The 1,153,433-nt window shown below is 37.2% G+C and overlaps 2 protein-coding genes, 5 long non-coding RNA genes and 3 pseudogenes across 27 annotated transcripts; 5 read left to right on the forward strand and 5 right to left on the reverse strand.

The window, feature by feature from the left end:
• Positions 1-12,613: 12,613 nt before the first annotated feature.
• On the reverse strand, positions 12,614-497,869 carry DIAPH3 (diaphanous related formin 3). 3 transcript variants are annotated; one of them, NM_001374211.1, is given in 28 exon segments: positions 12,614-13,876; positions 119,602-119,661; positions 120,139-120,234; positions 155,702-155,837; positions 175,538-175,702; positions 181,775-181,899; positions 201,214-201,343; positions 218,989-219,228; positions 251,441-251,542; positions 255,880-255,974; positions 264,512-264,607; positions 309,599-309,713; positions 310,511-310,819; positions 314,012-314,116; positions 320,436-320,500; positions 323,416-323,534; positions 327,540-327,656; positions 328,452-328,570; positions 328,856-328,966; positions 344,967-345,072; positions 346,951-347,087; positions 352,286-352,355; positions 352,444-352,518; positions 379,047-379,177; positions 426,849-426,953; positions 446,392-446,568; positions 467,093-467,125; positions 497,471-497,869. In NM_001374211.1, coding segments are annotated over 28 exon segments (3,582 nt in total). In that variant the 5' UTR covers positions 497,651-497,869; the 3' UTR covers positions 12,614-13,613.
• Positions 349,093-361,461, forward strand: LOC100938101 (uncharacterized). 3 transcript variants are annotated; one of them, XR_008512709.2, is made up of 4 exons: positions 349,093-349,261; positions 349,715-349,771; positions 357,260-357,347; positions 361,050-361,461. It is a non-coding gene; the product is annotated as an uncharacterized LOC100938101 (long non-coding RNA). The 3 variants fall into 3 exon arrangements; XR_008512710.2 differs by lacking the exon at positions 349,715-349,771; XR_008512711.2 differs by lacking the exon at positions 349,093-349,261 and having other exon boundaries at positions 349,635-349,771.
• On the reverse strand, positions 449,633-452,583 carry LOC134759895 (uncharacterized). The gene is made up of 3 exons (XR_010136790.1): positions 451,638-452,583; positions 450,586-450,634; positions 449,633-449,769 (listed from the first exon to the last, which is right to left on the reverse strand). It is a non-coding gene; the product is annotated as an uncharacterized LOC134759895 (long non-coding RNA).
• LOC129049545 (uncharacterized) lies at positions 478,406-487,479 on the forward strand. The gene is made up of 2 exons (XR_008512712.2): positions 478,406-478,656; positions 487,196-487,479. It is a non-coding gene; the product is annotated as an uncharacterized LOC129049545 (long non-coding RNA).
• Positions 497,870-554,578: 56,709 nt separating the features above from the next.
• LOC103892250 (uncharacterized) lies at positions 554,579-601,923 on the reverse strand. The gene is made up of 3 exons (XR_002911107.3): positions 601,775-601,923; positions 566,727-566,941; positions 554,579-555,178 (listed from the first exon to the last, which is right to left on the reverse strand). It is a non-coding gene; the product is annotated as an uncharacterized LOC103892250 (long non-coding RNA).
• Positions 601,924-608,494: 6,571 nt separating this feature from the next.
• LOC100431303 (TAR DNA-binding protein 43-like) lies at positions 608,495-609,884 on the forward strand (annotated as a pseudogene).
• A 123,579-nt stretch (positions 609,885-733,463) lies between these two features.
• Positions 733,464-911,877, forward strand: TDRD3 (tudor domain containing 3). 16 transcript variants are annotated; one of them, XM_063714926.1, is made up of 16 exons: positions 734,268-734,397; positions 778,750-778,834; positions 780,885-780,936; positions 783,728-783,793; positions 799,436-799,596; positions 806,343-806,484; positions 822,851-822,922; positions 824,902-825,051; positions 833,219-833,359; positions 848,452-848,608; positions 849,324-849,449; positions 867,154-868,004; positions 873,744-873,869; positions 902,339-902,428; positions 905,536-905,661; positions 911,616-911,877. In XM_063714926.1, coding segments are annotated over exons 2-15 (2,253 nt in total). In that variant the 5' UTR covers positions 734,268-734,397; positions 778,750-778,832; the 3' UTR covers positions 905,653-905,661; positions 911,616-911,877. The 16 variants fall into 16 exon arrangements, with proteins under 16 accessions (XP_024086772.1, XP_024086773.1, XP_063570996.1 ...); XM_054529088.2 differs by having other exon boundaries at positions 734,274-734,397; positions 783,732-783,793; XM_054529090.2 differs by lacking the exon at positions 734,268-734,397 and adding an exon at positions 734,612-734,791 and having other exon boundaries at positions 783,732-783,793.
• Positions 868,495-868,565, forward strand: LOC112128681 (U2 spliceosomal RNA; annotated as a pseudogene).
• Positions 911,878-954,157: 42,280 nt separating the features above from the next.
• On the reverse strand, positions 954,158-956,884 carry LOC129049547 (uncharacterized). Of its 2 annotated transcripts, none has more exons than XR_008512715.2 (4): positions 956,621-956,884; positions 955,699-955,797; positions 955,246-955,296; positions 954,158-954,906 (listed from the first exon to the last, which is right to left on the reverse strand). It is a non-coding gene; the product is annotated as an uncharacterized LOC129049547 (long non-coding RNA). The 2 variants fall into 2 exon arrangements; XR_008512714.1 differs by having other exon boundaries at positions 956,357-956,857.
• A 17,861-nt stretch (positions 956,885-974,745) lies between these two features.
• Positions 974,746-976,094, reverse strand: LOC100455546 (eukaryotic initiation factor 4A-I-like; annotated as a pseudogene).
• Positions 976,095-1,153,433: the final 177,339 nt, after the last annotated feature.

Genomic DNA, 1,153,433 nt, shown 5'->3' on the forward strand with positions numbered 1-1,153,433 from the left:
GCCACTGGACAGGGAGACCTGTGTTGGGAGCTGCCAGCAGCCATTGTGAGCAGGCGAGTTTGAGATATCTGACCACAATGAGGGCCCTAAGTTCTCCAAGAGGGTGGCTAAGACTCCTAGTCCTGGATGATCTGCTTCCTGTCTCTTACTGGGCACGAGAACCCTGAACTAGAACAGAGAATTCTAGGGACACGCATTTCCTTTGGCCTGAACCCTCTGATAGCCAACACCCACCTGGCACCTCACTCCTGGGGCCTCTGCCACACACTTCTGAGTACGGGGTCTCTGACAACTTCACATTACCTACCATCATTTCCTCTGTGACCTTTACAGTTGTCAAATGAGCTTATGGTCTTTTTTTTTTTTTTTTCCCCCTCTAGTCCTTTGCCCCTGGAGTGAAATAAAGCTGCACATTAATCAACTTGGGTCCAGACATTTCGCTTTGAGAGTCTTTTGTAGTTCTTTGCTGTCTAATATAACATGAATTTAGAAGCATGGCCATCCTGCCCTTTTGGAATACATGGTATTCTGAAAGCCGGCATGACATAAGCTTGTTTAGATGAAAGGGCCAAGCCTGTTTTGGTAGCTTCTGTTTGTCTTGCTTGACTTTGGTGAGATCATATCAAAGTTTCATGCTTTCTGGGTGTGTCAAATTGATGTAGCATAAATTAGTTGGCTGATCTGTGCATTTTTCCTCTATTGTTTGAAAATTACTGTCTCCGGGAAGCTCCCTAGTGGATACAACCTTGCCTGCATGGATCTTAGACAAAACACCACTGTTCATAGTTGTCATAAAAGTATGTATCTATGGAGGAAAAAAGGGCTCTCTGAAAAATCAGACAAAATGGCTATTTTTACATATTCTTTTTTTCCTTCCCATCATTTCTAAAGAACGTACATCCCACAGTGATGTGGATGATCTAATGGCATTTTTTACCAGCAATGTTGAAAATTGGCGTGACAGACTTCATCTTAAACTGTATGGTTACTTTCTAAAATAACACATGAAAGCATATATTGAAATGTATACTTGAAAAAAATATACTTGTATCAAATAGGAAGGTGATGTGCTTGCCTTAAATACCAAGATAAATTAGTGTAGAGAAATCCTTGGAATAATTAATATAACAGATGTTCACCTTGCAATAACTTAAAAATAGAAATCTTAATGCATTTAAAATTAATTAAAGGTTGAAGCCTTCTAACTTAATTATACATATTTTTATGAAGAGAAACAAAATTTAAGGAAGTTTGATACCATGAGTAATTATTAGTTGTTTTCATTTTGTAGTTGGCTTGGTAAAATTTATACAACCATCTCTCTCAAAAATAAATTCCAATGGCTTTTTAAAAAAGTATGAATTTTTATGCTATAGAAGATGCAATATGCTTAGCTTACCCTCAATCTCAGACCTATTTTGTGCTCCAAATGAAAATTTCATGCTGTTTCCCTCTTACAAACCTTCATACATGTTGTTCCTTCTACCTGGCACTGTTTCACTCCTTCCCGCCTCTGTCTAGTCCTGCCCATCGTCTTAACTTCAACTTAAGCCACTACCCAGGAGGGCTTCCCTGATGCCCCTTTCAGCTCAGTTAGCCTTCCATTACATTCTCCCCCTAAACCTGTACTTCTTATACCAAGCACAGTTATCCTATGTTTGTCTTCTCTGTTAGATTACGCACCCCTCTAGGGCAGGGACCATATAGTTAATCCTTGAACAATATGGGTTTGAACTATGTGGGTCCACTTATACACATAGATTTTTTTCTGCCTTTGCTGCCCCTGAGACAGCAAGGCCAACCCCTCTTCTTCCTCCTCCTCAGCCTACTCTAGGTGAAGACAATGAAGATGAAGACCTTTATGATGATCCACTTCCATTTAATGAATAGCAAATTTAGTTTCTCTTCCTCATGTCTTTTTTTTTCTTTTTCCTTTTTTCTTTCTTTCTTTTTTTTTTTTCGAGATGGAGTATCGCTCTGTCGCCCAGGCTGGAGTGCAGTGGTGCAATCTCGGCTCACTGCAACCTCCACCTCCCGGGTTCATGCCATTCTCCTGCCTCAACCTCCCTAGTAGCTAGGACTACTGGTGCCCGCCCCCACACTCAGCTAATTTTTTTTATTTTTAGTAGAGACAGGGTTTCACCATGTTGGCCAGGATGGTCTCAATCTCTTGACCTCGTGATCCACTCGCTTCAGCCTCCCAAAGTGCTGGGATTACAGGCATGAGCCAATGCACCCGGCCTCCTTATGATTTTCTTAATAGAGTTTTCTTTTCTCTAGCTTTCTTTAAGAATATAGTATGTAGGCTGGGTGCAGTGGCTTACCTCTGTAACCCCAGCACTTTGGGAGGCTGAGGTAGGTGGATCACTTGAGGTCAGGAATTCGAGACCAGCCTGACCAACATGGTGAAACCTTGCCTCTACTAAAAACACAAAAATTAGCCAGGTATGGTGGTGCGTGTCTGTAATCCCAGCTACTCGGGAGGCTGAGGCAGGAGAGTTGCTTGAACCCGGGAGGCAGAGATTACAGGGAGCTGAGATTGCGCCGTTACACTCCAGCCTGTGCAACAATAGTGAAACTCTGTCTCAAAATAAATAAATAAATAAATAAGAATACAGTATGTAATACATGTAACACACAAAATACTGTTAATTGATTATTTATGTTACCAGTAAGCCTTCCGGTCAATAGTGGGCTGTTTAGTAGTTAAGTTTTTAGGGAGTCAAAAATTATCTGTGGATTTTTGACAGCATAGCGGATCAGTGGCCCTAACCCCTGCATTGTTCAAAGGTCAGCTGTATTTGCTTGTTGCACTTTACATTCCCAATATTTAGCACAGCCCCTGGCATTACTGAATGAATGGGTCTATGTTAGGAATCAACATCTGAACAGCTTATGACGGACTCTTGCATCTAATTCCTATTGAATATACATACATGGGGTTTAACAAAAGGATGAATTTTTAAAGAATAAACCAAAAAAATTCTTTAATGAATCCCTTGGTCTTCTTTGATTAAACAAATAGTTCATTAGATTTTTTTTTTTTTTTGCAGTTGAAGTAAATTTTATTGAGCTTTGTGTCAGGTGTCATACAGGACAATGAATATTCTTGTGCTTAGTAAGCAAATCAGATAATGGGTACGTATGGTGCTAGATCAGTGTGCAAAGGATGTCAGGAACTTTTAACTTTTAACTTCGTTTCAATATAATTATAATGAAAATCTAATATAAGGATTAAACTGTGGAAACAAATAGGATGAACAGAAGACTTATGTTGGAATGCTTTAGTAATAAGAGGAGCAAATTTGCTTTTTAAGTTGTCTTTAAAGACTCAATTATTTGTCAGTATTGCTGGTTATGGACTAGAAAGAGCATTATCTATGGGAGGGCCACACCAACTTTAGTTCATCTACAATAAATCTCTTACCTTCAGTATGAATGGAATATAAATTGCCTGTTATCCAATGTTCAGTATGAACGGAACAAAAATTGCCTCTTATCCAAAAGATGAAATTCAGAAATTTCTCAAAATATGGTATTCCAAAACACACAGCTTACTAATAATCAAAGGTGGGAGAAATACTGTCACGAGTGGACTTGTTTCCTTAGAACTTCACACATTCAGAATTTTAAAAACCCCACTTGAAAGTACTCTATTTTTTAGATACTATTAAAAGGCCTATCTTAAACAAAGTGATTGTTTTGGCAAAAAATAAGTCTTGTGAAAGTTACTATTTATGTATTGTGCTTCTATTTCTCCCTAAATTCAGAAAAAAAGGAAGAAAAGGAAAAAGAAAGCAAAAAATGATGAGCGTTGGTACTTTGCAGAGAGGCTAACGGTTTGGGAAGCACTCACCTCTTGTACAAACCAGACTTGCAGAAATCTCAAGAGTCTTCCAAACGCAGAGGGTCTGACAAGCTGTTCGTCTGTGCAGGAGAAGCACTCCTAGGGAAAGCAGTGCACGGGAAGGCGACCGCTCTCAGAGGACTTGAAATTCCTGTCAACTGCTGGTCGTTTGACCAACTCTGGCAGCAAACATCCATGTTTAAACTTACCTTGAGTTTATATATGTGATTATCTCACAACACTATACTAAAAGAGAAACAGAGATGACAGAAACTCAAATGAGAAATTTCTCCATTGTCATCTTTGGCACATAGGTTTTCTGAAGATTCATAGCACTCTGGAACAATGAAGCTGAGGGGAGAGTCGTCCACAAGGGCAGCCGCACAACTGCGTGCAAGGCGTGGCAGAGGCAGCGTGTTTGGTGCTAATTGTCAGTGTCTTTCCATGGGGCACTTCAGAGTAGTGCAGGGAAACAGTGTGTCCTAAGATCACAGAGTCTAGAGTTTGGGAATGCTGACATTTTTACCCTATTTGTTTCGTACTAGCTGTGTGACCATGGATTAGTTACTTAACTTCTTTACACATGAGTTTCTTCATTGTTAAAATGCAGCCCCAATAGCAATTCCTTCCCATAAGATTGTAATATACATAAAGTAAGATAATATGCATAACATGTTTAGAACAGTGCCTGGCGTGTGAGTGCACAAGCTGCATCAGTGAGTGGTTTTATTCCTCACTGCATTTCCACATGCTGGGAATGAGCTGCTTTACTGCTCAGACTGAGCCCCGCGGCAGCCCAGGTCCTTGGCAGGTGCTTCTTCCCACGAGGCATTTTCCCTGTCCAGACCACTCCTTTCGAGGGCAGTGCTGATTTATTTCAGTTACAAGACCTGGTGCAGGCACATGAATAAACCAAGACAGTTATTATGTCCCTCAAGGAGATAAGCAAACGGAATATGTGATGGCGTAAGGAAGGTGATAAGCCCCAAGGCTAGGGTGCCCACTTATGATTCCATAAAATCACAGAACACTGATTCTAAGCAAGATAAAGTCATTCAGAGCTCATATATGCCAGCCTCCTCCCTGAGTAATAGATTCATGTATTATCTCCCAACCAAACCGAGACTAGCCTCTGCTTGCTGAGGTGGCTTGGTGAATGAGAGAGGCTGTGTGATGAGGGAGGGAGTGGGAAGATCCAGGAGACAGGTGTTCCAGCTGGGGCAGGCCACTTCCCCCTCAGGAGAAGACCAAAGGGTTCCAATGAGATGACTTCCAATGTTCCTTCTAAGAACTTGCTCAAATTCTAAGACTAAATGATTTTATAACCTTGGAGGGCAGACTCTGTCATCACTGGGCAGCTCTACAGTTAAAACGCTTTCCCATACACACTATACTCTATTTTTATCTGTTGGCTTTAGCTCTGGAGACACAGAAAGTCAGTTCATTATCTTCCCCATGTGAGTTCCTGAAGGATTTGAAGGCAGCTGTCCTGTCTTCTTTGAGTCCTGCCTCCCTCTGAACTTGTGATGTGTATAGCATCCAGCCCTCACTGCCAAGGACTCCTGCTTCATGCCCCCCTCAGCAAACTCCTTTCATCTCATGCTTCTTATTCGGCACTTCTTTTCACTCTCCGTATGTGTGCATGGTCTCTGTCCTCCCTCACATCCTCCAGTCAGTGCACCTGTCAGCCAGTTGGTGAGTGTGGCTTCTGAAGGCAGTTGCTGTTTAGCATTACGCAGCTTATAGCAAAGGAACCACATGTCCACATCAACACAAACATCAAACCCAAGGTCCAACTCACCCTAGTAGAGCTGACAACACTGTACAGTTCAGGTAAGGTCTCTTGTCTTGTTTCTGAGGTTTAGGAAAGGCCAAAATGCACATGCAATCCTCCTAGGTATATGGGATATAATTCTAGGAATGAATTGATGGTTGCTATTCTTCAAGATACCTGAAGATGAAAGGTGGCTGCATTGATCCTCAGGAATGAACCACTGGTCCCCTTCATCATCTGTCATCCTACCAGAGGACACACTCAACGGCTTTTTCTCAAAATGAGAGACACATGGTTACTGTGGAGGATGAATACTGTTGTCTGTTAGCTTGGGTGTCTTTCTATTTCTTGCTGCCTTTTTCTTTTTTTTTTTTAAATTAATTATTTATTATTATTATACTTTAGGTTTTAGGGTACATGTGCGCAATGTGCAGGTTAGTTACATATGTATACATGTGCCATGCTGGTGCACTGCACCCACTAACTCGTCATCTAGCATTAGGTATATCTCCCAATGCTATCCCTCCCCCCTCCCCCCACCCCACAACAGTCCCCAGAGTGTGATGTTCCCCTTCCTGTGTCCATGTGTTCTCATTGTTCAATTCCCACCTATGAGTGAGAATATGCGGTGTTTGGTTTTTTGTTCTTGTGATAGTTTACTGAGAATGATGATTTCCAATTTCATCCATGACCCTACAAAGGACGTGAACTCATCATTTTTTATGGCTGCGTAGTATTCCATGGTGTATATGTGCCACATTTTCTTAATCCAGTCTATCATTGTTGGACATCTGGGTTTGTTCCAAGTCTTTGCTATTGTGAATAATGCGGCAATAAACATACGTGTGCATGTGTCTTTATAGCAGCATGATTTATAGTCCTTTGGGTATATACCCAGTAATGGGATGGCTGGGTCAAATGGAATTTCTAGTTCTAGATCCCTGAGGAATCGCCACACTGACTTCCACAAGGGATGAACTAGTTTACAGTCCCACCAACAGTGTAAACTCTCCACTTCTCTACTCAGAGCAAGCTTTTTGAAAGACCCATCTTGTCTTAACTCCACAAAGAAGAGTGGAGGAATTTTGCCTGTGCTTTGGCCTCAGCATTAAGGGGAAATAACTTCCTTTGAAGACCAGGGTGGTGGTAACAAGGATATCCAGACTGAAAGAACGCCAAGAGGGAGGTGCGATTCAGGGCTCAGTTAAATAAGTGAGCATAGGTTCCCTTAGTTTGTTGCTTCCCAATTCTCCATTAGTAGACTTTTAACCCTTATAGGTCAGATATAAGTTAAAATGCAAATATTCCCTTGGAAGGGTAACAATTGGCTGTTACCATTCACCTAAAGAACTGAAAGGAGGCTCAGTTAACAGAGAAAGAGAAGCCGTAAGAGTAGCAAAGGTGTAGCTTCTCAAGAAGACGAGAGCTGATCAAAATCTAACTTTGCCTTCCTTGTGCTGTATCTGGGCCAGGCCTAGAGAACAGTCACCCTGAGTGACTCTTCGTGAACAGGGCATTTGGTCTCTGCAGGCTTGACATCCCCATGTGCCTCTAACATCCTCATGCTTAATAGCATCCTTGAAGTGTGCCTTTCTTCTTATGTAAGTATGCATCCTTTGGCTAATCAGACAGAAGTTGTTAAGCATCTCTGGAGAATATGAGAAAAGCTATTACAATATCAAAAAAACTCCTTTTCCAGGCGGATTCACAAGGAAGTGCCTGAGAGGCAACTTTCCCCATTGACTGCCAGCATAAAGGAACTAATCATTGAAATGCTGGGTGGTGAACTGGTGGACTTGGTGAATAGATAATGTTTCCTTAAAATCCCGGGCCCCAGAAGTTATTAAAGGATGAGGCTGGACACTTCTTGATGAGGTCCCTTAATCTCTAAGAGACCTTCAGTATTCACTTCATAACAGGAGACACACATTTAATCTGATGGAGGCAGTAAATATTTTGCAGAAAACATATGGCATGATTTCCAGAACATTTTAACCGACTTTCTTATAAAGATTAAAAAAAAAAAAAACCGGATTTGTTTTCTTCAGGTCAGCAATTCTTTATTTTGGGGAGAGGCTGTGGAAGGAGGAGAGGGTAACGGATACAAGCTATAACTCAGGAAAGTGACACAAGGAAGGTCGGGCAGGACAGACTGATGTGTGCGATCATGTTAGAAATATCACCAGATTCCTTAGGGAGTTGTAAAGGTGCCTTAATTCTTGTCCTTGCCAAACATCCTATAATAGTACGACAAGATTTTATTTATGATCACAGTCAAATTGGACTCTTATGCTCTGGGTAGGCCACAGGTGTGGAATGTCAGTCATGGCTCTTAGAATCATCAGAATGGCTCTCGTTAGGTCATTAAGGAAAGGAAAGCATTCAGGATGAGGCCATCCAAAGAAATTGTCATTTTCTTCAGGCTGGAGAGGCATCTGTTTGCTTTTATTAGGCACCCAGTTGGTTTTACATTGAAAGAGCCATGTATTTGTGCCTGAAACAAGGGAAGGAAAGAAATATCCCATTTTAAAATCAAGCTTCCCTGATGAATTGGGTACTTTACTTATGAAGTCTAAGCTTTTGTTGCCTAATTTTGTAGTCTTTTAATAGAGAATACTTCACACAGATTAAGCCTTGAAAGGAAATAATTAACAAATATGTAAATAGACATTTCTATACACTAATATCTGCACCAAACTATATTTGCCTTTATGGCTATTAAGTGTATTAAACTAAATACACATTAAATATTTATAGTCAATCTTCTATTTTTTTGATGCATAAATGAACATTCTCCACCAGAACCAGTCATATCTGTGAGAAAGCAGATACTTTAGGTAGAAATCTACTGGAATATACATATCTGAAGACTTAGTCCCACTCTCAAGAAACCAGAACATTTGTTTTAATCTGTTCAATCTAATTATTTTATTATAGCTTCCTACAATAGGCCTCATGTTTGACCATCAATCACACGAACTCGCATTATACATAAAATATTAAGATTAGATAGATTCTGATTGGACATTCATCTTTAAAATAAATGCTAGTAACCCTTAGTTAGAAAATAAGGAGAAAAAATAAATTTTTACGAATGAGGTTACAGTCCAACTATAACATGAGATAAAAATGTCAAGATAAAAATGGAAAGGCTTAATCTTTACTGTTAAAAAAAAAGTTAAGTAACACAACAGAAACTTACTAAAATACTTTAAAAAGCTGTTGTAAATGAAAGTGAGTAATTTGTCCTGAAGAGATAATCCAGATATTTGGTTTCCAATTCTGTCATTAGAATGCTTTTTCAACAATTAGATTTCAAATAAGAAATCTGTAATAATGTAGATCCATAGGAACACGGTGAATGTTGATAATATCAATTGTGAGAAGGCAATATCTGGAGCTTTTAAAACATTTTTTGTCCAATGGTTGGGGTTTCAAAATGGATAGAAGAATAACATCTATCATTTTAGAGGTTTTCTGAAAGAAACCAAGGTTCCTTTTAAGTTCTTGCTTCTTGGAGATGCCTAAAGGGAGACTATTGTTGAAGTAAAATACAACACTCAAATATAACTAGCTGAATAGGAGACAAAGAGGCCTCTATAGTTGAATCCTAATTAGAGGACATTTTGTTCTACTTCAAGCCCTATCCTCCATTCTAGCTTTAACCTTCTCCTTAGATCCACTTTAAAAGGCAAAGGTCTGCTTAGGAATAATGAACTTTCATGGATCAAGGTTCCATTATTTTCATTTTATGGAAAGATCTGGATTCAATTCTGAAATGCCATCCAGTCTTTGTGGATCTTTGGGAACTCCACGTGTTTTGCTAAAGAGTAGCTCTTCGAGCAAAATGGTTGAACAATGTAGCCCTGGGGCATATTTTAAGAACACTCATGTCTGGTTACCATTCAAGAATTCACCAGACAAAAATGATTACCAGGTCACTGCCAGCTACAATTCTTACATTTCAACATTTAAAATAATTTATATGAAACGCAAAGAAAATAAATGTCACTTTTTTGGTTTTCAATCAAACTAGCAGTTCACATATTAGGACCTATTACTTTCCAAAAGTCACACAGTCCCTACAAAAGTTTGCCACACAACTTATCACCAAAAGTATTTCCAGTCTACATGTGTTTACATATCAAAGAAAGCTTAATTAATTAGAGGAAATCTAGCACAAATGTATGTTATAGCCTAAATAATTTAGTTTCTAGCTAAATGCAGATCTACTTCAGATTATGATATTTTAAAATAAAAATGAATCATCCAAGAAATAATCACTTATGGGTAAACTGTCATTTTAATGTCATTAATTGTTCTTGTTTTTGAATAAATAGTATGTTAACAACTAAAAGAGTTTCAGAGCAACTTGTTGTAAATTGGGTTTTTTAGATTTACCAGAAAATTTTGATATGAATTATTGAAATACCCACTTCTGCATATAAAAACTAGGTGCCTTTGATATATTGTTTAAATATGCAAATATGTTAACCATAAAGGAGATACAAGCTCATGTAATGAGATTACTTCCATTATTTTTAAGTTACTTTAAATATTTGTTGGGGAAAACTTGTTAGCAGTGGGTCATTGCTCTAGGACAACTCAATGACCACCCAGTTGTCTGTGTGTTCCAGCCGAATTCTCTACACTAATATGAGAAAGGACACAATGATCTTTCTGGGATCAGGGGTGTATTAGTCTGTTCTCACTCTGCTAATAAAGACATAACCAAGACTGGGTAATTTATAAAGGAAAGAGGTTTAATGGACTCACCATTCCACATGGCCTCACAATCACGGCAGAAGAGCAAGGGATGTCTTACAACGTGGCAGGCAAGAGAGAGCTTGTGCAGGGGAACTCCCCTTTATAAACCATCAGATCTCATGAGACTTATTCACTATCACCAGAACAGCACAGGAAAGACCTCCCACCAGGTCCCTCCCATGACACATGGGAATTATGGGAGCTACAATTCAAGATGAGATTTGGATGGGGACACTGCCAAACCATATCATGGGGTTTGTCACTGGCCTGGATGGAACATCCTTGTCAAGACACGCACACACACACACACACACTTAGAGAAAGAGAGAGAGACAGACAAAAGAAAGAGAGAGAGGGAGAGCCCAGGGTTTATTATGAGGGATTGGACCAGGTGATTTTGGAAGCTGAGAAGTCCCACCATCTGCCATCTGCCAGCTGAAGGTGTAATTCCAGTCCAAGCTCAAAAGCCTGAGAAGCAGAAAAGCCTGTGATGTAAATCCTAGTCTGAGTTCAAAGGTCCACGAACCGGGAAGGCCGATGAGCAAGGGCAGGAGAAGACAATGTCCCAACTCAAGTAGAGTGTGCAGATTTACACTTCCTCCACTTTCTCTTCTATTCTGGCCCTCAGGAGACTGGATGATGCCCACCTACGGTGGTAGGGCTATCTTCCTTATTCAGTCTATGGATGCAAATGCAAATCTCTTCCAGAAACACCCTCACAGGCACAATAAGAAATAAAACCGTACCGCTTGTCTGGGGCATCCTTTAGCCCAGTCAAGTTGACACATAAAATTAATCATCTGCTGGGCACAGTGGCTCATGCCTGTAATCCCAGCACTTTGGGAGGCCGAGGCAGGCAGATCATGAGGTCAGGAGATCGAGACCATTCTGGCTAACACGGTGAAACCCCGTCTACTAAAAATACAAGAAATTAGCCCGACATGGTGGTGGGCGCCTGTAGTCCTAGCTACTCGGGAGGCTGAGGCAGGAGAGTGGCGTGAACCCGGGAGGCAGAGCTTGCAGGGAGCAGAGATCGCACCACTGCAATCCAGCCCGGGCGACAGACTGTCTCAAAAAAAAAAAAAAAAAAAAAAAAAAATTAATCATCATCCTGGCTCATTCAAATGAACAAACTGCTTATTCAAAAAAATAAAATTGTACCTCAATGCCTGCCCTCAAATTAAAGGTCAATGCTATGGTTTGGCTAAGGAAATATCATGCATTTTAAAACCCTAATCATACCTCTAGCCCATTGCTGAAAGGGCATCTACCAATAAAAGTATCTCCAAATGATCTGTTCCTTGAGTTGGTACTCACCTTTATCAGTCGTTTAGAGGTTTCCTTTCCACAGCTATGGTCCTTTTTGGAGCCAGCTGCTGTCATCAAGGGAGAGAGAGTGCTGGCTGCTGACCTGTGGGTGGCCAGCCACTTCCGATACTCTGCTAGCCTTGGGCTCCTGGCCCTCTTGCTTGAAAGTTGTCCTCAGCCCCTGCAGACAGACGCTCTGAGGCTTGACTGCTCCATTTCTGGACTTCCCTGCCTTCCTCTGCCCCTGGGAGTCTCCATCATCTTCACTTTCCTTTACTTGCCAGGCTTCTTCTCCCGTGGCTGCTCCCCTGTCCCAAGTTTCCAAAGTGTTTACCTGCTTCCTGGTGTGCCCAAACCATCTAGTTGAATTTAAGTTTTGTTTCTGAAAAACCCAAGTCTGCAAAATCACATTAAGAACTGATAGTGAGAGTTCTTTCATTTAAATTATTTCCTAAACAAAACAATTCTGCCTTGCTGTTAGGGGTGCTGTCAGCTTAAATGTGTAAATGTCCTTCACCTTTCTTGATTTTTAAGGTTTGTTTTCAGAAAAACAGGAATTGCAACTGGATGGCAAAATGCACATTTCAGCAATACATACAAATTCACATTTATTCCTACAATGGCTATAGAGAATACTCTGTTCTCCAATGTCTATAAACAGGGCCTGGCTCATAGTTCTAATTAATTAACTTTATTAACTTAGAGCTGAAAGGAGGTGGCAACTTAAGGAAATAAAAAGCAATAGACCTTGCCCGACTAGTTCCATATAACTGCTTTTTAACTGAAGGTAAAAGAACAGTCACTTACTTATTACATGTAATAAAGCAAAATAGATGCTTAGACAGACTGCATAGCACAGTCTATTCTCAGCTTATCCACAGAATGTGTTTTCAAAAAAAGAGAGATAAAAGAAAGCATTTTTTTCATTTAGTGCAAGTAGCAAGTTTATTTTCTTTGATATAGAATTAACAGAGTAATGATGCCCCAAATGAGGTAATATTACATTTGCTTAGGAAAACTTTCCTTGAAACACTTATTTAGATCTTTGTTAAAGTTATTGATTGTCAGATCAGAGAAACTGCAATCCCAAGTTTATTCATAAAATAAAAAAATGTTGTTACTTTGGAAATTTCAAAATGGCAATTTTATCTCAGAGTCATAATTACAAGGGGGAAAAATACTCTCTTAGCCAAGACCAAGAGTTTCAGCAGCACTGCAATACTGTTTACATCCACGTTACACAAAAGCACATGCATTTGGCAAAGAGAGTGCATACATTCTTATTGCATCATTTTTCGTTATGTGCTCAATTGCCTTATGGTCCCCTAGAGGGTCTACTTAACATGAATTCAACAATGATGATAATGGGGTCACCAGTCATTTCCTTACATATATAGCCCTGATATATTCAATTACATGTTTTTGATGTTGTGCTGGTAGTATATAGATCCCAATTAAGGAGAAACTTGGGCCTATATAAACAATATATATGGAATATACATGGATATGTAAAGACTTGAGGTTGATGACCTGACATCCATTAATGTTAAAAATAGTAAAGTAAAAATTCCAGTGGCTTAGAAAGATGGTATTTTCCTAAGGACACACTGCTGAACACATGGCCACCTACCTGCTCTCTAAAGCAATATGTATAATTTAACCACCAAATATAGAACAGAGGAATACCAGGAGACAAAAAAAAAAAAGCATTAAAGCCCATTACAATCTTGAATAAACCAAAACCTCCAGTACATAGAAAAAGAATTGCAATCATATATTTAGCTTTATTTTTCTAATATATATCATAATTTAAAACTATATAAAGTCACTTACATAAAAGCAATTTTTTCAAGTGTTATAGTTTAGAGCATGGCTTTATATTTGGCTTAATCATTTTTTTTTTTAAACCAGTTTAACTTATAAAGCTCGTAATCTTGCCAGCAGGGCTTCAACTTCGGGAACTGATTCATTTTTAGAAAAAGAGCCAAGAAGTTCCGTTTCCTTTTTTCTGTTGCTTTCTACATTACAGGCTTCCTTCTTCTCAGCTGCCTTGATCCTCCCGGTAGACGGATGAGTGTCTAGATTATAATTAAGCTCCTTGGCGACTGGAGTCCTTGTTGAGTTGCAATTGATATTGTAGTGTGAACGTGACCCTTCTGTCAACTGCACTTTCTGATTTTCTACAGTAAGGAAAAAAGAAACATAAAACTTATCACCATGATAACCAAGGACTGTGCACGTTATGAAACACATTTAAAATAATTATTCTCAATAAATAAATAGTCTTCTTAGATAGACTAAACAAAGAAACAGTCAACAGAGTAAGACAGGTTTAAAATAATCACACAGGGGTTTAAGAAAAAACTAAAATATAACAGCCAACCATTTCATTAGCACTAATGCCCATTTCCTTCTTCCTTTATGCCTGACATGCCTGTCACATGGTTATTATCAGGGCCTGGTCCCATATTTCTTTCAGGTCTCTGTTCAAACACCACCTAAAAAGAGAGGTCTTCCCTAGCCACCCATCTAAAATAGCATTTGCCCATTGCACTGCTCTATCCTTCCCCATCATGTTTTCCTTCACAGGACACATGATGGCTGGACACACAATATATTTGCTCACTTGTCCATTGTCTGTCTTACTAGAATGCGTGCTCCAAGACAGTAGGGACATTATTTTAAATACCGCTGTAACTTCAGGGCCTAAAATGGCCCCGGTGCAAAGTAGGTTCCTCAATAAATATTTGTTGGATAAATACATTATTTCCACACTCTGTGACACAAGATAAACATTAGCTTGAATAATAATGGGATTAATTTCCTTTTTGAATGAAATCAAGAAGGAAAGTTTCTAATAAGAATTTAAAAAGTCGATTATTTTCCTTTAAAGAAACAATGAACTTGGCAAGCAAATAATTAAAACTTCCTAGCAAACCAGAATGTTATATGTAATTGTCAAGTATATACACATCTATACATACATGCATGTACATATATACATACACACATACATTCTTTTATTGGTAAGTGATGGTAATGATGACTTTTAAAAAACAGACACCCTCAATATTCATGTAACCTTGAATGCGGCTTGAAAATGGCTTCAACAAACCTGACATGACATTTAAAGTTTTTTGGTTATTCTCTGAGAGATGTTCCATTGTCCCAATAGTAACGACTTTGGAGCACAAGCAGTCACTCATGACAGTGTGTTTTATGTGAGTGCTGAAAATTCCAACTGAAAACAGCTTGTACATTAAAAGGTGGCTGCTGAAGATATTTACTGCACCGTCATTTCCTGACCAGAGGCTTCCAGTGATGGATGAGGATTTTACACACTTTCTTGGACAATCTCAACAAATTTTAGAAGTATGATCACCTTTTAGCTGCTGGAAGAAAATAAATACACTTTGTCTTTCACCTTCTATATCAGGTGGGCAATTGTTACTGAAAAATCAAAATCTAATAGAGCAGTGATTTTCTCTTAAAGGAGTGTATGCTCTGTAGCTTATAATGTTCATATTGTGTTTGCTGGAAAGAGCACAGTAGATGTGGTATTCCTGCAGTTCCTATAACCACATCCTTTTCTTTTCTAGCTCCCACACTTCTGTCCCAAAGAATGCTTGAAAACTGCATTTGCAGCTAAATGTAGAATGTTGGCCAGCTTACTGCTCCTTCCCCAAAATGTTCCTATCTTTGCTTATTTGATTTCCTGCAAACCACTCCATCATGATGGTATCTTCAACAAACCAGTTTATTCTGCTATTGGACAACTCTAGTTAAATGTCTAGTGGCAAAGAAAAGATTAAATTAGCCAAAATATGGGTCCGGAATATGAAATGTGTGTGTGCGTGTGTGCGCGTGTGCATGTATGCACTCCAAGAAAGTAGGGACATTGTTTTAAATATTGCTATAGCTTTAGTGCCTAGACCGTCCTTGGTGCAAAGTACGTGCTCAATAAATAAGTGTTGGGTAGAGAAATTATTTCCACACGCTGTGACACAAGATAAACATTAGTTTGAATAGTAATGACATTAATTTCTTTCTTGAACGAAACCAAGAAGGAAAGTTTCTAATCAGAATTTTTAGTCAGTGGTTTTCCTTCAGAGAAATAATGAACTTGGTAGGCAAATTATTAAAACTCTCTCTCTATATATATATACACACACACACACACACACACACAACACATACATACATACCATCTTATGAATAGCCTGTATTTTGTTGCACTTCAAACATTACCACCCTCAGCATATAGATTGAGGGGTAAAAGCAAAAGGAGGTTAAGTCATTTGCTTAGACTTAGTTACTGAGTAAATCAGTGGTAGTCGCCAAATGCTGTCTCTAGAGATACTGAGGCTGTCTTCAAGAAATTTGAAAACCTTTTTGCCAAAGGAAAGTGCTAAGTAATTCAAAGCTAAATTTCATAATGGTGTCCTATACATAATTATACTTCAAAATGCCTTCTAACACACTGAATTCTTGCAACAGCTTTGTAAAGCAGATAGTACACCTATGTAAACTACCTTAACACAGTATATCCAAGAAATTTGAAAACCTTTTTGCCAAAGGAAAGTGCTAAGTAATTCAAAGCTAAATTTCATAATGGTGTCCTGTACTTATACTTCAAAATGCCTTCTAACACACTGAATTCTTGCAACAGCTTTGTAAAGCAGATAGTACACCTATGTAAACTACCTTAACACAGTATATCCAAGGTCACACATACCCTCCATTTCTTTCCTGGTCTCACTTAGATTCACGACTATGAACTTCAAAAGCATGACCTTTAACCCACTACGATTCCCTAGTCCATTCACTCTTCCATTCTCCCAGACAACTATTCCACACCTTCTCCACCCTGTCAAACTTCCAACATGTCCTCCCTCTCATTTAACTCATTCATAGAGGTGATCAGAAGAGAGCTCCTGCATATGCCTCACCCCTTCCCCAACACCTATTATCTGCCTGCTGCACACACATATATCCACCCCTCCTGTTAGGATGAATCAACCTTCCGAGCTCCCCTCTGAGGACAGCCCTCAAGGTAAGTGACGGATGTCACTTTTGCTTGTCTATTCAAGGACATCCCTCTGGCTGCTTTGCCCTCTCTCTGCTGCATTGTAAAGGTTTCTTTCTCCAGGTGCTCATTCCCCTCAGCAGAGAAGCTCGAATAATCATAAATTTAGGAGGTGGGGGGAATCTCTATTTGTCTCCACATCCTGCTCCAGCTATCTAAATTCTTGGCTCCCTTTATAGCAAAATATCTTGAAAGAATTACCCATACTTACTCTCTTAATTCCTCGCTCCCTATTTTTCTCTTGAACCCACTCCAATCATGCTTTTGACCCTTTGCTCTTCTGAAACAGTTCTTGTCAAGGTCGCTAATGAACATGCATGCTGCCAAAAACAAGGATTGCATATCTATTTGAATGTCTTAGTACTCCTTGATCTATACCAGATCCAAGGATGAAATGCCTAGCATTGCCTGGGTTTTTCTTTTAGCGTTTGGTCTTTGAACTTCTTTGGAGACAAAGGTAAATAATAATGGATGGGCCAAGGCAGGCAAAAGCATTTCTATCCTTTTGAGAAAACTCAAAATAGCTGTGGGCTTGCTTTAGGGACAAAATGATAAGAAAAAAACTAAGATGGTATTTATCTCCTCTGTGGTTTCAGGTGAGGAATCTTTCATGAGAAGTAACAGACAAGACAGTGTAAAAAGGAAAAAGAGGCCATTCCTGAGACCACTGAAGAAATACAAAAGAAAAGTTCACAAGAGTTTTTTAAAGGATGTTTATAGCTTTCTTAGAAATTCCTAGACAACAACTCTTCATTCCCAGCCCTCACATTAGCTCTCAGCACCCCAACAGCCCCCATTCTGGTCCTTACCCTCTTTTTGGTTTGTCTCCAGACATGGGAGACCAAAACTGTAGAAATGAGCAAGTCAGATCTTAAACTGTAAAGCAGATAAATGAAGCTGGACAGGAGGAGTTGCCTATCCCACTATAATTAGAGATAGTGCAGGTAGAGGAAGTGCTCAAGCTGGAAGTTCACTTTTTTTTTTTTTTTTTTGAGACAGTCTTGCTCTGTCGCCCAGGCTGGAGTGCAGTGGCTCGATCTCGGCTCACTGCAAGCTCTGCCTCCCGGGTTCACGCCATTGTCCTCCCCCAGCCTCCCGAGTAGTTGGGACTACAGGCGCCCGCCACCATGCCCGGCTAATTTTTTTGCATTTTTAGTAGTGACGGGGTTTCACCGTGTTAGCCAGGATGGTTTCGATCTCCTGACTTCATGATCCACCCGCCTCGGCCTCCCAAAAGTGCTGGGATTTCAGGTGTGAGCCACTGCGCCCGGCCGGAAGTTCACTTTTTTAAAGCCTGGCTTTGTTGCCAGGCTGGGGATAAGCTATCTACCCGCCTCAGCCTCACAAAGTGCTGGGATTAGAGGTGTGAGCCACTGTGCCTGCTGACCCCAGAAGTTCACTCTTATATAGAAATCTTATTATAATGTGTCAAGGCCAGGTGTCTTTTGTTATTACCATTATTTTAAAAGTTTGTTATTGGTGGCTTTGTGTGGGCTGGAGACCTAAATTCCATGCAAAAACATGCACTTAGTTTCTAAATGGTTGACTTTCAAACAACAGAGTGATCCCACAACCTTGTAAGTTGGAGAAAACTCTATACTCTATCCAGGTGCTCAGAGTCATAAATAAATTGTAATTTGAGGCAGATGGGCCGATTCTTTTCATATGAAGTTAGACAGTTACAAATGCAAGATGATACCTAGGACATATGGACTCAATGAAAGGTAAGGCTGGGGTATCAATAAAAAGACAAGCGTTTCTATTTCTCAACTCAAATCTTCACCACACACACTTTTAAATGGAAACTAAAAATATTAAGGCAAAGTGGGATGATTAATTCTTCAAGGCAAGGAGTTTGTTTTATTTTTTTACAAATTGAATCCTAGGCCTTTTTTTTTTTCTGTTTAAGATATTACAATTGATCTCTATGTACAATGTATCTAGGACTACTGCCAATATTCAGGGCCACTGTTGATTGTAGTACTGATAGGCAAAGAACCAGCTGCTATTCTTAGTACCAATTCAGTAAGAAAATGCAATCCACACATCTTGTATTTGTGTTTCTGTGTAAATAAACACGATGAGAATACATGCTATTTTCCTTTAAGATAGGAATACTTACTCATTTCAATTTAATTCTTCATAGGATTCTTACTATAAGAATTGAATCTAAAGACCCACCACAGCTTTTTCTTTGAAACTGAACTAAAAGTTGAACGTTGTTGGAGAGCTGAATGCCTCTTAAATACTGATACCCACTGGACTTAAAAATGAGAATAAAGGCCTTAAACTACATCTAGTGTTGGGTCCCACATGATCTTTGGCAGAGTATAGATTTGGATGACAAAGAAAGCTTAAAAAAACTCAATCATCCTGTGCTAATATTTCCATTATTTCTTGAGAAACACAAAAGACACAGGAAACTGGCAAAGTTGCTGACAAAAGAATTATGTATATATATGTGAATATATGCAACTTGGCATCTAAATGAGGAAATATTTCAGCCAACAGTTGTTATGCTTCTTGAGCTAAGAAGGCAAGGCTAACTAAGGCCCTGGTGGACGGCCCTTGGGGAAGACTTCTCTGCTGCAGGAAATATCAGTTATGGTTCAGAAAGAGGCATTATTCCTTTGAAGTCAGTATTGATCCCCCCTCACATTGTGGTTCTAATGGGCACTGGCTTCTTAGGAGTGCCAACTCTCAGATGAAATATAAAATTGAGCTCCTGTCTTTTGTGGTCAATGGTGAGTAGTGGCAGCCTTGACAGGAGGAAGAATGTAGAACTCTGGTGCCCTAAATTGACTATATCTATTCAGTGTTCCTGAAATTTGGTCTCTCCTCACAATTCTTTACCTTTTGCTTTTAACTATCACTTTGACCTACTAAGTAGCTGTTTTGTTTCACCCCAGCAATGGCTTTACTTTGGTGAAAGAAAAAGAATCACCCATAAATATAATTTTAAAGCACCACTGGGTCTACATGATAGTAAAGTGTGTGACAAATATATGTTTTTAATCTATGCAATAATGGAAGTTAGTGGTGGCTGCCAGCAGCCCATATCCCCGTGGTTTTCCTTATCGTTGATTTACTGATGCTATTAATAATTGTCTTCCTTTGGTTTCATTTTGCTGTTTATCTTATGTATTGAAAATATATAAAAATAATTCAAAGAGCAAAAGGTCATTTTGCATATAGTTAAAATCTTTTAGGGGTGCCAGAAACTCTTATTAAAACAAATTATGTAAAAACAAACAACTAAACAAAACAATACTCCCCCTATCTAAACACAGTACGCAAAGCAGAATATAATGAATAGAGGAGACAATTGATGAAGAGGAGAATATAATTGAATAGAGGAGACAATTGATGAAGAACTTTATTTGCAGAAACTAATATATAAACTTCTATTCATTCTTGTTCTGTATCACTATCCTTTAAATAAAATTCAAAGACAGCACTGCCATTTCACAGTTTCCTATGCTGAGTTTTTCTAATTGAGTATAGGGCTACAAGGAAGCTCAAGATGACGCAGGCTCTGTGCACACAACACCCAGGATAGGTTCAGCCTCTAAAGAGAACAGTAAAGTAAACTCTTCTGTTTGACTGCTTGTCTTCCTGATTTGTAATATGCTACCTGAGTTGGATATTCTTCTCCATATCTGCTTTCCTCTTTTTCACCTCTCCCCTCAATTCTTAGCCATTCTAATTTGGCTTTCATCCATACTGCTCTATTGAAATTGCTCCTTACAATATTACCCAAAGCATCGAAATTCCTAAACTCAATTGCATTTACTCATGCCTCTTTTTTCTCTCACATTTGCAACATTTTGGAATGTGTGTAATAAAGAATTCATCTGGTCTTTGTCCCAGTGCCTGGGAGGTGGCCTCTAAAGCCTTGGAATTTTGTATTCATGTTGGGCCTCTCAGATGTATAGTTTGAAACCCTAAACTGATAGTTTTTGCTAATGAGGTAACTCATGGTGGGCCCCTAGATAGTTTATAGTAATGAATGACTCAGGATGGGGGTTAACCAAGCCAGAAAGACCAATCATGTGATTAGAGGGTTGGGGTTTTGAGCCAAATGATTATCAGCCTGATTTCTGAGGGAGACGGGTACGGGAGCTTGAGCTCAATCATGTGGCTGATGATTTAACTAATTGTGCCTAAGTAACAAAGCCTCAGTGCAAACTCAAGACACTGATGTTCAGGTGAGTTTTCTGGTTGGTAATCCTCTGTGCATCCTTACACATCAATGTGCAGGGAGGGTGATGCGTCCCTAAGGACAATAAGGGCTTCAGGTGTCTCTCCTTTGGCTGTTTCTCATTTGTATTCTTTTGCTATAATAAAGCTGTAATAGGAAGTATAGTACTTTCCTGAATTCTGTCATTCTAGCAAATTATTGAATTTGAGAGGGTAGTAGGAAGCACTGAATTTGTAGCCAAGTGATCAAAAGTGAGGGTAACCTAGGGACCTCAAATTTGCAGCTAGTACTGAAGTGAAGGCAATCTTTTAGAGGACTGTGACCTATGAAATCTGGCTTAACTTCAAGTAGCTGGTGTTAGAAGTCAATGTAGAATGTTATTTGTGACTTTGAACATTATTATGGAATAATATTGATACGATCATATTACCTTTATATATGGCTATTCTATAGCTTGCAAACACTTTCCCCATATATCCACTCATGTGATTCTTATAACAGCCCTGTGAGATAGGTAATATGCGTATATTTACTTTGTTTGACATAAAATTGAGAAAGCAGACGTAACTTTCAGGCAGAGCCAGAGACAGAACTAAGTCCTCAGACTCCTGGTTAACATGCCCTATCATGATATTGCCCTTGACTGTGCTTACTCTTCTACTTTTCGATGATTCATTTTAAATCTTTGGTAATTTGTGCTACCTTCCCAACCTCTACCAAACAATCATAACCTCAACGTGGCCATTTCTCACAGTTACATCCTTGGCCCTCTTTTCTGCCCTTTCTACCTTCTCTCCATCAAGATCTCACAGCTTCAACCATTTCCTCTAGGAAGAAGACTCACATCTGCATTTCCAGCCCTGACAACAGAGCTCCAATACTGTATCCACCATGGCCTCCCTAAACATTCCTACATATGCCCTACTAGTACTTCAAATAACACATTCTCAAACCACTTTCATGCTCTTCATGCTAACAGACTGAAACCAACCATGGCATCTTGTTTATCAGTCATAGTATCTGTTATTGACAGCTGTCTCAGACTACTATGCATTTGTGGTCACCTGGAGGTGGCTTGGCAGATATTAAATAAATATTTCTAAAGTATGTAATGGCTTGTCAGCTAATAGATACCAGGTCAGAAGTAATTTGGTCAGTTGATCTGGTGGTTCATAAGGGAGAGGGTAGAGAAATAATACAGGGATATGGTTTGACAGTATACTTATTAAACACATACTACATACCTGATAAACCTTTTACATGCTGTCTTTTTTCATTTTGTTTTTAGAGACAGGGTCTTGCTCTGTCGCTTGCTCAGGCTGGAATGCGGTGGTGCCATGATGGCTCATTGTAGCCTTGAACTCCTGGGCTCAAGGTATCCTCTTGCCTTGGCCTTCGGAGTAGCTAGGTCTACAGGCACGTATCACTACGCCTGGCTAACTTAAACATTTTAAAAATTGAGACGGGGTCTTGCTATGTTGCTCAGGCTCACCTAGAACTCCTAGTCCCAAGTGATTTTCCTGCCTCAGTTTCCCAAAGTGCTGGAGTTACAGCGTGAGCCACTGTGCCTAGCCTTTACATGCTATTTTGAATTTTTTTTTTTTTTTTTTTTTTGAGACGGAGTCTTGCTCTGTCGCCCAGGCTGGAGTGCAGTGGCGCGATCTCGGCTCACTGCAAGCTCCACCTCCAGGGTTCACACCATTCTCCTGCCTCAGCCTCCTGAGTAGCTGGGACCATAGGCACCCACCACCATGCCTGGCTAATTTTTTGTATTTTTAGTAGAGATGTGGTTTCACCGTGTTAGCCAGGATGGTCTCGATCTCCTGACCTCGTGATCCACCCGCCTTGGCCTATTTTAAAATTTTTACAACAATCCCAAAGTGCAGGTATCAACAAGCCCATTTTATAGATAAGGAAATTGAGGTTTAGAGAAGTCCATGAACTGCCAAGGCCTCATAGGCTTTGCTATTTGCCTCTGGCAAATTCAGTCCAAATCGTTGGCCCTCATGGTTCTGGAGGCACATGATTAGGCCATGGCAAATAGACATGCTGTGAAATGGAAAAAGCACTTCCCAAGGATGAAGAGGCTGAGGAGAGGTAGATTCCGAGTGCTAATAACTTGGGAGCTGTATTAGAAACTAACTAGCTAACTATTTTTAAATACTTTAGGACTAGAACATATTTCTGAAGCCATTTCTAAGTCTCATCACATAGTGTGCTTTTAAGTATATTTCCTTATTTCTTACACTTCTTCAACATTTATTAGACATTTCGAATGTACAGGTATTTCTTCTGAATAACTTATATTATTTCTGTTTCATTTCATTTTGATTCACAGAATCATGTAATGTAGAATCAAATGGAAAGACCCCTTGTTACTTGGTGGAACCACCTAGCCAATTACATTTAGTTAGCATCCTATCAAGTAGCTGTCCAGACTCAGTTTGAAGACCTCGAGTCATTTCCTCACAATCTCATCAGGCAATATATTCTACCTTTGGTCAGCTCTAATAATTACATGTTTTACCTTAGATTTATCTGGTGTTTGTTTCCCTGAAATCTTAGTCACTGGCTCTGTTGAATTTTTCCATTAGGGCTGTATTAAATCCAATTTCTCTTCCACCCACCAGCCCTTCAAATATTTGAAGACAGATATTATCTTCTCTCAATCTTTTCTTCTCCAGGCCAAACAGCTATAGTTTCTTCAACTGTTCCTTCAGTGATCATGAGTTGGAATTATGGTTAAGTCAGTTCATTAGTTAATTCAATGAGGGTTTAGCCCACCATGCTAGGTGCTAAGTTTTTGAAACATTTAAGGTCCTGTCATTTCTATAATGAACATGCAAAACAATATTCACTTAATAGTTCAAAATTCTGGGGAAAAGCTAAAGCCAACTAGGGTGTGCAGTACTGTAAAACAATACAATTATATGTTCATAGACTCCTAAAAAATTTCCATGTAGACTTAATACTTCAGGTTGATTTTTGACATGCATTTAATAACAATCTGCTTAAAATAATGTTTTTATTCATTAGAGAATTCAATCTTGGGATACATTTGTGTTTATAACCGTTTTATAACAAAATAATTTTATGTATGACTATATACATAGAAATGTTCCTTTACTTCTCCCTGGCCTGTTACTACATATATATGACATTAGCCATATCTAAACATAGAAATATGTTCAAGTAGTAAGAAATCTAATTCATATCCATCTAATTGTGACCTAACTTGCTAGAACATAAGCTCTATGAAGGCAGGTATCTTTGTTTTATTCACTGGTGTATTCCCAAGCCCTAGCACAGTGCCCACCTCATAACAAGTACTTGATAATTTATTTCTTGAGTGACTAAACCTAAGCATGGCATGATTTTATTACCTTGTTTCACTTAACGTTTTAAACTAAACCTTAAAAAAAAAGGGAAACACTTTGGAGTAATATTACCCAGATACAGCTGATGACATATCATTTTGGTTTATTGTACATTTGTTTGTGCTTTTGGGTCCCTTGAGGACTCAACATTGAGACTAGAATGGCACTGTCCAATAGAAATTTAATGAGAATCACAAAAATGGGCTATACATGCAAGGTAAAAATTTCTAGAAGCCACATTAAACATTGAAAAAAAGGTGAAATTAGTTTTAATAATGTATTTTATTTAATCCAATGTCAAATATTATCACTTTGACATATATATATAGCAAAAATATATTAGTGATATCTTTGGCATTTTTTTGTGCTAAGCCTTCAAAATCAAATGTGTATTTCATACTTACAGCAGATCTCTATTCAGACCAGCCGCATTTCAGGAGCTTAAGAGCCACACCTGGCTATTGTCTACTGTATTGGACAGCACAGATCTAGAACCTGGAGTTTTTCACAGTGTTATTACCTATACATTATTTATTTTGAGTTGAATATGTATATATTATAAACAAGTGAAAATGAATTGTTCTAATATTTAGCATTTTATTGTGATTTTGTTTCATATAAAGAGGAAGGAGCAGTTATACATTTCTAGGTAATTTGGATTTAGGTAGCTTCTGTGAATGGCAAAATAGACAAAGGCTAAAGATTAAAAATATACTCACAAAATTTGAATGCTAATAATGCAAGCCTACTGTTGCTACTGTCTATGTTTTGGCATCTGTTTATCCAGCCATCTAGGCATGGGGAGACTGGGTTACCGTTCAGAGACTCTTCTATTTTGCTTACTAGTTCTGTACATGTTTTAGTCAATCCATGAAAATTAGGAGGATCTAACTTATGAAATCTAATACTCCTTCCTTTCAAAATGAGATTGACCTTTATGCTATTCTCCTATTCATATTGGATCAGGACCTATGTGGGGGTTAGGTTCACAGTGTTGCCACTATTAGAAGCTGATAGACTGGCCTTTTTTTATTGTTCTATTCATAGCATAGCAGCATTATCTTGTACTAGATTGATGGTACCAAGCTTCATTATGAAATCTCAAACTATTTCTAAAATTTTAGTTTCATGTATTTCTAGAAAATGAGTGAAAAAAAGAAATCTGGCATGAGTCATAGGCATTACCCTAAAGAGAGTACTCAGGCTAGTACACTACTGCCTCCTACTGTCAGTTTGAGGAAAGTGAGAGAGCCCTACTCATCCTTATTTCTATTTGCAGGTTTACAGACAAGTGGCTTTCTTCCTTCAAGGGACAATTTTGTGCAGATAACCTAGGAAGAAATATTGACGTTCTCTGAATTTCCCTGAATTCTTCCCTTGCTTAGACTGCTAGATCTGTGGAAAAAAAATCCAGCAAACACCGTGAGCATGGATCTTTTTCCATTCCAAAAAAGAAATTGGTTTTAAAGGTAATTCAGAAAACATCTGTTCGTTTAAATTCTATTTCACATTATTTTGTTGTTAAATTTTTCATTTTTCTCTTCTTCCCACTTTCCCTACAGGACCTCACATCACATCTCTAAGAAAAAGAAAGAGAAACAAAAATCTATATTATTTTTAAATCTTTTAGCAGCCTTCTCCTAAATAAAAATATTAACAAGTATGACATGAGTTAATATAGCAGGAAACATAACAATTCATTAAATACAGAGAAATGTTTAAAAGCTGTAAGTTATCTAAAATATGAAGGGAGTACATGACTATATGGCAACTTAGGATAAATAGAAACTACTTATTTCTATAACTAGCATATTTGGATCAATGATTTATTTGGGTGCTGGTTGTAGAGTCCTCTGCAATCAAACTGCAGTTTCAATTCTGATGGTTTTTGCTGAGTCAAAGAATATGAACCTTTATTTGAAAGATGAGATTTTTGATCAGCAAAATAAGTCAGGCAAAGAGGACCTTTCTCAGAAGCTGCTCCCTTTTAATGAGGAAAATAGTAAAAGGAATAGGTCAATGTCACTTCAGTTATTTTTTTGCAAATAAAACACCAAGTTTGATTCCTATGAAACCCTAGGCTGCACTGAGGTCTCTGTAAAATTGGTTTCTGTAAACAACTCATTTTTAACACAGCATTGGCAGAGCTTGTGCTTCCTGAGACTGTGGACACACAATCAGATTGGGCCACACAATCCCCCTCTTTCCGTTTACTGCTGTAGATTCTTGCCTCAGGCTTCTCTTGTCAGCAGGGACTGTTTCCTCAAAGACCTGCTTCCAGTCTGTCTTCTCGGGGCTTTGGGCTTTGGAGCACCTCCTGTCTCTATGGTAACACAAAACACAAAGACTAGAAATGTACCATACAGAGGGCAGAAAAGAAAGAAATTAGAGTACAGTGCTGGTAAGCTAAAGAAGGTGCTGACAGCAGGAAAATGGACAAGGAGGACAAGATACAGTAACTGTTAGTTGTTTCATTTCACATACATCCTCTTAAAAGAGCTACAAGTGTTAGCACAGAAGCCTTAAAGTATGTGGAACTTTATAATCCATATGGTATTTGAAATTAAAAAAAATATTGGAGACCCATATTGGCCATAAATACTTGGCAATTCATTAAGTTACTGAGAGAAATAAGAATTCTCAGTGAAGACACAATGCACAAAAAGAATAAATTACACCAAGTATTACGGTATGGTTTATGTTAAAGACAAAGAAAAATATGTTACTATCACATGGCAGAATGTTCTTTTTTATTTTTCAACTCTAAATACAAATTTTCCTACTTTTTTTCAATCTGGGGCATCATAGTAAATGTAGCATCTGTTAGTTCAATGGTTCACAATAATCAGAAGTTTTATGTCCTCAAACTGTTGGTCAGTTCCATTTGGTTTCTTGGTCACAAGCAGCACCCTGAACTCAGAAGGGTTGTCTCAAAAACATGGTGGAGTATATGAGGAAGAGTAATGCTGTCAATTTAAACCCCACAATATTTAAGAAACACACACACCTACACATTAGGAAAGATATATTATTCATATAGATATGTAATAAAAACATACATTGTCATACATAGGTATCCTATCAGGATTTTAAAAATATTTCATGCAAGCCTATGACGTGTTGTTGAATATCAGTGTTGAGAGCTTGTTATGAACTTTAGAATGTCTATTAAAAAATGCTGTAGAGATTGCTTGGCTGCTGGGCCTCAGGGGAGGATCTGCTGACACGTTGCAAGCATTTAAACTCATAGATTAACAAAGTTGGTTCTGACCTCTGTTCCTTGAGGTAGTACCCCAACAATTAGACCAGCAGAACTTCAGGGACGCTAATCATACACTTACTTGCAGAACTCTGTTATTAGGATCTAAGAAGACTTCTTTCCTTAGTCTTTTTTTTTTTTTAATTCAATCAATGAAAATGCAGCTATAAGCTACAGCCACTAGAGGTCAGACGGCTACACCTGTCACCAATCATTAAATTTGATGGGGCATTACAGTTCCCTGAATAACTTTTGGTGACTTAAAAAATATAGAACAGAGTACACTCACTTACAACTATTATGGTAAAATAATAATATGTTTACTAATTAATTATTCTATTTCTAAAGGTCTTAGATTTTGCAAAGATACTACTTTTCTCTATTGGCTTTCATTTTATTTGGAAGGGGAAGGAAAACATTGCAATAATGGAATCTAGAAACCTTTGCAATTAATGGAATCTCATGATATGAAAAGACCGCTGTCTGGAGTAGAACACGGAAGGAATGTGTTCTGTAGTTCTACCAAACCCATTTGGTAATGCAACTCTTACGAATCTTCCGATCTGAATAATTTTATTTATCTAATCTAATCTCTTGCCTTTTTTCTCCTGGTATATATAAATCTTATTGTACCTAGTTATAGCTTTACTTATTAAAGATTATTATAATGGGGGGTGTTACTCCTTGTCTTTCCAATGAGGTTTATTATGTGGCATATCACACATACTTTGTTAAAAAAACAACAAAATGCCGGGCTCAGTGGCTCATGCCTGTAATCCCAACACTTTCTTTGGGAGGCAGAGATGGTAGGATTGCTTGAGCCCAGGACTTTAAGATCAGCCTGGGCAATATAGTAAGTCTCCATCTCTACAAAAAATTAAGAGAAATAGTTAGCCAGGGCATGGTGGCACACACCTGTAGTCCTAGCTACTTGGAAGGCTGAGGTGGGAGGATCACTCAAGCCTGGGAGGTTGAGGCTGCAGTGAGCCATGACTGCACCACTGCACTCCAGTCTGGGCAACAGAGTGAGAGCCTCTCTCAAAAACAAAAAGACTAAAAAAAATTTTCAACTATAACACAATCCACAAATAAGGAACTCAGATTTAGTTATAACAAAATTATGTTCACTTTCTCACCAACTTATTAATAAAATAACTGTTTTAAGGCTTTTTTTTTTTCCATTTCAGGCTATGTTTTACAAGACTCATTATAAAAACAATACTAGTATGTTAGAGCACTTATTAAGTGCTAGGTTTGCACAAGGTGCTTTACAAAAATCATCATATAGCCTAAGAAAGTATAATTTTTATAATCTCCAATTCACAATAAGGAAGGAGGCTTTGAGGGATTAAGAAACCTGTCCTAGTTAAGAGGCAAGTTAGGGTGGAGCTCTGATTCAAGCTCAAGTAATCCAATTCAGCTCCTGGCTCCAAACTATAGCACTTTAATAACATTTTAAAACTGTAAATGCTGTAAAAGAAGCAGGAAGTATTTCTATATCAGTACAATGAACCAAAAAGAAACTATGAGACACTTCATTTTTACTGATATTGCTTCTGACAAATATCCTAAAAATATAGTTAGCTCTCTAGTTAAAGAGAACCAGGAATGTTAATTTCCAGGTTTTCTGCTTATATGGTACAGAGTACTGTCCATACTTATCTTTGCTGTATATCTACTCACAAAAGCAGCAAAATTTATGGCCCAGGTTCACTAGTACATTGGAAAATATTAGAAACTAGTTATTTTGATGTTATTATACGTAAATCCTCACATTTTAACAAATACTACCCAATTTGTATGAAGGGTCCAGAGTCATAAAATTATTTTTCAGTTGTTTTCTTTTTTAACAAAAATGAGCTAACCACAAAAATCTTGCTCTATTATTTATTTAATAATCATTTATTGACAGGGTCTTGTCTGTCGCCCAGGCTGGGGTGCAGTGGCACCATTATAGCTCACTGTAGCCTCAAAATCCTGGGCTCAAGTGATCCTCCCCCCTCACCCTCCTGAGTAACTGGGATTACAGGTGTGAGCCTCCATGCCTGGCTTTAATCTATTTTAAAGGTTAAAGTTCTAGCGTATAGTTTTCTCTCACTAGCAGGCTATGCTTTAGGACATTATTCTTCTATTAGGAAATAGTGCAATTTCTTAAAATGCCTTTAAATTTTTTAGCTGTACTTATGCAGCAAACTCTATATAAAATACTGAATTAAACTCTATATATAATACTGCATAAAACTCTCTATATAATAGGGAATACCCTATTCCCTAGTATGAATCATTGTCTATAATATTCTTTGATCCCTCAAATCTCAATCAAATATGACCTCCTGATTTTCCAAAACATAGCAATGCCAACTTGTATTGCATTTCTCTCATATGTTTTGTATCCTAGTTAGCCTGGTGTTGTAGTTTTTTGTGCCCCTGCCACATACTCAAGTCTAGTGATGATCATAAACTATTCGAAGTAGAGTCTATGTACTTCCCATTCTTTGTGTTAAAAGTAGTACTTTAATGCAGATGTGTCATATTTCATTATAAGATTCTACATTCAAGAGGACGTTTCATAATTCTTTGATGTACTGCAAGGCACAAGATAAAGAATATACTTTCATTCATTTAGTCAAAAGTATGAACAGTGGGCCACGCTGCTTTATGTTTCAGGGATATGGCAGAGAATAAACAGACACAGTCCCTGCCTTCAGGAAGCCTACAATCTAACCACATTCACATATCTATATCGACAGAGAGATTTGCTTATTACCTTCCCTATGTAACAAGTAGAAACAGTAAGAACAGCTTGGATTGTGTTGAGTAGTCAGTCAAACCTCTCATTTTTTTTCAAAGCCGTATTGAATCTGGAATCTTTTATGACTTTTAGCAAAATTAGGGTCCATTTTGTCTTAAATACTAAATACAAACATTTAAGTCCTGTGGTTGTGTTAGATTCCAAAAGAAAATACATAGAGGTGGGGTGTTATCTGTAGCAGTAGATGATGAATGAAGGGAACATAAGCAATGTGAAGGTAATAGACACTAATTAGAGGAAATCATCTAATCCAGACTAATGAACTAGGATATTTAGGGGACTCACTGAAAGACAAGAGGCAGGAAATAAAAAGGAAGCTATGTAGAAATGCAGGCATGAAGTGATAAAATCTGGAAGAGTTTATAAAGGGTGCATTGGGCAGAATTTGAAGAGCAACATATGAAAAAGGAAATGGATTTATAACCAGAAGTCCTGAGTTTGAGACATGTTTGTCCCAGATGTCATTAAAAATGGTGGCTTCCTCTAACGTTCTTTCACCGAGGTTAACCTCTTTTTACTCTCCTTGTTGTCAATGCTATACTAAAGAGGAAGAATAAAATGAATTCATCATTCCACCTGGGCCTCTCATAAGAGATTAGTATTCCAGTTTCCCATTCTCTTCACAGTCAGTCTGAAAGTAGGTCTTAATCCAAATGGTGACGATGGTAATGCTACCACTTATATAATGTGCCTGTGTGTGTGCCAGACATGAGGAGGAACTTGAATAACATTTCTCCTGTTAATTCTGACATACCCAGTGAAGTTGTTGTTAATATTCCCATTCTGCAGGGGGAGAAAAAAAAAGAACAAGGCCAAAGAGCCAGCTGTTATCTGTAAGACTCTGACAACGTTCTTGGTTTGCTGCTGTGGCTTTCTTCTGGGCCTTCTTAAGAGAACTCTGAATATCTCAGGCAAATTAAAAACCCTTTTATGGGATGCAAGGTTGGGAAGCATCTGTTGTCTCCACAGATTTGGAGCTTTCTGCCTGAGCTTTCTGCCACGGAGCAACATTTACGTTTATCAAGCTGTACGCTTATTGATTTGTTTGTTCTAAGGATTTACAGAGAATCAAAACAATTTTCCCCGGCTCATCTGGTTAGTTGCAAACGGTACATTTGTGACAGCTTAGATCAGAGGGTATTGTATTATGGGGTTAGTTTATATATAAAAGGAAAAATTGCAAAGGTTTCTACTTGGCTTTATCATTTACTTTTTATATCTTGGAACAATGCTCTTCATCTCTTTAGACTTCAGCACCTTTCTTTGTTTACTGGGGATGATTAAACAAGCTAAACCTACAAAGGATTTTTATGACAAAAACAACATATGCAAAAGCTCTTTGAAAAGTACAGATCATCATACTCATCACAAATCTTGAAAGTGGCTGGGTTTGGGCCTCTTTTCTGATGGTTACAGCAGATAGATTAGTAACAGACACTAACTAAAGATAGATAACTCTGGGTTAAAACAGAGTCATAGAAGCTTTGGGAATAATTGATCAACATATGTCTTTCAATGTTGTACAAATAAAGAACTTTCATTTCTAAGACTTTCAATGTAATCTATCTCATCAGCAAACTGGTTTATGCTTACACATAGTATCGTTAAATTCCTGGTTACAATGATAAATCCTATGATGTGTATTTATGTGCTAATTTGCTGGGGATAAGGTGGGTGGATATCCAAATTCAGAATAATATGTCCTATGAGAATGGCAGCTGTAATACATATGAATTACAGCTCTTTGTCATTAAAATAACCTGACAGCTTTCTCTTACAGCATGGTAACAGCAATACACTTAATATGAAGTTTGAGGATTTCAGGGCACCTAGAGTTATCAAGGCAAGAAATAATTTATGGAAAGCTTATTGGGGAGTGTAGGGGTGAAGGGTGGGAAGGAGATTTTCTTAGAGTCAGAGAAATATTTCACATTTTCTTAAATATTGGTGCTTTTTAAACTGACTTCCTTCTGCTCTTACCTTCAAATATCTTGAAATACACCTTCAAATATATCGAAATATCTGTGACATTTGTTGTGAGTAGTAACGAATACATTATGCTCATGAATAAATGAGAATGAGAAACAGACTAAGAAGAACAATTGACATCTCTTATTTAATTACACTGAAGACCTCTTGTTCTTATATCCTTGCCTTTTCCAAGTTCTTGCTGGCTATCAAATATAGGTCTCAAAGAAGCAGGTATGTGGACACATTAGCCCACAGAGCATCCACTGAATCCTCCTTTGAGGTGGTTATTGCTTATCTCCATTTACCAACAAAAACACTGAGCCCAGAAATTAAGTGGATTACTTTAATGACAGAGCAAGGAAAAGACAGAACCAGAATGAAAACCTGAAAGTCTGTTTCAAGGGGTACTCTGTCATTGTCTAGATCATGGATTGGTTGTTCTGTTGAAAGGGGGGACTCTCTTGTAATACAAAGAGATGGTAAATAGAGATGGAAAAGTGGTATCACTGTTAGTTGTGTGGAAGAAAATAATATACTGGAGCTGCAGGATATCTAAGCAGCTATAGGCTTAAAGATTTTTTAGTAACAGTTTGAGTAAGAAAAAATAAAGTTCTATTGATCATAAATTTTGTTTTTATGTGGAAGATATGTGAGGACGCTACAATTATTTTGAAATTCCTGTGTTTCTCTTTTATTTGGTTTTAATCTGAGATAAACTAAAATCTGTAGTCCAAGTTAACATTGCAGTAGTTAAAAGTTGGCAATCCCCAAACTAAATGTGCCACTGCATGTGACTCTGTGTATTTAGACTCAGCTTCGTCAGTCACAAAATACTTTGTGATCTCTAAGATCCTTTTTGATTTGAAAGCTATTTGAATCTATAAGCAAATAAAATTACATTGAAAATAATGTTATAAATATTTGTTAGTGGAATCTGCTATAGGAGAAAGAAGTAGATAAAGCCCAGAAAATGTGGCACTCAGTCATTCATCTCTTTTTCTGAAACAAAGGGAACTTCAGATAATATGATTACAGGCTAGTTCTAAGCTGTAAATTTGCCAGTCACTACAGGCCTTATTTAGTACCTTAGAGATGTGACGTACACCTTTTATCTTATACTGTAAGAATAAAATCACAAAGGATATCTATTTACATCAGTGTTCTACTCAAAAGAGGAAAAAAATTCGGCTCACAGGTGGTTGTCATGCAAGAGTACTCAGAGGTTCGAAAAGAACAAATAAGAAAGCACTTTGGGCTCTTCAGGAAAAAAAAAGTACTGCTACTTAATAAACTCAAGGATCTTTTCCCATTGAGATAATGTATAAAATGTGTTCACTGACAAAACATGGTATTCATTTTTAACATACCTGTGTTTTATACACATTTACTTTGTTGTAGCAAATATAATCTCTGAGTTATTTCGGGCTAGGGGTATAGAAAGTTTTGCGGGAGAATAGGAAGCCTTTTGCCTGGCTTGTGTCAGAGGTTTATCAATTTACACAACCAGGGTAAGAACATTCTAAAGCAGACCCTATCATCACACATCCTCAGGCAAAACCATGTGCACCAAAGCATTACAGAAATAGCCTTCTGAAGTAGAACAGAGCACTAGGACAACAATGAAAAACACTGCAAACACCAGAATCTTTCATGATCTTTGACAAGTCATGGTATATAAAACAGTAACGACTTCAGAGCCATGGAGGTGCTGGGGGTTCATGTAAAAGCACCAACCATTTCTCTTTGTCTGCTCTTAGTTGAGCTTCCCTGTAAAGACTGAGTCTAGACCAAGAGGCAATATTAAAAACAAAAGGTTAGAGATCATCATGGGACATTAATTATGCAAAAGTAGGCAAACTGAATTTAATCAGAAGCAGTAGACTCAGTGCAGGAAGAATTTTCTCTTTTTGACAGAAGCAGTTAGGAAAACATTTATGGTAATACCACAGCATCTGCTGATTACAGTCAAAGCTGCAGGACACCAACGTTAAATCACTGAGCCATCCTGACAGCTCCTGGGTACTCCAGTCACATCCAACATCAATTTACAATGAAATTCATCCAAGTCTAAAAATCAGCCAACATGCCTCAACCAGAGCAAAATAACTTAGTTTGGACTTTTTAAAAACAATTATAAGAGGGAATTATAGCTGATAAAACTTTTGATGGAGTATAAGTATTTGTCTCCAACAAATACAGTTTTAAAGAAAACACACCCATTTTTAGATCTATTAATATGCTTTGTGATCAGTCAGATTTTGGAATTTGTAGGAAGAAAGGATTTTATGAGGCTAAGAATACAGGAAGTAGAGTTTTAACCCTTTTGATAAGAAGTCAGGACAAAATCTGACATCTCCTCTTAGTGTCTTGAAATGATATATCGAAAAAACTCAGAGAATGATAGGATAAATTTTAAACAATTATAACTTGGTTGCTAAGCAAATATGGATAAAATAAAAAGTTCAGAGAGACAATGAACCACAATGTAGTGTAACATAAGGATGATTATTCTATGAACTGCCCATAGAAGTACAGGTAGGACAACCACATGCCATTATTACCCACTGGGAATTGCTGAGATGGTAATTAAAATAATGAAATCCTATAGATATTAACAACTAAAACTTTCATACTTAGGTGTTTCAGAGGGCTTTCTTTTGGTTAAAAACACATTGGTGTTTAAATTTAAATCTTTGAATGACACAAGAACCCGGAGAACAAAAGATTGTATTGAAGCCTTCAGAGATTAGCATTCACAAAAGTAAATGTCTCATATTTTATCCAAAATCAACACCAAAGATTTTCTTCCCCCAGTTGCTTTGGGAGTTCAGCTAAATATTATTCATAACATGAGAGATTAAAAGAAGAAGGAAACAAAAACTTTAAAATGGCTATTTTTGAAGGAAGCCATCGAAATTGTGGTCATAAGGGATGGCTCTATTGTTGTCTTTTTCTCAGCTTGATAAATTGCTTCAAAGTATGTTGGCCAAGCTAATCACTAGCACGATATTCACCTGCAATTTTAAAATCTGAATTTCTTTATTATTTTCCCAAACACATTAAAAATGTCTCTAGACTTCTATTTATAGATATGACCTATTGATGGTAAAAGTGCACCTGAATAATCAAAACCACTGACAAAAAAATGATAACTGAAAAGGTCAAAAAGTGGATCAATTGAACATTTCAACCTCACAAATAAGTCCAAACATAAATGAATAATGAATCCATAAATGTTTATTGAGCACCTATACGCATAAGACACAGAGCTAGGAACCACGAAGAAGTTTAAGGTACTGTCATTGGTCTGAAAGGGACCAGGGACAAAAGAGGAGCTTATGTTGACTCATTTTTAGTGTCACTCAACTGTCAAATGAATTGTGCACATAATAAATACAATAGAATTTTGGTGGACTGAGGTCCACCTAGAGATAGTTTAAGTGAAATCATGCTTCATAAGGGCAGGATCTCATTTCAGTTTTGAGTAACAATAGGATTAGATACATCAGAAACAACTTGCAGGGAACTTTACCTAAAGGAAAAATCTATTAAAAATGCTACCAAGTACCCATTTAGTGGACGGTTAGGATTCAAGACAGGCCGCACTCATGCAGATGAATATATGAAGACAATGAAAAAAACTCACATAACATGGATTAAGTAATACTAACATTTTTAGTATCAAATTATGTTGGAAATTTCACATAGAAGATGTTTATGTAATAGAGTTTCACCAAAAAGCAATCAACTACGTAGACTGGGTTTCATCTTTATTAGGTACTAGTCAATCCCCAGGCACAGAAAGAAAGCAATGATTAAGGGAGAGATAATTGTGAATCTCTTGTTACAGAAAGTTAAAGATTGCAAGAATTTAGCACCTTCTTTATTCTGCTGCAAGAAAGTCTCCTGAAAGGCCACAAGATTTCTGAGGAAGCTTAAATACAGGTCAGAAAGTAAAGAAGGCCTGGACTACCTGGGGAGAGAGGCATTCTAATCAGTCAGAGAGAAGAATTTGAGCCTCAAGTATTCTGTTAGGAGTACAGCGGCCTCCTGCTGTCCACACCCTGTCTCCTTCTTCACCCACACAAGAGGAAGGAAGGAATGAGCTGGGAAAATGGGAAGTGCAGGTGGTATGATAAAACCGATGAAGGATTGAAAATGGATTGCACTAAAATAAAAAACAAACAGAGTCGTCATCAGCAAACAGATGGCTCCTAATAGAGAATAAAATTTGATTAGACAGTTTCCCGAGTATATATCTGGTGCACCAGAATCAAGGAGAAATTTTTAGGCAAATCATGAAGGAAAACTTTCTTCTTCATGGAAGAAAGCAAAATTCTGAGTAAGAAACGAGAAGACTGCTATTCTGCAGGTTTGGATGGAGATATTATTTGACAGAAGTTGGTTTCCACGCTGATTTTGATGGCAGACGTTGGGGAACAAATTGGTTTTAGGGTGGAAAGATTTGGCAGATGTTGGGGGACAAGTTGGTTTTAGGGTGGACAGATTTGGCAGATTAAGAAAAAATTGTATTAAGCAGTGTGTGTGTGTGTGTGTATGCTATGCAAGTGATGCTTTAAGTAAGCTGATCACAGAAAACTGAAGAAATTCAGAACATATAATTATGACCCTTCCAGGACATTTTTTTATGCTATGAAAGTTGCTACTCTATCCAAATAATGTTAAACACAGACATCCAGATTAAAAGAACTGGAAGGTCATCTAATTTGCACAATGTCACTTTACCCAAGAGGAAACCAAGGCCCAGAGATATTAACTCATGTGTTTTCGATTTGGTCATGGTGGAGAAAGGATAACATGGTGGTTACCCAGCTCCCAGGTGATGAGGTTGGGCAACTGAAGTTGAAACATCAACTCTGCTCCTTTATGTTTCACTCCATTAAAAGTCCAAAATTCAGTCTAATTTCATTTGTCTGTGAGCACTTCATGCCATGATACACTGCATTTTTATAGGGCTTTATGTGTTTCAATGTGTTCTTATATACATTACTTTACCTTTTCTTCAGCGTGAGCAGGCAAGAATTACCAAGTTGGCTGGACAGATGCAGAAACTCAGGCATAGTAAAGTTAAACAATTTATAAGGCAAACTAGTGAAAGAGCTTGGCCTATGTTCAGCCATCCTGCTCTTGTCACTAGATCATATTACATTTGCTGGTTGGTATAATTTGCCCTAGATTGCATTTTCTATACAGAAGAGGAATTGTATTTACTTAATGTAATGAAAACGTTGCACATTTGTAACAGTGTTGTTTTCTGCTATTTTTCATTACAACTGCATAGTGTTACAGCTACATTATGGGTTAAATAGACTCTTGAGGGCTAGCCTGGGAACCTAACCACCATTTATAACATTCTTTCTATGGGAAATTGCTTTTGAATTCCAAAACAACTGATTTAAAAATTAACTTTGGGAATACACTGGTTTCAAAGTAGAAGATTGCTGGTGGGACATTTCATGTAAATGGTTGCTTAATTCACGCAACTGAAGCAAACAATAATGGATTGTATGTGTCTACCAGCCATTGTGCTGAGGCCAGGGATGCAAGGATGAATAAGATCTTAGGCCTTGAGGCACTCATGTCTATCAGAGAGAAACAAATTATTAAAACAAATAAATTATAAATAAGTGCTGAAATAGAGCTATGGGGAAAAATACTGCAGAAGCAAAGAGGACAGAGGAACTAGACCTCCAGGGGATTTACTATGAAAGTAACATTTGTGTTGGGTCTTGACATGTAAGTAGGAGTCTGTCAAATAAAGAAGAATAGGGCATTGTGGGTAGAGAAAGAAGCAAACACAAAATGCTGGGAGGTAAAACGGTCTGGCGTTTAGGGAGAATGATGGCAGCAACACACAGGAAGGCAGCATGGCTGTTAATTATCAGTTGCTTTTTAGTCATCAAAAATTTAAGTAATTTCTTGAGAAAAAAACTAACAGGAATCAAAATTAGTGTATAAGCAAAGTTAGTCCATATTGGGACCTCTTCAATTATCTTATCTTTTTGGATTTTCCAAAGGAAAGGGGATGACTAGATTGAGAAAATTACACAGACCCTTGCCCTGCACGAGAAAGAAGAATTTCTGCTTACTCATATCATTAGTCTTGTTTTTTATCCCCATGGGTCATACTGTCAACCTTCAGCAATGTTTTGCTGAACTATGAGATCAGATCAAAGATTATAAAAGCTTACTTACTGATATCTAGGTGTTTAGGAAATATGGTAAAAGACCAGTAGTTAAAATAAAACCTGGCACATTTGAACCATTTCCATATGCTTGCTTCTGTTAAATTAATATGCTTTATATCAGCCAAATTATAATCTTTTTGACCACAAGAAAAGGTCTCACTGTGAACATATGATTAAGGAATATTCAGAATAAAACTCAACCTGAAATTTCAGTCTGTATATAGATCAATTTTAGTTAAAGCATGTAGAATGAATAAAATAAGCAAAAGACAGGAAGGAAAGCTAGAGAAAGGGAAAGAAGTAAACAAGGAGGAAAGAATGTTTTAGCTCAAGTACATTTAAAATGTGTGAGAAACTTTTTTTATATTCAAGTACATAATCCATTTGCAGAGGGCTGACTGAGGGTGTTTATGACTATGTAAACTGTATTTCTTTCATATATAACATAAACAAAAGGATACAGTCCACTGATCCTTTGTAAACATTAGTTAAAAATAATCCTGACTCTTCAGTGTGAAGCTTATGCAATGTTCATTTTAGGACTCAAATACTTCATTCAGTCTAAGACAAGTCAAAAAGGATTTTAAAAAGCTAAATATAGAATTTAGAATGTAGAATACCCCATGTATAGTTCACAGTATTCTCTGTTCTATGGTTTTGATACAAATAATAGAATAAAACTTATTTTTTTAATTACTTGGTACAGATTACTCATAGCTTTGAGAAATTCTTGATTTTTTTCTTTTTCTTTTTTCTTTCTTTTTTTTTTAGAAAAGAATACAAACTTTTACTCTTGATAGCTTAGCTATTTTTCTGAGTACCTGAGAATATATCTATGAAATCTGATGAGGCAAAAGGAAGGTTGAGGTTTAACATTTGAGGGCTAATAAGAGGTATGAATGGTAAATAAATAATTACGAATTCTGAGCCAAAGAGGTCATTTAAATCATTTGTAGTTGTATCTGTTTTTCCAGACCTTTTACATCCCGCTACTTCCCTGACTGACACCCCCAACCCCCCATCCCCCACCATCAAATAAGGTCTATATTATTGGCTGTGTCTGGAATTCTTGGTAAGGCTCACAACTATAATCCATCTTCTGAACACTAAAGAATGCTGAAGCCCAGCCTTACTCCATTCTCCTGTTTGAAGGTGACAATGTTATAGTCACAGAACTTTAGGTTTCCTTTTAATGACAAGGAAACAGGCCCAGAATGGTCAAAAGATATGCCCCAAATGACACAGTGAAATAGTCAGGGTACACTCTTTTGCCATGCAGAAATCGACCCACCACCACCACCTCCATCAACCATAACCTACTCTATTAGGCCTCTGAAAATTCAGCCTGTGCTCCTCCTTTATTACACCAAACAGCCACTCCTTGATTTCATGTTTTCCAGGCTGTGTATTGCTCCCTGGGAGTTATTTTGGGTCTAATTTACCTGTCAAAAGTGTGAAATACTGATTATAATAAAATCTTTCCTCTGACTTCAACTCTTTCTTTAATCACAGAGCTTACATTCTATTGGGAGAGGCAGGCATTAAACAAATAATCAAACAAATATGTAATTATAACTTGTAAGTACAATGAAGGAAAAGTAAAGGGTGCAATTATGAATGTAACAAGGGACCTGATTTAAGTTTTAGAGGGAAGGCAGTCACAAGAAAATTACTATGAGAAAATTATATTTCAGAACAGAACAAGAAAGAGTTAGCAAGACAGGTTTAGTGGAAGAATGGCATTCCAGGTAGAGGGAACGGCGTGAAGGCCTCTGGTGCAAGGTGCTTATGACTGGAAAGTAGTGACCAAAGAGAAGAGTGACTGGACTGAGATGGAAGAGGTAGCCTGGGCCTGTGGGTGAGGGTGTTCTGGGACATTGTATGAACTGAGATTTTATTCAAAGAACTACGGGAAGCCACTAAAAGATGTTAGGCAGGAGTATGGGCTGGCCAGATGTGCTTTTATAAGCTCTCTGACGACATGGAACTCAGTTATTTGTCTGATTCTGATTGTCAAAACTCAGGCTTAAAAGTGTATGACATTATTCCAAGGAATTAGGAAAATTATCAGTGCAAATCCCTCTCTCCTACTTGTAAAGACAATTTAAAGTAGATGCTCTTTGGATAGTCTTTATATAGTATCGGAATTATTTGCAATCTCACATGAAAACTCATTGCGGAACAAAAACAGCGTATTTCCCAATCTTAGAAAAAAGTCACAAAGTTTATGCAAAATTCATGAAGCACGTGATGGGATATCTCAAAGATAGTAAAAATGATAATGTTTTTAATAAAAAGAGAAAGAAAATTACTGTAAAATTATATGACAAATTTGAGTTTCTTACTTGCAGAATAAACTTGAAGCTTTAATTTATATAGGGAATTATATTTTTAAATCTGAATTTTAAATGATCCTTACAATCCTCATTTAGAAAGCAAGGCCAAAAGTGAATTTTCAAGGAAATAGTTTCTGAAATAAATTATGAAATGATGACATGTTTAGTATATAACCTTCTAAATTCAACATAAAGAAAAATCTTAGTAATATCCTAAAATGTGATTCTTCAAATAAGTGACTTGATTCTTGTGATCCCTAATTGTTCTTGTGGTGCTATATATAAACCAAAGTCACCAAATACTCTACTTTCAATTTGTCTACCATTATAAGAAAGGCCAGATATGAAAGATATTAAATATTTTTGTCTTTGAAATATTAAGAACCAATAGTCAGCCTCAGTGACATCAAGAAAAATAATAGAATGGACTTAGTCAAGGTAAAATGAAATAGGAGACTGGTAAAAACTCAGATAGTTGTGTATGACTCGAAGCATCACAGGATACTCAAGATTTATTTGCTATAGAATGAAAATCTCATCTCAGGTCAGGGTTTATTCCAAGAATAAGTGTATGAGGTTGATACACTGATTTTGGTCTAGTTTACTACAAAGGAAGTTATTTTACTCTTCATTTGTTGCACAGTTCTTATTTGAAAAATTTAAAGCTTTTCATCCAAAGGTTAGATAATACATTACAGGAAACCATAATTTCATAATTTCTAAAATTAAATTTCTGTCTTAGTTGGGTACTTCAACAACTTAAGAAGAAAAGTTATTGAAAACATTATAAACTAGCTAATTTTTATAGCTTCTAAAATGCTTGACTGTGAAAATAAACAATGCTCTTGGGATGCCTACATTTCTGCTTAATAAAGTAAATTAGCCTTTATACAGTTTCTTAGTGAACATATGACTTTAGTAAATGCTTCCTTTGTTCCTGGTTCTTGGGAAAATATTATTGAAAACACAAACAAAGTAAAAAAAATGTTAGAGTTGTAGAATGAAACAAAGTTGTTCAGTCATTGGAAACATCTGGTACTGAAAGTGGATTTCTTAATTATTGAGAGGGCCCTAAAATATAAACATTCACAGGTTCAAAAGAGTGCTGCCAAATAGGTTATCAAGCAAAAAATACGCAACCACCTGGAACAAAATCCATCTGTCTGACTGATTCTAGTTGAAAATAATTTTTTAGACTTGTTAGTAAAACCCTCATGTAAAATTTATTTGATTGAATAATTTACTAAGAATATTTCCATAAGCATCATAAAGTGCTACAGTCGATAAAAATGAATATACTAATCATCTTTCTAACTTTGAACCACTGCCATAGCTTCTAGTGCATATATTTTGTAGGTTACTAGTTAGGCTTTATTTGTACCTGTGATCTCAACTCGAACACAGGATTCCTATCAATAAAGTGTGGCCATCCCATTAAAGGCCCAGTTTACAGGGAAAAGGGAGACAGTCTAATATTACTGGTTGTAGCTGATATTTACTTGAAGGCAAGCAGCATAAATGTCTTTAAAGGTGTGCACCCTGGTGCTTTTATCTTCCCCAATCCTGGAACTCAGGTGATGGCGAAAGTTAGAATGAGGAATGCCAGGAGGAATAATACTAAATCTATATTCTCTCTCTCCTGGAACTTTTGTGCTTGAAAAGAACTTGCTGTTACAATCCAGATAGTTCCTGCCTTCAAACAGAAGTAAAAGGGAGAATGCATTAAATGAGATAATACAATGCACAAAGCACAGTACCTCACATAGAAAAGTCACTAGACAAATATTAGTTCTATTAAATGGCCATGGTCTCCTCTCCTAAGTATCAGAAAACTGTAAAAGCAACATTCCTAAAAAAGAAGAGAGATCTCCAGTCAGGTAAATGATCTGCTAAAAAGTGAAATGTCAATATACAACCAAGCTGGATTAATGGTTTTAATACTGAAATGCACACTTTACCCTTTCTGAAGACTAAAACATGTACTTAAGAAGTTAGTACTAAAACTTTTACCAGCATAAGAGTATTCCAACAAAAAAATTAAGTACTAGAATAAAATGACCCTTATCTAAATAAGAATGACAATTTAAGCTGAGTCAAGCAATTAAAAAGATATGCACTGGTACCCTTTCTTCTAATTTAATAATATAAAAGAGGTCTTTAAAAAATTATTTGTTCTACCACCAAAACCTCTTAATGTGGTCATCTTTAAAAATAAAACAGTAGAACTAGAACTAAGTTAACATACACCTTTATATTCCAAACAAAGGAAAACAACAACTTACTAAATCCTCAAATGAAAGGATTGAAAGGTTGAGAGGTAAGGATGCAGTTCTTATCTTTCATTAAAAAGGATTTCCATTTTACTGCACCCAATCCCATTCACTAGCTTCTATTCAGATGAGATGGTTCCTTTGATCTTATGCTTTTAGGCAGAGATCAATCAAGATAATCCACTAAAAATCAAAATGGCATGTTACTGAAATTAACAATCACTTTTTAGAAACAAGCTCAATGGATTTCATATTATCTGGATTGATTTTTGAACATTAAACAATAGATGGTTATTAATAGTACAATATTAGAATATAAAATTTAGAGCAATCTGAAAACCCATCAGTTGCTGTGATTACAGTATAAGAACATGTGGAGTTATTTCTTGGAGACAATGCCATGTTCTCTTACATCACAAACCTGTTACCATGACAGGGAGGATGAACGCCTGCTATATAGTGCTATGCATCCCATTACGGTGGGTTCATTCATATTTATACAGTCTGTGATGTTGATGCCATCACTTTAGGTCTCACTGTTATTTCAAACACATCCATAACTGAGCAAAAGGCAGGATGTTGACAGGCATTAATGTGGGTTTTACGCTGTTTACAATTGCTTTCTAATCTACTAAATGGCTGTGAAAATTGATGCACTGTTAAAAGTATTTTTATATACTAGTACAGACAAAGAGTTGGTTTGCAGTAATTTCTGTAATGCTACATTGAATTTTCTATGGTGTTTTCCTTATTTGTATGTGTTAAGTAGGTTCCCGATTTTATGTAAATCATTAATAAAGAAACCAAAAACATCTTCTCATTTTATTAATTGACATGTATTTGTTTCTGCTTGCAGAAAGAAAGTAAAAGTAAACTTGTAATTCTATCCTAGTTAGTTGCAAAATAAACTTTAATTGTATTTCAAATGAATTAGGGAATCACATTCCCAAGAGATTTGGATTATCCAATTCTAAACCTCTGAATCATTTAACTTGAGTAGGAACTTGACTAACACATGGTATGTTGAGGGCTTTATAACCTAATGATAGTTGTAAAAATTCAGAAATTCCAACTTGAAATATTAGTAATAATACCTCCTCAAACTACTCCACATGCTGACAATAGGATAGGTAAGACAGCAGAAAGGTTTTTTGAAGAAGGGATTCAGGGCCGGGCGCGGTGGCTCACGCCTGTAATCCCAGCACTTTGGGAGGCTGAGGCGGGCGGATCACGAGGTCAGGAGATCGAGACCACCCTTGCTAACACAGTGAAACCCCGTCTCTACTGAAAATACAAAAAAATTAGCCGGGCGTAGTGGCAGGCGCCTGTAGTCCCAGCTACTCGGGAGGCTGAGGCAGGAGAATGGCATGAACCCGGGGGGCAGAGCTTGCAGTGAGCCGAGATCGTGCCACTGCACTCCAGCCTGGGCAACATAGCGAGACACTGTCTCAAAAAAAAAAAAAAAAAAAAAAAAAAAAAAAAAAAAAAAAAAGAGGGGATTCAACTCATATACCAACATCTGTGATTATTTCATGTAATTTATTTAAATATCACTACAAATAAATACACTCTATGTGGATGGTCATTAGTCATCACAGCTACCAGGAAACTACACTGCCTCTTCAGCTCTGACAGAGTTATTATTAGAGATATGTGACAGATCTAAGAACCATTCCTCCCTGTGAGGCCCACCATTGGAACAACCTGGAATCTGAGGATGGGAGGTTGGGTTTTCTCTTCTACACAAGCTATGAGAAAAAGATTACCTATTGATAAAAGGAAAGGATAAATGTTTAGGATGTTTACAAACAACTTTAAATCATTCAACTAATTATCAGCTACTTGATTATTGTGCTAATGTCTTGTATTTCCCAGAAAAGGGTTAGATATAGTGAATAATTATGCTTTCATTTTAAGATGTTAATCGTGTTTGAAAATAATAGTTGCTTTTACATTCAATTTTGTTCAGAAGTAAATAACACTCCTGGCATTTTTTTTACATTATCTTAAATTATGGTAGTCAAAGAAAGTTATGTATTGGTAAAAATAAAACACTCAAGAAAGTCCAATAAAATGCATATGCCCAAATGTGCACAAACTAAAGAATGCCTATTGTTCAACCACTAAAATATGGGCAGCATCCTTTCAATGATCTGTCTTCTCTCTCCTCATACTTACCAATACATTTCATGCTTTTGTCATTTTTCCCTCAACAAGTTATCACATTGACATTTATGAAGTACACCATGAAGAAAATTAAATAATTGCTTGTCTGATTACAGTTTCACTCTGAGCTTAATATGAGATTTTAAATCTTTTCCTTGTGGTAAACTGATCTTCTCAAGGACTTAAAATAACTTAAAATGATGTCTTTTTAGTGAGGTAACACAAGCCCATTTTACTGCCTCAAACAACTAATAAAAGAAAAAAAATAAATGAAGTAACAACAGATCTTCCATGACAGCTTGCTACATTTGAAAATCAGAGCTACCAAACACAACAGTTGCTGAAGCAACCTGAATATAAAAATCCTATTTAACAATACTTAACAATGCAAAAATCCCTTTCATCTATCTTTTTAAAGTCTCTCTTGCATAAATATTAGAGCAAATGTGCAAAAAAGTTGCTAAATTAGTGCATGAAAAAGTATTACCAAAAGGAATAGCACAATAAGCCATATTCCTGCTTCCTTAAAAAATAGGAAGTAAGCAATATTATTTCCTTAAATCAGCTTGAAGTAATCTATTTCCTGTGAATAACACAAATACTGGATGGCAAGGATTAACAGACCTAAAAGAATTAGGATGGCATGGTGCAGTGGTCCCCAACTGCAGCTTACATGTGTTCACTGAGGCAAAATGAGAAAAATAATGATTCGGGAAGTTAAATTTATACAAATTTAAAATTATGTCCTCTCTCCTTTTTGGTATTAAAACATGCTCACTAAGAGTAAAATATTAGTGAATGCAAAGGATAATCTTTAATACCCAATTATTAATTCAACAGATACTGAACTTCTAATATGGGTCAAGCTCTGTTCTAGGAATAGTAGACAACAAAGTTGAAAATGTCCCTGGCTCTCATGGAGCTTATATTCTAGGAGTAAGGCAGGAGGCAGCTCACAAGAGACACACAGGTAAACACATATGTTAGAGGGTGGTCAGTATATTGGAGAAAAAGGCAGTGTCAACATGCTGAGGGTTGTGGTTGTTATTTTACAAAGAATGGTCGGAGTAGGCCTCTCTCACAAAGGGATAATGGAGCAGAGATCTGTAGGAATAGATGGAGCGAGTATACATATGTTTTGAAGATGTTCCAGACAGGAGCAGCAAGTACAAAGACTGATGTGTTCTGGGAATAGCAAGACGGCTGGGACAGCTGAAGGGGAGTGAGCCAGGGCTGGAGTAGCAGAAATGAGGTCAGAGAGATGATGGGGACAGATGGTTTGGCCCTTGGTCTCTTACTTCACTGGAGGGTTTTAAGAAGAGTTATCTCATCCAATCTGACTTACTAATTTATTTCCCTGTGTCCCACTCTTTTCAGAAACACTTTGGGGCACAGAACGATCTTAAATCCAGGTTTTATCAGAAAGTGATTTCAGTAATTCACTCCATCTTAATTTATAGCTGAATTTTCTCCAGGGCTTCCTTACAGGACTTTAAACAGTTTGGAATCAGAGCCCACTGGGGAAAGTCCATGCAGTGACCTCCTATGGACTGTTGGAGCTGAATTAGAATGATAGGCTTACATGGATTTTCTAATCTTTAAGTTAGGTGGAAAGAGTTATTATTTTTCTTCCAAACTTGAGTATGCAGCTCATTCACTTCTCTTACCCCAGTGACACCCACCCTTGCTGCTCCAACCGCACACACACTCTCCCTTGGTCAACCTTAAATGTGAACACTTCCCTGAGGGAGAGAGCTTGAGGTCATCTGTCTCCCTGGCTTAAACTTTACTCCTCTGTGCTAAATACATTTCTGAGTTGCAAATCTCGGTTTCTATTTGTATATGGTGTATCTCCTTCTTGTTCAACTTCCTCACGTCTGAATGGACATTGTTTTTCTTCTGGAAGAAAAAACTTGCTTCTCTTTACATTCCCCATTTTAGTTAGTGTTACCACCATTTTCCCATTTAGCCCATTATTTCTACCATGGGGAAAGATGAAGGGGCAGGAAAGAGCAATTCTAATAATGGTGTGTCTCCCCATAGCATATCACCTAATTGCCCCCTTCCCTTTTATCCAGCAATTACTCAGCCGGAAACCTTTGTAATAGTAGTCAAATATTTCTTTGGTGGGGACTTCCTGTTTGGAGAACTCTGGAATAGAGGGATGAATGTGTGCTTGCAGGGTGAATACACAGACACACACTAATTCCCTTATTAGGCCACAGTGATATTTTTTCTGACAAGTATCCCCAAGAACGTAACATTGGAGGATGTGGCAGAGAGAGAGAGCTCACCAAATATTCTATGTACTTTCTTTCATTTCCCATATCTTTCTGAAATTAGGTTTAGGCCATGTGAAAATCTCGGGTTCATGGGTACGACATAACTTGTGGAATATCTAGGGTGAAGTAGTTAAGAGTCAAAGTATCTCTTCCATCCCTCTTTCCATGGTGCAAAGACCATGATCTTCCAGAGGATAAAGCCAGTTCATGGGGGGCAGTTGCCTGACCCACACTAGACTTCAAATGGGAAAGAAATAAACCTTTATTGTGTTAAGCCCTTGAGATTCTAGAGTTCATCTGCTATAACAGTAAGTCTTTATGCTGAATAATAAAGATTGCTCAGTTATCCTTGTTAAATCAACCATAAATGTTAAAGAGTAGATTATTTTAGTACTTCTGGCATTCGATAATTTATCAAAAATCATTTCCATTAACAGTTCCTTTTATTAAGATAATTAGTTCAGTAGTTTATTTACTTAGTAAAAGAAGCTACTCAGATTAAGTTTCAAGGATATTCATTTTTTATTTTAGTATTAGAAGATTTGGTATATCAGTCTTTACTAACACCATTTCTCTTACTATATGTATATATACATTGCATGTATGTATATTTTATAATGTTCTCTCCCAGCCTCTGCCTCCGAGTCTAAAAAATTACACATTCAGAAATTGATCTTATCCTTCTGTTAATTTTCGTTGCATGCATTCCATTGTACCTACCTTGAGGTATATCAAACTCACAGATACTGAATGTTCGCAATATGATATAACAAAGATCTTGGCCTTTTATATTTTTGGTAATTTTGACTGAAGGTAATCATTATACGTCAATTAGATGCTCTCTCGCAAGCCATCTCTGAAATCCTTGGTTCCCTCCACAGTCTGAATCCAGTGCCTCTCTAGAGACATAAACAGCACTTTGGCATAGAGGTGGGGAACAGTGATCACATTGCTGCAAAAATGCTTGCTTATCTAGCTCCTTCCAAATTGTAACCTAGGTCAGTTTGAGGTCAGAGGCCAAGTGTGTCTTTATCTCTCTGTATTCCCAGCACGTCATATAGGTCAGAGTTGATAGCTGAAGCTCAATAAATATTTGTTTGCTCACTGAATAAATGAACTGAAGAAAATTATTTCTGAAATGTTTAGCTCATTCAAGACCATGACTTCCTATTGCGGGGGTTATGAGCTTTCTTTCCTAGGGAAAAGGTTCTTAACTATGATTAGATTCTCAAAGGAATTGGGAAATCTTTCAAAAAGGCTAAAAGCCATTGCTTGAAGATCACATACACACATACATAAACATACTAACTCAATGGCCATACATACATCACAGTATTCTTACCACCCCATATTCATCTGCCCACCTGCACAGATCTGCAAGGTCTTCCCTGGGAAGCGCTCCAATTTATTGATTCTTTCCTACTAGAAAGTTAAGCGTTCCTTAAAACCTCTGATATTTGACTGAGTACTGCCTTTCTCCAGATTATTTGTAAAAGTGTTAAGTAAGCCTAGAGCTAATATCAATCCCTGAAGAAACCTATTCCTTAAACTTCTCAACCTTTTCTTCTTACTGTTTGTTTTCCTTTCCTAAGATAGTTCCTTTACTGTAAGTAAACCTCTCATCCAACCTCAACGAATAAAGATTTGTTATTATTTATTTTACCATCTTGGCCATAGTAATTGTATTTTTCTTACCTTTAATTAGGAAGATGATATATAACACCCAGGCATACTCAGCATTAAAATCTGCACTTGTGAGATGAAGAAATGCCCTAGCTTTCTAACTAGATGCCTTCTCATTACCTAACTTATAATGAAGACTGAGCCACTTGTCATAAAAGAAATTACGCTTAACTTACAAATTGAATGTGGTTATTTTCAGTCTTTAAAAAAAGAAAACAAAATGTGAGAAATCTGAAAATGAAGCATTATATTGGTCTTGCTAGATATTATATTCACAGTGTGGAAAAGCTGTTTATTTAAAATATTTTATGCTGACAGAGCTTGATTAGGGGAAAAGGACTTCTGAAAATCAGCTTTAGAACACACGCACACAAACCTTCCTTGACCTTTCACACTGCACTTACAAAGGCATTACACGACTTTACCATTCAGTCTCTCTTAGGAAGTATTTTTATTTTCTTATTAACAGCGGTAGAAAAACCAAAGCTAATATTTAAGCCTTCAGATCCCCCTCCTTAAGATGAAGTGAGTACACAAAACATGAAAATATACAGATATATTCTTTAGATAAACTTCAAGAACTATATATCAAGGCTTTATATGGTCTGGCCTCCTTCTGCTTCTCTGACCTAATCTCCTAGTTAATCCCTCTACAATATACCTACCTTCTTGCTGCATACAAGCACACTTCTGCCTTGAGTCCCTATCCGTAAACTCCTTCCTGCACTCATGTGCAAGGCTCATTCACTTCCTCATCTCCTTTATGTCTATCCTCAAACACTACCCTGTGGGGAAGCCTGCCTTCATCTCTCCATTTAAAACTGTATGCTCCTCATGCTCGCCACTACCAAAGTTTGGCACTCTCTATCCCTTTTCCTAATCTTTAAAAAAAAATTAAATATGGCTCTGCTTTCTTTTCTCTCTCTGGGATTCTCCTTACATACATGTAAATCTGAGCTGTCCAATATAGTAGCCATAGCCACGTGTGATGATGGAACACTTGAAATGGCTAGCCCAACTTGAGATGTGGTGAAGTGCAAAATGCACACTGATTTTGAAGACTTCGCATGAGTAAAAGAAAGCAGAGTATCTGATTAAAATTTTCATATTAATTACATGTTGAAATAATATTTTGAATATATTGGGTAAAATAAATTATTAAAATTAACTTCATCTGTTTAAGTAACATATGTGTTCCACATTAGGAGTCTATTGGACAATTCAGTGTTAAACCTTTTTGTTGTATTGCATGTCCATTATACTTTTTTCTATATATAGCATCTTTTTTTGCTCTCTGCTTCTGCTTGGATATTTTCTGAGAGTCTTCCTGTTCACCTATCCTGTTTTCTGCTTGTCTAAACTGCTGTTTTATCCAGCACTAAATTCTTAATTTTATAGTTTGTATTTTTCGGTTCTAGAATTTCCATTAGATTCTTTTGATAGATTCTTATTATCGGGTGAAGCACTCCCTCTTTTTATGTATTTTCTCTTCCTCTAGTTTCTGAAATATATTCATTTCAAAGTCCCTGTCTAGTAACTTCAGTATTTGGATAATTTAAATAACTATTTCTTGTATGCGTGTTTATGTGTGTGTGTGTCCAAATGTCCTATCTCTTAGCATGTCTAGCAGTGTTTTATTGAAATCTGGACATTCTATATATATTAAAAAAATATATATAAAAAGAAAACAAAAACCTAGGAGGCCCCAGATGATGTTGTCTTCTACCTGAGGATTCACTTTCTTCTGGAAAGAAAAGGTAAATGTCTTACTAACCTCCATCCAGTCAGGAACTGAGCTAACCCCAGGCTAAGTTGTAGTTTTAGTAAGATTGGTTCTATTTTGATTTGTTCTATTTCCTAGGGCATAGGTCTCCAGGGTTTTTGACTGATTGTCTGGCAGGTTATCATTTCCTCAGCAAAAATAGATCTTCTTCTTAGACTTCGTCTCTTTTGCAACCTCTCACCATCCACAGCTTCAGAATTCGGTAAATCTTATGAAGGGGAAATGGACTCTGTGCTGAGGCCCTTCAAGTTACCCTTTTTGCCAGTCCGGCCCCATACAACTGCCAAAACGTGGCTGGCTTCTTGTCCCAAAGCGGTAGCCCTCTGCCTGGGGCCAAACCCAGATTGTCAATCTCTCACCTTGGCAGCTGCAAGTATCTTCCTACAGACAGGTAGACTTTGCTCCAAAATTTAAGTTCCTCTGGTCCTCATTGTTTCCACAACTCTTGGATGATCTTTGTTTCCTCTGGTATTCTGGTTGCTCTTGGCAGGAATGTTGATCTGCCACCAGCTCCACTCCCATATAGAAGCAGAAGCTTGCTGTGGTTATTTTTTTCTTAGCACTCTTTACCATCTAACATGCTGTGTACAGTCATGTGCTGCAGAATGACACTTCAGTCAATGAAGGACTGCATGTATGATGGTGATCCCATAAGACAATACTGCATTTTTACTATACCCTTTTTATGTGTAGATATGTTTAGATACACAAATACTTACCATTGTATTATAATCGGCTACAGTATTCAGCATAGTAACATGTTGTGCAGGTTTGCAGCCTAGGAGTAACAGGTTACACCAACAGTCTAGATGTGTAGTAGGCTATCCCATCTAGGTTTGTGTAGGTATGCTCTATTATGTTCGCATGACAACGAAATCACCTGACAACATATTTCATTGTTAAGTACCGTCTGACTATATTTTATTTATTTAGTTTATCATCATCTTCCTTCAGCAGAATGTAACTTCCAGGAGGTCTAACGGTTTGACTATTTTTTTCACAGCTGCACCCTCAAAAATGTGAAAAGAATTAGTTCCATAGCCATTACAATGGTAAGATAGGAGAAACCTGAATGAAAGTGATTATTAAATAAAAATGAACTGATTTGTCCTCCCAGTCTGACAGCCAAGAAAACAGATTTATTTTTTACCATAATTTACTAGGCTCTTCCTGTGTGCCAGTGTGTGAGAGGTTTGCATTCAAAAATGATTATAGCCTAGTCCTCACTCCAAAGAAACAGACCAGCAAAAAAATAGGGATTAAAAACAAAATAACCACCTACTTTCTTGACTCATGACAAGAGAGCAGCCATGAATTTTTAAACACATGGAGACCCTAATTAACCACAAACCCCTTCGAAAGTTTCTGTGGGAAGTTATACTCTTATTACTCCCACGGTGCTACTCGGATTCTACTCAGAACAATCTGCCGATTTTTCTATAATTGCCTTCAGGGTCCGTAGCATCTTTGTTTTCAATGGTGGCAAAAATTTTTCCCCCTGAAAGTAGAATTGACTTTAGAAACAGTCAGAAGCCCTTTGGAGTGAGGCTTGATAAAAAAGGAACCTCATAAAATCATTTCAGATCAATGAGGGAAAACTATAAAGTAAATGGGACTTCTTGTGTGTTTTGTAAACTGGCTCTGAAGGCAACTTCAAGAAACTTGAAAACACAGAAGCATGAAAATATTGTTGAAGTAAGTACGTTAGTGTTTTCTTTCATTATTTTAGTCTTATGGTTGAACATATAATTTTCAAAGTATACAATACCCACTGAAAGTTAAGAATGAAAGAATATAGGGATGAACAACTAGTATATCGGGAATATAGGGAAGTATATTACTAATTGTTATGGTAAATGAGATTATTGAGATTTCTCAAATCCTGTATTTCATGGTTTAAAATGCACAACTTTCCTGTGCTAATATTACTAAGCAGGTTTTTAATAATGAAGAGTTCTATTTTGTGTTTCATGATAATGAACTATGTATATAATACTTTGGTTTTCCTCATTTACTGTTGTTATCTAGTAGGACTACGCAGACGTTTCTCAGTACCCGTGGGGGATTATTCTAGGACCTCCCAAGGATAACAAAATCCAAAGATGCTCTAGTCCTTGATATAAAATGACACAGAATTTGCAAATAACTTATTCACATCCTCCTGTATACTTTAAATCACCTCTAGATTTACTTCTAACACCTAATGCAACGTAAATGCTATATAAATAGTTACTATACTGTATTGTTTAAGGAATAATAACAAGAAAAAAAGTCTGCACATGTTTAGTACAGAGGCAATTTCTGAGTATTTCTTATTTGTGGTTGGTTGTGGCCATGGATGCTGAACCCCTGGATACAGACGGTCAACTGCACATCTTTTACATCATATAATTTTTGAATCACCCTCTAACATGAATTTGAGAACACATATAATAACAAACAACTGTGAAGAGAAAAGTAACTTGTTCCCATTTTCAGTTGAAGAGCTACTAGGTCAAATAGGGAAGAAGAAGGAAATGAGAAATATTAAGAATACAAATAAAATACAAACTAATATAAACTACGAAACTGAAAGCTGGCTGCTCATAAAGGTGATTAAGTTACTCTAATATATTGCTTAATGTATACTTTGTAAATGTTTTGACATTTTAATTTACAAACCCTACTATAGAACTCCAAATGATAAGACACTTTAAAGTGTCCATAACCCATACATAAGCTACCACTTCAAGAGACTATTTCTTTTATCTAGATCCTGAACAAAATAAGTTTTGACTGTGAATGGTCTGCTATTAATAAGAGGAAATAAACTAGCCTCTGAGAGGTCAACTTTCTTTTGTCTCCTTTTTTCTCTCCTGTTAGTCATTCTCAGATTACTATTAATAATTGTGATTGGCTATATTTGCATTTGTGGACAATCAAGATAGCCAAATTGATTTCTTCAAATGGAAAGTACTAACAAAAATATGTTGCTATTTTATAGTAATAACACATATTTTCCATGGGAATAGTTTGATTGGGTAGAATTGACACATGCATATAAATGCAAGGAATTAATTATGATTATATTATTAGCAGTTATTGTGGCAATAATTTCAGAAAATGGTTATATCCATCTGTCTGAGAAAACAGACTTTAACACAAAATGAAGTCATATTCATTACACGAAAAAAGTGATTAGAACCTAGTAGTAAAGCCAGCTAAATGTATTTCTACTAAGCTCCAAGTTTAAGTTTTAATGCATTTTTAAATGTTTCTGGTCTCAAAACATTGAACAGCTGACAATTTCCCCCAAGAGAACAATACCTTGAGGGGAAAAGCATTAGAATATGGATTGACCAGCAATCAGTAATCATTACTTGGTACATTAAACGTAGTACGCTGGCACCTGGTTAAGTAATTTAGAAACTGGTTAAGTATCTGGAAAACAGAGGTTTCTCAAGTTAAATGTGAAAGCTCACAGAAATAAAATGGACTTTCTCACAGTTACAACGTATCAAGAAGAAAACTGCAGAATAAGGTTTTAGAAAGTTAAAATTGCGTGAACATATTAAAGGGAATTGGAATCAAAGGGATTGAAGTAGAAAATCTGGTATTTCTGGGAGTTTAAATTCCCCAAAGTTTATAACTTAGAAGAGCTGATGATACATTTCACATCAAGGTTTAATATTTCTATGAAGGTGGTTTAAATATACTGTATGATTCGAAAAAAGCTTTTATTAAATTCTTAAACTGCAAGAGAAGAAATGAAAATAAATTACTAAGCCAGTGAAACAAGAACTTCTACAAACTCCCTTCACTGCTGACATCTTTCCACCTACATCACTTTGCCAGTAGACTCTACCTTTCTTCCCATTTCTACCGATGAACTGTCCATGCTCCAATAAGGCCAACTCCTCCTCTTGCAACCTAGACTTCATAATCTCTCATTCCAGGACAATGCTCCAACAATTTACTCATCTTTTTCTAACATATCAATTTCTACCCACTTCATTTCATTATTCTCTCTAGCAAACAAACATACTATTTCTCTCATCTTAAAAAAAAGAAAAAGAAAAAAACCCTTCCCTTGATCCTAATTCCTCTTCAAACTACTAATTCATTTCTTTACTTCCTTTCATTTTATTATTTTTTTAGAGACAGCATCTGGCTCTGTCACCCAAGCTGGTGTGCAGCAGCATCACCATAGCTCACTGTAGTCTTGAACTCAGGGGCTCAAGCGATCCTCCTGCCTCAGCCTCTCAAGTAGCTGAGACAACAGATGACAGCCACCATGCCAGGCTAATTAAAAAAAAAGGTTTTAGAGATGGAGTCTCACTATATTGCCCAGGCTAGTCTTGAACCTCCAGCCTCATCCTCTCTTTCCTTTTATAGCAAACTCCCTTGAAAGAGTTACCTACAATCGCAGTTTCTAATTTCTTATTCTCTCTTGAACTCATTCCAATGAGATATTTTTCCCTACCACTGCATTAAAATTCCCCTTCTTCTTGAGGTCACAGTAGCCTCCACATTACCAAATCCAATGGTCGTTTTACAACTCTGACCTTACTTGACTTCTCAGCAGACTGGACACAGTTGTCACTCTCTGCTACCTGAAATTCTTTCTTCCTTTGGCTTCCAGGACTTCACCCTTGCTTGGTTTTCCTTCTTAGTGTTTTGTGTTTCCGCCCCTCCTCCTGAGCCCCAAATGTCGGTATGTTCCAGGGCTGTCCTTGAATATATTAACTCTCATATCTACACTTAATTGCAAAGCCATCTACTCCAGTCATATTGTTTAAATACCATTTACCTACTGGCAATCCCCCAATTTATATTTCCGCAGCTCTGACCTGTCTCTGGAATGCATTTTCTGAATGCTTTAAATAAGACATATTGCTTTTATAATAATAATAAATATATTTTAAAAATATGCTATTTATTCTGGATTTTAAAAAGACCTTATAGACTAAAAATCCTTTACCAAAAGACCTTTATTCCCATGTATAATTTTTTAAAAAGTTACCAGGTATGAGGACTAGAAAGATGAATAAAGAAACTTAAAAATCACCTGTCCTCTCAACACATAGAGATAACTACTTTCAGACACATATAAACTCTTTTAAAAATGCAGATCTATGCCCATTTGGAACAAAATCATACCTGAGAAAAAGTTTTTAAATGAATACATAATCTTTTGTATTCTTTCAGATGAATAACTTTTATTTCTGGGTGAGCCTGTAATTTTATAGAATCATTAGTTTAACATGATTTACTTTTATTAAGTTGGTCTCCTTTCAAAACAACAGATTGGCTACAGCTAAGATAGAAAAGTGCTAAAAAGTAATACCATGGTATATCTGCAAAGATCTTAAAAAAAAAAAACCCCAACAACTTCATTTTGATTATTTCAAATGTACTCTCTATATTTAAAGTTAGTTAAAAAATGGCACAACAAATTATAAAGCTGAAAAAGACATGCCATTTAAAATATGGGAGTAGATTAGGGATATTTTAATAAAATGTTGACTCATCTCTCTTATTGTTAAACAATCAACGGAGAAGGAATAATAAAGAACTTGCTCAATTAACAATCTGGTTAAAAATGGCTCTGGCAACAGACTGGGTTGCCAGTTGTGTGAGCATGGGAAAATCTGAGTCTTCATTTATTTGTAAACAGAAGATAATGCTGTGCTGGCTCTCATCTTAACATTGTTGTGATTAAGTGAGATAATATACGTAAATATCCTAGCAGAGTATCAGGCCTTTTCAACAAATGTTGGCTATTACTGCCTTTGTATTAATTTCCTAAACTGATTTACTACCTCCTTTTTCAAAACAGGTTTATTCACAAAAGCTATTCAAATAAACAAGTTAAAAAAATTCAAAGAGCTCTGAGCTCAGCTTGAAAGTTTTGAAGCAACACAATTTATTATACAGAACAAAACTATACTTTGAGATGAGTTTCTTCTGTCAAAAAGACAAAAACACTCAGAGGATGTAACTGAATGACTATAATGCACCCTGGCCAAGAAGCGAGGCTTTATCTTGCTCTTTAAAGTACATGCAAGTGAGCACTGTTCTTGTCATTTTAATATGGACTTTCCACCTTTAAATTGACTTTATGAAATAGTTAGATAATTGTTGCGTACTTTTAAGTCACTTTGCCAGTGTTCTTGAACTGTGAAAGTAATTCAGTACTGAACTCATAAAATATACTCCCCAAGGTCCAAGTTTAAGTGAGCATAGTGATTTGTTTCCTAACAATGGAGCCCAACCACATTTAAAAACTCCTTTGTACTGGACAGTCCTTGAAGCTTTGAGTGGCTTTCTTATCCACAGCCCTTCTGAGCATCCTGCAGCGAACAGCAGGGTTTTTTTTTCCCTATAATCTACTACCACCATCCCCACAACTGTCATGATCAAGAACTATTTACCTCCATTTCTACCACACCATTCTCACTGACTCAATGAATTCTTTTATTACCACAATGAATGCTATTGCTCTTGCTACCATCACCATTACCACACCACCACCACCTCTCTTACTACCACCACCAGTATCATCGTTGCCACCAACATCACCACCACCACCCCCTCTCTTACCACCACCACCAGTATCACCATTGCCACCATCATCACCAACACCACCCCCTCTCTTACCACCACCACCAGTATCATCGTTGCCACCATCATTACCACCACCACCCCCTCTCTTACCAACACCACTAATGATAAGCTAGAAGTAAACTAAGTCCTTTACTTGAATTACTTCATTTAGTCCTCAGAACAATTCAAGATATGCTATATCCATTATATTGATGAGGAAATCAAGGCACAGAGAACTTAATAATTTTTGGCCTATGTTCCTATATTAGGTGAATGGGAAAGCCAGAATTCAGATCAAAGTTTGAATAACTCCAAGGCACATGTTCTTTCCATGGCTTAGCATATCATTTGGCACAGAGTTAACACTAAAAAAAAATTGTTGCACGAATAAATAAAAGTTGTCATGCTTTGGGTAACATGGCTCAATGGACAAAGGATGGTATCTGATCCACAGGCAGTGTGAACTTGGCATGAGGCAACCTGGCGGAAGAATGCCTTACGAGACATTCTATACTAGATATTATCCAACTCACCCTGTAAGCTCCTCTCTTGGGACAATAAAACACAAAGAGAAAGTTACAAATAGAATAGGACCACTGAAATCAAGGACCAGAGAGAAGACAATATGTTAGAAACACAAAGTCAAGAAAACCATGTAAATATTAGCCAAAAAGGTCACAGCATTATATCCAGCTGGTAATGACAAGAGAAACAGAGAGGCAGAAACAGGCAGAAGATACATCATTAGGATGACACTGAACTCTTGGGGCAATGGCAGTATCCTGAACAACCTTCCAGTTCTCCAAGTGGTTGGCTAGGTAGCTGCTGGCATGGTCTTTCAAACTTTTTGTCTGGCTTCTCTTTCTCAAATAAAGCAGTGGTCCTTTTCTCAGGAAACAAGAGACTCATCTGTCTGTTCAAGTCAGTAACTCAAGAGCCATATGTTTTATTCCCCATAAATAATCACATACCATGTTCTGTATTTTCTCTCTATTCCCACTGGTTGAACTTTGGCCCAAGCTACCACTATCTCTTATCTGGATTACAGCAATTCCCTCTGACCTAGTCTCCAGCCATCGACTCTGGCCCCCTCAATCCATTCTCCATATAGCTGGCTCCCACACATATCTTCTGCACCTAGCTCAGATTTATTCAGCTCTCACTTAAATACCATACCACTTCTTTGGGGGAGGCTCACCTTCAGAGTAGGTTGATCTTCCTGTTATTGACTTGTCATCCCCCATTTTCCTTTCTTAACACTACCACACTTACAGTTACTTGTTCACTTTAATAAGTCTTCCCTTGTAGATGGCAGTCTCCATGAAAACAATCCTGTGTCTGTTTTGTTTAATACTATGCACCAGAGGCAACCTTTTTGGCACCAGGGACGGGTTTCATGGAAGACAATTTTTCCACAGGAGTGAGGGGGAAGGATAGTTTCAGGATGAAACCATTCCACCTCATATCATCAGGCATTAGTTAGATTTTCATAAGGAATACACAACTAGGTATCTCACGTGTGCAGTTCACAATAGAGTTCGTGCTCCTATGAGAATCTAATGCTGCCGCTGATCTGACAGGAGGCGGAGCTCAGTGGGTAATGCTCGCTTGCCTGCCGCTCACCTCCTGATGTGCCACCCAGTTCCTAACATGCTGCTAACCAGTACCTATCTGTGGCCTGGGGTTTAGGGACCCCTGTACACCAAGTACAGTGCTACAGTGCCTGGCACATAAGAAGTGGAACGTATTTGCTCAACAAATACATCATCTGTAGTAATCTGAAGGTCTCTTTTTTTTTTTTGAGATGGGGTTTCACTATTTTCCCCAGGCTGGTCTTAAGCAATCCTCCCACTTCAGCCTCTGGAGTAGCTGGGACTACAAGCATGTGCTGCCACATCTGGCACAGTCTGTTTTTTTGAAACCTAAAAAACTCTCAACAAATGATCTCAAATGTGTTTGTAAACATCTTACAATTAAAAGAACTAAAATTCAGTCCACCTCCACTGAGGACTGACATTATGCAGGCACCGGGCAGAGTGATCTGGGATGGGGAAGTAGTATTCAAAGGGAAGTTCTGAACAATTTAAGCAGTGGAATGACTGAATCAGATCTGTTTTAGGAAGAAAAATTTGGCAGCAGTGTGGGGGACTAAAGTGGGTTAATACTTGAGGAAGGGGAGCTGTTGGGGAGCTATTAAATTACTATAGGCAAGAAGCCTTTTTGATGGCAGAGCCAGCCACCTACATGGCCATGTAACCTAGTTCTGGCTACTAAAGCTTAAAAAAGAAAGTCTGTTAAAGGACTTCCAAGAAAAATTCTCCTTCATAAAAACAGGCACTGAAAAGAAGAGGGCCTGTCCCAAGATGCATATGTCTTTGGACATAGCTGTGTGTGGATGTTATGCCAGTTATTCTGTAAGCATGAGTTGCTGAGCCACGGATAACAGCCATGGAGAGCAAAGAGGAAAATTAAGAGTCTGAATCAGGCCTGGCGTCACGGCTCATGGCTCATGCCTGTAATTCCAGTGTTTTGGGAGGCTGAGGCAGGAGGGTCCCTTGATGATAGGAGTTAGAGACCAGCCTGGGTAACACAGTGAGGCCCCATCTTCCAAAAACTGTTTTAAAAAATTAGCTAGGCATGGTGGTACACACCTGTAGTCCCAGCTACTTGGGAGGCTGGATCGTATGGAAGGTGGAAGGATCGTATGAGCTCAGGAGTTTGAGGCTGCAATGGGCTATGAACACACCACTGCCTGCTAGCCTGGGCAACAGAGTGAGACCGTGTCTAAGTTAGAAATAAGTTTTAATGATAAGAAAACAAATTTCAGGATGTTAAACCTCAGTTTATAACTTTACGTTTTTCTCGTCCCCCTTCCTCTAATAAGATGCCACATCCTCAACTTTACCTTCACAATGCTTCTTCCATCCATCCTGTCTATATCAGTTAGGATGTTCCCAAAAGCAGCAGATTGCTTATTACAAGGTGTATTTATTGTCTCACTTAACAAGAAATCCTAAGTTTTGGCTTTTTGGTGTGGCTAACTGGGGTCTGAGGGAGCTGGCTGGGGGTGTGGAGTGTACAACTCCATTTTCTAGTGTGAATCATACAGCTCAATTTTATAAGAAAATTGTTTTTGAGAACAAAAATAAGTATTCTACCTGTCCAAAAAAACCAAAAAAGTCACCAATGCATATTCTCCCTCTCCCAAGAACAATAAGAGAGCAGGGAGAAGGATGAAGAGGGGCAGTACTGACATAGTTTTTCTCTTTTAACCAGCTTCTCATAAATTGAGATGCTTATTATAAGCTAGCAAGTAGGATAGACCCTATTTTCCCCGTTTATCTATCTAGATGCAGCATATGGTTGCACTCCTCTCTTTCATTCATCTAATATTTGTTACCATTTATGACGTAACCATCTATTATCTAGATGGTAATGAGAGCACGTCATTATCTCTGCCCTCCAAGAATAATTCAGAATTCACCTCAAGAAGACATCACAAATTATCTGCTTAGCAAAGTTCCCAGCACATGGTAGGCGATCAAATATTTGTTTAATGCATCTGTTCTGTAGCATTACATTTTTTAGAGGGTTCTAAAGAAAACTTGTGAAGATAAAAGCTTCAGGATATGGAATCTGATTAGAGGAGGGGATGAGGAAAGAGATGACTAGAAGGCATAATTTTAAGCTTTGAAAGTTCCTTATAGACACATAACACGCAAGCCTCTATTTCTTCCATAACATCCTTGACAAGCAACAATCCTTCTTTTGCTTCAATATTACAACTTGTAAGGAAGTCATGCTGTCCTAAGAGAGGTCAGTCTATCACTGTACAGTCCTGACCATTATAATGTTCTTTAGAGTAAAAAAAAAAAAAAAATCTGTTCCCCTGTTCAGAGGGGAGAGGAAATTTCCATAGTTTGTCCCAATTATAGCACTTGAAGAAAGTGGTTGTGGTTTAATGGAATTAACAGTGACCTAGTGACACAAGACCAGGTGTAACTTTGAACAAGGCGCACAATCTTGCTGAGATTCATTTTTTTCTTTCTCTAAGATGAGGATAATCTTCACCTGCCACACTTATTGTGAGAAATAAGTGAGATTATGTAAGTGAAAGTACACAGTGCCTGCTTGCAGATAAAACATTTTTTTAAGGTATGCAAGAAGATAATGATACTACTGAGCACTTCTAAGGATAATCCTTTATAGAAAGATGAAAGTTAAAAAAAATTTAAAGTGGACATACCACATTAATGTTAAATACATTTAAAGTCTTAATGCACAAAAATGTCACTTAACAGACAACTACAGCTACATATTACAAGCAGTTGTTTATGGACATGCTCGTCTTTTGATGACTATTTTTCAGTTAAAATGCATTAATATTCATGATTCTGCCTTTCTTACATTCACAGGAATAATGCTGGGCTTGTATATCCAAGAAACATTTTTTTTTTTTTTTTGAGAAAGACTCTTGCTTTTTCCGCCCAGGCCAGAGTGTAGTGGCGCAATCTTGGCTCACTGCAATCTCCGCCTCCCGGGTTCACACCATTCTCCTGCCTCAGCCTCCCAAGTAGCTGGGACTATAGGCGCCCGCCACCACGCCCGGCTAATTTTTTGTATTTTTAGTAGTGATGGAGTTTCACCATGTTAGCTGGGATGGTCTCGATCTCCTGACCTTGTGATCCGCCCGTCTCGGCCTCCCAAAGTGCTGGGATTACAGGCGTTAGCCACCGCGCCTGGCCCCAAGAAACATTTTTAAAAAAAGAGATGACAAAGAAGAAGTATCAGCAACAAAAATACAGGTACCTCTCACGGAGACATGCTCTGTGCCAGGCAATACACTAAACCCTTCATATGCTGAATAGCTCCTAGTGCTTGGAAACCCTTTTGAAGTAGACATTATTATCACCTCCATTTTACAAATATGAAACTGAATGTAAGATGGCTTAAATAACTCAAAAAAAGATAACATTATAAGCAGCTGAGGCTGGATTTGAAATCTGTTCTTTGATGTTAGACTCCCTTTATTTGCTCCCTTAATACACATAATGGGTGGGTCTAACACAATTACTCCGTTTAAAATATATCACTCACTAAATTCTGATTTAAATGAGATTATCTATCAACAGGGGAATACCTGACTCTTTGGTAGCATACATTATTACATCAGCACTCTTTTGTGATGATTCTGTAACTACAATGACAGATGGATCTATTAAAAAATAAAAGTAGTAAGAATAAAAAAATGCTCACTTAATTTTTTAAAAATGTCATGTACTGTGTTAACTATCATAAAATGCAACAGAAAAAAGAACCATATAGTGTCAAGCGTGTACACACTGTCTTAAAAACAGTGACAAAATATATTCAAAAGATCTGCAATGCAGCAGTCCAGGAGGGTTGACATTAGAAAAAAAATATTAAGCCCAGTAAGTTAACGAAAACTTAGAACTACTCTGAGTTGGGGAAGGAATTAAAAAATCATTAAAATGTTAAGAATTTATAATACGGCAGTTAGATTTTTAAATAAGAATAGTATCTATACACACCGATTAAGCTTTAAGTACTTTTTCCGTACTTTAAGTATTTTGAAGTTTCTTCTCAGGGGTCTGCTTAACAGTGTGCAGATGGGGTAGCCATAAGTCAACTAGTCACCTTCAGTGCCATCCAGTGATCCATGGTGGCAGGAACTTCTGGTCTCTGTTGCCTCCTCTACTTTCAAGTCTTGCATTAATTTGCCACCCAACAGCCCACTCTTCCTGGTCCAACCAAGGCCAGTATGTATGAACAGTCTGACCACTCACTCAGACCATTTGGGATAAGTCTTACTTCCTAGCCACATGCCTCCTATTCGGTTACAAATGATTATACAATACAAATATTGTATTTAAAGAACTTTTAAAAGCTACATAAATGATTAGGTTTTGTTTTCAGTTATCTATGCAAAATACTGGTTGGCTTTCCCACATAACTCGAAATCCACCTCAACATTGTTAGGTGGCAACCAAGAAAATTATAGGTATAGGAGGATAAATCTTCTGAAATGCTACCCTTGGAGTTCCATTCTACCCCACTCAAAAAACAAACAAAAAAACCGCAAGCCAAACCAAACCAAAACCAAACCAAACAAAAAAAACAAAGAAAAAGAAAAAAGAGACAGAGAGACTATTAAAATGGACAATCTTATTTGTCATCAATTGTACTGAACTTTTTATTTCTAATCACCTATACAGAAATCACTAAACATACAACCTGTAATTTTAACAATACAATGACAGAAAAATTAACAATGACTGAGCTGGTACTGTATATATTAGGCACTAGCCAGGTCCTTTTACATTATTTATTCCGTTTCAGACTTATCACAACCTCTCATGGTTGGAATTGTTATTCCAGTTTTACAGGTGAGGAAAAACAGTCTTAAAGGCACAAGGTCAGACCCTTGGCCACCTACCTGATACCATGCTGCTGGTGGTGAGGAAAAAGCTCACACTTAACTTTCCTTCCTTTAAAAGGAATATCAACCACCCTAATAAGGTCCTAAATATTTAGAGGAATTACTATGGAAAGTTCTTGTCATTACAAAGCTAAATTCTTCTTGTTCTGAAGTCTCCCTGAATAGCTCAAAAAGAAAATCAGATGTTTAGCATTTGACAATCCATTCAAATTTTCAGAAACAGCAATAGTGTTTTAATCAAGGCAAATCATTATAAATTATAAACACCAGAATGTTACCGGCCTAAATGAAACACACTCCCTGATCCTACTCATAGCTACTGAATATAAAGAACTTAATGAATTAGGTTAATGTGCCTGTTAAGATGATACAAGGTAGAAAGGGGACCACCAAGAGCAAGTTTCCAAAGTCAAATTGTTATGTCTTCTAATAATAGACCTTATAAAGAAACATTAACACATGTACTATACAACATATATAATTGAGACATTTTCAATAGTGGAATGTTGAAAAAGGAAAATGTAATATTTCTTTTTTTTAAGTAATTGTTATTTGTTAAATCCTTTTGGTAGGCTGTATTCCAAGAAAGTAATATTTTGAACTGGTTTTCAATCATCACAAAGGTTGGAGAATATCTTTCTGTATATTTTATTAAGGCTTTTGAGAGATGTAATAGATACTTCAAATTCATATATTTTAATGACAATGCCACCTCAAAATGTAGCCCCCCCACCTAACTGATAACTTAAAGAAAATGTATTCATAATATAACCTGAAAATAAACACAATATAATGATGACTGATAGTCCATTTCTTTCCCCGAGATTTAGCTCATGGTGTATGCCTCTGATAAGGAAATGCATTTTTCTAAAAAGCGCTCAATTTTCTTTAGCAAAAAAACAAAACAGTAGGCTGCTCTTTTTCTTCTGACGTACCATATAAAGCCTTCCTTCCAGAATATTTTTTCCTTTGAAATTAAGCCATAAAATAAAATGTCGTGCTTGAAAATCAATATATTAGTGAATGGAGACAAACATATTTGTGTGATTTGAGTTCAACTGTAGCACATATAATGAAGAGAGCCACATTTTTACTTAGAGAAGATATCTATCAAATACAATACTAATATTAGTTCTATTTCCTATTTCTAGGTAAAATTTTAGTTAACAAATAAAACACTATGATTTAATGAAGAATGGATTAATTTGAAAGCTATGACACTTAAAACTTATGGAGAGAGGTTGGCTCTAAGCAAAAAGGTGAATTAAATGAAACCTGCCTTTGGATGTTGTTTTCCTTAGTGGTGACATTCCATTAGGCAGCTATTGGAGAACACATTCCAGGCAATGGGTTCTCTCATGCTGCTCATGGCCTATCTACTAAAGACATTCCTTCATGTGAAGTACCCTGCAACCTGAATTTGTGTCTATACCTCTCCTTCTTGGTGTTGGAGAAAGCTCTTTAAAGAGCCATGCTTTCTGGCTGTTACTGTCTTCTTTTTCCTCTCTGAATAAAGAAATGACAGATGGCACTCTAGTGGTGAAACTGGACTGAGAGGCAGACTTGGCAATTACAAGCTAAAGGATAAAGAGGGTAAGCATTAAGACAGAGGGAACCCAAGTCTGTGAAGACATTGTGGAACCTCCATACAAGCATCAGACTACCTTTGAATTTCTCCATTTAAATGAAGTATAAAAGTCAATGATAACTTGAGGGTTCTCTCCTATGCACTTGAACTTAATCCTAAACAACTGAGGAGGAGAAACTGGATAGTTGGGAAGGGGAAACTGTATAGCTGGAGGACAATGGGCTATGTTCTGAGAAATGCGTCATTGTGATTTTGCTGTTATAGGAACATTATAGACTATACTTACATAATCGATATAGCCTATATACACCTAGGCTATACTGTAACATGATTGTAAATATTTGTGTATCTAAGTGTATCTAAACACAGAAAAGGTATAGTAAAAATGCAATATAAAGATAAAAATGGTACACCTGTATAGGGCAGCTCCATTATAATCTTATGGGGCCACCACTGTATATTGGGTCTGTCATTGACCTAAATATCATTATGTGGTACATGACTATATTTTCTTCTCAAAATTTGAATTTTGAACCATATATATTTATTACTTAGTCCAAAACTAAATTCTAAAATCTGTAAAAACACTATGCTCAAAATATTAGAAACTGTTATTAAATGAAAATTTTTTTTATTTTGTAAAAAAAGTTCTTAAAAATTGAACATAAAATATTTATTTTAATAAACATGGGCAATGTGATATAAGTCATAATTATTTCTTCTGTAAAACTGAGAATTTTATCAGGACGGGAAACATTGTGATCACCTTTGCAACTAGAACATCCAGTCAGTATTATGCATGTGGCTGGTGCTTGTAAATGATGGTTGAACAAATAAAATGCCGTAAAATATATCCCCATTGCAAAGAGCTGTCCTCTGTATGTGCCTGACAGTTATCTATAAAACTGAATATATGAGGAAGATTTTAGGCAAACACAGAAAAAAAAAAAAGATTAGAATTTTTGAGAAGAAGCTTAGCAGAACACAGTTATTGGTAGTTATTTAAACTAGTAAGCAAACATTATAAGCCCATTTATTTATCTGCCCCAATAACTCATTTTCCTCTGCAAGTATTTACTGACTATCTGGCATACGTAATAATCCCCAAGTGAAAGTTTAAAAGTATATATGTAGGGTGGGGTGGAGGCTGCTGTTAAAGGAGCACTGTAGGAATTTAGCCTAATTTCCATGATTTTTATTTTTCTAATATTTGTATTCTATTAAAACAACCCAAAAGAATACAACTGACTAAATGCACACTTGGCTAAATTTTCATACTGTAAAATTCCACACATAACTCACTAACCATTACACGAATCAAGAATTTTGATTTATAGTTTACATATATAACACATATTTTTTGGGTAGTTCTATTACAAAAATCACCCATCTTCCCAAAATGGATTGTTAACAATTATAACCAGCTGATGTGAAAATTTGATTAGAACAGCTCAAATGGAATTGGCAAGTAAGGGCTTTTTACCGAGCAAATGCATAAAACTTTCAGAAGATTGATAGGGATACGTAACTTAATTTGTCGGTTTCATTTTTCATGTCTTGGTAATAAATTTTATTTTGATAAATAAAGATGATTTTATTGCATTTATTGCACTGGGATTTTTATACAACCATGGTTCTTCAAGTAATATAAGAGGAAGAACCATATTTCAGTACTCAAGCTGTTAACTCATGTTTCTTTTAAAGTTATTTGTCAATGTCTCTTCATGTGCATAAGAACTAGGTGAATTGACGGCGTGAGTTTCTCTATGTTCTAAATCATAAAAAATCCCAAGGAAAAGAAATGAGCGTAATAGCCCTACAAATATTTGTGGATTGTCACTAATTCTACTCTATTTGCCTTTCACCATTGATTTAGGATACTTTTCGTTTTATGTTCATCTGTCAAAATAATGGTAACGACAGTGGGCAAGAGGTTGTACCATACACAGAACAAAATGTGGGTGGATCTGAGTTTGCCCCATTTGGCACCAATCCAGCCATGACAGTAGGTGAAAGAGGGAAGGAATTCCAGTCCCACCGGGTTGCTTGTGTCCAGAGGAACAAGAGCAAAACTAATCAAGGCAGATAGAGGGAGTTTTGAAAGCAGCTTCTGGGCACCACCAAAGTAATGGTCAGAATGGTACTGGCTGCTTGTGCTCTTTCAGAAGCTGGGCTTTACCTGCCAGCAAAAGCAAGATAAAAGCTTTTGAATAAAGATATAACCATATGAAGCAGCTTTTATACTTTATATAAAGCTGCTGTCAAAACATTGTCCATAAAACATCTAATTATTCCTGTCAAAGGTTCTGCATTCAAAGCCCTTAGGAATTCAAAGCCACAAAAAAAGCTTGCCACTCTTCAAGAATCGGTATACGTCCTTATAGAAGGAAATAATAATGATTTAACCTACAGAGGTCCTTAGGAAACATTTTTCAAAAAGAGTCTGAGAGCCTTATGACATGGCCTTTATTGATTTTTTTCCTTTTGTAGGGTTCAAAGGAATTAATAAAATATGATTATTACTTGTGAACAGGTAATGTGTCCTAGTTATGGTGGACTGACATTCAACATCCATTTTTAACCATCTACTAGAGTGTCTTCCTGTACTGCAATGGCTGAAAGCTAAAAACCACATCAGAGACCCCATGCAGTTTGGATGTGATTTGGTTTAGCCAGTCTTCAAATTGCTCAAGGTTAGGATGTTGGAAGTAAGGTGGAGGCCACGTTTTTGTGGGTTTTCTTGCAAGTGTGACTGTGGAAGCATTTGGTTTTCTCATAGCACCAGCAACATTCCCTGTATCTAGTCACTAGCTGTGTAGTACTAAAAGGCAGAAAGACAGCTCTCTGTTATGCTGGTGTGGATTGTAACAGGCACTGCAAGGTTCTCTGTATCTGGCAGTAACAGTGGTGGCTTCCTGATCACGGGGACTTCTTGTTAGGGAGTGGCAGTGAGGTTCTGGAGCCAGCAGCTTCCCAATTCAGCAGGCAGTTTCTGTATCACAGAGCGGGGAGCAAATGCCATGGTAGCCTGTGTTACGGCTTTACATGTAGCTCATCAAAGCTTGATCTAAATTGTTTCTTCAGTCCTCCTAATGACCCCGAATCCACTTACAATGTCATGATTAAATACTTCACTGCTTAAACTGGATTCTAGTCTCTGAGCCAGAACCCTGACCTATACAGTATGCCAGCACATACATACCCCTTCCAAAAAATGGATTTCCTATTTGGTAGTGATAAGGAAGAGGTTCTAAAAGTCTATAGGAAAAATAACTCTCCAGAATAATGTTCAGGGACTAACGGGTGTGAACTCTTTCCCCCACTCTGAATGAAGATGTGTTCTTGGTGACACTGAGATATATTCCAGGACCAGGAGAGCTCAATGTTTAAAATATTCACTTGAGCCAAGGTGTCCAGATTGTTAGTGTACTTCTAGAATGTAAACCCTAAGACAGTAGTACAGTAAGAATTAAGCTTCTTAGAGTCAGTGAGACCCCATTTTCTAGCAACAGTGTGTCCTGGTAGCTGCAGGTGCCCATTCATTTCTAGAGGCAATGGGTTCTGAGACATGCTACATCTGCTCCTGCTATGCATCCATCCAACTTTCCATAAGATGTTATACCCCTGGCTAATTAAAGTGGAAACCTAATTTAACTATATTGAGTGTGTGTGTGTGTGTGGTCTTTCCCCACCAATCCATAGCTCACTTGAAGTATTCAAGTCTCCTGGTAAAAGTTTGTTTTATTGTACACTGTCTAAAGATTCTTTGTTAAGTGACACTGATAGAAAATGATAGTCTTTTTTTTTTTTGAGACGAAGTCTCACACTGTCGCCTGGGCTGGTGTGCAATGGCACAATCTCAGCTCGCTGCAATCTCCGCCTCCTGGGTTCAAGTAATTCTCCTGCCTCTGCCTCCCGAGTAGCTGGGACTACAGGTGTGTGCTACCGCACCCAGCTAATTTTTTTGTATTTTTAGTAGAGATGGGGTTTCACTATGTTGGCCAGGCTGGTCTCGAACTCCTGACCTCGTGATCCGCCTGCCTCGGCCTCCCAAAGTGCTGGGATTACAGGCATGAGCCACCGCACCCAGCCAGAAAATGATAGTCTTTCTATCTGTTCACCTCAATGTGTTAAAAGTTAAAAAAATTAAAAAAAAAAAGAATATGATTGGCTGTCACTATGGGTCCTCAGTTTTTGTGATAAAGGGATAGTTCTCTATTATACACTGTGAGGGGCTTTACCAGCAAGTGTGGGTAGGGTTACGAGATTTGGCAAAATAAAATAATATAAAAAATGAGTACACTTAGTGAAATATGAATTTTAGATAAACAATGAACAACTTTTTAGTATATGTATACCCTATGCAACATTTAGGACATATTTATATTAAGTATTCATTGTTTACTTGAAATTCAAATTTAACTGACATTTCTATGTTTTATCTGGCAACCCTAGTTGTAGAAAAACTCTTGCGTGAACTATCACTGCAGAGTGATCTTATTCCAAACCAGCTTAGGAGCCTGAGACTGTCTAAAGAATTTAAGACACCCATTTTCAGATAGAAAGAATGAGCTCAGTATGGGTAGACTATGGCCTTATAAATAATGGGGAATAAATGGTACACGAAACTCTTGGTTGGCCTTACTCTCAGTATTTCTTGGGTTTTATTTCCTTGAGCCTAAATTCAAGTATGCATTTGCCTAGAAGATGCAGCCCAAGTTTTGGCACTCTAAAAGCTCTATTTCCTCTTTTTCCCCTGGCTGTTAGGAAGCTCAAAAATAAATCACAGACTAACTTTTCACTTCTTCATCCTTAAAAAGATAAGCTACCTTAAATCCTTTCAAAAAGGGGATAGGCCATAAATTGCCGATTGAGTCAAATGAGCTGGCTTTCCTTTATGGTAGTCACAGATAGTGAAAGAAACAGTTGTGAAAATTTCACATAATAGAAATCACCTTCCTAATTTTTACACCTTTGGGGAATAGAAAGTACTTTGTTTACTTTAATTCTTCTATAAGTTCAAAATTTGGCTATACGAGTTGAAAATAAGACAGCATCTTGCACTATTGTTGCTGTGAGGAATATATGCCCCAGAAAAGAAAAGCTATTCTAGAGTTTCAACTTTTATTTATCAAGGCCTGTATTCTATAATACATAGAAGAGAGCTGTATCAAGCAATTTACTGTTTTTAGTTGTTAAAAGTGTTCTACTGCTAAAATCTGAGAAGTGAAAATGTGGCTAAACTTTGAAATGTAATATATGTCTGGGAAATAAAATAATTTGCAGCATAGCTAAGTTTTGCTCAAGTCTGGAGAGATAACATGAAAAATTTTCAGACTAGCAATTTGCTGACTAGAAAATGACTATATTTTCAATCAGCCTAATATGGCAGTTGTTTTTCATAGGCAAAGAAAAGCTAAGGAAGACTTAGTCTGTAGATATTCAGCATAGCTTGGCAAAATTTAGCTGCTAGTTTCTTCTTATCCTTGTTATATGTTTCCATATGGGACTTCTTATTATCAAGAAGAAATAATAGAAGTTAATAGAAGCAAGAGGAAAGGTCCAGACTGGCATGCATTAACTGCTTGTCAACTATGGTTTTCCTAATGAATTGTCCTGTTGCTCTGTATCTCAATGATTATAGTACAACAGCTTTCATTAGTCACTGCAAATAAGACTTAGTGCCACCTTATTTACATTCTATTGCAAATAATTAGCATTTCACTTAGATTCGTCCAAGGCACTTCTGAACTTGCAGCAAGACTATTTGACATCATCCAATACTTGATTCCATCCTGAACAGGCTTGAAAACAGATTCTGTGCTTTTTAGTTACAACAGTGTCACCAATGAATTCTACCACAGCTTAAATTCCTGCCAATATTGTAGCTAGGGATATCAAAATGCTGCAGTAATTAGACCTTGCAAGCCTGACTTCCCTAGTGGCAGAACTGTCACAGAAGGGGAGGAATTGATATTCAAAGTTTATAATAACCCAAACCTCTACAATTATTGCTAGAACACGAATGCTACCATTTTAAACAGCAGAAAGCAACTTAAGAAAAAAGCCTTATTACAAAGGTAAAAGAGAGAGGGGAAAAATAGCATCATATGCTTTGATGACCAATGCCTTTCCTCTGCTAAAAATTTATAATTACTTAATAAAATTCCAACCTGATTATTAACTTGGTGGGGAAATATTTCTCTTGAAAACATAGCTGCCATATTTAACAGAATATAAAAAGCCTATTCCAGTCTATGAATTAAAATTTCACTTTACAAGTACATTATTCTAGAACTATATAGATTTGCATGTATTATTTCATATAGCCAAATTTATAGAAAGCATTTTATACAAAACCACTTATTTCTATTTCTATATAATTCATATGTTCATATGTCTGTGTGTCCATGTGTGTTTTTGTGTGTCTGGACCTACATATGTCATCTTTTATATGTAACTCATGTATTCTCTGGAATGCACATACAATAAAACAAGGATCACTGAATCAAATAATGCTGAATTTGTGTGAATGTGTTATTCACAGATAGAACCAGTAAATCTGAATATAACACTTTGGGAAAGGGCAGCCATTAGTCCCAGGCAATGGCTAGGTCTATTTGCCTGCTCTTATCTGACTTTCCTATCCTGTGTTCCATACAGTGTACACCTCCTTATATCTACCTCAGGACCTTATTTTCATGGGATAATTGAGCACCCTGGTCCAGTTAACCAACTCAAGAATCCCCCAATCCTTTACATATTTCTTCCATTTGTACTTAGCCATAGATCCAGCCTGAGAGTCTCACTCCTCAATGCCTGGCCAAGAGGGGCTCAGATGGCTGATGTAGTGACTCTTCCCTCATAAGAGAAGTGATCTGTGGGACTATTCCGTCTCAACATTTTAGTTTTCAACTGATGGTTTAACTGTCCTCACTAGACATTTAAGAAAAATGAGTAATTGAGTGTTAAAATGCAATATAATAAAACATTAGCCTTAGGAACAAAGATGTAAATACAAACACATTAAAAATAAAAGTGTATAAGATTGGTGATGAAGAGGTCCTGGTGAATGGAGTAGAAATTAGATGTTAGAAATCAAGAATAATAAAAAAATGTACTCATGTATAAAGCCTTTTCATATAAATTATCTTTTCTCTTTATAGAGATTAAAAAACTTCAAAGAAATAGAAATGGGTCTCTTTTTACATTAATGTTTTATTCCTTGTCATGTCTTTCAATGGGGCAGTGAATTAGTTCTATCTGAAGAAACCTCTTCAAAAACAAAGCAACCCTCTGAGGATTTCTTGCAAGGTTACTGTGACCTACAGTTAACAAAGTAGGTGTTTACTCTCCCCTGACAACAGCTGGTGGTCAAATCCAGGCTACAGTTCCTTAGTGGTACAGGTGGTTGTTTAGGAAACTGGTAAATGATAATTAGGTCCAATATCCCTGAGGTCACATAGAGCAAAATAAAACAATTGTTTGTTATTCAGGGAAGAAGACTTAGAATTTCTCTGGGCTGATCCACAATCTGTCTTCTTCCCAAATGTCTGCCTAAAATGAAACTGGGAATTTGGAAACTTTTCCATAGGAGTCATTATCAACATCCATCCTTCTTTCTCAAACAAAAAATATGGATAAATGTGTGGGTTTAAATCCCACCTCTGCCATTTACTAGCTATTTAACTTTGAGCAAGTTACTAAACCTCTCTGTGTCTAAAGTTCCTCGCCTATGTGCGTGGTATGTGTATACATATATATAAGCCCTGTGCATTATGGGATTTTGGGGATGAAGTAAGTTGGTACATATAAGGGCAAAACACTGCCTACCTAGAGTAGGAGCTATATAAGCATTGGCTCTTATTTCTATGGTTAGGAAGACGTGATGTAGAGAAAATAAATAAACCATCATGAACTTGTGAACTTGAAAAGGGAATTTCTTGTCTAGTCTGTTATTAAAAAGGCCTGGCTGCGGCTTCATACAGAGGGTCTACCACCATACACAATTTGACATGCAGCCCTAATACCCGTATTTTGATCTCAGACACTCTCTTCCATTAAAGAAGGTGAGTGTGGAAAGTAATTGATTCTAAGTCCTGCAGCAGGGTTTAAAAAAAAAAAGTCAAAATGGGCCTGGGATACCTTGTTGTCAACTTTTAAAGATAAATTTAAAAATATCTAGGGTAGTACATGGAAACTTAAAGAAAGTCCTTACTAGACCAGTCTGACAGGGCATCAAAAAAAAAAAAAAAAAAAAACAGGGCATCAAAAAAAACAAATAAATAAAAATAAAGAAGAAAGTCCTACATGAGTTGAAATATATTCTCCTAGTTTCTTGTTCGTTGCTTCATGTTTTAGTATCTGGTAAGGCTCGACACCCCCACTGGTTACTCTTTTTATTTTTAATTGTTACTTTCTCTAGTTTTTGCTTATTTGCTTTTCCATTTTAATTTAAGAATTAGCTTATCTGTTCCTAAGAAAACTGCTATAGGTAATTTTTATTGTAAATGACTTAATGTTGACTGACACCTTTATGAATTAATACATAAAGAATTCCTGGAAATAATTAAGAAAAAGAACTAATAACCCAATAAAAATGGGAAAAGAGATTTAAGGTATAAAGATATAAAGAGATTTAAGTTACAAAAAAGAAAAGATAGAAGAGATAGTGGTAACATTAATTGACACTGTAGAAAGAAATTGTGTGTATAAAGTACATAGGTAGGAGTAAAATTTTTGTAAATCTTCCATTTTTAGGTATAATAATGTATTACCTATTAAAAATAAAGTTATAAAATGAATATAATCATGGTTAATTGGAACAAGTTGACTTATGTATAAACATTAATCATGGCATGTAGAAAAGGAAAATTAATATGTAGACTGTGAAGTAATATAAAAACAGGTGACTATAATAGGATATATTTAACTTTTACCAATACATAGGAAAGTATTGATATTTAATGGAAAAAAATGTACTTATATAGATGAATTTTTCTCTATGTATGGAAGTAGAAAACTGTATACATGGGGAACTCTAAGTAAGAAACATGGTTTTACAAAGGTAGGATATATTATAAGAAGAAGTAGGAAGCTCCAAAGAAGGGCTGTGGGAGGATAAATCAGTTTCTTGAGAGGACAGCTGACTGTGCACCACGAACCCTCCTAGCTACTGGGAGCTGAAATCTCTGAATAACTTCACTAATTACAATGAGATGCTCAGAGGGCACAAGAATGTTCCTAGTGAAGTACACTGGAACTGCCTGTGACCAAGACATTCATGTGGCAAAGAAGACAGGCATCAGAATTCCTGGCAAGGTGTGAAACTGTCCACCAATGTAATATAAAAAGCTTGACTATAGTCAGTGGACTGGCTCAAAAAACCACAGAGCCAGCACTCATCTTGGCAGAAGCATGATTCTAGGTACGTATCAGTCAGGCAGTTACTTATGACATTTCCCCTTGGCTGGTCTGAAATCATATTCTGTTTCTTTTTTAGTCTAGTAAGATTACAGTAGCTGTGAGCAGGCATAGAGATAAGAGTTTGAATAATGACCAGAAAGAACTCTAATACAGAAGCAAACAGTAATTAAATACATTAGAAAGATACCATTCAATAATTTGTACTACAGTTGCTCCTGGCAGTTGTGTGTGGGGGTGAGGAGGAGGTGGGGGTGGAGCATGGGGTAGGGAGGAGAACAAAAAACAATTTACCATAACGTGGTAGCATGAGATCTTTGTGGTACTGAAATCTGTATCTTGATTGTGATGTTAGTTATTTATACGTGTGATAAATTGCAAAGACCTATATACAAATACATAACACACCTACAAAAAAAATGCATGTAAAACTTGTAAAGTCTGAATAAGGCCTGTAGAATGTACCAATGTCAATTTGCCAGTTTCCTGGTTATGTACTAGATATTACTATTGGGGGAAAACTGGGTCCAGGGAATCTTTCTCTACTATTTTTGTGACTTCTGGTGAATACATTAATAATTTTTTTTTTGTTTTTTTTTCTTTTTTGAGATAGGGTCTTGCTCTGTTGACCAGGCTAGAATGCAGTGGTGTGATCTTGGCTCACTGTAGCCTTGACTTCCTGGGCTCAAGTGATCTTTCCATTTCAGCAAATTGAAATTTATACAAAATACTATGAATCAAAATAAAATTCAGATGGATCACAGAATTAAGTATAGGTTTAAAAACATGAGAGGACAACAGTTTAGTTAGGCTCTTGAGTTGAAAGCTATTACAGTATTAGGTTTTATCTGGTCAGCATACATTAAAAAAAAACAGCGAGCCCTAAATTTTAAATGTGACATTTCATATAAAAATGTAGATTTCTGATTTTTCTATGAGAAATAGCATAACTAGTCTTAGACATCATGTGGCTGAACTAGGCAGCAACTGGCCTCTTCAGATAGGACACATTCTTCAATTCCCCTCAGGCCTCTGCCTGGCACGCCCATTTCTATTACATGCCTGGTTTCTGGCAATATTTTTTAGCTTTTATTTCTACTCTACCAGTAGAATAATTTTACACCTTTATGTTTCATAAATCTGGAAGTGCTTGAAATATTATAAAGGAAAAGTGTAGCATTTGACTACACAAGGGCAAACAAAACAAAAGGAAATACAATAAACTTAGAAGAGTCCATAGCTTTTAAGTTATTTTTATTATAAAAGGAGAGATTGTAGGGTGGAATGCATCACAGAAAAGTAAGTCTGATTTTTTTTGTTGCTTGTACATTTAGCTATTCCAAGGAAATAACTTAAAAAACAACAACAGGAAAGTAAATATAGACTTAGTTAAAGGTAAAATGAAATTGGTATAAAAAGTATAGTAGTAGTTGAGAATGTGAGCTCTGGAACCTGACTTTTGAGATTTGAGGCCATTCTGCCTCGCACTCAAAACACTCTGCTTTTGTTACATTGGCAAGTTAATTCCCTTCCTTGAATCTTCCATCTGCCATCTATAAAGCAGAGACAGTATTACTGTCTACTTCAAAGGATGTTGAGATGATCACATGAGTGTGCATGTGAAATATTTAACACAGTTCCCAGCACCTATCAGTGCTCAATAAAAATGAGATAGTATTATTGCTGTCAGCATATAATCCCAAATCCTTACCTTACCTGTCTGGTCCCAGCCTGCCCCGCTAATTTCTCTAACTGCTTGCCATTCCCCATTATTCCCTTCTTGTCAACATCACACTTCTACTGGTTCTTCTAAAAAGCTCAGATCTTTTCTCCAATCCATTTATCCTTATAAAAATTTTTTATTGCTTTCTTGTACTGCCTAGAATCTTTAGGCATGTTGAATAAAAATAATAATAGTAGGGAAAAAAAAATAAAAAAAAAAAATAAAAAGCTCAGATCTTTCCTGCCTCCTTGCATTCACTGTTGCTTCTTACCTGCAAACTTCTGGGACCTCCGTTCACTGTAGCTTGAATGTGACTAAGAAAGGCTTCTGCTGCTTATCATATCTTCTCATTTGTTTCACTGACAGCATAATAAGCTGCTACTTTATTTATTTACTTGCTGTTGCAGAAGAAGGTGGACCTGTAAAGTCTACAAGGGCATGAACAGCTAGAGCAACCCAGCATCTAAAACCGGTGCTCCCTGGAGCTACACAATGAACCTCTATGGAATGAATTTCTTAGCATTAAACTACAAGACACTGGGGAAAACACTGTCGATTTTATGTCCAACAGCAAATAAAACTTTAAGCTTAAATGTTTAATTCTGATTAATGTTCTATAAAGTTCACAGAAAATCCAATTATATAATTATGTTAAGAAAGAAAATTTGGGAATCAGAGTCAAGCAATAGCACAACAAAAAAGAATGCCATTCTGATAAATATTAAGCAATCTAATTAGACAGACACCATATCTACTTCTGTATAACATTTTGACCTGTAAATTGTGCCTTCTCACCGTAAAGGCAGCTCTGTAATTACACTGATCACCACAGTTAAAAAGCTTAGAAACAGAATGAGTGAGTAAATCAACGTTAAGAGACATAATTGCCATATTCAAAGATCATACGAGTTTGCTTGTTATCTACAGTCCTATATAGTTATTAAAAAATGAAAAAGGAAAATGGTAAGAAGAACCAAAAAGTAAAGTTGCTTGGCTTTTCACAGATGAAAAATGTTTGTACCTAAAGTTAGAAAGATTTCTTGCTTATTTTCTGCTGGTTTCACTTGAATTTGAAGATTTTTAACATCTAGATGTCTTTACTGATCATCTGTCTCAATCCTGGTATCTTATGTCACTGAAAATACTTAAAAGTCTATTATTATAAGAATTGATCCACTGTGCTAAACTATGCTGAATCTTTGTGGGATATTAGTTTAGGGATTAGATTAGAACAACATCAGCATAATATTCTTAATATAGCCAAAGCAAGTTAATCTCTTATTCTGACCCTCATTGTTCCATAAGATTTGGTTTGTTTTCTTATTTGTACAAAATGCTATTTTTTAACATCTTCCTAAAAAAGTCCTCCTGTGAAAAAAAAAGTTTATTGTTTTCCATTCCTTCAAAATTTAGCTCAAATTATATTTAGTATCTCAAGTATTTTTTTGAGTCTATCTATATTCTTCTCACTAGTGTTACAACCAACCCCCTTAATACCAACTTAAAACAAATAGAATTGCAAATAACAAATATAATTTACAGACTGAATTATAAATAGGACAAAACAATTAAATATGCTTGTTTTGTCCTATTTATAATTCAGTCTGTAAATTCCTTGAGGGCCTGGAGCTTAATTTTTGGTACTTTTTTTTTTGAGACAGTCTCACTCCCATCACCCAGGCTGGAGTGCAGTGGCGATCACAGCTTACTGCAGCCTCGAACTCCTGGGCTAAGGTGATCCTCCCACTTCAGCCTCTCATGTAGCTGGGACTACAGGCACACTCCAACCCGGCCTGCTAGTTTTTTGTATTTTTAGTAGAGACAGGGTTTCACCACATTGCCCAAGCTAGTCTCAAACTGCTGGGCTCAAGCAATCTGCCCACTTAAGCCTCCCAAAGTGCTGGGATTACGGGTGTGAGTCACTGTGCCAGCCTGATTTTATATATCTGATGAAAGGTACCTCTCAAGTTTTAGGTTTACTTAATCAGTGAAATCAGACAATTAGAACATTATTTTTAAACTTCAGTTCTCCATCCACCAAAACTGGCATTCTGTGTTCCATTTTTTAGTGGAAAAAGTAGAAAAGAATGGATTAGAAAAGAAGATAGAATACATCACCTGTAGTACAGGTAAAAGTCATGAAATTTTTGTTTACAGTTTTTGGTAGAGGTGTGTGTGTGCATGTGTATGTAGTGGGTCTTAGTATATTACGTTTTTCTAAATGTGAGTTGCAGTTAAAAAAGTTCGAAAGCCACTAGGATAGACAATCTTTAGGTTCCTTCATTATCTACATTCTTTAATTTCTAAGGCACTCACTTAGATGTTAACTTTTCTTCTTACGTCATAGCTAAGAACTATTACTGATTTATAGGCAATTTTATCCAAAGAAGACTATTAAAAAGTGTTTAACAGATAAGCACATTAATGAATATGAAAATGTTCACTATTGAGTAAAACTTGCAAGAAATATATATCTAACCATTTCTTTTCCTCAAAACAAACAACAAAGCCAGAACTTAATTTCCATAAAATCTTTCAATCTAAAACACCCATAATCTGAGTATAAAGACTGAAAAGAAAATGAAAGGTGCTATTGAAAAACTAGTGTGTAACTTGTGTCTTATCGTCTTATCCTGAAGTTTAAAATAAAACTACCAAAGTTCAGATTTCTGAAAAAAGTCCTTATAAAAGAAAAATATATAACTTTGAAGAATTCTCTACAAGTAAAATTTGAAGAATAATATCTAAGATAACGAAGGTTTAGTTGTATTAAAGTCTTCTGTACCACCAGTGCCATCGCCCTTTAGGTTTCTGATATATATTTGTGTAGGAAACAAAAATCCCAAGCAAATAGTCACCCCCAATCTCTTTTCATTATCAACCTTGACAGTTCAAGCACTGTTCAGTGAGGACAGACATGTCCTCACTTCCCTCTTCAGCACCCATCACCACAGACATCACTAATTGAGCACCATGTTCTTTCCAATTGAGCATTTTCCAGCCCAGTGCTCAAAAAAGTGAATACCAACCAATGAGTTGTTGAGAGGAGACAGTTTCTTATTTGGCCCAGGCCAGAATCTATGGCATGATTAGTATGGAAACCAACTTGTCATCACATATACACACTCTACGCATTCCCAGTATGCATGCCCAATTGGCTAATACATACATGCCTTCAGAAATCTGGTTGATTTAAGATTATAATTAGGCATGATATCATCAGGAATTCTAACCTTTCATTGTGTTTAGTTCCTAAAGTTACCTGACTTGATGAAACTATTTATTTATATTCTTCAAACTGAGGAGTTAGGTCATATATAAAAGGTAGATATTTGCTTCTTATTATCTTCCTTTTTTGGCTCCCCTTTTAAACTCATGTTCCCATCAAACAGCTTAGTAGGAATGATATATAATATGTGACATTCTGCATTAAAACATATAAGTATCATTTATGGATAACAGAGTATTGAGGGTGAAAAAAGAAGATATGAAAAGTTGGTCTAATCCAACAAAAAGCACCTAAAGCCTAACTATGAAAAATAAAAGCTTATTTTTTCCTTTTTTCTCATCAATATCATCTCATATCAAAAGTTAACGTTTATGAATTATTGAATTGATGAGTAGATTTGCCCCTTTAAATCATCTAACTTTGCCTCTGAGGAGTCATGTCACTTCCTCTTCATGTCAATGTCATGCATGGCTGAGTTGCTACAATCCGCTTTGGCCACTAAAGCTCAAGTCATTCGGAGCCATCAAATCAATTATAACAGCCGCTGCTGTCTTACACCGACAACCAGTGATTGATAACAAAACCTGTCTGCTTTCAGTTCTCATCTGACAGCAACGACTCAGTCCCTGCTTCTCTTACTGGCATTTGTCATAAATCAATAGCAATTCCACCACGCAGAAAGGTGCGGGCGGCTCTCTTCAGTCCATCTGGTCTCAATTTATTTTCAAATTTTAATAAATATAACTATTAAGCAAGATTAATGCCAAAAGTTCATTTCTTGAAGTATCTGACATTACCTGTAAGTAATCCCATAATACAGAATCTCTAAACAAAAATTTAACACCACAGAAGACTCCTATTATTTAATTCAATTTCTAAAGCGAGTCACTAAAATTTTGAAAGAGAAAATTTTACATTCTGAAATCTGTGACTTTTATATTTAGCAAGAAAAATCACATTTTCTTTCAGGTTATTCCAGATATGATGTCATGTTTTAAAGAGAATGTTTACAAAATATTTTAATAAGACTTCTTGAAAAACAGAATTTTTTTTTACTATTAAGCAATGTCATTACAAAAATGAAATAAAAACAATGCAATATTATAAGCAAATATTAGTAGCATTGAATATTAATTGCATATAGAAGATTGGTTTTACAGATATGAAAATATAAAATTATTGGCAAAGTTATTAGTTGCAGACTAAAACCAGTACACTTTAGATATTTTGTGATGTTAAATAAACACCTGGTCATTTGAAGGAAAAGAAAACAACACTGATCTAATTTGCAGAATTTGAAGAACATTTTGAAAATCCGTAACACCTTACTTTGTAATCTTCAATGGCAAAAAATATTTAATAAAAAATCTGGATACATTTGACATCATATTAGGTGGTGTGCTAAATTAAATGGGAAAGAATGATCTTGCAGGTATCTTTCACAGTACAAACAAAACAAAGGTAATTCAAAAGACCATAAGGCATTTATATGCCGGGGAGAAGAGAAGGGAACGAAAGTAACATATATCAGGTGTCTCTATTTTCTATAAGATGGTAACTGATGCTTTACAGACATGATTTCATTGGCTCCTCAAACCCATGAGGTAGATATTTTTTTTCCCAACTTATAAAAATAAAGGCATGGGATCCTGTCAAAGAGACTGAATTTGAATTCAGTTCTGCCTAATTTCTTTCTTTTTTTTTTTTTTGTTATTGTTGTTTGTTTTAACTTCTATTTTAAGTTCAGGGGTACATGTGCAGGATGTGCAGGTTTGTTACATAGGTAAGTATGTGTGATGGGGATTTGTTGCACAGATTATTTCATTACCCAGGCATTAACCCTAGTCTCCATTAGTTATTTTTCCTGATCCTCTCTCCTCCCACTCTGAACCATCTGAAAGGCCCCAGTGTGTGTTGTTCCCCTCTATGTGTCCATGTGTTCTCATCATTTAGCTCCTGCTTATAAGTGAGAACATGCAGCACTGGGTTTTCTGTTCCTATGTTAGTTTGCTAAGGATAATGGTGTCAAGCTCCATTCATGTCTCTGCAAAGGACATGCTTGCATTCCTTTTTATGGCTGTATAGTATTTCATGGTGTACATGTACCACATTTTGTTTATCCAGTCTATCACTGATGGCCACTTGGGTTAATTCCATGTCTTTGTGATTGTGAAAGAGTGCTGCAATGAACATACATGTGTATGTGTCTTTACGACAGACTGATTTATATTCCTTTGGATATATACACAGTAATGGGATTGCTAGATTGAATGGTATTTCTGTTTTTAGGTCTTTGAGGAATCACCACACTGTCTTCTATATGGTTGAGCTAATTTACACTTCCACCAGCTGTGTAAGTGTTCCTTTTTCTCCACAACCTCACCAGCATCTGTTATATTTTTGGCTTTTTATAATAGCTATTCTGACTGGCGTGAGGTAGTACCTCACTGTCGTTTTGAGACTTACATGTTTGTTGGCTGCATGTATGTCTTCTTTTGAGAAGTGTCATTAAAATGGCCATATTACCCAAAGCAAGAAATAGATTCAATGCTATTCCCATTACTACCATTGACATTCTTCACAGAACTAGAAACAAAAATTTAAAATTCATGTGGAACTCAAAAAGAGCCCAAATAGTCAAGGCAATCCTAAGCAAAAAGAACAAAGCCTGGAGGCATCACGCTAGCCAACTTCAAACTATAAAACAGGGCCACAATAACCAAAATCGCATGGTACTGGTACAAAACAGAGACAAAGACTGAAGCAACAGGATAGAGAAATAAGACTGCACACCTACAACTATCTGATCTTTGATAAACCTGACAAACACAAGCAACGGGAAAAGAATTCCCTATTCAATAAATGGTGCTGGGATAACTAGCTAGCCATATGCAGAAAATTGAAACTGAACCCCTTCCTTAAATATACAAAAATTAACACAAGATGGATTAAAGAGTTAAATGTAAAAACGAAAACCATAAAAACCCTGGAAGACAACCTAGGCAATACCATTCAGGACATAAGCATGGGCAAAGATTTCATGACGAAGGCGCCAAAAGCAATTGCAACAAAAACAATTGACAAATGGAATCTAATTAAACTAAAGAGCTTCTGCACAGCCAAAGAAACTATCAACAGAGTAAAGAGACAACCTACAAAATGGGAGAAAATATCTGCAAACTATGCATTTGAAAAAGGTCTATATCCAGCATCTATAAGGAAATTAAATTTACAAAAGAAAAAACAAACAACGCCATTAAAAAGTGGGCAAAGGATATGAACAGTTCTGCCTAATTTTAATACCTATATTCTTTGCAAACTCATTATCATTTATTCACCATTTATTGAGAATCTACTATATATTCTATGTTAAGCTAAGCATCAGACATAGAAATATGAACAAAACTTAGGCATTGGGACTATTGTTAAACAAAATCAGCATAAAACCAGGGAAGTTTTATTTCAGCCACAGAGTATAAAAAACATAGTATTATAGTGAGTAAGGCAGCAATAATTTTACTAGCTCCAAACCCCAACATACGTGGACTTATAAAGCTTGATTTAAATCTTGATTTAGGTAAAGAGCTGTAAGGCCTGGAGTAACTTACTCTCTTAACCTCACCTTTTTCTCATCTGTAAAAATGGATTTACCTCAAAAAGGTTATTCTGAATTCCAAATGAATTAACCTACACAACAAAACACTGGCCATTATAGTAGTTGCTCATTATACACAAACTCTTACCTTCAAATACATTCTATGTTTAGTTGCCATCCTCAGAAATACACAAGGCCTAGTTTCTTCATTTAAAATATAAAATTAGGCTGTGCACAGTGGCTCATGGCTATAATCCCAGCACTTTGGGAGGCCGAGCTGGGGGGGGCGTCACTTGAGGTCAGGAGTTCGAGACCAGCCTGGCCAACATGATGAAAATCTGTCTTTACTAAAAATACAAAAATTAGCCTGGTGTGGTGGTGGGCACCCGTAATCCTAGCTACTTGAGAGGCTGAGGCAGGAGAACTGCGTGAACCTGGTGGAGGGAGGCTGCAGTGAGCTGAGATCACGCCACTGCACTCCAGCCTGGGCGACAGAGAGAGAATCCATCTCAAAAAATAAAAAATAAAATAAAATAAACAATTACCTGATATCTAGAATTCTTTGACCAGAACTGGTGCCCATGACAACAATGGCCTGGGGTCATCTTAGTAGAGATCCTGCTCAAGAAGGTGGCCTGCCAAAGCAAGGGGACCACAGAGGCAAGAGGGTGGGGGTGAACAGGGAATGAGTGGGATCAGGAGTGGCTGGCTGAACGAGTAGAAAAGGCTCAGCAGAGGAGCCTGCAGGGAAACAGTGAGCTCTGGTGGACTGGCCAGACCCAAGGCATGCCAACTTGCTAAAGCAGTAACTAAATTGCTTAAGAACTGTCTTACTCCTTTAGCTTTCTTCTCCCTCCTTGTACTGGGGAAGGGAGGGGCTGTTATGACAGGCAGGCCCCCACCCAGACGGATTTACCCTACCGTCAAATACTAAGACTACTACGAAGAAGATATGCACAAGGGAATATATTCCTCAACTGATGAAAATCTATAATCCCACTAATCCATGAAGGTATCTTTAAGTGGCACCACTTTAAAAATCTACTCCTTCACATAACAGCTTGCAACACCCATAAGGGAATTCTTTAGATCAAGTCACTTCTGCATCTGTTCCAGTAACAGTTACAGACTGACTTGAAATGTATCTTTTCAAATTTTGAAAAGTCAGTTTGACCACTGTACATATTTACCTATATGCCTCCTTGTATACTGAGATATTTTCCCTAACACATCATCTGTCCACAAAAACTTGACTATGTTTACAACCAATGGCTTTCCCATTTTTGGAAGCTTTGCTTCCTTTTTTTCCCCCTTTTTGAATTTTTCTTTTTTACAGGATAGAAGCAATACAATTACATGAATTAAGAACATTTCAGGGCTGATATTTAAACGCTCTCCTTACTGGCCTCCCATCTCTCCTGATCATGTTTCTTAAGAACTATCCCTTGTGCTTAGGTCCAAAGTATCAAAATTAACAACTGTTAGTAAAGGGATTAGTAAACGGATTTGAAGGTTTGAATTTGCATTTTGTTAAGAATGTGATCCTTTAGAATAATGTGCTGTATAAAATAAACTGACTACGTTTCATCTACTGAATTGCAATTCGAATCTTGAATGTATTTGGCATCCTAATACTGAACTGTTGGAGGCTGCATGATATAATACAAAAACCACATCAAATACAAGAGTCAGAAATTTTTTACTCCATATGTAACACTGTGAGCTGATGCCTTAACTCCTCTAAGTATTCATTTGTTAATTGGGAATACTAATATCAACATGTGCCCTCACAATACCCTTTTGAGTATTAATGATTACAACACCAGTACTAGTAACATCAGAAGTACAATGGTCACTGTGGTTTTCAGGTCTACGTGAGTATTACTCTGGAACAGGCATTTTGTGAACTGCTTTAACATACAGAACTTATTTAGTAACCACAGACATCTACTTAATATGTTTATTTTATTGATTTTAAATAGAGAAAACTGAGACATAGAGAGATTAAACATAAAGTAAATATCAAAACTGAGATTTGAATCCAAATCTGCTTATCCCAATGTACATCCTCTTTATCACAGCACTACAGAGACTCCTGCAAAGCACTACTCAAACATAATGGAGGACCCTGAAAAATACACAAGAGTATAAAGTCAACCCTCTGAATCCACAAATTCAACTAACTGTGATTCAAAAATATTCAGAAAAAAAAAGTTCTAGAAAGTTCCAACAAACAAAACTTGGATTTGCTGTGCACCAACAACTTGAATCCAAATGAATGAAGTGATGTGTAGGCACTGTATTTGGTATGATCAATAATCTAGAGTATGTGCCTAGGTTACATGCAGATACTACGGCATGTTTGTAGGAGATTTGAACCAATCTCCTACACATACTAAAGGATGACTATACTTACATGCCAATAATGAAACTTCAGCAGATACACACCATTCACATTTTTGATAATGTGTATACACCCGTTTATCTACTTATTCGAGGTTATGGTACAGAATTGTTTCAGACTATTCTTTGTTTCCTTAAAAATATACCCCATCTAAGAACCATCATGGAACATTTTAAGCACAGCATTTAAGAAATACCTATTTTCCAGTTAGAAAGATCTGAGTTCCAATTCACCTCTACCATATTATACCTATGAGACTGTACACTAATGATTTCATCTCTTTCTCTTTACCTTGGAGATGAGGATAATCTGACTTGTTTCCTAGAACTGTTGTAAGAGTTAAATAAGATAATAGATAGTACCTGTCACATACAGAGTGCTCAGTAAGTGATGTCTGAGAATATTAATTACAGTGATGGCACTGGTGACATTTAATTGGCCTGTTTGCTGGGATTTTCCAGATGCTAAATCTAACACCAAGCACGAAGCTCTTCTATAGTCTGTAAAATTAGCAAACAATGGACATTTAAGCAATAAATAAAAAATGCCACAGAAGGAAGTAAAAGCAAACTGAATTTTAACTTAGGTATCCTGAGAAAAATTTCATCAAGTTGTATATAAAGGGTCAAGAAACGTACAGCAAGCTGGAAATAGGTAACTTATCTACCTTTCTTTAACAAGTTCGAATCACTTGATCTATATTAGAGAAAAAATATATTTACTTCCCCTTTCATATTTTTCACACTATTATAAAGGAACAGAGGTCAGGAAATGAGGAAATAAATACGAAGAGATGAACAAAACTGTAGCCCCAAAGCATGAAGGCCATTTTCTCAAAGATCGTTGGTGAACAGCTCAAGCAATCTATACCCAAGGCTGGGAAGAGAAAAGAAACAATAACGATGATGAGCAGATAGGGGTAAGGGTAAGTGGTGACCTGGAATTGTAGGAAACCAAGGTGACTAGTTATTTGTTGTGCCTCACTCTAGCTGTTAACGGATCATTTTTACAGCTTGACCCACTGTTACTCCTGACAAGACAAACATGATCAACTTAAAGAAGACTTTAAAATGAAGCAGGTGCTTTCTGAAAGAAAATGAATGAATATAAGGGATGGGGTAGTTAGGAAAGAAGAAATACAAAGGGAAGCTTTTTTCTTGAATTTTCTTTCATTATAGGCATACTTTGAAAAGTGTATCTATAGAGAACAAACACATAAACAAAAAGTCTGAGTGAATATCTATAGAGGGGAAAGAAAAAAATTATACTCTTGCAGCATTTATGCTATTGTACTACATATGTGAGTTTCTCATATTCCACCTAATGAAAGTATTACAGATTTAAGTGTATTTCAGAGAGACAAAAACAGAAGACGAAACTGTAAGTATTGCTAGCAATATGAAAGTGGGGGGCCAGGCGCAGTGGCTCATGCCTGTGATCCTAGCACTTTGGGAGGCTGAGAAGGGGGAATCACTTGAGCCCAGGAGTTCATGACCAGCTGGCAACATAGTGAGATCCTGTTTCAAAAAATAAAAATTAGTCAGGCAGGAGCTGAGGTGGAAGGATTGCTTGAGCCCAGGAGGTTGAGACTGCAGTAAGCCGTGATTGCACCACTGCCTTCCAGCCTGGGCAACAAAGCAAAAAAAAAAAAAAGAGAGAGAGAGAAAAAAAAGAGGGTTACAAAATACAACTTTTAATGAGATATTCCACTCTATAATTCTAAACAACTGATATCATCTTAAATAAATTCAAAATGACGTAAGGGGTAAAATATTTCCTACCCATTGCATGGTTCATGACTGAGACCCCTATAACAAAAGACATATTAACAAGAGAAAAGCATATTGTATTAGTCTTTTCTCACGCGGTTAATAAAGACATGCCCAAGACTGGGTAATTTATAAAGGAAAGAGGTTTAATGGACTCACAGTTCCACATGGCTGGGGAGGCCTCCCAATCATGGCAGAAGAAGAAGGAAGAGCAAAGGGACTTCCTACATGGAAGTCAGCAAGAGAGCTTGTGCAAGGGAACTCCCATTTATAAAACCATCGGATCTCATGAGACTTATTCACTATCATGAGAACAGTATGAGGGGAACCACCTCCATGATTCAATTACCTCTACCTGGCCCCACACGTGGGGATTATTACAATTCAAGGCGATATTTGGGAGGGGACACAGCCAAACCACATCACATACATATTTATTTAATGTAAGTTTTACATGACAGGTGAAACTTCAGAAATGAAGACCCAAAGAAACAGGAAAACTTGCATATTGTTATGCTTATGTTTGATGAAAAGTGGATAGTCAAGCAGATAAACTGTGGGGAACTTATGAAGGCCTGTTTGTTCAGATTCTTCCTGATGTCTCTGTGCATCCTTCTGGGTAACAGGGAGGACTTTTCTGGTTCTTATGACTTACTTTAGAATCAATCCACAGATGAGTAGTAATCTAAAAGGGCTGGCTTCTTATGTAAGCATGGATCTGCTAAAAGAAGAAAAGAAAAGAGAAAAGAAAAGAAAGAAAAGAAGGAAAGAGAAAAGAAAAGAAAGAAAAAAAGAGAAAAAAGAGAAAGGAAAGAAGGAAGGAAGGAAGGAAAAAGGAAAGGAAAGGAAGAGAGGAAGGAAGAAAGGGAGAAAGAAAAGAAAAGAAAGAAAGAAAAGAAAAGGAAGGAAAGAGGATGTCTCTTCTACACAGTAGGTCCTGTTTTTACTTTTTATGCTTATATTTTATGTTGATATTTAAGTAGCTTTGACAATTCATCCTTCATAAGTTGACATGACTCAACTTCATAAGTTGACATGATTTCAACAGAAATAAAGAAATGATAGATTTTGGGGTACGCATTTTCAAAGAGAACATCACATTTTGAATCTTAATGAAATGTTGGAATGTGAAATAAAGAGGCAACATTCCTAGAAGGTGAAAGAATTGTACAGAGTTGAAAAGTGTGGATCACACTGGGAACTGCCAGTGGCTCAAGTATAGCCAGGCAGTGGAATGTGGTGATGGAGTGGGATGAAATAAGCCTAGGAGGCACGAACAAAATCATGTGGGGAATTCACATTCTAAACTACTGGAACTTACACAGACAGCCCAAGAAAATATTTGTATTTTTTGATGATCTCTTTGGCAGTGATAGTATGAAGGAATGAAATGGACAGGAGGACAATTGGAGGAAGGGAGAATGATTGGGATGTTACTGCCACAAAGGAGTCTGAAAATGAAGATGGCCTGAGATAAAGCAGTGGCACTCAAAGAGACGGAAGGCCAGACTTGAGCAACTTTAAGGAGATAGAATAAATCATGCTTGGTGACAAATGTGGTATGTATGTAGTAGTGGTCGTGAGTAAGGCAAAGGAGGAAGTTTCCAACATCAGGGAGCAAGTTGGGCTGGAGTTTGGGAGGTGAGATAAGAGGACAGAGATGTATGTACCTTGTTGGGGGTGGATGAGAACACCCAAGGAGAGAATGCTCTCACCCTGGCCTCACCCCTTAAAGGTCTGTGTGAGAGCCCAAACTAAGAACTACCAAGCAAAAGTGCAAATACTCCTTTTCTGAACATTTTAAAGAAAAAGTGGCATATTATTTTTCTCTAATGGCCCTTCACAGATCTACTGAAGGGTCTCTTCTAGCCCTTTTGATTCTATGACAACTGCCTTTTTCAGAGTTATATGGGATGCTTGGGGAATTAATGGGGTATTTGTAAAGCATTTTCATTTCCTTTAAAGTTTTTATTTACAATCCATTTACATACATTTAAATGCAGCTAGAAAAGCATATTTAAATTCAATTTCCTTTGAAATTGCCAAGGGACTGCAACAAGGAGAATAAAAAAAGCACTTTAATAGAGGAAAAAAGTCTACACCCCACAGGCATCACTGTCCCTTTCTTGTCTCAAAATATACACATATACACACATAATCAAGTAAAACGGTGGCAAATCATGCTATTCTTACATTAAATTTGTTAGGATCAACTTTTTATTTTGGGGGTTAAGTTTCTATATTTCTAAACAACTATATGGGTCCTGGTCACATATGTTCATTTTGAGAAAAATACATTGAACTGTGCCCTATGACTTGTGCATTTTCTGCATGTATATAACTTTTAAGTAAAATAACAACCACCAAAAATAAAACCCCACATTTTAATGATGGTTATGAATTAATCTGATACCAGACGATGACATGATATCCAATTATTGCACAGATTATATTGGTCAATTATCTGAAAACTGTGACTCAGGGACAGATGACATTATGAGTAGAAATAATATCCACCAAGTTCAGTTAATACATACTATGTGCTGGGTATTCTGTTAGGCATTAGGGAATCAACGATGAAGAAGATGGCCTCTGCCCTCCAAGAGGGTACACTCCATTACAAGCTTGTCCAACTTGTGGCCCAGGATGGCTTTGAATGTGGCCCAACACAAATTTGTAAACTTTCTTAAAACATTATGAGATTTTGTGTGTGATTTTTTGTAGCTCATCAGCTATCGTTAGTGTTAGTATATTTCATGTGTGGCCCAAGACAATTCTTCTTCCAATGTGGCCCAGGGAAGCCAAAAGATTGGAGACTCCTTCTCTATTAGGAAAGACAACTATAACCACCACTGACCACGTTTAAAGAGAGGTATAACTTATTATCACAGCACAAAGCAGCCCTGGTTAGCTTTCTTTGGCCAGGAGTGGGGCAAGAGTGAGCCTTGAAGGTGACATCTGAAAGAGTTTTGGAACCAACAGTGCACCTGGACAAAGGAGAAAAAAATTTCAATCAGGGCGACTGACCAAAGATGTGAAGGCAAAAGCACTTTAAGAGGATAGAGATGCACCATGTTGGGGATGCCTGAGGGAAGAGCCATCGAGTAGATGGTAACACTCAGGGAGAGAATGCTCTCACCCTGGCCTCACCCCTTATAGGTCTGCATGACAGTACAAATAGCTAGAGTTTACGGATAACCTTAAGACTTGGAGCCTTTTTGTTCCAAGAAGGTTTCTTGCTATAGTTGCTTTCATAAGAACAACTTTAGCCTGCCAGAAAGGAAGAATTTAAAAACTTAGTTATTTGTTTACTTTGCTTTTTCCTCTAGCTTTAACACACAGCCTGAGGTCTGTCAGCATGTTTAACAAGAGCCAAGCAAGAAAGTGAAAGAGAAGGCAAAAGAGAAGGGAGATGGACTAAAAAACAACACAGCAGGGGCCAGTACTATTTCAAGTGTGAATACTGAATTGTTTAACCTAGAGGTTAATTATCTTTTAAAAACAGAATACCAAAGTTTTAGCAATTTCTTCTGGTATATCTGGGGAATGATATCTCCAATAGGGGATCAGCAAAATATCTTGGAAGAGGTATTTCAGACAAGTGTACCAAGGGTGTTGAGTTTTCTCATGATTTTAGTGGGTAGAGAAAGGAAATTGACTCACAAAAAAAATGACTAGTGTTTGTAACAGAGATATTCCTTGCACAACTGAGAATTACGTGCAAGCCAATGGTTGCCAGTTCTCGAGAATATGTAACATATGAGGTAAGGCTGCACATACAAACACAGATTAAGTTAAACAGTCATTCATAATGCTCTGGTTAATCAGAAGCCCAGACTTCACTGAAACAATGTATTATATTAGCTAGGGAAGGCAGGCTGGAGAGGAGCAGCCTACCCAACACTGTTCTCAGCTCCAGTGAGCTGTCATTAGCAAACTGATTTAAAAAAAAAAAAATGAATGCATACAATCAATGCATACTTTAGGGATATGTAAAAATTATTTTTTAAACAAACAAATATTCTAATAGTTTCACCCAACTACTCTGCTCTGCTTGTTTGGCAGTTTTCACTAATATTGAAAATATGTTTCAAGCTGAGTAAATATTCTGGAATGATATGGATTGAAAGTGAATATTTCTAATCACTAGTTCATACAATAATTTTTTTCTTTTTGCACTCTCAGGGTGTTCTTTGTAAACAATGTTTACATCTTAAAAACAGCAATTCTGTGCATGTTGTATATTACATTTATTTGATGTTTATTTTTGGTCAGTAATAATATTACCTATTTAGCATGATTTTATTGTACATATCTTTTATATTCAGACAGCTTTAAAAATATTTTATTTTTTAGTGAAAAACAAAACATCAAACAAGGACCAACAAGAAAAATATAAGCCAGCTGGGCTTTTGTTTGTTTGTTCGTTTTGAGACAGAGTCTTGCTCTGTGGCCCAGGCTGGAATGTAGTGATACAATTTTAGCTCACTGCAACCTCTGCCTCCCAGGTTCAAGCGATTCTTGTGTCTCAGCCTCCCGAGTAGCTGAGATTACAGCTGTGTGCCACCATATCTGGCTAATTTTTTTTTTTTTTTTTTTTAGTACATTGGGTTTCACCATGTTGGCCAGGTTGGTCTTGAAACTCCTGACCTCAAGTGATCTGCCAGCCTTGGCCTCTCAAAGTGCTGAGATTACAGGTGTGAGCCACTGCAACTAGCACCAGCTGGGTTTTGAATAGTCACTCTCAAGACTTTAACCCTGTTTTCACATTGGAACTTGATATTAAAAGGTGAGAGTTATTCCAGATCATTATCTCCAAAATTCTTCTTTTCTGATCAGAGACATTTCAGCTACACAATAAGTTTTGGAGGAATTTGTTTAAAAACATTTCCTAGGCACCTACACCCAGAAATTCTGATTCAGTAAGTCTGGAATGAAGTTCATAAAAGCATTTTTTAAAGAAGCTGCCCACTTGCTTATGACACATAGCAAGGTTTGGAACCACTGACAGCGTATTTCTCATTATGTATAATTTATAATTTAAATAGTGATAGTTTCTGGCTTGACTCATCATTTTCCTACAATGACTGACAAAGAGAAAAATGAATTTAAGTTTTAAAAAGTAAAAACTTGAACTACCATCACCCACAAGTTATAAAATCATAATGAGATGAAAAAATTGTGAATATATAATTACTTGGAAACATTCATTTATGACTAGTTTTCTTAGGAGCAAATTGCTTAATGCTGCATACAATAAAAATAATTCAGATAACATCACTAAGCTGCAAAGAAGTCATATTTGGCTGAAAATGATTGAGAAAATAACCACAATAGCAAACCAAACTATAAACAAATATACTAAAAAATAATTGATTGCCAAGTACCAATATGAAAAAAAAAAAAAAAAATTCAGTATTATTCGGGATGATCACTGAAACATGTGCACTTAGGGAAGGATTTTCCAGACAATGTCCTGGTAAGGCTTGACTCTGGCATAAATCAAGAGGGAATTAATCTTTCAATAAATATTTATGTGATTTACAGATTTTGCATCTAGGTATTTTAAATCAGCCCGTTTACAGCCATATGTTGCTAGAATGGCTCATCAGCCTTCCTGGGAGAAAGGTGAGTGGATCATCATGAGATGTAGCTCCTTCAAGGTTCCTTTATTTAAAAGGAGGGACAAGGCATGAGTGGTTTAAGTAAGGGTTAAAAATGAATTTTAAAATTCAGGTCACTCATTGCCCCATTCTCCCATTGGAGTGTATTTTCAAGCCATCAGGTCCTGCTTTGGCCACTGGGACCTGAGAAATGTCAAGCTGGAAAGAGAGGGCCATCTAACCTCATGAGCACCCAGACAAGATCTTCTCTTGGGCTTGAGTTACATCCTACTATATAGAAGCACTCTCTCCTCAAGGGGGCAATGTGTCAAATTTGAATGACATCTATGGCTGCATTCTTCTCACTTCAGGAAGTGACTGTCCTGCTGTCCACACAAGAATGAGAGGAGAGCCATTTTGGTTCCTGGATTTCTTTTCCACATAGTCAACTCTTCCTTCTTAGGTAATAGTTCTTATAAATGCCACTACAATCAAGTGGACTGATTCTAAATGCCTGCAGACTCTATGCCTTCCACTATAAATTATTTGAGAATGCTATGTCTTGGCCCAAATGAGCTTAGCTAGCCAGAGCATGCTGCACCACTAAAAGCAAAGGTCTACAAATCATGCAATAAGATAAGTGGCTGCAGGTTTTTACACCGGAAGACTATGGAACAGAGTCAGCAGTGGCTCTGATTCTGCCCCTGGAACAACGCTGGTAGAGTTCCTGGTACCAAAAGAGCTGCTTTCCTGATAAGTTTGAATATTATGTACTTGTAGAAAGCTTCTTGATATTAGAGCACTCCTCAACCTACATTCCAGTTTTAGGCCCTTCAGATCTTCGGTCATTAGGGAAAAGAACTTTTGCAGAGTGAGGGCGGAATATCTACTCTAGTTCTCTAGAGGGCTGCTGTGGCTTGATCATTACGGAAATCTGTCCTACCAGTTCTCATGCAATACATTGCAAGGTTTTGTGAAAACAGAAATACTCTCTGCCAAGAAAAAAATGGATGTGAAGCCTCATTGTAAAGACATTTTAGACTTCACCTGTGCTCAGAACCCTATGAGAGACCTAACTATGTTCTGGTTGTTAATAGTCTGAAACAAAATATCATTATTGAGCCATTCCTTTAAAATTCCAGTAAAATAATTAGTCATTAAATTAGAATCCTCCTAACTTGATTTTTCTATTTGTAAACACCTTAAGAGGCAGCCTTTACTTTCATTGCTACAAGTGTTATTTACAAATCCATTTTTTTTCAATCAGCTGCTATGATATAAATGTATGCAACCAGTAAAAAATTAAATTGCTTCCTTAAACCTGGATATTCAACCAACCTCTAGATGTCTGTAATTGTATGAAGGAAGGTGTAACCATATCTAAGCATTTTATATTAGAGGGGGCCAGAAGCCACGGTTGGTGGTAATCTGACAGCATCTCAATCTCTGTTGACTGAGGAATTAAGAGTATTTCTGACATTTTAGAGCTCTTTCATCATGCTGAGCACACAGTGTTTCAAAAGTAAAGCCAGGTCAGGTGCGGTGGCTCATGCCTATAATCCCAGCACTTTAGGAGGCCGAGGTTTGTGGATTACTTGAGGTCAGGAGTTCGAGACCAGCCTGGCCAACATGGTGAAGCCCCGTCTCTACTGAGAGTGAGAAAGTTAGCCAGGTCTGGTGGCATGCACCTATAGTCCCAGCTACTTGGGAGGCTGAGGCAGGAGAATCGCTTGTGCCTGGGAGGCAGAGGTTGTAGTGAGCCAAGATAGTGCCACTGCACTCCAGCCTAGGTGACTGAGTGAGACTCTGTCTCAAAAAAAAAAAAAAAAGTAAAGCCAAATATTTTAAAGTAGATGATTTAATAAAATAACCTTTTATTATATCCAATAGGGCTTATTAAAGAATATCTCACATATATAATTGACAATTTTTTATGCAAGATACCTTGCATATAAAATTCACAAATAAGAAGTATACAATATTTTAAAAATAGTATTATACAGTTCATAGGTATTTCTTAAAAGAAAAAACAACAGGTCTTAGAAAATTTCAAAAAATAAATTTCAAGTTTTTTCTCCTTAGAATTTATGGAATGGTATCTGTTTTAATGAATGAAACTAATTTGTTTAGTGTTTGAGGCACACAAATGACGTATTAGGATCACCATCATCAGAAACTAATTTATTTCAGGGCCCTTCATGATACTGCGTTAGCTATCTCCCTGGAAAGAGCAGGACAAGTGATACAAACATTAAATATACATGGAGTTCTTTCAAGGAAAAGAAAATCACGTTGAGTTGAAACCTTCCTTCCCTACTGGTTAATAAAAAGAGGAATCTGTGGTAATGACTGGGTCATTGTTATTACTGATTTTGACTCTCTCAATACAAAAAAACATGAAGCAATAGTGAGAAATAGCTTGATATAACAAGCCTACAATATTAGTTCTCCTGAATTTTAAGAACATTTCAGCTAGGATGCACTATCAGTCTACTCAATTAAGAGGCACATATGTTAAATTTATACCTAAAAACTACCTTGAAATTTATTGCTATGTTTACACAGTAGCTGGTTTTAAAAACCTCATGAACTTGACCATTTCTATGGGCCAATACACTTTTAAAGGGAGGATATAATAGTATAAATAGTACCTCACATGTTTCTTCTTACCACGATAATAAGTTTTTTCATCTCTAAATACCTATAGCAATTAGGTTTTACAAGAATTACTACTTTCCAGGTTTAAGAACATTTTATCAAATTAAACTAGCATGAAAGATCATGCAATTGGTAGGTATCACTTTGCCTTTTATTTTTCAAAAGGGTCTGCTCTCGTTTATGTTGAGTGTATCTTCAGCTTCAAGTCACTTTTGGCAGTTAAATCATAAGTCTCTAAAAATAAGGGATTATAAGGAGAGGAGGGAGTTGCCAGTACAAACTGAATCTAATACCTGTGTGAATTACAATTGGTTGGTTCCAACCAAATGAATATTTTTACCGTAGGCCACGGTAATGCGGTTTTAGATGGAAATAAAAGGAATAACCACTGATCTGTCTCCTATAGCCTCTGGGCATTCCAATATTGAGTTCAGGCCTGGATAAACAGTTGTTACGATATGCCTAGCACCTACCTCTGAGGAACTGGTGTCAAATTAATCTCCATGTCATCAGTACCTTCTCAACAGGTTTTAAACAGTCTTCTCTTTCCCTCTAAGTCCCAGATCAACAGTTGTCAGGGTCTGAGTCAAGCTGTGCTTCTGCCCACGTAGTGGCACTGTCAGCACTGTCGGCTGCTCAAATGATTTTTTAAGCAGAGCAGCCGGTTGCCTTCAGCAGCAATGCTTTTGGGGGCACTGCGTGCTGTTCACCCAGAGTCTCTGGCTGCTCTACAACTGTGCTAGTTAAGGGATTGACAGAAGGAACAACAAATGGCTACAATTAGCATTCGCCCTGCTCCTGCAAAAGAATTTCATTGCTATGGCAACGGGAGTTGCCCAGACAACATAGGGCTTTGGCTGAGAAGAGTGTACTGCGTTATACCAAGTATGGAACAAAATAGCCATAGATCAGGCTCTCGCTTCATGGCACAAAGATCTCTGCCATCATCTTTAAGTTTAATTAACAAGAACTGATTTCTTAAATCTGGGAGCCAAGGTTCTGGCTGTTAATAGCCTGAAACAAATATCATTATCGATCCATTTCTTTTAAATTCCAGTAAAATAATTATTCATTAAATTAGAATCCTCTTAACTTGATTTTTCTATTTGTAAACACCTTAAGAGGCAGCCTTTACTTTCATTGCTACAGGTGTTATTTACAAATCCATTTTTTCTTCAATCAACTGCTATGACACAAATGTATACAACCTGTAAAAAGTTAACTTGCTTCATTACACCTGGATATTCAATCAACCTCTGGATGTCTGTAATTGTATGAAAGAAGGTGTAACCATATCTAAGCATTTTATATTAGGAGCTACAATCTTGCAGGTCTTCTAAATAATTTTACATCAAACAGGAGAATATCTATTACACTGTTTTTGAAGTAAACTTTTAAAGCAGGAAACTGAAAACATCTTGAAATTGGTGTGGTAACAGTACTACAAGTAAAATGGAAAAATTAATCAAATGACATAAAAATGGGTTACCTCAGCCACCATTAAATACCTCTGCAGTCAAGCTTCATAAATTGGTCCAGTGCCACACATAGTCATGTAAAACATTCTATGGATCTGATCCAGTAACACTTCTTAATGAGCCAAGAAGGATATATTCACAGGCAACTCAGGACAATGGGGCTAGCTGGTATAACCTGGCAGATGACAGTGGTCTAAAATTTTCAAAACTCAAAATATTTCCAGAGTATAGTCTCTTTCTCAGCCAACATCCTTGTTAGTATAGAACTAAATATTACCATCAGTAATAACAGTTAACATTTTATTGAGTGCATAGTGCTTTGCATGGCTTGTTTAATTTAGTTTTCACAAATACTCTATAAGGTAGGTATAATTTAAATAAGGAAACCGAGGTGCAAAGAGATTCAGTAACTGCCAGCATATAAACAGCAAAGCTGGGATTCAAAACTAAGTAGACCCCTATACAGTTTTCTTTACTTCAGCTACATTATTAGTATTGTACCACAATAAGCAATAATACAGTCAATTTTTTTTTTTTTTTTTTTTTTTTTTGAGACACAGTCTCGCTCTGTCACCTAGGCTGGAGAGCAGTGGTACTATCATGGCTTACTGCAACCTCGACCTCCTAGGCTCAAGCAATCCTCCCATCTCAGCCTTCCCAGTAGCTGGGACTACAGGTGCACACCAGCACACCCAGTTAATTTTTGTATTTTTGTTAGAGATGGGGTTTCGTCATGTTGTGCAGGGCTGGTCTCGAACTCCTGGGCTCAAGCATCCCCATGTCTTGGCCTCCCAAAGTGCTGGGATTACAGACGTGAGCCACTGCACCCAGCTAATGTAGTCATTTTAAAGCTTTAGTCTCTTTTAGAACGAGGGTAAGTACAAATTCTATAATGGGAAAGGTCTAAACAAAAAACTCTTAGCATGTAAGAATAATATTTAATTTAATCATTCAAATTTCTTAAATAATTATCTGGGGATGTGGGTAAGTGGGGAATGAAGAGAGAATGAAACACATTAGCTAGTTCTGGTTTTGGTATAAAATGTCTGAATATATACATGTAAAGTGTCTGAACAGAAATGATCTCCCTTAAGAACACATGTAGACATCTATTTTCATTTTATAAAAGATTATTTTTAAAAGTAAACTCTTTATTAGTGGTAAGTAGCTACTAATGAAAATTACAAATATTTTACTCTCTGGCAGAAATGATTCTGCTTTCCAGCTTTTTAAATACTATCTGGATAGTTCAGATCATACTGTATTTTTAGCTCTGAGGCTAATACCAAACAAGTTGGGTTAAAGAACAAAAGCAGAAATAATTTCAGGGTTAAAAATGATTTTTATAAATAGACAAACTTGATGAAGCCTAACTTTTGTCAAATCTATTAGTAAAGGGCAAATATTAGAAAACTTTTCAAGAAATTTGATATCTGAGGCTTCTACTCTGATGAATCACAGATATTTATGTAATTCTAATTTATGAGATCAAGAGTGTTTATAAATCACTAAACTTCAGACAAAATGCAGCTGGAAGATTTTCATGACTTCAAATAATGTAGTAATACAAATCTGAAAAATATGTTTTTGTTATACTGAGTTTTTTGGGACTCAAAACTGTACTGCATGGGGGAAAACTACTTTGCTTTGAACATGTTTGAGCAGTAGCAGTATTGAGATTTTTGAGATAGAAAAGCAAATATCCTCTCGTGACACTGCCTAATGGCTGGTATTTTCTGAGTAGTATCTATATTTTAATTTTTGATCATAATTATACTTGTCACTTACAGTGAAATAAACACATTTAAACAGGTATATACAAAGACACTCCAGAATAGTTGTGCCTTCCATCCAATTTGTTATAAATATATTTCTTATGCTTATGGATGTTTTAGGATAATAGAAACAAAATTGTAAAAGTGCCAGCAATATATTAAGATCAAACAAAATATGGTACCTGAAAGCACTCTGAAAACTCTAAAGTGCTATAAAAATGTGTGTTTCACAAAAACAGCATTAGCTTTTATGGGCTCAAAGAGATCACCCTTGACATTTACTTATTTTAAGTAAATCAAAGAACAAAAGAAGATAAAGTATATAAATTCCATACCCTTCTAACCCACCCCTTCTAATCTATCTCTATTTCTAAAACCCTCATCTAGGCCATCTCCAGCCTCCTCCTACTGGGACACCTTCACTTTTTAGCTATTCAACTAATTTAAATCCATACTAAACTGAAGAGAAATCCCTCAGCTGATTTTTCCCATCTACTCTGTCACAAAACAGGCAGGGAGTAAATACAACTCCTGTATCCAACTTATCTTTCTGCTCTCTACTTCTGATATTTTTGAGGGCATCTTCTGTTCCAGAAGAAGTAATCTCCTGATTCCATTCAAAGAAAGGCAATTTATTGAAGTGATTTAGAAAATGGAATTTGCTGTCACAGATCTGGGTTTAATTCTTGCCTCTGTCATTTATCAGCTTTACGATTTTGGGCAAGTTACTTAACCTTTCTAAGCCTCAGTTTGAGACAATGCAAATAATACACTCAACAGTGTCTGACATGTAGTAAGTGGTCAAATACTAGCTACTTTATTCTTTTTGGAATCTTATCTTTCTAAAATAGATTCCCACTCCTCTCACCTCTTATGTCTGGGGCAATCTATTCCCTCCACTCTACCATTTAGCAGTAACCAACTTGTAGACAGAAGTTCTGAGTTTGTATCCTGACTCTGCCACTTAATAGCTATAATGATCTGCAAAAGCACCCTTTCCAATTACAAATACAGCAAATTGAGAATGAAAATCGAAACTGTTTACTTACAGAAAAATAAGCTCTAGTTTGTAAAAATGGAAGGTTCCACATTAGCTTAATTAGTCACTGAAGAAGGCAGATCTGAGACTAATCATCCTTTTGTCACTTGGATTATTATCAGTCTTGTCAAACCAAACTTAAAATACTTTCTATTATCAATTTCTCATTTGACTCTTAATTTACTTGAACTCTTGCTATGTGCTAGGTTGTACTGATAAGTTTCCATGCATTACTGGATTTTAAGCCTCACAAAGAACCAAGGCTGGAATGATTATGGTCCCATTTTACTGACCAAAAAACCTGAGGCACAAGAAGGAAGTGACTTGCTAAAGGTTACACAGCTAGTAAAGTGGCAACCTACATCCTTAACTTCTTTTCTATACAGGTATAGTAAAGATCATTACAGACCTATGAACAGACCTATGAACTATACGTTCAATGTTTAGTTTTTCTGTTTAAATGCTTATATGTTCTGTATTGCTCATACAGCTTATGTTATATACATATTCTCCTTAGAGTTCAAACTACATGGTGTCAGATTCATTACTTATTTTCAATTATTTAGAAGTCACAGAACTTGTTTCAATACCACACAACTTCTAAGCACTAAATAAATGTTCATTGATAATGAAGAAAATGTGCACAGCCAGGGCAAGGTCAAGGTAGCATCACCCACATGGTGGAAATAATTTGCAATAAAATTATAAAATATTAAAACTTAATGAGCACAGTCTCAATTAGGAAATTGAAAATCTGCTCATTAAACTTGCAGATGATACTTAGTTGGGCAGGGGTTAAATGCTCTAGAAGAAATAGAATTTAAAATGACCTTGATAGATTAGAGAAATGGTTCATCAAAACAGGATGAAGTTCAATTAAGAGAAGAACAAAATGGTATCCTCAAGAACCAAAAACATACCACACTGATTAAAAAAAGAGAATGAGTGGCTAGGCACATGCATGGAAAAAAAGCCACAGATGAAACAATCTGTTACTTGTTGGCAAAAGGGGCTATTTTTTATCTTTACCTATCAGTGGCTTACAATTTTGTTTTGCACATTGAAATCACAAAGAGTTTCAAAAAAACACAGTGCCCAGACCCCATCTTAGACCAATTAAATCAGAATTTGTGGAGCTAAGGCTCCACATTGGAGCCATTAGAAAAACTCTCTAGGTATTTCTAATGTGGCCAAGGTTCAGAAAACATATGAATATACAGGATAATATACAGCATATGATATAGAATTAATCATATCCTGTATAGCCATATAATGAGCCTTATAAAAATAATAGCTATTATTATGATCAGACACTGAAATATATGGCTCACAAAGACTAATAAAAAATATGATATTAATCAATGATGATTCCAAATACTCAAAACAGATAAAGGTGATCCAGATCTTGTGGTTCTCAAAGTGTGGTTCTTGTATGAGTAGCACTTGGGAATGGAGAAATGCAAATTCTCATGCCTACCATAAACCTACTGAATTAGTAACTCTGGGTTGAGCCCAGAAACCTGTATTTTGACAAGACCACAGGTAATTCTGGTGCATGCTGAAATTTGAGAACCAAGGCTATAAGCTAAGAAGCCAACTTTCTTTTCTTATAGCATCTGTTTTCTCTTATAATTACATAATTATTATGTGTCTCCTTTTGTAAGCCATTTCAAATTCTTCCTAGAAATAAGTAGGGTATATAAACATAAACTTTAAAAAAGTTATAATCTACTAATACCTTCGCTATTGAAATACCTTTTATTAAATAGATACATGTGGTAAATTTAGTAAAGAAGGAAGGAAGGAAGGAAGGAAGGAAGGCAGGAAGGAAGGCAGGCAGTCAGGAAGGGAAGGGGGAAGGGAGAGAGGAAGGGAAATCTGCTAAAGTTGTTGTTAAAATAGCCTCTGGAAGAGAACTTAATTCATTGGTTGGCATCATGTAGACTACGGTTAGTCACAGTTAGTTTTACAGATCCATTAAGCTGCTACCTCATTACCCAAAAACTTTGGGGAAGGAGGTGTGAACCCATCTGAGGTTCCAGCTATTTCTTGCCACTGGGATTTAGGTCTGTCTCTGATTTTCATTCACCTATTTCCAACCCATTACTCCAGTACATCAGAGTTAATAGTATTTATTATCAGTAATGATAAAAACGTACAAATAAAACCTACTCAATGGCAGCATTGAAAAATCATCACAAACAGTAATAATAATTTATCCTAATAGAGAAAAAAGACAGAGGAAATAATAATATTGAAGTTTCTGATTTTTCCTTAAGGAAGACATAGTTTGCTAAGAAATACTGAGAAGGTTCTCCCTCCTACCCCGTTTCTGGTTCCTTTGCCCCCTTAATTTTATCAGTTATAAATAAAGGATGAAAATATATGCAATTTCACAGCTAAAGAAAAATGCAAAACAATAAGACACCATTATTTTGTCGATAGTAAAAATTCTGAGACACATCCAGTGTTATTGAGGATTAGATGAACAGACAAGTCCATAGGCTGCTGGTAGGAGTATAATTTAGTATAATCTCTTCACTCCACCCAGACCAGTGAGGCAATATGTATAAAAAGCTTCAAAATTGTTCATATCTGTTGCATTATCCTGAAGAAACAGTGCTATATATAATGGTAAAAAAATTTAAAAAACATAAAAGCCAAACCCTAGGAAAGCTAGTTATTATGGGTCATCTTTACTACACAACCATGTCATGCAGCCACTGAAACACTGTTAAAAGAGTACATGCTACAAGGATAATATTCATAACACAAGTGGCAGTTTGACATGTGTTGTGATAAAATTGCATCAAAATCTATTTATTCTCAACATGAAAAATGATGGTGAGCTAATGGAAAAATGGGCAAATAAAACCTACTCAATGGCAGCATTGAAAAATCATCACAAACAGTAAATTTATCCTAATAGAGAAATAACACACAGGACAGACTTGAATAAGCACTTCACATAATAGGATATCCACAAAAGCAAATAAGCCTATGAAAAGGTACTCATATTACCCATAGAAGAAATGCAAATCAAAACTACACTGAGAGACCCTACTGGAATTACTAAAACTCTAATACCTGGCTTTTGGAAGTATAAACTGGTGCAACTATTTTGGAAAACTGTTGGACAGTATTTACTAAAGCTGAATATATGCATATCCAACAAAACAGCAATTACACTCCTAGGTGTATGTCTGATAGAAGCAAAAGACATACACAATAAAAACATTTTTAGCCATGTTATTTGTAATGGTTCAAATCTAGATCAACATAAATATCCATTGATAAAAGGAAAAAAAGTTGTGATATGCCCTTATAGTGGAATACTAAACAATAGTAAGAATAAATGAATTACAGCTTCATACAACAACATGGATACAAAGTGTACAATCCTATTTTTGGAAAGAACAAGGTAAAGCTAGTTTATGCTCAGAGTCAGGACATGTTTGGAATGTGAGGTAATGACTGGCCACGGGGCTACTGTGTTTCTAATTAAATTCTGTTTCTTGATCTGGTTATACAGGCAAGCTCATTTAATCAACATTCATCAAGCCATATACTTAGGATGGTTTACTTTTCCATATGTATGTGATTCTACCATATAAAGTTTACATTTAAAATGAAGGAAGAAGCTAGGGAGTATATGGGAAGTTTAAATAAAATAAAACAAAACCTCCTAAATCAAGGCAATACAAAATGCAAAGCAATTTAGTGAAGAGGGGGCTTCACAGAGGCAAGAATTTTCTCTCTCTCTCTTTTTTTTTTTTTTTTTTTTTTTAAGAGACAGGGTCTTGCTCTGTCCCTTAGGCTGGAGTGCAATGGTGGGATCATGGCTTACTGCAGCCTTAACCTGTTGGGCTTGAGTGATCTTCCTATCTCAGCCTCCTGAGTAGGTGGGACCATGGGTGCACACCACCAGAACTAGCCAATTTTGAATTTTTTTTTTTTTTTTTTTGTAGAAACAGCATCTCACTATGTTGCCCAGGCTGGTCTCAAACTCCTGGGCTCAAGCTATCCTCCTGCCTCAGCCTCCCAAAGTGCTGGGGTTACAGGCATGAGACACCACATCCGGACCAGTTATAGTCTTTTATTTCTGATTTTGAAATAGTGCTTGGCATTTTTTGAAAGAAAAATACCTTTTTCACATGGTTAAAGAAGATCTTAGTGCAAAAATACAAAGAGGTTATAGATAGAACTGGAGATCTGTTTAGAAGAGCATGTGATGAACCATATGGGCCTACAACACAAAAAAGCAAACTTTGAAAAACACATAAGGATGGGCCCAGGGGGCACAGAAACTACCACAAGGAGAGTGGTATCAGCAGGATATGAAAACTAATCACAAATAACTTAAAAAATTATTCCCAAAATCCCTTTTCTGGTTATTAAAACAATATGTAGAAGACACAGAGTTAATTTCTAGGAAATATCACATTTCTACAACATAGTACCTAGAGTTACTGACTTGTAGTACTTCATCCCATCACTAAATATATTTCTTTCTCACCCTCAGCAGATCAAGACTTATTACATTTAGGCAAGGAAAGGGAACAGGGATCAGTAAATGAAGAGAAAGTAGGATGAACAGAAATGAAATGAACAGAATGAAGAGTAATAGGCGGTGTTCAGCTTCCAGTAAGTGAGCAGCAGAGACCAGTGTTTAAAAAGTGATGAAAGTGGCTGGGCGCAGTGGCTTTGGGAGGAAGAGGTGGGTGGATCATGAGGTCAGGAGTTCAAGACCAGCCTGGCCAACATGGTGAAACCCCATCTCTACTAAAAATACAAAAACATTAGCCAGGTGTGGTGGTGTGTGCCTGTAATCCCAGCTACTGGGGAGGCTGAGGCAAGAAGAATTGTTTGAACCTGGTAGGCGGAGGTTGCAGTGAGCCGAGATCGCGCCCACTGCACTCCAGCCCGGGAGACAGTGCAAGACTCCATCTCAAAACAAACAAACAAAAAACAAAAAGTGGTGAAAGCCTTGAGACTTATTAGAGAGGCTGCTATTGTCAAAGGCTGCAAGTGTAGAAACAGGTCCTGGGAGCTGTCTCAGGCAGGACTTTTCTCTGCCCTAATAAGACTGTCAGAGATTTTCCTTAATGCACTATGCCCTTCACTTTTTTCTTCTGGCATATTAAAAAATAGAGCATACATCATCACTCTCATTTGAGAAGCTGCCTGATAACAGATAACAAAGAATTTTAAAAGATCTTTTTCTTTATATTTTCTCCTCCTTTCGTACATGGGGAAAACTAAGAAAAAGTTATGAAATATGCTTTCCATCCAGTGAAAAAATAGCACTTTGGATTTAATAAAACTCTGTTCATGGTTTATCAAATATCAACTTAACAACTCTTCAGAGTAACTATATTAACAAGATGTGAGTAATAAAATAACTGATAATAAAAGTTTCTTAGTTGTCTCTTATATTTGCAGTCTTGAAGTTACACAGATTTTGAGTTACTGGCTTGTCAGAGCTAAAATACAACAAGATGTCTTAACATTTTAAAATCCTAAATCCTAACGGTATTTACTAGTTCATCTTTCAGTGTGAATATGTTGGTAAACGTGGACTTTGTTGTTATTTGCATATCATATTAGCATTGTTCTGCTGCATACATGCTTTAATGGAGGAAAGTATGCAAATATAATAGGCCTAATTATCTTATCTCAAAATAAAAAATGTTGTCAGACTTTTTTAACCTTAAGGTGGCAATACAAACTAGGTGAGGGTACATACAGTCAATATATGAGGTAAACGAGTCATGTGCTATTGTTTTCTTTGGTATATTTCAGTGTTCCTTTGTTTCATTATTCTTCCAGAAATTGGAATAAGACAGCTCCTCTGACTAATTAACCCAAAGAGGTTTGACTAATAGAAGGAGATTGCAAGCATGATTACTTAAATGATCATGTACATAGCACTTAATAATCATTATCATTTATTCTAATATTAGTGCTAATAAATGGTAAAACTGTTTAAGCCAAATGCTTTCACATCACAATAAAGCACATCATGGCTAACACTAATAATTTCTAATTTACTTGGGAATCAATGAGACATTATAGCATTCTTAATGCATGTCAATTCTTGCTTCAAAAAATTTATAAACCCTTTAAAAGTATAAAAATATTTAGTATTTATCTCTTTACCTAGACGAAATAACAAACTGTCTAACCATCATTTCCCCTCCAAACCACAATTCCAGCTATGCTAACTACATCCCTGGCTTTCATGAGATCAGTGTAATATATGAAAAGTCACTTCTTTACAAAAAAGCCAATGATTATAACTAACATCAGTGTTTCAAAATGCTAATTTCATCCTACCTTCTTGCTTACTAAGGAGTCAGTGGATACACATTATCTACCAGAGTTTTACACACTGCCAGAAGGGTACCTTTGCTCTAAAAAGTAAAAAAATGTAGAGTGGTACTTGATTTTTCTCTATTGCTCATTTCTATCATTTTTTTCCGCACATTAAGAATGACAAGGGAAGAAAATAACTCAGAAATGTGCTGCAAAATCACTGGCCAATGTTATCTATAGAACACAAAAGAAAAGGTTGGAAGGGTGTTCATTTTATATGCAAAAGCACATTTATTATCCTGAGCTAGTGGCACTACCATTATTGACTCCTATCATCCCTATCACTCCTTAGGAATGTACACTGAAGAGCACTTTAGTTTCTGGATCACATAAAAATGGTAAGCTGAGAGGTAGAACAGAGAAAATTCCCCTTTAGGTTTATATACAGCATTGGAAGAGAGAAAGTAAAGAGAAATAATGCAAAATAAAAGTACAACCAGTGTATCTTAGGAGAAAAGGAGATAGATAGATAACTAAATGAAAGAAGAGATTACGGCTTCTGGTTGTATCTTAATAGAGATAAACTTAGAAGCTCAGACAGCTGCTAGATGGAAGCTCCAGTTCCTCACAACTTGGGTTTCTCCAAAGGGCTGCTCAGAACATAGTGTCGCCCATAGCCAAAGAAGAGGGAGAGAGAACAGAGCACCCAAGATGAAAGCGTCAGCATCTTTTTTTTTTTTTTTAGACAGAGTCTTGCTCTGTTGCCAGGCTGGAGTGCAGTGGCGTGATCTCAACTCACTGCAACCTCTGCCTCCTGAGTTCAAGCGATTCCCCTGCCTCAGCCTCCAGACGAGTAGCTGGGACTATAGGCGCGCACCACCACACCCGGCTAATTTTTTGTATTTTAGTAGAGACGGGGTTTCACCATGTTGGCCAGGATGGTCTCCATCTCCTGACCTTGTGATCTGCCCGCCTCAGCCTCCCAAAGTGCTGGGATTACAGGCGTGAGCCACCGCGCCCGGCTGCTTCAGCATCTTTTATAATCTAAGCTTGTTAGTGAGATACCATTTCTGCCATATTTAATTGGAACAATGTTTGAGGAGGGAGTGGATTATATAAAGGCGTGAAAACAAAGAGGCAGAGATCATTGGGCACCATTTTAAAGTCTGGTTACCATGTTTCTATTATTATGGCAAAGTAAAATAGTATCTAGGACTATGCCAAGTAGTGTACCATAATCATACATCACTTGTCTTTTTTTCTAAAATTAATAATTGTCTATTGCCTCTTTTTTTTTAGTGTCTATCATTATGGTTTTAAAATTGTCCCCAAAGCCTTTTAATACAATTGTACAAATGATCATTCAGATTAACTGCAAGATTCACATTTTCCCCTGATCTTCCCTGCTATGGTTTGAATGGCTGTCCCCTCCCAAACTCATGTTGAAATTTAATTGCCATCATAATAGTATTGTGACATGAGAACTTTACAAGGTAATTAGGCCTTGAGGCGTCTGTCTTAATGAATGGATTGATGCCATTATTGTGAGAATAGTTTCCTTACAAAGGATGATGAGTCCAGCCCTGTTTTGTCTCCCTTAGCCCACCACCATGGGAAGATGCACTAAGAAGGCCCTCACTAGATGCCAGAGCCTCAATCTTGAACTTCCCAGCCTCCAGAGTTGTGAGCCAATAAACTTCTGTTCATAAGTTACCCAGTCTGTGTAATCTGTTAAAACAGCAAAAAATAGACAAAACAATCTCCAAGAACCCTCTATCTTTGCGCTTTTTCAAATATTGTACTATTTTTTTTCTGCTACCTTGTTTTCCACATCCAAGAGATCCTTGTTTCCTAATTCTTTTTAATACATATATCTTTATATATGAGTATACATGTGTGTATATATACACATGTGTATATACATATATGTGTGTACATGCACACATATGTGTATGCATGTATCCTGTTCCTTTCATCATTGAAATAGTCTTTTAGGCTGTGCACGGTGGCTCATACATGAATCCCAGCACTTTGGGAGGCTCAGGCGGGAGAATCATTTGAACTCAGGAGTTTTAAGACCAGGCTGGGCAACATAGTGAGACTCTGTCTTCACAAAAAATAAAAAATAAAAAAATTAGCTAGGCATGGTGGTACATGCCTGTAGTCCCAGCTACTCGGGAGGCTGACGTGGATGGATGGCTTGAGTCTGGGAGATCAAGGCTGCAGTGAGTTATGATCACACCACTGCACTTCAGCCTAGGCAACAGAGAGAAACCCTGTCACAAAAAAAAAAAAAAAAAAAAAAAAAAAATTGTCTTTGATATCTCTGAAATTATAATTGTGGTGTTTTGCTTGAAATTTTTCTTTTGTTCTTCATATTTTCTCTTTTTATTAAGAGGTCCTTTGTTTTTCCTTTTTTCTCCATATTAAATGTTTTCCTCAAATGTTAGCTAATGAATCTGTGGCCCAAATCAATATTTAATATTTTGTGTGAATAAGCAAGTTGGTTAACTAATGGGTTTCTCTGTGTAATTCTCTTGTTCTGAGCTAGTACTGTGGTGAGGAGCAGAGTAGTATCAGAAAGCCTGTTCTCTAGACTGTTCATTATATCCAGAGATGTATTCTGTCATCTGCTTGGAGCATAAACTTTGCTTCTGTATGCTAAGAACTAAGTGGCAGAAGGGAGTTAGAAGAGGCTTTTTCAATTCATTTCCACTTTTTTCTCCTTAGGTTATCTTCTGTGTTTACCTAATCCCTGTTTGCAGTAGAACATCTTGCTCCTGCTTCATATTCCCATTCTAGATTCTTGAGCGCAATTGTTCCAAACAATAAATCTCTGATCTCCTAGAAGGGTGGGGGAAAGGGAAGTGAGGTGAGGCAGTACGACATAATGGTTAAAATTCTGGACTTCAGAGTCAGACTGTCTAGATGGTGGCTGAACTGCTCCTTTTCCAGTCCCATTTTCAGCTCTATGGCTCACTAGTTCTGTCAGCAGTTCCTGGCACCAATAATTTCTGAGCCCTCAGAGTCCTGGGAGGGATGGATCAGTCCATTTGCCACTGGGGCCCTGTGGTGTTGTGGGTTGAACTGTGTCCCCTCAAAAAGATATGTTAAAGCCCTTACCCCTAGTACCTGTGAATGTCAACCGTATTTGGAAATAAGAGCTTTGCAGATGTTATCAGGTAAACTCAGGGTCATACTAGATCAGGTTGAGTCCTCATCCAATGACTGATGTCCCTATAAGACAGCCATGTGACAAGTTAAAGGACACATGGTGAGGACACCATGTGATGATGGAGACACACACTGGAGTGATGCAGCTACAAACCAAGGAACACCAAGGACCACCAGCAATGACTAGGGCTAGGAGAGAGGCAGGGAATAGATTCTCCCACAGAACTGCCAGAAGGAACCAGCATTGCCAACATCTTATTTCAGACTTCTAGCCTCCAGAATTGTGAGAGAATAAATTTTTGTTTTCAGCCTCCCAGTTTGTGATAATTTGCTATGGTAGCCCTAGGAAAATAATACATCTGGATTCCAGCTTTCCCCTGACATCATAATTTTCTCCATCCTTCCCGTGTCTACATATTGTTGTTCCAGATTAAAAATATCTTGATGTCACAGGTGCTGGGAATTGTTTTTGTGACTCTTTGTCTTGGTGGCTCTGTGGTGATTGACTCCCAGGGACAAAAGGAGGTAATATCTTTATTATTCTATTTTAAAAACAAAATTCTCCATAGTCTTAATTTTCAACTTTTTTTCTGCTAAACTAGTTTATATTACTTCAGGTATTTTAAGTACAGTCCAAGAAATATTCATAGCAAGAAAATTAATTTCCATGTCTCCAATTACTAAACCCATTCTATGTGCCATTCTTGTTGAAGGATTTGCAATAACTTTCTATTGGCAAATGTATCGTGGAAGGAAAGTGAAGAAGGGGAAGGAATGAGGAAGTGCCAGCATATTTTGAATTTATTGAGTAGCTACTCAATTCTAGGCACTACATCACAAATCTAGGCACCTTCATACACTTTCATTTAGTCTTCCTAACAGCCTATGAAACACATAGTGCAATTTCTCTTCTTATAGCTGAGGAAAAGAAAACCTAAAGACAAATAACCACAGTCACCCTGATAGTAAGTAAAGAATTTAAACCAGACCTGTTTGACCTCAAAGCCCAAACCTGACTCTGAACTGTTTTTCAAGGTCAGACTGCTCTGACAGACCATTCACTTGTAGAAAGAGTATTTGAAAATCTGGCTAGTTTTATGCTTTCACAAATAGTCACTGAATAAGAACAACTACTGCTATTTTTTTTTAAAGTACCTACTATGTGTAAGGTATTTTGCAAATTATTTATTTTTAATACTGACAGGTGGTTTCCATATCTGTGGCTACTTGGAACTGACCTTTAAGGAGGGCAAATAAAGTAAAATATAAATCCAATGGTTATCTTATAAATAAATACCAAGTGTTGTTTTCTTAGAAAAGATTTCAGACACATAATGCAGTTGGCACACGCCTGGAAGAAACTCAGCTGCAGTAGGGTCCCCCTATCCCTGCCATAATGCCTACTACAGATGGAATACAACAGCAAAAACACTGGTGAACCACACATTGTTATGTTCCAAAAGAGTTTTCATTGTTTTCCTGTAACTACTACAGTTTTTAAAACACAAAATATCGTATCCTTTCAGAAAATCTGATGACTCTGCTTGGCTGGTGCTCTATAGCACACCCAGTCTGCCTACTGCCTAACTGAGCATTGTGGTCACACGTGGAGACTACTTTTTAGAACCTTTAGGCTATTGGAGACCATCTGCCCTTTTTCACAGGGCCTGGGAGGCACCTTGCTACTTTTCTTCCCATGGATTTCACACACTGTACTATCACTACCTAAGTAATCATCTCCCTCTGCAACTGGCCCATTAATGTAAAAATTATTTTGTATCTCCCTGATCACTTTCCTCTGACATTCCCTAGAGATTTGTCAGCCCCAATGACCTTGCCTCCTTCCTCCAGCCAGAGACTACGACTTTAAGGAAGAGACCTTATCTCCTAATTCTCAGAGAAAACAGGTGTTATCAGTGGGAGTTCCGAATTTTCCCTCAATTACTGTCTGCATCCACTTCTGTTCAAACATCCTTCCTTTGTAACTGTCCAGGTGCTCTGCACCTATGCTTTCACATCCCATTCCCCGGGAACCTAACCTAACCTACTGCTCCCCTAAGTCTTAACCCCACACCTCCAGAGCTATTAATACTTCCTTTCAGAATACAAAGACAGTAAAGCCTTTGTCATATGAACGGCAAAGAAACATAATATGCTCATTAAATCACAAACCATTTGGTTCAGCTATTTCCCTACTTTTTCTTTTCTTCATAGCTAGGCTTTCAAAAAAAAAAAAAGAAAGAAAGAAAGAAAAAAAGCTCCACTCCTCCTCCAGCCAAGGCTACCTGGCTTCAGTTTCTACCAATACTGCGTTTCTCAAGGTAAACAGTGACACCTGAGTCCTTCAATCCACTCTGTGCTCGGGTGCTCATCCATCCTTTTTGTACCTGGCCTTTCTGAACATGTGGCTTTGGTGACTATTCTTTCCCAATTTCTTTGTCACTGGTGGCTCCTAGGGGAGAACGCTCCTCCTCTGGCTCCTCTTTCTCTTTCTTGCTCCTTCCAAGTTGTATGACCCAGATAAGCCCTGCACTCCTTCCAGCTTGGGAGATCCAGTAAGACCAAAGACTATCCCAGGTACAGATGATGTCATTTCCTCTGTATGCTCAGTGAACCTCCACAGTAGCACCACCTCGTTGGATTGTAACTGTTTAGGCTAAACAATTTATTTGTCTCTAAAACTGTAGATTCACCAAGCATTTGACATGCCCATGAAAGCTTAGTTCTCAAATGGCAAACAATTATTAATATCATAGAAATGGCTTCCCTTTTAAGTAATGCAAAATTACACAACACACAGAAACAGAGACAATGTGTAACAAATCAGTAATCAAATGACAAAATAAGTAATTCTTTAATCCTCTTTTAAAAGGGGTTTTTAATTTGGGAGAAATTTGATGAAATCAACATACCCTTTCACCAGTTTTTTTTTAAGTCCAAACACAAAATTTAAAACAAAAGTACAGAGTTCAAGGAGCTTCTAAAGTCTGTCCATTGATTCCTTATAAACTTAGACTCTGAACTTCTGCTACGAGAAAAGGGAGAGATTCAGAATGGGCAAACAATTTAAAAAGATCATAATAATTATAGTCCACTGTGGAACACAAGCAGAACAAGAGACATATTAATCATAACAACCATTTCAGGGAAGTCAAGGACATTACTTTCCTTATACAATACAGTTCTTTATCTCCTTCTCACTAAATTTATTCCAGCCTTCAGCATACATTTGTGAATGTTCATTAAATGAAAGACATTTGCTATTTCTTGCATAAATGTCCTTTTAAAACAACTTGAAGTCTTCACTACTTGAGACTTTTCTAACCTGTTCATGCTTAAGAGTCTGTTGGATAATGACTATGCCAAAAGGTTGTCCTGCCCTGACTATAAATTAGATAAGAAAAGCCTTTCCTGTCTACCCACAGGGCATCCTTACCTAGGCAGGAGCCCTGCTGAGTCCGTTCTGCCTTTTGCTTGACTACATGGTAAATATAAGAGACTGATGTTTGAATAAATTGTGAAATCATCCAAATTATTTTACATTCCTAGCCTAGAAAAATCTCCTTAAAAAATATTTAAGTCTTTTGACAGCTACAGGTAGCATTTGATTCTGCTTGAAAGCCCAAGTGTAAGGGTGTCAAAAACCATTAGTATTTTAATAGCTCCCTTTCTTAGGTTATGTGGCAGGCATAAGTTCATCAGGAAAAGAACAAAAAATACTCTCAAGAAAATAGGCCAATGACATTTAGACAATCAAGTAATTTTAATATATTGTTCCTTATGCTCTTTCTACTTTAAAATAAGATACAGTTAAAATAAATGAAAATAGTAGTTGTCAACATTTACTACTTCGATAGAGTTGTCCTCATGGTTTCCAAAGAAGACTTAAGGCAGTTAGTGCTCAGTAGACACCAATGGAAACCTTAAAAATTTCCTAATTCTGCCTCAAGACAAACTCTTGCTGTTTGAGAAAAGGCAGGTCAAGAAACAAGGCGTCCCAAGGTTGAGTGGATTGGGGATGGGGGAGGGGTGGCTATATATGAAGTTTTGATACATCAACAACAAGGCCTGTCTTGTGTGCCTCCCTTAGAAAAATATGCTAATTCAAAGATATCTAACCAGCTTCACATTTAACTCTGACTTCAAATCTTAGAGTGGCAGAGCAGCTGTGCCTGGAGGCAATACAATCTTATTTCTATAAAAATCTCTCAAAGTGCCATATATAAGTGGAAGAGTAAAAATAGATAATCAAATCCAAATTAAGGCTATTAAGAATTGATTTAGTGTAAAGATAATATAGCAAGATTTTGTTTAGGTTATGGATGCTCTCTAAAAATGCATAATACTTGTTTGCCTAAAATTTTGATTATGTTTTATCTTATTATGTCACAGTTAAATAGTTTTATCATTAGGGGTTTTAATTGCATATAGTTTATAGAATTCTTTCTGATTACTCTCTATCCATTTAACTGGGAAAAAAATCCCACTGTACCACTTATGAAAAGAGAACCACCTAACGAGGATGCAAACAAACTGCAGGCAGATGCAGCATAAGGTGTGGTTCAACAATTCATATCTGTGGAGCCTTTATCACAAAAGTTTTACAGACAGTTTACAGAGTGTACAGTGGAAGAGAAGCCCCTACGAGAGTAGGAATTAATGTATCCTGAAAAACACTAGTCACTCAGTGGTATACCAGAGGTTACAAAGAAAACAATCAAGAAAAGAAAAAGAAATGAGAAAATCAAAGTCTTCTTTCAACCTTCATTGTATAGGCTCCACTACTGTGTAGTTCCTCCCAACTTCTTGATCTCTTTTCTGCTTCTCCTTCACTTCATTACTCACCTGACTCCAGTCCTCAGGTTCAGTCCTTAACGTGCCATTCTCTTGTTTTAAAGATTCTCCTTTAGATAACTCACTTGCTTATGAATTATTAGCAATTCTCTGTGAGGGTGTCTTAACCTAGAGCTCTAGGCTGGGCCTCTTTCCTTTTTGACTTTTTTTTTCTTCCCCTCTTTGACTTTTCCCCCATCCGTAGCAGCCAATTCATACTGGCATAGAGGTTGCAATGAAGTCCTTTCAACCCCTCCCTCTCACTTACATTTTAGTTCCATACTAACTATGGGGACCTGTCATTTCCATGCTCAAAAACCTCAACAATTCAAATTTCTTGGCCTGGTGTCAGACTCGCAATATACTTCTTCCCCATCTGGTACTTTATTTTAAACTGGGCCAGCTGATTTCTTAACACTCAAACACCATAGTATGATATTTATTAAAATGCCTTAATAAATATTTTAATTATCTTGATTTAAAAAAAGAGATTTTACTATTTTCTGTAGACTACAGAAAATCTTTAGGTTTGGACTGTGTTGAATAAAGAAAATAGATAATGCCCTGTACTCATCAACAAACACATTCTTTTGTTTTAATGTTGCCACACTTTGCTTGACTAAGGGAAAGATATTTAATAAGTAGCCCTCCACTTCTAAGAAGCGAGTAATCAAATCAAAATTGAATCTCCTCTCCCCTACATCTGATCCAACAACTCTTTGAAGCTATGCATAGACCAAACAATCAAATATCTCCTTTTGATGATAGATAACTTCAAGGGAGGAGATGGGAAGCGGTTAACTGTGTTCACAGCTGGAACTTTAGCAACTGGCATATCAAATTATTTGGGTGACATTAAGAGATTTGATTTTTCTCCTTAATATACATTAATAGTTCCATTCAAGTATAAACATAAACATGTCTGTTCATTCAACACATTCTTATAAACACTTACATGCCTGATACCAATCCAACTAAGTACTGGGGTTACAGCAGTCAACAAGACAGATATGCTCCTTTATGCCTTGTTTCCACTCTGATGAAACTCATGAGTACTGTGACAAACACTGAATAAAAACATCTTCAGGGCAGTGTGTATTATAAAATGGGAAGATTAGGGTGTTACTACAATGTACAGTTCTACAAGGTTCAGACTGGGGCTCAGAAAGGACCTCCTGAAAAACTGTATACATGCTACTGCTGCTGCTGCTGCTGCTAGGCTCACTCTTGTCCTTGGGTTTTGTCCTCATTTCTACTCATCTTTCAAGTCTCAGCTTGCATTTCAGATCCTTTCTGGAAGCCAGCTCTAAACTGTCCTCATGAAGTCTGGATCAGTCTTTCTGACTTCCTGGTCTTGCCAAAATTTTTTCTGTTACCCCTAACCTGGCATTTACCAAAAGCAGGGCAATTATTACTAGTCTGTCTTTCAACTAGATGGTGCATTCTTGGAAGGTATCTATAAATCTTAAGTGCCTAGCAACAGCTTAATAAATTTTGCTGAATAAATAAAGATTTAGCACATACTTCATTTCTGCCTGTGCCTTTACAGCCAAAGCCAAAGATAACAGGTACAACTTGTAACCAAAGTGTTTTTGGTAGAGGTTTGGACCACAGCACAAAGGCTGGATAATTCAGTGCATGAGATGTCTGCTTCTGAAGTCCACTGAAGTTAGAATGCTTGAGGTCAGTTTGCTAAAATACATATACGGACATTTTAGCCCCAATGTCCAGGAGGATACTTTACCAGAATATTTTTCTATTCTGAGAGAAAAGATGCTCTCTCTATATATATAAAAATAAACCTAAGAAGTCTGAGACTATAGCTATGATTTAAGAAGGCACAGACAATACACAGACAGCAAAAGACATACAGACAATAAAAAATTAAAATTGCCGCTAATAAACTCAAATTTAGGCTTTGCATATATATATTTTTTACCCAAGCTTTCTATAATATTTCTAACAGAGCATAGGTTTATTAAAATTAACAAAAAATGTTTTAATACAGAGTTTATTAAAAGAAATAAAAAGTGGCCATAATTAATTCCAGATTATTTTCATAATCCAAACCTCAGACTAGGAAAACAGTGCTATCTAGTGGTTAAATTTGGGAAGAAGTGATGAGGCACACCAGAGGCTGGAGAACCTCTGAGAGGCTGTGTCTCAATTGTTCAACTTTATGTTACAAGCTAAAAAAATGTATGCACATAAGTCACCAGCTCATGGATGGGAAAGGAATTAGACATGGATTCAAGCAGTGATATTAAGAGTATGGCATGGCAAAGAAAGTAACAACTTGGACTCTGAAGTCAGATAGGCTTGCATTCAAAATTTGACTACATGCCCTTAAACAAGTTATCAGACCTCTTTAATACTTGCCTAGTTTCAACTATGAAATGGAGATAAAAATATTAACTCTCTGATAGAAATATTTGAGAAGGTTAAATGGGTAATATGCGTAAAACATTCATCATAGTGCTTGGCATTTAGTAAGCCAAATATCTCAGTAAACATTAGCTTATTATTATTAATATTATCATTATTTTACATAGGCTATAAATGAATTTCAAATAGCTGTAGAAAATCTTTTAAATCTTTAAAAATAAGTTATGAGATCAATAACAATATATACTTGTAGAAAATATAAATATTAGACATCAATTTTAAGTATATAAAAGCAAATTAAAAAAATAAGTTCAATCTTACATTTCAATCACATAGTTCAGTCGTAGGGTTAGTATTTTCAATGAAAACATAGTAGTTTTTAGAAATAGAAAGATTACGCAATGAACTCCAAAATGTCATCCTATACTAAAAATAATCACTACCCTTTTTGCAATGAAGACATTTTCCTTAACCAAATCCTGCATTTTTTGAACATCTAGTCCAATAAACCTACATACACACAATTCTTAAGATAAATTTGGTCATTTGGATTTCTTTCTACTTGGTTAGAAATATGAAGGGAAAACACAACAGAAATATGAATAGAAAATACTTTCTAAAAATGTAGGAATTCATCACATTTATATTAGAACAGAGAAGTTGATCTTTGTGATATATCTTGTTTGGCTTGCTGTATAATCTACTAGCTTAATTATCATAACAGCCTTAGAACTTAAGCCAGTTCACATTAGCTTTATAAAAATCCAATGCTCATCTGCTGTATATATAATAAACAGAAACATTACAATTTATAAGTAATTGTATCTGAGCCATTATATCCCAGACACTTTACTAATATTATAGTCACAAGGCTGAGTTCTCCAAGACCAGTGTACAAAGTTATCTGAACTAATTTTCCCCCACACAGTATCTAAAAATACATATTTTAAATTAACTGTAGGATGGTATATGCATATCATTAATCATATCACAATCATTGTGTTTGGCTGTGGCTCTTTTTTAATGACTTAAAATGGGGGCTGAGTTCATTATGTTGTTAATATTAATAATAAAAAATAACTGAAGTACATATACAAAATCAAAAAAGAAATACAATAGGAATTGGAACCATATTCTGGTCACAGCTGTGTCACTAACCAGCTCTGTACTCTCTGGAAGTTTTCAGCCTCTCTGGGTTTCTATTTATTCATGGATAATACAAAATCATCCTTAGGATCAGGATAGATCTACTCTCTACAGGTTTTGCCATTGTAAAATATGTCACAATGGCTCTAAATCATAACCCTAAATTTAGGAATTACTTAATTATTCACAGTGAACTTCTCGGACTTATTCCAACTCTTTTTATTTGTATTGTTATACAAGAGAAAGGCAAGACAAAAACAACAAAAAAGACCTATTTAAGAGACTGCAGTATATTTTTACCGTTACTGTCATTTGTTAAGCACCTACTATATATACTTTACCTTCGGCAGTAAGGATTCACACACCTATTAAAAGATAATTACATCCATGTCTTTTTCTTATTTACCTAATAATTATTTTAGGCTTCCCTAGAAATTGGCACAGGTTTTTCTCTCAGTCATATGCTAATAATTTCAGAACTTAACTCATCTGCACCCAAAAAACTCATACAAAATCTGTCAAGTTTTTTTACATTTATAAATCTGGCAAACATTAGTGACAATCTCACTCTGAAAAACAGTACCCACAATCAATGAATGTGTTTTGACTGTGGAAGCTAGGCAGGACCCAAGCACATAACACAGAGGGAAAAAAACAAAAGCAAATAAAACCCAATCAACATGAAATGGTACCCTGAACAGAGCAGAGAGCTCTATGCGGTTGGGCATGGAGGACTGGTTAGAGATTTTTGACAGGAGTCCATCTTAGATAAACATCAGAGACTAAGTTAATTCACCTTCTTAGTGATTTTATCACATCCTTCCACAATAATACCACATGAAGCTCACCTACACTTACGATTTTGCCAAAATGCCAGTTAAGGTATTTCTAACTGCACTGGCAAATGTGGGAGATTAAAACAGATGACAGATTTAATACTTCAAATAGTATCTTGACATATAGTAAGTCCACTACTTTAAAAAGTGTTATGAGAAAGAGTGCCTTGGATAACACTGATCAGCAATGATTGAACGTTAACTTCAGATAATTGTAATAATAAAAAATTCACTAGAGACCTGATAGAAGAACCTAAGACACAACCTCAAGGCAATAATATAAGGATGAAAAATACGAGTATGCAATCTCATAGCAAATATGTACATGCACACATTTTTACTACTTTAGTTATATTGGAACTTGAGAATTTCACAGCAGTCTACTAAAATCACAGATCAACAGGATAAAAGTAGATAAGAAGAATGTGCAATTTATAAATACGGTTTATTACCATGGTTACAAACTTTCAGAACAGGCCACTGAGACGTTGGACTGAGACTCTGCCGAACATCTGTTAAAAAAAAATAAAATAAACTTAATATAGAGGTCTGTGCATCTCAAGAAGGAAAACAGTATTAGACATACTTTTTTCCAAGGTTATGTATTTCTGGCAGCAAAGTAATGCTTCAATACCCTGAAATACTTGAAGCAGTAATGTTATGACTTTTACTTCCCATTTAATTATGCTACTGTAAACTCCACTGGGATAAGGTACATATGGTTCTTTAGATGAGACTTGTCACACTAATCAGGATTTTCTAGGTTCAGTGCATTGATTTGTTAATGTGCTACTGACATCGGCCAACTGGAATGCATATCTCTCTGACATTTGTCTGTGCAAGGGATTAAGCAAACTTATGAAACTTCTGAACAGTTGTTGCCCACGGCACTGCATTCTTGACACACAACTTTAAAAGAATGAGAAAAACAGGGTTCTTTCTCTGTGATAGCTCCCTAGAAAGTAACATGAAACAAGTATAGGGTTCACCTTTCGGCATCGGTGTCCTTTTTCTTCTGTCGCGGAAGGCAGCCCCGGACTGCAAGGCCTCCAGCAGATTATCCATCACTCCTGTCTCATCACCCTCTGTGAAAAGAGATGCAGGGAATTCCATCAGCCCTCAGGGTTACCATAGCAATGTCAAAGCATATACGAAAACTGGTGATGGTGATGGTAGGGAGAAAAAAGATCAGATGCTGGGACTAAGCTAGCAATTTCAAAATAAGACAGGACTTTAACTCTCATTAAATCAACTATCTTTTAATGAAAACTGCCTCATTAGTGCCTGTTACTGTGCACTAAAGAGGACCGAGTTCCACTGATTCACTTCAGAGCACTGCTTTTATAGTCCGACAGCACAATTACCTTAAATGGAATGTGGTTCTAGTCATGTTTGAGTCTTGAGTTATAAATCACATTTTGTTTGTAGAAATGAGCTATTTTCAAGGCATCATCCTCTATTCTAAAGTCAACCAGGTATGGAGAGAGCAGTTTTTTTTGTTGTTGTTGTTGTTTTTGAGACGGAGTCTCGCTCTGTCACCCAGGCTGGAGTGCAGTGGGGAGATCTCTACTCACTGCAAGCTCCGCCTTCCAGGTTTACGCCATCCTCCTGCCTCAGCCTCCCGGGTAGCTGGGACTAAAGGCGCCTGCCACCACGCCCGGCTAATTTTTCGTATTTTTAGTAGAGATGAGCTTTCACCATATTAGCCAGAATGGTCTTGATCTCCTGACCTCATGATCTGCCCGCCTCAGACTCCCAAAAGTGTTGGGATTACAGGCGTGAGCCACTGCGCACGGCCCGGGAGAGTGTTTTTGTTGTTACTGAGATTCTGCTGTCTAAACTTATCAGACAAATTATATTTCCATGCTAACTTTTGTGAACATGCTTCCAACAATTGATTTTTCATATCAGAAGATAATCATCCCCTGACTTGAGGTGACACAGAACAATCACTACAAAATTTTACAGAATGTATAGGTTTATCTTCTATAATGAAAAATAAATCAAAAGAGGCTCTCTGAAATCAAAAGGACTGCATTCCATTAAGATTACTTTAAATTGATATCCTGTATATAATTAAGGAAAGATGTGGATATAGAGCCAATTATCTCTACAAAGAACAGATTATGCCTGTAATACTTATAAGTATTTATAGTTATCAATGTTAAATATTGTTCAAAGAGAGCAAGAGAAAAAGCTTCAAAGGAACTACTGGCCCAAACCAAATTCAAGGAAACCGTAAGGACTTTTTGCCCGTCCAGACAAGGTAACTTGCAGGCATTCTTTATGAAATTGTATGGCTGGTATACTGCTACATTTAAAATAATGGAAAGCTATTTTCCTTCGAACTTTTTATTTTATTTTTTCCTTTTTGATACACAATCCCTTTACAGAGAAAAGATGAATAATGAATGCAGTAGAATACAAATAACATACTCATTTGCAGTTTATAAACAGATATATAAATATAAATATGTATCAGCCCCTTTTCCATCTGCTGCTATTTCATATTTTTAGAAGAGTACTAAACCTTGTAGGTGTTATCAAAAAAGGTGGGTGAGAAATAGAATATTTGGAAGTTGTGAATTTACAGTAAATGTAATTCTAAGTGATTTCATGGCTATTTTAACTAAAATACATTAAATATTTCAGGCAGCTAGATAAGTAGCTATTTGAAAATTTATATTCAAATTCAACTATATTTTTCCTTAAAAAACTGCAGGCAATGTCAAATATTTAAGATAGTAAAAGAAAAAGAAAACATTTCAAAATCTAAAATTACAATTTTAAATCTTTTTCAAGCAGTCATGAGATTGAAAAAAAATCCTAGTACTGAAATCAAATAGAAACAAATAAACATGTTTTCATATTGATAGCATTAATTATAAAGGAGGGGGAAAAAAGAAATCCAAGTAACTTTTGAATACTTTAATGGCATAAAGTTTGAGGGAAAAAAACTATAAAGAAAATGTGAACTTTCTTCTTAGTAAATTTATTGTTGGTAGTGGTATTGATGTAGTGATTCTCAGACTATTGTGTGTGTATAAAAGATGGAGCAGATGTGTAAATGTGCTGATGTGCTCACTGTGGGAAAGAAAATGGAAATATGGAATTGGAGAAAAAGAAAAAGAACCAAGAAGGGTTGGATTGGATTTATAGGTATTAATGTAAGCTCAAGCCTTAACAAAACAAAACAAAACACACAAACAAACAGAAAACCCTTTTCCTATAACTCTATAGTAGTATCAATGAGCACTTGGATCTTGGTTTCTAGCTACCATTACTAGTCCTAAAATCTTGGTTTCTAATGACCTCTCTCGCCCTCAGATCTTGGTTTCTACATACCATTACTCCCTAAAAGGAATGACAATGCTTACAGAAATGGCTGATTCTAGAACTGAAGCCAAGAAAGTGTGAAATGAGTCAGAAACATATTGTTGTGCCAGAAAATAAGAAAGTGCTCAAAAATAGATAGTGATATGTTGAAAAGACAGAGAAGTCAGACTGAAACATTGCCTTGGCCAAATTTAGGACAACTGAGTTATCAAATAAATAATGATGGGAATGGGATTATTGCACACTGAGGAAAAAAGAGTCATGCATCCATAGTGATACTAAAAAATATATGGTAATAAAAATGTAGGAAGGAGAGTTCCTCTTTAAAGAAGAGTGTCAACTAATAGATGTCAAAGATATGAGGGAAATACAAAATTCACCACATTACAATTCACATAGTAAGAAATGATTCAGGCAGGAGTCATCAACGGTTACAAAAACTATTGTGTGTAAGGATGTAGAGGAACAGGATATAGAGAAATCTGGTAGGTACCACCTTATCCAAATAATCAAATTTGACATTACCAATAATGTGGAATATGCCGATATCAATTGCCTCCTGAAGTGATGCACAACTTAACCTGTGTAGCACTTCGCACAAAAATATTTAACTTGAATCTGAATGCAAGGCAACAATCATAGAAATCCAAAGTGAGGGACATTCTGTGACACAACTGACCTAGGATCTAAAAATGTATCAATATCATGAAAGACAAAGAGAGGAAGAAATAGAGAAAGAGAGAAGAAAAGGCTAGAGAACTGTTCTAGATTAAAGGAGACTAAAGAGGCATGACAATTAAGTATAGAGGAGTCCTAGAGGAGTCCCTGATTAACCCCTGAATTGAAAGAAGTTATATATGACGTTCTTGGGATAATTGGAGAAATTTGAATATGGACTGGGTATCAGATAATTACATTGTACCAAAGTTATCAGAGTGTGATAACTGTATTATGGTTCACTAGAATAATCTCATTGTTCTTAGGCAATAAATGCTGACAGTTTTAGGCTCACAAAGCAACTTACACAGTCTCATGTTTATTACTTCATGCCTTTGAACATGCTATTATATCTACACAGAACATCTGTCTCACTTTCTTCACCAAGCTAGCTCTTACCCTTCCTTCAAAACAGAGAACTGAGAATCCTACCCTGACCCATGTGGCATAAACTAGGTGCCCCTCTGTGTCCCAGTGGTCTGTAATACACATACCAATAAATTCTTTACAATGTTATATTGTTTATGTGACTGTTTCTACCACTAAACCATGAGCTCACTGAGGGCAGGAATTATAGATTTCATTTATCTTCAACACCTGGCAAAATGCAACTACTATATAGAGAGTGTTCAATAAATATATGCTGGCTAAATTAGCTAAATATATGTTGACTAAATTAGCTAAGATGGTCAGCTGGAAGGGTTGATTATGCAGGAGAATAAAGGTCATAGATGGACAGGGGTCCAGGGAAGAGATGGGAATACATTCCCACCAACATTCTAAACAACACAGCTTTCTTTCTTCCTTTTCCCTTGTCTCATACATCTATTTAGTTGTCAAATACTATAGACTGAAACTCCCCATTATCTCCTGAACTAATGTGCTGTTCCTTTTCTAACTACACTTTATGTTGGTATTACAGAACTGAATTATTTCTTATCTGGAATACTGCATGAGTTGCCTAGTCACATTGCTTCCAGTTTCTCCCTAATTCTGCCCATGCATTACTGATAAGTAAGTCCTACAGCAGAAATGATCTTCAGTTCCCCGGTCACAAAGTTTCAATATATCTCAGTTCTTACAATATAAAGTTCCAACTCTTTTTTTCATTTTTATTTTTAATTTTCTTTTTTTTGCTCAATGGATTTTGACAGATAAAGTTCAAACTCGTTTTCTTACCCCAACAATGATTTCAATTGTATTTCCAATCTTACCTCTTACTTCCAACAATCACAACCTGTTCTTTAGCTAAAGGCAACTGCCTGTGATTCTCTACAAACATTCTTTCTCTCATCCATCACTGTCCACCTGGAACCTCTACTCCTGCTCTCATCCTCTAGAGCAGATGGCTATTTTTGGCCTTCACTCTTACATGCATAATGGGAAGAATACAATAATGAAGTAAAACAACTTGCATTCTAGTCTGAGCTTTCAACTACCTACCTGTGAGACACTAGACTATTATTTACATAATCATTCCTGACATATGCAATACAGACAATACCTGTCTAGGGTTAATAAGGGAATCAAATGAGATAATACAAATGAAAGCACTTGATAAATTGCTAAGTGATATACAAATATAGGGAAACAAATTCACAGATAAAATCCATGGTAAATTATAGGACATGTATGAAATGCCTGATTATTATTAAATGTTTCAAGTACTGTTTTAGATATATTACAAATGAAGGAAGTCTTTTTTTTTTTTTTTTTTTTTTTTTGAGATGGAGTCTTGCTCTGTCGCCCAGACTGGAGTGCAGTGGCGTGATCTCAGCTTACCGCAACCTCTGCCTCCCGGGTCCAAGCGATTCTCCTGTCTCAGCCTCCCAAGTAGCTGGGATTACAGGCGTGCACCACCATGCCCAGCTAATTTTTGCATTTTTACTAGAGACAGGGTTTCACCATCTTGGCCAGGCTGGTCTCAAACTCCTGACCTCAGGTTATCTGCCAGCCTAGGCTTCCCAAAGTGCTGGGATTACAAGCATGAGTCACCGCGCACGGCCGAGGGAAGTCTTTTATAGTGTATTCTATTACGCTCTTCATTAGGTATAACATCATTTCTAAGAAAAACTCTGACTTGAAGTACAAATAGACTCTTGAAATAAACCAAAGTGTAAGATGGGGACATATAAAGAAGATGTTCTTCCAAATGTTAAAAATGCATTTAGAACATTCAACCAACACATGTTCACCTGGCATATGGTACTGTATGCCAGGATGTTACTAGGCACTAAAGATACCTAAGACCCATGCAGCATATAGTACTGTGTGCCAGGATATTACTAGGCACCAAGATACCTAAGACCCATGCATATAGTACTGTGTGCCAGGATGTTACTAGGCACCAAGATACCTAGGCCCCAAGGGTAAACACGAAAGCATTTCTGCTCTCACAAGCAGAAAAGTGTATATATGAGTTACTGGAGATGTACAGCTTCCTAGTGAATGATGACTTGAAGAATAAGCAGGAGTTACTCATGTTAGGGACTGGAGAGGGAATAGCATTCTTGGCAAAAGGAATCACAGGTACGAAGGCAAAAAGTATGAATAAAAACAAAAAATGAGGTGTAATAAGGTGTTTAAATGATTTATATTTACAATATTCTAACACAGACCAGAGAAGTTAAAATCAGTCAGTTTTTCTTATAGAGTAGAATTCAATTTCTCCAGCTATAATTTATATTAAAAATATTTACAGTTTCTCCCCTGCTGTGAAAAACTCTTAAATAAATAGACTAACTGCAAAAGTCAAAGATTTCCTATATCTGAAAAACATATCATCTTAATTTGTAAATGGTATTTTAAAAACTTGCACTGTGTCAAAGGAAATGGAGAAGGGAGAGTTAAGGACATTTCTAAAGTGGAATCAATAGGTCTTAGGAACCGAAAGAGGGCGGAACTGCTAAGGACATGTCTGAGATCTCTGCGGTCGATGGCTGGATAAAAGAAAATATTAAATTTAAATATTATTGATTTTGATGGGGAATAAAGATTGGAAAATATAATGAGTTTCCTTTTGGACATGTTAATGGAAGGTGCTAGCAGGGACCTCCAGATAACTTCTGGAAGACAGCTGGAAATTCGGGCCTCAAATTCAGACAAAAATGTGGGTAATATTTTTGGAAGTCATTTCCATATTGTAAAAAATACTCATTCAGCACTCTGGAAAAGTATATGCCTGAATCAGGAGAGGTGGCATCTTGGAAACCACCTAAGTTTAAAGGACAGAAGAAAAAAGATAAGTCAGTGATCCAGTAGGAACTCTCTTTCCTTATTCCATTTTCTTCAGCCAAGGTACAGCACTGAAATTTTAAATAACTAAGCATACAAAGAAGATCCCAAAAGGTTCTAGAATGCTGCAAGCAAGTCAACAAATGAAAACAGGTCAAATACGTAGGAAGGAAATAAGACTAGGACTGGATTTCTCAATGGCAACACTGAATTCCAAAAGATAGGCAAGAAATGGTTTCCAAATTCTGAAGCGAAATTATTTCCAGTGAAGAAATGATTATGTTGCTAATCAGATGAGGATAGAAAATGGACATTTTCCAAACATGCAAGTGTCTATACATGCCATCTTAGAAAGAGACTGCAAGATGTGCTTTTGCAAAACCAAAACAAGAGAGGTAGAATAGTAAGAAAGAGGAAAACATGGCATCCAGAAAAGGAGAAGGGACAAGAGAGCAAGGTGGCAAAAGGAATTCCCAGGATGCCCCAGTCTCAGAGCAGCCAGTTCAGATCACATGGATCACATGGGAGGAAACTGGGCCGTGGGACAGAGTAGTGGCCACAGAACCGGTAGCAAATCTATTGCATCGGACCATTTGCAAAATGATTGCTGATTATTTCCCAGATCCATTGAAGACTTTGGATAATACAGTAACAGGTATGTATGTACAAATACTAAACAAACTTTTTGAAAAGTCTCTATTAATCTAGAAACAACAAGATTGTCCCATAGGAAATGCTGTAGTCTGAATGTTAGACTTGATCTCCAATGTAATGGTATTAAAAGGTAGGGTCTTTAAGAGGTGATTAGGTCATGAGGGCAGAAATCTCATGCATGGGATTAGTGGCTTTATAAAAGAGGTTCAAGGAAGCTGTTAGTCCCTTCCACCACATGAGGACACAGCAGCAAGACACCATGTATGGAGCAGATAGTGAGCCATCACCAGGCATAGAATTTGCTGGCATCATGATCGTGTATTTCCCAGCCTTCAGAACTGCAAGAAATAAATTTCTGTTGTTTATAAATTACCCAGTCTAAGGTGTTTTTGTTATAGCAGCAGGAAAAAACTAAGACAGAAAACAAGGAATACTGAAATTTGGGGTAAAGAAAAAAAACTTAAAAATTAAAAAAAAGAAGAAAAATAAAGAAAACAAAGTATATTTACATAGTGCCAATATTATAAACACTGGCCATTCTGTTGGCCATCAACTGTGATATAATTATAATGAAAGACAATGCGGTAAAGGAAGAGGGGTACATAAGGTGGATTAGTGGTGAGAGGGCATTAGGGAACTAAATCAGGAACTCAGTAATGTCTAAAATAAAAAATTGATACATAACAGTCTATGCTATTATCTAGAAATAAGGAACACATAAATATCAGAAGAAATATCTAAGAATTAAAAGTGATTGACTCTGGGAAGTGGGAGAAGGTTGAGAGTAGTGAGGGAGAAGATATTTTATATGCTATGAGCCTATTATATTTAATTTAGGAATTTGTAGACATTGATAAATACAAGATAGTTAAAATTTTTATTGAAAGAGAAAGAAGATGACTGAGGAAGAGAATGTGAAGGAAGAGGTTGATTCTTGACCTAAAGATGCTTACCTCTGAGAAGGGGAGGAAGACAGGTAAAAATGGTAAAACACAACAGGATGAATAGTATGACAGAGGTAATTCAGCATGTGGTACAGGGTGGTGGGCATGCAGCATGGGGCAGAGGGAGAAGAAAAAGCAGTTACAGAAGGCTCAGAATATCTGAGACTTAAAGAACTGATTTAAGAGTGCCAGAGCTGTCAAAAGAGACAAGACCCAGCTAAAGCTGTCAGGAAAGCTGTACAAGGCAGGGATTCTTGAAGAACGTGCAATGGATATGAGTAGGAAGAGATAATAGGGGTAATGCCGCGAGGTGAAGGTGAAGAGAGAGCCGAGGCCAACTCACCAAGGGCTGAATATACCATGCTATGGAGTTTGGACTTTAAAGGAGCCATGAAGTCATTTTAAGCTAGGAAGTAACATGGTCAAATTTCTACTTTAGAAAGAATATTTTGAGAAGAGACAAGACTAAAAGAAAAAACGAACAAACAAACACAAGCGGCAGGTTTAATGATTTAAATCTAGATAAAATGTGATTTCAGGGCCCAAGTAAGTTATAGAAGTGGTGAAAATAGAAAAGAGAAAGGAGGAGACATAGAGAAATCTTGGTCTCCGTGGATGTGAATATTATAAAGAAATAAAGTTAAGGCTGATTTCCAGGCATTTGGCTCGGCCAATTGTATGTATATTGATATCGTTTGCCAAGTACAGAACTGTCTTTGTTTGATGGTAGAATGAGTTGGATCTAGACAGGAGTTCAATTTTGGATATGTTAAGTTGAAATGTTCATGAGATATACAAATACAAAGTGATTCAAAGTGTCTAGAGGGCTGATAGAGTCACAGGTTTAAAACTTGGGAAAGAGGAATTGGTTATACTAATACATTCAACTTAGAAGCATAGGTCGTACCTGAAACTATGGAAGAGTACAAGCATAGTAAAGTGGTAGAGAACACAAGTTTTGAATTCATCCATTTAGATTCAAACCAATGGCTCCCCAACTAACAATCAGTGTTATTGGGCATATTACTTGGTCTCTAAAACCCTCATTTATTCCCCCTAAACGTTGAAAGGGCAAGAAGAACAGCACCTATTTCACAAAATATTGGGAGGATTAAAACAGATAAATCACGTACAATGCTCAGTGGGGTGCCTGGCTTATACTAAGAAAAGAGAGCTGAGGGTAATGCACAAGGCAAACTAATAGGAAAAGGTGCTTTTAAGAGGAAATGACTATTATCAACCTGTGACCATTTTCCATTGTGTTTACTTTGTGTGTGCTTTTATAGCTCCTTCTTTTACTCTCCACTGTCTCCTGACATACTCTCCTAAAGTCAAACAACTATATATTACTATTATTTATTTATTTAGAGGCGAAGTCTTGCCCTGTCACCCAGGCTGGAGTGCAGTGGCACGATCTTGGCTCACTACAAACTCCGCCTCCCAGGTTCAAGTGATTCTCCTGTCTCAGCCTCCTGAGTAGCTGGGACTACAGGTGCATGCCACCACACCAGCTAATTTTTTGTATTTTCAGTAGAGACGGGGTTTCACCACGTTAGCCAGGATGGTCTCAATCTCCTGACCTCGTGATCCACCCACTTTGGCCTCCCAAAGTGCTGGGATTACAGGCATGAGCCACCGTCCCCAGCCTATATTATTATTATTTTTTGAAGACAGCTTTGTCACCCAGGCTGGAGTGAAGTGGTGTGATCTCAGCTCACGGCAACCTCTGCCTCCCAGGTTCAAGTGATTCTCATGCTTCAGCCTTCAGAGTAGCTGGGATTATAGGCATGTGCCACAATGCCTGGCTAATTTTTTGTATTTTTGGTAGAGATGGGGTTTCACCATGTTGCCCAGGCTGGTCTTGAACTCCTGAGCTCAGACAATTCGCCCGCTTTGGCCTCCCAAAGTGTTGGGATTACAGGCGTGAGCCACCATGCCCAGCGACATTTTCTAATATTTCAGTAGTAGTAAGTGACATAAAGATTACAATCTGGAATTTGGAATGGGACTAGGGAAGGAAAGCGCAGTTTCCCCAAAGGTTGACAGTGTGCAGTTGATATACAAAATTCATAGGCTTATAGTTTAACCCAATTCTAGAAGAAAAACCACACACGTGTGCACACACACACACACAGTTGCCCTAACATAATTATATGAATTATTCCTCTATGATTCTGGTTATAGAGATTTTTGGGGAAAAGATTATATGGCTCCTCTTGGTAACCCAGTTCAGTCTTTAACTAGCTAGAACAAAGCTCAAAATACTACTTAAACCAGACAGCAAAAAGACAGGAATAACTTCAAACAAAGTCTTTGAACTTGTCTTAATCCAGATGTGAAACTGAAAATTTATTTGAGTCAAGGGAGTTAGAAAGCCAATTTTCATTGGGATTTAACTGATAAAATGATAATCAGAACAGTTCTCTTTCATACTGTAATTAAGTGACTGGCTCAACCATAAGAAGTGGAATTTTATGGGGAAAAAAACTCCAATAGGTTAATATTTCTGTTTTTTCCTCCCTTATTCTTCATGATTTGTACAAATTTCATTAAATATATTTCCGTTACAAGTTAGGAGAAAAAATTAGAATATTTTACAAGAAAGGAAGTTTTATTTATTTTTTCCTTAAAATAGAGTACCCAAGAGCAAAGTTAAAGAGTGAAACTCCTGGACTTGAATCTTGCTTCTTACTCTTATCAGCTGTGTGCTCCTTAAAGACGACCCCTGTCTCCTTGTGCCTCCTCATACCTATAAGACGAGGATAATAATAGTATTTATCCTCAAAAACTATTGTGAAGATTAAGCAAGGTATAAAGAGCTTAGCACAGTGCCCCCATATGTAAGGCTTAAAAAAATTAGCTATTCATATTTTTAATATTTTGATGACTATTCTTGTTCACTAATATAGCAAATATTGCTGATTGGTCAACGCAACACATTCATTCTCTACCTTTTCCTTCCTTCCACAGAGGCTAGGAAAGCTAAAATTTCTCTCTGTGGCTCCCTTGCAGCTAAGCTAGGGGTGACCATGTGATGCATTTCTGTCTAATAAGGCATATATGTACATAAAGTATGGTATTTCTAGAAATAAAAGATGTATATGTTGATAACCACTCTTCCTCTTCCTATCTTAAATATGGCCTGGAATTACGGCAGCTATGACTGCTATCACATGTTACCACCTCCTTCTTCCTATCTTGAATAGGCCTGGATCTCTAGCATCCATCTTATACTTACGAGTACAGACCACAGGATCATTCTTTTGGTTGCTCTGGATAAAACATACAGCTTGCTGGAGCCCAGGAGGCAGAGGTTGCAGTGAGCTGAGATCACGCCTCAGCACTATAGCCTAGGTGACATAGCAAGACCCTGTCTCAAAAAAATCCCATGACCAACAACAGAAAGTAAGGCTACATTTTCAAAGTTTAAGTGAAAAATATTTTGCAGCTACATTAGAATGTGTAAACCATAATTAGCATACAATTTATTACATTGTATCCAAATTTGAATCTAAATAATTTCATGTCTTACACTAAATAGGATTATAGAGGTGATATTTATGAAATAAAGGATTATTATTCTACAAACTCTCCAGTTTAAAAAAAAAAACCTATTCTTGGATGTCATGAATAAACTATGATTGAATTTTAACTATATACACAACCAGGAAAAATGGTAATATAAATATACTATAACAAATTGTATCATATTGTTATTAATTCTTAATTTCCAAATTTCTTATGATTTAGGTTCTGTTGTAAGAAAATAATTCTGGATAAAAAAGCTACTTATCTGCTCACTTAATTGTCTACTCAAATAAAAAAGGTACAATCATTTTAGGAAAATAAACATATTAAGGCACAAGATGTAAGAGTAACCATATAATGGATGAATTTGTCATTACAAAAATAAGGAGATATATCACATTTAAAAAAAAAAAAAAAAACTTCAGTACATAAGACAGCATTTCCTAAAGTGTGCACCACAGAACACTAGTCCTATAAGAAGCTCTGTGTGTATGTGTTTAGGGAGAGGGGTTAGAGAAGGTGGCTCTGTGGTCAAATAAGTTTGGATAATAATGTGCAACAGAGGCTGGGTGCTGTGGCTCATGCCTGTAATCCCAGCAACTTGGGAGACTGAGGCAGGAGGATCACTTGAATCCAAGAGTTCAAGACTAGCCTGGGCAACATAGTGAGACCTTGTCTCTTAAAAAAATAGCCAGTATGGTGGTGCATGCCTGTAGTCCCAGCTACTCAAGGGGTTGACGTGAGGGGATCACTCGAGCCCAGAAGGTGAGGCTGCAGTGACCCGTAGCTGAGCCACTGCACTGCAGCCTGGGTGACAAAGTGAGACCTTGTCTCAATAATAATAATAATAATGTGTAACATGTACTACTCTTGGTGATTCATATCAAATACACGTGACAAGTCAATTCATGATAAAGGTGGCATTTCAAATCAGTAGAAGATTTAAAAAATGTGTTCAATAACTACTGTGGTAGCAACAGCCTATTTGGATCTCACCTTGTTATTTATACCAAAATAAATTCCAAGTGGATGAAACAGTTCAACATTAAAAGATTAAAGTGTAAAACTATAGCAGAGAATATGGAAAAGTATATTTTCAATAGTTCTGGAATGGGAAGATATTCCTAAGAAAATCCAAAAGTAATATAAATATCTAAAAATCAAATAGGACAGGTACAGTGGTTCATGCCTGTATCCTCAGCACTTTGTGAGGCCAAGGAGAGAGAATCACTTGAGCCTAGGAATTTGAAACCAGCCTAGACAACATAGTGAGACTTTGTTTCTATTAAAAATAATAAAAAATCAAATAATAACAAACTGTACACATAAACAATGAAAGGATAAGCTGGAAAAAATATTTGAAACATGGGCATTCCCTAGGTCTGATTTTCTTAAAATAAAGAATGCTTATAACTCAGTAAGAAACAGACCAAGAAATGGGCAATTGCTATTCAGGGAACCCATCTTCTATGATCTGAATCTTTGTGTCCTTCCAACCCCAAATGTATATGTGGAAATCCTAATCCCAAGGTGATGGTATTAGGAGAAAGGGCTTTGGGAGGTGATGAGATCATAAGGGCAGAGCCTTTGTTAATGAGATTAGTGCTTTTATAAAAGGGATTCTAGAGAGCTGCCTTCATCCATTCCACAATGTGAGGACACAGCTAGAAGGTTACAGGCCCTCAGTGAACACCGAATCTGCTGGCATCTTGATTTTGGATTTTCCAGCCTCCATAACTGTGATAAATAAACTTCTGTTCTTTATAACTACTCAGTTTATGATATTTTTTATAGCAGACTGAATGGACTAAGACGCCATAACAAAAATAAATAAACCATGCTTTAGATGTGATATAATCCTCAACCTCATTCATAATTAAAGATATTCTAAATACATCAATGAGAGATCATTTTCATCTAACAGCACAGCAACAATGAAAAATTATGATAAATCAGTATTGGTGAAGGGTTGGGGAACAGGTCACTTCACACATTTGTTGCTGAAAAATATAAAACTAATCCAATCACTTCAGAATATAATTTAGTAATTTTTATTAGAAATAAAATTGTGGCCATCTGTGGTGGCTCATGCCTATAATCCTAGCACTTTGGAAGGCCAAGGTGGGTGAATCGCTTGAGGCCAGGAGTTTGAGACTAGCCTGGGCAACACAGTGAGACCTCTCCTCTAAAAAATAGCTTTTTTAAAAAGAAAAAAGATTGCACATATCACATAATTTTTCTCTGAGAAAATTATTCTACATGTATAACTTACACGTGTGGAAAAACAGGTAAAAAGGTGTCTGTTATATTGTTGTTTATTGTAACAGGAGACTAGAAACAAACTAATTGTCCATCTACAAGAGATTGACTAAATAAACTATGATATCCATATACCAGAATATTTTGTACTGTGAAAAAATAAGGCATATTTAAATTATTGATATGGACCATCTCCAAAATATAGTAAGTGAAATAAACCAAGTCCTTATTTTATCGATGAGGACATTGAATGAAGACCTTTCTATGACCACTTACGGCTATTAGCTACAGAGCCAGCAATGGGTTTTATGACTTCCAGCAGCTTAGCAATTATTTCACCACATGGTGCTGAAGAAAGGAACTACTTAATCATTCTTCCAGTGGTAAACGATTGTTAAAATGTCTTGCATGTAAGTATTCAAGTGACCCACTCTGATGAGCTTGTTCACTCTGACCTATTCTAAAATTACTAAAGAAAGCAAAATTTAAAAACTGGCATTGACTCCCTGGCAAAAAGAATGCTACCACAGTCAACCTTGTGTGCCATGTAGGGTCTAGGGTGCTGAACAGATGCCTTCAGTTGCAAAAGCACAGAATGTTGGCGGGGGGGGGGAATGTATCTATTTAAATACATATGTAGATGTGAAGTGATAATGACATTTAACAAAATGTGACTATCACACAGAGCGAACACCCACGATCCTTTAATCACAGAGTAACCCAGGGAAGAAAAGGTTAATTACATGGCACACCACCTCCACTTCTGGGTAGAAGTTTCACTTGTCACCCACAAGAGCTTCACTTTATTCTGAGTGAAGTTTGACAAGCTTAAGCTTGACAAATGCTTACTTCTCATTGAAAAGATATTAGGATTTGTTTTAGATTTGTTTTAGTATTTTCTTATTAGTGAAGAATTGACTTTTCAATAGCTTTTTTCCTTATGAAGTTTTTGAATAAAGAATGAAATGGTTTCAGATAATGAAAATGCTTAATTCAACAAGAATTAAAAAAAGAAGGGGAAGGAGCTAGGGAATAATATCGGTAATTTCACAGGAATTTTCTTTCAGGAGAAGCCAGGATAAATGGACTTGAGGCCATGAGGAGCCAGTGAGTGGTGCCTGGAACACCGTATGATGCCCAGAGGGGCCCAGCAGTCATGCTCTGACAGCAGCATATGGTGCGCACTGGAAGAAGGGGAAAATAAGGTCAGGAAGGCAGACTGTGGGAGCTTGGAATCGAGGCTGAAGAACTGCCATCAAATGTTTTTGAAAGGTGTGAAATAATCAAAACTGTACTCCATGATGATTAAAGCTGGCATAGTGTGAAGGTGTCAAGCCTGGGTGACTGGGAAAATGGTGGTATCATTAACCCAAAATGAGAACATGAAAATCAGGTTTTATGTGGAACATGGCAAGTTAGGTTTTAGATGAATTGATTTTGAGGTACTGGCAGAATATTCTGTTTTGTTCAGGAAGTAGTTGGAAATATAAAACTATAAAGTCTATCGTTTAATTCAATTCTACAAAGATACACTAAGGACTACGTGTCAGGCACTGAACTAGCCCCAGCCCTTGTTCCCGTGGGACTTAAATGTAACAGCAAGTTCAACACATAATTAATGACTACCTGTATGACAAATGTTACACAAAATAAATCAGGGTGCTATGAAATTGCTTAATACTGAGGCAATAGAGGTGAAGAGGTATAGCTATGGTTGCCTAGTGATGATTCCAGGGGTTATTCTTTGATACCTGGATTTGTACTTAAATTTCTGAAGATATGTTTTATTTGTACCTTAAACACAGAACCATATAGATATCACAGTAAACTGTGGAAACCTGTGTATTCTCATTTTGAGCTTTAAGGGTTAAAGCCCATCTCACTGCTGCCAACCTTGCACAAAGTAATTTTTATCAGGCTCAAGTTCTTGGTTCATTTCTAACATAAATTTTGTGTTCAAAGTACTATAAGTATTCATTACCTTTGTTTCACTTTAAAGGAGAAATGCAGATTTATTCTGCCCAAATATAATGTCCTTCCTTATTCCTTCCACAGTGAGATGCAGCATCCCATTAGTATTAAATACAGAGGAAATTTTAAAATCCTATTCAGAATAACAGCAACATTGTTTGGAAAATGAGGAAGTCAGCGAAGAGAATAAGGCAAATCTGAATGAGTGAAAATTGGTGGAGAAAAAGAGTTGACATGTGCTTTCAGAAGAAAGCCAGTATGAGAAAAACGAAAGAGGAGACAACTGAACTTTCAATGAACTCATTAACAATTGTAAAAAAACTGGAGGCAAAAATGTGCTACAGTCTCAAGAGAACAATGAAAGACTCCCTCCCCCCGCTACACAACTATAAAAAGCTGACAAAATGAATACACGAGCCCCACAATAAAAGCTGATATTAGGTAACTTTGAGAACACTTTTATTTTACTTTTATTTATTTATTTATTTGAAAGAGATGAGTCTCTCTGTTGCCCTAGGCTGGAGAGTGCAGTGGCACAATCATAGCTCGCTATAATAATCTCAAATTCCTGGGCTCAAAGGATCCTCCTGCTAAAGCCTCCTGAGTACCTGAGACTATACCATGCCCAAGTAATTAAAAAAAAATTTGTTTTATAAAGACAGGGTCTCACTATATTGCTCAGGATGGTCTCAAACTCCGGGCCTCATGCAATCCTCCTATCTCAGCCTACCAAAGTGTTGGGATTACGGGTGTGAGCCATTGTTCCTGGCCAAGAACAGTTTTATTTAGGAAATAAGGGATACATAAAATAAAGAATAAAAAACTTAAATATGAATTAAGACACACTAGGAACTATCACTTTGATTGAATGCCTATGTGCTAGGGTCTGTATGGAACATTTTACCTAGATTTTCTAATTTAATTCTCACTCCCCTCTTTCAAAGTAGCTATTACCTGATCCATTTTAAAGTTAGGGAACTTGGAGCTCAAAAAGGTAAAGTAAGGTGCCCAAAGCCCCGCCATAGGGTGGTAGCAGAGGGGAGATTTGAGATCTTTCTGATTCTAAAGCTCATTCTTTCCACTATAGACTTTTATTGAGAGAGGTGTTACATGAAAATTGATAACTATTCAGATCTTTAGGTTTGCTGACTTATATTTAAAGGTGTTTTAGGAAATGCCTTAAGGCACAAAGAGGTAGTAGCTTTCAGAGCAGGAAACAGGAGCAGGGAAGCACAAGCTCGTTTCCCCAAATTCAATGGAAGCTTTCTCCCAGAATCTGACAGTAAGAGAGATGCAGGCCATTCACAGATGCTCCTTCTTCAGAGAGAAAGACCAGAAACACTCCTCCTCCTGAGACCAGGAGTATCTGAAAATATTAGAATTACTTCAATCTGCCATGGCCTCCTGACTCCTCCTTTCAACCTAGCCACTGGGGATTGCTGTAGTTGGGCTAAAACTTTGAAGGCAGCTAAACCACCATCACCATCATTCTTAGACAACAATGTCCTGCTGATCTTTATTTACTCCAGCATTATTAGCATGAACAATCTCTCTACTACCTCAATTTCTTCAGCATACACTCCTTTCACCTTGTTCTCTTAATTGAAAATGGGCTCTACTTGGAAACTGGACAGAAGCTCACCCCTTCTGGTAGATGTTGCTTGTTCCCCTCCTATCTCACGTGCTTAAAGTCTGCGGGGCACAGGTGGAGGACATGGGAATGTCTGCTTTCTCCTTGATCAAAGCTGCTATGTCAGGCTGTCACTTTTTTTTCCTCAAGTAAAAAGCACCCGCCTGCCTTTGAGACAAGTCATTCAGTTACACTGCTGCCATCCCTCTGGGTCACTGTCATCTAATCACGCACAAGTCTACCCTCTCATTCAGAATAAACTGTCAATTGAGTCGTCTTCCTCATCAGGCCAGGCTCTGCCATCATCTTGTGAGAATTCAGTTTAATGTTAATATCTAATCCAACACCAGGTCCTAAGAGTTCCTTGACCTCCTCCTCTCCAGGGAGCAATCCCTTCTACTTCCCATCGCCGACTTCCTTGGCCATAATCGAAATCTTGTCACTACCCAGAGCTGTTTTACTTCCAATAACTTAAATTCATACAACCATTTTCTGACCCATGTCCTTTTCCTCTGTCTCTTTTCCTGTCATCTACCCATGAAAATCTCCAATGCCCTGGCCCCACTGTTTTCATATCCTTGACTGTCTAGCTTAGACTCTGTGGTGCATCACTTTGACCATGGTTCACATGCTGGTATCTTACTTCCCTCCTTCATTCTCCTACTTTTTCAGACTCCCACTAAAATGTAAATAAGCCCCAAACTCCATCTTCTTGGCATTACTCCAGATGCTGAGTAGTGCTGGTGAGAAACAATACCACAGGTCTGGACTAGTACATACGTGCAACTGCTACCTCAATTGGATTCTTAATGCTATTCAGCACTCCTCTGTGTTTCATCAGGAGGCTCTCCCACTCCCTGAGAGGGTTTACATGCTTACACACTTCACTCAAGCCTCCCAACCAACCATGGCCCTTCCTCTGCAAAGGCTTTCCTTTTAGATAGAAAACAGGAACCACTTGATGAAAGCTTCCTTAACTTCCCACCATCAAACCTACAAATGTATCCGCACCTAGGCCCAACCTTTCCTCCTTTCAATCTATCACAATGGCAGAGCATGTGGATTTCCAAGACAATTTCCTCTACCTGTGCTAGTATCTTGTTGCTCTCCACCCCTCCTGCCGCCCTCAGAAGTGTACTCCATTATCATTCTCTTCCAATTGCCCTCCTTTCTCATTCCTTCCAGTCTGCATTTAAACAAATTAAAACACCTGCTTTGTCCTCCCCTTTGACTTCCAAATCCCCTGTAGTTACTACCCTTTCTTACTCATATCTCAGTCTCATCTCCCATATTCATTCATTAACTCTTTACGCTCTTCTTTGAGCTAAAGTCAATGGGATGGCTGTTAGTTCATTACATGATTCTTTAGCAGTATTTGATTGTGTTGACTACCCCTTCCTTTTTGAAATGGCCTCTTCCTTGGGCTTCATGATACCAGACTTTCTTGGTCTTCCTACTACCTCCATGGTGACTCCCTTTTCAAGGTCCTCTTCTGGATCTTCTTACTCTGCTCATTCTTACACCATTCCTTGAATTTTCCATTGGTGTTTTATTCATTCCATGGCTTCATTTACTGAAAACTCCCAAGTTTTTATCACCAGCAACAAGCGCTATTCCTGAGTTCCAACTAGGGTGACCAACCATCCTGACTTGCAAGACTAAGGAGTTTGCTGGAACACAGGACTTTCAGTGATAAAACTGGGAGAATTAGGCAATCTGGGATGTGTTGGTCATACTAGCCCCTTCCTACTCACTAGACATGGTAACCTGGATGTCCTAGAGATACCTCAAATATAATACAGACTGTTCCCAACTTACAATTTTTTGACTTTACAATCAAGCAAAGCGATACACATTCAATAGAAACAGTACTTGACTACCCATACAACCATTGTCTGTATTCAATAAATTACATGAGATATTCAATACTTGATTACAAAATAGGTTCTGTGTTATATGATTTTGCCCAACTCTAGGCTACTATAAGTGTTCTGGAATGTTTTAGGTAGGCTAGGCTAAGCTATGATGTTTGGTAGGCTTAGGTATATTAAATGCAGCTTTGACTTAAATTTTTCCAAATTATGATGGGTTTATCTGGACATAACTCCATCAAAAGTTGAGGTGCATCTGTATATACAAACTTGAATTACCATTTTCCCCAAACCTCTACCTCTTATTGTGTCCCTTATCTCAGTGAATGGCACCACCTACTCATGTCAAAACACTATGAGTCCTTTTTAACAACTGTTGAAGGTAAATATAATAGAAGGATTTCTGTATCCCTAAGCACTGAGTTTCCAGTCACATTTCTTATTAGGGGAATATTCAATAGGATTCTTATATAGCCTGTCAGCAATTTCAAATTTTCCTTAGTGAAAAAAAAAAAAAATTAAAAAATGTATCATTCATTTGAAAAGTTACAGATCTGTTGGATAGTGCCAGTGGTGCAAGATTTTTTTCTTCAATGCCACATCCTTCTACTGTTCAAGTTCTTGATGGTAATTTTGATCACTATCTAATCCACTATAAATATCATTTATTTATTTTTATAGAGGCAGGGTCTCATTGTGTGGCCCTGACTGGTCTCAAACTCCTGGCCTCAAGAGATCCTCCCACCTCAGCCTCCCAAAGTGCTGGGATTACAGGCACCAGCTACCATGCCCAGCCTAGTATAAATATTCTTCCTTACACATTTTGGAATATTTCTAATATGCTATTTAAGAATGATTAATTTTCCTTCCCAATAAGCTGAAAGAAAGACATGTTCCTCAAATAATGAAACTCTGGAAAACAATTTGTATTAACTTGTGAATGCCTCAGTCTGCAAGACATAGTACACGCTTTGTAGGTCATTAGGAAACAAAATGGTTGTCTTTCATAGTTCATTCTGTAAATGGCCTGTGGGCCGCAGTTAGCTCCACACGTCTCCTCACTCTGTGTGGGCTCCATCAAATATTGCCTTTAAATTTGCCTGGACAACTGCACAAAGGAGAATGAATGAAAGCTTCAGATTAAGAATGTATGAGAAGCACAAGACCCAAGACTCTTTAGGCCAAAGGAAGTAAGACAAAACAGTGGCTTCATGGTGATCTGGGTTATTATATTTATATTTCTTCATCTTCATTCAGCATGAGACAGTAGATAGGCTGATAATATAATGAAAAATTGAGACTAAATTTCAGGAAGAACTATCTGAAAAGAAATCATTATTACTACAGGGCCTGGCCACCAAGGAAAATGGCATCCTTTCCCTTCTCTTGAATTTAAGGAGATGCTTCTGTCCCAGGGAATTTAGGTATATCATTCTCTCTCTTTTTTTTTTTTTTTTTTTTTTGTTTGAGACGGAGTCTCACTCTGCCGCCCAGGCTGGAGTGCAGTGGCGCGATCTCAGCTCACTGCAAGCTCCCTCTCCCGGGTTCACGCCATTCTCCTGCCTCAGCCTCCTGAGTAGCTGGGACTACAGGCGCCTGCCACCATGCCCGGCTAATTTTTTTATTTTTAATAGACACAGGGTTTCACTGTGCTAGCCAGGATGGTCTCGAACTCCTGACCTCAGGTGATAGGCCCGCCTCAGCCTCCCAAAGTGCTGGGATTACAGGCGTGAGCCACCGTGCCCGGCCAGGTATGTCATTCTTGAATTGGGTGGCTTGCTGTGGTTTTACAACTTAAAGTTTGTTACTAGACAAATACTTACAAACATATTCTCCATTGCTCAATGTATTCTTCTAAGCTCATGCTTACCATTTCCACCCGCTTGCCAGCCATCTTGTGACCACATTTGTACATATTAGTGCTTTCATCAGGGGGTAAGTGCATCAATAAGAGGAGAAGTTGAAATTAGATTAGTTAATTTGCTACTTCATTAACAGCTGTGGTAAAAAGTCCAAGGAGAAAAAAGATTGAAACTAGCTAAAATGAGAGGTTTGTATTGTAAGTGAATCTAAATTATCTATGTCCCCTATTCCTGCGGATAACTGAGAGTCAGCTGTGCACACATCTGTGGGTGTTTATAAACATTTACCATCTGTGAGAAGCTTATGGGGTGTAAATGGTGGGCTAATTAGTGAAATGCTAGTCATTTCTAATGACAGTTGTTATGGATAAAGATTTTATCCAGGTTAAATTGATCTCAGAACCTCAATCACGGGAGGCCACTCTACCTTTTATGACAAGACTAAGTAGTTACACTATGCTGAACATGTCACATGTTAAGGATGCACCATAACTAGATGAGACTGCTAGTTTATGCATGTTAATGAGCTCTGTTCTTAATAGACTGAAGTGTGGATTGAGTATTTGTCAGAGAAAATGAGAAGGTGTCAGTCTGTTGAAAGGTCAACCATTTCTATAATATGACATTTTCATTTCTGTTCTACAAACATATTAAGTACCTTCCATTCAGAAAATTAAGAGCATAGACAGAAAACTACGAGATTCATAAATGAAAAGAGTTGCCCATACACATACACACATATGTGCATACAGATATATTTCCCTAACTTCACCATATCAGTAACTTTTTCTAAACATATCTTTTACTGATCCATATTGTGGGCAAACATTCTAAACAGGTAATTTTAAACTAAATTCATCCTATAACCAAAAGGGGGAAAAAAACCATACTGTATAAGAAGAGAGTCATATTTACTGTATAATAAAAAGTGTCTTAAAGTAGAGATTATGTTGTAAAAGAGGACAGTGTCATAGAACAAGTGAGTGGAAGAGTAGGCAAAACTTGATTCCTTGGGTTCTAATAAAGTTTGTTATTAATTTACAGAATACAAATGGAATTTTCCAAATTAGAAGGAATCTTATTTTGTAGATAAGGAGAATTATGGTCTGAAGCTAACTGGCCTGCTATTACTTAGCTACTGGTGGAGCAGGGACTGGAATACTGATAACCCAACTCCTAAACTTTAGCACGAAACATTTCATGACACCACTATTCACAGAGAATAGCAATATTGTATATAATGTCAATAGTTTTAGTAAATGAAACAAAAAAAAAACACCCTATGTAAAATGTCACTCCTTCCCACACTTTCTATCCCCCATCCCTACTTTATTTTGTTCTCCTTATAAGTTGTGGACTTCTAATGCTGTATATTTATCTTAAATGTTGTCTGTCTCCTGCCAGAATACATGCCCATGAGCGCCGGGACACTTGCTTGTTTTATTTTCTGCTGTACCCCTAGTGCCCAGGATAGTATAATGACATAATATGCGATAAATAAATATTTGCTGAAGGAAAGTTTTGATAGAAATACTTTTTTTTTCACCATCACACTAATAATTCTGCTAATGAAGGAAGTATTTCAATGCCCATTTTTATAATTTCTTTTGTCAGAAATTTAATGGTCACAAAAGCAAATCACACAGGAGCCTTGGGAATGTCTTTCAGAATGTTAGATAAGGTGTAATTAGTACCTAATGAAAAAACAATAACCAAATACTGACTACAACAATATCACCTGCCAGCAAAATAAACGAATGCAACTTCAATAATGAGAATCCTAGAGCCTTGGAACTGAATGTTTGGGCTATTTTTAGATGAAGAGGAAGGAGTGGGACTGACCTGTTTTCCTTCAAGGGGATAATGGGACACATTCTCTCCATTACCCTACCTGAGCCCCATGCCTCAGATTCTCCAGGAAAGGGCCACCTCCAGCTTACCCTCATGAGCTAAACATTATTTATTTTCAGAGGTTGTTGGTTAATCTAGCTATAAAAACTTGCAAAGTTGTCTTTATTAACGAATTTGTTTTTATTTTCCTCTATGAAAGAAGTTAATAGTTACTGTGCAGATGTTATGTTTCTTACCCTATGCCAGGCCCATTCAGGTAAAAAACACTCCCAAGATTAAAAAGCCTTTAAATTGGAGATGTAAAATCTATGTGTTCTAAAGCTGGTAGGAGCAGCATTACCTACCTGTTCATGAAGTATTCTCCCTGTCTCCCCACACCCAATCCACTAGAAAGCCCTATTGATTCTGCCTCTAAACTGCCTTTCAAATCCATCCTGTCTTCTCTTTTTAGTGCATCCTAGTTCAGGTCTTCTTCATTTATCTCTTCCAAAATTGCAAGTGTCCTAATTAGTCTCATTCCTTCTAGTCCCAACACCCTCTGATCCATCTGCGTTTTTGCTACAGAGCCATTTCTCTAAAAGCAAATCATATCACTGCTCTGTTTAATGCCCTTGAAATGTGCCTACAAAATAAAGCAAAAAAAAAAATCCAAAGCATAGCATGGTTTCTTGACTTCCAATTTAGTGTCATTTCTGCCCATAGTTCTACCCAAAGATCAATCAGGCCTGCTACATTACTTGTTAGTCCATATATAAATGTCACACCTTTGTATCTGAATTTACTTAGCCCATTGGATGCCCAGGCACAGAAACTCTGGCCCTTCATTTCACTGTGTTCATTTGCTATCCACCTAATTCAAGATTCCACATTTCAAAGGAACAACAAAGGTAGTCTTTTCCACATTTACTGCTCAGATGTCAATCCATCCTCCTTTCTCCCACCCCAATGCACGAGCCAAAGTATCATTCTTAGTATAGGAACTACCCATGTAGCAGAAAATGCACACCACATTCTTACGCTCTGAACAGAAAAGATGCCCCCATCTGGTGGAAGAGAAATTGGAAGTGAGATTACATGCAGTGCAGTAGCCCTGCGCATTCATCCCAGGAGGAAGTGGTGCATATTGGGTAGACTTTCCTAGGAAGTTACAGGGAGTTGAGTCCAAGAGTGGAGATGTCTTGTGTCCAACATGCAGAATTGTTGACAATGGGCTAAGGAAACAAGATTAGGGTACAACAAGGCTGCAGAAGCACCACAAGAAGCTGAGTGCTGTGGTTGAAGCACAGTAATTTCCTATGCGCCCTGCCTGGGGAGGAAAAAAAAAGTTCACTAAGAAAGAGCGCAAGTGCAAGAGAAGAATGTTTCCAAGAATCATTAACATAAGGAAGCCAAGGAGGGAACTAATAGAAATCCAATTGTTCTATATGGTTACCATTCAAAGGCAAACCAGTGATCACCTTTACCACAAGCAGACAGGAGGAATGATGCCAAAGCAGGGAGGCTGTTATGGACCTAGATGCCAACTGAACCAGAAAGAGGGCACATGCACAGAGGGGTGCCCCAAGCTGGCTTCACCGAAGGAAGAAGGGAGATAAGAAGAGATCATGGAAGGGAATTTCAAACACAAATAACAACTCTCTACTGAAATTACTGGAAATATGCACACACACACACACACACACACACGTACACACAGAGAGAAGTGACTACATTGTTAACCATCAGGTAGGCTGATGGCTCAGTCATAAATTAAACTGCATTTATAGAAATAGTTATATCTTTACATATCTGAACTTGCTGTCATAACTATGAAATTCCCCGTTTGTTACCAAAACTATAAGAGCACATAAAATAAACTTGACATATGTCATATCTTGTCCTAGGATTGTGCCAATCTATTTTATGGGGTCTGCATAAATAGAACATGTACAGTTGAGGAGTTTTTGTCCCACAAATGTGAATTCCATAAATATTTTTAAAGTGCTTATTAAACACCTGCTACGAAAAGAAATTAGAAGCAACAGCTCACTGTAAAAGATTTTTTTTTAAACATGGTTAATTTTGATTAAAGGTTTTATTTTTGTAAGATTTATTATTGAGAAATAATGGCATGTTTGATCTTTATAAAAAAGCAAATTTTTCATAGCAAAATCAAAATATTAACTGAAGTATCATTTAAAATAACTATAGTAAGTGTTTCATATCATGTCCCTCCTTTCTTGTACTTTATTAAAGATTAATATTGACTATCTAATTAATGAAATGAGATAAACCCTTACTTCAAAAAGACTTCTTTTTGAAGAAGTTTCTAGGAGGAATACACCAAATTGTCAAAACTTCTGTTTCAGAATCAGCTGACCTCAAATTGGAGCAGGCTAAAAACATGCACACAAGTGCGTGTGTACAAGTACACATGCATCCTCCTCCACATAGAAACCCTCATTAGTTAAGTTGTAATATATTCAGATGGAAAATTTTATCTCTAAGTGTTCCTCAGTTTCTAAGAATGGTAAACACCATGAGATATATTTTCCCCTTCTTTTCTCACCTTTCCCTTTTTAGAATTGATAAAAGATGACTGAGTTCATGTCCTACTTATATCAAAGTGCAATGCTTTAGGAATAGGACAGTATCAAGCATAAAATGGGAATTATCTCATAGGGAAGAGGAAGATGTGAAAAACAACACTCCTTCGGAAGATTTCCCCATCACATGAGTGTAGCAATTCTGAACAAAGCTTGACATCATTTGGGTTCTTCTAATATTTTCTAGGCAGAGAAGAACATTTCTTTAATTTCCCACAATGCCTCCAAATATAACATTGAGACATTTTATGCTCGATCTTGGCAGGTATCATGACTTAGGAAACAGCATTTCCTCAGACTGCAATGCTATTTACCTTAATGGTAGAATCAATTAGAATACAGTATAATCCAAAGGACATGTTTCCTCAGACCAAATTCCTTCAGAATCCCATGGAAAGGGTCTCTGAAAGTTTGTCTATGGGTAGTGGGAGCAGAACTAGCATCTTTGCTCAAGGGTGAATGGTATTTCCAATGATCATAAACAATATTTTCATCTACCAAAGCCAAAATCACAGAGCACAATTAACAGAGTCACAGCAAAATGGTAAAATAATCTGTTAGTTAATCAATTTATTTTTTATCTAATAAAAGTATCCCATGCATTCAAGAAATAATGAGTGACTACTATAAAAAGGCACTGTCCTTTTTTTGAGAGAAGAGCATTAGTGTTCCATACCAAACCATAAAATAAATAATAAAGGATAAAGGTTTTAAAAAAGTACTTTTATTCACACGTGAATCCAGCAGAAAGTAGAATCTAATTAGCATTGAGAACATCCACTGAAAATCAGAGATCATAATTGCAATTCAGCACTAATAGAATCATCACTTCTGAAATATATCTGAAATGCAGCAAGAAGACTTTTTCTTAGTTCTTGGCCTTTGAATTAAAATAATCTTTTGTTCCCCAAGCAAACAATCTTCTTGACTTTGTAACACTTGAAGGCTACTTTGCAGTTAAGTTAAAAAGAGGAACTGTCACACATTTAGAATCTTCAAACTAATTGCCACAGAATCAGTGTTGGAATGACTTTGGAGGGGATCTATCCAGTTTCCTAAAGCAGTGATCCTTTACACAACACTCATGAAAGCTAGTAATAGAACCTCAGATTCAGCACTAATTTTACAAGAGTTCCTGCCTGAATAGCACTAATAGTTTAAAAATAAACATTCAAAGGATTCTATTGAACTGAAATTACTGTCACTTATACCCATTAATGATAATTATTATTGGAAGTTCTATGATGGCAATTCACTCTAGTCAGGCAATGGTCTCCAAGAATTGCTTGCTCTAAAAACAGTCAGTCATCTATTTTCTGTTACTACACTAGTCTGTCATATTCTTCCTGCCTTGGGGCATTCTAGCCTGTGTTAAGGTTGCCCTCAATGTTAACTCTGTTACTATCATATTGCTTATAATTCTCTTGAAAAACATTGGATATCTGAGGAAGGAAGCTATCCAGGAAACAATATTTTAAAATCCTATTACAAAATAATGTCTAATTTCATCTAAACACTAATGCCTATTTATACCATTTACATGTAACATATAAATATTCAATTTCTTTGCTTAATTTCCCCAGTCTGCCCTAGGGTATATTTATTCATCATCAAATGCCAAATACTACTGAGTTGTTTTTTTTTTCCCCCTCTTTGAGATAATCACTTTAGACTTTGAGCAAACTTCACGACCAAGTTCAACACCAATGAATAGATTTCCTTCAACTTTAAGGATTTAATGTCAGAATGACCCAAAATACAAAGAAAAGAGAGAACCTATTAATAAAAAAAGAAAAACCTGGCTCCACCTATGACCTTTTGACACACTGATATTTTCATCTTGAAAGATATACAAACAATACTATAGAAATACTGGGGTCTATAAGCTGGGCTAAAAGGATAAGAAGCACAATGGTTGTGCTAGATCGGTTGCCAAAACAATCAGCAGCCCAGATGCTTGCTAGCATTTCAAAAGTTCAACTGCATGACTTTCCATTTCAAATTAACAGATCTAAAAATCACACAATTCTCTGTAGCAAGAAATATGCCTACAGATTAAGTTTTCCCTGATAATTATCATTAATTTTATCAATATATCAATTTTAATTAATTTACTTATCAATTATTTATCAATTTATAAATATATCAATTTTATCAAAATAACAATAACTCATTATTTTTCAACACAGACTGGTCATTTTGCAAATGCATGCTTTTGGCTATAGGAAGACAAGGAAAAAGTTTTTTTTTTTACTTCATGGTTTTTTTTAATCTGTCTCTTAAAATCAAAGAACAGAGTCTATGAATTATTGATCTATATTATGAATCAGCAAAATTTTTCTGTGAAGGGCCAGCTAACAAATATTTTAGGCTTCGTGGGATATATGGTTTATGTTGATTAGTGGAGACAGCTAAGGAGTATTGAATGTTACAGACAAAGAAGATGCAACGCTGTGATTGAGTTCTCAATTATAATACAATAAATGTGGCTGATATTATCAAAGTTACAGAGTTTTCCACATTGTGATAAGATCAAAAGAACTAATTGGTATGATTTTTTTTGCCCTAGAATATGAACAGGGTGAAATTAAGAATAAGTGATGTTAATATAAAGATTTCTTTGGTAAAATTCTTAGAGGTAGACCATGCTACACCTTAAAAATTTATATTATTTTGCCTCAAATAAAGTTTATGAAAATTGGCATTTAATCTTTTATTCCCAGAAAAGTTAAACAACAAAAAGTGCAGTTGAGAATATAGTAAATACCATATTATAATAATATGAAAAACATTTTGAAAATGATTTTAAAATATTGGAGGAGCAATAAACTAATTAGTATGAGGATATGCCACAAAAATGTTTAACAAGAGTGGCACTGATAACCCTCAAGAAAGTTTAAAAAGAAAGAAAGAAAGAAAAAGACAAAAGAAAAAATAATCACTTTCAAATTAAGTTATGCTGGAAGTCTGAGAACCTCCTTCTCTTTTCTGGGGCTTGTTGGAAGGGGACAAAGGACGGTGTGTGAGCCTTGTATAGCTGCATGGAGAAGACGCAAATTAGTGCACAAAATGGTTGAACTCTGAATGAGTTTTCATAATTTAAGCTATGTTATTCCAGTGAAAGACATGCCTGCACATAAGTGAAAAGCTGCATAGCTAACTGACAGAGAAACTCTTGGAAAAATTTCCCACCAGACATTGCTTGCTACTATTTATGGAACAGAATTTCAGTTTCTTAATACCATCAGAAGGAAAAAATTGTTACATGGTACAGTTGGTGGACGTGGAAGAATGTCTCAGGGCACACATTACAAGTAAAGCACACAAAATGTTTGTGCCACTCCTAAAACCTACTATATTGCAAATTCTCTGGTTCCTTAACTTCTATTCTGCGTCAAACAATGAAAGTACTGAACACATTTCTACCTCCCTCAGAAAAGTTGACCTCTGGCAACTATGTTGGGTCAGAACTATTCAGAACATTGAAGAATCCCTCCTTTGACTGTGACAATCCTCCCAGAAGTTCCAAACACAAAGGGAGAGACCACCTGTCTTAAAAGCACTGATTATGTTAACAAAGACATGGCTGACCCTCTCACACATTTCCAGGGAAAATAATTCTCAATCTTCTTATATAGGTATAGTCTAGTGACAGTTACCATAATCATTTTGGTCCCTTTTTCCTGTACCATGGTTAAATCATCAGTGGTAAAATATAATAGCACAATAGTTAAAAATATGACCTCGTGAAAACACTTGAGTACTGGCTTCATGGCTTGCTAAATCTGTGATCATGTGCAAGTAAATTAAACTTTTTGATATATAAAATAGTCTCATGAGTTTAAGTATTACATGTAATAATAAATATAGGCTGGCAAATAATATGTGATCAATAAATGCTAGCAGTAGTAGTAGCAGTTGTTGTTGTTGTTATTACAATGTCTGTTCTATAAATGATGGAGTAAAGAAAAGAGAAATATATCCAAGCCAATGCAATTCCATTTGTTCTACCCTTCTATATCGAGAAATTATTAAAACTATTGGCTTATTTATATGCACCAATTGCCAATAACACTAAAAAACTGAAAGCATTACTGCACAAAACTAGAATATGGGCAATTATGGAAAGTAATCTAAGTTTTATGACATCTGTAGAAGACAGGGTAATTGTTAAAGCCTTTATGAAAGCAAGTACAAACATTAATTGCATATCTGTTGAGATTGGCAGAGACATTCCCAAGTAGAATTTATGTAATATGCATTTCCTCTAAAATGGAGGCCTAATTGCTTAGTTATTCTAAATTGCAGAATGGAAAACAAAGGAGCAGTTTTGGCCATGTGGGTAAACAACAGATTTCTAAAAGCTAATTATCTCCTTATTGAATAGACTGAAGTTGCACCAAATGAGACATTTAAGTCTAATAAATAATAGACAAATTGTAACCTAAAGACTAAAATATAGGAGCTGCTCATACAGTTTTTATTGCTCCATTAAATAAGCTCTTATTTACTTCCCCCACAAAACGTAATTACACAACACTGGGTCCATTTCAAGGCCATTTTGATCTGCTATTTAAAAATGATGTGAATCAACTTACATACTCAGGAAGTCTTAAAGTATAATATTTGAATTCTATTATCAAATGCCCTATTTGTGTCCATGATTAAGAAGCAGAAATGGAATTTAGAAAAAGTTGTGCATAATCACATAAAATTATTACTACTACTTGCCTTACTAGAAATGATTACACATAAGAACAGTTATGCATTTTAAATTAATAACCACTAGGGTCTATGCTTAGTAGTTTTCATGTCAGATGAATAGGTACTTTTTAAATTAAAATAGTTCAAACTCAAGCATCAACCTTAGACATTTATTCAAAATTTATATGATGATTGAATAAAAACATCATGAAAATGTAACTTGCTTGTTTATGTAATACCAAAACATTCAACAGAAATAACCAAAACTGTGTATGTGAATATTTAAGAGACCTTCAGGTTCATCGTTTAAAAAAAAATGAGAAAACAAAAACGAAAAACATCACGTTTTAACACTATAACATGAAAATAGGAGACTGCTTCCTTAGTTTGGTTACTCAGAAGGATTTTTAATGCTTCATTTTTCTTCTTGGAGAAATTTAATCCACTATTTTTATCTTTATTTTCATTCTATTAACAAAAATCACATTCTGAAATGATAGTGATAATAAATAATAGTAGATTTGGAAACAGTCGCCTGTTCTCTTGCCGAGGGCAAGTAATGATTTACTATGGGTAAGAAAGAACAGGAATTTAATTTACTGTGCTACCTCAGATAGTGATACAAGAATTTCTACACCTGTGAAGAAATTCAGTTCTTATTTGCATGGCGGAAATACTAAAGCCACGAAAATATATGGAAGGAAGCTCCCTGTGGGTTTATGGCAGAGTTATGTGAAGATTTCTCTCTTCCTCTATCATCCAGGGGTATGTGCCTTACATACGAAAATAAGCTAAAACAAAAAGTTCCTGGCCCAGTGAGGTAACAAAACACTAATGTAAATTCAATAATTCACCCTTCCACATTCTTTTAAGGCTGAGAAAGTCGGGCTAAAAATTTCTACAAAGATTTGAGCAGTACCATGTTCTGTACTAAAATATAACACCTGTGAAGAAAAATTACATAAAGTTTCAACTGATACTCACAATGTTTAAAAAATACATCATATTAGCACATATAGTACAGCTTATAAGCCTGGTTATCCGAAAACCACAACAATGATTATATAAATCTTACCAACTTCTGAGCATTTTTATTAAACAATATTTAAACTAGAAAGTTTGATATATACTAATAGTCTTAGTTCTCTGAGACCAAATTTTGTTACTACCACCAGCCTAAGCAGTCTCCATCTCATTATCATATCTTATTTTGTTCCTGTAAATTATTATCTGACATTATTTTATATATTTGGTTATTTGAAGCACTCATTGGAATTTTAAACTTCATTACAGCAGGAACCTTTTTATTCTTATTTATCACTGTAATCTCAACATACAGAAAAAAACTTGATGAATAAAAGAACAATAAAAAGTGGCCTTGCTATATTTCGTTTTTTACCAATAAAATAATAAAAGAAATGATAACACATATTTTTATAATAGTACAACGTCTTTATTGAAGATCATATTTGTCAAACATCACATATGCATAAAATTCAATGTATCAATTTAAAAGTATAAAAAACTGACATTTTACATATTTTCAGTAATTAAGTGCTAAATTAGATACACTAGTAACCTCTATTTCATAAAGCCTTCAAATGTTATAAAAATCATGACTTGACAAAAAGCATGTTCTACATATAATATGGAAAAAAGTTGACTGTATTTGTGATTTTTTAAAAAATGAAAAAAGTTATCAATAAATAAGCATGTAGTAATATATTTGTTATATGGTTATATGACTCACTTGGTAATAGCAGTTACTTTAAGAAATCAAATGCTTTGTTCTTCTACATTAATAATTGTGTTGATTTTAAAGGAAAACTAAGGACCATTCAGAATCATCATCATTTATTGGGGTTTTAGAAGAAGTCTTTCACTTTGGTGAGAAAAATATGTGTTTACAAATATTATGAAATTTGGGCTATTATCCCTAGATTATTTTAAATCCCACAGTCTGAAAAAAAAATTCAAAGTTGACTTGCAAAAATTTCAAATGTTTTAAAAGACAAAGTCTCACAGTAGCTTCTTAAATCATAGCTGTTTCAGCATGTTGTATCAAATGAGTTTGATTACATCTATAGTAAATTCATATGTATGATATAGATATAGCATATATCTGTATTTATTTTACAGATATATTACTTTAAAATTATCTATTTTAATATCATTTATATAAATCAAAGTTACTCAGACTATGCTCTGCAGAGGGCACTCCTGAAAAATGTTAAAATGTATGATGCATATGTACCTCAGCAAATTGCAGGTTTGGAAAGTCCTATTGGGTGAAGATTTTACATTTACTTGAGGCCCACCTACGATAATTTGCAGACCATGTTTAGGAAGAGATAGTATAGAAAAAGTCTAATAAAATAATCCAATAGGTTAAATAAGATGAGCTCTATGATTAACGAAAGATATAATAAAACAATTCTTTAAATCTATTGTTAAAATTAAAAACATTCAAGTTTTTTTAAAATTAAGAAAAGAAGGTAATGTCATCAACATAAAATTACATATTTTAAAGAAAAATAAACCAGCTATTAAACACAATTGATGGCTAAATATTAGAATGCTTTTGGTAAAATTTAGAAACAGACCCTTTTATATTAAAACCTATATATCAAATATATGATTAAGGGAAGATTATAAATAAGTAGAGTACAGTCATATTATAAATAATCAAAACTAGAAAAGAAATGAAGTTGATATGAAATCGGTGAAAGGATGATTTTCTAAACTTAAAGGTGATAGAAAAAATCACAAAGGCAAATATTAAAACATCATAGAATGAAAATAAAAGTTTTATATATATCAAGATATAGAAATTAAAAAGCCACATTGGAAGGAGATATTTTAAATGTAAATATGAATACACACTCAGCTAACTTGTACAAATCAATAAGAAAAAGATAACACAATTCACAACAGAGGAACTAAAAATGAACTATAAACCCTTTCTAAAAGTCCAACTTTAGTAATACTCAAAGAAATGCAAATTAAGATAATAAAACATAATTTTAAAATCTATAAAATTAGCAAAAATCTTAAAAAATAAGAATATTCAACCAAGGCACAATCATAACCCAATGTTGAAAGTTGAGAAAATTAAAGTTATGCTTCTGAAAATTAATTTGTAAGTATGCATCAAAAGTCTTAAAAATATCCTTTTCTATTCCATGTCCAATAAAATAATTACAAACATTTTCTATTTATGGATAAAAAGATTAATCACATTGAAAAGTCAGCAATAACTATTGTTCCATGACTTCATTACTGACTAATGCAAGTTAAATTATATATGGCATAACCAGTGGAATCAATCATATATATATATTAAAAATTATAATTACAAGCTATGAATAACACGAAACATTCAAAAGTTCAGCAACATAAAGTGAGACACTGAATTGCATATTTACTAGGATCATAGCTACTATTAGAAGGCAGAAAAATTTAAAACTGAAAGAACAGTGTGCAGAAATGTTTACAGTGATTTTTTGGATAGGAAGATTATGGGTAACAGTCTTTTGATCTACTATTTTTTAGGTGTTTTCTATAATGTAAATAAATTTGAGAAATAAACTTATTCTTAAAAGTGAAAGCTTCCTTAGGGAGACACAAATTTAAATTAAAACATTACTGACATTACATTGGAAGTTTTATTAGAATTTCTTTGCCCTATCAAGTTTCAATCTTTCAAATTGGTATAAGAGAGAATTACTGAGACACTCTGTGTGATCAGACCCTGGGCAAAACCCACAAACAATACATCCAATCTGCCATCTAGCAACTCATCTAGATAACTATAGCCAACGCTAAAAGAGCTAATGTTCAGGTTGGGAGCAGTGGCTCACACCTGTAATCGCAGCACTTTGGGAGGCTGAGGTGAGTGGATCACCTGAGGTCAGGAGTTAAAGACCAGCCAGGCCAACACGGCGAAACTCTGTCTCTACTAAAAATACAAAATTAGCCGGGCATGGTGGCGGGCCCCTGTAATCCCAGCCACTCGGGAGGCTGAGGCAGGAGAATCCCTTGAACCCAGGAGGCGGAAGTTGCAGTGAGCCGAGAACGCGCCATTGCACTCCAGCCTGGGCAAGAAGAGCGAAACTCCATCTCGAAAAAAAAAAAAAGCTACTGTTCAAACACCAGAATCTTCTGTAAATTAGGAAGTAATATATTAATTTAAAATTCTTTCCAGAAGCATATTTTAAAAATAAATACTAAATCTTTCTGATCTCCATTTTCATTCATACTTAAAAATAATTTTGAGAATATTCCCTGAATTTCAAATATAAACAAGAAATTGTGCTTAGATGCTTTTTCTTCCCAGGAAGAAACAAGTGCAATACATTAAGGTACTCGGTTCACTTTAGTAAGCATAAAAATATACCTGTAAAGTGAAAGTAAAGAAGGCAAAGTAGGCATCTCTATTTATTCCTGGGGAAACCTTAGGTGAATTTGCAACCCTGAGTTGTAAACTATGGTGATTTAGCAGTGAAGCGGATGGATTTTAACTAAAGCCTTGTTCAATCCTTACTGACTTGGAAGAAGAAAAGCCAAATTTTTCAGGGAATGAAAATATAACTACATTTTACATAATTCTTTTGCTTCTAAATAAGTGGTATCTTTTAGCTTCTTGAAATACATATATACATATGTTTCTGTAAAATTTCAGTACCAGTCTCTAAAAGATACTTTGAAACATATTGACAACAATTTTGTCATGTTTACAAGAAAAAAAAAAAGTATCCAAAATGTTCAGACTGCTTTTTTCTTTTTGTTGTTTTTTTGAAACAAAATCTCACTCTGTCTCCCAGGCTGGAGTGCAGTGTCAAGATCAAGGCATACTGCAGCCTCAACCTTCCAACCTCAGGCGATCCTCCCACCTCAACCTCCCCAGTAGCTGGGACCACAGATTGGAATACACATAAATTCCATACATTGCAATTGGCTGATATGTCGCTTAAGTCTCTTTCTTTTAAACAATGTTTATCCTCCATCACTTTTTTTCCCTCCCTTGGGATATTATGTTGAAGAAACCAGGTTACATGTCTTATAGAATTTTCCACAGTCCGTTTCTGATAGTTACTTTATTAACTGACATACATTATTAAAGATTGATTATTGAGGTAGTAATTAAAGAAACATGAATACGCTGGAACCAAAACAGCATAACAGAGGACCAAATCACCTATGACCAACATTAGAATGAAGACACTACACTACTTGTTAGTAAATGGAAGGGAGAGAAGACCATAAAGAAAGAATTGTTCTATGGTTTAATTACAGAAACAAGTGATTGTATTTTCCTTTTTCACTAAGTTCATTAATATACTAATAAAGCAGCCAGTATAAATCTTAAGTATACATAGAATAAATAACAAATTTGATAGTACTCACCAGTCTTCATTTCTAATAAACGCTTTTTCTTTTGTTGGCGTTCAAGTCTTTCTCGCTCTGCTAATTCTTTAGCTATTCTGGCACGTTTTTCTTTTTCCTCTGCTTCTCTTTTTTTGATATTCTCCTTTATTGCTTGCTATTAAAAAAAATTTTGAAAAATGATCAATTTTAACCAGTGATTCACCCTGCAAAATGGAAAATTATCTATTTGAAAATATACTTAAGGTAGACACATGATTATCTTTTAGATAATGGTGAGTTATGTTAGTAATACAGTCTTCTAAAAGGTATGCACAGAAACCCTTGCTAAATATGTTATGTATCTATAAATACGACTGTTATTAAACTTAAACCTGCATCTTTAAAACATCTACATATTGATGGAATTAACTAACTAAAAGGGAGATGGGAGACAGAAACAAAATAAAAAAAACTAATTCACAAATCAAAACTGTTTTCCCATATACATTTCCAAAAGTGTCTAGCAACTGAATTAGGGTTTTCCATTTCTTCTTTGCAAAGCAAATTATCAAGTACAAGAAAAATTATCAAATTAAAGACATAATAAAAGAAGTAAAATCTTGTAGTGGCTACTTTTTATTACAATCATATATGAATTTTTCTCATATAGAGAGAAATATCATAAATGTAACTAAAGAAATGTTTCTTGGCCGGGCATGGTGGCTCACACCTGTAATCCCAGCACTTTGGGAAGCCGAGGCGGGTGGATCATGAGGTCAGGAGATCGAGACCATCCTGGCTAATGCAGTGCAACTCCATCTCTACTAAAAATACAAAAATTAGCCGGGTGTGGTGGTGGGCGCCTGTAATCCCAGCTACTCGGGAGGCTGAGGCAGGAGAATGGTGTGAACCGAGGAGGCAGAGCTTGCAGTGAGCCGAGATCGCGCCACCGCACTCCAGCCTGGGCGACAGATCAAGACTCCGTCTCAAAAAAAAAAAAAGAAATGTTTGTCATTTCAAAGCCAGGTCCTCTGGCTATTGATCAAAACTAATAATAACATGCTAATCATAAGAAGCTCTCAATAGATGTGATTATTTGTTTAATTTCTTATTTCTTAAGTGTTATACACATCAAGAAATACCTCTCATGTGGCATTAAGGGGAATTAGCAGGTAAACGGGATTTTTAAGTGCCAACAAAGAGAGTAACATTATATTAAATACCAATGAAACCAAACAGGTTAACACATTGGATGTTTATCACCACTGGTATTAAATAGAAAAGTGTGTAATTAAACTATAACAAGTAGGTGGCTTATGTTGTTTCAGGGAAAGGCTTTTATTTCTTTACTGTGGTATTCTTTATTTTAACCCTAGAGTTAGCACAAGTTCTTCATTAAAAATCAAACAATAAAGTTTAATATTTTTGACCAACAACAAAAAGAAACAAAAAGCATAGAATAGAGGGGACAGTAACTCATGCATCCATCCATCCATCCATCCATCCAATTAATACTTACTCAAAGACTACTAAATAGTATTGTTGTAAAGTAGGGGAGAAAAAAAAAGAGAGAGAGGAAAGGAAGGTGGAGAGGGGAGAAGGAAGAGTGCATAAAAGAAGAGCACACTAAAACAAGTTTACATTCTATATGGTAGGGTGCAGCAGGAGGCAGAGATAAACAATAAATAACAACAACAAAATAAGAGTGCTGTGATAGCATTCCTGAGGGGTTACTTTACATTAGGTAGTTAGATAAGGTCTCACTCTGACTTGATTCAAGCTGAATCTTGAATGTCAAGGAGCTAGGTAAGTGATGATCTAGAACACATCAGGCAGAGGGAAGTGCTAATGCAAAGGTTGCTGTTGGGTTTAGGAGACAGAAGGCCAGTATAAAGATATAAGATGAGGTCAGGGAGGTATGCTGAGGCCTGATCCCTCAGGATCTTCTAGGCAAAGATAGGGAGGTTGGATTTTCTTTTAAGGGTTCTGGAAAATGACTAGAGATTTTCAAGCAAGTGCAAAACTACGTACACTGAGATACAAGCACCAACCAAGCACCTTTGTTTCGAACTATCTTTTCAAAGATATTTGCATAATGAACAGAAGATAGAGGTAGTATCTCCCTCCTAAGCTAAGGGGTTTGTTACTGCCCAGAATGATAAACTGGAGCAAAGGCTGGACAGTCTTACTACCTATTATAAAAGACTGCATTCCCTAAATTCAGGATTTCCCTCCAATGACACAAACCACTGTGGATATAAGTGTCACCTGTCCCTTTCATATAGCCCTGTGGGAGTACGGGCTCAGAAACCTTAAAAAAAAAAAAAAAGTCTAATCTTGCTATTGCTATTGTGTGAGTAGCAAAGGATTCTTTGTCTCTGACCCCACATCCATGAAATGGTGTCAAGTTAACTTGTTAGCCTGTTAGTGGTAAACTCTCAAACTCTTCACAGTTCTTGACATATATAAACGCTAGTTATTATTGCTAAGCTATAAAATACCAGCTGCAATACTAGATGCTTTAATGTGCAATCCCTTTAATTCTCAAATTGGATTCTGCATTCTCTAATCTGGCCCAGAGTGGTTAAGTATTTGTTTACTGTAATAAAAGTAGTAAGAGGCAGTAAGTTGCAAGATTGGAAAGCTAGCTACAGTCAGTGGTTTTCCACCATATTGCTTCATATTATGGTCACGTATATTAAGAGGTAGCTATGAGACAAAAGTTGTAATAAAAATCAACATAAGAGGCTGGGCGCGGTGGCTCATGCCTGTAATCCCAGCACTTTGGGAGGCCAAGGCGGGTGGATCATGAGGTCAGGAGATTGAGACCATCCTGGTCAACATGGTGAAACCCCGTCTCTACTAAAAATACAAAAATTAGCTGGGCATGGTGGCACACACCTGCAGTCCTAGCTACTCGGGAGGCTGAAACAGGAGAATCACTTGAACCTGGGAGGCAGGAGGCGGAGGTTTCATTGAGCCGAGATCACACCACTGCACTCCAGCCTGGCAACAGAGCAAGACTCTGTCTCAAAAAAAAAAAAAAAAAAAAAATTCAACATAAGAAAGGTAGGAGAAGATAATCATGGGTTCAAAGACAAGTGTGTATATCTGTATGTGTGTGTGCATGTATACTCATGTATGTATCTATAAGGGAGATGGGGTAAGAAGATAGGTTGTGATAGAGAAAGGATAAGCAAATATTCAGGAATCAAAATTGTATTTCTTGCTTGAGAGAAATGAACAAGATGAACCTACAATAAATAAATAATACATCATGTAGCTTATTTATGAGTCTAATTAATGTATAACATTTTCTGATGTGAATTTTCTACTCTAATGACTGAATACATTTAAATGTGAGTACATAATAGGCCATCTGCTATCAGATATAATTGCCACACCCTTTTAGCATTCCCATGGGTAATAAAAAGTCAAAATTACTTTTCCAAGACCTATAAAAACGATGTTTACATTTAGAAATAAGGTATAAAGAAGTTCTTAAACCTATTTTGTTTTATGAAAAATGCACTATTGATTTTCATTTAAAAGCCTACTTCATTTAAAACATACCATATTCTGATGTTATAACTATTAGGAGAAGAATTTTAGCTGAAAAAATACCAATAGAGAGCACAGAAATAGGTGTTGAGTCTGAGACTAATATCCCAGTTCAAACAGTAATTTGAGATTTTCTTTTATTCTAAATGTTAAGAAGTAAAAGTAGCTTAAAACAGAAAAACTGAATAATTAAATGAGAACAACATTTTTCTGGATATGATTGCCTCTTAGTGACTTCCATCCTAAATTTGAATTAAGAAAGAAAAGTTAAGGGTTAGCTAGATATAAAGACAATTGGCTATAAGACATTGATTTTTTAAAAACATCATCTTTTCTTGACCTTGTTTTATATTTAGTCAACTGGCAAATAAACTGCACTGCCACCAACTACTTTCAGCTACACTTTGCCTAAAGAAATTCTTTGAATGTTGTGTGCCAGACAGAGTTTGGTGCAACCCCCTTACCCTCCAAGTAGAATGATAACCACCATTCTATTCTCCATTTCTATAAGTTTGACTTTTTTATATACCACACGTAAGTGAGATCATATTATGGTATTTGTCTCTCAGTGAATGGCTTATTTCACTTAATATAATGTCTTCTGGTTTCATCTATGTTGTTGCAAATGATGGAATTTCCATTTTTTCATTTAAGGCTGAATAGTATTCCATTGTGTATATGAACCACATTTTAAAAATCCATTCATTCATTGTTGGAATCAACATTTTTGAACAGTATGAGGTGGAGATCCAATTCACTTTTGCCCATCCTTTCTCCAATAATATGCAAAGTCACTTCTTTTGGATTTCAATTAGCACATGTGTGTTGATTTATTTTATGGCTATTTTAGTCCATTTGATCAATATATCCATGTCTCTAAGAATAATACTCTATTTTAATTATTATGGTTTACATCTTATTTTTCTTACTTAGGAATGCCTTCTGTATCCTTGGGCCTTTGCTCTTCCATCTGTATTTTAGAATAGACTTGTTAAGTTTCGTTAAAAAGGACTATAAGGATTTTTAATTGATATCTTCACAATTTTGAGTCTTCTATCTGTGAATAGCATGTGGCTTTTTATTAACTTGGATCTTTAAAAAAGGCTTTAGAAAAAAAACTCATTTTCTCCATTCAGGTCTTGGACATTTTTTTAGATTTACTCTCTATACTTCACATTTCTTTTGCTATTGTAAATTGTGCCTTCTTTAAAAACAATGATTTCTATTGTTTTATAACATATAAAAATGTAATTTTTACTTTTTGTAGAGATGGGGGTCTTGATAATATTGTCTAAGCTGGTCTTGAAATCCTGGGTTCAAGTGATCCTCTCACCTTAGCCTCCCAATGTGCTGGGATTACAGCGATCAGCCACCGCACCCAGCCTAAAAAATGTAATTTTTATATATGCTACTGATAATTTTTCTTATTATTTCTGATAGTTTTCCTATAGGATTTGTTTTTGCTATTCATAGAGTGCTATAATGTCAGCTTGATTTTCTCCCTTTTCAATCTTTACATTTTCAACTCCTACTTGTCTTATCTTACTATACTGACTAGGAGTTAGATTCTAAGTATTAGGTTAAAGGGTTTCCTTTGACTCCTTTCCTACTTTGGAGTAGGGTGGAGGGTTAAATTAGTTCATGATTCTTGTTTTGAAATCTGAATAGGATTTTCTGACTTGACTGAGAGAAATTTCACAATTTTTTTTTTCCCATTAGACTCAATATAGTGAATTATATTTATGAATATTCTAATATTAAGTCATACTTTCACTTCTGGGATAAACTCAATTTGGACAGGAAGAATTTATCTTTTTGAACATTTAGTCATAAAATACATTTTTGTATTCCATTTGTTCGAGACAATCATTTCATTAAAATTTGGTAAAATGTATCTGAAAAACTTCTAGGCCAAGTATTTATTTTGAAGATTAAAAGTCATTAAAATAAAAATTAGTTATAGAACTATTCATGCTTTCTATTTCTTTTAAAGTAATTTTCAATAAGTTATTTTTTTCTAGGAACTTATCCATTTCATTTACCTTTTCCAATACTATCCTACAAATTTTTACAGAAAGCTCTTCTCTTTTTACTATTTTCTGTATCTTCAGTTATCTTCCTTTTTATATCCTCAATATTATTTATCTTCTCTTTTTCTTGATTAATCTTTTTAGCAATATATCTAATTAACTTGTCTTTTCAGAATAACCTCATTTTTGCCTTTTAAGTTTATGTCACTTTTTCTTTCATTTAATCTTTCATATCCCTCCTTCTGGTTTCTCTAGGATCATATAAACCCTTTTTAAATTTCTGAAATCAGATGCTTTTAAGTCTTTCTGATAAAAGTTATTTTATTGATACATAATACATGTACATATTTTGGGGGTACATATGATAATCTGATACATTTATATAATGTGTAAAGATCAAATCAGGGTAATTGGAATATCGATAACCTTAAATATTTATCTTTTATATATGTAGGAACACTTGACTTATTCTCTTAAGCACATGTGGTATAAATTTATACCATTTTTACTGCATCCAGCAAAGTCTAATGTGGGGTATTTTCAATATTGTTCAGGTATAATTGTTTTCTATGATTTCATCTTTGACATATGACTTTTTAAATGTGTTTTTAGAATTTTCAAACTAGAGGTTTTAAAATTTCATCCTTTTAATTTTATTTCTAATTTCATGTCATTGTGGTCAATAAATAAATAAAACTAACACTGAAAAATGTATTGAGATTTCATGGTCTCTAGTACGTAACCAATTTTATAAAAGTTCAACTTGTGCATGAAAAAATGTGTATTCTTTAATTATTGAGTTTGAATTCTATATACACTAATCAAATCAAGTCTGTTAATTGTTTAACGCTTGTCTTTAATGATATTTTTCTGCTTATCAGTAAGTTAGAGAACTTTGTTGAAATTTCCTAACATAATCCTAAATCTGTCAACTTATTGATATAGTTTGTTAATTTTTACAGTGTAATTTTGGGGCTATGTTATTAGGCACATGCCATTTTTAAATTGTTGTATCTTTCAGGTGAATTAAGCTTTTTGTTGTCGTGAAGTAATTAATGTCTTGAGTCAATTGTACCTATTAAAATAGTTTCCCTCTTTCTTTTGATTAATAGTTGCCTTGTATTTCATTAACTGTCCTGTTACTTCAAACATTTCTATATCCATAGGGTAAAGGGAGGTCTCTTATAAACAGCATAAAACCAGATTTTATCTTTTATACGATATTACAGTCCTTTAAAAAATTTATTGTAATTTATAAAATGTTTGTTTCCATCTATTTGTCTAGCTTGAGTTATGCGTTTATTTTTCCTCATTTTTTTTGGTGTGTCTTTCTTAGTCTATTTCTCTCACTACATTTTAGAATTTATACTTGATATTTCTATCCTTTCACTGGTTATCCTTGTATTTTTATTACACAAATTAGCAACTTAACAAGACCTAAAGTTAATTAATATCTGTATCTCCCTTTCTCCCTTGACTAAAATAAAGAAAACCCAAATTCTAAATCTCTCTCACTCAATTTATAAATTGATGTAACATTGTTTTATTGTGTACTTTCTTTACATTTGTTTTCCTAGTACCTATGGCTCCCTGTCTCTCAATCTGTTTTTTGTTGCTTCTTTAAATACAACCTTTAGAGCAGAGGCTAGCAAACTACAATCCTTAGATTGACCATGTATTTTGTAAACAAAGTTTTACTGGTACATAGCCACAGCCATTTATTTACATATTGGATATGGCTGCTTTTGCACTGTTTCCACACGAGAGTTGCAACAGAGACTGTATTGCCTGCAAACCTGAAATATTTACTATCTGGCTATTTAAGAAAAAGTTTGCCAGTCTCTTAAAAAAAATCTTTTAACATAAGGTTGTTGATGAAAAACACTTTTGTTTTCCTGTTTATCTACAAATAGTAGATAATTCCACCTGTGCTCTATAAAGATCTTTTGCTGGATACCCCAAATTAGAAGAACATTTATGTTTGTGCATCACTTAAAGATCTCACTCTCTTCAGCCTTCCATTTTTGCAGATAAGTAATCTGTATCTAATTGTTGTTGCTTTGGGGGTCATATCTTTTCTCTCTGGCTGCAATTTTTTTTTTTTTTGTCTTTAGTGTTCTGCAGCTTCATTATTTATTTGAAGTGAATCTCATTTTATTTATCTGGCTTTGTATAAGTTGTATTTCCTATTCTATGGATTCCTGATCTGGAAAATTCTAAGCCACTATTTTGAATATTGTATTTCATTCTTTTTGAGTCTATTCTTCTGGGACTTTAATTATACAAGTGGTAGGCCTTCTCATCCTGTTCTCCATGTTTCTTAAGAAGTATTTTACACTTCTAATTATACTGTCCGCCTGGTTTGCATTCTGGACAATTTATTTAGATGTATTGTGCAAATTCACCATTTCTTTCTTTAAGTGAGCATAACCTGCTCTTTAATCCATTGAATGTTTAATTTCAACCACCACACTTCCACTTCCATACATTCTATTTGTTTTTTCCAAAACTGTTCATTTTTAGTGTTCTGTTACTTTCTTTTTCTCTTTTTAAAAATTTCATGTTCTATTTCCTTAAATATTTCATATATCGTTACTGAATATCTGGGGTCTTGGAGGCCTATATGTATTATCTTTTTCTGATCATTTCACCACACAATCCCTTGTTTCTTTGTGTGTTTGATGGTTAGGATTGAGTGTTCTTAATTAATTAAACTTAATTTGTGAGAATCTTGAGGACCTAAATTGTAACTGTCCTCTGGCACAGATTTGAATTTGCTTCTGTAAATAGCCAGGGATCATTTCTAACCTTAATAACTTTAATTTGCTTTTGTCACAGGTTTATTGTAAACATTTTATTCATTGTATTCACCAAGTTGTAGTCTTGGTTTTCATTCCCAGGGCAAGCCTAGCTTTCCCCTTTGCTCACCTGTGCTTATTGTTCAGGTTTCAACTTCATTTTTTCTCTTTAACCACTTTTGCCTTGGAGATTTCCCTAATTTTCTCACAGGACAGCCATGTTTTTAAAATAGTTTGTTGTATTTTGGTGGGATGGATTTTTAAGAGTCCCTAGTAAATCGTATTGTGATAAGCAAAGTCCTCAAAAGTATATTGTTTTATAGGGTTGAACAACACAGATATCTTATTTCTAAAAAAGTTCATATAATGTAGCAGTTCTTATACAGTATGTATTTTGGGGGATACTTTATACATGTGTGTTTCATGACCCAAAGGTTGCAAAGAAACAAACAAAAAAAGGGTAATTGGACAGCCATATCAAATGAGTCCTGAACAAGCACTCAAAAAAATATTGTGGAACTGAAGATCAAGAATGCCTTCAAGAAAACATTAAGTATGACATTTCACCACTTTTAGAAGTTGTAAAAAAAAAAAAAATCGATCTGAGCGTATTGCTGCATATTATAAAGACAGTATAATAAGAGGGTAGAAATTGAAATCATATTGTTTGGTTTAAATAACCACCTAGCACTAAATAGCTGTGTGACTATGTCTCAGTTTCCTCTACTGTAACATGGACAAAATAGTACCTGCAATACAAGGATATTTTAAGAAATAAATGAAATAATGCATGTAAATAGCTTATATCATTGCCTCACACATAAATTTTAGCCCTATATAAATGTTAACAAGTAAGTATTATTATTTCTTTACAAAAACATCAATAATTTATTATTACTGTATCATTAATGAAATGCCTCAAACACATTTATCCAGCAACAATTTAAGAAAAAACATTTTCTGGCTTATATCAATTATATATGCTTCCATCAAACATATGGGGGAGTGCCAATTTTCATAGTTCCTATAAGAATATGAATGCTTTCTATTCAGAGATGTTGGAATACGATGGTACACTGAGTTGATCAGGAGTAAAATGGTTGCATCCAATACAAGCTGCATCACTTGGCAGGGAAGCTATAGTGGCGAATTAAATATGGAAGGCAAGATGTAGTTCTCAACCTCAAGTCTAGCTATTATACCTCTAAAGATTTAATTTACATATATATGCACATTGTTTTTAATATTCTAAATCTAATGTTCATTATGAGATTTCATTCTGGAAAAAAAGAGTTCGCTTTCCTGTGTTTTCTCCATGAAAGTACTACTTTCACTTGAAATTAGATATTTCTAAAAAATTAACTTAAAACACTGCCCAATAATGCAATTAACATTTGTTTTATATTTTTCCCTAAAAGTACAATCTAAAAAATCAATGTGCATTTTCCCCTCCTTCTAAAAAAAGCATTATAAACAGCCTATATTCCAAATAGGCCTTTACTTGGCAGGTATATCAGTCTTATTTTATGTTATAAAATAAAATTTTAATAAAACAAAATATAAAAATGATAGCATTAAATACAAGTAGGCTGCCATAGATTCTGACTTTCTGATCGTACTTCATCTCTATTTGAGTCTTAGCCCATTTAAATAGATTCGCCTACCCAACTCAACATTTTTCAACATATAATATCCTGTATATTTTTGTGACATAGAAAACTAGGAGATTTAATCATTTGAAAAAAAGTTGAAAATCTTATGAATGTCTTCTTGTTCAGGGTTCTATTTCATTCAACATTAATGGATACTCAAGCTATACAAGTCAGGGATCTCTTTAACACAGGTTTCACTAAACTCAAAAATCTTTACTTTTTCCTAAGTATTCAACTTTGTCTCAAGTCCCTAAAATGAGATTAGATTAGACAAACCTAACTTAAATCTCCATGTTTTCCAGGGGAGTGACTGTTAGGTACCATGAAAACAAGACTAATTTTCTAAAAGTAAACAAGCACATGCAGGCCTCACACATTCCCACTAAACACCTTGCTTAGGGTTGTTTAACCTTAAGAAAGGCAATGCTTCACCATACTTAATTACTACTTTCTAGAAACTCCTGATGACTTCAGCTTTAGGAATAAGTGGAAAATATTTTAACTTGGAAAAAATCCTTAAAAATACATTTCTGTATTCTCATACATATTCCTGTAGTGGAACAGGAAAAAAAAATTAAAAAATTAATACTAGTCACCAAAGTCTGTAAGAATATAGAAATTACGTGATCTACTTTTCAGTTTTCCATTAAAATTATTTTCTTCGGTAACTAAATGTAAAAATGTAAAAATTTTCCCCAAGTGCCAAAAACAAACTTATTATAGCTACTTTGTGGAAAATAAGTTTATTGTAATAATTACAAGGTAGATGTTTTAGAAAGAAATCTAGAATGACAGTAAAATTAATCAAAATAATTTTTCTAGTATTACCAAATCCAATTAAAAAACTGCTATGAATGAAAATAGGAGAACATGATATACTGTGCTCTGGCACAAACAATTCATCATCTTAACATTCAGTATGCGTTGCTATTAGTTGAACCTTTTATGACCGTGAAACTTATGAAAATGGGAAACTATCCTTTGAGGAACAAACTAGAATGTCCCAAAGGATGTGCAGGTGCTGATTATTAAACTATTTCAGCTTAAGTTGCTATTTATTGTGAAATCGGTCTCAGGTAAAACAACAAATTACTTATTAACCCATCAGGGATGTAACATTACTGGCCCTTCTTAACTTTGCTATGAGTTTCTTTGCAATTTCTTCCACACTTCGTAAAATTTTCAAGTAAATGAGATACTTCAACCTATTCACATTTCTTTAATAGATAAAGTATAAGATGTTTGTAATAAAGTTTTCCAAAGTATAATTTGATTTCCCATTGTGTGTTCTCTTGCCTTTTGTTCAGAAGTGATATACAATAAAAATATTATTTTTATCTCCCAATTACGAGGTTAAATACAAGCACAGGTCGCTATGCACAAGATGGCAGCCGTAGTGTGCTTAAAGGTAGGCTTGCTGATAAGGCAGCAGTTTTTTGAGTTGCTCCTAATCACATATTCAAGGGAAACATCCAACTAAAGTCCCACTAGTCTCATATGAACCTAATTTATGTATCTATTTTTTTTTTTTTTTTGTGAGACGGAGTCTTGCTCTGTCACCAGGCTAGAGTGCAGTGGTGCGATCTCGGCTCACTGCAACCTCCACCACCTGGGTTCAAGCGATTCCCCTGCCTCAGCCTCCCGAGTAGCTGGGACTACAGGCGCGCGCCACCATGCCTGGCTAATTTTTTTGTGTGTTTTAGTAGAGACAGGGTTTCACCATGTTGTCCAGGATGGTCTCGATCTCCTGACCTCGTGATCCACCCACTCGGCCTCCCAAAGTGCTAGGATTACAGGCGTGAGCCACCAGGCCCAGCCATATGAACCTAATTATGTTTAAAATGTAACATAAAAAAATAGCCTTAAGTTAACATGTTCCTCTCCTTCTATCTCTCCCGTTCCTCTTGTCTCTATGTGAGGGTGTATGAGAATAATCTAGAAAAGGCCACTGCATCTGATGTACAAAGAACATACCATTTTATTCATTTTTGTTTGTGGTATTCTAGGTTAATGTCACCTTTTTAATTACATGAGTTAATATATCTTATTATTATGTATTAGTTATTAAGTTGATTTCTTTCCCCTACATTATCAATCTATTTTTATTCTCACTACCGTATTAGAATAATCTAGGCATTACCTTTTGCTACATTATTTCAGGGAACAAACAAAATACTTAAAATGTGGAAAAGAAATAAAAATTAGCAGTTATTAGCAGTCATACAGAACCTGGCAGTCAAATCCAGTTATTATCCCATTTAGCAATGCATAGTAAGAATAAATCTTACCAAGAAAGAAAAGTAAGCCAATTAGTGAAAGTCTGTTTTTACTGTGAAGAACTTAAAGAGTAAAGACTAGGAGAACCTATCAGAATTAAATTATTTTTCAAAGTTGCAAACTCAAAATATTCAGCACCTGAAATTGATCTAATTCCTTAAATAAACAGATACTAACAGATAATAAGAAAAACAGTCTTATAGTTAGCATATTTATTTTGTTCTAGGTTTGTGGCATTATAGCTCCAAGTTTGATCTCAGAATAACAAAGGTGCTAATGAAGACATAAGTCTTATGTGAAAAGACTCCAAATACAATTTTCAAGTTGTAAGCCCACCAAATTAAGCAAGGATAGAAGATGCTTCCTATTATAATTGCAAAAGCTGGCTCAACACTCGACCATAGGACTTGTACATGATTTTCCTTCCTCTAACACATATAATGAGTCAATCTACAAGATTTAGGAGCACACAGGAAATGCTTAGTGCTTTGACATTCCTTTTGATGATCTAGTTGGTCCACATAGTAGTCAGCACAAATGGCATTTAGAGTTGACAAGGATCAGATTTGTGTAATCTAAATGATTTGGCAAAATGAGTTTTGTTCTGGCTGTCTTCCCTATCAAAAACAATTTTACACTAAAAATACCCTCTGACTGGATGATTTCATTTTTGTTTGGCACTTCACTACTTTAGTCTGAGAATTCAGTAGAATAATAAATTATATTTGATCAACAGATGCAGCAAGATTAACTGAGTTATAATTGATTTTATATTTGTTCACAACATAGATTTCAATTTTATAAACCAAAAATTGACTTAAAGTCAGCAAACAGCACGAATGACAAATCTTTATCTAGATGAAACATAAATTTAACAAAATTGTAGAAATACTCTAAAGCCAGAGCTATACATGTGAAACAGGTAGCTATTTATTTATTTCACAGTATTCTATAAGGGAGCATAAAAATAAAAAAGGATAAAATACAGTATCAATCCTATTATAATGAGATTGAAAATGCAAAATTACTGTACTTCTATTATTTGTACATGGCTAACTTGTTTTGAGGGTATATGTATGTTATGTAATTTGATCTTCAGAAAGTAACATCCCTACGAGATGCACGCTGTTATTATCAGAAAACTGAGGCTCAGGAAGGTTAAGTAATTTGCCTATACACATATCACTAATAATCTACAGAGATGGGACTCAACTCCAAGATGCTCTGATGCCAGAACTTGCATCTCAACTACTGCTGTCTTCCCACTAGAACGGCAAACAGTAAAACATCACTATTAATAACAAATGAATTGGCTGAGGCCTATCATAGGCAGGTTTCATCAATCACTTAAGATTTGAAGAAATCAGGACTAACCACGTCTCTCTTTGAGTGTCATCACAGGCAATTCAGATGGGAGTTATATATAGGAAATTAAGTTAGGGAGAAAGAGACTGGATTTTATGAACTAGAAAATAATAACTACAAAGTTTGGCACATATGTCTATACCCACATACAAAAAAGAGAACACCAATATAATGCTTCTCCACTTTTTGTGTGCAATAATAATCTTTTTTAAGGCAGGGATTTTTTTGTTGCCCTCTAAATCTTAACCTCAAAGTGGGGTTCCTAGATATTCAAGGTCTTAGAAACTATGATTAAGAAAGAAGTGTAGTGGCCTTTTTCAGTACTTTAAAATCCCATCAGGAAACGTTCATGTGCTCAAAAATAAGCCACAGAAATAAAAATGTATTCTATATGAGAATAGGTGATATTGCAAACTCAGAGAGTCCACATAACAGCTACATATGTCTAACTAAAACAGAAAAATGACACATTTTTAATAAGTATAATTTGGTAGAAATATTCTTTTGAAATAGGTTACCTGTAAGGAGTTCTGTAACAAAGGGGTGTGAAGAGGATGAAAGCATTAGGAAGAATTTCTTTAAGATGAGATGTTAAGCAAAACAAATAAGATGTCAGATGAAATTTGCTTAAGGAGATAAGAGTGTTGTACTGTGCTAATAATTTTGGATAAAGAAAGAGAATAGTAAAAGAACTTTCAGTGAAGTTGGGCTAATGGATTAATTAGTACGGGCTTCCACCCATACCAATTAGGAGAAGCATCACCTGGATAACAGAGCATTAAAGAAGAGACCATGTAGTTTGGGTTATGTGAGAAAAAGCAATTAGACCAAAATCCTCTAATATGAATGGAAAGTGGGAACAGTACATACATTATGCTTCAAAGCCACAGTGACCAATGAAAGGCAGAAAAATTAGGTTTAAACTCAAAGGACAAACATGAACACACTACAGCTGTTGGATAGATTAAGGAGGATGAGGTTGCTCACAAGATCCAACAAAAATTCCATGAGCTCAATTCATCCTGTAGAAGCATGATATCATTTGCTAATAACAAATAGATTGGTTAATAGCATGCAATGAATCTAAAACCAGTCACAAATAGAAAACAATGATTATTGCTATACAACACTACATGAATAAAAGCATGAACTTCACTTGGTATAAAGCTTGATGCCCAATACACCACCTATTTACTCAGCATATAGTATGAGGTCAGATATTTCCACCTAGTACCTCCAATCTAAACTTTTATCTTCACTCCAGTCTTACAGTAAGTAAAAATCTATTACGGAAAGATGCTGACCCTCTACCCTTCACCTTATCCTTCATCCCAGCAACCAGGCTTTACATTAATAGTCCTCTAATTTTAAAAGAACACATTTCACATTTTGAAATAGAAGCAGATCTGAAAACATTCTTCTATCATGAACCCATCAATGTAAATAGACAATTATTACACCCAAGGAGTATGAAAATAAAGTATGCCCTGTGCTGATTCTCTCTAGTAAGTTATCAAAAACACTCTTAAAAATTACAACCTTGGCTTTTCTTGCAAACTCTCTGAGCAGCAATGTACCTGAAGCTGTTAAAGAACAGGCCTTGGAGTCAGGCAGGCTTCCATTCAGTCTTAGCCCTACCAACTCTGAAGCTTCTCTGCAAAGACATAGAGCTTCTCTACCCTGCAGTTATCTCACCTGTCACATTCTGGACCTCAAAAAAACCACTGTAAAGACGAGGTGGGACACTCCTTGCAAAGCACTGGGCACTGGATCTAGTAAGAAGCAACTGTTCAAACCATGGCAGTTGTTTTGGTTTTGTTCTGTTGATCACGGTAACAAAAATAAAGCTAAACAAAATTACAATGCACACTTACTCCCTATTTCTTGGGAAATTGATCAGTAGTTCAAAATAGAACCATTCCCAATGAGCACATTATCTATAGTAGATTGTTTAAAAAAAAATTAATTCCCAGTTGAGAATTCTCAAGTAGAAGAGAAGTGAGTTAAACTGCTGTCAAAATAAACAGCTGTTCCTCAGAGAAGCTACAAGATTTTGAAACTTTTCCCCTTTGGTCTACATGGCTTGAGGCAGCAGTCTGGAACAGATGTTCCTTCTTTAGCTATTGTAACAAGGCTCTCATAGAGCAAACAAAAAAATGAACCCGAAGGGCTGTATCTACACAAATTAGTCATGAGATTCTAGAAACACTGAGGAGAGACTGTATGAGTTAGTCAAAGGTATAGCAAAAAGCTTCTAAACCCAGCCTTTAACTACTTAAGTTTAAATCCCAAGACAATCTTAAACTATACATATTTTAAATCAATTATTTACAAACCAAATGATTGTTCCAAAAAAATGGCCACTTTTTCTTTTCTTCTATTGGGAGAGGTGTTAGGTTTCAAGCTAGTCCCGTTTGACACAGCAATAGCAGTTATGCATTTAATAGATGTTAACACAGGTCAGCCATATATGGTATGGACTGTGGAGCCAGACAGCCTGGGAAGAATCTTAGCTCCTTGGCAGCTATGTAATGATAGGCAAGTTAGGATCTCTCTATATCTGTTTCCTCATCTGAAAAATGGGAATAATAACAGTACACATACCACATCTGGTTGCTACTATAAGGATTAAACGAGTAAATATAGCTCCAGACGCATGGTTAGCTCTATATATGTTAGCTATTAAATCACCCATTGATCATCTGTTACTCAACAAATTTATCTATTATATGCCATGAATTGCACTACAGACAGAAAGATAAATATGACAGACACAGATCTTACTAAAGGAAGAAATGTCTGAACAGAGATTAGAGGGATGAGTACGATAATTTAGCCAGGCAGAGTATGGAGAAAGTGCTCCAAACATAGGAAACAGTAAGTACAGTGGTCTGAACTTGAGAGAAAATATTCCATGGAAAACTGCCAATGTGGGGAGTAGGTATGGAGTGAAGACAGTGGTTCCAACCCCCGATATGTAATACAAAAATTAGCCTTCACTTTATGATAAAAGCTCATTCATGACCAGAAGTATACCTAAATGCCAGTGGATGAACAAACAATGGAACCATTTTAACAGTACTTTTTAAGAAGAAAATTTTTGCCTATTAACGTGGATTTCCAGAACAAGATCTTCAACAAATAAAACTCTACATCTTTCTTTAGCTACAGATATAATATTTCCATAGTGACTCATTCACATTAACCTGGTTTTCAAAGTTGAATAATACAGAATTAAAGAGCAACCTAAGAGACCAGAAGACCCTGACAAAACGAGACATTTATTTGTCAGGAGTTTTTGCCAATATTACCACTCCGGACTTCAAAGAGATATATTTTGTCTAAATTTTAAACAATATAACCATATTTACCCCCAAAAAAAGAAAGAAAAATAGAAGAGAAAAAAGTACCTGTATAAAATCTCACAACCTTGTTACAATCACTTCCCTTCCAGCCTTCATGCTTATTTTTCTCCTAAATAAAATTTCTTCTATATACTATTGTTTAGATTTAATACATTTTTATATTTAGTGTTAACAATTTTAATTTAGTGCAGTGTACACATGAATGTGTGTGTGGTGGTAGTGACTTCTAGGACCCATGAGAACTCTGAAACAAAGTATAGCTGTCACTCTGTTACCTACTTTTTGGAACCCTTTTCCCATTCAAACACTTTCTCTCTCTGCCCACTATTTGCCCACATGAAATGCCAAGTTACCCATAGAATGCCAAAACCCTCTAATCCTTTTAGATCTATTAACCTCTATTATATGCATAACTGCTATTGCTGTGTCAAACAGGACTAGCTTGAAACCTAACCCCTCTCCCAATAGAAAAAAAGAAAAAGTTGTCATTTTTTGGAACAATAATTTGGTTTGTAAATAATTGATCTAAAATACATATACTTTACATAGTTGGGATCTGGATTCAAATCCCAACTAGATCACTTAGAAACAATATGGCATTGATCTCATTTGGAAACCCTCCAAACGTCAGTATTCGAATTTGTGAAATGGAACACAAACTGTAGAATACAAGAGGCAGCATGACATAATGTTTAAGAGTTAGGGCCCTTAAAGAAGGCTTTAGAGAAGATTATGTGGGTTTAAATTCTAGTTCGACCATTTTATAGCAGTATAACACTGAGCTGGATGTTTCTTCTCTGTGCCTCAGCTTCTTTATCTACCACAGAAGAATTGTGTGGCTTGTGTGAAATACTATATGTAAGGCATTTAGAAGAATGCCTGGCTTATAGAAAATACTCAGAATAGAAGGGTATTATTACTTCATATATCCATTTTATACTTGATGCATAATAGTGTCAGAGGTCCCCAAGACACCCTCATGTTTGATAATTTGCTGGAAAGGCTCATAGAACTGAGAAAAGCCATTATATTCACCGTGATGGTTTATTACAAACACTATTAAAAGGAAAAACGTGCAAAGGGCAGACTTCAGGAGAAACCAGATCCAAGTTTCCCATTGCCCTCTCTCAGTGGAGTCCAACAGACAATGCTTCATCATCCCCAAAACAATATGTGACAACATGTACAAAGTATTGCAAACCTGGGAAGCTTCTGTGAGTCTTGGTGTCAAATATTTTATTGAGAGTCAGTCACTGAAGCATAGACTGCCTGGAAGACTAATCTTAGCTATTCTATCTCCAGCTCAGTAAGAGGTCAAATGGAGAGAGTGTGGCCCAGGGCCCCAGGTAAACAAAACAGGTGTTCACCATAAATCACATCATTAGCATATCTATATAAGTTGGCCCAAGGCCCCAGGTATATAAAACGCCCTTATCAGGCAGGATATTTCTAGGTCTCTTAGTAGCCAGTCAGGGGCCAGTGTTCTTTGGAATATGAAGGTTTTGAGCACCCCAAGCCTGCTGAATTAACCCTTTACTGCATAATAATTTATTGAGCAACTACCATGTGCCAGGAGCTATGATAAACATTAAAATATATATTATCTCATTTAATACTTAAAACATTTTTATGGGGAAGGAATTCACATTACTTTTTTAAAACCAATGTGGAAACTGAGGCTCAAGGTTAAATAAGTCTTCAGACACATAACTCGTATAAAATTCAAATCTAGCTCTCTCAGACTGCAAAGTCTTTACTATTTCCACTAAGCCATATTGCTTCACAAAACATTACAAAATTTAAAATAATATATTGCAAAGTATGCGACACATACAGGTATATCACAAATATATTTATTAACCAAATTCATTTCTGACAATGAAAAATAATTTACAGAATTGCTTTCAATTTGTGGAGAAAATAAATTAGAACTGTGACCAAATGTGTATTTTTCCTGTAAATTAGTTTTCCTTTAAAATAGTGTTTTTATTAAAAGGCTATCTAATCCTAACTAAATAATTATAACCAAGTCCAACAACCTCAGCAATAAAGTTTTCCTGAGATTAAAAAGAACCAGTTCTTTAAATTCAACCTTCTTTTTCTTCACACCTCAAAACTTTTTAATCACCACAAACAATTGCTAAAATACAGAAATGACTTACCCATCTATTAAGAATAACAATTTTTCATTGCAGAAATATATCACCAGTTTCCCCAGGGAGGCAACAATGCCTTCTCACTTTAATAAGTGTGTAGTTCTTTTCTTCCCCCCACCTAATCAGCTAATATTTTTGAAAAGATATTTTTAATGCCTGAATGAAAGGATTCCACATCAAAGACCTGACCTCCCTATTAAAGTATCCTAAAGGAAACCCTACGAATGTAAAACCTATTCAAAGGCAAATTGCATGTAGCTTATTGTACAATGCATTAAGGAAAAAAAGCCTTATAAAAGCTGCATGGAATTTGGTAAAATTATATCACAAACACACAAATTGATCTTAAAGTATAAAGAAACAAATTCATAGCCAAAAACTTATTACAGAAGTGCTCTGCAATCAGCCAGCAAGGAAGTCTTTATGAAGAACTTCAGAATTTGTCACTTTTTCAGTCAAAATGTCTGATTACAGCTTAATGTTGGGAAGGCCAAAAGGAGAACAAACCATACATTTTTCAATAGATTTTTAAATCTGAAATTTTATAGCTAACTTTCAAAATCAGAAAAGATAGGTTTTCCTACAGCAACAAGAGTAGAACGATGTAATGAGATAATAGATAAGATAGTATAAATAAAAAAACTTTTTAAAAAACAGTTTTTTTACCATACCATGAATGTGGTTCTGAAGTTATTCAGGTCAGTAAGAAAGTCTTCCACAGACACCTTCTTCACATCAATGGCATAGTATCCCATTATACTCTGGTATAACTTTTCCATGTTTTCGTGTAACTTCGAAAGTGTCTCATATTGTTCTTTTGCACTGATAACAAATCTGTATACTATAGTTAAGGTATTCTGAAATTTACAAAGTAATGCTTTGGGGGCAGGGGGAACTCTGTAAATCCAATGTTTTAGTCTAATAGCCACCATTACTATATTTCCAAAATTCTAAAATTACTTCTAATAGTTCACAATTCTTAAGGTCAGTCTATACTGCATAGCAACAAAATCTTAAATTCAATTTCCAATTAACTTTGGGAAATCATTAGAAAAGATTTATATATTTAATATTTCTCTTTAACAAGTTAAAAAAATTTTTCTTCCAACTTACTATAATAATATAATATGCAGATCATACAATATGATTTAAAATTATAGTTCAGTAGTTGCAGCTGAGTAATTGCAATGATATTGAAATCAACAGTAGAAGCATTAAACACAACAGTTAAATTGGACAACTTGGGATCAATTTCTAGCTCCTATACTTGGTAGTAGTGTGCCTGTGGGCAAGTGCCTTCATGTCTCTGTGCTTCAATTGCCTCATCTGTAAAATGGGAACAATAATATCACCAACTCACAGGGCTACTGAGAGAACTAAATGAGTTAACACAAGCAAAGTTCTCAGAAAAGTGGGCATTTAGTAGCACACAAAAATACTTGTTATTATCATCCCTCACTTATTTTAAACTTTAAGGTTCTAAAAGCAAACAAAATAAAATGTTAAGAGTTAAACTGAAAACTTCTTCCATTATCTAAGCAAATTAGTGTTCTAACTTCTCTTAGAAAACTGGTATATAATTTCCTTTATGCATTAGATTATTAAAAATTATGATTACACACATAGGCACACACATATAGAAATGTTCTCTCACTCATGATAATATAGTTCAAAACACACTGAAATTAAGAAGATGAATTTAACGTGAATGTGAGAGCCACTGACATTAGAAACCATTTTCTAAATAAACAATGAAATTTTCTTTCTTGTGTGGCAAATTGCTAATGCAGTCAGATATAACGTCACTATACCACATCCAGAAAAAATGATTCTTTTAGAGCATCACTCATAATTGCCTATGGCTCCTTTAAATTAACATTTCATGAAATGGAACATAGTTAAATTTGCAGAAGTCCTTTTACTAACTTTGACTAGCCATTAGCAAAATTTAAAACAAATAAAAAACAGTATTTAGGCAGGCCAAGAGAAAGAAGCTAAAAATGGAATTTTTATATCTAAAATTTTTTTTGGCCCACAATTTCAAAAAGATATGGTTCTTCTGGCCAGAACTTACATCAGTAGAGGATGAAATAAGGAAACTGAAGCAGGCCCTTTTCTTTGAGAAAAACAATGAAAAGACCAAGGAAAAAAGAGACAGCACTACTGCCAGGTAGGGAGTAAATGTAGACTAGCATATGAAAGAATTCTAATTCTTCATCATCATCATCATCTAAAAGAAAACACAAATGTAGTTAGCTGTCCTTGTGCAAACTGTTAAACTCCAACTTCTGTATTTGTCAAGAGCTTTGGAAAAATACACGAGATACTCAACAAAATAAACATTTCATAAAATTCATTATAAAAATATTGATATAAGCCCAATTACTTGATGTTTTGGGAAATCTACTTTGTTTTCCTTTACCAACACTGAGGCCAAATTCTCATGAATTTCTACTAGAATCACTGTCATCTTCCCATTTGAGAGGTAGATAACAACCAGATCTGTGTTTACGTGCATTGAACCACAAGTATTAAGTGTTGGCCAACTATGACTTGGAATTCTACTCCTGGTATGCCAGTATTGCTCATTACCAAACCACCTACCACAAATATATCCCACATTTATTCTTAGGTCATACTGCCTTTATTACAGTTCTGTCATTGAGGATGCCCATAAATTCCATTAACATACTTTATAAGGATCAGTATCATTTAGTCCTATGTGTCTAATATATTTCATAACTTTCTTAAGTACACAGGATCCAGCGAGCCATTCAGTAAGTGTTTACTGAGTTCCACTGTATTCTAGGCACTAGGAAAAACAGTAGCTAACAAGTCAGGCAAAGTCCCTGCTGTCATGAAACTTTTTAGAGTATGGAGACAGATAATAGACAAATGAATCGGATTTTCAACATAGTAATAAGTATGATGTAGAAAATAAAATTTGATATTACATAGAGCGACAGAGGTTAGGTAGTTAAAGTCTTGGCTAAGAAAGTGAGATTGACTAAAACAGAGGCTTGACTGTTAAAGAGCAGTGAGCTGTCCATTGGGTAGTACTGCCTTGTAAGTATAAGGCTTCAGAAAATGAAAAGATTTTTATAAATTTGGGGACTCAGAGAGAATTAAGAGCAGCACATTTAATGCTAGTTTTAAAACTTTGCTAAGAAGGAATTAAGTGGAAGACAGGCAAGAAAGAAAGAACAGAAGAAGAAAAGGAGAAGAAAGTGAGAAGACTAATTCAAGAGAAGAAAAATCTGCTGCAATAAATCACCCAATTGCCCTACTTCCCACTCTTACAACTGGGCCGTGTATTATACAAGTTTACATTTCATCCATTCCAATCTTCTATTTTACTTCCTAGTCGCCACAGTTCAAAGTTCAACATACTAAATTCCTTTATCTGAAAAATGCTGTACATTATGCAGTATAGAATATAGATATAAGTAAATCTTTCTCTCAATGAATTTACTGGGCTGGCTTTAGCATCTACCCAGTGATTTCAGAAGTTTCTAAAGCATTGCTATATAGAATAACACACAAAAAAAGTGTGAAAATAAAGTGGGATTTCAATGAACAAATTTAAAGAATATAACATGGAAAGGAGTCAAGTAACTTGTCACATAAGTTGTAATAAATACAGAAATATAAAAATGTCTAGCAAAATAAGTTTTTCTGAAAGACTCAGGAGAGGGAGTAGGAAGAAAATAGAAAGGCAAGTGCTCACGCAAGAAGAATTTCAAGTGCAATGCTCCAAATTCTGTTTGTTATTCTCCTTAAAATAAGACATATCACAGAATTTAAAGATCATGAGAAAGGAACAAGCACTACATGACACAAATCCTGGCATATTCTTAATTGTCTCACCGATAAAAATTTAGTAAGTACGTACACCTCACATATAATAGCTTGCATGTAACAATACTGATATACATTGAATTCTGTTTCACATTTTTCAAGCAAGTAGTTACTGTGGAAATATTCAACTCTAATTAAGCCTCTGACTAGACTTAGCAAGTGGGAGGTAATAATTATTACTAAAATGTCAATGATATTTGAAATAATAGTGCATGCTTTTTAAAGGATGCACTAAATTCAATTTTTTAATATTAAGCAGTATATGTAAAGAGTAAGCATATACAGAAAGAATAAAAATACAATATACTATCATCAAGTGCTATTAGTAAAATTTCACATTACAATAAAATTGTATCTTAATAATTTAAAACAATTCAATTAATTGATTTAACAGTTCACTAAATTATAATTATTTAAGTACGTACTTGTAAGATACATTGTTAACAAATTTAAAAATACACATATTCTTCCAGAATTGGTGAATGAAACAAACATTTGATATGTACCTCGATGAATAAGCATTTCAATGAAAAACATGAACAAAGTTTAAGTGGTTAATAACAAACTTTAAGTATATTTTATTCATTGTGCATTTTAGCTTCCAAATTCTTCAATTTTTTAACATCTAAGAAGCTCACAATTTGCCATTTTAATAAGATCTGTATAAATGCATTTAATATGCAAAATCTGACTTGTCAGTCCTAATTAATGTAAACAAAGACTCGCAATGAATGAATTTAATTACTTCGAAACTAGTATGTCTAACTAAGATGAAAAGCAAACGAGTGCAATCTAATCTCAGCAAAGAATATTTATGATTATAAGCTTTGTCAATAGCAAAGTGCACCAACTGTTCATATATCTGACTTCCAAGAGATACACGAATGCTAATCAGTTCATTAGAGACTTCTAGGTTGTGATATTTAGCGACAGGATGTAGTAGCTTTCTTGTCCATGGAGTATAATTGTACTCAGAATGAAAAATTGTTTCCAACAAAGCATCATCCTTCCTGTTTCTGATTTCCTGCTGGTTGCTTTTTATGAGCCGCATACCTTTCAGGAAGCCGACATCATTCAGTTTCTTGTGTCACATAAATACAAGTATAGATATGTCCTGAGATCGTCTGCTAAGCAAGATTCTACAACCTTTACTCCAAGCTCAGGAATTCATCTTGGTTCTATAAACCTGAGCTTCATAATTAGTGCACTCACAGTGTACTACCAGAAGCTACATGCAAGCAAAATCTTTTCTGAACTGCTTTATATCTATAGGGAACAATAATAAGTAGTTCAATTAACAGTACTTAGTTATTAACAAACTGTCACATATGAACATTTTAACATGATAAAATTAAGAAAAAAGCTAAGAATGGTGAAACATATAACTGTAATAATATATTTATTTTTAAAAGCACACTTTGTCATATGAGAAGGTAGTACAAAAAAATTTTTGTTGAATACAGATTTCACCTTTAGTTAAAAGAAAAAAAAAAAAAAATCCTTACTCAGTATGGTGATAAAGGCATCCTCCCTAATGAAATAAGAAACTGGATGGGTGGCAAGATACAAAAGGAAACAAACACATTAGCCTGAATTGATTGTTGCTGGAGTATATTTTTATGATATTTCCCGACAGAGACAGTGAAGGAAGCTAAAACTCAACTAGTTCACAATTAAGCTGAAAGCATATACAATAAAATCTATGACAAGCCAAATATTAATTTTATGATTCACTAAATCTCAGGAGAGAAGAGGTAGAAACAGGAAAAACAGTCATTTTATTTCAAGTACCTCAGTTTAAGATATTAGGAGTGTCTATTTATAAGAGCTCATTTTAGAAGTGAGTTATCTTTCATACAGAATTCATTTGTCCATATGGGATTTTAATAATGCATTGTAGTAATATTTTATTACAACACAAAAGATATCAGTCTGTAATTTCACAAAATGGTTTGCAAAGCAACTCAACATTACTTTCAGGAAATAAAAAAGTTTATTACTTCAGTTACTCATTAGAGATTAAGCTACAAAGTTAGTGATAATAAAGATAATTGAATACAAAGGAAACCTTAAACAGGACACAAGCCTCATGCTATTAATTATATATATGTGTGTGTGTGTGTGTGTGTGTGTGTGTGTGTGTATGTATATACACACATATATATTTATCGATTTATTTGGGTTAGGAAAATATCAATACAAGTAGTGACTATAATAAACTCCATTTTGATTTTGTAACCATCTAGTATTTCTAAAGGAAATATTAAATTTTATGGAGCACAAACTAATTTATAATATATGCCAATTCTTGAAGTTAAGCTGACTAGTTAAACTTGTTTATGAAGTCTTGTATCTGCTTCCTCAAACATTTCAAAGGTATCTAAATCACATCATGAGTTTAGAGTCAAACTTCCTCAAACTGAGTTTTAATATCCTTTCAATTCATCATGTACATCAGAAGGAAATAAGGTATACGACAGGGAAAAGATGAGAGAAAATACTATTATCTAAGCTGATAAAAAGGAAAAAAATAGAAATTAATGATCACACATTTGTGGGTGGGCATGGTGGCTCATGCCTGTAATCCCAGCACTTTGGGAGGCTGACGGCTGGCAGATCACTTGAGGTTAGGAGTTCGATACCAGTCTGGCCAATATGGTGAAACCCTGTCTCTACTAAAAATACAAAAAAATTAGCTGGGCGTGGTGGTGCGTGCCTGTAGGCGCAGCTACATGAGAGACTGAGGCAGGAGAATTGCTTCAACTTGGGAAGCAGAGGTTGCAGTGAACCAAGATCATGCCACTGCACTCCAGCCTGGGTCTCAAAAAATAAATAAACAAATAAATAAACAAACAAACAGACATACATTTGTGTATTATTCATGATTGACAGACACTTCGATAAATTTCCCTGCAAGAAGGCAAAGGTTAAACTTTCTGTAATTTGGCACTACAGAATGATCTCTGGTTACACAAAGACACCTAAAATATTAAATAAATTGTATCTCTAGTTGACTAGTGACTTAAGTTATTTAGATATCAAAAGGATATGGACATCTTTGTCACAAACTTGTCATGCAAGTCCTCAGGAGGGGGAAAGGTTTCCAATTCCTTCTCAAGCTGTTGAAGCTGCCTTCCCATCTGCCTCAAATTCTTTTCCAGCGTTTCTACAGAGACTAAAAGAGAGTATATTAAATGCCCTGAAAGGACAAAATTATAATACATAAAAGGTAAGACACCCTAGAAACAAAACATTCATGAAAACAACTCACAATAATGTAAGAAAATTCATTATAAAATAAAGAAAAATAAATTTCACTTTTTTTAACCTTTCAATTTAAAATGTAGTTATAAAAGAAATTCAGTAAGGCAGTCTTTAAAACATAAGACAAAATTTAAGAAATGCTCACACACACAAGTAAACCACACTTCAGAAATAAGTTTCATTAGAATTCTTGACAATTGGAAATACTACAAAATCATCAGTCTATTCAGAGACAAAAAGAAAACATTTTTAAAAATTGGACTGATTTAAATATAATTTTAACATTTTTCAAAATCATCTCTTGACAGGGAACAGTGAGTAGATGGGAAAGATGGAGAAAAGTTCTTTCTATTGTCCAAGCTTATCTACAACGGGAAAGAAAAGGTATCAGAGGCTACTTATAATGACAAATGTCAAGCTTTCTTTACTGATATCCTGAACACAATTTGTGTTTATTATCTAATAATATTTTTCCTTCTTTGACTTAAAGTGGCTCTCACAGTACACATGAAGAAGAAATGGTAAACCAGGGCACTGTGTCACTATGAGAATATACTAGCCACCCAGCAGAACACACATTAAGGATCATTTCTGAAAATCTTTTCATAGTCAATTTTACATGACACTAGGAAAAAGATTTAATAGTACAAAAAGAAGACAGAGTGACCTAAACCAACTTTTAAAATATTTGCTTTAGGTACAAATGAATTCTAGGTTAAAAAAAAATTATTGTTTTTGTTCAAGGTGAACTATATAAAATGATGTTTAAAGAATGAATACAGTAATTCAAGGTAATCTGCCATTCTTAGGATTTGAATTAATCCTGAAGAATGGGTGCAATTCAAGTTTTATCTATAAGGATAGGAATATCCTTGGAAGCAATCTAAATGCCCAACAAAATGAAACTGAGTTTTTTTTTTTTTTTAAATTTTAGCTTGGTTCAAAAGAATAAAATAGTAAGGAGACATTAAAAATAATGTATAAGAATATGAAATGGTGTTTTATTGTTTGTTTAACCTAGTTGTACAGAAAATAACATTTGGTATTCTGACATTAACAGCTTTTAATATCTAAATGTGTTTTCTTATTTTAAAAAATTAGCAATCTAATTCTCAGATGCAATGTTTAAGGAGTCCAATGATTGAACTCTTCCGAGAACCACATATAATACTTGTTTGTGCTTGAAGAGTGATGGTACTTTAACTATTTGCTCCCACCGTGATGAAGCTAGTCTGGATTTATACTCATGCATATTTTCTCAGTAGGCTTTTTTTCTCTTCTCATGTATTCCCTTTCTGTGATATTTTGAATTTACACACTAAATACTATAATAATACACACCATTATCTGAGTCATTGTCTCAATTTTAAGAATCACAGATTCTTACCTTTTTAACTATTTAACTCATTTCCCCAATACCTTGCTGGGCACTGCTCATAGTGGTAACATATATTTCTTATGTTATGCTCTTTCATTTTTATGTCTGCTTGTCAATTATCCACAACCAAGTTTCTATTTGATTAGGCCAATGGCGTTTCATTTACTCTTCCCATTTCCAATTTTTTTCTTTGCTTCTTTCAAAGTTCTCTATCTGCATTACAGAAGAGATTCCTTTTGCTCTCCTAGTCTATTTGATCTCTCCCTTAAAGTCTCATTAGCATTTCCTCTATCATTTTTCAAGAACTCTTACAGGTGGTTCAGTCACTTTTTATACTTCCTAAAACTCTGCAACTTCTGATTAAATAAAGGTTCAAAAGCAAGCTGGGCATGGGGATGCACATCTGTAATCCTAGCACTTTAGGAGCTGAGGCAGGAGGATCAGCTTGAAGCCAGGAGTTCAAGACCAGCCTGGACAACAACAAGACTCTGTGTCTCCAAAAATTAAAAAAAAAAAAAAAAATCAGCCAAGTATGGTGACATGTGCCTGTAGTCCCAGTTAATATGGAGGCTGAGGTGGGAAAATTGCTTGAGCCCAGAAGTTTGAAGCTACAGTGACCAGTCATGGCACCAATGCACCACAGTCTGAGTGACAGAGCAAGACCTTGTCTCTTTTATTAAGTAAACACACACTCAGAAACGTTTATAAGCCATACATCCACTTTGTGCTATAAATTAGGTTCAAAAAAGTAGTGTATTAGTAGTATAATGGTAGCAGTAATTGTTATAATAGTAGCAGTGACAATAAAAATAATAGTAATGGTAATAAAAACATCTAAAATGTGGTAAGTGTTTACGTATGTCAGGTACTGTCTTAAGTGTTTTCTATTAATTAACTCATTCAATCCTCACAAGAACATCATGAAGTAGGCATTATTATTATTCCTGTTTTACAGATGAGGAGACTGGAGCTCAGTAGGTAAGTAAAAAAGGTCAAACTAAAAATTGGTGAAGCTAGAATTTGAATTCAAGCAGTTTCATTCCAGACCTTATTTTTAACCACTGTATTATATATAAATTATTATAGAAATAAACATTTTATTTTCATAACCCATCAGTAACATTTAAATAAACAGATATAATTTTCACATAATAAGAGGTTTCTTATACATTCTTGCCCATTGCAATCACAAGTAATCCATATTCCCTGCCTAAACCCAGGGAATATATGCCTAAGCATCTAGATGGATGGGCGAGTGTGCAGTTATATATATAACTTTTTATATACATATTTTTAAGTAGTATATATATTAAAGTGGTATCTCACCTTGAACAAAACCACATACTTAAAATACTTAGTCTGCTTAACCAATTTTATTATGCACACATGTCAAATTAGCAAAAGATCTAGAGAACAGACCAATAGGTCTGAGGGACTCCCATATGAGAAAAAGCACAGGGCAAATGTTGGGAGGGAACATAGATTGTTTGATTTTTTTTCTGACACCAAATACATTGTTCCAACACCAATCAATTGTCTAATTCTCCAATACCAACTGGGTGTCCTACAATTGGAGTTAGTGCAGACTCCATAAGTTAAGGAGAAAATCCTTCAATTCCGATACTAAGTACCCAGATTTAGTGTCAGGCTGTACAGGTAGAAAGGCTCACTCCCACAAAACTACTCTCATTTCAGATGCCAGTTGCCAGTCTAGAGGACCACTCTAGACTGACTCGCTATAAATTTGGGGATTCCCAAAACTCCCTTCCCTGAAGTTCCACAATTCACTAGAATGACTCACAGAAATCAGGAAAGCACTATACTTATGATTATAGCTTTATTATAAAGGATACAACCCATGAACAACCAAACGGAAGAGAGGTACAGGACAAGGAATGGTGGGACGGGGGTGGTGCACAGTTTCACTGCCCTTCCAGCACATCCACCCTCCAAGCACATCCATGTGTTACCAACCCAGAAGCTCCCCTATCCTCTTTCAGAGTCTTTATTGAAGCCTCATTACAAAGGCACTATTGATTAAATCACTGGCATTTGTGATTGAGCTCAATCTTCAGCCCCTCTCGCACCCATACATTGGGTGTAAGCCCATAGTTCTAACCCTTTAATCGTATGTTTACTACTTCTAGAGACCAGTCTTCATCCTGAAGCTATACCCCTACCTGCCTTTAGTCACTACATTAACATACAAAATATGTGTCACTCAGGAAATTCCAAAACTTCTAGGAGCTTTGTGTCAGGAACCAGGGGGCAAAGACCAAATATTTACTTTTCATTGTACCATATGGATATAGAAGTACATATCTGGTCAGAGGGCAGAATTCCAGTGGGGAGGTGTAAGAGAAGCACATTTTTGGCTCATTCTCAGAGGTACCTAAAGTCTGGGCTGCCCTCAGAGGAAGCCAGCTACTGGTAACTGAAGATAGAGCCACCTCAATGAGTGAGTCCTTCTCAGCTAGGTGGGAGAGGGACGGGAGAGGGACTTAGTCCACTGGATAAAAGTCCTGTGCCTTTTCCAATTCTGTGGCTGTCAGTGGGTCAGGAACTACGCTCTTTATGATTGGAAGCAATTTCTCCTGGGCTTGATTTCCACATTAGCGAAATGAGAAGGATCTCACCGCGTATTTTCACCTCACAGACATTTCATAAAAGTTTGCATGCTATGATATAGGATGAAATTTTTAAAAAGAATAGCACTGTTATTATTAGAACTAAATAAGAAATGAAAAACTTAAAGATTGAAATAAGTGATATTAGAATCAAAGAAAAAGTAAAGTCATCATATCTTCAACATCATCATCACCAGACCATGGACAGTCAGCCTAAGAAGAAGGGTTGCTATTTTAAAGAGTAAAATAGTAGGAATGTTTGGGGCATATTCAAACATTTCAGGTCAACATCATGAAGAGTAAGCAAGCTATCTTCAAAAAAATAAAATGGTTCTTGAGGCTACTCTACAGATGCAAATCTCACTAAGCCATTTCCTATTCTTCATCAGAAGCCTCTGATTACATTACTTGTACATTATGATTAAGCAGATTTAAATGTAATTGACCAACCTCTCACTTGATTTTTAAATAAGGACCAACACACACTTGGAAGAAAGAAAGGAGCGTGAGAATTCTGGGCTAAGAAAATGTACACCATCTGATGGGTAAAACTAAAGAGCATTTTAAGAATTCCCTTGGTGTATTTATAAGTCGGATCTGAATAACGGGAACATGTGGACACAGGGAGGGGAAAAACACACAGTGGAGCCTGTATGGGTGGCGGGCAGGAGGAGGGAGAGGATCAGGAAAAATAGCTACTGCATGGCAGGCTTTTAATACCTAGGTAATGGGTTTATAGATGCAGCAAACCACCATGGCATATGTTTACCTATGTAACAAACCTGCACATCCTACACATATACCACAGAACTTAAAAAAAAAAAAAAAAGAATTCCCTTGGTGTTTTTATTTTTTCAGCAATTATTCTATTTCTATAGACAATTCTTGTATGTATCTTCAAACATAATTTTAGCCACATTTTTCACATGTGTCAAGTTCTTTGAGGTCAGGAACTATATTTTATGTCTTAAAAATCTTAACTATATCCGGATCACAAGGTCAGGACATCGAGACCATCCTAGCTAACATGGGGAAACCCCGTCTCTACTAAAAATACAAAAAATTAGCCAGGCGTGGTGGCGAGCGCCTGTAGTCCCAGCTAATCGGGCGGTTGAGGCAGGAGAATGGCATGAACCTGGGAGGCAGAGCTTCCAGTGAGCCGAGATCGCGCCACTGCACTCCAGCCTGGGTGACGGAGCGAGACTCCATCCCCCACCAAAAAAAAAGGAACAAACAAATGAAACAAAACAGAACAAAACAAAAACTATATCAGGGAGTATTAAATTGTACACTGTTAAAGAATTTTTAACTTACTGGTGTCTGTGTATGTGACCTATGTGTGAATTTTATCTTTCCATCTTCTCACCAAGAAATTAATCATATTTTTTGTATTCCTGGTTCATTCTTTGGAAGAAAACTAACAAAACAGAGCCATCATCAAACAGAGCTAGCTAGACAATTCTGATTTTTGCATTTTCCTCAGTTAACATTCCACCAGATGACATCTCTCAGTCACTTCAGACATCATGTGTCTCTATCTCCAACCAGCTCCCTATGTGTAATCTCCATACCACAGAAGGCAAAAGGACCATAAATCCCATTTCTTGTGCTAGAAACCTGCTGGTCTTGACCCTTTCCTCTCTTGCAATTCTCAGATTCAAACAATCATGACACGCAGGCATTTTACTTGACAAATAGTACTTAATTCCTTCCTGACTTAACACCTTTTTCTTTCTGTTTTTTTTGAGACACCATTTTTTTCTTTTTTTTTTTTTTTCTTTTTGAGATGGAGTCTCACTCTGCTGCCCAGGCTGGAGTGCACTGGCATGATCTCGGCTCACTGCAACCTCCGGCTCCTGGGTTCAAGCGATTCTCCTGCCTCAGCCTCCTGAGTAGCTGGGATTATAGGCGCAAACCACCACTCAGCTTATTTTTGTACTTTTAGTAGAGACGGGGTTTCACCATGTTAGTCAGGCTGGTCTCGAACACCTGACCTCGTGATCTGCCTGCCTTGGACTCCCAAAGTGTTGGAATTACAGGCGTGAGCCACCGTGCCTGGCTGACTTAACACTTTTAAAGTCATAGGGAACGCTTTTCTCTTCTCTGATCTCTGGTCTCCTACAGTTTTTGTCCAGCGTCGTTTTCACACTGTGCGTAGGGGTTTCCAGACAATCAGTAAAGCTGCCCCTTTCCTGTTTAATGCATGTCAGTAAACTGGTTACATAACATCTGAGTTCCTAAACAAGGCCCCACCTACAACCTGGGGTGCTCTACTTCATATCCCGCCAAATATTCATCTCCAAAATACATACTGCTTATAGTTCCCCTGCCCATATCCCTCTTCATCTAATCGGTACCTGATCCTGGAAATAATGTGTGTCTATCTGCCTTGTGCACTTCACCCCTGGGTCATAACCATTCATAATTTACAAGGAGTCAAAAACTACAGCAAGTACACAGGTAAAGTGCCCTTTCTCCCCATCACAACTAGTAATTATCTCTATCTTTGCAATTACTACTCTCTATTTACATTTATCTTTTTATCTGTCTTCCTCTCCCAAATGGCTGGGAATTCCGTAAGATAAGTCACCATTCATCTTTGTATTTTCGTTACAAAACATATTGCAGATACCCAAATGTTTGCTGAAGGAATGGGTTTTGGATTTAACTTTAACCTCTCCAGATAAGAGCATTAAAAATGAAATAGGAAAATATAACAGATTAAATATCCCAGACATTAAAATCTAAGACACAGACTTTTCTCCAAGTGTCTTATTATTATGATAATTATACACCAGAGGTGTTAAAGAAGCTTTAGAGTAAAAGTTAAAATCGAAACTATAAATATTTAAGTTTAAAGCAATCATGAGTACATGCTTTTTATAACACCATGGCCTCTATGATTTACTAGATTAAGATTTCAAGTAAGAAAGGAGAGGTTACATAAAGTAATCTTTGTAATTAAAAAAAAAATCCTCTATGAATATCTCCTGGAGGTGTTGGCCATTATTTATTTCATAATAAGCTTACTAAAAAATGCCACACTCACTCTTACATATCATGATACAATCCAGGGAAATTGACTTCTTTAAGGAAAGCTTAAAGAAGTTATTACCATAGACAATTTAAACATGCAAACTAAATCAAACCTTCCTACACTCATAGAATCAATTGTTTCATGTGCAAAATTATTTAGTTTCAGGCTCCAAGCAATATATTTCTTCCTCAACAATTGTAATAATAAAAGCATTTTATAAAGCTAAAACAACATTTTATAAATGCAAGTTAAAATAATAAAATTGTATGGACAAGATGGTCCAAAACAAACCTCAGTAGTATAAAAAAAAATCCTGACTATTAAGTAGATCTACAACAAAACCTAAATTCTAGAATATCATTATAAAATCCATTACATGACAAAAAGATACAAAACTAAAACAATACTGAAAAAAAATCAACGTAAAAATAAACTGTAGCTTAGTTCATAACAGGCAAAGATAAATTGAAAGAAACTGTGCTGCTGGGTGCAGTGTTTCACTCCTGTAATCTCAGCACTTTAGGAGGCTGAGGTGAGAGGATCACTTGAGGCCAGGGGTTTGAGACCAGACTGGGCAACATAGTGAAACCCCATCTCTATAAAATTTTTTAAAACAATTAGCCAGGGGTAGTGGTGCCTGCCTATACTCCTAGTTACCCAAGAGGCTGAAGCAGGAGGATAGCTTGAGCCCAGGAATTTGAAGTTACAGTAAGCAATGATTGCATCACTGCACTCCAACCTGGGTGACAGAGGGAGATCTTGTCTCAAAAAAAAGAAAGACAAAGGGGCAATGCTAAGTGAACAGCCAGTCATCCTCATCAAGTAGTTGTACCTTCCTTGACTTCCCTGACTCAGATCTTCTTTCTTCCCATTGTTCTGATTCTTGATGGAACCCCAGGTAATAACAAATAGAATTTGCATTCCCTAATTAATTTACTATACTGTATGCAATGATGGTTTAATTTTTGTTGTTTTTACATAATACTGCAAGAGAAATGCCTTCATCTGCTACGGAACATGGAAAGAGGAAAGGGAGAAGGCAAGTGGAGGAAATGAATACAACCAGTTAAAGGCCTCCAGTCAATTCTGTTGAGCTATTTCATCCCCTGAAAGAAAGAGCGAGCCCTGTCCTTTACAAGTACAAAGAGGGTATTAAAGGCAGGCAGCCTTTTAGAAGAGAAAGTGTATTAGTGGGGGAAGCCCATCTCAAAGGAAATCATGTTTACTTATAAGATTTGATAATTCCCTTAGATAAGATGTTCAAAACCATGGTATAAATATTACATAAAAAGAGGTGCATAACAGAAATGTTTAATAACAATACTCAAAATGTTCCCTTAGTATAATGGTTCTGTGTACATGTACATGGCAGGGCAATTTTACTGCTTTTTACTTTGTCACAGGGGAAATGTTAAGCACAGACTGACTGACTTTCAAGTAAGACTAGTTTTCATTTGCTGCTATTGGAGACCAGGTCAGCCTCACAAGTTCAAGATTGTGTATTAGCTGGACTTCAAAAAAGTCCAAATTTTTTCTCATGCCTAGATCCTTCCTCTGAACTACAGTGGCCTATTTGGACATGTTTCCTTAATGTTTTGTAGGCACCTTAAACTCACTTTTCCAATTAGAATTTATCTTCCTCCTTGACTTGCCCCTACATCGCAGTAAATCATTAGTTTTTATAACTCTTTTCTCTTTCATGCCCCACACATCTAACCATAGAGCACATCTTGCTGGTTCTAACCTCAAAATGCATTCATTTTTCAAATACTTCTTACCACCCTCACTACTCTTCCCGATCCAAGCCAACATTATTCCTCCTCTAGATTACTTCAACAGCATCAGAGTTGTTTCACTCATTCTACCATTATTCATCTACACTTTTTCCTCAACAGAGCAGCCAAAGCAATCCTTTGAAAATTTAAGTCAGATGTCACTCTTTTGCTCAAAACCTTCCAGTGGCTCCTCATCTTAAAGTCAAATCTTTACAATGGACAGTAATGCCCTACAGGATCTATTACCTTTCTGACCTTATCTCCTATTATGCTCCCCCTCCCTCCCTCTGCTCCAGTCTCACTTCCATACCTTGAGGCCTTTACACTTGCTTTTCCCTCTGCCTGGAATAGGCTTCTCTCAAATACCAACATAAATGGCCTCTCCACGACTCTTTTAAGTTTTTCTCAGACCACTTTCTCTACAGGACCTTTTCTGACCACTCAATCTAAAACTGCAAAAAACCTTGCCCTGGCATGCCAGAGTCAGACATAAGACATACATGGACTTCTTTCATTAGCTTGGTTCTATATCTGCCACCTAAAATGTAAACTTCAAGAAAGCAGAGGCTTTTGTTTTCACAGCTCTTTGGTGCCTTGGAATGGATGAGGTATTCAGTAAATGACTGATTAAAAAATGAATAGATGAATCTTTTTTTTTTTTTTTTTGAGACAGAGTTTTGCTCTTTGCCCAGGTTGGAGTGTAATGGCGCAACCTCCGCCTCCCGAGTCCAAGTGATTCTCCTACCTCAGCCTCCCGAGTAGCTGATATTACACACATGCGCCACCACGCCCAGCTAATTTTTGTATTTTTAGTAGAGACGGAGTTTCACCATGTTGGCCAGGATGGTCTCAATCTCTTGACCTCATGATCCGCACGCCTCAGCCTCCCAAAGTGCCGGGATTGCAGGCGTGAGCCACGGCGCCCAGCCAAATAGATGAATCTTATTTAAACCAACTTTTTTTTTTTTCTGTCACTCACAGTCAAGCCTAATCCTTGCTAATACAAGTGCCTAGCACAATGCCTACCAAACAGGAGTTCAATAAGCTGTTTTGAGAGTCCTTTTCTTATAGAGTCAAAACACATCAAAAACTACTAATTAACACTAGCTCTTTTTTCCATAAAATATGGTTTGAAAGAGAGCTGCCGAGAAGCCACCAACACAGTGGTAGACATTTATATGACAAAAGGGTCTCACTGCTGATCAATATTAAATCTATACTTAAAGGTGATCTCTTCTGAGGGGAGAAGGGACGATTACCCAAGGTCTTATTTTCTTTAGGTTTTCCTATGAGTGTGAATAAATATCATTTTAGATTTTCCTATCACTTATATCATTTCTCATAAGTTAGTTCATATTTCCATATGGCATTCCTTCATAATTCTTGGCTGAAATGAAAAAATTTCTTTTTTAAATTCACGCATCACCTCCAGAAAAATAAACTCAGAGTTGAAGAGTTGCTGGAGACCAGTTGTTTTCAAAGGTTGTTTAGTACTAGAACTGTTTTCAAAAGAAATCTTATGTCAAAGTTCAAAATACAAAATAAAGTGTTGCAGGCTGAAGCAGAGGAACAAAAATAGAACCCATTTTCCAAATTCCATTCCCTATGTTAGTATGTCCAACTCGTGAAAATGCATTGAGCTGTATACACTTATGGTCCTGTACACTTACGTAACTGCATGTGTATTATTCTTTAATTTTTAGAAAAGTACCAACATTTTTAGAAAACTACTAACATAAACCTACAAAATTTATGGTTGTTATGTTCCAAAGTTTGAATAAGCTTCAGGAAACACACCGTTGGAATCTGTTCAAATTTCTGACAATACATATTAAAATTCTATAATAACATATTATTCACATAGACTCATGTTTACCTGCACTGTTAATGACAGGCAGATGTGTGTCAACAATAAATAATCACGGAAAAATAACACCAACACTATAACAAACATAGAGAATATTTATACAATGATTAATAGGTACTTTTCAAACTTTATAAACATTTGTACATATTAACCTATTTAATCCTCACAACAAACCTCTGGGTTAAGTACTAATATTGCACCCATTTTATAGGTAGGAAAAGGGAAGCTCAGACAGAATAAGATACTTGTCTAAGATTATACCTATAACAAGCTGGGGTTTCAACTCCAGGTGAACCAGTTACCTAACCTCAGAGTCCATGGTCCAAATAACAGTTTCTCCTATCATATAATGTTCCTATAATCTAATTGCAAACATATTTTTAATTTTGCCCACTAAAATCACTTATTACTGTTATTGTTGTTATCATGGCCTATCAATAAAAAAAATTCCTTAAATTCACAGGCTGATATGGTTTGGATTTGTGTCCCCTCCCAAATCTCACGTTGAATTGTGATCCCCAGTGTTGGAGAAGGGCACTGATAGGAGGTGATTGGATCATGGTGGTGAATTTTCCTCTTGCTGTTCTCATGAGAGTGAGTGAGTTTTCATGAGATCTGGTTGTTTAAGAGTGTGCAGCACCTCCCCCTGCACTCTCTTCCTCCTTCTCCAGCCATGTAAGATGTGTGTGCTGCTCCTTTGCCGTCTGCCATGATTGTAAGTTTTCTGAGTCCTCCCCAGCCATTCTTCCTGTATAGCCTGTGTAACTGTGAGCCACTTAAACCACTTTTCTTTATAAATTACTCGGTCTCAGGTAGCTCTTTATAACTATGCAAAAACGGACTAATACAAAGGCATACAATAATTTCAGTTTTAACTAATTTAGTATTTTCACACAATGACAAAGAAAACGGTATTTCTGAAGCATATTAACAATAACCCTTAAAAACCAAACTATTTCACAATTTAATGATACATGCTTTCCAGATATACTTATTAGTATAATTTCCCTGCACTGTTTCATAATACTCAAAGATGACGGTGCTATCTCCATGCAGTTATACGACTTATGCCAAAGATGACTGTAGTGGGTGAGTAGTGCCCCCCAAAAAATGCATATCCACCCAGAACCTCAGAATGTGACTTATTTGGAAATAGGAACTTTGCAGATGAAATTAGTTAAGGATCTTGAGATGAAATCATCCTGTGACTGACATCATCCAATGACTAGTGTCCATAAGCAGAGGTGAGGACCCGGAGAGACATAGAGAAGATGGTGAGAAGATGCAGGCAGAGAGTGGAGTGATGCATCTACAAGCCAAGGAACATGAAGGACTCCGGGTAGCCACTAGAAGCTGGAAGAGAAGCATGGATGCTTCCTCCCCTGGAGTCTTCTGAAGATGCCAACCCTACTAATACTATGATTTCAGGGACTTTAGTGAGAGATTTAATTTCTGTTGTTTACAGGCACTCAGTTTGTGGTAATTGGTTATGGCAGCCCTAGCAAACCAATACAACTACCAATTCAAAATTCTGTAAGATGCATAAATACAATCTGGTTTCTGGAGAGTAGGTGACAATTCTACCTGCAGCATCTGATTATCTCCATACCTCTTCCCCCAATTGGTTACATGTCAACCTTGTCTCCAACAAGATTCATAAGATTGCCATTAATGTGTTTGCTCTATCCACTGCTTAGGTTTCTTTGTAGTACACAGATTTGTTACGTTAAACTGTCCTTCAGAATACACTATTCTGAAATTTTCTTTCACCTACTTTGTAATTTCCTACTTCATATTGCAAAACTAAGGTGCAGTAAATATTGCTTTACAGCCACGAGTGTAAGAGAGTTCTAAAACCTTGGTCGTCACTGGTGATACAGTCCTGTTACTTGATGTTTGCTATAGTTCATAGGTGACACTGACAGAACTGCTCAAGTAGCTACTTCAAATCTGTAGCTGGCCCAAAATCTGCAAACACTGTAAACTGTTAGTTTCTTGAAAAGATTAATGATGTATTGATGCCACTTTCAGCCTGTTAACCTCCAAAAAGATATAGAGGTCTTCCTGATGTGGTTTTCTTCTTCATCATCATCTATCAGCCCAAGCCACAGCAGATTCAGGAAATGTTCCTAGCTCAGTATCTCAAAAAGCAATCTTTAGCTGCAAGTAGTTCCTCCGTGCCCAGTGTTCTCCAACGTCAATCTACAGAATCCTTAATCCTTCTAGTGATTTTGGGACATGCTCTTTCTATTCCACTCTGCTGCTTTCCAAAACAGTTTATATTTGCACTACGAAATGATTACTCTTACAATCTCATATCCAAGTCTACAACTTAAACTTTTGATGCCAACTCTATACAGATAATCCCTGGAAATAAACTGGCAGGATTTAAATATATGGTCTCTTACCAGTATACCACACTTGCAATACACTATAAATATTTTTCACAAATCCTGTAATTACCTTGGGAATGGCCCAGTTATATCTCATCATATCTTTTTGTGAAAAAAGTATTAATTTGTTGAACATAAAATTGTACATATTCTAACATTTTGGTAAGTATGTGCAAACATATATAAATTATGTTTTAAAAATAAATTTAACTTTTATTATATTTGGCTTATATTAACATTAAAATTATTTTAGAATTCCTAAGTATACTTACTAAATATATATGTAAAGTATACTAATGTATGCTTTAGAATTCCTAAGTAAATTCCTAAGTATACTTACTAGATGACTGCAGATAGTCAAATTAGTTCCCTGAGACATAAAACCATTAGGAGTTATAAGCTGGCTTTACGAAAATAGGTTTTACTCCACAATCTATCTGTAGAACCAGCACTACACAACTTGGATATACTAAATACTTTCATTATTCCCATAGGAAAATGAAAAAAAAAAAAAGTAACATCATCCACCTATGCCTTACTTTTGGAAAGGTGTCAAGAGATAACTCAGAGTGTTACTAATTTTTATCAGTTACCTGCTTATATGAAAATTACAACTATTATAGTAGCAAAACAGGGAGAAATGGAAAAGAAATATATATATATATTTATGGATATATATATATGGATATAGTGAGTAAAAGGAAAAGACAAAACAAAAACTTACTATAGTATGATTAAGTGTATTCTAAAACAAAATCTATGAAATGCCATAGATCTAATCCTGAAATTAAATGAGAATTTTCATGAATATATTTATTTAAAATCCCTTAACATATCCTTATACCTGTACTACTTTATGTTTCATGTCTACTCAAAAGAGGAATTGAAGCATACTTGCAATTATTTCAAATCATGTGATAATTCATAGTTTGTAGAAGAACATTTGTTATTTCTAAATTGATTACTAGTGCACATCCAACACAGCAGCTCTACAACTGCTACTTCAACTGATTTGATAAAGTGAAAAACCATTCAGTATAGGATACTCTATGCTATAGCCAAAGACCTCTAAGCAAATGAGAAAAATGTCTTAAGTTAGTATATTAGTTTGCTAGGGCTGCCTTCACAAAATACCCCAGGCTGAGTGGCTTAAACAACAGAAATTCATTTCCTCAATTCTGGAGGCCAGAAGTCCAAGATCAAGGTGTCAGCAGAGTTGGTTTCCTCTGAGGGGCGTAAGGAAATGATCTGCTCCAGGCCCCTCCCCATGGCTTGCAGATGGCCACCTCCTCACTGTGTCTTCACATGGTCTATGCTCTGTACATGTACATTCCTGAATGGCTGTGACTCTAAATTTCCTCTTCTTACAAGGACACAGGTCAGATTGGATTAGGGATATCCTAATGATCTCATTTTAACTCTCCTCTCTTTAAAGGCCCTATCTCCAAACATAGTCAAGTTCTGACATACTGAGGTTTACGGCTTTAACATAGGAATTTATGAGGGAACAGTATAACTTGTAACAGTTAGAAAACATTTTTGTTCCCTTGCCATTCAATAAAAGCAATGTCTCACATGGTTGTCTTCTATAACTAAATTATTTTATTATAAATATTTCCACCACCAAAAATGTATCCTATTAACTACATCATATAGGCAGATATGGGTAAAAAAAAGTGTCTTTTCATAACATTCTAATAGTCTACTACTGATTTGAAAGACCAAATGAATTAATATATCATACACAAATTATGAGGCCCCAACCTACAACCTCCACGACATAATGATTCCAACCAATATAATGTTAGCTGTGTTGTTGACTCTGCTGCAGGGGATATAAAATGCAATTAAACTAATAACTAATACTGATTATTCAAAATATGTATCAAACTCACTAACACATTTTAACTGGCATTTTTAGAAGGCTATAGCAACAAAGAGGTTAATGTGTCTGCTGGTTATAGCAGATAAATTTGAAATTTTCCAACACTATAAATTTTCCAGGTGGTTGCCACCTGGAAATTAAGTGTTCTAAGTGCTCACAGTAGGTGAATAAAAGATAAACATTTGGTATTTAGTAAGACATTTATCATAAAATGATGGAAACGCATGAGAAATTGGAAACCAGGAGATGTATTTGCGCAGACAAATATTAGGGTCAAATCAAGAAATTGCTAGCTAAAAACATACAAACAGAGTCTTAAAAGCAGAAAGCATAGTATTAAATGGAAAGGATTTAAAAATCAAATACATCAACGAATGCTCTTAATGCTAAAATATGGAAACAGAGAAATACGGCAAAAGTTAAAAATGAGTTATCATTGAATCCACTCTGATAATACACTGAATATTGATCTCTTCTAGAAGCTTAAATCTATTCGCAGCTGTCCCAGGAATAATCCCTGGTCTAGAGCAGCGTTCCTAAATAGTAGTATAAGAATTCCTGGAAAACCTATGAATTTATCCTTAAAGAAAGAGTAGAATACACAAATTTAGGTGAGGTTCCCAGCAAAAAGCACCAAAGGGAAGGTGACATTTACTTTTAAGTTTCTTGATGAAGGAGAAAACTAGACAACATTCTTGGCCACAGCTGCCGCTTCCCATGGATTTAACTTAGGCAAAACCCACCATGCAGCTCTGCATTGAGATGCTGAAGGCTATATAGAGATATGACAAATGAGAGAAAAGATATCCAAAGAAGGGGGGCCAAGCAGGATTTTTTCAAGTAAACAAAATTTGGAAGGAGAGGTTAAGGGTGTAGGAATCAAGAGTCCCATTTTGTGGCATAATATGATTCTGATACCTTTTTGAGATGCAATGGAAATAGCAAAAGCTGTTGTCTATACAAGTGTGGATCTTAGAAGGAAAGTCTGGGATATAAATTTGTAAGTCATTAACATAATGGTGGCATTATGGGAATTGAAAACATCACCTAAAGAGAAGATCTGGGGAGAAAAAAAGAGAAGGGTTCACCATCAGGCTAGTGAAAAGCACTTTTAAAAAAGCAATGCATAGACACTGCACAGAGGAAGAGGAGAAAGTAAAGGAAATTGACTGTAGGAAGGAAGAGCCAGCTGGGAAAGAGCTAGATGGGAGTGAGACAGATTGGGTTTCACTAAGACACAGACACTACACCTGAACCAAGAGTAAGATAAGAGCACAGTTTCTGACACAGTGTAATCACTCAATAAAGGCTTGTTAAGTTAGTGATTGGATGAATGAGTTACAGACTGAACTAGCATGGTATTTCTAGAATTAAGAGTTGACTAGAAAAGGATGGAAATATATGGTAGAATTATAACTCTAAAAGGGTCAGACCAAGGTGATGTTGTAAATTTACCTTAGTTTTATTTTAATATACTCACCAACAAAAAAAGTAAGTTTTGTCATATTTTCTACTCTTTAATAAAATTGAATAATGAAATAGATTATTGGGAAGTAATCAATAAAACCTTTATAGATTAATTTTAACTGCTTAGACAAGGAAAAATGTATTGAACCTTAGAAGTCCAAAAACAGAGAAATATTACAATGGTATACAGAAATACAATAATGACTCAAAATATTTCCACTGAAATGCAACAGAAAAGCTGTAAGCCATTATATCTTAGAAAAGAAGCAGTCCTAATGAAGTAGATTTTTGAAAATTGTCATACAGGTAAGCTCATTAGTTGCAATGAAAGTTCTCCCTGCTGATCTAGGAGTACTTAATGACCAGGATTTGTTATGCCTCAAAAACAAAGGTACTTTTTAATTCATGTGATAGCTCACTGAGGAGGTTTCAAATCTGGAAACTTTTAAATGATGATATATAATACATGTATAAGGGCATTAAAATACTCCAAAGCAAACACACTTACCTCATTCAAAATATTACATTTTCTCCTCAAATCTCATTCATTAATAAAGTAATATAATAATAAAAAAGTTATGCTTAACAATCACCTATACTATAAAAAGTACTTCAGTGATGGCTTTTCTATGTTAAAGATGAAGTTGGCTGCTCCCTGTGAAACATACTAACGGTATCTGCTGACCCATACACAGACACTAGACTCCACTCTTAACAGATGGAAACTAAAAAGTCCCAAAACCCCAGAACGCCCTGCTGAAACACAAAAACAACAAACAGAAAAATACCCAGAAGAACCAAATCAAGTTACAATTCCGCAAGTCCTTATCAAAGGTAAATATTTTTAAAGAACAAATTATAATATTAATAAAGAATTTTAAGTATGAGTCAACATATTTCAAAAACTTCATTTACAGCAAAACCTGCTAAACAATAAATTCTACAATAAAAAGTACATCTACTCAACCATGTTTTTCCCCAGTAAAAAAACTCCCGGTGTATTTCAAGGCACTTTGTACCATGTTTTCATCCACTACTCTGTTATCTATCAAACTGCTTGATGTCCATCAAGAATACTCATTTCCAATTTTTTTCATCCCATTTGGTCAAAAAATCCAAAATATCAGAATTCTCTCTTTAGGAGAGTTGATTTCCCTGAATTAAAAGTTATTCTGAATATCACTGAGTGATTTTGAATGTTTACAACCCATTCAGTTCAATGCCCTTTTGCCCTATCTCAGGTGATTTAATACAAGAAAATAATTTCAATTATTTTCCCTTCTTGAATCCTATTAAAACATCTATAACTATATATATGGAAAGATTCTTCTTACAGCAAGGACATTTTCAGGTTGCAGAGGGGTAAAGTGAGTAATTCAATAATTCATTAGAACACTAGGATTTATTAGTAAAAATTTAAGTAAAAAGCTTATTTTTTGTCTTACAAATCAAGACAGGCCATATGAAATATTTACTTCAAAGAAACATACATCTCAGAACAAAGTTTCAAAGAACATCTCATCCAATCACATGCTTCTTTGTCAATAAAGTTCTATAATCCTCATTTCATAGAAGAAGAACAATTTAAAGGGAGCAGGAAAAGATAAAATTGATTTTTTTAAAGAAGAAATAGTCACTCTAATATGGAAAACAATAAAATATCCTTCAAGTTGATGAATTCCAATATTAAAAAGAAAATAAAGAGGTTATAAAGACAATTTCATATTACTAATGACTAGTAGCCAACGAAAAAAGAATACAGATATTCCAGCATTCCAGATGAGTTGTTTTCCAAAATATATTCATAAATTGGTTGTTTGACACCAAGTAAAGCTGACAGAATCAATGTGAAATATAAATGAAAATTGAGGCCGGGCACGGTGGCTCATGCCTGTAATCCAGCACTTTGGGAGGCTGAGGCAGGTGGATCAGGAGGTCAGGAAATTGTGACCATCCTGGCTAACACGGTGAAACCCTGTCTCTACTAAAAATATAATAAATTATCCGGGCATGGTGGCGGGTGCCTGTAGTCCCAGCTACTCAGGAGGCTGAGGCAGGAGAATGGCGTGAACCTGGGAGGCAGAGCTTGCAGTGAGCCAAGATCGCGCCACTGCGCTCCAGCCTGGGCAACAGAGCGAGACTCTGTCTCAAAAAAAGAAAAAGAAAATTGAATTATTAAGGTAGTCAAAAAATTATATTTAAATCATATTATAACCAAGTATTAATAATAGCTCTATCTGTTCTATGACCCTTTACAACCTGATCTAAGCCCACAATTGAGACTAGAATCAGGTTAGAAATTTGGGCATTAGGAAAGGGTGAAATGAAACTCTGGCAGTATGGTGTCTTCTGTAACAAAAAAAGAGAGCACCAACAAGTTGGGCAGAGATAGATTTGGTACTCAAGCAAGTGGGGACACTGATTGCTGGTTCTGGTCTCAGGTATGTAATAGGCTATCGATGCCTATGAATGACATTGAATCAAGAGAGCATCGCCCTGGCCAAAAAGTGGAGGAGATTCAGCAGTAGAAGGTAGGGCTAGCAGGTATCTGTAAGGTTTAAACTGTAAAACAAAGTATTTTATAATACAAGGCCTCATCATCTAACTAAACAAATTAAACTCATAGCTCCAATCATGACAACTCATAATATCCTACAACTCTCTATTTTTAAAATGAGATATTGGGTATGAAAACACTGTGACAAAGTGGAAAGTATGTACAAATAAAAGGTATAATTTTCAGTGTTTTAGCGCTTTAGACCAGAGCCATGAAATGTTTCTTAAAAAGGCACAAACCTTTACTAGCTTTGTCTAAAGGTTCCAAATCATCCACAAAATTCAGTATATCAGGGTACTTCTCTTCACATATTTCTACCAGGAAATGAAGTAGCGTTGTTTTCTGATCTGCTGATTTTGTGTCCTTTAGCTAAATAGAACAGGAGGGAGAAAAAACACAGAGTCATAAGTATGCTGATATTCTGTCTACTTAAATAATATTAATACTATATTTTGTAGATAAGGACTAAAAGTTGTAAAATTAGTTGATTTCGTTTTTGAAAAACAAATATTTAAATACTCGAAAAACTACTTTTGACTTGCTGCTTGGTGAAAATCATTATTTGTTGCAAAAAAGGAATAAGTTTAATCGACCATGCAATGTTTTATAGAAAAAAAATATGGCAAAATGCCTAGGAAAACAGAGTAACCTATGAGTCTATTTAATAGTAGTATTTAAACATCCCTGGGCATTCATCCATTTATCACTTGGCACATATTCATAGAATGCCTACTAGCTACTGTAGTAGTTGGAGACCTAACAACAAATAAAACATAGACTTTCCTCAAGAAGCTGTTTAGTTAAAAAAATACGTATTTGCCTTGGTGTGACAAATAGTATAGTAAAAATAATCACAACTTTCATCTAGGAGGACATGACAACAGAACTGAAACTTCAAAGACAGGAAGTTGTATGGGCTTAGGGAAAGGAAGGAAAAAATACAAAAGTGCATTAACACAGGCTAATGGAGCAGCATTTACAAGGGCTATAGATGAGGAAGGATATGACACATCTGAGGCGGCTGAGTGACTCCAGAATTAAAGTGTATCTGTATTAGGGAAGGCAAGTAGGGACATGACAAAGATATAAATCTGAAAAGACCAAAAAATAAAAGGAAAGATAATGGCATGCAATGGAGGTAGGATTTTGATTTTGAAGCAATATAAATTTTCCATCTAGATGAGAGATGATCAGATATACATTTTAGAAAGCTCCCTCCAGTGAGTGTGGCTAAAAAGATTAGGGCAAGAGTACTAAGAGAAGCATGAAGAGTAATTTAAAAACCCGTGGCAATAATCAGGCAGGGAAAGAGGGCAGTCTGAATGGAGGTTGTGCCTGGGAAATGGGGACAATGAGATCACGTGGGTGTGGAAACCCAGGTGATGCTGTTAACTAACGTGTCAGAAAGGATGAGAAACAGATTTGTGTGAGGTGGCCAAAGAAGAAAATTGTTTTGGACAAGGTAAATTTGAAGCTTTTCGGTAGTATCCAGGTGGAAATGTCTTGAAAGAGCATAAATTTATCTATGTATAGAACAGTGCTTTCATTATTTTTTTTCATGATTGCCCCCTAAGAAGTTTTTAGGCATTTTTTTCCTAACTGCACCTATAAAATTTTAAAACCACAAAGGTGATGCATTTATGTTTATATACTGTATGCATATCTGTGTTTTACACCTAAAAACTGGTTAAACAAGTAAGACATTTTTGCTCTCCAAGAACCAATTTTTTATCCCTGAAAGATACCTATTGAAAATACATGGTTAAACCTCAGAGGAATAACCTGGGGCACCAACTTGTGACCCCTTTGCTCCCAAAGCTAATTAGTTGATCAAATTAACATAAACAGGTATGTAGAATGAATGAAAAAAGAGGATATGGGCTTGAGACGACCAGGGTGGACCAATCCTAATTTGAAGGCCAAGGACTGCAATCACAGGGAGAGGTAGTTAAGCTAAAACTTCAACAATGATAAAAGTTAGCTTGGGTTTTGTGTAGTGTTGGGATAGAAAGTATTGGCAAGGAGGAGTGGTATGAACACAGGACTAATAGGTAATCCGGTAGCATTCCCTACCATTAAGTAATCATTCAGAGCAGAGATACAAATAAAGGGTTAAAAAAAATCAGTCTTTTCTACCAGAATTTAATTTAGAGCTGGAAATTCAAGGCATACCTAATTGGGCACAGCGCTATTTACTTGCTTCCTTTCCAAGAATTTCCCACTTTAAAATTGGTTCCTAAATAAATTCCCATAAGTAATATTTTAAAAAATCCAACCTCACTAAATATTCTATCACTATCAGAAAAATACCAAATAACTGTTAATGTCTGGTAGTGGAAGAATGGGAGATTTCCATACCATCAGACATACTAACATACTGACTACTTATTGATTCAAAAACTATCATAGCCCTGGGAACAGTGAGCTACCCACCTAGACAGCCTTACTTTCACATCATGACACATGTAATAGGTTCAAATGCTATGCTGACCTACACAACATGCAACTTATACAGTGGTTCCCAGTACTTTAAAAATAGACTGAATATGAACACTTAATCCATGATTTGGTACCTTGTTTAAAAGAAATACAGATTTCACAACACAGAGCTGAGTGTTTTACAAGAGGATGTCTCAAAAATATAACTCCATTGACTACCTAGACAAATTGTCACTAACATATGTGGATGATTTTGGAATGTTAAAGCATGTCCTTGACTAATTAATAGTCTTGAGCACGTCACTGGACCTTAGCTTTCACACAGGTAAAATAAGAAAATGAAACAACATAGAAACTCTAAAGTCACTTTTTACTCTAAAAATGTTAAGTATACATTAGAGTGGAACTAAGAGTTAGCAGACACAGTACAATCTAATTTTTAAAAACTAGAAGAATGGAGAAATGTAGTAATAATCTCATTTCAGAGTTATTTCTGTGTGTTTGGGTCAGTTGGAATCATTCTATGGGCTTCTGTTTTTACATATAGACTCATGAATGTCAAATACAATTTTTAAGTTTCCTTACAATCCTATAATTTCATTCATACTATCATCTTAAATAGGTAAGGCCAGATTAAAAGCAGCAAACTTTTACGAATAGTTTTCTCTTTGTACAGCCACCAAAAGTTAACATGAAAGTTGTATTCTGTTTTGTTAAAAAGCACCCTAGTAGCAAAGATCCTTTATCTCACCTACCCTCATTTACAGCAATGACTACTTGGGGAACACCGTTCCTACTCTGAACTCTCAGCAACCCATTGTTACCAGTCTATACCCTTGTAGCCTGTGTGGAATGCTAAGACAATCACCATCTACCTTCACAATTTGTAAAGCCTAGAAAGAGTATTCCAATGGTATTTGTGATATAGCTAAACAGCCAGCAACTGCTAGGATTAATGTATCAAGAAATCTCAATGATGGAAGAACAACCAACTGAACTGATCTTGGTCTTTATTTGCAAGCAATGAGAATTCAGAATTTAGAATCATGGAAAACAATGTAGTTTGTAGCAACTACTAGTTTAATAAATGTTAAATACTCAAGTCAAACTCAGAGACAATTATAAAGCTAAACACTGATTTAGGAGGAGGGTGCTACCATGGGTTGTCTTGTTGAAAACATCAACTGAGTAGCGAGCAGCATACTGGGAACAATCTAGTATTAAAAAGTACACTCACTGAATAGTAAAGGGAAGCACGATATTCCTATCATTTCAAAATGGGTATTTAACAATTGAAAGACACCACTCAAACTTTCAAGTAAATAAATTTGAAACTAAGCCTAATAAATAAGAGGTTCAGAAAAGAAGCATGTTGTTGATCATGCATGGTGTCTCATTTATAAACTACTATGCAGCTCTAAACTCCAGGGCAGAGATTCTTCATTTATGCTCTAACATTCTCTAGAAAAATTTCACAATGCTGCAAAAATACTCTTCCTGCCTCAACTGCTCTATTCTCTCCCTCCCCTCTCTAATCATCTTTTTAAAAGTCTTCCAAATGCATGAAAGCATAAAATGTATTAGGTCCTTACCCATTTGCTCAATATTTTTTTCATTTCATTAATGAAAATTACCAACTAAAAAGGCACATTCTACTCCTACTCATATCACACTCACTCATATCATAATCAGTTTCTGAGCTAGAACAAGTAAAGCTTGGAAGACAGTGTTAATTTTGTTGAAGATGAGTAACAACTTAAGTAAACTTTGTAATGCTAAATCTTGGAAAGAAAATAAAATATTTGCTTTAAAAATGTGTTCAGGTTAAAAGTATGCTTTATTTAAACTTTAACAGTCAGTGCTTGACAGGATTTCTTTTGTATTATTGTCAAGAGATTTATCTTACTGATGAGTAATCATCACTGTTAAATAGAATTTCCTATTTATGTATTGTTTCTTTAAGGTACATTTAATGTGGCATAAATGTCAAATAAACAAAAGATGGATGGAGTTTCTCCAACCACTCTGTTCATTCCATACAAAATAATGTTAAAAGTGGATCCTGTAATAAATCATGGCCTAGTTGTCAGTCTGGAGTAAAACTCCCTTGTAGTTACAGTGCAAGGTTTGGGGATATTTTTGAGGTATTCAGCACAAACTTGGATGACATTTAAAGAATATTCCATTTATTTTAGTCACATGGAAATAATTTAAATTTAAACCCTAAAATAAAAACTAAGCATCTTGGTGATCTTCAGAAGTCAAGGAACTAGAATCCCTTCCTGTTTGAAATAATGAAACTTACATCTTAAGAATATCATCACATTAATAACTCTACTCTGCGTCATTATGTTCCTATAATCTAGGTATGTATCAAAGCAGCATTGAATATTTAGATGTTTAGATGCTGTGGACATTAGTGAACACCAGAAACAAGACAAAATTCTGAAAAATCTTGTAATGGCACCATTAACATTTTAGAAGAATACAACCTGTGAATAATATTAATGCTGAGGATGACAGTAGCAATTCTTGTTTGGTACTTACTATGAGACAGACACTAGCCAAATAATATAACACATGTTAAGTGCTTAAAACATAAAACCCCAAACTAGTATTATATCCATTATTTAAAAAGGAAAACGGAAATTTAGAGAGATCATATAGCTTACACTGGATCACATGGAGCCAATGATTGGAACATATGTCTGAGTGAATACAAAGCTCTTATCCACTATAAAATATAGTTCCTTTACAGAAATCTTTAGTCTAGCTTATTATTAACAAAATAAACCAAATTCTCAAAAAATGGTAGTAAAACAACAAAAGAGCACTAATGCAATTTAAAATACTAGCACCCTTTAACCTGCTAATTCTAGCCTGGAAAGCATCTAAAAACAGACACCACACTCCCTTGAGGTCATTTCTAGTTCTAAGAGCACAACATTCTATTGTTTTATCTGTAAAATAAATAAAATGCCCTCTGAATCATATCAATCAAATAGCAACTCTTTATATATTTCTAATGGATTACTGCTGACAAAATATCATATGATTGAAGAAAAAGGTATCTATGAAGTTTAACCTTCAATGGATTTATGCCACTATATTTTAACAGCATCATATCCCATCTCAAATCTTTTGCAGAAAAAAGTGGATAGTGTATGCATAAAATAGCATCTCTAAAAATAAAGGTATCTACGTGAAAATGAATGTATGAAGACATACTAACAAAGACTATATCACAGTTGCTCAGATAGAAAGCTCAAAAAGTCAATGTGGTAGTACAAATTCACTAACAAAACCAACCACCATTATAGAATGGATATTGTTTTCTGGTATGTATGTGTGCTTGTGTCTGTGCCTGGTGTGTGTTTGTGTGTGTATTTGAGATGGGCTCTTGCTTTATTTACATATATATATTTATTTATATATATAAATATTTTTAAATATATATTTTAAATAATCATTGTGCTAATGAAATTTTTCAAAACAAAACTGAGTATCACTCCAATACAAATGGCAATGAAAATCTTGACGTAAATAAAACAAGATGGTTGAGGCAGGAGAACTGCATGAGCCTGGGAGTTCAAGACTGCAGTGAGCTATATAATCTCTCCACTGCGCCCCGGCATAGGTGACAGAGTGAGACCTGGCTCTTAAAAAAAACAACAAAACAAGCCCGAGGTGCTTATACCATCGCCATAACCACAACCGTTAATACTAAAATACAACTTTCTTAATAATTTTAAAGATAGAAACCAATTGATATTATGTAAATTAGATACTAAGGCATATAAATATTAAATTACTTATGGCACTCATATATAAAAACAATTTATATTAATTACTTAATTTTCATTTTAAAATGATAATGAGAATTAAAACATTAAGTGACCAAGAAAGTGCTTTAAATAATGTGGACTTCCATAATTATAATATGCTACCATATCCCCACACACTTTCTCTGAATTATATTTTTAACACATTTCTCTTGAATTACACTGAGTGTAGAAACTTCTATATAGAAAGCATTTGTGCATTTTAGTAAAAGTTTAGCATACCACATTATCTATTGTATTGCACTGTTCTGTTCATACTGCTCCCTTTTTCCTGCAAAAGATATAAAACAGCTCAATGTTCTTCATAAAAAAGGACTATTTTCAGTTCTTTTAGTACTGAGAGATCAGAAAACAGACATTCATAACAGGCAAATGGGAAAAAGTACTAGAATAAACAATCTGCAAGGGAACAAATATGATTAGAATACAAATATATTTTTAAAATGCTAAACTCGGATGATCAAAGACATAAAAAAGATACAAGATACTGCTTCACCAACTATATCAGCACTCTCCACCTAACAAAAACACTCTCACCAAGAACAACGAGTCATGGCAGGGTTGCAGTGAGACTGGCACTTTCATAGTGCCAGTCTATGAAAGCCACTGCAGGCATGCGCAAATCAGTAAAACCTCCAGGAAAATGATTTAGTAACATGTCAAAAATTTTAAAACTATTCTTGTTTGGAGTAGCTTCAGAAAACTCACTGGAGTCCAATATTGTCCAGCCAAAGCTATATAACTAAACTGCTATTTTAGAGCACGGATTTCTTAATCTAATGATAAGAATTTCTCATGGGAACAATTAACAAAAATTGGAGTAAGTGCTTAGAAAGTGAACATGTTTAGATTGTTTATACAAATGGACCAAACACATTAATTTTAAATTAAAGGTTTTTTAACCCTTAAAATTTATTAATAATTAACTTTATATTTTGGAGCAACTGTAGCTTTACAGGAAAAACTAACAGAAGACAGAGTTCCTATATACCCTTCCCTACACACACACAAATTATCCCGTTGTAAACATTTTACATTAGTGTGATACATTTGTGTCAAGTAATGTACCAGTATTGACACGTTATTGTTAACTAGTTTCCACATTAAGGTTCTCTCTCTGTGTTCTGCAGTTCTATGTGTTTTGATAAACTCAGTGTTATTCATCCATCACTACAGTGTTTTACAGAATAGTTTTACCACCCTAAAAAATTCTGTGTCTCACCTATTCATTCCTTCCTTCTTCCCTCTCCTCAGAACCCCTGGCAATTACTGATGTTTTATTGTCTCTAGACTTTTGCCACTTACAGAACATCACATAGTTGGAATCATACAGTAGATAGCCCTTCCAGTCTGGTTTCTATCACTCAGCAATATGAGTTTAATGTTCTTCCATGTCTTTCCTTGGCTTAAAGAGATCATTTATTTTTAATATGGAATAATATTCAAAATGAATATACCACAGTTTATCCATTCACCTATTGAAGGACACACTGCTTGCTTCCAAGTTCGGGCAATTATGAATAAAATGGCTAAAAACATTTGTATGCAGGTTTTTGTGTGGACTTAAGTTTTCAATTCATTTGGGTAAACACCTAGGAGTGTGATTACTGGGTGGTTTGTTCTACGTATAGCTTTGTAATTGCCAGTTATCCAAAGTTGATGTGCCACATTTTGCTTTCCCACTAGCAATGAATGAAGGTTGTACTATATACTTACCAGCACTTGGTGCTGTCAGTGTTTAGTATTTTAGCAATGCCAGTACATATGCAGTGGTGTCTTATTGTTTTAGTTTGCAATTCCTTAATGACATCCGCTGCTGACTATTATAGGGACAGAAAAATTACAACTCCATCCTCTTAGGGTTCTTGCTGGTCTGACAATTTAATTTGACGTGAGATAGATTAACAGGAGAAACGTGTAATGCAAGTTTTCCGTAGCACAAAGGCCATCAAAGGAATGAAGACTGAAAGAAATAGAGTCAGTTACCCATATACTGGATTGGGCAAAGAATAGTTGTTAAGAAGCAACTACATTAGGTGGGAAATTACTTTTAACAAGGCCTCTAAAAAATTCTCTTTGTTGCGACTTTTTGTTGTTGATGATTAAGCATGTTGCATCTTTCTGGTACGGGAAGGCCATCTTTTGCATGAAAATGTTATCTTCTGCTTTTAAGAAATAGCAAGGAGGTCAAAGTGATCTTTCTACACCTGCTGTTTTTCAAGGATCTTTAAATAGTCAATATACCAGAATAGCATATTTTAATCCCTTCAATATCTTTTCATACATTTACCTGACACCTATACGTTTTGATGGGTATCTCTTCACATCTTTTGATCATTTCTTTAAACTGGGTTGTTTATTTTCTTAGTTTTAAGAGTTTTTGTACATTTTAGATAAAAGTCCTTTATCAGATATGTGTTTTGGAAAGATTTTCTTCCAGCCTGTTTTCTTTTCATTGTCTTAACTGTTTGCCACAGAAGTTTTAAATTTTAATAAAGTTCAATTTATCAATTTTTTTCTTTCATAGATTATACTTTTAGTGTTATATCTAAAGCGTCATAATAAAACCAAAGGTCACATAGATTTTCTCTTATCTTCTATAAAATGTATAGTCTTGCATTTTATATTTAAGTCCATGATAAATTTTTAGTTAATTCTTGTGGAAGATATTAGGTCTGGCAACTTTTTTTTTTTTTTTAAATGTAGATGTTCTAGTACCTTTTCTTTAAAAGAAAGACTGTTCTTTCACTATTGAATTACCTTTGTTCCTTTGTCAAAATCAACTGACTATATTTCTACGAATCTATTTCTGGGGTCTCTATTCTGGTCCATTATTTTAAAATTATTTTTATTTTTTTTTCCTTTGGCCAATACCACAATATTTTCCTTATTGCAGTTTTATACTAAGTCTGGAAGTCAGAGAGTGTCAGATTTCCAACTTAGTTCTTCTTCAGTATTGTGTTAGCTATTCTGGGTCTTTTGCCTCCCCATACAAACTTTGAAATCATTTTGTCAATACCCATAAAATAACTTGCTGGAACTCTCACTGGGGCTCTATTGAACCTATAGATCAAGTTGGGAAGAAACGACATCTTAACAATACTGAGACATGCTTTCTATGAACATGAAATGTCTATTACTTTATTAGATCTTCTTTGATTTCTTTCAAAGTTTTGTAGTTTGTTTTTTTTTTCTTTTTTTTTTTTGAGATGGAGTTTCACTCTTGTTGCTTAGGCTACAGTGCAATGGCACGATCTCGGCTCACCGCAACCTCCGCCTCCTAGGTTCAAGCAACTCTCCTGCCTCAGCCTCCCTAGTAGCTGGGATTACAAGCATGTGCCACCACGCCCGGCTAATTTTGTATTTTTAGTAGAGACAGGGTTTCTCCATGTTGGTCAGGCTGGTCTTGAACTCCTGACCTCAGGTGATCTGCCCGCCTCGGCCTCCCAAAGTGCTTGGATTACAGGCATGAGCCACCACGCCCGGCCTTGTAGTTTTCCTCATACAGATCTTACATGTATTTTGTTAGATTAATACCTATGTATGGTTTTTGTTACTAAGAAAATGATACACTATTTTAAATTTCCAATTCCAATTGTTCATTGCTGGCATACAAGAAACCACTGGCTTTTTAAATTAGGTGACCTCGTAATCTAAAACTTTGATATAATTGCTTAACAGTTCCAGGAGGTTTATTTTTTGTCAATTTGCAGGGGGTGGTGGCAGGCATTCTACACAGACAATCATTTCATCTATGAAGAAAGAGTTTTGTTTATTCTGCCCCAAACTTTATAGCTTTTATTTTTCTTGTCTTACTGTATTAGCTAGGACTTCCAACACAATGTTCAAGAGGAGTAGTGAGAGAAGACACACCTGCATTGTTTCCAGTTTTAGGGAAAAAGCATCTAGTTCATTACCATTAAGTATGATGCTAGCTGTCAATTTTATGTAAATGTTCTTTATCAACTTGAAGAAATTCCCCTCTATCCCTAATTTGGTGAGAATTTTTCTCATTAATGAATGTTACATTTTTTCAAATGCATTTTCTGCATCTATTGGTGAGTTTTCTTCTTTAGCTCATTGATGGTGATAGATTACATTAACGGATTTTCAAATGTCGCACCCAGCCTGGATGCATAGAATTAAAAATTATTCCCTCTCCTTCTATTTACTTGAACAGATTTAGAGAATTGAAATTATTTCTTCCTTACATGTTTGATAGAATTTACTGGTGAAACCATCTGAGCCTTGTTCTTTCTGTTTTTGAAGGTTATTCATTATTGATTCAAGTACTTTAATAGATTCAGATTATCCATTTCCTCTAGTGTGACTTTTGGTAGATGGCATCTATCAAGGTCCACTTCATCTAGGTTATCACATTTGTAGGCTTGGTCGTGTTAATAATATTCTTCCGTTATCTTTTTAACATCCATAGGAACAGTAATGATAGTCCCTCTTTCGTTTTTGATATGGGTAATTTGTATCTTCTCTCTTTTTCTCTTGGTTAGCTTGGCTATTGATCTTTTTAAAGACTCAATCAGATATTGGTGGGTTTGATTTTCTCTATTAATTTTCTGTATCAATTTCATTGATATCTGCTCTAGTATATATTAGTTATTTGTCTTACCTACTCCAGAGTCCATTTGCTCTTCTTTTTCTTGTTTCCTAAGGCTAAAGATTATTCTTTTTAGATCTTTCTTATTTTCTAATATATGCACTTGATGCTATAAATTTCCCTGTGAGCATTGCTTTTATTGCATCCAACAAAACTTTATAAGTTGTATTTTCATTTTGCTGTTTCATATAAGTGGATCAAACAGAATAATTTTAAATGAGATGTTTTTGTTTTTTTAAAAAAATACAGAAACTTCTGAACTTTACATTAAAGGACTTAACAAAACACATGCCTGGTATATCTCAGGTGATATTTTTCAGTTTGTTCTGGTGGTGGTGGATTCTGTACCTCCCAATGCTGGAACCATAGTTCAAAGCCACTTATGATACATTTCTTCATCATCCTCTCCCCTGTCCTCCAAGAACAAATGTTCATAAGTACCAACGGCTAAGTATTACTATGTGGATAATAATGTTGCATGTTTTGTCTCTGATTCCAAAAATGTAGAAACAATGCAGACCCTTGATAAAGGAGAGGTAAGACACTTCTTAGAGTATCAGGAATGGAGTGTCTTGTTTCTGGTTTTTATTTTTCATTTATAAAATATATAAAAGTGAAGTCTGAATTAAACCAGGGATGGTAATATTCACCTTCGGTGCTATCTCTGATGGGGTAGTTGTCTATAAGCCTGACGCTGAGGAGGATTCAGAGGCTGGGTGTTTGGGGGAAAGAGTAGTTTGATAGAGAAGCTATGCTTGCTATGAGAGCAGGAAGATGAAGGCACACAAGCAGCCTGTTTGCTAAGCCTGAGCAAAGTCACTCTATCTTTTATAATTCTATTAAAAGAATCATTCTCATTTACAACATTTAACAGCAATTGAATAACAAAGGTGACGTGAAAAGAGTTTACCAAAAACGCTATTTAGAAAAGCCAATTAAATATTTCTTAGAAAATGTCATACATTAAATGTGTTAATGAATGAGTCAAAGGGGGTTAAGCATTCTGAATAGTTTCACATTGCTTTGGAAATCAGTATTTCTGTGATTTAATTGGCTGCATGTAAAATAAGAATGGCATTTGTTATTTGCAAGTCTTTGGCCCATAACTGCTTTACTTTCAAAGGTTGCCAAAATTTACTGGTATAATTTTGCCAACCTAATAAAGAATAAAAATCCCTCTCAAAATACCCTGAATGCAAATGGAACAATGGATTTGTTTGGCAGAGATCTTTCTTAAAAATAAATTCATAGAGTAAAGGAAAAAGTGATACATAGGGATCAAAACTTCACAAAAACGACTCACAGTGTTAACTTGTGTGAGTGTGACAGGTATGCAGAATACAAACTGCCTGAAATAGGCAACGGTATCCTGTCTCATGCTTTTATAGTCACTGCAACTCTACCTGTACAAGCTAGAGACTTGTAAAATGGCTCGAGAAACAGGCCTTCAACTTATTTCAGTTCCACTACGTGCCTGAAATTCACACTCCTTTTCAAAGTTTTCATTTTCAGAGTAATGTTTAGCTTGGCATGAGAGGAAAAGCAGCAATTTTTGAAAATATTTTCACTACTCTTTCTTTTTTTTTTGAGATGGAGTCTCACTCTTTTTACCCAGGCTGGAGTGCAGTGGCTTGATCTCAGCTCACTGCAACCTCCGCCTCCCGGGTTCAAGTGATTCTCCTGCCTCAGCCTCATGAATAGAGTAGCTGGGATTACAGGTGCCTGCCAATATACCCGAATAATTTTTGTAGTTTTAGTAGAGACAGGGTTTCTCCATGTTGGCCAGGCTGGTCCCGAACTCCTGACCTTAGGTGATAGGCCCGCTTCAGCCTCACAAAGTGCTGGGATTACAGGAGTGAGCCACGGCGCCTGGCCTCACCACTCATTCTTAAGTGAAGAAGTAAAGTTGTTTCGTTTTTGTCGTGGCTTTGGTGTTGGTTAATTTTCATTTTTTCATGTTTGCTTTTGGTTCCAGATCACCAGTCAGGGATTTTCCATTCTGGGATATGAAAGTAGGGCAGAAGACCAAGTGATTCACGTTTCAAGTTGAGTATTAAAATCACCTAGGAAGTGGCTTTAAAAATGCCACCAATCAGGATCCACATCCATTCTTTCTAAGTTAATTGAACTGGTGTGGGGACTGCGGCATCAGTATTTCTTAAAGGGTACTCCAGGTCGCTAATCAATGTCATCCAAAAGACATTTGTCACAATTTTGGAAAGTGTCTCATTAGGGTTGGTGGAAACATTAAAGAATATGAGAATTCAATGTTTGTTGCTGTTTCTATTGTTTTAATTATCTCCATCACAGCTCTGATGAAGTTATTCTACTTTTTCTACTTTTTGCTTATAAAAGGAATATCCAGAATCAGATAAAAAATTCATGCATTAGAAAAGAGAATTTAGGAAAAATTAATTTTGCCTGCCACCCCCTCATCATCTTAGCACCTAATCCTCAACGCCCATAGCCCCATTACCATGTATTCATCAATGACTTCAACTTTGAGATGAACTCATTAGATATTCTACTGCCATAGAAAACAGAAGCCTTCCTACAAAGTGACAGTATGGATAAATTTAAAGTGGGATCAATAGTTATTTGTTTCTGCAATTTTCCCAAAGAATAACAGCACAAATAACAATAAAAATTAGTTATTACATGTGGTAAAACTCCTACAAAATTTATATCTATTACCGCAATATAGGAAGTCAGTTGATTCAATCACCTGGAACAAAGAGCTGCATCATCCTGTTGTATTGATCAGAATGATCTGTTACTCAGAAATTATACATCTTATTAGACATTAGTAAACATTATTAAACACATGTTATGACTATTATATGTGGATTAGTACATCTTCTTAAATTTATAAGTCAAAATTATCTCATATATTTTAATATGATGTTGAACTTTGATGGTTGGGCCAATTCACTCTTTACCTAAAATCCTTTGAAAAAAATGAACTTGGCCCTATCAACACGTCTCTTGGAGAAACATCTTTGACACTAACCAGATACAAACTTTTCTAGGTCAGCATTTTGGTCAGATAAGCATCTACCATCTGCCGATTTGATTTCTAAAGATGTTTTCCACTTAATCAACAGCAGTCCCCCTACTCTCAAAATTAATATAATGTCAAAATGCCTATTATCCATTTTTATCTAAAGTTCAGTACTACATTTGGAGGATTTTTTAATGACAAGCAGTCCTCCATTATTTCTGCAAGGTTTATCCTTTTAAAAAGTCAAGCCATCAGAAAGCAAGGTACTTACACCATTTTAACTAAACTAGAAGTAGCATTACTGTGACTGAAACGTACATTTTTTTTCACATCATGAGGGTTTGCATGGGGTGCCAGGTGCTTAAGAGGCCCAGAATACACATTTTGGGAGAGAGGGGAAGAGAGGAGGAGAAAGAGAGATGGTTCTAAAAAAAAGATCCTGATGAAACTGACTCATTTGTTGTTTATAACACTATTCAACACGTTTTCCTTTTATAAAGATACATATGCAAAATTTCTTATGAAGGTTTAATCAGGGAAAACACTATTTTTGCTCATGAAGTGAAGTTTGCGCATCATTTTGACCACCAAAAAGTCAAGCACCTATACAGCAACTTTAATTTTTATTTAGATCTTAATCATAAATTCAGTTATGTTTACCTTATATGTCATATTTTACTTTTTTGTCATATGCCACATGAAATCTTTGGGATATAAGAAAGCAAATCCTTTTCTCTCGAATCCAGAGATATTATAGTTACTCATTGCCATCCTGGCTACAAATGTCTACAAAGCTATGATACAGCTCCCCAAACTAAACTATAATGGGCATGAAACTCAAGTATTCATGCTCTTATTTCTAAACAATGCAAAGTTAATTTAATATGAATTTTCATGAATTTTTCATATTTGAGTTAAATTCGTAAAGGGCATTTAAAAGTAAGGATTTTGGATATAAAATGTTAAATGTCATATAATTACCCAGCATGTTTTAACAGATTAAAATACTTCCCTGTCTTTCTACTGTCAAATATATATGGAATTCCTTGTGTAGGAGCTTATCATCAAACCAAATGCTTTATACTCAGTGTGAAAATTCAATCACAATTGTCAAAGATCAAGCTGCTACTTCTGATAACAAATATGATGAGATATCATCTTGTTCAATATATGCTTTCAACTTGACATGTAGGCTAATAAAAAACATGAAGTTGTAGTATTTATTTTGTTTCTTCCACAACAGAAGGCTCCTAAGAGGGATGATCAAAATACTCAGTATCATTGCATGAAAATAAAGTCAACTCTTTATCTGCAGACAGATTAACTGGTTTGCCGACTAACTGTAGTAAAATAATAACAGCTACATTGCATTTGTAAAAGATTTAAAAATTACTATGCATCAGTGATTGTATCTCAATGAGAGGATGTCTATTTATTTTCAACTACAAAATAAATATAAGACACTACTTTTTGTCTTATGACAAGTTTCATTCATTCAACAGCTATTAATTGAGTACTTACTATATACCAACCACTGCAGTAGGCTATCCTACCTCATTAATCAGACCTAGTCTCCTGTCAACAGCTCTCCTTAGAGGAAGGCATAAGGACATGAGGAAGAGCATGCAGCCAGTTTTTTTGTGAGTCAACTATAATTCTGAGATGTAAAACCTAAAGAGGATCACAGACACTTTCGCACGAGGCAACAGACTGTAGTCCATGTGTGGCTGTGGATTAACTTTCCCCTATCTTGCCCCTCACCCTGTTTTTCTCACGTTGCCTTCCTTCTCAGGGAAAGCCTGAATCTGCCATTCTTGCTTGCCTCCTTCTCCTTCAGCTTCCAAGTTCATAACCAGCACACCTTGACAATTCCTCAGATGTCCCTGAATTTGTGTACTTCCCTACATCCCCACTACATTCTACCTCAAACCCCTCTGCCGTTACCTTAACTTGGAACTCCATCATCTCAAAGCACAGTGATAGTTACTTAGTGGATGCTCAAACCTTTGCCAAATAATTGAATAAGGTAGCTCAATCATATGCCCTTTAAGATACTGAGGTAAACAAGAGTAGAATAACAACCAAAAAACCCTGATCTCATTGTCTTCTGAGCAACCACTTCAAACATGCCAGTAGCAATATCTCCCATTAGTTGCCTAAGGTAGATACTTAGGAATTATCTTTGACCTTTCTCTCTTCTCTGCCACCTCCCATACCATCTTTCCTATTACCTTCTCAGTTTGGTTTCCTCTGTTGCTCTCTTAGATCTCACACTACATGTCAACCAAACACCAAATACCTCCTCAATGTAACCCTCTAACCCAGCGCTGTCCAATAACTTTATGCAATGATGGTAATGTGCCATATATATGCTGCCAACGGGTATGGACACTGAGCACTTGGCCTGTGGCGAGTGTGACTGAGGAACTATGTTTTTAATTTTATTTAAATTTCAACTGATTTGAATTTAAGTAGCCATATATGTTTAATGGCAACAGTACTAAACAGTGCAGCTTAACCTTCTTCCATACTGCTGATAGACATATCTTGCTACAAAACATCTGATCATATTACTTGCCTTACACAATGTGAGTCCGTAAAATCTCCATCATTAGGCAGGATATTCAAAGCTCTTTACAATCTAGACCAATTTACCACCTCAGTCTCATTAGCCCCACTCCTTTCCCATCTAGTTTGCAAAGGTAGTACGCCACTCACTGTACTCACACATGCCATACTATAACCCTTATGGAAGCTGCTGACTCTTGCTTAGAGTGCCTTTTCCTCTCCCAGAACATCTGCTCATCCTTCAAGATCCAGCTTAAATTTCCATTTCTCTCTAAATATCTAACTGCCCTCTCATAGCTGAGCTAGGCTTTCTGTCTTAACTCTGCTGCCATAACTTTTAGTATGTGGCTTCCTTAAAGCATTTAATCATAATTAATGGTTTACATGTGGAAAATATGAGTCTCATGTATGCCAGGTAAATATTAATCACATACATTAAAGACAGAATCTGGCAAAGCATCTGGCACAGGACTTCACTCTGAGTAAGCCCACGAGAGATGTGCCAAGTCTTCAGGATGTGTTTTAGGAATTGCATCGCCCATGCTAGGGATCTTCACCAAATACAGCTGCCTAAGAAAACAGAGAGGAAAATAAAAGAATGGAGATGGGGCAAGGGAAACACTCACAAGGCATTGATAGCAATGAGAGGCTTAGGCCAGGGAAATTGTATAAGAAAATTCATGAAAGCCCCAATAGAATAAGTATGCAGTAAACCTATAGGTAAAGCTGAACTTGTTTTTCACCTTCCCTAACTAGCTGGCAATAGCAATAATCAAATTCCTTAATCAGGGAGTGTGGTTGTTAAGAGGTCAAGAACAAGAAAAAGGTTTTCTTCTGATGTGTAACTGAGAAGAATTTGTTGTAAGCAGATCAATAAAGCCCTATTACTATGGCCCACTCCTCAGGAAAGAGCTCTGTTTTATAAAACATTGAATATATTTGCTGTAAGGAAATTCAACCTATGAAAGACGCAGAAGAAAAAAAAAAGGCTCTAAACTTACTCCATTTTCATGTCCTCTAAAATTATATTTAGATAGAAACACTTCAAAATCAATAATATCCGAGTTGCATATATTTCCAATATAATAATTTCCCCTTTATATAAAGGGGTCTCATTTTTCTCTCCTTTCAGTCTGCTTATGAAAGCAATGCAGAGAAATATTTAAATAGTTAAAGGTAAAAATGTTAATGGCAATCCTAAGCAATATTCAATATATATACAGGTATCTGAACTGAGTAAGTACGAGTCAGTATTAATAATATTTTGATGTTCCATTTCATTGGCTTGAGAAAGCATAGGTTTATGATATAATTTTGTTATTAAATAAAATCCTTGAATTGGATTTGCAGATTGAAGAAAATTAATATTTGGATTTAGTTCAGAGGTTGAGTAAATTAGCTCAGTTCACTCTGGGTTTGAGTTCATGGTTCACTTCAAGTTCTTGATAATGAGCACATCAAAATAAAAAAAGTTTTAAATAATGCAATCAGGGCTGACATTTAAGAGCAAGTGTTCAGGCAAATATGTGTTTTTAAAAAACAAACTCACTTTACAGAGAGAGCTAAGGTTAAATCCGAAGGTTTGAGCATTCCGGGAGCCAGCATTCATGTAGTTTCCCATTAGCAATACAAGTTCCAGCAACTTGCTAAAGCTTTTGCTCTTCTTTATCTCTTCGCAGGCAGTACTGACAGCCATGATGTCAGGTTTGATGTTGTTCACCTGCTCTTCAAACTGAAGCTTAAAGAGAATAGCACTGAGCCGTGGCCGTAGTCTCTTCACATTGCTCATCTGATTGAAAAGAAAACAGCAGATTTCCTTTAAAATGCATGGTATACTTTAGTACTGTACGACTGCAAGTAATCTGGGATGATTTATTGGTATGACAGTACCAAAGAAGAAATATGTCTCCTAAAACTGATAGCAGGAAGAGAGAAAAGCCCTGCTTGTTTTTGTAAGGAATCCAGAGTCATCCCTCAAAACCCAAATTAACAATTTAGATGCTCAATGAAAAGAAAGCTTTAATCAAATGATAATGTTTAATTAAGCAATAAAGTAAGCATTTTTTAAACTAAATTCTAAAAAGGTAACAAGATACATAGGCCACAAATCACAAGGCATTCATGTCATTGTTTTGAATAATTTTTGTTCAATACTGCAATATACTGGGTCATGTTTAAAACACATTCAGAAAAGTCTAGAGGGTTTGTTTTCTTCAAATAGCAATTGCTGTCCTCAGAAACCCTGCTGACTAACAGTATGTGTTAGATAGAGGGAGAGTAAATAGGTCCCAATTTGTACTAAATTGACTTTGTTCAGAAACACAGGAAAGTAGAATGACTCCTGACACATACTAAATTAGCAGAATCAGAGTTAGGAAACATGGGAGTAGTAGCAGGCAGAAGCGGTGCAAACCCACAAATCTATCACATGCCAAGTTAACCCTGTCTGGGACTCTAGGTTTCTCTATTGGGAATGTGGGGGACTGGAGGTGTCTAAAAGAACAAAGGGGCAAGTTCCTGCCTTTATCCTTACTCCTGTGTTATATCAACACACATGCAGGAAATAATCACTTAGCTGTAGGCTGAAGACATACCACATATTAAGCTAGATATGAATTCCTTGACCAAACGCACTAGGGATTCGGGACTTAAAACGCACTGAAGGGGCGGTAATAGTAAAATTGTTGAACTTCGACAACTATTGTAAATATCAAAAGCAGGTTAAGGCAAGGTCAGAAAAAAAGCAGTGACAGGTTAAAATAGGGACTGTTTCTCTCTTAGTCACAGACTGTAAAGGAAAGGCTAAAAAAACAATGCTATATGAAGCCTGTAGGGTGCCAAATATAATGAAAATCATGATTGTTTGGGACACAGAAAGCTATCAGCTCATAACATAATAATGATCGTTACTTAAAATATACTAAAGACTTATTAGACTCCAATAGATTACAGACACTGCCTTAATGACTAAACATAACTCAGCTTACTCATCTGACAAAAATTGAGCAATAAAGAATTAGTTCTTTGTACACAACTCTGAGAGAATATTTTCATGTAGACCAAAGCCCTATAGTGAATGAAAAGTTCCATTTTCAAATAATATAAATATCTAATTTATACTTAGCTTTCTCCCCAGCCCCTTGCCAAATTAAATGGTTATGCATATACAATTAAGATTCTAAGGGCTCAATTAATGTAGTTATTAATAAGAAGTCTATTTTACAAGGCACTTTAAGGAACATCTTCATATTCCACTGTCTAGGAAAAATAAAGAATGTAAGTTCAACAAGGACCAAAAAAAAAAGAAGAAGAAGAAGAAGAAATATCATTAAAAGTTTATAGAGTAAGTTTAAGCGATATAAAATTATAAAGAGACAAAGAGATGTACTATTAGAATGTTGATTCTTATTGGGCATGAATTGTTCTGTTTAAACAGTGATCACTTATCACAAAGACATTTGTCTTAAAATATATTATATGTCTCCAGATAGGTTCACTTGCCTGGATTTTTTTTATCCTTAACCATTGCAAAAGGAAGATGTTCATATGACATTGGTAACATGAATAATGCTCCATTATACTTAATATGTCCTTTAGAGCAGTCAGACATACAAAAGAGCACTCACATGTAGTACCTGTAGTTATGGCCATTCTGAAGGTGTATAATGGGCTCATAGCATCACTGTTTTCAGTAAGTGCCATTATTCATGATTATGAAGCCAGGTACTTGCAATAAACATGAGAAGAAATTCTCCAGTATTCTATGCAAAACATTTGTATTACAAAATATATTAATTCTAACATATATTAATGTACTACTACTTTCATGAACAGAAGAAAAAAGAGACTGCTTAAATGCCTACATTATACCACCCCAAAATATGTTAAAGCTTTCCTGCTGACAAGCTAACCATATGTAGCCAGCATAAAGTAATTAATTCTCCTAGAAAAATATAACCTAGATTTGTATGAATAATGAGTGTATCTGGCACTAGGGACAGGTACCTTGAAAAGATAGAGTAAGTCTATGATGTAATGCAGAACAAAGTGCTACAAGTTCATGAAAATCCCTGACAAGACAAAGTCAGGAAAGGTAACCTAAAAACAAAGCTTTGAACAACACTTTAAAAAAAATTAGATGTCCTTTTCCTATTGTTCTTTCTTCCAAGTTTAGATAAATCAGTATTTGACTATTATTGAGTAAATGTGTTTTAATAAATAAAATTATTGAGTGGGAAAGGAACTTGAAAGGTCACCTGGAGATGGTGCCTGTCTTTAGTTCACTATTTAGCCATATGATGACCCCTAGGCCAAATGGTTGCCCTTTTTATTTAACAACAAAATATCATTTAAGGTTAATGTTCCAAGATCTAAATCATGGAATCTATGATAATAACAGAAGGGTTACTTTTCTTTTTTTGAGGCAGAGTCTCACTCTGTCACCCAGGCTGGAGGGCAGTGGCACAATCTCAGCTCATTGCAACCTCTACCTCCCGGGTTCAAGCAATTCTCCTGCCTCGGCCTCTTGAGTGGCTGGGATTACAGCCATGAGCCACCACGCCCGGCTAATTTTTTGTATTTTTAGTAGAGACAGTGTTTCACCATGTTGTTCAGGCTGGTCTCTAACTTCTGACCTCAACTGATCCACCCACCTGGGCTTCCCAAAGTGCTGGGATTACAAGCATGAGCCACTGCGCCCAGCCCTTTTCCTCATTATTTGAATCAAACTTTATTTCTTCAGGTGGAATCAAATAAAAAAGGTTAAGAAGGGGGAAAATATATGTATATGTAAAAACCCCGACCAATGTTTCCGCATCCTCACCACTTCTTATATTCTATCAACACTGGGGATTTGCATTCTGTTTTCCTGCTAAGAAAACTAAACTTCTGACTTGTCTAAGACTAAGTGGAAGGCAGAAATGAACTATGGTGCTCAAATAATACTCTGAAGGGCAACAGAAAGTCATTTTTAAAAATGAGAAGAAGGAAAGGGTAAATGAACAATAAACATAAAATGTAAGCTAGTTAATAATTAGAATGCTAGAAGAAATTAGAATTTCATTTTTACAGTTATCCTTTAAATCTATTGTTATGAAGTCTTAGGAATATAAATTCATGAAACCCAAATCTGACAATAATGAGATGTAATCTGGAGATCAATCCAAAAAAGGAAAAATACATTGATTTCACTCCTGTTTTTCTTGAAGGCAGGGAGCAGTACTCCTGTAACCTCCCCACACACAGATGTCATATGTCAGAATGAAGAGATGTTAAAAGCAGTGACTGGTAAAAATCAAGAAGCAATATCCAGAACCCTAAGGGTAATTTTATTTCAAAATTTTGTTTGTTGGCAATATATGTTGTTGGAGAGGGAACAACGTAAAAAGACCTTTAGAAAAATCAATGAACCAACAAGTATTGACTGGGCCCCATTCAGTGCTGTGAGGGGCACAGGAGCCATAGCAGCTGCCCCTGCAGCCCTTATCGTTGAATTCTTCTGCCTGTCTTAAGGAGTAGAAAGTCAGAAAGGTCCCCAGGAAGATGTAATCTCTCATAATCTCATTATGGTTATATTTTTCACATATAATTTTATCCATTATTCTATAAGGAAAAAAAATCATTTTTTACACCAACTTTGTTTAACACCATATCTAGTTCTCTTTATACATTTTCTTTTATAAATACAGGTTGTCAGATGTTTTTTCCCCCGTCCTACTATGCAGACTTAACATGGCACACCTCAAAAGGATTTATTTTTTATTCTTTTTTATTCTTCCCTGAAGTTATTATGAAATTTCACTGTTCACTTAACTCTCTAACAGTATAGTAACCTGCTGACTGGGAAGTTACTGGCCTCAGTCTTAATTTATAATACTCTAAAAGCATTAGTTCACATACTTTGTAGATATCACAATATAAGAAATAATAGAAAAGCATTTCAGGAAGGTGAAATGACTCAAGTCACCTGGCTAGTAGGACCCAGGCCTAGAGCTAACTTGCTGCTAATCAACTGTCCTTACCACTCAGAGCATCACAATGTGGAAATTAAGAACCACAATTTACAAACCATCTGGAACTCAAGCTTCCTCTGCTATGTTTCTAGTAAGTAAGAATGAACTTTAATTTCTTCACAGTAGTTATCAAGTAACACCCTGCAATGAGCTGTGCCTGCCTCCTGTACTATCTCAATATTTCTTACCTTCCTCCTTAATATACCCAACTACTTCCTATTGTGCTGAATCTTTAATACTTTTTCAGATCTACTTTTGTTGTCTCTCCACATCAGGGATCCCACAACAGTAACTGTTAGAAAACAGGCTGCATAGTAGGAGGTGAGCAGCGGGCCTGAGCGAGCAGGTGAAGCTTCATCTGTATTTATAGCTGCTCCCTATTGCTTGCATTACCACCTGAGCTTGGCCTCCTGTGAGATCAGTAGTGACATTAGATTCTCATAGGAGCGAGAACCCTGTTGTGAACTACGCAAGCAAAAGATCTAGGTTGCATGCTCCTTATGAGAATCTAATGCCTGATGATCTGTCACTGTCTCATATCACCCCCATATGGGTCCATTTAGTTGCAGGAAAACAAGCTCAGGGCTCCCACTGATTCTACATTATGGTGAGTTGTATAATTATTTCATTATATAGTACAATGTAATAATAGAAATAAATGCACAATAAATGTAATGTGGTTGAATCATCCCAAAACCAACCCCCCGCCATCTGTGGAAAAAGTGTCTTCCATGAAACCATTCACTGGTGCTAAAAAGGTTGAGGACTGCTGCTCCACACTACACTCTCCACTCATACTCTCCTATTAGCTAATTCTTCACTTCTCTATGGGAGAGGTATGATAAGCAAGAAGAATGCGAAAAAACAAATGCAGTTTTATGAAAGACAAGAGAAAGTACTTTGAGAAAGTAGTGTGATCTAATACATCACAGAATTAAGACACTAGGGAAAAAAATTTTGAGCTTGATTTTTCTAATGATGTAAAAAATATCTTTCATTGTTAACAGACCAATATGTTCATGATCTCCAGAATTCTCAGAAAAAAACGCAAGTTCATTTCACTTGGAGAAAGGCTTCAAAAAAAAAAAAAAAAAAAAAAAAAGCTATTCAAGTGACTTATGCCTGAGGTAATACTCAGAATATCAAAACTGTTTTTAAAATAAATATACTCTTACGATATTAAAGCTGCTATGCTAAAGTTATTTAAGAAAACTATACAAAAACAAAGTACATATGGTATAATTTTTACATATTTCATAGGAGAAAGGTAAAGCCAAAGCTTGTACAAAAATATTAAAAGGCTGAAATGTATATTCCTCCACTTAGTCAAGAAATAAACAATTGGCTATAGACATCAGAGACTGCTGCACCTTTGTTTATAAATCCTTATCAATTCTGGGTCACTAAGGATTTCACAGGAGGTCCAAATGAGTTCTGAAGATACTCAGGATCATCAAGTGGTAAAGCTATGATTGGTAAAGCTAAAGAACAAAGAGACTTCCTATTTAATTTGGCAGTCTCAGCACACAGTCTTAACACATAAGTTTAATATCTCTTGAATTAAAAAGCTGGCATAAACCCCAGAATCATATTAGCGTCTTAAATTCATTCATGCCCGCTTCCAGACAATCCCCATCCCATCGTAGAAAACCAGTGTTTGGATTTCAATCACTATAGCTTAGTTTTGCCTGTTCTTGAAATTTATATTAATGAAACTATACGGTAAACAGTTTATATAGCTGGCTTCTTTCACTAAAAAAAAAAAAAAGATTGAGATTTATACACACGTTGTATAATCCAGTACTTTGTTCCTTTTTATTAATAGATTTCCATGCAAGAATATACCAAAATTTGTGTATCTACTTTCCTGCTGATGGACTTTCCCCCCAACCCACCCCAGTTTGGAGCTATGTAGTGAGTTGAGTTGAACAGAGACCCACAAAAGGTATGTCTAAATCCTAACCTCTGCTACCTTGAATGTGATCATATTTGGAAACAGTTTCAGCATACGTAATTAAATTAAGAATCTCAAGATGAAATCATCCTGGATTTAGGGTGAGCCCTAGACTGGAGTGATACATCTACCCAGAAACACCAAGGATCGTGAGTAGCTTAATGAAGCTAGCAGAGTGGTATGGATCAAATTCTCACTCAGAGCCTCTGGAAGACAGGAACCCTGCCAACGCCTTCATTTATGACTTCTGGACCCCAGAAATGTGACAGCATAAATCTCTGTTGTTTTAAGCCACCAAGATCGTGGACCTTTGTGGCGGCAGCCCTAAGAAACTAATCAGGCTATTATTAATACTTTTGTATGAGTGTTTTCATTTCTATTAAATTAGTAAAAAATATAGTACAAATGTATACCTAACCTAAAACATTGCCAAACTGTTTTTGCAAAGTAGGTTATATGATTTTATATTCCCTTTACCAACTTATGTTTTATTCTAGTTATCTTTTATCTTTTCATGTTTAGGTCCATACTCCATTCCTCTAATTATTCAGTGAGGTGTGATGCAGGAATTGAGATTCATTTTAGTCCCTAAGATGTATAGACTTTACAAAACCATTTGATACAAAGAACATCATTGAACATCAAATGATGGTATCTTTGTGGGTCTATTTCTAACCTTCTAGAAAGCTTAGTTGTATATCCTTAAGCCAAAACTTTTGCCTTGATGTTAAATCAGTAGTTTAGGTCCACCAAGTTTGTTGTTCTTTAAAATTGGTTTTCTATATTCTATGTCCTTTGCATGCCATATGAATTTTAGAAATCATTTGTCAATTTCTATAATAAAACCTGCTGGGATTTTGATTGGGAATGTGTGAAATTCCTAGGTCATGTGAGGGAGAAATGAAATCTTAAGAATACCAACTCTTCCAGTCTATAAGCATAATAAATACCATTTCTTTACAACTTCTTCCATTTCTCTCAGCAATATCTTATAGTTTTCAGTAGAAAATCTGCACATATTTAGTGAAATGTATCCCAAAGTATTTTTAGTTTTTTTATGACATTGTAAATAATACTATTTTAATTACATTTAAATTTTTGCTGTTTGTAGAAAAAAATAACTATTTTTGGTACACTGTATTCTATGACCTTGCTCAATTCACATACACAATTAGGTCAGCTGAAAAAAAGAAAAAGATGGTATACTTTCTTTCCTCTAATGTATTCATCTTTTATGTTTTCTTGTTACACAGACTAGTACATTATAATGCTGAAAGGAAGTAATGCAAATAGACACCTTTACCAGGTTCTCAACCATAAAAGACAAGGCATCTAGTCATTCACCATTAAGTTGAGTATAACTCCAGGTTTTTCATGGATGTCCTTTATCAAAATGAGGAAGTTTCCTTCTATTTCTAGTTTGTTGAGTTTTTTCACAAAAAATGACTGAATTCTGTCAAATGCTTCTTATTTCACATGTATTTAGGTAATTATGATTTTTCTCATAATTACCTTGTATTTTTTTATCTGATAATATGGCTAACTAATTAATTCTGAAATGTAAAACCAACCCTGCATTCCTGGGATCAGTTCCATGTGGTCATAACATACTCTCCTTATTAAGTTCAGCGATATTTGATGCAAAAATATTTTGTTGACAACTTTTGCATCTACGTTCATATATGATATTAGTTTCTAGTTTTGCTGTAGTATATTCCCTTCTTTGATTCCTGATACCAGTAGTTCGAGAATTTGGTTTTCTTTTTCAGTGCTTCATTTTCGTTTGGCTCAAAATAATTCCTTCTTTGGCCCACCAGTAATTTTAAATTATGTTATGCAATTTTTAGACTGTGGTAGATGTTCTATTATTGTTGTTGTCTAACTTAATTCTGTTATAGACAGAAAACATACCCTGCAAGATATCTATATTTTGAAAATTACTGAGGTTTATTTTATATTCCCATATGGTCTACCTTGGTAAACATTTGATATGCGTTTAAAAATAATGTGTATTTTGCAGTTGTTGTAGATAGTGTTCTATAAATATCAGAACAAGTTGGATGATAGAAGTATCTTGATTTTCTAAGTATTTACTGATTTTTTTGGTACACTTTTTCTAGAATTTATTCAAAGAGGAGTGTTAAAGTCTCATTAAGATTGAGAATTTGTATATTTTTCCATTTATTTCTGCCAGGTTTTGCTTCATAAATTCTGATGCTCAATTTTTAGGCATACATATTTAAAATGATTATCTCTTCCTGGTGAGTTATTATTTTTGTTATTGTATACTAATACTTTATTTCTTATAATACAGTTTGCCTTGAAAGATACCTTCTTGGAAATACACATACCCATGATACTTTTCATGTGCTTATTTTATTACTATTTGTTTTCCATATGTCCTTTCTGCCTTTTTCCCCACTGCTATGTTTGAGTGTTTGTGTCCCACCAAACATAAATGTTGAGAACTTACTCACCAGTGTGATAGGATTATGACATGGGGCCTTTGGGGTGATTGGATCATGAGGGCGGAGTCCTCATGAATGGGATTAGCACCCTCATAAAAGAGGGTCCAGAGAGCTGCCTTGTCCCTCCACCATCTCAGAACACAGATAGAAGGCAACATATATGAATCAGAAATCAGTGGGCCCTCACCAGACATGGAGTCGGCCAGCACCCTGATCATGGAAGTCCCGGCTTCCAGAACTGTGAAAAATAAATTTCAGTTGTTTATAATCCATTCAGTTTACAGTATTTTGTTACAGCAGCCAAAACAGACCAAGACAACCTCTTTTATCCCTTTTCTGCTTTGTGTTAGTCAAGCAATTTTTAGTATTCTATTTTGTCTACTGGCTTAACTATGCCTCTTTTTATATTTTCTCTGTTTTGTCTACGATTAATACATCTTAATGTATCAATCTAATTGGAATTATAAACCCTGTTATGCAATGTTTCTTATTACAAATTTTCTTTCAAAAAATCATAAGAAAAAAGGTTTTATTTACTATTTCAGGTACTCTTCATTACTTTTTGTAGATCTGAGTTTCCATCTGGCATATTTCCCTTTTGCCTGAAGGACAACTTCTAGCATTTTTTGTAGGGTAGGTATGACTGTCACAAACTCTTTCAGCTTTTGTAATACTAAAAATGTCTTCATGTCACCTTATTTTTTTTTAAGACATCCATTAGATAGAGAATTCTGAGTTTACAGGGTATTTTTTAAACACCTTTCTGTTGAGCTTCTTGCATTTTAAACTCTTCTGTTGACTTCTGCTGTCTATTACTTCTATGAAGCCAGCAGAACCTTTTATCTTTGTTTTCCTACATGTACTGTGCCTTTTATCTTTTTCCTCCCCTCAAGATACTTTTATCATTTTCTCTTTTTCTTTGGTTTTCAGCAGTTTTACTAGGCTGTGCCATGATATCTTTTTCTCTTTATATTTATCCTGGTTGGGATCTGCTGAACCTCTCAAACCCTAAGTTTATGTTTTTCAGTGAATGAGACTTTTTTGTCCATTATTTCTTCAAATATTTTGTCAGCCAAAATCTTACTCTCTTTTCCTTTGGGGACTCCAGTTACAGATATTTTAGACTGAATGTTATCTACCCAATAATACCTGTTGTTTATTACTTTATTCAGTCTTCCTTCCTACATAACTAAGAGAAAATAATCACTATAAAACTGCCTTTGAATTTCACTGACTCCTCTGCCATCTCCAATATACTATTAAACCCACATACTAAAATTTTTAATTTATTGAACTTTTCAATAATTTCTATATAGCAATTTTTTATAGTTTTCATTTCCCTGCAAATATTCCTTAATTATGACCATGTTTTTCTTTAATTCTTTGAAGATCATTTGCTTTAGTTCTTTGAACACATTTATAGTATCCATATTTTGTCTTTGCAAGTGAAATCCAAAACCTGGGCCATTTTGGACTTCTTTTTTTCTTGACAATACATCCCATTTTATTATTCTTTAATTTTTAATTCAATATTGCATTCAATATCGAATACTTACTTACATATAACCACTCTCAGTTCTGTAATATCCCATTGAAAACTATTTGTTCTTATTTTAGCAGTCAAAGCAATCACTGGGTGATCATCTTAAGTTCTACAGTTCACTATAAACTTTGTTAGTGTAGCTCTGTGGAAAGTAAGATTTGTTCTCTTACACCCTCTAACTTAGTGAAACTCAATCTCCAAACTGTTTTCCCTGGGGAGTTTGTCAAGATGTGCTATAGGTTTTATCAGGGTGGGTCTAGAGTAGGTCTTTAGGGTGTGGCCCTACTTCCTAAAGCACCAGCTTTTCCTTATTTGATTGAATGCCAAATATGCTAATGAAGTGTTAAGATGATCTCTGTAATTTGGCAGAGCCAGAAGTCCAAAGCTGAACCTCTAGTATCTCTGTTCCACTCTCACCCTGTAGCAGCTGCTATCTGGCTAGTCTTGCTCAGTGTATGAACACTCCAGCTCCCGGGCACAGACACAAGGGAGATACCCACGTGGACTACTGGAGCTCCTTTCTGCACAATTCCTTCCCCATTAGTGCTCTGCCCTGTAGATACCAGCTGTTTCACCGCCATAAATTCTGATCTTTGCCTCCTCAGCTCAGAGAACTATATTCTTTGCTAGAACTCAAATCTCTGTGATTTAACTGGAAAACTGTCACCAAGCCAAAGGCTGAGTATTCATGAAACTTGTTTCTGTTCTCTCAAGAACTGCAGCTTTTCTCTACTGGTTGTTCACTGTCCGAAAACAGTTGACCTAGATATGTTGTCCAGTTTTATCATTGTTAGCAGTTTATATATGTTTTGTTATATGTATTCCTAAGCATTTTTAAGTTTTCTGATGTTGATGTCAACATGATTTACAACTTTTTACTATAATTTCCGTTTTTAAAATACAAAAAAAAAATCCTGTACCCAAATTAAACATGCTGTCCACATATTGCTCCACTTAATTTATCATATTCTCTCTCTCTCTTCCTCTCCACATATATACATATATGTATGTATGTAGGTATGTATGTATGTACGTATGTATGTATGTATGTATGTATAACGTGCTCTCCACAAGTTTTTCCAATGTTAAATTACTATTTCTTTCCTTTATAATTAATAGTTTATGGGGAGCTGTTTCGAGGCTATGTAAATATTATGTATATAACCTATTTTCACCAAATTTTCACATTTGTATCAACAGAGATAGCACACTAACTAGAAAAATACAGAATCTACTCAAATTTATTAAAACTGAACTTTATGGACCCTTTAAGAAACAACAGTACCTTCAAGAGCATGACATAAAAGTGCAAATGAACAAGAATATATCTACAATAATTTCACTTTAAGCCACAACTGCAACAAAATTGCCTAACTTCAGTGATTTAGTTCCATAAGTCCAGCCTCCTCTTTTCCATTATGTTTCCAAAATAGTCTTACAAGAGTATAGGTAAAGCAAATCTCAAACCTCATAATGAGATTTGAAGAGTACAGAAAAATGATTCCTAGGCACTAGATGAAAGTCAGATCTAAAAGCAACCTTAAAACAATGTTGTTTGCAAAGTGATGAATCATAAGAGACCTTTTTGCTTATAACTACAAAATGCTTTAGGCTGTATTTCAAATGAATGATGCATGGCTAGTAATTAGTATGTGACTATAATGATGTTTTGTTTTGTTTTTCCAAATGAAAGAAATTAAGCAGATTGTGCCATAAAATTTCAACACTACATAGATGGTCTAACTAGAAAGCATCATGTTTCCATACCAAAAAAAACCCCAAAAATTATCATCAAAAAAATAAAAACAATCCACAGTTCTATGATAAAATAAAATGCCCCCACTTTTTAGCAGGAATTTAGTGGGGCAGTGGGGATTTTAGATTTTAAATCCCAAATTAGAAAAAGCAGAAACTAAGAAAATTTCCAAAAACGTACTTTGAATTAGCCATCAATTCAAGTTCCTGCTTAAATATTCTAGGTAATTTTTTACCTCAAAGTTAATCTTCAGCTATTAAAAATAAATTGCGGAAGCACTGAAACAGAGAAACCACTGCTAAAAGCAACTTTAAGTACAGTAGGTACCTTTAGCAAACAGAAACACAAGAGTGATCACCACCATAAGAAATGAAGTATGGCCTTAGTGTCAAAAAAGCATGGTTCATAGCTGAGCTGTAATAGTTACCGGTTGAGTAAACAGGTCAAAAAGTTGCCTCATATATGTAATGGTAATGCCTATTTCTGGAGTTATATGAAAATGAGACTTAACTTTACTCATTCATTGTGTATCAAATACTTATGTGTCAAACACTGATTTAGGACCTGAAGATTCATATCAAACAAACAAACAAACAAGCAACAACAACAACAAAACAAGAACCTGGTGCACATGGAATATACCATAAGTAAGCAGAGGGAGAAGGGGAGAAAAAGAGATAGAAAAACAACAAACAAATCAGATCATTTTAAACAAAAATAAATGCTATAAATAAATGAAAAATAGGGTAACATAGATAGAGAATAATGGGGGCAGCATCATTATAATGAAAACTTCTATAAGGAAGTGGCATTTGGGCCCAAGAGGAAACAGCAAGAAAAAAACCTAAAATGAGAACAAGAAAATGTATATAGCTCAAACAGTGGAAAAGGACAAGGGTAGTAAAAGTTGGGATTAAAGAAACAGAGACTACATTATCTTATAAATTATCATGAAACTGGAGACCATTAGAAGGGTCAAAGAAAAAACTGAAAGAATTCATTGGCACTAAAAGAAATGTTAAAAGCATTTCTTCAGGAAGAAAGGAAGTGATTTCAGATAGAAGTCTAGATTTATACAATGATGTGAATAACACTGGAAATGGTATATAGGTATGTAGATATAAAAGACTTTTTTTAAAAAATAAAAAGACTTAAAATTTCTTTCAAAAAGAAATACTCCAAGTCCTAAAGCACCAATAACATAGCAAAACAAAGAATAAGAGTGAATAAGTCAAAAAAGATAACATAGACTCATTAAAAATACTCAATCCAAAAGAAGGTAGAAAAAGAGTAGCAAAGAATAGATGAGATAAATAGAAAATAAATAGTAAGATGCTAGATTTAAACTCTGTCATATGAATAACCAGATCAAATTAAAATGGTCTGAACACTTCAATTAAAAGGCAGAAATGGTCAGATTGGATTAAAAAGCAAAACTCAATAGACTGCCTATAAAAACTGTAGGTTAAAAGATAAAGGATAGAAAAAGGCATAGCATGCAATCACTAATCAAAATAAAGCTGAAGTGGCTATATTAAGATAACACAAAGTAAGTTTCAGAAACCATTAGAGTATTTGAAGTTTGTGAATGACATAAAATCTCATTTAATTTTATAACAAGAGTCAGTAGCTGCTATGTGAAAATAGTATATTCAAAACATGAAGCACAGGTCCTGAAATACAGTAAATAACAAATGGCAAATACAAAAATACATATGGTATGATGAACCACCATAGCATCAGCATCTCTAACATTACATCTTTTCTCAACAATATTGTTCTAAGATTAATAACCATATTTTATTCTACTTTAAAGTTGGCTTTCCATTGCCATTTCATTAACATTTATGAAACAAACACACTATAAGCATGGCAACCCCTGCCGTACTTTCAGAATTTTATTTAACAAAAGAGGGATTATGAGAATTCATTAAAATACTATAAATGTGATACTTACATTCTAGAGTCACTGGGCTAAAACCTCTGAACTTGCAAGTGGTTAATTAACTACATGTTCAAGATTGATCAGTGGACCAGGTAAAGGTCAGTTAGTCACAGAGTAAAAGGGAAAGCTGGAGCTGGGGAGGTAGGATCCAAACAAAACACAATGCAGTCAGATCCCTGAATGCAATTCCAGCCAGCTAATGGTTTTACATCTATCTTTAAAAGCAGACATCACCAGCAGACATTAAAGTTGTTGGTGGTCTCTTAGGGAGGCAGGGTCAGGGGTAGAGATATAGACAGTGTGACACAGGAAAAGCCCTCTATGTTGCAGATTAGTTTATTCAAAAATAATGAACAAGAGAACCTTTTTTCTATGTTATTTGCTAACCAGCTCATATTTTGAACAATAACTCTGCCCACACACTCTTAAATGACTAATTCCTTGCCTTAAGTTTAATCTATGAGATTTTACAAATTCTTGTTTTTCGCTGATGCCAGGATATTAATGACAAAAGTGTTTCTCTATATTCCAAACATAAACTCATTAAGAACGACAGCTTGCTGTGTTTCTTAGTATTGATTGTATGCAATTTTTATTCTTTGTTTCTACGTTAGGACAAGTAAAATTCATTCGGGGACTTCTAAAAATAAATTGGTGGCCTTTCAATAATTCATCTGGTATTTTGGTTATGCTTTATTTCAAGCCATTGATTTGGTGGGTGCATTTTGGGAGCATTCAGATCAAATCACTGTGATACATTTTTTTTCAGGCAACTCCTCTGCCCTTCAGTAATAAAGTATGCCCGTTGTTATTGTCTGAGGATATCAGAAGGGCCAGGTCTGTGATCTGCAATTTAAGCAGAATGGGAGATACTAAAATGTGGGAAGACAAAGGAAAACCTACTGCAGATGGGACATCAGGTAGCATTCAGGTAATGGACATAATAAAGGATGAGGCTATAATTAAGACTCATGGGCATAAAAAATAGGCAGAAACCTGCATTTTAGGAAGTACAGGTTGAGGAAACAGTGGTCTCTAACTGCTAAGAGAGATCATTAATGAGGCCAGCAGTCAAAATCATGGATAATTCCAAAGGAAGTGGTAATAAGAATTCAGTAAGAAGCAGCTAAGACCACAGCAGACATAGTCCTTCCCAGGAGGAAAAAAAAAAAAAAGAGAGAAGAAAAGAAAAGAAGTCTGCCCTGCCCCTCCACCCCGCAAAAGCACATAAAGTAATAGAATGAGAATAGAGCAGACAATTGAGCAGTAAAGAAAAAGACTGTCATGAAGCTGATTGAACTAGTTTTCTCTTAATTACATTAAAAATATAAAATGTTTTTGGAAATTCTGGGTCAGAACTTAGGAAAAACAAATACAGTGTCAAGGAAACTTATAACAATATAAAGCTGCTGGAATCTTAAATCTTTCCAGAACATACTAGCATTCAAGTGATCAGAATGATTTAGGCACTTTACTGTGGCTAGTGATTCCAAGGGGAGCTACTTAAAAAGGAAACATTGATAAAATAGGGTAGAAAGACTCCATTTGTCCAAAACATAAAACTTCAGTAATGCCACATAGCTTACCATAAGAAGATGACACATAATGCTACAACAAGGAACAAAATATTGACAGAATAAAAACTGACCTAATGACAGTTTCAGCATAAAGCCAAAAACTGAGAATCCTTAAACAAATTAAAATTTATATTACTAAGTTTTGACTATTTAATGCATAAATGTAAGTCAATATACTGTAAATGGGACAGTACAAACATAAAAAAAGGAATTTCCTAACATATAACAATTTTAACAAATTCCTAGATTTTCCTTGCAGAAGGAATTTGGACAAATATAGTAAATCAAATGGTTTGGTAGTGGTGATGCTGGTGGCATATAAGTTAGTGCTAGTGTTTCACTAAACGGGAAAAAATCACTTTGGCTATTTGGTATATGCTCTTCTAAATAACTGTAATATCTAGACTTGGATATAAAATTGGCATCCTTGGAAAAGAAAGAAAAACAGCAGTAATGGAAAATAGCAGACTTGCAGGATAGGAAACTTGATCCAACGTTAAAGGAAAAAAACAAAAACAAAAACAAAACACATTTATCTTGTGAAAAGAGCCAAGTCTGGTATGGAAGACAAGGATGTTTAATGACGCATATAATTTAATACAAAATAAAAATATAAGAAAAGCAAAAAAGGGAAGAAAAATCAACTCAGACAAAGACTATAATTAACCAAATACATATGGGGCCAAAACACTACCACCCTTTGTCTCAGGGCCACAACGTGAATGAAGTTAAATAAAACTTTTAAAAGTTGATTCTGAGTATCTCAGAGAAATTTTCAAGTGCTTGGCCTCAGATTGCCAGTTTCCCTGTTAAGCTGAGGACAGAAAATGGAGAAAGGCCTGCTCAAGAGAAGTCAGTGGTCAGGCCACAAGAATAATGAGCCAGACGAGGTAGTCGACATTCTAGAAGTGTACACATTCACTGGGCTCTTTAAGGATGGACAGGGGAATCCTCTCCCATTTGGGTCTTTTATATCTGAAGACAGAAAATAGGGACAAGATTGATCCTAAACAAAAACATAAGTTAAACTCTACTTTTAAAAACCTTTCCCTTTGCATTAATTTACCTTTTCCCCACCTCCTGTGTGCATCTAATTCTTTGCCAATATATCAAGAACTCTGTGCCTAAAAACAACACAGTGTGGTGGAAACAAAATGAAATATGGAAATGTAAGTTTAGAAATCCTCAGTTTCAATCTTTCTGTTTTGCTTATGGCATGTGGAGGAGGTCTTGGTTAACTAGTCTATTCTATATGAATTCCTGTTCTTGTAACCCTGAGGAGCTATTATAAAGAATATGTCATATACATGTATATAAACATATTTTGTGAACTGTAAATCACTAAATAAACTTCATATAACTGCTATGTAATTACTTGTCTGCTCTATAGTGGCTCATTTGATGCGATATTATGCCATTAACCTGAAACTCCAAAATTCACCTCTCTCCCCACTCCCTTTATCCAAACCATCATCTTTTGTGTATCACAAGTCACAGATACCGTATTTTAAAAGTTAATCAGACTAAAGGAATGCAGAGTAAGATTTTAATCTCCTCTAGGTATCCTAAAGCATTATATGATTTACAAACAGAAGGCTGACCTGATGTTTATAATATCTCAGGTAGTTACATGAACTGCAGTATTTTTGGTGGGGGAGGTGGGGGTGGGGGCAGCAGGGGCGGTCCTTGAACATACTTCCATAACAACTATTAGGCTGTTATCATACACAACTCGTTGATTTTAATTTTAGGGGATTCCGAGAAATCCGGGATACTAGTCAGAGTTAGAGGTAGAAAGCTTTAAAAGGCTCATATTTCTAGCCCCAACATGTGCAACTCATATCAGAAGAGAAGCTTATTCTAATGACTTTTTTAGTAATTTAGATTACACTCTTGAAACCCATTCTGTTAAAAAGAAAATAAATAACCCAGCACTGTGTCTCAATATGAGATCTGGAAGTCACAATAATTGATCACACTGAAATACTCATCAGTTAGTATCTACCTTTATGTCAACCCCTATATGGCATCCTCTTTGCTACTTTTCACAGCAATCAATTGTGTCTACTTGAAAGCCAAAGTACAGAAAGTCTGGAAGGTAAAAATTGCTCAAAAAGAGTTATTAAAAAAATTATACGTGTTTCATAAAATCATTGAGAAAGAAGAGGGTATCAAAAGAAGAGAGAGTAGAGGAGACCATCTGAGTAAGATTCTTATTCAAGTGTTAGAAGATATGAGAAAAGAGTCAGGGAGGAGTCAGACATTAGAAGCACAAGGGAGCCAGGAAAGAGAACAAAAAGTAGATATAATTAATAGGGTGAAATGCTGACCAGAGGTCAAGACCACACAAAATGAGAAATGAAAAGACCAAAGCTGAATCTGGAATTATGAGGTTGTCTATATCACAAACAGAATAGCTCTACGACAGTGATGGGAACAAAAGCATATACATAAAACATGCTAAAGAATCGTAGAATAGTGAGAGAGAAAATTCTTACTGTAAAGTGGAATATAGTTCTTAAACAAAGTGGGTGCTGGCTGGGCACAGTGGCTCACGCCTGTAATCCCAGCACTTTGGAAGGCCGAGGGGGGTGGATCACAAGGTCAGGAGTTCGAGACCAGCCTGGCCAACATGGTGAAACCCCGTCTCTACTAAAAATACAAAAATTAGCTGGGCATGGTGGCGTGTGCCTGTAATTGCAGCTACTCGTGAGGCTGAGGCAAGAGAATCGTTTGAATCCAGGGGGCAAAGGTTACAATGAGCCAAGATCACACCATTGCGCTCTAGCCTGGGCAACAGGGTAAGACTCCATCTCAAAAAAACAAAAAAAGAATAAAAAAAAAAAAAAGAAAGTGGGTGCTGAGCTGGATCACAATAGATGAGAAGAAAAACATGCAAAATAAAAATAAGAGAATGAAGGATGGGCGTGGTGGCTCACGCCTGTAATTCCAGCACTTTGGGAGGCTGAGGCAGGTAGGTCACTTGAAGTCAGGAGTTCGAGACCAGCCTGGCCAACATGTTGAAACTCCATCTCTACTAAAAATAGAAAAAAATTAGCCAGGCATGGTGGCACATGCCTGTAATCCTAGTTACTTGGGAGGCTGAGGCAGGAGAATCATTTGAACCTGGGGAGGCAGAGGCTGCAGTGAGCTGAGATTGCACCGCTGCACTCCAGCCTGGGTGACAGAGTGAGACTCTGCCTCAAAAAAAAAAAAAAAAAAAAAAAGAGAATGATGATAACAGCAGCTAACATAATTGGGCATTTGCTATCCACTATACACTACACACATGCATGCTCTCCTAATCTCACCACAACTCTATGAGACAGGTTCTGTATTCACATATATTTTACAAATAAAGGAAATGAAATTGAAAGATAGTAAGAAACTCGTACAACGTTTCATAACTAGATGTGGTAAATTCAGAATTCAAACCCAGGTCTTCACAATCAGATTAGAAACACACGGAAGGACAGTTGAAGACTTCTGGAATACTAAGCCAAAGTTGTTTTAACCCAGATTCAAGTCTCAATACTAAGAACACACTGCCAGGCAAGCCTCAACAAGCCAAGAGCTAAACGATTTTAGTTTTTCATATTTAGAATAAATAAAGCATCTGAGGGAAATTTACTTATTCATTCATCAATATTTATTGTATAATACTATATATAGTTTGAGGCATTAGGAATTCACCAGTGAATACCTGAGAGAATGATTCCTGCCACCATAGATACTTATGGCAGGCTAACTAGTTAGCGGACAGAGCATAATACAGTAAATGAGAAGCCGATGAGTACTAGCGAGAAAAATAATGCAGTGAAGAGGTGTAATGGTTAATATTGAGTGTCAACTTGTTTCTATTGAAGGATGCAAAGTATTGTTCCTGGGTATGTCTTGAGGGTGTTGCCAAAGAAGAAGATTAACATTTGAGTAGGTGGACTAGGAGAGGCAGACCCACCCTCAATCTGGGTGGGTACAATCTAATCAGCTGCTAGCATGGCTAGGATAAAAGTAGGCAGAGGAACATGGAAGGACTAGACTGACTAAGTCTTCTGGCCTCCATCTTTCTCACATGCTGGATGCTTCCTGCCCTGGAACATCAGACTCCAAGTTCTTCAGCTTTTGGACTCTTGGACTGCACCAGAGGTTTGCCAGGGGCTCTCGGGCTTTGGTAACAGACTAAAGGCTGCAGTGCCAGCTTCCCTACTTTTGATGCTTTGGGACTCCCACTGGCTTCCTTGCTCCTCAGCTTGCAGATAGCCTATTGTGGGACTTCACCTTGTGATCCTGTGAGTCAAAACTGCTTAATAAACTCCCTTTCATATATACATCTATCCTATCACTCCTGTGCCTCTAGAGAACCCTGACTAATACAAGAAGAAAAGAAGTATTTTGAGCAACTGATTATGCAATTTCAAAGAAGGTGCATTGAGAAGACTTCCACAAAGGACCTATGAAAAAAGACCAGAAAGAAATGAGAGAACAAGCCATTTGAATAACTGGACAAGGCAAGGTACAAGTGAGAAATTCTCAAGAATGTGATTGGCATGTTTAGGAAACAGTATAGAAACCATATGATTAAAGTTGCCTTAGCCAGGGGGAATGGTAGAAGATGAGGTAAGAAATACCAAGGCAGGGACAAATTATGTAGAGCCTTGTAGACTACTACAAGAATTCTGGACTTTCCTCTGAGGTGAGAAGTCATCGTAGGGTTACAGGTAAAACAGAACATTATGTGACTGAAGTCGTTGGCTGTTGTGTTAAGAATAGACTGTGTTAAATATAACTTGAGATGCTATATCAAATTCTTTCACAAATCTTACATACATGTGATATAAAACACAAGCAAAATTTTGTACCTTTTGCCATCAATTAAAAAGAAGAGAGATCAAAATAAGTCACGGTTGAAATTTCAAACTTTTTGAGAAACCCACAAGTATTAGCAGCTCAAGGAAATAGCATATTATTCTGATCATGCTGTGTTTTTATTAGTTCTAATAAATTAAAGAATTGCAGAGTTATTTAATATAGCTGACATTCTACTAATTTCAAGGGAACAAGAGTAACAAAAGCTCATAAGAGAATTCATTCAGAGCTCAATTCCACTTATCCTCCCACTCTACAGAGAACACAATTGGCAGCATGTGAGTGATTTTTTCCCTGTAATGGCAGGATTTGATATTACTATTTTGATGGAGATTTGAACTAAATGAACTCAATCCCTTGATTAAATGAGAGTTATTTTATCAAGGAATATGCCTGCACACTTCTGGTATTTTAACTTTATCTTAGTTCATAATATAGGAACTATATATTTATTATCATGATGTATCAGAGATTATTCCATTTTCTTCCATATGAGAGCAAGGTCTGGAGGTAAAAAGTTTTTTTTTTCTTTCATTGCACAGACACACGTTGTCATGACCACTAGCTTCTTTCTAAATGTCCCTGATGAATTATATACCCTACAAATGCCAAATATCCCTCTCACCCCAACTCATGGTTAGTTTTTGAAACAAACTGCAATAGTGTTATATTATAAAATCACCTTGTACAATTCCCTAGGTAAGGGATTGCAATTGTCCTTTGAGAGGTGATAACCAGCAGCAAAAACAAACAAAACCTTGCTGATGATGTGCCCCTCACCAGGGAGAAGACTGAGAAAAACAGTAAGGTTTGCATATTTCACCTTGCCCTTCACTGCCTCTTGTGTTACATTTCTAATTCACTCCCTCAGTGATCTCATCCACTCCTATAGCTTTGTATGTGACCTGTATGCTACTGGCTTCCAAATTTATACCTCCATCCCTGAACTCCCAGCTTATACCCCCAAATGCATGCTTCATATGTCCACTTAGAGGTCAACAGACACTTAGTTATCTTCCCTTCCATAATCTGCTTCTCTTGCAGACTTTCCCTCATCTCTATAAATGGGAACTCTTATCTAATTTTACAGCCTAAGAACCTGGAGTTATTCATGATTCCTCCTATACCCCAAATCCAATCTGTCAGAAACTCTACTTCACTATTTTCAAAATCATCCAGAATCTACTTCTCACCAATGACACTGCTGCTAAGCCTGTCAAGCTACCACTAATTCACACATTAATAATGAGATCATTGAAACAGCTTGTTAACCAGTCACTGGCTTTAATTATATTCCTCACCTTACCCTGCTATCTGTTTCTCCACATAGCTGCCAGCATAACACTACTACGGCATCAGTCTGATCATTTCACCCCTTTATTAATAACTCACTAACAGCTTTCTTAAAATAAAATCCATAATTCTCACACTATGGCTGCAAGGCCATGCATGATCAAGGCCCTGGTGGCCTCTTTACACCATCTTCCACCTTCACTCTGCCACAGCCACTGGCCTCACATAGCCAAACTCACTTATCCCTCAAGGCCTTGCTGTTTGTGGTCTCTTCTGTCTATAACCTGCTTCCTTGAGATATCCACACCTCTAACTAAAGTCACTCTGGCTTCTGCTCAACTCTTACCTCTTCAGAAAGTCCTTCCTAACCACACAAATTGCACACACAAACACACTCAACCTACCACTTCCTGCAGAGCATTCACTACTATCTGATATTACATTATTATTTATGCACATATTGTTACCATCCCCAATGAAAATATATGACAAATAGGGACTAAGAGAAGGATCATCACATTTAACTCAGAGTCTGCAGCAATACCTAGCACACAGTAGGTGTTCAATAAATATTTGTCAAAAAACGAATAAATTATTGCTGAATCAAGGAGACAAAGTATTTGAAGAAAATTTATAAGGCAATGGTACAGTCTATCAATACAAACTCAAAGTCTAAGTTTCTCCAACAAAATCCAAGTCTCTGAAACATCCTAAGACTGAAACATACACTACTGGAATAGTTGCTACCAGGAGGCATTCCCCAGGCTGAAGTACAGTGGCACGATCTTGGCTCACTGCACCCTCTGCCTCCCCAGTTCATGCGATTCTCATGCCTCAGCCACCCGAATCATCTAATGAGAGTGCAAATAAAAATATACAAAGTTCTTAAGTATACCCAACCTATCAGCAGTAAAAGCAATGTTAAGTTTCACCATTAAAAAGCCTCTAATTTTCCATGAATGTCAGTATATTTGGTTAAAACAATGAATCGATTACACATTATTTTGACTGTTAAACAAGAAAAACTGTGTATGGTTGATATGGTTTGGATTTGAGCCCCCATCCAAATCTCAAGTCAAACTGTAATCTCCAATGTTAGAGGTGAGGCCTGGTGGGAGGTGACTGGATCACGGGGGTGGACTTCCCCCTTTGGTGCTGTTCTTGTGATAAGAGTTCTCAGGAGATCCGGCTGTTTAAAAGTGTGTTGCACCCCCCTCCCACCTTACTCCTTCTCTGGCCATGTAAGACGTGCCTGCTTCCCCTACACCTTCCACCATGATCATAAGTTTCCTCAGGCTTTCCCAGAAGCTGATGTTGCCATGCTTCCTGTACAGCTTGCAGAACCGTAAGCCAATTAAACTTGTTTTCTTTATAAATTACCCAGTGTCAGGTGTTTCTTTATAGTCCTAGCACTTTGGGAGGCCAAGGCAGGCAGATCCCTTGAGGTCAGGAGTTCAAGACAAGCCTGGCCAACGTGGTGAAACCCCATCTCTACTAAAAATTCAATAAATTTAGCCAAGCATGGTGGCGCACACCTGTAATCCTAGCTACTTGGGTGGCTGAGGCATGAGAATCGCATAAACTGGGGAGGCACATGGTGCAGTGAACCAAGATCGTGCCACTGCACTTCAGCCTGGGCAATGAAGTGAAACTGTCTCCAAAAAATAAAAGTAAAAATAAAGTGACAAGAAAAACAATGACTGAATGCTTATCTTAAGAGATGCATACCTCTAAGATTTAAAATAGCTAGAAATATAGTTATGAAATAATAGTTTATTATTTCAAACCAATGTTCTCACTGTGTAATGAAAGATTTCCAGACAAGATTACCAAATGGCCGTCTAAGGCGCCATGGAACTTGAGGGACCTTGGACAACTGGACAAAGCAGTAGCAGTGGATGAATGGAACTTCTCTTTTCCAGGAAGAGAAGACAGTAGATTCTGCCAACTTCAGACTAACACAACTTATGTAATTGACAGACAAGATCAAAGATGAATTATTAAAGAGAAAAGGAAGTAGTAATTACAAGAAACCAAAATGGGTTCTTGAAAAAATTTATATCAGAGTAACCGTATGTCTTTTGTTAGGAGACTGAACTCTGGGAAACATGATTGATTTTGTATCTGGACATTTGCAAAACTTTGAAATATTCAACACCTAAGGAATGCAAGAAAGACCTGGAGATATTTAGTCCGGGAAAGTGTTGGTTTGGTGGAGATATCCTTTCAGGTTCCTCACCTATCTTGATCAATGTTTTTTATAAGTGTTTCAGTAAGCCATGATTCTTATACCAAATCACAATTTCCTCAACATCTTTTATGAAATAAAACCACTAAGTACTAAAACAAGTATTGTATAGAATACCATGAGTAGTCACACTCAAAACAACATGGCCTTCTGAGTTAAAAGTCAGGAAAACATTCAATCTAAGATGTTGTACTAGACAAACCTACAAGTTAAATGGCAAGATCACTTAGGGTTTAAGTTCTATTCTTTAAAAAAAAAAAGTGTGAATTATGCACCAAGTTATTGATTTCTTGGTCTACTTTTGAATTAACCCATTTTCACTCGTGGAGAAATCATCTACAGATTCATTTTTAACAAAAAAATCAAAAATACTCAACATGATTTTTAAAAACACTGTTTTCATTTTATTGTTCTTGCTATATTTTTTCCATCCTTTCTGTTCATCTCTTCTTTATTTCATACATTCACTTAACATACATGTATATGTTATGTGGCACTATGTGTCAGTAGATGTGCCATGTGCTGGGAATAGAAAGATGAACACAATACACTCTAGCCTGTCAAAAAGTTCAGAGCATAAATGAAGACTGTGACTTGTCAAATAACACTTATATTCCAGTATAATACAATCCATTTAGAGATATGCACAGAGTTCTCTGGTAACAAAGAGGAAAGATACTGAATTTTGTATAGAATGAAGTGTTAGGGAAAGCTCCCCAAAGAGGCTTCCTCAAAGGGGAAAGAAGGGAAAGGCAGAATATTGACAGGCTTGAGCATGATGCTTTCAGAGCTCAACAAATTGTCTAGCAATGATGAGGCGGAGAGAAAAAAGTAAGATAGGAGGTAGAAGGGGAATGGTAGGAACTGCTTCATTTAAAGACGTAATGCTGGATGGGAAGGACGGGATTATAGATGAGCCTGAGGAAACATTTAGGGGTAATGCATATGTTCATTATCTTGATTGTTGTAATCATTTCATGGATGTTTTCATATGTCAAAATTAATCAACTGCTATACTTTAAATATATGCCATTTATTGTGTCAGTTTACCTAAATGATACTTTTTTAAAAAGTTTTAATGCTATTCTAAGAATTTTGGGTATCAGTGTGAAAGGCTCGGGGAGCAAATGAAGGAATTTAGAGTCAGTGAAACATATTTAGGGGCATTTCATTCTCCATTTTACATCTTTACGAGATCCTCTATTTAATCAAATTAAAGAATTAACCAACTGCTATTTTCCATGCACCTATCATGTACAAAGGCCAATGTGTCCCTTAAAAAAAATCACATCTCTATCGTTAAGTGAGTTATACAGATCTTCTTTATTATAATTTACTTTTAAAACCAAACTTCAAAGATGCAAGATACAGCAGACATCATAAATAAAAATAAAAAGACAAGTAAGAGGCAGTCAGAAAAATTGCAAATATTTACAAGAGTAGCGCTATAGAATATATAAGGAGCTCTTACAAGCTACAAGGCAATAAAATAGGAAAATAAACAACATTAATAGGCAATTCTAAGAAAAAATATAAACCAATAAATACATAATAACTGCTTCAATCTCATTTAATAACCAGGAAATATGAAATAAGTAAAATAAAAGTCACCAACTAAAAAAGAAAAACAATATTAGTGATCATGCAAGGAAAAGAATCCTCACTTATATTATTCATAAAAGTGTAAGTTTGGCCAGGTATGGTGGCTCATGCCTGTAATCCCAGCAGTTTGGGAGGCCGAGACGGGCAGATCACGAGGTCAGGAGATCGAGATCATTCTGGCTAAAATGGTGAAATCCTGTCTCTACTGAAAATACAAAAAAATTAGCCAGGCGTGGTGGCGGGTGCCTATAGTGCCAGCTACTCGGGAGGCTGAGGCAGGAGAATGGCGTGAACCCGGGAGGCGGAGCTTGCAGTGAGTGGAGATCGTGCCACTGCACTCCAGCCTGGGCGACAGAGCGAGACTCTGTCTCAAAAAAAAAAAAAAAGTGTAAGTTCACATGCCTTCTGGAAGGACAATTTGACAGTAACTAGCAAGATTAAAAAGGCCTTTCAATTTAGCAATTCAAAGACTAAGTATGATTGTGAGATGATTTACAACTCTTCACTCTCAATTTATTTAATACTCAGAACAATACAATGTAGGTAGGCACTATTACTGTCCCTGTTACAGGCAAAATAACGGTCCCTCAAAGATATCCATGTCCTAATACCCGAAACTTTTGAATGTGTTGCCTTACAGAGCAAAAGGGACTTTGCAGATGTCATTAAGGATCTTGAGATGGGAAAGATTATCTTGGATTATCTGGGAAGGCCCAATATAATCACAGGGTCCTTATAAGAGGGAAGCAGGAGGGTCAGAGAAGGGGTTGTGATGCCAAAAATAGAAGTCAGAGCAATGCTGAACCATGAGCCAAGGAATGCAAGCAGCTTCTCACAGCTGGAAAAAGCAAGGAAATAAATTTTTCCTCTAGAGCCCTCAGAAGGAATGCACCCAAGCTAAACCATTTTGGACTACTGATCTCCAGAATTGTAAGATCATAAACTTGTGTTGTTTTAAGCCACCAAGTTTGTGGTAATTTGTTATAGCAGCAACAGGAAACTAATACAGTCCTACTTCATAAATAAGAAAACGGAGGTATCAAAAAATGAGTAACTTCCAAAGATCATATAGCTAGGAAGAGGTATAGCTAGAATTTAAACCCAGACAATGTGCAATACTAATGCACTGCCTTCAAATACATACACAAAGATGTATACAGAATTATTTTTTAAAAAACCTGAGGCAGGGAGAGAAACTACAACTAAGTGTCCTTCATTAAGAGAATGATTAAAAGGAAAAATCATAATATGGGCTATGAAATAAATTGCAAGAATTTAAAAACAGTACAACATGAAAAACATATTCAAAATATATGACACAGCCAAAAAGTTTCAGAACAATGGATTTTTTAAAATGTTCACATGAACATGCATACATTGGTAAATACATAGAAAGGAATTAGAAGTCCAACAGATTGTTAAAAATGATCATTTGTGTGGAATGAAAAGAGGTAGTGGGATACAGGGGACATCTACATTGTATTCAATATTTTTATGTTATTTGAATGTTTTACAACAAGAATATATGATGTATTTTAAAGCGAGGGATTTTTAATGCAGGGAGATATGCATGGATTTCCTACAACATTTTTCATTAAAAAGGCCTCAACTGCACAAAGTTTAAAAGCCCTGCCCTACAGTGACACCAAATGGTGGTAGATCAAAATACAGCACACAAACAGGACATTTGTTCGATTCAATCTTCCCATAAGTGTTTGATTTCTTTGAAGAACAGGAAGCTTAACAGAATTAAATAACATGGAGACAAATACTCAAAAACCTAGAATTTTTAATCAAAGAAAGTCTAGTACACCAAGCTTCAATTGCAAATTTTTAGGCCTCTTTCCAAACTTCAGCTAATCTTCTGATCCCACTGAATATTTACATAAATCATTTCTCACAGTTAAACCATGCCACTGTGAACACAGCGATTTTACCTAATAGCTTATTGATCAAAGAAAGCCTACAAATACAAGAAATGCAGTCATACAACTAAAGTCAGGCTCTACTCCATCGGAATCAACCTTTGGTAAGTAGGTAATATTTTGGAAAGATGGACGAAAAGGTGTTGGGGATAAACAGGGATGGAAAGAGTCCAAGAAGAGACACAAGCAATGACTCCAATTAATGACAAAGTGTATTTTCATTTGTTAATCTAGTGATAGAAAATTAAGCTGAGCAAAAGAGGAGGCTATTGCCTCTCAAATATAAACCAATTTCTCCACAAGAAAATTTTGTCCTGGACTGTCCAGGGAAAAGAATATTTCAAATTAAGCACATCAGTCAGTATTCAGTGTCCTCTGCCCAGAACCTAAACCAACAAAAACAGCATGTAAATGGCCTTATTCATTACAAGCCACTATAAAAAGACACAGAGATAGACCACCTCTCAGGGCACTCCTCTAAAACACCATTTGGCCAGGATCCTTAGTCTTTTAGCATTAAATGAGAGTTTATTGGATTTTTGATGTGTTACTTTTCATATACCAAAATCTCCTAGAAAACACAGGACATATAAATATATGATCATCTACAAAAAAAAAGTCAATAATATAATTAAGCTCTAAGGCCTTGAAATCATATAACTGGATTTCAATCCTAATAGGTACAAGCCAACCTACAACCACATGTTACCAGCACTACTTTACCCCACTCATGGATAAGCAGCTCTAGAACACCTTGAGAGCTATCCTGATCAAATGAGTGCATGTCCAGTGACAAGAACCACAAGGAGATCAGTTCAAGAAGGTAACTTAAGTTTCTGAATTACTATATAAGTGACAGATGAACAACTAAGAACTGAGTACCACAAAAAGTATCCATGTCTACTACATATACATTTACGACTCTTAATTAGAAAGAGAGGTAATATCAGCATTAAATAATTTTGCTTCCAATTTCAACAGATATAAATATGAACATGAAAGTCTATATTACAGAAAATGTGAAAAAATAGGCACATCATATGGTTTAGTGGTTAGAAGTTTCAAGGATATACAATTTAATAGAAATTGACATAATTCCCATAGTAAATTTGTATACCATACTCTACAGGATATAGAGCCCTGGAAAACTGTATGTAAGTGATACATGACAAAAGTAAGACATATGGCCAGGCGCAGTGGCTCACACCTGTAATCCCAGCACTTTGGGAGATCGAGCTGGGAGATCACAAGGTCAAGAGATCAAGACCATCCTGGCCAACATAGTGAAACCCCATGTCTACTAAAATACAAAAAATTGGCTGGGCTTGGTGGTGTGCACCTGTAGTTCCACCTACTAAGATAGCTGAGGCAGGAGAATCGCTTAAACCCAGGAGGCGGGTGCAGTGAGCCGAGATCGTGCCACTGTACTCCAGCCTGGTGACAGAGCTAGACTCCGTCTCAAAAAAAAAAGAGTAAGACATTTCCAGTATACAAACTATTTCTGATATACACTAATTGACCTTAATTGACACTGGTTACTAATATTTTAGATGTGTTACTTTTACACCCTGCCTTTCTATCAAAGAGAAAATAACACAAACATCAATGTCCCGGTGGAGCTACACCTTATGTTTTTTAACTAATTCTTATGGAGAATTAAAGTTGATTATATAATGCAAGCAACTTGACTGAATTTAATCTACTGTCTCAAGTTTGGGTATTAGTTTAAATAAAACACAACCTTTTGGAAAAATTTGTAATTAATATGAATCAAATTAATGAATTCACATAACTGGATAAAAGAAAACAAACTTAGTGGCAAGTAAAAACTAGAATTTTAACTAATTTTTGTTCAAATGAAAATGCTAGAAATCACAACATCAGTCTACGGAACCTAAAGATTAAAGAGTTAAGAGCTAATTTTTCTACAGTGAAAAACAAATGAAAAGTCAAGCTTTGGTCCTATTTGGAGCTGGGAAAGCACTAACGCTACCCCAAACTCTTGACTTTTTCTTATATCTAACTGTGTGATGATTTTTCAGGTAAAGATGATTAGTACATTTCTAATGTACTTTAAATCTAGGCTAAATCAAGAAGTAAACATGTTTTTTAAGGCAAGGATGTCTTGTAGAAATCTGGAGTTTAATTCACTTCAAGTTAATTGCCCATTTTTGATACAAACACTTCAAAAAGTTTATTATTTTAAAAATGAAACATTATGGAAGTCTTACAGAAATACACTTGGTAATTATAACCAATTTCTTAAAATCATCAAATTACTGTATTATTGATAATGTTGATAAACTGAAAACACATCATTCTTTAGTAAGTTAGCAAAAGTTTTTAATCTAGAAAGGAGTACAGAAGATTTCAGACATTCCAGACAGTCTAACACTCTTTGTCCAGTATTTTTTTTTTTTTGTGGTTAATTATCAAGGATTGTTTGGAGCTTTAAGCAGGTTTCCCACTTCTTTTTGGAGAGCAGAAGTTGAGAAGTAGTAGCAGCCAGATTGGAAATGGTGAAAAATAGAAACGGAAAAAGGTAAAATCTAAGAACATTACTATTTGACAAAAAATAAAAGAAAAATATTTCATTTTGTTCCTCAACTTTCATTCTGATTTTTCTACCAATACAATTACCTTTTAAAATATTAGTACCACAGAAACCAGAACTGAAAACAATTTGTTCAAGAGTATATTGTCATAATCAATAGATGACTAAGGCATTGTTCATACTGTCTATAGAGGACGTTTTTCAACAGCATTATTCCTTCCAAATTATATTCCATTGGCACTCAGGTATGACCCAGCATGGAACGTGTACATTCCAGATTAAGTTTCAGTTGACATGTCCTGAAAGGGAAGTGGTCCATCACCATCATAAAATCAAAACTATTACCTCTAGCACTGGTATCTGGGAATCCATTTGTTTTAACTGCTGATCCCTAAAAGTACACTTTTTGTAAATCAAAGCTCTTTGATGTGAATTTTTAATTTTTAACATGGCATAACTTGGCTATTTTAAGTAAATTGAAAATATCTGCAAATTTGAGCAGTCTTCTTGAATCACTAGAACACAGAAATAGTTTTAAATCTTTACCATAATGATAGGCAACATAAAAAGCTACTTGTTAGATAGACATTTTCATATAACCTTGCATGGTATCAGATTTAATGTACATGGAAAATATTTCAAAATTGTAATTTTACATATTATTTTAATTCAAGTGTCAAAACAAGTAGGTAAAAACATTCTAAATAGTCCGTGGTTAAAAATGTAATGCAAATTCTCCCTTATTCACCTATTCTCTTATGGAAGACATGGCAAATAGAGTATCAAATAGACAAACTAACCAGATAATAGAAAAGCAAGCAAGCAAGGAAATACAGAAAAAAAGAAAGGAGACAGAAAAAGGGCAGGCGGGGAAGAGAATACCCTGAAGAATTGGATTAAAAAGTAAAAAAAACTTTTGTTGTTTTCTTAAAGACAATGAATTTAAAAGTTTTAGAATAGGCCGGGTGGGGTGGCTCACACCTGTAATCCCAGAACTTTGGGAGGCGGAGGCAGGTGGATCACCTGAGGTCAGGAGTTCGAGACCAGCCTGGCCAACACGGTGAAACCCCGTCTCTACTAAAAATACAAAAAAATAGCTGAGTGTAGTGTTGGCCGCCTGTAATCCCAGCTACTCAGGAGGCTGAGGCAGGAGAATCACTTGAACCTGGGAGGCGCAGGTTTTGGTGAGTCGAGATTGCACCACTTGCACTCCAGCCTGGGCAACAGAGCAAGATTCTGTCTCAAGTATTTAAAAAAAAAAAAAAAAAGTTTTAGAATAAAAATTATAAGACTGTGAACAAGGAAAATCATGCTTTTTCCTTTTGTGTTCTATTTGGAGTTTTTTTTTTTTTTTAACTTTGGTGATAGCGAGGAGTAGAATGCGTTTATGAAGAGATAGGAAGGAATGTAAAAGCAAATGTCTACAACGTGCCAAATATGAGGTGCAGGCACAGCTATTAAGTAAATCAACCTGAATTTTTAAAATTCTGTCAAACAAAATTCCATCCTGTCCCTGGAGATTATTAATATAACTGAAGACGAAAGGGAAAAAATAAACAATCTTATTAGAGAAACAACACTATAGTATTGTTATAATGACAAAGTGTAACCAACCTAAAAATAATAATTTAATGGTAGGAGAAAAGAGCACAGAAAAGAAACCTTGATAAAAATCTTAAAATTTTAAGTTGTAATACAGCTAATATATGTCATTGGAAATTCTTTTCACCTCTTTAGACCCCAGCTTCTATAAAATAAAAGGCTGAAGCAAGATGATTATCAAGGTACCTCAAAGATTTTCTAAAATGAATTCATTTTTCATCCTCATTGCCAAGAAAGATACTATATTTATAATTTCAGTCTAAATTATGAGATGAATTGAAGTAAGTGATCAGAAGAAGAAACCGAAGCTATTCTTGCAATATGTTGGAATACACAGCTCTAGAATAAATCACAAATATACCTCTCTATTCATAACAAGTACAGTTTTTACTTTACATTTTAACATTAAATAGAGAGCAAAAAAATTATACATACACTTTTCAAAAGCCCTTTGGACTTCACTTAATGCCAGAGTTTCAATATATATTTTAAATCAAGATAATTTCACATGAATATCCTTAAGTTAAAAAAAAGTAAGATGGATATTAAATGTATGTGATTACTCACATGCTTTTTTACATTTAGCGATATAAAAACAGTTGACAGGTTCTCTTGTTTGGCACAGTATAAAAATCTTCTCTGAGACTTGGTACTTACCACAACAGCAAACTGCTCAGGTTCACATAAATTGTTATATTCACTCTTGAACTGAGACAACGAATTTAATTGCTCTTGATCAGGAAGATGCTTTATTAAGTTCTAAAAATTAAAACCAGAAAGAAAGATCTTCACTAAATGTACTTCTTGAATTTTAAAAATATAATTTAAAAACTACTGAAAGAAAACCAGTTAAGTTAATCTTCAGTTTTATTTCTAGGTAACCTCCCTCCTAATAAGCCTTAAGCAAAATTCCCTGCATCTTGAAAACAGTCAATTTTCCATTTCTCTATCCCAGAGTTATTATATATTCAAATCAAGCACTACTGAAACTGAATGTTTATTTGATTAGCTATATAATTGAGAAAGAGAACTCAACCTATACCAAAGGAACAGCTTTCTCACCTGGATGAATGTGATCCATTACATTTCAGCTTTAGGGAATTAAGTGTCAGAAATTTCAGGCAAAGCCAAACATATTTTAACACTTCCCTCAGGGGGATAAAAGAAATCATCATATTGCTACAAAAAGGCATGGGAAGGGACAGAATAGAAATCAAGGGAATTTTAATGGCAGTGCTTGCCAGATTTACCAATAGGATTACAGTTTTGATAATAAAAACTGAAGATGTCTCTAAAACAAAGTAACTTTTCTGATGTGAAAGAAAATTTTAAAAGGTGTTGAAGACACATGATGATTGATATACCTTGCAGATAAAAGGCATGTAGAGGTCCTTTAGAAACTTAAGTAAGCCACACACTTAAACAACAGAACTACTTGAATAAAGATTAAAGGAATACACAAGACTATGTCTTCCTGATAGAACTTAAATGATTAAACAATCCCTTGGACAAAGTCTATATTGATCCTCTGTATCAAAATACAATCAATTATAATAGTGTTACAAGAAGTTAGTGCATTGATATTAAAATTAAGATAAAAAAGGGTGGTTGGTGCTCACAATTCCAAATTACAGCATGAGTAAATTCTGTATAAGCCCAAAGTTGAATACAAACTATAATTAAGCCTAGATCATGCTATATATATTTATGGGGGGAAATTCCCCAAAGGTGTTATTAGTTAAAAATACTGTTAGAGAATGTTGTACATCAAAATCAATTAGATCAAAGAATAAGTTATTGACTCACTGTGTACCTTCGGACAAAAACTTGGTTAACTGGCCAAAAACAAAACAAAAAAAGTGGCATTTTAAGATCATCCCTAGACAAAGTATTCACTATTAATACTATCAAATTGAATAAAAATAAAAGTATATGATTTCCCCACATAAATAGAAATTTCTCTTGGTGGAATTGCTTGAGACCAAAAGACAGGATTATTTATATTTTCTTTTTACCCATTCTAGTTGACAGCTGGATTGTTAGATTTTATTACTTCAGGCCTCTGAATTTCTTTAGCATCCTTTTAGATGACAATCAAATCCCCCTGAATATCTCATATATAATCAGATTTTCATCTTTTATCTGAATTTTTTAATTTTTTCACTTCATTAATTTTACATTCTAACATAAAAATACTATTGTGATTTTTAAGTGCATGGTCCCAACCTCCCTTTGTCTCTCCCCTTACAAATTCCCCATACCCTTCGCAAATCTTAAGCTCCTGTTCAGCTAAATTCTGCACAGATAGGCACACATGCCCAGCTTCCCTCACAGCCCACAGTATTATTACTGCCAAAACAATTGCCCTTCACTACATTTTTCATGCAACTCCTCTGCTCTATTCTACATCTATACCTATTCAACCTTTACATATCCTTGCCTCCACACATATACTCACAAAGCATACTCCCTCAACATGTTCTACAGGTCTAAACCAATCTTAAAACTTTGCTTACCTTGCTTTACAATTATGTATGTAAATGTCATTTCCCTTGTCAAATTATAAATTCCAAGAAGGTCAAGGCTAATTCTTATTGAGCCTAATATACAGCCGGGCATGGTGGCTCACGCCTGTAATCCAGCACTTTGAGAGGCCGAGGCGGGCAGATCACTTGAGGTCAAGAGTTCAAGACCAGCCTGGCCAACATGGTGAAACCCCATTTCTACTAAAAATACAAAAATTAGCTGGGAGTGGTGGTGGGCGCCTGAAATCCCAGCTACTCAGGAGGCTGAGGCAGAAGAATAGCTTGAACTCGGGAGGCAGAGGTTGCAGTAAGCCGAGATCGCACCATTGCATTCCAGCCTGGTTGACAGAGTCTCACTCTGTCTCAAAAAAAAAAAAACAAAAGTAATAAAACATAAAAATTATTGAGCCTAATACAATGCCCTGGACATGTTGCATAAAATAAAGTATATGAAAAATGAATTAATAAATGACTGATGTGACAAACAAAGGTAAATGGGTAAAAAATGATGTGGAAAAGTGGCATGAAAAATGGCAAAACAATGACATATGGCTGACCTGTGCATATATATGAATAAGTAACTAAATATGTCAAAATATAACCATCACAGTGAACACAAGAGAACCAAAATCATGATTATTACAACATTAAGCTCTGTTTCCATGCCCTGGTCAAAATAGGAATTCTTCACATTAAAAAGAGGAATATACTTTTAAAATTAAGAGTTCAAATAGCAAGAAATTCTTATTTTTTAATGAATATATTAAAAACTTATATATGTTCAAAGTAAATTTTTACATTTTAGAAATACCCAAGGCTGGTTTTATATTTAGAAAGTATGATAGGCACAATAATGACATCCATTCCTAAAGATGTACATGACTAATCCCCAAAACCTATGAAAATATTAAGTTACATGGCAAACGGAATTTAGGATATAGATGGAATTAAAGTTGCTATCAGCTGACCTTAGAGTGGTTATCCTGAATTATTTGGATGTACCCAATGTAATCAAAAAGTTCTTATAAGTGGAAGAAAAAAACAATAGAGCTGGAGGGAGATGTGACTATGAGACAAAGGAATCGAGGAATGCAAGATCGCTGGCTTGGAAGATGAAGGAATGGTTCTACAAGCCATAGAGTATGAGCAACCATGAGAAGCTGGAAATACAAACAGATTCTTCCCTAGAGCCTACGAAAAGAAACACAGGCCATTCTGCCAATACTTTGATGTTAGCATAGTACGACCAATACCAGACTTATGTTTTACAGGAATGTAAGATAATAAATTTGTATTATTTTAAGCAAATAAGTTTTTGGTGAATTGTTATAGTACAAATAAAAAACTAATACGTTACAAAATATATGGAGCTGAATGTACTTTGGACACGAATTTTAAAAAGCAAATCATCTCTTTTCTATTATATAACAAAACCACATGTTCATTTAAAACATTCATGTAATCAAGCTAAAAGCTACTCTGTAAATATTTAACTAATTCATTATAAGAAATACAAACAAGTATTAAGTAGAAAAATTTTATTTAAGGAAGTTGGAATCTATTCCTAGCAAGAAGGCACACACATAATCAACATGAACGAAGATGAAAATCCAGTAAAAAGAAACTGAAAGAGAAAAAAATGCTTAAATAAGAGTAGCTGAATCAGGTAGTTTATGAGTCTTAGCAACTCACAGCACCAATCACTAGTGAAATTATATGAACACTACGTTTAGAAGACAAGATAGGAAAGGCAAAACTTAGAACAACTTCCAAAGATATCATTTATTGATTAGTTAAAATGTTCAGAATTATTTTAATTGCTTGTTGGCACTAATAAATATTTGGTTTCTTTTTATTGCTAAGTAATCATTTTCCTAAATATATCCGCTATCAGAACAAAAGATGGTAAGCTGAAGATAATCTCTCACTATATAATTTGTGTTTTGATTCTCCAACTTTAAATTTTATCAAGATACACATTATTGATTTCTTATGTGGAACTCAGCAATAACTTCGACATGATGCTAGTATTCATTTGAAAATACCATGAATAAAAACCATTAACAAAAATCTTCTAGCTTTCTGAATAAATTCAGAATACTATGTAAACAATCTCTAATACTCATAGGAGCCCAAATGACTCAAAGAAGAATTGTTAGTAAAGGTAACTGTAAATGAAAACTCCCTCAATCTTCTAAACCATATAATAATATCTTCATAAGCCAAAGGAAAACACATTCTAAAAGGGCTATAGAAACAAATTTTAAGTAACACATTAATAATCTAAAGTATAACAAAAACAAAAATGTAAAATTAAACAATTTGCTTTTCAGAAACAATAACTTAAAATACTTAAAATGTAATCATTTGATAGCATTCTATCTCATGTGCAGTTAAGAGAAGATGCAGCTTTCTCTCCTGGCAATGCAGAAGTTATGCTAAAACTAATTATGCAGCAATGATTTTCCAGTTGAATGATTTGGGTGAAGAATTTTGCTTCACTTACAGATTTCTATTTAATGAGAAGCTTGCAATGAAATATTGAAATTTAAGCTGTGCCTGTTTGTTTACCTGAATCATAGACTCTGCCAACCGTGTTTCATCTACTTCCAATATCATCATTCTGATTTCCTCATATGGCACCCGAAAAGAGCTCAGGAAGATTGCTAAGAGGGAGAAAGAGAGAAAGGTTTATAATGAATAAGGTTAAAAAAAGTATTTCAGATGTAGTTCTATTTATAAAATCAAAAATAAATTCATAAAACAAGATAATTCAAACATTTAATATTATGTTTGGGGGAAAGATACTAGGGGGGAAACTTTCATTACCACATTTTATACTCTTCTCTAGTTTTAGAACTAGTGTTTAAACAACAGTCCTCTGTTATTGCACTGGATCCAAGGTGGATTTTTAAATGCTCAGTTATTTATCTACCATAGGAATGATGTCAATTTTCATGTGATAACAAAAAATGAAATAAGGTACACTATAAAAACATCACATTGTAATGAAAATAATGAGAAAACCACAGTATGTGCATGTAATATTTGTCTAAACATATGTGTTATTTGCTTGTATCTCTTCTAGCCTTAGGAAAGAGTTCAGCAAAAAGTATTTTAAGAAAACTGCTAAGCAGTACATTAACACTTTTACAAGTAATAGTAGCACTTCAGTATTCAGAAACATTGTAAACAGTATGCTAGAGAAACCTTCACATGTAACCAAAGCTTAAAATATCCAGTTTTAGAAAACAAATTCTCACTGAAAATTATCCAAATGTACTAGATAGTATAATATGTTATTAATGAGAATTCTAAACATTATTTACATCTTTCTTGATGCCTCTTATATCAACTATTATAATGATTTTCTCAAAAGTTATTGAAGTAGAAGGATATTTTCACAGCAACAGATACAATGCTTTTGCTAGTTCACCCCTTATTGTACTATTATGTTTTTACATTCAAGATGTCACTTCTTAACCATACTCAGCACCTGCAAATCAATAGCCTATTATTTTTCTTTTTATTTAATGAATTTCTATGTCATCTGGTATGTGTATCTCTAGATAAAGAAACTATGTTCAGCACCTCATATCTGTGGGTTCCACATTCACAAATCTGACCAACTGTGGATCAAATTCAATCCACAGTAGGTTGAATCTAAAGATACAGAAACCATGGATATAAAAGCAGAATATAAGGAACTTGAGCATCTGTGGATTTTGGTATTCATCAGGGGTCCTGGAACCAATCCCTCTGATATCAAAGGATGACTATTTTTTATAAAACTCAGGAAACAGGATCTGCTTCTTTTCTGTATTGAGGTTGTATTCCTGATTTGTGAGAATATCATGTATCACCTACAGATTAACAAGGGCACCATCTGTGTTCATATCACCAACATACACAATTCTGAACCCAAGAAGTCTTAAATATGAACTCATCACAATAAAACTCACAGATGTCTATAATCTTTAATATCCCAAGAACAAGATGAAATATATAAATGGTATAAGAGTAAATAGAGATTTGGCCAGGCGCAGTGGCTCACGCCTGTAATCCCAGCACTCTGGGAGGCAGAGGCAGGCGGATCATGAGGTCAGCAGATCGAGACCATCTTAGCTAACACGGGGAAACTCCGTCTCTACTAAAAATACAAAAAATTAGCCAGGTATGGTGGCATGTGCCTGTAGTCCCAGCTACTCAGGAGGCTGAGGCAGGAGCATCGCCTGAAACTAAGAGGCAGAGGTCGCAGTGAGCCAAGATTGCACCACTGCACTTCAGCCTGGGCGACAGAGTAAGACTCTGTCTCAAAAAAAAAAAAAAAAAAAAGTAGAGATTTATAAAATTACAAAAGATAACTCCGTAGTAGACAATAGAACATGCAAAAAATATAATCACTCAAGATGGTGAAGTAGGGCTCTCTAGTAATTCTCCACCCTCACAGAAACATGAATTTGAACTAGCCACATGTGAAAGAAAATACCTTCAAAAGAGAGAAAACAAGTGAAAAATCACAGTACCTGCTATAGACTAATACTAAAAAAGATACATTGATTATGTAAAGAATGTTTTACACCACCCGTATCAATCCATCCCCCAACGTCAGGCAGCACAGGAAAAAAAAAAAAAAAGAGAGAGAGAGAGAGATACTGTCCACTTGGAAAAAAAGAGAGAAGTGAACATAGAAATGTCCCTTTGTCCCTAACAACAAATCTACCAGTATAAAATGCTCATGGACTCTGATTCCTGACAGGTATCTGCAATCTAAGCATCTAGACTGACAATGGTACCAGACAGGAATCTAACGGTCCTTTGAGAAAGACTCGAGTTCTGGCCTATATCACTGACAGATGACTGCAGCAACCTTTGTTTACAGAAAATACTCAGTGGCAAACAGGCAACAGAAGCTGTGGGCTTCAGGAACCACCCAGGACTGCAACAACATTAAGAACCATGAAAGTAAGCCTGATGCTGGGCCAGCTGTGGGAGCCAAAAATTTCCAGCCTGGGCTGCACCACCCAAAGCATTTCTAGGCTTAGGGCACTCCCTAGCACTGCACCAACAACAGCAATCCATACCAGATGGTCTACTCAAAAACCCTAGACAGACTTACTGTTGAAAGATGACCTAAAATAAAGTCACACTGAGAAGAATGGTATAAATATCTACTTTCTCAACGTGCAGACAGCAACACTTGACCACAATGCAAAAAGACAATCAGGGAAACATGACATCACCAAAGGGACAAAATCAGCTGCCAGTGATGTACACTAGAGATGGACATGTATGAACTATCTGGCAAGGAATTCAAAGCTGTGCTTTAAGAAAGTTCAGTGAACTTCAAGAAAATACAAAAAAAAAAAAAAAATCAGTATTTTTTAACAAAGAAAATAGTTTTTAAAAATTAAACAGAAATACTAAAATATACAAGGTACAGAATGAGTAATTCAGCAGACAGCATCAACTGTAGAAGTGATCAAGTAGAAGAAAAAATCTGTAAACTTAAAGACAATTTATTTAAAAATATATAGTAAGAGAATAAGAAAAATGAATGAAAAGGAATGAAGAAAACGTGAAATTTATGGGACAGCATTAAAGAGCAAAAACGTGTCATTGAGGTTTGAGAGAGTAGATAACATTGTAGAAAACTTATTTTAAAAAGTAATAGCAGAAAACTTCCCAAACCTGCAAAAAGATATAAATATCCAGATACGGGAAGGTAAAAGGTGTCTAACATGATTGAATCCAATACTATACCATGACATTATAATCAAACTGTCAAAGATCAAAGACAAAGAGGGGATCCAGAAAGCAACAAGAGAAAATAATAAAATAGCATACAAGAGAGTTCCAGTATACCTAACAGCAGACTTCTCAACAGAAACCTTACATGCCAGGAGAAAATATGATGACATATTCAAAGTGCTGAAGAAAAACAACTTCTAAGAATACGGTACCATCAAAATTTATTTTTCAGAAATCAAGGAGAGATAGTTTCCCAGACAAACAGAAGCTAAGGAAGTTCACAATCAACAGCCCTGTCTTATAAAAATTGCTAAATGAAATTCTGCCAGTTGAAAGAAAAGGATGATAATGAGAAACATAAAAATATCTGAAAGTATAACTCACCAGTAAAAAGTAAGTACATAGTCAAATTCTGAATATTCTAATAATGTAATGGTGGTATGTAAATCACCTGTATCTTTAAAGGGAGAATAGAGGACAAAACTATTAAAATTAACAGTAACTACAATAAATTGTTAAGGAATATTCGATATGGAAAGATGTGAGTTGTGACATCAAAAATTCAAAATTGAAGGAAAGAGTAAAATTAACATGTAGTTTTATTTTTTATAAGTGATCAAGTTTATCAGTTTCAAATAAACTGTTTTAACTATAAAAAATCTTTTAGCTAGCCTCATAACCACAAAGCAAAAATCTGTACTAAATGTACTACAAATCAAAAGCAAAAAAATCAAAACATACTATTAGAGAATAATCACTTATCCAGAAAGGAAAACTGTAATAGAGGAAGAAAGTAAAAAGGATCTACAAAACAACTAGAAAACAATCAACAAAATGGTAGTTATAAGTCCTTCACTATCAATGATTATCTAGAATCTAAATGGACTGAATTCTCAAATTAAAAGACAGAGTGGCTGAATGAAAACAAAACAAAACTACAACTATATGCTGACTACTGAAGACTAACTTCACCCGTAAAGACACATAAACCAAGTGTAAAGATAGAAAAAGATATTCCACGCACATGAAAACCGAAAGAGAACAGGAGTAGCTATATTTACATCAGATAAAATATACTTTAAACCAAAAACTGTAAAAGGAGACAAAGAAGGATATTACATAATAAAGTGATCAATTCAGCAAAAGGATGTAACACTCATAAACATATATATGTGTATATGTATGTGTGTGTGTGTGTGTGTATATATGTATATAATTTGTATCCAACACCAAAGCATCTAAATATAAAAAGCAAATAGATCTACAGGGAGACATACATTGCAATACAATAATATTAGGAGACTTCAATGCCTCATTTTCAGCAATAAAACAGTCATCTAGACAGAAAATCAACAAACGTGAAATAGAAAATGAACTCTAGGCCAAAAGGACCTAACAGATATTTACGGAACATTTCATATAACAAAATCAGAATAAACATCCTTCTCTCAACTGCACACGGAACATTCTGCAGGACAGATCATATGTTATGCCACAAAACAAGTCTTAACAAATTTAAGGAGACTAGAATCATATCAAGTATATTTTCTGACCACAATGGAATAAAACTAGAAATAGTAACAGAAGAAAATTCAAAAACTTTTCAAATACATGAAAACTAAACAACATGCTTCTAAATAACCAATGGGTCAATGAAGAAATTAAAAGTCTTCAATTTAAAAATGTATTTAGAAAATTGAAAAGGGAAACACAACATACCAAAATATATGGGATATAGCAAAAGCAGATCTAAGTAAGAAGTTTACAGAAATAAATGTCTACACTAAAAAAAAAAAAAATCTCAAACAACCTAACATTGCACCTGGAGGAATTAGAAAAAAAAAGACAAACTCAACCCAAAATTAGTAGAAGCAAGAAAATATTAAAGATCCAAGCAGAAATAAATGAAATGGAGACTAGAAAATACCAAAAAAAAAAAAAAAAAAAGAAAAAGAAAAAGAAAGAAAAAACAACCAAAAAGTTGATTTTTGGAAAAAATAAACAAAATAATCAAATGTTTATTTAGACTAAGAAAACTCAAATATAGTCATAAATGAAAAGATATTACAACTGACACCACAAAAATAAAAAGAATTATATGAGACTATTTTGAATAATTTCTTATACATCAATAAATTGGATAACCTAGAAAAAAAAATGGATAAAATCCTAGAAACTTATAACTTACCAAGATTGAATTATAAAACAATAGACTACCTGAATGAACCAATAACCAGTAAGGAAACTGAAATTAGTAATAAGTAGTTTCCCACCAAAGAGAAGCTGAGGATCTAATATATTTGCTGCTTAATTCTATCAAACATGTAAGTAAAAATTATTACCAATTCTTATCAAACTATTCAAAAAAAATCAAAGAGTAGAGAATACTGCCAAACTCACTCCACAAGGCTGGCATTCCCCTGACACCAAAACCTGCAAGAATACAACAAAAGAAAGCTACTTGTCAATAACCCTGAAGCAAAAATTCTCAACAAACTGAATTCAATACATGAAAAAGATCATTCACCATGATCAAATGGGATTCATTCCAGAGATGCAAGGATGGTTCAAAATATGCAAAGCAGTAAATGTGACACATCCTATTAACAGTATGGAAGAAAAACCATATAATCATTTCAATAGATAGAACAATAATTTGACAGAATTCATCATTCTTTTATGATAAAGAATTTTAACAAATTAGGTATAGAAGAATGTGTCACAACACAATAAATATATGTGTTATATATGACAAACATACAGCTATCATCATAACAAATAGAGAAAAGTTGAAAGCTTTTCCTATAAAATCTGGAAGAAGATGAGGATCTCCACTTTCACCACTTCTATTTAACATATTACTTGAAGTCCTAGCCAGGGCAATTAGGCAAGAGAAAAAAAATAGGCAGAAATAAGTTAAGCTGTACTTGCTTTCAGAAAACAACCTTAAATATAAAAAATCATAAACAAATGAATCTTATAAAACTCCTAAGCCTTCTCTTGATCCTAGAGTGCCTGGAAACCTTTATGAACTCAAAAATATAGGAAACCAAAACCACTTTTAAATAGACAAGTAGACAAATGAATGACTTTTAGATTCTTTCTCCAAAATTATAACCTAGTACACACCCATAATATTTCTCTTCAATGAACTTTAGAAATGAACCTCTCCATTTTAGTATCAGTATTCTACTACTGACCACTGTTTTATTTCTATTCATCTCATTCCAAAACAGTTCTAAGACTCTTCTCAGAATTCAGACTCTCAAAACTCTAAATTTCATTACAAAAACCAGCTGTGAATCAAACTATAATTACAATAAAGATTATAGGCTGCTAAAGCTTCTTAAAGCTTAAATCATAATGCCTGCTACCATCGGAGAGGACAAGAATAATCTTAAAATGGATTACATCATAATATGACATGGTATAAATTCTGTATCTTTTCATCTTATACTTTAAAACATGTTTCTCAATTAAATGAATAGGATATATATACTCTAGCTAAACAAGGCAAACAGGATCTTTCTCCATAAAAATGTTATTCTGTTTTCTGTAAAAAGGAACAGATATACATTAAACTATATAACAATTAAAATATTTTCAAAATGAGCAATCTTATTGAAATCACTTAACTGCTACACCCACCAGATTCCCTATCTATACTGTCAATGCTAATACCCACCTGGTGGGGTTGTAGTGAAGATTAAAGGGCCAAATACAGAACTAGTAAACAAAGGTAATCAGTATTTATTAGCTGTTTTAATTAAATTTGAAATCCCATGTAGAACATGTTCTGTAATACATAAATAAATAACCGTCTTCAAAAAGTTATTTAACTTTGAGATGGACATTTAGGCTAACTTATCACAGCTGACCCATTCAGAAAGAATTCTATTAAACATTATATTTCTTCAGGAACTATTACGAGACTATTTAGAATCAACACTAGTAATTTGTAATGCAGGTCACGAACATTTTTCAAAATAAAATCATCTCTTAGATCACAGATACAGAACTTTTTGACATTATCTGACATAGTTCAAAACACAGTGCTTTGAACTGAGACAAAGTTCTTTTGGGAGGGAAATTCCCTAAAATATGTATATCATGCAAAAAACAAAAAACACAAACAAAATCTCTGTGGTCTAAGCAAACACACACAAATTATTTCTCAAGAAGACCTTATGTTTATCACACCAGTTTCTGTTAATTATTAATTATGATCCCTATATCAGGATGATGGACACCCTCTGAATGCCATTCTGGGCGTCAGGGGGAGCTTCTTCAATCACCAATGAAATGCTTCCACCCAAAAAGTGACATTATCTCTACTCCCATCTACACTGGTCCAAGCATGTCACTTGGTGACTCCTAACTTGACAAGGGCAGAGATGTGCAATCAGCAGTGCCCAGAAATAGAGAATTGAATACTAGACAATACACCAATGCTGCCATACTATCCATAGGGATCTTGGCAGGCCTGCATTGTAGAAAAGAGATGGGTTTAGATCAAAGTGATTATGAAGGAGAGGAGGTTCTGAAATTTTCATAAAAGGAATGCCAACTCTACCATTTGAATATATTGCCTCTAACATAACTCTCTTTAATCAGTAGCATGGATCTTTATCCTCTCGCTGAAGAACTGTTTTATTCCAATACTTGCTAAAAGCTCAGTTGAGGCATGTAATAATTGAGGGAGACTAAAAACCATGTTAATTCTTCATCACTCTAGATTCTCCCCATTATTCATATCCCTCTTGCGCCATCAGAAAGTGATATATACAGACCATAGTATATCATCTCTAAGCATTACTACCCTCGATGCATTTAGAGTACTTAGAAATGAGTTAAGAGCAAAACTATTTGCCTTCTTCTCTCACAGTAATTTGATCAAGAAGATAATTCAATACTGAGTATTTAGCTCCTGTAACAGTAATTAAATCTAAAATATTTCTACTCAGAACTTTTGAGGAAAGGCTTTGAACTTCTCAGATGGGATAACTGAATTCACTTTACTTACCATCCTTATTTCCGTTAATATTATAACTTCCTTTATGCATGATCAAGTATCACAAATATTAGAGATTCAGAGTTACAAAAGAAGCAATATACTACCAATTTTTTTTCAAAATATGATGCCATTACCTAAATTCCTTAAGTCTTTATTTTTATACTTTAAAAAAGGGACTTTAAAGAGTAGTTTTTTTTTCAGTTATGAAAGATAGAATTTCATTTTAAAACCTCTTCTTATTTGTATTTTCTAATATGCACTTATCTTTTGAAGCATTTAATCCCATAGTTTACCTAAAGGAGAGTTATCTGTGAATTTATCATGCATATAATAACAAAATGAAAATAGCAAATAATGAATAATCAGTCTTAAAGAAAATGAAATCATTTAAAGAAATATTTCCACTCTCTTTCAATGGTACTGGAATATGATACTTACAGAGGTTCTGGGCAATTTTAGAATCTAAAAACTTAAGTTCTTTAATTTTTTTCTTAATTGATTTCTTCTCTTCAATATCTTCCTCTTCTCTTCTCTCTGTAAAACCAAGAGTAGATCCATGTTAGGGGCAGTAATTCATTCAAATACAAAAGTGTAAACAGTGAAATTTTTATCATTAAATAAGCTAAAAAGGATGTAACTCTTCTAAATAAAAGTTATAAAAACAAATAAAACAATAGATATCCCAAGACCTGAACTCTTGAAGATAGAAACTGGGAGCTTTTATGCCAGAGAAACTATGGAAAGTAAATATTTGAAGGTCTAACAGGAAAAACAAAAATAAAACTTACATATACTATGGAAACCAATACCAATGGGTATAAGAATAACTACAGTTTTAGCTCATTTGAATAGCATACAGGATACAGTTATAAAAATTAATACACCTGCACTCAAGTTGCAAGTATATTAATTGGATTATGAAGCTAGCTCTAAGAATGCTAACTAAAAACACAGTCATTTTTATGTCTAATATACAATACCATTCTTATTTAAAAACATAGCTTATGAAAAATTAACAGAATAAATTTTATTGATTCTGAATGTTGAATCATCTATGCATCCTTGAAATAAATCCCATTTGATCATACTGTATTATCTTCTTGATGCACTATTGGATTTGTTTTGCTACTATTTTATTGAGGATTTCTGCATCTAAATTCATCAGGAATATTGGTCTAAGTTTTCTTTTTATGTTGAGTCCTTGTCTTGGTATCAGTGTAAAGCTGGCCTTGTAGCATGAGTTAGGAAGAATTCTCTCCTCTTCATATTTTTGGAATAGTTTGAAAGGAATTGGTGTTAGTTCTTCCTTAAAACCTTGGTAGAATTCAACAGTGAAGCCATCCAGTCTTGTTGGAAGACTGATCAACTTCCTTACTCATTATTGGTCTGCTCAGGTTTCCTATTCTTTCTGATTCAATCTTGGTAGCTACGTGTCCAGAAATTTCTTCATTTCTTCTAGGTTTTCCAATGTGTTGGCAAACATTTGTTCATAATTAGCCTCTAACAATCCTTTTTATTTCTGTGGTATCAGTTGTAATATCTCCTTTTTTGATTCTGATTTTATTCATTTGGGTTTTCTCTTTTTCTTCTAATGGTTTATCAATTTAATTAAAAAAAAAAAACTTTTCATTTCTTTAATCTCATATTGTTTGTTTTTTGTTTGTTTGGAGACAGGGTCTTGCTCTGTCACCCAGGCTGGAGTGCAGCAGCATAATCACAGCTCACTGCAACCTTGACTTCTCAGGCTCAATTGATCCTCCCACCTCAGCCTCCCATGTAGCTGGGACTACAGATGTGTGCCACCACATTCAGCTAATTTCTCTTTATTTTTCATAGAGACAGAGCCCCACTATGTTGCCCAGGCTCATCTTGAACTCCTGCCCTCAAGTGATCCTCCCAATTCAGCCTCCCAAAGTGCTGAGATTACAGGTGTGAGCCACCTCACCCAGCAATGTGTCTTCTTTTCTTGTCTCTGTTTCATTTAGCTCTGCTCTGAACTTTATTATTTCTTTCCTTCTACTAACTTTGGGTTTGGTTTGTTCTTTTCCTAATTCCTTGAAATACATCACTAAGTTCTTGATTTGAAATCTATTTTTTTATATAGGCATTTTTTGCTACAAACTTCCCTCCTAGTACTGTTTGTGCTATATTCTAAAGGTTTTGGTATATTTTGTTTCTACTTTAACTCATTTCAGAAATATTTTTTATTTTCTTAATTTCTTCATGACATACCGGACATTGAGACTAATTGTCTAATTGGACATTAGAGAAGCAAGTTGTATAATTTCCATATTATTTGTAAAGTTCCCAAAGTTCCTGTTGTTGATTTCTAGTGTTACTCCATTGTGAGCTACAAAGAGGATTGATTTTTTAAAAGTTGTTGAGACTTGTTTTCTGGCCTAACATATGGTCTATTCTGGAGAGTGTTCCATGAGCTGAAGAGAAGATGTGTGTTGTGCACCTACTGGATGCTATGTTCTGTAAATGTCTATTAGATCCATTTGGTCTACAGTGTAGTTTCAGACTGATAGTTCTTTGACAATTTTCTCCCTAGATGATCTGACAAATGCTGAAAGTTAAATTCTCCAACTACAACTATATTGGAGTGTCTCTCTCCTTGTAGATATAATAATATCTGCTTTAAAAATCTGGGTGTTCTGGCGCTGGGCATTCACACATTTAAAACTGTTATATTCTCATGCTGAATTGGTCCCTTTATCATTATATAATGATCTTGTCTCCTTTTATCTTTTTTTGACAAAGTCTATTTTGACTGATACAAGTATAGCTTATCCCTGCACACTTTCACTTTTCATTTACATACAATACATTTTTTCAATCCCTTCGCTTTCACTGTGTATCTTTACAGGTGAAGTGAGTTATTGTAGGCAGCATATATTTGCATCCCATTTTTTTAATCCACTCAGCCAGTATATAACTTTCAATTAGAGAATTTACACTACTTATAATCGAGGTCATTAATGGTTTAGCACTTACTTCTGTCATTTTGTTGATCATTTTCTGATTGTTTTGTATATCCTTTGTTTCTCTCTTCCTGTTTATCTTTGTAGTTTGGTGGTTTTCTGTAATAACAATATTTGCATCCTTTCTCATTTGTGTGTCTGCTCTATAGGGAGTTTTTTTACTTTTATGTGTTTTAACAGTGGTAGATACAGCCTTCTTTGGCTTCCAGATATGACTCCCTTAAGCAGGGAGTCTAGCAGTGATTAATTCCCTTAGTGTTTGCTTGTATGGGAAAGACTATTTTTCTCTCATCTCTGAAGAACAGCTATACTGAGTAAAGTATTCTTATCTGATAGTTATTTTCTTAAAGCATTTTGTATGTATCATTCAATTCTCTCCTAGCCTGTAAGTTTTCTGCTAAAAAAACTGATGTTAGTCTGATGGGGATTCTCTTATATGTGACTTGACACTTTTCTCTTGGTATTTTTATAAATCACTCTTTGCCTTTGCCTTTTGAAAATTTGAATATAATACGTCTCACAGAAGACTTTTTGAGTTGAATCTATTTGGGAATCTTTGAGCTTCATGTATCTGGATGTCTATTTCTTTCCCAAGACTTAGAGAGTTTTCAGCTATTATTTCATTAAATAGGTTGTCTATGCCTTTTCCCATCTCTTCTCCTTCCAGTAATTCCAAAACACAAACATATATTTGCTGAATTTTGTCCCACATGTCACACAGACTTTTTAAATCTTTTTCTCTATTTTTCTTTTTTTGGTTTGTCTGGGTTATTTCAAAAAACCTATCTTCCAACTCAGAAATTATTTCTTTTTCTTGTCTAGTCTACTGATGAAGGTCTTGATTGTATTTTTTATTTCCTTTATTGAATTCTTCGATTCAAGAATTTCTATTTGGCTCTTTTTTTATATCTATCTCTTTGTTGAATTTCTCATTCTAATCAATTGTTTTCCTGATTTCTTTATATTGTCTACTTGTGTTCTCTGTGCTTCACTGAGTTTCCTTAAATCATTATTTTGAATTCCCTTTCAGGTCTTTTATAAATTTATTTTTATTTGGGGTGTTATGGGAGAATTACTATGTTCCTTTGAGGTATCATGTTTACTTTCTTTTCCAGGTTTTTTTTGTGTCCCTATAGGGATATCTGTGCACCTCCTGTAATAATCACTTCTAATTTTATAGAGTAGCTTTAATAAGCTAAGACTTTTTCCTGCAGATGTATTTACAGCATCGATTAAGTAGAGTGTTTGGGGTTTTGGGTGGGAGCAGCCACATAGTCTCTGTGTGATTTCTTCAGCTACAATCATCAGCAATATCTGAGATTTCCTCAGTGGCTTAGGCTGCAGTTGTTTGTGGAGGCTTTGGTATGACTTTCATAGTGATGAAGATGAAGAGCCAGACCCAAGATGGGTCTGTCCTTGAGCCCAAGTGGCATGTATATGGATACCAGCAGGCCCCGGTCACATCAGTCCTTCATCTCCTGGGCAGCAAACATAGGTTCTGGGAAGACTAGTCCTTGGGCCCCTGGGGGTTGTACTTGGCGACTGGCAGTAACAGTCAGGTGGCACATGTGATCGTTTGGCAGTCCCACACTGGAGGTGGTGAGGTCGCTATTGGACAAATTTGGGAACTTGATAAGAAAGAAGAGTGTAGCAATGTGTTTTGGTAGATATGTAAATCACTAAAGGTAAAGTTCAAAATCTGAAATGCTCCAAAATCTGAAACTTTGAGCATCAAGATGACACTCAAAGGTTATGTTAAAAGGAAATGTTCATTGGAGCATTTCAGATTAGAGAGATTTGGATTAGAGGTGCTCAACCAATGCAAACATTCCAAAATCTAAAATACAAAACACTTCTGGTCCGAAGCATTTCAGATAAGTGATATTCAACCTGTATATTACAATTATATATTTTGGTACATAGCATGAGGTAAGAATCAAATTTTCCATTTTTCAAAACATTTGATATTTGTGTCATTTTATATAATTAACCATCTTTCTCAACTGATTTTAAGTTACACTTCGATCATATACTTAGTGTCTAGATACGTTATTTCTATTTTTCTGGGCTACTAGTTCTGCTACATTATTCTCTGTGCTACTGTTAACACTGCTATCACCCTGTCTTAAGTACTATAGATTTATGATACATTTTATTCACTGGCTGTTCAAATTATTTTTCTCCATATCTAAATTTTGTTCATTTTTTTTTTTTTTTTTTTTTTGAGATGGAGTCTTGCTCTATCACCCAGGCCAGAGTGCAGTGGTGCGATCTCAGCTCACTGCAACCTCTGCCTCCCAGGTTCAAGCAATTCTCTTGCCTCAGCCTCCTGAGTAGCTGGGATTTACAGGCGCATGCCATTATGCCCAGCTAACTTTTTTTTTTTTTTTTTTTTAGTAGAGACAGGGTTTCACCATGTTGGCCAGGTTAGTCTCGAACTCCTGACCTCAAGTGATCCACCGGCCTCAGCTTCCCAAAGTGTTAGGATTACAGGTGTGAGCCACCATGCCCGGCCCTCATTTATTTCTCCACATGAACTTTAGAGCAATCCAAAAGGTCTAAAACTAAAATCCATTTGAACTGTATTTGAATTGCAAGGTAATTGTAAATAGATTCTAAGAGATTTGATATCTTGACAATTTCTGAACTTCCTTATCATAAACATGGCATGTGTTTATAATTATTCAACTTAGCACAGTGTTCTTCATACATGACCTGTATATTTTATGTTAAGTGTTAGGTATCCAAAGGACATTTAATTTATACTCCTAGGTATTGTGTAGAAACTTTGCCTAATTTTGTATACATGTTTTATAATCAGGATTTTACTTATTTTGTCTTTCATTCAGATAAAAAAAATTATTAAGGGACTAAAAAGAGACTGTGTTAGGCAACAAGGATACAATGCTAGACAAGATAGAGAAATTCCTTGCCTCAAAGAATTTAAGGTCTAATAGAAGTGACTATAAAATAAATGACAATTATAATACATGGATGTATTAGTGATGTTATAGTGAAAACTACACAAGAATAAAGAAGAGCACCCTAACCATGCTTGTCAAAAATAGTCCTTTTGGGATAAATACCTAAGCAAAGCTTGAAAGGAAAAAGGAGTCAGCCAGGTAAGAAGGTGGGGGTATGTGGCAAAGACACAATAATAGAAGAATAGTATTTGAAGGTGTAAAGGTGCAAAAACTCTAAAGGCATTGAAATACTTGAAGACAATAAGAACAGAAAATATTAAACAGAAATAAATGACACCAGAAATGAGTCAGGTACAAGATCACATAAGATATTTTAAGCCAGGCTAAGACATTTGGATTTCATTCTCACAGTAATGAGGAGCCACTGAAGATTTAAGCACATGAGACAATAGGAGAACTGTATTTTAAGAAAAACTCAGGCTAAAGAAGGTGGATTAGAAGAATGGCAAAAATTACAATAGAAGGGCAAGACTGAAGGAAGTTACAGTAATCCAAATGAAAGTAAATGGTAACTTCACCAAGGGCAATAACAACAGGGAAGGAGAGTGTGGATGAGTTCCAAAAGTTGATTCTATAGTGGGAAACAGACTAATTATTGATCCAGCCCAAATTTGTCTCTTGAACTCCAGACTTGAATAACCAACTGCTCTCTCTCAACATCTTTATTTGGATGTCTAATGAGCACCTGTACTTAACATGCCCAAAAGCAAACTCCTGACATATACGTGCCTACCTCCGTATCTGCTCTCCCAACTATTTTCTTCAGCTTAAAAAATGGGAATGTTCTTTTTGCTATTTTCAAGTCAAACGCTTGAATTTTGCTACTATTCCCCTCACAATAATATCCAATCCATCAGTGAATCTAGTTGATTCTAACTCCAAAATATTCACTAAAGTAATTACTTCTCACCATTGCCCTGGCTACAATTTCTCTTTTTGTGGCTAACATCTTTTTTCACCTGGACCACAACTGGTTTCTAACTAGTCTCCTTGCCTTCAGGCTTGACTAGCTGTAGTCTCTCCACTACAGTGCAGCAAATGAATCCTGTTAAAAACTCAATGGCAAAGCCTTCCCTTACTGCCTTATATAGAAAGCAAACTCTTTACCTGGTGTTCTCTATCACCATTGCTCTGTCTTTTTTCTCTTTCAAAGCACTTGCTCCTTACATATCATAAATTTGATATTGTCCCTCTTTCTCCATTAGAAAATAAGATCCTTAGAGGCAGAAACTTTGATTGTCACTATATTCTTAGCACCAGGATTAAAGCCTGGAACACATCAGGTGCTCAACAAATATCTTTTGGATGGACATACATGTGGTCACTTGTGTGTATGTATGTATGAATCAGCAGAGTAAAAGAGAATAAAGAGGATACTCAGGCTTAAGCAATCAGATAGATGATAATGATGACGTTTATTTAGATAAACGATGGTGATGTTTATCTAATTCAGCAACAATTGAGGAACAGGTTTGGACTAGTCCAGTTTAAAACATGTTCAGTTACAGAAGCTCTTGTATATCCACATAGTCATGTACAAGAGGCAGCTGGACATACAGACGTGGAGAAGAGAAAATGGGAATGATGATACAGGTATCAATCCTAGTAACTACTCCACTGACTGTCACAGGTTTTCCAGGTACCATATAATGACACTTTCATCTCCTTATTCCCAGAATTTAAATCTTGTTTCTGGTCTTGTTGTATTAGTTAAAATTTTCAGATGAAGGCTAATAAAAAAGTTAGTAGGATTCCCTTCCTTTAACCTGACCAAATAGCAATCCTCAACTTCTCAGAAAATGTATACATTTTATTTTCTTGTCTTTATTCTTAAAAGCAGACTGTAACTTTTTAAAATGTTTACTTTTCTCATCATTATCAGTATCCTTTTACATTCTGAAACATTTTGTAGTCTACCTAAAGAAAAACATCAAAGACACAAGTAACCGTAAATTTTAAATCACATTTACTGAACACCTATTAAGTACTGCACTGAATGCTTTCTGTTTCCGTTTCTTATATAATTCTCATCATAGTCATCCTAATACTACTACTACTATCATTGTCATCATCATCATCATCACAATAAGAAAAAATAATGCTTAGGGTAATTTTAAGCAACAAATCTGATAAAAGAATGATGACCACCTGACTTGGACTCCAATATTCTTTTCACTATCTATGAAATATGTTAGGTGTCACAGTTTAAAAAAAACAAATACAAGCAACCTTCACCACTTCAACCTCCAAATAAGACACTGACATAATTTAACCAATTCTACCTTTTGAAAATAAAAATGACAAATTAGACTCACTGAATTTAATGTATCAGCATACTCAGGATGGTGAGTATATACCCAGTAAGGTAATCTTCTTCTACCATCTTCGCTGCTATCATATGGTCATAGGATTGTTGGGACAAAGGATCAATGGAACTTAGATAGTGAGAATATGGACAAAGGGATACAAAGAAGCAGAATTGCCTAAGAGAGAAAACAACAGAAATTTTAAAACCAAAAGAGAAATACTTTTTTGTTGATATGAAGCCAGATAATGAGTCTATTATACAAAAAAGATTGATTTGGAAAAATCTTTCATATTGACAGATAACAAAAGTTTTGTTTGTTTTTTATTTTTTAATGCAATCAGGGCTGCATCAGTGGAAAACCAGCAAAAATGTTTTATGCAAAGACCACTGATAAAGCAGCACCTAAATGTTGGCAACAATAAGGATGAATTAAAAATGAATGAGAATAAAGGAGGACATTTAGTGAGAATGAAGTTTTTGTACAAAATACTATTTCTGCTAGCCATGCTGGCAATACCTCTGGTAAAATACTAGCATGCCTGGAGGAAGGGCAGGGTTCTCTGTCTGGGAACTCAGGCCTGGAATCCTGACAGCAGGTTCTACATCCCAGCCTGCCACACGCTAGTAGCTAAACCTCATATGGCTGTGATTGCTCACCTATAATATAGGGATATTGGCCCTCTACGAGTAGTTGTGAAAATGAAATGAGATGATAAATACCTTCATGTGACCCTCCCCCTGTGGTGATAAAGAAGAGTACAAACAGAGTCCATAAACACAATTTAGCATTCAAGAGTAAAGCACACTTTAGGCTCAAATCCATGAATCGGTGGAGCTACTCCTCTAAAGCTGGTACAAAATACACTTACTCTGAAAGACTAGATTTTCTCAAATATAACATGAAACTCTGAATCATAAAGTCAGATTATTAGTGCCATCTATACTTGTGATCTAGCTTTGTTGCCATTAGAGTTTTGTGTTTAATCTTACTTCCTAGAGATGCTGTGTAAGGCTCCCTTTTTCCAAGAGAAGATTAATACTGTTCGAAAACTGTTCTGATCACTAACACAGCATATGCCGCATTTTATAAGGGTTTTATGTCAGAATGAAGTCAAAGATGACAAAAGTTTCTATGTTGCCAAGAGCCATAAACTGAAAAAGTCTCTTTTAATTACATTTTCACTTCATTCTTTTTCTATTTTCAAAGTTTCAAAAATAGTAGCAAAACTATATAAAGAATATCATTTCAAAATCCTTTCTTTCATACTAAATTTTCCATTTAAAAATCATAATACCATGTCACATGGTTATACGTATTATTCCAGTTCATTTTCCATTATGTACTAATCAAATTGATTAAAAATATAGCTTTTTAGGAGTAAGATTTCATATAAATGTTATCATACATTATTTCGCCATTGCAAAAGAAAAAACACCTCAGAATATGCAGTTTTAAATGTTTTAGTAGTCAGTATAGGCATAAAAGGTAATACAAACCAGTTTTCTCTTTCTATAACTGAGTATTCTAAATCAGTAAATGTTACTAGTAAGTGTTTATTCTGCTTTTGTTGGTGCTCCCTGGTTAAATGTATCTTATGATAATATGCACTTAAAATATTAAGCATTTTAAGTTTTTTTCTGGTATGCCTTTAGCATAGATATTATTAAATTTTACATGTTAATGTTTATAATAAATTACCTTTTTAAATAGACTGTAATTACGCTAGCCTTAAGAGGATGAAAATAAGTATATCTGAATAAATAAGCAAGCATTCTTCTCTATGACACAGAGAGAAGTCAATAAATTCAACTCAACTAAAAAAATAAAGTAAGCAAAATAATTTACCTAGAAAATGAAAAACACCAGTCCCTAACAGTCTTCAAATGGGGAGATATCTATGAATTATTTGCATAATTGCTGTTATTTTTCTTTGCCTTCTAACTCATGAGATTCTAGGAGGCTGATAAAGAGTATCAAAATTTCAAAGATACAAATTTTTGAACCAGAACAGCCCTTCAGTATGGACTTTAACCACCTCATTCTATAAATCAGGAAACCTAAGCACAGAGAATATAAGCTACATGCTGAAGGTGGCACAAGACTTGGCTGTGAACAGACCTGAGACCAGGAACTGACCACCACACAGCAAGCCTAGAGCATCCTCTGGGACAGGGAATCTGCATGAGGAAAGCAGTCTGCAACCAAACACATTAGAAAGGATAACTCCCCACACTTTGCATTTACACTTGATCCAAATTTTCCCTTGCTGTACATGTTCACCAGGACAGTTAGTGGGAAACTGAATAGGCCTGAGGGAGGGAAGAGAAATGTTTGGTCTCCAGAACACAACGAACAGGATTTAAAACTTTGGGAAATAACTACACAGTTGACTCTTGAACAACACGTCCTTGCACTACACAGGTACACCTATATGCAGGTATTTTTCAATAAATGTAGTCAGTTTTCCATATTGACAGACTCCCATTTGTTACCAAACACAGACTGAAACTACAGTATTCTCAAGAAGCAAAGCCTGTTGGATATGGAAGGTCAACTGCAGGCTGGGCAGAACCAACTTTAGGACTTGAGTATGTGTGGATTTTACTATCTGTTGGGTTCCTGGAAATAATCCCCTGCAAATACAGAAGGATGACTCTGGTTCCAAAGGAAAAGTCAAGAATGCGCCTATCACTACCTCTCAAGTAGTGGGTAACTTTGCTTTGGATAGGGTTCAGTTATTCAGCCATATAGCAGAATGGAATACACTTGATAATCTTAAACTTAAAGGTCAGAAATGGAGAATATGCAAATGACTGAGAAAAAAACTAAATTTCTGAGAGTTAACAATATTGGTGGTTGATACGATGATATGGTTTCAAAGAAGGTTTAGGTAGCTCAAAAGCAAATGATACAGAATACATAGGAAAAAAAGTCAAAAAATTTGGAATGTTTTTATGAGTTGGCAATAGACCGTTGGGAAAATATCGAAGTAAATGCTTTGGTATTGAAAATCACATTGTATAAATCACTTTAGTCATATCTGGCTTCCCAAACCAAGTTTTAATATTTCTAGGCACATAAATAAATGGGTATGTACCTAACTACATAGAAAACAATCAGTGGAGAAACAGATATGCTATTTTTCTATTCAAATACTAATATATGACTGCCATAACTAATCAGGATATTTTACTAGCAAAAAGAAGTCTGTTTGACAATTCAAGGCTAAGAATTATATAATATATAGGAAGAGTAGCTAAAGCCCTAAATAAAATTTTGTGAAACATTATTTCAACTGTAGCAATCATCAAAAATGTAGCAGATAAATGCGTATTTCTCTTTCTGTGACATTCTGTTTTAGCAGACAATGTCACAAAACAAATAGTCTTAAAGGTCTTTTTTCTGCAACTGAAGTCCTAAATGGACAGGAATAAGAACCTCACTCTTAATAAACCTTTCATTATGGTTATATCTAGATTTTTTTTAGCCATAGTCAGATGTACAAAAGAACTGTTAAAGTATCAGGAAATATCTTGTTAAAAAACTTAAAGTATATACCTCAAAACAATAACGATTTTTACAAAGGCTACCTAAAGAATGCTTCCCCTACCTCTTTATTCCTATATGAAATTAAAAATCAACATATTTCATAAAACTGCTTAATATCCAAGGACCTTCTAAATTATAATAATTAGCAACTTTGCTCATCTCAAAAGTATGACCCCTACAAAAAGAACCATTTTATTGAGGTCTACCTGGGTATAATCACCCCCCCATAGCCAAAGATTTAACTAGCAGAAAAACAAGAGTTCAAATCAAACAAAATATTAACACCATTCAAATTCACAGATGAAACAACTTTTTAAATTCACAAGCTGTGGATTAGGGAGAAAAATAATCCTGAAAAGTTAAGCCTATTTATCACATATATCTTAGTGTTAACTGGGTTCATTATAATTTGAGATGAGCTCTGACTGAATAGATCTAAGGACTGAGAGAAGAAAGTAAAAGATATCAGGAAAGAGAGTTCAAAACCCAGCTGAAGGAAAACTGAATCCTGTTCTAACATCCTCTCTCTTGGCTCATCACAACTTCTCCAGAAAACATCCATAAATTTTTAGGTGTCCTCAAAATCTCACCACCATAAGAAATACTTCTAGTATCTGGTCCCTGTGAATTCTTCTTGAATGTTGGTGTTTCCCAATCACGGAATCATACATGTATATTCATAAAAAATAATTTGTCGAGCTGGGCACGGTGGCTCACGCCTGTAATCCCAGCACTTTGGGAGGCCGAGGCGGGCAGATCATGAGGTCAGGAGATCGAGACCATCCTGGCTAACATGGTGAAACCCCATCTCTACTAAAAACACAGAAAATTAGCTGGGTGTGGTGGCGGGTTCCTGTAGTCACAGCTACTTGGGAGGCTGAGGCAGGAGAATGGCTTGAAACCGGAAGGCAGAGCTTGCAGTGAGCCGAGATTGCGCCACTGAACTCCAGCCTGGGCAACAGAGCAAGACTCCATCTCAAAATAACAATAATAATAATAATAATAATTTTTCCACTATTTTTACGTATAACATTCTCTCATATGTTCTCTGATGGTAGAAATATATCTCTGCTAGAATAAATTACAAAACCAACTCTGAAAGTTAATGTATGACATACAAAGACATATACAAAAGAAAGTACAAGAGAGGAGAAAAGTCATGAATGAGAACTCAGTGTACATTCCTAATTTAGAAGAATTAAATCCAAATGATAACACAGGTAATTCAGGATCTCTAGCATGGTGTCGAATGGAAAGAGTTGATCAACCAGCTTACTAGTATTTGTACACACAATGCTAAGCAACTTGAGACTAGAAAAAGTAACAATACATTATATTAACAAACAGATAAAAAGCAATGCCACATTAAATCATAGGCAGACCATCCTGGTGTATTCCTGGGGAAAACAGAACACAATCATCAAAGCAGCCAGAGTGATTATCCAAAACTTGATAGAAGAGAAGTGATCTGACACAAAAATGACCATTATTCCAAAATACTGAAAAAGAATTGACTGATAACAAAATGCTCAAGCTTAAGTAGTAGAATATTACAATAAACTTACTTCTATATTTGATGACAGAATGCCTATAATTTTGTGATCTTGTTTTGGGAGGTGGGGAGGCGGGGGGAGGGGAGTAGAAGCAAAAAAAGAAAGAAAACGCTTTATTGTGTGGGGAATGGGGTGTGGGTGTGCCAGGGTAGAAAAGAGGAGGAGAAAGTAGACACAATACCTAGCTATTTGTTCAACTAAACTCAACTTTTATTATCTAGACTTTCTGATACGTAGTTATCCTCTCTCTCTCTCTGCTTTTACGTTCTTGTTTTTGATAGCTCAGTTGGGAATTCAAGTCACTTGCCCAGTTTCTCAGTTATTGAATCTTTATTTCTCTGTGCTCTAAGAATAATGCCCCCGTTAGCATTCCAGATCATTCTGGTCTCCAATTGGTCTAGCTAATTGGAGTTCCATTATTTGCCTGATCTGTGTTCTAGAATAAACTATTCTGTGCTAGTTTCTGTCCCCACAATCTCCTGAATTTGGAATTTTTATTAATCTGGGCTGTTAAAATTTGTAGTTCTATGTTATCTTACCTTCTGGCTGGAGCTTGTGTTGTGTACATCCTATATAGCTATTTATAACACCTGGCTTGCAGTGGCACAGGCCTATAATCTCAGCACTTTGGGAGGACAAGGCTGGAGTACTGCTTGAGGCCAGGATTTCAAGACCAGCCTGGGCAACAAAATGAATACTCATCTCCACAAAAAACATAAAAATTAGCTGGGCATAGTGGTATGTACCTGTAGTGCTAGCTACTCAGGAGGATGAAGTGGGAGGATCACTTGTGCCCAGGAGTTTGAGGCTACAGTGAGCTAAGATCATGCCACTGCATTCTAGCCTGGGCAACAGAGGCAGACCTTGTTTTGGGAAAAAAAAAAAAAAGAATTAATAAAATGCCCAGCTCACATACAGACCTCTTTTCCACTGTACCATCTAACTGCAACCCAAATGTTCCATATACACTTCCCTAGTAGTATAAGGAGGTGAGGTTAAAGGAAGACTAGCAGGATTCATTTTATATTGTGATTAGAAAATGATATTTTAAAAAATAATCTTCCTATGAGAGAGTAGAGAATGGGGAGTTAATGTTTAATGGGTACAGAGTATCAGCTGGAGAAGATGATAAGTTCTAAAGACGGATGGTACTGATGGATGCACGTTAGTATTGCTAATGCCACAGAACTGTACAGTTAAATATGGTTAAAATGGTAAAATTTTGTTATGTATACTTAACCACAACATTTAAAAATAGAAAAAATTTCTTTATGAGGCTTGATTTCAAATCACTCATTTTAATTTGACCTCTTGATTTGAAAATATATGTAGGAATGATGTAGTTAATATTTTGCTTTGTCAAATGAAGAACAAAAATCTAAGTGGCTGTAAAATTAATCAGACCAAACTGGGATCATTTAAAATGTACACATTCTTTCCCAAGAGGTGTTCAAAGGTACAGTTGGTCCTTATTCACTGCACACCTCAAACTTATACATTGGTTTGACTATTTATATGATGATATAGACAATGCTGTTAGAAAATAATGATTTCTCTTCTACCTCTCACCCGGATTACCTCTCCAAATTGTACAAAGAATTTCATTCTTGGGCAATTCAGTGTTTCAAGAACCTAATCACATTTCTATTTCCTTGAATACCCAGCTATCAGATTTCTAAGCTTATAGCAGCCCATATCAATTACTCCATCATTAAAGGTACATAGTGATAAAGCCAGGGCAGACTTTTACATGAAAGGAAGATCTTCATCTTTTCCTACACAGAAACAGACTCTCTTCAGCTTCTTGTTCTTTGTCGCATAAAGACAGGTGGCACATGGATAATGTATAGAATTAGATTCTGGAAAGAAAACCCAAGCCATGCTTATGCTTAAAAGCCTCAAACCATTTACCCAGGACCAGAGACCAGCAAGATGTATTTGGAATATTCAGACAAAAGCCAAGTTAACAATGAAATGGCTCTTTATCTAGGTTTGTTGTGGATCCCTGTATATACATATTGACTTATATTGACTAACGCAAAGTCACCTTTTATTTTCTAGTTAAACAATACATATGTATATGTATATACAGGGAGAATGAGGGGTGTGTGGGTGGGTGGGTGTGTGTGGGGGTGTGTGTGTGTGTGTGTGTGTATCACTAAGGAATCCCACAGGAAAAATGGAGAGCTAAGCCAAGTCAGGATTCAGAAATCCCTGGATGGTTTATAATCCTCCAAGCCCCAACAAAAACTCCAAAGAATATAAAATAAGCAATACTTTCATCCCCTTGCCAATGTCCATATTTAAAGTTAGGCTACTTATAAAATCAAAATCTCCCAATGTGTTCGAGCCTGCTCCCACTCCCCTAAACAATCTTACCTTCAGCGTAACAACCAAATCTGCTATTAAAAAGAACATGCTTAACAGAGCTGTAGTGTGAAATGGGGAGCGAGGTAACCTTTCATTAATGGGAATGCAGTGGCTTAAATTGTATTAGAAATCTCACTTTAAACTCAATTACTTTACAATTATGTTTGGCCACCTGACACTTGGGCAGAGAAGAATTAACATCTTAGTGAAGAAGAATCTTTACAAGAACTGAAATAACCCTTACTGTAAACTCCCCAACCTAACTAATTAAAAACTATCTTTAACTTTAAATGCTTCAAGAAAATGTCAGACAGTAAAAGTTATTGTTCGAAAGACATACACCAACAAGCCAACGCAGAACAGAAACACAATACTAAACAGAACACATCTGACATCCAGGAACACCTATTAATTGGGACTCTCTGGCTCATGTCAAAATTTCTAATCTCTAAAATGTTTTAATAAATCATATTTATATGCTTAAGACTATTTTACTTCATGTTGGAAACATCAAATCTGTATTTCATATAATTTCTTGAATTTCTGAAAGACTCAAATCCTTTTTTTCCCAATTAAAATGGACAGTGGGATATCATCTAATGGACAGTGGAATATCATCTAATTAAAAAAAATCTCCAATAAGAAATTATTATTTCCAATAAGAAAACTAACCGATAAGAGGCTAAGGGCCTGGCAAATGAAAATGAGGACTCTGGACTCTCATTCTTGTGCTTATGCCATCCTGGCCATTCAAAGCCTATCTAGCCCACCAGTAGAAACTACAAATGTGATGACAAAAGAACTAAATGGAATTAAAAGCAGAATGACTAAGATTCATTCTACCCTGCAGAGAAAGTGGAGCCAGATAATAATTGGAGATGATAACTGGAGATTAATATTTTTCTTTCCTGAAATTTGTCCCATAGCCTTGCCATTTCAGGATCAATGGCATTTATTTCCTCTGGGGAGAAAAGATAAACCTTAGAATAAGAGGTCATTCCTCAGCACTGAGTATAAAATTAGATTTCTGTTAATATCTACAGTGAGACAATAGTCTTGAAAGCTATGTGGTTCAATTGCAAAAGCTGGGTACTTACAGGAAAAAAAATTAATGCAGTCACAAAACATTCCTTTAACTATATAAAACTAAGAATAGGGTCCTACTATAAGCAGTGGCTAGGAAGGATGCAGCATATGAGAAAAGCACAGAGTGTCAGACATAGGGAAGACACAAAAGCCCTTCCTGGACCAAGAGGGAACTCGCAGGGGATCAGAAGCACAAGATCAGAATTCATATACCCCTCTGGAAGGTGTGCTCTCTTCCTCCTCCCTCATGGTGCAAGGCTGAAGGAGAGCCACCTGGGGAGTAACTTCAAAGAATAACTAAACTAAATAACTAAAGAGATATTGGAGACCCCAGAGCAGAGGGTATTTGTGGCCAGCTTCCTGTCTGGACCTCCACAGGAAGACCGTCTCACAGAAGCCTCTACCAATACGGGGCAAGCGCTAGAGAACAAAAATAGTGCATAGTATGTTTAGACAAGTGTGCTTGTGACAATATCTTGCTTTGTAAGTGGTTAATGGGAGATGTAAAAGCACTAAAAGAGTCAGCGGACATATTTTCAAAAAATATTTACTGCGTCGCACTAGATTTTTCAAGTAACAACTGAAAAATTCTCATTGGATATAAAATCCCCTGCAACTCAATTAGGAAAAAAATCTATACTAGCAGCAAATATTATATTTCATATTTCAAAGAATAAGGCAGCAAGAAGGATGGCAAAAAATATCTATTTCTTCCCAATATGTACATGCAAAGGCCCAAAGGGATTATAACACATAAAACACGTATTTCTATTGACCTATATAAGACCTTATCTCAAATTATCAAATTTAACATCTTATCCCCACACTTAGCTCTTTTGGCTTAGTTTCTCAAATACTCATAATGATTTCTCAGCTTTTCACAAGCTACTCCCTCTAAGCCTGAAGAAGATATATATGATTTTTCACTTCATCAATTACTTCCATCCTCACATTTGAGCAAATATTCTTCAGGATAACCATTACACAGATTTCCTTCATTACAAATGAGTGCCCCTTTTGATCACAGGCACCATTTGGAATAATTAACTATCAAATATATTGCTTTCTGAATGGAGTTTATTGAATTAATGGAACCCTGTGTATATAATATACTTGATAAAAATTTCTTTCACTTTGAAAAGCTAAGGTCATTTCTAAGCTGTAACTTTAAAAATAAAACAAATGACTCACAGATCTTGCAACAATTTTTTTAGATTCATTTATATTGACTAAGGCAAAGTTGCCATTTTATTTTCTAGTTAATACACATCAAAATATATAAGGATTTCAAAAAAATCTAAACATGCTATTCCAGCTAATTGCCATATTATTCTAGATTTGTCCCCTAGGAAAAGATATTGACTTTTTAAAGTTCATTGTGAAACAATTCAAACAATATAGAAGTACAATTTTTAAAAAGTAAAGTTTCCCCACACATTAATACAAATATTCCCCAAAGGAAACTACTGAAATGATAGTTACTGTTAACAAAAGCTGCTGCTGGTAGCCTTCTGAAAGGCTACATGTATAAGTGTATAAAGGTGTACATAAACAAAAAAGATGTATACACATGTATACAAATATACAATTTAATGGTTTTTTTCCTTAATTAAATGAGCTCATACCATATACATTATTTTGCATTTTACTTGTTTCACAAAGCAATAAACTCAGTGTAATTTTCCATGTTCATATGTCTAGATCAACAACATTTGTTTTAACAGCTTCATAGCATATCACCTGGTACCATAATTTGGCTACATATCATAATTTAGCTATTTTCCTTATTAATGAGCATTTGTTTATAAATCTTTGCTATCAATATTACTAAAATAAATATTCTTGCATATTTTTCCATATATATAAGCATTTGTTGCATCTACTTTTAACTGTGCCTATGTAATAATCTCGTTCTCTTATGAGAAAAGAAATATGATTAATTTAACACCATTAGCACATTTCCTCTTCTATCGAGTCTGAATAAAATGGGCTTTCTGGTTTTTTAAAAAAGTTTATTTTGGTAGTTTATTTCTTAATGTTAATGAAGATCAGCAGTTTCAAAGAATCCTAGAATGTTAAGCTACCAAGAACTCTTATTTTATAGATCTGTAACTAAGGCCTGGAGAATTGATTTCTCCAAGGCACACAGCTACCTAGTGGGAGATTCAAGACAAGAAATCGGCTTCCTGGTTCTAGGCCACTGTTACTGTACCACACTCCATTTCCTGGGGAAGGACAAACACAGACACACAGGACCAAGAAAGCCCTGTTAGAACAATAATAGCAACTGGAAATGTAATAGTTCTCAATATGGAGCTCCTCTGAGGGCTTCCCTGTCATGATAAAGAAAATCTTAAATCTATTTCATTCATTCATTCACTCACTCACTCACTCACTCCCAAATCACTGAGTTAGGCTCTCTATAGAAGAATACAGAAAAGTGAAATGTAAGGCTTGCTCATAAAGAACCTCGGTTGAAATTGGAACAATAAGATGTGAAGATATAAAATTAGACAATAACATAATCATTTATATAAAGTGAAAAGCATTACAGAGTTCAAGCAAATTCTGATATTTATTCTATCAGAAGCCCAATAAAAGTTTATTAAAAGGTTAGTAAATTTTTCAATGACCAAAGGCTTTGATTGGCCTCAATTATTTGAGGTCTCACTAATACTCATTAATAATAACAATTACTACTATTTTCTTGAGGCCAACCAAGGGAAAAGATGATGGAGGCTGGGCACGGTAGCTCATGCCTGCAAACCCAGAACTTTGAGAGGTCAAGGTGGAAGGATCACTTGAGGCCAGGAGTTCAAGACCAGCCTGGGCAACATGGCGAGACCACGTCTCTACAAGAAAAATTTTAAAATTAGCTGGGCATACTAACACATACTTGTAGTCCTAGCTACTTGAGAGGCTGAGGCAGGAGGATTCCTTGAGCCCAGGAATTCGAGGCTGCAGTGTGTGATAATCATGTCGCTGCACTCCAGCCTGGGTGACTGAGCATGACACTGTCCCAAAAAAAATGATGGAGGACTTAGAAAGTTAAAAGAGGCAATAACATCTCAGTAGATGGACCAGGAAAATCTTCACAAAGTAAATGGTATTACATGTAGGCCATGAATGATTAACAGGGGACAGAACTGGAATGCATTCCTTTCCTCTCTTCTCTATGAAGTGCTATTTTCCAAATATAAATATATACATTTGTATACATATAGAGAAAGAGGCAAACTATAGCTCTGAATAAGTTTTCCATACAGTGTAGAAGAAAAGTTGACTAAAATATAGATGAATCCAAAAGCTTCAGGCATTTGCAGTTTTATTTTCTGGAAGACAACTGAAGAATAGGAACACTTGTTTCAAAACTTATCCACACATAACCAATCTTCACAAGGAAGCAGAATCGTAAGGACTCAAATTTGGAAAGAAAAATTGATATATTTGACTTCTACTGCTACCCATACCTTGTGTACAATGGGATTTTTGACAGTTTGTTTAAATATATACATTTATTATTAATGCGTAGTTGAATTAAAAACTACTATGTTTAACGCTAACTTGTTTCTGGCAACTTTTCAGTGTGTTAGAAAAAAAAAAAGAGCGGGGGCTATTATCCTTTACACCTCCTTTTAGAAAGGAAAGAGGCAAGACATGTGGAAAGAACTTGCCCTTAGTAATCAATCTTTCCAGGCTCATAACTGGCCACTAACTAACTTGTAACACCACCACTCCCTCTTGCAGGCCAGCAACACCATCATCAACATCTACATAACTATGCCCTAAGCTAGGGGTATTTCAATATTGTACCAATGCTTCCTTTGCCCCTACCACTCCTACTGCTGGATTGGCCTTCTCCTTCCTCCTTGCTTTCAAAAATCATATACTCATGCTTCAAAACAACTCAAATGTTTCTTTGAAGCTTTTCCAAAAAATCCACACCTCAAATCTCATCTCCTGCCCTTGTCTCCAGTCACACTAAACTTCTGATGGATCCTAGATCACAGATTCTTTCCAATCTGAGGACCTTCCATGACTATCGTCTCTAAACACACCCCTCATCATACCTTGCTCATTTACTTTCACAGCACATTCAAAAACTACAGTCATTTTTGTTGGCCTATTTATTTTCTGTCTTCTCCATTAGATTATATACTACAGGAAAGCAAGAAGTTACCTGCTCAGCACTGTATCCCAGGAGCTAGGACAGTACATTTCATGGGAGAGGCATCCAATATTATTTGTTGCTTGGCTGAAAAACTGTTCAGCTGGCTGCATGATTTGCCATGATGGACCCAGTAACCAAAACGAGAGCCCTGCTTACTGACAGCAGATAGCTGCAATCCTAGGCATAGTACTAAGTAGCAGCTAGTCTTGAGGGAATATGACTTGTATATCCAATTTCACTCGCTGACAGAAAAAAAAAAGCCACACTAGCACTAAGACTTAAGCACTTAATACAATAGGAATTACAGAGCTCTGAGAAGAAACAGTCCTTAAGCACAAAGCTGCTGGGCTAGGAAACAGGAAGGCCCTCTTCCACAGAGGAATATTGACATGAGAACCAGGGTCAAGAGGTACAGGTGAGTATTTCTGTCCTGTTTCCTTCATGACTCAAGGTTAATTTACAAGTATTTTCCATAACAATTATAAACTAATTTTACCAAAAAAGATTAAAAACCTATGAATTAAAATTTAAATGAAAGCTTCACATATTAAAAATATGCTTATGAAGAAAAAATGAAGAACACTCTGGCTTATTACTGAAAGCTTATACATTAAGTAGGCAGAGCTGTCTCCATAGGGGACATAAAAAATAAGAAAATATTTCTCAATGATCAACAAATAACCCAAATATGTCAAATGATATTTCTATTGGCAACACTTTTATGGCTTCCATACTTAGCTCTCAGATTTTTTCATCTATTAAATGAGAAAATGATAGCTACAATCTAGTAACTTTACAATCCTATGATGATTGAACAATCTTCCACTTTTTTGTACTTCTGTTACATGTTGCAAAGCACTGTGTTCCTATTATGTTGTCCTTTCAGCTAAAATGGTTAAGTAAAAACAAATATTTGCACAACATTTTACAGTTTACAAAGCACAGAATCCAGTTTGGATACAATGCACCAAGTTCAGGATTATTAATAATGGGGAAAGTGATAAGAGAAAAAAACCTCCTGAACGCTACCTGATACCATTCCTTACATTGTTCATTTCTTCCAAAAAAAAGAAGTATTTGAAGTTTATGCTCAATAGATAGCATATGAAACACAATGTTCACAACAATAAATTTTAAAAGTTCCTAAAGAGTATATAGACAGCTAATTTGAAGTAGCATACAAATAAACAAATGCTAAAAAAGCACTTGAGTCATTTAAAATACATGCAAACACACAAAAGAGAAACAACCATGTTGCTGATGAGTACTGGCCCATGCTTACCTACTTAGACAGCTATTGTGCACAATATTTTAATTCAATCATACTTAAAATTGCAAAGTTATTCTTCTAAAAATGTAAGTACATAACAGATATGTTTTTTTTTTTTTAAACTATACCACCACTGCCAGGCACAACTTTAAAATAAAATGTAATACAAAAATGAGAACATTTGAAAATCTGGTACAATAAGGGAAAAAAACTCTTAAAATAAAATGGATGCTGAAGTGTTGAGTTGCACCCAGGGGTCAACAACATTGTGTCTATTATTCAGCTGAAACATAGAATTTGCCTTTAGATACCATTTTAATGTTAAATCAAGAACTGTCAATCAGCACCATTTGTTTGTAATCCCTCATCAGAACCCATTGCCTCAGTCTGAACATTCATAAGAAAGAATGCAGAGGGCATATCTGCAACCACTTAACCTTCATCAACCAACATTCATGCATGCTCATTAACATTTTTTTCATCCCACTTTCGAGCATGACACAGCTCATACCGGAATAATAACTCGCTGATAATTGTTCAAGACAACAGCTGGACAGGCAGAGTGCAGAGGTGAACACTCTCATAGATTATGGGGTACTGTAATGCATTACAATTAGTAAAAGAGTCACATGTTCGTGTTGAATAGCTTTCAGCAGAAGTGAAGGAAATGTCATTATCACAAACAGCAATCTCCTCTAACTTTAACTCTGCATGGTCCACCGCCTGATTCTCTTAACGCTTTCCTATTTTGAAATAAACCAGTGAAAAACATTGACCCTTTTACTGTACTATTTCATGAAAAGAAGTAATATTTTTGATGTGGTACAATCAGACACGATCTAAATTTGTGATTTAATTTAAAGACAGAAAAGCAGGAGGAGGGAGAGTAGGAGGAAGAGAAGAGTTTCACATCTTACTAGTAACAATTGTTTTGAGCATGATGGTGTACACCTGTAGACCCAGCTACTCAGGAGGCTGAGGTGGGAGGATCCTCACTTGAGCCCTGGATGCGGAGGATGCAGTGAGCTGAGATCATGCCACTGCACTCCAGCCTGGGCAACAGAGCAAGACTCTGTATTTTAGAAAAAGAAAAAAAAAACCGCAATCATTTTGTATGAAGTCCCATAAAATCATTATTTATTATTTTTGCTTTAAATTGTCAATTCACAAAAATAAATTAATATCACTGAAGAAATCTGGAGTATCAATAAAAAAGGAGTCCTACATATGGAAGGGAATTTAGAATCCAGTCCAACATCCTATTCATAACAGCTTTGATAGCTACTTCTTTGCCATAATGCAATAAAAATAAAATGGAATTAATATGATAATGATAATACTAGTTGCCATTTTTAGAGTAATGTGAATCAGGTATCATGTCAGGCACTCAATAGACACAGTATCTTAATAATCCTAAAAGTAGTATTAACTCTCTTTTTCAGATGAGAAAATTAAAGCTAATCTGAAAGAGACTGAAAATTCATCCCAAGTCAAAACATTATGGAGACAGGATTCCAACCAGGTAGTCTGATTCCAAAGCCGATGCTTTTCACCTGGCTTCATGGTTAATTTCTACATTAGAATTTTGTTTATTTTCCATTATTTCATCCCAATTCCTTGGCTGTACAATTCTTTGACTCTGTAGAATTAGACCTATTTCTAGAGGGTCTTTATTCCAAGACACAGCATTTATACTTCCACATTTTCTACTCTCCTTGTGTCCAAGAAGCCTGCTCTTAACACTCAGATAATCTCTAGTCCCTGCACGTCTACCTAGTTTCCCTTTGACACTTCCATTACACTTAGTTATAGTTGTTGTTGTTTTTAGAGATGGGGTCTCACTTGGTCACCAAGGCTGAAGTGCAGTGGTGCGATCATAGCTTACTGCAGCTTCAAAACTCCTGGCCTCAAGTGATCTTCCTGCCTTGGCCTCCCATGTAGCTAGAGCTACAGGCATGTGTTTATCATGCCCAGTGTGTTTTTTTGTATACACGTCGGGTTTTTGTTTTTGCTATATTGCCCAAGCTGGTCTTAAACTCCTGGTCTCAAGCGATCCTCCCACCTTGGCCTCCCAAAGCACTGGGATTGTAGGTGTGAGCTACCTCACCAGCCCATGCTTTAGATTTTCTAATCAAACTTCTTAATGTGGTTCTTTCTACACCCTTTCTCTGCTTTGCTTGACATAAAAAGGAAGGAAGGAAGGAAGGAAGGAAGGAAGGAAGGAAGGAAGGAAGGAAGGAAGGAAGGAAGGAAGGAAACTTCAACAAATTTCATTTAAAGATCTAATTTAAAGATCTTATACATGATTCATGAATCAGGTAGCATCTCATCTAAAAATGTAGAAAAGTGCCACAATAAACTGAGCAGAGATGGTTGATTTTATAGCTAGAGAAGGAGTAAAGAGAGCAGGAAGAAGGAATGAAAAACAGACTGGTCATTTTTGAGTTACTTTCTTTATAGGGTTTAAACAGGGTACTTCCTTATCATATAGGCTCAGGTAAAATAGGCCCCTTCTGATTGGCTGCTGTGAATCTCCTATTTTTCAGAAAACTGGCCCATGTTAAAGTTCAGTTTGATTAAATGGCACCTAGCACAAGTGACTCCATTCTAGTTTGATCTGGTCTATTAAGGCCAAGTGCAACAGCTTAGTCAAAAACAATGGCCTCCCATGAATTCTGTTTAGCAACATTTAGTCACAAATATCTGGGAGAGGGGAATCAAGAAACCTAATAGAGACAACAGTCTACATCTCTAGTCCTACTTGTGATTAGTCCTCCTTGTTGAAGGAAATCACATCACCTGCAATGGGATCTACTATAATTTAATAATATAATCTGAAATAAAACCTCAGTAATATAACCAGGGTCAGCAAACTATAGCCCCACGGGCCAAGACCAGTTTGCTACCTGTTTTAATAAATGAAGTATAAGAGGAACACATATATGACCATTAGTTTATATAGAGTCTGTGGCTGCTTTCACACTGCAACAGCACAGCTGAGTAGCTGTGACAGAGACCATATGACCTACAAAAACAAAAATATTTACTATTCAGTCTTGTATAGAAAAATGTGGCCAACTTATAATCTGTAGTGGAGATCCATAACAGTATCTTGAGTCAAGCAGATAACAATAAAACCCATTTATCTTTAGCCTAAAATCTACAGACACCAGCTTGATTCACTCTATAATCCTAAATCATCCCATGCTCTGCTTTCTTCCCAAAATCTACCAGCTAATGATTGTCTAAACCTCGTGGATCGCACTTCCTCAAAGAGCTTTTATAGCTAATGTACTCCCATGGAAGTAACCTAGATTCATAAATTCATCACCAATGCCCTTGGTAATAAAAGTAGTCTCTTAATTGATATTCCAGCTTCTGGACTTTACCTACTGCAACACAGAGCTGTGTGATACTAAGGTGTCATGCTAAAACATAGATTATGTTATGTCTCTATTCAAAACATTTAAAACTTTGTGACAATATTTTAAATTATTTATAAACGTGACAGAAAAAAATATAAATGCCTAGATTTTGCATATAAAGACCTCCCTAATGTAAACACAACTCTTTCTAGGTTCATCTTCCAGTGACATTGTCCCATATATATCTTCTCATTCTCAAACACAGTATGGTACACTTCACTGTTGATCTTTAGCTCCCAAGCCTACATATTTCCCCAAACACCCCAGCAGCTCATGTTTCAGTGCCTTTGTTTGCACTCTTGACTTCCTCTCCTTATTTGCACATTCACTCATCCATCCAAAAAGCGTATTAAGCAATGATAAACATCAGACACTGCCCTGAGTAAAAGGAGTAGAGTAGGCAGAAGACATAGTTCCTAACCACTCACACAACTAAGAATTTTAGTAGAATTACAAACCAGTGCTATGAATGAAAAATAAAGGGCACTGTGGGATTGAATCACAAAATCTATGCCAATCTGAAAAGTCATAGAAGTCATTTCCCAAAGGAGATGACACATAAGCCAAGAAATGAAGTATATGAGGTGGGCAAGGTGAAGCTATCTCCTTCATGATACTTTTCTAATTATCCCAATTAAAATCAACAGGTTTTTAAACATATTTAATAGCTGTGATATAATGACTAAATGTAATACTATATGATCAGTCAAGATATTATGAATGCTATTTAATAGCATGAGAAATGTGGAAATAACTATGTATATATATTGTTATTTACTCTAGCAGTATAAACACTGCTAGAAAACAAAAGTTTTGAAAAGCTTAAAGAAAATTTAAATTCTACGATGAAATTGAACAGAGTAGTGGAGTTTAGGGTGGTATTTTTTTCTTTCATCAATTTTCTAAATTTTCTGTAACATAATTATTCTATAATGAATAAATTATGGCAGCTTAGGTGAACAAGCTTTATATAATCTTAATGAAATACATAAGTAATGTTTTATGTGTACTTAACTATTAAGACACTGATACCATTTGGTTGCATCCCCACACAAATCTCCTATTGTAGTTCCCATAATCCTCACATGTTGTGGTTGGGACCCAGTGGAAGGTAACTGAATCATGGGGGCAGTTACCCTCATGCTGTTCTTGTGATAGTGAGTGAGTTCTCACAAGGTCTGATGGTTTTATAAAAGGTATTTTCCCCACTTTGCTCAGCACTTCTTCCTGACATCATGTGAAGAAGGACATGTTTGCTTCCCCTTCTGCTATGATTGTAAGTTTCCTGAGACCTCCCAGGCCATGCTGAACTGTGAGTCAATTAAACCACTTTCCTTTGTAAATTACCCTGTCTCAGGTATGTCTTTATTAGCAGCATGAGAATGAACTAATACAGACATACATAATACTGTATACTGTATTACCTATAACACGTATATCTTTCATGTAAAATTGCAAGCTTCTCAGTCATATTTATGAATCTTCTGCCATCATTCACTCAATAAACTTCATAATTAAATACTATTTTGATCTTCATATTTCCCTACTTAAAGACTTTATTAGTTTCTATAATAGGCATTAATATACTTGATTTTCTGTTATGTCCTATCAAACCTTTGTAAAAGCATCATTTTCAGTAAAATTTTGAGGTTTTTAAAGCTTAAAATCAACACCTATAAAAAATGAAAAATAACAAGTGTGGGCAAGGATGTGGAGAAATTACAACTCTTATACATTGCTAATAGGAATGTAAAATGATTCAGCTACTGTGGAAACAGCTTAGCAGTTCCTCAAATAGTTAAACATAAAATTACCAAATAATACAGCAATTCCAATCCAAAGTATTTATCCAAAAGAATTGAAAACAGGTATTCAAATACAGGCACACCAATGTTCACAGCAACACTATTCACAATAGCCAAAAGGCAGAATCACCCTAAATATCCACCAGTGAAAGAATGGATAAATCATGGTATAAAAATACAATGGAATATTATTCAACCATTAAAAGAAACATAGCACTGACACATGCTACAATGCATACTCAAAAATATGTAAAGTGAAAGCCAGATACAGTAAGTCACATATTGTGTGATTCCATTGATATGAAACATCCAGAACACATAAATTTATAGGCAGAAAATAGACTAATGATTGCCAGGGGCTAGGGGAAGTGAATAATGGGGAGAGACTGCTTAAGGGGTCCAGGGTTTTACTTTGGAATGATGAAAATGTTTTAGAACTAGATAGAGGCCGTACTAAAAGCCACAATTAGTCATAGTTAATTTTATGTGATACAAATTTTATCACAGTTTAACAAAAATCAACACCAAACAAAGGAGCAATTTTCAGGAAAAATACCTACAAAATGTGTTACAGTATGTTTGCTATTAGTTGCTCCTGGTTTGTACACACCAATCAGGGTGCATCCAACAATAACACAGAATTTACCTATAATTTTTACTTTCTTCCTTCTTACTTTTTGCTGCTAAAACAGAAGGAAAAAAAAAGGTGAATCATTTTAGCATCTAGGTCCTGAACCTATTCCACTCCCAACCACCTTCATTATTCTCTGAATTTTTTTAACCTAATTTACAAAAGAGTCTGCTATTCACTCAGAGCTAAAGTCATCAGTGGCAGAGTTAATTGGAATCTAGATCATTTAAATATTTCTACTCTCCTTCCAAAATTCCCATTTGCTTAAAATGAAAAAAGATAGTTTGCTTGAGGAGGCTGAAATTATTGCACTTCTGCTTTAAAGAAATGAAAAAGCATTCATTTATCCAGCAAACATTCAATGCCCATATGTGCCAAGCATTCTTCTAGGTCCTTGTGATACATCAGTAAATGAAACAAAGAGCTCTTTAGTAAAGGAGCTTAAATTCCAGTGGGAGTAGGGAGAGAATAAGACAACATAACAAATATATAAGTAGCTAAGAATTTGTTAGAAGGAGATACATGATATGAAAACTACAACACAGTAGAGAAAATGGGGATGGCGTGAGGACAAAGGAAAACATGGCAGGATTAATTTGGGAGCTGAGCGTGGGAGCCTCATTGAGAAAGCGACATTTGAGTTAAGACTTGAAGGTGGTAAGGGGCTCATGGAGCAGATATCTGGAGCATGAATGTTCCTGGCAGGGAAAAGCCCATGGCAGGAGTATACCTGGCATATCTGGGGTACATCATGAAGGTTGCCCAGTATGGTAGAAGTGAAAGAATTGAAAGAGAGGTAATAGGAAATGAAGTTGGCAAGCCAAGGAGTGGGAGAAAATGTTTCCAGAAGCTTCAGCATTTTCCAGATACTGAGAAAAAACGGCTCAACTGTTTGAAGGTAGAAAGAGAACTACATGGAATGTGGAGGACAGGGGCAGAATCCAGGTGGGCTCTCCAATGCCTGGTGAAAGACATACTCTAAGTCAGTCAGCCACAGCTCCCAGTAGGAATTTTGGTAGGAGATAAAGAATGGGTGAGGATTACAAATTAAAACACTCAAGCATAAATGATGAGGACAAAAGGAAGGCGCAATGAAATGCAAAGCCAAATTTAGAGAAAAAGGAGACCAATGTTACTGGAGTAAAGGATGTGTAGAGCAGAAAAGTAACAAGGAGAAAATAGCTAGATACACAAGTTAGACCTGATTGCAGAAGGCTACAAATGCCAGACTGAGAAGTCCCTTTTCTTTTCAATCTTTTTGTATGTGTGCATACAAAGGATATGATAAACGGGATATTCCTCGGGACCATAAATCTGAAGATAGTTTGCATTATTGTCTTTAAAAAAAATATGAAAAGAAAGAGCAATTTGGAAGCTATTTTTTTAAAAAGGTATTTGAAGAAAGTATGTAATAAATGAAAGGCTATCACTGTTTCTAAGTGTCAAGAAACAAAATAAGGCAAAATAGGAGATGTAACTGTGCTGTATAAGAAGTCAGGGTTCCCGACACCAAGGTCCGTTCCATACCAATGCATAAGGTCCTTCAAGATGCACCCAGTATGCTCTCATGCCTTTCCCTCCCTCCTGTTCTCTAATGTCTGTGAACAGGATAGAGAGGAAAGAACAAAAGTTATGAAGTCAAAAAGTAAATTCTTGATTTTCAACTCCTTTCTAATAATGCAACCTTGATGGACAGAGTTTTAATTTTTGAGTCTCACCCTCTTACATTAAAATAAGGCAAAAGCCTAAATTACAAATGTGAGGACTGGGCACCATCCCTGGGGTTATGCAAGGCACTCATTTTTCCTTTAACTGGTAAGTCACTTCCTTTATCTCATTCCCTTTTGTTTCTAACAGCTGCTCTGGCCTTATAACCCCAATATAATCATAAATAATGGTAAAATTTGGGTTATTATGGTTGTAGGACATGCTTATTCATTAAGAACACATTCACAAAACAACTGTCTTAATAACGGATACCTCAGAGACACAAAAGTGGATAGGGGATGACCATGTCAGGTGGTTAGTTGACTTCTCTGCATTCAACTCTCTTATTAAATAATATAGGTGTGTATTAGTCCACTCTCACACTGCTATAAAGAACTACCTGAGACTGGGTAATTTATAAAGGAAAGGGGTTTAATTGACTCATAGTTCCATAGGCTGTAGAGAGGGCACGACTGGGGAGGCCTGAGGAAACTTACAATCATAGCAGAAGGGCAAAGGGGAAGCCAGTACATCCTATATGACTGAAGCAGGAGGAAAAGGGAGTGAAGGGGAAGTAGCTACACACTTTTAAAACAACCAGATCTCATGAGAACTCAATCATGAGGCAGCACTAAGGGGATGGTGCTGAACCATTAGAAACCACCCACATGATCCAATCACCTCCCACTAGGTCCCATCTCCAACACCAGGAATTACAATTCAACATGAGATTTGGGTGGGGACATGGAGACAAACCACATCAAGGTAATAACAAATGAAATAATCCAATGATTACTCAACTTTAGATTTTCTGGTTTATGGAATATTCTTTCATATATATATATATATACACACACACACACATATATATATTTGTATATGTATTTGTACATATGTATTTTTATATATGAAAAATTCTATTATAAAACTATTATTACTGATATGCTTTGGCTGTGTCCCCACCAAAATCTCATCTTGAATTCTAGCTTCCATAATCCCATCATGGGAAGGACCCAGTGGGAGGTAATCGAATCATGGGGGACGGTTTCTCCCGTGCTATTGTCATGATAGTGAATAAGTTTCATGAGAGCTGATATTTTTATAAAGTGCAGTTCCCCTGCACATGCTCTCCTGTCTGCCACCATGTAAGATGTGCCTTTACTCCTCCTTCACATTCCTACATGATTGTGAGGCCTTCCTAGCCATGTGGAACTGTAAGTTAATTAAACATCTTTTTCTTTATGAATTACCCAGTCTCGGGTATATCTTTATTAGCAGCATGAGAAGTGACTAATACAGTAAATTGGCACTGCAGAGAGTGGGCGCTGCTGCAAAGATACCCAAAAATGTGGAAGCGACTTTGGAACTGGATAACCGGCAGGGGTTGGAACAGTTTGGAGGGCTCAGAAGAAGACAGAAAAATGTGGGAAAGTTTGGAACTTCCTAGAGACTTGGAGGGCTCAGAAGACAGGAAGATGTGGGAAAGTTCGGAACTTCCTAGAGACTTGTTGAATGGTTTTAACCAAAATGCTGACAGTAATATTGACAATAAACTCCAGGCTGAGGTGGTCTCACATGGAAATAAGGAACTTGATGGGAACTAGAATAAAGGTGACTCCTGCTATGTTTTACCAAAGAGACTGGCAGCATTTTGCCCCTGCCCTAGAGATCTGTGGAACTTTGAAAATGAGAGAGATGATTTAGAGTATCTGGTAGAAGAAATTTCCAAGCAGCAAAGCATTCAAGATGTGACTTGGGTGCTGTTAAAAGCATTCAGTTTTATTCATTCAAAAAATATGGTTTGAAATTGGAACTTATGTTTAAAAGGGAAGTAGAGCATAGAAGTTCAAAAAATTTGCAGCCTGATGATGCAATAGAAAAGAAAACTCATTTTCTGAGGAGAAATTCAAATCAGCTGCAGAAATTTGCATAAGTAATGAGGAGCCAAATGTTAATCACCAAGCCAATGGGGAAAATGTCTCCAAGGCATGTCAGAGGTCTTCATGGCAGCCACTCCCATCATAAGCCTGGAGACCTAGAAGGGAAAAATGGTTTCGTAGGCTGGGCCAGGGCCTTGCTGCTTTGTGCAGTCTCGGGACTTGATGCCCTGTGTCCCAGCTGTAGCTAAAGGAGCAAAGGTACAGCTCAGGCTGTTGCATCAGATGGTGCAAGCCCCAAGCCTTGGCGGCTTACACATGGTGTCAGGACTGTGGGTGCAAATAAGTCAAGAACTGAGGTTTGGGAACCTCCACCTAGATTTCAGAGGATGTATGGAAATGCCAAGATGCCCAGGCAGAGGTGTGCTGCAGGGGCGAAGCCCTCATGGAGAGCCTCTGCTAGGGCAGTGTGTAAGGGAAATGTGGAGTGGGAGCCCCCACACAAAGTCCCCACTAGGGCACTGCTGGGTGGAGCTGTGAGAAGGCAGCCACTGTCCTCCAGTCCACAGAATGGTAGATCCACTGACAGCTTGCACCATGCACCAGGAAAACCCACAGACACTCAATACCACCCCATGAAAGCAGCCAGGAGTAGAGATGTACCCTGCAAGACCACAGAGGCAGAGCTGCCCAAGACCATGGGAACACACCTCTTGCATTAGTGTGACCTGGATGTGAGACATGGAGTCAAAGGAGATCATTTTGGAGCTTTAAGATTTGACTGCCTAGCTGGATTTCAGACTTGCATGGGGCCTGTAGACCCTTTGATTTGGCCAATTTCTCCCATTTGGAATGGGTGTATTTACCCAATGCGTGTACCCCCATTGTATCCAGGAAGTAACTAACTTGCTTTTGATTTTACTGGCTCATAGGTGGAAGGAACTTGCCTTGTCTCAGATGAGATTTTGGACTGTGAACTTTTGAGTTAATGCTGAAATGAGTTAAGACTTTGGGAGACTGTTGGGAAGACATGATTGGTTTTGAAATGTGAGGATGTGATATTTGGGAGGGACCGGGGCGGAATGATATGGTTTGGCTGTATCTCCACCCAAATCTTATCTTGAATTTTAACTCCCATAATCCCCACGTGTTATGGGAGGGACCCAGTGAGAGGTAATTGAATCATGGGGGTGGGTTTTTCCCATGTTGTTCTCATAATAGTGAATAAGTCTCACAAGATCTGATGGTTTTATAAAAGTCAGTTCCCCTTCACATGCTCTCTTGCCTGCCACCATGTAAGATGGGCTTTTGCTCCTCCTTTGCCTCTGCCATGATTGTGGGCCCTCCCCAGCCATGTGGAACTCTGAGGCCATTAAACCTCTTTTTCTTTATAAATACCCAGTCTCAGGTATGTCTATATTAGCAGCATGAGAGCAGATAATTACAGTTACCATGCAGAAGCTGACACAAACTGCAGTTTTTCTTGCTATTAGTACTGAAAAACTGCCAAATCTGCAAAACTATTTAATGAAAATACAAATAACTGGTCAATTTTAAAATGTCATTTATGTATATACAGATACAGAAGATACAAAATGAAGTAAAATAAAACTTGGGAAAATAAAATATTCAGAAAAAGCCCAACTTTAAAATAGAAAAACATAAAATCTCTAAAGACAAATACCCCTCATTTAAAAACAAACACAATTATCCCATTGGCTATTTTAGCTCTCCTGGGTTGAATCTTATGCTAGGGAAACAGAAAGCCAAACTGTCCCACTGTGACCTGTGAAACCCTGAAAAATAATTGGTTCTCTAATGAAAAATAAAAGAAGATTAAAGGAGAAAGAAGAGCCCTGCTTCAGGAAGAATGAGTCTAAGGTAATATGATGATAGAAGAGTGGACTGGAAAATGACTAAGCCAACAATTAAATTAAAATAAATTGCTTATTTTGTGTGAAATGTCGCTGCAATAGATCTTTTGATAAATGTGATTTCCCTCAGTGATGAAATTTTTCCAATTAAAATAAACTTTATATACTGTATTTTTAATTTTCCATTTAAATATGCAATTATAATAACATATTTTCCATGTTGTGATAAAATTATATATATTCTTATCCATTATTAGGTCTGCGTAACATTTGAACTAGGAAAAGGTCTCTATTCCCAGAGTCTCTATCACATGAACAGAAATATTCAAGTAAAAATATGTTGTGAAACATCATAAAACAAGAGTAACAATCTGTGTTTTAAAATATAAACTTTAAGATAAGGAAACTTAGTTTATCAACAGGCAATGTAGACATTGTTATCTTTTAAAAGTTAATAATTATAAATCTTTTCTCTAGATTAGAACTAGTTTCTCTTTCAATCTTAAATAGTAGTGAGAATCACAAAAAATGTTTTTAAATGCCAATGGCTCTTCAGGTTTACAGAAAGTATTTCTAGGTTTAAAAACACATATGAAATAAAAACATATATAATTATTTCCCAGAAAAAAATGAAGTTAGTAGTATATATTGCAAACTGCAAAATATATAATACACTATGATACTTGATGCACATTAATTAAATATAATATTTTGAAAAAGAAGGGGAAAAAAATCTTTCCTGGTACTTAAAAAAACACAATATAAGAATTTTTCCTAAAAATCTAAAAAGGCATTTTTGGCTGTGGTGACAAAAACATATGTTAATATGACTGATATAGATTTAAACTTCAATAAACTTTTTTTTTTTTTTTTTTTTTTTTTGAGATGGAGTCTCGCTCCTATTGCCCAGGCTGGAGAGCAATGGCACAAGCTCGGCTCACTGCAACCTCCGCCTCCCGGGTTCAAGCGATTATCCTGCCTCAGCCTCCCAAATAGTTGGGATTACAGGCATCCACCATCATACCCTGCTAATTTTTGTATTTTTAGTAGAGACGGGGTTTTACCATGTTGGCCAGGCTGGTTTCGAATTCCTGACCTCAGGTGCTCCACCCACCTCAGCCTCCCAAAGTGCGGAGACTACAGGTGTGAGCCACTGCACCCAGTCTTCAATAAACCTTTTGTGAATAGAATAAATGATTTAAAAAGTTGAGTCAAAATGTCCCAGGACTCCTAAAATGGCATTCCTATAAAAGGAATGCAAGCTAAAAGAAAGTGACATTAACACAAATATGTTCATTTAACTGTGAAATAAGCAATTTTATGGCATAGAGTTGTTCCACAGCCTCTGCTGCCAAAGATAACAATGTCCTAATTTCTGGACCCAGTGAATATTTTACCTCACATGGAAAAAAGGAACTTTGCACATGTGATCAAGGTTAAGGATTCTGAGATGGGGAAAAGCAGAATGGATTATCCAGGTGGGCCCAATTTAAGCCCATGCGAGTCTTTAAAAGAAACTTTTGTAACTTAGGTCAGAGTTAGAGGAGGAGATGGAATCATGGAAGCCAGGCAAGAGAGATCTAACAAGATGACTTGCTCGGCTGTTGCTGGCTTTGATGATACAGGAAGGGGGCCACAAGCTGAGGAATGTGGGTGGCCTCTAGCGACTGGAAAAGGCAAGGAAACACATTCTTCTCCAGAGCATCAAGAACACGGTCCTGTTGATTTTAGACTAGTGAGACCCATACTGGACTTCTATAGAATTAGAAGATGATAAATTTGCATTTCTAAAGCTTGCTAAATCTGTAGCAATGTGTTATAGCAGCAATAGAAAACTAATACAAAGCCCATTTGTGAGCATAATGATTCTTCCTGTCTCTGCTAGCTAAGCTAAGCTGAAATTGAAGGGAAAACAGGGAAAAATAGATGAGAAGCTAACCTAGAGTTCTGACATCACTGGGATATTGAATTAACCAATTCTAGGACCACCAACCACCAGACTTATTGTTTTAATCATTCCCTGCAGGCAAATTTCCTCAATGATTCACAAGAAAAGACTGATTTATATACACTAATACAGAATGTAAAATTCTAAGGTTTTTTTCCAATCACAGATTTGGGGGCTATAAGTCATATTCTGAGTTGAGTAACTTTCACTTCAAGAGTTCTGTCCTCCTCATCTATTACCTGTCAAGCTAGTAGGGAAGTATAAATACTCACTTTCATTTAAGCTAAAAACTAAAGACATTTCTTTATGTATTTCCTTAATAACTTGTCACCAGTTTAGGAAACAAGTATTTAGTTGAACCATGTGAAGGTTTCGATTGTCAAAATGGTATAATGGCATATGGTTCACTCAACTAATTTCTATTAGCTTGCACCACACAAATGGAGGAGAAAAAAAGGAGTAATCCATTCCTAAAAAATTATCACTCTTCCGAACCTTCTGCTAGCAATCTATGAAACTAAAAACATTAAAAGTTATCACGCCTCCTGCAAACCCTTGGGAGAATTTAGCCATACGCTTTATCTGGCACTCTTATTTGCCTGTCAAATAAAGGTTCTCTATGCCTTAATTCAACCCAGTTCCATAATTATATTGAGCCATCTCTACCATCCTCACTAATCTCTGAAAATGTAAATAACTGTCAAAAATAATGAATTATTAGCAAAACAAGTAATATTTTATAAGAGACTGAATGAGCTTTTCAAGATCACCCCCAAAGTCACCAGTTCTATGCTCTAAAACTGAATCACAACAAGAAAAGCAAAGTTTAGAATCTCAGCTTTCAAATCTCATAAAATTACAAATATTATTAAGCCCCAGTTCCATGAATGAGTCATCAACTGAAAGGAAAAAAGTCATGGAAAAAAAAGAAATCAGCAAATAAAAACGAGCTTTATATTTATTCCTGATTCAACAAATCCCTGTCTCGAGAAACTTAATGAAGCACTTGACATTTAAGACATACATAAAAATAAAACTAGATATACAGAATAATCTATTATTATTTTCTAAAGTTAATGGTATGAACTAGTGTTACAGTAGTCTCCATAAGTGGCTATTAACATAGGTCAGTTAACACAGTAGTTTCATGATTTAGAAAGTTTCACTTGAAAGCAAGGCTACAGTGAACATAGGCCATTTAACTTGTTACATTGTGGAAGATTCAGAGATGATACACAAAACTTTACAAGTTGAAATGAGTTCTGTATTCTCAACATTTAAGTTCAGCTAACATTTCCTGAGCAACTACAATGAGCTGGGCACTGCAAAAGATGCTTTACAATATGCATTATATAATCCTCACAATAACCTCATGAGATGGGTATTATGTCCCCCATTTTATAGAGGAAAGAAACTACGCTGTAAAAGCCAGGGTCACACACTTGTAGGGTGGACTCCACAACGTCCCTCACGTCATGTGTATATTACACAGCATGGTGTTAGTATTTACAGCTCAAATACTTACAGAAGTGAATAGAGGTACGAAATGATGAAAGATGGTCTTAATAAAAAATGGCAAGTTTTTAAAGCCTTTAATATAAATTGTGGAATGAGGGTGAACTGCTGTGGGGCAGTGGTAAGGTGGCAGGAGATGAGAGGAAAATTATTTTAAATCAAAGCAGAACACTTTAAATAAAACATAATAGGATGTCTTTTAATCAGAGAAGCAGCATGGCATAGCACAGAGAGCAATGGCTTTAGACTCGGATCTGTATTCCATTCAGAGGGGCTGCTTCTTTTAGCTGAAATTCACCAAAGAATGTAACTTTCTTACATACAAATGTATACAACATCTGCCTTGATTCTTTCACATAAATGTTTCTGGGAGCAAATAAAGTAACATAAGCAAACATTTGACTAGTAAAAAATACATTATTAATATGTTGTTTTATTATTATCTAATTAATGAGTTTCATATTTTGTCCAGATTTGACCTAAGTATACTTTTATTAATAAATGCATTATAGTAGTCTGCTAAAGTGAAATTCAAAAATGGACAGTCTGATGTTGAAACTGCCTTAAAACATTATTCTAAGTTGGATGAAATATTTCATTACATGTATTGGTTCCTTGAATTAAAAAAAAAAAAAAAAAGGCAACATAAATTTAAATAGGCAGCAGTTAAGCTGAGGCTCAGGCTCAGGTTTTTGATGTTACTTCACTCTCACCACTGCATAAATGAGAGAATCTAAATTAATTCTTAACCTTTTTTGCCAAAGACCCCATTGACAGTCAAAGAAGTGGACCCTTTCTCAAAACAGTATTTTTAAATGCATAAACAAAAATACATAGGATTTCAAAGGAAGTAAATTATGCTTGAATGCAGCTATCAAAATGCATTAAACACCAGTTTATGAAATAGTAATACACATGTGAGGAAGCAATGTAGATATGCTGCTCAGATCTCCATTTAGGAAGAACTTTCCATTCAGCCGCAAGGAGTGCATTTAGCTGACAGGCTTCAAGTTGTTAGCATCTTTAGAATCCTCCTTAGCTTTTGAGTCCAGGCCACACTCCTCCTGGGCAGCCCCCAGCCAATGGCTGAGACTGGCATAAGTAGTAAGGACTGCCATTAGGGCCCAACGAGGGACTCCCCTCACAGGCATCATTTCTTCCAGAGCTCCTTCCTGGCTAGACTGGCTGAGAATTTATCAGGTTTACACCATGGTCTAAGGTTTTTCCTGCCTGGTCTTGCATCCTGACCCTTAAAAAAAAACACATTTACACTCCAGCATCTCTGTGTCTGCTTCCAGGTGGAACCAACCAACAAAATCTGCTTCTTTATTAATGAATTAAATAACAAGATCTAGTTGCAGGTCTAATAACTACCTTAATTTTGAAATACTGATCGTTTTAAATGATATTTCAACTTAACTAAAACAATTCTAATGTATTTTGAAAGTATATGTGAATTGTACTCATGGAAACTTAATAGGTACTGCTATGTTTGTTGCCTATAATTGAAGAAAAAGCTAAATTTCAATTAGAGGTTAAAGTATGTGATTTTTTTTTTCTTATTCAAGTTCAGACCCCAGAATTCTATTTGCAGACCCCAAGTTAAGAATCCTGGAATGAAGTGTCTGACTTTGAAACATCCATTCTTTTAAGATACAGAGATGCACTTAGACAAGTGAAAGATGTGGTAACAAAAGGTCTCTAACCTGGCTTACCTACTCAGATGCCAACGAACATGTGAAAGCTTCTATTAAATGCACAGAATACATTATAAGAGCATATGCCCAAATGATTTAACCTTGAGGGACAAGAACAGCTTAACTAAACACATGAACGCATAATCACCTAAAAATCTAAATTGTGAAATTCAAGATTCTAAAATATATAATAAAGTTATTTTTATACATTTTTCTAAGAATATACTATACTGTTTAACATCAAAATGCTACATAGAATTTACTACTTTCTATATTATACCATTTATTTGCTATACTATTTATTTAATACCAAATTGCTATATAGCATTTAATCTAGCAAGAAGTCACCTGTATCTACTTCTGACTCTCCTATCTTGACCCTATTCGCTTCCTGTGTTCCAAGGATGCTATCAGGTTACCATTCTAACTCTAGGTGATTCCATCTCTTCTAGCCAGGCAAACAGTCTATGTAATGGAGGGGGAGGGGAAGGGGGAGAACAGGTAAGTGAATAGCTAGATTTACAACTTTTTTTCTTAAATAGAGACAGGGTCTCACTCTATCACCCAGTCTCAACTTTTGTAGAGACAGGTCTCATTGCCCAGGCTGGTCATGAACTCTTGGCCTCAAGCAATCCTCCTGTCTTGGCCTCCCAAAGCACTGAGATTAGAGGAATGAGCCATTGTGCCCAGCCTCAAAATATTATTAATGCCCTAAGATTACAATAGTGCATTCAGAAGGATAAGCCTTATTTAAATTTCCAGGTGAATAATAACAAGCATTAATTTGAGTGAGAGTCTTGAATGACAGAACATGATGCAGACAAGGCAAAGAACTGCCTAAAATAGGGAAGTGCACTTTAAGTAATCGGAGGGCAACTAGAATTGCCCTGGTGAAATGGAGAGTAAGGCAGAAGACGGAGAAAATGGAAGATAAATTCTGAGACAAAAGGTGTGAGATAACAACAATGAAATGTAACAACTTTATAATTTTGTTAAGGGATGATAGCTACACACACACCACTAAGAACTTACTACCAAGATTGAAATATCAAGGTCAACTTGTAATATGGAAAAGAAACAGTATCCTCCAATCTACCATTAGTCAAGTGACTCCAGTCAAATCCATTACCCTAATATCTTTCCTTTCTCCAGTAGAAGTAGGAAAGGAGAAAAAAGAAGGAAAAAGCTATGTGTATGTACATACACACACCAATACATACACCCTAGTTTCCTCTCTTTCTGTTTATAACATCTGTACAGTATGCAAGAAACATGTCTATTTATAGGGATTCAAAATAGACATGTTTTTTGTATACTGTACAGATGTTACAATGCATAAATTTCTACCACACTATACCAAAGATATGCTGTAACTAAGCATTTAACCAAAGCATTTGGTGGACTTGCAAGTCTTCCGTGGCTCCAAGCTAAATAAATCCACTTTCTTTAGCCTCTCTCTTTAGTTCTCATTTCACTAAAGCTTTCAAAATAAATTCCCATTTCTTCAGCACCCCAACAGAGAATATACTATAACTGGTAACAATAAGATCCTTTAATGGGAAGATGAGATATTCTTGACCCATTTCATAATTTCCTTAAGTCTGTAGTACTTTTGAGATTCAGCCACAGACAAGAACCAAATGATATGTCCCTAGAGAAATATTTCATTCTCTACTGACTTTCTCCCCAATCTTCCCAAATTAATATTTGTGAAATATTCTGTTCTTTTCAGGAAACTTTACTATCTATAAAACATGTTGCATTTATTTTGGCATCATCTCTTTATTAGCATGCATTCCAAAAAAACATATTTCTATGTGTTCACCTTAATGTAGCCTTGTGAGGTAGTTTAAAAATTTTTATACACATTTGTTTGTACAGAGGAATAAATTATGTTTCAAATACAATGCAACATCTTAAACAGAGCCAAGTTGCTGGAATAATCCACGTTTATCACCTACTTCCTCAATTCTTTGTCCACTGAACTATGATGTCAGAAATCTAAGCTTGATTTGTTTTTAAGTGGATAATCCATTAACTGTTTCCATATGCCATAACCATTCAGTTGAGAAATAATTTATAAACCAATTTATGGGCCCTATCTGGCAAATATGACATACCTGTTATAAAATATGATTACTTCAGAAAGCTAACAATTGTGGAACCACATTTTCATAATAAATTAGTCTAAGTGAATTAGACTATTCATATACTTTCAGAAAGCCCTTTAATCCCTATTAAGTTAACAGTTTGTGAATAATGAAAGTAATTAATATTAATTTTACTTGACAAATCCAACACCAATAACCTGTTAGTCTACTCTAATCCATTTTCCAACAGCCTGTAAAAATTAACCAACAGATGCTGCCAATCTGGTAAAAAAAAAAAAAAAAAAAAAAATACATAGGTCATTAGCATTATTTTGATGATACCAAATGTTCAATATATGAATATTATGATTAAATTTTAGAGAGATAGATAAACAATCTTCTTTTATAACCTTGTTAAGTCTTAACAGAAGCTGAATTTAGTAAACTGTCAGTCTTTTCTAAAATCAAAATCAGCATTTGTTATTCCACTCCTCGTTATTATACTTCAACTAAGAATTTGACTGAGTTTCATCAGGAATGTAAAAGCAACATGAGTATGCGAAGCACACCTGCCTTATTCATGCTGGTATCCCCAATGTCAAGCACGAGGCGCAACACGCAATATGCACCCAATAAATAGTTGTTGAGTGGAACAGTGGTAGCCAATAAGAAAAAGTGGAAGGTATGAAAGAGGAGGTATGAGAAAAAGAAAAAAGATAATCTGGAAAAGTGCTTATATATATTTCCTGAATAATTTAAAATATAGAAAGCTAAGATGTCTCCCAAAAACTTACAACAGAGAGAATCAAGAAAGCTGAAGTAAGCTACTTAACAGCAAAATAAAGTGTAAAAGAAAATGATGTAAGTGAATCAGGAAAAAATTACTGATTTTTCATGGGAAAAGGATTAGAGAGGATTCCTATTCCTCTACAGATATGGCACAAGGTAGTTTCCCACAGAAGCGTTGTTGTAAATAGCCACAAAGATTAGTTTAAAAAGCAGAATAGGTAAGATCTAATTGGAAAAAAAAACAAGTAGGAATGTAATAAAAGGCAACAGGAATTAAGAGGAAATAGCCAAGCCCTTACCAAGAATATCTTGGTAATATGTAAATGTAGGTAGGGTTGGATAGTATCACAAGAAGTCAGAATTGTTTTGCCATCAGGAGACCAGGAGAAAAGATCTCAGCTGAGATACAGTAAAGATTAAACAAGATAATATGAAGACAACCCAGCTCAGGCACTGATATATCACGTATGTGCAATATCTGATATAGATATTAACTCCTTTTCCAACTCTAAGTGTATTAGACCTGTAAATCCCAGTAGTCTAAACATTAGAAGTCCTGAAAACCTAAAGTAGTGTCTACCATAAGAAAAAAGCCCCACTTATTTGACAACAAATAAAGCCTACATGAGAGAAAACTTCAAGGATCTCTTTAAATGATTGGATTCGGTTCCTTTGTTCTTACTACCTATTTTGAATGCTTGGGAAGCACAAAGGATTGGCATCTATCATTTAAATGTCTGGGATGGAATGTCCATCTTTGTAATCAAAGAAATAGCCTTGGTTCTCAGTCCAAACAGTTACTACTGCAATAAAAAACAAAGATACACCATTTCTCTAAAAAACCCACTATTCTTCAGTAATTATCATCCTTCCCTACCTAGTTGTGATGAAAATCAGCCAGCAGTCAATGCCTCTACCTCCTGCACTGGCTTGCTAAAGGGTGGAAAGACAAACTGATTTTCACCTTGGAGTGAACAATACATAAGTGACCACGTTTACTTTTGTTTAGGGGTTTGCTTGTTTTTTTTGGTTTTTTTTTTTTTTTGAGACATAGTCTTACTCTGTTGCCCAGACTGGAGTGCAGTGGTGTGATCCTGGCTCGCTGCAACCTCTGCCTCCCGGGTTCAAGCAATTCTCATGCCTCAGCCTCCGGAGTAGATGGGACTACAGGTGTGCACCATCATGCCTTTTTTTTTTTTTTTTTAATTTTTTTTAGTAGAAATGAGGGTCTCATCATGTTGGCCAGGCTGGTCTCAAACTCCCGGCCTCAAGTGATCCACCCACCTCGACCTCCCAAAATGCTGAGATTACAGGCAGGAGCCATTGCACCCGGCTATAGTTTTGAATTCTGCAAAATTGATTCAAACAAAGTATGTTGGAGTCAGGGGGACACATGAATGTAACATTTGGACCCAATGCCTCAGCAGCCAGGCCACGAATAAAGAGACCACATGAAGCAACCTGTCTACTTGACCAGTCTTGTCTAAGCTCTCTGGACATCTTTCTCTTTCCTTCCTTTCTGATCTTTCCTATTAAATGTCTATATAAAATCCTGCTTCTCTGAACGTAGCAATGACTGGCCTTTCCTATAAAATACTCTGAAGTGTTTTACATGTAAATACACATTTTAACTGTCATATATTTTCCTTGATTGCCAGATGACCAGTAATGCCAAAAAGCACTCTTAGGACTCCTCAAATAATGCTTTCTAGGAATTATTCTCTAAAATGAAGTCCCAAAAAAATAGTCACCTTTACAGCTCCTCTCTGCTTACCACCGAGAAATGTTAGCAGCACTCGGAGTCACAACCCTGGGCTTCCCCACCTTTTGTGTTCCACCTGGAAATGTCATCTACTGTTACAGAAAAAAAAGAAAGCAGCATTTGAGTTGAGTTGAGACAGAAGGTATCATAGTCCTCTGCCAGCCTCTAAGTCAAGTAAAGAGATTGCAGGCCAAAGGACCAGCAAGTACAAAGGCAGAGAGAGATGGAAATATGGAGTATGCAAAAAATGATCACCTTTTCACCTTAATCTTTCTAACTAGTATTAGATTGAGCAAATACATCATTTTTTTTTTCAACCTTGAATCTCAAGGCTAAAGTTAGATGACTTAAGAATTTTTTAAAGGTCCAATTATTTCATTTAGGGCTAACACTACAGCTAAATTAAAGACATGCTAACAAGTTTCCCTTTTGAGCCTCATTAATTAAGAAAGTAATCAGAGTAAGGAGAAAAAGAGAGTAGCTGTATGGCAGAATTACTTAAATAGTTTTTAGGTACCACCATTTGTACCTACTAGGAAAGCAAAAGGAAAACTAATCAATTCCAGATTATGAAATCTGAAATTCTGAAGTGTTTTACATGTAAACACAAATTTTAACTGCCATATATTTTCCTTGATTGCCAGAAGAGTACACTAATCTTATTCGAAGAAAATTTTGATCCTCCATAATCAAAAGGTAAAATTAAAATCTTATTCACAAGTTTACTAGGGTGAGCTTGCTGAGAAAATTCTCCCCGTGTTCAAAGACCAAAAATATACCATTTTTAATATTTTAGTCAGGATAAATGGTACTCAAAAATATCTGTTAACTGTTTTTATCAAATTCTAGAAAACTACCTTAATTTACAATTACCTTTTAGAGAGAGTTTCTAATTTACATTAATAATTTCTTAATTTACAATTATCTTTTAGAAAGAGATTCTAATCTTTCAGAAACTCATTCAAAGGAATACTAATACATTTTAAAAATATCTGCCAACATTCTTTGGCTGCTGTGCTCAAGTTAAACAGATACATAAAGCATCTAGCATGGTGCCTGGCTAACAGTCAACATTTAGGAAGTCAACTCAACCCTCTACACAAAGGTCTCTGACCTGTATCCATCCAGTATAGTCTCTCCCTGCCACCTCTTCCTTTGTTCTATGAGCCCAGGGATATAGGTGGCATAAGTCTATAGTGAAAAATTTCTTTTTGAAAATTAAAAGGTAATGATTGATCTAAGTGTTTTGCACTACAGACCTAAAATGTAAGTTTTATATAATACTTAAAAATTCTCTGTGGATATCAGTCTTGAAATGTAAGTAGCAGACCCACAAAATTGGATGAAATAAGTTCAATTTTCAGACTTATGTAATACCTAAACAATTTTTTAAAAATCACACTGCACAGGTAAAACCTATCACAAAACATTTTGGAAAATGAATGCCATTGCTTTTAATGAAAAGATCACATAACCTACTCAGATACTTCTCTTTCAAGCTGACCTTGAAGACACTATAAATCTGATATTTCTATCCCATGTGACTCATAGCAATTAATTAAATTATGTGATAGTCACTGTAATTTTTTTTGGATTATACTTTAAGTTCTGGGATACATGCGCAGAACATGCAGGTTTGTTACATAGGTATACACGTGCCATGGTGGTTTACTGCACCCATCAACCTTTCATCTACATTGGGTATTTCTCCTAATGCTATCCCTCTCCCAGCTCCCCTAGTCACTGTAATATTAAAGGGTAGTAAAATTCTAACTAAAAGAAAGCACACATTTTGTTTTTCTATTTTTCAAACTAAAGGACATTCTCATGCCAAAACTGTCACTGAAAATATCCTCTTTTACAAAAGTCTAACTTATCCCAATGGAATATCTTCAAAAATAATATATAGAAAATTTAATCATCAAAATTTTATATTAACCTTTTGCATTTTTAAAACAGAGTTTACTTTTTAAGCACTTTATTTCATTATACCATTTATTTGCCCATTAGGAATGTAAAAATATCATGTACAGGATTCATAAAATAATGTTTTCTGACAATTGGTATATAAAAAGTATATGTTAAAATTCTAAAATTAAATTAATAAATAATCAAGATGTTAAACTTACCTTTTTGTTGGCAACAAAATGTATTCTCAAGTTTACAAAGCAAATCCACGTTTTCATACTTATTTTCATTTACTTTTATCCAGAAACAGTTTTCAGTCATTTCATGAGGTCTGATCTACAATCAGAGAGAAGACTGATTCATAAATAGGTGAGTGTTTCACCTGTCCCAGGTCAAGCACTATGCATACACTGAGTATCATAGCTGTCAGCAGATATTTATAAAGTCGTATCTGTAAGATTTTTCCCCGAAGCGTGTTCAATAAGATACAAGTTCTGCAGGATGTTAAGGTCTTATTAGGAAGAAAAGGCTTCCATGATCCAATAGTTGAGGATTTGAAATACGATTTAATTAGCTTCTTCTCAATTGCATTTCTCATAGTCTCTAATAATCTTCACCTGCACTATACATTTTGATGGGCAGGATACATTATACAGCATTTTCCATGTTTCTGTTACCATGAAACCATTTTTCTGCAGGATTCTGAATTCTTAAGATCTGACTAGATATTAGCTTCTGACAACTAGTTAACACTTTCCCAACATCTATCGATAGAGAAAATTTCCTAAGAACACCATCATTTTTTTTTGAGAAACACTTCATAAACATAGGATTCATTGCAATAATGTTTAATTATCAATTTAATTACAAATCGCATTCCACTGGAACAACATCAACTCTCACTGTATTTATAAAGCAGAAAGTCTTAGTCAATATGAAAGGGCTTTGTCCCAATACTTTAAAAAAAAAAAAAGATATTTTATTGTCACTTTGATCAGTGACATTAGAAATTATGTATATATAAATTAAATTATGTATGTATAAATTAAATCCCATTAGAAATTATGTATATATAAATCCAAAATTAGATTTAGATCTAAGTAAAAGTATTTTCCTCTATTAATTTGTTTTACCTTTAACCAATTCAATCTTCTCATGCTGATTTCAGGTTTAAATTCTTTCTTTGGTTTCAACCCAAATGGCAGGATTGGTAGAGGAGGAGAATTTTGTCCTCCAAGGAATCCCAGGGGAGGTGGTGGAGGCACAGGACCACCGAATGGCATCCCCATTCCTGGAAGTGGAGGAGGTGGTGGGGGAGGGGGTGGAGGCGGCACCCCTCCACTAGAAGGCAGTGGAGGCGGAGGAGGAAGTGCTGAGTGGCCAGTTCCACCTTCTTTAGAGGGAGTCAGAGGAATATTACAATCAGCTGGCAAGGCACCAAACTGGAGAAAAAAACAATCAGAGACATAACTAAGAACATATCTAAACTAAAACATGTAAATATGCACTTTACTCAAAAATAAGGTATTCATTTAAACCAAAAATAATTACATATCCGTAATTTCATAAGGTTTAACCAAAAATCAAAATTCCAACAATTTTTCTTCTAATTTAAGAATATAATTATAGCTTTTTTTCCTCATAAAAACATAACTGCCAGAAGTATAATTCCCTGTTTTGAGGTAGTTATGACCATCTAGGTAGAAATGTCCGGGATGGAAATGGGTATGTGGATCTAGAGGATTTGAAAATCAGTAGTCTCTGGAGAACAGTTGAAGCCAGGGAAGTAGAGAAGTTCACTCATAGTATGGAGAGAATATGCAGCATGACAAAGGGTCTATGCACAGAGTTCTATGGAGCGCAAGCATTTAAGTGATAAGTAAGAAATAAGATTTCAACAAAAGAACTTAAATGGTATTGTCACATCATGTCTTTGCTCAAATCTTCTCAATGGTATCCTAATGCACTTGAGAAAACAACAACAACAACAAACTAAAATTCTGCGTAGAACCTATATAAGTATATCATGATCTGTCCCTGCTATCTGGTCTTGTAGGTGACTTTCTTCTAATTCTGTGTATGTGCCAACCTCATGCTAACTTCAGGGCCCTGGTACATGCTGGTCCCTCTGCCTCGAACATTCTCTTCACCTGACCATCTCCTACTAGCCTCTTCAGTCTGAGCTAACAGATCCCTTCCTTGGGAAAGCCTTATCTGACCACTCATTTTACACTCACAGCACCTTGTACTTTTCAATAGCTCTTATCAAAAGTGAGAATTTATTTAAGGAATCATTAGCATTTATCTCTTAGACAGATCATAAGCTTGATGAGGTAAGTGACTATCTTGTATTATTTACTGCTCTTTCCCCAGCACCTAAAGCAGTGACTGGTACATGACAGCTATGGAAGAAATGCATAGGATAAATGCATGAAAGACAAGAAGAGAAAAAGCCAACTGGGCACAGGGTCAAAAATCATGAATGAAGGGAGCACCACCTAAAAGACTGCTTTGCAGAATCAAATGCCACAGAGAAGCAAGGTAAAATCAGGGGTGAAAAAAGAACTGCCTGTGTCCACTGGTCACTTTTGTCCTCATGTTTCCATGGCATAATAAGAATTTAACAGATGCATTTCGATGGATACAAAGAAGACATTCTGGGTTAATAAATAACTTTTGTAATATGATTAGCTTCTTGAAATTACAAACTTCAATTCTAACTACCTTTAACATTTAATAAATGTTACATAATTTTGAATTTTCATGGCACAATTATGAAAAATAGACCATGTATAAAAGCTTGAAATCAATAACGTCTGAAATCATGACAAAGAAAACAGTGTTATAAAAGAAGTTGAGGCCACAAATCAAAAGCATGCCTTATCAAAACCATTAAGTATAAAGAAGAACCAGTTCAGCATTACTCTGGGTTGCTGTGATCAAAGATGATACTACCCTTTGAACGTATTCAATAATTAACTATCAATGTCTTAAAGATATGGCTGAATTTCTGCTCTAGAATAGTTCATTTGATAAAGTGTGAAGACTGACTTGAAGATATGGTTTGGGAGGCCAGACACTGTGACCATCTTGCTCATCACTATGTCTCTCCAGCACCTAAACTACCTGGTTGTGAAGAGACTACAGGAGCAAAGGAATTAAGTCACAGCTAACAGAACATGTTTTATTCATACTCTTCATAGTCAGCATAGCTTTGAACAAAAAGAAGGATCTTAAGATAAATGCCCACATTTCATAAGAAATAAACCAGAATCCAAAGAAAGAATTTGCCAGTTGTTCAAACATGAATATAGTGGCCAATATTAAGTATCTAATTCTAGGTTTTCTTCTCATAGCCATAAACATGGGTCATCACTGTATACAATTTAAAACAATTTAGGAGATTCCTTGATTTAATTTCACTTTCAAAACATACACTTATTCCCATTTTATGTAAAAGCACTATGCAGCAATAACTTATTTAAAAATGGTGGATACATTTTTTTATAAACTGGAATTTTCTGGAGAAGATTTACAAATCAACCTTCAACTGAACATAATTAAAAAGAAAAGAAAGTTCTTAAATTTACATTACCCCAGACCAAGAAAAACTTGTTATAAATATTTCAGCCACTGTCTGTAACTCAGTCTGAAGTACAGACACAATCAAATGTTTCTTTCAATATGAGAGACAAGGAACCATATGGGAAAGATAAAAAAAAATTCAATAAAATGTGATACTTCCCTCTTGCAGCACTAAAGAAAGAAGATGAATGAGAATAATTTTCTTGTAGATAGGAGATTTTAATTTTTTTCTAAAATTGAATACTAACAGATAGCTATCTCTTAAGGTATCTCCAGACAGCCTCAGCAACAAAACTATCCACTAAGCATTTAAAAGAAAACAAAATTGCCAATAAGACAGGATATAGTATACCTGAGACTATTTCAACATAACTGTAAATTAAGATGAAAGGAAAATAGCAAAACTATACTTATTGCTCATCATCCTGTACGTAAATCTACATGAAGAAATTTAGCTATGAATATTCTACCTCCTTACTTACATCCACATAAAGCATGCAGATGACGTATTTCTTGCTATCTAAATGTTTTATGTGTAGAGGGTGCATGGGAGCTATCTGCTTCATAATCCAGATTTACTCTCTTTTTTGTCATGTTTTAAATCTGTTTACTTTGGAAATTGAAAAATTATCAGAAAATGTTCTCATTCAGCTAGAGGTTATCTTTTACTGCAAGGGACCCCTAGGCTGAAGGTTTTGAAAAATAAATAGCTTGAGCAATAATTTCCTGTAGTGGGATAAAGATCAGTGATGAATAACAAATCTGAGAGTAAAAGATTTTCTTACTCTTTATGCTTAATTACTTAGGAAATATGTGACATTAGGAACAAAACCCTAACAAAACATAAGAAAAATTAATTAGTAAAAGCTTAGATATACACACATATAGAAAAAAAGACAAAAAAAATAGCAAAACACAGTACAAATAATGCTATAAAAATATACAAGCAAAATTAAAGTTTAAACATTTTAATGCTATGAAGATATAACATAACCTTTGCTCCCTCACTGTGTTTTTAATACCCAAATTCACTCAGAGTGGAATTTTACCTGAGACTTAAAAGCTTGTAGCTCTGCTTGAAGCTCATTAATCTTTGCCTCTTTTTTCTGCAATTCAGCCTGAGTTTCTTGGTGGTCGGTAAACTCTTTTTCAAACTGAAACAAATTAAAAGTAATAACAAAAACAGGAAGATGAAAATGAAAAGCACTATTCTTCTTATAGAAATATGACTTGAATGATCTGCCAGTAGAACACAAATTCCTGAACTGGTTTTATGAAAGGAGTGATAGAGTTTTGAAAAGTCACTTACAGTCTTTCTCTAGGCCCCCTCCAGGTCCCAACCAAAATCGTTCATTCAAAAGGGGGCAGAAAAAAGCCATAGACAAGTCTGTGACCTTCTCTCTGCAGAGCAAACTGGCCACAGTTATCTGCAACCTTGGCATTTTTCTTCAAAGTCTCTAAATATTATTGTGACTTTGTGTAAAATAATAGAGAGCAAAGCACTGTACAAATTCCTTGCACCTTCCACCTGCAAAAACTTATTCTTGAAACTTATCTGAAGTATATCAACATGATTTAGAGGATTTCATTTTAATATTTTTTATTACTAAACAACTCCATTCTATTCAGTTTCTAACTTTTTTTCTTATAACAACATAATATCTCCTAATATCTTTGGGAAAGTAATGATAAATTAATTTTCAAAGTCCCTAGCGAAATATCTTCTGGAAAAAAAAAGCAAACAATAAAATTTGGTGAATCTAGTGAGTTTTCTATAATAATTTATATATCCACTCATCACCAGTTCTCATCTTGCATTCAAACACATTCAACTTTGCCATTATTATGACTAAAAACCTCCTTTTTGCTCACAATCAAACACAAGCATTTGACTTTCTTAGGAAAAATGAAAAAAAAATCAATCAAAAAAATGCAACTATCTCACAAATGTGGCCTCCACATTTTAAATACACTCAAACCTCAATTAGGAAAATAACAACAATATAGAACTCCACCATTTACAAAGGGATTTTATTTTTACTTAGTTTACAAAGGGAATCTTATTTTGTCTTTAATAACGCTAAGAGACAGTTGCTAGTCCCTCATAGCTAGTAAAAGATGTGAGATTACAAAGCCAGATTTCCCACCTTCAGAGTCTAAGTTCAAATGAAACTATGCCACCTCCCTGCAATTAACGTTTAGATAATGCTTTACGGTTTTACTTAACAGACTATTTTTTGGAGCAGTTTTAGGTTCACGGCAAAACTGAACAGAAAATAGAGATTTTCCTACCCTACACATGCATTCTCTCTCCCCATACTTTATAGCTTTAAAGCATAAAAAGAAGCATTCTTAAATTTCATTACAAAAACTCTGTGAAATAAGAAATACTGCTTTAATTCCCATTTTACAGGGAAGGAAGGTAAATTTCAGACTACTGATTCTCTCAGTCTCAACCTGTGTTCCTTTATTAAGATAACAAAAACTAATAGGTAAAAACTGTCCAAATGTCCTTCAGTTGACCTAAGCCACAGCAACACTACCATTCCCCACAACTACTACAGCTCCTACAAACCTCTCTTACCGTTAAATAATTAAAAAGATTCTAAGCCTAAATCTAATCAAATTACTAACTACAAAACAAGCCATGCATGAGTCTCAGAGGTCCGCCCACCTTCTCCTGTCACCCAGTGCTTCCCCCTAAGGACTTGCTAAATCAATTGCCTTCACACCTCCCTTGCATAGTTAACCTCTCTGTACTTTCATCGCTCATTTTACTCCTTATAACCCCTCTTACCATAATCCCTCTTTAGCTTAAAAGTCAACGTTTTCAAAGGGTATTCTTAAACCACACTCACTTTTCTGACCTGTTGAACTCCATTCATTTCATTATCTATCACAACTTAGCTATAATTCATTCTAAAAACCCTGACTTACCAAATTCCAATTCCAGAAGTCCAAATTCCCTGGACTGCTCTCAACCTCATCTTAGGTGATCTCTCTAGGGCCATGCTGTTTCAATATTATAGCCACTGACCACAAATGATTATTTAAATGTAAACTTAAATTATCAAAAATAAATAAAGTTTAAAAATTCAGTTCCTCAGTCACACCAGTCATTTTAAAAAGTACACATGGCTGATGACTACCATGTAGAACAATATAGATTATAAAACATTTCCACCACCCCATATTAGACAGGCCAGTTCTATAGCATAAATACCTACAAATAGGCCTCCATATTCAACCTCTTTTCCTGTATGTTCCATTACAACACACACTTCTGGTTCTCCTGCTACTCCTTGAGTGCTCCTACAAATTCCTGTTATGGGTTTCTACAAAATCCAACCCACTAATGTTGGCACTCTATAGGGCTCTTTCCTCACCCCCCTCCTGCTTGTCTCATCTTCCACAGCCATGTTTAAATCACCATGCATACACTGATGGCTTACAAATCCCTATCAACATCTCAGCTTCTCATCTGAATTCCAGACTACAAATCAGTCCATGAATATATTTCCAACCACTTAATGAAAACTTTTCAATCAGACGAAAAGACCTATTTTCAAAACCAAACATGTTTCCCCCTACAAGATTTGTTTTTTGAATGTTGCTATCTTTGTAAAGGGCAGCTCAAATAACATGACTCCTTTGTTCTTAAACTATCAGTGACTTCATTATAATCATTACTATCTAAGAATCCTCTAGGATCTGGCCCTAATCTACCTATTTCCCATTACGCAATAAATATTTAACAACACACCCGAGATATGCCCCCTCAGAGTGGTAGGTTCTGAAGACACAGTTAAACAGAATATGGTCAGTGTACTTTTAGTCAGCACAGTGGCTGGTGGAGAAGTAAAAGCAAACTAACAACCCTAAATCAATTAAAAATACCAGCAATAAAGAGAGAGACAGAGACTGAAAGCTGGGGAATGATTCCTGGAGGAACGATGCTTGACCTCAAAGTCGGAAAAACTTACTAGCATTTCAGTGTGTGGATGAATGACAAGCAATACTTTGTAAGGGGCACAAAAAGAGGTATGAGAACAAACTGAAGGGGATAAAGCCAGAGATGAACACAGAAATAAAACTGCTGAAAGGAATTTTGCAATAAGCCAAAGAGTTAATCCTCTTTTCCTAAAAATCCTGGAGCGTTATTAGGGTATGTATAATAAGTAAACAACATAATCAAATTTTTACTTTCAAAAACTCAACCAGCAGCAGTGTGAAAGATGGGCTGAAAAAGACATACTAGAGGCATGGAAATTGGTTTGGAGGCTATTGTAGTTATCCAAGCGAGAACTGAAGGCCTTCCTGAATTGAGGTGGAGAAGAGGGTAATGACAAAGAAATGAAAAAAAGACTACAGAATCCAAAAATGTTAGTATCTGACTGAATGAAGGAAATGAGTGAGAGGAGTGTATCTAAGATGACTACAGGGTTTTGTTGTTTTACAAGCTGGAAAAAAAGTGTTGTTATTTGGGGAAAATAAATAAGGTTATAAAATGCAGGGGGAAAAGATATTTTTAGGGAGAAGAAAGATAAATTTGGTTTGGATATGCTCAGCTTGAGATATGTATAGGAAATTCAAAAGAAATTTAGATATGCATCCTTCTTGGCTATCTCGCATTGTTCTTCATACTGATTCCTCAAGGCTCAGATTAGACATCACTTCCTTGGAGAAGGCTTCCCTGGCCACCCATGACTAGGTGAGGGACCTTTCCTCTAGGCTTACATACCAGATAGGGTTTGTCTACCACACCAATTGCACACTGTAATATAAAATTGTCAAAATAACACTCACCAACCTGAAAACTCATAAATGTGAGAAACTTTTCTATTTTATTCATCACCTTTCCAGTGTCTTACATCTATAATTAAAGTCAAATAAATATTTGTTGAATGAAGTGATGAGCCAACCTCATCAAATCTTCCTTTATATGTTGAATTACTATGTCAACATAGTCACTCTCCCAGCATCAGAAATCTTTGAGAGCTCATCTTCTCTTTTTGACAACTAAGACAAAGTTCACTGTTACACAGCAAGAAAAAAAATTATGTTCTTATGAGAGTAAGAATGAAAAAGCCTTTCTATAACATCAATATGTGTACTTCCTATTTCATAAACCCTAGACTAAAATTCATAAGGAAAAAGAATTATTTCGGGACTTAAGATAAAAATTATAAAAACAACCACAGCCATAATGAGTACACTCTAAGAACATTTATTAAATTAACTTGCTTATACTAAAGTAACTGTTTTACTTATGAAAAAATAAGTTTCCACATTCTCGCCTATAAAAAGATAGCTGAAATATAAACTTTGTTTTAGCATTTTTGTAATATCTATAGTCAAATCACTGTAGCCTTGGGGATAAAATGAATCTCCATTAAAAGCACACCTTATAAAAACTGATATGATAGCCTTCTCCAAAAAGAGTTACTACAGCAATATTACACTTACAAAATTACATGCAAAAAAATGTTGAAAGACACAGTTAAGGTTGAGGCTCTGCTTAATTTCATTCTCTAGGGTGAATGTATTAGTGCATCTGTACAAGAAGGTTGATAATTCAATATTCTCTATATACTTTCTGACATTTCTGATCTTCATTTTTCAAATTTATGCACCAAAATAAAGAATGTGTCTAGCAACCATGATAGCTTCCTGCCTAAAGCGAAGTATTTACATGTGTCCTTATACAGCTATCAGAACAAAGTTTTTGCTGATATATACAAAATGATATGGCAATAGAAATATTTTATGGAGCAAATAGTATTTTCTGAATATACCTAACACATATAATTTCTGACTAAAAGGAGACAACTAACCTTGAACAAGGTCTTTTTTCTATTTATATATTTAAAACCTATAATTTTTAAAATTCTGTTTAAAAATCTGTTGAGAAACTTTAACTCCATTCATGTTTAACTCCATTCATATATACTATATACCTAAAAATGATAACAAAATCAAATTTATACTATCTGGGATGTATCCAAATCAAGTACTTGAAAGTCTACTACTACTCTCCTATAAAGAGTTAAAGTGCTTATCCAGCTTAGAATACAATGTTGGCTGGGTGAAGGGTCACCCCACAACATGAACATCTATCCACTGTAACACTATGAGACTAATAAATTTAAATGATCCATTAATTTGTTTCCCCCACTAAACTAAGTCACTTCAGAGCAACAACAATATTATATTCACAACTGTAATCCTAACCTGCAGCTGAAGGCCTGGGAAATAACAAACTCTCATTTAGCGTTTGGTAAAGTCAGAATCTTAAGGCCTCTTAGGACATTTATAATGTTTTTCATAAGTTACTCTTAACTTACGAAAGAGTGCCTATAATTTGTAAGTTATGTTTTATCTTCAAAGTTATAGAAATGTGCAACTGCCTCAAGATACATTTAGTATCTGCTACATCAAAAACCTATACTCCTTGGCATGATGCCTAACACACAGGAAATATTCACTTAGTAAATGTTTGCTGTGGGTTCATCGTGGTGGCAACAGTAGTAAGAATTATCGTCACTCCTTCAATGTGAAAAACCACCTGAATAATTCAAATCAGATTGACTATTTAAAATGCAAAGAATTGGAATAACAAATTAAAAGTCTAATAGGTACTTGCTAAGCCAGAGATAAAAGGACAAAACAATACCTTAATTTTATGCCTCCTGTTCCATTATTGGAACGCTGAGCATGTGGAAGTTATTTATATCCTACTGCTCAAGGTCATTGCCAACGTCTGATTTTTCGAAACTCAAAAAAAAATTGCAATCTCAGGCATAAATGGGTTAAAGAAAAGTAAGGAATTGGCTGGATGGTTAGAAATACTACTGAGTTGAAACAAAACTGGTAAAATCCGATAGCTATGACCTATGAAAATGGCAATTTTATAAAGTTCTACTTAATATAATGAAGCAACTTTCATCAAAACTAAAAACAAGTTAACTTTTCTCTTAAAATTTTTATATATGATCTCATTCTTAAGGGCTTAATAATATGATTTCTTGAGAATTACCACAATCTTAAAATTTTGATTACATACATTTTGCTCCATTATCCACTCATTCAAAAAGGATCTTTTTAGTTCTTACAAAAGGCCAGGAATTGTTCCTGGTGCAGGGATAGTGAATAAAACAAACAAAATGCCTCAAAGTTTACTGTTAGGGTGAAATAGATAAGTCATTCACAGATAAATACATAAACTATGTAGCATGTCAGATGATGATAAATACATTCAAAGAAAAATAAGAACAGAAGAATAGGGAAGGTCAAAGTTGGGAGTGGGGAGTTAAGATTTTTTAGATACAATAGTCCTCCTTGGTGGAGGGCATCTATGCACACACCTGAAGCAGATAAAGAAGAAAGAAGGAATAACAAGCAAATTCCCTGAGGCAGAAGCATGCCTGCAGTGGTTCCCCACAGAATACTATAAAGTTAGTCAAAACTACTTACTTTCTTGTAAAGTTCTGATGCTTTCTCTTCAAACTCTTCTAGTTTTGCTTGATCTACGCAAATGTCTAAAATTGCAATGACAGGAAATTTTTAATGTGAAAGTTCTTAAACTCATTACGACTTCAAAAGTTTAGAAAGAAAAAATATCATAGAAAATAATTAAATACTGATACTACCAGTAATAAACAAAATGGAAAAAATATTATAACGTTGGAATGAAAAAGGCTTTTCTAAGCATGATACCAGAAAACAGAAAACACAGGAAAAGCCTAACTCAATAACAATTTTAAACTTCTAGCAGGCAAAAGGAGACGTTCAATTGTAATAACACTCAAATGTTTCTATCACCAACTCGTACATATTTTAAAGAAAAAAGATGCTGTCTAAACAAGCTTAAAAAAAAAACAGCCAACAGTAATAAACAGAAAATTAGAAAAATTGATACTAAAAAATCACCAAAACAGATGAATAAATGTTTATTATTCCCTAACAATATGAAAATTAGCAATATGAATGTGAAGATTAAATGACTGATAATGCCAAGTGTTGGAGCTGACATGAGGAAACCAATAGTGAAAGCTAAGAACTTTGCTGATGAAAAACTAGGCAATATGTACTAAAATTGTAAATATGGATTTTCTTTTAACCTACCAATGCCATTTCTGAGACTTGGCCATAAGGCCTGAAAACTCATTAAAATATTTTTTGATGTTAGACAAAATTAAAAAAAACTGAAAATAACTTAAATGCCCATCAATAATGAACTGCTTAAATAAGTTATGATATATATACACGATAGAATACAATGTAGAAGTAATTCATATGGATTTCCCATAATACATGTTATCCCTTCTTTTTTATTAAATGAAAGCAATACATGAACAAGGTTTATAAAAATGTATTACAGAAGAATTTATAATAAAAAGTAAGTCAACAAAGTTACTGCATCCAAATCTTAATCACACTTCCTAAATGCAACCTCTTATTACCATTTCTATACTAGATTATTTTGGTGGTTAGTTTCTTAACTCTAAATAAAATGTACATAACTATTATTTCTTGATTTATCTATTTAAGACATTATAGATAACTTTCTATTATAAAAGATTAAGGCAGTGTTTGTTCTCTAATCCTAATTTTTGATATTCTATTTACTAAACTGGATTGCTCCGGAGCATGAAATATTTACTTTTGATTCCCATTACATTAACAATAACTTAAAATTCTTGCCACAGTATGTCAAATTATCTGTGCCTTATGCTTTCCAATACTTTTTCTCCCCTATTGCCCAACTTTGGTTCTTCTCTCACCTATTCATAGAAATACAATGACATTCTCTTCTGTATTTAAACCTTTTGTATCTATTTATGAGTTTATTCTAAATATTTAAAAATCAGTAAATACAATTAATTTTATTAAAACTACATAAGCATGCATCACTTATACAGCCAAATGGTGTTCAAATATTTTATTTCCTTCTCAAGAGCTCAGTGAAAAAAAACCTCTCAGCTGCCATTCCTAAATGACCCAGTGGAATACATTTTTTCAGATACTATTCAAAATCATTCCACATTTTAGTTTGCTGCATATTTACAGCACCATTTTCTTAATTTCTGCTTCCTCTTCCCACTCCCTCCACCCCAGGAACTTCTAATTGCTTATCTCTTATAGAGAGAAACAAGCATTTTCATTAATATTATCTAGTTCTTCACTAATTATATTTCATTCTTCTCCCAGGACTCAGATAATATATGAAAAGAAACACAACCCTGCACAGATACATAGCCGAAAATGAGAGGTGTATTTTAATAGCCTTTCCAAATCATTGTGGGTAATCTTCTTTGATGTTATATCGAAATCTGACAAATGGTGACTTCTTAAACAGTAGTTACAATGTGGAATCACATATCATATCAATTAACTTGTACTCTGTTACCCTTAAATCTCTTGATAAATGTTGCACTTTTAATAGATCTTTTGCCTATGCAGAATTTGTAATATCAGGCACTGGTCATATGGAAAGAATGGTGTGCTGAGTCATGCAAATGTTCCGAATGTTAACATGTCTTTATACAATATCACAATGAATAATCAGATAGGTTAATAACACCAGTGACATCAGGAAATAATTTTAGTATTGAGAACCTGTCAGCCTAAAAGCAGCAGATACAAGTTTTCCAAAATTCAAATTTCCACTTAAAAACTCAAATTTTCTCATTGGCAGCATATTTATCGGCCATTTCCTTTGAAGTTATAGGCTCATTTTATTTCATTTTTAAGAAAGCAAGTGCCTGACGAAAACTTTAATAAAAACTCAAATGTTACAACACTAAATAATAATGCTTTATCTTTAAAAAAAAAAAAAAACTCTCAAGTTATAGAAGCCATTGTCTGTATGAGTCATTCCAAGTTTAAAAAAAAAAAAAAAAAGGCTTCGGGGGGACATGCAATTCTGCTTGCAACTCAATTACACAAATATTTTCTTACTGAACTCTTTTAATAGATCTTTTGCCTATGGAGAATTTGTAACATCAGGCACTGGTCATATGCAGCAGAAGTACTGTATGTATAAATCCCATTTGTTAACACAGAATATTAAAACAATGTGTACACAAGGGTCAGGCTTTAATAAAGTTAACATTTTTAGGACCTTATCAAAGGCATTCTTAAGTAAAAAATGGCAGTTTTTGTTGTTTTATTGACAGTAAAGATGATAATGAGTACTCCCACAGTTTAGTGCCACTGCCTTGATTCATAACAAACTGCCAAATGGTGAGTTTTACTCACCATTGTTCTGCACCACCAGTGCAAAATGCCAACCCAATAAAAAAGGCAAATAATGTTTTTGTGCTATTATGAAAACAGTTTTAACAATTAGGGCCCTCAGGAGTCCAGAGACACAACCCGAGAACCAATACCCTAGAGCTCATTCATAGAATAAGAGACAATAAGATATTTCATTTAAATAATAAATACTCACCTACAAACTGGGTTAAATCTAAATCGAGTCTTTTTCGATATGTGAAGTCTGGATCCATTCCATCTCTATGCAATACAATCTGGGATACACACTCATCAATTAATTTGAAGTACTGTTGCCTAAAACCAAAGAAAAGAGTAAATGTACAATCGATCATTACTGTAACTTTACATCAAAACAAAACTTTTTTGCTAAGATTGATTTCAAGTTCAACAATTTATTAGTAATATAATTTCAACAGTTGACACGACAGATTTATATGGGAGTGAGAGTAAATACAATTGTCATCACTTTGCTTTTAATGAATTCAAAACATCATTTTTATAGTCTTTTAGGAAATACAGTATCCCTTAATTTTCTTACAAAAGTCAAAACCTTGAATTAAGTAAATTAGCTGAAAGTGAAGTGATAAATGCTTAAAATTTGTGCTCAGAGGTCATCAACTTTCCACTGTACCACACTGAAATAGCAACCATTAATTCACTTCATTAATACAACCAAAATAAACAAAAATCTTTTCTAAAAAGTTTTATGGGAGTATGTGGTATACTGTTTTCCAAGTGTTTGTGAAATCAAATTTAAAACTGGTACTGTAAGTTATATACAATATCAAATTTATACTTCTTACTCAAAAGGAAATAGAAAAATTCAGTATAATAATATTTGTCCAAAAATCAAAGTTTAACTAAAACCTCCAAGTAGATTTCATGTTGTCATTATAGGTAAGTCTAGTACATCTACACTGGTCATAAGCGAAACATCCCTTAAGATTTAATAAATGTAAAACAGATAAAAGATTTTATAAGCAAAACCAAACTAAAGTGATAAACAGGTTGGGTACTATTCTAATGAAGCACAGTCCTCCATCTCAAATCATCCCCTAGAACTTCTTTCCTTAATGACTTTTAGCATACTTTTCCTCTCTAAATCCTCCTCATTACCTAAGTGTTGGTCCCTCAAGCCATTTAGACTTTCCTTTCCATAAACTATGACCCACTGCTCTTGACCTACTTACCTTACACCTAATAAACCATCTATTACGGTGAAGAAAAGCTACTACAACTTAACACTAGCAAAGATGACTAATGATCATTAACTGCCACAGAGTAAAAATGTTTAAGAAACGGTTCCTGGGTAGAAATCAAAAGTGTTATCTATGCTTGCCTCTATTTGTTCAAGTTCTTTCAAGACATTATCTCCCATCCCCAAATATTTCTGCCATAATAAGCACATTTACACGTGGTACATACATTTAAACACATTTATATCTATCACATTTAAAAATCTAGATGATGTATTTCTTTTCTACTCAACATTATTCTAATGTTTTTAAAATGAAAATGTTTTAAATTAACAATACATTTCATGTCATCTTTTTAAGAAATCATAATTTTAGTAAGTTTTTCCTCAACTCCACAATGTCCAATTATGAGTTCATCTATAATGTAGCTGAAATTTCATGCAAAAACTCATTGGGGAGGCAACACTATCAAAGAATAATACACAACATTTCTGGATTCCAGAAATGTAAATCTAGAAAATAAGCTCCATGAGCAATATTGGTGAGGTAGTAAATGTGTCTGAGAAATATGTGAATAACTTAATTAAGGGATGAACATTAAGTTGTCATTAATGATAAAATGCTATTTTTGTTGGAGGAGTTTTTGAAATCTTCACTTTTCTCTGTGGTATTGTTAACAAATATCAGAAATTATCTCCCATGCGCATTTAACTAGCATGGTATTTTACACATGGTAAGCCTTAATTATTTGGTGCAAAATTGAATTTGATCTTCTCCACCCAATTATCTTGCTGTATTTCAGCCCCCTCACTTTTTCCTGGGGAAAAGGGGCTGCCTTTGACATATATTCTCCAATCAAATTCCATTTCTGTCAAACTTTCTTTTGTCCCAAAAGTGGAAATGAAAAAAGATTATAATTTTTCCATCCACCAATTCTTTCAAATGAGAACATTTAACATTCTGCAATGGAACAATCTACTGTTTGTAGAAAGAAAAAGAAAAATTATGTGTGTTCATATCAAAAGTAGTTTACAGAGCTCATTAAACAAAAAATGTTACAGGTTATCTCAGATTGCTGAAAAGGTAAAATAGAGGTCCTTCTGAGGTAGATGAAATCAAAAAATGAAGGTAAAAACCAAAAAAACAACACTCATAGATGTGTACACCAACAAGAGTAAGTTTTACTGTATGTAAATAAATAAAATTTAAAAAAATAAATGCATGACAAAAATATATGTAAATTATCACAATTTTGACACAATCTTGGAATAAAAGCATATTTAAGAAATATTATTTTTTAAGAAATATTTTTTAAGAAATATTTAAGAATTTTTTTTAAGAAAATTTTTTTTAAGAAATAGTAACAACAACAATAATAAATAGGAGAGTTTGGAAACATGAGGAAAAAATTGATGGAGTTGTCTTGAGTCTAGCAGTCACAGGAAGAACACTGCCTTTGTGGCAACCATATCTGGAACCAAGATACCTGGGGTTTAAAGAGCCAAAGAAGGAATTAACATAGATGAACATCAAATGTAAAAGTTCATACTCAAAAGATGGCCAAATATCTAAATTTCTATGCCTTAATGTCATTTTGGTAATGCTACAATTTAATCTTTCTCCAAGATTCTTGATGTAACTCAAATGATAGAATCACCTGAACATAACCCAAAACAGTTGTGTTTTTTAATCTGTTTCGAAGCTAGATACAACCACATGCCCTCTTGGGGCACAGACGAAGGGATCAAAGTCACAAGTATGATAAAACCCCTGCGGGACTACAGGCATGTTCAAACCATTGAAAACAAAGAACTGTCTTAAATTCTTGGGTACTCAAACAGCATCAAACATCCAGAAGACGACAGGACTGACCACACACAAATCAGAAAATGTATGGAGTTTACTTTAGAGTAAGTAGAAGTTCAATTTCATTTTTAAGTAAACTTGGAGTAGAAATATAGTATCATAAACAGCATGGTACAAATGATACTTTAAAATCTAAATTAGCAATTTTTAATCTAGCATTTATAATACAAATATTTAAACTGGTTTATTTTTAATAAAATATCAGAAAGAAGCAAATTTAAAAAATCAGTTACTAAACTCATATTTTAGAATATCAGTGGGATTCCTGGCTACACAGAGAGTAATTTTGATGCATGTCCTATCCTCATCCTGAAAAACCTAAAGTTTTAACATTTTGGGTCTCCTCCTTGCTCATTAGGTACATCAAAAAATCACTGAGTCATACCCTCTGATGTTACCCCGAGGACACAGCCTGAATGAAGCTTGTCTAAAAAACTCTTCTACTTGAAATTAAGTAGAAAAGAAAAAAATACCCAAAGTATGAGAGAATGAAATTTCAACAAACCTAAATTGGTGGCAACAAAATGATTTTATATTCAAAGAGCTCAGCTTCCACCATAAAACAGTAATAGAAATGGAAAGTAGATATAGAGAACATTCACTAAGCATACACCATATGCCAAGGGTTTGGCTAGAACTTTTACCCATGTTCCCATATTTCACCTGCCTAACAACCCAGTGAGTTAGGCACTAATCTCCATATTTAGTCACATTATAACGTAGATGAGGTTAAAAGAAAGATAAATAATTTGTTAAACTCGATGGCTAGGATATAATCAATCTTTAAAAGCCATTTGTCTGGCTTTTTGATATATTAGCAACATTAAACGCAACTGTATTATTAAGGCTTGCCAGCTACTTAAACACTAATAAAAGCAATGTTTAGTGCCCTTCATGTAACTTATAAGAAGAAACTTATCAACATCATTCCTACTGCCTAAGAAATAACCAGAAAATATTATCTGTCACATGATAAACTAGTAATTTGTTGCTAGTTTGCATTTTTATTCAGATGAAAGGTTGTAACCAGGAATCCACAGGAGCTTAAAAAGTAATAGTAATATCATTTTACCATCATCTACCTAAATATATGCCCAGAGGAAACAACACATTCTATGAATCAGTGTTATGACAAAAATAAAAATCATTTGCTTGTCGAAGGCAAATACGATGTGAATTTCACAATTAATAGATTTTTATTAATGAAAGAAAACATTAGAATATAACTTCCTCTTACCTTATAAAATAATCATTTCGAATCAGCAAAAGATGCTGAAGAATAGAAATAAAATATCCCTCTGCTCTAGTTTCTTTAACTGTGCTCCACACCATGTTGTAAACATCACATGCTTCAGTGAGTTGATTAAGGAATATATGGATTTATTTATACTCTACACCAAACAACTATAATAATATGACAGAATTTGTTCTATAAGGTTTTGGAACTCTAATACAGGCATCTTATATATTCAACATAAAATACAGATATTTAGGATTGAGGGTAGTGGAAAAACTCTGGAAATGGTGACTTAACCTGACATTTCCTGACTTCCCTTCTACAATCATCTCCAACTAATCTGTCTCCCCTAAGCACAGATGCTGGTGGGAACAAAGGTAGTAGGGAAGCTGGCTATGAATACTGTGTTGAATTCTAAAGGTTGCCTGACCAACAGAGCTGGTGGTCAGGTTAATTATCTATCACGAAGAAGCCCCAGGTAAGGATAGGAACCTGTTGGGTCTCATGAGGAGCACAGACATCTGCAGACCCACAGATTAACATGCGACCCATGAGCATGCACCCAAGATGCAGGGAAAAGAGCAGCCAGTGACTAAGTCTGCCCTATTCCTAATGCTAAAAAGCCCTGAGTAGAAGGAAAAGTGTCAAATATAAAAAGAAAACAAAACAGATTGCACACATACATGTAAGAAGCCAATCTACAGAATCCATTTGTTAGTTGCAGCATACGCTTACATATATGTGTATTCAAAAAAAACACACAAATTAATAAAATAATAACATTCTTCTGATGCATGAAGGTTTGATTTCATGTTGTTTACACAGAAATGAGCTAAATATTTGTGGCTGAGTATTTTGGATTTAGCAATAATTTTATATACGATTTGACTAGACTTCAGAACAAAGGGATATTCAAGTTCAGCTCTAATATCTTCAAGGCGATGGGATAACTCAAACAAATCTTCTTCTTTATGCTCATCAAAGACTTTAAGTTGGATATCCAGGCCATCATTCTTAATGCATTTTAAATTCTAGAGATATGAAATAGAAATTATGATGAATGATTTTGTTTTTAATTATGCAAAAGAATAAAAAAATATAAACAATAAACCAACCATTCAACTTGATTTATAGCATTCAAACATTTAAAGTGTTAAATAACACCCAAATCTTATCATCTATATTTCAAAAATAGATTTTTTAACTCAAGCCTTTTCCCACAGATAAATTATTCTTCAAGGTAATTTATCTAAATTTCCCCCTACTCAAGTACTCTTTTAATTTAAATATTAATAAGGAGACTGCAGGGCACTTACTGGCAATATCTCTTTCAATCCACAACGCATAAATTCATTTCTGATGTGAAGCCTGAAGTCCAAATCATCAGGAGATGTAACCAGGGCATTGATGAGCTGCATACAAGCTACCTACAAGAGATCAAACAGTGAGACAGACTGGGTTTCCAACATTAAAGAAAGAGTAACAAACGTAAACTTCAAGGTTTTGTTCCAGTATTATTAAATATCTTTCCTATTAAAACAATTTGTAAGCAAAATATTTTAGTCAGTTATAAACTACAGAAGAAATAAAGTTTCAGTGGCGTTTTTTATTTCTCATTTATTTGAGGTGAAAGGAAGATGGAAAAATATTAGCCATTACTACTGCTCCATGAAAAAATAGAAAAAAAAAAAAAAAACACTTGTAACCAAAAGCTAAGTTCCTGTCCAATAATATCACTCTACACACATACAACAGAAATTGAACATATCCTAGTTGAAAATGATAAACATCTACTGGATAGATAACACTTACCTAAAATAGGATAATAAAACAATTTTCCATTCATCAAGAGAGACTCAAAGTCCCAAAGACTTCAAGGTCAACAAGGGTCTTAACTCTAGTTAACAAGGTTATAAATAAACACTGTATAATTAATTTCTAGAAGTTAATTTATCAGGCAATGGTTCTCATACTTTGGCAAAAATTCAAAATTACCCTATATTTTAACCAGAAATAAATAACAGAGCTCACAAAATCCTTTAATATATAGCTTAAATGATAAAAATTTTTAAATCACAAAATTTTTCAGCTTATGTTTAACACTTCAACTTTCAACTTCTCCACTTTTTTTATCCCTGGCTAAAATAAATCTTTCATCCTCCAAAATCCATAAAATGGAAACAAAAGACAGTCTTTCTAGAGAAGCATTCTTTGTTGTTGTTGATAATACTATTTTTCTAAAGTCTACACTCTATCCAAGTCTAGCAAGAACCACTGGACTACTGATCAATATGTTTAACCTCATGCTGTTCCCTAAATTGTCTTTTCTCCATCCCTTAAGGCAAGGTTTATATGAATTTAAAATGCTGTTTTGGAGTAAGACACCAACAGGAGTCTCAATTCCTGCTGTTTGAAATATATAGTAATTGTTATATTTGATATCTAAGCATTAAAATCTGACCAGCATGCCTCTACTGTCGAAACTTAAGGTTGTTTAAAGTGGGAATGGGAAATATGTCAGAAGAGAGAGGAAGAAGAAAAACATACTAAAAAAAAAAAAACTTAACAGAATCTACCTTTCCAGTACATGTTCATTCAGCTGTAACCAGTTCATGTCAAAAAGTCAAGTTTAAAATGTTTTCCTTCCACTCCCTTGCCAGTCATTACCCAGGACCCATGAATGTTTTTTTCAGCAATGCCATATAATTTTCAAAGATCTCAAAGAGCAAATAAATAATGTTTCTCTACATTCAGAGAAACTAAATCAAACTCAGTCACCTGGCTTCCAGAAAAACACAAATTACAGACAACTCACAGAAAGTAGCAAAAACAAGGAACACAAAAACTAGCAGCAAATATTACCTAAATGGAAAATACATATATGTAGACAACAGTAGCATGAAATTGAGAAATAAGGGAAAGGATAATCCAAATTATTTCCGGGAACTAGTCAAAAAGGTGATTCTCCATAGAAGAAAAAAATAGGAAATTAAATTGAAATAATGAATTCAAGTTAAATTTATAAAATTGCTTCCCAATTCTAATCATAATTTGCCATTAGCATGGCTTATAATCTATTTAATTTAAATCATGCAAACATGTCTGTGAATATACATAGGTATGCACTAAAATGTATTGTTTCTTTATGGATAAATAATTCTATAATCAAGGTAAAGACCAAGGAGTTCCTTCCAGGTTTTATACACAATGAGATACATACCTGTGGTATCACACAATTTCACAATAATTTAGCATACCAGCAGAAGGGAGTGTCAATCAGCATTTATGCCACATCAATCAATGCCTAGAGATATCGAGAAACGTTAAAAAACTACAAAGGTTAAAAGGATATTTTGCCTGTACAATGAAGATATATCAGTAAAATGATAAAAATATACTATATACTGTAAGAAATATGTTTGGTAAATAATGGGAATATGGAGATGCTAAATGAGAACTAGGACAGCTGAATAAAGTACTGACTCAAGGATTAATAAAATGGCCCGATGAAGAAGTGAAGAAGGAAGATCTAAGCCAAGGAATTAACATGTTCAAAGACATGGAGCCTTTAAATTACAAGTAATTCAAGTTTTATGAGTGGTTTGTCAAGGTAGAAAGGGGAGTAACGGGAAGAAGTCAAGAAATGAGGCTGAACAAGGAGACAGGAGACAGGGCATAGCCTTGTGTGTCAAGTCACAAAATTCAGATTCAACCAGAAATAGTGAAAATCATAAGGAATTTTATGCAATGGGGGCACAATAACAGAGGCAATAGATTCAAGTTCAGAAGCTATTGTAGAAGTAAATTTTTGAGCAAGGAGGAAGGTTTGAACATTTGAAATATGAAGAAAAACTGATAGAATGAGGTAGAAGAAAAGCATTTACAAGAGGCCTCCCACTTTTGTTATTTAACTAGATAGAAAGTGGTACCATTAGCAGACACACAAAATGTAAGAAGAGCAACAGGTTTTAGAAAATAGGATAAATCCTACTTTCAAAATTCTGATTGAGATGTATATTAGAATCATTCATTCATTAGAAAAATAATTACTGAGTACCTACAACTTCTGTCAACTGGAGATATTCATACTCAAAAAATGAGAAACAAAAGTGAGATGTTTGTCATAAGGAAGTAATCTCTGTGCTCTAGCTGATGTTCCAAAAATGTAGCATATGATCTCTCTTAATTTGCATGTTACAGAAATCGTTGTGATACATTACAAAACCAACCTCCCTCTGCTCTAATAAGGGTAAGAAAATAAGGAACTTCCATCTTCTTGAGAGCATCTAGTTAACTAAAGGTTCCATCTTAGGGCATCAGAAGCAGTTTACCCTGATATTGGCTCACATACTTCATTCCTTCAAAGCCTATTTATTGATGCCTACTATACACCAGGCACTGTTCTTGGTGCTAGACATACAGCTGTGAAAAAAGATGGAAATTTCTTTGAGAGAAAGATGAGTCAAGACTGACTCCAAGGTTTTGGGCCTGAGCAACTTAAAGGATGAAATTGTAATTTATTGAAACAGAAATGACCATGGGGGAAACAGGCTTGGGAAGAGAAAGGTTATCAGTTTTGGAGATGATAAGTTGGAAATGCCTGTTAGTGATCTAAATTTTAAAAGCTGCAAAGGAAATTGAAGATAGAAGACTCCAGTTCAAACTAAAGCAATTGCCATAGCAATAATATGTAAAAACCAAGACCTCAGATGGAATCACAACAGTATAGAGGAAAAAGGAGGTGTAAGAACTGTTTAGGGCATTTTCAACTGTAGGTTTCAACATGGAGATTAGAGAAATAAGTTAAAGAAAAAGAAAAGTTAAAAACCACAAGTGACGTAGAAGGAAAACAAGGAGATTGTGGTGTCCTGGAAGTATGGAAAGTGGTCTCAACAGTGAGAGAGTGATCAACTGTATCAACTGGTCAAATAAAACAAGAACTAATCAATTACCACTGCATTTGGCAAAATGAAAACACTGGTGACTTGACGAGAATAGTTTCTACAAAGGGACAGAGTTACTGTTCCAAGCGGAAACCACTTGCCTCCCCACAGATGCCATATGCAGCCAGTAAACAAAGCAATTGCTCTAAAATATTCTCCTCTTTGCCTTAAATGCATCTTTATATGTTAGAAGTAACTGCTCCTTTATCTTTGTTTTTAAAAAGTCTATGTAAAGACACTTATCTCTAGGTGTTATGGATTACAAATTCAATTCTAATGGTTTGGAAAGCCAATACTGTAAGCTCACTTTATTACTCTTGTGTCAATTATCAAAAAGGATCTTCTGTGAGAAAAGGTATTTTAAACGTAACTTCTAGCTGGAGGGGTGTGTGTCCATCTATGATTCAGGATAGTTGAGGATTTCCTTAGGGCAGCAGTAAACTAAAAGTATAGTACAAGGACTGACACCAGCAAACTCCAGACAGCCTAAGACTGTAAAGCAAGCGGCCAAAAAGGTAATGACAAAGAGTGGGACAAAAGTCAGCAATACCATAAACTGGGAAGGTAAAGACATAACAGGGGCCAATAAAGTAGATAAGCTGTAAATGGAAATCTCAAAGATATTCAATATGTGAGACAGAGCCAGTCAAAGGCAATCTTAAGAACAGGGCAAACGATCAAAGGAAAATCATTAGAAGCCGAAAGAGGTTAACAACAAGATAGAGGAACATGCCACTATATCTACATCACTGAATCAGCAAAGTGGCTTTCTGCCCTTGAAAATAAAGTGAGACATTTTCTTCATATGTGAATACACAGTACCTAAATTTCCTTTGGTACATAATTTACTGCAATTACTATGTTCACCACAAAGATGAGAAAAGACAAATGTGTTTTTTTGTACAAATTTATTGTACATGAGAAATCTTGTTACATGCATATAAGGTGCAGTGATCAAGTCAAGGTATTTAGGGTGTCTATTCCCCAAGTACAATATATTTATTTGGTCAGATACAGTCACTCTATTCTGCTATCAAACATTAAACTTATCCCTTCTACCATATGTTTGCACCCTTTACACACTTCTCTTCATCCTTCCTCCTCCGCCCCCTCACTCTTCCCAGCCTGTTATCTATCTTTCCACTTTCTACATCCATGTGATCACAATTTTTAGCTCCAACATATAAGTGAGAACATGTGATATTTGTCTCTCTGTGCTTAGCTCATTTTACTTAAGATAATAGCCTCCAGTTCCATCTATGTTGCTGCAAATGACAAAGAGTTCGTTCCTTTTTATGGCTGAATAGTATTCCACGGTGAATATGTACCACATTTTCTTTATCCATTCATCCGCTGATAAACACTTCCATATCTTTGCTATTGTGAATAGTGCTGTAATAAACACACGAGTGCCAGCATCCCTTTGAAATATTTATTTCTTTTCTTTTGGGTGGATACTCAGTAATGAGATTGTTTTTTTCTAACCTTTGGTTCCCTGACCCTTTTTTGGACAACAAACTTAAGCACAAAATTCAAGGTTCACTAACAGGTACTATCCCTGAGCCCCATCCACGAGGACCATCCAGTTTTTCCAAAGGCCGTCAGAGCAGAAGCTTTCAACCTGATTGTGCTGACGAGATTTAGAAAGTTGTCTAATAGCAAAAGTAAGTAGTTCTTAGAAAGTTCACTCTTGAGTCAACATGTTCATCCTGGATATAAGTAGATGTTTTTACAATTAAATCGTGGCTCTACATTGCAACAACATATCACCTTCAGGAGCTAAACCCAGATTGAAAACAAGAACCAGTAAAATACTTAAATAAAAATTCTATCAAAGGCTGCAAAAGCTTATTATCTGGGCCTGGAAGATACAGTTTAGACTGCTATTCATCTTTCCTACCCCATAGCAGAAATCATCTGTCTCTCTTTGCACAATTAAATTTCACATTTATCAAGTTAAAATGAGTAAATGATGCTTATGGAGAAATATTTTGCCTCTAGTGTAAATAGAGAAATTCCAAAGATTTTAAAATTTTATACACATGCATTGAAGTAACTGCATATACCCCATATAGACTCAGAGAAATAAACTGTAGGACTCAAGAAGCTATAATTTATACCAGGGATACTAAAGAACAAACTTGAATTCTTAAAATATTTATTCGAAAACTCCCCCAAGACATCATTAATTTCTTCTATGTCCTCCCATGCCTTTTTCTAAAATTGCCTTTATTGCAATTTTCATATGAAATGTTAGATGGCTTTAAATTCTTGAGTATAAGATTCTTAAGGGCAGAGGTGTATTTCATTCAACTTTGTAGTTCCAATACCTAGCATAGCCCAGTACATAGCAGTCACTGAATACTAAGTAATTGATCGGTTAATTATGAAACTTTTCAGTTACCTTCAAGACATTAATTATCTTTCTAGTTGTCCATTGTAGAATAAATGAAGAAATGTATTATACAGACTTATTAGGTAGATTCAGAAAACTGCCAGTAAACTCTAGATAATGATAACCATTAGTTTATACTTGGGTATGCTCCATATGACAATATGCGTTCACATTAGAATATTATCTGTTCCTTTAATGTCTACTAGCATACTGGCTTATTATTTACTGATCCATTTTAATATGGTTGATGTTTTAATTGATTGGTACTGGTATATCAACCCTATTCATGCAAACCTCAATAAAAGTAGTAGTCAGAAGAGAAAAGAATTAAAACAAATTAACTTTTGCATCCTTCTGGGATAGCTCAACAATGATCCTAAAAATAAGCCTTTTACTAATAGTCGGTATTCTTCATTTAGTCCTTCACTAAATGTGAGAAAAATTTATTTAAAATAGAAAATTAATTAATAATGATTTGATGGAACAGAAGAGATACTTAAAACAAAAAATAGTAAATCAAGATATAACTGTTTATTATAAGAAGACTTTTACTTGGTCTTGGGCATAATAAAACCTGGGTAAACTTTGCAGATTAAAGTGGTAGGTGGAACAAAATCAACCAAAGAAAATACACTTGGCTAAATCCAGAAAGGCATTTAACCTCTGATTTGTTTTAATGTGAGTATTCAATGGCATATTTGTCTGATTATCGCCCAATGACAAATTTCAAAATATAGTGATTATCACTCAGTTAAGAAAGGTTTTTGGTACTATTTTTAATACTTTAATGAAACTATTTATATAATGATAAAAAGTTATCCTTTTTTAATTTATAAAAATATTGCTTTTTCTACTTTTTCAGACATGGAAAAATGAAATCCCATCAAACTTTCAAAGATCTATCTTCTAATTAAACTTAATGAAATCCACAGATTGAAGAGTTTTTTTTAAGTTAAGGAAAAATTTAACTATCTTTGCAGCAGCAGCAACAATGCAACTCTCAATCTTTGACTGCAGGAAACATAAATGGCCTACAGCCCCAGCTGCTACCTTCTGAAACCTATCACAGCATTTGAATTGAAGTCACAGTTCCCTGCTCCCAGCCAAGGCTTGAGCACAGCAAGTATACTAAAATAGACCTGTTCCTGGGACACATGGGACTTTGGCTCAAGGATTCCCCAACAGGCTTGCCAAGCTCTCCTAGAATTTCAGGGCAGCCTGAGACACTTTCACCCAATCTCCACTCCTTCCCTCTCTCCTTCACCTAAGGTCAGATCTGCATTGAGTTTGACAGCTCTCCCAGCCTCCCCCAGCTCCTCCTCCAGGGTCTCTCACAGGTATTTCCTCTAGTCCCTTACACATCAAACCTCTTGCTTCTCAGAGAACCAAGACTAACAGCCTCATTTCACAAAGCAAGTTTCAACAAGGGTTATCATTTTCAAATTGTCAGACTCATAAGTATTGTAACTGAAGCTTAATCAAATTTCTTATTTTTTAGGTATTTAACAGAACACTTTTGCTTTTTCTTCTTGTTCTTTTTATATGACCAGCTTCTGTATTTTCATATGTTATCATAAGATACGGGTTAAGACCATGTGCATGCCAGACACTGAAATACATTTGGAACACAGTTTTTCTCTAGTAATATTTCCAGAGACACCAATAGCCTGGATTATATTCCTTGCTTTTGCTTCCTTGAAAAATATATTCTAGGGTAGAGAAATATCTATCACAGGAATCCTAGAAAGACATACCAACCATCAATCACCCCGTCCAGTACTGCATCACTGTTACCACAATAGCTTAGGAAGCCTGAAGATATAAGGATTGCACAACAATGTGAATGTGTTTAATGTCACTGAACTATACTCTCAAAGATGGTTAAAATGGTAAATTTCATGTTATATATATCCTACCACAATAGGAAAAAAAAAAAAAAAACCTAAAGCAAACAATGGCTATGTATTTCAACGGTGGGTAAACAAATGACAAGATCTGGGTCATCTTTACTAGATAATCATAACAAGTAGAGATCCACAGAAGGACAACACAAACCCAGCTATCGGTATTATATCTAAAGAGTATACTAAAATCAGATATTTAGAAACCTGAATGAAATTAAATAAAAGGATTTAAGTACATACTTTAAGTGAGCAACCTCAGAACTAAAGATGCTATAGATTCACATCAAACCATCAAAGACAACCAAACAATTTTTTCTCTCTGAAACAAGCTTCCCATCTTCTCCTTTATTTGCTCTCTGACATAATTATTTCTCCTCTCTGGACTCAGAAACTTTGGAAATCATGTTTTCCCTTTATTCAGTAACTAACGTAGGGAAAATATTCTTGAGGTATTCCCAAGAATCAAAATTAGTGAAGGTTTCATTCCATTCAATCTACATCCAACATATAACAAATGTATAGGAACAACATTAGAAGAACGGGGCTAAAGGAAAAGTAGCCAAGGTGACACTAGGAGGTTTGTGGTCTTCTGTCTGTTGCAAGACAATTCTCCCTGGGTCTCTCATATTTCATTTCCACTTCTATTGCAAGTAAAGACATTGATGGTCTTTGATCTAGATGCTCTTCAAGGATGTGTGTATGCAAAACAATCTTGGAAAACAGCGTATCTCTCCAGAGCAAAGAGCAGGCTCACTTCATGTCTAGTATCATAAAGATAATGTCTCCTTTTAGAGCAAAGTGCAGGCAAGTTCAAAGTTCCTCTCGTACAGCACATCCTGCCATTTACCACCAGAAAGTTCTGACAATGATTTGATTACCACTACCTACACTTTACTAAGAGGTCAATCAGAATAGATCCAGCTCCTGCATCTCCCATGCAAAACATCTTTCCTTCTCTCTGGATGTCAACCCCATTCCAACTCCCATAACTGTAGCTCAGTCATTCTGTAGGGTGGGTGAATGGCACTGACAAAAAGGGATAAGTTGGACTGACTGTCTTCAGACAGTCCCTCCAAAAATTTTTAGACTTAATTATTTCCTGAACCAAGAACTGTAAAATTTATCAGCCACCTGGAAGCCAAGCTGAAAGCTCTGCCACCCTGTAGTCCCTCAACTAATAAAGGTCCTATTTGGGTCATCCCAACAACTACAAACAACACTTTCCTTCCAGGAGCACCATGTACACCTTTCAAGACTATTTATCTTAGGTGAAAGACAGGCATTAACTTGCCTCTCTCTTCAAAAACACCATGACTTGAACCCTACAAGTATGATCATAAGAAATGTTCAAGGGTTTAAAGAAATGCCACCAGTATGTCATGCAAGTCTTAGGCAACTATGGAGATCTCTCCAAACGGAAGCTATCCTTAGTTACTCTGGGGAACTTCCTGGAGAAAAAAACTGACTTACTATGTGTACTCTGCAGGCAGTTATCCCTACAATGGGAAGTGGTAAAAAATCTGTGCCTGATTTTAGCTAAAGTGATCAGTGACACCACATGGGCACTGGGAGGCAATCAGGTCAGCTTCAACTCACTGACCAGGATTGTTATGAAGAAAGAATTGTCCTAGACTTCTTTGCTGAACAAGGGGAAGTTTGCGCAATCACTAACACATCATACTGTATCTGAATTAACACCTCAGGCCAAGTGGAAAGATGAATCAAAAAATTTAAAAAGAAAGCCACCTGGTATTCTAAGGTAGACTCTGATGATTTACTGGATTATGGGATTTGTTCAGCTGACTAGATCTGGGACCTGGAAGGCAGGACTGAGGCCAATACTTCAGACAGGCCTCATTCTGCTGCCCACAGTCCCTACTGAACTTAAGTATGCTATGAAACAAATTGAACAGATTTCATCATAGCCTGTATCAATCAGATCAATTACAGTCATTGCTGCCCATAATATAAAAGTAATATTCCCTATGCTCAAGTTTTCTCTCCTAAAACACAACCCACTGCAACTGGCAGTATTCACATTACACTATGAGTGTCACAATATGGGCTTTGGGACTGACACAAAGCTGATATTCAGCCTACTGCTATTGCTGTGAGCAATAAAATCCTTTGTTTTTAACCTAGGAGTTCACATCTTTTGACAGCACCAATAGAACTAGAACTGTGGCAGACTAACATGTCAGTTTACAAGTGGCAGATCATCTAAGACCATTCATGTTCCTGACCATCCCATCAGCAACTCCATGGGTACTGGATCAGGGAGAAACCACAGGAAAAGGAAGTTACAGCATTCTATCACTGCAGGCCTGAGGACATATACACAGAAGAAGAACCAAATATCCACCCAAAACACTCTAGGATTCCCATGTTTTGGTTCCCTTCCAAAAATATATCACAATTCAATCAGTACTATGACCAACAGCAAGGGTTTCAACAAACTCTTTGAAATCTAGAAAATGCTCTTGATACTCCAGGAAAGTATGGCCCTGACAAGAGTAGACAGAAGACACAGAAAGGAAAAGAAAAAGAGGAGAGAAATAAAAATAACAGAAGATTAAAGGACGGCAGAAACTAGAGATTGGTTAACCAATACTTATCCCAGTCCTTTTCTACTAAGGAAAAACTGGCCAACATGAGGGACAAGCATACACATGAATACTGGACACTATGATGGAGAGTTTGGTTCTCCTGGGGCAACTGTGGCAGAAGGCTGTCTGTCCCTGGTGTCACAAGTGCTGACCACAGCAGAGAGTTGGGAGTGGCACTTCCATTAGAGCATTGCTGTGATATAGTGCAGCATATCTTCTGTATTACTTCTAGCTACAAACCACCCACATGATTCCCTGGGCCTACCAGAAATTTTGTAAGGTAGGTACAAAATTTGTGAAGTAATTAACTGATATAGGCTATGATGAAATCTGTTCAATTTGTTTCATAGAATATTTAATTTTCTAATAACATTTTCTGCTTAAATTACCTAGAGTGATTATGTTGCTTGCAGCTGAGAAACCCTGTCTGATGTTTGAAAAAAAAAGTAATGTATGCTTATTTTAAGTCCTAGGTTTATATTTGTACTTTCTTTCCTGATAATAATATATATGTGTGTGTGTGTATACATATATATAGATATATATATCTATATATAGATAGATAGATATAGATATACATATATTTTTTATGAGATGGAGTCTTGCTCTGTCAGCCAGGCTGGAGTGCAGTGGCACGATCTTGGCTCACTGCAAGCACCGCCTCCTGGGTTCACGCCATTCTCCTGCCTCAGCCTCCCGAGTAGCTGGGACTATAGGCACCCACCACCATGCAAGGCAATTTTTTTTTTTTTTTTGTATTTTTGTATTTTTAGTAGAGACGGGGTTTCACCAGATTAGCCAGGATGGTCTCAATCTCCTGACCTTGTGATTCATCTGCCTCGGCCTCCCAAAGTGCTGGGATTATAGACGTGGGCCACTGCGCATGGCCCCTGATAATATTCTTCAAGGCCTGGGAATAAAGTTATTCCGGGTACAAAGTTTAACATTTTCTTACTATATAATATCAAATGGGGGAAGTGTGCTCAATTCTATCATAATCATAAACAAATTATCATTATTAGGATCAGAAGAACAAAAAAAGTAACAATTCTCCTTATTCTCCTTAAAAAAATACTTTCTCATAAATATACTTTGCAGTAAAAGAATAATGAAGAATGTTTTTATTTTGCTATCTCATTTTCTCCAATTTAAAAGTAAACAATTAGTTCCTATTTTATTCACGAATAAACAAGTTTTATTTTTAATTGGCGATTTGCTAATGTCATCTAGTTTAGCACATTTTAATAATGCAATTTATTAAAATGGAATAAAATGGGTACGAATAGTTTTATAGGAAAATTGATAGCCAGCCACCTCAAAATTTACTTTATTTGTGGAAAATTCAGAAAGACAGAGAAATAAGTATTTTTAGATATTACTACAATTTTTTAAATAATTTTAAAGAATATAGAAAGAGCATAATCTGCAATATGCAGAAAAGAGTATCTATGTTACCTTTTTTGTTTGTTTGTTTGGCCTAAGTTAGCACTCTAGAAAATGGTATCTTTTACTCTGAAGCCTGTTACCTGCTAGCTATTTCACACATTAGGCTTAAAAACAATGAGAAACCTTTATTAAGGAGTAAAAGCCTTCAACAAAATATTTGAATAGAAAAAATAAGAATGTAGAACAATTCTTTCCATTTTCTATTTCCAATTAAGAGCATGGAAATTTAACCTGAACATATCAGAAAAATGGGAAAGAAATAAATTTGAATGATGCTAAAATAACCTTTCACTTCTTAAAAATTAAGCTCTAAGAACTATATCAAGAAATTTATTTTCGTGTTTACAGGATATCAAATAATTAACACTACTACTAACTGTAACAGAAAATATAATTACAACTAAAGCAATTAGTTTCATAAAAGCAAATATAATCAGCTACCTATATATTGGCAAACATTTTTCAAAAATTGAATCATCACCTACTATGTCCCACAAAAATTAAAAATTAAAAAGAAACTGTATCATGCCTGTGACTTCCGTAACTACGGAAGGAAAACATTGCTCTAAGCTCTCCTCCTCCCTACCTCTATTCATTCAACACTAAATATGGCAAATAAGCAGTAGTTTAAAAAGAAATCAACTCCACAAATGTTCACAGCAGCATTTTTCATAACAGCCGAAGAGTACAAACAACCCGAATGTCTGTCAACTGATAGCTGATAAAATGTGATACACTCATATGACAGACGATTATGTGGCGATTTTTTAAAATGCAGTACTCCAACATGAATGAACCTCTAAAATATTTTGCTATTAATAAGTAAAAGAAGCCAATCACAAAGATCCACATAATGCATGATTACATTTACGTGAAATGTCTGGAATATGCAACTCTATAAAGACAGAAAGTAGATCAATAGTTGTCTCAGGCTAGAAAGAATCAAAGATTGTGGAGTTATAGCTAAGCGATGGGGACTTTCTTTTGGGGGGCAATGAAAATCTTCTAAAATTGACTATGGTAAAGATTCCACAAAGCTGTTAATATACAAAAAACATTGAATCACACTTTTTTTTTTTTTTTTGAGACAGAGAGTCTTGCTCTGTTGCCCAGGCTGGAGTGCAGCGGCATGTTCTGAACTCACTGCAAGCTCTGCCTCCCAGGTTCACGCCATTCTCCTGCCTCAGCCTCCCGAGTAGCTGGGACTACAGGCGCCCACCACCATGCCCGGCTAATTTTTTTGTATTTTTAGTAGAGACGGGGTTTCACCATGTTAGCCAGGATGGTCTCGATCTCCTGACCTCATGATCTGCCCGCCTTGGCCTCCCAAAGTGCTGGGATTACAGGCATGAGCCACCACACCTGACCTGAAACGCACATTTTAAATGAGTAAATTTTATGATACATTAATTTAGTCTGACTAGAGCTGTTAATAAAAGAAATTAAACCTGTATCAAAACTTTATATAAACAGAATTCTTAATATTTATTTAAGTCTTAACATCTTCTACAGAATAGTAACCTATAAAATGCCAAACTTTTAACTGATAGTTCTCTTTCTAGATATTTACTGACTAAATATAAGTTTATCATGACTATAAAAATGTTATTTTTCCACAGAAGAGCACCTTCAATAAAATCAGAACTACCTATAAAAGAAATTACTTAATTTACCCCCTAAATTTTTTAAATCAACGTAGTTTGCCTTCAAGTTCATACTCATCAATTTAATTTGTAGTTAATTAAAATAAAGGTCAGATATATTTACCTTTATGTCTGACAGCCAAAACAAATATTCCAAATAACCAAGAATTAGACTGCAATAGTCGAAACTTTCCAATAAATGAGGAGATCATGTCATTTACCAGGACAAAACAGGGCTTTGTCTTTAACAAGCCATTATTCATCTCTTCCCTTACAGTTTAAAACCTCATGTAATGTAATACTGTTGTAAACAAAAGGATGGGACCCCAGTTTTACCAATATTTTTATAAACCTTTTATTCTCAAATAATTATAGATTCATAGATAGCTGCAAAAAAAAATCAGATAAAGTAATGGTTCAACTTTCCTCTACAAAGCTTTCTTTAGGGCTACTCTTCATTAATCTTCAGATGAATAAAAAGCCTGGGACCAGATGACAAAGAAACTTGTTCAAAGCACCAGATGACAGCAGATCAACCTGACAAGGAAAGACACAAAAATAGAAAGGAAAAAGAAAAGCAATAGGAAGGAAAAGGAGAGAAGGGAAGGGGGAGCTCAGAGACGAGGTGGGAGAGAAGAGACAGAAGAAAGCAAAGAGAAAAGAGAAGAAGAGAAGACTGGAAATGAGGCTAGCAGTATATGAATTAAAAGACTCTAGTCTCTCAAGCAACTAAATGGGCAAGGTCTGTCAGATGGGGAACACATCCCAGACCTTGAAGCCAATGTCATCTAACAAGCCCAGAATGCGTGAAAAGGGGCTCTCTTCCAGAGGTTCCTGCAGGACCCATGCCATAGAGACCCTCTAGTCAGGTCTTCAATCCTGCCTATTCTAAGAGAAACAAATCACAACATAGGGTTCCTCACTGGCTATTCACTAACACTGTCATCTGAAATGTCATACTAAATTATTAGTTTCACAGCTCCTATCATATTCTCATTTTTTTTTTTTCTTGAGTCAGAGTCTCGCTTAGTCACCCAGGCTGGAGTGCAGTGGCACTATCTCGGCTCACTGCAACCACCGTCTCCGGGGTTCAAGCGGTTCTCCTGTTTTAGCCTCCTGAGTAGCTGGGATTAAGGCACCTGCCATCGTGCCTGGCTAATTTTTGTATTTTAGTAGAGATGGGGGTTTCACCATGTTGGCCAGGCTGGTCTTGAACTCCTGAAATCAGGTGATCCGCCTGCCTCGGCCTCCCAAAGGGCTAGGATTACAGGCATGAGCCACCGCGCCCAGCCTATTATTTTTAAAATACCATTTGTTTACTTTTAATTTTTCACTTTATTTTTTTATTTCAGATTTAGCTTTTCTATTCCTAATATACCAAGAAACAATAAAATGGCCAAGTGCCCAGAACCTTTAAAAAAAAAAAAACTATAACTTTTTACTTTTATTAAGTGTGAAACAGATTTTCTTCATATCTATTAACACATTGGCTTCGAAACTTTGCTGCACGTTAGGATCACCTGAGGATCATTTTAAATTTCCCAATGTCCAGGTCACACCATGCCAATTAAGTTTTAGAAGTATGGAGGTGAGAATCAGGTATTAATATTTTTTAAGATGATCACTTTTGAACAATTATACCAATAAAAGCCTCTTTTCCTTTTTTTTAAAAAAAGAAAGAGAAATTAAATGAATATTATTCAGCTTGAATACTTAAATGTTTAAGTCTAAATGTGTCTTTTTAGCAGTATTTTTGGAAACATCTATAACCTTGGGTTTCCTTATTATTCATGTAAGCTCAACTTTTCAGTTATTAAAACAATGAAAAGCCCTAATTGACCTAACTGGCAAAACATCTCAAAAGTTAAAGTAATTTATGAGACTAACATAGAATAAACAGTTCATAGGACTATGATTATATCTCATACAGGGAAATCTAATAATTCTACTACATGAAAAGCAACCTAGGAAATAACCATTGTTGTGTGCCAAGATGTATCTATAAGATAAATTATGACACAGTACAAATAGGAATTCTATATTCTAAAAATAATGGTAGGCCGGACACAGTGGCTCATGCCTGTAATCCCAGCACTTTGGGAGGCCGACCGTGGGCAGATCACGAGATCAGGAGATCGAGACCATCCTGGCTAACACAGTGAAACCTCGTCTCTACTAAAAATACAAAAAAAATTAGCTGGGCATGGTGGCAGGCGCCTGTAGTCCCAGCTGCTTGGGAGGCTGAGGCAGGAGAATGGTGTGAACCCAGGAGGCAGAGCTTTCAGTGAGCTGAGAACGCGCCACTGCACTCCAGCCTGGGCGACAAAGCAAGACTCCGTCTCAAAAAAATAAATAAATAAATAATGCTATAAAAGAATATTAAAAGGCATGCAGAGCTTCATAACAATGTTTTCATATAAACCAATCATAAAACAGTTAAAAGTAATATATGCCATTTAAAAACAGATTTTATATACACACAAAACTTACCTGCAGTTGAACTGAATTGTGCCGGAGGCCTTCCACAATACAAAAAAATCTGTCAATTTTTTTTTCTTCACCAGCTGAAGTTAAAGCTTCTAAAACTTCTTCAAGGCTATTGGAAAATTTGAGTCCATTAAATTGCAAGTAGCAAACACAAATGTCATAATACAATTGCTTTACCCTACTAAAGAAGTCAATACCCTAAGCAGCCAATATATTTTAGAAGTAGATTACTGAGTACATACCATGTATCAAGCACAGTTCTAAGCATGTTACATTTTAATCATTTATCCCTGACAATAACCCTGTGAAGATGTTTATCAAGCATTTATATAATGCTTGATACATCAGGCACCATTTGAGCCACTTTACAAACATCAACTCATTTTAAAGTATATAACAATTGTTTGAGGTAGGTACTATAATTAACCTATATTATAGATTAGGAGACTAAGGCAGAAAAAGGTTAAGCAATCTGTCTAAGGTCTCATATCTGTGAAATGGTGGAGCAAGAATCTGAAACCAGACAGATTTATGTAGTGGGCACCATATAAATGCTCTCAACCACTGCACTCTTATGCCTCACAAGTTTAAGTAAATGAAGCTGAGTGATAGTCAAAAATATATAATAGTATGGTATTATAAATATTCAATTATAAAATATAATAATTATGCAAAAACTATACTTCCTCCTCTTTTAAATAATAGTTAACAGCATCCAGCACACTGGAAAAGCTCACAGTTCGTGGACATGGGCATGCAGTCCTAAATGTTATTTACAGGATCTTGATACCCATTCTGAAGTCAAGAAACAAGGAAAAGGGAAGGATAACAGACTAGGGAAGGGAAAAGAAAAGCAAGGAAGAGTCCAAGAGGAAAGAGGAAGAAGAAAAGGGAAAAAGAGGAGGTTAAAAGACAGAATTTAAAAATGATGGGGGAAAGGGGAAAGGAAGAAAGTGGGAAGGGAAGCTCAGAAAGTATCATATGTCCACATAAATTTCACTCTTCGATTTGCACACCAACATTTATATGGTCTTAAATACTGAAGCTGTATGCCTGGCTTTGCACGCTTGGGGCTGCTGCTGGGTGTGGCTACACCTCTTCTATAGATAAACACTGTAGGCACACTTAGCGGGCAGACTGCCAGGCTGAGGCCGAGTGGTGTCTTTGACTATCCAACCATCAAGCCGAACCTGCTCAATCCCACCAACTCCAGCAGGACCTCCACAAGGCTGATTTTCAAATGAACACAGGAGGCTCCCCTTACAGGGCTCTCCCAACCCCTACATATGGGGGATATTTCTGTTAGTTCTTTTGCCTGTTTAGTTTTTACATTTTTATCTTTTCTAAAAGGCATTTTAAATAATTTTTAAATGCTTCCTTATAATTAGAACCCTAATTTTAAAAAATCTTTATCTTTATAATTATCTTTAATATGTATGTAATGGTATTTAATTATACTCCTAACAAATGTGGTTAAGTTCTTTACAGCTCTAGTGTGTGCTTTATGCTCGAGGACTTTGCACCCTCAACCAGTAAACTACTATTACATAAATCACTTTCTAATCTGTCTTACACATAGATTTCCAAATCGTAATATGTTTGCTTTTACAAGGGGATAGAGAAGACCTACAGTTTGAAATAATTCTATCTGGGAAAAAAAATCACATAAGAAATAGAACCATTTGTATATTTTCAAAGGCTTCATTTAGAATTTTTTTAAATTTAGGGTTTCAGTTAAAAAAACAGTTTAAATATAAAGAAATCAGTTTTTCATAGAAGTATTTTAGACCATAATTAATAAATCAATTAAGAGAAATAATTACTCAAAAATTTCCAGCCAATAAGAATCTAAATTAGCTGCTTAAATATACCTCAACATTTATTTAAATTCTAGTAAATTCTAGCCTAGAGTAGATAATGAAACATTAAATGAATCAATCTGTATTAAATTATTATATAATTAGGGAAAAAGGTTGATAACACTTACATGCTTTCTTCCCCTACAATGCATACCGCAGAGAGAAGTTTAACCACATCTGTCATCATATTGGGGTGTCTGGGATCCATGGCTTTGGCCAATAAGGAAAGACTCCTCTCCTCACTCATAATTCTTTCTAAGCCATACTATAATATTTTGAAAATAAGAGGTCAAATGTTAGAAATTAGTTAGAAAAATAATACCCTGAAGGAAATGTAGTTATTAAAAAATTTTATAGGATATTTTTACACTTACTAAAGCTAAAAAATATAGACTGTGTAACACTCTAAAAAGTTCATGGCCGGGCACGGTGGTTCACGCCTGTAATCCCAGCACTTTGGGAGGCAGAGGCGGGCAGATCACCTGAGGTCAGGAGTTTGAGACCAGCCTGAGCAACATGGAGAAACCCCATCTCTACTAAAAATACAAAATTAGCCAGGCATGGGGGTGCATGCCTGTAATCTCAGCTACTCGGGAGGCTGAAGCAGGAAAATCACTTGGATCTGAGAGGCGGAGATTGCAGTGAGCCGAGATCACGCCATTGCACTCCAGCCTGGGCAACAAGAGCAAAACTCCGTCTCAAAAAAAAAAAAGTTCACAAGGGTATTCACTTTATGTCAAGAACCACAAAACTAAACCAAATAAAGATAACTTAAGGTGATTTTACAACAATGCAGCTGATAATTATTAAGACAGGTTAAGTAGCCAAATTGAGAAAGAGGGAAGCAGTCAGAAATATGGGATATGCCAACAGAAGCATATGAAACAAACAGCCAGATACAGAACCAGACACTGAGGCCATGAAAATCTTTTTCCTGGGAAGGAAGGTTGGTAAGAGATATATTACCATAAGCAAACACACAGATCAACACTGTCCAAGAGAAATATAATGTAAACCACATGAGTAATTTAAAAATTTCAAGCAAGCAAAACTATTTTCAATAAAATTAATCCAATAAATTCCAAATATTATCATTTCAACATATAACCAATATAAAACATTTATTGATGACATTTCACTTCTTTTTGTTCCTAAATAGTTGAAATCCAGTGTGTATTTTACACTGTAGCACATCTCAGTTCAGACTAGTCACACTTCAAATGCTCAGAAGCCACATGTAGCTACCATATTACAAAACACAGGCCTAGATATTAGCACTTAGTTCATAAATAAGCAAAAACTGAAGGATGATTTGAGCAGATACCATGTAGAAACTGCCCATTGCACAGGTATTCTAATCACAATGGTATTTATTATAAGGAAAACAATGCAGTTGTAAACTCATTCTATAAATGGGATGATTGGGATTAGGATAAAGTTTATTTACTACTGCCAGGAAGTCAAATCCAATTAGAAGATAAGTTATGTTAATGATGTATCTATGAAAGATAACTGTCAAAATATAGAGGATGAATAGAAACAATAAAACAGTACTATTTGCCTAGGATGCATCTCAGAGGATCCTACTAAAGCATGAGAATTGACTCATCAGTTACTACCACACACTAAAAAAGGGCCTTATTCCCAATTACAGGCCTATGAACTAAACTCAAAATCAGCACTACATGTAAGCATCGAAGTTGAATCTATAACCAGCTTAGACCCAAGTACTTTGATTGTGATAAAATCCTATTTATAACTTTCCTATCTTGTATATGGCCATTTATGCAAAGAAACCTTGTACTGGGCTGAAATATTGCATTTACTTTAAACCACTATCTAAGAAACACAGGAACAATGGAGAAAGTACAAGGAAAGGCCAAGGGCCCAAGAATATGAATTTTGGAGAGATTACTCTGTCTTGTTAGTAATAGGGAAAAGTTTACAACAAGACAGCTAAACAGTCAGGAAATACTTACTTTTATGATAGCCTAGGCTATTACCTAACTGGAAAAAGAATGAAAAGGCAGGCACAGGACCAGAAACTACAATATGCCTTGATAATCATTCCAGGGAATTGTCAGGTTTATAAAGTATCACTTAGATTCAATTCAGCAAGTCAGTCAATGATTACCAAGTACAGAAGAGCTGGTTCTGTCCTAATAAATCTGGGAATTGAGTAAAGCTTGCCTCTAGCATTTCCCCTTCATTTCCCACCTACCTGGTTGTCCTTAGCTAACACCTGCCCTTCTAGAATCAGAATCCTGTGACTCCTCCAGCCACCCAAGGTGACTCATGCTGACTTCCTCCAAGTGATACTACCTGCCTTCTCTGTCAAGCCCTCTGGCCCTAACCTATCATGTATGAAAGGTGAAATAAGAGCATACTCTGATTTCACAATTTTAACCATCATCCTGTGACCCCAAAAGTCCATCACAGGTAACGTTCTCTGATTTTGGTAATGCAAAAATGGGTCACACTCATTTTAAAACTGGTATGAGGCCAATTACTACTACTCTATATCTATAAATACAGAATTGCTACTTGTATAAATTACTCTGAATTATTTTAAAAACACAGCAAAACAAAAAAACTGTTGACTCTGTGTGAGAAGTTGTCAACTTACCAGTGCTCGGATTAAAGTGCATTTAATGAGGGCTGTTTTGGGTTAGAGAGGCATGACAAATTTTGAAAGGTCTAAGGATGTATCTTTCTTGAATGTCAAGGACCCACTCCGGACAATATGGTAACTGGCCTGTTCTAAACTGAGGATCAATGCCAGGTTCTGCCTGCATTCCACATGAGACCTATTATTAGCTAACAGATGGAATTTCAGGCACTGAAGATGATGTTTTAGGTAGACAAAAGTTAATGCTCTAAATCCTCATGTAGGATGCCCAACATCTGGATGCACCCAGCATGACTACTGGTGCTGAGCAGCCACCCACAGTGAGTTAATCCCAGTAGCAGAAATAATGTGAGTAAAGTTGCTGGCTTCAGGAGCAAAGCACTCCCACCTTGGGTGCACTCTTCAAAGCAACACACACAAAGTTAACTGACCAAACTGAAGCCTCTGTTCTAATTACCTTTCAATTTGAATATACTAACTTTTCATCCTTATTATCTTTTATTTTCTTTCTCCTACGCAATTAAAATTCTCTTCCATTTAAAAAATACTCTTAGTCCAATTTAATGTTATAAGAAATTCACTTTCATGTAATGTTATCAAATTTGCTCATTAATTGTATAATTAATTACTAGTACCAAATAAGGCACCACATTTTTTTCCTCTTAAAACATATTTTCATCATTCAATGAATGCTAATACTGTATAAGTGAAGTTTAACAAATTTTGTACTTATAGATGTGATCAAATAAAGATTAAGAAAACCATTAACCAATCTTGAAGGGAAAAAAAACTTCACCAAAAATTTCACATATTGCTAGGTTTAGAGTTCAGACACTATAATACTAAGTACCAATAACTTAACTTTTTATTCTTAATAACACAGACAAAAGCACCAAATAAAATGGCAATATTTTATAGCTCCATGTATATAAACTAGAAGCAACAAAAATCTCTTAAGAGAAAAATAGTATATTAATTAGAAAATAAAGTTCAATCTTCCTCAGATTCATTCTGAAACAAAGTAAGAATATTATCTTCTATTTACCACCTTAATTTAACCATGATATTCTTCTTAAATTCAAATTATGATCCAAATGACCCTTTGGTTTAAAAAAAGTTCCTAGATTTTTTCTACTTTTGGCTTTTCCATCACCAATGAAATTTCCAATTTCTATATTCCCACTTTAAAAAGGGCTTCCTAAACCAGTTCTATGTACTTAGTGGGCAAAGACCTCTCCCTATCAGCAATTTGATTCTTTCATTCATTTACTCTTAAAACGGATATGTAAAAAGCTACCTTATATATCTAATATCTGATTTTCAAAGAATCATGAATTCAGCATAGAAAGGAGTTGTGATTCCTACATCACATATTTTCTTTGAAAATAATATCTGATTAGAGGAGGCAAGGAAGAAAAAATATTTCATTGTTTAAAAATAGAAAGCTTAGCTCCAGAAAATGCTTAAAAATACACAGTTTAATAAGACAAAAATAATTAGAAAATATAAATATTTGCTAATACATTTAGTAAAATAAATATAAAATAAATCTTAATAATTTACGTACTAGTACTTAAGTGTGTAGCCTTATAAAAGTTTGTTTTTAAATTAGAATAAGGCAAAATATTATAATTAAAATTAATCAGAAATATACAGATGGTTTTGCTATAAAACAAAAATAATCATACCACCACAGGTAAAATTTCCTCCCCTGCTGTCTAACAGCAACTTAAACACCTATCATTACTTCACACATCATGAGGTAAATGTGTTTAGATGCTGGAGCTTAAAGAAACAGCATAGGATAATGCTAATTTCTGCAGTTAACAGTATAAAAGCAAAAAAGAAACATTGCTAGATAAACCTAAAATCTAACTTCAGTAAAGAGCTTAAGAATTCCTCTTTTTTTCTAGTTTTTTTGTTTTTTTTTGTTTAAGGACAGGGATTCACTTTGTCTCCCAGGCTGGAGTGCAGTGATTCGATCATAGTTCACTATAACCTCAAACTCCTGGGCTCAAGCCACCCTTTTCACCTCAGCCTCCGGAGTAGCTGGGACTACAGGCATGTGCCACCACGCCCAGCTATTTGTTTTACTTTTTGTAGAGACAGCGTCTCACTATGTTGCCCAGGCTGGTCTCAAACTCCTAGCCTCAAGCAATCCCTCCTGCCTCGGCATCCCAAAGTGGTAAGATTATAGGTGACAGCCACAAGCAGGTTTCTCCCTTCTAATGTAACCTCTTTAACTATGCAAATTCCTCCATATTATGTTTGTTCTCAATATTACTTGGGTTAAGCATCATTGCTCTATTTCTGAGACCTGCTTATATCTGTTTACATTAATTTGATTATAGATTTTAAATTCCTAGAATATAAGAAATCTTCCTAACTTGAACCTTTGGTAATAAGTATTATTGCAGCTCACATTTAATAATCATGATCTTAAAGCTGACTCATGCCGTACTTTTGAAAGTTAAGAGAGGGAGGAAATGAAGGAAGGAAGAAAAGAGGAAGAGTAGGACAAAAAAGGGGAGAAAGGGTGGGGGAGGAGAGAAAAAAAGAAAGAAGATGGGATTGGGGTGGGCAGGGTTGAGAGGGAGGAAAGGGTAGGGAGGGATAATTAACCTATATATGAGGAGTTCAGCACCAGAAGAGGTTTATTCATTATCAAGTTTCTCCTATTGCAAGACAGTTGAAACTAGAATTCAATAAAATTCAATATTTTTCCATCATGTACTGAAAAACACATCAGAACAATTTACCATCACTTTACTGCAACTGAAAATCATATATTACAAAATCGGTGATGGACAAATACTAATTACCTATGTACCTACCTGCGTATTCATCAGGGCTTTTAGACACTGTATGACTTTATGTTGATTTTTCTTTACAACTTTTTCTTGGCTGTATTGACATAAAAAATAGCAGTGTTGGAATTATAATTGAACATATGAATGATGCTTACTTGAAAATAATTATTAGCAATACTTACATTTTTCCACTAATCAGTTTTTCCAAAATGTCTAGTAATAATCCAAGCCCCTCATGTCCAAAGCTTTCCACCCAGCTGAAAAACAGAAAAAAGATAGTTACACATTGTCAGTAACGCAGCTTGTGTTATCCCATTATATACCTACAAGTATTTTATATTTGCTATATTCCTAATCGTAACCAAAACATAAGAATAACACCATATATAAAAATTATTCATGACTCATCTTAGTTGTGAAAGAAGCAAAGATGGATGTGCTAAACTCTGCTTGCAAAGGCTTGTTAAGAGCAGACTGTGCCCATCTCTTCCATGCTTCACGTTTAGGGACATCACGTGGGTAGCTTGAAATCAGCCACAATGAAAGTAGTCACACCAAAGAAACTGGCAAACCAATCAAAGCCTCCCCCACCCACGCACTCAGAGCTGGCTCTAAACATTTACCAGCATACCACTAATTACAGCCCATTTGGGGCTATGCCAAAGAAGACAAATTGTACAAGTGAGTAAAGATCTATGGAGGAAAGATGTAGATCAACCTAAAGAAAAAGATTACTGGCAAAAATTAATCAAAAAAAAGAGATGCTTTAGCAGAATTTCCCAAACCACTGAACTACATTCCTACAAATGTTAAGAATTTCCTAAGTTTCAAAGTTCAGTTGCTTTAAAAAAACAAACAAACAAACTGCATCACTGGGTTTTAAATGAGTATCTCCATGTTCACCAAACCAAACCTGTCCCATAAACCCACTGACCCAGTCACAGGCCTTTACATAACTAGAACATTACTGTCACTAGACAACAGCTTGCCTGGATTACAGGAAAACTGCCTCGGTAGAAATGAATACTTTTTTTCAGCAGAGATTAGTAAACCTAGGCCAATAAATAATAACAATGATAATAATCTGTCACCAAAAGAATGAAGGAAAGAAAAGATATATGTGTGTATATTTATTTGTATGCCTGTACTTATATATGTGATTTTATGTATGTGTATGTGTACTGTTTGAACAGTAAGATGTTAAAAACAAAATTTCGGCCAGGCGCAGTGGCTCCTGCCTGTAATCCCAGCACTTTGGGAGGCAGAGGCGGGCAGATCACCTGAGGTCAGGAGTTCGAGACCAGCCTGACCAACATGGTGAAACCCCATCTCTACTAAAAATACGAAATTAGCCAGGGGTGGTGGTGCATGCCTATAATCCCAGCTACTCGGAGAGGCTAAGGCAGGAGAATCACTTCAACCCAGGAAGCAGAGGTTGCAGTGAGCCGAGATCACGCCATTGTACTCCAGCCTGGGCAACAAGAGCAAAACTCCATCACAAAAAAAAAAAATTCAAGGAATGAAAAACAGAACATTATAAAGAATAAAATCAAGCTTAAGTCATATATCAGAAAATACCAAAATATCATTTTTTTCCTTAAGATACATTTCCAGTGAAAACAAGAGAATAAAAACCAAATGCAACATATTTATATAAAAAATACAAATATTGATTAAAATCCAGCTTCTTCATTTGCACATTTCTGTAAATACAACTTGACACCTATCAATGTTGAGGATTTCTGATTTTACAAAAAAGAAAAAGAAATTTGCCATTTAGATTGGCAATCTCTTGTCAGACAATATTTTACTCATCTCTTGCCAGTGAAAGCCATGAAATAACTAATTTTTAAAACGCACTTAAACAGGAAAGATACTCTCTTATAAAAGACTGAAGATTGCTATTATAGTTAAGGTAAGGAAAAAAGTTAAACAGAGGTTGTTTTCAAACCAGGATGCTACTTCAAAAGTGGAGGGTTTACTCTTCACTATCAGCGACAGACAGATTACCTGTAGGCATTTTGAATCTTGTTTTTACGTTTCATGAAAACAACTGCAGCATCTCACTTAACTGTTTGCCTTGTTGACATCCTATTCTGAATTTATTCCTATTTCACATGCATCAGGGAAGTGAGGAGTAATCTGAGAGTTTTACTTGGGCTGACATTGAGATGCATGGAGAGAGACTGTTCATAAGGCACTCCTCTTTAATACTTCACAGAGGGCCTTCAATATTTTGTTTGAAGTAAATTTTCAACAATATCCATATTCAAAAGTATAGCCACAAAGATATTCTAAAGCCAATATAAATGGTTTCAGATTATTCATACTGCTATCACCTTTAATCACTGTGAAGAATAAAATCACTGTTCATCAAACTGCCTCACACCAAAATAGGCAAAGTAATTTTAAATTATGTTAATACAACAAAAAGACTTTGTTACACTTAATATGCTTATATTATGACCCACTATAAAATTTAAGAAACACAAATCCATGTAAATCAGTAAGTTCTCTGATCTACACAATTAATAATAAAAAATAGCTATTTAAAATGTATTACCCTTAACATAATTATAACTAGAATAGTGGGACTCATAGACGGTCTAAAGTCAACTATTTCTAGACCCACTATATAACTCTCTTCTAAACTACAGAATATGAACTATTCAAATAAAATTTATGCCTACTCACGTATTTTATATATAAACTAATTCTCTATAAAACAAAACTTATTAAAGTTCCATGTAAAGAGGCATTAAACCAAATCACTTCATCTATTACAATCTTTTAAGTCACTGTGGGAATTTCTCAACAACGACAGTTGGGCAATGGCCTTCTGAAAACCAGATTACACATTATATCTCATAAAACATGTCAAAAACAAGAAAAGTGGGACATGGTACAGGGAAAGAAAACTGAGACACTTGACAACCAAAGAAACAATATAAGAAAAGAAAGCTCACAAAAGTACTTATTAAAAAGATTAAAAAATAAATATGCATGAAACATCTCTCTGTTTTCTGAAAAATTTGCAAACTCAACATATTGTTGTATTAACAGGTATCACTCACAAAGCAATAATCTCAAGTGTTTCACCCTCACCCCTACTATTTTCAGCAATATTATTTTTAAAGATGGGGTATGAATATCACTTCCTATTTCCACTGGAAAAGATGTTCAAGATAAAAAGTGATATTGAGTAGGCAGGTCTGTAGTCTTGACAGAGGTTTATTGAGATCCATAGATTTCTACAAAAATGAAAAAATTTCTCATCATCAATGTAAGAAGCAACCTAGAAAAAAATTATCAACTGATCTATAAATGATCAATCTCCACGAACTAAAATCTGCACTATTTGTTCTGTGCCTGTCAGCACAGTACCATTAGGCATTATGTGGTTTAACTATAAACTGCATTCACGGATAAATATGCACATGTTTCTTCTTCATGAATAGAAATGACATAGAGATCAGTATGATCAGAAAAAAACTGCTTTAAAACAGCAACTGCAGTGTGCTAAATACTAAATCTACCTCTTAAAATTCTGTAACAGGAAATATTAAACTCTTCTAATTACCTCAAGGAAAACTTCTAAGTATATTACCCTTTAGCACTTCCTAGTAGGGGTCTCAATATAGGAGAAAAGAAGAGATGAAGAGGTAATAAAACTTAATAAAAATAAAAAAAAAAAAAAAAACAGAGGGAGAGAGAGAACAAGTTCCCAGAATTACTATGTTTAACCCGCCTCTAAATGTTTAAAAGCAGCTTAGACTTTGAAATTCAGTTACTACTTCCAGAAACACAGGATGAAACTGAAAGTGTATAAAGTGGTTTCTGACATGTTGTTGGCTTTAATATAGAAGTAAATACAGTCAGTCACTTCACTGAGCAATAGAGGCAACAATCAGGTCTCAGATTTACCTCCTGGCCAAAAGAAACAAAGCACTCTCAAGTATTTTTCCCAAAGACTGACCCTCCTACCCTTCCTTTGTTTTGTTTAAAGTTATTACCTTTCTTCCCAGATGTGCTCGTAGAAAGGGAAAGACAAATGCATCATGAATTATAATGGAATTAATCTTGGAATTATTACCCTTATGATCTGGAATAAACATACCAGATCATAAGAGCAATCTTACCTGATGCATACTCCTTGAGTATAGGGACTGTTTCTTATATATCATATTTATTCCAGCATGGGATAGACTGAGCACTCAATAAATCATTTTAGAATGAAATTAAGTCCCCTTCTATTGTTACATCTAAGAGGTTATAGTCACTTAGAAATAATATCTAGGTCTGCTGATAACCGGGCTTGTGGCCTTTATATATGCAGAAATAAACACAAAGAGATGACAGATCTCCACACCATTACTGAACCTGTCTCAACCTTCAAGCTAGAAACTTCAATTGCAATTTCAGAACTGTTATTTGCCCATACTGAATCAAAGATGATAAAACCAAAGACAGGGTCTTACTCTGTCGCCCAGGCTGGAGTACAGTGACACAATCATGTCTCACTGGCACCTCAACCTCTTGGGCTCAAGCAATCCTCCTGCCTCAGCCTTCCTAGTAACTGGGACTACAAGCATGTGTCACCACATTCAGCTAATTTTAACTTTTGTAGAGATAGGGTCTCACTATGTTGCCCAGGCCGGTCCAAACTCCTGGCCTCAAGCAAATCCTCTCACCTTAGCTTCCAAAAGTGCTGGGATTACAGGTGTAAGCCACTATGCCTGGCCAAGTCAGCCTTTATTAAAGGGCACACTGTGTTCTTGATACTGCACTAGGTATGAGAAACGCAAAACTGAATAAAATATGTTCTCTGCCCTTGAAAAGATCACAGGCTAGTGGTTGAAACAAATGTCAAACAAAATTATTTCCATAATGCAATAAATGCTATAATCATGGTGCTCTGGGAACAGAAGGTACAATATCTACCTCTCTTGGGAACTTCAAAGCATCTGCTGTCTGACCTGAGTCTTTCTTTCTAAGCAGGAGGGCATATGCACAAAGACATTAAAGGTAAAAGAAATGGCCTGTGCTGAGCAACAGAGAAAGCTGTATCAGAGATAAAACCAAACAGGTAAGAAAGGGCTTGATCTTGAAAAACCACATATATAATGCCATGGGCAATGGGAGGGCATAAAAGGACTAGGCATGTGTAGTAAAGAGAGTAATCCTACCCTTGCCCACCAAAAGATATGCACATCTTAAACTCAGAACATATGAATATATTACCTCATGTAGCAAAGGAGAAATTCAGATTGCAGATGGAATTAAGGTTGCTAATCAGATGATTTTAAGATAGGAAAATTACCCTAGTTTATCCAGGTGGTTCCAATCTAATCATGTAATTCTTAATTTCCCAGCTTGGTTAGAGAGATGAGATGAAAGAAAGTGAGTCAAAGCATAAAAAGGGATGGGCACCCTGGCTCACGCCTGTAATCCCAGCACTTTGGGAGGCTGAGGTGGGTAGATCACTTGAGGCCAGGAGTTCGAGATGAGCCTGGCCAACATAGAGAAACTCCGTCTCTACTAAAAATACAAAAATAGCCGGGTGTGGTGGTGAGTGCCTGTAATCCCAGCTACCTGGGAGGCTGAGGCAGGAGAATCCCTTGAGCCCAGGAGGCAGAGAACGCAGTGAGCCAAGATGGTGCCACTGCACTCCAGCCTGGGCAACAGAGCAAGGCTCTGTCTCAAAAAAAAAAAAAAAAAAAAAAAAAAGAGCATAAAAGGGACTCATCTTGCCTTTACTGGTTTTGAAAATGAAGGAGGCCAAAGAAGAGCCAAAAAATGTAGGTGGACTGAAAAACCTAGGAATGGCCCTCAACTGAACAGCTAGAAAAGAAATAAGAGTCTTAATCCCACAACCACAAGAAATTGGGTTCTGCCAATAATCCAAATGGACAAGCAAATTGAGTTGAGTCTCTTATTCATAAACACTAGATGTCTCCATTTATTTGGATCTTCTTTAACTCCTTTCATCATTATTTTGTAGTTTTCAGCATAAAAGTTCTATGGGTAATTCATTAGAATTACAATTATTTTTTGAGCAATTATGAATGGTATTGTATTTTTAATTTCATTTTCTACAAGTTCATTGCTAGTACATGGAAATACAATTTTATATTTTTATCTTGAATCCTGCAACCTTGCTGAACTCAGTGATAAGTTCTAGGAGTTTTTGATAGATTTCTTGAGATTCTCTATGTAAACAATCATGTCATCTGCAAATAGGGACAGTTTTATTTCTACCTTTCTGACCTGCATGCCTTTATTTCCTTTTCTTGCTTCAGTGTTCTACCTAGAACTTCCCCATGGTGTAAAATAAGCGTCCTGAAAGCAGGCATCCTTGCCTTGTTTTCAGTCTATCTTAGAGGGAAAGCATTTAGTCTTTCATCAGTAAATAGAGTATTAATTACAGGATTTTTGTAGATCTCTTTACCAAGTTAAGAAAGTTCCCTCTGTATTAGTTTCCTGGGGCTGCAGGAAACTGAGGAGTTTAAAACAACAAATATATTATCTTGTAGTTCTGGAAGCAAGGTGTTCAAAATCAAAGTGTCAGCAGGGCTGCTGCCTCGGACTCTGGGTAGAATCCTTCACTGCCTCTTCCTAGCTTCTGATGGAAGCTGCCAATCCTTCCAGTTATCAGATGGGACTCTTCCTGTATCTCTGCCTTTTTTTTTTTAAGGACACAAGTCATACTGGATCAAGACTTTACCCTACTCCTTTATGACCTCATCTTAATTAATTACACTGCAATGACTGTTTCCAAAAAGGGCCACATTCTGCAGAGAGTGTTAAGAATGTAAATACATCTTTCTAGGGACACAACTGAATTCACCCTCTATTCCTACTTTTCTGAGAGTTTTCATTATGAACAAGTGTTGAATTTTGTCAAATGCTATTTCTGCATCGATTCAAATGATCAAGTGACTTTTCCTCTTTTGCTTGTCAACATAATGCATTATATAAGGATTTTTGTATCTATACTCATGATGAACATTGGTTTGTAAGTTTGAGGGTTTTGGTTTTGTTTTGTTCTATCTTGGTACTGTATTGGTCTGGTTTTGCTATCAGGTAATTCAAGCCTCATTTAAAAAAAAATTAATTGCTGTCTGCTCTGCTATTTTCTGGAACAGACTATGGAAAACTAGCATTAATTCTTCTTTAAGTTTGTGGTAAAATTCTCCAGTGAAATCACCTGCACCTGAAGATCTTTTGGTGGGGAGAAGGAACTTAATTATCTTAATAGTCAGAGGGCCATCCAAATTATCTATTTCATATTGGGTGTGTTGTAGTTTTTCAAAGAACTGATCTAGTTCATCTAAGTTGTTGAGTTGTGTATTTAAAGTTGTTCAAAGTATTCCCTTATTATCCTGTTGCTGTCTTGGTAATATCTCTTGTTTAGTTCATGAAATCGGCAATTTGGGCACTGCTTTCAAGATGTTTTTATCTATCTTTGGTTTTCAGAATTTTTTTTTTTTTTTTTTTGAGACACAGTCTTACTTTGTCTCCCAAACTGGAGGGCAGTGGTGCAATCTCAGCTCACTGCAACCTCCGCCTCCTGGATTCAAGCAATTATCCTGCCTTAGGCTCCTGAGTAGCTGGGACTACAGGCACACGCCACCATGCCTGGCTAATTTTTGTATTTTTAGTAGAGACAGGGTTTCACCATTTTGTCCAGGCTAGTCTCGAAGTCCTGACCTCAAGACACCCAACCACCTCAGCCTCCCAAAGTGCCGGGATTACAGGCATGAGCCACCATGCCCAGCCTAGTTCTCAGGAATTTGACTATGATATGTCTGTGTGTGAATTTCTTTGAGTTTATCCTGTTTGTGATTCAGTTTAGGTAGATTTATGTCTTTTGCCAAATTTGGGAGCTATTCAGCCTTTTTTTTTTTTTTTTTTTTTTTCTGAGACAGTCTCGCTCTGTCACCCAGACTGGAGTGCGGTGGCGCAATCTCGGCTCATTGCAACCTCCGCCTCCTGGGTTCACACCATTCTCCTGCCTCAGCCTCCCAAGTAGCTGGGACTACAGGCTACGTGCCACCACGCCTGACTGATTTTGCATTTTTAGTAGAGACGGGGTTTCACCATGTTGGCCAGGCTGGTCTCAAACTCCTGACTTCAGGTGGTCCAGCCGCCTCAGCCTCCCAAAGTGCTCGGATTACAGGCATGAACCACCGTGCCCACCCTATTCAGCCATTATTTCTTCACGTACTTTTTTATCCTGTCCTCTTTCTCCTCTCAAGTCTCCAATGACAAGAATGTTAGATCTTAGGTTATAGACCCATAATTCCCTGAGACTCTGTATGTATTTTTCCCCAATCTATTTTTTCCTGGTTGTCCAGACTATATACTTTCTATAATTCTATAGTCCAGTTCACTAATTCTTTCCTTTCAGCCTTATGTTTTGCTTTTGAGGCCCTCCAGTAAGCTTTTTACTTCAGTTATTGTATTTTTCACTTGTAAGATTTACATTTGGTTCTTTAAAAGAAGAAATAGTTTCCTGTATTTCTTTGCTGAGACTTTCTATTTTTTTTCTTTTGTCATCACATTCCTATTTGCCTATTGTAACACTTTTATGATGGCTGCTTTTTAAAAGATTCTTGTCAGATAATTCTACCATCTCCATCATATCAGTGTTGTCATCTATTGTCTTTTTTCATTCAGTTTGTGATTTTCCTGCTTCTTGGTATGACCATATTTTTTATACTGAAGCCTGAAAATTTGGGATATTGTGTTATAAGATTCTAAATCTTATATAAACCTCTTATTTCAGTAAGCTTCCTATGACACTGCTCCAGTGGAAGAAGAGAAAGCACCACCTCATTACTGCAAGGTGGAAACAGAAGTCCAAGAGAGATTCTTTGTTACCACTTGACATGGATGGGAATCTAGGCACTCCCTGATGGAGAGAAGGAGGACTGTCTCATTATGCTCACCATGTAACCTACAATAGCACCATGGAAGGGGGATGTGGACGTCTGTTATCACTGGGTGGTGGTGAAAGCCCTGACTCTATTGGCCTCTTTGGACATAATGCCAGTGGGGAGGGGGGAGAATGCTTCATTACTGCCATCTGTGGGTAGAAATCCAGGCTACCCACTTTGCTTTTTGATGGTGTGGTGGGGGACGGGGCCACAGATTTTTTTCTGCGGTATTTAGCAGAAATACAGAGCAGTTATTGCCAACATTTTCTGTCTTGTTTGCTGCCATTTTTGTGGTCCTTTGGTTTAAGAGAGAAGGCTTTTGTTGGGACTTCTTTGTTCTGTGCCCACTGTCACTTCTGGGTTACTGACTTCTTCACCTCCAAATCTGACAAAAAGGCAGAAAGACAACCCAGCAAGCTCACTGCCATATTGCTCCTTAAATCTCAAGGTTCCTAGCCTGTCTTCTTATATTTGTTTCACATATAATGTCCAGTATTTCTAGTTGTGCTTAGCAAAAAAAAAAAAAAGGAAAAAGTAGATTTAGTCTAACTTTCAAACACAAGTCTGAAACATCCACTGTTAGAGTGTGAGAACAGGCAGAAGCTCCCACCAAGAAAATGAGAAAAAGGCAGTGACAGTGGTAAGAGGAGAACCAAGTAAACCTGACATAACAAATCCAAAGGAAAGAAGAAGTTTCAAAAAGAGAAGAGTCAAGAGTCAAGTGCTAAAATGAGGTCAAAGAAAATAAAGGCTAAAAAGAACTATAAAGAAATGAATTCAACAACAATTTATAAATAATTCTGTAGAAGTGAAATCCTGATTGCAAAAGAATTAAAAGAGAAAAGGGGTAGTAAGAACAAAGAAAAAAACATAATTTGGGATTAAAGAGTTGATGGAAGAAATTTGTAGGACTGAGATGAGGACAATTAAAAAAAAAACTGTGTGCCATAAACACTATTACAAAAATAAACAGAGATTATTAGAGGAGCAATGAAGATGGCTACCACACTTAGCTAGGGCCTAGGAACCAAACTTAAAGAAAAAACTATGCCTACAATCTTGAAGTGGAATGATGCTCATATATCTTAGGTTTAAAAAGCAGAAATGGTATATAAGGCATTTTCTATTATTCTTCTTAAATGTTTTTGTTCACATATAAGAAATGTACATACATATGTGTAGCTATACAAACACATTCTTAATCATCCTCCACCTAGTCAGCTAATTCAAGGCTTGAGTTCTACTCTCTTATACATCCCCACACACTGCTCCCACCAGAACCAGTTGGGTTTCTTTCCAAATCCATTCCTGACAGTTGTACTTACTATTGTATTTATATAATTAATATTATATAAACAGATAACACATAATTGGGGAAAGGGGTACTTTTTCTATGAAAACTAAGCCTAATGATGTGGAAAGCTAAAAATAGATTACTTTTTAAATTGCTGTAGAAGTAAATGTGGGCACAACTATATATTAAAGGGAAATCGTAGTACCAAAAAAAAATTTTTTTAGCAGAAGAATACTTCTGCATTCAGATTGTTTTGCCAGAGCCTTTACGATCCCGTTCTTCTTTAAAGCACCAATAGCAGGAAGACAACGCATTATGAGTATGCTTTATGCAATCAGCCTTTGCCCACTCCAAGAAAAGGTCTGGGCTCCATATGAAATGTCTAGAGAAAAAAATGTTTATGCTTCAGATTGAAAAAAAAAATGTTTGGGGTATATTTGAATCATTTATTTGATTATTACATGCTTTAAGCAATTTTTTTAACCAACCAACCAACCAACGGTATTAGACAGGAAGACTTCCTCTGTAGACAGTGTCTCTCTCTCTCTCTCTCCTCCAAGAAGTTAGTGTCTATTTAAGTAGATAACATTATACATTTTTCTTGATTTTGCTTTTGCGTATTTTCTTATTGTCTTATAATGAACTTATATTTTTTGTAATAAGAAAAATATTTTTAATTACCCAAAAGAATAATCTTACATGAATGCCTAGGGAAACACAAATCTAGATGGTTTAAAATCAATACACAAAGCTTCTTAAAAGGAGAAAAAATACATTACTGCTCACATGTGACAAACTAACAAATTTCATACCTTAAACTTGGAAGGTCAGCTTTAATACTGTATAATATCTAGATCCAATTTACATTCCTCTGTCAGAGTAATATATCACCAATGCTGAATATAATTATAGCTTATTTTAAGCTTTCATTTTCACCTACCTTTACCAAGGTGACTAAATACTTAAAATGAACAGTTCTAGGAGGGAGTACAAAGCACTTAGCATGCCCTGTGGGGCAAGACAAACATACACCTACATGCCATTCAATGGCCCATCCACCCAAATTACACTAAATTACAGAGCCAGGCTGGGAATTCAGGAACTATTATAAATAATGTTCAGATTGTAAAATCTACTAACCTTCAAAATACAACCACTAATATGTATATTTTCTTGAAATATGCTTCTTAAAGAAACTGTATATTTAAAAACAATCATTTATTCCCACTTTTCATATCAGATAAGATAACAGTAATAAATGTAGTATTCTCCTAGTTTCTTTTTGGCTATAACATACTGAAAGGTATAAAATATCTAGAGAAAGCATTCCAAATAAAATGAAAATAAAACCAGGTTAACAGGAATGATTAAAAAAAAAAAAAAAAAAACAAAGCACAAGAAACAAGAGTTCCTGACCTTTAGATGAAAAAACAGTAAAAGAAGTACGGATTTTAAAACATAAATACTGTTATGTGCTCTAATCAAAACTTAAGTCCACTATTAAAAGGAACATATTATAAAAAAGGAAATATCTTATTTGGAATGTGTTAAATATTAGTAAGTAGTTTCTTAGTATCAAATTAAACATCATTAGTTCAAGAAAACACTAAATTATTCATTTTAAATATAGACTAATTTGCCAACAATATATGTGGAAAAGACGTTATGGTCACATTTCAGGCCTTTCACCACTTGTCCCCACCCTAAATACTTGTCACTACTACCCAATGCTAGTCAGAGCAGTCCTAATTATTAAAATCCATGATCTTCCCTTGATTCTATAAATTTCATTGCTACTTTTGTGTGGCAATGCACTCATAATGTTCCCCTCCACAGAACTGCCTTTGTAACAACTGAAACAATTTCAGCTTTCAAGGCCAATTCACATTTCCTTCTTCTTTGAACTCTCACTGATTTGATTTCTCCATCTGTTCACCAAGTTCCATTCACTTGACCTCAGATACCCCTCCAGTTAGTTCCCATTTCTCTCCTTTCTTTTATAGAAAAGGTCTCAAAAAATTTCATCACAAGCATGGTCAGCACTTCTTGCCATCCATTCACTCAATCTCATTTCAGTCTGGCTTCTACCACCAAGACTCCAGAAAAATCTATTTTCTAAAAGGACACCAACAACCTTCCTCTTGCCAGTTCCAATAATATCATCTTGCCCCACCTCATAGCATCGCGCTATGCAGTTTGTCACTCCCTTATTTTGAAACACTCTTTCTTTAGGTCCAGAAACCAGCATTTGGGGTTCTCCTCCCCACTGGCTACTCCTCAGTCTGTGTTTCTGCCTCCTCTTCCCTTTCTGGATCACCTATTTCTGGACACTTTCTGAACCCGGAGTCCTTCAGAACTTGTTCTGACCGCTCACCTGTATCTTTAGCTTCCTTCTCCATACAACCTACCCACACTGGGATTGCATCCATTCTCAGGACTTAAATATCTCCACTCCACATATGTAAGCTTCAGACTCACACATCTAGGGGTTTGCTTGATGTCTCAAATTGTGATACTCTTTTAAACATGTCAAACTTAACATGTTAAAAAGGGATATTTTTGGCCGGGCATGGTGCCTCACGCCTGTAATTCCAGCACTTTGGGAGGCCGAGGCAGGCGGATCACAATGTCAGGAGATCGACCATCCTGGCCAACATGGTGAAACCCCATCTCTACTAAAAATACAAAAATTAGCCAGGTGTGGTGGTGTGCGCCTGTAGTCCCAGCTACTCAGGAGGCTGAGGCAGGAGAATCACTTGAACCCGGGAGGCGGAGGTTGCAGTGAGCTGAAATCGTGCCACTGCACTCCAGTCTGGTGACAGAGCAAGACTCCGTCTCAAAAAAAAAAAAAGGGATTTTTTTTTCTTCTCCAAAATTCACGGAACAAGTAACAACCTCCTCCACCCCAATTAACAGCACTACTATCTGCCTATTTGCTCAAGTAAAAAAAAAAAAAAAAAAAAAAACTGTTATTCTCAATTCCTCTTTTTATTCACATCCTACATCCAATCCATCAACAGGTCCTACAGTTTCCACCTCCAATTTATCTGCAACATTCACCCACCCCTTGGCCCACTGCTACAATTCTTATACAAGCCACCCTCCTAATTCATGTGACTACTGCCAGAGTCTCCTATCTCACACCTCCTTGTCCACTCTCTCCTCCCTTCAATCAATTCTCCCTAATATGATTTGAGTCTCTGTCACCACTCAAATCTCACCTCAAATTATAATTCCCATAATCCCCACATGTCAAGGGCAGTACCAGGTGGAGGTAATGGGATCATGGGTATGGTTTCCCCCATGCTAGTCTCCTGAAAGCAAGTGAGCTCTCACAAGATCTGATGGCTCTATAAGGGGAATTTGGCATTTGCCCTGCTTCCACTCACTCCATCCTGCCACCCTGTGAAGAAGGTGCCTGCTTCTCCTTTGCCTTCTGCCATGATTGTAAGTTTCCTGAGGCCTCCCCAGTAAAGCAGAACTGTGGGTCAATTAAACCTCTTTCCTTTATAAATTACCCAGTCTCAGGCAGTTCTTTATAGCAGCCTGAGAACACACTAATACACTTCCTGTGGCAGTTAAAGTGATCCTTTTAGAAATTTAAGCCAGAATAGCTCATCTCCCGCTTGAAACTCTTCAACAGACTCCACTTCCACAGAATGAAAATCCAATATCCCTACCACGAGCTTTATGGCCGTGACCTTCTGCATGCCCACCTTCTCTGACAGCCTTTTGGATTCCACCATCCTCTCCTCTCTCCATCCCTCTGCCACGTGGTTTTTCCACCTCATGTACAGTACTACTGCCCACTCTTCTCTAAACTAGTTCCTTGTCCTTTGGTGTCAAACTCCACCACCTCAGAAAGACTTTCTATAATCAGCTAAATCAAAAAACCTCTCCATTAATTACTCTCAGTCCTCATTTTTTCTTCACTGAACTGATTATACCTTTTTGTTTTATTTATTTGTGTTCTAGGTTTCTCCTATATGCTTCTCATTTACTGCGGTACCTAGCAGAGCCCTTGGAATACTTGTTGCATATATAGATTACAAAATCCTGTGCTATATTTTAGTAGCATGTTATCCATGTCACATACTTAGGAACTTAAGAGCTTTATTCTTTCACATGTTAGATGTTTCTCTCTAAAAGGAATCGCAACAATTTAAGAGAAGAAATCCTTGCACCTCATCTAGTATTCCAAACAGAGAATGCATAAAAACACTTGAAATACCTGCTCTCCTGTCTTCCAAAATGAGCAGTACAGGCTCATGTATTCTACTTTATTTCAAGCATTAATCTCCTTATTCTGTTTTTACTATTCAAATCCATGTAACATGTACTCTGATCTTCTCTCCTGAGTCCCATATTAAGGCTTCACAATGACACAACACCGGGTCCCCTCCTCAGAAATTCATAGCACAGTGGAGAGAGCAGCCACACATATAGACTTAAGAGTACAAAGGCTCAAAACAAGTGCACAAGAAATATGTTTTTCTGATCTCTAAAGATGTGTTGTCCAATAGGGTAGCCTCTAGACACATGTGGCTATTTAAATTTTGAATTTAAATCCTAATCACACTAGCAATATTTCAAGTGCTCAACAGCCACATGTGGTAAGCAGCTTCTGTAATGAACAAGACAGACATAGACCATTTTTGTCATTGTAGAAAGTTCCATCAGGCTTCTGTTCAAATGGGCTAAACTTCTACTTAGCCCTGCAGAGGGACTGCAGGTGATATCAGTGGCTCTAACCTTCTTTTGGGTGTTTCTTTCATATTATTGTATTAGGCCATTCTTGCATTGCTATAAAGAAATGCCTGAGGCTTGGTAATTTATAAAGAAAAGAGGTTAATTGGCTCGCAGTTCTGCAGGTTGTACAGGAGGTATGGCACCAGCATCTACTCTGCTTCTGGGAAGGCCTTAAGAAGCTTCTAATCATGGCAGAAGGTGAAGGGATAGCAGGCACGTCACATGGCCAGAGCCAGTGTTTGTGTGTTGGCTAGAGAGGGGGTGGGGAGGCAAACTTGTAAATGATGAGATCTTACAAGAACTCACTAACTATCACAAAGACAGCACCAAGCCATGAGGGATCTGACCCATGATCCAAATACCTCCCACCAGGCCCCACCTCCAGCACTAGAGATTACAATTCACCATGAGATTTGGGTGGGGACAAATACCCAATCTGTATCAGTCTGCCCCTAGCCCCTCTCAAATATCATATCCTTTTTGCAAAATGTGATCATGCCTTCCTAATAGTCCCCCAAAGTCTTAATGCATTCCAGCATTAATTCTAAAGTCCAAAGTGCAAAGTCTCATCTGAGACAAGGTGAGTCCCTTTTACTTACAAGCCTGTAAAATCAAAAACAAGACATTTACTTCCAAGATACAATGGGGGTACAGATATTAGGTAAACATTCCCATTCCAAATGGGAGAAATCAGCCAAACCAGAGGGGCTATAGGCCCTAAGCAAGTTTGAAACCCAGTAGGGCAGTCATTAAATCTTTTTTTTTTTTTTTTTTTGAGATGGGGTCTCTCGCTGTCACCAGGCTGGAGTGCAGTGGCACAATCTTGGCTCACTGCAACCTCCACCTCCCAGGTTCAAGCAATTCTCCTGCTTCAGCCTCCTGAGTAGCTGGGACTATAGGCATGGGCCACCATGCCCAGCTAATTTTTGTATTTTTAGTAGAGACGGGGTTTCACCGCGTTGGCCAAGATGGTCTCAATCTCTTGACCTCAAGATCCACCGCCTCGGCCTTCCAGGCGTGAGTCACCGTACCTGGCCTGCAGTCATTAAATCTTAAAGCTCCAAAATAATCTTCTTGACTCCGTGTCCCACATCCAGGCCACATTGGTACAAGGGGTGGGCTCCCAAGGCCTTAGGTAGCTCTGCCCCTGTGGCTTTGCAGGGTGCACCACCCACAGCTGCTCTCAGGTGCCAGCACTGAGTGTCTATGGCTTTTCTAGTTGTAGGGTGCAAGCTGCTGGTGAATCTACCATTCTTGGGTCTGAAGAGCAGTGACCCTCTTCTCACAACTCAACTAGGTAGTGCCCCATTGGGGACTCTGTGTAAGTGGTCCAACCCCACATTTCCCCTTGGTACTACCTTAGCAGAGATTCTATGTGAGGATTCCGCCAGCCCCTACAGCAGTGTTCTACCTGGACACCCAGGCTTTCTCCATATATCCTCTAAAATATAGGTGGAGGCTACCAAACCTCAAGTCTTGCACTCTGTGCACCCACAGGCTTAAAACCACATGGAAGTCACCAAGACTTACAGCTTGCACTCTCTGGAGCTGTGGCCCAAGCTGTACCACGGCCACTTTGAGCTAAAGCTGGAGCCAGAGTGGCAGGGAAGCAGGGAGCAGTGTCTCAAGGCTGCACAGAGCAGCAGGGCCCCGGGCCTGGCCCTCAAAACTATTCTTCCCCAGGAAGCCTCTGGGCCAGTGATGGGAGGGGCTGCCAAAGGTCTCTGAAATGTCTTCAAGGTTTTTCCCTCATTGTCTTGGACATTAACTCTTGGCTCCTTTTCAGTTATGCAAATTTGTCTAGCAAGTAGTTGCTCCACAGCCTTCTTGAGTTCCTCTCTGAAAAAAGCTTTTTCTTTGCCACATGGGCAGGCTGCAAATTTTCCAAACCTTTATGCTCTTCGTCCTGTTCAAATATAAATTTCTTTGCTCCAACATTGGAACACAGGCAATTAGAAGAAACCAGGCCACATCTTGAATGCTTTGGTGCTTAGAAATTTCTTCCACCAGATACCCTAAATCACTCTGAAGTTCAACCTTCCACAAATCCCAAGGGCAGAAGCAAAATGCAGCCAAATTCTTTGCTAAGGCATACCATGCATGACCTTTGCTCTGGTTCCCAATAAGTTCCTCATTTGCATCTGAGACCTCCTCAGCATGGATTTCACTGTCCATATTACTATCAGCATTTTGGTCACAATCATTTAACGAGTCACGAGGAAGTTTCAAACTTTCCCTTATTTCCCATATTCTTCTGAGCTCTCCAAATTCTTCCAACCTCTGCCCATCACCCAGTACCAAATTTCCTTCCACATTTTCAGATCTTTTTACAGCAAATGCCCCACTTTTTTTTTTTTTTTTTACCAATTTTCTGTATTAAGCAATTCTTGCATTTCTATAAAGAAATATCTGCATCTGGGTAATTTCTAAGGAAAAGAGGTTTAATTGGCTCATGGTTCTGCAGGCTGCACAGGAAGCATGACACCAGCATCTGCTTGCCTTCTGGGTTGGCCTTAGGAAGCTTGGTGGAAGGTGAAGGTGGAACAGGCACATCACATGGTGAGACCAGGAGCAAGAAAGAGAGTGTGGGCAGAGGTGACATACACTTTTAAATGACTAGATCTCATGAAAATTCACTCACTATTGCAAAGACAGCACCAAGCTCATTGGGATCTACTCCCATGAGCCAAACACCTCCCACCAGGCCCCACCTTCAGCATTGGGGATTACAGTTCAACAGGAGATCTGAGCAAGAACAAATATCCAAACTATATCAATTATTATTTATGAAATTTAATATACAAGAAGCTGAAATAAACTGTACCTGTTCCTTTCAGACATATACTGCCCCTCTAATAAAAGAACTAGAAATCCATCACCAATCTAATTGACAGAGTTTTACTCTTAAAAAGTTTTCTGAATGATAAAAATTAAAACTTCTTCTATTGTCAATGTGATGCCTTCCTTTGTATTAAGGCCTCTCTTCATTTATAGACATGTAAGGGAATACCAAGATAAACATCATTTTAAAAATCTTTTACTTAACCGACTTGGCAATACTCTAAGACATAATAACAAGCCCAGAAAATTAATCTAAGGAATAAACTATACTGATTATTTGTATGTAAAGTACTAATAACTAGAGGCTTTAGTATCTGCAATTCAATAATTTCTCTCACTGAAAATATTTATCTTTCAACAGAAACCAAAGAAACCAAAATATTCAGTTAATAACTTTATACTGATAGCTGTAAAGCCATAAACACATAAGATTTACATTCTCAGAAAACAGGCAATAACAATTAAAAAGAAAGAAAGTTTATTATATTCCACCTTTATATCCATAAGAAACTGTAAAGTTCAATGAGTTTTTTTTCCAAATTGTTTTGGCTTAACACTGTACCTTCTGTTGTTGTCTTTTAAACAGTAAACTGATAGTTTCAAATAATTAGGTTTGTTTTGTTTTGTTTTGTTTTGCTTTAAGAGGCAGGGACTCGCTGTGTTGCCCATGCTAGGGTACAGTGGCTATTCACAAGCACAATCCCACTACTGTTCAGCATGGGAGTTTAATCTACTCTGTTTCTGACCTGGGCCGGTTCACCTCTCCTTGGGCAATTTGGTGATCTGCTGCGCTCAGGAGGTCACCATATTGATGCTGAACTTAGTATGGACACCTGATTGGCACAGTGTACCACAGTCCAGAATTCCTGGACTCAAGAGATCCTCCTGCCTCAGCCTCCCAAGTAACTGGGACTACAGGCATGTGCCACCATGCCCAGCTCAAATAATTAGGTTTTAGTAACATTTTCTCCCGGTTATACTTAAATGTCAGTAATATAGGTTCCAAAATCTATTTTTTAATAGAGTAGTTGAATATAACTAATCTAGACATACATGAGCTCTCGTAGTTATATGAAACTGTGTTAAAAATGAAGATTTTGGATTCTGTGTCACATTGTGACTCACTTTACATGTTAACAGAATTTTTTTAAAAAAGATAGTCTATCTTGGCCATTTAAACAGTTATATTTTGAATAAACTGGGAGATATATATGGCAGATAGATATACCATATATATGTATACATGCACAGCATATATAGATATAGATACAACTTTAAAAAACAGATTTGGAGCACTTTACAATTCCAGGCCCTCTCAGGTCAACTATAAATTGAGCTGAGCAGCTCTTATTTACCATCTATAGAAGACATGTGCCTGTTAAAAGCAATTAATAAATTTTCCATGCGCTCTTTGTTTACTGTTAACCCTGTATTCAAAGCCAAAGCTTTTAAGATACAGATACACTTTGAAACCAAATATTTATACAACATTTTGCTACATCTATAAACCAAAAAAAAGCTATAGAATGAATGACAGTATACAAACGAAGCAGCCTCCTACCCCTAGGGAACATTCAGTCTTCTAGAGGTCTCTTAGAGAAATGGTGCTAGGTTTGGAAGGATTGTGAAAGCATGAGAAAGTAATGGCTTGTCCTTTGAAAATATAAAGTTAGTACTTATTTGAAAACATTAATAGTTACTTTCTTCCAGGACATTTTTTCATTAATATTTCATCAATTTGACATGCTTTTAGAAAGGACAGCCACATGACTTAAAATTAGAAGGTATTTTCAACAAATACTTATTTAATAAGCAATGCTACTTGTCATAAACATTACAAACTCTGAATGGCAATTAAGAAATAATAGAAGGCATATTTGAAGATAGATGGCAGTGTCAAAATAAACAGGTAAAGAAGAATATTAATATCCTACCTAATACTTTTTGACTTCTTATTGGAAAGTAATCTTGAAAAAATGCCTTTAAGAGGTACAAATAGGCACATCTCTCTAACGAAAACTCTGTTTAAAAAATACATCCCACTAATATTTTTAATTTACCAGAGGAGATGTTTCTACAACTTCTATGATGCACTATATTGCAGATTCCCTCATCCCAGCTACAGGCAGTTACACCGATGACTGCCAGGGACCATAACTATAGCACTTCCTGTCAGACATACTTCACCTCTCCTTTTCTATTCCTTAATACCTGGTATAAAGCCCACTCCCTCCCTTAGCCTCACCCTGCTAAGCCAGCACTCCCTGCTGAAGGGAAACCTCCTTAGATCACTCTTCTATTCCCTTGGGACTCTCTTGAGATTAATGTCCAATCATCCTTGCAGATTTTTAAAAATAATCTTCAATCTGTCAGAGTTTATTTTCTTTATAATAATCTCACCATCTGGAATATAACATTGAGAATGTAATAATAATGTAGTTAATATATCAAAGAAGTGGATATGCAGAACCAAGGCTCCTTAGGCAGCACTAATAGAATTGCTTTCAATGACAGAAATGGCCTATATATATATTGTTCAAAATGGTAGCCACTAACTACATGTGGCTCTCAAACAATTAATACATTGTGGTGTTTTTTTCATTCATTTTTAGTTAACTAAATTTAAATAGCCACAGGCAGCTAGTGGCTACCATATTGAATAACAGGAAAGAAAACAGAGCTGCCTGCATTACTTACCTCCTTGGTATCAATATCAAAGAGAAAGGAAGAAAAGAGAAAGAAAAACAAAGCAAAGGAAAAAGAGAAAAGAAATACACCCAGGAAAACCTTTACTCCACCTGCCCCTTTCAGAAATTATCACTACTAGTATCAAAATGAATCTGAATATATTGTTAATTCTCAAACACTTTTTAACCTAAGGTGAATTTTTAATAAGTTTCTATAACTTGTTAAACTAAAATTCTAAAACATGTCATGCAAATCTAAAAAATATATCCAGAATGTAGTAGAGAGAGACAAATAAATGCAAAGTATTAATGATAGAATAGGAAATAATAAAGTATAGAGCAAGATGGTCTAACATATACAAAATTAGAGGGGAAAAGGCAATACTTGACAAAACAATGGCAAAATTTTCACAGAAAGATACCCATCATATTCAAAAAGCCAAAAAAATTCCCTATCAGAATAAAAAAGAAAGAAATCTCACCCGGACACGTAAAAGAAACTCTACAACACCAAAGATAAAAAAAAAATCATAGAACCAGACAAAGAGAAAAGGCAGATTACCTGGAAAGGAATTGGTTTTACTAAACAACAAGTTCTCAAAAATAGCAATGAAAGCCAGAAGAGAAAACAGTATCTTCAATGTGTTAAGCATAGATATCTAAAACCCTCAATTGCATCTCAATTGCATGCCCTAGGAAGGCTATCCTTCCAAAGCAAAGGCAAATAGATATTTTGAGACATTAAGTATAAACAAAAAAAAAACTGTGGGTGAACCTGATTAAATATCACTTTTAAAAAAGATACTTTCAAACAGAATTTTGCCATCACACTCTCACTAAGGAATCTTAATAATATACTTAGAGCAAAAGTAAAATAATGGGGGGGGGGGCGGGGACAAAAATCAAAAAGAATGATGTGTGTAGAAACATATATACATATACACATATTTATAATATGACTCAATAATAGTAAAATCTAACTTATTAAAGGAAAACAGATACACTGAAATTTCACTCAAAACTAGCATACAAGTGAAAAAGGATATTAAAGTATTCTTTGGTTCAAGAGAAGAGATATTGCTTACTTTTGTACCTTTTAAGTACATGCAAGTTAAATTTCTTTTTAAAGTGTGTTCATGTTAAATTTCTTTTCTAAGATTAGAATTAGATTAGTAAATGAGGAAAAATAAAATAAGAAATTAAATATCAATCCAAAAGAAGTTAAGGAGAATAAAGACGAAGGATGAATATAGAAAGGGAAGAAGCAGAAAGAAGAGATGAGGAAGAGCAGGAGCAGTTTGGATGATGAACCTGAAAAAAGTAGCATAAATTAAAAATTCAAAATGAAACATCAGACATAAATTCCAACATATTTTCACAACTGATACAAAAAGATTATCAGTTAAAGATAAAGATTATCAGATGCGATAAAAAAAATTATTCATATGCTATTTATAATAGATATTCCTAAAATATAAGGTATGAAAATGATTAGTTGGGAAAAATGTAAACAGCTGCACACATCAAGATGGATAAACCTATGAAACAATATTGAGAGGAAATACAACTCTCAGAAGAATGCGTGGAAGACGACTCGTTAACGTACAGTTCAAAAACATATAAAACCAAACGGTAGGTTAATTAGGAATATGTATATGCTAAAACATAATAGAAAGGAATGATAAACCCAAAACTCAGGACAGTGGTTACCACAGAATAGTAGGGGGAAGGGGTGTTTAGGAACGAATGAGGGTATAGGATTAAGAAGGGATGAAAGGAAGCTTCAAAGCTATAGGCAATATTATATGTCTCAGCCTCATTAGTAGGCAAGGAGATGCATGTTTTACTGTTATGATAAATTGTCTTTTGGAAATGTTTAATATTTTATTTAAAAATTTGAAGTAAGTCAAAGTATTAGCAACTTCAAATTTCTGATCTTGAAAGACTTCCTTAGATCATGTTGATAAAAATGAGTACACTGATCTCACTGCTTGTCACAAGTTTTTCTGTCTTTACACATGTGACATATGGTATGAACTAGATCAACTCCGAAATCAAGATGTTCCACCTGCTTTGTGTTTTTAATCCCAGAAATGAAAAAAAAATAGATTCCAAAAATGACACTTATTAAATGGAATAATGACATTCAAAGGCTGTTTACTTGTTTTCACGTAAACACATACGTTTCTGCAAAATTTTCCAAAATGATTTTCTCAAAATTATAGCTATCAACTTAAGAATCTCTTTAGAAATCCAACAAAAAGATAACTTTATGAGAAGATTATTCTTGTTAATTTGAAAATGAAAATTTTAACTATGATTAATGGAAAATAATGCCTAAAATCTCAAAACACAAAAACCTGATAAGCCTAGATTTTGAGACAAAAAATCTTACCCTTGACAGGCATGTCAAATTAAGAAAATAAAGATACCTTCTATCACTAATTTGCTATATGCATAGACGAGTATGATCTATAAATGCTTGATATCAATCATAATGATGTTGCTGTCTACCTTTTTATGTTTCTACCCAAATGTATTCCATAATTCAAACATAATTATTGACTATGTCAAGATCCACTAAAAATAATATTTGATAATTTGAAGAAATTGGTCTTTTCCCTGGTATTCAGAACTAGCTCAAAACTGTCACCAAGAATACTAGATAATCAATAAATAACAAATAGAAGACGTTTGTGATCTCTACATCAAATCTTCATAAAGCAAGGCAAATAATCTAGTATTTAGCATACTGATTTTCACATAATTCATAGACAGTAAAAGGCTGACATGGCTCACAATTGCTAGGCAGTTTCAGAAGTTGAAGAGTGGCTCTAAAAATATTACATATCCAGAGCCGAGAGGGGAGAGCTAATTGGGAGTACAGAGGAGTCTACTTTTTCCTTGATTTCTTTCTTTCTTTTTCTTTTTTCGAGATAGAGTCTCACTCTATCGTCCAGGCTGGAGTGCAGTGGCATGATCTCAGGTCATTGCAACCTCTGCCTCCCAGGTTCAAGGGATTCTCGTGCTTCAGCTTCCCAAGTGGCAGGGAGTACAGGTATGCACCACCACGCCCAGATAATTCTTGTATTTTTAGTAGAGACGGGGTTTCACCATGTTGGCCAGACTGGTCTCAAACTCCTGGCCTCAAGTGATCCGCCCGTCTCAGCCTCCCAAAGTGCCAGGACTACAGGTATGAGCCACTGTACTCGGCCTTCCTTCATTGTTTATTTAAATAAATCCTGAACCTACACCAGCATTGGAAAACCATCAATCAGTTCAATTTTCTTTTTTGTTCTATTCAGACATTTTAAACACTTTAACTCTAATTTACTTAATGATATTACAGGTCTAACAATGATCTCAAACTTTACAAAAATTAGAAATTCTTTTTAGTCACATACTGTATAAAAATTAAAAACTGATTCAAAGAGCAGGCATATCATAACTGACAGGAAAGTCCAAAAATTTGATCACAGGCATAACTCCCAAGTTTTACATGTCCAGCTAAGTCATTTCTCTAATTGGAACACTGGACAAAGAAATATTCAAAAGTATCTTCTTGAGCCTGGCACAGTGGCTCACACCTGTAATCCCAGGACTTCGGGAGGCCGAAGCGTGTGGATCATTAGAGGTCAGGAGTTCAAGACCAGCCTGGCCAACATGGTGAGGCCTGTCTCTACTAAAAATACAAAAATTAGCCAGGGGCACACCTGTAATCCCAGCTACTCGGGAGGCTGAGGCAGGAAAATCTCTTGAACTCGGGAGACGGAGGCTGCAGTGATCCAAGATTGCACCACTGCCCTCCAGCCTGGGTGACAGAGTGAGACTCCACCTCAAAAAAAAAAAAAAAAAAGACCTCCTCGATTTTCTCTCTAAATAAAGTGACATGATTTCAGAAAAAATTCTCCAATGATATTTTCTATTCTTTTCAATGAAAAAAAACCACTTAATGGATAACATCATGGATTCCTAATAACATATTCTAGAATTGTCCATCCTTAAAGAAACAATTCCACCAATTTCTAGTTTTTCTTCTTTAAATAAGGTTCAAATGAACCAGACATAGCATAATTTCCCAGTGTTTTTAGGTAAAATCACAATAATAATCCATTGTAAGATGCATGAATTCATATATTAAAACCTTCTATTTTGTTTTCTTTTGTTAGCACAGACATCTACTTTTGAGTAGATGAAGAAGAGAATAATAGTAGTATTAAATAAAGGGTCTACTCCTCATTATATTGAAAAACTACGAATATTTCCAGTGCCCACTGGCTGACAGATAAACTGAGAAATGAGTGTGAATTGTCTCCCCAGTCAACCCCGCCAATACCCTCTTTCCTATGTTTAAACTCCATAGAAATACGGTGTGAATCTGCTTTGTTTACTCAAGCCCCACACCCAACATACTACTGGAAAACAGCAGGTGCTCAAAAATTTTTATTTTTTCGCAACTGCACTCAAGCTGGAATGCAGTGGCATAATGCCAGCTCACTGAAATCTCCACCTCCCAGGTTCAAGCGATTCTCCTGCCTCAGCCTCCCGAATAGCTGGGATTACAGGCGTCCGCCACCATGCCCGGCTAATTTTTTAATTTTAGTAGAGACGAGGTTTCACCATGTTAGCCAGGCTGGCCTGGAATGCCTGACCTCAAGTGATCCATCCGCCTCGGCCTCCCAAAGTGCTGGGATTACAGGCTTGAGCTACCACAAATGGCCAAATATATTTTTAAATGAACATATTTTACAGGCAAAGATTAAGCTGGACACCAAAGCTCTTCATTATGAATATACCTGTCAAATAAATTCCCCAATCCATTCTCAGTTTCTAACACTAGCCAAGGTAAGACTAAAGAAGGCTAAAATTAAAACCTCATTGTTTCAATCAACAAATCTTTACGGAGCATTTCCTACATGTTAAACAGTGTGTCTGGTAACGCGAGGTAAATTACACATATGAAGCCCTAGTCTCATGCCAACCATTAGTTTGCAGTCTAGAGGACAGACTGGAAATGGCAAAATATGGAAAAATAAAGTTGAAATATACTAGTTTCTTTGTTTACTCATCATACTCCTTAGTTAAATGTCACTCAGTCTCACATCTCAGCAGGTAAGGTTGTTTACTTTTAAATACATGTACAGTCAAGGATTTCTGCATGCAATATCCCAGCCACAGAAGTGTCCAAAAAAGTAATAATCAGAGCAAATTCTTCTCCATATCATGAACCTCCAATTATAGTATGCAATTCTAGCCTTCAGAACACACACACACATATATATATATGACTACATATGCATATATTCTTATGCAGAAATAATCATTCATTTCTTACACAATGAAAACCCAAAACTGATCTACAATCCTTGCAGCTCTGAAATTCTCTGATTCTGACTGTTTAGGTATTTCATAACAATTTCTGCTTGAATTTTTTTCAAGAATACTCTTGTTTAGCTACCTACCTAATTCAGTTAGCAAATGGCCTCTGAATAGACTGAAATCTCTCTTTTTAGGCACCACAATTAACATACATGATATATTTCAGGTACATCTTCCTGGTTTTTGTTTTTTTAACAAGTCTGTCTCCTACCATGCAATAATCTGACAAGTTTAAATACGTCCAGTTTATCAAAATATATTTACACTGATTGTTAAATTTTGTTCACAACTATTTCTTAGAGGCACCAAAAATTAGCCCCATTCCAAAACTGACTTATGGAAACACCTATGGTACTGTTTTTAGATAAAATACAGGATACTCACTTAAATTTGGACTTCAGATAAACAGTGTGTGTGTGTCTAGAATTGAATATTTCTGGTTGTTCTGTACTTTTATTTGGTAAATATAGCAAAACTAACCTATAGGCCCCTACGACAACATCATTTCCAACAACAGAAAAAATTAATTAGTGGTATTTCTTACTTTGTCAAATAAGATCAGCAAGTAAATATACAATGACAAAATTCAGGGTGAAACTCAGTCATATTAAATTAATAGTTTCTCACATGACAATTCTCTTTTAGAAAACACCTTAAGTTTCTAAAAATTCTATGTGGGCAAAAGGCTTTTTTAAAGTCCCTGAGCAATGTACCACTCAGTAATAAATGCAAAAGGTACTACTGAGACTATATTTCTTCCTGCATATAAATATTAGGTATTCAGTTTGTACTTTGAGAAACTGTTGAGGTCTACCAGGCACAATGAAAAAAAAGTATTAAACTAAAAGAACACATTAAAGACATCTGCCCTGTTGGTGTTCAAACAGATGAATTACCTCACAGGATTGCTGGTCAAAGACACTCGGAGAGACTCCAAGCATGTGACAAGTCTCTCATCTGCAGACCCCATTTTCAGCTCATGAATGAATTCCTGAGGTGAGATCTGTCGGCTTCTCTTAAGACTTCCCTATAAAATAAGTCAAAAAATGTTTTGATTAATACTGCATGGAGATTACCCATTAAAAAATAACAAGTTAATCCCTCTAACAGCAGCACATAACTACTATAATTAGCACTATTTGGGCAAGGGCGGTAGATAATTTCCTTACTTCTACCCAAAAATCTATAAATTCATAATCTGTGGTATCCACAAAAGATAGTACTATAACATCAGAAGGTGTGCAAATTGAAATAACTGCTTTCTTAAATGTAAAATGTCATGGAGAACAATTGTGTAATATAGAAAATATCTTAAAATACAGTAATATTTTTAGGCATACACAAAATAAAATTCAAAACTCAATATAAGAACTACTCTATTAAAATTAGTATTCTGAGCAGTGTAGAAAAGGCTATTAGGTATTAATTCATTCAGCTATCACTATAAGCCTAGTTCTAGGCACTGTAGACACATGGATTAACAAAAAGCGAAGTCTGGAAGAAATGCAAGCAAGAAAATAATAATTTTCAGTACAGTCTAGTTCCTGTAACACAGCACCAAGAGACTCAAAGAAAGAACATCTAACCTGGCAGAACAGATCAGGGAAGCTTGCATAACAGGGGTACATCTTCCTGGTTTTTCTTTTGTAAGTAAGCATTAGGGAGGCAAAGAATGAGAAAGGAATTAACTTCCAGACCAAAATATAACATGCATGTACACATGCAGAGAAAAACAAAAACATATGCAATTGAAGATAGAGGCCAGATCATGGAGTGATAGAGCACTACTATGCAATTAGCTCTCCTGGGGAGTTTTGGAAGGATCACTCCAGTGTGAAATATGAATTAGAAGAGTAGAGTTCCCTCATTATTCAACAAACATTAAGTACCTATTAAATACTGGGCACTGTTTTAAGTACTGAGAATAGAGCAGAGATGAAAGAAGAATAAGAGATTCAACTTCCTACCTACATGTAGCTTTACTACCTATGGGGAGAAACAGGTAATACATAAAATAATGAAAATGCATTGCACTGTAAATAATACATGCTGTGGAGAAGAATAAAAGCAGAAAAGAGAATAAGTAGCATCATATGAGACATGCAGTTTTAAACAGGATGGTCAAAGAAAGCCTCACAGAGAAGACTTCAAAGGCCTCAAACTTGAGTGTTTAAATAAAAAGTCTAAAGGAGATAAGACAGCTAACCATGCAGATACAGGAAAAAAAAAATGCTGTGATGGAGGGAACTGTAGGTTTTACAGTCCACTCAAAGAACTTGGACTTTTACTCTGAGATCAGAAGCAGAGAGATCTGTCGAGAAGGTATCTATTATAGCCTAGATAGGAAATGATGAGGATGGTGAACTAACAATAAAGTTCTGAATTATATTATTTGAATTACAGATTCACCATCCAATGGCAGGAAATGAATTGCGTAAGTTCAAAAGAAGATCAGGTGAAGTGGTAGGAAATCAGGTGTTTCTCACGTTTTTTGTTTTTATTAATTTACTATAATGTTATTCAAGAAAACATTCTCAATAAAGCAAAACAAATTAGCACTGTAAAGACAGGTTATTTTTATTCATGTCATTATCAAAGCAGTAATTTAATAAAGAAGAATTCAATGGTATAATCTCCGAAAATAAAAGGGGAAATGGTGAAAGCTATGAAAATGAACATCCGATTATTTTTACCGCAGTCACTGATATCATTCAAAGAACATATTCAACTTGCACCAACACAGCACTTATTGATGTTTCTTTTTGCTATGAATTACCAAAGGATTGATTGTTCAACAGAGAAAATTTGGAAAACACAGAAAAGCAACAGGAACAAAGGTGCCTCAAAATAACTACTGTTAATATATTTCTACATAAAGCATTTTTCTCGTATATATAGAGAATATTAATATATTTGCATATATTTATATTTTAAAACATATATGATATGGTTTGGCTGTGTCCCCACCCAAATCCCATCTTGAATAGTAGTTCCTATAATCCCATGTTTTGGGAGGGACCCAGTAGGAGGTAATTGAATCATGAGGGCGGTTACCTCCATGCTGTTCTCGTGATAGTCAGTGAGTTCTCACGAGATCTGATGGTTTTAAAAGGGGCTTTTCCCCCACCTTCGCTTGGCACTTCTTGCCTGCTGCCATGTAAGATGTGACTTTGCTTCTCCTTTGCCTTCTATCATGATTGTGAGGCCTCCCCAGCCATGTGAAACTGTGAGTACATTAAACCTTTTTATTTATAAATTACCCAGTCTCAGCTGGGCACAGTGGCTCATGCCTGTAATCCCAGCACTTTGGGAGGCTGAGGCGGGCAGATCACCTGAGGTTGGGAGTTCGAGACCAGCCTGACCAACATGGAGAAACCCCATCTCTACTAAAAGTACAAAATTAGCTGAGCGTAGTGGCACATGCCTATAATCCCAGCTACTCAGGAGGCTGAGGCAGGAGAATTGCTTGAACCTGGGAGGCAGAGGTTGCGGTGAGCAGAGATCATGCCATTGCACTCCAGCCTGGGCAACAAGAGTGAAACTCTGTCTCAAAAAAAAATAAAAATAAAAACAAATAAATTACCCAGTCTCAGATTCATCTTATTAGCAGCGTGAGAAAAAACTAATACAATACACTTTACTCATTATAAACATTGTTTGATACCTATTGTTCTATAGGCTACTGTTATCTTTAAGCAATATTTCATGAACATATTCCAATTTCAACACATAAGCCATAAAGAATATGACCTCTTCCTGCCTACAGACTATTGCATTACTTACTTAATTAGTCCCTGGCTCTTGGGCAAGTAGGTTGTTTACAATTTCTTGATATCATAAATTTTTCAAGTTTCCTGTGCGTGCTGTCAGGCCAATATTTTTATCCAAAAATATAGCAACTAGATGATTTCTTGTAGCCCATTCTAAATTTATTACCAAAAAACTTGCAATTTGGGTAGGATCAAAATAAACCACAACTGAATAAATAGATTTTTTTCTTCAACAATAAGTAAGCTCCATGTAGCAAATACTTTTTAAGTATGAGAATAACCAATAAGTGCATGTGGATAAGAATAAAAGTGGTATTAAAAGATAAAAAACAAAAACCACCTATCCTATATCTTAGCCCTGTCTCACAAAGACAATAATTATTAATTCCTTTAACAGTTTCTTCTGATAGTTACTTAATATGTCTAAATAATGTACCTGATATTTTTAGATTTCTAAATATTCATTATTACCTTTGATCTGTATTATGAAAAATAAGGATTTAATTATTTTCAAACATTGGAACCTCTTCTCTTCCAACTCCTGAATAGCAATAGGTAAACTCAATTGAACCAAAAGATGCCATTCCATGAAATGAGAGCTAACTGAATCCACATTTTATAAAGTCCTTACAGCTACATCCCTAAAGAGATGAGTTCAGGCATCCAAAAATCTTAATGCTTTAGTTCATTTTATTATCACTCAATAGGATATTATATGTCCCAATCATAAAATCGCTCAATTACTGTAAGGATATAAACAGACACTTTTCAACAGAAGACATTTATGTGGCCAAAAAACATATGAAAAAAAGCTCATCATCACTGGTCATTAGAGAAATGCAAATCAAAACCAAAATGAGATACCATCTCACGCCAGTTAGAATGGCGATCATTAAAAAGTCAGGAAACAACAGATGCTGGAGAGGATGTGGAGAAATAGGAACACTTTTACACTGTTGGTGAGAGTGTAAATAGTTCAACCATTGTGGAAGACAGTGTGGCGATTCCTCAAGGATCTAGAACTAGAAATACCATTTGACCGAACAATCCCATTATGGGGTATACACCCAAAGGATTATAAATCATGCTGCTATAAAGACACATACACATGTATGTTTATTGCAGCACTGTTCACAATAGCAAAGACTTGGAACCAATCCAAATACCCATCAATGATAGACTGGATAAAGAAAATGTGGCACACATACACCATGAAATACTATGCAGCCATAAAAAAAGAATGAGTTCATGTCCTTTGCAGGGACATAGATGAAGCTGGAAACCATCATTCTCAGCAAACTAACAAGAACAGAAAACCAAACACCGCATGTTCTCACTCATAAGTTGGAGGTGAACAATGAGAACACATGGACATAGGGAGGGGAACCTCACATACCAGGGCTTTTCGGGGCGTTGGGGGGTTAAGAGAGGGATAGCATTAGGACAAATACCTAATGTAAATGATGGGTTGATGGGTGCAGCAAATCACCATGGCACGTGTATACCTATGTAACAAACCTGCACATTCTGCACTTGTATCCCAGAAATTAAGGTATTTTTTTAAAAAAAGAAAAAAGGAAATACCTATAGATAAAACTACAACACATTTGTGGAGAGAAATTGAGGACAACCTACAAAAATAAACACGTTATACCATACTCATAGATCAGAAGACTTAATTTTATTAAGAAATCCATTAAGTACATTTTCTGAAAAAAATAATCCATAGATTCAATCAATGATTACTGTCAAAATCCCATCAAGTGTTTTGTATAAATTGAGAACTACATTCTAAAATTTATATGAAAATAAAGGAGACCTAAAATAGGAAAACAATTGTGATAAAGAACAAAGTTGGGGGGCTTACACTATCTGATTTCAAGATTAACTGTAAATCTACAGTAATCAAATTAGAGTGATACATGCATCAGTGGAAATAGACAGTCCAGAAATATAACTTATATCGTCAACGATTTTCACAAAAGTTGCCAATGTGATTCAATGCGGGGAAGAAGAATCTCTTCAACAAATGGTGCTAGAACAATTGGACTTTCATATGAAAGAAAGTGAACCTGGATCCTAGACCTAAAAGTAAAAGCTAAAACTATAAAACAGCTAGAAGAAAACAGGTAAAAATCCTCCCTGCCTTGGAGAAGGCAAAGGTTTCTTAAATAGGACACAAAGAGTACTAGCTATAAAACTAAAATATTGTACCTCATTAAATTCAAAAGTATCTTATTAAATTAGTTTTGGTAAGGAAATGAAAGGTAAGCACAAACCAGGAGAAAATATTTGCAATACAGTTAAGAACTGTATAGAGTCTGAGATTTCAACTTACAAGCTAAATTAGCTTGTTACTATTTCACAGATGCTGGCAGAAAAACACAAGACTCCTGGATTAGAGCCGAAGGACTTCATTATGCATGTGTTGGGTCCCTAACACACCCAATCGCACGGGGACAATCCAGGGCCCATGGAGAATGCCTGCACATGCAGTGGATTGCATCATAAGAGAAGAACACAGAGCTTGGGGGATTCACCATTTTTATAGTGAGCAGTAATAGGCATGCTTATTGTGCAGAGGGAGGCAAAACCTCGCCTCTCCAGGCTACTCACTGCAAATGCAACTCAGAAAAATGGGATGGGTAAAGAGCAATCAAACCTTGTGTTCTTGGCATAGCCAGCAAGTAGATGTAGGGAAACTCAGATCCCATGGAAGACTGCCTCTCCCAATGATACATTTCATAAAGGACTAGTATTCAGAATAAAGAACTCCTATAACTCAATAGTAATAGGACAAATTAATAAACAGATTAAAAACTTCATAACAGAAGATATGTGAATGGCCAATAATCACATGAGGACATGTTCAAAATCACCTGTCAGCAGGGGAATTCAAATTGGAACCACAAATGAGGGAGTGCTACATAGTCCCTATAGCAGTCTCCTAGAGTAGTGAGAATTTGATACTCCTGGAACTCTTCTACACTACTGGTGGACATATAAAATGATACTGTCACCCTGGAAGATGTTTGTTTCTTTTAAGTTAAATATACATTGCCCATATTACTCAGCAATTGCAGTTAGGTGTTAAGCAGGAGGAAAAAAATGAAAAAAATCTACGATGTATGGAATATCTTTATTCTTAATAGTCAAAATCTGAGAACAACCCAAGTATTCATCAACAAATTATAGTATAACCACACAATGAAATACTATGCAGCAATAAAAAGAATTCACTACTGATAAATGCAACAAGACAAAGGAATCAAAAAATTACGCTAGGTTGAAGTAGCCCAAACAAAAAGTACACAGTGGATGGTTCTATTTATATGAAAAACCAAAACTAACCTGTCAATCTTTTCTCTAGGGCCATTACAATTCACACACAGAAGCAGAGCTATTAAATTTGGTGTGTTTGGCTGGAGGATGGGATTAAAAGGAGGCAACATTTTAAATAGGGCAGCAAGTAGATTTAACCAATAAACACTGGGAAAGACAGACTAAATCCACTACCTAACGATAATTACTTCGGCCATATTGAACTGTCCAACTTGAACAGTTTGTTGCCTCAAGGATTCTGCATTCCCACCTGAGAATCCTGCCTCTGACACCCTCCACCCTTACCCAAACCCTCACCACCACTACTACAACCCTTACCCAGGCCTACTCCTAAACATTGGTTAGACCTGGGCTGAGAGTGGCTTCCCACAGAAGGCCTCTCGTGAGCCACAAAATGGGTCCCTTCCCCCAATCTATGGATTCATTTTTCATAACTCTTACTCTGTATTAAAATAACTTTCATTACTACCTATTATTTAAAGGATATATTGAACACCTATTGTGTGCCAAGTACTGTTTACATGATGCAGACACAGGAGTGAAATAAAAGTCAAAGATGAGTCCTAGGACTTTGGTCTATGCCAAAACATGGTACCATCTACTTAGATGGGGGAGACAGAATAAAGAGAGTGAGTGATAGGGGAAGTAGCTATTTAAGAGCCTCTAGAGAAAATAATATATTTTGCTCTAAGAAAATAACGCTTGTGCGGCTAAGCGTGGTGGCTCATGCCTGTAATTCTGGCAATTTGGGAGGCTGGGGCAGGAAGATTGCTAGAGGCCAGGAGTTTGAAAACATACTGGGCAACACAGTGAGACCCCATCTCTATAAAAAACATTTTTCTTAATTAACCCAGCATGGCGGTGCATGCCTGTAGATCCAGATACTCAGGAGACTGAGGTTGGAAGATCACTTGAGCCCAGGAGTTTGAGGTTGCCATGAGCCATGATCGCGCCACTGCACTCCAGCCTAGGCAACAGAGCAAAACTGTGTCTCAAAAAAAGAAAAGACAGAAAGAAATAAAATATCACTTGTGCAGAGACCACAATGAAGAGGAGAGGACATGGGAAAGCTGAGAAAAAGAACTTGTAGCAAACAGAAGAGAAAATACAAAGCCTTGTGGCAGGAATGAACTTGGCATATTTGGAGGACAGTAAGAAGACTCAGTGAACATGATAAGAGTTACAGATGACAAGGACAGACAGAAAAGGCAGGGCTCTGATCCTCTAGGCAGGCAGCTGAAAAACTACAGCCTGAGTGTCAAATGTTTTTGTATGATCTTGGGGCTGAGAATAATTTTTACATTTTCAAATGCTTGTTAAAAAGAAGAGGAAGAGAATGAAGAGGAGGAGGAGGAAGAAGTGAAGAAATCAGAAGCAGCAGCAGCAGATGCAACTGAGACCATATGTGACAAAGTCTAAAATATTTACTGTGTGGCCATTTAAGAAAAAGTATGCCATCCCCTGATAGGATCTTATAAACCATGGTAAGGACTTTAGGTTTTATTCTGAGTGGGATGGATAAGTATTGGAGAGTTCTGAGCATAGAAAGTATAAGATGAAATAAACATTTTTTTAAGGATTTTTCTAACTACTGTGTGGCAAAAGACTATACATGGCAAAACGTGAAACGAGGAGGTCAGTTAGAAGACTACTGCATTGTCTGGTCAAGAGTTGTTGGTAGCCTGGCATAAGATGCAGTGATGGAAAACATTAGATGTCCTCAATATGAAAATAAATTTTCAATGTACAGCAGACAGGAGGCTGATAGTTTAGATGTAAGAATGAAAAAAGTAAACTTTGAAGATGATGTTCAGGTTTTTGTTCTCAGCAAGTAAATGAATACTGTCTACTGATCACTGTGACCTTGAAAAGACCAGTTTTAGTGGTGGATTAGGGATAAGCCTGATCATAAATTCAAGAAGAAAAGCAAGAAGAATGGAAAACTCTTAGGAGATTTTCTGTAAAGGGGAGAAAAGAACTGGGGCAGTGGCTAGAGGGAATCCTGGGGTATAATTTGGGGGGAGTGGGAAAAAATATATACATATATGGTAATGTTTGCATGCTGATGAGAATGACCAAGAAAAGGAAACAAAACTGATGATGCAGGGAGGTAGGTACAGGCTCAGAAAAACAAACAAGCAGGCAAACAAGGTGACTCACGCCTGTAATCCCAATACTTTGGGAGGCCAAGATGGGTGGATCATCTGAGGTCAGGAGTTCGAGACCAGCCTGGCCAAGATGGCAAAACCCTGTCTCTATTAAAAATGTAAAAATTAGCCAGGCATGGTGGCGCATGCCTGTAATCCCAGCTACTCGGGAGGCTAAGGCAGGACAATTGCTTGAACCCAGGAAGCAGAGGTTGCAGTAAGCTGAGATCACGCCATTGCACTCCAGCCTGGGCAACAAGAGAGAAACTCCATCTCAAAAAAAACCAAACAAACAAAAACCACTTGAGTAGATGACAGAGGATGTGCTCTACTATACAAGGGGAGAGACTGACCTTATACAGCTGCAAGGAAAGTTTATCACTGCAAAAAAAGCAAAAGCAGAGTTTAAGGGAACAGATTCTGGTACATTGTCAGATCTGATGATTAGAAAGTGAGGTATGGCAGTTCTATTCTGATTACATCAACATTCTCAGTGAAAAAAGTGGCAATATAATCAACTAAAAGTGAGAACACCGAGCTGAAGGTAGGAAATTGTTTTCAGAAAGTAAAGAATTGCAATAAAAATGGTCATGTGGTAGGATATCTGAGTACTGTTAAGGGCTTGCTTATTAACTGTGGTCATTCAAAAAAGACTAGTCAGTGTAGCAGCTACCTGCTTCCTCCCAGATGCATGCTGTGCTGAGGTGCAGATGCAGAGGAGGGGGGGAATTTAGTTTAACCAAGGGCAGCGTTTATATGAACAATGAGGCAAACAAACTGATGGTATGTGTGAGAGTGAAGATCTGAGGGTGTTAAGTATATAAGGAGAGAAGTAAGGGCATGCCAGGAACGGGGAGGTGACGAACATGAAACATGTAAAGTCAATGGGTCAGAATTGCCAATGGGATTGCAAAATTCTTAAAGTGAGGATACTAATAGGAAAGATAGACAGTGCACAGGAAAGGAAGTCTGTAAATCATATTTAGAAGTGGTATTTTACTGTCCCAGGTGACTGAGATTGGGAGAAAAAACAAAGTTCACTAGGAGTAATAAAGTCAAGTAAATGAGAAAGTGGGATGTTGGACAGATCATGTATGTGAATAATGAAATCATTAGGGATGATGGAGGTGGTAGTAGCATAAGGAAAAGCAATCAACTAGGTAGCCCAGTCTTCAAGGTATAAGAAGTCTGTCATACATGCCAGCATCTCTGTGTGATGCCATGTTCTCCACTAGAATACATGCTACAGGGCAGTGTCTGCGTCTGCCTAATTCATCACTGTAACACCAGTCCTTTGCAAAGTGAATGGCATTCAGTGAATGAATGAAGTTATAATAAAATGGAAGGTATACATAGACTAAGGGTTAAAATAAGAAAAGAGCCAAGGTGGGTGGATCACCTGAGGTCAGGAATTCAAGACCAGCCTGGCCAACATAGTGAAACCCCATCTCTACTAAAAATATAAAAATTAGCCAGGTGTGGTAGGATCCATCTGTAGTCCCAGCTACTTGGGAGGCTGAGGCAGGAGAATCACTTGAACCCGGGAGGCAGAGGTTGTAGTGAGCTGAGATCGTGCCACTGTACTCCAGCCTGGTGACAGAGCCAGACTCTGTCTCAAAAAAAAAAAAAAAAGAAAAGAAAAAAAAAGAAATAATAATAAGAAAGAAGAAGAAAAGTCACACACATCTCTTAAATTAAAGAAACAGGAAATGAGAGACTATTTTTCAACACAATTAACTACCTTTTATTATATTACTATCCAAACACAGGTATAAAAAAGGAAATTGAGGGGAAAAATATTATATTACAAGAATAATCAGAAATACTCCTTTTAAGAACAGCTCTTGTATTTCATTTTACATAACTTCAAAGGAAGAGGGAAGCACAGGGAGGGGGGAAAGGATACTCACGGCTGCATATCTTTAAGTCCATTAGCCATGAAGATGAAAATACTTAGAAAGCTTTATCCCCTGTGGTATCAAAACACATTAGTGAGATAAGGATGTCTGCCTGACATCACAAAAATTAGAAGGATATTTATCCAACATAATTTTTAAATCTTTTTAAATCCTTTAGCAAATTTTATTCTAAAATACCAAATGCAGCATAGAAAGAAAAGTACATAGATTCCTCTTATCATATTCTTTATTAAATGTATCCTAAGGTAGAAAAAGTAATATACCCTTTCCCATACTTATTTCCCTTACCATTTCTGTTCGTCTAAAATTAAATGCTCTTTCTTTTGCTAGGTAACTATTACAGGTAATAGTAACACTCTCCTTGGACCTGTCTTGAAAAGATTATTTTGTCCCTACCTAAATGACTACATTTCATCTCAGTTCAGGTGTAACACTTATTCAGTATATGTTCACTCACTATTCTATCTCATTGTTTGCTTTATTCAATGTATAAAAATACACTGAATTTCTAGTTACCAGTTGATTTTTGAAATAACTGAATGGTTTTTATACAATCATAAAGAATCTGCCATTTATGAATGACCAGATTTTTAAAATAATAAATGTAAAAAAAAAAAAACTAAATCTGAAATATCTACACACTCTGAAAGAAGATGATACAGCATAATGCCAATATCGATCAGGACAATGACCTTCTTTATCTGCCTAATAAAGTATCTAACATATGGTAGTTGCTTAAAGCAAAAGTTTGCCTAGAATATCTGTGATATCAAAGGAGTCAGAAATTATATTCTTAAACACTACTCCAATCACTGTAGACTGTTTTCCAACTCACTAAATGACACCTTATTTCTCCCAGATAGTAGCCTATACCAAAATTCACCATGCAACATCTTCAACTGCTGGTGATAGCTTAATCTTTAAATCACACTTAAACCTGTAAAGAAAACCAGTATTTTTTTTAACATGAAGACCCATAATATATAGCCTCTGGAGATTAAAATATTAAGATATCAGAGAACTGTAAGAATAGTTTGAACTTTAATTTTTATGTGAAGTTAGTTACTAGATTCTAGATCCTTCTCCATAACATTTACTTTGTAATTTTAAGCAAGTAAATTACAGAAAACAGAAAACTGTTATCTACATAAAGCCTAAATAGTGAAAAAGCTTATGTTCTCATAGTGATAAGAGAGTTATATGCACTCTTGCATGGGTATATGTATCTATCTCTATGCCTGTAGATTTCTATTTAAGTCAATAACCATTAATTAACTGCCTCAGTTTTTCTTTGATTTTGCAATTGCTGAATTCCCAGTACCTACTCAGGTGATGAGACTTGTGAAGAAGAATGAGCTGATATGAAATGTCAAGACTATTTAAAGAAATAGTTTGCACTGGTAGGGACAATATTTTAAGAAAAAGAGCAGAGTCAGCGCAGTACAAAACAAGGGTAAGCACAGTTGCTGCCAAGAGGGTAATTATAATCTAAATTACTATCGTGCATATTACTATTAAAATGCATTGCGACTATTTCCTTGCATTTTTCAAATGATTTCAAGCATCTCTAATGTCACTGATCAACAGAAACACTAGGCTGTCACTGCTGTATGAATAACTCATTTTCAGAACATATATGAACAGATCTCCAGTGCCAATAAAATCTGTTATTCACAGATAATTTTATGCAAACACATAGTAGAAACTATGAAAGCTGAAGAATATTGCAGAAAGGTGCATTCACCAACAAAATAAAGTTTAGCAGGGGATTCCCTTAAAGAGTTACTTGACTTTTTAAACAAACATTTAATGAGTATCATTATGTGCCAAAAACTCTGCCTATATTGGAAGCTGGTTTTAGAGTACATTAAAAAGCTTAAAATTACCAACTATATTTTACCCAAAAAAAAGATAAAGTACAGAAAATATGCTACTTCCCCCCTTTTCACTTCTAAAATATTTCTATAAAGAATAATTATAATGATCTAATACTAATTTTAGACACTTAGAAATTAACTTGAAATAGCAGAAGAAATTTGACACACAATATTCTCTTATTATCCACCAATATTTAACCAGCATGACCTCCATTCTAATGGAAAGCTTTCCTGCATTGGCCCAGTGCCTTCAATAAGAGAGTTGATTATTTAGACTATTTTACATATTTAAGAAGTGTTGCTTCAACTGCTGAATGCAATACTCCAGTGTTATAACACTTCCACCTGCTTACCATGACCAGAACTGAAGTATTCTTTTAGCTCTTAAGCCTCAAAAAGGATATACTATACAGATAACAGTCAAATGTTTCTCCCATAGCCAGAGAATACTAAACAAACCATGATGGACCACATAATGGAGTAGCATGCAATTATAAGAAAAAAAGACAATATCTCTATGAGCTGATAAAATCATATCCTAGAAAGCATGTGTAACTGGAAAACATGCCAAAGAATATCTACAGTATATTACCTTATGTTTATGAAAGAAAGAAATGAAAAAATACACATATCTCTTCATTTGTGCAAAAAGACACAGGAAGGAACAAGGAACTAATACAATCATATACCTTCGGGGTGGATGGGAATATAGTAGAAAAGATGGGGAGAGAAAATTTCCAGAGAAAAAAGGGGGATGAGAGACTAAGTGGCAATTTTTTGCATGGTTATTTTTTGTAAAGTTCTGACTTTTTTAGTATAGTCCTCCTTGTATAGTTCTGACTTTTGAACTATGTTAATATTTCATACACTTGAAATGAGAAATATTAATATCAGAAAGAGTGGAAGGATATACTAAAAATCCAAACACAAGAAACCTAATTGTATTTTAAATGAATAATAATGTCAGAGAAATAAGAATATGAAAATATGGAAGGCTAGAATGAACCCTGTAATGTTAGACTCTAACTGAAGATTACCAACATGAACTTGAGGTTTTTGAATATATATATAAAATACATATATTATCTATTATCTATTTTATATATGTTATATATATTATCTGCTATAATATATTATCTAACTATATATATAGAAAAGAGAGAGAGGAGAGAGAAGGAGAAATAGAGACAGAGAAAGGAGAGAGTCGGAGGAATAGAGATACATAGATATAGATAGATGAAAAGAATAAAGACGGGTATGTGTATACAAATATCATGTGTTTTCTACACATGGATCTACACATATTTCATATACACACATACTCGTACATACACACATATCACATACATGTAAATATACACCCATATGTACTTGTGTATTTTTATTTTATTTTTCCTAGCTCTGTCTATAAGGGCCCAGAAGATATACCATTAAAAGACCTAGCACCCAGATCTTGAATTCTAAATAACATTCCCCACTAAAAGGAACTACGAGGAACTTGGGGTCCTTGGAGAAATGTCTGACTCCAAGGCTGGGTGTAGAATAGTACCAGATGATCCTGGAAGACAGTGTACAAGACAATGAGGAAGTATTCAAAGAATGATAGGGACAAAAAATGACAAAGGAACTAGCTTGAAGAGACTTCTACTGGCCAAATCTATTTGGGGGTATGGGAAGAGATAGGGAGTTACTACTTAAACCATATGAAGTTTCCTTTTGGGTTGACAACAATGTGCTGGAACTAGATGGTAGTGCTAGTTGAATAACACTGTAAAGATATTAAATGCCACTGAATTGTGCAATTTAAAATGATAAATTTTACATTATTTAAATTTTGCCCAATTAAAACAAGTTTTCCTTCCTCCTAAGAACTTGAACAAGGCAAGGATGCTCACTTTCACCACTTCCATTCAACACCGTACTGGAAGTCCTAGCCAGAGCAATCAGAGCAACAAACAAACAATCTCCGTTTGTTCATGATGTGATCTTATGCCTAGAAAACCCTAAAGACTACTCCAAAAGACTCCTAGATCTAATCAATGAATTCAGTAAAGTCTCAGGTTACAAAATCAATGTACACAAATCAGTAGTACTGCTATATGCCAACAACAACCAAGCTGAGAATCAAATCAAGAACTCAATCCCTTTTAAAACAGCTACAAAAAAATAAAATACCAAGGAATATACTTAACCAAAGAGGTGAAAGATCTCTACAAGGAGAACAAGAAAACACTGCTTAAAGAAATCACAGACGACACAAATGGAAATAACATCTCATGCTCCTGAATTGGAAGAATCAATATCATGAAAATGACCATACTGCCTAAAGCAATCTACAGATTCAATGCAATTCCTATCAAGATAACAATCTCATTCTTCACGGAATTAGAAAAAGCATTCCTAAAATTTATATGGAACCAAAAAAGAGTCTGAATACCCAAAGCAATACTGAGCAAAAACAACAAATCTGCAGGCATCACATTAGCTGACTTCCAATTACACGACAGGGATATAGTAACCAAAACAGCATGGTACTGGTATAAAAGGAGATACACAGACCAAGGGAACAGCACAGAGAACGCAGGAATAAAGCCAAATACTTAAAACCACTAATCATCAACAAAGCATACAAAAACATAAATTGGGGAAAGGACACCCTATTCAATAAATAGCGCTGAGAAAATTTGATAGCCACATGTAGAAGAATAAAACTGGATCCCTATCTCTCACAATATATAAAAATTAACTTAAAATAGACTAAAGACTTAATCTAAGACCTGAAATCATTAAAATTCTAAATGAAAACCTAGGAAAAACTCTTCTGGACATTGGCCCTGGCAAATAATTTATGAGTGAGACCCCAAAAGCAAATGCAACAAAAAACAAAAAATAAATGGAACCTAACTAAACTTAAAAGCTTCTGCATAATAAAAGAAATCATCAGTGTAAACAGACAACCTACAAAATGGGAGAAAATATATGCAAATTATGCATCTGACAAAGAATTAATATCCAGAATCTAAAAGGAACTCAAATCAGCAAAAAAAAAAACCAGATAATTCCTTTAAAAAGTGGGCAAATGACATGAATAGACACTTCTGAATTTCTCAAAAGAAGATATAAATGGACAAAAAAATGAAAAATTGCTCATCACTAATCATCATGGAAATGCAAATTAAAACTATAATGAGATACCGCCTTACTCAGCTAGAATGACCGTTATTAAAAAGCCAAAAAATAATAGATGTTGGCATGGATGTAGTGAAAAGGAAACATTTATACACTGCTGGTGGGGATTTAAATTAGTACAACCTTTATGGAAAACAGTAGGGAGATTTCTCAAAAAACTAAAAGTAGATGTATATTCGATCCAGCAGTTCCACAAATCACTTTATCAAAAAGACACCTGGACACGTATGTTTATCACAGCACAATCTGCAATTGCAAAGACATGGAATCAACCTAACTGCCCACCAACTGGTGAGTGGATAAAGAAAATGTGGTGTGTTGGTGTGTATACATGTGTATGTATATATATATACACACATACACATACACTGTAATACTACTTGGCTATAAACAAAGAACAAAATCATATCTTGCAGCAACTTGGAAGGACCTGGAGGCCATGATTCTATCTAAGTAACTCAGGAATTGAAAACCAAATATTGCATCTTCTCATTCATAAGGTGGAGCTATGCTATGTGTACACAAGGCATACAGCATGGTATAATAAATACTGGAGGATGAAAAATTACCTATTGGGTACAATGTACACTACCCAGATGACAAGTGCACCAAATCCCAGACTTCACCACTATCCAATTCATACGTGTAACCAAAAACCACTTGTACCCCTAAAGCTGTTGAAATAAAATTAAAATTAAAAATATTAATTAGATTAAAAACTGTTAATGATATGTATAAAAAGTATGATTTACATGTTCTATATATGTATTATATGTTCAGTAAAAATTTTTTAAAGGTTAAAAAACTAAAAAATACAACGTTTTAAAAAAATTTATAAAATAGAAAAAAAAAACTAATTTGTAGTGTTAGAAGCCAGAAGAGAAGCTGTCTCGAAGAGGAGAAAGGGTAGTGACTGAAACATTTGAGTTTATGGGCATTATTCTATTTCCCCAGCTGGATACTGATTACATGGGTGTGTTTATTCATTGATAATTTATCAAGTGGTATCCTTAAGATTTATGGATTTTAACTGTATGAACATAATCTTAAAAGTACTAGACAACTATTTTTAAATTTACAAATGTTTCATGCTTTATGCTATTTATAAGGTACATTCAAATCAAATTCTTCTGAAATCCTTAATTCAGGTTTTCAAACATGCCACTTAAAATACTTTACATAGATTATCATTACATGTTTCCTTTCTGAATAATAAAATTAAATAAAAAGGTCATACGGTGTCATACAGGACCACTTGTTTTTATTTAGCATCTTCAGTATACCTCTAGTACTGGAAAATGTTTAATCTCACCTAAAAAACAAATTGTGATTTAAAGATTTAAAGGCAGCTCAAAGTTGGGGGGTGGGGAAGCTGATTAAATAAACATGGATGTTCTAATTTGCCAGCCTCTATTTGATGGTTCATTGAAGGATGAAGATGTGTTCAGCACATCTGAACAGACAGAAAAAATCCACTGATGTTCTTAGTCATTGGTTCATTATCGTCTTTATTGTGTTGACTATGTTTATGTAAAAAGAAAAGCCACAACAAAACTTCATTGGGCATTTACCAACAAAAGGGGAGGAGGGACAAGAAAACACCAGCTGTTCCAGTCTTTAAAATTAGGCAATTTGTTTTTCAATCCCTCCAGGTAATTGCACAATTATTTGCCTCCACAATTCAGAGTACTACTTTCAAGTGTCACTGTTACATTTACACTTTAAGTCTGTCTTCCTTTTTTTTCTTTGCTTGATTTTTGGAAGAACACCACCTTGCCTCTTCATATGTACAAGCTAGCCTATAAATGTAATCTGTTCATATTAGTAAAAAGCTCAAAAACATAAACAGAACAAAATCTAATTCACTTTCTAGATTATTCTTCATATTAATAATAGTACCAGCTAAATACAGGCAAAAAATAAATAGTAGAGAGGATAAAACAAAATCTTTGGATCATTGGATCACACCCCACTACAATCCGTTATGGGACTTTGGTCTCCAATTTCCTCAGTATAAAATGCTCACAGTGGTTATGGAGTGGAAGAAGCGGCAAAATTGAAATATACTGGGAAAATGCCTGCATTGTTGTCACAATAGGCAAATATTCTCTTTTATGATTAACAGTTTTTAAAGCTGTGCAGTTTATAGAGTAAAGCAAAAGAAGAAAGTACTCACCTATAGTTTGCAGCGTAGGGTAAGGGAACAACTTGAACAAATGAATAGACCAAAATGAGAAGCAACTAAAGTCCAACCAAAAGAGTTGTGTTGTTCATTTGTTTATACTTCATCCTCCTTGTAACTAACTGGATAGATTGTCTCATATGCCTTTTATATTTCCCAGAATCCTGGACACTATTATGTTCTAAACAGATAATGTATAAATACTTCTTAAATAAAAGAGAGGGTAAAAAGGATAATAGACCTAAATTTACTGAACTACCATGCTCCTAAGAAAATTCACAAACATGAAAATTTAAAATTTTAATAATATATAAAATTATACATAGTGATTTTATAAATTCATAATTTCTAGGATGTTCTGTAAAAACCCAGCTATCCACCTAACAGATACATTCAAATAACCATGTAAATAAGTATCTATTATATACTGTTATAATAACTACTGAAACTCAGAAATAAGAAAATTCTGCCCATGAGGTGCTCATCATCAGCTGAGTAAGAACATCTAAACAGTTAAAAAGTAAGGGAGCCTGTACATGAGTCTAGTCTCTGGGAGCAGAAGGGAAGATGTCCCAATTGTTGCCTAGAAGGTCAGGAAAGCTTCCCAGCAGAGATCCTACAAGAACCAGGTCTTAAAAGACCAGGATTGGAAAGCAGAATAACAAAAGCAATATGGGCCACGGCAGAGTCAGGTGGAAGAGCTGGTGTGTTTTAGGAGCTATATATGCCCACATTTACAGGTTTTACAGGAAGGGAGAGAATAGAAGCACAAAACACACAGAAACAAGAAAGTGAAATGTGCCTACCTCATACTAAGGAAAGGAGACTTTAACCCACGGACAACAGGATGGAACTGCAAAACTGATTGGAAATAAAGTTACAAAAAGCTGTATGTTAGAAATATATTCAAGCAACAGTGAGGAAGACTGCGACATGAGCCTCTCCAGAGGCTTAAAAGGTTACAGAGACAAAGAGGCACGTTCAGGTGGACATGAATAAATACATCTTCTCAGTTCTACCATAACATTAAAAAAAAAAAAAAATCAAGAAAGAAACAGCTGGAAAAAATTGCTACATTTGATCACAAAACATGCCCCTCCCCCCACACACACCTCCCACCCCCATACGTAAGAAGGAAACTAAACATATCTGACTTCAAGGAATTTAAAAGACAAAATACAGGGAGAATTGCTTTTCCTGTTAATAGACACAAAGCAAAGGAGCATCTCTCAAACAATCGAACTCTTCTCAAAAATATTCAATTTTCTACTATCTAAAAAAGGTAAAAATTTTCCAAAACCTACCTTTCCAACCTCATATCCCACTATTCTCTTTCATAAGAGCTTAACTCCGGGGGGTGAGGGGGAGAACAACTTTCCAATCCAGCTATGCATACCATGGTTTTCCCTATACAAATATCTTTACTGCCTACAGCCTCCTACACAACCTCACCTCCAAATGTTCAAATCCTATCCGTTCCTTCCCAACAAAACCTCTTCTAACTCCCCTCGGCAGGAGATAGTGCAGACTCTCAAATTCCCACCTTAGGTTTATTTCCCCTCTTTTATCTTAATTACTTCTACCTTGTTTCAGTGACATATTTAGACATTTTATGACTACAAGATTAAAGACTCCTTGAGAGAAAGATAAATGTTGGGTTTATCTTTACCTGCATCTCAGAAAACAAGAACTCAAAAAACATTTAAAAAAATTTTTGTAATCCTTGATTAAAACCATATTGGGGCTACTGGTTAAAACAAGATACTTACATCCATTTATTCATTCCACATTTGCTGAACATCTATTATATACAAGCAGTGTTTTACATGTTAAAAATACAAAAATGAACAAAACCTGCAAAATTCCTGTTGAGCTCTGGAAATATATGCTTGGGAATTTTACCAATTTGCTGGGTAATTTTTCCAGAGTAGTTTTTTCGCGATTACTACTTAAACCAGTGTTTCTGTATACTATTTCCTTTCAATTATCTTTAAACCTTTACATTCTGACATCTACCAAGCACAGCCCCTCATGCACATCATGAATAAATAAGGATATCTGTGCCAGTAGAAAAGGTGAACATGTCAGATTCTCAAGTTCTGTGGTACTGTGAAGGAACTTGAACAAAAATACAGGCATACCTCAGAGATATTGCAGGATCAGTTACAGACCATGATAATAAAGCAGATAGATATTACAAAAAGTGAATGTGAACTTTTTGGTTTCCCAGTACACAGAAAAGTTATGTTCACACTATATTGCAGTCTATCAAGTGAGCAACAGCATTAGGTCTTAAAACAACATACATAATTTTAAAATATTTTGCTGCCTAAAAATGGTAACGATCATCTGAGCCTTCAGCAAGTCCTATTTTTGCTGGTGAAGGGTCTTGCCCTCATGTTGATGGCAGCTGAGTGATCAGCGTGGTGGTTGCTGATATTAAGGTAGCTGTGGCAATTTCTTAAAATCAGACAACAATGAAGTCTGCCGCATCAATTGACTCTTCCTTTCATGAAAGATTTTTCTGTAGCATGCAATGCTACTTGATAGCATTTTACTTTCAAACTTCTTTCAAAATTGGAGTCAATCATCACAAATGCTACTTTATCAATTAAGGTTATGGAAGATTCTGAATCCTTTATTGTCATTTGAACAATGTTTATAACATCTTCACCAGAAGTAGTTTCCATCTCAATAAACCATTTTCTTTGCCCATCCATAAGAAGCAACTCCTCATTTGTTGAGCTTTATCATAACATTGCAGAAATTGTCACATCTTCAGGCTCCACCTCTAATTCTAGATCTCTTGCTGTTTACACCACACCTGCAGTTATTCCTCCACTAAAGTGTTGAACCCCTCAAAGTCATCAACGAGGGTTGAAGTCAACTTCTTCAAAACTCATGTTAATGTTCATAGATAGACCTCCCCCCATGAATCACAAATGTTCTCGACGGCATCTAGAATGATGAATCCTATCCAGAAGGTTTTCCATGAGAGGAATCACTATCTACGGCAGCTCCAGCCTTGAGAAATGTATTTCTTTCTTAAGACTTGAAAGTTGAAATGACTCCTTGATCCATGGGATGCAGAATGGATGCTGTGTTCACATGCATAAAAACATTACTCTCCTGGCCAGGCACAGTGGCTAACGCCTGTAATCACAGCACTTTGGGAGGCCGAGACAAGTGGATCACCTGAGGTCAGGAGTTCGAGACCAGCCTGGCCAACAAGGTGAAACCCTGTCTCTACTAAAAAATACACAAAATTAGCCAGGCATGGTGGCACGCACCTATGATCCCAGCTACTCGAGAGGCTGAGGCAGGATAATCGCTTGAACCCAGGAGGCGGAGGTTGCAGTGAGCCAAGATCGCACCATTGCACTCCAGCCTGGGCGATAAGAGCAAAACTCCATCTCCAAAAAAAAGACATTACTCTCCTTATACCTCTCCATCAGGACTCTTGGATGACTAAATGCACTGTCAATGAACAGAAATATTTTTTAAAAGAATATTCTTTCTGAATATTAGGTCTCAACAAGTGGGCTTAAAATGTTCAGTAAACCATGCTATAAACAGATGCACTGCCATCCAGCATTTGTTGTTCCATTTCTGGAGTGCAGGCAGAGAAGATTTGGCATCATTCCTAAGGGCCTTAGGATTTTTAGAATGGTAATTGAGCATTGGTTTCAACTTTAAGTTATCAGCTGCATTAGCCCCCACAAAGGAGTCAGCCTGTCTTTTGAAGCATTAAAGAAAGACATTGACTTATCTGTAGCTGTGAAACTCCTAGACGGCATCTTTTTCAAATATAAGGCTTTTTCATCTGTATTGAAAATCTGTTGTTTAGTGTAGCCACCCTCATCAATGATCTTAGCTACACCTTCTGGATAACTTGCTGCAGCTGCTACATCAGCATTTGCTGCTTGCGTCACCTTGCACTTTTATGCTATGAAGGTAGTTTCTTTCCTTAAATCTCATGAACCAACCTCTGCTAGGTTCCAACTTTTCTTCTGCAGCTTCCTCACCTCTCTCAGCCTTGATAAAACTGAAGAGAATTAGGGCCTTGCTCTGGAATAGGCTCTGGATTAAGAGAATGTTGTAGCTAGTTTGATCTTCTATCTGAACCACTCAAAACTTTCTCTATGTCAACAATAAAATTGTTTTGCTTTCTTATCATTCACGTGTTCACTGGATTAGCACTTTTAATTCCCTTTAGAATTTTTCCTTTGCATTCACAACTTGGCTGTTTGGCATAAGAGGCTTTTGGCCTATCTCAGCGAGTTGACACACCTTCCTCACTAAGCTTAATCATTTTTAGCTTTTGATTTAAAATGAGAGACTTGGGATTCTTCCTTTTATTGAACACTTAGAAGTCACTGTAGGGTTATTAACTTCCTTAATTTTAACATTGCTGTGCATCAGGGAATAGGAAGGCCCAAGGAGAGGAAGAGAAACAGAAAAGAGCTGGTCAATGGAGCAGTCACAACACACACAACACTTATTAACTTCACTTTCTAACATGGGTGTGGTTTGTGGCACCTTAAAACAATTACAAAAGTAACATCAAAGATCACTGATCACAGATCAGCATAACAGATACACAAACAAATAATGGAAAAGTTTGAAATACTGCAAGAATTACCAAATACCAAAATGTGACACAGAAATATGAAGTAAACACATGCTGTTGGAAAAATGGCATCAATAGGTTTGCCCAATGCAGGGTTTCCACAGTCCTTTAATTTATTTAAAAAAAAAAAAAAAAAAAGGTAGCATCTGCAAAGACCAATAAAGCAAGGCATAATAAAACAAGGTATACCTATATTAATAATAGTAAAAATACAACTATTATAATACAACTATTACAATTTCTTCTGTTCCCAAATCTGATCTTATGTTGCACTTACTGATTGTTTGACTCCCCTAATAAAATGTAAGCTACATTAGGGTAGGGACATGATCAACTTGCTCATCATAGTATTCCTACTGCCTAGTAAGAGTGCCTGACACACAGCAATATTTGTCAAAAGAAAAATGAATGAACAAGGGAGAGACAGATGAAACAATTCCACTAATCTAAGAGATACACTGCTGTTACAGTATCTCAAACTAAAGGTCATGACTTGGAGACATGACCCATGTCAACTCATCAACAAATTTCCATTTCTGGAGTTGATCTTTAAAAAATTTTCCCAAGTTCCCAGAATAGTTTATAAATATGCTATCTTCCAGGCCAACTACTAAAATAACTACTAACAGGAGAGAAAAGCACACCAATCACAGCTTTGAGCAACAAAAAACTGGTGGGGGTGGGTAGGTAATTAAGTATCTTTCTAATTTTGAATGGAAAACCAACGAGAAAATACAGTGGCCCTGAAAAGCCATTATTTAATCATTGTTTTGGATGATATATTTCAGAATGATTAATACTCATGATGATCTGCAGAAACCTACACATTTCCTACAAATCATATATATCAAAATAAAATGTCATTTTAAATAAATCATTTCTTTAGAAACAAGCCAAGAAAATTCCAGAAAATAGTATAACTTTCATAGAAGTATAATTTTTAAGTGTCATTGGCACTCAATAACATGTATCATAAGCAATAAGCCATTCATTAAACATGAAAGTAAATTGGTTTACCCTTGAAATACTACCACCCTCAAATCTAGTAGTGGAAGTGCAGTAATTCACACTTGCATTAATGGATTAATTTTTTAATAATAATAAAACAATAAAAGTTTTAAGTGAGAAAAATATCCTATATATTATAAATGTTATATCTAATTTCTGATGAAACAATTACATCACAAGTTACAGAATGTAACACTCACCTTCATGAATTAATTTGTATAGTCACCATATCACAGGTCATGATTCATACTTAAATACAGTGGTGTTGCTGGTAAATGTTTAACAACCATTTCTCAGTAACAGAAAAACAGTCTAATATTGTTTGCCAATCTATGTGATGTAAATACTCCCAGATGGCTGATTACAAGCAACCAGTGCAATGCCACTGAATGCAAAGGAGAAAGTGAATCTAGACCACCACTGAAGGATATATTGTGCTAGACTAATTTGTGTTTGAGATATACTGTAGTTATAAATCACTTTTATTCATCAATAACTTATTGTTCATATGCTACATTCCAGGCTGAGGAGATTAAAAATTACATAATCCCTGCCCTCAATGAAATTAGAGTTCTTGTGAAAATCAGAAATGGCACATGCCATATGAATTTCAAACTGCTTAAAAATCTAAAACAGATATTTATTTTTTCCATCTTAAATTGGCAAAAGCTTACATTCATTTTAGATTGCTCAATCATCAATCTGATTTCATACATATCTCAGTATCATCAAGTTAACCAAAATGTATCAAAGTGACACTGAATTACAGATCTTTCCTAAAAGGAACTATATGTTTATGGAAGTACATAATTGGTATTCGAAATTGTATTTTTTAAAAATTATTTTATTGCCTGGGTGAGGTGGCTCATGCCTGTAATCCCAGCACTTTGGGAGGCTGAGACCAGAGGATTGCTTGACTCCAGGAGTTCAAGACCAGCCTGGGCAACACAATGAGACCCCCATCTCTACAAAAAATAAAAATAAAACATTAGGCAGGGATGGTGGCATATGCCTGTAGTCCCAGCTAATCTGGAGGCTAAGGTGAGAGGATTGCTTGAGCAGGAGGAATTGAGGCTGCAGTAAGCCATGATCACGCCACTGCACTCCAGCCTGAGCGACAGTGTGAGACCCTATATCAAAAAAAAAGAAAGAAAATTATTTTCTCACTGAAAGTCACTCTATTTACATCTTCCATTGCATTTACTCAACCAACATTTATTAAGTCAAATATATACAGGCCTGGTATGTATACATATTGGATAAATAGGCATAAACATATCTCTTTATCCAACCAACATCTATTAAATGCCAGATACAGCCATGGATATATACAGAAAGCTGACCACTTGCCAGGATGAGGAGATACAATTAGACTTAGATATGCCATTACCTCAAGCTAATTTCCTTCACAGTAAGTCTATCTGCCATCTTCAAACTATGCCTGGAGATTTAATGTTTCTCAACTTCTTTAGTTTGAAAAGTGGACTTTAAATACGACATTCTGAAATCCTTTAGTCATAATTCCTGAAAGTAACCAAATCTATATTACCCTTTTAATATGGTTTTCTAAACAATTTTTTAACTCTTCTTTATTAATTTGATTGTGTATATTTATCTGATTTTTTTTCATAAATCCATAGCAGCACACTTTTTTGCCTAGCTTTTCTATCTCCTTCCCATAATAAAGTAATCCATGTAAAAAGCCTGGTATATATACACTTCTGTATTTTAATCCCTACAGACAAAATCCTATATAGGTGTGTGCATGCACACACACACATATACACATAGAGAATAATTCCATTATTTCTTAATAGAATCAACTTATATGATTTTCTGCAGATTTGCTTTTCTCATTTTTCACCTCATGGAAATTCCTCAAGTTATCTGGTATTATTCAAATTCATTCTTTTTAATATGGGCATATTACTTCATAACATGAATAGTCTTACTTCACCATCTCCTTTTGTTTCCAACTGTTTAACTGCAGTGAATAAAACTGTAGAAAACACATCTTTGTGCATATGTGCTCATCTATTGGTGCTTTCATTTCTACACCATAGAGTTCCAGGAGTGGCTTCTTTGGTCAATGAGCATGCATATTTTCTTTTTTCATAGACATTTCAGATAACTTAACCAAAAATGCTATATTACATCATGGTTCCACCAGCCATGTATGAAGGTATTTTTTCTCCACTAGAAAAGTAAAGATACTTGGTAGGTATAAAGTTACTTTAATTTGGATATCCATACTGTCAGTATTTACAGATGTACTTACTTATTTGAATTTGTTCTTCCATTGACTTTTCAGATCCTTATCCCATTTTTCTTTGTCTTTTTTTTTTTATTCCAACATTTATTTTAGGTTCAAGGGATACATGTGCAGGTTTGTTACATGGATAAACTGCATATCATGGGGTCTGATGTACAGATTATTTTGCCACCCAGGCAATGAGCACACTACCTGATAGTCTTTCAGTCCTTACCCTCCTCCCACCCTCAAGTAGGCTCCAGTGTCTATTGTTCCCTTCTTCATGTCCATGTGTAGTCAATGTTTAGCTTCCGCTTATAAATGCAGTATTTAGTTTTCTGTTCCTGCATCACTTTGCTTAGGATAATGGCCTCTGGTTCCATCCATGTTGCTGCAAAGATCATGATTTCATTCTTTTTTATGCCTGTGTAGTATTCCATGGTGCATACGTACCACATTTGCCTTATGCAGTCCACTGTGGATGGGTATTTAGGTTAATTCCATGTCTTTGATATTGTGAAAAGTGCTGCAATGAACATGTGCATGCATGTGTCTTTATGGGAGATTTATATTCCTTTGGGTGTATACTCAGTAATGGGATTGCTGGACTGAATGGTGGTTGTATTCAGGTCTTTAAGGAAACACCATACTGTTTTCAACAATGGTTGAACTAATTCACACTCTAACCAACAGTGTACAAGCATTCATTTTTCTTCACAACCTCGCCAGCACCCATTATTTTTTGACTTTTTAGTAACAGCCATTCCGACTGGTGTGAGATGGTATCTCATTGTGGTTTAGCTTTGTGTTTCTCTAATGATTAGTGATATTGAGCACTTTTCATATGCGTGTTGATTATTTGTATGCCTTCTTTTGAAAAGGGTCTGCTCGTGTCCTTTGCCCATTTTTTAATGGGGTTGTTTTTTGCTTGTTGATTCAAGTTCCTTATAGATTCTGGATATCAGACCTTTGTTAGATGCATAGTTTGCAAATATTTTCTCTCATTCTGTAGGTTGTCTGTTTACTCTCTTGATGGTTTCTTTTGCTGTGAAGGTGCTCTTTAGTTTAATTAGGTCCCAATTGTCAATTTTTGGTTTTGTTGCAATTGCTTTTGGAGTCTTCATCATAAAATATTTGCCAGGTCCTATGTCCAAAATGGTGTTTCCTAGGTTTTCTTCTAAGGGTTTTTGTAGTTTCAGGTTTTACATTTAAGTCTTTAACCATCTTGAGTTGATTTTTGTATATGGTATAAGGAAGGGGTCAGTTTCAATCTTCTGCATATGGCTAGCCAGTCATCCCAGCACAATTAAATAGGGGGTCCTTTCCCTATGGCTCGTTATTGTCAACTTTGTCAAAGATCAGATGGTTACAGGTGTATGGCTTTATTTCTCATTTCTTTAACTTGTTCCATTGGTCTACATGTCTGTTTTTGTACAAATACCATGCTGTTTTGGTTACTGTAGCCTTGTAGTATAGTTTGAAGTCAGGTAGTGAAATGCCTCTGGCTTTGTTCTTTTTGCTTAGGATTGTCTTGGCTATTCAAGCTCTTTTTTGGCTCACAGAAATTATAGAATACATTTTTTTTTCTAATTCTGTGAAAAATACTGTTGGTAGCTTGATAGGAATAGCACTGAATCTGCAAATTGCTTTGGGCAGTATGGCCATTTTAACAATATCGATTCTTCCTATTCATGAGCACGGGATATGTTTCCATTTGTTTGTGTTGTCTCTAATTTATCTCAGCAATGTTTTGTAATTTTCTTTGTAGAGTTTGTTCATGTCTCAGTTAGCTGCATTCCTAAGTATTTTATTCCTTTTGTGGCTACTGTAAATGGGATTGCATTCTTGATTTGGCTTTTCTGTTGGAATTTTTTTTTTTTTTTTGGTCTTTTTTTCTAGCCAAGTCCTAAAAGCCCACTGCAAGGTATTGGTAGCAGCTCTTTGTAAAAATCATTAGAAATATTTCTTACCAGATCTATTATTTGTCTTTTGCCTGTGCTTAATCTGACATAAAAACAGTTTTAGGGTTTAAAAAAAAAAGTTGATCATGCCTATGTTTTATTTTAGTTTCAAGTTTTCAATTTTTGGAGAAAACTGTTCTGCAGTCTGCAAAATGGACATCAACATCCAGAAAGAGGCCAAGGGAAGAAGGGAGAAAATGCCCTGGCATCGGACTTCATTCTGGTGTCATTCCAACTTTACCCCTTCCCTTCCAGATATTCAAGCCAATAAAATTTCCCTTTTTGCTCAAATTATCTCAAGTTAGGCTTCTGTCACTGACAACAAAAAGAAATCTGACTAACACTGCCATGTACTTACCCAACTGAATTGTTGAGTTTGATACACTGCGGCTTTTATGTCAGTACTAGAAAATTGGTATTATATAAATTATTTTCCATTTTCACTACCCATGTCAGTATTCCTAAGTCTCCACATGTTTATACAAAGAATATATTATTACATGGTTTATTTTGAGAGAAATGGAATTGAATTATTTCTTGATGCACAATAGCTAAAGCTTTTGAAATTGATGTATAATTGACATTATTTCAATTATTCCTAAGAACCACAGTAATAATACATTTAGAATTTCCATTTGACAAATGTTTCTTTTTCTTAAATATGCATAATTTTTATTCTCACTTCCACTCACCCAAAAGTTATGGATACAATGGCTAATACTTAATTTCAGAAAATACTTCCCATTTTACATGTTTATTCTCTAGCCTTAACCTCAGAGTCACTATTGTGTTATTTACAAATTGAGATTGTTCTGACCTATTCGTAGCCAAGGAGAAGTTGACCCCAAAGTTTCCATTTCTCTTTTGTCATCTTCCTTTTCTGATTGCTGTACTCCTCTCCCATCAGGACAGACAATAGCAGTCTGCATTGCATTCCTCAGAGTTCCAGGATTCAGAACTGACTGTAAGAGAGTTGACCGTGGCTTCTAAGTCCCACTATCCTTTTTGAAACAGAATAGCTCCATATTTATCCTTCAGATATAGCAGGGAGGGAGGACTATGTAAGACTCCATTTTTATAGAAAGGTTTCCTGCACTAAACAGAATTTAAGAACCATTATTCTGCATTATTATTTGTTTATATTTTCCAATCTCAAATGGGCCCTCAAGGTAGCTCTCAGATATTTTTATCACATCCCATTTCCTTCAATGCTTCTTCAAAACCTATGAGCTCTTCTCAAAACTATCCTGAAATCTGCTCCACTCTGAACACATAACTTTGCCCCTTACTTCACTGAGAACAGTGAAGCTACACAGTATGAACTGGTTCAAATTTCCTCTTTGTCAAGGAAACAAGTTTTCTTCTATCTATACTTGATCCCTCTGCCCAGAGAAATATGTGTGATTCCTTATTTTTAAAACTTTTAACCCTAAACCATCAATCTAATCCCAATACCTATTTGCCTCTTTTATCTTCAATCTCTTTCTCCCTAGTGACTCCTTTTCTACAAACCTTTCAACCACTCACCCTCTCACCCAAACCTCCCCCAATTCTGCTTCGCATCAGGCTACTAATTCATCCCTCACTGCTAACCACCAAACATCTGAGCAGTGTGGGGGTGCATTTGCCAACCGCCTTCCTCACTAGACACTCAATTCAGAAGGCTCCATAGATTTGGTTACCTTCCACATGGGCCCTTTCCCATGGTAGCTCTTACAAATGACCATCAGGAACCTCATAATCTACAAGTCTCTTCTCGATGCGCATCTGCCAATCATCTGAAGCAAGATATTTTGTGTTTTCCTACCTGAACTGCCCTCTTCCTAGACTATCGCATCTAATTCTTCTCTACCTCTCTCCACTGTACCTATAGATGTAGATATGCTTGTAGCAGCTGGTCATTGTCCTTTCATGAGCTTCTCCTCCTCTATCCACTTAACAGACATTTTCACTATCACTCCATCTTTTCTCTCTCCTTGCTAAGTTAACTTCATTGATAAGTTTTCATACATGCCTTTACACACATGCACAAGAAAACCAATCTATAGCAGGCCATAACTAATTTTATTAATTTCAGGGGAAAATGTGTATTCCTTGCTCTTCTCTATCAGACTTAACTTTCATATATATGAACATTAAAATTTTCCTTGAAATGGAAAATTTGATAGTACCAAGAAACACTAGATTACAAATGTATCTTCATCAACATGTACCTTATACTGCTTACTATAAGTTGTAATTACTAAAGGTCTCTAACAAATCTCAGAATAAAAAGTTGAAACACAATCCGGACGTTATTGAAATAAAGGAGAAATAATATCAGAAATAAGGCTGACACTTAAAAGATAACTAAAGAATGCACCTATGTTTAGTACTGCTAGATGCTTTAACAAATATATCTGCCAGCCAACACACATAAAGTAATATTCATTTATTCTTCACAACAACCTTTTGAGGTTGGTGTCTTCAATCTCATTTTCAAGGACTAAAAATAAAGTAACCAAAAATGTTAACAACAGTTACTTCTGGTGGACAAATTATGGATGGCTTGCATTTTGTTTTGTGTATTTTCTACAATGATAATACATTACTTTTGAAAAGTTGTGTTATGATGAAAATATAGGTCGGGCACAGTGGCTCACACCTGAAATCCCAACACTTTGGGAGGCCGAGGCGGGCGGATCACCTGAAGTCAGGAGTTCAAGACTAGGCTGGTAGACATGGCAAAACCCCATCTCTACTATAAATACAAAAATTAGCCGGGCGTGGTGGCAGGTGCCTGTAATCTCAGCTACTCAGGAGGCTGAGGCAGAAGAATCACTTGAACCCAGCAGGTGGAGGTTGCAGTGAGCCGAGGTAGCGCCACTGCACTCCAGCCTGGGCAACAGAGCAGGATGTTGTCTCAAAAAAAAAAAAAAAGATGAAAATACCAAGTTTTCAACTGAATCCTTTTGGAAGCAAGAATTATAATTGGGTGGCATTTCCTGGTAAATGAAGGAATGAAAGAACTTTGCAAAATGGAAAGTAACTTAGATGTTATCAAATCTAGTCCTCTAATTTTTTAGATTAAAAGCAATCTGTTTATGTAACATTAAATAAACTCTCAGACGGACAATACATAAATTCTTCAAATATAAAATCATACTTTTCATATATTTTAATGTAGTAATATACCTCCTTTATGAGGTAAATATCCAAGCTGCCTCTATTTTTCATTTATGGTGATATTTATGGCATCCAGCATTGTAACACATAGGTAAATGCTTAATAAACACTATTTGACAATGATCACAAACTGAACACTTAAATTATTCATAGATTTACCCAGATGTTTCCAAGACTTTAAGTTCTGTAAATAAAAGTGATTAAATGAGTGCCAATTTACTACAAGAATATAAAATGAATTTGTGTGCTATTCCAAGTCACATTTAAAAGCTTTACAAACAGCATACTATTAGCTCTGCTGATTTGTTTTTATTTTTCCTAATTGAAATGTGGTCCATGTTATCAGGCCATCTGCACTGTGGCAAAATGACCTGGTAAACAAGACAAAAATGGTGTTCTCTGTTAGGAACAACATCAGATTTTGTTTCTGCTAAGAAAACATTATTCTAAAGGGATATTTTCTGGTACCAATGCTGAAAACTTTGATAAAAGAGGCCACAGTAGGAGATGCTTGTTGCAGTGCTTAGGTTGCCAGCTAAGATGCTGATGACAATCCAGGGTCTCTCCCATTAACTCCGATAAGTCAGAGTGCTGCATTTTCAACACTGTGCTCCTGGCAATAATTCAGCACTTCAGCACATACTTAAGGCCCATATATCACATTGTACTCCTCTTACCTGCTTATACATTTTGTCTCTACTAAACTGTGAGCTCTCTGAAGTGCTACAGACCTTATCTTATTCACATTAACTACCCCAAGTTTCTTGCATTTAACAAAAGAAAGACTGGATTATTTTAGCCTAAAATCAAGGAGCAGTCATTTATGCAATGGTTTACATCTCACCACTCCAGAAGATTGACGTGATCTGAGGGATGGCTGCCCTTCCTATTCCTCTAGCTCTTTACACCATATTATCCTTTGTGTGTGTGTGTCAAAAAATACTATCCTGAGATATGCAAAAATACCCACAATAAAAAGTCACCCATAATCTCACTACTCTTTTTTAAGTACACAAGGAAATGAAAGTTCTCGCCCCAGTTTCTCCAGCCCTAGTGCAGGATAATCACTGCAAATGCTTTTACAAGTTTGGTTAGAATCCACCAAGGGTTTTCCTTTACATGGGCAGATACACACAGACACCCACTCATTCACAGTATAAACTCACGATGTCTTTAAAGAAAAATTGGTTCATACTATACATATGCTTTTATTTTTTTTTCAATATTGGGTAACTTTCTAAGTCAGATCTAAGTCACTGGTTTTAATAGCTGTATTATCCATCAACTGCATGACTGTACTATAAATTACTTAATCATGTCTCTATTGATAAATATTTTGGTTTTAAATTTCCTGACATTTCACACAGTGCTGCAAGAACATCCTGGTACACAGATCTTTATATGTTCAAGCTATTCTTATAAAATAGGTTCAAAATAGTGGAACTATTACATCAGTAGGGTATACAAGTTTTTATTTTGATAGATACTGACAAATTATACTAGCAATAGTTTGCATTGATATATATTTCTACACTCTTACCAAACACTTACTGTCAAAAATCTTTAGTTTTTCTATTGCGACAGACAAAAAATGCTCTCCATACCTATTTTAATTTACATATTGAAATTAAACGTCTTTTCATATGGATGTATGACATTCATTATTTTTCTTGGGCAAATTGCCTATTGACGTGAAATAAACTTCTTCCTATTGGGTTGTTCATCTTTTTCTTAATGATTTGTAGGTGTTCTTTACACATTATTGATACATAGCAAACATTTTCTTCCAGCTTTTTATTTCTTCTAACTTTGCTTGCTCCCTCTCTCTCTCTCCTTCACTACCCATACAAAAGTTTTTAGTTGTATTAGCAAATGTAGCCATCTTTTTTCCCCTTATGACTTCTGGATTTTAACCTGCTCAATAGCACTCTCTCACTTGAAGATTAATTTTGGTAATATCATCTCAGGATGATAGTGTAATTTTCAGATAACTTATCTAGCCTCATAAAGTAAGTTTTTCTTTCTCAAGAGACAGAAAATATTAAAACCTCAGTCTTAACTATGTTAAAGTTTCTCCCCTTTCTCAGTGTGAACCTCACTCAAAGAAATCTATAGTGATGAACGGGGCTGCAGATCTTCACCATTTTCCCACCTTGTACTTCCATTCCACCATGCCAACTTTTCAGGTTTCCTCCATTACCTTCACGGCTGGAGACAGTGGGGAGGAAAGAGAAACAGATACAGAAAACTGCTATAATCAAGCATCACTGTTATACTCTGGTGCCATGGTCCTCCAGATGTAGCTGATATCCAAGTGTTGACTACATATTCCATGGAATGCATATGTGCATTACTCAGACAGTAAAGAAATACTATTAAAGAAATAGCAGTCCACCCTACATAAACTGTCCCTACTGGGGTCACTGCACATGCAGGGGATCCCCCTGGGACAAAATTCCTAAGACAAGTCATAGTCAATGCCTTCTGAAAGATCCACATCTGACCAATGTTTTGGCACAAGTCCAGCTTGTTCCAACCACAAGTCTAATCCTTTTTCTTTGTTCTGCCACCAAAGCAGCTCGAATAGCCTCTTGCCTTGAGAACCTAGCAGAGTGAATACAGTAAGGTTCCAATCTGTGTCCCCAAACTGGAAGGGATACACATCAACCTCTGAGTGCTTCTCTCAAATGCCCACTCATTTGACTCCCATCCCTCACAAGGGGTCAGAAATAATATCACAGCATTCTGACACCTCTCTCTCCGAAGAAACCCCTCTGTCGATCTTCCATTTCTTCAATTACTGTGAACCTTATCTTGTATAGTTTCAAAGTAGATGACAGGCTAATGGTAACACAATAGGCTTCACAGTCTCTTTTCATGGCTGTGTTGTTTCAGCACCGGATATCCTCAGCCCCTGGGCTTCTGTCAAAACGCTGACATAACAGGAAAAGTCATATTTAATTTTTCTGTTATAGAAATCTTAGTTTTACTGTTATAAAATTCCTATATAGGCTGTTCGAAAATCAAAACAACCTTAATATTATAGATAAATGCCTCATCTTTGGTAGGATTTTTATCTCTTTCCTCATAATGTCTTACATTTTCTAAATTTTCTGTAACAATGAATCACTTCTGAAAGAAGAAAAAAGACTGTTAAAACTGTTGTATTTTAAATACCTTTATTTGGCACATTACCCACTGGTCATAATCTTAACTTGGATTTTGCTATTAATCTTAAATAAGCATTATACAAAAGTAATTATTTAAAGACATTTTATTCACTCATTTATCTTGTTACTTATTTATTGGGCATTAAAATGATATCTGAATTCTGATCATATATCAGAAGAAAAGTATTACTTCTATAGCACTGTTAATGTGAGAAGTATTCATACACCTTTTTCACATAAGTAGATAAAACAAAGCAATAAAATAGTAACAAATTATTTCACACTAGTTAAAGACTGCTTCATTAGGAGATACTCTATTCTTTTAAGTTGTATCTTTGACTTTAATAATTTTAAATTTGAGCATATGAATAAATGAATGATACTTGGAATGTTACTTGATTACTAAACAAGTTATCTTAGAATTTCTAATCATTTTATTTTGATTACTGAAACAACCTTTGTGTCCTAAAAAAAAATCCTCAAAACTGACAGGGGGAAATGCGTAAAGATCATGAGCTATAAAATCTAAATAGTGCAAAAATAAAATAAGAACACTAGCTCTCATCTAACTTCTCTAAAACATAACCAGACAAGAAGTATACTTTAGGAGAGATACATTTTGCCAACTATAAGATACTCCCAAATCTTAAATTATAATTAACTTCAGATTAAATTAAGGAAAATCAAAATATGAGATAATATGAGCCTCCCAGTAAAATGACCCAGGAGATTACACGCACATACTGTTGCACCAATATCAGAATAAAATTAATTTGTGACCTCAAAATAAAATAAATTTATTTTAGTTGCCATAAGAAAGTATGACTTTATCAATTTCAGAGTACTCTAAGAGAGGTGAGCATGTGTTACAGGAGGAGGCAGTCTGCATGGTACCTGCAAACATGTCCAGAGACCTAAAGTGCTGCAAAATACCATTGCAACTCCCCAGGAAAGGGAGTGCTCAGACACATAAACACAATTATCTAGTTTTTGCTGCAGCAAGATTTCTCTGCCTTCGTGGAGCTTCTAGTTTATCACATTAAAGAAAGCACATGATGCCGGGTGCACACACAGTGGCAGGATCTTAGTCTAAATATACGCCCCATTATCTCCATAGTGGATCATCCAACAAACCAAGTAAGCAACTCTCTATCATTTGGCTTCCTGTGTAGACTAGCCTATAAGGAGAGAAGAGACTACAAGAGTCTTCTTAAGAATAATATTACTGATTGTAAATTACCAAAGTGACATTTGGATTTTTAAACATCAGTCTCCATTAAAACAGATTGTATGCCTGCTCATGAAATGAAAACTGAGTCTTTGTATGTTGACCAATCAAGTTTGTGAGCCTCCAAGATCCCCATCAATGTGAATAATGAAGAATCCACAAAAGTAATACTCTTTTAAGGATTTATTTTGCCTGAATGACACATTACCTCAGTACATGTCTTTTCCTCCAAGTGCAACACAAAAAGGGAGAACCAAAACATATTATATCTCACTCAGTGCCCTCAACTACTAACTCAATAGGCAAAAAGGGTGGCAACGCTGAAGTCAAAACAGCAAATTCAAACTGAATAATTAAATGTGGCTAAAGAGAAAACAGGAGCTGGTTTGTGGTATAAGAAGGGCAGAACCAGTACAGGCAAGGCAAAAACGAAAAAAGACTTGAAGTGGGCAAGGTGGAGGTCAGAATGAACTTTGGAGAAGTATAATGGTTACTGCATGTTTGCACATGATCCCAGAACATCCCTGAGTGAATATGGTTAAGTTCAGTCATACAGGAAAGAATAGAATGGGTCGTTTAAAGTTAAAATTCAGGAGTAGAAATGGAGATAATTTTTAGAAGAAAACTAATAAAAGGAATTATGTCATGAATCTAACATACCTAAAATATGATAAAAATTAAAGAGAGACCAAACTGATTTAAGAGGCAAAATTTTCAGATGAAATATTAATACATTATTTTATTTATATTTTCAATTCATATATATTTGAAATAAAATCTATATTACATATAAAATGAATATAACAAATATGAGGTATAGACAAATACATATATATTAGCTTAGTAACATATAATCAACTTTTTAAAAATCAATGGGGTGAGAGACCTAAAATTTTTGGAGACTACTAGACCTAAAATATAGGTGTTAAACTGGGAGGTTCTACTAACCTTCTAGATATAGAAAGAACTTACATGAATGAAGCCAGGATTAGAAAAGCAGGGCTAAGAGATACAGAAAGAACCGATCCTTAGGTCATTTGAGAACCCAGATCTATGCATGCTGGAAGCCAATACCAGGCTTCTCAGATGCACGAGCCAATATGCTCTGTTTTTGATTCAGTTTGAATTCAGTAGGTCATTTCTGACAGAAAAAAGGGTAGAAAAGTTAACTGGGGGAAAAATAAAACAAGTTATAGAAAAATATACTTCTATGACCCCACTGGGGAAAGGGTAGAAAACAAAGTTCACCAGAAAAAATAAAGCATGATTTATTTAAGATTCCAGAGACAGATGTTCAATATTAGGCTTTCCGTTATTTTATAATACATAGTAAGCAATAGATGCTCAAAGCATACTGAAGGCTACACATCTACTTCCATAAATTGAATTCTGTGAATACCAAGAGTTGACTTTTTGTACCTCTGTTTATGAACTGTTCTGTGTTCATTAATGTAATCATATATGAGAATTAACAGAAAGAGTATTATTAGGGCTTAAGAAAGACAAGGTTAGGGTAAGTTGCTTAAAAAAACTTATCTTAAAAATTAGGTATAGGTTTAAGATAACAAAAAAATCACATTATAAAAGCCATATACATCTCCTATAAGTCTAAACTTAGATTGCTTTACGAGTATAAATTATTGGTCTACTCAAAACATACACAAAAATGGTGATCACAGATGATGTCTTATGGGCATGTCTTATGTGGGAAAAAAGGTAAGAGCCACTCCTACTCAAAGAAAAGGGTCTGGCTCAATATCTAAAGACTGGCTGTGAATACATACTTGTATATTTCATGTGCAGGAAAAATACTATATGTGTTATTTTTTCTTATACCCAGTTTTATTAACTTTTTATTCAACTTTTTATTACAAATATGAATCAGATTTAAGAAGGCTTCAACTGTAACATTTATTTACTCAGGCTCATTTTACACTTTACTTGAACTTGGATTAGAAGACTTGAACTGTTAAGACTTTAAACCTAGCCCCTATTCCAAACTTTCCCACATAAAAACCCCTAAATTTTATAATTTAGTTAACTGAGAGTCCTAGAGAAAAATAATGAATTTTCGGAAACCACAAAGTTAGAAGCAACAAAGCTACATTCTTAACTCCAGGAAACAAAGTATAGTTTTAAGGGCTAAATAAGTTATTATAAAATATTGCAGAACACAGCTTTAATTTTTACCATCTAGAAAAAATATATTGTATTTTGTTCCTATTTAAAAATCATTAATGTCGTTACCCTTCAAACAATACTTCAGTGATTTTCTTAGTATTTAAAAACAGTAGCAACATATAATTACTCGCCATTTTTCTACTTTATTTTACTACTGTATATATAATAAAGCCCTAATGTCCGTAACATTCTACAATGTTACAGAAATTAATGAGTTTAATTACTTAATGTGCACAGATCAATTTGAAATAAATTGAAAATGAACATACCGTACACTCTACTTAATCTTGTTATAGTTTGGTTTCAGAATTCACTTTCTAATTTGAAACCCAGTATGTTACATTTTAAAATAATAATTAGAAAACTTTTACATTTCAGCTAAAATAAAGCAATAGAAATTAAGGTAGGTAAAGTTTGATTAGTCAAGAGATGTGAACTCAAGGGTAAAAAAGATCCTATGCTTCTATAATCTAAGCCAATACATTTGACTTGTCATACTCATTTTTTTTCTTAAAAATGGAATGAAATAACATTACATTTTCTGTCTATAGGATAATTTTTAAATGAATTATAGGCACAAAAGGTAGACAAACTAATCAGTAGACAAATGAATTAATAAAGGAAATAATCATTCAGTGTCAACTCTATATACTTAAGACAAATAATACATATTTATCCAAAGTAATACAAGTATCTGCACAAGGGGTCACACATCACTTTTCACATTACTGAGCCATTTTAAAACAGAAGGTGATAAAAACTCTTAGATGCCTATGAACTCCATTTACATGGAGTACATCACTATACTTTTTAAAAACGCATTCATATTCAAATCTGAGAAACATGATTCTGAGCTCATCAGGCCTGCTTAATTGCACTAACATCTGCAATCAATTTAAATTCTTTAAGATAGTCTTTCACAGTGCTTGAAGTGATTTCATGCTGTGATAGATTTAACACACTCACTAATTTATAGACGTATACAAGCAGATGAGACCTATTTTTCCAGGGGTGGGGTATAGTACTGAAAGGCAGTCTGAATTTCCCAACTATCAATGGGATTCAGAAAGGGATGCATCCCGCATAACTTACTGAAACTACATAAGGAAATGATAACACTGCATAAGCATAGCGTAGAAATTAAGCTTAAAACTATTTGTAGGTCATGGACCATTAAGAGGTTTAATGAAAGTATATGGATGAAATAACAGCAAAACCAAGAGCTAACAGCTAAAAGTTACATAGAAAAATGTCATTATTTTCTACCCTAATAGATAGGGCAGGGGGGTGCTAATAACCCTGAATTGTTTTTTAACCAGACATAAACTGACATAGAATAAAGAAAAGAATATGAGATTCAAAATCAGAAGACTAGAGGATCTAGGCAGATGGCAGCAGCAATACAGTTTTGAAAACTCCCTGATCTCCCACAAAAAAAGACAAAATAACTAAGTAGCAAAATCAAACACCCAACAATATTGAGTGGCAAAGTACCTTCTCAACAATCCTCAAACTACAGGAGGTTGAAGACAAACCACCAACAGCCACAAATCCGCACAGTAGCAATACGTGTATGGGAAGAACCAAAGGGAGGCAACAGAGTAGCTAATGAACATGAAAACAAGATAACTCCAAAATGGCCCAGAGATAGCCATTGGACAGGCCAATTTGAAAGCAGCAGTTGAAACTGGAAGGAGTATGAGTGACTACAAGAGGCCCAGAAAAGATCTGAAGGGGCTGGAGCACTCAATGTCCCATGAGTTGCCAGAGCTCCTTCCAGAACAGGATCCTACATTGAAGAGAAAGTGCTGAAAGTGAAATCAAAATTGAGCAGAATTCCTGTAAAAGATGAAAGACACCTCAAAGACAAACCCATAAATCAAATTGTAACTTACAATTTCAAAGTGAGCTAACAGACATTAAGAGAATATATAAGACATGAAAAAATATTTAAAGTGGACTAAGACACACTCAAAAATGCAGTGAGAGAATTCAAGAAAAAAATAGAAATAAAAAAATCATTTCAGAAATAAAAACAAGAAACACAAGAATAAACATAATGTCATAAGAGAATGCAGACATGAAATAAATAAAATTTTTAAAACTTAAAAAGAAATAAAGAATAAGATAAAAAGCATTTGGGAGAAGATGACATATTAAAGATAGACAAAAATCCAACATACAGATAACAGAATCCATGAAAAAGAAAACCAAAGCAAAAAACTAGAACACATCAATGAAAGAAAAAGAAATTTAAGAAAAAAAGAAAAAGAGCATACTGCATACTTGATAATCCTAACTCACATATCCCAGAGAAAGACATTAATTTATAACTAAAAGTTAGTTATCGGCTGACCTTTTGACAACAATGCCATTAAGCTTTATGCTAGAAAAAAAAATAGTATTATTCAAGATCCTATAGTATTATTCAAGATCCTAAGCAAAAAAAATATGTGAGCCAAGCATTTTATATCCAACAAAGCTGACTAAACAATAAAGGGCATATACTACTACCAACATGCAAAACTCAGGAAATACTCTTTCCATGAGTCCTTCAGTGGAATCCACTAAAGAACAAACTTCAGACAAACAAAAAGTCTGCAGAAATAACATAAGGACCGTGGTGAGCATTCAAATATAGTTACTAAATGAGGTTAAAACTAAATGAGAACTAAAAGGAAGAGTGTGAAATGTAATGGCTATATGCTTAGTCAATGTCGACATAGTAGGACAAAAATAGCAGTTGGAGACAGAACACGTGCAAAATAAAAACTTTTTACATACACATCCACACACGCTTTTTTAGCTTTCTATTTCTACACTAAAAACAGTAATTAAACAAAAAGAACAGTAAGTATCCTTGGCCCTCAGCTTGTAAACTTTGAAATATCATTCCCCACACTAAAGGAAAGAGTCAACTGATACCAGGTCTAGCGGGATAAATATTCTAGAGGAGGAGCTTGATCATCAGATCAAAATGACTAGGAGCCAACTAGACAAGTCCCAATAGCCAAAGATGGGACAATTTGATCTTCACTAAAAATAATTGTAATGCATAAATTTTTAATGATATTAAAAATGATTGATCATCTTCAGAGAATGATAGAGAATGAAATCAATATATTGAAAGCTGGCAAATAAAGGAAAAGAATCAAGCATTTATCCTAAATTTCCTATATCACTGGCTAACCAAACAGTATTTGAGAGATGTCTCTTTGTAAAAGTATCCCAATAAATGAAAATGAAATTACAGAATTCTAACTGCAAACTAGATATTAATGAAAGAATATAATACTTCTTATGATCTTGGTAAAGAGATGAAACCTGAGTCTGATCATGCCTCTAGATCTAGCTGTCTCTGTGCAGGAAATACAGAGGATAGGAAAACACGTTAACTTTACCACAAATATACGTATCAGTGAAATTCAGAATGTCCTGGATAAAATAACTGAAGATTAAACAAGACATAGAGACATTCCAAATTTTAAAATATAAGCAACAGTAGCGCATTTGTAGCCCCCATGGATCTATCACTTGCTTCAACAGTGATTGGACAGAATAGACCCAGGGACTCCCTCTCAAAAAAAAAATTTAAAATAAATAAAGGCAAAGCACGGTGGTACATGCCTATAATCCCAGCACTCTGGAAGGCTGAGGTGGGAGGATCACTTGAGCCCAGGAGTTCAGTATTACAGTGAGCTATGATCACTACTGCACTCCAGCCTGGGTAACAGAGCAAGACCCTATGGATGGACAGATGGATGGATGGATGGATGGATAAACTATAGTCTGAGGATGCACTTTTGAGATAGATAGATAGATAGATAGATAGATAGATAGACAGATAGATAGACAGAAAGAAAGAAAGAAGAATATACTATAGTCCGCAGATGCACTTTTGAGTGATAAAACTAGAAAGAAACTCAAGGAAGTGATTCCCATAAAAGTCAAGATGGTGATTACTTTTAGGCTAAAATACACACAAAACTGAAGAAAGGTTTTAGCGTGGGACAGGGCAGATGGAGGGCTTTCCAGGATGACTGGCAAGGTTCTATTTACTTATCTGTGTGGTGTTCTCCTTATGATAATTCATTAAGCTACACATTTGTTTTTCGATGTTTTCTATAACTATTTTTATTCGACAAACGGTTTTTTTCTTTTCTTTAAGTCAAAAACCCTAGTTTCTAGTCCTAGCTATGGCATTAATGTGGGAAAGTCACACACTCCCTTGGACCATTCCCTCATGTGCAAAATTTAAAGATGCTATAAGATATCTTCCAGACCTAAATAAAATAAATAAATAAATAAAGAACTACTACTAAATATATCTGCTAAATAAGACAGTGTAACAAAGTCATCCTTAACAAAAATGCAGAAAAAAGATTTTAAACTCACCAAAGCAGTACAAAGCAGTTTCTCAAGAAAAAAAAAAATTCCACAAATAAAATCTACCATAACAGTAATATACAATGAATAGTCAAAACCTAAGATTAAAGTTACTGTTGGACTATTTGGTTTCCACATCTCAACAAATCCTAAGGACAGATCCTTAATTTACTTAGTCTACTCTGGAACACCTTCTGGTAATAAATATTTAACTTTCACATTTAAAAAGTCTGAGGAAGAACTACTACAGTAATACTTAAGGAAGCGTTCAAAGAATAAAAACTTTATCCAAAACTTTTCTAATAAATGCCTCAGAATAGCCCTTACATTCAGTTGGAAACCAGCTTGACAGGGAAAAAGAAGGAGCTAGCAAACTTTCAGGAGCATTTATAAAAGAGGAATTCTGCTTCTTGATCCAAAAAATCAAAAAGATAAAACAAAAACATAAATAGAAATAAAGAATGGATGTTCTAATTAAGAATCTTAGAAATGTGGGATTGGGCTATCCTTCGATATCAGCTCACCTAAACTGGGCATGTTAATGCAGCTGTAATACAGATGCCAATGATATGTGGAAAACGGAGGTGAGGAGTCTATCACAACTTCTGATTCCTAGCTAGTGCATTCAGAAGGGCTTTTAATTAGAAGTACAAAGTTCAAAGAGAAATGTTTAAAGCATTTTATCTAAACCTAATGGTACAGCCAAAAAGTAGGGCGGGGGGAGGGGGACGGGGGGGTGCAACATGCTAAGAGGTAGCAGTCCAGTTGTAATCTGTAGGTAATTAAACTGTCTGAGCAGTTCAATCATCTTGACCTACAAAAATTAACTGGGGGAAAAAGACAACTCCCAAAGCACTGATAAGCAAATGTCTATCTCTACTAAGTATTCTTGCAGACACAATAAATATACTGCACTACGTAACATAAACCAAAATTCCCCCGAAAATCTCTTTAAATATCTCTCCAAATCTCTCCCAGAAACCCCACCTTCCCACAAAGGACCAGACATCTTTTTGGTTCTCCTTTCCTATCTATCTCTCAAACTTGTCCTCCTTCCCTCTATCCTTACTCCCTCTCTGCCCCTCTGAGCCTCTGCCTCCTTCAAGAATCTTCTGCTCCTTTCAAGGGTCTGCTTTCACTTGTCTGGAATATAGGTTTTGGCCTCTCAGGACTTCCCTAGTTTCATATTGCCACAGATTACCCTGACAAACCTAAAAGTAGAACGGCAAATAGAAGACTCCTTCCTCTCAACAGATAGGAAAGGTACAATGTATATTTATTTTTGGGGGGCAGGGAGGGGGGCAGGGTCTCATTCTGTCACCCAGACTGTACTGCAGTGGCATGATCTCAGCTCATGGCAACCTCCGCCTCCTGGGTTCAAGCGATTCTCCTGCCTCAGCCTCCTGAATAGCTGGGATTACAGGCGCGTGACACCACACCCAGCTAATTTTTGTATTTTTAGGAGAGACAGGGTTTCACCATGTTGGCCAGGCTGGTCTGGAACTCCTGACCTCAAATGATCCACCTGCCTCGGCCTCCCAAAGTGCTAGGATTACAGGCGTAAGCCACCAAACTCAGCCATATATTTTATTTTTACTAACCCTTTGTGATTGATAGAGAAAAAATATATAAATCTTGTTCAGAATAGATTGAGATCAATAAGAATCCTTTTTAACACATACTTTAATTGTATAAATTAATCCATGGTCTCCCATGACCCCCATCATGAGATTTTTCGCACATTATCCAGAAATAATACATCCAGAAACAGCTCACCTTTAATACAAGTCAAGCACCTACAAGAAAATAAGCATTAATAAACACTTCTATCACAGACATAGGTATGATGCACCATCCCAAAGAGAAAAGAGGAAAAAGAAAACTAAGTGAAGTCAGCAACTCTATTAGGATATATCTTCTATGCTTGGTTTGTCCACCCAAACATAAGAAGCTTGACTACAGAAATCATCTTTTAACAGTATCTGATGGAGTACTTTAAGCTTTCTAAGGGAAGATAAGATTAAAAATAATCAAACCCTAATAAAGAATGAGAACTATACTCAAGGTTAAGCATTACTATTAAATACATCTATATGTATATAATAGATTTGTATATTAATTTCTAATTCTTTTTTATTTTTAAAAATAATGAAAATCCTCAGGCAGTTGTGGTTAACAAGAGCATTCTCTGTTCTGGTCCAGAATTTTCTTGTTCTTACATTTATTGGAAACTATGGATCCTCTTCCATTTGGCCTATCACATCACATCCTGCTATCAAGGTCTTTACCACTAACTGCGTCACAGTCTTACCCTCCAGCTACGTGATCTAACAAGTCAAGTCTATATATTCTTCTTAAAAGACATTTTCTCCAATAAACTTGCTGTTAAACATCTGAGTTGAGTCATTTACCATAGAATGGGCACAGTGCCTTGTAGTACCTCTCTCATCTATGCTATGAGTGAGCCCACACTAAGTGAGGGGAGCATCTTAAGGATGCTCCTTTGAATGGAAACAGTAATTTCCAGAATGAATTAGAATTAAAGATCCAGCACAGGCAAAAATGCATGTGGATGGTATATCAGGACTCTTAACAGCAGCAAAGAAAAAACTCGGAGCAGCTTCCATGAGAACCTGCATCACTTCACATAATGAAGAGTCTAGGGGCAGGAATGCATTAAGCCAGAGAAGCAGCTCTGTGACATCAAGCACCGTACAACCTCTCACAATCACATCCAATGGCGGAACAAAGTGGCTCTCCAACTCTGGATCCTTTCATGAGGGAGGGAAACCTTTCTCAAAAACCCCGAAGTGGAATTGCCCACCAGAGTGTACTGGACAAATCTGGATCACGTTCCCATGCCCTGGAAGTTAGAAAAATGTAAATCTGGTATTTTCTGCTTCTAAATACGACACTTGCTTAATAAAATTGTAATAATCCTTCCTAACTGCACAAATTCAGTTTTATTCTTGTGCCACCTAAATTCAAACTTAATAACGTCTTAGAAACAACCTAGTTTGATTGGTGGCATTTTTTTTTTTATTCTAAAAACCAACCTTATCTATGTTAGGCCTACTTTGAGGGTTAATACTTTGAGGGTTAAGTATTTTCAAAGCATACAATGTTAGACATCAGTACTATTTTCCAAAAAATAATATTAATGCTTACCCAAAAAAGAGAATCTCGAAGCAATTCTAAGCCTAAAACCATAAAAAAAGTATATCTTTTTTATCCTGTATCCTTTTCATATCCTTTGTAGAACAATGTATCTATGAACTTTGATTCTGTTCTTTTCAGAGTAACTTTTTCAATAGTCATTAATATAAATAAAGTGGCATGACAAAGTCTGTACCCTAGAGTTAATAAAATGTGTTTCTACTTCCAGAGCAAAAATAAATGACTGGCCAGCTTGAACTTTCTAGAATGTTAACCATCTGCCAAATTATTCAGAACCTTCCTAGGAAAAGCCATGATCCTCCACACACTAATTAAATGATTCAATGCTGTAATCACACTTTAGATAACTAATCTATTTCAATCCTGATAATTTAATTACCTAATTCTGGTAAACAAATTTCAACCTTAGTCCAAAATGATTAGAGGATTAAAGTTGAAAATCAGTGAATGCAAACTGAAACAGATCCACATAACAAAGTTCAAAACAGTTTGTTTCTTAAAATTATGTTTATTATCTCAAATTCAAGAATTAATACGAACTATCACGCCAAGGTTTTCTAAACCAGTTCTAACTGATGTCGTATCTCTTATAATTATATTAAATGAATTCCTACTTGTTAGATTTACAATTCCCTAACAGGGTTAGTCTTCACTGACTACACAAAACATGAACACTATCTATACTCACCAGTCTGTTATTTTTTTTCCACATCACATTTCACCTCCTATTACACATATGTTTATGTGTTTCTGTTATGTACATCCAGTGCTGCTTCATAGGATGCAGTGATAGACTATCGTCACACACCATCTCTAGTGCCTAAAATGCTGCCTGACCTGCAGTGGTGTGATCTCGGCTCATTGCAACCTCTGCCTTACGGGCTCAAGCAATCCTCCCACGTCAGCCTCCTGAGTAGCTGGGACTACAGGCACATGCCACCACACCCAGCTAATTTTTATATCTTTTGTCAAGACAGGGCCTTACTATGTTGCCCAGGCTGGTCTCGAACTCCTGGGCTCAAGAGATCTGCCTCCCAAGGTGCTGGAATTACAGGCATGAGCCACCACACCTGGTCTTATAGACACTTAAAAAACAACAACTAAAAAAAAGCCTTAAAAATGTGAACTTACAAATAGTAAATCTGTATTTTTACTGATGTACTTTTCTCTATATTTTAAATTATGGTATAATGATCACAATAACAAGAACAAAAAACAAATTACAAAGAAAAACAAACTATTGCTACTACCACTGCTACCACAAGAGGCAGTCACCAGTCATAAAATATGATGTGTTCTAATCATGAAATAAACAATTTAATTTTGTTTTTATTATTATTTTAGAGACAGGGTCTCACTCTGTCATCCAGGCTGGAGTACAGTGATGTGATCGAAGTTCACTGCAGCCTCAAACTCCTGGGTTCAAGCAATCCTCCCACCTCAGCCTCCCAAGTAGCCAGGACTATAGACTCTCATCACCACATCCAGCTAATTTCTTTTTCTGGTTGAGACAAAGTCTCGCTATGTTCTCCAGGCTGCTCTCAAACTCCTGGCCTCAAGAGGTCCTCCCACCTTGACTTCTCAAACCACCATACCTGCCCATTTAACTCTGATAATGAGTCCACTATGTAGGTATTCCCATTTTATGGTAAGGAAATTGAGAATCAAAGAGGTAAAATAAGATTTCCAAGGTCAAGCAGAGATACATAAGCAGATCCAAAACACCAGAGCTCTGACTCTTAAACCCCCAATACCAATTTGTGATATATAAGTATCATTAAAGGACAAAGGCAATTAGTATCAGTATTACAGTAGCAGGATACAGAGCCCATCTATATAAAGAGCTAAAAAAAAAAAAAAGGCCGGGCGCCGTGGCTCACGCCTGTTAATCCCAGCACTTTGGGAGGCCAAGGCGGACGGATCACGAGGTCAGGAGATCGAGACCATCCTGGCTAACACGGTGAAACCCCCGTCTCTAATAAAAACACAAAAAATTACCAGGCGTGATGGCGGGCGCCTGTAGTCCCAGCTACTCCGGAGGCTGAGACAGGAGAATGGCGTGAACCCAGGAGGCGGAGCTTGCAGTGAGCCCAGATGGCGCCACTGCACTCCAGCCTAGTTGACAGAGTGAGACTCTGTCTCAAAAGAAAAAAAAAAAAAGTGCCGCTAAAAAAATCACAGTACTCACAGTGATTTCTATACCTGAAGAGCAAGCTGCCAAAACATGAGACATGTTTAAAAATTAAACATCACTTGTGTCTTTCTTCCAAAAGAAATGCGTCAGAGTCAATGACTGGTCTAGCAGATAAATGGAGTTAAAGTATAAATAACTTACGTTCTTGTAGCCTGAACTTAGGTTAAAATACCCAAGGAAAACTAGTGTGTTAAGCTACTTTTTCCTAATCCAATTCTGTTGTAAATTGAGCCAAAATCATTTTCCACTGTCTTTCTACTGATGGCTTCTTCATTGGCTTCCATTTTCTATTTTCATCCAATCCATTTATTCACAGTTTGTATATGACTAGTCAAGCTCATTTGTTTTCCATGAAATAAATGCAATTGATTCTGTGTGCCAGTCATGGTTTCTTAGACATTTAGTCATTACTTCCACCCACATATTTCATGTTTCTCTAGAAAATTGGCAGCCATGTAGAGGCCTAATGCTCCTTTCAATACCAACATTTATAATTTGTTACAAGATAATTTTATTCATACGGAGACTCACATTAAAGACACTTCTAAGCCACTATTATGTACCTTGATGTAGACAGAGTAAAATCGGTCTCACTTTTCTATAATGCAGATATCACTGTGATTTATAAGTGACATTAAAAATCAATGACTATATTAATTCACTAACAAGGAAAGGTGACAGAGTAGACCCCCCACAGTGTTTCTTAGCAATGTAACTAGCTAAAAAACACAAGCAGCTTAAAAGTTTTAAGAAATATTTTTAATTTAAACAAATGTATAATACACTTGTGCCCTTAATTATACATTCAGAAGCCCTCTGATTACAGTTGCCCACAAACTTAAGCACTTCATTAGAAAAATGTGTTGTTTTCCATATTAAAACATATTCGGCAGTATTTTTCAACTTGACAGTTTTACTTACTGTCTTAGAAGCAGTATTAATGTACTGCATCACCATTTCTTTTTTGATACTGAAGTCCTTTTCCCGCAATGGTGCCTTTTTATCTTCATTTAAATTCATATCTTCCTGGAAAACACAATTAAAATGCCTCATTTTAGAATCTAAGTAGAGCAGCAATTCTACATGCACTACGAATGGAAAAATCAATAATTTGTGACTAAAGCAGCATTAATTGTTTTGGAATGATTTACGTGTAGTTCTGCCTGAAGGAAGGAGAGAGAAAAGAGGTGGAGAGGGAGAGAAGAAAGTATTCTAGATCATTTTAACAGGTAAAACACTTACCAAAAGAACTTTTAAAATTCACAGCAGGCAAATAAAATTATATTCACATCACTATAGATAATTAGACAGTTGCAGATTTCTGCCATTCATAAGGTCATTAGGATTCACAATTTCAATATATTTATTTATTTTTACAACAGCTGCACCTGAAGCTATCTTGCACTGCTTTGAAAGAGCTGCCCTGTGTGTCATAAAAATTAAAAAGTAAATAAACCAACCAGTTTTCAGATTCTGATAGCCACAAGCACATATCAAATATCCAGTACTGATTCCAGCAAAAGACAAAGCACTTTATAGTTTTGTCTTTTCCCTACTCTTATCAAAAATGTTAACTAATTTATTGAATGTTCTAAATTACATAAAAGTTGTACTTATACAAACAGCTACCACATAAAATTGAACATTTCTCAACAGCACCAACCAAAATAAGGGTTTAAGTAACCAAGATCTTGCTACAAGCTTAATTTTGACTAAAAATTCAAGTCAGGTATATATCCACATAAATATATGAATTGCTCTTGATTAAGCTGCTGAAGTAAGAGGCTATTCTGGCAAAGGAAAGGGCACCTGAGGTAAGACAGAAATGGCTAAAGGAGAAGGGCAGCTCAAATGAATTTCCTCGCGAACTTAGCCCTGAGTCATTTGTGATGTGCAATGTAAAATATCTGAATGTATATAAACTTTGTATCTACTCAGAATGGATCCATAAAATTCAGGACTTTGGATCACCTATGGAACCTAGCAAGTTAAATTTCTTACAGATTTTATAAGGGTGCTACATTCATCAAACGCTGTAGTTTATGCCTTTAGCTGACTCAATTCTTGGCTACCAAACCCTTCGAGCACTTAAAAATCAAAATTCCCTTCATTTTACCTTGATAGAAATATTTAAGATCTTAGAAACTGTTCCATTTGACACTACGATAAAAGGTAGTAATTGGCAATGTCACTTTTGCTGTTCTAGTTAGAAACACAAACACCCTGTTATGTGAATAAGTGTTTGTTTTGTTTCATTTTTTTCTCTAAGCTAGTGAGAGAAGGCTCAATAGGCCTTAATATGACATACGAAGCATTTTGGAAATTTTGGAAACTTCTGGAGGCATGTTAGTTGTCACAATAATTGAGGTGATGCTACCAGCATTTACAGGGGTAGCATCACAGTTTGACCTGTACAGTAAAAACTACCTTGTGCCCCACAGAGAGATTCACACACCTAAAAAAGAGAGAGAGAAAGAATCATCCTTAACTAAGCCTAGACTCTAATTCAATGGAACTGTTGCAGGACAGGTGAGCCCCAAATTTGGTGCTTAGCCCAGTGGGGCTCATGGCTTCATCATAGAAAGAATTCAAAGGCAAGATGGTGGTGTTACACAGCAACCTTTTATCGAATGGTGCTGCTCCTTGCAGAGCAGGGCTAACTCATAGGCAGTGTGCTCAGAGTCAGCAATGTATGGGCCCTTGGCAATTGTAATTATACTCACTTAAACTCACTTAGCTATATGCAAATTAGGGGGTGGGTCAATGTAAATTAAGGGGTGGGTTATTTAGAATTTTCTAGGAAAGAGGTGGTAACTTCTGGGCCATTGCCATGGCATTTGTAAATTGTCATGGTGCTAGTGAGAGTGTCTTATGCTAATTAATGAGGGCAGCTAGGGATTGCTTTTGTCCCAATTGCCAGTTATTGCTGTTTTTTGTTTTTTTTTTTAAATATTCTAGTCTGTCTCGACCAGTTTCGGTTTTGATCAGCAGGGTTGTGACTAGAAAACATGTTCTGCCAGTCTCCTATTCCAGAAATAGATGTAAAATGTAAAATTATTACATATTAAATACTTTGTATTGCATAGTTTTACTTTACTGAATTTTCCAAGAATCAAACTATTCTGTAAATTATAGTTACACTCTGCTTTTTTTAAGCTTTACCAACAGTTGTGCTTCATTTCTGAAATGTAGGTATCCCAGGGAAATACTGTCTGTGGTATGTGAATCCCCAAAATAGCACAACTATATCAATCTACCAACCTACAATGCCACTGCTGTACTCACAGAGGTATGAAGCAGAGATTCAAGAGTGTGAATTTACTATACCTTCTTGAGTAGTCATGGCCAATTGTTTAAATTGAAATACATATTTTATCATATAGTAGAGTAAGACATATTGATTTTCTTAATGTATGAACATAGGTAACATTATCCACAAAGAATTTCACTGGAAGAAAGTAACGAGATAGTTAGGGGATAATTGTTATAAAACGTGGGGGAATCTGAGAGCACTGGAAAATTCTGTTTTAAATTATTCACTTTATTTTTATTTTCAGGCTAATGGCCAAACATTACCCAGTCTCTTTAGTAAATTAAAATACTTAATATATACAGAATCCCAAAAAACAGAAAGCCCTTTAGTTATGGCTGAAATTGAAATAAAATTTCAAGGTGAGTAGTAGAAAGAATTTTTCAAAAAGGCCTCTGCTTTCTTTTTGGAAAGACATCTTCATGATAACACCAGTTCATACACAAAAGTGGTTGTGATGGTTATTTTGGGGGGTTGGTTAATTTTAGGTGTGATGGTTAATTTTAGGTTAGTCTTCTGGCTTAAAGTATACCCGCATAGCTGGTAAAGCATTATCTCTAGGTATGTCTTTCAGAAGAGATTGGCACTGAATCAGTGGACTGTAAGTCAGTAAGGAAGATCCGCCCTCAGTGTGGGCAGGCACCATCTAATCAGCTGAAAGCCTGGATAGAACAAAAAGGCAGAAGAAAGGCTAAGTCTCCCTCTCTCTTCTGGAGCTGAGACAAACTTCTTCTGCCCTTGGACATCAGAACTCCAGGTTCTTCAAGCTTTGGGCCCTGGGACTTCCACCAGTGGCACTCTCCCTGGAGTTCTCAGGCCTTAAAGCCACCTCAGCCTCCAACTGAGTTTCACCAACAACTTCCCTGGTTTTGAAAACTTGGGACCTTAACTGAGCCACGCTGCTGACTTTCCTGGTTCTCCAGCTTGCAGATAGCATACTGTAGGACTTCTTGCCCTTTATAATCATGTGAGCCAGTTCTCCTAATAAATCCCCTCTCGTATAGACAGGCGGACATCCTATTGGTTCTGTTTCTCTGGAGAACTCTGACTAGTACAGTGATACATCTGGAATTAAGGGAGAAACCCAAAGTTCTCCCAGCTGCTTCCTCTGGTTTATCCCACCTCTTTTGCCTAAATATGGCACTTGCCTTCCTGACAAAAGTATGATGACAGTCCTAGTATAAAAAACAAAAAGGAAACAAATAATACCTGCTCTAATTTGGATGTTGTCCCATGCAAATCTCATATTTAAATTCGATCCCCAATGTTGGAAGTAGGGCCTAGTGGGAGGTGTCTGGGTCATGGGTGCAGCTCCCTCATGAATAGATTAATGACCTTCCTAGGGTGGGGGCGATTGAGTTCTTGCCCTATTAATTCCCATGAGAGCAGTCTGTTTATAAGAGTTTGGAAGCTCCCCACCACCCTCTCTCTTGCCTCCTCTCTCACCATGTGATCTCTGCACACACCAGCTCTTTCTTGTCTTTCATCATGAGTGGAAGCTCCCTGAGGCCCTCACCAAAAGCAGATGCTGGTCCCATGTTTCTTATACAGCTTGCAGAACTGACAGCCAAATAAACCTCTTTTTAAAATTATTCAGCCTCAGGTATTCCTTTATGGCAACATAAAAATGGACTAAGACAATACTACAAAAGTTTGGAATCAATTACATAACACCCTAAACTTTTGTGGGAGACCCACTAGGCATGTAACTTCATCTAACAGGTCATTCTCCATATGTCCAGGAGGAAATGGCATTTGCAAGAGTAAGAAAAGCTCTGCCCTTTAAAAAAGAAAAAAAAAAAAAAGAGAGAGAGAGAGAGAAATAAGGGGGCAGTAGAGAGAAAATACGCATGAAAGCATAAGGGGTACGGTATTATTAGAATATATTTTGAATTTCTATTTATGGGAAACAAGGCTGAAAGAAGAAAACTCCATGAGGCAGTGGCACTTAACTTCTGGGGGTCACGAAGTCCTTAGAAAATTTATTGGGAACTTTTTTTCCTAAAAAACGCATATCCATATTTTATGTTGCAATTCAAGAGGGGTTAAGCACCTCCTAAGGCTATCTAAGAAACTGGACTTGGTGAAGGTCAGTGGGGGATAAGTGAGCAAGTTATCATTTTTTATGTTTCTTAGTTCATATTTCCTCAAAATTATCATGTTGTATCTCCATTATCTAAGGTCAGGTTCCCTTAAAAGCAGAGCCTGAAACAGGGATTCAGATGCAGGTGGGGCTGCTCTCAGGATAAGAAAGTAAAGGAGGTAAGACAGAAGAGGAAAAAAGACATACTAAAGGTGGCCTCTGGTGGATTCTCACTTCACCCTGAGATGCACCACAGTCAGGATAGCCTGGTAGCAGAAACCAGCCTCAACAACCTCAAGTCAGTCATCAGCTGCAGAATCCTATATCTGATGAGGGCAAATCTCTGAAGAAAGGGGCATCTATAAGCCATTAGAAGCCAGCACTCATCACCTGGGGCATGGGTGCACCAGCCTGGTAAAAAGGAGCTGGGAGGGGGTACTAACAGTACCTACTATATCATCTGAAAATAATTTACTTGATATTAAAATAAGACTTCTTTCAAATTGAACAGAATAAATATAGAAACACACATAGCTGACCTTAAAAAAAAGGCAATATAAACTATTGTGTATTAACTCCTCCTTCCGTTCAAACACAGGTCAGTAAAACACGCTGTTTTACTGTGCTACCACACTGCATAGGTACAAAATGACACTGCAGACACAGATTGTAAAACAGCTCTAAAATGGCCGTTTACCTCAATATATCAGTATGCTGATATATGTACGTATCTCATTAAATATCTATTATAGGTAAAATACTGAACAGGAAATACAAAGAAAACATAAATACAAGGCTCAGTGAGTAATCTGAATGAGGTTAAAATTTCCATGGATATATGAAATAAATCTCTACCCTTTAAATAGAAAAATCTTATCAACTGGCTATTGGGCTGAATATATCACATTCAAAAACATCATTTGGCAAGTCACCTATTCAAAATTTTAATCTCTCTGAAGAGCATATTATTGTTTTTGATGTTAAAGTTCTATTAATATGTTAGTAATACACATTATGAATTATCTCATTCATAGTACTCCTTAATATACAGATGCTCAACTTACAATGGGGTTATGTCCCAAAAAAGCCATTAAAAATTGAAATGCAGAAATGCATTTAATACACCTAACCTACTGCATGTCACAGCTCAGCCTAGCCTCCCTTAAACATGCTCAGAACACTTACATTGGCCCACAGTTGGACAAAATGATCTAACACAAATGCTATTTTATAATAACATTTTGAATACACAGATGCACATTTTGTAGACATGGAGGGATGCGAACACACAAAGCACAATATCCAAAAAATGCTGGGGACACAGTACAATCAGTCGTTCAGCCTAACGATTGCATGGCTGACAGGGGAGCTGCAGCTCTCGGTTGCTGCCCCACATCACAAGAGAGTGTCAAACTGCATATAGCTAGCCCAGGAAAAAGATCAAAATTCAAAGTACAGTCTCTACCGAATGCATGTTGTTTTCACCACTGTAAAATCGAAAAATCGTTAAATCGAACTGCTATATGTTGGGGACCACTCTCAGCTTGCCAGGGGAAACTGAGTTGCAACATCAAAAAAATAGTTTCCCTTTGGCCAATTACTTTCTAATTAAAATCTATACCTAAACAGAATCACTGCGCTGATCTGACTAGCACTAGGAACAGATTTCAGAAGTACAATACTTGGAAAACTTTTTTTTTCATTCAATACATGGGAACACAGCTATGTCATCCAAAAAGACTAGAATTAAAAAGACCAAATTAATGTGGTATCAGAAAGTAAGAGAAGGAAGGAAGGAAAGAAGGAAGGAAGGAAAGTCAAAAGGACATGAGCCAAACTGCAAGAGCTGTTAAGTGGCCAAAACTAGAACAATTTGAAAAATAAAATGATAGTATTAGATTATAACATAAAAAGCAAAATAAATTGAGGAGATACTTTAAGACTGTGCAGATATCCTTTTTCTCCTTAATTATAGAGGGAAAATACTAACTTTACAAGGGAAGAAGCTGGCAGATGCCACCTTAACAAAGTTGTCCAGGCTAACACCACAAATAATAGGACACACTGATATTTCAAACCTCCAGCTATGATATAATGAGAAGGGTGATCACCTCTGTGGTATTTATCCCAAAATATATCTCAATCTAATCACAAGGAAAAAAAGTCAGGCAAACCCAAATTGAGAGCACCCTACAAAATAACTAACCATAACTCTTCAAAAGTATCAAGCTCATAAAAGATAAGGAACTGTCATTGACTGAAGGAGACATGACAAATAAATGCAAGATGTGATCCTGGATTAGATCCTGGAAGAAAAAAAAAGACATGGGTGGGGAAACTGGCAAAATCTGAAGCAAGTCTGTAGTTTAGTTAGCAATATTGTCTCAGTATTCAATTCTTAGTTTGAATAATTGTACTAATGTTATATAAGATGTAAACATTAGAGGTAGTTCGGTGAAAGGTATACAAGAATTCTCTATACTATTTTTGCAATTCTTCTATAAGTCTAAAATTATTTCAAAATAAAGAGTTATTTTAAAAGACTAAATTGAAATATTTAATAGAACTTTTTATAAATAACTTGGGGTAAAAAAAGAAAAATAGAACATCATTATTAAAAAAAAAAAAGAAGAAGATTTTTTTATATCCCCTAAATAAAAAGAAGAGGTTTGTAGAATATTCGGCTATAGTAAATACACACTGAATTGAGGGAGGAAAGGAGACTAAGGAAACCACAATCAAGACAAATCCAAGGGTCCTGAGAGGAAGGGTTAAGTAGGTCAGACACAGGTAACAGAATTCCATTTGAAACACAAACTTCCCCAACTGTTTACATTTCCTCCTATTCTCATTCCAAACCTGCTCTATGCACTGACCTTCTCACCCATTCTCCCAGAACCATTTTACAAAGACCTCTAGTACTCCTGTAATCTTAAACTATGGTCAAATTCTTGAGCCAGGCACTGTGCTAAACATTTATAAGCATTACTTAATTAATCCTCAGTAACTTGAGGTATGTCCTCTTTATTGAGGAGAGAGCTAAGGTTTAGGAAAATTCTGTAAGTTGACCATGGTTCTTTAACTTAGATTTAAACTCTGTTCTATCTTATCTCCCTCATTCTTATTTCCATATTATTCATCTATGTTATAATCTAAAGTCCGATTTCCTTGGGGCTAGTAACATCTGACTGAACACTTCCACTGCCATCAACTTGGGTTGATTCCTCTGACGCTCCACACCTTGCTATCACCCACAATGGCCCTAAAGCAAGCTTGTCCAGCTTGCACCCAGGACGGTTCTGAATGTGGCCCAACATAAATTCGAACACGTTCTTAAACCACCATGAGATATTTTTGCGATTTCTTCTTTTTTTAGCTCATCAGCTATCAAAAGTGTTCGTGTATTTTAGTTGTGGTCCAAGACAAGTCTTCTTCCAATGTGGCCCAGGGAAGCCAAAAGATTGGGCACCCCTGCCCTAGAGTGTCCTTGGCTTCCTTGCCAACGCAACCTTCACTTCCACTGCCCTCAGCTACAGTCCTAATGACTACACCTGGACCTTTTCATTACCTAAAACCTCTCCACCATAGGCATCATCAGAATCTCCACAATCCTTATCTCTGACCTCAATCTTCCATCTTGCCACTTCTCCCACTCCCAAACCACCTTTTTCTTGGCCCCAGTAAAAACCTCCAATTTCTTGACCCTTCCATTTTCTTCCAATGCAGGCCACTGTTGATTCATCAATTCTTACAACATTTATGCAAATCCTACTAGTCTCTCTCTTTTCACATTTCATACGGTACTTATTTCAAACCTTAGCTATTTTCAGGAACTATGAAACTACTACTTCTGCCTATCACCCTCAGTAAATAAATTTCAATTCCCTATATGAAAAGAAAGCTATAGTTCCATTTCCTGCTGTTTTACCATTTTATTCACACACTACTATCTTTCCCTACCCAACCAATGCATTTATTCAGACATTCCTGTTCATTTATGCTCGAGATCCCCTTTCCTCCCACCTCAAGAAAGGGCATTACACATCTATTATCCTCTTCTATTTTATTTCACTAAATTCTCTCAGTTGGTTGAGTATTAATATATAAGCAAGTTAATCTTTAATATATTAAAATTAAACAAAAAAACTTCCCTCAACTCTGGCTCTTTATATGTAACTCTTTTCTCCCTCACCGATAACATTTAATAGAAATATTTCTATACTTGCTGCCTCTTTCACCGTGCATGGAACACAATGGTCACTTTTTAAATATTTGCTAAATAAAGAAGATGCCAGAAAAGTTCTCAAATAGAATTTGCTCATCCTATTTTAGGACAAACATATGAGATGCAGGTAAGCTTCTGGGAGATGGAACTGAAGCTGGAGATGATACAGCCCCAGACTAGAACACTGAGCAATTGCTGCTCCTAAGAAGATTCTCAAGAATCTTCAGATAACAGTTACGGGAATGAGTTCCAACTCTGGAGGTAGAAATCTTCAGGTCATGGCACTGACACAAAGATGGCCAAGCTAAAATCCATCACTTTTTCAGGGAACACTAGCAGAACCACACTAAACCTCAGTGACCTAGAACAGAGTCAATATAACGACTGACCCCTGCCAAGTAGTACCTGGTTGAGGAATGAATGGGGTCAAGGTCCCTTCTAGACTCACTTCATCATCTATTCCAAACTTCCAAACTTGTGACCTTGTGTGGTGCCGTGTCCATCCAGAGTGAAAGCATACACCTATTCTGTAACTTGCGCAAGGACACCAACTTAGTGAGCGGCAGCCCTGACCTGGAAACCAGGTCAATCGAGCAACTTTTAAGATATTCCCAAAGAGTCTTCCTACAAGTTGCATGGGGCCAGAAGTTCCCACACACAAGCAAACTGCCAGTTTGCTACTGTTTTTAGGGACCCTAACTCCCTACTAGACTGATTTTTTAAAAATAGTACCAAATAAATATTTTTCACATTTTATTGGCAAAACTGAGGTGGGGGGAATATGTAATTTAGTACTTGTGCACACACATGCAATTCGTTGGAGCACTAACGCACAATCAAGCAGAGAACAGCAATGAGAGAGTGGACATTTTTCCAACTGAATAACACACGTTAGACTCAATATTTTCATTCATGGCTGTGGATTTTACAAGACAGCATGCTCATTAAATTTACATACATCAAGTTGAGTGGGACAGTTAACACCACAGAGACTCAGATTAAATTTAAAATGATTGACTATTTGCAGAATTAAGTGAATATATACAAGCAGCAAGTTGCTGAAGATGGTCAGGTGGAAGGATATTCAACCAAAAAGGAAAAACACTAGAGACAGGCAGAGCATGACTAGCATTACAAAATGGATACGGGAAATACAGTATTATAATGGGCCAATAAGCATAATATTGGAAGATAAAAATTAGAAGCACTGCAATAGCAAAACCAAACATTTATTCCTATTAAGTCAACAGCAATCATCTAATTTCAATAACATTATGTTTTGTTTTAGGGGTTAAAGCCAACATAATTATTCTCGGTAGCAGTCTCTGTTTTGCTAGCATTATATTATTAAAGCCACAAATTGGTTAAGCATCTTAAGAGGTCCACAATGATCCCCTAATTCCCTCTCTTGCGACAGAGCTTAACATCATATAAGCATAATTTTATCCAGAGTTCTGCTAAAAGTGTAATTCTGTTCTTAACTCCATTTGAATTCATCTTTGACATCACACAATATCAAATGGTCAAGCTTTTCATTACACTAAGGTTTTTACTACCATGAATGGCTTAGTGCCAAATGAAAAAAACAGAAGATTTCATGACTTCATTCAAGGTCGTTATACACTGTTGAATAGGGCAGACTAAATGAATCTTATCTAGTTCTGCAATTTGATAAATTTTATTGAGTTTAGACATAATTAGAAAACTAAAAGACAAATACTACCAAGAACCTGGAACTTAGAACTAACTTTATTACTACTTTTCTATATTCAAGATGTCTATAAATACACTGAAGCTATAAAATGGCTTAAAACAGCTATAAAATCTTTTGCCTATCAGCTTTACTATGTCCTTATATAAACCTTTAAATAATCATTTTTAACCTAAATGTGATTATTTAAAAGTTATATTTTTTGGTTTTACCAATAGTGGGGTTGAATTTCCACTGTACTACCCAGTAGACACTGGATTACTCAATTCCCATTAAAATTAAAAGAAAGTCAGATGGCTAGCTCATTAATAGAACAGCAGCCAAAGAATGACATTTATCCAGAGATTGATAATGAACTCATAAACAGTATTTTTTGGCCAAATATTCTAACTGGAGAATATGGGAAGAGTGTAAACTATCTTAATTGAAAAACAAATTTCAGTTTATCCTAATGCAGTATCAAGGAACACATACACACGACGAGAAAAAAAGAAATTTAAATATCACCTTTCTTTCATATACTGTAAATTTTAGCAGAACAGATAAGAAGTGAGCTGAATATTCAGAAAGCTGCACAACTCTAATTTATTCTGGAATGTAACCTTGCCAGAATTGTTCAAGTGTATGCATAAGCACCTACAATCACAAACAACTGCTGTGTAATCCTGCAGATAAGAACCCTGCCAGTGATTGGCCGGGCGCGGTGGCTCACGCCAGTAATCCCAGCACTTTGGGAGGCCGAGGCAGGCGGTTCACGAGGTCAGGAGATCGAGACCATCCTGGCTAACACGGTGAAACCCCGTCTCTGTTAAAAATACAAAAAAATTAGCCGGGAGTGGTGGCAGGCGCCTGTAGTCCCAGCTACTTGGGAGGCTGAGGCAGGAGAACGGCGTGAACTGAGGAGGCGGAGCTTGCAGTGAGCTGAGATGGCGCCACTATACTCCATCCAGCCTGGGCCACAGAGTGAGACTCCATCTCAAAAAAAAAAAAAAAAAAAAACTGCCAGTGATGAAAAAGGATTTTCATTCATATATTTGTTTTTCAACTTTTCTAAGTAAATGACAATTTCTTCATAAATTTACATAAAGGATAAAATGGTCATTTGACTTAAGATACAACTTTTTTCTTAAGGCCAACTTTTTTTTTTTTTTAATGATACATGGGATTTATTTCATAACAAAAGAGATTAGGGAATGATTATAGGAGGCCTCAGGGAAGGGAATATATAAGGGTTGTTTAGCAATCAAGTATGAGAAATAACTAAGTTTTTATGAATATGTAATTAAGCATAGACCCTGCCTTAAATGCTTAAAGTCAATGTGGAGGTAAAAGTAGGCTGGGGTGAGGAGATATCAGGGTAAAGGGTTGAATGTCTGAGGACATGGAGCAGGTTATGAATGCCTGCTTCATAATTGCTTCCAAATCACCTTCTCAGGGTGACTTGGAAAGTCCCACTACATTCAATAAGAAAAACAAACTTTCATTTCAACATGTTAGACAAGGCTTAGAAATGCTCAGGAACCCTGACAACATGCTGATTTAAATCAGTATGGAATTGAGATGAGGTCCTGATTGTTTTTTTTTTTTTTTTGATGTTGGTAGCATTTTATTTCTTTTTTTTTTTCTTTTTATTATTATTATTATTATTATACTTTAGGCTCTATGGTACATGTGCGCAACGTGCAGGTAAGTTACATATGTATACATGTGCCATGCTGGTGCGCTGCACCCACCAACTCGTCATCTAGCATTAGGTGTATCTCCCAATGCTATCCCTCCCCCCTCCCCCCACCCCACAACAGTCCCCGAAGTGTGATGTTCCCCTTCCTGTGACCATGTGTTCTCATTGTTCAATTCCCACCTATGAGTGAGAATATGCGGTGTTTGGTTTTTTGTTCTTGCGATAGTTTACTGAGAATGATGATTTCCAATTTCATCCATGTCCCTACAAAGGACGTGAACTCATCATTTTTTATGGCTGCATAGTATTCCACGGTGTATATGTGCCACATTTTCTTAATCCAGTCTATCATTGTTGGACATTTGGGTTGGTTCCAAGTCTTTGCTATTGTGAATAATGCCGCAATAAACATACGTGTGCATGTGTCTTTATAGCAGCATGATTTATAGTCCTTTGGGTATATACCCAGTAATGGGATGGCTGGGTCAAATGGAATTTCTAGTTCTAGATCCCTGAGGAATCGCCACACTGACTTCCACAAGGGCTGAACTAGTTTACAGTCCCACCAACAGTGTAAAAGTGTTCCTATTTCTCCACATCCTCTCCAGCACCTGTTGTTTCCTGACTTTTTAATGATTGCCATTCTAACTGGTGTGAGATGGTATCTCATTAAGGCCAACTTTTCTACAGAAGAAAATATGATTGAGAAAAGGCCTTCACAGGTATACACAAATAATTGCCTGTACAGCTCCTAATTGGCGAAACAGCATGCTTAAATATTACCATAATGTTTACCCCTGTAAAATTCCTCCCTCTAACCATTTTATTGGTGCTACAAAATCCCACCAGGCAAAATCCAATACACCTAAATCATTTATTTTCTCATTTATCTGGATCTAGAAGAAACAACTAAACATTGACATTATCCCCCTGACAAACACAACCCATGAATCAACTTGATAATTGCCTTGAACTACTATACTGTCTCCCTCTTCCTCTTCATACTTGGATTATTATTTGGATTGCTTTTAAACCACCTTTCCCTGAATTTTTCAATTTCTACCCAATGGAGAGGGAAAAGAGTGACAAGTAATAAATCAGAACAAAGCATTCCCACAGAACCTCTCTCATGTTATCTAGTCAAGCCTTAATATACTTTTTTAGATTGTAAGAAATAGAAAATGTTCACGATATAGGAAAGTAGATTTGTAAAGAATACTAATACTTGAAATAAGCTGCTGGTAGGAATCTAAAGCAGTCAATAAACACTTAAGAGAATTAACACAAAGGGGTCTTTGTTGGTTTTTCTTTTCATTCAGACTCCTGGTTGACCCTTAAGATATTCCTTGCACACTCAACACAATAGGCATTCATTTATTTGACCAAAGTAATAGCTATGTGTAAATCTTTAACACCAAGAATTAAAGAGAATAAAGAAAAAAAAATTGTCATTAGTATGGACCCTAAGAGTGGCAATATGGAATAAGCTTAGCAAGATGAAACCTGCCCACCTCTATACCAAAAATATCAAAAGAACATGGTCACATCTGATTTTTATCGGTTCACCTGAGCTCTTCTTTTCTCCTCTGGAAAAACGGCTCTTAGATATTAAGGTTTATTATACAGTTGTGGTGACTAAGACAACAGACGTAAATGCAGAACTAGACAAACCAACTGATGGACAAAAATCAAACCTCAGAAACAAACTCACATGTGCAAAAACTTGATCTATAACATTAGAGATATTACAAATCATAAAAAAGAATGAACTATTCAAATAAATGCTGCTGGAAAAACTATGTGGAAAAAAATTGGATCCACATCTCACATCAGGCATAGAGATATATATTTCTAATAATTTTAAATGAAAATATAGGAGAATAGATATATGATGTCAGGATAGATTTCTTCAATAATATACAAAAAGGACAAACCATAAAAAGTTTGATAAATCTGACCACAATTTTACATTTTTTTACTTCAGCTCCCCTTCCCCCCCTAACAAAAGTAAAAAGACAAGACTCGGACTAGGACAAGATATTTGCAACACATATAAACTGAACACATGAGTATTATTCTGGCTATATGGGAAATTCCACAAATCAATATGAAAAAGATGGAAATCTCAAACAACAAAATTGGCCAAAATATAAACAGAAAATTCACAGAAGAGTAAAGCAAAGGGCCAATAAGCATGTGAAAAGATGTTCGGACACATTTACAATCAGAAAAATATAAATCCTTTAGTATGAGATATCTTGTTTACATTTGTTTACTTGCAAAACTTAAAAAGTCTAATACTAATGCAAACAGGGATGTTCCACAAATTAACCAGCCTGCAATCTTCAAAACTTTCAAATTCATAAAATACAAAGAAACATAGGAACTATTCCAGACTGAAGAAGATTTTAAAAACATAAGTGAATGCAACATATGATTCTGAACTAGATTCTTTTGCTATAAAGAGTATATTGGTACTATTGGTAAAACTTTAATAGTGTCTGAGGTAGAAATTGATCAGTGTTAACTTTCTGATTTTGGTGGCTATATTGTGGTTATATAGAAGGAAGTCCTTACTTGTAGAAAATATACACTGAAGTAGTAGAGGATTATGGGGCATTGAATCAGCAATTTACCATCAAATATCTCAAAAGAAAAAAGGTTTTGTTCCGTACAACTGTATTCTTATACAGACAAAAAAAAAAAAAGGAAAGTTTCTTTAGTGTATGGGAGCAAAACTATTGGATTCAGGGTACTGTTCACCTCAGGGAAGAAAAGAAGATAAAAGCGGGAATTAGAAAAATTACACAAGGGAGTTCACTTATATCTGTGGTGGTATTTTTTATATTATGTTCTATACTTTTTGTATGCCTGAAATACTGTATAATTAAAAAAAACACTGCAGGACGAAATTAGATTCCACTCTATGTTATACAAGGAAAATTGTTTCAAAGTCAAATATTAATGCCTTTGGTATTATCTAAACCAGGTTTCCCACGCTGAAAAGCCAATATATGTATTAGATAGTAGGTCATCTAAGTTCTTACTACCAGGACATACTTCAGACATATGCTTAAGAGATGACGATGGCATTTTATAAATGTGCTTTCTCCTACATTACAAAAAAGCCTGATAAACATCTTCTCAATAAAAGAACAGAACATCACTATTCATACTTAAGTACTTCGTGCAATTTTATCAGGTCATTTTTTCTACACTTACAACAATTCTAGACAGGAAGTCCAGAATTTAAATAATTTTTGTCAGAATGATTTTGATATCACTGGCACTCATTTAATGCCTGTTAATGATAGCATCCTGATAGATGAGCTTTCTTGCATAGCTTTCATTCTCTCAACCGATAGTGAAAATAAGAAAAGGTATGAATGCGTGAAAAAAGCTATCTTCCATTCATTATTTTAATGTTTTTGTGTTATTGGGCTGACTAGCAATTAAAGCTAATCTCCATCTAAGTATAGTGTCTAAGGTGAAAAGAAATATAGTATCCTAGAAATCTTAAGTTAGGAAGCTGCACTTAACAGACATTTGTTTGGAATGATAAACCAATGGATGATACTGCATGGATATAATCTAATGGGAAGACAGATATCTAAAAAGTGAAAAGTAAAAAAAAAGAATGAATTTCACAATAGACTCATACTCAAGCAGTTCTGAGAGGCAGGTTTAAGGAATCCTTAACTCAGAGAGCACATGCGAAGATAATTAAAGAAGACTAATGTTTAAACTAAGATTTAAAGTATGTATAAGGCCAGGCGCGGTGGCTCACATCTGTAATCCCAGCACTTTGGGAGGCTGAGGCTGGTGGATCACTTGAGGTCAGGAGTTCGAGACCAGCCTGGCCAACATGGTGAAACCCCATCTCTACCAAAAATACAAAAATTAGCTGGCATGGTGGTATGTGCCTGTAGTCCCCGCTACTCAGGAGGCTGAAGCAGGGATTGCTTGAACCCGGGAGACAGAAGTTGCAATAAGCCAAGATCATGCCACTGCACTCCAGCCTGGGTGACACAGCAAGACTCCGTCTCGAAAAAAAAGTAAAAATAAAAAAATGAAGTATAAGAAGTCTCTAACAGAGGCATAGAGGGAGATAAATGGCAGAGAACACTGCAATACCCTAGATAAGAGGTCATGAAAGCTTGAACTAAAGCAGGGGGGAAATTAAGAGCTAATGAGGATAGAGAAGTAAATGGATGTGACTGATGCCTTAATGAGATCAACTATGACTCCCAAGTATGACTTCAGTGGGGACTTCTGAAATAGGAAATTAAGAGTGAAGCAGAAATTTTGGTGAGTGGGTGGGTGTGTGTGTGTTGGGGGAGGTGTGTGTGTATTTAAGAAATATGATGAGTTCACTTTCTGATGTGTTGAGGTTCAGCATCTTTTAGAGAGCTGGATTATAACTGCTCTTCTGTAGAAGACATACCAAGGCGTCACAATATAAAAGATATTCTACATGAAAGGGCTCCAGTCCCCCAAAAGGAGTACGCAGAAAACTCAAGTGTATAAAGATAAGACTGAGAGGCAGAGGCAACACTGAGAGGAAGTAAAAGAACACATAGAAGGATATAGAGAGTAAACTGGAAAAAACTGGCCAGAGAGAAGGAAAATTAGGAAAAGTGAAGTGTGCGTCACAGTGACACACACTTCTTTCACATGGTGTGTGACTGCCACAGAACCAGTCAAGCCGACCAGGATTTCTCACTTACAGAACTATAATAAATGTGTGTTGCTTTAAATCACAAAGTCCGTGGTAATTTGTTACAGCAGCAATAGGAAACTAATACAACACTCTAGGAAACCAATAGATACCTTAGGCCAGCAAGTGCTCATTCCTTCCCTCCCCCGACCCCAATCTAGTCTTGGAAGAGACAGATTCAGTCCAGAGAATAGGGAAGAATGGAAAAGCAAGATGGAGAAAGAGAAGAGGCCAACCACATCCCCAAAAACTGCCCCTACTGGAGACTAGAAATGGAACAAGCTTGAACAGGGAAAAAGGAGCAGCTTTCTTTGGATGAAAATTAATTTATATTAAGCTAGGGTTTGTATTATCTGAAACCAACAGGAAATCTCTGGAACCTACCTGGGACTTTTAACCAGGATCAGAAGAAAAATAAGCTCAGAGGGCTGATTTAAAGGTGCAACAGCTGGAACAAACTAGCCACTTCCAACTTACACCTACCATGTTCACCTTGTTCAAAAAAAAACTACCTATAGGTATCTAAGAGTTCAGGAGTACTCACTGAAATTGACTTCAGAAACGTAAGTTGTAAATGTAGTGATGAACACAACTATTTCTCATATCTAATAGTCACACAGAAACCAATATGGGCTTTCAGCTAGAATTTCAGCTTTCACCAAAAGACAAACGGGGGAAAAAGGCTTTAAGTATAACTAAAAATTCAACACCACTTTTAAGAATGCACACAGAAACTAGACTATTACCCAGAGACCAAGTAAATCAATTTCCCAAGTGAAATGAGTACGAATGTTGAAGTTATTACACTGTACTTCACATTCATTAAGTAATCAAGTCAGCACAGTCTTTCAAAGGACTGTCTTGAGGAGGGAAAAGAGGTGTTCTTCAAAACAAAGTTGTTACTTCATGTAAAAATTACTAAATACCTTTGATAATGATAAATAAGAACAATCATTTTAAAAATTGCACAATGCCAAAGCAAAGAACCTAGATGCAAACTTTAAATAGTATAAAGCCTCTGCAGGTACAAATGCCAAAAGGTTACCATGGCTGATTATTCAATGTGGCTTTCTCAAGAGAATTCTTATTAATAAAAATGTAACAGATACGTACAAGCCAAAAATCAAGCCAGTTTAAATCTAGCATTCTCCACAGACATAGAAATAACTCTAAATCTGTCAAAAATGTGGTACCCTGAGAAGTTTGAAAAATATCCCAATCCACATTTAAAGAAGGCAACAACACCCTTCAAAAGCCTTTCAGCTTCAGAATCAATAGCAGTTTTTCCCTACAGAGTACTGTAATATACTCAAAGAATCAGTAAGGGAAAGAAAGAATCTGTTTCTTATTTTTTAAAAAGGGCTTAGTTGTAACTGTCTCATCCCTTAGCAAACTGGACAGCCCTGAGAAGGAAACAATTTCATTTTATTTCTGCTGAGTTACTCCAGTGAGGGTTTGATCACCAAAATCTAATGCCAATAGGTAGACCTGCTTAAGGGTGAAAAAGTGATCTGGCCCAGTTATTTTTAAAGTATTCTGTAAATATTTCAAAAATGCTGATATTCATCTGACCTCTAAATAATATTAAAATATATAGTATTAGCCCCCTCCCAGCTAAGAGTAACAGAAAACTAACATAAACTATATTCAGTACTTTCTAGGTAGTTGTACTTTTAACTTGTGGAAATAAAATGTGGCCTCCATAAATGTTTAACATCAATGGGCTACTTAGTCCACTTACTCAGATGGCACCCTCAATTATGATGAAATTTTTTAACTGAGTAGCCACAAGTGAACCATAAAAGTGTCATCCTGGAATCTCATGGATGGATAACTTAGGTGAGTGGTTCGATATATAGTGCATGGATGGGAGAAAAGGGCACTTTACGATCTTGAGTCCTCAAAGATAGTACTGAAGAGAGTTACCTTCAAATAAGCCTCATTAACAGAGGCAAAGGCTAACCAGAAAAAGGTTAGGCACCCAGAGAAAGACTTAAAAGATGAGTTCAAGTCTCCACAGATCTAAGTGTTGCAAAAAGAACCTGTTTATCCTAAAAACTAAGAAAAGAATAAAACAAGTTAGGTCTAAGATCCAGCCCATAACAATGCAAACAGTAGAGCACAGTGACTGTCATTTTAACATGGACTGGACTCAGACCACTTAGATCAGGGGTCCCCAAACCCGTTAGGAACTGGGCCACACAGCAGGAGATGAGCGGCAGGCCAGCCAGCATTACCAGCTGAGCTCTGCCTCCTGTCAGATCAGCAGTGGCATTAGATTCTCATAGGAGCACAAACTCCATGGTGAACTGTGCATGCTCCTTATGAGCATCTAACTAATGCCTGATGATGTGAGGTGGAACAGTTTCATTCCAAAATCATCTCCACCACCCCCCAAACACTCATGGAAAAACTGTCTTCCATAAAATCAGTCCCTGGTGCCAAAAAGGTTGGGGACTGCTGACTTAGATATCTACTCAAGACAAACATATACCATTCGATATCTTGGAATATTTGTTTTCATATACTCTTTACGAAACCAAACCCTGGTATGTTGTTTTCCTTCAGATTTCATATTTTTGTAATCCAAAAACTCTTTGTGGCTAAAGTGCTATCTTAAGTGGCATCAGAAATTAGCCTATGGAATATGACTACCAAAAATGCTTAGAGTTCCATTAACACAAGCAAAAGCTAAGGCTTTTTCCTCAAACATTTCCTAAAGAATCAAAATTCTTACCATCATTTTTTCAAAAAGTTCTAAGAGTTCATTCTCTGACAGTGGCTTTGGAAAGTTCTCCATCATCTCTAAAGGTGCTGCTGAGCAATCACTGCTTGCAAATGTAGTCTTCAGGTTGGGAAGTGGAGGTCTCTCTTTCTTGCTCCCTGGAATTCTTATGCTGGCAAATTTGTCCAGCTACAAAGAAAGACAGAATGACACACATGTAAGTATTTCTTTTCCCAACATTTATCTCATCTCAAAAATGAGAAAAACAAAGAGGGCCAATCGTGTTATCATTGTGATTTCATCAAGAGGCATTCAGCATTGGAATATTTAAAATTAATAATAATAAAGAGTGGTGAAAATTTTTCAGTAACCATTCCATCTAAAGATTGAAGAGAGCTCAGACAGACAACATTGAAAGATTCCTTCTAATCTTAAAACCACACATAGATTTGAGGTTCTAATGACAGGTGACCTTTGCTTTATATATTAGCAAATTAAGCAGTTTAGAAAGATTACTTAGATAATTTAGTGTTGGTCCCAAACTAGTACTCAGTGTCCCATCTCCCACCCCCTCCTGGCCCCTTTGCCTATTGCCCTTTCCATAATGCATACTGTCTCTTGGAGTGGGGGTGGGAGAGGAACATGATTTAGGAATTTTTAGGAATTGAATTCTACTTATATCTTCATAGCTTATTGGCCTGATAAACTATTTATCTTTGTTCAGGCTGGTCTGTATGTGAACTTCTTGAATATCTACAGGGCAAAATGGTTAAGGCCTTAAGAAATAAAGCTAGATTTTTGTTGCAATGAGATTTCTTCTACAGCTGGATAATCAAATAGCTTGCTGACATTCAAAAAAGCATAGATATTAGTTTACAAAGCTAATTATTCATTTATTCAAAATTGTTTGAATTTCACAAGTCCTATTGCTCACAAAGAACCCAGACTCATACATTTCATGACTAATACAATGTTTCAACAATCAAAAATGCAAAAAGTCTTAAGCTGAACCAGGCATCAAGAATAGAAGTATACTCAAACAGCACAGTGATTCCATGAGTTTTTTTTTTTATCATTGTTGTATACATTTTTAAGCTACTGTTCTCACCACGTATACTGTATATAAACCTGTACTATTCATTATGGTAGCCACTAGCTATGTATGATTATTAAATTAAGTTGAATGATATTAAAAATTCAGTTCCTTCATTGGACTAGCCTATATTTCAAGTGCTCAAGAGCCACATGTGGCCAGCATACTAATACATATAGAACATTTCCATCATTGCAAAAAGTTTCAATGGACAGAGCTAGTATAGCCATTAAAAACGTCTGATACCTCAAAATTTCAATTCAAAAGGACAATTAAGTCAGTATTGTTTATTCAATTCACTAAAGAAATAGGATTTCTTCAAATAATGAGACGTAAAGATAAGTATTATCTTTCAAAATAGGTTTCTAAATTTACTATGAAGATAATGTCTAGGAAAAATACTATGTACTGCACTCACACACGGTCCACCTAACATCACTTAAACATTAAAGTATTAAGAATATGACAGCTTCCTGTAGGATTTAGAAAGTTGTCATAAAACACCACTGCTCTCATTCTAACCACCAAAACAAACCAGAAAATGTATAAAGTTATACTTGCTGTTGTTGTCAACCCAACAGAAAATTGAAGACCCAAAGAAACCTACAAGAATCAAATACCAGAAAATGACAAGCTGCTCTTATCCCTGACAAACAGTTGAGGAAGAAGAATAAGTTAAACAAGGGTAAAGAAAGCCAGCCAAATATTTAAGGAAATATTGATAGCTGCATGGGTGCTGGCATTAGAATTTCAAGGAGCCCCACATGAAGCCCCAGCCATTTGGCAAGTCTACACCCACCTACCAACTCTTTCCCTAGTCTTCACCAACTGAATGGGGTAGTAAGCCAATGGCTTGGAGCAGAACAGGAAAGCTGTATGAATACTCCGTGAGGCATATGCAAACAGCTGACCTCCAAAGGCCACAGACTAGGCAAAAGACTGGAGAGAAATCCCCATGACACCTTCTGGACTTTGAAAGAGCATGTCATAATGCCATCTAAAGGCTGGGGCAGGGTACCTGGTCAAAGAGATTTCCTGAAGAAACAGCCAGAAGTAGAACTGAAAACAGAAAGAGAACTGTACATTAACCCTAAAATGGGCACTTTTTTTTTTTCCTGAAAGGATATAATGAAGAGTGGACATTACACACGAGATGAATAATTTCAGCAGCAAAGTCACAGAAACTATTAAGAAAAAAAAAACAAAAAAAAACACGGATTAATTAGAAATAAAGAATAGATCAGAAATGAAGATTTTCTTAGATGAGCTTAACAGTAACCTGGACATAGCTGAGGAAGAATCAGTGAACCTAAACCCAGATCAATAGAAAGTTCCAAACTCAAACACAAACAAAATAATGAGATAGAAAAAAAATGAGTACGATCTGTGATACAACATCAAATGTTGTAACACAAGTGTAACTGGGGTCCAGAAGCAGAAGAGAGAGTAGAAATGGTACAGAAGAAATATTTCAGAAGATAATGACTAACAATTTTCCAAAATTGATTAAATATATATAACTCAATTCACAGATCCAAGCTCAGCAAAACCCAAAAAGAATACAAAAGACACACACACACACAGACACACACACACACACACACACACACCCCTACCTACCCCTAAGCACTTCATGGTCAAACTGCTGAAAGTTAAAAATAAACATCAAACCATAAAAGTACAGCCAGAGAAATAAAAATACATTATATACACGAGAAAAAAATGATATGACAGCTAATTTCTCAGCAGAAACAATGGTGGCAAAAGACAATGGAATGGCATCTTTAAAGTGCTGAAAGAAAGGTAGGGTTGACTCTTGAACAACACAAGGATTAGGGCAGTCAAAGTCCACATATAAATTTTGACTCCCCAGAAACTCAACTACTTATAGCCTCCCGTTAATGGGAAACCTTACCAGTAACATAAACAGTCAATTAATACATTATTGTATGTTAAATGTATTTACTGTATTCTCACAATAAGTTAGAGAAAAGAAAATCTTATTAAAATCATAAGAAAGAGAAAATACATTTACAATACTGTACTATATTTATCAATACTGTAAGTTTACATCATGTAACAAGATGAATTGTCTGCTGAAATGGTGACCAACGCAGCTACAGACCTCAATCTATACAATTCACATATCAAGCAATTCACCTTCTTCTTGTAATGTCATGAGTCTTCTCTGATTCTTGGGAGCACTTCAAGCATCACTAGTGGCACTTTGTATGGGTCCCATGGTGTTACTCAGGGTTTACGGTATTGCACTAAACACGATGAAAAATACTCAAGCACTGCAAGAGATCAGTTTTTACTGAAATACGCAATTTACTGGAGAGATTAACTGCTCAAGTGGAGATGATTAGTGTCACATGACATTTTAAGTAGATACTCAACACACTTGAGCTCACCGGAATAGCAACCAGAGGTGACTACAACATTAATATAGTAATATAGTGTGCGGTACAGTTAATTTTATAAAGTTATAGTTTAATACTGCATCTTTACATTTGTTCACATTTCTCTTGACTGCAAATGGCACCATCTTTAGTTCATGTTTGTATGAACTAAAGTCAATAAGTTTTGATTAATTTTAATTTTTTTATAATAGATTTGTAAATGCTTTATGGTATTAAGAAAACAGATTATTATTTAAATGTATTCAAGACATATATAACTTTTTCTTTTTTCAAGATTTCTAATCTGTTTGTCTGCAAGTTTTTTCAAATTATTGCAAATCTACAAAAATCTCCAATATACTTCTTTGAAAAAAATCTGTGTGTAAGGGGACCTGGGCAGTTCAAATCAATGTTGTTCCAGGATCAGCTGTACTGTTATCCTGGGATTCTATATACAGTGAAACTATCTTTCATAAGTAGAAGCAAAAGAAACACACTTTCAGACAAAAACTGAGATAATCTGTCTCCAGCAGACCTGTACTACAAAAAGTATAAAAGAATTTTTTCAGGCTGTAGGGAAGTGATACATATATAACTTTTTCTTAACTTGTTCTGGGATGAAATCCCAGATCTACAAAAAGAAATGAAGAGCAATCAACAGTTGTCTATTAGATGTTGGTGATACAAAGATAAATGAGCTATAAGACTTACCTTAAATAATTATCAAGTGGAAGAGACAAGCACATAGGTAATTATATAGCTATAAAGAAAATGTAGGAGGTATGTGAAATGTATTATAATAGCAAAAAAGAGTGGCATCTAACTCACCACCATAAGCGTTTCCTACTCCGGAATAACTCAGAAACATATAAAACTGTCTCCACATGAATATATGTCCAGAAATTACTATCCCTATGTACATTTGTACCCTCATTACTGATGTTTGTTTAAAAAAAAAAAAAAAAAAACTGAGAGAAAGCAAAAAAACTGTTTTAGGAAATGGGACTGGTTACTTATCTCCCAAGTCACTACTTCATTTCCATCATTTCTGTACAGATAATATCAGTTCCTAAGCACAGAAACTATTCTAGCTCTTTACATACACACACACCCAAAAAAAACCCAGTGTAACTTAATTAATATGCCAAACTTATAATGAAGTGAAATTAAGCAAAACTTCATTAATGCAACATCAATATTATAAATGTAAACATGTCAATAAATGGGAATAATAAGCTTAAGCACTTCACAAGCTAATTTGTAAATGCATAACCTAATGGTTCTAACAGTGATAGAAGACATAAAATCTTAATTTTCACCAAAAATCAAAACTTTTTTTAAAAAGAATCTCTAAAGTCATAAAAATTAACAATATCTTTACTAATATTTACCAAGACTTTTCTATATGTCAAGCACCAGGCTAAGAGCTTGAAATGCAGCATCAGGTTGAATACACTTGTTTAATCCTTAAAGTGAGGAAACTGCATGTCTAAAAAATAAAAGAACAAGCTCCAAAAGAGTTTTGTACCTAACAATTTCATAGTATTGAGCTCAAAAATAGGACAAAGGAAAAAAATCAGCCCTTAATGTTTTCAGGAGTAAAACTAGTAAAACTGTACTTGTATCAATAACATAATTTGTAAAAGTAATAACATTAATAATAAAATATAATTAATTATCACACCTACCCCATATGCTTAGCACCTAAAACTCTGGGGAAAAGATAAATTTTACCCAAATGGAAAAATAAATTTGTACATTACCACTAGTATAGACGGATGAAGGCAAGATAGGAAAAATTAGCATTCCCCTCTTCTAGCTTCTCAATCCACAATGGTCAAAATAGTAATATGAGATACAAAAGGATCAATCAGTATTTCATATTTTCAATATAATGCTTTTATTTCTTTTCCCAGATAAGAAAGAATAAAAGAAAAAAATAAGGAAAGAACCATAAAAGAAAAATAAGCACAATCTTTCCTCCTATACTGGAATAGCAACTCGAATCTAATGAATACCTCAGGCTAAAAGTAAAAGCATTCCGTGCCCTATTGAGCACTCCAGGTCGATTCTACAAAATCTGGGCGCTGTAACAAAGCTAGGCACAAAGTGAGCTTTACTATCAAATCATTTTACATGTTTTAAAAGAAGTTTCATTTTTTAAAAGAGAGGTTACTATGATTCCATTCACACATGGAAAAATCACTCCTAATCTATCTTTGATGAAACTGCACACACAATTTGCTTAAACCAAGGTACAATAGAACACTTGAGTAAACTTTAAAAATACTTTTTACATAAAAATATGACAGGAATCCCCCTAATATTGACCATAAGTTGGTTATCTTGTATTTGGCAATTTGGCTGGGGGTTGTTTATGTGTGTGTATTACAATTTGTGTACTTTCTATTTCATGTAAAATTTCCATAATTTTATATGAAATTCTCCTCTTAAAGTTGAGCAAGAAACACAACCCAGAGAGGTGAAGTATACAAACAATTTACCTTTGTTGAAGAATTAGTTAAACATATGCAAGACTGAGGAGATTCTGTTATAATGCCATTCGGAGATGGTACACCACACTTCATTAATATGGCTTTGACTGTGTCTGGGGTATACTAAGTTTTATAAATTAATATCACTTATCTTCGGGGGAGGCTAAATGAGCACCCTACTGAGTATTATCTCATATTGAGTAATCACACTGATAATCAGTAATGACAGTTTAAATAAAATTAATTAAACAAAAAAAAGGTTCAAAAAAACTATCTGAACTTTTAGCTATAGTATATCACTGTAAAAGTGAAAACTCAGTGTTTAAGGTTTTCAGTATTACATTTTAAACACCAAATGGCAAGTGATTCTTTAAAATAAAAGGAAAATATAATTAGTCATCTTACAATTTCACAAGTATGAAAAACTACATATGATCATAAACATACTTCATTAGAACCCAGAAGGGAGTAGAAATGTTCACGAAATCCAGGAGAATTATTAAGCAAACAAAAATTCCTTCTCATTATAGAATCAATTCTATCCAAATACATACCTGAAATACAGAATAAAATCTACTGCTTGAAATTCTCTATTTTCAGGCAATCTCACACTATGCTTAAGAGGGAGCAAAAACCTAACAGCTAACATAGCTTGGCTCTTTAGCTAACTTTATTACTAATCTGGGAACTTTGTGATTAAAAACAAGCAAGGCTCTGGAGTCTGACTTCACAATCCTGTCCAGCCACTTGCTTACTGTGTCACCACAACTAAGCTACTTAAACCTTCCATGATAGTACCCATCACAGAGAAGTGTTAACAGGAAATAAAAGTACTATTCACTCTCATCTTTGGATTTAAAAGGCTGAAATGCCTTCCCTGACCACTTCATCTAAAGTAGCATGTGTACCCACCCCTTATCCGTCACAGCACACAGTACATTCTCTTCCTATGTCCTTTCACATGACTTACGAAAATCTATAATTATCTCATTTATTTTGTAATTGTTAACTCTGTCTCTTTCAACTAAAACGTTAAGTGCCATGCTAGACAAACCATCAACTGTTTTAATCACTGCGGCAGCCCGTCTCTAAGATGGCCCCAGTGATCCTGATTTATGTAACCAATAGATATTGTGGAAATTATGGAGTGCAATTTTCAAGACTAGATCATAAAAGACTTTACAGCTTTTGTTTTGCTCCTTCTTGGGAGTATGCCAGCTGCCAGATCATGAGAACACCCAAGAACTCCTAAGGGGAGGCAAAGAACATGACAAAGAACTGACGGCTTCTGCTAAAAGATAAACACGTTTCTTGCCAACAGCCATGTGAGTGAGCCATCTTGAAAGTCCTGGTCAAGCCTTCACATGACCGTAGCTCCAGCCAACATTTTTACTGCAAACTCAAAGCAGACCCCAACCCAGAACCACCCAGCTAAGCAACTACCAAATTCCTGACACACAGAAGTGGTATGAAATGATAAATGTTTGCTATTTTAAGTCACTAAGTTTTGGGGCAACTCGTTACATACCAACAGATAACGATTATAGTCATGTTGTGTATGCAGCCTATAGCACAGTACCTGATAATTAGCAGTCAGTCAATTAATACTTGTTGAAGGTATGAATGAATGAGCAATTACTAGATGATAAAATATATAAAATATAGTTACCATCCCTAAAGATGCTTACCATTTGAGAGAAAAATATATAATAAAGGATCATAATTTAAGGTAGAATATTGTAAATGCCTCCAAGAAAATAAGCCAAGTGAACTAGCAACAGGAATGAACGATCAATTCTAGAGTGGGGAAAAGTACCTTAAGAGGGGCTTTGGAATGGAAGTACAACAGGGAACTTGTGATGCTGATGTGAAAATTATAGAACATGTTAACTGCTAAGCAGTATGTCTGCCTGTTCCATGGTCTTTACGTTTAAGCACCAGTGACATCACTGGTACAAAGATGTATCACTGTGGAGAGAAAAACCAACCATTCAATCTTTCAGGTATGATAAGCCAAGGCCAGTTTTAGGCCATAGACTTACCACCCAGGAACAATTCCTACCATCCGATCAACTGCATTCTGACTTCGATATTCCTCAATGCTACAAATGGGCTTCTTCAGCTCTTAATTTGTATTTTACTGAAATTTATAAGTTCTTTAGCCAGAGGCTTCTTTGAAAAGATGAAAACTTACTGTTCCCTCCCTACCAAAAAATACTTGATTATCTACTTATAATATTTTGTCCACATTTAGGTTTCACATAGTATTTTAATATTATTAAATGAAAAACAAATTTATGCTCTTAAAATTTCTTCAATTGCTTGAAAATAAGTTACAACATGCAATATGTGTTCTAAAGCCAGCTGTCATGCCATGGAGCAGTGTTTGGAGATGCCTGCACAGGGAAGAAAAGAGGCCTCCCCGCACCAATTAGCACCCACTTGCCAGTCATAAGTGAGCCACTTTGGAAATAGATACTCCAGCCCCATCAAGGCTGTAGATGATTATAATCTCATGAAAGACCTCAAAACAGAACCATCCTGTAAGCTGTTTCCAAATTTTTGATGCAAGAAACTGAAATATCAAGTGTTTATTATTGTTTGAAGCCACGAAGTTTTGAGAAATGTTATATAGCAATAGATAATTACAGAGCTCCTCATAGAATACTTTTAAATGCCTAAAATATATACAAACTAAAGTAAAATGAGGTTATAAAAATATTAATAAATTTTAGTATATCAATAAATGTTCTTCACTATTGCATTAAATAACAAAGGTAATGACAAGTCTAATTTCAACATATTATCAAACATAAACCATATTTTGAAATATCTTCAGTAACTACTGTGCTTTGAAAATATCTGATCTCTGTTGGTGATAAAGTCACAGGCCAAATACTACTGTGGGTTTTTCTGGCATGCTGATAGGTTTTTTTTTCCTATATGCATAACTGAAAGAAATACTAAATTTCATTTACAGATTAAAGAAAATAAAGATTTAATTTTTTCTTCAAGGACACCATGAATTCCACCAAGACCCCTTGGTGGTCCATGGACCACAAGCTAAGAACCCCTGGTAGGTGGATACAGAACGATAGCAGAAATTGTGGTGGAAAAGAAGAAAGTAACTCAAGTTCCAATGCCTTCAGTGAATCAGTGGGAGGGACTAGAAGACCTACAGTTGAGACCACCAACAAGGAGGAACCAACAGGTTGTATACTCTGATGGTTTATGCTTCAAAGAGAGCTGGAAGCTTTTGAAGTAAGAAGCCACCAGGAAAATAAAGCCATCAAAGAACATCCAGGTTTCAACTACAGCAAGGAGGAAAGAGAACATTCAAAGAAGATGACAGACTTCGAGTTCCAAAGGGCAAAGTAGGAGGGTTTGGGAAGCCTGGAGGACTTGACGAGATAATATCAGATTAGAAGAATGAATGGACCTGAATAGTGAGAGAAGCAAAGGGGTGCTTACTGATGATATGAATTGATTATGACTCAGCTCTGCTGAAAGGTGATTTGAATTGTGATAACTGTAATGAATATTAATAAAGACATAAATCAAAGCATGTGGACTACACCTCCTTAATTCATCTTCTCTCTGTCCCTACTGTCGCTAGCTCAGGCCACTTCTAACCTGCCTCCTAGCCTTCTAACCTGCCTCCATCTCTTCATTGCTCTCTCCCCCTACCATGCTATAGCAATTCTCTACCCCAACACCATTCAATCTCCCGAAAAGGTAAATCCAATCATGCCCCTCACTCCTGTGGTTAAACTCTTTCAATAGCCCCTGGTTACTCAAAGGATGACATTCTTGGCTCAAAGGCCCATCTTGATCTGAACATATTTCCTCTCTAGACAATCTCTTCACCACTCCACCACCTTACACTGTATGATCTAGAGATAATGAACAACCTAGAGTCTCCTAAACATGCACAGGCTGTTCCTTGTGCCTAAAACCTACCCACACCTCATACCCCATCCCCTTACCTGGCTAATTTCAACTCAATCTTCAGCTCCCAACTTAAACTACAGCTCACGTAAGAGCCCATTCTGATTCCTCAAGACTGAGTTAGATGCTCAAAGACTTAGTGCTTGCATCATATAATATGTATACAATTCTTTAACTGCCTGTGAACTAGGCTTTAAGTCCTTGAGAACAGATACTGTTATTTTATTCACTAAATCCCCTCTGAACTTACCACAGTTCTAAACATGTAGTGGATGTTATATTAATATTTGTTAAGTGAATAAATTAAGAATTAGCTTCCTATCTTCCAGGCCTGGAACACCCCAGCCATTGCTTCTTGCCTTGCTAAATTTTTCACAACAATATTTTAAATAAAAAATAATTAACACAGTATATCAAGGGAGAATGCCAGGTGTTATGCCTTTTATATATTCAATAGGAAAACCCAGACTCTTCCTAACACTGATAATTTAGAGTAGGCCCCTACACTAAAAACAAGGATAACTTATGTTATTTAATATCATGATACAAGGTAATAAGAAAAATATCCATTCAAAAAGGAGTACACATATCATTGAAAAAAAATTTAACATTCAAGAAACCCCAAAGTTCTATCTACCCATCTACTCAAAGTACAATTCTAATTGCATATATTTAAATATTAATAATATATACTTGAGAAGTAATATAAATTAGATCTGTATATATTACATTTTATTTTAAAAAACATAGACCTGTATTACCCACACACAAAAAGTCATCTGAAGACATCAATAATTGCTTTCTACTTGCCAACCTGACATGCTTCCACTACGAATCCATTTCATTGGTATGCCAGAAGTAAAATTATTAAGGAGTAAAAATTACACCAACTCCTGCCAGCCCAGATTCCAACCTGTCCTTCAAAACTCAGCTGAAAAGTCACCTTCATGTGAAGTCTTCCAAGATCAAGTTGACCTTCCAGCCCCTATCATACCACCCTAAAACTACTGATTGTCTATACATCCATTTCTCTACTGCACCCAGATGACAGAGAACTTCTTTTTCCATATTTGTATTTCTAAAACAGTACTAGGCACTCAACAAATTATTAATGAATGAGTGGACAAAAGAATGAACATACAAGTCTGTACACCCTACTACATATTAGTATATTCAACTCTGAGAGCTCTTGATCTTATTCCCAAGTTTGTGCTGATTTGAGGAGGAGCTCTCTAAACTATCCTATAAATATTTAAAGATTCTAAGATAGTACTTAAGTATTACTACTGAAAATTTAAGTACAGGAAGTCCTAATTAACTCATTAATGGGCTAAGAAAGGCCCACCTGACTAAATGAACAGTTAAAGTTATTTAAAACAGAACTTGTTTGGATGTATTTTACATTCAGTCACCCCAATCCATGCTGGTATTTCTACTTTACACAGAAGAGTATAATATGAATATATAGTTTTACTGAAAAACTGTGGTTAGGCAGACAGGACATCACACTTTTTATCACTCACTGTTATTAACTTACCAAGGAAAATATTAAAAGTTAATGAAAATAGAAAGTAAATTATAGTACAGAAAGCCTTATATCCTACTAGAATAATAAGATAAAACTATCTTAAATAATTCTATGTTGAGCCTTTATTTTTAAAAGCTACTGACTTATGTTCTATTACTTGACTTTAAAGTTAGGCACAAATTCAGGTAATTAAAGTCATTTTCCTTTCTTTCATAAATATCATGTATAATTTAGCACATATCTCACAAGACACATCACATCTAGGTAGGTACAGGTAAACAAAGCTCAGTCCTATTAGGCCGCATTCATCTTTGAGTGAAGTCTCACAGAAATCACACAGGAATGTACTAGAGTTGTCTGGTAACAGTTATATAGAGGAAGAAGACCCAGAGAACAGTCAGGAGGTGAGAGAATAGTGAGGTGAAAGCTTCCACTCACTCACTAGAACCTACATCCACAGCAGGTGATTTCTGCAGTGGCTCTATGACCCCATTATCCCAGGAACTTTGAGGAGAACAAGGAAAGCCTGTATCTGTATCTGGGTGCAGGCTGCAGTTGTTCTGAGATATGTGAAGTGCTTTCTACATAGAGAAATTTTTCCATGTCCTTTACAATTAAAAGAATCTCATATCCTTTAACACATGACCTCTCAGTCCAACACCTCACTATTTCTCTGGGGTGGATTTTTTTCAGTTTTGTTTACTTGAGATATTCAAAATAGTTCACTTCTCATCTTAGAAAACATCTTAGATATAGTATGTCTTTGTAATTATAATGATTTTCTCAGGATTAAGGTCAATGGCTATGATACAATTTCTCTTTTCCATTTAAAAGTCTCATATAGATGGCATCAAGGGAAAAGCAGAAAATAATAAGATACAGTCTTGGTAACATGGAGAAACCCCATCGCTACAAAAAAATACAAAAATTAGCCAAGCAAGGTGGTGTATGTCTGTAGTCCCAGCTACTTGGGGGTCTGAGCTGGAGCCCAGGAGGTGGGGGCTACAGTGAGCTGTGTTCGCACCGCTGCCCTGGGTGACAAAGTGAGACCCTGTCTCAAAAAAAAAAAAAAAAAAAAAACGGGAAAGAATGAGATATACTTCTAGATTTTACACTTGGTGCTCTCAGTGGAGACAAGGATAGTACTTAAATGGCATTATAATGCTTTTGATAAAAATGACGTTATTTGGAGCCAATCTGCCAGAGTTTTCCTGGCTGCCCTCTATAACTCTGAACAAGTTACTTAAGCTCTCTCTTCCCCCAGTTTCCCCATCTTTAAAGATGGGAACAATAACAGTGCTTACTCAGAGGTTTGGTGTTACAATTAAATGTGTTTATACAGTAAACATTTGGAACACTCTTTAGCACATAGCTAACAATTACATAGTTCTTACTGTTACTTAACACACCGTTCTTCTAATTAGCAACCACAATTCCCTAGTTATGTTGTTTTGTTTTGTTTTTTTAAGACAGGGTTTCCCTCTGTCACCCAGACTGGAGTACAGTGGCACAATCATGGCTCACTGTAGCCTCAAACTCCTGGGTTCAAGTGATTCTCCTGCCTCAGTCTCCCAAGTAGCTAGGACTAGGACTATAGGTTTACGTCTGCATACCATCACACCCAGCTAATTTTTTTTTTTTTTTTTTTTTTTTGGTAGAGACAGGGTCTCCCTATCTTGCCCAGGCTAATCTCGAAGTTCTGGGCTCACGCAATCCTCCCACTTCAGCCTCCCAAACAAAGTGCCGTGATTACAGGCATGAGCTGCTACACTCAGCCACCTAATTATGTTTTTATACTCCCTAAGTAAATTCTCCAGCATCTTATATCTTTCTATCCCTAGAAGGTTTCTGCATGCTAATGAGAGATGCATTATCAAGTTAGAGAGGCAGGGTCCTGCCATGAAGGCCTTATCTGCCATGTTAGACTTGACCTATATAAAACAGGTGCAATTAAGCAGTTTCAAACAGCATAAAACATGATCAGATAGGCAATGTAGATAGATCACTCTGATAGCTGTGTGGGAAGGCGGCATTTTGGGTAGCAATAGGAAGCTGCCAGAGTCCAGAGAAGAAAAAATGAGAAGACTAGGACTCTGATAGAAGGAACGAGAGAAGAAGAGATTCAAGAAATAATCAGAAAGAAACATTGGAAAGGTGAAGCTACTTTCTAAGAGAATATAAGGAATCAAACAAGTTTATGAGGAAAGTAAAGGGTTTAACTTAGAGCACACAGAGCTTCTAGAATAGATGAGACATCCATTGAGCTTATTCAGTAGGCCAATGAATTATTTCTCAATTGGAGGAAAAGGTCCTAAACAGAGATACACATGGTTAGTTGAAAACTTCAGAGGTGATTACCCAAGTAAAACACTATATACTGAGGAAAAGAATAGTAGAATCAGGAAAAACAACTGAGAAAAAACAGTAATTTAAGGCAAAAAGGAAAAATTATGCAACCAGATAGATAATGAAAGGTCAAAGGGGTATGAAATTGAGAAAATTTGATGTCACAGAAGTCAAGAAATCTTTGTTCTCCAAAGAAGCAGCATATGATTATATCAAGTACACTAGGTAAATCCAATAAATTTCCAAGAGCTAAAAACTAATAAAAATTATTTGTGATTTTAAAAGTCATTTATTAAAGATAAAGAAGTCACAACAATCTTATATATGCACTTCACTGCAAAGCTTCAAAATACATGAAGCAAAAACCAATCGAATGGGAAAAATAAAATCTAAATTCACAGTTGGAGACTTCAATACTTCTCTCAATAATTGTTAGAACACATAGAAAATTAACAAGAATACAGAAGATGTGAACAGCACTACCAACCATTCAGAATACACACGAACACTGACCAAGATAGACCAAGTTCTGGGACATAAAGTAAGACTTAAAAAATCAGAAGGGACAGAATTCATGCAAACTACAGGTCTCTGACCACGAGGGAACTAAATTACAAATCAGACACAGTCAAATATCAGGAAAACCCCTAAATATCTGGAAGTTAAATAACATATACCAAAATAACCCATGGGTCAAAGAAAATAAGAAATTTAAAAATATTCAATTCCATAAAATTTTGTGGGATGCAGCTAAAGCAGATGTCAGAGGAAAATTTATAGCATAAAAAATCTAATATGTTAGCAAACAAAGATATTAAATAAATGACTTAGAGTTCTACCTTAAGAAATCAGAGAAAAAAATAATAAAACAAAAGAAAGTAAATAATAAAGGTAAAACAAAAACAAAAGAACTATAAAGAAAATTAGTGAAAACAAAAGCTAGTTTTTCAAAAGATCAATAAAACTGGCAAACCTCTAGCCAGACTAGTCACAGAGAAAAACACAGGAAACACAAATTATCAATTTGAGGATTGCAAAGGGGGTAATTAATACAGATCCTGCATTAAAGGGATAAGAAAATATCACAAACAACTTTATACCCATAAATTCAACAACATAGATAAAATTTAAAATACAGGTAAAAATTTAGATTTAACAATATAGGTAAAATTTATGTCCTTGAAAGACATAAACTACTAAGGTTCACTTAGGAAAAAATAGATTACTTGAATAGTCCTATATCTAGTAACAGACATTTAAACAAGAAAAGGTCAAATAAGCACATAAACAAAAGTTCAACATTAGTAATTGCGGGAAACAATTTGTCAGTTTCTTATCAAGTTAAAGACACACTTACTATACAACTCTCACAAGAAACAAAAACATATACACACACACACAAAAAACGCTGTACTCAAATGCTCATAGCAACTGTACTAATAATAGCCGAAAACTGGAAACAACCCAAACTGCTGAAGAGTTAAACCAATTGTAGTATTACCAAACAATGAGCCAGACACAAAGGCAATACACTTTGTGACTCCATTTATATGAAATTCTAAAAACTGAACTATAGTTCAGAATGCTGATAAATGTTTGTCAAAAGCCAAGATGGGAGAAGAGAATTGACTGTAAGAGGGTATAGAGGGAACTTTTTGGGGTGATGGAAATATTTCATATCACAACTAGTGCACACATTACTGTATACACTTCTCAAAATTCATCAGATTATACTCAATACTGGTGCATTATATTGTAAGTAAATCATACCTCAATTTTTTTTTTAACTTTTAGGTTCAGAGGTACATGTGCAGGTTTGTTATATAGATAAACTCATGTAACATAGGTTTGTTGTACAGATTATTTCAGCCAGGTACTGGTCCTAGTACTAGTACTTAATAGATATTTTTTCTGATATTCTCCCTCCTCCTACCTATCACCCTCAAGTATGCCCCAGTGTCTGTTTTTTCCCTCTTTGTGTCCACGTGTTCTCATCATTTAGCTCCCACTTATAAGTGAGAACACGCAGTATTTGGTTTTCTGTTCCTGTGTTAGTTTGCTAAGGATAATGGCCTCCAGCTCCATCCATGTTCCTGCAAAGGACATGATCTTGTTCTTTTTTATGGCTGCATAGTATTCCATGGTGTATTAGTACCATACTTTCTTTATACAATCTGCCATTGATGGGCATTTAGATTGATTCCATGTCTTGTTATTGTAAATAGTGCTGAAATGACCATACATGTACATGTGTCTTTATTGTAGAAAAATTTATATTCCTTTGGGTATATACCCAGCAATGAGATTGCTGGATCATACCTCAGTTTTTAAAAGTGTATATTACTAATCATAACACTAAATTATAAATGCATGGTTTACCAAGCATCTTACTTAATTTGTCCCTTAAGCTATCTCTATACCAAGGCTCAAAAGCTACATAACTAACACTAAGTCACACAGCTAGTAAATGGCAGAGGTGGCACTCTAACCTGGCTTTCCTACATGTAACTACATATAATAAAGAATAGACACTAATGAAAAGACCTCATGACTTCCTCTAGTTTCTGTGCAGGCCAATGTTTGGTTTTCTAGCTATACCTGTTAACCATTTGTGGGTCATGAAATCAATTTAGTGGATTCAATCACCTTTTTTTTTTTTTTTTAAGGAATGGAGAGGAGTGAAGAAAATTAGAAAGGAATGGAAATAAAAAGATCAGAATTCATTTTGCTTAGAAATGTTAAATACTGGTTTTTAAACTTTTGTTTCAACTGAGAAGCAGAGAGTTTAGGAGTTTATACATGCCAGGCTACAAAATAAAATGTATTTCTTAATGCAGTAGCTAGTCAAAAAGATTTGAAAACCATTGCTGCAGGCCAAACAGTAAAGCAGGCTGCAGTCAGATGAACAAAGAAATGAGGATCACAGAAGTACTATACTGCAGACAAATGGTTGTGAAGGACAGGAGAGAAAACAGCAAGTCAAAAACAACTCCTATACTCCAAAAACACTCAGTGGACACACTGATGGATAATTCAGCATTGTCACATCCACATTCAATGTTTTCCAACTTACCTTTTCAAACTTGTCTCCCCTCACTCCCCCCTCCTCCCAACCTTTTTGCCTCTATGAGGAAAACCTTCTTCAAAACCCAGGTATAAGCAATGGAAGTTATAAGCTAAACATTTATTCACCTTTATTTATTACCCTAGCACCTAAGCTGCACTTTATACAAAGAGAATGCTCATATTTATAGAACAAACACTGCTTATAGTCTATTAACTCTGTCTAGGGAACCCAATACTATAGCAATCCTTTATTCCTTTAACAAGACAGTGAAATTCAATTCTGATAGTAACTCAAGAAATAACCTTAAAACATGAAGTACTTTTGCAGACCTTTAACAAAACAACTTAAAGAGATAGGTTTTTAAAATTAATGCTTCCCGTGATGTTTTAATGTTTCTGAAATACTGTTATTCAAATGTATGACTACAGCACAATGCTATTCTTGTATGCCTCTCTCAAGTTCTGACCAAAAAAAGGCTATTCACATTAAGAATTTCTACACTGAAAGCATACATGCAATGTGTATGTTGTAAGGGGGCAAACTTCAATCAGAAAACGTATTACCAGTACATATCAAAGCATCATTGGCAAATGCTGCCCTGAGCTCTAACACACCAGAAATAGTTTAAAGAGCCCTCAAAATATCCAGCTACCCTTTCCCTTCTCACAACTCTGCATTGATCTATAACACATACCCTGGAAGGCTCAGCTGCAAATGTGTCACACCACTTCTCTGTCCGTACATCAAGAAATATTTTTTAAAGGGGTAAAAACGGACAGAACTGAATGCAGCAGGTCAACATACTTAAACTTAAGAAACTCACCAAAACTCTATGAGAAAGGAAGAAACTGTATAATTAGTCCCAATTTAAATAAGTGAACAATCAAATAATTGATTTGCCAAGGTAACAGAACTAAAAAGAGGTAAAATTCTGTCTTTCACCAAGAATCTTCTGATTCCAAATCCAACAATGCTCTTTCTACACCGCATCAGTCAACAATAAATAAGAAAGAATTTACTCTTTGGTGTCTCCTGTTGAAGATAGCCATGCTTATTCTCAAATCTCTACAGCAACAGATACAGACGCCTAAACTAGGCTACCTGCCTGATCCTTCCCTGGACTAAATTCTGGGCCTACTCAAGAGACAAGCTAAAGCACAAGATCAGAAGAGAACAGTGAGAGTGAGGAGACAGTAGTTCAGTCAGCAAGTCCATGTGAAGAGGGTCAATGAGGAATCCAGGAGAGACAGACATGTGTACAATTAAGAAGAAAGCAGGGGCAAGGCAACATTCGGCAATCCAGGCAAGCGGTCAGAAAGACTGACAGAAGGTCCTCATTACAGCTCCCTTACCTTGTGCAAAAAAGGCAAGACTCTGTCTCTGGGAAGCCTGACTAGCGCCAAGCCAGGCTGAGATCCAATACCAGGCAGGTTATCAGAACAGTGACTCTTTCACGTGTTCAACAAAAAAATTTATTAAAATACTCATTATGTGCCAGAAAGTATGCTAGGTACTGGAAGTATTCATTACACATCGTCCCTGCCTTCAAAAGGTTTAAACCATTGAGAAAGGCAGATAATAAATGATGATTGTTGAAGATATGCACTAGGCATTATGGTAACAACTCAAAAGTTTTTACCTTACCAAGGCCAGTTGCAAGGATAAAGGGAGAGGTGAGGAATGGGGGAAGGTCAGAGAAAGAACTAAGAAAGTCCTCAATGAGGAACTCAATTATTAATATAAGATAGAGCAACATGGCTTCTGGAATGGCATGCCGAAGCCACCCCATGACTCTAGTTTCTAAAACTTAAGGTAAAGATTGTGGGTTGGCAGTTTGCAAGGACTGTCATATAATGAAAATAAGGGCAGTGTTTGAAAGAGAAAAAAATGCAATGTCCATAAAATATGAATAAACCTCAAAAATGTCATCATACAGAATACTATCCAGCAATAAAAGTGAATGAGGCTGGTGCAGTGGCTCACATCTACAATCCCAAAACTTTTGGAGGCCACGGCAGAAGGATCACTTGAGCCCAGTAATTTAAACCCAGCCTGGGCAACATAGGGAGATCTTGTCTCTCCAAAAAATTAAAAACTTCAAAATTAGCTAGGTGAGGTGGTGCATGCCTGTAATCCCCGCTACTCAGTTGGCTGATGTGGGAGGATTGCTTGAGCCCAGGAGGTCAAGACTGCAGTGAGTCATGATCATGTCACTGCACTTCAGCCTGGACAACAAAGTGAGATCCTGTCTCAAAAAAAAAAAAAAAAACAAATAAATGAAGTACTGATACATACAACAATGTGGATGAACCTTGAACACATTATGGTAAGCGAAATAAGTCAATCACGAAAGACCACATACGATATGAGTCACCTTATATGAAATGTCCAGAACAGGCAAATCTATACAGTCAGAAAGTAGACTGGTGGTTGCCTAGAACTGAGGGAGTTGAGGGAAAACAGAAAGGGACTATTTATGAACATGACGTTTCTTTTAAGGGTGACGAAAATGTTCTAAAAATGACTGTAGTAATGGTTGTACATTCTTCTGAATATACTAAACACTACTAAATTATACACTTTTAATGGGTGAATTGTATGCTCCATGAATTATAGATCAAAGCTGTTACAAATATATCATTGTATATCATAAAAATGCAAACATAAAAATTACAGATGGTTTATCAGCCTTAAGAAGCCATTTGCAAGCTGGGTTAAGTTAGCACAGTAAGTATATGAGACTTGAAGCAATGTGGAACAAAATTCAAGCTATGACTGTATCACTTGCCAGCTGGGCACACTTGGGCAAGCTACTTAATCTGTCTGAGCCTCAATATTGTCAACTGTAAAATAAAGACATCTACCTTGCAAGGTGAGAAATCTGTATTGTTACCAATTTCTATATGTTAGTATATGAAAATGTCATCCAGAAAATTATATGTAAATATGCTTTTCTTAGGTACTATTCAAAGGAATAAAACATATCAACATTCTAATACAATTTTTTAAATCATTCATGTCAAGATCTATGTTTCATTCATCTTTGTATTCTGCCTTACCCAGGTGCATAAAACAGTACTTTGGATATTAGAGGTACTATTTGCTAAGTGCTTACTATGGTCTAGGCATTCTCCTTCATGCTTCATATATGGTGAAGTTTAATGCAAAGCCTGGTCAATGGGGGGCCATGCTTTTTCCTCTATAACACGCTTACATATTTTTGGTGTCATTGTTTATTTGTGTTTTGTTGTTCTTCTTGTTATTCCTTTACTATTAACCACAAGTTACATTTAAAAATATATTTCTCAGAAAAACTTACTTGACTATGCAAGAATCTATAATGGTGCTATAAAGTGTTACTTACTATAAGAAGCCCTATTATTTTCAACATAAAAAACACAGTAAAGCATGCCCGGTTCTCTCATTTTTAAGCAAAATTTTAAAAATATATATGCATAATATTTTAGTCTGACTTACTTTAATTAGCAACTACATATTTCTGAAAAGCTGACATGACTTTGCTATTTTTACTTCTTTTTTGAAGTGTGCAACTCATTCCTAAAGAATGAGAGTTGATTTGAATGATTCAAAGTTGACTAACAATTTGTAATTAAACAAATTTTTTTAATTAACATATCCACCATTCACTTTACAACTTAAAACCAACTATTTAGTGTATTTTACCGGTTCTGCCTCTTATTTCAGCACTATAAGAACAGTACGTTTCCAATATATGTGACTTTTAGCAATTTCAAAGATGTTAGCAGAGCACACCATCAACGTTATATGGTTAGTTACAATTCATAACAAAGGAAAAGTTGAGGATAATCTTACCATATCATCCGTCAGTGTCCTAATATTTAAATGCTGCAAATTAAAAAAAAGCAATCATATCAGTAATTTATAACAGCTTTTTTTATTTTAGTTAATAGGGTACATTCAAAATTCTACAATCCTAACTTGAATATAATTAAATTTCTGACAGTCCAATAAAAACACATTATATATAATCGTTTTAATCTCTTTCTCAAAAAGATGAACAAAAGTTACTCTGCATGTGGTAGTTCCAAACACTTACTAAAATTTTTTTACTTTGTAAACCTCACAAACTAAAAAATTAACTATGGTACAATAAATATATTATCCCAATTAACAGTATTAATTACCATTAAGTATATGAACTTAGAACACAATGGATCTGTCTGAGAATGAGGGCACATAGAAAAAATAAAACGAAAAAGAATATTGATTATAAAAGATTTTAATGTGATGATTTTTCAGAGAATTTTTCATATTATAAAACAGTGAAACTTTAAATTTACCATTAGTATGCAGCATAATAGATAATGAAGTACTTTGCCAGCTTAATTAACTTAAACAATTCTAGTAACGGAGAAGAATGTACTAAAATGACTATTTGCATCTTTAACATCAGTTTGATTTATCACGAGTGGTGACAGTAGACACTTTTCAATTTCATTGCTAGCTTCAGGGACCCTTTTGCTGATTTCCTTGCTAGACAAACATAAGACCATTCTAGAGAGTGAATAGTTTCCTACAAAATACAATTCAAAAGAAAAAATAATTATTTAGAGAAAAAACACAGAAATCTAAGTTTTATAAGTCCCAGTGTCGGGCAAGATATTGTATTCAAGTAACTGGAATCAATTACCAATTCTCCTTTCTCTTATTCACTGGAGCATTCAGTTTTTAAAGGGGCAGGGAAAGGGTCAAACACATTTTCTAAATAGGAAACAAGGTCTACTCTTTTATAAGGACAGATGTTAACAACCATTATCTAACAGACTAAGTGGTACACAGTTAAATTCAACATTTACCTAATAGAATGAAATTTATCATTCATGTTTGTATACTCAAGTACACCTTCATGCTCATGAATCTACCTCAGTGATGATCCAGATTAAAAATCTGTACAATGTAAATCACCATCCCGATTCTCTTCTCCCTTTCTTTCACCAAGATGTTCCTTCTTCTAGTGCAAAGGAAAGAAGGTAACTGGGATCTAAAATGAATTTTGTGTATACCAAAGAAAATGTAGCCAAATGAAAGACCATTTGCCACACCACTAGGCTCCAGATTGAACTGCCTTGTTGAATTAGAATCACCTACTTTGACTTGGGAATAAGGAAATAATAATAGTTGATTAACTAAGGGTTAGTATCTAATACCAGGCTATAGAATTTGCTTTTTTATCAATACTATCTTCAGCCTTTGAAATTAACAAGTATGCACGGTGGTCCTTAAAAGTGGTTGGGATCCTGAGTGGGACTGTAAAGTATGTAAGGAACTTAGGGCCACAGTGTCACCCCAGAGACTATACTAAAATTAAACCCAAACGTAGAGGGCTCTTGAGTTTGCAGAGAAAGGAGCTGGGGCAATGCCTGTGTGGGGCGCCCTTCCTCTAACAGCTTGTTGTATGTGTGCCTTCCTGCCAGTAGAGGCTTCCAGCCTATTGCATTTGGTTAACCACATTTCACTCTTCTTATTCTACAATCAGAGGTATCACTCCAATCACATCTCATTTCACTCTCAAAAGGGTTCATTTCAAGTTCCTGTGACAAAGAAAAAAAAAAAGTGGCATGTAATGAACTTCTGGCGCAATGGCATGCCAAGTGGCCTAATGCTTAAAAAGTAAAGCCAAAGAAATAAAGTATAAAGCTGAAACCCTATTTAGGATGGTATGCCACAATAAAGAGAAAAACATCTATTTAAACAAATAAAATATTCCCAAAACCAGCTTGAGTTGCTTTAGGAAAATGCCATAAAAGTGATATTTTAAAAAGTAAGAGTAAAAGACAATAAAAATAGATAAATAATTTTAAAATAAAGATGACTAGGGTCCAGATTTATGATCTAAAAACTACATAAAAGATACAGAAAGTAAAAGGAAAATAAAACTAGATAGGAAAATAGGAAATGTAAGTTACATGACGCAAAATCCAGTTGTAAACATTCAAGAGAAACACTTATATACTGTCAAAGGTCTAAAATTAGACCATCTTTTTAAAATTTCAGTTGGGCTCACAACATTCAGGAAAAAGAACAGCCACTCTTATGTAAAAACAAGGCAACCCAGGGATTCATTTTTGGTCATGGTTTTCTTTTTTTTTTTAATATATACATTCTGAAACTATCTCATTGAGGGTATAGCTTTTTAAAAGATTTAATTTCCTAAAGGCTTGATCTGTTTTCAAACTACATAGGTATGTACATAAGCCCAGTTATAACCTATGTTATTATATTTCCCAAAGAACATGTGATGAATCACAACAGAATTAAGATGCAGGTGTATCTTGCACGGAGAAGAAAACTCAAAGGGATGTAGATGTGGAGAGTATAACCGAGTCTGAGAGAAAAGAAAGTCAAATTCATCATTCCTTCTCTTCCAGAGAACACTTACCTATATCAATTCTCACCATCAGCAAGAGAATTCAATAGAGCAGAAAATCACAGCAAATTCAAGAGCCCAGACGGGACTGGAGAAACTCACTAAGAGAGTAAGGAGCTGGAAAACTGATCTGAGAATTGTGTTTCTACATCAAAACAATAAAGTCAGAATAGGTTTCATTTTAAGATTTAGCTTGCTGAAGAATAGAGATTACATAGTTATTTACACACATGCAATCTTAAACCACTAAAGATAGGCCAGCATTAAAAATCTAAATAAATCTAAGCACTAGTAATTTCCCTTAAAAACTGGAATGTCTCATCATAGCTTACTTTAAACATGAATTGAAGAAAAAATAAACACCAAATACTTAGTGAAAAAATGTAAACACTATATCAAGTGGCAATCTTTTGTAGGATGTCTGAATGTTAATACTAAATTCAAGTTTATCATTGAAAAGTTTACATGATCTCAAGGTCCTGCCTGTTTGGCTTATACACATAAAATAGGGACTATCCACGAAGTAGAAATTGCCAAGAAGAGGGAGAAAGGAAGAGAATGACTAACTAAATCCTCAGATAATTCTGTGGGGTTTTAGCCTTACTTTTGTAAATACAAAACTATAAGGGTAATATCCTTAACTAAAATAAGAAAAAACTTTGTAACACAAAAATATTGATTTTATGGTGGTACTTGAGGTACTGTTTAAAATGAAGTACCTCTGTTTTATAGCCACCAGCAATGCTCTTTACTATCTTCTAGTTCAGGAAAATAGTTAACTGCAAACATCAATCCAGTTCATGAGTAGCCACTGTGGACATCTATTCTAAAAAGGAAATAGAAACATAAAATCGACTATCAAATGGAAGCAACCAGGAACACCTTTAAAAATAATAACCTGATAGCAAATTTTTAGGGTTATATTTACTAAAAAAAAAAAAAAAGTTAGAAGCATACAGTTTTAGACATTAAAACTTTCGTATCTAAATGTGACTTTGTGACCTTTACATATATTACCTACCTGGCCTATGATTCTATAGGTGTTATTAATGTTTTATGGCACTGAACTCAAATAAAACTCATGATTTTAAATTATAAACAGTTCTGTCCACAAGACTACTGGTTATTGGTTAAGTTGTGATATTAAAGAACATGAGGACTCTTTTCCTAAGCTAAAAACTCATCCTTCTTCCTATGCTCCTATGTTTCTCAACTTACTAATTCTATTTTCTCCCTAAAAAGTAAGGAGAACCACATACAGATGGGTAACAATGTTTTGTGTTAATGACAGTTCCTAGGATGAATGGTCAAGAGGGTCACTCTGGAATTGAAAGAGGAAAAGAAGCCTTTATAGATTTTTCTTCAAAAGAACATAAGAGTCGGGGGGAAAAAAGTAGAAACACCGAACATCGGTCTCTATATTCCCATTTAAGCAATGCATCAAAACTTTTATTGAAGATAGTACATGCTGTCAAAAAATGGATTTAGAGCTTTCAGAGAACTGTGCTAAATGCTGTGAATATCAAGAGGCATGTGAAATAGTTTCCCCACTAACTTAGTTTACAAGTAACAAAGACAGATAAATTGTAGTACACAAAGCAATATACAAACCCAGGAGGTCCACACACAGTGAAAAAGATGCCAAGCTGTAGCTCAAGACTTTTCGCAAATTTTATGTTTTCTTTCATTGGTTAGCACATCTGAACTAGCAGGCCAATAGAGCAAAGGATCTGTCCATTGATATCATTAGGAACATGACAGCCACCATCAGATTCAAGCCAGCAGGCTTGCATCAATTTATTATTATCAGAACCAAATATGTGGTAGTATTTTTAAATTATCTTTGGCTGACACAGTTTAATTCCATTAAAATTGACATTTTTTTTTTTTTTTTTTAGACACAGTCTTGCTCGGTCGCCCAGGCTGGAGTGCAGTAGTGCACTTGATGTCAGATTCAAGTGATGCTCCTGCCTCAGCCTCTCGAGTAGCTGGGACCACAAGTGTGCACCACCATGCCTGGCTAATTTTTGTATTTTTAGTGGAGACAGGGTTTCACCATGTTGGCCAGACTAGTCTGGAAATCCTGACCTCAGGTGATCCTATCTCGGCCTCCCAAAGTGCTGGGATTACAGGAGTGAGGCACCACGCATGGCCAAAAATTTACATCATTTAAGTGCGTTATGAGAGATTACCAAAAAGAGGAAAACTTGTAAGATTAAAGACTCAGACACAATTTCCATAAGCTACATCCTCTGGACCAGCTGGTTTTTCCAGGTTTTTGTTTGTTTGGCGTGCACAAGAATCACACCAAGACTTTCTTTGAAAAGCTAGATTACAGGGCCTCAGTCTACCAATATTCTTATTCAGTAAGTCTAAGGTGGGACCTGGGAACCCACATGTTTAAGGAATCTTGCCTGTAATGATGTGGCAGCATGCCCAGGACCACGTGAGAAACCCTACTCCATACTCCACCACTATCAGCCATTAAACATTCCCTCAGCCTGCACACATATGAATTTCTCATCATGTAGCTCACTTTAAAAACTGGACATACCTGAAACAAGCCACATGAAGAGTATAGATAAGAAGTACAAGAGGATTTCGAAGAAGTGAAGACAGGGAGCTGATAAAGTTGGGACAGGCCTTACTGCCATGAAGTGAAAGGTACCAATTAGTACTGTTTTAAGATAATTCAACAATCTCTGGTATGTTGGATGAATTACCAATTGCATCATTTATTTAAATGCTTAGTCTAAGGTACAAATCATTCAGTCTCATAAACATAAACTTAGTACCTAAGTATTAAAGATTGTTCATTGTATCAGACTATGACATGACACCATTTGCTTGACAAAATGAATAAATCACAGATTACTAACAGGAAGGAAGGAAGGAAGGAAGGAGAAGGGGAAGGGGAAGGGGGAAGAGGGAAGGGAGGGGAGGGGAGGGGAGGGGAGGGGAGGATATCTTAAAGAAAAAAGAAAGGATTAGTCTTCTCTTAATCATAATCTATGGCTGATAACAGGTTGAGATGTTGCTCACATTTTTGTTTTGAAGTCCAGATTATTCCTTTCCAACAATAATTTATGAATATGTACTTCAATCTGATAACATTTCTAGCCCACACACCTGTGTTTATCTTAATGTCAACACCAATTATAAAGACTATGAAAATTTAAAGTAATATTCCTACCAGCCATGACACTAAACACACCTATAGAGTCTATCTATGGATCATCTCCCTGGCAACTACACAACACACATAGATGTGAAAATATTATTCTTCAAGGGCTCCAGATTTAACATCTAAGAGAGGTCCAAAAATAATACTGAAGCTTTCATAGCACTGAGGACAAGAGTAGAGCTGGCTCTTTGATACTACAAAGAAAAACTTTTAAGTTCACATGTTTTTTCAGTCCAAGGTGGAAAAAAGTGAAAGGGGAGATGTTAGGAACAGGTGAGAATTAGGAAAAGCTCTCCAGCCTCTTTTAATCTGCTCATTTATTCAAAACTGCAATTCTGCCAACCTCAGAAAGACAAACATACCATGTATTACTCATTATCCAAAGCTTCTCTACTGTCATGCACTCAAGTATCCAGACCTCCCTGCCCCTCAATTCCTCCATCGTGAAAGGAGAGCCAACAAGAGAGATCAGCTTTAAGGAGAAGGCATCATTCAACTGTCCACAGCCGTGAAAAGATTCATTTCTGTGAGAACACAAGGTTTAAGGAGGCAACATATCTGTTAGGAAAGAACTGCCTCTCTAGAAAAAAGCAATTATCATGTTGTGGCTTGGAACTCTGACCTAGATTGCACCCCACAGAGGCTAGGTACCTAACAAGTCATTTTTCATTCTAACATAACTCCAATATTCTTTTTCCTTGAATGAACTCATTCAATGTTGGGGTAAAATAAAAGGAAAAATATAATGGCTAATTTAGTAACACAGCTTTTGTACATATTTTAAGACGCCTCTTCGTCTATTTCAGTTCTTTTCACCTGTACTACCAGATCAAAAACTCTTTTGCAACATGTCCAGGGAAAAGCAAATCGAATCTCTGAACCACTTTACAAGTAGGTTCAGTTCTAGGTTATGGGAATCCAAGACCTTTTTCATTGTCTGGAGAAGGCTGAAAAGCATTTACAGTATTTGCTATACAGAGAATTAGAGATCCCAGAACTCCCAGAATCACCTTGAAACTTATCCCAACTACTAAATTACTTCTGAGAGTGGCTTAGCATCCTAGACATCTTGTCCATGACACAAACTTAGATTGGATGTTCCTGAGACTGACAGAGCATCACCCACTCTTCCACATATATTTGAGAAAGATTTTGTTTATATTTCAGCATCACTATAAAGAAAGGAAATTTGGTTAAACCGTTTTAGGAAAACAATTTGGTAAAATAAATCCCATGTTCACACTTTAACCTAATAATTCTACTTCTAGAATCTATACTTGGGAATTAAGAAATACAATCAAAAGTTTATATACAAATATGTATCACTACAGCATTACTTTTAATAGCTAGAACTGTAATCAGCCTGACATTTCCCCAAACATAGGAAAGATTAAATAAATCACAGTCCTACCAATATGGACTATAATGACATGGAAAAATGCTTACAATACAATGGTACATGAAAAAAAGTGCATTTAAAATTGCATATGTAACATAATTCCAACTTCATTAATATACATATATATGGAAAAAATAAAACAGGAATCATAGGTAATTTCATACATCTGGATTATGGGATTTGTGGGGTTTTTTCATATCTTCATGTATTTTCCCAGTTGTCTACGATAAGCATATTTACTTTTAATACAGAAAGTATTTTTTAAGTTACTATGGATAATACTTTTCAGATTGAGCAGAAAATATAGATTGTTCCTTTTCAAATAAAAATGTATGTATTAGTAAAAGAAAAACTGAAAATCTAAAAAAATCTAATAAACATTACGTGCACAGACTTTTTAATAGGCTAGTTTTTTAATGCATATTTTCAAGTATGTCAGAATATATTAAGCACATTATTCATTTGTTTTCTAACCCACATATATAAATTAACCAATCTCAAGCTCCTTGGTTCTGTGAATTATTGATGGTGTCACCTGCTACAGACTTAAATTCCAAGAAAAATATACGAATCACTACATCACAAGCACAAATCCTTTTGATACAAATTCAATTTCTGTGGCAATAATAATATATTGACTTTGCTTTATTTTTCTACTTTATGACACTTAATGGCAGAGTTAAAAGAAATCTATCATTTTTCTTTATTGTAAATGTAAATGATATCATACCATCTTGAGAAAGTTAGGGTAAATACCACTTACTAGATAATTCCTTAATGTAAATAAGGTCATGATGCCAAAATATAAGAAATAAAATATAAAGGTTTTAAGCAAGACCTAGTCTCATAATTCTAATTTTTTCTACTACACAATTAGGCCAACAACATGTGTGAGACACAACATTAAATATGAAGACCCAGTCTCTCCCCTTACAAGCTTGCAACCAAAAGAACAAGATAAACCAATAACCAAAATGCTTCATAGTAAGGTATTCAATGGTGATTGGAAGAAAAGGCGGAGTCTCCACCTGCTAATCATATATGCTTAAATGCATGCTAATTAACAGGCAAGCATTATAGCAATGATCTAAGACTAAAGGCAAATAAAATTTTAGCCATGATTCAGGTAAAACCTGGAATGTAGAATTTGTTCTTCTAACAGAATGAAAGATTCCTAAAATATTCATTCATGCGACAACTGATAATTAAATATTGCTATATTCTTGACAAGGGAGAGATCAACAAATAAAACAAAGATTTTTGCCCTAAAAGAACTTATCTTTATTGGGGAAACAGACAATAAGGACAATAAGTAAATTACTTATTTAAGATGTTAGAAGGTGATGAATGCTCTGAAAAAAATAAAAAGTAGCGTAAGCCAAGAGGGTTTGCAGGTTGCAATTTTAAACATGGGGAATTGAGGTAGGAATAGGCCTCACTGACAAAGCGGTGTTTGAGCAGAGTTGCCAGTGGGCTAAGGTGTCATCTATGTGGATGGGCAGGGGAGTGTTTGCGATAGAAAGAACAGCCATAACAAGGCCGTCAGGAGGAGTATGCCTGATGTTCAAGAAACAAAGGAGCTTGTTGGCTCCAACAGGACAAAATGAAGTCAGCGAGAGGGAAGGAGGAGGCAGATCAGTCCCAGACCATTTCAAAGACATGGGCTTTTACTTTGCTAACTGAATAGTCACAAATATTTTGTAAGTATACAAATATAAATAACCAACTTACACAGTAAATAATAATCAGATCAGCATATTCAGCATATTATACAAATTACTGAAGGTAGGGAGGAAGGTCTGTACTCAAATAATCATTATTTACTTGAGGGCCCTTTAAGTGGCTTAGTTATGCTTCCAGGAGTCATTTGCCAGACGGTATTAGAAATACTCTCAAAACACTGTAAAGCCAATAAAGGCAATTTTTGGAAAAACTCAGTTAATTCTATCAACTTTTTTTAACATGGAATTAGTCTAGGGGGTACAGGGACCAGTTTAGCATGTCTAGAGAAAAGAGGGTAAGAAAAACAGTATTTACAACCATTTAAACATAACTCTGAAGACCCCTCGGAAGTTTGAGCGCCAACCCTAAGCAGTCCCCCCAAGAGGTCTACATGCAGATGGTAATGTGCTCCACACGTGTGCGAGTCCCAGCAACAGGGACCCTTGTAGACAGCCCAGCACCAGCCATGGTTGCCCCTCCTCCAGCTCCTACAATCAGGGACTCTTTTCCTTCCTGCAGTTAATAATCTCTGATTTACCTCAGCATCTCCAATATGCCCTTTTCCTTTCTTTTTTCTTTTTTATTTTTTAGAGACAGGGTCTTGCTGTATCGCCCAAGCTCCAAGGAATGCAATGGAGTGATCATAGCTTACCACAGTCTCGAACTACTGAGCTCAAGCGATCAGCTTCCCAAGTAGCTGGGATTACAAGAGCACACCACCATGCCCCACTTTTTTTTTTTTTTTTTTTTTTTACAGACGGCGGTCCCACTATGTTGCCCAGACTGGTCTTAAACTCCTAGCCTCAAGTGATCCTTCTGCCTCAGCCTTCCAAAATGCTGGGATTACAGTAAGGTGTGAGCCCACCTCATCCGGCCAGGCTTTCTCTTTTAATACTTTCCTAAATAGTCCCCACCTTAAACCAACCTACCTTGGTTTCTGTTTATTTCTGGGCCTTGACCAAGACACTACCACAGTCCTCTCCCTCTCAATACCTGGCTCACCTTTCAAATGCTGCCTGATTCAGGAAGTTTCTCTAAGCTTGCCCACATCAAGCGTGCCTCTCCTGGGACTTTTACATCCTGCCTTGCGCTGTGGCACAATAGGGCAGTACTGAGCAGAGGTGAACAGCCTGGGCTCTGGGATAAGACTCACCTGGATTAGAATCCAGCTCTGATACCAATCATCTGTGTGATCTTGAGCACTTAAACTCTCTGAGCCTGAATTTCTTAACTGTACCATGAGGCTAACAAGCATCTTCCCCATAGGCTTGGTAGGAGACTCATAGAAAAGGCCATAGTACACAAAATACTACACCTGAGGTTCCGAAACTTTGACCAATGTTATTCTGCTTCCTTCACAGTAAGATCCACATAGGCATCACCTGGGTTCAGCTCAATCATTCTCCTCAAGGATACTCCCAACAGTCTTCTCCTCCTCTAGGGCCCGTAACCAGTCTGTAATCCATCTAAATCCATTTTAAATGTGTACTGCCTCTCCTGTGGGCTTGATTTTTGTCATGGTCACTTTACCAGCAGCTCTGTTTTGCTGGGTGTCAGTTATGTTGGGCTGCCCTCTGGGGCCTTTCACATGCTGTCATATTTCTTTGGGGCTCAAATATGGGGATTGAGAAATCTACACAGTGGCAGTTTCCTAATGCCATCCCCAGAGCCAGCATGTTGCCAGGGCCTCAGGAGACTCACAGTCAGATGGATGAATGAGATGTGAGGTAAACAGATTGAGTAGGTACTGCAAATAAAAATTTAGAGTAAGGGTGGATCAACCTTCATTATTATGGAGAAATGATCTCATTTCCTTCTTCCCACAGCCCTTTTGTTTACAATTCCCTTGGGTCACCGATCATGGTTTGTCTTGCAGTTTGTGTTTATACCTCCTCTTCTGTTTGTATGTCGCAGGTACTATGTTCCCCTCAACTTTGAATCTCCAGCCCTACCATGGTGCAGGGAACATTTTAGGCAGTGGTTATCAACCTGACTACATATGAGGATCACCTGAAAGCTTGTTTTCTTTTCCCAATACAGATGCCCATGTAATATCCCAGCCCAAATGACTCAATACCCAAAGATGGAGCCTGCCATGGATAATTTTAAAGGTCCCCCAGGTAACTCTAATGTGCAACCAGGAAACAAACTACTAAAACTAGGGAAACTATTTTAGACTCAGTCTTTCAGCACCAAGACTGTCATCAAGGTATCTCCAAAGATCCCCACATGTAAACAAGGTAGACACCTGTGGGTGTATCTGCCTCCTGCACACCGTCTCTTCTCTGAGAATGCCTATGCCATAGAGGTAGGCCCACCAGTCTTCACTGTTCTTGTAAGCCAGCCCTAGCCGCAGCTAAACACGAGGCAGAATATAAACCCAAGCAGAGCCAATCAAATCTCCATTTTCCCAGAATTCTAGAATTGGAATTCAGATATGAAAATCAGGCTCTACTCTTGCATGGACCAAGGACATGTATGTCTATCTGGAATTATGAGGTTCTAGGCTTGGCTGTGTGAAGATCAAAGCAGAGGAAGCCACACAATGCAGAGAACCAACAGTGGAGCTATGCCTAGTGAGAAGCAAAGAGACGCTGGATGGCCTGAGAGGGAGACAGACTGAGAAAAGCTGTCAGCTTTTAGTTCCTGGTTCCAGTCCTTCGTGACGGCCAGCTTGATTAGAGGTGCTACTCTTGTGTATCTTTACAATTTCTCCTTTCAGGATTATAGTAGATATTGTATAGGGATCTGTTCGTTTAGACCAAATGGGCCTTTAACTGAGACAGAACCCAAGATTGCTAAATGGGTCCCTAGGTACCATATGATACAGCCCACCTTATCACTACTACTACACCTTACTGGGCACTTTGCGATTACTAGTATACCCAGCAACCCTAAAAATTTGCTATTATCCCCATCTTAGAGAACAGGAAATTGAAGAGCACAGCAGTGACTTATAAGGGTTGGTGAGTACCTAGGCTGGGAATGAGTCAAAAATCCAGCCTCATTCTCCTTCCTTTCCCTCAGTCCCCAGAACTATGATGGGACAGCCAGCTGCTGAAGCAGTTTCTGAATTATTTATGGAGCAAAGAATTCAAAAATGAAATCTTAACAAGAAAGATGAGCATAATTCCAACTGGATGATTACTAAATTATAACAACACCACTGACTACAAAACCATACCTTAAAACCAGGCGCGGTGGCTCACGCCTGTGATCCCAGCACTTTGGGAGGCCGAGGCGGGTGGATCACAAGGTCAGGAGATCGAGACCATCCTGGCTAACACGGTGAAACCCCGTCTCTACTAAAAAAATACAAAAAATTAGCTGGGCATGGTGGCAGGCGCCTGTAGTCCCAGCTACTTGGGAGGCTGAGGCAGAAGAATGGCGTGAACTCGGGAGGCGGAGCTTGCAGTGAACCGAGATCGTGCCACTGCACTCCAGCCTGGGTGACAGAGCGAGACTCCATCTCAAAAAACAAAAAAAAACCTCAGAGATAAATGGGCATGGAGGGGGGTTGCAATTTCTGTCAATTGACTAACACTAATAAGAGTACGTGGTTTGCTAAGATGTTTCCTCCTTTTTTTTTTAAGTTGCTCTCAAATACATAACAGAAATGAAAAGCTTTTTTATTTCTCATTTATAGATTTTTAAAGCTGTGGTATATACCACAAACCTTATAAATCATACACTCCCAATTCAGACTGAAACATAAGCCAAAATTATCCACATTCCAACATGTCACTAAAAAATGCTTGTCAGGAATTATAATACAACAGCTAAAGAAAATTTAATTTCTTAAATTCTTGATAAAGTTTGAACTTTTTCTAAATAACTGAATTACCATTAAGTTTTCTTGTATAATTTAATACTACTTTTTATTATACCCTCTAAATTGTTTTATCTCTTAAAAGGAATCAAAAAGATGATTACATATTTATAAAATTAGCATCTGAAAAATGAAGAGCACAATTCCAGTTTTTACATGCAGTTCCAGTACTATGCATAAGATGTAGGTTACATTTTACATTTCTTTCAGAAATATTAACCAAGCAGGATATAGTTACTACACATCTAAGTTACCAGGCCACCAGGTGAGGGCTGGGTCACAAAGACCTATAAAATATGGTACCTGCCCTGAAGAAGTTTACAATCCAATAAGTTCTAGAGGAAAAAGAAATAAGCTGGGTCACTTATTTTCCCTTTTTGGTGATTCAAAAAAATCATATAACATTAGTAACTCCCTGCCAGAGCTAAACATACTGAAAAACACAGATTCACCTCCTTAATGTTTTCCTTTGCACTTGTCACCCAAAGCAATGTGGGGAATTTGGAGAGATAAATTCTAGAACGGGATTTGATACAGAGCGGCCCAATACTGTACCTAATTTGCACTGTGCCATATGCAATACAGTGAAATCCTAACACATTACATTCTATATTGCAGTCTGGTTATGAACACACCAATTTCTGTAGTCCAGCCACAAGCTCAAGCAACTGCAGCCTAACTGTCCTTGGAAATCCTCCAACAATGCCAACAGAGACTTCAGCAATGATTTAAGCATATTTGTATAGGACTTTTCAAAGTACAATAGTTTTAGGTTGATTATTGCACCATTCAAACACACTAATAAACAAAGGCAACAAGGGTTGCAGGAAGTCAGCAGCTGACAGCCACAGGTAAGGGAAGGCACCCAATGATCCTAATAATCTAGTGAAAATTACTAAGGACTGCAGATCTCACAAGGATGTGAAGATAATTCTCACATGCCTGTTTCTTCATCACTGATGTTGTTTCACTCATAAACTTATTGAGGGTAGCTCCATAGGCTATAAAGCTGCATCATCTTTGCCAGAATAAAATGTCCATGTTATCTATAAGAGTTAAATCACGTTACTGGAAGGTAGTCTATAAGAAACACCTGACTCACAGGTGAAGCCTCCAAGGGCCATAGGTAGTCTCTTTAAACTTGAATGTAGGCCAGTATCTGTCAGCTGAAGGAGAACTAGAAAAATAAAAAAATGCTGCCAAGAATACCATAGGAAAATTCTCAGCATGTGTCTTCAACTTGTGCAAATTTCTATTTACAGAGAAAAGGTCATTTGGAAAATACAGCCATTTTTGGAAGACTGAGCAGCCAAGGTTCTTAAGTATAGGAGATTGGGACAAAAAAAAAAAAAAAAAAAAAACTTGGTACATGTTTGGAACTAGAGACTCAAATAGGGAAAATTTCCTCTTAGGCCTCCCCTTCCCCTCTCCAACACATCTATCAGATAAGTAAGGCTAACAGAAACTTCAATCTGTAAGGTACAGTACAGTGAGATTAGTGCCATAATTGATACTGATCTAAGCATTCCAGAAGAGCTGCTTACAGATACCAGGGAACACCTCAGGGTGCATATTTGCTTCAAGCATGCACAGAGGACACGGGAATGGACCAAACCAGCACAGAGCAAAAGCCTTCCAGACAGGAGGTCTAGCTTGTAAAAATACATTGCAATCATGCAGGGACCTACAAGTAAATTCTGTGGATGAGGAACTGGAATTTCAGGTGGAAATTGAGGGAACCAATCTAGAAATGTGGGCAATGACAAAATCATTAAAGGACAAGATCATGCTACTTGGCCTTTAAGTTGTGGATGATGCAGGAGAGAAACTGAAGGGTTTTAAGCAGGTTCCATAATCACACTTGGGTTCCAAAGAAAACTATTGTAGCAGCAACATGGTGGATAAAACAGAGTAGACCCAAGAACCAGAGCCAGGGAAATCAGTTAGGAAGCTATTGCAATAACCCAGCAGAGAGATGGAAGGTAAGATAAATGAGTTCAGGGACAGTAGGAGAAGAGAAGAGGTAAGTGCTATAAGTACCCAGGAAGCATAATCAAGGTTACTGGATAACCAATGCATATGGAAGTTAAAGATCAAGAAGTTGAAAATAAATCCAAGGATAAAATGTTGACACTGACTAAGAGAATACAAAAGAAAGAAGTTTATGAGAAAGCAGATAAACTCAAGTTGAGATACAGTGAGTTTGAGGTACCTCTAAGCCATCCATGTAAAATAAGGTTGACTATTTTGGACAAAAGCTCAAAAGACCATCCTAAAATAAAGATGGAGTTTAAGAAGTCATCAGCTTCTAAATCTGAGCTGTCCAATATGCTAGCCATTAGCCACATATGGCTATTTAAACACAACTTAATTCAAATTACACAAGTTAAAAATTCAGCTCTTTGGTAGCAGTAGCCACATTCAAGTGCTCAAAAGCCACATATAGCTAGTGACTATCAAATTGGACATGGCAGGACACAACATTTCCATCATCTCAGAAAGCACTAATCTAAGTGGTAGTAAAAGCTAAAGAAATGGATGAGTTCACACTAGAAGCACGTATAAAGTAAAAAGAGAAAATCAAAGAGATTACTTGGAAACACTCACTTTAAAGGGTAGGGAAAGGAATAACCAAAGATCAGAAGAGAAGAACATGTTAGACCATGGTTTCAAGGGGGACAAGGTTAGTACAAATACAATGAAGAAGTCATATAGGGTGAGGCTTAAAACAAAAATCAGCACTGGGTTTGGCAGTTGATCTGCCTGGGCAACAGAGCAAGACCCTGACTCAAAAAAAAGCCCAAGTTAACTCCACAGCCTGAGTTCTTAAAGATTATGCTGCATGAACTCCCCAATAACACTGTAGTGTATGTGTTGATTCACACCTCTCTTTCCCCATACCAGACTGAATATAAACCTCTTGAAATCAAGGACCAAATTGCATCTACCCATGTGCTATGCTCAGTATAACTGGCATTCAAAAATTTACCGAATAAATGAAAACAAGTAATTCACAGAAAGTGGCTAAAAAGGAAGGAAGCAGATCATGGTATTCAGAGAGACAAAGGGTCAAGGGAAAGTTGAGGAAAGGGGTTGTTTGGTTTTCCTTCTGCTTTTTCTTTCACAATGGTAAACATTTCAGCATTGTTACAGGATGGAGTGTGTAAAGAGCAAAACCTTCCTGACAGAATGTGGATGGGCCAAAAACAGCAGTAAAGAGATTAACCTCAAATAGGAAAATATATTCCTTGTGTGGATATTGGAGGAGAAACAATGAAGAATGGTCGCAGATATAGACAGTTACAGCAAGCTCTAGGAAAACTTTCTCTGAAAAAGGTATCAAGGGGCATGCTAAGAGTCAGGAGTAACCATTTCTAAGATCTTAAGTGAGTGGTATGTTCCCATGTGGGAAAAAAGTGGGTGCTTGACACATACACAGAATATCACTGGAAGGATACAAAAGAGCCAGGTGCAGAGGCTCACATCTACAATCCCAGCACTTTGAGAGGTTGAGGTAGAAGAACTACTTTACCCCAAGAGTTCAAGACAAGGCAGGGCAACACGATGAGACCCTGCCTCTATAAAATATAAATAAATAAATTAGCCAAGCGGTGCAGCATGCCTGTAGTCCCAGCTACTCCAGAAGCTGAGGTGGGAGGATCGCATGAGCCCAAGAGGTGGAGGCTGCAGTGAGCCATGATTGTACCACTGCACGCCAGCCTGGGTGACAGAGTGAGACACTGTCTCAAAAAAAAAAAAAAAAAAAGATATAAAAGAAAATAACAAGCTAACCAGCAGCCCTTGGGCTGCTCTGCCTATGGAGTAGCCATCTTTTGTTTCCTTACTTCTCTGATACTTTCTTTCACGTTAAAAAAGAAAAAATAATAAATGTCGTCATTGCAGGTGGTGGTGGGGGGACCTTAATTGGTGGTCTAGGATGGAAGGGAGGCTTAGGGAATTTCCCTTTGTACTCCTACATTGTTGGACTTTTTAAGAAGTACAGATATTGTTTTTCAGTTTATTTATTTTTTGAGACAGGATCCCGCTCTGTTTCCCAGACTGGAGTGCAGTGACACAATCATGGCTCACTGTAACCACAGCTTTCCAGGTTCAAGCAATCCTCCCACCTCAGCCTTCCAAGCAGCTGGGACTTCAGAAATGCACCACCATGCCAGGCTAATGTTTTTGTATTTTTTTGTACAGACGGGGTTTCACCATGTTGCCCAGGCTGGTCTTGAACTCCTGGACTCAAGCAATCCACCCGCTTCAGCCTCACAAAGTGCTGGGATTATAGACATGAGCCACTGCACCTGGCCGCTTTTTCAATTGAAAAAACTATTTGGGACAAAAAAGAATCAGGCCCATAGATGAGGTAAAGAAGTGATAAAGGTTTAGCATAAATGCTGTGAGAAATGGAAAAGGAGATGACCAAAGAGCTAGTTAAAAGCCAGGACCCATCATGCCCTATTCCCAGTTAATCTCTCTGTGTCTCAACCCCATCATGTGCAAAATAACAGTAGGGAGAGTGCCCATTTCAAAGTACTGTGTGAGGGATAAGTGATAAAAACAGTGCCCAGCCTGTTGTATGAGCTGAACAAATGCAGTTATTGTGATGATGATTGTTATCTAGCAGCACTGAGGACACACAGATACCCAATCTAAGGGCATCAGTTCACAAAGCTGGGAGTGGTTTCCACCAGGATGCAGGAACCCAGTTCAGCCACAGAAGCCTGCCAGGTTGCTCCAGGTTTGGAGATCTGAGGCAACTGAACAAGGAGGCCAAAGGTTCTATCATTTATTGATATTCTACCTTATGTGAGGTGTGAGGAAGTGAGGAGTTTGAAGGCATGCCAGTTCAAAGGGAGCTCCATGGTTACTTTTGTGGAGTGTGGGTTTAGTGTGGAGCAAATGTTGACAGCAGGAGGCAGACAGAGAAAGAGAGGCAATGTAAAGAGGCAGGCTATAGTAGGTCTACATGAAACAGAAAGGAAGGGAATATATCCAAGCACCAAACAAACCTCTGGTGTGTGTCCCACTGCAATGAATGGCTGAGTCCCTGGACACAATGCCAGTGTCCCCCAGGAAAAAAAAAAAAAAAAAGCTATGAGGAGAAAGGAAGTAGGAAGCAAGAAGAAGAGGTTAAAATGCTGTCAATAACTGAGAACTTAACACTATAGTGATGGGATCTCCCCTATTAATAATAGCTGTCACATATTAATTGTGCTGTGCCTAAGCTATTGTAACATGTGTTAACTCAACTAATCCTCACAACAATCTATAAGCATAGAGACTAATTACTTCTCTTTTATAGAAGGGAAAACAGAGGTACAAAGGTTGATAATTTGCCTGAGGATATACAGCCACGTTTGAGTCTCTCTCAAGTCTTTTTATCACAGTTTAAGGGTGGGACTTTAGAGCCACATTGCCAGGCCCAAGTTCTTCAATAACCCACATATGTTTCTGGTAGTCTTTACATACCCTTGCCCACCACCACTAGGATCTTTTATAAAAAGAAATGAGTAATTATTAATAACATTTAAACAAATTCATCATGAATGGGTTAATGAACCAGGCGATATAAAGTTACAAGAGTACTTTGTTTCAATTTTCAATTAGCCAAACATTCAGATTCCTACCGTAAGCACAAGTCTATACCAGGCACCACACAGAAAGTGACTTCCAAAAGCTTACAAACACATGCATAAAGTAACTAAAAGCAGGTTCAATATAACATAATAATAAGAGCAAAATTATACCCTCAAAAGAGACTGAGTGGAGTTAGAACATGGTTTTAATTGGAGACCGTCACCTTTTATATATAAAGAAGTGAAATAGTCATATTGAATTTCTCAATGCAGATTATATACACTCCATTTTTCATGTTCATTTCCCAGGCTGTCAATTTTTTCATTAAAAAAGAATTGTAATTGTCATTATGCAAGGAATTCAATCAAAGGTTTTAATAAACAAAAACAGTTTAATTCTACAGTAAAGTCCATAATTAATGTCACCAATTTGCAAATCTTTTATTTAAAAACTGAATGTTACGAAGTTTCATTTTATGACACCCAAATAAACAGCCAACCTCAGAAAAAATGCAGCAATTACAGGATAAACTCTCTGTATCTTGGGAAGATACTTCATAATAAAATTAACCAAATAAATGCAGCATTATGGATCTCACAATTAATCCACTAAGGGCTTTTACTAAGGGCTTCAAGAAATTCTACACCATAACTCCTTTGACAGAACTATGACTGAACAGGTATTCAGTCATCTTTAACTAAAGAGGGTGTGTACTTAGACCACAGCTACTTGGGTATATCCCACATCCCTCAGCACACAGAATGACCTCACATTTGATACATTAAATCATAGTCTCCCCCTTCCTTTCCAGTATTTAAGATCTGCCATGATCCTCAAAGATGGAGAGATCAGAAAGCTACTGAGTATTAATTCCATTCACAGATTTACTTTTAGGGAAAGATATATATATATATATAAATTGGAACCCTAAAAAAATCAAAATTGAATTTTAAAAAAATCAAAATTGAATTAAAAAAAAAAAAGCCCTGTAAACCCAGGAAATGAAGAGTAAAGATTAAAAGGAGATAAAGATAAGAAGGGAGAAAATGAACATTTCAATGGATTTTATGATATTTAATGTTTTAAGCTTATTAGTGAGTATACAGTGTTTTACACCTCTTTTGTATGATACATATATGATAAAATATATTTTTTTAAAGATTGCAAGTTTCTTATTTACCCAAAAAAACTATTAGAAGCAAACTGTTTTGAAACACATTGTATACTTCCTTCACTACTGATAAATACTTACTAATCACTTTTATCTCATCACTAAACAAAGGACTAAGGTGAAAAAAATTTGCCTGGTTCAGGTACACATCTAATTTCTTAAGTCATCTCTGGGTACCCAAAACTGTGGTCTACAGAGGCCTTCCACAAATTCTACTTAAGTCTTATGTTTTTTCAAGATTATCTTAAACATTAGAACTAAAGTAAGCATATTCTGGACATTGTGAATGAACCACTCTATAACCATGTTCTGTCAGGAACTTTTGGTTTTACTTTTGTGAATACTTTTGTATTTACTACCAATATGGTACTCAATGAGGGCCAAGCAACATCATGACACAATAGACTTTCATAAGTTCTTCCACTTAGGAAGAATTCAGTTCCAAATGGCTATTTATAATTCCAAAATCACACTATTCTGGGAACTATGCACCCACAGGTATGGAAAATCAGATTTCAAGAGAAAAATGAATATAGAAGCTGGAAGTATAAGAGTTTTTATTTTTTCTGCTGCTTCAACAGTTTCATAACATTTACTAAAAAATGTTTATATATGGCTATTTTCTTTTTAAAAACAGGTTTATAACAGTTCACTACTTCATCTACATCCTCAAGCCAACACCTGTGAAAAAGATAATGGTGTCCGATGACAGGCCTCTGCTAACAGTGTAAGGCTATCTGTGAACTCCTCAGTCTACACATATCTTCCTCAGCCTCTGGGATTCCATTTCTACCCAAGAATCAAATTGATAGAAAGAAAAAGAGCAAAATATACACATATTTTTCCACTATTAAATCCAATAATGATGGCTTAAATTTCAGCAAAACATCATCAATCGCATTAAATTAATATTGCTGTTAATTTGAATTTTATGGGTTTTATAGTTTTGTTTTGGATTGTAGATGTAAATCTGTTTTAGTTTTATAGCTGTAAAAAGCGATAGGCATAAAGAGTTACACTTAGTTTTATATATGTACATATATTAGTAACATTATTTTTATTATCATTCAAGTCCATATTGGAGTATCACAAGAATTTTTTTCCTAAGTTTGAAGTTGTTTCCTTTATACGTTTTTTTGTAAGTTACATTTGTTCCCCAAGTTTCATCATCCTATTACCCCCACTTTAGAAATAATGAACAGGCCCCTAAGAAAGCTTCAGAAACTTGCTCTGACCATTCAGCCATCAGATCAGAACTCTGCATCAATCCAAATGTCACCTGGTATGCCAGGATAAGAACTAAGAACAGAATGGCTCTGCCTCCAGCACACCAAGAGGAAAAAGTCTGGTTCAATTAAGTTTTCCAAGATTAGAAAGTTATTCAAATATCCAGTGTATTCCTAATGCCCTAAGGTATAGGCAAAAATTGTATTATTATTACTGTTACTACTAATGATAACAAAAACAACAATCCTATAAATGGCAAATATTTCCATAGAGGTTACAATGAGCCAGGTATTCTAGGCCTAAAACATAACTTTTAATCTTCATGACAACCCCATGTTACACATGAGAAAGGGGAGGCACAGAGAAAGGTAAAGTAATTGCTCAGTTCACACAGCTAATAAGTGATATTGCTGGGATTCAACCCGAGAGTGGTTCAAGTCACTGCTTGTAAATGTTACTCATAATGCTTCTTCTACAAAAAACTGTAAGAAAAGATAGCAGTGGGTCTTTTGAAGAATAAAATCTATGGCAAGCATTTCCACATAGATTTCACTAAGTAACTAGTAACATGAATGTTTCAGGACCAAAGCTTATTTAAACTCTTAAATTCTCCCCTAAGTTAATAAAGGCTATTCAATTTGCTATTTGAGAAAAATTACTCCCAATGGTAAGGTATTTCAATGCCATCCTGCTGCTACTGAGAGAAAAGTTATCTTTGTAGATCCTGTTCAAAGAAAGCCTATGCTTTGATCCTTAATATCCCATGAAGTAAAAGGTTATGCTTAATCTATATTTTATAGGTCTAAAAGTCAAATTAGTTTCTGAGATAAACAAGCAAGAGTGTAAGGATAAGCATATTCTTTAGCATTCATTTGATTCCTAGTTTAGAGGATACTATGTGCTGAGTTAAAGACAATTACATTAGTGTAATACGTAGCAGTTTTTTCCTGTATTATTCTGCAAGCATAAACAAGTTATACACATGTTAATTTACATTCTATATAAAAAGCCAATTTTAAATCCAATTTATAAGGCAATAAATATATAAAGATTCTAGGACATAGCAATAAAGTTACGCCATAAAGTAGAGTTAATTCAAGACAACAATAATAAAAGCATGACAAATTTTAGCATTCCACCAACTGCACAAAGGTGTTTCAGGTAACATCTGTTCAGAAGCAATTGCTACAAGATAGACTAGATGAGATGCAAGGTTTCACCATGTAATAAATGTATGTCAGTTTGCTTGCTTCATAATTAAAGACACAAGTCTTTGAAAAAAGCAATTAAGCCCTGCTCTAAATCTGAGACAATCATCCCTATCCCTACCCCCACCCCTTTTTACCCTCAAAGAAAAGACCCAGAGTGGTCCAGGAGTATTAAATACCATATGTTATCTACTTTCAGCAACTAAATGTATCCCCCAAAAAGCCACTTAACATACATTGTTTCTTTTGATAAATCATTTATTTAAAAAAAATTCTGGGTTTTTCTGTTTTATTAAGAAGGATAGAAAGGAAAGAAAGGCTGGGAAAATTCCGAGCAATTTCTTAGAACAGCAGCCTGAATAAAACGATTTTACCTCCTTCTGAAGGTTACAATGTCTGGTGTGTGTTAGGTAGAATTCTGACATGAATAAAATTTAGGTGCCTAAAGCTTTCAACTAAAAACAGTATCTCAATTCTTGACAGTTTAACCCTAGGACAACTGCGAGCATCACTTAAGCTGAGAACTCAGTGAAGGAACAAGTTCAAAAAACCAAAAAAAGCATTTAGAAATCACCTCCATCTTTTCCCAGCTTTCTAGAAACTATAAATTTAGAGTAGACAAAACATGAATGGAGGTTTTGGTTGTTATTCCAGTTGTGGTTTATTTTTCTATTGTAATTTGGTTATCGTCTGTCCTCCCAAATTACAAACAAACCCTCTGAAATAAAGTGAGAGATTTAAATGAATCTGATGGTCCTCCTTGTAACTATACCTAGCTTCATTTCCTATGGCAGGTGTAACACATTACCACAAACTGGTGGCTTAAAACAACAGAAATTCATTTTCTCAGTTCTGGAGGCCTGAAGTCCCAAATCAGTTTCACTGTGCCAAAATGAAGGTGGGCTGCTCTCCTTCTAGAAGCTCTAGGGGAGTAGCCTTCCTTGACTCTTCCAGCTTCAGATGGCTTCATTACCAATCTCTGCCTCTGCAGTCACAACACTTTCTCCTCTTCTGTGGTCCAATAACGATACATGTGTTTGCATTTAGGGGCCACTGTGATAATCCAGAATAATCTCATTTTAAAATCCTTAATCATCTGTGTAAAGTCCTTTAAAAAAGAAAACAGGAGAAAAGGCATATAAAGGTATTATGTGCAAGTGTGGCAAGTGTGGAGTCATACAAAATATGAAACTCAAAGGGCCAGATGGCTAAATCTTAAATACCCTCTTCATAGGGAAGAGGGAAGTGGGGGATGTAAGGCAATTTACAGGATGAGTAAATAATTTTTAGGGGGGATGAATGGGCCCAAAGAAGAGACGAAAGTCTGAGACAAAGTTTGTCTGGGCTTGCTGTGGTGTCAACTCCAGTCTTCCTTCCTTCAGTATGCATCTATTTGAGTTGAGATGTCTGGGAAAGAGATTCACAACAGTTGAATATCTTCTGGAGGATACAACCTTTAGGTAGATAGGGTCTTCAGAGAAGACCCTTTCTTGCATTTCTGGCTCCCCAGGTTCTCTCGATTTGAAGTCCAGTGTGGCATATTTGGGGGTATAATTTTCTGAGCCCTAACAATGCTTTCTTTCTCATATTAGTATCATAAGCTCCAAACAGAAGTTGCTTAAATAAGTGCATTTTCTTTTTCTCCCAGTACAAGATGTCTGGTGGCAGGTAAGTTCCTAGGTTAACCTAACCTATAGTGGCCCAGAGACTCAGATCCTTCATATATATACATATATATATGTATATATATGTGTGTGTATATATATGTGTATATACATATGTGTGTGTATATATATGTGTGTATATATATGTGTGTGTATATATATGTGTGTATATATATACACACATATATATATTTTTTTTTTTTTTTGAGACAGAGGAGTCTCACTCTGTCACCCAGGCTGGAGTGCAGTGGCACAATCTTGTCTCACTGCAACCTTTGCCTCCCAGATTCAAGTGATTCTCCTGACTCAGCCTCCCAAGTAGGTGGGATTACAGGCGCCCACCACCACGCCTGGCTAATTTTGGTATTTTTAGTAGAGACGGGGTTTCACCATGTTGGCCAGGCTGGCATCAAACTCCTGGCCTCAAGTGATCCGCCTGCCTTGGCCTCCCAAAGTGCTGGGATTACAGGCATGCGCCACCGTACCCAACCCCTTCCTATATTCTTGCTCTGCCATATGTAGCGCAGTACATGGGCCTTGTCTTCAGGCTAGCTATCCTCATGACCAGAAGACTATGGCAAAATAAGCATCACATCCTGACTATGGCCAAAGGCAAAAAATGGGCTATTGCTTCTTGTTAGCCTTTTTCTTTCAGATGTTGTATTTTTCAATGCTAGAATTTCCACTGTGGTCTTTTTATAGTTTCTGTTTCTCTACAGAGGTTTCCTATCATTTCATTCATTGTGAGCATATTTCACTTATATTCTTAAATATGGTTATACAACTGCTTTAAAATCCTTATCAATGCTTACAACTGAGTTATCTTGAGGTTGGTCTCTGTTGATTCCTTTTTCTTGTTTGTATGGGTCACATTTTCCTGTTTTTTCCTAATGTCAAATACCTTTGCACTGTATCCTGAGCATTGTGAATGTATGGTGTAGGGACTCTGAATTCCTTCTATTCTTCTGAGAAGTATTGCTTTTTGTGTTTGTTTTAGCAGGCAGTTAACTTGGCTGAACTCTCAAACTGCACATACTGTCCCATCTGCTGGATGGGACCTGAAATCTTAGTTCAGATATGTTAGCCCTACCTGTGCTGCTTGGAGTCTGTCCCATACATGTAGGGTTCAGAAATTTGAGGACTCTACACACAGAATTTGGGGCTACTCATTTGTGGCTCCTTCTCCTCTCCAGGATTTCCTCCTCATTTATCAGCTATATGGTCACCAGACCTCTGCCCTCTGGTTTTTTATGCCAGTACAACTGTGGGCTTATATTCTAGTTTTAACCACCCCACATGACCCTGATTAGGGGCTTCCCTTATGCAAAAAGCTACAAAAAATGACAAACTTATACAGTGCTAGTCCCTTCTTCCAAGTATTGTCTCCAATAGCCATGTCTTTTGATCACTCTCCAGTGTTTTAATAGTTGCTTTTTATAATTTTGTCATGTGAGAGGTCTGTGGTCCAATGAGATCTCAACCAATACTTGACGGAAAGTTTTTGTTAGTTCCTTTTTACAGAGCAAAGACATCTTTCTCAGAATTCCCCAGCAGATTTCTCCTTTAGCTTACTGGCTAGAATTGTTTTCATCTGCTCTTTGTTAATCCCCTTTGTTCTGGGGCCTGCGTGCCTGGAAGGATTTGGCTGCAACACACTCGCTGGTATACATTAATGAGTTGGGTTACAGCTTATTCATTAAGTTTGTGAGCTTACTTAATGTGTATCCACCTCAGACATAGATTCAATCTCCATGTGCTGACCATATCACTGTCCAAGGCCCCAGATGTCCAGATGTGTGGAACTTTGGGGCTGCCTCCTGGTGGAGTTCAACAGGCCCAGGCGGAGGTTGCTTGAACCACCTGTGGTTGCCCCAGCTAAAAGGGTAGAAGCAGCCACATTCCACAATCTGGACTGGCTGGGAAGCTGAGCAGGGAGTTCTAAAGAGTGGCAGCCCAAACTCAGGCAGGCAAGCACTAAAGGATGGTTCCTCATCCTCCCAGCAGGAGGCTGGAGGCTATGAGATACCCTGTCTCTCAGGGGCTGGAAGAGCAAAGAGCAGTATCTCTTTCAGACATCCTACTGTCAGAAGTTACACCACAGCACAGTCATACATTGGGTTTAATTGTTGCTCCTGCCTGGCCCCTCTTTAAAAAAATAAAATAAAATCACCTGTAAAGTCACTTTTTGCCATATAAGGTAACATTCACAGGTTCCAGGGATTAAGGAGTGTCTATCTTTTGGAAGATCATTGTTTAGCCTACTACACCTGCTTCCAAATAACCCAAAGTAATTGGCAAACATGCACTAATCTCATTAAGCTTACTGGGATTTCATCTCTACTCAAATTCCTACTATGTGTACAATCAACAAAAATTCTCCAACCTTGTAAATCTCACCTCGCAGCCTGCCTATAATCAGAAAATCAATTCTATATTCATATTACATATTAAGTAAAGGCATCACTAATTATTGCTAATGGTTCCTGGATGAGAAAAGAAACAGTAAAGATTAAAGTTCCCAACAGCTATGGGAGAGAATTCCGGACAGTGATTAAGAATGTGTATTCTGGGCCAGGCGCCATGGCTCACGCCTGTAATCCCAGCACTTTGGGAGGCCGAAGCGGGTGGACACTTGAGGTCAGGAGGTCAAGACCTGCCTGGCCAACATGGTGAAGCCCCATCTCTACCAACAATACAAAATTAGCCGGGCGTAGTGACACGTGCCTGTAATCCCAGTTACTAGACGGCTGAGGCAGGAGAATTGCTTGAGCTCAGGAGGTGGAGGTTGCAATGAGCCAAGATTGTGCCACTGCACTCCTGTCTGGGCAACAGAATGAGACTCCGTCTCACAAAAAGAAAGAAAGAAAGAAGAAAGAATGTATACTCTGAAGCCAGCTTGCCTAGGTTCAAATCTCAGCCTCATGAACTGGCAGCTGTGTGATTTTAAGCAGCTTAATCTCTGTGTACCTTGGTTTCCTCCTATGGCAAACAAGGTTAATAATACTACCTACCTCACAAGGTTGTTCTAAGAATTAAAGGAGTTGATAATGCAACGCACCTAGAACAGTGCTTGGCTCACTCAGAAAGGTTAACTAGTATTACTATCAATGCCCAAACATGGTAAATATACAGAAATTAAAGGACAAGGTGAAAAATCTCAAAACCAGCCGGACACGGTGGCTCACGCCTGTAATCCCAGCACTTTGGGAGGCCGAGGTGGGCGGATCACGAGGTCAGGAGATCGAGACCATCCTGGTTAACACGGTTAACCCCGTCTCTACTAAAAATACAAAAAATTAGCCGGGCGTTGCAGCGGGCGCCTGTAGTCCCAGCTACTCGGGAAGCTGAGGCAGGAGAATGGCATGAACCCGGGAGGCGGAGCTTGCAGTGAGCCGAGATCACGCCTCTGCACTCCAGCCTGGGCGACAGAGCAAGACTCCGTCTAAAAAATAGAAAAAAAAAGAAAAGAAAAATCTCAAAACCAACACTGAAGGTACTACAATGACATAATCAATAATTAACAATCTATTCGATGGAAACGATTAGATGATTTACACTGAAGTCTGTGAGAACTTTTAGAGGACTCTCCTAATTAAAAATAACTCCTTCATCAACTTGGACCACCAATTTACAGGCTCCCTTTGAATGGACTGACCTACATCCTAGAGATGGACACTTCTAGAAGCCACATGTCCTGCTCTGCCACCACTACCTGTGTGTTGCTAAGAATAATGAGAAACAGGTATTACTGAAAGGCTTTCCACAATCTGTAGGACAACTGTTCTGTTCTACAAAGGATATAGGACTCAGGTCCAGGTATTAAGAGTGTGGCCTAGGGCAGGTTCCAAGTTTAATTCCTACAGAATTTTATCTGCCTTCACAAAGTCTCCACCCAGATACTTGCCCTGTCCTCTCAGCCTCCTCCATCTCTCTTCTATGCCCCAGTAGCTATCCCTACCATCTCAATGCTCACGGCTTAAGATATTTTCAAACGAGACCAAGTTGGTTAATTCACAAGCATCCCAAAGTCAATTGATTTGTAGCACAGCCAAAGTATCACACAATTACAATAGACTAATTTCTACTATTTATACTTATCTATGGGAAGAGATATCTAAGCTACAAACTCTTTTACCCAACTCACAAGTGACTTGAAGCCCGCAACTATACATTTGGTAGAAAACAAGAATTTGCCTACTTTATCAGGACTCAAAGTAAAACAAGATTTCAGCGGGTACCAGAGCTCCTGCTTTCTTACACTAAGACAGGAGGGAGTGACCAGTCTACCACTCCATTCCACTACTCGCTTGCTGCTTTGCAGAAGTGTGCAAAACACTGGCCACCTAAATTATTCCTATACATCACATCACCAACCTATATTACTTGTTCCAATCAAAAACAGCTGCCCCAGGCTCAGATAATGACTGGGTGACTTGAAAAGATTTAGGATAAGGTCACTTCATCCAATCAAGAAAAAGCCAAGAACTGACTTGACATCTGCAAGAACAGTGACTGACTTGACACCTACAAGTACAATTATTTTCTGAGGCATTGCTGGGAACTTTGATGGTCTCAAAGATCCCTCTCCATCCAAAAAACAAGAGTTACTGGTGTACAATCAAGAGCAGTGAAAGGTAGGCAAACTGGGAAGAGCTGCTCAGGAAGCAGTCTTGAGACTGGGATACTGAACTTTAGGACAGGAACAGAGTAGAGCTGTGCCTGGAACTTCTGCCCATGTTAAGAATTCCAGTTCAACAGGAAGGTGGTCCAAAATCAGTAGCATGCCCAGGCTCCTGGCAGACAAACTCAAACTATTTCCAAAGAAAAGCATCCCTGGAATCCTACAGGTGAAGATAAAGCAGTGAGCTTACAAAGATAAATACGCACAAGAAAGAGAGCAAGCCATCATGAATCTGAGTCAATGTAGACAGCCCAGGTTGCAAACAGGAGAACTGTCAAATAAAGAATAAGAACAACCAAGTAGGAAATGTCTAAAGAAATAAATGAGTAAGAAACAAAGGACTATCAAGAATGCCCAGGCAGATTTGAAAAATAAGCAAATGGAACTTATTAAAATTAAAAAAAATTGCTAAAATCAAATATTCAGAAAAGTAGCAGATTAGACATAGCTGATAACAAAATTAATGAACTGGAAGATATAACTAAAGAAATTACCATATAAGCAAGAATCTAAATTAGCTTCAAAGTACCAAGAGTCCAAATCACTTCTAAATTAACTGGAAGTCATGATTCATATTAGACTCCCACCCAAAAACACAGTGTTTTAGATGTGTTTTTTACCTTTACAGCTTAAGAGTGTTATCTTTTAGATGTCATTTCATCTTTATGAGAATCCATTTAACAAATGGCATGCTGAGATGGTCAATGTGACATACATAAGAATGAAAAACAGCACAGAGACTGGAAACCAAATGATCAAATCCTTCAATGAAACTTAACATAAATACTAATTTAGATCCTGTTTTCATGACCTCCTTGCTGGGAATGAGTCACAGAAAATAACAACTCCTGTATTCTGGACCACAGAAGTTAAAACAAAATAAAATAAGATTATTAACCCAGAGAGTAGACTATAAAAGGAAGAAAAGTCATTGCCTTAGTGGATTCTTCTCACATTAGGCAAAAATCTTTCATTGGGAAGTTAACTCTGTCCTATTCATTCTTCCGATTTGTCAAGATAATGATTAAGTCCATATTTGATCCTTCTGCAAAATGTCACTATTCCTATGACCATTTTGATACTTAATTTGGCATAATTAATCTATGCTGTTCCTCATTTTCAATTAATCTATGCTGTTCCTCATTTTCAGTATTCTGATATGTCTCATGTATCAGAATATGGGCTCTCAGTCTTATTCAACTATTATTTTTAACTAAATGTTATAGTTAGCAACTGGTTCACAAACCATTATTCCCTTAACTTGTGAATCATGACTTAAATTTCTCACAATTTTTACTTGTCCACATAAGGCAAATGCTGTACTATCTCTCTCTCTCTCTCTCTCTCTCTCTGTCACACACACACACACACACACACACACATACACACACAGTTTTTCCATATTCCTAAGGAAAATGGTGGAGTGGTCAATGTGAAATTTCAGTTCTGTTGGACTCATCCCAAATCTATCAACCCTCTGTGATTTATTTACACACACAAACCCCAAAATAATCATCACTGCCTATACTTTCACTAGTTGACACCAACGAAAAGACAGGGTGTTAATCATGACACTTTCCTGAAGTGTTAAACACAAGCAAACCAGAATTGCAAGTTTCAAATATTTAGAAATCTTTCCAAGCCAAGCAAAACATTCTTTAGCAGTGACCACACCACCCGCCAAGTTTTAAAACTAGCTGTTTCAACTTGGAAAATTATATCTACCTTAAAAGTTCTTATATGTAATTAAAAGTTCTTATTAAAATAATAAGCAGAAAAAAGATACTGTCACCTAAAAGTTCATTTTGATATATCTTATACCCTCTTACACTAGGGAGGAAGGGAGAACTTCGACTTAAAAAATGCCATGTCCACCTAGATGACGTCAATACGTATATACATTTGAACTGCTTTTCACATCAGCCCTAAGAAATTTGGGGGCAACACAAAGATCTGGGCATTTGTCACAGGATCCAATTACAACTAGACCCGGTCGTTGTCAATCTATAATGTTTGGCACCTCTGGATCTCTAGAATAAAACTTGGTCCCCAAGTTCTTGTGGGCCCACCCTCGGCAGTCAGCCCTACGGCGGGGCGGGAGCGGCTCCACCCTAACTCCAGGCGATACTTACAAACTTGGGACGCTTCTCCCCAGGCTCCTCGGGGCCACCGGGCGGCGGAGGGTGCCGGAGGCCCTTCCTGCGCGGCATCTTGCTTTCCCGGCAGCCGCGGAGTGAGGCTGAGGAAGGGTAAGGAGTCCCAGTGGCTGAGCCTTGGGCCGGGTGGTGCAGCCGCGGCCGATGCCGTTCCATCTTTCCCCGCAGCTCCGGGGACCGGAAAGAAGGTGGCCACTCAGCAAGCTGCAAGCGGGAAGCTGAGGGATCGGCAACGGGTTTGTCTCCCGGGGCCCGCCACCCAAACAGTCAGCACAGCCTAACCCAACCGCTGAAGTCGGGGCCGCAGCCAACACATCTGAAAACTCCCGCCACCCGTGTTGGCCCGGGACTGGCCAATCCCGCGCCGCCGGATCAATGACACGCTGAGGCACCGCCCCTTCCGGGCATCGCGAAACATGATTGGCCGTGCCGCCTGTCTATGCAGCCGCTCAACCCTTCTGGCGGTCCAGGCAGCTCACCCTAAGGGCACAGAGTGGCGTCAGATTTGGAGAAGCGCCGGGGACCGTGGAGGAAGTCATCGGCCTGGATTTCTTTGGCTTTGCAGATAGGGTTCCAGCAGAACTGGAAGGCGGGCGAGACAGGCCCTGCGCCACCATTTGAGCAGCGCTGGAATATAAAACCATCTGCTAGCCCTCTCCTTGCATGTCTGGGGCTGGAAAAAGTAGTTCTGGGACTGGGTACGGTGCTGGAAGGGGTACTAGGCAGGACGAAACGACGGAGCCCACGACGCTCCAAAAGGAAGCCTTCTGGACATATTTCCTGCCTAAGTGCTCGCTCTGGGGTGGCAGAGGGGTCCACCCAATATCAGACAGAGCTAGGCTAAGCTGAGCCCTTCAGGAGCGCACAGTCTCCTGTGGTTCGCAAACCCTAACACAATTAACCAAGGAATGTAAATGTCTATAGCAGTTGTTTTAGAAGTTCCTTGAGAACAAAAAGGGAAGTTATTAAATCTGAAGGAGTGGATCTGGAAAGGTAAAAGGAAGGCTTCATAGGTTTTCACTAGGCAGGAAACAGTGGCAGGGCATTCATTTAAAATGCATTCCATTCCAGGCAGGAGCAAGGCCAAGACAGCATGGAGGTGAAGAAACTTTAAGGTCACATAACAAAGGGCCTTGAACTGAAACAATGCAAAAGAGTTTGTTGTGTAAACCCAAGGTCAAGCTACAAGGCCAACAGCGTTTTCTCAACACATCAATATACCCTCTTTAAAAATGAGCTTTTCCTTGGAACTATTCCTTTAAGATATCTATCTTCTGATTATATGGAGGTGGTGTAGGCCAAGACTCGGAAACATGCAGTATTGATTTTGGTACAAGAAACAAGTCTAGGTACTCTGAGGAGATTGGCACAGAGGTTCAAAAAATGAGCCTTAGTTCTCAGTAAGTCTTCACGCTACAGCTTTTCTTTTTTAATATTTGTTTTACTGTGCCAGACTCTACAGCTCTGTCCTCAAAGAGCACATAATATTTAGGGAAACTTACAGGAGAACAGCAAGGTCAGGAGAACTACAAGTAGTTCCTTATGTCTTGATGACAGACCCAGATACAGATTTTATTCCTGCCATTTACTAGCTATTTGGTACCGGAGATGACGTTTAACTTTCTTTGCTGCTTCATCTACAAAAGGGGGCTAATTATACTAATACCTATGAAAGACGGGCATTTTCAGGCCTAAATAACATAGCATATGTAAAGCCCTTAGAGTTTTGTCAGTGCTCCTACAGGAATACTGTAGTTGAACAAGTTGGGATTATTACTCAGGGAGGGAGAACATGCACTATGGGGAGCCATGAATTGTCTTAGGTAAATGGTATTAGAAAGCACTTAAAAGGATCTGGGCTTTGATTAGGTGATTTGGGAAAGACTCCGTGAGAAAAGGTGGGAAGGGTTGCTCAAGATTAGGTGCCTTCAGGAAGTGGAGACAGTTCAGTGATTATCTTATCTAGGAGGATGGCAGGCTAAAAGACAAGCCTAAAGCTGTAACTGACAAAGAAGCATTAGTCATCCATATCATGGAGAGAGGGGCATGTTTGATTTCGAAAGACAAAACAAATTTACTTTAAAGATCTAATTGGCTTTTATTTGCAATTCCAGAATAGGCAAAACTTCATTCTCTAAAATAGAAACAGTGTTCCAATGAGCTAAGCAGAGGAGGTTGGCTTTATAGGCAGAAAAAAGCTAGAGAACAGAAATAAGGAATGAGAAGCAAATGAGTTGTTTCAAAGTTACTTTCCTTATAGGGTTAAAACAGAGGGGAACTTTCTTAGCATACCAGCTCAGATAAACTTGGCCCCTTCTGATTGGGTGCTATGAATTTCCTGCTTTTTGGAGAACTGGCCGGTTTCAGAGTTGAGTTTGATTATGTGGCAATACGCATGAGGGACCGTTCTGCTTTGGTCTGGTCTGCCGGAGCCTAGTGCAGCAGATTAGTCCAAAAGGTTAGTCTATAATCATTTGCCATGAATTTATTTAACATTGATATTTTCTGATTTGCACACTGACCTTGTTATTGTCTGTGCTTAGACAAAACATGGAAGTGGCCTTGTTTTGTCTCACTTCATCATGGTCACAGAGTGACCCTGTCTGATATTGCTGTTCTGTGAGATGCTGTTCATCAGGAGAACAACATGGCCTAGCTATGAGTGTCAAGCCTGTTTCTAAAAACACTGAGGCTTAGCTATAAGTGTCACACTAGTTCCCTGATGTCAGGGACTGCTCCTTTCTTTCTCATGTCTTTGCCACATAGAAGGTACTAAATATAAGTAAACAGGAGCCATGATAATTAATTTTCCAGTTTACGTACAGCACTCTGAAATTTTTCTCATAGAAACGCACTGGAACTTCAGTGTACTAGTGAAAATATCTTTGTATAAGTTTTATGTTTTTTAAAGTACATTTTATATGTGCGCCCACAACATTTTTAAACCTCATAACAGCATGCACCGACCCTCATTTTGATCACCCAGCGAGATGATACACCCCAGTGAGTCAATGGTCATGGAAATGCTACCTTGTGCCAGGCCTAGTGCGCAGGGATGGTAAAAAGTTGAAGGTGAAAAAAAAGGCCTGGAAAAGCTTGGAATCTAGGAATATATTTCTTTCCTTTATCATTTCTGTTCAGTGTCAACATCCAGAAAATTACTAATGCCTTTCTTTTGATGGCTCACTCTTACAGACCATATGAGAAAGTTGTTGAAAGCTGAGGGAAGGAAGTGATTATCCTTAATCAATTTTTTTAAATGAGATGTCATTTACCCTCATTAAATTGGCAAATATTACAAAGTTCCATGTTTCCAAGTTTGGGCCAAGTTGGGAATTGCTAGATAGATAGTGAAAGTGCAAAACAGGTATAGGCACTTTGGACAAAAACTTGGTAATACCTAGTAAAGGTGAAGGTGTGTGTACCTATGACCCTGCAATTCCATGTCTAGATGTCTCCCTGGAAAAGCCCAAACATACACTTACAAAGATATTCCTTGAACACTTCTGCCATATTATGATTATCTATATATGTATATATAGATAGATACAGATTTTCACCCATGGTTCCTAGTTCATAAGTTTCACAACCCTTGTTACAGCCTTTTGTTATAATGTGAGAGTGCTTTAGGCCTCAGAAGTAGGCCTCAGGGAACAGAATCTCTCTCTGGGAACTTCTCCTGCTCTCCTTTCACCTGCCCAAGACAGGAATCTAATCTGATGGTGGATCATAAGACCCTCAGGCCAGAGAGAGTCCTGCCCCACACTCTAGAGAAAGGAATGCTGCACAGAGAGACCAGGAAAATCTGAACAGAACAGACAGGCCTTGCTGGGTTTAGAGCATACCCTTTTGTGCAATCACATTTCGACACAATTATCCATGCTTCAATCATGAACAACCAATGAAGTCTCGATAAAAAGCAGGGTTCAGAGAGCTGAACACATGGAGGCTGACAGGAAGGTGAACAAGAACTCATCCACATTCTGGGAGGGTGGTGCACTCCAACTCCACAGGGATAGAAGCTCATTCAGGGCCCTTCCAGACCTTACCCTAGGTATCTTGTCATCTGGCTGTTTATCTATATCCTTTAGAATCTCCTTCATAATAAACCAGAAAATGTGTTTCCTGAGTTCTTTGTGTCTCTCTGGCAAATTAATCCAGCCCAAGAAAGGTATAATGGAAACCCCTGCTTGAAGCCAGTGGATCAGAAGTGCTAGAGGCCCAGACTTGTGATTGATGGGAAGGAGGATGCAATCTTGTAGGACTGAGCCCTCAACCTGTGGGATCTGACACTATCTCTGGATAAGTAGTATCAGAACTGAATTGGAAGACACTCAGCTGGTGTCCACAGGAGAACTGATTGCTTGCTGGTGGGGAGAAATCCTTACATATTTTGGGGTCACAGAAGTCTTCTGTGTTGATTGTTGACGTGTAAGAGCAGAAGAAAAACAGTTTGAGAGGTTTTTTTTTTTTTTGGCGGTGGGGACACAGTCTCACTCTGTCGCCAGGCTGGAGTCCAGTGGCGTGATCTCGGCTCACTGCAACCTCCGCCTCACGGGTTCAAGTGATTCTCCTGCCTCAGCCTCCCAAGTAGCTGGGACTACAGGTGCACGCCACCACACCCAGCTAATTTTTTGTATTTTTATTAGAGACGGGTTTTCACCATGTTGGCCAGGATGGTCTCGATCTTTTGACGTTGTGATCCACCCGCCTCGGACCCCCAAAGTGCTGGGATTACAGGCATGAGCCGCCGCCCAGCCGAGAATTTTTTCTAAACACTTCATAGAAGCAAAAATGGGTAACCTAACTGTCCTAAAGTCAGGAAAAGAGCAAGAGATTACAGTGTGAAAGAGCTGTTACAGTGGAATTCTACACTACATATAAAATAAATATCTAAACCTACATATGGATACATCTCAAAAACAGAAAAATCAAGTCGCAAAATAGAAACAGCATATAAACAAAATTGTATATATGTGTGTGTGTATGTATACATAATATGTTATATGTAAGTGCATACTATAACACAGCGAAAACACAAGGGAATTATACACAACAACTTCACCTACTTTGAGAGAAAAAACGAAGAAGGGGAAGGAATTAAAGCTGGAACTTTATTGTTAAAATATCTGTAAATGTTCTATTTATTAATAGGGAAACATCCGAAGTAAATCTAGCAAAATATTAACATGTATTTAATCTCAGTTGTGGGATATTGGTGTCTGTATTATTATTTTCTGTTTGTTGGAAATGCTTCATATTAAATTTTTAACACAATACACAAATCAACAGAAAAATAGACACTTTAGAACTAGGTCCCTTAACTTTGTTCCTCCACAAATTCTTGGTTTATTGGCATTGAGCCCACAATGAGATATTAAGTCTTTGTAAGAAAGTATAAAATAATTAATTTCCTTTCAGGATGATTTTAAGTTGATTTTTAATTCTGGATAATAAAATATATTCTTTCCCCTCCACCTTGCTTTTCCACTTTCTTCTATTCTCTCTTCTCACATCCCTTTTTCTTCTCTCCCTTAAAGTAGTGCAGAGACAGAGAGTCAAAAGACAGGAAAACATTTCATTCTTCCAGTTTCAGGTTAGATTAAAAATTCAGTTCTTTACCATGCATGCTTTCCAAGTGGTCAGTATATTAAAAGAAGAACCATTCAGTTACCTGTCTAATTCAATGCCTAATTGATTTAATTTCACAACTTTCATTATTATTTCACCATCTGACTACAGCAGAAATATACCTCACTGAACACAAATCTTATAGCATTTTGTGCTTAATGACAGGGTATTAAAATATTATCTTGCCAACAGCACTGACTTTGCACCTTCCATTTCAAACCCTCAGTGATAAGATATAATGCTGTTACTTGTCTTACAGGATTTGTGGCATGGCACTTTCCACACTCTCTACATGCTTGTGTGTCTTAAGGTTGCTGCTGTTTAACAATATAAGGTTACATGGAAAAGAAGCAAAATAGGTACAAAGAATAACCACTGATATAGTCACATAATATATGTGTCTACACTAAGGCTTCTCAACCTCAACACCATTGATATTTGGGGCTGGATAATTGTTTGTGTGGGAGCTGTCCTGTGCATTGCAAGATGTTTAGCAGGATTCCCAGCCTATATTCAATAGATGCCAGTAGCAGACCCAGACCCATGGTTGTGACAACTAAAAATTTCCCCAGACATTGCCAAATATCCCTGAGGGGCTGAGTAATATTCCATTATATGGACATAACACTTCGATTTGGCTTATCCACTCATCAGTTGATGGACATTTGGGACATTTCCACCTTGTGGCTATTTTGAATAATGCTGCTACAAATACTCATGTACAACTTTTTGTGTGGACCTAAGTATTTACTTCTGTCTACATATACACTGTTAAGGAAGAAATTATCCATGACACTTGTTAAAGAAAGTAAGGCAGACTTTATTCAAGAAGCTGCCATAAAGGTAAGCATAGGGACCAGTGCAATGGGGTTTTGCAGGGCAGGAGAGAGATTGGGCTTGACTTCTAATACAAGAAGATCAAGTGGGGATTTATAGCCAAGGAGCTGGGTTGGGGGGTCAGTGGATGGAAAATTACCAAGAGGAAACATCAGGGGTAAGGAGAGTCTTGCTAAACCGACTCAACAGAATTATTGTTGAAGACAGACCAGAGTGATAAAAACAGTCAGGCCAGGCGTGGTGGTTCACGCCTGTAATCCCAGCACTTTGAGAGACCGAGGTGGGTGGATTGCCTGAGGTCAGGAGTTCGAGACCAGCCTGGCCAACATAGTGAAACCCCATCTCTGCTAAAAATACAAAAAATTAGCTGGGTGTGGTGGCAGGCGCCTGTAATCCCAGCTTCTTGGGAGGCTGAGGCAGGGAGAATCGCTTGAATCTGGGAGGCAGAGGTTGCGGTGAGCTGAGATCGTGCCATTGCACCCCAGCCTGGGTGACAGAGCAAGATTTTGCCTCAAAAAAAAAAAAAAAAAAAGATACCAGTGGTGGAGGATACACTGACTTAGCAGGATTCTTGCTCAATATGGATTCTACAAGGACAGAGAGGGAAGCTCAAGGTCAAGCCTAGTCAGAAGGAAGTCAGAGGAGGCTGACTCAAGTCTGGTCAAAGGAAAGAATCTTTGTCAATATGCAGTGGAGGAATTTCTGGGTCATACAATAATCCTATATTTGAGGAATTGGGCCATTTTGCATTCTCACCAGCAGTGCATGAGGGTTCTAATTTCACCACATCCTCATCAACAATATTTTAAAATCTGACTTTTTGAATTTAGCTATCCTAGTGTGTGTGAAGTGGTTTTGATTTGCTGTTTTCTGTTAAAAAAATGTTATTGGAATATAGCTACACCCATTCCTTTATATATTGTCTACAGCTGCTTTTGCTCTACAATAGTAGAGGTAAGAAGTTTTAACGGAGATCACATAGCCTGCAAAGCCTGAAGAATTTGCTATCAAACCCTTTACAGAAAATGTTTTCTGAGCCCTGCTAAAGGATGCTTTTTCCCTTATTGTATCACAATTACTTTTGTTTGGTTATTTCTTTTTCTTCAATGAGAGTAGTATTCTAGTAAAAAGTAAATGTTAATTTTGGACAAGTGTTCACAATGGAGCTAAGTACTTGCCTTTGCCATATTATACACCCACACAGGCTTTAATCCTTTTTTTTTCTTTAACCTATTTAACAAGGTCAAAAATATCTTGCTATCATAATGAATCACTGTGGAGAACCAAGTTGATTTAAGGTACATGTGAAAAGCAAAATGATAGCAGGAAGAGGCGGCAAAAAAAAAGCCAAATTATTAAAATTATAAAATTATTATATGGATATGTGATTCTTCTTAAAATACATTAAAGCAATTTGTGCTCTGATAAGTTTTCTCCAGGGTCTTATGCTCTAAGTTCAGATAGAAATTCTTCATAGGGAATGTAATTAGTATAACACAGTTTAATGTCATGCTTAATAGTTTCCCAGAATGTTTTGATTAGAAAATTAATCTGCCCCTGTTTGTAGATGATAGAGCCATTTAAAGGAGAACAGAAATATTCTTATTAGTGTGAGATACTTAACTAAGGTTCAGTTGAAAGTGTTAGATGTCACTACCAGATCGTATTCCCAGTATTAAATAAGTAGAAAAAAGGAATTAGGTAATTATTAAGACTCTTGTAAGATTACAGTTTAATTCCTTTAAAGCACAATTACTAAAACCTAAATATAATTTGTTGGGTCACTTGGAAAATAATTTGTCTGACAATAGCAAATAGAAATTATGTCACCCAAAGCTAAAAAGAAATGTAAAATAAACGATAAGAATTCTGTGGTGCCCAATAGAGATTTTTAAATTGTCTGTCTCTTTCATCTATATCTCTGTCTCATCACCACATATGCTTTTCTTTTTATCCTCAGGTGAATTGCTGTGTTGTGGATATTCCTTAAGATCAAATGTACATAAAACCTGTCTGTATCTTCGTCTCTCCTTAGGGCGTCCATTTGTGTGCATTATTTGCTTTCTGTTTTGTTCTTTGAACCCACTGTAACACAACAGACTTAAAATTATTTACTAAATTTACTTTGATTAAGGTATTGGTGTTTATATTTGGGTCAAGAAAGAGTAACGTGTAATTAGTTGCAACAGTTACAAGGGCAAGTTAGCTTCCTTACCTTTTTGCTGAGATGTCTGAAATATTTACAGTTTCTCGTGAAATCAAGCTGTGCCTGCACACTGTCCTGACACTGCAGTCACAAGTCACCAGAGAATTTTATACTGCCAGAGCCTCATTCTCAGTCTTTGATCCCTCTTTATTTGCTGCTGTTGATCACAGTATCCTTCTTGAGACTCTTTTCTCACTTATTTCTCTCATCATCTCTCTAAAAATTATCTCCCTGACCTCTGCTTGGGCTTTTCTTTGTCTCCCCATCTTCTAGTGGGATGGTATGCCTCTTTGTGTAGAATGCTTTGAGACAGAAAGCCTGATTTAGTTCCACTATGTGGGCAACTTCCAAATAATAAAACAACTGGAGGAGTGAATGCTTACTCAGGACAAATCTGCCTCAATTTACTCATCTGCAAAATGAGGAGTTTAAATTGTGTTCCCCAGACATTCAAACTGGGATACTCAGAGCTCTAAGCTTTCATACCAGTACTTCAGGGACCACTGCAGAAGGTGAGGGAAAAAGCATCCATGTGGTATGATTCTAGACCCTCCCTCTAGGGACACTTAAACTGACATTGCTTTTACCTGTTTGTTTTATTATTCAACATGAGGTACCATGTGAAACAAAAAAAAGAAGTCAAAAAAAGCAAAAAAGAATAAAAACTTTATTAAATGAAATGGGTTATAAATCAGTGTTTCTTTTTTCTTTCAGTTTTAGAGATGAGGGTCTCGCTATTTTGCCCAGGCTGGTCTTGAACTCCTGGACTCAAGTGATCCTCCCACCTCAGCCTCCCAAAGTGCTGGGATTACAGGCATGAGCCACCACACCTGGCCAAATCAGTGTTTCTTAACCTTTTTTCAAAATCGTCCTTTTGGGCTGGGCACCGTGGCTCATGCCTGTAATCCCAGCACTTTGGGAGGCCGAGGCAGGCAGATCACCTGAGGAGAGGAGTTCGAGACCAGCCTGGCCAACATGGCGAAACCTGGTCCGTACTAAAACTAAAAACAATACAAAAATTTGCCAGCCCTGGTGGCGTGTGCCTGTAATCCCAGCTACTCGGGAGGCTGAGGCAGGAGAATTGCTTGAACCCTGGAAGCAGAGGTTGCAGTGAGCTGAGTTGGCACCATTGCACTCCAGCCTGGGCGACAAGAGAGACATTCCATATCAAAATAAATAAACAAATAAATAAATAAATCATCCTTTTAAAAAATATTTTAGACATTTTTCCTAATTGTCCTCCTCTATGAACTTTTACTACTTTAGATATACTGTATATGTTTATGTACTATATGTATACCACTGCTTCATATCTAAAAAGATAACATTTATTTGCCTCCTAAGAATCAATTTTCATAACCTCAAAAATGTAAATTTTCATAATAAATTTTCAAGGGTAATAGTCCCCCCTGTACTCTAAATCACCTAAATAACCCACTAAATAAATAACTGGGTAACTTCGAGCTACTTTCTTATCCTTGAGAATCTCTATTTCCATTTACAAAACAGGAGAAAGCACTTGGTACATATTACATACTCAATAAAGGTTAATTTTTTTTCACCTTGAAAGTCTCATGCAGTCTGACATTCTATGAAATTACAATTCTACTTGGATCTTCCCAATTTAAACATAAAAAGCCACCTCTCACAGTCCTACTGCTATCACCTTCCCCTCCCGATTGCCAGTGTCTGCCGGCGTTAGCACTGTTCTTTAGTATTCCAAGCAGAAATCCTGAATGTTCTCTTTGATTTTTCCCTCTCTTTGACAAATTACACTTAATTCAAGGTGGCATAGGGCGAACAAAGAGTAGTACCATCCCAAAACTCTGGGAAGGAGGAATGAAATAGGTGGCCTCGCTGATAATTAAACCAATTACATTAACATATAATAGGAAGGAGATTATTTTTTGTTTGTTTTCTGAGTTAAAGAACTGGTAACTTTGACTTCAAGAGTATATTAACCTATCAGCAAAGAAGAATATTAACCAGAAATTGCGGTCAGAATTGGAAAGGAGAAAAAAAGTGAGCCTATCCCACGGACATCTAAAAATCCAACGCATTACAAATGTAAACTCAGCATTTTTGCCCCTACACCTGTCTCGCCCAATAAATTCACCTCACTCAATAGCAACATAGCCTACTGGATTACCTAAGCAGAAATCTGCTCCATTTCACATCCAGCCTCTAAATCATGTCAATTCTTCATCCTTAATATCGTTCAAATCCATTCTCTCCACACCATTGCTCCACCTGAGAACAGGCTCTGCCCCTGCTCCCCCAGACAGGTGACCCAGCCCAGCTTTCTGAGGCTACGCTGGGATCCCTCCAACGCATTCTGCAGGCTGGGCTGTTGCCACAGTGCTCTCTGTAAAAATAATATCTAATCATCTACGTAACTCCCACAGTTTAAAATCCAGCTACTCCACTTCACACCCCTCCAACACCTCAAAAGAGTGAGAGGAGGGGAAATCGCTCCAGAAGAAACCGCCACAAAGCAATATAGCAGTATTGCCTTGACTAGAAAACTGGCAGCAGAAAAACCTTTTAACTAGTTGCTTTATGTCATGAAACCTACCCTCTGTTGACCTTAAAAGAAACAAACTTGGGCCTAGCCTAGGTAAAGGAGTAATCCCTGAGTTTAGTAAAGTTTTGCTTAGTTTATTTTCAGTGTCAAAATGTTTTTTATTAGCTCTCATAAATAATTTCTTTGGGAACTCTTTAATTTTTCAGGGACATAACTACATGTGTCATGGTCCCCTGTAGTTATAATGTAATCCTGGATTCAGAAATACAGAATTGCTAATTTTATAGGTCAGGTGAGTCTCAATCTTCTCATTCTAAGAATTAGTATACAGAATATATTGTAAAACAATATTCTACTATTCTTACAATTCAGCCTGATTCATAGTTCTATATTATTTAAATTACTACATATGGTCATGTACCACATAACATTTTAGTCAATGACAGACCTCAAATACGATGCTGGTCCCATAAGATTATAATACTGTATTTTTACTCTACTTTTCCTATGTTTAGGCATGTTTGGATATACATGTTTGCCACTGTGTTGTAATTGTATGTCTCTCAAATTCTGAAATATTAGAATGACATCCTGTGTTCTGAAATCCCAGTTTAGAAAGTTAGGTCAAACTAGAAGTACCATTTAATTTTAAAAAGCATTTCACTAAACTTACTAAAGACAGAGGAATAAGTGGTTACTAAAAGAAAAGAGACTATGCCTGAACATTAGGGTTTAACATATATTTGAAGGAGGATAATACATTTTTCCACAGTCTTGTGGTTTTTAGGTGGGACCTTTGGCAGGTGACTAGGACATGAAGGCAGAGTGTTCATGAATGGGGTTAGTGCCCTTATAATAGGGACCTCAGAGAATTTTCTTGCCCCTCCACCATGTGGGGATCCAGCAAGAAGACAAACAAAGTAAAGTAAATTTATTAACACAGTATATAAACAAAATAAAATTATTTACATGGTATTCACAGTATATTATACTGTACAGTATTCAGTACAGTAACATGCTGTACAGGTTTCCACCTAGGAGCAATAGGCTATACTACATAGTCTAGCTGTGTAGTAGGCTGTATGACCTAGGTTTGTGTAAATGCACTGTATGATGTTTGCATAATGACGAAATCGCCTATAATGCATTTTGCAGGACATATCCCTGCCATTAAGCAATGTATAACTGTATTTCCTTCCTCCATTTTCCTAGCTTTAATTCTACTGCAAAATCTCTCCAAAACTCTTCAGTTTAGACCTATATCACCATCTCTCCTTCTTCTCTTTTCCAGTAATTCTTTTCCTTTACCTAAGGTTGTGTCTTCGTACATATGTCTCCAATATTTTTCTTTTCTTAAAGACAAATACTTGAGCCTAATTATCATCTCACCATATGGTTTCTTTTCTCTTCTTTATTCCTCAAAACTATCACGCAGTTCTTCTGCAATTGCTATCAAAATTCACCTGACCTCTTCCCATTATATTTGTACACCTCTAAACTTACCATCTGCCATTGTCCTTCAGATGGCTACTAAATCCTGAATTCATTTTAAGGTCTTGCCATTCTATAACTGTTTCTCACCTCTTCAGTTGTATGATTCCCTAAACCTAATTTCCACTTCTTATTAACAGGAGAGAGTGAACTGTCATAAACAAAATAAAACATTCACTATGACAAGAAAGAGTTGCAACTTACCTGTTTCCTGAAAGTGGTCTTGAGCAAGGACAAACCATGCTGGCAAAGGAAGAAAGGAGGAGCGCTACTGAAGATGCTAAAAGAGACAGTTCTGGTGCACCATGGTCCTGCTGAAGTTCTTCTGAGATATGAACACCTAGGAGACTTGTCTTAGTCCATGTGGGCTGTTATAGTAAAATACCATAAACTGGGCAGCTTATAAACAAAAGAAACTTACTTCTCAGTTCTGCAGGCTGGAAACTCCAAGATGAAGGTGGCAGCAGACTCAGTGTCTGGTGAGAGCCGGCTCCCTGGTTCACAAGTGCATGTCTTCTTGCTGCAGCCCCACATGCTGGAGGGGCAAGAAAGTTCTCTGCGGTCCCTTTCATAAGGACACCAACCCCATTCATGAGCACTCTGCCTTCATGTCCTAATCACCTCCCAAAGGTCCCACCTAAAAACCACAAGACTGTGCAGACATGTGTTAGCCTCCTTCAAATGTATGTTAAACCCTAATGTTCAGGCATAGTCTGTTTTCTTTTGGTAAACACTTATTCCTCTGTCTTTAGTAAATTTGACCAAATGCTTTTTAAAATTAAATGGTACTTCTAGTTTGACCTAACTTTCTAAACTGGGAATTCAGAACACAAGACTTCATTCTAATAATTCAGAATTTGAAGTACATGTTCTTTTCCATCGAATTAACACATATGATTTTAGGCCTTTTGAGCATGTCCTCCCTAGTCTCATTCTTTTGGTGGAAAGCATTCCCATCTTTGAGTTCTATCTCAATATAGCAGCACTCAGCCCCTTCAGATGTTTTGGTTGATTTTAGATGAATTTTTTTCTACTTCTCTGTGTCTTTACTAACATGTGATAACCAGAACCACATACTGAATTTCATACGTAAATGAACCATGCTTTTATATGGCAATGGGATACGGTTTTCATTCATTTTCAAAAGATTCGAATGTGAAAATGTACCCATTTCAGAATAGATAGTTTATTTAACAATGACCCATGAGTTTATTTCAAAACAGAAAACTTCTTTTTTTTTTTTTTTCTGAGACAGAGTGTGGCTCTGTCACCCAGGCTGGAGTGCAGTGGCGTGATCTTGGCTCACTGCAACCTCCGCCCCCTGGGGTCAAGCAATTCACCTGCCTCAGCCTCCTGAGTAGCTGGGATTACAGGCGCCCGCCACCACGCCTGGCTAGCTTTTGTATTTTTAGTAGAGACGGGGTTTCACCATGTTAGCCAGGCTGGTCTCGAACTCCTGACCTTGTGATCCGCCTGCCTCGAACTTCTTATAGTAATATGTTATAAGTAAAAGCATCTTATAAACTGGAAATCACTCTAAAAATACAAATTATGGGCTGGGCATGGGGCTCATGCCTGTAATCTCAGCATTTTCAGTGGCCAAAGAGAGAAGCTCTCTGGAGCTCAGGAGTTTGAGACCAGCCTGTGCAACATAGTGAGACTGTATCTCCACAGAAAATTTTAAAAATTACCTAAGCATGGTAGCATGCACCTGTACTTCCAACTACCTGTGGGGCTGAGGTAGGAGGATTGCTTGAGCCCAGGAGGTTGAGGCTGCAGTGAGCTGTGACTGCACACCATTGCACTCTAGCCTGAGTGACAGAGAAAACCCTGTCTCCAAATATATATATGAATACACACACACATATATACATAACATATACATATATACATAACATATACATACATGTCTACATGTATGTATTACATACATGTATACATACATATACATATATACATAACATATGCATATATGTAATACACACATATATATACATACACACATACATAAAAAAATTACAACTTTTTCTTGTATGTGTTGTAATTTTCTCTGGCATGTTTTTCTCTGGTATGCTATATAGGTATCAGAATATATAAATATATATATGTGATATATAGTTACATATATATGAGATAGTTATATATACACAAATATATAGAATATATATTTTCAAATATGTTATATTTTAAATATTTATATTATTTTTATATTATATATTAAAATACACTTTGTGTATATAAGAAATAGATATATTTTAAGATGTTGTTAACATTAGTTTTCATTCCATGGACTACCTAACTGATGTTGTGAAGTTAGCTGAAAGCATGACAGATGGCAGGAAAATAACATTTAGTGTTAGAACTGTGTCATAAATCATTCGTAAGTGAATAATTTATCCTTCACAGATAATCAGGGGTTGATAGTACCATAACCTGAGGACTGATAGAAAGCGCAGGTTCAGAGATGTATTTGTCAGAACCGCTTCATTGCAAGTCACAAATTCTCAACTCAAACTAGTTTAAGCACACAGGGCATTTTATTTTCTCACAACACTGAGAAAAATACCTGGGAAGTTCACATGATAGAAGCAACTAGATCTGGAGGTGGTGATGAGGCCTGCCTACACACTTTGCAAAATTAAAAAGCAAAATGTCTTATTTAAAAATTATTAAGAATTTCTAGATGGTAGAGCATGAAACCAAGTGTGGGGGCCCTTCTAGGATGAGAATTGTGTGTGACTATATATGTGACATGCCCATAAACCTGGTCCGGCTGGAGATTCAAGTCAACCAGGACTTCCCTTCTCTCTTACATGCTGAAATGTCTCATATCTACTTTTCTCTCTTTTTTTTTTTTTCTTTTCCTTCTCTGTTTTCCTCATTGTCTCCTACTGCAGAGGGGTTGAGCCAGTCTTCTTTGCTAGTTCAAGCACATAAGGTCTCAGAGAGGGCTCTGATTGGTCAGGCCTAAGTGAAAAGCCTCTCTGTTGAGGTGATCTGCAGGGGAAAGGTGGAGTTATACATGTGAAATAATGGTATGTACCCATACATCCCAATCACAAGGAATTGAGGAAGGGCTCCTCAAAGGAAACTGGAATGTTCTTACCAGTAAACATGAGATGGAACAGTATCCTAAACAAGCAAAACTGAAATTACCACGTAAAACCCACTGGGTTTGATTTGCCACCCTACTGGTTGTAGTTTTTTAATCTTTCTAATTCACAGTTGTGAAGATTAAATGAAGTGGTTAATACCACATTATGGGCATTCAACCTATATTAGTTCGTTTTATATTTTCTTTATCTTTTTTTTTTTTTTTTTGAGGTGGAGTCTCACTCTGTCACCCAGGCTGGAGTGCAGTGGTGCAATTTTGGCTCACTGCAACCTCCACCTCCCGAGTAGCTGGGATTACAGGCATGCGCCACCACACCCAGCTAATTTTTGTATTTTTAGTGGAGATGCGGTTTCACTATGTTGGTCAGACTGGTCTGGAACTCCTGACCTCAGGTGATTCGCCTGCCTCGGCCTCCCAAAGTGCTGGGATTACAGGCATCAGCCACTGCACCTGGCCTGTTTTATATTTTCTAATGATAGTGTGGGCCTCAGATAAAGAATTGTATCATTAATTTGGGGTAGAGGTACAGTTTTCAAATCTGTATGTAAAGATGAACTGCACAGTGATTCTGGCTGGTTCTAAATCTCTTCTGCGAAACCCACTAATATAACGGTTGAGAGAAAGCTGAAGGACAAATGGCAGGACAGGTGACAAGAAACTTGTGTTTACAATATAAAGACTCTGACATTTTTCCAGAGCAGGTTTTCCTAAATAGAGATGGTACACATTATTTGTAAAAACTTTATCATCTGTCTTTTTATTCCCCTCAGTACAGATAGACAATTTGTAATGATAAACAAAGCTCTTTTGAAAATTTGGAGATAACAAGATGGAATTTTAAAAATTTACCAAGTATAAGTTTTCCAAGAGTTTTAGGACAAGCCCTTTTCTAAAGGTTCCCTACTAGTCATTACCTATTCAGGCAACCAAGCTAAACAGCTTTCTGTGTCTTTCTCATTCAACTTTATGAAGTATATTCCAGAGCTTCCTTTCTTTTACACAGGGGTGTACTGGTTACACCCTTAGCCCATGCATTATTGAAAGTTCATCGAAGAAGGTAAAGCAGCTCTCTACACTCTCAAAGAGAAAGGACTAAAGTTAAATTTCTAGGAAGAGTTGAATAGAGAATTTATTACAAACAAGATAACTGGCAAAAGATAAAAATAGAATCAACATTTTGTTTTTATTAGACTGGCAGAGTAACACAGAGAATTGATTCATAACGGATATAAATAACCAGTTTTCTTAAAAGCTAAACATTTTGAAAATTTAACTACGTTGAGTTTTTTTATGTACTTCACTTAGGTTAATATGGAACGTACCTTCAGAACTACATGGAGGACTAAAACAATTTTTAATTATGTCAGATGATTGATAGGTCTTTTTCTGTATGTATGTTTGCAAAATATAATACATAACTAAAAGGTTATAAACCTTTCAATGTGCACTCATTTATGGAAACTCTGTAAATATTGAATATTTTCTTCAAGAAAGCATGTTAAATGTTAAATACATGCCCTATGTTTTTCTCTCTTTTTTAACATAAAGTCAAAGTCTTGGAAAAGCAACAGTCATTGCTACAAAATGGATTTTCCCATGCACTCAGAAATAACTGGTACCAAAATATAGGCAAATAAATGAGTCTATTTGCCTTAATTACCATGTATAAGATTGGACAACAGATGTTCTCCTCCATGTGGTTTGCTAATTTATTTTATTCTTTCTGTCCACTTACATGAGCCATTCTGAAAATTAGTATTGAGATGGTACAATCGAATTTTCTCTTCTTGGTAAGCAAAATCTAACCTCTCCCATTAATATGTTATCCTTTCAATACAAAAATTTAGGGAGAAGAATGCCTGTTACCAACCACAGTCTTATGTCATGCACAAATAAAAACCCACACCAATATTCAGCTTCATACCAAAATACAACTTCATTTTTCTAATAACAGCAGCAGGAAAACAAACAGAACTACTACCACACTATCATGCTCTCGAAGGGTTTTAACATCTTCAAAATATTATTAGATCTTCACTCATACATTTTGGCAAATTCAATCATTGCCCCTTCTGATACTGGTATACATACACATGTTCTCTGAAAGTCTGGAAACTTGCCCACAAATATATCTAGAGCCATGATTTAAATATGGCTAACTTTAAAAGAAATGAATAACTTCTACTTAAATTACTCAGTATCAAGGACGTTCTAGAAAACCTTTTAAATCGGGATCCATTTTTCTATTATGTCTGCCTCATACAAGTAATGCTAAAGTGTCTTGGCTCACTTAAGGAGGAAACTGACATGCTTATCCATTATATGGTATAGCTGACCAAAGACTATTTAAATTGGTTTCAAATTTTAGGTTAATGTTCTTACTGCTGTCCTGCCACTTACCTTAATCCATCTCAGTATTTTATGGTGTTAGATATTACTGTCTGCATAATGATCACAGAAGTTTTAAATGTAGTACTTCCTTTCTCCTCATTAATGCTGCTACTAAGCTTCACTTCTTAAGGAAAAATGATCATATTATATACGTATTTCGAAACAGATAATTATGCTGTCGAATGATACTGCCCTATATGGTACTTTAATTATGTGATGTATAACTTGATTGTAAGCACTTAGAGAATATGTACTACGTTTTCTATTTCTTAAAATTATAAAAATAAGATAGATGTGGTAATAAAAAGATTCAACATTATAAAAGATTATAAAATACCAAGTAAAAATCTCCCATTCTCTACTCCTAATTCTATACAGCAGAGATAACCACATTTAACTGTTTCTATTTCAAGTTCTTCTGGTCATTACCTCCAAAATACTGAATTTTATGCTTAGGTCTCATTTTCTCAATTTATTGGTGCTTAATGGTATCAACTGGCTATTATGAAAAAATGAAAAAGTTAACTTATTTCTACCTTCTGCCATCTCTTCTCCTCCTCCCAATTTTTGCTAATGTTTATTTCTATCCAATTAGCTACCTTTATTTTTATTCACAAGTATACACACAAATATAATTACATTTATTATTATAAGTAGATAAATATAATATTATATATGTTTTGTTTAAATGCAGTCTTTTTTCTTTTCTTTTTACCTAATTCTCTCTCCCTCAACTCAGAAATAGTCTCTTCCCATGAACATGTTTGCAACCTGTTAAGAATGCTTCAATATTTCTTCATGATTATATAATTATATAAAACTTACACTTTGTTTAATGGATATAAAGTTTCAGTTTTGCAAGATGAAAAGTTTTGGACATCTGCTTGTTTGGTTTTTGTTTTGTTGGGTTTTTTTAATTGAGACAGGGTCTCACTCTGTCACCCAGGCTGGAGTACAGTGGTTTGATCTCAGCTCATTGCAGTATCAACCTTCCAGGCTCATGCGATCCTCCGCCTCAGCCCCCCAGGTAGCTGGGACTACAGGCACACACCACTATGCCCAGCTAACTTTTGTATTTCTTTGTAGATATAGGGTTTTGCCATGTTGCCCAGGCTGGTCTTGAACTCCTGCGGTCAAGGGATCCACCCGCTTTGGTCTCCCAAGGTGTTAGGATTACAGGTGTGAGCCACTGTGCCTGTCCTGGACATCCATTCCACAATAATATGAACGTACTTAACACTACCAGAGAGTACACTTAAAAATGATTAAGATGGCTGGACACAGTGGCTCACACTGGTAATCCTAGCATTTTGGGAGGCCAAAGCAGGGGGATCACTTGAGTCCAGGAGTTAGAGATTATCCAGGGCAACTAGTGAGACCCTGTCTCTACAAATAACTTTTAAAAATTATCAGGCATGGTAATGCATGCTTGTAGTCTTAGCTATTTGGGAGGCTGAGGAAGAAGGGTCACCTGAGACCAGGAGGTCAAGGCTCCAGTGAGCCATTGATTGCATCACTGCACTCCAGCCTGGGTGACAGAGTGAGATCCTGTCTCAAAAAACAAAACAAAAAGAGGTTAAGATGTTAAATTTTATGTTTCATGTTTTTGCACCACAATTAAAAATTTAAAAATACATAATTATATAATTGTACACATATGCATGTGTATACTTATTTATAATCATACACATATGTATCCACATACGTGTATAATAATACACATACAGAAAGTCTTCACTTTGTACCATTCCTATATATAAATTTCAGTTACCACCATTCAATTAAGTAACACCACTCCCTGAACAACATGGGTCAAATCGGTTGCCATGGTGTATTAATGTGAATGACTCCATAAAAATATAAACTTCATTGCTACCTTGTCAGTCTACAACTCACTGTAGACAACAAATGTACATCATGGTTGGTGACCAATCATATCACTTCTTTCAAAATCTGTTGGTGATTGGTCACTGCACATTTTTTACTTAGTTCATGCACAGACAGCAAAGCATATAGCTGTTTTGCTTCCCTGTCTCCCTGAGATAAACGCGCATGACATTGTACAAAAATAAATAATCAAAAGAGGGAAATGGTCAACAAAGATGAAAATGCTGCAAATAAGGGAAAATAATGCTGAAAGAGAAATTCAAATTGATCATAAATGGAGTTATAGAAGAAAATAGTTGGGTACAACGTACCCAATTCAGGTGATGGGTATACTAAAATTTCACACTTCACCACTATACAATTCATCCGTGTAATCAAAAACCACTTGTACCCTAAAAGCTATTGAAATAAAATTATATATACATACGTTTAAAAAAATAGCTGGCCACAGAAATGTTGACACTGCCAATGTTCAGAAGACTCTAGCTATTGTGGCTAGAGGATAGTGAAAGTGAACTTATTGACATAAATGAGGAAAATAATTGTGACAAAAAGGATAGTGTCCCAGAGGAAGCAACACCAACAAAAACTTCACATTAAGGAAATTTTTGGAGATACTTGACAACATTGAAAGTACAATGAATAAAATGTCAGAGCTGATCTAAACTTAGAAAGAAGTATGACAATTTGCCAAGGCATAGAAAAGATGCTTGCTCTATGTTCTAAGTTATACAATAAGAAGGCAGCACTATTGCAACTACACTTAATAAGTTTGTTTTAATTCGATTTTACAAAAAGGATGCTTTAATTTTTTTTTCTTTTTTTAAATTTATTTATTATTATTATTATTATACTTTAGGTTTTATGGTACATGTGCGCAATGTGCAGGTTAGTTACATATGTATACATGTGCCATGCTGGTGCTCTGCACCCACTAACTCGTCATCTAGCATTAGGTATATCTCCCAATGCTATCCTTCTCCCCTCCCCCCACCCCACAACAGTCCCCACAGTGTGATGTTCCCCTTCCTGTGTCCATGTGTTCTCATTGTTCAATTCCCACCTATGAGTGAGAATATGCGGTGTTTGGTTTTTTGTTCTTGCGATAGTTTACTGAGAATGATGATTTCCAATTTCATCCATGTCCCTACAAAGGACATGAACTCATCGTTTTTTATGGCTGCATAGTATTCCATGGTGTATATGTGCCACATTTTCTTAATTCAGTCTGTCGTTGTTGGACATTTGGGTTGGTTCCAAGTCTTTGCTATTGTGAATAATGCCGCAATAAACATACGTGTGCATGTGTCTTTATAGCAGCATGATTTATAGTCCTTTGGGTATATATCCAGTAATGGGATGGCTGGGTCAAATGGAATTTCTAGTTCTAGATCCCTGAGGAATCGCCACACTGACTTCCACAAGGGTTGAACTAGTTTACAGTCCCAGCAACAGTGTAAAAGTGTTCCTATTTCTCCACATCCTCTCCAGCACCTGTTGTTTCCTGACTTTTTAATGATTGCCATTCTAAGTGGTGTGAGATGGTATCTCATTGTGGTTTTGATTTGCATTTCTCTGATGGCCAGTGATGGTGAGCATTTTTTCATGTGTTTTTTGGCTGCATAAATGTCTTCTTTTGAGAAGTGTCTGTTCATGTCTTTCGCCCACTTTTTGATGGGGTTGTTTGTTTTTTTCTTGTAAATTTGTTGGAGTTCATTGCAGATTCTGGATATTAGCCCTTTGTCAGATGAGTAGGTTGTGAAAATTTTCTCCCATTTTGTAGGTTGCCTGTTCACTCTGATGGTGGTTTCTTTTGCTGTGCAGAAGCTCTTTAGTTTAATGAGATCCCATTTGTCAATTTTGGCTTTTGTTGCCATTGCTTTTGGTGTTTTAGACATGAAGTCCTTGCCCATGCCTATGTCCTGAATGGTAATGCCTAGGTTTTCTTCTAGAGTTTTTATGGTTTTAGGTCTAACATTTAAGTCTTTAATCCATCTTGAATTGATTTTTGTATACGGTGTAAGGAAGGGATCCAGTTTCAGCTTTCTCCATATGGCTAGCCAGTTTTCCCAGCACCATTTATTAAATAGGGAATCCTTTCCCCATTGCTTGTTTTTGTCAGGTTTGTCAAAGATCAGATAGTTGTAGATATGTGGCATTATTTCTGAGGGCTCTGTTCTGTTCCATTGATCTATATCTCTGTTTTGGTACCAGCACCATGCTGTTTTGGTTACTGTAGCCTTGTAGTATAGTTTGAAGTCAGGTAGCGTGATGCCTCCAGCTTTGTTCTTTTGGCTTAGGATTGACTTGGCGATGCGGTCTCTTTTTTGGTTCCATATGAACTTTAAAGTAGTTTTTTCCAATTCTGTGAAGAAAGTCATTGGTAGCTTGATGGGGATGGCAGTGAATCTGTAAATTACCTTGGGCAGTATGGCCATTTTCACGATATTGATTCTTCTTACCCATGAGCATGGAATGTTCTTCCATTTGTTTGTATCCTCTTTTATTTCCTTGAGCAGTGGTTTGTAGTTCTCCTTGAAGAGGTCCTTCACATCCCTTGTAAGTTGGATTCCTAGGTATTTTATTCTCTTTGAAGCAATTGTGAATGGGAGTTCACTCATGATTTGGCTCTCTGTTTGTCTGTTATTGGTGTATAAGAATGCTTGTGATTTTTGTACATTGATTTTGTATCCTGAGACTTTGCTGAAGCTGCTTATCAGCTTAAGGAGATTTTGGGCTGAGAAAATGGGGTTTTCTAGATACACAATCATGTCGTCTGCAAACAGGGACAATTTGACTTCCTCTTTTCCTACTTGAATACCCTTGATTTCCTTCTCCTGCCTTATTGCTCTGGCCAGAACTTCCAACACTATGTTGAATAGAAGTGGTGAGAGAGGGCATCCCTGTCTTGTGCCAGTTTTCAAAGGGAATGCTTCCAGTTTTTGCCCATTCAGTATGATATTGGTTGTGGTTTGTCATAGATAGCTCTTATTATTTTGAGATACGTCCCATCGATACCTAATTTATTGAGAGTTTTTAGCATGAAGGGTTGTTGAATTTTGTCAAAGGCCTTTTCTGCATCTATTGAGATAATCATGTGGTTTTTGTCTTTGGTTCTGTTTATATGCTGGATTACATTTATTGATTTGCGTATATTGAACCAACCTTGCATCCCAGGGATGAAGCCCACTTGATCATGGTGGATAAGCTTTTTGATGTGCTGCTGGATTTGGTTTGCCAGTATTTTATTGAGGATTTTTGCATCAATGTTCATCAAGGATATTGGTCTAAAATTCTCTTTTTTGGTTGTGTCTCTGCCCAGCTTTGGTATCAAGATGATGCTGGCCTCATAAAATGAGTTAGGGAGGATTCCCTCTTTTTCTATTGATTGGAATAGTTTCAGAAGGAATGGTACCAGTTCCTCCTTGTAGCTCTGGTAGAATTTGGCTGTGAACCCATCTGGTCCTGGACTTTTTTTGGTTGGTAAGCTATTGATTATTGCCACAATTTCAGCTCCTGTTATTGGTCTATTCAGAGATTCAACTTCTTCCTGGTTTAGTCTTGGGAGGGTGTATGTGTTGAGGAATTTATCCATTTCTTCTAGATTTTCTAGTTTATTTGCGCAGAGGTGTTTGTAATATTCTCTGATGGTAGTTTGTATTTCTGTGGGATGGGTGGTGATATCCCCTTTATCATTTTTTATTGCATCTATTTGATTGTTCTCTCTTTTTTTGTTTATTAATCTTGCTAGCAGTCTATCAATTTTGTTGATCCTTACAAAAAACCAGCTCCTGGATTCATTTATTTTTTGAAGGGTTTTTTGTGTCTCTATTTCCTTCAGTTCTGCTCTGATTTTAGTTATTTCTTGCCTTCTGCTAGCTTTTGAATGTGTTTGCTCTTGCTTTTCTAGTTCTTTTAACTGTGATGTTAGGGTGTCAATTTTGGATCTTTCCTGCTTTCTTTTATGGGCATTTAGTGCTATAAATTTCCCTCTACACACTGCTTTGAATGCATCCCAGAGATTCTGGTATGTTGTGTCTTGGTTCTCATTGGTTTCAAAGAACATCTTTATTTCTGCCTTCATTTCGTGATGTACTCAGTAGTCATTCAGGAGCAGGTTGTTCAGTTTCCATGTAGTTGAGCGGTTTTGAGTGAGATTCTTAATCCTGAGTTCTAGCTTGATTGCACTGTGATCTGAGAGATAGTTTGTTATAATTTCTGTTCTTTTACATTTACTGAGGAGAGCTTTACTTCCAACTATGTGGTCAATTTTGGAATAGGTGTGGTGTGGTGCTGAAAAAAATGTATATTCTGTTGATTTGGGGTGGAGAGTTCTGTAGATGTCTATTAGGTCCGCTTGGTGCAGAGCTGAGTTCAATTCCTGGGTATCCTTGTTGACTTTCTGTCTCGTTGATCTGTCTAATGTTGACAGTGGGGTGTTAAAGTCTCCCATTATTAATGTGTGGGAGTGTAAGTCTCTTTGTAGGTCACTCAGGACTTGCTTTATGAATCTGGGTGCTCCTGTATTGGGTGCATATATATTTAGGATAGTTAGCTCTTCTTGTTGAATTGATCCCTTTACCATTATGTAATGGCCTTCTTTGTCTCTTTTGATCTTTGTTGGTTTAAAGTCTGTTTTATCAGAGACTAGGATTGCAACCCCTGCCTTTTTTTGTTTTCCATTTGCTTGGTAGATCTTCCTCCATCCTTTTATTTTGAGCCTATGTGTGTCTCTGCACGTGAGATGGGTTTCCTGAATACAGCACACTGATGGGTCTTGAGTCTTTATCCAATTTGCCAGTCTGTGTCTTTTAATTGGAGCATTTAGTCCATTTACATTTAAAGTTAATATTGTTATGTGTGAATTTGATCCTGTCATTATGATGTTAGCTGGTTATTTTGCTCGTTAGTTGATGCAGTCTCTTCCTACTCTCGATGGTCTTTACATTTTGGCATGATTTTGCAGTGGCTGGTACCGGTTGTGCCTTTCCATGTTTAGCGCTTCCTTCAAGAGCTCTTTTAGGGCAGGCCTGGTGGTGACAAAATCTCTCAGCATTTGCTTGTCTGTAAAGTATTTTATTTCTCCTTCACTTAAGAAGCTTAGTTTGGCTGGATATGAAATTCTGGGTTGAAAATTCTTTTCTTTAAGAATGTTGAATATTGGCCCCCACTCTCTTCTGGCTTGTAGGGTTTCTGCCGAGAGATCCGCTGTTAGTCTGATGGGCTTCCCTTTGAGGGTAATCCGACCTTTCTCTCTGGCTGCCCTTAACAGTTTTTCCTTCATTTCAACTTTGGTGAATCTGACAATTATGTGTCGTGGAGTTGGTGTTCTCGAGGAGTATCTTTGTGGTGTTCTCTGTATTTCCTGAATCTGAATGTTGGCCTGCCTTGCTAGATTGGGGAAGTTCTCCTGGATAATATCCTGCAGAGTGTTTTCCAACTTGGTTCCATTCTCCCTGTCACTTTCAGGTACACCAATCAGACGTAGATTTGGTCTTTTCACATATTCTCACATTTCTTGGAGGCTTTGCTCGTTTCTTTTTATTCTTTTTTCTCTAAACTTCCCTTCTCACTTCATTTCATTCATTTCATCTTCCATGGCTGATACCCTTTCTTCCATTTGATGGCATCGGCTCCTGAGGCTTCTGCATTCTTCACGTAGTTCTCGAGCCTTGGTTTTCGGCTCCATCAGCTCCTTTAAGCACTTTTCTGTATTGGTTATTCTAGTTATACATTCTTCTAAATTTTTTTCAAAGTTTTCAACTTCTTTGCCTTTGGTTTGAATATCCTCCCGTAGCTCGGAGTAATTTGATCGTCTGAAGCCTTCTTCTCTCAGCTCGTCAAAGTCATTCTCCGTCCAGCTTTGTTCCGTTGCTGGTGAGGAACTGCGTTCCTTTGGAGGAGGAGAGGCGCTCTGCTTTTTAGAGTTTCCAGTTTTTCTGCTCTGTTTTTTCCCCATCTTTGTGGTTTTATCTACTTTTGGTCTTTGATGATGGTGATGTACAGATGGGTTTTTGGTGTGGATGTCCTTTCTGTTTGTTAGTTTTCCTTCTAACAGACAGGACCCTCAGCTGCAGGTCTGTTGGAGTACCTGGCCAGCCGTGTGAGGTGTCAGTCTGCCCCTGCTGGGGGTGCCGCCCAGTTAGGCTGCTCGGGGGTCAGGGGTCAGGGGTCAGGGACCCACTTGAGGAGGCAGTCTGCCTGTTCTCAGATCTCCAGCTGCGTGCTGGGAGAACCACTGCTCTCCTCAAAGCTGTCAGACAGGGACATTTAAGTCTGCAGAGGTTACTGCTGTCTTTTTGTTTGTCTGTGCTCCAGAGGTGGAGCCTACAGAGGCAGGCAGGCCTCCTTGAGCTGTGTTGGGCTCCACCCAGTTCAAGCTTCCTGGCTGCTTTGTTTACCTAAGCGAGCCTGGGCAATGGCGGATGCCCCTCCCCCAGCCTCGCTGCCGCCTTGCTGTTTGATCTCAGACTGCAGTGCTAGCAATCAGCGAGACTCTGTGGGCATAGGACCCTCTGAGCCAGGTGCGGGCTATAATCTCCTGGGGCACCGTTTCCTAAGCCCGTCGGAAAAGCACAGTATTCGGGTGGGAGTGGCCCGATTTTCCAGGTGCCTTCTGTCACCTCTGGAAAGGGAACTCTCTGACCCCTTGCTCTTCCCGAGTGAGGCAATTCCTCGCCCCTGCTTTGGCTGGCGCACAGTGCACTCACCCACTGACCTGCGCCCACTGTCTGGCACTCCCTAGTGAGATGAACACGGTACCTCAGATGGAAATGCAGAAATCACCCGTCTTCTGCATCGCTCACGCTGGGAGCTGTAGACTGGAGCTGTTCCTATTCAGCCATCTTGGCTCCTCCCCCTTCTTTAATTTTTAATGCTTCTAATATTTTCATTTATAGTGTACTAAGTAAATACTAGTTATAAAATTTTTTATTGCCCTACATATTTATAACTTACAGTAAAAAAAACTTAATGTTTGGATTAAATGTTTAAAGGTCTCAAAACAATTATAGTTTACCCCATTTACTATTAAGATCACTTTCCTGCCTGGCGTGGTGGCTAGTGCGTGTAATTTCAACACTTTTGGAGGCCAAGGCAGGAGGATCCCTTGAGTCCAGGAGTTAGAGACCAGCCTGAGTAACACAGTAAGACCTTGTCTCTACAAAAAAAAAAAAAAAAAAAAAAAAAAAAAAAAAAAAATTTAATTAACTGGGCATGGTGACATACACCTGTAGTCCCAGCTACTTGGGAGACTGAGGTAGGAGGATCACTTGAGCCCAGGAGATTGAGGCTGCAGTGAGCCATTATAGTGTCACTGCACTCCAGCATGGGCTACAGAGTGAGACCCTATATCCAAACAACAGCAACAACAACAACAACAACCACAACAACAAAAACCAATCTCAATGACCAACAGACTATAAATATGTTCAAATTCTCTAATAGTCAATAATAGCCAATTAAATTAACAATGAGATATAATCTTATCCTATCAGTCTGGCAAAAATTTAATAGCTCTAATTATTTCTAGTGAGGAACTTTTTAAATTTCCTTTCCTTACTTTAACTTACTTACAGGTAATAGAGTGTATAACATCACAACCTTTTGGGAAATCTGTCTGATGACATCTAAAAGAATTTTTAAAGACCACGTATTTTCGACCTAGCGATCTCACTCCTAGGAATCTAATTCACATAAATATATCAAGCAATACTTAATAATATTTGTACAGAATGTTTATTGAAGTGATTACCACTGTGGTACAAAAAAAGCTTTATTTTATTTTATTTTATTTCATTTTATTTATTTATTTATTTATTTATTTTTTGAGACGGAGTCTCACTCTGTCACCCAGGCTGGAGTGCAGTGGCGCGATCTCAGCTCACTGCAAGCTCCGCCTCCCTTGGGTTCACGCCATTCTCCTGCCTCAGCCTCCCGAGTATCTGGGACTACAGGTGCCTGCCACCCCCAAAAAAATTTTAATGCTCATTAGAAGGGAATAGTTCAATAAATTATAGTACATGTATATCACAAAATTTGCAACGATTATTTAAAAATCCCTTAAAGCTGTATCAGTTGATTTAGAAAGATTTCCACAAAGAACTGTCAAATGAGAAAAGCAAAATGCAAAAAAGTGTAGGTAACATGATCTCAACATTAAATAATGGCCAAAAAAATCTACGGAGGCAGTCAATCTCTTTGCATGTAGGACAGCACTATTGAAATGGCCATGTAAGTTAAAACCGTGCAAAGTGATTTTTTTTTTTGAGACAGGTCTTTGTCACCCAGGCTGGACAGCAATGGTGCAATCAAGGCTCACTGTAGCCTCAACTTCCTGGCTACTCAGCCTCTTGAGTGGCTGGGACTACAGGTGTGTGCCACCATGCCCTGCTGATTTAAAAAAATTTTTTAATAGGGACAAGGTCTTGCTATGTTGCCCAGGCTGGTCTCGAACACCTAAGTTCAAGCTATCTGCCCTTAACTCAAGCAATTCGTGCTTCTGGGCCTCCCAAAGAGCTGGGATTACATGCATGAGCCACCACACTTAGCCAGATTTGCTATTTTGTAATTACTGTTGTGTTCTTTGCCCATTTAAAACTTGAGCTATCATTTTCTTACCCATCTTGAGCTCTTTGTATGTTATAGGTTGAATAGCCAATAAATGTGGAAAAGAAAAGCATTTTGGATGGGGTCAGACCTTGCTTTACTATTAGGTTGGTGCAAAAGTAAATGTGTTTTCTTTTTTTTCAAAAACCATAATTACTTTTGTACCACCATATGTAGCAGAGTGTACATTTATCAAATCAATGATATTTGTATAGGAAGAGGCAAATGGATCTGTAGAAAAGAATAGTCTCCAGAAACAAATCCAAGTATATATAATAATTCATTAAACTTACTGTATTCATTCATGTAGGTGGGAAAATGACTGATTATTTAATAAACGTTGCTGGCAAAACTGGTCATATAAGTACATTACTCCATTTTAGACAAAAAATAAATTTTATATGGATCAAGAATACAAACGTAAAATGAAAAAACATTCTTACCCAAATACCTGGGATACTATATGTACAATCTATGAATAAGAAAACTAAAATTTCTGTAAGAAATGAGACATATTTGATTACACAAAAATTCAAAATTTACAAGGTCAATAGACAAATTATATATTTGTGTGTGTAAATACACATATAAATATGTATATTAATTATTGCTGCATAATAAATTACCTTCATAATAATATAAATAATACAATAATAATACATAACAAATAATACAAAAGTAAATACAGCAGTTTACTATCTCATTGTTTCTTTGGGTCAAGAGTCTGGATGTGGCTTAGCTTGGTGCCTCTTGTTAAAGATTCTCATGAGGCTGCAGTCAAATTATGAGCCAGGAGCTCAGTCTCAACGAAAGGCTCACCTCTGGAAGAAGGCCTTTCCACAGGATTGTCCCATAACCTGGGGGCTAAGCAATCCAAGAGAGAGCAGGAGAAAGCACTTAAGGTGGAAGTCACAGTCTTTTTTATAACCTAGTCTCAAGTGACGTCCTGCTTGTGCTGTATTCTGTTTTTTTAGAAGTTAGTAAATCCAGTCCACAGGCAAGGTGTGGAGATTACACAAAATGTGAATAACAGGAGGCAGGGACACGTAGGGATGATCCTAGGGGCTACCTACTACAATAGATCACACTTATAATTTTAAACAATATACATAATTAAATCTTGTTTCTTATTTCAACATCTTTAGATAATATCTCTCAACCACCATAAAATGAGGAAATTATTTCTTTCTACCTCCCTGGTGGCAGCTCCCCCCATCGTTTCTATCAACTAGTTATGTTTACATTGTCAAAGTTTATACCACTCACCCAAAAGTATAATTAAGTCTATTGACTCTTTCCCCTTAAGTACAAGATCCAGGAACAGGCAGGAAGTCTTCTTTCCCATCTTTCACTCTGAAGAGGGCTTACACCAGTGGACAACACCCACTCTGGAAACCGTACTTCTCTGGAAGATTATTCCACTAATTTTTTACCTGGGGATGGGCATGAAGAAACCTGCACAGCTGATCTATAGATATTTCTTCTCATAGTCACTGTGATTTCTGTCTCACTTCTCACTCCCTAGTTTTAAACTGCCAGTCTTCCAGGACTTGGCAGAAAACGCCGATGTTCGCTTCCACCACAGGCTTGTCTGTGTGGGTTTGGATCTCTAATTCTTCCACTTCAGCTTGCTCATCAATATGTTCCCAACTATCTTCTATCTTCTACAATTCATTAAATATCTGTGTATGTTCCTTCTCTTGGTTTTGACTTCTTTCTTTTAAGCCAGTCAAATTTAGCAGTGAGGGGTTGTAGACTAACTTTAGTGTCACTAATGCTATGTTTTGATAACCCACTACCGTCAGACCAGCCTTGTTTTTCAGTCTTTTATGAATATATTCTTCTATTTACTAATATTTCAATGGAATTCTGGGAAGATTGGGTGGTGAAAGCCTTTGGCTCAGTTTGCCACAGTGGAACAGAACCAACCCTCTCTATAGGTTTAAAACAACAGAAATGTATTATCTTATAGTTCTGGAGTTCAGAACTTTGAGAATGGGTCTTACTGGGCTAAAATCAATGTGTCCAGTAAGGCTGCATTTCTATCTGGAGGCTCTGGGGGAGAATTCATGTCTATGGTCATCCAGATTGCTGACAGAATTTATTTCCCTCCTGTTGTAGCCTGAGCATCCATTACTTTTCTGGTTGTCAGTTGAGGGCTGGTCCCAGCCTCTAGAGACCACTCAGATGCCTTTACAAAAGCTCTCTTCCTCCATCTTCAAATCCGGCAACTGAGGGTCAAGATGTCTCAAATTTTAAACCTCATCTGTTTCTTCATCTATCATTGCATCTCTAACTGACTCAATCTTCTGCTTCTGTTTTTAAGACTCCCTATAATTATATTGGGTCCACTGCAGTAATAATCTGCCTATTTTAAGGTCAGCTCATTAACAGCCTTCGTTCCATCTGCACCCTTTATTTTCTTTTCCTATGTAAGATAACATATTCACCAGTTCCAGGGGTTTAGGATATGGGCATCTTTGGTGGGCCATTATTATCCCTATCAGAGAAATCAATACCCATTGCCATTTACTCTAAAGGGCAACTGTCCCATTTTAGTTATTTGAAAATGTTTATAAAAGGTAGGACTTCAGAAAGACTATGAAGAAGGTGAGGAGGTTTAGTTGAATGAGAAGAGAAAGGCATTTTAAACATAAGTGACAGTAAGAAAGAAAACATGAAACATTAATTCTTAATCATAGAAATGGAATAAATAGATGGGCAAGAATGTTCTACATCTTAGATCACTCTACTCATAAGAACTGAAATATTTTTATAGCAGAACTGTTATTTACAAATTAAGACAGATAGTTAAATAAATGTATATTACTGGGACTAAAAATAGGTGTGGAAAATATTAATTTGGTTCAACCAGCAAAGATTTTTCTGGTTAAAATGAAGATGTTTCCAGTGGAACTACAATAAACCCTGAGATTTCAAAATGTTTTCTTAGAGAGTCAACATATAGAATAAGGATAGTGAAAAATAAAAGTTTACTGGACTATGTAAAAATGATAATTTGCTATATGAGATTTACTTATCCCCTAAAATCTGAAAAGAAACCAATTCATAAAATCCTTGTTTCCACATTTGCAATATGATAAAGCCAAATGTCTGCTCTGTAAATAGTAAATATCATTTTCTCCATCATAAAGAAAAAAAGTGTACTTTTTTGTTTTCTCATGGCACAGAGAAAAATATGCTTTTTAAATGATGCTTTACTGTTATTATAAAGTCATTTGTGTGATTAAATGTATTTGTAATAAATTTGCAGGTACCTTGTATATTCCTAACACTGCACAAACTGGATCATTACTAATACTTGCTTCTAATCCCAGGTGAAGTAAAGCTAAGGGATAGGTTCTGACTTCCATTTAAAGGTTGACTATCTGTCAATGTCACTTTACTATGTAGACAAAAATAAATAAGCATGTTCTATATTTTACTGATGAATATATAGGTGAGCACAATTCATCCACAGTGCTAAGTTGACTATGTATGCTACCTAATAAGGTATCACATTGCTGAAAAATGTATCTTTAACACGTTTAAATGTGCATATAAAAATTGAAAGCTGTTCTAAATATAAATTTGCTAGTATTGCTTACAAACTGGAGAACTAAATATGTGACAAAAATAAAAAGCAAATGTAACTCACCAGGTTTAAATATGTACTTAATGCTCATATTTACTGTTCACAAATGCAAAAGTTACCCAAAGTAGATTTCGAACATCTTTAGGAATGGTAATTTTATTTAATAAAATTCTTCTATCTAATTTCTTTGTTTGAAGTGCAATTTCTAGGTAATATTATTTTTAATGACTATAATATCATCCTGACATCAAATGATGGTTATGGGTTTATGAGCATTTTTATAATGTCAGAATTTTAATATTTTAATTGTGAATTCTTAATAACGTGAATTCATTCTTCTGTGCTAACTTCGACATCTTTTCTTTTACGAGAGAATATGTAATTTTATTTTAAGCAGAACAGAGTCAGTATTTGTGCTCTTAAAAATTACCGTTTGTTTCATTTTGTGCCTCTTCTAAAGAGTGTTAGATAAATTGAGAAAACTTTTAGTTTGTGATAGGACTTTATCAGAAAGAGAATAATGACTAAGCCTCTTTCCTTTTTTCTTTCTAACTGCATTTATTGAAGATTTCTCTCTTGTGGCATCTAAAAGACAACAAAACTAAAACCCTATGAGAAATGTCATTCTTTTATGTTTTATATACTTCGTTTTTCAACTATAGTGGAACTTTACCATACATTTTCATATTCCTCTTTTCCTAAATACTACTTTAATGCATAATTTCTGACATAAAAATGACCATATGAGTCAATAAACACAAAGTTTTTTAGTTGCTTTGTGATGGCCATACAAGTTGTAAACACAAAGCTCATTTGAATGTTCACGCAGGATGGATGGCTAGCCTTACTCACTAGCTAAGGGACAGCTACCATGTAACACAAAGAACTAAAATCAGCATCCCCAGCAAAATTACAAATCATAGTCATGTGTGGATAAGACCTTTCAGTCAAAGAAAGACTGCATGTGCAAGATGGTCTCATAAGATTATAATGGAGCTGAAAAATTCCTATTGCCTAGGGACACTGTAGTTGTCATAAAGTTGTAGCACAGTGGGTTACCTTTTCTATGTTTACACATGTTTACATACACAAAAACTTCCAGTGTGTTACAACTGCCTACAGTATTCAGTACAGTAACATGCTGTACAGATTTGTAGCCTAAGAACAATAGGCTATATGGATATTGCCTAGATGTGTAGTAGGCTATACCATGTAGATTTGTGTAAGTGTACTCTATGATGTTCCTGCAACAAATCTGCTCTAATGAAGCATTTGTTAGAACATATGCCCATTGCCACTCCATAGATGACTGTATTATATGGCATGAAAATCTGGGATTATTTATGAATCAAAAGTGGAAAAGTCAACTATGTGAATGCTTGAAAACAATTTATTAGGTATGATTTTTATAACTATAACTGTTAATACTACTTGTGAAATTTTAAGGGAAGGAAAGTGGAGTCTTTTTCTTAACATTTTACAAGTAGTATTAATAGTTATAAACTGGACACTTTCAGGAAAGAGTTGGAAAATTTGGGTCAGCAAGAGAAATGTAGTGATACAATGTGGTACACCAGGAAAGCCCTGGAGTATATTAGAGATTTAAACACAAGTTCTAATTTTTTCCAATCACTTCTCTTGGGCCTCATTTATTCTTTTAAATGAAATCTTTTATTCAACCCTTTTGGGCCACATTCCTGGCAGAACCTAATTTAACTAAGAAAATCCATCAAGACGCCCACAGTAGAGTATCATCAATCCTGGCACTAGGTTTGAGGACTCCTGCCTTGAAGACTTGGGAAGAAGATCTAGGTGTTGAATTGGCCTAGCCACTGCTATTTGTTTTGTGTGTTGTATTCAGCTCTCTGTTTATTGCTCTGATTTCCTGTCTGCTCTGTCTCCTCTAGAGCACCAGCAAATCTGACTTTTGACTTTGCCTGTTCTCAAAACCAACCCACGTAGGTTGAATGTATTTCATGGCTATTGGCTTACTGTCTGTGTTAATATCATCTATTCATCCATCCAGACCCACTCTTCACCCTTCTTCTTTCATCTCTGTGTCCTAGGAGGCTGATCTGTACAGACTATGATTATGAACACTATTGCCTCCTGGCTTTCTGCTGTGTTTAGCTAAGGGGAGCCTTATTATAAGAGTGGACAGGAAGAGGAGGATGAACTTGAAGAATTAATTCTGCTGTCTCTCCATCATAGCACAAATTTTCAATAAGGGCAATATTACCTCTAAGAGGGTAAAAATTGTTACATAGGGTTAAGAAAATGAACTATTACAATGGTTTGCGGCTTTCTGAAGGGCCACACTATGACAACACATATACACTAAATCTGTGGTATTAAACTTTCATGGGGGAGAGGTGATTAGGTATAAAATATCTATAAACGCTTAATCAGGCAATAGTGACCTACCATCCTCCAGAGTTACTATGACCTTGCTGCATCCTCCAAATCAAGGTCAATGTTGTCCTGAGATGATGGGGTAAGTGGAAAGGTAGAAAAGAGTAATAGTGGGAGGGAGAAGAGGAGCTCTTTTAATTAACTTTAACCATTGAAAATTGAGAAAAGAGAATTAAATCCATCAAGAGAAGAATGAGAAGGCCTCTCCTCCTCCTTTCTCCAACCTTGATTCTTTTTAATTTATATGCTTTCCCTGATCAAATCTTTACATATAAATCAATTCACATCACATTTTCTGAACTCATACATAAACAAAGAGGGAGTTTTAACAGACATTGATGTCTAGAGAGTCTGTTACATTTTATGTAGCTCTTTCAATTATATGCTCTTATTTTATTCTCAAAGTGCTTTTGTATTATTTTATAAATAAAGATGCTAGACATAGATTGCCTGTGAAATCCATCCAAGATCATAGCTGGTAAACAGCAGTGTTAAAACCCAAATATTTTAAAAATAGATAGATTTTGTGCTTTTTCAATTTCAACAAGTTGCCTCAAGTTACTTGCTAATAAGTAGAAGTTAGTCATTCCAAATAAGGGTGAGGCGTGGTGGCTCATGCCTGTAATCTCAACATTTTGGGAAGCTGAGAAAGGAGGACTGCTTGAGGACAGGAGTTTCAGACCAGCCTGGGCAACACAGCAAGACCTCATCTCTACAGAAAAAAAAAAAAAAAAAAAAGAGCCAGATATAGTGGCACACATCTGGCATCTGTAGTCCCAGCTACACAGGAGGCTGAGGTGGGAAGATAACTTGAGCCCAGGAGTTTGAGGCTGCAGTGAGCTATGATTGCACCACTGCACTCCAGTCTGGGCAACAGAGTAAGACCCTGTCTCAAAAAGAGAAAAAAAAATCCAAAGAATTCTAGTATTAATCACTATTTTTTTTTTTTTTGAGATAGGGTCTCACTGTGTCATCCAGGCTTGAGTGCAGTGGCACAATTTTGGTTCACTGCAACCTCCCTTCTCCGGGGTTCAAGCAATTCTCCTGCCTCAGCCTCCTGAGTATCTAGGACTACAGGCATGCGCCACCACGCCCGGCTAATTTTTTTGTATTTTTAGTAAAGATGGGGTTTCACCATGTTAGCCAGGCTGGTCTTGAACTCCCACCCTCAGGTGATCTGTCCGCCTTGGCTTCCCAAAGTGCTGGGATTACAGGAGTGAGCCACCACACCCGGCCCACTATATTCTTAAATTATTTCTTCATTTCCAATGTTAGGTGATGCAAAAAACGTAGAAGACAATGACTAAGTCTTTTTAGAAATTCTTAAAAGATGTTTTGTTGATTAAACATAAATACGTATTTTGTGGAACACTATAGATATAAAAACAGGTAGGAGTGCAGAAGATTGTTAGCTCCAGAATAATAGTAGAGACTTAACTATATAATAACTCTTGAAAATTGCTCAGAGGAAAAAAAATGTAGTAAAATCAAGAAGTGTGAAGGAAGTATTCAGTCTAAGAGATGTTAATTAAAACCCAGTGTATCTTTTCACTCCTTTAAGAATGAGAACTCTATAGAACAGTGACTTGAGTACATACCACTAAAAGAATTTTTGACAAATAAAATCTGTGTGGGAAATAAGAAGATGACAAGGAAGCAAAGCAAACACATCAGATAAGGAGAAGATACTTTAGATGAAAAGATATGTGTTTGCAAGTAAGCAAAATATTCTAATAATACAAAGGATTAACACTAATCAGTAGGATGTTAACAAATATATCAGGAGAAGAAGATCATCAAAAGGAAATAAATTTGCTAATAAATGAGGACAAGCATAAAACTATGACTGTGCCACTGAAGTCATTTTTTAAAAATCTTTCTTTACAAAGAAAAATGAAAATATATTTTTACCATTTAGAAATAAGAAAGATCTTGCCCAAGTAACAGTTGGTAACATGGTAGCATGCTAAGGAAGTTAGGGATTCTGGATACACATAAATCAGCAGCCAATGACAAGTTAGTCAGAGATGAAAAGCAATTAGACAGAGGACCTACTGAGTTACTTGCTAATTTAATAGTTAAAAGCTGGTGGATACCTTTAAAAAGCATTTGTTGAAAAGAATTTTACACTGCTGAAGGAAAAGGTCAAGGAACCAAAGCAGAGGGAGTGACCATCTGGGAGATATATTGTTAACTATTAGCAAAACAGTGGTTTCACCACCACAGGAGAAAAACTATATATATCAAGAAAAAATAGTTCCAAGAAAAATGAATAGCAACACATTATCAAGGTAAAAACTCCCATTCAAAATTATCTTTTTGTAGAATTATCTGGAAAATGTTTGGTATTTCAACATTAATAATATTTCTGTGCTGTCTTCCTGAACTTTTTGTTGAATAAAAATGAATTTTATTTAGATAGACTGTGGTCAAGAGGAATCAAAGCTTTCTTTATGTTTGTAGTAAAGATTATAAGATGAAAATATATCAGATTTTTTCATGCAAGCTACTTGAATTTATCAGGGGAAAAACATAGCACCTATGGTTTCAACTTTCAACCAAGCTCTTTTAGCAAAACCAAATTAAAGATTTCTAACATTCCAGCTATCTGACATTTAGAAATAGTCAACATAAATTTTTTTGAGCCAGAAGTTATTATTTTAAGAAATAAGTACATTGGTTCTGCTTCCATTCATAGCTTAACAATTCTTGAATGTATGTGTCAGTTAGAAAAAGTAAGTTTCAACTGATAAAAGTACATTAGAAGGAAAGAGCCAACAAATATAATTTTCAATTTATGTTAATTCTTTTTGGTGGCTGTGTACTATTCCACAGTATCTTTTATGTAACTATTTTAAGTAGGAATATTAAAGTTATATGGCACATAATTATAACAGTACTTATTTAGAGAATTGTTTATTAATCAGTTAATCAGCTTGTCAAGAATGTCTCTGAAAGAGTCATTGATGTTTTAAAAAATCCCATGTTAAAAGTTTTATCTATAAACAATTACATGGCATGAATTACTTTCTTTGCCATCCGCTTTCCGATACACACACACACACACACGCACACACACACACGCACACACACTTTAGAGCACCAAGGGCAACAATGTGTTGAAATAAAAAATCAATTCTGGGGATATAAGGCACAGCATGATGACTATAGCCCATAATACCGTATTATTTACTTGAAATTTGGTGAGAGCAGAGTTTTAAGTGTCCTCACCACCCTCCTCACACACACACACACACACACACACGAATGGTAACTATGAGTGGTGATGGATGTATTAATTTGATGTAGTCAGTACACAATGTATACATATATCAAATCATCATATTTTACACTTTGAATACATACAAGTTTCATTTGTCAATTAAATATTTAAAAATTTTAAGAAGAATGTAAAAAAGAAATAAAATATCAAGACCATGACAATGATTTCAGTTTTAAAGAATCCAAAATATAGTTTGGTATTTACAAAATACCAAATCACTAATTGATTTCATTGATTTATACAAACAACTGCTTGCTTAACAGCCAGTTTAGTTGCCTAACTGAATTGACTACTATTGTAGTCCAATGTTTAATCTGGTAGGTTAGTATAAATGCTGTCCCAGTGTTTCCCCCTGGTTACTTTCAAGGTTACATTTCCCTCAGAGACTGAAGACATGCACCTACCGAACAAAGTACGCTAACCTTTCAGCAGACACAGAGGTAATTCTGGTGTGTTCAACTGTGATTTGACTCCTGTCACATATGTCTGAAGAGCAAAGGGCTATATTGAAAGAAACTGTCTAGAGACTAAGTGTTTCAAATTCTCTTGAAAATTCAAACAATCCTGCAAAGGACAGGAATGGTAGAAAAAGAAATCTCAGGTGAATAGGTTCTGGAGAGTCTATTAGTTTGTAGAAGAAAAAGATGCCAAATGTGAAATAAAAATCATTAGTTGAACCAGAAACATTAAATGAGTGTGTTTTGTGGGGACGTGCTGCTATGAACATTACTGTAAAATTTCAGAAAACCATTCAATTATGCCTGACAGCTTTTAAAGACCCTGAATCTTTAGTTAAATCAAAGTGTATTTATTATGAAATAAACTCTGTTGACGTGTCATTGAAAAGTTTTTTAAAAACTTTCCTACTTAACCCCAGTATTCAGATATCACACTTGGCAAATCATCCACAGCACCAAAATTAAAAGCTGGAGTAATATCTAAATCAGAAAATTCAAAGGAATGATTGACATACTTGAAAACCTCCTAGGGCAAAGAATCCATGAAAGTAAAATAAAAGGCAAAAATTTTTTAGAAGGCAAGCAAAAAGGATGTTGGAAATTTTTACAGTGACATGTAAAGCTAATATAAAGCAGACAAACAGAAAAATGGTCTGAAAGCTGGGTGTGTGGCACACACCTGTAGTCCTAGCTACTTCAGAAGCTGAGGTGGGAGGATCATTTGAGCCCAGGTGGTTGAGGCTGCAGTGAAATATGATCATACCATTGCACTCCAGCCTGGTTGACAGAGTGAGACCCTGAATCTAAAAAGATATTCAAAAATTTTAAAAAGGGCAGTGAATACGATTGAAGAATCTAGAGAAAAAATAGAAATTGTCAATAAACATAGGAAAAGATGATTAATCTGGCTAATAATTACAGATGTAAAAAGTAAAATATCACTTTGATATTATTTTGATTATTAAGACAATAAAAGAAAAAAGAATAACATCTATAATTGGCAGAGTATAGATAAACTAGGACTTTCACACATTGGGGTATACATGAAAGCAAAAATTTGTACAAGCAATGGAATGATTCCTCTTTTACATCAACAATACAAGTAATTTGATATTTACCTCTAATATAAACTTCCCTCTTAGTACTGCTTTTGCTGTATCCCATAGGTTTTAGTATGTTGTGTTTCTGTTTTCATTCATCTCAAGAAAACTATTCATTTTCTTCTCAATTTCTTCAATGACCCATTGTTCATTCAAAACCATGCTATTTAATTTCCATGTACAGGCATATCTCAGAAAAGCATGGATTCAGTTCCTGACCAGTGTAGCAAATATCGCAATAAAGTCTAGAGACTAAGTGTTCTGAATTCTTTCTAAAATTCAAACAATCCTGCAAAGGACAGACATGACAGAAAAAGTATTAATTATTCTTTTAGATAAAGTGAGTTACAATTTTTTGGTTTCTCACTACATATAAAAGTTATGTTTATACTATACCATAGTCTATGAAGGGTGCAATAGCATTATGTCTAAAAAAAGTACATACCTTAATTAAAAATACTTTATTGCTAAAAAAAAATGCTAACAATCAGCTAAGTTATCAGCAAGTCATAATCTTTTTTCTGGTGGAGGGTCTTGCCTCAATGTTGATGACTGCTGACTGATTAGAGTGGTGGTTGCTAAAGGTTGGGGTGGCTGTGTCCATTTCTTTTAAATAAGACAATGAAGCTTGCTGAATCGATCGGCTCTTCCTTTCATGAAAGATTTCTCTGCAGCATGTGATGCTGTTTGATAGCATTTTACCCCAGTCAAACTTCTTTCAAAATTGGAGTCAATCCTCTCAAATCCTGCCACTTAATTATCAACTAAACTTATATAATATTTAAAATTATTTGTTGCCATTTCAAAAATGTTCATAGCATCTTGACCAGGAGTGGACTCCATCTCAAGAAACCACTTTCTTGGCTCATCCATAAGAAGCATCTCCTCATGTGTTAAAGTTTTATCATGAGATTGCAACAATTCAGGCATATCTTCAGGCTCCTATTCTAATTCTAGTTCTCTTGCTGTTTCTATCACATCTGTAGTTATCTCCTCCACTGAAGACTTGAACCCCTAAAAGTCATCCATGGAGGCTGAAATCAACTTCTTCCAAATGCACTTTAATATTGGTTGATATTTTGACCTCCTCTCATGAATCACAAATGTTCTCAATGGAATCTAGAATGGTGAATCATTTCCAGAAGGTTTTCAATGTGCATTGTCCAGATCTATCAGAAGAATCACTATTTATAGCAGCTATAGCTTTGTGAAATGTATTTCTTATATAAGACTTGAAAGTTAAAATGACTCCTTGATCCATAAGATGCAGAATGGATGTTGTGTTAGCATGCATAAAAACATTAGGCTGGGAGCGGTGGCTCATGCCTGTAATCCTAGCACTTTGGGAGGCTGAAGCGGGCAGATCATGAGGTCAGGAGATAGAGACCATGCTGGCCAACATGGTGAAAGCCCATCTCTACTAAAAATACAAAAAATTAGCTGGGTGTGGTGGCGTGTGCCTATAATCCCAGCTACTTGGGAGGCTGAGGCACAAGAATCACTTGAACCTAGGAGGCGGAGGTTGCAGTGAGGTGACATTACACCACTGCACTCCAGCCTGGCGACAGAGTGAGACTCCGTCTCAAAAACAAACAAAAAAACAACAACAAAAAACATTAATCTCCTCATGCATTTCTATCAGCACTCTTGGGTGATTAGGTGCATTGTCAACATGCAGTCATATTTTGAAATGAACCATTTTTCTCCGAGCAGGTCTCAGCAGTGGGCTTAAAATATTCAGTAAAGCATTCTTAAACAGATGTGCTGCCATCCAGGATTTGTTTTTCCATTTCTGGAACACAGGTAGAGAGGATTTAGCATAATTCTTAAGGTCCCTAGGATTTTTAGAATGGTAAATGGGCATTGGCTTCAGTTTTAAGCAACCAGCTCCATTAGCCCCTAAAAAGGGAGTCAGTCTGTCCTTTGTAGTTTTGAAGCCAGGCATTGACTTCTCGCAAGCTATGAAAGTCCTAGATGGCATCTTCTTCCAATATAAGGCTGCTTTATCTACACTGAAAATCTGTTGTTTAGTGTAGCCACCCTCATCAATGATCTTGGTTAGATCTTCTAGATAACTCGCTGCAGCTTCTACATCAGCATTTGCTGCTTGCTTCACCTTGCACTTTTATATTATGGAGATGGCTTCTTTCCTTAAATTTTATGAACCAACCTCTGCTAGGTTCCAACTTTTCTTCTGCAGCTTCCTCACCTCTCTCAGCCTTCATATAACTGAAGAGGGTTAGGGCCTTGCTCTGGATTAGGCTTTGGTTTAAGAGAGTGTTGTGGTAGGTTTAATCTTTTATCCAGACCACCCAAACTTTCTCCATATCAGCAATAAGGCTGTTTTGCTTTTTTATCATTTGTGTGTTTACTTGGAGTAGCACTTGTAGCACTTTTAACTTCCTTAAGAACTTTTCCTTTGCATTCATCACTTAGCTGATTGGCACAAGAGGCCTAGCTTTCAGCCTGTCTCAGTTTTGGACATGCCTTCCTCACTAAACTTAATCATTTCTGGATTCTTTTCCTTTTTTTTTTTTGTTTTTGTTTTTTTGAGAGAGAGGGTCACTCTGTCACCAAGCTAGAACTCCTAGGCTCAAGCAATTCTTTCACCCCAGCCTCCTAAGTAGCCAGGACTACAGGTGTGCACCACCATGCCCAGCTAACTTTTTCATTTTTTGTAGAGATAGCATCTCACTGTGTTGGTCAAGCTGGCCCATTTCTAGCTTTTGATTTAAAGTGTGAGACATGTGACTTTTCATTTCACTTGAACACTTAGAGGCCATTGTGGGTTATTAATTGGCCTAACTTTAATATTGCTGTGTCTCAAGGATTAGGGAGGCCCAAGGAGAGAGGGAGATGGGAAATGGCCCCTAAATGGAGCAGTCAGAACGCATGAAACATTTACTGATGAAGGTCACTATCTTATATGGGTGTGTATGACTTGTGGTGCCCCAAAACAATGACAATAGTAACATCAAAGATCACTGATCACATATTACCATAATAGATAATGAAACAACATTAATAATAGAAAATGAAAAAGTCTGAAGTATCATGAGAATTCCCAAAATGTGACACAGAGACACAAAGTGAGCACCTGCTGTTGGGAAGATGGCGTCAATAGACTTCACACAGAGTTGCCACAAACCTTCAATTTGGAAAACATGCAGTACCTATGAAGTGCAATAAAGTGAAACACAATAAAAAGAGGTATGTCTGCATTTATAGTTTCCAAGGTTCCTCTTGTATTGATTTCTAGTTTTATTTCATTGTGGTCAGAAAGATATTTATCCTCAGTTGATCAGTATACGTTGTATACATGCACTGAAATATATGTACCCCATAAATATGTACAATTATTATTTACCAATTTAAGAAAAAAAAAAAAGAAAAGCAGTTTGGCTGTAAGATTACAAATAAAATATGTCTATACAGTCTATACACTTTAACCTAAAAAATCTGTTCCTAGGGCTTTCCCCTTTAAAAAGTGATTATATACTTGACCAAAATGTATATACAAGAATATTCTGTTCTGCATTATCTATATTGGTAAAAGCTTGGCAATAATAGAAATGTTCATCAAAAAGGAATTAGGTAAATAGATAGTAGAGTACTCATATAATAGAATATTCCATAGTTATTAAAAGTGTTGTTGGAGTTCCATATGAACAGAGTTAAACTGCAGTAATATTAACCCACATTCTCTCCCCACCTATTGTTAAATTAATGCATTCTTGACTCAAGAAGAGGACAAATATAACTGAGAAAATATGTGCTTGGGAATAAAATTTTAAACTTAATAAGCTTTAGATTTGTAAGAGCCAAACTTTTTTTTTTTTTTTTTGAGACAGAGTCTTGCTCTGTTGCCCAGGCTGGAGTACAATGGCCCAATCTCAGCTCACTGCAACCTCTGCCTCCTGGGTTCAAGCAATTCTCTGCCTCAGCCTCCCAAGTAGCTGGGATTACAGGCGTGCACCATCACACCCAGCTAATTTTTGTATTTTTAGTAGGGATGGGGTTTCACCATGTTGGCCAGGCTGGTTTTGAACTCCCAACCCCAGGTGATCTGCCCACCTCAGGCTCCCAAAGTGCTGGGATTAAACGCGTGAGCCACCACGCCGGGCCAGAGCTGAACCTTTTAAGAGAAAGATGTTTAGTTTGAAAAATTTGTCTTTGCATGTTAAAAGCCAAAGTCCTCAGATGTTAAAAATGAATGGTGGATTTGGAAGCATAATGTCTGGCCAGTTTTTTCCCCTTACTGGACAGAGAAACAGGTTTATTTTTCACAGAGATTAGAGTAATGGAGTTGGCTGTGGGTGGTGGTCTCTGAGAAGAAACACAGTTCTCTGCTGCGCTTTTGGCCAAGCTTTGAAGGTGGGATGAGTAGGAGCAATAGAAATCCAATGAGTTTGGGTGGGGAGCATTCATGGAGAAGGCACCTGTGTTTTACTTTTCTGGGTATAGCCCAGGAACACTGCAGGACTTTTAAAGAAACTTCCTGTTCAGTATGTATTAATATATTAGTTTCCTATGGCTGCTTTAACAAGCTACCAGAAACTTGGTGATTTAAAACAACATACATTTGTTATCTTATAATTCTAGAGGTCAGAAGTCCAAAATCAGTCTCAGTGGGCTAAACATCGAGACAGGTGAGAGAGCTGCATTCCTTCTGAAGGCTTAAAGGGAGGATCTGTTCTTTGACTTTTCTGGCTTCTAGAGGCTGCCTCTATTCTTGGCTCCTTAGTCCTTCCTCCATCTCTAAAGCCAGCAGCATAGCACCTTTGAATCTTTCTATCTCTGCTTCCATCATCACACCTCCCTTTCTGCTTCTGACTCTCCTACTTCCCTCTTATAAGGGCTCTTGTGATTACATTTGGCCCACCAGGATAATCGGTATAATCTCTCTATATCAAGATCTTTAATTTAATCACATCTGCAAAGTCTCTTTTATCATGTAAGATAGTACATTCACAGGTTCTGTGAATGAGATTTTGAACATCTTTGGGGGTCATTATTCTGCATACTACCACATGGTACCCCTAACAGTAGAATAGCAATGACTGTGTTAAATGTGTCAGCAGATGGTCCCAAGGACATCTTCAATTTAGTGTTGGATGAGAGGGCACAGACGGACTGGTTGGGCAGACTTGAAAAGGCCTTGTATTTGGAATAAGGAGGATGAAGAATGAAGAATCTGACAGGCAGATGTCAAGGAATGATTCCAGCCTCTTCGCAGATGTAGCAAGTGTAGAGGCCATTGTCCAAAGGACTTTAGCCTCTTTGCTGTCCAGATGATTTTTAGCTCTTGTCTGATTACTGAAAAATCATCCTAGGTGAAGGGACAGAGAAGTGAGACAGAAAAAAATCCTGAAGTGTTGAGATTAGGTCAAACCAGAGTAACCAAGAAAACAAAAGAGTGACTGAGTTGACCATGAATTGGCCAGATTGACTTTTCTACAGTTGTGGATCTTAAGAATAAATTAAGTAGCATTTTAGAAAGGTACATTTTTGTGCATCTTAGTAACTACTTTGAAATGCATAAACAAAATATCTATGTGTTGATATGGAAAGGTGTCTACAATATATTATTATATGAAAGAACCACATTATAAAACATGTCATTATTATATTCAAATTGTTATATTGTATTTACATGTGTTTATGCATGGAAAAGTGCCTTATTTATTTATTTGTTTATAGGTAAGCTCTCACTATGTTGTTCAGGCTGGCCTTGAATTCCTGAGCTCAAGTGATCCTACTGCCTCAGTGTCTCAAGTAGCTGGAACTACAGGTGCAGGCCACCATGCCCAGCTAGAAAAATGTCTTAAAGTTTATATTCCTATTCAGACATGGCTCTCTCTGGGTGATTGAATAAGAGATTTCTCTGTGTACTTTTTTTTTTTGTATTGATTCAATTTTAGATCTGTGCTATTGTCCTTACACTAAGCGTGTACTATTTGAATAATCAGTAAAAACAGCAGAGTTATTTCCATCTTACAAAAAGCTATGGTAAAAGGTACCATCATTTATTTTAGATAGTGAAATAGTATGTCAATAACACTGAACAACAATTGTTGACAGCAAAATGAGATCAAGTGTCAGTTTTCCAACTTACTAGTCATGTAACCTTGGGCAAGCTACCTACAATTTCTGGGCCCCATCTGAAAACTGGGGATAATAATGCACAGTGATACCAAATGGAATGCAGTGGGCTTGACATTTAATGTGCTATTTAATTCTCAAAACAACTCTTGATGTGACTATTACCATCCCATCATGTAAAATCAAATATAGAGACTATATACTACAGCTCTTTGAAAAACCATAATAGAAACCTAAGATACTCCTGCAACACAATCAAGAAATGCTTACAGTGCTCTGCATAGATATAGATGCCACATATAAGCTCTTTAAACAATATTTTGATAACTTAATTTTCAGTATGAATATTAGGCTCCTCTAAAACTTTCAGCAATTGGAAGAATGATCCATGAGTTCTCTGCCTAGAGATAGCCTCTTTAAAACCAAACGATATTTCAGTGGTTCACTTTCCTACCTGCTGGCAGCCTGGGCTCTTGATGAAAGCTTTGTTGTTGAGAAAGTGTTGTTGAGAGTTGAGTGAAAGTATCCATTATCAATTGTGCTTACCAAATTCAAGGTATTTGTTGTAGCAGCTATGTGTGTATTTGTATACACATGAATATACATATATGATAATATACATATTATCATTTTAAATGGTTAACTATTATTAATTACCTAGTACTCTGATTAAGATGAGATACACTAAGGATACAAATTAAGAAACTAGGATCGGCCAGGCATGGGGGCTCACGCCTGTAATCCCAGCACTTTGGGAGGCCGAGGCGGGCAGACCACCTGAGGTAGGGAGTTCAAGACCAGCTTTACCAACACGGAGAAACCCTGTCTCTACCAAAAATACAAAAAAAATTAGCTGGGTGTGGTGGCGCATGCCTGTAATCCCAGCTACTCAGGAGGCTGAGGCAGGAGAATTGCTTGAACCCAGGAGGCAGAGGTTGTGGTGAGCTGGGATCACGCCATTGCATTCCAGCCTAGGCAAAAAGAGCGAAACTCCACCTCAAAAAGAAGAAAAAAGAAATAAAGAAAGAGGCTAGGATCAGGAATATGGGCCAAGTATAAGGCTATATAAAGTAAAAGTGTGTAGAAATATTCCATATAACCTGAATAGGAAAAACTAGTATAAATTCATCCTTTCTTCCTAAAAACCTTTAAGGCTAGAAATATTTTAGAATTCAGAATTCTTGGCTTTCAGAAAGGTACTTGAATGCATATACCTTCTGTAATGTACTGATATATATTATATAACATCACCAACAGGTCTGTGCCCTGTAATCACCACATTGTTATTTCTGCAGAGAAAGGAATGAATATTCATACTAAGTCGGATAAATAAAGTCTTTAAACAGCCTTATATCAGCTCAGGTTTTGCTGCCAAATGAGTTTGTACCAAACTCAGGGAAAACTTTTCAGTTAATTAAACTCCGTAATGAGAAATGAGGTGCTTCCGTTTTCTTCAAGTTGTTTTCAGGTTTTCATTTTCCTGCTCTTGATGATATGCTGAGAAGGGCTTATGGTTGTAGAAAGAGATAATGTGAACACACAGCATTGACTCTTATCAACAGCTTTACTGCTTAGTGGTGATGAGAAAGTTGTCTATAGGGAGGGAATTTCTTCCTTCACTGCATCAGTGTTCACTTCCTAGATGAATAAAACTTACCCATATCATTGGATGCAAAGAGTTGATCAACACTTTCCTGTGTTAAGCTTTTAGAAGCCTTTAGTTTGTATGAAAACCTAACTCTTGGCTTCTGCTCTCTGGGCTTCTGCTAATAGTAATGCTTATCTATTTCAAGTTCCAATGACCTAGTTGCAATTATTTCTAGTGTCGATACACTTAGTCAGGACTGTAGATATTTTCATAATTTGAGTTATTACATGAGTAAGGTGAGTAAAGTGTACATTTTTCCTGGACATTGGATAAAATATTTCCATTAGCAATAGGTCAAACATAAATAGTGATAAGGTTGGAGAAAAGTTTTCAAGGGGTAGCTTAAAAATCTTGCTTCAAAAGGAAGCAGAAGACTGGACATGGTGGCTCACACTTGTAATCCCAGCACTTTGGAAGGCCAAAGCAGGTGACTCTCTTGAGCCCAGAAGTTTGAGACCAGCCTGGGCAACATGGCAAAATCCTGTCTCTATAAAATATACAAAAATTAGCTGGGCATGGTGGCATCCATCTGTAGTCCCAGCTACTTGGGAGGCTAAGGTGGGAGAACACTTGGGATCAGGAGGTTGAGGCTTCAATGAGCTGAGATTGCACCACTGTACTTCAGCCTGGGCATAAGAGTGAGACCCCATCTCAAACAACCACAACAACAACAACAAAAAGGAAGCAGATATCTAAGTATTTATGTCAAGACTTAGGATATAATAAGGGATGGAATATCCATGGAAGATATAACAATGAGAAAGGATACAGAAACAGTTTTAAACTTCTTCCCACTCCTCAATCTTCCAGCGATTCTGTCAACATGGATCCAGCTGTGATGGAAGAGAATAGGCATGTTATATTCATCTAACTACGAGTAAGTAGCCTTACAACTGGAGCTTCATGAGAGCAAAAGTTTGGCAGACCCCTGACTGGGAAGTGAGGAGCGCCTCTGCCCAGCCGCCGCCCCGTCTGGGATGTGAGAAGCGCCTCTGCCTGGCCGCCACCCTCTCTGGGATGTGAGGAGAGCCTCAGCCCGGCCCCCTACCGTCTGGGAAGTGATGACGGCCTCTGCTCAGCCCCCTCCACTGTCTGGGATGTGAGGAGCGCCTCTGCCCGGCCCCTGCAACTTCTGGGATGCGAGGAGCGAGACGTCTCTGCTGGCTGCGGCCGTCTGGGAAGTGAGGAGCGCCTCTGCTCGGCCGCTGTGCAACCTTCCAAGTGTGAAGTGACAGCCTTGTGTGTGATCTTTCTGCCTTCCCCAAGTTTGCGTTTTCGACATTAAGGTTTACTTAAAAAAAAAAAAAAATTTGACAGACCCTTTCAGCAACCTCAAAAGGGAAGAATTATCCCACTAAGAATGGGAAAACTGAGACCCAGAGAGGTTAGGTGACTTGTACTAGGATTAGGTAGATACAAATGATAGCGCCTGCAGGCCTGTCTAGTTCAAACAGTGAAATGAAAATGATAACTTGGGGGGAAAGAGAATTGTATTCAATATACTGTCTAGCAAGCTTCTGGTGATAGCTATACTTTGTTAAGTTACACATATGGAAACATATTTTGTGGGGACGATTTTTAAAGTGTAGGATCAGTGTCAATTTATAATCAGGAGGAACGGATTAAAATAGAAGAAGGGAAAACCTAAGAATGACTAAAACAAAGTAAACTTTTCTCTCTGCTCTCCAGATAGTCTGCACGGACATTATCTCTATAGTTCTGGAATGGGAAGAAGTTGTACAACTGTGTGCAGTACCCATCCAATGTGACAACATAGTAGGAGATAAAAATCTCCTAACCCAAATGGCAGTTTTTGTTTCTGGTGACAGTGCAAAGAGCCAACAAAATTCTTGTTTACCACACAGTTTAAATTACTTTCTTGAGACAGACTTTAAGAATAATTTGATTCCTAATCTCTGCTAGCAAAAATACACCATTGTGCATCTGTGTGTTTCATTTACTTTTCTTGCATTTCAAATCACATACCCACATTCACCCTCACACACACGATAACCCACACAAAATATATTTGGAATAGGACTTTTCCAGATCTAATCACAAATGATACATTTTTAATGGGGGAGGTACAGGCACTGTGATAGGCCTGTGTGATAGGCCTGTGGGCTTATACCAACCGGTCTTCTTAAACAGATGCTTGACTCTAGAGTGGGGTCATCAAGCGTTTTTTATACAATTGGCTCTTTATTAGCATAGTGGACAAAATCAGTTTTTGAATATACATCTTTGTTAAATTTTTGATTCCTGTTGTGTTATATTCCTGAAATGAAAAAGAGGAAGTTGAATTAGATGTTGAACTAAGTGTTCAGGCATGATACACAGTAAGTCAAACTCACTGACTGGAATCCACAGCAAGAAGTCACAGGAAGAATAAAACCTGATGGATTTGAGTATGCCTGACATATATACCTAGTTTGATGTAGTAACAATGATAAAATATTCAATAAAATAAATTTTAAAAATTGGTCTGGGCATCAAGAGACACAAACGTATTTTAATTAGATTTGTGATCTCCTGTTTTTCCCTCTCCAAATATGGAATAATTTTGTATGCCAACAGGATAAAAGCTGTGAGAAAAACAATTTTTTTTTTTTTTTGAGACAGTGTCTCGCTTTGTTGCCCAGGCTGGAGTGCAGTGGCGTGATCTCAGCTCACTGCAACCTCTACCCCCTCTTCCACACCAGGTTCAAACAATTCTCCCATCTCAGCCTCCCAAGTAGCTGGGATTACAGGTGTGTGCCACAACACCCTGCTAACTATTTTGTATTTTCAGTAGAGACGAGGTTTCACCATGTTGACCAGGCTGGTCTTGAACTCCTGACGTCTAGTGATCCACCCACCTCAGCCTCCCAAAGTGCTGGGATTACAAGTGTGAGCCACCGCGCCTGGCCGAGAAAATTATAAACAGAAGTGTCTTTAAAACATGACTTGTCCTCTGTATGCCTATAGTACATTAATACTTCTGGACAGTAAAAAATTACCAGATTAGAACATAATGGTCTGAGGGTTACTATTCTAAAGAGCTCATTAAAATTGATAAGAAAAACACTGAGACCCCAATATGAAAATGAGCAAAGGACATGAATAAACAATACACATCAGTGAAGATAATTAGCAAGCAAACATATGGGAAAATGCTTAACCTTGCTAGTTATCAAAGAAAAACAAGCTAAAATAATTGTGTTAATATCCTACACCACTTTAATGTGTAAGAGAAATGATATTCTGGTGAATTCCACCAAATGTTTAAGAATAATTAACATTAATCCTTCACAAACTCCTCCAAAAAAAAAAAGAAGAGGGGGAAATACTTCCCAACTCATTTTATGAGGCCAGTATTATCGTAATACCAAAATCATACAAAAACATCATAAGAAAAGAAAACTACAGATCAATATTTCTTCTGAATACAGATGCAAAAATCCTCAACAAAATACTAGCAAACCAAATCTAGTAACATATAAAAAAGATTACAGGCTGGGTGTGGTGGCTCATGCCTGTAATCTTAGCACTTTGGGAGGCTAAGGCAGGAGGATTGCTTAAGCCTAGGAGTTGAAGACCAGCCCGGGCAGCATAGCAAGACCTTGTCTCTACTAAAAATAAAAAAATTAGCCAGATGCAGTGGCATGTGCCTATAGTCCTAGCTACTTGGGAGGCTGAAACAGGAGGATCACTTGAGCCCAGGAGTAGAGGCTGTAGTGAGCTATGATTGTGTCACAACACTCTAGACTGGGTGACAGAAAGAGACCTTGTCTCTAAAAACAACAACAACAACCAAAACAAAACAGAAAACAGCAACAGGTTATACATCATGACCAAACAGGCTTTAGCCCAGGTAACCAATGTAATAGACCACATTAACAGAATGAAGGGGGTCGGGCGTGGTAGCTCATGCCTGTAGCTCATGTTGGGCGTGGTAGCTCATCCCAGCACTTTGGAAGGCTGAGGCAGGTGGATCACTTGGGGTTAGGAGTTTGAGACCAGCCTGGCCAACATGGTGAAACCCCGCCTCCACTAAAAATATAAAACAATTTGCTGGGAATGGTGGTGCGTACCTGTAGTCCCAGCTACTTGGGAGGCTGAGGTAGAAGAACTGCTTGAACAGAAGATGGAGGTTGCAGTGAGCTGAGATCATGCCACTGCACTTCAGCCTAGGTGACAGAGCCAGATTTCATCTTGAAAAAAAAAAAGAAACACACACACACACACATACACACATACACAAACAGAATGAAGGGGAAAAAAAACCCCACACAATCTCTCAATAATATAGAAAAGCATGAAGAAAATACAACATCCTTTCTTAAAAAAAAAAAAAAAAAACAGTGAACTAAAAGTAAAAGGGAATTATCTCAACCTAATAAAGGCCATCTACAAAAACCCATAGCTAACATCAAAACTAATGGTGAAAGACAGAATGACTTCTTCCTAACATCAAGAATAAGAATATCTGCTCTCATCAGCTCTATTTGATATTGTACTAGTGGTACTAGTTAGAGCCAGTAGGCAAGAAAATGAAATAAAAGACATTCAGATTGGAAATAAAAAAGAAACTCTCTCTACTGCAGATGACATAAATCTAAAGAAAGACACAAAAAACTATGATAACTAATAAATGAGTTTAGCAAGGTTGCTGGCTATAAGAGCAACATATAAACATCTATTGTATTTATATAGACTATAAGTGAGAAATTTATAAATGAAATTAAAGCAATTACATTTATGAAAGCATCAAAAAAATAAAATGCATAGGAATAAATTTAATAAAATAAGTGCAAGACTTGTACACTGAAAACCAGAAAACGTCATTGAAAAAAATTAAAGAAGACCTTAATAAATGAAAAGACAACCCATGCTTCTGGATTGGAATACTTAGTATTATTAAGATGACAATACACTTCACATTAATCTGCAGATGCAACACAATGCCTATCAAAACCTCAAGTTGCCTTTTTAGGGGCAAAAACTGAGAAGTTGATTGTAAAATTCCTATGGAAATTCAAAGAACCCAGAATAGCCAAAACATTCTTGAAAAAGAACCAATTTGGAGGACACACACCTTTTGATTTCAAGGTTTACTACAAAGTTACAGTAATAAAGACAATGTGATAGATTGCATAAGGATAGAAATATAGATCAAAGGAATTAAATTCAGAATCCAGAAATAAATCTTATACTTACAGCAATTGATTTTTGACAAGAATCCCAAAGCAGTTCAATGAAGAATAGTCTTCTCAACAAATGGTGCTGGATAGCTACATGACAAAAAATAAAGTTGGACTCTACCTCACACAAAAATTAACTCAAAATGGTTCATAGATCTAAGTGTAACAGTTAAAATTATAAGAATATTAGAAGAAAACATAGGCATAAATCTTTGTGACCTAGGAGTAGAAAATGGTTTCTTAGATATGACATCAAAAGTAAAAATGACAAAAAGAAAAAAATAAATAAATTGAACTCCATCAAGATTTAAAACTTTTGTGCTTCAAAAGATATCATTAAGTAAGTAAGAAGACAATGCCAGAAATGGGAGAAAATACTTGCAAATCATACATCAAGTTCCTGACAAAGGACTTGTATATAGAATATGTTAAGAACTCCTACAACTTAGCAATAAAAATACAAATAACTCTGTTAAACATGGACAAGAATTTGGATAGACATTTTGCCAAGAAAGATATACAAATGGCCAATAAACACATGGAAAAACGCTCAACATCATGAATCATTAGGGAAATGTAAATTAAACCATAATCAACTCAAATACTACTTCACATGTATGAGGATGGTTATAAACAAAAAGGACAGACAAATATCGACAAGGATATGGAGAAACTGGAGCTCTCATACATTGCTGGTAGTAATGCAAAAAATGAAACTGTTTTGGAAAAGTTTAGCAATTTCTCATGAAGTTAACCCAGAAAGAGTTATAGTTACTGAGGTATAGTTAACCCAGAAATAGTTAAAGTCACGTGAGTTACTATAACCCAGAAATTCCACTCCTGGTTATATATCCAAAATAATTTGAGACATGTCCATACAAAAACTGTACACAAATGTTCATAGCAGATAATAGCCAAAAGTGGAAGCATCTCAAATGTCCATCAACTGATGAATCAATGAACCAAATGTATCTCCATACAATGCAGCATTATTTGGCCATGGAAATTAATGAAGTATTAACTCATGCTACAACATGGATGAACTTAAAATATATTAGGCTCAGTGAAAGAAGGCAGTCATAAAAGGTCACATATTACATGATTTCATTTCTGTGAATAGGCAGATCCATGGAAATGGAAAGCAAATAGAGGTTGCCAAGATCTGGGAGGAAAGGAAAATGGGGAGTGGCTCCTAATGGATATGGGTGATACATGAACAATATCTCAATAAATCTGTTCTTTAAATAAATTGTATCATTCAACGTTGTCAAGACTGATGAAATTGGTACAATTACATATTACTAGCAGCTTAGAAATCAGTACAATTCTTTTCTAAAGCTTAGAAATCAGTACAATTCTTTTCTGAAGCAAATTTGACTATATTTTCCGTGAGCTGTACAAGTCTTTCCATCCAGTAATCCTGCCCCTGGGAATTAAACCACACTCAGTGCTGAAACTATGAAGAAAGTTGTATTCCTGAAGATTTATTCTTTACAATACTAAAAAACTGAAAACCTCAAGTATTGTACAAAATGAGGATACTTAACACTTTATCAATGCAACTAATTTTTCAAAAAATGTTTGATCAATTGTTAAGTAAAAATGTTTTATACTATGTATTTTAAATTATTTATACTATAGACAAGGACTGATAAAGAACATGAGCCCAGGAAAATAAATGGCCTGTTAGCTTGCTATAGTTGTTGAGATCCCTCTCCTGTATTTTTAATATTATTTTTTGATGACTGTGAATGTACCACAGTATTCTTTGCCATTATGATGCTGTTATATTTAAAATGTTTTAAGATATTTTAAAGATGATTTCGGAGTGCTTTCAGAAATTATGCTTGTGGGTGAAAGGTGTGTGGGTACCCTGGATATCTGGACGATGATTCCAACTAGGAAAAAACACCAAGAGATCACAGCCACATTGGAAGATCTAGCTGACTCCAGTGAAGAAGTGTGAGGAGTCTACCTTCCCTGAAGAGCAGCTTGGCAGGATTTTCCCCCTGGTGGAGCAACCAGGCTGGCAGAGAAAGGTGAGCCCCTCCATCAACAAACAGTAGGACTATAGACTTGTGAACCCTTAGAAGGAAATTTGTGATGATATGGGTGGTAACCCCAAGGAATGCTTCTTGTGTGAATCAATGACTGGAGCACAACACTGGATCTTAAAAAAAATAAATAAATAAATAATAAAAAGATTATACTTTTAAGTAGTGATATAACATGTTTTTATAATTTTTAAAATTAAAGCATGACTATTGGCCAGGGATGGTTGCTCACACCTGTAATCCTAGCATTTCGGGAAGCCGAGGTGGGCAGATCACCTGAGGTCAGGAGTTCAAGACCAGCCTGGCCAACATGGTGAAACACCGTCTCTACTAAAATACACAAAAATTACCTGGGTGTGGTGGTGGGCGCTTGTAGTCCAGCTACTCGGGAGGCTGAGGCAACAGAATTGCTTGAACCTGGGAGGCGGAGGTTGCAGTGAGCCGAGATCGTGCCACTGTACTCCAGCCTGGACCACAGAGCAAGACTCCGTCTCAAAAAATTAAATTAATTAAATTAAATTAAATTAAATTAAAGCATGACTATATATACATTTATATATGGTAAAGTACAAAAATCTAAAGTCTACAACTATGTGAATATTTATGTAACTATAAATTAATTTTGCCACTATTCAGGTCAAGAGAGATCTTTTGGTGTCACCAGCAGCCTGCTCATACCCACGTGCAGTTGATACCACTGCTGAAGGCAACCGGTATCTGACCTATATCTCCACGGATTAGGTTTGCTGCTTTTGAGTTTCACAAATATGGAATTACTCAATACGTACTCTTTTGCATCTCCCTCTTCTTGCTCAACATTATGTCTGGGGAATTCATCCATGATGTGCATGAGACTGGAATTGATTGTTTTTCATTGTCACTGGACTTATGATTTCTGTAATCTGCCTCCTGCAGAATATAGAATAGTGCATTTCCTTTTGTTTAAATTTCACTGTGATGTAAAATAAATGCATGGTTAAATAAACTGTTTTAAGAGGAGAAAGTTTAAAAAAAAAGTCATTTAAGAGCATTTGACTACAACCGAAGTGCAGATGCAGTCAGCTAGAGAGCTGTCACTTCCGAGTAAATGAAATGGGCAGATGTTTGGGAAAATCAGTAAGATTGTGTGGTAATCCTGTGGAGGGTGTTGGCACAACTAGAAAACAGAGAGATAACCAGCTGGCTAAAATGGTAAACAAAGGAAGCCTGCACTCCTGGGAGGGTTTGCAGGAAGCACACAGCAATACCAAAGCCCTTGGGACTCCTGGGTTTGAGGCAGATGCAGTGCAATTCCAGTGGTCTCTTCTGTTCTACTGTAAGCCCATCTCACCTGTTTCAGATCAGTTTAGGTTCCAGTGGGAATGAAGAGGAAAAACTTCCTTTACAGTTTCAGCTGTCAGAAAGCTGCTGTTTGCAAATTCCAGGCTTCCAGACAACAGCAGAAAGGGTTTGCTCAGAAAAAAAAAAAAAAGTTTCCTAAGTGCTGTAAACCATGTTTTGGAGCTTGCTCTGGGAGGACATCAGAGGTTAGATTAAATGGAATAAAACTAGTAATAGTAATAATAATAATAGTGTTAGTCTGTTCTTATCTAATGGGGGAGATTGGGGCAGGTGTTTTCTGCATCCACAGCTGGTGACCTTCTCAAGTGTTTTCTCTCCCTCTCTGCATTGACTTTTCCCTCTGAGTTTTCTATACCAAATCTTTATTTCCTAGAAAGTTAAGGTAATTACTAACTTTTAAATCTATAAAAGCTGGTAGATAAGCTTGCTGGCTACTTGCCAAGACAGCTTTCATTGACATAAAAAAATTCTTTGTTTGTCATAACTAAATATATTAAGATATACAGAACATATTTTGAAGTTAAATAGTTTCAATTTCTTCATAATTAAAGTAAAACAAAGTTATCTTCTAGTGTAAGTTAGCACTCTGTCACTAAGATCTGTGTGACCTTGAGGAAGGGCTTTCTTGTGTCTAAGTTTCCTCAACTGTAAAACTATAAGCCTAAATTAAGAAATCTTTAAAGCGCATTTTAAAATATTAATATAATTTCTAAATATTTTAAAATATTAATATAATTTCTAAATCAAGTCATGTAGAGAACCTAAAAAAATAAATTCTCCCTTGATATTGGACTTAGCCTTACATTAACATTAATTCCAAGAAGCAAACTTTCGATTTGACTGGGAATTATATTCTGTTTGAGTTTGGGTGCTACGTTTGGAGATCACGATGTACCCTACTGAAGCAGCATGTGAACACCAGGGAGAAAAATAACAATTACTTCTTGAAAAAGAGTGATGAGATCATGATCAAAGACTGGTCTTTTTGGTTGAGATAGAGAAAGTGCCAAATGTCTGATAACATTAGATTAATTTGAGATCCAGAGAACGTTTGGGTCAAGCCAACACATTTATCTTTATTTGAGCTCTTAGCAACCTGTATGGCAGGTGTTTATTACTCTTGGACAAGTGCCTTCTGTTTATCTGGAAAGCGTTCATTGAGACATGAGTCTCCATTATATAAGTGTGACATGAAGTGGTAAGAAGTTGTCATGCAAACTCATGTTGTAAGGAACCATGTTTTATTAGGAGAAGATGTTCATGATGCAGAATTTCTTAGAAAAAAATGCAGATTAGACTCATGTTTACATCATCCCCAATTATAAGATCACCAGAGAAAATGTGTCATCGTCCTCCATGGAGTTGTGCTTATTTCAGCCAAAATGATTTCTGATGCATATCCCTCCTTTCTTGGTGCGTGGTAAACAATAACTCCAGCTGTCAAGTGCTGATGCAAGAGATGGAAATTCCATTTTTCTTTTCTTCTACAGGAAACACAAAGATCCTCCATGCAATCTTCTGGGCTATTGTCATATAGTATGATTTATGTATTTCTTGTATGTTCCTTTCTTTTTAAATCTGGAAGTATATTCTTTTGTTTTATTGGGCTATTTATTCTCTTGACATCCTTGGATGTGAGTTAATGGAACCATGATAAAAGGATAGAGAAGTAGAACAAACAAGCCTGATGGTATAGATTTAGGACTGCCTGACAGATTAGGGATAGCAAGGAGAGGAACAAAAGATAAAATCACCTGATTCATGTGCACTGGGATGGTCCAAAAAAAACTAGTTCTTGAAGTTTCACTTTGCTGTAACTCTGGAAAAGAAACACAGAAAAGATTAGGCTATTATTATAGGAATTGAGAAAAAATGTCTTCCTTTTAAAAATGAATTTTGATATACAAAATCTAAAAGCTCAATCTAAGAGCCTAGAACAATGCTTTGTGCTCAATGAGCATTTTATAAACATTTGTTACTTAAAGTCAGGGAAAGAGTTTATGGATATGAGAAGAATGGAATGGAGTGGACACACAACTATTATTTTATCTGCATAGAAGAGAATCCACTCCCCTTCTGGCTATGCCCCATTCATATGGCTGAGATTGGAAGCTGCCATCCTCCTACAGATTCCGCTGTGGTGATTGGTGTAGAAATGGAAACCTAAATTAAAATTATCCTAGTGCCTTCCTCTACGGTAATTGGCCCAAAGAAGAACACTTCACAAGAGCTGAGCCGACTGGAGGACTTCTCCCAATTTTTCAAGTTGGAACCATGGAAAGTGATAAAACTGGAATAACGTAAGCTTGAAAACTGCTGTCGCCGAGTGTCCCATACTCCATACTCAGGAGGAAATGAGTCTGAGATGGTGAAGTCAACCTGTGGATGGAGACAAGAGGGAAAAGAGTCCTGACCACATGTGACCTGGTTCCAGCTGTCCCCTAGGTCCAGTTTTATCTCTGCCCTTTATAATATTTGGCCACTTGAGCCAACACTGCCCCATGAAAGAGTTTTAACTAACACAAGGAAAAATTAAAGATGAACAAGATAGATTTGGGAATAATCTAGGCTCTAAGCAACAGGAGGTAAAGGATTATATCATTCATCTTCTTAATCACAGTGCATAAAATAGTGCTTGGTACACAGTTGGCAGTCAATAACTCTACAGTTTTTCAAAATATATTTATTAAGTGTCTGGAGAACATGCTAATTACTGAGAATAAAATAGTGAGCAAGACAAGTGCAGTCCTTTCCCTTAAGAAGCTTTCAAGTGGAAAGCACAGAGAAGATGATAACTGGCAATGATATCATAATAAAAAGTAATACTTTTTTTAAGAGACTGGGTCTCACTCTGTCTCCCACACCAGAGTACCAAGGCATGATCATAGCTCACCGTAGCCTCAAACTCCTGGGCTCAAGCCATCCCCCTGCCTCAATCTTCCAAGTAGCTGAGACTACAGGCATGTGCCACTGCCCTTAGCTAATTTTTAAAAAATTTTTTGTAAAGATGGTGTTGCCCAGGCTGGACTTGAACTCCTGGCCTCAAGAGATCCTTCTGCCTCAACCCCCAAAGTGTTAGGATTACAGACATGAGTCACCACCCCTGGCCAAGTAATACTTTTTTGATGGGGGAATATATGATGTTATAGTTTTGGTGTGACAAGTAGACAGCCTAGCTAATCCAAGTTAAAAAGGGAATTATTAGGTAATGGGGTGTCTCACAGAACACAAGAGGAGGAACGCAGCCTGACTTTTGGGAGGACAGGGACTGGGAATTGGACAGTCATTGTCTCCCTAGGAAATGTTCTTTCTGACTCTCCTCTCTGCTTCTCCTTTTCTTTACCCCCAAACTGTCTTATTTGCTCCCCAGTCCAAGTGCTGTTGTAAAACTGGTCACAGCTTTTAAGTACAGACCTGTCCAGAGAAGACAATTATATTGACCAGAATTCCCCTAAGGAGGAATATCTACTCTTGAAAGTAATGCTTCAATAAGCTCTTCGATTAGCTGATTGGCTTAGTGGGTGAGCCCTCAGGGCATGCTCATGTCTGAAAAGATGATTGCTGTAAATTGCTATGCACAAAACAAGGAGGAGAATTAGTGTGGCCCAGGAGAGAGACAGAGTTAGGAAGGAAAGGGAGAAGGGAGGGACTGAATGAACTCTCCCCTCTCCATTCCATTTATAGTAAAGACTATTAAAATTATAAGATACTGGGGATGATAGATATTTTACTGGAAGCTAACAAAAGAGCTAAGTTGTCTGGGTTGCAACAAAACAAGACAGTGCCGGGAGCAGGGACAACCAAGTTACGCAAGCTAAAGACCTAGCCACCTGGAGAGACTAGCATATTCTCTTTGTTAAATTTCAGATGACCAGGAAATAATTCTGCTTGGCTTATCTTGGGACAAGTGGGGCTGATAGAAGGGTGGGATTATGTACAAAATGACTGTTGGATCCACATTTATCTTGGGGTGGGCTGGGGTGTTTTCAGTGGAATGTATCTGAGTTACCGGCGGCGAATCTGTACAGGTTTACAGCAACCTCAGTTCTTGCTTCCTCAGAAGAAAGAATTCCACTGAGGGGCATAAGGCAGAAAAACAGACCAAGGCAAGGTTCAGAGCAGGAGTGGAAGTTTATTTTAAAAGGCTTTAGGATAGGAAAGAAAGGAAAGTACACTTGGAAGAGACCCAAGCAAGCAACTTGAAGGACAAGTGCGGCATTTGACCTTGATCCTAGAAGGCTGACCCACTTCTGGTGTCTTGCATCCCTTTCCCATGATTCTTCCCTTAGGGTGGGCTGCCCGCATGCACAGTGTCCTCCCTACCTTTGGGAAGTGAACACTCCTAGTGTGTTTAGGAAGTTGTATGCATAGCCATCTGAGGCTTTCTTCCCTTTTCTGATGGAGTGCCACCGGAAAGTCATGCTCCACCATTTTGTCTCACAATGCGCATGACCAGGAAGTTGCTTTTTTTCATATCTGCATTCAGTCAACACTTTGGTGCGACAGGTGTAGACCATCAGGAAATGGCCTCTCCCTGGCACTGGCTGCCAATTTATCACTTTTAGATAGGGAATGTGGTAACTGCCAAACCATCATCACTCAACATTCCTGGTGGAAGGGAGGGAGCCCTCTCCTGCCCTGCTCATGCTTAACTACCTGTAACAGGGGGGCAGTTAAGGGAATTTCTGGTGAACTGATCAGAGCTTTTAAAAGGTCTTCAAAACAGGGACAAAAATGGGTGTCCAGAATATATGTGTGAGAGACATCTCATCGAAGCTAAATATTGAGTGAAAGAATTAATACACAGAACTTTATTGGATGGCTTGGCAAAAGCTGTGATATAAACAGAAGAAAGGCAAAGCTATGGGTCAGCAGAAGTCTAGAGTAAGAAAAAGATATGAGGTGAACAGAGAGTCAGGAGAATCTGCAGTGTCAAGAAAAGTAGAAGCCAAGGCAGAGAGAAACACTGGAAGCCTGTGATGAAGAGGTTGAAATAATGAGACACAACCATGTGGTAGCTGAAGGGTGTTCCAGTTCTCCTTGAGGTGTGACTTGGTGAGCAAAGAGCTATTATCCTGAAGGCCTGGTTGTTTTAACTCCTGGATGTTTTTCTGTGTGTGTGTGTGTGTGTGTGTGTGTGTGCGTTTACCTTACCTACCTTCCTTCCTTATTTTTTAATGCATCCTTACAAATAACTCCTATTACCTGAGATGCCCTAGGCATGTTTATGATCCTGAGAATCTGAGAGAGTTTAATAACAAAACCACCAAGGAAGAAAGGAAGGAAGAAAAGAGAGAGAGAAAGAGAGAGAGTGAGAGAAAGAAGCAAGTGTGATCAGAGCTAGCGTATTCATTCTTATTATCAAGTAAAAGCTGACTTCTCTCCTCCAATTGCTGTTTTTTTCCTCCCCACCTCCACTTCTTTATTCTTTGTGATCCTTTCTCTCCTAGCCTTCAAAAAAAAAAACAAGAACAACAACAACAAAAACACCAAACCGAATCCTACCTACTTTTTCCTTTCCTGTTCTATTTAGCTACAGTATAATGATGTACAGATGCTCACCAGGTTACTCAACACTTGACTTATGCAAATTTGACCTTATACAAATTATTATATAAGGAATACAGTAAAGTTTTAGAAATGTAGAAAATTTGCATTTGATGTGAAAACAAAAAGTAGCCTAGTGCGTAGATGAATTGCCTCCCAAAATGTTTTGATGCATCATCTCACATTGCCATGTGTTAGAATCACAGCCCTCCATCTTTGACTGTATCATAGTACAGGATGCAGTTAAGCGCTCAGACCCTGGGATCTGGCTGCTTGGCTTTGTATCCTTTTTCTACCATTTTCTAGCTGAATGACCTTGAGTAAGTCACCTAAAGCCTCTAAGCCTCAGCTTTCTTTTTTTTTTTCTTTTTTGAGACAGAGTTTCGCTCTTGTTGCCCAGGCTGGGGTGCAATGCTGCAATCTCAGCTCACTGCAACCTCCACCTCCTGGGTTCCAGTGATTCTCCTGCCTCAGCCTCCCGAGTAGCTGGGATTACAGGCATGTGCCACCACACCTGGCTAATTTTGTATTTTTAGTAGAGACGGCGTTTCTCCATGTTGGTTAGGCTGGTCTCCAACTCCCGACCTCAGGTGATCGCCTGCCTCAGCCTCCCAAAGTGCTGGGATTACAGGCATGAGCCTTGCCATGCCTGGCCTAAGCCTCAATATTCCAATCAATGAAGTAGGAGTAATGTTTTCTTTCTCAGAGTTGTTATAAGAGATAGATCAGGTATGGAGCTTCAGTGGCACAATCAGCTAGTGCGTGGTACTCATACAGAAATAGATCAGGTACTCTTAGCATAATAGCAGCCTGTAGTAAATACCCTTGCTAGTAAATTCAGAGTTTAATGTTGTTGACCCCAATGGCAGGCTTCTTCTTTTCCTGACCTACATATTAAATCTTTTTCTACTTTTAAGTTATGACAAAAACTGAAAAGAACAACTGCATAAACTAGAGAGAATCTGTCATAGCAAATCTAGCACTGTGGGGGTTCAGATCTAAGATTAGTCTTATTTTTTTCTTAGGGGAGTTGAACTGAGCTACTATAGTGATGAAGCGAATTGATATTCCTCCAAAATGCTTTTCCAGATGTTTAGCAAAGCTCTCAATTCCTTCTATTCCAATCATGGTCTCTCATTCTAAGTTCTCCTGGATTATTAAGTGAAGGGGGTGGGTGGGAGGGGGTTGGATGGGGTGGGAATACTTAAACCTGGTTTGGAGAAAGTGAAAGTGAAGGGAGGAGAGCAACGTTGAAGATTGTAACCTAAATATTCTCCCTATAAATACAACTTCCTGCAGAAACTCAGGTCAGATGTCTTTAAGCTGCAATACAGTAGAATAAAACATTCTCCATCTCTCACTGAATGGAGAAATTATCAGGCTGCATTTAAAAAAATCTCCTTTTGTGGAACTAGTGAGAGTCTCTGGGAACCAAGTTCATATCCATAATAATGAAGGTAGATAAGGGTACATGACTCAGATTCTGCCCATCAAAACCAACGATCCAAGCACCATGTGAAAGGCTTTGATAAGGCCCTGTGAAGACAGTTTATGCAGTTTATTTGTCACTGAATATGGTTTCATCCTTAGCACAACATTTTTAAACAGCTTGATTTTTAAAAAATCAATAGTCCTTGAGTAAGAATGATATCAGGACAACAATCTTCAATTTAATATTGAGGGCCCTTTTTCACACCTTTTTTAGCTTTAAACTGACTTGTATCGTAGTCTAAATTCCAACAGTGACTTTCAAATGCTTCCAGATTAATTCTTTCTTACTTTTGTCATATAGCACAGGTACAGTCTCTTTTTTACTGGTGGTTTTCAAACTTGCGTTTTGAGCTGAGGAATCTCTTACCAAATAAAATCTGACTCAACCCAACAGCATAGTGGAACTGCTCAGGAAGTATCTCCTATCAGGAAAATCATTGGAAAATCATTGCCCTGTACCAAAAATACTTTCACTGACAGGTTTCCTAGCCAGAATAGAAGATGTAAGTTCCTCAAAAAATGTAAGTTTCTCAAAGAATAGAAATTTGTTAAGTAACATATGTAGAAAATAATATATAGTAACTGTAGTCATGAAAAAGTTGAATTCCAGGATTAGGCTTTGTGACCAGAAATAGAAATGGCTACGCAGGTTCTAGACTGAATTTCCCAGTCTGCATTCCCCATCTCCTGCAGGTTGGAAGGGCTGGGGCTCTGAAGCAGCACATTAGCAATTGGCTCTCTTGCCTCTTTCCTGAATGGATATCCTCCCAATAATTCAAAGTTGTACATGTCGTAAGCCCAGGACTTTCAAACTGGGTAACTGATCCAAACACTGGGAATGTGGGTCCAGAATATGACCCATTTGGAAGAAATCCTAAATGGGTCATATTCTGGACCCACATTCCCAGTCAAGACAGTACAAATGATAGTGGCAGGAGGCAGACAAATGCCTAGGCAGATACGGGCAGGTTGCTGGTGAAACCCCACTTTGAAACCAAAGATGGTTTAAACCCTGAAAACCAAGCCACAATCTCAGATAAATCCACGGATTGGATTAAGAACATCTCTTTCTGTTTGGCGCACTTTCCCCTGATTGATCTCCACCCTTCACCTATTTAACATATACCTACCCTTCCCTAATTGGTTTTTTACACTGTCATGCCCACCTTTTGTGGTGCTTTTGTTTTAGCCTCTTTTGCATACTCACAAGCCAATCAGCATGTACTCTCCCATCCTGAGCCCATAAAAGCCCCGGACCCAGACACACTGAGAGAGGGACCACCCAACTTTGGGTGGGAGACCACCCTTGCCTCCTCTCTCCATTGAGAACTGTTCAATTGCTCAATAAAATTCTTCTCTGTCCTCCTTACCCTTCTGTTGTGAGTGTAACCTCATTCTTGGACATGGGACAAGAACTCAGGAACCACAAAATGTGGGTACAAGCTGTAACACAGGCAGGCTGGGGCACACCCAGTCCAGCTGTGGGCTGAGCTGGTGCACGAGCCAGGCGCAGCCTGGTGGGCCGAGTGGATGAAGTGCCTCCTGCAGCAGGCCTGGAGCCAAGTGAGGCCTAGATGGGGGCATTGCTGGCCATGGAGGGCCCCAACTGGCAAAGTGGCAGACAAAAATCCTGCATCACAAAGATATACTCCTAAGTTGCTTAGACTTTGACATAAGACTGGAGAGAAAAGAATTTTTCTTCCAACACAAGCATGCCAAACCTTACTTTGCTAAAGGGAACTTTGATCCTAGAGGCACTATTCTACAAACAACAATTCCCTGCATTATATTTGAGAAGACTAACCATCTTTAGGATGAGCCCCCATTTTCCAGTTCTAGAGTGGGATCCTTGGTTTTTATAAATCTGCAAGGGAAAAACATTTCCATATCCTAAACAAAGCTACCTGGCAGAATAGCAGTGTTAGGCAGATTCAATAGTAATGCCCTACTTGCATAGCGCAAAACTAGATGTGTCAAAGCGTTATGAATTGTTCATAGTATGTGACAATCATGATTATATATTTCAATGTTGTACCTTTGCATTGAAAAGCTTCTTTGCCTGTGTTTTCAGTTCCTCTGTTGTTCCTTCAAAGCAGGCAGCCACCATCTCTGAGAGCTGCTGCTATTAAAGTAAATAAGAAGTTATGTGCTTCCTATCTGTCTCCTCATAACTAACTCTCTTCATTAAAGTTAGAAGGAACAGTGGTATGCTGAATCTGGACAATACAGGCTCATTAGAGCTGACTGTTATATTTTCAGGAATTTTAGTTTATTAGGTTGGTGCAAAAGTAATCAAAAGTCATGGCAAAAACTGCAATTACTTTTGCACCAAACTAATACATCCCACTATTAAAAATTAAATTGTATAACCTTAGAATTAAATAAATTTCTTCTTAAAAAGGTAACAAATAATCCAAACTCTTCACATCTTAGTGATTTTACTACATTTTACAACAATCTATACCCAATATTTATGTTCATTTTACCTATATGGTAGAAATATCATATAAAAGTGTGCAACTCTTTTCCACTCCACATTCAGCGATGTCAGGTGAGTAGCTTGAAATCAACTATGAGCATTTACACCATGGAAATTGGCAAACATGAAAAAATAGGGCTTTCATTTCAAGAGAACTAGTAGTTAAATGTTTACCATCACACCATTGACAACGAGAGTATGAATAGATGTCAATTCCTTTGCCAATACTTGACAAAACAATTACTTATGTTTACATGACTGGTTAGTGAGACATTTTGCCATCAACTAGCTATTTTTATAATGTTGTGAGCCTTGATACTCACAACTGAATTCCCTCATTCTCTCTTTATCACCAGTGAAAATTGTAAATCAGCAGCAATAAAGAATTAAATTGGGTTTCAACAAGAAATAAAAATGATGCCAATCAACTATGTGGGTAGCATTTTATGCTGTTAGAAAATAATTAAATATATGAAACTCATAAATCTATTTCATGAATATATCAGTCAGAGATGGAGAAAAAGCTATCACAAGGAGAGGGACATAAATTGTGCTTTGTGAAAAGAATGTACTAAAATAAGGAAATGCACTGCATGGGTTCATAATTTGGTAATAATATGAGTTCATTAGTTGCTATATATTTGCTGGGCAGTAGTTTGTCCCTGATAGAAAGCTTTGCTGAAGATCCTGGGATCAGGTCACAGAAGAATGATTTAGTGAACATCTAATGGCTGTTGTCAATGTGCTCACATTCAAAGCCAGGCCCATCTGTAGAGGGGGATCCCTTGTGTGGTGCCTTTCTGTTTCGTTTCCTTCACCAGGGAAGCCACAGTGTTGCTGCTCCCTGGGAGTCCAGGCCCTGAGCCCCAGAGAATATTCACCTCCACCTATGTCCTACATCCCCAGTCCTTAATGTTTGTCTCAGGATTAACCTTATTCCTGAATAATTAATCCTAATAACATTTTCATTGGTAAGTAAGGGATATGTATGTGTGTGTGTGTGTGTGTGTGTGTATGTGTGTGTGTAAGAGTTCTGCTGTAAAATTTCAGAGGACCAAAAAACTCTGTGATAAAGATAAATAGTATTTAATTTAATATATTTTAAAAATTAAACTTAATGCAAAAAACCCATGATTCATAGAATATCAAAATCTGAAATAAAGACAGGATTAGACTTTAGGATAAGGGTGCTGTTCCCACTAGTGAACCAGGCTTCCAAGTGGAGTGCCTTTCTTCCAATTTTCATTTGTCTCCCCCGAGTTTGCTCAATTAGCTGTTTCTTTTCTCTCCTAAATTTTCAGCTTCTAGCTCTGTATAGGCATTCATTTCCCAAAGCCTACAAACTTGCTAAAGTTCCAACCACCTTTGAAACAAAAACAGAAGCAAGAACTGCCTCATTTCAATTCCTTTGATTTTTCTCCTGCTAACATCCCACACATTTTCCTTTATACCGAAGTTCCTTGAAAAAGTAACCTGTGCTCAGTATCTTTATGTTTTTACCTCCCATTTGGCATTTCCTCACTGCACAATATTCATTATTCCTGTCTTTTGTGTGGGGGGGGGATACAGGGTCTTGCTCTGTCACCTAGGCTCGGGTATGGTGGCACAATCTCGGCCCACTGCAACCTCCGCCTCCTAAGTTCAAGCAATTCTGTTGCCTCAGCCTCCCGAGTAGCTGGGATTACAGGTGTACAACACCACGCCCAGCTAATTTTTGTATCTTTTATTAGAGATGGGTTTCACCATGTTGGCCAGGCTGGTCTTGAACTCCTGGCCTCTAGTGATCCGCCCACCATGGCCTCCCAAAGTGCAGAGATTGCAGGCACAAACCACCGCACCTGGCCATTCCAGTCTTTTTGAGAAATTTCTTCTTTTTGACTTCTATGATATCACATTTTTATTATTCCTTCTTCTACCTCCAAACATTCCTTCTCAGTCTTACTTGGAATCTCATTTATTTCTGCCCTTTCTTAAAATGTTGGCAATCATCAGGTGCTAGCATCATCCTCTGCTTCCCTCACCCCTCCTTCAACGACCACACCAACTCCCATGAGAGAACTATCAAAAACAAGCACACAACACTTATTTCCAGCTCTGAAGTCTCTCCTGGGATACAGATTTTTATATAGACAGCCTACTAGACAGCCCCTCTTGGCCACTCAAGGACACCTCAACCTCAACATATCTTAACACACTCATTACGTAGCTCATTCACCACCACTCTGGCTGGCTTTACCTCTACTATTTATCTTGTTGAATGGCACTAGGAATTCAACAAGGAAGCATGAAGCCACTCTAGAGTATTCCTTTTCCTCAAAGGCTAGAGACCTGAGTACTCCTAAAGACGCCACCTCCAGCATCCGTGGAGCTGCCAACAGAAGCCCTCAGAATTTCACTTAGTGTTTGCACACAGGACTTGTGGGACAACCTGTGATCCTGGAATGACATCCCACATTATCACATTGTATTCCTCTTCTCTGCCCTCACCTTCTGCTTCTCTTATTCCTGCTTCCTCTGTGCCAGAAATGCTAGTCTTCCTGCTTCTCCCTGGGCCTTTCTTCCTCCAGATACACAGCTCTCCACATTCCTTTGCTCATCTGTCTGCTGATAGAAATATCTGTCATTGAGGCCTTTCCTAACCGCCCCACGTAAAATTAGTAACCTACTCCCCTACTGTTCTCTTACCTTCCTATCCAACTTCATTTTCCTTCATAGCACTTATACACACCTGACTCATTTTGTTTGTTCATTTTTCTTCTCTATTAAAATGTGCATCCCCTGAAACCAGGATCTAGCTTACTAACTATATTTCCATCACCTAGAACAGTGTTCAATCTTTAGTAGAGACACAATATACATTTGTTAAATGACTGTATGATTAATTCCTGTCATACCTACTCCTTCAACATTTATCGTCTCAGTTTCCTTGGATATTCCTCACATATTCAATAAATATTCACTGAGCTTTTCATACGAGACCTGCAGAGTGCTGGCTGCTGCCATTGTCACTGCTGCAGGACTCATTGTCTCCAGCCTGGACTCTTGGAATTGTCTCGTAATTGGTTTCCTTGCTTACAGTCAGTTCTCCTTTTTGTCTGTTCTTCGGGCTGTTGCTAGGTTGTCTTTCCACCTTAGCTCAAATTGATAGCTTCTCTGTGAAGCCTTTCTCAATAATTTCAGTAGAATGTCTTGACCTTCCTTGTGCCTCAATGTGCCTTGTACAGATGGCTGTCATAGCACATATACTATGGCACTTTGCTGAACATATTTATATATCTGTCACATATTATTTGACTATAAACTCACTGAGGACAGATGCTATAGTCTTTTATTTGCCCTGAGTTTTATTTATCCTCACTGTTTAACACAATACCAGGGCTATCATGAATGCTTGATAAGTATTTGTTGAATAAGTAACATCATAGTGTTATCAACAAATTAACTGTCTTTATGTCAGAGAGTCTAAAGCACTTACACACAAATCATAGTATGTTTTTCCAACTTTTAAAAAAATGATGTGAACACACATCTTTGTATGATAGGTAAAAAGCAGGTATTATTATCTCCCTCTAACAGAAGGAGGATTGGATTTATATCTGCTTCCTAAGATTAGTTTGCACCCATAACTGGATTGATAGCATCAAGTCTAGTGTGCCCATTATTAAATTGGATGCTGAGGGATTAGCAAAGAAAAGTAGAAACATTCTCTGCCTTCAAGGATCATATTACCTGAAGGAGAAGACAATACCCATAGAAAATAGGTAGGAAAATGGGCCCACTGAAGCTCTTCTAAACAATCCTAAAAATGGACCACTCAAATACTGAGAGAAAGGAAAAATGCTGAAATTACCTCTGTAACCAAACTGGACCTTCTATTGGAGATCAGCATCCGTATTCAGATGACAGCTGCTCTACGCAGAGGGCTGTACAAGAGGGAGACAAGTCACCTCTTCCAAGCCTGCAGTGCTCCCTAATGGCCAGCTGTCCGGAGCATGCAGCAGAATCACAGCATCCTGACAGTTTAATTCTGAGTATCACTTCCGCAATTTACCTGGAGGGAAGAAGCTGAAGGCAGAATACATAGGGAAATGATGATGAATTCCTAATGACTATTCTAGGTTAAATACTACTGACAAGTCAATGGGTAGAAGGTTTCATTTTGAAGGAGGCTGCTAAAAAGTGACTAACACCCTATTTCTAAAACTAAATCAAAACTCTACCAGGGATTCAGCTTCAAAATTGTGATGGTCTGGTTTTCTGGGAAAATGACTGTGTACAAAGAGAACAAGGCAGGGAAGTCAATTAACATTTCTAGGCACTTTTCTTGTGTTTTAAATAGTTCTTTCAAACCCTCTCCCAAATGAATCCTCACAACAATATTGCAAGATAAATATTACTAATTCTGTTATTATAGATGAGGATATTGTAGAAAATAAAGGCCCACATGAAAACAGTATGTCCTTCTATGAGTGTGGACTCATGAATACTTACTGTAATCAGTCGGTTATAATCTATTAGTCTCATTTATTTTGTTGCCTTTCCCAGCTTTGACCATGGGGAGTTCCCTCAAGTGGACTCTGGTGTCCTTTTCACATGACTCATCAATTTTTTATCATTTCCTTACTTTCTGGCATCACAAGATATTTCAGGCTCCCCTTGTATTTCTTTTTTGTCAACTCTGGAATCAGCCAAGGAGCACTGGTTCCTTTTATTAGAGAATGGTTTTAAAATGAAAATGAGATCTGAGTGCTGGTGGGGCTCATTTGCCAAGGTGTTGTTGTTTCTAGGTGCTCACAGAGAAAACAGATAAGAAATATATACATGTATACACATACATAAGTTCCACATACATCCATCTACATCTTTTTCTATCTCTAGCTATCTCAAATATATCAGAAACACAAGTTCACACTGATACCTCAGATTCCAAACTACCACCTCAGGGTTCATTCTAGCCTGTCCCATCTCTGTCTCCAATAGTGAGGAACCAGACTCTCATTACCCCCAACATATTTATTTGAGCAGTCCTAGAATATATACAAAGTAGTTATTGAATTGCTAACTCATACTCCAGTGAAAAACAAATTCAGTAACTAACAATATTTGTGAACAGTTTTTTTTTTGTCTTTAGCCTTACAAAATATAGTCAAAACATTGTTTTTCAAATTTGTTACTGTGTTTCATTTTGGATGTTCTCTACTTCCTAATTCATTTTGACTATTTCTTCAGTATGACTAACATGATCATGATACCAAAAGTCAAAGCATATGTGTGCGTGTGTGTGAGTACATACATATAGATATATAGAGATCTAAAGGTATAATCAGGTAAATGTCACCTCCCTTTAGCCCTTCTCCTTTGCTCCTGCTCTCCCATTCTTTCTATTGAGTCCCTACCCATCTCCTTTGGGTAACCAATCTCATTAGTTCAGGTTTATTCTTATTATGTTTCTATTTGCACAAATAAGAAGATACATGTATATTTTCTTTTCCCTTTTTTCCTTTTTTTCTTTTCATTCTTTCCTCTTCTTCTTCTTTTTTTTTTTTTTTTTTTTTTTTTTTAGAGATTCTCACTCTTTCCCAGGCTGGAGTACAGCGGCATGATCATGACTCACTGCAGCCTCAACCTCCCGGGCTCAGGTGATCCTCCCACCTCAGCTTCCTGAGTAGCTGGGACCATAGGCTCATGCCATCACACCCTGGTAATTTTTGTATTTTTTGTGGAGAGACAGGGTTTCACAGTGTTGCCAGCCTAGTCTCGAACTCCTAGGCTCAAGAAATACACCCACCTCATCTTCCCAAAGTGCTGGGGTTACAGGCATGAGCCACCACACCTGGCCTTATGTGTGTACTTTTTAATACTATGTTATACACACTAGGATGTACATAACATCCTAGGATTACATTTGGCTTTTTCACTTAAAAGTATGTCCTGGGGGCTGGGCGCGGTGGCTCATGCCTGTAATCCCAGCACTTTGGGAGGCCAAGGTGGGCGGATCACCTGGGGTCAGGAGTTCAAGACCAGCCTGACCAACATGGACAAACCCTGTCTCTACTAAAAATACAAAATTAGCCAGCGTGGTGGCACATGACTTAATCCCAGCTACTCGGGAGGCTGAGGCAGGAGAATCACTTGAACCTGGGAGGCGGAGGTTGCGGTGAGCCGAGATCGTGCCATTGCACTCCAGCCTGGGCAACAAAAGTGAAACTCTGTCTCAAAAAAATAAAAAACAAAAAACCAAAAACGTATAACCTGGAAATTAATCCGTATCACTAGTTTCTGGCTGAACATTCCTGGTCCTTTAAGTAACAAGCTTCTGCTTTGTCCCCCAGTTCTGACAGGAGTTCAATCGTCCAGAGAGCCTTTCTCCTCAAGATCCCAAATTTGGCTGAGGAAATGTTTGTCTCCCTTTTATTTTTGTTCTTTGAGGGGACTTTTAGTCTATGTCTCTCTTGGGATTTAGATAACACCATCCCTGGGGCATGGCCGAATCTGGCTTCATCTTTGAACTCTGTCACTTAAGGGGTTCAGTGCTGCTTCAGAGACCAGGTGGCTAGGGGAACGTGTGTAAAAATGGAATTAAATGCACCTGAAAAAGGTATGGACTTAGAAACAATATGGAAACATGAAGGCATCCATCTGGGACTGGCTTTACTTTATCTTACCCTCCTCCTTCCCCATCACACTGTCTGTTTCTTCCTTGAACCATCTCTACTTCTTTTCCTTTTCAAAGCAACTCTAATGTTTATTTCATCTGCTCTCGTCTGTGTGCCGGCAGAAAGGGGATTATTTCTTTTCTCCAAGGTTTCCCCTGTTGAATGAGGTCCTTTGATAACAAACTTTCCAAATCAGTTGTTTCCTAAACATATTTTCAAACATTCAACCAGCTTTGGTCTTTGCTAGATCCTCTTTTGGGAGTGCCTTTCTACCCCTTCTCTACTTGGAGAACTCTGGCTCAGCAGATAAATATATCATTATCTTTGTCACATGGTCCCAGTCTCCCTTTTCCTGGAAACCCTGTGGAATGAGTTCATCCCTCCTCTATGCTCCTACAGCTCCCTGTGTACTCCTTATTACAGAATTTTCCACATTATGTCACTATATTGTAATTAGATGTTTGCAGATCTGTCTCCCCCCACTAGACCATGACTGCTTGAGGCCTGGCATAATTATGTTTCATTCTTCTTTGTGTCTCCAGTGCCTTGCAGTATCTGCCACATAGTGGGTGCTGAGTAATGTTTAAATGATTTCATTAACTATACTTTGTCACACATGCACAGTCATTTAGCACAGATACAGAAAGGGAGCAACTCTGAAGAGATTTCATGCATTCTGCTAATAAAGAGGAAACTAAAGCACTGTGGTTAAGTCAGAAGTTTCTGATTTTTAGCTGCTGATTAGGTCTTGCCCCACCCTTAAATTGAAAGAGGCACTGAATAAAATGGTCAGGTTTTGCACAAGTTCAACCCATGCCAACAGGAGAAGTTTCACTCTTGCCCAGACCAAAAAGTCTTAGAATTACAGTGATGGATGGGCTTATGGAATGGCTCTTCCTCTTCTAGGAGCAAATGTCTATAATAATTTAGGTCCCATTGGGTTGTGTCTCAACCATGCAACTGGATTTATTAATTTGACCTTTTAATTACTAACAATCTGCTGACCTGAAATTTCTTCAGATCCTCAGAGCAAGGAAATAACCTTCTCCAGGAGAGAGAATAAAAATAAAACAAAAGCAAGTCTGGCACCCAGCTATGTTGGTGTCTTCCAAAGTATGAACACCATAATAAAGGCTTTCTGCTTCTGTTTCATTATGTGACAGTCAGAGACTGTAAACACTGTCGGTGGCAGAGAAAACAGTGTCTAGAAACAAATAAGAGAAACTAAAGATGAAACTGGGAATATGTGCACAGCTTATGCTTTGGTATTCTGTGGTCATGACAGCTTTTGCTCTTATGAAAGTACTGAGTGTGGTGTTCTTTTTCCCTGTAATGATTTCTGAAACTGTGTGACTTGTGGAATTTGCCTTAAAAAATGCAGTGAGTGTTTAATCGCTCAGGGTGTGAGTAACCACATTCTGTTCGACTGTGCTTCCAGTCCTCACTTTCCTCCTTATCAGTGACAGTACTCCAAACACTTGTCTCAATTTTCAGATCAAAGCTGATGAAAAACAGACCTCTAAAGGGTTGAATTGCCTTCTGCATTTTTGTTCATCGGAAGAAAATACCTATACCACTTGAAAGGGCTGAGTTTTTTTAGTGCCTCATCTGTAGATTGTAAATTCTGTTTTGCCTTCCTGCTTTGCTTATTTCTTACTCTGTCAATGTCATCTGCTTCATGAAATGTATCTTTTAATTAATTATTCTTGTCTCAAGTTGTCTGCTGTGGCTCACTGTCAGGGCAAGAATTCATATCGGTAAAACAGGATATGTTGCTCAATGGAAATATCTTGGCTTATTTCAACATGAGATTAACTTCATTTACCCAATAATCACCTTAAATGATTTTTCACATAAATCTTTTTGTTGTTTCTATTTTATTTGAAGTTGCATACAACATTGCTTTTCTAAAAGAGCAGAAATTTGGAAGCATGAGAACATAACTATAGAAGACCCTAGAAGTCTGATTGAAAAAACATTTAGAAGGAATTCTAAAGCTAGAAGCCAAGTCCAACAACACAACAATAACAATTCCATTCATATTCTGATCTATGGGAAATCTCCAAAAAAGGCCTCCCAGAAATGCATAATAAAATATGGATAGTTTTGAATAAGTTACACATGGTTTGCCTGAGTTTATTAAAACAATAGAATCAGTTATAAATAATGCAGAAAAGATTAATAAAGTAAGTGAAGGTAAATAAATTTAAAACAAATAGAAACAAGGTGGGTGACAAAATAAACAAACCTCTATGACTTTTCCAAAGGCAACCTTTAAAAACAATGGTAGGCACGTCTCACTCATAGGTGGGAATTGAACAATGAGAACACTTGGACACAGGAAGGGGAACATCACACACCGGGGCTTGTTGTGGGGTGGGAGGAGGGGGGAGGGATAGCATTAGGAGATATACCTAATGTAAATGACGAGTTAATGGGTGCAGCACACCAACATGGCACATCTATACATATGTAACAAACCTGCACGTTGTGCACATGTACCCTAGATACATGTGCACAAAAAAAAAAAATGGTAGATTTTCAAAGCTATTTACTAAGGTGAACAGAAACAAACTTTGTATTCTTTGGAGAACCATAATTTAGTCCTGTTGGGAAGAAATTGAGGTTCAAGGATTTACATGTACTGGTAGAGTATTTCTGAAATGATAGGATCAGACGTATTATTGAATTCAGAGTTTTTAAAAAATTTTGGAATATTTGCATATACACAATGAGATATCTTAGGAATGGGACCTAAGTCTAAACATGAAATTCATTTATGTTTCATACACGCCTTATACACATAGCCTGAAAGTAATTTTATGCAATATTTTAAAATAATTTTGTGTAAGAAAGTTTTGACTGCAACCTGTCACACGAGGTCAGGTGGGGAATTTTCCACTTGGGGCATGATGTCGGTACTCCACAAGTTTCCTATTTTGAAGCATTTTTTTTTCTTTTTTTTTTTTTGAGACGGAGTTTCACTCTTGTCGCCCAGGCTGGAGTGCCACGGCACGATCTTGGCTCACTGCAACCTCCGCCTCCCAGGTTCAAGCAATTCTCCTGCATCAGCCCCCCAAGTAGTTGGGATTACAGGCATGCACCACCACACCCGGCTAATTTTTGTATTATTAGTAGAGACGGGGTTTCACCATGTCGGCCAGGCTGGTCTCGAACTCCTGACCTCAGGTGATCAGCCCGCCTCGACCTCGCATAGTACTGGGATTACAGGTGTGAGCCACCGTGCTCGGCTTTGAAGCATTTTTGATTTGGGGTTTTTGGACTAGAAATGCTCAACCTGTATTTCTGAAAGGAGGATATGCTTTTCAGTGTAATCCTTCAGGACTGAATTTGTATTCCTTTCCTAAGGGGAATGAAGGGTCATTCTTCTTTTAGTCCAGATATTAGGAGCACTATAGTAATGCGATATTTGGTTATTATGACTGACTGCATGGTGTGGAAAGGTTACTGGACTAAAAATGAAGGACTGTAGGTTCTCATCCCAGATGCATCATTAACTGGTTTTGTGACCTTGGGAAAAATCAATGAATTTGATAAATATTTCTTAAGCACCTAGGTACTATGTAAGATGTTGGAGCTAAAATGGCAATAGGAAAAGTTCTTCAACTTTCCCCTGAGAAAGACTGGCAGTAAAAAAATATTAATAAAGAGCTACACGTGCCACAGTAAGAAATAGATGGGATGGGGCTAGGGACAGAAATAGGCTTTTCTGTCCAGGAATTTCAAGCCCTTTGGCCTTGCTAGATTCGAGAGTGCTTGACAAGGTGGGCTGAAGATAAGGCTGGAGTCATAGTCAGGGACCAAATTGTTTAACATCTTCTGCATTACAGTAAGAATTTGGACATTAATGATGTATCCAGTAATACTCAAATTTTAGTATGCAATCGAATTACTTGGAGGAGTTTGTTAAAACACAAGCGTCTGCCCTTGAGTGACAGCATCCAAATCTCCAGTGGCAGGACCAGGACACATGTATTTGACAAGCTCCTCAGGTGCTTCTAGCGTACACAAAAGTTTGAGAGCCACCGGTATAGTCAATGCGGAACCACGGAAGACCCTGGCATGAGGGGATAACACCAGATTTGTATTTTAGAAATCACTCTGCAAAGAGCATAGAGAACAGACTTGAGGGGTGTGATCCTGGAGACAGGGAGATTGTTTAAAAGATGATTTTCTTTATAACTCAGGACCCAGCCTCCTCTCCTGGGTATATATCTGAGAAAAAAATCCAATATATGTACCTTAGGAAAAAGTAGAAAAGTGTTCATAGTAGCAATGTGTGTAGTAGCAAAAAAAAAAATAAGACTATCCAAAATATCTATGAATAGGAGAATAAATTGTGGTATTTTCCCATAAGAGAATTTGCTACAACAGTGAAAATGAATGAATCAAATCTATATGCAATTAAATAGATGAATCTTACAAACACAGGGGTCCCCCTATCCTCAGGGGATATATTCCAAGACCTCCAGTGGATGCCTGAAACCTTGGATTGTACTGAACCCTGTATATCCTATGTTTTTTTCCTATACATACATACCTATGATAAAGTTTATCATTTATAAATTAGGCACAGTAAGAGATTAACAACTAATAATAAAATTGGATAATGATTATAATATACTGTAATAAAAGTTATGTGAATGTGATCTCTCTCTTTCTGTCTTTCCCTCTCAAAATATCTTATTGTACTATACTTAGCCTTCTTCTTCTTGTGATCTGTTGATTTGATAACTGAGACCGCTACTACGTGACTTACACGTGGGTAGCATGGACGTGTGGATATGGTGGACAAAGGGATGATTTGTGTCCAGCTGGGAAGAAGTGGGACAGTGCAAGATTTCATCATACTACTCGGAATGGCATGTGATTTAAAATTATGAATTGTTTATTCCTGGAATTTTCTATTTAATATTTTTGGACCACAGTTGACCATGGGTAACTGAAACTACAGAAAACAAAACTGTGGATAAGTGGGGACTACTATAGAGTTTTGAGAGTAAAAAAAGCAGTAATGAAAGACTACATACTGTGAAAGTTGTTGGAATCAAAATGGACTGATTTATGTCAGGCGCTGGCAAAATGGAGTTAGGCAGTCATGAAGTGGGGGGATGCTTACACATATTTGCCAGAAACTATCACAAAAGATTCTGCCAAACCCATAATGTTGCATAAAACCACCACAACCTTGCACACCGCCCCCCACCAAAATAAAGAAGAGAAAAAGAAAAAGAAAATACTTTTGTGAGGACATCCGCCTAGCAAATGCCTCTGCAGTCTTGGCCTGATGCTACCCTTATTATTGATCCTTGTAGCCAAGGATAATTGTCTCATAACAACTTATGTAACCCTCCTCATTTTACCTTTAAAAACGCTTGTCTTTCTTTGCCTTCCTGGATGTGCATATGATTTGTCACAGCATGTGTCCCACGTTGCAATGCCCTATTTGTTCCTGATTAAACTAAATATTTTTAGATAGCCTCTCTCTATTTGTTATTTAGGTTGACAATACCATATGATACCATTCAAATATGGTTTTAAAGTGAACAAAATTAAACAGTTATATACACACATTGTTTTTCAACAAAGCAAGGGAATAAAACTACACAATTTAGGACAGCATTACCACTTGTAGAGGTCAGTGGATTTGGCTAAGGATAAAATACACAATATCTTCAATGGTGATGATAACATTTTATTTCACTAGTTGAATGGTGGATTGATGGCTGTTTGTGTTTTGATTATGCTTCACAACTTATATTTGGTAACCAGTCTGTAAAGATGGCTCTCCAAAGCATGGTGCCTCCCAGTGTTCATGCTTTTTTATAGTCCTCTCCCACATTGAACCTGGGGGTTTAATCAAGAGGATGCAGCAGAAGTGACACTGTGTGACTTCTAAGCCTAGGTCATAAGAAGCCTTGTATCTGCCTCCTGGGCCTCTCGGAACACATGTTCTGAGAAAGCAAGCCACCATGCAGGAAGTCCAAATATCCAGACTCCACCATGTGAGGAAGCCTAGGTTAGCACATGGAAAGGCTGCCTGGAGACAAGGGATGTCTGGCTAGCTATTCCCAGCTGAGACACCGGTTATATAAGTGAAGAAGCCATCATGGGTGTCCAGCACAGTTGAGTCTGCAGATGACTCTAGCCCCAGCCACCATCTGACGGCAACTGCAAGAGAAACTCCAAGAGACAACTGCCCAGCTGAGTCCAGTAAACCCTCAGAACTATGAGAGAGAGAGTAGTACATCATTGTTTTAAGCCACAAAATTGGAAATGGTTGGTCATACAAGAGATAGCCAGAACATGATATCACATCTATTATTTTGTATGCATCAAACACTACTATTTTTTTTTCAGAAATGAGATTATTAACACAAGTTGGAATCAGACAGTCTGGCTTCAAATCCTGGTTCTGCCACTCCTAGCTTCTGTGACTTATCCTGAATAAGCCACTTAACCTCTCTAAGAATCAGTTTTATCATCTGGGAAATGGGGAAAATAATAGTTCCTACCTCATAGGTAAGTTGGGAGGCTTAAGAAATACTGACTTTGTATATTCTTATCTAGGCAGAAGGTAAGGACATTACAACTTGTAGGGACAAAGCAGTACTACACAAATTTGCTTCTTTTATGGATCAAAAGAGGAAAGGAAAACGCTTTTGTAAATGAAATGTGGATTATAGCTTAAGAACTCCTATGAGTATTCATGGTAAACAGGATTCAGCTGGAACAAGTGGCTATAAAGTCTGTTCCCACTCTGTGGTTTTATGAAGATTCATTGATTTCCTGCAGTTTATTTCAGGTATAAAACATGTGAACTCGGATTTCTCAGAGATAGATTTCCCTGATTTTAGAATTATCTCTGTCCATGGCTTCCCTCTCCTGTGGAACTCTCCACTTTGGGCCCAGTCATCTCACGTTAGGTGAAAGCAAACAAATAAAGGCGTCATTCAGTCAATCCACTCGATGGCTGGTTAATAGATCACATAGAAGGAAGGGGCAAGGAAGGAGGAACAGGAGACTGATAGTGCTGTTCTTTCTGCAGGGCATTTGAAGTCTGGGAACAGAAACTGGACAAGTGATTTTAGGAGGCAATCTTGTTTGAAAGATGATTATACTCTAGGAAGGGGTGAAATATGACCATTGTGCATCCCACAGATATCCTCAGAATATGATGAAAGCCAATTTCTACCCTTTCCCATTTAGCTTGGTCCACAAACTACACGGTTCAGGAGGATTAGCAAAATGCCAGCCAGGAGGTAAGCATTGTCTGAAAAGCCTGTTGCCCGTGGAGCTTGTGAACCACAAAACATCAATATTGACATCAGCTGGAGGAGATCTGACGGGAATCAGGCATGGCATGACTGCAGGCTGCGTAGGGGCTAGGCACTCTATCTGCAGACCCTGGAGCTCGCCCGGATCAGAGGATGACTTCCATCTGTTCTCCACACCCACCGGGGCAGAACAAAAAGGATGGGGTTATAATCCAGCAGGAGGTATATGGGTTAGTTGAGCTCCAGAGGTCTTTTTAAGCTCTAATTCAATGAACACTGTCTTTCTTATCTCTGAGAAGAGGTAGCATTTTAAAAAACTGAGTTTGCTTTTGAAAAAAATTATACTTGTGAAGTATTTGTTGAAACTTCATAAATATCTGTGCTTTAAAAAATATTTTAACTGCAGTTAAATGTTCAGATTTACTAGAGAGTTGCTGCAAAACTTCAGAGCTTTATTTACATAATCTTTCTCTTTACAGATTCCTTCTTTCTTCCACTGAATTTTGAGGAGGAAAATAAGTCATTTCTCCTCCAAGAAGTCCCTCTGCTTCCAGCAGTCTGCTATGGTTTTTAGTGGCAATCCTAAATGTCAGAAGGCAGGGTGAAACCTGTCGTGGAAGCTTCAAGGTAGGATCTTTTGATACTTAGCTAGCAAGGTCTTGTGTTGTTTAGCCATGTATAGTATCTAGAGGATTGCTACTATTCTCCCTTTCCTGTGAATACGTATAGTCACATCTCTACCTCACTGAGCTCTCCTAATTCCAACGCATTAACAATTTTTCAGACTGGGTGTGGTGTCTCATGCCTGTAATCCCAGCACTTTGGAAGGCCGAGGTGGGTGGATCACCTGAGGTCGGGAGTTCGAGACCAGCCTGGCCAACATGGTGAAACCTCGTCTCTACTAAAAATACAAATTTAGCTGGGTGTGCTGGGGCATGCCTGTAATCCCAGCTACTCGGGAGGCTGAATCAGGAGAATAGCTTGAACCTGGGAAGTGGAGGTTGCAGTGAGCTGAGATCGTGCCATTGCACTCCAGCCTGGGTAACAAGAGTAAAACTCCATCTCAAAAAAAAAGGAAACAATTTTACTTACAGAAAAATGGCAAACACCGTACAAAGATTTTTTCCTAGAACCATTAGAGAGTAAATTGTTGACCTGATGTCTCATAATCCCTAAACACTTTAGTCCAAGGGCATATTCTTACATAACTACAATACAAGTATGCAAATCAGGAGATCAAAACTGATATTTTACTACCATGTAACTCTCAGATTCCATTCAAGATGTGCCAACTGTCACAACGATATCCTTCACAGAAAAAAATCTGGTTCACAATCAAGTGTTTCCATTAGTTGTTATTTAAGTTGCCTTCACTTTGGAATGGGTTTGTCTTTCCTTGACTTTCGTTACTTTGACAATTTTGAAGATTACAGATTTGTTTTTAATAGAATGGCTGTCATTTTGTTACCTCATGATTAGATTCACAGTATGAATTTTTGGCAGGAATGCCACCAAAGGGATGTTGGTTCTCACTGTATCCTATCAGATGGAATGTAATTTTGGTTTGTCTGATGAGCTGATGTTAACTTAGATCATGCAATTAAAGTCACAACTTCCAGTCTTATCTGTGTTTACCTCTTCCCCTTTTAAATCAATAAATGCTTTATGGGGAGATACTTTAAGCTACATAAATATCTTGTTCCATATCTAACTTCCTGTTTATTTCAGTGTGGACTCTTGGATTCCTACTTCATTCAATGGATTATAATGTTACCATATTTATTTTGATACTCAAATGACAGTGGGATCGCCTTGAAGGTGGTTCCCATGTCCTTTTCACATGTCCTCACCATTTGTTTAGTACTTTCTTACTTCCTGGCACAAGAAGATGTTCTAGGCTCATCTGGTCCTTTTTCTGCCCCAGCCCTGGAATCAGTCATTTCTCTAAGGACCCCAGTTCCTTTTAATGGCAAATGGTACTTAGAAACTAAACTTTGGTTGCTAGGTGTGCATATTGCTATTGGGGTGTTGCTGCTCCCAGTTCTCTCGGCCCTTTCAAGCCCTTTCTTTATAGTTTAAGAAAATTACCCATTTGTCACTTGTGTTGCAAGTAGCTTTTCTCAGTGTGAAGTTTTTGTTTTGACTTTATTTATGATGATTTTTTTCCTATTCAGAAATAATTGGTCATTTTGCAGCCCAGTTTGCCCACCATTCTTGTTTTGCTTCTGGGATTAATTTATTAGCCATTCCACACTTCAGAGTTAAAACATTTTCCCAATGTTTTCTTCTAATTCTTTCCTAGAAAAATATTTTTTAAAAAGTCTTAAAGTGCACATACTTCTATGTTGGTGAAGAAAAAAATTGGGTTTCATTTAGAGAGCAAGCTCAGTGCCACAGACTGATTCACTGTCTGAGGAAAACCAAAGACAGATCCAAGTTTTTGGATATGTAAGCATTTTGTGAACAGTTCTAGGAGCTCCTTATTCAAACTAGTGGTTTTCTTACCCTGGTTGACAATTATCACGATCTTAGGAAATTTTCTCAGACATGCTGGTACCCAGTATCCACCACACAAAGCAATTGAATCAGAACCTCTAGGGATTGCTGGGTAAGGGCTTTTTTTAAGTGCTACAGGTGATCCTAATGTGCTGCCAAGACTGAGAACCACTCATCTAATTATACATCCTCACACTTGTCTAATGTACATACTCACACATGAGTAACTGTTTCCTTCAGACTAAGCAATTCCTTTTTGGTTATTTCCTTTCTTGGTTATCTTCTTTTAAAACATATTTTTTCCAAAGATTTAATATATCAAGTTTCTAATAATTTAGACTAGTGAGTTTAGCAGACTTTTAAAATGAGACACAAGCATTATAGTTATGCATGTGTGGAAACTATGCATGCAGCACACCCACTGTCCTGTGCTGGTTGTACACAGAAGGCAGCAGCTACCTAGGTAAAGGTGATATGGGTGGAAATGTTAATAGGAAGAAGCTTTGCCTTCAGAATAATCTCAAGGGGAACCCTGAACAATACATTTGGAATTTTTGAAAACAAGAGCAAGCTGCAAGTTACGTGATGTTAAAAATATGACCCATTATCTGAGTGATTATGAGCAAGTTACTTTACTTTGAAGAGCCTCAGTTTCCTTATTCACAAAAATGAAGCTGATATTAATACCTCTCTCATGAGATTGTTGTGAGAATTACATCAGATTGCAAAGGTAAAGCCCTTTACACGTACCTCACATAGAAAATACTCAGTAAGTGGTTGCCTTTAAGTAAAGAATAGCTACTCTCACTCCTAGCCAGTACCACTTCTAACAGATAACTTTTTCTGCATAAACCAAATTGCACTTTGGCTTAAATTTGCTTCTTGAGTGGCCTGTATATAATATTCAGTAGTATCACTATTTAATATTAATCTTAGAATAAGAGTTTTGAGCTGAGACAGTTTTTTTTTTTTTTGGTAATGAGTATGCATTTGTGATTTCTAAGAAAATTTCAGTAAAGGGAAAAAATACATTTAAAATAGGTTGAATAAATTTTTCATTCTAATTGTTGGAATTATTTGGGGGTGACGAATGAGTCCAAAATTATAAAAATTGCTAAAATTGTTTATTGCATTAAAGTTCTAGTGCTGTAACTCTTGTATTATCATGTGTATGTATCATACATTCTGGAAAAAGTAATGTCAGAACATGAGGCAATCATGGATGTTACTGAACATGGATATTTATTATGGCATTTAAATTAATATTACAAATAAAATATTAGGTGACCTTATTTTACCTGATGTATTTTAAGAGTCAAGCAACCTTGTGACAGTTTGAAATAATAGACAAAGCATCTCAGAAATAGGCTCAGAATTATGTAGCCTGAGGCACGCACAATTTCCTATGGTGTCAAGTAAAATGAATATGAAGTACATCCTTAATAAGTAGAAACAAAAACTGATAGCCCTTACAAAGGGGGAATTCTCTTAAGCTTTATATATATATATGAAAAATCTATCAACATAGTTCTTTTATTTAAAGGAAATTGATGGTTTAAGTAAACTGTATTTATATAGCCATCAATTCTCCTTATAAAGATCTTCCACAGGGAAATTTTTGCACCTGTTAATCGGTTCCAAGACACAGTCAGTTGACAGAGTTTATATTGATGCCTAAATCAGGCCACAGGTTGGAGGGGTTGGGAGAATACTTGCTTCCAGCCAATAAATTTTTATTAAGCCTCCAGAATGAATTAGCTCTATATTAGGGACTGAGATAACTATGGGCTTGTATAATATAATAAAGGATATGTGAAATATTAGGTAATGATAACTTTTTTTTTTCTAAAGAGAGAGATTTATTTGGATTGAAGTAGTCAAGGAAAGCTTTGTAAGATAGGACCTGACTTGGAACCTAAAGTTTCCGGACAGATGGAAGTGGAGGAAAGAGAAAGAAAGCATTCCAGGAAGATCAATATGTAGGTGTAAACTTAGAGGTTAGAATAAGCAAGTAGTGTGTGGGGGCTATATTCATTTGTTTTTGCTATGTAACAAATCATCTCCCAACATAGTGACTGAAAACAAAGGCCATTTGCCATTGTCCATTATTGTAAGATTGGATGGGTGATTCTGCTGATCTGGGCCAGGATCTGTGGATGTCAGTTGGACTTGCTATCAGTTGGGATGCAGTTAGCTGGAAGGTCAGGCAGGGGTGGGCTGGTCCGGAGTAACTCACATGTTAGGCTCGTTGGCTGGTTGTTGGTTGGTTGTTGGCCGAAGTGCCTCAGCTCACCTCTGTTTATTCTCTCATCTTCCAGTTGCCTGGTAGTGCTTGTTCTCCTCACATGGTAGGGATACAAGGGAGCAAGAGCAGAAGTGTTCCAAAGTCTCCTGAGGCATACCTGGCACACTATCACTTTTTGCTAAATTCTATTAGTGAAAGCATATCACAAGGCCAGCCTGGATTCCAGCGGTAGAGACTTAAATGGGAGGAGCTGCAAAGTCACATCATAAAGGATACAGGGAAGGCTACTTTCACAATCTTCCACATGGGCCATCTCACTGAAGTATGGAGGATATGAAAAAAAATACAGCAATTCTCTAGGAAGATTAGTTTGGCAATAGTCCACAGAGATATGAGAATTCATGGAAGAGACTGAAATTAAGGAGATATCAGGGTCTGCACCAGTAAACCTGGTGAGAGGTATTAGGACCATGACAAGGATGGAGGCAGTACTCTAAGAATTTTTGTTGTTTTGTTAAAAGTAACTACCACATAAATGGTTTCATCCCTTTGGAAATATTTGGGAGCATTTTTGAATTGATCTTGGCTCACAGTCATATGTTTCTGAACTGTGTATTTTCCTGTCTGCATCTTTGGGCTGCAGCCTGTCCGGGGTCTTTGGTTGATCATGAGCACATAACATTGTGCTGACTCCCCCAAACAGTACCATATATCCAGCAAATCTGCTGGTGTGAGCACTTTGGGTACACATTCATCAGCATTCAGCTGTTCAACAACCGAAAGATTTTTTTATGGTGTTTGCACTCTCCTGAGTGGAAAGAGTTTCCCAGGAGATTTGAAACAATATTCCAGTCTTGGTTTCTTGGATCCTGTCTGCAACTTCAAGAATTGGTATTCAAATACTGAAACTGTTAAGTAACTTGTTTCATTCCTTTGTTGATGGGACTGTCCCAGCATGATGTTATCAGCTATGAGGTGCTAGATATCATCCTGAATTAACATTAACTCTACTTAGAGCAATAAATGATAGTGTTACTGCTTTTGGCAGCTGCAGATATCACTTCAGGTTAAAAAGGGGAAGTGTATTTATAAAAATCCTAAGACTTATGGAACAAGTAACTTTCACAAGAATTAAACAAAATAAAGACCATACTGATTTTTAAAAGTATTTTATATTTCTTCAGGAAGTCTGAAGAAAAATCTAATAATTGAGTTAGGTCTTAAAGAGATCTTAAGAGGTCACTCTGAGAATACCTGTCTTAGAAGAGAAAAATTAGCTAATACCAAGTAAAGATTTCAGATACTCATCATACTTTCCAAATTGATTAAAAAATTTATTGCTTTAATAACTCAAAGTTCAATTGTTATTACCTACCCTGATATTCTTTTCAAATGGCCACATTGTTTTGTTCTAATGATTTTGCTTTTCCAAAGACCCTAAATCTTATATGCAAAATTTAATTGCTTCCCATGAAGGAAAGAGGAGATGATGGAAATGCCTAGTGTGGGGCTCCAGAAAAACAATGCATTTGTCTCTATTTCTGTCTGTTGAGATGTTTTAAGGTTAATAATTGGGAATTGCTCATTTTAAAGCCACATTGCATTAAAAAAAAGACACATGCTTCCTGCTGATAGGATTTTCAGACTGCCTAGGATTTATTATAATTTTGTGAGAGAAAAATCTTAATAGCTCAGTGATCAAATACATTATAAAATAATTTTATAAAACCAAAGTGTTTATAATTTTTCTAATTGTTCCTTGTAAATTTCACTTTCCCCTCTTGTACAGTTATGCTATCAGGATTTAGAATTTTAAATTGCATCTTTCATTCATTTTACAACAGTATGATGAATGTTTTATCTTCCCTGGGAATTATTATTTCCAGAGGTAATAAGAACAGTCATCTGTTATATGGTCTGCATTTCTTGAGTTGTTTTCTGTGCTTTTTGTTGTCAGCTTAGCAAAATTAATTAGATTAATTCCCTAAATTTTAGAGAATATTATTAGATATCAATTAAGCATTTATAAATGGTAATTTTAGATAGTAGTTTTATAGACTAATATTAAAAGAAAGTAAACTTACCTAGATTCATATATTTTAATGCTTAGTTTTTATCATACACCCCAAATTTTATGAATATTTTCATTGTTTTTTGTAGGCATCTAGTAAAAAGTTGCTTGTATGTATTTTGAATAAAATTTTAGCTGACCTTCTTGTTTGTTTATCTATATTTTCAAATAGATCTAGGTACTAGTATATCCTCCAAAAAATTAAAACCACACACACATACATGCCTAAAACAGATTGGTTGCTGATTCTAAATGCCTTGCTAGATGTCCACTCATTTTATGCTTTTATTATTTTTAAAAAGTTATTCTTCAAAATAATGTTTAAAAGCCAACATGCACACAGTTTAACCAGTAAGTAAAATGATATACCCTGCCCCACTTCTCAGCATCCAGTCTTACTCAACAGGGATACCAACTCAGCTCTTTTTAAGTCTTTGGTAGATAACGTTTCCCAGGCTCCTTTGCAATTATTTGCAGCCAAGTTATTGAGTTTAGGCCAGTGGAATATGAGCAAAAGTGATGCAAGCCACTTCCAGGCCCATCAAAAATTTCCCCGATATTACTCCCAATTTCCCGCGAATGGAGGGGACTCAGGGACCTAAAATAATGGATCCTTGAATCACTGTTTGGAGGAGAGTTGGTCTCAAGAGTTGCTGTTGGACTGATGCATAAATGATAAACTTATTGTGCCAAAACACAGAGATTTAGGGATTTTTTTATAGCAGTTAGCCCACCCTGACTAATAGATATTTCTTGATCTACTGCCTTTTTTTGGTTTGTTTACTGTATATCCTCTAGTAGCTTGCCAAAAAAATAGAAAGATACATGGTAGGTAACATTTCTAAATAATTACATTTTTCAAAATGTCTTTTTAAAATTCTCACACTTGATGCAATAATTTGACTGTTTGAAATACTGTTTTCTTCAAAATTTCAAAGACATTTCTTTAAGCTTTCAATATTGCTTTTTTCTTTCCCTTTGTTTTCTCTGCAATCTCTTTCTAGAAATCCTTTTACTCCTATCTGGAACCTCTGGGCCTAATCAGCTTGTCTTATTTTTCTTGCTTTTAATCTATTTGTCTTTTGGTTCAACTTTCCTTATCTCTCTACCATCTTTAGCTCCCAACTCTTCTACAGAATTATTTCTGCTGTATTATTTTTAATTTCCAAGAACTATTTTTATCTTCTGATTATTTCCCTTCATCTTTTTCATGGATACAATACACAATATCTTTTCTCTCCTCTCTCAAAGTGTTAGTGGTAATTTTTAAAAAACTTTTTTTTCTGCTTTCTTTATGTGCTCTAGATTTAGTTCTTGTTTCTTTCTTTTTCTCACATCGGAGAATTTCCTCATATACCTAGTGGTCCTTGGATGTTTCTTCATATTTAAGAGTGAAACTGTGAAAAGCTGACTAGTTTTTAATCAGCTTTTGTTTCTTAAATATTTGGCAGATTTTTCTAAGGGACTTAAATACTGGCATATTTTTCTATGGGTCTTCAAACAGTATTGGTGATCAGGGTATATTCAACATGCTTGGATGCCAGATTGTTTTCCCTGTAATGTTTCAGCCATTTTTATTCCACCAGAAAGAGCAAGTCATTCCTAGTATGTGACTTTCTTGCCTCTGCTATTATGCAAGAAAATTCAAAACCAGTTTCTAAAAATTTATCATCAAATTTAAAACAATGTTGTACCAGGTTGAGTATTGCATGTCTTTAAATGTAGTCAAAAAAGAGTAGAGGCTTGCTTCATGGTGATGCTTTGTTTTAAAAAGTCTTGCCAATCATGATGGCTTCACTAATATCCTAAGAAACAAAACACATTCATGTGGAAACAAGATATAGGTAATTTTAAAAAATCATAGCCAGCTTCATTGCTAATATTAGTAGATGTAAATTCATAGTTCACAAAGTCTTATTCATAATTTTGATTTATTTTGACCAACTTAGAGTCAGATCTTGGAATCACTGTTTTGACTTCCCTATGTGAAGGGAGTAGTGGAAATGTTTTCTCTGCTACTTTATTGTTCACTTGTGTTTATATCCCTAGTGTTACTTTTGATCAGTGGTTTGTTTGTAGGATCCTTTTAAGCTAATTGTTCATTTTATGAATGTCAGTTAATGCTAGATAATATAATATCCCTTAAACAATGTTATAACTGCAATATGTGGCTATAAGTTGAAATTTGACAGGAGAAAAAGTGCCACTGTCAATGCCTCTGAGTTCCAGAATGTCACACTGCCTTCAAAATTCCTTTCATATTATACCTCTCAAGCATCCACTAGACAGAGCAGGTGAAGGTGCCAGAGTTGTTCTCTACATTACATTAGCAAAGTTTAATTTCCTACTTTTTCTATAAGGCAGTTTTTATAAAAATTACAAGTTCTAATATTTTCTTCCATCACTCCTATGGAATGTTTTCACGTCTGCTCTGGAGACGAGTCCACTCTAAACCATTGCTCTTCATGGTATGGTCCACATACCAGCTGATTGAGCATCCTTCAGAAGACTCTTAGAAATGCAATATTCAGGCCCCTCCCCAAACCCACACGTTAAAGTGTCAGAAACACTGAACTAGAATAAACTTCTGTCCCAGGTGGTAGAAGCCTGGATGTTGGCATTCTGAACATAGGGTCGGGGCTTGAAGATTTACCTTTCTTGTGCAGTCTTCCTTTTAATGCCCTTGCTTTCAGCTCTATGACTCACTCTCAGCAGAGGCTCTGTCCAGTGTTTCCCAAACCACTACTTTTTCCTGGTCAATTTCTTCAGAAATGGAATTTGCATAGAGGCATCATGGTTTTTTGAACCTCAGTGCCTTCACACAGACTTTTTCTGCTTTCCTCTGCCTGCCTTTTTTTCTCCCTCCTTCTCTCCTTCACATTGCCAACCCCTATTTGTCCTTTCAAGACCCAGTTCAAGTGGCAGGTCTCAGGAACATTTTCTCTGGCCTGACTCCCTCACCATCCCTTAACAACACAAACTCGTGAACAACAGAAAGGCCTCTTTGGGGGCACTTATATTACCCCATGTTTACCTCTATCTTTTCATAGGACTTAGTAACTGCTACTTTATCTCTATCTTTAACTAAACTGCAAGCATTTAATGGCCTTTACTTCCCCAATACTCAGCACAAGGCCTGGCACATATAGGAAGTTCTCACTAAATATCTGTCAAATAAAAGGGTGTGTCTGGGGCCCAGTGCAGTGGCTCACACCTGTAATTGTAGCGCTTTGGGAGGCCAAGGCAAGCAGATCACTTTAGGTCAAGAGTTCAAGACCACTCTGGCCAACATGGTGAAACTCCATCTCTACTAAAAACACAAAAATTAGCCAGGTGTGGTGGCACACACCTATAGTCCCAGCTACTCAGGAGGCTGAGGCAGGAGAATCACTTGAATCTAGGAAATGGAGGTTGCGGTGAGCCGAGATTGTGTCACTGCACTCCAACTTGGGCGACAGAGAGAGACCCCTTCTCAAAAAAAAAAAAAAAGAAATGTGTCTGAACCAATGTGGAACAGCTCTCTTCATCTACAGTTGAAGCACAAATATCCTATAAAAGTGTCTTCATTTATGTCCCAGCAGTATGGAGCATTTATCCAGCCTTCTTTTGCTCTGGGCAGCATTTCTACCATCTCTGGTTTCTGATTTGCTATCTCTTATCTACAGTTGCTCTCTCAGCTTGAACCTTTTGGATTGAAGCCAGATAAGGGCTGGGTGCAGTGGCTCACGCTTGTAATCCCAGCACTTTGGGAGGCCAGGTGGGTGGATCATGAGGTCAAGAGATCGAGACCATCCTGGCCAACACGGTGACACCCCATCTCTACTAACAATACAAAAAATTGGCCGGGTGTGGTGGCACGTGCCTGTAATCCCAGCTATTCGGGAGCCTGAGGCAGGAGAATCACTTGAACCCGGGAGGTGGAGGTTGCAGTGAGCTGAGTTCGCACCATTGCACTCTAGCCTGGGCAAAAAGATCAAAGCTCCGTCTCAAAAAAAAAAAAAGTCATATGTAGAAAGCTGAAACTGGATCCCTTCCTTACACCTTATACCTTATACAAAAATTAATTTGAGATGGATTAAAGACTTAAATGTTAGACCTAAAACCATAAAAACCCTAGAAGAAAACCTAGGCAATACCATTCAGGAGATAGGCATGGGCAAAGACTTCATGACTAAAACACCAAAAGCAATGGCAACAAAAGCCAAAATTGACAAATGGGATCTAATTAAACTAAAGAGCTTCTGCACAGCAAAAGAAACTATCATCAGAGTGAACAGGCAACCTACAGAATGGGAGAAAATTTTTGCAATCTACCCATCTGACAAAGGGCTAATATCCAGAATCTACAAAGAGCTTAAACAAATTTACAAGAAAAAACCCCATCAAAAAGTGGGCAAAGGATATGAACATACACTTCTCAAAAGAAGACATTTATGCAGCCAACAGACACATGAAAAAATGCTCATCATCACTGATGATCAGAGAAATGCAAATCAAAACCAAAATGAGATACCATCTCACACCAGTTAGAATGACAATCATTAAAATGTCAGGAAACAACAGATACTGGAGAGGATGTGGAGAAATAAGAACACTTTTACACTGTTGGTGGGACTGTAAACTAGTTCAACCATGGTGGAAGACGGTGTGGTGATTCCTCAAGGATCTGGAGCTAGAAATACCATTTGACCCAGCGATCCCATTACTGGGTGTATACCCAAAGGATTATAAATCATGCTGCTATAAAGACACGTACACATATGTTTATTGCAGCACTATTCACAATAGCAAAGACTTGGAACCAACCCAAATGTCCATTAATGATAGACTGGATTAAGAAAATGTGGCACATATACACCATGGAATACTATGCAGCCATAAAAAATGATGAGTTCATGTCCTTTGCAGGGACATGGATGAAGCTGAAAACCATCATTCTGAGCAAATTATCACAGGACAGAAAAGCAAACACTGCATGTTCTTACTCATAGGTGGGAATTGAACAATGAGAACGCTTGGACACAGGGCAGGGAACATCACACACTGGGGCCTGTTGTGGGGTGGGGGGCGGGGGGAGGGATAGCATTGGAAGAAATACCTAATGTAAATGATGGGTTGATGGGTGCAGCGGGCCAGCATGGCACATGTATACCTATGTAATGAGCCTGCACATTGTGCACATGTACCCTAGAACTTAAAGTATAATAATAAAAAAAAAAACCCAAAAAAAAGAAGCCAGTTAAGCTGCCTACCTTTCTTTTCCACATTGACCCTGTATGCTAATTCCTGACATAATTTCAGCACCAAAGAGCATACTTTTGTCATTTCAAGGATGTAGTAAAAATGAAATCATAAATGTTACCTTGGAGAACTGGCTTTTTTACTCAGCATAATTCTCTAGAGGTTCATCTAGTTATTACACATATCAATAGCTTGTTCCTTTTTGTTGCTGAGTAGTAGTCTTTGGTATGAATGCACCATATGTTTAACTCTTCATCCATTGAAGGACATCCCCTCTCCTCCTCTCCTCCTCCCCTCCCCTCCTTCTCCCCTCCCCTCCTTCTCCCCTCCCCCTCCCCTTCCCTTTCCCTTCCCCTTGCCCCCTCCCCACTCTTCTACTCTTCTTTCTTTTCTTTTTCTTTTTCTTTTTCTTTTTCTTTCTTTCTTTCTTTCAGGCTATTTTTCAAAGTGACTGTATCATTTTACATTTTCATCAACAATATGCAAGTGATTCCATTTTTTCATATTCTTTCTAGCATTTGGTGTTGTCACTATTATTTATTTTAGCCAATTTGATAGATGCATAGTGATATCTAATTGTGGTTTTAACTTGCATTTCTCTGATGGCTAATAATGTTGAACATCTTTTCATGTGTTTATTTACTCTCTGTGTGTTCTCTCCAGTGAAATGTCTCTCCATGTATTTTGCCAATGTTCTGATAGTATTTTTTTTTTTTTACTGTTTAGTTTTGAGAGTTCTTTATATATTCTAGATACAAGCTCTTTGTCAGATATGTGGTTTGCCAGTCTGTGACCAGTCTTTTCATCTTTTAATAAGGCTTTTCACCAAGTAAATATTTTAAAATTTGGGTAATGTTCAATTTATCAAATTTTTTTATGCATTATGCTTTTGGTATCAGGTCCAAGGAGTCTTTGTATAGCCCTAATTACTGAAGATTTTGTTTTTTATTAAAAGTTTTGTCATTTCACATCTTAAATTTAAATCTATTATTCATTTCAAGTTAATTGTTTGAATAAGATATAAGACTTAGGCCAAGTTTCTTCATGTTTTCTTGAACTTATGGCTGTCCATTTGATACAGTAGTTTGTTAAATGGGTCATCTTTCTTCCACTGAATTGCTTTTACACCTTCGTCAAAATCTTTTGGGCATATGTATTAGTCTGTTCCTGCATTGCTGTAAAGAAATACCTGAGACCGGGTCACTTATAAAGAAAAGAAGTTTAATTGGTTCATGGTTCTGCAGACTGTATAGGAAGCATGGCTGGGGAGTCCTCAGGAAACTTTCAGTTATGGTGGAAGGTGAAGGGGAAGCAGCACAATTTCACATGGCCAGAGCAGGAGGAATTGGGGGTGGGGGGACGCACATGCTAAACACTGTTAAACAATCAGATCTTATGATGACTTACTATCACAAGAACAGCACCAAAGGGGAAATACACCCCTATAATACAATCACCTCCCACTAGGCCCCACTTCCAACCTGAGGATGACAATTTGACATGAGATTTGGGCAGGGACACAGACCCAAACCATATCAGCATAATTGTGTGAATTTATTTCTGGATTCTCTATTCTGTTCCATTGATCTATTTTCTATCCCTCCATTAAGACCACAGAGTCTTGATTAATGTAGCTATATAATAAGTCTTAAAACAGAACTGATTCTTCCTGTTTTATTCTTTTTTCAAAATTACTTTAGCTATTCTAGTTCCTTTGCATTTTCATGTAAAATTTAGACTGATCTTATGCTATTTATCTACCAAAAACCTTGCTGAATTGTGTGAAACCTGCATATCCATTTGGGGAGAAGCAATATATTTACTATTTTGACTCTTCCAATCCATGAACATTGTATGTCTCTTCATTTATTTATATCATTGATGTCTTACATCAGCATTGTGTGGTTTTTAGTATATAAATCAGGTACATGTCTTGTTAGATTTACACCTAAGTAATTTTTAAAAGCTATTGTAGAAGTATCAGGTTTTAAATTTCAGTATCCATTACTAGTATATAGAAATATAATTAATTTTTACATGTAGATCTTGTATCCTGACACATTGCTAATTTCACTTATTAGTTCTAGATTTTTTCTTTTGTAGAATTTGAAATTGTCTTTCTTCTGTAATAAGGACCGTTTTATTTCTTCTTTTCAGATCTGTATGCCTTTTATTTCCTTTTCTTGCCTTATTACACTGGCTAGAAATTCCAGTTTTATGTCAAACAAGGGTAGTAAAAGTAGATCCTTGCAATTTAACATTAAGTATAATGTTAGTTGTAGGTTTCTTTTGTAGATGCTCTTTATGAAGTTGAGTAAATTCCCCTCTACTTCTATTTTTCTGAGAGTTTTAATCATGAATGGGCATTGAATTTTGTCAAATAAGTTGGTCTGCCTTGATTTATTTCGTTGGATTATGTCAAATTGATTACATTGAATGATTTTCAAATATTGAATCAGCCTTGCATCCCCGGAATAAATCTCTTTTACTTATCATGTATAATTCTCTTTTATATGTTGCTAAATTCTACTTGCTAATATTTTTTCTTAAATTTTTTCTGCATCTGTGTTCATGAGAGATATTGGTCTTCAGGTTTCTTATTCTGCACTGTCTTTGTCTAGGTTTGGTATATAGAGTAATACTAGCTTCATAAAATGAACTGGGAATCTTGTCTTCTAGATTTTGGAAGATGTTGTATAGAATAGGTGTTAATTCTTTAAATGTTTGGTAGAATTCTCCAGTAGAACCAACCATCTGGGACTGAAGAATTCTTGTTTGGTGGTGTTTAAAATTATGGATTTAGTTTCTTTAACATTTATAGGTCTATTTCAAATTATCTATTTCATATTGGATGGATTATGGTAGTTTTCTCAAGGAAACTACCTTGAGAAAGGTTGAGCATCCCTCATCTGAAAATTTGTAATCTGAAATACCCCAAAATCTGAAACTTTTTGAGTACCAACTTGACACCACAGTGAAAAATTTCATGTCTGACACCTTTGCTTTGTGATGGTTCAATGTACACAACTTCGTTTCATGCAAAAATTATTTAAAATATTGTATAAAATTACCTTCAGGCTGTGTGTATAAGGTTTACATAAAAATAAATAAATTTGGTGTTTAGTCTTGGGTCTCATCCCCAAGATATTTCATTATGTATATGCAAATCTTCCAAAATTGGAAAAAGAAAATCTGAAACCCAAATTTCTGGTCTCAAGTATTTCAGTTAAGGTATACTCAATCCATATTCCCTTATTATCTTTTGTTATGTCTGGAGAGTTTTTAGTGATATCATTTGTTTCATTTCTGATATTGGTAATTTGTCTTCTCTCTCTTTTTCTTTGTTAATAATACTGGAGTTTTTTTTTTTTTTTCATACCCCAGTTGCACCTGAAACACCAGTGAGACAGAGCCGTTCACTTCCCTGGAAAGGGGGCTAAAGCCAGAGAGCCAAGCAGTCTGGCTCAGCGGGTCCCACCCCCCACAGAGCCCAACAAGCTAAGATCCACTGGCTTGAAATTCTTGTTGCCAGCACAGCAGTCTGGGGTCAACCTGGGACGCTCGAGCTTGGGCTGGGGAGGGGCGTCCACCGTTGCTGAGGCTTGAGTAGGTGGTTTTACCCTCGCAGTGTAGAGGTTTGTCAATGTTCTTGATCTTTCCAAAGAACCAGCTCTTTGTTCCATTCATTTTCTATGTTGTTTTTCTGTTTTTAATTCCATTGACTTCTGCTTTTTATCATTTGCTTTCTTCCACCTGTTTTGGGTTTATTTTGTTCTTCTTTTATCAGGTCACTGAGATGGAATGTTATAGTATTGATTTCAGAATTTTCTCTTGATTCACTTATGCTTCTAGTGTTATAGATTTCCCTCTCATCACTGCTTTAGCTGTGCCACACAAATTTTGACATGTTGTATTTTCATTTTTATTCAGTCCAGTATATTTTGTGATTTCTTCATGCTTCTGACCTTTGTGATTTCTGATGGGCAATCTACTGTCATTTAAATTATTTTTCCCCCATTAGTGAGGTGTCATTTTTTCCTAGCTGCTTTCAAGATTTTTTCCTTGTCTATAGTTTTCAGAAGTTTAATCACTATGTGTCTTTTCATGCATTTCTTTGGGTTTTGTCCTGTTTGGGCTTTCCCCCAGCCTCTTGAATCTATAGACTTACATTTTCTGCCAAATTTGGGCAGTATTTAGTCACTATGTCTTTGAGTACTTTTTAAAGTATAAATTATTTCTTTTTAAAGTATTTAGAGAAATCTTATTTTTCTTCTCCTCCAGAACTAGGATGACACAAATGTTAGATCTTTTGTTATAGTTCACCATGTCTTTCAGGCTCTTTTCATTTTATTTTTTAGTTTATTTTCTCTCTGTTGTTTAGATTAGGTAATTTCTTTTTTTTCTTTTTTTTTTTTTTTTTTTTTTTTTGAGACAGAGTCTTTCTCTGTTGCCCAGGCTGGAGTGCAGTGGCGAGATCTCTGCTCACTGCAATCTCTGCCTCCTGGGTTCAATGATTCTTATGCCTCAGCTTACCTGCCACCACACCCAGCTAATTTTTTTCTATTTTTAGTAGAGATGGGGTTTCACCATGTTGGTCAGGCTGGTCTCGAACTCCTGAGCTCATGATCTGCCTGCCTTGGCCTCCCAAAGTGCTGAGATTACAGGCGTGAGCCACCATACCCGGCCAGATTAGGTAATTTCTTTTGCTCTGTCTTCCAGTTTACTGATTCTTTCTTTTGTCCCCTCCATTCTACTGTTGCACTCATTTTATTTCAGTTATTGTATTTTTAAGTTATAAAGTTCCCCTTTGGTTCCTTTTTACATTTTTTATTTCTTTTCTGGGACTTTCTATTTTTCATTTGTTTCGAGAGTGTTTATACTGTTTGTTGAAGTGTTTTTATGATGGCTAATTTAAAATCTTTGTCAGGGGTAATATTTAACATCTCTGTCATCTCACTGTTGGCATTATTGTTAGTATTTTTAATTAAGTTTAAGGTCTTATTTTTATTTTTCATTTTTTTATGAGATGAGCTCTTGCACTCTCACCTAGACTGGAGTGCAGTAGTACAATCATGGCTCACTGTAGCCTCAATCACCTGGGCTCAAGCTATCCTTTTGTGTCAGCCTCCCAAGTAGCTAGGACTGCAGGTGCATGCCACCACACCTAATTTTTGTATTTTTATTTTTTTGTAGAGATAGGTTCTTGCTACATTGCTCAGGTCTTTGTGTTATGATGAGTGATTTTCAAATAAAATCTTAACCTTTTTATATTTTTTAAATGAGACTCTGGATCTTATCTAAGCATTTTACTTTAACTATCTTTCTCTGTCAGGAAAAGGGGAGGGAATCTCTTTGTTACTGCCAGGTGGAGGTAGAAGTCCAAGTTTCCCACCAGCCTCTTTTGACACCTGGGGAAAAGAGGTGCTTCACATTACTGCTGAAACTGTGGGACTTATGGTTCCCCCTGTGGTCTCTGTTGACACTGCAGTAGAGATGGCCTTATTATTACTAGTTAATGGTGAAAGCCCCCACTATCCTCTGGGCCTCTTCTGATACCACTCCAGCAGGGACAGGGAGTGGTGCCTCATTACCGCTGAATGGGGGTGGAACTACAGACTCTCAAATGGTTTCCAGTGTTACTATGAAGAGAGGGGATTTATAACCAGTCAGCAGGAATGGATGTCCTGGCTTGTTACTTGGCCTTCTCAAACAGCCCTCTGGTGGGGGTTTTGGGGTACCTAGCTATAGTGATGTGTGTGATTGAAAGTCTCAGCTCCTAAATCAGCCTTTGCAGGCACGAGTGAGGTTGGGGCCACAGTCTTAACTGTGGTGCTTCGCTCTTATTGTCTAAAAGCTTTCTGCCTTGCTAGACTGTCCTTTTTCTGTCTTTGGCTAGAGAGAGCAGATTTTTGTTGTGGCTTTTTTGTCTGTTTGAGACCACTGGCATTCCAATATTATTGGCTTCTTCAGCTCTAAGTCTGGGATATATGAGGCTAAAAGAAAATTTAGGAAACTCATCCCCATTTCTTTTCCTATGTCGCAAAATCTCTTGTTGGTCTGTCTTCTCTCTACCTTTCAGTATCTTCTTGTATTTGTTTTATGTGTAAAGCTCAGGGTTTTAAAATTGTGTTTAACAGGACAAATAGGAAAAATACATCTACTCTATTTTCCCAGAAGCAGAAATTCAACACATTCCATTTTAAGATGAGGAAACTAAAACCTTGGGTAAGGATCTGCAGCTACTAGTGGCATGACAGAATTAGAAACCTACTTTTGCAGCACTTCATTCAGTGCTCTCATCATTGTAACAGTGAAATTTGGGTATCTTCTTGATACTGAAAGGATGTGTACCTGTGATGATGTAACAAGAGACAGTGTCAAAAAAACACTGTAGGGACTGCCACTGACTCCCGGCAACTTTTTTTCTTTACTCTGTGAAGCAGTGTCATTCATCTGGGGTAATATCCAAGGTTCGTTGCCTCATACCAAGGAAATCAAGGACATGACACACCATAGTGAGCTCAAGAGTGGAAGTTTAATAGGCAAAAGAAAGAGAAGAGCTCTCTGTGCAGAGCAGGGTCCTAGAGAAAAATGGGTTGCCAGTTCCCTGGTGAAATGCATGGGGTTTTATAGATGAGCTTGAGGAGGCAGTGTCTAATTTACATAGGGCCCAAAAGATTGGTCAGACCAGGTGTGACATTTACATAGCACGTAAAGAAGCTGGCTGCTCCACGCTGATCTTTTATTATGCAGATGGGTTCTCTGCCTGGCCGGCGTCATGCTGCCTGTTCCTTTACTGTACAGGTGGTTGACAAAAGGAAAGATGGAGCCTCCATGTTGAACACGCCTGGCCCCCAGGTAGCCTTTTCCTATTGACACAGCTGCCGGAATTCACCCGTGCAAGCTTCCAGCTTGTTTATCTATGTCTGCAGCTCGATTTTACGGCTGTTCTTTGTTAGAAAAGAAATTATTTGGGGGCTGCTTTTTGTTAAAAGGGAAGCCTTACCAAGGACTCTCTTACCCTAACTGCCTAAATAATTTCTTTTTACTTCCTGTATCATCTGTACTCTTTAAGAACCTCTGCACAGTTTTAGCAGCCTCACCGTGTTGCCTGTCTCCAATGATGGGTCCAGAGTTTCCATATACGAGCAATTTGGAGGCAGGAATGTGAATTTAAAGGAGAGCTGTGAACTTATAGCTATAGCCTAGCAAATGTTCTGTTTTTACTTAATTATATATTTATAGGAGGTAGAATGAGAGATGGCTGATGGAAATAGGAAGTGTTAAATTGCCTCAAGTCATCCAACCACCTGCCTTATGTATTTTTAAAATTTTATTTTATTATGGCGAGAACACTTAATATGAAATCACCCTCTTAAATTTTTAAGTTGTATAATACAGTATTGTTGACTATAAGTACAATGTTATACAGCAGATTTCTAGAAATTCATCTTGTTTAACTGAAACTTTGTTTGTTGATTACTAATTTTCCATTCCCTCCATACCCCAGTCCCTGGAAACCACTGTTCTACTCTTTGATTCTATGAATTTAACTATTTTAGATACCTCATATAAGTGGAATCATGCAGTATTGTTTTTTTGTGCCCGAAATATTTCACTTAATATAATGTCTTCCAGGTTCATTGATGTTGTTGCAAGTGACAGGATATCCTTCTTTTTAAAGGCCAAATAATACTCCATTATATGTATATACCACATTTTCTTTATCCATTCAGACAGATTTGTTTTCACATCTTGGCTGTTGTAAATAGTGTGTCAATTAACATGGAAGTACTAATGTATCTTTGAGATCCTGATTTCAGTTATTTGGGACAAATGTTCCAATGTGGAATTGCTGGATGATATGATAAATATATTTTTAATTTTTTGAGGGACATCCATAGTGTTTTCCATTGCAGCTGTAGCATTCTGCAGTCCCAACAACAGTATGCGAGGGTTTCAACTTCCCCACATCCTTACCAACTCTTCTACAATTTTCCAATTTATATGGAACTACAAAAGACTATAGCTAACTAAATCAATCTTGAGAAAGAGGAACCAAGGTGGAGTCTTCACACTTTCTGATTTTAAATATATTACAAAGCTAAAGTAATCAAAACAGTGTAGTACTCAAGTAAAAGCAGACATATAAACCAATGGAACAAAATAGAGACTTCAGAAATAAATCCATACATATATGGTCAACTCTTCTTTGAAAAGGGTACCAAGAAGACACAGTAGGGAAAGAATAGTCTCTTTGAGACTAGTAAATGATGTGGGAAAACAAGATATCTGCATGCAAAAGAATGAAATAGGACCTTTATTTTGTGCTGTACACAAAAATCAACAGAAATGGATTAAAGACTTAAGTGTAAGACCTGAAACTATAAAACCCCTAAAGGACACATAGGAGAAAAGCTTCTTGACATTGGTCTCAACAATGATTTCATGGAAACTATAGGCTGAATGTTTGTATTCCCAAATTTGTATGTTGAGACCTAATCCCCCCATGTGAGAGTATTTGGAGATGGGGCCTTTGGGAGGTGAGTAGGTCATAAAGATGGAGCCTTCATGAATGGGAATAGTGCCCCTGTGAAAGAGACCAGAGAGAGCTCTCACCCCTGTTGGTTATGTGAGGTTACATATGGAACACATGGAAGTAACAGTGGAAGATGGCCATCTATGAGGAAGTGGGCTCTACTAGATATTGAATCTGCTGGTACTTCCCAGTCTCCAGAACTGCTAGAAATAAATTACTGTTGTTTATAAGCAACTCAGACTGTGGTATTCTTTTTAATATTTTTTTTTTTTTTTTTTTTTTTTTTTTTTGAGACAGAGTCTCTGTCACCAGGCTGGAGTACAGTGGCGCCATCTCTGCTCACTGCAACCTCTGCCTCCTGGGTTCAAGCGATTCTCCTGCCTCAGCCTCCCTAGTAGCTGGGACTACAGGCATGCACCACCATACCCAGCTAACTTTGGTATTTTTAGTAGAGACGGGATTTCACCATGTTGGCCAGGATGGTCTTGATCTCTTGACCTCGTGATCCACCTGCCTCGACCTCCCAAAGTGCTGGGATTACAGGCACGAGCCACAGTGCCCAGCTTGTAGTATTTTGTTATAGCAGTCTGAGCATATTAAGACAACGGATAGGACACCAAAAAGCAAAGTCAACAAAAACAAAAATAAACAATAGGACTACATGGAACTAAAAAGCTTCTGCACAGCAAAGGAATCAACAGAGTGAAAAGCCAACCAATAGTATTGGAGAAAATATTTGCAAACCATATATCTGATATAAGGGGCTAATCTCCAAAATATTAAGGAACTCCTACATCTTAGTAGCAGAGAAACTAATAACATGATTTAAAAATGGGTTAAGGACTTGAATAGACATTTCTCCAAAGAGTACATACAAATGTCCAAAAGGCGTATGAAAAAATGCTCCTAATCACTAATCAAGAAGTGTAAATCAAAACCTCAATGAGATATCACTTGTTTTGTTTTAAGCTATAATGATAACAATATGCTGATATGATAGCCTCTGTTAGTTTTAATTAATTAATTTAGGAGGAAGATGGGATATTTAGGTTAACATAAATTGGAGGTTATCTTTGACATCTGAAGATTAAAGAACACCTTAATGAGTAAATTTGCTTATTTTGCCCCTACTGTTGGCATCAGGTACACATCTATATCCACATAAAAGCAGAATCTGTCACTTCTGAGTTCCGCTTATCCTTGCATAAGTCTCAAGTATCAAAATTGATTTTTTAAAATGTTAATTTGAAAAACAGCAGAGGTAAGATTCAAGGATGCTTGCTCTTAGAAAAGGATTATTTATTAAAGGAAAGACTTGTCTTTTGAAAATTATTATCGTAATTATCACTAAGAACCCAATTCTATATTTCTTATTAAGGCAAAATCCCTATTAGGCTAACACAAGAAGGATGTTGATTGCAGTGGGATATCTGTCTGAGTGGGGCTAAGTAATCATCTTTGAAATGTCACTCAGAGGGAATTAACAGGGTAGAGGCTATTTTCTGGCAGATCTCAATACATTTTTTTTAAATCGTCAAGGATTTGATGTTGGCCTTGCATAGGTTATTATTTTGTATAACTCCAGAAGCAATATTTAGGACTCAAAAAATGATATTGGAACAAAGAAAATAGCATAGAAATCCAAGGAGCCACATCAACTCATTGACTATGTTGAGAGTCACTGAATCATGTACTCTTAAAGTCATTTGGTCCCAACTCACACTGGTGAGTAATTCTTTTCTGCAGTCACCTTGCTGCAGTGTTTTTCCATCTCATGCCAGGAAAATTGGAGACCTGCAATGACAGGCCATTTCAGTCTCTGTGTGCTGACTTCCTTGTCTTCATTTGTAGGCCTTGACTCTATTCCTCAGGGCCATGCAAGGGTTTTGTGAGTAAATAATGAAAATGCAGTTTAGCTTAAGTCATTTAAAAACATGAAAAACCTTAATACAATAGGCACTTGACATTTTGAAAGGTTACACGACAAAACTTTTAATATTCTCCAGACATGAAAATTTTGCTATAGAACATAATTTCTTCCCTAAAGTGTATCAAGTTCTCAAGTAGCAAACTACAGCCACCCACCACTGAGTTTCCAGATGCTAAGAAGTTAACTAGTTTTATTCACTCCCTAAGAATTTGGTAAAACACTTTATCTCTGTAATTTCCACAGCTTATTCATTTCTTCATTCCTTTACTCATTCTACAGAAATGTTTGAAGGCCTAGTCTGTGACAGGTACTGTACTAAGCTCTGGGTATTTTGGGGAATAAAACAAATTTAATCCTTGCCCTTAGAATGTTAACAGTCTAGAAAGAGTATCAAAACAAGAATAGAATAGACAAGTAAATAAATATAAATTATACTAAGTGCACTGAAGAAAACAAACACATAATACATAGTATTACATATTGCAGAGGAAGACCTCTATTTTTATTTTTTTGTTTAGAGATGAGGGTCTCACTATATTGTCCAGGCTAGGGTGCAGTGGCTATTCACAGTCACAGTCATCACGTGATATAGCTCAGATCTCCTCGACTCAAGCAATCCTACTGCTTCCGCCTCCTGAGTAGCTGGACTACGGGCATGAGCCACTGTAATGCCTAATGTTCTTGCCTAGCCACACCAAAGAATTGGTGTGGTGGCTGACCACGGCGAGTGATAGAGACACAGACTGAGGAGAGTGGGGCTGAGGAAAGAGGCCCTGAGTATGGGGGCACTTGTGGGCCTTTGTCATTTGGGCAAAGCTTGCAGGCTTGGCACAGGACAGTATTGTCACAAAGGGCAAAGAAAGCCTGTACATAAGGGACTTCACTCCATTTACCTTCCTTTTTACAGAAAAGATCTAGTTGTAGAATGGTGTTATAATTAATACTTCCCTCAGGGGGCCAAGTTTCTCCATTTTGTAAGGAGTACTGTGGTCAGGCATTGGTACAGAAGAAAATCAGCCGCTTCTTTTTTAAGGTTTCAGGGTTGAATTTGTTCCAGTAATTCAGGATACATCTTAAGGGAGTGTCCAATTTTGAAGGTGTGATGCCCATCTGGAATTTTAAACACAGGGATGCCCACACCCCTCGTTAGTCCTGGGACTTGTCTTCCCTTAAGGCATCCCCTAAGGGTCAGGTCCAATTGTGCTCAAAGCTCATGGGCACTTTTCCTGAGCTCTCCATCTACAGCGTTTAACCATGCTTACCAGCAGGATGGAAACTTCCCTTGCCCCTGCTGTGGGCCCATTGACCACTAAATGGAGCACAAGGACTGTTGGATTTATCGTGGTCCTTCTGCCAACACATCCTACCTGTTCCAGGGTGGCAAGGCTTGGGTCAGGGGCACCACTGATGCTTGCATGCTAAGGCCCAATTTATGTGGGCCTGGCCATAAAACCGTCTTTCAAGGAGAAATCTCTGAATTAGCCACAGAAGGCTTAGTAAGCTTAAAGAGGGCTCTAAGCCAGGGCTGAGAGAACAGCTGCTGTACTTTAGCCTTCTGTCCCCATTTGCCATCAAAGGAGTAAGCCCCCCTCTCAAGGCGGTACCAGTATCCTGTGTCCCAATTGACTATATTTTCTTCCATCCAATACCAATTATTGAATGGTTGAAACAACAATTCAACGGCTCTAAGACCTGTGCCTATGCACCACAGATTGTACTTCAGAGGCACCAAGGAAGGGGAAAATTTATCTGGGGAGCAATGGAGGAAATGCCCTAAGGCTTCTACTATCCACATGAAAATTACAGACCTGCCTTTAAATTGTCCTGATGTGGGGGACCATACACTATGGTGGGGAACTGGCCCTTCAAAATAGCCATCAAATGACGACACCTGCCTAAACCCTGGAGGGAACCATGAGCAGGGATCTTTTGGGCACCACCTGAAGAATTAAAGACTTCTAAATAGGGAATCTTGATCCTGCCTAGCGGGAATAACCTTGTTTATGAGATTAGGAAAGAGGTCTAACTGGCGGACATTAGGACCCAGGAGGCAGGAGTCAGAAGATGTGGCTGTCTCACGCTCAGTAACCTGTGCAGGGGGAGCCTCTGGCGGGGCCAGGGTCTCAACCAGGATATCTGGGAGACTAAGATGTCTGCTGAGCACTCCCGGGTGTACTTCAGGACCACCACAGAAAGCAAAAGAGTTGGAACTGGTTCCAGGCCAACCGGCCAACCAACGCTCCTAACCCCGAAGGGTCAGGGGTTGTTAGAGAGCCCTTTTCCGGACAGCCTGACACCTGTGTCTTTAGTCCGGTGGCCATATTAATCGCCTTTAAGTGGCCAACAGGTGCCCGGTTTAGCCTCCGAATTCTAAGGAAGGACAGGACAGAATAGCAAGTGAAAGAGGTCCGATCATACTCACCATGTGACGATCTAGATGCCTTTCCTGGAGACTCCTGGCTGGCTCGCCAAAATGTAACACCTAAGGTTCTTGCCTAGCCACACCAAAGAATTGGTGTGGCAGCTGACCTCAGCGAGTGATAGACACAAGGACCGATAGACAGAAAAAGCTGTAGGCTTTATTGAGCAGAGTGAATGTACAAAGCTTCCACAGTGTGGAAGGGGTCCCGAATGGGTAGCCAGAGTTAGATTATACAATTGCCTTTTAAACTCTTTAAGGTGGGAAATACGTGCGGTGGGAAGATGTTACCAGAGCGAGAAAAAAAGACAACCATTTGTGACATGTCTTAGATCTTAAGGAAAACCAGAATTGCAACTTAGGTTTTTTTTATTTTATCACCTTGCAGCGGCATGGCAAAGGAGACAGCATCTTACGGGACTTTACAAAGTATGTTCACAAGAAATTGGGATTGGGAGTATAGATAAGGTCCACTGGTCACAGAAAAATGGGCAGTTAACATTCTTTTTACTTTAGTTTCGGGGGAGGGGGAAGGGGAGAGACGGAGAGAGGACACAGGGAAACACTGCAAAATTTTTGCTGTTTATGGCTTTCTTGGGGAAGAAAACACATGCAGAAATCCTGATGTTAGGAATAGTTTAAGCATATATCTTCAATATTATCCATCCAGGACCAAAGTAAGTCCTGATGCAGGAAATGAGTGAGATTCACAGCTTTCTGAGCCCCTACTCCACCCAGGAAGCCCCGCCGGCCCCTCCTCTCACCGCTGCACTGGGCTGTAGAGGAAGGCAATAGAGGAACAGCATATGTAAAGTTCCTAAGAATGGAAAAACCATGGGGCTTTTGAGGATTGAAAGGTCAGTGTTCCTGCAGAGTAGTGAGAAAGGGGAAGGGGCCGGGAGATAGTTGAGTTTTGTGAGACAGGAAATAGCCAAATCATGTGGGGTCTTTGTAGACCATGGTAAGGAGTTTGGATTTTATTCTCATGCAGTAGGAAGCCAATGAATGGGTTTTAATAGAAAAGTGACATGTTCACAGATCACGTCAAACTCATGGCAATCCAGAGTAGCCATTTTGCAGTAGGGTCTAAAATTTGCTTGTTAACTCGAAGGAAAGGCAGCCAGTAACAATCTGTGACATAGGAAGATGACTGTAGTTGTTGTGGAGAAAACCGGTTTTTGGAGTCATGTCAGTACTCAGTAGAGAAGCCTGCAACATAGTCAATGTGAGATGGTAGCTTAGACTAGAGTGTCAGTGGTGGAAGTGAAGAACAGTGGAAGGACTGCCTTGTTGCTTTTGAGATGCTGGGAGACATCTGAGAGGAGATAGCTAGCAGGAACCTGCAAACCAGAACTTTGAAGAGAGATTTTGGGTGTAAAGTTGGTATTCGGGAGCATATAAATGGAATTTAAAGTCATGGGAACTGAAGAGATCCCCTAGAAAGAGGGCAATAAGGAAGAAAAGAGAGCTCAGGACTAAATCCTGGGGAAAGGCAACAATTAGAAGTCAAAAGGAGATAGGGGTTCACAAGGAGTGTGAGGAGGATTTGGCAGAGAGATACAAGGAAACCCAAGAGAGGATGGTGTCAATTAAGGAAAGAGTTAAGGGGAGAAGGGGAGAAAGAAAGATAAAGTGTCTACTGTATTGAATACTGGTAAGGAAGAGGCTGTTTCCTGATTTCAAAGAGCATAAACATCAAATCAAATTTAGAAATATTTATCATACTTATTTCATGTGTGTTTCACCTACTATCATGTTTCTCCTGCAGGAGTGATGACTACTATCTGATTCATCAGCACTGTCAAATCTCATACTTTAAAAAAAGACTTTAATCTTTTTTTCTTTATAAATTTTGATTCTCCCTGAATTCTCTGGATAATTTCCACAATTCTCTTTATTTTGCTAACATATGCAGAATCTATAATCTTCAAAAGTCTTCACTTTTCAAATGCAAAACTATTTTAGATGCAGTTTATTGTCTTTTGAAAATTATCCATGTTCATTTAAAAACAGATTAGCTCGTCACCTTCAATGTATTTGAATTGTCATGTTACAGGAGACTTGGAATATTAAGCTTATCGGAAAGTTAGGACAAGTTTTCCCTAGAGGGCGGAGAGTAGTTTTAAATTCGAAGTGGGAAAAAAGTTCCATATCTTAAAATAGAAGCAAATTTTTTCTCTGTTTCATATTCTCTCAAGATATCCGCAATCCTTTTTAAACTCTCTATTTATTATTAAATACAAGCAATTTAGCTCCTTTGTAAGGTTATGCAAATAACTCATCCAGAATTAGCATTTAACACGCGGTTCTTATATCCACACAAATGTTTTGTATAAAGTTGTTTTAAAAAGATTCAAATCTTTATAATTAGGAAGGGAAAATATATTAATAGGAATAAAGGGATACTCTGCTAATCTCCCATATGTAAATTAGCTTATAATTTCCATCATTTACTTTAGAAGCAACAGAACAATGGAACTTTTATTCTTCAATATTGCTGTCTCTCTCCTTCTCCAGCCAGAAAGTCTGTGCTTATACATGTATATCTAAAGAAAAATAAGAAGCAATGTTAAATATTTTAGTTTTGTGGGAGAGAGATGGTTGGGTAACTTGTGAGTGGGATTGAAGTTGATACTCTGTGCTTTGGCAGCCTAAGGGATAAAATGCAATGTAGACCCTCTTGGGCTCTCATTTCAACAGCTTGCATTTCCTTTTGCTCTTCGTTAGTGGGGCTGGATTCATTCCTGCCTACCTGGAACCTTCCTCCACAGCTTCCCACTCCTTCCCCAATCTTTACATAGAGGACATTCTCGTAGAATGTATGAGGAAATTGTTCATTTCCTTGAAGTGCTTTCTCTTTGCTTTAGTCTTTAGCTTGGTCTTTGGAAAAGAATATCATGCAAATTGCAGATAGAAATTGGTTAGCAGTATAGGCTAGGTTCTTCCACCTCACTTATCTTCTGGGTCTTGGCTTGTATCTTCCAATATATCAGAAATCAAGTGCACTGTCCTGGGAGTTTGGTATAAGTTGGTAAACTGGAAGTAGGATTATGAAGGATTCAAAACTGAGTCAGACAAAGAACTGTTGAAAGGATTAAGTCGCTGACCCTGGAAGTGGAAAGGGGAGCTCTGAAGAGACTTTAAACAGAAAGTGGAGGCTGAGGCTGGGCGTGGTGGCTCGCATCTGTAATCCCAGCACCCTGGGATGCCAAGGTGGGTGGATCACTTGAGGTCCGGAGTTTGAGACCAGCCTGGCCAACATGGTGAAATCTTGTCTCTACTAAAAATACAAAAGCTGTAATCCCAGCTACTTGGGAGGCTGAGGCAGGAGAATCACTTGAACCTGGGACGCGGAGGTTGCAGTGAGCCAAGATCATTCCACTCCACTCCAGCCTAGATGACAGTGTAAGACTCTGTCTCAAACAAATAAAATAAAATAAATAGAAAGTGGGTTTAAATATGTGCCTTACAGTTGCCAAGTGGTAGAACTAGGAAAATGGGTGAAACGTATAAGGGATGCATGTTTCTCCTTCAACAAACATTGAAGAAACTGCCAGGTATCTGGTAGAGCTCTGAGAAACTAGATGCAAGATGGAAATCAGCACTTATTCACTTCAAGGAAGTTACTGTCCAGTGGGAAAGACATGCAAGCAAACAATTATAACAGATCATGATAAATGCAAACACTACATATTGTATTCGGTGAGAAAATAGAGGAAGGCAGCCTGTATCTGCCTTGGGGACAGATCTGCTTGGACTATCTGCTTGCGGGTGCCAACGGCAGCTCCTCCATCCTCACTGACACCACTTCATTCAAAATTCCATTATCTTTCATCTGAGTTTCTGCAACTGTCTCAGAGCTGGTCTTCCTGCCTTCAGCTTTGCTGCTTCAATTCTTTCATCCACATTGCAGACAAAGTAATATTTCCAAAAAGGAAAACCTGATTCCCCCACTAAAAGCCTTCAATAACTTTTGATTACCACAAAAACAAAATCCAAAAGCTTAAGGGCCTCTGCTTCAATCTCTAACATTTTCTTGCTCCCCACATTTAAGCTCTATTTACAAAGAACTATTTGCCACTTTCCTAAGTCACCATTTCTTTGTAACTCCTGGGCTTCTGCACATGTAGCTATCTGCCTGAAACCAGCTGCCCTCAAAATCCACACATATAGAAGTAAAAAAAGAGAACATATTTGCATGCGCACACATATTGTGCATATATCCATGTGCACCCACCCACACACTTCCCATTTCTACCCTTGCCTTACTAACTCGTTCTTTCTTCCTCTGGTCCACAACACCCCAAGACTCAGTGTTATTCCTCCTTGTGGGTACACTCCTATGTGGCACCCTCTGTGCATACCTAATCAATGAACTCATCACACTGTATTGTACTTGGCTGTTTACTTTTCCATCTTTTTGTTGTTGTTGTTGTTTTTGATACGAGTCTCACTTTGCTGCCCAGGTTGGAGTGCAGTGGTGCGATGTCGGCTCATTGCAACCTCTGCCTCCTGGGTTCAAGCGATTCTCTGGCCTCAGCTGGAATTACAGGCGTGTGCCACCATACCCGGCTAATTTTGTATTTTTAGTAGGGATGGGGTTTCACCATGTTGACCAGGCTAGTCTTGAACTCCTGACCTCAGGTGATCTACCCACCTTGGCCTCCCAAACTGCTGGGATTACAGGAGTGAGCCACCGCGCCCAACACCATCTTTTTTACTGGAGGAAAATCTGCTTGAGTGTGGGGACCACATCTTATTCCTCATTATATTCCCAGCAGCTACCATAGTTCCAAGTACATTGTAGAATGTGACTATATATTTGTTTAGTAGATGAGTAAATGAATAAACTTTTGAAGAATGCTTTCTAAAAATGTGAGAACATTCTCATATTTTTGGATAGTATACAAATATATGTTACATATCTCAGTTGAGTGATGGTTCTAAAAACTTTCAAAGGTTCTTCAAACCAAAAAACTATGATTATATAAATCTTTCTTAGATCATTTTTAGAAAGAGGTAATAAATAAGTAAATAATCCATCAACTATTTCTTACCTATGGGCAGTGTGATGGTTAATTGTATGTTGACTTGACTGGGGTGTGGGATACTCAGATATCTGGTTAAACATTATTTCTTGGCATGTCTGTGAGGGTGTTTCTGAAGGAAATTAGCATTTGAATTGGTGAACTAAGTAAAGCAGATTGTCCTTCCCAATGTGAGTGGGCATTGTCTAACCTGTTGAGGGCCCAAATAGGACAATAAGGTGAAGTGAGGTTGAATTCTTTCTCTATACCTGACTACTTAAGCTGAGGCACTGATCTTCTCCTGCCCTGAAACTAGGACTTACCCCATTAATGCTCCCAGTTCTTAGGCCTTTGGGCTCAGAGTGGGATTGATATCACCAGCTTTCCTGGGTCTTTAGTTTGCAGGTAGCAGAGGGCATGAAGAAACTGAGGCCCAGAGGGGTGAAGTGAGATGCTCTTAGTCACAGATAGGCTCTAAATTCTTACCCCAGTACTTTCTACCACAGTCCACCATTTCACAAATAAGGCTGCTTGGGTTATTTGGAATTTCACTCCCCATCTTATTTCTAATTATTTTAGACCAGATTTTCCTTGAGAGAATGAGTTCCTAATGGGAGCCCTACACTGGTCAAAGCAAGTCTGTTCTGTCAAGGACTCTAAGAGACTCTTTCCTTCTGGCATCTTTCTTCTAGACTCAGTTAACCAAGAGAAGGGGCTCATGGTGTACAATCGTCTTGAAAGTGAGGCTTTACAGCATCAACTAGGGGAAAGTACTAAGAGTAAGTCTAAGGCTGACTTTCTTCCCTCAGGCTCTCAGGATGGCAGTTATTCTGGATCCACCTGGATTCCTCATGTTGCTGTTGCCAGGCACATCCATGCCAACCTCCAGGTGTCTCCTTTCCATCAAAAAGGTGGTGCTATTTAGACAAGACTTTCCTCAGGAATGCAATGATTATTGTGACGTCTGCATAATTTCACCTTTTGTCAGTCATGAGACAGGAGGAGTCCTCCATCAGATGATAAGGATGCCTGAGTTACTTTCTCAGCCTTACAGGCAGTTCCATAAGTGACCATCCTGCCCTCTTTGTTGGTTCTATGAAAAGAACTCAGGTTATGTCAATAAACAAGACATTTATGGTGAAAAAACATATGGGAATGAGGAGAGCAAGTGCTTCAGGGGATTAGAAAAAGGCCTACCTCAAGGCCTCACAGAGAAGGTTTGTATTCTGGTATTTTGTGATTAACGTGACTTAACTTGTGTCTCCTGTTGTTTCTGAGGAATTTCTTTCTACATGTACATTTTATACTTTATGACTATGGCATTATTAGAGTGTCTGCTCATTTATAACCTTTACTGCCTAATGGCCTCTGCAAATGGCCTTCTCTGCGAGTCCTTTCACCTTCAACCCCTCTGCTAATTGCTCGACTCTGTTTTTTATTTCACTTTCAAATTCCTGAGAGAAAAATCTCATTGCCCTGCCTAATGAACATCATCCCTTGCTAGACAAAGCTGTTCTGTCAAACCACCTAATGAACCTCTGGATAGCCTGTATATTGGCTGGCCTCTTATCACTTGGTCTAGGAAATGTTGTGTTATATAAAATGTTATATAAAACGCTTAAAAGGGGGGCAAAGCGGTCGCTGACTTGGTGTCCCTGTCATGCTTCCCAGCAGTGGCCTAGCAGAAAAGTAAAAGATGTCTGAATATATTCGGGTACTGAAGATGAGAAGGATGAGCCCATTGAAATACTATCGAAAGACGATGGGACAGTGCTGCTGTCTATGGTTGCAGCCCAGTTTCCAGGGGCGTGTGGCTTCGCTACAGGAAACCAGTGTCTCAATGTATGAGAGGTGTCCAGCTGGTAGAAGGAATTCTTCATGCCCCCGATGCTGGCTGGGGAAATCTGGTGTATGTTGTCAACTATCCCAAAGATAACAAAAGAAAAATGGATGAGATAGATGCTTCATCAGCAGTGAAAGTGAAAAGAGCAGTCCAGAAAACATCCGATTTAGTAGTGTTGGGTCTCACATGGAAAACATCTGAGCAGGACCTGAAAGAATATTTTAGTACCTTTGGAGAAGTTCTTATGGTGCAGGTCAAGAAAGATAGTAAGACTGGTCATTCAAAGAGGCTTGGCTTCATTTGTTTTATGGAAGATGAAACACAGGTGAAAGTAATGTCACAGCTACATGTGATAGATGGACGGTGGTGTGACTGTAAACTTCCCAATTCTAAGCAAAGCCCAGATAAGCCTTTGAGAAGCATAAAAGTATTTGTGGGGCGCTGAACAGAGGACATGACTGCGGATGAGCTGCAGCAGTTCTTCTGTCAGTACAGGGAAGTGGTGGATGTCTTCATCCTCAAGCCATTCAGGGCGTTTGCCTTTGTTACATTTGCAGATGATCAGGTTGCACAGTCTTTTTGTGGAGAGGACTTGATCATTAAAGGAATCAGCATTCATATATCCAATGCTGAACCTAAGCACAATAGCAATAGACAGAAAGAAGTGGCAGATTTGGTGGTAATCCAGGTGGCTTTGGGAATCAGGGTGAATTTGGTAATAGTAAAGGGGGTGGAGCTGGTTTGGGAAACAATCAAGGTAGTAATATGGGTGGTGGGATAAACTTTGGTGCATTCAGCATTAATCCAACCATGATGGCTGCAGCCCAGGCAGTGCTACAAAGCAGTTGGGGTGTGATAGGCATGTTAGCCAGCCAGCAGAAACAGTCAGGCCCATCAAGTAATAACCAAAGCCAAGGCAACATGCAGAGGGAGCCAAACCAGGCCTTCGGTTCTGGAAATAACTCCTATAGTGGTTCTAATTCTGGTGCAGCAATTGGTTGGGGATCAGCATCAAATGCAGGGTTGGGCAGTGGTTTTAATGGAGGCTTTGGCTCAAGCATGGATTCTAAGTCTTCTGGCTGGGGAATGTAGACAGTGGGGTTGTGGTTGGTTGGTATAGAATGGTGGGAATTCAAATTTTGCTAAACTCATGATAAGTATATTGTAAAATACATATGTAGTAAGAATTTTCAAAATTGGTTTGTTCAGTGTGGAGTATATTCAGCAGTAAGGAGGTATACCTAATGTAAATGACGAGTTGATGGGTGCAGAACACCAACATGGCACATGTATACATATGTAACAAACCTGCACATTGTGCACATGTGCCCTAGAACTTAAAGTATATATATATATGAAGGAAGAAATAAAGGAATTTTATAAGTTTTGTTACAAGAGCTGGGTACGGTGGCTCATGCCTGTAATCCCCGCACTTTGGGAGGCTGAGGCAGGTGGATCACAAGGTCAGGAGTTCAAGACCAGCCTGGCCAAGATGGTGAAACCCCATCTCTACTAAAAAGACAAAAGTTAGCCGGGCGTAGCGGCAGATGCCTGTAATCCCAGCTACTCGGTAGGCTGAGGCAGGAGAATCGCTTGAATGTGGGGGGCGGAGGTTGCAATGAGCTAAGATCGTGCCACTGCACTCCAGCCTGGGTGACAGAGTGAGACTCCATCTCAAAAAATAAAAAAAAGTATATAAATAAATAAAAATAAGTTTTGTTACATGAAAGGTTGAAATATTGAGTGGTTGAAAGTGAACTGCTGTTTGCCTGATTGGTAAACCAACACACTACAATTGATATCAAAGAGTTTCTCCTGTAATATTTTATCCCTGGACTTGTCAAGTGAATTCTTTGCATGTTCAAAATGGAAACCATGGATTAGAACTACATTCTTTACTCCTTGTTTTAATGTGAACCCCACCATATGGATTTTTTTCCTTAAGAAAATCTCCTTTTGGGAGATCATGGTGTCACAGTGTTTGGTTGTTTTGTTTTGTTTTTTAACATTTGTCTCCCCTCATTTACAAAAGCACAATATGAAGCCTTCATTTATTCTCTGCAGTTCATCTCATTTCAAATGTTTATGGAACAAGCACTTCATTGAAAGTAGTACTGTAAATATTCTGCCATAGGAATACTTCTGTCTACATCCTTTCTCATTCAAGAATTCATCATCACGCATCACAGGCTGTGTCTTTGATGGTGAGTGTCCCACTTTTATCCACTACTCTTTATTTCATGGAGTTGTATTAACGCTATGAACGCAAGGCTGTGATATGGAACCAGAAGGCTGTTTGAACTTTCGAAACCTTGTGTGGGATTGCTGGTGGTGCCGAAGCATGAAAGGCTAGTATGAGCAAGAAAAGGAGAGAGTGTGTGCAGAGACTTGGTTGTGCATAATGGATATTTTTTTAACTTGGTGAGCTATGTCTCTCAATCCTGCGGCTTTGGTGAGAGAGTGTGCAGAAAGCAATGATAGCAAATAATGTGCAAATGTTTTTTTGCATTCAAAGCACATCCACATCTGTTGGAAGACCTTAAATGAGTTCTTGTTCTTAGATAACCCACATTAGTTGAATGTGTTAAGTAAAACAATACTTGTACCCCTGCTACCCTTGTCAACTGCTGTGAATGCTGTATGGTGTGTGTTCTCTTCTGTTACTGATATGTAAGTGTGGTGATGTGAACTGAAGCTGATGGGTTGAGAACATGGACTGAGCTTGTAATGTGCTTTGCAGGAGTACTTGGAAGCAGAGTTCACCAGTGAGCTCAGGTGTTTCAGAGAAGGGTGGAAGTTCTAATGTCTGTTAGCTACCCATAAGAATGCTGTTTGCTGCAGTTCTGTGTCCTGTGCTTGGATGCTTTTTATAAGAGTTGTCAATGTTGGAAATTCTTAAAACAGATTCAAATTTAAAAAAAGCAAAACACTAAAGGGACTATCTAAATTTGCTTTCCTTGACCAGCAGCTGTGGATGGGGGATTCTCAAGAGAGCCAGTAAACTTTGGCCTAACTACTCCGTACCCCAGAAAGAAGTTTGAATGTGGTGATGCTGTTTCCTCTCTCCTTGTGAGACTTCACTGGCAGCACCTCACGTTCATGCATGAAATGAAGTGACTCCATAGCTTCCAGGCAAATAATAAACCAGGCTGCTCTTTCTGATCTCCCCAGAAGATTCCAGATCCCTGTTGAAAAAACTTTGGTAGCCTAAATGTGGAGAACAACTTTAGATTCCTGTGTGCTCAACTTTATTCCATATAGTAATTTAGGCAACAAGAAAACTGGACTGTGGGCCCCTTTGAACCAAACCTTAAATGCGCTTTGAAATGTGATTTATTTTCAGAAAAAATGCTTATTGGCTAAAAATCCAACCTTGTGATAATTTGGATATTGTAAATGATGCAACTGTGCTTTGGCCATCTTTATGGACAAAGGTGCTCCTGAGTTATGGATGATTCATTCCTCACTGTACAAAGCATTTGGCATTACTAAACGGAGCTTAAATTGGAGAGACACCATACATTACACATGGAAAAAATTTGCATTTTAATATCTCCAGAATGCTATTAAATATCTCAGAAAGATCCATAAAGGAAAGTGTGTCCTAGAGCTTGAAATAGAAAGTGATAGGAAAAGGTAGAAATAGAGTTCCTATTTTTCAGAAAGGAGCCATATCATCCCATAAATCTTTGAAAAGAAGTTTTCTTGGGCTCTGCTCTAAGCATTCAAATGCTTCCCAGGAGCACCTTGACCTTAAATTAACATTTATAGAGTTTAGCTGACATCAAGCTTTGCAGTTTAATGGAAGGCTTAAAGTTGAAGAAGGTAAGTAGTCTAAATTGGTAGTGTATATTAAGTCCTGAATAAGGATGCATTTCTACAACTACCACCATTTTCATTTATTTCCCCCTCTAGAACAATAATAACAATTGGTAAAATATATGAAATGCATTTTCATTCATGAATAATACATTTTTATATGTTAACCTCATGGAAACAGGAGCAGTTCAACAGTAAGAGCAGCATTAATGCTGTCATCTTAAGAAAGGGTATATAGGTGACAATGTTTGCACTATATGACCTTGATAATGTTGTTTTCTGTAGAACCTGTGATTTAAATGTGGGTTGTAAGAAATATTAACCAAGTGTTAAAATAATAAAGCAGTACCTTTAAACATGAAGAAAAGAAGAAAATATACAGTGTTGCCTACAGATTCTATTACAGATCAAATGAAAATGAGGTAAGTTCCATTCTGCTTAAACCAGGAGTGCATTCTAAGTAGAATATGAATGTCTGGGGAGTAATATATAAAGCATGAAGATGGTTTTTTAATACTGCTAATGAGTTGCCCCTTGGTTGTATTGCAGATAAAAATGGGTTTCCAATATACATACACATTTCTACAGTGCATAAAGCCTGATTTATAAACGTTCAGCATTAGCACACAAAGGAAAAGTCCATTTCTCCAGATGTTTAGTCTGTCAGAATAGCAGTGACTTGGCCTCTAGGAAAGATGTTTTCAAAACAGGAGGCAACTAGGAGAGTTAGTTCTGCTCTCAGATCTAGGCAAAAAGGCTCCAACTCTGGGCCCTGGGTTAGGCCAGGAGCAGGGTAGCAGGGACCTGGTCCTGTCCTCCTCTCCCCCTTGTGTGTTGGAGCAACTTCCTCAAAAGCTTCTAAGCCCTCCTTTTGTGGCTGAGACCAGCCAGAGCAGCAGTGCCATCCCAGCAGGATGACCTGAGCTGGACCAACACCTGTGGGGGCCCTGGACCCCATGGCTACACATTAGGGTACTCTCCAATCCTCTCTCCCCACGTCCAAAGTGTAAGTCACCCAGATTCCCTTAGGAATCCCAGTACTCAAATCTGTGGGGCCATCCTAGGGCCCTGTGGCCAGTTGCTAGTTGCCATTTGCCAGTTCCCAGAGGACAGCCTGGTGAGCAAGTGATTCTTGCTGGAGGCTCAGTATTTCTTTTGCTGGATTGCATGAGATGAACCATCAGAATGGTGCTAACAAGCTGATTTGGGGTGACTCAAATTGTTTATGTAAACAGTAGCTCTTTAAAAATATATTAACGGTCTGGGCATGTTGGCTTATGCCTGTAATCCCAGTACATTGGGAGGCTGAGGCAGGTGGATCACTTGAGGTCAGGAGTTTGAAACCAGCCTGGCCAACATGGTGAAACCTTGTCTCTACTAAAAAATACCAAAATTAGCCAGGCATGGTGTCGCGCACCTGTAATCCCAGCTACTCAGGAGACTGAGGCACAAAAATTGCTTGAACCTGGCAGGGTGGAGGTTTCAGTGAGCCGAGATCACATCATTGCACTTCAGCCTGGGCAAGAGAGCAAAACTCTGTCTCTAAAAATAATAATAATAAATGAAAATATATTTACCTTCCTCCTTCCATCCCAAGGTAAGGGTGGCCCTGTAGTTATAGTAAGCAACAAAGATTACAATCTAGCCAGATTAAAGTAAGACAAGAAAATTTCCCTTTCTTCAAAGTTGATGACATACATATCACTTATATAAGAACCAGGAAGTAAATTAGTTTTTTGTTAGTGGAAAGTCTGTGAAAATGAGGTGCTTCATAAGAAAAAGAAGGCCAATGTGGCTCATGCCTATAATCCCAGCACTTTGGGAGGCTGAAACAGGAGGATTGCTTGAGTCCAGGAGTTTGAGACCAGCCTGGGCAACATAGTGAGACCTTGTCTGTACAAAAAATGAGCAAAATTAGCTGAGTGTGGTACTGTGCACTTGTAGTCCCAGCTACTAGGGAGGCTGAGGCAGGAGGATCACTTAAGCCTGGGAGGTCAAGGCTGCAGTGAGCTGAGACTGTGCCACTGCACTCCAGCCTGGGCAACAGAGTGAGACCCTTTCTCAAAAACAAAAACAAAAACCTTTCTCAAAAACAAAAACAAAAACAAAAACAAAACAAACAAAACAAAACAAAAACAAAAGCAGCAGCAGCATGAGGAGGAGGAAGAAGAATAAAAAGGAGGAGGAGGAAGAGGAGGAAATAAAAAGGAGGAGGAAGGAAGGAGGAGGAAGAAGAAAGAAAGAAAGAAAGAAAAGAAAGAAAGAAGGAAAAGATAAACCAGGACATATTGACAGGTACTTCCTTATGAAAACATTTATCGTAACAGAGAAAGCCAAATATCTTTTCTAGAAGACTTCCTTGCTTAAACTCTGTTTTGGACCTATTGGACTCCTCTTGGACATTGCCTCATGCCATTTTAATCTTGCTTCCTGTTGTAGTTGCAGCTACTGTAAACAAGCTTGCAGGAGCTTTGGCCCATTTTATGCTGAAAGCACTGCTTCTCTCATAACCTGCCCTGTGCTCTTCATGCTGTGGAATGGGACCCTGTGACTCTGGAATTGGGTGCCAAAGGGCAGTGCTAAACCCCCAAAGGAGATCCAAGGGGCATCCTAGAGCCAATGGATAAATGCTTTTCCCCATGATCCTTTGGGTGGACTCTCTATTTGGCCACCCAAGGTAGCAGCATGGTAGAGCTCCAGTAAACTCACAGAGGTGACCAACTCAAGAATATATCCTTGATTTGGCTTCTCTTCCTTCCTCGTTTCATAATCCCTAATCCTTCACTCCTGTTCCCTGGGATTCCTTTCCAAAATAAACTACCTGTTCAAAAGCCTGAATCTCAGGCTTTGTTTTCCCAGGGGGAAGTCAGGCTAAGACAGCAGACTCATACCACAGGTCACAGCAATCATTCCCCTGATTTCAAATGGCCTCTCCATGAATTATCTGTCACTTAAGCATGTCTCAGTGCATCACAAAGAGCCCTCCATATGTACATGTGTTTATAAATTTTATCACGCTGCAATAAAGACACACATGATTATCCCATCACTTCCTGCTAAAGACTATAAAGCAGGGCCCGTATCTCATGTTCCCTTGGTTCTCCCTTTCAGCATCCAGGATGTTGTTCCAAATTCAATGGATAATTCATAGTGTTGTGCCACTGGTAACCTGCAGACAGTGGCTGTATAAATATCTGTATTAACTGTAGATCTCACTCAATACAATCACATAAGTGAGGGCAAGAAAAATATTTTCTTCTAACATGAATATTATGAACAACAAGGTACTATATAAGATATATAACTGGCTTTATAAAGATACAGACATTCATTTATCTTCTCCTTACCTACCAGTGTCGTTGAAATTGGCATAAAATCACCAACCGCTGTGTTTGTGTAGAATAAAATGATTGTCAGAAGATTCAGAAATTGTCATCATTCCTAAGGTTCTGTTTTTTAGGGAAAACTTTCACAGTTATGCAGAGTATAATTTAGATGACTGAAGCTAGGCTGCCAAAATATTCAAGTTTCTTTAAGACTTAAGAACATCCAGGATCCACAGAAAAAAATGAGATGTATTTGTTTAAAATGAACAGGCAAATCAAAAGTTATACACAGGCATACATATATACTTTCATATGATCAACTAGGCCTGCAACATTTGCAGGTAGCAATTTTCCACAGTCCCAAAGGAAAAGTGGGATGATTAAGTGTTTCTCTTGGACAGACTTCATTGCTCTTAAAAAGGAGAAAGCTCTAGATAACATCTGGTAGTGATACATTATTGGAATACATTCTGGACAGTTCTTCTTTTGGTCAAACAGCTGGAATCCTTTTTTTTTTTAAATAAAATTTTGATCTGCCTAATCTTCAACTTCCTCCAGTTTGGAAAAAAGAAAGCATGAACGGCAAAGAAATGTGCCCCCTTTATAATTACCTGTTCTGTTCCAGGCATACAATGTAATGTTCTACACGTGTTATTCATTCCTAGCACAGTCACAGAGAAAAATGCACAACTGATAAGTTGTATATGAAAAGATGTAATCAGCACTTTTACATGCATTTTATTGCTATATATCTGCTATATTTTTGTTGCTAGTATCCTACATCAGTGAAGTTCTAGTTCAGAAAACAGAAGGAGGATAGATATTTCAAGCAGAGGGACTTCATGCAGAGAATTATTTACTCAGGTGTTTGAAGGTTGAAAGAACAGAAAGGGAATGCTGAGGTAGCCCTGTATTAGTCAGGGGTTCTCCAGGGAAACAAACAATAGGAGATCTCTCTCTCTCTCTTTCTCTCTCTTCCTCCCTCCCTCCATCCTTCTCCCTCCCTCCATCCCTCTCCCTCCCTCCATTCCTTTCCCTCCTTCCATCCCTCTCCCTCCCTCCTTAATTCTCCCTCCCTGCATCTCCCTCTCTGCCTTTCCCTCTCTCACTCTTCCCCTCCCTCTCTCCATCTCTCTCGCCTATATAGATAGATAGACATGGATAGGTACATAGAAAGAGATTTATTATGAGGGATTGGCTCCTGTAATTGTTGGGCCTGAGAAGTTTCATGATCTGCCATCTGCAAGCTGGAGGTCCAGGAAATCTTTTGGTGTGGTCACAGTCCAAATACAAAGCCTGAGAAATAGGAACACTGATGTCCAAGGGCAGGGAAAGAGAGTTATCTCAGCTCAAGAAGAGAAAAAAAATGTGCCCTTCTTCAGCCTTTTTCTCCTATTCAGGCCCTCAATGGATTGAATGATGCTCACTCACATAGTGAGGACATTCTTCCTTACTCAGCCGTGAAATCTCTTTCAGAAACACCCTCATAGACACATCCAGAAGTAATATTTTCCCAGCTATCTGGACATCCCTTAGCTCAGTCTGGTTGACACATAAAATTAACCATCACAAACCCTGATGTTAGTAACTGCTGAGAGCAGATACTACCCCTAGGCCTAGGGATACAAAAGAGAAGAGGAGAGGAGAGGAGAGGAGAGGAGGGGAGGGGAGGGGAGGGGAGGGGAGGGGAGGGGAGGGGAGGGGAGGGGAGGGGAGGGGAGGGGAGGGGAGGGGAGGGGAGGGGAGAGGAGAGGAGAGGAGAGGAGAGGAGAGGAGAGGAGAGGAGAGGAGAGGAGAGGAGAGGAGAAGAGAAGAGAAGAGCTTGGAGGAGGCCTCCACCCAACCCCACTGCTGATGTTGGTCCCTGGGTTGGGGGCATGTCTGCTGCTGGGAGTGCCAAAAGAACTTGGAGGCTGTAGCAGTGGCTGTCCAGAAATTGGAGAACATGACAGAAATATCTTCTCCCTTCTTTCTGCCTTCCAATCTCCTGTCTGTACCTTCTGTTAGCCTAAGAGAAGGTAGAAGTCAAGGAAGCCTTGGAAATGTTTTGTAAAATCGCAGGCCCAGCATCACACAGCAGATCATAGAAAAGTGGCTTTAGTGCTGAAAGACAATATGCAAATCATCAATCCACAGCTCTGCAATAATTATTAGTTAATATAGTACCTTTTTGTCTAAATTTTTGTGCAAGCAGGCACGTTTTACTTTTCCTTAAGACTCCTTGAAACCATTTATAGTTGTTTTATACCTTGGCACTTTGTGATCACAAGGGGTACAGAGTAAGATTGGATCCTGTCATTTTTAATACCCCTAAAATACTATTGCAAGATGAAAATATTATATTGATGTTTTATTAATTCATATATTCACACATTTTAAATTATGTTCTTATGCATTTTTTATTTTGGCATTTGATATTATTATTCAACTGACAGATAAACAATTTTGGAAAGCTAGATGAATTTTCTGCTGGCTTCAAATCTAAAGCCCTGCAAAACTTCAGGTTACGTTCAGCTTTCCAAATTCAATGCCAGATAATGTGGTTTGAGATCTACTTTCATTGAACATTGTCGCAGCCAATTTTCCACATAATCACAGTGGGCTTGCATTCTTAATTGGCTTTAAATTAGAAACATGTAACCACTCTTCCTAACCTTTTCAATTTGTCACCTAATGGCCTTTCCCGAAGATTCCCAGAATATTAATTTCTTTATATATTATATCTTTATACATAAAGAGGTATTATTTATTGACTGTTACTAAGTCATGCCCAAAGTTAGAAGTAAAAATGCTTTATTCATAGTGAGAGAAGATGGTGAGTAGGAAAGATTAAAAACTCAAGAATACTTGAGATCAAACTCAGTTATGACAACATTAATTGTCTATGGTATACTTATGTGCTGTATACTATTTTTATAGCAGAATTTCTCAATCTTGACACTGTTGACATTTTAGGCCAGATAATTATTTGTTGTGGGGAGCTGTCTTGTGCATTGTATGAAATTTAGTAGCATCCTGACATCTAACCACCCGATTCCAGTAGACTCCTTAGATCTTGTGACAACAAAAATGTCTTGAGGCATTGCTAACACTCCCAGGGGCACAAAAATGACTCCTCCCCCTAGTTGAAAATGTAAGTTTCTTCAACTAATTATAATTCCTTCCCATGATGGGCCGGGCGCAGTGGGTCACGCCTGTAATCCCAGCACTTTGGGAGGCTGAGGCGCATGGATCATGAGGTCAGGAGATCGAGACCATCTGGCTAACACGGTGAAACCCCGTCTCTAGTAAAAACACAAAAAATTACCTGGGCGTGGTGGCGGGCACCTGTAGTCCCAGCCACTCGGGAGGCTGAGGCAGGAGAATGGGGTGAACCCGGGAGGTAGAGCTTGCGGTAAACCGAGATTGCGCCACTGCACTCCAGCCTGGACGAAAGTGCAAGATTCCGACTCAAAAATAATAATAATAATAATAATTCCTTCCCATGATGATGTAAGCATAAGATGAGATGCCTGTGTGTGTGTGTGTGTGTGTGTGTGTGTGTATATATATATATATATATATAGTCCTAGCATATGCCCAACTCAGCAGATTAGTGCATAATTGATATAAATAAGTGGCATAACCCCTTGGAGTAAATTAATTTTTTTTTGGCTATGGAAACTTGCTACTCAAAATGTGGTCTGATTAACATCAATTGGGATCTTTAATTCTGCATTTAAAATTTGGGTATTCTGTTCATCATGGATTTTTTGGTATTCATTTTGATTTTTCAAAATATTGCATTAAAATATTATTATCTTGATTACTGAATTTTTTGTCAACCCTTAAATTTTGTGCCTAGTCCTGGCCCTGATAAAAGCAGAAGGTCAGGCCCCAGGTCAGTCTTACTAAATCAGAATTTGCATTTTAGCAAGATCCTCAGGTGATTGAGATGCATAATAAAATTCAAGAAGCACTGCTGAAGTGCTGTTGGGATGGGGTGCAGGGGGGCGGGCAGGATTGGAGAGGACAGTGTGGGGCACATTTCAGATATCTGTTCCTCAGGTCTTCCTCATGAGCCTTGTGGATCAGTGGCTACGGAACAAGCCGAAGCTACCAGGACAAGCTGCTTTCATGAGGGGTCAGGTGAGACATCTTTCTTTTCGATGCCTCTTTGATAAAATGTGGCACAAAGTGGGAAAGAGGCGCAATCCCCCCCATTCTGTGACAAACATGGTGAAACTTGCATGAGAAGTCATCAGGGAATGCGACCATCCTCTAAAATGACCAGTTTTCTGCTTTGGAAGCCCTGGGAGACCGTGCCTTTGCGAGGAGGATGCTGGCACCCTCAAGTGGATCCGTGGGCCATGGTGTGAATGAGGAATAGGAAAGGAGGGCACGTGTGAGACACGTAGAGAAAGACAAGACGGGAGAAGTCCCAGCTGCTGTTCCCCATTCAACGCCCCCTTTCAGTAGGAAGTAGCCAGACAGAGTCGTCGCCCAGAACCCCCTAACAGCAGTTAGGGTGATGTCTCCACAGGGGGAAATGAGGTAGGAGTTATTAAGAAATTATTTTAGGCCAGATGCTGTGGCTCACGCCTGTAATCCCAGCACTTTGGGAGGCCGAGGCGGGTGGATCACGAGGTCAGGAGATCGAGACCATTCTGGCTAACACGGTAAAACCCCATCTCTACTAAAAATACAAAAAATTAGCCTGGCGTGGTGCGGGAGCCTGTAGTCCCAGCTACTCGGGAGGCTGAGACAGGAGAATGGCATGAACCGGGGAGGCGGAGCTTGCAGTGAGCCGAGATCAAGCCACTGCACTCCAGCCTGGGCGACAGAGCGAGACTCCGTCTCAAAAAAAAAAAAAAAAAAAAAAAAATGTAATTGGGCACATAGAGAGGAAAAAGGGGTTCTTGGAAAATTTTCCATAGCTCTTGTCTAGCATGAAAGCCCTGGCTGTTTGACCCGGGCCAGCCAGCAATCTTTGATATGCAAATGCCAGCCGTTGGAAACTGCGTCCACCCAACATGGCAATTCCCACCGTTTTCCTCTTGCCTTCCCTCACATATGCCTGGCAGCATGGCCACCCCCACATATCCCCACTTATGTGGAACATCATGCCGCCCTGCATTTGCGTATTAAAAGGCTAGGGTGGGAGGGCCAGTTTTTTCACGGGCTACGTGAATGACATGCCTGGTCAAACCAATTCCCTGAGCCCTGTGCAAATCAGACACGGCCTCCTCTAGCCATCACATATAGCTGGCTAGTATTACCTAAGTGTGGGGTTCCATCTCTCGGCTTTGGAGCCCCCCTCCCTCTGTCTCTGTACAGGGGAACTTCTTTTTTTTCTTCCCTCTTTCTTGCCTATTAAACGCTCCTTAAAACCAAAAAAACAAAACAAAACAAACAAAAAAACCAAAACAAAAACAAAAACAACAACAAAAAAAACAAAAACAAAAAGAAAAGAAATACAGTCCCCGGGTGGGGTTTTCAGGGGTCAAAGGCCTGCAATATTTGGGCGAGGGCAGAAGCCGGTGAAGTTATCTGTAAATCAGGTAACTGCACTAGAAGCCATAAACTAGAGAGAGGGAGGACAACTTAGGTGACATAGATTTATTTATTTATTTTTATTTGAAATGTCGAGGGTCTCCTCTGCCTCCAGCAATGGCTGGGTAAACAGGGGTGACATGCATGTGGTTAGTCTTCAACAAATACTAATTACATAAATGCATGGATCCTGAGATTGAACATTTGACTTGGGCCATATTAACACTCTTCTCTACATGAATAAATTTTAGACCCAGAAATAGTTATTGCATATTATGCCAACACTAGTTGGTTCTTAAATCTGTGGCCTCCCCTAGAACTCAGTTATGTTGAAGAACAGGCACATTTTTATGCATACAGAAATTGCATTAGTAATTGATATATCTCACATGTGTTTGTACTGTCCTGTTAAAGGGTATGTAGAGTGGCTGTTGTGCTTAATAAGATATAAACTTGCTTAAAATTGTATTAAAGCTTAATAAACTTGCTTAAAATTGTATAAAATTGCTTAAAAATGACAAAAATTGTACATTTATGTCATTTGCTATATTCCTCTTTAAGGTATACCATATGTATAATTAATTCCACAGAGGAGTCTCTGTGTGTATGTGTGTGTACCCACATTATGTTAAAAGTATGTTAAATGTGTGTATACTGTATATATGTATTTTTAAAAGGGTTCCTATGCTTAAAAAGTCAAAAACCCTAAATAGTAGATTATACTTTTATACTTCTATTTCACTGATGAGGACACTCTCAGAAATTAAAATTTTGCTCAGATGATTAAAAAATGTGCAGCATTAAAAGTCAGTATTAGAATTTTCTGCTTCAGACTCCCATGTCCTCGGGCTCAATTCTCTCTGCCAGTTTAACTCAGCAGACAAAAAGTAAACTATAAGAAAGCAAACTATTTTAACTATGAAAGGTGACCTAAAGAAAAATCATTTCAAGACCAAGTTGGTTGCAGCAAAATTCATTAGCCTCCTCCAGGATGAACGCTGGTGTCTGGGTGACATTCCAAGGTTACTAATGCTTGTCAGTCCAACAACTTGCAGACTGTACATGATGGGGAATCTTTGGGGTTTGGCATCAAAGGAGAAAGGATGTAAAAATGGACCTGATGGATGTTCTGAGGTTGTTTGATCTAAATCCAGAGAAAATAGCAGCTATCACAGCTGATGGAGTACCCGCTATGACTGGGAAGATGAATAGGACGGAGGAAAAAAAATTAAAGTCAGGAAAGCTTGTGCCAGACATTTTATCATATCTTTTTATTTTATTTTTTACAAACTAAGCTTGACAACTTGGAAATTCCTTTGTGCAGTTTATAAAATAATGAATTCTAAATGAGGGCCTAGATTCACCAACAGACAAAGCAATTATGTAAACAATTTCTGTTCCCCAATATGGCTCCCTGTCATTGCATTTTCAAGTCAAATCACTTGTACGAGGTGGAACAGTACTATATATGACACGTATCTTTGAAGCATTAGCGATCAGACATGGTGAGATGCCAGTTCCCTGATGTCCCAATGACAAGAAAGGTATCTTGTGTTACGTTTCCACTTCTGATTTACACTCAGAGAAGAGTCAACTGAAAGACAAAAGTGCTACAGGATAATTTGTGTTCTCATATCATTTCTCCTACGTTTGGTGGCGTTTATTTTCTGATTTCATTACCATGGCTATTTCTTACTTTCAGGCTCCTTTTAAACACACACACACACACACATGCACACACACACACACACACTTCTTAAAAGTTACAATTAGTCATGTGGTTTCTTATGCGTCTGCTTTAAAAGTATTTACTTGTGTTAATGCTGGTCCTTTCTGTAGCTTACTAGCTCCTGGCGAACGAGTACCAAGTGTATTATGCCCTTTGTGTTCTCCCCACACAGTGAGTGTTCAATAAATACTATTGACCGACTGACACATCTCCCTCCTTTTCTCTTTGTCTCTGACACCTCTGCTTTCTTCCAGAAATGATATTTTTTAAAGTGGCAATGTTCCCTACTTTGGACTTAAAAAAAAAAAAAAAGCTCTTCTCAGACTCAAACTTTTTCCTTATATAAGATTTTCAACATTAGACAAAATACAGGTGGAAAGAAACTGATATTCTCCTACCCCTTAACAATAAATTCTGTTTTTAATTGGAGCGTGACAAGTATCTCACAGAATAAAAACTTTCTCTCCAAGAACAATGTTAGCGTGCACATCTCCATTGAAGTAGCCATTAAAAAATAATAACACCTCCTGCCTGTCCTACCCACTCCAACAACTCCTGACTTCAGGGCAGGGTATTAATGGGCAGCCTCTGCTTTATTTTTCTTCTGTCACACGATGGGTCAGAGACACTGTCTATAGTCAGTGTCTCTGTTGTTCTCTCACAGAACTTAAATAACAGTTTGTTCTCCTTTTGAAACAGAAGCCCAAACTACAATTATTTTTTTAACCTTCCCTTAGGAAAAGTCTTGGCAGTTCACTGATATCCGGAAATATGGACTTTTCAGGAGACATAAAAGTGTCCCCTCCATCAACCTGAGCATTGTTTGATCTCATAGAGGCAAGGTAGCATGCCTTTATTATTGTTTGCTTTCTGTATTAAAGCTATTATGGGCTGTACAGTTGTGGGAGATGTTTGTTCCAGAGGGTTTGCCCTCATGTCACATCCTTCCATTTGTGTCAGCCTCCTGGAAAAAGTGCAGGTGAGAAAATCTCAACCTAATGTGGCACCTGCTCTTCACAGTCTGTCTCTACACTCACAGCCATTAGAGGAGGAAGCAGTGCTCTCTTTGGACCTGTTTCTGTATCCTGTTTCTTTTCTTCTAAAATTCCTATTTTAAAGCCTCTTGAAAGAAAAAGAATATTCAGGAAAAGAGAAGGCCATAAATAAAAGAAGGATTAGCATGACATGCAAATGTGTATGAACATTTCTCTTTGTTCACCTGCTCGCAGGTGTCTGCCTGGTTGCTGCTGCTGATGCTGTGTTTCTAACATCCAAAGCAATGTAACTACTGCAGTTCCCTAACCTATTTCAAGCCCTAGGGATGCCACCAGAAAAAAACGACCACTGAATGTCTTAGTTTGGTTTTCTCCAGAAGCAGAACCCAAGATGAGGATTCTAGTGCAAATTGTTTACTTAGGAGTCGGTCCTGGGAAATCAGGGGAGATGGTGCCATTTGGCATCAGAGGTCTGGTGCTTTACATAGTTATGGGGGATGTCGGAGACAGGTGTCCAGAGTGGGATGGCTCCATTTTCCTATGGTGCTTCATCTATCTCCCTGGGCCTAGAAGCAGAACAACTTGTGGGAAGACAGTACAAAGAAAGGCAGTGGGGGCAAGAGGTGCTGTGACCCCAGTCTATGGCCCAGGGCTCTTCCTCAGGTGGAGAAGGGACCTGGGGAGTGACATCGCTGTTGGGCCCAGGTTCAGCAGGGGAAGCAGCTCAGGTTGTGGTTTCTTCAGTGAAGCCAGGACAGACACAGACAAAGGGAGTGATGACAACAACTGAAAATCTCCCTTCTCACTTTTTTGAACCAAAGAGAGCAAACGGGATGAAATGGGGCCGCGGCAATTGTTGAACTCTAAATTTGCTCCCTAAACGTGTCCCTAGACTGTTCTAGGGCCAGGAAGACAAAAATAAGAGGCAGTATCCATAGAATGTATACCACGCCCCGACCTGTGGCATAGCCACATTTGACACGGGAAGCCAAAGCACAGATAAATAACCAAGGCCACACAGCCGGCAAATAGCAGAGCAGGGATTTGAACTCCCGCCACCAGACTCCAGAGTCTGCACTTCTGACCATTGCACATAGGGCCACAGGGAAATAACATTTATTCACATCCATGCTCATCTTCACTCCTGTCATTTTCCCAACATGCAGGAAGAAATGATGGTGCAGTGTCTTAGGAACTGCATAGCTTTCCTCATAGAGATTCTTGGATTTGGACATCATGTCTGGGGCTACCTTCTTTACACACCCTTTATTATTGGTTTCTGTAAGTAAAAACATGGTTTACCAAAGGATGCAGGCCCAGAACAGTATTCTTAGCATATGGCAAAGGGCACTGTGCTGACATTATAAACTCTTCATTGATTCACCTTTCACCTCTTCTGTAACTTTGTATTCTTATTCTCACTTTAACACACCTATGTTCCCCATCCAAATGATCCAAGTAAAGAAGTGGAAACCGTTCCTCTTTCCAAGGCAATGAGTACAATATGTAAGGGAAATCCAGCCAACATAACTCTTCGATAGTTCTGCCTGGAGAATATGCTTGGCATGATAATTTTTCCTCCCAGGAGGACAGGCAGTTATTTTGACAGCTTATTTCACTGTTATAGATAAAGTTTACATTGTCAATTAATGGGAATACACCAGGTAATAGTCATGAGCTCTCAGGGGATAATCTTGAAGCCTTTTCCAAATGTCCTTTATGGAAGCATATGGTCATATCCTCCACTTCATCACCAGGTCAATCAGCAGTTGCTCTTTAATGTGGTATGTTCTTCATGCACCAGTGCAATTTCCAAGCTCTATCCCATTAGTTTCTCCCCCCATGGTGCTTGAAAGTTGCTTAAGCCACTGATTATTGCCTTGCCATGAGCTCTGATCACTCTTCTGGATAGTAGGCATTCAGATGTCATCTTTAATTTGTGATATTAATATTGAACTCCATCACTGTTCAGTGATTTTAGTGAAGTATTTACATATAGACTAGCAAAGTGTTTGAGCAGTGCATTGAAAACTGTCCATTCCTAATTGGAACCGTAAAGTTTACCACAGCATCTGCATGACGTGGATATGATTTCTGGTTATAAAGCAGCCTTGGAGGTTTGCTTTCAAAAACAAATGAGATGTGTCTTTGCAGCTCTGTATTTCCTCACCCATTCTGACTGTTCATGATTGGTGGTGACAGTGCTCTAAGAACTGTTTTTTACAACCTCACACACTTTTAGGAAAGATTAACTATCTCAAAGAGTTTTTACTGGGAATCACATTTAAAATTAATGAACTAATTAGTTAAGAAATGTATTACTTTATTATGGAAAGAGAAACCTGGCACCCTAATGATAGGATGAAATGTCCTTTTATTTTATGACATTAGAGGAAGGTGGACTTGTTAAGAACATTTGGACCGCTACTATCAATTATATGATTTAAAGATCACCTCATCCTGTGAGAAAGATGGATTATCAATCAGTATTTGAAAGGCTCAAAAGGATGAAAGAGAGAAAAAGAGAAAAGAAAAAGGGAACATCTTCCTAGTTGTGTTGTTAGATGACCTTGCACCCTGGTATGTTTAAATTGCTTGCTTCCTATAACTCTATAAACTTCTGTGTTTTCATTTGCTGGATTAGATTGAAGTGTCAGCTATATTTGATGAATGGCATTGGTAATATATGTTCATGTTCGTCTTTGCTCTTTCTGCTTTTATTTATATAGTCAGTATAATTTATTTCTCCTGAAAAAGCTTTCAGCAAAAAAGATTTTTTAACGTACAAATACTTTTTAACAGGGCTCTGGGGTTTGTGATGATCAAATCACTCATCTTTCCTTCTTCGTTCTAGGTTTTTTTTCCCCCTCTTGCTTACTTTTAAAACTAGAGACTAAAAAAGAACATAGGAAAGCTCAGTGGTTGCACCATTGGGTATTGTAGTTAGCACTGTCAGCAAGCCTCTAGCACGGTCTATGCATATATTAGTGGAATGATATGAAGAATTGCATAATTATCTGGATAATTTAATTAAAAAATACCAGTCTGCAGCCTTTCCTGTGCAAACACTGTGTTCACTTATAAAGCAGGCCAAGCATAAGACTTAGAATTTATTGTGGTTCTAGCTGATTAGAGGGAATTTGTTTCTTTCTAAGGTGGTATTGAGAAGGACTCTGTGATGATCTTGAGGTAAAAATGGAGCACCTTGTTAACTGTGTAACCAGTTACTCACTCTGGTTTTTTTACTTAGATCAAACTATCATGTTTACATTAAAAGGCATGCCTACCTGTTTCAAAGCTCTCAGAGGGCTAATAGGTAAAAAGCGAGGTGAATAGGGAATGGTGGACTGAAATCACAGTCAACCCAGTTCAAGTCTGAAAACTACAAAATGGGAGATAGAGAAAACTGTGGAAAACATAATAAACACAAGGCTGAATTTTGAGGAGTGCCTTGTTTGTTCTTTCCTTTCTTTCTTCCTTTTTTTTTTTTTTTTTTTTTTTTTTGCTTTTTTAACCGCTTTATTAAGGTATGATTGACATACAAAAAGCTATACATATGTAATGTATACAACTTGAGTTTGGAAATAAACTTTGCCACGAACCTATCCATTACCTGCAAAAGTTTCCTGTCATCCCCTTTAATATTTTTTTTGTGGTAAGAACACTTAACATAAGATCTACTCTCTCAGCAGACTTTTTTTTTCTTTTTATTATTATTATTATTATTATTATTATTATTATTATACTTTAGGCTCTATGGTACATGTGCGCAACGTGCAGGTAACTTACATATGTATACATGTGCCATGCTGGTGTGCTGCACCCACCAACTCGTCATCTAGCATTAGGTATATCTCCCAATGCTATCCCTCTCCCCTCCCCCCACCCCACAACAGTCCCCAGAGTGTGATGTTCCCCTTCCTGTGACCATGTGTTCTCATTGTTCAATTCCCACCTCTGAGTGAGAATATGCGGTGTTTGGTTTTTTGTTCTTGCGATAGTTCACTGAGAATGATGATTTCCAATTTCATCCATGTCCCTACAAAGGACATGAACTCATCATTTTTTATGGCTGCATAGTATTCCATGGTGTATATGTGCCACATTTTCTTAATCCAGTCTATCATTGTTGGACATTTGGGTTGGTTCCAAGTCTTTGCTATTGTGAATAATGCTGCAATAAACATACGTGTGCATGTGTCTTTATAGCAGCATGATTTATAGTCCTTTGGGTATATACCCAGTAATCGGATGGCTGGGTCAAATGGAATTTCTAGTTCTAGATCCCTGAGGAATCACCACACTGACTTCCACAAGGGTTGAACTAGTTTACAGTCCCAGCAACAGTGCAAAAGTGTTCCTATTTCTCCACATCCTCTCCAGCACCTGTTGTTTCCTGACTTTTTAATGATTGCCATTCTAACTGGTGTGAGATGGTATCTCATTGTGGTTTTGATTTGCATTTCTCTGATGGCCAGTGATGGTGAGCATTTTTTCATGTGTTTTTTGGCTGCATAAATGTCTTCTTTTGAGAAGTGTCTGTTCATGTCCTTTGCCCACTTTTTGATGGGGTTGTTTGTTTTTTTCTTGTAAATTTGTTGGAGTTCATTGTAGATTCTGGATATTAGCCCTTTGTCAGATGAGTAGGTTGCAAAAATTTTCTCCCATTTTGTAGGTTGCCTGTTCACTCTGATGGTAGTTTCCTTTGCTGTGCAGAAGCTCTTTAGTTTAATTAGATCCCATTTGTCAATTTTGGCTTTTGTTGCCATTGCTTTTGGTGTTTTAGACATGAAGTCCTTGCCCATGCCTATGTCCTGAATGGTAATGCCTAGGTTTTCTTCTAGGGTTTTTATGGTTTTAGGTCTAACATTTAAGTCTTTAATCCATCTTGAATTGATTTTTGTATAAGGTGTAAGGAAGGGATCCAGTTTCAGCTTTCTCCATATGGCTAGCCAGTTTTCCCAGCACCATTTATTAAATAGGGAATCCTTTCCCCATTTCTTGTTTTTGTCAGGTTTGTCAAAGATCAGATAGTTGTAGATATGTGGCATTATTTCTGACGGCTCTGTTCTGTTCCATTGATCTATATCTCTGTTTTGGTACCAGTACCATGCTGTTTTGGTTACTGTAGCCTTGTAGTATAGTTTGAAGTCAGGTAGTGTGATGCCTCCAGCTTTGTTCTTTTGGCTTAGGATTGACTTGGCGATGCGGGCTCTTTTTTGGTTCCATATGAACTTTAAAGTAGTTTTTTCCAATTCTGTGAAGAAAGTCATTGGTAACTTGATGGGGATGGCATTGAATCTGTAAATTACCATGGGAAGGATGGCCATTTTCATGATATTGATTCTTCCTACCCATGAGCATGGAATGTTCTTCCATTTGTTTGTATCCTCTTTTATTTCCTTGAGCAGTGGTTTGTAGTTCTCCTTGAAGAGGTCCTTCACATCCTTTGTAAGTTGGATTCCTAGGTATTTTATTCTCTTTGAAGCAATTGTGAATGGGAGTTCACTCATGATTTGGCTCTCTGTTTGTCTGTTATTGATGTATAAGAATGCTTGTGATTTTTGTACATTGATTTTATATCCTGAGACTTTGCTGAAGTTGCTTATCAGCTTAAGGAGATTTTGGGCTGAGACAATGGGGTTTTCTAGATATACTATCATGTCATCTGCAAACAGGGACAATTTGACTTCCTCTTTTCCTACTTGAATACCCTTGATTTCCTTCTCCTGCCTTATTGCTTTGGCCAGAACTTCCAACACTATGTTGAATAGCAGTGGTGAGAGAGGGCATCCCTGTCTTGTGCCAGTTTTCAAAGGGAATGCTTCCAGTTTTTGCCCATTCAGTATGATATTGGCTGTGGGTTTGTCATAAATAGCTCTTATTATTTTGAGATACGTCCCATCAATACCTAATTTATTGAGAGTTTTTAGCATGAAGGGTTGTTGAATTTTGTCAAAGGCCTTTTCTGCATCTATTGAGATAATCATGTGGTTTTTGTCTTTGGTTCTGTTTATATGCTGGATTACATTTATTGATTTGCGTATATTGAACCAGCCTTGCATCCTAGGGATGAAGCCCACTTGATCATGGTGGATAAGCTTTTTGATGTGCTGCTGGATTCTGTTTGCCAGTATTTTATTGAGGATTTTTGCATCAATGTTCATCAAGGATATTGGTCTAAAATTCTCTTTTTTTGTTGTGTCTCTGCCAGGCTTTGGTATCAGGATGATGCTGGCCTCATAAAATGAGTTAGGGAGGATTCCCTCTTTTTCTATCGATTGGAATAGTTTCAGAAGGAATGGTACCAGCTCCTCCTTGTACCTCTGGTAGAATTCGGCTGTGAACCCACCTGGTCCTGGACTTTTTTTGGTTGGTAAGCTATTGATTATTGCCACAATTTCAGCTCCTGTTATTGGTCTATTCAGAGATTCAACTTCTTCCTGGTTTAGTCTTGGGAGGGTGTATGTGTTGAGGAATTTATGCATTTCTTCTAGATTTTCTAGTTTATTTGCGTAGAGGTGTTTGTAGTATTCTCTGATGGTAGTTTGTATTTCTGTGGGATCGGTGGTGATATCCCCTTTATCATTTTTTATTGCATCTATTTGATTCTTCTCTCTTTTTTTCTTTATTAATCTTGCTAGCGGTCTATCAATTTTGTTGATCCTTTCAAAAAACCAGCTCCTGGATTCATTTATTTTTTGAAGGGTTTTTTGTGTCTCTATTTCCTTCAGTTCTGCTCTGATTTTAGTTATTTCTTGCCTTCTGCTAGCTTTTGAATGTGTTTGCTCTTGCTTTTCTAGTTCTTTTAATTGTGATGTTAGGGTGTCAATTTTGGATCTTTCCTGCTTTCTCTTGTGGGCATTTAGTGCTATAAATTTCCCTCTACACACTGCTTTGAATGCATCCCAGAGATTCTGGTATGTTGTGTCTTGGTTCTCATTGGTTTCAAAGAACATCTTTATTTCTGCCTTCATTTCGTTATGTACCCAGTAGTCATTCAGGAGCAGGTTGTTCAGTTTCCATGTAGATGAGCGGTTTTGAGTGAGATTCTTAATCCTGAGTTCTAGCTTGATTGCACTGTGATCTGAGAGATAGTTTGTTATAATTTCTGTTCTTTTACATTTATTGAGGAGAGCTTTACTTCCAAGTATGTGGTCAATTTTGGAATAGGTGTGGTGTGGTGCTGAAAAAAATGTATATTCTGTTGATTTGGGGTGGAGAGTTCTGTAGATGTCTATTAGGTCCACTTGGTGCAGAGCTGAGTTCAATTCCTGGGTATCCTTGTTGACTTTCTGTCTCGTTGATCTGTCTAATGTTGACAGTGGGGTGTTAAAGTCTCCCATTATTAATGTGTGGGAGTCTAAGTCTCTTTGTAGGTCACTCAGGACTTGCTTTATGAATCTGGGTGCTCCTGTATTGGGTGCATATATATTTAGGATAGTTAGCTCTTCTTGTTGAATTAATCCCTTTACCATTATGTAATGGCCTTCTTTGTCTCTTTTGATCTTTGTTGGTTTAAAGTCTGTTTTATCAGAGACTAGGATTGCAACCCCTGCCTTTTTTTGTTTTCCATTTGCTTGGTAGATCTTCCTCCATCCTTTTATTTTGAGCCTATGTGTGTCTCTGCACGTGAGATGGGTTTCCTGAATACAGCACACTGATGGGTCTTGAGTCTTTATCCAATTTGCCAGTCTGTGTCTTTTAATTGGAGCATTTAGTCCATTTACATTTAAAGTTAATATTGTTATGTGTGAATTTGATCCTGTCATTATGATGTTAGCTGGTTATTTTGCTCGTTAGTTGATGCAGTCTCTTCCTAGTCTCGATGGTCTTTACATTTCGGTATGATTTTGCAGTGGCTGGTACCGGTTGTGCCTTTCCATGTTTAGCGCTTCCTTCAGGAGCTCTTTTAGGGCAGGCCTGGTGGTGACAAAATCTCTCAGCATTTGCTTGTCTGTAAAGTATTTTATTTCTCCTTCACTTATGAAGCTTAGTTTGGCAGGATATGAAATTCTGGGTTGAAAATTCTTTTCTTTAAGAATGTTGAATATTGGCCCCCACTCTCTTCTGGCTTGTAGGGTTTCTGCCGAGAGATCCGCTGTTAGTCTGATGGGCTTCCCTTTGATGGTAACCCGACCTTTCTCTCTGGCTGCCCTTAACATTTTTTCCTTCATTTCAACTTTGGTGAATCTGACAATTATGTGTCTTGGAGTTGCTCTTCTCGAGGAGTATCTTTGTGGCGTTCTCTGTATTTCCTGAATCTGAATGTTGGCCTGCCTTGCTAGATTGGGGAAGTTCTCCTGGATAATATCCTGCAGAGTGTTTTCCAACTTGGTTCCATTCTCCCCGTCACTTTCAGGTACACCAATCAGACGTAGATTTGGTCTTTTCACATAGTCCCACATTTCTTGGAGGCTTCGCTCGTTTCTTTTTATTCTTTTTTCTCTAAACTTCCCTTCTTGCTTCATTTCATTCATTTCATCTTCCAGGGCTGATACCCTTTCTTCCATTTGATCACATCGGCTCCTGAGGCTTCTGCATTCTTCACGTAGTTCTCGAGCCTTGGTTTTCAGCTCCATCAGCTCCTTTAAGCACTTCTCTGTATTGGTTATTCTAGTTATACATTCTTCTAAATTTTTTTCAAAGTTTTCAACTTCTTTGCCTTTGGTTTGAATATCCTCCCATAGCTCGGAGTAATTTGATCATCTGAAGCCTTCTTCTCTCAGCTTGTCAAAGTCATTCTCCGTCCAGCTTTGTTCCATTGCTGGTGAGGAACTGCGTTCCTTTGGAGGAGGAGAGGTACTCTGCTTTTTAGAGTTTCCAGTTTTTCTGCTCTGTTTTTTTCCCATCTTTGTGGTTTTATCTACTTTTGGTCTTTGATGATGGTGATGTACAGATGGGTTTTTGGTGTGGGTGTCCTTTCTGTTAGTTTTCCTTCTAACAGACAGGACCCTCAGCTGCAGGTCTGTTGGAGTACCTGGCCGGCCGTGTGAGGTGTCAGTCTGCCCCTGCTGGGGGGTGCCTCCCAGTTAGGCTGCTCGGGGGTCAGGGGTCAGGGACCCACTTGAGGAGGCAGTCAGCCCCGTTCTCAGATCTCCAGCTGCATACTGGGAGAACCACTGCTCTCCTCAAAGCTGTCAGACAGGGACATTTAAGTCTGCAGAGGTTACTGCTCTTTTTGTTTGTCTGTGCCCTGCCCCAGAGGTGGAGCCTACAGAGGCAGGCAGGCCTCCTTGAGCTGCGGAGGGCTCCACCCAGTTCAAGCTACCAGGCTGGTTTGTTTACCTAAGGGAGCCTGGGCAATGGCGGGCGCCCCTCCCCCAGCCTCGCTGCCGCCTTGCTGTTTGATCTCAGACTGCTGTGCTAGCAATCAGCGAGACTCCGTGGGCGTAGGACCCTCTCAGCCAGGTGCGGCCTATAATCTCCTGGGGCACCGTTTCCTAAGCCCGTCGGAAAAGCACAGTATTCGGGTGGGAGTGGCCCGATTTTCCAGGTGCCGTTTGTCACCCCTGGAAAGGGAACTCCCTGACCCCTTGCGCTTCCCGAGTGAGGCAATGCCTCGCCCCTGCTTCGGCTGGCGCACGGTGCACTCACCCACTGACCTGCACCCACTCTCTGGCACTCCCTAGTGAGATGAACACGGTACCTCAGATGGAAATGCAGAAATCACCCGTCTTCTGCGTCGCTCGCGCTGGGAGCTGTAGACCGGAGCTGTTCCTATTCAGCCATCTTGGCTCCTCCCCTCTCTTTCTTCCTTTTTAAAAAAAAAAATACAAATGGTCCCAGGCTTACTATGGTTTGCCTTACTATTTTTTAACTTTCCAATGGTGTAAAAGTAATACATATTTAGTAGAAACCATACTTTGAGTACCCATAAAACCATTCTAATTTTCACTTTCAGTATTTAATAAATTACGTGAGATATTCAACACTTTAGTATAAAATAGGCTTTGTGTTAGATGATTTTGCCCAACTGTAGGCTAATGTAAGTTAAACACATTAAAGGCAGGCTAGGCTGCATTTTTGACTTAATTTTTTTTCAACTTAACGATGGGTTTATTGGGACATAACCCCATCATAAGTCAAGGAACATGTATATTCTATCATTATCCTGAACTGCATCTTTCCCTCATTTCTTTTTTCATCTTTTTGCTATCCAAGAATTTATCCTGCTAGTTGAATCCAAGGTCTTTTTATTGTTTACCTAAAGGCTATTGAAACAATGATAGACACAGTAAAATGCCCAAGTTAAACCAGTTCAATCACAGAATAACAACATGCACACAACTGGATTTCTGCTTTGCATTTGTCTCTGATCCACAGAAATGACGATTACCATGACCCACTTACACACAACCTGTGTTCTGACTGCCCCAGGCTTAGATCCTGACTTGTCTAGGACTCTGTGAAACAAAAAGAGATGACATACATGCTTTTGGAAGACTCTGGACACATTTGTTCTGACACCAGAGAGTCAAAGAAGCTGAACTTAAAAAAAAAGAAAGAGAACATAAGAGTAGCAAATTACAGTCCTGCATGACTGAGCACCAGATACAAGCTCATGAATTTTAAAAATTAGAATTAAGTCAAATTTTATTTCTCATATACATGTGGATAAAGTGAAGAATGTGTTTATCATTTTTAAATGCAAAAATTTCTCAGTTGTGTGATTAACGTGCAAAATGTGGATCAAATTCTACCTTTGCCTGTTCTTTTGTACAACACTTTACAGTCAGTTGTTATAATTCCTGTTCGTTTGAGAAAAGAGTATGTTAACATTTAGGCTAACATTAAAATAAGGTTAATTTTAAAGAACTAGGTGTTTCTATAACTGCACAAGCAATCATTTGAGGATGCTTAAAATTATAAATATATAAAAATGTTTATAGCTTTAGCTCTGGAATAAATGTTGTATTATGATCCTTAGATGTCTAATAGACATCTCAAATTTAGCACAATCTAAACTGAACTCTTCATATTTTATTTCCCTACATCTTACTCATAACTACTTCTGCTACAGTTTTCCCCATTTTTTTTTTCAGTTTTTGTTTCTTTGTGTTTTGTTTATAGGTGAAGACGTCTTGCTATCTTGCCCAGGCTGGCCTCTAACCCCTGGGCTCAAGTGAACCTTCTGCCTTAGCATCACAAGTAGCTGGGACTACAAGAATGCACCACCATGTACAGCTCATATTCTTTCAGGTTTTTATTCTTCCAGTTGTTCAGTCCAAAAACTTCAGAGTCTTCTTGACCTCTCTATTTCTCTCTCACATGCCATAGCCAATCTTTCAGCAAACCCTATTTATTCTACCCTCAAAATACTCCTCAAATCTCACTACTTCTCCTCATCTCTATTGCTACCACTCTCTCTTTCTCCTCTGAATTACCATAAGACTTGTCTAACTTGCTGCCTGCTTCCACCTTTGCTGTTATAGAGTGCATTCTCAACAGAAAAGCCAGAGTGATTATTTACAAATATACATCAGGGCACAGTTCTCATCTGCTCAAACCCCTCCAATGGCTTCCTTGACACCCCCCAGGGTAAAAGCCAAAACTTGACAATGCCCGATATAATATGGCTCGCATTGCTTCTTTGACATCATCTGTTATGCTCTCCTTTGCTCATTCCATTTCTGTCACCTTGTTGTTTTTGCTGTTCCCCCTTCCTGGAGCATTCTTCCAGATATCCTAATGGTTTACTCCATTATAACCTTTAGGTCTTTGCTCAAAGGTCAACTTACCAATAAAAACTTTCTTTATTACCTATTTACAATTGTACATTACACCTCCTGCACTGCCTTTCTTCCTTTCCTTCTTATTTTTCTTCATAGTACATATTACTATCTAAATATGTATATACATACACATGCTATGTATATATATATACACACATTCATTATATATATAATGTTAGACTGATGTAGAAATACTAAGATAAACATACTATGTGTGCATGCATATTACTAACATACTATAGATATATAGACTATATATAGTCAATGTTTTTATGTGTGGATGTATATGTGTGTACACATATACACACTAATTTTTCTTTTTTGTAGAGACAGGATCTTACTTTATTGCCCAGGCTGGTCTCAAACTCCCAGACTCAAGTAATGTTTCTGCTTTGGCCTTCCAAAGTGCTGGGATTACAAGCGTGAGCCACAGCACCAAGCCTGATATTCTATTTTTGATCTGTACAAATGGCTATTTCATATGATTCAACTTAGTATTGTGTCTACATTTCCCCTCTGTTTCTTACCTTTTGCCGCCTCAGTCTTCTCACCTCGTGGCTTAGTTCTGGTTTGTGTTCCTCACATTCATCCAACCCCTCTCAATATCAGTGCCTAAGTGAAGAACTGGTATGTCCAGGGTATTTCATGACCCTTTCTTCCAATGCTTTCTTCATAAGCCCATCTGAGGTTTCTCCCACATCAGCCATAGGAGGTAGCAGTAGAAACATTGCAGGAGTCAGATGTATATGAGATGAGGATACTTACTTCTCCCATTAATCTCCCTTGCGTATTTCTGGAGACTCAGGACCAGCGTCTAAATTGGCCAACACATGTAGCTGGCTAACAAGCATGGTGCTAATGCTGTCTTCTACATACCTTTGATGAAATGATCATGTATAACAGGTGACCCAAGCAGATATGGTATAGTAATTTAAAATGGATTAATCATAAACAGAATAGGCCAAATTAAAGGTGAAGTTGGACACTGTGTAATAACAGGGCCTTGCTTTGGCCTTGTGGAAAATCAGAGAGTGAGCTTTGGAGAAAGACTTGGCCATAGGGTAAGGGTAGGGCTGGAGAGCTGAGCAGTGGGGATTACCTGGGAGTGTGATCAGTCTGCATTACCCAGTTCAGAGGAGGACACTTCCTAGTCAGCTTCTGGGTAGACAGGTGAGCCAAGGAGGCCTTGGCTGGTTTTATCTAGCCAGCAGGGGTGCAGATAGGGCAACAGGGGCATAAATGGAGGAAGTAGAAGGACTGGCAAGTTGGCCTTCCCACTTTCTTTGACCTTGGAGAGAGATGTGGTCCCTGCACCCATCCAGGAGCCCACATCCAGAATGGGACATAAATTGTGTGCTCAGGCATTCTCAGCCCTGGCCCAGCTACACCAACTCTTCATAAACCACATGGACTTTCTGGACTTTATTTCCCCATGGAAGACAAATACACAAAAGCCCTCGTACAACATGTTTTCCCCATCCCGCAGCTTCCCAGTCTGGGCCCACTCCTCACACCATCTTTACTGCCAGCTTGAACCTATGAGTAAGGTGGAAATCTCCTGGAACAAGTACAGAAAGGAAACCACTTCCTCTGCTGATAATGCAGATCATGTTTTTTTGACCAATAGATCACTAGAGAGAGATTGAGACAAATTTGTATGCAGAAGGACCTTTATGTCTTGTTTTGGTTGACTTTTTAAAAAACTTTTTATGTAAGACTCACAAATTGCCAGAGTTCCTGTGTATCCTCCACCTGGCTTTCCCTGATGATAGCCTCTTACATAATCATAATATATTATTAAAAATATATTATTGACACTTACATCCTATTTTTTTCTTTTTTTTTTTTTGTAATGTCTCTGCAATGCGATACCCTATTATTAACAGACAGATGAATCTTGTTTTATATCAACAAAAGAAGAGCTTCCATCTTTGATTACATTGGCTTTTGTCTGGGTTAATGCAAAGTGACTCAGAGTGGCATCCTCTTCTCTACATCTTCTGTCAGATTGATAAAATATGATTGTTAAGAATTGGATGGATAGGGCCAGGAGCAATGGCTTACGCCTGTAATCACAGCACTTTGGCAGGCTGAAGCAGGAGGATCATTTGAGGTCAGGAGTTCAAAACCAGACTGGCCAACAGGGTGAAACTCCATCTTTATTAAAAATACAAAAATTAGCCAGGCATGGCGGTGGGTGCCTGTAATCCCAGCTTCTTGGGAGGCTGAGGCAGGAGAATCACTTGAGCCCGGAGGTGGAGGTTGCAGTGAGCAGAGATGGCGCCACTGCACTCCAGCCTGGGAGACAGAGAGAGACTCTGTCTCAAAAACAAACAAACAAACAAACAAAAAACGAAAGAATTGGATGGTTGGAAAGTGAGTTAGCAAGTGTGCTTACATGTAATAATGACATCCCATTTTGCCTCTCCTTGGGTGCTGGCATTTGGTTGGGTCCTGGGTCTTTGCTGATCTCTGAGATGCATGACTTTCAAGTCAATACACACTATCAAACCACAGATTCCCAGTGCTCAAATATGTGGGGGACCAGCCAAAAAACAGCCTTTCAGCTGCTGAGTGTTTGTTAGTAAGAAGACAGGCTGTGCTCTAGCTAATTGAACTTCCATCTCTTTGAATCAGTCCCAGCTCTTGCTAGGACATCATGCAGCTTCATCATTTCATTTCTCCTAGTCATTCATCTAAGGCTGTATTATTGCAGTCTATACTATCCAGAAATTTGATTTTCCATGTGAATTGGCTGTAGATGGAAGTGGGTGATGAAACTGTGCTTTCAGTATGGGTCAGGTTCCAATGGTATATATTCTCCTGTCCTCTTCACCTATGTATCGTATTTAAGTTTAATAGATTCACATATATTCAAGCCCCAGGAATCCAAATTCCTTCCTCCACCAACTGTTTTGAAAAACTCTTCCAGGACTTTATGAAGATTAATCAGACACAAGGGGGCTTGGCAATAGAAGTCGCAGCAGATTTCTTTTATGGTTTCAATATCTTGTTTGCCTGGAACTTAAACATAAACTGATACAATCATTTTGGATACACCTAAAGGTCTTATCCAACAGTAAGACAACTGTTTCACCAGGTGCCATTATATTATGGTTCCCAGTAGGCTGTGGTTTGACAAATTGATGTTACCTGGACTGAGGCATGGGCCACCTTTCCAAGCCCACATCTAACTGTTGATTATTGAGGAGTGAAAAGATGCTTGTTATTGCCAATTAGACAGCTAAGTTTTGCTGACAAGATGCTGAAAACTTTTCTTTATCTGACTTTTTTTTGGGCAGAAATGGAAGAGATAGGATCCTGAAGTTGTTTCCTGGCTAATGGAAGGAGTAGGCAAATTGACCTCACCATCAGACCGAGTTTCCTTTGGAGCACTGTAGTAATTAGAGTAGAAATTACAGGCATATTCCTTGGGATATTATCTTCAGAGACTAAGATATTCAGTAGGAACCAAGATTTCATAGTGATGTTATTGCTGAGACAGCCTCGTGCAAATATAAAGCCCTAGAAATGACTTCTTTTATCAATCTGAGATGAACCAATTTTTACAAGCATGGATAACCTGGAAGAATCGGAGACTGATGCACTGGTTTTTCAGCCAGAGCAAAACATACGTGTATTTCTGGCAGTTTAGTGAAGAATATTTATAAGGAAAAGTGTGAAAGCTACATGGAAAATGAAAGGATAGTCTGATGCCATGTAAAAAATTTAGAATATGAGATTATAATCTTTTACTTCTTTAGGAAAATATGTAAAATGAAAAAAAAAAAAGCTTAACATCTCTTCAGGTTAATCCCAGTCCTGGAGTCTGTGACAATAATTAATGCTTCATTTGGTTTTGCTTTTAATTTTAGCTCCCTCAAACTGGCCCTGCCCCTGCTGGCCCCACTCTCAGCAGACAATCTTGCCTCCCAATTAATCAAGAAAATCGAGGCCATTGGGTACAATCTTTCTTAAATCCTGCCCCTCGACCTATAAACTATTTTCATTCATGCCTGCACTCAGTTTCTCTCACCCTGTCTCAGAGGCTGAGGTGTTCCCTTTTCCTGTTTAACGCCAAACCCTTTACCTGTCCCTTGAGCCAGTTACCTTTGGCCTCTTTCAGGGCCTTGTTCTGTCTTTACATACCCTTCCTAGGATTCAAAACTTTATGCAGAAATTTCTGTGCTAAACCTGCACATTGTGCACATGTACCCTAAAACTTGAAGTATAATTATAATAATAATAATAAAGAAATTTCTACGCTAAACTCAAGATCCTGAAAAAAATTTTTTCCTTTCATTGTAGTTAGCATTTTCCCAGCTAATATTCTATAATAGGTTGATATTTAAATTTCTTTTCTTGGGGCCAAATATACATTGAGAAGGGATAAAATGAATACAAGTGTCCACATCAGATTGACAACTTCTTTTTGAAACATTTTTATAAAATGTAAAAACTTGGTACCTATGGAAAAGCAATCAGAAACAATCTTTTCTACATTTACAAAGCATAACTCAAATCCCCTATTAATTCAGGAGGCAGTTTATCTTATTTAAACACCTGGTTTTTATAACAGGACACATATACTCTTATATACCGGTATTTTGATAATTCACACTAATTACATTGGACTAATTTTGGTTTGAAGCATTTTTTAATGTGCACATTTCCTCTTTTCTGACAAAATATGGTTATTAATAAAATATAACATTTAATTTTTAAAAAATATGTAGGAAAGAAGCTTGTCATTTTCTCTTGCATCATGGTAAGTTGCTACCAAATAAGCTTTATATTGTTTGTGACCAAAAGATTTTCTTCTCCCTTTCCATGTTATTTGACAGAGTCATTCTGACAATAATAATAATAATGACAACAAAATTAACATCAGTATACTGTGTCACAAATTGCAGGGCATGTCACAACATTATCTCTTGTTTCTTTTGATGTCAACAGTGTGTGGCATACAGCATATACTGACAGTGTCAGTAGCTCCTTTCCACAGGTAAGAAAATTGAGAGGGAGGAATCTTAAGTGACACAACTGGAAAGAGACAAATTTGCATATAAAACTATAACATCTGTCATTCAAAACAGTAATTAAAGACAACACACTTGGCTTCACATCATATTTACACATAAACATTTTTGAGGGGGATATGAAGTGGTAGAACTGTTTCTGGTATAATTTGAGTAATCAAACATGCTTCTCAATTTTCACATTTGTGTATAGATGTAGATAGAGGATAAGGAATTGTTCCTTGTATCATTTTTATCATTTTCTTCCCAATATTTAGTTTGTGGTATTTGTTCAGTATTCTCCAAACACACAGTCAGTGTTTGGGAAAGGCTCTAAGTTCACTGTTTTGCACCTCCTTGAAACTTCTAGAAGGGAAACTCTGGCCTCACTGCATCCCTGATTGCCAAGGACTCATTTTCTGTTTTTCAGTTTAGGTGGACTTGGTTTTCCAAAATTGTTTCTTCTGAGAATTATATTCCTGACTGCAGCACCTATTCATCTTGCCTATCTATACATTTGAACATGAAGGCTGAAAATTCACTTATGCTTTTCATAATGTCACCGCGTTTCACACATCATTCCTGGGTTTTCTCTCACCCGCCCTTACTGCCTCCTTCAGTGAGCTTGTAATCCATCATCTTACATTTTCATAATATTTGTGAGCAGACCCTTCACTTAATTTTCAGCTTTCACTTGCTTTCTCATTGTATAATGTCTTTGAAGTTCAGGCTGTAAACTTTGTCACCCTCTCTCTATATTCTGTATCTTGTGCCTCTAATACTCGTTATTCTTATCTCTGATTACTGCCTCCAGGTCCTATTCTCTTGTAGTCGCCCCTTTCCACTCCAGGGGCACCTACTGTTCATTCACAGAACCCTGGGAGAGCGAGTAATTGCTTCCTCAACACTTTCCATTTCTTTTCCTATTTTCTCGCTTATCCCTCTGTATTGTACTCAATATGGTCTCCGTGTTTTCAAATTGCTTTTCTCTTTTTTCAGATTAACTTACCCTAATCATTAAAATGATTTGAAATAACTGTATCGTACCATCGCTAAAACTCAGACTCAACTTGTGGACTTTTATAGTCCCCTTTTTGTATTTAGAAGTTGCTCCACATCCCTTATTCTGATATGATTCTTTGTTTTGTATGCTAAAACTAATTAAACCTAACTTACATAGAATTCTTTTGACAACAGACCAAAGATAAACTAAAATTTTCCTTTGCATTGCTTTCTGAAAGTGGGGCATATGGAGCAAAACCATAAATAAGATTGAGGAAGTACATTTAATTCCTTGAGTTATGCCATATGTTTGAAAATAATTATATAATTTCATAAGCTAAGTATAAATGAATTACCCATTATCAATGAAAAAATTGAATTAGAACCTTTATTCAGAAATTGGGTCAATAATCTAACATTTTAAGACATGTCTACATTTATATTTCATTTATTTAAAAACAGCTCCAAAGTTTGCTTTAGGGAAGGTTTGCTTTTGTTAGGTGTGCCTTTCTATGGAATTTTTTTTTTTTTAAACTTGCTTTGAGCTCAGTTTTCTTCTCTGTATCCTGATCTTATCACATGTTCATTTACATAAAATTCTGACTGTCCAATGTCTTTCTTACACATATTTTTCTGAGTCATATTTTAAGCTGCAGTGGCTTTGAGGCTTCATTTCTAAACTTTTTTGTTTACTGGAAAGTTTTTTTTTTTAGGTGAAATTCGCAAAACATAGCATTAACCATTTTTAAGTAAATAATTCAGTGGCGTGGAGTACTCTCCCAGTGCTGGTTTCACATAGTTCCAAAACTTATTCTACATAGTTCCAAAATTTTCACCACTTTGTGCCCATTAAGCAGTTGCTTCCCATTCCCAGCCCTTGGCAGCCATCAGTCTGCATCCATCTCTCTGGATTTACTTGTTCTTCATAGTTCATACAAATAGAATCATACAACATATGACCTTCTGTGTTTGCCTTCCTTTACTTAGCACAGTGTTTTCAAGGTTCTTCCACTGTAGCATGTAACAGTATTTCATTCCTTTTTATGGCTGAATAGTATTCCACTATATTTATATACTACAATTTGTCCTTTGTTCCATTGATGGAAATTTGAACTGTCCATCTTCTGGCTATTATGAATAATGCTGCTACCAGCATGCATGTGCATGTATTTGTTTGAGTGCCTGTGTTTAGTTCTCTAGGGGATACATCTAGAAATGGAATCACTGTGTGTTACATAATTCTGTGTTTTATTTTTTTGAGGAACTGCAAATGTGTTTTCCTCAACTTTTAAAGTTTGTCTTTAACAAAAACTAAAGTTTTAGATGAAATATCTCTGAAAGTCAGTTTTCCTTGAATTGCACCCAGAGTCTTAAAATTAAAATCATCAGCCGGGTGCAGTGGCTTATGCCTGTAACCCTAGCACTTTGGGAGGCTGAGGCGGGAGGATCACCTGAGATCAGGGGTTTAAGACCAGCCTGACCACCATGGTGAAACTCCATCTCTACAAAAATACAAAAACTAGCCAAGCATGGTGGCGTGTGCCCGTTATCCCAGCTACTTGGGAGGCTGAGGCAGAAGAATCGCTTGAACCTGGGAGGTGGAGGTTGCAGTGATCCAACATCATGCCACTGTACTCCAGCCTGGGTGACAGAGTGAAACTCCATCTCAAAAAAAAAAAAACCTCAAAATAATCAATCACTTGATTATTTTTGGTTGACGCTTGAAGAACACGGAGGTTAGGGGTCCGGACCCTCTGTGCAGTGGAAAATTCTTGTGTAACTTTTGATTCCCTAAAAAGCTTAACCACTAATAGCTTACCGTTAAACAGAAGCCTTACCAATCATAGTTGATTAACACATATTTTGTATGTTATATGTATTATATACTGTATTCTTATGATAAAGTAAGCTAGAGAAAAGGCTATTAAGAAAATCACAAGGAAGAGAAAATATATTACTGTATTAGTTTGTTCTCACACTGCTAATAAAGACATACCCAAGACTGGGTAATTTATAAAGAAGAGATTTAATTGACTCACAGTTCAACATGGCTGAGGAGGCCTCAGGAAACTTACAATCATGGTGGGAGGTGAAACAAACACATCCGTCTTCACAGGGTGGCAGGAAGGAGAAGTATGAGCAAAAGGGTGAAAAGCCCCTTATAAAACCATCAGATCTCATGAGAAATCACTCACTATCACAAGAATAGCATGAGGGTAACTGCCCCATGATTAAATTACTTCCCTCTGGCTCCCTCCCACAACACATGGGGATTATGGGAACTATAATTCAAGATGAGATTTGGGTGGGAACACAGAACCAAATCATATAATTTCTTCCCTGGCCCCTCCCAAATCTCATGTTCTCACATTTCAAAACACAATCATGCCCTTACAACAGTCTACTAAAGTCTTAACTCATTCCAACATTAACTCAAAAGTCCAAGTCCAAAGTCTCATCTGCGACAAGGCAAGTCCCTTCTGCCCAAGAGCCTGTAAAATCAAAAGCAAGTTAGTTACTTCCTAAATACAATGTGGGTGCAGGCATTGGGTAAATACTCCTGTTCCAAATGGGAGAAATTAGCCAAAACAAAGAGGCTACAGGCCCCATGCAAATCTGAAATCCAATAGGGCAGTTATTAAATCTTAAAGTTCCAAAATGATTTCCTTTGACTCCACATCTCACTTCAAGGGCACACTGATGCAAGAGGTGGGCTCCCACAGCCTTGGGCCACTATGCTCCTAAGACTTTACAGGGTTCAGCCTCCTTCCTGGCTGCTTTCATGGGCTGGTGTTGAGTGTCTGTGGCTTTTCCAGGGACATGGTGAAAGCTGTTGATAAATCTACCATTCTGGGGTCTGGAGGATGGTGGCCCTCTTCTTACAGCTCCAACAGGCAGTGCCCCAGTGGAAACTCTGTGTGGGGGCTCCCACCCCACATTTCCCTTCTGCACTGCCCTAACACAGGTTCTCCATGAGAAAACTTCTGCCTGGACATCCAGATGTTTCCATACATCCTCTGAAATCTAGGTGGAGGTTCCCAAACCTCAATTCTTGACTTCTATGCACCCTCAGGCTCCACACCATGTGTAAGCCTCCAAGGTTTGGAGCTTGCACCATCTGAAGCAATGGCCTGAGCTGTACCTTGGCTCCTTTTTGCCATGGTTGGTGCTGAAGCAGCTGGAATGCAGGGCACCACGTCCTGAAGCTACATAGAGTAGGGGGCTCCTAAGCCCAGTCCAGGAAACCATTTTTCCCTCCTAAGCCTCCAGGACTGTGATGGGAGGGGCTGCCACAAAGGTCTCTGATATGTGCTGATGACATTTTCCCCACTATCTTGGTGATTGACATTTGGCTCCTTGTTACTTATGTAAATTTCTGCAGCTGGCTTGAATTTCTCCCCAGAAAAATGGGGTTTTCTTTTCTATTACATCGTCAGGTTGAAAATTTTTCAAACTTTTATGTTCTGCTTCCTTTTGAATGTTTTGTCACTTACAAATGTCTTCCATCAGATACCCTAAATCATCTCTCTCAAGTTCAAAGTTCCATGGCTCTCTAGGGCAGGGGCAAAATGCCACCAGTCTCTTTGCATAGCAAGAGTGACCTTTATTCCAGTTCCCGACAAGTTCCTCATCTCCATCTGAGACCACCCCAGCCTGGACTTCATTGTCTGTATCACTGTCAGCATTTTGGTCAAAGCCATTTTACAAGTCTCTAAGAAGTTTCAAACTTTCCCACATCTTTCTGTCTTCTGAGCCCTCCAAGTCTCCAAAAAGTTCCAAACTTTCCCACATTTTCCTGTCTTCTTCTGAGCCCTCCAAACTATCTCAACCTCTGCCTGTTACCCAGTTCCAAAGTTGCTTCCACATTTTTGGGTATCTTTACAGCAGGGCCTCACTCTCTGTGGTACCAATTTACTGTATTAGCCCGTTCACATGCTACTAATAAAGACATAACCAAGACTGGGTAATTTATAAGGAAAAGAGGTTTAATTGACTCACAGTTCCACAGGGTTGGGGAGGCCTCAGAAAGCTTATAATCATGGTGGGAGGCAACGGGGAAGCAAACATGTCCTTCAAAGGGCAGCAGGAAGGAGAAGAATGCAAGCAGAAGGGGGAAAGCCCCTTATAAAACCATCAGATCTCATAAGAACTCACTCAGTATTATGATAACGGCATGAGGGTAACTGCCTCCATGATTAAATTACCTCCCACGACACGTGGGGATTATGGGAACTGTAATTCAAGATGGGATTTGGATGGGGACACAGTCAAACCATATCAATTACTATGTATTAAATGGAAGTGGATCATCACACGGGTCTTCATTCTCATCTTCTTGTTAAGTAGGCTGAGGAGGAGGAAGAGAAGGGGTTTGTTTTGCTGTCTCAGGGTTGGTGGAGAAAGAAAATCCATGTATAAGTAGACCCATGCAGTTCAAATCCATATTGTTCAAGGATCAACTGTATATTTGGGTTTTTTTTTTTTGAATGATATGAGCTTCAAGAAAAACATCCTTACATTAAATCATTGAATACAGTTATGTACTAGAAACTAAAAGTTTCTCTGGTATGTTAGGTAATGGAGGAGGTTAAGTAACTGGTGACTGGTCACTGATAGAAGGCCTGACATCTCCCTCCCTGGGTCACCATAAAACTCACTCAGCTGCATTCTCAGGGACACAGGAAGATTCTACAATCTTCATAGAGCATTATAGTAAAGTTATTAGTTTCAAGTAATTTTCACTTTTTATTTTCTTTACCTTCTTATTTATGTGTTCTTTAATATAACTGACTTAAATCTGACTTTGAAAGCAGCAGCAAAGAAGAATGCAGGAAAGAAAATAGGGAAGAGGAAAAGGGAAAAAGAGAGAAAAACTGCTGAGGTAAAAAAACCTAATGTAACATTAAGAAAAACATTTTAAACAAACAGCTTTGGCCATCATTTGGTTTCAGGAGTGCAATTAACCCCATCGATTATTCATATTGAGGACTATTTTCAATAAAATACTCCTATATTGACTCCATTCTCTTTATTTTTCACAATTAATATTTATGTCTTTCCTGTGAGTCACCTTCTTTGTAGGAAATTTAAATATCCAAAGAAGAGACTAATTTTAAGGAAAAAAATTAGCCATCTCTTCTTGTATTTGTCAATTTTGGTATTTAAACTTATTAAACAGATCAACCACAGATGAACCTTTACATTTGAGTATTCTACTATTGTTTCTCAGTGTTAGGTGACAAGATTTATTTTCAACAAACCCCCTGTGGTTTCCTGTAATGTTTTAAGGAAAATTAAATAATCCCTGAGAATTGAAATGCAAGGATGAAATTACATATTATGGTGGCAATGTGATGTCATGTTTACTTTTATTAAAAATGAATATATCGGTTTAGATTTATTGGACAATAGTTTGTGTCTTCAGAGTCCAAGCTTTAAAGGTTCATTCTGTACAGTAATACTTCAGTAAGATACATCTCCCTCGTCTGCAGGATCTCATTTATAAGCTAGGTTCACCTTCTGCTTCCTGCAGTAATAAATGTTTTTGCCTGCAAGATTTTAGATGAGATATTGTGTTCCTCTTCTTATCCCCTTTTCAACCTATTGCCCCATAGGAAGGGTGTTCCTTTTTTGTGACCTTTGAAGGAAAAAATTCACTAGATTCATTTTTCCAAAGCAGCTCTTCTAATGTGTTTGGAATTGCTTTCTGAATACTGTCTCTCACGTTACCGTTGAGATGTTCTGTTATACGTGAGATAGCAAATAGGAAAAACCACTTAGATTGACTTCCTTCTCCATTAAAAAAAATAGCTTCAATTCAATACAAACTATTTTTCTCAGATTTCTATGTCTTTGAGGCTTTTGATGTTTAAACATGTGACAACTGAGGAAAAGATGCATTTAAATATGCATAGAAAGCAATGTAAAACATCTATCATCGAATTGCCTGAAAACTCACTTTTACCTGAGTAATGTTTTAACAGAAGATGATAAGTATATGCTCTTGGAGCATGCTCACTTGTGTGTGCAGGGCAGAGTGTCTTTTTGTCCTTCCACAGATTCTTGTCCTAGCATATTGACAGGCTCACTTCCTTGCCATTGTGGGTCTGGAAGGCGCAGGAAGCCCTGGTCAGCTTCCACAATGCACCAAAACATTGCTGGAAAATGAACCAGGCAGGATGCACCCAGGTGCACCACTCTGGGGGCATCCTGTCTGGTTCATTTTCCAGCATTTTTCTGGCCAGTTCATTTTTTTCTTTAGCTCCTGTTCATTTCTCCTTCCTGAGAGAAGGGCCTTCTGGGGCAGTGTTCCAGTGGGTTATAGAATATTTGCAGCATCCACAGAGGATGGCCAAGAAAATGTGCACTCACAACAGGAGGAGGAATGATTATTAGCTAAAAACATGAGCATGAGACCACAGAAGAGCAGTCACCCAAAATCCGGGCCCTAGAATACAGCAATTAACATCTTGAGCTTCTGTTTCCTCATCTATGAAATGGGGGCAATATTATCTGCATTGGAGCGGGTTATAACATTAAAAGAGTTATTGGGTGATGAATAAATGGTGGTTATTACTGTGTTGTTTTAAATATATCTTAAAAATAGAGAAACTACCACTTAAAACCAAATTCAATTTCACAGAACACATTTAATTGAAAAGCCTTTTAGGAGTTAAAATTCTCAAATTTGTCATCTTCCAACATTTTCAAACCAAACATTAGATATAATAAAACCCTCCTGGAGGAGAACTTTTAGAAATCCCAATTTGGAGTGCAGAACAGGAAGCTAGGGGAAACATATTTTTATTTTCCTCCCAATTAATCTGTCTATGTCTCATTTCTACTTCTCCAGCTCTATGCAGCTATATGGTATCTGGAGGCCCTTAAAAGATTTCTATTTTATTTTTCCTGAGACGATAAATATTTTGGCATCACTGATTCTCAAATGTGAAAAGACTGGAAATAGAGGAATAAAATCAGGCCTACCAAAATTTAACTGGAGAAAATAATCTTAGCTCTATTTCTCCTAGTTACATTGGGTTTAACTATACAATTTAATTACGTTGCAATAAAAAACTACATAATGAAAGTAACCATGCCAAGGACCTCACATAGAGAGAGCACACTAATGTTTTCATTTACTTTGTTGTATAAGGGAATAACTTTAGAATGATTTTCTACAACACAGATGATAAAATAGGCATCAGTCAATATGAAAGCCATAGTGTTCCTACTACGTGCTGGGCATTGCATTACATGTTGCAGACTTTCCAGAGACAAACTAGCCCCTGCCCGCTCAGAGCTAATGGTCATGGGAGAGAAATAAGACATTTCACAAATATCAAAACTATAAAGCATGTAGGAAATGCAACAAAGGTTAAAAAAAAGTATTTATGAGAACAAAAAATAATGGAAGCAAGGACTTCCTGCTGAGACCTTTAGGAAGGCTTTGCAGAGTGGTGGCATTTAAACTGGATTGGATTTCAGCAGAGGGTACGGGTGAGGTTAGGGAGATCCAGGGCAAGAAAACAGAGTGAACAAAGGCGTGGGAACAGTGAGTGGTCTAGTGTGGCTGAATTTCTAGGAGCAGGGAGAGATGAGGCAACTGCTGATCAAAGGTGGGTCATATGGGGAGGGATTGTACATATTTGATAGACACTGACAGGAAATGAAAGATCTGGGAGGAAGACTGAGAAGGAAAGGTCTCAGAGGACAAAAAGACCAATGGCTTTAAAGCCAAAAAAAAGAAAGTGTTTACTGCTGGTTGTGGGAGATCAGTGGAAGAAAGAGATAAATAAAAGAACAATGACAAACTATGCCAATATTCTCCACTTGACAGAGATATTTCTAGGCTGGAATGGAGGAAAAGAGGAGGTGTGAGGAGGGATGACTGGGAAACTAACATCCTTCAGCATGCAGCTTAAATATAACTCTGTCAAGGAGATCATCTTTGACGCTGCCTCCTCTGTCTAAGCTAAGTCGGATCCCCGCAGCTATCTGGTCTGAGTTAGTCCCAACAGGAAATGGGCGGCACACTCAAACTGGGAAACTGATGAATTCAACAAGGAGATAATCCACAAAGGTGTATGCAGGGTTAAGGGAGACCAATAATGCCAGCCTGGCCCGTGGGAGCTGTGACCACACCCACGCCTGAGTGGCACAGGAAGTGGTTCCCAGAAACTGCAGAGGAAGGCAACTACTGTCATACTATGGTCAGGCTGGGAGGGAGCTGGGACTATAACTACCCTGACGTTGATACATTTTGGCCCTCCTATCTCCTGCTGAACCCAAAGGGAAGCCAGTGTACAAGGGAACTCACTGATGCTGCCCAACGAAGCCAGTCTCCCATGGCACAGAGCAGAGAAGAGAGAGGATGCATTTGGAGGAGGAAATGAAGATAATCTATCCCATGTGTTCTCATAGTTACTATTTGTAGCACTTGTCACAATTTTAAATAAAAAAGGGATTGCATAATTAGTTGTTTAGCATCTGTCTTCCTATTAGAATGTAAGCTCCCTGAAGGCAGATACCTTTTGCGTCTTTTTCTCTGCTGAATTTCTGGTACCTGGCCCAATGCCTTATATATACTTATATATAGAATGTCTCAAGAAATATTTATTAAATGAATGAATGAATTAATTAATTAAAAACAAACTTTATCTTTAATATTTGTTATAAGTTGTTTTGTTTTGTTTTGTTTGAGACACAGTCTTGTTCTGTCACCCAGGCTGGAGTGCAGTGACACGATCTCGGCTCACTGCAACCTCCACCTCCCAGGTTCAAACCATTCTCTTGCCTCAGCCTCCCGAGTAGCTGGTTTTACAGGTGCCTGCCACCATGCCTGGCTAATTTTTTTAAAAAATATTATTAGTAGAAACAGGGTTTCACCATGTTGGCTAGGCTGGTCTCGAACTCCTGACCTCAAATGATCTGCCTGCCTCAGCCTCCCAAAGTGTTGGGATTACAGGTGTGAGCCACCATGCCTGGACTGTTGTAGGTGTGTTTTGAAAGAAACTGCAAAAACAACAACAACAACAACAACAAAAACTCAAATGAGGTATACTTGGTAGTTAGCTTTGAATTCATTTTAAGCTTTTCTTGGAAGAAAACTGCTAAGCTGAAAGTTTCTACTCCTAGTTGTGGCAATAATTTTTTTTTTTCACTGATTATCTTGCTGAAGTTAGGCCCTTGGGATAGATCTTTGTGTAATTAGCAAGAGAAAGCTGAAGGTCCTGAATATCTGTCACCATTCCACATGTAATTCTGGCAGCTGGAACTGGAGAAAATACACTCACAGAGCACTTTCATATCTCTGAATCTTCTAGAGACTGCAAAAATTGCTTGCTTATTTTATTTGCCTTGTGTTCATCAAATAAAGGTCAATAAATCTGTATTGACTAAAAAATTCACTTAAATCAGTAACAAGATTCTTTATCAGTTACTCATAGGGAGAAAGCTCTACCAGAGTGACGTGAAGTGTGAACTGTGGTGAATACAGGGGAGAGTTACATAGTAGGGAGGGTCATTCATCTATTATAATTATTTATCTTCTAGACACTGTGCTCAGGTCCTGAGATATAATAATAACCACATAGGCATATTCCCTGCTCTAAAAGAATTTCCAGCATAATAAGAGAGGCAGACAATAAGGAAACATAGTGGGATAGAGTTGCAGGGGAAGCACTGTAGGGGAAGAGCTGTGAAGGAAGAGTAGACTGTTCCATGGCTCTGGGAAGGCCAGTGATTCAGACTTGTGGGTGCAGTCAAAGAACAGGAGAGCGGGAGAAAGTGACATCTGGGCTGGGGCCTGAGGGAGGAGTAGGAGGTAAGGAGATTTGGAGTATATTCTATGTATAACGGGATGCCAGTAAAGTGTGTGCAGGATCCAATTTGCGTTTAAACAGATTACTCTTCCTGCAAAATGGATTGAAGAGGGGCAGGAGTGGAAGCTAAGCCTGTTCAATGGAATATTCCAAGTGTCCTGGAAGAGTGGGAACTGTAGATAAGAAGAGAAATTGGGCCAGGCGTGGTAGCTCACACCTATAACACCAACACTTTGGGAGGCTGAGGCAGGTAGATCACATGAGGCCAGGAGTTTGAGATCAGCCTTGCCAACATGGTGAAACCCCATCTCTACTAAAAATACCAAAATTAGCCGGGCATAGCAGCATGTGCCTGAGTCCCAGTTACTCAGGAGGCTGAGGCACGAGAATTGTTTGAACCCGGGAGGTGGAGGTTGAAGTGAGCTGAGATCACGCCGCTGCACTCTAGCCTGGGCAACAGCGTGAGACACTATCTCAAAAACAAAAGAAATGGGCATATTCTGGATATATTCTAATGTGTTGGAGTGAGAAGGAGGGAATGAGATGAAGCAAAATATCACTTAGATTTTTGACTTGAGCATCTGGGTGCATAGTGGTTCCATTATTCAAACTGTGAAGCCTGGCAGACAGACAATTTTGAGGGGTAGGGAATGCGTTGGACAATTCCATTTTTAGATGCACACTAGACATTGAAGTGGAGACATATAGGCAGTTGGATGTATGAGTCTGGAGCTCAGGGGAAAGAGGAGAGTGCCCAAGACTACATTTGAGAGTAAGCAGCATAGAGGTGATGCTCAAAGCCATGGAGAAGGAGGAGGTTGCCTTCGGAGGGAGGGAGGTTGCTTGTAGATGAAACAAGGGAAAAGGAGGGAGTACAGGACCCTCCAATATTTGGGGTGGAAGAAAGAGAAGAAGGAACCAGCAAAGGGTTCTGAGGGAGTAGAAGAGAACCCCTAGAGCGGGAAGAATTTCTAGAAACAGAAAGTTATCGAGTTTGTCAAAAATTGCTAAAAGGTCAGAATGAGGACAAAAAGTGTCCATTTTATTTGGCGACCTAGGGGTCATTAGTGACCTTGAGAGGAGCATTTCATTGGAATGGTGGAGGCAGAAACCAGGCTGAAGTTATTGGAAGAGAGAATGGGAGTGAAGAAGTGAAAACAGTAAGTATAGAACCAGTTAGGGGACACCTTGCAGTGAAAAACAAAAGAGAAATAAGGAAAAAGCTAGTAGGAAATGTGAGGCAAAGGATGGTTATTGTTTTAAATAGGACAAACACAGCCTATCTGTTGTACTGATCAGATGAGCCAATAGACAGGGAGAAACAGATGATACTGGAGAGAGGAAATAATCAGATGAATGAAGTCCTTGAGGAGAGGGGAGATGGTATTCAAGTCACAAGAAGGGGGCGGTAACAAGAGGAAGAAGTAACACAGGAGAACCTGAAAAATAGGTAGGTTTTTCTATTTGGTAGCAGGAATAAGAGAGTTCTTAATTCTATTCCATCAATCAACAGCAAGGAAAGGTCATCAGCTGGAGTGAGGAAATAAGAAAGTGTGGGAAGTAAGACTTGTGAAAGAGTGATTTCAGGCTGGGCGCAGTGGTTCATAACTGTAATCCCAGCACTTTGGGAGGCCGAGGCGGGTAGATGACTTGAGGTCAAGAGTTCAAGCCAACATGGTGAAACCCCATCTCCACTAATACAAAAATTAGCTGGGTGTGGTGGTGCACGCTTGTAATCCCAGCTATTTGGGAGCCTGAGGCGGAAGGATTGCTTGAGCCTGGGTGCTGGAGGTTGCAGTGAGCTGAGATCGTGCCACTACACTCTAGGCTGGGCTACAGGGTGAGACTCTGTTCTAAAAAAAAAAAAAAAAAAAAGCGATTTCAGAGAGTGGGAAAGCAAAATAAACCCACTAGAAATGAGCAGGATAGTTGGACACTGTTGGATGTTCATTTGAGTTTTGTGATCATGAATTTTGATGCAACCAGTCACCCCATGGGTCCTATGTATCATTTTCCTAGCAAATGTTAGCAACTTTGGTGCAGATATGTGTTCAAAGAGGTTGGAGTTTTGACAGGTGAATATGATGTAAGAAAAGAGGGGAAAGTTCATTGAGGATGGTTGCATGGAAGTGCTGGACCAGGAACTCTAGACTGGGAAGCAAAGACATGAAAACAGAAGAGAAATGATGAATAGTCAGAAGTGGTCAGTTAAATAAGCTAGGTACATGTGTTAGGCCATTCTTGCATTGCTATAAAGAAATACCTGAGGCGGGGTAATTTATAAAGAAAAGGGGTTTAATTTGATTCACAGTTCTGCAGGTTGTACAGGAAGCATGGTGCCAGCACCTGCTCCTGATGAGGCCTCAAGAAGTTTTCAATCATGGCAGAAGGTGAAGGGGGAGCAGATATATCACATGGTGGGAAAGGGAGCGGGAGAGAGGCAAGAAGTGCCATGCTCTTTTAAACAATCACCACATGAACTCAGAGCAAGAACACACTCATTACCGTGAGAACAGCACCAAACCGTTCATGAAGGATCTTCCCCCAGAATCTAAACACCTCTTACCATGCCCCACCCCCAACACTGGGGATCGCAGTTCAACATGATATTTGGAGGGACAAACATCCAAACTATATCAGCACAGAAAGACAAATATTGCAAATTCCCATCTCACTCATATACAGGAGCTAAAAAACTGGATCTCATGAAGGTAGAGAGCAGAATGTTGGTTACCAGAGGCTGGGAAGGGAAGGGTTGGGAGGATGAAGAAAAGCTACTTAAGGAGTACAAAAATATAATTCGATAGAAGAAATAAGTTCCAGTGTTTAATAGTACAGTAGGGGACTGGGCGCAGTGACTCACACTGTAATTCCAGCACTTTGTGAGGCTGAGGTGGGTGGATTACCTGAAGTCAGGAGTTTGAGACCTGTCTAGCTAACTTGGTGGAACCCCATCTCTACTTAAATACAAAAATTAACTGGGTGTGGTAATGCGTGCCTGTAATCCCAGCTACTCAGGAGGCCAAGGCAGAAGAATTGCTTGAACCTGGGAGGTGGAAGTTGCAGTGAGCCAAGATTGCGCCACTGCACTCTAGCCTGGGTGACAGAGTGAGACTCCATCTCAAAAAAAAAAAAAAAAAAAAAAAAAGGAAAAAAAAGGAAAAGAAAGGAATGATAGTATAGTAGGAAAATTATAGTTAAACATAACTTGTTGTGTATGTCAAAACAGCTAGAAGAAAAGATTTGTAATGTTTCCAGCACAGGTAAAAGATACATCTTTGAGGTGATAGATATCCCAGTTACACTGATTTGATCATTGCACATTGTATACAGAAATCTGAATATCACATGTAACCCCAAAATATGTACAATAATTATACATCAATAAAAATAAGTAAAAGAAATGTAATTTAGAACTCTAAAAGAATTCTAAGGAATTCTTCAGAATTATTATTTCAGAATGTTTTTGAAAGACTTAGAAACACAAACACTTTTTGTTTTTGAAAGACTTAGAAACACAAACACTTTTATATAAGTCTCAATTATATTATCTAATTCAGGGTGAACACAGAGTGACTGCTTTTCTTAGGAAATCAAGCCTCCTCTCACCTTTCTTTAAAAAAGAAAGTGGTCACTTAAACATGTCAAGGGGGCCAAAGAGTTATTACAGTGTCTACAGAAGAACAAGGGGGCTGGAAAGATAGGAGTTTGTATTTAAAAGGCAGCTTATTAGCCAGGCATGGTGTCTCATGCCTATAATTCCAGCGCTTTGGAAGGCTGAGGCAGGAGTACTGCTTGAGCCCAGGAGTTTGAATCCAACCTGGGAAACATAGTGAGACCCTGTCTCTTAAAAAAAAAAAAAAAAGACAGCTTATTGAAAGTGTGATTTCAGAGGAGTGCTGTTAGTGTTGATTAGGATGAGTAGGCTATGACTATAGGTGTGGGTGGCTGGAGCAGGATGAAGGAAAAGCTGACTAAAGTTGAGTGGGCCAAGACCAGAGAGACTGGGATGTTTGACATCCTGTGATGTCAAAAGTCACTGAGAATGGTGCCAACTGCAGGGGTGGAGAGGAAGACAGTGAGCAAAACTGCTCAAAGAAAAGAGTCTGGGAAGGGCGTCAGTAGATGGCAACTAAACAGGGGACAAAAATGCAGCAAATAAGTTAGGAGACTCAGAAGATCTGGGGCTTTGAAGGAAGAGAAATGGCTTGGGTATGGAAATGAACATTCTACCCTTTAGTTCTAGCCCAAGATAAATGGAGTGCATGAAGGCTGTAAGGGAGCCATATCCTCAGGGAACAGCCTGGTTTCGGTTGTAAGCAGAAGTACAAGGCACATTCAATAAGTCGGAGTTACAGGGGAGTTTGCTGATCATGGATCTAGAATTCTATAAGACAAAAGAAGTGCTAAGAGAGGAGAGGAAAGGGTGAGGGATTGGGTAAGATTAGGCACTGTATGAGGGAGAGTCTGAAAAGGGACCAGGAACAAGACCAAGGTGTGAGGGATAGAAATGGAGTCTTGTGAACAGACAGAAATCGGGCCCCTGGGAACTGGGCTAAGACTGAAAAACAATTTCTTTTGAGATCTACAAAATAAATCTGTTTTCCCCTCTATTGCTCTGAAATTGATACTGGCTTTCTTTTAAGGAATGAAAGGGGTGCTAGGAAAGGTAAAAGAGAAAAGATGCTGAAGAGAACAAAAAAAATTATTTCAGTTATTTGCAAAATATAGGGGTTTTATTTCTGATCAAAATATTATTAACTGTTTTTTCTGACAATTTGCAATGGATAGAATCTTTAAGAAGCAAGAAGCAATCCCTTAAAATTCTCCTACTGGAGAATGCTACTGCCAGTACTTTTTGCAAACCTATTGGTTGCCTCTGCCAACACATGTTTTAATCTTCACTGAGCTTATATAGATGTGGAGAATCACCATGGAGAGAAGGAAAGCTGAGAAAGCAAAAGCTCACATTCTATGGCTCTGATTGTCTCAAAAAGAAGAGGAAGTGATATTAACAGCAGAGAGTGGCTGGAGTAGGGAAGCTTGGAAGTGTTAAGGAGAGTAGGAAATGTCCACATGGCTGCTATGGTGATATCTACAGGAAATCAACATGGGAAGATGAATAGTTACTGAGCACGTCAATAACAGAATTCTGCTGATTTCCCCCCCGAGATTCAAAAAGTGGGCATTCTACCAACTCCACCAATACTAGAAAAAAGGTCATTAGAGTGCATCGCTTATTTAACATAATCCACAGCAATTTTTAAAAGATCACATCAGCCAAACTGAGTTTCAAATTCTCCCCTGTAACTGCTACAGATATCATTGGTAGATACCATAGGATGATTCTCCTTTTCTCTCCAGCTAATGACTTAAGAAATGAAAAAGAAAGAAAAAAACGAAAGAAAAAACCTTTAATTTAGATCTTGACAAATATATAAAAATGAGAAAATAACTTTTAAGTTAGTGGTGGTCAACATATTTTGTCAAATGCCACATGCTTAGGTGAGAGGAGGCTTGATTTCCTAAGAAAAGCAGTCACTCTGTGTTCACTCTGAATTAGATAACATAATTGAGACTTATGTAAAAGTGTTTGTGTTTCTAAGTCTTTCAAAAACATTCTGAAATAATTCTAAAAGAATTCCTTAAAATTATTTTCCTAAAGAAAACTTCCACATTTTAAGACATTTATGTACTCTTAAAAAAGTTTTTTTTAACTTATTTTCTCCCTTTCTTGTTTGTACAACTCTCAATAAGTCTGCTGCTAAGCATCTTAATCTCCAAGGTCATAATTTTTTCTCTTTCTTTCTCTTGACAGCACCAAGGCATGAGGTGGCTTCAGGTTCATGAAACTGTGGACCCGGAGAGTAGAGAGGTGGACAGCACCAAGCCAGGAGGGCAGCTGGGCATGAGCCTTGGACGAGCAGGAGCAGAAGACGAGGAAATCAAGATCTCACACCAGGTCTCCAACATCAGGGAGTCTGAGGCCCCAGACTAGAGGTAGAGGCTGGGGAGAATCTGTAGGCAGGGACAGGACCAGGCAGCTGCAGATAGAGAAGGGGGCACTCACAATGTCAAAGAAACTTTATCTTTGGGAAAAACTCTCTGTCTGCCCCTGCTTCTGGTCTTTCTAAGGCTATGGTAGCTATGGGCTAAATAAGCAACACCAGACAGGTGACTAGGGTGAGGGCATTTCCCTGAGATGCAACCTGAGAAAGAAATGCATATTAAATCCATGAATCTTGTACCCCTGTGGTTTTGAATTTGAGATAAAAATTCTCCTGGGTTTGTCCTTACTGAATGGATAAGGGTTCCCAGTGTATAGGTTTTTAATTGGTTTTATTTATTTATTTTTTGTTGTTGTTGTTGTTGTTGTTGTTAACCAGGCAATTATGTTCTTATCCATTATAAAGAGGACAACCTCAAAATATATCTTCTGCCCATAGGGTCTTATGTCCTTCAAGAACCAAGTTTCAACTGTTGAGTTTCTGGAAATTTCCCCTCTTTTTCAGGTTTCTGTGTATTTATAGCCAACAGTCAAATCTAGGAATAAGAATAGCTACCTTTAGAGCAGTGTCCTATGTAGAGTAGGTACTCACTAAATTATCAATTGGATTAATTTATAAATGATTGTCATTATTAGCATGAATAAGCATATATTACATGCCAGATGACATTTTACATTCCTTATTTCGTTATATCTTCATAATAGTTAGAGATTTCTTTTTATCCCCACTTTATAGAAAAGGAAACCGAATCACAGAAAGGTCGTACTGCCTCTTTCAGGATATACCAATTATGTGTGCTAGTAAGTAGTGGAGCCAGGATTTGCACTCACGTAGTCTGGACCAGATCACACTCTCAGTCACTATGGTTCTAAGTCCAGTATGGTAAGAACCTAAGGTGGAGTTAGGAGAAACCAAACAGGTATACAGAATCTGGAAGGTTTTAAAATTACATTGTAAGGATCATTTTACATTTTTTATTATTAAAAATGTCAAATAAATTAAAATAGAATAGTATAACAAACATTTGTGTGCCATCACTTAGCTCCAAAAATTATCAATCTTGCTTCATCTAAACCTGTAGCTCCCACCAATGCCCCAAATTATTTGAAGCAATTTCCCAATAACATATCATTTCATCTGTAAGTATTGCATATATCTCTAAAATACAGGCTCCATAAAAATTTGTCAATATTATTTCAGATGTAAAAGAAAATATAAAATAACCAAATAATGAGACTATTCTGAGTCTTTAAGTGCTTAACTTAGAAAAAGTATCAAAAATTCTCTTAAGGTGGAATGAAATAGAGAGAAAGTTGTTCCCTAATGGATATAGATATTCCTGAAACAGAGAAAGTGTAGGTGCCTCTTTTGTTTGAGACGGAGTTTCACTCTTATTGCCCGGACTGGAGTGCAATGGCATGATCTCAGCTCACTACAACCTCTGCCTCCTGGATTCAAGCAATTCTCCTGCTTCTGCCTTCCGAGTAGCTGGGATTACAGGTGCCCACCACCACGCCCAGCTAATTTTTGTATTTTTAGTAGAGACAAGATTTCACCATGTTGGCCATGCTGGTCTTGAACTCCTGACATTAGGTGATCCACCCACCTCAGCCTCCCAAAGTGCTGGAATTACAGGCATGAGCCACCATGCCTGGTCAGGTGCCTCTTTTAACAGCGGATAGAATGTTGAAAGTAGGGTGAGGTGTTATAAGTAAGGAGAGAAGTATAGTGTTAGGGTATGCTGTAATTCAAGTTTTGAGGTTTCTCCCCTTTTTCCTTTATTTCCTACTTAACAGTATGTGTCAGATATTGTGTTATTCTTAAATATAATGTGGTGAATAAAACAGACAGTCTCAGTTTGTTCAGAACAGACAGAAATTAAACATATAATTCCCTCAAAATAAAAAGTTAGAAACTGTGAAAGAGTGAGAGAGAGAGAGAGCACAAGATACTACAACAAAAAATGATGGCAAAGCCCCATTTGAATTGAAAGAGGAAGGTGCTGGAAATCCATACTAAGTGACTGGTACTGTGACCCGAAGAACGACTGGCGTCAGCTAGATGAAGTGTCTGAGTAAGAGGGTTTTGGGCAGAGAAAACAGAAGGTGCAAAGGCCCCACAGCAGGCAAGAACTTGTCAAGCCCAAAGGCCCAAAAGAAAGCTGGTGTGGCTCAGTATAAAGGGGAAGGTGAGTCGGGAGAAGATGAGGTTGGAAAGATTGACAGAACCATGTAGACCAGATTAAAATACCTGGATTTCATGTAAAAGGTCAAGTCATTGAAAGGTGTTAAATCTGGAGAGTGCTTTGGTCTTTTAAGATACCATAAAGATCACCTTGGTTGCCATATGAAGGCTTCAGTGGATGTCCTTCAGGAGAGGAATTAGGGAGACCAGTTAGGAGGGCATTGCTGTCATGCAGGTGACAGAAAGTGTCTGAGGAACAAGGAAGAAAGCTGTAAACTGAACGTATATTTTGGAGGTAAAATCCATAGGATATAATGATGAATAGTTGAGATGGCTGCTATAGGAGCTCATATTGATATCATCCCATCATCCCAGGGCTTGGGTTTTTCACATAAGAATCCTTTCTAGGCCAGATGTAGTGGCTCATGCCTGTAATCTCGGCACTTTGGGAGGCTGAGGCAGGCGGATCACCTGAGGTAAGGAGTTTGAGACCAGCCTGACCAACGTGGCAAAACTCCGTCTCTACTAGAAATACAAAAATTAGCTGGGTGTGGTTGCACGTGCCTGTAATCCCAGCTACTTGGGAGGCTGAGGCACGAGAATTGCTTGAACCTGGGAGGTGGAGGTTGCAGTGAGCCACGATTGCACCACTGCAATCCAGCCTGGGCAACAGAGTGACACTCTGTCTCAAAAACGAAAAAAATTTTTTTTAAAAGAGTCCTTTCTAAATATTGATGTCTCCTTGACAAGCATCTAGAGAGTCTCCCTGAAGAGGCCATCATGGAGCTGAACCTGTTGACTGGTATTTCCATTGTTTAAGTATTGGACAAGATCTGGAAGTCCATTAAGCCCATGCAGTTCTTGGGGGATTAACTTCCATAGGTAAAGCTAAGGAAGTCATGGCTTCCAGGGCTAGGCCAAGAAGTGAAGGCCAACAGGCAGGCTACTATCCCCAGGAACATCCTCCCTGCCCAGCCCATTGCAGGTACCACACTGAACACATCTGCAGGCATCTCAAGTTGTAGCTGCAGATGGGGACTGGTGCCTCCCATTTTTATTTTAGCCATTTTGTCTCCTGCACCTACTTCCTTCATACAGTCTAATCAAAATGACACCTCTGGGGCCTGGGTTCTCCGTCCAAGCCGAGGGAAGGCTCCTCTTTTTCAAGGTAATATTGAGGTAGTAACTCGGGTTTTTGCTAGTGCTTTGTTTACTAAGAACCTGCTTAAGTAGGGGTTAGGGAGGGAACCATGCGAGGCATGACCAATGAGGAGAAGGAAGAAAGCCTATTGGCCCCCTGGAGCCAGTCTTGTGCTCTCCTGTAGCTGGGCCACTGCCTTAGGGGGCTTTAGTCACTCCAGTGGAAGATAAATGTAACCTACATGATGATGTAAAAAAATAACTATTTCTTTCCTTCTTGACTCTAGAGGAGCTGGCTCCAGAAGGTTGAGGGCAATCCTAAATTAAGATTATATGCTACATTTACACTCTCTCTCTCTCTCTCTCTATACATATATATATGTATATAAATAATGATATATATGTGTGTATATATATATAAAATGATGCATGTATATATATGTATATATATAATGATACAAAACAAAAACCCTTCTGGGGTTTCTAGTGGTAGTTGAAATAGTCCCACACAAAATCATTAGAAAGTATTAGAAATAGTCCCACACCAATATGGGATAAGCTCCTTGACTTCTAAGGGGTAAGAATGCATCCTGCTGTGTGTTTTAGAATGTCTTCCCCACCTTGTTTTGTGGCAGAGAAATGCCCCTTGATCATGTCCAAGTGTGTTTTTCACTGTCTTATTTCTGAATCATGTTCTAATTGCTTAGCCCTGCCACATGGGCCCAATGTTCATTTTGAGTATAATATACTAAATGTTTTTTTCCATATCAGTATAATAAAGGAGTGATGTGCAATGAAAAAAACATTGATGGCCCTATCACTTGTCTGGTCTCATATCATACCTATAATAATTGGCAATGTTAATTGAGTATTTACTATGTGCCAAGTTCTGTACTAAGTGGTTGACTTTGATGTCTTATTTATTTATTTATTTATATTTGAAATGGAGTCTCATTCTGTTGCCCAGGCTGGAGTGCAGTGGCACAATCTTGGTTCACTGCAACATCTGCCTCCCGGGTTCAAGCGATTCTCCTGCCTCAGCCTCCTGAGTAGCTGGGATTACAGGCACCTGCCACCATGCCTGGCTAATTTTTTTTTGTTTTTTGTTTTTTGTTTTAGTAGAGACAGGGTTTTACCATGTTGGTCAGGCTGGTCTTGAATCCCTGACCTCAGGTGATCTGCCCACCTCGGCCTCCTAAATTGCTAGGATTACAGGCATGAGCCAACACGCCTGGCCGGATGTCTTATTTAATCATTGCTCTAACTCTGTGGAGTATGCATGATTTTTAGAGATTAGGCAATGGAAACTTACAGAGGTTAAGTGACTTGTCCAGTCACATGTTAATAAATAACAGTTCTGGGAATCAATCTCCTCTGTCTTCAAAGCCTGTGCTCTTAAGTACAATATGACATTGCCTCAGTATATCTGAAGTCATAATGAGATAGTAGACTGCTTCCAGAAAGGTCTCCAATGATCCCTGCCTCCTAATATTCACTCTCTCATGTAATCCCCTCCCTGTGTGTAGTATGGATCTAGTGACTAGCTTTTAACAAATAGAATGTGGCAATGGTGATGGGATGCCACTCTAAGATTAGATGATAAAAGACTGTGACTTCCATCTTAGCAGCACTCTGACTTGCCTTGTTGCTCACTTGCTCTTATAAAGCAAACTGCTATGCTGTGAGCTGCCCTATGGAGAGGCCCATAGTGCAAGGAACTGAGGGTGGCCTCCAACCAAAAGCCCATGTAGAAATGAATACTGCCAACAGCCACATGTGTGCGCATGGAAGTGGATCCTTCCGCCCTTGAGCCTTGAGATTTCTGCCGATCAGCTGACACTTCGATTGCAGCCTGTGAGACTCTGAGCAGAGGACCTAGTTAAGCCATGGCCAGATTCCTACTTTACAAAAACTGTTGTTTCAAGGTACCAAGTTTGGGGCGTAACGTGTTACACAGCTGTAGGTAACTAATACAAATGATAATGTTAATATTAATAATATTAACAACTGTCCTAGTATCTTGCATTTATGTAGTGTTTCAAACTTTTCCAAAGAAAAATCAAGTTTCGGAATAATGAAATTAGAAAAATATATTTCTAGTATCTTCCCCTAAAACATAGCAGCTGCACTTGAAAGAACCACCTGTATTTTCAACAAGAAAAATTGGTATTTATTCACCTGTTTTCATTACCTTAATTCCCATCTCTAAAACCATTTGAAATATGGTACCTAGCAAGGGACCTTTTTCTTCTTTGTACTAAGCTGTTAGCAAAGAGATATGTTTAAGCATCTGGCCTGGGTGTTCTTTAGGACCTCACATTTGTAGCAGCCAGTTGGACTTCTTAGCCTGTGCTGGAGTTTCCTAATCCCTGTATCAATTCCTGCTCCAAGAGAGGGACATGGATTTTAAGCTGTCAATCAATATTTTTGCCAGTTGAGATGAAATATAAGGGGTAAAAGAAAAAAAGTTAACATAAGACCAGAGCTCAAATTGGGCAAGACTACAAAGAATTTTTCCAGAAAGTTTTCCCAGAAGGAGCTAATTTCTGTGGGAGAAAGTAATCTTCATGTTTGGCTTGAATAACCACAGAAACAACAAAATGCAAATATTTAAAAAATAATGGGAAAATAGAAGAAAAATTTTGATTATACTCTCAGTGGGCTTACTTTAAAAACAAAAACCACTGAGTGTATGTGTAAATGTGTATATACCTACACATACACAGTAGCAGAAAGAGAAACATAAGAAATTGACTAAAAATGTACTTATTTTGCACATAGTTATAGAGCAAGGAAGTCCTGAATGTAATTGTAAAGGTTACACCACAGAATAAGATAAACACAGGCCGGGCGCGGTGGCTCACGCCTGTAATCTCAGCACTTTGGGAGGCCAAGGCAGGCAGATCACGAGGTCAGGAGATCGAGACCATCCTGGCTAACACGGTGAAACCCCGTCTCTACTAAAAATACAAAAAAATCAGCCGGGCGTGGCGGCCTGTGCCTGTAGTCCCAGCTGCTGGGGAGGCTGAGGCAGGAGAATGACGTGAACCTGGAGCCAAGATGGCGCCACTGCACTCCAACCTGGATGACAGAGCGACTCTGTCTCAAAAAAAAAAAAAAAAAGATAAACACAGTCTCTACCCTGATATAGCCTAAATTTTAGTGGGATAAACAGATAAGTAAAAGCTAACATAATAAATCAATAAATAACTACAGGTTGTGATCGTGATTGAAAGTAAAAACGAGGAATTGTTTACACTGGACATTCAGAAAAGGCTTGTCTGAGAATGAAAGAAAGTGGGGTCAGCTATGTTAGGAGCTGGGAGAGAGGTTTCCAGATAAAGGGAATAGCAAATACAATGGCCCTAAAATAGAAAGAGTGTAGACTGTTCTAGAACTGTCAAAGGTCAGTGAGCCTGGTGAAGGATGGTATGAAATGAGGAAGTGATGGTCATAGGCCAGATCATTTAGGGCCTTATAGGCCCTGCAAAGGAGTGGGATTTTACTCTGAATTCAAAGGGAACTTACGTTCTCAAAAGATCACCCTTGTGGCTATGTGAGGAATAGCTATAAACAAGCTAAAGTGGATGTCTGAAGCTAAGTAGAAAAAAAGCCTATTGCACTATTCCAGGCTAGAGATGAGAGTGGCTTAGAGCAGAGGTTGGCAAAAGACATAAAGAATAACGGACAGATTTTGATGGTAGAATGAAAAGGACTTAAAGCTGAATTCGATGTGGAGGCTGAAGGATTGGACGAATCAAGGAAACCTCTTGGGTTGAGTGTTTCACATGTGAACATGGTACCATATATTGAACGGAGAAACCCTACAAAGATCTGTGTGTTGAGAGATCAGGAGGTTGGTTTTGAACATGCAGTCCGAGATGTCTCTAAGAAATTCAAGTAAAGATGTAATTTAGAAAATCAGATCTATGAGCTTGAGCTAATATTATATTATATATATATTATGAATATAAAGTCAATCACATTCTGTAGTCAGCCTAAATATATCAATATACACAACATGAAGGATTATGCTTAGTAATGTAATTCTTTGATTTTACAGAACTGAAATAAATCTCAGATTTTTCAAGTCATTTTTTACTTTTAATTGTCCAAATATAGCACCATTTAATTTTTTTTCAGCTTCATGCTTTCTAATTTTTGAATATTTGAATTCTCCATTATAAAAAATATTAGAAATATTTTTTCTAATATTTAGAGAGGTCTAAAATTTATGGAGCACTTACAACAGAACAGGCAGAAACAAAATAACATTATTTCACTTAAATTCATAACAATCCTCTAAGATTACCTCCTTTTAGCAGGTGAAGAAGCTGAGGTTCAAAGCATTTAAGTTAACTTGTCCAGTGACATATGATCAGGATTCAAAGCCAAGTTTTCTTTTGGCACTTAAGGCCACATCCCATCTTTACAGAAGATGCAAAGCCCACAGCGTCTCCTTTTGTTTCTCTTTTAGTTTCCATATTTTCCCCCCACTGTTCTTACATCTCTTTTACTGTTCAACCCAACTGAATTCAACAAACACTTGGAGCACTCCCCTACATTTGTATGGCTGCTAATTGCATTTCTGCTGAGTTTTGGACATGTTCTGTTCTTCACCTCCACTATTTGATGGTCTTCTGCCATTGTCTCAGCTGCTTAATAACACGAAATTCCCCATATCCCTTCTTCTCAAAATGTCATAAATAGCTGCTATTGCCTTGGCAATTTCCTGGACTTCCACATCCAGTGAGGATTGGCTGTTACCTAAACTGTTAATTTTCTCCTGGCCATAATCCACAGGAAACTATGTTCATTAACTCTGAAGCTTGCTTCCTGGAACAAACAACTTGATTTTCTTCCTCTTTGCTTTTTGTTCTTCTATGTTTTCTTACTATATTTCCCATTCTCTTATTTCACTTTTAATTTCATTATTTTCTTTTTATGTTGTTTTAAAAATAATCTAATGCCCGTTTCTAGTCTCAGTTTTTTCCCTGCATTTCTATTTTTTTGCTAGTTGGAAGTGCACTATTTGAACCAGTTAGTACTTATTTATTCATTTGTTTAAATAGACTAACAGCCCCAGAACAGGACTTGACCATTCCATATCCGAAAAAAATTGGTAGTTGTCGTGGAGAGAAATACCTATCTTAATTAGATACATTAGTCAAAGGAACATCACATGATTTTTTTAAAACAAATTCCTCTGTAGCTATTTCTATGTGCCTGTCACTGTTAGAAGACATGAGCTATTACTTAATCTTCCTATTCACTCTGAGATAGCTACTATTATTATCTTGTTACAGATGAAGAAACCACAGGAACAGAAACTCAGAATAGAAAATCTATATCAATTTTTACACATGAAAATAGAACCTGACCCTTATCACCTGACAGAAGTTTTATATTTGGGGTATTGTATGATGGAAAAAAAAACAGAAAATGGGGTCTCTTACTGTGTAAAGAAGTGTAACGCTCCCAGAAGAAAAGAGTTCCACAGGGAGATAACTGAGTAAGGAGACCTGACTTCCTCTGTGCGCAGGAAAGGCAGCTATGAAGGAAGACTGACCTCCTTGTGAAGGTAGAAGTCTCTGGTGTCTTTCCTTTTGATAACAAAATAAAAAATTTATGTTAGCTAGAAACTTATCCTTTACTCTGCTAGTGCTCTACTAGAGCAATCTGCATTTACCTGTGCGTGATGTGCTTGTTTGAAGAGACCAAAGGAACATGGTGCCCTCAGGGAAGACGGCATCAGCTTCTTGAGTGGACCGTGGGTCACAGTTCCACGAGGTGATGAGCAGTGCTGTTTGGCAGTCTTAGAGGAGTATTCCAAAGAAATGTAAGACCAAACCTGGCAACCCTTATAGACTGGAGAATGCTTCCCCGAAAGGGGAAAAGAGGAAACTAGGAAACATTTGCGTTTCATAATACACATGAATTGTTCATAACATAGAAGCATGATTTCACAGATAATCTTAAAAATAATCCAATAATAATATGACACCCTGATAGCATTGTAAGTTAAAAAAAAAATCACAAATCCACTGGTAGCCTAACACCAATGAAACGTGTACAAATAACATTTTGTTGAGAGTTACTCCTTTATCAGTAGCAACATTGTTGAGTTCTATTTGGAACCACAATGTATACATGAAGTAAAGTCTATTATTTGGAACTTTATAGATCAAATGAAAATAAGCCTACACTGTAAGTTTAACCAAAGAATGCAAAATAAACTAGATTAATAATGATGAAGTGAACAGTCCTATATAATTAAAGAGTAAGACTAGTAGTGAAGAAAATTGTGACTAACCCAACATAATACTGTTGATACACTGATGATAAAGGGTACTTTCAAAAAGCAGAAAGAATTTCAAGTATCTGCAATGTATAAATAGTGAGCAGTTTGCAAATCTGTTTAAAAGCCAGTAGAATGTTAATTTAGAGTCCCTAGTAAATTCCAAAGTAAGTTTAATTTAATTTATGAATACCACATTGTAGTAATTCTTAATAACTACTTACAAATTATTAACTCTCTTAGAAATGTTTTGGGCAGCATGTAATAGAAAACTCCAGCTGATATTGACCTAAGCCATAAGAATTTTTACTGTTTATGTAACAAAAGCCTGGAGGCATATGATTTGAGGATTAGATCAGCACCAGATTTTAGGGTACTTGGTTAATGTCTTTGTGATTATCTTGGACATCCCTGCAGCACCAAGTACCACATTCTCAGGCCTCAAAATTTAAAGACAAGTAGCAAGAGTGAGGCCACAGTGGTGAGAGAGCTCCTCCCACAGGCCTGTTCCTGTTTATCAGGGAGAGAAAAAGCTTTCCTAGAAGCCTGCCCATTAGACCTCTCAGGTCACGTTGGCCAGAACTGGCTCCGTGGCCATGCAAGCTACAAAGGAGACCAGGAAAGTAAATATATGGGTTTTGTTTTGTTTTGTTGTTTTTTGTTTTGTTTTGTTTTGTTTCCAGCTTCTAGAGAGGGAGAGATGAGCAAGGAAGAAGGAAGCTGGAAATGAGTGTTGGGCATCATTAATAAATGTTGGCCATGTTTTCTGTCTTAGTCTATTTGGGCTGCTATAACAAAATACCTTAGACTGGGTAATTTATAAACAATAGAAATGTATTGCTCACAGTTCTGGAGAATGAGAAGTTCAAGGTCAAGGTGCCAGCTGATTTGGTGTCTCGTGAGTACCCATTCCTCAGAGGTGGTGCCTTCTATGTGTCCTCACATGGTAGAAGGGGGAAACGAGCTCTCTTAGGCCTCTTTTTTAAGGGCACTAATCCCACTCATGAGGGTGAATCCCTCTTGAAAAATCACCTCCTACAGGCTGCACATTTTAATTTTATTGCATTGGGGATTAGGTTTCAACAAATGAATTCTCAGGGGATGGAAACATTTAGACCATAGGATTTTCCATGTTTAGAAGCTCTTTCTCTGAATTTCTTACAACATGAAGCCAAGACTTCTTACATGGCAGGCCTTTCATCGGCCTATTCTCTAGCCTTCTCCCCACCTTCTCCCATAGGCAACTGAGGTTCTGACCATTGTAAACCAATTGCAGTTCCTACACCTCAGCATCCGGACCTATACATTTACATCTTAGCTTTTCTATTTGCCCTTGAAAGAAACAGTGTGTGAAGTATGTCCCAGCCTTCTCTATAACCCCAGGAAAACTCCATTCTTTCCCCAGCATCCTGTATTCTTCTGTATCACTTGATCACATTGTTTTGTGTCTGTTTATTTGTGAGTCTTCCTCGCCAAACTCCAAAGGGGATTTTACTATGCTCACTTTGGGGCAGCACCTTGCACATTGCCAGGCATGGAATTATAGCTTCCTAAAGACTCCTTGAATGAAGGAATGGATGGATGAAAATATAAGTCTTTGGCCAGGTGCAGTGGCTCATGCCTGTAATCCCAGCACTTTGGGAGGCTGAGGCAGGCGGATCACTTGAGGTCAGGAGTTCAAGACCAGCCTGGCCAACATGGTGAAACCCCATCTCTACTAAAAGTACAAAAATTAGCCTGGCCTGATGGCATGTGCCTGTAATCCCAATCACTTGGGAGTCTGAGACACGGGAATCGCTTGAACCCGGGAGTCAGAGGTTGCAGCGAGCCAAGATCATACCACTGCACTCCAGCCTGGGCGACAGAGCAAGACTCCGCCTCAAAAAAAAAAAAAAAAAAAAAGGAGGGAAGGAAGGAAGAGAGGAAGGAAGAAAGATATAAATCTTTGGATTTAGTCCTTGCTGTCCTGTGTGTGAATGTCCTGATATAAGCATAATTTTCTTTTTTTCTGCAGTTTTGCTCTCCTGCACGTTTTCCCCTGGACACGCATCTTATCTGTGGAGCACAGCACCAACGGGCTGCTCCTTCACTGGGCTGCTGATTTGTCCATTGTCAGTCCTCTGCAGGCTGCCTCCTAAGCCTCAGGTGCAGTCTGACACCTTGCTGCCTTTCCTCTCTGCATTTACAGAGGATCTCCTCTGTGTTGTATGCCTGTGATACTACAGGGCAGCTCAATCTCAACAAGGCCCTGTCTGCTGCCTCCAAAAAGTCCTGTCCACTAAAGTAAGCCCGTTTCTTACCTCATCACTTGGTTACCAACTGTCTTTACTGATCACATTTTTCTTGTTATATCCTCTAATAGGAGAGAATATTTTTCTTTATCAGAAAACATTGTGTTATAAAAGAATAGAACTGATTTCCTATTTGAAGATTTTCACCACACCCAAAAGAGAAAACAAGAGAACACACAGTTTCTAAGGTTCTCCCTGGTTTCCTTATTGCCTGGTCCCATTATGCCTGAGGAGGAGGGGTGGAAGGAGAAAGTTCAGCAGGAAACATTTCACTCTTTCCTGCCTCTTATTTATTTATAATTTTGAGAGTGCTCCATCTCCAGGAGGGAAGTAATGCTTCTCTTCTCAAATTTCTCACTGACTTTCAAATGGGCTTAAATACCGATTTCTTTAGACTTCTAACCTAATATATTCTACACAATATGAATCTGAGGTTCGATTTCTAGGTGGGTGGGTAAGAGGTGGAAGGGGTTTGTACTCAGAGCTCAGAACTGAGAACAAGTTGAAAGATTTGCCAATGTACAGGGGAACAAAAAATGTGCAGAGGTCTCAGGAGTGCAGGCTTCTCTGCTACAACATGAGTTTTCATAACTTGAACTGACTTTAATATGATGGATTCATTAGGGAACATTGTATTTTGTAGATTGCATTGGCTATAATTGGACAGAGATTGGGAATTAGCACCAATCAGAGCAAAACTGCTGTTCTGGTTGCAGCCAAGTTTGTTTAAATGGCTGGGTGATAAGATGGCTGATGAAGGCGGTAATGCTATCTTTAGATAAGCACTGAGCTAATTGGTAGTTCTGAAGGTTGCTGGAAAAGAAAAGCAATTAGTTCTGCAGTGACACAGAACTGGTCTTCCAAAAATATGGGGAAATTTTTAGTTATTAAAATAGTGTAGGTGGGAGATTTATTGGCAATAAGTGGGTAGAGACCAGAGATGCTAAACTCCCTGCAATGCACAGGACAGACCTACACAAGGAAGAATTGGCTTGCCACAAATCTAAAATGCCAAAAGTTGCGTGTCCCTAATCTTCTGCCCCAAGGATGGATATACCAGCTGGAGAGAAAGCAATATTTTGGGTTTATAGCTGTACATGAAATTATTAAAGGAAAGCCTTTATTCTGGACATCTTGAAGTCAAAATGCTATGGTTCCTTCAGCGTCTTTCTCACTGAAACAAAAGTTGTTGTTTTCAAAGCTATTTTTTCTTTTATGTAACAGGAATTTTCTTAAGAAGACAACTGAAAATCTCTTTTAGCAGAGCAGGTAGTAAAAGAGGAAGTACTTCCCAGTACTTGAAATATTACAGAATCCCTTACCTAGAAGTGGCGTTTACTGTACTTGTCAGTTTTCCCCTCCACTTTGGGCAATATTTCAGTTCAAAAGAAAACTGCTGTGTGAGAGGGAAAGTTTGGCCAACTTATGCTTCTTTTAGATGGTGTTGGTAAATCTGAAGTATCTTCAATTTGCCTTCACTTTAGAATAAAATTTAGCTTACTATACTTACTCTTAGCCCTCAAAAAAACACATCTCTTCCGATGAAAAATCAATTCTCATGCTGATAGTCCACTTTAAAAGTTAATCTGTTTTTTCCCTGGTTATTTCTAAGATTTTCTCATGACTTGTAAGTTTGATTACTTTATCCCACAATTTCACTATATGTCCAAGAATAGATTTGTTTCATTTATCTAGCTCAAAATAAAGTATGCTTCTTCAGTCTGAGGTCTCCTGTCTTCATTTCATTCTGGAATTTTCTTAGCCATTTATCTTCTTATCCCAATATTTTCATTCTATTTTCTATTTATCTTAACTTCTCTTTCACATTTTCTATCTTATTATTTCTCTGTGCTGTGTTCTGGGTTATTTTCAAAGATTTATCTTCAATTCACTAATTTTTTCTTCTGCTGTATCTAAACCGTTATTTAACAAGTCTATCAAAGGTTTATTTTTAAGTGACTGTTATTTCCTTTCTATTGTTCTTAAATGGTCCAAATTCCTTCAGCTTTAAAGTTTTATTCATCAAAAAACCTGTATCTTTGAATATCTTAAATATGTTTATATTAAAGTCCCCTTTAGATTGCTGTATTGTCATAGTTGTGAAATCTCCTCTTTGTTGGGTTTCTTGTTTACCACTAAACTCTCTTATATATTATAATTTCTTTTTATGCATTCGCCTTCTTTAAGTTATCTTTCCTAGCAGTATCATATGAGCCCTAGAGGTTTCCCTTAGGAAATTTTCCCATAGCCTCTACTGAGATTCTGAACTATCATGTTTTCCAGTTTGAGATTTCTGCATAATGTGAATAATGTAAATTTAGATAATTTCACCTGAGCATAGATTAGACTTTTCCATGTAGACTCCTCCATATCCCCAACCAGATGGGCTGTTTCTGGGCTCTGTTTAAAGTCTACTGGCCTCATGACAGGAAAATTCTTCCTTGGCTTCTCACTTTAGGCAATGAATCTAGTTATTGCTGTGTGCAGGCTCTGCACTTTGAGTCTTATCTCTACAAAGTATTAAAGCCTCAATTATGGTGTCCTGGTACTTCATAGGCAATGAAGCTTCAATTCCTCTTTACTTGGAGACTTCTTCATTTATGCAACCTGGATTTTTTTTTTTTTTTTTAGTGTTTTGTTTAGATACATGCTATTAAAATATTTTAAATGTTCTATCTAGATGTCTATGTTTTTTGATTTTTTGCTTTTCTGGAGGAGTGAAAAGGATTTCCCCTTCTGCTTAGTCCACCATTTGGACTGGATGTCATTCCAGGTCTTCTTGTCTTTACCACAAAAGTAATTTTCACTCTGGTACAGATTAGATGCTCAAGAAATAGTTGTTGAATTGTTATATAATTAAAGTTTATAGCATACTTTGGCTGAATTGAACCTTGTATACAGGAGCTTTAAATCAATCTTAAGGAAAATACACAAAGCAAGAGAAGAATACTGTTTTTGACAGTGTGTCAATTTGCTTATTCATTTTATAGTGGATGTTTCTCTTTTTCACTATGGAATTTCTTGTTAGGCTTATCTGAGAAATTTATTCTTTATAGTCCTATAATTAACCAGAAGAGTTTGGGGCTTTGGTTTCAGCAGATTCGGGGTTTAAATTTCAACTGTGCCACACTCAGATGTTCAAGCCACATCGTAGGGACTCCACAATTACTTGTTGAAGGAATAAATGAATGGATGGATAATTTAGCTAAGGATCAGTTCTTCCTATGCGAAATGTGGCCAATAATAGTAACCGCCCCATAGGGCTTTAGAATTAAGTGAGCTCACCTCTGCAAAGGACCCAGCATAGCATTTAGTGTAGAGTAGGAGCTCAGTGAGTGTTAACTATTATTATTATTCCATATAGTTACTTGAAATGCGTATCTCAGGGCCTAGACATAGAAGAATTAAATAATTATGCATTCCCTTAACTTCTTTAACTTTTCCTGTTACTTTCATTCTTTATATCTTCTTTTAAAAGACGTCTACTCTTGGCTGGGCATGGTGGCTCATGCCTGTAATCCTAGCACTCTGGGAGGTCGAGGCAGGAGGATCATTTGAGGGCAGGAGTTCAAGACCAGCCTGGGGAACACAGTGAGACCCCCATCTCTATTTAAATTAAAAAAAAGAAAAAAAGTCTACTCCTTATAAGGCCATGCTCATAAATGTCATTAAGAATCCAATTTGAATTCATAGTTCTATGATTTCCCCCATATTTCTGAAAAAAATCTGATTTTTTTAATATAATATTAGAATAGTTGTTCTCCAAGTAAGTATTTATTACATTATTAGAAAAATTAATCAAGAAAGTAGAGCCAAGTAGAGGTCTCGCATCACTGCACCAGTGAAAATACCATATCATATTATTCTAAAGGAGGAAAGATTTCCCTGACTTAATAGATATTAAAAACCAGGAAGAAATAAAAACACAAATTTCCTTGAGGTCATTCTAATTTTCACTGATTACTTTTTAAAAGAGAGTTAAAATATCTTAGAGAAAATTAGATCATCATGTGGTTTTTGTGCTATTATTTTCCCTTTAATATTCAACTACAATTTATGTAATTTAAACTATAAATTTTTAGAGTTCTATTGTTTCCTTGCTTGATAATAAATACAGAAAGGTATAGTGCCATCTTGTGAAAAAGATGCAGAACTGCATTACACTAATTTATTTGTGTAAGTTAAAATACAGCAGGGGAAAGGGATATAGAGCTAAAAGTTGTACATAATAAAGATTAATCAGCATATTTCTGTTAACTTAGCTGGATTTAATATTAAAAAATAGAATTTAGGTGGGTTTTCCATCCGCCTAAATATTTCTGTAGCCTGGATAATAGCCAGAAAGGCAAGGGTAACATATTGAGTTGAAATTGTGCAAGGGGAACTACCAAATTTCAGAACATTTTTATTCCAAAGGGAAACAGAAGAGAAAAACATTATGTCTGATGCTCTGAATTGCAAAGCTGTGTATATGATTGAACCAAAGATGTTGCTAATCACAATGGAGAGGAGAGGTGAAGCACATTACAGGTAAATTCGAGGGCCTTGGAATGATCTGATTAAATAGACAAAAGTGGCTACTTGCCTACTGACTCAGGAGCACTGTCCTTGACTGCTTTTCTTATTGAAACACCCCACATGTATGTATGTTGGAAATTGTTACACATTTTCATCAGGATAGTACAGAGATCTGGTGAAGGCACTAATATAGGAAATGAATTTGTATTTGAGGTGTTTTTTGTTTGTTTGTTTGTTTTTTTGAGACAGGATCTCACTCTGTCACCCAGGCTGGACTGCAGTGGCACGATCTCGGCTCACTGCAACCTCTACCTCCTGGGTTGAAACCTTTCTCATCCCTCAGCCTCCCAAGTAGCTGGGACTACAGGCACACACCACCACACCCAGCTAAGTTTTATATTTTTCATAAAGATGGGGTTTCACTATGTTGGCCAGGCTGGTCTTGAACTCCTGACCTCAAGTGATCTGCCTGCCTCGGCCTCCCAAAGTGCTGGGATTACAGGTGTGAGCCACCATGCTGCCCATGTATTTGAGGTTTTATAGAGGGCCAAATGAAAAGAACAAAGATTGTTTTTGTTAGGATGGTCTGATAGAAAATGAAGATGAGGAGACAGAATCAGGGAAATAGTGATGGTTGGGGGGTGGGAGGTTATTAAGTGAGGTAAAGAGATGGCAATAGCATTTGAAACAGAATCTCATTTTTTTGTGATATCATTCTGATGGCCAAAAAGATAGCTTCCAGGAAGTATGCTGAAGAAAATACTAAGGACAAAGAAAAGATGGGAAAACAGTAGGTTCATTTGAAAGGTTTCATTTGAAAAAAAAAAAGTTGATCATTCCCTTATGATCCCACTCCTATTACCAATATTTTGTTTCTTGATTGTGTAATGGCCCATAAGAGTTGTCATCAGCAAAATAATTTAACTGCCTCTCCTCCTTGCTATATACTTACAGAAGTGGTCATGTACATGCGGTGAGGCATGAAACTAAAGGAATTTTACTCCTAAAACCTTGCTTTGAATTTTCTTGCCTTCATGGATTTAACTTAGATCCTTTAATGCCATAATAATTTGGTTTCATATTGAATGTCCTTTGGGCTTTCATTGTCATTTATTTTTTTAAGAAGTTTTCTATGAGTTCAAAATAATCCTTTTGGTGAAAAGGCAATTCAATTATAGTCACAGCATAAAAGAAACCCAATGTGATACAATTCGCTATCAAGATCAGATTTACTGCTAAACCCAGATGATTTTATAAAACCAAAATTTGTGTTTGCATTTTGAGACACTTGACTGAGAGGCTTGATCAGAACATAAAGTGTCAAATAAAAGTGAGTCTCTCATCTAAATAAGGCAGAACTGAATTAAGAGTTTAAGTGACTCTTAGGGAAATAAGTTACCTTGGCATGCCATTTATGCAGGTTTGAAAGATGATTCTTAGATACTGGATCTGCCCTGATACCCTTTCACTCATAGGCAGAGGAGAAAATGTCCAGTTCTTTCCATATCATGGAGGTTTCCCATGCCACAGGAATGCTTAACAAACACATTCCCAACCATACCAGGACGGCGAATAGATTGTATTGCAATTCATTTTAAGAGGCACCATTCTTTGAAGACCTGTTTATATTCAAATTGGTGATGGCACTTAGTGGCAATGTGACCTTAACCTCTATGTCTCAGTTATATTCAATCTGCAAAATGGGGTATTAGTATTGATCCCATAGGCTATTATGAGATAGCAGTGCTTGGCATAATTTAAGCTTCACCTAATGTGAGCTATTATTATTATTACTACAAATAACCAACATATAAATGAATAGGTTTACATGTATATGTTTAGACACTGCTAGTGATTATAAAGATGAGATAAAATTCAGCATTGTATGCCTAGAAAATGGAATTTTCTGAAGAGTGACTGATGACCAAGGATGAGATATTTCAGGATGAAAGAATTCTGTAAAGGTTTAAGTGAAACAAAGGAGGGAAATAGCGGAGCAGAGAGATGCTTTCGTAGACATGGAAAGAAGAATGTTACACGTGACCCTTGAATAACATGGCTTTGAGCTGCACAGATCCATTTATATGTGAAAACTTTTCAAAAAAAGTTACAAAGAGTATGCCTGCCTGTTCTGCCTTCCCTTTTACCTCCTCCACCACTTCTGTCTCCCTCCCTCCCACAGCAAGACCAACCCATCCTCTTCCTCCTCCTCCTCAACCTACTTAATATGAAGATGATGAGGATAAAGTGCCTTTGATGATCCACTTCCACTTAATTGAATAGTAAATACATTTTCTCTTCCTTATGATTTTGTTAATAACATTTTCTTTCCTCTAGTGTACTTTATTATAAGAATAAAGTGTGTAATACATATGACTTACAAAATATGTGTTCATTGACTATGTTATTGGTAAGGCTTCTGGTTAACAGTAGGCTATTAGCAGTTAAGTTTAGGGGAAGTAAAAAATGATATTCAGATTTTCGAATACATGGGTACTGGCAGGGTATCAGCTCCCCAAACTCCTATGTTTTTCAAGGATCAACTGTAGTTGTTAGTAGGTGCTTAGTTAATTTTTAGAGTGGGAATTGATGGCAGAGGTTCACAATAGGACCAAAAATACTTAAACAAATCAAGAGCAGTGGAGGGGAGGTTAGAGATGGTTACTGAGGAGTTGGCACAGACCAGAGAGATATGGGACCCCCATAACTTCCATTCTCAGTTTCTCACATATTTATCCTAGCATCTGTAACTATTTTGTTGAATTTCATTGTTTATATTCCCATTGTCCTCTATTGCTATTCAAAATGTGGTCCTAGGACTAGCAGCATGGGCCTCGCCTGGGAGCCTGTTAGAAATGCAGGCTCTCAAGCCCTATCCCAGAACTAAGCACTCACAAGTGCATTTTTAACAAGATGCCCTGGTGCTTCCTATACATGTTACAGATTGAGAATCACCACTTTCATAGACCTTAAGCTTCTAGCATGGCACCTGGCATTTAGTCAATTCTTAATGGAAATTTATTGAATGAATTAAGTTGAATTCCTAGAAGCTACCAAATTGAGCTACAGGTGGAGATGAAGAAAGTAATTTCAACCCAAAACCAATGCCTTGAGCTACAGCTAAACTTTGAGTGACTATAGAAACTAAGCAAAATCATGTGGGCTGGGCACAGTGGCTCATGTCTGTAATCCAAGCACTTTGGGAGGCTGAGGTGGGCAGATCACTTGAGCTCAGGAGTTTGAGACCAGCCTGGGCAACATGGCAAACCCTGTCTCTACAAAAGAAAAAAAATACAAAGAAAAAACTAGCTGGGCATGGTGGCACATGCTTCTAGTCCCAGCTACTCAGGAGGGTGAGGCCAAAGGATCTGAGCTGGGGAGGTGGAGGCTACAGTGAGAGGAGACGGTGCCACTTCACTCCAGCCTGGGCACCAGAGTGAGGCTCTGTCTCAAAACAAACAAACAAAATCTGCCTTGGCTCAGAGATAAAAAGTATGGTGTGGAATGAGGAACGAACAGAGTGATTAAAGATTGGAGCTAGAGGGCAAAGGGACCCTGGGAAGAAAGGGCAGGAAATAGCCCACCAAAACCCTGGGAATATATATAAGAATCCTTCCACAGCAGTACAATATGTCAAGTTCTTAAACTATTACTTGTGTCCTACACTGAGGAAGATTGTGCGTGGCAGTGGGAGAAGCCTGGGTGGGAGGGACAGGCAGTTTAATCATACCCTGCTTCTAGGGGAGGTGAGTTATCAGGGAACTTTGTTTAGACAATTGACGCAAGGATTTAAATTGCAAAATCATTATGTAGAAGAGGCCCCTACCCACTCTTACAGGGCTACATTTTTAGATGCACAAAGAAATTGCCACTTAAACAAGTAATAGTTCATCATAATACCCACTTTTTGAGTTGACCCTAACTTACTGGATATGCTGACAATGACTTTGAAGTATTCACTTAAAATATACATTTAAAATATTCATTTTATAGGCTTCCTTTAAAATAAAGTATCCCTGTGTTTTAACTTAGCTTTGAAAAGACAGAATCATCTTTCATCTCTTTACCTTGTATATAACCTACCCATAATTCTTATCTAACCTTTGTTCACAATCTGTCTCACATAGATTTCTTCCCTTACATTTCTGAAGCCACTGCCTTGATTCAGGTCCCTGAAAGGAGGTAGCAAGATGAATTTTCTCCTTTCTACCTTTAAAAAGTATATCTTTCTCTTTGAAATATAGGTTTTTTTCCCCCAGAAGCATGCCTAAAACAGTTTTCTAACTAGGAATTTGGTATCATGCTTGAACTTTGGAGTTGGGTAGAACTGGGCTTGACTTTCTGCTCCATCTCTTGTTACATGTGTCACTGTCAATTACTTAACTTCTCTCCTTCAGTTTTCTCATCTGTAAAGTGGCAATAGCCATGGTATTTTTCCTCATGGAATTGTTATGTAGAAGCAAGATAGTACATGTTTGTAAAATAAATGCACACTAGTGGTTAGGAGCACAGACTCTAAAGCCAGACTGGTTGGTTTAATGTTCGGCTACCTACTAGCTCTGTGTCTTTGGGCAAATTGTATCATCTGTCTATGACTCATTTGAAAAATGGGGATAATGATAGTACTTACCTCATAGAAGTCTTTTTTTAACCTTAATGTATTTATTTTTTTATTATTTATTTTTTATTTTTTATTATACTTTAAGTTCTAGGGTACATGTGTACAATGTGCAGGTTTGTTACATATGTATACATGTGCCGTGTTGGTTTGCTGCACCCTTAACTCTTCATTTACATTAGGTATTTCTCCTAATGCTATCCCTCCCCCATCCCCCCACTCCACAACAGGCCCCAGTGTGTGATGTTCCCCACCCTGTGTCGAAGTGATCTTATTGTTCAGTTCCCACCTATGAGTGAGAACATGCGGTATTTGGCTTTCTGTCCTTGTGATAGTTTGCTCAGAATGATGGTTTCCAGCTTCATCCATGTCCCTGCAAAAGACACGAACTCATCTTTTTTTATGGCTGCATAGTATTCCAACCTCATAGAAGTTTTATGAGGAATAAATGAGCAAAGTGCTTCATCGTGTCTGGTACATAGTAAGTGCTATACACGTTTCTTAATTTAACGATTGCACACAAGATGCGTTCAATAGTTGTTTTTCTATCTCCTGCCTTTGGTTTCATCACAATCTATCCCCATTGGTTCCTTTCAGATCTTTCTAAAATATCCATCTCCGCATCAGTTAGAAGGTTGTGGTCAACATGAGAGCCTTCCTTATGGAGCTAAGATTGCTGCTGAAGCTCATAAGTACCACATCCTTACACAACGGAATTCACAAGGGGAACAAGATGGATTTGGAGAACGCAGTAGCAAGATGATTTTCTCGTTCTACCTTTAAAAAGGTATGTCTTTCTCTTAAAAGGTATGTCTTTCTCTTTGAGAAATGTTTTTTTTCCCCCAGATGCATTCAGTGGATTTATTTTACAGCTTATTGCTCAGACTTGTTATATTGCCAGAGCTAGTGGTCACCATCGATTAAAGCTAGGCAGGCCAAAAGAAAGAATGGCTACTGGGGAGCCAATTAACAGTGTCTGCTATGCTTTCATCATGTCACTTTCTTGCCCTGCTTCAAAACCCTTTCATGTCACCCCATCGCCTCTTCAAAGTGCTCTCACCTTGCTCAGCAGTTATCAAGACTCCTCCATGAGGTAGCCCTTCCACTTCTCCAGTCTCATTGCCATGGACCTCCTCTGTATAGCTCTACTGGTGCCAAACCATTCTATCAGCTATTACATAACCATGATTTGTACTTTGCTGCTGTTATGGTCTGAATGTGTTCCTCTAAATTAATATGTTGAAATTTAACTGCCAATGTGGCAGTATTCAGCAGTGGCCTTTCGGGGATGACAAAATCATGAGGGTAGCACCCCATGAACGGGGTTGGTGAACTTAGAAGTTTGAGAGAGCACCCCAACCCTTTTTGCCCACTCTCTGCAATGTGAGGATGCAGTGTTCCTCCCCATCAGAGAAAGCAGGATTCAAGGTGCCACCTTGGAAGCAGAGATCAGGCCCTCAGCAGACACTGAACCTTTTACTTTTCAAAATAGTAAGTCTTTATTATGTTTAAAAGAATGAAAGAGTATTTGTGTGATTTTCTAATAAAGATAGCCAGTCTGTATAATATGTACCCTGTGCTCACTTGTCTTCCCCTCAAATGTAACCCTAAGAAACAGAATTATGTTTTGTTTTTTAAAGTATCTGAATAGCTATTTATTCTTCTTCTGGCTTTTTTTTAATTTTTGTTTTTGTTTTTTTTTTTTTTAAGATGGAGTCTCACTCTGTTGCCCAGGCTGGAGTGCAGTGGCCCGACCTCAACTCACTGCAACCTCTGTCTCCCGGGTTCAAGCGATTCTCCTGCCTCAGCCTCCCAAGTAGCTGAGATTACAGGCATGTGCCACCATACCCCACTAATTGTTTTTGTATTTTTAGTAGAAACGGGAGAGTGGGGGCTCTCCATGTTGGCCAGGCTGGTCTCGAACTCCTGACCTCAAATGATCTTCCTGCCTTGGTCTCCAAAATTGCTGTGATTACAGGTGAGAGCCACTGTGGCCAGAAAGCTACGTATTCTTCTATTCATTCAACAACAAATTCCTAAATAAGTTGAACATATACTGCTTTTGTGTACCAAGTAATATGCTAAGTCACAATACTTTGGCTCTATACAACTATTCAACAGAAACTTGCTTAAACATAGAGTGTGTTTTATTATCTCCCTTAACAATTGGTAGGAGGTTGCTAGGCGGGTGCAGTGGCTTAATGATGTTAGGTCTTAGGATTCATATCTCTACAATTCTCTTGACCTAATAATTGCAGTATGGATGCTGCAACTCCAGAAATCATGCCTTCACATAACTGCATTGAGAAGCAAGAAACAGGGAAATGCAGGGCAGAGTTCTGTTTCACCATCTCTTTATTATCAGGGAAGAAAAGCTCTCCTACATTTTCCAGATTTCTCAATGCTTTCCACTGGCCACAGTTGGATTACACGCTTGCCCCTGGAACACTAGTCCCATATTGCCTGAGATGAATCTTCTGATACTTGAACTAAATTGAGATTATGTTAGTAAGAAAGAAAAGGAAATGAATTTTGAGCCAACAACAGAAATGTTCTTGTTAGATGAGTAATGTACACGTGAGTGAAAGGGGCACAGTTTCTTGTCCTGATGAAGCTAACAACAACAACAAAATCACCTAGAAAGGGTGATAGATATTACATTTAAAAAATAAAATTATACATTGTGATGAGTAATAAAAAGGAAATAAACAAGGAGCTGGGAGGTAGACTGATGTCTACTTAGGACAGGGTATTTCTGGAAAGACCTCTCTGTGAAGGTGACATTTAAACTGAAACCAAAGAAACAGAATGAGTCAACCATGAGCAGAGCAGAGAGGAGTGTGTAGAAGCATGTATAAAGACCCTCAGTTAAAATAAAAGAAAGCAAGTGTGACTGCTGATTGTTGGTAGTATAAGATTAGAGAGGGGTGGAGACCTAGCTCTTCACAAAAATCCATTCTCTTCTTCTTTTGTAGCACTAGAATGCAGGCCAGGTGAATGGAGGTACAACTGCAATATATTTCCCAGGCTCCCCTCATTTAGGAGGAGCAGTGGCATGTCAGTGGGAGTGATGTGGAATACTTTTGGGCCAATAATGCATACAATGGGTGTACCTCCGTATCCTCTCTTCCCCCACTCCCACTGGCTGCATCCTCTTTGTAGCAGCTTCTTTGAATGTTTAACTGCACCCTCTTTGTGGCAATTTAAGCTTTGGATGTTTAGATGTGGAGAAGACTCTAAAATACTTGTTCTTAAAGTGTTGTCCGAGATTAGCAGTAGTAACATCACCCAAAAACCAGCTAGAAAGGCAGACTCTTGAGCCCCAACCCAAACCTACTGAATCAGAAACTCTGAGGATGGGGCTGATATTGTTTGTATGTTTGTCCCCTCCAAATCTCATGCTGAAACATAACCTCGAATGTTAGAGGTGGGACCTAATTTGAGGTACTGAATCATGGGGCAGATCCCTCATGAATGGCTTAACACCATCGCCTTGGTTTGAAGTGGGTTCTCAGTTCGTGGAAGATCTGGTTGTTTAAAAGAGTCTGGGATCTCCCCTTTCTGTCTCTTGCTCCCTCTCTCTTGCTTCCTCTCTCACCATGTAAAGTGGCCTCTCCCACGGTGCCTTCCACCATGAGTAAAGTTCCTTGGAGCCCCATCAGAAACTGAGCAGGTGCCAGCACCATGCTTCCTGCTTAGCCTGCAGAACTGTGAGACAATTAAATCTCTCTCTCTCTTTTTTTAATTAGTTACCCAGCCTCAGGTATTTCTTTATAGCAGTAGAAGAACGGACTAACACAGGGCCTAGCAATGTGTGTTTTAACAAGCTCTCCAAGTGCTTCTGATGCATGCTGGAGTTTAAGAGCCACTATTCTAAGAGAAGGAGAAAACACAAAATGAGAGAAACGCGAGTCCCTGAATATTATGTGGAATAAGGCTGGATATATGAATCTGGAGCTTAGGAGATAGTTTTGGGTGGGAGACGATCAGCTTAGTATGGTATTTAAAGACATAAGAATGGGTAAGATAACCTAGGCAGAGGGTTAGAGACAGAAAAAGAAGAGGACCTAGGATTGAGGCATCCGTAATTTTGACATTCAGAGGGAGGGAAGAGGTAGAGTAGCCTACAAAAGAATCTGAGAAGTTGTGGCTAAAGAGGTAGAAGGCAAACCAAGAGCTAAGAATGTGATGTTATGGAAGTCAAGAGGTTAAAATGTTTCAGGGAGGAAGTTGGGGTCCCCTCTGCTGAACTCAGAAATTCTCTCCTCCTCACTGAGTAGCGCCATCGCATATTTTGGAGAAGGGACTCTGACTCAACAGTGAATCTGAAAGAGTAAAAAGCAATCCTATGCTCCCTTGCCAATGTTTGGTACAAGAATGAACCTGAGGCCCAATTCTGGCAAGAAGTATATTAAAGACTTCTGAGAGAGTCCTTTCTTTCTCTTACTAGACAGCCACAGGAAGCCAGTGACTTTCTCTCCCATTGGATGTAAATAGTAGCACTGACTGTAATTGGCAGCCATTTCACAACCATGAAGTGATCATGAGGGTACCATTTTAAGACCATAAGTTTCCACATCTGTAAAATGGGGATAAGGCTAGCATCTACATCATAAAGGATGAAGCTGGCACTTTAGACTCCAATAGAGATTCAAGTAACCGAAGTCCTTGATGACATGGTTGAGCTGCCAAATCTACCAAACCAAACTTTCTGTTATGCAAGTTAATACATTTCCTTGTTGTTGAGTCAGTTTAATTTAGGGTTTCTGTTACTTGTAGCTGGAAGCCGCTTATCTGATACAGTGATATATGAAGGCTGCTTCTATTTTTAATTGTCAGAGAGTCACTGATTTATTTCAAATTCTCAAGAAAGATTATTTGTATGAAGTATTGTTCAATGAGTTTTGTAAAGCACTTTTCTAATAAAATGGAATCAGCAACCTAATCTTATAAGACAACAAAAAAATCAGCTTAGGAATAATGGATTAAGCATTTTAGTTATCTGAAAATGAATATATATTTCCTATTAATGCATTCTACAATTCAAGTCATATTTTAATATTAAAGCCTCACTGAAACTAATTTTTTGAACTCTCATTTGGCATAAAAGATGCAAATATTGAAAGTCTATGTCTTATCCTTCCCTCAACCTTGAGCAATTGTAGGGATTGAAAATTAGGTGTATGGAAAGAACACCTTGAATATTAAATATGCAAAATACTATAAACATGACAATATATCCACACAAAGTCAATGGTTTGACTGGTTGAAATATTGATATCTTAATTTCATTTAGAAAATTGATTTATTAAAATACAATGAAGCTTAATACTTCAAATTAATTTTATTTACTACTGGAACACTGAGGTCATAGAAAGAATGTTAATTTAGAAATCAGGAGCTTTGTGTATTAGTTCCATCCCTGCCACGAGTTGTGTGGTCTCAGGGACATAATTAACCTCTTGTTACCTTCTCTAGCAAAATTAGGAGAGGTTGGTAACCTATGGAGTTCTTCTGGTTTTCTAATTCTATAATTTAAATTGTGTCTTAAATTTCTAAAGTAAAAATAACTATAGACACATTTTTATAAACATGTTATAAGTTATCTACTCTGTTTCCAATTCCAAATTGGTAATTGCTTCTAATTCATAACTTGGTCTCTTTTCAAACATTTCTATTTGGAATTATTTACTATGAGCAGGTAGGAAGCTTCCATATAGATGAGTTTTAATTAAAATACTTGCATACTGTGCACTGGCAAGACAGATTTTAATGAGAGGTGCAAATAGATTGTCACAATGAAAAGCGAAAATTTCCTCTTTGTGTTGGCTGGAAACCGGATTAAAATTAAGAATGATTCTTAAACCAGCAGTGTATTTCATAAACCATGAGATTATCATTAACAATATTCTTATTGCAAATGCCACTGTTGACATTCTCACTTATAGTGTAGTATATGCTGCATCAGCAGGATTAGTTTTGGGTGTGAGTTTTATAGTGTTTGATTTGTGCTACAGTGCCTACAATGACAAACATGTTTCAATAGTCCAGTGACCTAAGTCAGCATGAGCAAATGTGAGCAGCAATGATGATTTTCTGTGAACCTTCTCAGATATTGGTAGACAAATGTTATATTTGTTTCTTTTGATCTACTATTCCTCGTATTTCTCCCTTCACACCTTCCCAACAAAAGATATGTATATTATACACGACTCTTAATTTGGGGCATTTTCTTAGTAATTCACTGCCTTCTCTAATTTTAAAAGACTGTGTAGAACTTAACCTTTGGCTTGATAAATATGATTCAATTGAGTGAAACTGCTGTTCTTTTGGAACTTAAAAGATAAAATGCCAATATAAATATGTGGTAATTATCACCAGAACTGTTCATTTTTAACTATTAAATTTAAACAAAGAGCAATTGCTGTTTGTTCATGCAAAACAAACAGTGCCTGCTTAAGATCTTTTTGATTAATCTGCTTCCCTGCATGCAGATTCTAGAGAAAACACTGCCTCAGGCTCAGTACACACATCTATGAAACAAAAAAAGCTTTGCTGTCCCAGTCGATTGTTAGAGTGTTCCCAGAAAAGGGGGTTTAGTGGTAAACAATGCAGGATCAGCTCGGGGAAGGGAGACCAAACCTCAGCAACAGGCCAATACATCCAAGGCTTGGCAGATGCAGCCCAGTTCTAGAACAGGTCTTGAAAACAAAAAGGGTGCTTTGTTGTTGGGGGAATGTGGTTGAATAGGTGAAGTATAGGGATTTACAGAGAAGGTAGCTATTCGCAGGCATAGTGCCAGATCATACTAGAAACTGCATCCAAAACAAGACAATAAGGAAAAAACTTTTAAAACCAAAACTCCTGGCAGAGTTGGTGCTGTGAGTATGACAGCCAGATAGAAGTCCCAGGCGCTGTGCTCAGCTGGATAGCTCACCTGGGTGGATGCCGAGGGCGGGACAGGCTGATAGGGCCAGATAGGAAGTAGAAGGCTGTGTTGAAAGCTCCCCCATGCCCTTCAAGCTTCCCAACTTGAATAAAGATCCACAGAAAATTACAAAATACCAAGTTTGGTTGGATTTCTTGTAGAAACTGGGGAAAGATGGAGATGGATGTTGAGAACATAATGAAGAACAGGGAAAGCATTCCCTTCCCAGAGAGCTATAGGAAATCACAGGGAGGCTGTGTAGGGTATTCTCCCTTTGCCTTCCATAAGACTCTAGGATGGACACCAGCTGGGACGAGCATTTCTATCAGCTCTGATGGAGAGGGGAGCCTCAGGAGATCCCTAGGTTACAGGAGAAAAGTGAACTGATGACTGCCTACCATATTTTAGGCACTACTGTCACCAGATCAAGGAAGGCAGGAGTGGGTTCAATCTTCTGGGAGTAGGGCTGGCAGGGACAAGGTAATGAGCAGATCCTAGCTGCTGGCAAGAGACATTGGTTGAGCTCCCACAGGGAGCTCGGGCTCTGACCAGGGTGGTTAAGGTCTGTGTGTGAGTGGTGGTGGGAGTTGTGGGTCTGTGGATGGGCAATGTCGAGCAGGGGAGAGGAATCTTAAACACCCAGGTGGAAGAAGTCAGTTAGGCAGCATGCCCCCCATTGGAGTTATTCAAAGGGTTCTTTTAGATGGATTCATAGGCTCCCCTAGCAATCTTGTCTCAGGCTTGAATATTTCACACCCTATTGCTTCCTTGGATGAAAAAGTTGATATGCAGATTCAATATCTTCTGATTTAATTTTGAGGCAGAGCAGAGTAGACTGCAGCTGCAGGGAGTCATCTGGACCATCTGGAAAAGGGCTAAGACAGGGACAGGAATTGCCATCAATATGGACAGAGTTTGATTTCTGAGGGGGCAGAAGAGACTTGTGAATAACTTATTATAGAACAAGTCAAGATAGTATGTGATCATTTGTCATTACATGACACACATTGGATAAAAACCAGGGCATTACAGAGCATTGATTCATGTATTAAGTAATTGTTGAGAAAGTGCTATGGGACAAGAACCATACTAGGTACTGAGGACACAAAGATGAATGATATCATCACTGTTCTCAAGAAGCTCCTTGTCTAGTAGAGAAGCGCATGAGTTAAATTAAAAAAAAAAAAAAAAAAAGCCTAATTTGCTATATTACATACAAGCAACAAGTCTTATGGAAGGCAAAGGGAGAATACCCTACTTAGCCTGGGAGCTAAAAACAGCCTCCCAGACAAAGAAAGTCATGTCAACTAGGATGTAAATCTTACACTGAGAGAGAGAGACAGAGAGAGAAAGAGAGGAAGGAAGGAGGAGAGAGCCAAGAGGGGAGTCGGGAGGGAGAGAGAGACAGACAGACAGACAGACATACAGACCTGGGACAGGGAGCACTGGGCTATAAAATCCTTTTTTAACCAGTAGTTGCTCTTTCAAACTTCCACAGGGAAATGTGTGCACAGGAACTAATGATCAGCTCTGCCCCTAAGTCAGTGAAATGAGCAAGTTAGGACAGACCACGGGGATTGTGCAGAGCAAGTGCCTACAACAAAAGTAACCCCACAATCCTTTGCCTCCTTCTATTTTGTCCTTCACCCTGATTTCGACCCAAGAGCAGACCAACTACCTCCAACCCCGTCAGGCTAAGGCTGCAGGGACAGTCCCTGAGCCCATTGCACCTCTCCAGCAACTGATGAAGGAACTACAAAGACTGTCCATGCATGGGTTTACCTTGTGATGTTTTTTCTCAGCCCAAAGAAAAGCTCTTTTCCTCTCATGGCACTCAGTAAAATGCCTTTAAGATGACCAAATACAACAATATTCCTCTATTTTGGGGGACGTGTATGGTGAAGGGACTGGGTGAGAGGAGCTCTCCAGAGAAGTCAAGAGTCCTGTATGCATGAAGTTTTGAAGCATGAAGAAACCTAGAAATGGGTATTCTTAACAGAGGGAACCATATGCCAAAGATCCCAGGCATGAGAGATCCCAGCAAGTCTAGGAAATGCCAAAGAATGCAACATGGTTGGACCCTAGGATGTGAGGAAAGATTAGGGGTGACAGATGAGGGGGAAGGCTAAATATCTTGGACGTTATTCTGTAGAGATTTATAGGGCATCAGATGACTTAAAGTAGTAGGGATATGATCAGATTCTTATTGTAGAACCATTGCCTGCTCATATAAAAAGCCCACTTAAGCCTATTTTGAAATTTACTTACTACTATCCTGATTCTCATTCAGTCTCAGAATTTAGTAAAATGAGATTCCTATAGTGGATGATTAACTGCATGCTCACTGCAAATTGGAACGTGTCAGAGAGTGTCCAGGAGGAATGAGGTTCTATTAGTGTGAAAGCAGCATTGTAGTCTCAGAATAAGAAACTACTGGGCACATTAGGTTGAAACTCTAGGATCAAGATAAGAAACAACATGAATGGCATCTTCCTATTCAGTAACCTCCCCAGTCAGCATACTGAAATGAAGAAGCAGCTCACTGAAAGGAAGGGAGATGAGGTGAACCTGCTTGGTTTAGGACCTTAAATAAGCTATGAGTAAGGATAGCTCTTTTTTTTTTTTTTTTAAACTCCAAGACGGAGTTTCGCTCTTGTCACCCAGGCCAGGGTGCAATGGCATGATCTCAGCTCACTGTAACCTCTGCCTCCCAGGTTCAAGTGATTCTCCTGCCTCAGCCTCCCGCGTAGCTAGGATTACAGGCATGCACCATCACTCTGGGCTAATTTTTTTTTTTTTTTTTGTATTTTTAGTAGAGATGGGGTGTCAGCATGTTTGCCAGGCTGGTCTCGAACTCCTCACCTCAGGTAATCCACCCGCCTTGGCCTCCCAAAGTGCTGGGATTACAGGCGTGAGCCACTGCGCCCAGCCTAGGATAGATCATTTTTAAGAGCAGTTTAGAACAAAGTTTACATAATGATTCCCAACCCAGATCTAAAGACAGATTCTGCCAAGATTTTTTGGGAGGGGCACTGCATTGATAACCAATTGTTATGTAATTGCTGCATAACAAATTAACCCAAAACTTGGTGACTTAAAACAACAATATTTATTATCTCACAGTTTGTGTCGTGTCAGGAATCTGGCCATGACTTAGCTGGATGCTCTGCTTTAAGGTCTCTCACAGACTGCAATTAAGATGGCAGCTGGGCTGCAGAAATCTCAGGGCTCATCTAGAGGAGTATCTACTTCCATGGTCATTCCTGCGGTTGTTGGCAGGGTTTAGTTTTCTTGTAGATTGTTGGCCAGGGTCCACCTGCAGTTCCTTGCAATGTGAGCCTCTCCACAGGGCAGCTAACAACATGGCATCTGGTGTCCATCAGAGGGCAAGCACATCAGAAATCAGAACATTTTTGTAACTTAATCTTGGAAGTGCCCTATGCTCTATTTGCTAGCAGTTACGTCCAGCCCACTCTCAAGAGGATGAGATTACAAGCCATCTTAGGAGGTGTTTAATACAGGTAGGAAAACATGGGAAGAATAAGCCCCATTGAAAATCTCTCATTCTAGAGATAACATTGGAGATGGAGCCTGAGGTTGTAAATAAGGGGAACATGAGAGGCTGAGAAGGGGGATCTTCCCTTTTAAGCATTGGAAAGAGTATGGGGAAGAGAGGAGAGTCTAGAAGGTGGCAAGATGAAATACTGTCAGGATTTCTTAGGAAATAATGTGAGACATCTGCTGGGCAAAGAATTATAAGATTGGAATTCCATTTTGCTGCTAATGACTTACTAAGCAAAATTCTTCCGCATCTTGAAAATCTCAAGGTTGAACAGTCACAACTGGATGCAGGCTCTCTCCATAAGGCTGATAGGATGGCTTCTGACAGTCCCAGTCTCCCATCCTCCTATTCAGTAATCACAAGATGTTTCTGCCTGTAACATACATTCATTCCATAAAAGGGCTGGTTGGCCTGCTTATGTTACATGACCACTAGTGGACCAATCATTGTATGCAGGAGGGTGTAAGATCACGATTGGCCTACTCTGAGACTCATACCCTCGTAAAGGCTGGGGGCCTTGTTGTAGTCATTAGTACTGTTCAACAAATGTTTCCATTTCCCTTCTAAGCACATGTAAGGAAGGATTGCACTTCCTTGGCCTGTTGGAGTAATTTGTGGCTTTCTTTGACTAACGAAACTAAACAGAAGTGATCGGTGTTACTTTTTAAAAATATAACAGTTTTATTGAGCTATGGTTTACATACCATAAAAGCCACCCTCTTAAATTATAGAAGTCAGTGGTTTTTAGTATACTCACAGAGCTGCTCAACCATCACCACTAATTCCAGAATATTTTAATCACCCCAAAAAGAAACTCCATACTCATTAGTAATTACTGCTCATTTTCTCCTCCCCCTATTCACTGGCTGTTACTAATCTATATTCTGCCTCTATGGATTTGCCTATTCTGAACATTTCATACAATATGTGCCCTTTTGTGACTGGCTTCTTTCATTTAGCTTTAGCTTCTTTCATAATGTTTTAAAGGTTCTTGCATGTTGTAACTTACATCAGTACTTCATTCCTTATCATGGTTGAATAGTATTCCATTTATGGATATACCACATTGGGTTTATCCATTCATCAGTTCATGGACATTTGGGCTATTCCCATTTGGGGGCTATGACAACTAATGCTGTTATGAACATTTGTGTAGAAGTTTTTGTGTGGACATGTTTTCAATTCTCTTGGTTATATACCTATGAGTGGAATTGCTGGATCATAGGGTAACTCAATGTTTTCTTAAAAAAAAACACACACAAAAAATTTCTCTACGGTTTTCCAAAGCACCTACACCATTTAACATTCCCACTAGCGATGCTTAAGGGTTCTAATTTCTTTGCTAATGCTATTTATTTTCTTTCTTTTTAACTTTAGCTATCCTTGTGGTATCTCATTGTGACTTTGGTTTGCATTTCCCTAATGATTAATGATGTTGAGCATCTTTTCACCTCCTTATTAAGCAATTGTATATCTTCTTTGGAGAAATGTCTATTCAACTCCTTTGTTCATTTTTAAATTGGGTTGCTGTTTTTTAATTGTAGGAGTTCTTTGTATGCTCTGAATACAAGTTTCTTATCAGATATATTATTTGTAAATATAGTCTCATATTCCTTGGGTTGTAATCTCACTTTCTTGATAGTGTTCTTTGAAGCCAAAAGTTTAATTTTGATGAAGTTCATTTTTTTTGTTGCTGTTTCTGTCATAAAAAAGAAACACAAGGTCATAAAGATTTATTGCTATGTTTAGTTTTTACATTTAGCTTTACATTTACATTTTACATTGAACTTTTACATTTAGGTCTATGATCCATTTTGAGTTAATTTTTGTATATGATGTGAAGCTCAACTTCATTCTTTTTAATGTGAATATCTGGTTATCCCAACATCATTTGTTGGAAAGACTATTCTTTCCCTCTTTGAACAGTCTTGGAACCTTTTCAAAATTCAGTTGCCCATAAATAAAAAGGTGTAATTCTGGGCTTTCAATTCTGTGTCATTGATCTATATGTCTAACTTTCTACCAGGACATGTGTGTCTCTTCTATGTGAAGGCTTTAAGAGCAAGTGAATGATTTACCACACTTTGTTCCTCTGCCTCTTCATCGGCAATGCTCCCAAAAGAGGCTAAAGTCTTAGTTTGGGTTTCAGAGTGATAGAAACATGAAGAGCTCTGAAACAAAGCACACAGGCATACAGTGTGAGTGAAAATTAAACTTTTGCTTGAACTATCTAATATCCAGAGGTTCTTTGTTTACTGGTCTGTCCTGACAAATACAGAACTATAATTGACAACTCTACGTAGAGTAGGGGTCAAGTTCACAAGAAAGCCAGAAGAAGAGAAATTGGAAAGTATGCTGGATGAGCAAAACTAGCTATAATTTTAAACCCCAAGGGTTTTGAGCTAGCCCTTATTGTAAATCTTGGTTACCTTACCAACATCAACACACATGACTGACTGTTGCGTTTTGGGTACGGAGGTGCCAGTAATTCAGTGTATAAATGGTATGTCTACCCTCAGGATCTTACATTTTAATTGAGGAAACAGGATGTACACATGGAAAATAAACAACAATGCAAGGTGCCATGTAATAAGTGGTGCTAGAGAGGATTAAAGGAGAAGGAATGAGGATGAGATGTGGGGGTAGGAGAAGGTAGGAGGGCTTCTCAGCATTGTGACTTCAGCTGTGCCTTCTGGGAAAAGAAGGACTTGGATAATCAAAGAGGAGAAGGAAAATGCATTGGTACAGGTGAACAGAGGGGTAAGCAAAGAAATACCAGCCTGCTTGGGAGACAATAATAAATAGACCATTTTACCTGGGCCAAGAACGTTTGTTGAAAAATCGATGTAAAAAGAGTTTGGGGGCTAAATTGAAGAAGGCTGTGAACAATGAGCCTAAGTTTTATTATGTAGGTAGTGAAAAAATATGAAAATTTATGTAGAAGGAAAATTTTTTGTGTGAAATTTTGTGAAATTTTATGAAGTTAATCTCATTGCAGTGACATTAGAAGCAGTACAGGAAATTCTACTTTCTCTCCTCTGCAAGTACCAGTAAAGGTGGCTCTTTAGACTTGCCTTAGCTCATCAGTACGGTCCTGTAGAGACCTGGAAGTACCAATTACTTCACTGGCATTCTCTAAACTAGAAGCACACTAGCTGAATATTATCATCTGATATTGGAGTTTTCTAAATTGGGTAGTATACTGTCAGTACACGAAATGATAATATGTATTGAAATGGTCAAAAAACATACTGAATGTGGGCTTCAAATTTTTGGATTCATCAGGGCCTTGCAAACAGACTACAGAGACAAATGGTAGACTTTAATAGTGAGGAAAATTGAAGACTCAACCATCTGAATGTGGCAATTATGAGCCATTTTGAGTGAGAGTTAGCAAATATTTTCCCAACTGTCAATTCTAAGAAACATGCAAACAGAATCTGTGTAAGTGAATGCAGCAGTGAACCTGTGTCTCTGTTAAACCACAGAGAAATGAAATAAGCTGATTTTAAATTTCTAAAGGGAACTTAAACCACCTGCTAAGTTGTAGAATTTAATTTGCAAGATGAATACTTGGCAATGTGACACTTCTTTCATAGCTTCATTTGCTGTTTTAATAAAAATGTTCACAATGCTTTGGTTCCATCTGTTAGAGAGAGTGAAAACAGCTAACCGTTATTCAAACAACAAAAAATACAGCTTTCTAGAAAACTATATCGAGTGACACCAAAATGTAAAGAGGTATTTATAAATTTTAAACTTCTGCCTCACTTCTAAAAAATGTTGTAATTGCACTGCATCTTGGACTCAACATATAAATAATTTATGCAAAAATTTTAAATTTAAATTATTCCCCCACACTCTAAATGCAAACAAATGCTTTCAAAGTTATCATGACCATGAATCTTACTGCAGCAAGCTACAGATTTTCATTATAACAATTTGTAAGCAAATATTTGGTTATTTTTATAAGCCACAAATCTGGCTGAAGGAGAAAATGATGTATAATAAACAAAAACTCTGCAAACCACAAACTATGTTTGTTGCTGTATTTCCAAATCAGAGATAACAATAAGCTATAGTAAGGCAGCCTCCCTACATTATTAATTGGCTTTCCATAGCTTTTCCCTCAGAATAGATCAAGATTTTATAATTTTCAATAAGAATTATTTCTCAAGCACCAATTCCAGTATTTAATACAATGCTGGCAATATGGTAGACACAACCTATGTGTTTGTTGAGTCAGAGAAGTACGATAGTAGTCATGTTACATCAAGAAGAGACAATAAAGGGAGAGACACAGAGATGGGAACAAAATGTAGGAAAAAGAAGAGCCTTTTCAGGCCAGGTGCGGTGACTCACGCCTGTAATCCCAGCACTTTGGGAGGCTGAGGCGGGAGGATCACTTGAGGTCAGGAGTTTGAGACCAGCCTGGCCAATGTGGTGAAACCCTGTCTCTACTAAAAATACAAAATGCAGCTGGGTGTGGTGGTGTGTGCCTGTAATCCCAGTTACTCGGGAGGCTGAGGCAGAAGAATTGCTTGAGCCCAGGATGTGGAGTTTGCAGTGAGCCGAGATAGCATCACTGCACTCCAGCCTGGGCAACAGAGCAAGACTCCATCTCAGAAAATAAATAAATAAATAATTCGAGAGAGAGAGAGGGAGGGAGGGAAGGAGGGAGGAAAGAAGGAAGGGAGGGAAGGAAAGGAAGGAAGGAGAGAAAGAAAGAAAGAAGAAAGAGAGAGAGAGAGAAAGCAAGCAAGCAAGCAAGAAAGAAAGAAAGAAAGAAAAAGAAAGAAAGGAAGAAAGAAAGAAAGAAAAGAGAAGAGAAAAGAAGAGCCTTTTCAACTCTGTGTCCCATGGAATTATCTAAAACATTAGTTTCAGCTTGTCTTACCTTGAGGTACTGGCTAGTTGTACAGTGAGGAAAGCTAAGGCTGGCAATGACATATAAGGGGGTCTGCAGAATGTCCTATTGTCTTTCCTTTGCTTGTTCCTGTAAGAAAATTGTATATTTACCTTTCCTGCAGAAAGGTAGGGTTATGAGACACATCTTCTTGCTGTGTCCTCACTTGGTGGAAGGAGACCTAGGTTGCTCTCTGGCCTCTTCTTATATTAGGGCACTGATGCCATTCGTAAGGACTCCACCCTCATCACCTAACTACCACAAAAAGGGTCCACCTCCAAGTACCATCAAGTTGGGCTTACGGTTTTAACCTTTGAATTTTAAGGAAACACAAACATTCAGTTAATTGCAACAAATATGTTTTAAATGGTAAATGAAACAACTATCTCCGAAAAAGGGACCACAAAGCAGGGCTATATATAAGAATTTTGTAAAATAACAGAAAGAAATGAAATATGAAGTGCAGAACTGAAAGTTGAAGCAAAAAGGTAAAGCAATTACATAAAAAGAGGAACTGGTTAGAAAACAAGGGAAAATAGACACTGTGGAAATTCGTGGGGATATAAGAGATAGAGGAAATAGAAATTAGGGAAGTAGAAAAAAATTGAGGAGATAAAAAGAATTAGAAGGAAAACAATAGAAAAATCATGCAAAGAAGCTTCAGTGTATGCATCTTGAAATCCTTAAAAGAAGAAGATGAAACTTAAAAAAATCCTGAAGTTAAAGATACTTTTTGATTCAGCCTATTGAAAAGGTATATACTAGTTCAAGGAAAATTGACCTAAAATGGTCAATCTGAAGATATATCGTAGCAAAGTCACTAAGCTAACAATTTTTTTATATTAATTTTAATTTTTTAAATTTTACTTTAAGTTCTGAGATACATGTGCAGAATGTGCGGGTTTGTTACATAGGTATACATGTGTCATTGTGGTTTGTTGCACCTATCAACCCATCATCTAGGTTTTAAGCCCCACAGGCATTATTTATCCTAATGCTCTTCCTCCCCTTGCCCTTCACCTGCCAACAGGCCTCGATGTGTCATGTTCCCCTCCCTATGTCCGTGTGTTCTTACTGTTCAACTCCCACTTATGAGCAAAAACATGCGGTGTTTGGTTTTTCTGTTCCTATACGCTATAATTTTTTTTTTTTTTTTTTTTTTTGAGATGGAGTCTTGCTCTGTCACCCAGGCTGGAGTGCAATGGTACGATCTTGGCTCACCGCAATCTCTGCCTCCCAGGTTCAAGCGATTCTCCTGCCTCAGCCTCCCTAGTAGCTGGGGTTACAGGCGCGTGCCACCACGCTCAGCTAATTTTGTATTTTTAGAAGAGACAGGGTTTCTCCATGTTGGTCAGGCTGGTCTCGAACTCCGTACCTCAGGTGATCCACCCACCTCGGCCTCCCAAAGTGCTGGGATTACAGGCATGAGCCACCGTGCCCAGCCTGTCAAGCTAACAATTTTATGTCTACCCAAGTTGTCCTTCAAGGACTTGAAGTAAATTTTGAAAACATTTTGAGCACTTAAGAACTTGAGGAATAGAATGTCCATGAGCCCTTATTGAGGAAATTATTGAAGGATAAACTTCATTAACAAAGAGTGACTAAGGAAACAATAGCAAAGAACTTACAGTGAGAATTAAGTTCATTTAACAATAAAACCAAGACAAATTAATTAGCTAATTAATTTCAAAATTGTGTACATGTATACAGGGTTTACTTTCTACCACTCTACTGTAGAAAGCAAACCTTGTATACATGGTCACAATTTTGAAATTAATTAGCTAATTAATTGGGAGAGTAAGGGGGAGAAAAAGGAAGATTGTCTCATCTGTAATATCTGAAAGTCACAAGATATTATTGTGAGTTGGCAGTTAAATACTAGAAGTAAAAGAAAATGAATAAACACCAATAAATATAATTGTATTGACTCATAATGGTGACAAAGGCAAAAAGGAAAGCAAAGAAGAAAACATTCTGATATTATCTCATAGGATTATGTCATAGAAACTAATGGTATCTAAAGAAATAAGGGTAAATCGAAAAATACAAATATAGGCCTTCCTAAATATAAAAAAAACTACATACAATACAAACAAATTATATTAAAAGTACTTTAAAAAACTCTCATCAGATAACATAGCATAAACAATAAGGCCAGATATATCTACCATATCCATAAGTGTAAATGAGTTTAACTCACTTCTGCAAAAAATTTTATTGGAGAATAAATAAAAATTTGGTTTTGTTCTATATGCAGGAGACACATATAAAACTTTCAGAAGAGTTAAAATTAAAGTAGTTCTTGGCCAGGTGTGATGGCTCATGTCTGTAATCCCAACATGTTGGGAGGCTCAGTAAAGGAGGATTACTTGAGGCCAGGAATTTGAGAACAGCCTGGTCCACATAGCAAGACCTCGTCTCTACAAAAATAAAAAAAATTAGATGGATGTGGTGGTGTGCATTTGTAGTCCTAGCTACTCAGGAGGCTAAGGCAGGAGAATCGTTTAAGCCCAGGAGCTCAAGGCTCTGATAAGCTATGATTGTACCACTGCACTCCAGACTGGGTGAAAGAGAGAGACCCTGTCTCTAAAAATACAAAATGAAGTAGTTCTTGAATTGTCAATATCAGATAAGGTAAAATTCAGAATAAAAAGCATTTTATAACAAATGTTTTTATAATGCCAAAGCAGACAATTGACAATGAAGATATAAAAGTCATGAAAATCTATGCACCAGTCAAAATAGCAGTCATACTCATAAGGCAGAAATGATAGAAATTACAAGGAGAAATGGACAAAAATACACCAGTATAGAAGATTAATGTCTTAAAAGACCTAAACATTATTAAAATAAATCCAGTTGATGCATGTTGAACTTTGTTCCTGAAAATAAAAAATACACCTTGTTTTCAAATGCCCATGGAGTAAGTCATGAAAATTAGTTATCTTTTAGATCATACATTACTCCTCAAATAGTACATTTGATCACAATCAAATAACTTTGTGATCACAATCAAGTAAAACTTTAAGTAATGAGAAAATAAAAGGGTGCTTTCATCTGATAACTTAAAAATTCTTAAGCAACTTGGGGCATGGGTCAAAAAGAGCTATAAACTTAAATTGCAGAATTTCTAAAAATAATAATAGGAAAAATACTATAAAACTCAGCTCAAAAAAAAAAAAAGATTATAGCCCTAAATATTTATATTACTTAACAAAGAAGAATAAAAATGAATGACTTATGCTAGCAACCGAAAATGTTTGAAAAAGGAAATCAAAATGAACTGAAGGAAATAAGGAAGTAGTAATAAAGATAAAATATTAATGAATTAAAAATAGAAAAATAAAATGGATAAATCCAAAACCAGATTATTTGAGGTGGAAAAACAATACAGTACACAAACTAGCTGGCTTAATAAAGAAAAAAACACAAAAAAAGTGTAACTACACAAATTAATAAATGACAGTAGGGAAGTAACCCGTGAAGGAGGACATTCAAAGATTTCTGAGACTACTCTGCTCAACTCTATGCAAATAAATTAAAAACCTAGGTGAAATGAATAAATTACCATAAAAAGATAGAAAATGTAAACAAGCCAATTTCTAAGAAGAAACAGCAGTTGTCAAGGACTGATCTTCTTTGAAAAATTACCAGGCCCAGACAATTTTATAGGAATTTCTGCATAACCTTTAAAAAAATGACTCCAGTGGTATTGGAACTATTCCAAGTATGGAGAAAAACTAAAATTCTAAGTCTATTTTTTTTATAAGTTTGCAAGACCCACACACAAAAATATTAAAACACAAAGGAAGGACACATATAAAACAATTGAAATAATGTAAAGACATATCATGTGCTTGATTAGGATTCAAATCAGCTTCCTCTATGTTAATTTGCTAATTTAATATGATCTCAGTGAAAATACAACAGATTTATTTTACCTAGACAAGTTGTTCCTAAATTTCACATAGAAAAATTAGAAAGAATAAAACATAATGACTCTTAAAAAAAAAAAGGAAATGAATTTTTAGTGAGGTAAAACTAACCTTACCAAGTATTAAAATATTACAGGGCCTTCAGACAACCAAATAGGTAAGAATCAAAATTTCAGAAATAGAGCCAAATATATAGTATAAATTAGTATATGATAAATGAGGCATCTGAAAGCTGTTGAGAAAAAAGCTAATCAAAAAGTGGTGATGAAAAAACTGTTGTGCATTCTGAAAAATACTTTAAAAAGATACTTAACACCTTTTGATAGGCATAATTCCAAGATGATGCCCAAGATTCCTGCCTCCTAGTGTACATGGCCTGTACAATCCCTTCTACTGGATTATAAGCAGGATTTATGAATATGTGTCACTCTTGTGGTTAGATTATGTTACTGGGAAAAAGTAGAGATTTAACAGATGTGATTAAGGTCTCTAATCAGCTGACTTTAAATTAATCAAAAGGGAAATTTTCTTGAGTGAGCCTGACCTAATCAGGTGAGCCCTATAATGAAAAGTTTCGATGTCAGAGATTCTCCTACTGGCCTCAAAGAAGCAAACATCCAGATGTAAGGGGATCACATAGCCAGTAACTGTGGGGGTCTCTCAGAGTTATAATACTTCTTGGCAGATAGCCTGCAAGAAAGAGGGTCCTATAATCATAAGAAGTGAATTTTACCCACAGCCATGTAGGCTTGGAAGAGAACTCCAAACTCCAGAAGGGATCACAGCCTGGTCAGTATGTGATTTCAGCCTGTGAGACCCTGAGCAGAGGACCCATCTAAGCCATGCCTGGCCTCCTGACCCACAGAAACTGAAGGGTAATAAATATAAGTGGTATTAAGTCACCCAGTTGTAGTAGTTTGCTACACAGTAATAAATAAATGCACGTCAAAACCTGAGTTCCAAAAAATATGAGAGAATTAAATGTAAAGGTTGAAACCACTAAATAGGACAGCACATTAATAAATATATGTAGGATGTCAATAGTTTATTCAATAACGTAGCCAGGCACAGTGACTTGCACCTGTAGTCTCTGTTACCAGGGAGGCTGAAGCAGGAGGATTGCTTGAGCCCAGGAGCTTGAGGTTGCAGTGAGCTGTGATCACGCCAGCCTGGGTGACAGAGTGAGACCTGGACTCAAAAAAAAAAAAAAAGAGAGAGAGAGAATACCATGGGGGAAAATTTTTTATGGGATATAGTTAAAGCTATAAAGCTATATTTTTAAATGAATAATGTACAACACAACTAAAATGTTGGGAGGGGGGAAACAAAAAATAAACAGAAAGCTGGAAGAATTAATTAATAAATCTTTAATTGAATATGTTAAAAACAATAAAATAGACAAAAACAGAAATAGAATTGATATGTGAAAATCTTTAAAAGGCTAGTAAGACAAACATCAGACAAATCTGACCAATGAGAAAAGAGAAATATACATCATATTCAGAGAAAAATTTTTAAATAATGATAGAATTCTAAGTACAACTAACCATTTATTAAACATAATGAGAAAAGTAATCCCATTCAAAATAGCAATAGAAACATATAAATTACCTAGTAGTAAGCTTAACAAGAATAGAAAGAAAGAACAACTTTTTAACATAACCTCTAAAAAGATTTGAAAAATCAGAGACATGCTGTGCTCTTGAATGCGAAGACTGCATATTATAAATATGCAATTCTAGGCTGGGTGTCTCTAAAAAAGTTTTAAACATTAGCCAGATATGGTGGCATGTACCTATAATCCCAGCACTTGAGAGGTTGAGGCAGGGGGATTACTTGACCCAGCTCAGGAATTTGAGGCTGCAGTGAGCCATGATTTCACCACTACACTACAGCTTGGGCATCAGTGTGAGATCCCTGTCTCAAAAAAATATTGCAATTCTATAATTTAATCTATATATTTCATACAAGTCCACTCAAAATTCCATTTGAAGTTGAAAATCTAGATTAAGAAATTTTTTAAAAGGTCATGAAAACTTACCCTACCAGAGACTAGATAAATAGAAGTATAGTAATACTAATATTAACAAGATTAATAATGATGCTCACCATGTGGCAGGAATCATGTTAAGTATTTCACAACTATTTTATTTTTGGCACACTCTTTGAGGTAAATACTACTATTATTCCACTTTTACAGATGAAGCAATTCAGCATCAAAAACAGTAGACTTCATTGAGGCCATCCTTTCAACCACCGTCAATATAGCCTCAAGGTGACATTGTTGGCAAAAGTTTAGACTAGTGAATAGCTGATGTTGGGGCAATTGATATATTATTTGGAAGAGAATTAAGTTGGATCCTTCCCATGTGAGTGAAGCAATTTCCAGAGGGATTAAATGGAAAAAAATTACATTAAAATAAGCCAGAGAACAATAGATATAATTATGTATAATTCATATGATCTCTGGGAAGGAAAAAATTTTCTAAGCACAACACTGAAGAGAGGAACATAAAAATTTAAACTTCCATATAGGAATAAAAAAATAAGCAAACAAATACTAAAGCTTATTAATAAATTTAAAGTATCAATGACAAAATGGTAAAAAAAAAAAACTTGGCAATGTGTTAGGCAAAGGTAATATCTTAATGTATAAAGCGCCTTTCAAATCAATAAGTAAAAGGCAAAGACCTCAGTTTTGTAAACTTGGGTGCTCCTTAGGGACAACTCAGTAAGACCATGACGGGGGTAATGTTGACAACTTGGTATGGAAGTATAGAGAACTACTGTGAAATACAAGGAGGTTTCTTGGTTGGAAGGAGGTTTAAAATTATGTTGAGAAGCTCCAGGGAGTATAATTACTCCTTTAATTAGTCATTCAATAAATGTTTATCTAGTCTGTACTCTCTACTAGGTGCCAGGGACACAGTGGGGAGCAAGACATGGAGCATATCTTCCTGTTGTGAAAGAATGTAGATTAAGGAGAGCAAGGCAGAGTGAGACAGGGAAGAGCTATCCCAAGAATTAAAACAAGGTTGGGGGACTGCTTGAGAATGATTGGCCATGGAAGACTCCTGTGTGGTAAAATTTAAGCTGAATCCAATTGACAAGAAGCCTGATGATGCTGTGGCAAGAAGTTATTGTATGTAAGAGTGGAAACAAGGTGACCAGGTGGGAAGATCTGGCAGTAGTCTAGTTAAGAGATGATAGTGTTTGGACTAAGGAGGCAATAATGGAGACAGAGAGAAGTCACCATATTTGGAGCACGTTTTGGATGAGGTAGATCAACAAGATTTGTTGATTTGGAGGCTAAGGGAATGAAGGGAATCGGGGATGTCAATATTTTTTATGCTACAAATTGGGTCTGGGTTGATGGTGGTGCTATTTACTCAGATTGAAAAAGTTAAAGGGAAGCAGATAGTTTACAATGGAGGGTAAGTGGGTGGAATGTGAGAATCATGAATTATGTTCTACCATGGTAGGTTTGAGATTTCAAAGACATTAAGAGAGATGTCCAATAGGCAGAAGTGAGTGGATGGACTTGGAGACACAGAGATTTGTGTGCCATTTTCATATAGATAGCATGAAGGGAAAAAAAGGACATAAATGTATTTATTACCACTAAGTTGTACACTTAAAAATGATTAAGATGGTAAATTATATATATGTATTTTACCTCAATCAAAAAACAGATTTAAAAAAAATCCTAGGGGCTGGGTGTGGAGCCTCACACCTGTAATCCCAGCACTTTGGGAGGCCAAGGCGGGTGGATCACATGAGGCCAGGAGTTCGAGACCAGCCATGGCCAACATGGCGAAACCCTGTCACTACTAAGAATACAAAAATTACAGGGGGTGTGGTGGTGCACACCTGTTGTCCCAGCTACTGAGGAAGCTGAGGCTCGAGAATCACTTGAATCTGGGAGGTGGAGGTTGCAGTGAGCCAAGATCGTGCCAATGCGCTCCAGCCTGGGCAACAGAGTAAGACCCTTTCTCGAAAGTAAAATAAAATAATAATAAATAAATAAAACAATTTTTAAAAATCCTAGGATCTAGATAGGAATCTCTATGGCAAGAGTGTAAGTAGAAAAGGGAAGGATGTCCAGGAAATAACTTTAGAGTACTCCAACATTTAGAGCAGCTGAAAACAGGAGCCAGCCAGAAGCCTAAGAAGAACTGGCCAGTGAATGAGGAGCAACGCAAGAGGGTGTGGTGTCATACAAACCAAGAGAAGAATTTCAAAGAGGACAATGTGGCCAACTGGAAGACAAAGTGGTCAACTGCTTAGAATGCTGCTGAGAGGTCAAGTAAGAGGTCAAAGTGATGATTAGCTTTGGCAACCTGAAGCTATTGGTGATCTTGGTGAGGACAGTTTTCGGGTGGTAGAGGGGGCAAACACTAGCCCTAAGTTTACTTCCTCTCAGTTTTGTCATCATGAAGGAAGGAAACTTCAGCTACTGGAGCAGGTTTCCATAGGCTTACCTTGAGTCACCTGCCCATTCCCAGATTCATAGTAACATAAACAGCTCACTTTAGACTGAATCCTTCTACCTGCATCCATTGCTGTGTCCAGGAAAGTCAATTCATGGAGCAGGAGTCTATAACCAGGAAACTTCCCCTGTGCCTGTGTTTGTCTGCAAAATGATATACAAACATTTTTCTATTCTTAAAATAAGTCAGGGGGAGCAAACATTTTGTAAAAATTATCTGGATCCAAGGTCAAGGCTTAATCTCAGCCTTACTTATGTGGTACAAATATTCTGTAAGTGACAAACCAAAATGTGTTAAGTGCTTAACATTCTTGACTCATCATGTCTTTGTAAGAATAGTGTTTCTCCTATTATCTTTAATCTACAGTCAAGTTAATTTGATTTAATGATCATATTGTAAGCTTATCTAATTCCTATTTTCGGGTATCATCCTTTAATATATTGTGAACCATGTGTTTAACTAAGTGTAGAGAATTGTAAAATGAAGATAATAGGGTAATTCATTTGAGCACAATAAGTACAAGTTAGTCTTAACAGTACTATAGTGTACACAAGTATTTCTCTGAATTATTTCTGAAAGTATAGTTAGATTTATCCCATTTAATCATAACATATTTAACCTGCTTTTAAGTGAGTTAAGACCACTAACTTTTTCGATTTTGTTTTAGAAGTTAGAATTTAGGTAAATTTGTTTTAAAAGTCAAGAAAGTGAAATAGAAATGATTATATTAGTCAGTCTATATGAAATGTCACTCTTCATATTTATACTCTAAAAATGTTAATTCTGTTTTATCAGTGAATTGTAATTCCACTTAGCAACACTCCTTTCCATTTTTAGTTTGTAAGAGAAGATATGTTTAAGTAATTACTAATAAATTGCTCTAAAGTGAACACAATTTTTGGAACTTTTATTACTTATATTTTATTTTTTATTACTTATATTTACAAAAACTCAAAGTAAATGTGTCAAAGAGTTTCTTATAAATGTTTCACAATCCATCTATTGGGCTCAAGAACCTGAGAGTTGGGGGAAGAAGGGAAGGAAGGGACATAGTGAAATAAACTATCGGTAGTATTTTATTCTTTTATAAAACCATGTGATGGAAAAAGAGTTCCAGTTCCACATGGGCACTGTGCTGATGGTTGTATTGACATTACGGCCATAGTGAGGATCAATTATTCTTATATTGCGGACCTGATTGAGAAAAGTCTACTTGCCTTTTATCAGCTAAAGAATAAAATCACTAATCAGGCAAATCACCATGGCCATTCTAGTTGTTTGGGAAAGTCCTAATGACTTCGTCCTTTCCCACTGATGTAGGTGCAGGTGCAGGATTCCTCCTCACCTACAGGTTCCCTTCTACTGTGCACTCCATTGCATCAGGGCTTTTCTCCATGCTCTGCTTCCAGAAACAATCTCTTATCCTTCATGGCCTCATAGCAGACCCATGAATTTCCATCCTGCTCTTGCTCTCTGCTTACCTTATGGCCCTGGATCAACTCACCTGGGACTCAGACCTTGATTGACACTCCAGCCTAGGTCAGTAAACATTTGTTTAATCCAATTTAATTTTAATAACAAGTTTCTACTTCCAATATAATTATTTAATGTTTACAAATTTGCTTGCTGATATAACTAGTTTTGTTTATTTTCTCCTCTTGTTATAACAGCATTGGATTTTGTGGATAAACCTCTTGCTTATAGTAAAACCTTTATTTATTGTGTTACATTATCTCTAGATTTTGCTATTATCTATGCATTTGTTCTCTTATTTACAATATTCAAAAACTGAAAGCACAGCATTTATATTAGTTTTCTATCGCTACTGTAAAAAAATCACCACAAATTTAGAGACGTAAAACAACACAAATGTGTTATTTTATAGTTCTGATGGTCAGAAGTCTGCAATGGGTCTCACAGGGCTAAAATCAAGGTGTTGGCAAGACTTCATTCCTTCTAGAGGCTCTAATGAGAATATGCTCCATGCCTTTTCCAGTTTCTAGAAGTTGCTTGTATTCCTTGGCTCTTGGGCTGCATCACTCTTCCCTCTGCTTCTGTCCTTACATCTCCTTCTCTGACTATCCATCCTTTCTATCATAAGGACCCTTGTGATTACATCAGGTCCACCTAGATAATCCAGGAGACTCATCTCAGGATTCTCACTTTAATCACAACTGCAAAATCCCTTTGCCATGTAAGGTAGCATATTCACAGTTTCTGGGGCTTAGACATAGACAGCTTTGGAAGGACTATTATTCAGCCTACCATAGCATTCCTTACTGTTACACCAGACAAGCAAGGAAATATATAAAATTGAGACCAGACTTTAAAAATGTTAATTAAACCTTAATACTAAAAGACTGAAGTTGTGTGGAAGAAAAGTTATTAAACCAGGTGGTAATATTATGTGAAAACAAAAGTTAACATTAGGTAATTAACCACATTCAAATTTAAGAGAAAATATAAATGGCATATTGTTTGAAGCCAACATCTATCTAATCTAGTAAATACCTAGGGATGATTTGTTTAATACTTTAGCTTTTTATAGCATCAAACTAGATACTTAGTGATATGGTTTGGCTCTGTGTCCCCACCCAAATCTCATGTTGAATTTTAATTCCCAATATTGGGGGAGGGACCTGGTGGGAGGTGATTGGATCATGGGGGCAGATTTCTCCCTTGCTGTTCTCATGATAGGGAATGAGTTCTCATGAGATCTGGTTATTTAAAAGCATATAGTACTTTCCCCTTCACTCTCTCTCTCTTCTGCCACCATGTGAAGATGTGCTTGCCTCCCCTTTGCCCTTCGCCCATGATTGTAAATTTCCTGAGGCCTCCCGAACCATGCCTCCTGTAGAGCCTGTGGAACTGTTAGTCAATTAAACCTCTTTATAAGTTACCCAGTCCCAGGTTATTCTTTACAACAGTGTGTGAATGAACTAATACACTTAGCCCTTGTCGTTTCATTTTTTAGTCATTTGTTTTTGTAAATAATACATGGAAAACAAAAAATTAGAAGTTAAAAGTATGTACAGTGATCTTATATACATATATACAATGATTATACATATATATGTACAATGATTTTATATATATATTTATATTCATATATATATATATGTATATTTCTCAATCCCTCTCTCTTCTAGTTGCTCAGGTTCATTCAGATGCAACAGGTCACCAGTTTTCTCTTCAACAGTATTTGTTTATTTTTCCAGAAATTACTTGATCATTTTAGAAGCTTCTCTCCAGAATCATTGAGGCATTCAAAAGTTAATCTATACATACTTTTTTATTTATAAAACTGCCTCAATATGAGTTAGATATCCATTAGAAATAATTTCTGGCCAGGCGCGGTGGCTCACGCCTGTGGTACCAGCACTTTGGAAGGCTGAGGTGGGTGGATCATGAGGTGAGGAGATCAAGACCATCCTGGCTAATACGTGAAACCCCATCTCTACTAAAAATACAAAAAAATTAGCCAGGCATGGTGGCACACACCTGTAGTCCCAGCTACTCAGGAGGCTGAGACAGGAGAATCATTTGAACCCAGGAGGAGGGTGAGCCAAGATCGTGCCACTGCACTCCAGCCTGGGCGACAGAGTGAGACTCTGTCTCAAAAAAAAAAAGAATTTCTATTGGCACTGGAGACATTTATTTCCCCGCAATTTTTGGTGCTTACTATCTCATAAAGTATGCACTGCCTGAGAATCTACAGTAAGTACTTTAGTATCAATATTTAGGTCCTTGATCATGCTTTAAATTTTATCTTTAATTATCTCCCCAAAAAGACCAGCTGTCATGTGGACATCAAAGCAATGGCTCTGGAGGTAATACCTCAGCTCAAAGTTTGGCTCTTCCAGCTTCAAGTTGTTTGGCTTTGAGCAAGTTAGTTTACCTACCTCTTTTTTTTTGCATTGTTGAGGAGTAAAATGGGCAAAATGATAGTACCTACCTCCTAGGGTTGTTAGGAGAGTTAACTACTGCATAAAGTAGCTGGTATTTACTAAGTATTTAATAAACAATTATATTTATGCATAACTCCAGTCATTATGTGAGGATTATCCTCCTGTATTCGCTCTACGTAGCTTAGTTGCTAGTGATTACTATTATTCCACATTTAACAAATTCATCCGTATGGGAGAAAGATTACTGGCCTGCAATTCTCAGTGTTACCACTGGGATTATTTTATGGACAGTAACAACTAATGTTCATTAGTGTTTATTGTCAACTAGGCTCTGTGCTAGTGTGCTTTAGTTGCATTGTTTTGTGAGCTTTACAAAAACCTTTGAAGTAGGTCATGTTATTGTCATCATCCTCATTTCAAGGGTGGGAATCTAAACATTAGAGAGGTTGAATAACTTGTCCAGCTAGTTAGGAACAAAGCCGGGATCTGAACCCAGGCAGACTAAGTCCAGTGTTCATACACTTAATTATTGGGTTATACTACCTCCTGAAGAAAGGGCTTACTATGGCATTTCTTCAATCATTAGGCCATCAGTTCCTTATTCTTTCGTTTTTAAAAAAATAAAAGTAAAACATTTATTGAACGTCTATTATATGCCAGCTACTCTCATAGGTAATAGATAGCAGTGTGCCTGCCCTCAGGCTGACAGTGGCTAACAGCAACAAGTTAAAGATTCTGAAGAATAGTACCATAACTTAACTACCACTAACTTGAAGCTGGGACATGCCGTTTTTCATATTTGCTATAGCACCAGCTACATTTCTCTTTCAAAAAAACAATATAGAAATGAGAAGTTCTCTCATATGTTTCTCTGACTGGAGCAAGCAACTCATTTTTTCTCTCTCTAGTCTCCTCTGTCCTTCTTTTACACTGTGATTATTAAGTGCCTATCTAGCAAGATCCATACCTGTTAACATTTTTAAAACTATTAATCTTTTATGTTTTTATTAGTTTTTGTGCTTAAACTTTTTTTTTGAGATAATTATAGAGTCACATACAGTTGTAAGAAATAATATGAGAGGATCCAGGTGCCCTTTACCCAGTTACCCCAATAGTAACATCTTGTAGAACAATAATACAGTATTACAATGAGGATATTGACATTGACAGAATTCACCAATCATATTAAGATTTCCCCAGTTTTCCTGGTGTGTGTGTGTGTGTGTGTGTGTGTGTGTGTGTGTGTGTGTGTTTGGTTCTTTATATCAGTAATCCCCAACCTTTTTGGCACCAGGGACAGGGTTCATCAGGGGGATGGGTGAATGGTTTTGGGACGAAACTGTTCTAGCTCAGACTATTAGGCATTAGATTCTCATACTGAGTGTGCAACCTAGATTTCTTGTATGTGCAGTTCACAATAGGGTTCACGGTCCTGTAAGAATCCAACGCTGCCACTGATCTGACAGGGGGCAGATCTCAGTTTCGGTTGCTCACCCGCCACTCACTTCCTGTTGTGTGGCCCAGTTCCTAACAGGACACAGACTGGTACTGTTCCGTGGCCCAGAGGTTGGGGATCTCTGTTTTATATCATTGATATTTTAATTCAAGATAAGCCCTTAATTTTTTTCCTAACAATTTAATTTTCAAATGGCCTTCAGCTTGAGCAATCTTTACATTTTGATTTTATTTTTTGCTTTTTTTTAGAGACAGCATCTTGCTCTGTTGTCCAGGCTGGAGCATAGTAGTGCGATCATAGCTCACTGCAGCCTTGAACTCCTGGGCTCAAGCAGTCCTCCCTCCTTAGCCTCCCACATTTTTAGAGAGAATCTCTATCCTTTTCTGTAATAGAACCTGTGACGTTGCCTTATTTATTTATTTATTTATTATTGAGACACTTTCTCTCTTGTCACCCAGGTTGAAGTGTAATGGCGTGATCTTGGCTCACTGCAACCACTTCCTGTCCAGGTCAGGCTCACTTGAACCTGAACCTCACTTGAACCACTTCCTGGGTTCAAGCAATTCTCCTGCCTCAGCCTCACAGGTAGCTGGGATAACAGGTGCATGCCACCACACCTGGCTAATTTTTGTATTTTAAGTAGAGACAGGGATTCACCATGTTGGCCAGGCTGGTCTCAAACTCCTGACCTCAGGTGATCTGCCCACCTCACCCTCCCAAAGTGCTGGGATTACAGTCGTGAGCCTCTGTGCTGGGCCAATGTTGCCTTTTTTAAAAGATATTTTAATCAACCATGAAGGATCCTTGTCATTTTCGTTCATGCCACACTTTTTTTTTTAGCTCCTGATGAGTAGTTTTTAAATTATCTGCAGAGAGCCTGTGGCTTATTTACTTTAAGTTAATTCATGACTATTTTCCTCATAAATGCACTTATCTTATTGTATTGGTAAAATAAGGTAAATGTGCTATAGTATTTTTTTATTTTCCCTTAAGTTTAATTATATTGAGATAGCTCATACATTAATGGTATATGATCAGATTTTCTATAGATAGGACTTCCTATTTTTACTTTCATCCACATCTAATATGTATTTCTTTTTTGTGTGCTAAAATTACTTATTCTAAAAACCATAGAATTGAGTAATTTATCCTGCATTAAAGCTTATCCTCAAGATGTCATCTGCATTCATTATTGTCAACATGTGTTTTATAGCACTGCAGTCTTCCTGCGTTTTCTATGGTTTGTAGCTTGGCCTATATCCCATTGGTTTTTCTCTATCCAGCTTTTGAAATTAAAGCAAAATTATCATCTTCAATTCCAATTAAATGCAATATAATAGTCATAATACTTTGAATTTTAATCATTGCTATTTGTTTTTAGAATTTATTATTTATTAAGTAGGTAGTCTTAGTTCCACCATCTGATACAAAGAGATACAAACTCCAGATCTCCTGAATCTTTAAACAACTATCTACTGCCACACAGTCACTAAGACATGAAGATCATGTAACATAGGGGACACACCACACAGAAACTACAAATTGATGGCCCATAAACCACATCCAGTTTGCAGATATTTTGCTTAGCCTGGATGGTGTTGGCCAGCATTGTGTTTTTAAAAAAGTTTTAATTAAGTGACAGAACCTTAAAAATCAGGAGATTTCACATTAAAAACCCAGATTTCCAATTTCCCTTGAAAAATTGGAATGTTTGGTAGCAATGAGCCAGAGTAGAGGAGCAGCTGCCCAGTTTGGACAGGGCAGGCACTCTAGTTGGCCACAGCCCTACCGCTTACTCCTGTCTCTGACCCTGAAGGCAAGTGGCACTGATCCTTTATCATGGCACTCATGCCATTGTTTACCTTAGAGTTGGCCTGCCTGGCTCAGTCATGTTACCTGCCTGATCCTACAGGCATTATGTTATTCAGGCCTGATGCCTGGACTTTGGTCAGAACTCCTATCTAGTTTTCTGCTTGGTGCTGTTGTTCAACACAAGATCAGGAGACTTTCTTCAAATTGCACCAGAGACAAGTTGGAGGCTTGCTCCTTGGCTTCCTTCAGGAGGCTTGCACCACTCTCCCTGGCACCCTGGAATTTCACCTTTGAAGCTAGGTAGAGAAAAAGAGAGACTTCTCTGTAAGGACTAGAGAAGAGCTTTCATGTCTTCTTTCCCTGGTGTCACCCAGCTGTCCATTTAAACCTTCCAAATTTAAGGCATTCCCAATAAGAATTCTGCTGGTAAACAGCCTTCTGTTTGCTCTCAGATATCCCAGTATTCCAAAGAACTACACTGTTTAAGCTGTAATAGGGTGGAGTTCTCCTACGGGAAATACCCCCAGGCTCTGCCTTGACGTATAGTCACACCGAGGGGAAGAGAATGAAGAAAGTCAGTCCAGTGGCTTAGGAAGGAAAGAGGCTGATGTTTCTTATTATAATTCTGTTAACTATATCTTTGCAATTTCCACTAAAATGTCCTTCCCTAATACAAAGACCTAAATCTGGTGTACTTTGGACTCCATTTTGTCCTTGACTCTTTCACTAGTTGGAGTGAGTAGGGGTAGGGAAGAGCTTTGGTCTCCCATAGAGGTCGGATGCCACTAGCACTTTAGGGTATTAAAATTTCAGAGTGTCAATTGCTGTTCTCCACATCACGCTGCTTGTGTATGCACAACTTTAAAACCTTAGGTTTTTGGCCCATTAAATACAGCAAACTTTGATTTTTGAACTGTCCTCAGGGTTTTGAGAATCATTTGTTAGTCTCACTATTTTGATACCCACCAGGGAAAATATCCAACCTGCTATGGAACAGGATCGTTAACTGAAGCAGCCATTATGAGAGGGAAAGTGCATAATGTTATAAATGAAGTCACCGCCACAAAATAATACAGATGTATTCTTTTCAGTGTATTCTGTGCAAACACCCAGTCAAGCTGAGACTTCCCTGATTATGTATAGGGAATGTGTTCAGAAAATCACCAGCTGGGTTTTTCAGTGGTTTAAAAGCTGCTGTGCTGTAGCATTCCAGAATAAAATAAGTAAATACCACCTACCAACCAGTAAAGTTTTTTGATGCAACATCCCTTTACTTCAAAGCTTATAATGAAATTGATTTTCAGTGCTTTCTCATTTCAATTTGCAAGCCCCATGAATAACTACTCTAAAATAATTTCAACTTAGAAATGTTCAGGAACTGGTGAGAAATTGATAGTGACTGTTTTATGCTTAGCTAAAAGATATTGAATAAAAATGTAAAGGAAGAACTTGCTGTGTTTAGATGAGAAGAACTATATGATAAGGAGGCAAGAAGCCAGAAATAATTTTCCATGATAAAGAGAGTAATTTAAAACTTTCTTTAATTTTTAGTAGGACTGAACCCTCAAACAAATGACATTTCACTGCCTGGAGAATTGGCAGAGGCTGTAAATCAGATTCTAATGTGTTTGTTCCTGCAATGCCATCCATTGATTATGGGCATTTGATGCTAAACATTTTGATGAGTTTTTTTTTTTAATTCAGCAAATCATCTAGATATTTGGAAACTCTGGAATGACAGACACAAATTTTTTACTTTGCATTCATATAGATATAATTTTGTTGATATTTATTTTGAAGGAATGTGTGGATCCATATTTTGTGTGTCCTCAAGTTTATACAATTTGGGAGGGGTGGCACTTCTTTAAGAAATAGAATACAAAATTATGCACAAATATTTGGCAAGAAAGTGAGCATTTACGTAGAAATATAGTGAAAAGCACAACAAATTACAAATCTCAAAGAGCTAAAAAATACCACAAAGATCATAATATCCAGAAATTTAACAAAATGCTTTTAAATGATGAACTTTCTGATGTGTCTCTATAAAAACTTTTTTCCTTACACTTTTTATCCTCAAACTCACTGATTGTCTCTTCATATGACAATAATTTCAGAATATAATTTTTTATCCAGGGAATAGAAAAATAATTCAGGCTTCTCCATAGCATCGTTGATGTAAACTTGGTTCTTTTGAAAGTTTAGAAAAGTTTCAGCTTCACAACTCCTTCCTGATAAGGTTGATGTACAATTTTAATATTGTTGCTAAATTTGAGAAACCTCTGTAAAGTTTCTTTCATATATGAGCTTTATGATTTCAGGACATTTCAGGATCTTTTGATCTGATAGCAGATCAAAAAATTTGTAATTGAGGCCTTTGTGTTAAGATGTTCGGTGGTCCTGTACAGTGTGGTGTCAGAAGATTGCTGGAAGCCATTCCTACACTGGAACAGCCAGCATTTAAAACTATGTAAGACTTTGGGAGGCCGAGGGGAGCAGATCACCTGAGGTCAGAAATTCGAGACCAGCCTGGCCAACATGGCAAAACCCCGTCTTTACTAAAAGTACAAAAATTAGCCGGGCGTGGTGGTGGGCGCCTCTAATCCCAGCTACTCAGGAGGCTGAGGCAGGAGAATTGCTTGTACCCAGGAGGCGGAGGTTGCAGTGAGCCAAGATCGGGCCACTGCACTCCAGCCTGGGTGACAAGAGCAAGACTCTGTCTCAAAAAGACAAAAAACAAAACAAAACAAAAAAAAAACTATGTAAGAAAAGTACCACTGACTTTCTTCACAGAATTGGAAAAAACTACTTTAAACTTCATATGGAACCAAAAAAAGAGCCCACATAGCCAAGACAATCCTGGGCAAGAATAAAAAAGCTGGAGGCATCATGCTAACTGACTTCAAAGTATACTACAAGGCCATAGTAACGAAAACAGCATGGTACTGGTACCAAAACAGATACATAGACTGATGGAACAGAACAGAGGCCTCAGAAATAACACCACACATCTGCAACCATCTGATCTTTGACAAACCTGACACAAAAAAGCAATGGGGAAAAGACTCTCTATTTAATAAATGGTGTTGGGAAAACTGGCTAGCCATATGCAGAAAAGTGAAACTGGACCCCTTCCTTACACCTTATACAAAAATCTGAAACTGGACCCCTTCCTTACACCTTATACAAAAATCAACGCAAGATGGATCAAAGACTTAAATGTAAGACCTAGGACCATAAAAATCCTAGAAGAAAACCTGAGCAATACCATTCAGGATGTAGGCATGGGCAAAGAATTCATGTCTAAAACACCAAAAGCAATGGCAACAAAAACAAAAATTGACAAATGGGATCTAATTAAACTGAAGAGCTTCTGCACAGCAAAAGAAACTATAAATCAGAGTGAACAGGCAACCTACAGAATGGGAGAAAATTTTTGCAATCTATCTGTCTGACAAAGGGCTAATATCCAGAATCTACAAAGAACTTAAACAAATTTACAAGAAAAAAACAACCCCATCAAAAAATGGGCAAAGGATATGAACAGACACTTCTCAAAAGAAGACATTTATGCAGCCAACAGACATATGAAAAAATGCTTATCATCACTGATCATTAGAGCAATGCCAATCAAAACCACAATGAGATACCATCTCATGCCGTTTAGAATGGAGATCATTAAAAAGTCAGGAAACAACAGATGCTGGAGAGGATGTGGAGAAATAGGAATGCTTTTACACTGTTGGTGGGAGTGTAAATTAGTTCAACCATTGTGAAAGACAGTGTGGTGATTCCTCAAGGATCTAGAACTAGAAATACCATTTGACCCAGCAATCCCATTACTGGTTATATACCCAAAGGATTATAAATCATTCTACTGTAAAGACACATGCACATGTATGTTTATTGCGGCACTATTCACAATAGCAAACACTTGGAACCAACCCAAATGTCCATCAATAATAGACTGGATAAAGAAAATGTGGCACATATGCACCATGGAATACTATGCAGCCATAAAAAATGATGAGTTCATGTCCTTTACAGGGACATGAATGAAGCTGGAAACCCATCATTCTCAGCAAACTATCACAAGAACGGAAAACCGAACACCGCATGTTCTCACTCATAAGTGGGAGTTGAACAATGAGAACACATGGACATAGGGAGGGGAACATCACACAGCAGGGCCTGTTGGGGGGTAGGGGGCTAGGAGGGGGATAACATTAGGAGAAATACCTAATGTAGCTGACAGGTTGATGGGCACAGCAAACCATCATGGCATGTGTATACCTATGTAACAAAATCGCACGTTTTGCACATGTACCCCAGAACTTAAAGTATAATAATAACAAAAAAAGAATACTCCCTAGGCATTTGCAGAAATGCCTTTAATTAAAAAGATGTTTTAATATTTATCTTCAAATTGTGACTCTTCTATATGTCTGACCTAAACAACATGCATATATAGCAACGTGCCCCCACTTCGAATATTAATATATTTTCTAACTATAACAAAGCATATTTTCTTTCTTTTGTAAGTTTTTCTGTTGGTGATGAAGACCAATAAAGAGGGAGGTGCTATAAAACATCAAAAAACAAAAAAAGAAAAGTACCTACAAACCACATTAAATACATGCCACCAAACCCAAACTAAATGTAACCCAACACAGTTCCCCTTAGGCAAATCCAGAAAATGCCTGCACAATGACAATGCAGAGTAGAAAGAGACAGTGGCTTTAGCTAAGTGAGTAAAGTATCCTTCTTTTGCAAATTTTATAAAACAGGCACAGTAAACATGGTTCTGTCTCTAGGAAAAAAAGAATATGAAGCCAGAGGACTAGATCCAGCATTTTGCTTAATTTTATTATTCACTGAGCAGTACCCTCTGAACTCTGAGTGCTGGTCTAGCCCCAGCCCAGCAAATTAAGAGCAATTGTCCCCTGAATGTTTGTATCCAAATATTTTTGTGTCTAAATATTTTTCTTCAGATACAAATTTGGTGCCTAATTTCTTTCCTTCTTGTGTTGTACAAATTCTTCACTTTCTTCTGTTCAAACTCTAGACTTTCTGAGACTACCAACTGAGATCTGGTACTTCAAGATTTAACCTTGGAAGTTACCTGACCCTCATGTAATAGAGAGAAATCATTCCTTATGAATATAAGAATGAGAAGATGAAATATGTTTTAAACATAAAGCACCATATTATTTAAGAAATGAGAGAAAGAAAATGTGGCATCTTTGTTCAATGGAAGGACAAATATTTTATTTTATAGATTATTAGGGCCGGGCATGGTGGCTCCCAGAACTCTGTGAGGGCAAGGTGGGTGGATCACCTGAGGTCAGGAGTTTGGGGCCAGCCTGCCCAGCACAATGAAACTGTGTCTCTGCTAAAAATAGAATAAAATTAGCTGGGCATGCTGGCTCACGCTTGTAATCCCATCTACTTGGGAGGCTGAGGCATGAGAATCCCTTGAATTCGGGAGGCGGAGGTTGCAATGAGACAAGATCACGCCACTGCACTCCAGCCTGGGTGACAGAGAGAGACTCTGTCTCAAAAACAAAACAAAAAAAGATTGTTAAATGTAAGGAGAGCAGATAGATTAATTTATGTCTGGATCGCAATTTTCCTGTACCAGAAGATACTTAATCACCTTTAATGTAAGTAAAGCTTTGTGATATTCAAAGTCCCATGCTCTTTCAAGAAATAATTCAGTTTAACTTACGACTTAAAAAGAAGACTCACTAGCATTGTTGGAATAATTTGGCGAAGTGGTAGTTTCCAGTACAACTTTTATTTGGAGGACACCGAAAGGTCAGCTTGTTCCAAAATATTTCTGTATGTCATGGCAAAAAGGGATATTTCAGCAGAGCATGCCCGTCTCCTATTGTGATTATATAAATTATTTAATTATATGAGCTATTTATCATCTTGATTTCTGTAGAGACAAAAAATCTGACAGGTCTGTGGGTCAATAAAATTGAATGGAAACCAGCAGAGACAAGATCTTGATGGCAGTAGAATTTTTGATCATAAGATGACACAGTTGGGGCAATGTCACAGAAACCAGCTACTGTGGAAATCTCAACTTTTCAATTTTATTTGGTAAACATAAAATATGCCAGTGTGTTTTATGCATTAATTTTCTGGAGTTTTTGAAAGGTTTCAGATAGGGAATAAAATAATCAGTATTCTAGCTTTCCTAAATGCTATTTGATTTCTTTTTGAAATGGTAGCATTCCATTTAATTAAAGAAGTAGATTGTGGTTAAGGGAATCAGATGAAGCATGCATATTAAATATACAACTTCTATAATCTAGTGTAAATTTTTTCTCTTCAATTTGAAATACACTGGAGAAGTGCTTGAAATGGTTGTAAGAAAGAAAACCCAATTCAAACAGGCTGAAGAATGTATTGGCCTAGACAACCTAATTTCTTCAGGTTTGGCTTGAAACAAGGGCTAAAATAAATCAAGTTATCTTTTTCAACCATGCTGTCCACTGTGGGGCATCATTTTAAGGGCTCAAGCAGTAGTTTCTTGTATCTCCAGGCTTGTATCATCCCAGATTTAAACCTATGTAAAAAGGGAACATGTCTCTTACTGGTAACTCCAGCAGAATCTTAGATGCTATTTTTACTGGACCAACTGGGGTCATATTCCCATTCCAAATCAAATCATTCCCTAGGGGAAATTAGTAGTCTGATTGGCCAGGCCTGAGTCATATGCTTCATCCCTGGAACAAGAGATGAAATTGTACCTGAACCACATGGATGCAAGAGTTGCAGATAAATGGGAACCCAAAAGAAGTTCAAATACAAAACTGCTAGCAAAAGCAGGGTAATGACTTAAGAAAATCATTTGGAACCTACCCTTTGATTAACTTAACATCACTACACATCTTTCTTCATGTAGATAAGCTTCCAAACATGTCTTAATTTGCTGCGTAATGACACACTTTCATGTGTACTCATGCCTTCCCGCAAGGGAGACAACTCAGCATTTGGTACAATTACTGCATCTAACTATAAATCTATAATATCTGGGTTATGCATGTGTATTAGTTCATTCTTACAGTGCTATAAAGAAATACCTGAGACTGGGTAATTTATAAAGAAAAGAGGTTTAATTGGCTCACGGTTCTGCAGGCTGTACAGGAAGTATGGCAGCATCTGCTTCTAGGGAGGCCTCAGGGAACTTACAATCATGGGAAGGCAAAGGGGAAGCAGGCTCATCTTATGTGGCCGGAGCAGGAAGAAGAGAGAGAGAGGGGGAGGTGCTACATACTTTTAAACAACCAGATCTCACAAAAACTCACTCACTGTCACAAGAACAGCACCAGAGGGGAAACCTTCCCCCATGATCCAATTACCTCTAACCAGGCCCCACCTACAACATTGGGGATCACGATTCAACATGAGATTTGGGCAGGGACACAGATCCAAACCATATCAGCAGGTTTAGATCTTAATATAATTCTCATTGTCTAAGAACTTATAGATAAATGATAAATCTAATCCCTCCCAATACACTCAAAATGCAATTGTAGATAGAAATAGACTAGTATCAACTTAGAACTCTTTTAGAGAGGAGGATAGAATGGGAAACAACTTTAAGTGGTGACTGACTCAATATTATCTATCATGTCCTGCAGATGAGGAACTTTTTGACTGGGCGGTAAAAGAAAATTTTTGGACAGCGAATTTAGCTGCCTCTTTTCTTCCCTCTGGAAAGCTCTCCCAAGTCTGGTATCCTCCATAGATAATGAGTAATAGGAAGGAATCCCCTTGTGGTGGATGTACATCTTTACACCCCACTTCCTGGTACAGAGGAGACAGGAGTGTGAGAGCCAATTGTATACATCACTTCCCAACTCTGTATCCAGTGAAACATGTTAATAGCTTGAAATGGCCATGAAGGGACTATTTATACCACAGAAATCAGCAACTATGAATCAAATGCTCCTCATAGCCAGTATTACCATTCTACCAGGACATCACTGAGAGGAAGTGAAGGGATTACTTAGGACTTAGGGGTCTAGTAATTATCAACTTTTGTTTATTAATCTTGGAATTTCTTTGGCAGAGCAGTTTTTAAAAGAATTTAGTTAGCTCTGAGTCTGTAAATTCCATGGGTTAGTCACCAAATCTGTTGATGTAAAGTTAGAGTCTTTCAACATAGAATCTGGGCAGGGGATTTGTACTTCTTAGCAACTACCTTCAGTTCCTTCTTTATTTGCCTAGACCTCAGTTTCAGGACCTTTATCTTGGCCTTTGTCTCCCAGCACAGTGAACATATGGTCTGCCAGTGAAGAGGCAATGGCTAATCGACTTTTGGCCCCCAAGCTGCAAGCCCAATGAATATTTGCAATTAAAATAATTATCCCCTTTTGCAGGAAGAGAATTTGTAACAAGTGATGCTAGGTAGGAACCTGACCATCAGACTTCTTTTAAGTGCCAGTTTCATCTCATGCTAGGTTTCCCGCCTCCTGCTTTGTTTATATTTCTCTAGTTTAGTGCAGATTATTTTATTTGTATAATATTGCAAACCTTCAGATCACTGAACCCTCAGCCATCTTGTATTATAGGGCATTGACAAAGAATGTCTTTCTGAGAATATTTTTAAAATCTTTCAAATGGGTCAATTTCTATGAAGTTGTTCTCTTTCTTGTAGGAGAAAAATCAAGAGACTATTGTATCTTGCAAGCCAAGTGAAGAATATGTATCAGAGTGAAAGAAACGCTCAACTGTGTCCATTGTCAAGACTGATTGGCCACAAAAGGGTAAAGAAAGACTGAGTACTGGATTTGGCAATCTGCAGACCTATGATGACCTTGAGCAGTTTCAAAGGTGTAATGGGGACAAAATGAGATGAGCTTAAGTGAAAATAGAGGAGAGAAATTGGAGAAAGTAAGTAAGTCTTTGACAGGGTTTTGGTGTGAAGAAGAGCTTCCAATATTATTTCTACCCCAATAAGCTTTTCACTGCATGCCCCTCCATATATTTCTTTCAAAGAGAAGGGTATTTTTCTACTGTCACATTCCTGTAACTACTCTAATGAGCCTAACTTATTACCACCTTATGGAATCTATAGGTATTACAAAAATGAGGTTTGTTTTTGTTTTGTTTTGTTTTGTTTTTTTTAAAAAAAAAACCCTTTTACCTTTTTGCAGTTAGTCAATAGTATAACAAGGGTCACAGTTAGGGCCATTTGTTGAGAATTTATGACAGCTAATATATGTAGTGACTTGAATTACTCAGGATCCCTGAGTTCTTTTTACTTACCTAAAATGATCAAGAAACAGCTTCCCATATATATGTTTAGTTTTATTGTTAATAAAATGAAGATTAAAAAAATACAGATACAATACTGCAACATAAATAAAAAATAGACTTAAAAAGTAGTTTGAGGTATAATGAACAAAATTATACACATTCCAGGCATTATTAATCTATTTACATTTTTATCCACTATATTTAATTCCACTTATTAATACTTCCTGGGAAATCTCATTTTACTTTGTTAAAGTTAGAATAATGAATTTTAAAGCTATCATCTGCTGGAAGGTCTAAATTTGAGAATGAATGAATTTATGCAGCCTTTTCTAAGAGCCTTGAATTTTAAAAAGCCTTACAGTTTATATATAATGAGGATCAAACCCCTCCCCCACTGCTCATTTGTAGCTAGAATGTGCATTTGGAGGTAATACTATCCTGGCTATTTGCTTGACATTTCTGAACAGAGCTTAAGTACAGGAAGTAATGAAGAGCAGTGATAATGGAAGGAAATGCTGAACAATATTATTATTCAGCTCAGTTCCTACCTTCTGCCTTCCACATGCTGTTTTTCAGCAGTAGGGACTGTCTTTGGTGGGGTATTTTTGTTTTTTGTTTTTTTGCATTTTCATGTGGGGAGGAGGAAAATATCTCCAGTCCTTAGAAGACAAAGAGGTTGGCATGTTTGGGAGAGACAGGATTCATTTTTGCTGTGTTTCAGGAACACCCTCCAGTCCCCTGACTTCTGACTTTACTCCACACAGGCACTTGTCCTTCATTCAGCCACTGGTCCTATATTCAGGACTATGGCTTCAGGACATTGGCAGCTGATTATTATTACTGTCCAGGGCTATAAATAAGGTTAACCTATATCCAATCAGTTATCCAGACCAAATTTTTCCTTATAGCCTAGTTTGAAACTGCAAAAGCAAAATGTTTCAAGTTCCTTGTCCTGTAGCAGGAGACAAGTCTGATTCTACGCAGAGTTCCTTTGCCTTATGTGAGCCTGCAGATACATATTTTGGAATATGTGTGTGTATATATATATATGGGTGTGTATGTGTATAAAAATATTTTTAAGTAAACTATTTGCCATGATTCCTATTTTTGCCATTAATCACCATCTCTAAAGATATTAAGTAATATATTTTGAATCTTTTATATATAATAAAACAATATTTGTTAGAATGGTAATAATGGGTCCATTTTCATATATAAATGTAAACATATTAATTTAAATGCATTCAATTAATTTAAATACACTTCATATTAACAAGGAAAAATTATGGGGAAATACATTTAGTGTAATTGATAACTATTATGATGATGGTCGCGATCATTTTGTAGTTTTGAAGATGCCCTGGGACAGATAAAGGTATCGACTCAAATGATGCCTCTAGGGATTTTTTTCATTGCTTCTTACGATGCATTGGTGATTTGTTTGGTAACATTCGAACATGTAAATGAAAAAGTACACGAAGTTCTTTTGATTTGTTTGGTAACATTCGAACATGTAAATGAAAAAGTACACAAAGTTCTTTTAATCTAGAAAGGATGAATGCTATCACTACACTAATTTCAGTCTGATCTAACCTGGCATAAACATTTCAAGTTAGTTAGATGATGATACACATTTATCACATTCAGTGATCGGTGTTTATTGAGTATTTGCTGTATAACGGACACTGTATGTGTATTTTATCTCATTTAATCCTCAAAGCAATCCTACCAAGATGGTCCATGAAAAGATAATGAGGGTTTAGAGGGTTTAGAGAAGTTAAGTAGCTCTTCTGGTATCACACTGCCAATAAAAGATGGTGCCAAAATTCAAATCTGCGTGTCTAACTTTCAAGCTCTGTGACCAGGCTGAGTAGTAAAAGGATGAAATAATGGTTGCTGACGTTAAGCACCTCACACCTCAGAATTGAATGCATAAATACATAAATGATATCAATGTGGTACAGCGAGAACTGTAGAAAATGGATATACAAAATGGCATGTGACCATAGAAGCAGGAGGCAGCAATTGCATCTGGGTAAATCAGGCAAGGGTTCGCAGAAGTGATAGCTGAGGCACAAATGAGAAGAGCAGCATTCAAGACTAAGGACACAATCAGTAAAAAGCCACCAAAGAGGAAAAGGCATTAGCACATTATGGAAATCATGCAAAGTTCGATATTGGGGTAGAGGTGGTTGTGGCAGGAGCATTGGAATTAACTACGGCAATGCTCTGAATTTACTCTATTGAATAACTGAATATTAAAATAGTCTGGGAGGATTAGAGAGCATAAGTTAGAGGTTAAGTGACTAAGACAGGACTTATGACTTGCTAAGTTTTTAGCTAGGTCTATTTCTCTAGTTATTTTAATTACTTTGTCAGCATCCTTCAGAACACATCCTTTCTGTGGATTTTTTTGTTTTAGGTCAACAATTCCATGTGCATTTCAGCTAACGCCTCATTATTATGCTAACTGTATTTTCTTTGTTGAAATTCTATATTACTGTGTGTTACTATATATGGCAGGGTATGATTTGGCCTTGCCGAACTTTGGGCCATTACCAGTGGCTTCAGATTGAACAGGGTTATTTTGAGGTCATTCACCGATGCTATAAAGGATTGAATTATTTATGACTTTAATATTCACCAGTGTTTCTAGCTGAAGATCCAATATACCACTGAATATTATCTGTCAACAAAATGCTGCATCTGTTCCATTTGTTGATGACTGATAAAACAAAGCAGTTGAATTCTGCTTTGAACTAAATATGGGTAGAATTTCCACCCCAAGCATTTTAATAAAAATAATATTTATAATTAATAGTAATAATATTTATGTCTGATACTAATTGGCACTAATCATAATGCATAAAAGTAAACATATATATCACTATAATATTGCTTTATTACTATATTTACTATTTTTACTTTTGCATAACAGAGACTGATTGGGGGAAATAGGTATCTCACTCAAATACTAGCCATAAAACAGCTACATTTCTGTAACAAAAGTCTGGCATAAAAAATTATTTTTTAAGAATTAAAAAAGCAAACACCTCTATATCATTTGACCACATTTTCCTTTTATTTATTACCTTCAGCAAAGTAAGAAAGATAGATATTAGTTAATATGAGAGAAGAGGTAGAAGAAATATTTTAGAGTAGTGACTAACATTCCCTCTTTTTAAAAGGCATCTGAAAAATAAATATATTGATAATTTTATAGAATTAAACCTTAGAGATGGAAGGCAGTTTACAGTTCAATTTTAATCATTTTAAAAACAGGTTTTTTAAAATTGTCATTGTCAAAACATTTATCTGTAAGCATCAACCCTGAAGTAGGTCTTCATTACCTCATGGTAGTTTTTCCTCTGTACTAATCAGACAGTACCAGGCATTTCTGGGAACGGCACTAGGAAATTTTCCCAAGGGACAATGATATATCTGGGAGTTGCATTACTGACCAAAAACTTGGCATATAATAAATCAAGATATGTCCAATAATACAGCATAAAAGCAAATGTTGCGGCATAGTGCCGACTAAGGGAAATGATGCAAATAAAGGTCCAGCAAGAGTGCCTGGATATGGGAGCCAAACCAAACGTGTTAGTTTCTCATATCCCAGACTAAGGTTATTTTGGCTGCCTAACAAATTGCCCCAAAACTTAATGGCTTTAAATAGTAATAATCACTTATTCCCTTTCACAGTTCCTGTGGGCCAGGAAATCAGACAGGGCACACAGACTCAGCTTTCCTCTGCTCCACAACATCTGAAGCCTCAGCTGGAATACTCAAAGGCTAATGGCGGCTTCATGTGAAGGCTCCTTCACTCACATGTCTGGCAGGTGATGGTGATTTTTGATTGGGGATCTAACTAGGGCTGCTGGCTGAAACAACTACAGGTGGCCTCTCTGTGTCACCTGAGATTCCTTACAACATAGTGGTTGGAGTCTAAGGACAAGCATCAAGATGGCTTAATAGATGATAGATAGATAAGACAGAGAGAGACAGAGAGACACACTACACAGGAGTTGTTTTGCCTTTTATGATCTAGCCTCAGAAATCAAGCAGCCTTACCTCTGCCACATTCTTACGGTCAAGGAAATTACAATGATCCAAAAGGAGGAAATAGGAACTCCACCTTTCACTGGAGGCATGTGGATGCCACACTGTAAGTAGAGCATGGGAGGAGATATATATTGGTACAGCCATCTTCGGAAAATGCAATTGCCTAACCTATCAATAATATGAAATAATACAATTACACTTTTATTATTTAAAATCATAGAAAGTAGAAGGTTCTAGAGGATTTTTATTATCCACCTCTTCCAGCAGTTTAACCCCCTGAATGAAAAATAGAGTCTAAGAGAAATAGATTATCTGAATGGAATCATTCACCTGGTTATTCCAGTGTCAAGAGTTAAACCCAGGTTTGCTGAATCTCAATTTTATAGTGATTTACTTATAAATATCCTATAAAATATGTCTGAGTTTGTTCATTGATTTAAAAAATGGCTTAATGTATTTTAAACTATCCATTTGTATAAAAAACACAATCCTTATATGAAAAATCTGAATTATTAAAACTAATATTAGAGGAGGATATTCCCCAGCTGGGATTTTTAAAGATGTAGGTGTGATCTACAACCATCTGATCTTCAACAAGGTCAACAAAAGCAAACAATGGGGAAAGTACTCCATATTCTGTAAGTGATACTGGGATAACTAGCTAGCCATATGCAGAAGAATAACACTGGACCCTTATCTCTCACCACATACAAAAATTAACTCAAGATGGTTTAAATATTTAAATGTAAGACCTCAAAGTATAAAAATCCTAGAAGAAAACCTAGGACATACCCTTCTCACGATTGGCCTTGGCAAATAGATTTTTGGTTAAGATTCCAAAAGCAATTGCAACAAAAACAAAAATTGACAAGTGGAACCAAATTGAACTAAAAAGCTTCTGCACAGCAAAGGAAGCTATCAACAGAGTAAACAAATGACCTACAGAATGGGAGAAAATACTCACAAATTATGCATCTGACAAAATTGTAACTTAGAGGAATTAAATCAAGCAAAAAGTAACCTTATTAAAAAATACACAAAGGATATGAACAGACACTTCTCAAAAGAAGACATACAAGTGGCCAAGAAACATACAAAAAAGTGCTAAACATCACTAATCATCAGAGAAATGCAAATCAAAACTACAATAAGATACCATCTTGCACCAGTCAGAATGGCTATTATTTAAAAGTCAAAAACAACAGATGTTGATGAGGTTGAGAGAAAAGGAAATGCTTATGTGCTGTTGGTAGAAATGTAAATTAGTTCATTTTACTAATGAAATATAAAACAGTTTGGAGATCTCTCAAAGAACTTAAAACATATTTACCATTTGGCCCAGCAATTCCATTACTGGGTATGTACCCAAAGGAAAATAGATTATTATACCAAAAGGCACATGTACTTATTTGGTCATTGCGGCACTATTCACAATAGCAAAGACATGGAATCAACCTAGGTGCCCATCAGTGGTGGACTGGATAAAGAAAATGTGGTACATATACACCATGGAATACTACATAGCCATAAACAAGAATGAAATAGTGTCTTTATTATTAATGCAGGAAGAGAAAACCAAATACCACATGTTCTTACTTATAAGTGGGAGCTAAACATTGAGCACACACAGGCATAAATATGGCAACAACAGACACTGTGGACTACTGGAGAAGGGAGGTGGGGAGGTGGGTGTGGGTTGAAAAACTACCTACTGGGTACTATGCTCACTACCTAGGTGCAATATACAAAGGTAGCAAACCTGCACATGTACCCCTTGTTTCTAAAATAAAAGTTGAAATTTAAAATAAATAAAAATCCAGACTTAACTTGAAAAAAAAAATGTAGGTGTGTCTGACAAACAGCCTAGCTTGTGATCTCCCTGACATCTACTTGTATGAGCTGGATGTATGGGTCAGTTTCAGCAAGACCGAGGAGTGGAGAGGACAGTACGGTGTCTGTTCCTCAACCCTGTTCCATGCAGTTTCTTGTTTGGGTTGTAGGGAACCAGAGGGCTGAAGCAAAAGCTGTTCCAAAAGGAACTTGTGAGACCACAGAGTAAGATGAGCTGCCCTGGGTCCCAGGTGACTCAAATGCAACTGGGATTTGGAGAGGGGCAGTCCTCATTTCATGCACAGAAACAGGAGAGAACACATTGTCACTTGACATATTGAGATTGTGTCAGTAACAATCTTCTATGCAGAGAAACAGCATTTTCAAAGAAGTCACTGCAGCATGATAATATCCAGTTACTTCTCTTTCTCTCTCTCTTATTTTTATTTTTTTGAGACAGGGTCTTACTCTGTTGCCCAGGCTGGAGTGCAATGGTGGGATCACAGCTTACTGCAGACTTGATCTCTTGGTTTCAAGCAATCCTTCCATCTCGGCCTCCAGAGTAGCTGAGACCACAGGCATGCACCACCATGACTGGGTAATTTTTGTACTTTTTGTAGAGATGGGGTTTTGCTGTATTGCCCAGGCTGATCTTGAACTCCTGGGCTTAAGCGATCCACCCGCCGCGGCCTCCTAAAGTGTTGGGATTACAGGTGTGAGCCACTGTGCCTGGCACAGTTACTTTTCTCTAGTGGGTTTTGAACGGTGGATAGATACAAGGGGTTGGAGCAGAAGACAGTGGAGGACTGTTACTGTCCATGTTTACACAGCCCCTAAGGAATCCTTGCAAAACTATAATAAATTATTGTGAGAGAGCAGGGGTTAGGGGGATGATGTTTAAATCCTGCAGTTATGTTTTGAAGAGTGACAATAAAATTGAGTATAAATGCTTATGTAGCCTCAGTTGAACCTGCTGGCAGATACAGCCTGTGAATATTGGATCGCACTAATAAATTATAGTTAACACTTAATTAGCAATGATTTTATTTGATTTAGAATTCTGAAGGGTATTTGAGGAATCATTTGGGTAAGTTTTGTCTAAAAACACCTGAACTGTTACCTTTTCCTCCTTTCATTCTGAGTCAAGCTGAAGCATTATAAAATTACCCAATTTATCACCCTTTACAAAAACATTTACTGAAGAATCTATTTGAAATCATTCTTATAGGTTTCTTTTGTTGTTGTTGTTGTAATTTAGAGATCCTCAGCCTCTGTAATCTGGATGTCTTGTTTACTGTCTCAGTCTTTGCTGTTCCCAGAATCCTAATTTTCCCTAAGTTCCAAGTCTCCTCGTGCCACCTAAAATCCAGAGTGGTTTGGAAATTTACAAAAATCACAAAAGCGATGTTGGGATGGTTTGGAAATTTACAAAAATCACAAAAGCGATGTTGGGATGGTTTATGGAAGTGGAGACAGGGTTGAGTAGGTGGTTGGAGGGTGGATAATGTGTTATCCAAAGCTTAGGCTCAAACCCCAGCTCTGCCACTGACCAACTATGCATGCAAATTTGGGCCTTAGTTTCCTGATCTGCAAAATGAGGACTTTAGACACACACACACACAAACACACACACACACACGCATCTCTAATAGCTTTGTTGCTAGGATTAAATGATCTAATACATAAAAAGGTGTGGCTCTCATTGCAGGAACTTTCCTTATTTAGGTCATGGAAGAGCTATGTGCCAAGTTTTTTCAAAAAGTGCTAACTGGATAAAGCAATCTCCACCCAACACCTCCCTTAATCCCTGCTTACATGATACTCCTCTACATGAGCTGATTTGTTTTTAAAGGTCGTTCTCAAGAAGTAGAGCATAGATGTTAATTGGACAGTTTTGAATGTGCAGAGAGGTTTAAAAAAAAAAAGCTTTGAAAAGTAAAAATAGCGTTTATTTATTACTGAAACATTTTAGGCATAAAAGTGAATGTAAACCTGCTTCATTTCGTCTGTGCTTAGAAAATTTGCCCCTAAGTCCTTTATAGCAAAAATGAGCAGAAGTGACCCCTTGCTGGTGATTCAGAGGTCTCATATTTTTAGCCCTAAAAAGTAAGTGAAGAGAGTTGGACTGTGAGAGCAGGGTTTCAAAGCTCAGCTCTACTTTTTTGGCCTACAAACATCCCATCGAAGCTCAGTATGACAGCTAGTGCTCTGACAACTGGTGAATAGGGATTTTAAAAAAAGAAAGAGAGAGAAAAAAATCTACTATGTGAGAGAGATAATCACTTGGAAGGTATTACTTGGATCAGTGCTATAGTGAGTTATAGCAATGGAGAGTGGAAAATAAATAATTGATCTTTGGTACCAAGTTTATGATTAAGGATTTCACAGAAAGAAGGAAGATAGTTAAGATAGTGCAGTTTTCCCTAAATTTTAATTATCCACAAGCCTCCCTTACAATTTTGTCACATCCACACACTTCCTGTATTATCGTTTGCTTAATATGAGTTTTTGAACAGTTACTTTAAAAAATCTTATGTGTATTTATTATTATTGTTGTTATTTTAATTTAGAGACAGGCTCTCACTCTGTCACCCAGACTGGAGTGCAGTGGCATGATCATAGCTTACTGTAGCTTTGAACTCCTGGGCTCAAGTGAGCCTCCTGCCTTAGACTCCTGAGTAGCTAGAACTACGGGCATACAACACCATGCCTGACTAATTTTCAATTTTTTTGAAGAGATGGAGTCTCGCTATGTCGCCTAGGCTGGTCTTGAGCTTCTGGCCTCAAGTGATCCTTCTACCTCAGCCTCCCAAAATGCTAGGATTACAGATGTGAGCCGCTGCAACTGGCCTTGTGTGTATTTAAACAGAAAACTTTATTCATTACTGTTAATGAAATGTCAAAATAATGTGTCATAAGTATAAAACATAAATATAATAAAAATAAAATAATGTTATTAAATTATAGCTAGATATTGTAGTCTACAGAAGATTCTGACCTTGAGGCCTGCTATCTTTTTGTTAAAAATGGAGTTTGGCAAGTGTTAAAGGGATGTTAACTCACTCCAAACTGACACCTTCTCTTTGAGGCTGTTGGACAAGTGGAAGGGGAAATAGCTTTCTCATTATGGGATCGATCCAGCAATATTTATTGAGTCAATGTTATTTAATGTCATGTTACAAACACGTAGAAATGCTGTTTATCTCTACTTGTCCCACATTTTGGGAATAGTGTACTGGTTAAGAGTGTGGTATGAGTGTTGGACAGACATGAATTTAAATCCCAGCTTTGTCACTTAACGACAAAGCTACCTTAAGATGGTCATTTTACTGCTATCCTCTTTCTTCATTTTTATTTAGAAAATATTTAGCACATTGAATAAATTTTGTTGCAATCATGACGTTAATAATGTGAATATTGATGTGCAAGATAGGCTGAGGAGGCTTGGCTGTATACATAAATTGCCCTTTTATTAAGGCTTTGTCTATAGGTTGTCAAGCAAATACATTCTAACTAATTTAGCTTATTTGTTTTAAAAACCCAGTCATATTATTTGTCCTTCTATCATTCTAGTTCTCCTTCTCGAAATCTGAGTATGGCTTTTCTATCTTTTTGTGGCTTCTTCTTCCTCCTGCTGTTTACTGCGGTTGTTCCTTAGGCTGCATCTTTGAGCCTCTTCTCCATTTTTATACAACTCCTCAGAAGCCTATTCATTTTTAAAGCTTTAGCAATGTCTTATAAAGTGACTCCTAAAATCTGCCCTTACCTCTTTCCAGCCCAAATCTCTATTTGATAATTGCCATGTCTTGTCACTTTAGATTCAGATTTAAAATCAGCACATTCATTTCATCCTCGGTTCCTTGCCGATGATCCTATCATATTTCCAGTTCCTTATGAATATAGGAGCTAAGTGCATGTGTTTTGGAGTCAGAATATTCTGGAGTCCTGTTTCTACCTTTTACCAATTTTAACAGAAAATTACTTATCAACAAGATGCCATTAAACATATGAGATCAAAACTTCCTCATACTTCAAGAGAAGTGGAGAGTGGCAGAAATAGCCTGTAAAGAAATAGAGCTAACATATTTTTTAACCTTGAATTTCATTACTTTATTGACCACTCTAAAGGAAAATGTTAACGTTAGTTGAAAAAAGGTGAATAATAAAGCGTACATATTTTTTCTTTTACATAGTTCCTCGTGAAGTGTTAGTTCTAAAATTAATTCAAATTAGTTAGATAAGAATCCTTTCAGTGTGCTGAAAAGTGGCTTTGTACTAAAGACCAGGGATAAGTGACAGTGGTTGAGCTCTTCAGGAGATCTGAAGAGGGGACTGCATGTTAGGCCAAGTGTTAATGGTAAGCTTCAGAGAGAGTAAGTGATTTGTAGCATATTTAGACTATGGTAATTTTGAGTGTGAGACATAAAGTCACCTGTCCAAATCCAAAGAATGGACTCAGAGACCTGGAGAACAGTGAAAGTGAGACTTTTAATGATAGTCTTGCAAGATTGAGTGTCTGATGAGCAGGCACACCCAGCACAGTTTTAACAAGCCGTTTATCCTCTAGTGCACAGGTCCTTCCCCCGGTTCCTCATAGGGTGAGTACTATGGGGTCACAATTTTCCTGGACATTGCATATTGATTGTTGGGTAGGGGCTTTAGGTGGTTTTTTTTTTTTTTTTTTTTTTTTACGGTTGTCTTGCTGCATTTTATTGCAGCCCACAATGCATTGCAATCTAGTTAGCTCAGAGGCTCTTCAAGTATTTGACTTAAGTAGCTGGGCAGGCTGATAAGAACAGAAAAAACGAGCTATTTTGCAGGCTAGTAAACTTTCGTCTTAGACTAAACTTCTTTGATTCAGGTGAGGGCAACTAAGTAGGGGTGGGGAAGGCGGGAGGGGAGGCCGACACGCAGGCATCAGCTATCCAAACAGGAGCTTAGTACATCCTGTTTCTTCTGTAGTTTGTTGACCTAAGCCAACTTAAGGCACTTTGTCTTGGAAATGGACCACTGTATATATTAGTTCCCCCATGAGGAAGGTGAGAAAATATGGGACATAATCTTGCAAATTTCATTAACTATGAAAATTACACCAAAAGTTTACAAAGTTTTTTGGGGGGTCATTTTCCACTTCTCTTTAAAAAACAGACATTCCTGCACACTGTATCATGCTGTAAACACAAAATAGACGTAGTCTTTCTTTATCCTAAATAGCTAAAATGGTAAGTTTAATGGCTTTAATATGGCAAAGTTTAGTGCTTGAAATGAATAACTAAAATATATACAGCTGTATCTTCTGATGTGAAAGCAAAAGAGGCCAATTCCTCTTGTATATACTTATGAAAAGACACATGGTAAAACTGTTGGAAAGTGACTGATTTTTACTGAAATCAAAGTGAATATAGGAAACTAAAATGTATCCAGAAGATACATTAAATTGTGATGTTTCATTTTATAAGTGAGTGCAACTAGCATTCTTTTAAATTACAGGTTCTTCAGGTGATTTCAAATATAATAGGGCCCTCTGGCACTGGCTCATCTGTCATTCATAGGTTATTTTAGTATTCTGTAGGATGCAAATGGCTTACAGTCACAAGATGTAATTTGCCTCAGAGGGCCAGGCACTCTTATCATCTCACTTTTTATTGTAGCTTCTATTCTTACTTATCCATATTCTTTTACCCTTTTCAGTCTAAGAACCTTTTCCTTTACTAAAATGATAGAGGCGAAACAGAGGAGAATGGATTTTCAGTCTCTCTCTTCTGTTAATTTATACCACAGACTCGAAATAGATTTAATTCCTTGTTTTTGTTTTCTTGGACCTAACAATTTTTTTTTTCCACCCTTAGGGTTTCCCCCAACTCATTGTAGACTTTCTATTTTCTGTAAATCAATGATTTATCTAATTAAAAATGGAAATTCATTTTATCTAGTCAGCTATTACCATTTTTCATGGCACTAAATTATCTATACAGAACGTAATTCCAATTTAAAATTTTGATGTGAAATTAGTGTAATCCACACTTCTTTTTATTTTGGAAAATTTCAAACCTAGAGAAAAAAAATAAACATGTGGACCCTCCTCCAACTGATTCACCCATTTTTAATATTTTGCCATATTTACCTCCTTTCTCTTTTTTCTATTTTTTTTTTTTTTTTTTGAGACGGAGTCCCACTCTGTCGCCAGGCTGGAGCGCAGTGGCGCGACCTGGGCTCACTGCAACTTCCGCCGCCTGGGTTCAAGGGACTCTCCTGCCTCAGCCTCCTTTCTCTTTCTTACCTATATACATGTATCAATGTTTATATGTTTTATATATTTTACAAATGTATTTCCTACTCATTTACAAATCACTTGTAGACCCAATTCTTCTTCATCCATAAATGTTTTGACATAAAATTCTCAATTTAAGGACAATAACATTATCACATTTAAGAAAACCATATTCCATTATACTATCCAATATCCAGTCCAGATTCAAATTTCTGCAATTGGCCACCAGTAATTATTTTTTTCATTTTTATTTTTTAGATCCAGGATTGAATTTTGTTTTCACGTCTCTTGCATCTCTTAAATCTGAAATAATTCTTTTTTTTATTTTATTTTTTGAGACAGAGTCTCGCTCTGTCGCCTAGGCTGCAGTGCAATGGCGCGATCTCGGCTCACTGCCAGCTCCGCCTCCCGGGTTCACGCCATTCTCCTGCCTCAGCCTCCGGAGTAACTGGGACTACAGGAGCTCGCCACCGCGCCCGACTAATTTTTTATTTTTTATTTTTTTATTTTTAGTGGAGTCGGGATTTCACCGTGTTAGCCAGGATGGTTTCGATCATCCCGACCTCGTGATCCGCCCGTCTCGGCCTCCCAAAGTGCTGCGATTACAGGCGTGAGCCCCCGCGCCCGGCCTTTTTTTTTTTCCTAAAGAATTATTTCTGGCCGGGCTCGGGGGCTCACGCCTGTAATCCCAGCACTTTGGGAGGCGAGGGGGGCGGATCACGAGGTCACAAGATCCAGACAATCCTGGCAAACACGGTGAAACCCGGTCTCTACTAAAAATACAAAAAATTAGCCAGGCGCCGTAGGAGGCACCTGTAGTCCCAGCTACTCGGGAAGCTGAGGCAGGAGAATCGCTTGAACCGGGAGGCGGAGGTTGCAGTGAGCCGAGATCGTGCCACTGCACTCCAGCCTGGGCGGCAGAGCGAGACGCCCGTCTCAAAAAAAAAAAAAAAGTCTTAAATTACATTTTAACAGTCTAGGCCAGAGGAGAATATGCCTCATTGTGGATTTATGTGCCTGCATCTTCATGTTTAACTTGCTCAAATATCACCTATACATCCTTTACATTTCTTCTTACATCTAGACCTTAGCATTACTGACATTCTGGGCCATATCATTCTTTGGAGTTCAGCGATGTCCTGTGCTTTGCAGGATATTTAGCAGCATTCCTGCTGCATCCCATGAGATGCATAACAACACTCCTACCTCCTCAGATTGTGACAACCCAGGCATTGCTAAATGGATTTGGGGGTGTGGGGGTTGGTTTAGGATCCACTGTCCAGAAGCTTGGTTAAATTCAGGTTAAATAATTTTGGCAAGAATACTTCTTAAGTGATGTGTATGTCTAGTTGCATTACATCAGTAAGCAGAATACATTAGATTGTCCCATTATTAGTGATTCTAGCTTTGATCTCTTAAGGCAGTGATTTTTTTTAAAGGTAAAGCTACATTTTCCCTTCTGTAATAAGTTATGGCTTGATACTTTGAGACCATGTGAAGATCCTGTACTCCTAGTCTTTTACCCTGTGGCTTTTAGTATCTTCTGATAAATTTTCCTGAATCAATTGTGGTTGACCTGGAAAATTGTGATTTTTCTAATTCTATCATTTGTTCTACATTTACTATCTTGTATTCCTCTGAAAGAAAAGGTTTTGTCCTCCTTACCTTTTATTTTTGGTGGCACTCCGAAGAAATTCAATGTGTTTCATCAATTATTGTCACCATTTTTTGGATGCTCATGTTGTCCCACATTTCTCCAGTAAAAAACCAATTCTTTAAGAGAATTTAGTGTTTTGTGGAGTATTTTATTATTGTAAGGACCATGCAGTGGTAAATCCTTACTGAATCACACGACATGTGAGAACAAATGACTTTATAACCAGTGAGAAATTCTGATGATTGGTACAACATATCATTTTCATAGTTAACAGGTGACACTAACAGAAAAATGTAAATAATTGGTAAGAGAAAATTCTAACCGCCAATAAAAATTATTGGCAATTTATTTTTGAGTCATCTATTTACCTTTAAAATGGCATATCTATTCCTGGTTCCTGGATATGATGGCCGATGACTATAAATTGAAATATACCTGTAGCATACGTATGACCTAAACACTGCATACTATACTGCACATTGCAGCGAAAAGGATGGAGCTACTTCTGATCTAAAATTATCTAAACAATATGCTTGGGAGCAAATCTCAATAGCATTCCATCTAACGAAAGCATCGCGATTTTATAACTATGACTTTTGGGAAGACCAAACGGAACACCCCTGCTGAAATGAGAAAAATCTGTATTAAGGAATTTTAGCTCCACCCAGGGCAATTATCCCCTTCCTTCCGTAACTGCCAATTTCCTCCCCAAGCCCAAGAGCGCCTCTGCCCAGTTCCGCAGTCTCTGCTCCAAGTCTGTTTTTGATGATGCCCTTAGAAGCAGCAGCAGCGGCAAGCGGCGGAGATACGGGTTAAGTTTCTAACAGTCTTCTTCCCCTGACCTGGCAGATGGGGACAGCGCCCCTTAGAAGCCTCTTTCCCCGCCCCACGGGACGCCGCAGAAGTGAAAGACCAAGAAGGTGGAGCAAACTTTCAGGGAGCGCCTTCTTCGGCCCGCGTACCCTTCCGCCTGTTCCTCTCTGATTGGCCAGCGTGAGTCACGGACGCCCAATCGCGCGGCAGCGTCCGCCGTGCCGCTCGGCGACGGCGGCGCGCATGCCCACTCAGGGACCCACCCCGCGCCCCAGCCCTCTACTGCGCGGGCGAAGAGCACCAGTGGGGAAGCGGCTGTGGTTACCGGGTCTGGCAGTACAGAGCCAAGGTGGCAGGGCCGCGCTGGGACACGGACGGTTCCAGGGAGAAGGCAACAGGAAAAACAAGCACTGACACAACTGCCCCATTTCCCCATGTCCCCTAAGAGCAGGTTTTCTTGGGCTGACCAGTCATTTTCACTGTGGTGTACGACTTGGGCAACTCGATCTGTCCGCGGAGACTCAAAAAAGCCTGAGCTGCATTTATTCTTTGCGTCCGGGCGGACCAAAAGGCGAGGCGAGAGGAACGAGTCTTTATAAGAAAGTAAACTTTTGTGCAGAATGGGCTGGGGACACCTCTGAGTTTTGCTGCCCGCAACGTGACCTTTTTAGCGCCGTCCTGGACGCGCTCCCTCGCAGCCAACCCGTCAGTCTCCTCAGGCCTTATCCTGCCCTCTCTGAGGTGGCCGCCTGTGGGCGCTGCAAACGCCACACTTTCGCTCTACGAAGAACCTCCTCGCGACTTTCCAAGGTGTGCAACTCAGAAAAGTGCCCCCCAAAACAAGTAAAAGCCTTCGGGGAAGAGGCAAAGTCCCTGAACCGTCCTGACTCCAGCCGCCAGCCGGTGTTTGGTGGATCAGGCCCCGGAGCTCCGCAGCTTGGGAGCCCCACACCAGGCTGGCCCCTACGGCCGCTCAGAAAACGCGGCGAGCGGAACCCGCACGCGGAAGCGCCAGCCGCACTGAGCATGCCCAGTTGCAGAGCCGACCAGAGGAGTTTTTTCTTTTCTTTTCTTTTTTTTTTTTTAGGGGGGGGGTCTCAAGTAGGAGGCCTCCCCACCACCCCCACCCCAGACCCCCACCACCCCCGGCCTAAGCAGCTACCATGGCCCAGGTGGCCGACGCGGCGTTGTCCCAGGCGGGTTGGTAAGTGGCGAGTCCCGCCGGCTGCCGGGCCGCGGGCGCGGGCCGGGGCCCCAAGGAGGTTGGGTTGGGGGCGGCGGGGTGCGTGTCGGGGTAGGCGGAGGCTGCCGTCCGCCCCCGGCCTCTCCCCGGGCCCTCCGGGCCGGCTCCGCCCCCGGCGCCACGCGGAGCCCTGCGAGTCCCCCTAGGTCCCCTCGAGGCGGCGGCGGCGGCGGCCTGGGCCCCGGGCGGCAGGCGGCGGGCCTGGGGAGAGGCCGGGGGCCGCGAGCCGGGCGGGTGGCGGCCCAGACCCCGGCCGAGCGGAGCGCCGGGGAGGACCTGCAGCGCCGTCCGCGCCGCTGCTCCGGGGAGGGGGTGTTTCTGCGGCGGGATCAGGGGAGGCGAGGGCTGGGGCTGGGAACGAAGTGCGGCGGAGAGGGACGAAGGCGGCCGGAGCCTGCGGGCCCATAGGAAGTTGAGGGCAGAGCAGAGCACAGCCCGCGCTGCGGCCGGAGCCGCCTATTCTTGCCCCTTATTTCAAAGTACAGTGTGGACCAGTGTGAAGCTTCCCTCCGCGGCACACACACAACTTCTGGAGCTAAGAATGACCGCATTGTCAACTCGTGGGGGTGCTTGGTAGAACTTTTCTTGAAAGGATGGTGTTCTGATTTTAAGAGGCCTTTCGTGTCAAGATTTTCAGGATTTGAAAGCAATACAAAATTATGCGAAATTAGGCAGTTTCTGGAATTGCGGCCATTACGGTTGTAATCATCCCGTTTAATTCAGTAACGCTTTTCCCAGGCTTGAACAGGCACATTCTGGGACGAAGGGTAGGAACGGGGATGAAAAAGATTTGCCTCGGCTCTCTGCAGTTACTGCTTTAGAAGAAAGAGTGAGGCATTAAAAGACCAAACAAAACCAGGGGGAATAGTGATAAACCGTACGTACAGAGAAACAGATGAGTGCACTGTGGAATGGGAGGGAGAGTTAATTTCCTAAAGTGGACTTGGAAAGATGGTAAGGAAAAGGCTTTCTAGCACAGAGCTGCTGGAGATGAGACAGGGAAGCGCTTATTGTTTTGCAGAACCTACACAAGATCTATATGGTTCTTGAAAGATGTGGATTTGATTTTGTGAATAAAGTTTTTGATCAGTAGACGGATATAATCACAACTGTGCTTTGAAGAAGCCCCTCCTGGTTTTAAAGGCATTTGTGTTATTATACACCCCATTTTACAGGTGAGGAGACTGAGGCAAAGAGCTGTTAAGTAACTTTCCCAAAATGACGTAGCTAGAAAGTGGTGGAGTTAAATGTTGAGCACAGAGGGCCTGGCTCTGGGCCTGGTTCCTTTAACTCTTATGCGTTATTGTTCTTATAGTTTTTTCGCAGAACAGCATTGGCGTAAAAGATTGTAGAGTTAAAAACTCACTGTCTTCAGTTTTGTTTTTGTTCAATAGGAATCTCTTCTTTTAGTTTTTTTACCCACAAGGGTGTCCTGAATAATCTTGGATCACTCTTTTCATTTGCCTTTCTCCCCATTTCTCATTAGATTGAGCGTTGATCCTTCACACTAGTAATATTTTCATTTACAAACTCAGTATTTTACTGCTTTCCAACATGACCCCGCCTCCTTTGGAAAGATTAGTCTCATTATTTAGGTCCCGAACACATGTTGACTTTGTTTTCTCTGGCCTCTTATGCTCTTCCAGGGCAGGGAACTGAGTCTTATTTTTCTCCTTATCTGGGTTGTCAAGAAGTGCACCAGACTGTAGGTTCTCTGTAAAGTCTAATACAGTTGACCTTGGAATGCCCCCTGCCAGTCAGAATTCTCTGGGCAGGGCCTCTGCAGAAGCTTAGGTAGAGTCCCACCCTGCTTTATTATATTGTTATAAATCTTCAGCAATGTTATATTGTAGCATTTGCTACTTTGTATTGCAACTTAACTGTTTATGTTTCTCCCACCTGTCTGTGCTGCTTCTGTATGGCAGTGACTCATAAAGGCAGTAGTAATCTGCAGGGCTAATAAGACTATCTTTCTAGGAATTGTGAGTTTCATGTAATTCCTGCTGGGTCTTGAACAGACTAGGCATGAGGATCTCCTAGGCTTTCAGGTGGCTAGGTCTTTAATTGGGGACTTACTATGTTAAAATTTAGAATCACAAAGGTTTAAAGGCAGAAAAGAGCACTGGAAGGAAAATTTCTGACTGAAGGGCTTTCACCAACTCATTTTAGTTCTTACATCCTGAGTTTGCTCTTACACTTGGGGTTCTCTGTTACTGTCACTGACAAACCATTTTTCTTAGTATTGAAATCTATGTACTTAGTTACTTGTAGAAGCTAAAAAGAAGTAGATGCTAAAATATGCAAACACGATTGTTAAATCTGTTCTATAGGCTTCACCTAAAATAGATTAGGGAAATATTTAGTGCTGAAAAGTTTACAATTCTGAAAATGTGATCTTCAGGGGTGTACAGAAGATCTATGTAGACCAATCTGTTCAAATTTACATTATTTTTAAGTGCAGTTTTTTTCCTTCTTAAGGTTTTAATCTTCATTAGAACCCCTATACAAATCAATACTTTAAAATATAACTTCAAAAGTAGCTACCTGGTGGACTTACAATAATTTTTGCTCTTCAATGGCCAGTAGCACACATACTATTAGATTTTGCTGATTTGAACTTAAATGTTCCAGGGCTTTCTACAGAGTAGTGATTATGTTTAAATAATGCACTAAATGGTACCTTGTAAGGCTTAATTATATGCATGGAATAACTTCATGGGGAGAAGAAATTTGACTCTGAATTTACCTAGATAACAATTTTACTCTGCATTTTTGTTTTCTCTCTTCAGAGATTCATTCTCCTTTAGGATGATATCCCTGATCACTGTGAGTGGAAATATAAAATTCTACTCACAGGAGAAAGATTCAAAAGGTTGATCTCTGGACATTTTGAATTTTTCTCTTCCATCTCCATCCTTTGTTTGTTTTTAACAGAAACCTGTCACGGGGTACCTAATCAGTTGTGTTTTTGTTTTTGAAAAGGTATCTTCTGGCTGGGTGCGGTGGTGGCTCATGCCTGTAATCCCAGCACTTTGGGAGGCTAAGGCGGGTGGTCAGGAGTTGGAGACCAGCCTGGCAAAAATGGTGAAACCCTGTCTGTACTAAAAATACAAAAAAATTAGCGGGGCGTGGTGGCAGGCTCCTGTAATCCCAGCTACTTGGTGAGGCTGAGGCAGGAGAATCGCTTGAACCCAGGAGGCGGTGGTTGCAGTGAGTCAAGATCACACCATTGCACTCCATCCTGGGCGACAGAGTAAGACTCTGTCTCAAAAAAAAAAAAAAAAAAAAGTGTCTTCTATGGAATTAGTGTTGCATAGCTTAACTCTCTCTTTGTGCATATGAAGAAACTGAACCACAGAGAGTTTCAATAATTTGCTCAGTTATAAATGGCAGAACCAAGAATAGAGCCCAGATGTCTAGAATAAAGATTCAGTACTCATTTCCACCAAAAATTAACAGAAGTGACCGCATCTAATTTAAATTATTGATCAAAAGTGGCACATTTAAAAATTGAAAATTGGGTTGAAGCATTTTGTGGTGTGTAAATTTACTTTCCTAGTCCAGGAAAGATAAAGGGTTTATTCTGAGGGGTGATCCTATTAGAATCAAATACATCTTTGCCTTGCAGTGAATCAACTAATTGCATACTAGGCTTATCTGAAAATCTGGTAAATTCTGTATTTTTTGAGGTTTAAGAATACAGTTGCCCGTCTATATCTGTGGGTTCTGCATCCTTGGATTCAACCAGTCACAGATCTAAAATCTTTGGAAAAATTAAAAAATAAAATCAAAATAACAATACAACAACAAAAATAATACGAATAAAAAATAAAATATAACTGTTTACATAGCATTTACACTGTATTAGGTATTTTAAGTAGTCCAGAGATGATTTCAGGTATACAGGAGGATGTGTGTAGGCTATATGCAAATACTACACTACACTATTTTGTGTCAGGGACTTGAGCATCGGTAGACTTTGTTATCTGTAGGGGCCCTGGGACCAGTCCCTTATGGATACTGAGGGATGACTATATCTGAAAAAGTGGGACACTATATTGTGTGTGTTTGCTTCTTTTACCCAGTAGTTTGAGTTGAAGATCATTTAAGGTAGCATATGAAATAGCATTTCCATTTTGTTCTGAAAAAACATGTAGTCTTAAGAAGCCCAGTTTTCTAACACCCAGGGGTTAGCCATGGAGTACTCCAGGTTTTGTTTTGTTTGTTTGTTTTGGGGGCAGAGATGGGATGGAGAGGATAAACAAAGGTCTCCTTCTTACCTCTTGAATTTCACTTTCCCCTTTGGGGTTATCTCCATTTGATTATTGGTGCTATCAGCATGCTGACATCCTCTGGCCCAAGTGCATACATAACTCCTTTCCCTTCATTTCACCTTTGAACAACTAAGAAAGGCTACAGCTTATTAAGGTCTTTATCAAAATGTAGAACTGGAAAACAACCATGGGATAAATAGAAAAAAAAAGAAGCATAATGACAGTATAGGTTATAAAGTGATTATTGCACTCTTGTATTCAAGGGCCCACTCTATTCCACATTACTTTGAAGATAGCTACTACAAAGATGTGGAACAACTTCAGGATATTTTGCTGGAATTTCTAATTCCTAGTTTTTGACCTGTCCACAGATGAAGGGCTTCTCTTCACATTCCATTACATAGAGGCTTCTTCTCAAACACGTTAATGATCATGACTAAGAAATTCAGATGCCCAGCCTGCAGCCACTGCTGTGCCTTTGTTTGTTTGGTTCTAGTTTTCTTAGAGACACACCTTTTTTCCAGGAGATTGCTGGTGAATGATCTCACTCTTCAGATGAGAAACATTGTGTAGCAGCATCAGTACAACCTCTGCAGTAGCAGCAATGTAATTATACCTTCTTATACTAGTGGTAATAGACATAAAATATGAGTTTAAGCATATAATAAGAGGGTATTAGAAGTTTTGCTCCCTCACCATTCCAGTACATCTCTTAGAAATAGGTAAATATTTGTAGAGAATATTGGTAGTTCTTTAGAAGGTTTAATATTAAGTGCAGGGATTTTAAAATCTAGAATTATGATATACCTTTAATTACCATACTTCATGGCCTTTAAAGTAAGTCACATGTACAAGACAGGCAGATGTAAATAGCTTGGTATACTCTTTTGGAAAGGATTCAAATCATTAAAACACTTTTTTAGATGCTGAAGAACGTTAGAGGAAACCAATTGCTTTTTTTTTTGAGACGGAGTTTCACTCTTGTTGCCCAGGCTAGAGTGCAATGGCGCGATCTTGGTTCATCACAACCTCCACCTCCCAGGTTCAAGCGATTCTCCTGCCTCAGCCTCCCAAGTAGGTAGGATTACAGGCATGCGCCACCATGCCTGGCTAGCCAATTGCTTTTTAATCAGATTTTAGTGGAGCTTATTGGAGACATCCTTCTATTTTGAAATATTTTCTATTTCTTTAATGAACATTTGTAACTATCTCTTTGGCTTATATTGTTTGTGAAATTAAGATGTTCAAAGGTAATAAGCCTTGTTGACTTTCTGTCTCAAAATATGTTACATATTGCTTTACAGCTTCTACTGATACTGTAAACTGTGAAAAATGAGTGGATGTTCTGTTAAACTGTGCAAGTGTTCAGGTTTCAAGGTGCTGTTTGCAGTGATTTTTTTTTTTGGTGACTAACCTATAAATCTAGTTTCAACTGCCTGTAGACTTGACTGCTTTAAGCATAAAGGGGGTATAAAAAGAAACTTGCTACCTCAGCAGGTTGAAAATAATTTTCTCCTTTCATACAGCAACATTTGCTAAATCAACTAAAATTGCATAGTAACATTTTAAGAACCATAAAAATATGACGATATCAACTTTTTTGGCTTATATTTTCTCCTTTTGACAAAAGAATATTGGCGTTTTGACTTACCATGTTTCAGTTAAGTGCCATCAGTCTAGAAATTGATTCTTTCTGAAAGGTGTAGGATATAGAAGTAGCTGAAGAACAGTATTGCCAGATAAATTTTGGAAGAAGAATACTGAATGCCCAGAAATTTTCATGTAAAAATTTGAGAAACACTTGTGAAGTCATAGCACAACAAAGAAAAGCAAACAAGATGGGGCAAAAATATATGGTAATAATGTAAAGTATTAAGAAGGGTGTGAAATCAAAGACACTGATAGCAGAAAAGAAACAGGTTGGTGATGGACAAAAGGAGGAAAGAACTGCATGGTGCTCTAGGGCTAGACAGAGAGCCTGTATGTACCATAGCACTGGAACCCCGATGGGTTTCACATCTCTATTGGATGGGTGTGAGTGTGTGTATGTACTTCTCACATGTAGTGCAATTTTATGGCCTTAAAAGTAGAGACAAATAGCAGTATAGTGCTCTTGAATTATAATATCTTTTCAATAATAAGTAAGGCATATACAGAGAAATATGTAACTCTATGCAATAATATGTGCACTGAAATACATTTAGTAAATATTTATACCTCCTGTATACAAAGCACTGTGTTGCTGAGCTATGATGTACAAGACAGGCAGAATTTAAACATGATATACACTGTTATTTTACTTGCAAGGTTTTGTTGAAACACGTCTGAGAGCAATTAACCCAGACTTGGGAAGGTTGGAAGCCTTTCCAGTACTGATGATGTATAAGCAAGGTTTTTGTATATGTCTTCTTTAAATATCATGTCTTGTGCTCTTTGGCTAAGGAAAAAACAAGGCACTGTATATGTTTTCTTTAAATATTGTGTCTTCTGATATGTGGCTAAGGAAAAAACAAGGCACATTTGTCAATGCACTCATTCAACAAATAATTCGTTTTTGTTGTTGTTGTTGGTTTGTTTGCTTTTTGAGATAGAGTCTCACTCTGTTGCCCAGGCTGGAGTGCAGTGGCATGATCTTGGCTCACTGTAACCTCCACCTCCCAGGTTCAAGAGATTATCCTGCCTCAGCCTCCTGAGTAGCTGGGATTACAGGTGCCCACCACCACACCCAGCTAATTTTTGTATTCTTAGTTGATATGGTTTGGTTCTGCGTCCCCACCCAGATCTTATCTTGTAGCTCCCATAATTCCTACGTGCTGTGGGAAGGACCTGGTGGGAGATGATTGAACTATGGGGACGGGTCTTTCCCATGCTGTTCTCGTGATAGTGAATGGGTCTTACAAGATCTGATGGTTTTAAAAACGGGAGTTGCCCTGCACAAGCTCTCTTTTTGCCTGCTGCCATTCACATAAGATGTGACTTGCCCCTCTTGGCCATCTGCCATGATTGTGAGGCCTCCCCAGCCATGTGAAACTGTTAGGTCCAATAAATGTCTTTCTTTTGTAAATTGCCCAGTCTCAAGAATGTCTTTATCAGCAGCATGAAAAAGGACTATTAGAGACAGGGTTTCACCATGTTGGCCAGGCTGGTCTTGAACTCCTGACCTCAAGTGATCTACCTGTCCTGGCCTCCCAGAGTCCTGGGATTACAGATGTGAGCCACAGTGTCCAGCCTCAACAAATAATTCTTAAACACCATATTGTGGCAGACACTTTCTTAGTATAGTCAGATATAGTCTTATAGAAAAAAAAACCATTAATTACATTTTCAAACATGCTGCGTCTGTAAAAAATACTAGACAGGAGAAGAGACATCATTCCAAATGCACATACTAAGGGGGAATTAGCCTTTTCATGGTGGTCAGAGAATAGCAGAATTACTGAAGGGGAATTAGTCTTTTCATGGTGGTCAGAGAATGCTACCCTGAGATCTGGACAATGAGTGGTAACTAACTAAGTAAGGGGAGCAGAGCATCTGCAGAAGTCATGGGGCACTAGGGAGCATGGTGAATACAAACATCTGAAGGACCTGGGTGGCTAGAGGGCAAGACAGAGGGACAGTGTAGTGAGATGGAATTAGGAGCTACTTCGGGACAGGTCACATAGCTTGGACCTTGTTGGCCATGTTAGGATTTATTTTTATTTTGAAGGCAATAGGAATCAGTTGAATAGTTTTAATCATGATGTGAGGGTTATGGTGGGGATAACATCATGGTTTTGAAGTATCCTTGGACTGAAGAAAATGGAGCTGGGCAGGACTATGAAATAGATGGTGATGGTTGAGATAGAGAGCAGCAGATCGACTTGACAGATATTTGGAAGGTAAATGGACAGGACTTCTTGACGGATTGGACATGAATGTGACACAGGAGTTGTCAAAGGCTTGATTTCTAGGTTTTGGGCTTGTATCCTCAAATCAATTACAATTCACTTAGATAGGGACTCTTAGAAGATGGTCGCATTTTTTGGGGTTGGGTCATGAGTTAAGTTGGTCATTACTTGAGTGTGAGTTCCCTTTAAGTCATCTAAAATAAGATGTCAGGCATTAAGAAATACCAGTCTTGCACTCAGAAGAGAAGACTGGGCTAGAGATAAATTTGGAGTCATTCCAGTATAGGTGGTGATTGAAATGGTGCATGGATAACATCATCTAAGGCTGCAGCTGTCCGGTATGGTGGACGTTAGACAAATATGGCTACTGATCACTTGAAATATGTCTAGTCTAAATTCACGTGTGCTATAAATGTAAAATACACACTAAATTTGGAAGACAGTACTAAAAATGAGTGTAAGGATCTCGGTAATTTTTATATTGATCATACTTTAAAATATATTTTGTTAAAATAATTATTAAATTAATTTCACCTGTTTTTACTTTTTAAAATATGGCTACAAGACAATTTAAAATTAAATATGTGGACATTATATTTGTTGGACAGTACTGATGTAAGAACCAAGCTTTGAGTAAGAGGCTAGGTTCAAGTACTGAGAAATTTTAGCATTTTTAGAGAATTAGCCTTTAAGGAGCTGCTAGTTAGGGGAAAAAGCTTTAGAATGCATTATAAAGTCATTGAGTTTTCTAAGAACAGAAAATGGACATAACTTTTGGAGTTCTTTGATAAGACTATTTGATATGGTCAGTATTAGTTTATTGACTTGCTGATATTGGAGACTCAGAGCACCTTTTAAAACATTCTTTATAAATTTAGATATCTGAAAGTCTTTTTAAAAATTCCCCACAATCTTTCCCCAAATTCCTCTAAATATATAAAATACAAATAAAATTTAGCCACAGCTTTTCAGAAGGCAGTCTGTCATGGATATTACATGAAGATGTTAAGAAAAAAAAAATTTAGTTTACTAAATTTCTAAGTGGGACCATGAAGAGTTTGAAAATTAATAAACGTGGATTTTGTAAAATACCTAATGTGAAACAATAAGTATTGATGGAAAAACTTGCTAAATAAATTAAGCCAGTATTTTATAATGAATTTGGAATTGACTCAGTTCAAGCTTTGTTTTGAGAGAGAAATAGGGACATATGTTAAGTTTAGGTGTCCATAACGTTGATAGTTTGATTGATGCCTTATGACTTTGTAAGCTTCTGTAAGGGAAAGATCAAGTCTTTTCATATTTTTGTAGTATTCCAAGCGTTTAGCAGGATGTAAGGTGCACAGTAGACACTTAAATACTTGTGGAATGAGTGTTACTCTAATCTTAGTTGGTCTTGCTATCATTCATCATTTTGCTTTTGTGTCCTCAAGGGACATGAAACAACTTCAAGCTTTTTGTAGAGTAGAAAATTGTTATTTCTGAAATGAATGTTGTGAAATTTAAACAAAATGTTATGAAAAATGTGATCTCCTCAGAAATGCAGGAAATAGCCTGTTACAGAAAGCTTTCTCTATTTGTTGATATTTTCTACCTTGTTTATAGAATTCAACTGTTAAGAGATATAACTAGTGATAATGAAGATAATACACTTAAAGGTATATGTTTGTATCTAGTTAGAAGAAAATTTTGAAATATGTTGGTAACATTTCTTTGCCTGAGACAACCAGCTGTTTCTTTAGGGTCTTTGAAATGTTCTCTCTCAAGGTAATATTAGTAGAAACTGTTTTCAGAACTATTTCTTTCACATTTGATGTTTTATGAGATAGCAACAAATTCTTTTCTTTTTGATATTTCAGAATTGCTTATAGCTTAGTACTTCAGTGATATGGTGTGGCTGTGTCCCCACCCAAATCTCAACTTGAATGGTTTCTCCCAGAATTCCCATGTGTTGTGGGAGGGACCCAGTGGGAGGTAATTGAATCATGGGGGCTGGTCTTTCCCATGCTATTCTTCTGATAGTGAATAAGTCTCGTGAGATCTGATGGGTTTTTCAGGGGTTTCCGCTTTTGTTTCTTCCTCATTTTCTCTTGCTGCTGCCATGTAAGAAGTGCCTTTCACTTCCCACCATGATTCTGAGGCCTCCCCATCCATGTGGAACTGTAAGTCCAAATAAGTCTCAGGAGGTCTGATGGGTTTATCAGGGGTTTCCACTTTTGCTTCTTCCTCATTTTCTCTTGCCAATGCCATGTAAAAAGTGCCTTTCACCTCCTGCCATGATTCTGAGGCCTCCCCAGCCATGTGGAACTGTAAGTCCAATTAAACGTCTTTTTCTTCCCAGTCCCAGGTATGTCTTTATCAGCAGCATGAAAAAGAACTAATATAGTAAATTAGTACCAGTAGAGTGGGGCATTGCTGAAAATATACCCAAAAATATGGAAGCAGCTTTGGAACTGGGTAACAGGCAGAGGTTGGAACAGTTTGGAGCACTCAGAAGAAGACAGGAAAATGTGGGAAAGTTTGGAACTTCCTGGAGACTTGTTGAATAGCTTTGCCCAAAATGCTGATAGTGATATGGACAATAAGATTCAGGCTGAGGTGGTCTCAGGTGGAGATGAAGAACTTGTTGGGAACTGGGTGACTCTTGTTATGTTTTAGCAAGGAGACTGACAGCATTTTGCCCCTGCCCTAGAGATTTGTGGAACTTTGCACTTGAGAGAGATGATTTAAGGTATCTAGCAGAAGAAATTTCTAAGCAGCAGAGCATTCAAAAGGTGACTTGGGTGCTGTTAAAAGCATTCTGTTTTAAAAGGGAAACAGAGCACAAAAGTTTGGAAAATTTGCAGCATGACTATGTGATAGAGAAGAAAAACCCATTTTCTAGGGAGAAATTCAAGCCAGCTGCAGAAATTTGCATAAGTAGCAGGGATCCTAATGTTAAACCCCAAGACCATGGAGAAAATGTCTCTCCAGGCCATGTCAGAGATCTTCACAGTAGCCCCTCTCATCACAGGCCTGGAGGTCCAGGAGGAAAAAGTGGTTTCCTGGGCTGGGCCCAGGGTCCCTGTGCTGTGTGCAGCCTAGGGATTTGGTGCCCTGTGTCCCAGCCACTCCAGCCTTGGCTGAAAGGGGCCAACATACAGCTTGGGCTGTGGCTTCAGAGGGTGGAAGCCCCAAGCCTTGGCAGCTTCCATGTGGTGTTGAGCCTGTGGGGACACAAAGTCAAGAACTGAGGTCTGAGAATCTCCACGTAGATTTCAGAGGATGTATGGAAATGCCTGGATGCCCAGGCAAAAGTTTGCTGCTGGGATAGAGCCCTCATGGGGAACCTCTGTTAGGGCAGTGCAGAAGGGAAATGTGGGGTTGGAGCCCCCACACAGAGTCCCTACTGGGGCACTGCCTAGTAGAGCTGTGAGAAGAAGGCCACCCTCCTCCAGACTTCAGAATGGTAGATCCACTGACAGCTTGCACTGTGCACCTGGAAAAGCTGCAGACATTCAATGCCAGCCCGTGAAAGCAGCTGGGAGGGAGGCTGTACCCTGCAAAGCCACAAGGGCAGAGCTGTCCAAGACCATGGGAACCCACCTCTTGCATCAGTGTGACCTGGATGTGAGACCTGGAGTCAAAAGAGACGATTTTGGAGCTTTAAAATTTGACTGTCCCACTGGATTTCAGACTTGCATGGGCCCTGTAACCCCTTTGTTTTGGCCAACCTATTTGGAACAACTGTATTTACCCAATACCTGTACCCTCATTGTCTCTAGGAAGTAACTAGCTTGCTTTTGATTGTACAGGCTCATAGGTGGAAGGGACTTGCCTTGTCTCAGATGAGACTTTGGACTGTGGACTTTGGGTTAATGCTGAAATGAGTTAAAACTTTGGTGGACTGTTGGGAAGGCATGATTAGTTTTGAAATGTGAGGACATGAGATTTGGAGGGGCCAGGGTTGGAATGATATGGTTTGGCTGTGTCTCCACCCAAACCTCTACTTGAATTGTATCTCCCAGAATTCCCACGTGTTGTGGGAGGGACCCAGGGGGAGGTAATTGAATCATGGGGGCCGGTCTTTCCTGTGCTAGTCTCATGGTAGTGAATAAGTCTCACAAGATCTGATGGGTTTATCAAGGGTTTCTGCTTTTGCTTCTTCCTCATTTTTCTCTTGCCATCGCCATGAAAGAAGTGCCTTTCACCTCCCGCCATGATTCTGAGGCCTCCCCAGCCATGTGGAACTGTAAGTCCTGTTAAACCTCTTTTTCTTCCTAGTCTCGGGTATGCCTTTATCAGTAGCATGAAAATGATCTTGTACATTCAGTTAGAAAGGAGTTAAGATGATGAGATTATATTTCATGCTAGGGCCTTTAATGAGGCAAAGAGGTAGGAATCTAGGTATCTTGCAGTCTAAGTTGTCATAGAGTGCAAGTCCACTGGGGTTTTACCTGAGGACTCTGCTAAACAGAGTTTACTCTTTTGTTATCTTGCAATTATGAGCACCAAAAAGGACGTGTATGTGTTACTGTTAGGACATAAAGCATGTAAAATGGGCTCCTCAGTATCCTTGCTCAGTTCACTGTACTCAGAATGGCAAGTACTGGCAACCCTTTGTGTCTGTGCTGAGAGCGCAAGTTGATATTCAGGGGCCTCTACTCCTAGGAATTGGTCACGATCTTTTCTCTAGGCTGCCTGCTGATTCCCTTAGTATGTTCTAATTTGAGTAATAATGAGATTTCTCAGGATTGTTTTGATTTGACTTCTTTCCTCAGTTTTGCTTCTTGGGGATGGATAGGGTAGGGTTAGTTCTCAGGCTACATGAGAATCTTCTTTGGTTGCTACATTTTGAAGTTGTACAACAGCTGGATGTACCTTTTCCCTTATTTTGGTTGCTGCTGATAAATTTTTTGACTGCCTTTTCTGGTTGTGGATTTTTTGCTTTGGTTTTATGTTTTTTCTCTGTTTAATTACTCATTCATCAAAAGTCTTTATAAACATATTAATTAGATGTTTCCCTGGTAAAGTTGATACATAATGAAAGTATTTATGTGCATATATTAAAAACATAATGGCTGTACAATATCATGAAATTTCAGTGACCATTTTTGTGCCTGTGTTTACATTGTTGTTAGTGCAAAATGGCCACCCAAAATATTTAACTTTGTTAATAAACATATCTAGCTGCTCTTTGCAACATAGACACCTGCCATAGTACTCATTAAATTTTCTACTAGTTATAAAGACTTACTTAGCTGTGATAGTTCACAATTAAAAGACAGTCTCATATAATTAGATGTAGTTTCTTAACAAATTGAGAGTTTAGCAAGTTGAATTAAAAATTCATGAAGAAAAGAGTGCAGTGTAGTGGTATATACTTTTACAGTTACAGGGTAATGAGAATGGACTTAATACTTAAATAATACATGACAGAAATTATGGTGTGCCTACTGAAGTTTGATTATCTTGAAAGTGCAACAGAGCCTTGACATTTTTACCAGTTTCTACTTATGTGAATAAGCATTTATTTTGATATTATTTTAAGCAAAATGCAAAAGCAGATTAAATACAAAACTGGCCTGAGCTACATTTTTCTAATGCTTAAAAAAAATGCCCTGCCTTAATTAGGTTGAAGGCTAGGCTGATGTAAGAGAGGCCTGAAGAACATAGGTTTTTTTTGGTTTTTCTTTTTTTTTTTGGTCACAAAACAACCCAGAATAGTTAGACAGTTCTGCTTTGTGCTGTCATTTAAGGACCCAGGTTCCTTTCATATTATTGCTTTGATGTCCACTCACCCCTTGCTACTCCAAGTGTGGTCCACAGACCAGCAGCATTGACATCACCAGGTAGCTTTTTAAAAGTGTAAAATCTCAAACCTCACCAGCATCTTAATTTTAGTAAGATTCTTATTAAAGAATCCTATTGCACATTAAAGTGATTCTTTTGCACGTTAAGGTTTGAGGAGCAGTACTCTAGGGTATTGTCATTGTCTTCATGGTCATAGCAGAGTAGCTGTCAAATTTGGGTTTCCCTAGCTGGAGTGGGAAGAACAGCAGAGAGCCATAGAGTCAGTTCCCTGAGGAAGAGACATCATATCCTGGTTTCTAAGAACTTTAATCTGACATCTACCTGAAAGGGATTCTGAGAACTGTGGCCTAACTCAGTGATTCTCAAACAATCAACTAGTTAAATCTTATAAACTATAAAACTCTGTGGCAGTGTGAGATTGCTCCAGAAGTTTCTGTACATATCCAATCATGTGACAGTAACAGAGTTTGTGGATTGGCATTAATCCATGAACCACACTTGAAGTAGGTCATATCTGACATATTTGAATTTTTCATTCAGTGATATTGTTCAGCTTACGGTAAATTTGAGTGATTTGGTGTGAGTAAATGAGGCTCTATTTTTTTGGCCTTTGAAACTTTTTGATTTAGTTTACTTAATATTCTTCTACTTTTTTAAAAATAGTATTTTTAGTGATAATCTTATGTTTGTAAGGACTTTTCAGCTTGCAAAGCCCTTTTCCCTACATTATATGGCATTCTATAATAATAGGTAGTATGGACTGTATTTGCTTATAAAAAGCGATTACAAGCCTTGTTGGTTTAATCATGCTGATAACTAGTATGACACATCAAGAAATGGATGCTTTTTTTAATGAAATGATGCCTTCTTTTTATGTATCTTGTAACTTTCTTATACTTTTAATTATGGATTAATATTTGTTTTGAATTGGTGTTATGAAACTTATCTGGGCCATTATATTGGCCAACTGCTTGATTTTTTTTTTTTTTTATTATTCTTGCCTTGACATGTTTTCATGGAAAATAAAATTGAATTGGACTGTTGGTGGTCTTTTAAAATGGTTTACCTTATCACAGTAGCTTTCATTTCATGTGTAAATTAAATTGTTTATCGTTATTCGTAATGCTTTAAGCAAAAGTATATGTAAAATATGATTATAGATCTCTATATATCTAAGATGTGTACTTTAAAAGTTGAAAAATAGGCTCATGTTTGACTGAATGTTTTTGTTATTTTCAACTTGCTTTTTGCTGTTATGGCCTGCCTGGTATTCCCTGCAGTATCCCTGTACCCCCAATTTTTTTTTTTTTTTGCCTAAGTACCCAGTGTATATGAACTACTAGGTCAACAGGAAGTTAGCATGTGAAAATGCTGCCAAGGAATGGGCCCAAAAGCTTGAATCACTTTGTGTTTGAAACTGAGATGTGTGAATTAAATGATTTTGAATAAACATTTATATTAGAATTAATTTGTTAATTATAATTAATTAGAATTTCATCACAAAACTGAATTATTGTGAGAGATTACTGAGAAAAAGAAAATAGTTACAAAAACACTACCATGTACCTTTTATATTCAGTTAGATTTATGTCTGCTTGAGAAGCTGTATGGCTGGTGCTTACGAGCATGGGCTCTTGAAGACCAATTCTCCTGAGCTGATATTAGTCCTGGCTCTGCCACAGATTAGCTATAACCTTGGGCACATTTCTTAACTGCTCATGTCTCAGTTTGCTTATCTATAAAATGGTGTCAATATTATACCTACTTCATAGTATTGTTAGGAGGATTAATAAGTTAATACACACAAAGTGCTTAGAATACTGCTTGGCATATGCTGAATGCCCAGTAAATACTTAATGCTCTTGCTATCATATGTCAAGACTGGACTCACTTAAATTAGTGTTGTCAGTTAAATACATTCATGTTACTTGCACACATGAATTTCTGATCTTGTGTCACCTTTGGAAAAAGTTGATGCCCTTTACTCTGTTTTAGATTACCTTATATAGCCTGTGAGAGTGTTACTTCGATAAAGATAAAATCTTTATATCTTATGAATTTTTAATCTCAAATATATATATCATACCATTAGCATTTTATAATCTTATAAATATTAGTATCTCAAATTAAAGATAAAAGGTACAGGTAGACAGAATATTTCATATAATATTACATTATTTCACTTGTACAGGAAGAATAGAAATTTGAGAGAGGAAACTGTCAATATTCAGTCTCTTAATATGGACATGAACTTAAGTCTCAGCTGAAGGGAGGTATTTTCATATTCTTGTTGAAATGTTGCATTGTTATTAAGTATTTGCCTTATATTTTTATAAATAAGGATTTCACTTAAAAAGTAATGTGTTGCCCTCCTCAAAAATTAAATGTGTGGAACCAGTTGTGCAATATGTAAATTTATGAGACAATGTACTTTTTTTTTTAAGTCCAAATACATTTTTTTTTTGAGAGAAGGACATGTCTTTTAAGTCTAGTTTTTGAAGAAAGAAAGATTATATAGCTTTATCCTAAGGAGTTGGCAGACTATGAGCAGTGGACCAAATCTGGCCTGCTACCAGTTTTTGTAAATAACGTTTTAGTAGAACACAGCCAGAACCACTCATACACCTACTGTCTGTGGCTGCTTTTGTGCTACAGGAGCAAAGAGTAGTTGTGACAGAAGTCAAATATTGTAGGAAAGCCTGCAATATTTACTATCTGGCTCTTTACAGGAAAAGTTTGCCAATCTCTGCCCTAAGTAATTAGTAAAGTAGATGTATTAATTCTTTATTACTTAGAAAAAACTGAAGTTGGAACAAGTAGCATAAGCTACTGGTACCAGAGTTTATCAAAAATAACTTGCCAAGAAAACCACAATCCTTGTTCTTATCCTTATTTGTAGTGACTAGTATGAATGGAGCTGCCTCATAAATTAGTAAATCCTAACTATTTGATAGGAATGTGTCAGTACATGCAGTGGGGGCTTTTTGTCAAATACAGAGTTATCAGGTGTTTTGAAATGGTCTACTAGTTTTAATAGAACTTTCCATTATATCCTAGGGCAGATAGAAATCCTTCATTGGTTTCAGTTGAGCATTCCTATCACACTTGGACAACTTTTGGATTCTGTAGAATACCTAGACAACAGACAGTGTTTTTTTTTCTGTTTTTGTTTTTAAAAAGTAAAATCAGTACTGCTTAAACAGAGGGAAAAGAGTGAATATGAGGTTGAAAAACCTGTTAAAACACATCAGTCTTGAGTAAAATATAGGAGGAGTTTGTTCTTAGATATCAAAATATATTTGGTAGCCAATCATATTTAAATTAAACTGATTGGTCATCAGCATACTGATTATTTTATATAAGAAATTGAACTTATGAAAAAAAAAATTCATGTGTCGATTTGACCAAGATTGATGTTTTATAACAGTGTTTAGGGAACTAGGCATGAAGGGCCTAATGAGATCCTGTTTTACAATATTCATTGCCATTCTCATTCATATTTTTCCTTTTTAGATTTGTGTTCTGAAACTTTGAGAATTACCATTTCCACTCTGTGGACATTCATATTAACTGAGATCCAGTGCACAATTTTCATTTTTGACATTATTCTGATTATATTATTATTTTATTATCTGATTGTATTATTCTGATTACATTACTATTTCATCAGAATCTTTACACTTCATCCAACCACTTTGGTGTTTCAGGACTATAATTAACATATTGGTAATTAGCAAACATACTCATTTAACAAATGTAAGCAATAATAGGCAAATGCCATTATTGGGAAAACTAGGCCCTCAACGTTAGCTAACGAAACAGACCAATGCAATCTTTATTACTCATTCACACACTTAAAGAATATGAGAATTTTGAAGAGTACATTAATTTTTCTGTAAAACATGATTAATATTAAATTGTAAGATGTATGCAAATAAAATTGCTTTCTTTTCTCAAATGGGCAAGCTTTGTGCAGATGCCTTGATGGATCTTCCGGGAACTACCATGTCCAGAGATTTATTGAGTTTTAAATAAGAGCCATGAAAAGATGAGATTTGCCAAGTTTACAAAGATAGTTCTGGCCTTTATTTCAAGGATAGGTGAAGAGATCAAGGCTCAGGCAAAGACAATTTACAGAAAAACATTCTTTAGAGACAAACTTCATCAATATATCTTTTTCTTAAGGAAAATTGAAGAAAGGGAGAACTCTGGTTGGCTGTCAATGTCCTTGACTTGTCTCCTTCCCCTATTTAAAAATAGAATCAGTTAATAATGTTTATTAGTGTTAATGTTGGACATTTTAAAATACCCTTTGCTTAATAATTAATAACTTGGTTGGATGGCTCAAAAATTGTGTTTTGTAAGTTGATAAGATTGATTTTAGATTTAACATGGTACAATATCAAATCATGGCAAAAATGATCCACTTTATGATTTCACTGACTCTTTTCAATAATTAAGGTTTCTCTAAGTGTAAAGTGTAAAGATTTTTAGAGGAAGATGTGGAAGTACTCATAATATAGTTCTTAGTCTAAATTTCTAACGAGATTTTTTTTTTTAACTAAGGAAGTTTTAAGAACAGATTTACAAAACAGTGATTATTGAAAGATGGTAATACTTGCTCTTACCTTTCCCATGATCAGTTGAGCTGATATGGTCAACTACGAATTCCATTCTTAGTGCAATTTCCAAAGCAGTATGTGAATGAAGCTGTATTTAAAACGTTCATTTACCAAGTAGATATTTCTTAAGCAAGACTTTTTTCTCCAAAATCTGAGTTTCCTTTTTTAAGAAAATATTTTATGAATGCCTTTTCTCGTTGTTGTAATGTTTAGCACATGTATGACTGTGTTCATGTGCACATTTGTTTGCATTAGTCCTACTTATACCTACTGTTTCTTTGGGCTGTCTGCTACAGTCTGGCTTGTGCTTCTTCCACACTGCTGAAATGCTTTTGCTAAAGTACCAGTGACCTTCCAGTTGTGACATATCTTTCAGATTTTTCCTTACTGGCTCTGTTACTTTGGACGGTTTATGTCTATCTTGGAATTCACTGTTAAGACATTATACTGTCTTAAAGTTCACTATTCCTTGTCTCCCCTAACACTGTTCTCTTCATCTTGTTCTTGTTCTCTTCATTCCTTTCTTATTATTCATTTGTTGTCTTTTTATGATATTCTTATTGTACCTTTCCCTGGCTTTTCTTAGTTTCCTTATTGATACTAACAAAGTTCTATCTTTGGTCCACTTTCTTGTTCTTCTGACTTTAACTGATCAGTCTGTCTCTCTCTTTTTTTTTTTTGAGTCCAGGTCTTATTCTGCTGCCCAGGCTGGAGTACAGTGGCATAATCATAGCTCACTGCAGCCTCAATCTCCTTGGGTCAAGTGATAAACCCATCTCAGCCTCCCAAGTAGCTAGGACTACAGGCACCCACCACCCCACATGGCCAATTTTTTATTTTAGTAGAGATGGGCTCTTGCTATGTTGCCTAGGCTGGTGTCAAACTCCTGGCCTCAAAGGGATTCTCCTGCCTCAGCCTCCCAAAGTGTTCGGATTACAGGTGTGAGCCATTGTACTTGACCCAGTCTCATTTGCTTTCATGATTTAAACTAATTTCGTTTTCTTTTTTTTTTTTTGAGATGGAGTCTCACTCTGTTGCCCAGGCTGGAGGCTATCCCAGCTCACTGCAACCTTTGCCTCCTGGATTCAAGTGATTCTCTTGCCTCAGCCTCCCAAGTAGCTGGGATTACAGGCTCCTGCCACCATGCCCAGCTAATTTTTGTATTTTTAGTAGAGATGGAGTTTCACCGTGTTGTCCAGGCTAGTCTTGAACTCCTGACTTCAGGTGATCCACCTGCCTCGGCCTCCCAAAGTGTTGGGATTACAGGTGTGAGCCACCACGCCCGGCCGATTTAAACTAATTTCTATATACTGATGATTCCTAAATCTTCCTGGGCCTGAACTTCAAAATACAGCCTTATGTATGAAATACTCTGCACAATTCGAACTAGGTATCCCAGGGGCACCTCGAACTCCTTATGCCTCTCACTGTACTTCTCTTCCCTTCCATCTCCCAAGTTCTTCTTCTCTTACACTCTTGTTTTAGAGGTGGTACACTCATCTCACCATTCATGAGTAATTTTTTTCTTTTTCCTGTTCACTCATATTTAAATTAAGAATCAGACCTGCCAGTTTTACCTTCTAACTATTTTTCTACTTCAGGCCTTTATTCTTGAGAGTAGCCTCCTGATTGGTCTTCTTGCTTACTGTCTCAAATCTGTCTTTTCTATAGGTGTTAGAATGAGTTATCTACAAAGGTTGTCTAATCTTTAGATCTTTTGTCACCTACAGGATGAAGTCTGTCTTACAAAGGTATGCATAGCCTCTTGTTTCTTTGTGGCATCCATTTTTGCTCCTACCTCTCTAGTAGTTTATGCTCTAACAAGACCAACTTGCTTGTGGGTCTCTTATGTACATGGTATTTTATGTCCACTGTACCATTTCTGATCTTGTCCTTTCTGCTTGGATGTTTTTCTCCATTTAAGTTAGTTAATTCTTGTCCATCATTTTAAAACATAGCTGTCATCTGTTATAAGAAGTCTTCCCTGATAGAAAGTAGGTACCCTTCTTCTGAGGTCCTTTAACATTCTGTCTGTAGCTTATTGTGCTATAATTGTTTATATGTTTGTCTCCTCATGTAAACCAAGCTTCACTGGGACTAAACTTATTTGAGGTCAGTACCATGGTTTTTTCATCTTTGAATTCTTGGGACTAGTACAGTGTCTGCCACAGAGTAGATAGAGACTCAACAAATGTTTATTGAATAAATAAACTGAATGGACTTGTCTTTTTAAATTGCAGCACAATTAATATACATTAAAATGCACAGCTCTTAAGTGTTTAGCATGATAGGTTTTGATAGCTGTGTACGTTTAGGTAACCCACATTCTAAACGTGATACAGAATGTTTTCATCACCCAAGAAAGTTTTCTCCTGCTCTGTTCCTTCTGTGCCCACAGATAGTCTTTTTCTGACATCTGGCATCATGGATTCACTATCTTATAATTGGATATTATAGAAATGGAAACCTTATTTCTTCTGACATCTTAGAAGTGTAATGATTTTGAGATTCATTCATATTCTTGTCTGTATTGGTAGTTCATTTTTTATTGTTGAGTAGTAGTTCATGCTTGAGTATACCATAATTTGTTTGGTCATTCGCCTTTTGATAGACAATAACCAGTTTTTGGTTATTATGAATAAGGCTTGGAGCATTCATTTATAAGTATTTTTTGTGGACATATGTTTTCATTTCTGTTAGAGGATATCTAGGAGTGAAATTGCTGGGCCATAGGGCAGATTTTTGTTTATAGGAAACAGCCAAACGTTTACTTCCAAAGTGGGTGTGACATTTTATACTCCAACCAACAGTGTATGAGAGATCTGGTTTCTCCACTTCCTCACCAGTATTCTGTTTTCAGTCCTTTTGATTTTAGCCATTCATGCTGGTGTGAAATGGTATCTCATTGTGGTTTTAATGTATATTTTCTTGATGACTAAAGATGTTGAGTACTTTTTAATGTGATTATTAGCTCTTAATAAAGTATCTATTTGAGTCTTTTGTCCGTTAAGAATTTGGATTGTTGTACCCATCATTGATAGACTAGATAAAGAAAATGTGGAACATATACACCATGGAATACTATGCAGCCATAAAAAAGAATGAGTGCATGTCCTTTGTAGGGACATGGATGAAGCTGGAAACCATCATTCTCAGCAAACTAACATAGGAACAGCAAAACCAAACACCATGTGTTCTCACTCATAGGTGGGAGTTGAACAGTGAGAACACATGGACACAGAGAGGGGAACATCACACACCGAGGCCTGTTGTGGGGGCGGGGAGCAAAGGGAGGGAGAACATTAAGACAAATACCTAATGCATGTGGGGCTTAAAACCTAGATGACGGGTTGATAGATGCAGCAAACCACCATGGCACATGTATACCTATGTAACAAACCTGCACATTCTGCACATGTATTCCAGAACTTAAAGTAAAATAAAAGAAAGAAAGAATAGATGGATGAAAGGAGAAAGAAAGGAAGAAAAAGAATAATCTAAAGTAAATATGGTAAAATGCTAATATTTTAAAAATCTAGGTGGTGTGAGCAGGAATTTTTAAAAATTATTTTTAATGTTTTTCCTCTAAGTAAAAATATTTCATATTAAAAGACAAAAAGAGATGAAAAGGTATTTTCAGCTCTTTTGTAATTATTGTGATTATGTGTTTTATATGTAATACATCATGTAATGATAGATATACTAGATTGTTAATATCACAAATACAGACTTAGAAGAAAGATATCATTTACATCAAGTTAATCAGTGTATAAGAAGTATGATTTTTTCTACTTCTAATTATTTCCGTAAAGGTTAATGTTTTTTATCTAACAACAACAACAACAAAGAGAAATTGGATTGTTGGACTTCTTAATGTTGATTTGTAGGAGTTGATTATATATTCTAGATATGAGTCTTAAAATACATACGCTATGAATGTTTTTACAATCTGTGGCCTTTTTGTTTATTTTATTAATGGTATTTTTTGATGACTAAATATTTTTAATTTTGGTCAAGATCAGTTTTATCAGTTTTTTTTTTTCTTTTATAATGAGGGCTTTTAATGTCCTGTTCAAGAAGTGTTGCCTACTTCAAGTTTGTGAAGATACTTTCTTATGCTTGCTTCCAGAAGCTGTGGGATATGGGTTTTATATTTAAGTATATGATCAAATTATGTTGGTTTGTGCAGTGGGAAAGAAGCATGTTATTATTTTTATTTTTATACAGATATTCAGGTATTTCAGTAACATTTGTAAAAAACTTTTTCTTTATTGGATTGACTTGGCATTTTGATCGAAAATCTGTTGACCAGGCCGGGCGTGGTGGCTGATGCCTGTAATCCCAGCGCTTTGGGAGGCTGAGGTGGGCAAATCACAAGGTCAGGAGATCAAGACCATCCTGGCTAACACGGTGAAACCCTGTCTCTACTAAAAATACAAAAAAAATTAGCTGGGCATGATGGTGGGCGCCTGTCGTCCCAGCTACTCGGGAGGCTGAGACAGGAAAATGGCATGAACCTGGGAGGCGGAGCTTGCAGTGAGCCGAGATCACGCCACTGCGCTCCAACCTAAGTGACAGAGCGAGACTCTGTCTCAAAAAAAAAAAATGAAAATCTGTTGACTGTATTTTGTGGATCTATATTGTTTTATTATTCTATTTGACTGTCCTCATGCCAATATCACACTGTCTGGATTAATGAAGCTTTATGATAAGTACTGATAACAATTAGTGTGAGCCCTCATCTTTTCTTTCAGGTTAATTTGGGAATTCTTGAGCATTTGCATTTCCATATTGTATTAGTTCATTTTCATACTGCTGTGAAGAAATACCTGAGACTGGGTAATTAATAAAGAAAAAGAGGTTTAATGGACTTACAGTTCCATATGGCTCAGGAGGCCCCACAATCATGGCAGAAGGCAAAGGAGGAGCAAAGGCACATCCTACATGGTGGCAGGCAACAGAGCATGTGCACAGGAACTGCCCTTTATAAAACCATCGGATCTCATGAGACTTACTTACCATCATGAGAATAGCATAGGAAAAACGTGCCTTCTTGATTCGATTACTTCCCACCGGGTCCCTCCCATGACACATGGGGATTATGGGAGCTACAATTCAAGATGAGATTTGGGTGGGGACACAGCCAAACCGTATCACATATGAATTTTAAGATCAGTTTGTCTATTTGCTGAAGAAAATCCTACTAGGACTTATGATAACTAGAAAATGGTGGCAGTGTAGTAAATAACTATCCAAAATCTTTCCCCCAAACTATACGGATAACTTCACACCTAAGCAAAATCTGTGTAAAACGATGCTCTCAACCTTATGTGAGCACAGAGAATGTGGAAACTATCAAAGACCTGTGAGTAAAAAGAAAAAGTTAAAAGCCAGCCCCATGGTTCCACACACTCCTATGCCAATCTTGTCCCACTTGTGGGGCTTTGGTGACCCAAGGCAGACCTCGAAAAAAACTACAGAAAAGCAGAGGAGAGATGCAAATCAAGTGACTGGAGGGTGGTAGGAATGACCACCAGAAAGATCAAATCCACCCTAAATGTGAAAAATAAAAAAATTTGGCATATTAGGAAGATATTTCAAAGTAAGGACAGGTGCCAAGTAAAGGGCCAGAAAGAAACAGATGAAAAACAGTGGGTCAGACATGTAACTTAAAATAGACACATGCCATATAAAGGAATTGGTGTGTGAATTAAAGGGATAGATTCTATTTAAATGGGCAAGTCTGATTTCAAAGAATAGGTACGATTTAAAGGGTTCAATTTTTGAAATGCATAGCTTCTGGGAGAGAAAAAAACAAAAAGGAAGGAAGGCGTTTCCTTTGGCAGTTGGATAATGAAGAGGAAAAGAAGGAAAAGGGAAAAATTAAGGCCCTGTGAGACAAAATAGAACTACAAAGGTGGAGGATTCATAATATGCCCCCTAATGAAACCAACCACTTCATTAAAGTATATAGCATTGATTGACTGGTAGGAAAGGGTGACATTGGACGAGAAATACTGTAAAACAGCCCCATGTCACAAAAATGAACAAAAATATTTCTAAATCAGGAAACAAATTTGCACGCAAACCGAGGAAAATTCTTTTCCCCCAAAACAACCGTGAACTATAACTCTAAGTTCATACTCCAACAGAATTAAACTTAATCCAACAAGCATTTGGAAGTATGAAAAATCACTTGAGTCAGAAATTCAAAAACTGAAGACAGAAGTGGACAACAAACAGGGAAAATGGGGGAGAAATGTTGATGGAGCTTTGGAAAGAAATGGAAGAAGAGATCAGAATTATTTTAGAAATAAAGAATATATTGCAAGGTACCCAACGGAAAATGGACTAGAATGAAAATTTGATAAGGAGCATTGAAGAAAGAAAAACAACTATGAAAATTTAAATAAAGAAGAAATGTCAGAGAGAAAGTAGTTCAATATTATTCCTTTGGAATAATATTCAAGTCAAGGAAGGAATAATATTTGTTTTATTTGAGTCCCTAAGGGGAAAAAACCAAAACAATTGAAAAGAGCTGATATCTAAAACTATAATTCAAGAAAACTTTCCAGATAGAAAAAGATGTAAATCCACACATTGAAAGTATGCCAAGTGCAATGAAAGATTAATCCACAGTAATTAACTCCAAGACATATCCGAGTTAAAAATTATTAGATTATTAAGATAATAAAATCCTTAGGACCACCATGAAAAAAAGTCAAATAAAAGCAAAAGAATTATAGTAGCATCAAGCTTTTCAAAACCAATATATAAAGCAAGGCAAAAATAGAGCAGCATTCAAAGAAAAGTCAGTGGAAGTATGAATTTGGGATTTTATATCTAGCCAAGCTGCTTTTAAATATTAAGGCTATATAAAAATAGTTTTCATCATACCAGAACTTTTATGCATCAAGAAATAGAGCAACTGGCTTTCTGAAACAGAAACTTCAGGAGTTTGCAGGGACACATATATAGAAACATACCAGTAACAGGATACTTCATTATACTACTTTCATTACTAGTAATGATAGATTTAAGTGGACAAAATATAAGGAGGTAGAAGATGTAAACAATATAGCCAATAAGGTTGATCTTCTGGGTATACTGTATATTGAATGCTATACCTTGATAAGAGAAAATACTCATTTTCTTAAGTGCCTATGGCACATTCACAAAAACTGATTATATATTATGTCATAAGGAAAACATTAATAACTTCCATAAGTAGAACTATTATAAACACTCTGATTATAGTGGACTAAAACTAGGATTTACTAACAAAACCAAATACAAGCCCTTTCACCTAGAAATTAAAAAGTTTGACTAAACAGCTTTTTAAAAAGTATTTTAAAAAATCGTAAAAGGAGAAATACAATTAAATGTATTTAATTGTAAAAAAATGTAATGACAATGAAGACACTTTATATCATAATTTATGTGGTGTATTTAAAGCAGTGATTAGAGGAAAATTTATTTTACTGCTTTTATTAATACAATGAATAAATGATAAATGAACTAAATTTTCAGCGAAACTAAAAAAGATCAAGGTAAGTCAAAGGAAAGGAAGAAAAATAGTAACTATAAAAGCAGAAATTGATGAGCAAAAGAATAGAAAAACAGTAAATCTAGCAAATAAGCCAAAATCCTGATGTTTTCTCTCCCTGGCCATGCAGTGTTTTTTTGTTTGTTTGTTTTTGTTTTTTTGAGATGGAGTCTCGCTCTCTAGCCCACGCTGGAGTGCAATGGCGCCATCTCGGCTCACGGCAAGCCCGCCTCCCGGGTTCACGCCATTCTACTGCCTCAGCCTCCCGAGTAGCTGGGATTACAGGCGCCCGCCACCACGCCCGGCTAATTTTTTGTATTTTTGGTAGAGACGGGGTTTCACTGTGTTAGCCAGGATGGTCTGGATCTCCTGACCTCGTGATCCACCCACCTCGGCCTCCCAAAGCGCTGGGATTACAGGCGTGAGCCACCGCCCCCGGACAGTGGTTTTTAAAAAACAACTTTATTGAGTTATAAATCAGAAAAAAAAAAATTCACCCCTTTAAACTGTACAGTTCTGGCTGGGCGCAGTGGCTCACGCGTGTAATGCCAGCACTTTGGGAGGCTGAGGTTGGCAGATCACTTGAGGGAGGAGTTCGAGACCAGCCTGGCAAACATGGCAAAACCCCTTCTCTACTAAAAATACAAAAATTATCCGGGCATAGTGGGATGCTCCTGTAGTCCCAGCTACTCCGAAGGCTGAGGCAGGAGAATTGTTTGAACCCAGGAGGCAGAGGTTGCAGTGAGCAGAGATTGTGCCACTGCACCCCAGCTTGCGCGACAGAGGGCAACTCTGTCTCAAAAAATAAAAAATAAAAAAAAGATAAAGCATGTATAATTCAGTAGCTTTTCGTATATCCACAGAGATTTGTAATCATCACTACTATCTAATTCAAGAACATTTAACCCGATATGCATTGCCATCACTCCCCTTTCCTCCTAGACCCTGGCAACTTCTCATCTGCTTTCTGTCTCTGTGGATTTTTTTATATGACATTTCATATAAGTGGAATCATACAAAATGTGGCTTTTAATGTTTGGCCTCTTTCATTTAGCATAACATTTTTATGGTTCATTCATGTTGCTGCATGTATCAATCCTTCACTTATTTTTATGACAATAATATTCCAATTTATGGAAATAGCACATTTTGTTTATATCCATCTATCAGATGAACAATCTTGGTGTTTTTGAAAAAGTTAACAAAATAGACAAACCATTAGCTAACTTATTCAAGGAAAAAAAGCATAACTATGTAAAATAAAAAATAACAAGGAGAAGTCATCTTTGAAACAGAATACATTAAAAATAACTTGATTAAAAAATGGGCAAAGGACCTGAATAAACTTTTCCCCAAAGAAGACATAAAAGTGGCTAAGAGGTGTATGAAAAGGTGCTCAAGATCACGAATGATCAGGGACATGCAAATTGAAACCACTATGATGTATCACCTCACACCTATAAGGATGGCTATTATCAAAAAAGATACGAGATAACAAATGTTGGCAGGGGTGTGGAGAAGCACCCTAGTACACTGTTGATGGGAATGTAGATGGGTACAGCCCTTATGGAAAACAGTATGAAAGCTCCTAAAGAAATTAAAAATAGAACTACAGTATGACCTAGCAATCCCTATTCTGAGTATATATCCAAAGAAGATGAAATCACTACCTCATAAAGATATTTGCACTCCCAAGTTTATTGCAGTATTAGTCACAGTACCCAAGCTATGGAAAAAATCTAAATGTCCATCGATGGAAAAATGGATAAAGAAAATGTGGTATATACAGTTGATCTTGAACAGTACGGATTTGAACTGTGTGAGTTCACTTATACGTGGATTTTCTTTGATTTCTACCATGCCACCACTGAGACAGCAAGACCAACCCCTCCTCTTCCTCCTCCTCCTCAGCCTACTCAACATGAAGACAATGAGGATGAAGACCTTAATGATGGTCTGTTTCCACATAATGAACAGTAAATATGTTTTCTCTTCCATATGGTTTTTGTAACATTTTATTTTTATTGTAGGAATATAGTACATTATACATATACAAAATATATATTATTGACTATGTTATTGGTAAGGCTTCTGGTCAGCAGTGGGCTATTAGTAGTTAAGTTTTTAGGGAGTCAGAATTTATACTCAGATTTTCAGCTGCGCAGGGGTCGGTGCTGCTAACACCCGAGTTCAAGGGTGACTTGTATTTACAATGGGATATAACTGAGCCTTTAAAAAGAAGGAGATCGTGCCATTTCTCACCCACGAATGGACCTATAGGATGTTATGCTAAGTGAAATAAGCCAGACACAGAAAGAAAAGTATTATGTGATCTTACTTATATGTGGAATATTACAAACAAAAAAAAGAGCTCAAATATAGAGATAGAGAATGAAACAGTGGTTACCACAGGCAGCGGGGAGGGTAGAGGAAATGGGGAGATGTGGGTCCAAGGACACAAAATAGATATGTAGGACAAACAAGTTGAGAGATGGACAACATGAGGACTGAAGTTATTAAAATTAGAGATTTTTGTTAAATAAGTAGATATTAGCTGTCCTTGTCACACACAAAAAGTAACCGTGAGATGATAGATAATGTTAATAAGCTTCACTATGGTAACTATTTTACTATCTATATGTATCCTGTAACATCATGTTGTAAACCTTGAATATACACACAAAATTTTTTTTAAATGTCATGAGACACTTTGCAAATACTTCTAAAAACCTATATGAAATGGGTAATTTTCTAGGAAAGTACAGATGACCAAAGTTGCCCCTATTAGAGTTAGAAAGCTTAAGCAGACCAATGTTATAGAAGAAATGGAGAAAATTAAGGAGCGACTACTCCATAAAAGCACCAAGGGACAAATGGTTTCACAGAGGAATTCTATAAAACCTTCACATACCATATACTGTCATTCACTTTATGGGGTATGTTCTAGAAATGTGTTCTCAGGCAACTTTGTCATTGTGGGAACATCACAGAGTGTTCTTACACAAACCTTAATGGTATTGCCGACTACGCGCATAGGCTATATGGCATAGCCTGTTTCTCCTAGGCTACCAACCTGTACAGCATGTTATCGTACTGAATACTGTGGGCAGTTGTAACACAATTTAGTATTGTGTACGTATTTATGTATTTAAACATATTTGTATATTTAAAAATATGTAAACATAGAAAAGATACAGTAAAAATACAGTATTTTAATCTTAGAGGACCACAGTCATATATGTATCTGTCATTGACCAAAATGTTATGTGAAGTGTGACTGTATTGAAAACTTTTTTTTCTTAAGTGCAAATAGCTGTAATATCCACTTTAAATCTTTATTATTTTCAGCATCAGGTTCATCTTGGCATCAGACAGATTCGATTGATTTTATTTTTTCTGCAGAATGTGTTCCATTTTTTCGTTCTTTGTATGTTGGGTAATTTTGGATTTTGTACTGCATATTAATAGTGTTAAATTGTAAAGATTTTTGTTCTGTTGTTTTACACTGATGATTATTGTTTCCTGTGTTATTAAAGGTACTTTTTTTTGTGGGGAGGCTGGGTTTGAACTGCAGTTTCGTTTCTTATGCAGCAGCTCCATCCTCTTTTCAAATCTTTTGTCTTCAGCTGGGATGTTTGGAGTCGGCTTCACACGTGTCATTTGGAGGTCAGTCAGGTGTAGGTAGACAGAGTTTGGTGATCCCCTCTCTACATCTTTCCTTTGCCTGATCTCTCCACACTGTTCAGTGCTCCTGGTTTACCCGCTTTCCTTTTCTGTATAATAAGAAGGGCCACAGTCACTCTGTGTAATTTGTTTTTTCTTATTTATAGACTTAAACTAACCAATAAGGTTCACTGAAAGTATTCATTCAGGAGGAGATAATGAATCAAGGCATTTTAAGTTGAATAGAAAATGTCCTTCATAGATTCTAAGCTAAGGGATGGATGGCCTTTCAAAAGAATGTTTTTTATTTAATTAAATCAATACTTCTCAAGTAATTACTGGAATTTGTCATGGATATATTTATTTCCTGTGGCTGCGGTAACAAATTACCACAAGCTGGGTGGCTTAAAACAATTGAAATTTATTCACTTAACAGTTCTGGAGATCAGAAGTCTGAAATCAAAATGTCTTTGGAGCTGTTCTCCCTGCAGAGGCTCTATGGGAGAATCAGTAACTTACCTCTTCAGCCTCTATGGTTGCTGACATTCCTTGGCTTGAGGCATCATCAGTCCAGTTTCTGCCTCCAGCTTCATATGGCCTTTTACTTTTCTGTGTGTCACTTTACTCTGTGTGTTTGTTTTTAAACTCCCTCTGCCTCTCTCCTATAAAAACACTTGTCGTTGGATTTAGGACCTGCCTGGATTATCTAGTATGATTTTCTTATTTCAAAGTTCTTAATTTAATTACTTCCGTAAAGACTGTCTCTAAATAAAGTAACATTCACAGATTCCCAGGCATTAGGACATAAGCATATCTTTTTGTGGGCCACCATTCAGGCTACTATGAAGAGGTATGGGGGATGTAGTCAAATTATGTTTTCTAAGTTAACATAGGGGCCAAGGGAAAACTTTCCCTTCTCCCTCTGAAGGTTTGCTGAAAATCAGCTGAAGAAAGGCCGATTAATAGCAGAGGCATACAAAATTAATTTTATCGTGCATAGCACAAGGAATTACAAGAGAATGATTGTTTATACAATAGTGCAGTGGGGGTACAGAAGCTTATATACTCTTCACAGAGGAGAGGGAGTTGTGGATGATTTTAAGGGGGATAGTAAATGATTTTTAGGGGAATTCAGTGGGCTTGGAGAACATGCATGCTCATGCATCCTGAGACAAAGCCTTGTGGGCCCACAGAGAAGACAGTGGTTCTGTCCAGGTGTGTTGACAGACTTCAGTCTTTATTCCTGCCATATGAGTTAATGAAAACTCAAGGAAAAGACCAGTGGTAATTTTCTTCTTTGAAGAGTCTAGAGTTTAAGCAGATAAGGGAGTATCAGAGTAAAGCTTCTTCTAGTATCTGCCAGTCTCCAAGGGCCTTTAATTTAAAATAATCAGCATACCAGGGTGCCGTATTTTGGGGTGAAATTTCCTGGTCTCCTTCAATAGAAAAAAATATCTAATTTATTTGCAGCATTTCTATTTCAAAAATGTAAGCAACACTAAGCATTTTGTATTTAAGATGCATTTTAAAGAAATGGAAATGAGAATTACTAATTCATATTTATCAACTGACATACATGTGGGACTATTTCACTCTTTTGACAGAAAATTTATTTGTTTAGTATTTACCTGTTTAGTGACACATTTAAATGGCTGCCCTTTTTAATTGTAATATTGTGCTTTTTATATGCCTCTTTCATTTTTTACTTCATTTGAATGTACAGAGAATCGTTATGCTATTAGATTGTAAGACATATGATTGCATATACTAGAAACAAATAGGTATTTGTCTTAATTGCCTATGATAATTGAAGTAGATTTTCATTTTTAAGATTTTGAATGACATTAAATACATTTTAAATGTAAATTGTAAAATGACTAATTTTTCTCTGCAATATAATTTTAAACTTTATTGCTTACTAGCCCTTTCTCGACATTATTGTTTTAAATTTTGACATAAATGGCAGATTGAACAAAAACGATAGCAATTCATTTTGCATTAGAAATTCTGTTCCAGGCAGAAACAGTTGCACAGTCTAATGGAATAACTTATTTTCTTATTGTTAAAAAACTTTCAATTGTAAAACTGAATGATTTAAACAAAATCAATAATAAAAGTATTTCCTTCTTTCTGATACTTTTCTTTAGTTCTCAGTGAACTCCATGTGAGTAGCCTGCTAGAAATATGTAGTCAGGCTTACCAATAAGGAAGCATATACACTTTTGACTATTAGCTATAGCCTTTGAAGAAATTCCCTTTATCATTAGGTAAATTTTATTCTCTTTCTTTCTCATTAGAATCCAGATTTTTGAATATCATTATGTTTTGAAAATGTTTTGTAGAATAAACAAGGGCACCATGTTTAAGAAGGAAGAAAACTAATACTTATTTAGCATCTACTGTATTCCAAGCATATGCTAGGTATTACATGCTGTCTCCTCATTTATTCTTAGAAAAACTCTGTAGATAAGTATTTTCAGTACTGTCTTTTTTGGCAAGGGGAAACTGAGGCACAGAAAGATGAAGTAAGTTGACTAGGGTCCCACATGTATTAAAAGGTAAGGCTGAGATTTTCATCTAGTTTTCACTAGTTTCACTAAAAAGTGATAGTCTCTCCAGCTACTCATGAAAATGCCTTCCAATTTTTATAATACCTTACATTTATAAATAGCATTTCTTATGTAAACTTAACCAAGTATGTGATCTCTTTGGGGTTAATTCTGGAAGGCCTCACCTTGAAAGACCCTCAGCATGGACTTTGTAGGCACCCATGCTATGAGTGCAGTAGTGAGTGTAGTGTTTAGGGCATTAGACTTCATGTAAGCCTTTTGACCTGATGTATGGTTTTATAGCCACTACCTTTGTGCTGAGAAAAAGAGGACAGAAATATTAAGTAGTCTCACATCTTAAAATCTGATTTATTAAAAAATAACCCCAGTTCTGCTTCTGAATTAGTGTATGAAGATACAGAATTAGAGGAAGGCTGTAAATTATAACCCCAATGAAAGTAAAAATATCTAGGCCTTCATTTTCTACTTTTAAATTTATGTGAAGTCATGGTTTACAAAGATGAATAACAACATAGTTAGGTTACTATTGCCACTGTACTTTGTAATATATCAATTATGGGATTTCAAGGGAATTATTTACAAATTTTTACTTGCTCAGCTGTTACAATTTTTTTAATACCAAATAAGCATTCTAGGGTGAATGCCTTCATGGATTGGTTTATGTATGGGGAAAATATTTTAATATTTTGAATATGAGTCATAAAAATAGAAGTTTGTTGTTTATTACCTATCATGATTATTTTAAAATTGTCATGCTTTATTTTGATGTCAGAGAAAAGCAATTATTGAAAGAATGTTGAAAATGCTTTTTGAAACTACAGCAAAAAAGCATTAGTCTGTAATAATTTATGTGTACTTTATTTTTATAAAATCATCTATTTCCAGAGGATATAGATGTAGAAGAGACGGGAAGAGAAAATTGTCTGAATATATCTAATGGTGAGGTATTTCTTGAATGCTTACTAAATGAGTTTTTTTTTTAAACCCTGAGTGATCTTTATATCAAACACAAATTCAAAATTATAATAGTCTATTTTATTTTCTTTGTTATCCCTACTCTCCAACAAAAAACAAATGTCAGAAACCTTTAAGCTAGTTTAGTATCTCTTCAGGGTCTTAGCTTCAACAGGAGTATAATATTTTACTTGTGAAACAAGGTTGTCATCTAGTGGTGCCTTCAAGTAGTACAGCTTTCACAATTAGCTACCTGATAGTCTTCAGCTTTTTAAAGGAAGTGCTTAACAAAAAGCTATCTAGGTTTAACTTTTCAGAATTTAAACACTTTTGAATACTGTTAAATTAGATATAAACTTACAAAGGACTTTCCCTAGAAATTTTTTAAATTTCCATCTCAATTTTTAAAATAAATTTTTTGTTTGGCTACTGAAATACTGATATTTGACCAGTGTGGATGTTAACCGTGATGTATATCAAGGCATTTCATATTGTTTTTACATCATCAGAAGTTGTTTATTTAGAAGAAGATTCTTAAATAGTGTTAAGTAATTAAAATTTTTTTTTGCATATTAATCCTTTCACCAGCCTGAGCAGCAAAGCAAGACTATCTTTACCAAAAAAAAAAAAAAAAAAAAAGGTGGAACTAATGTATATTTATGATTGCAAAGAAATCATAAAAACTAAAAACCTAAAAAATGATACATATCAATAGATAGTTTATTAATGAGTAAAATAAATCTTGTATTGAAAATAGTTTACTACATTAAGATTAACACTACATGCTGGTACTTAGAAGTACTTTAAATAGTACGTACCTTTATTTATCTGATCCATTTATATATAAGCCACAGAGAAAATTAAATTTTTAAGCTAGCATTGATTCAAGTCCTGGTTTAATTGTTGGAATACAGATTGTGGCATTCAATTTGGGATAGGAAGTGGCTACTTTGCCTAGACAAGAAAAGAAAATGTGGTAATATTAATAGAAGAGGTACTTAGTTGTTAAGGGAAACAAAATAAAAGACCTCTTTTTTCATTTTCCACCATTTTTCATAGTACTCACTCCTCTGAATTACCTTTTGTAGAATTCTGATCCTTCTGTTTATTATGCTTAATAGAGCTTTTGCCATGGAATTCATGGATTCATTTAACTAACTGCTGGTGTTCCATTTTATATTCTTATGTGCTATCCTTCCAATATATCTGTAAGCTGTATTGAATATATTGATTTTATTTTTAACAGGTTATCTGAAGAAAATCTTGTGCCCCAATTCTTACTAGCATTTTTACCTTACTAATCTTGTTATTCATTATGGCAAAATACTGTATTTTCCCAGGTTATATTCATAAACAAGAACTTGCAAGCCATTTCCTTCTGCCCTAGAGGAGGGAATCGGCAAGTTAATTCTTTCAGTGTCTCTGGCTAGGTGTAGTATAGTAAGAGTCTATAAGAATAATATATAAAATTTTTGACAGGTGTATTACAATCAGTTTACACTATGGAGAGAGAAACAGTTTAGGCAGAGTGAACAGAGAGATCTTTGTATGGGTAATTTTTAAAAAATATCTTTACAACATTAAAGTTTTGGGAATTTGCAGTAGGTCAGGAACTTCCATGTTTGCTAAGATCAAAAATATCCTTTAATAGAAGTTATTTTTTAATTATCTTTTATGTTTTTTCCCTCTCTTGTCCCACCTTAGCTTGGGTAATTGGGAATTAGTTATCTTTATTTTCTTTGTGGCTAAGCAAGAATTCATTTATCAAACTCCCATTTTGGTATTTGGATATCACGTGCGGGGGCTAGTAACCTCAGTGTGGTGGCAAATAATCAGGTGTAGGTTAGAACCCCAAAAACCACATGAAGCCATTTGATTTGGGTTTTATTCAGGGGCAATTAAGAACACCATGTACCAGTCACTGTCCAGATATCTTCTTATTTTTTTTGACATAGTCCCTATCCATTTGTGAAGAATGTTTTCACTCTTGGTTTTCTCATTGGCATTTTAAAGACTTTTCATGTGTCATCAGCCTAGTTTATATCAATGTGCAATAATTCTGTATTATTTTAGGAAGTCAAGTTGCAGTTCAGATTTGAATGGACATTCATTATTTCAATGGGTGGCAGTGGGTAAAAGAGAATAAAACTTTAGTGTTTGCTTTTATGGCTCACTTTCTGGCCAATTAAAACATTCTTCCTCCTTAAAAATATAAGTAGTCCTCAAAGTCTGAAGTAAGCATGGGTTCTTTATATGTCCAGTTTGTAAAATATTTATGTCAATGACCAGACTGAATGATTTGATACTTTTTAGTGTGATGTAAACAACTCACCAGAGAAGGTTTGTTACAGGCATAATTGTGTTCTTTGCTCTCCCAGTGTGTACAAAGTGACCTAAAAGATACTTGGTTCTTTTCTTGCTTGGAAAGGAAGTTGGCTATGAATGTTATACTATCTGAGGTACACTTACGGCACAACACTGTATGTCAAAGACAACTTGGAAGTGAACAGGAGAAAATAATTTAAATAAACTAATGTGTTTAGTGAGTACAAAGTGCATGTACCACATGCAGGCTGAGCCCTGTTTTGTTTGGCTTGTATACTGCTTTACAGAAATCTAAAAGCTAAAAATCAAATCTGACGCAGTAACTGCTTTACCAGTCCTCCTGCAGACATGGCTGCCCCCTTTAGCTCAGTCAGCTGATCTGTAGTTTGCCTTGCTCCTTTTCATTATCTATACGTTATAGCCAGTGAGTAAGTTAGATTTACCGACATTACCTGCTTTCAAAGAAATGGATCAAAAGAAAATTGGCCCTCTTTCCTTACTGATGGTAAAGGGTGGTAATGGAGATCTACTATCTGGGACAATGAGTTTAAAACAATAGTGTTTGTTTTATCACAGTTTTCTGCCAATTGAGATTCTTGAGCTATGGTTTGGACATGTCTGTTTTATATGCCAAATGACTTCTGAGCACGAGGTGAAGACAGTTAAGTGATTCTAAGACAGAATTTTGACATCTTCTCACAAATAGAAGCATTTACTAAAGGAAGCATTTTCTAAAATCCCTTTTTAAAAAGTTTTGAGCACTTAAGGCTGGGTGTGGTGGCTCATGCCTGCAATCCTAGCACTTTGGGAGGCCAAGGTGGGCGGATTGTTGGAGCTCAGGAGTTGGAGACCAGCCTCTGCAACATGGTGAAATTTCATCTCTATAAAATAAAATAATTAAGTGGGCATGGTGGCGAGTGCCTGTAATCCCAGCTATTTGGGGGACTGAGCCATGAGAACTGCTTGAGCCCAGGCAGTTGAGGCTCTAATGAGCTGCATTTGTGCCACTGCATTCCAGCCTGGTGAAAAGTGAGACCCTGTTTAAAAAAAAAAAAATTGAGCACTTACTAAACTGTGGTGACATAAAAATTGCATTATTTGAAGGTAAAATTAGTGAGAAATATTTGTCTGTTCTGTGAGTATCGTGCAGAAATTTAGCCTTTTAATGCCCTGCTTGTCAGTAAAATGTATTCAGATGTTGTCATAGTTTAGATTAGTAATAAGTGGTTTTATAATATTAATGTCCAAAATCTCCATTAGAGAGTGAAAAAAAAAAGTGTGCTTTTGCTGGCTGTTTTAGTAAACAAGAACCCTCTGGTGTCCGTTTCTTCTTTAGTATCAATGCCCTTGGGTTTTAGGTGTTCAAAGATGGCACATGGGAATTGATGATAATTCTCTTCTCTCAAGGTCCACCAGGTGGGTATGCACAGGGACTGTAACTGGAGTGCCTGCTCCACTTTTCAATTGCTTTCTTTCCTGATTACCACAATTAAGACTGGTGAATCCTGTGTTGTGTTGTTCTTCACTTACTGTGTTACTGAAGTTCTTGAAGCACATTTTGGTCTTTGAGTTTTTGTTTTTTATCACTTGTTTTATTCATTGGTAATATTGGAGTTTTAAATATTTATAAAAATGAAAAGATTAATTTGTAAATCCCAAATTATGGTTAATTTAGGCTCATTCCTTCTGTGACAATCGTCCAGTATTAACAAAAGGATCAGTAAGATATTATTCAGGGAGAGCTGTGAATGAGTGCCCTATTTCTTGAAAATTATGGAGTAAACCTATAAGGCTTAAGTTTTTTGGTTTTGTTATGTTCAGAAAACCTTTTATAGGCCTCACTATTTTCTTATTTCAATAGTTTTTTTGGGTACAGGTGGTTTTTGGTTACCTAGATAAGTTCTATAGTGGTGAATTCTGAGATTTTAGTGTACCCATCACTCAAGCAGTGTACACTGCACCCAATATGTAGTCTTTTATCCCTCACCCTCTCCCAACCTACCCCGGTAGAGTCCCCAAAGTCCATTATATCACTCTGTATGTATTTGCACCCTCATGTCTTAGCTCCGACTTACAAGTGAGAACATAAAGTATTTGGTTTTCCATTCCTGAGTTAGTTCATGTAGAATAATGGCCTCCAGCTCCATCCAAGTTGTTGCAAAAGACATTATTTCAATTCGTTTTTGTGGCTGAGTAGTATCCTATGGTGTATATATGCCACATTTTCTTTATTCACTCTTTGGTCGATGGACAATTAAGTTGGTTCCACATCTTTGCAATTGCGAATTGTGCTGCAGTAAACGTGTGCATGCATCTTTTCATATAATGACTTCTTTTCCTTTGGGTAGATACCCAGTAGTAGGATTGCTGGATCAAATGGTAGATCTACTTTTAGTTCTTTAAGGAATCTCCATACTGTTTTCCATAGTGGTTGTACCAATTTACATTTCTGCCAGCAGTATAAACCACATCACGACAACATCTATGGTTTCTTTGGTTTTTTTTTTTTACTTTTTAATTATGGCCTTTCTTAGAGGAGTAAGGTGGTTTCTCATTGTGGTTTTGATTTGCGTTTGCCTGGTGATTAGTGATGCTGAGCATTTTGTCATATGTTCGTTGGCAGTTTTTGTATATCTTCTTTTGAGAAATGTCTGTTTCCATCCTTTTCCCACTTTTGGATGGGATTATTATTATTATTTTTTTTTCTGGCTGATTTGTTTGACTTCCTTGTAGGTTCTGGATTCTAGTCCTTTTTGCATAGTTTGCAAATATTTTCTCCTGCTCTGTGGGTTGTCTGTTTACTCTGCTGATGATTTCTTTTGCTGTGCAGAAGTTTTTAGTTTAATTAAGTTCTACTTACTTTTTATTTTTGTTGCATTCGTTTTTGGGGTCTTAGTCATGAATTCTTTGCCTATGCCAATGTCCGAAGAGTTTTCCAATGTTTAGAATTTCTAAACCATGAAAATGTTTAGAATTTTCATGATTTCAGGTCTTAGATTTAAATCTTTGATCAATCTTGAGTCGATTTTTGTATAAGGTAAGAGATGGGGATCCAGTTTCATTGTTCTACATGTGGCTTGCCAGTTTTCCCAGCACCATTTATTGAATAGGGTGTTCCTTCCCCAATTTATGTTTTTGTATGCTATGTTGAAGATCAGTTGGCTGTATTTGGCTTCATTTCGAGGTTGTCTATTCTGTTCCGTTGGTATCATTGCCTGTTTTTATGCCAGTACCATGCTGTTTTGGTAACTATAGCCTTGTAATATAATTTTAAGTCCAGCAATGTGTTGTATGGGCCTTGTTTGAAAGAAATCACATATTTGACTTATGTGGATAAAGGCAAGTTTCCAAACCCTTACACCTCTGCCTTTAGAATTTTTGTTAGACTTTACCTTTTAATATTTTGTAGGGATAGAATATCTTTATTCTTCTGAAAACTTGAATATCTAATAATTAGTTGATATTAGTTTCCTGATCTTCTATGATGCAGAAGGGAACAGCATGACTGCTTTTATCAACTGAGTTTTATACCTGTTCTTGTTTAATGTACTTTGGAGCTCACCAATTGAATTTGTCTAGTTCTGCTTTTGTCTGTGTGAGTTGCTGAAGTATCTAGCTGATTAGGAAACTGATTTGGATAGCTACTGGCTTTTTTTAATGAGATTATCATATCACTAGTATCAGCATTAATTGTCTGATAAATTTTTTTTTTTTTTTTTTTGAGGCAGAGTTTTGCTCTTGTTGTCCAGGCTGGAGTGCAATGGCATGATCTCGGCTCACTGCAACCTCCGCCTCCTGAGTTCAAGCAATTCTCCTGCCTCAGCCTCCCAAGTAGCTGTGATTACAGGCATGTGCCACCACGCCTGGCTAATTTTGTATTTTTAGTAGAAACAGGGTTTCACCATGTTGCTCAGGCTGGTCTCGAACTCCTGACTTCAGGTGATCCACCTGCCTTGTCCTCCCAAAGTGCTGGGGTTACAGGCGTGAGCCACTGTGCCCAGCTGAAAATGGTATGTTGTAATGGAAAGAGTGCTGAATTGGGAGTTAGGAGTCATTCTTTTTTTTAACTTTGCATCTTCTAAATTTCTATTTTTGGGGCAAGTTTAATTTTACATTTCTAGGACTCCTTCATCTGTAAAGTTGAAGAGGTGAATTTTGGTTATTTTTAAATTAAATTAATTTATTATAATATAATCTATTATAATTTAAATTAATTAATCTATTCTAGTTCATCTGACATCCTATAATTCTTTAATTCTACAGTTTCCTTTCTAGAAAACAAAATATTCTATTAGTCATTGCATACTATTTCCCTCTTGTGTAGGAGCTTGGAAAGCTGTGTTTTTGTAATCACTCAATCAGAATTTAATTTATCACCCATATCCTTTTATGTACTGTTGCTTTCTAAAATTGGTCTCAATATTTACCTCTTTTTTCTTCTCCATTTTCCAGCCAGAAAGCTCTAGGATATTATTCCTAGAAGGTGCTTCACGCTTACTCACTTCCGTGTTTTTGATTACACTATTCCTTTTCTGTTTTTCCCATCCCACAGCCACTTTGAGCCCCTGTAACATTTTTATGGCTATTTTGGCCTTGTATGATAGCTGTTTATGTATTGTGTTATGCTGTATAGGAGACTGTAAACTTCTTGAGGGCAGGTGTTTAGTTTTCATCATTTTACTAATCTTATTATTGATTTCACACAATACTTTTCACATAAGAGGGGTATAATATTTATGAAAGTGAATTTGTAAGATGATTGATTAGAGTTACAGATGCAGTTGGACAGTTTTTCACTATTCATAGCGAAATTTAACAGGATAATAAAGAAATTATTATAGCCATTTTGAGTTAAAGCAGTATTTTAACCATCGAAATTGACTGCAGATATTTGTATTCCATGGTCACTTACATACTGTCATTCCTGCCTACCATCTATTCATTCTTACTGACTCATCTATATATTTGTATTTTCTGTCACCCATTTAACTACTTGCCTTCATTTATCATTGTGGTTTAGCAGTGTCATAGTCTTAAGCTTTTTTTTTTTAAGGCAGTAAAATGATTATTTATTTAGTACAAGAAAAGAAATCATGTCAAATTATAAATTCTATAAAGCTCACAAATATTGCAAACACCACAAAATCCAGAAAAAAAAAACCCTCTTTGATTGGTTAACTGCTTAGCCTATCCCTCTATAATACTTTTTGTTTTTTCTTTTTTTTTTTTGGAGATAAACACTTTTTTTTAATGCTTTTATTTTTTTTAAGTATTTATTGATCATTCTTGGGTGTTTCTCGGAGAGGGGGATGTGGCAGGGTCATAGGATAATAGTGGAGAGAAGGTCAGCAGATAAACACATGAACAAACGTCTCTGGTTTTCCTAGGCAGTGTTTGTGTCCCTGGGTACTTGAGATTAGGGAGTGGTGATGACTCTTAAGGAGCATGCTGCCTTCAAGCATCTGTTTAACAAAGCACATCTTGCACCACCCTTAATCCATTTAACCCTGAGTTGACACAGCACATGTTTCATAGAGCACAGGACTGGGGGCAAGGCCATAGATCAACAGCATCCCAAGGCAGAAGAATTTCTCCTAGTACAGAACAAAATGGAGTCTCATATGCCTACTTCTTTCTACACAGACACAGTAACAATCTCATCTCTCTTTCTTTTCCTCACATTTCCCCCTTTTCTTTTCAACAAAACCGCCATCGTCATCATGGCCCGTTCTCAATGGTTGCTGCTCTTCGGAGCTGTTGGGTACACCTCCCAGACGGGGCGGCTGGGTAGAGGCGCTCCTCACATCCCAGACGATGGGCTGCCAGGCAGAGGTGCTCCTCACATCCCAGACGATGGGCGGCCGGGCAGAGGCGCTCCTCCCCTCCCAGACGGGCGGCTGGGCAGAGGCACTCCTCACTTCCCAGACGGGGCAGCCGGGCAGAGGCGCTCCTCACTTCCCAGATGGGGCGGCCAGGTAGAGGTGCTCCTCACTTCCCAGACGGGGCAGCCGGGCAGAGACGCTCCTCACTTCCTCCCAGATGGGGTGGCGACCGGGCAGAGGCGCTCCTCACCTCCCAGACGGGGCGACCGGGCAGAGGCGCTCCTCACTTCCCAGATGGGGGCAGCCAGGCAGAGGTGCTCCTCACTTCCCAGACGGGGCGGCCAGGTAGAGGTGCTCCTCACTTCCCAGACGGAGTGGCCGGGCAGAGGCGCTCCTCACTTTCTCCCAGAGGGGGTGGCCGCCGGGCAGAGGCGCTCTTCACCTCCCAGACGGGGCGGCCAGGCAGAGGCGCTCCTCACTTCCCAGACGATGGGCGGCCGGGCAGAGGCGCTCCTCACTTCCCAGACGATGGGCGGCCGGGCAGAGGCGCTCCTCACCTCCCAGACGGGGCGGCCAGGTAGAGGCGCTCCTCACTTCCCAGACGGGGCAGCCGGGCAGAGGCGCTCCTCACTTCCTCCCAGACGGAGTGGCGGCCGGGCAGAGGCGCTCCTCACCTCCTAGATGGGGCGGCTGGGCAGAGGGGCTCCTAACATCCCAGATGATGGGCGGCCAGGCAAAGACACTCCTCACTTCCTAGACGGGGTGGCAGCTGGGCAGAGGCTGTAATCTTAGCACTTTGGGAGGCCAAGGCAGGCGGCTGGGAGGTGGAGGTTGTAGCGAGCCGAGCCGAGATCACGCCACTGCACTCCAGCCTGGGCAACATTGAGCATTGAGTGAGCGAGACTCCGTCTGCAATCCCAGCACCTTGGGAGGCCGAGGCGGGCAGATCACTCGAGGCCAGGAGCTGGAGACCAGCCCGGTCAACACGGGGAAACCCCGTCTTCACCAAAAATACAAAAAACAGTCAGGCGTGGCAGCGCGCGCCTGCAATCCCAGGCACTCGGCAGGCCAAGGCCGGAGTATCACAGGAGCCCGAGGCAGGGAGGTTGCAGCGAGCTGAGATCACGGCAGTACAGTCCAGCCTCGGCAACAGAGGGAGATCGAAGAAAGAAGTAGAGGGAGACTAAAGAAAGAAGGGGGGAGACGGAGAGGGAGAGGGAGAGGGAGAGGGAGAGCTAGTCTTAAACTTTTAATAGTACCTAATTTTGTTAACATTCTTGGTTTGATTTAAATATATATATTTTTGACTTTTATCTCCTTGGTCTTGCTCATTGGCTTATCTATTTTAATCTTCTATTGCTCCTCTGTACTGTTCTAACTATTCACGTTTCTTTTCACTTGCTTTTTTACTTTGGAGAAATTATTCTCTACTTCTTAAAGGCACTTTTTTTGGTTGCTGTTTCTGGGTAAGGTTTACTTTGATAAGTATCTTAGAATCAGTCTAGTGTTGAGGGTTGATGGTGGAATTGCTGTTCCTCAAAAATGAGCTTGAGTTAGATCTCTTAGACTAGCAGTCTTGGATCCTTTTAACTGTGGAAGAATGTCTGCAATGGTGATGGTACCATTAGCCATTTGGTTAAAGGGGTTGATACTGATTATAAAAAATGTGAGATATTAATCGGGGTTTTTACAAGTGGATTTTTGATGGTTGATTCCAGAATTGTTGAGTTTATCAGAGTTTCAAAATGTCCATGGGTGTGGGTAGAGATGAATTTTTTTCCTTCAGATTCAGTAATCTCTTTACTCTTGAATTAATTGTCTCTGACAGATGCATGGTTGATTTGGACTGGATAAAAGATAAAAGGGCAAATAAGATAATGAGTAAAAAAAACTGAAAAGAGATAGGAAAAGTAAAAGATGTATTGTAAAAAGTTGCCTATCTTTGTGTTATTTGGAATTAATAGCCTTTATTGAAGGATCCTTGAGAACATTATGTGAAAGAAAAGGGACTTGAGAAGATAATGTGAGAAAGTCCAGAGAGAAGTTCTGCTGTACTAAGTTTAAAACAGTGTTGATTTTAGTTTTATTTTTATAACACATCTCAATCTCTTTTTAAGAGCGTACTGTATTAGCAGATACTTAAGTCGAGATTATGTTTGTATAATAGCAAAGAGTAGCTTATATATCCCTTAAGTATATTGACATTTAAATAGCTTTTCTCAGAAAGCATATGAATAATCTTATTGACACAATATCTCTTTAAGGGTATAAAAGAAAAGTATGCACTGTTCATCTCTTCTATAAGACATAGTAAATAAACAGGGAATCCATATCCAAGACTCTTTCCCTAGTATTTGTAGCAGAAGCACTTTATAGTAGAAAACAAAATTGCATGTAGACTTAAAAGAATTTTGGTTAATTTTGACTTTAGATAATATTAAGCCATTTATTTTATTTTAACAGGTATCTTTCAGATGAAGGCATTGAAGCTTGCACAAGCTCTCCAGACAAAGTCAATGTAAATGACATCATCCTGATTGCTCTCAATGTAGGTTATATTTATTAACTTGTAAACATTTGAAATCTGGAAGCTATATTCATAAAAAAGTGTCAGAATAAATTGGGTTATATGATAACAAATATAGAGAACATCTTTCTTATTTTGTCCATTTTAAGTTGTAGTGATGTTTGTTGAATTTGGTAATCTCATATTAGCAAGTTATTAATATCTATTATACAGAATCCAATGAAAAAGGAAAAAATGAAATTAACATCCCTTTTTTTCACCCACTGATCAGTTATAGACTTCTTTAACATTTACAGTAGCTATGTAATAGTAGTAAAAACTGACTTCATTAAAATGAATTGCCATTTAATTTACATAGAAACTCTAGCTAGGTTATAGCTTTTTGACAGTGGTATTTATTGTTTCAAAATAACTTTTCATGATGATAGAAATAATACTTATTGTGGAATATTTCAGAAAAAACAGAAAAGCAAAATAAGAAAATTAAATCTGCTTATAATTACTATTAATGTTTTAGTGTATATTTCTTTTCAGCTCTTCCTCCACCCAACCCTTTGACTGTTTTTTTTTTTTTTCCCATAATTGGATTGGCTTTTGGTTTTTTTCAAGAGTTATAAAAATTGTTTGAAATAAAAATGTAAGTAAACAGGCTGGGCTCGGTAGCTCACGCCTGTAATCCGAGCATGTTGGGAGGCCAAGGCAGGAGGATCATGAGGTCAGGAGTTTGAGACCAGCCTGGTCAATATGGTGAAACCCCATTTCTAGTATAGATACAAAAATTAGCCGGGCGTGGTAGTGTGTGCCTGTAGTTCCAGCTGCTCGGGAGGCTGAGACAGAAGAATCACTTGAACCCAGGAGGTGGAGGTTGCAGTGAGCCGAGATCGTGCCACTACACCCCAGCCTGGGCAACAGAGCGAGACTCTGTCTCAAAAAAAAAAAAGTAAGTAAACAAATATTCTTTTCTCATTCCTGCAGTTATCCTCTGATTGTTTTTCTATGTAGCTTTATAATAAGCTATAAACAATCAAATTTATGTACTACGATATATGGTCAATGAAATTCCTAAGAGAACTATAGTCTGACAAATCCATCATATCACTGCAAAATCAATGTAAAGCAGAAATGATGGGCACAAGGAACATTTAAAATATAAATAAATGTATAAATCTAACATAAAAAATTACTTAAATTTATATTTATAGAATTAAACTTGGGTTTAAACAGATAAAATTTATGTCGTATGCTGAGTCATCTTTTTTTCAGCTTCTTTGGATTTTACTTAACAAGTAAGATCATTTATTTTGGTTTCTGAGCTAAGTATTTAGGTTTTTAATAAATAAAAGACTAATTTTTTAATAATAAGCATTAGCTAGAAATTATGCATGTTATTTATGACTAAAAACTGTTTTTCTTTGTCTTGCACTGAAATTAGTTAATTCTATTGCTTAAAAATATTATAAAGGACTTTTGTTTAAGAAAAACTTTATAAAGATTCTAGGAAAGAGATTTTATGACAATTTGCTGGAGTTTTTTTATTTATATACTTAGGTAAATAGCAATAAACTATAATTGGTGTGAAAATTTGAATAAAATAAATCAGGATGAAGTATTTGTGCTGTGTTCATAAGAGGTGCATGCTAACTATTATCTGAATGAGTTAATTTGTCTTTTTTATTTTCCCTGAAATATGTGGTTAAATACTGCAGTCCAAAGCTATGATGCCATATGATAGGAAAAAAAACATTTTGATTAGGGTGAAGCCTATAACAGACAAATAATCTATTTTTCCAAATTTATCGTCTTTTAATGAAATTTAGGCATTTGTAGTATTCTGTTGAATTTTTTTCAACTTTTGAGTGATTGTGGGAAATTAACCACTGGTTGAGAAAGACATGTATTATTGATTCTTATTGTGCATATGTGTACGTACCCACACATGCATAGCTAATTATATATTAGGAGGATAATCCATGAACAAGTTTTCTTCTCTTCTTTCTATGGGGTACATGCTGAGCTTGTTCCTTTATCTAACAATGAACACTGCAGTAACGTCTATCGTGTTTCTCTCCAGGGAAGCCTTCTGGAGACTAATACCCAAGGCCTTTATTGGGCTGCCTGCAAAGGTACCAAAATTTCAGATTCCTCCCAGAAAACAGATGTCCACCATAAATCATATTGTTTATATGAATAATCCATGCAGTGAATTACATTTTTAGTTGGGGAGTGGTCCAAGTGCAGGGTCCCTAGCTGCCAGCCTAGGGCTAACCTTGTTAGCTGGCCTTTCTAAAGATAACTGCCTCAGATCTGCTATGTAACTTTTAGGCTTAGCTTTTTATGTTGAAAAGGAATGTTGTTAATTTTTGCTTTTTAAATTGGGGAGTAAGAATATTAAGAAATGACATTGAAGTCCAGCATGTAAGTTTTACTTTCAAATACTGGAATTATTCAGAAAAATATTTAATGATAGCCCAGTCTTAAATTACTGATCACTATCCATTAGTAAAAATTTAAAAACAAATTATATTTTTATTTCTTTTAAGATTTTGTATCATATAAAATGATTCACCAAGTAGATATTATCTTTCACTTAAGTAAGTAAGGATATTGTGTGTGTGTGTGTGTATGTGTATTTATGTGTGCGTGTGTATGTGTGTGTGGGTAGGTAGATGCTTTGAAAATTATTTTTAAAGTTTTACGGGCTAAAAGTTTTCCTGTATTATTATTTTTTGTTGTTCAATATAACAGCATTCTTGGACCGAGTCATCATCCTAGCAATCCTGATATAATGGCATCTGAATAATAAAATTGTCTTTATAGTATGAATTTAGGGCATTTAAAAATTTGGTAGATCATTTTCATCTTGCTAAAAACACATCAAAATAACATTTGTATATTTAAGGACACATACTATATATATGTATGGCACTTTAAAAATTATGTAAACTTTGAGCATGTAGTCTTTTTTTAGCCTGACAACAACTTTGTGAGATAGGGTTGGTGGTGTTTTTCCATTTTATAGAGGAGTAAATTAACTGGGTTTAGAGAATTAGTGACAGTATCCTAGATCATATGATTCTTTAATTACAGTTGGGATGGATCAAAGTTTAGGATTTTTGTCTAGTGCTCATTTACTTTACAGTGATGGCTCATGTTCATTTGAATTAAATTTCATAATTATTGATGAAAACCAGAAATGAGGGACCGTGATATATTATAAAATTTGTATGTATTCTGTTTCTCATTCATATTTAAATATTTCAGCTTTTGGGTGACTTCAAAATAATGTAAATGTTTTCATGAACTGTTAGTTACATTATTGATATGATGGTTATGTATATTCAGATGATTAAAAAAAGTACATGTTTTATACTCACTAAAATAAACAGAATGGCTAACATTTATTGAGTGCTTACTCTGTGCAAGTCATTATACTGAGTGCTTCACATCTATTAATATTTAATTTTAAAAACCATCTTAATATAGGGAAGGCTGGTGTAAGAAAGTATTTTTTTACACCTGTGTTATTCAGTACTTTCCAAGTGAAAAGGCGTACAACGTGAGGTACAGTTTATATTTCTTTTAATTTTGTTATTGGATTGAGGTTGCAAAAAGCATAAGTCTAAAGCATTGTTACACGTGAGTCTGGATTTGGCTCTTAATTTGCCATGCAGTTCTATTTAGTGAGTTTTACTTTGAGTGATCCCTGCATTACATTAAGGAATAAATTATGACTCACAGTAGTAAAAAACTGGAAAGAATCTGTGGGGATTATACAACTTATATTCTCATTTCTTAAGCTGACTACATGTGGATATTTCAAATAGGAGGATATTCTATTATAGTAGGTGTTAAAAGAAGATGGTCCTGCCCCTCTGTATGTATTCATTTCACGTCACAGTAATTTTAATCATCTAGTGTTTTCTCCTTAAGTCTAACAAAAATTTTTCTCTTGTAATTTATGTGGTTAAATGCACTTTAAGTCTGTTTTCTTTTAACTTGTTCTTAAGGTGATGAAGAGCTACTGTTTACTATATTATAAGGAAAAATAAAACAATATAACTTCAGTTATTATGCTAATCTCACTATCTCAACCATCAGGATAATTTATTAGTTTAAATAATTGGATCTTTTTTATGAGTACTGACAGTTTTCCTCTGAACAAATTTCTTACCATTCCTTTATATTTTCACTTTCTAAAGAGGACACAGTCGTAAAATATTCTGCTTTTTATGTAGATTGTGTACTCAGAATTTTCTTATGTCATGAATGCTATAGCCTTGTTTATGTTAGTCGTTATATTTTCCTTGCTGAGTTACAGGTACTTCTGCATTTTCATAGTCATTTGTTTACCACCTTCTATTTCTGTAACTTGTTTAAGCAAATGAAATTACTATAGTAAAGGTTACTATAACTTCTTTGGTATTCCAGTGGTATTGTATCCTGGGATATTGTATGTTATGTAGCTTTATGTTACAGATATCATAGCCTATAGGGCGATATGTTTTTATGTAATGTCAAGGTTATATGGGATTCAGTTCTTAAAAATATACTATGTATATGTATTCAAAAGCTGTCATTTGATTTTGGAATGTGATATTTTTTAGTAAGATCACAATTTACATAAATTAAGTTTTGGATTTTAATAGAGAAGAGTTAGTAAGTAAAAAGGTTACCTAAAGAAATATGACCAGGATTAAGGCCTTATGTGTTACTGTTCATCTTACTGGTATACTTTAAACAACGTATTATGGGACACTGTTACTTGAAAGATTGATAATACGTGTAGATCTCATGACCAGTTAAACTGAATTTTTGTTTCACAAACCATAAGTAATTTCATCTTTTGTTCATTAGATTAGATTTAAATTTATTCTTTTCTATAATTCCATTTTAATAATAATATTTTTATTTTAGACAGATCTGAGAACAATTGGCAAGAAATTCCTCCCCAGTGACATCAATAGTGGAAAGGTAGAAAAGGTAAAGAAAATCAATAACTTCTTACGTTATGCTAACAACAATAAATATGAACTAAATTACTGGAATTACTTTTTGTCAATAAAGACTGCAATTGCAAAATACTCTGGAGGTGAACAGGTCACAAAGTCATTGTTATGGTGACTTCCATGGAAAATTATTAAGAGTTCAACTTTTGGTGACTTTTCAAACATTAAAAAAAAACATTTCAACATTAAAAAAAAAACAACCTTTTGTTTCAGGATTTGTAACTACGGTATGCTTACACGAACCGTGAGACTTACCAGATGTAATTGGCACTCATTACAATGACCTTTTCTTATCTTTCAATTTTATTTACCTTTTTATTTTAGTTACCTTAATAAACTGTTACGTTTATTTAATGAACTTATTATATACAAATATAAGATTAGGAAAGTATTAGGAGCAATTTGGTGAAGCTGTGCATTTGTTTATTACAATCATTTTGCAGTACACACATATGTATTCGTGTTATGAATTTTTTTGTGTCAGCAAACTCAGCAAACTTTAATTATATTTTTACCTAAACTTTTTTATGCTGCAAGTTAAAGTCCATGTCTTCTTTGTCTTTCGTCAGGAGAAATGGAGTACATCTGCTTACCTTCCTTTGTGAATAATTATATACGTGAAGACATAAATGTCGCTGCCACAGGTTTCTTTTTGCTAAAGCCATTCCTTTGTTTATTCTCAGTCTCAAGCTTTACTTTCATCTCTATTGTTCTTAGAATCCTCTCCAGTTTCTTTACATTTCTTTTTCTTTTGGTTATAGTGGCTATCTCAGACTTCAGTGTGCACCAGAATTTCCCAGAGGTCTGGCTAGAACACAGATTGCTGGACCTCAAACCACCTCTATTCCCGTCTGAGTTTCTGATTCAGTAGGACTAGGATGGAATCCAAGAATTTGCATTTTGAACAGTTTTCCAGGAGTTGTAGAATTCTAGGAAGCATACTTAGAAAAGTAGGCAACAATCTTGACTAGGTCTGTTGAATGCAACAGATCTCTATAGGAAAAGTAAATAATATCAAAGCAGTATCTGTACATCCTTACATTATTTTACTTAAAATTTTGAAGCTTTCTGATTCTTGGTTTTCTGCTTTCTCTGTGTGTCCTAAAAAGATGCTGAGAACTCACCTCTGCTACAAGCTCATAGAATAGTAGTACAGAGACTCTTGTCTGTTCCCTTCACTCTTTCAGAGCGTTTTTACTTTTAAAAGTTTTGCACAGTTGTCTCTTCAAGATTTCCTTTGAATGTAGCTAGCAAGAAGATAAATAACCTTAAAACTTTCTGATCTAGATTATTCTGTCAAATTTTATCTTTTAAAACATTCTTAATGCAAATGTAACTTTTCACGTGAAACAAAAATTTGATATCTCTGCTTGCTCTTCCTCGCTGATTATATTTTTTCTTTTCATTACATACTTCCAACACAATATTAATAAACTAATAGTTCTCTAGAATTATTATTCACAGAATTATTATTTTTTTTGAGACAGAGTCTTGCTCTGTTGCTCAGGCTGGAGTGCAGTGATATGATCTCAGCTCACTGCAACCTCCACCACCTGGTTTCAGGTGATTCTCCTGCCCCAGCCTCCCTAGTAGCTGGGACTACAGACAGGCGCATGCCACCACGCCTGGCTAATTTTTGTATTTTTTAGTAGAGATGAGATTTCTCCATGTTGGCCAGTCTGGTCTCAAACTCCTGACCTCAAGTCATCTGCCCACCTCAGCCTCCCAAAGTACTGGGATTACAGGTGTGAGCCACCATGCCTGGCCTTTTCACAGAATTATTCTACATGTCATATAAGAATATATATTATTCTCACAGAATTAATAATTGTTTTCACCAGTATTAATGAAGATGTTTTGAAAAATAATTTAAATATTTTAGAAGTTGGCACACAGAAATTACTCATTTGGTTTGTCTTAACTAAAAATCCATGTGTTATATAAAAATGTAACTATCTTAAACCAAAGTACATATTCAAGGGATATATTTTTGATGTGAATTGAATTATTTTGGTTTCTTTGTTAGTAAAATAAGACTAATATAGTAAAAGCTCCTTATTTATGTCTTCATTGGAATGCTTTTATTAACCAACATTTTACCATTAATGATGACTATAAATGCATGACTCTAGAATCAGTCACTACTGATCAGTTACTTACTAACATTATGTAAATTATAGTTCTTGTTTAAATCAACTTTGTTTGAATCTGTGCATAAGATATAGGACAACAGTTGGCAAACAGTATTTGAATAAGTAATCTGCCTATCTCTTGACCATGCCAGATTTTGGTATAAAATGATATTTTCTAGTTTTCTTTTTACATTAGAAAAGAGTGAAAGAAAGAAAGAGCTGGGTTATCTAGTGGTCTTTCAAATAGGGCGTACTAAAAACCAATGTTCCAGAAACTAACTTAGAAAACTTAAAATATACAATAGACTATTTCAAGAAGCAGAAGAGTCATGGTTGTAGCATGTTTCTGATTGAGGGTGGAGGGGCATTAAATGATGGGGACCAGGAACAGATTGGAGACATCCAGACATAGGGTCATTGCCCTGGATTTAAATCTTCTTTCTCCTGCTTATTGGTTTTTGTGACTTTTCATAAGTTAGTTAATCTCGCCAGATTTTAATTTCCTTATCATTTAAATACTACTCCCTTACAACGTTGAAGACATAAATGAGATAATGCTAAATCCAGTACAATGCATATGGCAAGCTTCAAGAATTATGAGCAATTTAGGATGGTATTTTTGTCTTGAAAGTCTAAGAATATGTGAATCCTTATTATGTCAGCTAGGTATCTTGTTACTGAGAGATCTTCAAGGGGATTCAATGAATCAGGTAAGGCAAATTGGTAAATCATTATTGTCTGGGTTTTGGCCCCAAATCCCATGCAGAATTCTACTGCTTGAGGTAGGTTGGTCTCTGGTAGAACGAAAGCAAGCTAAAACCCCTGCTCTGTTTCTACTAAGTTCCAAGCCCATCTGATATTACCATTTCTGAGAGAGGAAGCCAAAGGAGAGTGAGGATTGGAGAGAATTTGGCCCAATATTTAAGAAGCAAAGAGTTAAAAAGCAACATGTTGCGGGGAGGAGGGTGTCATCTTAGTAGAAACTGCCTCCATTAACCTTGTGTGGTCCCTTTGAAAGGGCCTCACCCATGTGTTTTCCAACCACCTTGGAATCTCATTCACTAGGCCTGAGGCTCACTACAATGCATTGGAGCTTCCCCAAGACATATCAGTAATCTTTTTTGGAAGTAGATTAAAGGAGTGTAGAGACGAATTTTCAAACTTCATCTCCTGAAAGCCCAAAGTAAATGATCACACAGTGTGTATTATTATTTTTGTAATTAATAAGACTTAGATAATGCTGTTTTCAGCATTTGGGAACTTGAGAATGGAAAGGGAGAATGGAGAGCTGATAGATCTGTGATCAGGTAAGAAAGATTGTAAGTCTGCAGTTGGAAGACAGCTAATCCTGGACATATTGAATTTACAGTTCTTATTCTAAGACGCATCAGAGGCCTTCAGAAAGGCGTCGTCCTGAAGCTTTGAAACTGAAGTCTTAATAATTGCTACTATCGTTGATTATTTTGGGAGAAGATAGAATGGCAAAAAGTAGAAGTAGCTTTATTACTAATTAATATAGTAGTTTTGCTCAGGTTCTTTTCTCTTTCTTCCATTCTGTTCTTAACATACTTTTCAATTTCTGTCTTTTCTCCACAAAGTTTCCCAGAACCTTGATGCAAAAGTTTCAGAAAAATTTAAAAAGTGGTGAGAGTTGGACGATGACAGTTTTTTCCAGGCTTCCAGATTTTCTTATAGGCACTTCATATTTGATTCAAAAGCTGTAAAAATTGTGACTGGAGGGAAGTGTGGTAGGGAAGCCATATTATGCAACTTATTTTCTGAGTTTTTCAGGGCATGCTTTGTTTTTCTTGGATATTAAAAAGTCCTAGGACTGCTGTAGCAGTTTGTAAGCTAAAAATTATGGAAAAAGTCATGACAAAAAGGAAGTATAACTGTTTAATATTCTTCCCCAATTTTAATATTTTGCTGTAGCTTTTTAAACCTAGGCGTAAAAGTTAATTATAAAATACAGATTAGTTTCAAAATACTTTTTTACCAATTCAGCTACTTGAGGACCTTATGTACTGCTATGGAGTCCTAACTGTACAGGCTTTCAGTTCTGTGTTTATTTTTTCTAAGTTCTAAGAATGACAGGTTGTATATACCTTTTTAAATGTAAAACTATGATTAAGACCTAATTTTCCCAAGTAGGAGTTACTGGTCTCAAAACCTCAGCAATACTGACATCAACCACAAGATGGCTTCACTGCCTTAAAATTCAAAGTGAAGGTTCTCTTGCCCTTGGATAGTCTAGAAATCGGATGTTTTTAAAAAGAAAAGGAATTGAAAAAAGTTTTAACTTTTGATTTAATAAAATAATATGTTTCCTATATGTTAGTCTGTGTTAAGTAATACAATTTGTTTCTTTTAGTGAGCTGTATATTAAACATCTGCTTGTATTAGAAAAAATGGATTACTAAAACTCTTATGCTTTATTTACAAGTCCTTATTGGTAATTACTAATAGGACTTCTGTGGAGTTTAAATAGATAATTGAAAAATAAACTATTCGACTTACCTTTTCCTTTTTTTGGTTCCAAGGAACAAAAAGTTAGAGAAGTGAAGAATAGAAATGTGGAAATTGTCAAATGATACACTGGGAAAAGTGTTACTTTTGGCTGGTAGTCCCACATACTTTCCTTGTATTCATTTGCTATAATTACTTTATGATTGAATACGAGCAACTTATGTGCCCTACTGTTATTTTGAGGGTTAAATTGAGGCTTTTTACTTTCAGGGAATCTTAAGTTTGCAAAAACCTATTCAAGATTATGTTGTCAATTTCTTAATTATAAGGAATTTATTAAATGTTTTAAAAATTCCTAAGGGGTAGATCTTCTAGTAAATATACCACTATATTTATAATTCAGAAAGTTTTAATTTTATTATTTACTTTCCACTTAAACTCCTTTGCTGCATATGAATATCATTTGAAAAATTTGAGATTAGGATTAGGTACTCCCTTCCCTAAAGCTATTTCTTTCAATATTCTTGATGCTTTTTTCATCTGCTTCCCTCTTGATCTTTTTTGGCACAAGCACCTACCTTACCTAGGAGAACCCTGGTTTTTAGTGAATTCTAATAATTCTTGTTTTTGTTTTTCTTCTGTCATTTGTTGAGGACCTATTCTATCCTAGGTCCCATGTTAAATAATTTATGTGTATTATCTATACGATATTCAGAACAACACAGAAAATATAAACTGTTACAGCCTTCCCTTTTACTTTAGAGATAAGAGAATTGCACCTTCCCTAAGATCACAGTTTTTTGTTGCTATAGCACCTGAGTGTCCTTCCCTCAGCTGTCAGACAAACTGCTATTTATTTTTCAGATTCCAACTGAGGTGTGACCCTTCTCTTCTAATTTTCTTGACCTCTTTTGAGCAGAATTAATTTTTAAATATGAATATTCCCATTGCCCTTTATACCTACATCTGTTTTTAGCATGTAACATATTATCATACTTTGAGAATATGCACTACAAAGACAGGCTTTAGCATGAGATAGATCCGAATTGGAATTCTAATTTGCCTCTTACTGACTGAGTGACCACTGGTAAAGTACTTTACCCTCTGTCCTTAATTTTCTTCTTTAGTATATACAAATGATCCTAGGGTACTTTATATTTCTGGAGGTAAGTTAAAGAACTTATGTAAAGATCCTGCTATATTTTCTGGTATGTATCTAGGAAGTGCTAAGTAAATTATAGTTAAAGCACTACAAAATATATTTTTTTAATCAGACGGTGTCTGAATGTGTATTTGTGCCAAGAGATAGGGGTGTAGAGATCAAGATAGCCTCTGTCTTATTGGAGCACATAGCCTAATGAGAGATTGAGAAACCAGCCGTGTCAATGTAGTGAAACAAATGCTATGTCAAAGGTGTGTACAATAAAGGGGCAGCTGTTTCAGTTTAGTGAGGGTATTAGGTTGCTTTTCTTGCTAGACTGTTAGCTTTTAGAGATGTGATTTTCAATGAAGGAATAGTGGGTAGATGCCCCATATCGGGCATATTTAAAATCTTAGGTTATAGCTGTACGGTACATACACACATACACACACAGATCACACATACACACACAATATATTTAATGTTTTCTATTACACAAAAAGCTCTTTTGTAGTGGAAACTAAAGAATAGAAAATAAAGCTTGACAGATCTTGACTGGTAACAATACATGGAAGATAAGTATAGTGGATATTTGTAATTTCTAAAACTGAATTATCTCCCTGTGTTTGGGGGAATTTCCCATTTTAAGAGTTTTGGTGGTAGAGAAGAAGAAAATGCCAGATACTTTTCTCCCAGCCTCCTTTGCAGCTATGCTAGTCAGGTGTAGCTGCCTTGGAGTTGGGCCAGTTACACACAAAAAAGCGAGACCTGTGGAGAATCCTGTCAGTAATAGTTGAAGCTGCAGCAAGATTGTTTCTGGAGTAGTAGCTGCAGGAGTGCCAGAGTAAGTGTACAGAGCCATTGAGATCACTGGTACAAGGAATAGTGTTAGATGCTTGCCGTGTGCTGAATCCAGCTTGTTCCAGCTCATAAAGTTGATTGTCGGCATCTTTTTCCAATTTAGAGTGCAATAACATCCAGTTGACGGTTGTGGTTGGCCATGGAAATTGGCACAAATTACAGATTACAGTGGCTTTTCCCCTGTCCCTCTACCAGAATTATTTTACCAACACACCTCTGCACACATATAACAGTTTCCCTCAGGAATATAAACAGGAATGGAACTCTACTGCATTGTGGAATTAAGCCAGTATTCAACTTTACAAGATAATGCCAAATTATCTTGCAAAGCACTGTATCAACTATGTTACCTTCAGTAATGTATATGAGATTCAATTGAGCCATATCTTTTGTGGCACTTGAAATGATCAAAATTTTCTAATCTTGTGATTGTAAAATACATTATTCTTCTCTAGTCTATTCTCTCCGCTGCCTATACAGATTTTAGAATCAAATGATTAAGACTCTTAAAAATATCATGTTGGAGTTTTGATTGAAATTGCATTGAATCTGCGCATTAGCTTAAAAACAATTGACATCTTTATAGATATGATATTACCAGTGAAATGCTGGTAAAATGCTTCTCTGAAGAGCAAAAAAGAGCCCTGACACATAGCATTTGCCACTTTCTATGGTATAAATATTCCCTGTTTGGCTGATTATAAGCTATGTTATAAAATCACTGAACTGGGAATTAGGAAGAAATGTACATAAAAAGTTATTGTGAGCTTGTATGAGCTGGCTCCAGCACAACCCTGGGTATATCTCTTCATTTATTTTTCCCACGAAGTTTTATAATTTATTGGAAGTATATGGGCTGTGCATCTTTTGTAAGCTTTATTCCTGGACCTGTCTATTTTTGTTATTGTAAATGGTGTTTAAAAAATTTTTTAATTAGTATTTCCTCTGTTACTGGTACATGGAAAGGCAGCTGATATTTGCATATTGATTGTAATTCTGTCACCTGCCAGTTATTCTTATTATTCTTATATATTCTATTCTTCTTCTTATTCCAGATATAATTTTTAAAACACCATTTACAGTAAGAATAATATAGTCTTACATTATTCTGTATATTCTTTTAAGTTTTCTCTATAAATTTGCCTTTTCTTGGTATTTCACGTGAATGGAATCACATGATATATAGCCTGTTGTATCTGGCTTCTTTCATTTAGTGTAATATTTTGTAGGTTAATCTATAACATAGCATATGTCGATAGTTTTTCCTGTTTATTGGTGATTAATGTTCCATTGTATGGATATACCACATTTTGTCCTTCCACTTACTATTAGGTTGGTGCAAAAGTAATTGTGGTTTTTTCCATTGAAAGTAATGGCAAAAACCACAGTTATTTTTGCACCAACCTAATAATTTATGGACATTTTGATCGCTGTCCTTAGTTCTTTTTTTTTTATTACTAAATGTATATGTCTCTTATTACTGTCACCAGTTCTTAAATTGTTGGTTTGTGCCTTTACCCTTTGCTTCTTAATCACTCTTGTCAGTTATCAATTTCATTAGTCTTTCTTACAATAGACTTTGTTAATGTTGTTATTGTATTTTTAGTTTGATTCATTTATTTTTCTTCTACCTGATTTGAACTCACTGCTTTTTTTCCTCAGCTTCTTAGTTCAACTCATTAGTTTTATTTTTTGAAAAATAGGTTTTAAGATACACCAAAGAAACTATGCAATACAAAAGTTTAACGATGAAGTTAAAATAGATAGCAAAAGCCAAATATGACAATACACATGAATAATGTATATAATAAGCCTTTCAATCCTAGAAAACTAAAATGGGAAGAACTTACTGAAGGGTAACATACATAAAATGAGGACTAATAGCAAGAAACAATCCTAAACATTTTCCCATTGACTGACTAAGCCTCAAAAAGACAGCTTAGGAAAACGAGTAACATGTCGTTTTTCTTTTCTTAGCCAATTCAGTTCTGCTTAGATAAATCTGGTTACCAATCAATATGTATATAAATTAGAGTAATTGTTTTTCTACTGAATTAGTACCAGTTTTTCTTTTTCACCTTTTCCCTAATTTTCTCTAGCAACACTTTTCCTTAGATTTGATCAGTTGGACTCAAAAGGTTTGGTACATAAAATGAATATCAGCTCTTATTGGAATAGCACTTGGAAGTGCAATTCTAGAAAAGGCAAATGTTTAACCGAGGTGCTTGACAAAGTTAAGCATCCCATTCTCCATAAGACAATGTCTCCCATGTTAGTCACTAGGTTAATGGCTGCTCTTGGCTAGATCACAAGACCCTGCAGGATACTGGAATGCTCTCTGGTGAGGTACTGTAGAGCTATGTGAACAAACACCCACGCATTTAAGCTTTCAATAAATACAAAGCATTTTAAACCATTTCAGTAGAATAAATTAAAAATACAGCATTTCTATTGGTCTGCTTTGCTTCTTGAGCTGGCTTGGAGTGCTGTTCATGATATAAAAGATGACTTCTTAATTCAACTCATTAGTTTTGTTTTTTTTTTTTTCCAGTTTTCTTTAAGGCTATTAATTTTTCTTCTAACACTGATTTAACTATACTCCTATATTTACATAGGAAATATATGTGTATTTACATATTTACAAACGTAACTTTATATTCAGGTATAAAGGTTTTATACATGGTACTTTCATTATTCAGCTCTAAATATTTTTCAGTTAACCTTATGATTACTTCTTTCGCTATTTTGATTACAGAATATTAGGTTTGTTTTGGTTATGGATTTCTAATTCAGTTACGTTGTGATCAGAATTTGGACTGAATGATAGCTGTATTTTGAAATTTGTTGAGTCTTTATGGCTTGATATGTATTGGTAAATGTCACATGTGTGCTTGAGAAGATACTTGTTCCTATTGGGTTTAAAGTTTTGTATAAATTTTCTAGTTTAGGCTTATTATTTTGTAGTCTGTGTTTGATACTTACAAATTCTTAAGTCCTTAGGGGCTTAAAATTTTTTTAAATATTTTTTTTTAATGTTTCTCAGTCTTCGTAGCTTGTTTCTTTGTAAGTCTCATAATAGTTTGTTATGATTTCATTTTTCTTGATCTTTCTCTGTGAGAATCCTGGCCACTTGAATCAGAAATGCTTTTTTTTTTAGAAGGGATATGTGCTTGTTTCTGCCTTGAGCTAGTGGGGGTGCTACTGACTTACAGTGAGTTAAAGTGCTGGCTAAGGTTAACTTTGCCGCTTGGCCACCAGCCCAAAGTCGAAACTCTTAGGTGCAGTGTTGTTACTGCCAGAAGCAAACGTCTTCTCTGGAGGGAAATGTAGCCCAAACTGGGGTTCACCCTAGATGCGTACATGGATGACATTGGGAATGTTTCTGAAATTTCTAACAATGTATATTTCTTTTTTTTTTTTATTTTTGTTTTCTTGGGTCTGATACCATACTTAGAATGGTACAGGGTGTATGTGACAAATCAGACTTTATTTTTTTCTCTCTTCCTATCCCACCTCTATTGATTGATTGGTTGATTGATTGATTGAGACGGAGTCTTGCTCTTGTTGCCCAGGCTAGAGTGCAGTGGCGCAATCTTGGCTCACTGCAACCTCTCCTTCCCGGATTTAAGCAATTCTCCTGCCTCAGCCTCCCAAGTAGCTGGGATTACAGGCACCTGCCACCACGCCTGGCTACTTTTGTATTTTTAGTAGAGACGGGGTTTCACCATGTTAGTCAGGCTAGTCTAGAACTCCTGACCTCAGGTGATCTGCCCACCTCAGCCTCCCAAAGTGCTGGGATTAGAGGCGTGTGCCACCACACCTGGCTTATATTTATTTATTAAAGTCAAATTGTGTTGAAATGATACCAAGAGATGTTTTGACGGAGAAAGTAGGTAAAAAAGAGGTTGTCATAAGTGCTATTTAAAGCTTATCTTTCAGGCTTTTAAAGCAGCTATAGGCAGAATTAGTATTTCTTCTTCCAAGGCAGCTTTCTTGAAACATTGCCCTGTTAAGGGCAATGGGCCTTAAGGTAAAGATGTGAATAATTTAGTCAAAAACCTCCCTTGAAATAAAATAATGGATGAAAAAATGATCCCTAGGAAATCTCCCCTGAAGCCACTGGAAATGCTTTTGGAAGTAGTGATAGGGTAGAAAAGGAAATGAATTATGACTTCAAGTAGATAAAAGAACTATGGAAGATGAAACTATTTCATTTTCTCTTAATTTTAATCTACTTTGCAATAATGGTGGAACATTGATTGGAACTGAATCATACTCATATATTCCTTTTGGGTATATGGTTTGTTTCTAGGGTTGATGGAGAATGTGATGCTTACGTTGTTAGGTATACAGATTGAGAAATTTCTTTCTCCGGAGAATTAATAAGATTACAAAAACAGGCCAGGTATGGTTGCCCACGCCTGTAATCCTAGCACTTTAGAAGGCCAAGGTGGGTGGATCACCTGAGGTCCAGAGTTCGAGACCAGCCTGGCCAACATGGCGAAACCCATCTCTACTAAAAAAGATAGAAAAATTAGCTGGGTGTGGTTGCTCACACCTGTAATCCCAGCTACTAGGGAGGCTGAGGAAGGAGAATCACTTGAACCTGGGAGGCTGAGGTTGCAGTGAGCTGAGATCAAGCCATTGCACTTCAGCCCGGGTGACAGAGTGAGACTACGTCTCAAAAAAAAAAAAAAAAAAAAGATTACAAAAATAAATGGCTGGCGTGTATTTTCAGGTTAAGTGTCTTAAATGGTTTCTAGAGTTAAGAAAAAAAATTGTTTTAAATGTTTATCCAGATGCGATTATACTGTAGAGAATTAGTCCCCTGTCATCCAAACTTTGGAGAGTCTATTGATACACAAGAATGTTATTTAGTATGATCAATAAATTAATAAATTAACACAACCATTTAAATATGATATTTCATATCAGTTGGTATGACTAGTTAGGAGTTTAGATGACAGAGGTATTCATCTACCTCAGGAGAAGAAGGAATGATGCCTGGATTAATGGCCTGAGAGAATATTTCTAGCAGATACTTAATATTATTTATTAGAGTTAGACATGCTTACCTGGAGGTGCAATGATACATCATTCTGAGCCATTAAAATTTTTTAGAGTAATTTATTTTGATTGTTTCTTATTACTAATACAAAAGAGAAAATCAGAAATTAAAGAAAACTTGGGTGATCAAGATTAATCCTTTTTATTATTTTCATTTGAAATTGGTATTTTTTCTTACTTTGAAGTTGCTCTTAACAGTAGTTGAAGAAAGGTTTAGAAATTAATTCTTGTCTATTTTTGTGGATGTTTTAGATGATTTTTTTTGAGACATCTTTGTGTGTGTGTGTGTGTGTGTGTGTGTGTGTGTGTCACCTGGGCCGGAGTGCAGTGGCACAATCATGGCTCACTGTACCCTCCACCTCCCATGCTCAAGAGATCCTGCCATCTCAGCCTCCCAAGTAGCTGCGGCTACAAGCACACATCACCACGCTTGGCTGATTTTTGTATTTTTTGTAGAAATGGGGGTCTCCCTATGTTGCCCAGGCTGGTCTCAAACTCCTGGGTTCAAGCGAGCCACCCACCTCCATCCTCCAAAGTGCTGAGATTACAGGTGTGAGTCATCGCACCCAGCCTTAAGATGATTTTAGATTCAGGATTTAGGATCTTAGAACCGTAACATTTAAAAAATTTTATTATGTATATTTTATCTAGGTCCATTACTTCCCTATGTTTTAACTACAGAGTATAAGAAACTGAATATTGTAAGCAGAATAATGAAAAAAATCGTTATATGTACTGGTTTACTCATAGAATATTTCTGAATTGTGGAACCACTAACTTAAGGCTTGATGATTCAAATTAAGAAGTGACAAGAGATTCTGTAAAATCTGTGGGTTTCTCAGGAGGATCTAATAAATAATACCTCCTTTTCTACTTTGCTTTTGAACCAGTTAAGAAGTACAAGAATGGCATATGTGGACCAAAATAACTTTATTACTGATTAAAACGTATTTTGAAGATGTGGCTTAGTGGGACAGCCAAATGGTTGCATTAACTGAACCACAGAACATGTAGGCTTGTACACTCACTCATGGAAGTGCCAATCCAGTGAGGAGGCTGAATAAGCGCCCCCTCTCTCATGTTCCCTAGCTAGGCTAGATCTCAAGAGGAAGATGAGTGAGGCTGAGGCCAATATACAGTATTTTCTTCGCAATCAGGTAACTCATTCCATAAGTGGGTATAGTAGTTATCTGAGGGTGCTGTAACAAATTACCACAAACTTGGTGGCTTAAAACAATGGAAATTTATTTTCTCACAGTTTTGTGGGCCAGAAGTTTAAAATTAAAGTGTCAGCAGGGTTGGTTCCTTTTGGAGGCTCTGAGGGAGTATCAGTTCCATGCTTCTCACCTAGCTTTTGGTAGCTGTAGCAGTCCTTGGCCTTTTTTGGCTTGTAGATGCATAACTTTAATTTCTGCCTTCATTTTCAAATGGTCTTTATACTCTGTCTCTCTGTGTTTGTTTCCCCTTCTCTTCTAAGGACACTCATCATTGGCTTTAGGGCCCACTGTAATTCACAGTGTTCTCATCTTTAGAACCTTACCTTAATTACATCTGAAAAGAGCCTTGTTCCCAAACGAGGTCACATTTATAGGTTCTAGGTGGACTTGTCTTTTGGTGGAGCCACTATTTAACCCACTAAAAGAGGTGGAGAGGCCAGGAGTTGGATTAATTAAATAAGTAAACTTGCTGCTTGCTTGGAAATCAGCATTTGGGGGCAGGTGTTCCTCCTTATCCTTCATTCCCCAGATCTTTGTTCTCATAGTCAACCAGATGTACGCAATCACCAAAATAGTCCTATTCCTGCCGTGTGTTTGCATCAATGGCATTGTCTTCAATTTGTGTTCCTTTGACAGAATCTTTTAAAGTGACGTGTCCATTTTGTGAGCAATAGTGAGTAAAACTAGGTAATACAATACATATGTCCATTTAACTGTACAAAGAAAAGGCAGTTTGTCACAACACATTGAAAGCAAACAAGAGAAGGTGTCATGCCAACACCCGGGGGACGTAGAACTCCCAAAATTCCATGAAGATGCCTAGTAACCTGTGTTGTATGGATTGAATAAGGGTGTCATTGTTGCTCCAGATATCGAATATTGGTAAAGTTGGATTTTTTTGACTACTAAACATTAAATAAAAACAAATGTTTCCCTCCTACATTTGAATGGAAGTGCGGTGCCTAGGATGCATGAGTCTCATTTTGGAACACATAGGCCTAGATCATCACCAACTGTGTGATGGTTTTTTTGCAGTGATGAAAGTGGTCTAACTCTGTGCTCTCCATATATAGAACACATGAAATATGGCTAGTGCGATTGAACAATTTTTAATTTCACTTAATTTTAATTTAAGTGAAAATTTAAATAGCTACATGTGGCTGGAGGATTGTATTGGACAGCATAGGCTAGATATTTGTCAATGCCTAGGCTAAAAATATGGGATACCAAAATAAACAGAATTATGAGCTATAATAACCATAACATGCCTATGATTTAATTTAAATGTCCTTATTTTAATGGCATTAACAAAAGCCAAAGAAAAAGTTCATCCTGAATTAGCAGCTTATCTATATTTGTTAAGAGTTTTGGACTTGCTTCAACTTGGAATTTTTTTTCATAAGTGAAAATTAGATGAAATTTTAGATTATCTTTTCCAATTATATTCTCTAGGCCTAGATTTATAATAACAAAATTACTCCATGGTAAATATGGAGTAGAAATTTTTCAACTTAGGAACATCCTTGCTCAGGAAATGTAGTGTAAATATTTGTCAATCATTTCACATTTCTCTTTGCTGAAAATATAAATTAATATGCACAGAAAGATTTTACTTAAAAGCCTATTTTTAAAACAGCCTTTTTCCCCTAAGGTATGATACTACTTAAAGATATAGAAGTTGTTACTTTAGTTAAATTTATTTTTCAGACACGTAAGCAGATTTTACTGTTATTTCTCAACTTTGCTCTATTTGTTTTATTTTTATCTTTGATTGAAATTTGGCCAACACATATAATACAGCATTAGATTTAATATCGAAGTTGAATTAAAATTTTTATTTTAAAAAGGATAATGTGAAAATATGTCAATTACAACTCATACTTCTTGAACTTTTTATAGTTTTGGTGGTATTGTATGCTTCATGTATACCAGGAGAGGGAGCACTTTAAACTTGATGTCTTTGAACAGAAAACACTCTTTTGTTGTTATTTTGAGACAGAGTCTCGCTCTGTCATTCATGCTGCAGTGCAATGGCTTGATCTCAGCTCACTGCAACTTCCATTTCCCGGATTTAAGTGATTCTTCTGCCTCAGCCTCCCAAGTAGCTGGGATTACAGGTGCATGCCACCATACCCAGCTAATTTTGGTATTTTTAGTAGAGATGGAGATTCACCATGTTGGCCCGGCTGGTCACAAGCTCCTGACCTCAGGTAATCCACCTGCCTTGGCCTCCCAAAGTGCTGGGATTACAGGTGTGAGCTACCACACCCCGTCCAGAAAGCATTCTTTTGGACTGCTGCCATAAATTTGATTCCCTTAAAAAACTGCAAAGTTCTTTATTTTCAAAATGTCCCTTAATGTAAAAGGAGGGAGAAGCGGGATTTATGGGTATGATTTAGAGTGCATAAGACTAACAACAGCAATAAATATATCCTTCATCCAGAAATATAACTGTTTTCCTAGGGTTTCCTTTTCTCATTACCTTCTGAAAATGAATTCAGAATTATTAAAACAAAATTGTTCTTCAGGAGACCTTTTTGAAGTTTTCTCTTTCAATACCAAAACAAAGAAAAAACTTGATAATATATAATTTCAGTTTCAATCTTAATTGAAGTTATTATAAATCATAAAGCATGACTGTTAAGGAAAAGAGAAACACTATAAATGAAAACACAGCCCTGAATAGAGTTTCATGACTAGAAAGTGATTTTTATTCTTTTCTGTTTTGACAGCTCGAAGGTCCATGTGTTTTGCAAATTCAAAAAATTCGCAATGTTGCTGCACCAAAGGATAATGAAGAATCTCAGGCTGCACCAAGGATGCTACGATTACAGATGACTGATGGTCATATAAGTTGCACAGCAGTAGAATTTAGTTATATGTCAGAAATAAGGTGATTGGCACTTTATATTGTGTATTTGTTACAGAATGTTGAAGGTGCTATTCAATTGGAATAATTTAAGAATTTTGAAAAGGAGGAATGGACCCTTAATTGTGTGTTACAATTTTTCAGATGAAATTATAGAGCTTTTCTGCATTTCTGCTTCACTTGTATAAAAATAGTTAAGAATATATGGCCAGGCGTGGTGGCTCAAGCCTGTAATCCCAGCACTTTGGGAGGCCAAGGGAGGCGGATCACCCAAGGTCAGGAGTTCAAGACCAGCCTGGCCAACGTGCTGAAACCCTGTCTCTACAAAATACAAGAATTAGCCAGGCATGGTGGCGGGTGCCTGTAATCCCAGCTACTTGGGAGGCTGAGGTGGGAGAATAGGTTGAACCTGGTAGGCGGAGGTTGCAGTGAGCTGAGATCATGCCATTGCACTCCAGCCTGGGTGACAGAGTGGGACTGTGTCTCAAAAACATATATATATATAGAATAAAAATAAATGTAAAAATAGTTAAGTATATAGTTACTTCTTGATTGAATGTTAATTATAAAAACAAATTTACGTTGTTCTTAAAGTAATCTTTTCAGTTTTTTCAGATATTTTAGGTCACTCAATTGTTAGAACAAACAGAATTTTTAAAAATATAGTTTCATCCTTGACAGTTCAGTAGCTGTGTGTATAATAGTGTGTTCATTACACTGTTTAATGTTCTTGCAGAGTTTTATAGGCTAATGAATTTTTCTAGGAAATGATTGAAGTCAGGGAGGTTTGTGATTGACTTTAGTCATTTCCTAGGAAATCATTGGGAATGATTTTCCAAACCCTTCGTTTGGTTATTTTAATAAGAAACTTTTAGAGCCATGCCTAATGGAATGGAAGAAAACAATGAGAAGGAAGGGAAATTGTCCCCTCTATTCTCGATATTTCCATTTGGCCATTCTGAGCTCTGTTTTCTGAGGTGGAAACTTTCACTAGACATTTGCAGCCCTCCTACCACCTGCCTTTTTTGGTCTTCTTTGTCATTTTATACACTCATGTTTGCAGCTCGGGCTCCTCTGAGCTTTTTCACTTAATGTAAACTCGTATACCATACTTTTCTCTTGAGCAGGCATTTATCAGGTGTTCCAGCCCTTTAATCCAGTACTGGAGGTACAAAGGTAAATGAGGTTTAGATTTCAGCCTGTTAGTAGCTCATATGCTAATGAAGTAGGCACATAGGCATACAAATATTGTAAGACATATATAAACTGAAAGGACTAAGAGTCTCGAAAATTACTTCTGCCTGGGGTAACCAGGAGTGGGGTTAAAATATGAGTAGGTATTTTAAGGTGCAGGGAGGGAATAGCACATGCAGAGACACAGTGTTCTGACAACAGAAAGAGTGAGAAGTTACATTTGGTGGAGCTTAGGTGATTTAGAATAGTGGATATGTGAGAGGAAATGTGGTAGGTTGAGGCCTTGTATGACCTTTTCAGTGATTTCCCTTCTTTTTTCTTCTTTCATCTGGTATCTGCCTCTGGCAAATGAGGCCCCCTCCTCAGTAGATATGTTTGTCTAAAATGTTGATTTCTATACACAAAGGGAGATTTGTTGACATTGTGATTATGTTGTCTTCTTTTCGAAGAGTAGGATTCGTACTTTTGTGTAGAAACAGCTTTTCAAATTCCTATGACGAATTCAGGCACACCCCTTGCAAGGGAGCTCACAGATGACTCAGAAGAAAGACTTGCCATGTAATGGCTCATTCTCTGATTTTATGGCTGTATATTTCTCTGAGGAATAAAAACACAAGGTCAGCCCTGAGTGTCACTGCCCAATCTGCCCAGTGCTGTCTCCTGTCATCCCTTGTTGAATTTATTGCAGCTTGAAAACTGAAAAAATTATCGTCATATGCTCTTCACTCATCATTGAAGCAGCATGCCTACTTTTGGTGCCATAAAAATGGCAGCTGACAAAATAGTTCTTACAGGTAAACAATTTGGAAGACATTATACAAAATAAGTTTATAGTTATCTTAGAAGGAAGGTGAAACAACTCTCTAGATGGGATAAACCAGGTGCTAATACGGATGTGTTACCTTACATGGGCTTTGCATTTCTCTGAGGTGCTTGTTTCCACTCTTCTGTCCACCTCCTGCCTTGCCCCTTGCTAGGTTTTTTTTTTTTATTATTATTGCAATGAAGTGAGATTAAAGGAACCTTTGTGTGCCAATGAAAATATTAACTAAACCAAAATATACTTTCTGAATAAGAATTAATTATGGTTCTGAAGGTGATAGTAAAAATTGTATTAAAATTTTAGTCCCTGAGTAAAAAGAACAAAGCTGGAGGTATCACGTTACTTGATTTCAAACTACACTACAAATCTATAGTAACCAAAACAGCATGGTACTGGCATAAAAACAGACACATAGACCAATGGAACAGAATAGAGAACCCAGAAATAAATCCACATACTTAACAGCCAACTCATTTTCAACAAAGGCATCAAGAACATACATTGGCAAAAGGATAGTCTCTTTAATAAATGCTGCTAGGAAAACTAGCATATGTAGAAGAATGAAATTCCCATCTCTCACCATATACAAAAATCAACCTAAATGTGGCTGGGCATGGTGACTCATGCCTGTAATCCCAGCACTTTGGGAAGTCAAGGCGGGCGGATCACCTGAGGTCAAGAGTTCAAGACTAGCTGGGCCAACATGGTGAAACATGGTGGCACACACCTGTAATCTCAGATACTTGGGAGGCCGAAGCAGGAGAATTGCTTGAACCCAGGAGGCAGAGTTTGCAGTGAGCTGAGATCACACCATTGCACTCCAGTCTGTGTGACGAGCAAAATTCTGGCTCAAAAACAAAAAAAAGACTTAAAATTTAAGACCTAAAACTATGAAATTACTAGAAGAAAACATTGGGAAATGCTTGAAGACATTGGTCTGGGCAAAAATTTTTTGGATAAGACCTCAAAAACATAGGCAACATAAGTAAAAATAGAAAATTGGGATTAAATCAAACTAAAAAGCTTCTGCACAGTAGTGGAAACGATGAACAAAGTAAGGAGACTACCTACAGAATGGGAGAAAATATTTGCATACTATCCATTTGACAAGGTATTAATATCCAGAATATATAAGGAGCTCGAATAACTCAATAGCAAAAAACAAAAACAAAAACAAACAAAAAATCCAATTAAAAATTGACAAAAGACCTGAATAGACATTTCTCAAAAGAAGACATACACATGGCCAACAGGCATATGAAAAAATGCTCAGCATCACTAAAACTACAATGAGAGATCATCTCACACAGTTAGAATGCCTATTATCAAAAAGACAGAAAATAACTGCTATAGTTTGGATATTTGACCCTCTAAACCCTATATTGGAATTTGATCCCCAGTGTTGGAGGTGGGGCCTAGTGGGAAGTATTTAGGTCATGGAGGGGCAGAGCCCTCATGAATGGCTTGGTGCCATCCTTGCAGTGAGTGAGTTCTTACTTTATTACTTCCTGCGGGCGCTGGTTGTTAAAAAGAGCCTGGCACCTCCCTCTATTCTCTTTTGCTACTCTTTTCATGTGATCTGCATATACCCCTTTGCCTTCTGCCATGAGTGGAAGCAACCTGAAACCTTCACCTGAATTGGATGCTGATGCCATGCTGCTTGTACAGCCTGCAGAACTATGAGCCAAATAAACCTTTCTTTATAAATTACCCAGCCTCAGGTATTCCTTTATAGCAACACAAATAGACTAAGACAATAGCAAATGCTATTAAGGATGCAGAGAAAGGGGAATGCTCAAACACCACTGATCGGAATGTAAATTAGTGCAACCACCATGGAAAACAGTATGGCGGTTCCTAAGGAAACTAAAAATAGAAATACCATATGACACAGCAGTCCGACTGCTGGATATATATTCAAAAGAAAGGAAGTCAGTATATTGAGGAAGCATCTGCACTCCCGTTTTTATTGTAGCACTATTCACAATACCCAAGATATGGAATCAACCTAAGTGTGCATCATTGGTTGAATGGATAAAGAAAACGTGATATGTATGTATGTATATTGTTTGTATGTATGTATATATATATACATACACACACAATGGAATATTATTCTGCCATAAAAAAGAATGAAATCTTGTCATTTGCAACAACAGGGATAGAACTGGAGAGAATTGTATTAAGTGAAATAAACCAGGCACAGAAAGACAAATATTGCATGTTCTCATTCATGTGGGAACTAAAAAAATCGATCTCCTGGAGATAGTAAAATGGCAGCCAGGAAGGATAGTGGGGAATGAATGATAAGGAGGGGATGGTTAATGAGCACAAAAATACAGTTAGATAAAAGGAATAAGATTTAGTGTTCAGTGGACTATAGTTAACAGTAATTTATTGAATATTTCAAAATAATTAGAAGAGTAGATTCGTAATGTTCTCGCAAAGATAAATGTTTGAGGTAATAGATATTTACCCTGATTTGATCATTACACATTGTATATATGTGTCAAAATATCACACGTACCCCCAAAGTGTGTATAATTATGACAACACAAAAATAAAAATTTAGCCCCAAATTCCTTTTGTGGGAATAGGACTTGAATTTAATCTGGTCAGACTATCAATTGTTCCAGTGAAATTGTAGGTCCAGCTTCAAATAACTTGACTACATGGGTCTTAGGTAAATGATCTAATTCATTAGCAATTTCTTTGGAGGTAAAGAGTACAGTAGCTTGGTGTCCTTGGTGCTTATTTTTATTTATCCTTGTACATTGACTGTAAGAGTTATGAAAATCTGAATTTGCTGATTGTCTGGAATTCGGAACGCTTCTTCACTATTGTAATTGTATTGAGCTGTTGCTGATCTTGAACGGTAATAGATGGTTCTAAGTTTACTGCATTTACCACCATAGCTCTCTACTTAAGGGTTAGGTTAGGCAAGGCTGTTCATGACCATTCGTTTTGTCAGTTGTGATTGATCACTAAAAATGATTAAGCTTGGGGCCCTCAAAATAATTTTTTAATGGCTTTATTGAGATAGCATTGATGTATAAAAATTGTGTATATGCAAGATGTACGGAATAATTTTTAATATATAATCTATCTTACTCTGTATGGGCTCTTTGACGCTTTAAAATCAGACATCCTCTATTTCTTCTTCTTGTTAATAATTATTTTATTAATTATCTTTCTCCAAAAAAGGCCAGTGATAATATTAGCATTCTTACTGATTTGCTCTTGCATATATTAGCATGTGGTGAATTTTATGAGGTTTTAAGATGTGAACAACGCAAAGCCATTTCAGAATAATTTTCTAATTTATCCTAAGTATTTATCTTAGAAGTACTATTTGCAGTACTTCTTGCTGTATGTGAGAAGAGATGGGGTGGGGCTTGGTGTGTATGCTTTTATTTTAGAACAGACCTAAGTGACAGAATGTATTTCTTTCCTTGTTTTCCTTTGCCAGAGGGTTAAGAGGGTAAACATTTTGTCTCTGGTTTTCTATAAGAGGAGTCATGGTGTAATGTTTGCCCCAAATCTGATACTGTTAGCCTACTATAGAAATGTTCTTTTAAAGTTAGTGTATAAATAGCTTAAAAATTAGCGTATAAAAATCCTTTTAAAGTTAGTGCATAAATAACTTTCATTTGATCTTTGACTTGATGGTGAACAAAAAAAGAGCATTATTTTGTATAAATCACTATGGCTCATATAGATGTTAAATTTTTAGGTTTATTACTGGTCAGATATCTTCTGTATTGAAATTCAACTTTGTAACAAAAAAACAGTATTTTTTCTCTGCACAGCTAAAGCTCAGAGGAAAAAAATGTCAAATCTTATATAGCACAGCATAGTTGAAAAAGTATTTTATATTTTTATTCTATTTATCATGTCTTTATCACAACTTAGTGACATGTGGTTATTGTCCACCTTATTTTTTCTTTTGCAAGTGGAGACTAAAGCTCATTTCTTTGTCATTGAGATAGAAAATGACAATCTTGGCCAGGTGCAGTGGCTCATGCATATAATCCTAGCACTTTAGGAGGCTGAGGCGGGTGGATCACCTGAGGTCGTGAGTTGGAGACCAGTCTGGCCAACATAATAAAACCCTGTCTCTCCTAAAAATACAAAAATTAGCTGGTCGTGGTGGCGCATGCCTGTAATCCCAGCTACTCGAAAGGCTGAGACAGGAGAATCACTTGAACTCGGGAGACAGAGGTTTCAGTGAGTCAAGATTGTGCCACTGCCCACTGCACTTGAGTAGCTTGGGTGATGGAGGCTCTGTCTTTAAAAAAAAAAAAAAAAAAAAAAAATCTTGTTCCTGGTCTTCTAACTTCCTCTCTGGTGGTCTATTCATATGATATAGTCAACCTCCTGAAAAATTAGTTTTGGTGTTAGTGCATTTTGAAGAACCTGATTAGGTCATAATATGAGACTGAATTCCAGTTTTGGGAAAGAGCTTCAAACGTGTGTGTGTGTGTGTGTGTGTGTGTGTGTGTGTGTTTTTAAGTTTCAGGGTACATGTGTAGGATGTGCAGATTTGTTACATAAGTAATATGTGCCATGGTGGTTTTCTGCACCTATCGACCCATCACCTAGCTGTTAAGCCCAGCATGCATTAGCTGGTTTTCCTAATGCTCTCCCTCCCACTACCTCACTGCCCAACAGGCCCCAGTGTGTGTTGTTTCCCACCCTGTGTCCGTGTGTTCTCAGCTTCGATATGTTTTTAACACTTTTCTCTTTGCTTTAGCCTCAACACACCACCTGGAACTAAAGTTAAGCTCTCAGGCATTGTTGACATAAAAAATGGATTCCTGCTCTTGAATGACTCTAACACCACAGTTCTTGGTGGTGAAGTGGAACACCTTATTGAGAAATGGGAGTTACAGAGAGTAAGTGTAAACTATGGCTTGAACTTTTGAAACATTACACTCTTTTTTATTGCATTAAAGAGCTCTTTCAATGAGTAAAATTAGTTCTTTGCGTCAGAGTTGAATAGAATGGAATATGATTATCTATAGAGAAACTATCTGTCTAAGCATATTGTTTCTCTAAAGTAGATACACTTTTTCAGTATTTGTTACATTTTATTACTTATGTTTAAACATTCATTCCTGACAAGTTTCAAAACTGTCAAGATACCAGTTATAAGCGATGTACAATTTATTTGTGTATAATTCTTTCTGCAAAAAACAAAAGTGCATCTATGTGAATATATATATACCTGTCTTATCTACAGACACACATACGTGCAAGTAAAAGTAAGTAGAATTTCACTATAATGAAGGAGTTCTTGTTGCACTTGACTTCCTAGTCTCATTAGCTGATATTTTTCCCCATTTATATTAACAATATCTTCATCCTTCCAGTCATGTAGGTTATCTTGTAATTGTTCCTTTACTTTGCTTCCAACAACCATGTCTGTTGATCCATTGCAGTCAAATCTCGTATCACTTCCTTGCTCTCCAGTTCTTATTATTACTGTAGTTTAGGTCTTTAGTATCTCTTGCCTGGACTGCTGTATTAGCCTTCTGACTGTCTATCCATATATCCTTTCTCCATCTTCTAATTTATTTTATGTACTTTCACCAGGTTTTCTTCCTTCAGCATAGTTGAGATGCTTTTATTTCAAATGCCTTAATTTGAGATTGAACGCCATTTATAATCTAGCCCTAGTTCCAGTTTACGTTTAATTTTCAACTTTCTAAATTCTTCCACGTAGATCTTGTTGTAGCCAAATGGAGTTGCTTCGTCTTTCTTTGATGCTCTATGATTTCCTCAGTTATACATTTTTAATAAAATGTTTTTCCATTTTTACATTATTCATCTTGTTTTTTCTCTCCTGATCCCCGCATAGCCAAATCATCCCTGTGCTTTTAGACCCAGATCAAATGATTGCTTCTTCTCAAGGTGAAGTACTTGTTTCCTTATTGAATTCTTTAAACATTTTATTCTTTTTAACAGTGTATTGCTTTTTACCTAGCACTAAAATTATGTTCATTTCTCATCTCCTGTAACAGATAGTATGCTTTTGAGGCCAGAATTTTTGTTTGTATCATCTTTCTTAAGTTCTGCACGTATCTGTTGAACAATGTGTAGATACTGTGCTGGGATCTTGCATCCGTATCTCAAGTTATCCTCCTAGTAGTCTTTATAAGGGTTGTTAAATAACTTACTTTATGATTAGACAGATGATGGATCTGAGCACAATCCAAGACCATTTTTTTTCTGTTATACCAGAGTAGCCTTTTCGCAATCTCCAAAGCAGTAGCGCTGAACTTTACATGTAATAGACATTATCAAAAATACTTGTGGTATAAATGAATTACAAAGCACATAAAAATATTTGTGGAATGAATGAATAGCAAAACTGATTACTCCTCGAACTGAAATGTATTCTTGTGACACCCTCAAATCTTGCCTGTTTTGTAAAGTCAGCCAAAGGCCTAAGCAATATTTCAAGCTTTTGGTATTTTATGATATACTACTCTCTCCTATTTTCTTACTTGGGAAGTACCTGTTTTTGAGAGGTAAATAGATAAGGACATTAGGCACATTTTTATTCCTTAGTACTAATTTCTTATGATACGAATGTACTGTGATTTGGGACGCTGTACTATGCAATATAAAGTAATGTTCCACAACTGCATTGTTTAATTGAAAATGTCACAAAAAAGTAATTCAGAAGTAGCTTAATAGTTCTACATAAACAGCCAAGTTTGTGAACTTTGCATTTCCTAGAGAAACTTCACCCATTTCATGTGACCTTTTCATATGTTGATATAATTGTATTTTTTTTAATCAGTAGAGATTTTTTAAAGTGTGGTAAAATGTTCTCAAGTCTAATACCTTATATAATTTTCCCACAACCCAGTCCCATAGCCAGGACCACTTTGCTAACAACTTTAAACATTCCTAGTAACCTTCTCACCAACACACACACACACACACACGGACAGAGTTTAGTAGTAGTTTAATAGTTGCCCTTGAAGTGTTTAATTATATGTCTCTGCACTTGACTTCCTGCAAGCCACATTAGTATTTCTTGTTAGGGAGTGATAAAAATTTACATTTAAAATCATTTAAAAACATTTTAATATGATTATAGTTCTTTTTGGTTTTATAGTTTTTGATTTGGTAGCCACAGCAGTGTAGGAAACAGGGAAAGTGCAGTTACTTGAGCAGCTGGCAGTGGTATACATAGAAATTATAAACCATAAAGCTAATGTTGGAAGTGAAGAAGCACTAAACATTCAGTAAACTATATGCAGGCATTGTAACTGTAGCAAGTTGATACCAGATGTAATTTACAAAATACTGTAGTTCTATAAGTTTTAGTGCCCCCAAACTCTAGATTAAAAAAATTTTTTATTGTGGCAAAGTATACATAACATAAAATTTAACATTTTAACCGTTTTTTAAGTGTAAATTTCAGTGGCATTAAGAACATTCGCATTGTTGCACAGCTGGTACCACCATCCACTTCCCTAACTTTTTCATCTTCCCAAACTTAAACTCTGTACCCATTAAACAGTAACTCTGCATTCCTTCCTCCTCTCAGTCTTGGGCAACCACCATTCTGCTTTCTGTCTCTGAATTTGACTAAGTAACTCATATGTGTGGAATCATACAGTATATGTCTTTTTTGTGCCTGGGTTGTTTCACTTAGCATAGTATTTTCAATGTTCATCTGTGTTGCAGCATGTGGCAGAATTTCCTTCCTTTTTAAGGTTGGATAGTACTCTATATCTATACCATCTTTTGCTCATTTATCCATCAATAGACATTAGGGTTGTTTTCACTTTTTGAGTCTTATGAATAATGCTGTTATGAACATGGGTACACAAATACCTCTTTGAGACCCAGCTTTCAATTCTTTTGTGTGATCTAGAAGTGGGATTGCTGGACCATATAATTGTATTTTTAATTTTTTGAAGAATTGCCATAGTGTTTTATATTTACTTTAGACTCATTTCCACCAGGATATTACAGGGGTTCCAGTTTTTTACATCCTTACCAACGGTTGCTATTTTGTGTCTTTTTGTTAGTAGCCGTTGTAACATGGATAAAATAGAATATCATTGTAGTTGGTTTTTTGTTTTTTTTTTTTTTTGATATGGAGTGTTGCCCAGGCTGGAGTGCAATGGCGCGATTTCGGCTTACTGCAACCTCTGCCTCCCAGGTTCAAGCAATCTCCTGTCTCAGCCTCCCGAGTAGCTGGGATTACAGGTATGTACCACCATGCCCGGATAATTTTTGTATTTTTAGTAGAGACAGGGTTTCACTATGTTGGCCACGCTGGTCTCCAACTCCTGACCTCAGATGATCTGCTGGTCTCAGCCTCTAAAAGTGCTGGGATTATAGGTGTAAGCCACCATGCCCGGCCTTCGTTATAGTTTTGATTTGTATTTCCCTAATGCTTAGTAATATTGAGCATGTTTTTGTGTGCTTATTGGCCATTCGTATATCTTCTTTGGAGAAATTTCTATTCAAGTCCTTTGCCCATTTTTAATCAGGTCGGTGATTGTTGTTGTTGTTGTATGAGTTATTTATAGATTCTAGATATCAATTCCTACTAAGATAATATGTTTTGCAAATATTTTTCCCGTCCCATGTGTTGCCTTTTCACTGTGTTGGTAGTGTCTTTTGATGCACAGAATTGTTGAAGAGTTTTTATAGGTTTAGCTTTTATGCTTAGGTCTTTGATCCATTTTGAGTTAATTTTTGTATTAGTAAAGGGTCCAAATTCATACTTTTGCATGTGAATATCCAGTTTTCCCAGCACTACTTTTTGAAAATAGTGTTCTTAATGAATGATCTTGTCAGCCTCATCAAAAATTATTTGGCCATATATGAACAAATTTATTTCTAGGTTATCTGTTCTGTTTCACTGGTCTAAATGTCTGTCTTTATGCCACACTGTTTTGATTACTGTAACTTTTTATTAAGTTTCATAATTGGAAAGTGAGACCTTTTTCAGGATTGTTTTGGCTATTCAGCATTGAGATTCCTTATGAATTATAGGATAGATTTTTCTATTTCTGCAAAAAAAAAATCATTGGGGTTTTGATAAGGATTATGTTGACTCTGTTGACCACTTTGGGTAGTATTGATATCTTAACAATATTAAATTTTTCAGTTCATGACCATGAGAAGTCGTTTTCACATTGTTCTAAATTGTTAGTGTAGAGAAACACAACTGATTTCTCTGTGTTGATTTTGCGTACTCCAACTTTATTGAATTTATTATTCTAACAGTTTTTTTTTTCTTTTTAATGTGATATGTTTGGAGTTTTCTACATATAAGATCACATTATCTGTGAAGAGTTAATTTTATTTCTTCCTTCTCAATTTGAATACCTTTATTTATTTTTCTTGCCTTATTTAGCCCTGGCTAAAACTTTTAATACAGTGTTGAATGGAAGTGATGAAAATGACATCCTTCTCTTGTTCTTGATCTTAAAGGAAACACCTTCAATCCTTCACTATTGAATGTGATGTTAGTGGTGGGTTTTTTAAATATGGCTTTTATTAGATTTTAGTAGTTCCTTTCTATTTTTAGTTTGTTGTATATTTTTATTATAAAAGTGTGTTGGGTTTTATAAGATGCTTCCTCTGCGTCAGTTGAGATGATCATGTGTTTTTCCCCTGCTTCATTCTGTTAATGCATTACATTGATTGATTTTTATGTCGAAGCATTCTTGTATTTTCGGAATAAATCACATTTGGTCGTGGTCTATAATGCTTTTTATATGGTGTGGGATTCTGATTACTGGTTTTTCATTGAGGATAGATTACTTTTTTCCTAATTTCTAAAATTTTGGTAAAATACACATAACATAAAATTTACCATCTTAACCATCTTAGATGTACAGTAGTTTAAAACACATTCACAAATGTTCAACATCACTAATCAAAATGTAAATCAAATACAGTGAGATATACTACCCTACAGCCATTATCCATTACAATGTCTACTGTAAAACAAACAAACAAAAAAAACCCCCAGAAAATAGCAAGTGTTGGTGAAGATGTGGAAAAATTGGAACTAAGCCTTGTGAACTCTTGGTGGGAATATAAAATGGCATAGTTGCTACAGAAAACAGTATGGCAGTTCCTCAAAAAATTAAAAATGGAATTACCATATGATCCATCAATTCCACTTCTGGCTATAAACCCAAAAGAATGGAAAACAGATCTTGAAGAAATATTTGTGTACCCATGTTTACAGTGGCAGAGGGCATTAGGCTAAGTGAAATAAGCTGGGTATAAAAAGAGAAATACCGTGTGATTCTACTTATGTGAGGTACTGAAAGTAGCAAAAATTAGAGAGAGAGAGTACAATGGTGATTTCCAGGGACTGGGAGAGGAGAGAATGGGGGAGTTATTGTTTAATGAGTATAGAGTTTCAGCATTAGTAGACCATTTACTTTTAATGGAACTCAGTATGGAAAGTTTTAATTCTACTATCTTGCTATTTCTTTTGTTGTTGTTTTGCTTTTTGTTTCCTGTTTTACTCCATTTTCTGCTGCTATAACAGAATACCACAGACTGGGTAATTTATGAAGAAAAGAAATTTATTTCTCACAGTTCCAGAGGCCCGGAAGTACAATAACATGGCTTTGGTATCTCACCAGGGCCTTCCTGCTGCATCATAACATGGTGGAAGGACAAGTAAGCATGTGAGATAGAGAAAGGCTGGGAGATAAACTTCATCTTTCATCAGGATCCCACTCCCAAGATAACTAACCCATTCCTGTGATAACAGCATTAATCTATTCATGAGAGAAAAATATTCATAATCTTATCACCTCTTAACACTGTTACAATAGCAATTACATTTCAACGTAAGTTTTGGAGGGACATTCATATCATAGCACTTCCTTTTAAATGAATTGCATTTTTTAAATGATTCTGTTATCTGCATTATTTGCTTATCAGCTATATTGTGGGCGGCAAGCCACCCAGGTGTCAAGGCAAGAGACCGAGGGCACAAGCTGTTCCAGCATAATAAAGAAAACATATAGAATAAGAATAGTTATACTAGAAATAAATTATAGATATGATTATATATGAATATCATTAATTATTAGCTTGTAGTATTACTCTTTATTCCAATATTATAATAATTTTTGTTTTATAATTATAACCTAGGAAAAACCAGGCCATACAGAGATAGGAGCTGAAGGGACACGGTGAGAAGTGACCAGAAGACAAGAATGTGAGCCCTCTGTTACGCCCGGACAGGGCCACTAGAGGGCTCCCTGGTCTAGCAGTAACGCCAGCGCCTAGGAAGGTGCCGGTTACCTAGTGGACCTTGGTCTAGCGGTAGCGTCAGTGCCTGGGGAAGGCATCTGTTACTTAACAGACCAGGAAAGGGAGTCTCCCTTTCCCTGGGGGAGTTAGAGAAGACTCTGCTCCACCACCTCTTGTGAAAGGCCTGACTGATGGCAGGCTTGTCCTCAGCCATCCAGAGGCCTGACCGTCTCCCTGTGATGCTGTGCTTCAGCGGTCACGCTCCTGATCCGCTTTCATGTTCCACCCTGTACACCTGGCTCCACCTTTTAGATAGCAGTAGCAGAATTAGTGAAAGTACTAAAAGTCTTTGAAATGCATAGAAGAAATAATGGCATAAGCTGTCCTCTCTCTCTCTGCCTTGGCTGCCAAACAGGGAAGGGCCCCCTGTCCAGTGGACATGTGACTCGCATGACCTTACCTATTGTTGTAGATGGCTCACACTCCTTACCCTGCCCCCTTGTCTTATATCCAATAAATAACAGCATAGCTAGGCATTCGGGGTCACTACCGGTCTCCGTGCCTTGGTGGTAGTGGCCCCCCGGGCCCAGCTGTCTTTTCTTCTATCTCTTTGTCTTGTGTCTTTATTTCTACAATCTCTCATCTCTACACACGAGGAGAAAAAACCCACAGACCTTGTAGGGCTGGGCCCTACACTATATGACTGTGTTTTTGTTTTTAAGTGGTTGCTCTAAGGTTTAAGATGTGTACCCTTAACTTCTTTCTTTCTACCTTCAACAATATATATACCACTTTATGCATATTGTAAGACCCATACAATTATATGCTTTCATGTACCCGGTTTTGTCTCTATGCTGGTTTTGTCATATACTTTACATTCGTTACGAAGGTCACAACACATGTTTTAATTTTTTTTGCCGTAAATGGTTTTTTAAAACAATGAAACAATTTTTAAAAGATATTTTTGTCTTTCTACACATTTACCATTTCTGTCCCTCTCTCTTTTCTTTGGTAAAGATCAAGTTCCTGCGTGGTGTGTCTTTTAGTTCAGGTTAGCTGATGATGAAGTGTTTTAGTTTTGGTTTGTCAGAATGTTTTTTTTTCTTTACTTTTTAAGGATATTTTCTCTGAATGTATGTTTCTACATTGAAAGATTTTTAAAATTTTTCTTAAGTGTTTTAAGGACATCATCTCATTGTCAATTACCTGCTATACTATCTATAGTCTGTAGTAATCTTTTTTTATGTAATGTATCTTTTCTTTATCTACTTTTAAGCCTTTTCCTTTCTTTTCTTCCTATTTTTATTTTAGGTTAAGGAGGTGCAGGCTTCTTACGTGGGTAAATTGTGTGTCACTGAGGCTTGGTGTATGAAAGATCCCATCACCCAAGTAATGAGCATAGTACCCTATAGGTAGCCTTCCAACTTATTTCCTCCTCCCACCCTTCTCCCTTAAGCAGTCCCCAGTGTCTCTTGTTCCCATCTTTGTGTCCATGTGTACTCAGTGTTTAGCTCCCACTTATAAGTGAGAACATGTGGTATTTGGTTTTCTGTTCCTGTCCTAGTTTGCTTACAATGATGGCCTCCAGCTGCATCCATATTGCTGCAAAGGACATTATTTCATTCTTATTTATGGCTGTGTAGTATTCTATCATGTATATCTACCACGTTTTCTTTATCCAGTTGTGTGTTCATGGACCTCTTCGTTGATTCCATGTCTTTGCTATTGTGAATGGTGCTGCAATGAACAAACAAGTGCATGTGTCTTATGTGCAGTAATAGTAGTTCAACTCTTAGTTCTTTGAGGAATCTCCAAACTGTTTTCCACAGTGGCTGGACTAGTTTACATTCCCACCAACAGTGTATATGTATTTTCCTTTCTTGGCAACCTTGCCAGCATTGGTTGTTTTTTGACTTTTTAATAATAGCCATTCTGTTATGAGATGGTATCACATTGTGGTTTTGATTTACATTTCTCTAATGATTAGTGATAATGAGCATTTTTTTCATATATATTTTTGGCCATTTGTATGTCTTCTTTTGAGAAGTGTTTGTTCATGTCCTTTGCCTATTCTTTAATGAGGTTGTTTTTTGCTTGCTGATTTGTTTAAATTCCTTATAGATTCTGGATAGTAGACCTTTGTTGGATGTACAGTTGACAAATATTTTTTCCCATTCTGTAGGTTTTCTGTGTACCCTGTTTATAGTTTCTTTTGCTGTGCAGAAGCTGTTTAGTTTAATTGGGTCCCACTTGTTATTTCTGTTTTTTGTTACAATTGCTCTTGAGGACTTGGTTGTAAATTCTTTGCCAAGGCTAGTCTCAAGAAGGGTATTTCCTAGGATTTCTTCTAGGGTTTTTATTGTTTTAGATGTTACATTAAAGTCTTTAATTCTTCCTGAGTTAATGTTTGTGTATGATGACTGGAAGGGGTCCAGTTTCAATCTTCTGCATATTGGCTAGCCAGTTATCCCAGCATCATTTATTGAATAGGAATTCCTTTTCTCATTGTTTGTTATTGTCAGCTGTGTCAAAGATCAGGTATTTGTAGTTGTGTCACTTTATTTCTAGGTTCTTTATCCTGTTCATTGGTCCGTGAGTCTGTTTTTGTACCCAGTACTCATTGTTATATTTTTGTACCAATACCATTCTGTTTTGGTTATTGTAGCCTTGTAGTATAGTTTGAAGTTGGACAGCTTTGTTCTTTTGGCTTAGGATTGTATTGGTGATATGGGCTCATTTTTGGTTCCATATGAATTTTGGAATAGTTTTTTTTCTAATTCTGTGAAGAATAACATTGATAGTTTGATAGGAATAGTGTTGAATCTCTAAATGGCTTTGGATAGTGTGACCATTTTAATGATATTGGTTCTTGCCAATATCTGTGGGCAGGGAACGTTTCCATTTGTTTGTGTTGACTCTGATTTCTTTGAGCAATGTTTTGTAATTCTCATTGTAGAGATCTTTCGCCTCTTTGTTAAGCTGTATTCCTAGGTATTTTCTTCTTTTTGTGGCCATTGTAAATGGGTTTGCATTCTTGATTTGAGTCTGGGTGCTATTGCCATATAGAAATGCAACTGATTTTTATACATTGATTTTGTATGCTGAAACTTTACTGAATTTGTTTATCGGTTCTAGAAGCCTTCTGGTGGAGTCTGTGGGGTTTTCTAGATATAGAATGATATCAGCAAAGAGAGATAGTTTGACTTTTTTTTATTTGGATGTCATATATTTCTTTCTCGTTCATAATTCCTCTGGCAAAGACTTCTAGTACTATCTTGAATAGAAGTAGTAAAAGTGGGCATCCTTGTCTTGTTCCAATTATCAAGGAGAATGCTTCAGCTTTTGCCTGTTGAGTATGATGTTGGCTATACGTTTGTTATAGATGGCTCTTATTATTATTATTATTATTATTATTATTATTATTGAGACAGAATCTTGCTCTGTCACACAGGCTGAAGCACAATGGCACAATCATAGTTCAATACAACCTTGAACTCAAGGGATCCTCTTGCCTCAGTCTCCTGAGTAGCTGACACTACAGGTGCATACCACCAAGTCTGGCTAATTTTTAAATTTTTTGTAGAGATGAGGTCTTACTTTGTTGCCCAAGCTGGTCTCAAACTCCTAGCCTCAAGCAATCCTCCTTGTTTGGCCTCCCAAAGTGTTGTGATTACAGCCCTGAGTCACTGTGCTCAGCTCGATGGCTCTTATTATTTTGAGATATGTTTCTTAGATGCCTAGTTTGTTGAGAGTTTTTAACATGAAGGAATGTTGAATTTTATTGAAGGCCTTTTCTGCATCTATTAAGATGATTATGTGGTTTTTGTTGTTAATTCTGTTTATGTGGTGAATCACATGTATTGATTTGCCTATGTTGAACCAACATTGCATCCCAGGGATAAAGACCAGTTGATTATATTGAATTAACTTTTTGATGTGCTGCTGGATTAGTTTGCTAGTATTTTATTGAAGATTTTCTCATCTACGTGCATCAGGAATACTGGCCTGAAGTTTTTTGTTGTTGCATCTTTGCCAGATTTTGACATCAGGATGATGCTGGCTTTGTACAAAGAAGTAGGGAGAATTTCCTCCTTCTTGATATTTATGGAACAGTTTCAGTAGGATTGGTATCAGTTCTTCTTTGTATGTCTTAAAGAATTTGGCTGTGAATGTATCTGGTCTAGGATGTTTTTTGGTTAAGAGATTTTTTTTTTTATTAATGATTCAACTTCAAAACTTGTTATTGGTCTGGTCAGGTTTTCAATCCCTTCCTGGTTCATTCAGTCTTTGGAGATTGCTTCTAGGAATGTATGCATTTCCTCTAGATTTTCTAGTCTGTGTTCATAGAGATGTTCATAGTTTCTGAGGATCTTTTGTATTTCTGTGGGATTGGTTGTAATATCATATTTGTGATTTCTGATTGTACTGATTTGGATCTTCTCTCTTTTCTTGTTGATGTAGCTAGCAGTCTATCAATCTTTTTTTCTTTTTTCTTTTTTTTTTTTTTTTGAGACAGAGTCTCGCTGTGTCTCCCAGGCTGGAGTAGTGCAGTGATGCAATCTCGGCTCACTGCAGCCTTCACCTCTGGAGTTCAAGCAATTCTTGTGCCTCAGCCTCCCAAGTAGCTGGGGTTGCAAGCCCGTGCCACCACATGTGGCTAATTTTGGCATTTTTAGTAGAGGTGGGGTTTCAGAATGTTGGCCAGGGTGGTCTCAAACTCCTGACCAGAAGTGATCTGCCCACCTTGTTCTCCCAAAGTGCTGGGGTTACAGGCGTGAGCTATCGTGCCTGGTCCACAGTCTATCAATCTTAGTTTATTCTTTCAAAGAACCATCTTTTGGTTCCATTGATCTTTTATTTGGATTTTGGCATCTCATTTTCACTTAGTTCTCTGATTTTAGTTATTTCTTTTCTTCTGCTAGCTTCAGGGTTAGTTTGTTCTTTTTATTCTTGTTCTTCTAGGTGCAACATTAGATTGTTAATTTGAGAACTTCTTTTTTTTTTTTTTTTTTTTTTTTTGAGATGGAGTCACACTCTGTCATCCAGGCCAGAGTGCAGTGGTGCAATCTTGGCTCACTGCAACCTCTGCTTCTGGGGTTCAAGCAATTCTCCTGCCTCAGCCTCCTGAGTAGCTGGAACTACAGGCACACACCACCATGCCCAGCTGATTTTTTTTTTTTTTTTTTGTATTTTTAGTAGAGACAGGGTGTCACCATCTTGGCCAGGCTTGTCTTGAACTCCTGACCTCAAGTGATCTGACTGCCCGCCTTGGCCTCTCAAAGAGCTGGGATTAGAGGCATGAGCCACCACACCCAGCCAATTTGAGAACTTTCTAACTTATTGATGTAGGTGGTTAGCACTAAAAGCTTTCCTCTTATCACTGCTTTAGCAGCATCTCAAAGATTTATGTCTCTTTTTTCATTAATTTCAGATAATTTTTTGATTTCTGCCTTGATTTCATTGTTCACCCAGAAGTTATTCAGGAGTAAGTTTTAAAATTTACATGTAATTGTGTGGTTTTGAGAGATCTTGCTGTTGATTTCTATTTTTAATGCACTGTGGTCCAAATGTGTGCTTGGTATGATTTTGATTTTTTTGAATTAATTGAAACTTGCTCTGTGGCCAAGCATGTGGTCAATCTTAGACTACGTTCTGTGTGCAGATGAGAAGAATGTATATTCTGTGGTTGTTGGGAAGAGGATTCTGCATATGTTTATTAGGTCCAATTGATTGGGCGTTGAGTTTCAGTCCAGAATTTTTGTGTTATGTTTCTGCCTTGATGATTTGTCTGATGCTTTCAGTGGGGTGTTGAAGTCTCTCACTATTATTGTGTTTGTCTAAGTCTTTTCATAGGTAAAGAAGAACTTATTTTATAAATCTGGGTGCTCCAGTGTTGGGTATATACATATTTAGGATAGCTAAGTCTTCTTGTTTAGTTGAATTCTTCATTATTATGTATGTCATGCCTTTCCTTGTGCTTCTTAATTATTGTTGGTTTAAAGTCTGTCTTAGTTGAGAGAAAATAGTGACCCCTGCTCTTTTTTGTTTTCTGTTTGCCTGAAAGATGTTTCTCCATCCCTTTACCTTGAGCCTCTGGGTATCATTACTTGTGAGATGGGTCCCTTGGAGACAGCAAACAGTTGAGTCTTGCTTCTTTATCCAACTTGCCACCCTATTCCTTTTAAGTGTGTCATTTAACCAGTTTACATTCAGAGTCAATATTGATGTGTTAGGGTTTGATTTTGTCATCATATTGCTAGGTGGTTGTTAGATAGACGTGATTGCATAGCTTATAGTGTCACTGGAATATGTGTTTAAGTGTGCTTTGTGATGACAGGTATCATTTCTTCATTTCCATGTTTAGCACTCCCTTTAGGAGCTCTTGTAAGGCAGGTCTGGTGGTAATAAATCCCCTTAGCATTTGCATGTCTGGAAAGGAATTCATTTTTCCTTTGCTTATGAAGCTTAATTTGGTAGGATATGAAATTCTTGGTTGGAATTTCTTTTCTTTAAGGATATTGAAAATAGGCCCTACTCTCTTTTGGCTTGTGAGGTTTAAGCTGAAAGGTGTGCTGTTAGCTGAGTGGGATTCTTTTTGTAAGTGCCCGTTTTCTCTAGCTACCTGTATGATTTTTTTCTTTTGCATTGACCTTGGAGAATCTGATGACTATGTGTCTTGGGGATAGTCATCTTGCATAGTATGTCACAGAGGTTCTTTGAATTTCTTCAATTTGCGTGTTGACCTGTCTAGTGAGATTCGGAAAAGTTATGTGGACTATATCTTCAAATATGTTTTCCAAGTTGCTTGTTCTCTCTTCTTCTCTTTCTGGAATGTCAGAGTTGTATGTTTGGTCTCTTTACATAACCCCATATTTCTTAGAGGTTTTGTTCATTTTCTAAATTATTATTTACCTCAGGTTGGGGGTGTTGTCACAGGGGAATGCCATGGGTGTGGGGTGCTGCAAGTGGGAGTGCTCCAGTGAGGAGGGCCCCACAGGCAGGGGGTATTATAGCCAGCATGATGGGGAGTGCTGCAAGCGAGGGGGCCACATGCAGGAAATGCTCCTTTGGTAGCAGCTGGGGCACTTTCGGTGGGAAGTGCCCCAGCAAGGGGCACTGCAGGCAGGGAGCCATATGGGATGGGGGTGTACTCTGGTAGGAAGCACTCTGGTATTGGTAGTTGGGTTGCCTTGAGTGGGTAGCTCTGGTGAGGGGCACCACAGGAGGGGGGCATTCTAATAGGGTGGCAGGGATTCAGCAGGTGGGAAGTTTTCTGAAGGGGTGGCAGCGAGGTCACAGGCAAACAAATTCTGGCAGGAGGCTGTCAGCAGAAGTGCTCTGGTGGGGCAGTGGGGGCTGCACTGCTTGCAGGCATGGCCAGGCAGGGACTCTTAGAGGAGTGTTTTCTTTATTACTGATTTCAACAATTCGATTGTTTAATTATGATGTACCTAACATGGTTGGTGTGTGTTTTATCCTGTTTGGTTTTCAGTGAACTTTTTTGATCTATGAGTTTATTGTTTTCATCACATTTAGAAAATGTGATTTGGCCATTATTTCTTCATATGTATTTTTTCTCTTCCCTCTTCGTGGTTTTTTTTTTATTATTATTATATCTTCAATTACACATACATTAGACTGCTGGTAATTTTCCAACTAGTCACTGAAGATCTATTCATTTTTTTTACCCTAGCTTTTTCCTTTGGCCTCTTTTTGGTAGATTATATTACTATACCTTTAAATTCGCTGATCTTTTCTTTTGTCTTATTTTATTTACTCTTAAGCCCATCCAATGAGTTTTCATTGTTGGTGGTTTTTTCTTTTATAGAAGTTCCATTTGGTTCTTTTTTTGCATTTTTCTTTTCTAGTTGAATTTATGTTTTCTTTTAAATACTTACACACAGTTTTAATAGCTGTTTAACATCCTATTTGCTAGTTCATCATCTTTGTCATCTATGGCCCTGTTTCTCTTGAGTAAATTTTCACATGGTTATGGTCACATTTTTCTGTCTTGACATGCCTTGTAGTTTTTGCTGAGATGCTGGACATTGTGATGTTGGTAGTTGTTGAGAGCCTGGATTTTGCTATTTTCCTTTAATGAGTATAAGAATTAGTTTTGGTCAACAGTTAATTTACTTTTGATCAGTTTGACCCCTTCAAGATATGTATTCAAGCTTTGAAAGGAGTATCTAGCGTAGCCTTTGTTCCAAATATTTTTTAGCTCTCTGGATTTCTACTCCCTGTTCTGAATGAATGTCCAGAGTTTTTAGTCTGCATGGTCTGATCTGGCTGGATTGTCTGTATACCCTTTATGAGTTCTGGGAATTGTTCAGCTTACAACCCTTAGTTGTTTTTTGCTCAGCCTTGTTCTCAGCAGTGACTCAAGGGAACTCCTATGACGGTTTCTGGAGCTTCTTTATTATGCAGGTTCTTCTTTCTGAAACAGCCCCACAACTTCCAGTTGCATCAGCCTGCTTGAGCTGTGAGACTGATATTCTAAACTCAGCTCCCTCTGACCTCTGTCTGCATCATGGCTACAAGCAGAAAGCCATAGCTCACCTGTTTTTTTTTCTCTTTCTCTCAGGGATAATAGTCTTGCATTATCTGTTATCCTATGTCTTACAACAGTTGTTTCTTACACATTGTCAAGATTGTTAGTTGTTTTTAAAGAGAGAGTAAGGATTGCTCATGTACCTTTATCAGGTCCTGTAATATGTTTTTAATTATGTAACGTTATTGAGCTATGGTATTATTTGCAATTCGTGAACTTTTAAAGGAAATGATAGTATAAGTTGAAATGATTTATAGCTGTTTGAATAGTCTTTGTTTAATATTTAAATTAAGGAAAGGGCCTCTTGATAATTTTATGCATTTGTTGTTGTGAAAAATTAGATTAATATCTTAAATATAGGTTTTTAAAGAAACGTGGCACTCATATACACTTTATTATTTGCTCAATAAGCTGAATGTTGTGCTTGTCATTACTCTTAATTATCTTTATAAAATATACAGTGTTTACATGATTCAGGAACTCTGGAATATGCTTGAAAGTGCACATGGTGGTTTTTTTTTTTTAAACTTTGTCACCTGCTATTTTACATCATATTTTAATCATGATGGTTTCTGTAGTGATAATGATTAAAATGCACAAAAAGTTTAAAGTTGAGATGTATTAACAACTAGTAAGACAGATGTATGTATATATTAATACCTCAAAACCAAAATAAATCAGAGGAGGAGATAACTGAAGAGAGTCCTGGAGACTCCTTATGGGATTTTAGAAAGACTTCATCATGTGAGAAATTGCCTTTGCCAGAAGATTTTCTTTCTATTTTCATAATACATTGTTATCTCTCTAGCTTTATGAGATTTCAGGAAAAAAGAAAACTAAAATTAGTTGGATTTGGAAGCTTATTTTTAGTTAATGAACAATTTGTTGAATACTTTTTCAAAATATGAATTGTTTTGCAAAACAAAACAGGAAAATTTAGTATAAGGAAAGTTAAGGAAATTTTAGTATAATTAAAAGAACCTCCATATTATACACTATAACAATCTGTTCTCTTTAAGTAATTAGAAATCACCCTTATGTTAACTAATAAATTTTGTGTCTAAAAAATTTATTTTTGAAGATAATTTCCAGGTAATATTTGTCTCTCATAGCTTTATGCTTTAAAATGGAATTCTGTTACCAAAGTTTGTTATTTATGGATTTGCTTCTTAAGAAGACTGTTTTCTCCTTAGGGGAATGGCTTGATAAATATTTCTGAAAGTTATATGTGAATATGTGTTTTGGTAAGGGGAGGTGAGGAGAATCTTTGCCTAATTATTGAAGTTAAGAATAATTTTTTTTTTGTGGTTTGAAATACTTTATGGAAGGCCTTTTTTTTTCCTATTTCTTATAAGAATCTACTCAAATAGGTAGATTCCTGTTACATTATAAATGCTGGAAATATATTTTTTATGTATAACTGCTCTTTTGTGACTGGATTTTTTCCACAGAGCTTATCAAAACACAATAGAAGCAATATTGGAACTGAAGGTGGACCACCTCCTTTTGTGCCTTTTGGACAGGTAATGACTTTTGTGTTGGCAGATGAATTTAAATTAGGAAAAAGTGTTTTTCATTAGCATTCAAGCTGTCTTTCATTATGTGCTGAACTATTTATTAAGAGGTTATGGAGTTATTTGGAAATACGAAGTTCAAGAAATTTAATAATTTTGAGGTTTTTTCCTTCACTGTAGTTATATTGTTGACATTTGGGAGAGCTGTTAACCCAAAGATTGAAGCAATTAAGAGCCATATCTGAAGAGTAACTTCTAACTAATTAAAATAGGATGGGAGAGGGTTTTTTTTTTTTTTAAGGGAAATTCAAAAGTAAGAAGACAAAAATATGTCATAATTTCTCACTTGTTCATTAAAAACATTAGAGGGGGAGAGAAAAATAAAGCCACACAGAGTGATCAAAGTGCTACTTTGAAGTAGCTCCCATTCTGACCAGTATCTTGTAACTTCAGTTGTTCTTCAGCATCAAATTGATTCTCAACAATCTTCTCTAGCCTGTTTTTGCTTTATCCCTGACAATTCTAAGAATAATTCTTGTGGCAGCTTGCTCTTCTCCTGATGATGCCATCAAAATTTAGCTGTTGGTAATCTGTCTTGCGTTTGCTCTTTAATTTTATTCAAGAGTGCTGGGCTGGCTAAGAGTAGCAATGAGTTGTGGACATAACAGGTAGGCAACAGATCTGCGTTTCCATAATAAGGTTTATCGTGTGTGTGTGTGTGTCTAAATTTTGGTATTTAATAAGATCATTTGACTGTCACCCTCTTTAAAAGCCTTTTGTAAGATATACTCTCACTTAAGTAAGTCATTTTTGCATCAAACCTGTTTGAAGCATTTAAAAAATAATGTTTTTTTTTTGTTTTTTGTTTTTTTTTTTTACTGAGTTTGGAAGAAGAAATAGCCAAGATAAAAGAAAGTATGAAGTCCTATGGTGTGATCCATGCTGATGGTTGATATTCTCCCAGTGTAATGAAAACCTCCATAGGGAAAACAGTATAAACATTCTAATAACTTATATTTGAAAATAATAGTATATTTGTAAAAATTTACCCTTAAACATTTTGGTGATAATATTTCTCTTCCAGAGACTTATGATCTAATTATTCTTAAGACTTTGAAGTGTGTTTTATAGCTTCTTAGGGGTTAGAGAATATAATAAAAGCTATAATTTCAATAATATTATTTGGTTATAAAGTTCATTCTGAAAAAATTCTTGTATAGCATCTTGCAGCCTTGTATGTGGGTTGAAGATAGGTAATGCTGACTGTGTATTTATTGGTGTCAATATGATATGTTTATATTACTGAAATTTTTCTGTATTTGTGGAACACATTTCTTTGAGATCTTCCCGTTTTCCTTTTTATTAATGAGTTGAGAAAAAGTTCATTGTATATGATTTTTACTGGTAAGATTGGACTGGAGATCAGAATTGAGGACTTCTTTTTAGGCAGTGATGCCTTTCTTTTTACTTTATGAGACAAAAATATAAAAACTTTGAAGTCTGATATGGGGGGCGGGTATGTTTTTAGAGTGTGGTCTATAAGTACAGAGACATCTTTTTATATGTTAATATAATTGTACTAACCAATCCACATATGTATATTGTGGTATAATATGGAAATTAAGCTCTTAATTACAAAACCAAATTTATGTCTTATTGTGCATTAGTCAAGATTGTTTGAAATCTAAAATTATTTATTACCCTAAAATGAAAGCTCTCTTGATCCAGTGTATGTTTTAAATATGTGCCCTGTTTAGATGGCCACATATTTGTATAGCTTTTAATTTTATTTACTAGTTATGTTTATTGAAAAGTTACTTTTCCAGTTTTCTACTTTCACTTTTAAATATATGGGATAGAATTTTATTTGTGTAGGCTTTTAGCTATTGTAAAAGATACAAGATACTTTTGAAGAAGTATTACTTCTAATGAAAACTTGAATCTCTTTTGGAACTACTAAGTTGACTTATTCTTACTTGTTTTACTAGAAGTGTGTATCTCATGTCCAAGTGGATAGCAGAGAACTTGATCGAAGAAAAACATTGCAAGTTACAATGCCTGTCAAACCTACAAATGATAATGATGAATTTGAAAAGCAAAGGACGGCTGCTATTGCTGAAGTTGCAAAGAGCAAGGAAGTAAGAAGTCAAATCATTACACGTTTTATTTCTTATCATTATGTTCTATTTAGATTATTTGTGATCGTTATTGTCTTTTCATATAAGCTAACTAATTCAACAAATGCTTAACCTTATTCTTCTTGCATATTCCATAACTAGGAATGCCCTGCCACTTCATGGGATCTTACATATTTTATTCATGTGTTCTTTTTCCAGATCTCCATGGTAGTTCCAGTAAGTTACTCTTGCTGGCAAATTACCCTTCTTTTCTCCTTCCTTTTTTTTAAACAATGTAGCAACTGAACACACTTTTTATTCTGGCAGGGAGTTTCCTATTAGTAGTTGGGCTAGTTGCCACTTTTTTGGGGATAATTTCCCCTTATTAATAGCAACTTATGAGAAATAGCAGCTTCTGAGAGATGAATAAAAATCAACGGATCTGTCACTGCATCAGGATTAACATTTTTGTCTTTATACTTAATTTTATTTAGTGTATAGTAAATAATTTTATCTTTACATTATATGTCTATTTACACACACACAACTCCTTTTTAACTGACAAATAATTACACATATATATGAGGTTCATGTGATATTTTGATACATATATACAATGTGTAATGATCAAATCAGGGTAATTATATCTATCACCTCAAACATTTACCATCTTTGTGTTGAGAACATTCAAAACTCTCATCTAGCTATTTTGAAATATACAATAAATTATTGTTAATTATAATCACCCTAGTGTTTTATTGAACACTAGAACTTATTCCTCCTAACTGTAATTTAATTCCCATTAATCAACCTCTCCCACTCTCCCTTAAAACTTCACCCTTCCCAGCCTCTAGTAACTACTATGCTGCTCTTCTATGAGACAACTTTTTTATCTCTCACATATGAGTGAGAATATGCAGTATTTGTCTTTCTGTGGTTGGCTTATGTCACTTAATGTAATGTCCTTCAGGCTCATCCATGTTGCTGAGAATGGCAGGATTTCTTTCTTTTATATAACTGAATAATCCATTATGTATAGACAGTCAGTTCTCCGTATTTGTGGATTCAACTCTTCATAACTATGGATTCAACCAACAGTGGATCAAAAATATTTTGGGGTGGGGGAAGGATGGTTGCATCTGTACTGAATGTGTACAAACTTTTTTTTTTGTCTTGTGATTATTTCCTAATGATATGGTATAGCAGCTATTTATATAACATTTATACCATATAAGGAATTATAAGTAATCTAGAGATGATTTAAATATACAAGAATGGCCAGGCGTGGTGGCTTATGCCTGTAACCCCAGCACTTTGGGAGGCTGAGGCAGGTGTATCACCTCAGCCTGACCAACCTAGCAAAACTCTGTCTCCACTAAAATTACAAAATTAGCTGGGTATGCTGGCGCATGCCTGTAATCCCAGCTACTCAAGAGGCGGAGGCAAGAGAATCGCTTGAACTCGGAAGGTGGAGGTTGCAGTGAGCCAAGATTGCGCCATTGCGCTCCAGCCTGGGCAACAAGAGTGAAACTCCATCTCAAAAAATAAAAATTAAAAAAAAAAAGTGTACAAGAGGATGTGCATAGGTTGTATGCAAATGCTATATCATTTTATGTAAGGGACTTGAGCATCCATGTTTTTTGAAATCTGCTGGGAGTCGGAGAGTGGTGGGAGTCCTAGAACCAATCCCTCACGGATACCAAAGGATGACTGTATACCACGTTTTCTTTATCCCTTCATCTGATGGTGGGCACTTAGGTTGATTTCATAAGTTGGCTATTGTGACTAGTGCTGCAGTAAATATGGGAGATACCTCTTTGACCTACTGCTTTCCTTTCCTTTGGATAAGTACCCAGTAGTGGGATTGCTCAATCATATGCTAGTTCTGTTTTTAGTTTTTGTGAGCAACCTCCATATTGTTTTCTGTAATGGCTGCACTAATTTACATTCCCACCAACAGTACATAAGAGTTCTTTCTTCACATCCTCACTGGTATTTGTTATTTTTTTGTCTTTTTGATTATAGCAGTTTTAACTGGGTTGAGATAATATCTCATTTTGTTTTGATGTGCATTTCCCTGATGATGTTACTGAGACACCCAGGGTTCAGTCTAGATCCTGCTGCTCACTGCACAGTAAGCCAATCACTTGAGACAATGAGTGTTGCCAGGAAAGAAGGCTTTATTTGGGTGCTACAGCCGAAGAGATGGGTCGTCAGTCTCAAATCCATCTCCCTGATGGGCTAAAATTAGGGGTTTATATAGCAGAGAAGAAATCTACGTGCAGGAAAATAGGAACTAAGGAGGGGTAAGGAAGCAATTATGATGAATGAGGGGTGTGGCATCTCATTGTCTGGATGTGGTGATCTGGTGAATTTTAGTTCTTTGATACTTTTTGAAAGGCCTGAGTGTCATTTCCTGAGGAAAGAACTCAGATAAAGATAAATCAAATGAAAGTTTCAGATTTTAAGATCAGAAGGGTCAATTTCTGTTTATACAAAAAAACTGTCTATGGGACTATTGGGCTGATTTCAGTGGTAAATGATGTTGACATTTTTTCATATACCTGTTGACCATTTGTATGGTCTTTTGAAAAATGATATTCAAATAATTTGCCCATTTTTAAATTGGATTGTTTGGGGTTTTTTTTTTTTTGACAGAGTCTCGCTCTGTCACCCAGGCTGGAGTGCAGTGGCATGATCTTGGCTCACTGTAACCTCTCCCTCCCAGGTTCAAGCTATTCTCCAGCCTCAGCCTCCCAGGTAGCTGGGATTACAGGTGTGCACCACCGTGTCTGGCTAATTCTTTTTTTGTATTTTTAGTAGAGACGGGGTTTCACCATGTTGGCCAGGCTGGTCTTGAACTCCTGACCTCAGGTGATCCGCTCACTTTGGCCTTCCAAAGTGCTGGGATTACAAGCGTGAGATACCATGCCTGGCCAGATTTATTTTTTGTTTTGCTTAGTTTTGTTTTGCTTTTGAATTGTTATGTTCCTTATATATTCTAGATATTAACTGCTTGTCAGATGGATAGTTTGCAATTATTTTCTTTCATTCTGTAGGTTGTCTCTTCACTCTGTTGATTGAATTCTTAGCTATGCAGAAGCTTTTTAGTTTGATATAATCTCATTTGTCTATTTTTACTTGTGTGCCTGTGTTTTTGAGGTCTTATCCAAAAAATCTTTGCCCAGACCAACATCCTGAACAACAAACCCCTCCCTCTTATATTATTGATAGCCAAAGTTCTCTTTTCAATTATTTTCAATTATTTGCTTATTTGTAATAGGTGTTTTTCCTAGTTATTTATTGGTTTCTTTTAGACTGATAAGAAATTTTAGGTCATAAATTAGTTGCTACATAGACATTTCTTAACCAGTGAGATTGAAATTGTTTCCTTTATTCAAAACCCGTAATGAAGCTTAGCTTACAATTGCTTTCCTATTTAATTTTGAAGTGTAAGTAGTAGTGTTCTTGAATTTTGGTTGTTCTTCCTGCAATGTCTTTCTGTTGTCAGTCTAGTAGAGGGGCCAGAAGCACAAGCTCTGGAATCACAGGCTGGAAGCATATCCTGCTGACACCTTTGAATGGTTATTCAGCTTTTTTGTATCCCTGTTTTTTTATTTTTTTCATCTGTGAAACTCGGAGGTAATAGTGGTACCTATTTCATATGTGAGAATTAAAACATTTAGAGCTAATACTACTGCTACTTGGCACAAATCATAACACTCTTGCTCAAAGCTCTCAGTAAACACGACTATTGCTATTCTTTACTTTTTCCTCTATCCAAGGCATACTTTTAAAAAAACAGTCTTACCATTTCTTAAATTAATACATTTTATATAATTTGCATGAAATATATTTATTTTTTTCCAGAAATACATAAAATTATGGAGTTTCAGAAGATATTGAGAATATATATTTTTAAAATTATAGAAAGATGTTCTTTTGATTTACATTTATCTCAAATGAACTTTTCTACCAAGGATTTTGTTGGATGCAGTTACAGCTGTCTATTTATTGGAGCATAGTTAACCTATTATAATGTGCTTCTTTTTGTTGTCACAATTGATATTATATTTTCCCATAAATATTTGATAATTAAAGCATCGTAGTTTTTTTTTTTTTTTTACAGCAGACATCAAAACATCTCAATTTATATATGAGAGAATTTATGGAGGCTCAAAACTGACAAACAAACTTGGGACTTGTCCAAAGTTATCCAGTGATAATTGTAGGACTCAATCGATGTAACTTAGAAGATCTCAATCATAATAGTATAAGCATACTAAATAAGCAGATTGCAATTTTAAATATAATAGTCTGTTTAGTCCTCAAGATAGTGAGAGCTGAGCCAAGACTTAAAGGAGGTACGAGAATTAACTACTTGGTTATCTGAGCAAGAGTATTCCAGGCAGAAGGAAAAGCCATGGAAAAGGCTCTAAAGCAGGAGCACAGAGAAACAGCAGAGTGGCCAGTGGAAGCAGAGAGAACAGAGGGACAAGTAGTAGAAGATAAAGTCAAGAGAGGTAATGGAGGTTACCTTATGTAGGGCCCTGTAAACTATTGTAAAGACATTGTACTTCATTCAAGGAGAAATGGGAGCCTTTGGAATGTTTTGAGCACAGCAATAACCTCAGCTGACCTATATTCTAAAAGAGTAATTGTAGCTGCTGTGTTCAGACTTGGTTGCAGAGAAGGAAAATTAGAAACCAACAAGTAGAGAATTATTGAAGTAATCTATGATTTAAAAAAAATGATGATGGCTTGGACAAATATAGCAGTTGTGTAGGTAGTACAGAGTGGTCAGATTCTGGAATTTAGAAGAAGCCATTAGGGTTACTGAGATTGGATATAGGGTACAAGAGAAGATGTGGTATCAAGAATGAATCTAGCCAGGCGTAGTGGCTCACGCCTGTAATCCCAGCACTTCGGGAGGCTGAGGTGGGCAGATCACCTGAGGTCAGGAGTTTGAGACCAGCCTGACCAACATGGAGAAACCCCGTCTCTACTAAAAATACAAAATTAGCTGGGCGTGGTGGCGCATGCCTATAATCCCAGCTACTCGGGAGGCTGAGGCAGGAGAATCGCTTGAACCCAGGAGGCAGAGGTTGCGGTGAGCCGAGATTGTGCTATTGCACTCTAGCCTGGGCAACAAGAGCAAAACTCCATCTCAAAAAAAAAAAAAAAAAAAAAAAAAAAAAAAAAAAAAGAATGAATCTAAGAGTTTTACCCAGAGAAATTGGCAGGTTAGAGTTCTTGCCTTGAAATGAAGAAGCCTGGAGTGGAGCAGGTGTGAGGGGAGGAAGATCTGGTGCTCCACTTTGAACATGTGAATATTGAGGTACTTATCAGACATGCATGTAGTAATAATGTTTAATAGACAGTAAGACTGAAGAGTGAGCTTTAAAATAGATACATGCACTTGAGAGTTGTAGACATATGGATGGTATTGAAAATTATGAGGCCAAATGAGATCACCAAAGGAATGAGTGTTGATAGAGAACAGAAGAAGCTAAGGAATGAACCCTGTAACACTTCAATTTGAACTTAGAGCCTAGATGGCAGAAGTGGAACCAGCCAAGGTGTGACCAGTAACAGGATAAAAACAGACAATGCAGAAAATACATTATGGAGAAGGAAGTGTTAAACTTATCAAGGGCAATTGAAAAGTTATATAAGATGAGGACTTAGAATTAATATAGAATCGAGGAAGTTGTTTATTCCATCCTCATTCCTCCTAACATGCATATGGTTGGTGGTATGATAAACCATATGGGGTTAAGATAAAGTATAACCATGCATGTACCAACAGTGTCTGGGTTGATGTGGTCAGAATCTATGTGAGTCCTTTAATGATTATTTCATTTTTTTTTTTTTTTTTTTAATAAAGAAGTCAGCATGGTCAACAGTGACATGAGAAGGAGGTTTGAGAAGTAAGGAGAATGTGTAAAATAGTGGTCTACAAGATTAGGTATATGTGTGCACTAGGGAAATATGGTAAGATTGCTAGACAGCATTAAGGCCCACTTGAGTTTCACAGTCATGATGATCTCATGGATGCCTAATTCATATAATATAAGCAAAAAGATGTGGCTCATAAAGGGCAACACCATTTACCTTATGGGTAATATTTAGGTTGTGATGATTCTAGATATTTATATGAGTGAGTAGTAACTATTTTAGAGCAGTAAAAAGCAACTCTGAAAATGCTGCTTATCCTATTCCTTAATCCATAAAATGGAAAGAAAATTATAAGTAAATGCATCCAGAAGATGGGACTATTTCACTGGCACCAAAGGAAAAAGCACTTTTGGAATTATGGGATGTAAATTTTGGAAATATATTTAATTTGGAACAGGTGAGATTCCAGACTTTTCAGATAATTTTGTTCTAGTATATTAACCAAAATAGTAAATACCATCTGTTATTGAGTGTTTGCCATGTGCCAGCTACTGAGATAATCACTTCATATCAATGATGTCATTTAATTCTCCAAATATCCCAATGAGGTAGGTTTTCTAACCCCAGTTTTAAAGATGAAAAACCTGAGGCTCTGAGGAAGGTGCAAGTTAAGTGACTTGCCTGAAGGCTAAAGATAGTGGCTGGGCCAAGATAAGTCCCAGCCTTGTCTAGTTACAAAGCCTATGTGCTTAACTGTGCTACCTTGCCTCCTAGTCTAATAAATTTTGTATCACATTAATAAATATGTTTTTCTAGTTATACAAGTAATGACTATGAAGGCATTTCAAATATTTTTTTTTTTGCTGGGATTCCATAAACCCAAAATTGAATGAATCTAGTAATGAATCTTTGGTAATTGAAGATGTGGTTTTAATTTTGATTTGAGTTAAATGTAAATACTGTAGTTTATCAGCTATCTAATAGAGATACTTAATATGTTATCCATTAGTGCTCATCCAACATTTAAAAAAAGTTTTCATGTATACTTCCTTGTATTTTCTTCTGTTTCAAATAATTTTCTAATGTTATTATATTATATATAATTTATATCTAAGATGTTTCCTTACTGTAATCATTTTAAAACATATTTAAAAATATTGGTCATTGTCTCTAATAAAAATTGTTTTAGTTTCTTCTTTTATTATATCCATGAGAACTATAAAAATATTTGCTGGGCACGGTGGCTCATGCCTGTAACCTCAGCACTTTGGGAGGGCAAGGTGGGTGGATCATCTCAGGTCAGGAGTTCGAGACCAGCCTGGCCAACATGGCGAAACCCTATCTCTACTAAAAATACAAAAATTAGCTGGGTGGTAGTGGCACATGCCTGTAATCCCAGCTACTGAGGAGGGTGAGGCAGGATAATCACTTGAGCCTGGGAGGCAGAGGTTGTGGTGAGCTGAGATTGCGCCACTGCACTCCAGTCTAGGTGACAGAATGAGACCCTGTCTCAAAAAACAAAAACAAAAACTATAAAAATATTGTATAACCAAACGTTTCATACTGTACAGGTAGCAACTGGCGATGCTTTTCAGTTATGAATTTGTGTCTTTCCAAACCAACATTATTTATGTCCTAATCTTTTGCTAATAGTTTTGAAAAACAAAAACAAGATAAAATCAAATTTTCAAATTTACTGTCACGTATATATTTATTCAAAAAAGACAGGCCAAATAAGAAATACAGACTTAAAAGCTTTTATATGCAGTTGGTAAGAAATGACATATTACATGATTAATGTAAATAATAAATTGGTAATGAGTTTTAATCTAATGTTCAAACTTGTTTACTAAGATTATGCAATCATAATACTGAACTATGGACATAATTTTAATGATTCTAAAGATAACCTTGCCTGGTAGCTGGATTTAGAACGCAACTCTCAAGACAGTAGTTAAGTATTTTACCCTAAAATCATTTTAACAAGTAGTCTTCATAATGCTTGTAGTATTTTCTTCTCTATAGTTGTACACTCATTTTCATGACTTCCCTTTTATTCACAAATCATGTAATTATTTTTATTGCCTGGCCTGGATTTGTGAATAAAAGAGATTGTGACTAGTAGATATTTTTGCCATTCAAAAGGAATAAGTTAATATTTTATTTTTTCATGTAAAACATAATTAGGAAACTTTTAATTACTTCAGTTGTTTTTAGTCATAGCTTAGTTTTTAGAGCTATTTTAAAATGCTGTTTACATACCTCTCTTTTATCTTTCTCTTATCTAAAGACCAAGACATTTGGAGGAGGTGGTGGTGGTGCTAGAAGTAATCTCAATATGAATGCTGCTGGTAACCGAAATAGGGAAGTTTTACAGAAAGAAAAGTCAACCAAATCAGAGGGAAAACATGAAGGTGTCTATAGAGAACTGGTAAGGCTAAAGAACTAACCACAGATTTAAAGTGTTATTTCTTTAAATGATTCTTTTATTCTTTCTTACCACCACCACTGGCTTTGTGCAATGTATTATGGATAGATGTTATAACTCTTGAAGGCTTTCATTAAGGATTACAATTAAATCATGAGAAATTTGGATTGTTTGAAAAATAATTTACTTAAAACTTCTATCTCACTTAAATTACTAATGTCCTAATAATATATTTTGGAATGGATTGATAAAAAGCCATCAAAAGATGATGCATCAAAAACATACATTTTTCTGTGCTTCCCGACCTTCCCCACATCTTTTGTCAAATTTTGTCTAAATGATTTTGTTTTGTTTTCTGCTACTCTTTGGGAAGAATATTGTGAAACAAGCATATGTATTGTGTGGACCCAATTGCAAAATATTCTTGAATTTTTAAGATAAATGAGTGGAGTCAAACATATTTCTGGCATGCTGCAGTGTTCTCAGATCTAAGGATGTTTGCAAAAATTCATTTTCCTCTGCCTTTAGAGGTTGAATGACTTTGGTTGATTTTTGTCTTTAGGGTACAGAATATCCAAAAACAGCTTAAACCATGGAGGTTTATTATTTCATGTAACAAGTTCAGAAGTAGATGGTTACAAGTGTTGGTAAATTCAGCAGTATAACAATATTAGAGCATTTGTGGGTATTTCCATGATTTCTTGGCTTTCTCCTTAGTGTTATGTAACTGCTCAATGGATTCACCTTACCCACTGCCTAAATAGAGCTGATTTATCAAGACAGGGGAATTGCAATAGAGAAAGAGTAATTCATGCAGAGCCAGCTATCGTGAGAGACTGGAGTTTTATTATTACTCAAATCAGTCTCAGTGATCATTCAGGGATCAGAGGTTTTTTTTTTGAGATGGCATTTCACTCTTGTTTCCCAGGCTGGAGTGCAATGGCTCAATCTTGGCTCACTGCAGCCTCTGCCTCCTGGATTCAAGTGATTTTCCTCTCTCAGCCTCTTGAATAGCTGGGATTATAGGCACCTGCCGCCATACCCAGCTAATTTTTTGTATTTTTAGTAGAGACAGGGTTTCACCATATTAGTGAAACTGGTCTCGAACTCCTGACCTCAGGTGATCCACCCGCTTCTTCGGCCTCCCAAGGTGCTGGGATTACAGGCGTGAGCCACCATGCCCAGTGGGATAAAAGTTTTTAAGGACAAGTTGGTGGGTGGGGGAAGCCAGTGAGCCAAGAGCACTGATCTTAGGAGCAGTTTGTGGAGGGTCAGAATCTTGTAGCCTCCAGCTGCATAACTCCTAAACCATAATTTCTAATCTTGTGGCTGTGATGGCTAATATGGAGTGTCAACTTGATTGGATTGAAGAATACAAAGTATTGATCCTGAGTGTGTCTGTGAGGGTGTTGCCAAAGGAGATTAACATTTGAGTCAGTGACCTGGGAAAGGCAGACCCACCCTTAATCTGGGTGGGCACAATCTAATCACCTGCCAATATGGCTACAAGATAAACAGGTAGAAAAATGTGAAAAGACAGACTGGCCTAGCCTCCCAGCCTACATCTTTCTCCCGTACTGGATGCTTCCTAACCTCAAACATCAGACTCCAAGTTCTTCAGTTTTGGAACTTGGACTGGCTCTCCTTGCTCCGCAGCCTGCAGATGGTCTATTGTGGGACCTTGTGATTTAATACTTAATAAACTCCCCTTTATATATATATATTCCATTAGTTTTGTCCCTCTAGAGAACCCTAATACAGATTTTGGTACGAGGAGTGGTTCTAGAGGAAAAAAATATTAAGGATGTATTTCTTTCATTAGATTTTGGATTTTTGGAGTTGGTTGTTTAATATGATTAGATCCAAAACGTGTGGAGAACATTGATAGTCCTTCACATGAACTTTTTAGAGAGTTATGCAAAATAAATGCATTTGCCATTTTTGATTCATCACTTGTGAGAGGCAAGGAGTTTAGTGACTCTATACATAATACCTTTGACCATATGTGGAGAACCAAGGAACATAATGAAGCTGGTTGGTTGCTTCTAAGTTCGGTGGACAAAGTGATGAAAGAAAATGATGAACTCAGGCATCCTGTCTCCTGGCTTCAGAAGCAGATACTGAGCCTCAAATCTGCTAAGATTGCCCTGAATAAGAGTCTTATTGTTACTGGAGGGTCCTTTTTCTTAGAGCTCCCAAGATGGTGGCGGGCTGCTTCCAAGATGGCAGCAAGCTGCTTGTTCTCTGACCTGGCATTCTTGGCCTCATGGATTCTAAGGAATGGAACCTTGGGCCATGCGGTGTTATAGCTCTATTAGAAGCGGTGGGTCATGGAAGAAAACCGTGGAACCCAGCAACTAGTGTTCAGCTCAATTAGGACGAACTGGGGACTTAGCCATACAGGAACAATGGCAAGTCTTTAGCCTGATTGGGAGCGGCAGCTGGCACCCCGCTGGATCAGAAATGCAGCGGACACCCTGCTGGATCTGGAGGGGTGGAAGTCAATGGCGGGTCTGGGATGGCAGTGAACAGCAGTGGTGGACAGCAAGCGAAAGCTCAGCTTGAGCCGTAACAAACATGGACCAGAAGAGTGTGCAGTTGCAAGATTTAATAGAGTGAAAACAGAGCTCCCATAAAATGGGAGAGGACCCAAAGGGGGTTGTCGTTGCCAGCTCGAATGCCTGGGTTTAGGTCCCAATCATTGTCCCTCCTGCTGTGCTCTCAGGTGATAGATGATTGGCTATTTCTTTACTTCCTGTTTTTGCCTAATTAGCATTTTAGTGAGCTTTCTTTACTACCGGGTGTGAGCTAAGCTCCATGTTTAAAGGTGGGTGCAGTCACCTTCCCCAGCTAGACTTAGGAATTCTTAGTCGGCCTAGGAAATCCAGCTAGTCCTGTCTCTCATTATCTCCTGTGGAGAAAAAGCTGAAATTGTGGAAAAACAGACACAAGCTCTTATCATGCGAGTGGCTGACATGAAATGAAGGGTGCATGCACAGCCTTGCCAGGTGTCTACTTTTAAAGTGAGGGCATTGATTGGAAAAGAGTAGGACCTTGTAGCTTGGAATGGGGATGTGTGGGTGGACCCTGATGAAGCTGGGGACACTGAGTTTGTAAACTCTGATGAATTTTTTTTTGCTAGAAGAAACAGCTTCCCCATCCCCAGTAATGGCTTGAGTTTTCTAATTTATATAAACAGAAATCTGAAGAGCAGACATGGGAATGTATATTAAGGGTGTGGGATAATGGTGGAAGCAACATAGAGTTGGATCAGGCTGAATTTATTGATTCAGGCCTGCTAAGTAGGGACTCTGCATTTAATATTGCAGCTCGGGGGATTAAAAAAAAAGGCTAATAGTTTATTTGCTTGGTTAGCTGAAATGTGGATTAAAAGATGGCCCACTGTGAGTGAGCTGGAAATGCCTGATCTCCCTTGGCTTAAGGTAGAGGAAGGGATACAATGGCTTAGGGAGATTGGGATGGTGGAGTGGATTAGTCTCTTTAGACCTACTCATTCCAGCTGGGAGGGTCCAGAAGATATACCCTTGACCAACGCCTTGCAAAATAGATTTGTGAGGGCAGCACAGGCATCTTTGAAGATGCCCTGTAATTGCTCTTCTCTGTATGTCAGAGCTAACAGTGTGAACTGTAGTCACTCAACTACAAAATTTAACTACAATGGGAATAATTGGATCCCAAGGTGGCAGGGGCCAAGTGGTGGCACTCAACCATCAAAGGCAAGGTTAAGTGTCGCTACTGTAATGGACGGTAGAGGCAAAACAGCAATCAGAATATTCTGACTTGTGTAGAGCTCTGGCATTGGCTAATTAATCATGGTGTTCCTAGATGTGAAATTGATAGGAAGCCTACTGCATTCCTACTTAGTTTAGACGAGCAGAAAGCTTCTAGGTCTAATGGACAAAAGACTAATTTGAATTATGAAAGTAGAGACTTGTGGCCCCTCAATCAATTTTCAGCCAGTTTACAGACCCAGAATCCCTTGAATGAAGGGGAGGCTGGGTCCCCTTGAGGAAAGACCCCACTGACAATTTATGCAGTGAATCTTTCTCCTATCATTCCCCATGGAGACCTCCAGCCTTTTACCAGGGTAACTGTGCATTGGGGAAAGAGAAATGATCAAACGTTTTGAGAACTACTGGAAACTGGCTCAGCTGATGTTGATTCCAGGGGACCCAAAATGTCATTGTGGTCCTCCAGTTAAAGTAGGGGCTTATGGAGGTCAGGAAATTAATGGAGTTTTAGCTCAGGTCCAAATTACAGTGGGTCCAGTGGGTACCCAGACTCATCCTGTGGTCATTTCCCCAGTGCCAGAATGCATAATTGGAATAGACATACTTAGCAGCTGGCAGAACCCTCACACTGGCTCCCTGACTGGTAGGGTGAGGGTGATTATGGTGGAAAAGGCCAAATGGAAGCCATTAGAGCTGCCTCTACCTAGAAAAATAGTAAATCAAAAACAATATTGCATCCCTGGAGGGATTGCAGAGATTAGTGCCACCATCAAGGACCTGAAAGACACAGGGGTGGTGATTCCCACCACATCCCCGTTCAACTCTTCCATTTGGCCTGTGCAGAAGACAGGTGGATCTTGGAGAATTACAGTGGATTATCAAGTGGTGACTCCAATTGCAGCTGCTGTACAAGACGTGGTTTCATTGCTTGAGCAAATTAACACATCTCCTGGTACCTGGTATGTAGTCATTGACTTGGCAAATGCCTTTTTCTCCATTCTGGTCCATAAGGTCCACCCGAAGCAATTTGCCTTCAGCTGGCAAGGCCAGAAATATACCTTTACTGTCCTTCCTCAGGGGTATATCAACTTGCTGGCTTTGTGTCATAATTGTATTCAGAGAGAACTTGATCACTTTTCACTTCCGCAAGATATCACACTGGTCTGTTACAGTGATGACATATGCTGATTGGATCCAGTAAGCACAAAGTAGCAAACACAGTGGGCTTATTCAGGAGATATTTGCATGCCAGAGGATGGGAAATAAATCTGACTAAAATTCAGGGATGTTCTGCCTCAGTAAAATTTCTAGGGGTCCAGTGGTGTGAGGCATGTTGAGATATTCGTTCTAAGGTGAAGGATAAGTTGCTGCATTTGGCCCCTCCTATAACCAAGAAAGAGGCACAATGCCTAGTGGGCCTATTTGGATTTTGGAGGCAACACATTCCTCATTTGGATGTGTTACTCTGGCGGATTTATTGAGTGACCCAAAAGGCTGCCAGTTTTGAGTGGGGTCCAGAACAGGAGAAGGCTCTGCAACAGGTCCAGGCTGCTGTGCGAGCTGCTCTGCCACTTGGGCCATATGACCCAGCAGATCCAATGGTGTTTGAGGTGTCAGTGGCACAGTTGCTAGTTGGAGCCTTTTGCAGGCCCCCATAGGTGAATCACAGCAGAAGCCTCTAGGATTTTGGAGCAAGGCCCTGCCATCTTCTGCGGATAACTGCTCTTTTTTTGAGAGATGGCTTTTGGCCTGTTACTGGGTTTTGGTGGAAACTAAACATTTGACTATGGGTCATCAAGTCACCATGCAACCTGAACTGCCTATCATGAACTGGGTGCTTTCTGACCTATCTCACCATAAAATGGCTCATGCACAGCAGCATTCCATCATCAAATGGAAGTGGTATACGTGATTGGGCTCGAGCAGGTCCTGAAGGCACAAGTAAGTTACATGAGGAAGTGGCTCAAATGTCCATGGTCTCCACTCCTGCCACCCTGCCTTGTCTCCCCGAGCCTACACCAGTGGCCTCTTGGGGAGTCCCTATGATCAGTTGACAGAGGAAGAGAAGACTGGGGCCTGGTTCACAGAGGGTTCTGCACAATATGCAGGCACCACCCAAAAGTGGACAGCCGCAGCCTACAGCCCCTTTCTAAGACATTTCTGAAGGATAGCAGTGAAGGGTAATCTTCCCAGTGGGCAGAACTTCAAGCAGTGCACCTAGTTGTGCACTTTGCATTTAAGGAGAAATGGCGAGGTGTGCGATTATACACTGATTCATGGGCTGTAGCCAATGGTTTGGCTGGATGATCAGGGACTTGGAAGAAGCATGATTGGAAAATTGGTGACAAAGAAATTTGGGAAAGAGGTATGTTGATGGACCACTCTGAGTGGTCAAAAACTGTGAAGATGTTTGTATCCCATGTGAGTGCTAACCAATGGGTGACCTCAGCAGAGGAGGATTTTAGTAATCAAGTGGATAGGATGACCCATTCTGTGGACACCACCTCAGCCTCTGTTCCAGCCACACCTGTTATATCCCAATGTGCCCATGAACAAAGTGGCCATGGTGGAGGGAGGGAGGTTACGCATGGGCTCAGCAACATGGACCTCCACTCACCAAGGCTGACCTGGCTATGGCCACTGACTATTCCTTGGGGTGATCAGCTAGCTACCTGTTGGCAGGTTGATTATATTGCACATTTTCCATCATGGATAGGGCAGAGATTTGTTCTCATTGGAATAGACACTCACTATCTGCCTAAGTAATTTCTTCTTAACTCCTGTATCATTCCCTCCTCTGGAGTGATAACTCTCACTGCTGTTAGGGGGTGTTGGACGATGACTCTTTTGGCTACTTCCTGCTGAAAAGAGGCATTGTGTGGGGAAAAACAGCTAGGGCTCCTCCTAGGGTCAATCTAAAGGTCCTCAGAAGAAAGGTGTGTCCATGTGTTGTTCTGTCTACAGCACCATTTGGAGTTTGATTGCTGTCAGCCATTCTGATGGCTTGTAATACTGGTTTGCCTCCACCAGATGTTGCTGAAACACTAATATAAATGGAACATTCCTTTTGGGATAAGTGGCATTGGATTTGGATGGCTAGAGTAACTTCAGTGTTAACCTTGGCTAAATCTTTTCTGCAATTATTAATCCCTCCATGACTTCCACAGACCATCTAAGACATGCTTAAACTTTCCTACTTGTCCTAAACATCCTTCTTTTTAAACAACCAAAGATTCTTTTTAGGACAAGTGTTTACCATCCATAAAATCATTTTATGACTTCCCCAAACCATCCACAAAATGCTTAAACCTTCTGACTTGTCCTGAACATCCCTCTTTTAAACAACCAACTATTCTCTTTAGGACAAGTACTTACTATACAAGATCCTTTCTTATATAAAATCTCTTTCCTTTATAACCTTATTTGCATAGCCAGGGTGTGACATGTTACCAAACCCAATAAAGTTCTAGCAGACTCAGTGATAGTAAAATTTTCATGCTTCTTTTTTGTTGGTAACTATTATTCTTGCTATCAGGATAATAATTACACACAATACTATAGCAATGGAAACTCTGTCTGATATTCCAGTTAGAAGGTGGTAACGTGTATAACCCTACTGCAAATAGTAGAGTGAGTATAGCAAGTCCCGCAAGTGTTGTGTAGTACATAATTTCCATCTAGAATTTTACTTGCTAAGATACAGAATTTCCTTTTGTGGTTCTATGAAGATCCTTAGTTTTATCTTCCCAAATGAACGTCTGGGTTATGGGCACTCTACTCACTTTCATTACCTGACAGAATTTGCAGGATAATTGTCCAGAACTAGGATATTGATCCAGATTTTTACATTACCTGTGCCTTTTTGTTTCTTCCAAGCTGCAAGAGATCACCACTTGATTCACAGGAATAAGCAAGGTTAGTCTAAAATGTCAGCAAAATAAACTAAAAAACAATGAGACTGGAATTTAATGACAAATGTATAAGCTTTGGATCATAATTTCTCTCTCTCTAGTCCTTATTTTTGGTAAAAACAAATTATGATAGGACTGTGTTTTTTGTAGAATAAACTTTGGTCTTATACTTGGCCTGATTATTTGCATAAAGTGCAGCAAGAATGATTATTTCTATATAGGCCTTTTGGATTGTCTTTGATGGAACTCTGTTCCACAAGGAACCTCAGATAAGATCTTTTAAAGCTGAGCTCAGCCATGGATTTGTATCTTCAAATACCTGTGAGTTGGGTGATCTTCTCCTCTAAAGGCCCCAAGATAAACTGGGAGCTCCTGGTCCTGTTAGAAAGTGACATTCTTTACTGACCACAGGTCAGGAACCCTGTACAGGATTATATATATAGGTATGAGGCCAGTTCTCTCCATTGGAATTTTATTGTCTCTGCAAGTTGAGATTGGCTTCTTAAAGGGAAGCATATCCTTCCAGTCAAAGCCTTGATAAAATAACCAGTTTTTCTAATTGTGTCCTGTTGCAAAAGGAAAATGGATTCTTATTGAACTGTTGCAAACTACTATATTGTGATAAATTAAGAGTACTCAGAGATAGTTTTGAAATTCTAGAGGAACCAGGCAGAGAGAAACAAACATGCTGCAAACTTTCTTCACAGGAGTATACCTTATTCAATTATTAAAGGCCGTAAATAGTTCAAAATAAGTTTCCTTGACTCTGAAAGACAAACAAGGATCATCAATATTCTAAGAAAAATAAAAAAGTTTCCTTTAGCTTTCTGAGTTTAGTCCATTTAGTTAACTTCTGTTTTGCTTGCTACTTGTGAACATTTCAGTTCTTCTTGAGTCCTGTACCTTTTTCTCCATTCCAGTGTTACCATCTTCAAAGCTATTAGTATCCTGCATTTGAGAGCACCTGTTAAAGTTGTATAGCTTGATTGTAACCTATCTTTTGAGAAGGAACAAAGCAAGACAATAATTGTCTGCAAATGACATTTCCAGGGTAGTTACAGTAAAAAACATGACTGATAAAGTTTAGTTATCTGTGGTTTACAATAACTTGACAACCTTAATTATGATTAATAGGATATAATTAGACATTTGACTTTTAGAAATTCCATACAATATTGGAGCATATATTAGTATTATTCACCAAAATATAACTTAAAGAAGATTGCACATCATTTCGGCAATCTAATGTGACTAAACATGCCAAACAATCCTGTTTACCTCTTCTCTGGATGTTTCAGGGGCCCTCTGAACCATCCAGAAAGCAAGGTATCAGGAAAGAAAATTTTGAAACTTGAAGTTTGATTTTGGGAAGGCTGCTAAATGTTGGAGGGCTTAAAACACTTGGTGTTATGAAATAGAATTCCATATTGCTACAAATTATTTATTTTGCCAAAATGATAACTCAAAAGGCAAAAGCCTTTCATTAGCCTTTACTATTACATGAAAATCCTGTTGAAAGCCAAATTGTACCCTTGCATTAGTTTATTAATGTTAACCCCAATTGGTTTAAACGAAACCTTATAGACAATTTCATCTAATCTTACCCAGTTTGACCATAAATGAAATCTTTACAAACCTTTTATAATGCTTTTTGCTAAAGGGCAGATTGGCATCAGAAGAAAACCTTGCTGTGCTTTTATTTCAATGCTCAATTTATGAAAAGATCATATAATACTTTTTTGAATTTAGTTAATGTTTGTGCATTTTTGCAAGATTAATTTTTACAATTTTAGAATTTTTAAAATCTTTTTATAACTTGCTTAATTACCTCTAGCTTTATCTTATCAAGTCTGAGATAATCACTCATCCCTGGGCAAAATTTACATTTTCATGCTTTCTTATAATCTTTTACTAAAAAAAGTTACTGTTTTTATACACCTTGCTTTTAAAACTGTTTAGTGGTCTCAAATACATGTTGCAATGTAAACTCTCAGCAACTTTTACTTTTGGTGAAAAACCTGGTTAGTAAGCAGTTTTAATTGTGTACCAGGTATGGAGCCTAGGACCCAGACAGAAGTGCAGATAAGGTCTGACTTTCCAGCATCTAACTCCATGTGTCCCAGGCCTTGCCTGTCTATAAAGCAGGCCGTTTACAACCTTGAAACATTTAGCAAACCTAGTATCTGACTTGTATGATTTAGACCACATATTTGCATTTTGATGACACTTGCATTTTACCATCCTTAAGACATTTTGTTTCTTAAAGATTAAAGTCACATGAACTAAAATGCATTACAGCTTTTATCTTTCCTTAAAAAAATATTTGATTTGGTGGTGGCTGGCAAGATGGCTGAATAGGAACAGCTCCGGCCTGCAGCTCCTAGCGAGATTAAGGCAGAAGGCAGGTGATTTCTGCATTTCCAACTGAGGTACCCGGCTCATCTCATTGGAACTGGTTAGAGAGTGTGTGCAGCCCATGGAGGGCAAGCAGAAGCAGGGTGGGGTGTTGCCTCACCTGGGAAGCACAAGGGGTTGGGGAACTCTCTCCCATAGCCAAAATAAGCCATGAGGTATTGTGCCGTGAGGAATAGTGCACTTCGGCCCAGATACTATGCTTTTCCCACAGTCTTCACAACCTGCAGACCAGGAGATTCCCTTGGGTGCTCATGCCACCAGGACCCTGGGTTTCTAGCACAAAACTGATGGCCTTTTGGGCAGACACTAAGCTAGCTGCAGGAGTTATTTTTTCATACCCCAGTGACGCCTGGAATGCCAGTGAGACAGAACTGTTCACTCTGCTGGAAAGTGGGCTGAAGCCAGGGTGCCAAGTGGTCTAGCTCAGCGGATCCCACCCCCATAGAGCCCAACAAGCTAAGGTCCACTGGCTTGAAATTCTCGCTGCCAGCACCACAGTCTGAAGTTGACCTGGGATGCTTGAGCTTGGTTGGGGAGAGGGGTGTCTGCCATTACTGAGGCTTTAGTAGGCAGTTTTCCCCTCACAGTGTAAACAAAGCCACTGGGAAGTTCCCACTGGGCAGAGTCCAGCGCAGCTTGGCAAATCTGCTGTAGCCAGACTGCCTCTCTAGATTCTTCCTCTCTGGGGAGGGCATTGTGAAAGAAAGGCAGCAGCCTCCGTCAAGGGATTATAGATAAAACTCCCATCTCCCTGGGACAGAGCAACTGGGAGAAGGGACGGCTGTGGGCACAGCTTCAGCAGACATAAACATTCCTGCCTGCCGGCTCTGAAGCAAGCAGCAGATCTCAGCACAGTGCTTCTTAACTAAAGGAGCGTGTTCTAACCCAATGCAAGGAAGCTAAGAACCTTGAAAAAAGGTTAGAGGAATTGCTAACTGGAATAACTAGTTTAGAGAAGAACATAAGTGACCTGATGGAATTGAAAAACACAGCATGAAAACTTCGTGAAGCATACATGAGTATCAATAGCCGAATTGATAAAGTGGAAGAAAGGATATCAGAGATTGAAGATCATCTTAATGAAATAAAGTGGGAAGACAAGATTAGAGAAAAAAGAATGAAAAGGAACAATGAAAGCCTCCAAGAAATATGGGACTATGTGAAAAGACCAAACCTACATTTGATTGGTGTACCTGAAAGTGACAGGGAGAATGGAACCAAGTTGGAAAACACACTTCAGGATATTATCCAGGAGAACTTCCCCAACCTAGCAAGACAGGCCAACATTCAAATTCAGAAAATACAGAGAACACCACAAAAATACTCCTCAAGAAGAGCAACCCCAAGACACATAATCATCAGATTCACCAAGGTTGAAATGAAGGAAGAAATGTTAAGGGAAGCCAGAGAGAAAGGTCGGGTTACCCTCAAAGGGAAACCCATCAGACTAATAGTACATCTCTCTGCGGAAACCCTACAAGCCAGAAGAGTGGGGGCCACTATTCAACATTCTTAAAGAAGAGTTTTCTTTAAGAATTTCATATCCAGATTTTCATACCAGCCAAACTAAGCTTCAAAAGCAAAGGACAAATAAAATCCTGTACAGACAAGAAAATGCTGAGAGATTTATCACCACCAGGCCTGCCTTACAAGAGTTCCTGAAGGAAGCACTATATATGGAAAGGAACAACCAGTACCAACCACTGCAAAAACATACCAAATTGTAAAGAACATTGACACTGGCCGAGCGCAGTCGCTCATGCCTATAATCCCAGCACTTTTGGAGGCCAGGGTGGGCGGATCACAAGGTCAGGATCAAGTTTGAGGAGTTTGAGACCAGCCTGGCTAACATGGTGAAAGCCTGTCTCTACTAAAAATACAATAGCCGGGCGTTGTGATGCATGCTTATAATCCCAGCTACTTGAGAGGCTGAGGCAGGATAATCACTGGAACCTGGGAGGCAGAGATTGCAGGGAACTGAGATTGCACCACTGCACTCCAGCCTGGGTGACAGAATGAGACAAAAAAAAAAAAAAAAAAAAAAAAAAGAACATTGACACTATGAAGGAAGAAACTGCATCAACTAAAGGGCAAAATAACCAGCTAGCATCATAATGACAGGATCACATTCACACATAACAATATTAACCTTAAATGTAAATGGGCTAAATGCCCCAATTAAAAGGCACAGACTGGCAAATTGGATAAAGAGTCAAGACCCATCAGTGTGCTGTATTCAGGAGACCCATCTCACGTGCAAAGACACACAGGCTCAAAATATGGGGATGGAGGAATATTTACCAAGCAAATGGCAAGCAAAAAAAAATGCAGGGATTGCAATCCTAGTGTCTGATGAAACAGGCTTTAAACCAACAAAGATCAAAAGAGACAAGGGCATTACATAATGGTAAAAGGATCAATGCAAGAAGAGCTAACTATCCTAAATATATATGCACCCAATACAGGAGCACCCAGATTCATAAAGCAAGTTCTTAGAGACCTACAAAGAGATCTTAGACTCCCACACAATAATAGTGGGAGACTTTAACACCCCACTGTCAATATGAGATCATCAAGACAAAATTAACAAGGATACTCAGGACTTGAACTCAGCTCTGGACCAAGCGGACCTAATAGACATCTACAGAACTCTCCACCTCTAATCAAGAGCATATACATTCTTCTCAGCACTACATCATACTTTAAAATTGACCACATAATTGGAAGTAAAACACCTCTCAGCCAATGCGAAAGAACGAAAATAATAACAGTCTGTCAGACCACAGTGCAATGAAATTAAAACTCAGGATTAAGAAACTCACTCAGAACGGCACAAATATGTGGAAACTGAACAACCTGCTCCTGAATGACTACTGGGTAAATGAAAAAATTAAGGCAAAAGTAAATAAGTTCTTTGAAACCAATGAGAACAAAGACAAAAAGTACCAGAATCTCTGGGACACATTTAAAGCAATGTGTAGAGGGAAAGACTGGCACAAGACAAGGATGCCCTCTCTCACCACTCCTATTCAACATAGTATTGGATGTTCTGGCCAGGGCATTCAGGCAACAGAAAGAAATAAAGGGTATTCACATAGGAAGAGAGGAAGTCAAATTGTCTCTGTTTGCAGATGACATGTTTGTATATTTAGAAAACCCCATTGTCTCAGTTCAAAATCTCCTTAAGCTGATAAGCAACTTTAGCAAACTCTCAGGATACAAAGCCAATGTGCCAAAATCACAAGCATTCCTATACACCGGTAATATACAAACAGAGAGCCAAATCATGAGTGAACTGCCATTCACAATTGCTACAAAGAGAATACCTAGGAATACAACTTACAAGGGATGTGAAGGACCTCTTCAAGGAGAACTACAAACCATTGCTCAAGGAAATAAGAGAGAATACAAACAAATGGAAAAATATTCCATGCTCACAGATAGGAAGAATCAGTATCATGAAAATGGCCATACTGCCCAAAGTAATATATAGATTCCGTGCTATCCCCATCAAGCTACCATTGGTTTTCTTCACAGAATTAGAAAAAACTACTTTAAATTTCAAATGGGACCAAAAAGGAGCCCATATAGCAAAGACAATCCTAAGCAAAAAGAACAAAGCTGGAGGCATCATGCTGCGTGACTTCAAACTATACTAAAAGGCTACAGTAACCCAAACAGCATGATATTGGTACCAAAACAGATATATAGACCAATGGAACAGAACAGAGGCCTCATAAATAACACCACACATCTGCAACCATATGATCTTTGACAAACCTGACAAAAACAAGCAATGGGGAAAGGATTTCCTATTTAATAAATTTTGTTGGGAAAACTGGCTAGCCATATGCAGAAAACTGAAACTGGATCCCTTCCTTACACCTTATACAAAAATTAACTCAAGATGGATTAAAGACTTAAATGTAAGACCTAAAACCATAAAAATCCTAGAAGAAAACCTAGGCAATACCATTCAGGACATAGGCATGGGCAATATATTGCTTGTGAAAAAAGTTTAGAAAAGTCACTAAGCAAACTGATGACTGTAACCTTCATCAAGTTAACAGTAGTGGTCTTGGGGAGGAGGCACAATCTGACTTTCAGTTACCTAATTACAGGATTCAAAATGTCCAGTTCCCAACAAAAAATTACAAAGCCTACAAAGAAGCAGGAAAGTTTAGCCCATTCACAAGAAAAAGAGAAATCCATAGAAACCACACCTCAAATAGCCCATGCATTGGACTTAACTAGAGAAAGACTTTAAATGAACTGTCTTATATATGCTCAAAAGTCTGAGAGAAACCATTGACAAAGAACTAAAGAAATCAGGAAAACAATGTATGAACATGTTAACTGTTAGATGTATAAAAGTTAAAGTTGTGTTTTTCTCAGCTGGCTTGGTTCAAGAAATTTCTTCGTAGGATATGTTTATACTCCTTAAGTGGTTCTTGAATTCTGTTCAGGTCTAGATTTTTAAAAGAGATTTGGATTCTGGCACTTGTAAAGTAGATTTTCCTATTGGGCTATAGCTGTCAAAGCATCATAGATAGTATTGCTAATGAATATAGCTAGAATACTCAAGTACTAGTTTAAAAAAAAAAGCTACTGGGGGTATCATTTTGTTAGCTTCAATACTTCACATTTTTGGAGAGGTGCTGTATGAATTACATTTCCCTTCTAGTATGGAGAAGTATCAAAAAATTTCCATTTTTTACCATGAAAAATTTTCATTAAGTAGTTTTCTCCTCACTGTCTATATTATTTTCAAAGGCCATATTCTAACATACCATAAAATTTATTTTTTGTGCGTTCGGAGAATACTCAAGGCACAACCCCACATATACAGATTCTTCCTTGCCTCTTGTAAAAAATCAGCAAGAGAATGTTGTATTAGAATGACATTTTTACATAAGTATGAGATGTAATTTTTAGTTAAAAGACAGTAAATAGTTAAAAGTTTATGCCTTGCCTTATCTGTGGGCTGTCAGCTAGCTTTTCTCTTTATTTCTTCCAGGTTGATGAGAAAGCTCTGAAGCACATAACGGAAATGGGCTTCAGTAAGGAAGCATCGAGGCAAGCTCTTATGGATAATGGCAACAACTTAGAAGCAGCATTGAACGTACTTCTTACAAGCAATAAACAGAAACCTGTTACGGGTCCTCCTCTGAGAGGTATAATTTATTAAGCAGTGTGCCAGATAGTATTGTTTGCTTTTCAGAGGAATATATGTTATTGACAGAGGCTGTTATTTCTGTGAGGGCTGTAATTTTATTTAACATTATGGTAAGTGGAAAGAACAGCAGTTTGGGAACCATAGAGACATTTGTAGTCTCAGTCTCATTGTCTTCATCTTTGTACAAAATGGGTCTAACAACAACAACAAAACAAAAACAAAATGGGCCTAACAATACCTTATTTAACAAGGTTGTCATGAGTAATAGAGAAAATATGTGACTGGTTCTATTATTTCTAGAACTCTGCCACCTGAGTAAACGACTAAGCTTTTAAAAATTAACAAAAATATTACATTTACTTGGTGTTATTCTTTAATCATTGCATGGTCAATTTATGTTGTTTTTCAAGTCCCAGTCCTATATTCTTTTAAAAATATCTGTGGTTAAAGAATAAATTATGATTTTTCCTTAAAAGATAGTTTATATGATCAAATTCGGACTTCTGAATAGATCATTTATTTAGAGGATTAAATGTGCCACTTAATATAATTACTTAAAAACCTAAAAAAATTACTTAAAAGATGTAGACTATACAAAAAATATGAAAAGAAATTAAAATCCTTATTTAAAATTATTGTTGGTTATATATTAGTATATATTCTCTTTTTGTTTTTGCATATACAGTACATATTTCTTGCTTTTACATCTAAAGGTAGAGGAAAAGGCAGGGGGCGAATAAGATCTGAAGATGAAGAGGACCTGGGAAATGCAAGGCCATCAGCACCAAGCACATTATTTGATTTCTTGGAATCTAAAATGGGAACTTTGAATGTGGAAGGTAGGCTAATTTAAAGTTGATTCCTTTTTTTTTTCTTTCTTTTCTTTCTTTTTTTTTTTTTAGCGTATTTCTTTTTAAAAGACCAAACTTTATTTGGAATTGTAGTGTAAAACAACTATAATATGAACATATATCCTGAGTGTTTGTTTATAAATTTACTTAATCTGAAAACATAATGGCAGCTTATTTTGCCCCCTAACTGGGATTAGTAATCTCACCAAACCACTTTTGCCAAATTTGCTCGTATCTAGATGACAGAGATAACTGTGTAAACAGGTTGTTGTGTTGGAAAATTTATTATATAATCTTATATAACTTATTTTGCTTGTGAAATTGGTGTATCTCTTCTTTCTTCCCATATTACATAGTTTGAAAATGTTCACACAATGAGTGAAAATGCTTTCACAATGTGGTATATTTTTTATATACTTTAGTGATTAACATATTGAAAAGAGAGGCAAGTATGGTAAATATGCAGACTTCTTCTAAGCACATAATATAGTGAATATTTTCTAAAATGGTAAGTTTTCAAAATATGATCCAAAAAGTTAAGGAAATATACTTTTAAATTCAGTTTCTCATTCAGATACATCTTGAATCTAGCCAAATAAGCTCAGAGATAAAATGCTTTTATAACAAATATGAAATGTTCAGATTTCATAAAAATTGAAGCATGTTTGCTAGAGTATATAGAAAAGGCAGTGTAGCATTTGAGAAAACAAATGTTTGATGTGGGCAAGATTTATAAGCATGATGTATTAGTTTTCTATTTCTGTGTAACAAATTACCACAAAGTCAGTGGCTTAAAACAATGTAACTTTATTACCTTATAGTTTCTTTGTGTCAGGAGTCTAGGCACAGCTTCATTGGGGCCTCTGTTTAAAGTCTCAGATGCTGATGTTAAGATTTTGGTTGGAGCGGTGATGTTATCAGAGACTTGAGTTCCTCTTACAGGCTCACCCATTCTTGCAGAATTCATTTCCTTGTGGATGCAGGACTGAAGTCCCGTTTTTTGCCCAGTGTTGCCTGGAGACTGGTTTATCTCCTAAAAGCTGCCTTCAGATTATTGCCACATGGGCCACCCCATAGGCAATTTACATAATGTTTGCTTCTGCAAAGCCAGCAGGAGAGTCTCTGCTGCTGCTTCAGATCTTTCTTTTTCCTGACTCTGACTTAATGAGTACTTTTGTCCCAACCTCTCTTCATACTGTCCCACTGAGAGATCCTTTGATTTCCTTTCATCCTCCTGTCCCTACATTTGCTTTTGACTCCTTTATTAGTTTGTTTTCACGTAGCTGATAAAGATATACCTGAGACTGGGTAACTTATACAGGAAAAAGTATTGGATTTACAGTTCCACATGGCTGGGGAAGCCTCACAATCACAGTGGAAGGCAAGGAGGAACAAGTCACATCTTACGTAGATGGCAGCAGGCAAAGAGAGAGCTTGTACAGAGAAACCCTTATAAAGCCATCAGATCTCGTGAGACTTATTCACTGTCACGAGAACAGCACGGGAAAGACCTACCCCCATGATTTAATTACCTCCCACTGGGTCCCTCCCACAACATATGGGCATTCAAGATGAGATTTGGGTGGGGACACAGCCAAACCATGTAATTCCACCCCTGGCCCCTCCCAAATATCATGTCCTCACATTTCGAAACCAATCATGCCTTCACAACAGTCCCTGAAAGTCTTAACTCGTTTCAGCATTAACTTAAAAGTCCACAGTCCAAAGTCTCATCTGAGACAAGGCAAATCTCTTCTGCCTAAGAGCCTGAAAAATCAAAAGCAAGTTAGTTACTTCCTAGATACAATGGGGGTACAGGCATTAGGTAAATACAGCCATTCCAAATGGGAGAAATTGGCCAAAACAAAGGGGCTACAGGCCCCATGCAAGTCCGAAATCCAGCATGTTAGTCAAATCTTAAAAGCTCCAAAATGATCTCCTTTGACTCCATGTCTCACGTCTAGGTTATACTGATGAAAGAGGAGAGCTCCCATGGTCTTGGGCTGCTCTGCCTCTGTGACTTTGCAGGGTATGGCCTCCCTCCCAGCTGCTTTAACGGGCTGGCGAGGAGTGTCTGTGGCTTTTCCAGGTGAATGGTGCAAGCTGTTGGTGGATCTACCATTCTAGGGTCTGGAGGATGGTGGCCCTCTTCTTACAGCTCCACTGAGCAGTGCCCCAGTGGTGAACTCTGTGTGGGGACTCTGACTCCACCTTTCCCTTCTGCACTGCCCTAGCAGAGGTTCTCTTTGAAGGGCCCACCCCTGCAGCAAACTTCTGCCTTGGCATTGAGGCATTTTCTTATATCCTCTGAAATCTGGGTGAAGGTTCCCAGTCCCCAATTCTTAACTTCTGTGCACTCATAGGCTCAACATCATGTGGAAGCTGCCAAGGCTTGAGGCATGCACCATCTGCAGTCACGGCCGCAGCTCTACATTTGTCCCTTTCAGCAATGGCTAGAGTGCCTGGGATGCAGGGCACCAAGTCCCTAGGCTACACACAGCATGCGGACCCTGGGCCCAGCCCATGAAACCATTTTTTCCTCCTAGGCCTCCTGGCTTGTGATGGGAGGGGTTCCGTGAAGATCTCTGATGTGCCCTGAAGACATTTTCCCCATTGTCTTGGGGATTAACATTCAGCTCCTTGTTACTTATGCATATTTTTGCAGCTGACTTGGATTTCTCAGAAAATGGGATTTTCTTTTCTATCACATTGTCAGTCTGCAAATTTTCCAGACTTTTATGCTATATTTTCCCATAACTTCATGATTTAGGAGACACTATAGAAGTTGATATGGTTTGGCTGTGTCCCCACCCAAATCTCATCTTGAATTCTCACATGTTGTGGGAGGGACTTGGTGAGAGGTAATTGAATCATGAGGGAAAGTCTTTCCCGAGATGTTCTTGTGATAGTGTAAGTCTCATGAGATCTGATGGCTTTATAAAGTGGAATTTCCCTGAACAAGCTCTTTGCCTGCTGCCATCCACATAAGATGTGACTTGCTGCTCCTTGCCTTCTGCCATGATTGTGAGGCTTCCCTAGTCACATGGAACTGTAAGTCCAATAAACCCTTTTTCCTGTATAAATTACCCAGTCTCAGGTATGTCTTTATCAGCAGCATGAAAATGAAGTAATATAGTAAATTGGTACCAGCAGAGTAGGGCGCTGCAGAAAAGATAACCTGAAAATGTGGAAGTGACTTGGGAACTGGGTAACAGGCAGAGGTTGGAATGGTTTGGAGGGCTTAGAAGAAGACAAGAAAATGCGGGAAAGTTCGGAACTCCCTAGAGACTTGTTGAATGGCTTTGAACAAAATGCTGATAATGATGTGGACAATGAAATCCAGGCTGAGGTGGTCTCAGATGGAGATGAGGAATTTGTTGGGAACTGGAGCAAAGGTGTTATGTTTTAGCAAAGAGACTGGCAGCATTTTGCCTCGGCCCTAGTGATTTTGTGGGTCTTTAAACTTGAGAGAGATGATTTAGGGTATCTGGCAGAAGAAATTTCTAAGCAGCAAAGCATTCAAGATGTGACCTGGTTGCTGTTAAAGGCATTCAGTTTTAAAGGGAAAACACATCATAAAAGTTTGGAAAATTTATATTTGGGTTCTCAGGGACACCTGCTCCTTGGATGAGCACCATGACCTTGGCTCATAGTCTTGCCTTCAAGGTTTAGTAACCTTGTTGGGGACCTATCACACTACATACAGGAAGCAAAATTTTTAATCTCTCCTAGATGTACTGTGTGGGGAGGGCACACTGACTGATTCAGGAAATGGGCAGAAGGCTTCTTAGGGGAGATGACATCTAGTTAAGACGGAGGAAAAGTGTTGGGGCAGTCCAAGTAGAGGGAGCACTATGTATACAGGCATGGAGGCATCAGAGCACCAATTCCCTGTGCCTGGGAACGTATGGTAGAGGCAGTGCTGTGAGGAGAGACATGGAATTGGTAGGCTAGAGCCAGATCACAAGGATTTTGTCCTAAGGAGTTTTATTTCTGTCCAAATGTGATACAAAGGCATTAAAGGGTTTTTGGCATAAGAGCCATGAGGTTTATTTTGGTGCTTTAAGAAAAAATTTCCTGTTTGCAAAATGGAAAATAGGGTAAGATGGGATTGAGATTGAAAACAGACAATAGTTGTATGTGTTGTGGGGAATTATTCATTCAATAAATGCAGTATTTTATTTAGTATTTAAAATACCTCATTCAGAAAACACAGGGAAGTAGATTGATTTTGTAGCTCTTGTCCCGAAGAAGCTCACTGTCTAGTGTGTGAGACAGAAGAAATCATAAACTAAAGGGACATAGGAATGCTTACTTTCAAAGGATTTCATCATTTACTTAATGTAAAACAAAACAGTACTGAACAAAATATAAGTGCTTAGCAGAAGTTATTTTGAAAACAGTAATCAGATTTGATCTGGTATATTTGTAACCTGTAATAATATTTAGTCTTTTATTTCGAAGTTTTATTGCCAAAATAAGACCTACCCGTTGTTTTGAATGGCTACTAAATGCTTTAATCAGTCAGACTTGAAAACACTATTTGGTTTGCTGTTTCATTGCTTTAAAGGTTTACCTTACCAGGACCTGATTGCACCATTACTAGTAGCTTTTCTGACCCTAAACTCTCTTTGATGATGTTGGCATCACACAGAAGAGATTCATGATAACACACATAAGTACAAATAGCTAGACAATAAAGTGATACACATACACACATATATATATGGAAGATTATTTGCTTGTAGCTATTTCTTATATTCTCTTGGTTCTGTCTTCATGGGTACAATGAAGATAACAGGATTGATGGGAAAGCTGTGTGTTGGTTGCCCTCAGGTATCTTTAGCAGGTATCGTTGTGTTACTTTCTCTTGTGGACCTGCTCACACTACTAAGTGCCAGTATTCTTAGGTGAGCTGGGGTATATTGTAAAACAAACAAACAAACAAACAGACACAAAAACAGTTGAGGCAAGCTACTGAATTGTTTTTCAGCTTATTTTAAGATAGCATGTATTTTTAATTGGAGTTAAAGCCCAGAGTAAATTTTTACTTTTATAAAGTTGAATCTCCACTTTGGTGGAAAATTTGGTTATTTTCTGTAAATCTCTTGTTCTAAAATTAACTTCATTGATGGGAGAGAATGTTGGACATTTTTCTAAGATAAATCTAGAAAGTGTTTCAGGATAACATCTTCATAATGTTTAATGGTTAAATGCATTATGGACAGCTAATGAAGAGAGTTAAGATCTTATTTATGTTCATATTAGCAGCATCATTATTTGGGTCTGTTATAGACTCAAATTGACATTACAAAGAAGTAATTGTGATTCAGTGGTACGCATATATTTAGGGTTTAAAAAGTTTGTTTTTCTAATACAGTTGCATAATGAAACCTTTCTTGCTTCTGTGTTTTGTATCAGTATAAGCTGTCTGAGGATTTTGTTTAGTTTTAGTACCTCTAGAAGTCAGAATTTAGCGGAGTAAGCCTTGGCTTGGATGGACTTGTTATGTCATATCAGATTCTGGACAGTAATTTGTCAGGCTGTTTGGAAAAAAAATATATTCTGATTTTTAAAAGTTTCATTAGAAATAATTGATTATCACATTTACTTTTCTTAGAAATTTTTCTCAGCATTGACTTTTTGTTGTTATATCTTTAAATTGGAATAAAACATAATTCTAGTTGACATTTTTATTAATATTCTGAAAGAAGTGAGGTTGGATTGCGTTGTTTTCTGTTATCTAATGAAAAGGACAGTGTACTGGAGCAGATACATACAACTAATTCCACCACTAGACTCACAGCTCTTGTGTGCTAGTTGTATGTCTTTGGGCAAGATATAGAACCATTAACCTTAATTTTCTCATCAGGAAATGGAGAAGTAGTGACAGCACCTATTGTAGGGCTACAAGGTCGTTGGGAAGATCAAATTAGATAATGTATATGAAGTGCTAAGCATAGTGCTTGGCATCAGCAACAGCAGCAGATGCAACAGCATCTTCCACTCATCATATATCATCTCCACCTTCACTGCCCTACTTCAGGCCTTCATCAAGGCTTTCATCAGGCTTTCACTGTTTTTTGCAGAACCTTATTATCCCATTCTCCATATTGTAGTCAGTGACCTTTCAAACCACAGATTTGATCACACTACTTGCTAGCTTAAAATGCTCCATTGACACTTCTCATTGGCAGGATAAAATTCAGACTACATTATGTATATTGTCTTTATGGTGTTCCATTACTCTTATTTTCTGTCGATTTTGTGAAAATTAGTATTTATATTGGTTAACAGGATATATAGATGTAAATAATCTGTTTAGATATTAGCAGATATAAGGATAACATTAATGGTTGATGGGCACTTCACATCAAGTTGCAGGTCTTTGATAGTTCATGGAAGGTGTGTTTTTGGCTTTGTTTTTGCTTTATTTTTTTTATTCAAGTTTCTGGTCACTTTGGATAGTTTGCCTTGTAGATTTACTGCTTGAACTTTGAAGACTGAAGAATAGGGACCTCACAAAGGGAATGTAATATAATGGTAATAGCTTAATTGGAAAGGAAGGAAACTAGGTCAAGATGAGAGAGAATATGTATGTATTAGGCTAGATGTTATTGTGAGGGATTTCCTCAAGAAGCATCTATGTGTTGACTATTATGTATATTTATATCTTATTGCATCAAACAGCATTACTGCATATTGATGGAAATCTGTGGTAGAGTGCATGTTTGGAAACCAGGGATAAATGGTTGCTATGTGAGTAAAGTCATCAACTGCCAGCACAGCAGAAAGCAGAAGAAATGTGTAGTTATCTACCCACAGCCTATCACTTTGTTTCTATTCCTAGCCATCTCTATGGGCTTCCCAGCCCTTGACTTTTTCTTCCTGTAAAGCTGATTCCTTTTTACCATTCCATTCTTTTTGAAGTGCAAATGTACCCCAAATTTCTAGATAGTACTTTAAACTTAACTTGAATTAATTATTTCCAATTCTATTTGTTGACAACTTGTTACCTTTAATAGTTAATAGTCTGTGCCAGAGCCACGTAATATCTAGTCAACAAAAAAGTACAGATTCAGTGCTGAAATTGAGAGTGTTTAGAAACCGCTTTAGCAATTTGACAGTACTTAAACATTTGTTACTGCATTTTACAAAAGTAACAGTCAGCAGCAGATTGGAAATTAAAACCAGAACCTGCAGCTAAAACAAAAACCCTGGTCTTTCACTACAGTAAGTTTGAAATGTTCTGGTTTATGTTGTTAGGACATTGCAGTCTCTGGATTTACCTGCATTCTGACAACATGACACCTTTTGTCAGAGTAACAAGGCCAGGCAGGTAGTTTAAGATGGCAGGCACAGTACCAGGTGGGAAGTGAAAATATACTACACTGCTGCCTCCTCTGAGACAGCCATGCAGTGAGGCACCCAAGCTTCATGGAGAGGCCGCCTCCAGTCCTCAGTCCTAGTCTTTAAATGCTCCAAGCCCTGGCCCTGGACCTGTGTGGTATGTGAATCTTTAGGTAATTCTGGTGCTGGCTGTTGAGCCCCTTTCAAGCTGTGCATCTTAACACTGGAGGCTCCACATCCGAGAGGGACATGCTGTCCCCAGTGTGCCTTTTCTGAATTCCTGGCCCACAGGATCTGTGAGCATAATAAAGTGAATGTTCTTTTATGCCACTAAGTTTGAGTAATGGTTTGTTACGTAACTGTAGTATTGGGGAAAAATCCCTAAAAATTGGCCTCACCTAGAATTGTGATTTAAAAAAAAACTGGTGAGTGAAAAAAACCTTATCCTGCCATTGATGTGTTGCTTTTTAAGTCGTTATAGTATTTTGACTTTGTAAATACATGTAAAAAGGTAGTTAATAATTTCAGTGTCATATTTAATTGCCTAGGTACGTGTGAGTTCTAGGCTTCATCTTTTATGAACCTTAAATTATGCTTAATGCATTATATACATGGATGCTTTCTTAGACTAATAATGTATCCAGCACTAAGCTACAAACATCTCCAGACTTTACTAAGAGCCAAACCCAAAGGACCTGATTTTTCAGAACTAGTCTCTGTAAAATACCATGAAAAGAGGCTGTGTAGGTTCCTTTTAGCCCACAGTTTTATTAGAATATTATTAGGGGCATTTCTAAATTCAGATGATCCTGATATACTCTGCTCTGAATTTTTGAAATGTTAGATGTTATATCTAATATAATTGAGCATTAGTAAACTGAAGAAGTTTCATCTGTTGTAGGGTTTGCATATTAAATCTACATTGTTTTAAATTAATTTAATTTCTTTGCATATGATAATATTATTACTTTTTTTGGTACTTGGATCTATAGAAGATGGATATAGCTTTTCTTAGAATACTAGAACACATGAGCCTCTTTTTCATTTTTGCCATTATTTTCTTCCTCCTCAATTAATTGTCCGTTCGTTTATACATTTATTAACCATAAGATAAAATAATAAGTGTCATTTATTGAGCATCTGTTATGTGCCAGGGACTATGCTAGGTGCTTTGCATACTTTTAATTCATTTTATCATCTGCAGACACAAAATATATATTATTTCCATTTGACAGATAAGGAAATAGGTTTGTATATTAATATTTGAATTAAAGCAAAAATAACATAAGGTTGTTATTTCTAAATGGTTTTTGACCCACAAGTCTAGTGCCTCGTATATAAATACCTGTTTATCAACAAGAGAGCCATATCTGACTTTACCCAAGTAGCTAAATTACTCAGATACATGTATTTTCATTTAATGGATCAATTTGTCCATTAGTACTTTTTTTTAACCCTGGCAGAAAAATATTTTTATAGTAATCCTAACGTGAGTTTCACGTTGAAATACTGAAAGTAACTCATGGTTATTAATGATTTAATGCCAGTAGTATAATGGTAGCTTCGTTGAGGTTTAAGAGGGAGGTTAATACTGGGGTCTGGAATCTACTCAGTTAATCCCCCAGCTCTACTCTGTGCTAGTTGTGTGACCTTGTCAAGCCTCTTCAGCTTCCTTATCTGTGAAATAGGGATGTTATAACTGTACTCTGAGGTAAGCTCATTTGGTTTTTTAATTATGTGAGAAATTTTACTGAACTAGAAATTTGTTTCTTTTTTGTATTTGTAAGGACTAGTTTGGGCTTTGCATGCATTTTACATGGGACTAAACAGGTCAATCTTTGCAGTTGTACGGTTGGTGTGTGTGGCACTTTTTCTTAGAATTCTCATGATTTGTTCATTTATAACAGCAGTAGTCTTATGTTTATGCCAACTTTTTAAAAATTGGCTTTTCTCAGTTTTTTTTTAAAAGGGGCTTTGAAACACCAAAAAATTAGTTCTTTGAACATTGGGCATCATAAATATGTTTATTTTGAGCTTAGTCTTCAGTTTAACATGTGTCGTATCTATAAAGATTTTAATGAGAACAGGAAAACAATTGTATATATTTGAATAATTATACAAATTATAATTGAAAGAAAAATACCATGCCAGATTAAAACTAATGTTAATTCTTGTGATCATTTTTTCTGGGATCTGGTGTTTTTGTTTAGCATAATGGACATCAACTTTGTGATATTGGAATATACAATAATTTTTCCTTTGAAATTAGTAATTAATGTTGATTATGGCTTTACTTAGAAGTTAAGCAGGTTTCTAGCCCAAGATCTTTGTATGTGTTGTTCTCTCCTCTTGGACGACTCTTCCCTACTTTCATCGCATTTCTTCTCATTAGGGCTCACCTAAACCCCATTTCTCCACAGACGTTTTCCCTCTACATTGCTGTACTCCCCACTCCTCCTAGTTTTTTCTTAAGTCGATTTCTTTCATATATTTTATTACAGCTTTAAGCTACATTATTTGTTCTTTTTACCTATTTGTTGTCTGCCTCTGCCCAATATAACTAAGCTCCACAGGATAGAGGGCAATGGGTCTTGCCTACTGTTTTCATGTAGAGTGACTAGGAGAGCGTTGACGACGCCACCAGCAGTCAATGCTCAGTAACTATGATGAGTAACAGTGAAGGAAAGAGGTAAGTAGCAACATCCCAATTTTACAAGGTCACACAGCTGCTCAGTGGTAGGACTGGAATTTAATTTCAGTAGTCAGTCTAATTCCAAACACTTCATTTGGACCGAGGAGAAAGCAGTTTTATATATATTTTCAAATTGAATCGTTACCATAATCCTATGATAAGAATCATTACAGATATTTTACAAATGAGGAAACTGGGGTTCTTTGTGACTTTGTCAAGGTGCATTACTGCAAAACTAGAAAAGCAGTTTATTTGGTCTCAAGCTCAGTGTTCTCTAGTGCAAATCAGAGATGGCTTTTATAAGCTTACTTTTTGTGTGTTGTGCAATCTTTTTCTGTGATCATTTGAACTCAATCTAAATCTACCCTAATGTGCTTTGCTGCAAACTTCTCCTAAAGAAGGAAAAGTAAAGGAGTACATTTTCTATTTCAATCTTGCACCCTTAGCTAAGCCCAGGTAATGGTGTTAAACAGAGAGCAATTTTGAACTTGGAGGCTTGTTTCATTCCCAGTGTTTTCAGTAATTCTGTCTTTCTTTCAGCAAATATTTACTGAGTGCCACCTATTTGCCTGATTCTGCCGTAGCTAAGCACTGGAGAAAACAATGCTGAGCAAGACTCAGACCCTACTCTCAATGTAGTAACTATGTAAAAATATTTAAAGCAGCCTTTTCTTAAAAAAAAAAAAAAAAAAGTAATATAGAAATGAATGAGATACCTGTAGTCACTAAACTGGAAGGATGCCCACAAGATACTGTTCATTTTAAAACTGAATTGCAGCCCATGAGATGTAGCATGAGTCTACTTTTTGTTAAAAATGAAAGTGTATGGGCCGAGTGCGGTGGCTCACGCCTGTAATCCCAGCACTTTGGGAGGCCGAGGCGGGCAGATCACCTGAGGTCAGGAGTTCGAGACCAGCCTGACCAACATGGAGAAACCCCGTCTCTACTAAAAATACAAAAAATTGGCCGGGCATGGCAGCACATGCCTGTAATCCCAGCCACTCAGGAGGCTGAGGCAGGAGAATCGCTTGAACCCGAGAGGTGGAGGTTGCGGTGAGCCGAGATCGCGCCATTGCACTCCAGCCTGGGCAACAAGAGTGAAACTCCATTTCAAAAAAAAAAGAAAGTGTATGAATTATATAAAAAAGAGTAACCTCCAAAACTGAATAATTACTATATCTGGAAGTGGGATTTGATAAGCAGAAGGTGGAACTTTCTTCTATACATTTTTCTAATGATAGGATCAAGAGTAATTGTTTTACTTTTTAAATATTTCTTAGCATTTTTAGTATAGAAAAAAAAGGATGTAGAGAATATTTTTATATGGAGAACGTTTATAGATATACTATATTTTAAGTGAAAAACAGTATTAGAGTATGATTTTGATTTTCTGATGTATCTAAATTTTCTCTGTAATATGACTTTTATAATATGAGAATAAAGAAGTTTTTATTAAAGCATTCTTCCTGCTCTGTTTTCATTAAGAATCAAATAAAAACAAATAAACAAGAAAACTAAAGCAAGATAAAGATCCTAATTAAAAATGGGAGTTGGTGGTAGTGGGAATGTATAAATAGGGAAGCACCTTATTTTCTGATTTTTGGTCTTTCCTGATGTGTCATCAATTAAGTTTATTTGCTTAATTTTAATGCTGATAATGACAGCTAACATTTATTGGGTGCTTATTAAAGCCAGATACTGTTCTAAGTACTTTACATATGTTAATCCTCCGAGGTGTGCTCTATTATTACCCCTATCTTAAAGATGAGGCTCAGAAAAGTTAAATATTTTGCCTAAGGTTACAGAACTAGTAAGTGGCACCCCTGTGATAAAAAGCTATGTAGTCTTTCTTTTGCTATTTCTAAGTGCCAGTTTGTGAGCTCTAAATACCAATCCAATTTTCAATAGAAGTTTAGGTTTTTCTGTATTAATAGAAAGAGATTATTAATTTTAGGTCAGGATTCTGGCAGTCCTAGTGTCCAAATATATTTTTCAGCCCCATCAGGGATTGTGAAAGAGCCTTTGTGATTTCCACATCTCACCAGAAATGAACAGATACAGGTGATAAAATTGAAGCTAACATGTTGTTGGTTACATTCTGTTTTTTTTCATCTGGGTGGGCAGCTTGGCATAATGGAAAAATCATGGGTTTTAGCTTCAGTTAGATTTCAGTTTAATTCTGGCTTCAGCATTTTCTAGCACAAGCCTTTAGTTGAGGCACATTACTTTGTTTCTTCACTTACAAAATAAAGATGATAATACTGCCCTTTTAGGATGGTTGTGAGGATTACATGAAATTATGTAGGCAAAAGACCTTTAACATAGAGTCAGGCATATATTAGGATCTTAATAAATATTAAGGCATTTCTTCAGGTAGGTGTATCAGAATAAAATGAGGATTAGTCTTGGAAAACAAATTCTACCTGATTTTCTACTATAAAATGCAGGTACAACTGCTGCTGGAGAATATTCTGCAAAAAAGTATTAACATTTTAAGATGTCTGATTAATTTAGTACATCCTTATATGTAGATTTAAATGGTTTGTGACAATTAATAAGTTTATTCTTAATTATTCTTGTATTTCAAATCATGGTGATGTAAAACATTGTAGTCAATTATCTCACAAACATACATTTTGAAATCAAAATCTAATAATAATAGGAATGTTTTCTCTCAAATCATACTAAACTCATGTACATTCTTTGATTAGTTTTCTCATATGAGCTTTCCCCACCTTGGTCTTTTAGATCTTTTAGGTGTTTTCACAGTTTTGTCTATTTTGCAATACATTTTTCTTTTCTTTTCTTTTTTTTTTTTTTTTTTTGAGACAGAGTCCTGCTCTGTTGCCCAGGCTAGAATGCAGAGGTGCCATCTTCCCTCACTGCAGCCTCCACCTCCCAGGTTCAAGCACTTCTCCTGCCTCAGCCTCCCAAATAGCTGGGACTACAGGTGCATGCCACCACGCCCAGCTAATTTTTGTATTTTTAGTAGAGATGGGGTTTCACCATGTTGGCGAGGCTAGTTTTGAACTCCTGACCTCAAGTGATCCACCCGCCTTGGCATCCCAAAGTGCTGGGATTACAGGTATGAGCCATAGCACCGGTCCTGTAGTACATTTTTCTATCACTTTTTGCCAATCTTTTCTTTTTTCTGCTATTTGATATTAAATGTTACCCATTTCTACTTGTGCTTTTTTTTTTTTTCCCACCTTTTCCTTTGGGGTGATTTAAAAAAATGTGATGCATTTTACTCTGCTGCCTATACAGAAAAATATCTTAGTATATTTATTAGAGTGATGGCAGACCTGACCTGTGCTGCCCGTTGGTATCTAATGTAGTTTAGAATCATGATGCCTTCTCAAAAAGGGGGGATGAAAACTTAGATTCTGACTGGGGAACCAAGGAGCTGCCTTTTCAGTTGATTTGGGATATATTTCTTAGTTTATTTAAAATTGCTTTTCTGGCCGAGCACGGGGCTCATGGTAATCCCAGCACTTAGGGAGACCGAGGGTGGGTGGATCACTTGAGGTCAGGAATTCGAGACCAGCCTGGCCAATATGGTGAAACCCCGTCTCTACTAAAAATACAAAAATTAGCCGGGCGTGGTGGTCTGCGCCTATAATCCCAGCTACTTGGGAGGCTGAGGCAGGATAATCACTTGAACCCGGGAGGCGGAGGTTGCACTGAGCCGAGACTGCACCACTGTACTCCAGCCTGGGCCACAGAGTGAGGTTCCATCTCAAAAAAAATAAAAATAAATAAAAAAAAAAAAAGAAAAGAAAAGAAAGATTGCCTCTACCACAATTTAATAATTGAGTATATTTGTTATGTGTTTAATAGATGAGCTCAGTTTCAAAATACTAACTTTATATATGACTTTATGATTTAACTAACCGAAGATAAAAGGTATTGGGCTTAAGGAAATCCAAGAATGATTGGATGATGAATCCAAGAATGATTGGAAATCCAAGAATGACTTCTTAGGTATTATTTCATTTTGAATGAAATAGATATATATGAAAACTAACTTCTTTTAAAAACACAATTTTCGGCCAGGCACAGTGGCTCACACCTGTAATCCCAGCACTTTGGGAGGCCTAGGCGGGTAGATCATGAGGTCAGGAGTTTGAGACCAGTCTGGCCAACATGGTGAAACCCTGTCTCTACTAAAAATACAAAAATTAGCCAGACGTGGTGGCAGGTGCCTGTAATCCCAGGTACTCTGGAGGCTGAGGCAGGAGAATCACTTGAACCCGGGAGGTGGAGGTTGCAGTGAGCCAAGATCATGCCACTGTACTCCAGCCTGGGCAACAGAGCAAGATTTTCTTTCAAAAAAAAAAAAACACAATTTTCACTTTCTACCTCTGTGAGTTTATTTTACTATATTAAGGGAATTCTTTTTTTTTTTTTTTTTTTTGTTTGAGACGGGATCTCTCTCTGTTGCCCAGGCTGGAGTTCAGTGGTGCAATCTTGGCTTACTGCATCTTCCACCTCCTGGGTTCAAGCAATTTTCCCACTTCACCCTCCCGAGTAGCTGGGATCACAGGGCCGCGCCACCAAGCCTGGCTAATTTTTGCATTTTTAGTAGAGACAGGGTTTCACCATGTTGGCCAGGCTGGTCTCAAACTCCTGACCTCAGGTGATCCACCTGCTTTGGCCTCCCAAAGTGCTGGGATTACAGGGGTGAGCCACCGCACCTGGCCAGGAAGTCTTATTTTTAAAAAATAATTTTCTTTATAAATTTTACTCTCACTATATTATCTCAGCATAGTAATGGATATGAAGTATGTTCATTATTAACAAAATTACTTGTTTTATTCTACATATTTTATTCTATATATTACTTGTTTTATTCTATAGTCTAATGTACATCATCATCAATTCAGTAACTGAAAATAATATTTTAAGTACTAAGTGTAATGACTTTTCCTCTTTACTATCAGCAGTTTCCTAAGTTTGTTTATTTGTTAAATAATAAGCTGTTCAGGAATTTGTCATTCTCTTTTCTAGGATAGTACTTTTGATGTAAGAAGGCTGGTGCATGAGAGTGCTTGAGTACATAAATGAAAGTGTTAATTGCTAGTGAAAACAGTAATAAAACAGTGAAAACAATAATAAAAAATCAGAAATTCTTTAAGAATTTCTTAAAGATCTGGAACAAAGTGAAAAGATTTTATATTTTACTATTAATAGTTCTCCAGTATAGTTCCATAGACCCATAGTACCCCTTAATTCTAAATTGTAGATTAGGAAATTTTTTGTATTTTCCTTTTAGAAGAATTGAAATCAAATTCTGCCACATCTGCCAAGCCTGGCTGAACTTTCATTCTGTATGCATCGTTATTCATCCTTCATCTGTAGTCCAGGATACTTAGTTACTCTCGTGATGACTTAATTTTTTCTCTTCCTCCTGATTATCATAGATATTAGGGGCCCTCACTGGAATAATTTAAGAAAAATTCTTCCCTAAACAGCAGATCTGAAAAGCTTACTCCCCAAATACTTATTTATTCAATGTACTATACAAGGGACCTTAGTTTACATCTCTGTTAAGCCTCATAACACCTGTATCATAAAACTATCTTGGAGACTATTGATAATGTATATAAAGTGCTAGTGTGGGCTATCTAATACATAGCATATAATCAACAGAAGGCAAATGCTGCTTTTATAAAAATGTCTGAAACAAAAGCCAATACATGCCTTCTGCTGAAAGTGCTCATTTGTGTCCTGATTATGGTCACTGCTATTCTTCCTGAAATCTTTACTCCTGGGCAGTAAACAATGCCAGCAGAAACTAAAAGTGACCATTTTTCTTCTCTCTAAAGAAAATTTAATATTGACTGCATTTGTTAAAATAAGACATTGTGTTTTGTTTATTAGGCAGATATTCTTGGGGGAAAGTATTTTTTTTTTAAAGATCTCTCTTATGGCCTTGGCTAATATTTGAAATCTTATATCTTAGAAAAATCTTCATTCTTTGTCACAGTTAAGGGGTGGTTTGACTGGATTAATTTTTTCCTTAGAAAATTTTCCATAATTTTAAAAGTATTTAAAGCCTTTTGGCTTCTAGCTTCCATTGGTTTGGTTGAGAATCGGTTTTTTTGGACCACTTAGAGTCCTTTTTTTTCTTCGAGACGGAGTCTTGCTCTCCGTCTGCTGGAGAGCAGTGGCACAATCTCGTCTCACTGCAACCTCCATCTCCCAGGTTTAAGCGATTCTCTTGCCTCAGCTTCCCAGGTAGCTGAGATTACAGGTATGCACCACCACACCGAGCTAATTTTTGTATTTTTAGTAGAGACGAGGTTTCGCCATGTTGCCCAGGTTGGTCTTGAACACCTGGCCTCAAGCGATACACCTGCCTCAGCCTTCCAAAGTGCTTGGATTACAGGTGTGAGCCACCATGCCTGGCCTGACCACTTTGAGTCATGATCTTTAATCAGTGACCTGTTTTGTCTCTCAGTAACATTTAAACCTTTATTCCTGTTGTTTTAAACAATTTACCAGATACCTTTTGGCCTCCAGTGGCTGTTTGGAAATGTTTGGGGAAAGTTTTGATAGTCAGCATGCCTGGGGATGCTGGGGGAGGGTCCTTTTGGCGTTTCGTATCTGTAGGCCAATGAAGTTAATTTTCTTGCAGTTAATTTCCTTGCAACAGAGGGAACAGTCTCACCCAAGATGTCAGTGGAGGCCCTCTTTGGAAGAGTTGTAACCTTGGGGAAATATAAGAATAATTACAGCTGCATGTTGATTATGATGTATGACAAAGGAAACAAGACACATACACCAAAGACCAATGAGTATGTTTGGTAATCATGTTATAGACATGCTATGTGAAATTACAGAGGAAGAAAGTATAAATGACATGGTACAAATTGAAACAGAATAAAAATCAGTATGTGAAATACAGCCATTAAAAATTATCTTTCTATATTTATCATGTTATTTCTTGGACATTATAGGCACTATTATGCTTAGTAATGTTTCTGACACTTTTTCGGTATTTCCACTTTTGACACTTTTCGGTATTTCCAAGTAGTACCTACTCTTAATTACTTTAACAGATCAAGAAAATTAACCCTTTTGTATAGTAGGATATCTATTTGTAGCATAAACACTTTTTTTTATAGTAGGATATCTGTTTGGAACATAAACACTTAGCAATTCCAGATCCAGAAAGATTTGAAAAGAAACATTTTTGCAAAGGCTAGAACATGACTGATAATAATAACTATCTATTTCTAAATTAGAGTGGCATTCAGAAAGAGTTGATCAGGGTTATACTTGTGCAGTTTCATAGCAGTTTCTGAGTTAGCAGTTTGCAGTTCTATTTCATTAATGTTTTAGGAAATGATTTACCAGAATAGCATATGTAGGTAGCTGTATTATAAGAATTTGGATTATCCATCATTTTTCTGTGGTCCATTTTACTACTTTACTTTATTAATGTTGCTGACTAAGAAAACTGTACATTAGAAATGCAGGACTCCAAGGAAGCAGAGAAGGAGTAAGATAATGAGGTAGGAAGATGGAAGAAGATTTTAGAATAGTAGTTTGGTAATTTTGTATTAATAGAATAAAGCATTTTAAAATAATTATTAATGCAGAGTCTTCATCTTAATTTGCATATGGTGTACTTTTACCTTTCAGAACCTAAATCACAGCCACAGCAGCTTCATCAGGGACAATACAGATCATCAAATACTGAGCAAAATGGAGTAAAAGATAATAATCATCTGAGACATCCTCCTCGAAATGATACCAGGCAGCCAAGAAATGAAAAACCGCCTCGTTTTCAAAGAGACTCCCAAAATTCAAAGTCAGTTTTAGAAGGCAGTGGATTACCTAGAAATAGAGGTTCTGAAAGACCAAGTACTTCTTCAGTATCTGAAGTATGGGCTGAAGACAGAATCAAATGTGATAGACCGTATTCCAGATATAACAGAACTAAAGATACTTCATATCCTTTAGGTTCTCAGCATAGTGATGGTGCTTTTAAAAAAAGAGATAACTCTATGCAAAGCAGATCAGGAAAGGGTCCCTCCTTTGCAGAGGCAAAAGAAAATCCACTTCCTCAAGGATCTGTAGATTATAATAATCAAAAACGTGGAAAAAGAGAAAGCCAAACATCTATTCCTGATTATTTTTATGACAGGAAATCACAAACAATAAATAATGAAGCTTTCAGTGGTATAAAAATTGAAAAACATTTTAATGTAAACACTGATTATCAGAATCCAGTTCGAAGTAATAGTTTCATTGGTGTTCCAAATGGAGAAGTAGAAATGCCACTGAAAGGAAGACGAATAGGACCTATTAAGCCAGCAGGACCTGTCACAGCTGTACCCTATGATGATAAAATATTTTACAATAGTGGGCCCAAACGAAGATCTGGGCCAATTAAGCCAGAAAAAATACTAGAATCATCTATTCCTATGGAGTATGCAAAAATGTGGAAACCTGGAGATGAATGTTTTGCACTTTATTGGGAAGACAACAAGGTATGGATGCTTTAAAGATATTATACACTAATATTACTAAATGTAACATTCTAGTGGGACTTTATAGAAGCTGTCACTTTGGAACCATGAGTCTTTTTCTACTATTGTACCTGTTTAAAATCTTTGAACAGATTTATAGATATATAAAGGATAAACAAAATATTTAATATTCTTATGGATGCCTAGGGACAATCTGTCCCATAAGATTTGGTTAAGTTCGGTTTGGTTTTAGCTTACATGCCAGAAAAGTATTGTAAAAGTAATTATGTGAAGTTGAACTTTATTTTACTTATCATCAACTGAATTATATATGTTTGCTTTTCACTCTGGTAAAATTACACTGATTCCCAAGGAAGAAAATCAGTTGAGTGGCACAAAATGAAATTCTGCAGATTTTCAGTTAAAGAAAATAGTACACATTCAGCCTACTTTTTAAAAAAGTTAACATATAAGTTTATTTATTTTATAATAATTTAAAAATTATTAAACCATTGCTTCTCGGCCTTTTGGCTAAGATCAAGTGTAAAAATTATTAAACCAATTGTTAGTTTTATATTATATGGTGGCTAAAGGGAAAGAAAGAAATTGTAGGGGAAAGAAGGAAGGAAAGACAGACGATGAGGGCAAGAAAGAGTACAGTGGGTCAAGTAAAAGCCTAACCAAGAGATAGAAGACCAGCACAGTGAGAGCAAGAAAGAGAAAGGGACAGAGGGACCATCAGAGAGAAGGGGACTTTGCACATTTTTTTCCTTCTGCCCAACATGCTCTTCTATCAGCTACTCTTCTCATCCTTGAGGGCTTGGCTCAAACATCACCTCCTAGAAGAAGCCTTCTTTGACCTGCCCCATCCTCCTACTTACATTATTCTCTTAATCAGTGCCTTAATTACTTTTTTAAATTTATGACAACTTGTAAATATTTTTTGTTTTGGTTCTTGAATTGGTATCTTTTTGCACTACCATGATATTAAGTTCCTTGAAGGCTGGACTGTGCCTCTCTGGTTTTCATCTGTAGTCTTGCTTCTTTCACAGTATAGGGACTTCATAATTATTTGTTAACTCTGTTAATTAGTTAATTCTGGAGAGAGCAATTATATATGAGAAAAGTAGGATGGTGAGGAGATGGAAACAATAGCAAGGTAATAAAAACATATGTAAGGGAGTTACAGAGCGAAGGGTCTGGGAGGATATGAGAAGCAACTCAAAAGAGGAAACATATTTTAAATAATTTTTTTTTTTTTTTTTGAGACGGAGTTTCACTCTTGTTGCCCAGGCTGGAATGCAATGGCGTGATGTCAGCTCACTGTAACCTCCACCTCCCAGGTTCAAGCAATTCTCCTGCCTCAGCCTTCCGAGTAGCTGGGACTACAGGCATGCGCTACCATGCCCAGCTAATTTTTTTTTGTTTTGGTTTTTTTTTAGTAGAGACAGGGTTTCACCATGTTGGCCAGGCTGGTTTCGAACTCCTGACCTCAGGTGATCCACCCACCTCGGCCTCCCAAAGTGCTGGGATTACAGGTGTGAGCCACCATGCCTGGCCCAAAATAAATATTTTATAGGTTGCAGTTGATACAGTAAGGATGTGCCCATGAGAGTGTGTGGCTAAAGGGAATGGTGTAAGTTAAGGTAACTGAAGATTTCAAGGAATTGAAATTAACACTAGGGATTTGGGTGGATCCTTTATTAAGGATGCTATAGGATTTGGGGTCAAGAACCAGGCCTTTTTGTGTTCATTAAATAATGAGGTATAAGCAGAGTGTTAGATGTTGCCTGATGATAGAATAAGGAGTACAGAGTGAAACAGCTAGATGGCATTGGCTTTTAAGATTTTTGTGTGACTGGGATGATGATTATTTAGAAACAGCATCTCTGTCACATCTTTACTTAAGCCTGGAAGGAAGGGAGGAGACAGCACTGGGTGTCTTTTCTTTTTCTCTGGAAAAGCAAAAGCCTTCCCAGGAATACCAGCAGATTTGGAACTATTTCACATGGCCACTTCCTGGCTATTAGGAAGGCTTGAAAAGCAGATGCAGGTGGTCTTCACTATCCAGATTCTTATTCTTCCAACTCAGACTACTTTCCAAAATTCAGGAACTATTTGTTTTGAGTAGTGGGAGATTCATTATATTTAGATATTTCTCCTTCATGGTGGAGGCAAGAAAAAGTGAAGTAATTGGAAATCAGTGTTTATTGAGCCAACAGTAGCTACCTTAGAAATAATAGTCACTGTATCTGATGCTCCTGTGAAAGGTTAAGGTGAGGATGGAAAAGTGTTTTCTGTATTGGATAATGTGGGGTTACTGGTGACCTTGACAACAGCAGAAGTAAGAGATTGGAATTCATCTTCAAAATGTTTGAAAGGCTTGGTAAGTGACTCAGGCTTTCCATTGAAATCCCACAAAGATCATACCCTGAGTAGTAACTGCAAAATTAAAACAGACAACCCTTACAGAGTCAAAAGCAACTCTCTACAGGATCAGGGATATCTGCTTATATTCTCTCTGCCAGTAGAAAATATAACTGTTTTACTGGGAAAAAATAACGTCTTCTAGAACCTTTCCAGTACTTATCTGCAGTGTCTAACATCCTTTAAAAAGTTATGAGCCATGATTAAAAAAACAAAGAACGATTTAATGACTATAAATGATTATCAAAAACAAAAAAGAATAGGCCTACAGATAATTAGATTGAGTAGAGTTCTTTAACAAATATTAATTGAATATTCAACAAATCATAATTGAGTAGCTGCTGCTATGTGCCAGGTGATTGGGGCATATCAGATAGTTATGGCTGTGCTGTACTAAAAGGCCTCCAAATACCTGTTACGATTGTTAATAAAGGTCTAATGTTAATTGTAATTGTATAAAAAAATTAATAATGTCCATCAGTAATAGCTGTGGTGAAAAAAGTAAATTAAAAAAATCAAAGTACCAAATTTATTGCCTCTGCTGAATATGTTCAAAATGTCATGTAGCATCTAAAAAACAGTAACTAACAATTCAGTTCCTAACAAAACAGTACCCAAAGTGTTTTGAGTGATTGGAGCATTCTTAGAGTAATTGAATGATCTTCTAAGATGGCTACTTTGATTCAGATTAGATGTGTACTTTCAGTTGTAGTGAGGAACTGTGGGCTCTAAATAGATTACACCACCCTTAACCATTGGGAAAAAGGTAAAGAATACCCTGTGAAAGAGATGGAATTAGTTAATCTTCTGAAACCACTAATTGAAGAGGTAGCTTTTAAATGTCTTGTCAAGAATGGACAGCTTTCCAGTGTTTTTTAGGCAGAGACAAGGGTAGACATTTAAGAAAAGGAATTGAGTGTAACTATCATTAAGATACCATAATCTTCTTAATTGCATTGTAATGATATTTTGGAGATAATTAATACATTAGTATACATATTGCTTAAAAAATTTCCTCACAATATCTTGCCTTCTTTCTAGCTTCATTTCCATAGGAGAATTTGGGAATTTCTGGAAAGTTCTTCCTAGAGACTGCTAAACTAGTTCAGCTGTTTTTTTCCTCAACTGGAATATTACAACAACCTCCATATTAGTTTCCTTGCCTGAAACTTTATTCCTTTTAAATTTGTCCTCAGTATTGCCACCACTGTGATCCTGGTCTTAGACCATGTCATTCCTTCTAGTTAAAGTCTTCACTGGTAGAATAAATATAGATTTTAGCATTTTTATTGGGTTTATATCCCAATAAACCCATCATAAGTTGAAAATATGATAAGTCAAAAATACATATATCTTAGTCATGCTAAGATATAGCATGATTCAGTGTTTGTTTAATTTACCTGAACTGGCATAATTTGGCAACTCAGAACAATTCACAGAACACAAAAGTGTGGGGCTAAGAAATAAAGGAAGAGGGGAGAGATAGGAAGGTATAACAAGAATTCTAAGATGAGGAAAAGTACAGCAGCATGTCTCTAAACTTGCTAACATTCAGACCTGGAAAGGAAACACCGTGGATTCACTTAATACCTTTGTAATATTAAATATACTAATTAAAAACCAACTATTTTGAGGGTAACTCATTTTTTAGAAGGATGTGAAAAATATTAATTTTTGTTGCCTTTAGCATTTTCTAATTTTAGTGAACCTCTTAAGAGATACTATTATTGGCTGGGCACAGTGGCTCATGTCTGTAATCCCAGCACTTTGGAAGGCAGAGGCGGGCAGATCACTTGAGGTCAGGAGTTCGAGACCAGCCTGGTCAACCTGGTAAAACCCTGTCTTTACTAAAAATACAAAAATTAGCCAGGTGTGGTAGCATGTGCCTGTAATCCCAGCTACTCGGGAGCCTGAGGCAGGAGAATCATTGGAACCCGGGAGGCAGAGGTTGCAGTGAGCTGAGATTGCACCACTGCACTCCAGCCTGGGTGACAAAGGAAGGCTCTGTCTCAAAAAAAAAAAAAAAAAAAGAGAGATGCTATTAGAGTAGAAAGTGTTATACTATAACAGAGTATTCAAATACCCTAGCTTGAAGAAAACATTAAGAGCAATTTGTTTTTTGTGTCCATTTCACATTTACTAAGCAACATTCAGACCTACAATTTCTGTCCTGAATGGGATGATCTGTACTGAAAGATTGCTCCAATCAGATGACCTATTCCCAGTTAATTTAACAGATAAATTTTAAAATTGTAGTTATTGGCCAGACATAGTGGCTCATGCTTGTAATCCCAACACTTTGGGAGGCCAAGTAGAGAGGATCACTTGAGGCCAAGAGTTTGAGACCAGCTTGGGCAACCTAGCAATACCCTGTCTCTATGAAAAATTTTTTAAAATTAGCCAGGCATGGTTGTATGCACCTGTAGACCCAGCTACTCGGGAGGTTGCAGCAAGAGGACAACTTAAGCCCAGGAGTTTGAGGTTTCAGTGAGCTATGATCACACCACTGCATTCCAGCCTGGGCAACAGAGTGAGAACTTGTCTCTAGAAATAAATAGAAATAAATAAGTAGATAAAATTATAGTTATTAAGTAAATCAGTTCCTTGTGAGTTTGTTAATATGCATCAGTTCTTAGAGCTGGCTAACACTAAGGAAACTGATAAGCCTCCGGACTTGCAATGTCTTTAATCCTATAAATACTGGATCTAAGTGATGGGCTTAGCTTCTTGACTGACATTCCTACTTCATTCTAGCCGCTTGTGATGACTGAAGCAATGAGCCGCCTTTTTTGCAATTTTTTTTTTAGTCAGATATTTCTGTTTTTAAAATAAATTACTCTGTAGTTATATATTCTGATTAGTATATAAGAATTGTTGGCTGGGCGCAGTGGCTCACACCTTTTATCCCAGTACTGTGGGAGGCCAAGGCAGGCAGATCACTTGAGCTCACGAGTTTGAGACCAGCCTGGGCAACATGGTGAAACCCCCATCTCTACAAAAAATACCAAAAAATTAGCCAGGTGTGGTGGCACACACCTGTAGTCCCAGCTTCTCGAGAGGTTGAGATGGGAGGATCGCTTGGGCTGGGGAGGCGGAGGTTGCAGTGAGCCAAGATCTTGCTACTGCACTCCAGCCTGGGCGACAGAGCAAGACCCTGTCTCAAAAATAAAAAAAGAATTGTCTTACTAATGTTAGTCAAAAGGGTTCCAAAGGTAAGTTTCCTTCTAAAGAATATTACACATTGGAACACTTTAAGAATTTACATTTCCCTCAAATATTGCCCTTTATAGACAATACCAATTGTCATATTTAAAACTCCTTTTGCCTCCTCAGTTTTACCGGGCAGAAGTTGAAGCCCTCCATTCTTCGGGTATGACAGCAGTTGTTAAATTCATTGACTACGGAAACTATGAAGAGGTGCTACTGAGCAATATCAAGCCCATTCAAACAGAGGCATGGGTACGTGATACATATTCTGTACAAAGGCATAAACTATTTTGAAGAAAATATATAGCTCTAAAGAATTAGATAGCCTTACAAAATGTGCAAGTGGAATAATATTTTGAATTTACTTATAACTGGCTACCCCTAAAGTAAGATTTTAATTCAATGCTTACACTGAACTACAATAAAAATGAATGCATTGAATTACTTTTCTTGTATAATGTTTTGTTGTGTTACGCTTTGGAAATAGGTGCCCTTATTTACATGTTTGCCAAAAATTTGTACATGTGAAATGGGTTTTTATGCATATTTTGTTTTTTTCCCAGTTTGTTACTTTGAATTTTACTAAATTATGTCCAGCAGCTGTCAAATTCAAATCTCTGTTGGATGTGCATATATCATTTATTATTTTAGTTACAGGTAAAATTTAAAAAAACACTTTAAGTTATATATGACTTTACACTGCATTTACTGCATATATATTGACGTATATATGTACAGATTAACTATAAATTATCTGTTTGCTAATTATTGGAGTAGTTTTGTTACCAAATGTTATGTCAAAGCTGTGTGATAACTTTGATGATGTAACTTAGAACTTACTGACTCATGGAGTCCATTTTATAAAGAACTTATGTGATTTTATATAGATTGATTCTTACATTTAGGCAAAACAGAAATACAAGACATTAGAATTAGCTCTGAAGTTTTTCGTACTTCTTTCATTTCTTTAATTTGTGAGTAGCTGTTAATAAATTTATTGTTATAAGCCAATATCAACAAATATGTTGGTATTTTCCTAAAATAGCAAAATATTCTAGAAAATTATATCATCCAGAGTAACCTTCATCATTGAAGGGTACATTGTTTTCTCATGAACTGCTTTTAGTTTTGGTCTTTTAAAATTTTTCTGTCATATCTTCAGTGGTACCCCTTCTCTGCCTTCCAAAAAGAGAAATAAAATGACAACAGAAAAACAAAAAACCTAATAGTAGTAATAATGTTTTGGGCCATGGATCTTTATTTTTTGCCTTTTTGATCTAGAGAAATTATTTTCTGGATAATTTATTATTCCAACTTTTACAACATAAGATTACTAATGGCTCATATGTTTAATTAAGAGATCGTTTCCCTAACTCTTATCCTCTAAACTTTAATTGCTCTTTGCCTAACTCCAAATCATCAATATCTAATTTACATCTTTCTTTTCTTGGAGAAAGTTGGTGTGACTATATTTTTACTCTTCTGAGAGGTTCTCATATGATGGCTATTTTCATTCTCTCTTTTCCATTAATACACACATTTTAATCTAGTTTTGATGATGAAAGTAATTATTTATTGAATCTGTATTTCTAGAAGTTGAGTCCTGGTTTGCTGTTTATTATGTTCTCAGTTGTTTTTAGCCATAGCAGTCAAAGATTCAAAATACAGTTCTTATGTTATTTACTTCTTACTTTTTAGAAGACTTAATAAGAGATTAATTTTCTCTCCCTAAAGAAAAATTTAGTTTTCTTACATGGTTTCTTCTCTCCTTCCTTTTGCTGTTCCAGGGTGGCCATAGCTGATGAGCACATTTCTTATTCCTCACTGTAGCCCTTCTATTCAGAGGTGTTTGGTCCTGAAGTGATCATTTTCTTTCTACAGTCAGTGACTTTTCCTATTTCTCCCTTAAGAGTCCTCATTGCTTTATCCTTGATTTTAGGTCTGTATAAACTTAGCTGGACAATAAATTTATCAGGTGTACAACTCATTTAATGATTCTGTTCTGAACTACAGCAATACTTTCATATTCTTGCTACTTATTTGTGAATATTTATCCTTTATTATGTCATTTATTAACCTATTTTCTTTTTCTGCAGTCAACTTAGAAATCTTTTATAAAATATTTGAAATACTTTACAGAAAGAAGCAGGATAGAATCACTAAATCTTTTGGAGATTCTGGTATTTCTTTTCTCCTACTTTTATAATCAAGTGGTTGTTGATGTTTTATGAATTTGCATAAGTTACTATAACAGACATCTCTGGATCATGCACATTATGATCAGCCTTTCTTCTTTATCTGCATAAATAATTAACTTAGTTGAGAGAAATATCTCCTCGAAATATAGAGGCCACCAGCTTAACATATCTCGACCTATTTCTATTTTAAAAGCTATTTGTGTGCATATAGATGTAAAAAAACCCTGAAGAAATATAGTCTGTGTTGCTGTCAGTACATGCAATGTAGAGTTAATATAGAATTCTCTTAGCCCCTGAGAGTATTGAAAGTGTTAACGTTGGGGTCTTTGAGTACTTTTTAAAAATTTTGGTAAGAGGAAACTGTAACAAGTTTTAAGTCAAAAATGTACAAAATTATCAAAAAACAAAACATTCACTGTACCAATAAGAAGGTAACTGTAACTGATAACTCATACTAGAAAAATTAAAGGGCTGCAAAGCTGCAGGGAAATGGTTAGAGAGGCCTTAGCACAATTACACTATGGATTGTGGAGTTTTTAATTTTTTAACTTGTGCACTGTATATGTGCACTACAATTTTTTTTATTGTGAAATGGTATTGTATCTTTCATTAAGATTTATGTTTGTATTGCCACAAGATTTTGGAAAACTCTTGTTTTCCTAAATGTAGCAGTGATCATTTAGTGAATATTTTTTTAAACTAGTTTGCAGAAAAACAGTCAAAAAAGCCTGCATATAAGCCAAAAGCCTTTGTAAAAAATTAGTTGCTTGTGTTGTCTTTTAAAAGTATAAGCATAAATCATTAAATAAAAAGCATGATATATGAAGTGACTCGATGACTAAGTTAATAGCTTGTTGTATGGAAAATTAAAATAAAAATCAAGTTAATACTTTAAGTGTTAATGTTTTTCTCATGAAATTTAGAAATTATTTGCCTTAAATTTGTCAGTAGAACAAATATTTATTTCTCCTTTTCGTGTGGATATGTATTTTTACTTCCAGAACATACTCGGGGAGTATATTTTTGAAATATTTTGAAAGTATTAATGTTGGGGTCTTTGAGTACACATTTATATGGCCAAAATGTGTGTTTTGATTATGATTAAATACTAATTATCTTCAAAATGATTCATTAAACTTTTGTTGTCATCCCTGGTTTATTTGTTCTAGCTAAATTTCACCTGTATTTTTTTTTTTTTTTTTTGGCTATCTTAAGGTATTCTATCTTAATTTGATGTCTTTATTACAGTGAACTTTCTAGTTAACACACATGAGATGCACAGCTCATTATTAACTGGATAAATGCTCTTATTTATCTCAAAAAATGAGTTCTTTGAACATTGTAGGATTTTTTTTATTTTAGCAAAGTAAATGAAGCATTATGGAGTCTCATGTTTTACTAGTAAAATTATATATGGAAAAAAACAGATTATTTTCTATTTCCTACCACTGTATGAGAAAACATTAGGGGCAAAGAAAACCTGCTACTTGTGTTTCCCACAGGCTCTTTCCAAATTGCTTCCTTTAAACTCTAAAAGAATTCCTGGAAACCGGTAAAAAGATGCCACAGGCAATTTGGTGCTGCTGGTCAGGCAAACTTTTTGTGTTGTTGCTTCTGAATTGCTCTCCTAAACCTGGGAAAACATTGTTGGGTCCTCATTTTCCATATATATTAATGACCTGAATTATATTGAGACTTTTATATCCTAAGAAGTGTTTCACAGTGTGCTGATATCTAAACTTTCTTTTTAAAAGTTCATAGTATCTGCTTCTTGGTATCAGGAAATGATCATTGTTCAGCTATTATTTCAACTAGAAAAATGATTATTGTGTAGGTAGTTGTTAGTTCTAAGACCTTAACATACAATACACATCATCTTGGCCAGTAATTCTGGAAGGTGATAGGCAAATTGTTATTGTCTTTTAGGTGATCATCCTATCTTAAGTGTTTTTCTGTAGAATACTCATTTTTTCAACAAATCTTCATTATGTATCTAGTACATCTCTTAGGTGTTGGGCACTGTTCTAGGTGAGGGTATATGTAAGTCTATAAAACACAAAAATCCCTGCCCTCTGCACAAAGATAAGAAAGTCATAGTTTTTATTATATGAAACAAACTGAAATATCTAATTAGGGTCTGAATTCTTCTTGAAGCTTTAAACAAAATACGAGCAGAGAAAATCTTACTTACTGAAGTTTTAATTTAAATAATTATAGGTTATTATTCCATATTAGTTTAAAGATAAAATTAATGTGGAAGAAGAAAGCATAACTTAAAGAATTGTATCTCTTTAAAAAGTTCTTATATATTTTATCTATTTAAAAAGTAAAATTTGTTTTTAGGAGGGTTTGCATTCTTTTTTTATGATAATTATATATATTTTCATGTTAGCATACTTTAAAATGAAGAACTATCAATCTCAAGTTTTAGTTTTGAAGTAACTTTGTATACAATTTATTTTATAATGTCATCCTGGGAAGCACATTTGAAAGTTACCTTTTCGAATTCCAATAATATTAAGAAGAAGCTATAAATTATTCCATCACTATTATAATATTAAAAAGAAAAATAGAACCTTCCATAATTCTAATGAGGAGGGTGATGGAGAGTTGTGATACATATAGTAATGAGTTTAAAATGAGTCCTAGATATAGGTCGTGTTAGTAATTTTAATGGCATAGTTATAAAATTAGGCTCCATCTAATTTTATTTGATAATAAAATATCATAGTAGATATTAAAAAGGATAATTCTTATAAAAACCATTGACCTCAAAGGATTAGAATTATGTAACAGTGTGGTTTTGCCAATTAGTATTTAGTAAACAATACAAGCACCTATGTGACCCTAGTCCAGAAGATTTTTCATTTTTACTGATAAGTTCTTAAATAAGTTAGCAGTTATAATTTTTCATACTTACTGGTTAAGGTCACTGAAATACATCTTCTTCTACCACACATATTTTGGGAAACTTTCAGAGATCGCCATGTGAGCAGTGCTCATTTTCTTTGCAATATAAACAACAGTAAACCAGAAGGAAACCGTATGGCTAGTTTAGCCCCATTTAAGAACATAATTTTCAAATCATGGTTCATGGAACTTAGGGATTGCATGCAGTATGTTTAAGCTTTCTTTTAGTAAAGTTTGGTTGTGTTAGATGGAGCTTTATTTATTTCTTCCTCATCTGTCACCCAGCCTTTTACCACTTTTGTGGGAGGTTGCGGATTATACAAAAACACTTTGCTGGAGATATAAAAACTGCTGACACAGAAGGACAGAGCATTTATTCATAAATGTATTCCATATGCATAAATGTTACCTTAAAATTTGTTCATTTCTAACCCTTAAATCCAAATTCAGTTTGTGATAGCTAAGCCTAATGGAATATTATGAAAAACTTGAGGTTTAGTTTTGATCTAGCTATATTATTCAATGGGGACATTTTAATTGACCATTTAAATTAATACTAAGAAAATAATATGCTATTTTAATAATCTGTACAAAGTATTGTTTGAACTCTAATATCTGATAATAACATATTATGATCTATTTAAACTATATGTAAAAACATATTTAAAAGGTTTCTGGGTATTCTGAGTTTTCCTTTATTGAGTAATGAAAGTATAGATTATGTTATTATTTCATGTTTCATTTTTCTGATGGTGAAGTAAATCCCAAAGTGAAATAACATGACAGGATATTACCTAACACATGCCGTCACTCTTTTTAAAGTTATTTTAATAATAATGCATCTGTTTCTAACTTTAATTACAATTCATAAAATAATTTAAGCCTTAAATTATTTAACTATTACTAAGTGGACATTAGTTCCACTTCACGGTTAAACAAATTTGGAAAATGCTAGATTAAAAATATTAAATATTAGGTTAGCATAACTATTTGAAAAATCTACAGCATTCTTTTTGTTTTTGTTTTTCTTTTTTTTTTTTTTTGAGATGGAGCCTTGCTCTTGTCACCCAGGCTGGAGGGCAGTGGCACGATCTTGGCTCACTGCAACCTCTGCCTCCTGGGTTCAAGCGATTCTCCTGCCTCAGCCTCCCTAGTAGCTGGGATTACAGGCACCCGCCACTATCCAGGCTAATTTTTGTATTTTTAGTAGAAACAGGGTTTCACCATGTTGGCCAGGCCGGTCTTGAACTCCTGACCTCCGCTGATCCGCCTGCTTAGGCCTCCAAAAGTGCTGGGATTATGGGTGTGAGCCACCTTGCTCAGTCCACAGCATTCTTTTTTTTTTTTTTTTTTTTTGGTATACGCGAATAATACCAGAAGCTATTATATTAATCTTTTATCACCTAAATCTCCCCTTTATTAATGGTAACCTAAAGTATGGACTTCTGAATATATGGCATTGGTTAATTAAGAAGTATATTTATGATACTTTACCTGTATATCCAATATTATATAATAGATTGATTTTTCATTCATGTATATCCAATATTATAGAATAGATTGATTTTTCATTCATGTATATCCAATATTATATAATAGATTGATTTTTCCTTCAGCATAGTCTTTTTTTTTTTTTTTTTTTTTTTTTTTTTTTGAGACGGAGTTTTGCTCTTGTTGCCCAGGATGGAGTGCAATGGCGCGATCTCGGCTCACCACAACCTCTGCCTCCTGGGTTCAAGCAATTATCTTGCCTCAACCTCCTGAGTAGCTAGGATTACAGGCATGCGCTACCATGCCCGGCTAGTTTTGTATTTTTAGTAGAGACAGGGTTTCTCCATGTTGGTCAGGCTGGTCTCGAACTCCCGACCTCAGGTGATCCACCTGCCTCAGCCTCCCAAAGTGCTGGAATTACAGTCGTGAGCCACCGCACCTGGCCTCCTTCAGCATAGTCTTAAGGAAGCATCATGGGTGAGAGCCACAACTGAATGGGGCTGGAATTGTTCAGGTGATCTTATTTTTTTCCCTTTGATACTTTTGGTTCAGTAGTCCTAAAACTTGTTCTCCTGGAAGTGCAAATTTTATCTTTTCATTTACTTTACTTATAGATAATTTTAAAGCTTTAATTTTAGACTGTACTGAATTTTACCATTCTTTTGCAAATATATGTAGAAGACTTGCTAATATACTCAGTGCACAGGAAATAAAGTAGTAAAATAAGTGGATCTGAAGGATATTTTTGTTTTGTCTTATTTCTGTGGTCTCAGAGATGTTAGTCTTCTATTGGGCATGTATCTTGACACTCATGTAAATATATTTTAAAGATTTTGTACAAATTGAAAAGGCATCCTTGTTGAATACACACACACCTGTTTCAGTTTCTGATGAATTTCTGAGCTTCTTTCATCTGCATCTAGAAAAGCAGAAAAATAATATTGCTCATTTTACCATAGACTTTATTCCCTTTCAGATGGAACTCCCTCAGTGCAGCTTCTCTCTTTTATAGTCAGTGATGGTGAACCTTGATGGTGATGGACTAAAAGTGGACTTATGATACATATTTGATTGCATACCATAATGAGTTGTCAGTTGTTCATTCTCTTTTTAAATCCTATGTATGTCTCTACTTAATACTGTTTCTCTTTAGTCTTACTTTTAGCGTCTTATGAGTCATCTCTCAATTTCCATTGTTTCCTAAACATTATATCCTTTTGGCCTTTTAATTTTTAGATTTCTTTTTCTTTTTACCTCTGGTGAGTGGTATCTTTTGATGTATATGGGCTACCCTTACTACTGATCTTAATTTATTGAACTTTACTGGACCTGTGCTGTTTATTCTAGAATCGTGTATAATGGGTTTCACTGTCATACCTCTAGTAAAAGAGTGGAGTTGTTCTGTTTCCCTGTGAGAAATATTCTGGTATTATAGAGCTTCCAGCTCCATTAAACTTGGGAACCACTGGCAAGAGTTTTACATTTTGGCTTGAAATAACTCTTTTAGTAGCCTGTCATTGGCTGAGAGCTCCATTCAGAAGGGAAAGGAAGTACTACAACAGTGAGTACATTTTATTTGCCTTAAAAAACTCATGTAGTTTAATAAGAGTAAACATAATGAAGAGGTTCTAGTAAACAACCCAGACCATCATAAGAATACAAAAGTTATTTTTTTTTGTACATAATTATTCTTGCCTCATCCACCCTGCTTGGGGTTTTCTAAAGTATGTTCTGAGGACATTAGTTCCACTTCATGGTTAAACAAATTTGGAAAATCTAGATTTAAAAAAATTTAAGTACATTTTTTGATTACAGGACTTCTTTGAGTCAATAACAAGTTAATATGTATTTTAAATCTCCAAGGGAGATATATAATGTATGTGTTTCACAAAGTTATTTTCTCATGGAATTTTTTTTTCCTGTATAGAACCTATTATATAATGTCTACAGGAAGTACTTGGAAACCATCTTAATTATTTGTTTTTATCTTTCTAGTTTTTAAATTTCTCATCCATAACATGGGTAAAGATTTATCTCTGGAATACATTGTTTTAGAATTTCCAAACCTCTAATAATATGGTATTTTTATGTTATTAATAGAGATTAAATATATAAATAGCAATTTTTCCTCAATCACATTCCAAGCCTCTTCCTTTCTGTGAGTAGAAGACAAAATATATTCCTGAAATTCTGTCCGTTTTAAGTACTTGTGCCATTAGTAATACTATTTTATTGCATACAAATAAAGATTTTATTTTACATATAATTATATACAACTCACTGATCTTTTAATTTTATTTTAACTAATTCTGGAAACTTTTATGTATTAACTTTCAGAAATTGTTATTTATGAAGACTCCCATTATCGTTTTTGTAATATTGCTGGTTTTTTTTGTGATTCTTACCTGATAACCTACATGAAGTTTATATGTCCCAGCAGTGAGGTATTTTCATCATTTCTTTGGGTTTTGTATTTGTTATTCCACAATAATCTAGTCTAAGCCAAAACCTGAAATTCCTTTTTTTTTTTTTTTTTTTTTCCTGTCGTTAAGCTAGCATTGGCTACTAAATCAAAAAAAGTGTTGGGTTGGGCATGGGGGCTCATGCCTATAATCCCAACACTTTGGGAGGCCGAGACAGGAGGATCATTTGAGACCAGCTTGGGCAAACATAGCAAGACCCTGACTTTACAAAAATAAAATAAAATAAAAAATTAGCCAGGTGAGGTGGTACGAACCTATAGTCCCAGCTACTCAGGAGTCTGAGATGGGAGGATTGCCTGAGCTCAGGACTTCAAGCTTGCAGTGAGCTATGACTGTACTACTCCACTCCAGCCTGGTCAACAAAGCAAGACCATATCTCTTAAAAAAAAAAAAAAAGAAAGGAAAAAACGAAAAGAAAAAATTGTCAAAACTAGTAAATTCCATTATGTATGTGTACATTTTTAAATGGAGAAGAGGCCTCCTAAAAGACCACAATTTCTACTTTGTATCAACATTTATATTGCTCTTTTATTAATAGGCTACTGTGTTGTCTCTGAAGCCTTTGAATAGTATATTAATTCATTAAAAGCTTGTTATTCAGAACCTTCTATAAAACAAACTCTTATTAGTACTTAACTGCTCTTGATCTCCTATTCTTACTTTCCTGATACCAGTTGATAAATCAGATGAGCTGTGATACTCCATATCAAACTCCAGAGCTCACTTGAGAGATCGCAAAGTGAGTTCATGCAAAGGAACTCTATAAATAATCAACAGATGTATACTATTAGTACCTTCTCTTTTAAATCTTGATATTATCAGAATTTTAAGTTAGTATATGAACTGGGTTGTTAGCTAAAACAGTGGAAGGAGATCAGTAATTATTTATTGAATGATGGTATACTCCTGGTGGTCACCTTTATTACTGAAAAGTCCTTCTTCAGACACCAAGCCTGTACATGACAGTTTAATATGATAGCTTTTCAACAAATATTCTTTGAGTTCTTTTGGTACCAAAGCTACTTTAGAAAAAGAGATTGGTCTATATGCTCAAGGGATTAAAAGGATATAAGAGAAGTAGAAGATATGTTTTCTTCCCTTCAGAAGCCACCTAATATTGTTAAGGCTACCATGACACTGAGATGATACCAGTCTGGGAACCATTGCTGGCATGGGTCTTGATTATAGTTTTACATGATAACAGCATGTTAAGTAAATGAGATAATTTAGGAAGTAATTTGGGAAGCCCAATATTGACTTTTCAAAAACTTCTATTTAACAACCTTTTATTCGCATCTTTTATCATGTCTGATTATGATCACTTTTCCCAGATTGTGTAATTAGGAAATTAGGGTCAACCCTCTTGGTCATGATTATTAAAGAGTTTATTATACAAAACAAGATATTAGAAGTCAGTTTAATTTTAGTTCAGTATGATTCAAACCGTAAAATTTAGGGACATGTAATTTTAAGTGTTGGTAACCATTTTTTTGGTACCACTTAATGAATGACTTAGGACACTAGTGGACCATCTTATCTTGAAAAGACTTAATAAGGCTGAAAATAATGTGGAGAATGTACACAAATGTATCTTTTTCTCTTAAGGTGATCAGATAATATAACTATTATTATTAGAAAATCATGAATTTGACCATCAGTACCCAAAAGAATGTTAGACTTGATTAGATTCTTAGAATATGAAGTTGAAGTATTAAAGCAAATGGAAAAAGGAGACATATCAAGGGGTTGAGAGTATTGGTACTTACTCTAAATTTTCAGTCTATTTTAGGTGAACTGTTTATTCTCTTTTTGTTCTCCCTCTGTTTCTCTCTTTCTCTTTATCTAAGCTCCTCCTCCTCATTCTCTTCCTCCTTTATTTTGTTTTCTATGTGAGTGTTTACCTTTTTATTCATCTTATGCGTGTCATGTGGCTTTTATATAGGTTGCATATTTTCCAACTCAAACAGGACTAGTGCTCAAATGAAGTCTGAATAAATAGAGCATCATTTAAAGTTTAGAAAGCCTCTAAAAGCTTTGGGCACAAATACATTGACATACCTGGTTGATCTTTTGTATGCCCTGATTATTGTAAATGCTTGCTTTGTACTTGGCCATACTGGTGGTGGTTCTCATAAATGGAAAGACTTTTAGAGACTGACTTGTATTGGAACTTATTACAAAAAGATCTAGAAATGATAAAATATTGATCATATGCCCAGTCCATTTATATTGTATTCTTTAGAAATTAGCAAGGGAAATAAAATTTCTCATTAAGTACGTTTAAAACTCATTAGAAACATAAGTAATTAAGATGGGAAATTAAAATATATAATTCATTTAAGAAAAAGTAAGGAACTAGAGACTAGAAAGTCTAAATTTTGTTATAGAAGTTTAATTATAAAAGGCTACATTAAAAAATTTTAGGCATAATTTAGAAATAAATAAAAAATTTACATCTCAAGGTGGTGATGATACACTTTCCTATGTGTTGAAAATATTTAAAGTGGTCATGAAAAGACTGAATATGTGAATTTCCTATCTATTCTAATGACTATACTTACATTCATGAAATAGTCATTGAGAGAACATGATTAAGATAGGAAAAAAGTGGTCATACCGGGCTACAGGTAGATTTGGTGTCTTGATTCTTAGGCAGTTTTCAAAATAATTTCAAAGTTTTGGCAGAAACTGCTAAGCAAAATTTTTAAGCAAACTGCTTTAAATAATTTTCATTATAAAAAATGTTTTATATTCTGAAATGAGAATTACTATACTTTGAGGTTCCAATGAATTTCACATAAATGGCAAAGTATAACCAAAAAAAATCTCATGACATTGTTCACCACTTTTGCCATTCTTGGACCCAAGGCTGGAAAACATTTTCAGATACTGTGCTTTATCCTGAAAGGATTTGGTGAAAAGGGATCTCTGAGGTGAATATCTGCTCTGCTTGGCCTTTGAGAGAAGGGGAGAGGGCAAGGCTGGTCTTGGGCAAATTACTTCCACCTCCCTTTTTGCCCTTGCTTCAGCTCCAGGGGAGCTGGAAATGCACAGGAGGAGTCAGAAGACCTGGGTTCGAGTCCTGGCTCTGCCACTTACTACTTATGTGACTTTGGGTAAGTTACCTAATATCTCTGGGTCCCAGTTTCAGTACAGGATTGTTGTGAGAATTAAACGATCTATGTAAATGTGCTCTATAACCTCCCAAGAGCTGTAGAAATATAAATTCTTATTATCATGGGCTTAGCCTTCTTCTCCCCTATTCTGTAGTCTATTGTCCTCAAATATCCCTTTTTAAAGCAAGCCAGAATGACTTAACTACTTTTGTTTCTCCCTATCTCCTCTTCATATTGAAAATATTATTTCTATCCTCTGTCTGATTAACAGTTAAGTATTCTAAGAATGTAAAACCCAGTTGATTAAATTAATCTTCACTATAGAGAGTGGATTATTATGACCCCTTCTTAACCTTCCCACTCTCACCTTTCTTCTTTAATATTCTCAGAATTATGTGCTTAGAAACATCAAAGAATCTCTAATGCATGAAAATTCAGACAGTGTTGAGGAGAAAGATTTTGGCAGAGGGAAGTGCCTTGAATCCTGTTTCTTAGCTCACTGCTCCATTAGTTAGTAAGGTTGACTGGGAAGATGGTTATATAAATGTGCCTCTAGTCCATTCATTTTCTCTGTGGGAAAGGAAATGGAAATAGTTCAGAGTTAAAAGTTCTTCAGAGGTCTCACTGAAAGGTTAACCTGAGGAGTATAGCAGAGAGAAGAGATAAGGAATTTGGTGGCTATTTGTTTGGTCAGTGCTTTGAGTATTATCTGATTTGCCTCAGCTTCTCAGAAATTAAGTCCTAGCCCACCCTCAGCCAAACTAAACTTAAAATGCTGTCTTTATTGGGTGCTCGGTTTATAGAGGGTGCTTGCAGCTAAGGAAGAAAGAGCACTTGCCTTCTGGATCACACCTGGGTTCTGATCAAGGAATTTTTATGAGGGCATAAGAAGAGCTTGTCGCTCTACTTGTTCCAATCCTCTCCAACAATCTAAGAATGCTTGGTCTGACTATCTGTAAATAATAGTAATAATAGCCACTTACATGAGCTGCTTGCCATTAATGCCTAATTACCATGGAGCATAATAACAGTTACTCATATCATGATTAGATTACATTATTAAAGATTTTTTTATTTTGTTTTTTTAAGCCTTGAACCATTCACTTATGCTCAATATGGTTTCTTGCTGAAGTAGCAGTGTCATCTTTCATAACTAAAAATTAGAGGAAAATATGGTAGAAATCAAATGCAAATTGAAACAGTAAAATACACTTTTAAATTTACCAATTAGTGGAAAAAATGAAATTATAATACTTATGCTGGCAAGGATGCAGTGATATGGATACTCTTATACATTGCTGATGGTGCTGAAAATTAGTATGATCCTTTTGATTATTTTTTCCCAACACTTAAAAATGTTCATAACTTTTAAACCAGTAATTCCATAGTTGCTAATGTCTCCTAGGGAAATAGTAGAAGAAAAAAGCTAATTGCTGGGAGATTATCATTGTAGGATTATCATGGTAGTGAAAAACCAGAAGCTACTTAAGCATCCAACAGTAGGAGAATAGTAAATTGTCATTCATCTGCTGGATGAACTATTATACACCTGTGATAAAAAAGATCATTACAAAGGCTGTATGAGAAATATATATAAGTGATTAAAAGCAATTTATAGCTTGAATGAGAAGACACTCAAGGTAGTGGTTGTTTTAGAGTCAAGTCTCTGGGTATGTGTATTCAATTTTATAAATGTTCTGTAATTTTGGATTACATTTTACTTTTAAAAAGTAAAAGGAAACAAAATTAAAATAGAAACATGTTGTGACAGATCATTATTAGTTTCTAGCTGCAAGAAAAGTTTGGTAACAGTTAACCCCCTCAGCCCATTTTCAGTAGAGGTTCTCATTAAGAACCTGCCATTTGAAAATCTGTGTCATAATAGTGACTACATTATTGCCCTAGGATGTCAGCAAAATTCAGTATTGGAAAATGCCCTATAAAGCTGGTTTTAGCTTCTGCTGGTAACATTAATATAATCCTAAAAATATTGACAATGTTTCAGGCCTTCTAGAGCCATCTTTCTGCCAGATATTAATACGTTAAATAGATTGAAATGTTAATTATATACTTGAGCATTCTAAGACACGTGTGTGTGTGCACGTGTATTTGTACATGGACAAACGTGAGAGATATCAGTGTTTAAAAAGTTGTGATATTTACTAAATTTTTCCTTTGGGGGCTTATCTCAGTAAAGAAAGTAAGAAAAGGTAGAAAATAATTTTGTTTAAACTTTTGTTTAATCTCATGAGGCTTAACCTATTGACTTATCTGTCTATTATTGACCATTTTATGAAAAGAGATTTTTCTAACATGGAGCACACTTTTAAATGAGAAAAATTTTTTTTAGTGCTCATCGTATTTTTTTATGACAGTTATAAAGTGTTGTCCACTATAGCTGTGGAATTATAAAACAAAATCCAAATAGGGAACCAAGTAATCCTATTAAGAACATACTCTTATGATAATATAATTAATTTGTAAACTACCATATAATAATCTTGTTGTGGCATTGAATAGTATGCCTGCATCATGAACACTTGATCTCTTTCTAATGGGTACCATGCCAAAATATTGGTAAATGTTCAAAAAAGAACCTAAACAATTTATAGTGTGTCACTAAGAGTAGAGAGAGCTTAGAAAAATAGTCTGTTTCAAAGTTTATGCCACTGCATGTTATAACACTCATTAAATGAAGAAACACAATACTATGAGGTTTATCAAATTATGAAATTGATGAACATCTCATTTGAAAAATGTATTCTAGTGATAAATTCTTTGGTAAATTTAGGAAATTGCCAATGAAGTATACAGAACAGAATTATTTGTATTCATCTAAGCCTTTGAGGATAAATGTCTCAGAACATGTAGTAATGTGAAGAATTTGGTGTGAAAATATTTGTATTAGTGAATTTTACTGCTTTATTACACTTTTCTTCTAAACAGTCATGTTCTTGGAGGAGTTAATGCTCCGTGTCTGTAGATACGAAAAGAGTGAAAAACTTTATCTTGCATGAATTTTATAAAAATGATGACTGTATTTGATAAACTGGTAGGATTTGTCTTAGTAAATAGATTGCCTCTGGGTTCCTTTCTTCATTGGAAGAAAAATGAACATTTTGTGAATGACAAGATTCTTAGTCTCTTTTCAGTATTACATTAGTCAAGTAATCTAGATGAATTGTAAAATCACTTTGTAAAGTGCCAGTTAAGAGCTAGTTTTGCATTTTGTGTTAGGTTAACTCACTGGGATAAAATAGTCAAATTGCTTTACTCAAACCAATAAAAGAAAAACTGTTTATGTTGTTACCTGGCATTATAAAAAATAAAACTTTACATTTGTGAAGTAATAGTAAAAGCTCACTTTATTGAACTATTGAACACTCAACTTTGTACCAGACATTATTCTAAGCTCTTTTACTTACATTAATTCATTTAAGTATAGGAGCTGCTTATGGATACTGCAGCCATTTCAGGATAGCTCTTTCTGTCTGTTGAGAGTAGAAAGTATTGTGGTTAATTTGTGTTTGACAGTAAGAACTGTAGCATATAAATTATATCTACTTTGTTTTACTAATTTCATTATGTATTTAAAATGCGAGTGAGATGGAAAACCCTTCCTTTTGGTCTACTTATATAAACCTTTAAGAGTTTAATGTGGTCAGTCTAATTCTCTTCTCTAGCCTCTGTATCCACTGGGATATGTGGAAAGAGCATGAATTTTAGAGTCCACATACCTTGGGAAAGATATAGAATATTTGTTAACTTTAGATTTGTTTTCTTCTATGGAAAATACCTATAAAAACATGTAACCTCACAGGATTATTGTGAGGAACATAAGAATTATTCAGTAAATATTTTGTTAGGTCATTGGATGATTGAAATGCTTGGCACACAGGTTGTTAATTAATGCTGGTTCCATTTCTCTTGTTTTCCTTTAAGGCTTTGGAAAGAACAGTCTCTTTTATTGTTCACCTCCTGAAAGTAATGCTTGTTGCCCCTTAATTGCAGCAGCAGCCACTGATTGAAATTTCCAGATCAGGAGTTGAGTATCCATTCCAAATTACCTCTCTAGAAAGTAAACCCAAACTGCTTCTTTGCACCACCCTTTTCTTTAGACTAATTCCTTTTCCTTTTATTTTTTCTGTTAAAATTTTCTTTTCTGTTTCAATGTGTATTAATCCATTTTCACACTGCTGTCAACATAAAGATACTACCTGAGACTGCGTAATTTATTTTAAGAAGAGGTTTAATTGACTCACAGTTCTGCATAGCTGGGGAGGCCTCAGGAAACTTACAAAATGGTAAAAGGCGAAGGAGAAACAAGCACCTTCTTCACGAGGCAGCAGGAAAGACAGTGAATGAGGAACTGCAAACACTTTTAAAACCATCAGTTCCCCTGAGAACTCACTCGCTATCATGAGAACAGCATGGGGGAAGCCGTCCCCATGATTCAGTCATGTCCCGCCAGGTCTCTCCCTCAACATGTGGGGATTACAATTTGAGATGAGATTTGGGTGGGGACACAGAGCCAAACTATATCTTTCTGCCCCTGGCTTCTCCAAAATCTCATATCCTTTTCACATTTCAAAACCAATCATGCCTTCCCAACATTTCCCCAAAGTCTTAACTCATTCCAGCATTAACTTAAAATTCCAAGTCGAAAGTCTCAACTGAGACAAGGCAAGTCCCATCTGCCTTTGAGCCTGTAAAATCAAAAGCAACTTAGTTACTTTCAAGATATAATGGAGGTACAGGCAGTGGGTAAATGTTCCTATTCCAAATGGGAGAAATCAGCCAAAACAAAGGGGCCACAGGCCCCATGCAAGTCTGAAACCTGGCAGGGCACTCATGAAATTTTACAGCTCCAAAATAATCTCCTTTGACTCCATGTCTTACATCCAGGGCATGCTAATGCAAGGGATAGGCTCCTAAGGCCTTGAGCAGCTCCACCCCTGTGGCTCTGCAGGGTACAGCCCTTATGACTGCTTTCACAGGCTGGTGTTGAGTGCCTGTGGCTTTTCCAAGCACACGATGCAAGCTATAGGTGGATCTACCATTCTGGGGTCCAGAGGATGGCAGCCCTTTTCTCACAGCTTCACTAGGCAGTGCCCCAGTGGGGACTCTGTGTGTGGGCTCCAGCCCCACATTTCCCCTCTGATTTGCCCTAGTAGAGGTTCTCCATGAGGGCTCTGTCCCTGCAGCAGACTTCTGCCTGGATATCCAGGCTTTCCCATACATCCTCTGAAATCTAAGTGGAGGCTCTCAAAGCTCAACTCTTGTCTTCTGTACACTTGTAGGACCAACACCACGTGGAAGCTGCTAAGGCTTGGGTCTTGCACCCTTTGAAGCTACAGCCCAAGTTGCATCTTGGCCCCTTTTAGTCATGGCTGGAGCTGGGGTGGCTGGGATGCAGGACACCAAGTTCTGGGGCTGCACAGAGCAGCAGGGCCCTCCAGCCACAAACCATTTTTCCCTCCCAGACCTTCGGGCCTGTGATGGAAGGGGCTGTCTCAAAGATCTCTGAAATGCCCTAGAGACATTTTCCCCATTGTCTTGGCTGTTAACAAGTTACTTATGCAAATTTCTGCAGCTGGCTTGAACTCTTCCCCAGAAAATGGGTTTTTCTTTTCTACCCCATGCTCACACTGCAAATTTTCCAAACCTTTATGCTCTGCTTCCCTTTTAAACATAAATTCCAATTTCAAACCATATCTTTGTGAATGTAGATCACTGAACGCTTTCAGGATAAGCCAGGTCACCTCTTGAATGCTTTGCTGCTTAGAAATTTCTTCAGCCAGATACCCTAAATCATCATTCACTATCAGCATTTTGGTCAACACCATTCAACAAGTCTCTAGGAAGTTCCAGACTTACCCACATCGTCCTGTATTCTTCTGAGCCCTCCAAACTGTTGTATCCTCTGCCTGTTACCCAGTTCCAAAGTCGCTTCCACATTTTCAGGTTATCTTTATAGCAGTATTCCACTCTGCTGGTACCAATTCTCTGTATTAGTCCATTCTTACACTGCTCTAGAGATACTACCTGAGACTGGGTAATTTATTTTTTTTAAATAAAAAAGAGAGATTTAATTGACTCACGGTTCTGCATGGCTGGAGAGGTCTCTGGAAACTTAAAATCATGGCAGAAGGCAAAGGAGAACCAAGCACCTTCTTCACAAGGTGGCAGTAGAGAGGGCAAAAGGGGAACTGCTAAAACCATCAGCTCTCACGAGAACTCACTCACTATCACGAGAACAACATGGGGGAAACCGACCCCATGATCCAATCACCTCCCACCAGGTCCCTCCATTGACATGTGGGGAATAAGATTTGGGAAAAGATTTTGGTGGTGACACAGAGTCAAACTATATCACAATGTTACTAATATAATGAGGTTTTATATTAGAAATCTTAAAATGTAGTTTTAATATAAAAATCTACAACTCTTTTTAAAGTAAACTAGTTTTTCTCACAGAATGAAAGAACCATGCTCCTTTAAGATAACAATATTGGTTGCAAAGTTATAAAGATTTCAGGTTTTTCTTTATGAAAACCATTTTCCTTCACACTTTTGAAATCCTACAGTTTGTAACAGCCTTCATAAATCAGTGATTTTCGTTTTAGCTCTGGCACAAAGCTTTTCAGCCAGTCCTGCTGTCTGTACCTGCTGCTTGACATCAGCAGGATTCTTGTCAAAACCTGGGTTTTGCATAAATTAGTGTTTAACCCTGGACAGGCTTTTCCTCCTCACTTCAGAGCAGCTTTTAAAAGACTGTCATGCCCTTATTCAAAGATAATGAAAGTGAATTTGACTATTGTACCATGCATTTTGTACTCTGGAGAATGTAGCTTATCAACACTGTTAGAATAACTTGAACTTTCCTAGTCTTTTTTATTTCTCTTTGAGCCTTAATTAATAATCTCCAGTCTTACACATTGCTTTACAATAGAGACATCATCATTGATACTCCAGTGTACCTTTCTGTTTGTCCGGAGGATCTGTTTGCTCTACTTTTTAATAAACAATTTACATTGGGGGCAGGGGCACAACAAAGGGGGGCACACTTTAAATAATCTTATGGATAAACTTAGAATTTTTAAAAAGTTGATTGTCTTAATACTTTTCAGGAAGATACTATTTGAAAACCCAAGAAAATATGTGACTCTAATAACAGAGACTTCGTGCTTTCCTAACTTGTTCTTGCTGTCACTGTTTCAGTTACGGCTGAATAGCAAAGGAGAAATAGCTTCATCCTTGAACGAGAAGAATATAACACATATTTGATATGATCATACATTTATTATGTTCTTCCTTTGTGTAAGATGATAAGCAAATTACTCTCCAGATTGTAATCAGTTCCCCCAACCTCTGTTGAACATCTCAGATGTTTCAGATGTGGAATTACAGGTTACTAAAATACGGTTTATGAATTTCAATAAACCTAGAAATAGAATCATTACACTAAAATGTAATATATCTAGTAGTCCTAGTTGAATCAGGTGATACATGTCATCCAATTTTCCTTTACCTAAGTTGACAGAAATAAGTTCATCTCTCTTATTGTTCTTGTAGAAAATCTTGGGGATACTTTTTCTTTCTTCAACCATACTACCGTCAAAAATGACTGAGAAGGTTTTCTAAGCTTGGAAAGAGAATAATTCTTTTTAAAAGAGAGCTAATTACTAATATGCTGAACCTTTTGAAATCTCAATGTAAGCAAAAATTCATACATTTAAGCATATTGCGCAAAATCAGCATTTATATAACAAGATGATATATTCTCTACTAACTTACTGAGGTAAAGTAGTATAAATGGTTGATAATGTGAGGATTAGAGTTTCAAAACATGATTACCATTGGAATGCTTATTGTGTGCTCGACACCGTGTATAACTCTTGATGTACATTAACTGATTTAATATCTATAGGATCTCTATAAAACAAATACTAATATGTTTACTTTACACACTAGGAAAACTACAAATATAGGTTCAGAGCTGTTAAGTAACTTGCCTAAAATCTTTGAGCTAGTAAGTTGCAGAGCTGATAGTCAGGTTTAGGACTTGGTGACACCATAGAGCATGAACCTTCACTTTATCTGTAAATGGAGGTAAATGATACAAACCTACTTGAGAATTTTTGTATGAATTTAATGAAATAATGTTTATAAAAATGTTTAGCATATTAATTGGTTCTCAATATGTGATAAATTGTTCTGATGAGTATTATTTAGTTCATTCAATCTTAGTTCTCACAAACTATAAGGGTGAGAACAGAAAATGTAGTGGTTAGAGGTATCAGCTGGTACTTTTCAAGGTGATAGAAGTATTTTACATAGGGCAGGAAAAAAAACCAACATATTTCTTTTAACCTATTATTCCATTGCTAAAAGAACTTAATTTTACACTAAGACTATCTTTATTGTCTTCTAAAATTCAATAGGATCTTGGTTCAAGATTAAGGTACATTTCAACTGTCCATTTAGATGTTACCCTTTTAGATGGTAGTCTTCTAACTTCCACTCAGTTTGTAAAAATAAAGGCTGACAAGTCACCAAAATAACTTTTCAGAAATACCTGATGTAATATTACATAGTTAATTTCAGAATATACCAACAATAATACTGTGCCAAAATAATATCTTTCATTAACACATGGACTTTAACTATACTTAAATTTAAAACTTTGTATTTAGGTTGGGAAAATAATTCTCTATAAATTTAGAATAAAATAGATCTGGGAATAGATTGTAAGCATTTCATTTGATGGCAAGCACAATATGAGTGACCAGTAATTGAGCACCTACTAAAAATATTAAAGCAAGATTAGATATCAGATTGCCTAATAGATTTGTATATTGCCTAATAGAGTACCTTCATGAGAAATAATAGCATTGTATTCCAAGTAAGCCATACTTGGAATGTTATTCTTAGTACTAGGTTATGCAGAATGGTAACTATGAAAATGTATAAAGGAAAAGATGATCAAGATGGTGGAGATTCTGGAAATAATGGTATTTGACCAAGAATTCTTATTAATAGAATAAGGAGAAGTAGAATATTTATTTTTAAATAATATCTTTCATATAGCAAAGGAAACAGACTTAAGAAAATATAAATAGAAGTTCCAGAGGCCAGGTGCAGTGGCTCACGCCTGTAATCCCAACACTTTAGGAGGCTGAGGCGGGTGGATCACCTGAGGTCGGGAGTTCGATACCAGCCTGACCAACATGGAGAAGCCCTGTCTCTACTAAAAATACAAAAAATTAGCCGGGCATGGTGGCGCATGCCTGTAATCCCAGCTACTCGGGAGGCTGAGGCAGGAGAATTGCTTGAACCCAGGAGGTGGAGGTTGCGGTGAGCTGAGATTGTGCCGTCGCACTCCAGCTTGGGCAGCAAGAGCGAAACTCTGTCTCAAAAAAAAAAAAAAAAAAAAAGTAGTTCCTGAAGTTCAGATTTGCACTTTCTAGTGAAGGATGCAAAGCAGTGGAGTTGGCTGCCTGAGGAAGCCAGAGCTCCCTTCACCAGAGTTATTTGCAAGAGGCAGAGCCACCATTTGAGTGAAATGCCATGGATGAATTTTGTGCTAAAGGGAAGATCAGAGCAGTGACTCCTGGAGTACCTCACATTTCTGAAACTATAGCTTTAGTACTCAGCCTGATAATTGATAAAGGTTTGTAAACCATAGTTTTCTTTATATTTCACTGAAGAGAAATAACAAACTATGGGTTGTTGGACATGAATAGGGAGTTAAATGTGATAATGGTGTTTGGTACATTGGGCCCTGCCTGCTTTAAGGCTTAAATTTTTCATTCTTTTCCTGTCATTTTTATATTTCTTAACTCTCATTAAGAGGGTGAAAACATCAGCAAACAACTATTTTTGTATCATTTGGTATAAAAATTTTTTCTTACAATTATATCAAGCATTTATTATAATTATCTCTCCTACCACTCCAAGTTTTAGTACTTTTTTGTGGCATTGATCTGGCCTGTATTTTATCAATTTGGCATGAAGGATTTTTTTTTTTTCTGATTTTTTTTTTTTTTTTTCTTTTTTGAGACAGAGTCTCGCTTTGTCACCAGGCTGGAGTGCAGTGTGCAATCTCGGCTCACTGCAACCTCCACCTCCCAGGTTCAAGTGATTCTTCTGCCTCAGCCTCCCGAGTAGCTGGGACTACAGGCATGCGCCACCACGCCCAGCTAATTTTTGTATTTTAAGTAGAGATGGGGTTTCACCGTGTTGGCCAGGATGGTCTTGATCTTTTGACCTCATGATCTGCCCACCTCACCCTCCCAAAGTGCTGGGATTACTGGCGTGAGCCACTGCACCCGACCCTTTTTTTCTGATTTTTAAAAATCTGTATTATAGGTGTCCGTGGCATACTGTATCTGTCTGTATTGTTGGCCAGTCACATATATAAAATACATTGGCCTGTTTTAGCATTAAAAGCATTCTGGCATTATGATATAATCATTGCTCTCAGAGAAAGAATTCGTTAACTCATCTTATATTAGCCTACCAATTTAAGATGTAAAAATGACATAAACTATGAGAGAGTGAAATAGTTAACCACTTGTGATTAGTGCTCATATGTCTTAACCATAAAATATTCTAAAACATACTCAGTTAGCATATTTGGGAAAGTAGTTGCTTTTGCAAAAATAATTTACAGGCATTGACCTGAAAACATATCAATAGGCATAGATAGGCATATGCATTTTTCATTATTAATCATAATTGCTGTACTTCTACCTTTAAAATTTTGTTTCTAACTGGTTTCTTTTTATGGGATATCTTAAAATTTTAAGGGTGTAGGCTAAAGGCAATATGTTCAAAGACGTCAATCATGTTAATTTATTTTTTGCTTTCTCTTAAAATACTCAGATTTTATAGAGTGTCTGTAACTTTTGATTGATCATTTTCAGTAATGCACCTTTGCTAATTTCTTTCCTCCTTTTGTTCTATTTGCCCTTTTTTCTTTATACATTAAAAAAGAAGAAAAAGAGGCCACCCCACCTCTCCCCAAAACAAAAAAATGGTAACAATAAAATGAATTATATGAAATTATTAGTTTTAGTGAATAGTTTTTGAACCTCTGAAGAAATAAAAGTTAAGCTGGTGGCAAGAACCTTTCTGCTTGCATTGGCTCTTTCATTTTTTTCCAAAGACATTTTTGCTTTTTTTTTTTTTTTCTGTTGAAAGCAATTTGAAGAATACACTTACAACAAGCTAAGTTCCTAATTTTCAGCAAAATCTATCAGTCTTATTTAGTTTAATTGAAGTGAGTAAACAAACTCATGTGTTTTGAATAGAAGTATATTTTATTAACTTAGAGTTATTTCATTGAGACTAATAGCCAACACTGCCTATTTGTGAAGCTCTTTTTAGGTATTTCTCATAGAATTCTCCTGATAAACCTCTGAGGTCATTACTTTAATCTATATGAGAAAACGAAGATGTAGAAAAGATGAGTAACATGCCTATGATGTGGTAGAATCTAAACCCAGACTCAGATCTGACTTAAGAGGTTGAGCTCTTACATGCCAATGCTGTGATATAGTATCTCTCAAGGAAATCTTTGAGCCAACTGACACATTTTGGAGCAGAAATATGTTCCCTACTCTGATTTCTGGACAAGCTTTTGGAATCTATTTAATCTTTAGCAATGGGTTTCAGAGAGGTACACATTTTTAAAAATTATATATTCGTTCTTGTACTTTACTATTTCAACAAAGACAATAACCATTACATGATGTTTATAGTAGCTTCAGGGCTGAAGCCATCTATTTAGTTAAAATTAACCATAGAACTTGGAGGATATTGTGCTAAATGAAATAAGCCAGACACAGAAAGACAGACACTACATGATCTCACTTATATGTGGAATCTAAAATAGTCAGACTCATAGAAACAGAGTAGTATGGTGGTTGCCAGGAGCAGAGGGTGAGGGAAATGAGGAGATGTTGGTCAAAGGTTACGAAGTTTCAGTTATGCCAGATGAATGGGTTCTGAATATTTAATGTGCAAAACAGTGACTACAATTAACAGTAGTGTATTGTATGCTTGAAATTTGCCAAGGTAGATCTTGTGTTCTTTTCCACAAAAACGGAGAAAGAATAAAGAAAATGGAACCTGTGAGGTGATGGATATGTTAACCTTGATTGTGATTATTTCACAGTGTATACATATATCAAAACATTAAGTTGTACATCTTAAATATATATGATTCCTGTGTATCTATACCTCAATAAAGCAGAAAAAATTCAGGAATAACATTGACTGTAGAAAAAAGTTCCTGATGGAAAACTATGTGAAGCAAGAAATGGAAATATGTACTGTATGATGCAATGAAAAGAACTTCAGGTGTACAGCCTAAAGATCTCACTGAAGCATGGCCATTTACACAACTTTGAGCTAAGTACTCTGAGCCTTAGTTTTTTCATCTATAAAATGATGAGATTAATTCAAAACCTTATTATAAGGATTAAATAAGATAACATGCAAAATGCCAGGCACACAATGGAATAAGCATTCATACTCCTTTTTTCTGTTTCAAGTTGTAAACTCATGTGGTTTCAAATGGAAGAGGATCCATAACTTTTATCATTTGGAATTTAATAAGGGTGTCTTCTCTCCTACTGTCTTTTTTGTACTATATTCTGATTAAAATATGGATGCAGCTTTTTTATGTTTTCACTGAATTTTCACAAGTGCTTAACCTGCCAAAAATAGCTTGTTTACATTATATTAATGTGTAGATCTTAGTGATGTTAGAGGAAGGACAATGATGAATAGTACTGTATTTGCTTCTACTGTCATTTAAAAATTAGTTTTTCATTTATGTTAAAGTTTAGATGTCTTGTTTAGATTGTGCTTTACTAAGAAGAGCTTATAATAAAACCCTTTAGTTAGGTATTCAGATGATTTCGTGATATCCTGTAGAATCATAAACAATTTTAATATAACTTTAGAAAATATAGTATTTAAAGAAAAAAGATTAGAACCACAATGGGATGTCCCACAGTCCTCCTGAAATTTTCTATGATACTGGAATGAAAATATTATATTATGTCAGCCATGCATTTTGAAACAGTTGTTTAGTAATAAGGTTTTGGATCTGATTTTTCTTTTGTCTTCAATTAGCATTTTTTTCTCTTCTGCCATAAAATGTTTTGTTTAAATAAAATGCGCTGGATGAGGTACATAAAAAGAGATTATCTTAGAGCTGCTCTGGAGGTATGGGAGACTATAATTCTCCAATATATTTTCTTCTAAAGGGGAATTGTTTTACTCAGAGCTTCAGAAACCAAGATAATCTGTTATAAAACTTACTATATTTGGTTATATATCATAATAATTTTCTCATGTGTTAATGAAACCTGAGGGGTTTTTTCCATTTAGGTATATGAGGTGAGTTTTTAATTATAAAATGAGACATTTAATTTATAGGAGTCAAGTATAGGGTTTAAATTTTCTCTGTGATAGAAGGCAAAGAGAGAAAGGCTCTGAACTCAGAGCCAGAGACCTGCATTCCAGTTCTGGCTCTTCCACTAGCTCATTTTATTAATCAAGTCACTCCACCCAATTGGTTGTCAGTGAGTAGCAAAGGTTGAACTAGGTTGGGTTTTCAATTTCTGTGGCTTGAGGGCTACAGAGGTTGAAGAAAGTAAGGAAGAGAAAGCCAAAGGGGTACTGCTCACAAATGTGTAAAAACACCCACTTTAACCTGGGCCCATATATTTTATATAGGAATTCTACATAAGATTTCATTTGAAACAAGAATGCTGAATTTACCCTCAAAATAAATAATAAAAAAATATAAATCTGCTCTGTTAGATTTATCTCCAGTTCCCCTGCAGTTCTGAGATTTATGATACCTGTATTCCTTACCCTCATTACTAGGTACCACAGTGAGGAGCAGTCGGGCTTGGTAATCAGACCTGTGTTCTAGCTCAAGTAGTGGCACTAGTTACTTGAGCAAGTGATAGCCTCTTAGTTTGACTAACTGGTCTTTACAAAATCTTCCTGTTTTATAATCTGTGGTTCCAGGCTACTATGGGCCCAGGTTTTTGTTGTTGTTGTTGTTTGTAGTAGAACTACAAATATTAAAGTGGAACTTTTTTTAAACAAGGATAATTGGTAAAGTTCAGTATTGATAATAATACATGACTCCCATGGGCACCAAGGTTGTCTGTAATCTTCATAGAAAATAAGGGCTGAGGCTGGGCGCAGTGGCTCATGCCTGTAATCCCAGCACTTTGAGAGGCCAGGGTGTGTGGATCACTTGAGATCAGGAGTTCGAGACCAGCCTGGCTAACATGGTGAAACCCCGTCTCTACTGAAAATATAAAAAAATTATCTGGGCTTGATGGCGCATGCCTGTAATTCCAGCTACTTGGGAGGCTGAGGCAGGAGAATAGCTTGAACCTGGGAGGTGGAGGTTGCAGCGAGCCAAGATTGCGCCACCACATTCCAGCCTGGGTGACAGAGCAAGACTCAGTCCCTCCCCCCCCCAAAAAAAGAAAAGAAGAGCTGATTCAGCTTTTAATTTTTAGCTACTCTAATATAGAAGAATATTAGTATAGTTAATCTAAAAACAGACTTGTGTTTAAAGATATTTTAAGTTTTATTAAAGTCCATTACATGTTTTGGGAGAGCAGATTTGTCTTTATGATGACTACTTAGGTTTTATATAAAAATCAGTTTACACTTCCATAAATACAAGCTAAACACCTCAGGCAAAAGGTGGCTTGGAAATTCATAGAATAAGTGGTTCATGTATGAATCACTGAAGGAGACATGTACTTAGTAACATTTCATGGTTCAAAATATCCTCAATTTCAAGGACTACTGCAGAGTATATTGAATTTCATATGCTGATGTATGTAGTGTGACTACTATACAAATTCTGTTAAAAGAAACAAATGATTAAATTTTATTCAATTATACATAACATAGCTATTAGGTGACAATATTAAGTTTTTCTAAGTTTTTACTTTTTTTTCATTGAAGAGAATAATTGCCATTCCCATTTCCCACCTCCACCAACCAAATAATGTATCACTGGCTCTTCACAAAGTTATGACTTGGGAAAATGCTGAAGGAATGGTAATATAAGATAAAGTGGGCTAGGCATGGTGGCTCACACCTGTAATCGCAGCACTTTGAGAAGCCAAGGTGGGTGGATTACCTGAGGTCAGGAGCTCAAGACCACCCTGGATAACATGATGAAACCCCATCTCTACAAAAATACAAAAAATTAGCTGGGCATGATGGCTGGTACCTGTAATCCCAGCTGCTCAGGAGGCTGAGAGGGGAGAATCACTTGAACCTGGAAGGCGGAGGTTGCCTTGAGCCAAGATTGCGCCATTGCACTCCAGCCTGGGTGACAGAGCAAGACTCCGTATCAATTTTTTTTTAAAAAAAAGGCAAGGCGATTCATTAAGTTAAGTAAAAATGAACATATAGCTGGAGCTGAGGTAAGTATTTAAGTATTCTGAGCAAATAGAGCTCCCCCCCAAAATTTCCATAGAGAGTTGGGTCAGCATTTACATCTTAGGGGTAGAAGCAGAGGAAGAAATGTCCCAAATTTCCAAACTCAAACTTCCTGAGGTTAGAATTCTTTTCCAGGCTGCTCTGATACTTACGAGTAGGAAGTGTCATTTGCCTAGCCTAGGGTTTCTCAACTTCAACACTGCTGGCATTAGGACTGGATAATTTTTTGTTGTGTGGGCTGTCCTGTGCATTGTAGGATATTTAGTAGCATCCTTGGCCTCTACCCATTAGAGAGAATAACAACTCCTTCCAGGCATTGCCTGGTGCCCCCAGCCGAGGCAGAATAGCTCTCACTTGAGAACTCCTTCCTTAAAGGACTGGTTTGTATGCTTAGCTGCATTTCACCTTACTATTTGTGGAACAGAGAACCTGACTTCTATTTAAGTGTGTTTCATACCTCCTTCTGAAGTGTGTTCCAAGTGACCAATTTATGATGAACTTTTATAACACGGCTCATTTATAAATGGGGAATATGTAGTTTGTCTGTGTTCTCACTCCAGATACAGTATACAGTAATGCAAGATTGAAGATGATATGCAGGAGATTGAAGATGATATGCATATCATTGAAGATGATATGCAGTTGTAACTTGTCAAATGCACATTATAGATGAAGTTGTATATCTCCTTTTTGCATTGGTTTTTGTCTTTTGTTGTATTAAAAATACCACTTCATTTATGTTTGGTGTCAATGATTATTGCAGTTTTGTATCTTTTCATTAAGAAGGAGCAATAAACTAGTAAATATTAGTATAAAAGAGCTCATATTGAATATTAGTTATTTAGTTTTATAAAACCTATCTGATAACATGGCTGAGGTAAAGCAAAAGTCTTTTTTTTTAATATTTGAAGAGATTTATTCTGAGTCAAATATGAGTGACCATGGCCCATGACACAGCCTTCAGGAGGTCCTGAGAAAAATGTGCCCAAGGTGGTCGGGGTGCAGCTTGGTTTTATATATTTTAGGGAGACGTGAGACTTCAATCAAATACATTTAAGAAATACATTGGTTTGGTCAAGACGGGACAACTTGACGCGGGGGCTTCTAGCTTACAGGTAGATTTTTAAAAATTTTCGGTGCAAAAATCTGAGTCCCAATAAAATGGTTCTGAATCACAGAATCTTAGGTGAAGATGACATTGGACAGTTCCTATTTATGAAAATTATTGCAGATCTTGTAAAGAATCTTGCCTGTGAGTCAGAAAGAAAATGGCCCTGGTTTGGACTCTTCCTCTAATTAGCTCTGTGACTTGGGAAAATCACTTCACCTCTGTTGGTTTATAGACTCATCTGTTGAATCTAGAAGGATGGATTAGATGGCCTTCCAGAACTGTGCCAGCAATAATGTAGTGTCAGATTTTTTAAAAAATGTTTGTAAACTATGAAATTAAAATTATTTTTTTTGAGTTGTAAATCTCTTACAGAGTACTGAGACCTAAAGGAAGAAGATAGGCTAGAAGAGGAATAAAGTATAAATTTCATTCAAAGATGGCTGAAAATAAACTGATCTATTAAATCAAGCTGTGTGTTATATAAAGAGGAAAGAAGTACCCATTCTGTGCTAAAAATTACTAGCCATATACTATAAGAAGTGACTGTTATGGGTAACCAGATTTGCTCTCAACAGCTCTGCAGGACGAGTATTTAAAAGTTAAAAAGCACAGATTGTGCCTCTGACAATACTGGAACTGAAAACGAAACTATCAATATCTTTTTTTTTGTTTTGTTTTGTTTGAGAAGGAGTCTTGCTCTTTCGCCCAGGCCGGGGTGCAGTGGCGCCATCTCGGCTCACTGCAAGCTCCGCCTCCCGGGTTCACGCCATTCTCCTGCCTCAGTCTCCTGAGTAGCTGGGACTACAGGCGCCCACCACCTCGCCCGGCTAATTTTTTGTATTTTTAGTAGAGACAGGGTTTCACCATGTTAGCCAGGATGCTCTCGATCTCCAGACCTCGTGATCCGCCCGCCTCGGCCTCCCAAAGTGCTGGGATTACAGACGTGAGCCACCGCTCCCGGCCATCAGTATCTTTTTTACTTTTTTTTAGCTTCTACTTTATATAGACAGATTAAAGACATCAAGTTATGGGTTATGTGAAAGAAATCTCATGGTTGGTCATCTCTGTAAAACCATTTACTTGGATCTGGTTAGTTCAGTTCGTGAATTCTTTAAACACAATAGATAGAAATAGATTTTCAAATAGCATTGTCGTTTTTATTATGTAAATCCAGCTCTCAGCAAATACAGTGTTCTATCTCTGTGTATTTTATTAATAAAATACAGATTTTTAGATGTTCTCCAGCCAATTCTGCAGCCAAGTGTGGAGAAAAGTAGTGTTCCATTCTAATTCCTGAAATAATTACTTCATCTCCTACAGTACCAAATATATTTTCATAGTTTTCAGTTAATATGCAGAGTTTCAAATGTTGTCATGTCTTAAAATAGCTACTTTTCACATTTAGCTATAATACTTGAAAATCATTCAGAACACTGACCAGAATAATAAAAAATAACTTCTTTCCTGAATACTTTTATATTTTTCTTTTAATTGCTTTGCTTAATTACAGATTTAATATCTGATACTTCTAACCATTTTGAGATTGATTGTTAATGAAAGGGATATAGGGAAAGGAAAACTCATCTGGAAGTTGATCTCTAAAAGGCAGTTATTTAATTATACCAGATATATTGTCAGATTTCTGCATTCTCTTCTTTCAGTGATGATAGGCCCCTCAGGATAATCATTAATTTTTGGCTATTGGCTTCTTTCTTTTACATGCAGACTGAGACTTAAAGATTTAAACAGCAGTGTTAGAATGCAAAACCGAAAGATACTACTGTCTTAGAAGTATTAGGGCAAAGTCACAAAGCTTTCCCAAGCTTCAGTATTCTTTATATAAAGTGGAAATAATAGTTCTTTTTTTTTTTTTTTTAAGAACACTTTGGAGGATGTCTAAAATGAGAATTATGTTCATGCCAAATTTAAAAATCATTGCTAAATAATAGGATTTGACCAAATTATCTTACCATCTTTGTTTCCATTAGGTAAAATTGCAGTAATTGGATCTATAAAGATTTAAAGAATAGAACTCAGTCTTTTCTATGTTATTAATAAGATCAAAGGAAAGCAATATTTTGAGAAAGAAGATTCAAAGATAAAGTAAGGAAGAGAAAAAATAGGATTAATTTCCAAAATCATGCAAATTATTGTGCTTTGATAATTCAGTTGGAATTTAAACTCCCTGCTTAGTGAAATAGATGCTTTCTTTTTCATAAGCAAAACTGAGAGCTAATTTTTTCTCTCTCTAATAGGGCACATACTTCATAGCTGTGTTAATTCAAAAACATTAAAATAACAGGGTGGCAGGACTCAGTAAGAAACCAGTGTGGCTTTGACTATATTTTGTTGCTTCTAAGTCCTTTTCAAATATTATCATTAACTATACTCTTTATGCTATTTAATCTGCTTATCCTAATTTCCCTATGCTACTCCTTGAGCTGGTAGATATACCCATTCAGTAAGAAAGCAAATAAAAATAAAATAGTTTGAGTCTTACTCTGGTGATCTCTCTATCATGCATGAAGCTTTCTTTATATGTAAATTGTATTCCTCCCCTATTCCAAACCATTATTTTTTTCTGTCTCTAGATGTAAGGTTCTTAACAGTGTTGGAGATTTCATCAGATGGGGACAGACAGCTGGTGAACATTCTTTGGCTCTTCAACCCCTTTTCTTTATTCTACCAAAACCCTTTTCCATGATAAATACCTAGAAACATTTAGAAGCCCAAATATTCAAGAAAATTGTCATTATAATGCTTGCTTTTCTGTATGTTTTTACCACATTGTGTCAAGCCATTTGATGAGATGATCTTGCTATTATTTGGAAATAGTTTCCTTTTCTAGAATAAAATTCAATTCTAATCTTACCACTATAAACGATGTTTTTCTGTTACCAAGGATCAAAAGAGTTTTAACAGTATCCCTGCCTTTTTCTTTTCTTTTCTTTTTTTTTCCCTTCCCCTTGCCTCCCTCTGTTGTAAAAGTTGACGTGTGAATTCCAGGGCAGCTTAAGAGACATATTATTAAAATAGGGACCATAAAATTTTTTTTACTTAAGAAACTTGGAGCCATTTTGAACATGTAAAATCACTACTCTTTGCAAATAGGAGGAAGAAGGCACCTACGATCAAACTCTGGAGTTCCGTAGGGGAGGTGATGGCCAGCCAAGACGATCCACTCGGCCAACCCAACAGTTTTACCAACCACCCCGGGCTCGGAACTAATAGGAAAAGGTAAACTTAACATTGTGAAGTGATTTTCATATAAAGAAAGATGAAGTTCATGTTAAGCATATAAGTCCAATTAGTGATTTTTTTTTCTTTGAGACAAAAGTTTCACTCTTGTTGCCCAGGCTGGAGTGCAGTGGCGTGATCTCGGCTCACTGCAACTTCTGCCTCCCAGGTTCAAGCGATTCTCCTGCCTCAGCTTCCCGAGTAGCTGGGATTACAGGCATCCACCACCATGCCCAGCTGATTTTTTTTTTTTTTTTTGGTAGAAATGGGGTTTCACCATGTTGGCCAGGCTGGTCTTGAACTCTTGACCTCAGGTGATCCACCTGCATCAGCCTCCCAAAGTGCTGGGATTACAGGAGTGAGCCACCATGCCTTTTAATGTGCCTACTAGAAAATTTAAAATTACATATGTCTTGTGATATTTCTGCTGGGCAGTACTGTCCTAGAATGTGATATATCTTTATCTTCCCCAGAGTTCCTTCACTGGTTAAAAATTAGTTCTGCCATCCTAAGTGAAGAAATTTTTTTCATCTGTTCTAACCCTCAGCTTCTCATGTAGTAGTAGTCTGCCTAGAGTGGAAGTCTAATGCTAATTGACTTCTGAATTACTGTAGCAAGCCAATGTAGCACCTTTTTCCCTTTATCACTGGCTTTTTTTGTGTGCCTAATGCAAGGTCATCAAGTAAACAGTCCTGACCTACTGTCCATAGTGTCACAGAAGAGCTACTTCTTGACTCTAGGCATTTTTCTTACGGCATGGAATAACTGGTTTATCATTTAATGCCCGTGTCTGCTTTTAAGCAGAATCAAAAGAATATGTAAGGACTTCAGCAACTTTGTGTTGTATAAGACAGAACATACACTTATAAAATAAGCTCAGTGTGCTTATAATTAAATCACACTGAGAAAGGTGAATGAAAACTGAGAATTCTCTCTTAGCTTTGCCATATATGACAAACCCACAGCTAGACTTATACTGAACAGGGGAAAAACTGCAAGCCTTTCCTCTAAGATCTGGAACAAGACAAAGATGTCCATTTTTACCACTTGTATTCAACATAGTTGAATAAAATAGAAGTACTAGCTAGAGCAATTAAGAGAAAGAAATAAAGAACATCTGAATTGGAAAGAAAGAGTCAAATTATTCTTGTTTGCAGAGGATATGATCTTATATTTAGAAAAACCTAGAGTCTACCAAAAAAACTATTAAAACTGACAAATTCAGCAAAGTTGCAGGATACAAAATCAACATACAAAAATGCTACTATTTCTATATGTCAACCGCAATTGGTTTTTTTCCCCCTTTTCTTCTTCTTTTTTGAGACAGAGTCTGGCTCTGTCACTCAGGCTGGAGTGCAGTGGCACCATCTCAGCTCACTCCAGCCTCTGCCTTCTGGGCTCAAGACGTCCTGCCATCTCAGCCTCCCTAGTAGCTGGGACCACAGGTGCACACCACCATGCCTAGCTGATTTTTGTATTTTTTGTGGAGATGGGGTTTTGCCATGTTGCCCAGGTTGGTCTCAAACTCCTGAGCTCAAGCAATCTGCCTGCCTCAGCCTCCCAAAGTGCTGTAATTAAAGGCATGAGAGCCACTGTGCCCGGCCTCAACAGCAAACAATCTGAAAAGGAAACCAAGAAAGTAATCCCAATTAAAATAGCTACAAATACAATAAAATACCTAGGAATAAATTTAACCAAAGAAGTGAAAGATCTCTACAATGAAAACTGTAAAACATTGATAAAAGAAATTGAAGAGGACACACAAAGAAACTGAAAAGATACTCCATGTTCATGGATTAGAAGAATCGATAGTGTTAAAATGACAGTACTACCCCAAGCAATCTACAGATTTAATGAAATCTCTATTAAAATACTAAGGACATCCTTCATATAAATAGAAAAAATAATTCTAAAATTTATATGGAACCACAAAAGTCCCAGAGAAGCCAAAGTTATCCTGAGCAAAAAGAAGAAAGCTGGAGGCATCAGACTACCTAATTTCAGATTATACTACAAAGCCATAGTAAACAAAATAGCATAGTACTGACATAAAAACAAACAGACCAATGGAACAGAATGGAGAACCCAGAAATAAAGCTCTATATTTGCAGTCAACTCATTTTTGACATAGGTGCCAAGAACATACATTGGAGAGATGATAGTCTCTCCAATAAATGATCCTGGGAAAACTGGATATCCATATGTGGACGAATGAAACTAGATTCCTACTCTCATCATAAGCAAAAATCAAAATGGATTAAATACTTAAATCTAAGACTTGAAACTATGACACTCGTAGATGACAACACTGGAGAAACACTCTAGGACATTGGTCTGGGCAAAAACTTTTTGAGTAAGACCTCAAAAGCACAGACAACCAAAGCAAAAATGAACAAATGGAATAACATCAGTTAAAAAGATCCTGCATAGCAAAGGAAACAGTCAACAAAGTTAAGAGACCACCCACAGAATGGGAGAAGATATTTTCAAACTATCCATCTGACAAGCACTTAATAACCAGAATATATAAGCTCAAACAACTCAAGAAAAAAAATAATAATCTGATTTTTTAAATGGGCAAAAGACTTGAATAGGCATTTCTCAATAGAAGACATACAGATGGCCAACAGGTATATGAAAAAATACTCAACATCATTAATCATCAGAGAAATGCGAATCAAATACAATGAGATATCACCTTACCTCAGTTAAAATGACTTTTATCCAAAAGAAAGGCAGTAATGAATGCTAGCAAGGATGTGGAGAAAGGAGAACCCTTTTACATTGTTGGTGGAGATGTAAATTAGCACAGCCACTATGGAGAACAGTAAGGTGGTTCCTAAAAAAACTGAAAATAGAACCACCATATGATCCAGCAATCCCACTACTGTGTATTTATCCAAAGGAAAGGAAATCAGGGTATTTTATTTCTTTTTAATTGCTTAAAACAAAGTTTTAAATTGTGGCCAAAGATTGTCAATTCCCTCATTGCTGGAAGGCAGCCATTGTTTAACAGTGGACTCAATTTCTTCAGGGCTGTTGAAGGCAGGTAGGATCTAGCAGAGCTAGAAGTAGAGAGGAGGCAGTGAACATGAATGAGGGTGCAGCCAGATGAGGGGAACTCTTAGTCCCCTTGACCCTTCTTTAGTTTCTTTCATATATTTTATATACTAGGGTTCCATGGGAAATTTCCTTTGAAAAATAATATATTGCTTAAAAGTAAATTGTAAACCATTACCATATGGTAACTGTAGCTTATCCATATCAAATAACAACGCACACAGTTCCTAATCAACTTAAACATCACAATCTTAGTGGTTTTCTGTGTTCCCTGAGTTAAAACTTCCATCTTGACAAAGTGCTTGCTTTGGATTGTACTGTTAACAGGAAATACATGATGCAGATATTTTGGATTCCTGACATCGATAAAAAAAATTGGTGGGGGACAGTGCCGTGATGGTATCATTTGAAAACTCTCACTACAAAATTAACCCTAAAAAATAAGACACGTGATCTTGTTTGAAGAAAATTTTACTTAGTTTTGCATTGTAATTCAAGCATATGTTATGAAAGACTATGAAGTAGAATGAAATACCTCTTTGACATAGTATCTTTGAATGGGAGGTTCAAAAATAATAATGTTCTGCTCTTGTTACATAATGGAATATATTCTTGAGATAAAAGATATTTGTTTCCTCATTCCTGGTTTGTATTAACTTAAACATCTAAAAAGAAGATAAACATTGTAGCCAGCCATTTGACTTCCAGAAAATATAAGCATGAATTCTAATATATGCTGAAATTTTCTAAGGTTTTGTTATCTGAAATTATGAAGGTAGTGAAGAAAGCACTTAAGGTGCTTTCTATTATCACTTTTAAAAAACATAATTTCACAGTCAAAGGTTTTCTTTTTATGTTTTGAGTACTTTACTAGGTGATGAATGACACATGGTAGCTGTTCAGTAAGTGTTTATTAAATCAGTATGTTTTGATAAAGTTTTAGATTTGTAATTTGCACATTCTTTGATTATCCTAAAACTTTTTTTCAAGGCCCCCACAGACCCCCTTCCCCCAACCCTCTACACACATACACTTCCTCATTGTGGTGAGAGAATTGGATTCCACTTGAGCCGAATACTAAGGACAGCTTCAATGACAGAGCAGGAGATACCTAGGAATCAGGGCTAGGTGAGGGAAGGTCTCGGGGAGCATGTGGAAAAATAGGCCCAAGTCTGAGAAAAAGTGGTGACAAGTCAGATATGAGACTTTAGGGGAGATAGAGCCCAAAACTCCAAACTTCTAGTTCCTGGACACTGTCATAACTGTTAGCTTGGAAATATGAGCAGATATAAAATAGAGAAATTATACATAGTTCTTTAGTCCAACCAAAATTTTGTGCGTTTGGAGAGGTTTCTGACATGAGTGGAGTCCTAGGAACTAGATACTAATTAGTAGGAGCAGCCCTTAGACATGAAGTTTAAGCTTCACATTCCTGGTGGGGTGGAGTCCTCTGAAGACACTGTATAGGCAGAGGAAAGTTTAAACGAGGGAAGCAGAGTCCATAGCAAGTGGCTCTCAGTGGCTACAATAGAGAATATGAACCAAAACAATGGGTGTTAGAAATATTTTTCGGTGATGAAAACAGCATGGCTTCAAATACATAAGAGTTTGAATTTGTTGTGTTTGATGCTGTCATGAACTTTTGATTAAGAGAGTGATATGATCAAAATTAAGCTTAGGAAATATTGCAGCTGGATGTAGGATGGATTATAGCACCAGGAGGGAAAGAACCTAAGAAGCTATTGCACTGGTCCACTCAAACATTGGTTAGAGTTGCATGTCCTGCTGTGAAAAGAGAGATGACAGAGACCTGTGCAGGAAGCTTTTGTAAGACAGATCAGCAGGAAGCTCCTGCTGCCATTGAGGTCAAGGCTCAATGTGTAAAGCAGTTAAATAAACGCTGACCCACTTGGAACTTCCAGTTTCTTCTTTGTTTGATGAAAGAATGGTATTCCCAGTTTCACGTACTAGTCAGAATCCCTAAAACCAATAGCTAAGCATAGACTACTACATAGGTACTGTAAACTTATTTTCAAAGTCCTGGTTTTTAACACCATTTTTAACTACTAAAAGATGTATTTTTAAATGTTGAAATTTTTTTTGACAATCTGGTCCAGCATCAATGTCAGGAAAATGATCACTATAAAGATAACTGTTACAGAACTCCATGATGCCAGCAGAACAGGCAGCAGGTGAGGATTATAGTACCCGACGCTCTTTATTTTCTAAGCAGGAGACTGTTTACTTCCCAAGACTTATGAGCTGTTTGTATGCAGCCGCAGGAACTCCACTAGTCCCTGCCTAAGCACGCTGTCATGCATGAGGCTAAAATAGGCCTGGAGCATACAAGTCTTCTCTCGCCATTTATCTCAGCTCTTTCTCTTGTCACCACCCAAAGTGGTTTTAACTAGAGTGGTGCCTAATAAATGTGGGGAGCAGGCAGGGGGAGGTGACAGACCAAAATAAATCACCTGTGTGGAGCAACTCAATTCAGAGGTGTTCACAGAAGAACTGGAGGCGGTTAAGATAGGGAAAGACGTGGTTCATTGGCAGACTGCATCTGTTTTCGGTAATCCTCTGTTACAAACAGTTCAGTTAATCCAAATTCCTGAAATCAACATGCCAGCAATAAATGGTATAACAGTGGCAGAGATGTACTTTAACAAAGTCTAAAAGAAAAATTTATTTTCAAAAAAATTTTGCTTTTTTCTTTCATATTGCTTTATAAAGATTATGTTTACAAATTAGCAGTATCCAAAATTCTAGTCAAGATCTATTTATATTTATACAAACACTTCACATTTACAGATAAGTTTCAGCAGAAATTTATCTTGACAAAGTATAGAAAAGTTAATTTGAGGCTTCAATTTCATTTTGTTCATTTCTTTTTAAAGTAGACTCTTTGTGAAGAAACGAGCCGGTGACTGAAACATCCTGGTGGAAACCTGTTGACAGACCTTCCACTTTCTCTTCAGAATAAGTAGCAGCTGTGGTGGATATTATTATTTGAAGAAAGAAAAAGCAGATTTTAGGGTGGAAAAAACAGTCAACTCACACAAAGAATGGGAAAAAATACTGAGTTAAATAAAGCAAATACCTTTTACAAGTGAAAGGAAGAATTTTTCTTCTGCCATCAATAAAACCATTGTGCTATTATTGTTTTACTGTGTGTTTTATTTGCCTGATGTTATCTTTCTTGTTCATCTGGTATTAACCCCATACTAATTGCCTTTCTATGGGATAGCAATTTCAGCATACTGAAGCCTCCCCCTATAATTACAGAATAAACTGACACAGCTTGCCGCATTTCTTAAAAAAACAGCCTGAAGCCAAATAGCAGTTCTTAGTATGGTAATACCTGCTAAATATGACGGCAAAAAGTATTTAAAACTTGAATATGTTGTTTATAACACTCTGGTAGCTTTTCCAAATGTAATTCAATTTTAAAAAACAGGTATTCCCTTCCTCATAAAATGTGCAGTGGATCTTTAAGGATGCAGCTGGTTGCAAGTGCCAGAAAACCCATCTCAAACCAGCTTAAACATTAAAGGGAATTTATTGGCTCACTTCACTGCCAGAAGCATAGTAGGTTTCAGGATTGGTCTAATTCAGTGTCTCGGAGATGTCATGAAAGACAATCTTTTTTTTGAGACGGAGTCTCGCTCTGTCGCCTAGGCTGGAGTGCAGTGGCGCAATCTCGGCTCACTGCAAGCTCCGCCTTCCGGGTTCACGCCATTCTCCTGCCTCAGCCTCCCGAGTAGCTGGGACTACAAGCGCCCGCCACCACGCCCGGCTAATTTTTTTTGTATTTTTAGTAGAGACGGGGTTTCACCGTGTTAGCCAAGATGGTCTCGATCTTCTGACCTCGTGATTCTCACGCCTTGGCCTCCCAAAGTGCTGGGATTACAGGCGTGAGCCACCGCGTCCGGCAGAAAGACTGATTCTTTTCATCTCTCATTTCTGCTTTCTCTGGAACCAGCTTCATTCTACAGCAGGTTACCTACCCCATGCGACGACAAGATGGCTTCCAGCAACTCCCAGAGCCTAGGGGGCCTGCTTCCAGAAATGCACTCACAAGAGAACAACGTTTCTCCTTAGACCGCATTTAGCTCTTTTGGGCTACTTTTCTATCTGTGAACCATTAACTCCAGCAGGGTCTGGAGATTACATTAGGCCTGATCTGTGTGCCCCAGGCTTAGAAATGGGGCTGGATTGGAGGCAGAGGATATGCATCTGAAAGTCAAAATACTTGCCAAGAGGAGAGGGAGAAGGTGTTGGTGATGCAACCAGAATGTCCATTACAGTAAACCAACTGTCAGAGCTACAAATTCTTCTTTTAATAGTCTTCTTGTAGCCTCAGTCTTGTGGAGCCAGAAGTGAACAATTAAATAAATAGAAGAAAGAAGGGAGGCAGAGGAGGAAGGAAGAAGAGAAAGAGAAGCCGGAGTGAACAATTAAAAACAGAAGAAGGAAGGAGGAGGAAGGGAGGGAGGAAGAAGAGAGAGGGAACACTGAGCAAAAGAATTGATAAAATTTGCTTTGAAGGAGAGGTCCTCAGGCATTCCCTCAGGGCCTATTATGTAAATTTTCATTATTAGCCCACAGATGTTAATAGTTGGGTCTAGCAGTGGTGTTTTGGTTTTTGTATTTGTCAGGCCTCCCATGCTGTGCATCATAATTAACTAGAAGTGGGTGAGTCTGGGCATTGCTATTTTTTTAAAGATCTCCAGATGATTCTAATGTGTGTCTTAGGTTGAGAAACAGAGGAAGGCCCATGGCAGTTTTGATGAGTTTGACAGCTGATAATAAGGGAAGAGGCAGCAGAACTGAAACGGAGTCCTGAGCGTAGTTTAAAGTGTGGGCTGTTGGCACTTATTTGTTAGATGGGGACAATAATACCTAATATAGCATTAAGCCTAAAATGGACACTCAATAAATACTAGTGTTGGTTAGGAGTTATTACTCAACCGTCCTTAAGAACAGTTCCATATGGTAATGTGTTTATACAAAATGATAGATATCTAGATCATATATGTTAAAATGACATATGGATCATATATGTTATCTAGATATCTATAGATTTATAAATCTATAAATTTGACCTGAAGACATCAAGAAAAGTTTAAATTGGACAGTAATGAAGTGGACAGTAAGTGAAGCCAACCCATCTGTTCTGATTGCTGGTGGTAACTGGGCACTAAAGGGTGAGGAGTTCATTTCTGCCAGAGCAAGATATAGTTGGCTAAATATATCAAAAACTAAGTTTCACTGTGGCTTTCTATTATTAAGGGCAGCTGCAGGCCTAGATGCGGATGGGGTATGTAATAATAAAATAATTGTTAGTATTTGCCAAGGTTTTCCTATGTGCCCAGCACTGTACTAAAACATTTACGAGTCATTATTTCGTATAATCTTCACACAGCTCTGTAAGGTAGGCACCACTATCTCCATTCTACAACCAAAGTAGCTGATGTCCTTCAGAAAGGTTGGTCACTTTGCTCACAAAGCAGAAGTGTCCTGTTCACTGAAGAGTATGTAGTTTACTTGACCCTCCAGGCTTAGGCCATAAAGACAACACTCCAGCCTCATGTGATTCTCTATTTCTATATAGTTACATCTCTCTCATGCACCTTTCTTTGTAGCTCATAGCTAACATCATGGCTAAGCCCATGCCTAGTTCAGCTGACTGCAAGGAATAAGCATGGGAATAAAGAAAACATGACTGGCAGTGTCAGAGTTATGCTCCCACGGTGACTGGGCCACAGTGGCCATCAGTCTTGCCAACACAGACCCTTGACTAGCTTAGCACACACAGGAAAACAAAATCTAGTTCTGTGTGTGAGTGACTTAGAATGTCAGTGCATGGCCTGGAGAACCTTTACTAGGCCCCATCTGTTGTCCCCTTCTGGGATGGATAGATCTATTTTATGCCGTTTTTCAAAAGTAAAAAGTGCTGGGATGTCTATCGTTCTTCCCTGTCTCCCATTCCAGTAACACTTCTAGAGGTAAAATACTAAAGATAAAAATATTCATGAAGACAATATGTTTACATAAAAAGACAAGGCCACAGATTTAAAAAAATGGTTTTATATAAATAGGAAAGAGAACAGGACTAGCTCAATTTCTTTGTTAATTACAAAAGGGAAACCTTGAGTTTTATGTCCTAGAGCTTACATATGATGGGAGAGATAAAGTTCTGTTAAGAGAGATAGGTGGATCTTCTCAGCCACAGGAATAGATTCCTCATGTGCAGGACAGGTTTTCCTCCTAGGGTAGAGGTGGACTTGGGAGCCTCTGCTGCTCATTGCCTGATTGATAGCAGTGGGTAGCAGTGCAGACCTGGCTCTGGAGAGATGACAGGAGGTGCCGTGCCCACCCCAAGAGATCCAGCACTAGGAAAAAGGTAGGCTTGTCTGGAACTAAGGCAGTTGCACCTCAAGGTGGGCATGGTTTCAGGGTGCAGACTTGGTGGGGTCACCCACAAGAGCTCAATCCTCTAGGCTTCCTTTCTATTGCCTGGTTTGTCAGCCAGTGTGGAAGGAGGGCCTGGTATGTGACTTAAATAGGGTCACAATCCACTGTTTTGGTCAAAGAAGCTGGTGAAAGAGGTATTTGGGCCCCCATTCTAGAAGCAAAGCTGACTAATGCTTAAGCATTTCAAAATATGAGAAATGACAGGCTTGATAAAGAGAAGCATTTGTCAGATATTTGTTTTCCTTTCAGCCTTTGAGAACACAGGTATGAAACACTAGTAGTACAGTGCCTACTACGAAAAACATGGGATCTTCCTGGGCTAGAGAAACAGAGAAAAGCTACGGTTGTTACTTGGAGAATAGGGCCTTAGAGAGATGCTCATTATAAATATCAGATTCTGCTCACAAGAGGATGGAACTGTTTCTCTTGACTGGACCCAGTGGTGCCAGGAACCCAATAGTCAAAGGGGAAATGAAAAGTAATTAAGAAATACCAAAGAAAAGAAGGGCTTTTCAGGAAATACCTGAAAACCGAGAGGAGTCTTTTACATCTCACTCTCGAAGAGAGGACTCCCACTCCTACTCAGGATGTGGAAATCTTAATGGTAGAACCTGTTAAGAGATCTCTCCTGAGTTTTAATTCACTGGAGGTGGTCTCTGGACAGTAGTGTGGATTTTGCTGGCATCCTGTGACTCTTTTCTCTATTTCTTGCTAATTTTCCCATCTGCCTTCTTTCTAAGTAACACAGAGTAAACAGAGTCTTTTATGACCATGGGTAGATCAACAATGTAGGTCAAAAATCTCAAAGCACTGCCTGCTGAATTATCAGGTGCACATCATTTATATAATCCAAGGTAGTGAACATTATGACTTGAGAAAATCATGATGACCTGATATTTAGTTTCACATTGGGATGGCCTTAATTGAAGTAATATACTAATTCAATTCAGGGCCTGCTGAGGCTAACCTCGAGAGACAGTTATAAAAGGCTGTGAGAGGCTAGCTGCCCATTTCGTAAGGCTAGTTCTTTAAAAAATAATAAATTATAGAAGAGCTATGGTAAGGAAAAATGCCCCTATGAAAGGGTAGGCAGAACTTTTAAAAAAACCTGTTTTTATGTCAGCGAGTTTAACAGTGTACAGAAATATTCATAGTTATCACAGGCTGTTAAAGGCTTTGAGGTTTTTAGGAAAAGAACAAAATTTAGAGGAATGTGGTGACATTCTAACTTCAGGTAGCAAGGTCTCACCCACTGCTGAAGAAAGGCAATTTTGTTCAAGTTCAGGAATTCACAGGACTTCTGCTTATGGTTAGGATAGAGCATCAGGGGATGGATTTACCTTCTTTCCTGAAACAATTGAACAACTAGACAAAATATACAATATGTTGGCACTCCAGACATTGGACACCAGGCCAGGAAGTGCAGTGACCCTGGAGAGGTAGGAAGCAGGTTAGATGAGCTCTACAGTTTGTCCAGGTTACTGCTTGGCGAAACTTTCAAGGCCATGATATAGAGGAACCCAGGCAGTGCCTGTCAGTCTCTGAGTAGGGAGATGGGGGAGTTTAGGAAAGGCTAGGTAAGTAGATGTTGCAAGGCAGAATACCAGATAAATGGTTCATAAACCTAATCTAATACCAAAAACTTTAAATCATCTGAGAGAAACAAATTCTTTGTTACCCTGTGTTAGACAAGAGTTCTTAGATCTAACACCAATATAATTTAGATTAAGTGCAATTTATAAATTTGTTATTCATAAAAGAACAAATTTATAAATTGCACTTAAAGTTAAGAACTTATGCTCCTTGAAGACACTGTTAGGGAAATAAAAAGACAAGCTACAGACTTGGAAAAAATATTTGCAAATATTTGCAGATCTGATGGAGGACTTACAGAATATTTAAAGAATTATTCAAAACTCAATAGGAAAACATCCTAATTTTTAAAAAATAGGCAAAAGATTCAAATAGACAGTTGACCAAAGAAGATATAAAGAAGGCAAATGAGTACATGAATATGACATTCAACGTCATTATGCATTTTAAGAAAGTGTAAATTAAAACCATAATGAATTAGCTACTACACATCTATTGCCAAGACCACAATTTAAAGGAGCCATTATACCAAGGGTTGGAGAGAATGTAGAGGAACTGGAAGTCTCATACACTGTTGGTGGGAATGTAACATGGTACAAACTGCCTGGAAAATAGTTGGCAGTTTCTTAAAGAAACATACGCCTAGTATATTACTCAGTCATTCCACTTCTAGTTCTTTATCCACGATAAATGAAAGGATATATTCATAGTTAGAATTGTCCACGAATGTTTATTTGTAATAGCCCCAAACTGGAAACAACCGAACTGTCCATCTTCATGTGAATGGGGGCCAGGTGTGGTATAATCCCAGTGCTTTCGAGGCCAAGGTGGGAGGATATTTGAGGCTAGGAGTTTGAGACCAGCCTGGGAAACATAGGGAGACCTCACCTCTACAAAAAATACATTTAAAAAAAATTAGACTGGGCCAGGTGCGGTGGCTCACGCCTGTAATCCCTGCACTTTGGGAGGCCGAGGCGGGCGGATCACAAGGTCAGGAGATCGAGACCATCCTGGCTAACACGGCGAAACCCCGTCTCTACTAAAAATACAAAAAAATTAGCTGAGCCTGGTGGCGGGTGCCTGTAGTCCCAGCTACTTGGGAGGCTGAGGCAGGAGAATGGCATGAACCTAGGAGGCAGAGCTTGCAGTGAGCCAAGATCACGCCACTGCACTCCAGCCTGGGTGACAGAGCGAGACTCCATCTCAAAAAAAAAAAAAAAAATTAGACTGAAGTGGTGGCATGGGCCTGTAGTCCTAGCTACTTGGGAGGTTCAAGAAGAGGATCCCTTGAGTCCAGGAATTTGAAACTGGGCAGCAGAGTGAGACCGTGTCTCCAAAAACAAAACAAAATAAATAAGCATGTGAATGCATAAACATAATGTGGCATATTCATAAATGAAATACTATTCAGCAGTAAAAAGGAATGAACTATTGATACATGCAACACAGGGATGACTCTCAAAATAATTATGCTGAGTAAAAGAAGGCAGAAACTTCCGGAGGGAGGACATACTGTGTGATTTCATTTATAGAAAACTATAGAAAATGCAATGTAACCTATAGTGACAGAAACCAGATCAATCAGTGGTTGTCTAAAGATGGGGAGGTAGGGAGGGAAAGGAGAGAGGAATTACCTAGCAGCATGAAAAGACTTTCTGGGGCATGTACGTTCATTGTCTGGATTGTAGTGATGGTTTCCCTATTATACCTATGCCAATATTTATCAAGTTGTTCCATCTCTATGTGCACTTTTCTGTATGCCAATTATACCTCAATAAAGCTGCTTTTTCTTGCTCTTTACTTAACCCATTGAAATAATGTCAAACATGGCTGGGCATGGTGGCTTATGCCTGTAATCCCAGCACTTTGGGAGGTTGAAGCAGGTGGATCGTTTTAGCTCAGGAGTTTGAGACCAGCCTGGCCAACATGGTGAAACCCCATCTCTACAAAAAGTATGAAAAATTAGCCGGGCATTGTGGCACACACCTATGGTCCCAGCTACTTGGGAGGCTGAGGTGAGAGGATGGCTTGAACCTGGGAGGTCTAGGCTGCAATGAGCCAAGATCGCACCACTGCACTCCAGTCTGGGCAACAGAGTGAGAACTTGTCTCAAAAAACAAACAAAAAACAAAACAAAACAGAAAGAAAGAATATCAGACATAACTGCTGCATTCAATGAAAAAGTCACATTATAGCTATCCTCTCTTCACTAGGTTGTGGTAGAAATATATTGACAGTTATAACTGCCTTTGTTAGAGAATATTTAACACCAAAAATATTACCAGCTTTGTAATCATTTTAGAGATCAGGAGTCTTTAAATTCTTACTATTATTTGTAAAGCTCTTAATTCTTAGAGGGCACATAAGTTGTTATAAATATTATATTGTTATGTGTCCGTATGTGTGTGTGCCTAGCTTTGCTATTGTTAAACTTTCATGTATCTGAAGTCCCAGTCGTTTATTTAACAGGACTAGGGTTTTCAATAGGAAACATTTGGCCACGTGTGCCCTTTCTATCTGCTTCTTTGTGTTTACTGTGCAATTTTCGAGTGTTGACAGTAATAACTCTACTACCTAATTTGCCACTTTAAAAGTACTTGTTTTAACTTCGTACATACTTTCAATCTCTTGGGAAAGTATGGCTCATAGATTATTAGCTTTGGTATTTTTACCATACTCTGAATTCTTCTAAACTTTACACATCATTTTTGAAACATAAAATAATTTTCCCCCACCTATTTTGTAATAGATCTATGTGACATAAATATGCTAAAGTAAATACACTTATATGGAAGTATTTTGATACGATTATAACCGTTCTGTTCTGTGGGGCACAGTGGCTCACACCTGTAATCCCAGCACTTTGGGAGGCTGAGGTGGGTGGATCACAAGGTCAAGAGATCGAGACCATCCTGGCCAACATGCTGAAACCCTGTCTCTACTAAAAATACAAAAATTAGCTAGGCATGGTGGCACGTGCCTGTAGTCCCAGCTACTCGGGAGACTGAGGCAGGAGAACTGCTTGAACCCGGGAGGCAGAGGTTGCCGTGAGCCCAGATCGCGCCACTGCGCTCCAACCTGGTGACAGAGTGAGACTCCATCTCAAAAACAACAACGAATAACTCTAATGTTCTGTGGACTCAGGTTTATGTGTATGAATATGTGTCCATTTTGTCCTAACCTGTGGCACTGAGTTTCTAACATGCTGAAACTCATACATTCAATAGAGACATCTAGATACGTGTGATTATCATAAAGTTGAAGATTTTCATAACCATTTTATGTGAAACACTCCATTCTGACATGAACCATAGTAGTTTTTTGTTGTTTGTTCATTTGTTTGTTTTTCTCAAGATGGAGTCTTGCTCTGTCGCCCAGGCTGGAGTCCAGTGGCACGATCTTGGCTCACAGCAACCTCCACCTCCTGAATTCAAGCAATTCTCCTGCCTCAGCCTCCCGAATAGCTGGGATTACAGGCTCATGCTACCATGCCTGGCTAATTTTTGTATTTTTAGTAGAGACAGGGTTCCACCATGTTGGTCAGGCTGGTCTCGAACTCTTGACCTCGTGATCTGCATGCCTCGGCCTCTCAAAGTGCTGGGATTACAGGTGTAAGCCACTGTGCCTGGCCCAATCATAGTAGTTTTTTCATGTCTTCATGTTATTAGCAAAACAATACCCTTTTTATACAACTGTCTCCATCTAAGCTTTTTGTATCCCTTTAAAAAGTTTTAGGAAGTCATTTGAGTAACAAGGCCCAGGAACTCAGGTCATTTACCATTTGCTTGTTCAAGAACGACCTGAGAAGAAACAGATCTTGGGCTGGCTAGATTATAGTTTACTTATTTCCTAAAAGAATTTTTTCCATGAATGAACTTGAGTGATTTAGTACAAGAAAATTGTGCCATATGTTGCAAATAAGCTGCTTATATGAAACCAGCTTATCCCAACAGGAATTGCTCTTTTCAAGTGCCATTTATACTGCTTCTTGGAACCTAATTCTTGGAGTCTTCGTGGCAAATAGTTCCTACTTAGGTATCAAGGTCATGTCCAGTAGCTCAGTCGGGCTTTCCCGTGCTGAAGTGTTTCTACAACCTTTGAATCCATTATTTACTTAGATTTTTAGACATCAATAAAAGGAAGTTATTTATATTATCAATGTCACACTACAAACAAGGCACCAGTGGAATTACTTATTAAATTACTTAAACACACTTGTAGTATGGTGGACATCTGAATTGTTTATTCATCCCCCTTTTGCTCAGTGTAGCTTTTCCTCCTATCTTCAGCCATACAGTTTCAGAAGGAACCTTTATAGCAGAGAGGAAGTAGAATCATGAAGTAGCTGGGAACAAAGCATCTACTTGTGGCTTTGTGACCTTAGTCAAGGAGCTTAATTTTTCTGAGCCTCAGTTTCCCCATTTGGGAAACAGGAATAATAGTATTACTTACGCTGTAGGACTATTAAGTGACAAAGAAAGAAGTAGCCCTGACATCTAGAAGCTGGCCTGGAACTCAACCCAACTCTCTTGTGGCCCATAAACAATTTCACAGAACACAACATCAGACAGGGTCACGTGACCATGATGAAGCAAGAAAAGGAAAAATGCCAAAACCAAAATAAGAATATTGTCCAAACCACAAAAATGATGAAACCCCTCCCTTTTCCGGCTAATTTGAATGGCTGCTGCTTCTTTACCTCTTACGGCTTTCACTCTGCTTTGTTCATCCCACCATTCAGATAGACATTATCAAGATACCTACTCAGAGAATCATCTTGTGTCTTGACAACATTCAATGCTGAGCACCCACTTTCCTTGAGCCATCCCGAATTCCTCCAACACGAGATCAAATCCTATTGTATTAACCACATTTTCTAGTTTCTCTATCTGATGTTTTGACATCTGGGGCCTTGCTGTCTAGGGAGAGACTGCTTCTCCTAGAGACTGAAAGGGAATGACTGCCTTTCAAATGCAAACTAACCAATCCGGAGCCCACTTATGCTTCTGAGACATTAACCCCCTGTCATAATTGCCCTGAGCCAGGCTTCAGAAAACTAGGGACATCCCCTGCACCCCAGAGCCACTGAAATGATTCAAACTTGCTGGGCCTAAACCTGGTCAACCCACTCACCCTGCCTCACCCATTCCTGGAAAATAAAACAATAAAAATTTTTATTTCCCTGATTTCCTGTTCCCGCTCTGCCTGTGACCAACCTGATTCAGTAATCTCTACTCTGGTCCTACATGGCAGGGTATCCGCCCCTCCTCTTGAAAACTCTGAGTAATAAACTATATCTCTCCCCTCCCCTCCCCTCCACTGACCAAGACAGTGAAAGAGATCTAATCTCACTGACTCCATCTTGCTTCTAACCTTTAAGCTGTCTTTTTTCCTTCCTGGGCGTAGGCTGAACTAACTTTGAGAGGAACTTAGTTTATATAGTTAAAACAAAGACGATAACAGCTCTTTCCCAAAACAAACCTCCTTCTTGCCTGGGGACTAGACTGCCTTAGTAGGACTAACAAATTAGCCACAAGATTAGAAATTATGGTTTAGGAGTCAGGCAGCTGAGGATACAAGATTCTGACCCTCCCTAAACTGCTCCTAAGATCAGTACTTGAGATATTTTGCAGACCCTGCACTTGATGGATCAGCTGGCACCGCCCAGATGGATAAACTGGCTCATCTAATCTTGTGGCTTCCACTCAGGAACTGACTCAGCACAAGAGGAGGGCTTCAACTTCCCATGATTCATCTCTCACCCAACCAATCAGCACTCTCCACTCACTGGCCTTCCCACACCCACCAAATTATCATTAGAAATTCTGCTTCCCAAATGCTCAGGGAGACTGATTTGAGTAACAATAAAACTCTGGTCTCTCCACACACTGGGCTCTGCGTGAATGACTTCCTGTTTCTCTGTTGCAATTCCCCTGTCGTGATAAATCGGCTCTGTCTAGGCAGCGCCCTACTGGGCGGTTACACTGAGTTGTATCTGCTTGCCTATATAAAAGGGTGAAATGTCTTCCTTTCTCTGCGATCTCTTTGCAGATTGCCTGTGATGTGCCTCACATTCTGGTTTAATGTTTATTACATAATAAAACTGTTTTCTGTCTCTATTACCTTTGAGGAGAGGTTTTCTGGATTGACAGAAGATTTTAATGTTATTCCCCCAATAGGTGCAAATATTTATCATAGGTTCCCCAGGAGAAGTAGTGAGCCTACCCCCTCTGCAGAAACCACAGATTCAGGGGAGCTTATTACCTTGTCTCCAGGGCCATGTGATCAGCCTGTGAGGGTCCCTTAGGACCACAGGGCACATTCTCCCGCCCATGCCCTGTGCTAACCTTGGCTGCACTGTCCAGGCACCAGACCATGACATGAGTTAGCAAAGCGCAAGGCCGGCACTGGGCTTGCACAGGTCTCTTGTGCTTACAGCCTGCCTGCCAGGCTCTACTCTGACCATCGCTTTCTTCAGCCTCTGGCTGGGCCCTGTATTTCCAAGAGGCTGCATCCTGGTTGCCTCCAGCGCTGCTTTGCACAGGCTCTGCGATGAGGAATGCTTCTCAGAATGCTGAGGAAACAAGCACTAGGACAACTCTTTGCTCTGTGATATTTCTCTGTATCTTTCTTCCTCTTCAGACTTTGCCTTTGCCTTTTATAGCCGATGGGGTTTGAAATTTTATCTCAGTTGGCTTTAAAAGCTAGAACAATCCTCCCAATGTTTTAAACTTCCTTTGCTCACTCATGTTCCCCTCCCTGCCTCACTCCTCACGACTCCACTTACTTCCCGGGCTCTGTGTGTCCCTGGTAAGTAGGATGGAGCCTGGGTGTTGACAAGGGGCACGGATGCACTGAGATTTGAGGAGGGTGGAAATATCCCCTCCCCAACACCAAAACCCTAAATTCAGTGGGACTGATTAAGCCATTTGCCTTTTAGCACAGAGAGGACATAGGATGAATGAGCAGATCTGAGACTGTGGGGAGAAACAGGTTCTGCTGTAGGCCATCCTATTTGCCCATTGTGGCACATTTTCTTTTCTTCTTTTTTTTTTTTAATTTTTATTTTTTTTTTATTTTAAAAAAACACCTCTATTTTCTTCATTTCTAAAATGGACAGGAGTTACCCATCTTACTTGTTGTAAGCCCCTAATTGATGCTTTTAGAATAACCAGAATATTGTGAAGGCTCAAACTATACTGCATGAATTTGCTTCTCCTTAGGCAAGTAGCAGGACCTTGAGGGTACCCACAAAATATGTACAACTATTATGTTTCAAGGCTCATAATTCTTCTACCATAATTGGTACACTCAAGTAGCGCAGCAACAGCACAAAAGAAGGTAGAACAAATATGCAGTGTGTATTCTAGGATAGGTCTTCATTACAGGATTTTTTGCCTTATCTCCATTCCTATTCCACTAAACTATCTAGACAACCTAGAAGAAACTCAATGTACTTGTAAGTCTTAATAGTAGGGTGGATCCTTGTAGAAGATACCTCATGGTATGGCAGAACTGGGTGTAGTAGAATTTTTAACGTACACCTCAGTGATGTGATGAAACTTGGTAGACTACACCATAGAGGTGGAATGCAGCTTTGGAGCTAGCAGTTGGGGGTTTGAATCTCAAGTCTGCCACTCCTGGTGAGACCTGGGTCATTTCAGTTCACCTCTGTGAGCCTCAGTTCACAGAGCACAAAATGAACATACCCACCTGAGAGAGTGGGTGTGAGGTTTAAATGAGATAATGTGAGCACAGCATCCAGTCTGGGCTGCACTTACATGGATCCACGTCAGATAGTGGCTCCTCTTGCAAGAAATGAGGCTAGTTATCTAGGGCTTGGCATTCTGGACACTGAAATGGGCACTCTCACCTGTGTATTATCAATGGGGCTCCATAGGTGACAACTATCCCATATGCAAGGACCACAAAGTTCACTATCTACAGCATCTAATCTGGCCCAGCATGGTGGCTCACGCCTGTAATCCTAGCACTTTGGAAGGCCAAGATAGGTGGATTGCTTGAGGTCAGGATTTCAAGGCCAGCTGGCCAACATGGTGAAACCCTGTCTCTACTAAAAATACAAAAATTAGCCGGAAATCACTTGAACCTGGGGGATGGAAGTTGCAGTGAGCTGAGATCACCACACTACACTCCAGCATGGGCAACAGAGCAAGACTCTGTCTCACATAAATCAACAAATAAAGCATCTGGTCTGGGACCTACTCATATGGATCCACTTCAGATAGTGGCTGCTCTTGCAAGAACCGAAGCTAGTGATACAGGCAAGAGACAGGGAAATACTGGGTAGGAGAGGGCAGTTCACCAGCAAAAGCCCCACCTTCAAGCCTGGAAACCATGGCCATAGATGGGAACAGGCATTCCTGTTTTTGCACCCAAATGTTGCTTTCTGGCCTGCCATGCCCCTCTATCCTGTACCCATATAAACCCCAAGCCCCAGGCTCCAAGAGCAGACAAGCAGACAAATGGAAGAGAAATGCAGCAGAGAAAGAAAGAAGAGAAGGAGTGTCTGAATGTCAAGAGGAGTTTGGCTGGGGATTGTTGGAGAGGTGATCAGTTGCAAGACAGCTGAACTCCAGGGGAAGATCATCTTCCCATTCCATCCCCTTTCCAGCTCCCCATCCATCCCACTGAGAGCCACCTCTATCACCCAATAAAATCCCTGCATTCACCATCCTTCAAGTCTGTGTGTGACCTGATTCTTCCTGGATGTTGGACAAGAACTTAGGTGCCAAGACGGCACTGAGCTGGTTAACACTTAAGCTATCTGCAGATGGCAGAGCTAAAAGAGTATGCAGCACACCCACTGAGGCTTCAGGAGCCACAGGCACCCACCCCTAGATGCCACCCTGGTGCCAGAGCCCAAAAGCGCTCATCCCGGTTCCTGCACCTGACTGTCTGCATGCTCCCCTTCCCATAAGGGATTTGAGCAACAGCAGTGGCCAGACAAGCCACACCCCATCACACGTCCTGCAAGGGGGGTCAGGGAACCCTCCCGTTTCACTAGTTATACAAGGCTTGGCATTCTGGACCTTAAAATGGGCACTCTCACCTAATACCAATGGTGCTCCATAGGTGGCAACTATCTATCCCATGTGCAAGAACCATAAATTTCACTATCTCCCTTAAAATGTCCTGTCTGTCATGCTTTAGGCTCCATGAATCACATTTTATCTGTGCTCCCAGTCCTTTGCTATCTGAATGATCAACTTGTCTTCTATTGTCAATGACACCTTCCCTGCTCTGTATCTTTACTCACTGAGTGTTCTTCATCTTCTCCCTAGTGAGCGTCAGAGGAAGACCTAATAAAATTTACTGAGCAAATTACAGAAGAAAAATCTTAATGCTGCTTTACAAGGCAAAATTGAAATTCTCAAAAGTGTATTGTGTATTCTAAAGTACAGTTTAATGAATAGCAGGGTAGAAGTTGTCAGGTTTTTTTTGAAGTACTAAATAGCAACCTACTTCTTCTGAGAATTCATTTAACATAGCATTTTCAAACACAATGCATGAAAATTGTGGTTTTTATTATTAAACTCAGTCACAATTTCATTTAAAATCATGACATTTTGAATGAACTGTTTTAAAGTGGCCAAATGTGCAATTTAAATTTCTTATAAACTCTCTCTAATTACATTTTAAGGTGTATAGAGACAAAAATAGATTTTACTTCCATGTATACTATAAGGTCAATTAAAGAAATTCAAAAATTCTAATAAAAACTTTACAGATATTATGCTTGGACAAATATAGACTCAAATCCATGCTATATGGCTAAAAGTTTAATCCCTAGTTTTTGCATTAACATTGTTATATTAATAAGGATAAGAGAGGTGTTAGTTCATCCATCCATTAATTCATCCATCCATTTATCCATCCTTTTATTCATTCAGTCCGCCACTAATTTAAAGTTTATACCACCTACTTTTGAGGCTTTGTTAGATTCTAAAAGGATTAACATTATGAGACTGTCCTTAAAATGCTTAAGTGAAGATGAGACATGATGCAACCAATAAGGAAGACATTTCTTTGAACTTGAAACCACCTTTGCAAAATTATAATTAAGGAAATTATGACAGTGAAAGATATCAGACCTACTCAACTCCATCTTGCTTCTAACCTCCAAACTGTCATTGTCCATTCCTGGGTGTAGGCTGAACTAGCCTTGGGAAGCAATTTAGTTTATAGTTTAAATACAATAATAGCCCTTCTCAAAAGCTAAACTGTTCTTGTAAAATGAATGAAAGGCTACCAGCCACTAAGTTAGAATGAGAAGGGCTGGAATTCTAAATATTACCAGCCTTTATTCTGGAAGTCATAAGATTTGCAACTTCCTCAATTACTCTTAAGGGTAATATCACTATTTTGAGTCTTTTGAGATGTCTTTTCAGGTTTTTGCATTTCTAAAAACCATACAGCCCCACCTGGACCTGCCAACCGGGAACTGACTCAGCGTAAGACGACAGCTTTGACTCCCTATGATCTCATCCCTGAGCCAACCAATCAGCACTCCCGATTCACTGGCCCCTTACCCACCAAATTATCCTTAAAAACTCTGATCCCTGAGTTTTCAGGGAGACTGATTTGAGTAATAATAAAATTTTGGTCTCCCACACAGTCAGCTCTGGGTGAATTACTCTTTCTCTATAGCAATTCCCCTGTCTTGATAAATTCAGCTCTGTCTAGACAGGTGTCGAGGTGAAACTCATTGGGCAGTTACAAATTTGGAGGTAGCATTTTACTTTAAAGGAAATAGAAAGACAGAGAGAAAAAAGCTTGAGCTCTGAAAGCAGAATACCTGGGTTCAAATAGTAGTGCCTGGTGTTACTCTGTACTATCTTTGAGTCCCAGGGCAACCTACTTAAACCTCCCATGCGTTAATGTCCTTGCCTATAATATGGAACATATTATATTACTTATATGTTATATTAATATGGAACATGTTGTATTACTTCACAAGTTTGTTCTGAGAATTCATCAAGTTAAAATAAGCAAATCACAGTACTTTGCACATGGTAGGTAGTCCAATTCATCTGATTTATTTTAGTTCTGATCTAATTTTTTAATATCTGTGAAAGGAAAATAAATCTTGGGGCCCCCAAATCACATAGCTATAGGGAAAAGTCAAGTTGGGAACTGCTCAGGGTAAACCTGCCTCCCATTTGATTCAAAGTCACCCCTCTGCTCACTGAGACAAATGCATATCTGATTGCCTCCTTTGGAGAGGCTAATCAGAAACTAAAAAGAAGGCAACCATTTGTCTTATCTACCTATGCCCTGGAAGCCCCTTCCCCACTTCAAGTTGTTCCCCCTTTGTTTCCAGGTGTCCTGCCTTTCCAGACCAAAACAGTGTTCATCTTACATATGCTGATTGATGTCTCATGTCTCTCTAAAATGTATAAAACCAAACTCTGCCCTGACCACCTTGGGCACATGTCACCAGGACCTCCTGAGGCTGTGTCACGGCCATGCATCCTCAACCTTGGCAAAATAAACTTTCTAGAACAACTGAGACCTGTCTCAGATATTCAGGGTTCACGTATTCAAGTCTCTGGTTTATTCATGTAATTTCAAGTAAAATCACATATATCAAATGCAACCTGCACTGAAGCCGCATGTGTAAACAATTTGCTGTTTTTTTTAAAAAAAAAATTAAATTGGCCAGGCTCAGTGGCTTATGCCTGTAATCCCGTAACTTTGGGAGGCTGAGGCGGGCAGATCACCTGAGGTCAGGAGTTCAAGACCAGCCTGTCCAACATGGTGAAACCCGGTGTCTACTAAAAATACAAAAAAATTAGCCAGGAGTGGTGGCAGTCATCTGTAATCTCAGCTACTTGGGAGGCTGAGGCAAGAGAATCACTTGAACCCAGGAGCTGGAGGTTGCGGTGAGCTGAGATCGCGCCATTGTACTACAGCCTGGGCGACCGAGTGAGATTGTCTCAAAAAAAAAAAAAAAAATTAAATCACTTTTTAAGTTGAAAGCGTTTATGTACAAACAGTTCAGTCCCTGGTCACTACTGGGTATTTGGTTACCTGGCTTTGTTTTCGCATTCCCTGTAACCCGGACACAGACACAGACACAGACACAGACACACAGCTACTTGTTTTCTGTTATTCTACTAGCACCTAGTGCTTGAGGTTGAGGTTTGGCTTTCTATGTCACAAAGTCCTCTTCAAGGTTGTGGTATGACTCTCCGAACTCACAGGCAATAGAGACAGATGCCAAAATCTAAACCCACATAATTGTCTGCTTCCTTCTCTCAGGAGCATGCATAATTAATGGATTTAGAGAGGCCTGCCACACCTTTCAGCTGTGCTATTCGGCTATAATTCATCTTTGGAGCAAAGGGATTCCAAATGGAAAGGTCAAACCACTCAGAAGCTGCACTGGCATCTAACGGAGTGATTCTGTGTCCTGGGACATCTACCAAACCCTCCAGGTGAGGCTGAGCAAGCTGGATAAAATTCCACCTCCGCTTCTCAAAATTTTAGTGAATAGTATTACAAACTCTCACAGGCTGTCAAATGCAGATTGGGCTTGACGTGCTTTCAAAGGAGAGAGAGGACTTTGACTCAGTATAATTATTGCATCTTACTAACCACCCCTCACCCACCCCACCGGAGCCCTCCAGGCTAAGAACCCTTTTGGTCCCTGACTGCACAGGCTTTTCTTGGCATGGATGAGCACCTGCTCCGGGGTGCTTTCCATTTGTCACTTGCCAAAAGGCTGCAGCCAATGTGCAGTCGAAGTGCCTGGCTTGAAAGTGTTCCAGTGCAATGTTTTGTGGGTTTGAGGTTTGTCTTCACTCGTACGCATCGTGTGCGGTAAGTTCCCTGGGGAAGTGAGGCAGTGGCTTGGCACGCTAGACTTATCGATGATCTTCCATTGTGTGTGTCTGAGGCCAGCTCCACCAGCAACTGGAAAGCATCCAGGCTCTCTGAGGAGGCTAACAATTTGTCAGTGATTTTCAAATGCATTGTGGTGTATTGCTTTCTTCCAATTCTCAATGCTGAATGTGGAAAGTTGTTTTTCTTTTTCTTTTTTTCCTTTTGTTTTAGGCCACAGAATTTTAAGTCTCAATTCTGCATTTCCTGATTATATTTCCTTTGTAAATTTTGTAATATAACCTTTCAGATCTGGCAGCATAATCTGTTAGAAATCTCCTGAGGAGTAAATACTTGTTAACTGACTCCATTCCCCACTCCCCTTCCTTTCCATGATATTATTTCTACTTAGCATTTAGTCCATAATGTGTTTCATTAAGATCAGAAATTTAATTATGTACATATTTAAAACCTGAACTCATTAAGTCTGTAGATCTCTTGAAAATGCTGTTTTCCAGGTGTACAGTCGCGGTGAGTATGCAAAAATGTCATGAAACAATGAGGTTTTAAAGCTTACTTAAAACAGGCCAAGGGACTAGCTTTTTAGATAGAGAAAAATGGCTCCATAAACATTAGAAGAAATCAGGAAAATGCATGAAATCAGTGAGAAATGAAATTAAGAGGATTGTATTCATGTGAAAGTTATTGGTGGAGAAAGAAAGAGAGATGTTAAATGGGAAGAAGGAATGAAGACTTTACCGTGTAAATCGGAGCTGGTTGCTCTTGCTAAAGGCAAGGGCCACTCAGCTCTGGGCCCTCTCCAGTGTCTCCCTGCGTCCTCCCCATACAGAGTCAGGCACTCCTTCCTCTTCGTGTCTGTATGTAAATCTCATCATTCTTGTGTGTCTGTTTACCTTTATGTGTATAATTTTGTGCTTCTCATTATCATCATGATGTATTGTGTCTTCCACCAGACTATAGGCTCCTCAAGGGCAGGGATCATGAGAAGTGTCTAGGATAATGCCTCACAGAGCAAGCTGTCAGTAAGTGTGAGTTCTTGCAGAGAAGGGGCATCACAGTGTCTGATGGGTGTGGCGATGCATCCTCCAGATCCCTCTTCAAGGAAGGCTTGTTACTTGGGCTGCCAGGCTTGTCAGTGGATAGCCTTCAGCTCTCAGCCCATCCAGGGATAGTCTCAGCCATAGAGAGCTACCTCAGCCCAGAGTCACAATCTTTTGGGGGTGGCCACACCCAAGGACTGGGCCAGCCATCTCTGCCTGGCTAGGGGGCAACTCTGAAGGGCCATTCTAGCTCCAGAGCTTCTCTGTGGGCTTGGCCAAAACTCTCTGGGGTCTGCATTGCAAGTTAACTTTTCTCTCTGCCCATTTCTTTTTTGAAACATTCTCGTTCTGTCATCTAGGCTGAAGTGCAGTGGAGTGATCTCTGCTTACTGCAAGCTCCGCCTCCCGGGTTCAAGCCATTCTCCTGCCTCAGCCTCCTGAGTAGCTGGGATTACAGGCGCTCACAACCACACCTGGATAATTTTTACTTTATTTATTTATTTATTTTGAGATGGAGTCTCGCTCTGTCGCCCAGGCTGAAGTGCAGTGGTGTGATCTCGGCTCACTGCAACCTCCGCCTCCCAGGTTCAAGCAGTTCTCTGCCTCAGCCTCCTGAGTAGCTGGGACTACAGGAATGCGCCACCATGCCCAGCTAATTTTTGTATTTTTAGAAGAGACAGGGTTTCACCATCTTGGCCAGGCTGGTCTTGAACTCCTGACCTCGTGATCTACCCGCCTCGGCCTCCCAAAGTGCTGGGATTATAGGCGTGAGCCACTGCACCCAGCCTAATTTTTATATTTTTAGTACAGATGGGGTTTCACCATGTTGGACAAGCTGGTTTCAAACTCCTGACCTCAAGTGATCTGCCTTCCTCGGCCTCTTAAAGTGCTGGGATTACAGGCGTGAGCCACTGCGCCTGGCCTCTCTGTCCATTTTTGTTTTCACCCCTTGCTTCCACAAGTGGTTGTCCCAAGGCCCTCCCTAATGAACACTGTGTATTAAATCCCAGCTCAGGTCTGTTTCCAGGAGAAGCCTACCTGTAACACCTTTTAGCAGGGGTTAAAAAATAATAAGACTGGAGGAAGGGACTGGAGGAAGAATATTTAAGAGAAAGTACTTTCATATCTTAAAGGACGTAGGGTTCTAGAGGAGAATCAACAAAGGTAAAAATTAAGAAACCAGAGTAGTCTGGTGGAAAGATTAAAAGCTGGGAAATCCGTGGACCAGGCACTCATGCCAGCTATGCTGACAGCCTGGTGCATGACCTTGGAGCAGTCACATCACCCTGAGCCTCCTGTCCTCTTCCACAAAGGGAAGGAGGCGGAAGATAATATCTCCAAAGTTCCTCTCACCTCTAACCTTCTATCAGGCTGAATTAGGAGCTCGAGGAACATTTACAGACAACTTCGCTGTGAACAAAGGTTTCTAAATATGACCTTAAAACTGTAAATCTAGGAGACAAACCTGGAAGAAAAGAAAATGCACTATTTGGAGTTGCAGGCGGTGATATAACATCCCTCAGAGACTCATTCTGACAACTCACAAAGACTTGTGTGAAAAAGAAATTCCTTTGATAACTGCTTGTCTGGAGATGACTGACACCTTTCAAAGGAAATGAGGTAAGAGGACAAAGAGGGCATGGTCTCAGCAGACAGGGGAAATTGGGATAGAAACACTGTGAGAGATTAAATCACATCTAGAAAAGTATAATCACTGATACTTAAGATAAAGAGATCGGCAAAGAGGAACATTTTGTAGTCTCAGAAGTAAAACTTACATAAACCAGTAAGTTTGGCCAGAAATGAAAGTTGGAATCTTACTTATTTTGTTATTTCATTTTGGTTTCAGGATTCTCTGGTTTATATTTTACTTTTAGTTAAAACAATAGTCATTCAACAAATTATTATTAAATACCCACTTGTGTCAGGCTTCTTTGGTGCAGTCATAAAAGGAATAGAATGATTTTTAAAATGTATGGTAAAGGGACTGGGCATGGTGGCTCACATCTGTAATCCCAGCACTTTGGGAGGCCCAGGCAGGAGAGTTGCTTGAGGCCAGGAGTTCAAGACCAGCCTGGGCAACATAGTGAGACCCTCTCGCTCCAAGAAAAAAAAAAAAGTGAACTGAACATGGTGGCACACACCTGTAGTCCCACCTACTTGAGAAGCTGAGGTGGGAGGACCGCTTGAGCCCAGGAGTTCTTGGTTGCAGTAAGCTATGATTGTGCCACTGCCCTCCAGCCTAGTCAATAGAATGGGACTGTGTTCCTTAAAAAACCAAACACTATGAACATATTCAGACTGTAAAATATAAAAAAGAAAAAAAAAGAAAACACACACACATACAAAAAAAATACAAATAAAAAAATGTGATGGTAAAGGTATGAATAACAGAAAAGAAAGAAAAGCTGAACCAAGGTGACTACCAGGAGAAGAACCAGGAAAGCTCCAGGCATTTAGCAGTGGGAACAACAGAGAGTCTTTCCGGGCTTCCAACTCTTTTCATCCTTTTTCCTGCTTCTTCTTTTTTTTTAATTTTACTTTAAGTTCTGGGATACATGTGCAGAACGTGCAGGTTTGTTACATAGGTATACGTGTGCCATTGCTGCACCTATCAACCCATCATCTAGGTTTTAAGCCCCGTGTGCATTAGGAATTTGTCCTAACGCTCTCCCTCCCCTTGCTGCCCACCCCCTGACAGGCTCCGGTGTGTGATGTTCCCTCCCTGTGTCCATGTGTTCTCATTGTTCAACTCCCACTTATGAGTGAGAACACATGGTGTTTGGTTTTCTGTTCCTGTGTTAGTTTGCTGAGAATGATGGCTTCCAGCTTCATCCATGTCCCTGCAAAGTGCAAGAATTCTTTTTTATGGGTACATAGTATTCCATGGTGTATATGTGCCACATTTTCTTAATCAAGTCTATCATTGATGGACATTTGGGTTGGTTCCAAGTCTTTGCTATTGTAAATAGTGCTGCAATAAACATACGTGTGCATGTGTCTTTATAGTAGAATGATTTATAATCCTTTGGGTATATCCCTGTAATGGGATCGCTAGGTCAAATGGTATTTCCGGTTCTAGATCCTTGAGGAATGACCACACTGTCTTCCACATTGGTTGAACTAATTTACACTCCCACCAACAGTGTAAAAGCATTCCTATTTCTCCACATCCTCTTCAGCATCTGTTGTTTCCTGGCTTTTTAATAATCACCATTTTGACTGGCATAAGACAGTATCTCATTGTGGTTCTGATTTGCATTTCTCTAATGACCAGTGATGATGAGCTTTTTTCATAAGTTTGTTGGCCGCATCAATGTCTTCTTTTGAGAAATGTCTGTTCGTATCCTTTGCCCACTTTTTGATGGGGTTGTTTTTTTCTTTTAAATTTGCTTAAGTTCCTTGTAGATTCTGGATATTAGACCTTTGTCCGATGGTTATCAGCTTCTTAAGATTCAATTTTTCAAGAGACAAGAGAATGGACTAACTTGAGTCCCTTCCCACAACTCAGCTGGAAGAACAGGACATCTTGACTGATGATCCTACCAAGAATTGCATGCACTGGGGGAGGGGCCATGCCCTGAAGGAAAATCAAGGGTCTGATGCCAAAAGAAGGGGAACAGGAGCCATGCTTGACCAGCAAAATTTCAGATGTCTCCCATACCTACTATATTGTTTGACAAACTGAAGTACTCAGTTTCTCTGGCCCCTTAGTGGCAAAGAATGGCCAAATGACATGTTTTTGGCTGCTATCTTCAAGCAGAAGTCTGCTAGAGAGTTCAGGGAAAAAAAAATTGTGCTTTCTCTGATAAAAAGGACAGATGCATCTGGCACTGTCTTTTCCCCTTTCTTCCTGCTTGTTGATATAGCAGTCCTATTGTGACCATGAGGATGAAACATCAAGCAAAAATAGTGGAGGAGAAGAAAGGAGCAAGCTTAGAGCCTTAGTATCTTTATTAACGGGCATTCTTGTTGTTTGTCAGCTGCTGTTACTGAAGGTTTTTGCTACTTGGCAGCTGAATGCATTTCTAACTGTTATACATTGAATCTTAATTAAAACTATGGATTCTGGAATGCCCTTTGAGGAAGTGAATGAAATATAAACAGGTATTACCTAAGTGGCAGGTGAGATTGAAGGGAGGGAGGATCATTCCAGGTGGCCTAGTAGTCAGAACATCTGTGTCCAGTTTCTGCATGATGCATGTGGCTTGGGCCAGGCTAACTTTTCTGAGCCTAGTTCCATTCCACAGAATCCACCTTCACCTCCTTTCCTTTAAATGTAAGGAAAGATGGTCTTTTTACTTTTTTAATAGCAAAAAAGACACCTCCACTCTGATCAGATGCAATTCAATTCCCTCTCACCTATTCCAGGAATTTATAGATTATTCTGTTTTACAATTTCTCCCTCTCTCCTGTCTTCACCCCATAGCCTGCTTACATTCTCAAGTTTCTCTCATTTATATATTTAAAGTCCTTTAGCCATAGCACTGTGGTTTTTCTTCCCCTTGAAAATTTCACTCTACCTTTTTGATTTATTTCCTCACCCCCCAGTAACTCTGTCTCCAACAGCTGTTAGACAGTTATGCTTCACAATGAACTGAAACTCTTTTTGACAAAGGTATCTGTGTCACTAGAAGGCAGCTTGTATGAAGGTAGGGATTTTGTCTGTTTTGCTCACCCTTGTGTGCCCAGTCCCCAGAGCAGTGCCAAGAACATAATACCTGCTCAAGAAATGAATAATTGTCTTCTAAATCATCAAAGCAAATGAACTCTGCCTATCTGACTTCAGTTTTCAGTAGCTTTGTCATTTTTGATCATTTCCTTGTTGAAACTCACTCATCTTTTGGTCTTTATAACAATTGTTTTTCCTTCTCTTTTAACTTTTTATTATGGAAAATTTTAAACATGCATAAAAGTAGGAAAAAAAAACAATAAAGGCTAAGGCACCCATCACCCAGCTTCAGTGTCTGGCCAACTGTGTTTCATCTAAACCTTCATTGACTCCCCACTTGTATTAACTTGAAGCAATTCCAGATAGCATATCATTTCACTCACAAATATTTCAGTCTGTATTACGAAAAAAGGAACTCTTTAAAAAGCATAACCCTAATACTGTAATTGGCAAAATTATTAGTAATAATTTCTTTTTTAAAAAACTTCCATTTTAGATTCAAGGGTACATGCACAGGTTTGTTATATCAGTAAACTCGTGTCACAGGGGTTTTACAGATTATTTCATCACTCAGGTACTATGCCTAGTGTAGCCAATAGTTATTTTTTCTGGTTCTCTCCCTCCTCCCACCCTCCACCCTCAGGTCGGCCCCAGTGTCTGTTGTTCCCCTGCTTTGTGGTCACGTGTTCTCATCATTAGACCCCGCTTATAAGTGAGAACATGGTGTATTTGATTTCTTTCTTCCTGCATTAGTTTGCTAAGGGGAGTGGCCTCCAGCTGATCTCATTCTTTTTTATGGCTTCATAGTATTCCGTGGTATATATGTACCACATTTTCTTTATCTAATCTGTCATTGATGGGCATCTAGGTTGATTCCATGTCTTTGCTATTGTGAATCATGCTTCAATAAACATATGAGTGCATGTGTCTTTATGGTAGAATGATTTTTATTCCTTCGTGTATATATCCAGCAATGGGATTGCTGGTAGTTCTGTTTTTAGCTCTTTGAGAAACCACCACCCTACTCTCCAGAATGGTGGAACTAATTTACATTCCCACCAACAGTGTATGAGGGCTCCCTTTTCTCTGCAACCTCAACAGCATCTGTTATTTTTTAACATTTTAATAATAGCCACTCTGGGGTGAGATGGTATCTCATTGTGATTTTGATTTGCATTTCTTTAATGATCAGTAATGTTCACAATTGCAACAGAAAGAGTAAAATAGGGATCTAATCAGGAAGGTAAAAGATCTCTATGATGAGAATTACAAAACACTGCACAAAGAAATCAGAGATGACACAAGCAAATGCAGAAACATTTCATGTTCATGGATAGGAAGAATCAATATTGTTAAAACGGCCATACTGTCCAAAGAAATTTACAGGTTCAATGCTACTCCTATTAAACTACCAATGACATTCTTCATAGAACTAGAAAAAACTATTTTAAAATTCACATGGAACCTAAAAAGAGATTGAATAGCTAAGGCAATCCTAAGCAAAAAGAACAAAGCTAGAGGCATCCCTTTACCTGACTTCAAACTTCACTGCGGGGCCAACAGCATGGTATAGCACAAAAACTGACACATACACCAATGGAACAGAACAGAAAGCCCAGAAATAAGGCCACACACCTACAACCATCTCAGCTACAACAAAGCTGACAAAAACAAGCAATGGGGAAAGGACTACCTATTCAATAAGTGGTGCTGGGATAACTGGCTATCCATGTGCAGAAGATTGGAACTGGACCCCTTCCTTACACAATATAAAAAAATGAACTTAGGGTGGATTAAATACTTGAATGTAAAATCCAAAACTATAAAAACCCCTGGAAGACAATCTAGGCAATATTATTCTGAACGTAGGACCTAGCAAAAATTTTATAACAAACATGCCAAAAGCAATTGCAACAAAGGCAAAAATTGACAAATAGAATCCAACTAAACCTAACAGCTGCTGCTCAGTAAAGGAAACTATCAACAGAGTAAACAGACAACCTACAGAATGGGAGAAAATATTTGCAAACTATGCATCTGACAAAGGTCTAATATCCAGCATCTATAAGGAACCTGAAAAAATTTACAAGAAAAAAACAACCCCATTCAAAAGTGGGCAAAGGACATGAACAGACTTTCCAAAAGAAGACATACATGTGGCCAACTAGCATATAAATAATTTCTTAATATAGTCAATTTCCTTTTTTTTGGTTTTGTTTTTGATCTTTTTGCTTGTTTTTTAGAGGGTGGGATGGATCTCTTTCTGTCTCTATTTCCTCTACCTTATCTGACTAGCAAATTGGGACATAGGAGCTAAGCCTGGTCAGGCCCTTCTGAACGCTTTTCAGGGCAAGCAGGCTGCAGGAGTCCCGTACCTCTGCTGTTGCTACAGGGAAGCTCTCAGGGTCCTGCTCTACCTGCAGTTTTTCGATTTCTGTTGTGCCTGGGCAGGTCAGTTAAATTCAACGTGAGCTCTTAGGAAACCCATCTGCTTTGGCCAAAACTCAAGCTGATGCTTTGATCTTCAACCATCTGACCTCCCAAGCCTGCCTCCCAATATGTTCTGAACTTGGGAAGAGTGCTGTTAAGCTCCATCAGCAGAGTATGAATATTGTTGAGAAAGAGGGAGGTAAATGTCAGATGAATGAGCTAAAAGTTAAAAGTGGTTTCTTCTGGGGAAAAGAAAAGGCACAGAGGGTGGGTGGGGGAAGCAATGGTTTTCCTTTTGATTTAAGCCTCTTAACAGTAAATAACCCTGTAAGATGTATACATATAATATGTGGATAAACATCTTAAAAACAATGAAAACCTATCATATCAAAATATTTCACCTCCTCACACGTGCACCACACCCTCTCAGACTCCCAGACACCTGGGAGTCCTTCTCCCGCTTCCTGCCTCCGAAATGTGTGCTATGCTCCTCAGCACCCCGCATCCTCACTGCTCCTGCAGTGCTACATATCCTTCCTCATCTCTCTCGCCTGGCCCACTGCAGCAGCCCCTACCTACTCTACATGTTGTGGGCTGAATTGTGTCCCCCCAGTTCATAGTTGAAGCCCTAACCCCCAGTACTTCAGAATCTGACTGCATTTAGAGATAGGGCATTTAATAATGTAATTAGGGTAAAATGAAATCATGTGGGTGGGCCCTCATCCAATGTGACTGGTGTCCTTCTAAGAAGAGGAATTTAAGACACAGACCTACATACAGAGGGAAAACGATGTGAAGACAGAGGAGAGGATGGCCACCTGCAAGCCCAGGTGAGAGGCCTCAGAAGAAACTGCTTCCAACTCAGTCTCAGATTCCAGCCTTCACAACTGTGCAAAAACACATTTCTGCAGTTTAAGGCCCCCAGGCTGGGGTACTTTGTTATAACAGCCATAAAAAACTAATACACCATCTCCCCGCCTTCCTTGCCAGGATCTGATCCACCTTGCAAAACACTGTTAGAAGCTTTCAGAAATGTGTGCCTGATGAAGCTTCTCTCCTTTCAGAAATGTGTGCCTGATGAAGCTTCTCTCCTGCTTAAAATCCTTACAGGATCCCTCATTGCTGCTGGATAAAACTCCTTAGCACGAGATACAAAGTCTGCTCCTACTTTCTCTCACCTGGCTCTCCTTATACCTAAGCCCAAGCTGTAGTGAATTATAGTGGACCCTTGAGCAACACGGGCTTGACCTGGGCGGGTCCACTTGTACGTGAAAATTTTTCAATAAAAGTTACACCTAGTGCGCCTGCCTCTCCTGCCTCTCCTGCCACTGTCCCCTCGAGACAAAGACCAACCCCTCCTCGTCCTCCTCCTCAGCCTACTCAACATGAAGATGATGAGGATGAAGACGTTTAAGATCCACTTTAATGCAACGAACAGTAAATATATTTTCTCTTATGATTTTTAAAATAACATTTTCTCTATTTTTGTAAGAATACAGTACGTAATACATATACAAAATGTATGAGTTAACTGTTTATGTTATCAGTGAGGCTTCCTGTCAACAGTAGGCTATTGGTAGCTTTTTTTTTTTTTTTTTTTTGCATGGAGTCTCACTCTGTCACCCAGGCTGGAGTGCAATGGTGTGATCTTGGGTCACTGCAACCTCCACTTCCCAGGTTCAAGCGACTCTCCTGCCTCAGCCTCCCGAGTAGCTGGGATTGCAGGAATGCACCACCATGCCTGGCTAATTTTTGTATTTTTAGTAGAGATGGGGTTTCACCATGTTGGCCAGGCTGGTCTTGAACCTGACCTCAAGTGATCCGCCTGCCTCAGCCTCCCAAAGTGCTAGGATTACAGGTGTGAGCCACTGCACCTGGCTAGTAATTATGTTCTTAAAGCATCAAAACACATAGGCAAATTTTTGACTATGCTGGAGATTAGTGCCCCTAACCGCCATGTTGTTTAAGGGTCGGCTGTAGTTGCATCCCCCAAAGGTAACACCTTTGCTCATGCTTTACTATCTCTGGCCATGTATCCCTTGCCTAGAATACCTTCATTTTTCCTATTATGCCATCCACCTGTGGAACAGCTACTCCTTTTTTCAGTGTCAGGGCAAGCTCCAATTCCTTTGGGAAAAATTTCTTAGCCCCACCCTCTGGACAGAATTGACTTTTTCCCTTTGAATCTGTTTTGTACCCTATATGGAAATCTGCTCTATATTTGCTGCATTTTTATTGCCGTTATTTTATATCGTATTCATCTAATGCTTAAAGGTAGAGAGTACATTGTAACTTTGCGTGCTCAGAGCCTAACATAATACCCAGCACCTAGTAGGTGTTCAAAAAAGGATGACCAATTGACCGATCAAATGAATTAGTCTATGAAATTGGAAACATTATATTAGTTTAGCATATCTCAAGAGACTATTGTCAGGTAATATATGTGGCAATTTTAAACATATATGTGTGTAATTTTAAACATACATATGTAATTATTTTGAACTCTTAAAGATGAATTGAAATTGCAATTTAGTACTTGATCTTGAGTTTGAATGTGCACTAATACTCATTTCCAATTCTTAAGATTGGGTTGTTTCTTCTTTAATCGTGGGATCATGAAAATGTATTGCTGGAAAAGGTATTGGAGATGATGTGATTCAACCACTTTATTTTTTGGACAGGGAAATTGAGTAAAAGCATTACCATCACACCCCACTGCTACCAGAGCCAGTCAGACACACTTAAACTGCCTTTGATGAAAACAGAAATATTGAAGTTAGAATAGTTTGAAGAAAAGAGAATTTAAATGTAATTCAACAAAAAAGCTACCAAATTTACATTTATAAAAATAATAGAGTCTGACTCTTAAATTGTTTCTAAATAAAACATTGTGAATGAACTTCATCTAATATTGATATATCCTTTGGCTCTGGGCATTCTAGAGAATTTATTTGTTATTGTGAAAAATTGCATCTGAATAATGTATAACAAGATGTATATTCAAATTGCCTTTGAATAATATATAACAAGAAAGGTTTTCTTTATTGATTTAGTGCCTTTCAAGGAACTACAAGTACCTTGTGCACTTTAGGTTAGGCGTGGTGTATTGCATACATGCTTTTTCACCTAACCTAAACATTTTGGATACAGCAGTACCAATTTGAGCCTATAAGAGTAGCCCTTAATAACCAGAGAGACACCTTGACAAAGTGACAAATTTGCGTGGTCCACTCCATTCATCAGCATAACTTGGAAGCACCATCTTGGAAGTGAAGAATGTGAACTTGTGGTGGAGGGATCTTTGTTTGGCCCTAAGTAGCATCTATTGGTAGAATTCAGACATTGCTGGGCTTTCAGAGGAGTCTGTAGGGCCAGTAGTTCAGAGGCTTCAGTATGCAGGCCTATTGTGGTGGTGTCCTAGTAACAAAGCAGGGTCACAAACTGGAAAGATGAGCACTCTCTCTGCTGCTTCCAGAACACAGTGTGCAGCTCAGTGAGGGTTACAGGAAGCGTGGCAAGCTTTGTTGCTTTGGGACTTCAGGAGCCTTCCTCCTTGGGACAGGCAGGGAGTAGTTATAGTGATCATGGGTCTGGCAGCAGAGGTGGGTGGGAGGTTTCCTCAAGAATCATCATGAACAGCAAGGCAAAGATCTGAAGGACTATTCATGAACTCATGGGAGACACTCCTGGAGACTCTCCCAAACTCCTGGGCAAGACTTTGAGGGGGTGCAGAAGTTCCCATGTTGGGCAATAGAATTGATTCAATCATTAACAAACTTGTGCCAAGCACTCTTCTTGGAGATGGAGAAAAGGCAGCTTCCTGACCTTGTAGAGCTTACAAAAAGTGCCTGTGTGAGCAGGATGATAAATAATATGTCATATAAGTTTCCTAGCATGTTTATAGCATGTATGCTATAAAATTTTAAAAAGAGGAGCTGAATAAATGGATTAGGAGTGTAGGGTGGAAGAAGGTAGTCTGACTAGGACTTATTAAAAAGGTGATCTCTTGTTCTACCAAAAAGACACATGCACATGTATGTTCATTGAAGCACTATTCACAATAGCAAAGATGTGGAATCAACATAGATGCCCATCAATGGTGGATTGGATAAAGAAAATGTGGCACAATATACACCATGGGATACTATGCAGTCATAAAAAGAACAAAATCATTTCCTTTACAGCAACATGGATGTAGCTGGAGACCATTATCCTAAGTGAATTAACGCTGAAACAAAACCAAATACTGTATTTTCTCACTTACACGTGGCAGTTAAACATTGGGTACTCATGGACATTAACATGGCAACAATAGACACTGTGGACTACTAGAGGGGGAAGGAGGGAGGGGCAAGGGTTGAAAAACTACTGGGTAATATACTCACTACCTGTGTGACAGGAATCAATCACACCCTAAACCTCAGCATCATGAAATGTATCCAGGTAACAAACCTGTGCATATACCCCCTGAATCTAAAGTAATAGTTGAGGCGGGGCACAGTGGCTTAGGCTGGGTGTAGTGGCTCACGCCTGTAATACCAGCACTTTGGGAGGCTGAGGCAGGTGAATCACTTGAGGTCAGGAGTTCGAGACCAGCCTGGCTATTAAAAATACAAAAATTAGCTGAGCATGGAGGTGGGTGTCTGTAATCCCAGCTACTCGGGAGGCTGAGGCAAGAGAATCGCTTGAACCTGGGAGGCGGAGGTTGCAGTGAGTCAAGATAGCGCCATTGCACTCCAGCCTGGGCAACAAGAGCAAAACTCCATCTCAAAAAATAAATGAAAGTTGAAATTATATGTATACATATATATGTGTGTATATATAGATATGTTTTCTAGCATGCTAGGAGTGATGTATGCTACATATATACATATGATGCTGTCTGAACAAAGAATTGAAGTAGGTAAGGGAATTAGCTAAGCAGATGGCTAAAGAAATTGTGCCCCAGGCAGAAGGTATAGCTACAGCAATGGTCCTAAAGTGGGAATGTGGTTGGCATATTCTAGTAACCCGAAGGAGGCCAGTGTGGCTGGTGGGGACTAAGCGGGGGAGCAAGTAGTAGGACTTGAGTTTAGAAAAATGATCTGAGGCCAGATCACAAAGGGCCTTGTACTGAGTCAAATGGAGAAAGATTCTGGGGTTTTGAGTAAGAAATGACGTGATCACACTTAACTTTAAAAGGATCTCTTGGGTGGCTGCTGAGGATAGTGTAGAATCTGAGAAGTCTACTAAAGAAATATTGCAGTAATGTAGGTGAAAGCTTGGGCCAGATGTTAGTAATGTTAAGACGTGGTTAGAATCTGCATATATTCTGCAAGTAAAGCTAACAGCATTTGTTGTGTTAGAGAGAAGGTGGCATTAGGGATAACTGACTTCAGCAACAGGAAAGATGGAGTTGCCGTCAAAGAAATAGGAAAGTGGGCCTGGCATGGTGTCTCACACAAAATTAGCCAGGCATGGTGGCGGGTGCCTGCAATCCCAACTCCTGGGGAGCGATGAGGCACAAGAATCGTTTGAACCTGGGAGGCAGAGGTTGCAGTGAGGCAAGATTGCGCCACTGCATTCCAGCCTGGGCAACAGAGCGAGACTCTGTCTTAAAAAAAAAAAAAAAAAAGGGGGAAGTGGAAGTGGTGCAGATTTGTGCGGCTCAGGAGTTGGGTTTGGCCGTATTGACTTCAGGATGTCTATTGGTCATCCAAGTGGAGATGTCAAAACTTTAATCGTTTCCAGTAATGTGACCTCATGATTACTGCAAGTGATGAATCCTGGGGAAATCTGGGTTACAATCAACACATGCCCTTGAGGTAGAAAGTTTTGAGGAGATATTTGCAAAAGTAGCCATTATGACTTGTTAGAAGTTGGACGTGTCCGTGAGAGAGTTTGGTAAGTGGCTGGATTTTTAGCACAGGGGAATACCATCTCTCTCTACAATCTAAAATCTTTGTGAAAAGATTTGAATGCTTCCAGATAAAACTAATTTGGGGCCCATCAATTTCTTTTAATAAAAGTAATGATCTATTTGTGTGGTTGTCTCTACTGCCTGATTTTTGTGCTGCTTGAAGTCAGATACTGTGCTCTCTTTATCCCTGTATTCCAAGCAATTGGCAACCTAGTGTCTAGAGACAACAAATAAATGCTTTTATAATGAATAAGCAAATAACTTTTTTCTACGTAAAAGTCAGCCTAATTATTTTCCTTGAGTAAACTATTTTTAAATGTTTAAAGCCATCTATCTCCCACTTAATATACTTAATTCATTCCAATAAAAAAGGAATAAAGTAAAAAACCATTAAGCAAAAGTCATATTATCATAATGCATATGTGTTGTGGATGAACATAATATATTTTTATCTCCTGGTAAGGTCTATTCCATGAGTCTCTAATCTAAATATTATGTGGCTAATCAGTGCTCTACCTTGCTACTCAAAGTGTTGTCCTCAGACCAGTAGCAATAGCATCACCTGGGAGCTTGCTAGAAATGCAGAATCTCAGGCTACGGTGCACATTTACCGAATCAGAGTCTGCTTTCTAGCAAACTCTGTGTGATTCATAAGCACATTAAAATATGAGCACTGCTCTAAAGCAGAGAGTGGCAAACTACCACCTGTTTTTGTAAATAAAGTTTTACTGGAACACAGCCATGTCCACGTGTTTACATATTGTTTGTGGCTGTTTTGGTGCTACAACGGCAAGTTTGAATATTTTTGACAGAGAATGTGTGGCCTTCAGAGCCTTAACTGTTTACTCTCCGGTCCTTTAAGAAACAGTTTGCAGACTCAGCTGTCAAGTTCCAGCATTATTATTGGTATACTTTCTTGAGGGCCACATAACAGGTGTGAATACTTTGGCCTACGTATAAATGTAAACATTTATTTTTAATTCTTTTTTTTTTTTTTTTTTTTTGAGACAGAATCTCACTCTGTTGCCCAGGCTGGAGTACAATGGCATGATCTTGGCTCACTGCAACATCTGCCTCCCCAGTTCACATGATTCTTCAGCCTCAGCCTCCTGAGTAGCAGGGTCTATAGGAACCCACCACCATGCCCGGCTAATTTTTGTATTTTCAGTAGAGATGGGGTTTCACCAAGTTGGCCAGGCTGATCTCAAACTCCTGACCTCAAGTGATCCACCCACCTCAACCTCCCAAAGTGCTGGGATTCCAGGCATGAGCCACCACACCTGGTCTAAATTTTATTCTTTTTAAATGTGAAATTTTATTCAATGATTTAGAATGTATAAAATCTTCCAAAGTAGTATTGCAAAAATGAGTAATGTGAATATCATTAATCTTCCAAAATTTTAAAAATAAGTTTATCTTTTTCTGATAATTATTTTTTACTGTAAAAATATTTAAAAATTTTATACACGTGCTAATAATTGGAACTTTGAAAGGCACAGAAAGGATGAACAAGAAAATGAAACATCAGATTTTAACATATATTTATATTATTACAATACTATATCTGAATTTTGTATACTGATTACTTATATTGTCTTTCCCCAGGATATGAAAAATTATTTTTGAGCATCATGCTTATTCATTCCCAATCTTCCATCATGTGGCAAGTGTATAGTTTTTTTAATGATTCTCCTATGGTTTGCTATTTAGATCAATAACTATTAAGTGTGAAAATTAGTGCTTATTATATATATGACCAGCAAATGATGTTCTTTGGCCGTTTTACTAAAAAGAATAGGGAAGAAGCACGAGATGAAAGTCACAATTAGCCCTTTTTTCTTGATGTGCCTTTGTATATCTAGGAGAAAGAAATGATTTCAGAGGCTTATAACTGATTGAACATGATGGAAAATAAAGATGCAAGTTGTAATATCCTAATGAAAAAGTATGTGATCTGTGAAAAATAGAGAAAGCATCACAAACAATGTGATGAGGATAGTTTTGACATGACACAAATGAAAAGGCATTAAGCCCTAAATTGAAGATAAAAAGCCAGGCTAGACTATCAACAGGCAATTAAAACATCATCTTCCTGAACCACATGGCATTTACGGACAAAATATGCTGTTTCTTCCTCTTGACAATACAGTATCTCCATGGTTTAGGTACTTGACTCAGATCTGCTCATATCACTGTGCCGTGACCTTTCTCAGAGGCAGCACCCAAGTGGAGGCACCAGGTGCCAAAGACCACCTGTGGATACGCCGTCTAGGGCTCCCCAAACAATTGCTGGGGGTGGTCAGGCCCATTACTCTCAGCTGAGACCTAGCAGGTCTATCCCTGCAGAGGGCAGCAGATCTCTGTCCTGGAATAAATTGTCATCATCCACTGTGTTCCTTATGTGGATTTACTTCTTCATTCTGAGACTGAGACCACACTCCCATCCATGCTTTCTGGAATGATCTTTTTGTTCATGCCCTTCTGTTTGGATTTTAACCCTAGCTGGCTTACCTGGAATCTGCTCCCTCCTGGCTGCTCAGAACTCAACTCTGAGGTTGCTTTGTCTTTGTGAAATGTGTTCACATGCCCCTCTTTGGAGAATCCAGTTCCCTAATGGGAGTGTGGTTTGTGTAGCATTTGGTGACCTAGAATGACAGCAGTCTAATGCCCTCCTGAGCTAACTGGTAATGAATTGTTCATGACTTGCCAATTGACATCAGGATCAGAATGATTTTGCAGTCTGCTGTATCACCATTACATATGTAATGTAATGAAGAAAGTCTTCACTCAAAGAGACAAATGTAGAACTTGAGTAAAGAGGTTTTCTTTTCTTTTCTTTCTTTTTTTTTTTGAGATGGAGTCTCGCTCTGTTGCCCAGGCTGGAGTGCAGTGGCGTGATTTCTGTTCACTGCAACCTCCGCTTCCCCAGTTCTAGTGATTCTCCTGCCTCTGCCTCCTGAGTAGCTGGGATTACAGGTACCCGCCACATGCCCTGCTAATTTTTGTGTTTTTAGTAGGAAAGGGGTTTCACCATGTTGCCCAGGCTAGTCTCAAACTCTTGATCTCAGGTGATCCACCTACCCTGGGCTCCCAAAGTGCTGGGAGTAAGGAGTTTTGTAGTGTTCTCGCCCAGTTCTGTTCAGAAATGCTCCATATTAGGAGTAAGAGGCTTTGATCCTATAGGGATTAGGAAGTATATCAGTAAGATGCTGTAACAAAGCACAACAATCTGAGTGACTTTACACAACAGAAATGTATTCCCTCACAGATCTGGAAGCTAGAAGTCTGAAATCAAGTTGTTGGCAAGAACATGCTTTCTCTGAAGGCTGTAAGGGAGGAAACTTTCAGCTTCTCACAGCCCCAAGCATACATTGGCTGGAGGTGGCAAAAATCCAATCTCTGCCTCCACGGCCTCCATGGCATTTCTCTATTAAAGACCCACCCTACTCCAGTACAATCTCATCTTAACTAATTACATTTAAAAGAACATTATTTCCAAATAAGGTCACTTATTGAGTTACCGGGGATAAGGACTCCACATATTTTTGGGGAACACAATTCAAATCACAAAAGCAAAGTAAAGCAAATGAGGTAAAACCAATGCTTTGTTGGCAGACTAAATACACAGGAGTATTCTTGACTTCTATAATACAAGATTCATTCCATTTATCTTGAGACACTTATTTCTCATTCTATTTTTCTTTTCTACGTGTATAGAGAAATATTTCATGTTATTTTTATTGCTACTATTAAAAATACTATGCTACAAAAAATTGCAAGTGCCATAATGAATGGCAACTAACATTTGGTCTGGTGTTAGGGAGATGTTAGGGTGAAGATTTTAGCAAATTGAAGTATGCATATGTATTTAACGGTCTAATTGCTACTTATCTCCTGAAGATTTCTGCTAAAAATAAACATGGGCCCAGTGGATTCCCCCTCCTGTAAATGTATTACATAATCCTACTCTGATGAACTCAGAGGCTGGCTCTGTTGCCCAGGCTGGAGTGCTGTGGCACGATCTTGTCTCACTTCAACCTCCATCTCTCAGGTTCAAGCAATTCTACTGCTTCAGCCTCCCAAGTAGCTGGGATTACAGGCACCTGTCACCATGCCTGGCTAATTTTTGTATTTTTAGTAGAGACGGGTTTCACCATGTTGGCCAGGCTGGTCTCAAACTCCTGACCTCAGATGATCCGCCCACCTCAGTCTCCCAAAGTGCTGCATTTACAGGCATGAGCCATGGCGCCCAGCTCCATACAGAAGCTTTAAGAAGCAGTGCATGGTGCTCTATGCTTTCCTTTCCTTCCTTTCAAATCATGGGAACAGATTTTTAGGAGAGAACCTCTGATAGTTTTCTTTAGTGACTTGATAATAAGCAGAGGCCTTTTCAGCAGACGATGGACAAATAGCGTAAGAAATACATTTAAAAAAAAAAGTTGAGAGGTTTTTTGGTCATTTGTGCCTCAGAATAGCCCACCTAGACTAATACAAACCATATATGTGGAATTTGTGTAAAATCTCCTAATTTTCAGACATTCCAATCAATTAAACATTTGAAAAATGATATTTTAAAAATCGAAGTAACACATACCGGCTAAAAATGAGAGTACAGAAAATGTATAATCAAATGGAGAAATGTCTTAGCCATTCCCTCCCACTCCTGAATCTTCCTCCCTAACATGGATCATTTTCAACAAGTTCATTGTACCCCGTACTCCCAGAGTTGCCCCTGGGATCATCCTGGGTTAAGCGTCTCTGACCTATGTGCCATTTCCTTCTGGGTCAGGTCTCCCCATTTGCTGTGCAGTGGTACAGCTGCCACTAGCTTCTGAACAGTGTGTGGAAGGTAAAATTTTTGTCTTTGCATGTTTGAAAATTCCTGCTTTCACACTTATTTAATAGTTTTGCTTGGTAAAGAACTTGAGTGTGAAAAATAATTTTCACTCAGAATTTTGAAGGCATTTCTCCCCTGGATTTTAGCACCCAATATTGTCATTAGAACTCCAAAATGATTCTGATTACTTATCCTTTAAGTAGTTTTAGCTTCTTATCTCTAAATGAGTTTTAACATCTCATCTTTATTCTGGATGTTCTGAAAGTTCATGATGAAATGTCTGGGACTTGGAACTTTTTCATTTATTGTGTTGGGCACTTGGGGCCTTCATTTGAAGAGTCTTGAATAGAAAAATTTTCTATATACCTTGAGAGTAATTTCTCTCCCTCCCTCCCTCCCTCTCTTTCACTTTATTCTCTGGAATGTCTATTGGTTGCATGTAGAATCTTCTTGACTGAGTTGCTGATTTTCTTATTTCTCACCTGTTCCCTATCTCTGTATATTTTTGTTCTGCTTTCTGGGAGATTTCCTGGCTTTATTTTCCATCTCTTCTATAGATTTAAAAATAACTTCTCACATTTTAAACTTCTGATCTCTTCTTTGATCTCTGAATTTCTATTTTTACAGCAATTTCTCTTCTGTTTCTTTAAAGTTTTCTTCTGTTCCTTTCCTTGAAATTGTGTTTTAGAGTTTTAAATTTCTTTTATATGCATTTTTTTGGGGTTTTGGTCTCTTGCATGTTGAAGGATTTATCAAATAACCTGGTGCTTCTTGGCTGTCTAATAATACACAGAGGGAGGTGCTAAACGGTTGTTTGCAAGCTCTGTGTGCAAGAGTGGGTTTGCTGTGGGGTTATTGGGCAGTAACTGTGTTTTCTTTGGAGTGCTCAAATATCAGTATAATTAGTTTCTTCTGTGGGATAGTTTCAGTTTTCAGAAAAGATATCCTAGCCGTATGAGTCTGGCTTTTGGTGCTCTAGGGGCTGGGGAGCAGAAGGGGGCATTGGGCTTCTCAGTAGTTCTGTATGTAGACTTCCAATTAGGCCTCCTGCCTCAGTCCTCTACTGTATGAGATGTCTCTGAGTCTGGAGTGGCTCAGGTTCAGTCCCTCAAAAGAGTAAACATCTGGTCTCCTTGGAGGTGAGCATAAGGGGAATTGCCTAACCACACAGACTGGGAACAGGGACTTGACAGTCCAACTGCCCCTTGAAAAGGCTTTTATACCTATCCTGGTATTTGCACTGCAAGTGTACTCTGAAATCTGTTACTTCTGAGTTATAAGACTTTAGCTCCAAAGGGTAGATTACACAGCTCCTTGTTATTATTGCCCTCTGAAGGTATTTAAATTTCACTTTTTTCTTTGCTAAATTAGTCACCACTTCTTAATTCACTCTGTCTTCCAAAATTTTGTTTGCATCTCTTGCACTCTGCTGCCTCTGTTCCCACTCTCTTCATCATTGGGAGTGCATACTAGTTTTATTACTTTACTGTTTAGTGACGTTTCAGGAGAGAGAGAAGATAAACATGTGTTTGATCTGCCATGTTTAACCCTAATTGAATTAAAAATGAAACAACCACAAACTGGGCCTCTTTGTCTTGTGAGCTGCTAGTTTGTGATATCAGGTCTAAATTAATCTTGTTTTGACTAAAGCTTATCTCTGATAAACATGATTCTAGGCAAGTAACACAAATTTGAGTCCAGAGCTTTTGATATTCTTGAATATTTATTTATATGGGTTGTTTGCCTATTTTCTCCACTAATTTCATTTTAATTTCTTACACAAATACACCAACCAGGTAAATGAACCTTCAATCATGACATCACTGTCTTAGCATCCAGAAACAAATCAACAATGTATTAGCATCACTTGTGTGTGTGGCATAATTGGGACCAATTGGATCCCATAGCAACGACTGCTTTCATGTTGAAAATCTCTGTACACCCAAGTGATTAAAAGGCTTAGCTAACATTCTTCTTGTTTCTGTGTTGGTGGAAGTTCACAGTAATGGAATCTGACCAGTTTAATGAATTACACTCTGACTAGGTGGCTGCTTTTTGTCTTAGACTCCAAAGGCAGACTTACAGCTCTGTTTACTGTTAAACAGATGCTTTGCCTCACCACTTGTCTTTCAGTTGCAGAAGGTATCTGTTTTATTGCAAAATTAAATTGGTATGGCTGTCTAATTAACTGTATCTAGACAAATTATTTCCCCATCTTCTCGTTTTGTTCCATAATCCTATTCAAAACCAGATCCCAGGAGGAGAAACAGCATGTCCTCACTAGCTTAGCAAATACTTATGAGGCAATGCTTCTTGCATTCCAGGCTTTGCTGCCTTAACAAAGAGGCAAGGATGTGAATGGTGACTGTTCAGTGGCCGAAGGAGTCAAATCTGCTCTCAGGTCCCAACATGTGAGGTCCCAGGGATCCCATGTCATCAGGATTCTGTCTAAGGAGAGGTCCTTGAATACACTATGTTGTAGAGTATGAACAACTATCCCAGTTTGCCTGAGACTGAGAGGTTTCTCAGGACCCAGTGCTAGAAGTAGGAAAGTCTTGGGCAAATGGGAAGTTAGTCACGCTGGCTATCAGAGGACAGGGATCATGTGAAACCCCATAGAATTAAGACTTACCTGAGCTACAAACTAAATGGGGAAGTGCTGTTTATAACTAAAGAGATCAGCATAGGGATGCTGAAGACCAAGCTGGCCATTGCCGAATGTGCCATCCAATCTGGACAGCTGGTCAACCCTGGATTATTGGCTAACTCCAGCACTTCTCTATGATGAGAGAGCTCTGCATCCCAACAACTCTTGCTCATTCTAGCTTCCCACACTGCTCTCTCTTTACAGAATGTGCTTGATGGCTATGATTATCTTTCAAAGAAAGAGATGTAGCACCAACATCAGGAGGAGGAGCAAAGAGTTAAAGCAGCCTATTATAAATTCTCATCCATATGTTTTGATAGATTTGGGCACTTTGACAACCACACACTTACTGAGAAAGAAAAAAAGTACAAGTCTGTAACCATACCATCCTGGATGTGTCTGATCTTGTCTGATCTCAGAAGCTAAGCAGGGTTGATCCTGGTTAGGATTTGAATGGGAAAAAGAAGCAAATAAAAAAGTGGCATGGCTCTCCTACTCCTGGCTTCTTCCTTTTCACCAATCCCACCTGCCTGTTCTGCCTGATCCAAGGCAAGAAATTGTCAGTTTGTGTCTTTCCCCAGGGTGGATGTGGCTCCCCGCCATGTCAGCTAATTGACCACCTTGAACTCCCCATTTTCAACAGCTTGTTCTGGCCAAGGGGAAGTCCTAGAGATCAGGTTGGGACTCCAAGCACCCTCTCAGCGTGTACTCCTACCTGAGGCCAGGTCTACACATCATGTATCCTCAGCTCAGCTTCTGTCCATCAGAGCAGGGTATCACTTCTGACCAATGGTTTTGCTCTCATCAGTCTCTCCTAAGACGCACTCAGAGACAAGGACTTTATTATTGCTTCAATTACTCTATCTTACAGGACACATCTAAGAATTAAAATATTCTGATGACCAGGTTATGTTAACCACTCCAAAATACTCTCTGATTTACTGTAACAATCCAAAACAAAACAACCCAAACATAATGAACAGGAGTTTCATTCCTTCTTATTCTAATGTGTAATAATTACAGAACTTTAATGAATCATCTATATAGAGATAAACCATATCCTAATCTTGTATGAGCAGTTGAGTGATGTGCCTTAGATCACATACCTAGTAAGAGAAGAGCTGTGCTTCCGCTTTGGGCTAACCCAAAGCTCATGATCTTTCACCCACAACACGCTGAGTGGTGCTAGCCCTCCTTTTTGTCTTTTTACATGGCCCCAACCCATGTTATGTAAGAAGGGTAGGGTCCTTCTCAAACAGAGGTATGAGAGAAAGGAGGAAGGGAGCAAAAGGGAGATGGTAACCATCTCTTCTGCTGTTGTTGATCCCTTAAGTCAATCAGTAAATGTTTCTTTCTGTTTCTCTCTTTGTCTTTCTGATATCTGAGTCTTTTTTGGTGTTTTATTCAAAGTCAAGCTTTCTGGCTTGATATGAATCCTGTCTAGACTATAAATAGTCATCTCCTCTAATTTCTTCATATTTTCTTAATGCTTTCTCTTGCTCATGTTGTGGTTCGCAGGTTTGTACAGTTTCTTCTATGCTGGGCTAACAGTTCGCATAGGGAGTTTTGGCTTTCCCCAGAATCCCTAAAAAACTCTCTGGTCCTCTCCCTTGTTTGCGTACAAATCAACTAGCATTTTAATTTTTTTTAAACCTCACCTAGGTGTAAATTCTATCCAGACTCCCATTCAGGAGCACCTCTTTCTACCCAGGACCCTAACAGTATTTTGTTTGGATCATGGAGCCTTTTCAAAACTTCTTTCTGGGTGTCTGGAATTTAAAAGTAGCCTGATGGTTACCCTTTCATATTTTAAAATTTTGTCTAATTTGTGCAGTTCTCATTCTATTTTCTCTTTTCCAGTGTGTGATTATTCCCTAATATATGTTAATTCATATGCTTGTAATTTGGGTGTTATTTTATTATTTGAATTCATATGCCTGCCATTTAGAATTTATCTTCTGTCATTCTGAGGTCTTTGCACATTATTCCAGTTTATTGCAATGTACAAATTTCATCAAATATGTTATATATTCCTTTTCCATTATTAGTATTCAGTGTTTTTGGGTCTTTGAGAGGCTCAATGCCAGGAAAATCCCAGGGGAAGACAAAACGCATGTGCCCAGTAGGACTTGTTGAAAATGATTTCAGATGAGTAACGTTGTTGTTTTTTTTTTCTTTGACATGGAGTCTTGCTCTGTCACCCAGGCTGGAGTGCAGTGGCACAATCTCTGCTCACTGCAACCTCTGCCTCCCAGGTTCAAGCGATTCTCCTCCCTCAGCCTCCTGAGTAGCTGGGATTACAGGTGACTGCCACCACGCCCGGCTAATTTTTGTATTTTTAGTAAAGATGGGGTTTCACCATGTTGTTCAGTCTGGTCTCGAACTCCTAACCTCGTGATCCACCCACCTCAGCCTCCCAAAGTGCTGGGATTACAGGCGTGAGCCACCGCGCCCGGCTCAAAGCAACTCTTAGAGGAGAAAGGAGGATAAAGGCATAAGGAGTTGGGGGTGGTAGTGTGTGACTTGTGAAATTGAGAATCACTAAAAGCTGTAGGTGAAGGGGAAGGTCCTCAGTGCATTTCAAGATGACAGAAATAAAAGGCGGCTCCATTGGTCAATGTTACATCTTGGAAGTCAAGAGGCTAAATCTGCTCATGGTATTTAGTTGTGCATATTGATTATTAACAAAATAATACATGTAATTCTTAACAAAATATTAGAAGCCTCAATAGCAGAAAAATAACAAAATCTATTTTAGAAAAACTTAAATCTTGAGACGGGAAAAAAAATAAAGCGATAGACAAGTTTTTACACAGAACAGACATGAACACGTTATCTTAATCTCCCGGAGGCTTTGGGCCATTTTAATTCTTTTCCAACTTACAAATTACCTTAACATTTCTAAGGGACACAGATGTCTTACATTGATAAGTAGAATGTCAAGCATCACTTCCAGTAACAGGAAAAGAATCCACCGCCTTTAATTTTTACATCTAATTGACTTCAGTTCAGGTGTAGTCAAATGTATATTATTTCTTAAATTGACACCTTCCATTTAAGAGGTCTTATTTTATATGTGTCAGAGTCACAGGTGTGAAATTAGTCACTGGGAAGGCTAACTGTTCCAGATTCTTTTGACCTTATGGCTGGAGGGAATTTAATTGTAACCTCCTAAAAAGAAAGGAATTCTGGCCACTAGGGAAGATGATTACATGGTCATTGACAATGTGAACTTGAATGGCTACATTAGCTCTTTAATTATAATGAATCAAGAAGAAACATTAAAGGTTGGAAAGGAGGCACCTGGTAGGGGATAATGACAGGTAGTTATGCAAATGGTATCAACACTTACAGAATGAAGAGACTGGAGCTTCTTTGAGCCAGTTTGAAGATTTCAGCCAAGAGAAGTGCAAAACTCACAAAAGGTTCAGTGTCATTAAAACTACTCTGTCAAGTGGCACACTTCTATTCAGTAAACTGCAAGCTGGGGTTTTTCTTGGCTAGGAAGGTGGCTCTGTTGTCTTGTCTCCCTTGAATTTTTCATGCTAATTTTTTTCCTTCTTTTTTTTTCTTCCTTTTTTTTCTTTTTTTCTTTTTTAGTCTGTGTCTTTCTATGTTGCCCAGGCTGGGCTTGAGCTTCTGAGCTCATGTGATCCTCCTGCCTCTGCATCCCGAATAGCTGAGATCACAGGCATATGCTCTTCATGATAATTTAGTATTAGTTCCCTTAAATGTGAATGGAGGGGGAAAGGAAAATAAAATAGCTGAAATCAATTGAGTATATGAAAAGCTCCCAGTAACCAAGTTTTCTTCATATAAGTTCTCACAATTAAAAAAAAATTGTTTTGTTTTTGTTTTTTAGTCTTAGCTCTGGCTTTAACTTCTATCATCTCAAAGCACCTAGGGCTCTTCTTAATGCACAGAACACACTCATTAAGACTAAATAAATAAATTAATGATAGGAATGGATAATTATGTGAACATGAATGTTATAAATGAGAAATAAAAGCAACTCAAAATGAAATTAAAGGAAACAGATTCAGTATTAGATCTCAATTTACATACCTTTTATAACACTAAAAGTAGATGTATTTCTTGGAATTCTTTAAAGAAAGTCTGTTGAGAACAATTGTGAGATCATCATTTTTAGTCAGAGATGACTTAATTAAGGTAAGGATATATAGACAGCTTTTACCACCCACAGGCAAAGTACTGTTGTTTGTCAGAATAATGAAACTGGTTTCTGTTTATAGAAAACCAGACGGTCCTCATTGGAGTTCCTTCTTCTAAACAATGAAAAAACATGCCCCTGTGAAAAAATACGTTTTCTTAGGATGTTGAATCATTACCTTGGGTGGTATGTTTAGGGAGAGAACAGTTATTCCTCACTGCTAATGCTTCCTTCCATGTGGCTAGAACTTCTGTTAGAATCATTTCCCTCTGCCTCCCTTGTTACTTCTCTCCGGGGAAAGATGTTTTATTTGATATGAAAATTTGGGAGAAGACACTGAGCCTCACCCTCTTCTCCAGTGCCATCCTGCCCGTAAGAAGCCCACATTATTGGTTCCTCTAGGCCAGTCTTCTCAAAATGTGTTCTTGGGCCAACAGTACCAGCACCTGGAGACATGAGAATTTGTTACATAAATGCCAAAGATGGCCTGTGTATATTGGGCCTATTATTTACTCCCTCACAGGAGGCTGGGAGCGGTGAGCTCAAAAGTCCAGCAGTGCCAAACTCAATGTTTCCACACCCAGTTGTTTTAAACATAGCCCAGATAAGTAGGTTCTTAGCCATTTAGATACTTTTTGTTTTGCCTACCCTGTGAAACTGCACCTGACATCTGCTAGCCATTGATAGGAGAAATCCTGCATCTATACCAAGACTCCTAGCTCTGCTACCCTTGGGAGCTCATTGACCCAGAGACTCTGCCGGGCTGCTGAGGGTACCACTTAGTAATTGTAGTTCTCCCCTCTGATTCCCTTTCTCTCGGGAGTTCCCTTGTCCTCCTTCTCTTCAGAATGGTCTCATGCTCTGAGAAACTTCCGCCAGGAGCAGACTTCTCAGTGTCACCCAAATAAAGCTTGCTGTGTGTTACTGCCCCCTCATGGTCACATCATTTCATCAGCCCCCAAACCCCTGGAACTCACTCCAGAATTCCACATTTTCTGATTTTACCTCAGATCTATCGGATCAGAAACTCTTGGGTCGGGCCCAGTAATCTGTATTTTAATAAGCCTGGCAGATGATTCTGTTGCCTATGGGAGTCTGAGAACAACTGCCTCAAGTTTTATAGGGGAGGGCCCCAGTGGGGAGGCCTACAGCTCTTCAGTATATGTGCTGTGACCTGACAGGTAAGTTTCTGTATTACTTATCTGTTGCTGTGTAACAAATTGCCCCCAAAACTTAGTGGCTTAAAACCACAAACATTTACTATCTCACAGTTTTTGTGGGTTGAGAATTTAGAAGCAGTTTAGAGAAGTGGTTCTGCTCAGGCTTTCTCATGTGGGTATAGTCAAGGGGGTTGGGGCTTCAGTCATCTGGGGGCTTGCGGGCTGGATGATCTGCTTCCAAGGTGTCTCAGTCACGTGGCTGTTGGCAGGAGGCCTCAGTTCCTCATCATAAGAGTGCCTCCACAGGGCTGCTTGGGTAACCTCATGACCTGGCAGCTGGCTTCCCTCAGAGAGAGAGAGATCCATAAGAGAGCAAGACAAGTCATAATGTCTTTTGTGACCTAGCCTTAGAAGTCACATTTGTCATTTTCACAGTATCCTATTAGTCCTATGAGTCAGCCATATATAGCATGGAACAGGGCTACACAAGGACATGAATACCAGGTGGCAGGCATCACTGGGCCGTCTCTCTAAATCAGGAATGAAACATTGGCAACCTGTGTCTCCCAAACATGATATGTCTCAATCATCAAAAGTTAATATTTTACTTCTGTTTATGCTCATGCCTCATTTGATTGGGGAAAAGCAATGTTTTTTACTAACCACCTCAAAATCCAACATATAAAAATTATAAATCATGGTGACCTCTTTTTGAATAAACTGTTGATAACTAATAACATATATAATCTTTAATATATATCTTTAATCTTTTATATCTATCTTTATATATCTCAATATATCTTTAATCTTTATATATATGAATAAACTATATATCTTTTTGAATAAACTATATATCTTTACCGGGATGTCCCACAGCACCTCAAGGACAAAAACTCCTGATCTATCCCACTGTGTTAGTCTACTTTGAATTGCTATACAGGGATATATGAGGCTGGGCAATTTATAAAGAGAAGAGGTTTATTTGGCTTACAATTCTGTAGGCTGTACAAGAAGCATGGTACTAGCATCTGCTCAGCTTCTGGTGAGGCCTCAGGAAGCTCACAATCAAGATGGAAAGTGAAGGGTGAGCAGCGTGTCACATGGTGAGAGGGAGCAAGAGAGGAAAGGGGAGGTGCCAGGCTCCTTTAAACAACCAGATCTCCTGTGAATTAACAGCAAAACTCACTCATTACTGGGAGGAGGGCACCAAGCCATTCATGAGGGATCCACTTCCATAACCCAAACACCTCCCACTAGGCCCATCTCTAACAGTGGGGATCACATTTCAACATGAGATTGGGAGGAGATGAATATCTAAACCATACCACCTGGTAAACCTATTTTTTCTTTATTTCTTTTTAAAGTAAAGAGCACCACCATCCACCAAGCTGCCCAAGTCAGAAACCTGGAAACCTGACTCCTTTGCCCCAAGTCCTGTTACTCACTGAGCCCTGCTTATTCGATCTCCTGAATGGCTCTCAGATTGGACCACCTCTCTTCTTCACCAAAGCAGTCTCTCAACAGGATTGTTGCAATAATCTCCCCAGCTGTTCTCCTTGCCTTCCATGTGAAAAATAGTGTAGAGGCAGGACAGAGTGGAGGCAAGGAGGCCAGCTGGAGATGTCATGTCAATCCAGTTGAGAGAGAAAGTCATGATGATGGAGAGGGCTAGACCAGTCTGAGAGTGATTCAGGAGATAAAATGAACAGGACTCCCTGATTTCTCTAAAGTGATATCTTCTTTCAATTCTTTGATGGTTCTCCTTTGCCCTCAAAGTGTCAATTCTGAGAAGGCTATGCGAGACCTTCATGGCCTGGCTTGACTTACATCTCCAGCTTTCTCTTTTAGACACTATCCTGAGCCAGTCAGAACTTGTTAAATCCATCATTGCCTGTTTCCACTCAACACCAAACCCTTTTTATATACTTTCTCCTCCACCTGAAATGCCCTTTGCCCCACCCTGTTCACTCAAGGAGCTTTTATTTGTTCTTCAGGTCTTGGTTTAGATGTTTCTTTTTTTGGGGGTGTGACCTTTTGGGACTTACAAGTTTGGATTAGAAGCCTTTCTATGATCTCCCTCAGCATGGGGTAGTTAATCATAGCATTTGCTAATATTGAAATGTCAATTTACTTGACTCTCTCCTCTACAAAACTGTACAGTGCTTGAGGCAGGGACCATGTCTTACAGACTTTTTTATGCCAAGTCCCTGCCATATGTTTGGCACTTGATATCATTTGTTGAGGGAATGAATGCTTTTATACTTATTATTTAATGTCTTTTGCTTATTATCTCAGTGGGGGGTTGTCTTATTGGTTGTCGTCTCATTATTTGGTTTATGTTCTCTCCTCCCTCCTTCTCACCCCCGTACTTCCTTTCCTCTTTCTACTTCATTTCTTTTCTTCATACATTCCCAAACATTTGTTGAGCTCCTACTGTATACCAGCAAGTGCTTTTGTAACTTCTACTATTTCTTCACACCTTCTGTACTGGATTTCTCTACTTGCTGTTGTTTTTAATTTTTACTGTGAAAGGGGATAATTTTTAAGATCCTTCTAACCTGTGTCTAACCTTGTAATGAAGATAGTGGACAATGCTTGAGATGCCTGAAATACTACTCTAAATGCTCAGGGATGTGGTCACTTGACCCATGGTGATGCACAAGTCTGACTATCTTCTTAAACACATAAAAATACTTGGGTGAGCATGTTTACTGGGTTCCTTCTAGAGGAACGTATTTGTGAAGAAAAGGACACCAAGGTTATCTGCAGTACTTCACAGTGTGTGGGTGGATGTTAATGTGGCTGTCTCCAATCACAAATTATAGGGGACTTATCCGACAGTGATGTGCTGGTAAATTGGCTGTCTGGAAAAAAAAAAAAAGCCCTGATGTGTAGCATTTGCCAGTTTTCATGATATAAATACTCCCCTCCTGGCTGATTTCAGGCTACTAATATGACATCACTGAATATGGAGTTGGGAAGTGATAGGGAGAATCGGCTCATCGCTGCTGAATCAGGGGCATGGGTTTCCAGGAAGAGAGTGCTGGACAACTATTGTGAGGTTGTCTAGTGTTTTGTCTCCTTTTCTGAAACTGGTCCTAACCATGGCACTGTTGACACACAGATTATTCTGACGGGAATAATTGGAATAATCAGAATGATGGGAATAATCAGCTCAACTGGGCTGAGGAAAGTACTTTCTAGATTTGGAATTGGTTTGGCTAGTTTCATGAATAGAGAAGATATAAATTGGGAATTAGTACTGAGACCATTTCCTTCGAATGGGCTTAGAACAGAATAAACCCACCTGCAGCAAGAAAGAAGCAGCAACAGGAGATGGAGAGAAGGGAATGTCTGGGTTTGTACAGCTCTCAAGCAGTGCCTCTGTCTATGGAGCTGTGGGACTCCCTTGGCCTCTTGGCTTATGCTAGCTCCATCTTATTTGAAAATCTAGATCTTAATAGCACAAAGAATCTGGCTGAAAAACAACAATCAACAATATCTTTTCTAATTTATCTCCCAACCACCTATCCAGAAATTAACCTCTGAAATAATAAATCCTTGATTATAGGTTTAAAAGAAATGGTTCTTACAGATGAGAAAATCTCTTTCACAAGAGCAACTTCCAATAGGCCAGTGGTTTTCAAAGCATCTTTCCTGGACCCTTAGGGTCCAAGAAACCCTAGAACTCTGTGATGTCTTGGGGACTAGAAAAACTAGTACAGTGGACAGAGGTCCAGACTCCAATTGTAACGTCACCTAAAGCAGCTCTGGGCTTATGTACTTTAGAAAGATGTTCCATTTGCAATTGTATTCATACAGTTTTCCCTGCTGAAGCCTTAGGTAAAATTGAGAAGAGGTTGGCTTGCTTTCTGTGTCCTTAGTTCTCCCTTTCTGCTGCTGCCTTCCTCCTGGGCACCTGGCCTCACCCTCTCTTAGAATCTTCCTGTCACTGCCTCTTGCAGAAGCAGCTCTCACGAAAGGGCAGATAACTTACAGTACATGAGGATGAAACTAACTGATAAGTCTAAAGGTGTTAACTTTCTAATACTATCTGCATCTCAGTGGAGGACAATGTAAAGCCCAGGGCAGAAGCCATAGTAATAAAATTTCGACCATCGTCCAAGAGGTGGATGTGGAAATGAGATGTGGGTAAGATGGAAATATTTTCCTGCAACTTCGGAATTTTCCTAGTAGACAATGAACTCTTTGCGTCAGTCATGAGGTGCATTTCAGAGTCAAGGGCATGAATCCTCCTTACTCAGGAAATGGATATGAGATGGAGTGATTTCCAGTTTTTTACTCTGGTTTTGCTTAGACAAAGTACTTGCATTCCTGGTAGTAGCATTTTATTTTTTAAGTTTTGCTTTTCAATAGCAAATATAAATGAATGCACTGAGCTGGGGTATGTCCGCTTACTTTTTTGAAAAACAAAACTAGTCCTTAATGATAGTTAGTACTTTTCTTGGCTCAAGATTTTAGATTGTTTTTTAATAGATCTCATAGTTCTCTAAGTGGAGGTGGCACACCTAAGTCACAGCACTAGGGAGATAATCAACAGGAAGATGGACATATGAATTTGGAAAAAATCCAAAACTCAAAACAATACCTGAGGACACCTCTGAGCATAATCATTGATATAAATTTGTGAAGCATGGTACCTCAATGTGGAGGGCAGAATAAGGTGTAGAATACACTTTGGCTGAGGAGTTCTAACATGCCTGAGGCTTCAGATGGAATAAAACACATCCTCAGAAACCTCCAGGAGAGGAGGAAGTGTGACATTTTCCGCCCATGTCTAAAATGTGGAAATTACCTGGATTCCCATAGGTTTTCTTACTGACGTTAGGGACTGTAACAACATGTAATAGGATTTTATAATGAGCACATTCCCTTTGAATGTGTTCACTGTAACCCCTAGATTATATTATGTATAACCTAATTAACAGGACATCGAGTAGATTTTCAGTTAGTACACTAAAGGCAATTACTACTTAAATACTCAACAGTTTTAGGGAAAAATAGAAAAGGTGATTTCATCGCTACATAAATATATAACATAAAATAACATGCACTCTTTCTTGTGTCCTGTCTTTTGTTTTTCATTTGCCATTGAATCATTTGGCTCTGACATTTTGCTATGAATCTTGTTTAGCTGGTAATTGCTTTCACTCAAATGGGCCATTTATATATGAATTTCATTTTAATAAAATTTTCTCTCTGATAAAAGTCTCTTGTTTGCCTATCTTAAATTTATAGGCCAAATTTTGTTCAATTAATAATCTTTTTTTTTTCACATTTCTTTAAGGCTTTCTTATAGATTTCCTTTTTTTTTTTTTTTTTTTTTGCGTGGAGTCTCGCTCTGTCGCCCAGACTGGAGTGCAGTGGTGCAGTGGCATGATCTCAGCTCACTGCAAGCTCCGCCTCCCGGGTTCATGCCATTCTCCTGCCTCAGCCTCCTGAGTTCATGCCATTCTCCTGCCTCAGCCTCCCGAGTAGCTGGGACTACAGGCACCCGCCACCACGCCCGGCTAATTTTTTTTGTATTTTTAGTAGAGACGGGGTTTCACCGTGTTAGCCAGGATGGTCTTGATCTCCCGACCTTGTGATCCACCCGCCTTGGCCTCCCAAAGTGCTGGGATTACAGGTGTGAGCCACTGTACCTGGACATAGATTTTCTTTTATAGCTTTTTAGTGTCATGTTATTTGGTGGTGTGATTTGATCTTTTTTTATAAAGTTTTTTTTTCTTTGCAATGATGGGATTTTCCATCATTCTGTTTATCTTTCCTGTTTCCCTGCCACTGAGTGCAATTTTTTCATACCTGTACAACTACATGTTTTAGAATTTGACACTACCTCTCATAAGATTTTGGAAGACTACAAGAGTGAAGATTGCCTAACATAAAATGTTTGTCATGGTCAGAGCTTTCTTTTTTAATAAGGTCAATGAACATGTCAATTAAGCCTTTGCTACTCTTCTTCCCCATGCCAATGGGATGGAAATAGCCACCAAGATGAGCCAGAATGGGCAATTTTCTGAATATCTACTAAGTGCTGCTGGAATAGAAAACCCATATGCCATTTCCTTTACTCTTTATAATAATCTCCAATGTGAAGTAGCAATATCTTCAGTTCATTCATGAGTGGTCTCACATGGGTATCAAGAGGATCACACAAATTTCCTGGTGCTGGGCATTTTCTTGCATGTTTCTATATACATCTTAAAAGCTGTCATAGCTGGGCACGGTGGCTCATGCCTATGATCCCAGTACTTTGGGAGGCCGAGGTGGGCGGATCATATGAGGTCGTGAGTTCGAGACCAGCCTGACCAACATGGAGAAACCCTGTCTCTACTAAAAATACAAAATTAGCCGGGCGTGGTGGCATATGCCTGTAATCCCAGCTACTCAGGAAGGCTGAGGCAGGAGAATATCTTGAACCCCGGAGGCAGAGGTTGTGGTGAGCTGAGATCACGCCATTGCACTCAGCCTGGGCAACAAGAGCGAAACTCCATCTCAAAAAAAAAAAAAAGCTGTCATAGATGTAAGCTTTAGGCAAACTCACAGTACTTCCGACAGCCTGATGTTCTGGCTGCTGCACTATTTCTCAAATGATTTCTAAATATTGGTGGCATCTTTGATTTGTTCCTTTCTTTTTGTGAAGGGGGGCTTGAATAAATTGAATTAAAAGGAATTTGTCATAAACAGCTGCTATTTGTTAATATTTCCCAACTGATTTTGCCCAGTAGTAGAGATTTCTAGAATTAAATATTTAGGATCTACTGGCCTTGATTTGTTTTACAGGTGGATCAATTGTTTATTCATGTAACAAATATTTATAGAGAACTGACTGTGTGAAGTTATTTGTTATTTCTAACTGTTGTCATCAAAAGAGGATGAATCCCAACTGGAAAGACTAACAGATAGGCACATTTCTCTAAAAAGAAAGAAGATAGGGAGATGAGGTTATGGATGAGGGTAGTAAGATGAAGATTGGAGGGTGCATGGGGGGAAATGGTCAAGAGGTTGTTGGCTAGAGGTTGCCAGGGATTTATGGAGGAAAATATATGTTTAATTTTCATGGAAACATCCAGGCTAGGTATTATTAGCCCTTTTTATAGTTGAGGAAATTGAGGCTGCTCAAGGGACACAGTTACATCTGTATAAAACCCTGTGCCATCATGGTAGGGTGTCTGGGAAGGGGGGGCACAAAGGTGAATGTGAGTGAGCGATAGAGATGTCCTCTTCTGAGCCACAATATGACATGTTTCAGGAGTATTTATAAAGTTGTATCACATACAGCATAAACCCTCTTTTGTGTCACCACAAAATCAATAATGAAATATTGTGACTGAGAAAAGCTATTCTATGGGGTATACGAATATAATTCTTGTGAATAAATTGAGTTTGGGCGTTTTGGATTATGCCAAAGGTCCTTAGTCTTGCATGAGGATGGTACTGGAGGAAAAATGAAGCTTTGAGAAATAAAATGTTTGCCAGAGCTTGAACTCACATCTGCTGAGTTGGAGGCTGCTGTTTGTAATGCCTGTGTTTAGTCCAGAATATGTTAATAGAGTTTACCCACAGGTTTCCCCAGAAGTATCCCAATCATGGGTTGGGCACTGTGTCTCATACCTGTAATCCAGCACTTTGGGAGGCTGATGCAGGTGGATCACCTGAGGTCAGGAGTTTAAGACTAGCCCCGCCAACATGGTGAAATCCTGTCTCAAAATACAAAAATTAGCTGGGCGTAGTGGTGCATGACCGTAGTCCCAGCTACTCGGGAGGCTGAGGCAGGAGAATCGCTTGAACCTGGGAGGCAGAGGTTGCAGTGAGCTGAGATCGCGCCATTGCACTCCAGCCTGGGTGACGAGAGCGAGATGCTCTCAAAAGAAGAAGAAGAAAAAAAGTATCCCAATCACTCTGGGAGCTCCAAGGACGCCGTGACCACACATGAGGAGGTCCCAGGGCTTACAGGAGCAATTGTGGAAGGAATAGACTGCTATCCTTAATTAAAAACAAAACAAAACATTGACCAACCAGTTAATGTTCTTTTGTGTTATTCATGAGAAATTCAACTGTATTTTGTACATGCTTTCTTTTCACGTTGAGATGTCCTACCTATCAAATAACCAATCTTCAAAGATTCATTGAACAGGAAAGGGATGACTGTAGAGTCTTGATAGTTGCATGCAGCACTGAGGCACCTTTTAAAAAAAATGATTGAAATATGTGGTGAAACCTCATTTAACAAGCCACACCCATAGCTGCTTGTTCCTCAAGTCTAGTTTAAAAAACCCCATTTATGTGGAATAATTGCCTTCTTTTTATTCACGGTAGGAATTCTCACCAGTACCATTGGCATCCCCTGACTGCTTGTTAGAGATGGAGGATCTCAGGCCCCACCCAAACCTTCTGAATTAGAATCTGCAGTTTAACAAGGTCCGCAGGTGATTCATATGTACATTACAGTTTGAGAAGCACTGCTCTAAGGCAATTTTAGGCTCTGAGGTAGATTAAAAATTACCAGGAATATCTTTGCCCTGCCTGAGCTTGCGTATAATGGCAATTAGTTGAAAGCACATGAATTAGCAATTGACAAAAGGCAGTAAGAGTTCCGTGCCAAGCCAGTGGTACCCACAGAAAAGGCTGTAAATGTTGGGAGAAAGAGCAATCACATCCAATTAGGTCTACCAGGGAAGATTTCAAGCCGTCTGCTGCCTTCTGGTATTTCAAATGCTTTTAACTTCCAGCACGTGCCATAGACCCCTGTAGCCCTAGGGGGCAGTGTGGTATAGTAAAAAGCAGTTTGTGTCACCTCCCCAGTGTTGTTACTCTGTGGTAGCCCTGGGATCTTGGAAGACCACTCAATCCCCACTGAACCTCAGTTTCCTGAGGAATAAAATAAAATGCACTTTCCTTATAGGATTTTTGTAAAGATTCAAAGCCAAATGCACATAATGTCTAGCACATATCAGGCCCTCAATTTCTCCCTTTCCCATCTTCTCTTTTGTCTAATCCATAGTTAACCTAATTCATAGTTACAGTGAAGAAAGCTGTGCTATTTAGTGCTGTCCAAGCATGTTCACATGTTATGTTAAAGCAAATACATCTGAAAGAAGCTGTCAACGGTGGCTGGCTCGCTAAATAGCTAAGTTTCCTAATGGGTAGTGCTTGCAGAAGAAGTAATCTAACCCAACTGCTCATGATGGTTTATAGGAATTCACAAGATGACTTCAGCCTTTTGTTTATTTTCTTACCTTTCAAGGTAGTGTTAAGCCCAGAGCATGGGTATGTTGCAGTGGTGAGAACCTCCACAGGCCTAGATCTAAAGCAGTGGTTCTCAAGCTTTGATTGTATGTTGGAATTTCCTGGGGATTTATAAAAACTTCTGGTGCCTCAGATCGCTTCCAGACCAACAGAATAGACTTTCAGGGGTTGGAAAGTTAGTTAAGAAAGCATGCCAGGTGATTTTAATGTGTTGTCAAGGTTGAAAACCATTATAACCCGTGCATTACAGGCTTAGTACCACTATAAACCATTCATTACAGGCTTAGTACTTAAGTGTAAGCAAGTAAGAGGCTTCTGCCCCAGTGGTGTGGCTTCCCTGTCAACAAACACATAAGGTTCTTGTGGCTTCTGAGAAAATTTTAAGTTTAATCTGTTTAGAGTGTGACAGTTGAAAAAGAAAATCAAGCTCAGCATTATGTATCCCAATGTTACATATTTTTTTTTCCAGCTTTAAATGGGGTCCTTGGGTCCTTGCTGGTTTCATTCTATATTTTTTATAACATTTGGAATACTTGGTACTATCAAGTTTATTTTCTTAGAAATTTGCTTGCATTTCTAGTTTCTCTTTATCTCTTTATGATAGAGACATTGCTTATCCTCAATCTTTGGGGAGGGACTGATTTGTTTTTTCAACATTTGTATGTTTTCTAAATTTTTATGAATCTTCCTTGGGTATTTTCAACAAAATTAATCAGTAAAGACACTTAAGATCCATCAAGTGCAACTTGGGCATGTTAAAACACACAGTTTGGTGTCAGTGAGACTCCGAGCTCCTTCTGTAACTTAAAGTCTGGGAAGCAATAAACATGTTTGATTCACGTGCAGTGAATGGAGATAATGAGACTCACTTCCTCCCAGGACTGAAGTGAGGACTAAACCAGTTAATTCTCACAAGAGTTACAAACAGTGCCTGGTGCCTGGCAAGCACTCAGTAAGCATTTGTGTATTTTATTATTCCAGGAAGCAGGGTCAGAATGTAACCAATATATTTGGAAATGGGGTCATATGGTAGCTGGCTATGATAGCAAAAGGCTTTAATTCTTTATCTTTATAAAAATATGAGAATGTTAAAGAATAAAATAGTGTGTCACAATTTATTATCAATAATTGAAAGAGTTTGTGGCAGTTCTGACACCTTCTGGTGGGTCCACATATTTTCCCTGGCGGAAGGTATATGCATGGACGTGGCATGAGCCGTGCTGCCAGTGTTAACGATTAGCCAAGAGATATTTATTTTTATTTTTTAATTTCTGTAGAACTTATGAAGACAACAGAGAAATCTGTTGAAGTAACTAAAGCATCTTTAGAGAATGAGAACTATAGATATTTTGACTTATTACTATTTTCTAAGGTTATCTCCACATCTAATTCATCAACATCATATTCTACCTTCAAAACAGACTTTAAATCTGTTGACTTTGTTGCTGCAAACACTGCTCAATTCTAGTTCTACCCTCTGCTTCTGTTCCAATCTAGGACTACCAGTAATTAACTCCCTGTTTCTACAGTGTACTAAATAGCAGTCCAAGTGGTCTTTTAAAGCACAAATTGAATCCTGTGGCTTCCAGGATTAAACCCTTTCCAGTTCTTTGGAGTGCTAATTGCCACCTGCTATGTGGAAGAGGACACCCGTGACAGCTCCATCTTCCTTCTAGTACCCTAGCAGTAAATGGTGTTCAGTGCAAATTTTTACACGTATGCTAAAATGACCATAATAATTCTTTAATTGTGTTGGGGGTTTTACAGAGGGTATATATTTTCCTATATAATTATATTTATTTTTGTTCATGTTAGGATCTGAGCTAGTTTTAATAAATATAGGTGATACACATGAAAGGTACAAAGCAAATAGTATGTGTTTTCAGATGGTCCGTGTTTTAATTTTAGTTTTAGAGAAATAGACCATACACACAGAATATTTAATATTATTTATACAGTTTAAAAGTAACAAAACAAAATACAATAATAGAGCAAAATATCAATTTTGAATGCCCTTGTAAATACCTCCATAATCTCATCCCTTTCTTCTCCCCTTTACAAGGTAACTGCAATTCAGAATTTTGTATTTATTATTGGCTTGCTTTTTTTCTCTTTTGGTTTTTGAGTGAATATACTTTTTTCCTTTTTCTCTTTTTTACTTAAATTTTTAAAAATTGTATACAATACAATTATAAATATATACAATGCAATTATAAATATATACATCATGTACAACATGATGCTTTGAAAGATGTGTATGTTGTAGAATAGCTAGATCAAACTAACATAGTGCCTTTCATCATTTTTTGGGGATGAGAACACTTAAAATCTCTTAGTGACGTTTAAGAATACAATGCATTATCATTATAGTCACCAGGTTGTACAACAGCTCTCTTGAACTTATTCCTCCTATCTAACTGAAATTTTGTATCCTTTGACCAACATCTTCCAAACCTCTCCTTCCCTCCACTTCAGCCCCTGGTAACCACCATTTTACTCTCTGCTTCTGTGAGTTCAACTTTTTTAGATTCTACAATTGAGAACATGCAATATTTGTTTTTCTGTATCTGGCTTATTTTGCTTAACAGGATGTCCTCCAAATTTATTCAAGTTGTTGCAAATGATAGAATTTCCTTCTTTTTAAAGACTGAGTAGTATTCCGTTGTGTACATATACAACATATTCTCTTTATCCATTCATCCACTGATGGACACTTAGATTGCTTTTGTATCTTGGCTATGAACACTGGGGTGCAGATATCTCTGACATATTTTATATCCTTTAGATGTATACCCAGAAGTGAAATTGCTAGATCAAATGGGTAGTTCTATTTTCAGTTTTTGGAGCAACCTTCATACTATTTTTCATAATGGCTGTACTAATTGACATACCTACAAACAGTGTACCATGGTCCTTTTTCTCCACATCCTTATCGACACTTGTTATCTTTTTTGTGTGTGTTTTGTTAGAATAGTCATCCTAACAGATTTGAAGTGATACCTCATTGTGGTTTTAATTTATATTTCCCTGATAGGGTGATATTGAGCATTTTTTCATATGCCTGTTGGCCATTTGTGTATCTTCTTTTGAGAAATGTGTATTCTGGTTTTTTTTCCTGTTTTTAAAATTGTGTTATTTGTTTCCTTGTATTGAGTTGTTTGAGTTCTTCATATCTGTTTGATATGAACCCCTTATCAGATGTTTGCAAAAATTTTCTCCCATTCCATAGGTGTTCTCTTCACTCTGTTGATTGTTTCTTTGCCTGTGCAGAGCTTTTTAGTTTGATGTAATCCCATTTGTCTATTTTTGTTTTTGTTGCCTGTGCTTTTTGGGTCATATCCAAAAAACCAATATTATGAATCATTACCCTTATGACTCGTAGTAGTTTTACAGTTTCAGGTCTCACAGTTAAGTCTGTAATCCATTTTGAATTGTTATTTGTATATGGTATAAGATAAGGGTACTATTTCATTGTTTTGCATACAGACTTCTAGCTTTCTCAACTCCATTTGTTAAGACTATCCTTTCATTGGCCCGGTACAGTGGCTCACACCTGTAATTCCAGCACTTTGGGAGGCTGAGGCGGGCAGATCACCTAAGGTCGAGAGTTTTGACCAGCCAAGCCAACACGGAGAAACCCCGTCTCTACTAAAAATACAAAAAAATTAGCCAGGCGTGGTGGTGCATGCCTGTAATCCCAGCTACTCGGGAGGCTGAGGCAGGAGAATCGCTTGAATCTGGGAGGCAGAGGTTGCGGCGCACCGAGATCGCGCCATTGCACTCCAGCCTGGGCAACAAGAGCAAAACTCCATCTTAAAAAAATCCTTTTCCCATTATGCATTCTTAGCTCTTTTGTTGAAGGTCAGTTGACAATATCTATGTGGATTTATTTCTGGGTGCTGTCTTCTGTTTCATTGGTCTATGTGTCTGTCTGTATGTCAGTACCATACTTTGAAAAATAACTGTAGCTTTGTTGCATATTTTGAAATCAGGAAGTATGATTTCTCCAGCTTTGTTCTTTTTCAAGATTGTTTTGGCTACTCATTTGTGGTTCCATAAGGATTTTAGATTTTTTTTTTTTCTATTTCTATGAAAACTACCATTGAGATTTTGATATAGATTACATTGAATCTGTAGATTGCTTTGGTTAATATGAACATTTAAATTAAGTCTTCCAGTCCGTGAACACAGAACGTCTTTTCATTTTTTGTCTTCCTTAATTTATCTCATCAATGTTTTGTAGTCAGTATATAAGTCTTTCAACTCTTTAAATTTATTCCTATTTTATTCCATTAATGCTATTGTAAATGGGATTGTTTCCATCATTTCTCTTGCGGTTCATTGTTACTATATAGAAACACAACTGATTTTTATATATTGATTTTATACCTTGCAACTTTACTGAGTTCACTTATGGGTTATAACGTGTGTGTGTGTGTGTGTGTGTGTGTATGTGTGTGAGCATGTGTATGTGTATATGAAGTCTCTGGGGTTTCCTATATATAAGATCATGTCATCTGCAAACAGGAACAATTCTATTCCTTCGTTTCTGATTTAGATGGTTTTTATTACTTTCTTGTGTAATTACTCTGGCGAAGACTTCTAATACTATGTTGACTATAAGTGGTAAGAGTGGGCATCCTTGCTTTGTTCTTGATCCTTGGCTTTTCTTTATTGGGAGTTTTTTTTTTTTTTTTAATTACAGATACGATCTCCTTACTAGTTATAGATCTGTTCAGATTTTCTATCATGATTCAGTATTGGTAGGTTGTATGTTTCTAAGAATTTACCATTTCTTCTAGATTATCCAGTCATTTGGCATATAATTGTTCATAGTAGTTTCTTTTTATTTCTGTAACATAAGTTGTAATGTCTCCTGTCTTATATCTGATTTTATTTGAATTTTTTCTCCTAGTCTAGCTAAAGATTTGTCAATTTTGTTCATCTTTTCAAAAAACTTAGTTTCATTGATTTTTTTTCTATTGTTTTTCTACTCTCATTAATTCCTGTCTAATATTTATTATTTTTCTATCTGCTGCTTTTGGGCTTAGTTTGTTCTTTCTCCCTGCCTAGTTCCCTCAAGCATAAAGTTAGGTTATTTATTTGCAGATCATTTTTTTTTTTAAATGGACATCTAGTTTTTCCAGCTTCCTTCATTGAGAAGACTGTCCTTTTCCCATTTTATATTCTTGGCTCTTTCATTGAAAATCAGTTGACTATATATGTGGATTTATTCCTGGGCTGTTTCTTCCATTTCATTGTCTATATGTACATTTATTGCTATAAACTTCTCTCTTAGACTGTTTTGCTGCATCCCATAGGTTTTGGTATGTTGTGATTTGTTTGTCTCAAGATATTTTCTAATTTTCCTTTTGATTTATTTTCTGACCCACTGGTAGTTTGGGTGTGTGTTGTTCTATTTCCACATATTTTTGCATTTTTCAGTTTTTCTTCTATTGATTTGTAGTTTTATTCCATTGTGGGTAAGAAGAGATCCTTGGTATTTTAATATTCTTAAGTTTGTTAAGATATATTTGAGACATAATTTTTCCTAGAGAAAGATCCATGTGCACTTGAGAAGAAAGTGTGTCTGCTGCTGTTGAGTGGAATGCACTATATAAGTCTATTAGATTCCTTTGGTCTAAAGCAGTAGTTCAAGTGTGCTGTTTCCTTACTGGTTTTTTTGACTGGATGTTTTTATTGAAATTGGGGTATTGAAGTCTCTCACTATTTTTATATTGTCATCTATTTTCCCCTTCATTTCTGCCAGTGTTTTCTTTGTACATTTAAGTGTGTTAATGTTGGGTTTCTATATATTTATAATTGTAATGTTATCCTAGGAAACTGACCATTTTATCGTTATATAATATCCTTCTTTGTCTGTGACAGTTTCTGACTTAAAGTCTGTTTTTTTCTGATACTAATATAATCAATCCTGCTAAATTTTAGATAATTTGCATGAAACATCTTTTTCCATCCCTTTATTTTCATCCTCTATTGGTCCATAAATCTAAAGTGAGTCTCTCATAGATAGTATATAGTTGGATCTTGTTTTTTTTTTTAATCATTCACCTGTTCTACATGATTTCAGAATTTAAGTTATTTATATTTAAAGTCATTATTTATAGGAAAGAACTGAACTTAAAATAGAATAGTCTATTTTAAGCTGATAACTTCAATTGCATACAGTAACTCTATATTTTTACTTCTCACCCCACTACACTTTGTTATTGATGTCTCTATTTACATTTATTTATGCTTTGTATTCATTAACATATTTTACAATTATAGTTATTTTAATACGTTTATCTTTGCCTTTTATACTAGAATTAAAAGTGACTTGGTTAGGCATAGTGGCCCACGCCTATAATCCCAGCACTTTGGGGGGTCGAGGTAGGTGGATCACCTGAGGTCTGGGGTTTGAGACCAGCCTGGCCAACATGGTGAAACTCCATCTCTACTAAAAATACAAGCGATTAGCTGTGTTGGTCGTGGGCGCCTGTAATCCCAGCTACTTGGGAGGCTGAGGCAGGAGAATCACTTGAACCCGGGAGGCGGTGGTTGCAGTGAGCTGAGATCGCACCACTGTACTCCAGCCTGGACAACAAGAGCAGAACTGTCTCAAATTAAAAAAAAGTGACTTATTCACTACTGTTACATTAATATAGCATTCTGTATAGGTTTATATATTTGCTTTTACAATGTATTTTATACATTCTTGTGTTACTGTGTTTCTGCTTAATGATTGTTCCATGTTGAACTTCCTAGTATTTCTTACAAGGCGGGTCTAGTGGTGATGCATTTCCTCAGCTTTTGTTTGGCAAAGTCTTTACATCTCTTTCATTTTTAAAGGATAGTTTTGCCAGGTATATTCTTTTTGATTGGCAGTTTTTTTCAAGCATTTAAAATATATCATCCCGCTGTCTTATGGACTGCAAGGTTTCCGCTGAAAAGTTTGTTGATATCCTTTTGGGGGTTCTCATGGATGTAAAAGTTGCTTTTCTATTGCTTCCTTCAAAATTCTTTGTGTTTGACTTTTGATAATTCAATTATAACATGTTTGGGTGTGGATTTCTTTAGATTTATCTCATTTTGGATACTTTGGGCTTCATAAATCTGGATCAATTTCTTTCTCAAGATTTGGGATGTCTTCAGCCATTATTTCTTTGAATAAGCTTTCAGGTTCATTCTCTTTTCTCTTTCTGAAACTCCTGTACTTCTAATGGTCCAGTTGATGATGTCCTGTAAGTCCCTCAAGTTCTTTTGCTCCTCTGACTAGATAATTTTAAATGACCCATCTTTTAGTTTGATGATTCTTTCTTTTGTTTGTTCTAATTTGAAGCTTGCTGTAGTGTCAATTAGCTTCTTGATTTCTCACAATGGGAATTGATCCATGTATAGCTTTTAAATTGATGTGTCTATGGGGAAAAGGAAAATTTAGAGCTTCCTATTCTGCAATTTTGCTAATATCTTGGCTTGCTTTTTAAAAATGCATTTACTACATAGGTATGATTTCCTGAGTAATATATTAGGCTGATTATACTTTTGACCTGTGTATAAATGGAATCACACTGTATATATTCTTATGTGTCTAGCTTTCTTCCCTCAACATAACTTTTGAGATTTTTACCTATATTGATGAATGTAGGTGTAATTTATTTACTTTTACTGCTGTGTCATATACTGTTACATAAATGTAACAATTCATTTTTGCATTCTACTCTTGTACAGTTGTGTTTTCAGTTTTTTGGTATTGCAAATAATACTCTTATGAACATTTTTAGGTACATCTTGGTGGACATATATAACAGCTTCTCTAAGATTCATATGCAAATAAAATGGCAGGGTCATGAGGCATGCATATATTCAACTTTAAAAGATAATGCCTAAATATTTTACAAATTGTATTAATCTAAACTTGAGCTAATAATGTCTTCAAATTTCTTTTGTTTTACATCTTAGCCAATGCATTTACATTTTTATCTCATTAGAATAAAATGATGTACTATAGTGGTTTTACTTTTTCTTGATTAATAAAGAGTGTGAATTTCTTTTACATGTTTAATGGCCACTTGTGCTTCCTTCTTTCTGATATGCCTGTTAATATATTTTGACCATTTTAATATAGGGTAATTTGTCTTATTCTTAGTAATTTATAGGCATTCTGTATATATTCTGGACACTAACCTTTTAACAATTACAGATGTTGCAAATATCTCATAGTCTGTGGCTTGTCTTTCACCGCCTTTATGCGGTGTGTTTGTGTGTGTGTGTGTGTGTGTGTGTCTGCGTGTTGTCAGCTTTTTGGAATGAAATTCTTACTTTAAATGCAGTTTGATTCGCTCATCTTTTTCTTTACAGTTTGCATTTTTGAGTCTTTTAAACAAAATTCTATCTTACACTGAAGCCATAAGATATTCTCTCATATTTTTTCCTAAAAGTTGTACCTCTTATGTTTAAGTTCTTGATCCACCTGGAATTGATTTTTGTGAATAGTAAAGTGGGTATTTGAATCAATTTTGTCCCCATATGAGTTACAATCATTTGTTTTTCAGTCCATTCTTTCCTCATTAGCTATAGTGGGTAGCACTGTTTTATATCAGGTATTAACATACACATGGCCTATTTCTGGGCTCTCTATTCAGTTTTGTTAGTTTGTTTCTTGTGTCAGTATCATGGTGACTAAATTACTACAGGTTTATACTAAATAAATATCCAGGGGGGACAAACATTTCAAATTTTATTTTTCTGTTAGGAGTGTTTTAGATAGTTTTAGATCATTGATCATTTATATAAATTTCAGAATCACATTTGCAAACTTCAGAAAATACACTGGTAGACTTTTACTGCAATTGCAATGAATCTACAGAATATGTTGGAAAGATTAATTTTTATAATATGGTTTATTTTTGTCCACAAATATGGTTATAAATTTGTGTTTAAGTTTTAAAACTTTTTTTCTTTTGCCTCAAAAAGTGACATTTATTCAAAGAAAAAAAATGACAAGATGTCCATCCCTTGGCTCCCTTCCCTACACCCTCCTGCTGCTTCTCAGCCCCCCAAGATTGAACGCTGGCTGGGGCTAGGTAGCAGGACAGCCCCTCAGATGAGGTCAGCAACATTAAGGGGCATTTCCTCAGTGGCGGTGTTGTAGAAGTTCCTGATGTCTCGAAGAGTCCTCTTGTCTTCTTCTGTCACCATGTTAATATCCGCATCCTTAAGGTCAAACCATCTACCTCGACTGATTCTGTGGATATAGGTTTCCCTGTTGGTGGGAAGGTCGTATTTGATGACTAAAGTAAGTCGTTGCATATCAGTAGTTCTGGGCAGCAGGTCAGTGGTAATCAATATTCTGCTAGAGCCAGAATGAAACTCCCTCTGATCACATCGTGTTTCTTTTGGTCCATATCTCCATGCATGGCAGAGACGGTGAAATCTCGAGCATGCATCTTCTCAGTGAGCCAGTCCACCTTCCTTCAGGTGTTAATGAAGATGATTGCCTGGGTGGCAGTCAGGGTTTTATACAAGTCACACAGTGTGTCCAGCTTCTACCTCTTATTCCATGTTGATGTAGAATGGGCAGATACCCTCCAAGGTCAACTCTTCTTTCTTGACAAGAATCCGAATGGGGTCCCTCATGAACTTCTTGGTCGCTTCAAGCACATCAGAAGGCATTATAGCTGACAGCAAAACAACCTAGGTGCTGCTGTTGAGCTTTTGGAATATGTCGTAGATCTGGTCCTTGAATCCATGGCTTAACATTTCTCAGCTTTGTCCAGTACAAACATCTTGATCTATTTGGGAGACAGGTATCTCCGGTTAAGCATATCAAACACACGGCCAGGGGTACCCACGATGATATGGGGAGCTTCCATCTGCTGTTTCTATACCTCAGCACACACATTGGTGCCCCCAATACAGGCGTGACAGGAGGCACCCATGTAGTCTCCTAGTGCCATGACCACCTTCTGTATCTGCTGAGCCAATTCTCAACTGGGTGCTAGGACCAAGGCCTGGGTGGCCTTTAGATCTAATTCAATCTGCTGCAGAATTGATATGGCAAATGTGGCCATTTTCCCAGTCCCAGATTGAGCTTGAGCGACCACATTATAATCCTTGATACAAGGTAGGATGGCTCACTGCTGGATGACAGAGGGCTTCTCAAAACCATAGGCGTAGATGACATGGAGGAGGGACTCCGAGAGGTTCATGTCATCAAAGCTGTCAACAACCTCATTCCAGTTACTCTCAATGACGTCTCCAGGCTCCATCCCATCAGGGCCATGGTCTCTGGAATCCTGACTCACAGACATAATCCTTAGAAACTCTAAAACTATTTTTATAATTGTCTAAATAAGGATCTTCCACAACTTCTGTTAGATTTATTAGTAGGCATCTTTTTGTTGCTGTTTTAAATAGCATTGTTTTAAAAGTAGAGTTTTCAGCCAGGTGTGGGGGCTCATGCCTGTAATCCCAGAATTTTGCGAGGCCAAGGCAGGTGGATCACGAGGTCAGGAGTTCAAGACCAGCTTGGTCAATAGGGTGAAACCCTGTCTGTACTAAAAAAATACAAAAATTAGCCAGGCATAGTGGCCCACAACTGTAGTCCCACGTACTCAGGAGGCTGAGGCAGGAGAATTGCTTGAACCCGGGAGGCGGATGTTGCAATGAGCCGAGATCGCGCCACTACACTCCAGCCTGGTGACAGAGTAAGATTCCATCTCTAAAAAAAAAAAAAAAAAAGAGTTTTCAAACTGTTACTAGTTTACTGAAATGCAATAGAATTTTATATATTGATTTTATATCTAGCAACTTTGCTAAATTATATTAGTACATTAGTAGGGTGGGAGAGTATAAGGTAGTGGTTAAAAGCACAAATGCTGGAGTTGGACTGTCTGGGTCTATCTTCTGCTACCAACTTGTTATATAATCTTGGACAAGCTATATAGCTTGAGTTTTCTCATCTGCAAAAATGGATAACAGTATACATACCTTATAAGATATTGTATTAAGTCCTGTAAAGTGCTCACAACAGTGCCTGATACATGGTCGTATCTAATAAATGTTAACTGTTAAATAGGACCTCCAGTATGATGTTGAAATGGCATTTAGTGGGTTTTATTTATATTTAATACAGCTTGAAATATTTGGCCTTTTAACTGTACAGTTTCTTTCAATTAAAAAAAACTTCATGAGGTGAGGAAGCTATATACTGCATTTCTCTTCTTTTAGTGTTTCAATAAAAATTTTTCTTTCAATTAAAAAAAATTCATGAGATGAAGCTATATACTGCATTTCTCTTCTTTTACATTTCAATAAAAATTTTAAAGTACTTTTTAAACTTAGCAATGACTAAAGTTAACATCTTTACTTTTATCCTAAAAAACATTAATGTTAATAACTCCCCACTCTTAAACCATTGCAGTATTTCAGTTCTATCTTTATTTAAAAAATCCAAAAAATAAGATATTATTTTGATTAATATATTCTACAGTTGATGTTTGTTTACATTTACCTCATGTTTATTATTTTCTTGGCTCACAGTTTCTTTTTGCATTTTAGGCATTCCCTCTGAGATAATTTTTCTTCTTAGTAGTAGTCCTCTTTTGGAAATTTCTTTGGTGTTTCTGTTGGCATGAACACTCTCAATTTTTTTCTCATCTGACTTTTTTGAAAAAGTTTTCTTACCTTAACAATTATTTTATTTTTAGTTATGAATCTATAAGAGCTGTATAGTTTTCTTATTATAATTCTTTGTTATTTTCATCTAGCATTAAAATACGTAATTCCCCTCTCCTCTCTGGCTTCCATTGTTGTTGAAATTTTAAAGATAGTCTTGTTGTCTCTGATGTTCTGCAGTTACAATATAATATAGATTTATTTCTACTTATTTTTGCTTGCGATTACATTGTTTCTGAATCTGAGGATTCATCCTATCAATTATGGGAAATTTCCAGTCATTTTCTCTTTGAATATTGTCAGTATCCATTTCCTTTTATTCTTTCCATCTGAAATTTTATACTTTCTACTTCTTTGGTTGTCTATATTAAGTTCTGGGTAATTTTTTCAGATCTATGTTTCAGTTCATTAAATAGTTTTTATGCTGCTTCTCCTCTATTTAATTCGTAATGATATTTTTTTTCATTTTCGTTTTAGATTTTCACTTCTAGCAGTAAAAATTTGTGTTCTTTCAAAAGTCTGGGCATTTCTGTAGTGTCTTTTTCTACTGTCATACTTTTAATACCTCTAATTTTTAAAATGAATTTATTTTAACAAGCTTATTGAATTTATTTTAACAAGTTTTGTGAGTCTGATTCTGTAGCTGGTTGTTTTGGTTGACTTCTGTCTATGTTTCCATGGCCCTTATGTATTTTATTAGTTTTGATTGTGAATTAATGTTCCATGGAATCTTTAGGAATTTTTTGAAGTATGGACTTAATGTGCCTTCCCTTCCGTAGGATCGTATTTGCCTCTGCCAGATGCTAGAGGATGCTACTAACTTGAGTTCATTTTCAAATAAATTTTCAACTATACAGAAATAAAACTTCTGGTTCTAACTGCCTGTGAATGTGGGCTCCACCCAGAGCCTCACTTAACTCACTAGGTAGGCGGATATAAGCAAGAATCTTCCCCATCTCCCATTGTCCAACAGGGCTTTTCTTTAGATCGCTTATTGATGATGTCGTTTTACAAAAGCCCCAGCTTCCTTCAGTTGTCTTTAATCTAAAATTTTGTACTCTCTAAGCCCCAAGCTTGGTCTCTTGTCCTCCCTAGCCATGGGACCCTTAGAACTGTGGATTAAAACCACCAAAGATTGGTATATGCCCTCAGAGCCATACTGCTCCAAAGCTTGCCTACCTCTCGGGAAACACACTTCCTACTATTCCTGGAAATGCCATCTTCCTGATGTCCATATTTTAAATTCTACATCATTTCACAGAATTTTTGTTTGAGACAGAGTCTTGTTTTGTCACCCAGGCTAGAGTGCAGTGGCATGATCTCAGCTCACTGCAACCTCTGCCTCCTGGGTTCAAGCGATTCTCCTGCCTCAGCCCCCCAAGTAGCTGGGACTACAGGTGCCCACCACCACGACCGGCTAGTTTTTGTATTTTTAGTAGAGATGGGGTTTCACCTGTTGGCCAGGCTGGTCTCAAACTCCTGACCTTGTGAGCCACCTGCCTCAGCCTCCCAAAGTGCTGGGGTTATAGGCGTGAGCCACCATGCCCAGCTGAAGTATTCTTTTACAGATAAAATAATAGTAGTTAATATTTGTTTTATTCTTCTAAGCATCAGGACTGTGTTACATGTTTTACATGAATTATCTAATTTAATGTGCAGAAGAACCCACTCTGGCATGTAAAATCTCATTTAGCAATGAGAAGATTGAGATCTTGGGAGGTTAATAACTCGTATGAGGTCCAGCTCATACTGCTGGACAGTTCTGGAACCAGACCGTAACCCAGAGTGATCTGACTCCATTGAGACTTTTGTTCATTTCCTCCACTTTTTATAAGAAAATATTTCAAACATACAGAAAAATTGAAGTAATAAAACAATGAACTTATATTTGTTGCATTTAACTGTTATACATTTTCTTTGCTTTCTCTCCCTGTGTATAAATACATATGTTTTTTGCTATACTATTTGAAGGTAAGTTTTAGATATCCTAGCACTTTACCCTCGATACTAAGACTTCATTCACAAAGTGAGCTTATAACTATCTTCAAAGTGGTTGCTTTGGATTTTTTTTTATTGCTTTCCTGAAAATGGGGAAAATTCTTTGCTTGAAGGTAGGACTCTTTTATCTTTGAAATCTGAGCTTTAGCAAAGTGTCTGGTACGTACCAATTGAATCAATGAAAAGTTTGTTTAAAAGAAGACCTAGGTTAATAAGAGAGGAAGTAAAAGTTATCCAAGAAAAGAAACTTGCTCCAGTTTAGACGGTAAGAAAAAGGGAAACGTTGAAAAGGCTAGTTGTATTTCCCAGAAAATTATGGTGGAACATTTTACGTTGACAAGAAACAAAGAGAAAACATTCAGGTAAATCCATGTGTACAAACATTTATCCCATGTCATGCAATATGTTTTTCCCCAGCTAGGTGATGACCCTCCCTACCTGGGGTAGTAATTCTGTCTTCTCTCTGTGTATCTAGCCAATTATGTGGTTTCTGGTACAGTGGAATGAATGAATCAATGAATCTATTCCAATATAATGTTTATAGTAAAAATAATTTCCACTTATTACTACTGTTCCTGCTACTGAAGCCAATTCTACAGATATAATTACTGTTACTGAAACTGCTACTTATTACTATCACGGAGATCTCTATGGGGAAAATAGAGCCAAGTGAGGGAATATTATTCCCACCTTACAGTTCAGAAAGATTTGAAGGGAATTAGTCCAAACTTGAATGTAGGTATTCTATCTGCAAGTCTAGTGTTTCCTTTATGCCATTCCTTTTGATCTAGTGTTTCTTGAGCTTTCACTTTGTGCCAGCCACTCTTCTGCAGGTAAAGTAGCCATGAAACTAACAGCAGAAACAGCATGTTTGCAGAACTGCTGACTTTGCTAATACCTGACATTCTGAAAAGAACATGACAGGTATTAGCTGCTTTTTAAACTCAATCTATTATAATGATGCACATGTTAACTGAATACTAAAATATACTTTTAGGTGAATATATACTTAGATATTTATAGGTATCACTTCTAAAATAGCATTATTTATAAAATGTATTTTATATGGATATACATAAATATACACACACACACACACACACACACACACACACACACACACACACACATATAAATATATATGTATCTGTATATACTGTAGGGACTTCTGCCTAATTCTGCATCCGTGACTAAGGAAGCAGGAGGTAAGGAAGTTAATGGACTAAGGCAGGCCTGAAATTCCTTAGGGTTGCACATGAGAGATGAAGGCAAGGGAGGAGCTAAGTGATTGCCTTGAATGTCAGCTGGAGTTGGGTTCTGAGTTTCATGGCCACTGGCTGCCCAGTGTATGAGTTAATTGTCCCAAAATATAGACCTTGGTTGTTTGCATACTTTTTGCCTCAATGAATCAGCTTCCAGGGCATGCTCATATTGAGGCATGTAAAAAATTTCTGGAGGTGGCACATGACTGGCTTTCCCAGAAAAGCTTTTATTGCTTTTATTCAACTCCCGAGTCAATTTCTGTTTATATATTATCTTTCCTTCTAAGAGCTTTCTGCAAATGCACTAACTGCTACTAATCCACTCAGACTTTTGAAATGATTTTCAAATTTTTAAAGAAAAGTAAACATTGCTAATTTCAGGATGAATCTCTTGTGTGACAAGTAGGTGTTCACTGGTGATGATCTGGTATGTTGGTTCAACATATTCTCCTGAAGACAGGATTTGTCCAGTTCTTAAGTCTTTATACTAATTCTTTAAAAAAAATTTAATTTTACTTTAAGTTCCAGGATACACGTGAAGGACATGCAGGTTTGTTTCATAGGTAAACATGTGCTGTGGTGATTTGCTGCACTCATCAACCCATCACCCAGGTATTAAACCTTACATTCATTAGCTATTTATCATGATGTTCACCCTCCCCTGCCCATCTGACAGGCCCCAGTGTGTGTTGTTCCCCTCCCAGTGTTCATGTGTTCTCATCGTTCAGCTCTCACTTATAAGTGAGAACATGCAGTGTTTGGTTTTTGGTTCCTGCATTGGTTTGCTGAGGATAATGGCTTCCAGCTCCAACCATGTCCCTGCTAAGAACATGATCTCATTCCTTTTTAATGGCTGCATAGTATTCCATGGTGTTTATGTACCACATTTTTTTTTATCCAGTCTATCATCGATGGGCATTTGGGTTGATTCCATGTCTTTGGTATTGTGAATAGTGCTGTATATACTAATTCTTAAGCAACAATTTTTATCCCTCTGGTATTCAGTAATAATTTATCTGATGTTTATGATGCTTATCATCATCATCATCATCCATAAATCTATTACACAGGAGCAATGGAATACATTTTAAATATCAGGTATCAAGTATAGAAACATGATGCAACTACTAAAAATCAACTGCAAATTGACATTTTCCTTTTATGTAACATTCAGCCTTTTTGTAATAACTATATAATCTCCAGTTTCTCTGCATTGTAAGTTGTGTTTCTGGCAAAAACATTGTGAATAATATAAATGCAATCTTTAAAAATAACTTGGTAATGTCTATAATCCTTTGTATTCGAGGCTTCAGACTTGTTAGGGGAATATAAAATACGGTTGTAGCAAGAAGTGCATTCTTAATGGCATCCTTAAACTCAAGTTCAGACCTTAAAGGTATTAACATAGAAATGGCATGGGTACTTTAGATATTGGACAAACAAACCAAGTGTTAAAAAAAAATCAGAAAAGAGTGAGGAAACAAGACAAATGGATAAATTTTTATTTAGATTTTATTCATGTAGGGACCTTTGGATCTCATGGAAGGTAAGAGTAATTGCATACCCTTTGTAGGCTGAATCAAGTGGCCACATGGTGAAAAGTGGCTTCTTGATAGATAGAGCCAGACCAGAAAACATGCATGCACATCTATCTGCTACATTTTATAACCATCTATTCTGTGAAAGGCAGTTAAAATGGAAAGTGGACTCAGACCAAAGCCTTGCTCCTCACTGAATGCAGGCAAGAGAAGAGAAGACCAGGGAGTGAGGGAGGAAAAAATAATAAACAAATCATTATTATTTAGTTTTTGAATGTTTAAGGTATAAGTTGGGAGCTGACAGAGGCTGGAAATATGGGTCTTAAATAAAGGAGAGCTTTTAATGATGTTGTATTACTACTTTTAAAAACACTTTCAGACTATTTCACACCCTAGTGTTGAAGGCAGAAAGCTTAAGTTTGAATATTTACCCTGCCACTAAATAGCTCTGTGATACTGGGTGATTTTATGAACCCTAGATTTCTTATCTAAAATATGGGGTTATTGACATCTATCATAGGGTTGTTTTGAAGGTTAATATATGTACAAAAAAGTCTGCTACAATGACTAATACTGGCCAGGCACATAATACTGGCGTCTTAGTTTGTTTTGTGCTGATATTACAGAATAACAGGCACTAGGTAATTTATAAAGAAAATAAATTCATTTCTCACAGTTCTGGAGGCTGGGAAGTCCAAGACTGAGGGGCTAGCCAGCATCTGGTGAGGGCCTTCTTGCTGTGTCATAACATGGAAAAAGCCATCACAGGGGTGAGGGAGGGTGAGAGAAGGTGAGAGAGGTCAAGAGGGGGTTGAACCTACTTTTGTTTATTTTTTATTATTTTATTTTTTTGGTCTGAGTCACTCTGTCACCCAGGCTGGAGTGCAATGGCCTGATCTAGGCTCACTGCAACCTCCGCCTCCTGGGTTCAAGTGATTCTCTTGCCTCACCTCCCGAGTAGCTGGGATTACAGTCATGCACCACTATGCCCGGCTAATTTTTATATTTTTAGTAGAGATGGGGTTTCACTAGGCTGGTCTCAAACTCCTGACCTCAAGTGATCTGACTGCCTCAGCCTCCAAAAGTGCCAGGATTACAGGTGTGATTCACCTTGCACGGTCTGAACCTGGTTTTAGAACAAACCCACTCTTGTGGTAAAAAACCCCACAGTGTGGTAGTAACATGAATTCATTCTAAGGGAAGATCCCTTGTGATGTAGTCTCCTCTTAAAGTTCCTACCTCTCAACACTGTTGCATTGGGGATTAAGTTTCTAGCTCGTGAACTTTGGGGGACACAATCATAGCAAATGGTAATTTTGTGCTAAATTCAAATTTCTTTCGTGTGTTTTGTCTCTTACAGTATGAGCACCCTCCTGTCAAAATCATAGCCCTGACAGGTACACGGCTGGAAGGGGAGGTGATGTTTAACAGAAGCTCGTGGCAGCCCTCCCTCTTGTCATTTCCTTCACTCCCTAGGTGCTGTTCTCTGGGCACAGCTGCCAATGGAGTCCCAGGGTGGCCACAACAGTGCTGTCTGTGCCCAGGGCAGTGTTCCAGCTGCTCACAGTGCTGCATGCCTTGATTACTCTGTGAATCACAGCCACACTGGTTCCACGTGGAAGGGCTCCATGCCCCCTCCCTCACTCTGAGTCTCCCTCTTCTAATGTGGCACCCAAGCAGTGTCAGTCACATTGCTGCTAAGAAGCTAAGATTCTATATACCAACAAATTTTTCTATCATCTCTGACTCATTTGGGCAACTTTAGTGTTTTCACTTCCTTTTTCAATCCAGAGGGGCCAAGCTTGGCACACCAGAGCCCTGCTCCAGGACTGATACTGCGGTAGACATTTTTGTACATATATTTACCTTCAAAACAACTCTACGACAGATATCACCCCTGTATCTTAAGAAATCTGGATTTTTTAAAACCATTCGATGTCACAGAGGTAGTAAGTGGCAGAGTGCCTCTCCTTAGGGTTCAGTGGTGAGTCTCTGGGCTCTTGCAGAAAACATGCACCTCCCTGTCTCCCACATTTATTTCTTTCCCCTAGTTACCAAGGGGAAAACGTGTTCTCATAGATCCCTTCCTATATGAAATCAGGTCATGAGAAAAGATAACTTCTAGGCCCCCTGCCTGCTAACAGCTTGAAACTCAGGATGGAAGCAACCCACGAGCAGAGCTCTGTATGGGTGCAGGCCTCATTCTCCATCATAGCACCTTACTTTCTTCATTGGTTTCTCTTTAATCCAAAATAACCTTGTTTATCAATTTAATTGTTTATTTTCTATTTCTGCACCTAGACTATAAATCCCCTGATGGCAACATCATGTTTTTATTCCTCTGCTATTATATTCCTAATACCAAGTCTCTGATACATAGAAATCGAATAAACAGAGGAACAAATCTTTTCTATTAACCATGCCTCATTTGGTCAACTTACTTTAATATTTTCACTTCCTTTTTCAATCCAGAGGTGCCAAGTTTTGTCACACCACAGCCCTGCCCCAGGACTGATTAATCTCTCACCTGTGCTCTTATTTCAACTTGTAAATGTCGCATGCATGCCCTGAGCTCTGCGGGGGAGTGTATGGGAACTGAGATTGAGCTGGCTGATTGTGATGCGACACCCCAGTGTTCCCTGAGAGGCTCTTCCTTTATGTGGACAGAGTTGCTAGGGATGCTTCAGTGGCTCTTCTCATCTTGGCAAGGAAATGGATTTAGCTCTTTCCTGGGTCAATGCTAGCTCCAATCTCCATGTTTGTATTAAAAGGTTAATTGCTTTACACCTACACATTCCCAGCCTGGCTTTTCTAAGGAAGAAAAACAGTCACAACCAGAGCTGCGTTTCTACTCTAATATAATTTGCTGCATCAAGTACACAGAATCTCTTTATTGGAGGCCAAATGCACATTCCCATTTGAGAGGCGGTTGCTGCTGGCTGGCTGGATAACTGCTCGTTCTGAAACCTTTGAAGACATTGCTTGGTCTTTCTATTTGCTGTGGGCTGGTGGAGAATGGTTTCTTATTTTCTAAGGGCAGCCTTTAATGAGCACCCAGTGGCTTTTTGATGTTGCCCTCCCACAGACTGTGGGTAGAGGCAGTGCTAGGAATCATACATTTTCATTTGTGGAAGTATTTTGTATTGAACCCTGTCAAAAATAACACTGCCTTTGGGAGGCAGAAAATCCAATTTGATAGCTATGTTTCTGCTTTTTTTTTTTTCTCTTAGATACATTCTATCAGTTAGGGTAGTTAGGGTATAGTCTTTGGACCTCAGCTATTTTTCACCTGGAAAGTAATTTAGGATGGAGCCCTGTGCTGTTGTTAGTGATGACTTGGATAACTATATTTGCAAGCAGTTCTCTCCTAAACCCAAATTAATACCTGTAAAGAGTGGGGAGAAGAAAGGAGTAAAGTGATTTGTCCCTATGCTTTCCCTGGGAACTCTCCATATGCATAAGGTACTCAGGAATGCTAATTTCATGAGGATTCTCCTCTCCCAACTGTTTTCTTCCACTAAACATCCTGTGAGAAAGCAAAAGAGGAATTTTGGGGCTGACAGTGGGAGGCTTCTGGGACCTGAAATGACTCCTTTCTAAATGGAGAAGAGTGTAGGATGGGGATTGTTTTCCCAGAAAGACAAAGATCTCATCCTAAGTTTGCAAATAGTCTTTCATATGATTTATTCATTTATTTATTCAACATGTATCTACTGTGTTTCAGGCAGGGCTATAAATAATAACACCTGGATCTTGACTTCAACATCTTAAAAGTGTAGTGGGAGGTAGAGACATGCAAATGAACAAATACAATAAAGCATGAGAAGGACTGAAATTTAGGCATGTACAGACACAATGTCAGCTTGGGGCAGTGTTTCTTAATCTATTTTCTCCATTACCACCTTTTATATGAGCCTTTTAAGACTCTTTTTCCCCCAATCATCCCCCTTCTTTAAATTTATTACCACATGTATACTGTATATTTATGTTCTAGTAGGTCTATTTGTGTTTTATTGCAAAAAAGAATAAGATTTTTGTTCCCCTAAACTTTGGAGGCTGTTATGGACTGAATATTTGTCTTCCCCCATACACAAATTCATATGTTGAAATCCTAACCCCCAATGTGATAATACTAGGATGTGGGGCCTTTGGGATGTAATTAGGTCAGGAAGGAGGAACTCCCATAATGGGAATCTTACTCTTATAAGAAGAGACATGAGAGCTGGCTCTTGCTCTTTCTTGTCTCTGCTTTGTGAAGATACAAGAAAATGGCTGCCTGCAAACCAGGAAGTATGCCCCCACTAGACACCAGATCTCCTGCGGCCTTGATCTTGGACTTCCCAACTTCCAGAATGATGAGGAATAGATTTCTCTTGTTTATAATCTATCCAGTTTATGCTATTCTGTTATAGTACACAAACTGGCTAATACAGAGGTGCTGTCACCTCCATTAAAAACGTATCACCTAAAGGAAGAAAGTCTTTCTCACTCAGGAGAGTCCAGTAGGACCTAGTAGAAGAGGGAGTATTAAAGGATGAGTAGGCAACCTCTCAGGGAGAAAAAAATGAATAGTTGCATAAGAATAGGAAATAACATGTGCAAAAGTTCAGGGGTATGAAGGTGTTGGGGCTCAATATCCCAAAATGAAGGCCTTAGAAGCAGCCTCAGAAGCAAAAGTTTCTCCTTGACCTTTTACTTCTCTCCTGTCTCTCAGTCCCATTCTTCCCCAAGGTTTGTCATAGAAACTAGAATCCCTCTTCTCCAAGGTAGGTCATAGAAAGAAGAACCCCTAGCCAGGCACGGTGGCTCATACCTGTAATCCCAGCACTTTGGGAGGCCGAGGTAGGCGGACCACGAGGTCAGGAGTTTGAGACCAGCCTGACCAACATGGTGAAACCCCATCTCTACTAAAAATACAAAAATTAGCCAGGCATGATGGCATGTGCCTGTAATCCCAGCTGCTCAGGAGCCTGAGGCAGGAGAATTGCTTGAACCTGGGAAGTGGAGGTTGCAGTGAGCCAAGATCACCACTGCACTCCAGCCTGGGTGACAGAGCGAGACTCTGTCTCAAAAAAGAACCCCTTTGCCCTAAAGCCAGCCATAAAACCTAAATATATTACTCTAATTTTCCCTCTGCCTTTCTGTATAAAAATTGGTCATAAATTTTCTGACCTACCTTGTTTGTAGGTCATAAGACCCCCACTTCAGAAAGGGACCTGCCTCCACACAAAAGGAAGGAATATGTGCTCAAAGAGGCCAAGAAGAATCTAGAGAGACAAGTCTTGCTGGGTTTCCCAGCTCAGTCTATTAACATTAGATTGTACCCTTTTTTCTCAATCGTATTTCTACGTGGCTGTCCCTATGTCCATATGTTGTTGAACCTCAGCAAAAAAATGGACAATTTCCCCTGAATCTTCAGGTCTTTGTTCTGAAGGCTTCTGTTTATACATATTAAATACATTCATATGCCTTTTCTATAATTTATCCACCTTTGTGAGTTGATTTTTCAGCAAACCTTCAGAGGACCAAGGGGAAAGCTCTCCCTTGGGCCCTAGAAAGGGAACAGTTTAGCATATAGCATGCACAGGTAGAAATAAACCTCTTTAGGCTGAGTTCTGTTCAAGGTGCTGCTTACCTGGTTTGCCTATCAAATGCACCAACATATTGATTCTAATGGGCAAGTTCTACCTAGTTCAAATAGGTATCCATGAATATTTGAAAAGATTCTTACTCATATGACTTTATTGGCACAACAAAGAATTTGTCAGAAATGTTTGAGTTAACAATCTGTAATAAAAATATTTATTATATAAAAACCTATAAAAGGTATGCAGTAGAATCTGGTCTTAAGCACCATTTTATCTTCACTTAGTAACTGGAGTAAACTCATAATTTGTGCTGTAAGGGTTGAATTAAGAGAAGTATGAGTTTGGGGTTAAACTGAATTAGTGCTCAAATTCTGAATCTATTGATTAATTGAATGGCTTTGACTAAACACATCCCTGAATTTCCCCAACTGTGAAACGGGGAAGAATATCTATATCATGGGTATACTGTAAAGATTCACTCACCCATCCTTTAAAAATCTACCTGGGAGAGGATAGTCCAGAAGGCACTCAATTTACCAAATTTTATGGACTGAATGTGTCCCCACAAAGCTCATATGTTAAAACCCTATCCCAATGTGATGGTAGTTAGAGGTAGGGCCTTTGGGAGGTGCTGTCGTTCGAATGTCCCCTCCAAAACTTATGTTGAAATTTAATTGCATTGTGATAATATTAAAAAGTGGGACCATTATGAGGTGATTAGACCATGAGGGCTATTCTCATTGATGGATTATATCTCATTATTGCAGGAGTGGGTTAGATATCGCCAGAGTGGGTTGTTATAAAAGTGAGTTTGGCACTCTGTTGCCCTCTTGCTCTCAGGCATGCTCTCTTTCCCTTCCACCTGATGCCATGGGATGACGCAGCAAGAAGGTGCTGGCCAGATGCTGGCACCTTGACGTTGGACTTCTCAGCCTCCAGATCTGTGAGAAATACATTTTATTTCCTTATAAATTACCTGGTATGTGGTATTCTGTTAAACAACACAACATAGGTTATGAGGATGAAGCTATCATGAATGGGATTAGTGCTCTTATAAGAGGCCAGAGAGCAAACTAGCTCTGTTTCTGCCATGTGAGGACCCAAAGAGGAGCCAGCTGCCTGCAGCTGGCAAGAGGGCCCTCACCAGAACCTGACCATGCTGGCACCGTGATCTAAACTTCCAACTTCCAGAACTGTGCAAAATAAATGTTTGTTGTTTAAACCACACAATCTATGGTAATTTGTTTTAGCAGCCTGAACTAAGACACCAGGGGACTAAGAAAACAGTAAGGGGTGCACCAGCATCTTTAAAGAGCTTTGTGGTAGTTATTCTCTGTAGGTCAGAAAAGAGAGTGGGAAATACATTGAAATGAACTCCCTGAATTCAGAAAGGGTAAGAGGAATTCAGGGAGTCTCTTCTGAAGCCAGTGGGGATAATGGAAATTTGATGGGGATAATGGTCAAGAGTTAGATGGTGGTCAGGTAGTAAGATGAGGCAAAGTAAGCATGTTATTGTAATGAACAGCAGAGCTAAAATTTGACCATTCTGATTTGACATCAGAATGGTTTGACATGGATATTTTTGGTGTTGACTAATTGATCATGGTATCCCTAGGACTAAGATAGACAAGCAGTCTACTAACACTTTACTTGATTTGAATAAGTAGGAAAGCTCTAGGTCTTGTGAGCAGTTGACTAACTCTAATCACCACAAAAAGTGTTGTAGCCCCTCAATCTGTTCCTGGATTGACCCAGCTCACACAGTCCCTTAAGTGAAGAGAAGCCTGGGTCTCTTTGAGGAAGACTCCTGCTACTTTGCCAGAAATTATACTGTAAATCTTTTTCTCTACTTTCTTTAAAAGGACCTGTGGTTACTTACCTGGGTGTCTGTGAATTGGGAAAGGAGAACTAATTAGACATTTTGGCTCTGAAGTGACACTAACTGTTGGAGACTCATAACATCTCAGTGGTCTACCCATAAGAATAAGGACTTAAGGAAATGAGATAATTAATGGAATTTTGGCTTGTATCCATCTCAAAGTGGCTCAATTGGTCCCCAAAGCTATTCAATGTTTATTTTCTCAGGTCAGAAATTTATAGTTGGAGGAGACATACTTAGCCGCTGGGAGAACCCTCACTGATTCCCTCACCCATGGAGAGAGGGCTGTTTTGTAGGAAAAGCTGTGTGGAAGCCACTAGGATGGCTCTGTTCTAAAAGTCTTACACTAAAAGCTATGTTGTATTCCTGGAGGGATTTTTCAGATCTCTGCCAGTATCAAGGACTTGAAGGATATGGGAGTGGTGATTCCTACCATATCCTAATTCAACTCACCTATTTGGCCTTTGCAGAGAGTAGATGGATCTTAGAGAACAACAGTAGTATTTTTGAAAACTTAACCAAGTGATGAATCTTATTACAACTGTTATTCTAGATGGGGTTTATTTATTGGAGAAAACATCGATACGCCTGGTACCTGCTATACAACTTGAATAGGTTGTAATCCCTGGTTACTCACCCAAATATGAATCTAGGTGGTGCTACAAAGGTGTTTTGTAAATTTGATCAAACTCTATAACCAGTTGGTGTTAAGTAAGGGAGATTATTCTAGGTGGTTTGGGAGCAGCTGATTCACTCAGTTGAAACATCTGAATAGCAGAGCTGATGCTTCCCTGAAGAAGCAGAAATTCCATCTGTGAACAGCAGCATGCACCCATGCCTGAGTGTTCCAGCCTGTCCTTCCTGACAGGCTGTCCTGTGGATTTCAGACTTGCCCAGCCAGCCTCTACAATTCCATAAACCAATTCCCTGCCATCAATCATATATATATATATACACATATATATATATACGTATATATATATATGTGTATATATATATACGTATATATATATATGTATATATATATGTGTATATATATATATGTATATATATATATTTATATTGGTTCTATTTCAACCGTGATACAGTGATTATTTTTTCTCTATTCTTGTTAACAGACATCATCAGAAGCCGTTTGCTTTTAATAAGCAAAGCCAGCAACACTTCTTCAGTATCCTACCTCAGGATTAAAATTCCTCTCCAATTCTCTTACAATCTTGTCCATAGGAAACCTGATTACCGCTTCACTCCATAAGACATTGTGCTGTACCACTAATTTAATGATGTTGAGCTAATTGAACCAGTGAGCAGAAAGTAGCAACTACTCTAGATATCTTGGTAAAACACATGCAAAATAGAGGGTAGAAAATGACTAAGCCCCCCTACTCACCAAACAAATGTAGAGACCTTTCACTTTGTTAAATTTCTAGGCAATCTCATGGTACATTGACATATTCCTTCCAAATTGAAGAATAAAGTTGCTGCATGTAAACTCTTTTACAACAAAGATAGTGGCATAGCACTGATCTCTGCCACTAAGCAGTATAACCCAACAGATCGATTTGATGGTACTTGCAGTGACAGAAATGCTCTATGGGACCTTTAGCGGACTGTAATATGTGAACGATATCACTAACCTTTAGAATTTTGGAGTGAAGCTATGTGACCTTTTTCAGATAACTATTTTGAGAAACAACTTCAGGCTTACTATTAGGCCCTACACATGACATCATCAACTTATTATAACTATCACAATGTATTTGTTATCTGATTCAATAGTACACTGTAGCATGTGTGTAGCAGCATTCTATCAAGTGTAGGTGGTATATGTGAGACTAAGTTTGAATAGATCTTGAAGTCTCAGATAAGTTGCACAGGCAAGTAGTACAGATGTCCATGGTCACTCCTCTGGCCACATTGCTTTCTCCTTCCCAGTCTGTACCCATGGCCTTAGGAGAAGTTCTCTCATTACTTGATGGCTAACGAAGACAAAATAGGGCCTACTCTACAGATGATTTTGCATAATGTGCTGGCATCACCAGAAAGTGTACAGAGACAGCACTGGAACCCTACTGTGGGGTATTTTTGAAAAATAGTGGTGGACATGGAATACTATGCAGCCATAAAAAAGGATGAGTTCATGTCCTTTGTAGCAACATGGATGAAGCTGTAAACCATCATTCTGAGCAAACTATCGCAAGGACAGAAAATCAAACACTGCATGTTCTCACTCATAGGTGGGAACTGAACAATGAGAACACTTGGACACAGGTTGGGGAACATCACACACCGGGGCCTGTTGTGGGATGGGGGGATGGGGGAGGGATAGCATTAGGAGAAATATCTAATGTAAATGATGAGTTAATGGGTGCAGCAAACCAACACGACGCACGTATGCATATGTAACCTGCACATTGTGCACATGTACCCTAGAACTTAAAATATAAAAAAAAATATTTAAAAAAATGATGGTGGAGAGAAATTCTCTCAAGAGAGGCAGTACTTTGAGCACTATTTTTTTCCATTTTTCGTTGAAGGAGAGAGATAATCAGAGGTAGGTAGAGATCTGCATTATTTCATGGTAAGTAGATAACAGTTTGGCTTGATGGTCAGGGACTTGGAAGGAACAAGATTGCAAAGTTAATAACTAGGAGGTCTGGGAAGAAGTACGTAGATGAATCTCTCCAAAAGAGTATAGATTGTCCATATATTGGTGTCCCATGTTAATGCTTGCCAAAGAAAAATCTCAGCAGAGAAATTATCAGGCAGATGAAATGACCCATTTTGTAGATGTTGGTCAGTCTCTTTCCCCAGACACCTATGTCCTTTCTAGTGGACTCAGGAACAAATGACCATGGTGGCAGGGATGAAAGTTATGCCCAGGTTCATTCAGCAATATGGACTTCTACTCACCAGGGCTGATTGTCCATAGCCACTGCTGAGTGTGCAATATGCCAACAGAAGAGATCAACACTGAGCCCTGGATTTGGCTCCACTTTCTGGGATAACCAGCCAGCCACTGGGCGGCAGTGTGATTATGTTGCACTAAATTAACTTGGAAGAGACAGAACTTTGTTCTTACTGAAATAGATACTGTGCATGTGTATTTGCCTTCTCTGTTATATTTCTTCTGACAAATCTACCATCCATGGATTTACAGAACGTTATATTCACTGTCATGGTATTCCACACAGCATTGCTTCTGTCAAAGCAACTCATTTTATAGAAGATGGGCTCATGCTCATGGAATTCACTGTTTTTTTTTTTTTTTTTTTTAGAGGGAGTGATTGGGATACTTTTTTCTTCTTCTTTTTTTGAGAGTGTCTCACTCTTGTCACCCAGGCTGGAGTGCAATGGCGCGATCTCGGCTCACTGCAACCTCTGCCTCCCAGGTTCAAGCAATTCTCCTGCCTCAGCCTCCCGAGTAGCTGGGACTACAGGTATGCACTACCATACCCAGCTAATTTTTGTATTTTTAGCAGAGATGGGCTTTCATTGTGTTGGCCAGGATGGTCTTGATTTCTTGACTTCGTGATCCTGACCACCTTGGCCTACCAAAGTGCTGAGATTACAAGCATGAGCCACCGTGCCCAGCTAAATTCACTGCTCTTATCATCATCTCCCTTATCCTGAGAGGATGGTGGAATGTCTTTGAAGACTGACTTAGAGCACCATCTGGGTGGGAATGCCATGTGGGGCTATAGTGATGTCCTCCAGGATGAAGCAGTCTCTGAATTGTTGACCATTATATGGTCCTGTTTCTCTCATTCTGAATTAAGCGATGGTTGGTTTATTGCCAGTCACCTGGCAACTTAGTGTTTCTCATGCTAGTAAAACAACAGGCAAAAAGAAGCAATTACCATACTGGGTGATTTATCCCAACTGTCAAGAGACTAGCTATTACACAATTGGGCCAGAGAAGACTGTATGTGGAGTGCTAGAGATATGTGTGTGGGGAGGTACTTTTTTAGTATTCTCATGTTCTGTGACAGAAGTAATAGAAAACCACCCCAAACCAGCAGGGCCTTTAGGAATGAAGCCGTGTGTGACTCCACATTGACTGAAGTCAATATAGAATAGATAGGTGACAGCAAAGTCAATATAGAAAAGGAAGTAGAGAAAGGACATTATAAATACTTCTATAACTATGCAACCAGTTACAGAATTTTTAGCATTTATATATTTTCTTCCTTGCTTTTATATGGATATGTTTGTATATAATATATATTAACAAATTTTAAAATTTCTTTCCCCCTCTTTCCTTTTCCTACCAACTAATATAAGACTAATAGTGTGTACATTTGGGGGCTGTGTATGGTAGCACATGCCTGTAGACCCACTTATTTGGGAGGCTGAGGTGGTATGATCACTTGAGCCCAGGAGTTTGAGGTTACAGTGAGCTATGATTATGCCACTGCACCCCAGTCTGGGTGACAGAATGAGACCCCATCTCTTTAAAAAAAAAAAAAGAGTAATAGTGATTATATGTTATTTAAGTTCCAAGATATCAAAGCAAGCATGTAACTCAGGGAGAAGAGTAATAAATATCACCTGAAGATGTATTAAGTATGTGTATCCTTTTTTTAGGGAGAGCATTAGCAGTTTCTTGTTGTATGATACAAATTGAGCATCCCTAATTCAAAAATACAAAATACAAAATGCTCAAAAATCCAAAACTTTTGACCACTAACATGACACAAAAAATATGCTCACTGGAGCATTTTGAATTTTGGATTTGGGATGCTCAACTGGTAAGTATTTGCAAATATTTCAAAATTTGAAATCTGAAACACTTGTGGGGCAAGCATTTTGGATAACCTGTCACTGCATCATACTAAGTAGAAGCATCCTTTTACTATTATCTTCATTTGACAGTTAAGGACGGTTAAATGAGGTATTGTGGCTGCTAGGTTGAAAGGGTTGCAAAGTCCTAGATTGTGCTATTGTCAATTTAGAAACTGTATTTTCTAGAATCCCTTATAAGATTAGGTTAGAAGTAGCTGATAGAGGAAATTGCACAAGGCTTAGGAGGGAGAGTAAATCAGTAGCTATTATTTTTGGAAGGTTGTAGTGCTCAGAGAGTGTGGTGGTCAGGTGCAGAGGTGTCTGTGAGGTCTCAGCTGGTCCTTGCTCTCCTCTGCTCCGTGTCTAGCTCATCTTTCTGTTATAACTGCCGGCCCTGCTGACCAATGGTGGTCCCAAGCCTACCAACAGATGTTTGGCTGGGAACCTGCACAGGTGGTAGCTACACAAATCCAACTTCCCATAGATAACCTCTATGTGCCCCATCATTGTGTTCCCAATTTGGAGGCTAGAAATGCTTGGCTTCTTGGATTTCCCTGCACGCTCCAAATTATCCACCGAGGCCAGCTAGGCAGGCAGATTTAGTAACTCTCATTTTTTATTGTGGCTTTGCAAATTCCTCTTGAAGACCTTTACTTCCCCAGCATCTCCCTCACAAGTTTAAATTTTAATCTCTATAACAAATTCCTTATTTCCATACTAGTAATTGTAATATGCTCTGCTTCACTGACTGAATCCTGAATAATGATCTTACTCAAGGACATTGGCACTGTAGTTGTTCCCCCTTTCTTCTGCATCATAAATTATCTCCTCTTTAGCAGATCATTCATTCCCACCAGGTAAACATGGTATAGTTTTCTCCAATTTAAACAGGTAAATACTCTCTTAATCTCACATCTTTTTTTCAGCACCAATTATTTGTTTCCAGTTATAGCAAAGCTTCTTAGGACATTTGTCTATCATCAGTGTGTCCAATTCCTATCCTTCTTTTTCTCTTTTGAATTTATTGCAACCAAGTTTCTCCCCATCACCTTTCACAAAAATGGCACTTCCCTATTGCTGTTTTCAATAGACAATTCTAATTCCTTATTTTACTTCACTCCTCAGTTGATCATTCATTCCTTCTTGCAACCCTTTCTTCACTTGGCCAAAGATGTTCTCTCTCTTTTTTCTGTAGCACAACTGTTTCTTACCTCTTTGTAGCAATTGTGAATGAGAGTTCCTTCATGATTTGGCTCTATGCTTTATTGTTGGTGTTTAGGAATGCTTGTGATTTTCACACATTGATTTTGTATCCTGAGCTTTGCTGAAGTTGCTTATCAGCTTAAGGAGATTTGGTCTGAGATGATTCTATATTTCTAAATATAGAATCATGGCTCTGCCAACAGAGACAATTTGACTTCCTCTTTTCCTTTTTCAATATCTTTTATTTGTTTCTCTTGCCTGATTGCCCTGGCCAGAACTTGAGAAGGCAGCACTCTTGTCTTGTGCCGGTTTTCAAAGGGAATGCTTCCGGCTTTTGCCCATTCAGTATGATATTGGTTGTGGGTTTGTCATAAACAGCTCTTATTATTTTGAGATATGTCCCATCAATACCTAGTTTATCGAGAGTTTTTAACATGAAGGGACGTTGAATTTTATTGAAGGCCTCTTCTGCATCTATTGAGATAATCATGTGGTTTTTGTCATTGGTTCTGTTTATGTGATCGATTATGTTTATTGATTTGTATATGTTGAATCAGCCTTGCATCTGAGGGATGAAGCCAACTGGATTGTGCTGGGTAAGCTTTTTGATGTGCTGCTGGATTCAGTTTGCCAGTATTTTATTGAAGATTTCCGCATCGATATTCATCAGGGATATTGGCCTGAAGTTTTCCTTTTTTGTTGTTGTGTCCCTGCCAAGTTTTGGTATCAGGATGAAGCTGGCTTCGTAAAATGAGCTAGGGAGGAGTGGCTCCTTTTCAATTGTTTGGAATAGTTTCAGAAGGAATGGTACCAACTCCTTTGTACCTCTGGTAGAATTTGGCTGTGAATCTGTCTGGTCCTGGGCTTTTTTTTTGGTTGGTAAGCGATTACTGCCTCAATTTCAGAACTTGTTATTGGTCTATTTGGGCATTTGACGCCTTCTTGGTTTAATCTTGGGAGGGTCTATGTGTCCAGAAATTTATCCATGTTTTCTAGATTTTCTAGTTTATTTGCGTAGAAGTGTTTATAGTATTCTCTGATGGTAGTTTGTATTTCTGTGGGATCATTGGTGATATCCCTTTATCATTTTTTATTGTGTCTATTTGATTCTTCTCTCTTTTCTTCTTTATTAGTCTAGCTAGTGGTCATTTTGTTATTTTTTTTTTTTTCCAAAAAACCAGCTCTTCATTGATTTTTTGGAAGGTTTTTCGTGTTTCTATCTCTTGCAGTTCTTCTCTAATCTTAGTTATTTCTTGTCTTCTGCTACCTTTTGAATTTGTTTGCTCTTGCTTCTCTAGTTCTTTTTTTATTTTTTATTTTATTATTATTATACTTTAAGTTTTAGGGTACATGTGCACAATGTGCAGGTTAGTTACATATGTGTACATGTGCCATGCTGGTGTGCTGCACCCATCAACTCGTCATTTAGCATTAGGTATATCTCCTAATGCTATCCTTCCCCCCCCCACGCCACAACAGTCCCCAGAGTGTGATGTTCCCCTTCCTGTGTCCATGTGTTCTCATTGTTCAATTCCCACCTATGAGTGAGAATATGCGGTGTTTGGTTTTTTGTTCTTGCGATAGTTTACTGAGAATGATGATTTCCAATTTCATCCATGTCCCTACAAAGGACGTGAACTCATCATTTTTTATGGCTGCATAGTATTCCATGGTGTATATGTGCCACATTTTCTTAATCCAGTCTATCATTGTTGGACATTTGGGTTGGTTCCAAGTCTTTGCTATTGTGAATAGTGTCGCAACACACATACGTGTGCATGTGTCTTTATAGCAGCATAATTTATAGTCCTTTGGGTATATACCCAGTAATGGGATGGCTGGATCAAATGGTATTTCTAGTTCTAGATCCCTGAGGAATCGCCACATTGACTTCCACAATGGTTGAACTAGTTTACAGTCCCACCAACAGTGTAAAAGTGTTTGTATTTCTCCACATCCTCTCCAGCACCTGTTGTTTCCTGACTTTTTAATGATTGCCATTCTAACTGGTGTGAGATGGTATCTCATTGTGGTTTTGATTTGCATTTCTCTGATGGCCAGTGATGGTGAGCATTTTTTCATGTATTTTTTGGCTGCATCAATGTCTTCTTTTGAGAAGTGTCTGTTCATGTCCTTCACCCGCTTTTTGATGGGGTTGTTTGTTTTTTTCTTGTAAATTTGTTTGAGTTCATTGTAGATTCTGGATATTAGCCCTTTGTCAGATGAGTAGGTTGCAAAAATTTTCTCCCATTTTGTAGGTTGCCTGTTCACTCTGATGGTAGTTTCTTTTCCTGTGCAGAAGCTCTTGAGTTTAATTGGATCCCATTTGTCAATTTTGGCTTTTGTTGCCATTGCTTTTGGTGTTTTAGACATGAAGTCCTTGCCCATGCCTATGTCCTGAATGGTAATGCCTAGGTTTTCTTCTAGAGTTTTTATGGTTTTAGGTCTAACATTTAAGTCTTTAATCCATCTTGAATTAATTTTTGTATAAGATGTAAGGAAGGGATCCAGTTTCAGCTTTCTACATATGGCTAGCCAGTTTTCCCAGCACCATTTATTAAATAGGGAATCCTCTCCCCATTGCTTGTTTTTCTCAGGTTTGTCGAAGATCAGATAGTTGTAGATATGTGGCATTGTTTCTGAGGGCTGTGTTCTGTTCCATTGATCTATATCTCTGTTTTGGTACCAGTACCATGCTGTTTTGGTTACTGTAGCCTTGTAGTATAGTTTGAAGTCAGGTAGCATGATGCCTCCAGCTTTGTTCTTTTGGCTTAGGATTGACTTGGCAATGCGGGCTCTTTTTTGGTTCCATATGAACTATAAAGTAGTTTTTTCCAATTCTGTGAAGAAAGTCATTGGTAGCTTGATGGGGATGGCATTGAATCTATAAATTACCTTGGGCAGTATGGCCATTTTCACGATATTGATTCTTCCTACCCATGAGCATGGAATGTTCTTCCATTTGTTTGTATCCTCTTTTATTTCCTTGAGCAGTGGTTTGTAGTTCTCCTTGAAGAGGTCCTTCACATCCCTTGTAAGTTGGATTCCTAGGTATTTTATTCTCTTTGAAGCCATTGTGAATGGGAGTTCACTCATGATTTGGCTCTCTGTTTGTCTGTTATTGGGGTATAAGAATGCTTGTGATTTTTATACATTGATTTTGTATCCTGAGACTTTGCTGAAGTTGCTTATAAGCTTAAGGAGACTGTGGGCTGAAACAGTGGGGTTTTCTAGATATGCAATCATGTCATCTGCAAACAGGGACAATTTGACTTCCTCTTTTCCTAATTGAATACCCTTTATTTCCTTCTCCTGCCTAATTGCCCTGGCCAGAACTTCTAACACTATGTTGAATAGCAGTGGTGAGAGAGGGCATCCCTGTCTTGTGCCAGTTTTCAAAGGGAATGCTTCCAGTTTTTGTCCATTCAGTATGATATTGGCTGTGGGTTTGTCATAGATAGCTCTTATTATTTTGAGATACATCCTATCAATACCTAATTTCTTGAGAGTTTTTAGCATGAAGGTTGTTGAATTTTGTCAAAGGCCTTTTCTGCATCTATTGAGATAATCATGTGGTTTTTGTCTTTGGTTCTGTTTATATGCTGGATTACGTTTATTGATTTGCATATGTTGAACCAGACTTGCATCCCAGGGATGAAGCCCACTTGATCATGGTGGATAAGCTTTTTGATGTGCTGCTGGATTCGGTTTGCTAGTATTTTATTGAGGATGTTTGCATCAATGTTCATCAAGAATATTGGTCTAAAATTCTCTTTTTTGGTTGTGTCTCTGCCTGGCTTTGGTATCAGGATGATGCTGGCCTCATAAAATGAGTTAGGGAGGACTCCCTCTTTTTCTATTGATTGGAATAGTTTCAGAAGGAATGGTACCAATTCTTCCTTGTACCTCTTAGAATTCAGCTGTGAATCCATCTGGTCCTGGACTCTTTTTGGTTGGTAAGCTATTGATTATTGCCACAATTTCAGCTCCTGTTATTGGTCTATTCAGAGATTCAACTTCTTCCTGGTATAGTCTTGGGAGGAGGGTGTATGTGTTGAGGAATTTATCCATTTCTTCTAGATTTTCTAGTTTATTTGCATAGAGGTGTTTGTAGTATTCTCTGATGGTAGTTTGTATTTCTGTGGGATCAGTGATGATATCCCCTTTATCATTTTTTATTGTGTCTATTTGATTCTTCTCTCTTTTCTTCATTAGTCTTGCTAGCAGTCTATCAATTTTGTTGATCCTTTCAAAAAACCAGCTCCTGGATTCACTAATTTTTTGAAGGGTTTTTTGTGTCTCTATTTCCTTCAGTTCTGCTCTGATTTTAGTTATTTCTTGCCTTCTGCTAGCTTTTGAATGTGTTTGCTCTTGCTTTTCTAGTTCTTTTAATTGTGATGTTAGGGTGTCAATTTTGGATCTTTCCTGCTTTCTCTTGTGGGCATTTAGTGCTATAAATTTCCCTCTACACACTGCTTTGAATGTGTCCCAGAGATTCTGGTATGTTGTGTTTTTGTTCTCATTGGTTTCAAAGAACATGTTTATTTCTGCCTTCGTTTCGTTATGTACCCAGTAGTCATTCAGGAGCAGGTTGTTCAGTTTCCATGTAATTGAGCGGTTTTGAGTGAGTTTCTTAATCCTGAGTTCTAGTTTGATTGCACTGTGGTCTGAGAGACAGTTTGTTATAATTTCTCTTCTTTCATTTGCTGAGGAGTGCTTTACTTCCAACTGTGTGGTCAATTTTGGAATAGGTGTGGTGTGGTGCTGAAAAAAATGTATATTCTGTTGATTTGGGGTGGAGAGTTCTGTAGATGTCTATTAGGTCCGCTTGGTGCAGAGCTGAGTTCAATTCCTGGGTATCCTTGTTAACTTTCTGTCTCGTTGATCTGTCTAATGTTGACAGTGGGGTGTTAAAGTCTCGCATTATTATTGTGTGGGAGTCTAAGTCTCTTTGTAGGTCACCGAGGACTTGCTTTATGAATCTGGGTGCTCCTGTATTGGGTGCATATATATTTAGGATAGTTAGCTCTTCTTGTTGAATTGATCCCTTTACCATTATGTAATGGCCTTCTTTGTCTCTTTTGATCTTTGTTGGTTTAAAGTCTGTTTTATCAGAGACTAGGATTGCAACCCCTGCCTTTTTTTGCTTTCCATTTGCTTGGTAGATCTTCCTCCATCCTTTTATTTTGAGCCTATGTGTGTCTCTGCACGTGAGATGGGTTTCCTGAATACAGCACACTGGTGGGTCTTGACTATCCAATTTGCCAGTCTGTGTCTTTTAATTGGAGCATTTAGTCCATTTACATTTAAAGTTAATATTGTTATGTGTGAATTTGATCCTGTCATTATGATGTTAGCTGGTTATTTTGCTCGTTAGTTGATGCAGTTTCTTCCTAGCCTTGATGGTCTTTATAATTTGGCATGATTTTGCAGTGGCTGGAACTGGTTGTTCCTTTCCATCTTTAGTGCTTCCTTCAGGAGCTCTTTTAGGGCAGGCATGGTGGTGACAAAATCTCTCAGCATTTTCTTGTCTGTAAAGTATTTTATTTCTCCTTCACTTATGAAGCTTAGTTTGGCTGGATATGAAATTCTAGGTTGAAAATCCTTTTCTTTAAGAATGTTGAATATTGGCCCCCACTCTCTTCTGGCTTGTAGAGTTTCTGCTGAGAGATCTGCTATTAGTCTGATGGGCTTCCCTTTATGGGTAACCTGACCTTTCTCTCTGGCTGCCCTTAACATTTTTTCCTTCATTTCAACTTTGGTGAATCTGACAATTATGTGTCTTGGAGTTGTTCTTCTCGAGGAGTATCTTTGTGGTGTTCTCTGTATTTCCTGACTCTGAATGTTGGCCTGCTTGCTAGATTGGGGAAGTTCTCCTGGATAATATTCTGCAGAGTATTTTCCAACTTGGTTCCATTCTCCCCGTCACTTTCAGGTACACCAGTCAGACATAGATTTGGTCTTTTCACATAGTCCCATATTTCTTGGAGGCTTTGTTCATTTCTTTTTATTCTTTTTTCTCTAAACTTCCCTTCTCGCTTCATTTCATTCATGTCATCTTCCATCACTGATCCCTTTCTTCCAGTTGATTGCATCGGCTCCTGAGGCTTCTGCATTCTTCACGTAGTTCTCGAGCCTTGGCTTTCAGCTCCATCAGCTCCTTTAAGCACTTCTCTGTATTGGTTATTCTAGTTATACATTCTTCTAAATTTTTTTCAAAGTTTTCAACTTCTTTGCCTTTGGTTTGAATTTCCTCCTGTAGCTCAGAGTAGTTTGATCGTCTGAAGCCTTCTTCTCTCAACTTGTCAAAGTCATTCTCCATCCAGCTTTGTTCTGTTGCTGGTGAGGAACTGCATTCCTTTGGAGGAGGAGAGGCACTCTGCTTTTTAGAGTTTCCAGTTTTTCTGCTCTGTTTTTTCCCCATCTTTGTGGTTTTATCTCCTTTTGGTCTTTGATGATGGTGATGTACAGATGGGTTTTTGGTGTGGATGTCCTTTCTGTTTGTTAGTTTTCTTTCTAACAGACAGGGCCCTCAGCTGCAGGTCTGTTGGAGTTTGCTAGAGGTCCACTCCAGATCCTGTTTGCCTGGGTATCAGCAGCGGTGGCTGCAGAACAGCAGATTTTCGTGAACTGCAAATGCTGCTGTCTGATTGTTCCTCTGGTAGTTTTGTCTCAGAGGAGTACCCGGCCGTGTGAGGTGTCAGTCTGCCCCTACTGTGGGGTGCCTCCCAGTTAGGCTGCTCGGGGGTCAGGGGTCAGGGACCCACTTGAGGCAGTCTGCCCGTTCTCAGATCTCCAGCTGTGTGCTGGGAGAACCACTGCTCTCTTCAAAGCTGTCAGACAGGGACATTTAAGTCTGCAGAGGTTACTGCTGTCTTTTTGTTTGTCTTTGCCCTGCCCCCAGAGTTGGAGCTTACAGAGGCAGGCAAGCCTCCTTGAGCTGTGGTGGGCTCCAGCCAGTTTGAGCTTCCGGGCTGTTGTGTTTACCTAAGCAAGCCTGGGCAATGGCGGGCGCCCCTCCCCTAGCCTCGCTGCTGCCTTGCAGTTTGATCTCAGACTGCTGTGCTAGCAATCAGTGAGACTCCGTGGGAGTAGGACCCTCTGAGCCAGGTGCGGGATATAATCTGGTGTGCTGTTTTTTAAGCCTGTCGGAAAAGTGCAGTATTAGGGTGGGAGTGACCCAATTTTCCAGGGGCCGTCTGTCACCCCTTTCTTTGACTAGGAAAGGGAACTCCCTGACCCCTTGTGCTTCCTGAGTGAGGCAATATCTCGCCCTGCTTCGGCTGGTGCACGGTGCACTGCACACACTGTCCTGCACCCACTGTCTGGCACTCCCTAGTGAGATGAACCCAGTACCTCAGATCGAAATGCAGAAATCACCCGTCTTCTGCGTCACTCATGCTGGGAGCTGTAGACCAGAGCTGTTCCTATTCGGCCATCTTGGCTCAACCCCTGCTTCTCTAGTTCTTTTAATCATGATGTTAGGGTGTCAGTTTGAGATCTTTCCTGCTTTCTGATGTGGGCATTTAGTGCTATAAATTTCCCTGTTAACACTGCTTTAGCTGTGTGCCAGAGATTCTAGTACATTGTGCGTTCATTCTCAGTGGTTTCTAAGAACTTCTTGATTTCTGCCTTAATTTCATTATTTACCCAGCAGTCATTCAGGAGCAGGTTGTTCAATTTCCATGTAGTTGTGTGGTTTTTAGTGAGTTTCTTAATCCTGAGTTCTAATTTGATTGCACTGTGGTATGACAGACTGTTATGGTTTCAGTTCTTTTGCATTTGCTTAGGAGTGTTTTGCTTCCAATTTTGTGGTCGATTTTAGAATAAGCGTGATGAGGTGCTGAGAAGAATATGTATTCTGTTGATATGGGGTGGAGAGTTCTGTAGATTTCTATTAGGTCCAATTGATCCAGAGCTGAGTTCAAGTCCTGAATATACTTGTTAATTTTCTTTCTCATTGATCTGTGCAATATTGACAGTGGGGTGTTAAAGTCTCCCACTAGTATTGTGTGGGAGTCTAAGTCTATTTGTAGGTCTCTACGAACTTGTTTCATGACTCTGGGTGCTCTTGTATTGGGTGCATATGTATTTAGGATAGTTATCTCTTCCTGTTGAATTGATCCCTTTACCATTACATAATGCCCTTCTTTGTCTTTTTTGATCTTTGTTGGTTTAAAGTTTGTTTTTTTCAGAGACTAGGATTGCAACAGCTGCTTTTTTTTTTTCTTTCCATTTGCTTGGTAAATTTTCCTCCATTCCTTTATTTTGAACCTGTGTGTATCTTTGCATGTGAGATGGGTCTCCTAAGTATATACAGATGATCTTGACTCTTCATCTAATTTGCCAGTCTGTGTTTTTTAACTGGATCATTTAGTCTATTTGCATTTAAGGTTAATAATGTTTTGTGTGAATTTGATCCTGTCATCATGATGCTAGCTGGTTATTTTGCACAGTAGTTGAAGCACTTTCTTCATAGTGTCTTGGTGTTCATATTTTGGTATGTTTTTGCAGTGGCTGGTACCAGTTTTTCCTTTCCATATTTAGTGCTTCCTTCAGGAGCTCTTGCAAAGCAGGCCTCTTGGTGATGAAATCCCTCAGCATTTGCTTGTTTAAAAGGATTTTATTTCTCCTCCACTTAGAAGCTTAGAAGAAAATTATTTTCTTTAAGAATGTTGACTATTGGCCCCATGTTCTCTTTTGGCTTGTAGTGTTTCTGCTGAGTGATCTGCTGTTAGTCTGATGGGCTTCCCATTGTAGGTGATCTGGCCTTTCTCTCTGGCTGCTTCTAACACATTCTCCTTCATTTTGACCTTGGAGAATCTGATGATTGTGTCTTGGGGTTGCTCTTCTCCTGGAGTAGCTTAGTGGTGTTCTCTGTATTTTCTGAATTTGAATGTTGGCCTGTCTTGCTAGGTTGGGGAAGTCCTGAATAATATCTTGAAGTATGTTTTGCAACTTGGTTCCATTCTCCCCATCTCTTTCAGGTACTCCAATCAATCGTAGGTTCAGTCTTTCTACACAGTCCCATATTTCTCAGAGGTTTGTTCATTCCTTTTCATTCTTTTTTCTCTAATCTTGTCTGCCTGCCTTATTTCAGCAAGATGGTCTTCAAACTCTGATATTCTTTCTCTTGCTTGATCAATTTAGCTAGTGATACTTGTGTATGCTTCACGAAGTTCTCGTGCTGTGTTTTTCAGCTCCATCAGGTCATTTATGTTCTCTAAACTGGTTATTCTAGCTGGCAGCTCCTGCAACCTTTTATCAAGGTTCTTAGCTTCTTTGCATTGGATTAGAACGTGTTCCTTTAGCTCAGCAGAGTGCTATTACCCACTTTCTGAAGCCTACTTCCGTCAATTTGTCCATCTCATCCTCTGTCCAGTTCTGCACTCTTGCTGGAGAGGTGTTACGATCATTTGGAGGACAAGAGGCACTCTGGCCTTTTGGGTTTTCAGTGTTTTTTAGTTAATTATTTCTCATCTTCATGAGTTTGTCTAGTTTTGATCTTTGAGATTCCTGACCCTTTGAGATTTTTGTGGGGAATTTTTTTGTTGATGATGTTGTTGTTTTCTGTTTGTTTGTTTTTCTTTAATGGTCAGGACCCTCTTCTGTAGGGCTGCTGTGCTTTGCTGGGGGTTCACTTCAGGCCCTATTCGTCTGGTTCACTCTTGTGTCTGGAGGTGTCACTCAAGGAGGCTGGAGAACAGCAAAGATGGGTGCCTGCTCCTTCCTCTGGATCTCTGACCTCGAGCAACACCTACCTGATGCCAGTAGGGATGCTCCTGTTTAGGGTGTTTGGCAACCCCTTTTGGGGAGTCTCACCCAGTTGGGTGGCACAGGGAGCAGGACTCATTTAATGAAGCACTTTGGCTGTCCCTTGGTGGAGGGTGTGTGCCATGCTGGGGGGTAACCCACTCATCTGGGTTGCCTGGATTTCTCCAAACTAGCAGGAGGGAAAACTAAGTCTGCCACTCCGCAGAGACTACAGCACCCCTTTCCCTAGGGGCTCAGGCCCCAGGGAGATCAGAGTTCTGTTCCTGAGCCCCTGACTAGAGTTGTTGGAGTTCTTGCAGGGAGGCCCTACCCAGTGAGGAGGGATGGATCAGGGTCAGGCCTGAAGAGCCCAATGTGTTGGGCTGTGGGGAATACCTCTTGGGACCAAGCCATCCAGCCTCCTGGGCTTCAGCAGGGGAAAAGCATGGCCTGGAGCTATAGAGGTGGCTGCTGCCCTTCCTCTGCCCTGTGAGCTTAGTGTGTTAGGCAGCTACCAGTCTCAGTGTTGGCTACCGCCCCTCCCCCAAGGAGCTCAGATGGCTTAGACAGCAGGCAGCCACAGCTGTGGTGATGGCTGCCCCTCCTACCAGGGACTTGGCAGGCTTAAGCAGATTCTAGCTGAGTGGATGTTGAGAATCTGCACGGCTCTGTGGTTGCGACCCTAGGCCCTAGTGGTGTGGGCTCACAAGTGGTATCTTCTGATCCATGGGTTGCACTGTTCCATGGAAAAAGCACGGTTTTCCAGGCTGGGTAGCATGCTCACTCACCACCTCTCTTGGCTGGGGGGTGGGGGGTCCCCTGCCCCATGTGGCTCTCAGGTGGGCTGCCGCACCACACTGTTCTTCCTTCCTCTTCGAGGGTCATGCCAGCTGCCTAGTCAGTCCTGGTGACAGAATCTGGATACCTCAGTTGCCAGCTCTGGATTTGCACTATGTTTTTGTTCTTTTCAATGAGAGCCACTGATCACTGCTGCTTCTATTCTGCCTTCTTGGCCCCGCCCCCTGCCACCCCCACCCCCAGCACTTTCTCATATTCAGTGTTCTTATCACAGAACATGGGAGTACTAAAAGGCATCCCCTGAGGACCTCATGCATTCCACACATACTCTTTGGCTCAATTGCGTTATATTATTTTCTTGATCGTCAGAATCAATCACTCCAGTATAGTAACCACTTCTTTTTTTTTTTTTCCTGCTGGTTCATTGGTAATCAGATAATAATTTGTCTTTGTTTATAATTTGTATTTTTCTTCTACAATGTAAGCTCTCCCTCCTAGAATGTATGCAGTTCCTCTAGAGGGCATAATTTTAAAAAATAGTTTATATTTTAGAGCAGTTTTAGGCTCACAGCAACACTGAGCAGAAAGCACAGAGAATTCTTAAATACTCCACACCCATACACATGCACAGCCTTCCTCACTATCAGCACTGGGCACAAGAGTGGCACATTGGTTACATTTGATGAACCTATATAAACACATTCTAATCACCCCAAACGCACAGATGACATTAGGGTTCACTCTTGGTGTTGTACATTCTATGGTTTGGACAAATGTATAATGACACACACCATTATAGGATCACACAGAGTAGTTTCACTGCTCTAAAAACTCTGTGGACTTGAGTGAGGAGGTGCCAAGATGGCTGACTAGAAGCAGCTAGCGTGCACCTCTCTGAGAGAGGAGATAGAGTGGTGTTTAAACACCAGCTCTTCAACTGGATGGTCCAGGAGGGCAGGTTGGAATTCATCAAGAAAGCAGCATGACCCATGGAGAACAGAGAACAAGGAGACAGGGCAGCCACCCACCTGGGATTGGCTCAGAGCCAAGGGAGGCCCCCACTGCTGGGAAATCGTGAGTGAATGAGAGTCCTGGGGACCCACGCTTCTACCATGACCCTTTGCAATCCTAGGCAGAGAAGATCCCCCTGACCCTCTCCTCTGGGTGTTTTTAGACTGACACTGAGAGCTGCAGTGGAGTCTGGGTACAGCCACCCAGGTCCATGTAGATCTCCAAGGGCTTGGACTCCTGAGCACTCTGGCGCCAGTTGCCATAGCTCTGCCAACAAGGGAGGCCAGACTCTCTCTCATGTCCAAGGGTAGAGGCTGCATCCACAGTGCTGAGAAGCAGAAGGGCTACAGGCCTCACCTGCACTATAGCTCTCCAGGCAAAACCCACTGGCCTGGGGCCTCAGCACAACCACCTCACCCTGCCTGAGTCTTGGGCTGGGAACAGCTTTGCATTTCTCTGGGACAGAGCTCCCAGGGTTAACAGACAAGCCCGCCATTTTAACCACTGCCACAGCCCCTGACCCTACGGCCTTCAGGCTGGACAGGGAGTAAAGAGCTAAAGGATTTGATGGTGGGCCTCCTGCACAGTACAGCTAGCTGCCTTATGAAAAACTGACGGGTCTACTGTCCACACGGTCTCTGTCCCTGCTACTCCACACTGGGCGGGGCTTCTAGTTCTGGGCCCCCAGCACAGCCGCCCTGCCTCTGCTTGATCACTTCTGGGGTGGCTGCGCATTTCTCTGGAAAAAGGAAATCTCAGAGACGAGCCACAGGCTCTCTGCCATTGCCACTGCATGGGGTCCACCCTTGTTGCCCTCTGGCTGGGGAAGCAGTAGAGCCTGAGTGCTTTACTCGCACCTCCAGCACACTACAGCCACCATATGGAGTGGAACCCAGTCTCTCTTCCCTGTGAACTCCCACCCCACTGCCCTTCACCAGGCAGGGCCTCCTAGCTCAGGCCTCGAGTGCAGCCACTGCACCCGCGGCTGAACATTCCCATTGGCAGCAGCTCCGCATTTCTCTGGGTTGGAGCTCCTGGGGCAACCAAAAGCCCCTCTGCCATTGACACTGCCAGTGGTACTGCCCTTGCTGCCCTAGGGCTGGGGAAGGCACCAAGATCCTGAATGCTTTACTAGACCTCCAGGAGGCTGCAGCTGCCCTAGGGAGAGGCCATTTTGTCTTCCCTGCAAATCCTCTTCCTCTGCTCATAACCAGGCAGGGCCTTCCGGCTTCGGCCTGCAATGCAGCCCCCACCCTGGGTCGATCACTTTGATTGGCCGTGGATCTGCGCTTCTCTGGAGTGGAGCCCTAAGAGAGAAGTGAAAGCCCCCCTTGCCCTTGTTGCCAGAAGGTGGGGAGGGAACAAAAAGTCTGAGCTCACCCCAGGGATGTGGTGCAGTCTGGGAGTGTTGAGCCGAGATTTGCAGCCAGCACTAGGTGAGAGAGGAGCCCCCCACTCTGAGAGGGAGCAAGGCTGTAAGCCCAGGATATACAGTGGGGCCATGGGGGATGGAGAGAGGGAGGCAGGGGTTGAAAACTATCTATTGGGTATTATGCTGATTACCTGGGTCACAAAATTATCTGTACACCAAATCCCGCAACCTGCAACAGACCGACACATGTATTCCCTGAACCTAAAATAAATGTTGGAAAGAAATAAAAATAAAAATCCTCTGTGCCCTGCCTAGTCATTCCTCTCTCCCTTCAACCCTGACAACCATTGATCTTTTTTATTTTTACATTTTTAAGTTGGGAATCCATTTTAAAATAGATTTTATGTTTTAGAGCAGTTTTACATTCACAGCAAAATTGAGCAGAAGGTACAGAGATTTCCCATATATGCCTTACCACTGATCTTTTTTACTGTCGCCGTAGTTTTGCCTTTTTCAGAATGTCATATACTTGGAATCACATAGCAAGTAGCCTTTTCAGATTGGCTTCTTTCACTTAATAATATGTGTTTAAAGTTTCTCCAAGTCTTTTCATGGCTTGATAGCTCATTTATTTGTAATGATGAATAGTATTCCATTGTCAAATGTACCACAGTTTATTCACCTGTTGATGGTGCAATTTTGTTTAACATTGTAATACTAGCTCCTAATACACTGCTTGGCACATATAAGATGTACAGTACATTTTCTTTATGCTTGTTTTTTAGATGGAGTCTTGCTCTGTTGCCCAGGCCGGAGTGCAGTGACGCGATCTCGGCTCACTGCAAGCTCTGCCTCCTGGGTTCATGCCATTCTCCTGCCTCAGCCTCCCGAGTAGCTGGTACTACAGGCTCCCGGCATCACGCCCGGCTAATTTTTTTTGTATTTTTAGTAGAGACGGGGTTTCACCGCGTTAGCCAAGATGGTCTCGATTTCCTGACCTCGTGATCCACCCGCCTCGGCCTCCCAAAGTGGTGGGATTACAGGTGTGAGCCACCGCGCCCGGCCTATGCTTTTTTTTTAAAAAAATATTTTCAACTTTTATTTTAGATTCAGGGGGTACATTGGCAGGTTTATTACCTGGCTATATTGTATGATGCTGAGGTTTGGGGTATAATTAAGTCTATCAACCATATACTGAGCATAGTACCTAATAGTTGCCCCTCTTCCTCCCTCCCTCCCCCCCACCTCTAGTAGTCCCCAGTGTCTATTTTTGCCATCTTTATGTCCATGAGTACTCAATGCTTAGCTACCACTTATAAGTGAGAACATGTGGTATTTGGTTTTCTGTTCTCATGGTTATTCACTTTGGATGATGGCCTCCAGCTACAACTAAGGTGCTGCAAAGAACATGATTTCATTTTTTTTTTTTACTTTTTTTTTTTTTTTTGAGATGGAGTCTTGCTCTGTCACTCAGGCTGGAGGGTAGTGGCGCGATCTCAGCTCACTGCAACTTCTGCCTCCCAGGTTCAAGCAATTCTCTGCCTCAGATTCCCGAGTAGCTGGGATTACAGGTGCCTGCCACCACGCCTGGCTAATTTTTGTATTTTTAGTAGAGACAGGGTTTCACCATTTTGGCCAGGCTGGTCTTGAACTCCTGACCTCATGATCCACCTGCCTCGGACTCCCAAAGTGCTGGGATTACAGGTGTGAGCCACGGCACCCGACCATGATTTCATTTTTTATGGCTGCATACTATTTCATGGTGCATGTATACCACATTTCCTTTATTCAGTCCACCATTGATTGGCACCCAGGTTAATTCCTATGTCTTGGGTGTGGTGAATAGTGCTGTAGTGAACATATGAATGCATGTGTTTTTTTGTAGAACAATTTATTTCCTTTTCCAGGGTCAAATTGTAGCTCTGTTTTAAGTTCTTTGAAAATCTCCTGTTTTCCACAGTGGCTGAACTAATTTACGTTCCCACCAACAGCATATAAAGGTTTCATTTTCTCTGCAGCCTCACCAACATCTGTTGTTTTTTGACTTTTTAATAATAGCCATTCCAACTGGTATGAGATGGCATCTCATTGTGGATTTGATTTGAATTTCTCTGATTATTAGTGATGATAGGCATTTTACCATGTTTGTTGGCCACATATATGTCTTCTTTCAAGAAGTGTGTGTTCATGTCTTTCACCCATTTTTAAAGGGGGTTGTTTTCTGCTTGTCGAATTTTTTTAAGTTCATTATAGATTGTGGATGTTAGACTTTTCTCAGATGCATACTTCGCAAATATTTTGTCCAATTTTATAAGTTATCTGTTTACTCCGTTGATAGTCTCTTTTGCTGTGCAGAAGCTCTTTAATTAGGTTTCACTTGTCAATTTTTGTTTTTGTTGCAATTTCTTCTTTGGACTTAGTCATAAATTCTTCCCTAAGGCTTATCTCATTTCCTAGGTTTTCTTCCAGGATTCTTATAGTTTGATGTCTTATGTTTAAATCTTTAATCCATCTTGAGTAAAATTTTATGTATGGTGGAAGATAGGAGTCCAGTTTCATTCTGCATATGGCTTGCCAACTATCCCAGCACCATTTATTGAATAGGCAGTCCTTTTCCTGCTGCTTATTTTTGTCAGATTTGTCGAAGATTAGGTGGCTGTAGGTGTGTGGCTTTGTTTCTGGGTTTTCTATTATTTTTCATTGGTCTATGTGTGTGCTTTTGTACCAGTGCCATGCTATTTTTGTTGTGATAGTCTTATAGTATAGTTTTATGTCAGGTAATGTGATGCCACCAGCTTTGTTCTTTTTGCTTAAAATTGCCTTGGCTATTTGGGCATTTTTTGGTTTGTTTTATATGCATTTTAAAATAGTCTTTTCTAGTTTTGTGAAAAATTAAGTTGGTAAGTTGTTGGAATAGCAATGAATCTGTAGATTGCCTTGGGCAGTATGGCCATTTTGATATGATTTTGATACGACATTGATTTGATATGATATTTTGATATGATATTGATTTAATGATATTTTGATATGATATTGATTTTTTTCCAATTCATGAATATGGGATATTTTTCCATTTGTTTCTGTCATCTATGATTTCTTTGAACAGTGTTTTGTAGTTCTTGTAAAGATCTTTCACCTCCTTGGTTAGGTGTATTCTTAGGTATTTTATTTTATTTTTTGAGGCTACTGTAAGTGCCATTGCGTTCTTGATTTGCCTGTTAGCTTGAACATAATGTTCAAGTGGTGTATAGAAATGATACTGATTTTTTTTACACTTATGTTGTATCCTGAAACTTTACAGAGATCCAGGAGCCTTTGGTGGAGGCCGTAGGGTTTTCTAGGTATAGAATCCTATCGTCAGTGAAGGGAGATGGTTTAACATCTTAGAATTTCTTTTATTTCTTTATCTTGCCTGACTGGTCTGGCTAGCATCTCCAGTACTATGTTGAATAGGAGTAGGAAGAGTAGGTATCCTTGTCCTGTTTCAGTTCTCAAAAGGAATGCTTCCAGTTTTTGCCTTTTCAGTATGATCCTGGCTGAGAGTTTGTCATAGATGGCTCTTATTATTTTGAGGTATGTTCCTTCAATGCCTAGTTTCTTGTGGGTTTTTTTTTTTAAATTATAAAGTGATGTTGTATTTCATTGAAAGCTTTTTCTATGTCTATTGAGATGATCATATCATTTTTGTTGTTAATACTGTTTATGTGGTGAGTCACATTTACTAATTGCCTTGTATCCCAGGAATTAAGCCTACTTGGTCATGGTGAATTAACACTTTGATGTGCTGCTGGATTTGGTTTTCTAGTATTTTGTTTAGGAGTTTTTGTGTCTATGTTTATCAGGGGTATTGTCCTGTCATTTTCTTTTTTCCTGTGTTTTGTCACTTGGGTGATGCAAGCTTCATAGAATGAGTTGAGGAATATCTCCTCCTATTTTTTTTTTCATAGTTTCAGTAGAATTGGTACCAGCTCTTCTTTGCATGTCTGGTAGAATTTGGCTGTGAAACCATCTGGTCCAGGAGTTTATTTTTTGGTTGGTAGTTTCATTTATTTATTTATTTATTTATTATGGATCCAATCTTGGAACTCAATATTGGTCTGTTCGGGGTTTTAATTTTTTCCTGATTTAATCTTGGGAGATTGTGTTTTCAGGAATTTATTTATTTCCTCCAGATTTTCTAGTTTATATGCATAGTTTATATCCACTTTCCCATTCTGTGCCTTTTAAGTGTGATCATAATAGTCTCTGAGAATCTTTTGTATTTCTGTGGAATTGGTTGTAATATTACCTTGTCATTTCTGATTGTTATTATTTGGATCATTTTTTCTTTGTTAATCTAGCTAGTGGTCTATTAATCTTGTTTATCCTTTCAAAGAACCAGCTTTTGGCTTTTGTCGATTATTTATATGGATTTTTGGGTCTCAATTTTGTTCAATTCTTTTCTGATTTTAATTATTATTTTTTTTGATTCTGCTAGCCCTGGGGCTAGTTTGCTCTTGTTTTTCTAGTTCCTCTAGGTGTGATGTTAGATCATTAATTTGAGATTTTTCTAACTTTCTGATGTAGGCATTTAGTCCTACAAACTTTCCTCCTAACACTGCTTTTGCTGCATCCCAGAGGTTTTGTTACGTTGTGTCTCTGTTTTCATTTATTTCAAATAAGTTTTTGATATCTGACTTAATTTTGTTGTTTACTCAAAAGTTATTTAGGACAAGCTGTTTCATTTCCATGTAATTTTGTGGTTTTGAGGGATCCTCTTAGTATTTATTTTTATTTTTATTCCACTGTGGCCTGAGAGTATGGTAGATATGATTTCAATTTGTTTTTGGAATTTGAGATTTGCTTTATGGCAGAGCATGTGGTTGATCTTGGAATATGTTCTGGTGCAGATGAGAAGAATGTATATTCTGTTGTTGATGGGCAGAGTGTTCTGTAGATATTTATTAGGTCCAATTTGTCAAATTTAAGGTCATAATTTCTTTGTTTTCTGCCTTGATGATCTGCCTAACACTGCCACTGGGGTGTTGAAGTCCCCCACTATTATTATGTGGCTGTCTACTTATTTTTGTAGATTTAGAAGTATTTGTTTTACAAATCTGGGTTCTCCAGTGTTGGGTGCATATATATGATAGTAAGTCTTCTTGTTGAATTGAACCCTTTAGCATTACATAATTACATAATACTTCTTTGTCCTTTTTTACTTTGTTGGTATAAAGTCTATTTTATCCAATAGACTCTTGCTCTTTTTATGTTTTCTGTTTACATGGCAGATCTTTTTCCAACCCTTTACTTTGAGCTTGTGGGTGTCATTATGTGTGAAACGGGTCTCTTGAAGACAGAAGATAGATAGGTCTTTTTTTTTTCCCCACCTTCCCACTCTGTGCCTTTTCAGTGAGGCATTTAGATTATTTATTTTCAAGGTTAATATTGTTATGTGAGGTTTTGATCCTATCATGCAGTTGCTAGGTGGTTGCTTTGTAGTTTCTATTGTGTGGTTGCTTGATGGGGGTGTGGGCTATGTACTTAAGTATGTTTTTGTAGTAGCAGGTATTGTTCTTTCATTTCCATGTGTAGAACCACTTAAGGATCTCTTATAAGGCTGGTCTAGTGATAATGAATTCCCTTAGTGCTTGCTTGCCTTGAAAAGATTTCATTTCCCCTTTGCTTATGAAGCTTAGTTTGATGGGATATGAAATTCTTGGTTGGAATTTTTTTTTTTTTTTTTAAGAATGCTGAAAATTGACCCCCAGTCTATCCTGGTTTGTAAGGTTTCTGCTAAGAGGTCAGCTATTAGCCCAATGGAGTGGAGCTTTCTTTGTCTGTAATGTGACCTTTTTCTCTAGCTGCTTTTAAGATTTTTCCTTTAGCATTGCCTTTTTTTTTTTTTTTTGAGATGAAGTCTTGCTCTGTCACTCAGGCTTGAGTGCAGTGGTGCCATCTTGGTTCACTGCAACCTCCACCTCCCGGGTTCAAGAGATTCTCCTCAGCCTCCTGAGTAGCTGGGATTACAGGTGCCTGCCACCATGCCTGGGTAATTTTTGTGCTTTTAGTAGAGACAGGGTTTCACCATGTTGGCCAGGCTTGTCTTGAGCTCCTGACCTAAAGTAATCCACCTGCCTCAGCATCCCAAAGTGCTGGGATGACAGGCATAAGCCACCATGCCCAGCCCTTAGCATTGCCTTTAAACAGCATGGGGATGACATGTATTGTTGATGTTCATTTTCTATAGTATCTTTCAGGTGTTCTCTGGATTTCTTGTATCTGGCTGTCTACTTCTCTATCGAGATTAGGGATTTTAAAAAAAGTTGTTTCTCAAGTGTGTTTTCCAGGTTTTTTTTTCTTCATCTCTCTCAGGAATGCCAATAATTTGCAGTTTTGGTCACTTTACATAATTCCATATTTCTTGAAGATGTTTTTTATTTGTTAATGTCCTTTTCTTTAGTCTTATAATGTCCTTTTCTTTAGTTTTATCTGACTAGTTTAGTTTGAAAGATTGTTGTTCAAGCTCTAAAAAATTTTTATTTTGCATGGTTCAGTCTATTGATAAAACTTTCAATTGAATTTTGAAATTACCTGAATGTATCAATTCTAGAAGCTCTGATTCATTTATTTTAAAGATATGTATCTCTTCCTTCATTTCCTAGATTGCTTTCAAAGTTTCTTTTGTGATGATTTTCAGTTTTCTCTTGGATCTCATTGAGATTCCTTGCAATCCATTATTTTCATTCTTTATCTGTCATTTCTGAGTTTCCATTTTGGTTAGGGACCATTGCTGGAAAGCTAGTGTGATCCTTTGGTATCATTACATTCATATTTTTCATAGTGCCAGAATTCTTGCACTGGTTCTTTCTCATTTGGAGATGCTGGCACTTCTGATTTCAAAAAAAAAAAAAGATTTTTGTGCAGGTAGGATTTTTGTTTTTCTTTCTTTCCCTATAAAATTGTTATTTTCTTTCCTTTCTCCCTCCCTACCTAGTGTGTGTGACTTTAATGTTGAGTAGGGTCTTTTGGCTTTGCTTCCATAGCCCTGTGCACTTCTGTCAGTAGGTTTTTATTGGGGTATGCAGTTCGACCTGCAAACCAGTGGATGCATGGTGCTTATGGGTAAGAGCTGGCCATGGCCAATGTGGCTGGGTATATACTTGATCCTTATTTACTGGGAGAAGCTCTGTTGCCTCAGGCAATGGGCTGATTCATGGAGTGCACAGTTGTCTGAACTCCATCCTCAGTCCTGGGGTATAGTGGGGCAGATGAGCAGATCTAGTCTGGGCAGGTTTGCTACAGGTTCCCTGATGACAAGCACCAGCCCCAGCACTGAGGGAGAATCCAGTGGGCAGCCACCAAGCACCCAGAGGTATGCCTAGGTGTGGAGCTGGGAAACTTCCTCAGCTTCAAGTTCTTTGCATGGGGATGGGGGATTGCCTAAACTCCTCATCTAGGAGAGTGGGTGCTCCAGATGCCAGAAAATCTGCCTGGCCATGTAGTGGAGAGGTGCCCCCTGGCACCAGGATCTCTGCACAAGAAAGGTGGGACAGCTGAGGCTGCTGTTCCAGGTGAGTGGTTGCTCCAAATGCCTGGAAATCTGCCTGAGCATGGAGCAGAGAAGGCCCCCCCTGCACCCAGATCTCTGCACAGGAATGATGAGGTGGCTCAGGCTGCCAATCTGGGAAAGCAGGTACTTTGAATGCTTGGAGATCTCCCCTGGTGTGGAGCAGAGAGGGATATCTGCACTACAATCTATGCCCAGAATGGGTGGGGCAGCTCAGCTTGCTGATCCAGGTGGGTGGGTGCTTTGAATGCCTGGAGATCTATCTGCCTCGCATGAAATGGAGAGATGCCCCCTGTAAAGGATCTCTGTACAGGAAAGATAGGATGATTCAGGCCACTATTCCATGTGAGTGGCTGTCCACATGCCTGGCGATCTGCCTCCATGTGGAGCAGAGAGGGTCCCAGTGTACCATGATCTATGCACAGGAAGGGTTGGGTGGCTCAGGTTGCTGATCCAGGTGAGGGGGTGCTTTGACCTGGAGATCTGCCTGGTTATAGAGCAGAAGAGCCCTGCTGCACTCTGGTCTATGTCCATGATGGATGGTGTGGCTCAGGCTGCTGGTCTGGGCAAGTAGGTCCTCTGAACACCTGGTTTTCTGCCTGAGGGTGGAGAAAAGATGACCCTGCTACACAATAATCTCAGAGAAGCAGGCTGGGGTCCCCAGAAATGACACATGAAGATCAGTTCCAGGTTGCTAAGCTGGTCCTGGCTGTAAGTCTTGTCATCCAGGGGAAACTGCAGCTGTAGCAGCTCTCCTCCTGCTCCAGGCCTACAATGGTTGAGAACACAGTTCCGGTAGCTACTGCTGAGGCACTTTCCACAGTTCTGACTGTGGAGGTCCCTACCTTGCTCCAGAGCGGATACTCCAATCTCTGGCCCAAGAGTAAAATGCCCTTGCAGCCACACTGCCAGGTTACCAAACAATGGAGGTCTTTGTATGTGCCCAGATTAAAAATGGCATCCTACATTTTTAATGCAGTGTTCCAGGTCTGGGAAAATGCCTGCAGCTATTCCTGGTGTCTTTCCCTTACAGCATCTCCAAGCGTCTCCCCAAGTTAGCTCAAGGGCTTGGGAGAAACAAAGTGCTGTCCCTCAGCCTGGGCTGCTCAGATCCTCAGTGGAAAGGTGAGTCACCGAGGGAGGCTCTCTGTCTCCCTTGCATACTGGAGCTTCACTCTTATCAGCTAGTTGCCATCACAGGGGCTATTTGCCATTCTCCACTGCAGGATCTAAGGTGTCCTTCATGATTGTGGTAGATTCCCATTTTCCTTATTAAATTAAAGCTCACAAATTTGATTTTATGCACTATTTTGCTGTTTCCAAGTGGTAGAGGCATGCTAAAAACCTCTAATCCACCATCTTGGAAAGAAGGACCCAATTTTCCTTTATTCTTATCATGCAATTATTCTCTCTCCGAATAATGTGTCTCCAGCAAATTGTCTGGTCTGATAGTAAAGTGAAACCAAATTTCTGGGAATTTGAGATTCTTCCATCTGCCCTCTAACTCTCACTCTCTCAAGTATACCTCTTGACTGTCTCTTGAATTAATCTTTTCTAGTCACTGTCATTGATCTGACTCAGGCTTCATTAACTTCTCCCAAATTCATATATTAGTTTCCTGACTAATCTTTCTGACTCCAATGCATAATCTGCTCCTACAACACATACCTTACATTGATCTCTTGCTCAAAGTATTCAGCAGATTAAAGTTTAAATTTATTTATATGCATTCACATTTTTCAAGCTTTCACTCTTACAGTTTGCACAGCCTCCTGTTCAGCGTCTCTTTTTATAAACTTCCAACTTCTATTTTGTGTGCTCCCACGGCTCTGAATTATTTGAAGTATGAAAAGCAAGGTGTGTCTGTCAAATTCAAGAGCTTTTATGTGAGTCCTAAACTGTTCTCTGCTGTAGTGTCAGTTTTCCCCCACCTTATTCTGGATATATTTGAAATAATGGATTAATTCGATTATTGATCCTATATTTCAGAGATGAATTAGACATAAATCAAATAAAAATGTGGAGCTCTTGAAACCTGAGGTTGATGGTGTTGGCTTCTATATTTCTACATTTGATAGCTGGGTGCTGTTTCATTAGGGCCAGGGTAGAAGATAAAATTCCTATAAATTTATGGAAGCTTTGTGGTTGGTACCTAGAGAAGTACTGTGTAAGTCCTCCAGATTCTGCAGTGAAAAGCAACAAACACTTAAGAATTGGGTGGATCAGTCCTTCAAATGAAGGACTTTGCTTTAATATGTTTGTATCACTTACCTCCCATTATTACCCACAATCCTGATGTCAGATTTTTATTTTTGTTTAAGTGAAGCAAAAAAGAACTTTTGGAAAAAGTACATTTACAAAAGACCAAGGAAACAGATTCTATGTAAAGAAGAGTGAGTTTTTCACATTCTGTGAGCTCTCACTTTGAGCATTGCATACACACACACGCACACACACGCACACACACGCACACACATACATCATGAAATCTAAGAAGGTTTAGAACAGTATTAAAAATCAAATGTATGAGGTAATGCAGAGTGAAGGGAAGAATGTCAACCTACTTCTGAACAGACAGTGTAATCTTTTTGTGTAATAGTTGCATACCCTAGTAACTACAGGATCTGATATAATGAGATACAGCTGAGCTTTGGGTAATTTTATCGACTATTTGATTTCAAGTGATTTCATTCTATCCTTAACTTGCAGCACTGGGCTTTGATATTGAAATAGGAAGAGAACATTGAATCAGATATTTTTTTCCTTGTATTTGCCATTTCAAAGAACTTTACAATTATTATTGCCTTCCCAAGAAGTAGGTAGAATTAAAGTGCTTTGATTTTTTTGTTGTTAGAGCGTGAGAAATCCTAACATGATAAATGACTTGGAGGTTAGAATAGAGCAAATCAGGACCAGAACAATGTTTAAAATTTATTGATTTCAAGGATTGTAGTCACTCAACTGATCTATTTTCAGTTTAGAAAACAGTGGGATGTTACACTTTGTAATACTAAGCACTGTATGGTTGAAGTTAAAGCCCACTAAGTCTATTTTACCAGGAGTCAGGAATTTTGAGTTCTAATCCTTGCTACAACTCTTAATTTTAGTTGATACTAATATTTCTGGAATTCAGTTGTATTATCTGTAAAATAAAACAAGTCAGATGAATTTGACTAGAGTGAGGAGACTGCTTCACATGACTTCCCAACCTCAGAGTTTTTCAGTCCATGTTTCTTATTGAGGTATAAAAGACCGTGTTCCAGAGATGGTACCTCACAGAGACATGAAATTGATAGGATTTAATATTCATATTCTTCTCAACAGAACTTTTATTTAAATAGGCAAAATAGATACTCTCTTTTACAAAGGGGACACTGGAGCACTCAGTGGAGTGCCTTTGTTCAGTACCATAGCTACTCACCTCCATTCTGAATGCCTTCTCTCATGAACCTGCTGGGGAATTGTTACTTTTTAGTTTGTTAATATTATTAAATAACCACTGTCTTTAAAGTCTTATAATTTCTCAAACATACTGCTTTGTTTCCATACAAAATTAAGTATCATATTTTAGGACAGAATTATAAATTCCAAATGAAAACACTTCTACAGAGTTAACAACAAACTCTGATTAATATCAGCCAATTCATCAAACATTTACTATTCTAGGTTGATTATATATATATATATATAAATTCATTTAATTCTCATAACAGTTATTTGAGGTAGGTTCCATTATCATCTCATCTCCACTGGTGAAGAAACAGATGCATTCCTTGTTTAGTAATCTATCTATGGTCGATCAGCTAGTTATGGCCAGAGCCAGGATTTGGAAAGCTGGTTTCAAAATCCAAGTGCTTGACTAGTTTACTAAATTGTTGGACCATACATTCTAAATACAACTGGCATTCTAAGCCATGTTGATATGGGTATATAACCCATAGAAAGGAACAGAAATATAGAATATACACATGTGCTTTAGAAGCTTATTATATAAATGTGCAGAGGAAGATTATATTTAGGGCAAATGCATATCAAGGGTGGGACTCTCAATGGTTTGGGATTCACAGCAAGAGTTAAGAGTTTTATGTCTATCTTTGTTTGCTTAAAGTAAACTGAAATTCCATTTTGCTTTTATTTTCTTCAAGAGCCAACTACTTTACACATATAAAGTTCCAACTGAATAGCAAAGCAGCATCTAGATTTGATAGCTGTCTTCCTCTGTAAAAAGAAAAAAACGGGAATCAGTCTAGCTGTTGCATCTTAGGAATTACTTCTGTGAAGAAGCCTTCCATGATTCTCCTAGTCTGAGCCAGATAGCCCTCTGTGCCTCCATAGCAACTCACGCTTTCTTCTGCCTTGACCCTACACAGGGTCCTGTAATCACCTGTGAGCTTGTCTGTTGTCTTCACTGGTCTGAGAGACCTTTCAAGATCAGGGATTTTCTTACCCATCTTTGCAGCTTTCTGCCCAGCAGATGCTTTGTACTTAATAGACATTCAGTAGGCATTTGCTAAAGTAAAATAAAGGTGTCTTCAAACTAGCTTAAGAAATATTCTGGAGAGACAATGCGTTATTTATTTTTTTATTCTACCCATGTCTGACTTTTAGTTCTTCTATGGAGTACCTACTTTATGCAAGCAAATACTTGTTCTCTATCTAGCTATTATGTTTATATATTGTAGCTATTTAACATGTGTTGTTGATTGAATTACATTGGAATGGGTCCTTTAGATGTATTAGAGAATTGGAAGTAGTTTAGTCAGTTTAGGCTAGGCTGTGTTTGGTAACAAACCAACCTCTAAATTTCAGTGTCTTAACACATAAAGGTTATTTCTCAGTCATGCAGAATGGTCCAGTGGTGACTCTCAAACAGCAGCTCCTTTCCAAATGGTGACTGCAAGTTTCAGGCCTCTGGCAGCTTGTAGCTCTGCCATGGAAAACAGGAGGCTTCCAGGTTACCATGACAGGAAGAGAGAGCTGGGCACTGGCTTCTAAATGCTTTGGTCTGAAAATGACACACTTTGCTTCTGCTCACAGCCCTTTGGCAAGAACTAGTCACCTGGTCCTGTCTACTGCAGAGGGCAGGGGAGTGTGGGAGAGGAGAACAGTAAATGGCCTGCCTGGAGGTAGAGAGAGTGAAGTAGGGTCTAACCATCAATACTGACATTTAGTTTTCGGTCTAATGCATTCATTTTTAAAAACAGAAGCTAATTAATTTTTAAAAATAGTTAATACATTATTTCAAAGGAATTCATATAAAGATCAGAGAATACTACCCCATCCCATTTATTGACAGGACCCAAATTAATAAATGGTTTTAAAAAAAGTTAGCAAATATGAGAAACATCAAAATAATTTTTCAGCCCAAGATCTTTTCTTTAAAGATAATATTAATAAATCAATTGATAATACCCTTATTAATTCTTAGCCCCCAGTGAAGTTTCTGTCCAAGCAGAGATTCCTGACCTCTCTGATTTTCAAAGTCCTGAGAGAGTTAGGCAAAAAGAGGTGTATCCATGGGTAAGCGCTGTCAAAATAACTTGGTCATTGCTTCTCCCTTGAGGTGACCTGCCTGCCTTTTTTGTACCTGAGAAAATTGCCAGTAAAATGACTGATTGAAGCTTTAACTCTCTCATTTGGAGTGCTGAGAGGTGAGCTTCTTTAACTCTTCAGTACAAATATTAAAGCAGAAAGCCCACAAAAAGCTCTTCTGACACAGTGTAAGATATCAAGATGAAAGAATTGATAAGCTCTAATTTTTTTATTTGTTGGATCTTCTATGAATTATCTAGTGGATCTGGAATGGCCTAAGCCTTGCTATATCAAGCTTTTCTAGAGACAGATTCTAATCTGCATGCTTATGGTTAAAGGAAGCTTTGTAATACGTCAAATGACCAAGACAGCACCCTCAGCCTGTTTCTTCAGGAGTGTCAGAGTTCTCAGGACATCACGGGGAAGCACAGGTATGGGTTCATCAAGCCATTTAACTTCCTAGAGCACATGGATGAACTATATTTCCAAGATCTCAGTGGGATTATGTCCCTGAATTGCGAGCAGCAATGGCAATTAGGAGAGGATGTATTTAAGAGTTCCCTTTTCTCCATAGCCTCATCAGTATCTGTTGTTTTTTGACTTTTTATTAACAGCCATTCTGGCTGGTGTGAGATAGTATCGCAGGAACAGAAAACCAAACACTGGATGTTCTCACTTATAAGTGGGAGCTAATCACTGAGCACACATGGACATAAATATGGGAACAACTGACACTGTGGACCTCTTAAAAAGGGTGCAGGCGGGGGATGGGTCAAAAAAACTACATATTAGGTACTATGCTTACTACTTGAGTGATGGGATCCATACTCCAAACCTCAGCATTATGCAATATTCCCATCTAACAGATCTGTATATGTACCCTCTGTATCTAAGATAAAAGTTTGAATAAATTGTAAACAATAAAAATATTTACATTTTCCATCTCTCTTTCTACGACTGGTACTGCAGTAAATAAAGGAGTTGGCGAATGGAAGCTATCTGGATCCTTGAGTCATCCTGTGGAGGATCCACAGGCAGCAGAGCCTCCTGGCCTCCATCAGACTCTGAAGTCAATGAGAAATAGCCTTGTTATGTTAAGGTGCTGGGATTTCAGGATTGATCCCAATATAGTATAGCCTAGCCGGCCTACTACAGGCACAATACATGTATACAGAACGTGCAAGTGCCAAAAATTCAAAGGGTGTAAGAGACCTCACAATACCCTCTGCCAGAGGCAAACACTGTTATTAATTTCTTATGTAACTTTTAGAGATGTATTATGTACTAACATCAAAACGGTAATAATTGTGATAATGGCAGCAACCGCATTAAGCACTTACCCTACCCTATTAGTTAAGGTAACACTAACTGCTCTAACAATTGACCCTAAAAGGTGGTATTATTCAAACTCAGAAGAAGGTGATCTAAGTCAGCAATATGTGTGTGTGGTAAGGGGGCACTCTGGCCCTCCAGTGAGTCATTTGAGTGCACTGAGTGATGGGGGCCTTGCCATCCTCAGGATGTGGCTTCCAAGACCACACTGGCCATCAGTACCTAGCTGGAAAAAGGAGAAATAGCATAGAAGATGGCAGCTGAGCGGCTTTTATGGGCCTGGCTTGCCAATCATCAGCCAGAATTCATTCACACGCCACATCTTTCCATAAGGAAGGCTAGCAAATGTGGCCAAGGGTGTGCCAGGAAGAAGACAACCTAGCAGGCTTATTTAATTTTTACAGCAGCTCTATGACCGGAGACTGCTGTGATACTCACTTTAGAGATAAGTAAACTGAGTAGCCAAAAAATTTATTTGCTAAAGATCTGCTTGAAAGTGGCAGAGCCTGGAAGTGAACCTGAGTAGTCTTACCAGAGCTGGGCTTAACCACACTCTGCAACATCCTTTCTTTACACAATGCAGTCTATTACATGCACTGTGCTCCACTTTGTTTCTTTTCGCCTTAAGAATATTTAGTGGAGATTGTTCAATCGTAGTACAGTTGACTTTGCTTATCCACTAGGGTAAGTTCCAAGACTCCCACTGGATGCCTGAAACCGTGGATAGTACAGAATACTGTATGTGTTATGCACAAATTTCTTTTTCTTTCTTCACGATGTCATAGATTTGTTCTTAGCATGTATCTTAGCAACTGCAGCATGTGATTTTTTTTCTTAAGTTGAGGGCTTTCACCTTTTTACTGAAAGGAAGCACTTTATGACTTCTTTTCGGCACATCCGGTTAGCCGGTATTCCTACTCTTGCACTTTGGTGCCATTATTAAGTAAAACAAGGCTTACCTGAACCAAGCACTGCAATATCAAGACAGTTGATTTGATAGCCCAGAGGGTTTCTGAGTGACTAGTGGGCAGGGAGCATTAACAGCGTGGGTACTCTGGACAAAGGGATGATTCATGTCCTGGGTGGAAGAGGGACCATGCAAGATTTCACAATGCTACTCAGAATGCTTTGTGATTTAAGAATTATGAATTGTTTATTTCTGCAATTTTCTATGTAATGTTTTCAGATCATGGTTGGCTATAGGTAGCTGAATCTGCAGAAAGCAAAACTGGACAAGTGGGGACTGTTGTACACATAAGGCTGTTTCTTGACAGCTATTTATTACTCAATTATAGAAATAAATCATAATTAACTACTCTCATCATGACTATTATTTTGTTTCTTTCCCCCATTATAACCTGTAATACAGAGAATATCCCCCAAAATTTGCATTTTCACACATGTGAGTATAAGAAGACAAATAATTTTCACACATGTGAAAGTATATGAAGACAAATTTTTAGAATTAAAATTGCTTGGATAAATGGTATATGTATAATTACTTTTGATAGAGATTTTCAAATTTCCTTAACATGAGATCATTTTTTACAACAAAAAGTACCATTTATACACCTACAAACAAAGTATACAAATTTCCCTACACTCACACCACACACAGGTTTTCAGCTTTTTTGATTTTTGCTAAATTGTGAGTAAAAACAGAATTTGATAGTCTTAATTTTTTCTCTTAATACAATAGATCTTTGAGGAGTCCGGCTCCTGCTAAAAAACCTTTGTGTGATTTTTCAGCCCTGACCATAGGCAATTCAAAAGGCTTTGCCTGGCAGGCCTCCTGGAGGAAGCTGCCCTCCCCACACAGACTTAGTGCACAGCCCCTGCACTGCAGCCTCTGTGAGGACTTGCAGTTAAGGATCCAGGATCCCTTGGCCTGCCATGCACTTATGCAAAGCTGCCTTTCTAGCTCAGGCTCTTTCATTCAGAAGCCTCTTTATCTAGGGGTTTCGCTGAGACATTCCTCACGTGTCTCTGTTGATATCTCCATTTGGGCAAGTGGGGTATGGGGAGATTTGAAGACACTTTTCTGCACTCTGACTCAGTACTACAGTACCCAGTACTTTTCCATACTTCATCATTGCCCTCCTTTAGCTCTGGGTCCGTAAAGCTGCAGGAGCGTTTTTTTGGGGGCTTCCTCTGTGCTGATCCACTTTCCTCTACTGACACTGTTCCACGGAAGGAAATGAGCAGGAGGAGCCAACATTTTCTCTGGCTTAATCTCTTTGCAGGAAGTAATTCAAAGCTTCACTGTAACTTTCATTTCGGCTTATTGTTTTCATTGGCTACCCTGACATCTGGCAGCTGAGCTGAGCTCTTGACAATGTTAAAATGTCTACATATATGTAAATTTATTGCAGCTTTTCTGTCTTTTTAGTGATAGTTCATATCTTTTGCTTACTGTTCTTTTGGGATATTATTCAATATTTTCTTTTTGATTTAAAGATTTATGTATTAAGAAAATCATTTACCTATATGTAATATTTTGTGATAGTTCATATCTTTTGCTTACTGTTCTTTTGGGATATTATTCAATATTTTCTTTTTGATTTAAAGATTTATGTATTAAGAAAATCATTTACCTATATATAATATTTTTGTTTTGGCCAATTTTTCATTTGTCTTTTGATTTTAATTATAGTGTATTTTTTTCTATGAATTAAATGCTTAAAAATTGTGGTTGAATTTATGATTCTCATAAGAATGCCTGTTTTTCTTTTTTGGGTCAGGTTAAGAAAAAGTCTTTTTTTTTCACTGAGATTATAAGACATCTCTATCTGTATTTTCTTTGTACAATTAAATCTTTGTGTTATTTGCAATTTTGTTGTAAAAAGGGTAAGATAATTCAATTGCAGTTTTCTTTATGGCTATTCAATTATCCCAACATCATTTAGTGAATAATTTGTTTTCCTCCATTCTTATAAAATGTCACCTTTTTGATATAAAGAATTCCTATATGTACTTGAGTTTATTTCTAGTTAGTCCATAGATCTGTATATTTACATTTTATTACCGCAGATTTAAATTTACTATGGATTTAAACATGCTTTGCTGTCTTATTGTAGACATTCCTTTAATTTAAAAATTTCTTGGCTGATTTATTTTTATACAGGTGTTTTAAAAATCAGCTTGAGAAGTTAATAAGGAAGCCTGTTTTTCTAGAGATCACATACATTCATATGTATGTTTCATATTCATGTATGTATGTATACACACATTTATATACATATATACATATGTATACACACATACACATATGTATGTGTATAAACATATGCACATACATATACATATGCATGCATGTATATAGGCATGAATACATATACATATGCATGCATGTATATATACACACATATGTATGTGTATGTGTATACATATGTATATGTGTGTATAAACACATATGTATAAACATATATACATGTATATATATATGCATGTATATATGTATACATATATATGCATGTATATATGTATATATACATATATATGCATGTATATATGTATATATACATATATATGCATGTATATATGTATATATACATATATATGCATGTATATATGTATATATACATATATATGCATATATACCCATTATGTATATATGTATATATACATATATATGCATATATACCCATTATATGTATATATGTATATATACATATATATGCATATATACCCATTATGTGTATATATGTATAAACATAAACATAGGGAGAATTGTTTCTTTTCACCCTAGAACAAGTTATACTTTTATTTGCGTCTTTAGTTTCTTCAGGTGCATTTAAAAGTGTTCATCTAAATTTCTTTTTAAGCTTATAAGACATTTGATCTTTTTTTACTGTTTTCTTTTTATAGTTTCTTTTATAGTTTCTAATTGCTTGTTATTTTATATATATATGTTACTCATTTTGTATATAAATTTCATTCACAGTCACATTAAAATAATTATCAAGAGGCTGTGAGTTTGGTGGGAAAGATCTCGCAGGCCAGCACCAGACAACCTGGTTTTGAATCCCAGCCTTGACACATTCTGGTTGTTATTGTGAGGATTAAAGGGAATTCATGAAACATGCTTAGAATCGTACTTAATCAATTTAATCATTATCTCAGACAGCAGTATAAAAGTTTTCCTTGCTTCAGAAAAAGAATTTTGATGCTTTCCTGTTTCTATACTTGGAAAAAGTTCAAATAGAAGCTTCTCTTTTTGTTAATATAAAGATAAATGAGACACATTTCCTCCCCTTCAGGGAAACTGTTATCTTGTTCGCCAGCTCATTTGAATCTCTAAATCTTTTTTGATAAAAGAATAATTAGACTAAATTCATAAATGAGGAATCTGCTACTCAGGCTGAAAAAGTATCTAAGCTGACATTTAAATCCAATTCCCCCTACTCTACAGACAACAATCAAGATTTAAACATGTTAGCACAGTAAAAGAAAAGCTTCAGGGACTTCTTTATTTGAAAATACATGCTCTTTTAACTAAAAAAAAATTACTCTTCCACATTTATTGATTAATGGAATGTTTTCCTGTAATACACTTCAGTATAAAATGTATACAATGTATTTTACACTTAAGTTCAATTTATGGAATGCTCCAAAGAAAAGAAGAGCAAAAATAGTACTGTTGATTTTCACCCTTTGCTTTTGTGTCTTCCTTTGTATCTTTTCTCCATCATGTTCTTTTATAGTTCTGACCTATAGAATATCTGGTCTGGGTCACTACCAACCTTGTAAAATGGTTTCTTGGACTCTAGTTTTGTTCCTTCTCCACACAACCACTAGAGCAATGTATTGCAAATTTGATCGTGTTTCCCCTACAAAAGTTAGAGCTCATAAGGGTGGCCTCACAGCTCTCCTTCATTAAACTTCTTTCCTTTCCAGCCTGAAATCTTGCTGAAGTGCTCTAGCAATATCAAATGCTCAAGGTTGTCTTGAGCATACAAAGTACCTTTTCATCTTGTGAGTTTGGCCTCTTCACTGCCATACCCCATTTTCCTTCCTCTCACTTAAAAAAAAAAAAAAAAAAATCTGGCTCACGATTTACTTTCTCCAGCAAGCTCTCTTTTTACTTCTGAGCCCATAAGTGTTTGTGTGCTCCACTACAATGCACCCATCATATCCTCTCCATGCCTTCCTCTCTCGTAGCACTTACAAATGTTCATCCTCATGTGCCTGCAATGTCTTAGGATTGCTGGTACCTTGGACTTGTGACCATATCTTTATTTATCTTAATATTGCCCGTACCTTACATTTGCTTCATACACAGGAGGTTCTCCAAAGATATTGGTTCAGTGAAAGAATAAACAAATGCCACCCATTCCCCCTGGCCATCTTTTTAGAAAGTCTGTTAGGAAAGCATTTTTTATTGGGAAAATTTTGAGAAGATTAGGCCAAAGACCTAAATCCAGGAGTCCTGGCTGTTAATCCCAGTTCTGTCTTTAACTCACTCTGGAGCCCTGACCTATCTCTGCAGGTTTGTGGATACATAAGTCTCCAGGTAGATTTGGGGTCTATATTAGCACAGTACTGAGGTAAAATTAAGCCTCTTAAATCTCAGGTTTTGGAAACTCAACCCTGCCTCACCTCACAGCAGACCCATCCTTACCCTCTATAATCACCTCCTTTAACATTGTTTTCCTGGACATTTCCATTATGATTTTTGAGCAACTGACTTAACATAGAAGGTGTGGCAGGCTTATATCTGGAAATGTGTAGATGATAAATTCGAAACTGATATTAAGTCACATACACACTGATTCCCCTTGCATTAGCTCTGTGGCTAGCCTGCGTCCTTTCCCCAGATGTTAAGAATAGAGCACTGGTTGGTAATTAGTGAAGGAAAGGAAATGCTGCCCCTTTAGCAAAATAATATTGAGGAGGTGTGCCAGCAGGGGTTTATCTTTCCCACTACAGGATTGCTTGGTTGTTTTTTTGGTATTTGGTGGCCTCCAAGGCCAGACCACCACGGAAAATCCAGAGCACCCCTTCTGCCTAAGCAGTGAGGGACCCAGAGGGAGAAAGGACTGATTAAACATCCTTTCTGAAGACCATCTAAAAGAGAACAAGGGGCATAGGATTGGAGCGAATGACTGTGGGGGGGGGCAGGGGCAAGTCTGGAGGAGGGTGTCTGTTTTCATCAAGGGGGAACTTGCAGGCCCCATGCCATAAGTAGCATTGTGACTTCTTTGCAGGGAATCCCTAGATCTCTGCTCCCCTTGTAGGCTCTGTATTGCTTAACCTGCAGTAAATAACCACCTGAACATTTTTAAAGATTCTATATGTATTCTTCATGGCTTAAAGTGGTAGATGCCCTTTTCTTTCCCTTCTCCAGCTGATGTCTAGATGGTGAAACATCCTGCATGGGACCCCATCACACCACAGTAGACAGACCATTCTTGTTGCTGTCATGCCATTGCTCCCTTCTACAATAGGAGGTTTAGTGCCCAGGTAACACAATGGGCACCAGCAGAAGACTAACAACCACAGGATATTTTTTTTTTTGAGACGGAGTCTTGCTCTGTTGCCCAGGCTGGAGTGCAGTGGCATGATCTCAGCTCACTGCAACCTCTACCTCCTGGGTTCAAGCGATTCTCCAGGCTTAGCCTCCCGAGTAGCTGGGATTACAGGCGTGCACTACCACCCCCGGCTAATTTTTTGTATTTTTGGTAGAGACGGGCTTTCGCCATGCTGGCGAGGCTGGTCTCAAGCTCCTGGCCTCACGTGATCCACCCGCCTTGGCTTCCCAAAGTGCTTTACAGGCGTGAGCCGCAGCCCCCAGCCCATAGCACGGTTTTGATTCAACTTAAGAAATTAGCTACCTTGTCTCCCATCTTCCTCCTATGTTAAGCATTTGCAGTTGCTTCAGGCTTTAAAATTGTTATTTCATTAAATTATACCTTCATGTATTATTATAGGATGTATAACAATATATTGCCATGACAAAGCTATTTTATTGTTATAGAAGTTAGGAATATATAAAGAAAAAAAAACAATAAAAAAGATAAAATCCTCTGGAACACTCAATTCCAGCTTCTTGTTTTTTACATGAGATGAGGGAACATTGAGGCGAATTTTTCTCTTTATGTCAATTTAAAGTATAGTTTTCCTAGGACAGCTTTTCTATTTCTTGATCATAGGATCTGCAGTGGCTACGATAACCAAGTGCTACAAAAATGCTGTGACAAGGAATCTGAACAATAGAGATTTGACTGAAACAAAGCACTTTCGACGAAGGTCCTGCTGCTTGTCTTTAGCTCGGTACCAATTAGAGCTTCACTGGAGGTGAAAAGTGAGTGTCTGAGAATCTTAATTCAGCCTTTTTTGATGTTTAGACAGAACCTACACACAGCTTCTACCATCTTCCAACTGCCATGAATCTGTTGTTTTTCTATTTTCCATTTTCTTGATATTGCTTGTAGCGAATGAATATGTTAAAGCAAACACTTTTATAACTATCACCCAGGCCAAGAGATAGAACTTTGCCAGCCACCCCAAAAGCACCTTGGTGAGTCTTGTTTCCGTTATAATCACTCCTATCAGAGTAAAGAGCATCCTGACTTTTATAGTAATGGCATCCTTGCATTTTATTTTTTCAGTTTTGTCACCCATGAGTGCACCATTATATATTATACTTTAGTTTTTTCCATTTTAAAAATTGATGTTTTTAGATTTTCTTTTAATCTACTCATCCCCTCCCTCCACCCATCATCTTATCCCTTTTTTTTTTTCCTTACAATTTACTCATTTAAAGACCCAGACAATCTGAACTGTCAGATTCCTATTGTTTGGATTTTGTTAACTGCGTATTCTTGGCTAAGTTATCCTGTTCTTTTCTCCTATTTCCTGAAAAATGGCAGCACCGTTCAGAGGGTTAATCAGACTCATTTTGGCATTTTGGCAAGACTATAGGAGACATGTAAACATGTCTCTGTTTTTGTTGGCAAACATTAATACCCAATATATTGATCCATCAATTCGTTGAATGGATGGCAGTACCAAATAGTGATATTCTATTATTTAAAAAATTATTACCGGAATTTAAAAATAAACAGATACTCTCCTTCATCTATTATTTGGTTACCCAATGATACAGTCATATAGGAAAGGCAGAATAAATGCTTGATTCTTTCTCTTTATTTACCATCCTCTGAAGGTGATCAATTATTTTTTGATAATTAAATATTAATGAATAGATTTATTCACATTTGTTGATTTTAATCCATTGGCAATTATTTTCCTTATAGATGCTAAATTTTTCCATCTTTGGCCATTGGAAATCTCATAAAGTTGGCTTGCCCTATTGACATGTTTCTAGTAGTCATGACTTATTTTTTGACAAGCTATTTCAAGCTCACCTTGTACATATTCTGGCCCAGACATGGAAGCAGACATTTCTCCAGGAAGCCCTTGATTCTTTTAACAGAAAGAGGCAATTCAAAACCACAGTCTTGTTGCTAATAATGCTATTCTAACATCAGAGTACTCCTCCTTTTGTTGTTTCTGAATGGTTATAGACAACGTTTTTGGTTATAGACAACATTCGTGTCTCCTTAGAATTTATATGTTGAAATCCTATCCCCTAAGGTGATAGTATTAGGAGGTGATGCCTTTGGAGGTGATTAGGTCACCCTAATCATTTAGGAGGGGAAGCCTTCATAAACAGGATTAGTGGCCTTAGAAAAGAGGCCCCAGGAGTACCCTAACCCCTTTCACCATGTGAAAACATAGTGAGAGGATGGTTTTCTATGAACCAGGAAGCAGACCCTCATGAGACACGGAATCTGCCTTGATTTTGGACTTTCCAGCCTCCAGAATTGTGTGAAACAAATTTCTTTGTTCATAAGCCGCCCAGTTAACAGTGTTTTGTTACAGCAGCCCAAACAGCCTAAGACAAGTAGTGTTCAAAACCTGGTGGCTTGCTTTCTGAGACTTCCTTCATCTATATCCTTCCTTTACCTTTAATGTGGACATTGACTTTCTATCATCTCTTTTTTCCTTGTCCCATTCACTTTTTATTTTTATTTTTTAAAATTGACACTGTATTAGTCTGTTCTCATGCTGCTAATAAAGACATAACTGAGACTGAGTAATTATAAAGGAAAGAGGTTTAATTGACTCATAGTTCCATATGGCAGGAGAGGACTCACAATCATGGTGGAAGGCAAGGAGGAGCAAAGGCACGTCTTACATGGCAGCAGGCAAGAGGGTATGTGCAGGGGAACTCCTGTTTATAAAACCATCAGATTTCAGTGCCATGGGAGCAGTATGGGGGAAACCACCCCCATGATTCAACTGTCTCCACCTGGCCCTGCCATTGACACATGGGGATTATTACAATTCAAGGTGAGATTTGGGTGGGGACAGAGCTACACCATATCAGACACATAATAATTGTACATATTTTTTGGATAGTGATGTTTCCATACATATAATGTATAGTGATCAGATCAGAGTAATAAGCATATCCTTCATCTGAAACATTTAATGTATAACACTGTTGGATGACTCTAGTTAAAAATAATATATAGTTTCAAATAGGAGGGTAATACTAGAGTCATCCAATGGTGTTATAGGACATTAGAGATTATTCCTCCTACCTAGCTGTAATTTTGTATACTTTAATAAATCTCTGCCTCTCTCTCCCTTCCTCTTTCCCTTCCCCTTCTCATCCTCTAGTATCCTCTGCTCCACTTTATTCTTCTATGAGAGCAACTTTTTTTTTTTTTTTAACTTCAACATATGAGTAAGAACATGCAATTTTTAACTTTCTGTTCCTGGTTTATTTCACTTAATGTCCTCCAGTTCCATCCATTTTGCAACCAATGACAGAATTTCATTCTTTTTTATGGCTAAATAATATTCCATTGTGTATATACCACATTTTCCTTATCCATTCATCCGTTGTTGGACACCTAGGTTGATTCCATATCTTGGCTATTATGAATAATGCTGCAATAAAAATGCGGATGCAGATGTCTTTTTGATATTCTGATTTCTTTTCTTTGGATGAATGCCCAGTAATGGTATTGCTGGGTCATGTGGTAGTCCTATTTCATTTTTTTTTTTTTTTTTTGAGACGGTGTCTTGCTCTGTTGCCCTGGCTGGAGTGCAGTGGTGCGATCTTGGCTCACTGCAACCTCCGCCTCCTGGATTCAAGCGATTCTCCTGCCTCAGACTCCTGAGTAGCTAGTATTACAGGTGTGCACCACCATGCCAGGCTAATTTTTGTATTTTTAGCAGAGATGGGGTTTCACCATGTTGGTCAGACTGGTCTTGAACTCCCAAACTTGTGATCCGCCTGCCTCGGCCTCCCAAAGTGCTGGGATTAAAGACATAAGCCACTGCACCCAGCCTTATTTGTAGTTTTTTGAGGAAGCTCCCTACTGTTCTCTATGGTGCCTATACTTGTTCACATTCCTAACAACAAAAGAGTTCCCTTTTCTTGACATTCTTACCAAAACTTATTATTATTATTTTTAAATAACAGCCATCCTAACTGGGATGAGATGATATCTCATTGTGTTTTTAGTTTGCATTTCCCTGATGATTAGTTATGTTGAATATTTTTTTTTCTTTTTTTTTTTGGTCATTTGTCTTTTGAGAAATGTCTATTCAGATTACTTCCTAATTTTTAAATTGAATTCTCTTTTCTTGCTTGCTTGCTTGCTTTCTTGCTTTCTTGATTTTTTGCTTTTAAGATATTTGGGTTTCTTATATATTCTAGATATTGATCCTCTGTCAAATGAATGATTTACAAATACTTTCTCCCATTCTGTAGGTTGTTTCTTCACCCTGTTGATTGTTTCCTTTGCTGTGCAGAAGCTTTTTAGTTTGATATAATCTCATTTGTTTATTTTTGCTTTTGTTGCTTGTGCTTCTGAGGTTTTATTCATAGAATCTTTTCCCAGAGCAATGTCCTAAGTATTTTCCTTTTTTTTTTTTTCCTAGTAGTTTTAAAGTTTTGGTTCTTACATTTAGGTCTTTGCTCTCTTTTGAGATTTTTTGTAAAGCGTGAGTGATTGAGATCTAGTTTCATTTTTCAGTTTCTTAAAGTCTAGACTGCTCTGCAGTCTAGATTTCTAGCTCCTTCAGTTCCTAATGCAGTTTTTTTATACTCTCCTGCTATTAGTTTGGGCAAAATCCCTCCTAGTTTCAGATGCTGTTTTCTAATGTACTTGTCATGATTTCCAGTGAACATCTGTTGGCTATTACTGGTGTCTTTTGTGCTTGGGGCCCTCAGACATCCTGTTGTTTCCCTTTACTTTCTTCCGCACATACACTGATACCATGTAGATCTTACAGTTATTGGTGAATTGTCTCCACTTGTTTTATTATTTGGGGTTTGTGTGAATGCCCTTGTCACTTAGCTTGTTATAAATACTATCCATTTTTTTCTTTACTGTCTAGCTACCTTATGTAAATATTTAAAGACATCCAAAAACTATGTCGCCATTATTTTCCCAGAATTTTTTATTTTTTCTGATAGACTGACACTAGAGAATGAAATAGCTTTACTAAATTTTCTTCTTCACCTCTAGGCATTTTAGATTTTCTTGTGAGTTCACTAGTTAGTTTTATGACTAATATAACTCATGTTCAGTTGATGTGTAATCATAGCATAAGTGATAATACTGTCACTTGAAAATAAGATTTGAAAATAGTCACAGGATCATCATCAGCCACACTACTGTTATATGTCATCCTTTATTTTCTTTAATTTTCCTTTTCTATATTCTCTCTCTTTCTGTAGATAGTACCCTACTACTTTCAGGGTTATATGCATCTTTCAATATTTTGTAGCTTTCTTGGAGCCAGCTTATAAAGAACTACTGATGTCCTTCTTGTACTCCTCCCTAACTCAGCCCAAGTCTGTCTTAATATAGAAGGGTAAGATGCCTCATGATATAAAGTAGTGACCTAATTTAATTAGTCTTGTCAAAGGTAAATAAACAAAATTAGTTTGGCCCATGAATATAAACATCCGTTTGTTCTACTTTATCCCCCACTTTAGATTTTAACTTTAGTCATTAAATGTTTGGGGCTATGTAGGAGAATTATGGCCAAAGGAACCTCTAGGAGGACAGTTGTTTCTCTTAGTTTCTGTAAATAACCTGACAAGGAGACTTGTTGCTTAATCAGTGCCTAATATGTTCATTTGGAATGCTCCAATGCTCAATTTTATTAGGCATCTACAAAACAAAGCTTGTTTCCCCCCTGCATTGCAATTAGTGTAATTAGAGTTTATGTGTGAAGTATCATATATCTATTGTGTGGTGGTTTTTTAGAGGAACAAGGATACTGAATTACCTTACTAAGATTGCTGGTTTCAATAATTACTTTATGGAGAATATTTAATAATACTTCACATGAGAAAATTAAAGTTCCAATCAAAGTAGCATTGAGTTATCTGGAGCAAGAATATGTTCTTGCTTATATTCTGCCCACTCCTCAGAGCTGACTACACATGATGTTTATATATAAAATGAAAAACAGAGCATAGCAAGATTGTAAGATGAGTTTTTTTTCCCTAAGAGGCTAACAAGAATCAGTGTCATGCCATGCTAGCCCAGGGAACAAAATTGTAAATATAGGGAGGAGAAACAGGTTTTCAAGTTTATATTGCTGCTATCTTACGGGGATCAGCTTCTGTTGTTACCATAATGTGTTATGTTGAAAGGGGCAGACAGGGTTGCTGAGTGGCTAGTTGGAGAGTCCCTGAGAGATTACCCAAGAAACTCAGTTGTGGCACATGGTGGAGCAGCCTCTCAGGTGAAAATAAATTCACACAGCACGTGGTTATCTGCCTGGGAGTACTTGTCATTCACTGTGTAGTTCATCTCTATGGAGAACCTGAGTATTTCTTTGTGAAATAAGAAACTGCAAAATGGCTAGTGTTGTACTTTGTACAGACCAGCCCTGAGTTTTCTAAACCCGTTGAGAAGGTGGAGTCTGTAGATGGTGGCAAGAAACTGTTTTGGCCTTTTAGGACATCACATTTTTCAGCTGTAGTCAAAGTTCATCTGAAGTGGCTCCTGTTATTCCAGACCAATTTTTAATTGATATGCTCAGTCTATTTTCTCTTTACCCCCAAGCACCACTATTGATCACAAGCTAAATTGGATCAAGTTGCTATGTGTAACATTGCCAGCTCTGTGAGCAGACTTTTTTCTTTTTCCAATCTTGGTGCCCTAAATTATACTCAACCAAATTACTGTTTAAGGAAATTCATATAAAGTTAGAGTTCATATGTAGATTTCTTGTTGTTGTGAATTTCAGAGAGACAAGTGCTTTGTAGGGACATGCATGTAATTCAGGTGAGTGGGTAGTAGAAGATACTGTAGAGGGAGGTAGTGGTGTGTGTTGTATGGAGAAGTGAGAAGTTTCCTGTATTTTTTCATTCTGTCTAATATGAGAGAAGTGGTATGACTTAGAAGTTTCAATGATGACAACTTTCAGTCTGTTCCTAGAAAAGGTTAAATCTTAGTTATTAATACTTTTACCACTTACTTACCATGACAAATATTTTACCCCAGGCTGCCTCTCTGACAGCTTACCTTGTTTTTCTGCTTTGTTCCATAGAAGAGGCAGCTGTGTAATTTCGGTAGCTTTTTCTGTGAGAAATGATTTTCATTATACATAGACAGAATTAGTTACAACTTCCACTTGGAAGGTTAAGACCTAGTGCTCTATTTAGTCTTCTTGAAAGAGCTTAGGCACTAATTATTTCTAACTAGTGCGTTTCCTCTGGATTACTGACCGCTTTGAAAGAGTTCAAGTTGTTTCATTAGGTCCATTCAGTCATCTTGGAACTGCCAGTAAAAAGAACAGGTTGCAGAGGATGTTGTCATTAAAACCTTTAAAAAAAAGTCTATGTAAAACTCTTTAAATTCGACTTCCAGAACTATGAGTTTCTACCGTGACTATGGATCAGAATTTTTTTTTTTTTAAGAAAATGAATAAGATCATGTTTATGACACACAGCTCTTCTAAGGAGATTCATGGCTATATTAAACACAGTTCCGGACCTATTTTTTTTCACGGATTTAAACTGCAAATGCTATCGAAATTATATTCCACTCCAGGAGATTACTGGTTTCTACCATCAGTTTCTAGTTTCCTAGGCATTTGAACTAGTAGTCACACAGAACGGGCAACTTGTATTGTCAATTGAATTGTAACACTTGGATGGCTCCCAGGTGATGTCACAAATAACATTTATTTCCAAATTACTTAGAAAAAACAGAAAAAAGCACACAAAATATATTCTTCAGTGATCTTTGCATCCCTTTCAATATGTGCCTCAAAGGTAACTTTTAGGTAGCCCAAGATTGGCAGCGTCGGGCAGCAGCCAGCCCTGGTCCCAAGCTTCCTTAGAATGCCATGTCTCCGATGAGAAAACATGTGATGAAAACATTGAGCGGTCAAACAAAATATTTGTGCCTCCCTGTATCCCTCACCTTACATGTTGTAGAGCTGTTGGTAGTAAGTGGTTGTTCAGCTAGGGACCACATTTTCCAAGATCCCTTTGCAATTAGATGCAGCCATTGATTGGATTTTAGCAAATGGAATGTGATTTGGAGTGCTGCACATCACTTTCAAGTCTGGCTCGTAAAAGCCTTCTACCTACTCTTCCCCAGGCTCTGTTTTCTAACAGTTGGTTGGTATGAGGATAACACTGGGATGAACTAGCAGGCTTTGTGGTGAATATGGCAGAATTCATGTAATCCTGGGTTTCTGTGGCTTCATGGAAGGGCTACCTCTCCTGTTCTCCTGCTCAGTATTATTTGATGAACAAGAAAGAAATTTTAATTATGTTGGGTCTTGGAAATGTTTGGTTTTATTAGTCACAGCAGCTAGGACTTCTCTAATAAAGCATGTAAATTCACCCAAGCATTATACATATGCCAAACCTAATAACTGAATTAAAGGCAGGGACAAGGCTGGCAAAGAGGATAAAGAGGTTGTTTTGGGTCCTAAATTGCTGAAGGTATCCCACGGAAGGAGGATACGTTTAATTCATTTTATTTTCAAGATAAGAAAAGCTATTGCAAAATAATTGTAGAGTTGGAACCAGTGTAAGATTCAAACATATTCATTCTCCTGTTCACTCAACAAGTGCCCACCATGTGTAAACACTGTCCTACACATTAGGGTTAACTCAGTAAAAAAGAGAAACCAAAAAATTTCAGACTCTCTCTTACCGTTCCTGCCTCTACTCATCTTTAGTTGCAGTTGTCATAAATCAGTAAAATCCTGCTGTTGTTTGCTCTTATAATTTAAGTTCTTTATGAATGTTAAGTTGGTTTAGTTAAGGACCTTTCTGAGGTGAAGGGAATACTCTACCTGGATTTCTTTGGTCTTTTCTCCTAACTCTAGCTTGGTTCTGACAGCAGAACAAATGAGAATATGTATGAGGCTATAAAATAACTGATGTTAAAATGTGCAGGATTCAACGTTTAAAAGGAATTGCATTTCAATACAAGATAAAATTTCCAGATTACCTTGAGAATTGGGGCTATTACTGTCATATTGAAAGAATTCCAAAATGCTAAATTACCTGACAAGTTGTGGTGTTTTATGTGCTGTATTGATATTAGAGTATTTGTTGTGCTTCAATGGGTACTTAATTATTTGTTTCTTCTTGACAGTGTGCTAGAATTAATTCATGGCATTATGAAGCTGCTTTAAACATCCTCTTGAGGGCAAGGGCTGGCTCAGAACCTAGTGCATCATATGAATGTTTTGCTCTAGGTTTAAATATGTTAAATTAGAGTCATGAATTACTTCTAAAAAGAGACAAATTATAGCTTTTTTTAATCCTAAAGGAGATTTTTAGGGATGCAAGATGAAAGGAGCTAAACACAACTATAGGAAATGGAGGCTGTCGTCAGCATCTAGCTTAGGATGGCAAGCCATGCATAGTTTCTCAGGTGCAACTCACATGGAGACGTGGCTCTCAGGTAAAAGGTACAACTCAGGTACACTTCTTTAGGCATTAGCAATTAACAATTAACAATTATTTCCTACACAGAGCAAAAGTTCTAGGCAAAGGTCCTTTTCTTCGAAAATACAGAAGGCACAGAATGAGTTTACCTAATGGTTTTATAAATCCTTAGTTTGTAAAAATTCTCTATTAGTAGTGGCCTATAGATAAGTGCGAATTAATATAACATTTACATATTAATTAACATAATAATGATAAGATCTTTAGTAAGTACAAAAACTCAGAAAATTAACCATTAATGTTCTTTATTTGGTACTGAAAGGCCAAAATTTTGTGTTTTTTCCTTTACCTGGAAGGTAACTGAGAATATCAGATAAAATAATTTTTAAAAAATATTCATGAAAGTGTTTTTTTCCCTGCAGAAAATGGAGTTCTAAATATAGTAACAATTTAGTTATAGTTACTTCCACTTTCAGAGATGTGATCCCTTACTGTGTAAATTATGTTTTCTAATAAAAATGACACAGATGGGTCAGATTTCATGATTAGATATTAGAAAACCTAAATGAAATCCCATTCTTTCATGGAATTATGTTAGCAATTTTGGAAGGTAATAGTGGTCTTACTAATTCCTTTTTTGATGAACTCTTAAGATGCATTTAAATGTGATTCTCATATTGATACTTGCCTTTTTACTAGGGGTTTCAGTAGAGGATAGTTTTGTGGAAAGATATCTGTCTGAATAAGCCATCCTGTGATTTTTCTAAAGTGGGTAATCAGGAGACACTTGGAAAGGAAAGAAAAGGAAAGAATAGGTACTCCTACATTCATATGGGGCATGAGTATTTTTCTTTTCCCATTGTAATAGCAGCTGAAACAAGCTGGTTATAGGTCAAAGAGAATAACAGAAAAATGTTACAAAATTGATGCAAAAATTTAGCCTTTTCTTCACGTTCCTTAGTAATGCCAGTATTCTATATATTTTATGGTGATAACAATGGCAGTGCCGATGATTATCCATGGAACTGGACTGATGATCCCCCATGGGTGCTCCATTTTCCTACCTTGTTCATTCTGTGAGAGGTGGATTTGGACAACATATTGAGAGTATCCGAACGTAGCCCTTTCTGTGTTTGGAGGAAGTAATTTTACATTAGTTCTGTAGTTTTTTTTTTTTTTTTTTTTTAGTTCTGTAGTTTTATATGTCGTTGAAAAGAACATCTTTTGAAAATAGAGAGTCCATTCAGCAATCTAGCATCTGTGTTTGGTTGCTATGAAGGCCTAACCATTGCCATTTCAGGGGGGAGTGCAGGGGGCAGGGGGACGGGGGAAGAAAAGAAAAAGCAAGCACATAGACTGCATATTCGAATCAGCACCTCAAATTCATGATGCTAACTTACATGATATTTTCCTGGTTTGAAAGTTCTTATTGTAAGGAAATAAACACAAAACTTGTCAAATAATATAGTATTAAAATACTGAAAATTAGTAGTATTAAACTGAAACTAATAATTTTAGACTAAAACACCATTTTAGCGCAACCAGTCATGTTTTGCTTAGAGTGAATGTAATTTCTTAAATGTTCATACAAAAGTTGGTGACTTTTATATATTTCTCAATAGTAAATTTGAGAAGAAAATCAGTTTTATCTTCTAGTATTATGTAGAAATTAGGCAACAGGATTTTAATAAATGAGATAAGTAGTTTTTTAATGATAAACTTTGATAAAATTTTTCAAATGTTCTTTCAGATATTGCAAGAAAAGAAGCAAAAAAAAAAAAAAAAAAAAAGCACAGTGTGAGAAATAGTGATGTGAACCTGACAGTCACTATAGGACTGTTCTCAAACAAAGTTAATATAATTGAATTAATTCTGACATGCCACATTTATATATACTGAGGCTTTTTGTTTTTAAAAGAAAATAAAAATGTGATATTATTCTTCTCAACATAATAAATTCCATAATGCTTTATCTTAATAAGCAATTATCTATAATAAACAATCTTTCACTATTATGGGCATTGGACTATGAAAATTTATTTTGGTTACAGATCTCTGTAAAGAATATTATTAAGTCATAATGAATCAAAGGAGCTTGATTCCTTTGCAAGGTGCGATTGGGGTAGATATATAAGTATATTACTTTTATTGCGTTCACATTTCTCAGGCGCTGATGCATTTTTCCTATGGGTTATTCTCTTAGGAGCTATGCAGACATCTGGACTGTGAAAAATATCTAAGTAATAACAAGGCAAACATTTTTACTTACATAATTCTTATATCAAATATGCCCGTTGACAAAAAGGAAGAAGCTTTATCATGAAGGGAAAGTTTTGTTAAAGTAAAAAATTGCAGCAGTATCTTAGAGTCCCACAGCAGCTCCTCTTCTTCATATTCACCAATAAATTTCTCCAGTGATATGGTCTGTGTCAGACAAACTTTTCATATGGAAAAAATCTCAGAATTTACCTTCTTCTAGTGTGGTCCATCCACCTCTTGTTTTCTGCGGGTCATTTGTCCCTTTGCCCTTTCCCGGCCCTGTTACTGAGGATCACTTCTGTTTGGCAGCAAATACACAAAAACAGAATGCCCATTTCCTGCCCGAGTGATCCTTCTAATTGCATAATGGACCATGTCACTCTTCAGTTTAAAATCATTTGGAGGTCTCTTTGTTGTCCTAAGTTTGAACTCCCAAAGCTCTGCTCTGAGTTTGCTGTTCTCCTGCCTATCAGTCTTCAAGTGATCCTCATTGCCTACGAAACAGCATTTGAGTAGGAAATACAGCCTGCAGCCAGGTTAAAGAGCATCTCATGCCAAACCACAAATTTTACTTCATCTGATGCATCTTCACATGAGCACCAGCCAAAATGAATTCGTTGTTTTCTCTGAATTTCAGACCTTTTCTGCTTTCATGATTTTGTTAGGTAAAAAGGATCTGTGCATATCCAAAATCATTAGGTATTGCGAAATTGCTCTGAGGCGTGAGTGTACTGATTTTACTCCTAAGAATAGTGTATGAGTTCCTATTGTGCCATAGTCTTCTTGGCACTTGATAATAATGGCAAATTGTTTTAGTTTTTTGTACACTTTCCTGATTTCTAGTGAGGTTGAACATCTTTTCATATATTTATTGATTATATGAGTTTTCCCTTTTATGAATTACCTTTTAATATCATGCCCATATTTCTTTCTTTCTCCCTTCCTTTCTTCCTTTCTTCCTTCCCTTCTTCCTTCCCTTCCTTCCCTTCCTTCCCTTCCTTCTCTTCCTTCTCTTCCTTCCTTTCCTTCCTTTCCTTCTCTTCCTTCCCTTCCTTCCCTTCTTTCCCTTCCTCCCTTCCTTTCCCCTCTCTCTCTCTTACTCTGAAACAGGGTCTCACTCTGTTAACCAGGCTGGAGTGTAGTGGCACGATCATAGCTCACTGCAGCCTTGAACTCCTGGGCTCTAATGATCTTCCTAGTTTAGCTTCCCAAGGTGCTGGGATTACAGGCATAAATGACTGCACCTGGCAATGCCCATGTTTTTCTATTGGCTTGCTCATTGTAGATATTGATCTCTTCGAGGCTGAGTTGGTTACAGTCTTCTTTCAGCCAGATATTTATGTTTTCACTTTTTTTCTTTTAATATTGCCATTTGATATGCAGAAATTCCTAATTTCAGTGTAGCCTAACTTATTGATCTTTTTCTTTATGATTCAGTTTTTGGTGTTTTGAAAAGCAATATTCCATTATTTTTCTCACCTAAATGTTCTAAAGTTTAATGCTAATTTTTAGGTCCTTAAAGCCCCTGGAATTTATTTTCATTCATGATGTGAGAAAGGAATCCAATTTTTTTCCCCATATACTAACCAATTATCTGAGCACCATTTATTGAATTGTCCATGTTTTCTTGGCTGATCTCCAATGATATTTCTTTCATATATCAAGGTACCGAACGTGGAAACATCTGTTTCTGGGCTTCTATTCTCTGTTTCAATATCTTGCTGTCTTCAAATAGTTTTATTTATAATAACACCTGCTACATGATAGAGTGACTCCTCTTCTCTTCTCTTCAAAATTGTTTCTTTGTGTTTTAACACACATTTTAGAATCAGCTTGTCAAGATTTAAAATTAGACAAACCCATCCAGATTGTATTTAAAATTGTAGTTAATTTATAGATTTTCCTTCTCAAACTGCAGGAAAAATGGGTCTGATTGTCCTTTGTTTTCTATCTACCCTCCTAGGAACAACTGTATCTTAAATCTAAAGAGTCCTATATCTACCCTCCAGAGGCAAACTCCCCTTAGTGCATCAGAGGAGATCTGCTCTGTAACAGTGACCACTGGAGACTTTCTAGTACCTCCACTCTAACCTAGTCCAAAGGAGAAAAACCAAGCAAGTTTATTTTCCAGCAGGGTGCCCCATCAAATGAAGACTGGCAAAAATAACAAAAGAGCACAAACCAGTACAATTAGGAGACAGTTGATGTCGAGATTCCATTTACATTCTTTGCACGCCTTCTTGCTTTCTATCTCTGTCATCACATAACATCCTTTACTGTAGGAAGAGGAGGAGGAGTAAGAGAAATAGGATGCAACTTTAAGAAGGTGGGGGGGTAAGGTATGAAATTGACTTATCGAATATTATATTTAGATGGAATTTTAAAATTGTGTGATCTAGTCCACCCATTTTATTTTCTTTTATAGATGAGTAAAATGGTGACCCTAAGAGATTAAGTAGCTAGCCTAAAGTGTTCTAACTGGTAAATGGAAGAGCCAGGATTATCAGAGTATCTGGTTCATTGCCCTTTACTCTTTAAATGAAAATATTTAAAGGGCTATAAAAAGTAAGTATTTTTATTACTGTGTTTTAATTAGAATAGCTGCTTATTACCCAAATTTACGTTTTCTACTCATTTTACCATTATTTTGAATATCTTCATGCTTTTAGAACTCTGAATTTCTCCTGGTATGAAACACTGTGCTCTGATAGCATTCTCTTTCTCTCTCTCTCTATTCTGTTGTTGTTGCATGAATAATACAAGAACAACCATTGCTTATTAATATGTGTGGATGTGTAACTATATTTATTTTTCTGATTGGCTTTAAGTCTTAGGCTATTAGGAAAGTGTTCATAGGAATTTTTATTCATTAAATACAGGTAATGTGTTTGTTTAAAGCATTAGTAAATAATGATTTCTGCACATTTTTCTTTTCTGTTTCCTGGTTAAAAGATATTAAAACTATTTTCTCTATTACTGGTTCTAGTTATTCAGACATAATTATTAGCATGCAGAAAAATGATTTTTTATCTGTACTTACAAATGGTAGTATATTTTATTTAAGTATGCCTTAAAATTATGTTAGGATAAGACAGAATTATAACTGGAAATCATTTGGTCTAGAAAAATTGAGTAAGATGGAAATTTGAGGCACATGCTAAGTAGAGGAAATGAAATAGCAAATGAAGCTGCACTTTTGTGGAGCAAAGTTTGACACAAAGAGAGAAAGACTATCCTTTCAGCATAGAATCTTGCTAAATACTCAACATTTCTTTGAGTATGTAGCAAATACGTAACTTCTTCAGGGAGCTTCCTGTCGTGTATTTATAAGTCCAGTCCTATTTGTCTAATTTAAAGCTTCTTCTCTTCCCAGGCTCAGAAGCCTGCAATGGGGAGTGGGGCAAGCATCTTTGTCCTAATCCCACCCCACTCATTCTGCTGTTTCTGGGTCCTTTAGGGTTAGAGTGAAACGGGAGCAGCAACTTGGAGGAAAAGGACAAAGGTTTATTCAACTGGTGGTACTGTGATCTGGCAGAGCTACCTTCTGTGAGATGACGTCACAAAAAATTTTAAAGATGTACTTATTTATTAGAAATACTATTTCTTCATCTCTTTTTTACCCTTTAAAAGTTGTATAATTTTACATTTTTCTTTTTTAATTGGCAAATAATAATTGTACATATTTATGGGGTAATTGGTGATGTTTTAACACATATAATGTAGAGTGATCAGATTAGGGTAATTGTATTCACCATCTCAAACATTTATCATTTCTTCATGTTGGGAACATTTAATATTCTCCTTCTAGATATTTGAAACTATACGTTACCATTAACAGCTTTAGGGTTTCAGCTGAACCTCTGAGACAATAGGAAATTTTCCACTTAGTAGCGTTACTTAGGCCATGATGGTTTCCTGGGTTGGTTTGATATCCAGCATTGGAAGAAGTCAAAATTAGTTTCTGTGATCAGGTTGGAGTCACCACTGCAGAGACAGCATCTTGATGTTTAGGCTTTGGGCTTTGGTTTGTAGCCCAGGCTGGATGTGTGTGCATTTGTGTGTGTCGGGGTGTGCATGTGCGCATGTTGTGGCGAAGGGTAGTGTATTCGTTGAGGCATTCCAAAAAAGCAGTCCTTTTGAATTGGCTCTTGTAATTGCAGGAACTGGCAAGTCTAAAGCTTTTAGTGCAGGATGGTAGGTTGAAAATTTAGGCAAGAGTTGATGTCAAAGTCTTGAGTCTGAAATCTGCAGACCAGACCAGCAGGCTGGAAATTCAGGCAAGATTTCTATGTTGCAGTTTGGAGACAGAATTCCTTCTTCTTTGGAAAACCTCAGTCTTTTCTCTTAATAACTTCAACTGATTGGAAGAGTCTCACTCATACTACGGATCGTTTTCTGTTTTACTTAAAGTCAGTGATATTAAATGTTAATCACATCTAAAGAACACTTTTGCAGCAACACCTAGATTAATGTTTGGTCAGATACCTGAGTACCATAGAGCCTGACCAAGTCGATGCATAGAATTAGCCTTCATACATTGGTAGCATGTTGAGTCTTCTTTTTCTTCATTCTGCTTCCCAACAGTGACTGAGGCTGAGGCATGTAATACTAGCCCAAGCACTCAGTTTCTCTTTTCCATGGACAAAATGAATACCATTTGACCCAGCCATCCCATTACTGGGTATATACCCAAAGGACTATAAATCATGCTGCTATAAAGACACATGCACACGTATGTTTATTGTGGCACTATTCACAATAGCAAAGACTTGGAACCAACCCAAATGTCCAACAATGATAGACTGGATTAAGAAAACGTGGCACATATACACCATGGAATACTATGCAGCCATAAAAAATGATGAGTTCATGTCCTTTGTAGGGACATGGATGAAACTGGAAATCATTCTCAGTAAACTATCGCAAGGACAAAAACCCAAACACCGCATGTTCTCACTCATAGATGGGAATTGAACAATGAGAACACATGGACACAGGAAGGGGAACATCACACTCTGGGGACTGTTGTGGGGTCGGGGGAGGAGGGAGGGATAGTATTAGGAGATATACCTAATGCTAAATGAGGAGTTAATGGGTGCAGCACACCAGCATGGCACATGTATACATATGTAACTAACCTGCACATTGTGCACATGTACCCTAAAACTTAAAGTATAATAATAAAAAAAAAAATTAAAAATCACAAGAAATGGAAACCAAAAAAATCATCAACATTGAGGGGTGGCTGAGTAAATCATGACAAGAACTATGTGACAGAATTTCATGATTTGAATAATAATGTTTTCAAAAATATTTAATGACACAAGATAATACTAATCTATTAAGTTAAAAAGCAGTGTATAAAACTTTGCGGTGTCATCCCATATGTTAGTACATAAAACATAATTGTGTGTATATATTAGATATATGGGTCTAAGGAAGGAAAACAATGTTACTGGTGATCATCTCTGCTTGGTAAACTAGTTGTTATTTTCTTTGCGGTATTTTATCTTACAAATTTTCTGCATGTATTTTTTTCCTTTGTGGATTTGTGTAGAGAAGTATGCATGTATTTTTATGTTCTGAGAGAAATCGAGAGATGGAATTTAAAAAATAAAATATAAGCTAAGAAAAAAATTTATAGAAAAAAAGAAAAAAAAAAAACACTCTTACTAATTCTTTGGTTAACATCTGTCTTCTCTACTAGACTATGAGCTACTGAATAGCAGATATTGAATCTGCTTTTGCTTGCCATTTTATCTCCAGGGCCACATTAAAAAAATTTTTTTTAGAGAGTAAATGAGAGAGTAGTTGTGTTTGTCCAGCACATTTTTACCAGAGTAGAAAAGCAGACACAGGGAAAGAGACCTAGGCAGAGATAGTGATCAGGCATTTTTGGCATGGAGTACTCCATGATTCACACTCCAACACTGAGCAAAGCGGCTGGCAGTAACAGAAACTGTCAGGGTGAGAATGTCCTTAAGAGACATGTTGCTCTTTGACTTGTTTTTCTTTGCTTGGCCACTATTTGTAAAAAGAAAGAAGAATTTATGATGAAGAAACAAGACATTTTATTCTCATAATTTTCAAACACAATTAAAGTTCACATGTTAAAACTTGAAGTAGAAAAATGTTTCAAAGAGCTTTTGAAGCTAAGCTCATTTGAAACTAAGTCTTAAAAACCACATGTTCTCACTTATGAGTGGGAGCTAAACAATTGGTATACATGGTCATACAGAGTAGAATAATAGACATCAGAGACTCCAAAAGATGGGAGAAGGAGAGGGAGCTGAGGGATGAAATACTACCTATTGGGTACAATGTACAGTATTAGTGTGATGGTTACACTGGAAGGCCAGACTTCAGCACTACGCAAAATATCCATGTAACACAACTGCACTTGTACCCCTAAATCTATAAAAATAAAACACAAAATGTAGAAAAAAGAAAAAAACCCTGAGAATTCAACGAATCAAGAAACTAGGAGAACATGTTGTGTGTATGCCCTAAAGGGGTTGACAGACTGATTTGAAAGCTATTATGTGCTTTGTGGTCATTGCAGGAAAGGAAATCATGAGATTATGGGAAACAAATCATAGACTTTCCTGTCCTTTCTGTTTTCATACACTAATTCGTTGAGTCCTGTTTCATCATTATTCTTCCTTTAAACATCCTCTTACAGCCACCTAATATCCTGGATAGAACAAGAGTGACAGAACAGGCTAGCTTGGGTTTTCATCAATCAGGATTTACGGCTTTGTACTCAGCCCCAGGCTCCTTTAATCTCTTCCCTGAGCCTTCGCAGATAGGCTGTGCTCATGGAGAGTGAGTGCAGTGTGGTTACCATTGAGCTCATAATTGAGTTCAAGGAGGAGTGGTAGGAGAGAAGATCAAACTTACTCATTGCCTGCTGAGTGCAGACTCCATAGTGGGTGATCTGTTCTGCAATATCTCACTTAATTCATGGAAATTAGCTATTAATTGGAACTGAGGTTCAGAAAAGTTTAGTGATTTTCTAGATTCTTAGCTAGAAACGAGTGGATTCAAGATTGAAGTCTATTTGCTCTGGTTTCAAAGCCCAGATTTTTCTTGCTCTTTCACATTGGTTCCTGTTCATGACACAAGACAATATAGGTTCTTTCTTAAATATCTTCCAGGAAATGACAATTGATTCTGTGATATAACAAGAAAAAGTGTCAATGCCACAAATAACATTTTTAGCCTTTGATTTGTTGTTAGGGCATGAAATTACACATACACGCATGTACACACATATACACCCTTCCACCTCACCCCCATTACTTCTGAATGTGTTAAGCACTTCATATACTTTGCATGCATCATCACCTATAGTCTTGCCAACAGTCCTATAGTGTAGGCACTATCATTCTTATTTTTGAAGAAGAAATTGAGACTCAGATGATTTTCCTAAAGCCACATAATAAGTAATAGAGCTGAGATGGGTGCCCACATATCTGTGTACCCAAAGCTAACTGCTCTTAACCACTATGATATATTGCCATTCACTTATTAATTTAACAAGTATTTGAGTACTTTATTCTACACTATACTAGACAGTGTGCATACAACAATGAAAACTACCTTTTGTTTTTGTTTTTTTCAACTTTTATTTTAGATTCGTGGGGTACATATGCAGGTTTATTACATGGGTATATTGTGTGATGCTGACGTTTGGGGTATGAATCATCCTGTTACCCAGGTACTGAGCATAGTACCCAATAGTTAGTTTTTCAACCCTTGCTCCCCTTCCTCCCTCCTTCCTCCCTCCTTCCTCGGGTAGTCCCCAGAGTCTTTTGTTCCCATCTTTATGTCCATGAGTAGCCATTGTTTAGTGCCCACTTATAAGAAAAGAACGTGTAGTATTTGGTTTTTTGTTCCTGTGGTAATTCACTTAGGATAATGACCTCCAAAGAACATGATTTCATTCATTTTTATGGCTACATAGTATTCCATGGTGTGTATGTACCACATTTTCTTTGTTGAGTCCATTGAGCCCATGGTGGGCACCTAGGTTGATTCCATGTCTTTGCTATTGTGAATAGTGGTGCAATGAACATGAGAGCACATGTAGAGAGCGATTTGTTTTCTTTTGGATATATACCCAGTAACGGGATTGCTGGGTTGGATGGTAGTTCTAAGTTCTTTGAGAAATTTTCAAACTGCTTGCCGTAGTAGCTGAACTAATTTATATTCCTACAAACAGTGTATAAATGTTCCCTATTTGCAGCCTTATTAGCATCTGTTTTTTTTGACTTTTTAGTAATAGCCATTCTGACTAATGTGAGATGCTGCCCCTCATTGTGGTTTTGATTTGCATTTCTCTGATGATTATAAAATCACCTATCTTTTAACCTAAGGGAGTTCAGCCAGGTGGGGAAAACAGACACATAATCAGGAAATGATAATAACATTTGGTAAGGCAATGATGAATATGTATTCAGGACTCTAATATGCAGATATGTGTAGGAACTATACATATCTCCCTCATGGCAGCTCAGAGGAGAGATGCCTAATTTGGTCTTTGCTGCAGTGCTTGGGATTGAGGATTATGTCACGAAGGGATTCTTCTGGGAGAAGGTGACTTTTCCTTCATATGAATCTTAATTAGTGATAAAAAGCTTACCAGCTAGAGACAGCTGAAATGGAGAAAGCACTACACATAGAGGGAATTGTGTGGTCCAAAGCACAGAGAAGACACCAAGTGTGGTATGTGTTGTAGAAAGATTGTAAGAAGTTCAGTGATGCTGGAGTGAGAGAGCAAGGCAGGGAGTTATGAGCAATGAGGTCAAAGAGCTTTTTGGCTGCATTAAAGAGCTTGAATTTTCTAGATCAATGGTTATTGATCTCTGAGAATTTGATCAAATCTAGTTATCCCAGAAAAATGGTGTGCATCCAAGATTGCACAGTCATATACACCATCCCCCTGAACACATGCTATATACTTTTACAATTTTAAATATGAATCATGTATTTTTGGGTGGAGAGTTCTGTAGATATCTATCAGGTCCATTTGATCCAGTGCTGAGATGAGGTCCTTATATCTTTGTTAATTTTTTGTCTTGATGCTCTAATATTGTCAGTGGAGTGTGAAAGTTTCCCACTATTAATGTGTAGGAGTCTAAGTCTCTTTTAAGGTCTCTAAGAACTTGCTTTATGAATCTGAGTGTTTCTGCGTTGGGTACATATATATTTAGGATAATTAGATCTTCTTGTTGAATTGAAACTTTTACCATTATGTAATGATCATCTTTGTCTTTTTTGATCTTTGCTGGTTTAAAGTCTGTTTTGTCAGAAAGTAGGATTGCAACCCCTGCTTTTTTGTTTCGCATTTGCTTGGTAGATTTTTCTCCATCTCTTCATTTTAAGCCTATGTATGTCATTGCATGTAAAGACAGAAATACTACTGGACTCAGCAATCCCGTGACTGAGTATGTACCCAAAGGAATATAAGTTGTTCTATTATAAAGACACATGCCCATGTATGTTCATTGCAGCACTGTTCACAATAACAAAGGCATGGAATTGACCTAAATGCCCATCAGTGATAGACTGGATAAAGAAAATGTCATATATATGCACTATGGAATACTATGCATCCATAAAAAGAACCTGGTCATGTGCTTTGCAGGGACATGGATGGAGCCAGAGGCCATTATCCTTAGCAAACTAATACAGGAACAAAAAATCATATACTGCATGTTCTCACTTTTAAGTGGCAACTAAATGTTGAGAACACATGGAGTAGAAAGGAACAACATACACCAAGGCCTGTCAGAGGGTAGAAGGTGGGAGGAGGGAGGGGATCAGGAAAAATAACTAATGGGTACTAGGTTTAATACCTAGGTGAGGAAATAATCTGTACAACAAACCCTCATGAAACAAGTTCACCTATATACCAAACCTGCACATGTATCCCTGAACTTAAAAGTTAAATATTTTAAATGACCAAAAAAAATCACGTGGATCTATAGAATCCCCAAAGTTGATGTGGCCCACAGACCTAGATTAAGAGAAAGTCCTCCTCTAGAGAATGTTAGAGTGAAATGTAGTTAGAAATGGAGGAACCTGAGATAGTTGATGGTTGACTTTTTTCTGAGAACAGTTTTTGTGTACAAATAAACACAATAAATACATAAATTTGAGGTCCTTTCGTCATCTCAGATGTTTCTTCACTCAGATCTTGAGCTGATATCTGAAAGAAAAAGAATGAAGAAAATGGAAGGAAAGGCAACATTCTTAGGGTGTCTACTGAGTCCTAAGTACTTGGCAAACTTTATCTCATTGAATTCTCACAATAGAATACAAAAAATAAAGAAAAGGAAACTGAAGTAGCTAAAGGAACTTCTCTAACTTCACTCAGCAAGTTAAAGGAAGAGCCAGGATATGAAATTGGAATTATCTTTTTCTCAAGCCCCACGCTTTGTTTATGAGACTACTCAATATCTCTGGAATGGGAAGAAGATGATTGTATATGACATATTCCTCTACTTTTTCTTACCTAAGGTACTTACTAGAAAAAGCTCAGAATCACCACCACTACACGCCTATGTAAGAAAACAGTTTTGTGCTTTAATTGTCCTCTGCATTTGGAGTTTTATTTACTGTATGAATCTTATGTAAGTTCATAAAAGTCAATAAACTCAATATTCCAGAAACCACTTGCAATTTAACATCTAGGTAATTAGGGTAACAAAAAGAAGTTAACTCAGTGTTGGTTTATGATGGTTGATTAACTTAGTTCCATTTCTTTTCCTAAAGCAAGAAAGAGTTCAGAAATAAAGTAATGGGAATCTGCTGCACTCAAGGAGATAGATGCAAGAACAAAAGATTTGTTATGAAACCCTTAAAAATCACAGTGCCCTTTTAGCTAATTATAGTGACTTAATTAAAGTTATTTTAAAGTAATAGTTAATTATGCTTAATTAAGGTAATTACGTAATTAGCCAGGAGAATTTGAATGAACCATGATATAGACATGTTTGGCCTCTGAGGATCAAATATACTAGTTTGCATAAATCCAAAAATGTCTCCATAGTGTGCATGGAACAAGATATGAAATAAAGCCTAGGTTATGGTTTCAATTGCACAAAACTACTACTAACAATGAATAAATTTATGCACATGATTCCACATAGTGTACTACTGTGCTTTCAAAAAATATAACGTGAGATTATATTAGATTTGATTTCCTTTAATGTAGGTTTAGTTTGGGGAAGCAAATTAATATTATGTCTAACAGTCAATGCTGTTTTTGTTTTTAAAGTCTAAATTATCTTTTTACATCCATGCATTATTCAAATTTACCAGATGCTATAGGGATTCTGGCTGACTTTAGGAGAGCTCTAGCATTTTGTTTGATGTAGAGATACAATTTGAACTGAAATATCTGGGCCTAGCATAGTTACTGTCCTGTTCTTGATTTAATAATAAAAGCTACTGGATCCATAGGCAAATGTGTAGCCTTCCCTGGGCTTTGGTAGTGCTTGTTAACAACCTCCCTTAATAGCTTCTTGGCTTTGCTGTTGCTGGGATATGTCATTCTTTAGGAGAATTCCCAAGGAATTATTATTGTGTCAATAGTTCTTAAAGTACAGTATCCCAGAATCTTCTAAGTTGTGTGCTTACAGGCTACTTTTAGTCTCTTCTGGATAAGCATTTTCCCCCTAGATAAGCCTCCCAGCAAGGTCATAGTCATAAAAAGGTTTGTGATTTGTCTAAGCTGCTGCCTAGATTTTCTGGCTCCCCAAGTTTCTTATTCGATTTTCTGGTGGGCAGTTGCTACTCTTTCTCTTTAACAAAGAATATTATTTAAAAAGCTGTGGTCTTGGCCCATAAATGAATGTTAAGCAGAGAGTGAGATTTTAGTATTTTTTTTTTCCTTGTGTGTAGTCACACTGGGATAGAAGGGAGGGATGATGGTCTCCGAGAATCGAGCCATAAAAGGAGAGCTCAGCTCTCAGGCTGAGCTCTTTCAAAAGTGCTGTCAAAATGGGAGAAAATTTTCTCAACCTACTCATCTGACAAAGGGCTAATATCCAGAATCTACAATGAACTCAAACAAATTTACAAGAAAAAAACAACCCCATCAAAATGTGGGCGAAGGACATGAACAGACACTTCTCAAAAGAAGACATTTATGCAGCCAAAAAACACATGAAAAAATGCTCACCATTACTGGCCATCAGAGAAATGCAAGTCAAAACCACAATGAGATACCATCTCACACCAGTTAGAATGGCAATCATTAAAAAGTCAGGAAACAACAGGTGCTGGAGAGGATATGGAGAAATAGGAACACTTTTACACTGTTGGTGGGATTGTAAACTAGTTCAACCATTGTGGAAGTCAGTGTGGCGATTCCTCAGGGATCTAGAACTAGAAATACCATTTGACCCAGCCATCCCATTACTGGGTATACACCCAAAGGTCTATAAATCATGCAGCTATAAAGACACATGCACACGTATGTTTATCGTGGCATTATTCACAATAGCAAAGACTTGGAACCAACCCAAATGTCCAACAATGATAGACTGGATTAAGAAAACGTGGCACATATACACCATGGAATACTATGCAGCCATAAAAAATGATGAGTTCATGTCCTTTGTAGGGACATGGATGAAATTGGAAATCATCATTCTCAGTAAACTATCGCAAGAACAAAAAACCAAACACCACATATTGTCACTCATAGGTGGGAACTGAACAATGAGAACACATGGACACAGGAAGGGGAACATCACACTCTGGGGACTGTTGCGGGGTGGGGGGAGAGGGGAGGGATAGCATTGGGAGATATACCTAATGCTAGATGACGAGTTAGTGGGTGCAGCGCACCAGCATGGCACATGTATACACATGTAACTAACCTGCACATTGCGCACATGTACCCTAAAACCTAAAGTATAATAATAAAAAAAAAAAAGTGCTGACATTCACCATCACCTCTCAGGAATTCTGTTTTCTAGTGGTGGGCACATTATTAGTTCCTAGTAGAAAAAGATCACAGCAATAGGGACTCCTAATAGAGTCTCTTACCTTTTCAAAGGCTTGTGACATCTCCTGAGACTCTCTGAGACCCAGTAGATGAGAAGTTCAAAGTATCAATGAGCTCTTAAAATGAACATTTTTTCTCATTTAAAATATATTTTATTTAACCACTACTGTAATTATTTCATTAGTTACTATGTAATTTCAAGACTGATGCATGTTTATTGTAAAAGGAAAGAGACCCCAGAGAAAATCAAATAAAAATCCATGAACAGAGTAAACTGTTCTGCAGACCATAGGGATTGGTTTAGCTGTGATCCTGCAAAGGTTAAGTAGGCAAATAGAACAATTTACCAAACTGATATACAAATATCTAGAAATGGAAATGCCCTTGTGCACACAATGCTAGGTTGACAGGGTGCGAATGTAGAGCTGTTGGTGAGTCATCTTCTACCCCATGTGGAGAGAGACTTTGCAGGTCCAAATGAACACAGAAAAAAGCAGAGTTGAGAGAAGAAGAAAAAGAGCCTTAATGGTGTCACTTGAGCCCAAATATTTTACTATTTCTGCAAAAGTCCACTATTGGATTCCTTTTGTTGCTTAAATTGGTTTGAGCTGGGCTTCTGTAACTTGGAGTCGAAAAGGTCAGACAATACTTGCATGCCTTTGTCTTATTGTGAAGCACTGTGCATTCCATAAATTCCCAGTGACCTGGGAAATGACTGTCATGAGGTCATGGTTGAGCTTCAATGTGAAATGCAACTGGAAGTGCCAGAGAAAAACAGGGAATTTCTAATATGAGAAATAAAGATGAAGGGAGACTGAAACTAAATACTTATTAAATACAAATGGGAGAGTGGTAACTTTACAGTGGAGAAACCTAAATGACAACACCTTAACCAAGTGATCAAATTAACATCACCAGTTAAGGCATATTGATATCACGTATCCCTTGATATGATTCATTGAGAAGAGCATATCACATCTCTGGTATCCTTTTCAATCATTCCTAACTCAATCTAATCATGAAAAAGCATCAGACAAGCCCAAATTGAGAGAAATTCTACAAAATGACTGATGCTCTTCAAAAGTGTTAAGATCATGATAGAGAAAGACAGGAACAGCTATAGATTAGAGGAAGCTAAGAAGACATGATATCTAAATGCAATATGAGTTGCAGTATCAACTTGATGCAATTTAATGCAATATTAGATTCTTAAAGAGGACATTCACAGACAAAACGTGGTGAAATCTGAATGAAGTTTGTAGCATAGTTCATAATATTTTACCAATGCACTTAGGGGAAGCTGGTTGAAGGGTATATGGGAACTCTCTGAATTACTTTTGCAAGTCTTACATGAGTCTAGAATTCCTTCAAGATAAAAAGTTAGGACGAATAGTACACATAGCAACAAAAAAGAGTGGAGGAAATAATAAGGGTGATAGAAATGAAAGAGAAGTGGCCTTGGTCACCGTAGAAAGCCCTTGCATGGGGGCAGAATATTTCTCTAGCTTTAGTGGAGAGGAAGAGCTATCCAGTAGGAGCTGTTGGATGGAACCTCTTCCTCTATCTCCTTCATTCCATTAAGGTCCTGCTTTCTGCCTCAGGACTTCATCACAGATTTGGCTAATATCTGGCAGATCATTGGTCAATATTCTTAGTCTCTAGAGCTATTGAAATTCTTCATTCCTCCTTGTCTATACATTAGTATTTGAATGGAAAGTTAGGAGAAGGAATTTGTATTTTCTCATTGTCTTTATTGGCAATGTCAATATGATCAGGCATCTGTATTTTCTCATTGTCTTTATTGAGTAGGAGTACTTTTATGTAATCCAAGGAGTCCATTATATAGATGAATATTACAGTGATTCCTCATTGGACGGAAGCAGATTGCATTATTTGTAATTCACATGATTAGAATAGTACTTGGAACATAAGTAGATGCTCAGTAAATATCAATGTGTCTATAAAATAATTTTTGATGTCAGCTACATATTTGAAATCTTACTGAATATTTATAAAAATGTAGTGAACTTTGCAAACATATTTTTATTAAGCATGTAATTTGTACCAGCCACTATGCTAAGTGGCTTAAATAGGCATTCACTTTTTCAGTCTTCAAAACACCTATGAGGCAGGTATTATCATTTTACAGATGAAGGAAATGGGGCCCACAGAGGTTAAATAACTTGCCCATTTTACAGTAAGTTGCCAGCCTAGACTTCTAGCCCTTCTTTTTCTGACTCCTACCATCATATTCCTGACTACTACTCTCTACTGCCTTTCTGAGAAGATGTTAAGCATTCTCAATCAGTTTCAAAACTGATACATTAAAAGTGAATAATTGTATGATTTTGGTTTAAAAATATAAATGGGAGACTACCACGCAATAATTTTAATATTAGAAGCAATATATCCATTTGGCTACTAAATGCTTTGCTTGACTTCTGTTTGCTTCATATGTGCTTATATCCTTTATAATATATCTGAAATATTAAGAACAAAAGATAGGCATTAAATATACAGCTGCTGTTCAGTCTTAGATATGGTGCTAAGGTTCTTAGCTCTACAGCTCTACAGAGACAGTCTCACCAGAGCTGATGATCTGAGATGGTCACACTGATGGGAATGTATATGAAAGGCAAAAATAAGCACACGTATGTGCACACACACACACACACCACTAAGTCAGGATATGAATATATGTTAAGGTCTTATGTAATATGCAAGTACCTCTAAGTGAATTTTTGAATGCTCTTAAATACAATTAGAAAATACAGCATAGAATCAAAAGTTTTTATGAAACTCAAAAAGGTTAAAATTTCTAGGATTTTGTCTTGGTAGTTTGTTTTCTATTATAGTGCCCATTATTTTTTATGTGTTGTAAAATAAGCACTTAAAGAGCCAAGCAGGGGTCCCTTTTCTTTCTATATCTTATTTCTTTTCTCATTGGTCATTGCAGGACAAATACATCATTAAACACACAGAAGCCTTATTATTGCATAATATTTTGTGTCAAGCAGATATCTCTGGAGCAGTCAAAGCAGTTTGTTCCTTTGAGTGACAGAAGGACCTTGCTGTAGCTTTGCTTTATCTACTATAGTTTCTCAGCAAGGGCAGCCTTATGGGATGTATTCAGGTTGCCAGTTGATAAAAATGAGAATTTCTTCACCCTCTACAAGTTTTATGTCACTGCTGAAGAATGGGAGTTTCTGTTGCTGCAACAGGTTAGTATTCAATTAAAATGTGATCATTTCAAAATGAATAGTGAATGTGTATTACTCAGGATTGCCCCCTTAGGAAGCCAGTGTGCTTTGGTGACACTGGCATAATCGGCAGCTCTGGACTGGTCTAGTCTGGTGTAAGATTAGAGCCATCTAAGGAGAGCTCAAAGGCATCTTGTGCTGTCAGGGATCAATCCAATGAATCAGAGTGGCAGCTGAGATGAAAAAAGGCAGCTGCTGGCCCAACACCATGAGACTCAGAGTTATTTTTCAGGAAGCTCAAGTGAATTATTTCTTTTCAATGTGTGGCTCTCTCTGTGAATAGAACGCAGTGACATTGGGTGAAAAGGATAGACTTTATCAGGATTTGGCTGACTGAGTTATGGGCAGGTGTGCATGCTGGGAAGAGCAGGGATGGATGGATTGGAATAAAATATGACCAGTGGTCCAAGCTACTTCACAGCACCACAAAGCCATCTGTTAGGGCTCAACTTAGCATGACCATCATCTCCTGTAGGAAAAGCCAGAGTAAGGGTGCAAAGTTATAGGTGCATGAAGGGATTTCAAGAAAAATGCTCAATTTCAAAGACAAAATGAGCTAACCACTGGAATTTAACAAGTTAATGTCAACACACAATCATTTACAAAGGGGCAGGTCAGCAATTTGTTTTTAACAACTAGGTATGTTTTTAAAGAGGAAAATTACTTGGTAAGAATTATATCTTCTATCATTTTCTATCATCTTATTATGTGGATATTTATGGAATTAAAAATCAAAGTGTCTTAGATCAGGTTGAATTGTTCAGATTTATGTTAAGACCAGACATTTCCTGTAGTGGTTGGATCAGAGAGAGCCCAGGCCCTTTGTATCCCAGGCAGAGGGTCTGAATATGGAGGGAGAGAGATGACATAGAAGATACGGTTTAAAGCTTTTTGTTTGTTTTTTTGGATTCTTGGTAAAGGAGGTGATGTGGTTTGGCTATGTCCCCACCCAAATTTCATCTTGAATTGTAGGTCCCATAATTCCCACATCTTGTGGGAGGGACCTGCTGGGAGATAACTGAATCACGGGGCCAGTTTCTCTCATACTGTTCTCATGGTAGTGAATAAGTCTCATGAGATCTGATGATTTTATAAGGTGTTTCCCCTTTTACTTGGCTCTCATTCTCTCTCTTGCCTGTGGCCATGTAAGATGTCCCTTGCTCTTTTGCCATGACTGTGAAGACTCCCAGCCATGGGGAACTGTGAGCAATTAAACCTCTTTCCTTTACAAATTACCCGGTCTCAGATGTGTCTTTATTAGCAGTGTGAGAATGGACTAATATAGGAGGATTCTTGATTATTTTTTAGGAGCTTTATAAGTATGAAAATGCTATAGTCTTTTCTTTTGTCTCAGCCAACTCATTAATGTTTTTATAGTAAAAAGGTTTCCTTGGTATATTTTTCTGACTGTACCCTCTACTGTGCCATCACCACATAAACAGAAAGGTACCACTTTTTGTCTAGCGTGAGATTCAATAAACATGCGTTGAATGTGTGAGAGGAGAACATGACGCTGTGTATGTGGTGAGAGAACAGACACATAAATAAAACCCAGAACTCTTACACAATGCTCCTCCCCCTTTCTACCTTCAATTACTCCTCTATTTCTCATTGTTATCATTTTTTCAAGTACAGCCTCTTTTTTTCAGAGGAAAAATCACTCTTGTCAGGGTTCAATAGTCCTTTATAGGTGTTGATGGATTCCACCATTAATGGCCACTAGAGGTGAGACTGAACACTTACGAGAGCAAGAGATGAGCTGGTATCTTGGTGCAGGTAACATGGACTGTGGCCATGTGTAGAAATCAATCCTCGGGCTTTTGGTCATGTTAAAACTGGTTATCGAAAGTTTAAGGCAAAGTAGGAATGCGGGAGCAAGTCAGAAAGTCAAAGCAAGTCATGTCAAGAATGGGTTGTGCCTCAGTGCTTTTTGTGAAACAGCTCCAATAATAATCAGCGATTCCAATCTCTATCTCACTTCGTGATTTGACTATTGGGCATGCTTACTCAGGATGTTAAAAAGCTCGACTTACGTGATGCAAGTGTAAAAAAGGAAAAAAAAAAAGAAATAGCCTATATCATCAGCTGCCCTTCTTCTTCCAGTTCTTTCATCAGAGTGGAATATTTGCATGAGTATTTATATATATTTACACGTGGGATAGACGAGGCTTATGGGAAATGTGGCTTTGATTGCACCTTCTGAACCGTAGCTTGATTGCTCAGGTGTTTCACAGCATAAGTGGGGCCAGATGAGTAGAATTAGGCTTCAGGGCCAGGGTGACCAGTCAGCCCAGTTTCCCCAGGACTGGGGCAGGGTATAGAATGTGGACTTTTATTTTAAAATTGGGATAGTGCTGGGAAAATTGTCCTGATTTGTCTGGGACTGATAGGTTTGGAGGTTGACTGACCAGACTATATGTGCGTGTGTAATACTGTATTGACATTGTGTAAGAAACACCCGCCCACCCCCAGCCACTTCACTTGTGTTCATCAAAATGGATTAGCCTCTCTGTCACCCCTCTCCCCTGAGGTTGTTCTGTCAGATCACGTGGGGCTTATTCCATTCTAAGACCATGGCAGAGGAAGTAGGATGTATGCTGTTGGCTTAACGACTTCATCTTATGCAGGGAAGTAACATTCATGTATTAGAACACATATCTGGCTGGGTTTCATTTGCTGATACAAAATTACATTTTGATTCATGGTACATTTTGATCTGAAACATACCTACTAACTAAACTTTGATCAGTGCTATGGTCTCTCAACAAAGGGAGAAAATACACCTGTAGAGGAAAATTCTCACACATCTGTTTCACATTTCCTATCTCAAGTGCAAATTTAGATAATCATAAATAGAACTTTAAGAAATATCCTCTAAGGTTGTCATGAAAACAGCGTTGAATTCAGATTTGGGAACAAGGCCACCAAGTCAGGAACAAAGGCGAGTGAAGACTGAAAGTGGCAGTCAGAACAAACCAAAAATTGCCCATGGATTCTGCTCTGCATTGTGTTGGTGAGCCATGGTTCCCACTGCACTTTATTCCACTTCCTACATGAGTGGCTCTAATGCCCTTGAAGAACTTTTTGTGTGCAGAGTGGCTTTCTAGAAGTACTGGATATTTTCTTGCGGAATAGAGTGCTGAAGCATTTTTTGGTTACCTTAGCTTGCAGCTTACAATTCTTTCATGCAAATACTGTTTCAGTAAATACTGTTTCAGTACAGATTTGAAGTTATCAGTAGCAATTGAGAAAATAATTGAAATATGGGCATATCACAATTACCATTTGCAGCTATTATCTAATTTCTGCCCTTAGAATTTATTTGATCATGGGAAAAATAATAAAAGAATTTATTTAATCATGGTAAGTTAATGACAAAGTTACTTTTTCCCTCTGAGAAACTGCTTTTGGTTTGTTTGCTGTTTTCTGAATTCACCAACTTTTGAAATTACCTTCAGAAGACTATGTGGGTCAAAGGCTTTCTGTACTTAGATGGCACAATGTGGTTATAAACTCCACAGAGGATTTACCAGAGTTCCTTGTGTACCAACTATGCAGTACTTTAGTATTTACTACTTGAAGTGTGGTCTGCTGTGAGACAGCACCAGCATCCCCTGGGAACTTGTTAGAATTTTAACCCCAGGCCTAACCTCAGACCTATTAAATCAGAATTTGTGTGTTAACATGATCTCTAGGTAATTAGTAAGCACATGAAAGTTTGAAAAGTGGTGCTGTAGAGAATTTGGAGGAAAAATGAAGGGATGGCTCTAGTCATGTCAGTCCAAGCAATCTGTCATGCAATCATAGGGCCCATCCTCCTTGGAATCTCCAACCAAGACCTCTATTTGCAGTGGAACACACATCCTGCCATAGAACAGAATTCCTCCACGCATCAACGTCCCATGCGTTATGAATGTTGGTGCCACTTTTACTGTTGCAAACACATCACCACAGTTGGAAGTTGACTCTTGGTCTACTCCAGCAAAATGACAGCTGCAGTCCATTTCCCAAGCCTTCAACACTTTGAGCAAAGTGCATGTTTTGTAATATTGCATGTCATAAAGCAGCAGTTTGGAAGGGGGTTGGGCTGCAGTTATCTCAGAGGAGGGCCCAATAAACCTCTAGGAAGGAAATAGCAGCCATTAGATAGATAATTAGGACCTTCAACACTCTTAGCAGCAAAAGATGCAATGCTTTAGAATTATGCTGGTAGATAATAAGGCAGTGTCAACCCTGCTGTAGACTGAGATTGTTGAGTGGATAATTGGAAATGAGAGGCCAGTTTCTTTCTTATCATGGAAAGTTTTTTTTCTTTTGATTCATAAGTCATGCAGCGATAAGTTTTTGAAGTCATAAAAACTGAAGACTTGGAGGCATCAGCAAATTTTCCTCTATTGACTTTGTTCACTCAGAGCTTTTGTGTGTCTTCCAGGGCTACCAGTGCCACCTAAGTCTGAAGGGGTCCCCTCCCCATTGCATTTTATGTTAGTTGGACCCCCTGGGGTTGTGCAATGCTGCAACTCTGATTACATTTCCTCAGTGTAGACTGTAAGCAAAAAGGATATAAGGAGAGCGATTTCCGTTATTCAACAGATATTATAATTAGCCTCAACCCACATGCATATCAAAATCATCCCTAAGACTACAAGAAATCTGCTCAGGCCACATTTTTATAAATATTGATTCTGTAGGTCTGGGGAAGGATCCAGGAATTTGTATTTCTATTTATCTCTAGGTAATTCTGATGTGCTGTCAACTCTGTCTTTAGTGTTTAGTGCTGAGGCAGATATTTAAAATATTAAGACACTGTCTATGCCTTCAAGCATCTGCAATCCTAGGAGAGAGCTGTGCATATAAATGACACATAATGCAATACTAATTTAGGGCTGTGATAGAGACAAAGAACTCTAGAATGATTGTGGCAGAGAATGGAGCCAAACTCTTACTTGGTCATGTCTTTGTGTGTTTGTGTATATGTGCAGCTCTAAGCAAACCTGGGACCTCTGTGAGATCTGTGTTAGCTCCCCTCTTCAGTGCCCTATTCTGACTGACTTGTTGAGCTCTTGACCCCTTCCATTTCCTTCCCTTTCCTTTCTCCTTTTTTTTTTTTTTTTTTTAAAAACAAAACCAACCAAACAAACAAACAAAAACAGGGTTTCAGTCTGTTGCCCAGGCTGGAGTGCAGTGGTGTGATCTCAGCTCACTGCAGCCTCTACCTCCCAGGCTCAAACTATTCTCCCACCTCAGCCACCCAAGTAGCTGGGATTACAGGTGCGTGCCACCATGCTCAGCTAATTTTTGTATGATTTGTAGAGACAGGGTTTCACCATTTTGCTCAGGCTGGTCTCAAACTCCTGGGCTCAATCGATCCACCCACCTCAGCCTCCCAAATTGCTAGGATTATAGGCATGAGCCACCACACTGGGCCTCTTGACCTCTTTCCACTCCTACAGATAAACAGGCTCCTCTGGCCTGTCTCTGTAAACCCTGCTGTTGAAAAATGATCTACTTGTTCACACTGAGGTATATTAATAATCCTATTGTGTTCCTTTTTATGGAAATCTTTCATTTTACTAGACTGACTAAGACTACAATGGGACTTGAGGAATGGCAACCTGGGTCTGAGAGGGGTGTATGCTTGTGTGCGTGTGTGTGTGTGTGTTTGTGTGTACACACACACATAGATAGAGAGTTGGGAGTGCAAAGCCTTCTTGTAATCCTACCAGGTGGCCACCTCTTGTTACTGCATTAGAAGCTGACTGCAAAGTTTAGAAATTTAGTTAGGAAATGAGAAGAGAGGGATGGGTATGAACTGCTGCTAATGGCTTACAGTGGCTATTAGTTCAGAATGAAGCACTAATTCAGAGAAGTGCTGAGCAAGAGGAGAAAAGAGAATTAAAAGAAATAAAATGCCAATGAACAGTTGATCATGTCTTAATGAGCAGTGAGAATCAATGAGGTGAAAAATGTCAGCCTGCTCAAAATGATGCTTTCCTGGTTTTAAAAATAATCAGTAGGGTACCAGATTCATCCTATAATTTAGAAATGATTATCATATTTATATTTACTTGTGTTTTTTCACCATTAACAAATTATTGTTTCCTTGAATTCTTATTATGAAAATCGTATTTCCTTATTATTTTCACTTTATATATGAATGAACTGAGGAAAGGTTATTACTCCAAGGCAATCTAGATTTTTGATCACCAAATTCAGCTTCTGTTTTTCTGGGTAGCAAAGCCAGCACTTCTATATCTTGACCTCACAGCTATACCTTATGGGCAAGCTGTAGTGATGAGAAGATTATTAATATAATTCTCGTACAAGCTTCTCTGAAAGTAAGTAGAGATACAGTAGTAGAGAGTTTGGCTCTATTGCATGGGCTGCAACAAGTTTTAGAACTCAAGACCCTTTCCTTTTAGATTTATGTTCATTTTGATAGATTATTCGTCCATTGCTTGATGTACAGTTTCAGGGAGTGAAGCCAAAGAAGCTTAGAACTTGTCCTCTGAGAAGGCCATTTGCTACTGGTTGATGGGTGCCTAGGATGTTGACAGCTGACCCCTTGAATAGCTTTATCCTCATCACTTTACAACCACTGGATTTCCAGGCCTTAAGCTTTGTTGAGAACTCTCAACAAGTACATGCAGGTATTCCAGGACACTTCCAAATGTATTAATCTCTAGTGTGAGATGAACATGTTGCCTGTCCTGAGATTTCATTTGCAACAACTGTCATGCTTTCCTCTCTTGGAGATGCTGCTGTCAGGCATGAAAAATACAACACAAATTTTATGAGCAATAATCACACCTCCTCTGAATCATCTGTCTGAGTTCTTCCAGGTTTGAAATAACGGAACCTGCACAAGGACAATGGTAGGTGCACTAACTTATGTTGCTTTAGTTATCAGGAAGGTCAACCCCAGTTTAAATAAGAGCCTGGCTGATATTGCTTCCCAAAAGCTATGGGGAAGGCACTACATGCCCTTCTGATTTATTTGTCAAATATGTCTGAGATGACACACATCTCTGTTTGCTTTTATGTGAGAGAATATAACACGGCTGGAATTCAAAACACTAACGGAAAAAGTCAAGTGAAGTATTTGTTGATAGATTGTTTCCTCCTTGTACTTCGAAATGAACAAAGCCATCACTTTATGGTACCTGTCAGGATTTGAGATTCCACAAAAATTAAGATAGAAGTGGTAGTGAGGAATGCCTATGTATAAGATAAATCATCTATTTAGCAGCAGCTAATTCATCTGTAGACTGCTTTATAAGAAATACAATAGGCTTGGATCTCTCTTGCCCGTTTTTTTTCTCTCTCTCAGAATTGCGGCATGTCTTCCAAGGAAAAACTACATAGTTTTCTGAAGGTAATTTCAAAAAACTAAATCTATGGCAAGTTTTTGGATTAGAAAAATCTAGGCTTCATGAAGATAAGAGCAGAGATGTGGAAAAGTAAGACAAAGAAATCATCCAACAGTACAAGCAAAGAGGTTTGCCGTCTATCAATGAAAACTGATTAAATTTACATAAGTGCTAATCTCAGAAGATTAGTGCATTGACAATCTATAGTGTGTGCAATGGAACTTGAAAAGAGTACTAAAAAACTACCTCCTCACCATTTCCCAATGACCTGTACAATTAAGCAAATGATATATTCTTTGATTGCTTGTGTGTTGGCCTGGAGCACTAAATCTCATAGTTCATTAGTATGTGTTGTTAGATGTTTCAATTCCCAGCTACGGTGTTGTCTGGAAGAAACAGCCTCAGGAGGGTAGGTAGATTATGCAAACTATGGATTTTTGAATGTTTTCTAATTAAACATAGCAAGAAATCTATAATATGCCTTGATTTGCTTAAGTCCTTGTTAATAAAATTTCTAGAGTAACAGGAAGATGCATCAATATACTGTATGGCAAAGAGTTTTTAGCACTAATTCCAACCATGTCACACTCTAGCAGTCAGAGATCCACCTTCTTAATTCCACGTTGAGGTTTGGCATATGAGGAAAAAACCACAAGCCTTATTCTGGAATATGGTAAGATCAGTGGTTAGTTGTCAATTCCTATTTCATAGGAAGATTGAATATGATAATTGTAGATGGGGTGTTTATCCTTTCTCTTGACCACTTCGGTGAAGAAAGGCAAAATTAGGAATTGGCAAAATGGGAGTGAGAACTAGACAAAACTGAAAATAGCTGTGAAAAGAAAGGACTTAAAGCTGTATTCTGCATTGACTGCTCACTGATACCATTTTAATTTTGGTAAAAGGTGATAGTGTCCGTCCTTAATTTCTGAAGAGTTACAGAAGGCCTTATTTTTATTCTGTTTCATTACCAATAGTAACTATAATTTATATGGTATCTACTGTGTGCCAGACACTATGCTAAATCATACACATTATTCTCTGATCTTAAATCCAAACTTTCAGCTATATAATTCTCATTTTAGTAAGGAGAAAATTGAATAGGTGAGTGAATAGTTTGTGCAAGATAATTGCTAATGAGTAATGGAGTATTTTACAACTCATGTCAACCTGACTCCGGAGTTCTGCAATTCCAACTGCCATGTCTTTCCTTCCTACCCACCAACCTGGCCAAGTTTAGAAACTAAAATGATTACATGTGTTCTTTCTGAGTCCATCTTGGTACATAAAAATTTTTTTTTTGTATGTGATAAAAATGCCTTCCTATTTAAAATTCAGTGTTGGCAGAGTGTGGTGGCTCACGCCCGTAATCCCAGCACTTTGGGAGGTCAAGGCGGGTGGATCAGCTGAGTTCAGGAGTTCAAAGCCAGACTGGCCAATCTAGTGAAACCCCATCTCTACAAAAAATCCAAAAATTAGCCAGGCATGGTAGCAGGCACCTGTAATCCCAGCGACTCGGGAGGCTGAGGCAGGAGAATCTTTTGAACCTGGGAGGTGGAGGTTGCAGTGAGCCGAAATTGAGCCGTTGTCCTCCAGCCTGGGTGACAGAGTGAGACTCCATCTCAAAAAAAAAATTCAATGTCAAGTATTCTTAGTTCTTAGAATAGATAACTCACTTGTTATACCACTTTAAAACAGCCAGGGATACAAATGACAGGACAAATGGTTGCTGTTCATGTAGTTATTCTTAATTTGTGCAATGATTTTTTTTGTTTGTTTGCTATACTGGTTGTATTTATGGATACAAGGAAAAACACAAGACTAGATGTGATCAGTCAAATGTGCTAATTACTTATTCTGTGAATATGCATCCACACTATACACGGCAACATTAAAGGATCATTCCCCACACAATCCATCAATATGTAGCTGTCAATCTGTCAGTTAATTACAATTAATGCAGCTGACAAGGCGGAGCTCCAAAGCATATTAGCAATACTTTACATTCTCCAGTCATGACATTTAAGCCATCATACAGTGTGTGTGAATATATATTTAAAATAATGCATCCTTTTCTGCTAAATAATTTTGATGCAATGGTGACATGTTTCTCTGTTTTCTAAAGGGCTTATATCACTTCTGTCCTCCTTCCCAGCCAAGTAAAGTAAAGCAAAAGAGAAACAACTTTCAAAAGGACTGAAACACTATGGACTCAATTTCCATGTGCTGCACTAAATGGGGTCCTTAGAGCATCCCAGGAAAAGTTTCTTGCTGTCTTTGCTCTGATTTTATCAGTTAAAAAATTTAAATTTTGCTTATAATAGGCTGAAGTTCTTACAAGGAGGAGAATTCTCGAAGAATTTTAAAGAGAAATGATTAAAAATAAATGCTGCACATTGACAAATGTTTGCCTCTAGATTTTTTTCCTTTTAGTAATTGTATTCATCTTAACATATGGAGATTTACTGCATAATTATGTACCATCCTGAATATATGGCATTTCTGCAAACTGGTACAGACATAGGCAAAGGGATTGTAAGGACACATGTCTGAGAAGACCCAGGAACTCTCACGATTGGTCTTAGGACCCTCCCTTACTTCAGTAATGCAAAAATCCTCATCAAGAGTTTTTTTTTTTTTTTGGTCCTTTGTAAAATGGACTAAGCCAAAGTCTGCAGGGTCTCAGGGCATCCCCAATGCCTCAGTATCAAGCAGCTGCTCTATCCTGAAGAAGGCTTTGCATGTGGTTTCTCAACATTTCAGCTTTTCAAGTGGCTCCAGAGACCATGATCAGGTGTTCAAATCATACAGCTTTTTCTGCCTTCTCGCCTGTTTTCTTTCTTTCTTTCTTTTTTTTTCCAGTTGAGACTTCCAGTGGGTTGTTTCTCAAAAGGAAATTAGGAGACAAGGATTCATCTTAATCCATTGGCACTCTGAGAACTACCTAGTTCATAGGTACCTGACATTATCATCCATGTTCCTATGCTTTCCTGCTCATGCTTAGAATAATCAGCAGATGATTGTCAGTGAGTTGAAAGTAATTACATAGAAATACCATGTTGGCTAGCTCAAGGTGCCTTGTACCTCGCAGCTGTTGCAGGATATTTTTTTTTACCCCTTCGGGGGATGGGTGACAGGGATGCCCCATTTACTCCTCCCATTGTGCTCAATCCCTTGTGGGAGGGAATGCATAGGTGAGTGAGTACAGGAGCTAGCCAGCTGCTTCAGCACTGGCAGAAGCAAACTCCATTTACTCAGGCCTGCTGCACCCTACCCCTTGTGGGAGGGAGCATACAGGTGAGCAAGTGCAGGAACCAGCCGCTTTGGTGTTGGCAGGAGCAAACTCCATGCAGGCCCTGTGGTAACATACAGGTACAGGTGCCTGTGACCTCAAAGCCCTAGAGGGTGTGTTACTGTGCTCTCTTGGCTCCACTGTACGCAGATAGCAGTGTGTTGTCAGCTCAGTGGGCCCTTTGCCTTGTTATGTGGGGTGGCTGTCCTCCACTAATGAGGGCAAAGGGCCAGTGTGACAGCCTTTTTGGGTACCCACACTTGGTGTATCCTGAATTCTTGTCCAGTGGCCAAGAAGAATGAAGTCACACAGACAAACTGAAGGATGGTGAATGCAGACAATTTTACTGAGCACTGAAAGTGGCTCTCAGCAGACAGGGGAGCTGGAAAGAGTACGAGAAGGGCAGGTCGCTTTCCTCTGAAGTCAAGTCACCTCTCTGCCTCTCTCCTTCGAAGTCAAGTTGCCTCTCTCTAATGTCCAGCTACTTCTCAAGTCAAGATACCTCTTTTTGATGTCCAGCCACTTCTCTCTACTGGCTGAGTCTAGGGTCTTTATAGTCACAGGATGGAGGGTGGGGCAGGCCTTAGGTAGTTTTGGAAAAGGCAACATGCAATTGGTAAAAATACAATATTCGGAAAGAACCGATTGGGATAGAGTGGGCAAACAGGGATAGAAGTTCTCACTTTGGGCCATGGGTTTCAGGCTTTTCAGCTTGAAGGTGGGGCTTTGCCAGGGATCTGTCCCTGTCAGCTGAGAGTTTCTCTGCCTCCTGTCTCTATCACAGCCACTAGACTGTGGGCCAAAAGAAGCCATTGTTGGGAAGTATATCCCATGCCATTGATGTATCACATTGCTCCTTTCTTGGTCATCTCCTAAGAGCATTGCAAGGCTCCTCTAAGTATTTCCAACTCTTTGCATTCAGAGTGGAACAGACTTTGACAGTAATGTTTTCTGTAGAAAAGGCTCTGCTTCTCAGAATACTCAGTTCCTATTCTCATTCTATTCCTCTCTTCCCTCATTATTACATTTTAGCAATAGGTTGAACATGATAAAATAGCAGAAATGAAGGGTTAATGATTAAAGTACTTTAAAACCTTTACTCATAGAAAGAAGGAAATTACATGTTTGATCTGTCTCTTACTTCAATGATTAAATCTTTTTGTGAAATTGTAACAATGTACTCATAAGAATTATTCTCTCTTTTCAATGTGAAAGAACACTTTACAATTAAACCCATTGCATCCCATCAAGATTTCCTCTTAAGCAACATAATTGTTCTGTCCTATTCATGGTATATTTTAATATCCTCCTTGAGACTAATTTTGTTTTCATGTTGTCAAATGTTTTTGAAATGACCCATGTACGACAACGTGTAGATCATTGTGATTTCTAACTTCAAGAGTGAAAGTATAATGAAAGAAAATATCTTTTTGTTACTAAGTTTGTAGGAAGAAATTTGGGATTCTTAAGCAGGGAAGAATGCTATTATGTATTATTTATCTTCCTAAGCATGATATTTAGAATTTCCTAAAACATACTTCTTGGAAATTTCTGTTTACCTTCTTTCAACCATGATCCATGGAAATTGTTCTTTTTGTGAATGATAGTTTGTTATTAGCTTGAATTCTTAAAAAGTGTGTTTTTAATTTTTATGGATACATAATAGTCGTACATATTTATGTTAAAAAGGATGCTATAATGTGACATAGTTCCTGGGGAGTGAACTCTGTACAATTTCAAGCATGTCAGTTTGTCTGTTGTGATTTATCTATGTCTAGCAATGGAAGGATACATGTTGCATTGCATAAAATGAATTGTGGTGACTTTCTGGGCCAGGCTACAACCTAGGAAGAGTAGTAATTACTAACCACACAGAGGCACCCACTTCTTTAATTTTTGTCTTAATCATTTATTTTTACTTTACCTTTTTTTTTTACTGGAAATAAAATCAAAATTTGCAACTTCAGGACTTAATATTTTAATCCAGCACCATTTAGAAATTTTCAAACTGTTAGATCACCAGCCTTAGAAACCTTATGAATTTCCTCCACTTTAGTAGGAGCGAAAGTGAGAAAGCCAGCTCAGTTATGGCCAATTTGGCAATTTCCAGACTGATCGTCTGTGTCCAGCTTGTAGTTTTTCCTTCTATTTTCTTCTATATGATAATTTGCAGTGAAAAAATTATAGTTTAGAGAATACTTATTTTCAACTTAATATATACCTGCTTGCACAAAAACAGTTACTATAAGCATAAATCTAGAGGAATTCTGATGTCGTTATGTTTCTAGTGCCTTTGAGAATTTGGAGAGGGCTTGGCTCCATTGTGCCTTCAAAAAACTAATTTTCTTTAAGGTATTTGTTAACAAGTTAGTGTTTGTTCATTTAAATACAGCCATTTGTAAACCCTAAATTTAACTAGGAGGTGGGGCAGATGGGAGATTCATAGTCACTACATAAAAGAGCTTCAAGAAGATGTTGTCAATTTAGAGGATGACTTTTGTGTTGGTTTTCTTCCTTTTATTTGAGTGAAATGCTTTTGGAAAGAAAGACTGAAAGAAAAGAAAGGAAAAAAGGAAGGAGGGAAGAAGGAAAAAAAAGCAAGCAGGATTTCTATTAGTAGTTTTCTCTACATAGACTAGGAAAATACAGTAAAATAATGGCCAATTTATAAACCTTGAGCATTTATTGTTGCTAATCATCACTACTGATGATGGATTCTACTGTAGGTTCATCATGTATAGGTAGATATGTCCAAAGTCCATTGGCCTTATTGGAACAATGCAAATGAAAATTAGGACTGGCATGAACATCTGTGTATATGAACAATCATTTTATTGTAGAGCTTTAATAAACATTACTGATCTGTAGGGTGTTACTTCAACAGAAATTATTCATTTTTTATCTTTTTTTTTCTTTTTTTTGCTAACTGTTCTGCTTGGGAATTGTAGTAAGACACTGTGTTAACTTTCAATGCAGTTACTTTGAACACTTCTCTCTCCCAAAACCTCCTGCAGGTTAGCCCTAAGAAGCTTACCATCATTCTCATCACTGTAATCCATCAGAGGAGAAGTAAACATGGCTTTGGCCCTTGGAAAAGTGATTTCAACTCTAACTTTGTGCTAGGACATTAAAAAACCACAGAAAGAAAGTCAGTGCAATTATCTTGTAGGCATACAGGCTGCCACCAAGTGTGTATAATGTCTGACCAAGCTATAAATCAGCAGAGCATGACAGGCTGATTCCCATTATCAAGAACCTCATGGGGCATCACAGTTTCATTGTAGTGGAATTTTGTTATTTTCAGAACCTTTGTAAAATTATCTAGTTTTCAGGACTATAGATGACATATGTGGCATCCAGTTTTCTGGAGGTCATAAGAAGGTAGAAAAGACCTACCTTGGAAGTAATAAAAGAGTACAGCAAGGTTGTTGAATATAAGATCAACATATCAGAACCAATTTCTTTCCTACAACCTGGCAATAACCCATTAGAAAATAGAATAGAAGAAAGGATTTCATTTAGAATTGCAATAATATCTATATAGTATCTAAGAATAAACCTAACAAAGAATGCAAGAGCTTCAAGGAGAAATGTTTAATGAAAAGGCTAACTTTAAATTAATACATTTACCGTGATACATTTATATCCAGAATCACCCACAAAATATATTTCAATGTATTTAATATAAAAGTATAAAAATGGACTAGAAGGGATATGCATCAAACTTACGCTTTGGAAATTAGGTTTGGAACTGATATTGGAATGACGGTCAAAGGAGACTTTAGTTTTATCTTTATATTACAAAAAGTCTTTTTGTTTTATTTGCAATCTTCAATTTTTTAAAAATAATTCACTCATATATTGTGTATTGAAAAAGTTTATACATGGAAATATTAGAACACTAGAAGCAAATAGATTAGAATACCAATTCTGTATGCTGAGAATATGGATGACTCTTATTTTCATTTTCTTTTTTGTTTTAATATTTTCCAAATATTATCTCCCATTGTCTCAGAAAAAAAGGTGACTTACTATAAATTCAGTCAGAGAAGATTAGGGGCTAAAGCCAGAATATTAGGCAGAGGAGAAAAGAGCCAGATGCATCACGACATTGTAAAAAAAATGTTATAAAACAAAACAGAATTTGTACTCATCAAGCCAGGGTTGATGGTCTTCACTATGGAGTTCAGGCAAATTGTTTGTTTGTCCAATGTGGTTAATGATGAGTAGGGTCCCTCCATTTTCCACCGTTGTGCTTTTCCTGTTAACTGCTAGATCAAAAAAAGGATCCCTTCTAAAATTTCTTTCTAACTTCCTAGAATATTACCTGACATTAAGTTTGTATGTTTGCAATTGCTTTTCTCAGTTAAATAATTATGGATAAAAACTTTGGTTCTATTGATTCAATACCTAGCTGTGCTTTTTTTCCAAGTATAATTCTATTTCCTTGTACTTAATGGAAAGCAGCATTATTATCCAGAGAATATCGAGACCATGAACCTCCCTGCATAGAAGAGGCAAAAACAGAGAGAGAGAGAGAGAGAAGAAAAGCACTGTAATTCACTTGAGAAACGGCAACAGGAGAAAATAACTGTGGCTGGGCAACCTTGAAAAGTACAATATGTTAAAGGTAGTTAGCAGTAATACTATTTTTACTGGACAGTTTTATGTAGGCACAGAAGCGATTAGAATTGGGGGAAGGCAGAGATGAAGCCAACATGCCCAGGGTGGCAAGGCCTTTTATCCGGTTACTCAGAATATGAATGGAGCTGTTTATGTCTCTGCAGTGAGTGGGTTTCATTTCCCTGATGCAGTGTGTCTCCCGGGCTTGTTTCCTCACCTTCTTTCTCTTTTCAGCATCGCCCTTCTCCGGTGCTCACCATGGCTACCTCTTCAGCTGCACCTAGGGCCCTGGAGACTCATCTCAAACATTCTACAAGCAGCAATTCCCAGCTGGTTTTAACTGTTCAACCTAGAATGGAGACTGCATGTATTTAAAGAGAGGTATCAGAGAGTTCAGCCATTTCATAATGACTCAAAAGCTTTAGGTATCACATTTTAGATTACTTCAGAGAAGGAGAAGCTGTGGCTATCACAAGTGAGTGTGATACCTGCATGCCCCTCTTCTGTCTGGGTGCATTTTAAATATGAGATAGATAAATCCTTTCTGGAAAGCACGGACATAAAAAAATCAATAATCAATTCACTTTTACCTATTGCTGCATAATAAAGCAGAAGATAATAAAGCAGAAGAATTTCACTTTTCTTCATAAGAATTTTTCTTTTCCCCAAATACAAATTTTCTCTCCAAAGGTTTTCTTTTAGTTCTATAGAAGAAGTAGGCTTCAAGTAGATTCTAATATGTTGTTAATTCCCATGGTCCTTATTTTAATGAGTGGCACTGGTTCAAGGTAGAAACATCATAGCAGCTAGCCTAGAGCTAGGGGCCAGGGCCTAGAGTGGCCCCAGTGGATGGAAGCAGGTCGCTAGTACTGACAGTGAACATTCAGAACAGTGAGTTAGGAATCTGTGAACCCAGAGGGCTTCCTATCTATCAGTAGTTATGAATCTCACATTTATGGATTTGGTGCTGGTACTTCAGAGAAAATGAAGGCTATTTCATAAAAGAACATTGCTCGAAAAATTTCGTAGAGAATATGCTTTTCATAATAGCAATGAAAAGTAGAAGTTGTATGGAGAATAAAATCACCATATGCAGAAAAAAAGGTTTAACTGAAAATTCAGCAGCGAATACAATAATAAGCAGAAGGCATTTTATGGATTTTTTTTTTTTTCAAAAATCATCCAATTCTGATTTGGTCTTAGTCTGAGTTTGATAACTGGTTACCATTCCTGTGCCGTGTTGTGTAGACTCTCATTTGCTCAACATCATTGGGTAATGATGTATTTTGTGTGCACACATTTCCTAGGTAATTGAAGACTAACCTTTCAAGAATTAAAACGTCTAATACAGCTTATGTAAAAATCTTTTCACTTTATAATCCTTTAAAATTGAGTCCACTGAACACTGTTTAGCATTTTCTTGACAACCAAGATTCATCTTTGACAATTTCATGTATTGTATTCTGGTGAAATGCAATGATGTTTCTCCTGGCATGTTGTTTACGGTGGTTTATGTCCATACTAACTGATGCTGGATTGTTCTGTTTGAGGTCTGTTGTCTTCCTCCTCCCCAGCCCCCGCTGCCCCCCAGTTCTCTCTTTTGTCAAATTGTAATGTTATATTGACTATGTCAGTGTGTTCTCCTTTCTGGTTTATTAAAATTTTATGTGGAAAGAGAAACCAGATAACCAAATGTATTAGAAGAAAATAAGGGAATAGGTATATATATGGGTTCTGAGGATCTCTGTAATGAGTAAAGTTCATGAACTTTCCATTGTATATATGTTGTGGAATTTATCCTCCACCTTTAGGAACAGCAACCAAGCTTCTAGAGAAATGGCCGATGTTTTCTACCTTGGCCAGTTCCTCATACTTCTTAACACACTGATTTTTCTCCCCTTTAGAGACTGAGACTCCTCTTACTTTATTATAACATTTTCTCTTTTAATTATTCCTTCTCAGTTCTCTTTGGTGCCTCTTCGTCTCCTCTTTTGTATGACATTTAAGTCTCAGCCCGCATCTTTCTGCTCTGTCTTGACCAGCCATCAGAAGGCGGTATTGCTCAGGGACCTTGGGGCCTAATATTGGAAGGGAGAAAGACTAGTGGGAGCAGGAATGGTCAGCAGAAGGAGAAAGAGCTCAAAAGGCCAGGGAATGGAGCAAGCTGCAACTCTGGGAGACTGAGTGTGTGATATGGTCAGATAAATAACAGGATGGTAGTGGAAGGCTAATCTGAATAGATGTAGAAGCTAGGGCCAGACTCAGCTAGGAGATTCAGGTACAAGGATGCATCAGAGTCCAGGGAGGATACTCGGTAGCTGACAAAATGTGAACACTGGGCACATACCACTCCAGCAAGCATCTTTCAGAAGCTACTTAAGGTCCAAAGGTGGAGAGAATACAACTGAGCTCTTCAAGTTCAAGCTCAGAGCAAAGTGACTAGCACAGAACTCTGCTAGCTCCTAGCTGCACCACCCTATTTCACTCTCTATTTTAGAGAGAGGATCAGTATAGGTTCCAGTCTATTTAGAAAAGCGATTGAGGAAGGGAAAAGCAAATATAGTCATGTGCTGCACAGTAATTTTATTGAAAGTTCCATCGCCTCAACCCATGATAGGTTCCATACTGATGTTCCTTCAATATTTATTGAGTTTCAGGTATGGGCCAGGCTCAAGTTGGGCATATTGTGGATACAATGATGGGTAGGTAGACAAGGTCCCTATCCTTAAATTTAAGCCAACACCTGCCACAACCTTCTAAAGGACAACAACAATATGCCCCTGCCTAGCATAATGCAACTATTTTTGGTATACATGAAATCCTTTCCCCAAAAGGTAGGACCTAAAATGCTATCAGTTACCACATCATCTCTGAATGATGTTTATTCCTTTTCCAGCTTAGTTACACTCTTAAATCACAATCCTACAGGATATAGTATAACTTGGTTAAGTCATTGACAGCATACTTTATATAAAATATTAAGGGGAAAAGGAATGGAGAAATTGTTTAATAATACAAATACAAATATTTAATATATTAAGAGCAAAGAAGAAAAATATATAGCGCCTATTGTCATTCATTTTGGAACTGATCATGATGCTATAATATAATTGTGTATTTATGTCTTCCTTACTATTTATTTCATGTTTCCTTTTTCCAACATCAGCACCTAACTTAGTTTCTTGTTTTGTTTTGTTTTTAATCTGGGTTAGTTGGGATAACTCTAAACCTCAGCGTTGAGGACTACAGGGTATTCTTGCTTGTACTGGGTTATTATAGTCTCCCATGAACTTTTACTCTGGGACATGGCATTGCCAGGAAGGAGATGCACTTCCCCTTCAAGAGCGATTACTCCATATACCGTAGCAACCTTTTTTTTCCCTATTTGTTCATGACTTAAACTGCTTATAATGGCCATTGGACTGTCTTGATTTCAAGCTTAGTGGAACCAATAGTTTGGTCCCTGCTGGAAGCATTATTCCCTAGGGTACTAAGACAGCAAAACCAGTAAAAGTCAAAGCTATGGCTTGTGAAGTAAACTTTTGTTTGTAATTACATGTAATGATAAGAAGTGTCGCTCCTGCTAGACACATGAATTCTATCTCTAAAAGAAAATGTACCACATAATGATTGCTGATTCAGAATATATATCATAACTAGTTCTGCAGTAGGAGGACACCCTGACTTTACGCGGTGTTATCTTCAGGCTGGAGCTGTAACTAAGTCCTTAAGCCGGACTGTTGTTCTGTGGAGTCACTGGCTTTTGTGTGATGATATGTGAAAATAACAGGAAATATAGGTATCAACTCATTACCTCATTTTTAGGAGCCATAAAATGCAGTTCTCAGTCAGCAGCAATACTGGCTGGAATAATGTCAATACTGGAATAACAATAATGGCATAGCAAAAAAGGCATTTAACAAGCCCACGGATGGCATTGTTGACAGAAAATGTCTTTATTGCAATGTAGACCAAGCGATCTCCATGATGAAAGGAGTTTAATCATCTTGCCAGCAGATGGCTGAGTAGTTGTTCTAGAAGTCTCATCATTGTTGCCTGTTTTTGACAGAAAGGGCACTCAGTAGCCATGGTAAACAATGATGATTGGGTGACTAAATCATCGATGATTGGAAGACCATGTTGTTATCCCATCTATTGCCTCCACTCCTACAGCCATGGCTACTTTTACATGGTCCCATGGATTAAACACTGGAGTGACAGTGAAAATCCAATGACTGACATCCACAGGATGATTTACCCTTTCCATTGGCTTGGTAGTTGTCTTCTGATGAGTATTTGCATACACACAAATACAACATAAATATTTGTAGACTTTGTGTCCATTTTGTAAAATTGATTCATATACCTTTTCCCAAACCTTTTTGTCACCAGTCTTCTATTCTTGTTCTTTCTAAGACCCTTACTACCTAGTCAGATCGTCCCATTAGTCACTGTGGACCATCTCTTCTTCCACGAGAAGTAGACAACCATAGGTACCACTCAGAGTTTTTTCCACTCTGATGACTGCCCTTTTCACTGTCTTTTAGAGCCACAAAGAATATGGGATTTGAATCTGCAGTGATTTTGTTCACATTGCTATAGCTTTTGAAGCTTGTTAATTTGCTAACTATTGTAATTTGTTTTAGATATTCTATTGTTATTTTTATTGAATAGGGAGGAGTAGATGTTTTTGATATTTCCTATAAATTGCTATGTATATACACAATAGTAAGAAAATCCGTACATGTTGTAGTTAAGAGTGAAATATATTTATTTCATTTCAGAATCTATTATTTAAAGAAGAATTGGGGAAGACTAAGTTGTCTTTTTTGAAGATCTCACAAAATGGATTCCATTTTAGAATATCTCTCAAAATTTCAACAGAATAAGCACAGTGAATGCCCTCCATTTTGAAGGATAAGTCATATGTCAAGTAAAATGTCTCAGCATATGACAACATCTTGCAGAAAGATTTTGACCTCCAGTGTGTATCATTGTGATCATGGGGATATGTTCTAGTTGGTGTGATTTTTCTTATTTGTCAACTATATGACAGCTCTAAATTGTAAAACACATCAGTTAGACTCGGTTTTTGAATATATGATATTACTTTGAAGATGCTGGCCTCACAAACTGAAACAGGAATTTCAGTAAGATCAAAATAGGGCCCTTTAATCTGTGATCCAGATAATCTTACCCTAATGGTGTTTGTTTTATGTTTATTGAGTTGAAAATAGTACTAACGTTTAGGAGGAAAATAACCCAACCTAATGATGTCTTCTCTTTTGATAAGGACTTTGTACTTGTCTATTATTTATGAAACACCTTGATAAATAAGATAGGCTTACAGTTGATAGAATATACAGTTCTTTGATTCTACAAATAGTAGTAAGTTGAAGAGATACACTTTCAAAAATGAAATTACATTTTAGTAATGAAATATGCTTGACAATTCCATAAAACTCAGTAATATAGTCAAAGAAATGAACAGTATACAATTTATTCTCCTGAAATGCATGTTTATTTAGTGTGGATTAATTCATATGCAACTGTTAAATAGGGAGCTGATGCCAGCATTGCATGGAAAGTGTGCTGTGTATGTTCCAGCATGTTAACAGCCCATAGCTCTTAGATGTAAACCTTTTCATAATTGAGGAGAAAGCCTTAGCAATTAGGAAGATCTTAAGGAAATAATTGAAAATCCTACAGCAGTGACTTCCTTTCTTGCAAGAAAGTGCCTTTGTGGTTTAGTGGCTTTAAAAAATGGGACGATTTCCACAATGTGATGCTCTCTCTGGGGAAGCTGCAAATGCAAAAGTAGCAGCTGAGAATACATTTCTCCCAGGTTGCAAACATTGTTGGGGAAGAATATCCCCAGGTTGAATTTTTAATTTTCATATAATTGGCCTCTTAAAAGGGAATTATTCATGGATTTATGTCTCAAAGTAGTAGACACAAACCTAAGGGTATAAAAGATTGCAGAATGGACCAGATGATATTAAGTGCAAATGCCCATGGAAGCTTTATTTTACTAGTAATTTATCAGGATATATCAGAATAAGCACAGATAAATGCCCTCCATTTTCTTCAAGGATAAGTCGTATGTCAAGTAAAATGTCTGAGCATATGACAACATCTTGCAGAAAGATTTTTGACTTCCAGGGTGTATCACCATGAAATGTTCTAGTTGGTGTGATTTTTCTTATTTGGATTTATCAGGATATAGTGATTTTTTTTTTAATCTTTTGGTTAAAGAGTCCTATGGGTTTTTACTGCTATACCACAACCCTGTTTTCTCAATAAGCACATAAGTTTTTTTTTGTTTTTTTTTTTTTTCTAAAAAAGGCATATGTAATAACAAATTGTATGTGTCAGCTTGGTTGGACTAAGGAATGCCCAGGTAGATGATAAAACATTACTTCTGCGTGTGTCTGTGAGGATGTTTTTGGAAGACATGAGCATTTGAATCGGTGACTTGAATAAAACAAGTGGCCCTCCCCAGTGTGGGTGGGCATCATCCAATTTACTGAGGGCCTAAATAAAACAAAAAGGCAGAGGAAGGGTGAGTTTACTCCCTCTTTTTGAGATGAGACAGCCATCTTCTTATCTCTTGCCTTTGAACATTAGCACTTTTGGTCTCAGGCCTTTGGACTGAGACTGAATTACACCTCGAGCTTTTTTGTTCTCTATCTTGCAAAAATGGCAGATCATCTCAGCATTCATAATCATATGAGCCAATAAATCTCTCTTCTCTCCCCCCAATCCCTCTCCATATAGATCTATATTAGTATACATATATATGTATGTATATCTCCTATTGGTTCTGTTTCTCTGGAGGACCCAAACTCATACAGCATATTTGGGTGTAGGGCAAAAAGGCCATTACTTGGACTAGGAAGACTGGTATGAACCTTTCTTTGTGTAAGAGACAAAGATTTGTAGTGAAAATTCATTGTTCATGGTTCACTTTATATTGTTCAGATAAAAAGGAGATTATATATGTGAAATTGCTTTATATATTTTAGATCATTTGTTTTCTTGTTGGGAAATATCTGAAGAGTAAGATTCTCTATAAACTCTTCTTTGTTATTTTTTACTCAACAAGCCTTTAAGAAGTGCTACCTCTATATGAGGAACTGTGTAAAGTGCTGAGGGTAAAATGAGTAAAATCATCATGCTCCTGCCTTTGTGGACAGGACCATGCCTTACAATTCCATGGGGGAGATGGAGTTAAGTAAGAGAATCTCAGAAATGGTTGTTAAGTTAAAGGCCATAAAGGAAATGAATATGTGACATGAGAGTACATAATAAAGTATCTTGCTCTTGACTAGGGCATTGAGGACAGCTCCTCTGAGGAAAGGCCACTTGAACTGGATTAGCATAAATAGTTAATTTTGTGTGTGTGTGATATGGTTTGGCTCTGTGTCGTCACTCAAATCTTATCTTGTAGCTCCCATAATTTCCACATGTTGTGGGAGAGACTCAGTGGGAGATGATTGAATCACGGAGGAAGGTCTTTCCCGTGCTGTTCTTGTGATAGTGAATGGCTCTCATGAAATCTGATGATTTTTAAAAATGGGAGTTTCCCTGTACAAGCTCTCTTTTTGCCTGCTGCCGTCCACATAAGATGTGACTTGCTCCTCCTTGCTTTCTACCATGATTGTGAGGTCTCCCCAGCCATGTGGAACTGTAAGTCCAATAAACGTCTTTCTTTTGTAAATTGCGAGTCTTGGGTATGTCTTTATGAGCAGCATGAAAATGGACTGATACAGTAAATTGGTACCAGGGGTGGGGTCTAGAGGATGGTGGCCCTCTTCTCACAGCTACATAGGTGCTGCTTCAGGAGGGACCCTTTGTGGAAGCTCCCACCCTACATTTCCCTTCTGCACTGCCCTAGCAAAGGTTCTCCATGAAAGCCCTGCCCCTTCAGCAAACTTCTCCCTGGGCATCCAGGCATTTCCATACATCTTCTGAAATCTAGGTAGAGGTTCCCAAACATCAATTCTTAACTTCTGTGCACTTGCAGGCTCAACATCACATGGAAGCTGCCAAAGCTTGAGGCTTGCACCCTCTGAATCCATAGCCTGAGCTTTATGTTGGCCCCTTTCAGCCACAGCTGGAGTGGCTGGGATGCAGGGCAGCAAGTCCCTAGGCTGCACACAGCACGGGAACCCAGAGCCTGGCCTACAAAACCACTTTTTCCTCCTAGCCATCCAGGCCTGTGATGGGAAGGACTGGCATGAAGACCTCTGATATGCCCTGGAGACATTTTTCTCATTGTCTTGGAAATTAACATTCGGCTCCTTGTTACTTATGCAAATTTCTGCAGCAGGTTTGAATTTCTCCTTAGAAAATAGCATTGTCAGGCTGCAAATTTTCTAAACTTTTATGCTCTCCTTCCCTTATAAAACTGCATGCCTTTAACAGCTCCCAATTCACCTCTTGAATGCTTTGCTGCTTAGAAATTTCTTCCGCTAGATGCCCTAAATTATCTCTCTCAAGTTCAAAGTTCTACAAATCTCTAAGGCAGGGGCAAAATATGTCCAGTCTGTTTGCTAAAAGATAACAGGAGTCACCTTTGCTCCAGTTCCCAACAAGTTCCTCGTTTTCATCTGAGACCCCAGAGTGGTAGATCCACTGACAACTTGTACCATGTACCTAGAAAAGCCACAGACACTCAATGCCAGCCTGTGAAGGCAGCTGGAAAGGAGGCTGTACCCTGCAAAGCCACAGGGGTGGAGCTGCCCAAGACTATGGGAGCCTATACCTCTTGCATCAGCATGACCTGGATATGAGACATGGAATCAAAGGAGATCATTTTGGAGCTTTAAGATTTGACTGCCCTGCTGGATTTTGGACTTGCATGGGGCCTGTAGCCCCTTTGTTTTGGCCAATTTCTCCCATTTGGAGTGGCTGTATCTATCCAATGCCTGTGCCCCCACTGTATCTAGGAAGTAACTAACTTGCTTTTGATTTTACAGGTTCATAAGTGGAAGGGACTTGCCTTGTCTTGGGTGAAACTTTGGACTGTGTACTTTTGAGTTAATGCTGATGTGAGTTGAGACTTTGGGACTGTGGGGAAGGCATGATTGGTTTTGAAATGTGAAGATATGAGATTTGGGAGGGGCCAGTGGTACATGATATGGTTCGGCTCTGTGTCCCCACTCAAATCTTATTCTGTAGCTCCCATAATTCCCATGTGTTGTGGGAGGGTCCTTGTAGGAGGTGATTGAATCATGGGGGTGGGTCTTTCCTGTGCTATTCTTGTTATAGTGAATGGGTTTCATGAGATCTGATGGTTTTTAAAAATGAGAGTTTCCCTGCACAAGCTCTCTTTTTGCCTGCTGCCATCCATGTAAGATGTAACTTGCTCCTCCTTGCCTTCCACCATGATTTTGAGGCCTCCCCAGCCTTATGGAACTGTAAGTCCAATAACCTCTTTCTTTTGTAAATTTCCCAGTCTTGGATATGTCTTTATCAGCAGCATGAAATGGGTAAATGGACTAATACAGTGTGTGTATGCTTGTGTGCGTGCACGTGCATGAACAGCCTCATTCCAGGCAGAGGCACAGGCTTGTTCCACATAAGGATGTAGTGTGTACAGAGGTCTTATGGCAGAAAAAAGGACTGATGTTAAAGGATTTGGGAGAAAACTAATGTGCTTGTGTTCCCAGCAAGAGTAGAGTTTGATAGGCAGGGCAGAGATCTGGCAAAGTCTCATGGTTCATGCTAATTCTGTTGAGGTTAAATTCTGTTAAGAACATGGAATTCACTGAAGAATTTTAAGTGGTGTAATCAGATTTGCATTCCAAAAAGATATCTCTTACTGCTGGAAAGAACAAATTGTAAAGAGGCAAGAGAGATCTTGGAGTCCAATTAGGAGGGTATTATAGTAGACTAAGCAGTTTTCTTTGACAACACCACGTTATTTCTGTCACTTAGAATAGGATGGTGGCAATGGAAATGCACAGATCTAGGAAGTTTAGGGCTGAAATCAACTGAACAAGCTACATTGAATATAAGGGGTGAGGGGAAGGCAATAAAGATTATATCTAGGTTTCTGCTTTGAAAAAACTGAATGATAGTGGTGCCATTCATTGTGTGGAGCTCTGGATTTTGGGGAGAAGATAGTAAATTTGATCTTGGACATGTTGTGTCTTAGGTATCTGAGAGACTTTCACATGCAGATGTCAAGCAGCAAGTTGAATATATAGGTCTAGAGTTCAGAGGATAGACTTGGGCTATTGGAGACATGAATTTGTGAAACAGCTGCATGGAATTGCTAATTGAATCTGTTAAACTTAAGCAAATTAAATTTAAAGGAGTTTAATTAAGCAGTGAAAGATTTGCAAATTGGGCAGCCCCCAGAATCAGCAGATTCAGAGAGACTTCAGGGACGCCTCATGGTCAGAACAAATTTTTAGACAAAATGGGAAAGTGACATGCAGAAATTGGAGGTGAGGTACAGAAACAGCTGGATTGATTACAGCTTGGCATTTGCCTTATTTGAACACAGATTGAACACTCAGCAGTGTATGAGTGGTTGAAGTATGGCTGCTGGGATTGGGCAAGATGTAGCTATTGTTACAGGCACATACTCCTAAGTTAGGTTTTCAATCTTGTCTACCTATTAAGTTAGATCATGGTTCATCCACAAGAACTCAAATGTAGAAGTATGGAGTTCTTCTGAAGCCATATTTGGTTCACTTTAACAAATCCATGTGCACTGATGACACTGTTGATGGAGAGAGTACAGACTGAAAAGCAGAATTCTGAGTTAGGGCTCAGCTTTAAAGAACCACTAAGAACTAGCTAGAGGAAGATGAACCAGCAGAGGAGAATTTGAATGAATAGAGAAATAAGAGGGATGTGTGACATAAGTGAAACCAAGGAAAGTGAGTCTTTCAAGAACTCTCTCTTTCTCAAGATGAAAGAATCTTCAACATGTTTAAAAATGCTAATGAGAATGAAAGGATTAAATAAAAGGGAGAGAGAAGAGAATTTATAGTGTAGGTTTCTTGTCTCTTAGACTCTGGACAGAAATTGATAATGTTGTATGAGCTCAATATAGACTTGGTTTCTGACACATATAGGAAATCTACATTTTAACACTTTTGTAAAAATCATGTTCAATAGGATGACCTTCTGATAATAGGATTGCTCTTTCAGGTCTTTTATATATAGCAGGGCTACATTGTAGCCATACCACTCTCTGGATGATATTTATTGTTTTCCTAGATTGGTTATAATTCCTATTTGATATTTTGTAACTTAAATACTGAATTAAAATGTTAACAACTATTAACATACCTAATGTTAAATATATAAAGGGGAAAAATAGTTAATATAGATATATTCAAGAAACAAGGAAGAAAATACATATAGCTGCTTCTATCCTTGTATTTAGAGCTGGTCATGTATCCTTGTATTTAGAGCTATACTTTCTCCAGTATCCATTCCCTGTTCTCCTTCCCTATGCCTATACTCATCTGGTTGGAATTCTTTACCTGATAGAGTTCTCAAAACCTTCATTTCTGAAGGGTTGGTACCATTAGTAGTCCTTCCTCTATTGAGCTGCTGGTATGTTCCAATAACTGTTACTTAGCAGATTCCACGTTTACTTTTCCCTGTCTCCATTGCATAGAAGCAACACAGTTTTTCCTTAATTACCAACCAGGATCAATTACCCCAGAAATATGGTAACCTCCTTTTTTGCTAACTCTGTGGCATAAAGAATCAAATGTGGCCAAGTAGTAATCTTGGCATCTAGTTAAAAAATAAGTTAACAATTTTTGTTATTGTTAACGGAAAGAATTGCTTCCCGGTGGAAGCATTCCGTTCATGGGAACCAAGATGAAGAAAACAGCAGGGCACAGAGATATTGGGATATTTAAAGCAAACATTTTACAAGTAGCTTATTAGGGATAATAGTGAAGGAAGTCACTTAAACTTCTAGAAAATTCCTAGAAACTATGTGTTGTTTGCTGGTTCAGACCTTGTACTACATCTTTTAGGGCAGCAATTATGGAGGACACTGTGATGCATTATTCAGCCTCTCCACTAAGGAATAAAATACCCACATTCCCAGCTTCCTTAAGTGCTATTGACCTTTAGTTTTCAGCCCCTTTTGGGGGATTCCCTCAGTTGAGGAGAGTTAACTTCTTTCAAGGTCACATCCCCTTTTTTGAGCCTACTGCAGTCAGTGACAAGATAATTAACATGGGGGCATAAGGGCCCAGTCCTTTTTCCCCAACTCTGGAAAACTCTGAATGGCCATCTCATCTTCAATACTCTGCACAGAGTTAGCTGAGGCTTCCATTGAGCCTGCATTGCACCTCAACTTCTGTGTCTGTTCAATTCTGCTTCCTTCCATCTCTTCCACAAATATTGATTGCAAGACTTCCTGCATGCTAATCTTGTTAGAGTCAGCGTCTTGAGAAATCCAACAGGCAACAGCCTGTAGTCAACAAAGTAATCAAGCTGGCCATGTAAACATTTCTTCAATAGGTCGGTCTCCTATTCCATCAGGCCAGCTGTTTGGTTTGTTAGGGTGAAACCAATGAATCCAGTAGATGTGAGCTTATTTCCTTCTTTTGCTGAGGAATGTGTTCCCTTGTCTGAAGTAACTATATGTGGGACATTATGGAGGGAATGAGACTTTCCCTAAGTCCATATTTGTTGGTGACAACAGAAGTATTGTGGGCAGGGAGAGCACATTTTTATCCTGAATATATCTCTATATCTATATACATATATATTCTATATATATTATAGCATGCATATATATAAAAAATCAGGATACACACATATTCCAACAAGAACAAATCAATGACCATTCCATAGTAGAAGAGGACCATTCCATAGCAGAAGAAATCTACCAAGGGGCTGGCTGGTTTTCTCAGGGGAATAAGAGCCACACTGAGGGCTCAGCCTATGGCGGGAAAGATACACATGCATCACAACTAAACTAACGTTGTTCAAAATATGTTCAGAACACCTATTTGGAATCACTTTTGGAACTCTTAGAGTCATATATTTTATTTTTTTCTCCCAAACTGTGTTACCTATTATAAGTTTATAGTACCTACACATGTAGGCTTTATATGTAGTACTTTCTAAATCTCTAATATAAATGTTCTTACAGGTTTTATATTATTTTGTCACTAAGCTTTAGAAGTCTTTGATGATTACAAAACACCTTTGAATATTCCTGAATTCTGAGTGATCTCCATATGATGAAAATTATATATATATATATATATATATATGAACTAGCATTGCTAAAAAAAAAAAGAGAATGAAAAGGAAATACATTAAAATTTTAGTTGAATAGTGGGTTTATGAGAGATATTGAATCTTCCTTCTATTTTTCTGAAAATTCTACTTTTTGAAACTTTTATTATGAGTAGATATTACTTTTATAGTGAGAAAAAATATGGACTTCAAAAAAAGAAAGCTGTTCTTTTTTGTTTGTTTTCTATATAAGGGGCATGTTATATTCAAAAACATTTAAGCAGATACTTTAAAAAGATAGTTTTCCTTTTTTTCCCTAGCCCAAGCTCCTGGTGACAATTTACCATCTGTGTGCGCAGGTGTGGTTGAGAACAGCCTGGGACCAACAGTTCTTTCAACATTGTGCAGTAGAGACATTTGGGTGTTTTTATCAATTTTTATCATATTGCTGGTTATTCCTATCAGTTGCTAGAAGGTGAAATGCTTTCATTATATTTGTTAATTACCTAGGCAATGATTTAAAAATATATTCATACCTTTTTCATTCTTTCCATGAAACATATATAATTTTTATCTTGCCTTAGCACAAGGCAATTACCTTGTTACTTTGTTACCACAATTACTGAAATTAATATTCATTTCCTTTATAATTTAATAGATCATGAAAATGGACTTTATGCTGGATCTACTATTATAGTTTCCTTCAGGGGTTTGTAATTTCAGTATGACATCTTCCTTTTCCCCCACAAAGGGTTTGTATCAATCAGTCATCAATGAACGTTCATCAGGAGGCATTCCTAGGGAAGTGACAGGTTGAACTTTTCATAAATTTCAGTTTTATGTGACTAAAGTATGAGTTAAATGAATTGCTCCAAGCTGCTGTCTTAAGCTTGGAGCAAGGTAAAAGAATGCATTGCTTCTGGCTTAAGGCTGAACGGGTCAAGGTTCCCTATCTAACATCATTGAATTTTGAATAGTTTGATTAATCAAAGCTGAAGATTTCTTTGCTTGATCTTTTAGAGTGGTTTTAATAACATAGATAGTTCATTAAGCACATCCTATTATTTTTTTTCTTCTTTTAAATCTAGTAGTTTAAGATTCACTCACCTTAAGTAAGTCAGGAGATATTTTGAAGATTTCTTTCAGGCTCTAAATGCCATGATTTGGGAAATTTTGATTGGCAACACAGCCTTGCTATGGAATCAGGAATTACGTGTGGTTACAAAGGAGAACAACTTTTTTTATCTGTTCTATTCACTCCTGGATACTTGATCTCTTTGAATGTTCTGTCTGGAATGTGTCTATCTATTATGTTTTTAAAAGACACAATTGGCTAAACCCCCACTGTTTCAATTGTATTTCCCATTTGAAGATACTGAAGCTTCTGGAACTTGATAAGCTTTTGTAACTAAAAAATAAATGGATCACACAGATTGAGTTTCTTCTTATAAAAAATGGAATTTCATCAACTTCTCTTTATTCTGTTGAGTTCTGCTGGCACAAAGACACGTGAATCCCATCAGCCTGCTGAAATGACCATTTTTGTCCTTACCTTGGGTAATGGGGTTGACGAACAGATTGCTTTGCTTCCAGAAAGCAGGAGAACTGCTTTGGGGAATGAGTGCTTAGCAATATACAGTGTACTGCAACATCTTTTTAGCTGGGAAGAATATTTGCCCAATTCTAAAGGGACTCAAATCAGTTACTAGCCTACGTTCCTCATGAGGTCTTTAACCAAACTATACCTGGTCTATATAGCAGAAATTTTAAGGAGTTTACTTTCGAATGAATACTAAGTCTTAAATGCTGGATCAAGTGAGAATTAGACTTAAGATATAGGTTGTTCCAGATTTTTACCCAAATAGAATTCCTGGCTTCTGCTTCATTGGCTTACAGTGGGCTTCTGTTGTTGGAAATGAAAAGCAAATCAGAAGATATCAAATGGAAGTACCATTTTTGAATATGCCAGATCTTTATAGCTCTGTTGTAGCAACCTGAGAGTCAGAAGAAATTATAAGTTAAAGATGAGAAAATGTAATTATATCTCTGTGGGCTTGTAAGCCAGTTAAGTTATGAAATTTGCTTTTCTCAAGTGAGCCTTCCTATGAGGCAGGCTTTTTAGTATTTCTCACTCTAGCAAATTGCAGCAGAACACTGTTCTTGTGAAAAATTATATCTCTGCTTTTCTTCTTCTCCTTTTTAAAGGAAAAATTTTTATTTCAATTGGTTAGCAGATACCAGAGTCCATTTTCATGATGTCTTTAAAATTTTAGATGATATCTTTTATCACAAGGTTATAAATGGTGGAAAGGCATTTAAATTGAATGATTCACTGACAATACACTAATAAATGTTGATATCAAAAAAATGTAAAATAATGCAGAGGCTTTCTTCAGGACATACAAATGAGAAATCGTGTTGTGCCTCATAGCACATGGTAATTATAGTGGTCAATCCAACTAGACAACCGCAGAGTCACAAACAGTGGTTCCCAATAGGAAAGCACAGAATTTGACTCTGACTATTGCTCCCAAATATGAACCACTGCAGTGATGTGGGGGTGGGGCACTGGGAAGTTTCTCTGAGGCGCATGCACAGTCATAAAGAAACCTAACAAGAGTTATTAACTTTCAAAATGGCATTAAAAATGCCATATTGCGCTGTTAGCACTCAAAGAATACCTTAAAACAATTTGCCTGGGTAAATGAAAAAGACAAGAAAGATCTAAAGAGAAAGGAAAAGCAGAAGTGAGTACAAAGGTTTTTGAATGAGATATGAGAAATGAATGAAAAAGCTGGCAGAAGGAACTTGTGTCCTTAGTAAAGCCTTGAGTTCACGCTTTACACAGGAGCACAGAAACATTTTGCGTCTTGGACCCAAAAGGGTAAAAAATGCAATGCCACCTAGAAAGGCATGATGGCACTGTTAGTCACATCACCCTAATTCACAATTGTGGAAATCTTAGCAGATTTCATAAGGGTGGCAAAAAAATCAATCTGAATATTACGTGAGAATTTTAGAAAGCTGTACCGAGGAAATGAAAACAGTTGAATAGATAGAATTGAAGATTATTTTCAAAGTCGTTTACAATGTCACATATGCAAACACAGAAAAGATACAAGAAAAGAAATATTGCCTAGTAAATCAGATAATTATATATACATACATATTAAACCCACATTTCTTTTAATAATTTCACAATGGGCTCAGCTCTAGTTATCACTGTATTCATTTAAGTTTTGGAAATTGTTAGGCAAGACTGGTGCTAGGTAAGAAGAAAAGTTGAAGATTTTCTAGTCTCTTTTTCTGGTCACTTATTGTCCACTTAGGCTCTTGTTTCTGAGCACCCAAAGTTCTCATGGTGTCCAAGTCTGCCCTAGCTTTTAGGGGCTTGTGTGTCCCTCCACCCTTTTTATATTTGAGCCTGACTTATTTATTCATTTATTCCTTCAATTTTTTTCACATATAAAATGAATATATATTCTCTCTTCTTTTTCTCTCATGCTAAAATGCATCAGCCTTTCCCCTATTTTTGTTTGATAGCAATTGGTTGATCTAATATACTAATTCACCAGAAGGCCTTATTGGATGTTGATGATTGTTTTCTGCCTTCCAGGGAATTCTTGAAAATGTGGCCATATTCTCTAAGAATGCCAAAATGTTAATCTCTGCTTCAGTAGAGGAGGTGGTAATCATACAGTAATAACCTTAAATTTCATGTGTGACAGCAATCCTACCCCTGTGTGAAACAGCCTTAGGATTAGGGTAGAGAAGATTCTTACTGGAATCTAGATCTTGAAACTTTCCCACTTTTTTTCCCCCTCTGCTGGATGTAGCCAAGGTAGTTTCAAAAATTCACCTCTGGTTATGGGATACGTCAGCTCCTGGGTTGTATTCACAATAAGCTCTATGAGTATGGTTTGACTCCTGCCTTTTAGCTTGGGAATTTCAGAAAATCTAAATAAAGAGCTCTGAGAAAAAATTATATGGAAAAAACAATTATATAGGAGATGAGAAACAGTGTAGCATGGTGGGTGGAATATCAGATGTCAAGAAACCTGAGTTGTAGCTCTGATTCACTTCTGACCAATCTGGTCCCTCCCTAAAGCTCTCTGAGGGAGAATTGTCCATTGTAAAACACAATGGTCATTGATGCGCCTCTGGTGGCACCCTGATGCTCCAGGGAACAATTTTAAAATGAGTGGGTTGGGCTGGTGCGGTGGCTCTTGCCTGTAATCCCAGCATTTTGGGAGGCTGAGGCAGGCTGATCACCTGAGGTCAGGAGTTCAAGACCAGCCTGACCAACATATAGTGAAATCCTGTCTGTACTAAAAATGCAAAAATTAGCTGGGCATAGTGTTGCATGCCTGTAGTCCTGGCTACTTGGGAAGCTGAGGCAGGAGAATTGCTTGAACCTAGGAGACAGAGGTTGCAGTGAGCCGAGATTGTGCCACTGCACTCCAGCCTGGGTGACAGCGAGATTCCATCTCTCAAAAAAAAAAAAAAAAAAATTGGGTTAGGTGACTTCTTATGGTTTTTTTTCTAGCTTCTCCAAGCCTGTTAGGTTTGAGCACACCTTCCTATTAGAATTTAAAACTGAGATTCATCAGGGCAACTCTTTTATCAATGAGAGATACTTCTGGATCATATTAACCCTTGTTTCTTGACATATCTCTTACAAGGAATCTTATGACTTGAACTCCTGCCAGAATTTCTGGAATTTAAATTTCTCCAAGTTATTTAATGAATGGTTAGTATTTTATCTTTCTGAAGAGCAAACTCCTTTTCCTCCTGGATGTACATAAAGAGGGGAGGTTGACATTCCTGTTTGCCTGAGGAATGACTGTTTTGTGGAAAGTAGGATGGGGATTTCAGGAGTTCAAGACCTTCTTGGCTGAAAGCCTTGTCTCATGCCTTTCCAAGACAGTCCTGAGTAGGCTAAGTGGGCATTTGCTTGGGGTTTCCCTTTATGTGGTGGCAGCTTCTGATATCTTGGGTCTGTCATCTTCTCAAACTGTCTTACTTTTTTACTTCCTCTATTTCCTGTCCAGTGTCAGCAACTCTCACCTCTTTATTTTTTATTTTATTTTTTGAGATGGAGTTTCGCTCTTGTTGCCCAGACTGGAGTGCAATGGCATGATTTCAGCTCACTGCAACCTCCACATCCCGGGTTCAAGTGATTCTCCTGCCTCAGCCTCCCGAGTAGCTGGAATTACAGGCATGCACCACCACGCCTGGCTAATTTTGTATTCTTAGTAGAGACGGGGTTTCACCGTGTTGACCAGGCTGGTTTTGAACCCTCTGACCTCAGGTGATCCACCCACCTCTGCCCACCAAAGTGCTGGGATTACAGGCATGAGCCACCACGCCCAGCCAGCATCTCTCAGCTCTTAAAGTCTCCTCATTCCTCGTGACTTACCCAGAGGACAATCTGTGGCAGAGCCCTAGCTACTTCCTCTAAGACAAAGTGTTACCCCCCCACCCCAATAGCTCTTTCAGTCAGTGGTTCTTCCAAATAGCAGCTCTTTTAAGGACACTGCTGTGAGTCTTCTAGATTAGCTTTAGGGAAGCAAATCTGCATATATACTCACTATCATCATTGTAACTTCCCCCTCAGCAACTTTCTACTTTTCTCCAAGGTAGAGAAATGGTCTGTTGATTTTTGCTTTAGCTCAAGGTTTATTCTCAGGCACCCAGAGGATGCCAGGATGCTACGATTCTCATTTTGTGGGGGATAATTCAAGAATCCAGGGAGCCTGGCAAAACCCTCCTGTTTATATTTACTTCCTTGGGTACAGCAGCACATAACGAATCAAGACTCAGAAACAACTCTGGGCTTCTCATAGTTCCCTGAGGTAATTATGCAAAGTAAACTCTAATAAAGATCATGGGTTATACACATAAGAGAGACTTAAATCCATACTTCATTTAAGCTCATTGTGATGAGCAGATATTTGGTAGCTTGCTGCCTTTTCTCTGTGGACTAACAGATTAGAGTTTACTTTAGGGTAGCATAATTTCTTCTTCAAGGGAAGCCATTTAAATGCTAAAAAAATCACTTTCTGAGGGGTTACTAGTGAGTTGGACTTTGGACCTTTGTGTGTGTGTGTATGTGTCTGTAGTTTTCATTGTCTAATCCTTCAAAGCTGAGAATTGGGAGGGCTTCTTATTAGGGACACATCTGTAGCAGGGGACGATACAGCCTACAGATAAATGTCTCCTCTATCTGTAATGCATGGCTAAGCCTTTTCTGAAGCCATTAGACCATGACCCAATTTTTTTTGAAAAGGAGTCTAATTCAAAATCATAGTGCTGATGGAAAGATTAGGAAATATAATTTGACATAAGTTTGCTGGCTTGGTGGGCAGATTAACTACATTGTTGGTGGGCAGATTAACTACATTGTTAAAGAACTTAGTTCTTGTTCTTGAAGGCCCCTTGATGTCAGGCACTGTCTTCCCTATTTCTGCTCATTTTTAGACCTTAATGTCTTCAAGGTACAGGCTCTGCGTTAATCCTGAGGAATGTGGGAACTGAGTTTCAGGAGCCTTATCTGCACCAGCAGGTGGAGTCTGGGATCCTGCCACCAATAAGTGGGGGTGAGGGAAGAACTCAACTTCTGACATGCTACAAAGCATTTCTGAGCTGTAATATCTGATTGGCACCCTACCTCCTAATCTCTCCCAGGTGTCAGGCAGTGTCAGGATCTGGGTTACTTTCTTCTAATATTTCAGAGGCATACTATGATTCAGAACTCATTATCATTTCTAAAAGCCAGACTTACGGTTTAAAAAAATAGTAATATTGATAATGGCTCAGTTTGATTTAGCACACACACGTAGCACCATGTAGAGTGTACTTTTCAAACATTTTATGTGGATTATCTCATTTTATTCTCACAACAATTCTAATAAAGTATTTTTATCATCTGCATTTTGCAGTTCAGAAAATAGAAGTTTTGAAAGGTTAAGTAACTTGCCTGAGTTTACACAGCCTGTAAGTTGCAGAACCAGAATTTGAAGCCATACTCTCTGACTCTAAAACATGCATTTTAACCACACCTCTAGTTGTGTGTTACGTTATAGTTTTCCTGTATAAGGACCCAGGTGAGAACCTCTTAAAACCAGATAAATCTTGTTCTGACATCTGGTTTGTTTACATCTGAGGGAAACACTACAAACTTTAGGCATATTTTTTATGTGTATGTGTGCATGTGCCAATATTAAAAGTTGGCTTTATGTATCTTCCCTTTGGACTGATTTTCCCATTTGCTAATTTTAATTGTGTGGTATGTATCTCAGGGTCTTGATTAGAGCAATACTTGCTGCTGCTACCCTTCTCACTGGCTTTACACGGGAGAAGTTTATGTTTCACTCACATAATCATTCAGTGCTGGTGTTCCTGGCTGGTGGGCTGTCTTCCTCAGGATGATTCAGGGATTTAGACTTCCTTCATTGCATGGCTTTGCCTTCCCTCTGCATAGTCCTCGCATTCAGCTGCAAGAGAGGATAGAGTAGGCACACTTGCTTCTTAAGCAACTTGGCTCAAAGTGACATGCGTTACTCTGTTTGGCAAAAACCATTCACATGACATCACTTAAGGGAGGACGACTAAGGAATGTGATCCTTGGCTTGCCATCTGCTTCTTGGCAACAGCTACATACTATGAATGGGGGAACCAGAATCTTTGATGGACAACCTGCCATCTCTGCTATGTTTGATGACATATAGATGTCCTTTTGTAAAAAGCTTGGATATAAGTAAATAGTAAAGAAAAGGGCCTGGAAATAGCTTAGCAGCTGCAAACCTGAAACTAGTATGCCTATATGAAATCCTAGAAAGCTTTGTGTCTCTTGAGCCAAAGTCTTTGGATGCATTTGTACAGTTTATGAGACTGGGCTTCTATCTTGATATGTGATTAGGTTTAACCTTCCAGTCTGGGTCCTGTCAGACAGTCTGCTTGTCACTAGATGCCCCATACCTAGGGTGCCAGTCTATAGTCTCTGCCCTTACATCCGCTGGCTAGGATCCTCCTTCCAAGCTGGTGGAGTACCCAGAACCATAAAGCTGACACAGCATCTGACTTTGAGCATGGCCAGTGCTTGGAGACTTGATGCCAGAAATCTCTATTGATTTTTGGGACCAAGTTTCCACTGGTAGCCCCTAATTTACAGTGAGTTTTTATTTGTGGGTATACCAGCTTGGTTTATTAGGTGGTGGCTTTGACCCAGAACAGTGAGAATAATCTGCTTCATATCTTCAGCTAACTAGCAGGTTTCTGCCGGAATCTGGTTTGGCAGATGGTCACCAGTGAGGTACAGCTTCATTTTCTATATTCCTATATTCCTCTTCCTCTTTCCTGGCTATTCTGAATTTAGCCTCAGCCCCATCGAGTGCTCAGTCCCAAATAGAGAATTTATGTAAGCCCAACTGTCATTTCACACTTCATGTACTCCTTCCCTTTATTATTAATACTTTGTCATATTCTTGATAACCCCAGCTGATTATAATCCTGCAACCTTACTAACTCTAGAGCTGGTCGTGCCTTGTGAATGTCCATATTCACCAGTCTTTGCTTCCCATATTCCACAAACCCAGGCAGATACTCATAGATCAGAGGAGGAACACACATCGTAAGTCACATCACTCAGCACAGGAAAGTGGCCCAGGCCCGTCTGAGAAATGTGTCTTACGTTTCGCCTTCTGGTAGCAACTCAGTATTCTCAGCATGACAATCTCGGAGAGTAGATGAATCAAGTTCACTTAACCTTTTCGCATGCCTAAGATCCCCAGTTACATGGCATTAACAATCATGTAGGCCTGGACACATGATTTATATTTCCCCCACCCTGCGAAAAAGAAGGCAGAAACGAATAAGAGAATCTAAACTGTCTTACACATTTTTTTTAAGGCAGAATGTTTGAGCCAGCAAACAAAAATTCTTGCTTTAGTTAAAGAGCATAAAGGAAATGTTCACTGAAGAGAACTTTTCTTTTCAATTGCTATCCTGTAGTACAGGGCACTACTTGGGAGGTATTTATGCCTCTGGGTAGGGGACAAGTACACAGAGGCTCCTCCTTTGTTCTGCTTGTACCTCTTTTTTTTTCTGCTTTGTCCTTTTCTCACACAGGGCAGTATCACAAAAGCAAATGTTTATTGCTCAGAAAGGCAGGACTTTGTTCTAGGGTTCAGTGCACTATATGCTTGCGTGGACACCAAACAAATTTCTTCAGTATCTAGACTTGGGTTGATTCAATAATTAAAAATGATGACAATGACAACACCAATAGACTAGTATTGGGTCACGTGGCTTCTTTAGGATCTTGTAGGAGACTTCCATGGGAAAAAAAGAACCCTGCATGGCTGAGAAATTTATTTTCCTTGAGTTCCACTTATCAATTGTAGCTGCTTTGCCAAGCATACTGAATGATGCCTTTTGGTGCTTTATGTAGCACATAGAGTGTTATTTAACGTTTAGAAGTTGCATGATTTTAGTAGGAATTATGATTTCCATTTCATCATGGAGTTCACCATTCCACTGAGCTGGTTCGCATTTATCCAGGGTCTAGGAGTATTTTGTTTTGTGATCTTTCATTTAAGGGGTTTGACTAAAGTGGGTGTTTCATTGAACCCTATGCTGTATAAGGTCTTGAGATGTTAAAGGTGGTAGAAATAATGAAATTAATACTTATTGGACAGCTACTTTCTGCCAGTCACTTTACTTGTATCTTAGTTCAATTAATATTCATGGTCACCTTTTGAGTAAGGCGGTAGCTTCCATCACACAAATGAATGGACTAATATTGTGTAAAAAGCCCCTGTATACTTAACAGTATGTAGAACATAGTCTCTGAATCCCATTTCTGGAATTTTCGTCCCTTTAGCCTCCTAGCTCTCAAGGTTTATAGGAACCACAAGCAGTGGCATGCCTATGCTTGTTGAATGAAACCCAGCAATAGATACTAGTAAAGAAACAAAAATTTCATTTTCAAACTAGGGCACATGACTATGTTCTTTTTCTTCTTTCCTTGAACAAAACACCCACTGATTTCAAGGGCACTTTTGTACCTAGAAAAATTCTTGAGGTAATCTATTAGTACTTGATTACTAGTTTTATATATATATGAAATCGTGTTTTTCTATTTTTATGTGCCCATGGTATAATAGGGATAGGTGGTAATTTTGCTATTTAATATAGTCATGTTTATGCAGTGCATTGGAATGCATGCTGAGTTTTGCAGTTGAAAACAACTAAGACTGACATAAATACTAGGAACGTGGAGATTTACCTGTTAGTATACTACCAATACTGCTATTTCTATCTTTCACAAAAAGGTGTGTGTGTTTAGAATCATACAAATTCTAAATATTAAAAACCACAATTTATATATACTACATACATACTCAGATACTTATAAATACCTGACATATATTCTATTCACTTATACTTCCTGAGAAGCTATGAAGCTATGAAGGTAATAGTGTGACACAGTGGAACTACTGTCATCGTAAGATATGAAAAGCAGCAGGAGATAAGTGGTCTTGTTATTGACTGAAGTAAAGTAGAATGACCCTGTGATTCGGATCTGATTGACTTAACTACTTCATTACATATGGACAGTGTCAGAAGGCCATCATAAAACAATCATTTGCCTTAAAAATGTCGTTACTTTATAAAGGCACGACTCCAGTCTTATCAGAATGTCACAGCAGAAGCCTTGGCAACAGTATTTGTTGACTGGCAGGAAGCCCATCTGTAAGCCAGTGATATGGGGATCTGGCATCTGTGGAATGTGATTTTATTTCACCGAGAATAAAGAAGCTGTAGCCTTGGAAGTGATGAACACTGAATTTGTCTGCTGGGGGGATTGTGACTGTTGTGCCTTTCTTTTCTCTTAATCGGCTTCCACCAGAACCAAGAAAGGATCTCTTTCCTATAACTCAGGCGAAGAGAATTGCGGGTGGGGCTGACAAAAGCATTCAAAACAGGGATTCTTAACCTTTTTGATACTTTAACCCCTTTGCAAGCAGTTGAAGTTTGTGAATGCCTTCTCAGTATGTTTTAAATGCATAAAATAAAACATGTACATTTTTAAGGGAAACCAATTAAATTGAAATGCAAATATAAAAATATGTAAAAAATAAATTTGTACTAAAGAAATATAAGTGCTCCTTGATTAATGAAACACTGATGAGTGTAAAACACCATTTAAGATTGGCAAGAACAGTAAGTAATATGGAAATATAAGTAATTTCTATTAATGACAAACTCACAGGTAATGCTGACACTACTGTGGTTTGTTACCTAAGTTCATAATTGAGGAAAAGTGCACGTTACACTTAAAGGTTAGGGAAAATGGAATTTTTTCCATCTACATGTACAAACCCTTGATTTCTATTCACAGATTCTTTGGGGGTGTCTATGGACATGAGGTTAAGGAAATCTGCTTCAGAATGGGCAAGGAGGGATTTAGCTGAAACAGCCAAATATTTCAAGATAAAATTTTTCAAGATAAAAGTGAAATGATCCAATACTGCTATGAAACAGCAGTATTCATAAAATAAGAATAAATGTGTCACGATTCTTCATGATTTTTAGGTATCTCTTTTAGGATCTGATATTGAATTTATAAAGAAATATTTAACTACAGTTGAGCAATTCTGATTGTTTTAGTTTCTTTATAAGGTTGGATTCAAGAAAAATTAGTTTTGGTGGTTTTTATTAAACACCATATCTGACACAATTCTAATTAAAAATGTTCTTGCTGTTTACTTATTTATGTATTCATTTATCTGCATACATACATAGAGAAGTATCTAGAATGATGTTCACCAATAGCTGGGGATGATTAATACCGAGTAAAGATTTGGGAGTTTATTTTTACTTTTTTTTTTGCATTTAAAAAATTTTATTTTTTTTAACTTTTATTTTAGGTTTAGGGGTGCATGTGAAGGTTTGTTACACAGGTAAACTTGTGTCATGGGGGTTTGTTGTACATATAATTTCATCAACCAGGCATTAAGCCCAGTACCCAATAGTTATCTTTTCTTCTCTTTTTCCTCTTCCCAATCTCCCCACTCAAGTATACCACAGTATCTGTTATTTCCTTCATTGTGCTCATAAGTTCTTATTATTTAGCTCCCACTTATAAGTGAGAACGTGTGGTATTTGGTTTTCTGTTCCTGTATTAGTTTGCTCAGGATAATAGCCTCCCACTCCATCCATGTTCTGGCAAAAAACATGCTCTTGTTCTTTTTCATGGCTGCATAGTATCTATGGTGTATATGTACCACATTTTCTTTATCTAATCTGTTGTTGACGGGCATTTAGGTTGAGTCCATGTCTTTGCTATTGTGAATAGTGCTGCAGTGAACATTCACATGCATGTGGCTTTAGGTAGAATGATTTATATTTCTCTGAGTATATACACATTCTTTTTTTTTCCACAATCTCGCCAGCATCTGCTATTTTTTGACTTTTTAGTAATGACCATTCTGACTGGTGTGAGAAGGTATCTCATCGTGGTTTTGATGATGTTGAGCTTTGTTTCATATGCTTGTTGGCTGCATGTATGTCTTCTGTTGAGAAGTCTCTGTTCATGTCCTTTGCCCACTTTTTAATGGTGTTCGTTTTCCTCTTGTAAATTTGATATTGATTTTTCCTAGGCGTGAACATGGGATGTTTTTTCATTGTGTGTCTTCTCTTTTTTCTTTGCGTGCTATTGTATAACTCTTATTGTACAGATCTTTCACCTCACTGTTAGTTGCATTCTGAGGTATTTTACTCTTTTCATGGCAGTTGTGAATGGGATTGACTTCCTGATTTGGCTCTGGGTTTGGCTGTTGTTGGTGTATAGAATGCTAGTGATTTTTGTACATTGATTTTGTATCCTGCAACATGCCTGAAGTAGTTTATCAACTGGAGGAGCTTTTGCATTGAGTCTATGGGATTTTCTAGATATATAAATGGAGATAGTTTGACTTCCTCTTTTCCTATTTGGATGCCATTTATTTCTTTCTCTTACCTGATTGCTCTGGCTAGGACTTCCAATAATATGTTGAATAGGAGTGGTGAGAGAGGCCATCCTTGTCTTGTGCTGGTTTTCAAAGGAAATGCTTCCAGTTTTTGCCCATTCAGTATGATATCGGCTGTGGGCTTGTCATAAATAGCTCTTATTAATTTGAGATACCTGCCATCAATATCTAGTTTATTGAGAGTTTTTAGCATGAAGGAGTGTTGAATTTTATTGAAAGCCTTTTCTGTGTCTGTTGAGATAATCATGTGGTTTTGGTCTTCAGTTCTCTTTATATGATGAATCTCATTTATTGATTTGTGTATGTTGAACCAACCTTGCATCCCAGGGATGAGGCCTACTTGATCATTGTAGATTAACTTTTTGATGTGCTGCTGGATTCAGTTTGTGAGTATTTTGTCGAGGATTTTTACATGAATGTTCAGCAAGGATATTGGCCTGAAATTTTCTTTTTTTGTTGTATCTCTGCCAAGTTTTGGTATCAGGATGATGCTGGCCTCACACAATGAGTTGGGGAGGAGTCCTTCCTCCTCAATTTTTTGGAGTGGTTTCTGTAGGAATGGTACCAGTACTTCTTTGAACATCTGGTAGAATTCGACTGAACCCATCAGGTCCCAAGACTTTTCTTGGTTGGTGGGCTATTTATTACTGATTCAAATTCAGAGCTCGTTATTGGTCTGTTCATGGAATCAGTTTCTTTCTGGTTCAGTCTTGGAAGGGTGTATGTGTCCAGGAATTTATTCATCTCTTCTAGGTTTTCTAGTTTGTGTGCATAGAGGTGTTCATAGTAGTTTTTGATGGTTATTTTTATTTCTGTGGGGTCAGTAGTAACATTCTCTTGTCATTCTAATTGTGTTTATTTGGATAGTCTCTTTTCCTCCTTATTACTCTAGCTAGTGGCCTATTTTATTAGTTTTTTCAAAAAACCAACTCCTGGATTTATTGATTTTCTGAATTTTTTTTGCTGTCTCAATTTCCTTCAGTTCAGTTCTGATTTTGATTATTTCTCATCTTCTGCTAGCTTTTGGGTTGATTTATTCTTGCTTGTCTAATTCTTTCAGTTGTGATGTTAAGTTGTTAATCTGAGATATTTCTAACTTTATGATGTGAGCATTTAGTGCTAAGAATTTTACTAACATTGCGTTAGCCGTGTCCCAGAGATTCTGATATGTTTTATCTTTGTTCTCATTAGTTTAAAAAAACTTTTGATTTCTGCCTTTATTTCATTATTTACCCAAAAGTCATTCAAGAGCACGTTGTTTAATTTCTATGTATTTGCATGGTTTTGAGCAATTTTCTTAGTCTTGACTTCTATTTTTATTATGGTGTGGTCTTAAGTGTGTGTGTTATAATTTTTTTTAACATTTGTTGAGGATAGTTTTATGTCCAATTATGTGGTCAATTTTAGAATGTGTGCCATATGGCAATGAGAAGAATGTATATTCTGTTGTTATGGGGTGGAGTGTTCTGTAAAGGCCTACCATATCTATTTGGTTCAATGTTGAGTTTAGGTCCTGAATGTCTTTGTTAATTTTCTTCCTTGACCATGTGTCTAATACTGTCAGTGGAGTGCTGAAGTTTCCCATTATTATTGTGTGGGAGTCTATGTCTCTTTGTAGTTCTCTAATAACTTACTTTATGAATCTGGGTGTTCCTCTGTTGGGTGCATCTATATTTAGGATAGTTAGGTCTTCTCGTTGAATTGAATCCTTTACTATTATGTAATGCCCTTATTTGTCTTTTTCCATTTTTGATTTTTGTTGGCTTGAAATCTGTTTTGTCTGAAATTAGTATTGCAACCCCTGGTGTTTTCTGTTTTCCATTTACTTTATAGATTTTCCTCCATCCCTTTATTTTGAGCATATGAGTGTCATTACCTGTGAGATGGGTCTCTTGAAGACAGCATAGCATTGTCCAGCTTTCCATTTTTATCCAGCTTTCCACTCTGTACCATTTAAGTGGGGAATTTAGCCCATTTACATTCAAGGTTATTATTGATATGTGTGGATTTGATCCTGTCATTGTGTTGTCAGCTGGTTATTATGTTGGCTTATTTATGTGGTTGCTTTACAGTGACACTGATCTGTGTGTTTAAGTATGTTCTTGTATTAGCTGGTAGCAGTCTTTTTTTTCTACATTTAGTGCTCTTTTCAAGATCCCTTTTAAGGCAGATCTGATGGTAATAAATTTGCTCAACATTTGCTTATCTGAAAAGAACTTATTTTTCCTTCACTTAGGAAGCTTAGTTTTGCTCAATATGAAATTCTTAGTTGAAGACTTTTTTCCTTAAGAATGTTGAATATAGGACCCTGGTGTCTTCTGGCTTGTAGGGTTTCAGCTGAGAGGTTTGCTATTAGCCTGATGGGGTTCCCTTTGCTGATGACCTGCCCTTTCTCTCTCTGCCTTTAACATTCTTTCTTTTATTTTGATCTTGGAAAAGCTGATGATTATGTGCTTGGGGATGATCTTCTTGTGTAGAATCTCGCAGGAGTTCTCTGTATATCTGGAATTTGACTGTTGGCTTTTCCAGCAAGGTTGGGGATGTTTTCATGGACAATATGTATTTCATGGACAATGTTTTCATGGAAATATGTATTCCGAGTTGTTTGATTTCTCCCCCTCCCTTTCAGGGATGACAGTGATTTGTAGATTTGATCTCTTTACATAATCCCCTACTTTTCAGAAGTTTTGTTCATTGATTTAAATTCTTTTTTCTTTATTTTTGTCTATCTTATTTCAGAAAACCATTCTTCAGATTCTGAGATTCTTTCCTTAGCTTAGTTTATTTGGCTGTTAATACTTGTGATTGCATTGTGAATTTCTTGTATTGTGTTATTTAGTTCTTCCTTAGTTCTTTCTTTTTATCTTTTTTTTGTTTTGTTTTTTGAGACAGAATTTCACTCTCGTCACCCAGGCTGGAGTGCAATGGCATAATCTTGGCTCACTGCAACCTCCGCCTCTTGGGTTCAAGCAATTCTCCTGTCTCAATCTCCCGAGTAGCTGGGATTATAGGCGCCCACCACCATGCCCTGCTAATTTTTGTATTTTTAGTTACAGACAGGCTTTCACTATGTTGGCCAGGCTGGTCTTGAACTTCTGACCTCAGGTGATCCACCCACCTTGGCCTCCCAAAGTGCTGGGATTCCAGGTGTGAGCCATTGCACCTGGCCTGTGTTATTTAATTCTGTCAGAACTGTTAGGTTCTTTTATATTCTGGCTCTCTCATCCTTCAGTTCCTGTTTCACCTTATTATGATTCTTAACTTCCTTGCATTGGGTTTTACTGTCCTCCTGAATCTCATTATCTTTGTTCCTATTCATATTCTGTATTTTATTTCTGTCATTCTGCCAATTCAGCCTTATTAAGTCTTGTTGGAGAATGGGTGTGGTTGTTTGGAGGACATACAGCACTCTGGCCATTTGAGTTACCGGAGTTCTTGCATTGATTCTTTCTCATCTCTGAGTGTGGGTATTCCTTTAACTGCCATGTAGATTGAGTACAGTCAATAGGCTTCTTTTCTGGATGTTTTCACCAGGCTGAGACTTTGTGCAGGTGTTTATTTGAAGCTGACTTTTTTTCTCTGGTTTTAGAGGGGGGTATGTTACAAGTAAAGATTTTGGAGTTACAAGTAAAGAAAGAACAGAGGGCAGAGTAAGTGCTAAGAGAGGGTAGGGCACTGTTTTCAAGAAGTGGGTGCTAAAGGATAGAGAACAATTATTTCTTGAGATGAGATCTAAGGCAGCATTGCCCTTAGACTTAGAAAACAGAAACCTCTGCCCTGGGCCCCTCAACTGTTCTGAGTACAAGGATACAGTAGTAGTAAACACAGTTGATAAAGCCTTGGTCTCCTGAAATCAGTCTGCCTTTTTCAGAATTGGTAGCAACAGCACAGCTTCTCTCAATGAGATACATAGTCAGGATAGAAACCAAAACAACTTGGTCAATAATCACACTATGTAAAAATTACTTTTCAGTAACAGTGTCATAAGTGACTAAACACTGCTTAGCAATACCCAGGTATAGTCATTATTTATAGTCTCTTTTTAAGAAGAATTTTACTCAAGCCATCTTTCAGAATCTTGCTTTTCACAATTTTCCTCTTTTCTCTTTCTGGATTGACAGAGAGACAAGTTAAAGAAAATCCTCCCACACAGTTTCCACTATTGGCGTAATGACTAACATTCATATCAAAATCTGGCTGTCTCAGTGCTGGAATGTGCTGCACTACGCTGTGTTTGCTCATGTGTAAAATGGCACACTTATAACTGGCCTGTTTTCCCTTTTGGTATTAAGAACTCACATTCCAAATGCAAGTGTGAGAGAAGCTGGAGGGCATGGAATTCCCTGGTGTCATTGGCCTGCCCTCCGCCATGGTCTGACTGGGGTGGTTTGTCTTGACTTGTTGGTGCCAGGGTGACAGTGTCGAGATAGCACAGTTCAGGGATTCCTTAGGTGGGGTTTTTTTTCCAGTGGAGAGTGTACTGTCAAGTAAAATTGAATCAAAGAGTGACATGAACAAGATTTTTTTTTAAACTTAATTTAAAATTTTAAAGTGTTCTAGAAAAACACTGGACTTTCACATTAGTTGTGTGATCTTAGTGTCTTAATTTCCTCATTTGTAAAATGGGGTTATAATATCAATGTCACAGAGTTTCAGTGAAGATGAATATAATTGACATATTTAGAGCATCTTTTTTAAGAGACTGGGTCTCACTGTGTTGCCCAGGCTGGAGTGCTCTGCTGATATTGCTTGACCAAGTATATACGTTATAGTTTACACCAGCAGTCCCCAACTTTTTTGGCACCAGAGACCAGTTTTTTGGAAGACAGCTTTTCCATGGATGAAGAAGGGGGATGGTTTTGGGTTGAAACTGTTCCACCTTAGATCATCAAGCATTAGATCCTTATAAGAAGCATGCAGCCTAGATCCCTTGCATGTGCAAGCATTCATGCTTCTGTGAAAATCTAATGCCACTGCTGATTTGACAGGCGGGAGAGCTCAGGCGGTAGTGCTCGCTGTTATGCTGCTTATCTCCTGCTGTGTGGCCTGGCTCCTAACAGGCCATGGCTTGGGGGTTGGGATCCCTGGTTTATACTATAACATATTTTATTGAGCATTTACTAAGTGACAGCCACTGTGGTATATCTGACAATAAAACAGTTGCCAAAGGCTGTATCTCATGGAGCTCATGTGTCATTATTCCGTGTAACGATTCTAATGGTGGTGTGTGAAGCACAATGATGGGATGATGTTTTCTGGTGTTCCTATTTTTGTATTCTCTGCCCCTAATATAAACATTGGAAGTTTTATCAGAGTGCCTCCCGTATAATAAATCTATAATAAATGGATTTCAAATGAACAAATATTGTAGCCACAGTGTGAATTTTAAAGAGCCAGAAAGTATAATGCTGTCTTTATTAGGGAAAACAGAAGAATGTATTCATATAGATCTCAATGAATGCTTTGGTGGCAATTGTTTTCAGATTAGGAGGCCTGACTTCTTTTCTACCAACCAGTATGGCCTCACCCTGTAATGTGGAAAAGAAGACAGGTCTCCTAAAATTTACTTATTTATAAGCAAAGGTTGGCAATTCCTTTGTGACATTTTTAAAAACAGTTTAATTAAGGTATAATTAACCTACAATAAATTGGAAAAATTTGAAGTGTAGTATTTGACAAGTCTTGACATATGTATGTACCCACGAACCCATGATGCCAATCAAGTTAATGAATGAAGATACTCATCACCCCAAAGTTTTCTCATAACTGATTTGTAATACCTCTATCTCACTCCTGACACCATTCCCCCACTGTCCCACCACCATCCCAATCCCCAATGGTTACTAACCTGTTTTCTATCACTGGAGATTAGTTTGCATTTTCTAGAGTTTTGTATAAAGGGAATCATATGTATTCTTTGTGTTTCTCTGGCTTCTTTCAGTATAATTACTTTGGGATTCATCCATGTTGTTGCATGTATCATCAATTTATTCCATTCTATTTGCTGGGTGGTATTGCATTGTGTGGATACCCTGCTGCTTGTTTATCCATTTATTTGTTGATGCACATTTGGATCATTTCATTTTTTTTCTTGGGTTAATACTTAGGAGTTGGATAGTTGTATCATAGAGTAGGTGTATGTTTACATTTAAAGAAACTGCCAAAATATTTTCCAAAGTGGTTATGCCACTTCACTTCTTTTTTTTTTCAAGTTGAGAAAAATTTACTCATGTGTAGCAAAGGATGCATAATATGATATTAGAGCCTATTAATCTTTATTTTTTTAACTTTTAAGTTAAAGGTACAAGTTCAGGTTTGTTATATAGGTAAACTTATGTCATGGGAGTTTGTTGTACAGATTATTTCATCACCCAGGTATTAAGTCTAGTGCTCATTATTTTTCTTCATCCTCTCCCTCCTCCCACCCTTCACTCTCTGAAAGGCCACCATGTATGTTGTTCTCCTCTATGTGTCCATGTGTTCTCACCATTTAGCTTCCACTAATGAGAATATGCTGTATTTGGTTTTCTGTTCCTGCATTAGTTTGCTAAGGATAATGGTCTCCAGCTCCATCCATGTTCCTGCAAAGGAAATAATCTCATTCTTTTTTATGGATACATAGTATCCCAAGGTGTGTGTGTGTGTGTGTGTGTGTATATATATGTATCTAGCTCTCTCTCTACATATATGTATCTAGCTATATATATATATATGTATCTAGCTCTCTCTCTATATGTATGTATGTATGTATCTAGCCATATATATCACATTTTCTTTATCCCAGCCTCTCATTGATGGGCATTTATGCTGACCATGTCTTTGCTATTGTGAATAGTGCTGCCACTTCACATTTCAACCAACAGTGTGTGGGAGTTCAAGTTGCTCCACATCCTCCCCAGTACTTGGTATGGTCAGCATTTTTAATTTTAGCTATTCTAATAGGCACAATGTAGTGTCTTCTTGTGATTTTAATTTGCATTTTACTAATGACTAATTATGTTGAGTCTGTTTCTTTGCTTATTTGCCATCCATATATTTTCGTTGGTGATGTGGCTGTTCAAATCAACCCATTCTTTTATTGGATTGTTTGTTTCTTCTTATTCAGTTTTGAGAGTCTTTATATATTCGGAATACATGTTCTTTATCAGGTGTATACTTTGGAAGCATTTACTCCCAGTTTGTGGTTTCTCTTTTCACTCTCTTTATAGTGTGTTTCAAAGAGCAGAAGTTTTTTAAATTTTGATGACATCTAATTTATCAATTTGTTGTTTTATAAATAATGAGGGATTTTGGCGTGATATCTAAGAAATCTTTGCCTGAGCTAAGGACAAAAAGATTTTCTCTTATGTTTTCATATGGAAGTTTTATAGTTTTAGGTTTTACATGTAGGCTTATGTTTCATTTTGAGTTTTTTTTTTTATAATGTGATAAAAGGTATGGATAGAAGTTTGTTTTTTTGCATATTGATAACCAATTGTTCCAGTATTATTTGTTGAAAAGACTAGCCTTTTCTCCCCCACTGAACTGTCTTTGCATTTATTTCAAAAGCCAATTGTCTATATATGTGCGGGTCTATTTCTGAACTCTATTTTGTTCTGTTGGTCTACATGCCTATCTCTATACTCCTATGAGAGTGTTACAATAAGCCTTGAAATCAGAATGCATTAGTCCTCCAAATTTGTTGTGCTTTGGGGAAGTTTGTTAGGGTATTTTAGGTCCTAAATCATATGAATTTAAAAATTGGATTCTCAATATCAACAGCAGCAACGCTGCTAGGATTTAAAAAATATTGCATTGAAGTTATTTGTTATTTTGATGATAGTTGGCATCTTAAAAATGTTGAGTATTTTGACCCATGAATTACATATTTACCTCTATTTATTTAGGTCCTAATTTGTCTCAACAATATTTGGTAATTTTCAATGTATCAATTTGGCACATCTTTTGTCAGATTTCTCTAAATATTTCATAACATTGATGATACTGTAAATAGCATCAACGTTAGATGGTAGAATTTGCCTGTGAATTCAGGTAAGTAATCCAGGGCTTTTTCTGATTAGTAGCCTTTTTATTACTGATTCAATTGCAGAAGGCGTTATTGGTCTGTTCAGGGTTTTGGTTTCTTCCTGATTCAATCTTGGGAGGTTGTGTAATTCTTATAATTTATCCATTTCCTCTAGATTTTCTAATTTTCTGCATAGAGGTATTCATAATAGTCTCTGAGGGGCTTTATTATTATTATTATTTTTTGTATTTCTGTTGTGTCAGTGGTCATGTCCCCTTTGCCATTTCTGATTATATTTATTTGGATCTTCTTTTTTTATTAGTCTAGCTAGTGGTCTATCAATCTTATTATTCCTTCAAGAAACCAAATTTTGGTTTTGTTGATTTGTTTTTGTCTGGCTTTTCGTATCTCAATTTCATTCAGTTCACTTCTGATTTTGGTAATTTCTTTCTTCTGCTAGCTTTGGGGTTGGTTTGCTCTTGTTGTTCTAGTTCTTCTAGATGTAATGTTAGGTTGTTAATTTGAGATCTAAATTTTTGATGTAGGTATTTCACGCTATAATCTTTCCTCTTAACACTGCTTCAGCTGTGTCCCAGAGATTCTGGTATGTTATATGTTTGTTCTCACTAATTTCAAATAATTTCTTCATTTCTGCCTTAATTTCATTGTTTACCTAAAAGTCATTTAGGAGCAGGGGGTTTAATTTGCATGTAGTTGTATGGTTTTGAGAGATCTTCTCAGTATTGATTTCCATGTTTATTGTGCTGTGGTCTGAGAGTGTCATTAGTATGATTTTGGTATTTTTTGAATTTGTTGAGAATTGCTTTAAAAATCTAAAACTATAACAATCCTAGAAGAAAACCTGGGAAATGGTATTCTGAACATAGGCCCTGGCAAAGATTTCATGAGGAAGATTTTAAAAGCAATTGCAACAAAAACAAAAATTGACAAGTGGAACCTAATTAAACTAACAAGCTTCTGTACAACAAAATAAACTATTAACAGTAAATAGACAACCTACAGAATGGGAGAAAATATTTGCAAACTATGTTTCTGGCAAAGTTCCAATATCCAGAATCTATAAGGAACTTAAATCAACAGGTAAGAAACAAACAACCTCAATAAAAAATGGGCAAAGGACATGAATAGACACTTATTGAAAGGAGACATACATGTGGTCAACAAGCCTATGAAAAAGTACTCAACATTGCTAATCACTGAAGAAATGCAAATCATAGCCACAAAGAGATAACATCTCTCACCAGTCAGAATGCCTATTACTAAAAAGGCAAAAGAATAACAGATGCTGATGAGGTTGTGGAGAAAAGGGAATGTGTATACACTGCTGGTGTAAATTAGTTCACCCACTGTGGAAAGCAGTTTGGTGGATGTTCAAAGAACTTAGAACCACTATTCGACCCAATAATTCCACTGCTGGGTATATACTCAAAGTAATATATATATATATATATCACTTTACCATAAAGACACATACACACGTATGTTCATCACAGCACTATTCATAATAGCAAAGACATGGAATCAACCTAGATGCTCATCAGTGGTAGAATGGATAAAGGACCATAAAAAAGAGTTTTTTCTTTTGTATTTTAATCATGTCCTTTACAACAACATGGATGGAGTGGGAGACCATTATCCTGAGTGAATTAACACAGGGACAGAAAACCAAATACTGCGTATTCTCACTTATAAGTGGGAGCTAATCATTGAGAACACATGGACACAAAGAAGGGAACAACATTCACCAGGGCCTACTTGAGGGTGGGAGAAGGGTGAGGATTGAAAAACTACTCCTCAGGTACTATTTCCGTTACCTGGGTGACAAAGTAATCTGTACACCAAACCCTTGGAACAAGCAATTTACCAATGTAAAAAACCTGTACGTGTATCCCCGAACCTAAAATAAAAGTTGGAAAGAAAAATAAATAAATTTCAATTTGTGACTGTCTATTGCTAATATATAGCAATCCACTTGATTTTTATATATTGATCTTATATTCTGTAAACTCATAACTCCCTTAATAGTTACAGTAGTCTTCTTGCAGATTTTATAATATTTTCTACATAGAAAATCATGGTTGTCTCTGAAAAAATATAGTTTTATTTTTTCTAATCTGAATGCTTTTTATTTGTTTTTATTGGCTTATTGCATTTACTAGAACTTCCAGTGTAATGTTGAATGGAAATTCAAGTAGCAGACAACTTTGTTGTGTTCCTGATTTTAATTGGAAAGGCAATCAGTCTTTCACAGTTAAATCTGATGACAGGTACAGTTTTCTAGCAGATACCCTTTTTCAGGGTGATAAAGTTCTTTATTCAGTTTTTCAAGAGTTTTTGTCAAGAATGGATGTAGGTTTTTTTCAAAAGCTTTTTCTAAATATATTGATATGGTAATGTGTGTTTTAAAAAATTATTTTCCCTTTTAGTTTGTTTGTTGAATTACATTAATTGACTTTTACAATTTAAACCAATCTTGCTATTTGGGATAAACCTCACTTGATTATGGTGTATTATCTTTTTAATATATTGTTGGATTAAATTTGCTAAAATTCTCCTTGGAATTTTTGCATCTGCATTTGTCAAGGAGTTGACATTTTTCTTGTAGTATCTTTATCTGATTTGGGTATCTGGGTAATGCTAATCTTATAGAACAAGAGAAAAAGCACTCCCTTCAATTGAAATACCTGTTCTTCAATTATTTGAAAGAGTATTTATATGTGTGTGTATATTAACTATCAACCTATATGTATATTTGGTGTTATTTATTTCTTACATGCTTGGTGAAATTTACAGTTAATCTTTCCATTTGGGTGGAGAGTATTCTTTGTGGGGGCAGATTTTAAGTACAAATTCCATTTCTTTCTCTAGATATAGAGCTATTTGTATTATCTTTTTCTTTCCCAGTGAGATTTAGTAGTTTGTACCTTTCAAGAAGTGTGTTCATTTCATTTAAATTGCCAATTTATTAGCATAAATTTATTAATATTGTTCCCTTATTATCTTTTTGATATTGGTAGACTCTACAGTGATGTCACCTCATTCATTCCTGCTATTGGCAATCTGTGTCTTCTCTCCTTTTCATTGATCACTCTGTATAGGGATATATTAATTTTACCTATTTATTTTTATTCTTAAAATCAACAGATAACTTTGTGTTTATTGTGTATAACATGATGTGTGAAATAGATATACATTATGGAATGGCTAAATCTAGGTAATCAGTATATTCATTACCTCACAGAGTGATAATTTTTATAGTGAGAACACTAAAAATCTATTCTTTTTGCATTTTTCAAGAATTCCATGTATTGTTATTAGCTATACTCACTATGTGGTACAGATCTCTTGGCTATATTTCTCTTATCTAACTGAATTTTTTTATCCTTTGACCAGCATCTCTCCATCATCTGCCATCCCCCAATCCCTATACCACCCTAGTCCCTGGTAACCACCATTCTACTTTCTACTTTTATGAGATCAACTTTTTTAGATTCTACAAATAGGTAAGGTCATGTGGTATTTGTCTTTCTGTGCCTGGATAGTTTCACTGAACATAATGTCCTTCAGGTTTATTCATGTTGCAAATGACAGGATTTCATTCTTTTTATGGCTGACTAGCGTTCTACATTTTCTTTTTTCATGCATCGATTTATAGACACGTGTTGATTCCATATCTTGGCTATTGTGAAAAATGCTGCAATAAATATGAGGGCACAGATATCTCTTTGACATACTGATTTCATTGAATTTGGATATATACCCAACAGTGAGATTGCTGGATCATATGCCATTTCTGTCTTTAATTTTTTGAGGAATCTTCATATTGTTTTCCAGAATGGCTGTACTAATTTACATCCAACCAACAGTGTGTGAGGTTTCTCTTTTCTCCACATTCTTACCACTTGTTATCTTCATTCTGTGTTGTTTGATTCCTTATTTACTCTGAATATTACCCCCTTATTAGATGTATGATTTACAAATATTTTCTCCCATCTGCAAGGTTGTCTCTTTATTGATTGTTTCCTTTGCTGTGCAGAGCTTTTTAGTTGATATAATCCCGTTTGTCTAATTTTGCTTTTGTTGCCTGTGCTTTTGGTGTCATACCTATTAAATCATCACCCAGGTCAATGTCATGGAGCTTTCCACCTATATTTTCTTCTAGTAGTTTTACAGTTTTGGGTCTTAAGTTTAAGCCTTCAATCTATTTTGATTTGATGCCTGTATTTGGTGTGAGATAGGGTCTAATATATTCTTCTGCATGCAGATATCCAGTTTTCCTAACATCATTTATCGAAGATACTATTCTTTCCCCATTGTGTTATTTGGGGCCTTTGTTGACCATAAATGCATGAATTTATTTTTTACTCTATTCTGTTCCATTAGTCTATGCATTTGTTTTTATGCCAGTACCATGCTGTTTTCTTTACTCTAGTTTTGTAGTATATTTTGAAGTCATGTAGTGTGATACCTTCAGCTTTTTTTCCCCCCTCAAGACTGCTTTGGCTATTTGGGATATTTGGCAATTTGGCATTATGCCATCTGCAAACAGGGACAATTTAACTTCTTTATCAATTTGGATGCCTTTTATTTCTTATTTTTGCCTAATTTCTCTAGCTAGGACTTCCACTACTATGTCAAATAGAAGTGATTATTCTTTCCTTGTTTCTGGTCTTAGAGAAAGCTTATTTATTTATTTATTTATTTAAATTATACTTTAAGTTCTAGGGTACATGTGCACAATGTGCATGTTTTTTACATATGTACACATGTGCCATGTTGGTGTGCTGCACCCATTAACTCGTCATTTACATTAGGTATATCTCCTAATGCTATCCCACTCCCCTCCCCCCACCACAACAGGCCCCGGTGTGTGGTGTTCCCCACCCTGTGTCCAAGTGTTCTCATTGTTCAATTCCCACCTATGAGTGAGAACATGCAGTGTTTGGTTTTCTGTCCTTGTGATAGTTTGCTGAGAATGATGGTTTCCAGCTTCATCCATGTCCCTACAAAGGACATGAACTCATCATTTTTTATGGCTGCATAGTATTCCATGGTGTATATGTGCCTCATTTACTTAATCCAGTCTATGATTGATGGACATTTGGGTTGGTTCCAAGTCCTTGCTATTGTGAATAGTGCCACAATAAACATACATGTGCATGTGTCTTTATAACAGCATGATTTATAATCCTTTGGATTTCTACCCAGTGATGGGATGGCTGGGTCAAGTGGTATTTCTAGTTCTAGATCTTTGAGGAATCGCCACACTGTCTTCCACAATGGTTGAACTAGTTTACAGTCCCACCAACAGTGTAAAAGTGTTCCTATTTCTCCATATCCTCTCCAGCACTTGTTGTTTCCTGACTTTTTAATGATTGCCATTCTAACTGATGTGAGATGGTATCTCACTGTGGTTTTGATTTGCATTTCTCTGATGGCCAGTGATAATGAGCATTTTTCATGTGTTTTTTGGCTGCATAAATGTTGTCTTTTGAGAAGTGTCTGTTCATATACTTCACCCACTTTTTGATGGGGTTGTTTGATTTTTTCTTGTAAATTTTTTTAAGTTCTTTGTAGATTCTGGATATTAGCCCTTTGTCAGATGGGTAGATTGCAAAAATTTTCTTCCATTCTGTAGGTTGCCTGTTCACTCTGATGGTATTTTCTTTTGCTGTGCAGTAGCTCTTTAGTTTAATTAGAACCCATTTGTCAATTTTGGCTTTTGTTGCCATTGCTTTTGGTGTTTTAGACATGAAGTCCTTGCCCATGCCTATGTCCTGAATGGTATTGCCTAGGTTTTCTTCTAGGGTTTTTATGGTTTTAGGGCTGACATTTAAGTCTTTAATCCATCTTGAATTAATTTTTGTATAAGGTGTAAAGAAGGGATCCAGTTTCAGCTTTCTACATATGGCTAGCCAGTTTTCCCAGCACCATTTATTAAATAGGGAATCCTTTCCCCATTTCTTGTTTTTGTCAGGTTTGTCAAAGATCAGATGTTTGTAGATGTGTGGTATTATTTCTGAGGGCTCTGTTCTGTTCCATTGGTCTATATCTCTGTTTTGGTACCAGTACCATGCTATTTTGGTTACTGTAGCCTTGTAATATAGTTTGAAGTCAGGTAGTGTGATTCCTCCAGGTTTGTTCTTTTTGCTTAGGATTATCTTGGCGATGCGGACTCTTTTTTGGTTCCATATGAACTTTAAAGTAGTTTTTTCCAATTCTGTGAAGAAAGTCGTTGGTAGCTTGATGGGGATGACATTGAATCTATAAATTACCTTGGGCAGTATGACCATTTTCACCATATTAATTCTTCCTATCCATGAGCATGGAATGTTCTTCCATTTATTTGTGTCGTCTTTTATTTTGTTGAGCAGTGATTTGTAATTCTCCTTGAAGAGGTCCTTCACATCCCTTGTAAGTTGCATTCCTAGGTATTTTATTCTCTTTGAAGCAATTGTGAATGGGAGTTCACTCATGATTTGGCTCTCTGTTATTGGTATATAGAGAAAGCTTTCAACTTATCCTCATTGAGTATCATGTTGGTTGTTGATTTGTCATATATGACCTTCACTGTGATAAACCTATTTTTTTAAATTAATTTATTTTTTATTATACTTTAAGTTCTGCGATACATGTGCAGAACGTGCAGGTTTGTTACACAGGTATACATGTGCCATGGTGGTTTGCTGCACCCATCAACCCATCAACTACATTAGGTATTTCTCCTAATGCTATCCCTCCCCTAGACCCACACCCCTTGACAGGCCCTGATGTGTCATGTTGCCCTCCCTGTGTCCATGTGTTCTCATTGTTCAACTCCCACTTATGAGTGAGAACATGTGGTGTTTAGTTTTCTGTTCCTGTGTTAGTTTGCTGAGAATGATGGTTTCCAGCTTCATCTATGTCCCTGCAAAGGACATGAACTCATCCTTTTTTATGGCTGCATAGTATTCTATGATATACATGTGCCACATTTTCTTTATCCAGTCTATCACTGATGGACATTTGGGTTGGTTCCAAGCCTTTGGTATTGTGAACAGTGCTGCAATAAACATACATGTGCATGTGTCTTTAAACCTATTTTTATTGATATTATCACTTTTTTTGTTGGTTTAAGTCTATTGTTTTACAGTTTTACTGATTGATACTGTGATATTTATTTATTTTGTTTTGCTTGTTTTGGGTTTAAACTGCTCTTTTTTTGGTTTCTAAAGGTATAAGTTGAGGTAATTTATTTGAAAGCTTTTTTATTTTCTAATAGAGGCATTTAAAGCAATATATTTCTCTCTACTTACTGATCATCAGCATCCCTTAAATTTTGATGTGTTGTTTTTTCATTTGCATTCACTTCAAGCTACATTCTAATTTCCCTTTTGTTATCTTCTTTGGCCTATTGCCATTTAAAAGTGCTCTTTAGTTTTCAAATATTTGTGAATTTTCAGGTATCTTTCTTATTGTCTTGTTTAATTTCTTTATGGATACAAAACATATCTTGTATAAGATGAATTCTTCTAAGAATATGCTGTTATATGGCCCTGAATTTAGATTACCTTGGTAAGTATTTTGTGTACTTAAAAAGAATGTGTATTTTGCTGTTGTTAGGTGAACTGTTTTATAAATGTGAATTAGGTTACGTAGATTATTGGTTTATTTCAAATATTCTGGCTGTACTAGCTCTTGTGACTAGTGCTGTGATGAATGTACAAGTGCATGTGTCTTTTTGGTAGAATGATTTATTTTCCTTTGAGTATATGAACAATAATGGAATTGCTGAGTTGAATAGTAGTCCAACTCTTTGATCTTGGTGTGAGATGGTATCTCATTGTGGTTTTGGTTTGCATTTCTCTGATTGTTTGTGATGCTGAGTGTTTTTTCATGTTTGTTAGCCACTTGTATGTCTTCTTTTGAGAAGTATCTATTCATGTCCTTTGTCCACTTTTTGATGGGGTACTTTGTTTTTAGATGGTTGATTTAAGTTCCTTATAGATTCTGGATATTAGACTTTTGTCAGATGCACACTGTGTAAATATTTTCTTCCATTCTGTAGATGGTCTGTTTACTTTGTGGATAGTTTCTCTTGCTGCAAAGAAGCTGTTTAGTATAATTAGGTCACACTTGTCAATTTCTGTTTTTGTTGCAATTGCTTTTGAGGACTTAGCCAAAAATTCTTTGCCAAGGCCGATATTGAAAAGGGTATTTCCTAGATTTTTCCTAGGATTTTCATAGTTTGAGGTCTTTAATTTAAGTCTTTAATTCCTCTTGTGACAGGTAGGGGTTCAGTTTCTTTCTCCTGCATATGGACGGCCATATGCTGGTTCTGAGACGGTTCTCCCAGAACCATTTAATGAATAGGGAGTCTTTTCCCTAATGCTTATTTTTGTCAAGTTTGTCAAAGAGCAGGTGGTTGCAGGTGTACGGCTTTATTTCTGGGTTCTCTAATCTGTTCCATTAGTCTATGTGTCTGTTTTTATATCAGTACCATGCTGTTTTGGTTACTGTAGCCTTGTGTTAGTATAGTTTTAAGTTGGGTAGTAAGATGCCTCTGCCTTTGTTCTTTTTGCTTAGAATTGCTTTGGCTATTTGGACTCATTTTTGGTTCCATATGAATTTTAGAATAGTTTTTCTAAACCTATGAGAACAGACATTGGTAGTTTGATGGGAATAGTGTTGAATCTGTATGGCCATTTTAATGATATTGATTCTTCTAATCCATGAGCATGGAAGGTTTTCCTATTTATTTCTGTTGTCTCTGATTTCTTTTGGCAATGTTTCATAGTTTTCCTTGTAAGAAGTTTTTACCTTCTTGATTAGACATATCCTTAGATTTTTTTTGCAACTATTGTTAATGAGATTTCATTTTTGTTTTGGCTCTTAGCTTGCATATTATTGTTATATAGAAGTGTTACTGAGTTTTGGAGATTGACTTTGTATCCTGTAATTTTACTGAAGTTATTTATCAGTTCCAAGAGTCTTTTGGCAGTCTTTAGTTTTTTGCAGGTGTAGAATTATATCATCAGTGAAGAGAGATAGTTTGACTTCTTTTCCTATTTGGATGTTTTTCTTTCTTTCTCTTGCCTGATTACTCTAGCTGGGACTTCCAGTACTATGTGAACAGAAGTCTTGAGAGTAGGCATCCTTGTCTTGTTCCAGTTCTCAAGGAGAATGCTTCCAGGTTTTCCCCATTCAGTATGATGTTGACTGTGGGTTTTTCATAGATGGCGCTTATTATTTTGAAGTATGTTCCTTCAATGCCTGGTTTATTAACGGTTTTAATCATGAAGGATCTTGGATTTCATCAAAAGTTTTTTCTGCATTTATTGATACGATTATATGGTTTTTGTTTTTAATTCTGTTTATGTGATGAATCACATTTATTGATTTGTGTATGTTTAACCAAACTTACATTCCAGGAATAAAGCCCACTTGAATATGCTTCTGAATTCAGTTTGCTAGTATTGTGTCGAGGAGTTTTGCATCTATGTTCATCAAAGATTTTGGCCCGTAATTTTCTTTTTTCATTGTGTCTCTGCCAGATTTTGTTATCAGAATGGTGCTGGATTCATAGAATGAGTTGAGGAGTTCCTCCTGTTTGATTTTTTGGAAGAATTTCAGTAAGTTTGGCACCAGTTCTCTGTATGCCTGGAAGAATTTTCTTGTGATTCCAGCTGTTCCAGGGCTTTTTCTGGTTGGTAGGTTTTTAAAATTACTGATTCAACTTTAGAACTCATTATTGGTCTGGTCAGGTTTTCACTTTCTTCCTGGTTCAATCGGGAGGTTCTGTGTTTTGGGAATTTATTTATTTCCTCTAGATTTTCTAATTGGTGTGCATAGAGTTGTTCATAATTGTTTCTGAGGATCTTTTATATTTCTGTAGGATTGGTTTAATGTCATCTTTGTCATTTCTGATGGTACTTATTTGGATCTTCTCGCTTTATTCATCTAGCTAGTGGTCTATCATTCTTGTTTATTCTTTCAAGAAATCAGCATTTGCTTTCATTGATATTTTGTGTGGATTTTGGTATCTTAATTTCATCCAGTTTTTCTCTGATTGTAGTTGTTTCTTTCCTTTTTTTTTTCACCAGCTTTGGGCTTGGTTTGTTCTTTATTTTTTTTCTCTAGTTCTTCTAGGTGCAATGTTAGAGTGTTAATTTGAAAACTTTTCAATTTTTTGATATAGGGTACCACTATACACTTTCCTCTTAATATTGCTTTAGTTGCATCCCAAAGATTTTAGTGTATTGTTTCTCTATTTTTATTAATTTCAAATAATTTTTAAATTACTGCCTTGACTTCATAGCTCACCCAAAAGTCATTCAGGAGCAAGTTGCTTAATTTTCATGTAATTGTGCAGTTTTGTGAGATCTTTCTGGTATTGATTTCTATTTATACTGCACTATGGTCCAAGAGTGTGGTTGGTATGATTTTGACTTTTTAAAAATTTATTGAGATGCTTTATGGCCAAACATGTGTTGATCTTAGAATATCTTCTGTATGCAGATGAGAGGAATACATATTCTGTGGTTTTTGGCTAGAACATTCTGTAGGTGTCTTTTAGGTCCAATTTGTCTAGTGTCAAGTTTCTGTCTAGATATTTTTTTTGTTAGTTTTCTGCCTCAGTGATTTGTCTAATGCTATCAGTGGTGTGTTGAAGTCTCCCACTATTATTGTGTGATTGTCTAAGTCTTTTCATAGACCAAGAAGGACTTATTTTATTAACTGGGGTTCTCCAACATTGGGAGCATATACATTTAGGACAGTTAGTTCTCCTTGTTAAGTGGAACACTTTAACATTATGTAATACCCTTCTTTGTCATTCTAGATTATTGTTGGCTTAAAGTTTGTTTTATGTGATGTAAGAATAGTGACTCCTGCTCTTTTTTGTTTTGCATTTGCATGCAGATATTTCTCCATCCCTCTACTTTGAGCCTATGGATGTTGTTACATTTAAGGCAAGACAGAAGACAATTGGGTCTTATCCTTTTATTCAACTTGCCACTTTATTCCTATTAAGTGGAGTGTTTAGATCCTTTACATTCAAGGTTGCTATTTATATGTTAGGTTTTAACCTTGTCATTGTGTTGTTAGCTGGTTGTTTCATAGACTTGATTGTGTTGTTGCTTTATGGCATCTGTGGACTATGTACTTAAGTGTGTTTTTGTGGTAGGAGGCATTGTTCTTTTGTTTCCATATTTAATTGCTAGGATTTTAAATAAGATAGTGTTCAGTCTATTGATCAAGTTGGGAAGATCTGACATCTTGATAATATCGTCTTCAAATCCATGAACATGAGATATGTCTCCATTTATTTAGTTCTTTGATTCCATACAACAGAATTTTTTAGTTTTCTTATATAAATTTTGTACATATTTGTTGGCGTTAAGTATGTCTTTTTTATGATGCTAATGTAACTGGTATTGTGTTTTAAAATTAATATTTCATCTGTTCTTTGATGGTATATAGGAAAGCAATTGGCTTGTGTATTTTAAGTTTACATCCTGCAACTTTACTATAATCAATTGCCAGTTCTAGGATTTCTTTTGTTAATTAATTTATTTTTTTACTCATATTAGTCCATCCTCACACTGCTATGAATAAATACTCAAGACTGGGTAATTTATAAAGGAAAAAGATTTAATTGACTCACAGGTCTGCATTGCTGGGGAGGTCTCAAGAAACTTACAATCATGGTGGGAGGCAAAGGAGAGTCAGGCACCTTCTTCACAGTGTGGCAGGATGGAGTGAGTACAAACAGGGGAAATGCCAAATGCTTAAAAAACCATCAGATCTTGTGAGACTCACTCATTATCATGAGAACAGAATGGGGGAATCACTTCCATGATCCAGTTACCTCTACCTGGTTCCACCTTTGACACATGGGGATTATGAGGATTACAATCCAAGGTGAGATTTGTGGGGGGACACAGGGCCAAACCATATCAACTCTATATAGACAGTCACACCATCTATGAACAGAGTTTAATTGCTTCCTTCCCATTTGTGTAACTTTTTTGTCTTAATGTGTTAGCTAGGACTTCTAATATGATGTTGAAAAGGAGTCATTAAAGAGGACATACCTGCCTGGTTCGTGATCTTAGTGGGAAAGCTTTTGGTTTTTCACCATTAACTATTTTTTTTTTAATTTTTTTTATTAAGATGGAGTCTAGTTCTGTTGCCCAGGCTGGAGTGCAGTGGCATGATCTTGGCTCACTGCAAGCTCCACCTCCCGGGTTCACACCATTCTCCTGCCTCAGCCTCCCAAGTAGCTGGGACTATGAGCACCCACCACCACGCCCTGCTAATTTTTTGTATTTTTAGTAGAGATGGGCTTTCACCGTGTTAGCCAGGATGATCTCGAACTTCTGACCATAATCTCCTGAGTATATCTTTGCTATTGTGAATAGTGCTGCAATGAACATTTGCATGCATGTATCATTATGGTAAAATAATTTCTATTCCTCTGGGTATATACCCAGTAATGGGATTGCTGGGTTGGATAGTTCTGTTTTTAGCTCTTTGAGGAATCACCATCCTGTTTTCTGCAATGGATGAGCTAATTTACCCTACCACCAACAGTGTATAAGTGTTCCCTTTTATTCACGACCTCACCAGCATCTGTTATTTTTTGACTTTTTCATTCATAGCCATTCTGACTGGTGTGAGATAGTATCCATTGTGGTTTTGATTTTCATTTCTCTAACGATCAGTGATACTGAGTGCTTTTTCATATGATTGTTGACTGCATGTGTGTCTTCTTTTGAAAAGTGTCTGCTTATGTTTTTGCACACTTCTCAATGGGGTTGTTTTTCTCTTGTAAATTTGTTTAAGTTCTTTATAGATACTGGATATTAGACTTTTGTCAGAAGCATAGTTTGCAAATATTTTCTCCCATTCTGTAGGTTGTCTGTTTAGTCAGTTGATAGTTTCTTTTGCTGTGCAGAAGCTCTTATGCTTAACTAGATCTCATTTTCAATTTTTGCTTTTATTATAATTGCTTTTGGTATCTTTGTCATGAAATCTTTGCTGGTTCCTATGTCCAGGATGGTATTGCCAAGATTGTCTTCCAGAATTTTCTAGTGTGGGTTTTGCATTTCAGTCTTCAATCCATCTTGAGTTAATTTTTGTATATGTTGTAAGAAAGAGGTCCAGTTGTCTGGGCACAGTGGCTCACGCCTGTAATCTCAGCACTTTGGGAGGCCAAGGCAGGCTGATCACTTGAGATCAGGAGTTTGAGACCAGCCTGGCCAACGTGGTGAAACTCTGTCTCTACTAAAAGTAAAAAACTACCTGGGTGTGGTAGCACATGCCTGTAATCCCAGCTTCTTGGGAGGAGTGAGGGATGAGAATTGCTTGAACCCAGGAGGTGAAGGTTGCTGTGATCTGAACTCACACCACTGCACTCCAGCCTGGGTAACAGAATGAGACTCTGTCTCAAAAAAAAAAACAGGGAAAGGTGGGGGTTAGTTTTAATCTTTTGCATATGGCTATCCAGTTATCCCAGCACCATTTACTGAATAGGTAGTCTTTTCTCCATTGCTTGTTTTTCTTAGCTTTGTTGAAGATCAGATGGTTGTAGGTGTGTGGCCTTATTTGTAGGCTCTCTATCCTGCTCCATTGGTCTATATTTCTGTTTTCGTATGAGTACTATGCTACTTTGATTACTGTAGCCCTGTAGTATAGCTTGAAGTTGGGTGACATAATGCCTCCAGCTTCGTTCCTTTATGCTTAGGATTTCCTTGGCTACTTGGGCTCTTTTTTATCCCATATGAATTTTAAATAGGTTTTTCTAGTTCTCTGGAAAATGTCATTAATAGTTTGATAGAAGCTGCATTGAATCTGCAAATTGCTTTGGGCAGTACGACCATTTTAATGATATTGCTTCTTTTTATCCATGAACATTGGATGTTTTTCAATTTATGTGTGTCTTCTCTGACTTCTGGAGCAGTGTTTTGTAATTCTTTTATTTATTTTTTTTTTGAGATAGAGTCTCACTCTGTTGCCCAGGCTGGAGTGCAGTGGCGTGATCTCCGCTCACTGCAACCTCTGCCCCCCGAGTTCATGCAATTCTCCTGCCTCAGCCTCCTTAGGATTATTGTAGAGATTTTTCACCTCCCTGGGTTAGCTGTATTCCTAGGTATTTTATTCTTCTTGTGGCAACTGTGATTGGGATTGCCTTCCTGATTTGACTCTGGGTTTGGCTGTTGTTGGCCTATAGGAATGCTAGTAATGTTTGTACACTGAGTTTGTATCCTGAGACTTTGCTGATGTTGTTTATCAGTGTAAGGAGATTTTGGGTGAAGACTATGGGATTTTCTAGACATAGAATTATATTATCTGCCATCAGAAATAGTTTGACTTCCTCTTTTTCTATTTGGATGTCCTTTATTTCTTTCTCTTGCCTGATTGCTCTGGCCAGGACTTCCAATACTATGTTGAATTGAAGTGGTGAGAGAGGACATCCTTGTCTTGCACTGGTTTTCAAGGAGAATGCTTTCAGCTTTTGCCAATTCAGTATTATGTTGGCTGTGGGTTTGTCATATATGGCTCTTATTATTTTGAAGCATGTTCCTTCAATACGTAGTTATTGAGAGTTTTTAACATGAAGGGGTGTTGAATTCTATCAAACCATTTCTGCATCTGTTGAGATAAACATGTGGTTTTTGTATTTAGTTCTGTTTACGTGATGAATCACGTTTATTGATTTGCATGTGCTGAACCAATCTTGCATGCCGGGGATGAAACCTACTTGATTGTGGTAGATTAGCTTTTCGATGTGCCACTAGATTCAGTTTGCAAGTGTTTTGTTGAGGATTTTTGCATCAATATTCCTCAAGGATATTGGCCCAAAGTTTTCTTTTTTGTTGCATTTCTGCCAAGTTTTGATATCAGGATGACGATGGCCTCATAAAACGAGTTGGGAAGATGTCCCTCCTCCTCAATTTTTTTGGAATAGTTTATTTTGGAATGCTACAAGGTCTTCTTTGTACATCTGGTAGAATTCAGCTCTGAATCCATCTGTTTCTGAGCATTTTTTTGGTTAGTAGGCTATTTATTACTGGTTCAATTTTAGATCTCATTATTGGTCTTTTCAGGGATTCAGTTTTTTCCTGGTTCAGTTCCTTGGGAACTTCCATCCCTTCTAGGTTTTCTAGTTTGTCTGCATAGATGTGTTCATAGTACTTTCCGAAGGTTATTTTTATTTCTGTAGGGTCAGTGGTAACATTCCCTTTGTCATTTCTAATTGTGTTTATTTGGATCTTCACTCTTTCTTCTTTATTAGTCTAATTAATGGTCTGTCTATCTTATTCGCTTTTTTCAAAAAAACCCGAATTTCTAGATTTGTTTATTTTTCAAATGATTTTTTCTCTCAATTTATTTCAGTTCAGCTCTTATTTTGGTTATTTTTAATCTTCTGCTAGCTTTAGGGTTGATTTGATCTTCTCTAATTCTTTCAGTTGTGATATTAAATTGTTAATTGAAGATCTTTCTAACTTTCTGATGTGGGCATTTACTGCTATGAATTTTCTTCTTAACACTGCCTTAGATGTGTCCTGAAGATTCTGGTATGTTGTATCCTTTTTCTCACTAGTTTCAAAGAGCTTCTTAATTTCTGCTTTAATTTCATTATTGACCCAAAAGTCATTCAGGATCATGTTGTTAATTTCAATGTAATTGCATGGTTTTGAGTGATTTTCTTAGTCTTGACTTCTATTTTTATTTACTGTAGTCCATGTGTGTGTTTGGCATATTTCAGTTGTTTTGCATTTGTTGAGGACTGTTTTATGTTCAATTATGTGGTCATTTTTAGAGTATATGCCATGTGGCAATAAGAAGAATGTATATTCTGTTGTTTTGGGGTGGAAAGTTCTGCAGAGGTCTATAAGATCCATTTGGTCCAGTGTTGAATTCAGGTCCTGAATATCTGTGTTAATTTTCTGCATATTGATGATCTATCTAATAATGTCAGTGGAGTGTTGAAGTCTCCCACTACTATTGTGTGGGAGTTATGTCTCTTTGTAAGCCTCTAAGAACTTGCTTATGAATCTGTTTTGTCTGAAATTAGGAATGCAACTCCTACTTTTTTCTGTTTTTCATTTACTTGGTAGGTTGTCTTTCTTTGCTTATTTTGAGCCTTTGGTTGTTGTTACATGTGAGATGGGTCTAGTGAAGTCATCCCACTATTTGGTTTTGCTTTTATATCCAGCTTGCCACTCTGTGCTTTTTATTTTATTTTTCAATTAGAGTCTTGCTCTGTCACCCAGGCTAAAGTGCAGTGGCACATTTTGGCTCACTGGAACCTCTGTTTCCTGGGTTCAAGTGATTTTTGTGCCTTAGCCTCCCAAGTAGCTGGGATTATAGGTGTGCGCTACCACATCTGGCTAATTTTTGTATTTTTAGTAGAGATGGGGTTTCACCGTATTGGCCAGGCTGGTCTCGAACTCTTGACCTTAAGTGATCCACCCACCTCAGCCTCCCAAAGTGTTGGGATTACAGGTGTGAGCCACTACACCTGGCCACTCTGTGCCTTTTAAGTGTGGCATTTAGGCTGATTACATTCAATGCTAGTATTAATACATGTGCATTTGATTCTGTCGTTGTGTTTTCAGCTGGTTATTATGTTGACTTGTTTATGTGGTTGCTTTACAGTGACACTAATCTGTGTGTTTAAGTGTGTTTTTGTATTAGCTGGTGGCAGTCTCTTCTTTCTACACTTAGTGATCCTTTCAAGATCCTTTTTTTTTTTTTTTTGAGATGGAGTCTTGCTCTGTTGTCCAGGCTGGAGTGCAGTGGTGCAGTCTCAGCTTACTGCAGTCTCTGCCTCGCAGGTTCAAGTGATTCTCCTGTCTGAGCCTCCCGAGTAGCTGGGATTACAGGCAGCTGCCACCACGCCCAGCTAATTTTTTGTATTTTTAGTAGAGATGGGGTTTTACCATGTTAGCCAGGCTGATCTTGAACTCCTGACCTTGTGGTCCACCCGCCTCTGCCTCCCGAAGTGCTGGGATTACAGGTGTGAGCCACTGCGCCTGGCCTAAGATCTCTTTTAAGGCAGGTCTGGTGGGAATAAATATGCTCAATATTTGCTTATCTGAAAAAGATCTTATTTTTCCTTCAGTTAGGGAGCTAAGTTTGGCTGGATATGAAATTCTTAGTTGAAGATTTCTTTGTTTTCTTTGGTTGGTTGGTTGCTTTATAATGTCACTGGTCTGTGTCTTTAATTGTGGTTTTGTATTAGCTGGTAGTGGTCTGTCCTTTCTATATTTATCATTCCTTTCAAGATCTCTTGTAAAGCAGGTCTGGTGATAGCAAATTCCTTCAACATTTGCTTATCTGAAAAGGATCTTATTTCTCCTTCACCTAGGAAGCTTATTATAGCTGGATATAAAATTCTTGGTCGAAGATTTTTTTTTTTTTGCTTTAAGAATGTTGAATATTGGCCACCCAATCTATTCTGGCTTATAGGGTTTCAGCAGAGATCTGCTCTTAGCCTGATGGGGTTCCCTTTGTAGGTGACTCGCCCTTTCTCACTGGCTGCCTTTAACATTCTTTCTTTCCTTTTGACCTTGGAAAATCTGATGACTGTATGTCTTTGGGATGATCTTTTTGTGTAGAATCTTGCAGTAGTTCTCTGTATATCCTGAATTTGAAATTCTTATGTTGTGAAATTATTGTCTTGTGTTATTCAGCTCTGTCGGGTTTGTTAAGTTCTTTTTTATACTGGCTATTTTGTCCTTCAGGTCCTATATCATTTTATTGTTATTCTTATTTTTCTTGGATCAAATTTTTCTGTCCTGAATCTCAATAATCTTTGTTTATGTCCATATTCTGGACTCTATTTCTGTTGTTTCAGCCAGTTCAGTGTGGTTAAGAAGTCTTGTTGGAGAACTGGTATGATTGTTTGCAGGACATATGACACTCTGACCATTTGAATTACTGGAGTTCTTGTATTGGTTCTTCCTCAACTCTGTGTGTGGATGTTCCTTTAATTGCAGTGTAGATTGAGTACAGTCAGTAGGCTTCTTTTCTGGATTTTTCCACAGGCTGAGGGTTTTTATTTTAAGCCGATTTCTTGTCTTTGATTTCAAAGGGGGTATGTTAGGTATTTTTGGTGTTGAAACTTTGGGGTGTAATCCAGTAGATGACAGCCATGTTGGCCAGTTGGTGGACTCTTGCTCGGTTGTGTGGCTGTCCTGTATTTACTCACAGTTGCAGTCGTGTTCCCTCTCAATGTTCTGAAAATGTACGTTCCTCTTCCCCTTAAGTGTTGGCTGCAGATCGTGGCCTGGTGCTCCTGGGTTGCCCACTGAAGCTCTGAGGTGATCTCAGTTTTTATGTTCCTTCCCCAAACTGAAGGCAGCAGAGGAAGGAACCTCAGTAGTTGTTGTGGCCAAGGGTCTTTTGCCTTTCTTTTGGGGGTCTTCACCCCTGAGAGATGTAGGTCAGCAATCACTCAGTGGATTCAGCCCAGGATAGAGGGTCTGTGCTGTGGGCCCACGCCAGGGGTTGCCTGTCTGGAAGATTTGCTAGCCTTCTCTCCTTGGGTCAGCTGCAGCTTGCTGAAGGTATAGATAAGGCATTTACAGTCTTTGGCTATTTTAGATACCTCCTATAAATGAAATTATGCAGTATTTGGCTTTCTTACTGTGCCTGGAATATTTCACTTACCATAATGTTCTCAAAGTTTGTTCATGCTGTCACTTCTTGCAGAATTTGCTTCTTTTATAAGGCTGAATAATATTCGACTGTATGTATATACCATATATTCTTTATTTATCTGATGATGGATATTTATGTTGTTCCCACATCTTGGGTATTGTCAATGGGGCTGCAATGAATATAGAGATGCTAATATCTCTGTAAGATCCTGATTTCAATTCCTTTGGATAAATACACAGAAGTGGGATTGCTGGGTTACGTGGTAGATCTATTTTTGATTTTTTGAGAAATCTTTATACAGTTTTCTAAAGTGGATGCATCATATTGCATTCCTACCAACCATGCATAAGGGTTTCAATTTTTCTTTTTCTTTTTTTTTTATTATTATTATGCTTTAAGTTTTAGGGTACATGTGCACAATGTGCAGGTTAGTTACATATGTATACATGTGCCATGCTGGTGTGCTGCACCCATTAACTAGTCATTTAGCATTAGGTATATCTCCTAATGCTATCCCTCCCCCCTCCCCCCACCCCACAACAGTCCCCAGAGTGTGATGTTCCCCTTCCTGTGTCCATGTGTTCTCATTGTTCAATTCCCACCTATGAGTGAGAACATGCGGTGTTTGGTTTTTTGTCCTTGCGATAGTTTACTGAGAATGATGATTTCCAGTTTCATCTATGTCCCTACAAAGGACATGAACTCATCATTTTTTATGGCTGCATAGTATTCCATGGTGTATATATGCCACATTTTCTTAATCCAGTCTATCATTGTTGGACATTTGGGTTGGTTCCAAGTCTTTGCTATTGTGAATAGTGCTGCAATAAACATACGTGTGCATGTGTCTTTATAGCAGCATGATTTATAGTCCTTTGGGTGTATACCCAGTATTGGGATGGCTGGGTCAAATGGTATTTCTAGTTCTAGATCCCTGAGGAATCGCCACACTGACTTCCACAATGGTTGAACTAGTTTACAGTCCCACCAACAGTGTAAAAGTGTTCCTATTTCTCCACATCTTCTCCAGCACCTGTTGTTTCCTGACTTTTTAATGATTGCCATTCTAACTGGTGTGAGATGGTATCTCATTGTGGTTTTGATTTGCATTTCTCTGATGGCCAGTGATGATGAGCATTTTTTCATGTGTTTTTTGGCTGCATAAATGTCTTCTTTTGAGAAGTGTCTGTTCATATCCTTTGCCCACTTTTTGATGGGGTTGTTTGTTTCTTTCTTGTAAATTTGTTTGAGTTCATTGTAGATTCTGGATATTAGCCCTTTGTCAGATGAGTAGGTTGCGAAAATTTTCTCCAATTCTCCCATTCAGTAGGTTGCCTGTTCATTCTGATAGTAGTTTCTTTTGCTGTGCAGAAGCTCTTTAGTTTAATTAGATCCCTGGGATGCAAGGCTGGTTCAATATATGCAAATCAATAAATGTAATCCAGCATATAAACAGAACCAAAGACAAAAACCACATGAGTGTCTCAATAGATGCAGAAAAGGCCTTTGACAAAATTCAACAACCCTTCGTGCTAAAAACTCTCAATAAATTAGGTATTGATGGGACGTATCTCAAAATAATAAGACCTATCTATGACAAACCCACAGCCAATATTATACTGAATGGGCAAAAACTGGAAGCATTCCCTTTGAAAACTGGCACAAGACAGGGATGCCCTCTCTCACCACTCTTATTCAACATAGTGTTGGAAGTTCTGGCCAGAGCAATTAGGCAGGAGAAGGAAATAAAGGGTATTCAATTAGGAAAAGAGGAAGTCAAATTGTCCCTGTTTGTAGATGACATGATTGTATATATAGAAAACCCCATTGTCTCAGCCCAAAATCTCCTTAAGCTGATAAGCAACTTCAGCAAAGTCTCAGGATACAAAATCAATGCACAAAAATCACAAGCATTCTTACACACCAATAACAGACAAACAGAGAGCCAAATCATGAGTGAACTCCCATTCACAATTGCTTCAAAGATAATAAAATACTTAGGAATCCAACTTACAAGGGACGTGAAAGACTTCTTCAAGGAGAACTACAAACCACTGCTCAATGAAATAAAAGAGGATACAAACAAATGGAAGAACATTCCATGTTCATGGGTAGGAAGAATCAATATGGTGAAAATGGCCATACTGCCCAAGGTAATTTATAGATTCAATGCCATCCCCATCAAGCTACCAATGACGTTCTTCATAGAATTGGAAAAAACTACTCTAAAGTTCATATGGAACCAAAAAAGAGCCCGCATCACCAAGTCAATCCTAAGCCAAAAGAACAAAGCTGGAGGCATCACACTACCTGACTTCAAACTATATTACAAGGCTACAGTAACCAAAACAGCATGGTACTGGTACCAAAACAGAGATATAGATCAATGGAATAGAACAGAGCCCTCAGAAATAACGCCGCGTATCTACAACTATCTGATCTTTGACAAACCTGACAAAAACAAGAAATGGGGAAAGGATTCCCTATTTAATAAATGGTGCTGGGAAAACTGGCTAGCCATCTACAGAAAGCTGAAACTGGATCCCTTCCTTACACCTTATACAAAAATTAATTCAAGATGGATTAAAGACCTAAATGTTAGACCTAAAACCATAAAAACCCTAGAAGAAAACCTAGGCATTACCATTCAGGACATAGGCATGGGCAAGGACTTCATGTCTAAAACACCAAAAGCAATGGCAACAAAAGCCAAAATTGACAAATGGGTTTCAATTTTTCTACAGCCTCCTCAACACTTGATATCTTTTGTTTTCTTGATAATAGGCATGCTGACAGATGTGAGGGAATACTTCATTGTTATTCTGATTTATATTACCTGATGATTAGCAATGTTGAGCATTTTTTCATATATTTGTTGGCCATTTGTATGTCTTGTTTGGAGAAATGTCTACTTAAGTCTTTAGCCCATTTTTAAATTGGTTATTAGTTTTTTTTGCTATTGAGCTATAGGAGTTTCTTATGTATTTTAGACATTAACCACTTATCAGACATATTGCTTGCAAATATATTTTCCTATTCTATAGGTTTTCTTTTCACTTCGTTGAGTGTTTCCTTTCTGTGTAGAAGCTTTTTAGTTTTATGTAATCCCATTTGTCTATTTTTACTTTTGGTGCTTGTGCTTTTGGTGTCATATCCAAAAAATCATTGTCCAGGTTAATGTAGTAAAGAATTTTCTCTAATTTTTTTTAGAAGTTTTACAGTTTTGAGTCTTATATTTAAGTATTTAATCTATTTTGCATGGTGATATCCAGTTTCCCAGTACCATTTGTTAAAGAGATTATTCTTTCTCTGTTTTGTGTTCTTGGCACCCTTGTCAGAGATCGGTTGAACATTTATATACATATATATATATACACACACACACACACACACACACACACATATGTATACACATACATATATATGGATATATATATGTGTATATATATGTATATACATATGTATATACGTACGTATGTATATGTATATGTATATATGTATATATGTATATGTATATATGTGTATATACATATGTATGTGTGTGTGTGTGTGTGTGTGTATAGGTATATATATAAAACACAGGAGGTCTTTCCATTTGCTTGTGTCTTGTTTGATTTCTTTTCTTTTTTTTCCTTTTTTTTTTTGAGATGAAGTCTTGCTCTGTCATGCAAGCTGGAGGGCAGTGGTGTAATATCAGCTCACTGCAACCTCTGCCTCCCGGGTTCAAGTGATTCTTCAGCCTCAGCCTCCTGAGTAGCTGGGATTACAGGCATCTGCCACCATGCCTGGCTAATTTTTGTAATTTAGTGGAGATGAGGTTTCGCCATGTTGGCCAAGCTGGTCTCAAACTCCTGGCCTCTGGTGATCTGCCTGCCTTGGCCTCCCAAAGTGCTGGGATTACAGGCATGAGCCACTGCTCCTGGCCTTGATTTCTTTCATCAATGTTGTGTAGTTTTCAGTATACAAGTATTTCACCTTCTTAGTTAAGTTTATTCCTATGTATCTTATTCCTTTTAGTGCTATTACAAATGAGATCGTTTCTTGCTTCTATCATTGTTTACTTTTAAACATTTAGCTTCCTCTCTTCTGCTTGACAGGTATCACACTATTAATTTTTAATTACCATATCACATGATTAAGGTACAAGTGTCTCTTGAAATACTTTTGAAGGATACCTTTCTAGGTCATTAAGAGTGTTAGGAGTTTAACCCTTTTAATTTTGGTTTTATTGTATTTTGATTTTGTTTAACATACTTATATTAACAAAAGAGTCACTCATATTTATTTAATTAATTTTCCCAGAAGAATCTCTTAGTATTCATTCAAGTGGTTGATATAAATACCATTTCTAGGAAATGACCATTTCCAAGTTCATGCGTAAGAAAACTTAGGTTACAGATATACTATGCAAGTTACATCTCTTCCAGTACTTCTCAAGTAGCAAACAGAGACAGTTTTAGTAATTTTCTGTAATGGCAGTGACATTGCATTGTTGCTTCAGTGTGACTTTATACATTAGAACACTAAAAATATACAGCTATTTCTCTTCCCTAGCCACTTTCTGTATAGGTTACAAATGGATTCTATAGACTTGGTGTTAGAAATTATAAAGAATCAGCCTGGCATGGTGGCTCACGCCTGTAATCCCAGCACTTTGGGAGGCTGAGGCAGGCAGATCACCTGAGGTCAGGAGTTCAAGACCAGCTTGGCCAACATGGTAAGACCCCCTCTCCACTGAAAATACAAAAATTAGCTGGGCGTGGCGGTACACACCTGTAATCCCAGCTACTCGGGAGGCTGAGGCAGGTGAATCTCTTGAACCCAGAAGGCAGAGGCTTCAGTGAGCCAAGATCGTGCCACTGAACTCCACCCTGGGCAACAGAGGAAGACTGTCTCAAAAAAAAAAAAAAAAAAAACCGAAAAATTTTTCTTAGCTAAATGTTTAGCCTAGCACTAAATAATAATAGCTTATTTAGGGGAAAAAAAGCCACTCCATTAAAAAAAACAACGTTTTCTTTCAGGAAAAATCAGTGTTCTTGGGGCTTGCTTTGCAGAAGTTCATTGCTTTAACATGCACCCACTTCAGAGATGGGATAACATCAGAGATGCTGATTGCAAGTAAAGATGGTTTGTTGTGCAAAAGTGTGTATTGTAAGTGGTTAACAGTAAATAAACATATTGAATTTAGCTCCATTTTAAAAAAAGGGAAGAAAATGATAAATTTTTTTGGTTTTGGAGAAAAACAGATTTCTTAACTTCATCATATGATAGGATGTAGCCAAGTAGAAATTAATATGCAGTACCCCATAAGTATTTACACCTACTATGTACCCATGAATATTAAAAATAAAAATTTTAAAAACAATAGAAAATAAAATGCTTTGTAAATTGGTGATAAGAAACCTACTTTTTGGCTCTATTATTTTTCTAATAATTTGGCTAATAGAAGTGCCTGGACCTTTCTTCTTAGGATTAAATGTTTCTACTTGAGAATATGTCTAACAAGAATTCAATTTAATTAGACCTTTATATCATTGGATTTAATTTGAAAAGGTATTTAAATTATAGATGTCTGAATATATTCCATCACAAGTTTAAAAATCTTGATTGTGGTTCATTCATTTAAGAAATCCCTATTGAGTACTTGTTAAATGTTGAGTGCTGGGCTGGGTTTTTTTCAAAATGGTTTAAGAAATATGTTATATTTCTTGCCCTCGAAGACCTCCCTCTTTAATTGGTGGAGGAAGAAGGAACAACACATAGAATAAGAGGAGAACAATGTTAAGGCCAAAGATAACTAGATGTCCAAATGCCTCAAATAGAAGACACATGATATGGGAGGTCAGGAAGAGTGGAATGGTGTATGCATTACAAAATATTTTGTGAAATCCTCTTGAAAAAGGGCATGACTTGACAGGTCTTGAAGGTTGAATAGACAGTGGATATATACGTAACTTTATCTGGTAAAAAATGCATGTTTTTGCTAATTTGAAGTTAATGGAGGTTAATAAACTGAATAATGACACTGTAGTGAAGAGCACATTGAATTAGAAGGCATGAGGCTGTGTTTTCATTAAAATTATGCAGTGAGCTAGCTGTGTAAAAAATCAGCCTGTGGCCTCTGCCAGATTCACTGCACCCAACCAGCAGCAAGGTATTGAGCTCAGATTAAACAACTCACAAGATACCATAGTATTTATCTATAACTAAGTTTGCTTAGCTTTAGAAAGGATATAGGATACGTAGCAATGCAGCATATATGGCCATAACATACAGAGGTCTTTTACCTTAAAGGTACAACTAGCAAATGTTCCAGGTACCCATCACTTTGGATGCATGTGGTCTCAAAAGATGGGTGGGTGAGTGTAGACCATCTCAGTTAAGAGATGTCCCAGATCTGGGGTCTCCCCAGCAGGAAAATTCAATCAAAGATCAAACCCTTATGTGTTCTTGAGGTTAGAAGAAAGGTTACAAATCAGCTGTTGACCTTTCACTTCCAGCCTAATCTTCTTTACCCATAAAATAATGGACCGATTTTATATAAGCTTTTATTAAAAAAAAGTCTAGTTCAAATTTCAGGATCACCATTTACTAGTTGTATATACTTGGGTAAATTATTTAACCTCTCTGAATATCCATTTCTTTGATGAAAAAATATATATGAAAATACCTACCTCTTATGTTTGTTATGTATTTTAAATGACCTCAAATACCTTTGGCAGGATATGGAGAGTCAGACTATTTTAATGTAGAAACATAAATGTATTTTTTTTCTTTGCAGCCTTGCAGGATTATTGTAGGCTTTATTCCTGCACTGGGTTCTAATGGACCATTAAGATCCATTGTCAAAAGAACTCAAAGCAAAGTAGATTTCTAAAATAAGCTAATGAAAATGAGTGACTCTAGAGAATGGGTAGAATTTTCTGGAGACAAAAAGGGGCCAGAGAAGTGGAGAATGAGGAAAAACATAGGTTGCTAGATTCCATAAGAGTTCAGGAGTTTGATGCTGGGAAAGTGGTCTGAGGAGGTAGGGCACCTGTAATCTGAGAAGCACTGGGTGGTGCCCATTAGTTGCCCAATACTTGGCTTGGTCTCTGTCTGATTAACTATTGGGTGAGCTCATATGCAATGTCCCAGGAGAGAGTCGTGGATCTCTGTGCTTGAGAGGCCTCAAGACATGGTAAAGACAGAGGGGTCTCTATAATTTTTCTTTTTCTGGCCCCAAGAGGTTGTAATCAATCTATGATGTGGACATTTCAATTGCCTTAATATTCAATACTGTTTTCTGCCACTGAATTTATCTTGGAAAATTTCTCATTGATACTGAATTGTCTAAAATGATTAAACTGGTCATTTTAGATGTGTCAACTCAGTAACTTAATAGATTTTCTTGAGATGAGAAAGGACTCACTGAGTTATTAGACAGAGGTAAGGACTACTCTCTGTCTTTACCCTTCCATTAAACCACCTATCATCACAACTATTATAGAAACAATTAAAAGTACATTTTCTCTAATAACCTGTCATATTTTCATCAAACGTTGACTAGTTTTGAGAAAACAATTTACTTTTTAATAAGAGGTTTTAGAACAGGATTGAATCTAGTAATTTCAGCCAACATTTATTTGTGGCCAGACTGAAGAACCTGGAGTTTTTTTTTGTTTTTAACTAATTTGGTTTTCTTTCACATTTTATCCCACATCTCTTAATTAGAGAAATAGGTAAAATAAAAAGATGCAAACAATTTAATGGACTATTTGAGCTCTTAGGTAGTCTCGTTAGAAAATATGAGGATCATTTCTATCTAATTTACTTGTTTGTGTGGACATATATACCTTTTGAACTTGTATTTCTTAGCCTGCTTTATTGATACTGTTCATTTTCATTCTGAATTATCTCATATATTAGTCAGCTATTGCAGCAATAAATGGATATAACAAATAACTTTAAAATAGCTTACAGGCTGTTACAAGTTTACAACAGTAGTCATTTATTTTTGTGGCTCATGAGTCTGTGAGTTGGCTGGGCTCCTGCGGGGCTTGACTGTAGATTGTTGGTTGGGCTCAGTTCTGCTCCAAATATGTCATTCTGGAATGAGCTACTATTAGGAACATGCTTTTCTCATCATGATGGCAGACATGATAGGAGCCAAGCCAAGTTATGTAAGCATGTTTAAAGCCTCTGCTCATATTACAGCCATTAATGTTTGATTAGCTAAAGCAAATTTCATAGCCAAGTCATGTTGGCTTACTCTAATGGAAGCTTCAGCAAAGTCACATGGCAAAGAGAGTGTTAAGTATTATTCAATAGCAAAGAGGGAGTGAAAAATTGGAAACAGTAATCCTCTACAACTATTTGGCTAGAAGATGATGGATGTGGTTGCTCCCTGAGGAGCTGTCGGCTAAACCTAATCATAGTGTTTTCCCTGAATTGATCTGAAATGGTATTTCCTGGGGTGGACTGAGAAGGAACTTGATGTTCTTTTCCCCAGAAATAAGAAATACCTTGCAGCTATCAAAAAGCCTGTTTCTAAAGCACAGTGTGTAAATGTATGAACATGTATGTGCCTGTGTGCATGCAACACACATGTGTGCACACATACACAAAGTCTAGCATGGGCTATTTTAAATGCTAATACTCTGATTTTAAAATTATAAAAACAGCTTTGTTCTCAATCCAAAGAGGTTCCAGGGAAATACCTTAGCAAAATACAAAAAACAGAGATGCTCTGTTATTCCCAAATGTTTCTACCTTTAGTTTATCTTAACTTCTCTCAGGTTATCTCAATTTCTCTCTCCTGCCCAGTTGTGATTCTGGGAGATATGACAAATGGTAATAGCCTGTCCTAGAAAGACTGTTGGCCAGTAGCGGACTCAGTCAACCTCCTCCAGTTTGCTCTTGGTTGGAGAAATAATTATGTCACATATTTAGACCAATCAATAAATAGCCTGTGATTATTTTGAGGTCACTATTTTATTTCTGTACAAGCTATAAAACTGTCCAACTGAGCTCTTGAAGCTATGGTCAGGGATTATAGATGCCTTGTTATTTCACCAGTAAAGCACCAGTCTCTGAAATCCTTTATCTTGGCTAAATCCTTAAGACTGAACGCTGAGCCCAATAATTATTACAAACAAATGAATAGGAACAGCTCCGGTCTACAGCTCCCAGCGCGAGCGACGCAGAAGACGGGTGATTTCTGCATTTCCATCTGAGGTACCGTGTTCATCTCACTAGGGAGTGCCAGACAGTGGGCGCAGGTCAGTGGGTGAGTGCACCGTGCGCCAGCCGAAGCAGGGGCGAGGCATTGCCTCACTTGGGAAGCGCAAGGGGTCAGGGAGTTCCCCTTCCAGGGGTGACAGACGGCACCTGGAAAATCGGGCCACTCCCACCCGAATACTGTGCTTTTCCGACGGGCTTAGGAAACGGTGCCCCAGGAGAGTATAGCCCGCACCTGGCTCAGAGGGTCCTACGCCCACGGAGTCTCGCTGATTGCTAGCACAGCAGTCTGAGATCAAACAGCAAGTCGGCAGCGAGGCTGGGGGAGGGGCGCCCGCCATTGCCCAGGCTCGCTTAGGTAAACAAAGCAGCCTGGAAGCTTGAACTGGGTGGAGCCCACCACAGCTCAAGGAGGCCTGCCTGCCTCTGTAGGCTCCACCTCTGGGGGCAGGACACAGACAAACAAAAAGACAGCAGTAACCTCTGCAGACTTAAATGTCCCTGTCTGACAGCTGTGAGGAGAGCAGTGGTTCTCCCAGCACGCAGCTGGAGATCTGAGAACGGGCTGACTGCCTCCTCAAGTGGGTCCCTGACCCCTGACCCCCGAGCAGCCTAACTGGGAGGCACCCCCCAGCAGGGGCAGACTGACACCTCACACGGCCGGCCAGGTACTCCAACAGACCTGCAGCTGAGGGTTCTGTCTGTTAGAAGGAAAACTAACAGAAAGGACATCCACACCAAAAACCCATCTGTACATCACCATCATCAAAGACCAAAAGTAGTTAAAACCACAAAGATGGGGAAAAAACAGAGCAGAAAAACTGGAAACTCTAAAAAGCAGAGTACCTCTCCTCCTCCAAAGGAACGCAGTTCCTCACCAGCAACGGAACAAAGCTGGACAGAGAATGACTTTGACGAGCTGAGAGAAGAAGGCTTCAGACGATCAAATTACTCCGAGCTACGGGAGGATATTCAAACCAAAGGCAAAGAAGTTGAAAACTTTGAAAAAAATTTAGAAGAATGTATAACTAGAATAACCAATACAGAGAAGTGCTTAAAGGAGCTGATGGAGCTGAAAACCAAGGCTCGAGAACTACGTGAAGAATGCAGAAGCCTCAGGAGCCGATGCGATCAAATGGAAGAAAGGGTATCAGCCCTGGAAGATGAAATGAATGAAATGAAGCGAGAAGGGAAGTTTAGAGAAAAAAGAATAAAAAGAAACGAGCAAAGCCTCCAAGAAATGTGGGACTATGTGAAAAGACCAAATCTACGTCTGATTGGTGTACCTGAAAGTGACGGGGAGAATGGAAACAAGTTGGAAAACACTCTGCAGGATATTATCCAGGAGAACTTCCCCAATCTAGCAAGGCAGGCCAATATTCAGATTCAGGAAATACAGAGAACGCCACAAAGATACTCCTCGAGAAGAGCAACTCCAAGACACATAATTGTCAGATTCACCAAAGTTGAAATGAAGGAAAAAATGTTAAGGGCAGCCAGAGAGAAAGGTCGGGTTACCATCAAAGGGAAGCCCATCAGACTAACAGCGGATCTCTCGGCAGAAACCCTACAAGCCAGAAGAGAGTGGGGGCCAATATTCAACATTCTTAAAGAAAAGAATTTTCAACCCAGAATTTCATATCCTGCCAAACTAAGCTTCATAAGTGAAGGAGAAATAAAATACTTTACAGACAAGCAAATGCTGAGAGATTTTGTCACCACCAGGCCTGCCCTAAAAGAGCTCCTGAAGGAAGCGCTAAACATGGAAAGGCACAACCGGTACCAGCCACTGCAAAATCATACCGAAATGTAAAGACCATCGAGACTAGGAAGAGACTGCATCAACTAACGAGCAAAATATCCAGCTAACATCATAATGACAGGATCAAATTCACACATAACAATATTAACTTTAAATGTAAATGGACTAAATGCTCCAATTAAAAGACACAGACTGGCAAACTGGATAAAGACTCAAGACCCATCAGTGTGCTGTATTCAGGAAACCCATCTCACGTGCAGAGACACACATAGGCTCAAAATAAAAGGATGGAGGAAGATCTACCAAGCAAATGGAAAACAAAAAAAGGCAGGGGTTGCAATCCTAGTCTCTGATAAAACAGACTTTAAACCAACAAAGATCAAAAGAGACAAAGAAGGCCATTACATAATGGTAAAGGGATTAATTCAACAAGAAGAGCTAACTATCCTAAATATATATGCACCCAATACAGGAGCACCCAGATTCATAAAGCAAGTCCTGAGTGACCTACAAAGAGACTTAGACTCCCACACATTAATAATGGGAGACTTTAACACCCCACTATCAACATTAGACAGATCAACGAGACAGAAAGTCAACAAGGATACCCAGGAATTGAACTCAGCTCTGCACCAAGCGGACCTAATAGACATCTACAGAACTCTCCACCCCAAATCAACAGAATATACATTTTTTTCAGCACCACACCACACCTATTCCAAAATTGACCATATACTTGGAAGTAAAGCTCTCCTCAATAAATGTAAAAGAACAGAAATTGTAACAAACTGTCTCTCAGATCACAGTGCAATCAAGCTAGAACTCAGGATTAAGAATCTCACTCAAAACCGCTCAACTACGTGGAAACTGAACAACCTGCTCCTGAATGACTACTGGGTACATAACGAAATGAAGGCAGAAATAAAGATGTTCTTTGAAACCAACGAGAACCAAGACACAACATACCAGAATCTCTGGGATGCATTCAAAGCAGTGTGTAGAGGGAAATTTATAGCACTAAATGCCCACAAGAGAAAGCAGGAAAGATCCAAAATTGACACCCTAACATCACAATTAAAAGAACTAGAAAAGCAAGAGCAAACACATTCAAAAGCTAGCAGAAGGGAAGAAATAACTAAAATCAGAGCAGAACTGAAGGAAATAGAGACACAAAAAACCTTTCAAAAAATAAATGAATCCAGGAGCTGGTTTTTTGAAAGGATCAACAAAATTGATAGACCGCTAGCAAGATTAATAAAGAAAAAAAGAGAGAAGAATCAAATAGATGCAATAAAAAATGATAAAGGGGATATCACCACCGATCCCACAGAAATACAAACTACCATCAGAGAATATTACAAACACCTCTATGCAAATAAACTAGAAAATCTAGAAGAAATGGATAAATTCCTCAACACATACACCCTCCCAAGACTAAACCAGGAAGAAGTTGAATCTCTGAATAGACCAATAACAGGAGCTGAAATTGTGGCAATAATCAATAGCTTACCAACCAAAAAAAGTCCAGGTCCAGATGGATTCACAGCCGAATTCTACCAGAGGTACAAGGAGGAGCTGGTACCATTCCTTCTGAAACTATTCCAATCAATAGAAAAAGAGGGAATCCTCCCTAACTCATTTTATGAGGCCAGCATCATCCTGATACCAAAGCCTGGCAGAGACACAACAAAAAAAGAGAATTTTAGACCAATATCCTTGATGAACATTGATGCAAAAATCCTCAATAAAATACTGGCAAACAGAATCCAGCAGCACATCAAAAAGCTTATCCACCATGATCAAGTGGGCTTCATCCCTGGGATGCAAGGCTGGTTCAATATACGCAAATCAATAAATGTAATCCAGCATATAAACAGAACCAAAGACAAAAACCACATGATTATCTCAATAGATGCAGAAAAGGCCTTTGACAAAATTCAACAACCCTTCATGCTAAAAACTCTCAATAAATTAGGAATTGATGGGACGTATCTCAAAATAATAAGAGCTATTTATGACAAACCCACAGCCAATATCATACTGAATGGGCAAAAACTGGAAGCATTCCCTTTGAAAACTGGCACAAGACAGGGATGCCCTCTCTCACCACTTCTATTCAACATAGTGTTGGAAGTTCTGGCCAGGGCAATTAGGCAGGAGAAGGAAATCAAGGGTATTCAATTAGGAAAAGAGGGAGTCAAATTGTCCCTGTTTGCAGATGACATGATAGTATATCTAGAAAACCCCATTGTCTCAGCCCAAAATCTCCTTAAGCTGATAAGCAACTTCAGCAAAGTCTCAGGATACAAAATCAATGTGCAAAAATCACAAGCATTCTTATACACCAATAACAGACAAACAGAGAGCCAAATCATCAGTGAACTCCCATTCACAATTGCTTCAAAGAGAATAAAATACCTAGGAATCCAACTTACAAGGGATGTGAAAGACCTCTTCAAGGAGAACTACAAACCACTGCTCAAGGAAATAAAAGAGGATACAAACAAATGGAAGAACATTCCATGCTCATGGGTAGGAAGAATCAATATCATGAAAATGGCCATCCTTCCCAAGGTAATTTACAGATTCAATGCCATCCCCATCAAGCTACCAATGACTTTCTTCACAGAATTGGAAAAAACTACTTTAAAGTTCATATGGAACCAAAAAAGAGCCCGCATCACCAAGTCAATCCTAAGCCAAAAGAACAAAGCTGGAGGCATCACACTACCTGACTTCAAACTATACTACAAGGCTACAGTAACCAAAACAGCATGGTACTGGTACCAAAACAGAGATATAGATCAATGGAACAGAACAGAGCCGTCAGAAATAATGCCACATATCTACAAGTATTTGATCTTTGACAAACCTGACAAAAACAAGAAATGGGGAAAGGATTCCCTATTTAATAAATGGTGCTGGGAAAACTGGCTAGCCATATGTAGAAAGCTGAAACTGGATCCCTTCCTTACACCTTATACAAAAATCAATTCAAGATGGATTAAAGACTTAAATGTTAGACCTAAAACCATAAAAACCCTAGAAGAAAACCTAGGCATTACCATTCAGGACATAGGCATGGGCAAGGACTTCATGTCTAAAACACCAAAAGCAATGGCAACAAAAGCCAAAATTGACAAATGGGATCTAATTAAACTCAAGAGCTTCTGCACAGCAAAAGAAACTACCATCAGAGTGAACAGGCAACCTACAAAATGGGAGAAAATTTTTGCAACCTACTCATCTGACAAAGGGCTAATATCCAGAATCTACAATGAACTCCAACAAATTTACAAGAAAAAAACAAACAACCCCATCAAAAAGTGGGCGAAGGACATGAACAGACACTTCTCAAAAGAAGACATTTATGCAGCCAAAAAACACATGAAAAAATGCTCACCATCACTGGCCATCAGAGAAATGCAAATCAAAACCACAATGAGATACCATCTCACACCAGTTAGAATGGCAATCATTAAAAAGTCAGGAAACAACAGGTGCTGGAGAGGATGTGGAGAAATAGGAACACTTTTACACTGTTGGTGGGACTGTAAACTAATTCAACCCTTGTGGAAGTCAGTGTGGCGATTCCTCAGGGATCTAGAACTAGAAATTCCATTCGACCCAGCCATCCCATTACTGGGTATATACCCAAAGGACTATAAATCATGCTGCTATAAAGACACATGCACACGTATGTTTATTGCGGCATTATTCACAATAGCAAAGACTTGGAACCAACCCAATGTCCAACAATGATAGACTGGATTAAGAAAATGTGGCACATATACACCATGGAATACTATGCAGCCATAAAAAATGATGAGTTCACGTCCTTTGTAGGGACATGGATGAAATTGGAAATCATCATTCTCAGTAAACTATCGCAAGAACAAAAAACCAAACACCGCATATTCTCACTCATAGGTGGGAATTGAACAATGAGAACACATGGACACAGGAAGGGGAACATCACACTCTGGGGACTGTTGTGGGGTGGGGGAGGGGGGAGGGATAGCACTGGGAGATATACCTAATGCTAGATGACGAGTTGGTGGGTGCAGCGCACCAGCATGGCACATGTATACATATGTAACTTACCTGCACATTGCGCACATGTACCATAAAACCTTAAGTTTAATAATAATAAATAATAATAAAAGAAAAAAAAAAAAAAAAAAAAAAAAAAAACTTTTTACTGATGTTCACAGTCCAAAGCCACCACAAGGTGAGACCTACCTCTTTTGATACATTTAGTATTTGGCTATAATAGACAGTCCTTTGTTTGGCTGGTCTGAGTGCAGTGGTTTTTATAACTAATTGGTCCCAACCAGTTACAGATTTTCTTGTTCCTTCTCCACTCCCACTCCTTCATTTGACCAGCCTTAAGAAATGTGTTGTAAAAAGTAAATTAAATAAAATAGTCCTTTGTTTAAACATAATAAATCTCTTCCTGTTTACATGATAGGTGGTTGGGATTATTTTAGATTTTGATATTCTTCTAATAGGAATCTCAAGCCTGCATGGTCTGGAAAGGAGAAAGTAGATGCAATTCCTAGATTTGGATCTATTCCCTTGACATTCAGACCTAAGGGAGACTTACCAGCTGCAGTGATGAAGCAGGAGCTGGGGTAGGAGCTGGGAGCTGAGTGAAAGTGGTGGGTGTTAGTGAATTTCCAAGCTTTGAATTTAATGAAGCTCTAGAGTACATTAGAAGTGTTTGTGTCACTGAGTCACCAGCATGCCAAAACCATTCTTAGGACAATTGCCCAACAGACCCTGGCTGCTGGTGACTTGCTCACTGCAAAATAAAAAAATCAAACCCCAAACTGCAGAGAATCCAGGGTTGCAATGGAGCAGGCGCTGGGTGGTGTTAATGCTTTGTGTCTCTGGGCCTCGACTCAGAGTCTGTTTTCTTGAATTCTAGGGCACTTAATCCCTTTGCTATCTGTCTCTTATGCATAGGTTCTACTAGACAACTGAATTATTTTAAACCTAAGATTTGAATCCTAAAGTGAACTTGAATTAACTGAGTTCTTTCCCCAAGCCCAGGCTTGACCCCGTGTATTTTTTATTTAACTGGAACATACTTCATGGCTTGCTTTCTGAAGCTCCAGAGGGTAAGCCTTTATTATTTCTCTCCTATTTATTTGCAAGATGCATCTGAAGCAGTTTGGGAACAATCAGACCAGTCCGTAGAAATTGCAGGAAGGTTTCAGCCTAATATAAAATGTTTTTTCTAACCATCAGGGTAGCCTAACAATTAGATTGCTGAACTCAATTAGCTGCTTATTACAATTTTCTAATAATGTACCGTTAGACTACTTTCCATACCGAACTGAAATACATTATTCACAGAGTTTGAATCTTAAACTAATTTTAACTGATAATTTTTCTGAGAGGGGAAAAACAGTATATTTCAAAACACAGCACAAACCACCAGAGCAGCACGTTCTTATTTGACAACAGCACTCCTGCTGACCCAGGCTGCTGGGACACTGAGGTCTGGTTGGAGTCTCTCTCCTCAGGACAGTCCGCTGAGGATTCCAGGCCTCTCAGCCTCTTAGTTGCTGCTGTGGCTCTGACCTTCATTCCAGAAGGATTGTTCCAGGCTCACTCAGCGGAAGGCGCTGGGCCAGCAGGTCAGACCCGAGATTTAGTTCTGACTCTGCCATTTACTAGGCCATGAACAAGACACGGGGCCACTCTATAAAATCCGAGGTTGGTTTCCTTAAGTTTGCTTCTTGCTCTAACAATCTGTGATCGATATGAAAAGGGTTTAAGATGACTTAAGGATAGCAAGAATCGTTTTTAGTCTCTATCTTTATTTTCCCAGCTCTGCTTTATGTGTTTTCCAACAAAGATGACATTTCGAAGAACAAAGAATATTAAGGCAGAAGACCTGTTTTTTTTTTCTTGGATGCAACAACTACTTTAAATGGTCTCCCTGACTCTAATCTTCCCTGAACAGTCTCTTTACCTCCTGTATTTAGAAAGATCTTTTTAAAAAGGAAATTTTCTATCTTTAATTATCTGTTTAACTAAACAGATTTTTTAACTGTCTTTAACATTAAATCCAAATTCCTCATCATAATTTACAAAACTACTTAAGAGTCTTGTTCTGTTACTGCTTCCTGTTCACTCCTTCCTTTTGCAGTCTTTGCTAAAACATACTGAATTTATATCAACTCCTTAAACAAGTCATATTGTTTCTCAACTCTGGGGCCACCTTTATAGCTCTCCCTTGTCCTTGAGTATTCTAACCCCATCCCTTCATCTGTATAAATCCCACTCTTCATTTAGATTTTGGCTTCAAGTTACTATTTTAAAGAGCTTTGCTTGGCTCCTAGAAATACAGCACCATGTATTTTTTCTATCATAACATGTCACTTTCTTTTCTGGTATATTTCCTGGTATATTGTAAGCTCTGTGAGATTGGGGCCTGTAGGTGCCTCCAACATGTAGCACAGTACCTGGCACACTGAATGAGAAAATGTTGTATGGAGTTTATGTCTCAGTTATGAAATTTATTAGCTACATGACCATGGGCAAATTATTTGACCTTTTAAAATATCATTCTCCTTATCTCTACAAATAAATCTAGAACTAAATTATCTTTAAGTTTTATCTCTAAAATTCTTTAATAGTAATGTATTACTGCAACATTTATGCATTTAATAGGCCCAAAACTTAAGTGTGGAAAAGTATACTATTTAATGTTAATTTCTATCTTGAGCACCCATTCTACCTGATGCAGAATAGTACTATTATATGGCATTTGCCATAGATACTTCTCTAAGCACATATATATGTTAACTCACTTAATTCACACAATAGCATAAGTAAATCACTATTATTTTACCTAATTCATGTATGAGGAAACTGAGGCACAGACAGTAATGTGACACACCCAGTGACATAAATCCTAGACAAAGCTGAAATTGGAACCCAGTTGATCTGGTTCCCGAGTGAGTACACTTAACAGTATTGGACAGCACATGCGCCGTAGTTAGGAAAACTTCATTTAATCAATTTCAGGTAAACTTCAGTGGAACAATCTCATCAATCATTTAAGTTTAAACTCAATTAAAGTGGGGAAGGAGAGTATGGAAATTCATCTTAGGGAGGAAAGAGTATCTTTTAGATCCTGATCTCAGTCCTGTGGTGGGATGGAGTTCATAGTGTGTGGTCCTTTTCCATTATGGCATTATATATAGTGTCTTCCTCATCTGACCTCTGGCATGAGGGTCCAAACCTCATTATGCAGTGCAGTCTGTGAAACCCCCTGTGGACAGGAGAGCTCTTTCCCCTTCGGAAAGTCCCAGTGGACTTTGAGATGCTCTCCCATTTCACTCTGGTCCCACAGAAATCTCGGGATTGATTTTAGCTCTCCACTGCTTAGACCAACCAGCTGTGCTACCATTTCTGCTCTGTTTATGCCTACTAAGAGGACTTGAGGACTTTCCACAGGAAATATGTAGTCTCCCTGGGATTGACCTAGGAAGCAACATAGAAGTTACCATCAGAATCTCAGCATTAAAGAATGCTCAGTGGTTCTACCTCATGTATGACTCCATTCAAGAAAATAAATTTCCCAGACACAGCCTCTCAGATTCAACTGTCTTCCTTCCTAATCTCTCTTCCTCCTTTCCTGGCTTAGTTTGGTTGAAAGGGCCATGAGAACTGGTTTGGCCTAATCACAAGTTTTCCTCAGTATTTTCACCTAGCACTTGTGTTGTGGCTTTTGAACTGGAAATCAAGACTGTAGCATTTTGAAAATCAAGATTGGATCTCTCCACCTGCTTGGGATAATGCCAGCTTTTGGTTTATTATATTTTAATTGAGATTCGGAATTTAAAAAAATAGATTTCTAAGCCATCAAATGTGTTACCCTCAGATTCCTGTCTTTTCAAAGTCAAACTCAGTATATGGTGAAGATGCTTATTTTCCATATCTTCCGGAAGTAACTGTCAGTCAAAAAGCATTTGTGAACACTTGCTGTGGATACTGCTGGGATAATGGAGGAAGTGAAGATCCTATAGCCTCTTATGGTACTTCTTTGATGTCAGAGCCTAGACTAATACTGTAAAACTGTGTAGGAGTATATTGCCAGTCCTATGCAATATTTAAAGTAAGAACAAAGGTACACTTTCCCCATGAAAGTAGACAGATTAGACAAAGCGAATAGTTCATGTATAGAGAGGCCTGAGGGTGAGAAGAATGAAATATCTGATCTCTAAAATGAGACTCCAGTCTATGAAAGATGGAATTGTGAAGACAAATGAGAAAGTCAGTTACAAATCAATATGCAAGATAGCAAGTGCATCAGTCAGAGACGCTGGTAACTTATTATTCTAGAAAAAAAAATACGAAAGAAAATACAAACATTGGGGATAAGCAATGCAAATGAAAAATAAAGCCATGCATATTTGACTAATATGCTGATCTAAAAACAAGAAAATAGAAGGTGAAGGTTATATAAAGACAGTCAGGTTTCAGAATATATAAGCAACCTGAAAAAATGTATGTGCATGCATGTGTGCATATACATGTAGCATGTGTATGTGTGTGTTTGTGTGTGTTCAGAAGGCGAAACATTTTTTCAAGCCAAAAAGAGTGCCAACGAGTAATAACTTTGTTTTTGAAACATTAAGGCCAAGTGATTTGCATTCATCCATTGTGAAATGAAAATAGAATTTGTCAACTATTCATGAATAGGACATAAATCTTTATGCCACCTCCATGGCAGCGATATACAATGCCATCCCAAGTAATAACATCTGGTGGTGGGCAGTTGTAAATAGAAAACTAGACAAAGCAGAAGAGAGACCCTATGGGCTTCTAGGCCTAAAACTTGGGAAATAGAATATGGGCTATGAGCTTTACTCTTGTAAGACCAATATCCTATTTAATGTATTATAAAATATAATTCGCAGTAATGATCTGCAATCTGGCATAGAGTCAAGAATATTAGATTTTTTAAAGAAGAGAAGCAACATTTTTCTAAAGAGATCAGAAGAAACAAGCTATATTCAACTTTATTTTTAAAAAGCCTATGACAACTAGTAAAAGTATCCAAGTAACAATATGTTGCATTTTCTGATAAACAGTTTGCAAATAAATACTAAGATTATATAACTGCCAAAACAGTTGTGGGTATATTATCTATATTCCTGTACAGGAAAATGGTGATTCTTAAATGTCAAAACATGTGTTTTGCTGAAGTACAGATTTCCTGAAATATTCCCTCTTGTTATGACAAAGGAAAATAAAGTCTATATATCCTGGAATAAGTTGGTACTGCTCATCTGGTTCACAGTATATAAGAATAGCAGGGAGACCATGCCATTATTTAATTTTCTCAGTCAGAGGACACCTGCTGGCAAGGAGTAAACTGATTTGAGCAGATTAAAATAGACAAAGAGTATTAAGATCAGTTATATCTTGTCATCCCCACATTTATTTTGCTTTCTGTATGAGAACTAAATGTGGACAAATTGTCTTAATAGTGAGAAAGGCAACCTGTTCTTTTTAGGTCACAGACATTTGGGATTCACAAAACCACTTTGTCATTTGAGTGAGCTGCTTTGTGCTATTGAGCAGGTTTCCTTTTCCATTAGCCACTCGGATTGGAGACTGGTCTACTTGTATCACTTCATAAAGTCTCCTGGTGGCATAATTGGAGCTTGAAAACTGTGGTCTAAGGATTGTGCATATGAGACCCTGCTCTGTCACTTACTCATTATTTAGCATCTCAGAGCTGCATTTATCTCAAATTAAAATTATTTTCATGTTATTGGATTTCCATGCAATTTGAACATTCTATAAAGTGCGTTAAAATGTTAGTTATTGCTGCTACTGTGCAGACTCTTAAATGACCTTGATTTTTATTTAGTTGTCATTTATTTTCACCATATGTTCCTTTGGACTTGAGTGACCTTCTTTCATATTGATCTTGAGAGCTGAGTTTCCGGCTATCTGAATTCAATAGAGCACTGTTAAGACTATTCCTTTCTGAGCCTCCCTTAAGTAGCAGTGGGTTAGGATCTTTGCAGTTCCACTGAACCTAAACCCCTATGGCTTTTACTGTATTTTATGGCACTGCTAAAGATTATATTCATGGCCTCTGATAAGCTGGACCTTAAAGAACTTTTATGGACATATCAAAGTCTGACATTTATTACATTCTTTTCTCCCTCAGTTTTCTATGGAATAATTTAGGAACCAATTCATGAAACACAAATCCATTATATTATATTCACTATTGGAAAAGGGGAAGTCAAAAAGATATGTTTAAATCTACATATCTCTTTGGAAAAAATATTGTGTGCAATCTGGTGCTGTCAAGCAAGCTCACCAGACTGGAAACTGTGGGCTTTAGTGCATGGGTTTCTGGAGGTTGATTGTCTATTTCTGTATCTTTCTTGTCTCTCTGATTCTCTCTGTTTTTCTCTCTTTCTTTCTTTCTTTCTTTTTTTTTTTTTGAGACGGAATCTTGCTCTGTCGCCCAGGCTAGAGTGCAGTGGCACAATCTCGGCTCACTGCCAGCTCCGCTTCCCGGGTTTACGCCATTCTCCTGCCTCAGCCTCCCGAGTAGCTGGGACTACTGGCACCCGCCACTATGTCCAGCTAATTTTTTGTATTTTTAGTAGAGACGGGATTTCACCGTGTTAGCCAGGATGATCTCCATCTCCTGACCTCGTGATCCGCCCGCCTCAGCCTCCCAAAGTGCTGGGATTACAGGCGTGAGCCACCGCACCCGGTCTATTTCTTAAAAATCTACAAATATAAAAATATAGAAATTGTGAAGTAATGCTCTACTTAAATTTGGCTCTTATTGAAACTTTTCAGAATAGATCTTCTTAGCTAAGGGCCACAGATGAGACTTCATGGGATCTGGATTTGAGTTTATGGGGCTGTATCTATGCATGTTTCTTATAGAGGGTTTACTTGTGTCCATTCCAATAAAGAGTGGTGAATGGTCAGCAGAACAATTCTTTTGGGATTTTACCTTTGATATGTGATTTTTTAGGCCAAAAAAATGCTCTCAGTAATCCAAGGCATGTTTTTAGCATATAAAATATCTCAGAGGAGTCACAGATTCAAAAAGTCTGAAATTTAACTTAACCTTTTTAATGTATTAGGGTTCTCTAGAGAAACAGAACATACACACACACACACACACACACACACACACATATATATACACATCCCTCAATATATAACACATTTATATGTATTAATATATATGATTTGTTCTGTTAGTATATATACACACATATCTCCTTATAATATGCATTATTCTGTTTTTATATATACATACACATACACACACGTACACACATATCACATATTGGTTATTTATATATTTATTATAAGGAATTAGCTCAGGCATATGGAGGCTGCAAGTCCTAAATCCACAGAGTTGATGTCCTAGTTTGCAGGTTGTCAGGCAGGAGAATTCTATCTTATCTGGGGGAAGGTCAGCCTTTTGTTCTATTAAGAACTTCAGTTGATTGGATGAGGGCCACCCACATTATGAGGGGCGATCCTACTTTACTGGCCTACTGATTTAAATGTTAATCCCACCCAAAGTGGCCCTCACAGACACACCCAGAATAATGTTTGACCAAATACCAGGGTACCCTGTAGTCCAGTCAAGCTGACACATAAACTTAACTATTATGTCTACAAACCTGTTATTCAAGGGTAGGTCCAAGTTCTTTGAGGCTTACAGCTTATATAATTGTTTGGAGCTCTCTTCATACATTCATGGAGATCTATATTAATAAATACTTCTATCCTCCCTCATGCAGTTAGCCATTGTAATTTCTGGCTTTTTAAAATTCACACCATGGCTGCAATATCTGTTCATTTGAAAAAATTTATTGATTTATTATATGGGAGGCACTCTGATAATGTTTTCAGGGTTCATATTAGGAGCAGAGAATTAAAAAACAGGAACACAGGAGAAAAAATCATTATGTCATTGTGCTAAAAGCAACAGGAGAATTTTTTAAGTGGAATGGTGACACATAAGCTTCATGAGATGAGAGTTCTTGTCAACTATTATATTGTCAGATATACCATAGCAACTTTCACTTAGTAAATGCTCATAAACATCTGTTGACTCGATAATAGTAGTGTTAACTATAATATGTATAATTAAGCAACATCACTGAAGCAATTATATTAATCTTCACAAAAATTGCATATTGTAACCTTTCTATATAAGGAGAAGGGAAAATACATTTTCAAAGTCCAAATTACATTTCTCTCATAGTAATCACATTACTAATATCAATTAGGAGGTATTTCATTTAAGGCAACTGCTGTTAAAAAAAAAAAAAAACCCCTGAATGTGTCATTGCTCAACCATGATAGAAAAATCACTTCTGTTTACTTACAAAACTGATACTCCCGATTGATAGAAACATCGCTTCTTGTTTACTTACAAAACTGATACTCCCGATTGGTAACTCTTTCCAAAGCAATAATTCAGGGACCTGATTTTTTTTTCCCTCAATGCCTATTTCTTCCTTAACAGTGGCTTTTATAATTACCATGGTTATCTTTATTAGGCTTGTAGCAGCTGAAGAAATATGGAGAATTATGCCTGGAAATTTTTCATAGGCTAGTCCTATAAGATTACTTACAAAGTCCTTTAAGATTACTTAAAACGCAGTCACTGCCAAACCTAACAGCCAAGTAGCCCAGGAAAGGTAATCTAAATGCATGTCTAGGAAGAAGATAAAATGGGTTTGATGAACCCAGTCTCTGCTCCAGCAGAGGAAGCCCTCTATTTAAGATTTAGAGATCAACAAAATGATGTAGGTATATGGGAGGTATAGAGAAGGTTGTAAGTCAGCAGCCTCATTGAAGCCTTTGATCCAGCTGCAATATTCAAGAGTTATTTGTGAGATTCTTATAGAAATAAAATCTATCAATAGCTAGCTGCCCTCTCCTCTGTCTCTCAATGTAACCACTTAAGAGTTTGAAAAATAAAAGATTGTAAATTGTAAAAAACAAAAATAAAACAGCTTTATGTCATAGATACTATTATCCTCATTTTACAAATGAGATTAAGACGCTAAGATCACACAACTAATATGAAAGTGCAGTGTCTTTCTAGAACACTTTAACATTTTAAACTAAGTTAAAAAATTCCTGTTTATGTCACTCTTTCATTCAGTTATACTTGACTGTACACTCTTTGAAAAACCCCACCCAAAGAATCACGAAACTCCGCTATCTCAACACCGTCATCATGGCACCATTAAGTTAAGACAAGCTTACCCCAGTCAGACCATGGCAAAGGGCAGGCCAATGACATCAGGGGATTCATGGCCTCTGGCCTCTTTCACACTTGTGTTTGGAAATGTGAGTTCTTAACATTAAAAGGGAAAACAGGCCAGTTGTAAGCATGCCACTTTACACATGAGCAAACACATAGTGCAGCACACTCAAGCACTTAGCCAGATTTTGAGAAGAGTGTTAGTCATTAAGCCAATAGTGGAAACTGTGTAGGAGAATTTTCTTTAACTTGCTTCTCCATCAGTCCAGAAAGAGAAAAGAGGAAAATTGTGAGAAAGCAAGATTCTTAAAGATGGCTTGGAAAAAATGCTTTTAAAAAGAGACTACAAATAATGACTATGCCTGTGTATTGCTAAGCAGCATTTATTCACTTATGACATTGTTACTGAAATGTAATTCTCACATAAAGTGATTATTTACTGAGCCAGAGGTACATGGGTTTTGATTTCTATCCTGACTGTATATCCTATTGAGAGAAGCTGTGTTGTTCCTTCCATTTCTGAAAAAGGCAGACTTTTTTAGGAGAGCAAGGCTTTGCCACATTAGATATGAAATTGAATATTTATATAAAATAAGAAATGTTAACAAAATAAAAGTTGAAAACACCCCCAAACACCCCAAAATTTAGAAAATATCAATTTTTAATAACTGCTTTACAGACCTCTAAATACTTTTTCTTATTGTTTAGCTGCATAAGTATTGGTACCTTTTTAAATAAGACAATGATTTTGTTATATCTTTTTCAATAGAGAACAGAAACATAATTTAGTCTTTTCATTTTTGAAATTGTTATTGGAAATATTGTGAATTTTGAACATGGTTGACACATTTTGAAAACCACCCTCAAACTTACTCATATGTACCTTTTAAGATTTCAGAACCTTTCAAGTTGTTTTATGCAGTAATTAATCCCTTTTTTCCCCCCCTTTTTTTTTTTTTTTTTTTTGAGACAGAGTCTTGCTCTGTCGCCCAGGCTAGAATGCAGTGGTGTGATCTCGGCTCACTGCAACCTCTGACCTCTGGGTTCAAGCAATTCTCCTGCCTCGGCCTCCCAAGTAGCTGGGATTACAGGTGTGTGCCACCATGCCCGGCTAATTTTTGTATTTTGAGTAGAGACAGTGTTTCACCATGTTGGCCAGGCTGATCTTGAACTCCTAACCTTGTGATCCACCCATATCGGCCTCCCAAAGTGCTGGGATTGCACATGTGAGCCACCGCGCCCGGCCACAGTGATTAATCTTAAATACTCTTTGAATTAGTGGTGGTTATTAGCTGGCTTTTTGTCAATATCTGTATTTTAATGTTTAATCATGAGTTTTGTATTATCTTTGTCAATAGCAGGATGTCATGTCAAATCAGCCATAAATTTAAATCCTTTTCCAACGTATTTACATGAGGCACTCTTTTTCATTAACTTGTTTATCAAAGCCGATTTATTACTTCTATTTGTACTTTATCTTTTCCTCTTACTAAATTTATGCTTTAGGAATGATCTACTTGTTTTCTGTTAGAATGTTTTTTCATTTTTAACATCAGAATAATATATATTTGTTTATTTCATTGATAAACTTTATCAGTTTTGTTTCATATTCCATTTTTTTAATCACAATTTTAAAAAATTAAAGAGCAGGTACAGTTTATATAAATGCTAATCAGGAATCTGTTAATCTTCACTTATGGAAATGTTCCTAAATTTTTTCCAAGCTGAAAATATGAGCATCTCCTCAAACTAGCTTCCTTTCACCAGTGTCCCACAGATGCTCACATCAGTACAGTCTGACACAAGGAAAAAAGTCACATAGGAAAATTTATAGGGGAAAGAAACTGGAAAGTATTCTTACCAAATACACTTAAAATAGCTTATTTTTGCAGAGATTTAAAAAAGTAACATTTTGCTTGGTCCTTACTTGAGCCTTGGAAGGGAATGAAGAAGTGAGGGGCCCTGAAGCTGAAATTCCAATGGCATCACAGTTGATTTGCCTTTGCGGCATTCCTTCACTGATTCCCCATCTCAAAAGACAGCATTATCCCAACACATATAGAGCCACCTCAGTGATTACTTTCTCTGTCTCTGACCAGCTATCAGGTCATGTTAATGTGTTAGTTATCTGGATTGCTGGATTACCTCCTTACCTGTATCATTACTATTAAAAAAAATTGCATCAGACAAGTTAAACAGTCAAGGAAGATTTTATTCAAGACTATTGCCACAGAGGAGATAGATTGAACTCAGCTAAAACAAAAGGCAGGAAATTTACTAGCACTTATAGGAGTTTATGTATGAGTGCCAGTCAAAAAGTACTAGAGTATATTAGGAGGAGGTTAGTCAATGTGGTTAGGTCATCTGTGTTTGCTAATAAGTACTTATCGAAGTTAAGATTTTACCCTCCCACAGAGACTGGCAGAGAGAGTGGTAATGATCTCTCAATAATTACATTTCAAAGGGATGGCACTCAGGTTCTTGAGAAAGACATTCCCAGCTGTATAAGATTTGTATCTCAAGGATCAGAGAAAGAATTTATAACTGCAAGATTTCCAAAGTAAATGCCCTAAAAATAGAGAGGTCACTGGCCTAAAGTCAAGAATAAACTTGTCGAAAGTTAGTCAAGCTGAGAGGAGAGTTAAGGCTGTCTGGTCATTATATGCCTGACCCTACCTGTAAGATAAAGTCTGTTTTCCTTGACACCCCATACTACTTTATGATGGAATTCTGCCTACCTCTTTAACACATTGCTTCTCATCATCCTATCAGTTGTGTTGGTTCAGACACTTTCACTTCCATTTCTCTGTTACTATTCCTCTGCTTACAATAATCAGCGCTCCTTTCTTCTTACAACCTAAGCCAACCCTTTAATGGCTCTTAAAGTCTTCTACCATTTTCACATCACTTCTGCTTATGTTTCCCCGGCCAAAGCAAATCACAGAATTCTGTTTTGCCTCAAAAGAACAGAATGTGCAATTCTATCATGTACTTGCAAGAAGGTAAAACCAGGATATTAGATGAGAAGCATTAAGGACAGTCACAGAAAATCCTCAGTGGTCACCCCTGAACTATGCTAGTTCTGACTTAAACATGGTTACTTTTAAGAATGATTTTTTTAATGTGAAGCTAGTATTCAGTTCTTATGCATCAGAATGACCAAACTAGTTGTAAAATATTGAAAATTTAAAATATCAATTGCAAAATAGTCAGTGCCTTGACCTACAGAGCTACGTCCTCTGTTTGCAGGTCATCACTGCTGTCACCCACACTCCTTACATTTTCCCATGATGCTTAATTGCAGCATTTACAGAGTGTCCTTCAGAACCTTCTCCTGGTCCTACCATAGGTCTCCATTTTGATAGGTT

The sequence above is a fragment of the Pongo abelii genome, chromosome 14 (assembly GCF_028885655.2).
Source record: "Pongo abelii isolate AG06213 chromosome 14, NHGRI_mPonAbe1-v2.0_pri, whole genome shotgun sequence".
Classification (NCBI taxonomy): domain Eukaryota; kingdom Metazoa; phylum Chordata; class Mammalia; order Primates; family Hominidae; genus Pongo; species Pongo abelii.

What these genes read in the sequence shown, in the direction of transcription:
- DIAPH3 (XM_054528709.2), bottom strand. Translation starts at nt 497,650, where the DNA reads ATGGAACGGCATCGGCCGCGGCTGCACCACCCGGCCCAAGGCTCAGCC. An exon ending in AAGCCCTGATGAATACGCAG is followed by an intron (nt 347,088 to 352,285) that starts GTAGGTACATAG and finishes AAAATATTATAG; the next exon opens with TATGGCTTAGAAAGAATTAT. An exon ending in AAGGACACCGATGCCGAAAG is followed by an intron (nt 119,662 to 120,138) that starts GTGAACCCTATA and finishes TTTTTTTAACAG; the next exon opens with ATGTTCGGCAGAGTCTCAGT.
- TDRD3 (XM_054529090.2), top strand. Translation starts at nt 734,751, where the DNA reads ATGGCCCAGGTGGCCGACGCGGCGTTGTCCCAGGCGGGTTG. An exon ending in AAGGTGTCTATAGAGAACTG is followed by an intron (nt 833,360 to 848,451) that starts GTAAGGCTAAAG and finishes TATTTCTTCCAG; the next exon opens with GTTGATGAGAAAGCTCTGAA. An exon ending in TACGGGTCCTCCTCTGAGAG is followed by an intron (nt 848,609 to 849,323) that starts GTATAATTTATT and finishes TTACATCTAAAG; the next exon opens with GTAGAGGAAAAGGCAGGGGG.